The 1,153,433-nt window shown below is 40.3% G+C and overlaps 6 protein-coding genes and 2 non-coding genes across 18 annotated transcripts; 4 read left to right on the forward strand and 4 right to left on the reverse strand.

The window, feature by feature from the left end:
- The first annotated feature begins 31,517 nt into the window (after positions 1-31,517).
- c18h11orf16 (chromosome 18 C11orf16 homolog) lies at positions 31,518-53,174 on the forward strand. Its single transcript, XM_060838640.1, has 6 exons — positions 31,518-31,632; positions 36,999-37,688; positions 41,820-42,013; positions 43,582-43,754; positions 45,556-45,805; positions 53,043-53,174. The coding sequence occupies exons 1-6, from the start codon at positions 31,518-31,520 to the stop codon at positions 53,172-53,174; spliced, it is 1,554 nt and encodes a 517-aa protein (XP_060694623.1).
- Positions 53,175-57,603: 4,429 nt separating this feature from the next.
- Positions 57,604-66,011, reverse strand: akip1 (A kinase (PRKA) interacting protein 1). Its single transcript, XM_060838924.1, has 5 exons — positions 65,947-66,011; positions 63,884-64,060; positions 61,270-61,350; positions 58,578-58,673; positions 57,604-57,959 (listed from the first exon to the last, which is right to left on the reverse strand). Exons 2-5 carry the CDS (start codon positions 64,046-64,048, stop codon positions 57,816-57,818), a joined length of 486 nt encoding a protein of 161 aa, XP_060694907.1. The 5' UTR covers positions 64,049-64,060; positions 65,947-66,011; the 3' UTR covers positions 57,604-57,815.
- Positions 66,012-75,529: 9,518 nt separating this feature from the next.
- Positions 75,530-532,998, forward strand: dennd2b (DENN domain containing 2B). 6 transcript variants are annotated; one of them, XM_060838921.1, is made up of 20 exons: positions 75,530-75,582; positions 303,889-303,993; positions 357,443-358,681; positions 380,956-381,110; positions 415,421-415,566; positions 426,562-426,777; positions 431,891-431,987; positions 436,150-436,194; positions 436,431-436,615; positions 442,181-442,290; positions 443,161-443,230; positions 461,945-462,022; positions 479,311-479,451; positions 481,091-481,239; positions 505,538-505,715; positions 510,652-510,693; positions 517,525-517,636; positions 520,454-520,693; positions 523,973-524,059; positions 532,123-532,998. In XM_060838921.1, exons 2-20 carry the CDS (start codon positions 303,920-303,922, stop codon positions 532,155-532,157), a joined length of 3,399 nt encoding a protein of 1,132 aa, XP_060694904.1. In that variant the 5' UTR covers positions 75,530-75,582; positions 303,889-303,919; the 3' UTR covers positions 532,158-532,998. The 6 variants fall into 6 exon arrangements, with proteins under 6 accessions (XP_060694904.1, XP_060694901.1, XP_060694905.1 ...); XM_060838918.1 differs by lacking the exon at positions 75,530-75,582 and adding an exon at positions 75,765-76,024; XM_060838922.1 differs by lacking the exon at positions 75,530-75,582 and adding an exon at positions 137,404-137,466.
- A 5,190-nt stretch (positions 532,999-538,188) lies between these two features.
- On the reverse strand, positions 538,189-907,335 carry rpl27a (ribosomal protein L27a). Of its 3 annotated transcripts, none has more exons than XM_060838931.1 (5): positions 907,328-907,335; positions 543,891-543,954; positions 543,732-543,807; positions 539,669-539,843; positions 538,189-538,355 (listed from the first exon to the last, which is right to left on the reverse strand). In XM_060838931.1, exons 1-5 carry the CDS (start codon positions 907,328-907,330, stop codon positions 538,227-538,229), a joined length of 447 nt encoding a protein of 148 aa, XP_060694914.1. In that variant the 5' UTR covers positions 907,331-907,335; the 3' UTR covers positions 538,189-538,226. The 3 variants fall into 3 exon arrangements, with proteins under 3 accessions (XP_060694914.1, XP_060694913.1, XP_060694912.1); XM_060838930.1 differs by lacking the exon at positions 907,328-907,335 and adding an exon at positions 758,867-758,871 and having other exon boundaries at positions 543,891-543,955; XM_060838929.1 differs by lacking the exon at positions 907,328-907,335 and adding an exon at positions 545,327-545,357.
- On the reverse strand, positions 538,866-538,991 carry LOC132824559 (small nucleolar RNA SNORA3/SNORA45 family). Its single transcript, XR_009645680.1, has one exon. It is a non-coding gene; the product is annotated as a small nucleolar RNA SNORA3/SNORA45 family (small nucleolar RNA).
- On the reverse strand, positions 542,545-542,675 carry LOC132824560 (small nucleolar RNA SNORA3/SNORA45 family). Its single transcript, XR_009645681.1, has one exon. It is a non-coding gene; the product is annotated as a small nucleolar RNA SNORA3/SNORA45 family (small nucleolar RNA).
- On the forward strand, positions 597,980-825,678 carry trim66 (tripartite motif containing 66). 3 transcript variants are annotated; one of them, XM_060838925.1, is made up of 19 exons: positions 597,980-598,408; positions 745,115-745,218; positions 756,057-756,201; positions 769,142-769,274; positions 774,270-774,386; positions 784,395-784,509; positions 787,119-787,265; positions 788,486-788,600; positions 792,982-793,913; positions 799,490-799,660; positions 804,179-804,358; positions 805,211-805,319; positions 808,524-808,599; positions 812,657-812,822; positions 814,020-814,339; positions 818,718-818,850; positions 819,338-819,412; positions 822,049-822,201; positions 823,871-825,678. In XM_060838925.1, exons 1-19 carry the CDS (start codon positions 598,165-598,167, stop codon positions 824,120-824,122), a joined length of 3,687 nt encoding a protein of 1,228 aa, XP_060694908.1. In that variant the 5' UTR covers positions 597,980-598,164; the 3' UTR covers positions 824,123-825,678. The 3 variants fall into 3 exon arrangements, with proteins under 3 accessions (XP_060694908.1, XP_060694911.1, XP_060694910.1); XM_060838928.1 differs by having other exon boundaries at positions 823,875-824,004; XM_060838927.1 differs by lacking the exon at positions 745,115-745,218.
- A 13,441-nt stretch (positions 907,336-920,776) lies between the features above and the next one.
- stk33 (serine/threonine kinase 33) lies at positions 920,777-1,120,644 on the forward strand. Of its 2 annotated transcripts, none has more exons than XM_060838506.1 (13): positions 920,777-920,859; positions 984,106-984,201; positions 1,033,378-1,033,491; positions 1,043,600-1,043,713; positions 1,044,043-1,044,147; positions 1,046,072-1,046,210; positions 1,050,120-1,050,208; positions 1,054,157-1,054,244; positions 1,067,793-1,067,868; positions 1,077,599-1,077,711; positions 1,078,698-1,078,783; positions 1,088,659-1,088,895; positions 1,120,300-1,120,644. In XM_060838506.1, exons 3-13 carry the CDS (start codon positions 1,033,408-1,033,410, stop codon positions 1,120,510-1,120,512), a joined length of 1,344 nt encoding a protein of 447 aa, XP_060694489.1. In that variant the 5' UTR covers positions 920,777-920,859; positions 984,106-984,201; positions 1,033,378-1,033,407; the 3' UTR covers positions 1,120,513-1,120,644. The 2 variants fall into 2 exon arrangements, with proteins under 2 accessions (XP_060694489.1, XP_060694488.1); XM_060838505.1 differs by lacking the exon at positions 920,777-920,859 and adding an exon at positions 920,908-920,957.
- Positions 1,120,645-1,153,433: the final 32,789 nt, after the last annotated feature.

Here is a 1,153,433-nt window from a genome sequence, read left to right on the forward strand (position 1 = left end):
ACAATCACTCATTCAACTACAGGGACAGGTCCAGTAGAGTTGCTTATGTGGAGAAGACTACACCAGGTTAAATCTGATCTTCCCAGACCTTGGGAGAGAGGGTGAAATGGCATCAGAAACATGAATACTGGACATAATATGTCTCTTTGCAAGAGAGTCAGTTTACTTCAGGCAACGATGTTTGGTGTCAAAACCAAACAAATGGCCCTGCTTGTATAAGAGGCATGGTTGACACAAGGTCATGTCCCATGACATACAAAGTTTGGGTCAGAAAGATGGTCCTAAAAAAGTACGTGGACCACATGAAATCTGCCGACTTGAATTGGGGCAGAAGCCAAACTTACCTGGCCCCTCAGAATATCCAGCAAAGCTGTCAGAACACTTGGAATCTCCCTCTCGAAGAAACCTCTGACGACAAGATGGACAAGGCAGATGGAGTCATAGAGTCATAGAGATGTACAGCACAGAAACAGACCCTTTGGTCCAGCTCGTCCATGCTTACCGGATATCCTAACCTGATCTAGTCCCATTTGCCAGCACTTGACCCATTTCGCACATCCCTCTGAACCCTTCCTATTCATATACCCATCTAGATGCCTTTTAAATGCTTTAATTGTATCAGCCTCCACCACTTCCTCTGGCAGCTCATTCCATACATGCACCACCCTCTGCTTGAAAAAGTTGCTCCTTAGCTCTCTTTTATATCTTCCCCTCTCATCCTAAACCTACGCCCTCTAGTTCTGGACTCCCGCACACCAGGGAAAAGACTTTGTCTAAATATCCTATCCATGTCTCTCAGGATGTTATAAATCTCAATAAAGACACCCCTTAGCCTCCAACGCTCCCGGGAAAACTGCCCCATCATATTCAGTCTCTCCCTTTCGTTCAAATCCTCCAACCATGACAATATTCTTGTAGATCTTTTCTGAACCCTTTCAAGTTTCACAACATCCTTCCGATAGGAAAGAAACCAGAATTGCAGGCAATATTCCAAATGTGGCCTAACCCAATGTCCTGTACAGCTGCAACATGACCTCCCAACTCCTATACTCTGACCAATAAAGGAAAGCATATCAAAATGCCTTCTTCACTATCCTATCGACCTGCAACTCTACTTTCGAGGAACTATAGACTCCAAGGTCTCTTTGTTCAGCAACACTTCCCATGACCTTACCATTAAGCACGTAAGTCTTGCTCTGATTTGCTTTTCCAAAATGCAGCACCTCGCATTTATCTTAATTAAACTCAGATGTTGAAACTCAATGTCATTATCATCCAGCAAAGAAGATGAATTTCTGCTAAGACACTCTAGATGCAAGAGGCAGGCTATAGTCCAGCACACGCTGTCATTATCTGAGGCAAAGTCAGAGAACCCGGTCCTGGAACACCTCAGGAGAAGCTACAGAGAAAAAAACAGGTTGACATCCCAGGACATGAAGAGGGAGGGATGCAGTGATTTGAGGTCAGCTGGGTGGACCTCACAGAATACGAGTTCCCTGATTGGGACTGTTAATCTGGTCCAATCAGGGACTCTTGGCTGACAGCTAAGAACAGGAGTGTCTCCCTACCCTCCCCTTCACTGTTTTGATCACACAGCATTGCCCTTTGATGTGAAGGGCACTGATTGTCACAGGCCACTCTGGTGTTTTCCTACTTTTCCTGGTGGTGGAAATTGAATAAAGATTTGTGCACTTTGCGTCTCTCACTGTGTCTCACAACTACACACACACACCATGGGTGCTGGGGATAAAAAGAAAAGATAAAAAAAAAAGAAACAGGGGTATCATTGCCCTTTAAAAAAAAGAACAGGAGTGTCAGGAGTTCTGCTCACTTGAGGAGCTGGCTCTGAGCTAGCTGGATCAATGTCAAGGACTCCCCCATATGTAAATAAAGAGTGATTTGGTGACTGGATACTGGCCTCTATGGAATTATTCCAATTATACTTCTGGAAAAAAAAGAATAAAAAAGAATAGGAGTGTCATGAGTTCTGCTCACTCGAGGAGCTGGCTCTGAGCTAGCTGCGTCAGTGTCATGTACCATGGACGTGTAAATAAAGGGTAACTTGATGACAGAATACTGGCCTTTGTCGAGTTATTTCAGATGTAAACATTGACAATAATGTAGATTTTCTGTTCCTGAAAATGTCACCTTTTGAGCTATTTAGAAAACATTTTGAAGTTTGTAGAACAAATCAAGCAATGTCATGTGTGCCAAGTGCAGTTTGCTTGTCCTCTTTTTCTTGAAGACTTCAAAACAGAAAGTGTAGCAGTGTCATATTAGAAACCAAACATTCACTCTGTTTCTCTCTCCACACAGACTGCTGACTTTCTTTAGCACCTATTGATTTTATTTCAAATTTCCTGCATTTGTAGCATTTAGCTTTTATTCAAATTTTCTAAGAGCCATTTTAATGTCATAAAACTATGATGTGTCAAACACTTAACTCTCAACAGCTGAGCAAAAGCAACTTATATTTATCATAGTTCATGTGGGTAATGAAATGTCCAGAGGTGCTATGCAGAATATCACCCTGAGCCATATGTGGAAAAATTAACTCTCTTGACTAAAAGCTTTATCAACTAAATAGATTCTAAAGTGTGACTTAAGGAGAAATATAAGATAGAGAGACACAGAAATGTAGGAAGGATATTCCACAGTTTGGTGTCCAGGAAGCTGAGGGCACAGGAAAGTATGGTGAAGTAATTATAACTGGGAATTGTCAAAAGACCAGAAGGAGTGGAGCACAGATATCTCAGAGGGATGTGATGCTGCAGGAGAAGAATTTTAATATAAAGTCATGAAACCTTGGGCTATTTAACATTTATTTCTGATGAAGAATACTGGTTTTCTAATTTTAGAACACTTAAAAAAATTAGAATGACAGAGGCAGAATTAGAGGATCCAAAATTATATAGTATGTGGCACCATAACAATTTAGCCAGTGTCATTCTAGGTCAGAAGCACCAAACTGACTTAAAGTGGGATAAGATCACAATTAGATAAAATAAATCATGCAAACTCTTCATGGGATGGTAGTGGACATTTCCCTTTTCCGATGTCATTTACCAAAAGTGTTGGATAATTAACTCAAGAACAATAGAAAGTCAAAATACTTCCATTAACAGCAATGGACTTGTTGGGTCTGATTAACATCCACAGCAGCTCTTTACTTTAATAAATACAGTCCTGAATTCTTTTGGAAAAGTTATCAAGGCCATTCTGAAGAAAATCTTTATTAATGATGTCAGTAATAATGATTGAGAGGGTGATTTGTATGTGGAATAAATTGCCTGAGGAAGTGATAGATGCAGTTATGGTTACAAAATTTAAAAGACACTTGGATAGGTACACGAACAGGAAAGGTTGAGACAGACAAGAGTCAAACACAGGTAAATGATTTGGGAATCCCTTAATCAGTATGGATGAGTTTGATTGAAGGGCCTGTTTTTGTGCTGCATGACTCTATGACTCTATAAACTTTGAAATAGAAAAGCTTTAGAGAAGTGACACAAGCTTTGATCAGGGGACGTATTTCCATGGTCATGAAACTAAAGAGGATAGTTCAATGTAAGATTATCCCCAAAGGATTAAGAGAAAGGTTTGCATTTTCTTTCAGCGTAGAATATTGTCAGGGTATGGTATACCATAGCATAAACAATGGCCAAAAAAAGTTTTTAGCATTTTTAAGAGGGATGTGGATGAATAATTGAATTGTTTAAAAAATGATTTGTATGGGAATAGGGCAGGGGAATATACAAAGTTATAAAAAAACTCAATGACATCCTTTTAGATATTTTTAAATCAACCTGTTCGGAGATATTATGACAAACTTTTGGAGTAGATGGAATTTGAACAGGCCTGCTGACTCAGAGGTAGGGACACTATCACTGTACCACAAGAGTCCTTAACATGCCATCCTTTTATGCTGTAGAACTCTACTATTCTATCAAACTGTCACTGCGATGCTGATCACTCTGAGCATATTCAGTTGAAGAAATGATCAGTTGGTTTAAAGTGAGAAACCTCAGAATGTTATTATTTAGGCTAAGATTGTACTGGTGACTACTGCATTGATTCAAAATTGGCGACATCCAGTTTGTACCTGCTGGCTGGAGCTTAACACCATAGAAAATAGGAGTAGGAGTAGGCTATCCAATTCATACCCTCTTTCTCAATCCGTTCCTGACATATTCTTAACTTTAACATTACATTCCCATCAACTTCTATATTCTTTGATTCCCCGAGAATCCGAAAATCAATTGATCTTTGCCTTTAAGGTATCTGCACTCGAGAGACTTAGAATGAATCTCATGCTCTAAACAGCTGAATCCTTATCCTTAGACCATATTCCTTATTTCTGGAGTCTCCAATTCGAGGAAATAGTCTCTGAGAATCTCTGTCAAACCTCCTCAGAATCTTATTTGCTTCAATCAAAACATAGAGTCATAGAGATGTACAGCATGGAAACAGACCCTTCGGCCCAAACCATCCATTCCGACCAGATATTCTAACCCAATCTAGTCCCACCTGCTAGCACCCAGCCCATATCCCTCCAAACCCTTCCTATTCGTATACCAATCCAAATGCATCTTAAATGATGCAATTGTACCAGCCTCCACCACTTCCTCTAGCAGCTCATTCCACACCCGTACTACCCTCTGGGTGAAAAGGTTGCCCCTTAGGTCTCTTTTATACCTTTCCCCTCTCACTCTAAACCTATGCCCTCGAGTTCTGGACTCCCTGACCCCAGGAAAAAGACTTTGTCTATTTATCCTATCCATGCCCCTCATAATTTTGTAAACCTCTATAAGGTCACCCCTCAGCCTCTGATGCTCCAGGAAAATAGCCCCAGCCTGTTCAGCCTCTCCCTATAGCTCAAATCCTCCAACCCTGGCAACATCCTTGTAAATCTTTTCTGAACCCTTTCAAGTTTCACAACATCTTTCCGATAAGAAGGAGACCAGAATTGCATGCAATATTCCAACAGTGGCTGAATCAATGTCCTGTACAGCTGCAACATGACCTCCCAACTCCTGTACTCAATACTCTGACCAATAAAAGAAAGCATACCAAATGCCTCTTCACTATCCTATCTAGGTGCAATTCCACTTTCAAGGAGCTATGAACCTGCACTCCAAGTTCTTTTTGTTCAGCAACACTCCCTAGGACCTTACCATTAAGTGTATAAGTCCTGCTAAGATTTGCTTTTCCAAAATGCAGCACCTCGCATTTAGCTGAATTAAACTCCATCTGCCACTTCTCAGCCCATTGGCCCATCTGATCAAGATTCTGTTGTAATCTGAGGTAATCATCTTCACTGTTTACTACACCTCCAATTTTGGTATCATCTGCAAACTTACTAACTGTACCTCTTATGCTGACTTCCAAATCATTTATGTAAATGACAAAAAGTAGAGGACCCAGCACTGATCCTTGTGGCACTCCACTGGTCACAGGCCTCCAGTCTGAAAAAAAACCCTCCACCACAACTCTCTGTCTTCTACCTTTGAGCCAGTTCTGTATCCAAATGGCTAGTTTTCCCTGTATTCCATGAGATCTAACTTTGCTTGTTGAACGCCTTACTGAAATCCATATAGACTCTGCCCTCATCAATCCTCTTTGTAACTTCTTCAAAAAACTCAATCAAGTTTGTGAGAAATGATTTCCCATGTACAAAGCCATGTTGACTATCCCTAATCAGTCCTTGCCTTTCCAAATACATGTACATCCAGTCCCTCAGGATTCCCTCCAACAACAATGGGTGGCACGGTGGCACAGTGGTTAGCACTGCTGCCTCGCAAGCGCCAGAGACCCGGGTTCAATTCCCTACTCAGGCGACTGACTCTGTGGAGTTTGCACATTCTCCCCATGTCTGTGGGTTTCCTCTGGGTGCTCCTGTTTCTTCCCACACTCCAAAGATGTGTGGGTCAGGTGAATTGACCATGCTAAATTGCCCGTAGTGTTAAGTAAAGGGGTAAATGTATGGGTGGGTTGCACTTCGGTGGGTCTGTGTGGACTTGTTGGGCCAAAGGGCCTGTTTCCACACTGTAAGTAATCTAATTGAACTTGCCAACCACCGAGGTCAGGTCATGGGTCTATAGTCCCTGGCTTGTCCTTACTACCCTTCTTAAACAGTGGCACCACGTTCGCCAACTTCCAGACTTCCGGTACCTCACCTGTGATTATCGATGATACAAATATCTCAGCAAGAGGCCCGTGCACCCTTCCTTTGAAGAAAAAACAATTCCAGATGTCACTGTAAAATTTTAAGTGTTTTTCAAGTTTTGTGGTTGCTTTGTCAAATGGTTTTTGGGAGCTTTCTCTGGGTTGTGAAGTATGCTACAAATCCAGCGCCACCACGAACATTTTTTAAAATCTAAAGCTATGCTGAATGCAATGGCAAACCATTGATTTGAGACATCTCCCAAAAATGACTAAATTTCATTGACATTTAAGAATACGATTCCAGTTAAATTATCCACAGAAACTTAGAATGCAATTGAGCTGAGCACTTTATCATTTCAAATAATAATATTTTAGAAGTAAAATATTCATTTTAAATCAGCTCAACTTTATTCAGCAGTTCATAATGTGACTGAAAAGAGCTCTCATTGGTCTAAAAGTTAAAATTCTGGTTTCCTATACATTGCAGAGTTACGTGATCAGGAACTCAGATTAATAGAGAAAGCAAAAAAGTGGGCATCTGGAACTGAAGAGATTTCTCAATGATTGACATTATCTAATCAAGATCTCTACCTACCCACTATCTCATGATAAATTGAAACTGTGCCAAAGATTTGAATTGGAAGTGACTTCTTTCAGAAATGTTTGAGACCTGGGTAATAAAAAGTCTAGGAGAAAGTGAGGACTGCAGATGCTGGCTTGAAAAATGTGTTGCTGGAAAAGTGCAGCAGGTCAGGCAGCATCCAAGGAGCAGGAGAATCAATGTTTCGGGCATAAGCCCTTCTTCAGGAATGAGGAGGGTGTGCCAAGCAGGCTAAGATTAAAGGTAGCGAGGAGGGACTTGGGGGAGGGGTGTTGGGAATGCGATAGGTGGAAGGAGGTTAAGGTGAGGGTGATAAGCCGGAGAGGAGGTGAAGGCGGAAAGGTTGGGAAGAAGATTGCAGGTCAAGAAGGCGGTGCTGAGTCCGAAGGTTGGGACTGATGTAAGGTGGGGGGAGGGGAAATGAGGAAGCTGGAGAAATCTGCATTCATCCCTTGTGGTTAGAGGGTTCCTAGGTGGAAGATGAGGCGCTCTTCCTCCAGGCATTGTGTTGCCATGGTCTGGTGATGGAGGAGGCCAAGGACCTTCATGTCCTTGGCGTAGTGGGAGGGGGAGTTAAAGTGTTCAGCCACGGGGCGGTTGGGTTGGTTGGTGAGGGTGTCCCAGAGGTGTTCCCTGAAACGTTCCGCAAGTAGGCAGCCTGTCCCCCCAATATAGAGGAGGCCATATCGAGTGCAGCGGATACAGTAAATGATGTGTGTGGAGGTGCAGGTGAATTTGTGATGGATATGGAAGGATCCCTTGGATCCTTGGAGGGAGGTGAGGTGGGGGGGGGTGGTGTGGGCACAAGTTTTGCACTTCTTGTGGTTGCAGGGGAAGGTGCCAGGAGTGGAGGTTGGCTTGGTGGTTTGTGTGGACCTGACGAGGGAGTCGCGGAGGGAGTGGTCTTTCCGGAACGCTGATAGGGGAGGGAAGGGAAATATATTCTTGGTGGTAGGGTCTGTTTGGAGGTGGCGGAAATGACGAAGGATGATACGATGTATCCGGAGGTTGGTTAGATGGTTGGTGAGGACCAGTGGGGTTCTGTCCTGGTGGTGATTGGAGGGTTGGGGTTCAAGGGTGGTGGAGCGGGAGGTGGAGGAGATGCTGTGGAGAGAATCGTCAACCACGTCAACCAAGTGGAGGAGGTGCAGCGGAGGCAAAGGAATTGGGAATATGGAATGGTGTTTTTACAGGGGGCAGGGTGGGAGGAGGTGTAATCTAGGTAGCTGTGGGAGTCGTTCGGTTTATAATAAATGTCTGTGTTGAGTCGGTCTCCCGAGATAGAACTGGAGAGGTCTAGGAAGGGGAGGGAGGAGTCTGAGATGGTCCAGGTAAATTTGAGGTCGGGGTGGAAGGTGTTAGTAAAGTGGATGAACTGTTCAGCCTCCTCGTGGGAGCACGAGGTAGCGCTGATACAGTCATCGATGTAGCGGAGGAAAAGGTGGGGTTGGTGCCAGTGTAGCTGCGGAAGATGGACTGTTCCACATATCCTACGAAGAGGCAGGCATAGCTGGGGCCCATGTCAGTGCCCATGGCTACTCCTTTGGTTTGGAGGAAGTGGGAGGATTGGAAAGAGAAATTGTTCAGAGTGAGGACCAGTTCAGTCAGTCGAAGAAGGGTGTCAGTGGAAGGGTACTGGTTGGTTCAGCGGGAAAGGAAGAAGCAGAGGGCTTTGAGTCCTTCATGAAAGGGGATGGAGATGTATAGGGACTGGATGTTCATGGTAAAGACAAGGTGTTGGGGGCCGGGGAAGCGAAAATCATGGAGGAGCTGGAGGACGTGGGTGGTGTCCTGAACATAGGTGGGGAGTTCTTGGACTAAGGGGGACAGGACCGTGTCGAGGTATGCAGAGATGAGTTCGGTGGGGCAGGAGCAGGCTGAGACAATGAGTCAGCCGGGGCAGTCAGGTTTGTGGATTTTGGGCAGGAGGTAGAAACGGGCAGTGCAGGGCTGTGGGACTCTGAGGTTGGAGGCGGTGGATGGGAGATCGCCCTGAGGTGATGAGGTTATGGAATGTCTGGGAGATGATGGTTTGGTGGTGGGAGGTGGGGTCATGGTCACGGGGGCAGTAGGAGGAGGTGTCCACGCGCTGGCGTTTAGCATCAGCAATGTAAAGATTGGTGTGCCAAACTACCACCGCGCCTCCCTTGTCTGCCGGTTTGATAGTGAGGTTGGGGTTGGAGCGGAGGGAGTGGAGGGCTGCACGTTGCAAGAGTGAGAGGTTGGAGTGGGTGAGAGGGGTGGACAGGTTGAGGCGGTCAATGTCACGGCGGCAGTTGTCTATCAAATATTTCACTGATGCTGTTGGATGTAAGAGCTTGATGAAACAGAAACTTTTGTTAGTTGCCAAAATAGCTAACAAATGGTGTGCTGAAACCAAGATGAATTCATGCATTCTGACTAATATTTCTCAAATCTGTTGTTCTGTGTTATGTGAGAATGCATCCAAAGCAGTGGCTCCTTAACAGTGTGTCAATCAGCAACAACAAATAGGGTTGCAACTTCCTCTCCTCTAATATTGTCCTGTAGCAACAATGAGACCTTAGTGACATATGGCCCTGCCCTTGCTCTACATCTCTGTTTCTATTTCTAGGACATGGATTTCTACCCACTGCTGCTTCATTGCTCCTCAAAGACTGGCTCTGACCAGGAACCTGTCAGCAATGTTCCCCTGTCCAACTGTAATGTATCTGACACTAACCCTGTCACCTTGGCATTGTGAAATGGTCTGGGCTCCATTGTTAACCGCCTCAAGACCTTCAACCTGCTCTTCACTGTTCCCTCACTGAGTAAGTAATTTATCAAGCACTGTGTGGAATAGGTTGATTTTTTTCTTGTATGTACATGTATAGTACTTTGGTGCCCTCTACTGACCATGTTTTATGAGTTCTGCGTTTTAAAGTCTTCGAGTTCAGAGGCTTTATTAAAGGCTGACATGGCCAACATAATTATTTTAAATTCATTCATGGGATGTGGGCATTGCTGTTATGGCCAGAGTTTATTAGGAGAAAGTGAGGACTACAGATACTGGAGATCAGAGGTGAAAAATGTGTTGCTGGAAAAGCGCAGCAGGTCAGGCAACATCAAAGGAGCAGGAGAATCAACGTTTCGGACATAAGCCCTTCTTCAGGAATGAGAAAGGTGTGCCCAGCAGGCTAAGATAAAAGGCAGGGAGGAGGGACTTGGGGGAGGGGTTTTGGGAATGCGATAGGTGGAAGGAGGTTAAGGTGAGGGTGATAGGCCGGAGACGGAGTGAGGGCGGGGAGGTCAGAAGAAGATTGCAGGTCAAGAAGCCGGTGCTGAGTCCGAGGGTTGGGACTCACCACCAGGACAGAACCCCACTGGTCCTCACCTACCATCACACCAACCTCCAGACCCTGCCCCTCCAATTGCCACCAGGACAGAACCCCACTGGTCCTCACTACCACCCCACCAACCTCCGGATACATCATATCATCCTTTGTCATTTCTGCCACCTCAAACAGACCCCACCACCAAGGATATTTTTCCCTCCCCTCCCCTGTCAGTGTTCTGGAAAGACCACTCCCTCCGCGACTCCCTCGTCAGGTCCACACCCCCCACCAACCCAACCTCCACTCCCGGCACCTTCCCCTGCAACCGCAAGAACTGCAAAACTTGCGCCCACACCTCCCCCTTCACTTCCCTCCAAGGCCCCAAGGAATCCTTCCATATCCATCACAAATCTACCTGCACCTCCACACACATTATTTACTGCATCCGCTGCACCCAATGTGGCCTCCTCTACATTGGGGAGACAGGCCGCCTACTTGCGGAATGTTTCAGAGAACACCTCTGGGACACCTGCACCAACCAACCCAACCGCCCCATGGCTGAACACTTTAACTCTCCCTCCCACTCCACCAAGGACATGCAGGTCCTTGGCCTCCTCCATCGCCAGACCATGGCAACACGATGCCTGGAGGAAGAGCGCCTCATCTTCCGCCTAGGAACCCTCCAACCACAAGGGCTGAGTGCAGATTTCTCCAGCTTCCTCATTTCCCCTCCCCCACCTTATCTCAGTCCCAACCCTCGAACTCAGCACTGCCTTCTTGACCCTGCAATCTTCTTCCAGACCTCTCCGTTCCTACCCCTCTCCGGCCTATCACCCTCACCTTAACCTCCTTCCATCTATCGCATTCCCAACGCCCCTCCCCCACGTCCCTCCTCGCTACCTTTAATCTTAGCCTGCTTGGCACACCCTCCTCATTCCTGAAGAAGGGCTTATGCCTGAAACATTGATTCTCCAGCTCCTTGGATGCTGCCTGACCTGCTGCGCTTTTCCAGCAACACATTTTTCAGGCCAGAGTTTATTGCCCATCCTAATTGCCCAGAGGACAGTTCCAAATCAATCACATTGCTGTGGATCAAGAGTCACATGTTGGCCAGACCAGGTAAGGATAGCAGATTTCCTTCCTGAAAGGGCACGAATGAATCAGACAACGTCTTATGACATTTGACAGTGGATAGTGTTCACCATTAGGCTAGCTCCTTTTCATTGCAGATTTTTGTTTGAATTCAAATTTGACCATCTTCCATGGTGTGATTTGAATCCACTCCCCTGAAAATATCAGCCTGGGGTTGTAGAATACTGGTCTTATAATATTATCACTTCACCACCACTTTCATGTATTCATGAAACCAACAAGTTATATCCCACGATAGTAAATGTTTTTAAAATTGTTTGACAGGTTTTCTCTGTTGTCATACCCTGGAAACAACTAAAAATAAGAACTTTTAAAAAAACCCTGATGTTGCAATCTCACCTGGCAGTTGCAGAGCCAGGATAGTCCAGGAAAGGCTTGTCAAATTAAGTGTCTCCAGTCATTAAATAGCCACAGCTATGCTTTCTCCAGGATTAAGAACCCTGGAGGCATAACTTCACCAATCAGAGGTCAGCAGTTCTTCATTGTTCATCACTGCTGACAATGTTGGCCATTTCCAGCAATGCACCATCAGAAGTCAAAGGAGCCTTTGCCAAACCAGGTGGGTGAAGGAGGGAGAGAGTTGCAGGCTGGGAATTGTTGGAGAGAGAGTGCAGGTCTGAGTCAGAAGCAAGAACCAAGACTGGCTTCCAGTGACAACACCCTAATTTCTATATAACAAGGTCCCTCAATCAGACATTGATGCCATTGAATGAGGTATACCTCACGGGAGCCGAATCACTGCCCAGCCTCCAATGGTTGAATACCAGGGCTGGCATGATAAGGTCCTCAAGTGAATATTAACTGTTGACCTCAATCAGTGTCCAATGAGGCAGAGAGACAGAGAGAAAGAGACCAGCAATCTTACACCAGATCTAGTTAAACGGATGTGAAAAGTTTGTGGGATCCTTAGTGCACACCTTCAAATGGCCCCACCTTCAATGTCACCTCTGAAAGCATTAAATTGTATCCAGGGAGTCAAGAACCAGTATTCATGTGTACAAGGTATAAGTACATTGCAGCAATTGGGAAAGGTGAGAAGAGTGGGTGAGGGTTAAGCAAAATTGGAAGTGATATAGAAGTGGAAAAGAAAGAGGGAGGAGGAGAGATAGAAAGGAGCAACATGGGAATGAGGATCAGAGAAAATGGAACAAGATGGGGAGGAGGAGCTCATGAGAGGAGGAAGAAAAGTATTGATTAATGGATTGCCTCTCTGTCTGGGATCTCACTTAATGTGTGTGCTGAGGCAGGGGATGGGAGCACAATTCAGCGGGGGTTAGCTGGGGTTGGAAGAATTCAGCTAAAGGTTGGGTTATGGGTTAAGACCTGGACACCAAGAAGTTGTGGATCATTGTTGAGAGAAAAAGGGTCTTGGCAATCAAGATGGGAAGACGTGGGAAATCCAGTCAACAGAGATGAGGTAATTTAGACAAGCATGGGGAGAGGGGTCACAACAAATTTGCCCAAAGATCAAATGTGCCAAGGAAAGGAAAATTTAAATATTAGTGGAAGAAAAATAGCCAAATTAGGAAGAAGAAATGCGTCATGTAGGTTCCTGCATAATTTACCTTCACCTGTAAATTGCTCAGCCAGACATCTATTGAGTTTCTCTAGCAGTTTCACATTTTTATTTAAGATTTCCAGTATCCACAGTATCTTGCTTTTAATGAATACATAGATGGGCTTTTGAGGTAAGTAATGGCACATGAGAATGTTATTTGAAAAAGTGAAAATGCACTCTGCAGTCTTCCTGATGTTTACTTATTGCTTCATCCTGGTCTTGAAAATAGGGCTCGCAGGTCTCATCCTGTTTTGGTCTGCTATTACAATCAAATGGTGATACTCCCCAGCTCCTCTTCAAGAGTATATATTTGCCATTCAGTTGTCTTTCATTATCAGATTTCTTTAATAGAAGGTATCTTGACTGTTCACAACAAGAGGGAAAGGTGGATTGAATGGTATTATTTTTCTCTTATTCCGTGATTAAGCAGAGGTGATAACAATCATTCTTGCGTATTTTCCCTTTTGAAATAGTCTGTGATGTGTTTGATTCCTGATGAATGGCTCCTGCCCGAAATGTCCAATTTTCCTGCTCCTCAGATGCTGCCTGACCTGCCGTGCTTTTCCAGCACCACCCTAATCTTGACTGTGACATGATCCCCCCAAGAGTCCAATGTTTAAATGTCTCAGAGATATCTTTAGGTTTTAAAATAGAAGTATGTTTTCTTCATGCTTTAAACCTAGGTGATTATTATCACAATACACACCCACACACACACATACACACCACAAGTCCAGAAAGTCAGTGTCCAACGAAGGTCCTTTGCTGAACTTGAAAAATACTTTTTAACTTGTGATGAAGGTGTAACAATATGAAGTTGGTTTATTTTTCAGGAGAACATAGAATTTCCTCAAGAAGCAATTGTTTTGAAGAGACTGAGGCTTGAGGCAGGCTTAGTTCAGACTGTGGTCTGGCTGTTGTGTTAGCAGGATATAGGTTCTTTGCAGATTAATATTAACAGAAATTTGTTGTGGTGGTAGTCTGGGGGAGTTGTTCCCGGATGTGACTGACCCTGACTGAGTCATATTTTGCCTCAAGGAAGAGTTTCTACATCTGATTGTTCATTTGTATGAAATCAAAGTTGAGCTGTATTGCTTCAGCCATAAGGAGTTTCAGAATTAGCTGGGAGGAAGCAACTCATCTGCTGGTGTTTTGGTGTTTGTTGACTGCAACGTGCATGCAATGAGGGTATATCATTTCCTGATGCTGATGTAAGCTCCAAATTACTTATTACTGATACGAACTTTCCAGTAGTGTCGTCCAATTGTAACACGTGGTCTGTGGATGTCACATTTTAGTCCACCATGTTCATTGCAAAACTTGAACGCAAAGTATAGTTTTTTTTAAAAAAAAGGATTTTTTTTATGTCTTCTGACCGCTACATAAGCACCTGCCTATCTTCATTCTGGTGCCGCGGTCCTCTAACCGCATGTCATTTCAGTGCTATGAGCTTTGGTATAATATTATACCAAACTCGTGTTCTTTAGCACTAGCTGCTGAAAGCGTCAGGTCAGGCTTCATCTCTTTCTGATTCTATACCATATTTCGTGACCAGTTCATGGACAATTGTGAAACAGCCACGACATTTGAATGTGTGTGTGTGTGGGGGGACTTTTGGGCAAAATGACAGTGTTGACAATGTTTTTGTTTTAATGCAAAGCCTTTAAAATGTCTCAGCCAATAATATAAGCAAAGTGTTTTTAGTTAGAGTAGGTAGATGTTGTGATAAGAGATTAATGACTATGTAGATAGGTGTCTGAGGTAGGCAGTGATATCACCGTGAATCCAGTGGTCATGTGCTAGTGTTGCAGTGAGAAGGTGGACCCTGTACAGCTCCCCCGTGTTACTGTCGTGAGCACACATCAATAAACATAAATTAAACATTACAGAAGCCTGGCCAGAGCTTGTATAAAGACCTGAAGAACCCAGACGAGAACACAGAGTCTTTGCTTTATACCTGGTAACTGTGTCCATGGCGCACATACACAGTATATACCATATCACAAATAAAGATAGCAGTTGTGAATCCTTGGTCAGAACTGGAAATTTAATTACAACTGAAGACAGAAACAAGTTGCCAATTCGTCCTCTATGTTGATGCAGCTACGACCAATTCTGCACAAACTATACAGGGGGCAGTGTGTGCTTGTCAATATATAAAAATACATATAAGAAACTTCTTGGGCAGTCCAACTGAATGATGGTGACTTGTTTCCAAGCTGCTATCATGGTAAATCCAACGATAAACACTAAATCCTATGTTTTTGTTTTACTGTTGGTCTGCTGAGCAGCGAGTTCTGGAAGCTCTTAGTGTGTCACTACGACAGAACAACTTCCATATGGGAAAAAAAAAGCTGGAGTGTGGACGCGTCATAACAACAGTGTTCGGAAACCTAGCAACCCCGTTTGGAATCGAGCAACCCAGTCTGTCAGGGAACCTAGCAACTGGCAAGAGAATACAAACAGTCCGGTTTGGAAACCGGGGGACGTGCGGGAGTGGTAGCAGCGAGCCAGCAGATCCCGGTGAGTACTGATCTGTGGATACAGACCCGGCCACTTCCAGTGGGGACAACACAATCCCGTGCATGTTTTGATTTCTAAATTAAAAAGAACGTTTAATGGAACACAGCTTTCAATCAATAAGTTAGCAGTTGTGTTTCACGCTGCTCCAATGATCTAACCTTGGTAAAGTTTGTCTGACAAATACATGGCAACCTCACGAGCCCTGGTCTATTGAGGCGAACATGAAGTGAGGCAAAAGCAGCCTCTTTGAACCTTTGGATGTCTCCCGGCCGGACACGTTCCAAGCGCCGGAAAGTTAACGCAGCCTTCTGCGGAAACCACCTGTTGTTCGTGCTGATCCGAGTTTGTTTGTGTTTCTGGGGAAGGTACACCGATCTCTGGCAACCGCGACCATGCCTGTGGTTTACCCCTTCCTGCAGTACCGGGGATTTCCCACGTTGTTCGGCGATATACGGGATACGAATGTCACCTTCATTATTGACACTTCGGAAAGTATGCAAGCCCACCTCAGTGCAGTCAAATATCACCTTGTGGAAACGCTTCTGGCTTTGGCTTACAGCTCAAGCTACAGGCGCTTTAACATCGTGGAATTTTCAAATAAGGTATAATCTGCTAGTACAGTTAAGAACAATATATAACTTTAAAATATATTTTGTATTCTGTGTGCGAAGAAAGGGAAAACATGAGAATTTCATTTAGGGAACTAAAGGTTGCTTGGAGGCGTTTAATTCACATGTACTTTGATGAGATTTAAGACTGAGGTGAACAGTTCACTGGATTGAAGAGGCTAAGAAACCTATGCTGTTCCTTAGTAGCAGGGGTGCAATGATACATAGAGAAAGGTGGAACATTCTAGGAAGACAGTCAGTCAGTCAGTATTTTGTATCCCAGAGAGTAAAGGACTGTTGGACACTGGATTTTTGGGAACCCATGTAATTGTTCTGACAATAATATAAAAATGAGTTTAGTTTGCAGTTGCTCTAAGTGTCTCAGGGAGATACACCAGATCAAGGGTAAAAAAAGCATCATTACACAGAAATTTGCTAATGGAAATCAGCTGCAGCTATACCAACCTGAATCTCTGTACAGTTTTAACGTTGAGATAGTAGGAACCATTCACTGAGGTTAGGATGACTAAATATGTTAGATGGACAAAAAGGGTAGTGCAACTTTGAATCCTTTTCTGAAGTGGGTAATTCAATTTTTCAAACCGCATGTTTTGACTTGTACAACATTGTTCATTTTTAACTTATTTAATAAACATTTTATCCTTTGTATTTAACTGACCTCTACAGTTTAAAAAAAAGGACGTACAGATTCAATTTCTCGGTGATATCTGACTTGCTCAGTATTAACATCAGCTGGAAATAGAACAATACTAAGAAGAATTGACGCTAGCAAAAAGAAATTTAGCTTAAAAGTACCAAAGGTACTTAGACATGTAATTGTCACCGGGTGGAGCATTAAAGAGGGAATTATTGGAGCCTGTAACAAAGGCTATGTGATTATTATGGGCGACTTTAATCTTCATCAAGATTGGGGAAATCTCATTGATGAGGATAGTCTAAAAGTTGAGTTTATAGGATTTTTGATAAACATTTCTTTTAGTGGTAATTCGTGTAAATGACTAGGGATAAAACTATCTTAGATCTAGTACTGTGTAAGGAGGCAGGATTAATTGGGAATGAAAGATCCACTGCAAAATGGTGATCACAAAACCATTGAGTTTCATATTAAGATCTTCAATGACATATTCCAATCAGAAACAAGATCTCAAACTTAAACAATTGTATAAAAGGAGAACAGGCTAAGGTTGATTGAATAACCTTTAGGAGAGTGATATGCACTTCTTGTCAGATGTGGGAGTTTAAGGAGAGTTTACGGGTTACTGTGGATTATATCTGCAATAAATGCTGTTAATTGCGAGTCCTATCAGATCGAATGGATTGATTGGAGATACAGTTAGAAGTAATGAGGAATTTATAATAGCAACAGTATGTGATGAATGACAGTTAAAGGAAGGGGGGAAAATCTCAGATACAGTCACATAGATGGGTTAACTCCAGAAAAGGTAAGAGAGGTAGGCAGTTAGTCTTCTGTGGCTATTCCCATTTCAAACAAGTATGCTGTTTTGGAAAATGTAGGAGGTGATCGATTCACAGGGGAACATAGCACGAACAGCCAAGTTTCGGGTATTGAGACTGGCTCTACTGCAACGAGGGGTATGTCAGGTTCCAAGACATTGATTGTGTTAGGGGACTCTCTAGTCTGAGGTACAGACAGATGTTTCTGTGGCCAGCAGCGAAAAATCAGAATGGTGTATTACTTCCCTGGTGCCAGGATCAAGGGTGTTTTAGAAAGGGTGCAAAATGTTCTCAGGGGAGAGAGGGGCCAGAAAGAGATCACTGTCCACATTGGAACCAATGACATAGGAAGGGAAAAGGTTGAGATTCTGAAGGGAGTTTACAGAGAGTTAGGCAGGAATTTAAAAAGGAGGCCCTTGAGAGTAGTAATATCTGGATTACTCCCAATGCTACGAGCTAGTGAGGGCAGGAATAGGAGGATAGAGCAGATGAATGCCTGGCTGAGGAGCTGGTGTGTGGGAGAAGAATTCACATTTTTGGATCACTGGAATCTCTTTTGGGGTAGAAGTGACCTGTACAAGAAGGATGGATTGCATCCAAATTGGAAACAGACTAATTTACTGGCAGGGAAATTTGCTAGAACTGCTCGGGAGGATTTAAGCTAGTAAGGTTTGGGGGGGGGGGGGGGCGGAGGTGGTATCTAGGGAGATAGTGAGGAAAGAGATCAATCTGAGACTGTTACAGATGAGAAAAGAAGTGAGTCAAACAGTCAGGGCAGGCAGGGATAAGGTTGGACTAATAAATTAAACGGTGTTTATTTGAATGCAAGGGGCCAAACAGGGAAGGCAGATGAACTCAGGGCTTGGTTAGGAACATGGGAGTGGGATATCATAGTAATTACAGAAACATGGCTCAGGGATGGACAGGACAGGCAGCTTAATGTTCCAGGATACTAATGCTACAACAAGGATAGAAAGGGAGGCAAGAGAGGACGGGGAGTGGAGTTTTTAATAAGGGATAGCATTACAGCTGTGCTGAGGGAGGATATTCCCGGAAATACATCCAAGGAAGTTATTTGGGTGGAACTGAAAAATGAGAAAGTGATGATCCTCTGATTGGGATTGTATTATAGACCCCCTAATAATCAGCAGGAAATCGAGAAACAAATTTATAATGAGATCTCAGCTATCTGTAAGAATAATAGGGTGGTTATGGTAGGGGATTTTAACTTTCCAAAGTATATTTTTGATAGGGTGAAAGGAAAGGCTGGTAGGTATAGGGAATGCTGGATGACTAAAGAAATTGAGGGTTTTGTTGAGAAAAAGAAGGAAGCATATATCAGGTATAGACAGGATAGATCGAATAACTCCTTGGAAGAGTATAAAGGCAGTAGGAGTATACTTAAGAGGGAAATCAGGAGGGCAAAAAAAGGATATGAGATAGCTTTGGCAAATAGAATTAAGGAGAAGTCGAGGAATTTTTACAAATACATTAAGGGCAAAACGGTAACTAGGGAGAGAATAGGGCTCCTCAAAGATCAGCAAGGCGGTCTTTGTGTGGAGCTACAGAAAATGGGGGAGATACTAAACAAGTATTTTGCCTCAGTATTTACTGAGGAATAAGATATGGAAGATATAGACTGTAGGGAAATAGATGGTAACATCTTGAAAAACGTCCATATTGCAGAGGAGGAAATGCTGGATGTCTTGAAATGCATAAAGGTGGATAAATCCCAGGACCTGATCAGATGTACCATAGAACTCTGTGGGAAGCCAGGGATGTGATTGCTGGGCCTTTTGATGATATATTTGTATCATTGATAGTCACAGGTGAGGTGCCAGAAGTCTGGAGATTGGCTAACGTGGTGCCACTGTTTAAGAGGGGTGGTAAGGTAGTAAGGACAAGCCAGGGAACTATAGACCCATGAGCCTGACGTCGGTGGTGGGCAAGTTGTTGGAGGGAATCCTGAGGGACAGGATGTACACGTATTTGGAACAGCAAGGACTGATTAGGGATAGTCAACATGGCTTTGTGCATGGGAAATCATGTCTCATAAACTTGATTGAGTTTTTTTTGAAGAAGTTACAAAGAGGATTGATGAGGGCAGAGAGGTAGATGTGATGTATATGGACTTCAGTAAGGCGATCGACAAGTTCCCCAGGGGAGACTGGTTAGCAAGATTAGATCTCACGGAATACAGGGAGAACTGGCCATTTGGATACAGAACTGGCGCAAAGGCAGAAGACAGAAGGTGGTGGTGGAAGATTGTTTTTCAGACTGGAGACCTGTGACCAATGGAGTGCCACAAGGATTGGTGTTGGGTCCATTATGTTTCATCAATTATATAAATTATTTGGATGTGAACATAAGAGGTATAGTTAGTAAGATTAGATTAGATTACTTACAGTGTGGAAACACGCCCTTCGGCCCAACAAGTCCACACCGACCCGCCGAAGCGCAACCCACCCATACTCCTATATTTACCCCTTACCTAACACTACGGACAATTTTGCATGGCCAATTCACCTGACCCGCACATCTTTGGACTGTGGGAGGAAACCGGAGAACCCGGAGGAAACCCACGCAGACACGGGGAGAACGTGCAAACTCCACACAGTCAGTCGCCTGAGTCGGGAATTGAACCCGGGTCTCAGGCGCTGTGAGGCAGCAGTGCTAACCACTGTACCACCATGCCGCCCATGTAAGTTTGCAGATGACACCAAAATTGGAGGTGTAGTGGACAGTGAAGAAGGTTACCTCAGATTACAACAGGATCTTGATCAGATGGGCCAGTGGGCCGAGAAGTGGCAGATGGAGTTTAATTCAGATAAATGTGAGGTGCTGCATTTTGGGAAAGCAAGTCTTAGCAGGACTTATATACTTAATGGTAAGGTCCTAGGGAGTGTTGCTGAACAAAGAGACCTTGGAGTGCAGGTTCATAGCTCCTTGAAAGTGGAGTGGCAGGTACATAAGATAGTGAAGAAGGCGTTTGGTATGCTTTCCTTTATTGGTCAGAGTATTGAGTACAGGAGTTGGGAGGTCATGTTGCAGCTGTACAGGACATCGGTTAGGCCACTGTTGGAATATTGCGTGCAATTCTGGTCTCCTTCTTATCGGAAAGATGTTGTGAAAGTTGAAAGAGTCCAGAAGAGATTTACAAGGATGTTGCCAGGGTTGGAGTATTTCATAGAGTCATAGAGATGTACAGTATGGAAACAGACCCTTTGGTTCAACTTGTCCATGCTGACCAGATATCCCAACCCAATCTAGTCCCACCTGCCAGCATCCAGCCCATATCCCTCCAAACCCTTCCTATTCATATGCCTTTTAAATATCAAACAGCAAAGGCAGTAACTGTGCATGTTCTCTGTCTCTCTCTTCTGCAATGACCTCACCATGTACTTCCTTTGTCTGTTCTTCTCCCTTTTAAAACTGCTGTTGTTTTGACTTTTTTTTCGCAAAGTTCCAAACAATGCAACAGCATATGAAACAATAATTGCTGCTCCTGGAATTCGAGAAAATCACCTCCAGCACCTAAAATACCTCAAAAGGAGCAGCTGTTACAGCCAGAAATTTTTCCCGTCCTCCATCTTGGATTACCCAGAATTCTCAGCTATAGGGAGAGGCTGAACAGGCTGGGGCTGTTTTCCCTGTAGCATCGGAGGCTGAGGGGTGACCTTATAGAGGTTTACAAAATGACGAGGGGCATGGATATGATAAATAGAAAAAGTCTTTTCTCTGTGGTGGGTGTTTCCAGAACTAGAGAGCATAGGTTTAGGGTGAGAGGGGAAAGATATAAAAGAGACCTAAGGGGCAACCCTTTCACATAGAGGATGGTAGTAGTGGAGAGACAGTGTATGGAATGAACTGCCAGAGGAAGTGGTGGGGGCTAGTACAATTGCAACATTTAAAAGGCATTTGGATGGGTATATGAATAGGAAGGGTGTGGAGGAATATGGGTTGGGTGCTGGCAGGTGGGTCTAGATTGGGTTGGGATATCTGGTTGGACCAAAGGGTCTGTTTCCGTGCTGTACATCTCTCTGACTCTAAGTACACTTAAAGTTATGGCAGTAAATAAGCAATGGCAAACGTTTAAAGAAACACTTTAAAATGTTCAACAAAATACATTCCACTGTAAAACAAAACAACTCATCCATTATGCAGGAAGTTAAGATTGTGATTAGAATAAAAGAAAAAGTTTATATTCTAAAGAAAAATGGAGGATTGTATATATTTTAGTAACCAGAAAGTGGCCACCAAAAGTAGATAAAAAAAACAAGAAAAAAGAAAAATGTAGATGAATAGTCAGAAATTTAAAAGCTGGTTTTAAGAGCTTTTCTGAGTATATAAAAGGGAAAAGTGTGGATAAAATAAACAAGGGGAGAACACAGTGAGTCTTCAGAAAGGAACTGACAGTTTAAATGAATGAGTAACAGTATGGCAGAAGTTATTTACTTCACTTGTAGGAATAAAAAAACACATTTTTAAAAGGTGTTAAACTTGTAAACCTGAGGTTCAGAGAGAGATGGATGTGCTCGTACAAAGAACATGTAGAGTTAGCATGTAGGAAGCCAATTAACATTTGTTGTAAGTTGATTGGAACACCAGAATAAAAAAAACTTGCTGTCGTTTATGTAGGATTTTGGTATGACCTCAACTGGTATTCTTTATGCAGCTTCAATCTTTATTTTTAAGAAAAGATATGCTTACATTGGGGATGGTACCACGAAGGTTCACTAAATTTCCTGAGATGAAAGGGTTATCCTATGATGACACATGCATAATTAGAACTTTTTCTGTGCTATTTAGAAGAATGCGAGGGAATCTTACTGAGTCATATAGAATGCTGAAGGGGCTTGACAGGGTAGGTGCCATGATATGGTTTTGGTTTGTTAGTGAATATAAAACTTGGCAGCAGAATCTCACGATAAGGTGACAATCATTTAAGATCAAGATGAGGAGAAAATATTTCACTCAAAATGTTGTGAATCTTTGGAATTCCCTACCCTAGAGGGTTGTTCATGCTTCATTTTTGAATGCACTTAAGATTTGTAAAGACAGGTTTTTGGTCTCTTAGGAAAGCACAAGGTATGGGGGTAGTTGGGAAAGTGGAGCAAAAGTCCAAGATCAACTGCAATCATATTGAATGGGGGGCTCATTGAGGCATCTGGTCTTCTCCTCCTCATACTTTCTGCCTTTTTGTACATCGTGTAGCCTTACCTCAATGTGTGGTTAATGCAGCCTTATTACTATCAATGGTTACAGCAGTGGTATTACTACATATGGTATAAATGGCTTGAGCCCACCCTAAAAATTAATTATACATTATTTTTGCATAATTAGCATAATAATTGCAGTTTGGATAAAATGCCAATCATTCATTTACTAATTGTTGTTCTGAAATACATTGTCACTGATAAACATTTCCTGTTTTCACACAGGTAACCAAATGGTGTGACCGTCTCGTAACATGCTCTTCTCAGACGGTCTACAATGCAATACAGTGGGTTCAATCCCTCCACTGTACACAGGGCAGGAATCTCCTTGGTGCGTTAGCTGCTGCATTTCATGATCCAATTTGTAATGCCATTTACCTCGTGACAAATGGCTTACCTGACAATCCATTAAAGGATGTTTTTCATGTGATACCTTATATATCACATGGGCGTCCAGTGCACATTTCCTATTTATCAGATAAATGGATCGACAGTGAATGTCGAGAGGTTCTGCAGAGAATTGGTGGACTTACCCAAGGCAGTGCTCATCTCATTAGACTCAACACCTCTGGAGATATCAAACAGGTAACGTATGGAGAGCAAATGTGCAACACTGAAAGAAAATGATGCATGAGCACTATAAATCATTTGTCTTCAGAAAGGCAAAAACTCATCACAGAAACATCATGACACAATAGTTAATCTATTCTTTCTTGTGGATGTTTTAATGAAAAGTAGATATTAGAAGCAAAATGAATAGGTTAAATGATTACCAAAACAAAACACAGTGAAAGGGCTTGAAATAGCCAAAAACAGGACAGCACTGTAGAAACTCAGCAGGTCTGGCAGCATCTGTGGAAAGAAAGTAGAGTTAATGTTTCAAGACCAATGACCCTTCGTAAAAGGGTACTAATGAGTATTCAACTTTGGCACTTTGAGTCTATGATTACTCTCTTTCACCAGGAGCATAAATATCAGCATGAAAACGCTTTGTACTTTTGAAGAATCTAATTATTTGTTTATTGTTACCTAGGTGATTCCTATTTATCCAGCAGACCTCACAACCTCTGGGCCCTTGTATTCTGACATAAAGTATTGCACTGTGAAAAGAACACTGGATAACAACCCTCACCCTGGCTCATGGGTAACAGGTTCTGATTTAAAAGCCTTTCAAACACATTCAGTCTGTGCGTGCAACCCTCAGGTGACCACTTGGTTAGTCTTGCTGTTTTTTCTTCAACAATTATGAATGCCTCTAGTTTTTTTTTAGAACTGACTAAAGTATTAATTTCTTTCATTCAATTTTGCACATATCTTGCAATGCTGCATATCAAATTCAATACATAAACATGTTTGTTTTAAATCAGTTAACAATTTCTGGCACATACTATTAAAATGTACTCCAAACTGAATAAGTTATGTAATCAAATAATTGGATGTTTTCTAAAAATAATAGTATGAATTTGTGTCTATAATGTTATATTTATCTACATCTTTATAGATACCAATCTATAATCTGTTTTGTGAACTGTCTTACAGGTAAAGCAATTAGTTGGAGAGTTCAATCTAATATTGATATTGAAATAGTTCATTTACAAGACAGGAAAGCCTCAAGGGAAAACATTTTGAGCTAAAATATAACTTTCAAGTGTGAGTTTTAATATTAAGACTCAGCTGTTAAGCATGCTTTGTTAGCTAGAGACATTGTTTGGGGAAATTGTTTGCAGGTTGAATAGACTTAGCTAAATAAACCAAATTATTGTGGATGCTGGAGATCTGAAACAACAAATGCTGGAGAAGCTCATCAGTACTGGCAACATCTATGGGAAGAGGAAAATTTTGAGTCCAATATGGTCTCTCCTGAATTCAGACTTGTATAGTTAATTCTTTTATTCATCATAAGTTGAACTTATTTAACCTTTAGAAGCACAATTGTTTTCTGCTTCACTGAAATTCTAAATAAGCCTGCAATTATAAAGTGTTTGATGATGTTACATGATTCTGTGATAAATCCTATTATTAAATAATTAGAAGGTTTATTGAGAGTATTGACTTTCAAATTGGAACTAATGAATCTCAACACATTCTCCCATTGGTTCCCCATTTTGTTATTATAGATTATAATTCCTTCCCTCATTCTAAATTGCACCAGATGTCCTCCTCATTGTGCTCATGTTCTTATTTGTATTGGGCCTTGGGCAACTATCTGTGTGGAGTTTCCTATGTCAGCGTGGGTTTCTTCCTGGTTTCCTCCCACAGTCCAAAGATGTGCAGGTTAGGTCAATTGGCCATGCTAAATTGTCTCATAGTGTGCAGGTGAGGTGGGTAACTAAAGTAAATATGGGATAACATTGATAGGGTGGGATGCTGTTCAGACAGTTTGCATGGACCCAAAATGGGCCAAATGGCCTCTATCTGCACTGTAGGGATTCTATGATTCTATGTATTATTACCTTAAAAAAGCTGTTTACATAATGTAATTAATTAATGCTTCCTGCTTTGCACAAAGCAAAATTTAAACACTGTTTACATTTATCAAAATTAATATAGGATAGTACACTAACAATTTTCTCAACAGTATCTGCAAATATATTGATCCATGGGCCAGACCTCTTGCATCAAGTCAATTAATCCTTGGAGCCTCTGTTCTTGCAAGGCGAGAATCTGATGGATTCTATTACCGTGGCACAATCAAACAAGAAGTGGAGGTAAATTGCATTATTTATTGCCATGGGAGTAAGGTTTATTTTAGTTTGTCACATTTTGTGTAAAGATATTTGTTCAACTATATATTTTAAATTGTACCAATTTAATAATAACCACCCAAACCATCCCAGTGTGTTTGGTATCAGCTTTTACTTGTTCATGGGCATTGTTGACTAAGCCAGCATTTATTGCCCATGCCTATTTGTCGAGAGGGCAGTTAAGAGTCAACCACATTGTTGTGGGTTTGGAGTCACACGTAGGCCAGACCAGGTAAGGACAGCAGATTACCTCCTCTAAAGGGCATTAGTGAACCAAATGGGTTTTTCTTTTTACAACAATCTACATGGTTGTCATTAGGTCAGTTCTTTATTCCAGATTTTATTGAATTCAAATTTCACCATCTGTTATGGTGGGATTCATGGGATTGCTAGTCCTATGATATTACCACTATTGTACCACTTCCAAACTGATACTGATTTCAACATTTGAGTGTGATCTCTGGAAAATCTGGCACTGTTTTTGGTGAAGCACATGGCAGTAATTAGTTGTGCTCTTTAGTGAAAATGATTGAGCTATACAAAGCTGTGTGCATGTTTAGGAAGGATGTTTATTCTGTGGAGGAGAGTGAAAAGTGAATCAATGGCTGTCCTTTTTACTTTCATGTACTATTCTGACTCAGGCAGGGACAGTATTAAACCCAGCATCACTACCTGTATATCATGATTAGGTAAGACCAATTTTGTAAATGAACATTTTTCAATAAAATGTAATTATGAAATGAAAGTAACTGCATCAATATTGATGCAAGTATAATAAATAAGAGTTCTCTTATGGGAAATGTATACAGTATGTGCAGCAGGAAGCATTGCTTATTTATTGGTTATATCTATCAAAAATGTTTCAGCATTCAAATAAATTGCTGAGGTGGCTTTTCTTAGCTAGTGAATTCTGCACAGTGAGGCCATGATGCATCAGTCTGCACTATGATATACAATGAGGCCATGAGGTATTGGTCCATACTGTTATTAAAGTTGAAAAATGTGGTGCTGGAAAAACACAGCAGGTCAGGCAGCATCCAAGGAGCAGGAGAATTGATGTTTTGGGCATAAGCCCTTCTTCAGGAATGAGGCTGGTGTGCCAAGCAGGCTGAGATAAAAGGTAAGGGGGAGGGAATTTGGGGGAGGGGCGCTGGGAATATGATAGGTGGATGGAAGTGAGGGTGAGGGTGATAGGCCGGAGAGGGGGTGGGGATGGAGAGGTCAGGAAGAAGATTGTAGGTCAAGAGGGCAGAGCTGAATCCGAGGATTGGGACTGAGATAAGGTGGGGGGAGGGGAAATGAGGAAGGTGGAGAAATCTACATTAATCCTGTGTGGTTGGAGGGTTCCTAGGCAGAAGATGAGGCACTCCTCCTCCAGGCGTCGTGTGGCCAAGGTCTGGTGATGGAGGAGGCCAAGGACCTGCATGTCATTGGCGGAGTGGGAGGGGGAGTTAGTGTTCAGCCACGGGGCGGTTGGGTTGGTTGGTGGGAATGTCCCAGAGGTGTTCCCTAAAACGTTCCGCAAGTAGGCGGCCTGTCTCCCCAATGTAGAGGAGACCACATCGGGTGCAGCAGATACAGTAAATGATGTGTGTGGAAGTGCAGGTGAATTTGTGACGGATATAGAAGGATCCATTGGGGCCTTGGAGGGAAGTGAGGGGGGAGGTGTGGGCGCAATTTTGCACTTCTTGTGGTTGCAGGGGATGCCGGGAGTGGAGGTTGGGTTGGTGGGAGGTGTGGTCCTGACGAGGGATTTGCGGAGGGGGTGGTTTCTCGTGAATGCTGATAGGGGAGGGGAGAGAAATATATCCATGGTGGTGGGGTCTGTCTGGAGGTGGCATAAATGACGGAGGATGGTACAATGTAACCGGAGGTTGGTGGGATGGAAGGTGAGGACCAGTGGGGTTCTGTCCTGGTGTCGACTGGAAGGCGGGGTTCAAGGGCGGAGGAACGGGAAGTGGTGGAGAGGCAGTGGAGAACATCGTCAACCATGTTGGAGGGGAAATTGCAGTCTTTGAAGAAGGAGGCCATTTGAGTTGTTTGGTAGCGGAATTGGTCCTCCTGGGAGCAGATGTGGCGGAAGCGGAGGAATTGGGAATATGGGATGGCGTTTTTACAGGAGGCAGGGTGGGAGGAGGTGTAATCTAGGTAGCTGTGGGAGTCTACCGAACAACTCAAATGGCCTCCTTCTTCAAAGACCGCAATTTCCCCTCCGACATGGTCGACGACGCTCTCCACTGCATCTCCTCCACTTCCCGCACCTCCGCCCTTGAGCCCCGCCCCTCCAATTGCCACCAGGACAGAACCCCACTGGTCCTCACCTTCCACCCCATCAACCTCCGGATACATCATATCATCCTCTGTCATTCCCGCCACCTCCAGACAGACCCCACCACCAGGGATATATTTCCCTCTCCACCCCTATCAGCATTCAGGAGAGACCACTCCCTCTGCGACTCCCTCGTCAGGTCCACACCCCCCACCAACCCAACCTCCACTCCCGGCACCTTCCCCTGCAACCTCAAGAAGTGCAAAACTTGCGCCCAAACCCCCCCTCCTGACTTCCCTCCAAGGCCCCAATGGATCCTTCCATATCCGTCGCAAATTCACCTGCACCTCCACACACATCATTTACTGTATCCGCTGCACCCGATGTGGTCTCCTCTACATTGGGGAGACAGGCCGCCTACTTGCAGAACATTTCAGGGAACACCTCTGGGACACTCACACCAACCAACCCAAAAGCCCCGTGGCTGAACACTTTAACTCCCCCTCCCACTCCGCCAATGACATGCAGGTCCTTGGCCTCCTCCATCACCAGACCCTGGCCACATGACACCTGGAGGAGGAGTGCCTCATCCCGACTCAGGCGACTGACTGTGTGGAGTTTGCACGTTCTCCCCGTGTCTGCGTGGGTTTCCTCCGGGTGCTCTGGTTTCCTCCCACAGTCCAAAGATGTGTGGGTCAGGTGAATTGGCCATGCTAAATTGCCCGTAGTGTTAGGTAAGGGGTAAATGTAGGGGTAGGGGTATGGGTGGGTTGCGCTTCAGCGGGTCGGTGTGGACTTGTTGGGCCGAAGGGCCTGTTTCCACACTGTAAGTAATCTAATCTAATCTAATCTTCTGCCTAGGAACCCTCCAACCACACAGGATGAATGTAGATTTCTCCAGCTTCCTCACTTCCCCTCCCCCACTTTATCTCAGTCCCAACCCTTGGATTCAGCTCTGCGCTCTTGACCTGCAATCTTCTTCCTGACCTCTCCGCCCCTACCCCCTCTCCGGCCTATCCCCCTCACCCTCACCTCCTTCCACCTATCGTATTCCCAGCGCCCCTCCCCCAAATTCCCTCCTCCCTACCTTTTATCTCAGCCCGCTTGGCACACCAGCCTCATTCCTGAAAAAGGGCTTATGCCCAAAACGTCGATTCTCCTGCTCCTCGGATGCCACCTCGCCTGCTGTGATTTTTCCAGCACCACATTTTTCAACTCTGGTACTCCAGCATCTGCAGTCTTCACTTTCTCCTATACTGTTATTACTCTAGCAGCCCTGAATAAAGAGGATCAGAAAGCAAATGATCCTGACTGTCATTCAATGACTCTTGAACAAAAACATTTGTGTGAATGTTGACTGAGAAAAGGAATGGGTTGAAGTGTAACTTCCTTTATGTCAGAATTCCCTGTTCAGGTGATACTACAAGAGCATGGCCTCAGTAAAGCTGTTGGCACTGATAGTCTCAAGTGAATAGTATAATAACTGAGGGAAGGATGTTTTTTTCTGGGGAGGAGGGTTTGGGTATGTTTTACATGTTTATTGGTTGAAGTAGCTATCATTGTCACTTGTATCTTTCTGACCCAAGTTACCATAGCACTTGAGTGGCTTTGTGAGAGAAGGAGACAACATTTGTAGAACAAAGGAAGTTGTGTAGAAATCTTGGACTTATCTAAATTACTTCATGGTGGAGTATATTAATGTACTCATCTGCAGTAAACCAGTTTATCTATTATTCCTCAATTTCTAACCTGTATTAATTTATGATTAAGCAATGCCTTAAATTTAGAGGTGTCATCTTTGTTTTCAAATTCCCCCAGGACTTAACTCCTCCTTACCTCTATAATCTTCTCTAGTTCTACGTCTACTGATGTATTTGCAGTTCCCCAACACTGACCTCTTGTTTATCTCCAGTTTTAGCTGCTCTAACATTGGTGGCTATGCCTTCAGTTGTCAAATTCCTAAGCTCTGCAATACCTGGTCTACATCTCTTCACCTCTTTGCCTCTCTCCTCTTTTAAGGCACTGCTTAAATCCTAACTCTATGAACAAGCTTTTGAGCATCTACCTCAATACCTCCTTATGTCAACAGGAATAGTGCCAGAAGACTGGAGGATAGCAAATATTGCCCCCTTCTTCAAGAAGGGGAGGATAGGACCACACTGGTAATTATAGACCAGTGAGCCTTACTTTGGTTGTGGGTAAAATTTTGGAAACGATTATAAGAGATAGGATTTATAATCATCTAGAAAGGAATAATTTGATTAAGGATAGTCAACATGGTTTTGTGAAGGGTAGGTTGTGCATCACAAACCTTATGGAGTTCTTTGAGAAGGTGACCAAACAGGTGGATAAGGGTTGATGTAGTGTATATAGATTTCAGTAAAGCGTTTGATAAGGTTCCCCACAGTAGGCTATTGCAGAAAATACGGAGGCATGAGATTGAGGGTGATTTAGTGGTTTCGATCAGAAATTGGCTAGCTGTAAGAAGGCAGAGGGTGGTGATTGATGGGAAATGTTCATCCTGGAGTTCAGTTACTAATGGTGTACCACAAGGATCTTTTTTGAGGCCACTACAGTTTGTCATTTTTATAAATGACCTGGATGAGGACATAGAAGGTTGGGCTAGTAAATTTGCGGATGACTTTGAGGTTGGCAGAGTTGTGGATAGTGCGGAAGGATTTTGTAGGTTACAAAGGGAAATAGATAAGCTGCAGAGCTGAGCTGAGAGGTGGAAAATGGAGGTTAATATGGAAAAGTGAGGTAATTCACTTTGGAAGGAGTAACAGGGACACAGAGTACTGGGCTAATGGTAAGATTCTTGATAGTGTGGATGAGCAGAGAGATCTTACTGTCCATGTGCATAGATCCCTGAAAGTTGCCACCCAGGTTGATAGGGTTGTTAAGAAGGCATACAGTATGTTAGCTTTTATTGGTAAAGGGATTGAGTCTTGGAGCCACGAGGTCATATTGCAGCTGTACAAAACTCTGGGTGCGGTCACATTTGGAGTATTGCATATAGTTCTGGTTAGCGCATTATAAGAAGGATGTGGAAGCATTGGAAAGGGTGTAGAGGAGATTTACAAGGATGTTGCCTGGTATGGAGGGAAGGTCTTATGAGGAAAGGCTGAGTGACTTGAGGCTGTTTTCATTAGAGAGAAGAAGATTAAGAGGTGACTTAATAGAGGCATACAAAATGATCACAGGATTAGATAGGGTAAAACAATGAGAGCGTTTTTCCTCAGATGGTGATGGCTAGCACGAGGGACATAGCTTTAAATTGAGGGGTAACAGATGTCAGAGGTAAGTTCTTTACTCAGAGAGTAGTAAGGGCATGGAATGCCTTGCCTGCAATGGTAGTGACTCGCAATCATTAAGGGCATTTAAATGATCATTGAATAAACATATGGATGATTTTGGAATAGTCTAGGTTAGATGGACTTTAGATTGGTTTCATAACATCGAAGACCAAAGGGCCTGTACTGCGCTATAATGTTTTATGTTCTGTTTTCTATGTTATGTGGTTCAAGGTCAAATTTTGTTTGATAAATGCCTGAGATATTTTCCAAGATAAATATATGTATGTATATACACACACTAAATATACATACACAGTACTGTTGTAGTTACAGTCTATTTGCATAGGTATACTTTACAGTACATACACTGCAGGCTTGCTACAACAAAGGACAAGGTATTTGCCTGTTCAAGACCATCCACTTACACAGAGTAAAAATCAGATCCAAAGAGGAAATGAAAAAGAAGTACTGCAAAATATATTCCTCCTTTTGTTGCCAGGTAGGGAAAGGATTGTTCCTGGTTGAGTTTGACAAACCTACGAAAGATCCAACTGAAAAGTGCCAAATCTCTGTGCAGAAGACTGCATTGCATGATATAATTCTGTACAATGAGGCCATGAGGCATTCTGTGGTCTCAGGTGATAAAGTATTAGCACCTTGGGAATCAGATGGAAGCAGATATGGTCCTGGAACAGTGGCGTTTGGCATTGAGACTAGAGACCCACTACAAGGTATGAACTTCAAATTAAATATATATTTGTATATTTATGTAGTTTCTTTTTGATTAGATGTCATTGGATTTTTTTTCATTTGAATTCAAAAGTTGCAAACTAGAAGCCCATTAGATGGCTAATGGGCTAATAGCAGATTGACAACCTGTCTTACGTAACATTCTCAGAGCCATTGTGATCAAAAGATCTGGAGGAGTATTGCTTAAGCTACTGCTGACTAAATCAGTTGTTAAATAAATATATAATACTTGATAAGAAAAACATAAGTTTATTTGTACAAGGAATTCATTCATTCCTTTCCTATGTCAAAAATCACACAACATCAGGTTATAGTCCAACAGGTGTATTTGAAAGCACTAGCTTTCAAAGTGCTACTTCTTGTGGAGAATAACTTCTCCACAAACACTCGAGGAAGAAGCAGCACTTTGAAAGCTAGTGCTTTCAAATTAACCTGTTGGACTATAACCTGGTGTTGTGTGATTTTTAACTTTGTCCAACACTGGCACCTCCAAGTCTTTCCTATGTTAAAATAACATATGTAGCTGTCTGGCAGTGTATTTGCTAATACAAAATAACCACTCCAAGCTGGAATGCTTCGAAACAAGCATTCTTGTGGATTTTGAAATTTTCTGGATTATAAAATGATGTTAGAAAGTCTGACAACAAGCATACAAATTGGAAAACACTGTGGATATTAATGCTTTTTTGAAACATATAACAGTGATGAAACATCAGAAAGCAGTAATAAATTTTATTTGTTCAACTAAAAACCATCTCCCAAGTGTTCATGCCATTTCTTGATTTCATAGAGGTGTAGGGATAGACACACAATAGGGCTCACAAAGATTTTTTGAGCAAAGTATTCTTATCTAGTTTCTTTATGATTTCCAACTTATCAAAAATTGTAAGTGTAACATGTTACATTTTGCTGCACATTTCTCAGATTCTAAGATAAAGATTTTAAAATGCAAACTCTACCTTGCAAATACTTGAGCCTGATAAGAAACCTACTGCAAAAGAAGAGGTGGGCATGTTTGTAGAGATTTTGAGAGAGAGAGAGAGAGAGAGAGAAAAGAAGAGAGGCACAGAAAGAGAGAGTCAGAGAGAGAGAGAGAGAGAGAGAGAGAGAGAGAGAAAGATAATGAGAGAGAAACCCAGATAGGAAGAGAAATTGTGAAATAAACTTATAGAAAGGAAAGACATAGGGAGAATGAGCCAACTGACAGAGAGACAAAGAAGAAATCATGAGGGAAACTGAAAAAATTGGGCAGAACAAGATAAAGAAGTAGGCAGCAAGAGAAAGGGAAAATTTAGAGAGGGAAATTGAGTGGCATTGTAACCTTGCGATATGTTTCCCTCACTACACAGTAACCATGTCCCCTCATCAGCCACCATTTTCTAACTTCAGTCCAAAGATCAGGTGAACCCATGCTTTGTAGATTTGTTGCAGTACCCGAACAGTTAGGTGACTGGATCTGCCTAAACTAATTCTGGACAAATGGTGTTTTCAGATTTTGGACTTCTGGACTGGGTAACCCCTTGAAAGACTGACTTCAAAAAGAATTTGGCACTGACAGTTGGTATGAGCAGAAGAGGTTGTTTCCAACCTTCAGATAGCTTCATTGTTTTCCAGTGTGCTTTAAAAAATATCAGATTTTGTTTAAAAAGAATGTTAACTGTCAGTGAAATTGACAGTTGTTGGGAGTGGGAACTGACTGGAGAACAGTGACTGGAATATCAACATGAAAGACAGAGCTGCTCCTCCAATCACAGATTCTGTCTCTACAATACTGACTGTTCCAACTCATCCAATCACAGGTTTCTTCTCTAACCATCTATCTGCTCTTGCATTTCTTATATTTATTAAGGAATGTATTAACATTGGGCCCAGTTCAAAAGAGATTCACTAGGCTGATGAAAAGATTGAGAGTGTGTGTTGCTGGAAAAGCACAGCAGGTTATGCAGCATCCGAGGAGCAAGAGAATCGATGTTTCGGGCAAAAGCCCTTCATCAAGATTCCTGCCCGAAACGTCGATTCTCCTCCTCAGATGCTGCCTGACCTGCTGTGCTTTTCCACTACCACACACCAGCATCTGCAGTCCTCACTTTCTCCCTGATGAGAGGGTTGCCTTATCAAGAGTGGTTAAACAGGCTAAGCTTTAATTCATTAGAATTTAGAAGAATGAGGAAATATCTTATTGAATCATGCAAGATTTGACAGGATAGATGGTGAGATGTTTCCACGTGTGGGAGAATCACAAACTAGGGGAAGTAGTTACAGAATAAGGAAACACTGGTTTTAAAGCTGAAAGGCAAAGGAATTTCTTCCCTTAGAGGGGAGTGAATGTCTAGAATTCTCTATCCCAGAGACTTGTGGAAGTTAGATCGCAGCAAGTATCTAAAGAGGAAGTAGATAGCGCTCAATTCCTTGATATTTCAAAAATCTATGAGTGGTGGCATGAAGGAGGAGTTGAAACCTGGGGAGATCAGCCATGACCTTATATAATGGCAGGGCAAGTTTTAAAGACTGAATGGCCTACTCTTGCTACTATTTCTTAGATTTTAATGATCCTTCAAAGTCTAAATCTATGGTTGGGGAAACAACTTGGGTGAAGGGAGGGAACCTGTGATTGGAAGTTGATGAACAGTCATTCTGGCTGTTCCGAGTGTTAACATGCAGCAGATTTTTGACTCCGCTGTCACCCAATGTGTTGACTAGTTGGACCCATTCAACATTATCCGAAAAAGCCAAAGTCGAGAGGTCAGTTAAGAAAAAAGAGGAGACAAGAGTCAGGGCAAAATCCAGAGCAGGGTGAAGAGAGGGTTTGGAGTGTATTTGCAGCTCTGGATGTGCAGGGGTCTCTGTTTTAATAATGGAAATCTGGCCAGAATCATCATTGTAACACCCTGGGACCTTCACTCGGTGTATGAGGATCCCATGCATCCCAAGACATTGAGGGTTTCGTTAAGAGTTAGAAGGAAGCATATGTCAGGTATGGACAGGATAGATTGAATGAATCCTTAGAAGAATATAAAGGCAGTAGGAGTATACTTAAGGGGGAAATCAGAAGGGCAAAAAGGGGTCATGAAATAGCTTTGGCAATTAGAATTAAGGAGAATCCAAAGGGTTTTTACAAATACATTAAGGACAGAAGGATAACTAGAGAGAGAATATTGCCCCTCAAAGAACAGCATGGCAGCTTTTGTGTGGAGCTGCAAGAGATGGGGGGGGATACTAAATGAGTATTTTGCATCAGTGTTTACTGTGGAAAAGCACACGGAAGATATAAAATGTAGGGAAATAGACAGCTTGAAAAATGGCATTTTACAGAGGAGCAAGTGCTGGACATCGTGAAACACATAAAAGTGGATAAATTTCCAGGACCTGATCAGGTGTACCCTAGAACTCTGTGGGAAGTGAGGGAAGTGATTGCTGGGCATCTTACTGAGATATTTGTATAATCAATAGTCACAGGTGAGATGCAGGAAGACTGGAGGTTGGCTAATGTGGTGCTACTGTTTAAGTAAGGTGGTAAGGACAAGCCAGCGAACTATAGACCAGTGAGCCTGACATCATTGGTGGGCAAATTGGTGGAGGGAATCCTGAGGAACAGGATTTACATGTATTTGGAAAGGCAAGGACTGATTAGGGATAATCAGCATGTCTTTGTGCATGGGAAAACATGTCTCACAAACTTGCTTGAGTTTTTTGAAGAAGTAACAAAGAGGATTGATGAGGGCAGAGTAGTGGACGTGATCTATATGGACTTCAGTAAGTTGTTCCACAAAGTTCCCCACAGGAGACTGGGTTAGCAAGATTACATCTCATGGAATACAGGGATAACTAGCCATTTGGATACAGAACTGGCTTAAAGGTTGAAGATAGGGGGCAGTGGTGGAGAGTTGTTTTTCAGACTGGAGGCCTATGACCAATGGAGTGCCACAAGGATCAGTGCTGGGTCCACTATGTTTTGTTATTTATATAAATGATTTGGATGTGAGCATAGGAGGTATATTTAGTAAGTTTGCAGATGACACTAAAATTGGAGGTGTAGTGGCCAGTGAAGACAGTTACCTCAGAGTACAACGGGATCTTGACCAGATGGGCCAATGGGCTGAGAATTGGCAGATGGAGTTTTATTTGGATATATGCGAAGTGCTGCATTTTGGGAAAGTAAATCTTAGCAGGACTTCTATACACTTAATAGTCAGGTCCTAGGGAACAAACAGACCTTGAATGCAGGTTCATATATCCTCAAAAGTGGAGTCGCAGGTAGATAGGATAGTGAAGAAGATGTTTGGTATACTTTCCTTTAATGGTCAGAGCATTGAGTATAGGAGTTGGGAAGTCATGTTGCAGCTGTACAGGACATTGGTTAGGCCACTTTTGGAATATTGCATGCAATTCTGGTCCCCTTCCTATCAGAAGGATGTTATGAAACTTGAAAGGGTTCAGAAAAGATTTACAAGGATGTTGCCAGGGTTGGAGGATTTGAGTTATAGGGAGAGGTTGAATAGGCTGGGGCTGTTTTCTCCCTGGACTGTCAGAGGTTGAGGGGTGACCTTTATAGAGGTTTATAAAATTATGAGGGTCATGGATAGGTTAAATTGACAAAGTTGTTTCTGTGTGGTGGGGGAGTCCAGAAACTAGAGGGCATAGGTTTAGGGTGACAGGGGAAAGATGTAAAGGAGACAATAGGGGTAACTTTTTCCAACAGAGGGTGGTATGTGCATGGAATGAGCTGCGAGAGGAAGTGGTGGAGGCTTGTACAGGTGCAACATTTAAAAGGCATCTGGATGGGTAAATGAATAGGAAGGGTTTGGAGGGATGTGGACGGCTGCTGGCAGGTGGGACTAGATTGGGTTGGGATATCTGGTCAGCATGGACAAGTTGGACCGAAGGGTCTGTTTCCGTGCTGTACATCACAATGACTCTGTGATCTTACAATTATGAACACCTCTGTGAATTCCATTTTAAGAAAATATTGTTCCACTTCCCATAGATCTCTGTAGTGATACTTTAATCTGGTGCTTGCTATTCCGTACTGTATCGTTTTCTTTAATATATTTACTTAATATGATACTTACTTTATCCAACTTTTCAGTTACGTTACCACGCAAGTTTTGGATTTTTGGGCTATTTCAGAGTTATTGAAAATCTTTACTTTCAATGTAACCACAACACCAAAGCTGTTCTGTATATTTGAAGTTTTGGAACATGATTAAATTAACTAACTATTGATAACCAGACTGAATGATAAAACTTGATGAGGTAGATTATCCTTTTGGTAGTACAATAAATGAAATATTTTAATGTTAAAAGTATACTTCCAGAATTAAACTTTTTGCCCTTTTTAATTACACAGTAATGGAAGATGATGATCTCTCCATTAAATTCTGGAATGGAAAAACAGTCAAAGTTTCCAAAAATGTGGCAATGTGGATTCCATCTGCTTTGTATGAAAGAGTGCAGCAAGAACTATTTACTCCTCTATCAGCCAGAGAGCTTCATTGTGAAAAATTGAGTTCCTGCAATGACGTTTGTTCACTTCAGCCTCAGACTGTGCTAGTTCACCCAAGTCACTTTGATCCAACATACGCCAAGTCTTGGTATTCAGTTCTCCCTGACCTCGACCCATATAGTAATTTCTGCCGTGGGTTTTATTGTGGCTTCCATGGTTTGCCATCTCATCCCATCTGTTGCTGTTTTCCACAAATGATTTCTCCCATAGGATGGTGGCCTGTGAGTCCAAGATCTACCAACCCGACAGCAATTGACATGGAGGAGTTGGACAAGAAAGTTACTTCACAGCTTCAGGAATTAGACACTTACAAAGCTAAATATCCTGATGAAAACCTACTTTCTTCGTCTTCTTCATCATCATCTGAAAGTTATGATGACAGCCCAGAGTCAATTGTCAGCAAGCCTACTTTGGAAGATAGGGCAGTGAATACAGATATTAAACTGTTCGAGAAGCCAAGGGCCCAAGCAGAAGGCAAGCCAGAATGGAAATATTGGAGTCAGACCCACCAAGAGCCACATCGAAAGAAACCAGGTAAAGTGCTTCTATTATAAATGGATATTCTGCCAATTGTCCACTGAAAATACAACAATGAAATATAAAAAGTCCAATTATTATGAATCCAGCTAAACGTGCTCCTGAACAAAACAGATCACAAAGTCATAGGCTTGACAAATTAGAAGTTTTATATTGGTTACCATGATGAATAATTAAACAAAGCCACATGAAGCTGCAAAAATATTTTTAACAAAAGAATACAGATTTATTGCACAAAGTAAACACATGCTGTATGGTGTCAGCAAATGTAGCCTTTCTTTAACAAGTTTGTCAAGGGGACCAATACAGTGCTGAAACTCACAATGAACTTACAATAAAATCTACTCATGCCAATATAGTACAGAATTTAACATTTAGCTTTGTGTATAAGAAAATTGAGGATCACCTTTATCTGTACTGCTCTTGGTACAATAGAGACTTGGCCGTGTAGCCTAAGTAAGTTACTCTATCTTTGGCAATTTCACAAGTAAGCCAAACTTATGACCAAATTGGCTTTCTTTAACTGATCAAAAAGTTTGTTATAGTGATGTAAATGTTCTACCCAGTTTGGCTGATCACAACCAAATGTGAATCTAAGCAACACGATTCTTAGAATTCCTTTGGTCACGCTACTGGTTAATCATTGAAAAAATGCAGGTGCACTTTTTATTAGAATTGGCATAATTCAACATTGATAAAATTCATCTAATGTTACAAAAGTTTATATTTATTTGGCTGTATCAGTCACTGAAACTTCATAATTACCATTTTAGAAGTTTTTTTTGTATCGAATCGCAATTGTCTAATTCCCTCAATACAATCTTGCAATCATGGAATCAGATATCAATCCACCTTTGTTCCCATGTTGACTTTGTGATAATTGATACACAATCTTTGTGATCCATCTGGTTTCAGCACCTTATAAAAGGTGTGTTCCAGCTACTGTGACTCATATCAATAATGTCATTTTCCATCATAAACTTAATTCCTCCCCTCATTTGAGATACATTCAGAGCTGAGTTGAAGGATGTCATTTTATGTGGGTAATCAATGCCCTTAATGTATTTCCAGTTATTTTTCTTGGGCTGTTGACACAAATCAATTTATCAGTCCATAATAGCTTTCGTAAGTTACTTCAATGTTACTAGGAGACAACATAATATTCCATCCAACTTTTATGCATCTCTGCATTATCCAATTTAATTACTGGAAGGTCTACATTTGACTTTTCAATTTCTGGTTTATTCTTGATTTATTCTGCTGCTTTTATTTCACTTCCTATTTCTTTCACTATTGTTATCACACCTCTAATCTGACTGTCCTTCCTGTAACAGTGTTGGTTTAACGTATTAACATGAAACACTCACTGATTTCCTCTCTTGCCCAGATTGCTCATTACATTATTCATTAAGTTCCTTTTTAATTTCAAAAGTATCAGTGAACCTTGCTTTAAATGATTCGCAGAAACAATGAACTGTACTAACAACTTGTCTCCTACAACATAATTTGAAGCTTTGGCCTTTTTAATTGCTCTAGTTTTCACAGTTTGTTCAGCATACTCAGATGGGACTAGCACATGATGAACTACTGCCCGTTCCCCATTAGCTGGTATTTGGGGTAGTCTCACTTCTTTACTAACACTTCATCTTTTAATTAATAACATCCAGCTATTGGTTCTGATTCAGTTTCTGAATTGGTTGCTTGGTACAATTCTCTCAATTCAGGATACGTCTGTTACTTTTATTTTGAAAGGATAAGCTAAAGATATCAGCCTCAAGTTCTCTACTTTCATCCATTACTTTTAGGTTTAAAAGGTCACATCTTTTGGACACTTCATCTTCCCAGCTATCAAACTCAAATGAAATGAAATATCTTTCCATTCTATCCTTTGTAAATTTAGCCACTAAACACAGATTTCTAGTAAAATTAAATCCTTCATTGGAACCTGAATCACCCTCTGAGCTATTTAGTTCTCATTTCTTCCTTTATTCTAAGATTTTCTCTCTTCAACCCATGTTGTTCTTCACTTTCAAATCCCAGTTCCCAAGTGATAACAGTATGTTATGAACTTCCATCACACAAGAAAGAACAAAGGTTTTGATTGATGCACAGATCAGTTAGCTGCTGAGAATATGTATGTTCTGAAATTCGCGCAGTCATGTTCACTGTGATTCAGCTTGTGATTTTATTTCTGAAAGCATTGGACTGAACAGAAAAATGTTATCTAGTAGGTAATATTTTAAATACACTTGTTGCCCACAAATAAAATTATTAGTTCATTGAAGGATTAGACTAGCAGACTAAATTAGCACAAAGAGGTATCAGAATTTTAAAGCATACAGAGGCTGTTCCTTTATATTTTGTACTGTTACAGGATCATTCTTCATTCACACTAAGACAGTTAAATAACTGTTTAAAATAGCAAAGAAATTATATGAAATATGGCCTGGTCCAAATGAATTGAAATAAAACTCCAGTGTATCAACCTAATATTCAGCCATGATTTAAAACACATTGCATTACTCAAATGACACCCCTTGGGTCTCTAAAATACTACAATTATCATATTCTCTGTGGTAATTATTAGCAGGTGGGACTAGATTGGTTTGGGATATCTGGTAGGCATGGACAGGTTGGACCGAAGGGTCTGTTTCCATGCTGTACATCTCTATAACTCTATGACTCTGTTTTTGTACTTACTATCAACATCTTTGATATCTTCTTCAGTTAATACCAAGCTACCTCTGTGTGTCCACTGTTTTCCAAAAGAGTTCATCTGTTTTTCATGGAGCTTTATATATTATGATTTTGTGTGAAGCATTTGTTCTAATCTCAACCCTCAAACTGTGTCAAACATTGCTTTGTGTATGTGTTGATAGGAGCTCACAAAGTACAAGAGACAGAGTGAGTAACAATAATATTGACATAGAACCTGATCTGAAAATAAATAATATGTGCCTGGTACTGTAATAGTGCCAGCATTTGTCACTACAAAAAGGCACAGAACATACTGTAAAAACAGTCCACACTATGTAATGTATGTTTATGCATAAACAGCAATAATGATACATTACCAAACGAATGTATTGTATGTTCTGATATTTGATTTGTTATGTGAAACCTGTTGCTTTTTTTAAAAAAGACCTGAAACATTTGAGCTCATAGCTAACCACTCCAATGGAATATTGGGGACAGTAATAAAAATTTTGGTTCTGAATGATACCTTGAACCTAGTGACCAGCCCTTGTATGGGTGAATATAAATAGTAGCATTGTACTACTTGAAGAGCAGGGGATTCCACAGTTATGACTAATGTTTTACCTTGCAACAAATAGCATCAAATAGCAAAATGTGCAGGTTATGTATTTGCTAGTTTATAATGTAATGAGGGGCATGGATAGGGTAAATAGACAAAATCTTTTCCCTGGGTTGGAGGAGTCCAGAACCAGAGGGCATAGGTTTAGGGTGAGAGGGGAAAAACTTAAAAGAGATCCACGGGGCAACTTTTTCATGCAGAGGGTGGTACGTGTATGGAATGAGCTGCCAGAGGAAATGTGGAGGCTGGTACAATTCCAACATTTAAAAGGTATCTGGATGGTTATATGAATAGGAAGGGGTTAGACGGATAATGGCCAAGTGCTGGTAGGCGGGACTAAATTGGGTTGGGATACCTGGTCAGCATGGACGAGTTGAACGAAAGGGTCTATTTCCATGCTGTACATCTCTATGGTTCTATGACTCTATTTGTTGGAAGAGTTGGTTTGGAATCACTGTTGTTTGGAATCACTTATAACAATTATTAATTACTGTACACTAAAATTTAAACAGTGCATTGATATATAATATAAATGCAAGCACTGTATAAAAATATTTTAATTCTGGATTGTATACATTTTGAATTTTATCATTCATCTTGAAATTTTAATATATCTCTGCAAATACCGCTTAGTGCACAGAATGTGCTTGCAATCTCAGCTGAAACATTAGGGATGCCCAAGTGAAGTAGTTGTTGACAATTGGTAGTGCCAGGGAAGGGAAATGGCATTTTTTCATAATGCCAACTAACAGTGACATTTGCCTCCCTTGGAACCTTTACCACTGTACGGAATAAACCATTTCCTCTTGCAGGAACATCTCCTTCAAGCCCATTAAAGAATGTATCTAACTCCAGTCAGCTGAATCCTACCACAGAGCTGCAGAACGTTGGACCGACAAATTGCGGAGCCATGTTTGAAAATATTGATCATACACATTCTCAGAATAGAATCACAATGAAACAGGTTCTATCACATCAAGGTCATGAAATCACATCATCTTCTACGGTAAACCTCAAATGATTGATCTCCAAAATTGTGAGCAATTTCACCCCACCATTGTGTTTTATGTTATAAATACTTCATGAATTCCCTTAAAAATTTAGAGCTTTGAACTGAAGCATGATTTGTATTTTGCTTAAATGTTGCTGCATAATTGAGGAATGTCTTCCATTTATATTGCCTTTGTTTGCAGCTGTTCCATCCCACAAACCTCCCTCACTTCCTATCTTTGTCTGCTAAAAGGATGGAAAGCCATCTCCTGACTGAGAACATGATATTGCCTTGCACTTTTCTCCAACTGTGAGATAATCCAGACAAAAAAAGAGAGAGAATTACAGATGCTGGAAATCTTAAATTAAATCACAAATTGCTGGAAAATCTAAGCAGATCTGGCAGCATCTATGTGGAAAGAAATCAGAGTTAACATCTTGAGTCCAGTGATCCTTCTTCAAAACTGATGGTAGCTAGGAAATGGATAGTTTTTATACAGAAAATGAGGAGGGGGGACCAAGTATACAATAGTTGGGGACAGAGCCCGAAGAGAGAGAAAAACAAGTGGACAGACAAAGGATGAATACTTGCTAATGGGGACTAACAATCGGTGGTGTGTGGTAGCATGTGATGCCAAGGCCTTGATTAGATTAGATTACTTACAATGTAGAAACAGGCCCTTCGGCCCAACAAGTCCACACCGACCCGCCAAAGCGCAACCCACCCATACCCCTACATTTACCCTTTATCTAACACTACAGGCAATTTAGCATGGCCAATTCACCTGACCTGCACATCTTTGGACTGTGGGAGGACACGGGGAGAATGTGCAAACTCCACGCAGTCTGTCGCCTGAGTCGGGAATTGAACCCGGGTCTCTGGCGCTGTGAGGCAGCAGTGCTTGCCACTGTGCCGCCTGGTGTGTGGGGGTGGGGAAAAGCATGGGTAAACGTGCCCTAGACCTAAAATTGTCAAATTTGAAGTTAATTCCAGAAGGCTGCAGGTTACCAAGCAGAAAATGAGCTGCTGATTTTCCAGCTTGCACTGATCTTTGTAGTAGCAAGCCTGAAAAAGAGGTGTTGGCCACAGAACACAGTGGTGTGTTGAAGTGGCAGAGAACTGGAGGCTTAGTCTTTTTTGCAGAAAGAACATGTTCTGTGAAGCAGTCACCCGGTCTGTGCTTTGTTTCTCCAGTTGGGGTAAACCAATTTCAGGAAAGAACATCCTAAGGAGCAACTTCAATATTTTCATCTACCATGTCATTTCCTTTGGTTGTCACTTACTTGTAATGTTATGATATACATTGGTTTCCATTGAGCACTAGATTAAATATGCAAACATAATTCTTAGAACCAGTCAGCTTTAATAATCCATAAATCTCCAGCAATCTAACCATAAGACTAGAAGTGAAGAACAACAAGCCATTTGCATCTGGTTTTAATTTCTTGGCAAATACATTGAAGTCACTGGATAGAAAGATGTGTACTAACTATATAACCACGTACCAGCAATTTCCGATGAATAATTTGACTGGCGAAAATATTAATGTTGATGAAAGTGTCATTTTTAATATCAATGACCAGGCCCAACCTCCACCAGTTCAGGAGCGTCTAGGAGAGAATCAGTTATCACGTGACTGCCAACATCGGGAAGCTGTTCAAAGATCAAGAAAGAAAAAACTACAAATGCGTCAGTGGGAGAAAGAAAGGGAAATGCAAAATCAAGACAAGTATCAATGTGTCCAAGAACAACGCAGGTAAGCTGTGAATAATTGGCCACTTAAGGGCCTCAATTCACTACCACTTGATTATTTGCCTTGTCAGCATGTAAGAAAAATGGCTACTGTCCTCATCGGCAATCCATTGCAACACGCCTGCTGTGTCGAGGGTGCTTCAATTATCCCAATCTGGGGTCAATCTGAGGCAATTGAGCTGCCTCTGTAAATCACCCCATCTCCTTCTTTATCTAATTGGCCCATTACAGGCCATTTAATGGTCTAATTATATAACTATAATTGTTGACAGGTCATAACAGTCCCCAATTGATCTTCTCACCCAGAATGTAATGGTGAGGTGGTGACAAGAGTAAATAATTGGTTGAGCTTCCTCTGCCTTTTGCTCATTTGTTGCCACCTCCAGGGAACAGGAAAGTTCACGTGTTAGTTCCAAGTCAAGATTGTGTGTCACTAGAAGAAGAGCTTGTAAATGGTGGTGTTGCCATCCTTCTTCTGCTCTTACCTTTCTAGACAGTTTGGTAATCTGCTCAGTTTATCTTGTAAATCAAATATACTGCTGCTCTTGGGTGATGTTTAATGTAGTGGATGGGGTGCTGAATCAGGTAACTCAAACCCTCTAGTCTCAGCAATACCCAGATAAATCTTTTCTGAGCCTTCCCCAATTTTATAATATCTTCATGTCAAAGGTAGTCACTGTCAATCTTGGTGATTGGGATTCAACAGTTTTATCCATGTTTGGGCCACGTCTATAATGAGGCTCAGATGTAGATCATTCTTATTTCCTACTGATTTCAATCTGGGCCTGCCTCAGCAGCTATTGAGAAGATTAGAGTCACTGACAACAACTTCTAGATTTCCATGTTTAACTCTAGAATGGTTGATTTTAGAAGAGGGCTGAAGCTGCACAGTGGCAGTTTCAACATCATTGCAATTGCCAAATCTGAGCCAATAATGAGTGTTTCTAATAGGCCTAGATGGGCATTAAGTGTCAATATTGAAAGGACTGGGCAAAACCGTCAGAATCGCACCCACCAGCCTCTTAAAGCACCACCCAAGACAGGGTTTTTGGATTCAGTATTGAACTATTTAGTAACATCAGGATCCACAATTTTGCGGAGAAAGAAAGTCATCTTGAGAGATGGTCCCGAGGGACAGCTTAAGAAGAAGAAAATTCTAATAGTGTCCCAGTTTCAGAATGAAGTGAATCAGTGTGAATATTTATACTTTCCAAACCAGATGGTTTGGCCTTTCTCAGTATAGTTATGACATATTGTCTAATATGAATTTGTACCTACTAGAGTTTCATTTACGTATTGTATCTGGAGTCCTAACAGTAAGATTTTCATCTCATTAGTCTGGATTGAATTGAAATCCAACTCTCTGAAGCTGTGGCCCAATACCTAACATACTATACATTTGATTATTTCATCAATAGGAAAGGACCCACATTGCAAATTTCTAACTCACACTATGGTGCCTATATTGAGAGTAGGAGAAAGTGAGGACTGCAGATGATGGAGATCAGAGTCCAGAGTGTAGTGCTGGAAAAGCGCAGCAGGTCAAGCAGCATTTGAGGAGCAGGAGAATCGATGTTTCGGGCATAAGCCCTTCATCAGGAATGAAGGGCTTCTGCCCAAAACATCGATTCTGCTGCTTCAGATGCTGTCTGATCAACTATATTGAGAGTAGCAAACTTTTGTCACAAGTCTACACAATGCAGACAATTCAATAGTAAAATGTGACTACCTTTTCTTTTCAGCTGTTACACTTATTTTCACAATCTTTCAGCATGATACTGACCTGCTTCAGAATTCTCTTTTAGGAAGAACGTGATTCAACGTCTGGAGAATAATTTCAAACAGGTCGCAGAATATGAGCACAAGCTGGAAGAAACAAATAGAGCAAAACAGCATTTGCAGCAGACGATTCAAACCAGGATTCAGTCAATAGCCTCAGAGGACCAGGAGAAAGAAGCTCGCAGATTGGCATATCACCAGCAAGTCACAGCAAGTAGGAATATGGCAGAGGCAGAAAAAGTGAAAGCAGAAGAGATGAAAGAAACCCAACAGCAGGTAAATTACTAAGGAAACTATTTCTTTGGAAAGTGAACCCCTTAGAAAGAATGAACATATTTCTATAGCTTCATAGCAGACCATGTACTTACTGAAATATGGTCACTGGTAAGGGTTACAACAGACAATATGTGCTTCCACAAACAGTAATGAGATACGCTCAGCAATCTATTAAACTATTTTACTGGTGATGTTAATTGATAGATAAATGTTCACCAAATCACCAAGCCCGTCTTGCTTTTTTTCAATAAGTACATTGGGTCATTAATATATACCCAACTAAGAGATCAAACATGACCTCAGTTTTATATCCTCACAAAGAGCAGCACAACCAATAGTATAACACTCTTCAACATTTCACAATCAGCAAAGATTTTGAGCTCAAGTGGTAGTGCGATCCAAATTCATGATATTCAGACCCAGAGGGGGTCCAACACTGAGAACTACCATAGAACCACACTTCAGCCATGTTTGATTACATTTTCTACACTAAGAGTCATAATTTTCCAGACAATCAACGGTACCGTGACTTTGTAGGAATCATAGAAATTTACAGTTTAGAAGGAGATCGTTTAGCCCATCATAACTGTCCTAGCTCTTAAAGAGAACAGCTATGTTTAGTTCTACATTTTGATTGTAATTCTATAAATTCCTTAATCTCGAGTACCTGTCCAGTGCTTTTTTCAAATTATTTATGGGATCAGCTACCGCTACCTTTGCAGAGTGTTCTATATTCCAAGGCCTGTCTGAATGAAAATATCAATTCTATTTCCCTCTAACAATTTTTTTCCAATGAATTTGAATCATGATTCTTGGTTATTGAATCATGCACCTCCCTTATACCTCTATCAAAATCTCTCTTCATTATAAAAATCGTCCTTAGATCTTCTATTAATCTCTTCCTGACATTTCTGATCTCTCCTCATTACTTAGAGCTTTTCATTAGTTTGGGGAGGAGGGATATAATGATATAGATTGTGGTTGCAATGTACCATGTTGAGGACTGTGTAATATGGATTTTTTTCTTTTGGTTTTCTACATTGGAAATTCCAAACATTTGTCATTGATTTTAGCTCATAAACTAGGTAGATACTTAGATATAGAGTTGAAGTGCTGCATTGTTGAAGATACTGTCTGTAGTTGAGACTTTAAAACAGTTGAATGCACTGGCAAGTATAAAGTGTATGGCCTCCAACAATATTTAGACTATTGTACTATAGACCTGTACTTTATATCAAACTGTGCTTCTAGCTAAGTTCCTTCATCATAAGGACAGCATTAGTATCAACCCAACAGTGTGGAAGACTGTGCAATTTTGGTCTCATTCCTATCAGAAGGATGTTGTGAAACTTGAAAGGGTTCAGAAAAGATTTACAAGGATGTTGTCAGGGTTGGAGGATTTGAGCTACAGGGAGAGGCTGAGCAGGCTGTTTTTCCTGGAGCGTCGGAGGCTGAGGGGTGACCTTGTAGAGGTTTGCAAAATCATGAGGGGCATGGATAGGATAAATAGACAAAGTCTTTTCCCTGGGGTGGGGGAGTCCAGAATTAGAGGGTATAGGTTTAAGATGAGAGGGGAAAGATATAAAAGGATCTAAGGGGCAACGTTTTCATGCAGAGAGTGGTGCATGTATGGAATGAGTTGCCAGAGGAAGTGGTGGAGGCTGGTACAATTGCAACATTTTAAAAGGCATTTGAATGGGTATATGAATAGGAAGAGTTTGGGAGGTGGGACTAGATTAGTTTAGGATATCTGGTTGGCATGGACTAGTTGGACCGAACGGTCTGTTTCCGTGCTGTACATCTCTATGACTCTATGACTGCATGTTGTTCACAAAATATCAAGTCAAATTCAATCTGTCTAAGCAGTCTTTTCTCAATCATCAGTGAAATAATGGAAAAAGATCATTGACGATGCAGTCAAGTAGTACTTTCTCACCAGTAACCTGTTATTGATGCTCAGTTTGAACTCTACCAAGGCTACTCTGCCCAACTTCATTCCAACTGTGGTCAAAATCTGGACAAAGGAACTGAATTCCCTGAGGCAAAACCTGAGTAACCACAGGAAAGCCTGGCCCCATTTGATTTGTGTAAGTCTAAGGAGTAAGTAAAATTGAAATCCATTGAATCAGATGGGAAACTCCATAGGAAGATGGTTGTGGTTGTTGGTGATGGCCAACCGTTGCAACCCCATGTCACTGCTGCAAGAGGTTTTTATGGCAGTATCCTAAGCCTAACCATTTTCCTTTGCTTCATTGATGACCTTCCCTCATCAAGAGCTCAGAAGTCAGAAATTTTCATCAGTTTTATTTGAGTTGCAACTGTTTTGCTATTATTCATTCATGTAATATGAGCTTCACTGGCAAACCTAGAATTTGTTTTCTATTCCTGATAAGGAAACTCCTGCTAAGGTGGTGGTGAGCTGTCTCATACAACATAGATTTGTACAGAACAGGAACAGGTTCTTCAGCCCACAATGTTGTGCTGAACATGCTACCAAATTAAACCAATCCCTTCTGCCTGCCCTTGATCCATACCCCTCCATTCCTTGCATATTCGTGCGCTCATGCGTTTAAGTCCCTTAAATGTCCCTATTGTATCTGCCTCCACGACCACTCCTGGCAGCATGTTCCAGACACCTACCACTGTCAGTGTAAAAACCTGCCTCTCACATCTCCTTTGAACTTTCCCCCTCTGATCTTAAATGTAAGCCCTGCCCCCCCGTCCAGAAAAAGATTCTGATCGTCAACTCAATTATGCATCTCATAATTTTATAAACCTATATCAAATCTCTCCTCAGCCTCTGCTGCTCCAGAGAAAACAACCCAAGTTTTTCCAGCCTCTCCTTATAGCTCATACCCTCTAGTCCAGGCAGCATCCTAGTAGGCTTTTCTGCCCCCTCTTCAAAGCCTCCACATCCTTCCTATAATGTGGCAACCAGAATTGAATGCAATACTCTTTAAGTGTGGCCTAACCAACGTCTTATATAGTTGCAACATGGCATCCTGACTCTTGTACTCAATTCCCTGACCAATAAAGGTAAGCCTGCTATATGCCTTTTTTGTTAACCTACCTACTTGTGTGGCTACTTTCATGGAGGTATGGACTTGAACTCCAAGAACCCTCTGTACATCAATGCTGTTCAGAGTCCTGCCATTAACTGTATACTTTTCCTTAACATTTGATCTCCCAAAGTGCAGCATCTCACACTTACCCAATTAAATTCCATCTGCTATTTTTCTGCCCATATCTGCAACTGATCTATATCGCGCTGTATCATTTGACAACCTTCTACACTGCCTAGAACTCCACCAATCTTTGTGTCATTTGCAAACTCACTAACCTACCCATCTACATTTTCATTATTTATATGTATATAACAAATAGCAGAGGTCCTAGTACAGATCCCAGCAGAATGCCACATGTCATGGACCTCCAGCCAGAAAATACACCCTTCCTTCACTATCCTGTGCTTTCTATGGCGAAGCCAATTCTGAATCTATGCGGCCAAGTCACCGTTGATCCCCTTCATCTTAATCTTCTGGATTAAGTGTTCTTAAATTGTTCCAGTCTACGTGATGTAGGTACATGCACAGTGCTGTTTGAAAGGCTTTTCCAGAGTTTTGACACAGCAACAGTGAAGAACTGGTGTTATAGCTCCAGGTCACATGGTATGTGAATTAGAAGGGGACATAAAAGTATTTGTTTCATCCGTAAACTGCCCTGTCCATTAACATGGTAATGGTTATAGGTTTGTCAGGTGCTGTAGAAGAAACCTTGGCGATTTGCTGAACTGCATCTTGTAGATGGTACACACGTTGGTGGAGGGAGCAAATGTGGGTGGGGTGGTGACTGAATGAGTTCCATTGTTCTATATGATGTTAGGTTGCATAAGCATTGTTGGTGCTGCAATGATGGTTGACTGATTTACATCTGTTTATGGTGAACTAGCTTTGGGAATCCGGGAGCTGGATTACTGAATTCAGAATTCCTAGTTTCTGACCACTTCTTGTGTTTATGCGGTTGGTCTGTTTAAGTTTCTGGCTAATAGGAACCACCAGGAATGTGATGGTTGGAGATTCAACGGCATTAAAGTTTTGAGAGTCAGGGAGCATGGAGACTGATAAGTGAATGGGCTTCGTTGTGAGTTAGGATAGTGAACACAAAGTTTTGGATGAGCTTAGGTTTATCCATAAATAGCAAGGACTTTAGTTCTATAAATATTGGTTTTATTTTAAACTATTGCTGGTCTGCCAAGTAGGAGAATTTCCTAAGGTCAGCTCCCCACATTAGTAGCCGCAGTCCAGCTCTTAGTATCTCCATCCGTACAAGATAATACATGGCTTGGAAAGGGTGGACGCTAGGAAATTGTTTTGGAGTTGAGTTGACCAGAGTTGAGAAGTTAGGATCTGATTTTTCTGGAGTTTGGCCAGTTCTGGAGACCTGTCAAAATGAAGGGTGGGACCCAGGTTCAGAAATCCCACCCCATTTCTAAATAATCCTACTATTGCTTTGGGTGGAACAAGAAACCCAAACTCAGCAGCATCATTTAAAATAGTACTGTATTCCAATGTTCTTATTCTGCAGTGTGGCAGTGACAAATTTATGCAGCAGATGCAGAAGTTCTGGTAGGATAAACTCTATTTAAGTGTCATGATCAGAGGTATTTTTTAAATACACAACCGTTTAAAAACATGAGAAAAAGGCTGAATTTGTCATTTAGAGTTAAATGAAACCCTTAACTGGACTGTTTTTATTTGCAGACCTTAAAGTGTCAGTTAGGAAAAGTTGTAAGAATCTGATATTACAATGCTTTTTCTACATTTCCCCAAGGTGTACTATTACAACTGAGGTCATTATGCATGTTAGGCTGAGAATTGCAAAAGCAATTATTTCAGCAAAGGGAGCAGAGTTCACAATTTTATTGATAGTTTGTTAAAGGTATTAAAGAAGTAACAGATTGAACACTTGAAGGAATCATTATCTTTCAATGGGTTTAATGAATAGGAGTTTCTTCAGCATCAGGTATTTGGAAGTGAAAGTTGTATTAGATTGTTAGAATCTCCACATGACCTATGACATCTGCACATGATGATTACTGGTGAGTTCCTACGGAAGTAACATTGGTAATATGGAGTAAGCATAGATGGAGCATGTATTGGCAGGGAGGGGGATTAAGGATGCAAGAGGTGAGGGCTGGAGGACCTAACAGTTTCGAAAGCAACTGAGACAAACTCCCAAGGTGGGTATTCTAACCAGCAACCTTGGCACTCACCTATCCCTTTGGCCATCTATGACCTGCTACAGGGTTGGTGTGCCTGACTTCCATGCCTTGACTTATCTGGAGCAAAGCATGGGTGCCCTTTAAACTATTGCTGGTCTGCCAAGTAGGAGAATTTCCTAAGGTCAGCTACCCACATTAGTAGCTGCAGTCCAGCTCTTAGTATCTCCATCCGTACAAGATAATACATGGCTTGGAAAGGGTGGACGCTAGGAAATTGTTTCCATTAGGCGAGGAGACTAGGACCCGTGGACACAGCCTTAGAATTAGAGGGGGTCAATTCAGAACAGAAATGCGGAGACATTTCTTCAGCCAGAGAGTGGTGGGCCTGTGGAATTCATTGCCACAGGGTGCAGTGGAGGCCGGGATGCTAAATGTCTTCAAGGCAGAGATTGATAGATTTTTGTTGTCTCGAGGAATTAAAGGCTACGGGGAGAATGCGGGTAAGTGGAGTTGAAATGTCCGTCAGCCATGATTGAATGGCGGAGTGGACTCGATGGGCCGAATGGCCTTACTTCCACTCCTATGTCTTATGGTCTTATCCCTGAACAAACCAGTTCCTATTGTGAGTAACTAATAAGACAGAGAAAATATTCAGAAAGAACAATCAGGCTTTAAAATATTCATATGTATTGAAAATCGTTGATGTAATTCTTTTGCATGTAAACATTCTTTCTTTATTCATTCTCTCTCCTTGCTAACAAATGTCATTTATTGCTCTGTGTCCTGGTGTATATGAACCATTCAATAAAGCAAAATACTGGATGTAGGTTTGCTTGCTGGGCTGGAAGGTTCAATTTCAGACATTTCATCACCATACTAAGTAACATCTTCTGTGATCCTCCAGACAAAGCACTGCTGATGTTTCCTGCTTTCTATTTATATGTTTGGGGTTCCTTGCGTTGGCGATGTCATTTCCTGTTCTTTTTCTCAGGGAGTGGTAAATGGGGTACAAATCAATGTGTTTGTTGATAGAGTTCTGGTTGGAATGCTATGCTTCTAGGAATTTTCATGCATGTCTCCAAGATGTTACCTAGTATGGTGACGAAACATCTGAAAATGAACCTTCCAGCTCAGCCTACATCCAGAATCTCAAACTGAGCTACAAATCTTCTCAAAACTCACTCAAGCAAAACACTGTATGCTGAAAATCTGAAATAAAAACAGAAAATTCTAGCAAAACTCAGCATGTCAGACAGCAACCTTTGAGAGAAACAGTTAGTATTTCAGGTCAATGACTTTTTATCACTTACATATTTTCATCAAGGGAAAGGTTGGAGAATGGGAAAAAGAATAAAAGGAAAAGTCTGTTAAAGTGGAAGATAAATTAATTAACAAAAGGGTTGGTGGTGCAAGGCTAAAGAGATTGTTTCTTCCCTTCTTTCATCACAGTATGTATCGTAAGGAGATGGGAATGACAAGTTGATGAATAGTTGTTAGTGAAATGCAGAAAAAAAAAGAGAAGAGTATAAAAATCTACGTCTGAAATGAAAAATTAAAACAATTGAAACAGAAATCATGGTTTGATTTTGTTGGACTCAGTTCAGAAGACTACAGCATGACCAACTGAGAGATGAGATGCTGTCCCTCAAGCTCACATTGACCTTCATTTAAATATAGTCAGAAGGCATGCGACACCAGGTTATAGTCTAACAGGTTTATTTCAAATCACAAGCTTTCAGGGTGCTGGTCCTTTGGTCAGGTGAAGTCATTGACCTTCATCTGAACATAAACAGGAGGCCAAGAGGAGAAAGGTCAGCAATTACAGTAAGGTGGAAAATCAAAATATTATGCAGTGTTGATGCTGATTGCCCTGAGTATTGAGCATTTCAATTTTATTACACATAACCAACCTCTTTATTGGATCATCCAACTACCTTCTCCTGCATCATGGATCACCTTTTCCAAAAGAAGTAAAATTAAAGATCACATCATATATATATTCTTCATATTTTGTAGGAGGTTAGAAGGAAACGAGTGGAAGAACGCAACAGAATTGCAGCAGAAAGATTCCATGAAGCAGAGAAATTGGCTGAAGAACAAGAGACAGGAAGAAGAAAGAATCAAATAAAGCACGTTTCAACATTTTAGACATATTTAACCAGGTTCAGTCTTTGTTATTACCACAGTAACTCAGATACTATTGTTCATTCCAGATCCTAAATTAATCACAATTCTAAGAACTAATATGTAACTGGGAACTAGCATAATACATTCACTTTTTTTCATTTGTTTTTAGTTCAATCCTTTCTTATTTCTCTAATCTTTACTCCTGACTTTTTAAAATTTCATTCCCAAGTTAACCTTACTATTGCTACTATACTGGTCAGTCCAAACTGCAGAGAGCTAGCAGGGTATTGTCATTCTGATTTGGATTACATAACTGATAGCACACTGGGATCAGAACATGAAGCAACATGCTGTTAATTTTAACTGCCCTTCCACACGACTCCACTATTCAATCCTGAAACATAAAATTCAGCAAGGATAATAGTCACGAGTTTTGTTTTCCCCCTTTGATTCATGGCATGTGGGCTGGCCAGCATTTATGGCCTATCCCTAGTTTGGCAGGGTTGTTGGAAGAGGAGGGAGTTGGAGGAATTGAATACTTATGGATGTGATGCCAATCAAGTTGCTTTGTGCTGGATGGGGACACTTTTTTCTTTTATCTACTCTATTCACACACTGATCATAAATGGCACTAAAACTCTCCTCTCAACCTTCCCTTCCATCAGTTAAGTAACTCAGCTTTGCCTGTTTATCCATATAGTCAAAGTCTCTCATCTGGGATCCATTCTCATAAATTTCTTCTGAAACCTCCGTAAAATCTGATTATCTTTCCGAGAGCACAGTTTGCAGAATTAGACACATTAGGCCAGGTGAAACTGAGCCAGTGTTTTATAAAGATTCACCATAACATCCTTGCTTTATAAATAGAGGCACGTGGTACGAAAGCTCAGAAACCTATACATCTTTTTGAACCAACTTCACCATTTGCCCTTTAACCTTCAGCAATTTGTACACATATATTTAAGATCGTTACTCCTTCCCCTTTAGAATGGTATTGTACCAAAGTGCATAACTTCATATTTGTGTACATTAATTTCATCTGCCTTCTGTTCACCATGCCGCCAATCTGTACATGTTCTCCTGAAATCAGTCAGTATTCTCATCAATCTGTTCGTCATCTCCAAACTCAGTGCTCTCCTGGTCAACCTTTATCTGCCCAACTAAGTATCTGCTCTTGGCACTCAATCACACATCAAGTTCCGCTCATTCATGATCTATCCCTGCTGACCTACACCAGTCCCAATGCCTCAAATCTAAACTATTCATCCTCATGTTTAAATCCTTCCATGGGCCTGATCCTGCAGAACCACAGCCGCCTCCTACCCTATAAACAGTCTTGACCTCACCCTTCATCTATTATCCCCTCTCCAAAGTTCCATCATTGATAACCTTTAAGTACTTGGGTATGCCTCTCTGCATTACTTCTCTGTCCACCTCCAAATCCCGCATGTTCTATAAAAAGACTTTAAAATACATAGTATTAACAAAGCTTTGGTCGTAAGTCCTAATTTGTGTCTTTGATTCATTTTTAATCCTTACCTTTTGTGAAGCACCATGGGACATTTTATTTTGCATTAAACACAATGTATAAATACAATTTGATCTTGCAAAATAGAGGTAAAAGATGCAACATGGCATTAAGCAAATGAGACATAAATCAAACTTTTTCAACAAAAAATTGCTTTTGTCTATTAACAGAACTTTGATTTTGAAAATTTCTAAACCAGAATGCTTTAAATTGTTGTTTATGACAACATGCAATACTACTGGCATGCCCCAGTTCAAGTCAATCATATTCCAAACTTTGTGAATAGTAAATTGGACACAGGCTATTATGATGGCTGTCACAGATCAAGGGCATTCAGCACTTAGAAAACAATTAGTATCAAGTTTCTGGCAAATATGTGGTTAAAATATGGGACAAAGATACCTCACTGCCATCGCTGAAATTCATAGAAAGGCAGTGCAATTCGTACACTGTGTTAGGATTCCAGATGGTAATACTGGACAAGTCCTTTTCTAGAATAAAATATTGCTTGATGCACAACAAAGAGATTTAAACTTTGCAATTTGGTTGCCAGTGATCAGGCTGTGGTCATTTTTACAAGAGGCTGCTAATGTACTTTTGACAAAAGAGCATACATTTATACAGAAATAAAAACTCTTTATATATAAAGGGTTGAACAGACGAAATGCAAGGAGGATGTGGAGTCTACAACCAAGGGACAGTGTCTCAGGCTAAGACAGACTTTTAGGAAAATAAATTCTTAATTTAAAGAATAGTGAACCTGTAGAATTCTCCACCCCAGAAGGCTATAGAAGCAAAATCACTGAATATATTTTAAGAAAGAGGAAGTGTTTAGATTTTAAAAGCATCAAGGGTATGGGGAAGAAAGCACAAATATAGTATTGAGATTCATTCTCTGTCATGACCTTACTGAATGTCAGAGCAGGCCAAATTGTCCATTCCTGCTCCTACCTCCCATGTTTCTATGAAAGAATTTGGAAAGGACTCATCATAAAAAAAAATACCTGCAATATCTGTTACAGACACAATCCCAATGAAGCATCGTTCCTAACTTCCTTTGAAAGTTGTTTATTCAAATGACGAGGTCACAAGCACTTCCTTTTTGCCATTCACCAGCTATGATTTGCTATGGCTAACTCACTAAATCCTGAGAAAAGTCAAGGACAATTTCCACCCTTTTCCACTTTATCTGCACAAACAGATCAACACTTCTTCCCAGTTGTAATGGTCTGAAAATAACCAAAACTAAACTGCCTTCTGCTGGGTTGTCACTGCTCTTCTGAACTCAGCCTGTTTGTGGCTTGCCTTTTCTGGTCATAAAGACCTCAACTATCTCACTAGGTAGCTTGTTGCATCATTTTGCTTAAGTAACATGATTTCAAGGAAAAATGGTCTTTTGTTCAATCTTCCAAATGACCTTCTAACCCCTTTTCAAAAAAGAGGGCAGATTAAAATCTCATTTAGAACCAACTTTGGAGGCATAGAGTCACACACGGAATCTGACACATCCATGCTGACCAAGTTTCCCAAAGTAAATTAGCTCCATTTACCACATTTGGCTCTTTCCCCCTCTAAACGTTTCCTATTTAAATGTCCATTAACTGTTCTAACTGTACCTTCATTGACCACATTTTCTGGCAGTTCATTCCATATACAAAACCCCATGTGAAAAAAATTGCTCCTCAGAACCCTTTTAAATGTTTCTCCTCTTACCTTAAAATTATGCTCTCTAGTTCTGAACTCCCCAACCCTAGGTAAAAGACTTTCACTAAGCAGTTTATCTAGGCTCCTCATGATTTTATAAATTGAAGTCCAATGTTCCAAACTTGGATCACAACTCCCTGTAGGAGAAAGTGAGGACTGCAGATGCTGGAGATCAGAGCTGAAAATGTGTTGCTGGAAAAGCGCAGGTCAGGCAGCATCCAAGGAGCAGGAGAGTTGACGTTTCAGGCATGAGCCTGAAGAAGGGCTCATGCCCGAAACGTTGACTCTCCTGCTCCTTGGAGGCTGCCTGACCTGCTGCGCTTTTCCAGCAACGCATTTTCAGCTCACAACTACCTGCCTCCATATTTCACACTGGATAAAACGGAATATCAAAATTCAGTGGCCACTATCTCTATTCTATTGTATCATAATAGCCCCTCTTATCCTAAATAAAGGGGGTAGGCCTCAGACATGTTAACCTACAATACAAGATATGGAATCAAGATGAACACCACCTTATTTTGGAAAATACCTTGAACTTGTAAAAAGCACAAGGTGAATCAGCAAAGATTTCTTGGTTTACAAGATCAACTAGCAGCTGTTAACAAGCCCATCAACCAGTCTGAGAACTGTATTCAAACTAGCTGCAAGTCATCAAGCAGCCAAAGCACGTAACCTGTGCATGTTTCAAAATTCACATGAGAACCAACTTCCTGGATACGTGACCAAAAGGAACTTCATAACCTGCTGTGAATTGTTCATTTACTTAAAATTATTGATTCCCTCCAAGATACCTCAAGCTACTTCATAAGAAAATGGTCATCATAAATCAGAGACTAAATTATCTACAGTACAAAACATCTTTATTTGCATCCAATGTGTGTTTCTGTGACTGAGTGGGTGGGGCTCACTCAATTCTAGGTAACTGAGGATTTAAAATAATAATTTAAAATTCACAAAAGCAGGCTGATATTTAATTGGAATACACACACACACAGAGCAGGAAAATAAACATTTTACCATATAAAACACTGATTGTGGCAGTAAGAAAACACATTCAATCCGTTTGTCACATTATGAAAGTGGTTATTAAAACAAATATTGGTCAAGTCTATTGAAAATTAAATCACTTTTATAAGTGTGCAAGAGCTATATTAAAACTAAAAGTTGTCACAAAGCCATAATAAAATACATTATATGATTCAATTATGTTCCATTTTAAAACTGTATTACATTCAAATGAACTAAGCAACATTACACTTCAAAAAATGGTTGCTTCACTCAGTCCTCAAATGCTCAGAGAAAAAGTATTTTAATTGTAAAAGATGACCATTGTGCAGATAATCAAAGTTCCAAATGTCCCTAAATGAAAATAAATGTAGGGCCACTGGTTATGGTCATAAGTTGTCCAAATCTTTCTTGCCCATACTTCAGACATGAAAGGCAAGATTGATTGTCTGATCTGGACCCAAATGTATCACACGCGTCTGTTGTCTCTCTGAAATTTTGGATTTTGCTGTCACTGCATAAGAACCTGGTGCCACTTGAATGTGAACCTTATCAGTGTATCTAACCTAGTTGTTTAAAAAAAAGAGAAACTGTTAGGTCACAGCAAATCCTATTCCCAGATTATTCTGTAATTTAAAAAAAACTATTCAAGCATTTACTGGCCTTATTGTACATGTAATTCACTTTTAACAAATCAACTACTGTGTCAGGACCACCTGCAGCCATCATTTTCCTGAATGCAGTCGGCACAGGTGGTCTCAGGGCAAAACCAACATGCAGCGAGAATCTCAAAAAAGGTGTCGGTCATTTTGTGCAGACTCCAGAACTCTAATCAAAAGCAATGTTCCTTCTGCTCAAAAGGGCCGTGCATATGCTGCAAAGACTTTTTTAGCTCAAATTCTCCAACCCTGGCAACATCCTTGAACTCTTTTCTGAACCCTTCCAAGTTTTATAAAGTACAAACTACCAGGCAATCACTGGTAGCAAAGTCACAAAGGGACAGATGGACTTTGGACCTGAGCACTTTTTAAAATATTAATTTTGTTTTTCCCCACACCTGCCAATCAGCATTACACCTTTTTACCAAAGATTGCAAAATGATTAACTATGGATTTCCTTACACTCCTCCCATCTTAAGTACATCAGAATTTCTTGCCCATTCTACATCTAGATCTCTTACTCACAGGAACTTTGGTTATTGATGGCCCCTTGTGGTATCGACGAATATGGTTTTCTTCCAATTCATCTGTTTCATTTAGCGGTACATCTTTATAATAGTGCTACAAGATAAAAGCCACAGCACAATTATTACAATAAGTTAATTGTACTCAGACTTCACTAATACCCTTATCAATTGAAATGGGCTGTCATTACAATTTGGGTGATACATTAAGTTGCAAAACATTAGCTATTGGGATTGTACACCATGTATTTTCTACCAGTAGTTCAGTGTTATTTTATGCTGTTATACGCAAGACACCAGTTTCGGGTTACATAACTATTAAAGTTAGCACAGCTGTGCTTAACTAATGGTCATCACTGAGCAGTCAAAGCTATACAACTTTTTAAATCAATTCATCTCACATCTAGCAAAATGCTGGTTAAATGCCACCATTACTGAAGAACAGCTACATAGCAGCAAATCCTTTGTTCATAATCAAAGTGCTAGGCAATCATTTCAAAAGGGGATTTTACATCAGACATTGATATATCATAAAACTGGCTGAGTTGGGCTTGTGCTACCTGTTAATATCAGACCTGACCAACTTGGCTAATATGAAATCAATTAGTTTTGTGCAAAATACATTGTATAACTGATCTACAAATTACAAGACACTTTCTCATCAGTAAGGAAGAAAGGAATAAAGTAAAATTAATCATCAGATTTTAGCATTAGCTTTTTAAAAAATATTCTCTCATATCGGATTGGTACCCAACTGATCTGGAAATGCTGATGAGCCACCTTCTTGAAGTGCTATAATCGATGTGGGTTAGGTACAACCACAACAATATTAGGGATACTGTGACATTTACATAACATAATATAGCTAGGCCTATGACTTGGCCCTGGAAAATTTCTGCAGTCATACCCTGGTATGAGTTGACTGGCTTCAAAACAATCTTCTTTCTGTGTGTTCTATAGCAATGGCAGGAAGGTTAACCCAGCATCAGCTACATTAGTGACCCAAACAGTAAAGCCCAAAAGGAATATCAGTATTTGTTTGACGCATCAAAAAAATCCAGCTGAATATCATTTAAATAATAGTGTGAAAAAGAAATTTTTTGACTTTCGATTATCTGAACGGTTAAGGACACAAGAGTTGGCTGAGTAAGTCATGATGCACAGGATCTTTCAATAGTAATTATTAATTTTAAATTTACATCAGGCCCAAATCAACACTTTACTTAAAGCACCTACCCAAAAGGCATACTTCAGGACTATTCTTACAGAAACAGTGCAGGTCAACATTTAAATCAGTGCTCAGGCCCAGACTATGACCATCACTAGCAATGAAAACATTTAAAATAAAAGTGGGACTGAGTAAATTAGGAGATTTAAAAGATTGGAAGGAGGATTCTGAGGCCACAGTAAGAGCTTAAAACAAGGATTATTAACTTAAAATCAAGGTATTATGCTACAGGGAGCCAACGTAGGTCACAAAATACAGAGGTGATAGGGAAAGAACGTTTTGCAAGACATGGACAGTATAAGTTTAGATTACCTCAGGTTTAAGGAGGGGAGAATGTGGGAGGCTAGTCAGAAGTGTGTTAGAATTAGCAGTAACAAAGACAAGAGTGATGGTTTGATCAGATGAGTCTAGGCAGGGTGAAATTGAGCAACGTTCATGATGTGGAAACAGTGCTTTTTATTATGGCATGTGAATGTTTGGAAGCTCACCACAGGATCAAATCTGATAAAAAGCTTGTGAAGGGACCAGCTTAAACTCAGAATGGTGTCAGAAAAGGGTTTAAAAAGGATGGACAAGTCACTCTTGACATAATTTGTCCAGTAATTCCCGATTCTTCCTCAGTCTCTTGTTCCATATCCCACAGTTTCCAGCGTTATACATGAAACACACCCAAAGTATTGCACTGATTTTTCTTGGATCTCTGTGTAAACAATAATCTAGACCATGTTGTACTATATAAAAATTCTCAATATTTTGTATCCTGGATATATTCCTAATATTAATTTCAATTAACTTAACTGTGCTTTATTCCATAAATGTTTCTTATTTTCCATAACTTGTCCCCAATAAAAACATGGGATAGCCATTACTTCAAACTAGAACTTTTATTTTTACTTTTAGCCTTCCATAATAAGCAGGTACAAGTCCTTTTTTTGTTTATTCTTTACAACTCCTGCCTTTGACACTAATTGTTAGTCGACCAAGAGAAACAAATTTTGCCAACTGTTTAACTATATTTCTTGCCATTATAATCTTGTAACTTGATATTTCAGAAAAATGTGAGAGTTAGTGTTAATTGTACAATAACTGACTATTCAATTGCATTCAGATGGTAGGCAGTATCTAGGGATTCACTCAAAAAGCATATTAAAATTGTGATGGTTGGGTTTGAGGTGCATGTTTGTAAAGTGTGGTAGTAAATAAATCTTACAAAAAAAAATTTGTAAAAGATTAGGCACCAATACTCTATCACCACCTACCTTTCTGAAATAAAACATTTGCAACTACAACTTGTAGTGACATAATTAAACAGATACAAGTTGATGAATAATAGTAACCCTCTCATTTGGAGATTATGCTCAGTTGGTCTCATCTGTAATCGTGAATCTATTTTGCTAATGTCCTAAGAAATGTTTGATAATTTGTGGAAAAGAATTGTACAGACTTGAAAAGCGAGATTTCTCACCTTACACTGTCTGGTAGCATGAGCCAAACATTGTAGAACTGAAGCAAAAGCCTCATCAATGTCACTCCATTCTTGTTTAGCCTGAAAGAATACAATCATAATCACAAACGAGTAAAATATGTAGAAGCTGAAAAGCTGACAAAAATAGAATGAGAGCGCGAGAGAGAGCGCGAGAGATATTTCAATGACTCAAACACTTCTGAAGTGTCAAAGTGAATTTGAAACATTAACTGTTTCTCTCTCCACAGATGTTGCTAGCCCTGCTCAGTTTCTCCTGTACTGTGTTTCTATAAACAGAATAATATTGGGCTTTTAAAGGTGCCATAAGTTGGTCTACTAAGATGCTGACACCATAGGTGGGATCCTGTCAGGGCTACTGAGCAAAGCGACGGTCAATGTTTTTAAGGATGGCATGATAGCACTGTTAATAAAAGATGAAATGAGAACAATTGTGAGATGATCTCAGCTCAGATGATGCAGAGTCCATTTGGGTGGAGGTAAACAACAGCAAGGGAAAGGCAACATTCCTAAGCATAGTAAGTAGACCCCCTCCCCACCGCAAACAATAGCCAAACTGTAGGAAAGGATATAAGACAACAAATTATAGGAGCATGACAAAATAATAGGGCAATAATCATGGGCGACTTTAATCTTCATGTTGATTAATCATGTCGGAAAAGCTTTTCCATGACAACAAATTCATCAAGTGCATTAGGAATAGGTTTCCTACAGCAATATATCATGGAGTCAACCAGGGAGCAGGCTAACCTGGATCTGGTAATGGTTAATGAAATAAGTTAATAAATGACTTTCAACTGAAAGATGTCCTAGGAAGAAAGATCATAAAAACCACAAGAACTAGGAACAGGAGCAGGCTGTTCAGCCCCTCAAGCCTGCCTTGCCATTCAGCAGGATCATGGTTGATCAATAAAACTCATTCATTTTTCTGTCCTTTCCTCGTAACCCTTGATTGTCCTATTGATCAAGAATTTATCTATCCCAACCTTAAATATACACAAGGACTCTGCTATCACAGCTCTGTGACAAGTTCTAAAGACTCTCAAACCTCAAGAAATTCCTCATGATCCTATTGAATAGTGGAACAGATGAGGGGCCAAATGACCTACTCCTTATAGTCTTATTAAATGGCAGAACAGGCTTAAAGGGCTGAATAGCATTCTTCTGCTCCTTGTTTGTATGAACAGTTTTCCCAAATGTTCTAGAATCTATTTCCCATTTTTTGCCAGTCTCAACAATTGACTTTAACCTAACTCCTTATTTTAAGGTCAGCTCACAGCCCATTGTGGATGTGACAAAATACAGAGACCAACCATTTGTCTCCAATGGTTGAGCTATTGCGAGGAAGCAGAAATGTCCAAGTTTAAATGGGAGGTATTTAGAACAGAAGAAAGCAGGTAACTTGCATACTCAAGAGGGCTGAGAAGTTGTGAAATTCACAAAAGGAATTAGGAATTGAAGAGAAGAACATACCAACTTTTAATCGATAGATGATTGAAAGACAATAATGGATATGGAAGTTTTGCAAGGGGCATATTTTTAACAGGAGAGCAGAGAGATTTAAAAAAGACAGCAACATTTTACACAAAGGGAGGTTCGTGTGTTGAATGAACTTTCGGGGGAAGTGGTGGATACAGGCACAGTTACAACATTTAAAAGACATTTGGAAGAGTATGTAAACAGGAAAGAATTTGAGGGATATGGGCTAGCAGCAGACAGGTGGAACTAGTTTAGTTTGGGATTACGTTCAGCGAGGACTGGTTGGATCGAAGAGTCTATTCCTGTGCTCTATAACTCTGACTACGACAAGGAATTGAGACATGTTTGCCTGAAATATCATCATTAACCATTTTGGACCAATCGACTCATTCCATGCTGTCATTTTACTGCTAACTTTTTAAAATGCTATTTTTGATCATTTTATTGTTCTTCAGTCCCAGTGCTTCTCTATATACTGCTTTCTTGAAATGCAGCAATACGATGGAATCATAAAGGGCATTATTTAATTAAGTGATCTGTGGGATTCCTGGAGTTTTCTATTATGTTAATCTAAATGTATACCAATTTCTACTAATACACTAGGTCTTTTGTGAACACAAATCATTAGTACTTTCAACTGTCTCTCGGAAACAAAACAAATAAAATTATCCACAACCTTAGTTCTCACTGAATGTGCTGTGGATCCACATATTCCAGTCCATGTTATCACTTCATTCTTTGCTGTTGAAGGTTCTGTTATTCTACACACATTATCTCGTCCTTTCACCTTACTGTGCACTACTGAAGGACCTATATAAGGTGCTCTATTTTGTGCCTTGTGATCTCTTGAAGTTGAAGATGCTGAAGTCCTGCAAACTATATTTTGTTTTAACTTTTCACCTCCTGCTGTTGAACAGAATGCTTCTGCAACTATTTTATTTTGGACTCTCATCTCATCTCTCGCTGTTGAAGATGGTACTTCACATGTTTTCTCCTGTGTTATGACTTCAGCTTTCCCTATTGGAAACGATGCTTCATGTACTTCTTCATGTGTTAATATTTCACCACTTGGTACTGAAGACTTTGTTACGTGGCATGCTTCAGCTTGCACTTTTACCTCATCTTTCTGAACTGAAGATTCTACTGATTCACTTTTTCCACTGCAAGCCAGATCATCTGGCGACCAATGTACTCTCCTATTCCGAGCACGCTTCAGGACTGCACGCCCAAGCTCTGATGAGCGCCTCAAAGCACTGTGAAGTTGGCAGCTGCTAGGTTCCATGATAACACAATCCTGGTGAAAGATGAAATTACCAGTCAACATTTTTTTACCCAAAGTGCATTAAGTGTTACTTGTACAAAGTCTACTTTTGCAAGTCATTCTGCACATCGTTTATAACATGCTAATCTTGTGCATTTCATTATCATACTGTCTTGCATCAAGACTACCTGGATGTGATACCAAAACTGTATCAGTCTTCATTGTAACATTAGCTTCATGTATAGTCCCAAGTTTTATTCTACCTGGATTACAGTATACATAAAAACTAAATGGCATAAACTAAAAGTATAAAAGGTACCCTTTATAGCTCCAGCTGCCAGATCACCCAGTGAGAGGCTTGGAGTTATTTCCCAAAGTTTGAATTTATGCAATGTCAGCTGATTTAATACATGCAAACTATTTGCTATCGGTATGGTCTAGAAAGTGATTATTTGCCCAAGGTTTATGCTACTTAACAGATTTTTAATCAGTATGGAAATCAAAAGTTTTGGGGGAAAAGACATGAAGGAGGAATTGAGGATTATCAGATCAGCCATGATCTCACTGAACAGTGGAGCAAACGTGATGAGCTGAATGGCCTACATGTACTACTTGTGATCTTATCCAAAAACCCCTGCTAGAAATGAGAGAGAGAGAGCATATGCACCTTGTGTGAAGACAAGACCCAATGCTGTTATATTAACGATTGTAAGTTTCAGGATTAAATTACTTGATGTTCATTCTTGTAGCTTATTAGCTGATTCTTTAAACGTGTTAGTGTTGAAATCCCTGTTACGTTTTCCATCTGTTCACACTTCAAGATAGGGCACTTGCTCACTATTAGCCTGTTTTTCTGAATGCACAGTGACATAAAACAGCCCAATTTCTTCTATCTTCCAGAAATAAGTTTTTTTTAAAAGAAAAGTTCACAACTCAATTTGCTTTTCTGTTTGAATTTCTTTCACACTTTTGCCATTTTATTTCCTAAGTCAACAACACTATATGCCCCATGCTAGCATAGTAGTGTTTACCTCCGTTTGCAAGCTTGGTTTTGAAACTTTTCCATTTATTCAACAAGGAGTTTTCTATATCCATCTTATTTAGTTGCTAAAGTGGTTACAATAATGTCCTCCCTGTTTGGTTAACGAGAGTCAATTAAACGGTTAAGTTTTACTTGAGAAACAGCTGTGTCTGAATTAGTTCCCAATCATTTGCATAATCCGTCATGATGTTTTTTGGGCAGCGACTACATTTTTTTTTAGCCTTGTTGCAAAACGGTAGAGTTAAGTCTAGATGCACAGACAGCAGTGCTGGGATCTCCGGGTAAAGGCGGGGTGAAGTCTGCTTTCAAAATTGCGCGGTCTAGAGCAGGCCTTTCACAACAGGTTTCAGTTTGGGTGCTCGCCTTAAACATTAAACACAATTTAAATCCAACTTCAGGAACCGGGACTTTCTCCACCGGGACCCAACCTGAAAACGGTTGGCGCCAGCGGCAGCGCAGCTATTATTAGAGCACAGTATAACTCCGGTCTGAACTACAACCTGTCCTCTCAGCAACTGCACCATCTAACGCCAGATTTCAGCTCGAACGAAACCAAAATCCATACGTGTTTCATAAAATAAGCTTCACTATTAAAGCCCACCCTCTGGGACTGTATTAATACCACATTAAACAGCTGAGTAACACTCCTACATTGTCACTCTCTTACCCGACGTGGTTTTTAATAACATGATAGGGACTCTGTACCACAAGCTCTTCCTTTGGAATCAGCCATGGTATGGTTCCTCCCCCCCAGGAAATACTCGAAAACACACGCAGACTTGGGGCAGGTCTAAGCGGCTTCTCCAATAGGAGCCTTTCAAAATAACAATTCCCTCTTGCTCGCCAGCCCTTGGTTCCATTCACAAATGACTGATACCTGAGACAGATACAGACTCAGGGGTCTGAACTGCACCGATGTTCCGCGACAAGAAGACCCTCCTCTTCCTCCTCACGTCAATCAAAAGGACTTGTCCGAAACAGCAGCAGAAATCAGCCAGTCAGCGAGCTGCTGAAATATCTGGTCGCAGCTGTCAGGGGACATGCCTTATCACCATTTTCCAAGAAAAGTACTTAGGACTACCAACTCTCTAGGATTATCCTAGACTCACTAATGTCTCACATATGTTGCTGCAAACGAAATCATAGTTATTTTAAAAAAAACGCCTTTGTTTTTATTTTCGTTGGACACTTGTTTATTATAAATATTGTAATTAGATTTGAGAAAAACGTTTTCACTTGACAGTTAAGATTCGTCTCATCGGGTAAGGTAGGGCCTGTGGGTTGAGCGTGTCCAATGGCCAATGTTGGGTAAACGTCAGGGCAATAGGATGCAACAGGTCCTGAGATGGAATCCTCAAGAGTGTGTCCAACCGCACCGGGAAGAAAACTATGTGAAACAATCAGTTTGTACAAGTCCAGTGAAGGGTTAAACCTGGAATGTTAACCTCTTTAAGATGTAGATTATCTACTGAGGAGAGGACCTGATCAGGTGTACCCTAGAACTCTGTGGGAAGCTAGGGAAGTGATTGCTGGGCATCTTGCTGAGATATTTGTATCATCGATAGTCACAGGTGAGGTGCCAGAAGACTGGAAGTTGGCTAACATGGGGTCACTATTTAAGATAGGTGGTAAGGAAAAGCCAGGAACTATAGAACAGTGAGCCTGACGTTGGTGGTGGGCAAGTTGTTGGAGGGAATGCTGAGGGACAGGATTTACATGCATTTGGAAAGGCAAGGACTGATTAGGGATAGTCAACATGGCTTCGTGTATGGGAACTCATGTCTCACAAACTTGACTGAGTTTCTTGAAGAAGTAACAAAGAGGATTGATGAGGGCAGAGCAATAGATGTGATCTATATGGATTCAGTAAGGCGTTCAACAAGGTTTCCCATGGGAGACTGATAAGCAAGGTTAAATCTCACAAAATACAGGGAGAACTAACCATTTGGATACAGAATTGGCTCAAAGGTAGAAGAGAGAGGATGGTGGTGGAGGGTTGTTTTTCAGACTGGAGGCCTGTGACCAGTGGAGTGCCACAAGAATCGGTGCTGGGTCCTCTACTTTTTGTCATTTATATAACTGATTTGGATGTGAGCATAAGAGGTGTAGTACAGGAGTTGGGAGGTCATGTTGCAGCTGTACAAGACATTGGTTAGGCCACTGTTGGAATATTGCGTGCAATTCTGGTCTCCTTTCTATCAGAAAGATGTTGTGAAACTTGAAAGGGTTCAGAAAAGATTTACAAGGATGTTGCCAGGGTTGGAGGATTTGAGCTAAAGGGAGAGGCTGAACAGGCTGGGACGGTTTTCCCTGGAGTGTCGAAAGCTGAGGGATGACCTTATAGAGGATAACAAAATTATGAAGGGCATGGATAGGGTAAATAGGCAAATTCTTTTCCCTGGTGTGGGGGAATCTATAACTAAAGGGCATAGGTTTAGGGTGAGAGGGGAAAGATATAAAAGAGACCTAAGGGGCAACTTTTTCACGCAGAGGGTGGTAACTGTGTGGAATGAGCTGCCAGAGGAAGAGGTGGAGGCTGGTACGAACTGCAACATTGAAGAGGCATTTGGATTAGTATATGAATAGGAAGGGTTTGGAGGGATATGGGCTAGGTACTGGCAGGTGGGACTAGATTGGGTTGGGATATCTGGTCGGCATGGACGGGTTGGACCAAAGGGTCTGTTTCCATGCTGTACATCTCTATGACTCTATAAGTAACAAAGAGGATTGGTGAAGGCAGAGCAGTAGATGTGATCTAGATGGACATCAGTAAGATGTTCGACAAGGGTCCTCATGGGAGACTGGGTATCAAGGTAAGATTTCATGGAATACAAGGAGAACTAGCCATTTGGTACAAAACTGGTTCAAAGGTAGAAGACACAGGGTGGTGGTGGAGGGTTGTTTTTCAGATTGGAGGCTTGTGACCAATGGAATGCCACAAGGATTAGTGCTAGGTCCACTGCTTTTCGTCATTTATATAAATGATTTGGATGTGAACATAGGAGCTATAGTTAGTAAGTTTGCAGATAACACCAAAATTGGAGTTGTAGTGGACAGTAAAGAAGGTTACCTCGGATTACAACGGGATCTTGATCAGATGGGCCAATGGGCTGAGGAGTGGCAGATGGAGTTTAATTTAGATAAGTGTGAGGTGCTGCATTTTTAGAAAGCTCATCTTACCAGGATTTATACACTGAATAATCAAGTCATGGGGAGTGTTGCTGAACAAAGAGACCTTGGAGTGCAAGGTCATAGTTCCTTGGAAGATAAGATAGTGAAGAAGGCATTTGGTATGCTTTCCTTTATTGGTTAGTTCTTGAGTACAGGAGTTGGGAAGTTATGTTACGGCTATACAGGACATTGGTTGGGCTACTTTTGGAATATTGCATGCGGTTCTGGTCTCCTTCCTATCGGAAAGATGTTGTGAAACTTGAAAGGGTTCTTAAAAGATTTACAAGGATGTTGCTCAGGTTGGAGATTTTGAGGTACAGGGAGAGGCTGAATAGGCTGGGGATGTTTTTTCCTGGAGCATCAGAGGCTGAAGGGTGACCTCATAGAGGTTTATAAAATCACGAGGGGCATGATTGAAAAATAGACAAAGTCTTCCCTGGGGTAGGGGAGTCCAGAAATAGAGGGCATAGGTTTAGAGTGAGAGGGGAAAATGGACCTAAAGCGCAACATTTTGTTGCAGAGGGTGATGCCTTTATGGAATGAGCTGCCAGAGGAAGTGGTGGAGGCTGGTACAATTACAGCATTTCAAAGGCATCTGGATGGGTATATGAATAGGAAGGTTTTAGAGAGATATGGGCCAAGTGTTGGCAAATGGGACTAGATTAGGTTAGGATATCTGGTCAGCATGGAAGAGTTGGACCGAAGGGTTTGTTTCTGTGCTGTACATTTCTGTGACTCTATGACTCTTGTTACAGATGTTTCAAAATAATTTTAATTTTATGGATCAAGAAACAAGCAACCTTAAAAGAAAACATCTTCAAAATTTAATTTGAATTCACTATCTGAAACATAATGACTGCAATTACTTAAATGTCAAGAATAATTAAACTTAGGACTGTAACTATAATTGAATTTCAATAACATTTTAAAGCCATTCAAAGCTTTGATCAAAACTCCATACAATTCCAAAGAAGAGTCACATTAGATTTAAAATATTATATCTTTAGTAGGCTTAGGATAGACAGTATTAGAGAACCCCTGGCATATTTCTAAAATTTTTCTCTATTTGTTTTAATGAACTCCATCCTGTGTGCAAACATGTACCCCTACATATAGGATGTGCTCTTCAAAAATGGGCATTGGGGAGGGGATCCGCAATTAAATTCAACTATTCTACACCAACATCATTAATACAGTCTCAAATGAATGGGTGGGAATCAAAAAACTTCCCAATCAGATCTGGAGTCAGGCAGGGCTGCCCTCTCTTGTGGCCATGTTTGTGTGTTGTGTAGAGCCTTTTGTTGAGTCCATCAGGAAGGATGTGAGCCTGCGAGAGGTTACTATTCCAGCCAGCGGAGACCTGCAGGTCAAAGCCTCTGTGTACACAGATGACTTTGCCGTTTTCTGCTCTGATCTGCTGACAATGTACAATCTCGTGAACATCCATGATCAGTTCAAAATGGCCTGGTGAGCCAAGGTAAATCGAGGCAAGAGCAAAGCCGTGTTCTTTGGGAACTGGGCTGACTGATCCTTTATCCCCTTCACCATCAGGACAGATTACTTGAAGGTGCTGGAAATATGGATCAGAGGACCCGGGGCATGCGTCAAAACTTGGGAGGAGTGAATCTCCAAGGTGGGACAAAAACTTGGCTTTTGGGAGCACTGATCCCTTTCCAAAACTAATATTCAAATGAGACGTACTCCTCCTGTTATTGTACGTGGCCCAGGTCTGGTCCATTCCCAGAACTTGCGTCATTGCAGTCACTTGAGCCATCTTTCACTTCATCTGGGGTCTAAAATGGATCGTGTCCACACGGACATCACATACAAGGCTCTGGATAAGAGGAGGAAGAACATACCCAATGTCACCCTCATTCTGATGGCCACTTTTGTATGTAGCCATATCAAGCAAACACTAAAGTGTCACTACACACTGAGGTTCTACCTGTCCCTTGTGTTACAAAGGATGGGACTGGCCTTAGCGCTCCCGAACACTCCAAGTGGTTGGAGAAGTTTGCAAAGAAAAACACCTTTGACCACAAGTAGCATCCTCGTGTGCCAGTGGGAAAAGGAGACAGTAAATCCTGTTGGGTTGTGCCCTGAGTGAACTGTCGAAGTCATTTGGCAGAATGCTTCATCACTAGAACTTTCCAACAAGCAACAAGGCATCACTTGACTGGTGGTGAGAAGGGCTGTACAGAACCAACTGCTTTAGCAACTATGTATGTATATAAAGTTTTGTTTGCAAATTAAGTATATTTTTGAAATAAAAAAACAATAATTGGCCAGTTTTGACCTGCTTTTTGTGGATGGCACAGAGCTGCAATTTTTCATTTCTCTGGAAAGATATTATGACAATACTATGGGCTTTAAGAGATGTATTTTGCTCTGGATGTTTTGAAGAGGGTTTGACCATTGGTGACGATTTGTCTCCTCCAAGCTAATAAAGTAATCAGCTTTGAACTGCAAATGTGTTGCTGGTCAAAGCACAGCAGGCCAGGCAGCATCTCAGGAATAGAGAATTCGACGTTTCGAGCATAAGCCCTTCATCAGGAATAAGAGAGAGAGAGCCAAGCAGGCTAAGATAAAAGGTAGGGAGGAGGGACTAGGGGGAGGGGCGATGGAGGTGGGATAGGTGGAAGGAGGTCAAGGTGAGGGTGATAGGCCGGAGTGGGGTGGGGGCGGAGAGGTCAGGAAGAGGATTGCAGGTTAGGAGGGCGGTGCTGAGTTGAGGGAACCGACTGAGACAAGGTGGGGGGAGGGGAAATGAGGAAGCTGGAGAAATCTGAATTCATACCTTGTGGTTGGAGGGTTCCCAGGCGGAAGATGAGGCGCTCCTCCTCCAGCCGTCGTGTAGTTGTGTTCTGCCAGTGGAGGAGTCCAAGGACTGTCTTTAATCTCTGATAGGGCTAGGAAGAACTGTTTGTTGAGTTTGTGGATTCTTCTGTAGATGAAGAACAGCAGGGGTCCTTTGCAGGTCTGTGAGAGTGTTGTCCTGAGCTGGGGTAGGGCTAATTGCAGGGAGTGTAGGTAGCGACGCATGGCTGCAAGGGTGGAGCGGAGGATCCGGAGGGAGGTCTGTTGCTGGAGGCTTCGGATTTGTTGTAGGTACAGGTTGTCCTGGTTGGGTCCAAATTTTGTTGGTTGGAATGTAGTTCGGAGTCCGTGTGGGATCAGTCGGTTCCTTAGGCAGGTGCTGAGGAAGGAGATGTGGCTGTGGTAACGAGTCTGTTTGAGAACGTGGCTGAAGAGCTTCTGTGCAGAGGAGATGACCTGGGGTGTGCAGTGAGAGAGGGACTCACTGAAATCCTTGTAGAGGGAGGAAGAGAGCTTCTTCAAGGAAGGCATCCTTGTAAGAGGATTTGCAGTAGGTTAAAATCTTCGAGTGAAAAATGAGGTCTGCAGATGCTGGAGATCACAGCTGCAAATGTGTTGCTGGTCAAAGCACAGCAGGCCAGGCAGCATCTCAGGAATAGAGAATTCGACGTTTCGAGCATAAGCCCTTCATCAGGAATAAGAGAGAGAGAGCCAAGCAGGCTAAGATAAAAGGTAGGGAGGAGGGACTGGGGGAGGGGCAATGGAGGTGGGATAGGTGGAAGGAGATCAAGGTGAGGGTGATAGGCCGGTGAAGCCTTGATTTGTTTTTGAAATAGGAAAAATAGAATCAGCATGAATGGGTGGAGTCAGGCGCCCACCCACCCAGAGTTTTAGTTTAGTTTTCAGTAGTTGCTGAGTTTTGAACCTGGTTGTCAAAACTGTTACATCCTTTTCTTTGTTACAGCTAAAAGCTTGGATTCTCTTCCTGCTGCCAGAAGCACATGTGAGACAGTCTGTTTTACTGAATTTGCCTTTGCCAAGGTTGTTTTTATGGGAAATTACTATATTAGAACTGTTATTGTTTAGCAGTTAAATAATCTATTATTCTGTTAAGTTTTCCAAAAATAGTTAAGTTATTCCAATTCTTTATTTTAACTATGCTTTAACTGTAAGGTAAGAATAAAGTGTATTTTGCTTAAAGCCAATTACATCTAAAACACAGCACTTTACACTTACATTTAAATAATAAAAAGTCAGGGTCTTGGCTATCTCCTTGATATATTTGAAGGGAGTTTGGTCTGGTCCATGAAAACATCAGTGTCCCAGATACCCGGAAGCAGCTTGGCTGGGGGGTGAGGGGTGTGTGACTTGTTCTGAAACATAAATCTTCAGTAGTATTGCTTGGATATTGTCAGGACCCACAGCTTTTGCAGTTAATGTTTCCCATAAACTTGTAATCAAGAAGCTGCTCAGAGGGTCCAGACACTGATCAGCTCACAGACACATTGATTTTCGATTCTGAAAGCTGCTATCACACGGCAGTGTGCATAATGGCAGGAAAAAAAAATAGTGAGGACATAGTTGAAGTGTTCAATGCCTTTAGCTGTTTTTTGGTATCACGTGAAGTGAAAGAAACAAAAGTATCCATTGTCCCAGAGGTCCATAGGCTGCTGTTTCACCAGAGAGAGAGATGACTGCTGGTAGGTTTAACCTAGGGTCACTATGCCTAAATCAAATGTGATGTTGGCAACCTTAGGAGGCGGCTGAAATTGATCATCCACTTGGTATTTATTGCTGAAGATGGATGTAAATCTTTAAGCTTTTGCATTAACATCTTGGCTCCCCCATCATTGAGGATGGTATTTTTGTGGATTCTTTTCCTCGTGTTAGTTGTTTAATTGTGCACTACTATTCGCAGTTGGATATGGCAGGACCATAGAGTTAAGCCTGGTCTGTTAGTTGTGTGATTGCTTAGCACTGTGCAGCTCATGCTGTATCTGCTGTTTCTCATATAATTATTCCTGTATTGTAGCCTCACCTTTTGACACTAGATTAGAGTGGTGCTGGAAAAGCACAGCCGGTCAGGCTGGATCCAAGGAGCAGGAAAATCAACGTTTTGGGCAAAAGCCCTTCATCACCACTCTAATCTAGACTCTGATTTCCAGCATCTGCAGTCCTCGCTTTCACCACTTGACACCCCATTTTTGGGCATGCTTAGGGCTACACCTAGAATGCTGTCCTGCATTCTTCATTGAACCAGGGTTTACCACTTGGTTTGATCATAATGGTAGAATGAGGGTTAGGTTACGATTGAGGGTCGAATACACTTCTACTGCTGCTGATGGCCCATAGCACTCATAGATAATGGAAATATATTACTGTGTGTGTAAAACTGTCCCTTTTTTCCCTTAGCTCAATGCACATGACCTTACTTAATAATCTTCTTGAATATCATCCTTCCTCACAGCTGGCATTGTTTCTTTGAACAAAATTGCCACACATGTTTTGTTTATTTCTAACCAATGTCTCCTTTACTTAAAGCATCTATTCATCTTTAACCTATTTGCTAATATACAGATCAGATTTAGCCAGAATTACAGATGTCATTACAGGGTGCATGAACTTAATACTGGAGAAAAGAACAAGAGATGTCTTTGACATTAATTTGTCTGCAAGGGACACCAGCCTGAGTGAGTTGAAGATCAATAGAGGTCAACTAAATAACCATTGGTGGCTGAAGTTCTATCTCTTATAGATGATGAAGAATGTCATGTTGATGGGAGGCAATGATCATAGTTCCAGATTATAACCACGGGAGTTCTTTAAGGAAGTAATTCAGCCTAAGCATCTTTACTTGTTTTATCAATGACCTTTCTGCTGTCAGAAGGTCAGGAATGTGGCTGTTCATTGATGATTTCATGTTAGCCCCAATCACAAATCCACTGGTACTGGAGCAGCCTTTGTCAGCCCATGGAAGGACTTTGACTTTTTCATCCTCGGGCTGGTAGATGCCAGGTAATATATCTGGTAAGTGTCAAGTAACGATGATCTTCAAAAAACAAATAGGCCACGTGTACACTTTTACACTTAAGTCACAGTCCAACAGCCACAATCCACTCTATTCTGAGGACTGCATTAATTAGAACTTCAGTAGGATCAGCTCTCTGTATAAAATAAAGAACTGTGGATGCTGGAAGTCTGAAGACCCAAAATGATAACTCTACTTTCTCTGCACAGATGCTGCCAGAACTGCTGAGTTTCTCCAGCAATGTCTGTTTTGGTTTCTGCCATATCAATGTTACCGCTACAACACCAGGACAGGTTACTTACTATTCTGTCTAACATCCACAAGGTTTAAGACAGGAGTGGAATGGAATACTCAGTACTTACCTGGACTTGGCATTACAGCACTCAAGAAGCCAGGCACGATTCAGGGCAAATCATTTTTCTTTATATGATCTCCAGCCACGAGACCCATTATGCACCTCCTCAGTCACCAGGGTTTACTTAAAAAATTTGACAATTTTATGTGATGCGACTTTCTCCCAGTGCAACTACTTCAATCAAAAGGGTACCATCAATAATATAATGTTTATGTTCCCCTGCCGGCTACACATAAGGTGCAGATTCTTCATTGTACCTGGGAGGAGAGTTTAGAATTCCCCACCTCACACTCTTCCCCTAACACTACACTACAGAACGTGGCTCCTAAAACACATTGTTACATTAAATACACGAATATGAGCAACTCAATGATAAATTCAATAAATGAAAATAGCACTGATCTGTATTCAAATATTCCAAGTTATAATTACAATTGAACAAAATATCAAACAATTGGACATTGCTACACGGGATGCAGAGAAGATTTTCCATTACCTGCTCCACAGAAAACGAAGATAATCAGCAACTTGCGCGCCGTTATGTTCGCATCGAAACCAAAGTTAGATTTGGACACCTCACAGTGGTACAGTGAAAATGAAGCCACATACAAACGGAGAAGCATTCGATTGAGAAAATGACGGGGACGATTTGAAGGATTATGAGAAAATCTGAAGATAGCAGATGATTCTATGGCAATGCTGTTTCTGTGGGACTCGAGGTTTAGGTTCTGAGTTAATGGGGTGAACTGTTTTGAGTCAGTTTTGTGGCATATGTGGATTTATAGCAGAGTCCAGGTTCTTCAACTGTCTAGTCTGACCACGGTGTGGCGCCCTCACCACATCTCCAGGAGGGACTATGTCTGGGGATTGTACCTGAGAGTCCTAGGAAGCCACGGGACATGGCATTCCTGCAGTTTCTGGATAATGCAGGAACGCAACGAATAACGATTGCGAGTCTCAGCATGACAATGCTTACAATAAAGATATGGCTGGAATCATGCAACAAACCCGCGCCATATGTCTTTTCCAGCAAAAGAGTATTTTTTTGTTTTTAAACAGAATTCGTTGATAATTGATACTTAAAACACAATTTAAACTTTTTTTGTACTTGCACGGAGAGTTGGACAGACATCAACAATCAGGTCAGTTTCTGTAACCATTCATCGGAATGGCTACTTTTTTGATGTTTGTCGGATTTTTAACATCCTATTGTCAACATGGGCCGCTGGAAAGTTTTTTTTGAGCTCAAATCATTCAATCAGCACTGTAACCTCCCCTTCCCCCGTCAAAAGTTATGGAAATTATTAAAGACTCTGTGATTTCCGAGTGAGCTGCAGCAATCGCTGTTCCCGGTTAGTTGGCTGTTCTTCACACTGAGATGAGAGGTCAGCCCTCCCGGTCAATGCGCTCAAGCTTTATCCCGTTTGAAATGTAACAGGAGCTCCGTCACTGTTTCCGGATTCATACTCTCCCCAAAAATCCCCCCTCACTGCCAGAATTGGAACGGAGGGGCTCTACCGCAACGACCTTTAAAAAGCACTTCCTTCTCTATGTAAGAATTTCAGACTTTGGTTACGATGCACGGTAAGGAGCTAACTGCGCTTATCTCTGAGAATTCAACACGTGCTGTAACTGCTGCTTTGTTAAAATAGGACACTTTGGTGGAAGATTTTTGTGTGTGTGTTTCATGGGACGTGTCGTGTCAGTGAGGTTAGCAATCTCCCAGCCTCTCTATATACACATCCACAGAATGCTTTTGCATCTGCTTTTTTTTTCTGGAAACCATGTTGTTTTCTTCTGAAGTATGAGATTGTGACATGTTTCATTAACCAGATTCAACTGGGGTCGGTTTTACTAGCAGAAACAAAACTCACTTGAATGATGCAGTCGTCAAATTTGAAGGGAATGATCGGGACCAGGAGGCACCTTTGGGTTCTGAGTTGATGGGGTGAACAGTTTTGAGTCATTTCTGTGATGTGTGTGAGTCCAGTATATTATTTCTTAGCCATGTGTGAGAGCGCATCTGTGTGTGGTTCTCTGCAATAGTGTCCGGGCAATCTACATTTTTCTATAATGTGGAGGGGCCGGTGTTGGATTGGGGTGGACAAAGTTAAAAATCACCAGGTTATAGGTCTACATTTGTTCTAGATTTTTGTAACGGGCTATGTCTAATTTCTGCATTATAATTCGAAGCTTGGGTGTAAGGAGTATGAACGCCAAGTTCATCTTTCGGAAGCTGCCGTGATAGCTGGGTGGAATTGCAAATGCCTCCTATATATCGTTCATTAAAAGGCAGGACACTCTGTGCTTCTGTGGTTAAACGTTTAAGAGGTTTGTTTTTGCAGAGATTGGGATTTGATGGGGAACCCCACCCCCCGAGGAAAGAGCAAGTGATGACATTGCAGCGGTATTTTCGTGCCTGGAGAGTTCTGCCTTGGTATTATCAGGAGGGAGTCAATGTTGTGGTGTCGTAGTGAAAGAAGGGGCAACATTACAGGTAGAAGAAGGGAAACATGGCACTCTTCTTGTGGAGGAATAGTAACGTGATATTTTCAGAGGGATATTATGATATTGCCATGTGGCCTCTCATTTCAAAATATTATAAGAAGAACAGATGGCGCAGCATCTGATAATGGAGCATAGTTGCTGACATTTTTGAGTAGTTAGAGGGGAAAAATCAATTTATATAGCACGTCCATAGCTTCAAGCCATTCTAAACTACTTTACAGTGCTCTCAGTGATCCTTCTGATGCTGTGATGTTAAGATATATAGTAGAAAAATATTCCCATTAAAATTATTTACCAGTGCAAATTGAACATTAATTACCTGATATACTAGGGTTGCAGACAAAACCTCAAACATAGTGCAGGGTTTCACAAAACGTAACCCAATATACTAATTGTGTTTTACGGTAATTAGCTGTAGATTATAAGTCATTGAACTAATTTTATCATAAATATTAATAATCATTAGCATCAATGGTTGGCCATTCAACCTTGGCTTTAGTATCCAACAGCCACTAACTGAAAAATAAAGTGAAAATAGATAACTTTAATCTATTTTGTAGTACCTATAATTTTAAAACGGGATGAATTTGTGGGAAAGAATGCAAAATATACTCTGGGGAAAGTATTCCCATAGAATTTAGTTAACAGTGCTGATTGAAGAACAAATATCTGATCTAATTTGGTTTTACAAAACTGAACTCGTTAGTTGAACAGTGGGATGAAATTACTCACTGGATAGAGAGTGAAGGTGTTTTCAGAATCATTCACAACTGAGAAGCAGACCATCACATAATAGTTACTCATGGAATTGCTATACAATAATGATGTCAATGTGCTTTTATTTCATCTAGCTAAAATTTGATTATAACTTTATGTTCACAGCGATTATATTACATATTTTAATCTGAATGTGAATGTTGTTAGAGTGAGATTTAAGTGTGGTCTAGCTGTCAATGTCCACAGCAGCAAATCTCCGCTGATGTAAAAGAAACCGAGATCTACATTTTCCATCATGCTTATGGGGTGTCATATAAAGATTAATTAACACTACGCATTTATCGGAATTAAACTCCACCTGACATTCCTTGGCTCAGTTGATCAAGATCCCATCGTACTTTTAGATAACCACCTTCACTATCCAAGAAACTGTCAATTTTGGTGTCATCTGTAAAATTACTAACCATTCCTCCTATATTTGCTCCTTAATTGTTTATATAGGTGATGAGCATATAAATGAAAGTGGAATCATTTCAAGACAATGATTTATCTTTGATTCAAATCCAAGATGCAAAGTGCTCTTCCATAAACAACCATGTGACCTTAATTATTCAACTAGTTTTCCGCTTTATAATTATTCAATTTTCTCTTATTTTCGCTAAAAGCCACGCCAACCCTTGGTTTACATTACATTTTGTCACTCCATTTCAAATCTCCAAATCCCTTATCCTCAAAACAAAGATGCGAACCCTTTAATTAGATTGCCACTTTATAAATGCAGAGTTCACATTTGCAATACAAACCAAACAAACTCCTCAATTAGATGACGATCTTATTATTACTTTTTAAGGTCCATTATTCTCCATATAAACCATTGAACTACTCAGTTCGATTACTGATTTATAAATGTTCTCACATATCCCTTAGTCACAGTACAGACCATCTAAACTCTTCAATTAAGCCACTATCTTATAATCATTCTCTAAGATCCTTGACTTCAACAGTTCATTTATAAATATTATGAACTCTTTAAATTATAGATGCAGACTGGATGACCAGGGATACAGTTTGGTTTGGGTGCAAAATTACTTTCCCACAGATGGAATAGAAAGTTACAAGAAGGCATAAAACATGTATTAATTGTAGGAGATTATTTCCTCCATGTTCTTGTGACAATGGAAGATAAATGGAGCTTTGAATTTTCCATCTGCCATCTATTTCCTTATGAATAGCTGACTTAGCCAAAGATAACATATCCCCTACCTTGTCCCACCGTCATAGACAGGTATAAATCTTTACCTGTAAATATTTATATTGCATGCCTAATATATCATATCATCCGCAATTAATTTAAGTGTTTTATGACATCATGTGTGGTGGTGTAAGCACATAGCTGGGATGAACCATGTGATATGAAAATGATCTTCTCATAGTTAGATTGATTAAATAAAACACAAATGAAGACATTACTTGTTATAACATGGTTGATTGTAGTAAATGGAGGCACTTATCCTAGAATGAATAATTGTGATGCATTCTATCCATAATATGAATTAAAAGATGGATTAGTTCAATTGAATATTTCTGCAGTTTTAAAGCTCAAAGAATTGCATATAGTTTGTAATTTAGTCACCATGACAACATAAGCTACGTAAGCAATCTTTTGGCAAGTCATAGACTGAGGATCACATTGTTATTTTGCATTTTTATCTTCCTGTATCAGTCTCAGTAACACAAATATCTACATTAAGACTAAGAATATTGTGCTATCATCACTGGGAAATAGCATAGTAACCCAATATGCAGAGTGCATTATATAGAAGAAAATACAGATCCTGGAATCTGTTATATTCAGGAAAAGCACATATTAGTGTACGGGACTATGAAAACATGTAGATTAATATATGTTTAGGAGGTAACAGGTCAAAATATGTTGCATACAGTACTGCACAAGCTGAAACCTTCAGAAAAACAGGATAGCAGGAAGCTGGAGCATGTTAGAGATATGATAAAAACAGCCAAGCATATAATGGAAAGACTATCAGGCAGATGCTGCAGTGAGTGAAATGGGGATGGAATGTATTATTGATAGGCTACCATACAATGAAGTGCGTCACATAGACAGAAGAACATGTAGACTTGGTGCATTATGTCTTGGTGATGATGAAGGTTTCTAACTTTTTTTTAATCATTTGGAAATTTGCATTCGAAAATACAGTTAAATAGGCTTTTGGTTTCATTTGGTGAAGGGATCAGAAGGTTATTTGGAACAATGAGCTAAATGTTTTGAAGTAATCATTTGAGTCAATCAGACTGAGTCAAGCTACCTGTTGAGATAATTGACCTAAGCTTTTATGATCTAAAGAAGAGGAGGCTAAGTACCAGATGCAGGTTATGGTTCAGAAGAAAAGTGCCATATCAGCAATTGCACTCCTTAGCGGCTTGAAGCAAGTCAATGTCTGATTCTTTTTCTTAGACTTCAGTGAGAAAAGTCAGTGGGTTAGCCTGTGTGGTTGTGTGTCTTGGGGAGACACAGTAATGAAGAGAATCACATCAAATTGCAACACTTGTGACCTTATCAATTCAGTAAGAAATTGTAAAGTGAAGCTAATAGTGACACCTCACCAGGATTCAGTATCTGTAAGGAATATTGCTAGGAAATGCAAGTTGAATATTTCTTTTTGCTGTTTATGATGACGTCTTTTTAAAAATAAACATAACTTTGTTTTCATGCTCTTTTTCTTTTGCGTTATAAACTTATGTCCTTTTGTTAAAAGTACATTGATAGTCTCCTGTAAAAATTTGAGTAATTGACCACCACAGTAATCAAATTGCAATGATAAAACCTTTATTCTATCAAGCTAGGTTTCACTCTGGAATTTGACTTGTTCAATATTACCCTCAGCTGGAATCACAATATGTAGAAACGTTAATACCCAGGCTGCACTATGTTACAGACACAGGATAAGTCACTCGTTAACTTTACTTTTAGAACAGAATAACACAGATGAGAGACAGGATAAAACATAAATTAGTATGATATACCAATAGTCTTGAGATGCAATACATGAAGAATAATGCATAGTGGCAAAGTGTTACAAGATGTCATGAGCCATGAGGTTGCCTTCATAACATTTTTGGCAGATATATCCTGACATATTTCATGTAGCAAATATTTTTATTTTTGATTAAAAATCCTTTTATAAATCAGTCCCTATGTCCAGATTTAGTATGCAAACAGCCTTTATAAACTTGTTGGATTAGAAGTGCACTTGCATGCCAAAGTGATGTGATATATTGCCATATTTATTTTTACTATTTACCAGTGTATGTAAATATTAAAAAAAACTGTCCAAAAATTCGCTCTTGTTGGGAATTAATCAGTGAGACAGAAAAGCTGTCAAGCTGAAGAAAGTTCCTTTTTAATTATATATTTATCTCTGAGTATGCTAGTTGAAGATGAGGAGCTTTAAATGGTTTAATTGTAAAATGCACGTGCTGAGTGACAAAGGGCTGAATCTTACATTTTTTTATTGGCTAAGTGCAAATTGCATCAAAGTTTTGGAGGATTTGTCACTGTGATGCCTACCAAGATTCCTCACTGTATCTTGCCAAATACATCTTATTGACTATCTACCCTGCTCCTCTGTTCTGATTCTATCCCCATCTTATCTCACACCATTCCTAAAAAGAATTGGCTTCTGACTGGATATCCACCAAAAATTGGCACGGTTGATCCTACACCATCTTTATAAAAGTCCATTGTGCACCCTGACAAGCACCACCAGTCCAGAGCTGCCCTGCTCAATTCCTGACATTTGTCCTGGACATGGTGGACAAGGGGAAATTGATGTGTTGCTCTGTGGGCAGGATCTTATAGGCTTTGCGTACACATGAATCCTTCGGACCAGGACCATAGAGGAGTTCATGACACCAGACCACATCAGTTTGGCCTGAAGTTATTAGCCAGCTCAGTGTGATCTTGGTTGTCTGTCAACAATGTTAAGGTCAATGTCCTTCTCTGCTCTGCAGGGTGAAATGTGAGGAGGATGTTAGGATATTACAGGGTGACCTGGACAGGTTGGGAGAGTGGTCAGATGCATGGTAGATGCAGTTTAATGTGAATAAATGTATGGATATCCACTTTGGTGGCAAGAACAGGAAGGCAGATTACTACCTAAATGGAATCAATTTAGGTAAAGGGGCAGTACAAAAAGATCTGGGTGTTCTTGTACACCAGTCAATGAAAATAAGCATGCAGGTACAGCAGGTAGTGAAGACGGCTAATAGCATGCTGGCCTTCATAACAAGAGGGATTGAGTATAGAAGCAAAGAGGTTCTTCTGCAGCTGTACAGGGCCCTGGTGAGACCACACCTGGACTATTGTGTACAGTTCTGGTCTCCAAATTTGAGGAAAGACATTCTGGCTATTGAGGGAGTGCAGCGTAGGTTCACGAGGTCAATTCCTGGAATGGTGAGACTACCTTACACTGAAAGACTGGAGCGACTGGGCTTGTATACCCTTGAGTTTAGAAGACTGAGAGGGGATCTGATTGAGACATTTAAGATTATTAAAGGATTGGACACTCTGGAGGCAGGAAACATGTTTCCGCTGATGGGTGAGTACCAGAGGACACAGCTTAAAAATACAGGGTAGACCATTTAGGACAGAGATGAGGAGAAACTTCTTCACCCAGAGAGTGGTGGCTGTGTGGAATGCTCTGCCCCAGAGGGCAGTGGAGGGCCCAGTCTTTGGATTCATTTAAGAAAGAGTTGGATAGAGCTCTCAAGGATAGTGGAATCAAGGGTTATGGAGATAAGGCAGGAACAGGATACTGATTAAGGATGATCAGCCATGATCATATTGAATGGTGATGCAGGCCCAAAGGGCAGAGTGGCCTACTCCTGCACCTATTGTCTATTGCCTGCAAATACCATCATCTTCTCTCCAGTACTTGACACTCACACTATTTCTGTTACTGTAGTAACATCATACTAAAGGCTCAAGTTCTATCACACTCACTGTTGCCTGTGACATCTTTCCTCACATGCTTTTATCTTATTCCAAACCTTGCTAACTTTGAATGCCCTCCTCACCTGACCCAAGAGGAACAGTTGTGCCAAATTTTTATCTCTGTTAAAACAAGCCTCTCTCTTCCAGAAAGAAAGCAGACCTCAATGGGGCAGAAAGAGTCAAGACAGTTGGTGAGCTACCTATCTTTTAGCTCCTTATCCCTTATGCAGACAACTTCCTGTCTCTGACCATCCTAAGCCCCTGACTGATGTTGGAGGGATCCCTTGATATATGTGTCTGGTCCCTTGACTGATATTTATCTCTTTTGACATACCTGAGGATTATTAACAACCACATCACACATTCTGGCTTTATATCTCTGTGAGACAGCAAGGTAGAAGTAAGATGAGTCTGATATGTCTGGTGGAGGAGATAGAGTGCAAAAAAGCAAATCAATACCAAGTGGAGTTGCTGTGAGAAGCTAGGTAGGGTCAGAGAGCATGAGCGTTAATACAGTAAGTGAACAGCCCAGAGATGCAGTCTAGTCCTGTCTGTGAACTGGGTGCATGTCCCTGAGCACGGAGTCCTTGCAGCAGCATTACAATGAGAGTTGCCAGTGTAGTCTGAGGTGCAGGATTGAAGTGCAGATGCACCCTGTTAGGATCAGAGATTATCATGAGGATTCTTGGAAGCTGACATGTTGGAAGTCAATGCCTGTGAAATGCATGTGGGTGGGCAAATGACCAGTGAGCTGAAGTCACCAGGTAAATAAGGGGCCCATTATGTTTATGGACAAGGTATTGACAACGGATAAAGGATTGACTGATTTGGCAGAAGGTAGAGTGTGGATAAAGTGGTCCTTTTATGATGGCAGCCAGTGACAAGTGGAACTTTGCAGGAGTCAGTGTTCAGACCACAACTATTCACATTCTACATTTAATGAGGGAACTGAGGGCAACTATTGCGAAGCTTCCAGATAACACAAAGGTAGGTAGTGTTGAGAAAATGCACAGGACTTAGACAGACAAGGACAGTGATCAAAGAAGTGGCGGATGGAATAAAATCTGGGAAAGTGTGATGTTGTGCACTTTGGTGGGAAGAATAGAGGTGGAGACTATAATTCTGAAACACAAAAGGATTTGAGAATCCTAGTTCAGGATTCTCTAAAGGTTGACATGTAGGTTCAACTGGCAATTAGCAATGTCATTTCAAGATGGTTAGCATACAAGAGCAGGGATGTACTACTGAGGAGTTTAGGGCCTATATCGAGGAAGGATTAGATTACTACAGTGTGGAAACAGGCCCTTCGGCCCAACAAGTCCACACCGACCCGCCGAAGCGCAACCCACCCATACCCTACATTTTACCCCTTACCTAACACTATGGGCAATTTAGCATGGCCAATTCACCTGACCCGCACATCTTTGGACAGTGGGAGGAAACCGGAGCACCCGGAGGAAACCCACGCAGACACGGGGAGAACGTGCAAACTCCACACAGTCAGTCGCCTGAGTCGGGAACTGAACCCGGGTCTCAGGCGCTGTGAGGCAGCAGTGCTAACCACTGTGCCACCGTGCCGCCCACCACGCTGTGCTGGCCTTGAAAGGGATTCAGAGGAAGTTTACAAGAATGATCCCAGGACTTGTCATATGAGGACTCTGGGTCTGTACTGAATAAAGTTTAGAAGGATGAAGGGGGATCTCATTGAAACATACTGAATACTGATAGGCCTGGATAGAGTTGTTTGGAGAAGACATTTCCACCAGTAGGAGAGACTAGGACCCAAGGGCACAGCCTTCGAATGAAGGGATGACCTGGTAGAACTGAGATGAGGAATTTGCTCAGCCTGACTGTGGTGAATCCATGGATCTTGAAACTACATAAGGCCGCAGAGGCCAAGTCGTCAAGTGTATTTAATGCAGAGATTTTTGATTAGTAAGGACATTAAAAAAAGGTTATGGAGAGAAGACAGGAGAATGGGGTTGAGAAATGTATTAGCCATGATTGACTGGTGGAGCAGACTCAGTGGGCTGGATGACCTAATTCTGCTCCTATAGCTTGTGGTCTTATGGCACCCACTCTGACTTTCATATCAAGAATTCTTGATTCTGACTTTCATATCAAGAATTTGTTGAAAGCATTTGTCAAGCTAGAAAGCTGAATATTAATGAGTTGTTATGTTGACGAGCGTTTAACAAACAAGAATCTCCCTTAATTGGCAAATCACACCTGTCCAGTGAGAAACTTGCCTGGACACTCTACAGATGTATAAAAGATGCATTCACACACACCCAACATTGAGATAGGCCTTCTGAGTTTTGCCATACTTTTCACATTAGCCCACTTGGTTCATGCCCGAATAAAATTCCACTCAGGGTCTATGAAAGTCCTAGGTTCAGTTATAGGTTGGATCCCACATTCATGGCCCTGAATTAACCGGTGTCCATGGGATGTGGGGAGAGGGGTGGGCAGGGGATTGCTGACATTGGGAGTGGGTAGGACAATTAATGATTGGAGGGAGCCATTTTATCAGCAGCAAGGAAAGTGTTGGATGACCCCTAACTTTAGTCCAACTAAGGGTCACTTAAGCAGCTCATCTCAAGGAGGCTGTTTTGTTATGACCAGACTGTGGGTGCTGTCACCAACACAACCAAATATTCTCCAGGCTTGGAACTGGCTATCCTGATCTTAAGGATAGTGGAATCAAGGGTTATGGGGATAAGGCAGGAACAGGATGCTGATTGAGGATGATCAGCCATGATCATAATGAATGGTGGTGCTGGCTCGAAGGGCAGAATGGCCTACTCCTGCACCTATTGTCTATTGTGCAAACTATTGCCCGACCCTATAGAGGAAGCAAAGCCACAAAGGTTGTCGCTCCCCCTCCATGACGCCCATGCTTATGAATGACATCTAAATGCCATATAAATACAATGACTACAAGAGCACATCAGAGGCTAGGAATCGTGCAGTGAGTAACTCACCACCTGACTCCCCAAGGCCTGTCCACCATCTGCAAGGCACAAGTCAGGTGTGTTGTGGAATATTTGCCTGGATGAGTGGAGCTCCAACAAAACTCAATAAGCTTGACACCATCCCAAGACAAAGCAGTCAATTGATTACCATCACTTCCACAAACATCCACTCCTTCCACCACCAATGCTCAATGGCAGCAGTGTGTATTATCTACAAGGTGCACTGCAAAAGTTTCCCAAACATCCTTAGACAGCACTTTGCAAACCCACAACCACTTCCACCTAGAAGGACAAGAACAGTCAATGTTTGGGAAACCACCATCTGCATCCAGTCACCATCCTGACTTGGAAATATCTCACTGTTCTTTCACTGACACTGGGTCAAATTCCTGCAATGCACTCTCTAAGGGCATTGTGGGTCAATCTGCAGCGCATGGACTGCAGTGGTTCAAGAAGGCAGCTCACTGTCACCTTTTCAAGGGCTTCTAGAGGTAGTCAATAAATGTTGGCAATGAGTCAACTGGAAACAAGTCCTCGAGCCTCTCCAGGGCTCATCTGAATGGCACTGGCAAGACCCATTTAGCTGGGTTTCAGGGCCTCCTCCAGTTGTGCTGCTAGTACCCGGATGCAGTCACAGTGCTAATTTCTTCTCCCAGTGACGCACTGAGACTGAAGAGCAGTGGCCCTCTGATTACCCAGCAGTCCTTGTGGGCATGTGGTCAACTCTGAGAGAGATGGAAGAACTGACTACAGGTAGTTATCAGCTTCATGAATGTAAAATCCTGTGGGAATCTGAGTTATCGCCAACTCATCAGTGGACAGATGCTGCTGCTTCTGCCCTGTAAAATGGTATTCTATCTGGCATCATCGAAAGTTAGTTTGGACGATGTCAATAAATTATGTCTTTCTTTAATTAGGGTTGCCTTAAAATCAAGTAATTCCTGGTGGAAATGTGGTGTTGTAGCAATTGGGAACAAACCTGGTAACGATGCTGTTGAAGGGGTTGAGTAGATCAGCAATGCCCATTCACACTCGTTTATGAAGAATGATGCTGAAAGATACTTTGCACATATGGCAAAGGTAGTGCCCTCAACAGAGCAGGAGAGCAAATTGAAAGAAAAATATAGTATATTTAAGAATGTTTGTATAACCGAAGGAAAACAATCCATCATTATAAATGTGGAGGAAGTTCTCTGGGAATCGGGACTTGCTTTTGATTGGCTCAGAGCCATTATTCGTGATTCAATGTATTATTTCTGTATATCTGCCAATATAAATCAATTCCTTAACATATTCCTGCCCATGGACATCCTGATTTCCAAAGTGTAGCATGTGACTGCATTGGACCATTATCACGAGTGGGGCAATTGAAAAAGAATGCAAAAGAGATACACTCTGATTCAAATTTTATTTCAAAACATGCAACAATCGCACAAATATATCTCATTATAATTTCTGCCAATGCTACTGAAAATCTACGCCAGAGCAAGCAGACCTGAAATTATTGTTATGCCACTCCGTTGCTCAATTGTTCTCAGATGGTAAAGGTGCCATAATTGGCCACAGCACCTTTTTAAAATTAGTGAAGAGAAACTTAGCTACACATGCCAATCCTGACTTGCCTTTCCAGTGGGAAGAGGTACCTGTTGCAAATCTCAGGAGAGAACTCATTATTCTGACTTGGAAATACATTGTTTCGTCAGCGTCACTGCACTGGGTCATAATCCTGAAACTTCATGTTTAATGGCATTATAGGTCTCCCTACAGCAAATGGACTGCAACGGCTCAAGAAAGCAGCTCACCATCTTCTCAAGGGCACCCAAGGATGAACCATAAATACTGGCCTAGCCAACGATATCAACCCATCAGTAACTTTTGTAAAAATTGGTCTTTGTTGTGGTTTCACCCACAGCTGGATCTGCTGACATTCATCATTGAACCAGAAATAAGGGTCGCAAGCCATAAGGTGCCAGAGTTCAACAGTTGCCAATGGATTTGTACTTGAGGCCAACACAAGAAGAAAGCAAATTAGTGGAGAGAATTCCATTGAGATAGTGAAGAAAGAAACGTGTTGCTAATACAGAACTGATGATCAGATGGAAAAGTGAACCAAATGTGCTTTTGAATTTCATTATTTCATTTTAAAAAATAGCAATAGCTTTGTGTGTGATAAAAACAGCTTGCATAAGGTAGTGCAGTATATTCCTGAGGAATGGAGAGCAGGGTGATTAATGCAGCATGTTTGGGCTCTAATGTGGTGTGTCAAGTAGTAGGGGTGTGTGCACCACACCAGTGTCTCAGCCCTACATGAGTTTTACACTGAAATCCAGATAAATGTTTCCATTTTCAATTACTTCCTTTTTCTTTAAATTCATTCATGGGATGTGGGTTTGTTGGTTCACCCAGCATTTATTGTCCATTCTTGACTATCCTTGAGAAGGCAGTGCCTAAAATGAGTGGAAGTCCAAGAGATGAATATGAAGGTGTATCCTTATCCAGAGGTTGTGTTATAACCTTGAAGAGTCAAATGCAAATGTTTGCAAGATTTTATTTCTAAAACGAGAGAACAAATTAAAACTGTTTTGGATGAAAGTTTGCAATTGCCACTCTTCTAATTGACCTGTGGGACATGGGTGTCACTTGCTGGCCAGCATTTAATGGCTGTCCCTGGTTGCTATTGAGAAAGTAGTAGTGAGCTGCCTTCTTAAATCGCTGCAGTCCATGTGCTATAGGTTGACCAAAATACCTTAAGGAGGAAATTCCAGGATTTTGACACTGGGACAGTGAAGGAATGGCGATATATATCCAAGTCAGGGTGGTGAATGGATTGGGGGAAAACATGCAGGTGCTGGTGGTGTTCCCATATATCTGTTGCCTGACCTTCTAGTTGGAAGTAATTGTGGATTTGGAAGGTTCTGTCTGAGGATATTTGGTTTTTTTTTGCAGTGCATCTTGTAGATAGCAGCCGTATGTACTGTTGAGTATTGGTGATGGAGGGAGTGGATATTTGTGGATGGGATGCCAATAAAGTTAACTGCTTTGTCCTAGATGGTGTCAAGCATATTGTGTGTTGTTGGAACTGCACCCATCCAGGCAAATGGGGAGTATTCGATTGCACTCTTGACTTGTGCCTTGTCGATGGCAGTCAGGCTTTAGGGAGTAAGGAGATAAATTACTCGCTGAGTTTCTAGACTGGCTCTTGCCTTGTAGTCACTGTGTTTATGTGGTGAGTCCCCTTGAGTTTCTGGTCAATGCTCACCCCAAGGATGTTGATAGTGGGGAATTCACTGATAGTAACTCCATTGAATGTCAAGAGGCAGTGGTTAGGTTGTCTATTCGTCATTACCTGGCATTTGCGGCACTAATGTTACTTGCCAATAGTTAGCCCAAGCCTGCATATTCTCCAGATCTTGTTGCATTTAATCATGGTCTGCTTCAGTGATGGAGGAATTGCAAATAGTATTGAACATTGTGTAATTATCAGCAAATATCCTACGTTCTGAACTTATGATTGAGGGAAGGTCATTGATGAAGCAGCTGAAGATAGTTGAACTGAGAAGACATTCCTAACTGATGGGATCCTGCAGGGATGCCCTGGAGCTGAGATGATGGCCTTCAACAAACACAGACATGTTCCTATGTGCCTGGTATGAATCCAACCAGCAGAGTGTTTGCCCTATGATACACACTGATTCCAGTTTTGCTAAGGTACTTTGATACTACGCTTGGTCAAATGTAGCCTTCTGTCAAGAGCTGTTACTCTCTCGCCTCACTCCTGGAATTCAGCGCTTTTGTCTATGTCTGAATCAAGGTTGTCGTGAAGTCAGGAGCTGAGTGGTCCCAGTGGAACCCAAACTGGGCATCATTGAGCAATTTATTGCTGAGCAGGTGCTGTTTGATAGCACTGTTGTTGATATCTTCCATCACTTTTTACTAATGATTTGAGAGTAGATTGATAGGGCTATAGTTGGCTGGGTAGGATTTGTCCTGCTGTGTAGTTCATATGAAAACAAATTATCTCTGTCCTAATGAGCACAACCTAAACCTATTCCTTGCCCAGAATTCTTCACAAAAACACCATTACATTCAGCAGCTACACTATATTTCTTCTTAAAACGAGGCAGTTTATGTTTGTTTCTCATCCATTTTACCGGGCTAACATCACTACTACCATTGGAAAATTTATACTGCTATGCCTATGTCATAATTTCTAAAGGATACAGATGCTGACTTGAATAATTTGTTAAATTATCTCAAAAGCTCATTCAACATGAAATTCTGCTGATGAATATAGCTAAACCAATCCTTTCTGAAAAACCTAACTTAATAGCACTATATTTATAAATAATAGTAAGATTTCTTTACAAAGCGCTGCTAGCATCCTAGGAGGAGGCATGGGTGGCCGTGGCTGACGAGGGAAGTTAAGAAACATATAAAGTTAAAAGAGAAAAAGTATAACATAGCAAAGATAAGTGGGAAAACGGAGGATTAGGAAGCTTTAAAGGGCAACAGAGGATTACTAAGAAGGAAATACGCAGAGAAAAAATGAGTTAAGAAGGTAAACTGGCCAATAATATAAAGGAGGATAGTAGAAGTGTTTTTAGATATGTGAAAGACTAAAATTGGGCACTTGAAGACAGAAACAGGGGAATGTATTACAGGGAACAAAGAAATGGCAGAAGAATTGAATTGGTACTTCAGATCTATGTTCACTGGGGAAGACATAAGCAATCTCCCTGAGGTAACAGTGGCTGAAGGACCTCAACTTAAGGGAATTTATATTTGCCAAGAATTGGTGTTGGAGAGACTGTTAGGTTTGAAGGTTGATAAGTCCCCAGGGCCTGATGGTCTACATGCCAGGGTACTGAAGGAGGTGGCTCGAGAAATCGTGGATGCGTTGGTGATTATTTTCCAGAGTTCGATAGATTAGATTAGATTACTTACAGTGTAGAAACAGGCCTTCGGCCCAACAAGTCCACACCGACCCGCCGAAGCGCAATCCACCCATACCCCTACCCCTACATTTACCCCTGCACCTAACACTACGGGCAATTTAGCATGGCCAATTCACCTAACCTGCACATTTTTGGATTGTGGGAGGAAACCGGAGCACCCGGAGGAAACCCACGCAGACACGGGGAGAACGTGCAAACTCCACACAGACAGTTACCTGAGTCGGGAATTGAACCCGGGTCTCTGGTGCTGTGAGGCAGCAGTGCTAACCACTGTGCCACTGTGCCGCCCCTAATTGCCACTGTGCCGCCCCTAATTGCCACTGTGCCGCCCCTAATTGCCACTGTGCCGCCCATAATAATAGATTCAGGATGAGTTCCTGCGGATTGGAGGGTGGCTAATATTGTACCACTTTTTAAGAAAGGTGGGAGAGAGAAAGCAGGAAATTATAGACCAGTTAGTCTGACCTCAGTGGTGGGAAAGATGCTGGAGTCTATTATAAAGGATGAAATTACAACACATCTGGATAGTAGTGACAGGATAGGTCAGAGTCAGCATGGATTTATGAAAGGGAAATTATGCTTGACTAACCTTCTTGAATTTTTTGAGGATGTAACTCTGAAGATGGACGAGGGAGATCCATTAGATGTAGTGTACCTGGACTTTCAGAAAGCTTTTGATAAAGTCCCACATAGGAGGTTAGTGAGCAAAATTAGGGCGCATGGTATTGGGGGCAAAGTACTGACTTGGATTGAAAGTTGGTTGGCTGACAGGAAACAAAGTAGCGATAAACAACTACATTTCGGAATGGCAGACAGTGACCAGTGGGGTACCGCAGGGATCAGTACTGAGACCGCAGTTTTTTTACAATATATGTTAATATTATTACTAATAACATCTTCTATATCATTAGCAAATTTGCTGATGATACTAAGCTGGGTGGCAGGGTGAAATGTGATGAGGATGTTAGGAGATTACAGGGTGACCTGGACAAGTTAGGTGAGTGGTCAGATGCATGGCAGATGCAGGTTAATGTGAATAAATGTATGGTTATCTACTTTGGTGGCAAGAACAGGAAGACAGATTACTACCTAAATGGAATCAATTTAGGTAAAGGGGCAGTACAGAGAGATCTGGGTGTTCTTGTACACTAGTCAATGAAGGTAAGCATGCAGGTACAGCAGGTAGTGATGAAGACTAATAGCATGCTGGCCTTCATAACAAGAGGGATTGTGTATAGAAGCAAAGAGGTTCTTCTGCAGCTGTACAGGGCCCTGGTGAGACCACACCTGGAGTACTGTGTGCCGTTCTGGTCTCCAAATTTGAGGAAAGACATTCTGGCTATTGAGGGAGTGCAGCGTAGGTTCACAAGGTCAATTCCTGGAATGGTGGGATTACCTTACACTGAAAGACTGGAGTGACTGGGCTTGAGTTTAGAATACTGAGAGGGGATCTGATTGAGACATATAAGATTATTAAAGATTGGACACTCTGGCAGCGGGAAACATATTTCCGCTGATGGGTGATTGCCGAACCAGAGGACCCAGCTTAAAAATAAGGGGTAGACCATTTAGGACAGAGATGAGGAGAAACTTCTTCACCCAGAGAGTGGTGGCTGTGTGGAATGCTCTGCCCCAGAGGGCAGTGGAGGCCCAGTCTCTGGATTCATTTAAGAAAGAGTTGGATAGAGCTCTCAAGGATAGTGGAATCAAGGGTTATGGAGATAAGGCAGGAACAGGATACTGATTAAGGATGATCAGCCATGATCATATTGAATGGCAGTGCAGGCTCGAAGGGCAGAGTGGCCTACTCCTGCTCCTATTGTCTATTGTCTAAAGCATGTCTGTATACTATTGTCAATCACACTTAGCATGACCTGATCATATGTCCTCCAATTCACTGATGACTAAAGAGTCCAATGTTGAAACTGGAGGTCTTTTTGAGTTAACTGCAATGTAGGTGGTCTGTTTGGAGTTAGTCAGAATCTGTAGCCACTTTGATTTGCTTTAAGGCAGGCGAGATGCTCTAACCTTTACTAGTATTGTAGACCACCTGGATGTAGAGTGTGGTTTGAGGTTGAAGATGGCTAATATTCTTGTTGTAAATTCAGACACTAGAGGTAGCTCAAAGTGTGTGTGTGTATATGTAATTCTTAGCTGGAGGGAATAGGAGATCTTTGTTTCTGAACTGCATTGAGCAGGAGTATAAGGCTCCCCAGGATCAGGATGGTGGGTGGGGGGGCCATAAAATTTGGCACCAAGCTGTTCCTTGCATTTATCCACCTGCCCCACTGCAATTTTACCAGTGGCACAGGAAGCAACATGTGGCCTGTCTGCATTTGGGCCAATTGAGGCCCTCAAGTGGTCAACTAATGGCCAGCCATGGGCTTTCTCCTACTGCTGCTGGGATTTAAACTGCAGTAGGAGAGGCCAAGTGTGCAGCTTGCGCTGTTTGCACTGCTGGCTGCTCAGATTGTGGGGCACAACTTCTAAAGAACCTATTTCCCCATGAAAAGCTTTCCAAAAGGTCTTTCCTCATTCCTTGCACCTGAGCCTCCCCAGTGTTTCTCAATCCCTTCTGCTGGGGCCTGCCAGCCAAGCCCTGGAAGTACCTTCCCTTATACTTCCTTTGCATCTGGCATCATTGGCAATCAGTATGAGAGAGGTTTGCAATCCCAGGAAGTCACTGCTCCTTGTGGCACAACTAGGAGCAGAGACCTGACCAATGGTCTGTGGCTGCTGAAAGATTTCAAGATAAGTCAGCAAAGCAGGACAGAGCTGATCCCTTAGGCAGAAACCCTCCTAAACACACCATGCAGCCCTCAGGACTGGGGCATCATACTACTTGTCTGTCTAAAATTGCTCTTTTAGATTTCAGATTCCCTTTGTGGAAACCCTTCTAACAAAAACTCTCTCTAGCCCACCAAAGAAGGACACACTGATGTTGAGAGGAAAGGTGCAAGTAAACTATAGTTCTTCTTATCCTCCTATTCCTTGATTCTCTATGTCCACCCCCAAATAAACATGTTACTTACTGTGAAGGGGTTGGTTAGCTCAGTTGGCTGGACAACTGGTTTATACCATAGGGTGACACCACTCTGTGGGTTCAGATCCTGTGCTGGCTGAGGTTACCATGAATCTCCTGCCTTTTCAACCTCAGGTCAAAATCACCACCAGTTGTCTCTTTTTCTAATGAGAGAGGAGCCTATTGCCTTGGGACTATGGCAACTTGCTTTAGTTTTTATTCTGTTAGTATGTAGTGAATAATTTGGTAATCTTATTGCATCATTGTACATTTGTAAACTTATGAAAGTAATATGTAAAATTGGTTAAAATTTTTAAAAATTGTTTATTGTTATGCTATTGTCCTTTCAAACCATTTCCTATTTAATTTATGGCTATTGAATTAAGGCCAAAATAAACAATGGAGTGTTTCTGTGGTGGAGAATTGGCTTTAGATTGAAAGGAAATCTTTAAATTAATACTGCTGGAAAACACAAGATCAGTCAGTATCTGGAAGAGGAAGGTAAATCAATATTTCAACTGAGAGTCTTTATTCAATTTTCAATAGATTCAAACTATGGATATTAATTAAGATTATGGACTGGAAAGGGTGCAGGTTTGAGTTCAATTTAAGTGATTTGGAATTCAGAACAGGAACTTTAGTTTATGAGCTTGGCGAACATTATATCAAAACTCCCAGAGGTGTTCAGATCGAAGCTATGTCATTTATATATTATGTTTAATTAAATTTGATGTTTTAACAGGTCTGTTTAAACAAACTTCAATAACTATATTTATAGAAAACCTGAACATCATATATGTGAGCAGATTGGCACAAACACAAGAGAGCAGATGTTAGCAGTCACAAATTAAATTTAACACAAACTCTGCTGTGATAGACAACAGACGCCATCAAAGTGTCATAAATCAACTTCAGGTAAACCCCAGTAAAATTAAATCCAAGCAACATGAAGCTAACTGTATTGAGACTTGTTTAATATATGGTGGGGTGTATTAAAAGACCTGGAGTGTAATATGTCGAATTATTCCTTTGAGAACTGCAACATCATATATGTCACAAAATACCAATTCAGTTCCCTTGGGATCTGATTATTAAAAGAAGAAATGAGCAGCTTATTTTGTACTTTAACTGACTTGAATTATTAAATTAACTTTTCTTGTCACATGCTCACATGAGTAGTGAAAAGTTTACAAGTTACCACTTACTGTGCCATCTTGGGTACAAGGTACCTAGATATAGATTCTTCAGTTCAAGTTCTTACGAAAAAACACATGGGAACATTAAAAGAAATAAAAAAAGTCCAGCATTGTGGATCATAGGAATACATTAGAAGTTACAAGTTCTGAGGAAGGGTCTCCAGACCTGAGTTGTTAACTCTGATTTCTCTTCACAGATGCTGGAAAAGCTCAGCAAGTCTGGCAGCAATTTCTGCTTTTTGTTTCTGATTTACAGCATCAGCAATTCTTTTGATTTTTATTCACTATCCCTGCATTTGGTCTATTAAAATCTTTCTTCATACTTGTGTTAGTTCACGGTTCATACTTAAGCTTTCATGAAAAAGTGGTCCAAATTGTTGTTCTTTTCATGAAACCTACAAGACTACAATTCCAATATCACCATTTTAAACTTCTTTGCATTCTGTTCTGTGTTTTAATATCCTTTTTACAATGTGGCAAAACGAACTGTTGGCCATATTGTGATTGCAGTCTAATCAGGGTTGTACATTAGTTTGGCATACCTTCTTTGTTTTTCAATTCTATCCTTTGAGGAAAAACCCAGTGATTAGTTTGTTTGTTTTAATATTGCTGTGATAGTGCTGCACTGGCTTCGACAGTCATTGGTGGGGATGAGTTACAGCCTCTGCAGCGGCTGGTAGCTACTGTTGCTTGTGGCAATGCCAGGACCAGAGAACTGATGGATATTTAATTGATTGGCTGCTCCTCGGAGGTAGACATTCTCCTCAAATGGGGGCAGACATCTTGTTCAAGCCGATTAGGAACTGTTCTTTGTATACATTTTACCCAAGGCCCCATTTCCTTCTGAGAAAACCTAAAAATATCTATAACTCTACAAACAGTCATAGAGTCTTAGAGCTGTACAGCACGGGAACAGACCCTTCGATCCAACTCGTCCATGCCGACTAGTCATCCCAACCCAATCTAGTTCCACGTGACAGCACCTGGGCCATATTCCTCCAAACCCTTCCTATTCGTATACCCATCCAAATGCCTTTTAAATGTTGCAATTGTGCACTAGTCTTCACCACTTCCTCTGGCAGCTCATTCCATTCACATATACCCGCTGTGTGAAAAAGTTGTCCCTTAGGTGTCTTTTATATCTTCCCCCTTTCACCCTCACCCTGAACCTATGCCTTCTAGTTCTGGGCTCCCCCACCCCAGGGAAAAGATTTGATCTATTTTTCCTACCCATGCCCCTCATAATTTTGTAAACCTCTATAAGGCCATCCTTCAGCCTCTGACGCTCCAGGGAAAACAGCTCCAGCCTGTTTAGCCTCTCCCTAAAGTTCAAATCCTCCAACCCTGGCAACATCCTTGTAAATCTTTTCTGAATCCTTTCAAGTTTCACAACATCTTTCCGAAAGGAAGGAGACCAGAATTGCATGCAATATTCCAAAAGTGGCCTAACCAATGTCCTGTACAGCCGCAACATGACCTCCCAACTCCTGTACTCAATACTCTGATCAATAAAGGAAAGTGTATCAAAAGCTGCCTTCACTATCCTATCTACCTACGACTCCACTTTCAAGGAGCTATGAACCTGCACTCCAAGGTGTTTTCAATCAGCAACACTCCCTAGGACCTTACCATTAAGTGTATAACTTCTGCCAAGATTTGCTTTCCCAAAATGCAGCACCTTACATTTAGCTAAATTAAGCTTCATCTGCCACTTCTCAGCCCATTGGCCCATCTGATCCAGACCCTGCTGTAATCTGAGGTAACCCTCTTAGCTGACCACTACACCTCCAATTTTGGTGTCATCTGTAAACTTACTAACTGTACCTCTTTTGGTCATATCCAAATCATATACTTAGCAAGAAGATTCTTCATAGTGTCCTGATCAATATTTATTTTTAAATAACATCACTAAAATAAATAAACACATTATTTGATAATTATGAGATTGCTGTGTGCAAATTATCCTGGGTGGTTACCTAATTACAGCAGCAACTATACTTAAATTACATACTGGACTTTATAAAAGTTTTGAGTTCTTGAGGTTATGAAGCATGTCATTTTAAACCATATGGAATAAAAGCAGATGCTTTTTGCTGAAAGGAATGGAATTTTTGTATTTGTCATGTATTATCATAATTATGTTGCTCTCACCTTTTTTTACATCTGCAGTTTCAGGGCTCCATCTGTGGTATTCTTAACCTAAACGCCAGTGAAAGCTGGTAAGTAGACTTTTGGAATTGGCCAGGTCTGTGCAGGACACTCCATTCAGAATATAGAACTATGTTTCAGGAAAGTTGTGGGTAGCTTAGTTAAGCAATTCCTATTTCAATGGGTTAAAATAATGTAGCAAAAAAAGTCTGAAATGAGATGCCAACAGAAGAAACTAAATGCTCTGACTTGGTAAAGCTGGCTGTCCGTTTGCCACCAGAGGGCGTTTTGAGCAGAAACCAGAGGCCATAGATTACTGGTCGTTTTTTTTTAAAAAAACCACCAGCAAGATATCAAGTCTAATTCTACCGTTAGCAATGCCTGATTTGCACTGAAGTGGACTTCAGTCAAATCATGTAGAGGCCTGAAGGAAGTAAGTGATCATAGTGACCACATGTAAGAACATGAAATGCTGTGAATATCTCAACTTCTCCAAGTTGACTATTAAGTTTCATACACCACAGAAACCTACATTCCTCAGGTGACCATTTCATGGCTGTGTTAAGGAATATTGTATTACTTATGCTCACCTGTCAATCAACCGTTCAAACTACTACTACTTCACTTGGAATATACAGCACAGATACAGCCTATTCAATTCAACTTGGTATTTAGTCTTTTCCCTATTCCATCTGCCTTGACTTAGTCTTTCAGCAGATTGCATGATTCCCTTCTCCTGTAATCATCTTTGTAATCATTGTTTTCTCAGGGAGTAATATTAGGAGGTTTTCTTTTGAAAACCTCCTAATATTACTCCCTGAGAAAACAAACTTTATTTCCCACTGGATTTATTAGTAATCTTGTATTTGTGATTCCCCAATTCTTGATTTCTCCCAAAGGTGAAACAGTCTCATCACAACAACCATAAGGTCACCTGTAAGGTGGCTTTTTGCTTTAGCTTCACTGTATCCTTACGTTACACGCTGATCCATTTACAATGTAGTTCTGCACATTGGGGTGCATTGGTTGTTTCATTGCAATGTTATTAAAAGGACATGTGTGCACAGGGAAAGGCACCCAGTTCATAGATTCAACCAGGGTGCAGCTTGCTTGCTGTCTGAGCACTCGCTCACTTTGCCCCTGCTTGAATGCCTACAGCTTTCTGCTCTTCCTTTTAAGCACTTTGCCCCTTCAGTTACAACTTAAAGGCTTTCAGTATTTCTATCTTGTCATGCAAGGGGTCACTTTCAGCACAGCCCCCATTATCACCTCTCCAGCCTTTCTTTCCTGGTTTACAATCAATAATCCCTTTGTCTGCCGACCTCGTCTTCTGTTTCTCTCTGGGCTCCATCTCTCCATTTTAAAAAAAATTATTTATTCATAAGCTGTGGATATTGCTGGCTGGATCAGCATTATTGCTCATCCCTAATTACTTAGCTGTTATCAATTCTGAAGAAGGGTCACTGGACTCAATGTTAATTCTGTTTTCTCTCCACAGATGCTATCAGATCTGCTTAACGTCTCTTGCAATTTCAGTTTTTCTTTTGTTTCTGTTCTGTCTTGCCTTTTTAGTTCAGGACAGAGCAGTTTGTCATGGCTGTCATCAGCAATCAGTCAAGGGGCAGGATATGTTGCTGTATGCTACTGTGCTATGTCAATCTCATTCCTGCCAGCAGTATACACAGCAAACACACTGCATGTGCATCAACTAAATGGCCATCTCTCAATTCTAAGGAGATTAGTCCTCAGACAATTTAAGGGAGACATCCTTTAGTCAGGAGGCCTCAGTATAGTAAGTCACAGGAAGCCTCCAGTATCAGTGCAAGGGGCTTTTGGGGCATGATCCATTGGCTGCCTGGGGCAGTTAGGGTCTGGGAGTGGGTTCACAGCAACCAGTCAAGGGAGGTCAATTGAGGAGCTGCGCAGAGATCAGTCAGATATCTATGTGGTACAAACAATGACTGCAGATACTGGAAACCAGATTCTGGATCAGTGGTGCCAGAAGAGCACAGCAGTTCAGGTAGCATGCAAAGTGCAGCGAAATCGACTTTTCGGGCAAAAGCCCTTCATCAGGAATAAAAGCTTTCATTCCTGATGAAGGGCTTTTGCCCGAAATGTCGATTTCACTGCACTTTGGATGCTGCCTGAACTGCTGTGCTCTTCCAGCACCACTGATCCAGAATCAGTCAGATATCTGGTCAGTGATCAATTGATGATGTCTGTCTAACTTGGACAAAGTGGTTGGCCACCATCAGTTCCAGGGGTCCATACACTAAAGGTCAGAGAGGGTTATTAGGGGTCTCTCCTACAGGAGGAATACTGGAGAACTCAAACTTAAGGATTGGAGGCTGCATGCTGGGATACCAAGAGGATAACCAACTCAAGAAGGGGAGATGATAGAAAATGGAAGGAAGGGAAAGTGGTAATGTGGGATATGGGTGGTTGTTGACCGTCAGCAACATACTGGCTTGGACAACAGCACCATAGTAAATCTGGTATGCTTGGGTTGGGGTAAAGGGGCTGATGAAGAGTTAGGTAGATAGATGTGTGGAATTTCAATGCACATTAAGTTAATAGGGAGTGCAGTGATGAAGAGAACTTGCATATTTGGGGGTTCACTGAGGGGAAGAGGCTGATCCGAAAAGGCATGTAATGGTCAAATACAAATAGTAACGACACAATGAAGCAGAAATTGGCTGCCTCATACCCGAGTGGGCAGTGTTTCTCTCTATGGGAGAGGGGTTTCACTTTTGAATTGGCTTTTCAAAGATTATGCATTGCACAGGTAGCCATATAGTGAAGTTAAAAGACACCTGCAAGCACTACTTGTATGTGAACCTTGTGCATTAACCTATTGTATGCAGTCCAAATCCTGATCCCAAGCACTCTTGACCAATTCATGCAGGATCAGGAATTATTGTCAAATGGCACTGAGCACAAATAATGTATTGCTGCCTGGAAAGATTCACTCTTGTTGCCAAAGTTGAAAACATCTTCCAATTTCCCATAGCCTATTCTTGGACCATAAAACCCCATGTAATGCTCAGGATGGCTAGGCTCTTAATGTTCAATGCTTTCATTCCAACTATGCAGATATTTGAGGAAAAGGGAACATATACTTACAAATGCTATACATATTTATAGTGATGTCTCACCCATGTCACCAGTGTATCCTCTGAAGGTGGTGTTCTTTCTCTCTATCCCCTTAGGTCTCAGTGCAATTCTGGGTTCTGCAATGGTGCAAGAGGGTTCCCATTTGAGACACATTTGCGTCTGGAAGGCCCAGACATGCAGATGCACCCTCTGTGGTATGAGCCCAACAGGACAGAGGCTGGCAGGCAGGCATGTTAGAGATGAAAGGCCTGGTGACCTCCTGAGAGTACTGTGGGGTCTGTCTATGGTTTCTCCCATGGCTATGTGCTCACTGGCTCTACCTGGTTTCCTTGTGAGCAAAGGGTACCTGGAGTGAGGTGAAGGTCTCTCATTCTCCTGTTGCCATGAAGTTCGTGCTGCTGGCTGGAGCGATTTAAGCCAGGCCCTTGCATTGAGCAGCAGAAACTGAGTGTGTTGGATGGCAGCCTCCAGCCTATTCATCGGGGTCGCCAGATGAATACATGCCAAATACAAAATGGTGTGAATGGTTTTGCTGCAGTTTTGCAAACTCCAGATCACTTTTTCCAGGGCCTCTGACAATCTTGCCTCCTCCTGCTGTGTCTGTTTTACTTGTGCATTAGTATAAAATGGTTAATTGCCCACACAATGCTGTCCCCTCCTGTCTAGAGCTGAACAACTGCTTGGTCTTTGGCAGTCCGAGCAGCTGGTGCAGTTCTTCCTCACCCGCTATGGAGCTGAGGCAGTGATATGTTCACCAGTAGGTTCTCCCTTGACGCTAACCTGGGTGGAGTACCGACCGAGGTATCAGTATCTGAGCTGATGGAGGCAGGAGGAGACAGCTTGGCTGGTGTGTCCTCTGAGAGATCTCTGGGCTCTTCCTCATGTGAGGGAGGAGATGTGTCTGCACCAGCCTCCTGGCTGCTGATGTCCCTGGTGCCTGCAGGAGACAGAAGAAAGAATGTGACAATGATGAGGAGTAGAGAATCAACTAATTTAGCGGTACATGCACATTGGTGGTAATACTGCTGTAGCACAGCAATATGCAACACCTTTTACTTCATTGCTGGGATGTGGATATTTTGGCTACACCACAGAAGCAATCTCCGTCCTCACTGGCCCAGGTCAAGGACCCTCTCTTTGTAGGGGCTGAGAGATCAAATACAGAACATAAGAACTAGGAGCAGGTCCCTGAGCCTGCTCTGCCATTCAATAAGATCATGGGTAATCTTCATGTGGACTAAGCTGCACTTACCCACATTTTCACCAAATTCCTTAATACCTTTATATTTCAAAAAAGTATTGACCTTAGCTTTAAAAGCAATTATTGAAGTAGCGTCAATTACTTCCCTGAGCAATGACCTCCAGAGATTAACAACCCTCTGAGTGAAGAAGTTCCTTCTCAGTTTAGTTCTAAACCTGCTTCCTCTAATCTTGAGGCTGTGCCCTCTTGTTCTTACTTCACCTACCAGTAGAAACATCCTCTCTATTTCTATTTTATCCAATCACTTCATTATTTTATGTTTCCATAAGATCCTCTTCATTCTTCTGAATTCCAGTGAATATAATCCCAGTCTACTCCACCTCTCCTCATAAGCCAACCCCCTCAACTCTGGCATCAACCTAGTGAACCTCCTCTGCACCCCCTCTAGTGCCAGTACATCCTTTCTCAAGTAAGGAGACCAAAGCTGCATGGAGTACTCCAGGGGTGGCCTCACCAGCACCCTACACAGCTGTAACATTACCTCCCTGCTTTTAAATGCAACCACTTTAGCAATGAAGGACAAAATTCCATCTGTCTTCCTAATTACCTGTTGTACCTGCAGACCAGCCTTCTGTGATTTATGCACAAGGACACCCAGGTCCCTCTGCAAATCAGCATGCTGCAACTTCTTACCATTCAAGTAATAATCTATTTTGCTGTTACTCCTACCAAAATTTATAACTTCACATTTATTTACATAGTATTCCATTGGCCAGACCTTTGTCCACTCAACGCATCTGTGTTCCTCTGCAAAGTTTCACAGTCCCCTGCACACTTTGCTCTGCCACTCATCTTAGTATCATCGGCATATTTTGTCACCATACAGTGGTCCACAATTGCAAATCATCTTCATATATTGTGAATAATTGTGTCCCAACACCCATCCTTGAGGCACAGTATGAGTCACTGATTGCCAGCCAGAGTAGCACTCATTTATCCCCAATCTCTGCATCCTGTTAGTCAACCAATTCTCAATCCATGCCAATACTCTACCCATAACACATGCATCCTTATCTTATGGAACAGCCTCATGTGCGGCACTTTGTCAGAGGCCTTTTGGAAACCCAGGTACACCCCATCCACTGGGTCCCCGTTGTCCACCTTGCTAATCAATGAAAGCAAGCATGCAGGTATACAGTCAATGAAAGCAAGCATGCAGGTACAGCAGGCAGTGAAGGAAGCTAATGGCATGCTGGCCTTCATAACAAGAGGAATTGAGTACAGGAGCAAAGAGGTCCTTCTGCAGCTGTACAGGGCCCTAGTGAGACTGCACCTGGAGTATTGTGTGCAGTTTTGGTCTCCAGATTTGAGGAAGGACAATCTGGCTATTGAGGGAGTGCAGCCTAGATTCACGAGGTCAATTCCCAGAATGGCGGGACTATCATATGTTGAAAGATTGGAGTGACTGGGTTTGTATACACTTCAGTTTAGAAGGATGAGAGGGGATCTGATTGAGACATATAAGATTATTAAAGGATTGGACACTCTGGAAGTAGGAAGCATGTTTCTGCTGATGGTGAGTCCAGGACCAGAGGACACAGTTTAAAAATAAGGGGTAGGCCATTTAGAACAGAGTTGAGGAGAAACTTCTTCACCCAGAGAGTGGTGGATATATGGAATGCTCTACCCCAGAATCGAGGATAATGGGAATAAAGCAGGAACAGAATACTGATTGTGGGTGATCAGCCATGATCATAATGAATGGTGGTGCTGGCTCGAAGGGCCGAATGGCTTACTCCTGCACCTATTGTCTATTGTCTTCATAGAATTCCAAAAGATTTGTGAAGCATGACCTGCTCTTCATGAACCAATACTGTGCCTGTGCAATGAGATGGTTTGTTTTGAGATGCCCTGCTATTTCTTCCTTGATAAGACTTCCCCTTTACAGAGATTAAGCTCACTGGTCTATAATTTCCCATCTTTTGTCTACTTCCCTTTTTAAACAATGACGTCACATTTTTTATTTTCCAATCTGCTGGAACTGCCCCAGAGTCCAGCGAATTTTGGAAAATTACTGCCAGTTCACCTGCTATTTCTCTCGCCATCTCTTTTAGTACCCTGGGATGCATTCCATTAGGGCCAGGAGAGTTAACTATCCTTAGCTCCATTAGCCTTCACACCTTGCCTATCCCACTTAACACTTGGAAAGTTGGAATTCCATAATATATTTACACTATATAGCTTTTACAGCTGAGATTAGCCTACATATCCTCTTTATCTCTCTCTGACTTTGGGGGTCTATACATCTCTACAGTCCCAGCAATGTGATTGCCCATTTTTGCTTTTATGATCTGTTCTTTTGGCCTTGAATATATTTCATCCCTCCTTCTATTGCAGTAATTGATTGCTTGATCAGTATTGCAATAGCATTTTCTCTTTACACCCCACCCATCCCCCATGTAAAAAATCCTATGGCTCATAATAATGACCCTGGCTCCTACAAAGCAATACACCATTCTGGAGTCATATCTTTAGCTTTAAAAATGCCTATCTGTACACCCCAGTATTGAGTCCCCTACCACTATCTCTATTTCTTGTTCTCCTCTTCCCCTGCCACCCTTTTGTGGCTGGGCTCTGGCTGCCCTCCTGAGAGGAAAATGCCCACCATTTTCTAGCATAGAATAACTAGTTGAGCAGGATGCACTCCGGGACTTTACTGCTTACCTCCTTTCTTTTGACTGGTAGTCACCTATTCCCTCCCTGAATGCACTGCCGTAAACTGTCTAATAAAAGGTGCTATCCAAGCAACTCTGAGTTACTGCATTGTCTCTTTATCTTTCATAATTTAAGAAATGTCCTGCCTTGTGAGCCTTGGCTTTATGAAAAATGTAAGGGAGAAAGGAACAAAATCCATGCAACACTAAAATAATCTAAAGATAGTACATCTGCAGTTCATCTGCTGATAACAGCAACAGTAATTGTTAGCTTTGCTTTTGAAGTCTATCGGATTTCTTGGAAAAAATATCAAGATCATATTGAGAAAAGGATAATGCTGATAAATTCAATGTTCTTCATCTGCTAGTAATCTTTGCATTAATTATTCAGGGAAATGCATTAGAAGCAACTGTGTAATAATGTGCCAACCAGATCAATTCCCTTTTTCACTTGACATAGTTTACGGGAAGTTATGTTTCCTGTTGGAATTACGAGGTGAAATAGGAATGAAGGCACCATATGATATGAGTAGACTAAGCAGCTTTTGTGTCTATCATTCTAGTGATTACTTGATTAGTTAACTTCTGTTCATAGTTTCTATTTTTTTTTGGTTTTGCAGATCTTTACAGATGATACATTCTTTCCTCTTTAGGGAATAGTGGGGAAGTGGCAAAAAGATTCATTGGTTGATTGTCAGGCTGTTGAACTGTGTGAATATTCCTCCCATGGCCAACAAGTCTGAGCTGAACTTTGAAACCCAGAATGAGCTTTTAGTCAGAGGCAGGCACGCTATCACTGTACTGCAAGATTTCCACATGATTTCTCATAAAACCTACCAACTCTCAAAAACTGAGAGACTGTGGTCAGTAAGTGGAAACTTTCAGGATTCCATTCAGATTGTTAAAATTTTGACTTTCTGATCCATTTCCATGTTTTTGTCTCATGATATAACTGTTGACATATCGTACAGATATCATTACACAATAGATACTTCAGTTGAGTGACTAGCCACTATTTCTACAGCTCAATAGGTAGCAAATACTCAATTTAGACAAATGTCTTTTGTATTTAGTGAAACATGTTATATAAACATTTAGCCTACTGAATGAAGGCAATCATTTTAAAAAGCATTTTTTTCCTGCATTTTCCATTTTAAAGTCGCGTCTATAAGATGGTGCATAAAACATAGAGAAAAGTATGTGTAAAGACCATATTTTTCTATATTTTTGATTGTGGATTGAAATGGAAAATGGATTTTTTAAAAACACAAATTGTGGAAGGAATTGCTGCACTTTTTTTAAAAGACGTGTTACTAAAATCCATTACAAATCAGGTTTATGCTCTGGTTTTGTTCGAGCAGTGGGTAAGCTGTTTGTATACAGGCTGACTCCAAGTGATGCATATAAAACAATTTTTTTCAGGTAACGTGACACAATATCAGGTTACTGATTTGGTTTATGGAGTTGAGTGGTTGGGATCATTAAGGCCTTCTGCGTGCCAATAATTGTTTAATTCCTGAGCAGTGAACAAGTTACGTGTGCGTGATAAACTTGATAAGTATATATCCAGTGGACATAGGTTTGTTCATGAGCTGGAAGGTTTGTTTTCAGATGTTTCGTCACCCTACTAGGTAATATCTTTAGTGGGTCTCCGGGCGAAGCACTGCTGATAATTTCTGCTTTCTATTTATATCTTTGGGTTGGTGATGTCATTTCCTGTTCTTTTTTTAGTTTTTGGGGTCTAACTCAATGTGTTTCTTGTTAGAGTTCTGGTTGGAATGCCATGCTTCTCGGAATTCTCATGTGTCTCTCTGTTTGGCTTGTCCTAGGATGGATGTTTTGTCCCAGTTGAAGTGGCCAACAGAGAGACACATGAGAATTCCTAGAAGCATGGAATTCTAACTGGAACTCTATGAACAAACACATCAAGTTAGACCCCCATCTACCATCCCCGATAAAAAAACTAGGAAATTACATCACCAACCCAAACATAGAAAGCAGGAATTATCAGCAGTGCTTCGCCCGGAGGCCCACTGAAGATGTTTCCTAGTATGGTGACGAAACGTCTAGAAAAGAACCTTCCAGCTCATGAGCAAACCTACATCCACTGGCTATATTCTTACCACGTTTATCACTATCTTCCTCACAGTTTTAATACTTCCAAATGTTGGATTATCCTCAAATTTCGAAATTATGTCTTTTACAAATCAGAGTCATAACTACTTATCAGACCACATAGGAGTTCTAACACCAACCCCTGTGGAACACCAACATCTATTTCCCTCCAATCCACAATGAAACTGCTTGTTTACCATTACTGTTGTTTCCAAACATGTCTATGCTGCTGCTATCCCTACATTTTGAGAATGATTATGAACGGCCTTTCATGTGGCACTTGATGAAATCCCTTTTGGAAGTCCATACGTACTCATCAACTGCATCATCCTCATCAGTCCTGTTACTACCTCATAAGACTCAACAAATTAGTTATATACGTTAGGCCTTAGAAACTCAATTGACTTTCCTTAATTAATTCACATTTGTTCAAGTGACTCTTAATTTTGACCCAAAATTATTTTTTCTAAAAGATTGCCCACAATAGGTTCATCATCACACCCGATTGGACAACGGTGTAACATTTGCAATTTTCAAGTCCTCTAACTCAATCTCTATCTGAAGAGGACTATGGCATATGCAACTTTCACTCATATATCCTCCCCTAGTGTCCTTTGATGTACCTTATCCAGTCCCACCGCTTAACAACATTTAAATACACAAAACTTAATGCCTCTTCTTTATCATATTTTAAACTACCCAGTGTCTTGAGTATCTCCTGTTTCACTATTGTCTAGGCGGCATTTCCTTCCTTGTTAGACAGATGCAAAATTCTCATTTTGTACTTCAGTTATGTCCCTGCCTCATACAGGGCACATAACATTGTAATTTTCAAGCATGCTCCATCCCTCTTGTAATTTTAGACAATTCCTTAGAGTGAAGGAAGTTTCCATTAAATTTGAAAATAGTGAGTGAAACTCCTTTTATGAAAGGAGGGAGACAGGAAGCATGACATTACAGGCCAGTTAGCTTAACAACATCCCTATCCCAGGGAAGGTGTTGGGAGCTATAGTTAAGGCATTATAGTGGGGCACTTTAAAACATATGAGGCAATCAGGCAGAGTAAAAAGGGTTTTATGAAAGGGAAATCTTGTTTCACCAATTTGTTGGAGCTCTGAGGCGGTAAGCTATTGATGATAAAGGGGAATCATTGGATGTGCTGTACTTAAATTTTCAAAAAATAGACTTCTAGGTACTTCAAATGTTATTGTAGAAAACATTTAGGGTTGTAGCACATTGGTATTGATGGATTTGGTTATCCACCAGGAAACGGACACTAGACTTAAATGAATCATTTTCTGGTTGGCAAGTTGTAATCAGTGGTATACTGCAGGGATATGTACTGCTGTCTCTCCTTTTTAAATGTTGTAACAGTGACTTAGAGGAATGTACCAAGGTATATTTGCTAAATTTGATGCTACAAATACATGTAGGAAAGTAAGTTGTGAAAACATCAGGCTGTTGTAAAGGGATACAAGTAGGTTAAGTGAATGGTCAAAGGTAAGGCAAGTGGAATATAATATGTGAAGTTATCTATGTTGGTAGGAACAATAAGAAAGAATCATTTTAAATAATGGTGAGAGATTGCAGAGGTGAAAGTGAGGTCTGCAGATGCTGGAGATCAGAGCTGAAAATGTGTTGCTGGAAAAGCGCAGCAGGTCAGGCAGCATCCAAGGAACAGGAGATTCGACGTTTTGGGCATAAGCCCTTCTTCAGGAATGAGGAAAGTGTGTCCAGCAGGCTAAGATAAATGGTAGGGAGGAGGGACTTGGGGGAGGGGTGTTGGAGATGCGATAGGTGGAAGGAGGTCAAGGTGAGGGTGATAGGCCGGAGTGGGGGAGGGGGCGGAGAGGTCAGGAAGAAGATTGCAGGTTAGGAAAGCGGTGCTGAGTTTGAGGGATTTGACTGAGACAAGGTGAGGGGAGGGGAAATGAGGAAACTGGAGAAAACTGAGTTCATCCCTTGCGGTTGGAAGGATACTAGGCAAAAGATGAGGCGCTCTTCCTCCAACCGTCGTGTTGTTATGGTCTGGCGATGGAGGAGTCCAAGGACCTGTAGAGCCTTGGTGGAGTGGGAGGGGGAGTTGAAGTGTTGAGCCATGGGTTGGGTTGGTTGGTCTGGGTGTCCCAGAGGTTTTCTCTGAAACGTTCCGCAAGTAGGTGGCCTGTCTCCCCAATATAGAGGAGGCCACATCGGGTGCAGCGGATGCAATAGATGGTGTGTGTGGAGGTGCAGGTGAATTTGTGGCGGATATGGAAGGATCCTTTGGGACCTTGGAGAGAAGTAAGGGAGGAGGTGTGGGCGCAAGTTTTGCATTTCTTGCGGTTGCAGGGGAAGGTGCCAGGAGTAGAGGCTGGGTTGGTGGGGGGTGTGGACCTGATGAGGGAGCCACGGTGGCCCACCAACCTCCATATACAGCGTATCATCCGCCGTCATTTCCGCCACCTCCAAATGGATCCCACCACCAGGGATATATTTCCCTCCCCTCCCCTATCAGCGTTCCACTCCCTCTGTGACTCCCTCGTCAGGTCCACACCCCCCACCAACCCAACCTCCACTCCCAGCACCTTCCCCTGCAACCGCAAGAAATGCAAAACTTGCGCCCACACCTCCTCCCTTACTTCTCTCCAAGGCCCCAAAGGATCCTTCCATATCCGCCACAAATTCACCTGCACCTCCACACACATCATCTATTGCATCCGCTGCACCCGATGTGGCCTCCTCTATATTGAGGAGACAGGCCGCCTACTTGTGGAACGTTTCAGAGAACACCTCTGGGACACCCGGACCAACCAACCCAACCACCCCATGGCTCAACACTTTAACTCCCCCTCCCACTCCACCAAGGACATGCAGGTACTTGGACTCCTCCATCGCCAGACCATAACAACACGACAGTTGGAGGAAGAGCGCCTCATCTTCCGCCTGGGAACCCTCCAACCACAAGGGATGAACTCAGATTTCTCCAGTTTCCTCATTTCCCCTCCCCCCACCTTGTCTCAGTCAAATCCCTCGAACTCAGCACCGCCTTCCTAACCTGCAATCTTCTTCCTGACCTCTCCGCCCCCACCCCACTCCGGCCTATCACCCTCACCTTGACCTCCTTCCACCTACTGCATCTCCAACACCCCTCCCCCAAGTTCCTCCTCCCTACCTTTTATCTTAGCCTGCTGGACACACTTTCCTCATTCCTGAAGAAGGGCTTATGCCCGAAACGTCGAATCTCCTGTTCCTTGGATGCTGCCTAACCTGCTGCGCTTTTCCAGCAACACATTTTCAGCGAGAGATTGCAGAGGCCTAAAATGCAGTGTGGTATTGAACATTAAATCACAACACGTGACTATGTAGGTGCAGCAATTGTTTCAAATTGAACTGTTACGCCACGGTGATGAACCCTCTGTTAATTAAATCAAACACTCAAAAGAGCTCACCTCTTTTCATAATCTGTTAAAATGAGTGACAGAGCTACCAAACTCCATTATTTAATGAAAATAATATCAATTTATCTTTAACTCTAAAAGTGAACATTGAACAACTATTCACAACTCTAAGCCCCCTTTCTCTTAACTGCTTATTATCTGCCTCTAACTCTATAACAATATGCTGTTCCAATAAGACACTTGTTAAAATTACATCAACTTAATTTCAAAACCACACAGCGACCGTCATCATTGATATCTTTCTTCTAGCTGAAGATCTCCCTGGGTTGTCATCTTTCTTTTTACTGCTGTTCATGTTTCCTATGAAAGGATACCTTTGATAGAGAAGGTTTCCTAATTTCTTGGGTGTCTCTCGGTGGCAGTTGCTCTCTCTCCAATTTTCAAAATGTCTACATTTTCATATCCCCAACATTGGATCATTTCATTGGTTCGATATTGGCAAAACAATAAATTCAAATTTGATTGTGTTTTAGTATCCTGGGGCATAATTTAAACTGGTTAAATATGAATTGTTGGCAAAACAGCAACCAAACCTCAGGTATCCATTTCATAGCCAAATGTTATATATTTTAATTTTCCAGTACACTCTGAGATTGCCATCTAATCCTATATGCAGCTGCTTTTAATCTCTCAGTTCAGAACAGCATTCACAGGTATAGTTCATGCCTTCAACTTCATAACAAAACAGCCTATTCTTTAAGACAGTGATGAAGAGAATTTCTTTCTCACAGATGGCTGGGAGTCTTTGGAACTGTGTGAAAGCAATATCCTTGTGTCTTTTTAAGACAGAGGTAGGTATATTCTTGATAAGCAAGAGGATGAGAGACTATGCATATATCATGATAATGGTATTTTCTGATATACTAGAGGTTTTGACAAAAGGATCACTGAAATATCTTCATAATTGATGCTGCCTCTTCTACTTGAAAAGAAGTGTTGATTCATGGTATTTGAAAACAATTAGATTTATTAGTTTTATAATTGCATATATTTATGTTTGTCTTATTGAATCCAAACACTTCCATGCACCTCTAATGCTGCCTCTATACAGAAACTATTACACTCAAACCACAAGCTCTCATGTTGGTTACAACTAAGCAGGATCCTACCTTGTTTCTCCACAAACTTGCCAAATGCCCAAGTGGGAATTTGCTCCAGATGCCATTCATGCACATTCTCTTCACCCAGCCATGAACATTTTAAATATTTAGAGTGCAGGCTGTACTGCCCACATTGCTTGAACATTTACATTAATTGTAGGGAGGTTTATTAAAGTGACCAAAAGGTCCACATGGACATTTACTCACTCAGATTGGACCCAAGACTCGCCTTGTATTCCAAGTGGTGTCAAGTTCCTGAGACTGTCATGATTTCAGGTACAATGTCATCATCCTTTATGGACACTATTCGTATTTGCTGTCATGAGATCAAACTTTGTGCAAGGGTATAATTCTTATAGAACAGATGCTTGGCTAGCATTGCTGTTTACAGTGACTAAGTGGCCACTAAACTATTTCAGATGTGCTAACATGGGATTATGGTAGGTGTGTTGGGATTGGTTGAAATTTTGACGTTAATAATAGTGAGTTATTTTCCCAAGAGCTCAACCAGTGGAAACTGAGAGAAGCTATGTCAGGACATTATTTTGGGACATACATGTGTTGCCATTCCCACAAAAAAAATCAAAACAAAATGGGGAAGTCATCCCTCTTTTTCTGAAGGCAAAAAATACAATAAATGTTGATACCATAAATGTGTAGATGAATATTCTGGCAGAACATAACTAAACTATTAAAAAGAGGAATATTTCATCTTGAATGTATTAGGGTTGATGCAGCCATTGCTCTCATATATCTAATTTCTTCAAAAGTTTACAAAATGTAACTGGCTTGGCAGTAAGGACACAAATAACATGTCTACTTACACTATTCCATACCTTCAATTTGGGTTTCAAATCTGTGATTCTGAACACTTGTCATCCAAACACCCCAAACTCTTGAGCTATACCAGTTATTTTATTTGTGAAATACAGAATTTGATGGTGAATGCTATCTGTGTGGATAGAGACAAGGAAGTGAATTTGTGGGGCAGCCATAAATAAAAAGTTAATTACAGTTGAGTTTTCAAGAATTGGGACTGAATGCAATACCAACATGAAAGTGAGGAATAAATCTGAAAAAATTAAACAGAAAATACTGCAAGTATTCCAAATGTCAAGGAGAACCTATCTAGCAGTAGGTTTATTGGAAATCAATTCAAAAGAAGACCTTGCTTAACCAACATAAGAAATAGGAGCAGAAGGAGGCCATTCAGACCCTCAAGCCTGCTGCAACAATCTATAAGGTCATGGTTGATATCTCCAGGCCTCAACTCTTCCTTCATGCCAACTTGTCATAGCCCACACTCCCTGCTATTTGAAAACTCTATCTACCCCCTCTTTAGATACTTTCAGTGGTCTAGCTGCCATTCCTCTCTGGGGTACAGAATTCCAGATATCCACTACCCTCTAAGAAGAAATTTCTTTGCATCTCAGTTTTAATTGAGTTACATCTTATTCTGTTTCTAAATCCAATGGTTCAAGATTTTCCACTATTGGAAACATCTTCTCAACATCTGCCCTGCAAAGCTCCCTCCAAATGTTTTAATAGGATCACCCCTCAATCTTCTGGATCGTTTCCTACCCATTTGCTCAGAGATGTAATTACACAATGCTGGGGTAGGTTGAACTAGAACCTAGCCTTCATGGCTCTGAGGTAGAGATGCTACTATTGTGCCATAAAAGCCCTATTCTCCCTAACTCTAGAATAATAGGTCTAACCTGTTTAACCATTCTTGATGAGTCAACCTCTTAATCCCAGAAATCAGCTTAGTGAACCTCTTTTAAATTGCTTCCAATATAAATATATCTTTTCTTAAATATGGGCACCAAAAGCATACTCAGTACTCCAGATGTGACAAGATACTCCTATTGTAATAAGACATCCTTATTTTCAAACTGTAATCACTTTAGCAATAAAATCTATTTTAAACAAATACAGAAATTCTGGAGAAACTCATTTGATATGACAGCATCTGTGGAGAGGAAGAAGAGTCAACATTTAAGGTTTGGTGTCACTTCTTCAGAACAGGGTTTTTATATTTTTATAACCCCTTATTTTATATCATCAGCAAATTGGGATACATTACACTCCGGAGAAAGTGAGGACTGCTGGAGATCAGCGTTGAGAGTGTGGTGCTGGAAAAGCACAGCAGGTCAGGCAACATCCAAGGAGCAGGAGAATCCTGATGAAGGACTCTTGCCTGAAATGTCGATTTTCTCCTGCCCCTCGGATGCTGCCTGACCTGTTGTGCTTTTCCAGCACCACACTACATTACACTCTGCCTTTCCTCCCAATTCACTTCGTATTGGTAGTAAATAATTAAGACTCTTGGACTGCTCTTTGTGGCACTCCAATAGTTATGTCTTTCCGACCAGAAAAATACTTTTTAATCCTGACTCTGTCTAATGTGTGTTAACCAATCCTGAAGCTGGACTAATATATTTATCCTCGATACTGTGAGCTTCTATCTTGTAGAACCACCCTTATGTGGCACCTTATTGACTGCTTTCTGGAAATCCAAACAAAATACCTCTTTAATTATTCTTTCATGGGATGAGGGTGTCAATGGCTAGGCTGACATTTAATACTTATCCCTAGTTGCCCAGAGGGCAGTTAAGAGTTAACCACATTGCTGTGGACCTGGAGTCTCATGTAGGCCAGATCAGGTAAGGATGGCAGTTTCTTTCCCTAAACATTATTAGTGAACCAGATTGGTCTTTTTGACAATTGGCAATGGATTCGTGGTCATCATTATACACTGAATTCCACATTTTTGTGGAATTCAAATTCCACTATCTGCCACGGCAGGATTCAAACACATGTCCCCAGAATATTACCCTTGTTTCTGGATGAAACATCCAGTGATAATACCACTAGACCATTATTTTCCCTTCAACTGGGTCCCCTTATCAACTGTGCTTGTTACATTCGAAAACTCTTCAAAAATGTAATGAATAACATTGATCCTGAAACACTGCACAAAAGTAAGCTTAGAAAAAGCTCTACATGACTAACTTTATACAAAGCAATAATAGTTTATGATTTTATTCAACACTATCTCCAATAGCAGATGTATTTCATAATACAAAGACACTGAGCATGCTAATGAGCATATATACTTCAGTTACACAGATTGCAGGAATGTACAGCTTATTTCGATTTATGTTCTTATCAGTGGTATGAATAAAAAGATTTGTCACAAAATCCTCCTTTGATTAGAACCAATGAAGAAGATTGCTGACGATGTCCATTCAAATATACTATTGTGAGTGCAAAGAACCAGGTTTTCTCTTGAAATTTGAGAAAAAATTACATTTTTTGTCTTCATTTTGGTAGGTTTTTTTTCGTAAACTTTGTACCAAGATACAAACAAGTATGTTCCATTTGAAATTACTGGACCTGTCTATACTTATGGGTTCCTGTCATATTTGCTTATCCCCAAGTCAGCAAGGCTGGGAGTGTATAACTGGGGAAGGAAAGTCATTTGTGCTAAAAGCCTGACAAGTGTCCAGCAGTGGTAATGGCTGCTGCTGGCTGTGAAGTATCAAACTTATTTCTTCATTTGGCAAAATAGGTACTCATGTTCTGCATGGCTCCAATAAGATCTTTTTCAGACCATCTGATCCAAGTGGGGCTGGGTGATATTTTGGGGTCATCTCAGCAGGACACCTGGCTGCTATTCTGAGAGAGAAATGAGACATGCGTGAGTGTGTGTGTGTGTGTGTGTGTGTTCGTTCTACCTGCCTGTCTCGAGGAATCCCTGGGAAGTTTCTGCATTGCACTAAAGTAACTGGTGAACATATGTCCGCCCCATTTTCTTTTCCCTTCCATTTGGGAACTAAACTTTCCCAGCAATACATCAGAAAAACAATTAGTCCCATGGAGTTTAACACCATGTTAGATTCCATGTTGAGAGGTTGTTAGTGAGCTATCTTCTTGAACCATTGCAGTCCCTTTTAGAGAGCAGATGGTATGTTCCAATGCATCTGATGCCCTTGTCCTTCTAAATGATAAAAGTAGTGAGTTTGAGCCATAGTGAATTGCTGCTGTGTATCTTGTGGATGCTGCAGATTACTGACACACATTAGCAGCAGTAGAGGAATGAATGTTAAAAGTGATGGATATGGTGCCAATCAAAGTGGGCTACTTTGTCCTGGATGGCACTGATGAGACATAACTTGCTTGCCACAGAACTGAGCCTCTAATCTGTTTATGTATCTACAGTACATATGTCACCAACTGAACTAGTTGAGTTTTTGGTCAATGATAACCTCTAGGATGTGAGTGAGATTATTAGTTTCCAGCAACCACGACTGCCCTCCTTTGTACTAGGTTTGATTCCAATGAGAGGAGAGTTTTCCCCTGATTCCCAACGACTTGAGGTTTACTAGGACTCCTTGATACCACACTTGGTTACCATTGAACTAGTTTTTAATTCAAGATTAGTTGAATTCAAATTTCACTGTCTGCTGTTGTGGGATTCAAAGCCATATGGCACAACCATTCACCTGGGATTCTGGATTACCAGTCCAGTGACAATCAAACTGTCTTTGCCTCCGCATGTGCAGAAAGACAGAATAATCTCCACTTCTAGCAAATTCCAATTACATCCAAGTTTAGGAAACTCGTGAATTCATAGAGAATATAGCACAAGAAGCTATTTGGCGATTTTTATACCCGTGTTGTTTCAGAGCTCCAGGACAGCATGCAGGTGACATAGAGTACAGCATGGTAACAGACCCTTATCGGTCCAACCAGATATCCCAACCCAATCTAGTCCCACCTGCCAGCGTCTGGCCCATATCCTTCCAAACCCTTCCTATTCATATACCCATCCAAATGCCTCTTAAATGTTGCAATTGTACCAGCCTCCACCACATCCTCTGGTGGCTCATTCCATACACGAACCACGCTCTGCTTGAAAACATTGCCCCTTAGGTCTCTTTTATATCTTTCCCCTCTCATTGAAAACAATGCCCTCTAGTTCTGGACTGGTCCAACCCCAGGGTAAAAAACATGGTCTATTTATTCTATCCATGCCCCTCATAATTTTGTAAACCTCTATAAGGTCACGTCTCAGCCTCTGACGCTCCAAGGAAAACAGCCCCAGCCTGTTCAGCCTCTCCCTATAGCTCAAATCCTCCAACCCTGGCAACATCCTTGTAAATCTTTTCTGAACCCTTTCAAGTTTCACAACATCTTCCTAATAGGAAGGAGATCAGAATTGCACGCAATATTCCAACAGTGGTCTAACCAATGTCCTGTACAGCCACAACATGACCTCCCAACTACTGTACTCAATACTCTGACCAATAAAGGAAAGCATACCAAACGCCTTCTTCACTATCCTATCTAGGTGCAACTCCACTTTCAAGGTGCTATGAACCTGCACTCCAAGGTCTCTTTGTTCAACAATACTCCCGAGGACCTTGCCATTAAGTGTATAAGTAATGCTAGAGTTTGCTTTCCCAAAATGCAGCACCTCGCATTTATCTGAATTAAACTCCATCTGCCACTTCTCAGCCTATTGGCCCATCTGATCAAGATCCTGTTGTAATCTGAGATAACTTTCTTCACTGTCCACTGTACCTCCAATTTTGGTGTCATCTGCAAACTTACTAACTATGCCTCTTACGCTCACATCCAAATCATTTATATAAATGACGAAACGTAGTGGACCCAGCACCGATCCTTGTGGCACTATAGTGTTCACAGGCCTCCAGTCATAAAAAAAACAACCCTCCACCATCACCCTCTGTCTTCTACGTTTTGAGCCAGTTCTGTATCCACATGGCTAGTTCTCCCTGTATTCCGTGAGATCTAACCTTGCTAACCAGTCTCCAATGGGGAACCTTGTCGAACGCCTTACTGAAGTCCATATAGATCATATCTACTGCTCTGCCCTCATCAATCCTCTTTGTTACTTCCTCAAAAAATTCAATCAAGTTTGTGAGACATGATTTCCCACTCACAAAGCCATGTTGACTATCCCTAATCAGCTGCAAATGTGTTGCTGGTCAAAGCACAGCAGGTTAGGCAGCATCTCAGGAATAGAGAATTCGACGTTTCGAGCATAAGCCCTTCTGGGCTTATGCTCGAAACGTCGAATTCTCTATTCCTGAGATGCTGCCTAACCTGCTGTGCTTTGACCAGCAACACATTTGCAGCTGTGATCTCCAGCATCTGCAGACCTCATTTTTTATCCCTAATCAGTCCTTGCCTTTCCAAATACATGTACATCCTGTCCCTCAGGATTCCCTCCAACAACTTGCCCACCACTGACACCAGGCTTGTGGGTCTATAGTTCCCTGGCTTGTCCTTACCACCTTTCTTAAACAGTGGCACTACATTAGCCAACATCCAGTCTTCTGGCACCTCACCTGTGACTATCGATGATACAAATATCTCAGCAAGAGGCCCAGCAATTACTTCCCTAGCTTCCCACAGAGTTCTAGGATACACCTGATCAGATCCTGGGGATTTATCCACAGTTTTGCGTTTCAAGACATCCAGCACTTTCTCCTCGTGATATGAACATTTTACAAGATGTCACCATCAATTTCCCTATAGTCTATATCTTCCATATCCTTTTTCCCAGTAAATACTGATGCAAAATACTCATACCCATTTAGTATCTCCCCCATCCCCTGCGGCTCCACACAAAGGCGGCCTTGATGATCTTTGAGGGGCCCTATTCTCTCCCTAGTTACCCTTTTGTACTTAATATATTTGTAAAAACTCTTTAAGGAGAATCCAATGTTTCCTGATGAAGGGATTTTGCCCAGAATGTCGATTTTCCTGCTCCTCGCTTGCTACCTGACCTGCTGTGCTTTTCCAGCACAATTGTAATTTAGACTCTGATCTCCCACATCTGCAGTCCTCACTTTTGCCTAGAAAATTTTCTTGTACACACTTAACGAATTCCTCTCCATCTAAACTCTTAATACTATGGCAGTCCCAGTCTATATTTGGAAAGTTAAAATCTCCTACCATAACTACCATATTATTCTTACAGATAGCTGAGATCTCCTTCCAAATGTGTTTCTCAATTTCCCTCTGACTATTAGGCGGTTGATATTACAATCCCAATAAGGTGACCATCCCTTTCTTATTTCTCAGTTCCACCCAAATAACTTCCCCGGATGTATTTCCGGGAATATCCTCCCTCAGTACAGCTATAATGCTATTCCTTATCAAAAATGCCACTGCCCCTCCTCTCTTGCCTTCCTTTATGTCCTTCCTGTAGCATCAATATCCCGGAACACCAAGCTGCCAGTCTCATCCATCTCTGAGCCACACTTCTGCAACCGCCAAGATATCCCCGTCCCACATTCCCAACCATGCCCTGAGTTCATCGCATCCCACCCGCCCCCCCAAGTTAGGCCCCTTACTTTGAAATAAATGCAGTCAAATTTATTAGTCCTACCTTGTCCCTGCCTGCCCTGACTGTTTGACTTGGTTCTGTTCTCAACTGTACTAGTCTCAGATTTATCTTTTTCCTCACTCTCTCCCTGGGTCTCCCCCCAACCTTACTAGCATAAATCCTCCTGAGCAGCTCTAGCAAATTTCCCTGCAGTATGTTAGTCCCCTTCCAATTTCGGTGCAATCAGTCCTCCTTGTACTTCTACCCCAAAAGGGATTCCAATGATCCAAAAATGTGAATCCTTCTCCCTTACACCAGCTCCTCAGCCATGCATTCATCTGCTCTATTTTCCTATTCCTGCCCTCACTAGCTCGTAGCATCAGGATTAATACAGATATTACTACTCATGAGGACCTCCTTTTTAAATTCCTGCCTAACTCTCTGTAGTCTCCGTTCAGAATCTCAACCTTTTCCCTTCCTATATCATTGATTCCAATGTGGACAATGACCTCTTGCTGGCCCTGCTCCTCCTTGAGAACATTCTACACCCTCTCTGAGACATCCTTGATCCTGGCACAAGGGAAGCAACACACCATTTTGATTTTTCACTGTTGGCCACAGAAACGTCTGTCTGTACCTCAGATTAGAGAGTCCCCTGACACAATCAATGTCTTGGAACCTGACGTACCCCTCATTGCATTAGAGCCAGTCTCAATACCAGAAACTTGGCTGTTCGTGCTACGTTCACCTGTGAATTGATCACCCCCTACGTTTTCCAAAACAGCAGACTTGGAGAGCAAGTCAAGCACTTAAGCAGACAGCACCTGGCTTTACCCAGAAGCAAAGCACCCTAGGGTAGAAATCCCAACTGCCAAGTGTTATCAACTAAAAGGAGGCCAGCAGCCCTCTCTTGGAAAGCACTACTCCCTGTAGCCAAGGATCACAGCAGGATCCAGGACACGAGTGAGTGATGGTGTTAAGGGATGTACAAGGTAGATGTTGCAGGCAGGAGTTCAGGAAGGGCTGGGGGTGGTGTGCTCTGAGCGCTTTGATCTCCTCTATGCCTGGTCTTTTGATAAGGCGTTGAGTGTCTTTGAATGACAGGACTCCCCTCTCTGGAATCCCACAAGTAACGCTGAAACAGTTTGACTTTCAGGCTTTCCACAGGGCAAGTCCCCTGTCAGCTACTAGGTGAATGCCAGCAGTGGGATGAAACCCTTGCATGGGCATCAATGATCCATTTAAAAGTGTAAATTGGCATCAGAACAAGAAGGTGAACAATGATGTAAAATGATTCCCAGGATGTAGTTAATCAGGGCAGAGGTGTGAGGGAGGCAGGAGGATGGCAGGTGAGGACCCTGCCTGATAAAATGACCGTCACCAAACTCACTACAGTGGGAGGGCCTTACGTTTCATTCCAATTTCTCTCTATTGTCCTGCCAGTTCTCACTCTCAATTTCTAATTCTCCTTTTTAAAACCTGTTTATAAGAATATAATTTATATAATAATAATTTCCCTTACTTTTCCATAATGAGTCTGCAATTTTATTTTGTTCCCACAGATGATTCCACTTTGATCCTAAAGCAAGTAGTTACAGAAAATTGCCTAAACTTCCCAAGTTGAATTTTATGGTCAAAGGCTTCATTCACATCTTCCTAAATTTGACAACTTAAAGACAAACATGAAACCAGCAACTCCCAGTTTGGATGATTTCCCAGATAAATAGTCACTAAAAGCTTTTTGTACCATAGCGATGCAATGAAAGTGATGGGTGATGAGAAAAAAGTAAAATGATCTCAGAGCATATAGCTGATTCAAACTGCTTTCTGGATATCACCCAGCATCATAAGTGTCTTACTGTTTATTGAGGCATGAATTCCATACCACCTGTAGGCTAGTTTAAACCACTTGCTTCTACACACTTCATCCCCAGTGTAAAATTATCAACTAAAATAAACAATACTACCTGTTTGATGCAGAACCAATGCTGAGCTTCAGTTACATGGCTAAAGTGATTTGTGTTCAGGCCATCCTCCAGGTGATCATTCCAGTGGTGACATATGCTAGTCATTAACCACCAGCTATTAAGCACTAACTAAATAACCCATATGCATTGTATATAATAGATGACTGCACTACGTGATGACTTGGGAATGAAAACAGAATGTGACCTTTAGACTAAATTCAGCTTTATTTAAACTCCCCAAAATTTGTATAGTGCAATAGTATTACTGTTTTTTTGCCGTGTTCTATTTTGAGTTGAAATCTTGTTGTGAAATATGGAAAATTAATAGATTTATTTTAAATTGATTAACTTCCTTTGTTTAAACAGCGAAAAAGACTCCTACAAATGAATTGGGTCATTTTCACATATACTCACATGAGTACAGTAAAAGGTTTACAGCACCACCTTAGGGTCAAAGGTGCCTAGTTACTGAATCTTAGTACAAAACAGAAAAATAAAGAAAACCAAGTTTTAAAAAGTTAAAACATTCATACTAATAAGTAGAAAAACAAAGGAACACAGTTCACAGTACAACACCACAGTCCATAAGTGCCTGGCTATGCTGGGCCCTCACACCTCACAAGGGCTTGACCTCTAGGCTAGACCCCATACATGCCACTGGCCTGGAATGAGCCATACTTTTGTTCTTAACATTACATGGCACACTTTGGGGTTTTAAAATGAAATGCAACATTTTCTTTGTATGTTTTCGGACTTTGTGCAAAAACATTTTTTTCCCTCTTGAGTCAAATGACTTTGGAGGGTATCCACATCACAGTTTCCTCTCACTGTTGAAAGTAGTGAGAATATGAATAAACTTCCAAGACTAATTGAAGGTAATTTTAACCTAACGCGGAGGTTGGGAAATCTGCGGGATATGGATGAATGCTGATTTTACACTCCATACATTGTTATTTGTTGAATTCAGTGAAAGGAAAATTAGACAAAGTGTAAAGCAAACATTGAACACAGCCCTATCAGTTTCCCAGCTGGCAGAATTTATTAAAACTGCTCCCATTGGACAAGATGAGAACAGTATTCATTTTCATCTCCTGGGTTTACCAGCCAACAATTTAGATTGAAATTGCTTGCATTAAAATTGCTCGCAGAAGTAAGTGTGATTTGCCACAGTGAGTCATGATCAGCAGGTACAAGGGATTGCATGACTTTCATCTGTTCCTGTGCTATAATTGGTGTAGCTTTTACCATGAGTTACGTATCATTTATTGTATAGTCCTAGGTGCAATCTTACTGTCCTAGATTAAGGTGTATCATGGGCCCTCTTGTGGCACAGTGGTAGTGTCCCTACCCCAAGGCTAAGGGGCAGTTCAAGTCCCACCTGCTCTGGAGGTATGTTGTAGTATTATCTCTGAACAGATTGATTCAGAAAATAGGTTAAATATTTTTAAAAATTATACTTTTTTTGGCTATTGTCAGGTATTTGTTTTTTAATCTATTGTGGGTTTTGTTTGGGGCAATGTGGCTTTTCCATGAAGGCTATGTCAACGTTTGACTCCAGCAGTGAACATAGTTTTCCTGTTCAGAGTTAAATTTGTGGGCAGCATGGTGGCACAGTGGTTAGCACTGCTGCCTCACAGCGCCAGAGACCTGGGTTCAATTCCTGCCTCAGGCGACTCTCTGTGTGGAGTTTGCGCATTCTCCCCATGACTGCGTGGGTTTCCTCTGGGTGCTCCGGGTTCCTCCTCACAAATTGCCCGTAGTGTTAGGTGAAGGGTAAATGTAGGGGAATGTGTCTGGGTGGGTTGTGCCTTGGCGGGTCGGTGTGGACTTGTTGGGCCGAAGGGCCTTTTTCCACACTGTAAGTAATCTAATCTATTAAAAAAATGTTGTCTCCTGTTTGGTATTAGTCATTGTTCCTATGAATGCAAGTTGAAGTTAGATGCTGTAGTCCTTTCTGCAGTTAGATGCAACTTTCCTATGTTGCAGTTCAAAGTTAGGTGCAATTTTCCAGTGAAGGATAGAAGCCATTTTGCTTTCTGGAATTTAATGCTATCTTGCTATTGGGATGGATAAGCAACATTCTTTGTATGGAATTTGGTGAAGCTTTTCTCTTGGATTTGGATGCAGATTTTTATGGAAGCTATATACTATTTATGTCTCCAGGTGTGAGTGCTGTTTTCCTTTTTTCAGGAGAAATGTATGTTATAATCCAGCATCTTGTACAAATGTCCTGTCTAGAGTCTAATTCAGAACTTGAATGCAGTCTTCCCTTATGGAGCTAGATGTGGTTTTCCTGCCTGAAGTTCTGGGCAGTTTGCTGCCATCATCATTTAGTTTTGTAATTCAGGCAGGGCTGCCCATGGATTATCAAGGGGCCAAGATATTCCTTGCTTTAACAGCTGTGACACTATTCTGAACAATGTCAGACCTTTTTAAGTTCACAATATGCTGAGGTGAAAATTTGTCAGGTAATACGACAGTATGATGGTTTATTTTCAATACAGAATAGTGTCACAGACCATAAACTTTTCCTATACTTGAACTTGCTGCAGTGCAGTGGATATTACATGCTGAAGCAGATAACAACTTATAAATGAAGGAAGGACCCATCTGACTTGTATCAAGCTTTTGACTTTTTATTACATTGTCTTTGATCTAAAAATGTAGACATAAATTTGGTTTGCTTGTAGGTCACACAAGCAGTAAAATGCTGCCAATAAATTCCATTGTACAAACTTGTAAATTCTTCAAGTGCTGCCAATGAGTCCAGTTTGCAGGTTCTCAGGGAAAATATTAACATTTTAGTAAGTGCAATCTCTTTGATCCAGCTATCAACAAACCAATCTCTTTAACTCCAAACATCCTCTCTGCTTCTAATGATGCGCTCATCCTCCAAAAATGTGGGGGTGGGAAAGGAGTTAAAAATTACAGTTATAAAAGCTGTAATAAATAATTTTCTTTAAGATGGCCTTCAGAATTATTGTGGTCTTCTTTTAAATGTGAAAGAAGAATTATGTCTATCAGATCAGGGTCAAAGGCTTGTAAATTTCAACAGTCATCTAGTGTTGAAGTCCCTAAACTGCTTGACACTTGAACATAACTCGACGTGGCTCATTTATGCCTGCTAGAAATTCATGCCTGCTGGACCATTCATGGTCGGGGACTAGTTCTCTGAAAAGAAAAGGAACGTGTTCACACTGAGTGTCTTTCATGAATTGCCTGGGAGTATGGAGAACATTAGAGGTGCACTTAGTTCTCTGTCACTTTTTTTATGTCAGTGAATAAGAAATGAAATTAGGACTATCCTTCAAAATGTGACTGATATATATATATATATATATATTAAAAAGACCATAAGAAAGGAGTACAAGTAGGCCATTTGGCTGCATCATTCTGAGATTACGCCTGATCTGATAATCATCAATTGCACTTTCCTGCCTTTTAACCCGTAGCCCTTGATTCCCTTATTGGTTAAAATTCTGTCTATCTCAGCCTTTAATATGCTTAACCGAGCCTCAACAGTCGTCTGTGGCAAATAACTCCACAAATTCACTACCTTCTGAGGGAAGAAATTCCTTCTCCTTCCTGTCGTAAATAGGTGATACCTTATTGAGATTATGCTCCCTAGTCCTAGACTATCCCACCAGGGGAAACAACCTCTCAGCATCTGTCCTGTCAAGTCCTCTAAGAATCTAATATGCTTCAATAAGATCACCTCTCTTTCTTCTAAATTCCAATGAGTACAGGCCCAACCTAAGCAACTGCTCCTCATTAGACAATCTCTCCATCCCTGATATCAGCCTAATGAACCTTCTCCAAACTGCTTCTAATGCTAATAAATCTTTCCTTAGTTAAGGGGTCCAAATCTGTTCACAGTATTCCAGCTATGGTCTGACTAGTGCCTTGCATAGATTTTGCAAAATCTCCCTACTTTTGTACTCCATTTCCTTTGAAATAAAAGCCAGCATTTCCTGTTACCTGCTGAACTTGGCTGCTAGCTTTTTGTGATTCATGGATGAGGACTGCTAATCCCCCAGTTCAGTAGTTTTCCACAGTCTTTCTCCATTTTAATAATATTCAGCTTCTCTATTCTTCCTGCCAAAGTGCATATCCTCAGATTTTCCCACATTATATTTCTGGGAATGCAGGTTCATGATTCTTTGGAAAGTGGAGTTGCAGGTAGATAGGATAGTGAAGAAGGCATTTGGTTTGCTTTCCTTTATTGGTCAGAGCATTGAGTACAGGAGTTGGGAGGTCATGTTGCAACCATACAGGACATTATGTTAGGCCACTGTTGGAAGACTGTGTACAATTCTGGTCTCCCTCCTATAGGAAGGATGTTGTGAAAAAAAATTTACAAGGATGTTGCCAGGATTAGAAGATTTGAGCTATAGGGAGAGGCTGAATATGCTAGGGCTGTTTTCCCTGGAGTGTTGGAGACTGAGGGGTGACCTTATTGAGGTGTTTAAAATCATGAGGGGCATGGGTAGGAATAAATAGACAAGGTCTTTTCCCTGGGGTGGGGAAATCCAGAACTAGAGGTCATAGGTTTAGAGTGAGAGGGGAATGATATAAAAGCGACCATAGGGGCAACTTTTTCACACAGAGATTGGTGTGTGTATGGAATGAGATGTCAGAGGAAGTGGTGGAGATTGGCACAATTTCAACATTTAAAAGGCATCTGGATGAATATATGAATAGGAATGGTTTAGAAGGATATGGGCTAAGTGCTGGTAAATATGATGAGATTAGTTCCGGTTATCTGGTTGGCATGGATGAGTTGGATTGTGCTGTATATCTCTATGACTGTATCTGCCATGTTTTTTTGCCCACTTGCTAACCTGCCTATGTCCCTGTGCAGACTGTTTGTGTCATCCTTACCACTTGACTTTCCACCTATTTCTGTGCCATCAGCAAACTTGGATATTGTACATTTGCTCTCTTCATTCAAGTTATTGATATCTTATACGTAATTGTGATTCCAGCACTGATCTCTGACACACTGCGGTTGAAGATTTACACCCTGAAAAATATCCCCCTTACCCCAACTCTGTCTTCCATTGGTTAACTAACTCTCTATTCATGCTAATATACTAATTCCAACACCATAGTTTTTATCATATTAAGAAGCCTCATGTGTCACACCTTATCAAGTGTCATCTGAAAATCCAAATTTGTTACATCCAAAGCTTCCCCTTTATCTATTCTGCTTGTTGCCACCTCACAGAATTCTAGTAATTTTTCAGGCACAAATTCCCATCCAGGAAGCCATGCTGACACTATTCGATTAGATTATGTATTTCTAAATGGTCTACAATGACATCCTTTTCTGCAGACCCTAAGGTTTTCCCAAATACAGATGTTAAGCTGACTGGCAGGCATGTTACATTGGCAGTTTTTTCATCATCTGGAAGATTACTGTCAGTGCATCCACTATCTCTATAGAAACTTGCATTTTATATCCTAGGATGCATCCAATCAGCTCTCAGCCTCATTCCTGATGAAGGGCTTTTGCCTGAAATGTTGACTCTCTTCTCAGATGCTGCCTGACCTGCTGTGCTTTTACAGCACCATGCTCTCAATTCTGCATCCAATCATGTCATACCCATCTTCGGCCTCTTTAGTTTCCAATGCACCTTTTTTCCAGTGATAGATACTGTATTTATTTCTTCTCTCCCACTTGGTCCTTCATTATTTAGTAATTCTGGAATGCTATTTATGTCTTCTACCATGAATACTGATGCAAAGTATTTGATCCCCAGCCTCTTTTCTCTCTCTCTCTCTCTCTCTCTCTCTCTAAAGGCCTGTCTTTATTTTGGCTTCTCCCTTTGTATATTAAAAATGTACTTGCTCTTCATCTTTATTTTACCCTTGAATGTTTATTTTCTCCTTTTTTAAAAAAAAATTGTTTTTGGTCATTTCTTGGTTTTTAACATGTTCCTAATCCTCTGTCTTGCCTCTAATTTTTTGCCACATTGTATTTGCTTCCAATTTCATGTAATCCTTAACTTCCCTAGTTACCCATTGTTATGTTCTCCTCTTCCTCACTGGAATATATATCTTTGTTGTGAGCCATGAACTATTTTCTTAAATGTCTGTCATTGTTCCTCATTCCTGATGAAGGGCTTTTGCCCAAAACATCGATTTTCCTGCTCCTCAGATGCTGCCTGACTTGCTGTGCTTTTCTGGCACCACTCTAATCTTGACTCTAATCTCCAGCATCTGCAGTACTCACTTTTGCCATTGTTCCTCAATTTCCTTTACTACTAAACTTATTTTTTCCCCAGCCCACACTCGGCCAGTTCTGCCTTCGTTCCTTTGTAATTACTCTTAGTTTGAGCGAGAGGAACTTGAATCAGAAACTAGTGTGCTCAGCTGAAATGAGTGCGATGTTCTACCAGACCTTTGCACTGTTTCCTCAGGGATCGTTCAGTCTGACATCATTTATTAAACCTGCCTCATTATACATTACCAAATCCAAAATCGCCCGATTCCTGATTTGGATCCACAACATATTCTGAATATATTCTATTAACTGTTACTCATGGCTTCATCTTCCAGTCTGACTTTCCTAATCTACATGAAGATTAAAATCACCAATGAATAATATGCTGCCTTTGTTAATACCCTCATTATCTCCCAATACATTCTCTATCCCAATTTATGGCTGCTGTTAGGAGGCCTATAGACTAGTCCTATCAGTATCTTCTTCCCATTTTATTATTTACCTTCAGCCACATGGATTCTGTCTTGCAATCCAAGAATATTTCTTGCAGTTATACATATTGCATCCTGTTCCATTCAATAAGATCATGGCTGATCTGATTGTTGCCCTAATTCCACTTTCTTAGTTTGGGTCCCATCAGTCTCCACTTTCTTGTAGATAAAACTCAGCAGTGACTATGTTCCAGGACCCAGCATCCATCACCATCCTGAGGCAGAGAATTCCTCTTTCTTTTTGTCAACAACCCTCTTTTTCAAGTTGTAAGTTTGCTCACTGAGCTGAAAGGTTTGTTCTCAGATGTTTCATCACCATGCTAGGTAACATCATCAGTAAGTCCATACTAACCCTCCAAAGTGTAACCCACCCAGTCTCATTCCCCTCTGACTAATGCATCTAACATTACGGGCAATTTAGCATGGCCAATTCACCTGACCTGCACATCTTTGGACTGTGGGAGGAAACCGGAGCACCCAGAGGAAACCCACACAGACACTGGGAGCATATGCAAACTCCAGTTGCCTGAGGCTGGAATCAAACCTGGGACATTAGTGCTGTGAGGTAGCAGTGCTAACTACTGAGCCACCCTGCCGCCCTATTCCGATTCTTTTCCACAGAGGTTGATGAACTGGATCCAGATCGATGTGTTTATTGATGGAGTTCCTGTTTGAATGCCAGTCCTCTAGGAACTCCCATGCGTGTCTCTGTTTAGCCTGTCCTAGCATGGATGTGTTGTCCAAGTCAAAGTGGTGTCCTTCTTTGTCTGTATGTAAAGATACTAGTGATAGTGGGTCCATGTCTTTTGGTGGCCAGTTGGTGTTTGTGTATCCTGGTGACTAGTTTCCTGCCTATCTATCCGATGTTGTGTTTGTTACGGTCCTTGCAAGATATTTTGTAAATGACATTCATTTTGTTGGTTGTTGTTATACGGTCCTTTAGGTTCACAGAACATACAGCACAGAACAGGCCCTTTGGCCCACGATGTGGTGCTGAGGATCAATCCTAATAAAATAACCCAACCTACGCACCCCTCAATTCACCGCTGTCCATGTTCATGTCCAGCAGTCGTTTAAATGTCCATAATGACTCTGCTTCCACCACCACTGCTGGCAACACCTTCCATGATTCACAACTCTCTGTGTAAAGAATCTATCTCTGACGTCTTCTCTATACCTTCCTCGAAATATCTTAAAATTGTGACCCCTTGTGCCAGTCAGTCCTGCCCTTGGGAAAAGTCTCTGGCTATTGACTCTATCCATGCCTCTCATTACCTTCTATACTTCGATCAGGTGACCTCTCTTCCTTCGTCTCTCCAGAGAGAAAAGTCCGAGCTTAGTCAATCTCTCTTCATAAGACAAGTCCTCTAGTCCAGGTAGCATCCTGGTAAACCTTCTTTGCACCCTCTCCAAAGCCTTTGTACCTTTCCTATAGTAGGACAATCAGGACTGGACACAATATTCCAAGTGTGGTCTCACCAGGGACTTGTAGTAGAGCTGTAGCTAAACCTCATAGCTCTTAAACTCGATCCTCCTGTTAATGAAAGCCAAAACACTATATGCTTTCTTAACAACCCTGTCCACTTGGGTGGCAACTTTGAGGGGTCTCTGTACTTGCACACAAGATCCCTCTATTCCTCCACACTGTCAAGAATCCTGTCTGTAATCCTATATTCAGCATTCAAGTTTGACCTTCCAAAATGCATCACTTCGCATTTATCCAGGTTGAACTCCAACTGCCATTTCTCAACCCAGCTCTGCATCCTGTCTATGTCGCGTTGCAGCCTGCAATAGCGCTCAATACTATCGATGGCACCTCCAACCTTCATCAGTCGCTGTTTCAGTGTGTTGGTAGATTTGTGGGCTACCAAGATGCCAAGAGGTCGGAGTAGTCTGGTAGTCATCGCTGAGATGTCTTTGATGTATGGTGGTGTGGCACAGTCTCTGGGCATGTTGTCTTCTTGTTTGGGTTCGTTGTTTAAGAATTGGCAAACTGTGTTTATTAAGTCTACTAGCTTGAGGATGCAGTCCTTACTGATGGAGCTGGTGCTGTCTGGTGTTTGTGTCCTTGGTTCACCTAGTAGTGAGGTCAATGTTTCTTTGGCATGTTGATGTTAATTGATGTGAATAGGGCAGTTACATCAAAGGAGATCATGACTTAGTCCTCTTCTATCTTGGTATCTTGAATGTTCAAGAATTCTAGGGTGGAGGGGCTTGAGTCTTCTAGGTATTTCAGTTTACAGTGAAGTTCCTTTGCTAGTCTGTATGTTGATGTGCAGCAGGAAATAAACCTATAGAGTGTATTCAAGAACAATGGGTACCCAATTAAACACAGTCTGCTGATTTGGACCCTGTTTACCATCTTCTGAGAAAAACAACCGGAAATGATATCACCCAACTTAACAGACTAAGAGACACAAATAGAAAGTGGGACAGAACACCAGTTCTTCAATGGAGGCTCACTGGTGATGTTACCTAGCATGGTGACAAAACGTTGGAAACAAACCTTCCAGCTCAGCGAGCAAACTTACAACCCAAACCTCAACTACAAAATTTCTCAAAAATCGCAAACCCTCTATTTATTTCTGCCTTAACTGGTAAACTCCTCACTGTGACCCTATTTCTAGATTTTTCCTATGAGGGCACACATCCTCCCAACATCATCTCTGTCAATCCCCCTCAGCTCTTCCAAAAGCTGTGGTTGTTATGTAGTGACCTTACTGATGTTTGTGATTAAGATTGAATTAGGCTTGGCTGAAATTCTGTCGATCTCCAAGATAGTCAGTAAGGAAGATATTGAAAAGATACCAGTCAATGCCTGTGAAGTCACACATAACAAAGGTCATTGCTTGTGCTAACTGTATTCATAAGATATCTGATTTTCAATGAGGAAGGATAAAGATCTGTAGTATTTGAATTAATTCAGCATCATAACATACCTATTAACCAGACCAATATAGAGGCATGTACAGGATCTTAAAGATTACATCCATGTTCAAACATTGTATGATGCTAGCAAAATTTGTAGCACTGATGCTTTTTTTGAAATAACCATCTCAAAGGTATTTTGACAGATGTTGAAAATTATTCAGTTAATTCAACCCCATTTGCTTTACATTTCCTGGCATAAAGTTTGGCCAGAGTATACTTTCATGTGCATCATCAATACTGCAACATATACTTCAACAGGGAACCATTATCTAAATAACCCAAAGGATTTGACTCTAGGCTTCTGACAGTGATATCTACTTCAGTGTTTCTAGCCCAGAGCTACATATTGTAGAGTACTTTGTAATCGTTGGCTCTAGACTTAAAGGCAGAGTGAAGCTCAAAATGAGTTGGCTGAAATAACCTTTGGAATTTTTAATATATCATTAACAGACGCCTGTGGATAGAAGAGTGAGAGTAACAGACTGCAATATGCAAAGGAGACAATGTCTGCATCACATCAGAACAACAGTAGATGTTTCTGTTTAAAGATTTCTGTGTGGAAATTACTATCAAGCAGCTGCCTGTGGGCAGCTCTTCACTGGCACATGACTGTTTAAAGTAGACATCAATCCACACAGTGCTTGTTGCTTAGAAGCACATATAATTTAAGAACATCCCTCTTGATAAATGGCTAACTAGATTTGCCAAGAAATTCTATTACTGGAGAAGGAATGCACAGTGATCAAAATATCTAAAAACTGAAAGGTTTATAAAATTTAACTGTTTATTCTACTGCTTATTTATTGCCATTTACACAATTCCTATTCATTAAATATGGTCAACCAACTGTAAGGCTTCAATCCGAGACATATTTTCAAAATCTGCACAACGGGTTCCACTGCGCTGGCTGAACTGGTGCCTCTGTGGATATTAGGATGCTCAGTGAGCTGAGGAAAACTAGCCTTCAATGGGACAAAAATAGGTCTCACTGGGCTTCAAGTCAGAATTTGCCTGGACCCACAAAATGTCTACGTTAAAAAAAAAGTGTGTAGCTTATGATCCCTGGAGAAACTGACACCTTTTCAAAAGGACACACTTGTTCTAGTGACCAAGGGAGGACTGCACAAAACTTCATGTCTTAAGCTTTTACTTGAACAAACATTCTGAACTTAACATAGAATAAATGTTGCTTTGTAGATGACAGAAGATGTACTTACCCAACACCTAATTAATACAGTGAAAACCCCATACCACATGTTTAAGCAATATTATTTAGTCAGCAGATATGTAGCCCTGGGGATTAAATTTAAGCTTCTCTTGTAGTAGGCTGTCTTCTCCAAGTTACATTGGAAGAATTTCCCAGTGGCCTTCTGAAAGTCCCACCACTCCATCTCTTCAGTTTCGCACACTATCTGTGGTCTTGGTGACCTTTTATCTCAACAAAAATCCCATTTCTTCAACCCATTTAATCTGTTCTCACAAACATTTTGCTCAGAGATTAACATTAGAAAAAAAGATAGTCTTTCCCCCAGCTTGGCACAGCAGTAACCGTTTCTGGTCTCTTCTCCAGGTCTCTCTCTCTGCTTGGCTGAGTCTGAGAATATAAATGCATGCAAACATGAGCAGGAATGGGCTGAATGGCTCCCCAAATCTGTTCTGCCATTCAATAGGGCAATGGCTGATCTGCTTCTGGTCTCAACTCCAGCTGTATCCAACAAGACCAGCTGTCAGTCTTCTGTGTTAAGGAGTGAAACCTGGCACTTAGGTTTCTATGGGTTTTGTCCCGGTCCTCCACCCTCCTGACAATGATATCACCTGGATCTGTCAAAGGGCAGAGTTAATGCTTCTTACATCCTCCTTTTTTAGGACTGTCTGTTTTAATATGAAATTATAGTATATATTTTAAAGCATAGCTGTCTATTATAACATCTGCAGAAAAGATGTACAACGCTGTTGCCGGGATTGGAGGGTTTGAGCTATAGGGAGAGATTGAATAGGCTGGGGCTGTTTTCCCTTGTGCACAAGAAGCTGAAAGGTGACTTTGTAGAGGTTTATGAAATCATGAGGAGCATGGAGCAGGTAAATAGACGAGATTTTTTTTGCCAGGGTAGGGGTATCCTAAACTAGAGGGCATACTTTTGAGGTAAGAGGGAAAGATGTAAAGAGACCTAAGGGGCAACTTTTTCAAGCAAGGATGGTGTGTGTATGGAATGAGCTGTCAGAGGAAGTGGTGGAGGTTGGTCCAATTACAACATTTAAAAGGCATCTGGATGGGTTTATGAATAGGAAAGTTTAGAGAGATATGGGCCAAGTGCTGCAAATGGGACTTGCTTAATTTTAGGATATCTGGTCGGCGTGGATGAGTTGGACTGAAGGGTCTGTTTCTGGGCTACATGACTCGATGACTCAATCTCACATTTACATCACCCCCTTCAAAAATGACCATATCAGTGATTTTTTTTTCATTCTACCACCAAAGCAAAATACAGCAAACATTCTGGCAGCTACATTATCCCTTAAGGTACAAATAGCATTCTTTTCCTTTAAGGCACATATTGTAATAAATAATTTTGTCTTGGCTGCACTATAACAGTTAACCAGTGACAACCAATTGCACATGACAGCTAAGATTTAAAGTATAGTTTGTGTCAGTTCTTGGAGTTCTCGCTGACTTGTATACAAGAATTTATTTTATTACTGGTCATTTCAATTCCTTTCAATTTACACAGAGTCTCTCTTTCTTAATATTTGCATGAGCTGCTGTATAGTGTTTCCATGCATCAGTTAAAAGATTTCATCATGATTTTGCATCCTTCATGTTCTTTTTTTTAAAAATCTGAATGACTTTGAGCTGGATGCTGAGATAGTATTTGCAAAGGGCATAAAGATTTCACAAATTGTTTGATCAATTTACTTTATGAAGAACAACATTGCTAATTTCTGGCAAACCTTTTGGGTACTGGCTGCTGTGAACCGAAATCCCTGAGAAGTCCCCTGTTCTTTTTACTGGATTCAGCAACTTATTAAAGTCAGACATTTACGTTTTACCAAGGTTACCTTTTTTCTGAAACAGAATCTGAATCACACTGTTCAGTCTTGATGTCCTTCAGTCCATGTCTATTATTTTAAAATGTCCTAAGTTTAAACAGCCAGTAAAGACTATCTTAAACCGCCAAACGTCCAAATCACCCTGTTTAAAATCCAAGGTGACTTTTATTCTGGAGCTGGTTATCATGGTTTATCCTTTGACAGGAGACCCTGTTTCAAGATTACTTTCTTTTAAATATGCAGTTCATTTTGCTGTGAGGTAAAAACCTTTTTAGCACCTTTTAAGAACACGTGTTGAAAATGCTTTTTTCTTTTTTCAGTTTGCAGCTTATTTTAATTACTTCTTGGTTTTCATCTTAATCCTTGATTCAAGTTTTGTCAAGATATTTTCAAGCAAGGATGATCAATTGTTTCTTTGTTACCTTCAAGATCATGTATCCTTCCTGAACTCTATAGCGTTATTATTGGGCTGAACCACTATGTTACAAAGCAATTCTTTGCTTTGTTTCATCATTAGCTTTCGAGTAATGTTGTGATCTGCTTTGTCACACCTTGTTCAGTTTTTGCCTGCATTTTATATTCTGACAACTGTGAGCCACCCCAGACTGCTGTTCAGTGTCTGATGCTCCCAAGTCCTTTTAGCAAGCAATTTGATTTTCTGACTCTTCACAGTTGAAAGAATAATTTTCACAACAGCGTCATGAAGTCTTGTATATCACTCAACTTTTGTTTTGGTACAATTTCAGTTTTCACAGTCTCAATGTGTTTTGCTGGAACCACTGGAGACTGGAATATTTTATCTCCAGCAAAATATTTTCTTAATAAAAAGATTTACATCTTTAGTGGCAAATTAGATACAAGCTCCACAAATACAGGGCCAGAAATTAAACCATGTTTTACTTAAATGTACACAAAGGAACCGGTAAATAATTCCCATTAATATTCCACATCGAAACATTTTCTGGAGGGAAATTCCCATAATCTGGCAACATCAGCGACTGCATAGAAGAGTATCTCCAAGAATAATAATTTGCTCTAAAAACAACACAATGCTGGAAAACCCAGCAGGTCTGACATATTTCTGGAGAGAAACAAACATTTTAGGTCAAAGACCTTTTTATTCAACTTGAAATGTTAACTCAGTTTTCCTTCAATGGATGCTGTCTGACCTGCTTAATTTTTAACAGCATGTCTTTGCTTTTATTACAGGCTTCTGGCATCTGCAGTATTTTGCTTTTCTAACGATTTGCTTGCCTGCCTCATTAAACTCAAATGAGGAAACTGTTTTTAAACAGAAATCTTCCATAGCTTCCTACATTCCATTCCACTGTCACAGTGAATACCAGAAAATCAATAGGTTTGTCAATCTCACATTAGACAACAGTGCAATTTTGGTTTTTAATTCCAGCATTCCACCATTTACATGCTCTTTTTTTAAAAATGAAAATAATCAACATTTTGGTACCCTTGAAAGAATCGTCTGCCTGCTTGCTTGTGTGAAAACACATAATCATTGGCCATTATACAGCTTCTTTTAGAAATATTATGGCCTTCCAGATAGGATCTTATTCCCAAAGCGGTATACTATATTTAAGTTCTTCCATTAGCATCGCACCTCCAAGGTTCTCTGAACCTTTTTGAACTGGCACAGACATATACTATCTCTCAAATATCATTTTATTTTCATAAATTCCATAAAAGTCCAACTCTGATCCTGCCTTAAATTTCAACCTGTAAGCCTTCAGCACTAACTTTATAGGCAATGAGAACAGCAAATTTCATTGTACTGTAATCATAACACTGTATATGTGAAAGACATGAGAGTACTTCCAAAGGTTTACCCCAGAGCACACCCTGCAATAAAATGATCCAACTTTTCTCTATGCCATTGTTGTTTTGTAAAAATGTTCTCAAATGACAAACTTAATTTAAACTTCTTCTGTTTTGAATTTTGACACCAAGTAAATATTCCTCAATAAGTTAATACCAGGAACTAATTCATTGTCAAAATCTGATTCATTGTCAAATTTTCCTTTTATCCTGTGTTCACATCATCCAAACCTTCCTCTGACAAAGAAATTTCCTCACCACCTTAATTTCTTAAAATTTGAGATTTTTCTTTTTTAAATCTTTCTAACCTTTCTCTTTCTCTCTCCCTTTTGGAATTCAAGAATTTTTCCTTGATTTTTAAAACTCTATTTCATGTTTTCACATTCTTTTTCTTTCTTGAACTTCTTGAATTGTATTTCTATATGATTTCCCTTTAACCCCTGTTTTCATGCCTATCCAATTCCTTTGCCCTTCCACCAATAAAATAGCCCTTGCTAAATGTTATAATTACAAGATGTGACCTCCCGCTCCAGGAATGCCTGAGCAATAGAACTCACCTTACTGAATTTTCAATTAATACAATAAAATTAACTATATTTGTTTAAATGGTCTCATGGTTTAATATGTAATGTTTATGTCCAGCCTAGCTGTTGTATCAAGGTGTGAAACCTGGCACTTAAGTTTCTCTGGGGTTTGGCCTGGCTTCTGTCTCCATGGCACAATATCATCTGGGCCTCTCCTTGGACACAGTTTAGGATGATCAGCATCGCCATTATTTTTTAGCTTAATTCAGGGGAACCTTTTCAAATTTCAATTTTTCCAAGTCTCAAATTTGTAACGAAAATTTAAAATAAATATGGATAAATCATCAATATTAAGAGACTGTACTTTGTCAACCTCTTTCAGTTGTAGATGAAAGCTTGATTTTCTTTTCCGCCAAGGCCCTTAGGTCAATTTGTAATTCCCCTTGAATGTGCTTTCTTGATTCAAATCATGTGCCTGCCTAATAACCCATAAACTCAAATGATGGTGGACATGGCCTGACTGCCAGTGTAAGTATTGAGGTTACATCTTAAGAAATGTAATTCTTTTAATGTTTTGTTACCATGTCCGTAAGATTTGATTTCTGATATTTAATTACTGTATATCTGAATTAAACCCTACTTTTGCAAAGGCCAATTGCTGATACTCTGACTTGGAAGCACTAATATTTGAACACGGCTTACACTTAATGAAATAACAGGAGCAATTAGACCAATTTGGAGTTTATCTGATACAGCATGCAAAGATTCTGAATATACGATTGAAACTTTGACCGTGACTAATTACTCTTTTTTTATCCATAGCTGAGAATTTTAAAAAAGTTGACAAAGTAATCATCATAGGGATAGATTTTAAGAACACCTTTTAAAAATAACTAAAAATCCTAACACATAAGTGACAACAGTAGGACTGGGGACGTAAAAGAATCTGCTGTTGGTAGGAAAATGTATTTTGAATGGGGATCCAATAAAAATCTGAGCAATATAATGGAATGTGAGTATTGACAAGCTAGTGGAAGGTATGGAATGGTCTGTAGATGGTAAGAGATGATCTTAGTGATGGAATGGATATGAGGATTTAACGCTTCAGAGAACACCTCAGGGACGCCTGGACCAACCAACCCAACCACCCCGTGGCTCAACACTTTAACTCTCCCTCCCACTCCACTAAGGACATGCAGGTCCTTGGACTCCTCCACCGGCAGAACATAACAACACGACGGCTGGAGGTGGAGCGCCTCATCTTCCGCCTGGGAACCCTCCAACCACAAGGAATGAACTCAGATTTCTCCAGTTTCCTCATTTCCCCTCCCCCCACCTTGTCTCAGTCGGTTCCCTCAACTCAGCACCGCCTTCCTAACCTGCAATCTTCTTCCTGACCTCTCCGCCCCCAACCCCACTCCGGCCTATCACCCTCACCTTGACCTCCTTCCACCTATCACATCTCCATTGCCCCTCCCCCAAGTCCCTCCTCCCTACCTTTTATCTTAGCCTGCTTGGCACACTCTCCTCATTCCTGATGAAGGGCTTATGCCCGAAACGTCGAATTTCCTATTCCTTGGATGCTGCCTAACCTGCTGTGCTTTAACCAGCAACACATTTTCAGCTGTGATCTCCAGCATCTGCAGACCTCATTTTTTACATGAGGATTTACTCTCAATTTGGTGTCAAACAAAAAATTGGTATGTTGCAACTAAAGTGTTAAAACTATCTGAGGAACAGGAAATGAACTGAAATTAGTAACTGAAATGTTGACGGGAACCAAATGATTTCCCTTGATTAGCCTGTTATTTCAGCATAATATCTGAGGGAGTCTATCATTGCTTTACTCATTGCGACATCAGAGTGATTCTTTTCAATGATTCATGTATTATATTCTAATAGTTCTCATGCATATTTGTCAATGATTAATTAAATTATCTCCACAACAGTAGATCAACTGATTGGCAAGATTTAAATTAATCACCAGAACGAGAATGTTTCATTAATCATTGTTAAATGCATTGGTAACATATTTGTAGAGTTGAATGGACCACTTGTCCTAGTCCTTTTCGACAGTGCCCTACTTCCTGACTAATGATGACTGAACTTTTTTTTAAATGTTGAAGCTTTTGAACTCTTTAGTTTTATGTCCTGAACTGAATGCTGTTAGACCAATGCTGCCTCATTAGCAATTCCAAAGAGTTTAATTTGGATTCACTTCATAGACTTTAAGTTAAGTACTTCCTTCATAAAAGGTTCTGTCAAGTTTATTTATATGGGTGTTTCAATCTTCTGATTCCCACACAATAGGAAACTTGTTGTGGAGGTGATTGGGGTCTCTGAAATTGGTTGGAGAGCCAATAAGACAGCCTGTCAACTCTTTCCAAGAAGGTCTGCCTCATCTTGTTCCACTCAGGCACTTTGCAGGTCAGTGATGTGCATCCCTCCAGGATTAAGAATCCTGGCCACAGAAGGATTCCCTGCCTGTGCTACTAGTCAGTCAGAGGGTCATAGTGCTCCTGTTTTCAGCACTGCCACCAAGGAGGTAGTGGCTTCTGCCAGTACTACATTCTCCTGAGGTCTTGAATTGAGGAGGGAACCATGCACAAATGGGTTCTTAGGGGAGGGGAAGAGTTGTTGGTAGAAAGGGCAACGTGGTAACTGTCAGAAGTCTCTCTCACCTTTCTCATGCTGAGCCCCTTGATCAGATAGTGAGTGTTTTTGGATGAGGGAGCTCCTCTGTTGCCTCTAAACAATGGCCTTGTTGCCCACATTTGAACTACCCCCTTCCTATACTCACCCACTGTTGTGTGAATAACAATGGGCAGAGGATATGGCTCTTAACTGAGCATTAATTGTCCACTTAAAGAGTTCAAATTCACAACAGGGTAGGAAGGGTCTCTTTCCTATGGAAAGATGTTGTGAAATTTGAAAGGGTGCAGAAAAGATTTACAAGGATGTTGCCAGGGTTGGAGGATTTGAGCTATAGGAAGAGGTTGAATAGGCTGGAACTGTTTCCTTTGGAGGCTGAGGGGTGACCTTTATACAGGCTTATAAAATCATGAGGGGTATGGATAGGATAAATAGACAAGATCCTTTCCCTGGGATGGGGGAGTCCAGAACTAGAGGGCATAGGTTTAGGGTGAGAGGGGAAAGATATAAAAGAGACCTAAGGTACAACATTTTCATTCAGAGGGTGGTACATGTATGGAATTAGCTGCCAGAGGAAATGGCGGAGGCTAGTACAATTGCAACATTTAAAAGGCATCTGCATGGGTATATGAATACAAAGATTTGGAGGGATATAGGCTAGGTGCTGGCAGATGGGACTAGATTGGGTTGGGATATCTGGTCACCATGGACAAATTGGACCGAAAGGTCTGTTTCCGTGCTGTACTTCTCTATGACCACAGGGCATTTGGCTAAACTCACTATGGCAGAGAGGACAAGATTCTATCCATTTGAGGTCACCATTTCAGCCAGTGTTTCTGGGTCAAGTATTGATTAGAAATTGAAATCTCTTTCTTCCTGTGCCTTCATGGAGTATAGGCATTGTTGGCAAGTCCAGCATTTGTTGCTCATCCATAATTACTCAAACTGAGTGACTTCCTCGGACATATCTGAGGGCAGGTAAGAGTAAACCACATTACTGTGCCACTCCAGTCAGCCCAAATCAGGTGGGAATGGCTGGTTTTTCTATCCCTAAACAATGTTAGTGGACCGGTTTTATGATAATGTGTGATAATTCTGTTGTCAACATTACAGAGACTAGCTTTTTCATTTTCCAGAATTATTAATTAAACTTAACTACCAGATGCCATGATGGAATTTAAATTCCTGTCCCCAGAGCATTAGGCTGGGCCTCTGCATTCCTAATTCAGTGTCATTACCAGTGTGCCACCATCTCCTCATGTTATAAAGCAAAATATCAATTTTGCTAAACACTGTTTTCAAGATCTAGGTTAAATTGATTTGTTTTGTGCATTAAATAGCACAAACCTTGGTTTTGTATTCTAAAAACATCTCCCCACTTTTCCATTCCTCTCTATCATGTGCCATTTCCTGGTTTGGTGTCATCTCTCACGCTGTGCTGCGTAATTTGGTATCTGCATAAGAATGCATGCAGTGCAAATTACTGAGAATTTTGGCTCCCTCTATCTGAACAATCATGTCTAATAATGGGCACAGCATCATAAATTCATGACATGAGGAAACATGAGCATTACTCAAATCCTACACATTGTGTTGTAGTGATAGAGCACTGGTACTGTCAGATGCACTCCAGTGTCTCTACCTCTGAACTTGTGTTCAGGTGCCACCGCTATGTAATAACATCTATGAATAGGTGATTTAGAAAACATCATAACACAGTGGTTATTCTTATGATATAGTAGTAATGTCCTTACCTTTGGCCTAGATGGACAGGGTTTCAGATGTACCTGCTCCGAAGGCATGGACAATGATAAACTGAAACTGAAAAAAACTTAGTTTCTTTTTAAAACAAAAGAACCTCAGTGCTGGAAAACAAGCCAAAAGTTACAAATAACAATTAAAGTAACTTAACTGTGAACTGAGTTCTAAATCCTTAAGGATAAGAGAAAGAAGATACTGTATGAACAAATGAATATGGTTAAGGATTATAGATGTTGTATTTGTGTATACGTAAGTGCTAACCCAGAAAATGAGCATAAATTGAACAACAGCTTTTCAAAAAAATCAATATGGCATCCCAAAAGCTGTCAATTCAAGAATGATCTGAATTATTAACTAATGATCCATGAAAATATAGTTGCACGAGGTTTGTATTGTAAATTGTATACACATCTTTCACTTGCATTTGGTAAAGAAAACTATAAATGGACTAAAGTCTGGAAATACAAACATTGAAAACAACAAGGGATTTGGACATGTTTCCTGAGAATTTTGAATAGTTACTTCAAAAATCATATATGCTGATTATTTTTAAGGAGTTTTATATTTCAAAATTGATTATTTTCAACCAAATCTGAGGTATTTGGATCGTCAACAGACATACCAAATCACTGCCTTCCTAAAAGTCACCTGAACATTGAGTTTTCCATGTATACCCTCCCAGTTCAATTTACCAATAAAATGTCCTCTATTTATCTCTTCATATTTTCAGTTATCCCTTTCAATCCTTGCAGTTCACATGAGCATGTCCTCTTTGTTCCCATTCAACATTTGACCTTGATATTCTTTGCCCCTTGTAATCTAGTTCAAGCTGATCATTTTCTTTGTCTCTCCTATGGTACACTTATTTCAAATGCCCTCAAATTGGTATTCCTTTGCCTTCAGTCAATCTGACACTGTTTTTACATCTATTCTCAGTGTCAGCTGACCTTACCCATAATGCTCCAAACAACCCTCCAACTGCCTCATAGTGGGGCGCTTCTACTTCAATTCAAGTTCCTTCCCTACACCGAGATGCCTTCTCCCCCTCCCAACCTGAAAACATTTTGTCCAGCCCTCTTCTCTCTCACTCATTGCTGTCACCTTATGTTATTTTTTGAACACTTCATTCTCCATTCCATGTATTCTTTTAACGCTCGCTTTCATTGCTTTGCATTTTACCTAGCCCACCCCACCTCACCTCATTCCATCCAATTTGGACATTGCTGCTAATAGAAGGAATTCCAGCTGCTGTAAGAAAAATCCAAATGATGACACGAAGCAGCAGGCATCACTTTCATTTGTATTTGGACTTGGAGGAGTGGGACTGAGGATGAAGGATTGGTTCAATCTGACTTTTCTCACAAAAAAGCTGACGTATGGACCAATGCATATGCAAAGTGCTGGAGTGAAATTCTGATAGTTGAGCTGACTATAGAGGATGTTGGACAGTATACAATTCATTAGTATTCTTTTATGCAGGTTAGGATGTGAATAAAATGGATGGGAAAATAGAAGAAGACTAACTCTCAATTTTTTTTAAGAAAAGGCTGTCATGCAGTCACAGAATGTAAGCATCCTAAAAAGAAGTCACATTTTGACAAATTTCGTCTGAACCATCAACTTAAAAAACAGCTTTCTTGGACAGTGTCTTCATCCCGGTCATCTTTGGTTGCTTCAATAGTGTCCTTCCCTCTATCATAAATCAGATATGAAAATGTTTGCTGATGGTTGCACAATGTTCAGTACCGTTTGTGTTATAAAGCGGAGGTTGATTCCCCCCCCGAGAACTAAAATTGAAATGCCCAAAGAGGAGAACCTCACCCTATAATCTGTAAGAAAGAGTGTGAAAAGTGGTATAACCTGCTTTTCAGAAACTTTTAGTGGTTAAATAAAAATAAATCCCTGACACACTCTTTAAAAGCAACAAGTAACAATTTATTTACCTAATTCTAGCAGTGAACAAATTAACTAATCTATTAACAAACTGAATATAACCCTTCTAACTATTAACTATTCCCAAATAAAACAAGATTTTAATAGTATGCTATTCCAATAAAGACAAGTCCCACTCATATAACATAAAAATAGAATTTAGTCTCTTGAAATTACAGCCAGGTTATGCCTTCCAGAATGTTCCGTGCCTTCTCCTCTTGATCCTCCTGTGAGGAATACCTCCTCCAATTTTCTGTCAGGAATGCCTTGGTTATCGAGATGGCGCTTTCTCTGATACATAGATGACAGTGAGATACAATTTCGCTCTCGAGAGCTGAGGGTTATTAGCTTTGGTGGATGACACTTAGCTCTGGGGTCTTTATCCAACTACTTCCTTTTATACCCTTCATGACATATCAATATTTCTTATAATAGGTTGGTCCTATGTTGTCAAAACCATCAGGTTTAAATTTAATAGGTTTTTGGTATCTAAGTGCCTGGTTCAAATTGATTGGCTCAATTAAAAAACCTGTTGTTTTGGTAAAAACTGCTGCTAGATCTTCAACTGTGCGGCCTTTTGATACAAATATTTCAAATCAGTCTCTATGTCCTTGCAAACTTAAGTTGCTGTTCATAGGCATCCATTTTAATCTCTAAGTACAGAAAAAAGCATCATCTTTTTAAAGGGACCACACAATGCTTTCCCCCATTTTACAATTTTGCAGACACCAAATTCTAATTTCTTGGCTCCAAATCTACAATTGCTCTTATACAGCAAGACATGGACAACATCTAGATTTGGGCTGATAAGTGGAACGTAAATTAGGTACCACAGAAATTCAAGGTCATGATAGTTTCTAACAAGAGAGAATCTAACCATTGTTCCTTGAGGTTTAATGGTGTTACTGTTACTAAATCTCGCACTATCAACATTCTAGGGGTTACCATTGGTCCCATTTAGTTTCTGTTAGATCTTTATAAATACAAACAAGTGGTTTATATTGTGCAATACTAGTGTCCTTACCTCTGGAAACCTGAGTTTAAGTATCAGCTGTGTAATAACATTTCTGCACATATAGATATTTTCTAATTAATAAATACAAACAAATTTTGGCTACATGAGTAGGCCAGAGGCTTAGTCTTCTCCAACAAGTCTGGAGTATGATGAAATACTCTTCACTTGTTGCCTTGGGTGTAGCTGCAACAACATAAGCAGCTTGACACCATCTAGGACAAAGCAGCCCACTTGATTGGCAATCCCAACACCACCTTCAGCATTTAGTCTCTTCATTACTGATGTACTGTGACAGCAAGATGTAATGAATCAACTTATCAAGGCTTCTTTGACAGAATCCTCCAATCTATTACTTTTACCTTCTAAAAGGACAAGGGAAACAGATGTAGGGAAACCTGACCACCTGCAAGTTACCATCCAAGCCAGACCTGAAACTACATTGTCTTTTCTTCACTGTCCCTGAGTCAAAATTCTGAAACTCTCTTCCTAAGAGCTTTTATGGGTGTCCTTACATCCCAAGTACCACAGCAGTTCAAGAAAGTAGCTCATAACCACCTTCTTTAGGGTAATTAGGGTTGTGCAATAAATGCTGGCCAAACTATTAACACCGCCATCCCATTAACAGATATTTAAAATTACTATTCATTACTTTTTGTGGCATATGTTTTTGATCTGAAAAGATAAATTTAATGCATCTACATCAAAGTGTGGTGAATATTGTTCATAAATCATCCATGTGGGTTTGTAATCATCAAAACATTGGAAGAGCATTTGAGAACATCAGGAGAGAGATATAGGTAATGAATGGTATATTGTATTTTTTTGAACTCTGGGATTGATCACATTGACAAATTGGCCTTTTTTAGAATTATAAATGACTGTACGCCTGTGCATAGACAAACATTAGTGTTAATTATACCCAGAAGCAGTGCAGAAGTTATATTGATTGTAGACCAAGCAAGTTGTGACTCTAAGCTAGAAGACACTACTCATTTTGGATGTAGAATAGTAAGATTATTAATGACATTCTGATGGTTTACTTCTAATGGCAATAATGAAGCAATGTGAAGAACGCACAACATTTGAGGGACATTTTGATGTCTGCCTGAAACCTCAATGGAGTCATGATGCTTAGCTGAGAGTTTCATTGGTTTCCTAATCACAGTTCTGTACTTTTAACTATGTCTGGCCCATTTTATTTTACTGTCCAGATGTTGATTAAAGGGACTATCCCAATAATTCCTTTCTAATCTATTGACCGTAAAAGCAGTATCAGAAGCCAATCTGTCTCTCAACAAACCTAATTCGTACCTCAGAAAATGAAGTAAATTCAAGATAAATATATGATTGAAAGAAAGTCAACAAGTGAAGGATCTCTTTTTTTCACCTTGAGGACTGAGGTATTTGTTGAAGTGTGTTACATTACTGGGCAACGATGTTTGTGTGTGTGTGTGCTACTGCCAGGTTGGCCTTACTTTTCTAAAGAGCACACTGGAAATTCCGACATATGTTGCACATCATTTTCCAATCATTATTTAAATTTCTAGTGTGTGCTGTCAGTGTGCAAGACTCTGTATTAGTAACAGAAAGCTGGAAAATTACTTAGTTTGTATTCACCAGCTGAAAATGAACCTTTTTTGTTAGAATACTATTTATAGATTGACGACATGTTTGAATGTAAAAATACTGTCGTATACAGACTGTTGCAATTATGGTAGGTATCAATTGAATTACAGACAGCTGCTGAGTTTAACATTTTCATGGCTCCTTTAACTTTCTCAGTATATGTATACATACATAAAATTTATGGCTTTGGATCTTAGTCAATGATCATTATGATTCATAAGGAAATGCATTTATTTGTTGATTCAACCATTGAGACTTAGGGCATAGTCCTTGCCAGTTTGGCAACAACAGCAAAACCATTAAAAATTGATTGTCCTAACTAATTTTAAAAGCAGTCACAGGCTTATGAAATCCATGGACACATCTGCTATGATGCCGATTTTCTGTATCAATTCAACAATGTGGTCTTTGTTATAAAGCTGCACAACATTTCTCTTGATGAAATTGCCTTTGTAAGGAAGGTTTCATATTCTCAAAAACCATATCAGGCTCAATTTTATATTTCCTATTGGTGACAGTACCACTGTATAATGCTCAAAATCAGCTGTTGCATTTGGGCAAGAATTTGTTTTATTGTTTGTCATAATGACATACCAATTAATTGCAACATTTTAATAACAATTTGACCTGGCAGAAAAGATGAGTAACGTTTTTGAGGCTTCATGCTTTGCGAGCCCTGTATCTTAGCAAATAGAACTTGCATTGCTATAGCCCCCTCCATGTTTCAAATGCTGTTCGTTTAGAGAAATAAACATCGAACAGAAGTGGAGAAAGGAAATATGGCAAGTTTAAGAGGGGAGTCAGGTATGACTGAAAGGAAGGATTCTTGGGAGTCTTTGGAAGGATGGAAATAGGAACATAATCAAATTGTCATAGTTCAAGTGGAGCAGCTGAGTGAGTAACCAGTGATGATGGAGAAGAGACAGCGGGGGACAGGAAAAAAATCAGCATTAGAAAAGTGAAGGCTGCACATGAAAAGGAATTAAAAAATAAAACTGCACCTTGGTAAGTGCAGGGAGCTACTGGAACTTGGAGAAGATGAGAAGGCAGTTCTCAGGGTAGAGGGCACAGTCAGCAATGACATGAATGAAGCTGATTAGGAGAGCATTTAAGAGTTCATGGGTCAGGACGATGACCGCATAGTCTAGGTTTGTAGTAGTAGGCACACTGAATTAGAGAGATTGTGTTAGGGCATGGAGCAAAACCATTTTTCCATGGGCATGAAATACTTGTTGGGGCTTGAAGGAGGAGATTATGTAAGAGATGTGTGGAAGAGAGAAATACTGGTGTGGGCTCAGTCATGGAGTGGGTCTGGGAGGGGTATGAAGGTTCTGACAGGGCCATTGTGGAGGTACAGTCCTGACATGGACCCCTTTTGAATCTTGTGCTTTAAACTAAGTAATTGGCCTTTCTAATTCCCTCTTAAACATTTTGAATTCTTCAGCTTTGTTCACCCCTTGTGCTAACCTGTTTCACTCTCATAACAACACTCATAGCTGTATGTAATTTATATGGTGCTTTTAACAGGGATGGTATAAACAAATGAGGGACTTGAGGCAATTTTCATTAAAGAGAAGAAAGTTGAGAGGTGACTTAATCAAGATATGTAAGATAATCAGAGGGTTAGATAGGTTGGACAGTGAGAGCCTTTTTTCCTCATATGGTGATGGCTAGCACAAGGGGGCATAGTTTTAAATTGAGGGTGATATAGGACAGATGTCAGAGGTCGTTTCTTTACTCAGAGTAGTACGGGCGTGGAACGCACTGCCTGCAACAGTAGTAGACTCGCCAATTTTAAGGGCATTTAAATAGTCATTGGATAAACATATGGACGATAATGGAATAATAGGTTGGTTCCACAAGTCAGCGCAACATCAAGGGCTGAAGGACCTGTACTGCGCTGAAATGTTCGATGTTCTAAATTGACAGGAGATGGCACAGAACATTCTAGAAGGCATAACCTGGTTGTAATTTCGAGAGACTAATTTTTTTTTGTTAAGAGTGGGACTTGTATTCATTGGAACAACATACCAGTAGAATTTTGTTTTAAAAGTGAGGTCAGAAGCAAAAAGAGGGCATATGTGGAAAATGAAAGAAAGGTGTGATGTGAGATCTGTAATTGACATGCTGGGACAAGTGAGGTCAGGAGAGATTGCAAAGTGAAAGTAGAGGCTGTGAATATGGAGAGGGGAGTTTAAATGAAAGAAAGTATTTGGGGGAAAATAGGTGGGCGATAACATCAGTACATTCAGGATGGTGGAGGATGTATTCACCATTGCTGAGAACTTGCCTGGTGTAGAAGCTAAGGTAGCAAAGCCAAGAAAGTAAGCTTACTAAGAAAATTGCCATTGTACTTGACAGCAGTTGAGAATGACCATGTTAAATTAGAGGCCGGATGAGTGGAATAAGTGAGATTCTCAAAGGATGAGAAGGTGCCAGAGGAATAGGGAGGTTGATCAGTCTTTGATTTGGTCATAAGAGCGTCATTGTTCTGATAGATTGGGTGAGGTGAGTAGTGAAAGGTATAGCCTGGCAGTGAGGCTTTCATTTAAAGGGTAGATATCATCACCCTTCAGCTCAATTATCATCAAGACTGTGATGTCAGTGCATTGATACAAAATAAGCTCACGGAGAGCTAGGACCCTGTCATAAATATTTCCACAAAGTTTCCAATAATCTTTGCCATTTTGTTTCTATTATTTATCGTACATTTGTGCCCACTTGTTACCAATTCACTGAACTTTGTAAATGATCCTTAAAATTAAATCATTCAATATTGTAAGCAACCTTATTGGATCACTTCCTTTCTTTATCTCCAGTCAATACTACCATTGTTTCCAGGTTTCTTATAATTATATATTTGCGTCTCTTGAAATATGTTAATTAATCTAATAGGTACTTTACTTATGGGCTGTGGTGTACCTTTTATAATGACACATGCACAGTACACTCCCTGTGGTCTCTCTCATCATCACCTCCTTTGTTTTCCTTTCAATGTCCCAATACGTAAATTGATAGTTCCAACAATCCTCTGTGGGACAAACAATCCCTGAAAATCAATGTTGCCATTATTTGATAAAGCACCTGATGAAGAAACTGTTCATTTGCACTTTTGTTATTTTTTTACCTTCTCCCATCCGATATATATACAAAAGGTGAGAGTAATGATTACTTTAATTCATTTATGGATGCTACTATAAACTGGCAAATTTAAGTAAATCAAACAATTATCTGATAAATACAAGGATGAAATGTTTGTGTTTTTATTTAATATTCTATGGTATGAGATGCAGAGTGTCCCAATCATCATGGCTTGCAACTACCTTTCTGGATCTACTCGGGATCTGGTGGTGATGATGGATGGGGTTGCGAAGACTAGCACAGGCCTTTATCAAACTGACTTCCGTAGGAGACCGTGCCACCAGTCACAGCCAGCCTGAGTACAAATAGCAGCCTTTGACCATACCATTCTGTACATAAGAGATACCAGAAGTGCAGAAGAAACCCAATGTTTTCTGCACTCTGCCAGGGTAAATGCCACCAATTTCTTTCTGCAAACTCGTAATCGAAGGGCCACTACTCACTTTAACCCTGTCATTGCACATATATCAGACCAAAGCGTGTGGTTTACAATTCATTATTACACACAGCGTATCCGCTCAACTGTATTCACCTCCCTCATCCTCCCTCCCAAGCTAATCTTTACTGCCCTCTGTCCTTCTCAATCACTCACTACAGACACTTCAGTATTTCTCCTGTTCCTGAATCACCACTAATTGATTTTACATCTCATTTCCATCATACTAAACCCTCCTTCATCTCTTTGCTAGAAGGTTTGTCCCATACTTAGAATGATGTCTCTGTGACCTGTGGTCCAATGCAATGACACACATCCCCAGACTCGGGTCCCTGACTGACCATAGCCAGACACGGATTGGAATTGAAACATCCTTGATTTATTTTAGCAGGACCACTAAACTGACTGTGGTCATCATTAGCCCCGTGAAGACTGTTTCCTCTGACTTTGAGACATGGCCATTTGCTCAAAGCACATGTAGTGTGAATGTTGCATAATTTTCTAATGGATGTAATGTTCATGTAGCATGGTATTGTCCAGAGACACATCTATCCCTTGGCAGCCGATGTCTCCCCATAGCAACAAGCTGCTTGCTACTTCCTCTTTACTGAAAGCAATGTGAAGTATACAGAGGCCGGGATTCTCTTAGTAAGCACAAAGTTAGTTAATGCTATTCAGTAAGCTAAGAACTATAAAATGCATGAAATACATATACACATCTGTACACTAAATGACCTAACAGAAATATGTAAGTCAATGCATGCAGGTTCATAGTCAAGTGCTGAAGGGCTGCAGTGTTGTGTAAGATGGTCTGAGAGCAGACATGATGCGTGGTGAGGCTGGTGACATGCCAATGCTCACTTTTCTGGACAAAGGGTCAAGGAGGATAATGTTCAGGACAAGCAAAATGGTGAGCTGCATCTGCAGTACCTGCTCTAGCTTTGTATGTCAGGAACATGTGCTGTCCAATTTCTGAGGGGAGAGGAGAATTGAAAGTGGCATTTAAAAAAGATGAGTTTAGCTGTTAATCATGCATAGATTCATCAAAATAAGATGGCCACTGCTTAATAACAGATTCCACTCGAGGTGAAAATAGCTGTTTCTCAGTGTGAGATTCTAACATTTTTTCCCATACTTGCGTTTTCTCAACTTCCTTGCCGAGCTACTCCAAGAAGAGGAAAATTTCTGCTCTTCCTGTTTACATTGCTAAGTACTTTCCTCTTTCTTATTTGGGTCACCATTCCTTAACTACTGTTAGAGTCACTCTTTAAATGACAACAAGGAGACATCAGACAGTAGAAATTTGGTTGAAATGGCTCATTTCCATACAGCACCATTCCACAGACAACCTCATTGGGCTTTCATTCTATGCATGGAATCTACTGTCCAATATAACCAATGTTGTCAGCGTTCTGTTATGGGCTCATCTGAATGTTGTTGTTCTGTGCATTTGACCATTCTTGTTACTCTTAAATGCCAATAGGAGTACCTTTAATTGTTTCCCACTTTCGGGGTATGAATCAGGGTGTATGTTTCCTCCTCAAACAGGAAGTGCCTCATTGTATTTCAATGAGCTTTCACTGTGACAAAGCTGAGATTAAACATTCAACAATGTTCATGTTTAGACACTTTGATTAATTATTTCTGATCACCATTAAAATACAGTTTTGATAAAGGTTAGAATTTTAAAAAAACACTATCATGTTGAGACCACCCCATCACAATTATTCCAAGTTGAACATTGAGGCTTTACAAATATTTCTAAAGTTAAAATAATAAGAATGTTTTTCCAGCTGTATACTAGCAACTGAACATATTTCTGACTGAGCAAGATAACTGCTGTTATGATTTGCAGGCAAAATAATCCACAGAAACAAAGTCCTTTGACTAACCACAAGTGATGGAAAATACATTGGAACAATCATGGACATCACTGGCAGCTTGTGAAGAATAGAAAGTGATGTCAAAGGTTAGAAATCAGAGATTAGAATTTAGGATCATAGAATTTTGCTGTACAGAAGGAGCCGTTCGTCCCATCATCCTGGATCATTGTCCAAAATATTCCACAACCAAAATCCAACCCAGACTTCTCCAGATCAGTTCTCTTCATATACATTCACAACTCCTCATTAAAAACTGCTTTGTGTTCTGATTCCACCACTCTCTTTCAGGTGTGTATTCCAGATTGTAATTTGCTGTGATTAAAGTTTCTCCTCCTTTCCCTTTTATAATTCTTTTGTCAGTTATTTTAAACTTATGGTCAGAGGAAGTAATTTCTCTCTCTACCTGCTCCATTGAAGCCTCTCAATTTTGAATACTCTATTGATCTCCTTCTCTCTATATAACTCGACCAACACCAGCTTCTCCAATCTCTCCTCCTATCTGAAGTCCTTCATCCCTGGTATCATTTACAGTAAATCTCCCCTTTTGCTCTCTTCGAGGCCTTGACATCCATCCTAAAATGTGGTACCAAAAATCAAACTTAGCACTCTAGCTGACATCTCATGCAGTTACTTTATAATAATGTTGTATGACTTCCTTATTTGTTGCCACTATTTACACATCCAAGTATCTCATTGGTTTCCTTAACCACCTTTCTCAACTTGCTTTGCAGCTTAAAGGATTTGTGATTAGTCACTGAAATGATGCAATTTAGGTTAAATTGCCACTTGTTAGGGTGCAACAACCTGTATTTAGCTGGATTAAATTGCATCTACCATGTCACTGCTCATTTCAGTCATCAGCTCATCCTCTCCGAAAGTCTGCTACATCCTCCCTGTTCAAGTATGGATCAGTTATAAATGCATTTTGGATCTGATTTTCCTTTTAGATCATTGCCATTTTGCCATAGAACAATCACAGAATTACAACACAACCCTCAGCCTGAATGTAAAAGTGCAGAGAAATCTCCTTCTGAAGTGGTTTACCACCTTTCCTGTAGTTAACAATTGATTTCAACACTTTTTTCTACCATTTCATCCATCATTTGTAATGCTCGAGTACAACACGTGAATTGAAAGATGATTAAATGAGACATTAGGGGCAGTTTTTGAGAGTATTATTTAGTGATGAAGTCTCCTAACTACAATTCTTTGTCACTTTAACAACAGCTCTGATACATATAAAAACATTTTTCCAGAACAAGGTCACAGCTGAAAACAAATACTGTTAACAGCTGGATCAAGTAATCTCAATGAAAAAGTGATTATGAATGCTTTTCAAAATTTAGCCCTGATCTTGGACCAAAAAATGAGTTTTGGAGTTCACATGCATTTTAAGTATTTATTCTGAGTTTGGTATGCTGCAGTACCCTGTGGGCACTTCCTAAACTATCCAGCACTTTCCAAAGTATTTTCTTTCATGGATCCTTAAATAAACCTTGATTTACACAGTGTTGCTGCTCACTTAAATCAGATATTGTGTTCACACACACATATACACACACTCTTACACCTGATCACATTCCCACAGACCCTCTCTTTTACAAACGCTGTCTCAGACAAAAACTTGCATACACTGTTTTGCATATACCGCGTCACATTCATACGCAAACACTATCAAGCATGCACACATGCGTGTGCGCACACTCTCACACTCTCTTCCACACATACACACACACAACTTGCAAGCACACACGTATAAAGTCTATTTTGTGAATTTGCATTTCCCGTACACTCTATTTTATTCAAAAAACGCACAATCTGTAGGCAGTCAGTCCATGTGACATTTTATACACTCATACTTTGGAAATAGAATCAGTCTGACTCAAGGTCAGAATACAGACAGTTTCTAACCTTACACCTTTAATGTATTGACTGAACTGAGATGTCACTTTTTTTTTTATAAACCTTAAATTATCTTAGGACTTTAGCTTGAAAGAAGTTCTGGGATTTGTATATTTATTAATCAATCAAACCTGCATTCCCATTCTAAGTGATTAAAGACTTAACAGCAATCTAGGTTTGTTCAATACATTATGTCAATTGTATGACACTATGATGTTTTACTATAAATTCTGTGTCCTATGATTCTGCTCCACTAGCTACCTGAAGGAGCAGCACTCCAAAACCTTTTACTTCCAAATAAATCTTTGGACTATAACCTGGTGTTGTGTGATTTTTAACTTTGTTCATCCCTGTTCAACACCATACCTCCATATCGTAGAACAGACTGTGTACCAATTTTTCACAAATAGTCATGGAGCTGTGGAATAAGTTACTAGTAATGGCTTTGAGGGTACAGCATGAGTGAATTTGATAGAAAGTTAAATATCTAAATATATAAAAATTCATAGTGCTAAATAGATCAAAGAGTACTGAGAGAAAGTTGGAAAAGGTTACAGAGTTGAATGATCAGCCATGATCATATTGAATGGCAGAACAGGCTTGAAGGGCTGAATGGCCTACTTTTCCCTGTTTTTCTGTGTTTCTATCCTTTTTGCACATTGAGGCATATTGGGGAATGACATTGCTGTAAGCCATTGTTAGTCTATCACCTTGTTTGTTCCTGAAGGCCTTTATTTGTTTTGCTATTCCAATTGGCTGCAGTTGGAACATAAATGGGATGTAAAATAGAATATGAAGGCGTGGTCATTTTCATACGTATTGGAATACCGAGATAAACCTTCACTGCTGCCACCTCACTTACCAGTGACAGTTCTGATTACGTTTTTGACATAAAGTTGTGCATTTTTGTAACTGCCTTATTAGTTTTAAATCTTTTAGGGAAAAAATGAGCATTTTATGAGACACTTTTGTACATGAGAAAATAACATCTGCTACTTCTTTAAATTTCATTGAAAGGATTTGGGCATCATTGGCCAGGTCAGTTTAATTATCAGTCCCTATCTGCCCAGAGCAAGTTTAAGAATCAACCACATGGTTGTGAGTCTAGAGTCATATGTAGGCCAGACCAAGTAAGGACAGTAGTCTCCCTTTCTAAAGGGAACCAGATGGGTTTTTCTGACAATCAACAATGATTCCATGGCTATTAGTGATTCCTGGTTTTTGTTTTGGAAAATGAATTCAAATTCCACTATCTGCCATTCTGGGATTCATACTCTGGTCCCGAACTTTATTACTCTGGATCTCTGGATAAATAGTCTGCACGATTTACAACACTAGGCCATCACCTCCCAGCTACTGAACAAAGGATAATTTTCAATTTTTTTTAATGAGACAATAAGACAATATCAGCTCATTATAATGTTTAACAATCATGTGACAATCAAGTTTTTAACCACGGCACATGATGGTTGAAGTTCTTTATTCTCAATTCACCCTGGTTGAATTAATTTGGATTAGTGGTGCTGGAAGAGCACAGCAGTTCAGGCAGCGTCTGAGGAACAGTAAAATCGACATTTCGGGCAAAAGCCCTTCATCAGGAATAAAGGCAGAGTGCCTGAAATGTGGAGAGATAAGCTAGAGGAGGGTGGGGGTGGGGAGGAAGTAGCAAAGAGTGAGTGGGGGAGGGGATGAAGGTGATAGTTCGGGGGTGGGCGGGTGGAGTGGATAGGTGGAAAAGAAGATAGGCAGAAAAGAAGATAGGCAGGTAGGACAAGTCATGGGGACAGTGCTGAGCTGGAAGATTGGAACTAGGGTGAGGTGGGGGAAAAGGAAATGAGGAAACTGTTGAAGTTCACATTGATGCCCTGGGGTTGAAGTGTTCCGAGGCAGAAGATGAGCCGTTCTTCGTAGAACAGTCGATCTTCCGTAATTACACCGGCACCACTCCCCACCTCTTCCTCCGCTACATTGTTGACTGCATTGGCGTCACCTCGTGCTCCCGCGAGGAGGTTGAGCAATTCATCAACTTTACCAACACATTCCACCCTGACCTTAAATTTACCTGGACCATCTCTGACGCCTCCCTCCCCTTCCTGGACCTCTTCATCTCCATTAATGACGACCGACTTGACACTGACATTTTTTACAAACCCACTGACTCCCACAGCAACCTGGATTACACCTCTTCCCACCCTACCTCTTGCAAAAATGCCATCCCATATTCCCAATTCCTCCGCCTCCGCCGTATCTGCTCCCAGGAGGACCAGTTCCACCACAGAACACACCAGATGGCCTCCTTCTTTAGAGACTGCAATTTCCCTTCCCACATGGTTAAAGTTGCCCTCCAATGCATCTCGTCCGCATCCCGCACCTCCGCCCTCAGACCCCACTCCTCCAACCGTAACAAGGACAGAACCCCCTTGGTGCTCACCTTCCACCCTACAAACCTTTGCATAAACCAAATCATCCGTCGAAATTTCCCCACCTCCAAAAAGGCCCCACCAACAAGGATATATTTCCCTCCCCACCCCTTTCCGCCTTCCGCAAAGACTGTTCCCTCCATGACTACCTGGTCAGGTCCACGCGCCTCTACAACCCACCCTCCCATCCTGGCACCATCCCCTGCCACTGCAGGAACTGCAAAACCTGCACCCGCACCTCCTCCCTCACCTCTATCCAAGGCCCTAAAGGAGCCTTCCACATCCATCAAAGTTTTACCTGCACATCCACTAATATCATTTATTGTATCCGTTGCTCCTGATGAGATCTCCTCTACACTGGGGAGACTGGACGCCTCCCAGCAGAGCGTAGGGAACATCTCTGGGACACCCACACCAATCAACCACACCGCCTTGTGGCCCAACATTTCAACTCCCCTCCCGCTCTGCCGAGGACATGGAGGTCTTGGGCCTCCTTCACCACCGCTCCTTCACCACCAGACGCCTGGAGGAAGAACGCCTTATCTTCTGCCTCGGAGCACTTCAACCCAGGGCATCAATGTGGACTTCAACAGTTTCCTCATTTTCCCTTCCCCCACCTCACCCTAGTTCCAAACGTCCAGCTCAGCACTGTCCCCATGACTTGTCCTACCTGCCTATCTTCTATTCCACCTATCCACTCCACCCTCACCCCGCCCCGACCTATCACCTTTATCCCCTCCCCCACTCACCTATTGTACTCTATGCTACTTTCTCCCCATCCCCACCCTCCTCTAGGTTATCTATCCACGCTTCAGGCACTCTGCCTGTATTCCTGATGAAGGACTTTTGCCCGAAACGTCGATTTTACTGCTCCTCGGATGCTGCCTGAACTGCTGTGCTCTTCCAGCACCACTAATCCAGAACCTGGTTTCCAGCATCTGCAGTCATTGTTTTTACCTGAATTAATTTGGACTCTACCTTGGGCTATTTTAAGGTCAGTACAAAGATGAGTATTTGCATTAAGTAACACTTCACATTGCATCAGGAATATTAACTGGACCAATAAATAATGTATAAAAAATGTGTGGATCTGGAATCCCTTGAGTTTTGTTTGTACATGTTTCTCTGATATTCCAATGGAAAAATGATTATGGATGTTTTTCAGAATTTAGCCCTAACCTTGGACCAAGAAATGTGTTCTTTATTGATTGAGCAAATTATTAGTGCTCATGATTACCACCTCAGTTTGAGGGTAAGATTGTATATAGAACCAATGCCTAGTTGTACTTAAAGTTGAATTGTATGGATCAACACAAAGGGGATACAAATGAGAATTGTCAAGTATGCTAAAGAATAATTAATTTCTCTTGGACTATTTGAGCAGTATTTCAATGTGATCAAAGTCCGTCCAATACTTCAATGTGTTTTATCATATGCCAAAACATTTATGTGGTTTGCTTAATCACAGTTCAAAAGCAACAACAGTTTGAATGTACCTCCTAATGTTAGAGCTGTTGGGCAATTGTTCAATAAATTGCTGTCATTTCAAATTATTTTAGTTTTAAGTTACTTTTACCAAGGAGGGCACATTGTATCAATTAGATTCTGAGATAGAGTGGACTTTTTAAAGCTGAAAAACATTCCGTTATCTAATAGTGATAAATTAATTAGTCTCTGTTGAGGGGTATTAAGCACTGACTAGGAAAAGAACAATCAGCAAAGCTCCCTTTCCAAAATCACAGAACAATATACCATTGAAATGGTTACTCAGCCCATTCTTTGCAAGAGACTTCCATTTAGCCACACTGTCTTGCCCTTTCCCTATTTATCCAATTCTCTTTTAAAAGTTATCATTAAATCTGCTTACAGCATCCTTTTCTGACAGAGGCCCATAGATCATAGGAATTTGCTACGTGAAAGATTGTTTTCGCTCATATTATCTCTGTTACCTTAAATTTGTATCCTCTGGCTACTGATACTCCTATCATTACATTACGAACAATTTATCAGACTTATTCTATCAAAACCTTGCAATACTTTGGAAATCTCTTTCAAATCTCTCTTTCATCTTTTTGCACCAAAAATAATAACAACAAATTCTCCAGTCTTTTTATGTACCATTATTCTGACATCAATCTATCAATCTCCTCTATGCCCTCTCTGAGGACTTGATGTGTCTTCAAGTGTTGTGGTCAGAATTCACTACAATTAGTTCAGCAGGGGCCTTAACTAGTGTATTATAAAAGTTTAGCATAATTTTCTTGACTGTGCATTTCTTATTTCTAAAAGTTAAGAATTATTTATGCTTTTTAACAACCTTCTGGATGTAGGTTTGGTTGCTGAGCTGGAGGGTTCATTTCCAGACATTTCATCACCCTACTAGATAACATCTTCAATGAACCTCCAGGTGAAGCACTGTTGATAATTCCTACTTTCCAGTTATATGTTTGGAGTTCTTTGGGTTGGTGATGTAATTTCCTGTGGTGATTTCATTTCCAGTTCTTTTTCGATGGGGTTGGTAGATGGGGTCTAACTCGATTTGTTTGTTGATAGAGTTCCGTTTGGAATGCCATGCTTCTAGGAATTTTCGTGCATGTCTCTGTTTGACTTGTCTTAGGACACTGAAGATGTTACCTAGTAAGGTGAGGAAACTTCTGGAAATGAACCTTCCAGCTCAGTGAGCAAACCTACATTCAGAACCTCAACCTGAACTACAAATCTTCTCAAATCTCATTTTAACAATCTTCTCAGTGTGTCCTGCTGCCTACAAAGACTTGTGTACATAAGCACTGAGTTCTTGCAATCATTAAAATGATAGTGTTGAGTTGAAATGTTTTTCTTCAGTTTTTCTAACAAGTTAATCACCTGACATTTTCTGAATTATCATTTGCACAGTTAAAAATTTCTTTCTCAAGTCTATTATCAACTTCATCACAGTTTACTACATTTCTGCAGTCTTGTCATCGGTAAACTTTTAATTTATACCCTGTATAAGCAAGTGCAGATTAATAATATATTTCAAAAAGAGCAGTGATTTCCACTCACATTTTGTAATTGCACAGTCAATGCACTTTTAACCACTTAGACTTCTATTTTGCCAATATGTCCTTTCCAAAATTAATTCGTGATAAATGGACATTGCCTAACCCCATTTGGCCTTGAGAAGATGATGGTGAACTGCCTTCTTGAACAGCTGCAGCTCATTTGATCGAGGATAACTCTCAAAGCTGTTAGGGAAAGAGTTCCAGGATTTTCATCCAGTGATGCTGAAGGAACAGCATCCATTTCCAAGACAGGGTGGCGGGTAGCTTGGAGGGGAACATGTATGTTGTGGTGTTCCTGTGTATCTGCTGCCCTGTCCTCCTAGATGGTATTGATTTAATCCTTAGAAAGTGTTGTCTAAGGAACTTTTGTGAATTTCTGCAGTGCACATCTTGTTGGTGGTACACACTGCTACTGAGCTTGGATGATGGAGGCAATAATTGTTTGTGGATGTTATGTCAAACAAGCAGGCTGCTTTGTCTTAGATGGTGTCCAGCTTCTTGAGTGTTGTTGGAGCTGAGCTCATCCAACTAAGTCTTCTATCATACTCCTGATTTGTGCCTTGTGGATGATGGGCAGACTTTGGAGAGTCGGGAGGTGAGTTTTTGCTCCAGGTTTCTGAGCCTCTGATCTGTTCTTGTCATCTCTACATTTGTATGACTAGTGCAGTTCAGTTTCAGGTCAGTGGTAATCCCCAGGATGTTGGTCTATTATATGATACATTATCAAACTTCTTTTTGAAAGTGCATGTATACAATATCAAACCCACAATTCTTATCACCCTCTCTAGTCCTAATCAAAGAACACAATCAAGTTTGTCAAACACAATTTGTCTTTAACAAATCTAGGCATGCTTATTTAACTGGTGGCCCCTTTAAAAATAGTATAAATACTACTTTTAATGGTATTTTTATGAATAGTATGAATTGATATAATGCCTGAGACACTTGAGTTTGACAGTGGTGACGTTGAAGGCAGACTGGTATTTATGAAGCAGAAATAGAAAATTGTGGTAACATATATTAATTAGATCAACTAGCAAATGTAAAGTGAAAAAGGCAAATCCTGAAGAAACATTTGAATTTTTATGCTGCCATCTTTGCTTCACATTTCCTGCTTGCTTGTAGCATTTTCCATTCTGATTCAAATTTCAAGGATTTCATAGTTCTTTTACTTTCATGGCTACTGACAGCCATGGAGCCACATCCAATAAAAGCACGTATTATCAAAGGTAGGGAGAAGATTTGGGAATGGACAAAAATCAAACCATGTTAGAACATTGACTGGAAGCTGCTTTCCTTTTGTAACACCATTTACATGAAAATTAATCATTTCAGAAAATATTGTCATCTACATAGATCCATTAAATTGATGTGAATAAATGTTACTTTCTGTGACTTTTGTTCAAATTTTGAATTACCCGTTTGCTAATTCTGATTTATGAATGTGATTTAACACATAGCACTGCATAAATAGCAAAGGAATTTTCTTACCTAATTTAGTTGAAAAGAATTCAACAGAGAGGATAAAAGACGACACGAGTTCTTAATCTTTTAAAGTTAGCAACAGACCAAGTCAATTATAGTTGAAGGTTCAGGCATCTGTTTAGGTGTACTATGGTAAAACGTGATTTTTGGCATGGTGTTGAGTCATGGCATCTAATGATCTACTTTAGCACATAGTCTGTGAGTGATTCAGGCCCTCCATCCACATCCATCAGCACCTGAAAATTAAACCAGTTACTCATATTGATAAGAAAAATAATTTTCATTTCTTTTGCATCTTTAGTAACATTAACATTCTCCAGGTGATGGTGATGGCCTTCTGCACCACGGCACCATGGTGCAGAAGACTATTCAAGAGGGGGGAGCAAAAAGACAAGTAGTTGTTGTAGGGGATTCTATAATTAGAGGGACAGATAGTATCCGATGCAAGCCGGATCAGGAGTCTCACATGGTGTGTTGCCTGCCCGGTACCAGGATGCGGGACATCTCCGACCGGCTTGAAAGGATATTGGAGCGGAAGGGGGAGGATCCAGTTGTTGTAGTCCACGTTGATACTAACAACATTGGCAAAGCTAGGGTGGAGGACCTGTTTGGGGATTATCAGGCACAAGGAAGGAAATTGAAGTACAGGTCCTCAAGGGTAATAATCTCCAGATTACTGCCCGAGCCACGTGCCAATTGGCATAAGGATAAGAAAATTAGGGAAGTAAACATGTGGCTAAGGGATTGGTGTGGGAAAGAGGGAATCGACTTCATGGGGCATTGGCATCAATTTTGGAACCGGGGGGGATCTGTACCGTTGGGACGGTCTCCACTTGAACCAATCAGGTACCAATGTTCTAGCAAAGAGGGTAAATAGGATGGTCAGTAGGACTTTAAACTTCTGAGTTGGGGGGAAGGGAAAGTGAAAGTGACAGGGAGTATGGAGTTAAATGGAAAGATAAGCAACAGGATAGCATATGTGCAGGCAGATTTAAACTCGAGGCAGACTGGGAATGCATCAAAAAGGAAGGATAACTTAGGACATCTTATGACGTCCAGTATCTCTAATGATAAGAAAGTTAGCCTTAAGGCACTTTACCTGAAAGCTCGTAGCATTCGTAACAAAGCAGATGAACTAATGGCACAGAATGATTATGATGTGCTGGCATCACAGAGACGTGGTTACAGGGGGTCAGGACTGGCAGTTAAACATCCAAGGATTTTCAACTTATCGAAAAGACAGGGAGGTGGGCAGAGGGGGTGGGGTTGCCTTGTTAGTTAAGAACAAAATTAAATCTATGGCACTGAATGGCATAGCATCGGATGATGTGGAGTCTGTGTGGGTGGAATTGAGGAATCACAAAGGCAAATAAACCATAATGGGAGTTATGTACACACCTCCTAACAGTGGTCAGGACCGGGAGTGCAACATGTACCGGGAAATAGAGAAGGAATGTCAGAAAGGCAAGGTCACGGTGATCATGGGAGACTTCAATATGCAGGTGGACTGAGTAAATAATGTTGCCAGTGGATCCAAAGAAAGGGAATTCTTCGAATGCTTACTGGATGGCCTTATGGAACAGCTTGTCATGGAGCCCACAAGGAAGCAGGCTATTCTGGACTTAGTGCTATGTAATGAACCAGACTTTATAAAAGATCTTAAAGTAAGGGAACACTTAGGAAGCAGTGATCATAATATGGTAGAGTTCAGTCTGCAGTTTGAAAGAGAGAAGGCAAAATCGGATGTAATTGTGTTACAGTTAAATAAAGGTAATTCTGAGGGCATGAGAGAGGAACTGACGAAAATAGACTGGAAGCAGAGCCTAGCGGGGAAGACAGTAGAGCAAAAATGGCAGGAGTTTGTGGGTATAATTGAGGACACTGTACAGAGGTTCATCCCCAAGAAAAGAAAGATTATCCGGGGAGGGATTAGACAGCCATGGCTGACAAAGGAAGCCAGGAAATATATTAAAGAAAAAGAGAGATCCTATGAAGTGGACAAGAGCAGGGGGAAATCAGAAGATTGGGAAGGTTACAAAAACAAACAGAGGATAACGAAGAGAGAAATAAGGAAGGAGAGGATCAAATATGAAGATGGGCTAGCCAGTAATATTAGAAGTGATAGTAAAAGTTTCTTTCAATACATAAGAAACAAACGACAGGCAAAAGTAGACATTGGACCACTTCAAACTGATGATGGAAGCCGAGTGATGGGAGATAAGGAAATAGCAGGAGAACTTAACAAGTACTTTGCGTCAGTCTTCACAGTGGAAGACATGAGTAATATCCCAAAAATTAAAGGGAGCCAGGAGGCTGAGTTGAGTATGGTTGCCATTACAAAAGAGAATATGCTAGAAAAGCTAAAAGGTCTTAAAATTGATAAATCTCCTTGCCCCGATGGGATACATTCTAGAGTTCTGAGGGAGGTGGCTGGGGTAATAGCGGAGACGTTGGTTGAGATCTTTCAAAAGTCACTGGAGTCAGGGAAAGTCCCGGATGATTGGAAGATCGCTGTTGTAACCCCCTTGTTCAAGAAAGGATCAAGACAAAAGATGGAAAATTATAGGCCAATTAGTCTAACCTCGGTTGTTGGTAAAATTCTAGAATCCATCATTAAGGATGAGGTTTCTAAATTCTTGGAAGAGCAGAGTCAGATTAGAACAAGACAACATGGATTTGGTAAGGGGAGGTCATGTCTGACAAACCTGTTGGAATTCTTTGAAGGGGTGACAAGTAGGTTAGACCAAGGAAACCCAGCGGATGTGGTCTATCTAGACTTCCAAAAGGCCTTTGATAAGGTGCCACACGGGAGGCTGCTGAGCAAGGTGAGGGCCCATGGTGTTCGAAGTGAGCTATTGGTATAGATTGAGGATTGGCTGTCTGACAGAAGGCAGAGAGTTGGGATAATAGGTTCTTTTTTGGAATGGCGGCCGGTGACAAGTGGTGTCCTGCAGGGTTCAGTGTTGGGGCTGCAGCTGTTCGCATTATATATTAATGATCTGGATGAAGGGACTGGGGGCATTCTAGTGAAGTTTGCCGATGATACAAAGTTAGGTGGACAGGCAGGTAGTACTGAGGAAGGGGGGAGGCTGCAGAAGGATCTAGACAGTTTGGGAGAGTGGTCCAGCAAATGACTGGAATTCAATGTGATCAAATGCGAGGTCTTGCACTTTGGAAAAAAAGAATAAAAGCATAGACTACTTTCTAAACGGTAAGAAAATTCATAAAGCCAAAGTACAAAGGGATCTGGGAGTGCTAGTCGAGGATTCTCTAAAGGTAAACATGCAGGTTGAGTCCGTGATTAATAAAACGAACGCAATATTGTCATTTATCTCAAGAGGGTTGGAATATAAAAGCACTGTTTTGCTACTGAGACTTTATAAAGCACTGGTTAGGCCCCATTTGGAGTACTGTGTCCAGTTTTGGTCCCCACACCTCAGGAAGGACATACTGGCACTAGAGCATGTCCAGCGGAGATTCACATGGATGATCCTTGGAATGGTAGGTCTAACATACGAGGAACGGCTGAGGATCCTGGGATTGTATTCATTGGAATTTAGAAGATTAAGGGGAGATCTAATAGAAACTTACAAGATGGCTTGGAAAGGGTGGATGCTAGGAAATTGTTTCCGTTAGTCAAGGAGACTAGGACCCGTGGACACAGCCTTAGAATTAGAGGGGGTAAATTCAGAACAGAAATGCGGAGACATTTCTTCAGCCAGAGAGTGGTGGGCCTGCGGAATTCATTGCAGCAGAGTGCAGAAGAGGCCGGGACGCTAAATGTCTTCAAGGCAGAGATTGATAAATTCTTGATGTCACAAGGAATTAAAAGCTACGGGGAGAATGCGGGTAAGTGGAGTTGAAATGGCCATCAGCCATGATTGAATGGCGGAGTGGACTCGATGGGCCGAATGGCCTTACTTCCACTCCTATGTCTTATGGTCTTATATAGTCAAGAAAGTACTTTTGATTTAGGTCCATTAAATAAAGTGTCTGGCTCCAGTTTTCTTGTTCCATTTAACTTGCAATGAGTTATTTAAAAGAGGCACAGGTAAATATCTGGTTGCAAACAGTGAATAAAGCCATTGGTAACAGTCCATCTAATGAGACAAGGCTTATATTTAAAATTTTTTTAAAAATGAAAGGTGTAAAAAAAAATTGTCAAGGAACATGCCATGTGAATCAATGTGGTTCTGCCACAGTGCAGTTTTTTATAATAGTAATCTGCCCATGGCTGCACTCAATAAGGTGCCACTTAAAAGACTAATATACAAAGTAAGAGCTCGTGGTGTTGGGACTAATATATTAGCATGTATAGAGAATTGGCTAACTAGCAGGAAACAGTGGGTCAGGACAAATGATTCCTTTTTCAGACTGGCAAACTGGAACTAGTGGATTATCACAGGGTTGCAAATGTTTACAATTTATGTTAATGTATTGAATGAAAGGGATGAGAGTACTATAGTCAGTCATATTTGCTGATGATACATAGTTGGGTAGGAAAGCAATTCTGAGGAGGATTGAAAGAGCCGACAAAGGAATAGAGCTAGGGCAAAAAACTGACAGATGGAGTAAAATGTGGCAAAGTGTGAGGCTGTCAATTTTGCTGACAAAAGTAAGGAAGCAAAACACTTTAAATGATGAGTGTTAGTAGAATGCTGTGGTACAATGGGATATGGGTGTGTTTGTACCTGTATCACAAAAGGTTAGTATGCAGGTACAACAAGTAATTAAGAAGGTATTATTCATGGCAGGTGGGGAGAATGAAAAATTGTAAAAACCTTTTGTGAGCATATAGGCTGGGTGGTTAACGCCTCATTGGAAATCCAAGTTCAAATTTATAAATCTATATTGTCACCAGTTTGATAAACCATCACTGTATTGCAGCTACAAGAATTAAGCCACATAATCTCTGTCCTAAGCATCGTATCATCAACGTAGAGTAACCACTTGTCATTATTCAATGTGGGAACCTTACATACTTGAAAGCTGTCAACAGGTGAACAGCAGCAAAAGCAAAGAAAAACAAAGCCAAAAGCTACATTTGCTTCTGTGAGCAGAGAGGGACTACTTACTTTTCGAACAACAAGAAATTTACAGCCAAAGAATGATCATGGGACCCAACTCACATCTTTTGGAACTGGAGCTCAATTAATTCTTTTCTGGCTAAAACTTTATACCAAGGTAACTGTGCTTTCCCTGATCTGTCCCATACTCCTTTCTAGGAGAGATAATAAATTTACTTCTCACCCCAGTCAGATCTCCTCCAAAACTTCCTTTAAAGGTTTCAAGATGAAATCACAGAATACCTATCGTGTGCAAGCAGGTCATTTGGCCCATCGAGTCCAAAAGCAAGTTAATGTCTTTCAATGTTGACTTCTGAACATAAATCCCACAATATAAACAATCTGTCATTAGTTTGTAGCCACCTGCTCATTGATGCAAATTGGATAGGGTCACAGTTCTGGAAGGACTCTCTGACCTTGTGTTTTTCTCCCAATTTTCAAATTTAACCAACCCTAATATACCACTAATTTGAAATCCAGACTCTTAAAAATAATATATAGGTGTCACAAGCATTTCATCATAATGGCAAATGGAATGTCGGTCCCTATTGCAAGGTGGACAGAGTATAAGTTCTTACGCATTCCCTTATTTTATGGAGTGGATATCCAAGTTTACTAGAAAATCATGTGGTGCTGTATATGTCAGTAACATATGAAATGTTCACTTTGATTTCACTTGTGATGCTGGCTGTTTTTGACCTTCTCATCAAATTAATGACTGAAAGTTAAAATGTTTTTGGTTTGGGTTATTAAAAGATACCAGTCATAGGCCTTTCAAAGGGATTTTTCTCAGTATCTTTCTGACAGGATCTTTTGATATTGTATCCAGATTTTGGAAAAGCCACCACCGCCCTCAATCCATATAATTTCCAATGAGCACCATGCAATACATCTTCTATCTGCAACATGGTATTTGTTTTATCAGCTTGGCATTTCCTCTGTTATTATCAGAAGATCAGTGTCCTAGGAATTTAAACAAATAAATAAAGCATTGAGTGCTGCAGGTCACTGTGGGACTGGGAAGGGCTGCACACTACAGTAAACTGGAGGTTGTCTATAGTTTGACTTTTTCCACAGGACTGACTGTTATACTCTATCTTCTCCTTGGGGCATAAACTATGTTGCACATGTACAGGAAATTCATGCAGATTTGTAATGCTTTTTCTTGAAAATAAATTTCTTTTTTTAAACTAACCTTTGGCCTTTTTATTTGCAGTTAAATTTTATGGGGAGTGAAAATAATTAATCAAATGAATTTACTTAGGTTTAAACTTTTGTTCATTCAATGTAAATTTGTCCACCATAGGAGTATGGGTTTTTAACTTGCTGGCACTGTGATGCTGCTTAAGCTCAGTTAGACTTCATTAGTTTTTAATTGAGGTAGTACCTTTCTGCAAAGATTAAACATTTCTGGTTTGTATTGCTTTCAAGTAATATGTGACTGCTTTAAAAATAACTTTCCTACAAATTGAAAAAAATAATTATATGAATATGGCTGAGACCCATAGAAAGGAACTCCAAGCACATAAAGTAAATGAAATAAATATGTGAATGCCACCTTGAAATTATATTACTGCCAATTTTACGGCTCTCTAGCCAAATAAATATAAGTCTAAACTAAACCATTTGTTTAGATTGAATGCACAACTGGATATGGAGAACATGAAACTCCATTTCATTTTTATGGCTTTGCAAGTGACCCACCATGAATATTTCACACCTTTTTATGCTTGTACATTGGATTCTGTTCTTTGTCCTACGGTTGATGAAGAAGGAAGCTATAGAGTACATGAAGATATCAATGGATGAGTCAGGTGTGCAAATGACATTCAATTCAGAGTAGTGTGAGGTGATGCATTTGAGGAAGGCTAACATTGATAGGGAATAAAAAATAAATGGTTGGAAATCTGACACCTGTCATAAACAAAATGTTTCTTTGAGATGTTAATTTCTATCTCCAATTCCATCTATTAAACTCTAGGTTTGTTTGTCTCCATTTCCAATTACACCTTGAATATAACTGAATCTTTTCCTCTTCAAAGGAATTGCATTCTTCAGCTACAGATTTTCCCACCGACCCTTTGTTCCTGCCTATCTAGTCCAGCTCCATTCTTGGCCATTGGACTCTTGTATTTCCCCCATTTAATTATTCTCACTCTGGATTGCCTTTTATCTTTTTCCCATGATCATGTTCCCAATGACATTTGATCTACTTGGCCCATCGCACTTTCAAAATTCCATTACAACTGTGCATTCTTTCTGTTCGAACTGGATGTCTACTGCTGTAGAGAAGTTTCTTGAACTCAATCTAAGATGTTTGCCTTGATCTGCCATTAATACTTCCACTGTCCCAGTCTATATTTCTACAGTTAAAGTCCCGAATCAGAGCAGATTTCTCTGCAGACTTTTTTCTCCTACATCTTTCCCACCTAGTTGGTGGTCTACAGACTATACTCAACATTGTAATTGATCCTTATCTCCAACCATGTTGATTCTGTCCTTGAACCTTCTGAGATGTCATCTGTAATTCACCAATACTGGTACTCCTCCTTTCCTTTATTTTCTGAACACCTTGTGCCTAGAAATATTTAGCATCCAGTTTTCCAATTCCTTTGGCCAGGTCCCTTTTTAATCACCACAACATCATATTTTCAATGGTAATCTATGCCTATAACTCCCTAATCTTATTTACTATACTCTGTACATGCATAGTAAACTTGAATTTAGAATTTTTTTTCTTTCTCCCTTATTTTGATTTCACTTATTGACTTTCTATTTTCTATATTTGTGTGAGCTGTCTCATCAAGTGTTCTGTGCATCCTGGTTTTTCCTCTCTAGTATTCTGTTTTGTTTTGCACACCATTAATGAGTTAAAAGTCCTTGCAACAGCACTAGCAAAATGCTTCACATGAAACTCCATTCCAGATCTGTTCGGGTGCAACATGACTAGTTTGTACGGGTGCCAGAGCCTCCTGTGGCATATTTCCAGCCATGCACTCATCTGCTTTTTATCTCTATTTTTGTATTTACTTGCATAATGCACTGGGAGTTATCCAGAGACAATTACATCCCTAAAATCCAACTACAGGACCACTCCTTGTCCAAGTCCTTGGTACCAATGTGGACCGCAATTCCTGCTATTCATCCTCACTGGAGAATGTTCTATTCAAACTCTAACCAGAAAAAATCTCTTCAGTAGTCATAAAAATAAGCAGACTTCATAGTCTTTCAACAATTCCTGCTACATGTCATTTGGCGCTCAGCCAAACATAATGAGATTTCATTGCATAACTATGTCAGCAAAGCCTCTAGAGCTGAATATATTAAAAGTCCTCAAAGTACTTGAACTAATATACATTTGTTTCATTGTATTAAATGCTGAACAGATGCTCAGTTTGTGTTCTGTGAGGATGAGTCAGCTCCTGATCTCAATGCAGCCTTGTTTTAATCATTGTCAAAATATATGAACATAAGAACTAGGAGCAGTGTTTGGCAACTCAATCCCTCAAGCCTGCTCCACCACTTGATATGATCATGGTTGATCTCAGTTAGCCTCAACTCCATTTTCCCTCCCACTCTCTGTCACCCTTTAATCCATTACTAATTAAAAATCTGACTGTCTTCTCTCTAAATTTACTCACTGTCCCAGCATCCATAGCACTCTGGGGTAGTGAATGCCAATGATTCATGACTCTTTGAAAGAAGTAATTTCTCTTAATCTGTTTTTAAAACTGCTCCACATTATCTGAAATAGCTATGACCTCTCATTCGAGACATTTACTTTGTCAATCCCTTTTATATACCTCAATCTTTAATTTACTTCAATTAGATCTCCTCTCATTCTTCTAAACTCAATAAAGGTCCAAACTGCCCAACCTCTCTCTCTTTTATAAGACAAACCACCCTCCTCTCTAGAATAAATCTAGTGAACCTCCAAAATATGCTCGACTTCAGCAGCTGAGTGAGATGAGTGACTGTCCTGGACATCAGCATTTGACCAAGTATAGAATCAAGGTGCTCTACTAAAACTGGACTTGACGAAAATCAGAGGGAAATCTCTCCACTGTTTAAAGTCAAACCTAGCAAAAAGGATGAAGATTCTGGTAGTTACAGATAGATCATTTCCTTCTAGGAAGGACACTGCAGGTTTGTGCCTATGGCCTAATCCTCTTCAGCCACTCCACTGTTAGGTTAGAAATGGGGGTGTTCAGTGATTGCACACTTAACAACACCATTTGTGTCTCGTAAGATACTAAAGTATTTGTATGTATCCAGATATCGCAAGACCTGCTCAAATATCCAAATTTGGGTTGGTAAGGGACATGTAACTATCATATTACTGAAGTGCAAGGCAATGGCCATATCCAGCAAGAGAGAATCTAGCCATCTCAGTTTGTCAGTCAATGGCATTAGTCAGGAAAGGAATTACTTGCTGCATAATTCCTAACCTATGACCTGCACTTGTAGACATCATATTTATATATTTGGTTCTATTCCATTCCTATTAATGGTAACTCACCAGAATCTTGGTAGTGTGAGAGTTGATGGTACCGTCAGGACAGTATCAATGATTTGAAGGAAAGTGCAGCAGTGGTCCATGAATGTGAATTACCTGCTGTGCTTTGTCAGGGTAAGTGCACCATTTGTCTGCCACCTTCACTCTCACTCTAACTCTGCCTTTGCACACCTCTCACCAAGGCTCATGATCTATCACAGTCTCTACTGAATACAGCACCATGCCCTTCCTGTCCTCTGTGCCTTATACTCACTCATTTGGGACACCTCAGCACCCTTCCTGACTGAAGACAGACAAACTGCTTGACTGCCCACAGTTTCCTTTGATGGGACCAAGGTCTAATGTCCTCAGGCATTTAGTCATTATATGTGCCTCAACCAACTGGTAATGGGTTTGCTACCTAAGCTGCTGCTGCCACATGCTTTAGCTGTGAAATGGAAGTAGCACTGCACTGGGCACCAATATGCCCACCCACTTGATGGTTCTTTTCTAGTAAATGGGACAAGCTGTCTGGCTTTCTGTCTGCACTAAATGACAGGGAAGAGATACTATTAGCATCCATGTAAGTGCAGAGTGAGTGAGTGCTGGCAAAGCAAGTAGGAGACCTATTGCATACTGTTCCAATGAATGAGATGACTGCCAGTCCCTTGACACAAAGCAACTAGCAGTTTCATTGCAATGTAAAGTGGGACTTGACTTGACTTGTCCAATACTACCATGAACTGAAATGATAACAATACAGTTGAATTTAAAATATAGCTGGGTAGTGTGAAGATAAAATCCAGTACCAGGAATCTGTGCTTGAATAAGGGGAATTATGATAGAATCAGGGAGGACCTGGCTAAAGTAGACTGGAAACCAACATTTTGTGGTGCAACAGTTGACAAGCAAATTTTTCAAAGTGCTCAGCAAAGTATACTTCAATGAGAAGGAAGGACTGTAAGAGGAGAGGTAATCTGCCATGGGTGTCTAAAGAAATAAGGCAGGCTATCAAAGTGAAAGAGAAAGCATACAAAGTAGCCAAAAACAGTAGGAATTGAGAAGATTGGGAAAGCTTTAAAAGTCAATAGCTCTTTTTGTGGTTTTCTATTAAGAAAAGTTAGATAAAGTATGAGGGAAAAAAACTAACACAGAATATGAAGACAGAAAATGTTTCTATAAAATGAAGAGTAAAGTAAATGTTGGTCATTTAGAAGATGAGAAGGTGCATTTAGTAATGGAATAAAATTAAATGACTGAGGCATTGAACAGGTACTTAGCATCAGTCTTCACATTGGAGGATACTAATAACATGCCATTAAGTGATGAAGAGACGAAGTTAGGTGAGGACCTAGAAACAATTATTATTACAGAAGAGCTAGTGTTGGGTAAGCTAAGGGTAAATAAGTCTCCTGGCCCTGATGGAATGCATCCCAGAGTACTAAAAGAGATGGTGGGAGAAGTAGCAGGTGGACTGGCGGAAATTTTCCAAAATTTGCTGGACTCTGAGGCAGTCCCATTGGAAAATAGCACATGTGACGCCACCGTTTAAAAAAAGTAGATGAAAGATGAGGAACTATGTACCAGTTAGCTTAACCTCTGTAGTGGGGTAAATGCTTGAGTCTATTATCAAGGAAGAAATAGCAGGACATCTCGAAACAAATTGTCCCATTGTAGAGATGCAGCATGGGTTCATGAAGGGCGGGTCATGCTTCATAAATCTTTTGGAATTCTGTGAAGACATTTAAAGCAAGATGGACAATGGGGACCTAGTGAATGTGGTGTACCTAGATTTCCAAAAGCTTTTGACAGTGTGCTGCACATGAGATTGCTACAGATAAGGATGTATGATTTTAGGGGTAGAGTATTAGTGTGGATAGAGAATTGATTGACTGACAGGAAGCAAAGAGTAGGGATAAACGCATACTATTCTGACTGGAAATTAGTGAATCGTGGTATGCCTCATGGATTGGTGTTGGGACCACAATTATTTACAATTTGTATAGATGATTTGGAACTGGAGACCATGTGTACGGTGTCAAAATTTGCTGATGACACTAAGATGAATGGCAGAGCAAAGTGTGCAGAGGACTGTGAAACTTTGCAGAGGAACATACATGCATTGAGTGAGTGGGCAAAGGTATGGCAGATGGAATACTATGTAAATAAATGTGAAGTCATCCATTTTGGTAGGAGTAACAGCAAAATAGGTTATTTCTTGAATGGTAAGCTGTTGCAGCATGCTGATTTGCAGAGGGACCTGGGTGTCCTTGTGCGTGAATCACAGAAAGCTGGTCTGCAGGTACAAAAGGTAATTAGGAAGGCAAGTGGAATTTTGTCCTTCATTGCTAAAGGGATTGCATTTAAAAGAAGGGAGGTTATGTTACAAGGTGCTGGTGAGGCCACACCTGGAGTACTGTGTGCAGATTTGGTCTCCTTACTTGAGAAAGGACATACTGGCACTAGAGGGGGTGCAGAGGAGGTTCACTAGGTTGATTCCAGAGTTGAGGGGGTTGGCTCATGAGACGCTGAGTAGATTGGGATTACATTCATTGGAATTCAGAAGAATGAAGGGGGATATTATGGAAACATATAAAATTAAGAAGGGAATCGATAAAATAGAAATAGCTAGGATGTTTCCACTGATGGGTGAAGATAGGACAAGAGGGTATGGCCTCAACATTAGAGGAAGCAGATTTAGAACTAAACTGAGAAGGAACTTCTTCACCCAGAGGGTTGTTAATCTCTGGAATTCCTTGCCCAGAGAAGTCATTGACGTTACTTCAGTAATCACTTTTAAAGCTAAAGCCGATACTTTTTTGAAAAAGAAAGGAATTAAGGGATATGGTGAAAACGCGGTGAGTGGAGCTGAGTCCACATGAAGATTGGCCATGATCTTACTGAATGGCGGAGCAGGCTCAAAGGGCCAGATGGCCTACTCCTGGTCCTAGTTCTAATATCAACGAATAGTGTTAAAATCCATTAGTCATAACCATATGTCATTCTCCTTTTTATTGAAAATATACTGATGAACCAAGCATACTACTTCCCATTCTGGAACATGCACTTTCATTCCTCAGGTAAAAACAATGACTGCAGATTCTGGATTAGTGGTGCTGGAAGAGCACAGCAGTTCAGGCAGCATCCTCTGTTTGATTGAAAGCATGATTTCTAGGATGACTATTAGCGAAGAACTCTGCTTCTGAAATCTGTTTTGACGTCTGCAGGCAAATTTAATTGAGACAGATCCAATCCATTTCTGGCAGGATTTTACTCTGCTTTAAATCGGAGGCTTCACTACCTTTCCAGCTTCAAATATTGGAGTTTTTGACTCTTTAGACAATCATTTGACCATTGTGTTTTTGATCCAATTCAGAGGCCTGTATATATATTTTTCAAAATTCACTAATCTAACTGTTGCTTCCTTATCTTTACCCACTTCAGATGTCTTCACAAAATCCATTAGAGAAAGGTCACAGATTCCAAATAAATTGGTTCCCAACATAAAATCAATATTATTAATAAGCAACTTGGACTGTCATAATAACAGAGCCACTGACTAAAGCACAATTTAATTTCACTGCATAATGGAACAGGTAAACAAATTTCATCAATACCCTCGAGCATGCAATTTTATTTAATAAACTCACTGGGGATAAATAATAGAATCCCTAGACTGTGGAAGTGGTCATTCAGCCCATTGAGTGCACACCGACCCTCCAAAGAGCATCCTATCCACACCCACTCCCCTACACTATCCATGTAACCCTGCATTTCCCATAGCTCATCCACTGAGCCTGCACAACCTTGGATGCGATAGACAATTAAGATGGCCAGTCCACTTAACCTGCACACCTCTTGGGCTGTGGGAGGAATCCCACAGAGACAAGGGAGACTGTGTGCAAACACCAAACAGACAATTGCCCGAGGCTGGAATTGAACCCAAGTCCATGGTACTGTGAGGCAGCGGTGCTAACCACTGAACCACCTACTAATTTTGTGTTATTTGCTAACGGAATGTTTTGTGTAAGCCTTGTAACCATAAAAGTAATCATCTTTTTATCAGACAAAACTGGAGTTACTTCACTCTTAAATGAAGAACTCCTGTACTGGTTAATGTTCCAATTTACACCCACTGTGAACACATTAGATTCGATTGGATTGTCACTAGTTTCACTCACTGGGTGTGGTATTTTCTGGTGCAGGTATGTTCACAAAAGAAACCAATTTTGCTTTCAATTTCAAATTGTCAGCTTTCAACTTTCACCTGCCTCCTTGAATAATAATTATGTCCCACTCTGTTACTTTCCCTACTCTGAGAAACATTCATCTTTTCATTTTTTGCCATTCTGTCATAGCAATTATTGTTCTGTTCATTCTCAAGTTGTTTTCTCTCTAGCTTCAAAATGGATGTGCAAACAAAGGTTTACTGTCATCCACGTGTTTGTGAGATAATTAACTTTCAGCTAAAACTGCAGTTTCCCTTTATATTTGAAAATTTATGGCTTCCCAAGTGGAACCTGATTCCTAAAGTCATTCTTTTCATAAACTGCCTGAAAACTTGTTTGAAAATTTTAACAACATTTCTCTCAGGTTTTCAGAATCTTGAACAAATTTCATCACCCTATACCGTTGATTGACCACTACTTTTTATTCAATATATATGCTTAGTGGTTAGCACTGCTGCCTCACAGCACCAGGGACCTGGGCTCAATTCCCACCTCGGGCAGCTGTCTGTGTAGAGTTTGCCCATTCTCCCCGTGTCTGCGTGGGTTTCCTCCGGGTGCTCCGGTTTCTTCCCATAGTCCAAAGATGTGTAGGTTTGGTGAATTGGCCATGCTAAATTGCCCAAAGTGTTAGGTGCATTAGTCAAGGGTAAATGTAGGAGAATTGATCTGGGTGGGTTAATCTTTGGAGAGTCCGTGTGGACTTGTTGGGCCAAGGGGCCTGTTTCCACACTGTAGGTAATATAATCTAATATACTGATTCTATTGCTTCCTTAATTTAAAAAAAATCCTGATAAAGTTTTAATTGTCACATAACCTTCTAATGCTTTCTCTACCAAAATGCTCTGTAATAAAATCATCCAAATTTCTCCAATCTATAATCTTGTAGTAATTTTGTTAAATTATACAAAATCCATTTTGGCTCCTACCTTTAGGCAAATATTCCTGCCAAATCTGAACTAGGAGTGAATTTTGACCCATTGTCAAGTCTGCCTGCTAATCCCCTGTTAACAGAATTAAAGCCTTACTCAACTCTATTTTTTTTGGGTTCCCTCTCTCATTGCATTTCAAGGCTTCCCTTTTTGTTAAACTGACATTCTTTTTTTGATCTTACAAATTGATTGCAAGGGTGCAATAGATATGAGAGAAATTATTAGTGAAGCAAAATGTAGGTCCCTTATTGTGACAAACACGGAAAGTTATAGTGGGGGAAACGAAGAAAAGGCAGATCAATTAAATACACGTTTTGGTTCTGTTTTCACAAAGAAGGACATGAGTAACACCACTAAAACTGTTGGACTTATGTGGTTTAATGAGAGGGAGGAATTAAAGGAAATCAGTATTTGTAGGGAAATGAAGTTGGGGAAATTGATGGGATTAAAGGCCAATAAATCCTCAGGGCCCAAAAATCTACATCCCAGAATACTTAAGGAAGTGCACTAGAAATAGTGGATGCGTTGTTGCCCATCTTTCAATTTTGCATAAACGTGTAACGGTCCCTATCAATTTGGACTGTTAACCCCAGTATTTAACAAAGAAGATCGAGAGAAAATGGATAATTATAGACTGGCTATTCTGACATCGGTAATGGGAAAATACTAGAGTTTATTATAAAAGATTTAATAGCAGGGCACTTGGAAATCGGTGACAAGATTGGATGGAGTCTGCATGTAAAAATGTAAGAGAAATCCTTTTTAAAAATCCACTGGAGTTTTGTGATGTAACTAGCAGAGTTGGTAAGGGGGTAACAATGGATGCAATTTATTTGAACTGTCAGAAAGCTGTTGATAAAGTCTAGCATGTAAAATTCAAGGAGATCAGATTGGGGGCTAATGTTTTGACATGGATAGAGAATTCGCTGGCAGACAGGAAACAAAGTAGGAACGAACGGGACTTTTTTCAAAGGGGCAATGATTAGTGGACTATTGCAGGGATCAGTGCTATTCACAATATATAGTAATGATTTAGATGAGGGAATTAAATGTAACATCTCCAGATTTGTAGATGACACAAGCCAGGAGTCCCCCTCAGACCCATAATCTCACAACCTGGAACACCAACTTACAGACTGGCCAAGGAACTACACCAAAGACTAAAACACTTAGTAGAAGACTCACGTCACTCCATCCACTCCACCCAAAAATTCATGAAGACACCGAGATAGAAGAGGAACAAATGGTCTCCTTTGATGTAACAGCTCTGTTCACATCTATCAATATCAATTTGACCGAGGAAACACTGACTACATTATTAGAAGACCCAAAGACACATACACCAAACACCACCAACTTCATCAGTAAGGACAGTATCGTCAAGCTAGTGGACCTACTCCTTACCACCCACTTTACTTTCAACAACGCAACCTATGGACAAACCATAGGATCTCCAATATCAGGGTTCTTAGCAGAAGGAGTAATGCAGAGACTCGAACAAACAGCTCTGCCAACCATCCAACCCAAACTTTGGATCTGCTACGTGGATGACACCTTTTGTTATCACTAAATGAAACAAATTAGAGGAATCCTTCAAGACCATCAATAATACACTTACTGGCATAAAAATTCACTAAAGAGGAGGAAAACAAGAACAACTGCCATTTCTAGATGTCACACTAGAGTTAACAGCCAATGGAGAATTTCAAACCAGCATCTACAGGAAAACAACACCTACGGACCAAATATTGAACTACAGAAGCAATCACCCCAACAAACAAAGCTGCATTAGAACATTATTTAAAGAGCCACCACATACTGCAGCACAGAGGAACTACGCAGAGCAGAGGAAAATCACTCATACAGTGTATTCAAAAAGAACAGGTAGCCATTGAACACAGTCCGCCGATTTCTGAGCAACAAACCCAAACAAGCAAACAAAACATGTCCAGAAACCCTAGTCACGTTCCCCTACATCAAAGACATCTCAGAAATGACTGCCAGACTACTCAGACACTTTGTCATTATGGTAGCCCACAAACCCACCAACACACTAATTCAGCAGCTAATGAACTTGAAAGACCCTATACAGACAACAATCAAACTACAGCTAATGAACTTGAAAGACCCTATACAGACAACAATCAAAACTAATGTCATTTACAAATTACCTTGCAAGAATTATAACAAACACTACATTGGACAAACAGGCAGAAAACTAGCCACCATGATACATGAATATCAACTAGCCACAAAACGATATAACCCACTCTCACTAGTATTCTTACATACAGATGAGGAAGGACACCACTTCGACTGGGACAACACATCCATCCTCTGACAAGCCAAACAGAGACCTGCATGAAAATTCCTAGAAGCATAGAATTCTAACCGGAACTCTATTGACAAACACATTGTCATGGATCCCATTTACCACCCCCGAGAATACAAACAGGAAATGATGTCACCATGGGAAATGACATTAACACAAGGAAACTCAAACATATAAATAGAAAGGGGGCTACACCACTGGTGGTTCATTCAGAGGCTCACTAAAGATGTTACATTGTATGGTGATGAAACATCTGAAAACAAACCTTCCAGCTCAGTGAGCAAACCTACATGAACAAAGTTGAGTGGGAGGGTAAGCTGTGGGGATGATGCAGAAATGTTTCAATGTGTGATTTCTGTCAAGTTGAATGAGTGAGCAAAAGAAATATAACGTGGATAGATGAGGTTATCCACTTCAGTAGCAAAAAACAGGAAGGTAGGATATTATCTGAATGGGAAAGAGGAGATGCAACAAAGACCTGGGTTTCTTTGTAGTTGCTAAAAGTAAGCATGTAGGTGGTGAAGAGAGCAAGTAGTATGTTGGCCTTCATGATGAGAGGTTTAAGTACAGAAGGAGGGATATTTGTTGCAATTCTACAGGACCTTGGTAAGACCACACCTGGAATATTGTATACAATTTTGGTCTCCTTACCTAAGGAAGGATATTCTAGCTATTGAGGTAGTGCAGCAAAGATTTGTCAGATTGATTCCTGGGATGGCAGGACTGACATATAAAGAGAGGCTGGATCAGTTAGGACTATATTCACTAGAATTTAGAGAAATGGGGCAAGGGAGAATCTTATAGAATACCATAAAATTCCAAAGGACTAGACAGGTTAAGTGCAGGAAGGATGTTCTCAATGACCAGGAGTGCAGAACTGGGGGTCACAGTCTAAGGATATGGGATAGACCATTTAGGACTGATGAGGAGATTTTTTTTCAAACCAGAGAATGGTAAGCCTGTGGAATTCTCTGCCACAGAAAGTGATTGAGGGTAAAACACTGAATGTTTTCAAGAGAGAGTGATATACAGTACTCGGGTTAAGGGGTTATGGATTATGGGGAGAAAGCAGGAACAGGGTACTGAGTTGAATAACCTGCTATGATCACACTGAATGGTGGAGCAAAGTGGACCGAATGGTCTACGTTTGGTTCTATATTCTATGTTTCCATGTTTTTTCTTGTTTGCTTTGTTAGAACTCTAGTTCAAGTTAGCTCAGTTGGTTGGATGGCTGGTTCGTGATATGGATTGATGCCAACTGTGCATGTTCAATCCCCACAATGGCTTACGTTGCCACGAAGGATTTACTTTCCAAATCACTTCTCTCTCTTGCTGTCATACCAGAGCAACCTATGGGACAATGGTGACTTTATCTTTAATTTCTCCCACACATTTTGTTCATCATTCTTTGATGGCTTTATATTCTGTCCAATCTGCTAACCTGCAAAATATCTTTGTGGAATTGTATGCTTTTTCTTTCAATTTGAAACTATCTTTTAACTTCCTTTCTTGGCCACTAATGGTGCATCACTCTCCTGAATCTTTCTTTCTCATGGAAATATTTGAATGTTACAATTTGGGTGTTAAATGTCTGACACTGCCTTTCTACTGATTAACCTAACTTCCAAATTCACTTTTGACAATTGTCTTTATACTAATTTATGTGTGAAACACTAGTTTTACATTCACTCTTCTCTCCATCAAACTGAATGTGAAAATCAGTCATGCAATCACTGCTGCTGTTAGGAACTCATCTACTATGAGATTGTTAGTTAATGCTGTCCCATTACACATTACCACATCTAGAATCATCTGTTCTCTGTTGACTCTGGAACATGCTGGTATATGAAACTGTTCCCAGAACAGTCTCCAAACTCACCTTCCACACTTTACCAATTTGATTTCTCCATTCTATAGGTAGATCAGCCACGTAGATTAAAATTACCCATGATTACTATCTCAGACACTTTTATTGTGTTATTGCTTCATTGTTTTACACATTCTCCAAATAGAATGTCTTCTCTTCAAAGGCTCCAAAGCCAAAGATTTGAAAATAAACAACCTGATTACAGAGAAACCACAGGTAGGTTTCATTCAAAAAGCTGCTAATCAGATACATGTCTCTCAAAATCACATAACGTGTACATACTTGAATTGAATGACTTGGCTCCTCTCTCTACCCAACTACTTGGCAACCATCCCAAAAAATGAAGCAACAATGTTTCAATTTACCTGTAACATGGACTGTGTTTTAACATTGAGGTGAGCTCTGTGCAGTTCGGTAGGGATTGTTACTGGGTTGGAAGGAAAGTTGGAAAAAGGAATTAACTGGGCTTTTGGTTTTAATTGCTTCCTATGGGTTTCCCAATTTGACTAGGTTGGCTGGAGGGCTACCATTTGGGAATCTGCATTTAGTTGAAGATAAGAGATGGTTATTTTATTGAGAGCAAAAGAAATGGTGAGTTAGGATTGTGGACCATGTGGAAAATCCAGATTGAATGCATGTCAGATGGTGTTCTGGCTTCTTTCTAATTACATGCAGATGGACTTGGATGGCCAGGGGAGGGAGGTGAAGTGGTGTAAACATGGTGACAGTGAGGCATGGGGTGCTCCATGGTGGTTGGAAGGAGGGAGCACTGTATGATCATGGATTGAGTCCATAATGCTGGCCTACTGGATCCTGATCATGTGGTAATAAGTCTAATAGTCCTGCAAGGGAGCAGATGGTAATGGGGTGTAGGGAGCAGATGGGCCACTGAAGGGAAGGGAAAAGTGGTGGTTACCAGGTGGCACATTGAACCCAGAGGCAGCACTCTTGCTCTTCCTGACTCAAAGTAACAGTGTAGTAACAGCACTTACCTCGTGGAATCAACCTTTCTGCTCTCCTTTTAAACTGCCATCCATCCACCCATGGATAAAAATAGAATGGCTGTAGGTGTGAAGTCACACTGTGTCATTATGATATTTAAATAACCCCCAATCAAACATTCCGGAGAAAAGAGTGGTACTCCCAACTAACATTCCTGCCTTTATCCCATTATGGCTTTAGTTAGCCTATTGCTTTTCATTTCAACCCTTGATACAAAGCTAGCCCATCCCTTTTTTGGGGGGTTAAGGTTCAACTCATGAATTCTGAGTGAATTTGGCTTTCAAATTATTGTGTGCTGTTACTGAAAGATTCAGCACCAACGAGACCGAAGTGTTTTGCTTCTATCACACCATATTTGGTAAGATTTTGTGCTCCTCAGCCATTTGGAATGAAATACAACATTTACTTTCAATTTGATTCACCCAATACTGCTTTTAAATCAGATCTAGTGTGACACAGAGCAAGGCTCCTTTGGCCTACACTTCGAATGTCTGGATTATTTGGGAAGTCTCAGAGGCTATTTCCATGGATTAAAGTGAATGATGTTGCTCAGATTTGTGCCTTGTCCTTACTCATAATCAGATGATGAAAGTTTAATCCCAAAATGGCACGTGCAATTCATGGGGAAAATTTGACTTTTTTGGAAAAAAAAGTTAGACTATTTCATTAATAAAATGGTTCCGAACAATAAGCTAAGTCCCTTAACGTTTTTCTGATTTGGCCTAATAGTGACTAAATAGATTGTAAATCATAACCTGCAGGTTTACTTAGTGTCAGCTGTAGCTCAGTTGGCAGCATTCTTACCCAGAATCAAAAGGTCCAAGTGCTCAACCAAGTCTTGTGGTTGAGCACAAGAATCAGTGATGCCGCAGCACTGTTGGAGGTGTTACCTTTTGGATATAACCTTAAATCAAGGCCCCAGCTACAACTCTGATAGATGCAAAAAATCCCATGGTATATGTTAAAGAAAATTGGAGGAGTTACTCCAGCATCCTGGACAATATTTATTTTACAATTAACATCATTGAAAAATCATTATCACATTGCTGTTTGTGGATGGTTGCTAAGCATAAATTAGCTTCTCTGTTTCATACACTACAAAAATAATTACATTTTGAAATTACATGATTGACTGTAAAGTGCTTTGAGATGTTCAATGGTCATAAGACTGAATAAATGCAGATCCTTCTTTCTAAAGTTAAAAACAGAAAACAACTATCATTAAAAAGTGAGAACATTTAATTCAGCTTTCAAAGATAAGCAGCAAGATAGATAATATAACATGTTGACCTTGACTAAACAGTGGCAGTATCATTTCTCTGTCAGTAGGTCGTAGATTCAAACTTCATTTCATTCCAGGACTCAAAGTACTGCAAGTACTGCATCATTGGAGGTGCTGTTTTCTAGATTAGACTTTAGACCAGACTTTGTTGGCTATTTTGAGTATTGTGTAGAAAAGATCCAATGATACACGTTATTAGAGCCATGAGAGATCTCCTCATGGTTGGCCTTCCATCTTCCACTCTCCCTGAACTTTTGAGTTTGTCATTGAGTTGCCCATATCTTAACATGTATCAAATTCCATTCTGTCAGGATCCCTATGCTTACTGACCTACAATGACCTTCAGTTGAGTAATGCCTTTATTTTAATATTTTCATCTTTGTTTTCAAAGCTCTGTACGGTCTTGCCTCTCCCTGTCTCTGTAAACCCCTCCCTTTGCAACTTTTTGAACTATCTGGACTTTTTCAAGTCTGGCATCTACACATTCTTGATTTTAATTGTTCCTCCAGTGCTGATTCTGCCTAGGCCCTGAGATCTGGGATTCCATCTCTAAACCTCCCCACCATCCTAACATTTAGAGCCTAGGTTTTCAAACAGTCTTTTGATTACTGGCTAGATTATTAATGTATTAACATTAAACAAAAATGCTCCCTAAAAATCCCAACCCTTCAATGATGAACCAGAGCAGTACTGTTTAACAATAATTTCAGCCTGAAGATTTTGTGATTTCTTGTCAAGTGGTCTTACAATGGTGGGGTTTTAAAGGTGGAGGTACTCTTTTCGTTTATTTGTGTGATACTGAGTGTAATGTGAACATGCAACATCAGACAATCCTTTAGTTGACTGTCACCCTCCCTGTTAAACAATCACTGCAGAAAAGGCCTTTGTCTCAGAGAAATTAAGTATTCTTCTGCACTATTAAACCTTTACTGTCAGATGTTAAACTCGCTGTGAATGATTTTTGCATCTGCAATTCTCACAGGAATTTACTTGCCTCAAACAGAAATGACACAGTACAGTACATAAAACAACAGAAGGGAACCAGGTGTGGTCACAGCTTTCTCCTGTTCAATCAAACTCTGTTTTTTAACTTTGAATAGCAAATTGAATGCTAAACAGGACACATTCTCTGCTGGACAGGATGGCTATCCAGAAACAGAAATGTCTGTGCTTTTCAAAATTTGATAATGCATTTGGCATAAAATCGAGCTGATTTGCTTTATTTTTGCTGGATACTTAAGTGCGTCAGAAGCCATAACATTTTGTCTTCAATCAAATAGTTTTGACTAAAACTTCATTGAGCTTGATAGTAATATCAGCTTGACCAAAGTTTTTCTTTTGCATCAAACAATAATGAAACATTAGTGAGTTATGTTAAATAGTGGCATATACCCTTTGTTCCCACTCTATATCAGACATTTTATATGCCACCATTTATAGGACATGCATCACTAATACAAGATAAGGGAAAAATACAAATTTGGTAAACAGATAATGGATATTTTTCATATTGTATTCCAGTTCCTGGGAGAATAATGCAAAATGATGTCCCTGTATTGTTCAACTGACTCTGCATTTGAAATCTGCTGACAATCCTTTGGTGGTCTAATCCAGGGAAGAGCTATGTCACAGAACTAAAGTTCTGTGAATGTTGGAAATCTGAAATAAAAATAGAAACTGATGGAACTATTCAGGTCTTCCAGCATCTTTAGTAAGGGAAACAACATTCATATTTCTTGTCAATTATCCTTGTTCTGTACTTACGAATACCTGACTGCTGAAGTATGTAGGTATAAAAATTTACATTGGGCAGTGCTGCTAGCCATATGAGACCCGCAGAAATTGGGTCAGTCACACCATTGTAATAAAACGGACCTTGTAATTTTCCTACTACTGTTTTGCCATCTTTCCTTTTCCATATTTCTTTTCAGCCAGATTAACATTTCTGCTATTATCATAACTTAATATCATTGCTGTCTTCAGCACTTTTAAGTATTCTGATGCAAAGTATTTCTAATTTGGTGAGAAGTATTCAACTTTTGAAGTGATTAAATGATCAGAGCTGAATGCTTTGGAGGTATCTTCTGTTTCAGAGCATGTATGCCGCAGTCATTACCGTGGAGGAGAAAGTGAGGTCTGCAGATGCTGGAGATCAGAGCTGAAAATGTGTTGCTGGAAAAGCGCAGCAGGTCAGGCAGCATCCAAGGAACAGGAAATTCGACGTTTCGGGCATAAGCCCTTCATCAGGAAGGGCTAATGAAGGGCATATGCCCGAAACGTCGAATTTCCTGTTCCTTGGATGCTGCCTGACCTGCTGCGCTTTTCCAGCAACACATTTTCAGCAGTCATTACTGTGCATTGGAAAAACCAGTAAAGGGCACAGGTGGAAGAGGAGGCAAATGGCTGCAGCTAGTTCAATCCTAGATAGTGAGTGAAGCCAATTAAATCAGATAACTGGTTATGACAGAGAAATAGTGCAGGCCCAAACTCAGCCATCTGCTATGATTGAACTGAGCCATTTCATCCAAGAGGATGGAGTCTCAGGTAAGTAGGATAGTGAAGAAGGTGTTTGGTATGCTTTCTTTTATTGGTCAGAGCATTGAGTATAGGAGTTGTGAGGTCATGCTGTGGCTGTACAGGACATTAATTAGGTCACTTTTGGAAGATTGTGTGCAGTAAGGGAAACAACATTCTGGTCTCCCTCCTATTGGAAGGATATTGCGAAACTTGAAAGAGTTCAAAAAAGATTTACAAGGATGTTGCCAGGGCTGGAGGGTTTGAGCTAGAGGAAGAAGCTGGGGCCGTTTTCCCTCGGCTGTGGAGTCTGAGGGGTGACCTTTTATACAATCATGACTGGCATGGATAAGGTAAATAAACAAGGTCTTTTCCCGGGGGGGGGGGGTGGAGTCCAGAACTCAGAGGGCATAGTTTTAGGATGAGAGGAGAAAGATTTAAAAGGAACTTAAGGGGCAACTTTTTCACGGAAAGGATGGCGCATGTCAGAGAAAGTGGTGAAGGCTGGTACAATTACAACATTTGAAAGGCATCTGGATGAGTATATGAATAGGAAGGGTTTAGAATGATATTGGCCAAGTGCTGGTAAATTGGACTAGATTAAATTAGAGTATCAGGACTGAAGGATCCGTTGCACGCTGTACATTTCTATGACCCTCTTTGCAGAATCAAACTAGCAACACAACCAGTGCATATACTGATCATTTTTGGTTCATAATATAGTTATGGCAGAGGTAGGCCATTCAACCCATCTCCGGAAGATTGTAAATGTGTTTCCACTCCAATATTTAATTGCATCTTTAAAAATTCCTTGCTTTTATAAAGAAAATGATCGACTGGAAAAGATCTACTGGCTCAAGGAGCCTTTCCCATTTAGCTAATAAATCACAATGCAGAGCTCTACACTCACCTGGTACAAAGTAATCTCTGGGGAAAGCTGAAATACCAGCTCTAAAAAATTCATTACCTTTCCCCACCATTCATTAAAAATGTTATTATGTTTCCTCATTACACTGTGGGCCCTGGTTGTTAAATTAAAATTTCCTCTCTGGTGAGTTAAATTTTCTACACCTGCAAGATTTATGTTTATATTTGTTGTATGGTTAAGAAGCCACATTAATTACTTGAGAAATCTTAACGCATAATTGCAAGTAATCATGTATGGTTGCCTGTTAGTTTATTCAAAATAGTATAAATGAATGTGGGCCCTATAAAGGGCTTTGCTTGTAAACATTTAATTGGTTACATGGGTGATTTGTTAGTGGTGGTTAGTAATGTAAAAGAAAAGACAAAAGTCATGATTTTAATGAGGGGAAAGTCTCTCCAGTATTGTGATAACACTTCTGGGTATAGAAAAAAAATGGATATGCGCAATTTGCTGTATTTTGACTTCATGCCACTGAGGACCGATTTGAGCCTGTTAATGGTCACATAAGGCCAATTGCTTTAGGAGAACTGACAATCTTCCAGTTGGTCTTCTGGCCTTCAGGCAATAGCGGTCAGTGCAGCTGTCTAAAAATGAGGATGGGACAATTTTAGAAGTTCCCTAGACTACATTTCAGCAGCAATTGCTGGGTACCTGCCTGCTTCCTCACTTCTCTCTCCTCTCACTACGCCCGCCCACCCACCACCACCACCTAAATACAGTGGTGAACCAGTTCCTTTTTTATTTTAGATTTGAAAATGTTTGAAAGAGGTGGCTCCATTTTGGGATGTTTTCTCTCTCACTTACCCACAAGGGCAACCTGCTATCATATTTGAAGTGGTGGGTCTCCCATTGGTCTTTCATCTTCAAAAACCAGGCTGCAGTATATTTTTTAATCTGTTATGTTATTGCATATATTTACATGTTATTATGTACCACTGGAGTCAGTAGGACTTGAACCCAGACCATCTGGCTCAGACACAACCAGTGCACCACAACAGCCCTCAGGAGCCAGACTGATATTTTCAATCTGCATAGAATGCCTGTTTAATTCAGGAACAAAAAGACAATGGCAATTGACTATTTACCCAAAGTGAAAACCTTCACTTGAGCCTAACAGTGGGATCCTGAATCCCAATAGATAATCTTACATTACTACCATTTTCTTAGTTAAACTTGTGGATGAGGACAGATTTGGGCATGTATAATGCCATTTATGGTTAACTAATTAAGTGACAGTCATTGCATAAATGAGAAGTACGTCAAACATGGATGAGTAATGGGAGAGTTGCTCTCATTCTCACTATACCAGTACTAATCAATTCCTTCAGTGGTGGGAAGGTACAATGGAAAACAAACTGTAAAAAAGCTATGATAGTTGGAGAGTTAGAAGAGACATAAGATCATGAGAACTAGAAATGGGTGGATTGTAGGCTGGATTTATTGGTCACTACTGTTGTTTGATAGAGAGGAAGGGTGTCATAAAGCAGGTGGCTCTCCCAATCTCATCTGACCCAGTTCCAACTTGTCTCCCATGTCATGGTGGGCAGGGGAGGGAGAAGGTGGCCTACTTACCTTTACATCTGTTGAGACCTGCCATGGTTAACTTAAGGGTCTCCATCTGCCTCCACTGCTATTTTACTTGCAATGATGAAAGACGTAGCAAAGAAGGTCCACTGATGCCATTCATTGCATGGACTGCTGTCAGGCCGAAATAGGTTATCTCCTTTGTGGGGTCTGCTATGCCCATCAGATACCCTCTCCCCCTCATCCCCTTGCTAACATTGTACTCTACCTTTAATGCTGTCCTATAGTTTCTCAATCCCAGGCCTCTAACCCTCCCCAGACTCCTAGCTGGAGTTAGCTGCCAGGACTGTCCCAAATCCCAGAGAGAGTGCTCCAAGTCTGGGCTTGAACTGTCCTTTCTGACAGGCTGCCTGCATTCCAGCAGTGATTACCACTCTAACCTGTCACTGCTGGGGACACCAAGCCATGAAACAGATTGGGCAGATTGGGCTTGCTCGGACAGAACTTTCTCCCAGGTGGAGGTGGAAGTATTACGATAAAAGACATTAATTGTTCCCAGATCTGTTTCATGTAAGCAAGCTAATGACTGAAGATGGGGTGGTGGCATGGGCAGCAGGGAAGGTGGTGCCTTGTGAAATCCCACCTCATGTGGTCCCTTGAACCATTGCTGCTATTCTATAATATTGTACTGAATCTTTTACCTCAATTCCGCTCTCCGATCTTTGTCCCATTTTGAGTTGATCTCCTTTATTATGACATGGAAGCTGACAACCAAATGAAATCAGCCTCCCTATCTCTACATTCACATCAGAGTAAAATTAAAATACTCAATGACCCTCAGAATTGATGCCCAATGGCTCTTAATCAGACTTCTTGCATTACTAATACCAGTATTATAACTTAAAAGAATTAACCATTTATTAACATAATGACTTTGCTATGTTAAAGTTTAACAACAAGTAATCTAACTCATGCATACGATTTAAACCAATCTTTTTTGACTCTTGCCTCCACTCACACAAAGCCAGGCAGACAAATGGACACAATTAAGGGATAAATCAGAAGGAAAATAAAGAAATGTAACGGGCCAGTCCACTCAAGCAGTCTCCACGATGTGCAATATCACAGTCAAATGGGGTTGTACCTTGCTTGATTTTCAAAGACACCATTCAGTGCAAATAGTTTCTAGTGTTTTAATTTGGACTGATGTCAGATTAACTGGCCTTTAATTCCAAGTTTCCTCTCGTTCTTTCCATGGAGAGTGCTGCTACATTTTGCTTACTTCCAATCCACTATGATGTTTCTAGAATGTAGGCAATTTTGGATAATCATATCCAGTGCATCTAGTATTTCTATAACATGTTTTTTTCTAAGAACACTGGTGTAGACCATCAGATCTGTTGGATTTGTTCACTTCTAATTTTAAGTTTGCATTTTCTCTGCTGATGTTAACTACATTAATAAACAGTCCTTAATATTAAGATCAACTAGTATCTTAATTGCCTCGTGTCTTGCTGCATAGAACAAGTAATACATTGTTAATACACAAGTGAATGGAATTAGAGGATAGTGAAATTGTTTAGTTGGCCAATGTAGTCTTGCAGCATAATTTGGGGCCAGGAATCAGATTGGCCAGTTGTGCTATGTGTTGTGTTCAGCCTCAAAAAATATTTATTCTCAGGCTTTCATGAGATGTTGGGATATTCCTCTGGGATGGGTGATCAAATGTAGCATCAGGGTAATGCCGAGTGTTGTTTCAACAGAAAGGAATGAAAATGAATATGGCCAAAGTAATCTGGTACTCTTGGGAGTTGGGAAGTTTAGAAACAAGGGGCGGAACCTTTTACTCCTTGCGTTGATGAGCTTGGACATAAGAAGAAGTCTAATTATATGAGCTGGCAATGTTAACCAACACTGCCACTTCCTTGATTCCTCAAAGTTCTGTGCAGGAAGATCCATGGCCAACCTTTCTGACCCACCACTGATAGCCGCCCTTAAGTAGCCAATGAAAGATAAGTTTAACTTTGTGCTTGATTCTCATATATCTCTGGGGGGGATGGGGGTGTTCAAGAACTGCTGACCTCTGATTGAATCTCAGCTGTCACCGGGTGGGATTTTCACGACTGGGATCTGAATTGCAGGCCAAAGTGAGAATAACTAACTGGGGAAGTGCAAAAATTCATGGTAGCTCAAATAGTTAGCACTGTTGCCTCACAGATCCAGGGACCCAGGTTTATTCCTGATGAAGGGCTTATGCTCGAAACGTTGAATTCTCTATTCCTGAGATGCTGCCTAACCTGCTGTGCTTTGACCAGCAACACATTTGCAGCTAGATTCTAGCCTCAGGCAACTGTGCAAACACCACACAGACTTTCTCCTCTGGCTGCGTGGGTTTCCTCCGAGTGCTCCAGTTTTCTCCCATAGATCAAAAATGTGCGAGGTGGAATGACAATCTAAATTGCCCATAGTGTCCAGGCTAAGTGGATTAGCCATGGGAAGTGCAGGGTTGTAGGGTAGGAGGAGTCAGTCTGGATAAAATGCTCTTCAGAGGGTTGATGTGGACTTGATGGGTCAAATGACCTGATTGTACATTGTAAGGATTCTATGATTGAACTTAAGATGATCTTTACTCAATTCAAACAGTTTTAACATGCTAGAGGTAAATGCTGAAGTCAGTGGATTGAAACCAGCTTCCCGATATACTCACATTTTTAAAAATAGATTTGAGTCTTAACCACCCATAGACAAACACTTTTGCTTCAGATAAAAATACTTCCCATAGTCTTCCCAAATAGGACATCAGTGATTGTCTGAACAGAGAATTTGAGTCTCAAACCAGAGTTGACTTTTAAATAAAATCACAGTTGGTAATGCAGAGAAAGAAGACACATTTCTTTTTGTAATTTTGCAGTCATCAGGACAACTGCAATAAAGAGAAAACCCAAATTTCTACTGTGAGAAGAGAGTGCTGCTTGTTTGGTAAGTTACTCTCTGGTAGAAAATGAAGCAGTTGTTGATGATTGAAAGTTAACTACCAATTATGTTTAGATTTTAAACCAGGAATGTTGATTCTGTTTGGTTCACCATTGAGGGTATTACCCTGCGTCATAGAACATAGAAATGTACAGCACAGAACAGGCCCTTTGGCCCATAATGTTGTGCTGAGATTTAATCCTAATGTAAAATATAGTAACTTAACCTATGCACCCCTCAACTCACTGCTATCCATGTGGATGTCCAGCAGTCACTTAAATGTCCCCAGTTAATGACTGTTAACTGCCAATCATTAACTGCTGTATTTTTCTTGGCAAGCCTTTACTAATCAGATTCCACTTCCCACAATCCAGCATTCTCCTCTCATACAATATAAATATTGCCTTTCCCCTTTGTTATACTTGCAAACTGTCCTACTGAATTCAAGATGTAAAGCTTCAACGAAATGAGTCTTTAGTCAGAAAAAAAACCCATTAAATTAAATCCATTTAGCTTGCCTCAATCCAAATAATCTTTAGTGTAAATTAGAACATAAAACCTTCAGTAATTGAATGATATGCAGGCAATCTGTAAACTTTCCAGTCAGACCAATGACCCTGATTCACTGAACAATGCATACTAGGAGCAAAACCAGTCATATCTGAAAATGAATGACCAACGAGTGTAGCTACAACGCAGCACCACATGCATGCTAAAACAGCAGAAACACTATAAAATAGAGAGAGCTAAATGATTCCCTAACTAAAGGATCTGATTGAAGTTCTTTGGTCTTGCCATTTCCAGTCAGAAATAATGGTGCGCAATTAAATAACTAACTCCTCATCTATCTCTTCAGTCTGTCAGTCTGACATCAGTCCTGATTAAAATGTTAGAAGCTATTTGCATCGAATGGTGTCTTCAGAAATCATGCAAGATACAATCCCATGTGCCTGTGATGTTACAGATTGTGGACACCACACAATCCACCTTGGCCTCCTCCTGCGCATCCCCTATTACAGATGCCAGTCTTCAGCCAATTCAAATCATCCCATTGATAGCAAATAAATGGCTGAAGGTACTCGATAAACAAAGACTATGGGTCCTGCCAACTTCCAGCTGTGGTATTGAACCCTTGTGCTCTGGAACTGCACTCCTAGCCGAGCTGTTCCAATACAGCTACAACACTCATTTACCTGATAATTGCGCATGTATATTCTGTCCACACAAGGTATGGATTGGACCTGTTATCTCTTACAATCAGATTACTCTCAATTACCAGCAAAAGGATTGATGGTGCCGTCAATGATGTATTGAGTGGTGTTTACTCAAACATAACCTCCTTTTCCATTATTCAGAGTAGGTTTTACCAAAGCCACTCAGCTCCAGACCTTGTAACAATCTTTGTTTAAAATGAATAAAAGAATTAAACTCTACATGGGAGTCAGAGTGACTAACCTTGATATTAAGGTAGTATTTGACTGAGTGTTGCATCAAGGAGCCATGGTAAAATCGAAATCAATAGGGATTTGGGGTCAACTCCTCCAGGTGGAGTTATACCCATCACAAAGGAAGACCATTTTAGTGAAAACTGAAAGAACTGCAGATGCTGGAAATCAGAAACAAAAACAGAAATTGCTGGAAAAGCTTATCAAATTGGGTAGCAGCGTGGAGAGAAATCAGTTAACATTTTGGGTTCAATGACCCTTACTCAGAACAAGGAAGACGATTTTAGTCGTTGAGTTCCTCTTTGTAGTGCCAATCATCCTAATCAATGACTTCCCCTCCATCCTAAGGTCAAAAATAGGGATGTTCATTGAGCAATCATCATCGTTCAGCATTTATTCATGATTTCTCAAATACTGAAATAGTCCCTGCCCACATGCAACAAGTCCTGCACAACATTCACGCTTGGGCTGATATGGAGCAAGTAACATTTATCTCTCACACATGCCAGTTAATAGTCATCTCCAATGAGAGAATTTCACCATTTTACTAATCTCCCATTATTAACATCCTGGGGGTTGCTGTTTACCAGAAATTCAACAGGAAATTCTGTGTAAATAAGGTCATTGTCTGACTGTCCATCATTTCTAACACAGTGTGTTGGAATACTCCCTAGTTGCTTGGATGAGTCCAGCTTAAACAATGCAATGACTTTGAAATTTTACATTTTTAGAAAAAAGTGGTTTAATTCATGCTTTGAGGCTTCACTCCATTTTTTACAACTAACTTTTGAGCTTTGCTCTCTTCTTTCATCTGGGAAGATTTTAGTTTCCTTTTATCAAGGATAATAAAATTTAGAAATTGGACGAATGTGTCCACGACTAGCTGAACCTCTGAGGTAGACACAGCTGATAGTAGAACTTACTGATCAATAAACCTTCAATTTTACTATACTGTAGTGTACCTATCCTTAAAATCACCTCATAGTGTCAGACAATCAGGCGTGAATGAGAAATCCAGATTGAGGTGAAACAGCCAATTAAAGCAAGCCTGATGCAAACAACAAACTTTACAGATTCATTTAAAATTATTTAGAAGCATATGGTATCCAGACACTTATAGATTTCATAGAGATAAACAGGTGAGGTCAGGTAATCTCTCCGGGTTTGTATTAGGCGTAGAAAGAAATACTACACCTGAATGTTACCCTCCTTCACCCCAATTACATCTTGAAACAAAACGCAAATAAAACATATGATATAAGTACATTATCAGATAAATGGTATCAAAGAGATGCAAATTGCCTGAAGCCAAACTCACAAACATTTTTACGAAAGCAAAGAAAGGAACGCATTAAACATGCTTCTGGTGGGTAGCAGGGCATGTCTGTGAATACTTGTAACACAATAGCATTATTCATTTAATCTTAATGCATTTAGGGAAAGCCTGCATGTTAATATTTTTAAAAACAGAGATTTGAAGCGTGGCAATATTTTGAGAATCGTAATGCGTTATTGCTTCCTTTTTCACATGAAAACAAGTTAATGCGGTATCTTCAGATGAGCCACTTCCATACTTGGAGGGGAGAACGGTGTATAAGCTCCTTCGGAGAGGGAGGAGGAGCAGAGCTCTTGCAAAAGTTTTTAATCAAGAGGCATATGCTGTTTCATGGAACCCTCCCAGAACTGCAAGCAGGGACAACAGTTGCCATGGTGACTAGCCCAGCCTGTCAGCATTCTGCAATCAGTGGAAGTGTGCTGAGAAGGTCATGTGAGGGAGTTGTGGGAAACCCAGTAGGTATCTGAATCCAAACTACTGTTAGTAGCAGTTCAGCTAATAGGAAGGTTTGTCTGGGAAATATAAACCGGAATGGAGGGCAGAGGAAGGCACTGCGTGTTGCAGGTAATAAAAAGGAGATCGCTGCTTACTTTAAGGTTTATGGTACGGTTGTTAACGCTGGTTTTCGGCTTTCTGGAACCCCGCCTCCTTGTTTTCACCAGTAAAATAGCACATTCAACTTTGGAAAGTGATGTCATGTTGAAATGAGCAGTTGGATACTATTAGACAAATGGATAAAAATTAAATATTAACTAAATGTACATGTAACAATGTTTATCTATTTGCTGTAGGACTAGCTTTACAGTTTTTTTTAAAAACTTACTTTTCTAATAAACGTGATTATTTGGTTGCTGTTTCTAAACAAAAAGCTTTGAAATATGCTGGACTTGCATTTTTTCAGATATTCTAATATTGTTTGTTGTAATTTTTATTTAATCTTGTCAAACCCCATTCCCAGCCTGGACTGAGTCTTTTCCTTTTAAAATGTTGAAGAAGACAGTCCTTGTTTCACTATTTGATTTAGCTTTCCCATTAGCATGTGGAATACTGTTCAGTTCATTGGTATTCTTGGCCATTTTCCGTCTCTTATGTCCCTGGGTTTGGGCAAGTAGGGCACTGTGTCACTTTCTTGCATTTTCTATACAGTGTGCCTTTTGTCTACTGCCAAACAATGAAGTGTGGCTGTGATTGGTTCAGTTTTGTTTTGTGCTGAGTGGGAGATGTTGCTGTGGCCTTTGCTGTTCCTTGTACCCAGTGGAACACCTGGAACTAATTGAAAGTAAAAGCAGCCAAGGCTGTGGAGGCATTTCTACCTCAGCTGTAGACTCACTCCCACGTTAGGAGAATGGAGATGGAAGAGGTCCTTTTTGTCAGGATATATCAATCTCCTCATTCTTTACTTTGTATTAAAATACAGAAAAGAACCAGTTCTTGCCTACTTCTTGTGACCGCATAGAGAGTGTTCTGGATTTCAGGTTAAGTGTGCTATTATAAGGTGCATTTACTACATTTCCTTTTTTGTTTTTGCTGACTTAAGAAATTTCCACTCCTTTTTTTGAAACAGGAAATGTCTGCCTTGCATCAAGTTTTCCATCTCTGTCTAGCTTTTTGGACTTATCACTGTAAATTTAATCAAAACTTTGAGAGAGAAAGGGCACCTGCTTGACAGGTGTGTTATGAACTATGTGTAAATGATTTATTCCAGATTTCAAAATGATGGAATCTGTGTTCAATTAATTGGTTATATTAATTATTTGTCTGTTTATAATGTTGCAAAAGTTGATTAACGTGCTAAGCAGCCTTTGAGTTTTAAGGTTTTTTTGCGCCCTTCAATGACAAGAAAAGCATTTGACACCCTAGTGATACAATAATGACCTTGAAAACATACTCATGGAGCTATCCCAACCCTTGCATCCTAATATTTGTGCTCTGGAAAAAAGACTTTTTTTCCCTCAGAATGTAGATGTATCTTTGCATCTGACTTCTATTTAAATGATGAATTTAATAGCTAAGTAAAAATGAGTTATGACAACTTTAGGCATTGCTGGTTAGGCCAGCATTTATTGCCCATTCCTAATTGCTTTTGAAGGAGGAGCTGAAGTTTTGAATCATTACCCTCCATTTGGTCTGGGTTGACCCACAATGCCATTAGGGAAGGCATTCCAGGATTTTGATCCATTGACATGAAGGTATGAAGAAATTCCAACTCAGGATGGTGAGTGACTTGAAGGGAACTTTGCAGGTGTTGGTATTTCTTATCCTACAACATTTCAACATAAAATATCAGCTTGTCTGGGTAATTCTTTCAGCCTTTCTAAATTCATAATTGTAACATCTTTTGCTCCAGGGCAGTAGATGACGTCAAACCGATGTGTGACCACACTGTGCTTAATGTATCATTATAGGATAGTTGTTACCAGGTGTAGCACAATTACTGAAAAGGTGTTTATGAATTTGGGCTCATCTCCAGGTAAACACATTACTCAAGTACTGAAGGTGTGATGCTTGGTTGCAAGTGCCAACTTTCAGGTCAGTTATAAGCTCAGATTCTGTCATCTGTTTTGGTGTGTTTTTTTTAAAAGAATCCATGCCATAATTGGGAGAAGAGCAAAAAGTTCTCCCAATCTTCTGGCCAACATTTCAATAAATAACATCAACAAAATTATCGGTCTTGTTTGCTGTCCTTATTGTGTAAATATTTGCTGCAATTTTATTTCCAAGCTGGTATCGTGTATGGCTTTGAAGAGGGCTGGAAGGTGGTGGCATTCCCTTTTACATTTTGCTGTCCTTATCCTTATAGCTGGCAGAGGGTCTGAGTTTGGAAAGTGCAGTTGAAGGAGCCTTGGTGTATTGCTGCGATGCATCTTGTAAGTGGTGAGCATCATAGTAGTGGTGGAGAGGACCTGTTAAGCATGCTGCTTTGTCCTGCAGTGCGTCCAGCTTTGAGTGTTTTTGGAACTGCACTCACCCAACAAGTAGAGAATATTGCATCAAACTCCTGACTTGTGTTTTGTGAATGGTGAACAGACTTTGGGAGTTACTTGCTGAATTCGCAGTCTTTGACATGCTGTACATTATTTAAATCACTAGTTCACTTCAGTTTCTGGTCAATTGTAATTTCCAAGGTTTTGGTGGTGGGGAATTCAATAATAGTAGTATTGTTGAATGCCAAAGGGAGATGGGTAGATTCCCTCTAGTTGGATATGAACTATTCCTGACATGTATGTTGTGAATATACTCTCCTAAATGTGACTGCTGACCAGGTCTTGCTGCATGCAGACAGTAACTGCTTCAGTACTTGAGCAGTTATGAATGATGCTGAATATTATGCAGTAATCAGAGAACATCAATGATTGTGATTTGATGTTGGAAGAAAGTTAATTGAAGCAGCTGAAGATGGTTGGGTTTGGGACACTACCTTGAGGAACTTTTGCCATGTTTTCCCAAGAATGAATCGGATGGCATCCAGAAACCACAATTATCTTGCTTTGTGCTAGATATGATCCAAACAAGTAGACAATATTCCCACTGACTTTTATGTGAAGGTTTTTTGATGTTTACATTCAACCACATGTTGTCAAGGGCAGCTGCTTCTTGCCTCAGGAACTTCATTCTTATAGTTCTCTCCCTGGGAATGATTTGTGGCATTAAGCCTCTTTATAACCTTGAGATAGGATTTAATGGAGGCACCATGTCATCTGTTTTTTGGGTAGGTCAGCAAAATGAACTTGCCTGGAAAGAGCTGTCATTATTCAATTTCGAGGGCCTGAAAGCTGAAGTCCAGCCTGTGACACAATCGGGCTGGGCAGACAGTGGCTGTGGTCCCGAAAGACAACAAGCAATCTGCACAGGCTTGCTTCTTACAGTCCCCGCAAGATGAGCCCCCACCCTCTCATCTGCAGGGTTAGTCCATTAGGTGGGCCTTTCTACCAATGGTTTATTTGGGGTCATAGTTGGAAAGTGACAGATTCCTCATCCACCATTACCCACCTGTCACCAATTCATCATCAGCTTGATGTTAGCTTTGACCCTGAGATGAGCTTCTGAACTAATAGTCAACTTATTACTAAGAATGTGTACTTATTTCCACTTAAGTAACTTTTTACTCCTCTGTTTATTTGATATTGAAACTCTCATTCATGCATATGCTTTCTCCTTGGTTTGACGACACTAATGGTTTCTGAGCTGCTCTTAGGATCCAAAATTCTGCTATCCTTGCATTAATTTTGCAGCAAGTCCTATTCACTCCTTAACTTGCTGGCATAAATTCACTACTGGTCAAGCAAAGTCTTGATGTTAAAATTCACATCTTTATTTCCCAATCCTTACATGGTCTGTCTCTGTCTTGCCTCTAGGATATCTGAATTCCTTGAATTCAGGCTCTTGATCATCCCTGTCTTTTAATTGCTGCACTGTGGTGGCCATGCCTTCATCTATCTCAGTCCCAAGCTCTAGAATACTCCCCCGAACACACTCTTTCTTTTCTGCCTGTCTGTCTCATTTTCCTTCTTTAAAACACACGTTAAAATCTCTTCCTTGACCAAGGTTTCATCATCAGATCTACTATGTCTCTCTTATAGCCTGGTGTCATATTTTACTTGATGGTCCTGTGACTCACCTGAGACTTTTATGTTAATGATGCTATTTGTCATTGTTTGCACTTGGATTGTGATAAGGTCTGAAAGTAAATGGAATCTAAACTAAACATCAATGAGTCAATGCCACTTTTCACCAGTTTCTTGATTGTGGATTGGATTTGTTTAGTTTTTGGTTTATGGACAGGAAATATGTTCATCTGCATGAAGACATTGGTCAAAATCTTGTTCCTTCCATTCTAATGAGATGACCCCAGCAGCTAATTTACTAGGTGGATGGATGGTGAATGGGGATCTCACCGTTTTCCCAACTATTTCTTTCATGCAAACATGAGCATATGAATTAGGAACAAAAGTAGGCCATTCAGCCCCTCAAGCCTCCCCCATTATTCAAAACAAGTAATTGCTGATGTTTGTCTGTAATCAGTATAATCATTGCTTGGCTGTCATTTTCAAGAGTCGTTTTTACAAAAGAAGTTGGAAAAAAAATTGAAGAATGGAAACTGCTGACAAACAAAATGAGCATCTCCGTAAGCCAGTGGAAGTGTGCTATTGAACAAAGGTTTTATGGGAGGAGGTTAAAAAGGTTAACTAATGTTTATGTCTATATGAGGGGTGTTTAGAGAGGAGTTAGTTTTAACCCGTAGTAAACCTGGTCTGTGTTTCTTATTGACCTGGATCTATCCAACAAGTAAATTGGAACCTTTTTTTTTGTGCACTTTTGATAACGTTTTAACTTTTGGCAACTCCTCCAGGACCACTAGCACTAGATTTCTATGTACCAGCCTAGTGCGGTTTTAAAAAAATGTCAAAGTAGCTTAATGAGATCAAAGAATCTTTTTGGGATGGTTTCTGAGAACAGCACTTATTGAAGCTGGCTTCCCCCTCCCCCCAACACAATGAAACAATTAAACATTAATAACATGAAGATACTCGGGTAGCAATGCTAATGTAGTGATATTTTAAGTTTCGTTTGAGGAAGAGAGGAGTGGCCAAAATTGGCATTTAGAACATAACATAGAAAAATACAGCGCAATACGGGCCCTTCGGCCCTCGATGTTGCGCCGACCGAAGCCTACCTAACCTATACTAGCCCAATGACCTCCATATGCTTATCCAATGCCCGCTTGAATGACCATAAAGGGGGAGAGTCCACCACTGATACTGGCAGGGCATTCCATGAACTCACCTACAGAGCATAGAACAGTACAGGCCCTTCAGCCCTCTATGATATGCCAATTTTTTTTATCCTAAGGTCAGACTAACCTATATACCCTACATTTTACTACCATCTACGTGCATGTCCCTAATGCATCTGACTCTACCACTGCTGGCAGTGCATTCCATCCACCCACCACTCTGTAAAAAAAACCTCTCTCTGACACCTCCCCTAAACCTTCCTCCAATCACCTTAAAATTCTGCCCCCTTCTGATTGCCATTTCTGCCCTGGTGGTGGGGGGGGAAGAGGGGAGAGAGTGAGTCTCTGGCTATCCACTCTATCTATGCCTGTCATCATCTTGTACACCTCTGTTAAGTTACTTTTCATCCTTCTTCGCTCCAGTGAGAAAAGCCCTAGGTCTCTTGACCTTTCTTCATGAGACATGCCCTCTAGTAAAGGCAGCATCCTGGTAAATCTCCAAAACTCTCTAAAGCTTCCACATGCTTCCTATAATGAGGTGACCAGAACTGGACACAATATTCCAAGTGTGGTCTAGCCAGGGTTATATAGAGTTGCCAGCATAACCCCGCATTTCTTAAACACAATCCTCCTGTTAATGAAAGCCAACACACCATACTGATGACATGAAAGAAGAGCCAGCTGAAGTGAACTGGCAAATGAGATTGAGCAGAATATAGTCAATAAAATTGCAATTCCAGACAATTTTTTTTTGGATCTTTCAAAACATACAGGATAGATGCTTTCATCAAGAGAGGAAAGAAATTCAAAGAGAGCACCCCCCAACCTGTGCTTCACTAAAGGGGTTAGTATCAAAATTTTAAAGGACAAGCATATAATTGTGCCAAATGAGTGGTGGATGAGCAGATTGGACAGAATGTAAGGAATAACGAAGAGTCACTAAACGCGTAAGGAGAAATCTGTATGAGAAAGCTAGCTTGAAATATAAAAACAGTAAGTTTTCAGTAAACAGTTTTTAAAAAAAAAACTGATCCTGTAGAAAGTGTGTTTTCAGAATTCATAATGAAAAACAAGAAGATGGCACTTGAATATATATTGTATCAGTCTTCCCAATAGGAGTTAGAAGTAACATACTGGAATTGTTAGTAATTCAAAGGGAGGGACAAACTCAAAAATTACATTTACCCATGAAGTGCATGAGATACAATCCAAATTGTTGGAGCTGTTGGCCTGGGTCTTGATGGATTTCATCCAAAGATCTTTAAAGAAGTTGCTAGTGAGACAATTAATACATTAGTTTTAATTTTCCAAATCCCCTATATCTCAGGGAGGTTCCATTAGATTGGCATTAGTAGGGATGGCAGTGGGGGGAACTTCAAGAAGCAAGGGAGACAGAAAGCAGGAAACTACATGCCAATTAGCTTGACATGTTGTGTGGAAGATATTAGGTATTGTTGAAGACATCATGGCAGTGTACTTAAACATGGTTTCACTTTAACAAATATTTTGTAACTGTGGATTTCACTGGAGAAGTAACATGTTAGATAACAAACTTCGCTTTCCACAAAGCGCTTAGTGAGGTACCACATCAGTGGTTATTGTGTAAAATCAAAGCTCATAGTATAGGGGATAATGTCTTGGCATGGATAGAGTGGTTAGCTAGCAGGCAGCAGTTTAAAAATTGATTATTTTCTGGTTGGTAAGATGTAATGAATGGTGTGCAATAGGGATTGATGCTGGACCTTAACTTCTGACAATTTGTATAATTAACTTGGAAGAAAGGACTGAATATATGATTGCTAAACTTCCTGATATTATAAAAATAGGCCGGAAAGTAAGTTGTAAGAAAACATGAGACTACAAATAGACAGGTTGTGAGTTGACAGTGATATGACAAATTGAATAAATGTGGGAGAATGTAAAACTGTCCATTTTGGCAGCAAGAATAAAAAACAACTGTTATCTAAATAGAGTTTGTAGAGCTCTGAGATAAAGAAAGATTTCGTGCATTAATACTGAAGGTTAGTATACAGGAGCAGTAAGTAAGTGGGTAAGGAAATAGTGCACCTCGCAATAGAATTCTGAATCTAAAAGTAAGGAGATTTTGCTTCAAGTATAGAAAGCACTGATGAGACCAAATCTGGTGTCTTTTGTGCAGTATTTGTCTCATTTATTGAGGGATGTAAATTTAATTATGAGCAGTTCAGAGGATAACTAGACTAAGGTTTGCCAGGCCATGCTTGAAACTGTTGGCGTTCACAAGAGTAAGAGAGAACTTGAATGAAAGTCTTGAGGGATCCTGGCAGTGGATTGTTAATGTAACACCTCCCTTTTTAAAAAGAGGAGCAGACGTATATTATTGTACAAGATATGAGTAGGCCATTTGACCCTGCTCCACAATTCATTAGACTAGATTCCCCTAAGTGTGGAAATAGGCCCTTCAGCCCAAGAAGTCCACACCGACCCTCTGAAGATTAAACTACCCAGACCCATTTCCCTCTGACTAATGTACCTAACACTACGGGCAATTTAACATGGCCAATTCACCTGACCTGCACATCTTTGGACTGTGGGAGGGAAACCCACACAGACACTGAGAGGATGTGCAAACTCCACACAGTTGCGCGAGGCTGGTATTGAACCTGGGTCACTGGTGTTGAGGCAGCAGTGCTAACCACTGAGCCACTGTGTTGCCATTATGGTGATGGCTGATTCTTGGCTTAGAACCCTAAATCCACGCACCATTCCTTGATCCCTTTAGCCACAGGAGTGATATGACCACCTCCCTTGAAAACAATGTTTTGGCCTCAACCACTTCCTGTGGTAGTGAATTCCACAGAATGACCACTTCCTGGGTGCAGGAATTTCAGTCAACTCAGTCCTAAAAGGTTTACATTTTTTTTCCACAATCTTTGACACCTATTTCTGGATGTCCCCAGCATTGGGAACATCCTTCCTCCATCAAACCTGTTAGAATTTTATAGACTTCTGTGAGATGTACTCCCCACTCCCAGCACCTCCCATTTATTTAAACTCCAGTGCATGTAATCCTAATGAATCTAATCTTTCTTTGTGCATCAGTCATGCCATCCCAGGAATCAATAAGGTAAACCTTCACTGTACTTTCTCTATAGCAACAGCATCCTTTGTTAGATAAATAGGCCAAACGTGTGCGTGGTATTCTAGGTATGGCCTCACTAATAATAAATGCAGCAAGACCTTCATGGTCCTGTCCTCAAATCCTGAATGCCAACATACAGTTTGCACCTCTTACTGCCTGCTGCACCTGCATCCTTACTTTCAACAACTGGGGCATGAGAACACTCCGATCTTGTTGAACATACCATGTTCTCAATTTACAGCCAGGAGAAAGTGAGAACTGCAGATGTTGGAGATCAGAGCTTAAAAATGTGTTGCTGGAAAAGCGCAGCAGGTCAGGCAGCATCAAAGGAGCAGGAGAATCGATGTTTCGGGTGGCTTATGCCCGAAACGTAGATTCTCCTGCTCCTTTGATGCTGCCTGACCTGCGCTTTTCCAGCAACACATTTCTAAGCTCTCCATTTACAGCCAGTCAAGTAATAATCTGCCTTTCTGTTTTTGCTACCAAAGTGGATAACCTCACATTTATCTACATTTATACTCCATCTGCCATGCATTTGTCCAAATTACATCTCTGCTGCATCTGCCCATTTCACTCTTCTACCCAGCTTTCTGTCATCTGCAGATTTTAAGATATTATATTTAGATGTCTAATCAAAATGATTAACATAATATGTTGTGAATAATGGAGGCCTGGTGCTGATGACTGCATTACCCCATTAGTCACTGCCTGCTGTTCAGAAAAGGATGAAGGTAGCTGTATTCTTCGTATTTGTTATTGGGAAAATGTGAGCGACGATAAATTATGTAATAGATAATTTAGGAATACACATTTGAGCAGAATCAGCATGGTCTTTTATAAAGAGGGAATCATGGATCAGTACTGAAACCATAATTAATAATGTCTTGGGTGAAGACATTGAATGTACAATAGCCAAGTTTTCAGGTGACACAAAAATAGGTGGAAAGGCAAGTGGTGAGGATGGCACACAGTCCGCAGAGGGACATAGACAGGTTAACTGAGAGGATACAGATATGATGATGCAATGAGAATGTGAGGTTATGCCCATTTTGGCCAAAAGAATCGAGGAGCTGAGTATTATTTAAATGGAGAAAGATTGCATAAAGCTACAGTCAAGGGATTTGGGTGATGCCCTGCAAATACAACAAAAGTTAGTATGTAAGATAATTGGGAAGGCAAATAGAATATTGGCATTTATATCCAAGGGAATGGAGTATAAAAGTGTGGGGGGGGGGGGGGGGGTGGAAGCCTTTATTAAAACTGTACAAGGCAGACTATAGCTAGAATACTCAGCAGTTTTGGGTTACTTTTTAATCTAAGAAAAGTTTATACTGGCATTGGAGACAATCTGGAGAAGTTCATGAGGCTGATCCCAGATAGGGAGGGATGAATGAGAGGCAGCCTCATTGAAACATACAAGATTTTATGGGGGATTTGACAGGTTAGATGCAGAAGGCTTGTCTCCTTCTGTGGGAGAGTCTAAGATATAATCTCAGAATAAAGCTATCCATTTTGGATAGGGATGAGGAATTTCTGAGAGTAGCAAATCTGGCAAATTCTTTATGCAGATGAGTGTGAAATCTGCTTTAAGCATGCTTGAGGCTAAGAGACTGATTTTTAAAAATCAATTTTTCAAGGGTTATGGGGGAAGAGACAGGAAAGTGGAGTTGAGGATTATCAGATCAGCTATGATCTCACCAAATGGGCTGAATGGCCAACTTTGGCTCTCATGTCTTGGGATCATGGAAAAAAATGCTTCTGTTGTGGCAGAACAGAACTAGGGGTCACTATTTAATTAAAAATTAAGGGATCATTATTTTAAGACAAATTTAAAATGTTTCCTCACGCAGGGTCTTGAGCCTTTTGAACTCTTCCCTAAAAGCAGTAGGAGCAAAGTCTTTGAATCTTTTTGAAAGCAGAGGTAGATTCTTGAGTGTGGGGTGGGAATGCAGAGTTATCAAATCAGCCCTGATTTTACCACAAACCATACTCGATTAAACGTCTTCAGCAGAAGAATGAGGGGGATCTTTCTAGAAGCATATAAAATTATGAAGGGAATAGATAAGATAAAAGTAGAGAGAATGTTTCCACTGGCAGGTGAAACTAGGACAAGAAGGCATAGCCTCAAAATTAGAGGGAGCAGATTAATGACTGATTTGGGAAGGAACTTCTTTACCCAGAGGGTTGTTAATCTCTAGAATTCCTTGCCCAGTGAAGTAGCTGATGCTACTTCGGTAAAAGTTTTTAAAGCTAAGATTTTTTTTAACAATAAATGAATTAAGGGATATGATGAGAGTGGGTAAGTGGAGCTAAGTCCATGAAATGATCAGCCTTATCTTATTGAATGGTGCAGCAGGCTTGAAGGGCCAAATGGCCCACTCCTGCTCCAGTTCTTATGTTTTCTGTTCTAACAATTCAATCTTGATTTTTTTTTTCCTCACCTAGAGCATTTCTATGTGTAGCTAGACCTCAGTGGGCCTGTTGCACTGGGCTTTCACTTGAGATGAATGTAGCAAACCTGAGATAAGCCAAATCTTGCTTTTTTCAATTAAACTAAAATGACAAAACTAAGCAATCTAGATGAATCCTTTTGAAATTTTGTTCAACTTCTAAATATAGGGAAATGCACTGCGGGAAATGGCTCATTTGAAATGTTAAGAACAGAGGCAGAAGCAACTTTGTCACAAAAGGAGACAGTACAGCTTTCAATCTATGCTGGACAGTCTTTTTTTCCTCCTCAAAAATAATGACTATTTTGGAAAGTTTTAAAAACAAACTTTGTTTTCACCATTTTCTTTTGGTTTGATGTAATATCTTTAAAATACTACCAAATTTTCTTTAGATCTAGCGTACAAAGTTTAAAAAATCGCATAACCCCAGGTTATAGTCCAACAGGTTTATTTGGAAGCACCAAATAAACCTGTTGGACTATAACCTGGTGTTGTGCGATTTTTAAAAAAAATCATTCATGTTCTCATTTCCAATTTTATAAATTTAATGTCATAGTCCATGATGGAGAATGGCTGCTAGTTCTAATCCAGATTGAAGTCTTGGCTGCTGTCAGTTAGAAAATACTACCAGTGGAAAAGTGGAATGAAGCTTTTGAGGTTGTCAGAGATTAAAATATTTAACTGCTAAAGTAAAGAACCCAGTTTTTCAGAAATTGGTGTCAGGATTAAATGCAGAAAGCATTTAAAATAAAGGCTCGAATTTAATAGCTACAGAAGGTACAATGTAGTTGTTACAGTGAAGGTTAATTTTGATCAGGACTGGGAATATAATATTCTTTTGTAATATTTTCAGGATAGACACAGATGAGGGAATGTCACTTAATTTTGTAAAAGTTGCAGTGGGTTGTGTTAAGAAACTCCATTCTTGCAGATAAGTGGAAAGAACAGTACGAAGTTTGTTCTTTTACAGGCTCATAGATATTGAGGAATGAGATAGAGGAGGGTCTGCAAACAGTTCAGATGGTTATAACTAAGAACATGGTATTCTTATTAATTATCCTGGATATGTTGGTGGGAGAAAAGTAGCAAAGTTTGGTGTCAGCAAATGTAATTTAGACTGAGTACAAAGCTACTTCCTTGATCAATATGATTTGCATCCACCAAAGGAAGAAGTGTTAACGCATTTAGGACTGGGAAGTTCAAAACTCAGTGTGATGAGAAGTGATCTGATTCGAATTACTGGTAGAAAAGTTTGCAATTAGTTCAACTGATGATGAGAAATCTTCTAATATGAAATGAGTAGAGTGCAAATTAATGCATATGTCTATGGAGATCAGGGGCGTATTTAAAAAAAAAACAGAAAAGTAAACAGATGAAGACTGGTCTGTGATAAAATTGCAGTGAAATGTATCCTCCTCAATATAACAACAAGTAAATTCACATTCCCAGCAATGTGCTTGACTCAAACTGTTCTCTAAAATGGTCCACCAAATCCTGGTTATTCTAAAAGGCCTCAGAATATTGGAATAAAAATAAACCCAAAAGAACCACCCATCATTGATCTCGGGACCAAAAGAAAGAAGAATAACTAACTCTCGACAAAGTCCTCACCACAAAATGGCAAATAGTTTGTTTTTATTGGAAGAGTTGTCTAGGACTCAAATTGTCATTCTAGCATATGTTCCACCAGTAGTGCAAGACCACCAGAGATAGCATCTCTGTGGTATTATAGTCAGGATGGAGAGATACTGGCAGTCTTCAACGTTGTCTCTAACACACTGCACAAAGTCTGGCATCAGGTCAAACTTGGATATATCAATGCAGCCTCTCTGTCTAATGACTATCTCCCACCATGTTGCATATAACTTTTTGAATAAGCAGTGAGGGTGGTACGGGTAATGTCCATAGCCAGTACCTATCGAGTCACCTTAGTAAACCCTTCAGGCCTCAACTGCCAGGTTTGACCTGCAGCAGGTAGTCCAGAAGTGGGTATAAGCACCTATTTAATGTTGTCTTGACCTATATAACTGCTGCAGATCCAAATAACCAGGAATCCAGGAATCGTTCCTTGTTCAACAAAGAATGCAGGAGTACACCAGGCAATGTGTTAAAATAGTGAAGGTGCAACTCAGGAATACCAGCATGCTAAACAGCAGCAAGTCATGCAGTGACCTCATCCCACGAACAATCGATCAGGCCAAAATTGAAAACTGGTAGACAGTTAGACCTCCAAAACTGAAAAGGGAAAGCTTTGCAAATATCCCCATTCATTGATAGGAGAGCTCAGCATTGCAGTGCAAAAGGCAAAGCTGAAGCCTTGCACCAGTCTTAAATAGATTGCCTATAATAGATGCCAGTCTTTGGCTAATTCCATTCAATCATTCTGATATCAAGATATGGGCGGTGTGTACACAAAAGGCCATGAGCACTGATCATAATCTGACTATAGAAATGAAATCTTATGCTCCAGAAATGGTTAGAACAATAATCTCTACTTGAATCATACGATCTCCACAGCGTGGAAACAGGCCCTTCGGTCCAACAAGTCCACACCGACCCTCCGAAGAGCATCCCACCCGTGCCTATTCTCCTACCCTATTACTCTACCTTTATCCCTGATGAATGCCCCAAACCCACACATCCCTGAACTATAGGCAGTTTAGCACAGCCAGTTCACCTAACCTGCATAACCTTGGATTGTGTGAGGAAACCAGAGCGCGCAGAGGAAACCCATGCAGACACGGGGAAAATGTGCAAACTCCACACAGACAGTCACCTGAGGCTGGAATTGAACCTAGGTCCCTGGTGCTGTGAGGCATCGTGCCACCTGATGGTGTGGAAAACTATCCAACCTTCCTGTTGTGTTTAAAAGTATGACTGATCCCACTCAGCCACTTAAAACCAGGTATCATTGACAGCTGTGTAAATGCCACTTAACAGCTTGGTGACCTACTCACCGATGTTCAATATGGGCTCAAACCAAGGCCACTTGGCTTCAGAACTCATTGGACAAAAGAATTTCCAAACGTGAGCAGCTGCGCTTGACATCCAAAATCATTAATAATCAGGCAGAAAACTTTTGTTTTCTCCTGGGTGAAGTCATACCTATCACAAAGGAAGGTGGATGTAGTTGTTGGAGGCCAGTCATCACAGCCTAAGGTACATTTCTGAAGGAATTCCTCAGTGTCATGTCCTAGGCTCAATCACCTTTAGCTTCATTTCAACATTTCCCCCTCTATCTAAATCAGAATGTGGATGTGCAATCATCATTGAACAATAATGAACCATTTCATGCCAAGGTGCTGTGCTGGAAAATATTCCAGCTCAGGCTGACAGATGGCAAGGAACATTCACTTTACACAAATATCAGGTAATGACTATCATCAGAGAGAGAGAGAATCTCACCATCTCTCCTTTACAGTCAACAGCCTCATCATACCCCACAAAGATTGTTCCACCAATTAATGTCTTTAAGGTAAAAGAAAGGGTTTCAAAGGACTTATTTTGAAGCATGCCTGATAGCAAGAAAAATAATGGTATAATTGGGGATTAAAGGAGCCCAGATTGTTTGTTGGGATTGAGATGAAGGTGCATAGCATTTGGAGACAACAGCTGTCGCCTGTTTGCTAACAGGTTTCTAAAGTAACAAAAATGTTGAGAATGTGTCTGATTTTAGGCATTTGTAACTTTTAGCGTCCATTTATTTCAAAGATAAAGAGCTGAAATCTCAAGAGTAGTTAATCAGCATTTCTGTTTGAATTCAAATTGTGTGATTCATAGGTCATTTCCATGGCGATATGAGAAGGTAAGAGTTTCTGAGATATACCTGAAAACTACCAGAGAATTTTCGTCTGCCAGGTTTTGGCAGAAGGACAACAGCTAGAGACACCGACAGTTAATTACCAAACATTGTTTAAATTTAAAACGACTGTGGACTCCAGTCAAGTTGCTATCCTGAGAAATGTATCTTTAAGAATGGATGTTGCTTAGTTTGTTCAGTTAAAACAGGTGTAGTGTGTGGACATATTCTTTCTCTCTCTAATCTGAGGTAGACTGGTACTGAAAAGTTCTCAAAATTGGCGGCCTTTGATTTATTTAATTTGTGAAATATGCATCAAGAATATGGACGTATCAAAGCTATCATAATCATAGATATACAGCACAGAAACAGACCTTTCTGCCCAACTTGTCCATGCCAACCAGATATCCTAAATAAATCTCGTCCCATTTGTCCCATATCCCACTAAATCCTTCCTATTCAGGCACCCATCCAGATACTTTTTAAACGTTGTAATTGTACCAGCCTCCATCACTTCCTCTGCAGCTCGTTGCACACATGCACCACCCTTTACATGAAAAAGGGTTACCTCTTAGGTCCCTTTTAAATCTTTTCCCCTCTACCCTAAATTTATGCCCTCTAATTCTGGACTACCCCACCTCAGGGGAAAGATCTTGTCTGTTTACTTTATCCATGCCCCTCATGATTTTATAAACCTCTAGAAGGTCACCCCTCCGCCTCCAACGATCCAAGGAAAATAGCCCCAGCCTATTCAGCCTCTCTATAGCTCACAAGCTCCAATTCTAGCAACATCCTTGTAAATCTTTTCTGAACACCTTCAAGTTGCATAACATCCATCCTATAGCAGAGAGACCAGAATTGCACACAATATTCCAAAAGTGGCTTAACCAATGTCCTGTACAGTCACAACATGACCTCCCAACTCCTATACTGAAAAAAGGCAAGCATACTAAACGCTGCCTTCACTATCCTATCTACCTGCAACTCCACTCTCAAATAACTATGGCTCTGCATTCCAAGGTCTCTTTGTTCAGCAATGCTCCCAGGACCTTACCATCAAGTGTACATGTCCTACTCTATTTGCCTTTCCAAAATGCAGCACCTTTACATTTATTTAAATTAAATTCCATCTGCCATTCCTCAGCCCCTTGGCCGACCTGATCAGATTTCTCATTGTACATTGTACGAACACTCAAATGAGCCCAAGGTTCCCACTTTTGGTCTTAAAAACTGCCCAGTTTGTCGTCTTTTTTTTTACTCCAGAAGGGCAAGATATCACAAATTTGAGAAATAGGTAAAACTACCAGTTTCAAGTTGCTTCTATGCAGTTACAATATGTAGTGTTCACCACTAATAGGATTCTACATATGAAAGAAAGGTCTGCTTATGATACAAATGAATAATATGGTTTATGAATTTCCGAGCCAATATGGTGCCAGATTCATAGGAAATAAGTCTCAACGACTGGCAGATGATTTCAAATAACATGTCCCTTCAACCATGCACAACAGGCAAGATACTGTTCATACCCAACCAGTCATGCTTGCACATCTCTGTCCAATAATTGTTATTTTCAGCGTTTACTAAGTAACCCTGCTAACCAATTTAACATTCAGGAACAGAGTTATGCATGTGTACTAGAAGCTCCATCTTTTAATAGACAGGGTGGCAAGAACATATACACACGCTGTCTGTTTCAGTTGAACAAAATAAGTGACAACTACTGTCTGGTTTCATACCTTATGCCAATACCTGAATCAATTGCAGTCAACCTGCCTGGTTTACTTTTAAGCACAGATGATGACTGAACTTATCAAACTGGTGCATTCTCCTGGATAATGCCTTTACCATTCAAAACATGCTGTGATCATACAATATAAAAATGTTAGTTTACTTTACATATTCGTTCTTGTGAATTGTCCCAGTTTTAGTACAAGGTGAAAAGCTTTGCCAAAATATCTTCAGCAGTGCTAAAATTTCGGTTATACCTGATGGATGCAATGCTGTCAGCTAAAGTCTCTGGGTCCATGTGAATTTACTGTCAATTAAAAGAACAATGTCATGTATATCTGTGAAGTATGTTTTCTTGGTTATGCTAAGGTTGAAAGTTCTGCTTGCTGGTTTGAGATGTCATTGGCCTACAAATTTGGAGTTGGTGGTTTAATGTTTTGTCACAACTAAAATCTTTGAACCATGAATCTTGCATTCTTGCTGGAAGTTTGGAGTTCTTTTGAAAAAAATAACTGATTCCTGTAAGGATTGTGACATGAAGCTTGAGATTTATCAATATTAATGTGTGACTTTGAACTTGCATTTGCTTCTTGTGGTTTTCTGACTCATGAAAGGTCTGTGGGAATCGGTCAGTTTCTGTTTGTGAAGCAAAGTGGCTTAAATTGAGTACAAAAAACTTTTCAATATTCCCCAGCCTGGAACCCAAAGAGGAATTAGATCTATCCTTTCCAGAACTGAAAGTACATCACATTCCGCGTCTGCGGATTAAATGCAAAATTACATGCTGTGTAGACCTTGATAATGCTCCCATATTTCCCTGGAATAAGGGGGAGATAATTTACAAGAGTAAAAATAAGCTGACTTCTCTGAAGGTCAGGGCTGATTTGAAAGGCTCAGTGGCGACAGTGCCAGTAAATAGAACTGTTGTGTTCAACAGGGAAGGGGGTGGGGGGTGTTTGGTCTCAGCGTATGCAGAAGGGAGGGTCGTTTCAGAGTCATTTCTGCCCTGACTGTCTCAATCTGCCTAAGCTTCTGCCTTTTGAAAGCAGCAAATGTTTCATTTTATGTTTTTCAAAAAATGTGAACAGTTTGAGAGTTGGGCCTAAGGAAAAGAAAATGAATTATTTCCATCTGGTTCACATTGTGCGATGAAGAGACTTTCTGTCTGAGAGGACAATGTGCTCAGAATGTGAGCAGCTGGGAGGGTGACATTACTGGCGACAGGGGACCGCCTTGCGAGGCTCCATACTCTGAAACACTGCAGGAATGTCTTAGGAATGTGATCACGACTAAACATTCAACAACATGGTGAGTGGACAATCAGTTGATTCCTTGCAAGTATCTTCTGACATAACATTGCCTTTTTTTTTAAAAGAATCAAAACTGTCTAATTTACTTCAAACTTTGCAGCTTAATTTCCCCTGATACTGTCCTTGATTTATTTCACATGAATAAAGAACTCTGGAAAGAATTGTGTACAAATACAGTAGTCAGTCTGCTGAAAAGGAAATAGGACCTGTTGACTTTTTTCCAACTTTCTGACCTTTTGTTTTGTTCCCTTCATTTTGCTGGGGCACAGTGCTGTAGGCAACAGGAGTCCTTACAATATTTTTGATCTTTTCATTTCTTTGTTATTTTCTTTTAGGCAGGGAGCATTGGTGACTGTTTACTGTGAGGGAGCCAAGGTCTAGTTCTCACCTGCTGTCCATGTGCAATCACTTTTCAGCAGGAAGGTAGTTGGCTGTGGACCTGGAATGGGGACTAAAGCTTTGATGAGATATTGACGCACATAACCCTTCACAATTGTTTTTCTGGCTGAGGTCAGCTAACTTGACTCAGACTTGGGATGTTTTGGACTATGTAGTTAACTGCCACAGCAATTTGCATCTTTACCCTCAGTTAGTAGGCAGAAAGATTTTTTTTTCTTGAGTTGAACCAGAATCCCTTTAAGACCACAGGAATAATAACAGCTCATTTCCCACAAAGGGAGAGTGCTATATATTTTTCATCCTTCTGATAAGAGATCCGTTTCCAGCTGGGATGAATGAATAATCAGGAGGATTGGCGATTTGGAAGATTTTCAGTTAATAAACAGTTGTCTGTAATAGAGCAAACAAAGGAATCATTTGAGGTGGGCAGCATGAATGTCTTGGAATCATGTGCCTTCTATGAAGTTAATGTTGACTTGGTTTCCAAAAACAAAGGTCATTCAATGATGGGCCTAATAAGGTCAGTCAACCTATGTATCAGGGCTGGGGCGTCAGAGGGGTAAAGGGTCCAGACCATAATTTATTAATGTGAGATGAGAAGTGCAGTACAGAGCAGTACCAGAATTCTCCCAGAGCTCAAACAATCCCGCAGTCTGATTAGTATCAGCTGCTGTCTTTCATTCAGCTCAGTTTTGCCCAGAGGAAAATCCTTTTACTCCAAACAGGAATGTTTTTTCTGTGAGGGGGTTCGAATAGAATTAACCCCCATTGGGTTTTACTCAAGTAAATTTTAAGACTATTTCTGGCTTGTTGCTCTTCCTGAGATTTTTGCTGTAATTGTGTTGTTCAAGCTAATTGTGTCTTCATATGGTGGAAAGTGAGATAAGCTGCATTCAGACTACTGGTTGTCACTTATGGCTTGGGTCATGTAATACAAGTGATTTATTCAGGATGTAAATAAATTGCATTAAATCACTTTCACATTTTTGCAATATGTATTGTCATACTAAATTGGTAATGTACAGTTGAAAAATGTATACTTGACCTACTGCAAAGCTAACTAAAGTTGATCATTTTATATTGCTGTTAAAAGTTTAACATTAATATTATTATATACTGTGCCATCCAACAATTGTACATCTACTGGAAGTATTGCCAGGATAACTCCAAACTGAAACCAGACTTTTATTTTCACCAGTTAAAGCTGTACAGTGCAGTCTTGTATCCGAAGCCAACTATTCCTTTAGCTTTGAAGATTTTGACTTCATCTCTCCTTGGGAGGGTGAACAGACAGAAATCATTGCTACCAATGACTTCAGTAGAAAGGGAGATGTGGTCCTGCATTATATGGAGAACTAGATAGAAAATTAGCAAACAAATGTAGTAATCTCTGGATTGCTCCCAGTGCCACATGGAAGTGAGTACAGGGAGAGAAGGATAAGGTAGATGAAATTATGGAAGTATGGTGCAGGAGGGAGGATTGCAGATTCCTCGGAGACTGGAATTGGCACTGGGGAGGATGGCACTGATACAATCTGGATTGGTTGTACCTGATCAGAGCTGGGACTAAGTTCTTTTGAGACACCTTGCTAGTATTGTTGGGAGGGCTTTAAACTAACTTGGCAAGGCTGGTGCTAGGCAAACAAATAGCAAACAAACAGTGAAGTCCAAGGAAGGGAGAAAGTAACATTCTAAATCAGGGTTACTGTGTGTGGATATGAATGCATGGATTACAGTAAATAAGATTTGGAGTTAGAAGGCTAGATTATGATCTGGAAATATAATGCAACAATAAAAGAGACCTAGTTGAAGAAAGGGCAGGACTGGGTGTTGAATATTCCTGGTACAAAATGTTTGTAGAAAATAGGAAAGGAAGGAGGAGGATGGCAGAAATGGTTCAAGAAAGTGTTGTATTGTTAGGGAAAGAGGACATCCCATTGGGTTGAAGGATAGAATCAACCTGGCTAGAGCAAGGAACATGAAGGTACAATTACATCGCTCGGTGCAGTCTATGGACCACTACCTCATGGGAGGATGTAGAGGAACAAATTTGCAGAGAAATTTAGAGATGCAAAAATTATATTAGACTATAATGGGGGACTTTTATCCTAGGTCAACATTCAGGTAGTTATTGGTAGCATCGAGGACAAGGATAAGCAAACATTCCAAGACTATGGTCTGGATTAGAGTGGTGCTGGAAAAGCGCAGCAGGTCAGGGAGCATCCAAGGAGCAGGAAGATTGACGTTTTGGGCAAAAGCCCTTCATCAGGAATAGAGGCAGGGTGCCTGCAGGGTGGAGAGATAAATGAGAGGGGGGTGGGGGTGGGGAGAAAGTAGCTTAGAGTACAATAGGTGGATGGGGGTTGGGATGGAGGTGATAGATCAGAGAGGAGGGTGGAGTGGATAGGTGGGAAGGAAGATATTCTTGTAGAAAGAGGAGGAGAACTTTAAGGCAGGCATCCTTGCAAGAGGATTCGCAGTAGGGTTAAAATCAACTATGTAAAAATGAGGACTGCAGTTGCTGGAAACCAGAGTCTAGATTAAAGTGGTGCTGGAAAAGCACAGCAGGTCAGGCAACATCCAAAGAGCAGGAAAATCTATCTTTCCACCTATCCACTCCAACCTCCTCTCTGACCTGTCGCCTCCATCTCCACCCCCATTCACTTATTGTACTCTATGCTACTTTCTCCCCACCCTCCACCCCTTTCATTTATCTCTCTACTCTGCAGGCTCCCTGCCTCTATTCCTGATGAAGGGCTTTTGCCTGAAATGTCGATTTTTCCTGCTCCTTGGATGGTGCCTGACCGGCTGTGCTTTTCCAGCACCACTCTAATCCAAACTCTGGTTTCCAGTATCTGCAGTCCTCATTTTTACCTATTCCAAGACTATGATCAGCAGAAGTTCCTACAACAGTATACGTCTGGTTCAATGAAAGGATATGCTGTTGGACTTGGTTCTTGGAAGTGTGGTGGGTCAAGTAGATTGTCAAGAGTGTCAGTGGGCAATAATTTAGGAAGCAGTGATCCTTGTAACACAAGGCGTAGAATGATAGAAAAGAACAATTGATAATCCAGAGTAAGAATAATAAATTGGGAGAGAGCTAAGTTCAATGGGCAAGAATGAAGCTGGACCAGATAGGCTGGAACAATAGGTAGAGTGGGGAGAAACCTCTGAACAGTGCCATCCTTCAAAGAGGAGATGGTTCAGGATATTTCAAGTATGTATCCTCAAGGAAAGGGATGACAAACAAATCTAGAGCTTCTGGATGAATTGTGAGGTATAAATTTAAGATTAAGAAGAAAACATGTGCCAATGATAGGTAATGGGTAGGAAACACAATTGAAAACCGAAAGGAATATGGAAGGTTCAGCGAGGGAGATGAAAAAGTATGACAGAAGTGAAGCAGGATTATGAGAAAAAGACTGAGGAAAACCTAAAGGGCAATCTGTATGACTTCTGTAGGCACATCAATAGTAAAACAGTGATATAAGGAAGCTGATTACGCAGTTTACGCGGTTTACGCAGGGTGGTAAGAGGCATGGCTGTGCTGTTAAATGAAACCTTTGCATCTGCCTTTAATAAAGAGTTAGAAGCTACACAGGTGAATGAACCCTTCTGTCACCTAGAAGGAGATGGTGTTGGATAGGGTATCGATACTTAAAGCTGACAAGACACTGGGACCAGATGAGATCCACCAAGTACATTGAAGGATGTGAGAGTGGAATTTGCGGGGTTAGAATTGGGAATCACAGGGAAAAAGTGTGGTGTTTGGCAAGATTCAATATGGATTTAGAAAGTTAAAACACAAATTCTGCCTAACTTAGAGTTTTTTTTTGAAGAGATGGCAGTGTCAATGTAGGTAATACTCTACTCTATGTGGCATGTGGACTTTCAAAAGGCATTTGATGGAGTGCCATGCAACATATTTGTTTGAAATATTACGGATTATGGAATAAAAGGGACAGTAGCAACATGGATATAAAATTGGTTGAATGTTAAGAAATAGTCATCAAAAATGGATAATTTTCAGTCTGGAGGGGGGATTGTAGTGGAGCTCCCAAGGAATTGGCACTGGGATTGTTGCTTTTCCTGATAAATATTAATGACCTCCAGCCTTGGTGTGCAGAGGACAGTTTAAAGTTTAAAGTTTGCAGATGATATGAAGCTTGAAAATATTGTAAACTCTGAAGAGGACAATGGGAAACCACAAAAGGATATTGTCAAGTTGTGAAATGAGGCACGGCAGATATAGTTCAATGTGAAGAAGCACACGATGACGCATTTGTCAGCAAAACATGGACAGACCATATAAAATAATGGATACAAATCTTACAAGGGCGCAGGAGTGGAGGTACCCTAATGTAAAAATCACTCAAGGTGACAGGATAGGTGGAGAGAGTTGGAGAAAGTGAGGCCTGCAGATGCTGGAGATCAGAGTCAAAAAGTGTGATGCTGGAAAAGCACAGCTGGTCAGGCAGCATCCAAGGAGCAGGTGAGTTGATGTTTTTGGGCATAAGCTCTTCATTAGGAATGTCGGGGGAGAAAAGGCTGAGGGATAAATAGGAGGGCGGGTGAGGGCTGGGGAGAAGGTAGCTGGAAAGGCAATAGGTAGATGAAGGTAAGGGGTGATGGTGATAGATTGGAGTGGAGAATGGAGCGGATAGGTGGGAAGGAAGATGAACCGGTAGGACAGTGCCGAATTGGAGGGTTGGATGTGGGATGGGGTGGGAGGAAGGAAGAAGACAAAACTGGTGAAATCGACATTGATGCCAAGTGTTTGGAGGGTCCCAAGGCAGAAGATGAGGCGTTCTTCCTCCAGGCATTGGGTGGCTAGGATTTGGCGGTAGAGGTGGCCCAGGACTTGCGTGAACTTGTTAGACCAGGAGGGGGAGTTGAAGTGGTCAGCCACAGGGCGGTGGGTTGTTTGGTGCGTGTCCCCCAGAGATGTTCCCTGAAACGTTGTGCAAGTTGCCGTCCTGTCTCTCCAATTTAGAGGAGACCACATCAAGAGCAACGGACACAGTAGATGAGATGTTTGGATGTGCAGGAGAATCTCTGCCGGATGTGGAAGGATCCTTTGGGGCCTATGGAAGTGCGGGGGAAGGTGTGGGTCCAGGTATTACACCTCTTGCGGTGGCAAGGGAAGGTGGGGGAGTGGAGGTTGGGTTAGTGGGGGTTAGACCTCAAGGGAGTTGCAGAGGGAATTGTCTCTATGGAATGCTGATAGGGGTGGGGAAGGAAATATATCTGGTGGGGGTTTGACTGGAAGTGGCAGAAATAGCAGAGGATGATGCATTGCATCTGAAGATTGGTGGGGTGCAAGGTGAGGACCAGTAGGGCTCTATTTTTGTTGCAGTTGCAGGGGTTCAAGGGTAGTGTTGCAGGAAGTGGAGGAGATATGCTAGAGGCCATCTGGAATGTCCCAGAGTGGAATTGGTCCTCCTGGGAGCAGATGCAGTGGAGGCTGAGGAATTGGGAATAAGGGATAGGTTTTACAGGAAGTGTAGTCCAGATAGCTTTGGGTGTCGATGGATTTGAAATAGATGTCCGTATTGAGCCAGTCATTGGAAATGGAGACCGAGAGATCCAAGAAGGGGAAGGTGGTGTCCAAGATGGTCTAGGTGATCTTGAGGTCAGGATGGAAGATGTTCGTGAAGTTGATGAACTGTTCAACCTTCCTGTGGAGCACAGGGTGGCGCTGATACAGTCATCAGTGTAGTGTGGGGAATGGTGCCAGTGTAACTACTGAAGGTGGATGGTTCCATATATCCGATGAAGAGGCAGTCATAGCTAGGGCCCATGTGGGTGCCCATGGCTACCCCTTTGGTCTGAAGGAAGTGGAAGGATTCAAAGGGCGAAGGTAGTTGAGGTTGAGGACCAGTGCACCCAATGGAATGTGTGTTTCTGTGCAGGGGTACTGGTTGGATTGGCGGGAGAGGAGAATCCGAGGGCTTGGACGCCTTTGTCATGGTGGATGAACATGTACAGGGACTGGATGTCCGTGGTGAAGATGAGGCATTGGGGGCTGGGGAAATGAAGGTCATGGATGTGGAGGGTATGGGTGGTGTCCCGAATGTATGTGGGGTATTCCTGGACCAAGGGGGGGGTCAAGATACCTTTGGTGGTGCAGGAGCAGATGGAAATGATGGTCGACCGGGGCAGTCAGGTTGTGGATTTTGGGTAAGAGGTAGAACCAGGTGGTGCAGGGTTCCAGGACTTTGAGGTTGGAGGCTGTGCATAAGAGATCCCCTGAGGTGAAGAGATTGTAGATGGTTTGAAAGATGATGGTTTCGTGATGGGACGTAAGGTTGTGGTTGCAGAGCAGGAGAAGGAAGTGTCTGAGAGTTGGTGCCTGGCTTCAGCGGTGTAGAGGTTAATGTGTCAAGCTACCACTGCAACCTCCACCCTCCCCCACCCCAACATCCCACTTTTTTCACAGTTTTGATTGTGAGGTTAGGGTTGGAGCAGAGGGAGTGGAGGTTGTGTGGGTGAGCATTGACCGCCTCAACCTGTCCAATGTTACAGCAGTAGTTGGCGACTAACCGATTGAAGATGGGTAACAGCAGCATGGGGTGTCCAAGTGGATGGAGTATGTTGGAGGCTGGAGAAGAGGTCCTCCAGGTGGGTGGGAGTCCTGATGGAAAAGGTAATTGAGGAGGCGATGGAAGTAAAATTTGATGTTGCAACATGTGTGGAATTACTTGATTCTGGAATGTAATGGGATGAAGGTGAGACCTTTACTGAGGACTGATTGTTCATCCTCAGTAAGGGGGAGGTCTGGGGGATGATAAAAACTCAACAAGACTGACTTAGGCCTGGTATAGAGTAGGAGTTGAGTGGGGGTGGGGACTGTCTCTGGAGTGGATGTGATCATTGTGTCATTGGTGGAGAGAATTGTCAATAAAGCATACAGGATCCTGGGTTTTAAGAATAGGTGTACAAACTCCCAGAGCAGGGAGGTAATTCTGGATTTAAACATATGTAGGATCTCTGTGGGGTTATTGTGTATAATTCTGGGCACCATACTGTACAAAGGATGTGAGCACATTGGGGAAGGTGCATATGAGATTTACAAAAATTGTTCCAAGGGTAAGAAATATCATTTGAGGATAGATTAGAGAGGTTGGGGACTGTTCTCCTTGGAGACATGCAATCTAAGAGGAGGTCTGATGGAAGTTTTTGAATTCTTCGGTGGTTTTGATAGAATAGACAGTAAACCTGTTCGTGTTTGCAAAACGATAAAAGATGAGAGGGCACTGATTTAAATTGTATGCAAATGAGCAAATGTGATGCAAAAGTAAAATTAAGTGAGTTATAGCATCTATTTATCTAGCTAGTCCTGGTTCAGTTTCTGGTCAATGGTAATCCCCAGGTTGTTAGAGATTCAGTGTTAATGCCATTGAATATGAAGGAGTGATGGTTAGATGTTTGTGTTAGAGATGGGGTGGTATGGTGGTAGTGATTAGCACTGCTGCCTCACATGGCCAGGGACTCTGGGTTCGGATCCATCCTCAGGCAACTGTCTTTGTGGAGTTTGCATGTTCTCCCTGCGTGGGTTTCCTCCCATGGTCCAAAGATTGGCAGGTCAGGTGGATTGGCTATTCTAAATTACCCTACAGTGTCCAGGAATATGCAGGCCATGTGGATTAACCCTGGGAAATGCAGGGATAGGTTAGGTTGGATTCTTTTCGGAGGTCCGTGTGGATTAGTTTGCTACTGGGCTAAATGGGCTGCTTCCATATTGTAGGGATTCTGTGATTCTATTGGCATTGCCTGGTACTTGTGTGGCATTATTTGCTATTTGCAATCCCAAGCCTGGATATTGTCTGAGTTGCATTTATATATAAACTGTTTCTGTTCCTGAGAAGTTGCATAGTGGTACTGTACATTGTATAATTCTGACTTTATGCTTGAGGGAAAGCCATTTGAAGCAGCTGCAGATGTTTGGATCTAAGACACAATTCTGAGGAACTCCTGCAGAAATTTCCTGATGCTGAGATGACTGACCACCAACAATTGCAAACTTTTTTTTGTGCCAGGTATGATTCCAACCAACGGAGTGTTTGTTTTCTCTTCTGATCTTCATTGACTCTCATTTTGCTTTTGCTAAGAAAGTGTTGCTTGCGAGCACTGTTGATGACCCTTCCATACACAGGAGAGTTCAAAACTAAAGGGCATAAATTTAAGGTGAGAGGAGAAAGATTTTAAAAAGACCTAAGGAGCAACTTTTTCACAGATGGTTTGTATGTCTAATGAACTGCTAGAGGAAGTGAAAGATGCAGGTACAATTGCAACACTTAAGACATTTGAACACGTCCATGAATAGGAAAGGTTGGGGGATATGGGCTAACTACTGGCAAATGGGACAATTTAATTTAGAAAACTTGGGCACGGACAAGTTGGACTAAAGGCTCTGTTTCTGTGATCTGATTCTAAGATCAAGCGTAGATTCATGGAACATTTAATTGTCCAGATTGCATTTGTCTTGGTTTTATGTATGGTGCATACCTCGACAATTTTCCACATTTGCTGATTAGATGCCAGGGTTATAGCTATACTAGAAGAGCTTGTCGTGTAGAGGTGTATAGTATCTTTTGAGAGACTGGAAGCTTACATGGACTTAGAGAGGCACAGAGTGTGCTGAAAGAATTAAAATATAATATTTGATTGTGGAACCAATAGTGCAACTGCGTTGCCATGGTACGCAACAAATACGAATTTGGCCAATCAGCTTAAATTATGCCCCAGATACCAAGATCCAGTTGAATGTGAACTTTGGTTTACTGTAATCAAAACACTATGAAAGAATCTGATGTTTTGGGGTATAAAACCGAACATTTTGAATAGTTAGAGGGAGAATAGCAAGGACACCAATAAATATAGACTGCTGGACAGATAGCTCTGTGAAAGGTACCTGTTCACGTGAAGACCTGTGAAGCAGAATAATGAGAGGACAACCTAGAGAAATCTACAGAGAAAATTCGACACCTGAAGATTCCCTGGTGGTCTACCGGTCAGGATTCAGTGCTTACACTGGGGCCTGGGCTCAATTCCTGGCAAGAGTATGTGTGTTTTCTGGGCAGCGCGATGGCTCAGTGGTTAGCACGGCTGCCTCACAGCACCAGGGTCTTCAGTTTCGACTCTAACCTCGGGTGACTGTGCAAACTCCACACAGACATTCTCCCCGTGTCTGCGTGCATTTCCTTTGGGTGCTCCGGTTTCCTCCCACAATCCAAAGATGTGCAGGCCAGGTGAATTGGCCATGCTAAATTGCCCATAGTGTTAGATGCATTAGTCAGAGGGAAATAGGTCTGGGTGGCTTTATCTTCGGAGGGTCGTTGTGGACTTATTGGGCTGAAGGACCCGTTTCCACACTGTCGGGAATCTAACCTAATGTCAACTGGGTTTGAAACTGATTTCTTGTAAATTTAAGAGGGAATTTATTGAACCAGTATTGTTGAGTGAGAGGTAAAAGATGGGCTTAAGAGAAAAGAGTTGTAAATAGTTAAGGTTTCATGTTCTCTGTTGGACTTGGAGAATAAAATTGTTCATTTTTACTTTAAATCATAACCTCTGGGAACCCAGGGGAAACCCACAGTAGGAGAATGTGGAAACTCCATTCGGACAATCACCCAAGAGTGGAATCAAACCTGGGACCCTGGTGCTGTGAAGCAGCAGTGCTAGCCACTGTGCCACTCCTGTTCTAGATCTCTCAACTAAAAGAAACAATGTCCCTACGTCCACTCTATCCAGACATAACCTATTATGAAACCTCTATTGAACCTTGTCTTCGGGACTATTCTCCTTGGACACAAATAGTCGATCTATCCTCACAACAAGACTTGCTTACCCCAGTACTCAAACTCTCTTGCTGTTCTCTTTATTTTTCCTACCAGTATAACCAACTTCACACTTTATACATGTTACACTACACGTGGCATGCAATTCCCACCCATTCATTTTTGTCAAAATTGCCCTGAAGCTCCTTTTTATGTCGTCGTCCCACTCCCAATGCCACCTAGTTTTGTGTTACCTGCATACTTGAAATGTTACATTTGATTCCCTCATCCAAATTGTTGACTGACATATTTTGAATAGCTGGAGCCGAAGCGGCTCTACTTGTCACCACCTTCCACTCTAGAAATGGCCCATTTTATTCCTAACATTTCCTATCTGCTAACAGAGTCTCAATTAACATCAGTATATGATCATCAATCCCATGTGCTTTGATTTGGCACAATAACCTCTTCAATGGAAAGTTCTGAAAATTCACATTTGGAAATATCTGGCTTTCCTTCATTGATTATGAGTTACATCCTCAAAAATAAAATTCGGGTAGCTTTATCAAGCATGATTTCAAAGATCATGCTGATATTATTTTCTAAATGTACTGTTATCGCATTCTTTATAAAAGACATCATTTTCTCGTGTCTTGTTTGGCTAATTGGTCTGTAATTCCAGGTTTTCTATTCTCCTCACCCTCCCTTTTTTTGACTTTTAAATAGTGGGGTTATGTTTGCCACCCTCCAACCAAGTAGGACTGAGCCAGAATCTATAGAACTTTGCAAGATATCAACCAACACATTCACTATTAACATAGCCACCTCCTTTAATACTGGGATGCAGATTATCAGGACCTGGGGATTTATCAGTTTTTAATCTATTATTTTTCTTTAACATTTTCCTTTAGCTGATATTGTATGCAATCAATTCCTCTTCTGTGTAGGCCCTTACCTTCTGATCATTTTTGGGGCATTATTTGTATCGTCTTGTATGAAGACAGAATTAGCTGTTAAATTGCTCTGCAGTTTTTGGTTTTCCTTTTCAGTTTTATCTCCCATTGCAGATTATAAGGGACCTACATTTTACTTTGCCAATCTATTTCTTTTTTTATATTAGATTCCCTCCAGTGTGGAAACAGGCCCTTCAGCCCAACAAGTCCACACTGACCCTCCGAAGAGCAACCCATCCAGACCGATTCCCCTACATTTACCCCTGACTAATGCACCTAACACTCTGGTCCATTTAGCATAGCCAATTCACCTAACCTGCGCATCTTTGGACTGTGGGAGGAAACTGGTGCACTCGGAGGAAACCCACGCGGACACTGGGAGAATGTGCAAACTCCACACAGATAGTTGCCCGAAACGGGAATTGAACCTGGGTCTCAAGTGCTGTGCTAACCATTGAACCACAGTCGTCTTATATGCTTGACTGCAAGAGCTTCTATAAGCTCCTTACAAGTTTATTTGCATTGTCTATTTTGCCCCTGTTAATAAACCTTCTTGGTCTTCCTTTGAATTCTCAATTTTTTTACCACTTTTCCTAGGAACTTTATATGACCCCGCCCCAGTCCCCAATATTAGATTGAATGCAATCCTTAATTTCTTTCATTAGCCATGGTTATGCAACTCCTCATTTTGCAGACCAAATCAAGGATAAACTGTTCCAAAGTTGATTTCATTCTACATAAACTACTTGTGCACACTCCAGGAATTCATCTTTCACACTATTGCAGTTGTGATTTGTCCATTTCATGTGTAGATTATAATTGCCCACGATTAATATAACACTCTCGTCCTACTTGCACCTCACATTTCCTGTTTAACGTGTTCCCTATCTCTCCATTACATTCAGAAGGCCTATAGATAACTCCTGTTCATGTTTTTGGACCTTATTGCTTCTCTAGTTCCACCAAACTGATTCCACACTTAAATTTCTTGCACCAATATCCTTTCTTACTATTCAACTCATTTTACCTGATATGGCAGTGCTAATGTTATGTCCTGTAACATAAAGAGCTGGGTGCAGCAATCATAGTATTGAAGAATTCAACATCTATGGCAACTAGCTATTACATACAAACATTATATTCCTCAGGCACTTAAACGTCTAAGCTGACATTATGTTCTTAGTTACACGAGAGAAGTGTGCTTTAAGGAGAACATCATGCTTCAAGTCACCTGGGATAAAATGGAATATGAAAAGAGATTAAACCCAGAGGTCTCTACTGTGAAGCAACGATGGTATCATGGACTTTTTGATTAAAGTTATACTGATAACAAAGCACCTTCCTCTTGCTTCTCTTACTATGGGCAATATCTGTTAATAACATTTGAGTCGAGAGTGTGGTGCTGACAAAGCACAGCAGGTCAGGGAGCAGGAGAATCAACATTTCAGGCACAAGCATGTCATCATTTTGAAGGGCTTTTGCCCAAAATGTTGATTCTTCTGCTTCTTGGATACTGCCTGACCTGCTGTGCTTTTCCAGCACCACACTCTCAACTCTGATCTCTAACATCTGCAGTCCTCACTTTCTCCCAGCATCTGGATGTCATATGGCATTCCTGATGAAGGGCTTTGGCCCGAAACGTCGAATTTCCTGTTCCTTGGATGCCGCCTAACCTGCTGTGCTTTAACCAGCAACACATTTTCAGCTCTGATCTCCAGCATCTGCAGACCTCACTTTTTACCCTACATAATGGGTAGTGTCCCTTTGGATTTGGACCAGAAACTCCAGGCTCAAGTCCCACTTTTAGGACTTGCTGGCCATTGTTCATAAACCAAGAAAACAGATTGTTTATCAGCCTGGAAGTCCTTCCAATTACCCTGTTGACAAGGGCCAAGCGCAGAAGTGTTTCTGGAGCAGTTATACTGCAAAAGCAATGGCACACACAACAACACTACTTTACCAAGCAGAATCATAGGTCAAGCCAGTGGAAGCCCTTGGTTCCAAACACCATCTTAGGGCATACTTGAAGCATAAGAGAAAAATTGCAATTGTCCTGATGTTACCTGGCTGTTCTAGAGTAAGTGGAAAGGCTTGAAGTTGTTAGATTTGTGAACTACTTTTTCTTCTTGCTGGATATCCACAAAGAGCACTCCCGGTAGGATGTGCTTTAATTTATTATCTCTCTCTCAGAAAATTCATTTTGGGTATATTGCAGTCTCATTACAATGTTGCACGTAGTTAAATAATTTAAAAATGACAACAAATCAAACTAAAAGTATGTATTAATATTACTGGGACATAGATTTAAGGTGAAAGGGGGACTCTTAAAGGGGATGTGAGAGGCAGGTTTTTTTAAATAGTTGGTAAGTGCCAGGAATGCACTGCCAGAGGAGATGGCAGAAGCAGGAACAATAGCATGTTTAAAAGGCTTCTTGACAGATATGTGAATAGGCAGGGAATAGAGGCAAAAGGTTTTTAGTTTAGAAAGATGTCAAATGTCAGTGCAGGCTTAGGCTGAAGGGCCTGTTCCTGTACTGTACTGCTTTGTTCTTTGTTCAATACTATTCTAACATAGGTAGAATAATCAGTCTGCGTTCTTCCTAAGTACATAGCCTTGGCCATATATCGGCTTCTGTTAAATATTCTTTTGGAGAAGTGCATTACATTTAGTGATTCTTTGAAAGCAGATTTTGTCAAGATGTCAGCTCACCTGACAGATTTAGTAATCTCTATATCTTGTCAGATTGTCTGCTTTCCTAAAACAGCAGAATCAGGCAAGACTTCCAAAACCATAGCATATTCATCTGTAGCTGTGTTAAAGCATTTTCAGGTTTGCAGTGTAATTTTAATATCTTAATGTTGAGACAGTATAATCGTGTATGAGTCTTGACCACCATATCAGTGAGTTATTTCTTCCATTTCAATTTATCGTCCACTTCGACACTTTAAATTAGTGAATAACTAAGTATTATGTTCACATCCTGGCTGTTCACAGAAGCAATATCATTGACTTTATTTTTTCTTGCTTTCTTTCAATTTAACAAAATCTGTTATACCACTATTTTACAAATTTCTGTGTCTGGTCACTATAGTTTAAAGTTTTGATATTCCTAATGAGACCTGCCTGTATGCTGCAAAAGCAATGGCACAGCAGTACTTTGCCAAGCATAATCATAGGCCAGTCCAATGATATTAAGTGTTGTCTTAGCCCCCTTAGCTTTGCTGAGAAATTATTTCGAGTAAAAAATGAGGTCTGCAGATGCTGGAGATCACAGCTGCAAATGTGTTGCTGGTCAAAGCACAGCAGGTTAGGCAGCATCTCAGGAATAGAGAAATTATTTATCTTTATATCTTTCCCATGTCTGGTGATGTATGATGTCGACAAAATGTGGGTTTATTCTGTTTTTCCATGTCTGGCTTTTCTTGAAACATGTTGCTAGCCTGTCCAAATGTCTATAGCTTCAGCAGCATTACTCCACATCAAATTTGACTGATGAGACTCTCCTGGCATAGGCATATTTGGAAAGAATAGTCACCTGCTAATCAATCTTCTTGGCTTTGTTATGAAAGCCCCTTCAGTGGCTATCAGGTTCTGAAGTAGAATTTGAGTCCAGACCTTCTGCCTAAGGATGCGTTCACTGTGCCACGTGAAAATGTTTTGTTGATTTTATGTTAGCTTTTTTACTGGAATTTTATATTTTTGGTGAGCATCATGTTTTGTCAAATCTCTGCAAAAATATATTCAGTTTTGGGTTGAAATTGCATGATGCAATGTTAATTTGTTTCATAGAACATTACCGCGCAGTACAGACCCTTCGGCCCTCGATGTTGCGCCGACCTGTCATACCAATCTGAAGCCCATCTAACCTACACTATTCCATGTACGTCCATATGCTTGTCCAATGATGACTTAAATGTACTTAAAGTTGGCGAATCTACTACCGTTGCAGGCAAAGCATTCCATACCTTTAGTACTCTGAGTAAAGAAACTACCTCTGACATCTGTCCTATATCTATTACCTTTTTAATTTAAAGCTATGCCTCCTCATGCTCGCCATCACCATTCTTGGAAAAAGGCTCTCCCTATCCACCCTATCTAACCCTCTTGATTATCTTATGTCTCTATTAAGTCACCTCTCAACCTTCTTCTCTCCTCAGCCTTTCTTCGTAAGACTTTCCCTCCAACCAGGCAACATCCTAGTAAATCTCCTCTGCACCCTTTCCAAAGTTTCCACATCCCCCTTATAATGCGGTGACCAGAACCGTACACAATACTCCAAGTGCGGCCGCACTAGAGTTTTGTACAGCTGCAGCATAACCTCATGGTTCCAGAACTCGATCCCTCTGTTGATAAAAGCTAAAACACTGTATGCCGCCTTAACAACCCTGTCAACCTGGGTGGCAACTTTCAAGGATCTGTGTACCTGGACACCGAGATCTCTCTGCTCATTTACATTACCAAGAATCTTACCGTTAACCCAGTACTTTGCATTCCGGTTACTTCGACCAAAATGAATTACCTCACACTTGTCCGCATTAAACTCCATTTGCCACCTCTCAGCTCAGCTCTGCAGCTTATCTATGTCTCTCTGTAACTTACTACATCCTTTGTCACTATCCACAACTCCACCGACCTTTAGTGTCGTCTGCAAATTTACTAACCCACCCTTCTACGCCCTCATCCAGGTCGTTTATAAAAATGATGAACAGCATTGGACCCAACACCGACCCTTGGGGTAGACCACTGATAACTGGACTCCAGGATGAACATTTCCCAGCAACCACCACCCTCTGTGTTCTTTCAGCAAGCCAATTACTGATCCAAACTGCTATATCTCCTACAATCCCATTCCTCCGCATTTTGTACAATAGCCTACTGTGGGGAACCTTATCGAACGCCTTGCATATACACCACATTAACCGGCTTACTCTCATCTACCTCTTTGGTCACCTTCTCAAAGAACTCAATAAGGTTTGTGAGGCATGACCTATCCTTCACAAAACCGTGCTGACTATCCCTAATCAAATTATTCTTTTCTAGATGATTATAAATCCTATCTCTCATAACCTTTTTCAACACTTTACCAACAACAGAGGTAAGGCTCACTGGTCTTTAATTACCTGGGTTGTTCTACTCCCCTCCTTGAACAGGGGAACCACATTTTGCTATCCTCCAGTTTTCTGCCACTATTCCCGTAGACAATGATGGTTTAAAGATCAATGCCAAAGGTTCCGCAATCTCCTCCCTGGCTTCCCAGAGGATCCTCGGATAAATCCCATCCGGCCCAGGGGGCTTATCTATTTTCACACTCTGCAGGATTTCTAATACCTCCTCCTTGTGAACCTTAATCACACCTAGTCTAGTAGCCTGTATCTCAGTAATCTCCTCGACAACACTGTCGTTTTCTAGAGTGAATACTGTTGAAAAGTATTCATTTAGTGTTTCCCCTATCTCCTCTGACTCCACACACAACTTCCCACTACTATACTTGGTTGGTCCTAATCTTACTCTCGTCATTCTTTTATTCCTTAAATACCGATAGAAAGCCTTAGGGTTTACCCTGATCCTATCCGCCAACAACTTCTCATGCCTCCTCCTGGCTCTTCTGAGCTCTCTCTTTAGGTCTTTTCTGGCTACCTTGTAACCCTCAAGTGCCCTAACTGAGCCTTCACATCTCCTCCTAACATAAGCCGCCTTCTTCCACTTGACCAGAGATTCCACTTCCTTCGTAACCCACGGCTCCCACACTCTACAGCTTCCTGCCTGCCTGACAGGTGCATACTAATCTAGGACACTCAGCAGCGTTTCCTTGAATAAGTGTTTCCCCTGCAGTTTCCTTCTCCATCCTATGCTTCCTAAATCTTGCCTAATTACATCATCATTGCCTTTCCCCCAGCTGTAACTCTTGCCCAGTGGTATGTACCTATCCCTTTCTATCACTAAAGTAAACATAACAGAATTGTGATCGCTAACATCAAAGTGCTTACCTACTTTCAAGTCTAACACCTGGCCGGGCTCATTACCCAGTACCAAATCTAATGTGGCCTCGCCTCTTGTCGGCCTGTTTACATACTGTGTCAAGAAGCCCTCCTGCACACACTGGACAAAAACTGACCCATCTATAGTATCCGTACTATAGTGTTCCCAGTCATTATTTGGAAAGTTGAAGTCCCCCATGACAACTACCCTGTCTCTCTCACTACTATCGAGAATCATCTTTGCTTTGCTATCCTTTCCTGTACATCTCTGGAACTATTCGGAGGCATGTAGAAAAATCCCAACAGGGTGACCTCTCCTGTTTCTAACTTCAGCCCACACTACCTCAGTTGATGAGTCCCCAAACATCCTTTTCTGCAACTGTAATACTGTCCTTGACAAACAATGTCACACCTCCCCCTCTTTTACCATCTTACTGAAACATCTAAATCCTGGAACCTGCAACAACCATTCCTGTCCCTGCTCTAACCATGTCTCCGAAATGGCCACATCGAAGTCACAGATACCAACCCATGCTGCAGGTTCACCCACCTTATTCCGGATGCTCCTGGCGTTGAAGTAGACACACTTCAAACCAACTTCTTGCTTGCTGGTGTCATCTTGTGTCCATGAAACATGATTTTGGACCTCCCTACTCCCTGCCTTTTCTATACTCAAACTACAATTTTGGTTCCCATCCCCCTGCTGGATTAGTTTAAACCCACCCCAGGATATTGGTACCCCTCTGGTTCAGATGAAGACCATCCTGTTTGTAGAGGTCTCCCCTACCGCAGAAAGAGCCCCAATTATCCAAGAATCCAAAACCCTCCCTCCTGCACCATCCCTGTAGCCATGTGTTCAACTCCTATCTCTCCCTATTCCTTGCCTCACCAGCACGTGTCTTGGGCAACAAACCAGAGACAACCACTCTGTTCGTCCTAGCTCTAAGCTTTCATCCTAGCTCCCTGAATTTCTGCCTTAAATTCCCATCTCTCTTCCTACCTATGTCATTGGTGCCTATGTGGATCATGACTTGGGGCTGCTCCCCCTCCCCTTTTTAAGGATCCCAAAAACACGATCAGAGACATCACGAACCTGGGAGGCAACACACCAACCGCGAGTCTCTCTCGTCCCCACAGAACCTCCTATCTACCCCCCCTAACTATGGAGTCCCCAGTGACTACTGCCCTGCTCCTCCTTCCCCTTTCCCTTCTGAGCAGCAGGGACAGAATCTGTGCCAGAGCCCTGTACTACACTGCTTTCCCCTAGTAAGTCATTTCCCCCCCCCCCCCCCCCAACCCCAACAGTATCCAAAATGGTATACTTATTGTTGAGGGGAATGGCCACAGGGGTCCCTGCACTGCCAGCCGGTTCCCTTTCCGTCCCCTGACTGTAACTCATTTGCCTTTTTCTTGTACCTGAGGAGTGACTACCTCCCTGTAACTCCTCTCAATAACCCCCTCTGCCTCCTGAATGATCCGAAGTTCATACAGCTCCAGTTCCAGTTCCCTAACGTGGTTTTCGAGGAGCTGGATTTGGGTGCACTTCCTGCAGATGAAGCCAGCAGGGACACTAGTGGTGACCCTTACCTCCCAACATTCAACTGCCCTAACCTCTATTCCCACTATACTAAATTCCCAAAGAGACTGATGAAAAAATAAGGAATAAAAAAAAACTCGTTACCTTACTAAGCTGGTGCCCAGGTTTTTTTGGCAGGAGGAGGAGGATGGATGGGAGACAGTACCCGAGTAGTGTTTCAGGTAACTCAACCACATAAATATGTCTTCCCAGAAGTCCTTCATTCCTCCCTTGCCACTCTGGCAAAATGGAGGTCCGACTCCTGAGGTAAGTCCCTTTTAATGCAGGAAAACTCGCCCTTCCCGGAAACCCTCGCTTCACCTCTCCTTCTCTCCTTGCCGCTCTGGTTTCTTTAGTTTACTAGTTCAATACATGTTGAAACTCAATTTTCTAGTTTTATAAAAGAAGTCTTGATGTTTGTTATTTTTAATTGTTTCATTTGAAAGGCATTTGCTATAATTTTATGCAGGAAGTTCTAAATGGATGTCTTCAATAGCTTTACGTTGGGTTGAATAAGTGTGTCAAATTGCCTGGACACAGTTCAGAGTAGGTTGCAGCTGAAACTAGGGGTGATGGAAAGATAGAGATGCCTAGGAGACACTACTGGGGGTATTAGGACTTTAGTCTAAGGTCCAGGGAAGCTAATGACTCTCTGTCAGTCTATTTGACTTGCCTTCAATTGTGTGCTAATAAGGAAATGCACTTGAAGTGCCAGACCAAATGACGAGAATCATCTGGGTTGACAAGTTTTGTTGTTTTGTTTCTCAGGAGAAAGTCCGTGGAAATAATTTGGAAACAAATTGAAAATTCTGTAACTTGTCATGACCGAGCGGGGGAAAATACAAAGAAGGATCCTTCTAACCAAGCTTAGATTATGTCTCCTCCTCAAACAGGAGAGTTATTGGAAAGCCAAGTGATGCAGTCGAGTTTTGATCTACTGTGTGTTGCAAAGTGCGTTACTTTTACACTTTGTTACCAGCAGACAGTTGTAATAGATGAGGTGACAGTTAAATAAATAAGCCATAGCTGATTAGGAGCAGAATTGTACCAACACCTATTTGCTTTTGACCCTCCTAATTGTTAATTGCTGTGTAGCATTCTGATTGTTCATCTGGTTGCTTGTAAATTTCACTTCTTCGAACCTTTCAGGATATTACTTGCAAGAAAGCTGACTATTTGCAAGGTTACTCCACCAATCAAAGTCCAGACTTGAAGTATTTCTGGTATCTCTACAGTCTAGGTATACAATCAGTGCCAATTACATTTGGCTTAGCCTTTCATCAGTTAGAAAAAGAAATAACTTCAAGTAACCTGATCCTTCCTGAAGGGGCCAATCTGGAGTATTCAGCTTTTTGATTTACTTGAGGCTATTTAACTAGTCTGAAACATGGCATTGTGAAACTAAATGTATGGCAGGCTCCAATAAGGAACATGTTGTCGATTTTCATGATTATCGCAGGGTGTTGGTGGACATGTAAACTTCTTTTTAATTCAACATTGAAAGGTCATGCATATTCTGTGCCAATTTGGCTCCAAGTCTTTTGCAGAAAACTAATTTGCTTCAGTTCATTTTTGTCAGGAATTTAGTGACAATAGTTAAGAGTGCTTAAATTAATTGTATTATATGCATTTGTGCTAAGACTTGTCTAAAAATGCATTGCTTTTTCCAAAAGATGAATTTTCTAAATGTTTCACATTTGTCTTTGGTTACTGTTAAGATTGCCTTTTGTCTTTTCTCTTTTTGTATTATTAATGAAGTACAACACCATATAAGAAAATAATATTGTCCCTTATCTGTGGATTTAAGTCAGTGAGTGCTCTACAATTATTGTGGTTTTTGCCTTCAATTTTCTTTATGTTCTGAAGGCACAAACCTGTACTGCAATAAATAGATTAATGAAGCCTCCAATTACTCATCTAGTAGTCAAGCATAGGTTGCAACCTGGGAGAAAGTGAGGGCTGTAGTTGCTGAAGAATCAGAGTTGAAAAGGATAGCACCGAAAAAGCACAGCAGATCAGGCAGCGTTCGAGGAGCAGGAGAGTTGACATTTCATGCATAAACCCTTCGTTAGGGATAAACCTCAACAGGATAGCAGCAAGCAATTCATTTGATGGTATCACAGTTGGGTCTCCTTATTTCTTCTCTGATCCATTCCTAGCAAACATAGAAATAAGCTTCCCAGTTAATATTGAACAACAGATTATCTTGTCGTCATGGGTTTGTACTATTCCAACAAAATGGAGAGGAATGTAACAGTAGGAGCAGGATTATAGGATATGGCTCTCCTACCATTCAATATGACTGTGGCCAATCTTCTTTCCCATCCCATATACCATTGTGTTCAAAAATGTATCAATCTCCATCTTGAACATATGCGCCAATTTTCACCATCTATTTTTCAGGTGATTGTTTGATTTTAAAACAAAAAAAACCTTCTTCTGAATTTGTGCAGAATTCTATAAAATGTTCACTATTAGATTAAGAGATTCATATGTGCAATGACTATAGAGTTCTTTCTGTATCTTCCTTTTTGTTACGAAAAGCAATGGAGGCTGTGGCATTTTTTTTTCAAGTTAAATCTCAAACCTACTTTACGAATTGCAGTGAGAATTATTTGTTATATTGCACCAATTGTACTCTGATTCTTAGTCTGGTGTGGAGCAAGGACTGCAAACTGCAGACATTTAGCACACTGGTTTCTTTTCGAGGGTGATTATGAATTCTATGAAAGTGATGTCTGTAAATCCTGTACACTGGAGGCTGTTCACAGACCCTTGAGATTTATTTTATAAAGTCTGTTTGGTGACGTTCAAAATGAAAATATATTGTCACTGTTTTTGTTCCATTTTTTGGAACTTGGCAACTCGGTGGTTAGCATTGCTGCCTCACAGCACCAGGGTCCCAAGTTCGATTCCAACCTTGGGTGACTCTGTGGAGTTTGCAAGTTCTCCCCGTGTCTGTGTGGGTTCCTCCGGGTGCTCCGGTTTCCTCCCGCAGTCCAAAGATGCGCAGGTCAGGTGAATTGGCCATGCTAAATTGCCCATAGTGTTAAGTGCATTCGTCAGAGGGAAATGGGTTTGGGTGGGTTACTCTTCTGAGGATCGGTGTGGACTGGTTGGGCCAAAGGGCCTGTTTCCACACTGTAGGGAATCTAATCTAAACCAAACTTTTTTTTGTAACTGTCAATAAAACTGACCTTTTGATCGTTTAAAAGTTGACGATATGTGCAATCCAGCTCAATTTTTGGTTTGTGCTAATTTTTGCTCTCCGATAGTAAATCAATGGAGAAGTGAAACCATATAATTGGAACAATATCCTTTTTTTTATGCAAAGTGAGAAAATGGAAGTGGTTTAAGTCATTTTTCATCACGTTAGAAGATTGTAATGTTTAAAATAAAATGAAGGGTGCAAAGTCTGGGAAGTATCATTTGGGGTGGGAATGGAAGAGATGATGTCAAGGCATAGAATAGTTTTTGTTTCCTATCAGAAAGTTTCACGCTTCAGCCTATATGAAACCTGTGCTTTCAAATGGGGGTTTCAATCAAAGACTTTCAATCAGTTTGAGGTTCCAGTTTAAAACAACTGCTTGAACGATCTTGAGTAATTTTAGTTTCCATTTCAAATGCTGATTTTTATACAAAAATCTGCTTTTATTCAAGACAAAATCAGTGGTTAATCTGGAAGAATGCAAAAGCATTCATCATTATAAATCATGACATTTTATTTAATCAGTAACATTCAGTGTACTGGAAAATGCTGTGGGTAATCTGTGCCTTTCATTTCTGATGCTAAGGTTTGAAGCCTGCTCATTCTGCTGAATGAAAGCTGCATCTTCAGCTGGCTTTAGAGACATCCATGAAAAGGGGATTAGAATTCTTGCAAAAGTGAAAGATAGGTACAGATACGAGAAGGTTATTCTGTCCATCTTAGCTTATCCAGTCAGAGAGCGCGCATTATGTACAAGATCCACTCACCCTGTTTAATAGACTCTTGATCCTGGTCGACTTTTAAAAATTTGTTGCCAACATTGGTCTTCCTGGATGTTTACTTCAACATCATTCTTTTGTGTACGGAATGCCCTTCACCAACTTGGCTCTATGCTCCTTTTTGCTGAAAATGTGTTGCTGGAAAAGCGCAGCAGGTCAGGCAGCTTCCAAGGAACAGGAAATTTGACATTTTGGGCATACGCCCTTCATCAGGAATGAGGAAAGTGTGTCCAGCAGGCTAAGATAAAAGGTAGGGAGGAGGGACTTGGGGGAGGGGCGATGGAGATGTGATAGGTGGAAGGAGGTCAAGGTGAGGGTGATCGGCAGGAGTGGAGTGGGGTGGAGAGGTCAGGAAGAAGATTGCAGGTTAGGAAGGCTGAGTTCGAGGGATTCAACTGAGACAAGGTGGGGGGAGGGGAAATGAGGAAACTGGAGAAATCGGAGTTCATCCCTTGTGGTTAGAGGGTTCCCAGGCGGAAGATGAGGCGCTCTTCCTTCAACCGTCGTGTTGTTATGGTCTGGCGATGGAGGAGTCCAAGGACCTGCATGTCCTTGGTGGAGTGGGAGGGGGAGTTGAACTGTTGAGCCACGGGATGGTTGGGTTGGTCGGTCCAGGTGTCCCAGAGGTGTTCTCGGAAACGTTCCGCAAGTAGGCGGCCTGTCTCCCCAATATAGAGGAGGCCACATCGGGTGCAGCAGATGCAGTAGATGGTGTGTGTGGAGATGCAGGTGAATTTGTGGCGGATATGGAAGGATCCCTTGGGGCCTTGGAGGGAAGTAAGGCAGGAGGTGTGGCCGCAAGTTTTGCATTTCACCTCCTCCCTTACTTCTCTCCAAGGCAACCGCAAGAAATGCAAAACTTGCGCCCACACCTCCTCCCTTACTTCTCTCCAAGGTCCCAAGGGATCCTTCCATATCCGCCACAAATTCACCTGCACCTCCACACACACCATCTATTGCATCCGCTGCACCCGATGTGGCCTCCTCTATATTGGTGAGACAGGCCGCCTACTTGCGGAACGTTTCAGAGAACACCTCTGGGACACCCGGACCAACAACCCAACCACCCCGTGGCTCAACACTTTAACTCCCCCTCCCACTCCACCAAGGACATACAGGTCCTTGGACGACTCCATCGCCAGAACATAACAACACGACGGTTGGAGGAAGAGCGCCTCATCTTCCGCCTGGGAACCCTCCAACCACAAGGGATGAACTCCGATTTCTCCAGTTTCCTCAATTCCCCTCCCCCCACCTTGTCTCAGTCGAGTCCCTCGAACTCAGCACCGCCTTCCTAACCTGCAATCTTTTTTCCTGACCTCTCTGCCCCCACCCCACTCTGGCCTATCACCCTTACCTTGATATCCTTCCACCTATCACATCTCCATCGCCCCTCCCCCAAGTCCCTCCTCCCTACCTTTTATCTTAGCCTGCTGGACACACTTTTCTCATTCTTGATGAAGGGCTTATGCCCGAAATGTTGAATTTCCTGCTCCTTGGATGCTGCCTGACCTGCTGCGCTTATCCAGCAACACATTTTCAGCTCTGACACTTGAGCATCTGCAGACCTCACTTTCTCCTCTATGAAGATTTTAATTCATATAGAGAATAAAGTAATACTATCTTAGTTTAAGAAGAACTTTCAGCTACCTTTTTATTTCAAGGCTAAAGATCTCTAGTTGTTCTTTCTTATTCTAATGGATATGGGTAAACAGGCCAAGTTGACCAGTAATTCAGTACTAAATTTGTTTTCATGTCTCGAGGATCAAGGCTGAGAAATAGACTGTGTTTTTATGTTAGTGTATTATTTGGTCGTGTTCCAAAATTTGGATTGAGATGCACCTTGGAACCAGGCATTGTAACTGAGTCACATTTACCATCACTCACGTAGGTCGACTTGCTCCAAACGTCGCTGGCTAGCAGTCAGGAATAAGATTTTATCCATTCCATCCAGAGTTCTGATGAACTTGAAATGTTACCTCTGTTTCTGTCTCCAATTTCCTTTAGATACTGTCTGACCTCCTGAGTATTTCCAGTACATTTTGATTTTTACTATGGAATTTGTTGCCTGTGGCTTGTGTCCATTATTGCTTGGACCTTGTGTTAATAGTGTTTTGCTGCACAGTAGCATTGTGAGGAGGTCATGTGCCTGTCTGCATAGTCAAGAGTCTGTGGCACGTGTGTCTGCAATTATAGCTCAACAAGAAGAGGCAATTTACAGATGACAGGCTGGCCATGCATGTCCGACTTGCTGCCACTTTTTGTGGCTTTTAATTTTGACTGTTCTTTTCAAGTATTCATGCACACTGTCTTGCTATGTTCTTTTCTCGTACACTTTTATTATCAGCTGGGACCCATTTTATCATTTTTCCATGATGCCAGAATTTAGTCATACACTGCAACACACAGCTACAGGTTATCCTCACTTAGCTGTCTTTTTTAGTTAATACTCTTTCCTTCTTTATATGCATTTGTTTGTTTCTTGAACCTATTCCGTTTTTAAAATCCCATTAATTAGTGATGAGAACAACTGAATGGGAAAAGGAAATGAAGAAATACAAATTCTCCTGTTGACTAAGCAGTTGATCTCTGAAGGTTTTGTAAGATTTGTCAAACTGTACTGACTTGTTGAGTGCAGCTGGAGTGTTTTGTAGTATGCTACAATTGACTGTGTTTCCCCAGAATATGGAGGGACAAAACAAGAGATGATTTGATAATGATCTTGCTGGGAGTGTATATTTGTGGGCACTGATTGAACATAGGAGCAGATTTGGCTGTATGATGTCCTGTGACTTAAAGAATTGCACTTCATTTAGATGCATACAAATAAAAAAATCTACTTAGCTAAATGATCAAAGACCCTATGTTTTAGGACTTGTATCCCAGGAAGGAGAGAGATTCACCAAGAACGGAGGGACTAGGCAAGAATTTAGATGAGGACAAAAATTGAATGCAAATACAATACCATTTATTATAAAGGGAACAGAAATGTTTTGGACTGACTTTTTTCAAAGGGAAGCTGCTCTGTCCCACTTTTATAATTTTAATCATTTGAGTTATTTAAGGTCAAATACTAAATGTTTGAAACACATTTTGCTTTTTAAGAAGTTTGTATGTTTTTGTGTGTGGTTTTAATACAGGAACCTTAATCATCAATGCCAAATTCCTGTCTGTCTTAATTAACGTCAAAGTCAGGAAAGGTTTTTTCTTTTCCACATTTCAGTGATTTATAAAACAAGCACGTGTTAGAAATGCTGGACTTTAATTAAGAAATGATGTTCGAGTTAAAGAAGGAACAGTTAGCCAATATCACCTCCCATGCTGATTTTCGTTTGCAAATATTGGCTGAATATTGAATACAGTTTGGCAACTAGGTATGGAAAAAGTGTCACTTGAATGAGGTACTTCAGTGTGTCTAGTGCCTGTACAATGTGCAATTAACACTTTTTTTGAGCAGCGGGGAGAAAGGTAAATATTGAAACTTCTCTTTCAAACACTGAACAAATTAAAATGCATTGTTTATACGTTTTAAATAGAGTTATGAAAAGTGTTTAGTTTAATAATTTTAAGGGTAAGGCTGCCTTTACATTTAATTCCATCAATTTTTGTAAAATCCCATTTGTTTCACATGTCATTTTGGGGAGAGCGTTGATCACCATTACGTGGTCTCTGACTCTGACTCCAGACTCTCAGCAATGTGGTTGACTCTTAAGCATGCCACTTAGAGGACAGTTTTAAGGGCAATTAGGGGTAGCAACAATGCTTGCCTTGCCTATAATACCCATTTCTCATGAAAGGTTCTATAAACATGATCAATGCCCATGATTAAATACCTTCCAGAAAATATTGCCGGGTGTAATAGAAATTATGATCAGGACTAACTGTCCCCCTCTTGGGGGAGTGAGATGGTGATAGTGGTGGATGTGGAGGAAGAAAGATTTATCTGTAAATCTCCTTAGAGTCAATATCGTTATTTGACCAGGCCCTTTGAAGAAATTAGGGGAAAGCATTTTCACCTTGAGCAGTGAGGTGTAACGGGTCTTAGTAATACCTGAATACATGACACAGACCAGCAAAAACAGTGACTTTTAGCCAGCACAAGACTTCAGTCTTCCCAATGGATGCAGATGGACCTCAAATTAGACTATTGAAAGAATTACAAATATCGTGGTATTTTGAAAAGTCAGCAAAGATGCCCAACTCATTTTTAAATGCTGACAAGTGGTGACCATTATCTAATTTCATGAACTATGAACTGACTTAAACTGAGTTTTGAGAAGATATGTAGCTCAGGATGAGATTCTGGATGTAAGTTTGCTCACTGAGCTAGAAGGTTCAGTTTCAGACATTCCATCACCATACTAGGTAACATCAGTGAGCCTCTGGACAAGGCCAGGCCTGAAACTGAACCTTCCAGCTCAGTGAGCAAACCTACATCCTTAAACTGAGGAATAGGAAGTACTTGTTTCTAAGTAAATGTGTAAATAAGTGTGGAAAGATTGGCTCCAGTTATATCCATCGCCAATTAACTTTCTGAACTGGAATACACCAGACTTACCTTATCCCCCTTGTTTCCTCAACTTGATACTTGACCTGTCTTTTTGGGACTCCCAATGAGTCTTGTTTAATTGTTAAACGTTTCAAGATGTGGCCTAATTTAATGCAGCGCTATTTTCTGTCACCATCAAACAATCTCCTACATTTAAACAGATTTTCCTTGTGTCATGTCAAGCCCAGCTGAAATGTAACTACAACAAAGTCATTTCAAAACCATTTTGGCCAAAAATGTTAGTTGATTTGGTTTATGCCTGAAAAGCTGACCGCAAAATGCAAAAACGATTGGACGTTTTGCCAAACAACTACATTCTGGCATTCAAGTAGGCCCTTGTGACACATAATACAACTGCACACATAGCGTCTGCCGCTACATGCAGTGTATTCAGGAACAATTTTATTGTCGTGTTTAATTTTATTTTAGTGCAGACAGACCAAATAAAGTAACTTGAAAACCTGAGACAGAGTTGAACTTCAGGAAATGTATACACAAATTAACACTGGTTATTTCTACGACTTAATGTCTCCTGTGGAGAAAGAGGAAACATGGATCAGAGATGGAGAATTCGATGTAGTGTCATAGTAATATGTCCCTTTTTAAAACTGAGAGCAGGATCATTGAATTAATTTATAGCATAACAGTCCATATTGCTCAGATCTGTTTTTAATAATGAGTGTCTCATACCATCAGCCCACAGTTGGTTGTTTTTTTTTCTACACTTCATTATCTGGCAGAGTTCAGACTAAGCACATTGGATGGAAAATAGTCTAATTGTTTTCAGAGTTGAGAACATTATAGTCATGAGATATTCTGTAGGGGGAAGACTATATGACTGTGTTATGTGCAATAATCCAGATTAACCCTTCAGAGCCATAAGAGATTGTTGCATTGTCGGTGGTTCTACCTTTTTTTCTGGAGAGCTATTAATCCAAAGCATTTAACCTGTTCAAGTGAATGCAAAAGCTAATGAAACACCAAATGATGTGTAGGAGAATTGTCCCAGTATTCTGGTCCATATTTAACGTTTATCCAATGTCTTGACAAATAGTTTAATTGGTCACTTAAAGTTTGAAGGATCTTGTGTGCAAATTGGCAGTTGTACGTTCTGACAATTCAATAGTGAATTCATTTCAAATGTAATACATTTGATATGAAATGTTTAGTGGTATTCTACAGGTGTCATCAGCATTATATAAATGCAAGTCTTTTCTTCCAGTTGGAAGTAACTTGCTGCATTTTCTTTGAAACTGCCATGTTGATGTCAGAAAAGAGAATATATAATTTTGAGATTTTGTTTTTGAATCAAAAAGAAAACACAAACTTGAGGCCTATGTCAATCCATGGCACAACAGTGAAATGTCACTGCATCACCCTATTTACTGTTGCATTTTCCCTTTCTCCTCCTTGGTTACTCCCAGTTTACTTGGATTGCAACAGTGAAGGCTGATCACCCGGTTCCATCTCCTCCTGTCATTTACCCATTCCTCCTCCTCTTCAAATCTGCTGCATTTCATTTAGTCACCTCTACAACTTGTATCTTATGTCTTCCTCTTCCAGCAATTGCATCACAGCATGCTTTAGCTCTCATGCTCTTCTCCGTCCAGACAGGCGCCCATCAACTGGCCATACTATTCTGGTCTCTCTGTGGCTAATTTCCTCACTGTTCCTATTGATGCCAATGAGCTGATTTCTCATTTTGTTCCAAATGCTCCACACACTTACCTCCATATCCACATCTCTTTTAATATCTAGTCATTGTTCTTGATGTTGCCCAGATTTCTGCAATATAATAACAAGGTCAATTTCACAACTGTCTTGTGGAGATTTCCTTTAAGTTTCAGTGGTACTTCTTGATCACTCAACACTCCACTACACCTCTTTCAATTACTTCAAATAGAGCCAATCCATGAGATGATTTCCATTCCTATACTTTCATCTTCAGCCATTGCTGACGCAATTGCTCACTTTCTCTGACTCCATAACCTCATATCATCACTTTGACCCTCTAACCTAGGCTCCATGTATTGGGCCACTGCTTTGCTGGTCTTCATGTCCTTGTATTCCAATGTGACTTTTGTTTTTAAAAAAAATCAATTTCTCCAAATACTAGATCATATTCTCATCAGATCTATCGCATTTCCAATGCCCCTCCCCCAAGTCCCTCTTCCCTACCTTTTATCTTAGCCTGCTTGGCACACTTTCCTCATTCCTGAAGAAGGGCTCATGCCCGAAACGTCGATTCTCCTGCTCCTTGGATGCTGCCTGACCTGCTGCGCTTTTCCAGCAACACATTTTCAGCCCATCCCTATCATATGCTTAGTGTCATCTGCAAACATAATTTACCATGGCACTTCCCACCTTTCTTGCTATTCAGGGTATAGTGGCTCAGTGGTTAGCACTGCTGCCTCAGCACCAGGGACCCGGGTTCGATTCCAGCCTTCGGTGATTCTTTCTGGGTCTGTGTGGGTTTCCTCCAGGTGCCCAGGTTCGGTGAAGTGGCCACGCTAAATTGCCCATAGTGTTCAGGGTTGTGTAGGCTAGGTGCATTAGACAGGGGTAAATATTAGGACAAATAGGATAGGGGAATCGATCTGGGTGGGATACACTACACTTTGGAGGGTTGATGTGGATTTGTTGGGCCGAAAGGCCTGTTTCACACTGTAGGGATTCTGATTTCTAATAGCAAACTGAGTTTTTGTGTTGTAAGTTATTATATTAGAAGTCATGAAGTTAATTGTTGTCCTATTCTTGACTAAATCAGCCCCCCTACCCCCCACCCCGGCTAGATATCAGCCCTGCATTTATAGAACAATATTGTATCTCGCTTCAGTTCCCCAAAGTCTTGCGATTTGAAATGTTCATCCACAAGTTTCAATCTCCTTTCCTTGTATCTGTAACCTCCTAAAGCTCTGTCACCTCTCCCCTCATGAGTTTTCTGTTCCTTTTGATGGTGATCTGTTGTTATTCTGCTCTTTTATACTGCCACATCTTCAGCTGCCTTGGTTCCCACACTCTCTAGAATTTCCTCCATTTCTCCATCTTCTCCCATTTTAGATTCTCCTTAAAACCCAAGTGATGAACAAGCTTTAGGTCATACTGCTAAATATCTTTAGATTCAACATCCCGCCATTTTTAAAGTTAAACTGTTTGAAGCATCGTGGATTTTTTTCCACGTTAAATGATTCTATATAAATAATTTGTAACAGAATGTTTAAAGCCACATTTGTTTTGTATCTAACAACAAATATTTTGCATCTCTTGAACAAGTTACATACAGCTATTATTATGGTGCATATGTGTGCTTCTGTGCTGTAATTAAGTTAAATGCTTATGCCTAGATTATGTATATGATACTCCTATTGGTACAGCTATTATGTGGTGTGCACTGTACATCTGCAAAAGGTTTAAAACTATATTTAAAACTGATTTGAGGCATGGAATACTTCAAAGCTCCCACATCATCAGGAGGCACTGGCATGAAGACTGAAGGATGAAATTTATTTCAAAGTTGAGGAAAAATTGGCTAAACTGTAGTGTTTCATGTAGACATGACATGAACTTGGATGTCAGTTTCAGTGAATGGTGTTTTAAAATTTAAAATGCTGTTTTATGCTGTTTATCCCTGATTTCTACACCCCAAACCCAATTTCTCCGCCTGGCTTGAAAATAGCAGCTGAAACTGAAGCGCAGCAGTCACCTTCTGTCCAGTCCAGTGTCCCTCTTCATTTTGAATACCAGACCATGGGTGTTGGTCAGCTTCCCAGTTATGAGGAACTTGATTTACTTGAACCCCAAAACAGATGCACAGTTTTCAATCATTGATCTGAAATAGAAACCCTGACTTACAAGTTCTCTTTTCTCTCACAGTAGCTCACAGCTATTCCAGCTGACTCATTAGAACTCTTTTTTTTCCTTGCTCCTAACTACACAATGGCTTGCTGTGTTCTTCCAGCATCCTGCTTGTCTACCTTGGATTCCAGCACCTGCAGTTTTTTTTTTGTCCCTAACTATCCAAAACAACGTGGAACTTGCTAGTCTTTTGCCACTGTGCCACCCCAAAGCACATCATTACCTGTGAAATAGGAAACTGAAGCAGTCTTTTTGTAATGGTTTTCAGAATTCCCTTCTCTCAAATTTCAGCCGGCTAATTGAAGTCAGAAAAGCCTTTTCGTCTTTGAGTCTGAAGGGTTGAGGATATTTTAATTAAAACCAAGTTCTATATGGAATCTCTCTAACCTTCTGTCAGAAAAAAAGTGAGAGATATTGGTAATGAATGAGTTAATATAGTCCTATGAAATTTCTTTTGAGTTAAGGTATTAACAGATTGATTTGTATCTTTTTATCAAATGCAGACAGATAAATTACAATTGATCTTTCTTCCAGAATCTATCTTTGTATTAATGTGGCCAAATTCATACTGAATGGTATTTTAATTATTATGGATCTAGAAGAAAGATCAAAGTTCATTGTAGGAACTTGAGGTTAAAATGAGGAGAGATGAGATTCGTCAGAAGGTAGTGGTTGGGTAATCTGATATTTGGGGTTTTAAAACCTGTAGATGGTAGACAAAGTCCAAATTATATCCAAATGTAAAAAAAAAAGCCAACTAAGTTTTGAGAAGTTTGCACCTTCCTGCAGTCAGACATTTCTAGTGCCTCACGTTTCCCAGAATTCTGCTGCAGAAGAGGCTCAGCATGAATCCTGTTCAGTAGCAGGGCCCAGTGAAGAGGTGCTTCATTCCCAGTGGTAGTCATATATGCATATGGAGTTGGTGTGCAAGTCCTCTCCATTATGTGCTTTTGTCTCTTGTAGGTGAAGTGAGTAGCGTTAACTGGTTGTGCACTCTCCCGTTTATAATCAGTCATATTGTATAGAATGAATAGTACTGTAATAATGTAGTAGAGAATGAAATCTTACATTGTAAATTCTATGTAGTTAGTGTGCATTACAAAATGTGTGACATTTAACAAGAATTTTAGAGAATTCCTGTGCTTCTAGGCAAGAATGTGGAACCAAATGATACTCTTAAAAAGTTACTGCTTGACTATTTAGGTACACAGTATCTTCTGTTTTCTCTGATTTGGTTATGTTGCCATGTTATTTGTCATAAGCACCCTTGTCATGTCCAGATGATCCTGTAAACCTTCTATTTCACAAGAGAAATTTGTGGTTATGCAGGTCTCACTTACAGTCGCAGCCATTTCCATCTACATGGCCCATGCTGCAACATGTGATATCTACTTTTTCAATACATCACACTGCTAAATTGGAGCCACAGCACTTCCACATCAGCCTGAGAAATTAGGAGCTCAACATTACTATTTTCCATTTCAATTGCAATTCCTCCTTTAAGGAGCTTGTTCAGCCATTTAAATGCATGCAGCCCATTTAATATGAAAAATGTAATTTAGCTTCACACGTGTTCTCTGAATTTTCCGTGGCTCAGTGGCTAGCGCTGCTGCCTCACAGCACCAGGGACCTGGGTTCGATTCCAGCCTCGGGCATCTGTGCAAGCTCCAGACAGATGTTCTCCGTGTCTGCATGGGATTCCTCTAGGTGTTCCAGTTTCTTTCCCCAGCCCACAGATGTGCAGATTAGGTGGATTGGCCATGCTTAACTGCCAATAGTGTCCAGGGATGTGTGGGTTAAGTGGGTTAGCCATGTGACATACAAAGTTATAGGGATAGGATAAGGGGTTGGGTCTGGGTGGGATGCTGTTCAGAGGATCGATCAGACTCGATGGGCCAAATGGCCTGTTTCCACACTGTAGGGATTCCAGGAATCCATGATTCCAGCCGCCTCCTTTCTGCCCTCTGCTAGTGGCATAATTTAACTCCAAAAAATAAATTGCTAGAATGTGGGCCTTGTTGGCAAGAGTAATATTTCTTGCGCATTCCTAATTACTTTTGAGAAGATGGTGATGAGCTGCCTTCTAAAATGCAAGTGGATTGCTAGACTGTTTCAAACGGTGAATAAATAAACCATGTTGTGTTGGGGGTCTCGAGTCACTTGGAAACCAGACCAGGCAAGGGTAGCAGGTTTACTTACCTATGGGAATCCGATTTGTTGGATTAGATTCCCTACAGTGTGGAAAGAGACCCTTCAGCCCCACAAGTCCACATCGACCCTCTGAAGAGTAACCCACCCAGATCCATTTCCCTCTGACTAATGCACCTAACACTATGGGCAATTTGGCATGGACAATTTACTTGACCTGCACATCTTTGGACTGTGGGAGGAAACCAGAGCACCCAGAGGAAACCCATGCAGACACGAGAATGTGCAAACTCCACACAGACATCTGCTTTAACAATAATCTGTTGTTCTATGGTCACTATTATTAATGCTAGCTTTTCCTCAAATTTCAGATTCATTTATTTAAATGATTGAAATACAAATTTCCCAGTGTCAATTTTGATCTTCCAGATCATGGAGACTGTTTACGGTAATAATGCATTTAGTATACCAGTTTTCTTTTTATCATCCATGGGGTATGGGCATAGCTGGCTGGGCCAATATTTATTGCTCATTGCTAGTTTACCATAAGAAGATGGTAATACTACTTTAACAGCTATGACTGCAGTCCATCTGATGTTGAGATACCCACAATTCTGTTAGGCTGCAACTTCCAGGATTTTGACCCAGAGACACCGAAGGAACAGTGATATATTTCCAAGTCAGGGTGGTGAATGGCACAAAGAAGAATTTTGCAGGATGTAATGTTCCCATGAATTTGTTGCCCTGGTTGACCTTGTTTTTGAATCCCAAGATGACAGTTAACAGATATGGCAAGTAATCAGGAAAGATAACAATAATTAGGGGCGGCACGGTGGCACAGTGGTTAGCACTGCTGCCTCACAGCACCAGGGACCTGAGTTCAATTCCCGCCTCAGGCGACTGTCTGTGTGGAGTTTGCACGTTCTCCCCGTGTCTGCGTGGGTTTCCTCCGGGTGCTCCGGTTTCCTCCCACAATCCAAAGATGTGCAGGTCAGGTGAATTGGCCATGCTAAATTGCCCGTAGTGTTAGGTAAGGGGTATGGGTGGGTTGCGCTTCGGCGGGTCGGTGTGGACTTGTTGGGCCGAAGGGCCTGTTTCCACATTGTAAGTAATCTAATAACAATATTCTCTGCAGTATCGGTTTCTTACTAAAGTTTGGAGGCAGTTCAGAGAAACTTTTGAGCCTAATATCTGGGTTGAGGGAAAAAAAGTCAGTGATGCCAAAGTCCCAAGAGACAATTTTGTTTAAACAAACGTTGGATAGGCTAGGCTTATTTCCTGGAATTTAGTAGCGTAAGAGACAAATTGATTGAGGCGTTATAGCTTGTCAAGACTCTTCAGTATCCTGGATGTGGAAATCACAATCTTGCTTGCGGAAGCACTTAAAACTGTTTAAAAATAATGGGTATCCACCTAAGACTGAGATGAACAGAATTTTTTTCTCAGCGTTGAGTCTGTGGAGATCTCCTCAAAAGATGGTGGAAATTGAGTTCTTGAATCTTTTTAAGGCTGAGGGAGATAGAAGCAGAAATCAAGAATCTAATTTGTACATTTGGGTCTAGAAACAGCTGGCTGCTCTGGAGTTAGAGTGTAGCATCAGCTGGTATTATGTGATGAACTGCAAAGGCCTCAAAGTCTCGCAGTGGGATGGGCAAATGTGATAACTGGCCAGAGCACCTTTCTTCAGTTTTTCAAAAAGTTTATGGAATTAGGTCTTTTAAAAGGAGTATGATTGGCAACATGGTGAATTTAATCAAGGAAATGAAAATTAATGCAGAAAACCTTTTATTGTGGGGGGCAAACTTTAATCCAGGTGAGCAGGCTACAAACTTAAAGGAAACTTGCCCTAAAAGAATTGGATTACCAATTGATGACATTGCACCACTAGCCAACATACTGGATAAGCCCTCTGCATATGATTCAACCCTGAGCAAACAATCTGTCAAACACTTTTAAAATCGCTTTCGAGGCAAACCATCACTCCAGGTAACCTATTATCAACTCCAGCTTGTTGACTATTGAAAATAGACATCCCAAAATCATCAGTCGAGAATGTGGTGCTGGGAAAGCACAGTGGGTCAGGCAGCATCCGAGGAACAGGAGAATTGACGTTTGGGGCGTAAGTCCTTCATCAGGGAAAAAAAAATGAAGGGCTTATGCCCAAAACGTCGATTCTCCTACTCCTCGGGTGCTGCCTGACCTGCTGTGCTTTCCCAGCAACACACTCTCAACTCTGATCTCCAGCATCTGCAGTCCTCACTTTATTCATCCCAAAATTATCATCATTTTTGACCTGGGTTTATCTGACCTGGAGTAACTCTTGATGAAAGTTTGGCTTGCAGCATAATAATGGAAATTTGAAATGTCCCGTAGCCCCTGAGAGCTGCGCTGCTTCAAATAGAGCAAGTCTTCCTCGTTTAAAATACATTGGTTAGAAAATTAAACTTTTTTTAAAAACAAAAAGTTTCATGAAGGGATTAAATGGACTTCTCACTTTTTTCCCCCTCATATCTCACTCCCTTCATAGTTCTTGAAGGTGACAGCTGTACGTACACGTTCTTATTGCCTTAAGTTGAAATCAATAGTGCAGTTGTTCAATTGTTTGCTAACAATGACGTTATATGTATTGGGGATGATATACAACGTCTGTGATGTGAAAAAGCAAAAGTATATTTATTTTCAGCTTGCAATGATCACAACCCCTCTTTTACTTTCCACAGTTAATGGTTATTGAATTTCATTAACTGCAGCTCCAGCCCAAATGGCCAAAGCTTATTTAACTTGCTTCCACACTCCTGTCATGAATCTTATAACTGTGTCGCTTTGCACATCAGTTAGATTTCTCTCTAATTCCCCTCCCCCCACCAATGCTTGTGTTTAAGTTTGGTTTCTGACCTCAAAATCTTGCTACATCTCTGAACATAGGCAGCACTTGTGAGCAATAACGAGGGAATATGGTGGAAGTCTAACAAACTGAGAACTGCCTACCTGCTTACAGTTTAATGTCTGACTCGATACAGAACACCTCTGGTGCAGCGCTCCCATAATTGACTATCATTATCCTGGACCCATGGAAAATTAAACATTCTCTAGTAACACTGTCCCATTCTAAGTTCTGGCCAAAATTGTGATTAAATATAAAGTTTTGAGAAACACAGTTTTAGACCCTACAGGCCTTTCAAAACTCTGCCTTATTTCAGAACTTACATTGTGAAACAGCTAAATTTGACTTTATTAACAGCGCAGACCACATGGTAAGCTCATCAAGGCTAAACTACAATGGGAGTGCTTAGAACTAGATGAAATAGAAGATTGTTAACATTCTAAATGCTTTCTGCAGAAAACAAACTTTTATGCTGACCAGTAAATTAGTGTATACGCAATTCCTTTCTAATTGTTAAATAGCATGACCTTGAGCATATTTACTAACCAAGAAAGTTTTTGAGTTCAATATATTAACCTTCGTCAGATCGCTTGAGTGAATCCACAATTGTTTTAATACATACTGTAGGGCTACTTTCTGCGACATGATAAAAGTAATGGCCCAGATGTTCCCATTAAAGTGAGATTGGTGATGTGCATCAGTCTTCACGGTGGAAGGTTCTAGTAAAAAATAAGGTCTGCAGATGCTGGAGATCACAGCTGAAAATGTGTTGCTGGTCAAAGCACAGCAGGCCAGGCAGCATCTCAGGAATAGAGAATTCGACGTTTCGAGCATAAGCCCTTCATCAGGAATGAGAGAGAGTAGCCAAGCAGGCTAAGATAAAAGGTAGGGAGGTTCTAGTAGCATACCAGAACATCAAGAGAGTCGGGGCAGAGGTGAGTGGAGTGCCATTGCTAAGGTGGAAGTGCTGAGGATGCTGAAAGGACTGAAACTCACCCCAGTGTTTTGAAGGAGCTAGCTGAGGACATTTGTGGAGGCATTGATGGTGGTGCTCCAGGAATCACTGGAGTCGGGAGGGTACCAGAGGACTGAAAAATGGCTGATGTCATACCCCCTGTTTAAGAAGGGAGGGAGTCAGGAGAAGGAAATTACAGACCACTTGGCTTGACCTCAGTCATTGATAAGATTTTGAGAGTCCATTATTAAGGATCAGATTGTGGCATACTTGGAAGCATATGGTAAAATAAGGCTGAGTCAGCATGGCTTTGTCAAGGAGACGTTATGCCTGACAAATCTGTTAGAATTCTTCTAGGTGGTAATGAGCAACTTAGACAAGGGGGAGTCAGCGGACATGATCTATTTGGAATTGCAGAAGGCCTTTGAGAAGATGCTACATAGGAGGCAGCTAAATAAAATAAGAACCCATCTTGTTAGGAATAAGGTACTCACATGGATAAGATTGACTGACTGACTGGCAGAACCCAGACAGTGGGGATAAAGGAGTTTTTTTCAGGATGGCAACCGATGACTATTGGAGTTGTTCAGGGGTCAGTGTTGGGACCACAACTATTCATGTTGTACGTTAACAATCTGGATGAAGGAACTGAGGGCATTATTGCTAAGTTTACTGATGAGACAAAGATAGGTGAAGGGGCAGGTGGTGTTGAGGAGGCGGGGAGACTGCAGAAGGACTTGGACAGGTTAGGAGAGTGGCCAAAAAATTGGCAGTTGGAGTACAATGAGGGAAAGTGTTAGTTTATGTACTTTGGTAAGAAGAATAGAGTCTTAGAACATTTTCTAAATGGGGAAAAGCTTTGGTAATCTGAAGCACAAAGAAACTTAGGAGTTCAGGATTCATGTTTCCCTTCATAGGAGAGACTAAGACCTGAGGGCACACCCTCCGCAAAGGGATGACTCTTTAGAATTGAGAAGATGAAGAATTTCTTCACCAGAAGGTAATGAATCTGTGGAATCCATTGTTTCAGAGACCAAGTTATTGTACTTAAGACCAAGATAGATAGGCTCATGATTAGTATGAGGATCAAGGATTATGGAAGAAGGCAGGAGAATGGCATTGGGTCTGCTCTGCCATTCAATGAGTCGAATGGCCTAAATCTGCCCCTATATCTTATGGTCTTATGTACTCCATAAATTGTGCCCACTACAATGAACTAATTTATCCTAGAGGTGTGAGAGTTTCTTTGAATGGAAGTACAACTGCTTAAATAAATATAAGATTACTGTTGTAGATTTTTATGATGGAAAGAAATATTGGAAGTGATTGGTAGGCAGGTATTTTATCTCCTGTTTTCAATATATTCATAAACTAGTCAAATTTTGGACCATTTATAATATCTGAACCTTCTAGTACAATATATTCATTTTACAAATTCTCTGGATGTGCTTCCATTCTCCCTTCTAATTTTAAGGCTTCTGCTGAAGTGTCAGCCACATGCACTCAGTTATTTTCCTAAAAGCAATTTAGAAAATATGCCCATATCAACACCAATCTGTCTGCCAGGATTATATGCTGATGAGGATCTGCATCCAGAAAAATGATGTATTCCCCATGAGGGTGCTTGTGTCAGCAGGACTTTTAAAAAATGACTTCACTTAATTAGTGTGAGTATGTTGCAATATTTCTAAATGTAATTTTTAATAAAAGCATTGCTTCAATTGTTTAAATTCTTGCCTCATCCTTCCTGCAGGTATTAACAATTTATAAGGATGGCTTCCCAAGCTGCCAGTCTTTTCATAAAAACGTAGAACGTTAGCATCCGACTTAATTTTTTTTTGAAGGGCATCAGAGCCAAGACTGGTCTTGGCCCCAATCAAGAATATTCACAAACTACACCTTGCAATGAATGACTCTGTTCCATCTAAAAAGTATATCTACTATTATTCACAGCTAAATTAATAAATAAAACTGTTGTTCGACCTTTGAATGGAATTTTCTCAACTGCACTTGGCAACAGAGATTGGTAGAGCTGAGGGTTACCACATTCTTGTTTCTGTTGGCTACAAAGGCCTAACTCTCGCCTTGTGCATACTGTCACTGTATTATACACTGAAACAAAGGAATTTTATGACTAAGGATTGTTTTAGTGACTAAAAGCAACTGCTGAATTTTGGAAATCCTATTTTAAGATGTAAAAGGGTTTTTTAAATTAATGGATGTGATTGGAATATATAGGAAACAGGCTGGGTTTCTTTGCAGGCTGGGGAATTTTAACTCTGCAGAGCCAAGTCAGTCTCCTCCATGATCCTGGGGTGAAGGTGGTTGGAGTATGTAGGGTTTGATCGCTAGGGCTTTGGCCTGGGTTAAGTGTGAGATCTAATCCCCAACTTCAAGTTTGGTTGTTGGGAGGGGGTGGGGGGAGAGAGTGAGGGAAGGCTTGCTGCAGCAAAGAACCCCTGTCCTTCCCCTTTCCCTTCCCCTTTTTCCCCCCCCCCCACTTCCCTCCTTCACCTTTCCCTTCTCTCCTCCCCTCTTCACCGCGCCCCCCCCCCTCCACCTTGAATCTTCTCACTCAGGAAAATCTGCACTGCATGAGCCCTCCTAACCTGTTGGTGTGTACAGATGTATTGTGACATGCCTTTCGAGCTGGTGAGACTTGAACGTAGGTCTTCTTGCCTAAAAGTAGTGATTCTACCACTACACCATGAGAGACGCCCTAACTAGCTAATGTAGATATGTTCAATCAACCTGTTCAGAAAAACTATGACACCCCTTTGAGGTAGATAAGATGGGTAACCAGGCCTCTGTGCTGCAAGAACCCAGTTAGCTCTTGCAATTGAGTACAAGTTACAACAAACCACTACTTGTCGAGATAAGAGCCTCTTAATAAAACGAGGTAATAGTTGTTTATTTACCACGCTAAACCAAATAGGCACTTAGAGCTCTTAGGAAAACAGGAGTATCCTTCTATCTAGTGACAGGCTGTTATGGCTCAATGGTGGTCTCCCTATCTTTAGGTCAGAAGGCTTGGGTTCAAGTTCCACTTGCTCTCAAGTTGTAATACCATGGCCCTGAACACCATCCCCTGATGAAGGAGCATCGCTCCGAAAGCTAGTGTGCTTCCAATTAAACCTGTTGGACTATAACTCAGTGCTGTGATTTTTAACTTTGTACACTCCAGTCCAACACCAGCATCTCCAAATCATGACTCTGAACAGGTTGCTTTAAATTATCTATCCATTAATGTCTTATGGTGGCAGTGGTGGGAATGTTGCTTAATACTGTAAGGCAAAGTACAATGTTGAAAAAAAATCCACTGAACTCAGGAGAAGCTATTTCACGTGAGTTTAAAGCTTAGGAGGCTTCAGGCGAACTCCCCACACAGAGTCAACATCTGTAAGTACTTGAACAAATAAGCAGTCAGCAGGAACATGTGGAAAGACCAATAAGGAAGAAGCAGTATTTTGTGCTAAAGTCTTTGTTCTTCCTACCAGGTCCAAAACAGAAGTCGTGTGGACTTTCAAGAACTCTCAGACTAGTCACACCTGGCATTTACAGATTTTTTTTTTGGAAACTATGGATACGCAGGGGCATTCCCAGTTAGAATTTTGACTCGGAGGCAAATTTATCGGAGCTCTGTATTTGTAAAGTTTTTTAAAAAAATTCCTACTGGGGCAAGGACTTGCCTTTAAATTAATGATGCAAAGCACAACCTGAGAAGGGTAGAAGTACAATGATATGAAGATATGTAGCTCTTGGGTGATCATTGCTGCCATGAGTGTGCACTGTGAAGCATGGCAACAATAGGGAAATCAAAAGCCATCAAGTTACTTTATCTGGAATTTGCATCACTGGGAGGCAGGATTAAGGTGGCAAAAGGAATGATTTAAAAGCCAAAACAGACTGATCCTAACATTAAAAAAAGTTAAACTATTCTTAAATATGAGACTTGTATAATTTTAAACTGTGGTTCAAGTGGAGTGAATCTTTTTAAAAAAAATAGTAAAATATAGGCACCAAGTCCCATTTGCAAAGTTCTGAAAAGAATATTTTTTGGAAACTTGTAGGAGTCTCAAATATTGGCTGCTGTGAGATTCAGGCAGAATCGTACAAGATGTCTATTGAAGCTGATCCTGACCATCAGGAGCATATTGCTGCTTCCTTTGTGTATATGCTGAGTGTTGAGGAGAGATTTTCACCAAGCAGTGGTCGATCGCCTGTTAAGGTCATTACGATGCAATCCCTGTTATCAAGGCATCATACCTTATTTATTTGCAGCTTTCTATCTTGCCATCAGCCCTGAACATTGAAATTAGAGCAAGTACCTGCTTGGTACAAAGAACCTTCATGTTGGACAATGTGCACCAACATCTCAGGGCACTTTCCATGGACGTTGACATTCAATATATACCACTCTATAAGAATCCGCACGGTGTATCTCCGATCCAATTAGTATTTTTCTGCACTTCAGTGTGCATCAGGGCACAACAGCAACTCTCATTTTTAATGCTGCCACAGCTATGAAACTGCAGGTCACTATACCAGGAGGGTATAGTGACTGACTAACAGAAAAATCATGGAGGGCGAAAGATGATGTCCAAGCTAATAAGCCTGTTGAAATCGAGCATTTATGTACTTAAACACAGATTGATCTGATTGTGAGAAAAATATTTTGGTTGCACACAATAAAGTTGAGTTGCACACAACTGTGTGGAAACCGGACCATGGTCCACATAATTTCTGTTTGACCAGATCACGTATGTCATTTGTTTCAGAAATCCAGCACACTGCAATTAATAAAATACTTGTTTCTATTGAGCAGCCATCTTCCCTGATGAAAATTCCTGAGTTTAAAGGTCCCCATGCGTTGATGTGGGTTAGCAGGAGCAAAATCTTTCTTGAAGGTCATCTAAGAGTGAACTGACTATCCACCAGAAGACCTTTTTTTTAAACAGTTCATTGATTTTGCAATGTCAGAGCCAAGATCGACTGTACTCGTGCAAAGAAACCTCCAGATAGGGTAGTGGCAAATATAATTATATTCATAAATGTGCAAATGTTAACTGTCAGGGAAACCAGTTGATGGGGAGAGAGGTGGTGAAGAGAGATTGCGTAAGATAATAATTCTGAAAGTGTTAATGTTGGCAATTACATTAAGCTCTATTCAATAGCACTGGAACTTGGAAAGGGACAGATGGGCCATCTTTAGATTTTTAATCTCTTGAGAAACCTAGATAAAGGGCCAAATCTAGAATGCAAGGTAGATTTAAGATTATAATTTACCATTGGTTGTTGCAAAGACTTGTAGCTTGGGTTGTGGATGCAGTTGTTGGTTAGCTTGCAGAGCTGGCGGGTTGGCATGCAAGTGTTTTGTCACCATGCTAGGTAACTTCATCAGTGCAACTTTTGTGAAGCGTCGTTGTTCTACTCCATATTTACATGATCCAAAACCGGAAATGACATAATCCATCTTAACAGACCGGATCATATAAATATCAAGCAGAGTAGAACAACAATACTTAATAGAACTCGCACTGATGATATTACCTAGGATGGTGATGAAATGTTTTCATGGCAACCCATCAGCTCGGTGAGCAAACTAACAACCGCAATTTACCATTGATTTATGAATTTACGGATGATTCAATTGTATTAAATTTATTTTCCACTGCATTTAAATTCTAAATGCGTTTAAAATAAATTGATTAATTGAAGCCTCTGTTAAAATTGTGAGGACAAGGTTGATTTTGTTTCGTGTGATAGCACAAACAATAAAGACAACCATCTTTTAAAAAAGAAGACAAATCAATACGACTTGCATTGGTAAAGCAAAGCTTCTGTTGAACTCCAGTTGAATATTGAGAGGAAATGGAGGAACATAACTGAGGATTTAATTTTGTCCGCCTGAGGCAAAGAGGCGGTAGCAAAGCTAAAATTAAAATGTTCCTTTGTTCCCATCTTTTCTGCCCTGTAAACATACTAAGACTGAAGGAATCACACACACCGAATCCAAAAATGAGCTTTAAGCATTTCTGCTGACTGTGTCTCGATTTCATAGAGAGTAACCCATAGCTATTTTCTTGGCTTTTGGGTGGAACAGCTGCCTGTTGAAGCTGTTTGGCCAGAGTGGAGGATTTTTTTAAGGCAAATTTTAAAAACAATTTGGATCTCCCCACCTTCCCAATCTATTCTGCCCAATGGACGTACCTTCTGACTCAAACCCTGGAAGCTACATCTGGATGCCTGTTTGATCTGGGTAAATTTTAAGTTGACGTTGATTTTCCTGCTCCTTTGATGCTGCCTGACCTGCTGTGCTTTTCCAGCACAACTCTAATCTTAACTTTTAAGTCTGCTTATTAAGCTGAGCCACGTCCCTGTCCCTACCTTCTGTTACTTCTTCATTTATTCCTTGGGTCAATCTACTGGGAGTTAAAAATTGATCCTAAACTAGTTTTGAGGTTCTGTAAAAGCTTTGGTAGGAGATGATGGGATGTAATTTTATTCAATGAGGATCCAAGATACGAAAGCATGTATGCACAAGATTTCTCATTTGTATTAATCTTTTAAGATTTAGAGCACCAATTTATCTTCATTTAATTTCTGTCTGTCCCAGCAATAATGGGCAGTATCTCAGGGTATAAATATGTGAGAACTGAAGAAAAAGTATTGATTTTGTTAAATTCATAAAGTGCAATAGCAATCAGGGAGAGAAAAATTCTTTTCCTGAATGACTTGGAGCAGAGAGAATTGAGAGGGGATATGATTAACATGTATAAAATTTTGAGGGGCATAGATCGGGTCGATAGGTAAACATCTCTACCTAAAGGTTTTTGGAAATTTGGAACTTAGTGCCTGTCAGGGTGACAGAGGCAGAAACCCTCAATGCATTTAAGAAATATTTAACTGTGTATTTGTGAGTCCAAGGGATACAAAGCTATGGGCCAAATACTGGAAAATGGTATTAGAATAATGAGGTTGACCAGCATGGATGCGATGGGCTGACAGGCCTTTTTCTATGCTGTAGATCTCCAATTCTATGATACGTTAGACTTTACAACTGGTCAACACCTGTGGTTTATCCTGAGGTCCATCATGTAAAAAATATTTCGGGTTTCACTTTGCTTTAGCATTTAAATGTATAGAAACCCCTCCTCAAACTTGAGTCATGATTTGAGGTTGAAGCTGCAACATAGCATAAAATAGCGAGCCCCAATATGCTTTCTTTAATTTTGCACAGTGTGATGGTAATCAGTGTTGGAGGCACTCTTATTAGTTCCAGTGTTGATTTAATTGTGTGATATGTATAATGTGGAGAGGAGGAAATGAAAAAGATCATTCAAAACAGGACGAGGAGTGAGTCATTTGATTCAGCTCTAGACATTGTTCATGCTCATTTATAACCGTGCCTCCTTAAAGTAGTTTTGGAAAATCCTTTCTTGCTGAATTGAGCTTATGCAAATTTCAGTGTGTCATAATCAATTGAGCAACAATTACTATGATTAAGAGTAGGCATTTGCACCATGTGTTTATAAATCTGTCAAAAAAAAACTGGAAGTATTGGATAAAAATTGAGTTTTTGACAGGAAAATTCTGGAGACCTGTGGGAAAGATGAGATATAAAGTTTCCAATAAATGTGCTAAGCTTATACAAAATCTGTTGTTTGCCTCGAGCTGTTCTGCTGCGGAATACTCCATAAGTTTCCATTTCTACCAAAATGTACATATTATAAAATTGGCAAACTTTATTTGTGCTACAACATGCAGTATTAAGAATTCTTGCAGGAAAGACATTTTGGCCAAATGGTACTTAAGCACAACATGAACTCTATCTTGCTTTGTTGAAGCTTATTGCTACGTTCTGAGGAAGGGTCACCGAACTCAACATAAACGTGTGAAAGAAAGCTGAGTTAATCTCTCCTGTGTCTTTGGATGCATATTATCCAGTCCCACAACTTTACAACATTAAGTATGAACAACTTAATACCTCTTCGTTTTCAATATTTACACCAGCTAGTGTCTTAAGAACCTCCACTTTCACCATTGTCTAGAAGGCATCTTCTTCCTTGTTAGACAGATGCAAAATTCTCACTTTGTACTTCAGCTATGTCCCTGCCTCATACAGGGCACATAACATTGTACGTTTTGTACATGGGAATGGCACAATAGTTCACTGGTTAGCACTGCTGCCTCACAGTGCCAGGGGCCCAGCTTCAAATGTACCCTGTGGTGATTGTGCAAACACCACACAGACATTCTCTCCACGTCTGCGTGGGTTTCTTTCGGGCACTCCAGTTTCTTCCTACAGTCCAAAGTGGTGTGGGTTAGGTGGATTGGCCGTGTTGAATTGCCCATGGTGTCCAGGGTTGTGCAGGTGATGTGGGTTGGCTATGGGGAATGCAGTATTGCAGGGATAGGGTTGGTGTGGACTCAATGGCTACAGTGATTTTATGATTCTTTGTACAGAAGTGCTGAATTTCTCCAATCTGCAGTTCTTTTTCTTTTATTGATTGTTTTCTCCCTTATGTTTGTGTAGTTTCTCATTAAATATCTTTAGCTAGTCACTTCAAGTAGCCCTTGTAGAATATTCTCAGCACATTTAACCCATGTGTTAAAGATGTTGCTTCTGAATTTTCTATTGGATTTATTAGTGACTATATTTATGGCCCTGGGTTTTGGTCTCCTTTACAAGTGGGAACAATTTTCCGACCTGATCATGTGGGGCTGAGGTCCTCCATTTACAGCCACCCTGACTGTTACAGAGAATGACATGGGCAGTAATTAGAGATGCAGAATATATGGCCATTGGAGATGGAAGGAGTGGGAATCTCCTGACATCTGATGCCAGAATATATGGGCTTTTTTGATGAATAAACTGAAATAAACTTCACCTGTACCAGAAGGACCATCAACTTGGTGATAGATGCTGTTTGGTCTGCCTGAAACTTGCTGGTCTTCTAGTGTAAAGAGTAACCTTTGACCAAATGATTGCAGACTGGCACATTTTAAGATCTAGGACTAGATGTTGAGGGATGCAGTACAGCTTGGGATGGCCTTTGCAATGGCATAATGGGGAAGGGGTCACTGTCTAAGATCTTTTAGCCATAGTTCATTGAGAGGCTGGGAACTATGGTACCCCTTGGGTTGAGCACCTCAAAGAATGTATATTGTAAATCATGTGTGTTGAAAATGTATTGATACTTCAGGGTGCATAATGTGGTTGAGAGAACTTTGTCCATTGCACTCTCTGTAGCTTTCACCTTGCCCTTAGGTTCTGTACTTGATATGGAATGTATTTTGTAAATACTATGACTCTGTTGTTATCGATTGGAATGTGCTGTCTTTGGACATATTGAATTATCTTGCAACTATAGATGTCAAAGTGTTTTTGTAATGTTTTGTGAATAAAGTACATTTCATGAGAGAAAAACGTGACAATTAGGAGCTACACAGCCACATGGTAAACAACAATTATGCATATTGCCTTAACATTAGAATCCACTGAATATGAACATCTGCATCGCGTAGAATTTGAATCTTTCCCCTCAACCACATCTTTCATGACTGTCTTGGTTATTTGAAGTGTTATGAAGGAACTGTTGCAAGAGTAGAAGGAGAAATATTCATCAGGTGTTTGTATATCCATTATCATGTGACTCATGAGCACCCTCCACCAGCATAGAGAGACCTTGTAGTGTAGCATCCAGGGCAGGCAGTAATATTGTTGCACTGTGAACCACTTTATTGCTAGTGAGGGGGTACAGATGCTGGAGACCGGGTTAATAGTAGATAATCCCCATTGATGGGTGGAAAACCCATCGGGCTCTTGGCTGGTTGCAGATACTGAGCCATCACTGAAGAGGCCATTTCTGGAGCATCGGGAACGTTTCTACAGATACTGCACAGGTTTGGAAGAGTCCGTTTCTAGCGTGTCTGAGATATTTGTACTGATTTCCACCTTCACTGAAAGGTTAGCCGCCTGCTTGAAAGATTTGATGTGGTAGGCAACTCTGACTCCCCACTCCCTCATTCCTCTGATAACCTGCATACTCATTTGACCCTTTTAAAATAAGATAAACCTTGTAGGCTTTTCAATGTTGCATTGAAGTTCAGTGAAGTGCTGTCCGGCTGTTGACAATCGAGTAGCATGGGTCAGCACTGGGAAGGAGGATGGAAAAAAGGCAATATAGAAATGCAGGTTTTGCTCAAAGTGCTTCCAGTCATCTTCCTCCCCACCCATGCACATATCTGTAGGTTGCGTACTCAAGTAGTACACCAGATGGCTGCACTGTTTAATTCAGCTTAAGGGTTCTTGGATGAGTCCACCCTGGGCACCCGAGCAGTTATGTTTTCAGTTGCAGGAAGCTTGTCCGTTTCCAGATTACCCCTCCACCTCCTGAGTTTCAGTCTTCCCTTCTGAACTACATTGCAAGGCACAGTACCCCTCTATCATTTTAGACACCTTTGCTGGTGCATGCTTTAAAAAGTCCAAACACCTGAATATATCTTCAGTATTTTAGCAGTTTGTTCAATGACCACACTTTGTTCATACAGATTTGGTATACCTTTCCTGACTCATTATGTCAATGTTAAATATGCAGTTAGTTGCTGATTTGCTAGATTAATCTACTAATGTGACCAGTTCAATGTGAATATGGTCAGTTCCTAACATGCTGACATTCTTCTGTCTAATTTTACACATGACTTTACACATGAGCTTTCTGCTCCACCAAGTTGGAACTCGCTGACTACCCATTTGCACACCAGGACATGTTGGATGGGGTTTGTGATCACAGCTGCGATGAACACTACTCTTGCTGTGACTTGGAGGTGCCAGTGTTGGACTGGGATGTACAAAGTTACTCCTTCATCAGCCACTTGATGAAGGAGTAGCGCTCTGAAAGCTAGTGCTTCCAAGTAAACTTGTTGGTCGATAACCTGGTGTTGTGTGATTTTCAACTTTGTACTATCCTTGCCTGGTGTCTGCACACTAGCATTCTCCAGGAGGACTTTTCAGTTAGTGATCATGAAATGGAAATACTGTCCAATTTCTTTTTTTTTGTAGCCTAGAGATATTGTCCCTCTCAGGTTTCCTGCTAGCATGTAGATTATTTAGCTTTCAACTTGCCCTCAATTTCTCCAGATTTTGTTTTAAGTTGAAGAATTTTAAAGAGTAAAAATTACTCTTGAAGCAGTGGGCCAGTGAATGTTTTGTGATGCTCAGTATTCTCTCCATCTTTTTAAACTAATGGACATCTGACAAACTTATTAAGTGATTGTGTTTACTGATATCATCAACAATGACTTCCAGAATATAGTAACAAAAATTTCATTTCTGGTGAGGAAACGTCCGTGTAAGCCTCAAAAAAAGGGTTAATAGTTTTGGGACGTCTATACATATGCTGCGTTGACATTCTTTGATATTTGCTACTTAAGGACCGACCTTTTATATCTGTGCCATTCCTGCAATATGCCAGAGTGGTGCTTTTGTGCTACTCTCATCTCACCTTTGCCAAACCGTTCCCATATGAGGAAAACTTGCTCACAGCACACATTTTACCCCAGTGCCTGTGGAATGCTTCATTTTTGGCAACAAGCCATCCTTTCCTTATAAGGGAAAGTGTGCTGAAATTCCAGCTGATTTTCAAACTAATCTGAGGTCTCTGGGGACTGGCTTGTGGCTATCTCTCCCAAGTGCATATAATGCTGCTCTTGCCTTTTCACTCCAGATACTCTTGTATTGAAGCAATTCTTGGATAATCTTAAATTAAAATAACTTGAATAAAAGACTTAAAACAATTGAGAGAATTTCGCAGCATAGCAAATATATTTTTTTTTTGCTTATGGGAAAGCAATACCAAAATATTTATGGCTAATAATGAGGACAAAAAGAAAAGCCACAATACACACGACCTTCTGAGCAAAAGTATCATCACAGAAACAAAGGGCTGCTGAATATCAGAAACCAAGGGTACTTCGCTCTCCTGATTAACTCTGTGAGCCTGGCGTGACGTCTTTATAATCGTGTGCAGCTGTCTGACATTATTTTCCATCAGTTGAAAAATGACACACAGTCACAATTTTCAGAATTCAATGAAATGCAACATTTCTGAGTAAACTGCCTCCTGGGTTAACTTTTAGTTTTAAACAATTTCTTCCATGCCTAATCAACAAAACATTAACTCTTAAGTTTGTTCTATGTTATACTGGCCATATTTTGGAAGAACAGAGACAATGAAAATGCCTTTTATATTTACTTCACAGATAAATTATACAAATATCAACTTAAGAACGGTCTTGTATTTTAACTTGCAGATTTGCTTACTACTTTTGCCTGTGTCCTTTGCTCTTGTAATCAATGTTTTTTTTAAAAAAAAATTCATAGCATTGTCATTTCCCAGCAGCTTCACTCAGTTCCTTGAGCCTCTGCCATGGTACCCTTACATCTCACCGTCATGTTTTAGGTGGTCATGTCAATAACTTAGAGGCAGACGGTCTTACCTAGCAGGAGATGTGCCTTAGAAATTACAAAAGTAACTATATGAAATGAAATGAATGGCCTCCTTCAGTCCTGTACTATTTTCTAATCTTGGTATGAGGGAACTTACAATGTAAATCAGGGAATATACCCATATTCACACACACGGATTCATTACAAACACCACGATTACTTTAGCATATGCGGGTTTGTTAACAGCAGCACTATAAATTAGTGGTATTATCTAGGATTAACTTCCACTACATGATTTCATAAAGGGCGCCCAAATCTTCTGTTGAAAGCATTCCATAAATTCATCCATGAGCTTTTTTTCTTAAAACAAAATATTAATTTTATTAGTAAAATACTAATACTACTTGGCGAGATGATGACGTGCTGGTATTATCATTAGACTATTATTCCAGAAATTCAGCTAATGTTCTAAGGACCTACTCAATAATAGAAAAAGCTCTGGAATTATGAATCTACCGCTGACCATGACACCCTTGTCCAGTGTCAGGAAAACTGGTTCACTAATGTCCTTCAGGGAAGGAAATTTGCCATTCTTTTTTGGTCTACCTGCATGTGACTCCAGACCACCATAATGTGGTTGACTCTCCAGTGCCCGCTAAAATGGGCTGCAAGCCATTTAGTACTAATGGCTATAAGGTCTCAAGAAATGAAACCAGACTGATCACCTGGTATCAACCTTGGCACTGGAAAAGTCAACAGCTGAACTAGCTTAATCGATCCTGCAAAGTCCTCCTCACTAACATCTGGGGCTAGTGCCAAAATTGGGAGAGCTGTCTTGGACTAATCGAGCAACAGCTTGACATTGCCTGTAAGGTATGATCCTGTGAGTATACAATGTTCCATCACCATCCCTGGATATGTCCTGTCTCACTGCAGGACAGATCCAGCAGAGGTGGCAGCATGGTGGTATACAGTCGGGAGGGAGTTGCCCTGGGAGTCCTCAACATTGACTCTGACTCCCATGAAGTCTCATGGCTTCAGGTTAAACATGGTCAAGGAAAACCTCCTGCTGGGTATTGTGTGCCATCCTCCCTCAGCTGATGAATCCGTTCTCCTCAGTGTTGAGCAACACTTGGAGGAAGCTCTGAGGATCGCAATGGAACAAAATTTCAATATTCACCACGGCTCAGCAGCTGGTTGGATTATAAAGGATGTAGCTGCTACATTGTATATATAGCAGGTGGTGAAGGAACCATCCAGTAGTAAAACATATTTGACCTCCTCCTTACCAATCTTCCAGCTGCAAATACATCTGTCCATGACAGAATTGGTAAGAGTGAATATTTCACGATCCTTGTGGAGATGAAATCTTGCCTTCATGTTGGGAATAAACTCCATCGTGTTGTATGGCACTATCACTGTGCTAAATGGATCAGACTTCAAACAGATCTAGCAACTTAAAACTGGGCATCAATGAGGCTCTATGGGCCATTAACAACAGCAAAATTGTGCTCCAGCACAATCTGTAACCTCATGGCCCAGCATATCACCCACTCAACCATGACCATCAAGCCAATGGATCAAGCTTGCTTTACTGGAGAGTGCAGGTGGGCATGCCAAGAGCAGCACTAGGCATCCTTTAAAAATGAGGTGTCAACCTGCAGAAACTACCAAACAGGACTACTTATGTGCCATACAGCTTAAGCAGCAAGTGGTAGACCAGAGCTAAACAATCCCATAACGAGTGGATCAGACCTAAGCTCTGCAGTCCTGCCATGTCCAGTCATGAACAGTGGTGGATGATGAAGCAACTCATTGGAAGAGGAGGCTCCACAAATATCCCCATCTTCAATGATGGAGGAGCTGAGCACATCAGTGCAGTGCATAGATGACTTTAAAAATGAAAGAACCATGCAAATGATGGAAATACTCTGTCAGCATCCATGTAGTAGAACTGATGTCTGAAGTCAGAGCATGGAAACAGATCCTTTGGTTCAACTTGTCCATGCTGATCAGACATCCCAATCTGACCTAGTCCTATTTGCCAGCATTTTGGCCCGTATGGCTCAAAACCTTTCCTGTTCATTTACCCATCCAGATGCCTTTTAAATGTTGTAATTGTATCCAGCTCTGCCACTTACTTTGGCAGCTCATTCCATATATGTACCACCTTCTGCATGAAAAAGTCAGCCCTTATGTCCTTTTTAAATCTTTCTCCTCTAATCTTAAATCTATCCCTTGTGTTTTGGACTCTCCTTCCCTAAGAAAAAGATCCTGGAATATCACCCTGTTCATGGCTTATAGAGGTTTTATAAATCACTCTGGATGTAGGTTTGCTCGCTGAGCTGGAAGGTTCATTTTCAGAAGTTTCATCACCATACTAGGTAACATATTCAGTGAGCTTCCAGACGTAGCACTGCTGGTGTTTCCTGCTTTCTATTTATATGTTTGGGTTTCCCTGGGTTCATGATGTCATTTCCTGTTGTTTTTCTCAGGTGGTGGTAAGTGGGATCCAAGACAATGTGTTTGTTGATAGAGTTCCGGAATACTTCTAGGAATTCTTGTGCGTGTCTCTGTTTGGCTTGTCCTAGGATGGGTGTGTTGTCCCAGTCGAAATGGTGTCCTTCCTTATCTAATATGTAAGGAACTAGTGAGAGAGGGTCATGTCGTTTTGTGGCTAGTTGATGTTCATGTATCCTGGTGGCTAGTTTTCTGCCTGTTTGTCCAATATAGTATTTGTTACAGTTCTTGCATGGTATTTTGTACATGTCATTAGTTTTGCTTGTTGTCTATATAGGCTCTTTCAAATTCATTAGCTGCTGTTTTAGTGTGTTAATGGGTTTGTGGGCTGTCATGATGCCAAAGGGTCTGAGTAGTCTGGCAGTCATCTCCGAGATGTCTTTGATGTAGGGGAGAGTGGCTGGGTTTCTGGATGCATTTTGTCTGCTTGTTTGAGTTTGTTGCCGAGAAATTGGCAGACTGTGTTCATTGGGTACCCATTCTTTTTGAATACACTATATAGGTAATTTTCCTCTGCTTGCATAGTTCCTCTGTACTGCAGTGTGTGTTGGCTCATTGAAATAATGTTCTGATGTAGCTTCATTTGTGGATGTTGGGGTGATTGCTTCTGTAGTTCAATATTTGGTCCGTATGTGTTAGTTTCTTCTATATGCTGGTTTAAAGTTCCCCGTTGGCTGTTCACTCTACTGTGACATCTAGGGATGGCAGTTTGTTGTTGTTTTCCTCCTCCTTTTAGTGAATTTTATGCCAGTAAGGGTATTATTGATGGTCTTGAAGGTTTCCTCAAGTTGTTTCATTTTAGTGATGACAAAGGTGTCATCCACTTCACGGATCCAAAGTTTGGGTTGAATGGTTGGCAGAACTATTTGTTCGAGTCTCTGCATTATTCCCTCTGCTAAGAACCCATATATCGGAGATCCCATGGGTGTTCCGTTGGTTTGTCTGTAGGTTTTGTTGTTGAAGGTGAAGTGGGTGGTAAGGCATAGGTCCACTAGAATGACGATCTTGTCCTTGCTGATGAAGTTAGTGGGTGTTTGATATATGTGTCTTTGGGTCTTCTAATAGTGTAGTCACTATACTGCCAACAAGCAAAACTAATGTCATTTACAAAATACCATGCAAGAACTGTAACAAACACTACATTGGACAAACAGGCAGAAAACTAGCCACCAGGATACACGAACATCAACTAGCCACAAAACTACACTACCCTCTCACTAATATCCTTACATACAGATGAGGAAGGACACCACTTTGGGACAACACATCCGAGCCAAACAAAGCCATGCACGAGCGTTTCTAGAAGAATGGCATTCCAACTGGAACTCTATCAATAAACACACTGACTTGGATCCCATTTACCACCCCCTGAGAAAAACAACAGGAAATGGCATCACCATAAGAAATGACGTCACCGCAAGAAATGACATCACCAACCCAAGGAAACCCAAACATAGAAAGCAAGAAACGCCGGCAGTGCTTTGTCTGTACACTCGCTGAAGATGTTACTTAGTCTGGTGACAAAATGTCTGAAGATGAACCTTCCAGCTCGGCGAGCAAACCTACATTCAGAACCTCAACCTGAGCTACAAATTTTCTCAAAACTCATTTATAAACCTCTATAAGGTCACCCCTCAGCCTTCAATGCTCCAGGGAAAAAAGCCCCTCAGTTTTTTCAGCTTCTCCGAGTAAGTCAAATACTCCAACCCTCCTTGTAAATCTTTTCTGAACCTTCTCAAGTTTAACATGTTTATTGGAGAAAAGTGACCAGAATTGGATAGAATATTCAAAAAGTGGCCTCACCAATGTCCTGTACAGCTGCAACGTGACATCCTAACTTCTATACTCAAATACACTGGCGAATGAAGACAAGCATACTAAATGCCGCCTTCACTGTCCTGTCTACCTGTGCCTCCACTTTCAAGGAACTATGTGCCTGTACCTTTAGGTCTTTGTTTTGACAATAAGCCTCAGCACCCTACCATTTAAGTGTAAAAGTCCTGCCTTGATTTACTTTTCTGAAATGCAGCACTTCACATTTATCTAAATTAAACTCCATCTGCCACTCCTCGATCTGTGGGCCCATCTGATCAAGGTCCCCGTTTATTCTGAGGAAACTTTCTTCACTGTGAAATGCACCACAATTTTAAGTCAGGTTTCAGCAGAATTGTTTCACTATTTCCATCACATGCAGTACTTTGTCATAGTATTAGTATTAAAAAGTGCTTCCCTGAACACCATTTTGATTTTCCCAATGCCGGGGCCAGACTGCAGTCAACATTCGACCACTTTTATCAGCAGTCAGCCAATCTGAATACAATTCACCAGCAGTCATCTCTCAGCCAGCCATGAGCTGCCATTTCACAACCAGTAGCATATGAGCAGCCACTGATCCCAGCAACCATCTGCAATTACTGCTAGTTAGTTTGGCTATTAATTGTCTTGGAATCCAAGAATAATGAGGGCTATGAATTGGAATAGATTAAGACTTGCCAGAATCAAAACTAAGAGAGGCATTTTTCTTTTGCTGTTTCATTTGCCTTTAACCATGCCTTCCTGCGTTACTGCAAAGGAGCAGAAGAAATGGTAATTTATGTGAGCTCAAAGTCATTGCAACATCCTACTGTATAACAGTTGTTGGCACTTGCACTTCTGATTTTAATAACTGATGTTGGTCTTGACTTTCCAACCATTTCTTCCAACTGGAACATTCTGCTTTAGAAGTGGTCACTGGTCGCTTGTGGTATTCAGAAAATTAATAGAAAATTTGTATTTTTTAAATCTTTTCTTGCAAAAAGAATGAATGTATGCATGCATGATATGGACTGATTTCACCAGTAAGCTCGGGTCTAATTGTGCAAATACGTTTGTTTAAAGGCCTCTCTTTGTTTAGGAAGTGGGCAAAGTGCGCTCACTTAAGTTTTGAAGTCACTGTAACTATCAATGACACCTGGCGAAGACCAGCTAACAAGAAGAAGCTGTGCTTTCCCTTAAACTGCTAGGGCACCCCAATATGGTTCCTGAACCTTGTCTACATATCATTTCCACTCCTCTGAACTGGACCACAATAGATTTTTAAATCCTGTCTTGAGGATGGAACACTTTGCTCCCATGGAATCTCCTCAAGATCTCTCCTTTTGAGAATTCACAAAGGACCACCAGTTAAGGCATGTTAGTAATAGGAAACACTGCAACTTGAACTGTTTTTTTTTGCTGAGGAATGCTTAATAAATGTGTAACGTGCTCAATAGCTTCTGCCTCTGGATCAGTTCTTTCTTGAGGTTTGTAGAATTATTGAACCATGCAGTACAGGAGGTGGACATTCACCCTTTGAAGTCAGCACCATCTTTTGTGAACAATCCAGTTGGTCCCTTGCTGTTTCCCCACATCTCCTTTTCCTACTTCATATAGTTGCCCAAATCTCTTGTTTTCAAAGCCACTATTAATCTGTCTCTCCCACCCTATGAGAGAATGTATTCCAATTCCTGACTCTCATTAATCTGCTACCTTGGGATGCTTCTGGCTCTTTTGTCAGCTATAAATCTCTGAAATCTGTACCATCTGTTTATTAACTGCTCAGCCAATGAAAGTGTTGTTTCTCTTTTATTCACTTTTATTTGAATTGTTCATGATTTTGAACACCTCAAATAAATCTCTTCTTAGCAGCCTGAGCTCTAAGGGGAGAAGCCACATTTTTTCTAGTCTATTCGCTTAATCATACAGTAACCTGCACCCAGACACAATTTTAGGGAAACCAGTCCAGATTCTCTACAGTTAATATTAATTAACTTTTTCAAAAAAGGAATGCTTGATCATTTCACCAATAGTTGTGCATTAGCCAAGTTAGAAACATAGCTGACGTGAAGACGTTAAGCAGATAGCAGTGTTCTTTGCAAAGAAATTCAGGACTAAATTTATATTTTGTGATTATAAAAATGATTGCTTTAGTGTTTCTGGGTTAAACACTGGAAAAATTGGCAGAAAATGAATACAAATTCCCTTCTTCGTACTTGTGTCGATGGATGTACTGGCGGTACTTTTTTCAGGAAATAGCTGAGAGAAAGAATGCAGTCTCCCCTGTCTTGGTGTCCTTTAGATTCACAAACAGCCGACATATTATTGCACTAAATTTAGACAAAACATTCTGTTAAAATATTACACAATTTCATTATTACTGAGCAGTAGATTCTTTGTTAGATAAACATTGTAGTAACTTCAACGTGAGAGCACGAATGTTACTGAACTGTTTGCTAAAATCCAGGTGGACTGTATCAAATGCATTCCCCTTGCCAACCTTCCTTGTTACCATCTCAAAAGGTGCAATTTTATTAGTCTGGCATTCTTTTTTTTCCCCCAATAGTTTGCTTATTATAAAAATTTCCATATTGATCAGTAATTGCGTGTCTTTCTTCTTGTCCTTTTGATACAACATTGGACTTCAACGTGAAAGAAAAATATAAACAAAAAATGTAATGGCTTGAAACATTTAGCAGGTCTGGCAGCATCTGTAGAGAGAAAGCGAAGTCAATGTTTCAAGTCCAGTGAGCCGCCTTCACAGATGCTGCCAGACTTGCTGAGTTTCTCCAGCTGTTTATGTTTTTGTTTCTGATTTCCAGCATCCACAGTTATTTGTTTCATGTGAGAGAAATAAGCTGTGTCTTTTATCTGTTTCTCTGGACCTTCTTTGGTAACCGATCCCAAACCCTGTGTGTTTTTTCTGATTTTTGTTTTATTCCTTGGTAAATATTAAGAAATAAAGGACATAGCGAGTTTTGAGAAGATTTGAGAAGTTGAGCTGGAAGGTTCATTTTCAAACGTTTCGTCACCGTACTAAGTAACATCAGTGACTCTCCAGAAGGAGTACTGGTGGTGTCACCCGCTTTCTGTTTATATATCCTTGGGTTGGTGACGTCATTTCCAGTGGTGATGTCATTTCCGGTTCTTGTTCTCAGGGGTTGATAAATGATATCCAAGTCAAATGTGTTTGTTGATAGCATTCTGGTTGGTATGCCATGCTTCTAGGAATTCTCATGTGTCTCTCTGTTTGGCTCGTCCTAGGATGGGTGTGTTGTCCCAGTCAAAGTGGTGTCTTTCCTCCATCCATATGTAAGGATACTAATAAGAGTAGGTCATGTTGTGTTGTGGCTAGTTTTCTGTCTGTTTGTCCAATGTAGTATTTGTTACAGTTCTTGCAAGATATGTTTGTAGATCAAAGACATCTCGGAAATGATTGCCAGACTACTCAGACCCCTTGGCATCATCACAAACCTACCAACACACTAAAACAGTAGTTAATGAATTTTAAAAGAGCCTATACAGACAACAAGCAAAACTAATGACGTGTACAAAATACCTTGTAAGAACTTTAACAAACCCTATATTGGACAAACAGGCAGAAAACTAGCTACCAAGATACGTGAACATCAGCTAACCACAAAAAGACGTGACCCACTCTCACTTGTATCCTTACATATGGATAAGAAAGAATACCACTTCGACTGGGACAACACATTCACCCTCTGACAAGCCAAACCGAGTCATGCACTAGAATTCCTAGTAGCATGGCATTCCAACTGGAACTCTATCAACAAACACATGGACTTGGATCCCATTTACCACCCCTGAGAAAAAGAACAGGAAATGACATCACCACAGAAAATGATGCCACCACAGGAAATGATATCAACTCAAGGAAACCCAAACATGTAAATAGAAAGTGGGCTACACCATCAGTGTTTCATCTTGAGGCTCACTGAAGATATTACTGCGTATGGTGATGAAACATCAGAAAATGAACCTTCCTGCTCAGCGAGAAACGAATCCATTAAAAGACATATCAAAGGGATATGGGGCATTTGATGCAGTGACCAAAGAAATTAAATAATTCAACATCAGTAGATGTGAGATGGCAAATTTTTAGTTCTCTCTCAGAAAAGTAATAATTACACTTTGGAATGGAGATGTTTTGAGTGCTTAGAGGAATTTAGGTTCACTAGTGAATACAAGTAAACTTTAAATGTCATTGACTTAGGGAGCCTCTGTCTTTTGAAATTATTATTTTGGACCTTGGTCAACTCTATGTTAACAGAGTTGGTTTTACTCACACTTGGAAAATAATGAATTTATAAGGATAGTCAGCATGGCTTTCTGTGGGGAAGGACTTGTCTCACAAATTTGATTGTTTTTTTGGAGTGACACAGATGTTAACGGTGGATGTAGTCTGCGTGGTGTTTTCTAAAGCATTTGACAAATTCGTCATGGTAGGGTAGGCTGGTCCAGAAGATTAAATCGCACGTTGATGAGTTGAATATAAAATTGGCTTGGTCATAGAAGACAGAAAATAGTTGTGGAGGGGTGTTATTCTCACTGGAGATCTCTGACAAGTGGACAGGGATCAGTGCTGGGACCTCTTGCTTGTAATAGTTGGACAGAGAAGTGGCAGATGAAATTTAATCAGGACAAGTGTGAGGTGATGCATTTTGAAAGTTCTATGCAGCAGGATCTTTTGGGAGCAGTACTATACAGTGGGATCTTGGGGTGCATTCCATTGCTTCGTGAATGTGGTCATATAAGTGGATAAAGTGGTAAAGAAGGCTTACGGCATGCTTGCCTTCATTGGTTGTGGTAGTTTGTATAAAAGTTAGCAAGTCATGTTGCAGCTGGATAAAAGGTCCAATTAGGCCCCAAGTGGAATATTGTGTGCAGTCCTGGTCAGCACTCTATAAGAAGGATGTGGAGACTTTGGAGAGGGTGCAAAAGAGGTTTAGTGTAGTGTGATTGAAGTGTATTAGCTATAAGAGAGGTCAGACAAACTTGGATTGTTTTCAGTACAGCATCAGAGGCTGATGGATGACTTGCTAGAAATATATAAAAATCGGAGACTTGGATACTTGGAATCATTTTTTCCCCAGAGTGTAAATGTAGTAGGGGGCATAGGTTTGGTGGGGGGTTTCTGAAGTTTCATGGTGACGTGCGAGGTAAATATGCCACTGGGTTCCAGGCACAGGAGTTTGTAGAAGTGAATGCAATAGCAAAGTTCGAGGTGTTTAGTCAGAGACATGAGCGGAGGGACACAGACCATTTGTAGACAGATGGGGTTAGTTTAGAATGGCAGCTTGTACTGTTTTATACTTAACCATTGCCAAGTATTCTCTGGAGCCCCGTTCTGGCAAGTTGGCCTCTTCTGTGTTTACTGTATGGAAAGACAGTGGCTGATAATGAGCAAGAATCAGTGGCCTTTGTTTTCTCTGGGCCATATTCTCAGCCAGCTAAAATATCAGCTTCTGCTCTTCCACAATATTAAAGTGTGGCGCTGGAAAGCACAGGAGGTTGAGCAGCATCTGAGAAGCAGGAGGGTTGACATTTCGGGCATAAGCCCTTCAAGAAGGTGGGAGAAGGGTCTGAGAAATAAATATAGGGGTGGAGAGTGGGGAAGGTGGCTGGGAAAATGATAGATGCAGTTGTAGGGTGATGGTGATAAGTCAGAGGGAAGAGTGGAGCAGATAGGTGGGATAGGGCAGTGAGTTGTTTGTTTGGTGTGTGTCCTCCAGAGATGTTCTTTGAAATTCTCCAGGAGTTGGCATTCCTGCCCCCTAATGTAGAGGAGACCACATTGAGAGCAATGGACATTGTAGATAAGGTATTTGAATGTGCAGGAAATCTCTGCCAGATGTGGAAAGATCCTTTGGGGCCTTGAACAGAGGTGAGGGGGGAGGTGTGGGCACAGGTTTTACACCACTTGCGGCAGCAAGGAAAGGTGCCAGTAGTGGAGGGTGGGTTGGTAGAGGGCGTGGACCTAACGAGGGAGTCTCTGAGGGAACGGTCTCTGCGGAATGCAGATAGGGTTGGGGAGGGAAATGTATCTCTGGCGTCTGATTGTAGGTGGCAGAAGTGGCAGAGGATAGTGCACTGTTTCCAGAGATTAGTGGCTTCCATGTTTAACATTCTCCCAAGTTCATAACTTCTTGCATGACCATATCTGCACTACAAGGACACCTTCAAGTCAGTTATGACTTGATGGCCAGCAAGCTGTACAGAAGATCTTTAGGTTATATCGCAATGAATGTGGCCAATCCAGTGCATACAACCATTGTTAAGCCAATGATGTATGCTGATGGAATTGGCATTTTCTAGTACCTTTAAGTTGGTGACCATATTATATTGAGATGCTAAGAGTATGTCTGCGACGGCGAAGGTGAAATTGCTCAATCTTTACTCATACAGAGAACGTGTTCTCTGGGCCTTGCTACTAATGATGCAGCCATGGTAAGCTCAAAGATTATTTTCAGTCAGATTGTTGTTTCCCACACCCTTACTCATCTCTGATGTAACAGTTGTAACTTTTTTGCAATGTGTCAGTTGATATCAGCATCAAGTAACAGAATACTGGTTATTGTAGAGCCCCAGATATGAAATTACTAACAATCTCCACTGTCACATTATCAGTACTGATAGGTGGAAGTATGGCAACATCTTGTCCCTGACTTTTGTCTTTTTGATGTTGATGGCCAAAACAATCCTTTCACAGGCATGAGAGTCATTGACTGTTGGCACTGCCTTGGTATGAAATCATAGTGTGGCCTAATTAGCATGGAGCAAAGCTGACGAGGACTTGGTACACCTTTTTGTTTTGAAGACGAGACTGAGCAACTTTCTTTTTGGGATGTAAATAGATACCATCTGTGGATGACTGGAAGGTATATGTCACCTGCAAAATGAAGAATATGCCAGTGTCAATGTGAGAACACAACTCTGTTTGACCCCACTGCAGACCTGAAAGGATTCCAGTGTTGCTCCACTATAGTTAAACTCATAGAAACATAGAATACAGCCTTTTGAGCCAGTTGAACTATTCAATATGATCACGGCTGATCATCCAACTTGGGAATCTGTTCCAATTTTCTCTTCCATATTCTTTGATTCCTTTAGTGTTAAGAACTACATCGATATCTTTCTCAAATCTTTGGTGTTTTAGTGTCATCAGTTTCCTGTGAATTCTGGACACCCTGGTCATTAATAAAGCAGAATGTAGAAGGAGAGGCCATGGTTTTAGGATACAGGATAGAGGTTTAAAGCAGAGTTGAGGAGAAATTATCTCTTTCAAAGATCAGAAAACTGTGGACTTCACTATTTCAGAGTGTGGTGGATGCTGCGTAGTTAAATTTTACTGAATGAGGAAATAGGCAGGTTTTCAATTAGTAATGGCTTGAAGCGTGAAGGAAAATAGACAGAAAAGAGGAGATGAGGCCAAGATGAGATCAGCCATGATTGTACCAAATGGCGGAGAAGGCTTGAGGGCTGAATTGCCAACTCCTGCTCTTCGTCTTTAATATACAAAATTCCTTTCTGCATCTATCCTGTGAGATTCCACCTCATTCTTCTAGACTGTAGTGAAGACAAACCACCTGATCTAGTTTCTCTTCCTATATCAGTCCCGCCATCCCAGTAATCAAGCTGGTTAACCTTCTTTGCATACTTTCAATATCCAGAACATTCCTCCTTCAGACAAGGGAAACAAAACTGCACATAATGCTGTGGTCTTAGCACATAGTTGCAGCAAGACTTGTGCTGTTCTTGAATCCTCTTGCTAGGGAGGCTCACATGTCACCTTCACCACCTGCTGCATCTATGCGCTTACTTCGAGATTGCTGGATGAGGACACTAAGGTCTTGTTACATCACCCTCTTTCTCCAGTCTATTGCCATTCAGAGGATGATAATCTGTCTGCCTGTTTTTTGCTATCAAAGTCAAATACCTCATTTATCTATTACTGCATCTGCCATATATTTGAGCATTTAATTTGTCCAACTCTCACTGAAGCTTCTCTGCCTCCTCCTCAAATCATGCTCTCCTACCCAGCTTTGTGTTATCTGCAAACCTGGAGATATGACACTGTTTCCTCAGCTAAATCATTAACGTATATTTTGAAAAGCTGGTATCTAAGCACTGATCTCTGTGGTATTCCACTAGTAGGAATAACACCCGTTTATTTGGGACCTTATTGAAATCCTTCTGAAAATCCAAGTACACCACATCCACTGGTTCTTTGTTAACCACTCAGCGGGTTACATCCTCAAAACATTCCTGCAGATTTGTCAAGCATGACTTCTCCTTTGGGTACAAGCTGACACTGCCTGAACCTGTCACTCTTTCAAGTGCTAGACTCTTGCATCTTTTTCCCGAGCATTTTTTCCACGACCTGATGTCAAGCTAACAGGTCTACAATTTGTTTCTCTCGGCCTCCCTTCTTAAACAATGGGGTAATGTTAGCTAGCCTCCTATCCATAGGAGCTGTTTGAGTCACTAGAATTTTGGAAGATGGTCGCTAGCGCATCTGCTAATTGGAGGACCACTTAGTTAAGTATTCTGGAATGAAGGTTATTGGGCTCTTGATTTTTAGCTGCTTGTAATCCCATTTATTGTCCCTAGTGATTTCTTTCAATTCCTCCTTCCCATTAGAAACAGTATTTCCCCCCATATTTTTGGAATGGGATTTGCGTCTTCCTTAATGAAGATACAACAAAATTATGTATTTACTTAGCCTGTCATCTCTTTGTCTCCCATTATAAGTTCCCTTGTTTCTGACTTTAGGTGACCTATGATCATTTTTGCTGATCTTTTTCTCATGACGTACCTTTTGAGGCTTTTGCTCTTGGTTTGTATGTTCTCTGCAAGCTTAATCTCATCTATTTCCCCTTCTTAATCGGTCTTTGTCTCCCTTTTGCTGGAATCTAAGTTCTCAATCCTCAGGCCTGTTGCTTTTCTTTTGCCAATTTATGTACATTTTCCAAGTTCATGCTCTCCCTGATCTCTCTTGTTAGCCATGGTGTTGTCATGTTGCCATTTTTATTTTTATGCCAGACTTGAATGAATAACATTGTTTTGCATTTGGTCCATGTACTTTTTAAGTGTTTGCTATTACCTATTTGCTGTCATTCCTTTGAAGTAATAGAACATAGAAAAGTACAGCACAGAATAGGCTCTTCAGCCAAGATGATGTGCTGAGGATTATTCCTAAGCTAAAATAAAATAACTAAACTTACGCAGCCCTCCATTCACTGCTGTCCATGTGCATGTCCAACAACCGCTTAAATGTCCCTAATGACTCTGCTTCCACTACCACCGTTGGTAACGCATTCCATGCATTCACAACTCTGTGTAAAGAGCCTACCTCTGACGTCTCCTCTATACCTTCCTCCTAATATCTTTAAAACTATGACTCCTCATACCAGTCAGTCCTGCCCTGGGAAAAAGTCTCTGGCTATTGACTCTATCCATGTGTCTCATTACCTTGTATACCTCGATCAGGTCACCTCTCTTCCTCCTTTCCAGGGAGAAAAGTCTGAGCTTAGTCAACCTCTCTTCATAAGACAAGTTCTCCAGTCTAGGCAGCATCTTGGTAAACCTTCTTGATCACAAATTTACCATAGCCAGTTCTCTCCTTATATTGTCATAGTTTCCTTTTAACTAAACCAGGACCATCATCTCCGAAACAATGGCATCACTCTCCACCTTAGAACAAAGTTTTGTCTTACTGTGCTCACTCTTCTCTAGGGGCTCATGTACAATAGGTTGTCAATTATTCCTTTCTCGTTACACAATACCCAGACAAGGAGGCCTTTTCCGTAATTGGTTCATCACCGTAAATAATCCATAAAAATATCCAGAATGCTCTCCAAGAATTCCTCCTTTAGGATATTGCGACTGATTTTATTTGCCTTATCTAAATGCAGATTTAAGTCACCATAATTTACAGCTGTGCTTTTATTTTTTTCTCTCCTCCTTTCTTTTCCTCTTTTTTCTTTTTCTTTTCTGCTTATTTTTCCCCAGCACCCATGTTATCACAGCTGTACTTTTATTACTTACTTCTCTAATTTCCTTTTTAATGCCTGCCTTAGTATTGTCCATTTTATTGTCATCGATAGAGGAGGTCACACTGAACAGTTTTGACAGGTAGCCAACTTTCTCCTGTTTTTTTTTAAGGAGATTAACACAGCCTACCCAGTCCAATGCCTTGGTGCAGTTGATGAAAGCAAGTTAAGTGGCCTTCTTTCTTCATGGCATTTCTCTTGCAACTGCTGAGCTGAGAAGATCAAATTAATTGTGAGTCTTCCATTTCCAAAATATTTGGGTGAGATGCATTTGGCCAGGATCTGCAATCTGACCAGGGAAACATAAGCAAAGATAATCTCTGCATCACTGATACCCTGGGGCATTGACCACTCTCTCCAGCAGACAACTCTGCCTAGAAGCTGCAGATGAGTTGGTTTTCCATTTGAAATTATTTCAAGTAACCCTGAAGTGCATAAGACCATGAAGATGCAACACCTTGTCCCATTTGTCATCTCCCTGCTCACTATCCAAGGCTCCATACACACCTTCCAATGATTTACCTGCACTTCATTCAATCAAGTCTACTGTATTCATTGTTCATAATGTGGCCTCCTTTACATTTGAGAGATGAAACAAAGACTGGGCGACTGCTTTGCAGAATGCTTGCACACTGTCTGTATAAATGACTCAAGCTTCCAGTTGTTTTCCATCAGTACATCAGCATATTCCCATGCCTACATTTCCGTCTCTGACCTTTGTAGTGTTCCAACAAAGCTAAACACAAGCTAGAGGAGCAACATTTCATCTTCTGTTTGGGCACCTCACAACCTTCAGAACTCAACATTTGAGTTTACCAATTTTAGAGCATGCGTACCTTCTTGATCGATTCCAAATCCCCACTTCTAATCATTTTGTCTGCCTACTTTCTTTCCCTCTGTCTATTTGGGTGTTTTCTGCAACCCACTGCCCCCTTCCTCAGTCACCCAGTCATCAGTTTAAATACCTCCTTTCCCTGAAGAAGGGTCAAATGAATCGGAATGCTAGCTCTGTTTTCTCTGCTCAAATGTTGGCCGACTTGTTGAATTTCTAACAATTTCAGATTTTTATTTGTTTTTAATATAGTGTTGGCTTTACAGAGAAAAAATATGGATCGGAATGTTAGTAAATAACTCTAAACTTACTGTTTGGGATACTGTGTCCAGATTTGATGCCATTCTGTTGTAAGAACATTGAGGCAATGGGGAGGGTATAGGTATGGTACAGATTTATGAACACATGAATTAGGGTAGGCCATGTGAATCCTTGAGACGTTTCTGCCTTTCGATAATAGTCAATGACTGCTCCAGTTACTCCTCATTTTTTGCCTGCCCATGGTAACCTCTCTCGCTCTAAATACACACACGCATGAACGCACACAAGAAAAAGACTCTCTCTTGGCTTCTGTCTTGAATAGGTAAACCCTTATTTTTAAACATTAACTCCTAGATTACTTTCTCCCACATGAGAAAACATTATTTCAGCATGCACCCTGTCGAGATCCCTCAGGATCTTCAGTTTCAATCAAGCTACCTCTTAAAGTCCTAGAGATGTACAGCATGGAAACAGGCCCTTCAGCCCAACTCATCGATGCTGGCCAGATATCCTAACCTAATCTAATCCCATTTGCCAGCAATTGGCCCATATCCCTCTAAACCCTTCCTATTCATATACCCATTCAGGTGTCTTTTAAATGCTGTAATTGAACCAGTGGCCACTACTTCCTCTGGCAGGTTATTCCATACATGCATCATCCTCTGTGTGAAAATGTTGTGCTTTAGGTCCCTTTTTATATCTTTCCCCTCACTGTAAACCTATGCCCTCTAATTCTGGACCTCCCACCCCAGGGCAGAAACCTTGTCTATTTATCCTATCCATACCACTCATGATTTTATAAACCTCTATAAGGTCACCCTTCAGCCTCCAACGCTCCAGGGAAAACCACCAGCCTCTCCCTATAGCTCAGCTCCTCCAATCTTGGCAACATCCTTGTAAATCTTTTCTGGACCCTTTCAAGTTTCACAACTTCCTTCTGATAGGAAGGGGACCAGAATTACAACCGCACCGTGACCTCCCAACTCCTGTACTCAATACTCTGACCAATAAAGGAAAGCATACCAAACACAGTCTTCACTATTCTATCTACCTGCAACTCTACTTTCAACGAACTATGAACCTGCGCTCCAAAGTCTCTTTGTTCAGCAACACTCCCCAGGACTTTGTCAGTAAGTGTATCATTCCTGCTCTGATTTGCTTTTCCAAAATGTAGCACCTCACATTTATCTAAATTAAACTCCATCTGCCACTTCCCAGCCCATTTGGCCCATCTGATCAAGTTCCCGCTGTCATCTGAGGTAACCTTTTTCGCTATCCACTACACCTCCAATTTTAGTGTCTTTTGCAAACTTACTAACCATTCCTGTCATTGATCACATCCAAATCATTTATATAAATGAAGAAAAGCAGTGGACCCAGCACCGATCCTTGTGGCACACCACTGGTCACAGGTCTCCATTCTGAAAAACAACCCTCCACAACCACCCTCTGTCTTCTACCTATGAGCCAGTTCTGTTCCAAATGGCTAGTTCTCCCTGTATTTCAGGAGATCTAACCTTGTTAACCAGTCTCCCATGGGGAATCTTGTCGAACGACTTTCTGAAGCCCATATAGATCACATCTATCACTCTGCCCTCATCAATCCTCTTTGTTACGACTTCAGAAAACTCAATCAAGTTCATGAGACATGGTTTCCCATGCACAAAGCCATACTGACCATCCCTAACCAGTCCTTGCCTTTCCAAATACATGCATATCCTAACTCTCAGGCTTTCCTGCAACAACTTGCCCACCACTGATGTCAGGCTCATCGATCGATAGCTCCCCTGGCTTGTCCTTACCACCTTACTTAAATAGCCTTCCGCCACCTCACCTGTGACTGTTGATGATACAAATATCTTACCAAGGGGTTCAGCAATCACTTCTCTAGCTTTCCAAGAGTTTGACAGTACACCTGATCAGTTCCTGGCGACCAATCAACTTTTATGTGTTTCAAGACATCCAGCACTTCCTCCTCTGTAATATGGACATATTCTTTTTAAGATGTCACCATCTATTTCCCTATATTCTCTATCTTCCATGTCCTTTTCCACAGTAAACAATGTGGAGAAATACGTGTTTAGTATCTCCCCCAATCTCCTGCAGCTCCACACACAGGCTGCCTTTCTGATCTTTGAGGGGATGTATTCTGTCCCTAGTTACCCTTCTCTTTAATGTATTCATAAAATCACTTTGGATTCTCCTTAACCTTATTTACCAAAGTTATCTTGTGTCTCCTTTATGCCCTCCTAATTTCCCTCTTAAGTACACTCCTACTGCCTTTATACTCTTCTCAGGATTCTACCCTGTCGATACCTGACATATGCTTCCTTTTTCTGAACCAAAGCCTCCATTTCTTTAGTCATCCAGCATTCCCTATACCTATCATCCTTTCCTTTCAGCCTAACAGGAATGCACTTTCTTTTGACTCTCATTATCTCATTTTTTTTAAGGCGTCCCATTCTCCAGCCATCCCTTTACCTGTGAACATCTGCCCCAATCGGCTTTTGAAAGTTCTTGCGTAATACTGTCAAAATTGGCCTTTCTCCAATTTAGAACTTCAAATTTTAGATCTGGTCTATCCTTTTTCATCATTATTTTAAATCTAATTGAATTATGGTCGCTGGCCCTAAAGTGCACCCCACTGACACCTCAGTCACCTGCCCTGCCTTATTTCCGATGAGTAGGTCAATTATTGCACCTTCTCTAGTCGTTACATCCATATACTGAATCAGAAAATGTTCTTGTACACACTTAAATTCCTCTCCATCTAAACCCTTAGCACTATGGCAATTCCAGTCTATGTTTGGAAAGTTAAAATCTCCTACCATAACCACCCTATTATTCTTACACATAACTGAAATCTCCTTACAGATTTGTTTCTCAATTTCCTGCTGATTATTAGGGGGTCTATAATACAATCTCAATAAGGTGATCATCCCTTTCTTATTTCTCTGTTCCACCCAAATAACTTCCCTGGATGTATTCCCAGGAATATTCTCCCCAAGTACAGTTGTAATGCTATCCGTTATCAAAAACTCCACTCTCCCTCCTCTCTTGACCCCCCACCTCCTCTCTATCCTTCCTGTAGCATTTGTATCCTGGAACATTAAGCTGCTAGTCTTGTCCTTTCCTGAGCCATTTTTCTATAATTGTTATGATATCCCAGTCCCATGTTCCTAACTATGCCCTGAGTTCATCTACCTTCCTGTTAGGGCTCTTGCATTGAAGTAAATGTAGTTTCGTTTATCAGTCCTACCTTGTTCTCTGCTTTATTCCTGCCTTCCCTGACTGTTTGACTCCATCCTTTTCCTAACTGTACAAGCCTCAGATTGATCGCTTCTCACTATTTTCCTGGGTCCCACCACCCCCTTCCCCATCTTACTAGCTTAAATCCTCCTAAGCAGCTCTAGCAAATCTCCCTGCCAATATATTAGTCCCCTTCCAATTCAGGTGCAATCTGTCGTTCTTGTACAAGTCACTTCCCAGAAACCATTCCAAGGATCCAAAATGTGAATCCTTCTCCCCTGCACCAGCTCCTCAGCCACGCATTCACCTGCTCTATCCTCCTACTCCTATCCTCACTAGCTTGTAGCACCGGGAGTAACCCAGATATTACTACTCTCGAGGACCTCCTTTTTAAATTCCTGTCTAACTTTCTATATTCTCCCTTCAGAATCTTATCCTTTTCCTTCCTATGTTGTTAGTTCCAATGTGTACAATGACCTATTGCTGGTCCCCCTTCTCTTTGAGAATATTCTGCACCCTCTCTGAGATATCCTTGATCCTGGCACCAGGGAGACAACACAACATTCTGGATTTTTGCTGCTGGTTGCAGAAACGTCCGTCTGTGCCTCGGACTAGAGAGTCCCTTATTCCAATCAGTTGGCTCTAATGTTCCAAGCATTCTCGGAACCAGAAACTGGGCAGTTTGTGCTAAGTTCCCCTGAGATTATTGTTCTAAACTCCAGTAGATAGAGCACTAGCACATCCAACCTTTCCTGCAGGCATTATTTTGGGATGCTTTCGATGTATTTGCATTTCCTTTAAATAAGGTACACTGTACACTCTGCTCTACGTGTAGTCTCACCAGTGCAGTTTGTTTGGCAGGTGCTTCACATGGAGGGGCTTACAAATATAGAACTAAAGAAAACTTTGAAAACTTTCTTCAGTTTCTGAAGTTTATCAGAGTGGGGGAGAATCTGAGTTGATTTGATAAACATGTTCAAAAGTATGAAGGTTGAACTGAATAGAATGAGGCTTCACACAAGTGTTTGAAATGGAGACAAGGTAGATTAGCAAGCATCCCTGTTGCAAATGGTAATTATCTCAAATGAGGAGATGTAAATGCAAAATTTAAAGAAATTTGGTTCAGAGAATTTATTTTTACACAACTAATGCTGGTTGAGCATTATTTATTAAAGTTTACAACATGTTGAGATACAAGACGATAAATAGGTGGTTGAAGGAAAAAGAAGAAAAGGTTAAGGGAGAAGGTTGGACTCTGATGCTGGATGAAAGCCATCATGATTAATTTGAGATCTTTACAGCCTGTTCGCATGTTGTGCTTTTGATTATAATGAGAATAACCTGACCCTCTTAATTTCCTGCTTCCTGTAGCCTCCATGTCAAAGTCCAGATCATTGTACTGTCTCCTACTTATCACATTCCTTATTAGGACCTAAAAACTGGAGATCCTTCCTCCTCAGTTTCCTATCTTTTTGTAATCTGTAGCCTTTGAAAACTTGAGCATGTTGTCAGATAGTCTTCACTCCATTTATCTGATCTATTTGCTTCAGCCTGCAATAGTTCTCTGTACCTTTGGTCCTGTCTTTTTAAGTTACCATTCTCAATTAATTGAAGATTCTCAACTACTCTTTTGTTTTTGTGAAATTTTATTTCACCTAATTATTTGCTATTGTGCCACTAATAGCCCAAGTACATCGAGATCTTTGGTGGGCTTACTTTTCAAAATTGGCAAGGTGATTATTGAAAAAGGCCATTTCAGTTTAAAGCCTTGTCTATCATGTGCAGTCTTGGAGACATTGAGTGGAACTGTTTTTTTAAAAAAAAGTCATGCTGAATCCACATAAAACATTATTGCTCCACACAGTGCCAAACTATCACTATTACATAGAAGTTAAAGAATGTGCTACAGATAATTGCTACAGGCGCTCTGGGGCCTGACAGAAACTTTCTTGGCATTCTCCTTTCACTGCCTGATTAAAAATGACAGTAATTCAGTTTCCATTAATGACTGGTTTTTTTTTAATGGCATCTTTAATATTGTGTGAATTGGAATGAAAGTAGACATCACTCCCTAAATGCACAAATGCACTGTGGTTTTACATACACAACCCGCCCCCCAAACCCTGGACTGCAGCAGTTCAGGAGGTCAGCTCACCCCCATCTTCTCAAGTAAAAAGTGAGGTCTGCAGATGCTGGAGATCAGAGCTGAAAATGTGTTGCTGGTTAAAGCACAGCAGGTCAGGCAGCATCCAAGGAACAGGAAATTCGACGTTTCGGGCCAGATGAAGGGCTCTGGCCCGAAACGTCGAATTTCCTGTTCCTTGGATGCTGCCCGACCCATCTTCTCAAGGACAATTTGAGCCAACAACTACTTTCCATCCCTGAGATGCTCATATCATGAGCTCTTTATGAGGTGAAATATTTTTCTAATTAATTATTGCAACTGATGCACTCTTACCCACAAATGGCAACTGATACCAAACTACTTCATTTTAAATCTGAAATTGATTGGTTTTATTGATCAAGTGTAAAAAATGAGGTCTGCAGATGCTGGAGATCACAGCTGCAAATGTGTTGCTGGTCAAAGCACAGCAGGTTAGGCAGCATCTCAGGAATAGAGAATTCGACGTTTCGAGCATAAGCCCTTCATCAGGAATAAGAGAGAGAGAGCCAAGCAGGCTGAGATAAAAGGTAGGGAGGAGGGACTAGGGGGAGGGGCGATGGAGGTGGGATAGGTGGAAGGAGGTCAAGGTGAGGGTGATAGGCCGGAGTGGGGTGGGGGCGGAGAGGTCAGGAAGAGGATTGCAGGTTAGGAGGGCGGTGCTGAGTTGAGGGAACCGACTGAGACAAGGTGGGGGGAGGGGAAATGAGGAAGCTGGAGAAATCTGAATTCATACCTTGTGGTTGGAGGGTTCCCAGGCGGAAGATGAGGCGCTCCTCCTCCAGCCGTCGTGTAGTTGTGTTCTGCCGGTGGAGGAGTCCAAGGACCTGCATGTCCTCGGTGGAGTGGGAGGGGGAGTTAAAGTGTTGAGCCACGGGGTGATTGGGTTGGTTGGTTCGGGCGGCCCAGAGGTGTTCTCTGAAGCGTTCCGCAAGTAAGCGGCCTGTCTCACCAATATAGAGGAGGCCACATCGGGTGCAGCGGATGCAATAGATGATATGTGTGGAGGTACAGGTGAACTTGTGGCGGATATGGAAGGATCCCTTGGGGCCTTGGAGGGAAGTGAGTGTGGAGGTGTGGGCGCAAGTTTTACATTTCCTGCGGTTGCAGGGGAAGGTGCCGGGGGTGGAGGTTGGGTTGGTGGGGGGTGTGGATCTGACAAGGGAGTCACGAAGGGAGTGGTCCTTGCGGAACGCTGATAGGGGAGGGGAGGGAAATATATCCTTGGTGGTGGGATCAAGTGTATCAAGGAGGATGGAATTAATGGAATATGGAGTTTAATTCCAGACTAGCCATGATTTCATTGGATGGTAAAACAGACATGAGCTAAATACTCAATTTCTCTCAGAATCAAATAATCAACTCTTGTTCAATTGTGTATCGACTCTTAATCCTATGCTCAAACAATCACATTTTGAACAAAGGTCTTTCAAACATTCAGTCTGCTGTTTTTTGTTTTCCAATCAACACATACTCCAGTAACCATTGAGATCTGGTAGACTACAGCTAAATAGTACTTAAAAGATATTAAAAGGTAGGAATGTTATGGTACATACACTATTACTCACCTGGAGCAAAAATTAGAATATAAACCTATCAGTGAAAACCGATATCTAACATATTGGAAACACAAAACATGGCACAGATCAAGAACTATAATTTCACCTCTGCAACATGAATTTGAATCCATCCCAGTTGGATGATTGAATGTTGTCTCAAGCCAACTCTTGGTCCACAGTGCAAAACCATCTATAATGAGAGATTAATCTGGCACTCCCACCCAGACTTCAAGCTTGGCCAGCGCCAGGAGTGAAAACTGCACAGCGGTACACTAAGCACTAGCATATTGTTGGGCATAGATGGAACTTTATTCTGTGTGTGCTTGTATTAGCTGCCCAGTCTTCCTAAACAAACTTCACATAAAAGCCATATAGCGCACAGGTGAAAGAATATTTAACTTCATCAGACTAATTTAAAATTAAACCAAAGTCTAGAACGCTGTCTCTTCACATTGCTGTGTCCCCTTTTATAGGCCTCTGACTTACTATGAGCCACTAATTTGATGACTACTCAGGAGGTATGTTCTTCTAATCCTTCAAATGACTACCAGAAAAATAAAGACAGATTTAATAACCACTGGAAAAAGACTAAGCAAATGTAAACTCAATTTTATGCCTCTTTTGCTGCAGTAGGTTGCTCTTTTCTGCCTTTCTCCTGAAGTTGTCTCCACTTTCCTCTCAAATTCACCTGTGCTTTGCTTATGTAAGTTACCATTAATTGTTCATACCTTTTCCAAGCTCAAATGAGGACATACTTTTTCCACTTAGTCCATCAAGGAATGTAAAAGGTATAATTACTGGGAATGGGAGAAAGTGAAGACTGCAAATGCTGGAGATTAGAGTCAAGAGTGTGGTGCTGGAAAAGCACAGCAGGTCGGGCAGCTTCCAAGGAGCAGGGAAATTGACGTTTCAGGCATAAGCCTTTCAGGAATGACATTCCTGATGATACATTCTGCTGAAGGGCTTATGCCCGAAACGTCGATTCTCCTACTCCTCGGATGCTGCCTGACCTGTGCTTTTCCAGCACCACACTTATTGCTGGAAATACGTTGGGTTAGGATATTGGTGTTTCAACCTTGGGAACTGTGTATTTAATCTAACCCGGATAGTTGAAACAAAAGTCTCCACCGTTCGTTGATATCAAAGCAGCTGAAATGATCTTGTCCCCACTGCAGCAAGCAGATGAAAAAGCTATCTCATTCAGAGAGGGCGCAGGTGCCTACTTGGGGATCTGCACGTTGAGGTGAGATTACAGTAGATAGTGCTGTTCTTAAATTAAATTACCATATATTGGGGTAGAGTATGTGTAAGTATGCTTGAGTACAAGCACAGACGTTCTACAGTAAACTAGACCAATAGAATTGTAATATGTGGAAGCACATGGATTGCTGCCAAATTATTGAAAATTCTAGGTGATGAAAGAGTTTGAGGGTGCTTAATTATTATTGATGCAATTTTAATTCCAAAAGTGATGAGATGGAACAGGATGTATTATCAATTAGTACACTATTAATATGCTAAGCTGTTCCTGGTTACTCCAGTTGGTTAAGATAAGAGTTTAATCCAGTTTTTAAATGTAAGAAAGCAGCTTAATTCATCTATCAGCTGCTAGGACTTTAATTCATCAGCAGCTAACCCAGACACAATACACAAATATAATTTAACATGTTCAGACGACATCAAGCACAATTACTTATGAATAGCTGATATTCATTTTAAGAATCAGGTGAACTGAGATTTTAATCCTTAATTATAATCTGTAATCCTATATATTTAGGCTTTTTAGTTAATAAATCCCTGTCATTACATTAGCCTTTGGTCTTTCACAGAATCATTTTAATCCTTTATTTCCTTTATGAAATTTAAATCCACAGTTCCAAAATTCTGACCATCTTGCTTCTGACCCTCTAATGACCTCAACATTGCTGCAGTTACTGATTTATTCAACCTCTGTCTCACCTCCATTTTTGGATATCCTACTCCCTAACAACACCAATATCTTTCTCCTGTTGGCCCTCATGTCTGTTCCCTTAAACACGAGGATGCAGACTTTACAGGATATGGTTAAGCCATCCACTGTCATTCACTGGATAACTTTAAAATAATGAAGGTTCAGGTTCACCTGGAATGCAGAGGTAACTATCAACTTTCATTTCTAAACTGTATTCTAAAACCCTGTTCTTGTCTTTTCCTTCAGGTTTAGAACAATAACTGTAAGGAGCTCATGGACCCCTTTTTTTTTGTTATTAAGATTAGTGTAATCTTTTGGCCTAAATCACGTCCCTGTCCTCCACAAGTTGACCTGGTTAAACTTCCGTTCATGCTTGTTGCTGTCCTAATTATTATTGATGCAATTTTAATTCCAAAAGTGATGGGATGGGAGAGGATGCATTATCAATTAGTACACTATTAACATGCTAAGCTCTTCTTGATTACTCCAGTTGGTCAAGAAAAGAATTTAATCCAGTTTTTAAATGTAAGAATGCCTTTTTAAAAAAATCACTCCCATCTATCCTTGTTCTCTTAAATTTATTTCAATTAAACTGCTGATTGCTCACCGTCCTGTACTGGCCTTTGTGATAGAGAATATTGTAAATGGTTCTCTATCATCAAGTGCTGTTGGCCCCTCTCCCTTTTTAAGTCTGCAGCCATTAACCTTCACTTCAATATAACCAAGATTTGGCCTCACTGTCCTTTACAAATTATCATCCGATTTCCTTTTATTCTCCAAAATTCTTGAATGTTTTATTTCTTCTCAAACTGATTTCAGTTTTCTCTGGGACTTCATGCTTAAATCTTTCCCGTTGGATTTCTGCTTCAGCAGAAGACTGAAACAGCTCAACGAGATCCTTTGTAACTCTGTCAAAGGTAAACTTTCTCTCCTTATCCTTCTCAACCTGCCTGTAGTCTTTGTCACAGTCTTGACCACATCTGCCTCCTCCAGTGCTGAGCCACTATCCAGGCAGATGGGACTATTCTCCCAGCTCCCCAGAAGCAGTATCACAGGACTGATAGAATAGGTGTAGAATTATACCAAATTCATACATTCATCTGGTTCCTTTTTTTTATGTCTGTAACTGTAGCCAAAGGATTATTTGCCACTTCTTCTCTTCCAATTCCTGCACTGTAACACACATCTCAATAACTATCTTTCACACAGTTAATTCTCATGTGCATGCTGTCCCTGGAGATGTCATCTGAAGGTAGCACATTAAATTTTTCATGCACTCTGTCGAATCCTGGTTTTACTTCCCCATCATCTCTCTTGACTCCACTGTTACTGAATTATCAGATTGTTTATCTGATATCCAGTACTGGAGGGCAGAAATTTACTCCAAATAAATGTGGGAATGCTAAAGATTTTTAAAAGTCCCTGCTCCAAACTTCATTCCATTGATACAAGTAGACGATCACTTATCCGAAATGTTCAGGACCAGCTGTTCTTCAGAATTTGATAAATTCTTATTTACCCTGCCTTAAAAACACTCGTTGACCCTGCCCTATTGCCTACTGAGGCACGGAGTTCCAAAATTGCATAACCTGCTCAAACAAAACATTTGCAGTACATCTGTGTCCTAAAATGTTGACTGCTAATTTTAAAGAGTGTTTTGGACTCCCCCAGAAAAGGAAACATTTGCTCATCCACCTTGTAAGAACCATTCAGGATGTTAAACGCTTAGTTTAGTCACTCCTCACTTTTGGAAACTCCAGTGAAAACAAATTCAATTTATCAAACCCTTCCTCATAAGACAATGTGCAAACTTCTGTTATCAAGCTAATAAATTTTCTTTGAACCACCTGTGTTTACATCCTTTCTGAAATGAGGAGACCAAAACTGCATACAGACTAAGTGTATGATAGGCACAGCAGCTTGGAAATAGATGGGCTGTGGATATTGAGGGTATACTTTAATATTCCTTCATTAATTTTTGATCATAATTGGTAATAGTATCTGGTGTTTCCTTACAGGGGAGAATGGAAGTTTAGAAGAAAACTCTCCGGAGTCATTCTTTATAATCACCCTGCTGAATGCACAGAATGGGGCCAGTTTGCATGTGTTGTCTCTCTACCAGCAAATAATATAGTGGCCAATTGTGGATATAGGTTTGAGAAGAAATAGTAAAACTACTTCTTTATAGAAAGAAAATCCAGAGTTCAAAATGTTCTGACTACAAGTGAAGTGTCCCATTTCTGCAGTATAAATGAGAACCATGTGTGCTGACTAGTGGGCTAAGTTTGATAGAAGTGAGTAAAAGAAGCTAATGTCCTTCTGACCATCAGATTGCTCGTCCCTCTAGATAGAACCCTATTATTGATCCTGCTGCGATATTATGAAAGCTAGGAACAAACCAGTCTGCAAGCTTTTGGCATGATTGTAGCAAAGACTGTATGTGAAAAGAGACTGGCAGCTAACATAAGAGAAAACCTAAAGGTCTTCTACAAAAAGCATTTGAAGAATTGGGACTGATGAAAGATCTTGCATCAAATTATGCATGAAGACATGGGACATTAATGAGAGAAATCGTCTTTTTCAGCTGCCTTTACCAAGAAGAATAAATGCTGCTAAAGTCAGTGTGAAAGTGGAAGTAGTAGAGTATTGGATGGGCTAAAAATTGGTAACAAGGATGGTATTAGAAAAATTGGTCCTGGTGACATAGCCTTTAAGCATAGCCTAACAATGAAAATTACAGGGATACTAGCTTACAGTCTCCCAATGCTACTAAAATCCAGGTTTGGTGTCAAAGGAATCGACAAAAGATGCAATTTCATTGGTTGTTGGCTTATCGATTACATTGAACAATGAGAAAAATGTAGAGGAATAAGTAAATTACAGACAGGTGCAAGAATTGTGAATAGTTTTAGTAGGAGACTTCAGCTATCCAAATTTAAACAAGGTTGGTACTAGTGAGAGGAAGAGGGCTGGGGCAAGAGTTTTTCAGGAAAGTTTTTGACAGCAATATGGAAGTGAAGGGACAAAGAAGAGCAGCAAAAGGAGACTATGAACAGTGACTGTTAATAATATCGAGATGAATCCAGATATTTCCTATCAGCTTATAAAAAGCTAAAAGGTGGTTAGAGGAGGAATGGGCGAATTACAGATCAAAAAGAAAGTCATGGGACATTGCTGAGGTGTTAAATTAATACTTTGCATCTGCCTTTATCAATGTATATAAATTACTGAAGGTGGCAAGACAGTTTGCAAAGGTTGATGGTAAATTGTAGAGCTTCCTAGGCTTTATTAATGGGTCCATAAAGTATCAAATTGAGGAAGTTATGTTCAATTCCTATAAAATACTGGTTTGACCTCAATGGCACGAATGTGCACAATTCTTGGTGCCACAATTTAACAAAGATGTGAAGACGTTGGAAAGAATGCAGAAAAGTCTAATGAGAATTGGACCAGGGATGAGGAACTTTGGTTATGGGGTGATATTTAAGAAGTTGAGTCTAGTTTTTTACACAAGAGAAAATTGAGAAGATATTTGGAAGAGATATTCAAAATCATGACCAAGTTAGAGAACAAAACCACTTCTGTTGGTGAAAGGATCAACAACCATAGGGCACGTGTTTAAGGTAATTTCCAAAAGAAGCAGGTGATTTGTAGAAAAACATTCACACAGTGAGTAGTTCAAGTCAGGAACTATTACTGGAGAATGAAACTGAGGCAGATTCAGTTTTGGCTTTTGGAAGGATTTTGAATAATTATTTGAATATAATTTTTTTTGCAGACTATGTAGAAAGAGAAAGGAAATTAACATGCTAAGTTGCCCTTTTGGGGACTGGGCATAGACATGACTGACCCAATGGCTGGTACTTTAACTATTCTATGATTTTATATGCCCTAAGTTCTCTAATTACTAAACTACTTGCATGATGCACATTTTCTGAAGAAGCCAGTTCATTGGTAAGCCTGAGTGATGCATACAATCATGAATGATCAACAATGTGGTGAACCTAAAATAAAACCAACAACTGCAGATGCTGTGTTTTTGAAGAAGTAACAAAGATTTGATGAAGGCAGAGTATTGGATGTGATTGATATGGACTTTGACAAGGTTCCGCATGGTAACCTGGTTAGTAAAGTGGAATACAGTGAGAACTAACATTTGGATTTAGAACTGGCTTGAAGGTAGGAGACTGAAGGTGATGGTGGAAGGTTGCGTTTCAGACTGGAGGCCTGTGACTAGCAGTGTCTCGCAAGGATAGTTGCTGGGTCCACTGCTTTTTGTCACTTATATAAATTATTTGGATGTGAATATTGGAGGTATGTTTAGTAAGTTTGTATATGACACCAAAATTGGTGTTGTAGTGGACAGCCAAGAAGATTACCTCAGAGTACATAGGGATTTTGATCAGATGGGCCAGTGGGCTGAGGAGTTGTGGATGGATTTTAATTTAGATAAATGTGAGGTGCTGCATTTTGGAAAAGTAAATCTTAGCAGGACTTATGCACTTAATGGTAAGGTCCTGGGAGTTTTGCTGAACAAAGAGGCCTTGGAATACAGGTTCACAGTTCCTTGAAAGTAGGGTCCTAGGTGGACAGAATAGCACAGAAGATGTTTGGTGTACTTGCCTTTATTGGTCAGTGCATTGAGTACAGGAGTTAGGATGTCATATTGCGGAATTGATTAGGCCACTTTTGGAATACTGAATGCAATTCTGGTTTCTCTGCTTTAGGAAGGCTGTTGTGAAACTTGAAAGAGTTCAGAAAATATTTACAACGATGTTGCCGGGGTAGAGGGTTTGAGCTACAGGGAGAGGCTGAATAGCATGTGGCTAGAATGTCGGAGGCTGAGTGGTGACCTTGAAGAAGTTTATAAAATCAGAAGGGTCAGGGATAGGGTGAATAGTAAAAGTCTTTTTCCCAGGGTTTGGGACTCCAAAACTAGAGGGCATTGGTTAAGGTGAAAAGGAAAAGGTTTAAAAGGAACCACAGGAGCTACATTTTCACACAGAGGGTGGTACATGTATGGAATGCGCTGCCAGAGGAAGTGGTGGAGGTGGGTACAATTTCAGCATTTAAAAGGCACCTAGATGGGTAAATGAACAGGAAGGGTTTAGTGTGATCTGGGTCAAATATTGACAAATGGGACCAGATTAATTTTAGGATATCTGGTTGGCATGGACAAATTGGACCAAAGGATCTGTTTCAAAGCTGTACAGCTCAGACTCTGTGGAGATCTAAAACAAAATCAAAAATTCCTGGTGAAACTCAGCAGTTTTGATGAAGAGTTACTGGACTCAAAATGTTACTCTTTCTTCCCACAGATGCTGCTGCACCTGATGAATTTTGCCAACAGTTTTTGCTTTTATTCCTATTTGTGAGTAATCTTTGTGTCAGGTTGCAAGGAAAGTCTTTTTTTGTTAGAACAGGCAATCTACCATTAAGCCAGCTCAAATTTGATACTGTTTTCCTCATAAACTATCTCTCTGTTGCTTTGGATTTGTCTCTTTTTTTTTTCCAATTGCTGATTTCCTGGTCTCTATTCTTGGCAACACCTCCAAGTAAGTTCATGTGATACGATTTCATAATTTGCTCTTATTAATGTAATACCTCACATGATTCTAAAATATTTGAAAATAAAACATGTTAAGATGAAAGTTCAAATGTACCAAAATCTGACTGAATCACAACAGTCCTGATACTTGCCCTTCTAAAATTTTACAGACATTGCATGTATCATTGAAATGCAATTAAAATTAATGACTAATCCACCAAATTCATGGATATTTGCAAACCTGATTAATTTTGTTACCAAAATCTCTATTGCACAAGATTTGATTAAAAAGTTATTAAAGATATCACAGTGAAAACCTTGCCTTTCTTTCTAATTGGACCGAGGTTTTGACTATGCTCTGCAGTGATAGCCTTGTCGCTAAATAGTTAATACTCTCAGAACCCACTGAACGTATCTTGATGAATTGGCTCGAACTTAAATGACTGAATTAAAAAAAAATTTAAGGATTTGTTTGCACCATCTAATCAGAAAGAGTTCCCCGTGCTCTGCCTGACAATTGTTTCTGTCACAGCTGTTTAATATTCAGAGTCCATGATAGGAAGAGAGGGGATTAGAGTAAGGGCAAAGGAAGCAGGATATGGGGAAAAGAAACAGAAACTATATATAATTTTATTTAAAATAGGGAAAAGAAGGAAAAAGGGAAGGATGTAATAAAATAATGAAAACATTTCTGGTTGTTAAGCAAGCAAATGTGACAGTTATAGTGTCATAGAATCATAGAGATGTACAGCATGGAAACAGACCCTTTGGTCAAAACCGTTCATGCCGACCAGATATCCCAACTCCATCTAGTCCCACCTGCCAGCATCCAGCCCATATCCCTACAAACCCTTCCTATTCATATACCCATCCAAATTCCTTTTAAATGTTGCAGTTGTACTAGCCTCCACCACATCCTCTGAAAGCTCATTCTATACATGTACCACCCTTACGTGAAAAAGTTGCCCCTTAGGTCTCTTTTATATCTTTTCCCCCCTCACCCTAAACCTATGCCCTCTAGTTCTGGATTCCCTAACCCCAGGGACAAGACTTTGTCTATTTATCCTATCCATGCCCCTCATAACTTTGTAAACCTCTATAAGGTCACCCCTCAGCCTCCACTCCAGGGAAAACAGCCCCAGCCTCTTCAGCCTCTCCCTGTAGCTCAGATCCTCCAATCCTGGCAACATCCTTGTAAATCCTTTCTGAACCCTTTCAAGTTTCACAACATCTTCCCAATAGGAAGGGGACCAGAATTGCACGCAATATTCCAACAGTGGCCTAACCAATGTCCTGTCCAGCCGCAACATGACCTCCCAACCCCTGTACTCGATACTCAGACCAATAAAGGAAAGCATACCAAACGCCTTCTTCACTATCCTATCTACCTGCGACTCCACTTTCAAGGAGCTATGAACCTGCACTCCAAGGTCTCTTTGTTCAGCAACACTCCCTAGGACCTTACCATTAAGTGTATAAGTCCTGCTAAGATTTGCTTTCCCAAAATGCAGCACCTCGCATTTATCTGAATTAAACTCCATCTGCCACTTCTCAGCCCACTGGCCCATCTGATCAAGATCCTGTTGTAATCTGAGGTAACCCTCTTCGCTGTCCACTATACCTCCAATTTGGGTGTCATCTACAAACTTACTAACTGTACCTCTTATGCTCGCATCCAAATCATTTATGTAATTGACAAAAAGTAGAGGGCCCAGCACCGATCCTTGTGGCACTCCGCTGGTCACAGGCCTCCAGTCTGAAAAACAACCATCCACCACCACCCTCCATCTTCTACCTTTGAGCCAGTTCTGTATCAACTTCATGCCGACACAGTTTTGACTCTGATGCAAATTGACTCATAATGTAAGGTGGTTTCACCTGAATACAATTGGTTTGTGGATTAAAGCAAGCCATTGAAGGGCATTTTATACTGGGAGTACATTTTTTACAATTGTATATGATGGTTTCAAATAAAATGTCAATTTTTCATCCCAATTAAACTTGGAAGGATGTAAATTGCCTGGTGATTTGTAACTACTTATCACAATCATACACGGTCAAATGGATTACTGCAACAACCGCTGAATATTTAATGAATGGCCCAAGATATTCTACTCAAAGGTTTAGTTTTTTTTAGTTTTCCAGTTCACATTGAAATTTCAGATAAGTGAAAAAAACGAATAAATGAAGCAAAGAGAGACCGTGAAAAGAGATGGCAAACGTCATAAACAAGAATCCTAACGTCTTTCAAAGGTATATGAATTGTAAAAGGCTGGTAACAGGAGGGTTGGCACATTAATGATGATAAAAGTGATTTATGATAGAGACAAGGGCCATAGCTGAGGAAGAAGGTGCTATGCAGGTCATGGACAAAGGGATCATTTAGACACATTAGGAATTTAAATTTGATAAGGAGAGGGACAGTTTAAAGTTGACAAGGCACCAGGGTCAGGTGAGATGATGTCTCCAAGAACATCCAGGGAGTTTAAAGTGGAAATTGGAAAGCAGAGACACTGATCTTAATTTTTCAATCATCTTCAGATTATGCCAAATGATGCAAACACCACATCCTTAATCAAACCTGGAATGTACTGTCTGTGGAGCAGTAAAATTGACATTTCGGGCAAAAGGAATACACGCAGAGACCCTGAAGGGTGGAGGGATAAATGAAAGGAGGGTGGGGGTGAGGAGAAAGTAGCATGGAGTACAATAGGTGAGTTGGGGAGAGGATGAAGGTGATAGGTCAGGGTGGAGTGGATAGGGGGAAAAGAAGATAGGCAGGTAGGACAGGTCATGGGGACAATGTTGAGCTGAAAATCTGGAACTAGGGTGAGGTGGGGGAAAGGGAAATGAGGAAACTGTTGAAGTCCACATTGATGCCCTGGGGTTGTAGTGTTCCGAGGCAGAAGATGAGGCGTTCTTCCTCCAGGCGTCGGGTGATGAGGGAGCGGCGGCGAAGGAGGCCCAGGACCTCTCTGTCCTCGGCAGAGTGGGAGGAGGAGTTGAAATGTTGGGCCACAGGGTGGTGTGGTTGATTGGTGCGGGTGTCCCAGAGATGTTCCCTAAAGCGCTCTGCTAGGAGGTGTCCAGTCTCCCCAATGTAGAGGAGACTGCATCGGGAGCAACAGATACAATACATGATATTGGTGGATGTGCAAGTAAAACTTTGATGGATTTGGAAGACTCCTTTAGGGCCTTGGATGCAGGTGAGGGAGGAGGTGTGGGCGCAGGTTTTGCAATTCCTGCAGTGGCAGGGGAGGGTGCCACAATGGGAGGGTGGGTTGGAGGGGGGCATGGACCTGACCAGATAGTCACGGAGGGAACAGTCTTTGCGGAAGGTGGAAAGGGGTGGGGAGGGAAATATATTCCCGGTGGTGGGGTCCGTTTGGAGGTGGCGGAAATGTCGGTGGATGATTTGGTTTATGCGAAGGTTGGGAGGGTGGAAGGACAAGGGCGTTCTGTCCTTGTTACGGTTGGAAGGATGGGGTCTGAGGGTGGAGGTATGGAATGTGGACGAGATGCGTTGGAGGGCACCTTTAATCACGTGGGATGAACTGCTGTGTTTTTCCAGCACCACTAATCCAGAATCTGGTTTCCAGCATCTGCAGTCATTGTTTTTACCGATGCACTGTCTGTGTCTCGTGGAAATGGATTCAATTGAAGCATTAAAGAGGGAATTGAATTATAATCTGGAAAGTAAGAATATGCAGTGCTATGAGGAGAGGTTATGGAAATACCACCACATGATTGCAAAATACTCGAGCAGCATTTGTTTGATGTATTTATTGTTAATGTTAATAACAAAGATATTTTGCATTGAAATTATACTGAGATGTTAGTTATAACATTTTTTTAAATTCAATGCAATTCTTTTGTGCCCTGTTTTAAACAAAAGCCTTAAATGGATCAACACCAATTAAAATAATGAAACTTCACCTGAGTGTGAATTATTAATGACAGCAATCTGAATAGTTCGTATAGATTATGACAGATATGCATTCTCCAAAAATACACTGCAAATTTATTGTCTGTCAGGGAACAGCAAAAGAAAAAGGACAATGCTATTGTCTTGAGCTTTCTGCTTGAAATCATTGCCAAATGATTAGCTGTATTAAAATTTACAGTCTTGATCACACTGGCACCAACTCTTACACATTCTGGAAAAAGAGGAAGATATAGTATTCAGTTGACTGGCAAATGAGATAAACTGAAATAGAAGAGTAAGATCTGCTTTGAAAATTTGGAAAACATATAAACAGTCTCTGTAATTTGTGTTTTGATTGCAATCAGTCCAAGTTACCAAAAGAATTTGTTTGTGTTATGATTCTCATGACCTAATTATACAGTGGGAAGGGTTTTCATAATATTTACTCAGCATTCTGAACATGAAACTGTACATTTATAATGAAGACTGCAAATGGAATTTATTTAATGACAACATATTCAACTGCTTTTGGGGTTTGGTCATTTCATATCCATGGGAAAAAGTAATCATTCTTTTATCACTGAAGAGACTGCTATTTACAAGATTCTGAGGCACAGATGTTCAAAGGTGGCTATTCCAGCAAGCTTGTCTGGTAGATCAAAGTTTCACTTACCAGGCAAATGACTAACTTTATACTATAGTTTCATGGTTTATTCCAAGTACTGTGCTGAGTGTACATTTTCCAATCCCCATTGTTTTACCTAATGAGGTGAGAATTTGATAATACTGCTTCCTGCATTGGAACAGTGACTAAACTTCTGAAGTACTTTTAATTGGTGATTAAAATATATTGGGACATCCTGAAGCTGTGAAATATAAATGCACACTTCTTTCTTTCTCTGAGACCAAAAAAAATTTCTTCAGAAACTTACGCAATACAACTTTGACTCTGTAGCGGTCCATGGATGAAGCCATTAAAAGCTTAAATTCCCTGACCAATCATCATGACTGTGAATGCATCTCATTAAATCATAGTTAGTCACAGAATGCAGTGTTACAGATTAGATTAGATTACTTGCAGCGAAGAAACAAGCCCTTCGGCCCAACAAGTCCACACTAACCCTCCGAAGAGCAACCCACCCAGACCCATTCCCCTACATTTACCCCTTCACCTAACACTACAGACAATTTAGCATGGCCAATTCACCTAACCTGCACATTTTTTGGACTGTGGGAGGAAACTGGTGCACCTGGAGGAAACCCATGCAGACACGGGGAGGGTGTGCAAACTCCACACAGACAGTTGCCTGAGGCGGAAACTGAACCCGGGTCTCTGGTGCTGTGAGGCAGCAGTGCTAACCCCTGTGCCACCATGCTGCCAAAACATGGTGGAATTTATCCAAACTGATAAATTGATGCCATCTAATTCACTTTCTCCCTTTGTCCAGTCACGGCATTGCATAGAGCTGACTCGGTGATTTTTTTTGTTTCGATTAGCTCACCAAACTGAGATCATTTTGTAACTTTCATCTCCATCAGTGTTGATGATTCTCGATGGTTAATATTCCTTCAATCTTACCACTCTGAATATTGGTGATGTGAGATTTGTTTGGATTAGAAACAGCTAATGTACTAAATATAGCTGAGAAATATTCAAAACAGCCGTGAATCTACCTTTGCATTTTGTAAAGCACCTGCCCAATTAAAATTATATATAATTGGTCATTTTTCACAGGATCACTTGGGTATTGAATACAATTGGCTTGAAAGCTGCTACTGATTTAAAAACAAAGTGTTGGAGAAACTCTGCAAATCTGACAGCATCTACGGTTGAAAACAAAAGAGTTACAGTTTCCATTCCAAAATGGTAACTTCAGAACCATTGGGATTGTGGGGTCTGAAGTTTGAGGGGCCTGGCTTCCTGTGTACGGTGTCGGTGTGTGTATTTTGGATGGGTGGAAGAGCAGGGGTATTAGGAGCAGTCATTCGAGGTAAGACTATGAGGTGCTTGTACTGTCCACATGTCCATCAAAGTGTTGACTGGCAGAGTTCTTACTGGGTTTGATGTAAGTTACAACATTTTGATTGTCTAAGATCATTTGAGATGTAATGTTCTTTACAATTTATAAAAGGAAGATCCAGCTGGACGTGCAAATTCAACAACAATGTTTCAAACAAGAGGGATGGATGTATATCTATGGTTTATAAAAATATACATTTTACATCATGGAATTGTGCAGTGCGCTGCATGAACCTAGTATGGAGATGGAGTTTAAATGGTTATTATAGTCTCCTTCTGACGGCTATTAAAATCCAAAATAAAGATGTCTGGGTGATTTTCACAGTAGACATGAGCCTGTAGTATTAAATAAAGGGTTTGCACAGTAAATGTTGGCCTGCAATGTGGGGGAGAGAACCAAATGAATGTTTGTTATGGCAGTGTAGAGGAGAAAATATATTTGCATTCTGTGACAAATCGAAGGTTAGAAGAATTCTGACCATACTTGTCTGAGGATTGGTCTTGCATTACAATTTTTCTTCACCTTGTGTGCAAATGACTTGAAGTCCAAGGCCTCAGTCATCTTCAAGATCCACTCTGATGATGTAAATACAACAGAGCAAGACTCTGATCATCTCTGACCCAAGGCTGGAGACACCAATTCAAATTCTGGGGCCAGAATTACGAATATGACGATGGTGTTTCATTAACCTTTGCAATGATCACTAGCTCTCTATCCCTGATCTGGCCTTGCAAAGGAAATCTCCCATGCAAATGCTTTCTCCTAGGATAATAGGTCTGTTCCCTTTGAGACTCAATAATATTCTGCCTTTCCACAAAGTCCTTATGACCTCACCGTATTGGTTTAATGCAGTGCTCAGCATTAACCTTTTCAGAACCATCACCTTGCACACCAGCCACATTTCAGGAGCACAGGTAGAAATTAGGTTTTTCACTCTTTACAGCCATTGGAGTTCTGGAGCCCAAAGACCCTTTTGAGCTGCTTCAATCAGTTAAGTAGCAAACTCCCCCCAGACCTCAAGACTTATTTTCTTCTAAGCTTGTAACTACCTGAGGGCTTTAAAAGATAAATTGTTCCAGTTGCCAAAATTGTCTATCTCTCCCCAACTTTAACATTTTAGATATACTTAAAAAGAAATGCATGCATAGATCACGAAGTCACACCACTTTTTAAATCATTTGTGATGATGATTAGGATTAGATTCCCTCCAGCGTGGAAACAGGCCCTTTGGCCCAACCAGTCCACACTGACCCTTCGAAGAGTAATCCACCCATTTCCCTCTGACTAATGCAGCCTGCACATCTTTGGACTGTGGGAGGAAACTGGAGCACCAAGAGGTAACACTGGGAGAATGTGCAAACTCCACACAGACACTTGCTGGAGGCTGGAATTGAACCGGAGACCCTGGTGCTGTGAGGCAGCAGTGCTCACTACTGAACCACCTTGCCACCTTAAATGATGTATGAAGCATATCTCTTAAACTGTACTATAAAAATATTTAGAACATGCTGTTGTGTTCGCTTGACCTTTTTAACTCCAAGAACAGTGTAGCATCACAGGGGAGTTTCCAGACATACTGTGTCCCTGGAATAAGCTACAACAGGACTTCTGAAATATTGACACAATGATTGCAATGTTTTTTGAAACTTGAATTTTTCATTTTTTGGTTTATTGAAAAATAAGTTGAACTGCAGGTTTTTCTGTTCCAGCTTTTGCTTATATTTGATTGCAAATTTTGCTTCACAATTTTCTAATTTCCCTAAACTAGTGTACAGTGTCGTTCCTTTTCTGGAAAGTAAAAAGTTTTAAGATACTAGACATTTTCATTCACAGATGTGTGGTACTGGAAGATCATCCTTGCAACAGTGAGGGAATTGGTGTTATAGCTCAAGTTATTCATTTGGACATGTTCAATGACAACTGTCATAACTTGTAGACCATTGTACTAAATTTTCAACTGTGTCATTTGTGGGCAATTGTTGTGTACAAATGGCTTGGTTAATGATATTTAATGTTGTATGAATCTAAATATCAACGATTTTCAACTGGCCATACATTTACTGCTGAAAACCTTATTAGTTTCAAAGTCCAGACAACCAAATGTTGAAAAATATAACACACGAGTTTATTCTTATTAACTTGCAAACTTTTCTTAGAGGTATTCATTGCATACCATATACCTCCAATAAAAACCTGTGAGCTTGATCCTATATAATACGAAAGTATAGGTGAGCCCCCAATTTCTATTCAAGTAACATGCAATTGTACAATTAACAACCAAACATACAACTTGTCGTTATTACTGTTTATAAGCAGTTGAATATCTATAAATTATAACAATGAAAGAAAACTGTCAAACTAATTTTTTTGTAAGCCGACAATTAAATCTTTACCTGCTTTTTGAACATAGTTCAACCTTTGTAAAGTATATAGATTAGTGACACCGCTAACAAAGCACGCAAAGTTATTTTTATACAGACTTGATCGTGTGCTTCTAGAGAACATTGAAGTCTGTGCGTATAATTTCAGGAGAGCGTACAGTTGGACTATTTGAGCACTTTTTTTATGTAGCCTCCAAGCTCTTTCAGTGCATTTACTAAACTATAACCTAAGCATGTAAAAAGACAATTAACATTTCATCACAGTAGTATCACAACAGAAACATATTTTCTCTGTGAAACTCAATATACCCAAGGAATAATTGCTGCACTGATGGGTACTGAAAGGGTTTGGGGAGACTTTCAGATTTGGAGATCCCGGAAATGTTATACTGGTGTAATCTTGTGTGCTTAAGGATGTAAGAACATTCCTCTTCAGCTAAGGGAAATTAGAATAGTTTCACTTACTGATGAAAGGAAAATTGAGCTGAAACAGAACAGTACTAACCCCAAAACTGATATCCAGTTCTGCCAAGAGTGGGTCATGGGCTATGATATACACATTTTATAAAACCAGGAATTGATATGTCTTTATAAAACACTTTAAAGTATCATTATCAAACACTATGCCTCTTAATGTAAGTCACAAGCCCAGTAAATATGCTGTTTCCCACCTTTGACTGCATGTCCTAGGAAAGGTAATGAGCATGTTGCTTACTGGGCTTAGTGCCTGTCACTTGGGTCAGTCTGAAATGCATACCTTTATCAAAATTGCACCTGTACCAACTGGAACCCACCAAGTATTGTCTATCTTCATTACTTTTCCTTGTATCATTTAAATGCCAGCAGTAAGAATACTGAAAGAAAATGCCGTTAGGAAAAATAAATATAAGAATGAAATAAAAAGTGCAGCAATAGCAAGGCAACTGGCAATATTATCCAATTGTTCCGCACTGAATTGTTGTGATGATGGTGAATGCACTGCCTAGAGATGAAGCAGATTCAATAACATCTTTGAAAAAGGAATTGAACAAAGATATGGAGACAAGAAATTGCAGAGCTGTAGGGACAGAGCAGAGGGTGGGGATTACTGAGTGGGCTTCAAAAGCGACCAGCACAGGCTTGTTCTGTGTGGTTCTACGATAAGTGAAAAACTAAGTTCCCATGTTGCAAAGACATTCACGTATCTCTGTTTGCAAAATGTACAGAATAAACATCGCAGTTCCTGCACTTGGCATTCATGATGCCAGATAGCATGAAGACACACTCGTGTGCAATGAACCATGTTCAATATTCACTTTTCAGCAAGAAGAGATACGTTCTTACATTGTTTAAGTCCTTATTGATTTAAGTTTATGTTTTACTATTCTATTAGTCTGAGTTTGCAAGCTCATATCTATCATAGAATTGTTGTGCTGGTGATGGGTGCAATGACCATATCCAGGATTTCTTTCAGATGTTCTATCATTTAAATTGATCCATTTTTCCATTTTTTAAAAAAAGAAATATCTCAAATTTATTCAAGGCGTAAAATGATTTTAAAACTAAGCCTTATAAATAATTTACAGCCCGATTTGATCTAGTGTCCACACTCCAAACTCTGTTTGCAACATTCATGTCATATTTGATCCAAATAACTTTGCAACCACACATTCATGCCATTGCCAAAACTGCCTATTTTCATCTCTTTAACATTACTTGACTTTACCCTTGTCTCAGCTCATGTACTACTGTAACTCTCATTCATACTTACACCATCTCTCAACTCAACAATTCCAACACACTCCCATCTGGTCTCCCACACACTACCTCTGGAAACCTGAGGTCACCCAAGACACTGCTATTCATGCCTTAAATGTCAGCCAGTCCTGTTCCCTGGCAATCCTGCACACTATCACTTGCATTGGCTCCTGGTCAAGCATCATATTAATTTAAAAATTCTCTTCCTTGTTTACAAATGACCTTGCTGTCTCTGTAATCTTCTCACAGCTTACAGCCTTTTGATATGATTACATTCCTTTAGTTTTGACCTGTTGTGCATTCCTGATTATAATTACTTAGGTGAAAGTAATCAGTGATGGTTCCCATGCCTCCAGTTGCCTAGACGTGAAGTTTTAGAATTCTGATCTTACACCCCTCTGCCGCCTTAGCTCATTTTTCTTAAGTCACTCCATATAACCTTTCACGTTTTGGTCATCTGATTCAACATCTTGGTTCTGGATTAGTGGTGTTGGAAGAGCACAGCAGTTCAGGCAGCATCCGAGGAGCAGTAAAATCGACGTTTCGGGCAAAAGCCCTTCATCAGGAATAAAGACAGAGAGCCTGAAGGGCCACCCTATCTCTTGCAACTGCATTGGCGCCACCTCGTGCTCCCACGAGGAGGTTGAGCAATTCATCAACTTCACCAACACATTCCATCCTGACCTTAAATTTACTTGGACCATCTCTGACACCTCTCTCCACTTCCTGGACCTCTCCATCTCCATTAATGGCGACCGACTTGACACTGACATTTTTTACAAACCCACTGACTCCCACAGCTACCTGGATTACACCTCTTCCCACCCTACCTCTTGCATGCCCTCCAATGCATCTCATCCACATCCCGCACCTTCGCCCTCAGACCCCACCCCTCCAACCGTAACAAGGACAGAACACCCCTGGTGCTCACCTTCCACCCTACCAACCTTCACATAAACCAAATCATCCGCCGACATTTCTGCCACCTCCAAAAAGACCCCACCACCAGGGATATATTTCCCTCCCCACCCCTTTCCACCTTCCGTAAAGACTGTTCCCTCCGTGACTACCTGGTCAGGTCCATGCCTCCCCCCCCCTTACAACCCACCCTCCCTTCCTGGCACCTTCCCCTGCCACCGCAGGAATTGCAAAACCTGCACCCACACCACCTCCCTCACCTCCATCCAAGACCCTAAAGGAGCTTTCCACATCCATCAAAGCTTTACTTGCACATCTGCCAATATCATTTATTGTATCGATTGCTCCCGATGCAGTCTCCTCTACATTGGGGAGACTGTACGCCTCCTAGCAGAGCACTTTAGGGAACATCTCTGGGCACACCAATCAACCACACTGCCCTGTGGCTCAACATTTCAACTCTCCCTCCCATTCTGCCGAGGACATGGAGGCCTGGGCCTCCTTCGCCGCCGCTCCCTCACCACCCGATGCCTGGAGGAAGAACGCCTCATCTTCCACCTTGAAACACTTCAACCCCAGGACATCAATGTGGACTTCAACAGTTTCCTCATTTCCCCTTACCCTACCACACCTCACCCTAGTTCCAAACTTCCAGCTCAGCACTGTGTCCCCATGGCTTGTCCTACCTGCCTATCTTCTTTTCTACCTATCCACTCCTCCCTCCTCCCTGACCTATCACCTTCATCCCCTCCCCCACTCATCTGTTGTACTCTATGCTACTTTCTCTCCACCCCCACCCTCCTCTAGCTTATCTCTCCACCCTTCAGGCTCTCTGCCTTTATTCCTGATGAAGGGCTTTTGCCCGAAACGTCGATTTTACTGCTCCTTGAATGCTGCCTGAACTGCTGTGCTCTTTCAGCGCCACTAATCCAGAATCTGTTTTTCAGCAGCTGCAGTCATTGTTTTTACCTACCTGATTCAGCATCTTGTCATATGGCTTGATGTCAAACTTGGTGTTAGAATATTCCTATAAAAATCCTTGGGAAGTTTCAGTACATTTATAGGCACTATGAATATAAGTGGGTGTTTGAAACTAATATTTTGTCGGATAGATTTTCAGTTGACCTTCCTCTTTTCCCCAGTTTCTCACTGCTTTGGTTGACGTGACCAAATAAGGAAGTGAAATAAATCTGGATAAAATATTACTTCAAGTGAAATAGGATTGAGGAGCCAAATGGCCTATTCCTGATCTTAAATATTTAAGATCAGGAGTTAAATATTTAACTTTCCGCTGAATGTTGCACATCGGTGCAAAAGACAAGGCTGAAACACATTCAATCATCTACAGCCAAAAGTGACAATGTGAACATTTGACTCAGCCTTCTCCTGTGATCCCCAATATCACTGATGCTGGTCTTCAGCCAATTTGATTGATTCGAAATGATTTAAAGGAACTGTTGAAGACACCGGATGCTGTAAAGGCTAACAGCCCTGACAACATCTCTGCAATAATACTAAAGACAAGTGCTCCAAAACTACCTGAACCTGTTTCCAAGCTGTTCCAGTACAGTTACAGCATAGACATTATCCAGAAATATGAGATTTGAAATCCAGCCCACAAACAGGACAAACCTAACTCAGCCAGTAACAGCCCCATTAGCCTCCTCACAATCATTAAAGTGGTGAAAGTGTCATTGACAATGTTTAAAAAAGAACACTGTCGTAACAGTGACCTGCTTACGAGGTGCCATCTGTGTTTTGCCAACGCCAGACTAGCTCCAAGGTTTATTGTAGCCTTGCTGTAGATGTGGATGGAAGAGAGGACATGAAAGTGACTGCCCTTGAAGTTAGGCAGCATTCAGTGGACAGAAGGCTAAATCTGACATCAAAGGTCTGAGCAGAATTGAAGCCAATGAGAATTGGGGAAAGTCTCTCTCTCTGGTGGTCAGATTCATATCTAGCATAAAGAAAAATGCTTGTGGTAATTGGAATTTGATAATCTCAGTTCCTGGACATGGCTGCAGCAGTTCCTGAAGGTAATGTTATTGGCCAAAACATCCTCTGCTTTTACCATCTTCATGATAAGATCAGAAGTGGATATATTCATGGATGATTGCGCAATGTTCAGCGCAAGTTGTGACTCTTCGGAAACGGAAACAGTCCATGTCAATATGCAGTAGGACCCAGACAATATTCAGGCTTTGCTTGATAGAAGGAACATTGACATCACACAAGTGCCATCTCCAATAAAAGACAATCTAACCATCTCCCCTCCTTTGTATAAAACGACATCATCAACATCCTGGGAGTTACCATCGAGCTGAAGAGGTCAGACATTGGGAATTCTGAGATGAATAATTCACCTTGTGACTCCCCCAAACCTGTTCTTCATCTCATCATTGTCGATGTGGTGCGTCAACACTTCTTGCAATGCCTGAGGCGGAAGAGACACAGCTACCAGATGTATGAGTCACCGAGTATACTCGTTTCTAGCTGAGAAGGGTCCAATCGAGGATGGCACCTACTCAAGTTTGTAATTTTCTGCTTCAATCTTCAATTGACTGAACAGGTTGATTCTTGACCGATCTGTCTTTATGCCCACGAGGCAGGATGTCCCACAAGGCAATAGATCTAGACAACAAGATTTGCTTGCTTTCCTTTCTTTCTGCACCAGCATGCCTCCTCATTTAAGATGTATAGACTCCAAGCATGGTGCAGTTTGATGGATGAGATATTGCCCTTCTAAATGATTGGTAACAAGTTCTACTCAGTTATTAAAGTCAATGCTTCTGTGCATCAAGAAGAGCTGCAGAATGTCTTTATAGTGTTTGTGTTGTCCTTTCCTGAAATGTTGACCATTTGAGAATTGAGCAAGTAGGAGTTGGTCAAAGAGATGCTTCAGCCATCTGTGTGCAGTTTGTGGTAGCTGGTTTTGAAGGATTTTTCCATGAATATTTGTCAGGCTGGCTTTAAGTAGGACACTAACATTTGGTTGCAATCCTCCCATCAAATCCAGTGAATGCATCCGAGGCATTGCCGGTGGAATCTCTCTAACACTTCTCTGTGCCGTTGATGCACAGTTCCAACTGCATCATAGGAGTGTGGTAACAACATCTGTTCTGTACACGAGCTTTCGTTGGCTTGTAGAGGTCATTATTGTCAAAAATTGGCTGTTGTAGTTTGTACAATATGCAGCTGGTACAACTGATCTGGAATTGGATCTCCTTGTTGTTCGAGATTGTTTGGTACATAAGAATTGCTATTAACTGTGCTAGTGTTTCAAACAGATAACCAGTATTATACAACACAGTTAATATAATAAAACGTCCCAATTCACTTCACAGGAGTATAGTCTCTCTTTTTGAGAGCAGTGGCTGTCAAATGATCTCCTACAGCATATATGGGAGGTACAATCTTTGACTAAATAGTTCTGGGTTGGTCTGAATTTTATCTAGCTCCAACAAGGCTCAAGTCGCGAGTATGATGGAATAACCTCTATCATCCCATATGAATGTGATTGCAGTAACATTAAAAATGTTAGCAATACCCAGTTCAAAGCTGTGCACTTTATTTGCTTTCCATCCTTCACCATTATTCACTTCCTCTATCACTGACAGCAGTGTGCACCATATACAAGATGCACTGCAGCACTTTGTAAAGGCTGTTTTGACCAATACCTTTCAAATGCCTTTCATTGCCAACTTCTATCACTGTGAAGGACAAAGGCAGTAGAAGCTGCTGCATTCCAGGGAAGAAAAAATGTCTTCAACTGATAAACCGTCAGAAAGATCCTGTGACTTGTATGCATTTGTAATCCATATAAAGGTTTCAAATAGTTTGGAATGCAAATCCATTGCTGTGCTTCTATTTTCTCCAGGCGATTGGCTGAAAAATCACTGAAACTTAACTGAGTAGTGATCTTTGGATGTGAAAGAAGTATAATCTCAGAAATTGAATCCACTGTTTAACAACTTGGTCACAGATTTCCACCAGCTGTTGATTCAAACGGGGAGCTTTAATTTTGGCTTAATTCAAGAAAAAAGCAGGAGAGCTGTTTAACAAAATGCAACCCGTATTGTAGAATGCACCCTTTAGATTATGCTGGTAACTTGATGAATGATTCAAGGGAGTTGCTGTGTACTAATGCTATAGTGTAAGCCCACTGTTTATAAATGTGAGTGTGTGTCTGAGGCAGTGTATTTATGTTTCAAGAACATGTGACCTGTGGGTTGATTATGATTTCAGACTTGCAACCTCCACAATGAGAAATTTGCATTTTATTGATGCCTATGAATTGAGTCAAAGAAACCACCATGGGGAAAGAAAGGACAACTGTTGAGGAAGCCATTCTAAAGCATTCAATTCACTTTTTTCATGCCTCTAAATCGTACAATTTACAAAATGTTTCTTAGCAAGAAATGGCACAAGAGTATGTCAGTGGTAAATGTTTAAAAAAATGAGACATTTTTAAAAAAAACTGCGTTTTATGTTGCCTCTGGGCATTTGATACAATTGACTCAATATTGCATTGAACTTGTGGATTGCATATGCTTCGTGATGCAGTTACAGCATTCTGTCTGTGTAAGCTTAAAGCAGAGTTCACCAAATGTCACTAAATAATGCCAGGGCCATTGGATAGAGAAAATAATGGGTCAGAATGGGAAACCTTTTCAAAACGAACTAATTCGTTTATAAATAAATCCATCGCGGTTTGGTACTAATTTTTGTCTGACTATGCTCCTGTGAAGTGAATTGGGATGTTTTATTATACGAAGTGTGTTGTATAATACTTGTTTTTGTTTGAAACACTAGCACAGTGAACAACAAATCTTACGTACCAAGCAATTCTATGTATTGAAATCCAAATTCACAATTAGTACCTGATGAAAGGTGAATTGCTACACGATACAGTTTTATCTCCATCACAATGAAGGGGTTTTAACTTGGTGACCCATGTTAATGATGATCCATTATTGTCTACCGAGTTTAGATTGAAAGGTTGATGCAAGTTAATGAGACGTCATCTTTCCTCTGCAGGTGACCAGGGATACTGAGGGGATTGGTAAGGATGACTGCCAACAAAAATGCCAGCGCTAATCACACAGCTGGAGCAACCAAAGCAGCTTGTGACACGAGCACCAGGTGAGAGATGTGTCCCAGACTGTCATCTCTTTTTTTAAAAAAAAACTACATTAAATAAGGAGTTTGCAATCTCCAAAGGAAATATCGCACAAATTTTCTCATTGCTTCGGCATAGTTTTCACTGCCTATCTACGCTGTTATCCAGGGAAATGCCAGAATATCTGTATCACTTTATTGCTCAATATTCTTTGTTCTAGCATAGTTGCTTTCCAGAGCTATCAAGTTTGAATGGCCCTAATAGGGCCTTCTATGCAAAATGTAATTGAATGATTCACCAGTTAAAAGTTATCTTGGACCATGCAAGATTTTCTGAAACTAGTCTCATAATGTAGGAAAATGTGAAGTTATGCACTCTGGCATGAATAATAGAGGAGCTGAAAATTATTTAAGTGGAGAAAGACTGCAGAAAGCTGGAACACAGAGGGATTTATGGATATTTGTGCATAAATCACAGAAGCTTACAAGACCAGTAGAAAATACGGAAAGAAAACTGAATCTTGGTTGTTATTTCAAAGGGAATAGAGTGTAAAAGTAGGTATGTCTTTCAAAAACAATACAATGGTAGACTTCAAGTGGAATGCTGTGAATGATTTTGATCCCCTTATCTAAGAAAAGAGACACTGACATTGGAGGCAAAGCAGGTTAATTAGGTTAGTCCTGGCTATGAAGGGATTTTCTTTTGCAGAGACGTTGGACTTGAACGGATTGAGGTTTAGAAGAATGAGAAATGACCTAATTGAAACATACAAGATTAGGGGTTTGACAAGCTAGATGCAGAAAGGTGGTTTCCATTTTGTGGGAGGGTCCAGGACCAGAGGGCATAACCTCAAAGTAAGAGGTTGCCCAGTTGGGACAGAAAAGTGGAGGAATTTCTTCCATCAGAGGGAAATCTGTGATATTTTTTAACATAGAGAGCTGTGGAGACTGTATTGTTAAGTCTATTTGAGGCTGAGATAGAACAGATGTTTAATCAGTAAGGGAATGCAGACTTCTGGGGGAAAGATAAGAAAGTGGAATTGAGGATTATCATCTCTACCATGACCTCATTGAAAGGTAGAGCAGATCAATAGGCTGACTTGCCTACTTCTGCTCCCAAATCTTATAGTCTTATGATTTCTAACATTAGAAATTCCTCCTCATTTCTGTCCCAACTGGAAGTCTTATGATTTCTACCATAAGACTATACGATTTGGGAACAGACGTAGGCAGTTAAGCCTACTTTCAGGAGATGACACGGTGGCTCAGTGGTTAGCACTGCTGCCTCACAGCACCAGGGACCCAGTGGAATTTGCATATTTTCCCTCTTTCTGCATGGATTTCTTCCGGGTGCTCCAGTTTCCTCCCACAGTCTAAAGATGTGCAGGTTAGATGAATTGACCATGCTAGATTGCCCGTGGTGTTCAGGGATGTGTCGGTTAGGTGCATTAATCAGGGGTAAATATAGAGGGGTAAAAAATGTGGAAACAGGTCCTTTGGCCCAACCAGTCCACACCGACCATCCAAAGAGTAACCCACCCAGACCCATTTCCCTCTGACTAATGTACCTAACACTGTGGGCAATTTAGCATGGCCAATTCACCCGATCTGCACATCTTTGGACTGTGGGAGGAAACTGGAGCACCCAGAGGAAACCCACGCAGACACTATGAGACTGTGCAAACTCCACACAGGCAGTCACCCGAGGCTGGAATTGAACCTAGGATGCACCCAGTGGGGACTGAGTTTGAGTGGGATACTCTTTGGAGGGTCCGTGTGGACTTGTTGGGCTGTAGGGCCTGTTTCCACGCTGTAGGGATTCTATGAAATACTCTGTGATCACCATCTGAGTAAATACAGACACAAAATACAAACATAAGCAGACAAAGTCCAAAACTTCAAGAACAACCAGTACTGTGAAAATAGAAAATTCCAGAGTAGCCACAACAAAACTAAACACAAAGAGACAAAGCAATAATTAAACAAAATTATCAGAATGCTCCTCAACATAAAAAGAAAACAACGTTAGTATGCAGCAGCGGTGACCTCCGTGTAGAAATCAGTTAGGCAAACCTGGATGTATAACCATATGTGTTTTGAGTATAAATCCGAAAAATCAGCTTTTGACACTTACTTCTCTGTTTCAGATGTCACAAACTTTCACAAGCAGTGAAGTAAAGCCTACATCCATAACCTACTAACCTACTCTTATCCTGCCCATTAGTGGGCGGCACGGTGGCACAGTGGTTAGCACTGCTGCCTCACAGCGCCTGTAGACCCGGGTTCAATTCCCGACTCAGGTGACTGACAGTGTGGAGTTTGCACGTTCTCCCCGTGTCTGCGTGGGTTTCCTCCGGGTGCTCCGGTTTCCTCCCACAGTCACAAAGATGTGCGGGTCAGGTGAATTGGCCAAGCTAAATTGCCCGTAGTGTTAGGTAAGGGGTAAATGTAGGGGTATGGGTGGGTTGCGCTTCGGCGGGTCGGTGTGGACTTGTTGGGCCAAAGGGCCTGTTTCCACACTGTAAGTGTAATCTAATCTAATCTAATCTACTGTTTACCCGATAAACTTCGCATTATAGAAGTTACTTTGGTTATTGCTCAAACCACTGAAGTTTTAAGTAAAAAAAAACTGCTGGTGAACTGGAGTTTACAAAATGGAGCTCGTGATATAGGTATTTAGAATACTCAGCACAAAAGATACAACTGTAGAACGTAGCTATCGAGTATGGTCAGAGCAATGCAATATTTAATTTCTAAAAAAAAATCAGTGATTAGAAGAGAAAGGACATGGAGTAATCAAATAATGTCAGAAGACCTATCAAAGAATGTGAATAATACTTCACAGTTTAACTGTAAATCTCAAACAGTGAATAATTAGTTCTTTGGTGGTACAGAACAAGAGTATAGTGGACAAAAGACAATTTGTTGAGTTTTTTGGCTCACAGTCATCAGGATAATTTGCAAAAGAATTACCAAGGCAAAGGGAAAACAGCATTTATATTGCATAAGAAGAGAATACCAAAATCTCTGGGCCCCTATCTGTTGATTCACTCTGCAAACTTGATGTTGATGTCAAAGCCATTCGGTGGGCTTATGACGATATTAATCACATTATTTCTCTCTAAATATTTTGCAAACTTATAAACAGATCTAAGACCATCATTATTTGGTCCTGAAGAGTGACCAGGCAGTTAAGGCATGTCAAAGCTTTGAGCAACAGGGTCACCTCTTCCACGCTGCTACTATATTTGGCAATAACAGGATGCTGCTGTTAAGCAAAAAGGATCATTGACCTGTTGCAGTAAATGAGTGTACAAATTTCATTGCCTGTGTGATGTCTGCTATGCAGGCAGTATGTCCAAAAGACTTTCCTGTTGTATCCCAGCATGTCCCTTTGAAAGTTCATAATAAGCAAGGTACTGAACATACTTAATCAGCACCTTCTTGCAAAACTCTAAACAAGTGTCCAACATTAGATATGTTGTCCAACTGTGAAATTGCATTTTAAATTATTGTGAACGTGCAAAGAATTAGGCTGACATGCAACTTAGGCTTGTCAGCTGGCTTGAAGTGTGCTGCATGTGAATGCAGTGGGCCCAGTACTTTGTAGACTGACTGATGAATGCAAACTAAAAGACTTTGACAAAATGTCTTTTTTTAAGCATTATTCAGTGCATAGTTGTTATGTAAACCTTGAGATGCAGGAATGGTTGAGAACAATTCACTTGTATCTTCTTAGAGTACATACGGTGAGTAAAGGGATTGGTCTCCCTCTATTTGAACAGTCTTTTCTAAACAGCTGCGGTCATGGTAATTGTTGAGAATGCTTGTACTTAATGTGTAGTTGACACGTGATGATTACGGGAATGGAATTATTGCTCCAAGGGATTTGTTAATGGACATCTGCTCAAACTGGCATTTTCACTGTGTCAGGGACAACTTGTGCAAAATTCCAATATTCAGGCAGAAAACTGAGTTACATACAGAAGTGTAGAGAAATGCAGGTCTTGTCGTGTTACACCAAATTATTCTCCAGTCATAATTTCCACATAGGATTATTAATCTTGCAGTAACGGTGTTGCATTGTATGTGAGTAGTATTAACTAATGTTTACTGGAATAGATGCAATCAGGTTCAATAGTGTGGTGGTAAGTTGAATGAGAAATGAGCATGGATGATGTCTTTTTCAAAAAAAGTCTCAAAATAGAAATGTAAGTCTATGGAAACTAGCAAACATTTTAGTAATGAATTTTGCATCATTTAACCAAATGATACTGAACAAACCTCAACTTCGCCAAGTATTTTCTCACAAAGAAATGTACTTTGCAGAAGATATGATGATGGGTTTTTACTCAAAAAGAAAGATTTTGTTTATTTAAGAGATCTTTATATCATCTGATATAGCTAAGTATTCATGGGAAATTAATTACTTTTGGACTGTAGTCACAGTTGATAGTAGTCAAAAACAGCCAATTTCCACTTAGCAAGTTTCCATAACCACCAAAAGAGATAAAGTATTTGTTTTAGTTGATCATGGAGGAAAAAAACTAATTGTGAAAAGAGTTCGAAAATACTAAAATTGATAGCCATCTAATGTTTCTTCTTAGGAAGCATACTGTAAGTTCAGGGGACTTGTTTTATTCTATTTGAAGTCATACAATCTAAAATATTTTCATGAAAGCATAAGAAGTAGATATTTAAAAATAAGTCGACCATATCTTAATTATTGTTTTAAAAATCTTGAGCATTTTAAAGGGAATTTGGACATAAACTAGTATGTGTTTGGTACCTGATGGTTTAGTCTTATTCCCAGTGATTTGTTGGCTGAATGTTAATTTAATATTACAACACTATCAATTAGAGATTAGGTGGTACAGTCGTTAGTGCCGCCTTTATTTAAATTTTATGTTTCAAGTTTAAACTCCAGGCAGGTTAATAGGGCAACCATCTCTGGTTTCTCATTTTTCCTGGCTATAAGAATCTGAAGTGATATTGCTAAATGAGCCATTACAGTTAGAAGCTCAGAGGAGTAGCTGGTGTGTGGAATTATGGTAAGTGCTGTGGATTAATGCTGTTGCAGAATAAAGATGATTTTTTTCTTTTTCCTCCACTTTCCTAGTCTGGGTAAGATTTTAAAAACAATCAATTTTATTGTTTTGTAGAATTAGCAGCTCAAATTTTAAAGAACACAAAACATAACAAAAAGCCTCTGGCGTTTCAATAGTTGACTGAATACTTAGCTTTGCAACTCGAGTTCGGAAAGGCATGTGTAGGTTTGTGTCCTCTAATTGATGATCACTACAGTGCCAGAAATTCTATATTAACAGGCTTAAATAAATACTGTTCACGTTACATATTTGACACCCATACATCCTAAAGTCATCCAACAATATATTGCATGTTTTTTAGAAACAGTGTATATGCCAAATGGATATTCCATTCGTTGCGAAAAGATTAATTAGCTTTAAAGATCTATGTCATGAGGAATGCCTTAATTGTCAGAAAAAAATGAACCTTGACAAATGATCCTTGGTTATATCTACCTATTGAAAAACCCTATGAAGTTCCAAATATAAGGATAAATTCTTACCATATTCTTATTTTAAATTTGTTTTGGTTTGTTTCAGTAATGTGAATTTATTTCAAATCCTTTTTAAAAGGAATTTGTGCAGTTATGCTTAACATTATTTTTGTTGTAGAATGGAGACGAACTTGTTGTCTGGGCACATAGTTTGAATATGGCAAACAGCCGAAAACTTAGATTCTGAATGTTTTTTGTGGCCTTCAGAATCCATGTGAATTTCTCATTGTCTGACCATTATTGGCTAACTAGATCCTTGTCTTGAGTTTCCTCACAACTTCTTATATTGCCAAAACTCGAGACTCAACTGTTTGGTTCCTTTTTTTTATCAGTTTTTAGTGCACGTGACCAATATAGATATTTATCTAAAGATTCAGCTGTTACAGCTGCAAATAAAGACGCTGCTTCCAGAGTCAAACAGGTTTCACTGATTTAAGGAATTTCTGCACCATTCCATGGCATGACTTAAGTAATCTCTCAGATACAAAAATAAAATAAAACAAGACCAATAGCAGATACTGGAAGTCTTGAATACTGAAATGATAATTAAGAATGTGTGGTGAGAGGCAATTTAAGGAAATTGTCACAGTTCAAACATTGATTATTGGATCTGTGTTGTAGAAATTACACGTCAAACCAGATAATCTTTGGATGGACTAAACATTGCTTTTGCAATATTTGGTATATTCCCTCAAAAGCTGAAAGCAAGCATTATGAGCTTTTGAAGATATGGAGTTGGCATGGTGAATATTCTTTCACATAGGTAAACATATATATATATATATATATATATATATAGTTTAAATAAATATATATAGTTAAAATAAATATATGTAGTTGGACCCCAGTCCAACACCGGCTCTCCAAATCATAAATATATATAGTCTTGAGAAAACTTCACATGGGGAAGACACAAGATTACAGTTTATTTTTAGGGAGCTATTATGAATGACGATAACTACTTTTTGTACACTCAATCTTTTAATGACTAAAATGAAAAATCAAAATTTGATCAGTTCAAAATCTATCATTACTCACTCAGTGGTGACCTGCAACCATTGGGCTTTGCCGTTGAAATGTATACCCCTTTTCAGAGAGACACTACTCCTTTGTGACCCTGTTTGGAGTCATTGACCTGGGTATTACCAAGATGGTTGATGAATCTCTGAAATGGGACTTGACGTCCTGGAGTTTTAAATCCACACTGGGTACTGCTTGGTCCTGATGGACTGGCTTCTAAGTCGGGAACCTGATTAACAGGCTAGGTTTCGATTTGGGTGGCGAATGCTGAGGAGCAGCCAGCAGGACCAGATAAGTCCCTACACAACTCTGACCTGAGTGAGAGGAATCTATGATCTTAAAGTTGGGGTGGGGATCTGATTTCTGACCCACTGTGGTTTCTTCCGGGATGGTTCAATCCCTGGTGATGGGGTGTTTCGTTCTGGGGAGTTCAGATTGCCAAACCTGATGTCTAATTGATACTCAACTCCAGGATCTGCAATGATACCCACGCCTGAACATTTTGAAAGACCATGTGGATTTTGGGTTCACGAATGGTCAGAGTCAAATTTAATGTAACCTAGGAAATATTAACTGCTGTTTGACGAGGCTCAAGTCCAGACAAGAAGATTTGACCATTAGCATTTCATTAACTTGCCCCATTTCCCTAATATTGTTCATTGAGTAGGAGATTGTAATGAAAGTAAAATAAATCAAAATGCTTCCTATAAGGGTGGTGTGTTTGCCTCCTGCCTCTGTAAAGGCTTGTACATTGCATACTTTTAAGGCCAGTAGCATACCAGAAAAGAACACAAACAAAATTTCATTTTAATTACAAGGAGGTATTCAGCTCCCCTATAGTTTCAGTCAGGGCCAAATTCATTTTTAAAATTCCATGGAAGTAGGAAGCTAGTAGATATGTCTTTATAAAAAACAAAGCTATTCAAGACATCCTTAATGCCTCTTAATAAGAAACCAATCCCTGCTGTTTGCAGCTCAGCACAATTTTAAGTCAGTTTAATGTTACTTTAATCACTGCTTGTGTATCATTTTTCTACACTGGGGGAAATGCATTTTAATGTATTAAAAATTAGTTCAATATTTTAAAAGTTTTAACTGATCCAGCATGTTTTCCACATTTTGACCTGTAACTGGGTGCTTAGCAAAGGAAGTCAGAAAGTGTGGTGCTGGAAAAGCACAGCTGGTCAAGCAGCATTCAAGGAGCACGAGACCTGTCGTTTCGAGCATAAAACTCTTCATCAGGCATGTGTGGTGGGTGGGGGGAGCGCCCAAGGGGGCTGAGAGATAAATGAGAAGGGGTGGGTTGGAGGGAAGGTAGCTGGGACTGCGATAGGTCGATGAAGATAGGGAGGTGATGATGACAGGTCGGAGAGGAATGTGGAGCGGATAGGTGGGAAGGAAGATGGACAGTTCAAGAGGGTGGTGCCGAATTGGAGACCCCACCTCAATCTGCATTCCGTAGAGACCGTTTTCTTTGCCACTCCCTTGTTAGGTCCACGCACTCCACCAACCACTGTCTACTCCTGGCACCATCCCTTTCCAGCGCAAGTGGTGTAAAACCTGTACCCACACCTCTCCCTCACCTCCATCCAAGGTCCCAAAGGATCCTTCCACACCTGACAGAAATTTTCCTGCACCTCCGAACACCTCAACTTCTGTGCCCATTCTTCTTGATTTTATCTTCTCTACATTGGGGAGCCAACGTGCAGAACACTTCAGAGACCTTGCCAGGACACATCCTCTGGGCAACCACTTGAACTCCCCCTCCCACTCCATCAAGGACGTGCAAGTCCTGGGCTGCCTCCATTGCCAAATTCTAGCTACCTGATGCCTGGAGGAAGAACAGCTGATCTTCCGCCTTGGGACCCTCCAACCACATGGGATCAATGTCAATTTCACCAGTTTTCTGATCTCCCCTCCTCTCGCCTTATCCCAAATTCAATCCTCCAACTCAGCACCTCCCCCTTGAACTGTCCTACCTGTCCATCTTTCTTCCCTTCTATCTGCTCCACACTCCTCTCCAACCTATCTCTGTCACCTTCATCTACCTATTGCATTCCCAGCTACCTACCCACCCCCCCCACCCCCCCAGCCTCACCCCTCCCTCCCATTTCTCAGCTCCCTTGGAACCCCCCGACATTCCTGATGAAGAACGTATGGTCGAAACGTCGACTCTCCTGCTCCTCGGATGCTGCATGACTGGCTGTGCTTTTCCAGCACCACAATTTCCAATTCTCATCCCCAGCATCTGCAGTCCTCACTTTTTTCCCTTTGCTTAGTGAAGGAAACTTGACTTGCAAGAACTGTTCACTGCACAGCTAGGACTCAGACAAATTATTGAAGCTGGAGTATTGGGAACTGTACTCTGTATCTATGATATGCTAAATTTTAGATCTGATACTAAGACCTGGGTTCAATTCCTGACTCAGGCGACTGACTGTGTGGAGTTTTCAAGTTCTCCCCGTGTCTGCGTGGGTTTCCTCTGGGTGCTCCGGTTTCCTCCCACAGTCCAAAGATGTGCGGGTCAGGTGAATTGGCCATGCTAAATTGCCCATAGCGTTAGGTAAGGGGTAAATGTAGGGGTATGGGTGGGTTGCGCTTCGGCGGGTTGGTGTGGACTTGTTGGGCCGAAGGGCCTGCTTCCACACTGGAAGTAATCTAATCTAATACTAAGACTTGTTTTCTCTGCATTGGTGAGCTGCTGAACTTTAGAAGGTTACCTTAAAAGTGGTAAAGGCATAGGTAACTGTTTAATTAAGTTCGTGTTTGCTATTTTCTATACTTTCAGTATTTTTCATCGGTGCTGAAACATAACTGAACTCTTCTTCCCAAATATGTTGTTACATAGTAAATCTCTTTTTCTCATACTAACAATAGCAAACAATTTAATCGTCAGTGCAACACTCTTTATGAAACTAAGGCATTTCCAGTGACGGTCCCTATTCTGGATGGACTGAGATAAGTCCTTGTAGCTAGTGAGATGAAAAGACATACCAAATTGATTAAGGTCTCTGTTCCTGATGATTTAACATTGACATTTCCTGTGATCTGTGTTTGTGGACATTGCTTGAGGTTAGAATGGGATGCTCTTCACTTTAACGGTCTGGTGACAATGAACTTCAAGAGGTTCACTCACTATTGAGCCTTTTCTGAGGTGGTACATCACTAATCTTTTGGTGCATATAGATTGCTGGACCATTGTGACACCCTGTATCTTCCTTTAGGCACTTATCTGCACCCATGATAGCAGGATGGGAGTCTGCATACTAGCAAGATGACGTCAAATTGAGGTTGCATGACTTTGACTTTGATTTGAGCTTCCACTGTAGGCCAGACATTGAAAGCTGCAACATTGGCCATCCGACATTGCATTATAGTTGTTTGAGTCTACAAATATGCGACTGGAATTGCTGGCTACGTCCATGCTGAGTAGACTGGGCTCCACGTTTTGTACAAAGCTTTATTCCGTATTAGTGTCAAACTCCTGTGTGCTTCTTGTTGGTGACAGCAGGCCTTTAGGTAGACCAGCCTATTCACCAAGGACATCAGCGTGTATACCCAACAGCTTTTCAATATACGCCACCCTTTTTTAAAATCTCAGTCGCCTGCAGCAGACTCAGTGTGTACCCTCACACTTTGGGGAGAGTTTCTGCACAACCTGTTCCCTCTACCACCAGCTGGAGGCCACTTCTGTCTACCAGTTCATGACGTGTAGACTCTACGCTGTGAAGTATCTACAATGTGAATGGCTTAGTGATCTGTTTGAAAGTTTCTGTATAGACAGAGGATGCCCCTCCTCCTGTCTGTTGTGTCAGAAAACAAGAGAGCGCACTGTTGCAGATAAAACAATCTTCTCGAACCATTTCCAGTACCTAGTGCAGCCAGAATACACCTTTGTTTGAAGAGGTACAGGCTGGTTTTAAGAGGTGCAGCCTAGCTTTAAGTGGTGCTAGTCTCACAGAAACCCGAGGCATCTGTGGAACAGTGCAACCACACAGCCGTCTGATTAGGTCAGGTTTGCACACAGCTGTAATTTAAACAAACTGCATGACATTTTCATGTAGTCTGCAATGCAGCGATCAGGCATCCATTATTCAGAATTCCCCATACCTGTTTCTGAGCCTTATCTAATTTCTGTCAGAGAGTTGTGGTGAGTAGCTTTTTTTGTGAATTAGCCTGATGGTAATATTCTATAAGGTAAGACTCTGTGAGTAAGTGTGCTGCTTTTGCTTTTCTAGTCTGTGTTCTCTCAGTTTTGAGCTAGTGCTGAGTTGCTAGTAAGGAGAACTTTGCAGGGTTCATGGGGCTTAGTTTTTGTTAATTTTGGTGTGTAGGAGATGCCGGTAGTCCGTCTGATATTGTTCCTTTTTTGAAAGTTGTTAGCAGTTTGATATAACTGAGTGATTTTCTCATATCCAAGGTAATTTAAGAGTCGTCCACATTACAGTAGGTCTAGAGTCTCATGGAGGCCAGACCAAGTAAGAACGGTAGATTTCCTGCTAGGGAGGTCTTTTATAATAATCAACATGGGTATCATGGTCTTCATTAGACTTTTAATTCCAGTTTTATTTTAAAGTGAAATTCCATCTGCCTTAGTGGAATTTTATCCTGGGTCTCTGGATTGGTCAGTTTCTACATCTTTTAGATGTCACACAGTGCTGCACAGGAAATGGAAGAAGAGAATGTTTATGGTGATAAACGGGCTGCTTTGTCCCGGATGGTATTGAGCTGTTTTAGCGATAATTAATGAAGCAGCTGAGTATGATCGGGCCTAGGACACTATCCTGAGGAACTGTGGACACTTGTGCAATGTTAGTGTCCCTACCTCTAGGCACGAAGACCTGGATGCAAGTCCCACCTGTTTCAGACATGTGTAATACCATCTCTGAACAAGTTGATTCAAAATGTGTATACTGAGGAACTCCTAAAGTGATAATGAACTTCAAGAGGTTCACTCCCATTGAGCTGAGATGATTTACTTGCAACAGCCACAATCATCTTCCTTTATGTTGGCTCTGACATCTACAGGAGATAGTTTTCCCCAGTTTATGTTGACTTTGCTTTGGGCTCTTTTAATGTTAAAGATCTTATATTCCCTTGATCACAAGGGTAGTTGCTCTTGCCTCACCTCTTCAGTTTAGCTCTTTTGTTTGTTTGGACCAAGTTTATAAGAATTCTGGGATTGAGAACCAATCAAATTCAAACTGACCATCAGTGAGAAGCTAATTAATGATACGTTGAAGAATGGATGAAATTATTTGCATCCTAGATTCTAGTGATGCTAGTGACCTCAAGAAGATGCTGCAATAGATTATCTTCTGGCTGAAGATGGTTGCAAATGCTTCATCATTTTTTTTTGCACTGAAATGCCAAGGCTCCATTGTTATTGTCTGTTATAATGTCAGAGCCAACATAAAGTAAGGTGGTTGTGGCTGTTGCAAGTCAATCATCTCAGCCCAGGACATCACTTTAGAAATTCCTCAGTTTACACATTTTGAATCAACTTGTTCAGAGATGGCATTGTTAATGAAAATGGAGATGTTTGTGGTGTATGCTCTTTTTGTTAGCTCAGCACTAGTGTATTGTGTCCAATTTTGAATACCAGAATGGCAGCAGTAATAAGAGCTTGCAGTTGTATGCAAGAACTAGAAAAGCTGGAGTTGTTCTTCTGATTGCAAAGAAGAGCAAGAGTAGATTTGATCATCACCAATATAGAAGATGGACAATTGCTAATGGATAAAGGGTTGGTCACCAGAAGACTCACTTTAAAGGAATTGATGAAGGATCCAGAACCAATATGAGGAAAAACTTATTGGTAGTGGTTAGGATTTGAACATACTGTCAGAAGCAGTGGTGGAAGCAGATTCATAACCTTCAAAAATAGATCAGATAAATGCAGAAGGGAGAAAATAATTATCGGTATACTATGAACAATCATGCAAAGGAGACTGGTTTGCCTTTTGAAGAAACCAGATGGTAGGACAGAATTTGTGACTCTCATCCCCTGGAGTAATCAGTTGTCTTTACCAGCCAGTGAAACATTCTTAACCGCCTTGGAACATGTGGTTGACGTGAAAGGTTTCCTGGGTCCATTGTAATGTTGGGTAATATGGCAGCCAAATGATAAGCTGCAAAATCTCACTCAAAGGGAAACTTCTATGTGTAAAAATGAAGGGAGAAAAATAACTCGCTTTTCACTGTTGCAACTACAAGCAACACCAGCTGTGGCATAGTGTGTGATCCTGCTTCTCAGTCAGCAAATTTATGACTTCCAATGAAGAGAGAAATTGTTTTAGTGCTGTTGCGAGTAGGAGAAAGATGGGCTTACAATGCTGGGAACTCCCATTGTTCTTCTAGTAGTCCCATGGAATCTTGTGCATTTTCCCAAGTGGCAGACAGGAGCTCTGTTTAACATTTCGTTGAAACTGTGAAATCTCTGTCAGGATAGCAACCCATCAGAATCACACTGAAGTGACAGCTCAGAGTATGTGGTCAAATATTTGGAATGGAACTTGAAGCCACATATCTGCTGACTCAGAATTAAAATCAAACACTATGCCGCAGCTGGCATTGCTCATAGTTGCTACAGGCCATAGGGACTTTGCTTTATTTTTACAATGTAGAAGTTTCAATTTGGGTGTGATTTTGCATGTAGCCCAACATGCTACCCCTAAACAATATAAACTTTTCAATTTCAGACCTGGGACCCAAACCTAGGAATTGGGGATAGTCCTGACAACTGGCCACCCCCATGCAGAATTAGACATCCCATGCCAAGATATCCAACTTCCATAGTTACTTGGTGACATGGGCTAATTTAAGCACAGTTACTTATCCTTTACACAAACCTTGAGGTCAGCCTATGTCTTGTGATGCAGTGGTACTATCCTTACCTCTAGGCCAGAAGGTTTAGCTTCATGTCCCACCTGTATGTGTATCGCATATCTGAACAGGTTGATTGGAAAGTACCTTAAAAATGCACATTCCCTATTTTGCCTTGCTTGGTTTTCAATAATATTTTAACAGAGTAGCAGAAAGAAAAGAACAGTACATTTTCAAATGACACATACTTGTCTAACTTGTTTTGTGTATCTTAAAACAGTGTGCCAGTATGACAATTTACTCAACACATTACTGTCTTTTTACTGATTTTTTTTTTATTTGACCTGAAGAAGTCTATTTGTGGTGAATTAGGAGGCAGCTTTCTGTCTTGGACCCAAGCTCATTAGAAAATTGTTTGAGACTTCCCAAATACATTTAGCAGGGCTTCTTTATAACCTGTAAAAATGTTGCTTTCTTAAGATCCAGTTAGCTTCTTTTTGGAGTGGGAGGGTGAGGGTAAATGTACTGAACAATGTGTCAACATCTCACTGTTTTGTTTTAGAACTGACAGTTCCAATCATTGTTGAGAAGTGATCTATCGATCTGTTTTTATCTTGCTGTAAGAGTCTTAGATTCTTAACACTGTTTCCAGAATCTTCCAACATGATAACTTAATCCTGAAACAATCTCAAATCATGCAACATAGCATAATATATGATCCACTTCCTGTTAGTGGAAAAAGAATTCGAAATATCTTTCATGCAGTTGATAATCAGCCAAGATAGTTCTTTTCGTGTACAGTTCCCACTCTGTTATCCCCCATGAGACCTCAAGTATTTATTAACCCCTGCAATTGGTGCCAAAGTTCAGTTTTCTAGGTCAAATTTCCAGAAACCAGTTTTAATAGTGTTCTTTATTATTTAAGTTCATCAATCACATGCTCCTGGAGGCAGGGAAGCAGCATTTATGCTCAAAGTGAGGTGGGTCAGAGACAGCATTGCAATATTTGAATGTTGATTTCCCTGTCTGCATTTCATTCCTATGTTGCTACTTGCGTTGTCGTCATCAGCTGTGCCATGATTCGTTTCAATTATTTTTCCAGAGGGACGAAACAATAATAAGTGGAAATGAGCATACTGATCATAATAGAGTTTTATTTAGAGGTACACGAGACAATTTGGGCTTGTATGCATCATTTGCAAATTTTACTATTTTTCCTTCTGTGGTTGAGCTTCATCGACCTGAACAGATCAGTGTTTGACCTGCAGGTCTTTGGAAATATAAAGTTGGGTGGCCCATGCCGTGGTGGAATTCAGAAGGTACAACTCGCATCCTTTTCTTTCCATCTGTTCTGCCACATCATATGGTGGCTCAGGTGGTTAGCACTGCTGCCTAACAGCGCCAGGGACCCGGGTTTGATTCCAGCCTGTGGTGACTGTCTGTGTGGAGTTTGCACATTCTCCCCGTGTCTGCATGGGCTTCCTCCAAGGGCTCCGGTTTCCTCCCACAATCCAAAGATGTTCAGTTAGGTGAATTGGCCATGCTAAATTGCCCATAGGTGCATTAGTTGGCGTAAATATAGGATAGTAGGGGAATAGGTCTGGGTAAGGTATTCTTCAGAGGGTCATTGGAGACTTGCTGGGCTGAAGGGCCTGTTGCTCACTGTAGGGATTCTATGATTCTGTGACTCAAAAGGTGATGTAGCTTAAAGGTCAAGTTGTTATCATTTTGAATGATTGATCGTAAGTTCTTTCCAGTCATTAGTATCAAAATTGTGCACTTCAGGAAATAAGGGAATTGATTTTTAATTGTTAAACAGCAAATTACCTTTATATCAGACAAAAGATGATTTTTCTTCCCTCTTTTAAAATCTAGCTTCTGCTTAAAGTTTGAATGAAGTATCTAGTTGAAGTTGTCTTAAATACGCAAGTCCATGATTCATATATTTTGGCAGGACATTTCCAAAAAATGACTGGATAGCAAACAACTGAACAACTGTAATTGGGCATTTCATTGTCATTTGATGTTTGTTTTCCATGTCATACCTGACTAAGGAAGCATTTAGGTGATAAACTCCAAGACCCGTGGCCAAGGCTACCTTGTAATTGACCTGCTCGGTGAGTAAGAATGGTTTTGGATGACCTTTGTGGAATTTTCCTTCCTTCCCAAGAGAAGCCAACTACTATTTACTGCCATTCACTCCTGTCTCAGGTGAAACCAGACACTAAACATGTGGTAACATGTGCAATCCCAATTCAAATGTCCCAATTGTGGGACAACAAGTTATTACTTCTCAGTGCCTTGGTTGAATAATCTTTAGGAATGTCAAGGTATTTAGCAAATTAAATCAAATTTAATGGTGGCAAAATGTAATCTGAAAATGTTACTTTCATTTTAGTTCTGTAACAAAAAAAGATGCATTTAGAAAAGTGCAAGAATTCCTACTCACAACATAGATGGCTAAAGAATTACTCAAAACATTGTTCAGTCATTTGCCAATTCAGAAAGATTGTTAATTCTTGTGCTGCAGTAGCTGTGCAGCATAGCAAATGATCCACTAATCACAGTCTCATGGGACACTATAGGTACCCCTCATATAGGTGAGCAGAGAAAGCTATCCAGATGGAAAAGGTATGCCTCACGGGGCAGATCTGTTTAAAAGTTTATTGAATGAAACTTCCTTAAAAGTATGTTGACAGCTGACGTCAAATCCATTTCAGTAGAAATTAATACTACATTGAATAAAGTCATTTCAAGATTCTTGTTATAGACTAGGCCAGACCACTCAAAACATTCTTAAGCAGGCAGTCCAGACGATAACTTGGCAATATGTTTCGGTAAGCATACAGTGAGAATTACCCAGAGTAAGTTAGCTAGGTTGCCTACCAGGTTTTAAACCAGACAAAATTTTATTTGTAAAATTACGCAATGAAAAACAGAACAGAATCAAGAACCCCAATAGAACTCAGTCTATCCAACTAGACTTAATTATGTTGTTCCTAATAAACACAACAATCCCAATAAGCAACCCCCTTTAAAAAACAGTAAAAATGCAACAAGTGCTTACACGTCAGAGTTAGAAGAGAGAGTTTAGCAACCTGTTTCAACACAGCTGAACTCCTAACTGGTTCTTGTCTGAACTGCTCAGCTAGAAAGCTGACCATTCCCCTTTCTTTTACAGGTCACCTCTGAAACATGATCACGTTGGCCTGAAGTCTCATCTGTTTACATGTAAACAAAAGGCTTCTCAAAGCCCTTTTTCATCTCTCTACCAAACTAGTCACCTCAAAGGTTTTATGACCCCCCCTGAAAAATATCAAGGACAAAGTCTCCTTGAGAAAAGGAACAGCTTTTAGAAAAAATGGACCAGCTTTGTCACCCCCTTAAAAGACATGAACCATCAATATCAAAAGATGGCTTCATTTTTAAAGCCCTTCAAAACCAAACTGGTTAGTAGTCTAAAACATACACATGCAAACATGCACAACCAGATGCAAATTCAGGCTGTAGCACACCCAATACCGAATACCTCCATATCTCGTACAACTCTTGATAGCACGTCAGCAATCATATTTTCGCGACCTGCCACATGCACAATTGTCAAATGGATTGGCTGCTACAACAAGGTCTTTCGAAACGGTCTGGCATTTTTATCCTTAAATTTTTCCACAAATTTCCATGGGTTATGATCAGTGTACTCAATTGGCTCAGATTCATTGCTGGTTATATAAACATTGAAATGTTGTAATGCCAACACCAGGCTTAAAGTCTCTTTCTCCACCGTTGAATATTTTTGTTGGTGAACGTTCAATTCCTAGAAAAATACCCGAAATGTCTTTTTATTCCCTCATCATCCTCCAACAGGAGTACCGCACCGACACCCACTTCACTGGCATTGATAGCTATCTTGAAAGGCTTTGTATCATCCGATGTGGCTAATACTGGGGCAGTGGTTAACACAGCTTTCAGGTTGATAAATGCTTTTTGACCGTCTGCTGGCCACTGAAACTTCTTGCTCTTTTTTTTAACAATTTGATGAGTGCAGCAGCCACACATCAAAAGTTCGGCGCATACTTTCGGTAAAATCCATTCAATGCCAGGAAGTGTGGTACTGCTTCTCTCGTCGACCCGTGTGGAAAATTCCCCAGTTACGTTCATTTTTACATCCCGTGGGGCCATTTGTCCATGTCCAATAACATGGCCCAGGAAGGTGACTTGGGCTTTGGCAAATTCACTTTTAGCTAGGCTTACCACCAAGCCTGCCCGCCGAAGTCAATCGAATAAGTCGAATAAATGCTGTAAATGGTCCTTCCATGAGCAACTAAACATCAATGTAAACATCACAATTGGGTAACCTGGCAATGACCATAATAGTCAGTCTCTGAAATGTGGCTGGAGGTTTTTTCATACCAAATGGCATGACTTTGAACTGATATAATCCATTTGGTGTCACAAAAGCCGAAATTGCCTTTGCTCTCTCTGACAGAAGTACCTGCCAGTAGCTCCTGAGCAAGTCCAACTTAGAAATGCAAGTTGCTTGTCCCACATTTTCGACACAGTCCTCCATCTGTGGAATTGGATCTGCATCAGTCTTTGCAATGGTGTTGACTTTGCAATAGTCCACACATAACCGTTGGGAACCGTCTGGCTTTAGCACCATGTATATGGGTGAGCTGCAGTCACTGTAACTCACTTTGATTATGCCATCTTAAAGCATGCGCTCTATCTCCTTCTGAACCTGTGCCAACTTTATAGGGTCAGGCCTATAAGGATGTTGCTTAATCGGAACAGCATCTCCTATATCTACACCATGCACAATTAGGTTAGTACTTCTCAATTTACTTCCGCATATCACCCCATGTGATAGTAATAAATTTCAGGTCACTTCGACTTTCTTGTGGAAGATAACTCAATAATTTATCCCAATTTTTGACAACTTCCTCATTGTCCAATTTGATTTGAGGAATGTCCAATTCAGAATCCTCTCGACTTGGTTCTTCTTTCTGTGCTGTGATCATTAAAACCTTCTCCTTTTGCTTTCCTTCCTTATCAAAATACCTTTTGAGCATATTCACATGACAAACTCTTGAGATTTCTTCCTGTCTGGAGTCCTTATCAAGTAATTCTCCTCACTCAATTTCCTCTTGATTTGAAAAGGTCCTTGCTTTTAACTGCTCACCTGTCCTTACCCCCAATTGCAAAATTGCGACTTTGAAACAGGAAGCAAAGAAGAAATCACATTGTATGCTATGATACTTTTAAATGCTGTCCATCCAACTCCCCAGCACTATTTAATCGTTCTGTAAAATTTGACATAGTCCAAATGGGTGGTCTGAATTCTGACTTAATAATTTGTCCTTAATCAATTTTAATATTCCTCTTACTTCGTGCCCAAAAATTAATTCAAATGGACTGAATTTGGTTGACTCATTTGGTGCATCTCTGATCGCAAAAAGTACAAATGGAACTCCCTTATCCCAATCATCTGGATAATCCTGACCATAAACCCTCAACATTGTCTTTAATGTTTGCTGCCAACTCTCTAGCGCTCCATGCAATTCTAGATGGTACACAGTCGATTTGAATTGCTTTATTCATAAGTTATCCATAACCTCCTTGAATAGTTTGAATGTGAATTTTGATTGTTGATCTGACTGGATCTCTATTGATAGTCCGTGTCATGCAAAAAAATGTAAGTAATTCCTTCTACAACCCTTTTAGTTATGATGTTGCATAATGGAATTACCTCTGGAAATTTAGTCGACACACCCATTATTGTTAATAAATTCTTATTCCTACTTTGTATTTGAAGTAGGGAGCCTATACAATTAATCAGGACTCTTGTGAAAGGTTCCTTAAATGCTAGAATAGATATTAAAAGTGCAGATTCTATTACCGCCTGTGGTTTTCTGATTAGCTGGCATATATGACATGTCTGGCAAAATCCAACTACATCCTTGTGTAGTCCAGGCCAGTAAAAATGTTTTTGCTTTTAGGCTGTGTTTTCCTCACCACTAAATGACCTCCAAGTGGTAGCTCGTGTGCCACTCGCAGCACCTCCTTTCTATACCCTACTGGCAAAACAATTTGATGCATCTCTGTCCACTTCTCATCTGCTTGAATGTATGATGGTCTCCATTTCCTCATTAAGACCTCATTTGTTAAGTAATAACACGTAGGGATGTGTTCACTCTCCTCTGTATATGCTTTTTGATATAACTGTTTTAACTTCTCATCTTTCTGCTGTAACTCAGTAAGCGTAATACAGCTAAAGATACTTGCATGTTTACCTAGTTGTTCCTGCTATGTCCCACTTATCTAATAAAAAAAAAGTCCCGAATAAAGCTATGTCAGGTTCCTTAATTGTACCTTTTGATTCCTCCTGCTTCAACTTCTGACTCTGTGATCTTGTGGTCACACAATCTGGGAAAATTCCAGGATAAACATCTTTCATTTATTCAGTTGTCTCCACTGACTTTTCAACTAGAGTAGGCAGCATGCCTACCGGTGGATCAGTAATACCATTTGCAAGAACAAATTGTATTCCTGGAGCTGGAATTTTGTCCAGTACTCCTAGTACAAATTCTCCACTCTTCTCTGGACTCTCTAGCCTCACTTTACATAATTGGGCACTTTTTGTCTCACCATGAAGTCTTGTTACTCGTTCCTTTTCTGGCAATAGTCCCTCAGGAATACACATCTCCTCATCTTTCAGCATGACAGCCTAAGAGTATCCTGTGTCCCTTAATATTGTAACCTCTTTATCTGCTACTCCTGGCCTATGTGAATAAACTTTACCCATGCATGTACATTTTTGAAGCAGATCTGGCACTTCCTCCTTAATCAATCCCTGATCATTGTTGTGGTTCTGTTCGCCGAGCTGGAAGTTCTTTTTGCAAACGTTTCGTCCCCTGGCTAGGCGACATCATCAGTGCTCTAGAGCCTCCTGCGAAGCGCTTCTTTAATGTTTCTTCCGGTATTTATAGTGGTCTGTCCTTGCCGCTTCTGGGTGTCAGTTTCAGCTGTCCGCTGTAGTGTTTGGTATATTGGGTCCAGGTCGATGTGTGTGTTGATGGAGTTTGTGGATAAATGCCATGCCTCTAGGAATTCCCTGGCTGTTCTCTGTCTGGCTTGCCCTATGATAGTAGTGTTTTCCCAGTCGAATTCATGTTGCTTGTTGTCTGCGTGTGTGGCTACTAGGGATAGCTGGTCGTGTCGTTTCGTGGCTGGTTGATGTTCATGTATGCGGATTGTTAGCTGTCTTCCTGTTTGTCCTATATAGTGTTTTGTGCAGTCCTTGCATGGTATTTTGTAAACTACATTAGTTTTGCTCATGTTGGGTATCGGCTCCTTTGTTCTAGTGAGTTGTTGTCTGAGCGTGGCTGTTGGTTTGTGTGCTGTTATGAGTCCTAAGGGTCGCAATAGTCTGGCTGTCAGTTCTGAAACGCTGCTGATGTATGGTAGTGTGGCTAGTCCTTTTGGTTGTGGCATGTCCTCGTTCCGTGGTCTGTCTCTTAGGCATCTGTTGATAAAGTTGCGCGGGTATCCGTTTTTGGCGAATACCTTGTATAGGTGTTCCTCTTCTTCTTTTCGCAGTTCTGGTGTACTGCAGTGTGTTGTGGCTCTTTTGAATAGTGTCCTGATGCAGCTTCGTTTGTGTGTGTTGGGGTGGTTACTTTCATAGTTTAGGACTTGGTCTATGTGTGTTGTTTTCCTGTGTACCCTTGTGGTGAATTCTCCGTTCGGTGTTCTCTGTACTATCACGTCTAGGAATGGGAGTTGGCTATCCTTTTCTACTTCTCTCGTGAATCGGATTCCTGTGAGTGTGGCGTTGATGATGCGGTGTGTTTTTTCTATTTCCGTGTTTTTGATGATAACGAACGTGTCATCGACATATCTGATCCAGAGTTTGGGTTGAATTTGTGGTAGGTCTGTTTGTTCTAACCTTTGCATAACTGCCTCTGCTATGAGTCCCGAGATTGGTGATCCCATGGGTGTTCCGTTGATTTGTTCGTATATCTGATTGTTGAATGTAAAGTGTGTAGTGAGGCCCAAGTCCAGTAGTTTAAGTATGCCGTCTTTGTTGATAGGTTCCGCCTCCTGTTTTCTGTTCTGTATGTCCAGTAGGTTGGCTATTGTTTCTCTGGCTAGGGTTTTGTCAATCGAAGTGAACAGTGCCGTCACGTCGAATGAGATCATGGTTTCTTCTTTGTCTATGTGTGTATTCCTGATGATGTCCAAGAATTCCTGTGTTGGTTGTATGGAGTGTTTGGATCCGCTGACCAGGTGTTTCAGTTTCTGTTGTAGTTCTTTGGCCAGTTTGTATGCTGGTGTCCCTGGTAGTGATACTATGGGTCTGAGTGGGATGTCTGGTTTGTGTACTTTGGGTAGTCCATAGAATCTGGGGGTGTTGTTGCTTTCCAGTTTCATTCTTTGTAGGTCAGCTTTGGTTATCTGTCTTTTTTTTGTGGATTCCTTAGTGTGTTATTTATTCTATTGGTGAGTTGTGGTGTGGGGTCAGAATCCTTCATTTGGTAGGTGTTGGTATCCGCGAGTAGTTGTTGTGCTTTTTTGATGTAATCTGATTTATCTAGGATGACCGTCATTCTGCCTTTATCTGCTGGTAGTATGATTATGTTCTTATCGTTTCTTAGTGCTTTCAGTGCTTACCTCTCCTTGGTGTTGAGGTTATGTGTTTGTCTTTTTCTTATCATCATAGGTACGACCATTTGTCTCACTGTTTGTTGTGTCTCCTCTGTCAGTCCATTGTTCCTGAGTGTGCATTCTAGTGCTGCTAGGAAGTCTGCTGTCTTGGCATCCCTGTGGTTGCAGTTGAGTCCCTTGGCCAGTATAGTTCTTTCCATGTCTGTGAGCTGTCTGTGGGAGAGGTTTTTAACCCAGGTGTGTGTTGTAGTGTCCTTTTTTTTTGTGTGTTAGTTTGGCCATTTTTTCTTTAAGTGCTTTTTTTTGCGGTGTGTTGTCCTGTTCTGTCCTATAGTGACAGCCTGTTCTATTGTCCGGGTCCATTCATGATTAGTGGTTTTTGAAATTAATGACTTTTGGCGCGCAATTTCTTGTGATCACAGACGCTCACAACCGACTGCACAAATACAAACAAGAAATTGCGCGCCAAAAATCGTTAATTTCAAAAAACCACTAATCATGAATGGACCCGGACCATAGAACAGGCTGTCACTATAGGACAGAACAGGACAACACACCGCAAAAAAATGACACTAAAAGAAAAAATGGCCAAACTAACACACAAAAAAGAGGACACTACAACACACACCTGGGTTAAAAACCTCTCCCACAGTCAGCTCACAGACATGGAAAGAACTATACTGGCCAAGGGACTCAACTGCAACCACAGGGATGCCAAGACAGCAGACTTCCTAGCAGCACTAGAATGCACACTCAGGAACAATGGACTGACAGAGGAGACACAACAAACAGTGAGACAAATGGTCGTACCTATGACAACAACTCACTAGAACAAAGGAGCCGATACCCAACATGAGCAAAACTAATGTAGTTTACAAAATACCATGCAAGGACTGCACAAAACACTATATAGGACAAACAGGAAGACAGCTAACAATCCGCATACATGAACATCAACCAGCCACGAAACGACACGACCAGCTATCCCTAGTAGCCACACACGCAGACAACAATCAACATGAATTCGACTGGGAAAACACTACTATCATAGGGCAAGCCAGACAGAGAACAGCCAGGGAATTCCTAGAGGCATGGCATTTATCCACAAACTCCATCAACAAACACATCGACCTGGACCCAATATACCAACCACTACAGCGGACAGCTGAAACTGACACCCAGAAGCGGCAAGGACAGACCACTATAAATACCGGAAGAAACATCAAAGAAGCACTTCGCAGGAGGCTCCAGAGCACTGATGATGTCGCCTAGCCAGGGGACGAAACGTTTGCAACAAGAACTTCCAGCTCGGTGAACAGAACCACAACAACGAACACCCGAGCTACAAATCTTCGCACAAACCTTGAATCCCTGATCATCTTGTACACCCTGAGACAGTTGTCTAACTTTCCTTGTGCTTTTTGTTACTAGTCCAACAAAATTCCTGGGTTTGTCTGGTTTTCCTACATCTGGCTTTCTCCTAGTCCACTGATTTCAGGTGGTCCACTTTATTACAATGAAAACACTGGAGCTTTTTAACTTCTTTGTCCCTCTCAAAGGTTTCTATTTTACCCTGTGGTAAGTTATCCTTATGATCTTAACTGAGATCTACCTTTCCCTTTCCACATGAGGATTTTTCTTTGGAGGATTGCCCTCATGGACTGAAACTGATTCTGGAAGCCAAACCACATTTTATGGACCTGCTCATAAAAATCAATCACTTTAGCTACTAACCTTGCTGTTTTAACTCTCTGCTCTTCTGGACTTATACACTTAATGGTAAGGTCCTAGGCAGTGTTGTTGAACAAAGAGACCTTGGAGTGCAGGTTCATAGCTCCTTGAAAGTGGAGTCGCAGGTAGATAGGATAGTGAAGGCGGTGGTTGGTATTGGTCCTTTATTGGTCAGACTATTGAGTACAGGAGTTGGGAGGTCATGTTGTGGCCTTACAGGACATTGGTTAGGCCACTGCTGGAATATTGTGTGCAATTCTGGTCTCCTTCCTCTCTGAAAGATGTTGTGAAACTTGAAAGGGTTCAGAAAAGATTTACAAGGATGCTGCCAGGGTTGGAGGATCTGAGCTACAAGGAGAGGCTGAACGGGCTGGGGCTGTTTTCCCTGGAGCGTCGGAGGCTGAGGGGTGACCTTACAGAGGTTTACAAAGTTGAGGAGCGTGGATAGGATAAATAGACAAAGTCTTTTCCCAGGGTCGACGAGTCCAGAACTAGAGGGCATAGGTTTGGGGTGAGAGGGGAAAGATATAAAAGAGACATAAGAGGCAACTTTGTCACGCAGAGGGTAGTACGTGTATGGAATGAGCTGCCAGAGGAAGTGGCGGAGGCTGGTACAATTGCAACATTTAAGAGGCATTTGGATGGTTATATGAATAGGAAGGGTTTGGAGAGATATGGGCTGGGTGCTAGCAGGTGGGACTAGATTGGGTTGGGATATCTGGTTGGCATGGACGGGTTGGACCGAAGGGTCTGTTTCCATGCTGTACATCTCTATGACTCTATGTGTTTACACTATTTCCTCACTAAGGTTACCTTGAGCCTTTATCTCCAGCCTTTTAAGTTGACTTTCCTTTTTAAGTGTCAGTTTCTGAAGTTCAAACACTCTTTTTCTCTCTTGTCTGCTGCTGTCTCCTCTTTCCTCTTTTCTGCTGCTTTCTTTTTCCCTCACTTCTGCTTTTAATCGTATCACAGACTGTTTCTTTCTCAGCCCTTTCCTTATGTCTCATCTCGAACTCAAGCTGCCTCATTTGCAATTAAATTCTTGCCATTTCCATTGATGCTGATGATTTCCCCGCAAGTTTAAATGCTGAGCTACTGCTGTAATTATCTCTCCTTTCCTCACCTTTTACAAAACTTCCAAAGTCACCGCATCAACTTCCAGAAAACCTTTGGTGATTGAAAAAGCCCAAGCTTTGTCTACCCAACCAAGCCAACACCCGAAATAGAGACACTAGCACCTAGAGTAGCTGCTGTTTAAAATCCTGCAAAGAGCCCCCAGTCTGTTATGGACTTAAGCAGGCAGTCCAGATCATAACCTTGCAATTTGGTTTGGTAAGTATACAGTGGAAATTACCCAGAATAAGTTAGCTAGGTTGACTACCAGGTTTTAAAATAGACAAAAATGTATTCACAAAATTACACAATGAAACACAAAGAACAGAATAAAGACCCCCTACAGAACTCTGTCTATCCAAACTAGACTTAATTATGCAGTTCCAAATATACACAACAATCCCAATAAGCAAACCCATAAAAAAACACAGTAAAAATGGAACAAATACTTACAGGTTGAAGTTAGAAGGGCAGAAGGAGAGAGAGTTTAGCAACCTGTTTCTACACAGCTGGAACACTAAACTAGTTCTGGACTGAACTGCTCAGCTAGAGAACTGACCACTCCCCTTTCATTATACAGGTCACTTCTGAAACATGTCCACTTTGGCCTGAAGTCTTATCTGTTTACATATGAACAAGACCTCTCAAAATTCTTTTTCATCTCTGTACCAAAGTAGTCACCTTGGAGCTAGGAGGGTTTTATGACCCCTCTTAAAAAATCAAGGGCACAGTATCCTTGAGAAAAGGAACAGCTTTTAGAAAAAAAAGAGATCAGCCTTATGATACTCAAATGAAAGGAAATGTTGATAAAATGTCTGTACTTCATGGAAAAGGCCTTATGAAAAAACATAACTGACTACTTTCAGAAATTATGATGATTAAAAAGCCAAAATCAAGGCTGTGTTGGTATCTTGCCCCTTCTCCTTCAGGTTTGGCAGTAATCCCTTGAAACAGGAAATAACAAATGCTCAAACAAAAAATAATCAGACAACTTCAATATGCTGACTCATGTTTCCTGTGAGGAACTGTACTAATTCATTACTTATACTTACATGAAGATAATTAAGAAAGTTTTGCTCTATTGCTTAACTGTGCTTAAAGTACATTTCCTGCTGTTATAATCATTTCAAAATTCAAGATCCCACGAAAGTGTTTGGGTACCTTTTAAATTAGCTTAATCTATTGAGTTTCAGTTTGACCCCAGTTTTAACTGTTGTCCAGTTTTGGGCAACATTGTTGATCAGAGGTGAACCTGGGCAGAAGAACAAGGACAGGCAAAATGAATAATGCTGTTGAGGAGAGTGTAGGAGTAGAGGGGTCTGGGGATATGTGTATATATCATTGAAAGTGGCAGAGTGGATTGGGAAAGCTTATGCAATTCTGGGTTGGTGAGCAGGCATTAGTCGCCATCTGTTCATTTGTGGACCACTCCTTGTTTCTGCAAACTTCGGTAATGTTTGCAAATCCTTTCCAGAGCATATGTACTGCAGTGTTCCATTGTTGTCTCACCTATGACAACTGGACTCCATAGCCTAGACCAATGGGATGAAAGTCAGCTTTCTCTCTGTCAGATGAAAATGAATCAATTTGGTTAAATTTATTTATTACCTAATGGGCATAAGGTTGCAGCATAGGCTTCCATACAGCTCAGCACTAAGGTGGGAATTTAGTCAACTTAGTGGCTGTGACTAGGACGTCATCCTATTGAGAACAGCTGTTGTCCCAAAATCTGCTAAACAAATTGGAGACAAGCAACTCAGCAATGCTGCTGTTGTTGGTGGTGCTGGGGCAACACCTGAAGGTTAAAGACACGTGGATGGTCTTGCACCCTTGCACACAGATAGGTGGAGTCTTAGGGTCATTCAGGCAGACCTAAGTCAGCATGATGAGAGAGGGTGGTATCATTCAAGACAGGTGGTACTGTTGCTGCCGGGGGCCATTCCATGAACTAAAACATGCCAAAAAAGGGAGGAGCTCTCCCCTACTTTGCCCCACAGCCCACTGAGAGGTTACAGAGTTTACCTGGCATCTTCCTCCACAAAGTGGCAGGTTCTGTCCTCCTGAGGCAGAAACAATGTCTGCAAAAGGAGGTAACCCTGAATTGAAAGTTTAAATGGCTCAAGTAAGCTCTGGGCCTGCATTGACTGAAGTGGGATATGTGAAAACCCATGAGATCAGAAGAGTTAGGATCGTTGGGGCAGTGTATTTGGAAATGATATTTGATTTAAATGCCAGCCACAGCTTAGTTGGCACAGTGTTGCCTTGGAGTAAAAAGGTTGTAAGTTCATAGTTCCTTTCCTTGGCGTGAGTGCTGAGGTTTTGCTGTATTGTTTAGAAGCAAGACCTCATATGGATGTAAAAGATTCAATGACATTATTTGAAAAAGAGCAAGGAAGTTCTCTCTGGTGTTCTTGCCAATAATTAACAGTAAGTTAAAAACAGATTATCCCCGTCATTACCAGATTGCTGTATGTGGGAGATTGCTTTAAACAAAATCAACATCCTGGTGTTACTATTGACCAGAAAATGACTTGGACCACCTTGTAAACACTCTGGCTATAAGAACAGATCAGACATTGAGATTTATGAGGTGAATTACTCACCTGCTGTGTCCTCAAAGCCTGTTCACTACCTACAAGACACAACTAGGAATGTAATGGAATACTTCCCACTTCCCTAAGTGTAACTCCAACAACACTGAAGAAGCTTGACATTATCCTGAACAAAGTTGCCAAAATTGGAGCCTGTGTTGAACGTATAATAACCATTACAAAGATGTGGTTTAGGTTAGTCAAGACTGGAATCTTAGTATTCCTTCTGAAGAAAAAATATATGAAGAGCTAGGAATGAATTAAAAATGAAATTCATTAAACTTAGTGGAGAATTCCATTACAGTGCTAGAATGCAGCAAGTCTCAGGGATAGCCAATGTGAGTAGAATTGAGGAAGAGGAAGGGAAATAGTAAAATTTGTGCATGTGTGAAAGATGAATTACTTGATGCAGTCCTAGAAAGTAGGGTAGACAACAAATTAAAAGGAGGAGAATAATTGGTAAAACACAATTCCAGTAAGTTCAATGAGTGAATGGAAAGAATGGTGCAGAGTTAAAGCTAAAAGTTTTTTATTTAAAAGGTAAGCGTTGACTGGCAAAAGAAAAACACGTGAAAATACAATGACACCCAGTCAAAGTGACAAAAAATGTTCGCAAATAAGTGAATTTTGCTTAAAAAAAGAGAAGTTTTCAAATGTAAGGTGGAAAAAGGAACTTTTTCTGCAGAACAAGAAAAATATGTGTCAAAGAAAAGATATAAAGTTTACTGAAATTTAAAAGGTTGGGGGGTGGGCAGCATATGGTAAAATTAAGGCTAATGACACTAGAAAGAGTTATTTAGGAATAAATGATACCATAGTGTGGTACTAAAATGGAAGATTAGAATGGCCAAATGAGAGTATGTATACAGGCTAAAATAACGGCAAAATATGTTTTAATACATATTAATAACATGCATTTTCTAAACAAGAATAGTTAAAGAGAAAATAGAACATTTCAGCTGAGAAGAATTTTGATAGCTTATTTCCTTTGGTTGATTGTCAGTGTAAAGGGATAACCAATTTAAAACCACTTCTAAGAGAATATGTTGAGAGATATACATTCATACAAGTGTAAAGGAATACAGAAATCTGTCCCACGGGGAATGGTTAAGCCAGAGAGCATTAATAATTCAAGATATAAATTGGCTAAGTATCTGAAACTTTAGAAAATTCAGGTGTATGGCTAGAGAGCAGGATTAGTTTAGGTTTTTGAAGTTTAAACCAATGCAGAAGCAAAGAAATGAGCAGTCGTCTTCTATATTGTAAACTGATTTCCTGTTCTGGTTATTGCTGGAATGAGAATCTTTGAGACTATAAAGAAAGAATGCAGAGAATTTTGTCAACATGACTTTACAATGTGTCTCACATGCTTGAATTGTTCTTGGAATGGGGGAATGGTCTGACAGTTTATGTAGTGGGACATTCAATTCCCAACGAGAGTGCTACAATTCAAATCACTTCAGCTTAACTGACATTTAAATTAGTCACTGAGGAGCACTGCTGGATGGAACATTCCATCCAATGGAGAGAGAATGAGAGATAAGTCAAAGAAAAATTGAGTAACAATTATTTGAATTATTCATCATCTCTGGCTTAACCATTCCCCATGGGAAAGAGTTCTGTATTCCATTACACTTTTATGAATGTATTTCTCTCAATATATTCTCTTAGACGTGGTTTTAAATTATCAAGAGAAGTGCCATTTGCTGAGGATGGACACAACTGTATGATCAATGTGGTTGATCCTGAATAGATTCACACTTAGATCACCCGTCACACTTTCAGCTCAAAGGGCAGAATCTGAATAAACACATTACTTCCACAGATATAATGCTCAATCAGTGTACATGGTATTAGATTACTTCCTCACCAATAGTGATAACCGTCTCTAAGAATTTCTGCCTCTTTTCCTTTAAATGACCTCTTTGATTTAAATTTTTAATAATTTGTCTGAATATCTTTCTATATGGTTGGTAATGACAATTCTGTAACCCACCTAGGAATGTTTTTCTGTTTAAAGGTTGTATTGCAAATTGTTACAAATGTAAAACATTGATTCAAATTCAGACTACCATACTCCTGCTGATAGTAATGCAAGTTTCCTTATTCAAATTATTATGCCTAATACGGTAGGTTGAACCACTACTACAATGGATAATGAGTTAGACCTACTAATGACCTGGAGAAAATATTTAACAGACTTTCCTAAGGGAGCTCATTTGCAGCCAATTGGTTCTTCACGGGCAATACTGTGAGCTGCTCCTGAGAAGCTCTCATTGTGGGTGCTCATTGGGGATAGACTCAGTGAGAAGCAAGTTTGGCTCAGGAGGCAAAAATGCTTAAAACAAAGAGTGCTGGAATGTTGCTAGCTTTTATTATATGTAAATGATCTTGTGTGGGACTTGGTGGGAAGATTGTAAGAAAGGTCAAACTTGTGGGAATTTAGGCAAATAGTTTTGGGTGGAAAACCACTTCTACCCAAATACAAGCTGTAATTTTACTGAAAATAGCATGAAAATTCTAGGCCTTGTTGCCAAATAGAGGCCGAGCCTTAGAAAATAGCGTTTAAAAAATGGAGTGACTCTCAAAAACTGACACATGCCTGAGCAATAAGTCTTCCTGATGACTGTAATAACTGAAAATACTGGGTATTCTTTTATTCTGTTCCCACACTCTATCTTTCTCTTCCTTCAAATGTATTGAATTTCCACCTGCAAAAAAGCAGGAAATGCTAGAAGTACATCAGGCACTATATGTGAAGAGAAAGATGTAAATATTTAAGTTGATGACTCTTCAACACAATCTCAGAAAGATGGGCATGTCATGGATTTTGGACAAGTGAAAGAGGGAGGAGGGAGCAAAAGGAAAGCTGTTGTGATGCGGTGGTGGGCAGGAAAACTTTTAATCAAACATTTCATGATGCTAAAACCGGTAATAATGGTAGTATGAAAGAAACTAAAAACTATTTAAGAAAGGTGGTAAGGACGATCCAGGGAACTATAAACCAGTGAGCCTGACATTGGTGGTGGGCAAGTTGTTGGATGGAATCCTGAGGGACCAAATGTACATCTATTCGGAAAGGCAAGGACTGATTAGGGATAGTCAACATGGCTTTGTATGTGGAAAATCACGGATCATGAACTTGATTGAGTTTTTTGAAAAAGTAACAAAGAGGATTGATGAGGGTAGAGGGGTAAATGTGATCCATATGGACTTCTTCCCCATGGGAGACTGGTTAGCAAGGTCAGATCTCATGGAATAAAGGGAGAACTAGCCATTTCAATACAGACTGGCTCAAAAGTAGAAGACAGGGTGGTGGTGGAGGGTTGTTTTTGTGAATGGAAGCCTGTGACTAATGGAGTGCCACAAGGATGGGTGCTGGGTCCACTACTTTTCTTCATTTCTATAAATGATTTGGATGTTAGCACAAGAGGCATGGTTGGTAAGTTTGCAGATGACACCAAAATTGGAGGTGTAGCGGACAGCGAAGAAAGTTATCTCCAGTTATAATGGGATCCTGGTAAGGTCATAGGGTGACCTTTATAGAGGTTTACAAAATCGTGAGGGGCATGGATAGGATAAATGGACAAAGTCTTTTCCCTGGTGTAGGGGAGTCCAGAACTAGAGGGCAGAGGTTTAGGGTGAGAGGGGAAAGATATAAGATCGAAGGGGCAACTTTTGCATGCAGAGGATGGTACGTGAATGGAATGAGCTGCCAGAGGAAGTGATAGAGGCTAGTACAATTGCAACATTTCAAAGGCACTTGGATGGGTATATGAATAGGAAGGTTTGGAGGGATATGGTCCGGGTGCTGGCAAGTGGGGCTGGATTAGGTTGGGATACTTGGTCAGTATGGATGAGTTGATCCAAAGGGTCTGTTTCCATGCTGTACATCTCTATGCTCCTATGACTCTGTCTAGATGAGATGTGAATGGCTAATTATCAGTTATCCAAATGTATAATAAAGAAGGAAGCAAGAAAGACCTGAACCAGCAAAATAAGAAACCGGATGGAGGCAGAGTGCCAAGTCAAAAGATGAAGTGCTGTGTGGAGTTTCATTGGAGCACTGCAGCAGGCCAAATCAGGACAGAAAGCTCAGAGTGGAAGCAACATGGAGAATTAAAATGCCAAGTCAGTGGAAATTCAGGGCTATCTTGCAAACTTATCAGAGTTGTTCTGGAAAGTAGCATCCCAATCTAAGTTTTCCTATTGAACTTTTTCCAGTTCTGACAAACTGTCATTGACCTGAATCATTTACAGAGGAACAGAGATTATCCGAAGGCCACAGTCGGGCAGTATTTCATTCGGTTAATCGAATGCTGGATAACATAGTTTAGCCGAGCATTGGGACCTTGTGATCTTGCCGGATAATCGTGGTTCCTCTGTACTCTGTTTTTTTTCTCTCTATGGGTGCTGCCAGACTTACTGAGTATTCCCAGAACTTTGCAAATGCTGAAAGTCTGAAATTAAAAAAAAGTTTTACTGATGAGAGTTTGCGTAGATTATTCTATCTCTGTCTTCTAGTTTTAATTCCAGTTCTACAGGGTCTACATGGTTTGTGAAATGGAAATTATATTTAATAAATTTATTCGATTTCATTAGAACATTGGAGCTGGAGGAGGAGGCCTCTCAGTCACTTGAGCCTACTGCTCCATTCTAGATCATGACACTTTCTCACACTATACCAATATTCATTAAAGTCATTCGTTTCTACACATCTATCCCTCTCTCCTTTAACATACTCAATGACTGAGCTTCCTTTGCCCTCTGGGGTAGAAAATTCCAAAGATTTACGACCCTTTTGATTGAACAAATGCATTCTAATGTTAGTCCTGAATAGATTGTTCCTTACGCTATGACTCTGAGTCCTGGTTCTACATTGTTGTCCCCCACACCCTGCTCAATCTCCTCAATTTCTGCTCCTAGCACAGCCCTCTATCCCAGGAATTCGTAAACCTTTGCTGCACTGCTGGATGGAATACATATTCTTCCCAATCTCTCTCCATTTAAGAAGCCCTCTGAACCTCCATTCCTCCTACCAAAGTGAGTAAGCTCATGCTTATCCTCATTGCATTGTGTTATTGCTCAGTCACTGAATCTGAATAAATCCCTGTGACGACTCTGCACTACCAGCTCAATTCACGTTCCCACCTAGATTTGTGTCATCTGCAGACATACAAATGTCACAGTTGGGCCCCATGTCCAAATTGCTGATGTAGATTATAAACCGCTGAAACTCAAGCACTGACCCCTACACTGGTCACAGCCTGCCATCTTGAGAATGAGCCATTCACACCTACTCTGTAATTTCTTTCCATGAATTATTCCTCAATCTACCTCAGTATATTACCCCTTTACCGTTTTTTGTAATTTTGTAATCTTTTACATGAGGTGAAAACCAGGCTTTTCATCAACTTGCTTCGGGGAATGAACTGTTTCTTTGGCTGTTCCCAGGTTGTCTGGCCTAACACCTAATCCAGTCTGCCCTGGACAGAAATCTGAATTGCAGGTGGCCAATTTTAACTGTTGTGTTTGTGGAGTCAGAGTCTCTCCTTATGCTGTGCACCAGATCCAGGAATGAAAATCCGGGTCAAAGGTATGCAAAGGGGGGGAGAGAGAGAGAGAGGTTAAGCGAGCAACAATAATATGGCAGATGGAATGCAATGGGGTAAAAGGTAAATTGATCAGATAGTAACGAAGCTGAATTTTTTTTTCAATGTGACTGGAGCCCAAAGTGAAGTGGCATACCAAAGACACCAGTGTTGGTCTAATTGCAGATGATAATCTGGGCAGGATGAGTAAATTTGTGGTTGACACAAGATTGGCTGAGTGGCTATTAGTGAGGAGTGAGGGTGTTAGGTTACAGGGGAGTATAAACAAATTGGTCAGATGGACAGATCAGTGGCAGATGGAATTTAACCCTGATATGTGAGGTAATGAACTTTGGAAAAAGGATCAAGACAAGTGAGTGCTCAATGAATGGCAACACATTGGAAGGCTCGGGAACACAGGAATTTGGGTTGCTTGTTCACAGATCACTGTAGGTGGCAGGATAGGTAAATACGGTAGAAGACACTCCTTAATCGGTTGTGGCAGAGATTATAAGAGCGGCAGGTCACATTGGTGCTATACAGAACTTTATTTTCAGGTCACAGCTGTAATTCTGTGCAGTTCTGGTCACCACACTGTGGGAAGGATGCGATTGCACTGGAGGTGCTGCTGAGGAGATTCACCCAGCATGTTGCCTGGGTGGAAACTTTTAGCTATGAAGAGAGGCTGGATAAGCTCAGGTTGTTTGCTTTGGAGCAGGGAAATTTGAGGTATTTTAGGAAAAACGTTTTCACCCAGCGTGTGGTGATCATCTGTTATGCACTGCCTGGGAGGGTGGTTGAGACAGGAAACCTCATAGCCTTTATACAGTACTTGGATGAGTACTTGACGTGTTGTAATATTCAAGGCTATGGACCTAGCATGGGAAAGTGGGATTAGTGTGGATTGTCATGTATTTCTGATGATACAGACTTGATGGCTGAAGGGCCTCTCTTATACTGTATGATTCTAAGACATTGTGGTACAGAAGAATCTATGCAAATCTCAGAACATTTACATGCATGTATTATAAGTAATTCGGAAGTCAAGTGGAATCTAAGCGCCTATTGCGAGGGGAGTGGAGTATAAAAGTCAGAAAGTCACCTGTATATAGTACATTGCTGAGGCTATGCCTTGATTTTGCCATACAGTTTTAGAATAAAGAACTAGGACAGGAATAGGCAATTTAGCTCCTTGAGCCTGCTCTGCCATTATAATAAGCCCTGGCTGATCTCTCAGCTTCAGCCCCACTTTTCTGCCTGCTCTCTATAACCTTTCAATCCATTACTAATTAAAAATCTGTCTGTATCCTCCTTAAATTTACTCAATGTCCCAGCATCCACCATATCTGGGATAGTGAATTCCACAAATTCACAACCCTTTGAGAGAAGTATTTACTTCTCATCTCATCTCATCTGCTCTCTTCACTTAAGGAATTAATATGCTTTTACTAGAGACATTTCAAAGAAGATTCTTTAGGCCAGTTCATGGAATACAGGAGTCACCTTATAAGGAAATATTTAGCAGTTTGGACCTGTATTTATTGGAGTTTACAACAATGAGATGTTATCTCACTGAAACATCTAAGATTCTGAGGAAGATTGGGAAACATTGCCTCAGCATTTACCTTATCAATGTGAGTGAATATAGAACTAAAAAAACACCCTGTAGTGACAGTCAATGTCTCAATATAGTACATTAAAAACATCTCTTATCATACCAATTACCATTCAGACAGTGCACTTTCAGAATAGAGGGCATGGGATGGGTAAAAGGTTTTGAAGCTTTTGGTTAGCCATGATCATATTGATTGGTGAGGCAGGCTCGATGGACTGAATAGCCTCCTTGTGATCCTATGTCCTATGGGTCTGGAGACGCATCTGGAGATTCAGTAAGGATGACTAATTTCCTTCCGTCAAGGATAATCATTCATCAGGGGGTTGATTGACAGATTTTTTTGAGCAACTAAGAAGCCGAGGATAATGCCAGACATGGATGTGGAATTGAGGCTGCACTCATTTCAGCCACAATCTTATTGATTGACAGTAGGCGTCAGGAGACCCATGGCTTACCCCTGATTCTTAAATCCATTTGTTCTGAGATCTAACCATCTGGAGAACTTGCTATCTGGAGAACTGAATAGACTTCCTTAACCAGAAAGATCTCCTTTGTTAGGTCAGAATGATCTAAACTGAATGCAGTTCCATCTGGATTTTGCAACAACCTGTCTTCAGGTTCATTCTTGTGTGAACAGGTAGTAAATGACTTGCTCAATGTGTTCTGTATTATAGCTGAAATTACCTGGAGATTGATACCGAGTAGTTATGTCAATGTGATGCAACAGTAGGTAATTCCAAGGTTGAGTGGTGAGAATTTTTATTTTGGCAACTGAACAAAGCAATGCAATCAACTTCCAATCACTTACATTTAACTAGTTATACCATTTCTGAGGAATGAACATTAGCAACACAAGCATTGCCATTCATATAGTGCAGTTTCAGGAGAGGGCATGGTGGGTAAAACAAATAGAAAGGGCATTGAGCTACTTAGGTGATTAATTTTAATTTCTAATGCAATTTTTAAAGATAATTTATCTGTGACACATTTTTGGGATAACGAATTAAAAATTTAAAGATCAAGGAACACTGAAGTCTTCTGGATAGTCCTGGATTAAATCAGACCTGTTTAGCTATTTGACTTAGAACTTAGTGATGACCACATTCTGTTCTTTGACCTAATGGTACTGAATTTGTGAGAAAATGAAACTCATACCCCTCTGGTGTATCAAATGTTTGAATGGTGATTGGTACGCACTATGTCATATGAGGTCCTTTCATGTAATTATTGAGTTCTCTATCAGATTGACTGTCACGGAAGTAATGTTCACTGCTGTTGAAATGTTCTCTGCCACACTCCTTGAAGACTGGCAAATTTTGCATTCTATGCATTTGGGAGGTTTTTTTGTTTAGTCTGTTATAAATCAAACTCAGTCATTGAAGACCTATGCATTATTTGTCCAATTACTTGATTTCAATTTGCAATAATGATGATACATGGAAGAAGTTACACTCCATAAAAACTATTGCACTGTTGAAGGAGGGGCGTGTCTGCGAAATTTTTCTGTGTAAATTACTGATACCATAAACTGATCGGTATCTTGGCTCATGTATCAACTTGCCAATGTTGCACAAGACAAACAACTTATTCCCTAGGAGGACTGAAGTTTGTTATTATAAACCAATGAGGTAATTTGAAAGGTGGGAGAAGAGGCTCTAAGAACCAACCAGACCTCAGTTTCCTCAATGGGTCAGAGCACCGCCAAAGTCCAACCGTAATGATTTCAACTCTGCAGATAGATGAGCAATTATAAGGATACAGTTTAACTATTGGGGGATCAGTTTATCTGGGGCTGACTGGCCCTCCCAGTCACTGCCCATTTTAATTCCCCTTCTCAGTCCCTTTCTGACATGACTGTGCTTGGCCTCCTCCATTGCCACAATGAACGACACCGCAAATTGGAGGGACAATATCTCTAGCCCAGATTACTCAACATTGAGTACTCCAATTTCAAATGACCTCCCTTCCCAGCCCCTCCCTTTCTCTTCCACTGTTTTCTGCCACCAACCGAATTCATTCTTCCCGTTGACCAACCAGGTCGCACCCTCTACCTGTCTTCACCTATCCCCCTTCACCATCTGCTTAATCTGCAGTGCCCCCTACACCCAGCCCCAGTCCTGAAGAAGGGTTACACCTGAAACAGTGACTTCTCCACCTCCTGGCTTGCTGTGTTCTTCTGTCTATTTTGGAAACCTGTTGCAGCAGCAGCAGCATGCAGTATTTTTTTAATCAAGCCTCAATGAATGCAACCAGGCAAAGATAATTTCAGACTTATTTCTCCATGTCCAGCGGGTTTAATTGGTGGACCATCCCTCTGTTCTGTGGACTGATGCTTGGATTGTGAAGCCCAAGTCCCCAGGAATCCCTTGCAGTGCAACAATGAGACTGAGAGTAGGTTATCCTGATATCAGCACTGTTTATGCTTTGTTTTCTCTGGGTGGGAGGATTTAAAATCAACTTAGGTTTTTGAACAGTAGAGGAATTTACATTTATGATGAATGAGGGACCATGTTGAGCTAAGCCTTTGAATAGATCAGCCATGATGATAATGACTGGCAGAGCAGGCTTGAACAGCCAGCTGGCCCACTCCTGGTCCTATTTCTTACGTTCTCGCATTAGTCTCTGTAATATCAAACAAGAAATTAGTGCTTGATGCAATTGTACCCCCATTGTTCATTTCCAAAAGCAGAGATTTTTTTTAATTTTGCTTCTACTGTTGAGCTTGTTCTTTCATTTCTTTCAAAAATTTCCTTAAAAGCTTTCTGTGCAACCAGGTTTTCAGCAACCCCCTCTTGCCTCCCTTCCCCCTCCTAACACCCTAACCCATTCCAAAGCAAAGTACTTGGAGATTTTTTTTGCGGGACACATTGCAAACATTTTGTTGCAAGTCTGCAAATTGCTGAAGTAGGTCACGTATTGCTCCGAGCTATTAATTTTGCATGATCTATTATGTAATTACCAGATACATAATTTTGCTTTTATGCAATACCAGTTTGAAGATAAATAGCGTTTTGAAAGCTTTAATTTATGAACCAAAATAACATAAGAAAAATAAGAACATAAGGCCATACAGCCCTTAAGCCTGCTCCACCATTCAAAAAGTACATGTAATCATAATGGAAATTGTAAGTGCATGTGGTGAGTATGTGACCCATGGGTAATCATTTGGTGAGGGAACAATTTTCAGCAAGATGCCTCCTCAGTTGCTGATGTGAGAGTTATACCATTGCATTGTGATGGTAAAAGAAACATTAAAAAGTAACAAGGGCATAATGGGCACAAAGGGCTGCAGGGTGGCTCAGTGGTTAGCACTGTTGCCTCTCAGCTCCAGGAACCCAGGTTCAATTCCATCCTTGGGTGACTGGAGTTTGCATGTTCTCCATATGTCTGTGTGGGTTATCACCAGGTGCTCTGGTTTCCTCCCACTGTCCAAAGATGTGCAAGTTAGTTGGATTGGCCATGATAGATACAGGGTTACAGGGATAGAGTGGGATACTCTGAAGAGGGTCACTGTAGAGTTGATGGGCTGATTGGCGTTTATTCACACTATAGAGATTCTGTGATTCACTGGTGGCTCAAGTCCTAAGACACTACTATACCTGTGGGGGATACATTCCAAGACCTACCGCAGAAGCCTGAAACCACGGATGGGAAATTTACCTTCCTCGCAGCCTCCTGTCCCTGGTTCTGGAATGTTCCCTGTAATATGTCCGGGCCTCAGTAATCAGGTAACTGAAATCGCAGAAACCAAACCCGCAGATATGGAGGTCGCCCTGAGTATTTTGTTCATTTGTGCACATTATATGTATTTGTAGGACTGTCCTCCACTGGCATACTTTTGACACTTGTTGCTGAAGGAAGGAGGCTGAGGGAATTTTTATTTGCGTAGGCAACAATATGCAGTGTATTAGAGGTCAGTCTTCACTGGATAGTAATGTGTGTGTGTGTGTGTGGTGTGATTTGTATTCTCAACTAAGTGACTATTGTGTAGCATCTGTAGCTCCCTCACAAATGACTTGCCAAGGAAATTGCTGGAGGTTACTGACAGGTGTGGAAGTGATATGCTGCTTGTGCCGTATTGGTTTTGACAGTTTTGTTCAGGAGGAGACAGTTAGCTCGTGGGTGGAGAGAGACTGTCTGCTCCCTTGATGTTCTACTGGGTGGAGGATGTGTACTGAGGTAACTCTGGATGGATGTTTGTAGAAGTGAAAGCACAATCAAGAGCAAGAAAAAATTTGCAGGCTAGGGAGTGACAGTCAGGTATGTGCATCCTCGTTGATTAAAATGATTGAAGGTGAAATTATCCCTGACAGAGAGGACCTGTTTTCCCATGGCCCTGGCATCTGAGATCCAACATGAGACCGCTACATCCTCCTCACTTTTCTCCCCATTAATCTCCTTTAAGATGGTTGTAACTGCTCCAAGACCTGGATCGGTAATTCTTCTCATCTTTGTAACGTCACATTGTGTAAGATGCAGCAAATGATGATAATCCTGGATTTTTTTGTGGTGTACATTATAAAAGGGCCAGTGAAGACATCAGCAGCACATTGTGAGCATGCTATGGTCTGCTTTATGATTTCCCATGTTAAGCTATCTGCAGCATTGTAATGCTTGTCCCCAGTGCATTGGAGATGATGCACTGGTGTCATGAGCCACGTCTTGAGGAGATAGCACTTGTCACTCAGAATCCAAAACTGCACTTGAGCACTGAGGAAGTTGGGGAGGAGGTTTATTAAGCAGTATGCATCATGAGGGCTCCATGGGAAATGTCACACATGCACATTTCTGGTGTTCATAGACAACCTGAACATTCAGAGACTGAAACCCTTTCTGATGTACTAAAGCAGCTAGCTGTTCTTCAAGAGCCCTTGTAGTGGGTGTAAGCATCCTTGAAATGAGCTATTAGTGTAGAAGTTTAGGGCTGCATTTTACCTTGAGGGCAATTGGCCATGGGGTGTATGTCTTGTAAGAATGTGTGCAGAATTGCCTTCCGACAAAGTTCTATTGCCATTCAGATATCTAAAGTAGTTGGTGAACCCACATTGAGTTCTTCAGTGCTCTTCAATAGTGAAGACAGCCCTGGTTCAGTTCTTCCTGGACTTCACTTGCCCCTTGGCTAGTGCCAGCTGGTAGCCTTGTTGCTTATGTTGTTGTGTGACAAGGCCCTCCTCTACTGAATCCATTCCTGTGAGACCGATTGTAAATCCACAAAGTGAACTGTATGAAGCAGGCAGTATTGTGAGGACTTCTGTAGACATGGTTTTCATTCCTGCAGTAGCTGCAGTTTGTCAGTAGCAATATATGACCGTCTCATGGGACACGTCCTGAACTCCTCCCATCCTAGAGCGGCCTCCTCCCAGAAAAACCTGACCTATGAGTTAGAGGTTTCCTAGCAACATCTGATCTCAAGCAAAGTAGCAGTGATGTTGATGGACACTAACTGTGACTCTACAGTTGAAACAGCTGCTTCAACTCTAGGTCATTTCTCTTGCAACTGTTGAGCTGCAGTGTGTCATGCAACAGCTTCCCTTACAGACACAGATCGAGATCACTGTAATGATAGGCTGGAGCCTGACTCCTTTCAGACACCAATGAACTGCTCTGCTGCCACTTGAAAAAACAAGCACCAGCCACATCCTCTTACTAGGCCTACTACTGTACTGTTGAAGTTCCAAGCATCATACTCCCTACAGCCCTACTCATCCTTTGATGTTCTTAGAGCTTCCATTTCCCCCTTGACCTGTCTCTGCCATTGAGTAAGATAAAGAAAGAACCACCGATTGAGCCAAAGAATCCAAAACTGGAACAACTTCACCCACTGCATGCTATCTTTAAACTGTGGGAAAACATGAGACCTGAGTTCTTGTGCACCATTGATTATCTCTTGAAACTAGGATTTCAATTGGTGTTCTTCCCAATTTAATGAGTCTTCATGGTTTAAAATGATTGGAAAATAGGTTCCCACCACTGGGAGTGCGTTGGGTGCTCCATTGCTGATATTTCTTCCACTTTATTTCAAAAGCTCAACGTAATATCAGGAAACAAGGATTTCACTTCCAGCTTAATTAATTCTCTGCTGACCATATTTCCCACTCTCGAATAGGGGGTGGGGACATTAAATATTGCCCATTATCTCCCTTTTACAGCTGTACTGTGTTCTGAAGATATGAGTTGCTTGTCCGATACCCAACAAGTCATATTGTTGCCTTTGAGAATGGTCATATAAGTTAATAGTTCTGTAAAGTTTAATGCTGAAGACTTGATCTCATGTGGATATGGATGAGAAAAGGCAGAACATCTTTAGATCTTAAAGTGGACAGGCCTGTTAGCTTGCCCAGAAATCCTAGTAAGTTAGGCATTGCTACAAATGTAGATTGATTTAAATCAATCACTGTTCAAAGAATTTATGACACCCCTCTGGATCATGTGGGACTTGAACCTGGGCTTCTGGCCCAGAGATAGGGACATTACCACTGTGTCACAGGAGCCCCTTGCTTACTAATCCAACTTGCACCAGATTGCAATCATGGTATAAACAACAGCCTCTTCTCGTTAGACTGCTCATGATTTTTATCAACCATTTTAGACCAAGTAGGCCCTGTAGACCGAATCAGAAAAGGATGGATGCATGATAGCATTGGTTGGCATTGCATGCTCATAGGACATAAACCTAATTCACTGATTAAGTCTTTCACTAAAATGTTTTTCATATTTGTTAACTTAAATTAGTTAATTCTGCTGGTTTTCATTTACAGTAAATGGGGAAAAGTGTAAAAAGAGTTTTAACTGGGAGCTCTTTTTTTTTGTTGCGTCTTGTATGTGGGCTAGTTGCTATCAAATAACTTTATGATGTTTACATTACAAATGAAAATGTTGTTTAAGCTTATGGATCAAATTACAAGCCTATAATAAAAGAAACTTAAAATGAGTCCTTGAGTTTTATAGTTTTGTGACACAAAACTTTGCAAGACGAGAAGAGACATCAAAAGGACAAAGAATGACTGGTGAATGTATGGACGTGAAACAGATAAAATTTAATACAGATAAGTGTGAAGTGATACTTCTTGGTCAGGTGAGGCAATCCAATGAAAGTCCATTATAACCCAAAATCCAAAAAACAAAACTATATTGTATGTGGCTCAGAATAAGAGAAATCCTATTTTTCTCCTGTTTTTGCAAAATGAAGATTCAAATAAAGATTTTTCTTTTTAAAAGCCTTGAGACCTCACCATAAGCAAATTTGTACTATATTGTCCCACGTTACTATGAGCTTCCACTGTATAAGAGAAAAGCTACAATTCCAAAGGTGTTGTAGAAGGAGAGAAATCTGGAAATATTTGTCATAAGTCATTGAATGTAACAGGGCAGACTGGAAAGCAATTATAAACCATACAGACTCCTATATTTTATAAATAGATACATGGAATATAAGGAAAGGTTTAGAAGAGATCTACAACAATAGTCTAACAATGCAGAAGAGGAGAGATTTGACAAAGGTACTCCAGTCATGAAGGGTCTGGACAAAGAAGATAACTGGCACTTCCTGGTTTAGCTGTGTTTTCAATTAACAATTTTTCAATTGTATTGCATAAGGAATTGCACAATTGTTTGTCATGCTATAGGTTCCAGATCCTCAGAAAAATGTTATTCTGAAAATTGGCTTTTTAAATGAGTAAATTCTAGTGCAGAATCTCATAGAAAGTCTGTGGGCAAATACAAATATAATAAATGCCTGGTACAGTTCACCTCTCACTGAGAGTGAAGTATAGCACTGATTTATTTCTTAGGTTACAAGGAATTAACACAAAAGACAAACATAGCTGAACTGACCCATATCAGAACAATGCTCATTAGCAATATTTTGAAAAAACAATAGCCTTCAAGGTTGCAAAGCATTAGAATTTGCCAGCAAATACTGTTTTGTTTTATTTAATTGGAGGAGTGCGTCTTAAATTATTTTAATTTACCAGCAGTGTGTTCAAGCATCTTAGGCAAATCAGAAATTGTTCTTTTAATGTAGAAATATCTTGACCCAGGTATTGTTGAGGAATAGGATTAATTGGATACTTGTTTCAAGTCTGGGCTAAATGACCAATTTATGCATTAAAATTTAATGATTCCAGAATCAAGTTCTGACTAATTGAAAATTAGACTTTGACTATGATGCTTAACAAAGAGATTAAACAGAAGAAATATATCTTTAAAACTTTATGTACTGGAACGTAATTAATTAGTTGTTAATGTTAGAAATAAGGCTTATAGGACATTTAGAATTACTTAACATTAGCTGTTTCATAAAGTTTAGATTTACAGGACTTGCAATGTTTAGAGGCACATTAGGCAGACAAAGCACCTACTTATGTCTGTTTTTTCCACAGCTCGTTTTCCTGGAATAAGTGCTTAGCCTGTAGCTAGAAGCCACAGTTTGAGGGGCACCACTCTGCATCAGACATATATGACTAGGAGATTCTCCTATTCTTAACAGTTGCTATAGGCATGTTGGAAGTGTTTACAGGTTGACAGTTCACCTGTTGGCTATGTTGTGAGTGCATCTTCTGTGGATATCATTTCATGAAATAGGACTTGAGTTTTCTGGCTCAGAGACAGGATGTTACCCACTGTGCTGCAAGAACTCCCCTCATCAAGGTTAAGATGTGATATGTTTTCAAGTGTTGATAACCACCCTTTGTTGTCATCATGCTTTCCATTGTGTTCTACTTGAAGAAAAACTCAAGTTTTCAATGGGTTACACACAAACAGAAACCCCTGCGGAGACCTTCCCAATAGCAGAGCGTGAAGATGTGGAGAAATCTCAAGTCAGAAATCAGCATGCATGTCTGGGTGGTCATTCACATTTTTTGCTACCATCTATTAACTTTATTGTGAGGGGTTTGCCAATAAAATGTGGCCCCAGGTGGGAGGCTTTTTTTGAAGTGTTCAAAGTACTTAGCTACAGGAAGGACTGCAGCTTCAGTGCCAGCTGAATGTGAACTGAATAGGAGAACAAGTGCCAAATGGAATACATTACTTCACAATACAGTATTCCAAATGTGGCCTGCAGATGACTTCAAAAGCATGAAATTACAGAGCTCAAGTGAGTCGTTTGATATCTTTGCACAATTCACTTCTATTGTTTAAATATTGAAAGCATTTTTGCATCTTTAACCTAATGTTAAAAGAATATATAGTGATACGATTCTCTTCTCTCTGTATTTTTTCCTGTATTGTTCACTCAGCTACTCTGGTGCTTTTAGTCAACAAAGCAATGCACAATTATTTTGTTTTTTCACTCCAATTGTACCACTAATGGAGCCAACAAACAAGATTGCTGGGTGATATGAATTTCTGCATTTCCTTGCCTCCATGCTCACCTTTATTAGGGAGTAAAATTCCAACTCCATGTTGTGACCATGTACAGGGGCAACTGTAAAGGGTACTGAGGCAGTGGCTCACTATTGTGAAAGTGAATAACTTTCTAGAAAATTCAAAAGTAGATAGCTGAAGCGACCTCAAATACCCTAAAAACTGCAAATTTTTACATTAGTCATAAAATCACATTCTAAACATCAATGCTTATAATAACACCTTTGTCTGCTAGTGGATTCCCAACCAGCAGCATTATCCAATAAACACAAACTGTGCTTAACCTACAGTAATCATTATTCAACCTGATTCTTCCAGGCTGCAACCCTGGAAGAAGGAAATAATAATAACCACATTTGCACTAGCACATTCTGACTTTCTTCGTATTTGAAGATAGAAAAAAGTCATTAGAGTTGTTTTTGTATTTTTTAATTGTTGAAGCAATTCAGTTTAATGAATAAACAAGTGCTCAGGAGCCAAAGTTTGTGAAAGGAGTAAATAACATTGAACAAATAAATTAACAGAGAACACATCTAAAGGACTCATTAAAAACTTGAATAATCATAAGTGGAGTTAATGAGTGAAGAATAGATTTCCCATGTCCTGAGTGTGTTCTGATCCTGATCGGACTTTTAAAAAACTCACTTTTGATCAGTTCTGTATTGGAAATTCCTGGACAGGGACTTCCTCTTGCAAACCTGTTGGTATTCCTCGTATGCAGCAGAAGAGAATAGCCAGGGAAGCAGTCAGTCTGCAATATTCTGATGTTTAAGTGCCCAGTGAACACAGTCAGCACTTTGACAGGTGCTGTGAAAGGGTAAGTGTGTATGCTAAGTCTCAGCGTAGGGTTGGTGGGAGAGTGGCATTTGTGTGAGATGAATAGGGTGCCAGCTTGGTGAGGGGTTCGCGTGGAAGTGGATGAAGAGAGTAGCAGGTGTTTTGGGAGGAATCAATGCAGGTGGGTTTTGGGCTAGGGTGGCAGGAGGGCAAAGGGGTAGACTTCAGGGAGGTGAGGATGCCACGTAAACAGATACAGAAACAGATCTGATCCTACTGCTCTCCAAAGGGTGGACCAAACCATAGCTCTATATCTTTCTGTGCTTCAAATGTTTATCTGGTTTTCCTTCATGATGTGTATAAGGTCAATGTTAGCATTAGAGTGAACACGGCTCTGTGAGTGTGCTGTTAGAACATTGTAAGGTTTCACTGCTACAAAGTGACAGTGTAACAGCTGACTGTAATAAAGGTGTTGCATTTATAGTCACAGGGCAGAAACTCCAGAACATCCTTGGCAATGTTAACTATTCTGATCATCAAGGTTTTAATCCACTGGAATATGAGATTAGAACGTGCTAGCCATCAATAACAATTACTTCATTCAAGTGCAATGGTTTCAGAAAGCTACATTTTTGAATTTGTTTGCTACATTAGTTAATAGCTTCACTTCTGCATCTTGCCGCCATCAGGGTGGTAAAAGTATAACAAAATAAAACTTGGCTGCTTCTCCACCAGTGATGTTACTGTGCATATGCAGTTTTAATTTAACTGGATTTTAGCCAGAAATTGAAAGACTTTCCCATGAAATACATATTGGGGTTGGGGTGGAGTGGGCATTTGGAGTGGTGCCAGGGCTGCAGGCAGGTTAGTTGTTTTGTGACACTTACAGTAAGGGCCCAGTTTTAATGTTTGAAAATGAGCATTAACTTATGATCAAGAATGAGACAAGATTCAATGTGTTGTCACCCATGCGTTCAGAGCACTGTCAACTGATCCTCCTGATTTAGGAGACTGATATCATCTTGACCCCTTTATTCATGTCCAAGTGCCTCCTGATTGCAATGTTCAAGGGTACTGTACATTGGGAGCAAACATGCCGTTTTCTTCAAAGATGGCAATGCTCTTTGCCATTCTGTCCCCAATGCATTCTAAAAAACTGTAAATTTCTTCGGCCTTTTTGTTTCAGATGGAATTGACTTGCAATTCACTCATGGTTCAATTAAAAGCTTTAAAAAGATTTGGATAGATATTTATTGAGGTTTGCAACAACAAAAATGTTCATTTGTATTCTGCTTCACAGGAGCATCGTTCAGCAAATTTTAATACTTAAGTATTTAAGACCGACCCAAATGTTTTCAGGTCTTAAAGGAGGCAAATGAGGTGAAGTTTAGGAGAGAATTCCAAAGTTTAGGAATTAGGCAGCTAAAACTACAGTTTTCAGTTGGAGTGATTTATATTAGATATGCACAGAAGATCAGAATTTAAAAAGTGTAAATGTGAGTGTGGAGGGAATTGTAAACAAAAAACTTGGGTGTTCTTGACTACAAATCATTGTACAGGTCATTCTGCTATAATGCGTGTTTCGTCAAGGCAAATTTGCTGTAACACGATTGACGAATTGGGGACATTACTTTTAAAGTGTGAACTTCTAAAACGTGTGTTGATTGTGACGCGATTACAACACCAAGACTTTAAGCACTGTCTCTAAAATGTGATTTTTCTATAACAGAGGGTTGCACATGAATGCAACCGTAGCATTATAGACAGTCGGTCAATCAGCACCAGGTGTGAGATGATCATGACTTGATGCAAGTAAGGAGCAGGGGATGTCAGCAGAGTCTAGATGTCCTTGGTATTTTGTAATGGAAGATGTGAGTTCAGCCAAAGGAGGATTGGAATAGTCAAGTCTGGACTTAATAAAGGCATTGATGAGAATTTCAGCAGCAGCTGAGCTGAAGCAAAGGCAGTGGTTATGCAAACATCAGATACACTTATTTGATTTTCTGAGGAGAAATTGGTGAAAAGAATTAGTGTTACTTTAAAGTTAATGACCAACAGTTGAAGACAGAGGTTGATTCCACAATTAAATAAAATCTGTGCGGAAATATCTAGTTGGATTATGTGGGGAAATATTTAACAAATAAAAGCAGAAAAAAGCCCAATGATGAGGCATAAAAATGTGCCTTCAGGCAAGTGACACAATGGTCAGCACCTAACATTCTTTGTGTGGCTGGTGAAGTGGGAAGAGTCCCTTATGAGGCCATAGTGAGAATGGGAGGTTGGGTTGTCACACTGAAACATCTTTCTCATTGTTGGTATTGCAAATTTGGAGAGGTTGGAGACTTATTTAGGAATATACTTGATCATTTCTGGTTTTGCCTGATCAGTAGTGAAATTGCAAATAATCTTGCAATAGTTGGCACAGCCCTGCCTTTGGTTCTCTCCTGACCGGTAGCTTAAACTCACCTGTCACAGTTATGTATGCATGCCAAGTTCTACAGATAAAGTTGATGGAATCTTAGTAGATGCAATAAATCTTGGTTTCCTGGCATTTGTGCTTTCATTTAGTTCTACCTCAAATATGAAGCACTGTATTTTTGATAGTTCTGAAAAGAGTCTCCAACATCAAGGTTAACCAAGGCTTCACCTAAAACATTGATCTCATCAAAATAAAGCGAAGTATGTGTACATCCAGCTGTAGGTGCAGCTATATGATATTGACAGGTTTAGATCCCTGTTGGTGTAGCTTGGTGTTACTTTACTAACCTTTAGTTTTAGTAAAAAGGAAATATCACTAGAGGAGAATGCCTACAGGAAAGTTCAGTGCCCTGAAATTACAGACAAAATGTGGCATCATTTCTGCTCCTTGGTTCATTAGCATGTGCAGTTCTTAAGACAGCAGCTCCTATCTTAAAACTGCTTTACATTAAAAGTGAAAATACAATTACACTAGCTAGTTGCAAAGCTATTTGCATAGAAACTAGAATTGAAAAAAATGAAATGTTTAAGAGTTTGTACAATGTGCAGGTGGTTTAGTAATCATTCTATTTGTTTCTTGCAGAAATCTGGACTTTATTATTGGCAGTTCTGAACATGTATGTGCATTGCATTGGTTTTTTGTGTGTTTTTTGAGTGTTGCCTGTTGTTGTGATGGCCTTTCACACCTTCATAATCTGAATATCTCTTTGTGCATGGTTGGCATACTCTACCATTCCTGGAATTGGGAATCTTTTTCACCCTCAGTGTTGCCAAAACTTGCACTCATTGTGTTTGCCATGGATCAGCTCGTGTTTCCTTTAATTTTCTATCAGTTGGGAATTTGGATAAGTGGTTGGTCACCAGGAGAAAGTTGTACTTTGTCTGAGGAATAAAACTATTTTGGACCAAGGGTCTGAAGAAACCTCATGAGGATGTAGAAGATTTTTGTGTTGCTTTGATTGATGTCTCTCATATGTCTCGCATATCCTAACTGTCTTTTTGATTTCTCTGCAATCCCATGACCACATCCAGAACAATAAAAGTCTCCCACTTTGTTCTGAAAACTAATAGTTTTCTGTTAACTGTTCCTGCTGCATCTCCATGCCCGTGATGGCACAACCTATCAGCATCTTTCTCTGATGCTATGTAATCAATGTTTCTTCTTCTCAAAGTTTCAACATCTTGTCTCCTTTTAGCAATGTTTAAATACAGTATTACTACCAAGCTGTACCTTCCAAATGGTGCTCTGAAATTTGAGATTACTTGAGAATCCAGTGCCATGTGAACTGAATAGTAGGCGTGGTGGACAAACAAAAACAAAGTACTGTAGATGCTGCAAATCTGAAACAAAAGTAGATTGTATTGATGAAATTCAGCAGATCTGGCAGCATCTATAGAGACAGAAAACAAATTAATGTTTCGAGTCCAATATGTATCTCTTCATTGCATCAATCATTCTTCTCCTGTCCTGCTTAATACCTCCTTGAGAATCCTAGTAAATTTTTCAGGCACTATTTCCTTTTCAGGAAGCCATGCTGACTCTGCTTGATTATATTACATATTTCTAAACCCTTTATAATAGGTTCTAATATTTTCCCAATAGCACATGTTAAGTTAACTCATCGACAGTTGCCTTCTTTTTGTCTCTTCCCTTTCTGAATAAGAGTGCTACATTGACAATTTTCTAATCATCTAAGATTTTTTCAAGATCTAGGGATTCTTGAAAGATTACTACCAATATCTCTGTAACTACTTCCTTTAATATCTAAGGATGCATTCTATCAGGTTGTAGGGGACTTACCAGCTTTTCACCCTGTTAGTATCCCTCGTACATTTTTTTTCAAGTGACATTTTTGTATTTAATTCCTCTTCCCCCATTTGCCCCATTATTTAATATTGTTGGAATGCTATTAGTCATCTATGGTGAAGATTGATGGAAAGTATTTATTCAATTCCTGTGCCATTTCCTGTTTCCCTGTTATTATATCCCCGGCTTCGAAGCTGTTTGTGTTCACTTTGGCTTCTCTCTTTGTTTTATATATTTACAGATGCTTCTTTCCCTCTTAATATTGAATGCAAGTCTACTCTCATAGTTTATTTTCTCTCTCAATCTATTTTGACCATCTTTTATTGGTTTTTAAAACTTTCACAATATTTTGACTTACCTATAATCTTTACCATCTCTGAAGAGTCCTTCTTTCTCAATAATCACAGCAATCTACCAGTTACAATTTGCCATCCAGAAAATCATTTGTTGTGATTTTCTTCTGTTTGTTAACCAGTCCGAAACCCGTTCTTAAATATTATCCATTATTTTGTATGGCACCTCACTTAATGCCTTTGGATTTCTAAGTACACTACCTCTGCTGGTTGTCCTTAATCCATCCTGTAAGAATTTTGAATTCACTTTCATTTTAATTCTGACACTTAAGTCAATTACTATTGGAGACTGAGTTGAGAGAGCTAATTTAAAAACTTACAAGTCCTGATTGGCTAGAATATCTATTTCGGGTTCAAATATATTTTCACTGGTTTCATATAACGTAAGTTTATCAAAACAAGTACAAAGGAAATGATACTTAACAAAAGCAGTAATTTCTCAGTTGATCCACATTAGTAGATGAATAGGTGTACCTATTCCTGGCACTAGTTGACTGGGCAAGTGTCACTTGTTCTTTTCTGCAGCCTGAAATGCTCCTTCTGCATCCCTTCCTCATCCACTGAATCACTAAGAATGACCACTTATTAACCGTTGGTAGTCACTACCACCTCTGCATGATCAGAGACATCCTGAACCCTAATTGTTTTGCCAATGTGTGAACAACACATGATCAATCCTAGATTGATCAAATAGTGTCTCCCCACTTCTTCCTAATTGGTTTCTTTAGAAGTAATGGTTATCTTAGTGACCTCGCTTCCTGTCTCCTGATTCATTCATTGACATGCCAATCATGTTAAAAGATTACTGTTTTTGTGACAGCTTGAATCTATCAATCTGCTAACTTCCTAAGTTTTTACTGATAAGGTATGGCACCAATGATGTCAATTTTGTGCCTTTGTAGGAGCATGTAATCTCAATCCTTAGTGATTAACTATTATTCCAAACGTCCCAACGAACACATCCAAGTATTCTTCATTCCAAGCCTATTGATGCACTTCAACTAAAAGAACCATTTTATGTCTCCAATATAACTGTTGATGTTTAAAACAAATTAACTAAAATTACTTTCAAAAGACTATACTGGCTTCATTTGTTCTCCAAGACACCTGATACATACTTTAAATGACAGTAGATGTGATCTAAATGGACTTCAGTAAGGCGTTCGACAAGGTTCCCCATGGGAGACTGACTAGCAAGGTTCGATCTCATGGAATACAGGGAGAACTAGCCATTTGGATACAGAACTGGCTCAAAGGTAGAAGACAGGGTGATGGTGGAGGATTGTTTTTCGGACTGGAGGCCTGTGACCAGTGGAGTGTCACAAGGATCGGTGCTGGGCCCTCTGTTTTGTCACTTACATAAATGATTTGGATGCGAGCATAAGAGGTACAGTTAGTAAGTTTTCAGATGACACCAAAATTGGAGGTGTAGTGGACAGCAAAGAGGGTTACCTCAGATTACAATAGGATCTTGACCAGATGGGCCAATGGACTGAGAAGTGGCAGATGGAATTTAATTCAGATAAATGTGAGGTGCTGCATTTTGGGAAAGCAAATCTTAGCAGGACTTGTACACTTAATGGTATGGTCCTAGGGAGTGTTGCTGAACAAAGAGACCTTACAGTGCAGGTTCATAGCTCCTTGAAAGTGGAGTCGCAGATAGTGAAGGCGGCGTTTGGTATGCTTTCCTTTATTGGTCAGAGTATTGAGTACAGGAATTGGGAGGTCATGTTGCGGCTGTACAGGACATTGGTTAGGCCACTGTTGGAATATTGCGTTCAATTCTGGTCTCCTTCCTATTGGAAAGATTTTGTGAAGTTTGAAAGGGTTCAGAAAAGATTTACAAGGATGTTGCTAGGGTTGGAGGCTCTGAGCTACAAGGAGAGGCTGATCAGGCTGGGGCTGTTTTCCCTGGAGCGTCTGAGGCTGAGGGGTGACCTTTATAGAGGTTTACGAAATTGTGAGGGGCATGGATAGAATAAATAGACAGAGTCTTTTCCCTGATGTTGGGAGTCCAGAACTAGAGGGCATACCTTTAGGGTGAGAGGGGAAAGATACAAAAGAGACCTAAGGGACAACTTTTTCACAGTACATGTGTGGAATGAGCTGCAGAGGAAGTGATGGAGGCTGGTACAATTGCATCATTTAAGAGGCATTTGGATGGGTATATGAATAAGAAGGATTTGGAGGGATACGGGCCGGGTGCTGGCAGGTGGGACTAGATTGGGTTGGGATATCTGGTCGGCATGGACAGGTTGGACCGAACAGATATCCTTACACTGTCTTTGCTCAAAACATTTAATCTCTTAAAAAAAACTCTCACATTTGTTAGCCGAAGTTTACATGAGCTTAAATAATAAAAAAGCAAATCAGAAAATTCTAAACCCGTGCCCTAATTTTGGAGCCAAAGAGGTATTCTTACCCATAGAATATGATCAATTCCAATAATTTAATCAAACACAACATTGCTTTCACAGAACAATATTGACACTGCCTGATACTATCAGTACATTTAGAAAATCAGAACAATCATTTTTATTAATAGATTCTAGTATCTCCCCAATGACCAAAGTTATGCTAACTGACCCATACTTTCCTGCTGCCTAACTTTCTTGAACAAGGATGTTATACCTCTGTTTTACCAATCTGCTAGAATCTTAGGAATTTGTACAATTACAGCCAATGCATTTGCTATTTTTTTCAGCAGCTCTATTTAAGATTCTGAGATGTATCCTGTAAATTGTCATCTGCACTTGTTAAGCCTCATAAGTTTATCTGGAGTATTTTTCCAAGTGAGGCTGGTTATTTTAAGTTTCCCTCTCCTTTTTTGTTCTCTTGATTTTTGACGATACTTGGGATGTTTTTGGTGTCTTCTCCTGTGAAGGCAGCTATAAAGTACTTGTTCAAAGCCTCTGCCATTTCCTCACTTAGCATTAATAATTCTCCAATCTCACAATCCTATAATGTTTTTCAGCTCTAAGTTCCATCTGTGGTAGCAGCTTCAGGAACCAGATGTTAATGCACCAGCACATCAACCATGTGCAGAAACTGAGAGTGGCTGCACAGCTGTGTCCAATCTCGCACTGTAAAGGGTGAATGCTTACTTTAGCTTTTCTTTTCCTTTTTAGATTTGACTTTATTATCTGTTTTTATACTTCTTGTTAGTTTCCTATTATACATGAAATTCTATTTTTTTTATAGTCATTGTTTGCTGCTTTCCTAAACTTTCCTAATCTTTTCTGGCCTTTCACCAACCTTTAAAGCATTTAATGTGTTCTCCTTAAATTTGATAGCAAGCTTAACTTCCTTAGTCAAATTGAAATCCCTCTCCACAAGCAGAGTTCTATGACTTGCCAGGATACTCATCTCAGTGGGAATCAGGTGATTGCCATCCCAAAAGTGCAGGTCTCTGTTTCCACCATTCTGGCACCTCTGCCCAAGATCTGAAACACTCTCATGCCAGACTTTGAGTCAAGCATTCAACTCTCCTGTCTTATTTTCTTGATGTCAGTTTGTTCATGGGTTCAAATAGTAATGCAGAGATTATTATCTTCATGATTTCATGTTTTCAGTTTAGTTCCTAACTGCTCATGGTCTCTCAGCAGAACATCTTTCTTAGTTTTATCAGTGTCATTGGTACTGAAGAGGACTGTGCAGCTTGTTGAATTCTTGCTCTATTTGCTAACACTCTCCATAATCTCAAAAATCTTCCCAATATCCCTCCATGGTCTTTTGGTGCCCTAGACTAGCTTCTCTATTATTTCCCATTTAGCTATTATCGCTGCCTAGTAGATTGATTTCTTCTTTATTGATGAGATGGTATCCTGTAAGTGAGGGGTGTTATTTCAGTTATTAACAGAAGTCGAAAACTGAACAAATATAATAAAGCTGATGTACAATTTGAATATGATGTCTGACTTTTCTGTCTTTTTCATTGTTTTAATGGAATTTCTTTTTTTTACAGACGTCATTCAGTGTGCCCAACCACACTTTCATTGCCGGTAAGAAGCTCAGCATACCCATTAAGTGACAGTGAAGACTCCTATAGGTCTACTAGATGTGCTCATATTTCAGCTCCACGACTGAGTCTGAGGGATTGTGGATCAGGAGGAGCAACGCCAAGAAGCAGTTTTCTTCATTCATGTAGTATTGATGCCAAAAGTCCTTTACTGAAAGCTGTGAGTATTGGATGTTTAGATAGACACCTGCCAGGCACCACAGTTGAAGGAGTCCAAGACCAGAAGCAATCACAGGAAGCGTGCCAAGAGGGGCCAGGTGATGGGATAGGCACCAACCAACTTAACCGGAGCACCCTGTCTTTGGCACCTGCTTCTACCTTCCGGAACCTATCCTTCAGTCGGGCCGGCATTCGCTCTCAGACTGTTGACATTAGGCAGAAGATTTCGGAATGGGAATGCAGAAAGGAAATGTCACCCAGGCGGAATCTGATGTTGGAGAAGAGGAAAGTAGGAGACAGAGCTAGTAGTGAGGGCTGCCCTAGCATGCTGCCCTCACCGTGCAGTGAGAAGACCTTTGATCTGACAGGATTCAAGAGAATGAGTAGGTCATTCTCCGAGTGCTCGTACCCCGAGACTGAAGATGATGCATCTGATAAAGAGTCGTTTGCCAGACATGAGAGGTTGTTTGGTAAGAACCAGCCTTCTAGTTTCTGTAGTAAAGAACATGCCAAAAAACAGACATCGGCTGTATTGAGCAGGATTCAGAAAATTGAGCAAGCTCTCAAGGAGAGCCCCAATAAGGACCTTCCTCAGTTGCCCAGCAGCTGCTATGGGAGGGAAAGACTGAGGAAAAAGTCTTTCATTCCAAGTGTGTCAGAGGATATTAAGGAGCCTGGGAGTACAACGCAGAGAGCGAGTGTTAGCTCTGTGCTAACAGAGCCAGAGCCTGACCCTGTGATTGAGAAAACTATGTCAAAGCAGCAGCTTAGTCATAATTCTGAAAGCTCCTACCACAAACCTGAACCACCGGCTGAAAGTCTGCCCAGCATTGTGGTGAATCCTGTGCCAAAGCCAAAACGCACCTTTGAGTATGAAGCAGATAAAAACCATAGGAGCTCTCCTAGCAACAGTCTACCTCCATCCTCAACTCCCACTTCTCCTCCACCTCTCCCATCAACTCCTGCTCCACCTGTCACCCGGAGGCAGAAGAAAGATTCAAACCTCCACAGGAAAATCCATAACAGGTAAACTTGCATCTTTACTATAACATTTCCAGTGCAAAAGCATTATAACCTCTTGTCAGTAATATTTATTAAAAGTAGAATTGGTCATAATGAATGACACCAGGACCTATCATGTATAATACAGCTATAAAATAATAGTCATTTGGTACCACAGAATGTGAGTATTGCTGAAAAAGACAAACTTTGTCAAAATTTTTCATCTTGCATTCAACAGGATAATTTTCAAGCAATACTGAAACAAAGGGAAAACAACATTTATACTGTATTACATGAGGGCTGATTGGCTGTCAAGTGGACTCCTCTTATTGGTAAAGGCATTGCCGTGGCAACCTTTCTTCTACAGCAGAAATTGAAATCCTTTGAAATTTAATCCTATCCATTAATCACTGAAGTCTGAACATTGCACGGTTTAGGAATCAATGTCTCCCATAGGTTAGTTGAGCAGCATACCATACCTCTTTGAGAATTACTGAATACCATCAATATTACTGGTACTGAAATATGATTATGGGGTACTCACCTTGATCCATACAGACATATGTACTGCAGTCTCACACTGTGAGAGATTGTAATTCTCACTACAATCAGTTCTGATATAACACGATAGCTCTGTTGTGTGATCTTGTGTTAAAGAAAATTGTGCAATAGCCACACCATTTAAACTAATGGAGCCAAAATCGCATTATAGCCAATGCAGGTAAGGAAAGTTCGCATTCTCCAATCATCGGTCTTAATCCTTCAATCGCGTTAAAGCAATTTGCATTGAAGAAACGTGTGTTACAGCAGAATCGACTGTATTTAGTAAAATTCATGATGTGCCTATATGTGCCAGTTATTATACTTTTGGTCCTTGATTTAAAATCCATTGAGATTTCTTAAGGTTTGGAAACTACTTCAGTTCCACCCTCACAACCCTGTAAGATGGCAGTTGGCTGGTGCCAATTAAGAAACGTGTTGAGTAATATTTGTTTTATATTGACACTTCCTCTTCCATGACGTTCATAATACAGTTCTCAATGCCTATTTTGGATACCTTTCAGCCCAATGCAATGAAAGAGTTATTGCATTTATTCCCACAGTCTTCAGAGAATGACTCAAGTAGTTTTAAAACAAAACTGCTCAGTTATTCAAGAGAATCTGTGTGTTGGGCTTGGTTCAGTTGCATTTGCTGTTAAAGCAAATTTGCTATTTGCCTGCAGTGACTTCAAGCAACAGGTATACCTTTTTCATTTTATTGGTGTTGTTTTGGCTGATTTATCCTAAAATTTTTCTGATTTGCGTTTTTACATTTGATATTAATCTGCAAGATGTGCAAGCCTTAACTTGCTATTGATTTTGTTTGGATTTGCATAATTTCTCTCTCCCTGACAAACTGTACTTTGAGCTTCTTTTGTATAACTATATTTCCAGGAAGCACTTATGATATGCAGTTTGGATGCAGTTAAGATGTCTTAAAAGTAACGATAAGCACTTTATGTACTTTTCATTTTTTTGAAGAAAATGTTTATGTCACTTTAAAATTCTTTATGCGTTTTTAGAAAGAGGTTCAGCTTTATCATGGCTTTGCAACCCTTTTGAAAGGAATCTCTCTCATTCACTGCAAGGCTATGTAAGTGAAATTAGTCACAAAGTTGCACGAGAGTTGTCTAATGCAAGTCTCTTGTTGTAGACCAGTTCTTGCATGGGTCATTGTGTGTTATTATTTTGTTGGCCATGTCATTTTTATAAACAAACCTGAGCCAATTATTTGAGTTTGTATTGCCAGCAGGGAGCTTCATTGAGTAGCAGCATGTATCAGGAAATAACTGGCACTCAGCCTAGGATTTTCCCATCCATTCGCTGGCATATGCTGCTGGCAGATAAAACACTCAGCTGACTACACAAACTCAAAAAATTTAACCTTTGGCTTTTTTCAAAGTTAATAATATTCCTACTCACCCACCTTTCTTCCTTTTAATACCTTCTTTACAACCCACCACTTTTACCAAACCATGAGTGACCCCAGATATCTGCTTTGACTTGGCCTCCATTTTTGACTGATTGCTATTCCCAGAACAACCTGAATTTTTTTTTACATCAGTTACACTATTTAATTGTACGTTGTTATTTCTCAATTTTTGTTTCACTTCCCAGTAATCCAAGATGGAGGATGGGAAAAATTTCTGGCAGTAACAGCTGCTCCTTTTGTTTTTGAGGTATTTTAGGTGTTGGAGGTGATTTCCTCGAATTCCAGGAGCAGCAATTATTGTTTCATATGCTGTTGCATTGTTTTGGAACTTTGGAAAAAAAAAGTCAAAACAACAGCAGTTTTAAAAGGGGGAAGAACAGACAAAGGAAGCACATGGTCTGGTCAGTACAGGAGAGAGAGAGAGAGAGCATGAGAAAGAAACTGACACTGCCTTTGCTGTTTGAATTCATATATCGCTGGACATTGGAGTGCATCTGGGAAAATTAAGCAATATTGAAATTCACAACTGATCTTGGAGGAACTGTTGGGCGAAGTTCACAGCACAGAATCAGATAAGTTATTTGTTTTAAGTGTGGCCTAAGAAAGTCTGCAGCAATGAGTAGAGTGGGTTCTTTCTTGATTATATGTTTTTGGAGATATGTCTCTTGATTAAACTTAAAATAAATGCCATAACTATTAATTTAACCTGGGGCAGCGTTTGTAGAGGAATAAGATGGGTTTTATTTTTCTGGATCTGTAGATTGTGAAGGAGCAAAAATGACCTTAGTAGAGTGATATGTACTACTTGTCAGATGTGGGAGTTTAAATAGAGTTTAAGGGTTACTGCCAATTATAAATGCCAAAACTACTGTTTGTTGTGAATCTTATCAGATTGGTTGGAGAGACAGTTAGAAGCAATGTGGAATTTGCAACAGTATGTGATGGATGGCAGTTATAGGAAGGGGGGAAAGTCTCAGATACAGTCACATAGATGGGTTAACTCCAGGAAAGGTAAGCGAGGTAGGCAGCTAGTGCGGGAGTCTTTTATGGCTATACCCATTTTAAACAGGTATGCTGTTTTAGAAAATGTAGGGGTGATGGATTCTCAGGGGACCGGAGCACGAAGAGCCACATTTCTGGTATTGAGACTGGCTCTAATGCAACGAGGGGTACATCGGGTTCCAAGAGATCAATTGTGTTAGGGGATTCTCTAGTTCAAGGTACAGACAGACATTTCTGTGTCCAGCAACGAAATAGCAGAATGGTGTGTTGCTTCCCTGGTGATAGGATCAAGGATGCCTCGGAGAGGGTGCTGAATGTTCTCAAGGGAGAGAGGGGCCAGCAAGAGGTCATTGGCCAGATTGGAACCAATGACATAGGAAGGGAAAAGGTTGAGATTCTGAAGGGAGATTACAGAGAGTTAGGCATGAATTTAAAAAGGACGTCCTCGAGAGTAGTAATTTCTGGCATACTCCCAGTGCTATGAGCTAGTGCGGGCAGGAATAGGAGGATAGAGCAGATGAATGGTGTCTGGGCGAAGGATTCACATTTTTGGATCATTGGAATCTCTTTTGGGGTAGAAGTGACCTGCACAAGAAGGATGGATTGCACCTAAATTGGAAGGGGACTAATATACTGGCAGGGAAATTTGCTAGAACTGTTCAGGAGAATTTAATCTAGTAAGGGAGGGTGGGGGGGTGGAGGGTGGGTGGGGTTGGTGGTGGTGGTGGTGGTGGTACCCAGGGAGATAGTGAGGAAAGACATCAATCTGAGACTGGTACAGTTGAGAACAGAAGTGAGTCAAACAGTCAGGGCAGGCAGGGACAAGGTAGGACTAATAAATTAAACTGCATTTATTTTCAATGAATGGGGCCTAACCGGGAAGGCAGATGAACTCAGGGCATGGTTAGGAACATGGAACTGGGATATTATAACAGTTACAGAGACATAGCTCAAGGATGGACAGGACTGGCAGCTTAATGTTCCAGGATACAAATGCTACAGGAAGGATAGAAAGGGAGGTGAGAGAGGAATGAGAGTGGTGTGTTTGATGAGGGATAACATTAAAGCTGTGCTGAGGGAGGATATTCCTGGAAATATATTCAGGGAAGTTATTTGGGTGGAACTGAGAAATAAGAAAAGGATGATAACCTTATTGGGATTTTATTATAGACCCCCTAATAGTCAGAGGGAAATTGAGAAACAAACTTGTAAGGAGTTCTCAGCTATCTGTAAGAATAATAGGGTGGTTATGGTAGAGGATTTTAACTTTCCAAACATAGACTGGGACTGCCATAGTGTTCAAGGCTTAACTGGAGACGAATTTGTTAAGTGTGTGTAAGAAAATTTTCTGATTCAGAATGTGGATGTACCTACGAGAGAATGTTCAAAATTTGACCTCCTCTTAAGAAATAAGGCAAGGCAGGTGACTGAGGTGTTGGTGGGGGAGCACTTTGGGCCCAGCGACCATATATCTATTAGATTTAAAATAGTGATGGAAAAGGATAAACCAGATCTAAAAGTTGAGGTTCTAAATTGGAGAAAGGCCAATATTGATGATATTAGGCAAAAACTTTCGAAAGTTGATTGGGGGCAGATGTTCGCAGGGACGGCTGGAAAATGGCAAGCCTTCAGAAATGAGATAACAAGAATCCAGAAAAAGTATATTCCTGTCAGGGTGAAAGGAAAGGCTGGTAGGTATAGGGAATGCTGGATGACTAAAGAAATTGAAGGTTTGGTTCAGAAAAAGAAGGAAGCATATTTCAGGTATAGACAGGGTAGATCGAGTCATCCTTCGTGTATAAAGGCAATAGGACTTTACTTAAGAGGGAAATCAGGAGGGCAAAAAGGAGATATGAGGTAGGTTTGGCAAATAGAATTAAGGAGAATCCGGAAAGATTTCACAAATACATTAAGGACAAAAGGGTAACTAGGGAGAGAATAGGGCCCCTCAAAGATCAGCAAGACGGACTTTGTGCGGAGCCGCAGAAAGTGGGGGAGATACTAAATGAGTATTTTGCATCAGTATTTACTGTGGAAAAGGATATGGAAGATGTAGACTGTAGGGAAATAGATGGTGACACCTTGCAAAATGTGCATATTACAGAGGAAGTGCTGGATGTCTTGAAACGGGTAAAGGTGGATTAATCCCCAGGACCTGATCAAGTGTACCCTAGAACTCTGTGGGAAGCTAGGGAAGTGATTGTTGGGCCTCTTGCTGAGATATTTATATCATCAATAGTCGCAGGTGAAGTGCCAGAAGACTGGAGGTTGGCTAATGTGGTGCCACTGTTTAAGAAGAGTATAAAGGCAGTAGGAGTTGAGAGAAATCAGGAGGGCAAAAAGGGTACATGAGATAGCTTAGGCAAATAGACTTGAGGAGAATCCAAAGGTTTTTACAAATACATTAAGGACAAAGGGGTAACTAGGGAGAGATTACGGCCCCTCAAAGATCAGCAAGGCGGCTTTTGTGTGAACCGCAGGAGATGGGGGAGATACTAAATAAGTATTTTGCCTCAGTGTTTACTGTGGAAAAGGATATGGGAGATATAGATAGGGAAATAGATTGTGGCATCTTGAAAAATATCTATATTAAAGAGAAGAAAATGCTGGATGGCGTGAAACACATAGAAGTGCATGAATCTCCAGAACCTGATCAGGTGTACTCTAGAACTCTGGGGAAGCTAGGGAAGTGATTGCTGGGTCCCTTGCTGAGATATTTATATCATCGATAGTCGCAGGTGAAGTGCCAGAAGACTGGAGGTTGGCTAATGTGGTGCCACTGTTTAAGAAGGGTGGTAAGGACAAGCCAGGGAACTATAGACCAGTGAGCCTGATGTTGGTGGTGGGCAAGTTGTTGGAGGGAAACCTGAGGGAGAGGATGTACATGTATTTGGAAAGGCAAGGACTGATTAGGGATAGTCAATATGGCTTTGTGTGTGGGAAATCAGGTCTCACAAACTTGATTGAGTTTTTCGAAGAAGTAACAAAGAGGATTGTTGAGGGCGGAGTGGTAGATGTGATATCTGGAGTTCAGTAAGGCATTCGACAAGGTTTCCCATGGGAGACTGGTTAGCAAGGTTAGATCTGTTGTAATACGGGTAGTACTAGCCATTTGGATACTGGCTCAAAGGTAGAAGACAAAGGGTGGTGGTGGAGGGTTGTTTTTCAGACGGGAGGCCTGTGACCAGTGGAGTGCCACAAGGATCGATGCTGGGCCCTCTACTTTTTGTCATTTACATAAATGATTTGGATGCGAGCATAAGAGGTACAGTTGGTAAGTTTGCAGATGACACTAAAATTGGAGGTGTAGTGGACAGCGAAGAAGATTACTTCAGATTACAACAGGATCTTGACTAGATGGGCTCATGGGCTGAGGAGTGGCAGATGGAGTTTAATTCTGATAAATGTGAGGTGCTGCATTTTGGGAAAGCAAATGGTAAGGTCCTAGGGAATGTTGCTGAACAAAGAGACCTTGAAGTGCAGGTTCATAGCTCCTTGAAAGTGGAGTCGCAGGTAGATAGGACAGTGAAGGCGGCGTTTGGTATGCTTTCCTTTATTGGTCAGAGTATTGAGTACAGGAGTTGGGAGGTCATGTTGTGGCTGTACAGGACATTGGTTAGGCCACTGTTGTAATATTGCATGCAATTTTGGTCTCCTTCCTATCGGAAGGATGTTGTGAAACTTGAAAGGGTTCAGAAAAGATTTACAAGGATGTTGCCAAGGTTGGAGGATTTTAGCTATAGGGAGAGGCTGATCAGGTTGGGGCTGTTTTCCCTGGAGCATCAGAGGCTGAGGAGTGACCTTTTGGAGGTTAACAAACTTATGAGGGGCATGGAGGGGGCAAATAGGCAAAATCTTTTCCCTGGGGTGGGGGAGTCCAGAACTCAAGGACATAGATTTAGGGTGAGGGGAAAGATATAAAAGAGACCTAAGGGGCAGTGTTTTCAAGCAGAGGGTGGTATGTGTATAGAATGAGCTGGCAGAGGAAGTGGTGGAGGCTGCAACATTTAAGAGGCATTTGGATGGGTATACGAATAGGAAGGGTTTGGAGGGATATGGGACTAGATTGCATTGGGATATCTGGTCGGCATGGACGGGTTCGACTGAAGGGTCTGTTTCCATGCTGTATATGACTCTTCTGGACCCTGAAGGAATTCTTTAGAAAAATATGGATCCCGAACAGATTGGTGGTCTGCCTTATCGCAGCAGTAATTCTTCTTTGGAATTCTGTCGCACCTTGTACTTCTTTAGCCCACTAATTTATTTTAAAAGTTATCTTATAAGAACTCACCTCTTTCCTGATTGCATGTCTAAAATCAATGGCCACACCCATTTTACAGGCCTGACTCGACAAGAGTAATTGGAAGGTAAATTGGTTTTCCTGGGGCTTTGTGCTCCCATATTCTTACAGGGGGTCGAATGGTGACTCAATGGTTTGCACTGCAGCCTCACAGCGCTAGGGACCCTAAGTCAGTTCCAGCCTCTGCTAACTATCTGTGGAGTTTGTTCGTTCACCCCCTTTGTGCATGGGTTTCCTCAGGTACTGCAGTTTCCTCCCCCAGTCCAAAAGATATGGAGGTTAGGTGCCTAAGCCATGGGAAATGTCTGGTTATGAGGATAGGGTGGGGAGGGTGTTGTGGTCTGCATGGGATGCTCTTTACCATTGGGATTCTATGATATCCCTGCATTTCTATGATCTGTGGTCAATGTTGGAAGCATACTTATTCGATGCTACCAGAAAATATAACATCTGCTATCCATCGGGGACCTTTAGAGTCTTCAGGTTCAATCCTCAATCCAACTCCCCATGAAACCCTGTGCCTCTGTCTTGGCTCAGACAAAATGAAAGGCGTATGTTTACGTATTGCTTTTCATAACAACTGGGTGCCTCAAAGTGCTCTACAGCCATTGAAGTACTTCTAAAGTATATTGTTGTAATACATGCACAGCAAATTTCCACAGACAGTAATTTAGAAATTATTAAATCATTTGCTTTTCCAATGTTGATTTATGGATAAATATTGGTCTGTACACTAGGGATAAGTCACCTGGTTTTCTTCAGTATTGTATCATGGCATCTTTTCGATCCATCCATGTCACCCACCATTACCTTCTCATCCAAAAGATGTGACTTCCAATAGTGCAGCACTCCATCTGTACTGCACAGGAGTCAGGGGGGGCCTTTCTCCAGGAACACCCATTGAGTTCTCTTTTTGGTCTCTGTGAAAGTTGATTCAGAATGTATTTTTAACAAGAAACATTCATTTCCTTATCTTTGGATGCACCTTACTGTGGCTAATTGTGTTCCTCTGAAAGTTGCAATATCTCAAAGTATGCAGACTTCCATTTTTGTGTTGTTTCTCGTGAAGTTAGAGAACAACAATTTTTGAGCACAGGACACCACTCTTGTTAGCCACAACCATTTGGCAAAGGTGGCCATAAAAGCTCAGATTTGGAGGTGTGGCAAGAACCTAGAGAAACCTCTCAAGGAAGTTGAGGACCAACCTAATTTTGTACAGTTACTTTTCATTGCAATCACAGAAGTGCTTTCACTAAATGTATTGTTTCTTTGAATAAATTCTTAACTCCTGTCAAAAGTATTTGAAGAAATTATTTCTGCCGTTTATAATACATAAATAAATTCTAAACATGGATCTCAAAACTTTGGAATAGTTGCCAATGGCTACTCACCGGAATTTACCAGTCTTTCCATGGAATATAATCCTAACAGAACTGACACGCACCCCATTTCTCAGCACTCCCACAAACCGTCATACCAGAGGTTATTTTCAGATTCTGACTGCCTAATAGAAAGGCAGGTAGTGAATACTGATAGATATGTAAATGTTTATATTAATCTGTTTTGTTTCAGATCGCATTTAAAATTGCATTTAATTTCATCCTTCCACCCATCTAAATAACTACTACCTCAAAAAGGAGGAATTTGGTTCAAAGCAAAACCATTTTAACTTATTAATCAGATATACTTCTCAATATCTTCCAAACAGTCATAAAACTATGAGTCAGAGGATTGAAATAAGAAAGAACAGCCAGTCCATCTAGTTGGCTCCATTATGAACCTGGTGCTAAAATGTACACTGCAACACTTTTTGTTTCTGTCTCATTTCTTTATGGTTGTACCTCAGAGGAGGTCATTTGACCCATTCTGTGTATGCTTGTTCTCTGCAAGAGCCACCCAGCTGGACATACTTCTCTGTCTTCTCCCTGCAGCCTAGCAATTGTTTTCTCTTCAGATAATTTTTAAATTCCCTTTTGAAAGCTACAACTAAATCTGCCTTCACTGCACTTTCAGATAGTGCATTGCAGATGCTAACCACTCAGTATATGTAAGAGCTTTCCCTCACGCTCACTTAATGATGAACTAATTCAGTGTTCCCTGCGATAGTCCATGTAAAAATTAAAATGTATCCATTCAGAATTTTATTTTCTTATGAAGTCATATTCAACTTGAAATATTCACTTGGTTTCCCTTCACAGATGTTTCCAGACCTGATTACCTCCAGAAATTCCTGTTTTACTTTCTTTGTTGAATTCTTAATAATCTTTGACAATCCTGAAACATCTGGGGCATTGCTGATCTCAGCCAGTGATCTTTATTGTTTTCACTTCATGAAAAAGATATATAGTTTCACAATAACTGGCTTTTTTTTTAATTAAATAAAGTTTGCCAAATGTATATTTGGGAATCGAAGGAGAAATTCTGCTGCCTTGTCTACAAAAAAACTAGCATACAGTTCCTGAATTGCTCCAGTCAATTCAATCCTTTTGATTTAAATGTTTTTTGATGGCAATTATTGGTTCGTAGTTAACGTATATTTCGATGGTCTTAGGACTGCATGTTGAATCTCTAAAAGGCAAGATCATACATAGATCATTTAAAGAGCAAGTTTTCACTTACAAAAAAAAAAGTACCAAAGTTTGACTTGATACAATTGTTACTAAATTAGTTTGTTTAAGACTGGAATCCAAGAAAAGGAATAAAGAGTCCAATTCAGATACTAACATTGCTTGGAAAGTATAAAGGATACAATGCTGCAAACGTTGGTGGTCAGCCGTAAAACAGAAAAAAGATTAGAAACCAGCAAAAGATAACCAAGAAAAAAAAGAGAAAAGATGGATTGTAAGAGAAAGCTAGCAAGAAATAAGACAATAAAAAAACTCCCTGTCTCTGCTTGCAGCCACTCTTACCAGGAATTCAGTTGTCAGGTATGTTATGTTTTCTACCTTGTGCTGTCCTCGCATGTCCCAGCAGCTCATCTTCATCGTTTTTAATGTCATTCAACTACACTTCGATCACCCCCTCTTTCTGTTCTCTGCTTTGCCCCCTAGCAGTGCACTATGTCACTATTTAGAACTCAACTAATGGTCAAAACACTGCCATTTTATTTGTTGGATGTCACTTTTTTAAATTAGTTCTTTTTGCTTTTGCAATTTCATGTGTTACAGACTGGACCAAACCCCCTCAAAACATGCTAAGGACATGGCCTTGATGCTAATGGTTTCTTATTTTAAAGGCAGGTGCCAGGCATTGTGTTCCAGATGCAATTTGAAGCAACACATACTTTGTTCATAGGCTGTAGTTAAAATACAGACAAAATACAAATCAAACAAAAGAATCAGTTTAATTGTAACTCCATCAAAATACTTAACAAAATAATAACCCATTCAGTAACCGTGCCAATATAGTAACATCTCATAAGCACATCCTTGGCAGAGGCAAAGTCAGTACAATAGATTGTCTCACATATAATTTTAGCAGCGGGCAGAAACCCTCAGCTTTTGGCTGTAACAGAAAGGGGGAAAAAGCTTCAACAAACAACTTCAACACCCCAGCAACTGCTGAAAGCTAAACTAAAAATCCTGGTTCTGTGGTGCTTGTCCCCACCCGTTCAGACTGCTTCTGTTGTTCTAACTTGTTTTAAAAAAAGCCCAAGGCCTCACAAGCAATTACTTTATTGGCTTGAAGCAATTTGCTCAGCACCTCTGTCTCAACCTCTCTTCATTTTAAAAAAAGGACAAAATACACCTCTTAAAGTCATAGTATTGTCATGCAAATGCCTTTCTTTCTATTTGTCCTTTGGTCTATGTTTGGAATTTTGCACATATTTCGCATTCATATTTCAAAGGCCTCTATTTTCTTCCAAAAGTCTTGAATTTTTTTGTCTAGGGTTCTGAGGCAAACAGGCAAATAGAGTATAGCATTCTTTGTTACAAACTTGAGTTCCCTTGTTAATACATCCTTCATCTTTACTAAATTGTTGTCTGCCATCTCAATCCTTGTGATGTGTGTGATGCTGAAAGCAAGACATGAAACATAGAAAATGGGAGCAGCAGTCAGCCATTTGGCCTGTCAAGCCCACTCTGCCATTCAATATGATCATGGCTGATCTCCCATCTCAAAGCTTTGCTCCCTCCTAGCCTGTGCCCCTTGACAGTTTTGGTATCTAGAAACCTGTGCATTTCTTTCTTCATGATATTAAGTGCTAGCCTCCACATGTTTTCATGATTTGGAAATTGAACGATTTGAATACCACAGGTTCAAAATCTTCTGCATGAACAGATGTTTCCTTATTTCAGTCTGAAATGGCTGATCATGAGATTGTAACCCCTTGTTGTGGATGTCCCCATTCTGGCCAGAAAAAACACAGTCCCTACTTCTGGTCTATCCAGCCCATCATGAATTGATGCATTTCAATGAAATCCTTTAATTCTTCTAAACACTAGTGAATACAGATCTAGTTGACCAAATCTCTCCCTATGTTGCAAACCTGCCATCCCAGCTATCAATCTGGTGAACTTCCATTGCACTTCCTGTATGGAAACTATATCTTTTCTGAGATAAAAGATCAAAACTGCAAAAACATTACTCCATGTGGTCTCACCAAAGCTTTGTATAACTGCAGTAAGATGTTCTTCCTGTACTCAAACCTTCTTGAATGAAGGCCAACATAACATTCGTCTTCCTAGCTGTTTTATTGTATCTTCATCCTTTCTTTCAGTGACTGCTGTACAAGGACACGCAGGTCCCTTTTTTTAATATCAATAATTCCAAATCTATCCCCATTGAAATAATAATCGCCATTGTGTTTTTCCTACTGAAATGAATAACCACACTAATCCACTTAGGCTGCCTCTGCCATGCATTTGTCCACTCATTCAACTTGTCCAAATCCTCTTGAAGGCTCTTTACCTTCTTATCATGCTCAATGTCAGCTAGTTTTGTGTAATTTGTAAGCTTGAAAATATTATCGTTGAAGCCCTCATCCAAATAGTTGATGAATACCTTTTCTGAGATAAAAGATCAAAACAGCAAAAAAGTACTCCATGTGGTCTTCACAAAGCCCTGTATAACTGCAGTAAGATGTTTTTGTTCCTGTACTCAAACCTTCTTGAAATGAAGACCAACATAACATTTGCCAGGCTCTGATACTTGCAGAACCCCACTTTTTTCAAAGCATTTCATTCTATAAAGGCACATTTATTCCTACCCTTTGATTCCTTTCAGCTAAACAATTCTTAATCCATGCCAGCATATTAGCCAATCCCATATGCTTGGACTTTGCACAAATCTTCTTGTCACTTGTCTTAAATAGCCAAATATATGTCCAATGTGACACAGCTTCGGGATTCTCACTTGTTCCATCTATTGCTTTCATGCTATTGTTGTTGTCTTTTTCATCTTCATGCTTTATCTATATTCTAAACGTTTAGATTTTTCTTGATCTTTGATATTTTGTATGGTTTCTTCTAATTCAACATGTTTGAGTTTGTTATATTCTTGCCACTAACTTTTACACTGGAGGTACATCTGACTTTGATTAGAAACTGAATTAAATTGAATTAATAATTTTGATGACTGTGTACCCCATCTTCGTTTGAAACCTGTTTGATTGTCCTGTCACTGTCTGATGCTTGCTATTTGGTCTCAATATAGGTACTAGATAGATCTTGCATCATTACGATCAATGTTACAGCACGTCAATTGGCTTTTAATGATAAACATACTAGATACTTTTCCATTTTCTGTGAAGCATTGATTTATATTCTGCTTACTTCTAGATTTTTGAAAATTATTCTTGTTTTAAATATTCCTTTTTTTTGTTCCTACTTCAGGTTTGAATCCAGACAATGTTTCAACAATTCCTGCTTCAAGCATATTATTTCTTCTTTGATTTTCAAGGTCACTTTAATGAGATGATTCACTAAGTTTATAGTTTCCAATCAGATATACTCTATTACTATTGATGCCTTAGTTCTCATACCAAATAATGAAAGATAAAGCTTTAACATGTATATCAAAAGAAAAAGAGTAGCAATGGTGAGCATTGATCCATTTGGGTGAAAATGAAGAATTGGTGGATCACCCAGGAAATGGCAGAGGCTTTGAAAAGGAACTTTGTTTCTATTTTCACATAAAAAGCACAAAAGAAAGCCATTAATAGAAACCCAAGAGGCAAAAGTGAGAGAGGAGCTCAAAACAATCACAATCACTTGAAACTAATGGGGTAAAAGATGAAAAATATCCTGGAGTTGATGGTACACATCTTAAAATCTCAAAGGAAGTGGCTGCCAAAGATAATTGTTGTACATTTGAACATTTAAAACCAATACTAGATTCTGGAAAGGTCTGAGCAGATTGGAAAGTTGCAAATGTAAGCTCACTGTAAAAGGAATGGAAGGGGACAGAAAACAGGAAGCTATGTGGATCAGGTAATTTAAAGTTATTGTCATTGGTCAAATGCTAGAATCCACTATAAAAGAGACATTAGCATGATCTTTAGGAAATTATAATACAGTCATAATTGGTGGTTCTGTGAAAGGAAAAGTGCTCAACAAATTTATTAGAGTTTTTTGATGTAACAAGCAGGATGAATGAAGAAGAACCAGTAGTTTAGGGCATTTGGATTTCCAAAAGGCATTTGTTACGGTGTCACATAAAAGATTACTGCAGAAGATTGGAACTTGTATTATTGATGGCATGGATAGAAGATTGGCTAACTTACAGCAACCTGTAACTAGTAGGTCATCCAGTGATCAGAGCTGAGACCCCAATAACTTGTAATTTATATATGAATGATTTGAGAAAGAAAGGGACTGACTGTATTGTCACCAAATTTGCTAGCAGTGCAGCAAAAGATAGGAAAATAAGCTGTGAGAAGGGTACCACATGTCTGCAAAGGGACATATATATAGTTATATATACTAAGTGGGAAAAAGTGCTCAGTGCCTGATTGAGGGATCTTGCATTGGGAAGGGAAAGCCTGGTGTGAGCTGAATCCTTGAGTAGGTGCTTAACCCAACAGCACAAAACCTCTCCCACCCTCACTTATCTCTGGCCGATGTTGCTCTCTGATCTGCCTCCTCCAGTTGGTGCACTTTTTCTCAGCAGCCACCCCTTCCCTCTTGACAATGCCAGTCCTTTATGGTTTGCCAGCTCTCAGTAGGTGGGACTTGTCACATCTGGGTTGATTCTGCGGAAGGCCTGCTGAAGATGTATCAATTATCCTGATTTATTTATAATTCAGCAAACCTTCCCCAAAGAAGGCAGTGCGGCTCTCTTCACAATCTCTTCAACCAATGGCCAAAACCCTTGCTATCGCTATCAAACTTATCCCAAATGTTTTAAATTTGAGATGGAGATGAGATTTATGAGTTTGCACATTCTCCTCGTGTCTGCGTGCATTTCCTCCCATGATCCAAAGATGTGCAGGTTAGGTGAATTGGCCATGCTAAACTTGCCCATAGTGTTTAGGGATGTGTAGGTTAGGTGCATCAGTTAAGGGAAATGTAGAGTAATAAGGTAGGGGAATGGGTCTCGCTGGAATATTCTTCAGAGAGTCGGTGTGGACTTGTTAGGCCAAATGACCTGTTTCCACACTGTAAAGATTCTTTGATTCTATGAAAGTTGAGAAAGTACCGACGATGAACAAGTTAAACTTCCACATTAAAAAAATGTTTGCGACCTTTCCCCTTAAACTTTGAATTGTGACTTCAGATTCTAATTATGGAGTGACAGCTACCTTATTTCCATGTTATCAATGTTCCAACCCACCTTATTTATTTGCCATTTCCAATTCTGCTTTCCATCCCCAAGAAACTAGACAAAATTCCCTAAAAGTAAGTTAGGGTGGGTACCAGTTCATCAACTTCCTGTCCTAACCATTGTCCAGCTGTCTTCAACACAATATATTTGCATGCTCCAAAAACACCACCCTCTTCCATTCTTCATCCATGTAAGCTATATTCAGCAAACCATCAGCTTCAGCTCAACATGCTTGCTGTTGGGCCAATTCTCACACTTCAAGTATGTGCTTCAGGATTGAACAATCTACTTTGGAACTCAGGAACACTTTGGACTTGCATGTTGGGTTGTTTTGCATGTAGTGACACATGAACCTGCATGGATTCATCATGTGGTTGTAAGCTTGTTTTCTTAACACACTCACTTGGCGCTTCAACAATGACTTCCAGGCTGCCAGCCTTTGTAACTTGCATTACATTTTAATGCAGAGGGAGTGGCAAGCAGTTTGTCACAGTGGAAAGAACTGAAGAGTCAGTTACTGTACAGCACCATGTTACAAATTCAATCTTTTGGATTTTGTCAATGGCTTGTGGCAAATACAGTAAATAGACTTCAAACAAATGGCCACATGTGAAAGATAAGGGGGAGTAGTTCTTGGTAGGGGAAAGGAGGACTGTGATCCATTGGGGTAATGCCACAGCCATTCAAGTAGCTCATCTGATTTCAGTCCAGAGGACTGGGCCATCGTGGAAGCCAAATCCAACCAGTCTGGTAATTTCGTGGGGGCCTGTTGATTGCTATGAGGCATCACTCCTTTGGCTGAGCTTTGCTCAGCTGGGTCAGTCCTGTTTGCCGTGAGTTTGAATCACCCATTGAAACAGCGAACCTTTAATTCCTACATGTTTTTTTTAATAGGAGGAGTTACAGCTGAAAGATGACTACAGATTAAATTCAGTGGATGTCCATAGGGGAGCCTTGAAATGTCACATCTAAAAGTGTTAAGGATGCTTCAAAGGGGGAAATGCGTTACAAACTAAACTGTAATGGCTTGGGAATATTGGTGGTGGAAAAGGCAGCAGTCTGGTTGAGAGACATACTTGTGTTTTGCCTTTGCAAGGTTTAAAAACACGTTCAGCCCTACTTTGTGTGTACAAGTGAGCTGAGGTGTTAATGTGAACTTGTAACCTAAGGTACTCGTGTATGAGCTTTTGTTCAAGCACTAGAGTGCTGTGAATGTCACAATTGAAGAACCACCAATTATGTAAAGGTTTTATTGCTGTGAGTACTGGAATCCAATCAACACACCAATCAGAATGAACTGGGTAAAACTATTTCAACTAACCTGCAAAGCTAAGAATGTCAAAAATTAACTGCTCAACTATTAACCGTTCACTCTTTACTCTTAACGAGTGACGCAGAGATGGATCCGTGTATCCCTTAACTTTTATCTTTCCTTGGGTTCACTTTTCATTTCCTGTCACTGTTTGTGTGTATTGTGTTATTATTTCTTTTCCTGTTTAGAAACTTGCAACTTTTATATGCTCAAGATTATGTTGGCTGATTTTAAAACATTTGAACTAGGAAAAATGATGTCCACAATGGATCCATTCATTCAAGGCTGTGGGTATTTCTGCCTAGCTTATATTTAGTGCCCATCCCTAATTGTCCTTTAGAAGATGATTTTGAGCTCCCTTCTTGAACTGCTGCTGTCTGTGTGCTGTAGGCAGAACCACAATGCTGTTAGAGATGGAGCTGCAGGAACAGCATCCAAGTCAGGATGTTGAGTAGTTTGGATGGGCATGGCAAGTGGTCATATTCCTATAATTTGCTGTCTTTGTCCTTCGAGAAGGTAGTAGCCATGGGTTTTATAGGCTAAGGAGCTTTGGTGAATTTCTATAGTGCATCTTTGTAAATGATACACACTGCTGTATTGAACATCGGTGATGGAGAGACTGATTGGCATCACAATCACAAACAGTCAACCAACCTGCTTTATCCTGAATGGTGGTGTTATTTATTCTTGGAGGTAGGGAGTATTCTGGCAATCACAACACATTTTCGTTTATGCTAACTATGACTCTGTCCAGCAGAGATGTTTTTCCCTAATTCTGTTTGCTCAAGTTTTACTTGGGTTGCTTGATGCCACACTTGGTCAAATGTAGCCTTGATTGACTCATCATGTCACAACTGGAATTAATGCATCAACCAAGGCTGTAGTGAGGTTAGGGGCAGGGTAGCCCTGGCAGAGAATCCAACTGAGCCTTCGTGAACAGGTCCATACAATTTTATTCCTTTGAGACATTTTAGTACCACGACATAAGATAATTTAAGAGGTCAGTTCATCACAGGATTCAGCTGAGTGAATCTCTCCTGAACTGCCTCCAATGTTGGTGGATCCTTCCTTGAAAACAGTGACGAAAGCTGTACACAGCTTACCAGCATCCTGTTAGCAAGAGTTGTAACAAGACTTTCCCATTATTGAACTCCGAGCAATAAAGTCCAGTATTCCATTCGCCTTCTGAATTATTTATTGTACCTGTATGCGAACAGGACAATCGGTTGCCCTCCTGAAAGGAAAGGTCTGTCAGCGTATCCAGTAGACATTGCAGGACCTCTATCTCCATGGTCACTACCGACCTATCCATGGGGACAGCCAGACGCAAGAATGCCAGAGCCAGTGTTGGCGGACACCTCTATTCTTTAATCCAGTTTATCGACTGCCTCTGACAAATCTGCCTGCAGTTGCTGAGCCTCTCTGCTTCCATTTTGACCAAGTTATTACCATGGAATCATCTTCTGCCAAGTAAGTTATGAAAAGAGCATGCAGCTACAAAAAATAAGAGGTTAAATGAGTGGACAAAATGTGGGAAATGTGAATTATCTACTTTGGCAGGAAGAATAACAAATAAATACAATTGGTGAGAGATTACAAAGCTTTGATAATCAGAGAGATTTTTGTGTTCTGTATATGAATTGCAAGAGATTGATATACAATTACAGCAAATGTTCAGGAAAAGTAATAGAAGGCAGTCATTTATTGGAAGGGGAATTAAATACAAAAATAGAGAGGTCATGCTGCAGTTATACAGGACACTGGTGAGATCGTATCTGAAGTGATGGAAACAGTATTGACCACCTTTATTTAAGTAAGGATGCAAATAGAAGCAGTTTAGAAATGATTCCCTTGGATATTGTCTTATATTTTGTCTTTCAGGAAAGTTGAGACAGACTAGCCTTGTATCTCTGGAGTTTAGAAAAGTAATAGGCAAATTAATTGAAGCAAACAAGATCCTGAGGGAGTCTAGATAGGGTAGATGTGGAGAGGAAGCTTCCTGCTATGGAAGAATAGAACTGGGTTGTTCAAAAATCAGAATCATCCATTTAAAGCAGAGATAAAATGATTTTCCTCTGAGGGTCATGAGTCTTTGGAACCCTTCCTAAAAACGTAGTGGAAGCAGAATCTGAATATTTTTAAGGCAAAAGGTAGATTCTTATTAAGCAAGGGGTGAAAGGTTATCCAGAATAGTCAACAATACAAAATTGAGGTTGCAATGAGATCAGCCATCCCCTTGTTGAAAGACAGAGTGGTGGCAAGGGTTGAATGGCAGCCTCCTGCTCTAAAATCGTATGTTTGTATGGAGCAGTGGCTTTGAACCTTATTTTTTTATTAATCAACAACTAACATTTTATAATATTATATAATATGTTTCTTAACTAAGATATTAAATTTTAATCTGTTCCTTTTCCAAAGCTGAAGATGTATAGCAAGATGACTTGAAAAATGTATTAAACGTAGATACTGGATAAGCTGGATTTGGAAATAATCAAATATGGGTGTAGGGTTTATGATGTGTGATTGCCCCATACTCATTCAATATAATACAGACAACATGTAACCCTTTGCTGTGTGCAATAACACTAACCATTCTGTTTATTGGCTGCACCTATTGCAAAGGGCCTAATGTTATTTATTACTTAATAGTACCACTTCAAGCTACCCTATATCTCTGCATCGCAAGGTATTGAAAGGTGCATTGTGGCTGCTGGAGTTGCTGAAGTTGTTTTGAATAATGCTGGGTAATAAAGAACAATGGCTGACCAATGTACCAAGGTTTTCCAATGCTGCACAGCTGGGAGAGATGTCATAACTCTCAGGCACATGATGAGAAGGCAACGGATACATGAAGGTTATGCCAGGAATACTGTCCCAGGGATCTGGACACAGCATCACAAGCATTTTAATAACCTGACAGGTGTTCTCAAGGTCAATGAGTGCTATATCCTACCCAGGTACCACCAGCCTCAGCCATTGATTAATTCACACTCCCAACACTCACCAATAACCTTTATCAATCACAAGTCCTATTTAACATCGTATGCGACACCTTAACCTCATCTACTTGGTGCAGTTGCAAGAACAGTTCACTGCAATAATTCAATCTATGTCTCGCATCTTGCACATAATGCCATCCTTATGACACCCACTGATACATTTCCCCCTTCTTTGTGGGAGGAGGTGCACTACCATGAGATGGCATGACATAACTGGAGGGCAAGATTGTTCTATTCTACATAGAGGAAATAGTGCCACCTTTATTGGAAACACTTGGCTGAGACTGGTCAGCAAAATAGTTGTGCCCATTGAAGATGGCAGCCTTCATACCTAATTCTTTCACATTTCACTTCTTCTTAATCCCAAAATGTCTCCTGATTTAAAAGCTGTCTTAATTTTCCTCTCCCCCTCACCGTAGCCTTAGTTTTCCTTTCTTACCCAAAGAGTGGAGCCAGGCCAGGTAAGGAGGAAAGTCAAGAAGCTGATGATGACCAATGCAATCAGGGCGGCACTGCGGCACAGTGGTTAGCACTGCTGCCTCACAGCGCCAGAGACCCGGGTTCAGTTCCCGACTCAGGCGACTGACTGTGTGGAGTTTGCACATTCTCCCTGTGTCTGCGTGGGTTTCCTCCGGGTGCTCCGGTTTCCTCCCACAGTCCAAAGATGTGCAGGTCAGGTGAATTGGCTACGCTAAATTGCCCGTAGTGTTAGGTAAAAGGGGTAAATGTAGGGGAATGGGTGGGTTTCGCTTCGGCGGGGCGGTGTGGACTTGTTGGGCCAAAGGGCCTGTTTCCACACTGTAACTAATCTAATCTAATCTGTCACCCACACCACCAGCCCAGATACTGACACATCTTGGATGATAGGATTGAGCTGGGATCTACATGTCATGAAACACAGGGTATGGATATGCAGCAGGCAGGGAAAAAGGCAAGGGCAACACAGTTCCTGGATAGATGATTCCTGAGGTCTGCTTCGGATGAACATTTCTGTAAATTAGGCTGTAGAAATAGGCTGATGGGTGTACATAGCAAAATGTTTGATTTGTTGTGAAGCTTGTCAAAAACCTTGCATGTATAGTCAAGAGGCATGGAGGATTCCAGTATCAACTTAGCACCAAGTCTTATGTAGAGTCTAGAGCCCATTCTCTTCCAAGGTGGAAATGATAACCATCTCCATCAGTATATATGTGGACTCACCCATGATGCAGAGTCCAATATTTGCTATCTTAGTGACTATCACGGTACAATCAGATTCTACCAAATGTACAAGTGCTGCCAGAGAATTGACCCTCCCAATGAAATGAGGTTAGCCTCCTTTAAATAGAGAGTTGCAGTAACTTCCTCCGTGCAATAGGAGAAACTGTTAATTGTTGCGAATATCTCCAGGACAATCCTAGTAGGAGCCAAATGCATAAACAACCATCGCTACTCTTGCCTTCAAAGCCACTGGCAATGTGGCTCAGTTGTTGTCAGTTTTCATTAAATACCTCCTTAATGATGTGCAGACATTTCAAACCAATCATGCTTTTTCCTTTCCCTTCTCCTCTACCCTCTAGCAGCTTGTCCTGCTCTGTGTAAGCTCTGGTTATTCTCCTAGTTATGCTTAATTCCTAAACTGCAGCTATGACTGGGAGCAACTGGCTTGTGCAGAACTTTGCAGTCAGTAAAAAGTACTTTTCACAGCAACTTCAGGTTTTTACAGTTTGAAACCGTTATGGAAAACACCAAAATTGTGTAGAAATGTAGCAATTACTTTTAAATAGTTGGTTATCTTTTTACAATCTTAAGATGTAGGAGCAAAATCAGCCCATTCAGTTGATCAAGTCTGCATTCAATCATGGCTGATATGTTTCTCAACCCTATTCTTCTGCCTTCTCACTCCTGAGCCTCATACTTAAGTAGTGCTAGTGATAGGATGTGGGTCCACAAACTGACATGAGTTTAGCTATGCAAGTTGAGAGAACATTGGCTGCAGTGGAGAACATCAAAATGGCAACATATTGTCGATGAACACAAATATATTGTTGATGAACACAAATGCATGTCTGCAACGGTTTACCAAGATGATGTCATGCACACTAAATGCATATTTTGTGTCAGAAGTGTGTATGAAATGTGGATATCATTCTGGAACATTAGGGGAACTGTTAGCATCCAGGAAGCTGATACTTCAGAGCTTCATTTCTCTTTTCTGATATTTACTAGTACTAGAGAAATGGCCTGAAGTTAGCATTATTGGAGAAGGCCTGTGACAACTTCCTCCCTCTGTCTATATGTCCATCCCTCCCTCCCTCCCTCATTCACTTACTCACTCCACTCACTCGCGATCTCTCTCTCTAAATTACTCTGTCTAAATCACTCACTTGTTCGTTCTATCGAACTCTCGAACACACAAATGCACTTTTACACTGGAAGTAATGGATGTTGGGCACAACTGTAATATAAATGCTGAGAAATCCTGTTCCACTGATGTTTCACTATAATTCGAGTTGATACTGTGATCTCATATCCTCAGGAGGCAACGAGCCATTTTCACAATGGTGCAGATGAAAATTTATCTTGATTTTCTAATCAATATTTCTCATGAATGCAGACCTTACTCTGGTTGTATTATAGAACCTCATCTTTTTATATCCCAGATCTTTCTCTCTGAGACCAATTTTATGTTTTCAATTTTTTTTTAAACAGTCATTCAGCTTTTGGCAGTCTTTTGTATTGATGTTTGCAGAATAAATGATTGGTGGAGAGAAATGGTTAAACTATAATAACCTAACAGGTATTCAATTAGAAAGTAAATGATGGAAGAGATCTGTTTGTTTGACATGAAGATTCACATTTTAGTTTGAATAAATTAATCTTAAGAGCTGCACATTTTCAAAAGATATCTAATTACAAATCTGTTAGCTTGATTGAAAAAAAATGACTTTTTTCTGTTTTGATTTTCAGAAAATCCTTTGAATTTGAAGATGCTGTAAGTCTTCAGTCATCCCACTCTCCCTCTCCTACTGAAAATGGTACATCCACCTCTCCTCTGGAGGCTCACAGCAGATTCAGTTCAAAAAGCACTTTAGCAGAAGAGAACGCCTATGAAGATATCATAGGTAAGAGTTTGCAAAACTATATAGTGAGGAGCATATTCATATTTATACCTCAAAAAGTAATCATGTTTGTCATTCTCAATTTTTTTTTAAAATCAGCTGCAGTTTATTGTGCATTTTCTTTGATCCTTTAGTTAGTGACAGAAGCTTGGAATTTGCAACAGGCTGCTAACTTCATTGGTCCTACTCTGTAGACCGTAAGATGTAGGAGCAGAATTAGGACATCCAGCCCCCGAGTGTGTTTCACCATTTGATCTTGGCTGATACGTTTCTCAATCCCAATCTCCTGCCCTTCACCCTTTTACTATTGATTCCCTTATTAACCAAGAACTTATCCATCTGTCTTAAATAGACTCAATGACTTGGCCTCCACAACTTTCTGCAGGAATGAGATCTCCACATTCACCACCATCTGGCTAAAGAAATTCTTCCTCATCTCAGTTCTAAAGGGCCATCCCTTCACTCTGACGCTGTGCCCTCAGCTCCTACTCTCTTCTACTAGCGGAAACATTATCTCTATGTCCACTCTATCCAGATCTTTCAGTAGTCTGAGGTTTTGATCAGATTCCCCTGCATTCTTCTGGACTCCATCGAGTACAGTTCCAGAGTCCATAATCACTCCTCATATGACTGGCCCTTTATTCCCAGGGTCATTCTTGTAAAGCTCCTGTGGATCCCCTCCAATACCTGCACATCCTTCTTGAGAAATTGGGGCCAGTACTCAAAGCGACAATTATATCCTGCCATGCACAGTCAAACCAAGAAGTTCTGAGGTTGGTGTCAGTTATAATGTGTTTCTCCTCAGGCTGCGCTATTGTAGTCTACTCAGATGTAAACAGCACAATGTATGAACCAATGAAAAAAAGAGGTTTTGTTTATTTGGGAAAAAAGCATGATTTTATTGTTGTTCTAAGTCATAATTACTGCTGATCAACTATTCTGGCTCTGCAAGTCTAATCTTTAAATTATGGAGTCACATTATCTTGGAAGAACGCATTAAAACTCGCAGCTTTTCTTGATATATATGACAAATGATATTCCCTTGTTCAGGAAAGGGAAGAGGAATCATCCTGGGAATTACAGACCTGTCAGTCTTACGTCTGTGGTGGATAAATTATTGGAGAGGATTCTGAGAGAAAGGATTTATGAAAACAGAAAAACCATAATTTGATTAAAGATAATCAGCATGGCTTTGTGAGGGGCAGGTCATGGTTCACAAGCCTTATTAAATTCTTTGAGGATGTGACAAAACACACTGAAGGTCGAATAGTGGATGGTGATGTACATGGATTTTAACAAGGTGTTTTGTGAGGTTCCCCATGGTAGGAGCTTAGAAAGTAAGGAGGCATGGGATACAGGGGAATTTGGCTGTCTGGATACAGAGCTGGCTGGCCCATGAGAGACAGGGGGTGATAGTCGAACTTAGAAAATATTCACCCTGGCGCTCGGTGATTAGTGATGTTCTGCAGAGATCTGTTCTGGGACTTTTGGTCTTTGTGATTTTCAGAAATAACTTGGATGAGGAAATGGGAGAATGAGTTAGTAAGTTTGTCAATGACATGAAGGTTGGTGGAGTTGTGGAAATTGTGGAGGGTTGTTGTAGGTTGCAATGGAACATTGACAGGATGCAGAGCTAGGCTGAGAAGTGCGGATGAAGTTCAACCTAGAAAAATATCAAGTGATTCACTTTGGAAGGTTGAATTGAATGCAGAAGACAGGGCTAAAAGCAGAATTCTTAGCATTGTGGAGGTACAGAGGGATCTTAAGGTCCATATCCATAGATCCCGAAACGTTGCCACCCAAGTTGGATAGGGTTGTTAAGAAGCTGTATGGTGTGTTGGCTTTCATTAGCAGGGGGATTGAGTTTAAGAGCTGCAAGGTTATGCTGCAGCTCTATAGAGCCCTGGTTAGACAACACTCTTAATATTGTGCTCAGTTCTGGTTGCTTCATTTGCAAGAAGGATATCGCTTTAGAGAGGATGCAGAGGAGATTTACCAGGATGCTGTCTGGACTGGAGGGTGTGTCTTATGAAGAGAGATTGCGAGAGCGAGGGCATTTCTCATTGAAGCGAAGAAGGGTGAGAGGTGCCTTGTTAGGGGTGTACAAGATAATGAGAGGATGGATAGGGTGAATAGTCAGAGACTTTCTCCCAGGAGGAAATGGCTATCACGAGGGGGCATAATTTTAAAGTGATTGGAGGAAGGTTAGGGGAAATGTCAGAGGTCAGTTCTTTACACAGTTTAGTGGGTCCATGGAATGCACTGCCAGCAGTGATGGTAGGGTCAGGTGTATTAGGGACATTTAAGCAGCTCTTGGATGGGCACGTGGAAGATAGTAAAATGAAGAATATGGAGGATAGTCTGATTTTAGAGTAGGATAAAAGGTTTGGCACTACCTCGAGGGCCAAAAGGCCTGTACTGTTCAATAGTCCAGAGTTGTGTTCTCATATTCACATTTTTCTTCTTATCCCATGTGTATGTCCCAACATCTATTTTGTTTTCTGTATGATGATCTATATGAGATATAAGTTAGACCATAAGACATAGGAGTGGATGTAAGGCCATTCGGCCCATCGAGTCTACTCCGCCATTTAATCATGGCTGATGGGCATTTCAACTCCACTTGCCCGCATTCTCCCCGTAGCCCTTAATTCCTTGTGACATCAAGAATTTATCAATCTCTGCCTTGAAGACATTTAGCGTCCTGGCCTCCGCGGCAATGAATTCCACAGGCCCAACACTCTCTGGTTGAAGAAATGTCTCCGCGTTTCTGTTCTGAATTGACCCCCTCTAATTTTAAGGCTATGCCCACGGTCCTACTTTCCCCGCCTAACGGAAACAATTTCTTAGTGCCCACCCTTTCCAAGCCATGTATTATCTTGTAAGTTTCTATTAGATCTCCCCTTAACCTTCTAAACTCCAGTGAGTACAATCCCAGGATCCTCAGCCGTTCCTCATATGTTAGACCTACCATTCCAGGGATCATCCTTGTCAATCCCCGCTGGACATGCTCCAGTGCCAGTATGTCCCTCCTGAGGTGTGGGGCCCAAAACTGGACACAGTACTCCAAATGGGGCCTAATCAGAGCTTTATCAAGTCTCAGTAGCACATCGCTGCTTTTATATTCCAACCCTCTTGAGCTAAATGACAACATTGCATTCGCTTTCTTAATCATGGAATCAATCTGCATGTTTACCTTTAGAAAATCCTCGACTAGCACTCCCAGATCCCTTTGTACTTTGGATTTATGAATTTTCCCACCATTTAGAAAGTAGTCCATGCTTGTATTCTTTTTTCCAAAGTGCAAGACCTCCCATTTGCTCACATTGAATTTCATCAGCCATTTCCTGGACCACTCTCCCAAACTGTCTAGATCCTTCTGCAGCCTCCCCACTTCCTCAGTACTACCTGCCTGTCCACCTATCTTCGAATCATTGGCAAAATTCGTTAGAGTGCCCCCAGTCCCTTCATCCAGATCATTGATATATAGCGTGAACAGCTACGGCCCCAACACTGAACCCTGTGGGAAACTGCTTGTCACCGGCTGCCATTCCGAAAAAGAATCTCTTATCCCAACTCTCTGCCTTCTGTCACACAGCCAATCCTCAATCCATGCCAGTAGCTTACCTCGAACACCATGGGCCCTCACCTTACTCAGCAGCCTCCCGTGTGGCACCTTATCAAAGGTCCTTTGGAGGTCTAGATAGACCACATCTACTGGGTTTCCCTCGTCTAACCTACTTGTCACCTCTTCAAAGAATACTAACAGGTTTGTCATACTAAATCCATGTTGACTTGTTCTAATCCGACCCTGCTCTTCCAAGAATTTAGAAACCTCATCCTTAATGATGGATTCCAGAATTTTACCAACAACCGAGGTTAGACTAATTGGCCTATAATTTTCCATCTTTTGTCTTGATCCTTTCTTGAACAATGGGGTTACAACAGCGGTCTCCCAATTATCTGGGACTTTCACTGACTCCAGTGACTTTTGAAAGATCTCAACCAATGCCTCCGCTATTTCCTCAGCCACCTCCCTCAAAACGCTAGGATGTAGCCTAGCGGGGCCAGGAGATTTGTCAATTTTAAGACCTTTTAGCTTTTCTAGCACTATCTCTTTTGTAATGGCAACCATACTCAACTCAGCCTCCTGGCTCCCTTTAATTTTTGGGACATTACTCATGTCTTCCACTGTGAAGACTGACGCAAAGTACTTAAGTTCTCCTGCTATTTTCTTATCTCCCATCACTAGGCTTCCAGCATCAGTTTGAAGTGGCCCAATGTCTACTTTTGCCTGTCGTTTGTTTCTTATGTATTGAAAGAAACTTTTACTATCATTTCTAATATTACTGGCTAGCCCATCTTCATATTTGATCCTCTCCTTTCTTATTTCTCTCTTTGTTATCCTCTGTTTGTTTTTGTAGCCTTCCCAATCTTCTGATTTCCCACTGCTCTTGACCACTTTATAGGATCTCTCTTTTTCTTTGATACATTTCCTGACTTCCTTTGTCAGCCATGGCTGTCTAATCCCTCCCTGGATAATCTTTCTTTTCTTGGGGATGAACCTCTGTACAGTGTCCTCAATTATACTCACAAACACCTGCCATTTTTGCTCTACTGTCTTCCCCGCTAGGCTCTGCTTCCAGGCAATTTTCATCAGTTCCTCTCTCATGCCCTCATAATTACCTTTATTTAACTGTAACACAATTACATCCGATTTTGCCTTCTCTCTTTCAAACTGCAGACTGAACTCTACCATATTATGATCGCTGCTTCCTAAGTGTTCCCTTACTTTAAGATCTTTTATAATGTCTGGTTCATTACATAGCACTAGGTCCAGAATAGCCTGCTCCCTTGTGGGCTCCATGACAAGCTGTTCCAAAAAGCCATCCTGTAAGCATTCCATGAATCCCCTTTCTTTGGATCCACTGGCAACATTATTTACCCAGTCCACCTGCATATTGAAGTCCCCCATGATCACCGTGACCTTGCCTTTCTGACATGCCTTCTCTATTTCCCGGTACATGTTGCACCCCTGGTCCTGACCACTGTTAGGAGGTCTGTACATAACCCCCATTATAGTTTATTTGTCTTTGTGGTTCCTCAATTCCACCCACACAGACTCCACATCATCCGATGCTATGTCATTCAGTGCCATAGATTTAATTTTGTTCTTAACTAACAAGGCCACCCGACCCCCTCTGCCCACCTCCCTGTCTTTTCGATAAGTTGAAAATCCTTGGAGGTTTAACTGCCAGTCCTGAACCCCTGCAACCATGTCTCTGTGATACCTACCACATCATAATCATTCACTATGATCTGTGCCATTAGTTCATCTGCTTTGTTACGAATGCTACGAGCATTCAGGTAAAGTGCCTTAATGCTAAAATTCTTATCATTAGAGATATTGGAGGTCGTAAGATGTCCTAAGTTATCCTTCGTTTTTATTGCATTCCTAATCTGCCTCAAGGTTAAATCCACCTGCATACATGCTATCTTCCTGCTTATCTTTGCATTTAACTCCATACTCCCTGTCGCTTTCACTTTTCCTTCCCCCCCCCCCCCCCCAACTCAGAAGTTTAAAGTCCTACTGACCACCGTATTTATCCTCTTCGCTAGAACATTGGTACCTGATTGGTTCAGGTGGAGACCGTCCCAACAGTACAGATTCCCCCGTTCCAAAACTGATGCCAATGCTCCATGAAATGGAATCCCTCTTTCCCACACCAATCCCTTCACCATGTATTTATTTCCCTAATTTTCTTATCCCTATGCCAATTAGCACGTGGCTCGGGCAGTAATCCGGAGATTATGACCCTTGAGGACCTGTACTTCAATTTCCTTCCTAGTGCCTGATAACCCCCAAACAGATCCTCCACCCTAGCTTTGCCTATGTTGTTAGTCCTAACGTGGACCACAACAACTGGATCCTCCCCCTCCTGCTCCAATATCCTTTCAAGCTGGTCGGAGATGTCCCGCACCCTGGCACTGGGCAGGCAACACACCATGTGAGACACCCGATCCGGCTTGCATAGGATACTATCTGTACCCCTAATTATAGAATCCCCTATAATAACCACTTGTCTTTTTGCTCCCCCCTCTTGAATGGCCTTCTGCACCATGGTGCCGTGGTCAGCTGGCTCATCCTGTCCAGAGCCCTTTTCCTCATCCAAATAGGGAGCAAGAATCTCATACCTGTTGGACAAGGTCAAGGGCTGAGGCTCCTGCACTCCTGAACTCAGGTTCCCCCTACCTGCCTCACTTACAGTCACACTCTGATGTCCCTGATCACTAGCTGAATGTGAATTACTTAATCTCCCAGGTGTGACTGCCTCCTGAAACAAAGCATCCAGGTAACTCTCCCCCTCCCAGATGTGCCGCAGTGTTTGAAGCTCAGATTCCAGATCATCAACTCTGATCCGGAGTTCTTCCAGCAACCAACACTTGCTGCAGATGTGGTCACTGCCATTCACAATGGGATCAGCCAGCTCCCACATCATACGGCTACAGCACATCACCTGCCCAGCCATCTCTGCTTAGTTAATTACTTTGTTACTTTGTATAGGTTTGAGTTAAAATACTTTCTGATACCTCTCTGCTATAGTCTTTTTTCTAAAAACCAATTAATAGATAAACCATAAAAAGTAATTTTTAACCATTCACCGATAAAGAAATAAAAAATCCTTACCTTAATAAACCAGAGTCCTATTTTTGGATGGGGGGGGGGGGGGGAAGGTGGAGGTGGGAGACACAACATGTGTAGTGTCTCGGGTTCAGCCACTGCCCAGATATATTACCAGCAGTCCCCTGGACATCACTCCGGCTCTTCCTACTTATTAACTAGGTTAGAGGAGGAAGGCAGGTGGGAGACACTACAGTAGTAGAGTCTCAGGTTTAGCTGCCTTGCTGATCTATATGGTCACTGCTTTTCTTCCCGGTTGCCCCTGTGGTCCACGTCACTTCCTCCGCTGCTCCCGTTCCTTCTGTGAAAGAGAAAAACACTGCTGCCTGCTACCGGTAAGTAATTTTAATAAGAACTGCCTTACCTTATCTGCAGTGTTTCAAGTTCGTCCTACCTCTGCTGCTGCTCGCACTTAAAAAGTTCTCTCCGTTTTGCTGTTGGCTTTCCTCCCTTTTGAGGATTCTTTAATCTGATTTGCCGATCAGTCTGCCAGCAATTTCCCCTGCTCCTGGATGCCTCAAATCCAGAGCGGGGAACGGTAAGTTCAAAGTGCTGTTGGGTATAGGAGGTCTGTACTCTGTAGCTGATTCGAACTCAGCCTTCTCTGAAATCAGCGACAGGCACTGGGTCAACAATAATGAATACATTTACACAGAGACTTGTTTTGTTGCAAGAATTACACTTGGGACATCAGAATCAATGTTAAACTCGGCTGACAGTAACCCGGTAAGTGATTTGGAGGGTAACCTGGAATTTTACAGGCACCCAGGAAATAGAGGGGAGGAGGTTGACAGCAAGTAAAATCATAGAGCTCTGTCGGTTCGGGTCCCTGTTGCCCACTGTCAGGGCATTTTGCCAACAATATAATGTGAAGTGAGTAAATTGCCTGCCCCAAAGTGATGTGCAGGCTGTTTAATTAATTAAAGGACCATTTAAACAATATCATCAGCATTTTGATTACAGTGAATCCGGCCCCAACCTCTCCCACCAGCCAGGAGAGAAGACTGCCCCCTAAATGGAAGGGACAGTCCAGGAGAGAGAGTTTCATGAAACAAAGAGGGTGCTGCACTCATGGAAGGTAACTTCTGAGGTTCCAACAATTTCCAGCAAAGGGCCTCCCTGCCAGCACCCAGGCCTGTATTTTTGGAGATTTTTTTCTCTTTTACCCACAGTACACTGGCAGAATTATAGTCACTGTTCTAGATGGCACTGATGTTCTGATAGCTATCAGACTGGGCTGGCAGCTCTTGGGACCTTCCATTGTCTTTAATAGGTGGGTATGCCCGGTTGTAGTCACTTAACTGGCAGCCCACCCCTTTAAAGGGATCATGGATATGCTGCTGTCTGTAACAGGGCTGTCTCTCTTGTCACCCAGAAAATCCTGCATGTTGACTTTCGACAAAATAAATCTAATCATTAATATTGATAGGAGGCCAAGTTTCTAACAGTACAGTGCAAAAAATATATCTACAATGATGACTTTTCAGAACACTTTTTTTTAATATTCACATAGAAATGGTTATCATCATTATTCAACTATTTTTATGTTTTCCAAATTGATGAAGTTATCTTTGCATTATTTTAAAATTCTCATACCCATTATTACTGTGGTTTGAAAAGTACTTCCTGAATGATATCCTGCATTTGGCAAGGATCTTATTTGCAAAGCCTCAATTACTCATCTCATCCTTAAAGACTGTAATTGCATGCTATTACAGTGTTGCTAATTCCACGGAGCTTTTATATTTTCTATCGCAGCAATAGTTTGAACATAGGTTTTCACTTGTCACTGGAGTGAAAGCCCAATCTCTACAGCACTCATTTCTTTCCCATTTATATTTGCAATTAGGCATTTTAGGCAGTAAAGGGCTTTATAAAAAAGAGATGAAAAGAAATGGAAATCCTTTGCCTACTTAGAGATGTGTAGAACAGAAACAGACACTTCGGTCCAACTCATCCATGACGACCAGATATCCCAATCCAATATAGTCCCACCTGCCAACACCCGGCCTATATCCCCCCAAACCCTTCCTATTCATAGACCCATCCAGATGCCTTTTTAAATGTTGCATTGTACCAGCCTCCACCACTTCTTCTGGCAGCTCATTCCATACACGTACCACCCTCTGTGTGAAAAAGTTGCCTCTTAGATCTCTTTTATATTTTTCCCCTCTTAACCTAAACCTATGCCCTCTAGTTCTGGACTTGCCAGGAAAAGGCTTTGTTTATTTATCCTATCCTATCCATGACCCTCATGATTTTATAAACCTCTATAAGGTCACCCCTCAGCCTCTGATGCTCCAGGGAAAACAGCCCCAGACTGTTCAGCCTCTCCCTGTAGCTCAAATCCACCAACCCTAGCAACATCCTTTTAAATCTTTTCTGAACCCTTTCAAGTTTCACAACATCTTTCCGATATGAGGGAGACCCAGAATTGCACACAATATTCCAAAAGTGGTCTAACCAATGTCCTGTACAGCTGCAACATGACCTCCCAACTCCTGTACTCAATGCTCTGACCAATAAAGGAAAGCATACTAAATGCCTTCTTCACTGTCCTATCTACCTGCGACTCCACTTTCAAGGAACTATGAACCTGCACTCCAAGGTCTCTTTGTTCAGCAACACTCCCCACGACCTTTCCATTAAGTATGTAAGTCCTGCTAAGATTTGCTTTCCCAAAATGCAGCACTTCGCATTTATCTAAATTAAACTCCATCTGCCAATCCTCAGCCCATTGGCCTATCTCATCATTGTACTCCAAGGTAGCCTTCTTTGCTGTCCACTACACTTCCAATTTTGATCTCATCTGCAAACTTACTAACCGTACCTCTCATGCTCACATCCAAATCATTTATGTAAATAACAAAAAAGGAGACGACCTAGCACCGATCCTTGTGGCACTTCACTGGTCACAGGCCTCCAGTCTGAAAAACAACCCTCCACCACCATCCTCTGTCTTCTACCTTTGCGCCAGTTTTATATCCAAATGACTAGTTCTCCCAGTATTACATCAGATCTAGGTTAGAGTGGTGTTGGAAAAGCACAACAGTTCAGGTAGCATCTGAGGAGCAGGAAAAGCGACATTTCGGGCAAAAGCCCTACATCAGGAACGAAATGTCGATTTTCCTGCTCCTCGGATGCTGCCTGAACTACTGTGCTTTTCTAGCACCACTCTAATCTAGACTCTGGTTTCCAGCATCTGCAACCCTTGTTTTTACCTTGCATCAGATCTAACCTTGCTTACCAGTCTCCCATGGGGAACCTTGTCCAACGTCTTGCTGAAGTCCATATAGATTACGTCTACCTCTTTGCCCTCATCAATCCTCTTTGTTACTTCTTCAAAAAAACTCAATCAAGTTTGTGAGACATGATTTCCATTCACAAAGCCATGTTGACTATCCCTAATCAGTCCTTGCCTTTCCAAATACATGTACATTCTGTCCCTCAGGATTCCCTCCAACAACTTGCCCAAAACAGATGTCAGGCTCATCGGTCTATAGTTCCCCAGCTTGTCCTTACCACCTTTCTTAAATAGTGACACCACGTTAGCCAACCTCCAGTCTTCTGGCACCTCATCTGTGACTATCGCTGATACAAATATCGCAGCAAGGGACCCAGCAATCACTTCCCTAGCTTCCCACAGAGTTCTAGGGTACACCTGATCAGGTCCTGGGGATTTATCCACTTCTGTGTGTTTCATGCCATCCAGCATTTCCTCCTCTGTAATATAGAGAATTTTTCAAGATGTCACTATCTATTTCCCTATCTATATCTTCCATTTCCTTTTCCACAGTAAACACTGAGGCCAAATACTTATTTAGTATCTCCCCCATCTCCTGCAGTCCACACAAAAGCCGCCTTGTTGATCTTTGAGGGGCCATAATCTCTCCCTAGTTACCCCTTTGTCCTTAATGTATTTGTAAAAACCCTTTGGATTCTTCTTAAGTCTATTTGCCTAAGCTATCTCACGTCCCCTTTTTGCCCTCCTGATTTCTCTCAAGTATACTCCTACTGCCTTTATACTCTTCTAAGGATTCACTCAATCTATCCTGTCCATATTTTACATATGCTTCCTTCTTTTTCTTAACCAAACCCTCAATTTCTTTAGTCATCCAGCATTCCCTATATCTACCAGCCATTCCTTTCACCCTGACAGGAATATACTTTCTCTGGACTCTCATTACCTCATTTCTGAAGGCTTCCCATTTTCCAGCCGTCCCTTTACCTGTGAACATCTGTCCCTGGTCAACTGTTGAAAGTTTTTGCCTGATGCTGTCAAAATTAGCCTTCCTCTAATTTAGAGATTCACCTTTTAGATCTGGTCTATCCTTTTCCATCACTATTTTGAAACTAGTAGAATTATGGTTGCTGGCCCCAAAGTGACACCTCAGTCACCTGCTCTGCCTTATTTCCCAAGAGTACCTTCTCTAGTAGGTACATCCACATACTGAATCAGAAAATTGTCTTAACAAATTCCTCTCCATCTAAACCCTTAATATTATGGCAGTCCCAGTCTACGTTTGAAAAGTTATAATCCCCTACCATGACCACCCTATTATTCTTCCAGATAACTCAGATCTCCTTACAAATTTGTTTCTCCATTTCCCACTGAGTATTAAGGGGTTTATAATTCTTGGTGAATCATTTTAGAAGGCAGAGACCTCAGAAGCAAGTTACCCCCCTTGCAGCGAACCTAATGAGCGCAGTAAAATATCCATAAAGCAAATGTAATCAATGTCGTTCATAGAAGACATTTTTATAAATTAGGAGGAAGTTTTTATTTGGATCTCTTAAGTGCCATTCAGAGCAGGCTGATTTTTCCAGTTCAAGACCTTTATTTGTGAATATGGATGATGTTCAACCGCCGCCAACCTCAGTCTTTCTAAACCAAGTTTCTAACCCAGAGTTTCTAAACCAATACTACGTACCCTCCCCCTGCAGTTTTAGGAATGCACCTGGATTAACCACAGGCTTAAATGCAACTCCTTCAATTAACAAAACACTTGCACTAGTGTGATCACTTCGTTCGTACATTACGCAAAAATAGATTAAACAAATTATCCTACTTTCTTTTTTAAATTCACAACAATGTACTTTCCTACATGTCATAGCTGAGCAGAATTCAAATATGTTTGCAGAAAATGATAGATGAAGGGAATGAGGAAGAAAATAAAGCAGGGATTCTCTTTCTCTAACCAAAGTAAGAAATATTTGGGTCAGCTGGAAAGAGGTCAAGAAACATGGCAAAGCTGTGATATAAATTTGAACCAGGACTGTAACATTTCTCAGATATCCAAGTAAGTTTGAATAAAACCAAATGTGGTTTCTGGCACCACAGAACTTTCACTGCATGAAATTGGCTTTGCAGTAAAATTCAAAAAAAGGAATTCACTCCTCGGTTTACTGCTGGCCTTCCAACCACCTTCGGTTTCCACCCCAAAAGTATATTAAACCCTTCGAATACTGATGCAAAACAAATAGCAAAAACAGTACCAAATATATAACATGATTTTCTAATTGATATATGAACATGCAGTTCAAATCCAATAGATTCAGGCTACTTCCAATCTGTCAAAGTAGTGCATTAATTCTCCAAGATTCAATTATACTGAGTTGTCTTCAGAATCCTGACAATGAAATATGTCATTTTCTGGTGGTTAAATGCTGCATGATGCCACTAAAATCACTAAACATGCCACAGTGCACTATTTTGTTTTGGTGGGTATTATCCTGCTGCACTGTGGAATGTAATTGAGACCAAGCGCCTTATGAAGTGGTGTTTCTCAGCTTACAGAAACCCTTTGACAGAACTCCTCATATAATGCATTATAAGGAGCCTTAGTTCACAAAAAGACCATAGACATCTGTCACCATGAGGGAGATATATAATTGCTTGTGTATAGGTGGAGGATTAGCACTCTGCAGGTGTGGGATAAGGTTTGGTAGAAGACCTCCTGTGAACTACAGGAGTACTATCATGAACAATGGTACAGGGATTGAACCTATACTATTGACTTTATTTTGCACTGAACTCTAGTTATTTAGCCAACTGACCTAATGATCTCCTGAGAATTCATCAGAGAAGTTTGCTGAAAGCAATAATAAAATCCAACAGAAAACCTGAAGATGATTAAGAAGCTGTCTGAAAGTAAAGAAGCAATGTCTATTTGTTAAGGAGGAAAGTGACAGTGATCACATGGTGGGGGGGCGGGGGGAGCCCTACGTATTCCTCAGGAGTTGGTGCTGAAAGATTACTGTGTCTAACTTACACTTACACCTTACAAATTAAGGGAATGGTTGGCAGGGAGAAGGACTTAAATATTTCTGTGAATAGGTAGAGGAGTGACTGACGGAAATTAATATAGATGATTGCTCTGTGGATGGTGCAGAAATAAGTGAAGGTGAGTACAAATGGAAAATTTATAGTTATGAGTAAGCTCACATTGCTGTTAAGATAGTTGGTTGTAACTAAAGCAAATAAAATGAAATGAATTAGATGAGAAATATAAATCAGAGGACGGTATCCCAAAGTTGTATAGTGCTGTAATCGGACAACTTTTGAGATCTCTGCAAGCCCTGGTCGCAGTTCAGATAAGTGCTCCAAAGTTTAGCTTCAGCGTTAAAGGACTTACTTCTGAAAGTGCATCAAGAAATGTGGTCTCAATAACATGGAAGAAAATGACACGAAGAAAAAGAATTCTGCTGGGTAAGGCCTCTATTAGTCATCATCCATTTGTTTGCATCTGAAGGATTTTCTACTGACTTTGAATTGCACCGAGTTGCTATTTGCCTGAAAATCTCAAATAAGCTGGTATGACTAATTGAAGAACTGAGAGCAACTTGGAGTTCAATTTTTACTAGTAAAATGGACCCAGCATCTGACTTTTAATTGCTTATTTCTGTGATGGCATTGTGAATGCAAGGACCATGTTCAGTCTGTGCACATAGTGACAAAGCGACATTTGAATCAGATCCGTTGTCATAAGTTGGAATCCTCAGTGTCTGAGCACTGGGGCTATGGTGAGATATGCGGTAGAATCAGACAAGGAATCGGTCAATGTGGAGAACAACTCACTCCATCTATACCGCTTTTTAACCAGTGGTGAGTTGAGAATCTCACAAGGCAGTGGTGAGTTGCCATTTGCTGGGAGTTGATGCTTGCTTAGCTCCTTGTTGTCTGCCCTCATTAATATTCTGCTTTCCATCTTACTAAACACACCCAAGAAACTAACTGCCAAGAAAACGTGACATGGAAACCAGAGCAAGTGTTGAGTGCCACATTCAGCTCACCGCTTCCTCCAAATGCTGTCCATCTTTGCCATTACCAACAGCATCCCAGGTACTAGCTGCACATCCCTTTCCTCAACAGACATGACAGCCAAAGTTCAGAGAGCCATCACCACCATCCTGGTGTCTGTCTGACTCAATGGCAGTGTGACCTGAAAGCCGACTCCTGCCTAATAGGGCCTCCATTGAATACAGTTGCTCCCCAGGGGCATGTGTCCAATCCATGGTGGGGTGCCTACCAAGGCAGCTGGTTTGCTGTCTGTGTGTTGCCCACCGACATCATGATTGCCATTGTCTTGACATTTAATGTAGTAGCACAACCAGACAGCTGGTCGTGTTGTCGAGCAGTGCTCAGTCAAGGTTTTATAGAGCAGTGTGTCACATCAGTGTTCCACCTGTACCTGTATGGATGTGTTAGCAGCATCCATACCAAACATTGTGAATTTCAAGGTACAGATATGGCTTTTAGAAGAGCCATGTGCTCTTCCTATCAGATGTGGAAGATTAGAAAGAATTTCAATGTTCCTGGAGATTATGTCTGCAGGAAGTGTGTTTGGATGCGATTCCTATAAAATTGCATGGATTAATTGGAGCAACAGTTGGAGACTAAGGAGTTTACATGAGCCAGGGAGTCTGATGGTTGGCGGGCATTCAGGAAGGTAGAAAAACCGAAGATAGTGTCAGGTAGATGGGTTACTGCTCGGAAACTGAGGAGAGATAGGCAGGTAGTGCATGAATCTCTTGTGGATATCCCCATCTCCAACAAATATGCTGTTTTGGATATTGTCAGGAGTGATGGTCTATCAGGTGAATATAGTACTGATAGCCAGATTTCTGGTACTGAATCTGGCTCTACGATAATGAGTGGTATATCAGGTTTCAAGTGATCAATTGTGATAGGGAAATCTCTCATCGGGTACAGACGGACATTTCTGCAGCTGACAACAAGACATTAGAATAGTGTGTTGCCTCTCTGGTACCAGGGTCAAGGAGGTCTCTGAGAAGGTGCAGAATATTCTCAAAGGGGAAAGTGACCAGCAGGAGGTCGTTGTGCATCATTGGTACCAACAACATAGGAAGAGAAAGGGATGAGCTCATGGATGGGCAGGAGTAGCAGCTTAAAGATGCTATAGGAAGGATAGAAAGGTGGCAAGAGAGGAGGGGAAGTTGCGCTCTCAGTTAAGGATAACATTACGGCTGTACTTAGGGAGGATATTCCTGGGAGAATGTCTAGTGAAGTTATATGGGCGGAACTGAGAAATAGGAAAGGGATGATTGAACTATACCCCCCCCCACCCCCATGTGCACGCACGCAAGTGCACACACACATACACACAGTGGTCAGTGGGAAATTGAGAATTAAATATCTGACAAGATCACAGATATCTATAAGAATAATAGGGTTGCAATGGTAGGTGGTTTTAACTTTACAAACATAGATTGGGACTGCCATAATGTTAACGACTTGGATGGAGAATAATTTGATAACTGTATACAGGAAAATATTCTGATTTTAGTGTGTGGATGTACCTAATGGAGAAGGAGCAAGACTTGACTTTCTCTTGGCAAAATAAGGCAGGGCAGGTGACTGAGGTGTCAGTGGGGGAGCAGTTTGGGGCCAGTGATCATAACTATTAGTTTTAAAATAGTTATGGAAAAGTGCAAACCCAGTCAAAAAGTTAAATTTCTAAATTGGAAGAAGGCCAATTTTGATGGTTTTAGGCGAGAGCTTTCAGAAGTTGATTGAGAGAAGCAAATTGCCAATAAAGGGGTGGCTAGAAAGTGGGAGGACTTCAAAAATGAGATAACAAGAGTTCAGAGACAGTATGTTCCTATTACTATGAACAGCAAGGCTGGTAGGTAAAAGGAATGCTGGATGACTTGAGAAATTAAGGCTATGGTCAAGAAAAAGAAGGATGTATGTGTCAGGTATAGAGGCCTGGGATTGAGTGAATCCTCAGAGGAGTATAGGGGCAGTAGTAGGAGTAGACTTAAGAGGGAAATCAGGATGGGAAAATGGGGACATGAGATAGCTTTGGCAAATAGGGTTAAAAAGAATCCAAAGGTATTCTACAAGTACATTAAGGAGCAGCACGGTGGCTCAAGGGGACGGTATGGTGGCTCAGTGGTTAGCACTGCTGCCTCTCAGCGCCAGGGACACGGGTACAGTTCTTGCCTCAGGCAACCGTCTATGTGGAGTTTGCACTTTCTCTCGTGTCTGTGTTGGTTTCCTTCGGTGCTCCGGTTTCCTCCCACAGTTCAAAGATGTGCAGGTCAGGTGAATTGGTCATGCTAGATCGCCCATAGTGTTAGGTGCATTAGTCAGGGGTGAATGTAAGGGAATCGATCTGGGTGGGTTGCTCTCCGGAGGGTTGGTGTGGACTTGTTGGGCCAAAGGGCCTGTTTCTACACTGTAGGTAATCTAATCTAATCAAAGGAGTAACTACGGAGAGAATAGGCCCCCTTAAAGATCAATAAGGCTGTTTATCTGTGGAATCACGAGATGAGTGAGATCCTAAACGTGTATTTTGCTGCAGTGTTTATTGTGGAAAATGTTATGGAAGCTAGAGAGCTTGGAGAAATAAATAATTATATCTTGAAAAACCTCCATATCACAGAGGAGGTGGTGCTGGACACCTTAAATTTAAGGTGAATAAATCCCTGGCACCTGATCAAGTGTATTCTAGAATTTTGTGAAAAGTTAGGAAGGAGATTGCTAGGTGCATTGTTCAGATGTTTGTATCATTGATAGCTACAGGTGAGGTGCCAGAAGACTGGAATTTGGCTAATGTGATGCCATTACTTAAGAAAGGTGCTAAGGGAAAGCCAAGAAACTATAAACCAGTGAGTCTTAGGTCAGTGGTGGGTACGTTGTTGAGATTCTGAGGGACTGAACTTACATGCATTTTACATGAAAGGCAAGGACTAATAAGGGATGTCAGAATGGCTTTATGCCTGGGAAATTGTGACTCACTAACTTTATTGAGCTTTTTGAAGAACTGACTAAGAAGGTCGATGAAGGTGGAGCAGTGGATGCTGTCTAGATGGACTTCAGCAAGGTGTTCGACAAGTTGCCTCATTGTATGCTTGTTAGCAAGTTAGATCCCATGGATCTGGGGTACTCTAGCCAAGTGGATACAAATTTGGTTGAAGGTAGTAGACAGAGGGTGCTTGTGGAGGGTTGTTTTTTGGACTGGAGGCCTATGACCAGCAGTATGCAGCAAGGATTATAACTGGGTCCATTGCTTTTGTAATTTATATGAATGCTTGGGATATGAATAGAGGAGGTATGGTTAATAAGTTTGCAGATGACACCAGCATTGGCAGTGTAGTGCATAGTGTGAAGGCTACCTCAGAGTACAATGGGACCTTGGACAGATGGGCCAATGGGCTGAGGAGAGGCAGATGGAGTTTAATTTAGATAAATGTGAGCTAATGCATTTTGGCAAGGCAAACCAGGGCAGGATTTTAGGCCATAAGACATAGGAGTGGAAGTAAGGCCATTCGGCCCATCAATTCCACTCTGCCATTCAATTATGGCTGATGGGCATTTCAATGTCACTTACCTGCACTTTCCCTGGATCCCTTAATTCCTTGTGAGATTAAGAATTTATCAATCTCTGCCCTGAATCCGTTTCACGTCCAGTCCTCCACTGCGCTCCATGGCACTGAATTGCACAAGCCCACCACTCTCTGGCTGAAGAAATGTCTCCTCATTTCTGTTCTAAATTGACCCCCTCTAATTCTAAGGCTATGCCCATGGGTCCTAGTCTCCCCATCTGATGGAAACAACTTCTCAGCATCCACTATCTTATAAGTTTCTGTTAGATCTCCCCTCAACCTTCTAAACTCTAATGAATACAATCCCAGGATCTTCAGTCATTCATCGTATGTTGGGCCTACCATTCCAGCGATCATCTGTGTGAACCTCTGCTGGACATGCTCGAGTTCCAGTATGTCCTTCCTGAGGTGTGGGACCCAAAACTGGACACGGTATTCAAAATGGAGCCTAACCAGAGTTTTATAAAGTTTCAGTAGCACATCGCTGCTTTTATGTTCCAACCCTCATGAGATAAATGACAACATTACATTTGCTTTCTTAACTACAGACTCAACCTGCAAGTCAACCTTTAGGGAATCCTGGACGAGCACTCCCAGATCCCTTTGTACTTTGGCTTTATGAATTTTCTCACCGTTTAGAAAATAGTCCGTCCCTGTATTCTTTTTTCCGAAGTGCAAGACCTCACATTTGCTCGCATTGAATTTCATCAACCATTTCTTGGACCATTTTCCTAAACTGTCTAAATCTTTCTGCAGCCTCCCCACACCCTCAGAACTATCTGCCTGTCCATCTAACTTTAGAGAGGGCGGTGAAGAAGGCATTTGACATGCTGTCCTTTATTGGTCAATACATTGGGTAGAGGAGTTGGGAGGTCATTTTGCAGCTGTACAGAACATTGGTGAGGCCACTTTTAGAATACCACATTCAATTCTGGTCTCCCTGCTAGAGGAAAGATTTTGTTAAATATGAAAGGGTTGCTGAGATTGGAGGGTTTGGGCTGTTGGGAGAGGCTGGGGTCTTACCCTTGGAATGTCAGTGGCTGAAGGGTGACCTTATGGAGGATGCATGAGGAGCATGGATAGGGTGAATAGCCAAGTTCTTTTTCCCAAGATAGGGGACTCCAAAACCAAGAGCATTGGTATAAGGTGAGAGGAGAAAGATTTAAAAGGGGCAACTTTTTCACACAGAGAGTGGTGCACGTGTGGGATGAGCTGCCAGAGGAAATGGCGGAGGCTGGTAGAATTACAACATTTAAAAGGCGTTTGGATGGGTATATGAATAAGAAAGGTTAAGAGGGATACGGTCCAAATGCTGTCAAATGGGACTAGATTTATTCAGGATATCTGATCACAGAAGATATGATTTTGTGCTGTATAAGTCTATGACTGTGTATCAGCACCAACCAGATGGACATGTCTTAAAGTCTTAGGGGAATTGTCCACATTGAGGTCTATGGGGCACTATCAGTCATGGTGACCCAGCATTGCTTATCAAAAGCAGCCGCCCATACCAGGCTAGGAGTTCAAAAGGTCAGGTGGGGTGACATAGAACTTGAGGACCTGTGTCTCTACAGTCCAGGGAGTGGATCACAGTCAGTCCTTTTCTGCCGCAATCTCTGTAAGTGCCTGGTTCTGGGGGGAGGATTGTCACAGTTGTGTGGAGCAAGGGGAGGTGTGTAGTCACCAGCGAGGGGTCTGGTCAGTGCTGGTTGGTCAGGTCACTCGAGAGGGTGGGCCACTGTCATTTGGTTGGTTCCGTTCACAAAAAAAGGGGGAAAATGTGGTGTGTGTTGGTCTTGGAGTGGGGGTAGTATTGGGGGAGAGGTAGGCAGGTGTATGTAGATACATGTGGCTTGGGAGCTGACCCAGGGAAGTGGGAAGCCTGTGGAGATTATGGAATGATACCTAGGAAGGAGATGATGTTGTTTGGGGTCTCAGCGACATGTCCACCTGACACTGGAAGCCGCTGACAGAGGAATGATCTCTATCACTTCTGTTGAGCAACATTTGGAAAGTGCACTGTTGGGAAGAAAACAGCTGCAAATGTATTTGAAATGGAAGGGGTCTGCATCTACAACTGGTCACTGGACATTCAAAGTGAACAACCCTGGCTGGGAACACACAAGCTGTTTGGTGACACAGGTATATAGAATGCATAAACTCTGGTCACCCTATATTTGACCACTGTGCGCGTTACACATCCCTGGCACTGTCACTGCTGGGGAACTCCTGAGATCTGTGCTCCTGTGCACATAGCAAGTCAAAAATTGTTGATGGTGGGGTGGAGCCTAGGGTGTCAGAATGACCTGATATAGCACTGCTACCTCTGCTCCCACTTCATGCTTTGGCATCCAGCATAGACCCTCAACTTCTGTGCCTAACTGGTTTCCAAAGCGTATTGCCAGAGGGTGCAACAAAGTGCCGGGGTCCTAAACAGGAACAAAATTGATCACATGAATAATGAAAGACAAGTTGTGCAGTTCTGAACTATGTATCTAATGTTGTTTCCTATGTCCTGAGACCTCCTCCTGGAAGTCTCAGCACCCCTACATCCATGATTCCACTCATCTCCTGTGGGGGCAAGGATTCTCTCCTTTATAGGAGGTGAGCACATCGTTGCCTGGCACCTGTCAGCCTGTCCGTGGTCGCTATGCCAAGATGGGATCCCTTCTCCTGCAATGACATAAAAGAGGCGTATGGCCAAGATGCAGGTGGATGGAATTGCTACTAATGCACATGGAGGAAGGTATTGAGGTGTTCCAAGGGATTATGGAGGAGGCAGCACACAGAACATTTAAGGTTGTGGTGTGGGAAGTTGGAGACCGTCTGTAAGGTGGGGCAGCGAGGAAAAGTATTGCATTTAACCGAGGGGATGTCAGAGTGTGAACCTTGATGGGAGATAGATGCAGTAACAGGATACAGTGAGTGTAAGGTAATACAGAGTACAGTGTGGTGTACTGGTCTAGTGGAGAAAGTTATTGACCATTTTTTCGCACTGCGTCCTGCTCCTCTCCACCCTGGAGATTGCATTGGCTGGTGACCACCAACCAGGTTGGCATCATCTGGTGGTAGAGCCTCCTCTGACAGATGTGAAGATGACACCTCTCTGTTACACCCCACTGTTGATCAGGATCTCCATGTACCTCTTGGAAGAATATGTTACCAGATTTCCTCCTCTTAGTGGTCTTTCATCATTGCCTGTGAAACTGAACAAAGCAGTTGTCTGATACCAGCGCTCCTCCAAGTGAGCGGAGATGCAAGAGATTTTGATCTTATAGTGAATATCCACTGAGAAGTGAATATTTTTGGGAATGGTGCACAGTGAGATGGGGTGCAAATTAGACATGAGACATGCCAGAGGAGTGGGATCAGCAATTGATGTAAATTTGGTGAGATATAGCAAGTAAATGCACTGAGCCTTCTGGTGAGAATCCCTCCCAAAACACGCCACAACTTGCACTCTGAGAGAGAAAAAAACAAGATTCAACCCGCAGAGTCTGCTGAAATAAAATGTTGGCCTTGAATGTATTCCATCATCAGACATTCCCCTAACAGTGATATTTTAATTGCTTTGACTGAAAAAAAAACTTGATCTATTGAATGAACATTTGTGTTTGAAAGGTATTTGAAATCAAGCAAAAAAAATGTGAAGTATCACAAGGATATAAGAAAGAGTAGCAGGAACAGACCATGCAGTCTCTCATGTTTGTTCTGCCTTTTAGTAAGACAATTGCTTATTTTCTACCTTGGCTACACTTTTCCTGTATTCCTTAATTCCTATTGTAACCGAAAATCTATCTATCTTTGTCTTAAATATGCTCAATGACTGAGCTCCCACAGCTATCTGGGATGGAATCAGTACTTTGAATGAAGGAAAATCTCTGCATCATCGTGCTAAATGTCTGAGCCCTTATTCTGAAACTTGTGGTCACTGACTTTTTTCCTAAACAGCTGAAAGATCCTACCATCCTATTAAGTCCCTTAAAAATTTCATACGTTTCAATGAGACCAACTTTAGTTCCTCTAAATTCTTGGGAATATAGGTCTAGTTTAGTCAATTTCTCCTGTTAGGGCAAGCACTTCATTCCAGGAATAAGTCCAGTGACCTTTCATTGCATTTTGCCTAACTTATTCCTCTTAGGAGAAACAGAAAAGGCTTGCTTTCACTACTAGGTTTTTGGTTGCTGTCTCTCTTGGGCAGAAGTACAACATGGACATGAGACGCAGGTAGCAGAGAGGTGTGCACAGAGAGAGGAGGTGGAAGGCTGCCAATAGAAGGCCATAGGCACTTAGGTTATTTAGTGAGCTCTTCTCCTACCTCCATCTCAGCCAGAGGCAGTGTCTGCCTCACCTGCATTACACCAGAGGTGGTCCTGAACTTTACTGTCTCCTTCAACCCGACCTACAGTTGCACACGTTAGTGAAGATCACTTTGAATGCTACATTTTTGCCAACAGATCATTCTAGGTGAGATCATGTGACATTGCTAACATGACACAGTTTGCACTTGGGAGATGACTGAGGCATTGTATGCCAGGAAAGAGGGCTTCATTCTTTTCTTCTGATATTAGAAATAAGCAGGAGGAACAAGTCTGGATTTTACCAGGGTTCTGAAGTTCCTAATGATGCAGAGAGCCATCAGCTACATGTATGTGGCACTATACATGCCACTTATTGAATGGGGAAATATATTAGAAATGTACTCTTAAGAGTGTGAGAGTGAGGAAGAAAATATGTATGTTATGCACGAATTCTAATTGCTGATGATTAAAGATAGGGTGTGGTGCATTGAAAAGCATGAAAGTTTAATGATGCCATGCTAGAAGGTGTCATTTGAAGATTCATTCAGTGATATAGATTAACTCTTTTGTGTAGGGTTATTGAAATTTCTCCTTCACCGCAGTCAAGTCTTGGTCCAGACTTCACCTTCGTTGTCATCTTTACCCTTTCCCTTCATATAACTTTATGATACCCTATGAACATATGACCTCTTGCTCTCAACCTCCTGGACTAATGTTTCCCGCGATAGTAGCTACATCAAAGAATCTTGGCTCCCTCTCTCTGGACTGTAGCTCTTCCACCAGTCTTTCTTCTTTGAACAAAGACTGTACCACCAACTTCTGCATGGCATTGGTGCAACTCTCCTTGTAGAGGGGAAAGGCTGCCGTTAAAAAGTGAAGTCAAGTTGTACGCCATATTAACCAAGTATGCACTGCTGGCTGAATGTCAAGCAGCCAGAAACATGTTTGCACTGGGCTGCATGCTCTGGTCATGTTGACAAGCAAGCAGCGTAAAGTTCACTTGCTTCCTGCCCGTCTTGACTGGTTGAGAAGTAGTCATGCATCATGATCCTGTGCTGCTAAAGGGGCACGTTGACTATCTCACCCTGTAATATTTTGAGTGTGCTAATTAAAGTACTTATTGAACAGTTTTGTCTTTGGCTAATATCATAACTTCTTTAACTGCCAATTAATGGGTTCAGCCTCAGCCACGAAGTACAAATCCACATGTAACAAAGTGAGTGTGAAGTAGTCAACACCTTTTGAACCCTACATGTCATAAAATGTGACCACCTTGAGATTTAAATTTTAAAAGAAGGGAGGAAGCAAATTTCAAGTGAATATAATCTCACTTCTAGAAACATTATCTGCCTGGAAACAACACTAATTACTTTCTGAGAAGTAAGCTCCCTGTAAATATAGCATGAAATATGAACCAGTTTAATTTGCTAGATGATGTTTAAGGAAATTAGTTCTGACAATGGATTATATTTTTTTTCTCCTTTGAAATAAATATAACATTGGAAAATCAAATGGGTGTCTCCTAGAGTTTAATGGTTGAATAATTATTTTGTTTTATATAGAATATAAAAGCAGGGAGGTTTCTGCTGGAAGTACATCAAACATTAGTTAGACTGAACTGTATATAGTTATGTCATTGTGGCACAGCTAGAATGTGCTCACTGTCAGACAGTTTACTAAAGAGATTTACCAGTATGTTGCCAGAGCTGGAGGATCTGATCCAGGAGAAAGTATTGGATAGGCTGAAGGAGGATATTTTCTATGAAATGGAAGAGGCTGAGAGGAGACTAAATTTGAGGTGTGCAAAACTGTGAAAGGCTTAAAAATAGTTTAAAAATCTCACAATACCAGGTTATAGTCCAACAGGTTTATTTAGAAGCACTAGCTTTTGAAGCGCTGCTCCTTCATTAAATGATTGTGGATCAGGACCATAAGACACAGAATTTATAGCAAAAGGTTACAGTGTAATGCAGCTGAAATATATTAAACAAACTTAAATTAAGTCATTTCGAGTTTTGGGATTTACAGCTGAACAAACCAAATTAATATATTTCAGCCACATGACACTATAACTTTTAGCTATAAATTCTGTGTCTTATGGTCCTGCTCCATAACCACCTGATGAAGAAGCAACTCTTTGAAAGCTAGTGCTTCCAAATAAACCTGGTGTTGAGAGTTTTAGCTTTGTCCACCCCAGTCCAGCACTGGCTTCTCTAACTTAGAAATAGGTTGGTGGGAGGAAAGAGGGGCAATAATCAGAGGGTGTAGATTGAAAGTAATTGGAATTAGAAAGATTAGAGGAAGATTGAAAATGTCTTTCACTTAGAGCTGTGCAGTTTTAACTAGTATGGATAGGGAATGGAAATCAAAGTGTAGGCTTCGGGAGGTCATATTCCAATTAGGAAACAGGAGGTGGAATATTAGTTAATGACATACTCAGCAACTTGTAAAGACAGAAGAAGTGAGGATTAAAAAAGCATCCAGCAAAGGAAATCAATGGGATTGATCTGTTTACACGTAAATGTCTGAGAAGTATTATTAACAAGGCAGATGAAGTAAGGGCACAGATGGACAATTGCCATTATGATGTCATTGCTATGACAGTAACCAGGCTAAAGGAAAGGCAGAATTGACAGCTCAATATCCCTGAATGTTGAGTTTTCAGACCGGATAGAGTGGGTGACAAAAATACAGAGGGGTGGGTAGCAATATTGGTTAAAGTGTAAGAAGGGATTAAAATATTAAACGGTTAGCAAATGAGCATTTATGGGTTGAGCTTAGGTATACAATGTGGCAGTCACACTACTTGAAGTATATCACAGATCCCCAAATAGTGAGAGGGAGGTATCAGAACATATACGTGAACAAATTTCTGCCTATAGGAATAAGAGTAGGAGACTTTAACTATTCCAATATCAACTGGGTTTCAAACAATATACAGGATATTGTGCATGAAAATTTCATGTACTGTCTTCAGAAAAAAATATTTTTAAACAATACATGACGTGAAAAAAGGGGAGACAATTCTGGATTTAGTTTGGAAAATGAAGAAGATCAAGTGGATGAAGTGACAGTGAGTGACTATAGTGGAGATGGTGACTACAATTAAGTAAGAATTAGTATTATTATGGAAAAGGATAGAGATGAATCAGGAATAAAAATTTTAAATTGGGGGAAGGTAAATTTTACAAAACTGAAGTTATTTTTGATGGATTTGGACTGGACAAGACCTCTAAAGGATAAATAAAGCAAGAAACCAGTGGGAGACACTAAAAAGTGAGATATTTAGGCAGACATGTCCCTTCCAAAATGAAGAATGGTACTGCCAAAGCTAGATTCCCTGGGTTGTCCAGAAAATTACAGGGGAAGGTGAAACAGAAATAGAAAGCTTGTGATAGTCACAAAGAATTTGACACTGCGGATAGCCTCGAAGAGTATAGAAAGTACTGGGATCAAGAGAAAAAGGAGGTAAGGAAATCAAAGAGGGGAAATGAAAAAAAAATGAGCAAGCAAGATAAAGGAAAACTCAAAAATGGTTTACCAATATACAGAGCAAAGGGATAGTTAAAGAAAAAGTGTGAACTATGAGAGATAAAGAAGGAAACTTGTGTGAAGATGCAGAGGCTATGAGAAGAACTTTAAGTTAATTTTTCATTCCTTTTTTATATACAAAGGAAAGGGATGACATGGATATAGCAGTCCAAAAGGAGCAGTGTGAAATATTGGGCAAATTAATCGTAACAAGAGAGGAAATATTAGGGGAGTTGGCATCCTTGAAGGCAGAACTGAATGGATTGTTCTCTTAGATGTTGAAGAAGGTCAGGGAGGAAATAGCAGATGCTCTGAAGATTACTTTTCAATCTTCACTAGAAATTGGTGAGGTGCTAGAGAAATACAAATGTAGTTCTATTGTTTTAAAAGAGTACAAAGGAAATGCCAAACATTTATCGGCGAGTTAGCTTTAATTCGGTGATGAACAAATCGTTGGAATCAATCCTGAGAAGTTGGATAAACTTAGAAAGACATGGACTGGACAGAGATAGTCAGCTTGACTTTAAGGGAAGGCAATGATGGAGGGTTGATGAGGGTAGTGCAGTGGATATTGTATTGTCTACATTGATTTTAGTGAGGCATTTGACAAGGCCATACAAGGCAGACTGGTCAAAAAGTAAAAACCCCTGGGTTACTGGGTAATGTGTTGAATTGGATCCAAAGTTGGTTGAGTAACAGGAAACAAAGGGTAATAGTCAATGGCTGCCATTTGCGAGTGGGAAAACTGTTTCAAATGATGTCCTGTAGAGCTTGATGTGGGACGCCTGTTGTTTCTTTTCTCCATTAATGATTTGGACTTGAATGTAAGGGGCGCAGTTGGGAAATTTACTGACAGTACAAAAATTGGCTGTGTTATAAATTCAAGTGAAGTGGCAGAAATATTAGAGGGATGTGAGGAAAGTCATTTTTTTTAAACAGAGGATGATACGTGTCTGGATGCCATTGCCTGAGTTGGAGACAGGCACCTTAAACTCTTTTTAAAAAGTACCTCAATCTGCACCTTAAATGTGGTATAGGCTATAGGGTTTTGGGCCATGTGCAGAAAGATAGGATTGTAAAGGGCATGTGGGTGTCTTTGGATTGGCATGGACAAGATAGATTGAATGATCCCTTCTATGCTGTATCATTTCTATGGTTTCTGTAGTAAACTACAGGGCAACGATCAAAATGACTGGAAATCAGGTTGAGACTAGAAAGTGCTTATTTGGCTCTCACCGACGTAACAGTCTGAATGGCAGCTTTCTGTGTTGTAAAGCTCTTGATTCTATAACGATTGAAAACAATTGATTGTATGAAGAGCCAATTTATCTGGATGTGGAGATACTAAATTTATATTTTATATTTCAATTGATGTTGTTGTGTATTTTCTAATTGATCTGTTTTACTTCATCAATAAGAGGGCAATATTTGGTCCACAATTGTGATGCTTTTAGCAGAGACGTCCTGTGGTCCAATCATATTGAGAATGGTTTAATCCTAATGATGTGGTGGAAACAGCAGTCATAGTCCAGATCCCACGAAGAGAAATCTTGACACTGGTTTCTGAATGTGTAATGACTCAAAGGCTAGTGAGATTCATCTTTATTTAAATGTTGGGATTAAAGGGCATCATCAAGATCTGAATGTAATTTCAATTGTAATCTTGTGAATTTTCTGAAGAGAATTGAATGGAACCAAAGTTTAAGGCTGTCTGCAATCCCCATTCCCCCATTTCTCCCTACTTAAAACTAGCTTTAGTACTCATTCTAAAATGCCGACACTTTGTGTCTTTAATCTCCTCTAACCTCATTTTATTTTGAAGTACAGGCCTTAAATCTACCTCATTCACCAAAGTCATTCTGTGAAGAAAAAAGAAATTTTAAAAAAACCTAAAATTGACTTCCCCAAAAATTGGCAACCACTAATAATTAGTGGTAGACTGTGCAATGGACAGAAAAGGTTTTGAGTGCCTAGTTAATATTTGAAGATATCTCTGCCCTGAATGCTGTGTAATATTTATTGTGTTCACTGAGCTGATTAGATTGGTTCAGTTTCCAGTTTGATGCTTCAATGAACTTTTTATTATAACATGCCTGGAATGTCTATTCCAGTGATTAAACCAACACTGGGACTTTGTTTGCAAATATTTATTAAAAGTTCCCTTGAATTTCCCACGTCCTAATAAAAAGATTGTTACATTATTGTTGTGTATCTCTCATAAACCAGTCATTACCTAGCTAGGCTTTGACATTTCCACATCAAGAGCCATTTCCATTGTTTTTCAATATTCCCTGTTACTAAAGCATTAACTGCTGGGTGAAAGCTATATTTATACCATAATGGTAGTGAGAGTGCAAATTCTAAGACATTGATGTACAGCCTGAGGACTAGGCCAGGATTTTCATGGAGTTGGAATGATCTTGGTGTCATTTTAAAATGGCAGTTAAGACTTGCAGTTTGAACTCCTGACCTGGCCAGCTCCATTGCATGAAGCCCATTGTGAGGTCCTAGTATCTTCCTCACCATCCCCTACCCCCTTGCATCTTGATGGAGTTGGAGTAGCTTCTCCATGACCTGTGGTTCATGAATCCTCAGAGGTATAGTAAAACAAACCCAGCATTTGGGAACTTTTAAATATGAGTTCAATTAGTCTTCTTCATGTCCCTTCCCCATCCCCACTCATTGGCTCCTCCATGCTAATTCAGTGCCAACTAATTCCCTGCAATCCATGCCAAACATTTCCCTTCTATGCCATTTAATCGAGTATATACTTTGCTCATTAGCAGCGAGTCATAAAATAAGAATGGCAAATGCTGATCTCCAGCAGAGAATAAGAGTACATCCACTCTCAAGTACATTTTTAGAGGGGAAAAGCTAGCTTACTTATAGGAGTAGAAACATATCAGTCAGCTCGTCCGTGAAACTATCAGGTTACAGAGGCTTCAAGCACTATCTTATTTGGGTACAATTTTGATTTGTGAAGATATTGATAAAACGTTTTACATAAATAGCAACTCATGGCTTCAAATTTTTAAACAGTCAGTAGTTTATTCGTTTGCCAAAGGAGAATCCATTAGTTTTATTGTGCTTATAGTCAATGTGGACTGCCTTAATAGTTTCCTAAACACATCTCCTTGACTAAGCTTTTGGTAAGGCCTCCTCATCATAGAATTTTTACAGCGCAGAAAGAGGCCATTCGCCCTTCAAGTCCTACACCAACCTGTCAAAGAGAATCACACCCAGAACTAGTCCCCACCCTATCCTTGTAATCTCACATTTACCATGACTAATCCACCTAGCCTGCATTTCCCTAGGAACTATGGGATAATTTAGCATAGCCAATCCACTGAATCTGCACATCTTTGGACTGAGCACCTGGCAGGAACCCACACAGATAGTCACCTGAGCCTGGGATTGAACTCAAGTCCCTGGTGCTGCAATGCAGCCGTGCTATCCACTGAGCCACCATGCTGTATATCATCTTCCTAACTGAAACACAAATATTCCTCCTGCTTAGAAACACCCTCCTCTGTTGTGCTGTGACCCTGTCTAAAATCCATATCTAACCAATGCCCCCTTCCATTGACTGAACAGCTACTGATCAACACAATGGGATTGTAGAAATGAAATCCATCTGTCAAGGTATTTCAGGCTTGCCTGCAGGCCATTTACCCCATTGGAGTCGACCTGCAGTTAACATTTACCCACCAGATATTGTAATAGAAAGAAGTCTGTCCTGTGCTGTGTCAGGCATAAAGGCGACAATGATGAGCAATTTTTCCTTCTCCCTCAAACAGAGCAAAGGACTGTTCTAGACTGCTGAGGAGAAGTGTTGGCGACCAATTGTCAGGAAAAACACATCTGGTTGACCGATGTCCCTTGGGGAATGAAACTGTTATCCCTACCTGGTTGGGCTCCATGTGACTCCAGACCCAGAGCAATGTAGTTGGCTCTTAACTGCCCTCCGGGCAATTAGGGTTGAGCAATGAATATTGGTCTGGCCAATGATATGCACATTCCATAAATGTATAAAGGTTTATCACTTTCATCATTCACTGAATCCTTTATTTTGATGTACCATTTACTGTATTATGATTTCTTTGTTTTCTGTATTTCATTTGATCATATTTTGCTCTTGCCTTCACTGTTACCCTCAACTTCAGGTTTTCATCAAAACAGCCACCTGAGCCATTTAATTATACCTTGTAATATATTTCCCTAGGTACTATGCTGCTCTTACCTGACATTGTAATTCTTCAGTGATTCCTAGAAAGCTCCTATAAGTTGATACTTGATGGACTTAAGGATTCTGTAAAATAAAATACAAAACTTTTCTTTTGATTATTTTGCGTGGAGGTCTGCAAATGCTCATTTCTAACCAAGCCATTGTGAAAAGAAGTGCAGTAATTCAAAACTGTTCTTTAAAATACGATTATCTCTTATTATCTTAACGCCTGTTCTTGCTGAACAACATGAGTTCCAGGTCAGCAGCACATTGATTTTTAAGTTCTCATCCTTGTTTCAAATTCCTCCATGTCCCTGCATACCTCTCGAATATCCTCCAGTCATTAATCCCTCTGTGATATTTGTGCTGCTCAAGTTCTGGTCTCTTATGCCTACTCCGGTATGGCTGCTCCATTGTTGATGATCATATCATCTTGTGTCAAAGCCCCATGCTCTGAAATGCACTCCCTACACCTCTCTGTCTCTCAATATCATAATGTTCCATGAAGATCCTTTTTGTCTAAGCTTTGAGCTAATATCGCCTCAGGTGGTCAGTGTCGTCCTGGTTTTATCATGCTTTTCTGAACCACCTTTGGACATTTTATTGTATCGATGCTAAGTGACATAAGTTGTTGTTTCCTGCTGTGAAGCACCTGAACTCATTGCATGGTCCCCGAATTTGAAGGTATTTGACACCAGGATCAATATATAATGCTGCTCTGACACCGTTGATGCCATCGATGAAACTCAGTGCACCATTTGATGTCCCCACTTTAGCTTGCAAGGTAGAACATTCAGGAGCAGGAAGCAGCACTAACTGGCAGAATAATAGCAGTGAGAGCATGAATACTGTTATCCTGACATGGAACAACAGATTTGTGCTCCTAATAATGACCTGGAGGGAAGAGGGTGACTCACAGCAAGCCTGTTTCAGCACTGCAATTCTAAGCAATGATGATAGCAATCTGAGCTTGAGTAAACTTCCACTGCAGTGCCTAGACTGAGCTGCATCTGCTTATGCTACAATGGAGACTGAGTCATTGACTATCAAATGATACATTGTGGTTCGGCCGGCAAAGGTAATATTAGATTAGATTACTGACAGTGTTGAAACAGGTCCTTCGGCCCAACAAGTCCACACCGACCCCCCGAAGCGCAACCCACCCAGATCCATTCCCTTACGTTTACCCCTTCACCTAACAATACGGGCAATTTAACATGACCAGTTCACCTAACCTGCACATTTTTGGACTGTGGGAGGAAACCGAAGCACTTGGAGGAAATCCATGCAGACACGGGGAGAATGTGCAAACTCCACACAGACAATTGACTGAGGCGGGAATTGAACCCTGGTCTCTGGCGCTGTGAGGCAGCAGTGCTAACCACTGTGCCGCCTAAAATAATATGGCTTTGCTCATTCCTTGCAAGCTGAGAAAAGTTGGCTAAAACCTTGTGCTGGTGGTTGATGCTGGTCTTCTCCATGCCTCTCTTAATATTGATTTCAGTCTTTCTAGCAGACTTACCAATACACCAAGCATTTGTTATCTATACCAGCCTTCTTCTGAAGGGCAGCCCTGCAAAGCCTTCATCACACATCTTTGCAGCAGATCCTGTATGTGACCTTGCCCTCCAGTGGACTTCCATCTCCGACTCATTCCCTGTGTCCCTCCATCTGAAGATCCTCTAACGTTTCCTATAAAGTATGCATTCATTGTCTTGACATCAGGGCTGAATTTGACTGAGTGTGGTATCACGGAGCTCTCGCAAAATGAGAGTCAGTAGGAATCAGGGAGAAAACTCTTGCTGATTGGACTCATATTTAGCACGAAGATTGCTATGGTTGTTGGAGGTCAGTCACCTCAGCTCCAGCACATCTCTGCAAGAGTTCCTCAGAGTAGTGTCCTAGGACCAACCATCTTTAGATTCTTCATCAATGACCTTCCTTCCATTACAAGGTCTGAAGTGAGGATATTTGCTAATGATTGCGCTATTTGTAACTCCTTAGATACTGAAGCAGTCCATGTCCAAATGCAACAAAACCTGGACAATATCCAGGATTGGAATGGCAAGTGGTAGTTAACATCCAGACAACGAGAGAGAATTTAACGATTGTTCCTAAGCAATCAATGACATTGTGTAGCGAAATTGTCCACTGACTGCATCCTAGGGGTTACTTTTCACCAGAAACTAAACTGTACAAGTTATATAAAAACTGGTGATAATAGCAGGTCAGAGATTAAGAATCCTGCAGTGAGTAACTCATCTTCTGACTCTCAAAAGTTTGTCCATCATCTACAAGTCAGGAATGTGATGGAATACTTCCCTATTACCTGAATGAGTGCAGCTTCAACAGAATGAGGGGGGATCTTATAAAACATATAAAATTATGAAAGGGATAGATAAGATAGAGGCAGGCAAGTTGTTTCTGTCGGTGGGTCAGACTAGGACTAGGGGGCACCGTGTCAAGATTAGGGGGTGTAGATTCAGGACAGAGATGAGGAGGCACTACTTTTCCCAGAAAGCAGTGAATCTATGGAATTCTCTGCTCAAGGAAGCGGTAGAGACAGCTTCATTAAATGTGTTCAAGACGCAGGTGGGTGGGTTTTTGCATGGTAGGGGAATTAAGGGTTATGGGGATGATGCAGGCAAGAGGAGCTGAGATGATGGATAGATCAGCCATGATCTTAATGAATGGCAGAGCAAGCTCGATGGGCCAAATGGCCTATTCCTGCTTCTCTTACAATAAAACTATGAAATTCTCATGAAGCTTGACCAAATTCAAGACAAAGTGGAACAGCTCACCAGCATCTTCTCAAGGGCAACTAGGTTTGGATGATAAATACTGGACCAGCCAGTAACACTTTCATTCCTGTGAATGAATTTTAAAAAAGTCTTAAACAGTCATTTTGAAAGTAATTGACAGTGGTGGTTCTTCAGTGTGTTTCTTTCATCTCTTGGTCTTTCACCACCATTTGGCCATTTTGCAGTTCTTGGGTATCTGCAAAGAGATAGATACAAGGCTAAGGTTGTGATGAGATGGAGAAACGGGTAAACAAGAGGTGTTTGATTATATCATCTCTATGATTGTGAAAGGGGATGTGAAGAAGAGGATTAGGTATCAGGTCTAAATGGTTTCGGTTCTCTCTAGTCACAACCTCAGTAATGAAGTTTCTAATGATGACGACTGTCTACTCCAAGTAAGGATATGCAGCTACACCTGTCTCCCCCGGTTATGTGCTGGTGCCTCTTGTCCTACTAGAAAGAATGCGTCAGTAAGTGTAATGCAAAGATTTTATACATTGCCATAATTAAATAGCTGGCGTTATTTTCAAAGATCAAAATGAGATATCAGGCTTGTAATAGTACCAAGTGTATGAGAATAAGGTGAAGTTATGCATGTTACTTATGTGTTGAGACACATGGAGATTATTGGTAATTGAGTGAGGATGTGGTTCATTGATTAGTGTGAGAGATTAATGGTCTGATGGATCATTTTATACATTCCTTGACATGCAATTGAACATTTTGCAAGTTGTATCAGATCCTCAAGGCTGTGACTACTACAGCTGTCTGGTCTTAAGTCTTAGCAAAGTTTGTTGGAGGATCTCCTGGCCCTCTATAGCGTCTCTCATACTCTCTACCCCCTAAACTAAGGCCTCCAGTAGAGCATCAGAACAGCTTAACACCCACTGCTACATTGTTCCCAATATTGTATCATTTCCATAGCAAAATTACTTTCATCATCTAGTCTTTTCAAACTTAAAGACACTGAAGTATGTGTTAACTTTAACTTGTGACCCCTCCTTACAATTTTCCAACCCTTGCTCAGGTGTGCAGCACAATTAATATTGACCCTGCACTATAATTAGTTAACTGAGCAAGCACCATCAGATGTGTGGGCTTCCTGTATTGGAATCAACAGATGCAGGTTAATAGTTCATCATGATTGTGATGTATGTTTCAGAAGTCAACAAATTTTGAGATGTGACCAACAAGGTTTATACGTAGAGAATACCTTTGGCAGGTACTGGCTTGAGTAAAGTCTGAGAGAGCCAGGGAGTATCTTTCTGCTGACAATATAGACAGCACTAAGTTTTCCAAGTCTTCGTAAGTTCAAGTGGAGATAGCAAATTAACACAAATGCATTTGCTGTTTCGTAGTAAAATCTTAATAGGCAAACTTTTATTGTAAAGAAACTGTATCTTTGAGAGGCCTTGGGTTTGAATGAGGACTTTTCTATTGCTAGTTGAAACATTCCAAAACTAATGTGACGCTATTTAATTGAAACAATATTAAATAACACTGCATTTGATGTTTTGTAAAATACTGTATTCTGCTTTAAAAAAAAGTAGTGACACTGTTGATGAACTGAATAGAACCGTTCTTGAATTTAGGGTCAGAAAATGAGTCACCAAATGTTTTTAAAAATTCTTAAACTGAATCTTAAGCAATACTCCAAGTGACATCACATCCTGTTCTCTCTCACTAGAGCTGCACAATTATGTTAAGCATTGTACGGGAGTTATGAAGGCTTTCTTCTGTCGTTTACTTTCTAAAAAGGACTTTGTGCTTTAACAAAATTCTGGTTAAAACACCAAAACAAAAGAAGGAAAATAACTGCAAACAGCAGTTTGTCTCGATCAGTCTGCCAGCTGAGGAAATATTTTTAGATTCATATGACTCTGGTGAATCAGTCTGTGTTTTTCCCCTGCACTGCTTCACAGATACACCTAAAGAAAATCCTTATGAAGATGTGGAACTGAAAGGCCGCTACCCTGGCAGAAAACTGCAGCTGTCATCTGAGAATTCCCTAGACTCTTTGCACAGGATGTGGTCCCCTCAGGACAGGAAGTACACTACACCTCCCCAGGTAATTCTCTTGCTTTAAGTCAGTAGAAGTTCTCATCTAGTTCAAACAGGAATACTTTTGGGTCTGTTTGTTTTCACAAGGCTAGAGGAGTAGAGGACGGAACTGGGAAAGTAGTGATCATTTACTGTCTATCTAAGTAAGCTGATTTGGAAATGTAAGCTGTTTCATAACTTGACAAAATCGAAAAATTAGTTTAAAAAATTGAAAATGAAATAAACATGTTAAGCATTAAAGAAACAATGGCTCTGGGTTAAGTGATGTTTTATGATTTTGATTACTTTTTGACTTTAAGCCAAAAAGCACTAGTTACAGGTTATGAAAGAAAGCTTAAAACTCGCCTGTCAAAAGATATCTGGCAAAACAGAGCCTGCTATTTTCTAAAATTAATTCCGTTTTAAGCTGGATGAACCATGGAAAATCAAAAATATGGAAAAGTGTCTGTTAAAAAGTGCCAATTCATCATGAAGCAGACCAATCACTCTCTAGCATTCTAATTATTTTATAAATGATTTTTCCACAAAAATTTATTCTAGGGGTCAAGTCTCACTCCAAAATTTCAGTACGTGAAGTACTGAGTATTATCTGCAGTGTTATCATTCGGATGTGATGTAGGAAAAATGTTTTAGTAAGTTTTAATCTAATTTAAGTGCAAATGTATGTGAAATTTTGTCATATACCACTCTGGGAACGTGTTCATTCTGTTAAAATCACAATTTTATTCACGTTGTTGTTGTTGTTATTATTATGATTTTAGTTGTGTTTTGAATAGTATTATGCTTTTATAATAGTAGCGATATCATTATTCTGCTTGAATTGATATCATAAAATCTTTAGCTTGAGGATATCAGTAACTGATTTCATAACTTTCCTGAGATTCATCCACAAATATACAATAATTCAAATTAATCATTTGAGTATTAAAAGCTTTCATATTATAGGCTTGTCTGTACCAATGCCAAAAAAAATCTCTAAATTTGTGGCAGTACAGAGCACAGTGCATGTATAAACTGCACTATGGTTTCAGCGTGAAATTGGTTCCACCTGTGTTAAGGTCAAACTTGTATGTTTTCTCTGGTGAAAAAAGTAAATCAGTTGCACCACCAGGAAGGTATGACTTAGCACCACATTCTACACATAATTCTTGGAATGTGTAAAATAAAAAGTTTCAAACATTGTATTTTTCTTGCCATCAATTCAGAAATGGCATTGCAATCCTCTGAGAGGTTTCTTCATGTGGATAATAACAGGGGTACACATACTAGGTAGTGTATGGTCTCCATACCCTTGCAGAGATGGTGGACCTGTGAATACTGATATGTGTGTAATATATCAAGATTGGTCTTTTAGAGGAACTCTCGCAGCTAGACTCACCGAGTCAACCTGGATCGAATCAAGTAGAAATGTGCCAGAGATTTTTTTTAGCAATTTCAATGGTTTCACTAGGAATAGTTGTTTGCTAGTACAGAGTGTGAGTATTGCTGAAACAAAGACATTTTATTGATACGGTTCATCTTATACCAATCAGGAAAATTTGTAAAAAATACCAATAAATGGGGGAAACAATATTTATGCCAAATGGCTAGAGAGGGCTGAGTGGTTGACAAATGGACTTTTATTGGTAAAGGCATTGCCGTGGTGAATTCACTCACTAGCTGAAGACTGATAGTTAATTGCCAAGCTTTATTTAAACTGTAAACAAGGTAGGTGAATTTTGATCATTCACTGCATTGCATGAGAAACGACATGTCACCAATTTTATTGCGTTGAAACAGCCATGCTTTTTCTGTCTTCAAAGGACAGGGAGTCCATAATATGCATAGCTTCTCCTATGCACAAGTGCACCACCACACCGTGAAGCTGACTACAATCCTAAATTAGTTGTCAGTATGACTCTTCACACACATTTAACTCATGGCCAATTGTGGAATCACGTTTAATGTTAGCACTATGATTTGAATTTTGCAGACATTGACTGGTTAAGCACAGTCAGTAACAAACAAGAACTCATTCAGTGTGTTTAGTTTTAATACCATACCCAAATAGATGGTGTTGCCATGAGTTCTCTACTAGGCCAAGCTTTTGAAAATGTCGTCTTTAGGTCCAATGACAAACTTGCTTTCGATGGAATGACCCTTTATTCCTATCCCTCACATATTTCTGATATGTAGATAATATATTTGCTACCTTTGAAGCGACTACTGCAAGCAAGAATTTCCTTTATGTCTTAATGGCCTACATGGTGAGAGAGTCACAGAGTTGAACAGCATGGGAACAGACCCTTCAATCCAAGTCATCTATGCTGACCAGATATCCTAAATTAATCTAGTCCCATTAGCCAGCATTTATAAGACCATAAGACATAGGAGTGGAAGTAAGGCCATTCGGCCCATCGAGTCCACTCCACCATTCAATCATGGCTGATGGGCATTTCAACTCCACTTACCCGCATTCTCCCCGTAGCCCTTAATTCCTTGCGACATCAAGAATCTATCAATCTCTGCCTTGAAGACTTTTAGAGTCCTGGCCTCCACTGCACTCTGCGGCAATGAATTCCACAGGCCCACCACTCTCTGGCTGAAGAAATGCCTCTGCATTTCTGTTCTGAATTGACCCCCTCTAATTTTAAGGCTGTGTCCACGGGTCCTAGTCTCCCCGCCTAGCGGAAAAAATTTCCTAGTGTCCACCCTTTCCAAGCCATGTATTATCTTGTAAGTTTCTATTAAGTCTCCCCTTAATCTTCTAAACTCCAATGAATACAATCCCAGGATCCTCAGCAGTTCTTCGTATGTTAGACCAACCATTCCAGGGATCATCCGTGTGAATCTCCGCTGGACACGTTCCAGTGCCAGTATGTCCTTCCTGAGGTGTGGGGACCAAAACTGGACACAGTACTCCAAATGGGGCCTAACCAGAGCTTTATCAAGTCTCAGTAGCACAGCGGTGCTTTTATATTCCAACCCTCTTGAGATAAATGACAACATTGCATTTGCTTTCTTAATCATGGACTCAAGCTGCATGTTTACCTTTAGAGAATCCTCGACTAGTACTCCCAGATCCCTTTGTACTTTGGCTTTATGAATTTTCTCGCCATTTAGAAAGTAGTCTATGTTTTTATTCTTTTTGCCAAAGTAAGACCTCACATTTGCTCACATTGAATTCCATCAGCCATTTGCCGGACAACTCTCCCAAACTGTCTAGATCCTTCTGTAGCCTCCCCACTTCCTCAGTACTACCTGCCTGTCCAGTTAACTTCGCATCATCTGCAAATTTCGCTAGAATGCCCCCAGTCCGTTCATCCAGATCATTAATATATAATGCGAACAGCTGTGGCCCCCACACTGAACCCTGCGGGACACCGCTCGTCACCGGCTGCCATTCCGAAAAAGAACCTTTTATCCCAACTCTCTGCCTTCTGTCAGACAGCCAATTCTCAATCCATCCCAGTAGCTCACTTTGAACACCATGGGCCCTCACCTTGCTCAGCAGCATCCCGTGTGGCACCTTATCAAAGGCCATTTGGAAGTCCAGATAGACCACATCCATTGGGTTTCCCTGGTCTAACCTACTTGTCACCTCTTCAAAGAATTCCAACAGGTTTGTCAGGCATGACCCCCCCCTTACTAAATCCATGTTGATGTTCTAATCAGACTCTGCTCTTCCAAGAATTTAGAAACCTCATCCTTAATGATTGATTCTAGAATTTTACCAACAACCGAGGATAGGCTAATTGGCCTATAATTTTCCATCTTTTGTCTTGATCCTTTCTTGAACAAGGGGATTACAACAGCGATCTTCCAATCATCCGGGACTTTCCCTGACTCCAGTGACTCTTGAAAGATCTCAACCAATGCCTCCTCTATTTCCTCAGCCACCTCTCTCAGAACTCTATGATGTATCCCATCTGGGCCAGGAGATTTATCAATTTTAAGACCTTTTAGCTTTTCGAGCACTTTCTGTTTTGTAACGGCAACCATACTCAACTCAGCCCCCGACTCCCTTTAATCGTTGGGATATTACTCGTGTCTTCCACTGTGAAAACTGACGCAAAGTACTTGTTAAGTTCTCCAGCTATTTCCTTATCTCCCATCACTAGACTTCCAGCATCAGTTTGAAGTGGCCCAATGTCTACGTTTGCCTGTCGTTTGTTTCTTATGTATTGAAAGAAACTTTTACTATTATTTCTAATACTACCGGCTAGCCTACCTTCATATTTGATCCTCTCCTTTCTTACTACTATCTTTGTTATCCTCTGTTTTTGTAGCCTTCCCAATCTTCTGATTTCCCACTGCTCTTGGCCACTTTATAGGATCTCTCTTTTTCTTTAATACATTTCCTGACTTCCTTTGTCAGCCACGGCTGTCTAATCCCTCCCCGGATAATCTTTCTTTTCTTGGGGATGAACCTCTGTGCAGTGTCCTCAATTGTACCCACAAACTCCTGCCATTTTTGCTCTACTGTCTTCCCCGCTAGGCTCTGCTTCCAGTCTATTTTTGTCAGTTCCTCTCTCATGCCTTCATAATTACCTTTGTTTAACTGTAACACAATTACATCCGATTTTGCCTTCTCTCTTTCAAACTGCAGACTGAACTTTACCATATTATGATCGCTGCTTCCTAAGGGTTCCCTTACTTTAAGATCTTTTATAAAGTCTGGTTCATTACATAGCACTAAGTCCAGAATAGCCTGCTTCCTTGTGGGCTCCATGACAAGCTGTTCCAAAAAGCCATCCTGTAAGCATTCCATGAATCCCCTTTCTTTGGATCCACTGGCAACATTATTTACCCAGTCCACCTGCATATTGAAGTCTCCCATGATCACTGCGATCAGGCCTTTCTGACATGCCTTCTCTATTTCCCGGTACATTTTTTTTAGATTAGATTACTTACAGTGTGGAAACAGGCCCTTCGGCCCAACAAGTCCACACCGACCTGCCGAAGCGCAACCCACCCATACCCCTACATTTACCCCTTTACCTAACACTACGGGCAATTTATCCTGGCCAATTCACCTAACCTGCACATCTTTGTGACTGTGGGAGGAAACCCATGCAGACACGGGGAGAGCGTGCAAACTCCACACAGTCAGTTGCCTGAGTTGGGAATTGAACCCGGGTCTCCAGCGCTGTGAGGCAGCAGTGCTAACCACTGTGCCACCATGCCGCTCTCAGGGACATGTTGTGTCCCTGGTCCTGACCACTGTTAGGAGGTCTGTACACAACTCCAATTATGGTTTTTTTGCTTTTGTGTTCCTCAATTCCACCCACACAGACTCTGCAACATCTGACGCAAAGTCATTCAGTGCCATAGATTTAATTTTGTTCTTAACTAACAAGGCAACCCCACCCCCTCTGCCGACCTCCCTGTCTTTCGAGAAGTTGAAAATCCTTGGAGGTTTAACTGCCTGTCCTGACCCCCCCTATAACCACGTCTCTGTGATGCCTATCACATCATAATCATTCACGATGATCTGTGCCATTAGTTCATCTGCTTTGTTATGAATGCTATGAGCATTCAGGTAAAGTGCCTTAATGCTAACTTTATCATTAGAGATATTGGAAGTCATAAGATGTCCTAAGTTATCCTTCCTTTTTGCTGCATTCCCAGTCTGCCTCGAGTTTAAGTCCGCCTGTACATATGCTATCCTGTTGCTTATCTTTCCATTTAACTCCATACTCCCTGCCGCTTTCACTTTCCCTCCCCCCCCCCCCCCCCCCCCCCCCAACTCAGAAGTTTAAAGTCCTACTGACCATCCTATTTATCCTCTTCGCTAGAACATTGGTACCTGATCGGTTCAGTGGAGACCGTCCCAACGGTACAGATCCCCCTGTTCCAAAACTGATGCCAATGCCCCATGCCATTTGGCCCATATCCCTCTAAACTCTTCCTATTCATATATCCATTCAGATGCGGATGTCGCAATAGTACCAGCCTCCACCACTTCCTGTGGCAGCTCGTTTCACACAAGGACCAGTCTTTGTGTGAATAAGTTGCCCCTTCGGTCATTCTTAAATCTTTCCCCTCTCACCTAAAACGTATGCCATCTCGTCTCCCATCCCAGGGAAAAGACCTTGTCTATTCACCTTATCCACATCCATCACGATTTTATAAAAACCTCTATCATGTCACCTCTCGGTCTCCAACGCTCCAGGGAAAATAGCCCCAGCCTATTCACCGCCTGATTCTCAAGCCCTCCAACTCTGGTAACATCCATGTAAATCTTTTCTGAACCCTTTCAAGTTTCACAACATTCTTCCTATTTACCTAGCATGGTGATAAAACATCTGAGAACAAATCTTCCAGCTTAGCGAGCAAACTTCCAACCTGAATCACAACCTGAGCTACAAATCTTCTCAAAAATTGCAATCCTTCCTATAGCAGGAGACCAAAGTTGCCTGCAGTATTCCAAAAGTGGCCTAACCAATGTCCTGTATAGCTGCAATATGAGTCCCAAGTTCTATACTTGATGCAGTGACCAATAAAGGCAAGCATACCAAATACCGCCTTCACTATCCTGTCTACCTGGTACTCTCCTTCCAAGGAACTATGAACCTGCATCTCAAGGTCTCTTCGTCCAGCAGCACTCCCCAGGACTTGCACTCAAATTTACCTTTGAATTATAGTTGTCAACAATGCTCCCTATCATTAATCATTATGTTGAGAAATTAGCTAGTGAGTTCTCTACTACTCCTACCAGCTTCACTGATCACTATCCATATTGGGATTTCTACCCTGATCAGATCACTTCTTGGGATATTGTGCAAAGTCATGAAAAAGCTTAAGGCAGTCAGTTTTGGTCCAGAAAAGGGCCTGAATTACCTCCAAGTATCTCGATGGTTTTCAACAACAGGCAGTTAATTGTTTGATGCTAATTGCTACTATGCAGGTGCTACATGAATTGTGTTCATTAATAAAAGGTGTTGCTTTTGAGTCAAAAGATCGTTCTGCCTATTGTTCAAATGAGTAATGTAAGAAGTGAGTTTTGATGATAGTGCTAGATTTGTAGACATTTCCAAAAAAAACTAATGGATCACATTAAACAGCATGTCCCTTTGGCTGTTTGTGGCAGGCAAGGAAGGTAATAACCATGCCCAAACAGCTCATGTTTGCAATAATCAAATTGCATTGTACAACATTAGAGTGACTCTGCTATTTGACAGCATTTACGAAATAATTCTGAGTGTGCAAAAGATGATGCTGGAAACCAATTTAAAATTGTCAATTGGACTCTGTGTGGTGCACTTGCAGTTTCTGGAAATAGCGCCCTGTTCTTTGAAGACAGAAAGAACATGAAAATATGCCTGTTCCAGTTCAACAAAAAAGGGGACATCAATTTTCTGGCTCATTTCTCAGGGCCTTGACCAATGGCCTGCCTGGTTTAAAATTTAAATCGAGCTTGGCAGTTAATTGTCAGAGATCATCAAACTGCTGCATTCTCCTTGACAATGTCTCAACCAAACAGAATTCTCCTTTTAGTCATTATAAATATTGTTTTCGCTTAACATTGATGTTACTTATGAATTGCCCTGATGACTGCAAAATGAAAAGGTTCAACAAAATGTCTTTTTAACAATTTTTAATTTCATCATACTTTAAACTTAGAAAATTGGTATGTAGCCATGCAACATGTTTTATATAGAAAAAAAATGCACTTCTCTTCTACATGACTTAGAGAGCACATTTGAATGTTTTTTTTAAGAATCATTATGGCACAAGAAGCTGTCATTGAAAATGCCCCCCCCCCCCAACTCGTTCTTTCCTGGTTTTACAATAAAAACCTGCTTTTGTAGATCTGTGGCCAAATACTTAGTTTTTGATGCACCCTGAGAGCTGCATTCTGCAGAACCAAATAGTTGTCAGTTTCAGTGAACCTGAAATATTTCAGACCTCAGCTGGAGCAATACATCTACCCGGTGGATGTAATACTGTTCTGCAAAGTAATGAGGGAGAAACATCAGAGGCTTAAAACAATAACATTAAGGTATCATTTACAGGAGACAACAGTTTGATATAGTTAGTGCACTGGAACATTCTGGGAATTGAGGAATTTTGGACATTTATCTTTTGATTCAGATGTGATTGTCATTATGTGTGATATGATACTTCTGGAAATTGTGTGCATAAAAGATAGGTTTATTCCCAAAAAGCCACAAATGCGGTACCACCCTGTGGTGATTGTGTGGAGTAACACACAAAATTTGTGAAATTTTTTGTTTATCAAAATTCCCTCTAGTTTGTTTTCCAGTGAAATCACACAATGTTTATTAAATCTCTGTGTAAACTCAGGTTATGCTAACAAACATAACAAACATACAATCATACCAACTAGCTACAAAAGTTCAGTGCTGCATCAATCCTGTCTAAGATGTAAAGACGTGGACTGTACAAGGCCCAACTCAATTTTTAAGTGCATCTCATAATCGGTGTTGATGTAGTCCTGCATGAAACAAGAAGACCTTATCAAAATATTAAATGTGGATCCTATACAAGTGGTAGGAATAATCACTAATTTGCAGATTCAATGATAAAACAGTGTTTGCCCTTTGATACCAAGTTTAGAATGACCCACCCTTAAAATGAATGTCAGATGTAATCAGAAAAGGGCACACTAGCTTTTGCTGATTCTTTTTTGAGATCAAAAAAGGCATGAGTGGAAAAAAAATTGATGGGTTCTAGAACATGTGGGTGATCCAATTGCCTGTTTATAAGCACATGTTGAAAATTACCCTGGTGAATATATTGATGTTGAGTTTTTATGTGGGATGCAATTGGTGATCCATGCACAATTTGCGCATGATATTGTGCTAGTTGCCCAAACTTGTTTCAAATCAAACTTCCACTCAAATGCACTCCTATATTGCAAAACACAAAACCTGCCATGACCTCTCACATTTGCCCACCTTTTTAGAATATTTTTAAAAGACAATTTTTGATATACTTAAAACTGATGGTGCCATAAATTATTAGAGTTGAAAATGTGCTTAGAATAAAAAAAACTTTTATAGAAGTAGTTAGTCTTTGTCATAAGACCAAAATCATATGAGCTGCACAGCTCGTAAATAGATATTTATTGCAATTACACTTTATAAGTTTATCTAATTTAAAACTATTATGGTAGTTTGTAAAATTGCTGCTATTGTAGTGTGTTTGTTTCATTATTAGCCAACACACAGAGTTTAAGAGCAGGGAGATGATGCTGGAACAGTATAAAATGTTAGTTAGGCTACAGCCACAATATTATGTCCACTTCTGGAATCCACATTATAGGAAGGATGTGACTGTATTAGAGAGTGTGTAGAGGAAACTTATCAAGATGTTGCCTCTACTGGAGAGTTTTAGTTATGAAGTAATTTTGGATAGACTTGGATTGTTTTCTTTGGAGCAGAAGAGACTGAGGGGGACATAGTTGAGATGTATAAAATTATAAGGGGCGTAGACAGGATAGCCAGGAAGAAACCTTTCCCCTTGGTGGAAGGATCAATAACATAAATTTAAAGTAATGGGCAGGAGGTTTAGAGGTGGCCAAAGAGTGGTGGGAATTTGGCACTCACTGCCTGTAAGTGTGGTAGCAACAGAAACTCTCAACATTTAAGAAGCACTTAGATGAGCACTTGCAATGCCAAGGCAGACATGGCCATGGGCTAATTGTTGGGAAATGGGATTAGAATAGTTAACTGCTTGTTTTAAACTAGTGTAGACTTGGTAGTTCAAAGGGCCTTTTTCTGAGCTGTAAATCTATATGGGTCTATAATTATAATACTTATTGTCCTTTGTAAAAGGTCAGTTTGCTCTATTTTGCTCGCAGAATTAATGTCCTACCCAGTAAATAAATTTATTTTCTGTATTAACATTTTACATAGTAAGCTTGGGAGAAACACTGTCTCTTTTTATAAATGGGGCAGTTTTCCCATTACTGAGGGAGACAATGTCAAATAAAGAATCTTGTGAGCCACTGCTTTTGACAGAGGCTGATAGTGAAGTGTGGACTTAATCCGTGAGGAGTTATTTCTTAACCTTGCTTGTGGACAATCTATTTCCTTTTTCAATCAATGCTGGATGGAAAATGAAAAAAAAGGAGTACTACAAAAGGCAAAAAAGAAAAACAGAACTATAAATCATTGCAAGAAATTTTATAGTAGACCAACATTACATTCACTGCTGCCGGAACTCAATTCTCAGAGCACACATTCCTAAGCAAAGCCCTGTGCATGCTTCCCATTTGCCAAGTAAATTGGATACACATCAAATGGACGCAGTATTATAACTAAGAATGTGGATAATGATCGGTGAGATATGGGACCCACCAGTAGATTTCTGGAACTGGCATGCACATCTGGAACCCCATGTTGCAATGACATATGGGCAATAAGTTGATGAACATTTCCTATTGATAAAGATGAGAGGTCAGTGATAAAATTTGTTTTGGCAGACTCTGTATTTATTTTATACAGCAACTAAATAAGCTGAAGGCAAACAGATGCCAGGGAGGTCACAAAATCTTATTCTACTCCGTGTAGGCACTGACACTATTCTTACTAGTTTTTTTTTAAAAATGAGCTAATGATCAAAATAACTCAAAACAGATCAAGCAGAAAGAAATCATCTGCAGATTTACACTAATGAGAGCAGATGTCAAGTGCTTTATTTATAACTCAAGATTCTAAATGGTATGCTCAGACTCATTTTTCACTACTTTCATTTCTTTTCTCCACTACTTCACTATGGCTATTTAGTGTTTATATTCAAACCAATTCGAATGTTCTTAGATTAGTTTGGAACAAACACTCACTCTCAAGTCTGGAATTAATTAGCCTAGAGCATACACAATTGCACTGGTATTGTCCATGCAAACTTTGGTTAGATGATTGAAGCAGAAAGTTATGTTTCAATGTCATCTGTTTCAAAAACGAAAGATAATGAAAAAATATGCTGATGTTATTCAGCATATACTGAATACTCTTATTCTTTCTTAATCTGGTCAATTTATTGTCTTCCAAAGTTGCCTCCAAAACCCAGCAGTCTGTCATTGCGTCTGAGTGGTACCATAGACAGGAAGACCCTTAGACTACCACGTCTATCCAAAAGGCACAGCCATGATGATGTACTGCTTCTGTCCCACCTCAGCATGTCCTCGCCCCCCACCAGCCTCAATGATGACAGCATGAGCACAACCAGTGAGCTGTTGTCTACCCGTCGTTCCAGGAGGATCCCTAAGGTAAGGAATATTCGAAATGAATTGTCTTTTAAATTATGAAATTAGAAAAAGGTTATGTTATTAGAAGATGTACATGAATGTCAAAAAATGTAATCTCAACAATGACATCTGACTGCCACCAGATACGTCTGGGCAATTATCATTTTCCAGAAAGGAACTTTGTTTTAAAAGATGTTATTGAGAATCTGTGATTCACTAGATAGTCACTAGGAATTAAATATGAAGTATTTTTCATTGTTGAAATTATGAATAGGCATATTCCAAAGATTTTTGGCAACTTTGTGGATTGTTAAAGTGAGTATTAATGCGTTATTTTGGTTGTTGAACTAATGGAAGGATCATTGTGGTCAGTGCTTTCACTCAATAATGCATTTGAGCTAGTTGTCTCTGCTGCAGGAATTGGCGTATTGGAAATTGAAGGAGAGCAACTATGACCTCCATCTGAACTCCTAGTTTCTCAAGGATAAGTGACAGAATAGTATTGCAAGTGTTCATCAGAGTTAGCAATATATCAGTGTTATGCTTTGAGTATTTTGATTACTGTTTTTTTGGAGAATGATTTAGGAATATGTTTTGTGTAAGGGCAGTGTTTGAAATCAAAAACTAATTTGTATAGGTTCAGGATTTAATAATTTATATTGCTGAATCAGCACCAACTAGCGACATTACAACAATAGGTGATGTGAAGATATGATGTGAATGCCCCGATCTGGTAGAATTATGCTGTAATTTGCTGGTGTGGGCCGATGTGCTGAATTTCAGTCATCTTCTGTATCCAAGGTGTTTTTAAGGAAGCAGGAGGGTGGGATGATGACAGCTAGCTGCCCGTTATTAGCATGTAGCATATTCACATAATTAAAAGACCTGTTATGATCAGGCCAATGATCAGAAGCTGCAGGGAAGATTCCCATTGGCCAGTGAGCCCCTGCGAAAACTAGAGCTTGGCAGATGCCTAGAGGTGGCAGACAGGCGAGCAGCATCAATTTGATGCTCCCGCCCCCTGCAGCCTTCAAACCTAAATGGCAGGATTTCTTGCTGCATTATTTTCCCTCTAAAGTGGTGTCCATTCTAAATCGCCTTATCTTTCTTCAGCTTGTAATAAAGATGTTAAGAGATGGCCACCAGAACAGGGGTTGCCTTTATCTTGAGTTGCTTTCACTCTTTGCCTGCAAAAGACTATGAGACATTGAAACTGTAGGGTGTTCAGTCCCTTGAGCTTGCCTTACCATTCAGTAGGATCATGGCTGATCTAATGTTCATCATGCCCCTTTCCTGCTCTTTCCCCATGATCAAGAATCTATCACCTCAGCCTTACATGCACAGGACTCTGACCCCAGGTCCCCACTGCATGGAGTTGCAAAGACTACTAATACTCAAGAGAAGAAATTCCTCCTCAACCTTAAATTGGCACCACTTTATCCTGAGACTTGGATCCTGTTGCCCTAGAATCCTACATGTTTTGTTGAGATCACCTCTCATTCATCTAAATTCCATTGAGTAGAGACCCAATCTGTTTAACCTATGCTCATAAGACAATCTCTTTACTGGGATCATCCTAGTGAACCTTATCTGAACTGCCTCCAATGAAATAATGTCTTTTTGTAAATAAGGTGATCAAAATTGCTCACAGTACTCCAAATGTCATCTCACCAGTACCTTTGTACAGCTTCAGTAAGACTTCCCTACTCTATATTCCAATCCCTGGAAATAAGAGCTAACATTCCATTAGTCTTCCTGATTATTGGTGTGTTAGTTTTCTGTGTTTAATGCAAAGAATCCCCAAACACCTTTTTGTGTTGCAGCTTTCTGTAATTTTTCCCCATTTATATATGTGTTTTTCTTCTCCCTTCCAAAATGAATCACTTCACATTTTTCCACACTTCCTCTATTTGCCAATTTTTTTTTTGCACACCTACTTAACCTCTCAGTATCACTTTGTAAATTGTGTTTCTCTTGCAACCTGCTTTTCCAACTATTTTTGTGTCAGCTGCAAATTTGACTGCAGTACGTTCATTTCCTTGCTGTAAGGTGTTTATATATATATATATTGTAAAAGGTTGTGGCCCCAGAGCTGATCCCTGTGGAACCTTATTAGTCACAGGTCACCAACCTGAAAAAAGAATCCTTTATCCTAATTTACTGTTTCTGCCCAATAGCCAAAGCTGTCCATGTATTGAAGCCTGTCACTGTCCTTAATTAGATGATGAGCAGAGTAACAGCTCTGCAATGTGGGCAGTGGTTGGGATATTACTTGTTTGCGTCACGAAATGCATTGGAAAGGCATATCGATTAACTGAAGAGCAGAGTGCAAGAGCAATATTTGAATGGAACGCAACATAACCTGGAGGAACAACACCTTGTCCTTCAATTAAGCACTCTATAGCCTTCCAAGATCCACCAATTTCAGACTCGACTCATTGTGATTCCTTTCTCATTGTAGATTTCAATTTCACTCTTTGTTGCTTTCAGATGGCAGTGGTTCATCCTTCTGCAACTCTCACCTCCTCTGGACATGTATTTCTTTTATAGAGTTAATTGGTCATACAGCATGGAAACAGGCCATTTGGCCCAACTGGTCCATGTCAACCAGATGTATGTCTCTTCTTACCATTCTCTTTGACTCTGCACAACCAACTCTTGTATAATTTAATTAATCACTTGTCTTTCATCCTTTCAGAGATTTCATTCTTCTTTTGCTACCTTTCTCTACACTTCTATCCCACCCCACCTCTTGCTCCCTGCTCCCAGCTTCACTGCATAAAGCTTTTCCCAATTCTGCTGATAGGTAATCAGCCGGAAGTGTTAACTTTCTTTTCCCTCCAAAGATGCTGCTTGCTGTGCTGAATATTTGCAGTGTTTGGCATTTAGTTCCAGTTTCCAGCAGCCTCAGTATTTTGATGTTGCAGTTGGCTGATGTTTGAAAAGAAAGATAATCAATTACATAGCTTGGAGCTACTGGGTGGAAAGAATTTTTAAGTCTCAAAGAGGAATGCACTCTTCCACCTCCTTTACACGCATTGTCTGGATGCTGTACTTTCCCAGTAGCTGTTCCAAAAGCTTGAAAAGCACAGTGTAAGATTCCTTTGTGAATCAAGAAAACCAAGTATATACACGAGACTGGTCCAATTCACCAGGAAAGGAGGTCGTCTGACTCTTATCAAAGTTACCGAGCAACTAAATTCCAGAGAATCATTGCCTAGAGTAAGTTTGCAAAACACAGTTAAGTGTTCTCCTTTCAACTCCATGACAAAGTACCTGAAAGTATCTGATCATTCTGGTAATCAAGAGTGAGATCAGTGCATTGTTGAAGGTGCTTGAGAGCTTGCCACACATCAATGGCTGCCCAGAACATCTCCATTGCATTGATTTCAAAGCAATACATGATTAGCTTTGGTATGAAACCATGTCAACTTTTCCATGAACAAATCTATATCCTTTTGCTTCTCTAATAAAAATAAAATGCTATGTTAATCAGTTTGCTAAACCAAAGCTTTTTACTGTTGAGGCAATGATTGTTTAATATATGGACCTATGTGCCTTGCCCTATATTTCTGAAACTGATCGGAAATGGGGCTGAAAGGTGCAAACATCTTCTGTATTCAAGCCCCTACAGAGATGTCTCAAGCTACAAGAATTTCTGAACCCTTAATGTTACACTTCAAATATTAGCCAAAAATTCTTACTAAATCAAAGGATGGTCAATGCACAGATTTGGGGTGACCTTCTAATTGGCCCAACATGGGCATGATATTAATGATTCATCTATGAGATATGCTGAAGGACTGAACCAGTTGCCCATGAGCCATGCGTGAATTCAACAGATCCAGTATGCTGGCTCACTAGTGCAGTGCAGTGGAGAGTGGAGCTGCATCTGGATAGTTCGGCCTGCAGAACCTGTTGGGAGAGGAGTGGTTAGGTGGCTTTCGGAGGAGGTATGGGAATGCAGTGGCAGATTGAACTGAAATCTCCTGTTGGCCTGACAAAGTATTTTCTGAAGAAGCCAAACAGGGAGACTGGATGCTTTAGGGAACATCTCTGGGACACCCGCACCACTCAACCACACCGCCCTGTGACCCAACATTTCAACTCCCTCTCCCACTCTGCTGAGGACATAGAGGTCCTGGGCCTCCTCCACTGCCGTTCCTCCACCACCCGATGCCTGGAGGAAGAACACCTCATCTTCTGCCTCAGAACACTCCAACTCCATGGCATCAATGTGGATTTCACCAGTTTCCTCATTTCTCTTTCCCCTACCTCACCCCAGCTCCACCCTTCCAGCTCAGCATTGCCCTCATGACCTGTCCTACCTGCCTATCTTCCTTTCCACCTGACCACTCCACCCTCCTCTCTGATCTGTCACCTTCATCCCCACCCCCATTCTCCCATTGTACTCTTTGCTACTTGCCTCCACCCTCCTCCCTGACCTATCACCTCCATCCCCACCCCCAGTCACCTATTGTATTCTATGCTACTTTCTCCCCACCCCCGCGCCCCTCTCATTTATCTCTCCACTCTGCAGGCACCCTGCCTCTCTTCCTGATGAAGGGCTTTTGCCTGAAACGTCGATTTTTCTGCTCCTCGGATGCTGCTTTTCCAGCACCACTCTAATCTACTGATCTGAATCTATCCCATTTAGTATAGCAGTAATGCCACACAACAGAATGGCAGCTCTCTTAGCTTTGCCACAAGTCTCCAGGTTGGGGAGGGCTTTTGCTTAGTTGACATGACAATGTTTGGCTTTGTCATTCTCAGTAGCTACATTGAAGGCAGGTCGTTTTCTGACTAGAAATTTCTATAGAAGCTTGGTGTGACTGAGTGGCTTGCATGACCACTTCAAAGGGCAGTTGAGAGTGACCTATATAGTGGACCTGGAGTGACATGTAGGACAGACCAGGTAATGACAGCAGACTTCTTTGCTTGAAGAATGCTGATTGACCAGACGGGTATTTATGACAATCAAATAAATTCTTGCCCTCCGTACTGAGACTAGTCCTTTATTTAACAAATCGAATTAGTTCCACTAATTAGCAAATATGAATAATATACTGACACTTCACAGAAACTAACTTGAATGAACTACTTAAAATTTTTCAACGTGTTCTTTAACTTGTAGCTTGTCCGGAAAATTAATGGCATCTATAGCGCAAAAAGAGGGAAGAAAAGGCTGAAGAAATTATCGCTATCAAATTTTGAAAATGCATCCCTGCGAGGTAAGGAAATATGCAGTTGCCAGCATGGTTTGGGTAATTTATCCAAATCACCTTCCTTTTACTCCTCCAATAAAAATAAGAGGACATGAATGCCAAACAATTAAAACAGTTAAATCATCCACTACTTGGCACAGGACGATGCGCAGCCCTCTCAGTTAAGAAATCCTCAAGGGTTTTTCTGTAAGAGAACAACTTTCCCCATTCTCTCTCAGGCCATTATTTTGAGACGTGATTGTGGTCTACTTTGCAAATACCAGTCATGAATTATTGGAAAGCTTAAATTCTCAGTTAATTGTCCCACATTTCTCTTTTCATCCTTCTGTATTTTAGGCTGCCATTCTGTATTTCTGTATTTTCAAACCCAAATACAAATGGCAGCCCATTTGTAATGATCTCTCAACCATATAAGTAGGTATTCACCTTGGTCCAACAGAACCCATGACAGGAAAGCATTTTGAGATTGATTTTCATCTACAGTTCTAATCCCATTCGAAATTTAAAATAATTAGTAAAACGCTTCTTAAAAATCACTGTAATTACCATTTATATACTTAAATATTTACAATGCAAAACTGGACAGGCCACAAGGAAAAACATTAGTGGATTAGCAAAAGAATATTGGCCTAGGGAACACATTACAGCTTAGCAGGGAAAAAATGAATAAAAATGAAAATTAAAAGATGAGCATTTCTAATTTATTCTTCAACCAGGTGCCAATTACTCAGCAATCCAAACTATAAACATTGTTAAACGATGTTTTTATTTACAAATACTGTTTGAAGAACCAAAATCATATTTTTGCTATTCTGTGTGTTGAGAGCTGTTTAAAAAATTAAGTGTTCTTGCTTTGTTCCCAGGGTGGGAATTGTGTTGATTTTCCTGAGACTGCAGAGATACCAGCTGACTTATGTTATATGTTTGAGGCCTTCTGTAACTAAGTGTACGTAACATGCCATAAAGATGATAGAGCTGTCTGAGGCAAAGAATTGTTTAGTGAATGAGTGTAAACAAACAAAATAGTTGCTGGGGTCTTTAACCTTGTCCATATTGACCCAGTTAAAAGTAACAAATACCAGAGTTAAGTTAATTTTCCTCTATTATTTCATTGATTTACTTTAGAATTGCAATGCTTAAAGAAGAAATGTAGGTTTCCAATTACAATCTGACAAGCTTTATTTAAGTTAAATTTTCCTTATATTGGAAGCTTTTTGAACAAATAATGAGGAAGCTCAAAGAACTGCTATGCTTCAGACCTAATTCAGTGCCAACACTGTTACGTCGATGGCTGTCAGGCAGTTGTAAGCAAGAATTGCCTAAATCTTGATTTTCAAGTGTTATTCCTCACTTGATATGTCCCACATCTCCTTTTGGACTGTTGCCCTCTATGGATGAGATGAACAGGAATGCCAATGTCACCCTGTCACCAATCATAAAGCAAACTCTTCGAAATCAAAGGATTGGTCTGAAAATCATAAATAGTATTTTTGAAATATGGTGATGATACTATAGCTTTAAAAGGTGTATTTGTTGTGTTTTTTTTTCTGAAGAACAGTTGAGTCAAGTGGAGAGCAACTGTTCAAAGCTAATAGAGTAAACAGCCTGTGAGGCCTTAGGTTTTTTTTAAAAGGTTGGAACATTAGAAGCCGTTTGAATGGGTATGGTCAAACTCTCACAGAACTAGGATTTTTAGTTTTAGTTTTCTGCAAGTGCTGGGATCTTGAAGCTGGATGTGGAAGCTCTTCTTCCTCTCTCTGCTACAGCTAAAAGCTGGGGTTCTTTTCCTGCTGCTGGAATTGCATGTGAGACAATCTATTTTACTGAATTTGCTCTAGCCATTGGTGTGTTTGAAATGTTACTCTCTTGGAACAGTTAATTTACTAGTGTTTATAGTACGTACTCAAGTAATAGTCGATCTCATGTAAAAGTTGACACCCTACGTTTGGCCAAATAATCCGGAATTTTCCAAATATCTTGTGTAAAAGTCGACCCTAGTTCTTCACAGAACAGATCAATGTTTATGAGTCAGTGTGCTGCTCATGTACCGCTCCAGCTTTCCAGTCTGCTGGCTGTTCCGCTCTGTTCCTGGTCTTCCAGTCCCCTGCCTGTTGTGTTCTGCTCCAGGTTTTCAGAATTACTATATTTCATTGGTTTCTTTTCTTTATTTGTTTATAGATCATTTGGACTTCTGCTTAAATCATACAGTATAAATTTTCACAGGCATTAATTTCAGCCCCTCAATAATAGCATGTAATAGTCAACCCCATAAATTTAAGCTTAGAAAAAGTAAAAAAAATTCGACTATTACTGGAGTATATACAGTATATATCCCAAGTATAAATGTTAAGAATTTTGATAGAGTTACGGTGAACTCAATTCTTTATTATGTTGTCTGAATTTTAAGTTTAGTGTAAAAACGGTGGGTTTTGCTTAAAGTCAAATAGTTTGACCAACCAAATTGCATTTGGAATGCAACGCCTTACACTTACCTTTAAAATAACAAAACGTTAGGGGCTAGGCTATCATCTTATCTTTTGAGAGGGTTTAGTCTGGTTATTAACGATGTAACCAGTACAAATTAATAAATGATCATGCAGGGTATGTAAGATCTGTAGAAATATCAGGCTGTGAAGTTATTTAATTCCCTAGACCTCTTAGTTCTTTTGTTTTAATTAAAAATAGGCTACTTGAGTCAGTGAGACTTGAAAAATTCTGTTCAAGCACATACAGTTGCTGTATATTAACATTTCCCAAGAGTTGTTATTATGATGTCATTAATAATGCTGTTTGCTGATCCATGTCCAGAGTCAGTGGACATTGCTTCACCCATTCCTCACTCTGACATCCCATAACTTCATGACTTGCATACCCAACCTTGGAGCAAACATTAGGGCCCTTGTATTTATGCGATTCCCATCCATTAATTATAAACATTTCAATGATCAACTTCAATGATTGTTTACCATTATTTTAATTTGCAATAGTCTGGAATAATTTAACAAAACAAGTGGACTCTGTCACACAGAGTTATAATGAACAGTACAGTTGTGTGGTACACTCGGCGTACAATCGGCAATAATTCTCAACCTTACAATGCTCTATGTAGGGATATATCTCAAAGTGTGTTACATTAAAGACTGCATAGTAGTGGTGGGTGAATCAGAGGGGAATGCATCAATATAGAAGGAGGTTGGAAAATGCAATGCAGAGTGGAAGAAAAGTGTTTCAGAGTGCTTTTAAAGTCACGAGGGTGGAGAGATCTGATTGGGAGGGCAGGACTGCCGTGCTAAATGAGGGACTGTAAATAATGAAATTTCTAGAGTGAGAAGCTTATTGTTAGAGTGGACAAGGAATGCAAAGACTTGAAAATTAGACGAAAAATATAAATCCAGGATTTTCCATCGTGCCCATTTGAATGAGAATATGAGAGAGTGAATGAAAAGTGACCCTCTTGTCTGATATTGTCCTCTCCAGCTTTTCTCCTGCAGAATATATAGGTCTATATTTACTACTTTGAGAGCTTGAGGAGCTGCTGTATGTAGCATGTTATCAATCAGCAAAAGGGCCACTGGCCAACTTATTCTGACCTGGTTTCTGTGGTCAAGTCAGCAGCAGAAAAATTGTAAAATTCACAGCCTTCTTGTGAGATGACAACTGAGGTTGGAATTGACCAAGAAATTGCATCTCACTTGATCAATTCAAATTGTATGTCCAGAATTAAGAATTTGCCATGCAGCAATTAGGAGGCACAATCATGGCGGTCTGTCAGATTGTAAGTAATCATTGAGCCTGACAGCATGAAGGCAGCCATCACCCTCTCATGGCATTGGTATTTGTGTCACTTCTGTGATGTTTCCCTGCTGACATCAACTATCTTTATTTTGACAAAGAATATTTTGAAACACAGAAGCTAAAATTCTTTAAAACTCTTTGGATTGTTAATCATGAGGCTGAGTAAGAGGTAAACTAACCTATTGCCTTACACACTACTGAATTAACAAAATTCTACTGTGAAATTTCTTTTTTTTTCAAAGAAGCTAAACTTCCAACAGCTATTGCAGGAGCAAAGACTGTTTAGTCTATATTTTCTCAACTTTCCTGAACTAAGTTTTGTTTTGCTTTGCTTTGCTGGAATCTTTACTCAGCTTCTTCATCTCTTCCACAGATGAGAACAGTGAGAGTGAGAGCGACTCGGATGACAGGTTTAAAGGTGAGAGGCCAGGCTGTCTTGAATGAAAGTGCATGCTGCTACCTTTATACCTGTGTAAACCAGAACTTTGTGTGATCTGGTGCTGCATGCAATAGTTGATAGACCTTGGAGCAAAGAACAAAATCTATAAACTGCAGGTTAATGCCTAAGATAACTAATATTGTTTCATTCCAAGACTTTCTTTGTTGACTGTGAAAACACCTTGAACTGTATTGGTATTTTCTTTTGTTTTCCAGCTCATACCCAACGTTTGGTCCATATTCAGTCAGTCCTAAAGAAAGCTCCCAGTTACCGCACATTAGAACGAGAACTCATCGAGTGGCAAGAGCGGGAACTCTTTGAATATTTTGTGGTGATATCGCTGAAGAAAAAACCTTCAAAGAACACATACATCCCTGAAGTATCCTATCAGTTTCCAAAGGTGAATGCTTTAATTTAGAAAAGACAGTCCAGTGTTCAAGATAAATGTTAGTCTTGTGTCAATTAATGTGGAAATGTCAGTCTTTAAAATCACAGAGAAAGGTAAACCAAACAAAATGGTAAACCAAACAAATTATTTTGCAAGTATGCTTTTAATATTTAATTTCCTAATGCTTTCCCCATGGTAGGCTAATGCTAAAACTTCGGAGGTATGGCATTGAGGATACATTAGAGGTTTGGATTAGGAATTGGCTGGCTGGAAGGAGACAGAGGGTAGTAGTTGATGGATTATGTTCATCTTGGAGCGCAGTTACTAGCGGTGTACCACAAGGATCTGTTTTGGGACCATTGCTTTTTGTTATCTTTATAAATGATCTAGAGGAAGGACTTGAAAGCTGGGTAAGCAAGTTTGCGGATGACACAAAAGTCGGTGGAGTTGTGGATAGTGAGGAAGGAAGTGGTAGGTTACAGCGGGATATAGATAAGTTGCAGAGCTGGGCGGAAATGTGGCAAATGGAATTCAATGTAGCTAAGTGCGAAGTCGTTCACTTTGGTAGGAATAACAAGATGATGGATTACTGGGCTAATGGTAGGCTACTTGGTAGTGTGGATGAGCAGAGGGATCTTGGTGTCTATGTACACAGATCTCTGAAAGTTGCCACCCAGGTAAATAGTGCTGTGAGGAAGGCATATGGTGTTCTGGGCTTTATTGGCAGAGGAATTGAGTTCCGGAGTCCTGAGGTCATGTTGCAGTTGTATAAGACTCTGGTGAGGCCTCATCTGGAGTATTGTGCGCAGTTTTGGTCGCCATACTATAGGAAGGATGTGGAAGCTTTAGAACGAGTGCAGAGGAGGTTTACCAGGATGTTGCCTGGAATGGTAGGAAAATCTTATGAGGAAAGGCTGAGGCACTTGGGGCTGTTCTCATTGGAGAAGAGAAGGTTTAGGGGAGATCTGATAGAAGTGTATAAGATGATTAGGGGTTTAGATAGGGTAGATACTAAGAACCTTTTACCGCTAATGGAGTCAGGTGTTACTAGGGGACATAGCTTTAAATTAAGGGGTGGTAGGTATAGGACAGATGTTAGGGGTAGATTCTTCACACAGCGGGTTGTGAGTTCATGGAATGCCCTGCCCGTATCAGTGGTGAACTCTCCTTCTTTATGGTCATTTAAGCGGGCATTGGATAGGCATTTGGAAGTTATTGGGCTAGTATAGGTTAGGTAGGATTCGGTCGGCGCAACATCGAGGGCCGAAGGGCCTGTACTGCGCTGTATCCTTCTATGTTCTATGTTCCTATGTGAAATTAATCTGCCTTCAGATCATTAGTTTTGTTTCACCCACGTGAACTTTTGTATTTAATAGGAACCCTGATTGTGAAATTATGAAACCAGTAATCTTTCCCCACATTGCTGATCTTGCTGCTGCTTGTCTCTGTCAAGTGTGAACCACAATTTCAGTTTGGCTCAGTGAGTGTGGCAATAAAATAGAGTGAAAAAGGAAAATAAGAAACAAATAATAATGAGAACAAAGTCAGCCTGTTAATACAGACAATAAGTCAAAAATCAAGAAAGGACAGTGGGAAAATAACTGGTATAAGTTAAAGCTGTAAATAGCAACAAGAAAAACTGCCCATTTTCATTAATTGTGTGTATGTAGTGGTCCAATACTGTGCATTTGGCTCTGATTCTTTAGAAGGTCTGTTTCTGAGCTTGAAATTTGCACAAATATATAATGCTTCTTACATTGTGATTGAAAATGTATTTGAGTGTGTAAAGAATATGACTGGGTTACTTGAAACATAAATATCTGGATTCACTGTAACAAAAGACTTAATAGTATTTTGTTTTAAAAAGTGTATGCATTGACAAATGTGCAATCTGTTTTTGCTAGATTGGAGCCTTATCGAGAAAGAGAAAGAATTGTCCATCGGTGTTAGGTTGAATAAGCAGATGTTTGGCCAAAGATAACAATGAATTGATTCCCCACAAAAATGCACAGCCATGACGTTTTCAGTAGCAGATGTAGAATGGGAAAGGTCGCAGTGTACACAGTAGGCAAATTGAGCTGAATCCCAATGCTACTACTATACTCATTCCTCTGCTATTTCCAATCAAAACCTTTAAGAACCTTAAAATCACTCTTCCTTTAGATAATTTGAATTCATGTTGGAATATGACATCCAATTTTGAGAATAATCGAACTCAAGTAGTATCCAACATAACTCATCACAATATGCCAGAAATATCCAAAGTAGTTCATCCTATAGCAAAATACCAGCCAAAAGTAGCATATTGTAACAAATAAGACCATAAAAAGTTGGAGAAGGCACATGGTATATGGCCCCTCAAACCTGCTCCACCCTTTACTAGAAACCTGTTTGATCTGATTGTGGCCTTAAGTCTACTACACTGATATACTGTAACCCTTGATTTCGCTGTAGATCAAGTGTAATTTAGCCTTGTATATATTCATTGATGCAGCCTTCATCTGGGAAGACAACACAAAGGATTAGTGGCCGACTGAGCAAAGAAATTCTCAGTGTTTCCGTTGTAAATATGAGATCCTTTATTTTGAGACTGTGCCCTCTAATTCTAGTTTCACCACAAGAGAAAACTGCTTCGTAGCATCCACCCTGTCAAGCACCCTCAGAATCTCCTATTTCAATAAAATTACCTCTCGTGCTCCTAAACTTTCTTCAGTTCAACCAATTTTGTTTAATGTATCCATAGAAGAAACTCCCTTCAATCCACCCCAATGAAGCTTCTCTGAAGTTCTTTCCAATGCAAATATATCCCTCTTTAAATAAGCTATCCAAAACTGTAAACTGTATTCTTTAATCGAGTTCTTGCCAAATGCACTGTACAGTAAAATGTTTTGACTTGTGTACTCCATCACCCATGCAATAAAGGCCAATATCGTTGCAAACCCAAAATATCTGCACCCAAACCCTTATCAGCAAAAAAAACCTAAACATTGGCAACCAGGGACAAGTGATGTCCCACAGGGTTCACTGTTGGGGCCGTAGCTGTTCACTTGTATATTAATGATCTGGATGAAGGGACTGGGGGCATTCTGGGGAAGTTTGCTGATGATACAAAGTTAGTTGGACAGGTAGGTAGTATTGAGGATGTGGGGAGGCTGCAGAAAGATTTAGGAGAAAGTGAGGACTGCAGATGCTGGAGATCAGAGCTGAAAATATATTGCTGGAAAAGCACAGGAGGTCAGGCAGCATCCAAAGAGCAGGAGAATCGACGTTTCGGGCATAAGCCCTTCTTCAGGAACCATTCCTGAAGAAGGGCTCATGCCCGAAACGTCGATTCTCCTGCTCCTTGGATGCTGCCTGACCTGTGCTTTTCCAGCAACACATTTTCAGTGCAGAAAGATTTAGACAGTTTAGGAGAGTGGTCCAGGAAATGGCTGATAAAATTCAACGTGAACAAATGTAAGGTTTTGCACTTCGGAAAAAAGAATACAGGCATGGACTATTTTCTAAACAGTGAGAAAAAATTAATAAAACTGGAGTAATAGTCCAGGATTCTCTAAAGGTTAACTTGCAAGTTGAATCGTGATTAAGAAAGCGAATATAATGTTCTAATTTATCTTGAGGATTGGAATATAAAAGCAGCGATGTGCTTCTGAGACTTTATAACACTCTAGTTAAGCTCCATTTAGAATACTGTGTCCAATTTTGGGCCCCATACCTCAGGAAGGACATACTGGCACTGGAGCAGTGGAGATTCACACGGATGATCCCTGGAATGGTAGGCCTAACATATGATGAATGGTTGAGGATCCTGAGATTGTATTCATTAGAGTTTAGAAGGTTGAGGGAAGATCTAATAGAAACTTATAAGATATTTCATGACTTAGAAAGGGTGGACGCTGGAAAGTTGTTTCTGTTAGACGGGGAGACTAGGACCCATGGGCACAACCTTAAAATTAGAGGGGGTCAATTTTAGAATGGAAATGAGGAGACATTTCTTCTGCTAGAGAGTGGTGGGCTTGGGGAATTCATTGTCTTGGAGTGCAGTGGAGGCCGGGATGTTAAATGTCTTCAAGGCAGAGATTGATAAATTCTTGTTCTTGCAAGGAATTAAGGAATACAGGGAGCAAAGTAGAGTTGAAATGCCCATCAGCTATGATCAAATGGTGGAGTGGACTCGATGGGCCAAATGGCCTTACTTCCACTTCTATGTCTTATGGTCTTATTTCAGCAAATTCATCATGATAGCAAATCAACAATAATAATACAAAAGAAACCAGCTAACTTGCCAGTGGTTGCAATTGCATTTTATCCATGCAATGTGCCTGCAAAACACAGTCCATCTACTTTAACCAATCTTCTCAGCTAAGGTGCTTTAACCAGGGCAGGAATCAAATGTACATTCTCTGTGTGCCAAATGCTTATTTCAGGTGTGTACCCTAGAACAGGCAAAAACATGAATAATATGATGTCTGGCACATTTCAAGCACTGTTCAAACATGAAAGCTCACGGCATGTACTTGGGATGTTTAAGAGTAGTTCGCTACCAGCAAAATGGGCAGCCGCAATGTTCTGCATAAAGAATTAGGATTGTCTAACCATAATGATCGCATGGTTTATCTATACTTTGATATCTAATATGTATCATTCTTTAGTAGTTCTTTCAAAGAGTTATTCAATTTGTTAAATGTCCCTGCCCTTTCTCATTGCTCTGCATTTATTTGCTTTTGGACATTACTTCTCCCATTCTTTCAGCCAATATATTCCAGGTATTCATAATTCAGTGCCTAAAAAATAGACATTCCTTGGCTCCTTTCTGGTTTTTGATAGCTCTCTTAAAAATGTGTCTTCCAATAATTACCCCTCCTATCAGTGGGGGAAAGGTTTATCCTTATTTACTTTCTGTGACCCCTTCATGAATTTCTGTATTATGTAGTTGGGGTTATGAGGATTGGTGAAATGTTTAGAATAAATAATATCGATTCGTGTCAATTTATGACAAAAAACACAAAACACTGGATACTATAGAAGCTTAAGTGGCCAAGTACTTTCCAATATATTATTACAAATTAAAAATTAAATGATTGCTCTGCAATTTAAATATTTAATTTTTAAACTCATTTTTGAAACAGATTTGAAAGTAATTGTTATAATTAAAACATAACAGAGATTGTTGTTATGCATACTAATTGTCAAAGTTTGTAAGAAATGATCATGGCCTCAGTACTGGATATAACTAAAGAAACAAAGAACAAGTCTTTCTGAAATTATTCAGCCTGGATTGTTTTGCACCATGCTGTTGCATTGAAATTGTTGAAATCTGACCATGTTACAGTACATACTATTGCATTTTTATGGATTAAAATTGTAGATACTGACACAGTCTAACAATGATATCTTGAGCATTTTAATATCCTGTGTTGTTCCATTGAACAATAGGCTAAGTTCTGATATGGTAAGATTTGGCGTTGTTACATTATGTGCTGTTACATAATTTAATATTAAAGGTTTGACAATGTTATTATGAAAAATGTTCACAATATCAAAATTATGTAACTTGGTTTTGCTTTTCCTCCACAGCTAGAAAGGCCGACAAAGCAAGTTCGTGAAGCAGAAGAACGATTGAAAGCAATCCCACAATTCTGCTTTCCAGATGCCAAGGACTGGAGCCCAGTATCGGATTTTACCAGGTAAAGAAGAAGATGGTTGTCTTTAATCAATTCAGGACACATGGTATTTTGTTGTGCAGTTATAAATGTTTATGAAAGATGCAACAGTGTTTTATTGACAGTTTATGTTGAATTTGAATGAAGTAAAAATGAGGAACAAAACATGTATTGCTAGTGAAATTCAGCAGGTCTGTTAGCATCTGTGAGAAGAAAGCAGAGTTAACTCTTCACTGGAACGAACTGCTGAGTTTTGCCAATAATTTCTGTTTTTGTTTCACATCTCCAGCATCTGTAGTTATTTGTTTTATTAAAAAATGAGGAACATTGTTAACCCCTTCCACCAAAAACTGTAGCCAGAATCTTCTGCACTTGGAGGATTGTGCATTGAAAAGCAGTAGGACCACTTAATTAGAAGGGAGGTGGCATGCTCAAATCCTGCCATCTTCCCACTTTCACTGGAATTAAATTCATGATGGGAAGCTCCATGGTCACCAGTAGAGGCCTAGCAGGTGTTGTTGTGTGGAATGTTTATAGCTGCCAATGCCTGGTTATAAAAGCAGCATAACCTGGTGAAACGCTTTTCATGTACAGCAGTCCTTAATAAAAGTTAAAGTCACCTTCACCAAAACAAAACCAGAGCAGTTCAAGTGAACATACCTTCAAGTGATAATTTAATTGATTTATTGATTCAGTCCATTATTACAGAATGTCAATTTGGATGGTTCAGTGTGAAATCTTGTTGCTTAAAGGATTAGTAGAAATTGACTGCAGTGGATGTCTTGGTGAAAATGAAAAGCATTTCATCTGTCAACATTTTATTTAAGGAGAACTCTCTCTGTTAGTTTTTATTGGTCTTGCTTTTGAGTAACTTACAACAATCATCTGTTACAGTGAAACCTTCTCATTCATGCTTACTGGGGAAGATGGTAGTCGGCGGTTTGGTTATTGCAGGCGATTATTAGTGAGTATGCATCTCCTAATGAGGCTTTCTTTCCCACGTACAAGCTAAACTGCCCCCTCAATCAAAGTGTAAAATGTAACACTAACTATTTTAATTATATTCCTTTCTTTCCCTGATCCTCTCAGATATCATATGGAGGAATGTTTTTTTTTCTGACCTACCCAGTAGCAGCTTATTTTAAGCTGCTGCCTCATTATAATAAGAAGCGCTTTATTCCTGACCCAGAGTGATCAGCCCATGAATGGGAAGTGGCTTTTGGCCAGTGTGCAGTTGTGTAGACAATGACTACAAATGGCTGTTGAGACAAGTGTGGGAAAGGAAAGGTTCGGGGGGGATCATGTAAGAAGGAAGTGGGGATCCATGAAAAAAAAACACGAGATTTCATTGTGGAGTTTGGGTGAGACGCATTAAAATCCAGCCCAAGTGCTTTGTTAATCCCCCAAATTCCATTTTCAAATTTGTTTGGGTTGGAAATGATGAACTGGATCTACTTATGTCAAAAACTGTTGTGCGCCAGGATCCTTTGGAATTTCTGGCCAGCATATGTGGACAGTGATTATCTGAGAAAATACAAGTTTTTGATGGGCAGCTTTACAGTCCCTGAGCCTGTCTGAAAATGTCTTCAGACTGACTTCAGAAATTACCAAATAATTTCCCTCGAACTCTGCTACTACCAATTTCTGGTTCAGTGGACAGTGCTGTTGACATCTTGACATAGGAGAATTGCTCCCATCACTTATCTATCCCTCCCCTGTCCAAGTTAGACCCCACTTCCCCGCCCCTACCTTAAGGGAAGCAGCCTCCCAGCAGGAAGGGGTTTTGTGAATAAAATGAGGGCTGCTGGGAGTGAAGACAGCTCCTGCAACCCTAGCAGTTTCCGTGGAGGGATTTCCTTCCTTCACAGTCTTGCTGTTAACTCTCTTCAGAGGGTTTTCCACCTGGTGTTGGCCCAGTCACCTATCTGTAATATGGCTATTGCTGCTTGTGGTGCTCCTGAGGCTGCTGAGCTTCTGGTCTCTGAATAGGGCAGTTGCTGTTGGATGTGTGTCCAATTCTTACCTGGCTGCTGCCTGTAAAATTCAGTCTTGGTTCCTGCTGCTGGCCATGGCAAGGGTATTCTCCTACTTGTGGTTCCTTCTACTCCTGGAAATTTCTGCTCTTGTCTTCGAAGTCTCCTGCAAGTGCAGTCAAAAATTGACATCTAGTACTAATATTCTGAATGAAGGAGCTTGCACAATCTTACACTTAATGAAAGTGGCCCAACCCAAGCATTTTGCATCTATCTTCTCTTTGAGGTCCAGACAGTCCTCCTTCATCTTTGCAAGTCTGAAACTAAGAGTTGTTGCAATAGCATTGAAAAGTCATATTTTGGATATTTGTGTCTTTAAACCAAAAACTCATTGTGAATAAGTGTAATCTTCAACTGACAATACTGGTGAAGCAAGCAATATGTCCACTGTTTTAATGAATCCCAATAAGTGGACACCTTATAGACGACATGGCAAATAGCACTGATCAAATCTGTGTGTTTTAAAAAGTGGAAGGCATCGCATTATATTTTACATTTATCTAATTAGCATATTGTTCAGTAATTTCACAGAAGCTGTGCCTTGAGAAAACATTGCTAGGTGGGTAAGATTGCACGTGGTTCCATTTGGTGTTATGCTTGACTGCTGAGTGACTGGCCCTGTATTAAACTTACAGCTTAGGTGGTCAGCAAACAAGACACTACTCACGCAATTTCATAACTGATTGATTTTGGTTTGCAGTCACATTAGCATCATCTGTTAGTTTTGCTCAGGAATATAGGATTTTCTTCAAGCTTAAAGTTTAGAATTCATAAGGCCAGTTGGATGATGAAAATATTGATGTGACAGTCAGTGACAATATATGGAATCTGTAGAACAGGAGCAAATACATCTGGAAACCTGTGTTTTTTGTAAACCTTGCTCTCACAGTACTGATCTTAATAATATTAAAATAAAATAGATATGTATATCTGTCTCAATTAAATGATCATCCATATAGGCTAGCAATCAAACAATTTGCCAATAGGCATGCAATCATAATAGTTAGTTATTGTATCAGCATTTCCAGAAACCTGGAATAAACTGAGACATAAGTTCAAATCCTACAATGGCATCTGGGAAGTTTAAATTCAGCTGATTAAGTAAATATAAATAGAAAACAAATATTGGCAATCACCACCACAAATCTATTGTAATATTGGGGGGAAAAAAACAACTGGTTTACTAACTTCCTTTTAAGAAGGAAAGCCGCTGTCCTTAGCTAATCTGGTTTGTGTGTAACTCCATCATGTGGCTGACTCTTACCAATCCTTGGCATAGTCATTCAGTAGCAACAACACTATAAGAAAACACAAAAATCCATGTGGACTGAGGAAGGTGATTGAAGAAAGTGGTTTACTGCCATCATCTCAGGATAATTAGGAATGGGCAATAAAAGCTGCCTTACTATCCAGTGCCCACATTCTGTGAACTAATTTAATAAAGTGGAAGTTAAGATTAGTAGTCACCCACAAAAACCATTATGGAAATTTAAAGAGATACAAAATGAATTAATGAAGTAGTAGATTGTTTAGTTTTTATCTGATTCTCTTTGGAAAGTATCAAATAGCATCCCCACTATGCATTGATATCTGCGACAACATTTACCTGGCACCATTTATTGAGAGGATATTCGTATCAGCATTAGGAGCATGCCCCATTGCATGCAGTTTGTAATATAATGCTGCCATTTTCAAACATGTTGCTCCATGTAATACCGTCTCTTAAAGTTGGAGACCCAAGCATTTGTTCAGCAGTTGGAAGGACACCACTATTCAAAGGGATTATCCACTATTTATAGGCTAGTTATTCCTGTAGGATTTGTCTGGGATTTATCGAAATACTGCGAGTTTGCTAGTGTTGTTTAACATTGTTGAATTTGATAGCTCATTTCCATAAACAGCAATGTGATAATGACCAGACAATTTTTTTTTATGGTGCTGTTTGAGGGTAAAGTATTGGCTCAGACACCAGGATTAATTTTGTTAGTCGTCTTTGGAAAAAAGACCATGGCCTCTTACATCCACCCGAGCAAGCAAATGAGGCTTGTGTGTAATTTCTCATCTGAAAGACAGCGCCTCTGACAGTGCAGCATTCCCTCAGTATGGCACTGGAATGTCAGCCTTTCTCTTTGTGCTCAAACCCTGGAGGGTGACTTGAATTCAGAACATTATCATTGAAAGGTGATTGTGATTAGAACTAAGTATTATCTAGCTGAGAAAGTGAATGCTTCCAAAACACTGAGCGAATGCATAAGGTTCCTGTATATCTCTCAGAATAATTGCTGCTTAGATGTGCCATTGTAATGCTCATATTCAAATCTGTCCAATAATTTGCTCAAATGGAATGTAAATGTCCAGGGAAGAGAGAGACTGTCCACTTGTCCAAAAGTGAGATTAAGTGAAGGATAGGCAGGCAAAAAATGTACTCCATTGACTGATAGATGGCTGTGGTGTTTAAGAGATTATAACAATCCAGATGATCTGAATAGCTGGACTAGGAAGTGAAAGATTCTACTGTCTAGGATACCGTTTTGTGTGACTAATGGAGATATGGGCGGCACGGTGGCACAGTGGTTAGCACTGCTGCCTCACAGCGCCAGGGACCTGGGTTCAATTCCCACCTCAGGCGACTGACTGTGTGGAGTTTGCACGTTCTCCCCGTGTCTGCGTGGGTTTCCTCCGGGTGCTCCGGTTTCCTCCCACAGTCCAAAGATGTGCGGGCCAGGTGAATTGGCCATGCTAAATTGCCCGTAGTGTTAGGTAAGGGGTATGTGTAGGGGTATGGGTGGGTTGCGCTTCGGCGGGTCGGAGTGGACTTGTTGGGCCGAAGGGCCTGTTTCCACACTGTAAGTAATCTAATCTAATCTAATCTAATGTAATCTAATCTAATCTAATGTAATCTAATCTAATGTTATGCAGCAATTGAAGCAATGCAGGAAATTTGAATCCCTTCTGATTCATAAATGTATGAGCACTTTGTCCGAATACCCCCGTCTGCTTAAAATGCAGATAGTTGGCATTTTTGTGTTGTTGATTTTGAGCAAAAATTAATAAATTAATTTTTTTTCACTTCAGACACAGAAAATATAACCCAGTGTATGGCTGTGCATCCTTTCCAAGGTTTGCTCCTACATTTTTGGTAGCACACAACTACAAACATAATATTTCGACTTTGTGGTCAGTGGTCTTCCACAATTTCCTTTCTCTCCACTGCCACAATACCCGAATTTCCATCCATAAAATGTGAAAAGTTTGGCTTTGTTATTAACTCTGCTCCAAGATCTCAGTCTGGACTTGAGGTGCAATAGCAATATCAAGATTAAGCCAATTATTTTCTGACTGACAAACATTCTGTTTGAAGTCCACTTTAATTTATCATGATATCAACTGTGTGTCTGGCCCCATTTGGAACCAGTTTTAAATATTAACTTTTGAGCATGTCACTTAGCAACATAGCTATTGATTCAGAGACTGTGATTTGACTGTGATTAAAACATACCTCAAGTGTCATATCTTGAGTTTGTGATTTCACAGGGGATATGGCTTCACAGGATGTGCACCCTTTGTTACGAGGCCTTTCCACTCACCTCTTTAAAGGATTCATGTAGCAAGCGGGAGAGCAAGTTCTCTCTGCAGCCCAAGCTGTCACGTGGGCAGCTGTCTTACATTTAAAACTATCACTATGCTTCACCACTGACCACAAAATCCTAGCTATTATGTTTGTAATTATGTGCTACCAAAAATGTAGCAGCAAACTTTGGAGAAGGCTGCACAACAATATACCGGGGTGTATTTTCTGTATCTGAAGCAAAAGAAAAATTATTTAACTGATGTTTCGTTCTAAATCAATGACATAGAAATGCCAACCATCTGCATTTTAAGTAGACAGGGGTATTTCAGACAGTGTGTTCATATATTTATGGATAAGAAGGGATTAAAATTTCTTGTGTTGCTTTGATTGTTCCATAATGTATCTCCATTGGTCATGCAGGACTCTATCCTACACGATAGAATCTTTCACTTCGTAGTCCAGGCATTTAATCAGTAAGCAGTATACTTTGGCATTAATCCAGCAATAGTCTGTCAAACTATATGGATCCTTCCTTGGATTGATTGCAGCAATTTCCAGATAATTGATATAAATCCTTGCCTGAGCTATTAACTGCACTAATCTGTTTTTCCAATTAGAGCCATCCTCAGATGTAAAACTTGTTCTTTTACCTCCTCCCTCCTCATTGCCCAATGCCCCAAATATATCTGCAGATGAATCAGGAATTTATTTGTTCTTCTCTTAATCTAATTCAGTTTATTTGCTGCTTACAATATGGTCATCCCTACACTAGGGAGACCTTGGGGCAGACTGGATGATTGCTTTGCAAAATGCCTGCATGTAGTCTGCAAACTTGACCCCAACCTTCTCATTGCTTCATATTACAGAGTCAGAGGTCCGCAGCACAGTAAAAGGCCCTTCAGCCCACCAGGTCTGTGCCTGTCAAAAACGGCCGCCAAACTATTCTAATCCTATTTTCCAGCACTTGACCCATTGCCTTGGCATTTGCAAGTGTACACCTAAATATTTCTTGAATGCTATAAGGGTTTCTGCCTCTACTATGCTCATGAGATGAGCTCATGATTTCCATCACCCTCTAGACGAAAAAAAAGTCCTCACATCCTCTCTAATCCTCCTGCCTCTTACCTTAAATCTATGCCTCTGGTCGCTAATCCCTCCATCAAGTAGAAAAACTTCTTACTATCTACACCCGTCGTAAGTTTGTGCATCTCAAACCTGTTCCCGCCTCACAAGTCTATCCAATCTCACTTCGTAACAAAATCTCTCCAACCCAGGTATCATTCTGGTAAATCTCCTCTGCATCATTTCCAGTGCAGTCACACCTTTCCTTATTGTCGATTCCAGAACTGCAGATAAGGCTCACACTCGGCCTATTCTGGATCTAGTTTACTTAGAATTGGAAACCATGGGTTTATATGTGGGACCTTATCAGAAGCCTTGCTGAAGTCCAAATAGATGACGTCAAATGCATTGCCTTCATCTACACACCTGGTTACCTCTTTGGTCAGTTGTGATCTCCTCTTAACAAAACCATGCTGACTGTTCTGCATTAATCCCTGCCTCTCACAATGTTAATTACTTCTGTCCTACAAAATTGTTTCCAATATTTTTCCCACCACTGAATATAGGCCAACTGGCCTGTAAGTTTCCGGGTTTATCTCTTGCCAATGTAGTACCACATTGGCTGTCCTACAGTCCTTGTCTCCTCTCCTGTGGTCAGAGAGATATTAAAAATTATTGCCAGCTTACTTGTTATTTCCTCCCTTCGCTCACTCAACAGCCTGAGATGGATTTCATCCAGCCCCTAGATATATAGCTACTGTTTAACCAGCCAGACCATTCAGAATCCCCCTCTCTATGTTAATCTTTTTAAGCATAATCCAGTCCATCTCCCTGATGTCAATCTTCACATCATCCCTCTCAATAGTGAACACCAGTACAACAATTCACTTAGAACCCGACCTACATCAGCCAGCTCCACACACAAGGTACTACTGTGGTCCTTGGTGGGCCCTACTTTTTCCTTGGTAATCCCCATTTCGAGTCACAGATGTACAGCATGGAAACGAACCTTTTGGTCCAACCCGTCCATGCCGAACAGATATCCCAACCTAATCAAGTCCCACTGCCAGCACCTGATGCTATGCTATAAAAGCTATCACTTTTCTGCTAATCTCTTCAGTTTTGGCAATTTTCTAGAAATAAGGTAGCTTTTTTTCAGACTCCCATGGTAATACGCCAGTCGTGCTAGAGCTGAGGCTGGTTAGAATGCCTGCTGCAGTTCACTGGGACATCAGCCCAGCTCTCCATGTTGTTCTTGTCTCCCCTAACTTTTCCTCTGAACGCTCTGCATGTTCACTCTATGCCCATTCCATGTTCATTTCAAAGCAATGAGCACCTTGAAATTGACTTAAAAATTGCAAACTTCTAACATTCATACTGAATGGCAGTGTGTTTGATTGATGTTCAAACCAATTTAATTCTCATTGAACATCATTTAATCCCCTTAAATGATTGTACTGTCGCAAAACCAACAACCATCTGTCCAGAAACCATATCAAAGGCAGATAATCCTTTAATTACCTCTAAAAACTGGCAAACTGTTGACCAAAACTCAGGCTGAATTAAGTTGGCTTTAGCTTTTGAAACCCAGTCAAGCATTTATCATGGTTTGAGCTGTCAAAACAAACTCTTGCCATTCCAGACAATGAAGACTATTGAAACAGAAATAATAGATTTTATTTTCTTCAATCATACGGCCTGCAATTCAACAAAATGGAACAAGTGACTGGATTTTTTTTCTCTTAAGTTTTAGCAGCAGGGACTTTAAGCTAAAAAATCTGAACACAAATCTCAGTCTTAATGAAAATAGGAGGCCTTCCAATCACTTTTATAATATAATTTTGAATGTGTTTTGACATGTTTTACAAGGGGTAAGTGCTCCATTGGACTCAAAATATTAACTCTGTTCCTCACCATATCTTATTGCCAGACATGCTAAATTTCTCCAGCACTTTCTCCTTCTATTTTGGATTTCCAGCATCTACAGTATTTTGGTTTTAATTTTCATTATATTCTCTGTGTACCTGCTTGTTCTTGTGTCATAACTAAGGTCATTGGTGTTCAGTTTCCACAGAATAAAACAAATTATAGGATATGAGTATCTCCAATGTACTGATTAAAAATTCTTAAATCCCATGCAAGTAAAAAGGAATTTAACCTATTTAACAACTTGAAACCGGACAACTTGGTTATGGGCTTACATTCAAAGTTGACAGTTTTTTATGGAGCTATTTGACAGTTTTCGTGACTTTTCTATGGTTTGGCACATATGATGATCATGTACCAAAATTTATCTTGGAGCTTTAAATACAAGGGGGAAAAAAAAATCTCCATTTACGCAAAGAAGTAATATTTCTGGATGCTCATAATGGCAGCAGAAAATCAGAACATTCTGTAGCCCAGCTGTTACCTATGAGCAGTGACAATTCTCAGCATCGCACGTGTAACTTTAACAAGTTGTTTGGCTCACTGTCTGAACAAATGTAGTGAAGACGTTTCTTTGAAATTAGCGTGGTCATGGCTTCTTAATTCTGGTTTCAAGCAATTCTGCAGCAGGTGCAAATATATTCAGTTGTCTGGATGGTGCCTTCACATCCATTACCCCATGGAGTCAGATTGTCATTAAGGAGTTGTTACAATTCAACATAACCTCACCAGCATCAATCTCAAGCATTGCTGAATGAGGGGGAGGTGATATCTTATTGGTGAATTGGTAATCCAGGGACCTAGGATATGCTTGGGTCATCTTGGTTTGAATCCAACCAAACCAGCTGATGGAATTTGAGTTCAGTTTTAAAAATCTGGAATTAAAAATCTAATGTTGATCATAAATCATTGCCAATTGCCATATGAACCCTTCTGGTTCAATGATGTCCTTTAAGAAAAGAAAACTGATTTCCTTACCAGGTTTAGCTTACATGAGCAATGTGGAAGACTCTCAGTTGCCTTCTGAAATGGTCTAGCAAGCCTCTCTGTTGTATCAACCACTCCAGAAAATGATGAAGCCAGGTGGACGACCTGATACTAACCTAGGAACTGGAAGCAGTTTCCACTTCAGCTGTGATTATTCTGCAATGTCCTCCTTGCCAACATCTGGGGGCTAGTGCCAGAATTGGGATAGTTATCTCACAGACTAGCCATGCCACAGCTTAACATAATCATTCTCAGAATGTTACCATTACTATACAGACCAAGTCACCATGTTTGAGAATGTCACATCCTTCTGCGAGCAAAGGTCCAGCAGAAGTGACAGTGGTATATGGTTGGAATTGCCATATTGCCTGGGAGTCCTCAGCATTGGCTCCCGACGCCATGAGATCTGATGTAGACAAGGAAACCTCCCGCTACTTACTATGTTACACCTAATGAAGCTGACTAACTGAGTTGGTCAAGTCCTAAAGAACATAGCTGCTAGATTGGGTCTGTGGCAGATGGTGAGGGAACCAACAAAAAGGAAGAAGCTACTTAACCCATTGTTGCCCATCTGCCTGCTGCACTGTATCCTTGAGGCACCATGGGCTATCAGCAGCAGCAGAATCCGACTCCAGAACAATCAGAAAACTCATGACTCAGCACATTTCCTCTCTATCATTGCCATCCAGTTAGGGGTCAACACTGGTTCTGTGAAAAGTGCAGGTCGTCAATCTGAAAAAAGCTACAAAAAAGGCTACTTGCATTCCAGCCAGTGTAGGCAGCAAGTGATAGACAGGGCTAACTGATTCCACAAACAACAGATCCGATTTAAGCCGATCTAGACCTGCCACATCCAGTCTTGAGTGGTGGTGGACAATGAAATAACTTGAGGATGAGACTTCATAAATATCCCCATCCTCAATGATAGTGTAGCCCAGCACATCAGTGCAAAAGAGAAAGCTGAAGCACTCATAACAGTCCTCGGACAGAAGTGCTGAGTGCATGATCCACTTTGGTCTCCTCCAAATATCAGCTTTCAGCCAATTGAAATCACTCCATTTGATATCAAGAAACCGCTGAAGATACTTCATACTCTAAAAGCAATGAGCCTTGACAACTAATACTGGCACTTGTATTGAAGACTTATGCTCCAGAAATTGCAATGCCCCTTTACAAGGTATAATGTTGGCGTCTACCTGACAAAGTAAAGAATTACCAAAATGTCCTGTACACAAAAAGCAGGACATAGCTAACCCAACCAATTATCACCCCATTAGTCTACTCTTCATCATCTGTAAAACAATGGAAGGTGTCATCAACAGTTTGATCAAGCAGCACTTGTTTATCAATAAACTTGCTCATTGGTGCTGAGTTTGGGTTCTGGCAGGGCCTGACCTCATTACAACCTCCATTCAAATATGGACAAGGGAGGTGAATTGAGAGTGACTTCTCTTGACATCAAGGCTGTATTTGACAGAGTGGCATTTAGGAGCCCTACAAAACTCAAATTAATGGGAATTGGAGAGAAAAACACTTTTTCTGGTTGAATGTATACCTGGCACAATGGAAGATGGCTGTGGTTGTTGGACAATAGCCACCTCAGATCCAGGACATCTCAACAGAAGTTCCTCAGGATAGTGTTTGAGCACCAAACATCTTCAGTTGCTTCACCAATGATCATCTGTCCATCATAATGTCAGAAGTGGGGTTGTTCACTGATGATTGCGCAATGTTCAACACCATTCAAGACTCAGAAGTTGAAGCAGCCCACATGCAAGTGTGGCACAATGTGAACAATATCTAGCTTTGCCTGGTGAAATGTTACTTGCCACTTGTCAGTACAATGACCATCTCCAACAAGAAAGTATCTAAACATCACCCCTTGACATTCAATGTCATTGTCATCACTGAATCGTCCACTATCAAAGTCCTGTGGATTACCAGAGACCAGAAACAGATCTGGCCTAGCTATACTCTAGCTACAAGTGCAGCTCAGAAGCTGTGAATTCTGTAGTGAGTAAATAACCTCCTGTCCATCATTTCCAAGACACAGCATTGTGAGTCGGGCGGAGGGACTTGGGGGAGGGGCGATGGAGGTGGGATAGGTGGAAGGAAGTCAAGGTGAGGGTGATAGGCCGGAGTGGGGTGGGGGCGGAGAGGTCAGTAAGGAGATTGCAGGTTAGGAGGGCGGTGCTGAGTTGAGGGAACCGACTGAGACAAGGTGGGGGGAGGGGAAATGAGGAAACTGGAGAAATCTGAATTCATACCTTGTGGTTGGAGGGTTCCCAGGCGGAAGATGAGGCGCTCCTCCTCCAGCCGTCGTGAGAACACCTCTGGGCCGCCCGGACCAACCAACCCAACCACCCCGTGGCTCAACACTTTAACTCTCCCTCCCACTCCACCGAGGACATGCAGGTCCTTGGACTCCTCCACCGGCAGAACATAACAACACGACGGCTGGAGGAGGAGCGCCTCATCTTCCGCCTGGGAACCCTCCAACCACAAGGTATGAATTCAGATTTCTCCAGTTTCCTCATTTCCCCTCCCCCCACCTTGTCTCTGTCGGTTCCCTCAACTCAGCACCGCCCTCCTAACCTGCAATCTCCTTACTGACCTCTCCGCCCCCACCCCACTCCGGCCTATCACCCTCACCTTGACCTCCTTCCACCTATCCCACCTCCATCGCCCCTCCCCCTAGTCCCTCCTCCCTACCTTTTATCATAGCCTGCTTGGCTCTCTCTCTCATTCCTGATGAAGGGCTTATGCTCGAAACGTCGAATTCTCTATTCCTGAGATGCTGCCTGGCCTGCTGTGCTTTGACCAGCAACACATTTGCAGCTGTGATCTCTAGCATCTGCAGACCTCATTTTTTTACTCTACAGCATTGTGAGTCTACTGGCACCAAATACACTGCTATTGACTCCAGGCAGCTTGTGATGAGCAATAAAATTTGTCCAATAAATTTTGGTCCAGTGAAGCTAACATGCCATGAGTTAATTTTTAAAATACATGACTGGCCCTTGGTGTGATTAGATGGCATTGACTGCTTCCTCTAGTGTGTTGGGAGAGGTTATTTAAAACAAAGGAAAGCGGGATGTTGAAAGCTAAACTAAATATCAGTATATGTAATTGGACTGCTCTACAATTACTCGATGGGGAAATTTGCCTGTCACAGTAATTTCACAGGAAGTGTTGAAGAAACCCAGGTTATCAGCATGAACAAGGTTCCCACTGTATTTCTGGTGTCAGTATAGTGGCAAACCAGAAAGTGGCTCTGAGGGAATTCCAGACCTTAAGTTTCATTTTACCCAAGATCCATTATAGTTAGAAAAATGAATTTCACTTTTTATTTGGCTTGCTGCATTGGTCCACAAACATCTAGATACAATGTGTTTTTATTGGCAATTACCAAAGATAGCTATGGGCTGGTGGATATCCAAAGCTTCTGGCAAGGTGTCGACATTCCAATGAATTTTACAGTGTAGATTTGAAGCAAAAATTTTACATAGTTGATTTAATCAGTCAGTGGTTTCAGGAGCAATTCAATGCCTAATAAGGGGAAGCCATTCAACTCTTCAGTCAGATGTGAACTTCATGAACTTCATTGATTAACATATTTGTGAACATTTAGTGGCAGCCACATAAAATATTTGGTTATAACTCTAGTTGCAAAACCGAGTGAATAAAATCACTTCACCTTTGACCTCTTACTCTTGTTGTTCTTAAAATTCAGGTATCCTCCTCCTTGCAATTTTGAAATGAAATCCTTCTCATCTTCACTTACTCAAATTTTTTTTTTGCCAAAACCTCAAAACTTTGAAATTTCTTAATTTTCAAAATAGTTTCTACACCCACAACTTTCCCCTTCAACTTTGCCCTACTTCCTTTCTTATATCAGTTTTTTTCTTAATAATAAGAAAGGCATACCCTAAAAACAAATGGATATTATAAAGCAATTGTCTCAGCACTTGTTTAAATTGAAACATAGGAAAAAAGGAGCTGGAGTTAGCCATTTCTCATTATCTGAAAAGTATGAAAGTAGATAGGTCCCCTGGGCTGGATAGGATTTATCCTAAGATTCTCTGGGAAGCTAGGGAGGAGATTGCAGATCCTTTGGCTTTGACCATTATGTCGTCATTGTCTACAGAAATAGTGCCAGAAGACTGGAAGATAGCAAATGTTGTCCCCTTGTTCAAGAAGGGGAGTAGAGACAACCCTGTTAATTATAGATTAGTGCGCCTTACTTCGGTTGTGGATAAAGTATTGGAAAAGTTTGTAAGAGATACGATTAAAATCATCTAAGGAATAAGTTGATTAGGGATAGTCAACACGCCTTTGTGAAGGGTAGGTCATGCTTCACAAACCTTATTGAATTCTTTGAGGTGGTGACCAAACAGATGGATGAGGGTAAAGCGGTTGGTGTGGTGTATGTGGTTTTCAGTAAGGTGATTGATAAGGTTCACAGTAGGCTATTGCACAAAATACGGAGGGATTGAGGGTGATTTCGCGGTTTGGATCAGAAATTGGCTAGCTGAAAGAAGACAGAGGGTGATGGTTGATGGGAAGGGTTCATCCTGGAGTTCAGTCACTAGTGGTGTACCTCAAGGATATTTTTTGAGGCGGCTGCTGTTTGTAATGTTTATAAATGACCTAGAAGAGGACACAGGAGGATGGGTTAGTAAATTTGCAGGTGATACTAAGGTCGGTGGAGTTGTGGATAGTGCTGAAGAATGTTGCAGGTTACAGAGAGACATAAGCTGCAGAGCTGGGTTGAGAGGTGGCAAATGGAGTTTATTGAGGAAAAGTGTGAGGTGATTCACTTTGGAAGGAGCAACAGGAATGCAGAGTACTGGGCTAATGGTAACATTTTGTTAGTGAAGATGAGCAGAGAGATTTTGGTGTCCATATGTCATAGATTCCTAAAAGTTGCCACCCATGTTGATAGGGCTATTAAGAAGGCATACGGTGTGTTAGCTTTTATTGGTGAAGGGATCGAGTTTCGGAACCATGAGGTCATGCTGCAGCTGTACAAAACTCTGTTGCGACTGCACTTGGAGTCTTGCGTACAGTTCTGGTCAGCGCCTTATAGGAAGGATGTGGAAGCTTTGGAAAAGGTGCGGAGGAGATTTACAATGATGTTGCCTGGTGTAGAGGGAAGGACTGATGAAGAAAGGCTGACGGACCAGGCTGTTTTCATTAGAGAGAAGAAGGTTGAGAGGTGACTTAATTGAGACATATAAGATAATCAGGGGGTTAGATAGGGTGGACAGTGAGAGCCTTTTTCCTCAGATGGTGATGGCTAGTATGAGGGGACAAAGCTTTAAATTGAGGGGTGATAGATATAGGACAGATGTCAGAGGTGGTTTCTTTACTCAGAGAGTAGTAAGGGCATGGAACGCACTGCCTGCAATAGTAGTAGACTTGCCAACTTTAAGGGCATTTAAATGGTCATTGGATAAATATATGGATGAAAATGGAACAGTGTAGGATAGGTAGGCTTCAGATTGGTTCCACAGATTGGCACATCACGAGTGCTGAAGGGCCTGTACTACGCTATAATGTTCTATGTTCTTTGGCTAATAATACAATTTAATAGCTTTCTCCTGCTTTTCCCCCATGGCACTGATTCCTTTGGCCCCAAGTGCTACATCCAATTCCTAATTGAACTCATGCAATTTCTCTGGTCTTGACTACTTCCTGTGGTAGCAACTTCCAAAGGCTCACCACCCTCTGGGTGAAGAAATCTCTCCTCATCACAGTCCTAAATGGTTTGCCCTTCTTTTTAGACTGTGACCCTTGGTTCTGGACTCCCCTGCTATCAGGAACATTCTTCCTGCAGATAACCTGTCTAGTCCTGTAGAATTCTTTACGATTTTATGAGAGAACCCTCATTCTTCTGAACTCCAGCGGATATAATCCTAACCAATTCAACCTTTCCTCTTAGTGTCAGTCCTGTCAGACTAGCAATGACTGTGGTAAACTTTCACTGCACTCCCTCCTTAGCCAGAATACCTTCCTCCAGTAAGGAAACCGAAACTGTACACAATGTTCCAGGTGTAGTCTCACCGAGGCCCTGTAACACTCTCTGGCAAGACATCCTTACTCCTGTGCTCAAAAGCTCTCACTACAAAGGCTAACTTACACTTGCCTTTTGTACTGCCTGCTGGATTACGGATTAAAAATACGTTTTTGTAGGTTTTGTAAGTGTATCTTTCCTGAAAGCATTTTCATTGAAGTGTCTTTATCTATATTATATACAATAATATTAAACGAGTGATATCTTATGGAAAATATCTTTAGTGGATTTGCAGGCTGGGACCTTTTTCTTGAAAAAGGAATGAGAGATGATCTGAAGTTCCTTAAGTTTATTTGAAGATGATGTCCCTAGGGTCTTGGGTTTCTGTCATAGATCTGCATCCGCTTGAGCAGGTCCATTATCAAACTGCAAACCTTTAGACACGTGGACCAGGCTGTCTCATGAGGAAGTATGATCTGGAGTGCAGGATTCTCCGTTGCTACTCTTCCTCATTATTAAGATGCGGTGAGTCAAAGCTTGATGTAGATTAATGGATGAGTTGTCCACCTTCAACATGATTGGAAGTAAGTTCCTCCCAATCATTATTGTCAATGCTCTGTCCTTCGTGGAAAGTGTCAGTATTTTTGAATTGTGTTCTTTGTCCTCTTCCAGAACATTGGCAATTTGAGAGTTGGGAAGATGGTTTTTGTCTATCTGGACACGATGCCCAGACAATAAAAGTTGATTTTCCAGGAGTTTTGCCTGAATACTGGCAGGTTTCAAGAACGACTGTAGATTTTGTCAGTGGTCATCCCATTGGAGTCTGGAACATTTTGTGAGGCACTGCTGATGAGATTCCTCTCACGGTCTGATTTGATATACATCCCAGACCTCATTGCAGTACAAGAGCGTGGTAATATCAGTTGCTGTGGACACTAGAATTTTTGTTGAATTAAAGGTCTGGACTTAGAGGTTGTTGTTAAGCATTCCCCGCCATCAGTGATGGTCTTTTGAGAGATATGGCTGCCAAGGTATGGAAAACGTTGAACATATTTCAGTGCCTCCCCTTTCACACTAATGCGAGGTGGAATATTTGGCGGACCAGATATAGGTTGATATGAGTTTTGTTTTGGCAACATTGAAAAACTGGCTTAGCTTCTCGTATTTAGAATTGGAGACATTGAAAGTGACTTACAAATCTAGTACAGCGTGCCATCAACACTGCAGTCACCTATAAACTATAGACCATTCACATCTAGGGTGGTTGGTTAAGTATTAACCTCTATTTAACACTGCGAGCGAAAGATAGTTGATATTTGGAGACGTGAAAAGACACTGTTTGTTTGTATTCCCCTGTCTAATTTAAAAGCTATCGTGCAAGTTTGGATTTGGAAGGCATCAGTTTCAGATCCTCTCACTCAAACAGTTGTAACTACATAATCATGAAGCAATCGCAAGAGGTTTCTTGGACATCCAGATCTTTGGAATACAATTCATTGAGTCTTATGATTTACTGAATCAGATGCTTTGGTCAATTCAATGAATACAATGATGAATTCCTGATGCTATTCTCAGACATATTTCTTAGCTTTATCTTGCAATACAGATCATGTTGAAGGTTCCTCCGAAAGATCTAAAGGCACATTTCTCTGGGAAGATTATCTCAGCCACAGAAATAAGAAATTCATGAATTTGTGTGTCAGGAATTTCCCTGCTGTGGACAAGAGGGAAGTACCCTAATAGTTCTCCATGAGTCAGTGCCCTTCATAAAGGTAGCTATAATTGCTTCATTCATGAAGTAGAGAGAGCAGGGGAATTTATTTTCCCCCACAAATCTGTCAGATAATTACATGGGATCTTTATGCTAGCAAAAGCCCATCAGCGTTGAAGACCATAGCCAAGATACCATTGGAGCTGCAGGTTTTGTTTTTCATTTGTTTGTTAGTTTGTTACAGTTTTCCTGCTGATGGTGGCTCAACCATGGATTTTACCTTGGGGCACTGAGGGACATCTGAACTGAAGTTGTTTGGAATATTCTTTCCAGCATTGACATGGCATTATCATCATTAGAAGAGGAATGCATCTGAGACGCTGTGCAAAGGAGATTATTGTCTGTTTGATCTTTGTAGATGAGCCTGGTGACCTCAAAATTCTTCATGTCTTGATGGTCAGCATATTGTTGGATCTTCTGGGCTTTCTGTTCTCACCATGTTTTCTTTGTCTTCCAGATTTGTCATTGGCATGAGTCTTGAAATGACATTGCATTGCTTTGCAGCCAATTAAGGTTACTGATTTTACTTTAGGAAGTCTCCTATTTCAGCATTGCTTGCATCGAATTGGTACAGGTGATGTAATTGTCTGAATCCTAAGATCTGGGCATTGACTTCTTGTTCACTGACTTTATTTGATCCTACTGTGCTGGAATTGATTTGTGATGTCAGAAGATTTTGCAGACCAGTTGTGAGTCCCACTTGGAATTCTTCTCTTCAATTATTTTTGAACTGAGACACTGATTTACTTTCTGTTGGACTTTTGAACTATATAATGTCTTGGTGATGAATGGTGTTCATCACTGGTTCAGTGATCTATTGGACAGGTATCAGTTCCCCACATGGTTCAAGTGATACAGACATTGTTTAGCTCAGTGATCCAAATGTGATGCAATCCATATTGCGCCAAATCTAGCATACCTAAAAATGTTATTTTTAGTTTACCCTTCCTACAGAAGAGGGTGTCTGTTATAATGAGGCCGTACTGAGCACAGTTTGTCAGCAGGAGAATGGACGTGATTTACATTGGCTTTTTCAACCTCCCCTTTTTCCATGGTTCTGCTCCAGACATTGGAGTCACGGTAAACCTTGGCATTAAAATCCAGGGAGTGGTTGAAACAAATAGTCTAGTTGTATTTAACAATACTTAGTTAAGCATTTGAGGGGAAAAGGAGAATGTTACAATGATGATAGCTATATTTAAATGAAAAAAATAGTGGAGGCTTCAATGGGGCACAAGTTCCAGCGTCGAGTAGTTGGACCTATCCTGTGCTGTATATCCTATACAATGCTGTAGAGAGAAACCTTTACTACTGGATGGTGAGCAAAATTGAATATTAAGTATCTTTAATCCTTTAGGAAGAACAATATGTTAAGGCAAATGTATTTAACTTAACAGACTAAGTATGTTTAATATTGAAGGGTGAGTTATAGTGAAGGAAACATCCGAGGAGCAGTAAAATCGACGTTTCAGGCAAAAGCCCTTCATCAGGAATTGGATTTTTACCTGAAATGTCGATTTTACTGCTCCTCAGATGCTGCCTGAACTGCTGTGCTTTTCCAGAACCACTAATCCAGAATCTGGTTTCCAGCATCTGCAGTCATTGTTTTTACCGAGTCATAGTGAAGGGCAAGCGTTGTTATAGAGATGTACAGCATGGGAAACAGATACTTCGGCCTAACATGTTCATGCGACTAGGTATTTTAACCTAATCTAGTCCCGTTTGCCAGCACTTGGCCCCTATCCCTCCAAACCCTTCCTATTCATATACCCATCCAGATACAATTACAGCATTGAAAAGGCATCAGCCTCCCCCATTTTCTCTGGCAGCTCATTCCATACATGCACCATCCTTTGTATGAAAAGTGTTGCCCCTTAAGTCCCTTTTCTATCTTTCCCCTCTCACCCGAAACCTATGCCCTCTAGTTCTGGCCTCTCCCACCCCAGGGAAAAGACTTTGTCTATTGACCCTATCCGTGCCCCTCATGATTTTATAAACCTCTATAAGGTCACCCCTCAGCCTCCGATGCTCCAGGGAAAACAGCCCCAGCCTGTTCAGCATCTCCCTATAGCTCAAATCCTCCAACCCTAGCAACATCCTTGTAAATCTTTTCTGAACCCTTTCAAGTTTCACAACATCCTTCTGATAGGAAGGAGACCAGAATTGCACGCAATATTCCAACAGTGGCCTAACCAATGTCCTGTACAGCTGTAAGATGACCTCACAACTACTTATTAATAAACAAAAGAAGAATTTTTGTTACTATTGAAGGACTATCTTTAATTTTTATTATTTTTTACTTTTAATTTCAGCCAAGTGGTAAAGGCCCACGCTTGCCAGAGGTTTATTGTGTCATCAGTCGTCTGGGCTGCTTCACCCTCTTTTCAAAGGTATGGTGTTATACCTTGAATTACAAACTTTTGTTCACTTGTAACAAACTTGTTCAAAGACCATCATTGAGAGTTGAGTTTCTGCTAACTGAGAATTAGGTAGTTTCCATTCAGAGATTTATGAAAAGTCTCATACAAGATTTAATCTGAAACAGTTAGTCAATGTGCATTAATATTTCCAATAATTAGACTTGATTGAGATCAACGCTTTCAACATTAACACAATGTACAAGGTCAAGAATGAGTTTTCCTGAAAATAATAATACCTTTTTGTTCAAAATGAAATTGATAGCTTGAATGCAAGTTATGACAGAGAAGTACTATATCACAATGTTAACTCTCTCTTTAAGTCATAGTTAGAGGTGAACAACAAATGCTAGCCTTATCAGTGATGCCCACATCCCGTGACAGAAAACAAAAATTAAAAAGAAAACTCTCAGAAACCAACACCAGTGAAAAAGGCAACTTGGTAAAATCACTGTTCACTGAGAACTCAAGATCAAACTCCAACTTCATCACTGCTAATGAGACAGGACAAGTGCTAAACAATTGGACCAAGTGCTAATCAGTACTTTCATGTGCTTACATCCCAAGGGCTCTTAAGATATTTAATTGGATTTGCCTTTATCCCCCATCTGTAGTCAAAACCCCTCTCAATCTGTTTGGCAGTTACTTGTATTTGTGATTGGTGTTTCACTTTATTTTGGGGCTGTTGTCATAGCTTATACAACTCCACTGTCTTTCACTCAAGAAAACCTTGGAACTGGTTCTTCTTCACTTTTGATCTTGTTAACTAATTTTAATTAAGGTGTGATGTCTGTATGCTAAAAATGTAAAAATATATTGGAAAAAAAGTGTTATAACTGACTAAGAATGGGGATCAAAAAGGAGGAGTCATGACCCCTCCTCACCTGATTATAACAGTCTCCAAACACAAGAATGAATATTGAACACGATGGTGTGCCAGTGGACTAGTGGAAAGCTACTGTGATTCTTATATTCAAGAAAAACAGGTCGTTGTTCAAGGGTATGAGTGGGTTGCTGGCCATTTCAGAGAGCAGTTCAGGGTCAACCATGTTGTTGGGTCTGCAGTCACATGGAGGCCTGACCATGTATGAATGGCAAGTTTCCTTCCCTAAAGGGCATTCGTGAAACTTTGTTTGAAAACATAATCATAATGATTTGATGGTCATCATTACTGAGACTAATTCCAGATATTATTCGAATTTAAATACCTGGAGCTTCTTATGGACTAGGCCAAACCACTCAGCATGTTTTTAAGCAGGCAGCTCCAAACTATAACTTTGCAATTTGTTTTGGTAAGTGTACAGTGAAAATTACCCGGAGTAAGATAGCTAGGTTGACTACTAGATCTTAAAATAGACAAAAAGATTATTCACAAAATTACACAATGAAACATAAATAACAAAATAAAGAACCCCTATAGAACTCAACCTATCCAACTAAACTTAATTAAGAGAGAGAATTTCCATACAGCTCCCCGTTGAGCTTCCCAGTTCAAGACTGAATTAAAACTGCTCAGCTAGCTAAAGAGCTGACCACTTCCCTTTCTTTATACAGGTCACTTCTAAAGCATGACCAGTTTGGAATGAAGTCTCATCTGTTCACATATAAACAAAATGCCTCTCAAAATCCTTTTCATCTCTGTCCCAAACCAGACTGTTCGGAGTCTGGCCTGGTTTAATATCCCCCTGAAAAAAATCAAGGACAGAGTCTCCTTGAGCAAAGGAACATCTTTTAGAAAAAAAGGGACTACCTTTGTGACAAGCTGGTGTGATCGGATTTGAGCTCATCCTTAGAACATTAGTCTGGATTACTAGTCAGTACAATTATTACTAGGCCACCACCACCCCAGATTGAGTGAGAGAGAGAGAGTTGCTTCCAATATCTTTTCCACTGTCGGTCCATGTTGCTTTCTCTCCTTTTTGGTTAAAAATGCCATTCCTTTAGAGATACAAATTTCAGTGCCTCATTCACTTTCAGTGGTTTTTGATTGAAATCGTAATTCTGAGACAGCTGGTTTGTGTATTTCCTGTGGGTTGCTTGAGCTTGTCAGGTGATCACAGCAGCCATTTTAGTTCATCATTGTGCCTTTTCAGACTATTTTTAATTAATCCAAGTCTTATGTATTCAAGTCAAATGATGAAAGTTGACTATACATAGCCCATTTTAACTGTGATCATTAAGAAGATGTACATGGGCTCCTGTTCAAGCCACACCTTAATTTTAAAATTTTTATCCTTATCTTCAAATCTATTTATGGGGTTGCCTATCCTTCTGTCTACAATAGTCTCCTCCAGCTGCACAATCCTTTGATATATATTCTATCCTCTCTGATCCAAATTTATTCACTTTGCTATTGATGACTTGGCTTTTGCTGCCCAGACCCTAAGCTCTGGAATATCCTCTGTAAACTTTTCCACATCTCTTGCCTGCTTTAAGACATTCCTTAAAAACTATCTCATTAGCGCTCTTGTATCATCTGTTCTAATATTTCTTTGTGGTTAGGTGTCAAATTATGTTTTATAACACTGTAGAGAAGTCCCTTGAGACATTTTATTTTGTCAATCCATTATGAAATTATGATTTGATGTTGTATTTCAGTTTTGATAATGTCTAGCTATTCCATTGAGTTTTACGACCAGTGATGCATTTCTGAAATACAGAGCAGAATTTTAACCTGTACAGAGGTTTCAAAAGCTAGTTAGAAACCCAATGTAACTGACCTCTCTTTAAGTGCTACAGGTTGCATGGTTTATAAGAATGCTCCTTCAGACAGGCGGGTGGATGAGTATTGTGAACAAACATGAAAATTGATTGAAGGTTTAATTCTGAACACTAGCTTTAAACTCCGGTATATAGATTTCAAGGGATGTTTGAAGTTTCTCCATGTAGGTGAGAACAAAATGGAGAGAAGCAAGTCTGCAAGGCTTTAATTGTTACCAATGAAAGCTGCTTCTGTGCCTAAATCTGTCTGAGCGTGTACTTTCATTGTTTTGGAGGTGATTTCCAACTCTTTGGAAGTCATTTCTGCTACAATGGATGTTTTCCAAACTTTGGTTTGCGTTTCCCAGTTGTCAACTTTCAAAGCAGCATGGGAACAGGTTGTCCAGCTCAATCTTGTACATCTGATGAGGAATAGGAGCAGCAGGCAGCAATATTATGGGGAACACCATCAGGACAGCAGCCTTCTCATCCACTTGTTGCTCCACTGGACAGACAGGATGAACCTAAAGATCAAGAGATCGAAAACCCTGGTACAGGTTTTGTAGTCAGAGGATCAGCTTTGTGGATATAATTGCATAATGGTAGCCCAGGAGGCCCATATTTTGAGGCCAGGTTATTTCTGATATTTTCAACTTCCTGGACCAAGATCTGGTTTCAGCTGGGCTAGGAGGGCACACTTTGGCAATGACTGCACTTATGAATTTATTCAGCTTTATCTCCTTTCAGACAACTACTGGTGCCATCTGCAGGATTTCTTAATTTGTTGCACAGAAGTGCCCCCCAGTTCACTGGCACCATGTTTGCCACTATCACCGCTTGTGTCCACTTTGTGACTAATGAGACCAGTCAGAATGAGAGAGCCCTCGGATGCTTTTGCAATGGGTGCATTCAAACTGGTGCATTGATTCGCCTGTGGCAATGAAGGCACCTCAGATCATTGCAGTATTTGTCAAAAGTGATTTCACTCCATCATTGTTCAGCTGGTAAGTGACCACCTAAAGATTTTCATTTGTGTTTGCAAGATAAACAGGAAGCTGCTGTGATGTCATCATTCTGCCTTCCATTAGATTTTCATTCTTCCAAACAGAAGCAGTTGATATCTCCAAGGATCCAAAGAGTATTCCCTAAAGATGTGGTTGATGACGTGTAAAAAATCTTATGACTGCTGAGTAAGAAAGCTATGACCAGAGCCAATCTCCCCCAGTTTCACAACAGTTGTGGTAATTAACATGATTTCTGATTCTGATCCAGGATAGTTGTCTTCATTGATGCCCCTGAGGTTCTACTTGCACCTGAAAAGATCTTACTTGTCTGCAGCTGTAAGGTTGTTCCTGTCTCCAAACCCTACTCCTGCTGTTTAAGATATGTAGCACATTATGTGACAATTAGCTACTTGTTTTGGTGATCCCAGTGATCTGTTCATCTGAGCTGATGGAAAGTACATGAGAGCTGTACAATTCCACAGCTTCTTTCCATACACCTCTTAGTTATTCATTCATGGAATATGGGTGTCATTGGTTTGGCCAATATTAAAAATGTTAATGCAGAGGCAGAAGCTTATGGAAAAGATTTGTCAGCAACATTATGCTCAGTTAGAAAATAGTTTCCATCCATGTAGAGTGTGAATATTTAGCTGGGAAAATTTTGCCTGATTCTTCATGTAGAGTCAGAGGACAAGACTAATGTATTAGATAAATGCTTTGCATCTGTCTTTCCAAAGAAAGCAGATACTGCTTTAGTTGCACTGAACAGAGAAGTAAGTAACAGACAGGATTATAATAGATGGAGAGTGATGAAAGACGAGCATTATCTGAAGTCGGTAAATAACTTGGTCCAGATTGAATGCACCCTAGGTTGTTGAAAGGTAGAAATATTAGAGAGATTGGTCACAATCCTTCAGTGTTCATTGCTACAGTTGTGCCAGTGGACAGGAGAAAAATGACTGTTGTACCACTATTCTGGAAGGGAGAGGGTTAAACCAGGAATTTAGACTAACCATTATTAAGGACAAAATCAACTTTTCACTTGAAAGGGTGTAGGCTAATGAAGGGTAGATTGCATTAACTTGTTAAAGGCAAGTCACATCTGATTAATTCAATTGAATTATTTGTTATGATAGCAAAGAAGGTTGCATTGTGCTGTAGAAGTTGTGTAGACTTAGATGGCATTCAACATGTGCTGAACAGAGGCTTGTAGAGGAGTTGGTAGGCCATGGGAATAGTTGGTGGTATGAATGCAGAATTAGTTCATTCATAGGAAATGATGGTGGTTCAAAGTTTTAGATTTGGAGGTAGTTTGCTTGGAGTGCTATTCCCCAAGCATTGGTTTTGTAAACAATCTAGTACGGGCTGTCTAGAATAATAGTGAAAAAACAAATTTGCAGATGATACAAAACTCAGTAGATATTGATGAAAATTGTTACAGACTTAAAGAAGAAGAAATAGACGGAAAAATGGCATTGTGGTTTCATGTGGAGGAATGTTAAATTATGCATTTTGGGATGGCTAATATGAAAAGACAAATTGTAAATGACACAATTTTTACCAAGTGTAGATGAGTAGTGATTGTGCCAATAAATCTTTAAATCAAGAAAGCATATGGGTTACCTGGGCTTTTAAATTTAATAAAAAGATAAAAGATCACGTGAATTATAAAATTTTGCCAGTTGGACCTCAACTGAAATAATTCTGGATATGCATCAGAAAAAATGTCAAACTCTTAGTAATAGTATAGAAAAGGTCCATAAGGGTATTACAAGTAATGAGGAACTTTAGTTATGAGACTGAAAAATTTAGGAATATTCCTCTTGAAACAGAGAAGCTTGAGAGAGGACCCAACAGCAAGTTTCAAGATAATGAGAGATGTTGGTAAATGTAGCTAAGGCAAAACTTTTCACTCGTGGGTCAATAAATAGAACACATTTGTTCAAAATCATTGATAAAAGATCTGGAGGAGAATTTCTTTTTTATTCCAGTCCACCTGTACCACCGTCCTCTCATTAGGCTTCTTTCAGATAATTGTTGACACTTATTCCAGGTAGATATTTATCCAACACTCTCCTTCCACTATAAAATCATTCTACATTGAAGCTTTTCCCTAATATTTGAAGCAATCATTCAGTTTGATTTGCTGGAACAATTTTCCCAAACACAGAATGGCCTCATTTCAGAATGTCAGTATTCTTCTAGCTAAAGTTTTTTTTTAAGGACAGAGCCAACAAAACATTCCATTTACAGAATTGGCACATCTTCAAGATTTCCATTTGAAGTGTAGTTGCAGCTAGGAGGGAAAGCCATCTTTGCTGGAAAGGATGCAAAGTGTGCAATGGCTGAACCTTTTATCTCAACAAAATATCCGATGTTGCATTCGGTCAAGAACTTTCAATGCAGTGTCCCTGTGAGTGATGATGGAAAGAGGCTTTAATTATACTAGACTAAACACCAATATTATCATATTCATAGAAATAGGTGTGAAAAGTAATTGAAAACATGATTTTAAAAAATCTTGTCTTGATTTGAAATAGGCACTGTAATTAGGCAGATGCAACTGGATTTTACACTTGCAATGGTAGACTGAGAAATTTCTTCACATGATGAAAGTATAGATTGTGGATAGTATGGCATGTGAACTGTTATGTTCAATAGCATAGCTTTTCATAATCAAACCAGAAATTGCTGGAAAAGCTCAGCAGTCTGGCAACATCTGTGGAAAGAAAGCAGAGTTAATGTTTCGCGTTTAGCGACCCTTCCTCAGACCACTTGTCTCCCTGTAGCCAGTCCATTACTTGATAGCCTGGTTGTAATGAAGGCAGTGTGTGTAATTTTCCAGTATAAAGATCACATTCAGAAAGTGAGGAGGCATGGGATACAGGGAAATCTGGCTGTCTGGTTACAGAATTGACTGGACCATAAAAGACAGAGGTCATAAATAGAACGTATTCAACCTGGGGCTCGGTGGCCAATGGTGTTCCACAGGAATCTCTGGGACTTCGCTCTTTGTGATTTTTATAAGTGACTTGGATGAAGAAGTGAAAGGGTGAGTTAGTAAGTTTGCTGATGACACAAATGATGTTGGAGTTGTGGATAGTGTGGAGGACTGGTGTTGGTTGCAATGGGACATTGACATGGTGCAGACCTGGGCTGAGCAATGGCAGATGAAATTCAACATGGAAGAGTGTGAAGTGATTCATTTTTGAAGTTTGAATTTTAATGCAGATTACAGCATTAAAGGCAGGATTCTTGGCAGTGTGGAGGAACAGAGGGATCTTGGGGTCCATGTCCAAAGATCCCTCGAAGTTGTCACCCAAATTGATAGAGTTGTTAAGAAGGCACATGGTCTGAAGGCTTTCATTATTGGGAGATTGAGTTTAAGAGTCACAAAGTTATGCTGCAGCTCTATAAGCTCTGGTTAGACCAAACTTGGAGCATTGTGTTCAGTTGTGGCCACCTCATTATAAGAAGGATGTGGAAGCTTTAGTGAGGGTGCAGAGGAGACTTACCTGGCATGTCTTATGAAGAAAGATTGAGGGAGCTAGGGCTTTTCTCATTGGAGCAAAGAAGGATGAGAGGAGACTTGATAGAAGCATAGATAGAGTGGATAGCCAGGAACTTTTTCCCAGAGCGGAAATGGCTATCACAAGGAGGCATAATATTAAGGTGATTAGAGGAAGGTTTAGGGGAGATGCCAGAGTTAGGTTCTTTACACAGAGAGTAGTGGGTGTGTGTAATGCACTGCCAACAGTGATAGTAGATTCAGATATATTAGGGATGCTTAAGCAACTCTTGGATAGGCACACAGATGATAGTAAAATGCAAGATATGTGGGTTAGTTTGATCTTAGAGTAGGGTAAAAGGTCAGCACAACATCAAGGGCCAAAGGGCCTGTACTGCGCTATATTTTCCTATGTTCTATGTTCCATTGTCTGTTTAAAATCGTTGGTATGTTCACACCTGAAAATCACTTTGGTTCACATTTTTATTTTGGTTGGACACATAACTGAATGTCAGTAATGTCAAAAGTGGTGTTATGTGTCATTACCCATCTATGTTGATAAATGTTAGTCAAAGATTGTGACTGGAACTAAAGGAAAAAGCTAATATGCACACCTTGGAAAGGCCACTGTATCTGGTGATTTTATAAACAGTTTTGTGCCTTCTTTTCATACCCCACGATGAAGATCCTGAAGTGTCATTGTCTTCATATTGTGGCTCAGGATTAGCATCTTGAGCCAGAAGCTTTGGTTCAAGTCCTAATGGTGATGGAAGTTATATTTATAATGTAGCCAAACAGCCTGACTGGTTGATTGTTGTCCTGTAATTTTTTGGCTATGGCTATGACAGATGGTAAAAATAGAGACGTCTGGTCAGCTGGACTAGAGGTGGAGCAGCACCCCTCATAAGACCATAAGACATAGGAGTGGAAGTTAGGCCATTTGGCCCATTGAGTCCACTCCACCATTCAATCATGGCTGGGCATTTCAACTCTATTTACCAGTATTCTCCCCGTAGCCCTTAATTCCTTGTGACATCAAGAATTTATCAATCTCTGCCTTGAAAACATTTAGCGTCCCGGCCTCCACTGTACTCTGCGGCAATGAATTCCACAGGCCCACCACTCTCTGGCTGAAGAAATGTCTCTGCATTTCTGTTCTGAATTGACCCCCTCTAATTCTAAAGCTGTGTTCACGGGTCCTAGTCTCCTCGCCTAATGGAAACAATTTCCTAGCGTCCACCCTTTCCAAGCCATGTATTATCTTGTAAGTTTTATTAAGTCTCCCCTTAATCTTCTAAACGCCAATGAATACAATCCCAGGATCCTCAGCTGTTCCTCGTATGTTAGACCAATCATTCTGGATCATCTGTGTGAATCTCCGCTGGACACGTTCCAGTGCCAGTATGTCCTTCCTGAGGTGTGGGAACTGAAACTGGACTCAGTACTCCAAATGGGGCCTAACCAGAGCTTTATAAAGTCTCAATAGCACAACGGTGCTTTTATATTCCAACCCTCATGCTACAGCTTCTGGTGACCTGATTTGAATTATTCAGTTGCCATAGTTATTGTGATGAGAATTGAGTGGTTACGACTGGAATCCTAATTTATAAGGACAGAAATTCAAATCTTCACAACAATCAAAGATATGAATTCAGGTTTGATTATGTTGTGCCTAGCAAGGTTCCAATTATGGCCACTGAACCTTATAATTTCTGTCTACTAGTTAGCATAGAGGGAGAATTGGAATGTGCTTTATGGATTGTCATAAGTCTGATTGATCTGTGCAGTATATTTCATCGGTCCTCAGAGACAACAATTTTTTGCCATAACCTCAGCCACTAATTTCACTGTAACGTACCTATGATTCCACTCAACTATTGATTAACAGGATCATTGGTTTATGGAATAAGTCAAATATGTTTTCGTTACATTGGATTCTGGCATTTTTTTGAACCAGAATTTTGCAGATCAAATTCCCCAGTTCCATCTGTTTATAATCAGGGCTTCTGGTTTATGATGCCTGAACAAGTCAAATTCCATTTTTATTACAGGATTCCTTTTTGCCAGAGCTTTGAGGTTGCGTTTCATGACTCTGTCTATGTTTCTGAGAAGGGAGAAAATCAGTAGCATTGTTGATAAGTGATTTATCAATAGAATATTTTAGTTGGAAGCTCTAGCAGCTTCTGTCATGTGTGAACAGGGATAGCAAAGGATTATGCCCTGCTTGACACCCCCCACTTGGGTTTGCTGACTGTTAGGATTTCATGACCAGCTGTTATTTTAGAAGCACTGTAGGCATTAACAGGAACTTTAATCATTCATGAGGGTGTGGGCATCAGTGGCTAGGAACCAGCATTTATTGTCCATCCCTAATTGCCTGGAGAAAGTGGTGGCGAACTACCTTCTTAAACTTGGTAGTCCTTGTGCTGTTTGGAAAGGAGTAGCAAGATTTTTGACAGTATGACAATGAATGATGAAATAGTTGCTCCTCAGGATCGTGCGTTGCATGGGGGTGAAAGTATAGGTAGTGATTTCTGTGTATCTGGTTCCCTTGTCTGTCTAGCTGGTATAAATTGTGGGTTTTGAATGTGCTGCTGAAGGAGTCTGAGTGAGTTACTGCAATGTGTCTTGTAGATGGTACACTTTTGCACTCTGCTTTCATACTCGCCTCTCACTTAATCTTCTCTCTCACTACTTAGCAGCATCAGGTCTGCATCAGGTTGCCATAGCAATGTCAGAGGAGTGTGAGAAAAAGAGGGAGAGACCATTGGCAATAAAGGAAGGCGGTAGTGATTTGTTAACATAATTCATTTCAATTCAATAGGAATGGATATTGTTTCTGCATGGGGATAAGGAGTGGAGCTGGAAAAAACACAGCAGGTCAAGCAGCATCAGAGGAAGAGGGGAATTGATGTTTTAGGTTGGAACCTTTCATCAGAACTGGGCAATGAGAAGGGGGCTGTGAAATGAATTGGGGGTGAGGTGGTGATGGGGGAAAGGTTAATGGGATGGCAGTATGTGGATGCAAGTAGGAGGTGGCTGTGATTAGTCAGTGGGAAGGGTAAATCAGATAGGTGGGAAGGAAGATGAACAGGTAGGGTCAGGTTAAGGGGGTGGGGTGGAGAGGGAGGGCTGGGCCTGGGATGAGATGGGTGAGGTAGAGGGGAGATTTGAAAGCTGGTGAGTTCTATATTAAGGCAATTTTTTTCTGTATCACTCAACTGAGAAGCTGTCTGTAGTACCTTGTACACTTTGGTAACATGATAGAAAAGAAAGTTATGTCGATGTGTATTTCTGAAGGTTAATGTGAGTACAAAGTGAGATCTGGCAAAGGGTTCAGAATACTAGGCGAATGCAAAGGCACGATGAAATGTGCAATTGGATTAATTGATAGCAAAGTAAATTCTGAGGTAATAAAGGAAAATTACATGATCTAGAGATCTGGCCAATGCTTGCATCAGTGACATTGTCATGCCTTAGTTAATTTGTCTCATCTATTTACAGCACACATGCTGCTGTACAGTCACTTAAAAAGCATAGGAACAAAGCACTGAAATTCAGACAAAGTCCCTTGTATTCAAAGAGTTAACTGGATTCAATCGATATTTAATAAGTTTACATATTTGATGTTATTCCACAAAGTTCTTCTATATGATCATCTTTGCTGAAAACTGTTAACTTAAACACAGTGGGCTGGATTTAATGAGAGAATGAACTACATGCACTGCCCCCTAAAGGAAAATCGACTAAGAGCTGACACAACACTAAGAAGCTGAAAATGTGTTGCTGGAAAAGCGCAACAGGTCAGGCAGCATCCAAGGAGCAGGAGAATCGACATTTCGGGCATGAGCCCTTCTTCAGGGATAAGTAGCTTATGTCCATAGTCAGAACATGCTGCCGGGGTACTGATCCAAAAGAGAAACTACTCCCACTCACCTGCCTATACTAATATATGTGGGCAGAGTAATATTCTGGTCAGTTGGCTTGGAGACCGGTTAATTGACGGTATTATTCATTTACAAATGTTGAGCAGGCTGTCAATGCTTATCCACTATCCACATAATGAGGCAGTTTGTTCCACGTATTGTATTATTTGCAAACTTTGAAATTTTCCTGTACAAAATAATTTAAATCAAAAAGAGCACTTATCTGAACAATGACACCTGTGGAATGCCACTCTATTTCACTCCAATCTTATAAACCTCTATTTTCTATCCGTAACTTAATTTTCCTTTTATGTTGCCTGTTGTCACTGTATACTCAAGGGTTTCAACTTTACTAACAAGCATGCAAAGTAGAATTTTATCTGATGCCTCGGTTATGTGGGATTCACCCCCTCTGGTGAGTTTTTACTTTGAGAATGGGGATCTTTTTAAGAAGCACCCCTCTGTCTATTTTGTTCCTGCCTTCATACATCACTGCCACATTAGCAGCATCACCTTCTCTGGTGAAGACAGATGTAAAGTGCTCATTTAGAACTTTAGCTGATGTCCCCTGTCTCCACTGAAAGTTCTCTGTTTGGTCCCTAATAAGCCCCACGTTTTCTTGGATATGTTTTGCACTTGTCTGTGCTTTGTCTATTTCCAAAACTATTTCACACTTGATAGCATTCTGGAACTTTCTCAAACGTGCTCCTGTTGAACCAAGCTCCACTTGCCCCATTTTTTCCCAAGAATTAAATCAAACTTAACTCATTGGGCAAGAAATACACTGATCAAGAAAGTTCTTTATTTCACACATTTCTGGAATTCTTCAAATAAATATATACAAGTGCTGGAGAAGTTCAGTGGGTCTGGCAGCATCTCTATGGAGTTAATTCAAATTCCGTGTGACTACTTCAGATCTCATGTGGACTTTAACATTAGCTCAGTTTCTATGTCCACAGAGCTGCTGAGTTTCTCCATCACTTTTTGTTTTTATTTCAGATCGCTGTCTGCAGTACCTTGATTTTATTTAAAGTTTTCACTCATTTCTCTTTGCACTCTGTTGTACCCTGTTAACCGCTCATTTAATTGTAATTGATGTTCCTTATTACGACTATTGTGTAGTTCTTACATTCTTATCTTTTTCTTCCTGCAGTTAGCCAGCAAATCTACTCCTGTTTCCTTACCGTTATGCTGGTGTAGAGTGTTAGTCTAATTTTGGTTTTGTATCTTTGCAGTAGCTTCTTATCATGTGTGTACCTGGATATCCAAATCCCATTGCTGTTGGTAATTCTTAATCTGTCACCATTAAGAAAATATTCTGATTTATCTCTTAGATCCAAGATCTTGATCTCAAATTTCTTCATGTTGAACTTCATTTGCCCCAGTTTTATGCATTACTTGATATGATAAGACAATGTCCTATCTCCCTCCCAATTGGCTTGTGTCATCTCCTCTGAAGGAGAAATGTGAAATGACTTCATTTTTAAAAAGCTGATGAACTTTTTTTGAAGAATTTGACACAATATGATCTAAGTTTTAATAATATTCAGAAACCAAGATATGAAGTATGGCTTAGATACCAGAGAAATATTCAGGAATTGGGAGCAGTAGGGAGAGGAGCTACAGGGATTCTGTAGTTTTAGGGGTCTGAGTAAAGAGCCAAAACTGGAAAAATGGAAGGTTTGTTTTGGATGGTAAGGAGAGGCCTGGCAGTACTATTATGGTAATAAATCTTTTATTTTTTAAAAATCTTACATCCAGATAATTACTTGAAACTAAGCTTTAAGAATAGCACATGGCAATACAAGTTCAAACTAGTAAAATGCAAATTTGAACTGATATCACTAAAGTTCTTCAAATAAAGAGTGAAAAGTGGAAAGGAATTCTTGATAGCAGTCCAGGTAGTAATGATGAAACTTGCAACTGTTTAAAAGATGATCGGAGAGTGTAATGGGCCGGGATTTCAATTCTTAGGTCCTTTCTTCGACTAAGATGGACCAAGTGAACCTTCCTCATTATGTGTGCCAAGTGACATTAAGACCTGAATTTTTGTTTCAGGCTGGGTGTGCAAAATTCCCACTCCTCAAACCTGACTCAGGAGAAAAATGGTCGGATTTTAATTCCGGGATAGGGTGTGGGTCAGGCCTGCACTGGAAGTAGGCGGTTTAAAAGGCACACCTCCATGCTGTGAAATTTCATCCCAGTTACGATAATTACTTTCCAGATCATATTCTTTACAAACTTTTCAGGTCCTATCCATGCCACCTCGTACCACTCATGGCCCCTTATACCCCTCAGTGCCAACCTTTACCCATCTACCCATACTCCATTATCTTTTGTTCTCTATATCAATCTATGTTCCTCCTCCCAGTCTCCATGGCTATTCATTCACTCCATGCCACCCTATGCACCTCCATGCCAACTCATTCCCTGATTCACTGCCATGTGTTCCCAACCCCTTCTTGCCAACCTACACCCTTCTACCCAATCCTTTGGCCCTTTTTCCTCATGCCAACTCATGATCTCCCCACCCTTACACTGTCCATGCCAATCTCGGAAGTCATGAAACAAAATAAGATTCTCAGTCTGTATTGCAGACTTGACTATGTTTTTAAAAAAATGATAAAATCCCATTCAACATATTTAAATTCCTTAAAGTAGTTAATTCCTTATTAATAAATATTTGTAGCCATTGCCCATGTCAAAAACAGTTAATTGCAGTATAATCATTTGGAGTTGTTAATGAAACTATCAACTTGCCAGCTCCTGACTCCGATAATGATACTCTTGGGAAGCAACCAAGCAACATTAATTGTATAATGATTGACCTTAGGCTTATATCAACAAACATCTGTTGCAAATGCAAGTGCTGTTTTATTTTTCAATTGCAGTGTGTGTTTTTCTTTTTGAAATTTAAAGAACAGGGAATTCAAATAGCCTGACAGTTCCATCGATGTCCACTTATCCATATACTACTACAACAATTCTAAAGGTGGATGAAATAGGTTTCCAAAATGAAACATGACTTTGTCAAAGACCTTTTCTTCATTTATAAACCCCGTGAGTCATGTTTCAGTAGCCTTAAAGGTGAAAGTAGCTTGGCTATTAAATATGCTGCTCCTTCCGTGAACCATGGATGTGTGAAATATATATCTCTTTCCCCCAATCCCTGTGATGAAAATTATGGAATTTGGGAACCTCTGAATTCGGGGCACTTGTTCCATTTTGGTACGAAGGACTTTTGTTTTGCGTAAGTCTGGACTAAAGTCATTAAAATCACTAAAGTTTCTCTTTACTGATTCATGGGATGAACTGAATATGGAAAAAATCTAAAGATCCCTTGTGTAACCTGGTGAAGGTTTCATGAGAGGGAATGTCGAATAATCCATCCCTTTTTCAGGAGCAGGTGTACCCCTAATGACACCAAAAAGAATTGCAGGTGGAATGTGTACAAGTGAAATACCTTGTTATTTCGGGCAATTGTACAGAGAAGAAAGCAATCCACAGAGAATACTTTCTCATTTTACTAACATTTATACTTGCATTATTTAATATGCAAAATGATTTTGATTCCTGATGACTTGCTTCATATAGTCAATTGAGTAAAATATTTCCATTTTGTAAGTGGGACACTATTGAATTACTTTACTTTGAACAGTTTCTAGGTTTTATTTGCCCTCCATGCTGCGCTGGGAAAATATAAATCAGTAACTGTGGCCTGCCTTGTATTAAAGCCTGTAGTCAGCCAGTTCCTCAGGGTCATAGAGTTATCAAGCATGGAAGCAGACCCTTTGGTATGACTGGTCCTTACCGACTAGATATCTGAAACTGATCTAGGTCCATTTGCCAGCGTTTAGCCCATGCCCTTCTAAACACTTCATATTCATGCACCCATCCAGAAGCCTTTTAAATGTCATAATTGTACCAGCCTCCATCACCTCCTTTTGGCAGCTCATTCCACACATGCACCATGAAAAAGTTGCCTCTCAGGTCCAATTTAAATCTTTTCCTCCCTCACCTTGAACCTATGCCTTCAAGTTTTGGACTTCACTACCCTGAGAAAAAGACTTGTCTATTTACCTTATCCATGCCTCTCATGATTTTATAAACCACTATAACGTCACTCCTCAGACTCCAGGGAAAACAGCCCCAGCTTAATCAACCTCTCCCTACAGCTCAAACCCTCCGACCCTGGCAACATTCTTGTTAATCTTTTCTGAATCCTTTCAAGTTTCACAACATCTTTACGATAGCAGGGAGAGTACAATTGCATTCAATATTCTAAAAGTGGCCTCACTAATGTCCTGTATAACCACAACATGCGTACCAACTTTTATACTAAATGCACTGACCAATGAAGGCAAGCATGACAATTGCTTTCTTAAACACCCTGTCTACGTGCACCTTCACTTTCAAAGAGCTACGCACCTATACCCCTAAGTCTCTTGGTTTGACAACACTCCCCAGAGCCCTACCATTAATTGCATAAATCCTGCCCCTGATTCACCTTTCCAAAATGCAGCACCTCACACTTATCTAAATTAAACTCCATCTGCTACTTCTCTGCCCATTGACCCATCTGACCAAGATCTCGTACTCTGAGATAAGCTTTTTCACTGTTCACTACACCATCAATTTTGCATCTGCAAATTTACTTACCATAACTCTATATTCACATCCAAATCATTTATTAAAAATGTCAAAAGCAGTGGACTAGCACTGATCCTTGTGGCATACCAAGGTCACAGGCAACCAATCTGAAAAACAACCCTGCTTAACTACCCTCTGTCTCCTCCTCCCTTCAAGCCAATTTTATATCCATTTAGCTAGCTCCCCTCAATTCCATGTGGTCTAACCTTACTAAACAGTCTACCATACGGAACCTTGTTGGATGCTTGCTGAAGTCCATATAGACAATGTCTACTGCTTTGCCATCATTAATCTTCTTTGTCATTTCTTCAAAAGAACTCAAGTTAGTGGGACACAATTTATCATGCACAAAGTCATGTTGACTATATTCAATTAGTCCTTGCCTTTCCAAATGTATGTAAATCCTGTCCCTCAGAATCCCCTCCAACAACTTACCTACCACTGATGTCAGGCTCACTGGTCTATAGTTCCTTGGCTTTTCCTGAACACCTTTCTTAAATAATGACACCACATTAGCCAACCTTTAGTCTTCCGGCACCTCATCCTTGGCTATCGATAATACGGATCCCTCAGTAAGGGATAAAGTAATCACTTCCCTAGCTTTCCTATAAGTTCTGGGATACACCTGATAAGGTCCCGGGGATTTAACTACCTTTATGCATTTTAGGATGTCTAGCACCTCCTCTTCTGCATTATGGACACTTTTCTAGATATCATTATTTATTTCCCCACGTTCTCGCTTCCATATCCTTCTCTATAGTAAATACTGACACAAAGTACTCTTTTAATATCACCTCTATCTCCTTGATTCAACACATAAATGGCCTTGATCTTTAAGGGGCTCTGTTCTCTCTAGTTACTTTTTTTGCCCTTGATATCTCTGGATTCTCCTTAACCTTATTTGCCAAAGATATCTCCTGTCCCCTTTTTGCCCTTCTGATTTCCCTTTTGACTGTAATCCTACTGTCCTTGTAGTCCCCAGGGATTCACTCAATTCTAGCTGTCTAGTCCTGACATATGCCGCCTCCTCTTTCTTGATCAGAGCCTCAAATTCTTTGATCATCCAGCATTCGCTGCACCTTCCAGCCTTTCCCTTAACACTAACAGGACCATATTGTTTCTGAACTCTCGTTACCTCATCTTTGAAGGCCTCACACTTCCCAGCCATGATCAAAATTATATGCCATATTCTTTTCATCTGTCATTTAATTAATTCCTACAAATACATCTGGGTGCATATACCAGTAAAGTTCACATTTATGTTTTCTAATATATGCACTGTACACTTACCCTTCCCATAGTGTTTGCATTTAGAATGCTAACAATTGGTGGCTTCAGCAATTCAACAGCACAGTATACTTTCTCAAAATATTTCTTGAACGCTTGCTACTTTAATTCAGTCTGTTTGGTAATTCCTAAAGCAAGATTTTGAAAACAGTTGTTTTATTTACGTTTGATATTGTACTTGAGCAGATTCTGGATGAAGTGGAGAGAAGACGCGGAATTTCGGCTGCCCTGGTCTATCCATTCATGAGAAGTCTGATGGAGTCACCCTTCCCTGCACCAGGAAGGACCATACGAGTCAAGACCTTTCTACCAGGGGCTGGAAATGAGGTGCATGACTCTCTTGTTAAAAAGGCCATTGATAAATAATGTAATAAAAATGATTAGGAATTAACTTTAAAATTTGAGCAAGAACCTGTATGTGAGAGCAAGTTTATTGAAAGTATGTATTGAGCTGTAACCATAAGATCCTTTCAGAGCTATATAAAAAATTAAATTACTACTTTAAATGCAAGGTGTTCAGTGAAGAAAAAGAAGACCCCTAATTCCTGTGTTGACTAAAGGGCTTACAAGTAATGGATATCATATTGAAGTTAAGTAGGAAAATATTGCCCAGGAAGTGGTTCAGAGGATAGTAATTCATTCAAGTTGTGTACTAGTCATAAATTATTTAAGCAAAGCTGAAACAGTTTAATGGCAATAAGTCTGTCCATCTGCCTTAAACCCATTACAATTCTTGATCTTTTAGTCATTGTGTTTAATGTACGAAATAAATAATGCATTATGTATGCTGTGTTGATGTGAATTTAGAAGCTGAAAATATACAGTGTCACATTGTATACCTTCAGTTCTACCATGACAACACAGTATTAGTAAATGTTTCTGCTGTGGGTTACCAGCAAACATACAATACAATTCTAGTAGTTGAATTTCAAATAAGATGACAAGCAAAAATCAAAATTATTCATGTTGGGCAGCCAACATAAATGTATTTATAATTGTACTGGATTTGGGTTCAGCTACCAGTTTTGATGGTACTTTTGTAATTTTGACATGAAGCAGTATGTTCTAAAGAAACAAAATGTTAGAATATCATTGTACAGTTGCTACTGTTAGAGCATAGTGCTAAAGTCTTGGAAATTTCCTTTTGGTCTCTAAATATAATCAAGCTAATCTTAAACATTCAGGAGATTATGATCAGCAAAATTAGTGTGCAAATATTTGAATATTCTTTCTTTATGATATTAATGCCTGTGTTAAAGTCATTGAGTCATAGGGATGTACAGCACGGAAACAGACCCTTCGGTCCAACTCATCCATGCCGACCAGATATCCCAACCCAATCTAGTCCCAGCTGCCAGCACCCCGGCCCACATCCCTCCAAACCCTTCTTATTCATATACCCATCCAGATGCCTTTTCAATGCTGCAATTGTACCAGCCTCCACCACTTCCTCTGGTGGTTCATTCCATACATGTACCACCCTCTGAGTGAAAAGGTTGCCTCTTAGGTATCTTTTATATCTTTCCCCTCTCACCCTAAACCTATGCCCTCTAGCTCTGGACTCTTCCACCCCAGGAAAAAGACTTTGACTATTTATCCTATCCATGCCCCTCATGATTTTATAAACCTCTATAAGGTCACCCCTCAGCTTCTGATGCTCCAGGGAAAATGGCCCTAGCCTACTCAATCTCTCCTTATAGCTCAAATCCTCCAACCCTGGCAAATGTTTTCTGAACCCTTTCAAGTTTCTCAACATCTGGTGAATGGAGAAATGTTACACAATCTTATTAGGCGTATATCCACTAATATTAACACCAGTTGTTTCTTAGAAAATATTCCAGAAAACCGATTTGTTGACTCTTAATGTTTTCCCACCTCAAAGGCATGACAAATAGTCTTACCTTTGTACCTCTCCTGCATCTTCAGTGGCTGAATGAGCAGTCTGACACTGAACTTGTTATTTCAGGTTATTGAACTTCGACGACCCATGGACTCACGATTGGAGCACGTAGATTTTGACTGTCTCTTTCGTTGTCTCAGCATACGGCAAATTATCAGGATCTTTGCATCTCTCCTGCTTGAGCGGAGGGTGATATTTATTGCAGATAAGCTGAGGTAATGGGCGTATCCTACAGGTTTGGAATGATCTTTTAATTTCATCAAATACATGACAATGGGTTACTAGGAGTCATCACAGAAATGTGTTCTAAAAATTTTTTCTTAAAATCATACAAGCTGCCAGTTATTTTTGGGATATTAGTGGTCAGAAAAAATTGAGATTGTTCGTATCTTATTTTAATGGATGCACTAAGAAAGGATGCACTAGAGTGAATAGTTTGTATGCATTATGGTAAGATTTAGTTGATAAATTTGGTTTTGAATGTTTAGTTTGTGGTGATGTATTTTCCTGCACTCTGGCCAAACTTACAGCTGGTCATGCCAGAGAAAAGATAAAGCATACAAAACTATTAGTGAATGAGGTTTTGGGGTTATGTTATAAAGATTGCATTCAAATGGGTCCTTTACAGACAGTCCCACAGAAAGAGGCTTTCTTGCTACCACCTCTTTCCTTTCACCTCTTCATCTTCTCTTACTCTTCCAACTTATGCTCCTCAGTTGCTTACTGTACAGTTAGTGGTAAAGCTGTATCTTTATGATGGCAAAGTTGCGCTCTGAGCAGCAGATCACTACAAACCTTGACGCATATTTTGATAAGTACCACAATGCTCCTCTGGAGCTGTGCAAGCGTTGCAACCATTGTTTCAGTACACTGATGGCCTGCTCTGTCACGTTGCGTATAGTACCATAATTTACATCATATGCAGGATTGGGTACATGTGCATATCACTGGCATATTGCAGTTATGTGCCATGTTGTCAGTCCATTTTTTTCACCAGTTGCCCTTTGGTTTGCTGTGGTTGCTGAAATGCAGCTGGCTAATGGCCAGCTTCAGACTGAAGGCATTGTGATTGCTGTAGTATGTTGAACATTGACGTATGTGATTTACTGTCTGTGATCACACTCCATTGGATGTTGAGTGCATGAATTTTATTTTACTTCTGGTATAGGACAGAGTTGGTTGGTATCTACTCTTCCCGCCCCCCCCCCCCCCCCCCCCCCCCCACACACACACACAAAATGCAATTTACAAACATTGAATGACATTGTGCATCATGGGGGAGATGCGGCTGCTAACCAATGAAACGGGAACAGATTATCTCAGGTTTAAGATGCATGGATAGGAGTTTTAATGTGTATTTAGTGAGCTCTTACATTTTTATGATGTTGTCCGCTGCACACACTTGAGTTGTGCTAAACACCATATTGAAGTAGTAGTTTTAGAGTCATAGATATTCAGAACAGAAGCAGACCCTTTGGTCTGTGCCGACTAGATATCCCAACCCAGTCTAGTCCCACCTGCCAGCACCCGGCCTAAATCCCTCCTATTCATATACCCTTCTTATTCATATACCCATCCAAATGCCTTTCAAATGTTGTAATTGTACCAGCCTCCACCACTTCCTCTGGTAGCTCATTCTATACACGTACTACCCTCTGTGTGAAAACCTTGCCCCTTAGGTGTCTTTTATATCTTTCCCCTCTCACCCTAAACCTATGGCCTCTAGTTCTGGACTCCCCGACCCCAGGGAAAAGTCTTGGTCTGTATACTCTATCCATGCCCTTCATAATTTTGTAAACCTCCATAAGGTCACCCCTCAGCCTCCGACGCTCCAGGGAAAACAGCCCAGACTGTTCAGCCTCTCCCCATAGCTCAAATCCTCCAATCCTGGCAACATCCTTGTAAATGTTTTCAGAATCCTTCCTTGAATACTTGAAAGTATGTAAAACAGACCAGTCTTGGCTTCAATCTGCATGTGACACTGATTTGATTTCAGCAGCAGCTAATGACTGTTGTTAAGCTCACAGAGTTGGACATGCATACATACAGCAGCTGGAAGGATCCTACCGTCACTACTTAAAAGGATCATTCTAGTGGTGAATTGCTTCTTTTACTGTTGCTGTGATTCTACCCGTGTCATGTGCTCAGTGTCATTGTTTCGTGTTGTGAAAAGCTACTCAGTGGGATTTGGCAGGTAGTGACAGAGCTTTTGCTGTCCTCAAGGCTACTTCACAAACCGGCTGTTACATGTGTGCTGGGGTTATCGTTGGAGAAGGATTAAAGGCTACTGGAAAAAAGTTGGATGAGATGGTAAAGGTTTTTAACTAGGAGGTCCTGTAGGAAGTTGTTCTCCTACATGTTTCTCCCTAATAAGAATGAATGAAATGTATTTTCCTCTAATGGACAGAAAGGTTCAGTATTCTTCTGTACATAACAATTCATGACAACTTGCAAGATGTTGCAGATATCTCCATTTTAGTCTGGAAGGAGCCAGAGACGTAAAGGTCCTGTAGTCCCTATGTCAACCATTGGTAAAGTTGTAATTGTCCTGCTTTGAAGTTGCAGCTAATGACTGACACCACTGAGGACATTCTTACTGAGGGACCGAGATAACATTATTGTTCATTGATGTTTAAGTACTGGTCGTTCTGCTATAATGCGACAGTTGTGTCCATCAGCAACCTCATGCTTTAGAAAATAGTGCTATAGAAAATCATGATAGAAAGTCACGCTGCAGAAGATCGCCAATTGAAAATTGCAATACCTGTTCAATAGCAAGTTGATATTATCCATACAGCACCCACAATTTGTCAATCGCATTATCATCAATTCACGCTGGCGAAACATGTGTTATAGCAGAATGACCTGTAGGAGAATTGCATCTTGTATGAGTTCCTCTTGAGGGCTCTCTTCCCATTCCTCTTTTTCTCATCCATGTGTCTTAGACTAAGATACTCCATTCCTCTTTCAGTGATAAAGTATTCATTGGTAGATTGAGCAAAGAATCTGCTCTCATTTACCAAAGCCAATCAATGCTAATTCATAGGCAAAGGGCCAAGAGCAACACCACCTGAACTAGCTGTCAAGTTTTGTATCTCTGTTGTGGTAGAGCCTATTGCAATTTACTGAGGGGCTCTCTTATCACTGCAGTTACAAAATTGCTTCAGTGGCTCATGGCCTTACTGTACAAGCTATGCACCCTGTATTTAGAACTAACTTCCTTCCTTGTTTTTGACATACATAAAAATAAAATGATTTGTCCAGCAATGTTTTCTCTGCAATACCTTCATCTAATCAAAGTCTGTTCATCATCAAATTATTTTTCAAAAGACTGTAAAGTTTTAACAACTGAAAGTACGTGTTATGAACTTGAAGCCTTGTGATTGGCAGGTTTTTATGCCTGTGGAATGTTGGGACTATGTTCACAGGAGTTGCAAAGAATGAGGAGTGATCTCTTGGGAGCCTGTAAAATTCTAACAGGACTACACAAAGTAAACGTAGGAAGGCTTTTCCTATTGATTGGGTAGTCCTGAATCAGGGGACAATAGCTTAAGTATACTCAATAGGCCATTTAGGACTGAGATGAGGAGAAATTTCTTCTCCCAGAGTATGGTGAGCCTGTAGAATTCTTTGACACAGAAAGTGGTTGAAGGCAAAACATTGAATGTTTCCAAGAATGAGTTAAATATTGTTCTTAGGGGCAAAGGGATCAAAGGGTATGTGGTGAAAGCCGGAACAGGGTACTGAGTTGAATGGGTAACTGTGATTATATTGAATTGCACAGCAGACTTGAAGAGCTGAAGGCCACTCCTGTTCACATTTTCTATGTTGGCAAACCCAGCATTGTGTTTTGTACTTTTACTTATTCCACATAGAAAGAGAAAGGCAGTTTAAAAGTGGTAGGAAAGAAATGTGAGTCATTTTGCAAGACACTACAAATACTGTTAATGTCCCAAACAGGAAATTAAAATTCTTTTGAGGGTGGCGGTAATGCACAGAGATAATGAGAGATTGTCAACATATGTATTCCTGACCTTACTGAAGTCTCCTGGCAACATTGAATTATGTGTGTTTCACTGGAATCTGCTGATGACACCTGAGATTTGGTTACATCCTAGAGACAGGCAGAAATTACTACTTGTTTCCTTGCCATAATATTTAATGATTTGGTTTGTGAAATGAAAATTACTCAGACATGGACACTAATCAGCAGTGCAAAGGGTTAATTCTGAAAATATTTCCAGAAGTACTAACAGTCTTTAATTCCAAAACTGAAGAAAAACTTTCCTTCTCCCTAACGCTGCCAGAGATTTACAAAAGATCAAGATGTATTGAAGTTAGGTATACATCCGTTTTCCTGCAAGTGTGAAGGGCAAGTTGCTTTGATGGGTTTGAGTCATCAAATCCGTACAGCCATTTGCCATGAGTCCACGCCAAAGAGCTTCCCAGTGAGACCCACCCCAACCCTGTTACCCTACATTTCCTATGGCTAATCCACCTAACCTCCACACCATTCATCCTGTGGGAGGAAACCAGAACACCTGGAGGAAATCCATGCAGACATGGGGAAAATGTGAAAATTCCACATAGACAGTCACCTGAGGCTGGAATCGAACCTGGGTCCCTGGCACTGTGAGGAAACAGTGCCCAATGTGCCACCACGCTGTCCCACTGTGTTTGGAAAAATACTTTAAAAGGTGGTATGGTAGACAAGCAATGGCTGGTATTTTACAAATTGTTACATGATTTGCCATAAACATACATTCCTTTTAAGGTTCAAAGAAGACCTGACAGGATAACTGAGTCAACCCTGGCTAACAAAGGAAGTTAAAGATTGTACTAAATTAAAGGGGAAGCTTATAAGTTTGCCAATAAGGTAATGTACCTCAGGATTTGGAGCATTTTACATTTCAGTAAAATGGTACCAGGAAACTTTTTTTAAAAAAAACAAATAGCATATGAGTGTAAACTAGCAAGGTATATAAAAACAGAATGTAAAAGCTACTGTAAGTTTGCTATGCTGGCTCTGTTGGGAGACGTATGTAAAGTTAGTTGAATAGTGATTGTCTATAGTCGAACCTGTGCCAGTTTTACACTGAAATACACAACTAAAATTAGGCTGAAACAAACAGGATGCTAGAGAAACAGTTCTGAAAAAAAGTTTATACAGGTCTATAAACATAACTGTTTCTCTTTCTGGAGATGATCTGTCTCAGCAGATGTGCCAGACCTCCTGCTGCTCAGATGCTGGCTGACCTGCTGTGCTTTTCCAGTGCCACCTTTTTTTGAAGGGCTTATGCTCGAAATGTTGATTCTCCTCCTCAGATGCTGCCTGACCTGCTGTGCTTTTCCAGTGACAAACGTTTTGACACTTGTCAACCCAAGCCTGGATATTGTCCAGAACTTATACGCTTGAACATGGACTGCGACAGCATCTGAGGAATTGTGAATGCTTGAAAGATGACCTGCTTGCCCTCTGATTTGATGAGTCTTAAATGGGTAAAGTGCACAATCTATGGACTCTGCCTCATGGGGGCATGTTGTGCTCAAGGAATTATGTAGATGTGCTGTTTGGACATTGCTTGATCCCTCTAATAACTCAACTCCTCTGTACATTCCCAAGGAAATCTGTCCATATTGTTGTTGCTTTGGGGTCACATTTAGGCCAGACTGAGTAAGGATAGCAGACTTCCTTTCTTGAAAGGACAGTAGTCCACCATTTGGGATTTTGCAACAATCTGAAAGCTTCTTGGTCATTTTTATTCTAGATCTAATCAAAAACTGAATTCAAATTTTCAAATTATCATGGTATGATTTGAATTCAAATTCCCTGGATTATTAGTCCAGATGTCTGGATTATTAGTTCACTGATATAACCACTGCTTTACAGTATTCCCCACTCATGTATACATGTAACTTAAAACATTTTTAAAACATGTAAATTGAACAGGAAAAGTGGAAATAGTGCAACAGTAAAAGTTGTCCTCAGCCATTAGAAACCTCACAGATGTTCTCTCGGTGGTATTGCTGGGCTAAAACTGAGATTTGGATTGGTTGGTGGAAAATTTTTTTTAAAGTAGATATCATCTCTATACTGTTTGGAACACAGACTAAACAAACACGGGCACAAGGTCCTTTTGACAGCCAATGACGACATTTGGAAGGAATGAACTTCCCCTTAAAATTTTCTTTGCTCCCCATTTTTGTAGAGGCCTCGTTTGTTCTGTCAAACATTTAGAATATGTCCTTATTGTTAATTTATCCATAAGTTTTTATATTAATAGCAACATCTGGAACTCCTCAGAAATATTTCACGTTAGAACTGAAATGTAACAGTTTGTTTAACAATGATTGACTACTCCAGTCTCTTTCCCAACCTGCACCTTACTATAATTAACTAATGGGGTTACGAAGGTTAATTAATGTGGTTTCTGATTGATTACAAATTCTCTCTAAAAGTTTTTCACTAACATGTCAAAAATGATTGTAACAGTTCAGTCTCTAAGTCAAAAGTGTTTTAGTTCTTTGCAAATGTATTCAAATTAGAAATGCTTTGTAACTGGAAACAGAGTATCTGTGGTTACTTGATTGATTTTAATGACATGAGAGCTCTGATTTGGTTTGCTCTAGTAAAGTACAACTGGAAGGCTGCTTTTTGAGAGTTCAGATTTGCAGCTCAAAAACGGTCTCACTGTTGCTCCAGAGACTAAAGTGGCAAAAAGTCTGTCAATCCAGTTCCACAGAAATTCAATTTTACAGAGAAGATCTGCCTTTAAAGATAAGATGGAGACATCAACAGTCAGGAGTAGTTCTATAGGATTTGCTCTGGCAGTTACTAGATGTTTCCAAATGATAGTCTCCATTTTAAAGATCATCATTTTCTATTAAAATAAATAACCAGTGAATTCAGAGAATATTTTATTTTCAGTGGTTGAGTTATCTAAGGCATTCAATGATATTCCTGAATGCTATTTTACTGCTGAAATTATCACCTTTTGACCAGTCAATTATATAACCAGTGACTTCTTCAAACGGCAGAGCTGTAAATATATTACATCACCAAAGCAAAGAGTTAATGAGAGAACAATGCAAATGTTCATCGAAGGACAAGAAACCACCATCTAGTTAGCAGTGAATATAGAAAATGTATTTGCATGATGACAAAGAAATCTATTAGTTAAATAGGCCCAATTGAATTATTCATCCTTACACTTTCTCTGCAGCATGCAAATATTCTGTCTTCACATACTTGATTAGATTAGATTACTTACAGTGTGGAAACAGGCCCTTCGGCCCAACAACTCCACACCGACCCGTCGAAGCGCACCCACCCAGATCCATTCCTGTACATTTACCCCTGCATCTAACACTACGGGCAATTTAGCATAGCCAATTCACCTAAGCTGCACATTTTTGGACTGTGGGAGGAAACCGGATGAAACCCACACAGACACGGGGAGAATGTGCAAACTCCACACATTCAGTTGCCTGAGGCGGGAACTGAACCTGGGTCTCTGGCGCAGTGAGGCAGCAGTGCTAACCACTGTGCCACCGTGCCGCCCATAATTACTTAGTGTGGAAATAGGCCCTTCGGCTCAACAATCCCACACCGACCCGCCGAAGTACAAACTACCCATACCCCTACATTTACCCCTTACCTAACACTACGGGCAATTTAGCATGGCCAATTCACCTGACCCACACATCTTTGGATTGTGCAATTTTTCTTAGAAACTCCAAAATAATCCAAGTGTCAGGTAGTACAGTCAAGTTCCAAATCACTCACTGCATCAATTTTTCTTCCCATCATTGGTTTTTCTTCCTCTATTGGTTTTTCGACATAGTTTCATATAATTAATATGAAATCAAATTTTATTCATGACAACTAGACAAGGAAATCTACTTGATTTTGTATTTCTTCTTGCTGTTACATATGGAGGAAAAAGAAAAATCTCTGAATATCCTAAAGCACTTTGCAACCAACATGCAATTGCTGTTGTAATAAAGGTGTTATAGCAGCTAGTTTGCATACAGCAATCTCCTACTAACATCAGTGTGATTATAGTCAAATAATTTATTTTTTGTAATATTAACTGAAGGATAAGTATTGACTATCACTTACAACTCCCCAACATTTCTTATATAGTGGTGTTGGATTTTCTTTGCATCTGTGTGAGGGGTCAGATTGACTCTCTGTTTAACTTCTCATCTGAAAGATTGCAATTCTGACAGTGCAACACTCCCTCAGTGTTGCACATGAATGTCAGCCTTTTGTGCTCTAGTCCTTACTTGAAACTATATCCTTCTAACTTGAAAATTATAAATATAAATGGGAATGTTTCTTCTGGTCAATATTTGTAATATTTATGACCACATTTACTACCTTTAGCATTTGACTTTATTAAAAGAATAAAAGGCTCTTTCTAAATATTAAAAAAGTTTAAGTAATTTTAAATGTGTTGTGTGTGTGTGTGTAAGTAACTCTGGCTTCTAAACATTTGCCCTGCGGATGTGCAGCTGTATTGTGTCATCAGTGAGAAGTAAACTTTATTGCTATAAAATACTGCTGCTATCTAGTTGCAAGTCAGAGCACATATGTATCAGAGCATTATGGAATTGTCAGCTTGGTCTGAACTCATCCAGCCAGAAGGTTCTTGGAACAAAATTGCTGAACCAAGGCCAGTTCCTTGTCTAAAACCATGAAGCACAAAAAGGAACAAATAATCTACACAAAAAGTTACCAGTATGAAAACAGAAGGAGAGGTGTCAGAGACAGGACTGTGCAGGAACTTTGGAAGCATTTATGGTTTGAAATCCAATTGCACTTTCTCAGGGCAATGATGCATACTACAGTCATGGTGCTGTGCTGTTTGTACATTCGTAATATTATATGTGCTTTTGAAAGGAAAAACATTTTTCTCTGCAATCCGCTGCTGTTACAGGAGGAACTTTAAAAAAAAATGCAAGAAGCAAAAACGGTGGAAACCTAATCAAACCATTGCAGTGGATTAGCTGGTTTTGAAAATAAATGCCACAAAATTGAGTCAAATCCAAAAATAAATGCACGGCTCATGCTGTGCAGTAGCATATGCTTGTTAATGCAGACAGTCTGCTAACTTCATATGATCTACTAATTTAAATCATTGTAATGTGCAGCCAGCTTCAAGTGAACTGATAAGGAGTTGTACTTGAGGAGGGGTTGCCAAATTGTGAGAGTCTATATAGGTTCAAAATTCCATGACCTTGGTCTTGACTCTGCAACTGGATGCTCGGCTTTTTGACCCACAGACCGCTATCAGTGAAAATAGGCAACTCCACAATAACTCACAACACTGGAGTCCCCCAAGGATGCGTTCTCAGCCCCCCCACCCCACTGTATTCCCTGTACACGCACGACTGTGTTTCCAAATTCCAAACAAACATCATCTACAAGTTCGCTGATGACACCACTGTAGTAGGATAGATATCTAACAATGGCGAGTCAAAATACAGAAGGGAGATAGAGAGCTTGGTGACGTTGTGCAATGAGAACAACCTCTCAATGTCAGCAAAACTAAAGAACTAATCATTGACTTCAGAAAGAAAGGAAGAGAACAAACTAGCTACAGCAATGAAACTGAGGTTGAGAGGGTGGAGAGCATCAAGTTCCTCGGAGTGATGATAACAGACAACCTGTCCTGGACATCCCACATAGATGCAATGATCAAGCAGTACAACAACACTTCTGCTTCCTCAGGCAGCTCAGGAAATTTGGCATGTCCCTGAGGACCCTCACCAACTTCTACAGGTGCACCATTGAAAACATACTGTCCGGCTGCATACCGCCCTGGTTTGGCAATTGTTCTACCCAGGACCATAAGAAACTACAGAAGGTGGTGTGCACAGCCCAGACATGGAAGCCAACCGTGGACTTCATTTACACAGCTCACTGCTGTGCAAGGGCTGGCAATGTCATCAATGACCCATCGCATCCCAGTAATGATCTCCTCCAACCTCTTCCTCAGACAGAAAATACAGAAGCCTGAACACATGCATCAGCAAGTTGAGGAACATCTTTTTCCTGGCTGTTATTAGACTGACTGTCTAGCCTCAAATAATGCTGACTTTGCTAACGTTGATCTTGTATAGTACACGCTCTGTGCAATGTAACCTGTATGCCTCTGTCTCCAACTTTTTGATCTGTGTGTCCTTGCTTACTCTGACCTGCCTGTACTGTTTTCACTACAATTCGGTACATGTGCCATCAATCAATCAAGATTCTGGTTAGCCTGCACTTCTGCCTGCACCTCTTAATGTGAGATGCATTTTAATTAAAAATGGTACTGGAATACATTGTAAAGGAGAATTTCATACAGGAATGGAATGGCAAAGTAGACAGTGAGTCCAAGATTTTCTGATGTGGACGTGCCAGTGTTGTACTGGGGGGTACAAAGTTAAAATTCACACAACACCAGGTTGATTTGGAAGCACAAGCTTTCAGAGCACTGCTCCTTTGTCAGGTAGCTAGTGGGGTAGTATCATAGGACACAGGATTTATAGTAAAAGATCGAAGTGTCATACAACTTATGCAAGGTATTGAACAAACCTACTGCTGTTATGTCTTTAATCACGTAGACTGAGGATGCAGGTTTCAATTGATTATGTAAATCCCAGATCATCTTGCAAGTCACCAACCTGAGATAAAATATTAAGCAATCAGTATAAAAAAAAGTGACATCTCAGCTCAGACAATGCATTAAAGATGTGAGTTTAGAGTCTGTCTGTATCCCAACCTTGAGTCAGACTGGTTCTATTTCCAAAGTAGGAATTTATAAGATGTCACATTGACTGACTGCCCACAGACTGTGTGCTTTTTGAACAAAATAGAATGGATCTGCAAATGCAAATTAATCTCATAGACGTGTGTGTGTGTGTGCGTGCGCGCGCGCATGCATGTGGGAAAGAGTGTGAGAGTCTGTTTGTGCACGTGTGAGATTGTGTGTGGTTAATAGAGTGTGATGGAGTATATGTCTGTGAGAGGGTGTATGAGAAAACATGTGTATGAGAGAGGATCTGTTTGAGAGTGTGATTGTGTGATTGTGTGAGAGTGTGAGCATGTATAGTGTTTTGGCAGTGTTCGAGAGGTCTTGGTCAGGGAGAAATGGTGTGAGTATAAAATATGTTATCTATTTGCAGGATGCTACAAGGCCCTCCAGATAAACACTCAAAAGACAAGGATCTTGATAATTGTGGTGATTCATGCAAGAATTCTAGCCTTAGGACTTGGCATTAATATCCCAAAGGATTCAGTGACTATAACAATGGTCAAGGGCAGTTAATGCATCTTCAAATGACACACCCTGGAAACTGCATGTAGCCTTTCATGTTGTTTAAAGGGGTGCACTCAGCTACAAAAAAATCTCTATTAATTACATCTCCTACCTAACATTCACATGGTTAATCTCAGCCTCTCACACTTTACCACTTCTGTAAATCACCTCACATAACTTGCAAGCGGGGGCTACTTTTCAACAATAACAATCACTTCACTTAGCATTTTGTACCACACCCACTTTAATACTTGCCTTTCTCTTTCAAGACTATGCAATGCATTACCAGAAGATGTATCACCTAATGGGTGCATGTCATTCCCCCTCAACTCTGCATGAAGACATGGTGACTGCTGTATTGGATTGGCCATAACTAGGCCTGTAGCCAAAAACAAGGCTGAAGCCGCCAAAAATGTGAAGCTTATATCCAACCCCTACTGTCACGTTCAACATTCGACTCATCCCTAAACCTTTTCTCATTTGCAAGCTGTAAGTGGTGTAAACATGCATCTCTTGCTTCACCCTCTGCAACACAAACAGAAGCCACTTAGACTTGGGTACAGCTTAGTACAGCAGGGAAAATCACAAAGAAAGAAGCAGTAAAGTATAGAGGTAATTAATTGACTCTTGTATGTAAAATATCTGTTTGCTTTATAAGTTTACTTGGAAAATTTATTTTGTGTTGGTTTTTAGTTTAGAAGTATCGAGAGGATTCAGAACAACAGCAAGAGAGGGAGGGACAAGAGTTATTGTTGAATGGGATTGAAATGTGACTGCCTTCAGCAGTATCCCAGTTGGTTGAGCCAATCACAGCCTGACCAGAAAGGGAATGGATTGGTTGTCTCCATCCTTCCTGTCCTCGAATGGTGACAAGGTCTGTATCTTCGTGTTGGTGAGTTTGTGTAGGATACACAACAGGCCATGAAGAATTTGGGCATGTACTGTAGTGATCTGGCTGAGTGGTGTGGGCAACAGAAGCATTATTTAAACAACAAAGTGGTGAGTTCAATTTCATTTCCTGTGACAGTATTATTTCTGTTATGCGCATATGGTACTCACATATATATGCAGAGGTCCACTAACTTCCTTATACAACAGTGTGACAGCAATCTCAGATACCTTGCAAATATTATCTGTTCCACACTGAGGGCAGTCAGTGATGCTTACTGGTACAGCCTCTCAGCCTGCCCTGAGACTACACTCGTGACCGCAGTAGGTGGCAGATTTACATACACATCTGCTCAGGGAAATAGAAAAATCCATATGAGAAATGCTGCTTAAACAATTTTTTAACAAATCTCCAGCTCATCAGTCAGCCTAAAAGCACGTCCCCATATTTAGTCCTCTTCTTACCAATTGGGAGATACTGTACACCATCCAAACGCTGGATTTTTGTCTGTACTTTGGCGTAGAATTTCCAGTCAATTTTCACCAGAAATGGCACAATTTGGATGTATTAGGATTGCAATCATGTTTTTCCACCTTGATTTCTGAGATATTTTGAATTGGTCTCAGAAGCTTTTGCTGTAATCCTCCACTACTGATTAATATTGTTCTGCTCACCATTCAGAATAATATAAATTCAAATTTCCTTCATTTACATAAATTCAGAACTGTAGTAATTTTGACCTCAGTACTTTCAGTGCATTGGATTCCTTTAGATTGATACTACCTCCAAATAGATTGGCAGTTGTACTGGAATTCAGGGGTGAGGCAATGTCGGAGTGGTATTATCACTGGACTATTAATCCAGAGAGCTGGGCAATGGCCTGGAGACATGGGTTTGCATCCTGCTGCCACAGCGGTAGAACTTGAATTCAATAAACTTCTGGGATTAAGAATAGAATGACGACCATGAATGTATTATCGATTGATGAAAAAAACCCATCTGATTCATTAATGCCTTTTAGGAAAGGAAATTGCCAGCCTTACCTGGTCTGGCGTACTCCAGACCTGTAGCAAGGTGGTTGACTCTTGACTGCCCAATGGGCATTAAATGCTGGCCTAACCAGCACCACCCTTAAACCATGAATGAAAACATTCACAGAGGGGGTCCAGATTCCTGAAAGTTACGTGAAGCATATTTATGGAAGGATTCTTAGATGTAAGTTAATGGGAGTAGGATATATATTTTAAAAATTCTAGTAAGTGCATGTCTTCACATCTAAGACACCAGTATATTTCAGTGCATTCGTTTGAAACTGATACGTCACAAGAGAAGCTAAATATCTGCTATCAATAGTCAATTATCATATTGATGTCGAGTAAAACAACTACAGAGAAAGGTGCAAACTAAGTAGAGACAATTAGAACTCTTAAGATCACAGCTTATCTTGAATCTTAGAACAAACTTTGCACACTTCATGTAAGGCATTTTGTTTTAATGAATACGTGAAAGATTATGAAGTTGAATTTGTGAGCTTTGTAAAGTATGGAGCAAATACTGTACATGTTTTTTTCAAACAATTAATAATATAGCATTATAAAATTACTGATGTGCAGATATATGTTGTAAACGATTATAGTTAGGAAAATAGCAAGCAGAGATATTATTCTTTTATGGTTAACAAATTTGTCCCCCTCTACTCCTAAATATTTGGTTCACAATTAAAGTTAAGTATCTCTTGGATTGCAAAGCAGAGACCAAAGCATCTCTTTGCGGATTTTGGGCTTCTGTGACAAAGAGAGCTCGCCTGATTTTCAAATTGACCCAAAGGTCTGCTTGAAATAGTTGGCCTCTAGCCCATTCTGGGACCTACACCAATTATTGTCATTGGGCTTAAAGCATCACAATAGACTAGAGAATAAATTAACAGCATCCATTTCTGGAATGTGAAATCTGTGCTGAAGAGTCCAATAGGCTCATATTCTGCGATAAGTATTTGCCAAAATACTATATTATTTAGAATGTCCAATGCTAAAACTGGCATTTAACATGCTGTGTTATAGTATGCTGAGCATGCTAGAGTTAGTTTTTGCAGATAGAAAGCAGCTGAGAAAGTGGCCTTTTAAAGACCTTCTGAAGGTTGTCCAATAAAGCACTAGGTAAAAGTACATTCCCCTAAATGCAGGGCTAGGAAAGGGCATTCTTGCTCTTTCAAATTCAACATTAAAGATGTAAGTTTATCAACCACCTTCTCGTACCCCAGCTCCTCCAAACCTACTCCTGGTATTTTTCTTTCTGGTCTCATTTATCTCCCACTTGTTCTAGAAAGGAAACTGGGGGAAATAGAGGAAGATCAAATGACCCAAAATAATCAATGCCTGAGTGTTGGGGCATCCTGCAGGTCGGCAGCTACACATGTGAAGGTCTCCTATCTTGTCTGGGTCCTAATGATCCCTCTGTGTATCTCCTTTTGGCTTGTCCAACCTCAACTAGGAAGATTATGTTTGAATTCCTTAACATATTCATGGTAGAGTAATGGCATCCTAACCTACCCAAAATATTTCTGAAATATAGAAAAACAATTGTCTGACAAAAAATGTCATACCGTAACAATTGTACAAAACAGGAAACTCTTGTAAAAAATGTAAAGAGAGTTTCAGTATCTGAAGCTTTGTTTGCTCCCATTCTAAGTCAACACACAAAAGAAAAAAAAAATGAAATAAAAGCAAAATTGTGCAGATACTGTGACAGGCCCTGCAGCTCAGTGGTTAGCACTGCTGCCTCACAGCACCAGGACCCAAATTTGATTCCAGTCTTGGGTGACTGTGTAGAGTTTGCACTTTCTCCTGTGTCTGCATGGGTCTCCTCCCACAATCTAAAGATGTGCAGGTCAGATGGATTGACCTTGCTAAATCATCTATGGTGTTCAAAGCTGTGCAGGTTTAGTTGCATAGCCATGGTAAATGCAGGGTTCTGGGTGGTCTGGGTATGGTTGAATGCCCTTCAGAGAGTGAGTGAGACTTAATAGGCTGATTGGCCTTTCTCTGCACTGTAGGGATCTTATGATTGTATCCTGGAGAAACTCCAGCAGTCTAGCAGCATCTGTGGAAACGATGTTAAAATTTATAATCTAATAAATCTTCAGAAGGATCATTGGACTCAAAACAATATTCTCTGTCAAAAGCCTTCAGCTTTTAAATTCTACAAAGCTGTGGATTTCTAAAATTCATAGGCAATAAGCTAGCCGTGTCATGCTTCCCCTTGCTAAATGTGAGAGTCAATAACAATAGTGAATGGTAGAGAAGAAATACAGTTCATCAAGGAGAGTGTAAAATCCCAATCCTTCCACTGCATCTGTATGCCTATAGCCTTTTTACTGCACTTTGGCTACACAGCATCCTCAGTGATGAGCACATTAATCCCAATTCTAAAATTCTATTGACGGTTATTTATCATGTGCTCAGTAGGAATGGCTTGAAATATATTTTATTAACATTTGAAAAGTAAACAGAATTGCCCACAGTAATTTGTTAATCCTACTCAGAAAGCCAATGGTTGTATTTGCCTGAGTGTGGCATCAAGGAACACTACCAAAACTGGAATCAATGGGAATTGGGGCAAACTGTCTACTGGTTAGTGATGTTTGGCATGTAGGAAGATGGTTGTTTTGTTGTAGGTTGGTCATCTCAACTCCAGGGCATCTCTTCAGGAGATCCTCCGTATAGTGTCCCAGGCACAACCATCTTCAGCTACTTCACCAATGGTTTTCCTTCCATCAAAAAGTTAGAATTGGGGATGTTTGCCAAAGATTGCACAATGTTCAGCAACATTCACAGCTCCTTATGTACTGATGCAATCCATGTTCAAACGCAACAGAATTATAAGACCATAAGACATAGAAGTGGAAGTAAGGCCATTCAGCCCATCGAGTCCACTCCGCCATTCATGGCTGATAGGCATTTCAACTCCACTTACCAGCACTCTCCCCGTAGCCCATTATCTAGATGACAAGTAACATTCACTTCACACACATGTCAAGCAATGACAGTCTCCCGTCAGAGACAATCTAATCGCCATTCCTTGACATTCACTGGTGTTTCTATAACTGAATTCCCCCAATATCAACATCTTGGGGACCAGAAACTCAACTGAACTTGCCACATAAGCCCTGTCGCTACAGGATCAGGTCAGAGGCTAGGAGTACTGTGGCAAGTGACTGCCACCTGACTCCCAATGTCTGTCCTCCATCTACAAAGCACAAGTCAGGAGTATGATGGAATACTCCCCACTTGTTCGAATGATTGCAGCTTCAACGGCACTCAAGTAGCTTGACACCACCTAGGACAAAGCAGTCCACTTGATTGGCACCATATCCATAAGCATCAACTCCCTTTACAACCAGCAGTTGTACTGTCCACAAGGTGCATTGCAAAAATTCACCAAAGATCCTTAGAGAGCACCTCCTAAACCCATGACCACTTCCATCTACAAGGTTAAGAGCACTAGATGCGTGGGAACACTACCTGAAAGTTCCCTTCCAAGCTCCATTTACTATTCTGACTTGAAAATATATTGCTTCACTGTTGCTGGGTTAAGTTCCTGGAATTTGCTCTTAAAGGCATTGTGTGTTTGTAGTTCAAGAAAGCAGTTCACCACCACCTTCTCAAAAGCATCTAGGGATAGGAAATAAACACTGTTCAGCCATTGTCCCATAAGTAAATAAAGAAAAATATATGAAGTAGCAGATCCCTCTGACTATGAGGTAAATTTGTACACAACAGCAATCTTTTTTTGAGCTGAATGACACATACTCTGTGCATCTTTTCTATATTGCAGTTCAGATAACCTTTCCTGTACTGAATTACGGTTTGTTAATGTCAACCCCTCAGCTCTTACTATGTTAATGTGCAAAACTGATTTGTAAACTTTAGGGAATTTATAACCAAGATAAATGTATAATTTCCAGAATTTACAACAAATTAGTTAATCCTGGTGGAATGAACATGATTTTTTATTGAAGGTATTTATTTAATATGAAATAAAAATTCAGAATTGCATAATGCATTGCACTTGATGCATGATGCAACATTGTCAGAACCCCGGATATTTCCATGGAGCAGGCCTTACAGAACCAAGTGCCCTTCAGTGATCACTGATGGGCGATTCCACACAATTGACATTCCCTGTGGAGAAAGTCCCATCCCCAGAGAGCTGTCCATCATCCAAATTCAGCAACTAGCCATTGCCACCTCTGCCAGTGGGAGCAGCAGCAAAGGCCCGACATCTTTGTGGTCCCTCAGGCCAAATGTGGGTGAGGGTAGGATCATTTGTTGGTGGTTTGGGGTCTCTGACACAAGGCCAGGACCTGGCTGCCATGTTTCCCACCATGACAGGGTGTACATTAAATCCATTAAGAACTGTCGCAGGTTTATGAGTTTTGTCATTTCCAATGGCAAAACTCTTAACCTGTGTCAGTTCTTCCCGAATCCATTTAGTAGTGTTGACTACTAACACTGAATGTAAATGATTAAATAACATGTGGTGAACACAAAACATTGAAGATTAATTAAATGTTTGATTCAAAAAATGACCTTGACTGAATGAATGCCTTTTCGTTCCATCTTGCAGTAAAGATGATGCATGTTATCAAAGGATGGGAGGAGAGTTATAATCTGTGGATTGTAATAAAACTGCCCATAAGAAAGATTTGAGTTTTATAAGAAATTGCTGAAATCTACTTTGAATTGTACAATACAGTACAAAACAGCACAAGAACAGGCCCTTCGGCCCACCAAGCCTGTGCTGATTCCTTATGCTTATTTATACTCACTTCCAGGGATCTGTGGACCTGTACACCCAGATCCCTCTATACATCAATACTCCGTAAGTGTTCTTCCAATTATTGTATAATTTGCACCTGAATTTGATCTTCCAAAATGCATCACCTCACATTTGTCCATATTAAATGCATCATGCCATTTCTCTGTCCAAATGCACAATCTATCTATATCCTTTCTATATTTTGACAATCCTCTTCACTATCTGCAACTCTGCCAATTTTGTTGTCCTTGAATGCATTTTTTCTAAGACTGCAGTTGGCAGGCCTAAAGTCTTAATGTTTCTGCCCCACGTTTTTCCTTTGGCATTGTGCTATGTTCAGGAATAGTTATAGAGAGTACAGTGATCTGTCAATGTTGCACCCACGGGACCATTTTTATTCACATGTAAGTAATAAGTGGTGTTAACCTAGTCAACAATAGAGACATCATAGCAGAGCCAAGACTTGCCCTATTTCAATGCCTTTTGAGAATCAGTTTTGAACCTGGTGCACAGAACAGTCCTCGGACACAGAAAACCCTTGACTGATTTATTTTCCCCACATTCCTTCATAACTGCTTATTGTGACGGCCATGTCTTTTTATTTTACTGCATTTTAATTGTAGACTGAAACTAGAAAGTTGTTGTCTGAAAAATGAAAAATTGTTAAAGGATTGCTGCACTTTTTTTAAACAAGTAATCTGTCACTTATATTAAGTGTTGTTTCTACTACTGTGTGTTCAAGCAGTGGAGGGAAGGTATACAGATGAATTAGAGCCAAGGGGTGTGTATGAATGGAGTTTTGTCTGGCAGCAAATAACTCATTGGTCATCGAGTCATAGTGATGTACAGCATGGAAACAGACCCTTCAGTCCAACCCGTCCACGCTGACCAGATATCCCAACCCAATCTAGTCCCACCTGCCAGCACCCGGTCTGTACGTACTGGATCAGTTATCAATAACAAAGGCCTCCTGTCTGCCAATATAAGTATGTGACTGGCTCCTAGGTTGCTGAACAGCTTGGGGATGTGGGAATATTTGGAAAGAAGCCACCAGATCTCTGTAAGTGCAGGACCTATATCTTTTGTCTTCTGTAAAATAAAACCTTAAACCTAAAGAAAGTCAGTTTACTTTTTTCCCCACAGTAGTTGCTGTAAGCCTTGCTCTTAAACCAGAGAGTTTGCGTGAACCCACCATCTTGTGTGTCTGCAGGCAAATAAAAATATCTGCAAAAGGAGGATCAAGGTGCAGCATATCCTGACAAACCAAAAGAATCATCTCATCAAACCCTGTGAACAGGGACAATTGAACTGCTTTCCAAGTACTTCTCTCTGTCCATCTAACCATTTTTGTGTGTCTGTGTGTGTTTATGTGCGTAGGGAGTTTATAAGAGGGTAAGAGTTTTAACTAGGAAAGTTATATGTCGATGGTTCATAAGTTTTTTTTTGTGTGTGATGCTGTATAATAAAAAATGAATCTTGTTAAGTACAGAAACCTGCTCCATGCTTCCTGTGATTCTGGGTCTGAAAGATGGGTAAATTGGAGAAGTTTGCATACTCATATAAGTCTTTAAATTTGAGAGGAGTCTGGGATTAGAGGGGCCTGATTTCTAGCAGTTTGCCATAACAAGATATCCCGATGTACTTTGTAAGGCCTCTAATACCACTGTAGCTATAGAATCTACAATATGAGTATGCAAATTACTTCAGAAGATAGCTGAAAATGTGTTGCTGGTCAAAGCACAGCAGGCCAGGCAGCATCTCCCTATTCCTGAGATGCTGCCTGGCCTGCTGTGCTTTGACCAGCAACACATTTTCAGCTGTGATCTCCAGCATCTGCAGACCTCATTTTTTACTTCAGAAGATAACTGATCATAAAGCATAAACTAGAGCATTGTGCAATAACACATCACAGATGCAACAAATCACATTATATGTCACAACATTTGTATTGCAACTTTTGTATTGCATCACTCAATCTTTTTGGAAATGCTACATAAATGCAAGTTGTTGGCATTGTGACAGAGTATCACATGCTGGAGTTTTGTTTCAAGAAAGAGATTATCATAAAATTATTAACTCTGCTTTATAGATGTAATGAAAAGTTTTATGTAAGTATACCTTTGGGAAAAAAACATTTTATTGAAGCTTTTCATCTTGTATTCATCAGGGCAATTCACAAGAATGCCAAAATAAGGGGAAAACAATATTAGGGGCAATGCCTGTATCAACCAGTGAATTTGCTAACCAATCAGTAGTCTCCTGACATATAAAGTTTTACTTTTACATTTGTATTCTTGTGAATTGTCCTGATGAGTACAAAGTGAAAAAACCTCAAAAAAGTTACTTTTTTGGCAATATTCAACAACTTCAATACCAAATGACTGTCCACTATGTGTGGTTAACCAAGCTTTGGTTAAAGAGTGTCAGTCAATGGTATTACATTAATTGCATTGAATCACCACCAGAATTTCAAATCTGACTACATTGTACTAACTTTACAAATGAAACTCTGAAGGCCAGTAGTTACTAAGAATGAGCAGATTTCTGATTGAAAAGTGGAGAAAAAAAAGCAAATGAGTTTGGGCAGGTAGTTTGAGTTGATTGAAGATTTTGCCACCAGTCTTCAGGAGAAGAGAAACCAAGAAAACAGAATTAAGAGGACTGGAGAATAGCAGAGGTGGGTTGAGTGCAGTGTACTCACAAAGATATTAGGATACCGGCATGAACATTTTAAATTCAATTGCCATGGAATAAATGAGCCAATAAATGTCACTGTGGAGAAGATGATTGGCAAATAGAACTTTCTGCATAACAGAATGCAGAAGACTAAATTATGAAGAAATTTGTAACTCTCGCAAGAAGAACACATACAAAATAGCCTCAAAAAGAAAGAACCTGCATTTATATAGCTCTTTATGACATCAACTAGACATCACAACAGTTTTTCTAATTTATAATAATTATTGTTTTTTCCCCAGGCAAACGCAAAACAGTGGTGGGGTAAAGCGAAGGGTTATTTCAGAGTTGGAAATAGTTTTGGTGATAGGATCCTGGATGGGAAGCTTGTTCAGAGACAAGGAAAAATCTGGCATTGTCTCACTCATAGTCTGGGGAGATGAATGGACTCAATAGCCACTACTTAGCCCTTCACAATGATTGGTTGAATGAAATTTTAACTTATTCTTAGCTTGACTTGAGCTGTATAACAAAACAGCACTGAGGTGATTGAGTTCAATATAATGGGTTCAAACTGTGTGTCATCAACATTTACATATTTCACCCCTTAAGACCCTAAATTAGTTATTTCTATACTAGGTGCTCTGACATCAGTTGCGTAGGATTCTGTTACTTGCAGATAACCTACAGAAAGCAATTCCTTACCAAATAATTAAAACAGTTTTGTTTGATTCCTAAAGTTAATACAACAGGAATGTGTGTTTTTCCAAATCATTTATTATGTGATTTGAATATTTAATTTTTTAAAATTTCATCAAGATCCATAGGTATATGCTAATTAGAAATTTATACATTACCACAAGACGATCAACTATAATGCCACTAAAGGAAATTATTATATGTTGCCACCTAGTGGCTTAGCAGAGCACTGAAGGTGCAGTCAACTTTCAAGACCACATGAGAATACCGAAAGTGATTATGCATAATGCCACAATGGTCAGCGTGCAATTGCATGACGACATGACATAAAATGGTCACAACAGGACAGGCTGTAGGAAGCATCTACATGTGCCAATCACATTAGCATGTTCCACGTTTAGTGACATAATTATCAATCTGTGTGCCACTGTTGAGGGAACTGTGGAGCCAAAGTGGAGGCTGGGGCTCTGGCTGGAGCAGGGACAAAAACCTGCGCCGTGAGTGAAGAGAGGCCTACATCAGGAGTGGGGAAACCAGTCTCTTGTTTGTCCATTTTATGCATTGGTTTTTATTTTAAAAATTGTGAAAAAACTTGAAGACTTAACACACACTTCCTGCAGTGTCGTTTTTGCAGGACCTGCTGCTCCTTTTCATCCCTATGCAATGACATTGGCGTTTTCTCTGGGCGCACACACTCTATGTCATTTACAGGTGATGGTTGTATAAATCACAGCTGGGACGTCTAGGTGGGGGAGGCAGTGTGGCCCATCAAATTTTACAAATCATGTCGGAGATTACTGTAGATGCTGAGCAAATCACGTCCATAATCTGAGATTGAGTCAATGAGTTTGCACTCAGCATCCTATCCAGTTGTTTGCATGAAAATGTTCTTCCCAAATTCCATCCTAACTTTTCCTTTCACCAGTTTTAAACTAAGCCCTTGAATAGAAACAAGCTACTGCAAATGCTGGATATCTGAAATAACACCCAGAGAATGCTGCAGAATCTCAACAGGTCTGGCAGTATCTGTCGAGGGAGAAATCAAATTAATGTTTCAAATCAGGTATAACTTGTCTGAAGAACTGGAATTCTTCATGAACTGAATAAAACAAGGCTGTCAAAATGTCTTCATTAATTGAAGTAAAGTGCTTTCAGATTCCTAGAATTTTAAACATCTGGACCACCCGAATAGTTTTTGTTATTCCAGGAGTGCTCGTTAAGTCAGTTAGAACGTAGTTATTTTCCTTGATTTTATTTTAATTAAGTATACTGAAAAAAATACTATTCTTTTAAATGTTTCTGTTTGCTCCAGTATATTTTTCTTCACTCATTCTCGAGCAGTATTCAGCTTACAAACTTTGATACTAATTTTATAACATTCATTGGCAATGAGGCTAACAATTTCCAACTTGTGGCATTTAGCAGATTGTATCATTACCATCCCTTGTTTATCCAAGCTTCAAATTGCTCAACCGACGTGTGTTTTGAAGAGAATCCTTGTGGCTAACTTTACTGATTTCATTGCTACATAATAAGGCATTTGTGAAGCTGAGCCATTGAAGAATCCTTACTGATCAAATCTGGGTATTTAACGTTCAGCTCAAATATCAGGCTCTTGTATAACTGCCTAGCTGCTGAGTCATTCTTTTGGTAATGAAAATGGTTTACTGTTCAATGTGTTGGATATGATTGAGTCTATTTATAATTTTATTTGCTTAAAATGCCAACTGGCGGCATCAGTGGCAATATCTGATTAGGCAAAAACAATAGGCAGCATTGTGCAAATCCGTGCCAATTATGATGGGAATTTAAATCCAGATTCAAATTATAAGAAAGAAGTTCATTTTTGTAAAGTCAGAAAAAGAATCAAATATTGTGTGTTTCTATTGCTGCAATCTGACAATTGGTTCATGGCTTATTAGAATGTGGTCAGTCCTGGTCCTACAAGAAGACATCTCTACGTGGTTGCAAATTAAATTTACCAATTTTCTGCAGCGAGAAAGCAATCAGCCAAGTAAAGCTAATCTTACTTCAGTTCCAACCTCCCGATACAACAATCGAATTTAGTTAAGATTACATGATTTTATTTTGGATGCTCATTTTATTATACTCATTATGTTTGCTACCAGAAAAAAATGTATCCATGAACCAGCCAAAAAGAAAACATAAGCCTTACATGACCACCAGACTTCACCCATGTATACAACTTAAAGACAAAGCATGGTGTTTGACTGTGTGGACTGTAAGAGCTTCTAACTGTATAAAAAAAGATAAGACAAATATAGGTCCTTTGCAGTCAGAAATGGGAGATTTGACAGTGAAGAACAAGGAAATAGCAGAGGAATTAAACAAGTTCTTTATTTCTTTCCTTACACAAGAACACACAAATAACTTCTCAAAAGTGTTAGAGAAGCAAGGATCTGTTGGGAAAGAGGAACTGAAGGAAATTAGTATCAGTTTAAAAAGCATTGGGGAAATTAATAGGATTGAAAGCTGATAACAACACTCTAGGCTCTGATAATCGATATCCTAGGAGGTGTCATGGAAATAGTGGATGCATTGGTTGTCATCTGTCAAATTTCTGTAGATTTTGGAACAGTCAGTAGATTGAAGTCTGGAAAATGTGACCCCACCATTAAAGGAAGAAACAGAATTACAGACTGGCTAGCCGAACATCAGTAGTCGGGCAAATGGCTGGAGTCTGTTATAAAGGATATGAATGCAGGATACACAGAAATCACCAACAGAATTATGCAAAATCAACATGGATTTTTGAAAGGGACATCATGTTTGATGCACCCAGTAGAACCCCATGAAGATACGAGGACTCCATACCTCCCATTTGACTCCTGCTCGTATTTTCTGTGTTTCACTATGCAATACGTCTTAAGGTTGAAATGGCTAATGAGAAGCATATGGTGTACTCTTTTATCTGACACATCACGTAAACCCCTGGATGTTTTGGTATTTTTAACTCCTCAAATACTTTTCTCCAAAATGTAAAATAGAGCTAGCTCAAGATTAACTAAATTTTGTGAGTAACTCAGACAATATTTTAGGAGCACAATTAACAACATTGAACAGTGGAATTAATTATTGGTTGGTTGTGTTATGTTTACACAGCACTTTGTCCAGCTGTGCCCATGCTGTGGTGGCTCTGCTCTACCCATTCTCCTGGCAGCACACCTTCATACCAGTACTTCCATCCTCCATGATCGACATTGTCTGTTGTCCAACGCCCTTCCTGGTGGGACTGCTGTCCAGTTCACTCTCCAAGCTAAAGGAACTCCCAGTAGAAGAGGTAGGTGCACAAAGAGGTTTCCCCGTTTAAGGAAATAAATTTCCTCTGTAAGTTCTGTCGAACAGAACTTTTATTTGAAAGACATAAAACATTCATCCAAATGTCTTACTGTATTTCTCTATGTTAAAGCAGTGGCAGAATCTTATTTTTGTTTTTGGAAACTAAAAGTGGGAAGGATTTCTGCTTGGGGGTAGGTTGGTCTTCTCATATGATTACTTTCTCAGGTCATTATGTACATGTGGATGTGTGAAATTCCAAATTTTATGGTCACTTGGGCAAGAGATTCTGTTCCCTGCTAGGATCTTCGATGCTCTAACATCTAGGTGCCATATGCAAAATGTACCCAGATAGCAAGTTCACCCAGGAGCACCAGTTCATCTCTGCTCAGCATCTCCACCCACTCTTGAAAATGACAGAGACCAGGCACAAAACAATGGCACACTTTAGCACCAGCTTCCTAGAAGTTCTCTGAAGGCTGTCTAGGAGAGAAGAAAAGATTGTTTCCCTGTGGATGATGACAGGAGATTGTCCTGACTGATGAAGGTCATTGGACAGAAGTGGCTACAGCGTTCATCATAGTGTGTAACTCAAAAGAACCTGGCCCCCGTGTCACGACAGATTGAATGATCTGTTGCAGGGTATGCACTGCCCTTTCTCCTCAATGCTTTGTGCCCTTATGAGGGTTAGTTAGCATTGTGAAGTTCTCCAGCTCAGGACTGTCATATACAAGGTTGGATGCTAAGCATCACTGTCAGATGTCTTATTGTAGCCTCCTGTGTAGTACTTCTGGCACCATGGTGCCACTGTCCCACTCACCTGCAAGGATTCACATTTAAAACATAGAAAGAATTATAACACTCAGCAGCTCACAAACTATCAACTCATTGACCTTCCTTCACATCTAGGAGAATGTACACATATAACTTGTCACCAAAGACTTGAAATGATGAGGTCACAACCACAAAAGATGGCTTTAGGATGAACATATCAACTACCTCAAATATACTGATTTATTGGTCTCCATTAGCAGTAATTTATTTGGGGGGAATCATTTAGCTCAGTTGGCAGGATAGCTGGTTTGTGACGCAGAAACACCAACAAGATAGGTTCAATTCCTGTGTTGCCTGAGGTTGCCATGAACATCACACCTACTCCACCTTGCTTCTCGCCTGAGGCATGGTGATCCTCAGGTTAACACCATCAGTCATATATCTCTCTCCACCTCTCCCTCTCTCTCTCTCTCTCTCTTTCTCTCTCTCTTGCCCACCTCTCCCTCTCTCTCTCTCTTGCCCACCTCTCCCTCCCTCTCTCACTTGCCCACCTCTCCCTCTCTCTCTCCCTCTCTCTCCCTCTCGAGTTTTGCAAGGACTATGATGACATTACCTAATTCTTTTATGACACTGCACCATACATCATTCAGATCCCTTTAACAATCAACTTTCTACCTGTCACATTCTCCTTAGTAATGAATCACAGGCAAAGTACAGGTGCTAATGTGTGTTAGTGCTTTCCTCCTCCTGGAGGAGATAAACGTGCACAAGTGTGAGAATTTCCTTAACATATGGCTCCTGCCCCACTTTAAGGAGCAGGCTACTGAGCTCTTACAAGGCTAAGGAGAATGTGTCTGTGTTGAAGGAGGCATTGGGTAACTATAGCCATCTGGTGAGGAGGTCTCCAAACTGCAACTGCCAGCTCCCCACCCAGTACCAACATTAAAGTGAAACCTTGGTTAAAGGTGGTGGCTCACAACACAGACATTTGCTTTTCTATGCAGTCTCCAGATCCTTGCCCCAAGACAGGCTAAAAAAAAAACTTCAGCCCCCAGGCCTATCACCAACAAATTCTCCTGAACACCTATGAAGATAAATAGTCATGAGTCTCAAAGGGTGCATCCTTAAAGCCTTCCTCCACCACCACAGAGACATTCGCCTCAGTGGGTAATCAATCTGGAGTAGGCCTAGGCTCACGTTGTGGTGAGCACAGCACTGATATGGCTCTAAACCTACAGGAAAAAGAAAAGGCTGAGGCCTCTGAAGTTTAGAGGTCTGCTGGAGAAGAGGCCATTGCTGATCCCATTACACATGACTAAACTCTGACCTTGGTCATTAGTGAGTTAACAGATGCCAAGACTGGTGGATGAACGTCTGACGGAGATCATACTCAGACTGGAGCAAAGGAGAGGACAGTTTGGCCAGGTTCTGTTTGATATCCTGGCTTTGGTGTGCAAGTAATTGGCTCCCTAGATTGTGTGGCAGCAAGGAATGTACGGGGGTTTTCAATTTATCACTTAAACAGTGAATGCTTCTATTCACTGCATACATGAAAGGGAGCTTAACTATCGAGGTGCCTCAAACCCTTGAGGGAAAGAGAAGCAACAAAGAGACACTCGGAGACTATTATCTCAAGCCACTTCACAAGTGTCGTGCAGGATCACCACCTGTCTGCCAGAGGGTTGGACACCCCCAGCTGGTCAGGTCAAGGAGATGCCCCACAGCTCTGAGCCTTTTAAGTCCCAGCCTATACCCACAAAGTCCCTTTGGGTGCATGGGTACCAGCCTCTGTACAACCTGACCCTAATACAGATATCACTTTGAAATACATCACAGGACATTAGTACCATCTGTTCAGGCTTCTGACTATGTATGATTTCCTCCTCAACTACCTTGAGGGATGCTGAACACAGTGCACACTTACATGGTCTTCAGGTGGAGCAGCGTAAAAAGCGACAAAGCTGATATTTCCTGCTACTTTCTGGGAGGAACATAAAATTTGGAAAAGCAGGAACATAAGCTGGATATTTGTGTCTTAGGGGTCCATCAGCATAGTTAAATACTCGACATCTCTATTATATATGGCTGCTCCTTCCAAATTGAAGTTTTGATTATGTAAGTGGAGTGCCATGCAATCCTGCATAGCTCCATACTGGTGCTTTGGTCAGGAAACTGGAATGTTATTGGTACCAAGGGAACAATCTAACTTATAATTAAAACAAACAAAGTATCCCAACATTTTAGAAGTGTAAAACAAGCATTCCCTTTAAGGAAGGACTTTAATCTATAATCGGCTCACTGTCTATGTTAATGCAAAATCATTTGTCTCCCAAATATGGCCACGACCAGATTTTCTCTGGCCCGTGTGTGTTACCTCAGCACTGCTCTGGCGGCTTCAGCATCCTCCTCAACTCTGTCCGATTTCCCTTGCTCCTCGGCTGTGAATGCAGGTAGCTGCTCCATCTCCCCCTCCTTTAAATCCTCACTTTTCACTGTGCAGGGCACAGAAAGCAATCACTATTTTGGAGATAATGTCATAGAGAGAACTATAAAGCTGCCCTTGAATGGTCCATGCAGTGGAATAGTTTCAGAAGACCAATTGCCTGTAGCATGAGGACAGTACAACACTGCTTGCTATCAGTATGAAGACTGTGCACTGAAGTTATTAGCCAGGCCTTCTGGAGGCCCCCTTATCACTTATGATCCAGCCCTGGAGATGATACAGATAAGTGAACATTCAAGAAACTTAAGAGTTGTGCGGAATGTATGAGTTATGGCAGCTGCCTGGATATGGAGGACATGGAGGAATTGTTACCTGTGGTCACAACTGAGCTGTTTTAAATTTAAAAAATATGAACCTGCTGGATGATGCCTGGGAGCTCTGAATGTCACAGGCATGCTACTGATGACCCTTTGGAACTGAAGATCCAAGAAATGGTTGCAAATCAGGTGTCTTCAGTCTGTAGTCTGTGGTGAATTAAACTGAAGTTGTATGATTTTCAGAAAGGGCGCATTCGATGAGCTCACAAATGCACTGTGAGCTGCCAGTGGGACATGCACACTCATTCCCTACTCAGGTTTGGAAGAAGTCAGTGGCTAGGAAGTTCAATGTTACTGTTATCTCAATGCCACAGGCTTGCAGCTGCCTGCCAAGCTGTGTCAGCATCTTCTTGTACCACATGAAGACACGTTCTGCACTTTCACTCGTTTGCAAATAGCTGCAAAGCCTTCGGTACACCATCTGTCAGTACACAGTTTGACAGTCCCCTCACCCCCTTCAGGCACTGCTTGTTCATCCACAGCTGCAGTCCCAGGAGCCTTATTTCTGCAGTTCTGTTGCCTCTTCTCTTCCTTTGTAACCTCAGCTATGCTAGTACAGCTGCTGGGTTAAAATGGGCAAACATCTGGCAGGGATGTACTGGTCTGTGAAAATACAGTCAAGAAAATGATGCATACTTTCATTTGCGATCTTGACATTGTCAAGTTTTCCTTTGGGCCTTTATCAGACAGCATGTGTTTAGGATAGTTATGCTGTCCCATTTGCCATTGTCAGGGAGTCTTCCCAACTGACCAAGCATCAGGAAATAATGGGCACATCACCCACATGTTTCTGTCCACTTTAATAGCTAACTACTTTTAATTTCATGAGAAATGTATACACAGGAAACATAAGCAGGATTTGTGGTACAACTCTGACTTGTAAATTCTCCTGTATGTGACAAGACTAAGCGTAGACCTGGCATTTTACAAACAGGTTAAGTTACATGGTCAATCAGAATTTAGAATGTTGCTATGCTGCTGCTACAGTTTGAAATAACTAATCCATCAGAGGTTGAGACTTAAAAATATAAAAGATTCAATGCCCTTGTCTTAACATCACTTCTGTTGGAGGTCCTGAGGGATTATTGTAATTATTTTTGCACTGATGATTGTGACACCCATTTATAGTATGGTCCTTGAACAAAATGCTTATCTGTTTTGAATTCCAAAGCTTGGAGTAATACCTAAATTAGCTTTTCTTGAGGAGCTGGGCTGGCAGGCTTTGTATTTGCAGAAAGTCAAGGCCAAATATTTAATCTTGCGTGGGGTTTAGGCAAAAACAATTTTAGTTAAAGAGTCTACTGATTTTGAAGTGATAATGAAGTCTGCAAAATTCTTTTAATCAGGCACTAATGGTCGATCTAGGGACCGATCGCTTCCTCCGACAGGTAAGACTCATAGCAGAAATATTTCTGCGTACACACCAAACAGTTAAGTACTTGTGCATTAATAACTAGGATTGTAACATTACCAGCTATGGTCTGTAGTTTTGCTAGTTATCTTTTCAGATTATATATTTTTGAGGGAGTGTTACAGGCCGACATGCTGGGGTAGTGGTCGATAATGGCAGTGAGCAGTGCGATGCTGGTACATTCCCACATCATCTTTGATTTCAATTTCATTTTGGAAAGGAACCAAGTGGGGAAATGGTTTAAAAAAAAAGCAGGGACCATTGCCATTCAATGTAGACCTAAGGGTGGGCAAGGACACAAGCTGCAGCATTCTTGCTGCTGCAGCTTACAGATGAAGGAAGAACATAAGAAATAAAAGTGAGAGTAAACTGGTTATCCCATTAAATCTGATCCCACAATCAGACTGGTTCATGGAAGTGAAAGCCCCGCATTCAGTTAGTTTTGATCTTCTACTTCAACAATGTTTTCCTGTGCGTCTCCATATCTCTTCCTGGTTTTGCTATCTAGAAATCTATCAATTTCTGACATCAACGTGTTCAGTGACTATGCACCCATAGTTCACTGGGACAGTATTAAAAGGTTAGCTATTCCCGACTCAGGCGACTGACTGTGTGGAGTTTGCACGTTCTCCCCGTGTCTGCGTGGGATTCCTCCGGGTGCTCCGGTTTCCTCCCACAGTCCAAAGATGTGCGGGTCAGGTGAATTGGCCATGCTAAATTGCCCGTAGTGTTAGGTAAGGGGTAATGTAGGGGTATGGGTGGGTTTCGCTTCGGCGGGTCGGTGTGGACTTGTTGGGCTGAAGGGCCTGTTTCCACACTGTAAGTCTAATCTATCATCCCAAAGACTAAGCTGTCAGGTAAGTGCTTTTAGTTGGGGCATGGATTTCCGGGGTTGGCAGAGAGGAGTGTGAAGGTACAAAAGCAAGAGCAAGTGGGTTCTTTTACTTGCCCTATGTCCAGCTCCTCCGGCCTATGCACAAAATAATGTAGATCGAGGAATCCCATCACCCTTTGCACCAAACTGACAGCATACCTGCACTGCACACCAGGTAAGGTGGCTGACATGTTTGTGTCCCTGAGTCGAGATAATGGTAACCCGAGTGGGAAAAGGCCTTTAGTAGATCCTTACATTGCCAATAATTGAATATGTCATGGCTTGAATCAATAGGTGAGTGGAAAGTTCGAGCTGGACCTTCCGAGTCAGAACAAATCTGGTGGCGGCAGGAAAGTAGCCAGTACTGGGACACCACTATGAGGTCTAATTAGATTGCCTTCCTGCTGCCTTTGAGACTCAAAGATACCACCATTCCACATGATCACCAGTACATCCACTAGCTCTATAACCATCACTTTCAACTGTCATTTTGATCATCAGGAGCAAGACATTTGTTAAATTTCAGTCCCATTCATTAGAGTCATAGAGATGTGCAGCATGGAACCAGACCCTTCAGTCCAACCCGTCCATGCTGACCAGATATCCCAACACAATCTAGTCTCACCTGCCAGCACCCAACCCATATCCCTCCAAACTCTTCCTATTCATATGCCCATCCAGATGCCTTTTAAATGTTGCAATTGTACCAGCCTCCTTCACTTCCTCTGGCGGCTCATTCCATACACATACGACCCTCTGTGTGAAAATGTTGCCCCTTAGGTCTCTTTTATAAAATCTTTCTCCTCTCACCCTAAACCTAGTTCTGGACTCCCCCACCCGAGGGAAAAGACTTTGTCTATTTATCCTATCCATGCCCCTCATAATTTTGTAAACCTCTATAAGGTCACCCCTCAGCCTCTGATGCTCCAGGGAAAACAGCCCCAGTCTGTTCAGCCTCTCCCTATAGCTCAAATCCTCCAACCCTGGCAACATCCTTGTAAATCTTTTCTGAACCCTTTCAGGTTTCACAACATCTTTCCAATAAGGAGGAGACCAGAATTGCACGCAGTATTCCAACAGTGTCCTAACCAATGTCCTGTACAGCCACAACATGACCTCCCAACTCTTGTACTTAATACTCTGACCAATAAAGGAAAGCATACCAAACGCCTTCTTCACTATCCTATCTACCTGCGACTCCACTTTCAAGGAGATATGAACCTGCACTCCAAGGTCTCTTTGTTCAGTAACACTCCCTAAGACCTTACCATTAAGTGTATAAGTCCTGTTAAAATTTGCTTTCCCAAACTGCAGCAACTTGCATTTATCTGAATTAAACTCCATCTGCCACTTCTCAGCCCATTGGCCCATCTGATCAAGATCCTGATGTAATCTGAGGTAACCTTCTTTGCTGTCCACTGCATCTCTAATTTTGGTGTCATCTGCAAACTTACTAACTATACCTCTTATGCTCGCATCCAAATCATTTATGTAAATGACAAAAAGTAGAGGATCCAGCACTGATCCTTGAGGCACTCCACTGGTCAGAGGCCTCCAGTCTGAAAAACAACCCTCCACCACCACCTTCTATCTTCTACCTCACTTCCCCTCACTGTGCTCAGGGACTAACTTCCCCTCACTGTGCTCAGGGACTCACTTTCCCTCGTGCTGCTCCAGGCCTCACTTGCTCTTGCGCTGCTCAGAGTCTCACTTTCCCTCTCACTGCTCAGGGACTTGCTTTCCCTCGCGTTGCTCAGGAATTCACGTTCCTCCCCCATACAGTTCTGGGACTCACCTTGCCTCACTCTGCTCAGGGACTCACTTCTCATCGCTTTGCTCCAGGACACACTTTCCCTCAATTTGCTTAGGAACTTGATTCCCCTGATGTTGCTTAGGGACTCACTTCTCATCACATTGATCAGGGACTCACTTCCCCTCACTCTGCTCTGGGTCTCGCTTCCCCTCACCCTACTCGGGAACCCGCTTCCCCTCGTGCTGCTCCAGGACTACTGAAAAGAGAAAAGAAAAAGAACAGGTGAAGCAGGGGAGCTGAAGGTGAAGCCTCCTACTCTGCCTGCCATCTTGCAAGGATCCTCCATTTATTTTATCAGTATTAATTTCTGTCAGTTCCTAATTCCCACTAATTCCTTTGCTGCTTATTATTTTTGGGAGATTCCTTGTAACTTCCTCCCTGAAGTTAGACACAAAGCATTTGTTTGGTTTACCTAACATCTTAGCATTCCCTGTAATTAATTGAAGAAGGCAGTAGTTGAGGAAGTTGAGCTGTAAGGTGACAAATATAGATTTGGATTTGAAAGGGAGAAGATGGGGTGAATGGAGATTGGTAAGGTGGCAGCAGGAAGAAGGATGATGTCCAGGCCTGAGATATGCAGCTTTTTGTGGGAGTCTAAGGGAATGCCTATAAAATTTACCCATACCAAGGTGAAGAAGCTTTTAGCTTATCGAGACCATAAAGATATAGGCACCTGGTAGTGAAATCAGCTGAGATTTATAGACTAAGTGATGATATACAATAGACTGTCAACAACCCACATTTCAAAGCTTACCCCATTCTTCTGGTTAGATTTGTCAAGAGTGCCATCTAACATTGAAGGTGAATTTCACAGACAGAAACCTCGAGTACACTCAGGTAACTGTGTGGACATGGCAGAAGATACCATTGAAGTATTTCAAGGCCAAGTGATAGATTTGAATAAAAACAGTGGATGTCTTGGGATAGGATATAGGAAAATGTTTTTGAGGAAAATGCTGTACTTAGTAACAAGGAATGGGGACAATCAGTGACTTGGTTGTGGTCACTTGTTGATTTTGATTACAGGCACCTTATATTCTCATCCAGCACTCATAATGACCCTTAATCTATTGCCCTCTTGCACCCATGCCTTGCCTTTATATGCAAATGGTATCCTTAATTATTCTGAAAATTAGTAATTCTAATAGTCCCACCTCCCTGCTTTCTCTCCTTGCAAAAAACACCATGCAACTCTGCAAGGGCCAGAGGTAGAGTATTATGAGAGGATTGTGGCATTTCATGTCTGTACAAGTGAGAGTCAGTACAGTCTCCTAGAGTGTTTGAATTACCTAGGAGCAATTAGAGGACTTTACCAAATCTTTTGTATTTATTTTGGGGTTTTAATCTGATTTTTCACCACTTCATGTGTTCTATGGTCTGTTTCCTGAAACGCACATGAAGACAAACATAACTACATCTGGAGGACCATCAACTTGATGAAAGATGCGCTTTGGTCTGCTCGAAACTTGCTGGTCTTCCAGAACAAGAAGACCAAGTGTTGCAGGCTGGCACACTCCAAGGACCAGGGCTATGTGCTCAGGGATGTACTAAAGCTTGGGGCAGCTGCCGCCTCACTGCAGTGGAGCAAGACCACCATCTTTCTGTCAAAGTTAAATGGGTGTCTATTCAGTTATTAGACCTTCCTGATGCCTCAAATGTATATAAACATAGTCTTGTAAAGTAACAAATGCCTTGGGTTTGTTTGCTGGATAGAGTCCGACTCCAGTGTTTGTTTCTTTTTTCTATGGTACTGTGCAGAACAGAATTGCATTAGTGACTGCGTATGTATATAAAGTTTTTTTTAAGTAAATAGTTTTGAAATGAAAAAAGCTTCTCTGAGGATGGTATATTGCTACTGGAGGTTGAGTGTCAGATTCATAATGCATAAAATAATACATTTGTATGGAAAAGATAGATGGAACGGCTGAAATAAATGCAATTCATTGTGGATGCTGGATAGCTGAAGTGAAAAAGTGCTGGAGGAACTCAGCAAGTCTGGCAGGATCTATGGGGAGAAAAACAGAATTAACGTTGTAAGTCCAATGTGACTCCTTTTTTTCAGAACAATTGGACTCAAATATGAACTCTGTTTCCTTTTCTACAGATGTTGCCAGGCCTGCTGAGGTACTCCACTTTCTGTTTTTATTTTAGATGGAACTATTGATCTTTTCCATGCAGACATTTTTTTAATGCTCCTTTCCTGGTAGAATTCAAGAAGTATTGTTTAAAAATAAATAAAATTCAGTTTTTTAAATGGCAAACAACAACATTTTGCCCTCTTCTGTTAAAAGTTTAATTTATTAATTAGAATCATGGGGTCATATAGCATAGAAACAGGCCCTTCAATTTCACCCACTGAAACTTCAACCACTTCACCAGCTTAATTCCTTAGGATTAGATCTAGCACTGGCTTATCTCTAGAAGGACTATCTACGTACTGACATAAAAGCCTCTCCTGGATGCAATTTAAAAATTCCACCCTGTCCAATCCTTCGCACTAAGGTGATCCCAGTGGATGTTAGCAAAGTTGAAGACCCCACAAGCGTGAACAACCGTTTCAGCAAGGATGGTGGACTTATTCTGGTTTAGGTGCAAACCATCAAACTTGTACAGATCCCAACTAACCCAGAAGCTCTCCCAATGAGCCAGAATCTAAAGCCTTCCATCCTACACCATTCTTTCAGCCTTGCATTCATCTGACTTTACCTTCCTATTACGGCGCTCAACAGCGTGTGACACTGGAGGTAATCCTGAGATTGTAAACTTCCACAGTCTTCCTCTTTAATCTACTGCCTAACTCTCTCAATTCTTGTTACAGGACAGCAATTTGTTTTTTAACCCATGCCTTTGGTACAGATGTGTTCACTCTCCCCCTTCAGAATGCTCCGCAGTGTCTCTCAGCCATCCCCAACCTTGCCAGCAGGGAAGTAACATAGCATTCAAGAGTCTCATTTGCTGCCACAGAAGTGCTTGGCAGTTTCCCTTACAGTAGAGTCTCCTGTCATTAAAGCTGTTCCAGCCTTTTTCCGCCCCTGCTGTGCAGCAGAGTTAACCATGGTGCCACAAACTTGGCTGTTGCTGTTTTTTGCTGAGAGGCCACCCTCCAACGATACCCCCCCCCCTTCCCAAAACAGTATGCAAATGGTATTTCTGTGTGACAGGGGAATGGCCACAAGGTCTCCTGCACTTCCCATCCAATTTGTAGCTGTTCATATTATGACCTTCCAAAGCACCCATTTTTTAAAAGGTTCATCTGTAATTCCCTGCTGCTGCCTATTAGCTGTCTAAATAAACATCTGCTCAATCTTTCATGCAGATGCTTCCTCCAGAATGCTCAATAATGCTGCATATAAGTTAGAGACCAGATGTTAGAAATCTAGTGTTAGTTCTTTGAGTTGTCTTGTGAGAGATGGAAAATACTTTACAGACGTGCACCAAACTTACAACTGTTCATAATGAAACAATCCAGTTCTTTCAAATCAAAAGGAATAGTATAGAAATCACACTAAATATATAACTCATTAAGGTCTTCTAATTAAAAAGCTAAATTAAACTCTGAAGTAAAATTAATTAACAATCAAAATTGTGACATAATTTCCTTCTCAGGTACTGGTTGCTTGGCACCCATGTCATGGATGTAGTGGATGGGTAGGGGCATGCATTGGGGGAGGAGCAATTGTTCTCCAAGCAATTTTTAAAAATTTAATATACTGATGTTTAAGGTCAAATTTAACTGTAGAAGTTGAGGACATTAATGTCAGAGAATCATATCTGTCATGATAACAAAGAGCATTTTTAGTAGCAAAATACTTTATTAATTTCAACAAACACAAGCTTTAAAAGGTGTCTGTTATCTCCTACTGAAGGAATCGACTTCTAGACAAGTGTTTAATAAGCCTTTTGTACTTGAAGAATGGTGCTACTTATTTTTTTGCCATAACCTACCATTGAATTGTATTAGTACAGTATCTGCAAAAGAAACAAATAGTTTTTGGGATACATTACATGAAGAAACCCCAAAATTCAAAACAGAATTTAAAAGACAAGTTTTATTTTGTATTCAGGAAGGAAACAATAGAATGGACAAAATATGTTTTCTTTTAATTTTGTAATTTACGTAGATGGATGATGAGGACTCGCTGATACCACGGAAACTACAGGCTGCGCTAGAGCAGGCTCTAGAGCAAAAGAATGAACTAGTTACTCCAGATTCCGACAGCGAATCAGACGATGGTGAGGAATTTGTCATTGTTTTTTTCGAGTAATTCATTAAAAATTAATTCTCTTCCATGCTTATTTAATTTTGGAAGTTTTTTTGATTAAATATGGGTAATTTTCTGGGTAAAATCGCATTCAAGTAAAATTCAAATGTCCAGAAAGGGGCAAGCAAAACACTGGCCTAAAGTGTATATTACTGAAGGTTTAGTATAGTTAATGTTTTTTCTGATATCAGCAATGAGGCTAATTTATTTCTATATTCTGACAGCATTTACAACACAGTAGTGCTATTGCTGATGCCCCTGACTTTGTGACAGTACAATGGCATAAACAACATAACACTCAGTCTGGCCCTCATAACCAACGACTGAAATTGCTAGAAATGCTCAGCAGATCTAGCAGCATAAGTAGAGAACTGCTTTTCCATGAAGCAGTGTCTGAGTTATCATGCCAGCAGTTGTCTCCTGTACAACTGGCTGTAGTTGGCCACCAATGTGCTGGTATAGTTTCATAAAAATCTGGCAGATTATATAAGGTTACAGACCTAATAGCAGCATTTAGACATGAAGACATTTTTTAAAGATATTAGTTAATTAAAGCAGTATGTTCACACAATGGATATTCAACTAGAATTCCACTGAAAGAATTCTCCCCATAAAGTACCCTTCCAAACATTAGCCAGGAAATTGAGTCTCCATGTAATTTAAGACCACCAGTTGTACTGGAAGACAGGTGACATGATGTGGGAAAAACAATTGTGGAAGTACAATATTGATTATATGTTCTGACTTAACACTAATGTATTGATTGAGTATGAATTGTTGTTTAATCTATAAAATATCAGAATAGGTTTTTTCAGCATACCAACCAGACCATCATTTACTGAAAAGCTACTCTGACACATCAGATCGTCTCTCCCCCCCCCCCCCCCCGCCCCCCCCCTTGACATCAGTTAATGGAGGCACTGTACTCAGTCAACTCTCTACCCTATCATACACACAAATCTCTCTCTTCCAATAGCTGCAGTTCATTCTGACTCTCTCATAATTCCCATCATATTCACTTCGTCACACTTGTAACCCTACTTGTCACCCTAGTTAAGTTGGTACATTCTCTTTCATTTCCCTTGTTCAATTTTGGATTGTTTCCTACACATGGAGAGGTACACATGGTGGAGAGGTGCTTGATACTTTTCTGCATCCCTCTTTAGGAATGTATTCTCCCTCTATTCCTTCTTTGCAAAAACTACACAATCCAAAGTAAGACTTAAAACTTCTCCTCTTCTATCTCAAAAGCATTGGTCTGAAGTGGAGATACTTGCCACTGACCACATGAAGTATTATGACCTATCTTGATCATAAGCTGCAGCATGGATCCAAAAGCAAAGATGTCAGAGAATCATATATCGGTGTGGCACATTGTTAGCTCAGCATTGTTCAGTTTTAAATTATCAGCTTTGCATACACTCTTTGAGGTCTCTGTACAGTTCACTGACATGCAAGTATTCATTGAATCTTTGAAATTTCCTATTTGATGGTGGCAAATTAGCTATAGCTAAGTATTGATTACAGCTTCCTGGTTTTTCTCCTCTACTGCACTAATTCCAAAATAACCAGAAGTGAGGAGCCTGGTAGAGAAGTGCTGGCGGTGCAGGGAGGTTGGAAAACATGGAGCCAGAGGTTCAAGGAGTGGAAGAGAACTGTGGTTGATGGAGTGGTACAGACATCGGAGTAAAAATGTGGAGAAGAGCCAGGGTGGGGAAGTGTTGGAGTGCAGGGCTGCTGAAGTTGCAGGGGTGGAGAGGTGCAGCAGATGTGGGTAAGGGGCCAGTGGGATGCTGAAGGGTATGGGAGTGGGGAGAGGAGCCAGGGAGTTGGAACATTGGTGGGGAATGCAGAGGTGCCAGTGGTTGTGAAGAGAGGAGCTAGGGGAACAGGATTGGCTGGAATACTCTTGTTGGTTTAAAGGCAAGAGGGCAGGAGTGATGGTGGTTTAGTGGGAATGTCACTGGGCTAGTAATGCAGAGACTCGGCAAATACTCTCTGGGCATTGTTTCAAATCCTTTCATAGCATCTGGTTGAACTTAAATTCAATGGATAAAATCTGGAATTGAGCACTAATTTCAGCATGGCAGTGAAAGCTATTATTGATTGTTCATTTTTTAAAAATCTAGTACAATAAGATACTTTAGCAAATGAAATCTGCCATCCTTATCCAGGTTGGCCTATTGAGACTCCTGATCCAGAGTGATTGAGTGTAAACTGCCCTCTGAAATGGCTTTGTTTAGTTTGAGGTACTCAAAAATTGACAAAAAATATTGGCTTTGCCAGTTATTTCCATATCCCATCAAAGAACATTAAAAAAATTGCTTCTGAGCCGACTTTGCACTTGCTAGGGGCAGCCCTAAAAAAAACCCACAAAGCATATGAATTAAGAGCAGGAGTATGCTACTGATCACCTTGAGCCTGTTCCACCATTCAATAAGGTATGGTTACTCCACATTTCTGCTTACTTCTACCAACCCTCAGCCCTTGCTTATCATGAATCTATCTACCTCTGCCCTAAACATGTTCAAAGACACTGAAAAGGCATTTCAAAGACTCAGGGCCCTCTGTGAGAAAACATTTCTCCTTACCTCTGTGCTAATGGACAACACATTAATCTTTAAAAGTGACCTCTCGTTCTTGATTCTACCACAAGAGTGAATGCCCTTTCCATGTTCACCCTGTCAAGAATAGAATTACTGAAAAAGGCTGAGCTAAGTTGAAAAGATACCTTGATGTCAAAGTCTACAAGTTTTTTAAAATTTTTTTTATCTCTTCTCTCACACAGAGTGTAACACACTGAACAACCTGGTCTCAGAAGCCTTCATTCGCTTCTTTGTGGAAACTGTTGGCCATTATTCTTTATTTCTGACCCAAAATGAGAGGAATGAACGAATATTCCAAAGAGAAGCTTTTCGCAAGTCAGTGGCTTCCAAGAGTATCCGAAGGTTTCTGGAAGTCTTCATGGAGTCGCAGATGTTTGCTGGATTCATACAGGACAGGGAACTGCGAAAGTGCAGGGCAAAGGGTAAAGTTGAAGTTTCTAAGGCCCTCCACCATTACCATCACAGTGCATTTCATAATGTAACATTTCATACTTGCCTCCTTACTTTAACTTAGCCTTGCCGAGACGTTAAGTACTGAATATGGCCGTATTTTTGAAACATCAGTCAAATTTCTCTAACCGTTCATGACAGATGCATAGCCACTAGTACTTCATTCCATCATTTAGAGTTCAAAATACTTTTATTGGACCAAACCCAAGTTAGAAAGCTAAAATCTATCACATTGACAGCCGATTTTCACAGTTAAAATATTGCAACTTTTCTACCATTTATTGTTACAGATTATTGCATTGTTGCACTATCACTGGGGAGATGGTAGTTTAGTAACGTCACTGGACTAGTAATGTAGAGGCCTAGGCTAACACACTGGATACAAAGGTTCATATTCCACCACAGCAGCTGGTGAGGTTTAAATTCACTTAGGAACTGAAAGCTATCTCAGACACAGTGACCATGCCAACTATCATCAACTGAATCATTAATGTACTTTAGGGAAAGAAATATGCCATCCTTACGCAAGCATGATCTACATGTGATTCCAGATTCACAGCAACGTGTTGACTCTGAAGTTATGAATGGGCAACAAAATGGTCACATTCCAAGAAAGAATATTCAAATACACAAAAAAAGTAACTTATACTGATTGTGCTTTCAAAGAATGATTTTCTGAGAATGGTTCAAAGAATGACAAAGAATGGTCTTGTCATTCCAAACACAGTAAAATTTGCATTATTTTACAAAGAACATAGACAATATAATGAAGCCCGTATCCTATTCTTATGTGGGTGTCCTTCAGCACCTTCAGATGTCTGTCACATTCTTCCTCATCTGAACAGATATAAATTCTGTGTCCTATGATCCTGCTCCACTAGCACCTGACAAAGGAGTAGCGTTCTGAAAGATTGTACGTCAGTTGGATGCACTACAGAATAATATGATGTTGTGATTTTTAACTGAATATAATGAACAACACAGTAATATAAACCTGATAATAGACCCAATAAATAATGCTGAATTCACCCAGGTCAGTTAAAAGCACAATTCAGTAACATATTATTCTGTAGTGCATCCAACTGATGTTAACTGTTGGCACAAAAAAATCGTTAGAATGGATAAATCCTCTGTTAAGAGAAGCAAATAACTTCAGTGCCATAGTGATACTTTAAAGGTATTACATGGATAGGTCATTCATCATTCATGTTGTGGAAGATTGGACAATACTGAAACTGTTCAAAATGAAACTAGCAGGACATTGGCCTCACCTTGTTTTTGGCAGTAATTTCAAGTCTATAGTGTTGGGGAATGTTACAGTTTGTTGTGCCAGCTCATTTACAGATCTGATTTCTCTCCACAGATGTTGCCAGACCTGCTGAACTTTTCCAGCAATTTCTGTTTTTGTTTCTGATTTCCAGCATCTTCAGTGTTTTAATCCAGAAATATTGGCTTTGGTTCAGGTCCTAGTTTTCACTTGTGCCAATAAATTCACATTGGAATGGCTATGGACTTCAAGTAGTTCAGGAATTGGGTTCTGAGGAAGGGTCATTGAACCGAAAATGTTTTCTGTCCACATGCTGTCAAACCTGCTGAGTTTTTCCAGCAATTTCTGTTTTTATTGCCAATATTTCTGGGTTGGCAGTTATTGGCTTGTTGGAATGGTGGGAGGAAAGAGGCTGGTATTGGGGGCAGTTGGATGCCTTTGGCTGTAAGGGAAATTGTCAATTTAGTGACAGCTGATGTGGTCAGTTAAACGCTGTGAACTGGGTTAAGATTGCAAAGTCACTACAGACAGACAGACAAAACCAAAATGCTCACACCACATCAGAGACTAGAACAACTGTAGCAAAGGAAGTTGTTAATAATTCCAATATGTTACAACTCAGCCGAGTGTGCAGCAATTTCAAGTCATCATGCAGTTACGTTGAAACATAATTCATAATCAAGTATTAAGTAAATCAGAATATGCAATGACTGTATAAAATTATACTCCTTTCTATGTTTAGCCTTGAACATTTATTAAATTGAGTTTCAAATTAATATGTTAATTAGTAAGGAAAAGATAGGATTTTTGAAATGATAATTTTCCTTCTGATTGACTTGAACACTGATTTAATGATTTTGTAAAGGGTGATTTGATTGGACTTGATGCATTGTAAGCACCAATTGGATCTCAGACATCTGACTTTTAAACATCTCAGCCATGTAGGCAATAAGTTACTGGGGGACTGAATCTTACATTTTGTTGGAGATAGAGCCGTTCTTTGTTCCCTGAATACAGAAAACTCCCCAGTTTTATGGAAGTGCCAGTCTTTAATGTATCTAAATTTGCCCTAGCCAGGTTTCAGTATTCTGACCAAGTAACAACCTGGCTATGGCATACATAGGCTTGGCTTCACTGTTGGTAATGGTGAGCAGAACTCACCCTCGGGCATATCTTGTTTGGCTGGAAATATTTAAAATCTGGTTACTGCATTTTCTGTTGAAATGCTTGTAAAACAAAACCTTGTCATTTGCAGCTGTTGGCGGCTCAGTTTGCATCAACCACATTAGGATGGACATTGTCTGCAACTAAAAACTCATAATTATTGCAACCTCTGCCATTTCAGTTCTTAGGCATCTCCAATATTTCCTCCAGCAAACAAAAAGCAAATACAAGGAGAAGTACTCTGCATAATTTGTAACACAATCTTAAATGTCTTTTTAAAAGGTTTACAGAGGAAATCTGGGCCAATTAATTAGTGACAGGAATACACCCAAAAGAAGTGGTTAAAGCAGCTTTTGGCAATGTGCAATTATTCAGTCAGACTTCTGGCACAGGGTTTTTTTCTGCAGTTCTCAGGCAATAAGCCACAGGTTTTTGCTGTCAGTGAATTTAATATCACTAGAAGAGCTTGTAACAGTTCACCACTTGATCTACACAATTCTTCTGACTTGAAAACATGAGGAACATATAGATCTGTAACATTAAATGTTGATTTTGAAGATCATCAGTTCTCCAAATATCGTGAGAATAACTGCATCTTTCAGTAAATATAGTTACTCGGGTCGCAGATTATGATACAGCAAACGTCATGCCACATGTAGGTAATTTACTTCAATGAATTTCAGTGTAAACCATGTTAAATGTTACCTCTAACTCCTTTTCCAATTACTGCACTCTATTTTAGCTTTGAATAGAAAACATGCATTTGAATTGAAGTTGCTATTGAGGCCTCATTTACTGGATCTTATTTTATCCCCCTTAGGTTTGTTTGAACAGAGAGTTGAACAATATTTGGAGGAGTTGCCTGATACAGAACAGAGTGGAGTGAACAAATTTCTAAAAGGTCTTGGTAAGTGTACTTTTAAAAAGATTATAGAATGTTGAGAGAATAAGTTAAATTGGAGAAGGGTATCACAAGTATTATTCTGGTATAAAATTCGTGTTAAATCTCCTTATTTTGAACTGCTGTGCACAAGTTGTGTTTGCAACTGAACTGGACGCTCTATTGCCTTAGATGACTTTTAGTTATCTGAAGTAGCCATAGGAAGGATAGAAAGGGGGGAGGGATGGGCAAGAGAGGAAGGGGACTGGGGTTTCTGGTTAGGATTAATATTACCATGGTATTAAGGGAGGATATTCCAGGGATTATGTCCAGTGAAGTTATTTGGGTGGAATTGAGAAATAAGAAAGGCATTATCACCTTACTGGGATTGTGCTAATTAGCCCCTAATAATCAGCAGGAAATTGAGAAGCAAACCTTTAAGGAGACCTCTTATCTGCAAGACTAAGAGGATGGTTATGGTAGGGTATTTTAATTTTCCAAACATAGACTGGGACAGCCATAGTTTAAGGGCTTGGACAGAGTGGAATTTAAGTGCGTACAAGAAAACGTTCTTACTTAATATTTTTTTAGATTACTTTAGATTACTTTACAGTGTGGAAACAGGCCCTTCGGCCCAACAAGTCCACACCGACCTGCCGAAGCGCAACCCACCCATACCCCTTACCTAACACTATGGGCAATTTAGCATGGCCAATTCACCTGACCTGCACATCTTTGTGACTGTGGGAGGAAACCGGAGCACCCGGAGGAAACCCACGCAGACACGGGGAGAACGTGCAAACTCCACACAGTCAGTCGCCTGAGGCGGGAATTGAACCCAGGTCCCTGGCGCTGTGAGGCAGCAGTGCTAACCACTGTGCCATCGTGCCGCCCCATATGTGGATGTACCTACTAAAGAAGGAGCAAAACCTGAACTGGCTTGGGAAATAAGGCAGAGGAAGTGACTGAGGTGTCAATGGGGGAGCACTTTGGGGGTAGTGATCATGATTCTATTAGTTTTTAAATAAGGAAGTATCAGGTATAGACAGCAAGGATCAAGTGAATCCCTAGAAGAGTGTAAGGGCAGTAGGAGTATACACCAGAGGGAAATCAGGAGGGCAAATAGGGAACATGAAATAGTTTTGGCAGATAGGGTTAACGAGAATCCAAATGGATTCTACAAATACATGAGGGGCAAAGAGTAGGGAGAAAATAGGCACCTTAAAGATTAGCAAAGTCACCTTTGTGTGGAACTGCAGGAGATGGGTGAGGTACTAAACAAGTGTTTTGCATCAATGTTTACTGGAGAGAAGGATATGGAAGCTAGAGAACTTGGAGAAATCATTGGCGATATCTTGAAATGTGTCCAATTTACAGAAGATGCTGACTGTCTTAAAACACATAACAGTGGATACATCCCTGAGATCTGATCAGGTGTACCATAGAACTTTGTGGTAAGCTAGGACATGATTGCTGGGCCCCTTGCTGAGATATTTGTATCATTGAGAGTCACAGGTGAGGAGCGGAAGACTTAGAGGAGCAGAAGGTTGGTTAATGTGGTGCCATTATTTATGTAAGGTGACAAGGAAAAGCAAGGGAACTATACACCGGTGAGCCTGACCCCAGTGGTGGGCAAGCTGTTGGAAGGAATCCTGCGGAACAGGATTTACATGTATTTGGAAAGGGAAGGACTGATTAGGGTTAGTCAACATGGCTTTGTGTGTGGGAAATAATATCTCACCAACTTGATTGAATTTTTTGAGGAAGTGACAAAGAAGATTGATGAAGGCAGAGCGCTGGACGTTGTCAAATATCGCACTTTAGTCCATATAGACAAAGTTCCGCATGGTAGCAAGGTTAGATCACATGGAATACAGGGAGAACTAGCCATTTGGATACAGAACTGACTCTAAGATAGGAGAGAGGATGGTGGTGAAGGGTTTCTTTTTGGACTGGAGGGCTGTGACCAGCAGTGTACCACAGGAATCGGTGCTGGATCTACTGCTTTTTGTCATTTATATAAACGATTTGGATTTGAATATAGGAGGTATAGTTAGTAAGTTTGCGGATGACATCAAAATTGGTGTTATTGTGAACAGTGAGGAGGCTTATCTCAGAGTACAATGGGATCTTGATCAGATGGGCAAATGGACCAAGGAGTGGCAGATAGTGTTTGATTTAGATAAATGTGTAGAGCTGTATTTTGGTAAGGCAAATCAGGGTAGATCTTATGCACTTCAAGGTAGAGCCCTGGAGCATGTTGCCAAACGAAAAGACGTTGGGTGCAGGTTCATAGTTCCTTGAAAGTGAGTCGAGGTAGACAGGCAGTGTAGAAGGCATTTGGTACGCTTGTATTTATTGGTCAATGTATTGACTGTAGATGTAGGAGAGGTCATGTTGTGGCTGTACGGGATATTGGTTTGGCCACTTTGGAATACTGCATTCAATTCTGGTCTCCCTGCCAGAAAGATGTGGTGAAATTTTTAATGGGTTCAGAAAAGATTTACAAGGAAGTTTCCAGGATTGGAGGGTTTGAGCTGTAGAATGAGGCTGAAAAAGCTGAGGCTATGGGAGTATTGGAGCTGAGGGGTGACATTATAGAGACTCATAAAATCATGAGGGGCATGGGTGAATAGTCAAGATCTTTTCCCCGGGTAGGGAAGTCCAAAACAAGAGGTTTAAGGTGAGAGGGGTAAGATTTAAAAGCGACCGAAGGAAAACTCTTTCTTGCAGAGGATGGTGCATGTGTGGAATGAGCTGCCAGATGGAGGCTGGTACAACAATAGCATTTAGAAGCATCTGGGTGGTCTATGAACAGGAAGCATTTAGAGGGATGTGAGCCAAATGCTGGCAGTTGGGACTAGATTGAACTTGAATATCTGGTTGGCATGGACAAGGTGGACCGAAGAGTCTGTTTCTGTGTTGTACATCTCTTTGGCTCTGAATTCTTACCTTAAATATATCTGTTTATTGTATTTTCAAATCAAGATTGAATGCCAATAGTAGAGCCAAACATGTGATGTTTTAAGTAATGGTTAGGTAGACATTCAATTCATTTCTTATTTTATTCCATGACTTAAAGCTTATCATACAAGAAGTTAGCATAAACATCAAATTATCACTTGGAAAAATATAGGTTAAAAGTCTTACTGGAGGTTTGTTAAAGGTAGATTTTGTTGACTAATTTGATTGTTCTTTGAAAGCGCACAACCTAAGAAATAGGAGCAGGAGAAAGCTATTTGACCCTTTGAACCTTCTCCACCATCAAAAGGTCACGGTTTATCTGATCATGGCCTTAACTCCACTCTTCTGTTTCCATTAGCCTTAACTTCTTTACAGGTTGAAAATATGTCTCACTCAGCCTTCACTGTATTCAATAATACAGTCTGAATGCTTGCTGGGGTAGGAATTTTCAAAGTTTAATGACCCTCTGAGAAAATAAACCCCTCCTCATCACTGTTCTAAATCAGAGACTTCTTATTCTGAAACTGTGACCCCTTTGTTCCAGATCTATCGATAAGTGGTAACAACCTTTCAGCACCTGCCCTGTCAGGCACCCACAGAATCTTTTAAGTTTCTCTAAGATCACCTCTCATTTTTAAAAACACCAATGAGTGAAGGCCCAACATAGTTCAGCCTTCATCTGAATACATCCTACATCTTTAGAATCAACTTAGTGAAACCACTCTGAATTGCCTCTGATGCAGTATTTTTGCAACTCACTCATGAAGTAACCGATGAAGTGGATGGGCATAGAGCATATGTATTGTGTATATGTATTTTCAAAAGACACTTATAAAGTACTACATAATAGACTTGTCAGCAAAAATAAAGCCAAATTGCTGCATGGATGTAAACTTAGTATGAAAGAAATTAGAGTAATTGTGAACAGTTGATCTTTTTCAGACTGAAGCGATGTATAAAAGGTTACATTTTATTTCCATTTGTATCTTGTGTCTTCCACAATAACGTATCTTGTTTATCTATCCTATTGCAAATGCTCCCCATATTCAGGTAAAGTGACTTCAAGTTTACATTTTACTTGTGACGGCACGGTGGCACTGCAGGTAGCACTGCTGCCTCACAGCGCCAGAGACCTGGGTTCAATTCCCACCTCAGGCAACTGTGTGGAGTTTGCACATTCTCCCCGTGTCTGCGTAGGTTTCCTCCGGGTGCTCCGGTTTCCTCCTATGGTCCAAAAAATGTGCAGGTTAGGTGAATTGGCCATGCTACATTGCCCGTGGTGTTAGGTGCAAGGGTAAATGTTGGGGAATGGGTCTGGGTGGGTGCGCTTCGGCAGAACGGTGTGGACTTGTTGGTCCAAAGGGCCTGTTTCCACACTAATCTAATCCTATTCTGAACATAGTCAGAGATCTGCAGCACAGAGAAAGGCCCATCAGTCCATCAAATCTGCATCAATCAAAAAATAAGCACCTAACTATTCTAAGGCCATTTTCCAGCACTTGGGCCATAGCCTTGTATTCTTGGCAGCACAAGTGTGTGTGTGTGTGTGTGTGTATATGTATATATGCCATATATATATATATATATATATATGTGTATAAAAATAAAAAAAATACTAAATGTTATGAGAGTTTCTGGGTGAAGACCCAACATAGCTCATTCCTTCATCTTTGCCTAGAAGCATGGGAGAATTGATTCCAGTGAGTTTCAGATTCCCACTATCCTTAATAAATTTTAAACATTTCCTCACATCCCCTCAAAACCTCCTGCCCCTTAACTTGAATCTATGCCTCCAGTCATTGATCCCTCCATCAAAGGGAAAAGTCTCTTCCTATATAGCCTGCCCCCCCCTGTAATTTTATATGCCTTGAGTATTGATCTTACTCTTTATGCCATATAACTTTAATCTCTCTATCCCCTTCAGCTTCTCAATGTCCACATTGTTAAACTTACCTATTGCTTTAATTTTTATCTTTAGATTTCTAAATCTCCATTTGGTACAACCCTCCTTCTGAAAGTTACTTTGAAGTCATTTTCTTTACTCTGACTTTTTTGCTGTTGCAATTCTTATGCTTGGAATGCTGTCCTTTCCTGGCACTCTGTGGTTTCCATTACATGTGTCCTTATTTTGCACTATTACACTATCCTTTCTAGAATATATGGAGCATAATTTTTCAGTATGTTGATGACACCAGGGTCAGAAATGTAATGAACTGTAAGGAGAGCACTTCAGAAATGGGCAGATACATGGCAGATGCAATTTATTACAGAAAAGTAAGTGTGAAATGATACATTCTGATCTGAACACTGAGGAAGTATAAACCAAATGGCAAACCTTAGAGGGGTGTACAAGAACAGAGCAACCTGAAACACAGGAACACTGTTTAGAAATGATGTCAAAAAAGCATGTAGTTATTTTGGACAACTTTCCTAAAGCTTGGTGCAAAGGCTGTGTATAGAACATATGGGAATTTCACAAGAATGGCACCAGGGATGAGGGTCTTTTGTTACATGGAGAAACTGGGATTGTTCTCCCTGGAACAGAGACAGTTAAGTGAGGATTTGATATTGTTCAAAATCCTAAATTTGATCATGAAATTGAGGAAAAACAGTGTCAAAAGAGTTGATAATGAGAGGACACAGATATAAGTAAATGGCAAAATGGTTCAAGTCAAGATGAGGATTTTAAAAATAAGTTTAGTGAGTTGTTATGGTCTAATAATAACTTTTAAAAACGGTTTGAGTAAATATTTATATTTTCAGAATGTTTAGGGCAATGGAGGATTAGAAACAATCCGTGCCTTTGAGAGATCCAGCAGTCACAAAATAGGACAAATATCACCATTCTGTGCTGTGCAGGTATCTAGAAATAGGTGGCAGATGGGCACCAGTTTGAAATTAATAATAAGATATATCAGAAAATAATGGGAATTACAATTGCAACGACTGGATTTAAAGAGGATTATAGATGAGGGTTTGGTTAAGAAAAAGAATGAAGCATATGTCAGGTATAGACAGGATAGATCGAGTGAATCCTTAGAAGAGTATAAAGAAAGTAGGAGTATGCTTAAGAGGGAAATCAGGAGGGCATAACAGGGACATGAGATAACTTTGGCAAATAGAATTAAAGAGAATCCAAAGGGTTTTTACAAATATATTAAGGACAAAAGGGTAACTAGGGAGAGAATAGGGCCCCTCAAAGATCAGCAAGGCGACCTTTGTGTGGAGCCACAGAAAATGGGCGAGATACAAAATGAATATTTTGCATCCGTATTTACTGTGGAAAAGGATGTGGAAGATATAGACTGTAGGGAAATAGATGGTGACATCTTGGAAAATGTCCAGATTACAGAGGAGCAAGTGCTGGATGTCTTGAAACGGTTAAAAGTGGACAAATCCCCAGGACCTGATCAGGTGTACTCTGTGGGAAGCTAGAGAAGTGATTGCTGGGCCTCTTGCTGAGATATTTGTGTCATCAATAGTCACAGGTGAGATGCCGGAAGACTGGAGATTGGCAAACATGGTGCCACTGTTTAAGAAGGGCGGTAAAGACAAGCCAGGGAACTATAGACCGGTGAGCCTGATCTCGGTGGTGGGCAAATTGTTGGAGGGAATCCTGAGGGACTGGATGTACATGTATTTGGAAAGGCAAGGACTGATTTGGGATAGTCCACATGGCTTTGTGCATGGGAAATCATGTCTCACAAACTTGATTGAGTTTTTTGAAGAAGTAACAAAGAAGATTGATGAGGGCAGAGCAGTAGATGTGACTTCAGTAAGGCGTTTGACGAGGTTCCCCATGGGAGACTGATTAGCAAGGTTAGATCTCATGGAATACAGGAAGAACTAGCCATTTGGATACAGAACTGGCTCAAAGGTAGAAAACAGTAGGGTGGTGGTGGAGGGTTGTTTTTCAGACGGGAGGCCTGTGACCAGTGGAGTGCCACAAGGATCAGTACTGGCCCCTCTACATTTTGTCATTTACATAAATGATTTGGATGTGAGTATAAGAGGTACAGTTGTAAGTTTGTAGATGACACCAAAATAGGAGGTGTAGTGGACAGCGAAGAGGGTTGCCTCGGATTACAACAGGATCTTGACCAGATGGGCCAATGGGCTGAGAAGTGGCAGATGGAGTTTAATTCAGATAAATGTGAGGTGCTGCATTTTGGGAAAGCAAATCTTAGCAGGGCTTACCATTACGTGTATAAGGTCCTAGGGAGTGTTGCTGAACAAAGATACCTTAGAGTGCAGGTTCATAGCTCCTTGAAAGTGGAGTCGCAGGTGGATAGGATAGTTAAGAAGGTGTTTGGTATGCTTTCCTTTATTGGTCAGTATTGAGTACAGGAGTTGGGAGGTCATGTTGTGGCTGTACAGGGTGTTCGTTAGGTCACTGTTGGAATATTGCATGCAATTCTGGTCTCCTTCCTATCAGAAAGATGTTGTGAAACTTGAAAGGGTTCAGAAAAGATTTACAAGGATGTTGCCACGGTTGGAGGATCTGAGCTACAAGGAGAGGCTGAACAGGCTGGGGCTGTTTTCCCTGGAGCGTCGGAGGCACTTATAGAGGTTTACAAAATTTTGAGGGACATGGATAAGATAATAGACAATCTTTTCCCTGGGGTCAGGGAACTAGAGGGCAAAAGTTTAGGGTGAGACGGGAAAGATAAAAAGAGACCTAAGGGGCAACGTTTTCACGCAGAGGGTGGTACGTGTATGGAATGAGCTGCCAGAGGCTGTGGTGGAGGCTGGTACAATTGCAGCATTTAAGAGGCATTTAGATGGGTATATGAAAGGAAGGGTTTGGACAGATATGGGCAGAGTGCTGGCAGGTGGGACTAGATTGGCTTGGGATATCTGGTGGACATGCACGGGTTGGACCGAAGGGTCTGTTTCCATGCTGTACATCTCTATGACTCTATAAGCCACCTGTTTACCTTTATGGGTCACCTTACTTCATTTCAAAGACTTTGGAAATTAAATACATTAATCTGAATAAGTTTTCTGAATAAAATCTGAATCTGAATAAAATGCCAACATGGTCCCATATATGAAAACTTTGTTTCAGGAATTTCTGAACTTACTTTTTCTTCCGCGTAACTTATAAAATTGAATATCTCTTTCAGGAAATAAAATGAAATTCCTCCACAAGAAGAGTTAGTTGGATTGTACTGTATCTGTTCTCACAAGGACCACTGGACCTTGCACAAGTACCTTCTCAAACATATTTTGAAAAAAATGGATTATTCATTTTTCATGTTCACAAATCCTTCATCTTTATTCAAAGACTGAATTATAATAGTATTGGAGAGGAATCTGAAGCTGCAATAAGTACACTTAACTATATTCATCTTTGCAGATTGGATTGTATATTGTAAATATATTACTGTTTTTATTGGTATTTTATTGTCTGGATTTAGCAGTCATTGTACTGAATATCTGTAAAGAGTTGACTTTTTAACAAGTTTTTGTGATGCCAGCGTGACTTATGACTTGGAGCATGAATGGTCCAACTGAGCATATGCAGAAGATTATTGTTTGTTATGAGGCTTGAGGGAAGCACAGATTTTCTCATTTATTAACAATTTCATTACTTTGCTGGTATGATTATGGAGAATGTGTGTGATCCTATCAACTGGGAAATACCTGAACTATATGAAAAAAAAATGAAGTTCCAATTTTTCTTGTGCTATAGCTGTAGAATTCTGATTGTATCTTTTCTGTTTTTTCTGCATTTTGCCAACAAAATGTGATCGATCAAGTTACACTGAAAATATTTGGTACTTCTTTTGATGTTGCTTGAAAATGCATAAGCTGCCATAGAAAAGGGTGATGAATGACTCACTGAAACCTTTCTGTATGTAATGCACTGCTGTAGCTGAGTGTAATGGGAATTGAGCAGAAGCCTTTACGACTCTGCCATTCTCAAACAGCATGACTGGGTAAGCCTTGCCACGTTTCTATGTACTGCTTTTTTAAAAAAATAAACACATTTGGCAGAGGTTTTTAATCTGGTGGGATTCTGTTTGGAAAATAGAGTAAATGTTATGTTAAATTCAAGATTAACCTAGCACCTTATCTCACCCATCACTTCAAACGTGTGAAACTCCTATTGTTTCATAATTTCGAGGTTTTCACCAACCTATACAAAGGGCAAAATCATAATTTCTTAAGTTATCTTTTCTCTACTACCCTTTATTCATGCTTGGTGAAGTTTATGATGAGGTTGGTGCATAACAGATGCATAAAAACATATTTTTTAAAAATTTCCATAAGATAAACTAAAATCACACAAGAATTAGTTATTCGAGTATATTGCGAGGCATGTTAAAAGTGATGCCGGTAATCTCTGCATTTTCAATATTTCCAGACTTCATTTCAGATTTCTAACCTTATATAAAAGGAGCTTCTCTGTGGTGGATTGCCCCATCTCGAAGCTAGGAGGAGACATGATCGTTATTCATTGAGGATAGCAAATTTTACACTGTGGAAACATCCTTTGGTTAAACTAGTCCATGCCAACCATATTCCCACATAAACCAGTCCCAGTTGTCTGTGTTTGGCCAATATCCCTCCAAATGTTTTCTATTCATGTGCTTAAATGTTGTAACTGTACCTGCATCCACCACCTCTTCTGGTAGTTCATTCCACATACAAACCACTGTGTTTTAAAAAAAAAGTTGCCCCTCATGTCCTTTTTAAAATTCCTCTCACCTTAAAAATATACCTTGCTAATTTTGAACTCCCTCACCTGAGGGAAGATTTGCTAGTTACCTTATCTTTCAGGTCACCTCTCAACCTCCTACTCTCCAGTGAAAAATGTCCCAGCCTATTTTTATGACTAAAACCATCTATTCCAGAAAAATCCTAGTAAATATTTTCTGAACCCTCTCCAATTTACTAATATTCTTGCATTACACATCTCAGATCTCTTTGGAAAGGGTAAGCTTGACTCTGTGGAGAACATGAAGGAATGTTACAGAGAATACCAAAAGTTCAGATTTTACAAGACAATTGGAGAGAGAGAGAGCTAGAAAGTTTACATTTCTTTGGAATGCAGTTCCAGAGGAATGGCCATTGTCACAGTTTTATTGCTGGTAGTCACTTGAGGTGAATGTCACTGGCCATTTCCTTAAACAGAGGCTATATGCCTGTGTTGTGGTTCTATTTGCCGACCTGGGAATTTGTGTTGCAGATGTTTCGTCCCGTCTAGGTGACATCCTTAGTGCTTGGGAGCCTCCTGTGAAGCGCTTCTGTGATGTTTCCTCCGGCATTTATAGTGATTTGTATCTGCTGCTTCCAGTTGTCAGCTGCAGTGGTGGTATATTGGGTCCAGGTCGATGTGCTTATTGATTGAATCTGTGGATGAGTGCCATGCCTCTAGGAATTCTTTGGCTGTTCTCTGTTTGGCTTGTCCAGGACAAGCTGTCCTTCTAGTAAATTATCAAATTAGTGCATCTCTTCTGCTCTTTCCTAATAATCTTTTTAATGTTATTTATCTTTCAAATTCCATTTTGCAAATGGTTGTTGAAACTCTTTCCACTCCTTTTACAGAACCGTAGAAACTCATGACCTCTACTACCTAAATTCTGTAGGTGGATGGGATCACTATCATTTGCACATCCCCCTCCAAGACACACAACATCCTGACTTGCAACAATACCATCATTCTTTTACTCTTGGTTCAAAAATCTGAAACCTTTTAACAGCACTGTGGGTGCACCTGCACCATAAGGATTGAGCCAGTTCAAGAAGGCAGCCCACCAACACCTATTCCAGGGATGGATAAATAAATGCTTGACTAGGCAGCAATACTCATTTACATTAATCTAAGAACTGAAACCCATTTCAAACTGTGAATTCTAGGTCATTAAAACTCAATGTGCAAATGTTTTCTCATGGTATCTCTTGCTCTTTCACCAGTCAACCTAATTGTGGTTATTGCTCCTTCTGCTGCCTGTAAATTTTTCCCTTTTCACTTATTCAGGGACATGATATACCGCTGGAGCAGGTGGAACTTGAATCTGGGCTCCTGGTCCAGAGTTAGACAGTACAACTTCGCTTGTATGATCCAAGTGAAAATGGATAGGTACTTAAAAAAACTTTATTTAAACTCGTTAAACATTAGTCCCAAAAGTTAATGTGTGGAACACTTTTAGGTCTCATTGCTTGACATCCTTCTTGCTGCAATGAAGGTTAACCTTTTGAAGTCTGATCCAGCAGTTGCAAAGTTGTGACTTGTTGGTTCTACTTGTACAGTGTGGAAAGCTAAACCAAACCAGCCTCATTATCTCCGGATTCCCAACAAGAGTGAAATTAAATCATTTAGTGACCACAAAATCAAGCTTTACAAATAATAATCTTAGATATCAAGTTTATAACAAACAAATTAACAATTTGTTTTTAATAATGTAAATTTATCAGAATGCAGAAACAAGGTAATGCAATTAATATCAAAGATCAAAAGCCAAATCTTCTTTGGTCATAACCCTCATTCTCTCAGTTAAGAGTTTGATACCAGGTCTTCATGAAATCCTTGGACAATGGGTTTTTCACAGGCAAGTAGAACTATATAAAGCTTGAATTTCAAAGTCACTGGTTAATGCAGTTTTAGCAGACTTCCATAAATGTTTACTTATTTCTCAGTCTAGGATTCTTTTTCTCAGACCATTCAATAATTTAATAACTGGACTCAAACGTAGAAGAGACTATGAAAGCTTCCAGTCACACACTTTCAAACCATGTCAGAACTGGTCCTTTTGTATCATCATGGAAGTTGCCTGGTTAGTAACAGTCCTCCCTTGATTGACCAATTGAACATCTAACCAGCTACCAGTCCAAGCTGAGCATTCACTTAATGCTGGTTTATCTCCACCATCCTTACATTTGTAAATTGTGTTACCTTCCAGGTGAGATCCCAAAAGAAAACATAATTTTCTTTAAAAAATGCTGTTCAAACTTCAATTATCTTCCATTCCGAATCAAAAAATGAGAAAACTAAGTAATGATGGGCTCTACAGCAGGTTGATTCAATCAGGATGGGTTTTGAGAAAGGCTTCTCGTTCCTCACTGGTAATTGCTGGACCTTTTCTGCAGAAATTGTTTCTTCATGAAACAAACCTTTGCCTTGAGCTGAGAACTTCTTGCTTCAGAAAAATTTCATTTCAGAATGATTTATTAAAAGTTACTATAGCCATCTTGTTTTACATAATCACAGCTTTTGTGAGTAATTGTTTAAAACAATCATTAAAGCAGCAGTTCCCAGTGGGAGTACCTCAGTTGCTTGTCTGTCTGCCTGCCTTAGGTTTTGCCATTTTGCAGCTTCAAAAAAAACTTCTCCGAAGAATCAAATAACAAACCATGCCTTTTGTGGTCAGTGCCAAGTTAGCTTACCAGTATTTTAGCTGTCAGAAGTAAAACAACAAAATTCAGCTATGTAATTTCTGACATTTTCAATGTCATAGTATTTAAACCAGTCTTTAATTTTTCTTTTAGTCATGACACTTTTTATATCTGCAGTCTCACTGCTGGATTCTAATAAACCTGATCTATATCCTATCATAACATCTTGACAGCTTTGAAATTATGCTTATACTTGAAGCCAGCTGAGGAATAACCAGTGATGTATACATGTTGTTTATAACTTGCTTGCATTTGTATGCCTAATTCTTATCACAAGAATTTAAACTTTAATTTTCAAGTTTTTAAAAGTGGTGTTAACTTAGTCAGTCACTCAAAAAATATGCAATCCTTTATCCAAAATCCTCAGTTGGTTTTCAGCATTTCTTGGATTTTGGAGTGACTTAGTGTGGAAACAGGCCCTTCGGCCCAACAAGTCCACACCGACCCGCCGAAGCGCAACCCACCCATACCCCTACATTTACCCCCTACCTAACACTACAGGCAATTTAGCATAGCCAATTCACCTGACCCGCACATCTTTGGACTGTGGGAGGAAACCGGAGCACCCGGAGGAAACCCACGCAGACACGGGGAGAACGTGCAAACTCCACACAGTCAGCCGCCTGAGTCGGGAACTGAACCCGGGTCTCAGGCGCTGTGAGGCAGCAGTGCTAACCACTGTGCCACCGTGCTGCCCATTCTATGCCAAACACCATGATTAAAAAAAAACCTTTGGTTTTGGAAGCTGTTTGGATAATGTATCTCTACTAGACTTGTAGTCCAGAAACCTACAATGGAAAATGGATAGCACTCAATATTTAATAGCTTTGTTTTTCCTAGATATTTAAGTGAATATACTGGATCATTGCAAAAACCCATTTGGTTCACTAATGTCTTCACAAAGGACATGTACCACCTTTGCTTAATCTGACTAAAGTATAACTTCCAATCCACCATGTGATTAGATTCTGAATTACATGACACAAATGGGAAATTAATTTCATTAGAGAGCAACTTGTCTGTTGGCAGTCAGTGGTAACTGATATAGGCAATACTGACATTGCCATTGCCCAGATCCCAGGTGAACTTGTTGCAGTTTCATTTCCCTCGTTAAATTTACCTTGCAATTTCTACAAGTCAAATGAATTTATCTACCACTGTTGGTAGTTCTTCTACCAACATTACATTCTTGTGCAACCCCACATTATAGAAAAATGGTGCCTTAGGATCAGCACTTCATGTTCATGTAATTATAGCCAACATGAGTTTTAAAAGTTCACACTTGACAAATTGTTATAGCAGAACAATCTTAACTGACATCTTTCCAGTTCCCAACTTTGCCATTTTAATCCAAATGGTTTAGCAAGGTTAACATATCCACATCCAGTATACAGTATATAAAAATACAAATTAGAAGTAGCCTCTTTTGGCTCAATTCTGCTCTGCCATTCAGTCAGATCATAACTGATCTCTGGCCTCATTCCATAAACTTGTATTAGTACAAGTGGTACAGGTACATAATGAAGCTACATTTAATCTTATTACTATTTTTACACTTATCAAACTTGGTGATAATCAGGTCATTAATAACCAGGTTAGAGAATGAAAGTTTCACAACCAAAGTAGCTAAGCAAGTCAGTCAAAGTACCACCTGATTTAATCAGGTGGAAAAAGTGAAACAAAAAGCTGCAGAGGCAGGCAGCCATTCCCCTTGTGTCAGCCACAAGGGGATTCCATTTCATATGCTTTGAACATGCATTTTATTTTTTAAAAAAACAAACAGCACACAGTTAAAAAGTGACAGCATTTTATTAGTACATTAGAAAACTTATGCCATTAATACACAGGCGCCACCAACTTCTTTGATTTTCTCTTCAGCTTTCCTGCTGAAGAACTTTGCCTTGACAATAACTGGCTGTTTAGGGAGCCTGCCTTTACCCAGAACTTTATAGTAACCCTACAAAAAAAAAGAGAAAATGAAGCAATACATGGTCTTCCATGTATGAGATTTTATTCAGGAACCCAATGCAAATTCATCTTCCCAGACAAACTGAAAACAGCAGGCAACTCAGATTTACAGAAAACTAATGACCTTAATATGCCACTGCATGTCAAACCAACAGAACAGCAAACAATATACTGAAGAACAGCAAAATAAACCAAAGAAAGTGAAAAACTGCATTCCTCAGGTCAGATTTTGACATGAAAAACAAACTTAACAGTTGTGTTATGCTGAAAAACTTGGAAGTAAGGAAGCATTTGGAGGAATTATTCTTGAAGTTGAGATACAGAAGCTAAATCTGCAAAATCAACTAAATTGCAAATATAAAAAACAAAGCAACTTGAGCTCAGACGGAGATAAAAACTTTGTCCTAAATTTGCTAAGTTTGTCAACCCTCAAATGACATCCCAAAGGCTAATGGAGATAAAGCTCTAGTACCATTGATGCTCCTTGTGTAATCACCAGCAATGTTACTAATTGTGTGACTGACTGAACTATAAAGCTCAACCAGTGAATAAAATCAGTAATTGCTTTTCGAAAACTATAAGCACATCAAGACAATAAGTGTAAGGATGTGACTCTAGTCTCGATTCCCAAACTCAACAATAAACTATTTTGACACCTCCCACAGCCAACTGATACCCTTATTTAATAACCAAAAATTTCCTTTGAGTACTGCTCCCCCTCCGCCCGCCCAAGTGTGCTTCCATTCACATAGCTTCCTCCATCACTTCTGCCCTTGGCAGCTGTGTTTGATGGAACATTTAAAGAAAATAAGACTGTATTTCTCCCCCTCAGCTGATCAGACTATGTATGTGACAGGTATTAACATATATTATGAGCATTCTATTTCTGTACAGCATTTGATAGAGGTGATTACGAGTGAAATCAAACAGAATCTGAGCCAGCAAGCATATCAATAATGCATTAAAAGGAAGCGAATCTGTTGTATAGCCTCAGACAGATCCATCTCGAGTAACATGTTCAAAATCGTGCACTTAAAACTGAAACTTAATAACTTGGACTTATCTGCCTTAGGTATTGTTGGTTTTAATTGGACCTAAGGTGTTAAATTATATCTTTAGGTTAAATAACCTTAGCCTATATTACCTTCAGTGTCTAGATCAACTGTGGATGAGTAGATTGCTAAACAGTTTACCAACTCCTGTTTGGCTGCACACCACCTACTTCTTTGCTAAGATTTGTTGTTTCCCATATCAGTATATCCTACTTGCAGGCTGCTCAAAAAAACCTGTCATAATACTCACAGCATGTACAACATCAATGACAGGTGCTGGTCCTTCAGGTTTTTTGGCATAGTTTAATCGGGTCTGTTCACTGACCAGTGTCCACAGCTTATCCAGATTTATAGTCGGACAGAACAACCGATTCTTCTTGAGATGATATTGCCTCATGCCGACTTTTCCAAAGTAACCTGGATGACTGAAAAATTAGAAATCAAACTTCACTTATCCCGACTCAATGCAACATTTAGAAACACTAAGAACAGGTCCCTCATTGGAAAATTTAAATATTAAGCAAACATTTTTCTAGGTTTGTTGAATCCAGCAATACCACAGCAGTCATCTCAATGTGCAAGAAGAATTTACTCTTACTGCCATATCATTCAGGACAGCCTTTTACTTCACTTCCTCAGGTCTCCCTTAAATCAACAGGCTTTGCATGCTTTACTTGTAGAAATGGAGATATCAAATCTAGCAAAGTGCCTGTGCAACTTACAAAAGCCAGGCTCAACTCCAAGAAGCTGTTCCACCACTTGATTGATGTCACAGAATAAAGCCCCAAAAAGTATTCCGTCAGATTTATGACTTTTCAGACCATGTAAAACTATACACTCCAGGAACTTGCCAACATGAAATATTTATAATTCAAATTAAATTGAAGCAAACCTTGCACTACAGAAGATCTCACGTTATTACTACATACAGGTAATATTCTAAAAAAAAGGGAAAGATAAGAAAACCATAACTAACCAAGAAAATTAAGCAAGATACAAAGTTGAAAGAAAAAGCATGTGGAAAACTAAGCTAACATCAGTGATAGTCCTAGAGACAGGGACAAAATTTAGAATCCAAAAGGAGGACTAAAGATACGAGAAGAAAAGCTAGGAGGACAAACTACTGAGAATATAAAAACCGAAAAAAGTGTATTCAAAAAGAAGTGGGTTTGCAAAGAACAATCAGATTTCTCAGCAATAAACCCAAACAAGCAGCCAAAACACACCCAGAATCCCTCACCACTGTCCTCTACATCAAAGACATCTCTGAAATGACTGCCAGACTACTCAGACCTCTAGGCACCATGGTAGCTCACAAACACAAACAGCAGCTAACAAACTTAAAAAGACCCTATAAATAATAAGCAAAAATACCTTACAAAAATTGTAACAAACACTACATTGGACAAACAGGCAGAAAACTAACCACCAGGATACGTGAACAACCAGCCACAAAAAGATATGACCCACTGTCACTAGTATCCTTACAAACAGATGAGGAAAGATACCACTTTGACTGAGACAACACATCCATCAGAGGACAAGCCAAACAGAGACATGCGCAAGAATTCCGAGAAGCATGGCATTCCAATCAGAACTTTATGTACCATCAACCACTCTCAGAAAGAAAAGGAAATGACATCACCAACCCAAGGAAACCTAAACAGAGAAAGCTAGACATAACACCAGCACTTCATGGGAGGCTCACTGACGATGTTACCTAGTATGGTGATGAAACTTCTAAAAACAAACATTATATATCAAGAGAACACAATTTAAATAATCACAGGGTGGCACAGTGGTTAGCACTGTTGCATCACAGCACCAGGGTCCCAGGTTCAATTTTAGCTTTGGGCAACCGTGCAAACTCTAAACAGACGTTCTCCCAGTGTCTGCATGGGTTTCCTCCCACAATTTAAAGATGTGCAGGTCAGGTGAATTGGCCGTGCTAAATTGTCCATAGTGTTAGGTGCATTAGTTAAGAGTAAATATAGGATATGGGATTGGGTCTGGGTGGGCTATTCTTCAGAAGGAGAGTGTGGACTGGTTGGGCCAAAGGGCCTGTTTCCACACTGTAGGGAAATCTAATCTAATCAGGGGAGATGATTATGGGAAACAAAAGAAATGGCAGAGATTTTGCATCAGTCTATATGATGGAAGAGTTTTGAACATCCCATTAGTAAAGAATACAGGGCAGGAATTAAAGAACAATCATACAATTAGTAACAGTCAAACTAAAATGCTGTGGGAGCAGAATCCTTTTGTATATTTAGGCTGAGATAAAATAAAATCTATATTAGTGGAGACAGTTTACAGAAAATTCACTAGGATGATTGCTGGTGTAAAGAAGGATTGTATTATGAGCACAAGAGTGGAACTCCAATCACTGGAATTTTGAAGAATGAGAGGTGGTCTAATTGAGACATACTTGATTCTTAAAAGGGCAAATGCCAAAAGTGTGTTGCCTCACATGGAAGACAAGGTCCAGACAGCATAGTCTCAGACTAAACCACCAACTTAGGACTCTGAGACGAACTATAAAATACTGCGCAGTGCTTTCATGTTTAGCAAAAGGAGAACGAAAGCACTAAAGTCATCTCAGTAAAATCTCAGTGGACAAGTTAAAAAATAATTTAGATTTCAACTTAATTGTAGTTTGAATTCAGTGTAAAATGTCTCAGATAGTTAAGACACGTTGCAAAGTAGCAAGTCTACACCTTGTGTGTAGTTGCTAACAAAAAAACTTTACTTCCAAGCAGTGAATAACATCAAGCGGTTTTGAAGAGAACTTTGAAGAACTGGAGGAGAAAATTCAGACAAACGTGCACAAGATATTGGTTTCATTTCAGTTGACCAGAAATCTAAAGTTATTTTTTAAAACTTGTCCACTGAGATTTTCCCGAGATGACTTTAGTGCTTTCGTTCTCCTTTTGCTAAACATTAAAGCACTTTATAGTTAGTCTCTAACGATAGACCAGAATGATCAACTGAGATAAATTAAGTTGCTGTTGCACAACGCAACATATACTGTATATCAAAACTAAAAGGAAACAATTTAAAACATTTTACCTGTGCATTTAGACAGCACCTGAGGACTGTCAAGTTGCAACATTAGAACATTGCATACAGTGTCACTAACCTAGTGACTGACTGTGCTACCAAAAGCTACAGTCAGCGAATAAAAGTAGTATTCAATCTTCGAGAACAATAGCACACCAGGACCACAGGAAGTGTCAGGGTGTGACTCTAGTCTCGTTATTGTAACTTTTGACAAGGAAGAGTGAAGAGGATAGATGCTGTCAGAGTCAGATGTACAGCATGGAAACAGACCCTTTCGGTCCAACTCGTCCTTGCCAACCCAATCAGATATCCCAATCTGATCTAGTCTCACCTGCCAGAAACTGGCCATATCCCTCCAAACCCTTCCCATTTATATACCCATCAAGATGCCTCTTAAATGCTGAAATTGTACCAGCCTCCACCAGTTCCTCTGGCAGCTCATTCCATACATATACCACCCTCTGCATGAAAAAGTTGCCCCTTAGGTCTCCTTTATATCTTTCCCCTCTCACCCTAAACCTATGCCCTCTAGTTCAGGACTCCCTGACCCCAGGGAAAAGAGTTTGCCTATTTATCCTATCCATGCCCCTCAGTTTTATAAAACCTTAAAAGGTCACCCCTCAGCCTCCAATGCATATTGGACAGCAAAGAATATTACCTCAGATAACAACAGGATTTTGATCAGATGGGCCAATGGGCTAAAAATGGCAGACGGAATTGTAATTTAGATATAGGTGAGGAAAGCAAATCTTAGCAGGACTTACACATTAATGATAAGGTCCTAGGAAGTGTTGCCGAACAAAGTGGTCTTGGAGTGCAGGTTCATAGCTCCTTGAAAGTAGAGTCGCAGGTAGATAAGATTGTGAAGGCGGCGATTGGTATGCTTTCTTTTATTGGTCAGAGTATTGAGTACAGGAGTTGGGAGGTCGTGTTGCAGCTGTATGGACATTGCGTGCAATTCTGGTCTCCTTCCTATTGTAAAGATGTGAAACTTGAAAGGGTTCAGAAAGGATTTACAAGGATATTGCCAGGGTTGGAAGATCTGAGCTGTAGGTAAGATGTTGAGTATGCTGGGGCTGTTTTAACTTTAAAGCAAAATTTGAATTTCCTTAAATGAAGGAAGATGTTATAGTATTCCATTGTTTCAACAAAACAGTTGAATAGGTTGTTCAATTTAACTTCAAGTTATTTCCACCACAACCTTTCACACAAGATCACAAATCTATGGATCAAAATAATTTCAGACTACATACTATTTATCAAAGTTGATTCTGTGATGGTGCATGCCACCAGCATTGCCACGACCACCTGGATGCTTCCTATGTTTGCCTATAACAGAAACAAAAAATTATAACCAGGTATTTAAACTCCTTCACAAAAAAGGCAGACTTGGGCTTGTGTTTATTACTCACCAATTCGGCCATGACCGTGGCTAACATGTCCCCTCAGCTTCCTGGTCTTCCTCAATCTGGACGGCTAAAGATAAATATCACTGAGTTAGCTTTATCAGTCAATGATACTATAATGGAAAACTGGCCAGGTTTTTTCATGCATGTTTATAAGTAAAAACATGCATGAAAAATTACACTTCCAACTGATAACAGTCAATGCATTACACCAGTGTCTAATGTTTACAAAACCTATCTACACATTTATACAATGGGTTTTTACAGCTTCTTCTATAATCACTTAAAGATTTAGTTCTCTAGAACTACAACATATTAGTACAACTAACCAGTCATCCATGCACATTCATACGAAGTTTTTGATCAATTGGCTGCAGGACATTATAGAGTACCAAATCCAAGAACTAACTGTATCAGAACAAGACACCCATCAGCAACAATATTTGGTACATTACACCACTTTACATTAGTTTGTATAGACACTGCTTGACATTATGGTATCCAAACTTGTTCTTGCTACTTTTAGATATACATTATCATGAATAACCAGAAATTAGCATGCTTTCATTATACCACACAAGTTCATACCAATTCTTTAGAATCAAAAGGATCAGTCTGCTGACCAGATATGAATATCTACCAATCAAATGTATCCTCTACACCGTTCAAAAGAATGCAACCTAGGTCACCCCCTACGTTTGTGGCCCCAATTTTTCTGGAAAAGTAGCCCACTATAAGAACTCTACTCAAAATGGGAGCGTATCTCAGGATGCCTCTCAAACAGTGAAGCAGCTCCGCTAAAATTTCTGATGAATCCACAGATGACCCCATCAACCTCACCATATTATTGAAGTAGTTTTAGCCATCAACTAAAGAATTTTGGACGAAGAAATTGCATACAACATTTGTGTTGTCATCTGAAACAACGTGTACAATTTCTTACGGGCAACGACAATTAAATACAGCAGTCCGTATATTTGTAAAACAGTGACACGATTGAAAATGTCATGAACCCCAGAAGTAGCATCATCCATGAAAATTTCATCGGGTTATATAGCGCTGAGTTTTCACAAACATAAAGGAACTGTTTTCTGGCGATTCGCTGATCATAACAGGCAAATTGCAGGAAACTATTCGGCTCGGGCAGCGCCAAACTCAAACCAAAATGCACAACATCACGACTCAAGTCAATAATTCAGAGAAGGCCCATTAATTACAATGGAACAGCCGCCATCATCCTGCGTTCAGCCTTCACTAAATAGGCCGCAGAGCGTTCATCTAAATAAATACAACTTTCTTAGCGAAAGTGCTGTACATTTTGTTCACAAAAAGGACAACATTGATTACACAACTGACATCTGTTTTTAAGGTCACTTCTGATACCCGATTCCATCGGATTCTAATTGTATTAAAGTCAGACCGCCAGCTTCCACATTACCTACCATCTTAGCTGATGACGTAAAGAGGAAGGCTAACACACAATCTCGCGGTTTTATTTGGCATCCGGGTGTGAGCAGAAGTGCGCCTGCTCAGTAAGAGCTATCGTCCTCCTGAATACGCTTTCTTTTGTCCAGGCCAGAACGCCTGCGCAGTGACGATCGCTGGTGACGGACCCCGGTAAAATGCGCATGCGTAGCGGTTGCCCTTCTCCCCTATTCCTGCAACTGCGCCTGCGCCTGCGCAGACACGGTTTTCGTTTGTCAGACAACTACACTTGCGCAATAACGGTCTCCCTGCTTTATCCAGCCAAATGCGCCTGCGTAGTAACGGTTTTTAAAAGGCTTGTTTTCTATGGCCACGCCTCCAAGAAACATTGGAAAAGAATAAATTAAAAATGAGGTCAGTCAATCTCTGAAGGTAGTCATGATGTGGAGGTGCTGGTGTTTGTGTTGGACTGGGTGGACAAAGTTAGCAATCACATTAGGTTGTTACTCCAATAGGATTATTTGAAAGCTTTAGCTTTAGGATTGCTGCTCCTGCATTTGGAGTTGTGGAACAGGATCATAAGACACAGAATTTACAGCAAAAGATAACAGTGTCATGTAACTGAAACAAGATATTGAGCAAACCTAGATTGCAGTTAAAGTCTTTCATTTTTTTAGAATGGGTTGTAGGTTTTGGGTCCTTAATATGTAAATCCCAGGACTTCTTTTGTCACGTTCTTAAGATAACTTAAGGTTTTTTTTAAAAAGTGACATTTCAGCTCGGGCAGCATATTAAAGGTGTGTGATTACAATCTGGCTGTATCCCAATCTTCAGTCAGACTGTTTCTATATCCAAAGTAGAAATTTACAAAATGTTATAACCAGCCATAGCAATATCTAAGGTATTAGTTATATAAAAATATGATAAAGCTATAATACTTCCTGATGAAGGGCTTATGCCCGAAATGTCGAATTTCCTGTTCCTTGCATGCTGCCTGACCTGCTGCGCTTTAACCAGCAACACATTTTCAGCTATAATATATGATGGATTAGATTTTGCTGTAAAAAGAATAGTGAGATCAACAATGCTTGTCATTAATTATATGCTAATTAGACATTATTTGTAATATGGACTTGAAATTTTCACAGTTGTTAGTAATACCATTCTTAATTATTGCTTCAAAATCCTGGAGATTTCTGCAATCAACCACGAGTAAAATCACCATAATCTTGTCAGTGGCAATAAATTATTGCTTTGGCAGTTTTGGTTGCAGCACATCCTGTAGATGGCACAGGTGCTGCCATTAAAGGAGAGAATGTGAATGTTAAAAATATTACACTGTGTCAATCAGTGGGCTTCAATGTTTTGATTGAAACTGAGTTCCTTGAGTGTTATTGTAGCTGAACTCATTGAGGGAAATGGAGAGTATTCTAGCATGGCTAGTGTATATATATTACCAGACCTGGTAAGGAGAAAGATTTTTAAAAATCACTTCAAATAACATTGCACCACATTAAAATATAGCTTCTATAAGACTTGATGTAAATTTACACCACTTTCAGACTTTGCACACGCTTAAGAATTTGCAAGAGTTGCAGTTTTTCTGAACAGAGCTACGTTAATGAGCAGCAGAGGGTTTTGATTAAGATCTCAGTGAAATGCTACAAAGTATTGATTAGAAAATTGGGTTAAATGAAAAATTCTACGAACTATCGAGGGAATTTGAGAATGACTTCAGAAAGGCAATAGTAATCCCTGCACCCAAATTTCTTCAATTTTTTTTCACCAAAAATTGGCATTTCACTGCACTAATGCTGTTATTTTGAATTACGTTATCAGGAAATTCATCAGCCTAGTGACAATGGTGCAACTGGCAAATATTTGCCATAATCACTCTTCTGAACCTGATATTAACTTCTGAAGTCCATATGGACATGTTGATGCAGAAATCCAGAAGCTGCTAGCAGTAATTCTGCTGTTCTCTCTGGGGTGCATGTTGAAGTCACCGGACTGATATTACCTCGTCCTTTTCCACTATTTGTTTCATAGTTAAAAAAACCATGATAGAGTTAACTTTGCCAAAGAAAGGTGTAATTGCATTTTAATGTTACACTAACTTCATAATTGCTATTTGGAAATGGAATAATTCACATGAACATAAAGATGACTGCCACGCATGTGAAAATGGACCTGGTGATGATGCTTACTGCTGACAGTCATTCCTAAGCCTGAATTAATCTACATTATGTGATTCATTCTTCTGTTATAACACCACACCAGCTGAACATGTGCTGATGGCTCTTCTGAGGTCAAAGTTTTCGAAGGGACAAAGGCTGGGAGGGGAGGCAAACTAGTGCTGACAGCACTAAGTATTTTTATCCTGCTTCACTGAATGCGTATGGTCTGACTCAATTGACTATCCTTCTAGATGGAAGGCAGTTACGTTGCTTGCTTGGCAGCAATGTAATGTTGCGAGGTGGAGTTTCTGCCCTCGGTGGTCTTTACAGTATCTAGAGCCAGCTTTCCTAAGAAACCCAGCCAGTGAAAAACTGCTTTGGCCCTGAAAATCTGCTTCAATATTTTGGGATTCAAATTATATAAGAATAATACATTTTTTACTTAAAGCCTGCCAATGATTTGTCAACTTGTACCTTACTCCCATGTGAGTCTCCCAATCATTTATTTTGCCTGGAGAAAATGAAGAACGATCATGGCATTTTACTTCCTGAGTTCTGGCAGTGAGAATACTTCAATGTACTTAGCTTTATAAAAGCAAAATACTGTGGATAATAGAAATAAAGAGAGAAATGCAGCATTTGTGGAGGGAGAAACAGAGTTAATAGAGTCACAGAGCATGGAAACAGTCCCTTTGGCCCAATGAGTCTATGCCAACCATGTTCCCACATAAACAAGTCCCGTTTGCCTGCATTTGGCCCTTATCCCTTCAAACCTTTCCTATTCATGTACTTATTCAAATGTCTTTTAAATGTTGTAACTGTCGCTGCATCCACAATTTCCTCTGGCAGTTCATTCCACACACAAACTCCACTCTCTGTGTAAAAGAAGTTGCCCTCGTGTCCTTTTTAAAACTTTCTCCTCTCACCTTAACAATATGCCCTCTATTGTTGAACTTTCCCATCCGGGGGAAAAGACTCTTAATATTCACCTTATATATGATCCTCATGATTTTATAAACCTCTTTAAGGTCATCCTCAACCTCCTACATCCAGTGAAAAAAGTTCCAGCCTATTTTTATTATTCAAACCCTTCATTCCCAGCAACATTTTGGTAAATCTTTTCTGAACCCTCTCCAATTTAATAATATCCTTCCAGTGGCAGGATGACCAGAACTGCACACAGTTCTCCAGAAGAGACTTCATTAACACCCTGTACAACCTCAACATGACATCCCACCTCCTGTATTCAAAGATATGAGCAATAAAGGCTAAGCACCTTCTTAACCACCCTGTTTACTAGTGATGCAAATTTCAAAGAATTGTAACTTGAAGCCCAAGGTCTCTCTGTTTAACAATGCTCACCCAGGGTCCGACCTTTAATTTTACAAGTCAAAGTTTTGTTTATTTTACCAAAACGCAATATCTCTCTTTTCTCTAAATTAAACTCCATCTGCCAATCCTGAGCCCATTGACCCAATTGATCAAGATCTCTTTGTATTCTGAGACATCCTTCTCACTGCCCACTGTACCACCAAATTTGCTGTCATCCACAAACTTACTAACCATGCGTCCTATATTGTCATCCACATTTATAGCCCAGAATGATTGTTCCTCATTTTTTTAGATCAAGACTGAGAGCCCTGACAGCTGGAATGACACTTGACTGAAAAAAATCACCATCACATTGAACTCTCAAATTACTTGAAGATTGAAAGATAACCAGTTTCAGATGATGCTTTGCTTCTTAGTCATAGTTTGTAATATCATCTGAACTTCTCTATTTGAATGCTGCTTTATAATACTCTCTAAATTTACATTAAAAATTAAGCATTACTGTGCAACTTGGAGTATAACTGGGAAGGTTGGGTTGGGAGGGATGGACGGAAGAAGAGACAGTTGCACATAATTTGAAGAGAGATTGTAATTGTTTCAAAGAAGACAATCTGAATACCTTGGTTGGTAATGTCACTGTTGCTGAGTGCCCAACTTGATTCCAGAATCAAATTTACAATGGGAAGGACATTGTGGAGTGGGCAGACAAGTGGCAGATGATGTCCAATGCAGAGAAGTGAGAGGTGCTGCTCTTCGATTGGAAGAACATTGAAGGATGATATAAAAATACACCAAAATTCAAAAGGGGGTGCAGAAGTAGAGGAATCTTGGTATGTATGTGCATAGATCATTGAAGGTGGTGGGACAGGTGGAGAGAGCAGTTGATAAAGCATGTAGTGTCCTTAGCTTTACTAATTCCCTGACATTGACTAACAAGAGTTGTGGGCAACACTACTGAGGCCAGTATTTATTTCCTATAACCCAATTACCCTTGAATGGGTGATGTTGGATTGGTTTATTGAACTGTAAGTCAGTGTCATGTAGATACACTCACAGTCAATATTCCCTTTAATTTCTTTTCAGTGTGGGGACCTCCAATGGTCTTGCATCACAGTGGATGGCTCAGACAACTAGGAATAGGCAATAACTGCTAGCCCAGCCAGTGACACCTACATCCCATGAGTCACCACTGGCATAGAGTACAAGAACAAAGAGGTGACGATATACTTATAAAAGATGTTTGTTAGACCTAAGCTAGAGTTTGTGTACAGTTTTGTTTGCAACATTATAGGAAAGATATGAATGCATTGGCGAGAGTCTAGAGTTGGTTTCCAAAAATGATTCCAGAAATGAGAATCTTTACTGATGACAAAACATAGAAGACATTGGGACTGCTCTCAGAGATAAGACGGCTGAGACCATATTTGATGGAGATTTTCAAAATCCAGTTTTCAATATTGTTCCTGCAGATGGAGCTCTCATAAGCTTTGAAGCATGTCTGTTGTGTATATTATGAATTTAACATGGTGTTTGCATAAAGGGTCACAGCAGATACTATTCTTACTGCATCAGATTTCTCAATAACTGAATTTTTTTAATGTCCAAAATAAGGGCTGTAACTAAATAAAAGTTACATATTTTACTATAATAAATGTATTATGTAATTAATTTTTAGATGTTCATTATATTCATTTAAAGATTTTAATTAAAAACATCAATCTCTCATAAAAGCCTGGATTTAGTCTCAATATTTTTGCCTGGACTGTGTGCTTAATTTGGACTTTACAGTCTCAGCATCTGTAGCAAGCCTAATTTACCAGGGTGTGGTACTGTTAATTCCGATATACTGAACTCTTCTTCAGTTTGAAGTACTTTCTCACATTAATTTATTTTCTTAATTTTTAAAAAAAAAGTGGACAAATTTCAGAAGTTCTATTTGTTTAGGAATTGTATTAAAAGTCTTTTTTTAAATTATTAGGGAGCCTGTATCTATGTCAACCTGAATACAAATGTTTGGATGAAGCAGGAAAATCTGTTTTACTGATTGCATGGCTATTATAGCTTTCATTTGTGGTACATAAATTTTAGATGGTATTTTATTCTCAGAGATAATTGGTGAGTTTATAAGAAGTGGGAGAATTGAATGAAGGATAAGAATGATACAAAGGGAAATAGAAATTTCAATAAAGAATAATTAAAGTTTTCTAACAAACTTGAAATTTTGAAACCAAATAGTTATCTAATATTATGTAGACAGTAGAGGCATTTTTCAATTTCTTATATCAGTGACCCTATTGTGAGATTTGTGACACAGTTCCAGTCATTAACAAGTATGTAATAGTTTTGGAAGAACAAAGTAGAAAATGCTACTCTTTTAGGCATAGTTGTACCAGTGACAAAACCCAATCCACTTTATTTGATTATATTCCTTATGCGGGTGCTGTATGTTCCCAGTACCTTTTCCACTGTCAAGGGGGGCCTGTCCATACATACTTGCACATCTGATGATATTACAGGAGGAAGACTGAAGATGTAGGAAAATATCTTGAGGCAAAGGCACCTGAAAGGCTTTCAGTGAAGGGATCCATAGACAAATTCTGGACCAACCAAAGACCAAAACAAGGCTATCCAGGACGTTTGGACGTTCAAATGCCGTTGGAAAGGTGATAACGGTTTGGTATATTGTACTACTAGTCTGTGTCATGTAGATATACTTATAGTCAATACTCCGTCTGATATCCTTTTGGTGTGGGGACCTCCAATGTTTAGCGTTGCAGCAGATGGCTCAGGATGATCATGAAATTTTTAAAAAAATATTGGTAAGGAGAATCAAATCACTGGAGATTCTAAATATTTTATCTCAAACAGGGATGTAAAACCTTCTGCTTCAAATCAATGAGATAAACCAATAAAGATACATAGAAGCAATGGAAGAAGTCAGTTGGCTGATAGAATTTGTATTCAAAAGGAGTTAATGACAGAGAAAATATTAAATTGAGGTATATTGAAAGTCAGTTTCATGTCATAGAGTTGGATTAAAGAGTGATTTAGTAAATTGAGAAGTTGTAGTGGGAGTAATGAAACAGATTCCTATTAAAGGAATTTATTTATTTTGGTGAATGACCCACTAGCTCACGAATATTTGCTTCACCAAGGATGGTACGATAACCAGTGGTGATAAAAGGAACATAAATGTTACAACAGGAACACAATGGATTATTTAAACTAAACAAGTTAAACTAAAGTTCAGAGACAATACTTCCAATCTACATTAGAATTTCAGAGAAAAGATGACCAAATTATTTGTTAGCTCAAAGGCACTTGAAGCATGTTTAAAGACAATGAAAACTAGAACGGATAAAAAGTCCAAAGTTTAATGTTAAAGAAGACAAGGTATTAATGTTGTTACTTGTCTCTGGGGAACCATTAAAAGCAAGGTTTACTGGATCTTATCAAATCAATAAGAAATTCTATAAAGTGAGTATTCCAGACAGAAGAGTGGATCAGCAAGTGTGCCAAGTTAAAAATTTGAAAAGGTAATGAAAACAGGAAAGTGTACTTACGGCAGTGAAAGAAATAGTGAGTGAAAATGGAAGTTTCAACAGTTGGTGAATGAACCAGAGATTAAACATCAAGAGTTGGTCCTTCAACAATCAGATACATAAAATGTTAGATAACATCATGTTTTACCCTCCAGAAAACTACCAAATTGACTTATGACGTCTATTACTGAATTATAAATCAAGTTGTAGAAATCATGATGTTCGTGTTAGTGATGTATTATCTATAAAACACCATCATGCAACATCAATACAGAAAGATTAGCTCAAGTGAGGGAGCAGATTTAGTTCATGATGAACAATGACATTATCGCGGTAGTCATAGCAGCTGGAGATTACCTCTCATAATTGTGCCTCAATTGGATGGGTCACAAGCAATCTGTATAAGCACAACATCAACAAGCTAATGAAAGAGGACTCATATGCTTTTCTGAGACTGGATATTGAATGAATTGGACATATATGGCTTGTCACAATGTACAATTTGCTAGAAGGATAATGGCAAGTTCTGTTGACTGATAACAGCAAAAGAAATATGAGCTTTTGTAACACCAAATGGGCTTTATGAGTACACAGTCATGCTATTTGGAATGAAAAAGGCACTACCTCTGTTCCAACAATTTACCAAGAGTTTTGAAGAACTATGTAACTGTTGTTTACTTAGGAGATTTGGTTAATTGTTGCTAAACCTAGGAAGAACATTTGCACCACTTGATTGAACTGTTTGATCAACTACATAAGGGAAATTTGGTCATAAATCTGGCTAAGAATGAATTTGCCAAAGCAAAGGTAACTTATTTCAGCCAAATTGTGGGAAAAGGCCAAGTAACATGAAAAGAGTTGAGGTATGGATTATTTTGGATTTTTCTGTTTCTAAGAGGAAAGATGAAATTTTGTGCTATGATATCATAAGTAGATTTAATCACAACTTCATCACTGTCTTTGCACCTTTAACAAACTCTTTGATAAAAGCAGAAAATTTGAATGGATACAAGAGTGTCAAAGTGCCTTTGAAACCTTGAAAGCTGTGCTGACATCTGTCAACCCAATTAGGAAAATGCATACAAACTGGCAATTCATGCTAGCATCATTGGTGTGCGGGCTCTTTTACTGCAAGATAATAAGCTGGGAATTAAACGGTCTGTCAGTTACTTTTTAAAGCAACATGAACATAAAAATATGTTTCACTGAAAAAAAAGACAGTGAATTGTTTTCGCTCAGGATCATTCTAAGATTTACATCCGCGACAACATGGATGAAATTGTTGTTACTTATATAGATCAAAACTCTTTGATTTGGTTAGAGAAATTTCAAGAGAAAAACATATAAATATTTCACTGGAGTGAAGTTCTCCATCTGTAAAATTTGAAAATGGTTCATTTGTGTGGATGCTATGATGGAAGCTTTATTGAGAGCACATTTGATGGACATGTTGTGATATCATGCACATGGACTTTGGTAAAATATGGTTGCTGTGTAACTCATTGCATTTTTACTGTCAATGTGTTATGAGCTTGTACTGTGATGTAGAAGTAGTGTAAAGATAATTTTTGACGATTAATGAAAGTAAAGGAAGAGATTAACAACATCTCCATCCTAATATCTCTGTTTTCAGTAAATTTTGAAGACAAACAAAGCCTCATCATGGAAATGAGATAGGAAAATAATGTAGGAGGAAAACAAATTAAAAGTGAGAATCTCTAGATTTATTGCTTTCTTCCAATGCACAGTATTTATATGAAGTGATTGGCAACAGTGAATGGAGAATTAAGAATGAGGTGAGCGATTGCAGAACATGGTCACTCATACTTAGAAGACTTCCTATGTGTTTATGTGCATGAGGTGGATAAAGCATGTGTTTATGTCTGTTTTCTATACCTCCTGGAACAGATGCTAGCCTGAAGCCATCATCATAGTTTGGGTACTATTTTGTATTAAATATGGCTTACCAAGAGTGAGTCCTGCTTTTATTATTGTGGTGTATAAAAAGGATTTACAGGTTGCCAATTAACCTATTTCACTGTACTATGAGTTAACCTTCAGTGACTTTCGAATCCTGGAGTAAGACTCAGATGCAGAGCTTTTGGCTTTTTTGAGACTCTGTAACCCTTTTCTTTGCCAATGGATTCTGTGATACTGGCAAAATTTCAACTTACTATGTCACTTTCACTTAGATTGTCACTTCAAGTTATTAGAGCCTTCTTCTGCTCTCCTTTTGTCAGATTTCCTCTTTCAAGCAACTGATCTACAAGACACTGGTGGAGTCTTTCTTTCTCTCCATTCTTCACTGCATGCATATTTTCTCAGTACAACAAATCCAATTATTTACTTTTACTTATGGTTATATACCATAACTTCCTTACCAGCACTGACCTTTATAATTTTCATGCCTGGTGTATCTTGACACATTTTTACTTTGTCTTGCTTTTCATTTATATTGCTGTTGATGTCAGGCTTTAGGAACCTAAATCGTGTCTCAAGAGTCTGTTTAAACACCATGACTTATACAATGAACAACCTGTTTTTCAGTAAGAAAATTGGCTAACTTATGTCAAATGGAAATGTGGCAATTACTACCTAGTTTTTCACCTAGCAAATACTTCCACAAAGATCTCTTCACAATCTATACCACTGTTCAATGGTTGATGTAGTATTCTTGTGTGTTCAACTCCATTCATATTGTGAAATATTTCAAACTCTTTTGATGTTAGTGTGGACCACTTTTACACCAATACTTCCGACAATGCATAAATCACAAATTACTTCTCAAAACCTCAAAAGTTTTCGCTGTTGAGTATTGGGCATCACATGGCATTTATCCTCCAAGTTAATCTTCTTCCATTCAAAACAATTAACATGTACTTATTTTGATTATGCATCAAATGAATGGAATCTTTCTTGGATTTTTCCTCATCTGAGGCACACTTCACAATTTTTCAACAATGCTTCAATATCGCTATCTTGTTTAGATTCTAATTAGCTTCTTGCTACAGCTTTCTCATTATCCCTGTAACCTCACGACAAAATTTCTGAGTTAACAATGGAGCTTTATGACAACAACATTCCTGTTTCATTTACTCTTGTATGTCCGTTAGATATTTACACAGGTCTGAAAATGAGGGATTTTATTGGTTGGTAATTGCCGTGGTAATGTCAGCACCAAAATTTTGGTTATAAGATTGTTAGCTTGACTACCATGCCTGAATCCTGCTGAAATCCAGTGAAGTTTATTTATTGGTGATAAAATTAGGTCCCTTGCAATTTGCACCTGTCTCATTTCTATGTCTGTGACTTCATTGTACACATCCTTCCTCATCGGCTTATTACCCTTGCTCTAAAGCTCGGCCTGGATTTCAATGTCCTTAAACGGCACGGTGGCTCAGTGGTTAGCATTGCTGCCTCACAGCCCCAGGGACCCAGGTTCGATTCCAGCCTCAGGCGACTGTCTGTATGGAGTTTGTACATTCTCCCTGTGTCTGCGTGGGTTTCCTCCGGGTGCTCCGGTTTCCTCCCACACTCCAAAGATGTGCAGGTCAGCTGAACTGGCCATGCCAAATTACTCGTAGTCTTAGATGCATTAGTCAGAGGGCTGTCATTCTTATTTCACTTCTGGATTTCAGCTCTTCTTATTTGAACCAAGATTGTAATGTAGTCAGGAGTCTATTCCAGATCACCAGTTTCCTCATTTTCCCTCCCCTCACCCTTTCCCAGATCAGTGTGTGGAACTGGGTACCGCAGATGCTGGAGATTAGAGTCAAGATTAGCGTGGTGCTGAAAAAGCACAGCAGGTCAGGCAGGGCTTTTGCCCAAAACGTCAATTTTCCTGCTCCTCGGATGCTGCCTGACCTGCTGTAATCTTGACTCTATTCCCCAGCATCTGCAGTACCTACTCGTGCTCTGTCTCACAGGATAGTCAAGCAACAACCTGACATAGTCATACTCACAGAATTATACTTCAAAAGCAATGTCCCATTCACCACTATCACCACTTCTGAATGTGTCCTGTCTCACCAGCAGAGATGGCGATAAACAGTTGGGACGCAGTTGCCTGGAAGTCCTCAACACTGATTCTGTACCCTATGAATCAGGTTATATATGGGCATGAAGCCATCCTGCCTTTACCATGTACCATCCTCCCTTGGCTGCTGAATCGGTACTCCTCCATGTTGGAGGAAGCACTAAGGATGGCAAGGACACAAAATCTACTCTGGGTGGGAGATTTCAATGTCTACCACCAAGAGTGGCTGGACAGCAGTACTACTGATCAAGTTGGTTAGGTTCAAAAGAGTATAGCTGGTGGGCTGGGTATGCAGCATGTGATGAAGGAGCAAACAAGAAGGAAAAACATATATGACTCATTCTTACCAATCTGCCAGCTGCACATGCTTCTGTCCATGAGCGAATCAGTAAGAGTGACAATTGTATAGTCCTTGTGGAGATGAAATCCCGCCTTCACTTTGAGAATAACCTCCATCATGTTGTATGGCACTATTACCTAAATGGAACAGACTTCGAACAGATCTAGCAACTCGAGACTGGGCATCTATGAGATGCTGTGAGCCATCAAAAGCTGCAAAATTGTATTCCAACAGAATCTGTAAACTTGTATATCCCCCACTCAACCATTAGCATCAAGCCAGGGGATCAACCCTGGTTAAATGGAGAGTGCATGCCAGGAGCAGCACCAGACATATCTAAAAATGAGGTGTCAACCTGGTGAAGCTACCAAACAGGACTACTTGCATGCCAAACAGAATAAACTGCGAATGATAGTCAGAACTAAGCAACCTCACAATCAACCAGCTCTACAGGACTTCACATCCAATTATGAATGTTGTGGACAGTTAAACTACTCACTAGAGGATGAAACTCCACAAGTATCCTCAATGATGGAAGGGCCCAGCACATCAGTGCAAAAGATAAAGCTGAAGCATTTGCAGCAATATTCAGCTAGAAGTGCTGAGTGCATCTCAGCCTCCTCCCAGTGGTCCCCAGCATTTTAGACATCAGTCTTCAGCCAATTCAATTCACTCCATGTGATATCAAGAAACAGTTGGAGACAATGGATACTGGGCCCTGACAACATTCTGACAGTAGTACTAAAGACTTGTGCCCTAGAACTTGCCAATCCCTTAGCCAACCTATTCCAGTGCAACTACAACACTGGCAGCTATCCAACAATGTGGAAAATTGCCCAGGTATGTACTGTACATAAAAAGAAGGACAAATCCGACCCAGCCAATTATTGCCCCATCTGTCTATAGGTCTTTCTGCTATAATGCGTGTTTCGTCAGCGCGAATTGACTATAACGCGTCTGATGAATTGTTAACCTTGTTTGAATACTTTGCAACCTTTCTAATGGACGGGTAAAGAAATTTTCTATCGCGATCTTCAATAGTGCAATTTTTCATAGCGTGATTTTCTATAGTGCAAGGTTGCAGAGGATCACAACTGTTAGGTTCTAGCAGAACAACATGTACTCTCGATCATCAGTAAAGTGACAGACTTTAATTGCACCATGGAGATGCCTGGTACCCAATCTTATGTGTTACAGTTCTGTGCAGTAGAAGCTTTACAATACTAACAAACCTTTAGAGGGTCATGATATATTGAGTAGACGGCAGTACATATACCTTCCCATTGAGCAGCAGATCACACATAATCTTACAGCCTGGTCACTTTTGACCATCCTACAGGCAAAGATTTCTGAGGCTACCTTGGTTCAGGCTGCCTTGGTCACTCATGATATCATCTTGTTGTCATTACATGGAAATGGTACATTCCTTCTATACTAGGTGATCTGCATAAGAACATTTAGGAAGGTATCACTGATTTCTGACATCTCCAGTGCCGGGTGGGATTGATGAATGTTGCGTGACATAGAGCCAAAGTGCTGTCCAGGTGCCTTTTAAATGCATTTCCTGGAAATTGGAACCCAGAAGGTCAAGGTGGACTTCAGTTCTGAAGAAGGGTCATTGGACCCAACATATTAACATTGATGTCTCTCCACATGGGCTGTCCAACTGGCTGAACATCTCCAGCAAATTCTGTTTTTGTTTCAGATATTTCAGCATCTGCAATTGTTTTTGCTTTATTTCAGAACCTCTTGCCTGTCTGTGCATAACATTTAGCACTTTAACTACACACACACTATGCAACGAGCTCAGAAGAATGTAACCACACAGGAAAATCCAACTCACCCAGAGAAAGTACCTCCTGCTTTTATGACTGTATCCAGACTTGATCTCAAAAAAGAAAATGTTGCCCAGGGTGTTCACCATGAAATGGAGCACATTTCAGTGAAGATTTATTTGGGGGCATTGTATTCAGTCTGTGGTATATTTTGGATAATTATGGAAAAGTACAAGGAAAAATTAAGGGCATGACTCTGGAGCAATGCGTAAGATGTGGAGGGATGGGGGCAGCTACTGGATTGATGTATTGTGCGGAGTTCCCTGTAAAATCCCCTGCTCTGCTGTTTTATATACAGATATATCAGTGACTCAGTCATTTGGTGACCATAAGAGCATTGTCAATTTAGGCCATTAAATGTCTAATTAAGGACCAATTTGCTGGTGGGGGGGTGGGGTTCAGTGATCCCATCTGGCCATCACATCATGGATAGCCACTATCATGGAGGTGACTTCCAGATGGGACGTGTTTGTGGAGTAGGGGTAGAGTTGGGAGGAGAGGGGAAAGAGAGACAGGGAGAGAGAGAAAGAGAAATTGGAAGGTCCATGGCCCAAGAAGGTGGGGAGGGTCACCAGCAAAAAAAAATGCACTTTCAGCCCTGCTGCCTGGAGCTAGAAAGGCTTCCCTGCCTGGTTGAAGCAGAGAATACCCACTTCTAACTCAACTGAGTAGGTACCTCAAAATTATGATGTCTTCTTAATCTTCTTGTAGCCTCAGCAACAACCACCAGTTTGGTGAAGCTTTCTAGATGTTGGCCTTCCATTTGGGTCTGCCGCATTGTGAACCAATACAATACCCAATAAAGTCACTGCTCACTTGTACATATTTGGGATACACATTTGGTCCAGACTTAACTATAACCTAACCCATATTGGTAAAAGTTTAGCTATTGTAGTTTACCTTCTAGAAGCTATTGTAGTTTACCTTCCAAAATATAATAACTTCTTCATCTTCCATTCACTCTTCATTCACTATTTCACAGAAATTTCAGCATAGGAGGAAATTATTCAGCCCCATTTTGTTTCTTAAAGTTTAGCTCCTCCAGATCTTGCTGTTTGTACCCTTAATTACATCAAGTAATTTCTGAGCCAGACGGGATATACCCTAGGCTACTACAGGAAGCTAGAGAAGAGATTGTTGCGCATTTGGCAATGATCTTTGTGTCCTCATTGTCCACTAGAGTAGTGCCAGATGATTGGAGGGTGGCAAATGTTATCCCTTTGTTCAAGAAAGAGAATAGGGATAATCCTAGGAATTATAGACCAGTCAGTCTTACATCAGTGGTGGGCACAATATTGGAGAGGATTCTGCGAGACAGCTTTCATGATAAGCGAATTTTGAGAAGATTTGTAGCTCAGGTTGAGGTTTTGGATGTAGTTTGCTCACTGAGCTGCAAGGTTCATTTCCAGACGTTTCCTTACCCTACTAGTAACATCTTCAGTGGGCCTCAGGTGAAACAATGCTGAAAATGCATGCTATTTATATGTTTGGGTTTCTTTGGGTTGGTGATGTCATTTCCTGTGGTGATGTTATTTCCTGTGGTGAAGTCACTTCCTGTTCCTTTCCTCAGGGAGTGGTAGATGGGTTCTAACTCAATGTATTTGTTGATAGAGTTCCAGTTAGAATGCCATGCTTCTAGGAATTCTCATGCGTGTCTTTGTTTGGCTTGTCCTAGGATGGATGTGTTGTCCCAGTCGAATGGTGTCCTTCTTCATCCATATAAGAGGATATTCGTGAGGGTGGGTCTAGTGGAAGTCACTAGTGGAAGTAACTTCGCCACAGGAAATAACATCACCACAGGAAATGACATCACCAACCCAAAGAAACCCAAACATATAAATAGAAAGCAGAAATTTTCAGTATTGCCTCGCCTGAGGCCCACTGAAGATGTACCTAGTAGGGTAACGAAACATCTGGAAATGAACCTTGTAGCTCAGTGAGCAAACCTACATCCAGGGTTCATGACTACTTGGAAAACCATAGTTTGATTAGAGATAGTCAGCATGGCTTTGTGAGGGGCAGGTCATGCCTTATTGAATTCTTTAAGGATGTGACAAAACACATTGATGACAGTAGAGCAGTGAATGTGGTGTTCATGGATTTTAGCAAGGCGTTTGATAAGGTTCCTCGTGGTAGGCTCATTCAGAAAGTAAGGAGGCATGAGGTACAGGGAAATCTGGCTGTCTGAATCCAGAATTGCCTGGCCAATAGACAGAGGGTGGTAGTGGATGGAAAGTATTCATCCTGGAGTTTGGTGACCAGTGGTGTTTCACAGGGATCTATTCTGGGACCTCTGCTCTTTTTGATCTTTATATATGACTTGGATGAGGAAGTGAAAGGGTGGGTTTGTAAGTTTGCTGATGACACCAAGATTGGTGGAGTTGTGGATAGTGTGGAGGGCTGTTGTAGATTGCAATGGGACATTGACATGATGCAGAACTGGGTTGATAAGTGGCAGATGGAGTTCAACTTGGAAGGGTGTGAAGTGATTCATTTTGGAAGATCAAAAAGGCAGAATACAGGGTTAAAAGCAGGATAATTGGCATTGTGGAGGAACAGAGGGATCTTTGGGGCTATGTCCATAGATCCCTCAAAGTTGCCACATAAATTGATAGGTTTGTTAAGAAGGCATGTGGCATGTTGGCTTTTATTATCAGGGGGATTGAGTTTAAGAGCCACGAGTTTATGCTGCAGCTCGATAGAGGCCTGGTTAGACCACACTTGGAATATTTAGTTGATTCTGTTCGCCTCATTATAGGAAAGATGTGGAAGCTTTAAAGAGGGTGCGGAGGAGATTTACCAGGATGTTATCTGGACTGGAGGGCATGCCTTATGAAGAAAGGTTGAGAGAGAGCTAGGGCTTTTCTCATTGGATCGAAGAAGGGTGAGAAGCAACTTAATAGAGGTGTATAAGATGATGAGAGGCATAGACAGAGTGAATAATCAGAGACCTTTTTCCCAGAACAGAGGGCATATTTTAAGGTAACTGGAGGAAGTTTTAGGGGAGATGTCAGAGGTAGGTTTTTTATGCAGCGAGTGGTGGGTGCATGGAATGCACTGTTAGCAGTGATGATAGAGTCAGATACATTAGGGACATTTAAGCAACTCTTGGATAGTCTCAAGGAAGATAGTGCAATGAAAGTTATGTAGGATAGTCTGATCTTAGAGTAGAATAAAAGGTAGGCACAACATTGAGGGCCGAAGGGCCTGTACTGTGCTGTATTGCTCTATGTTCTATGTTCTCCAATATCCCTCTGCTTGCTGACCTACATCGGCTCCTGGTCTGCAAATGCCTCAGTTTTCATCCATGTTTTCAAATCATGGCATTTTCCCTCCGAATCTCCTCAGAATGTCAGTTTTCTTTCAATTCTGACTTTTTGCTTCATAAGTGGTGTCTATGTCTTCAATTATTTAGGCCCTAAGCTCTGGAACTCCCTCCCCAAACATTGTTGCTTCTTTACTTCTTTCTCTCCTTCTATAAATCACTCCTTATCCATCAGTCACAAGATGTCCTTATATGGTTTGATACCAACCCTGTGATTATACTCCTGTGTGCCCTGAAACTTTTTACTATTTTAGTGGAACTATATAAATACAAGTTGTTGCTATGCTGGTTGATAAATTTGAATTTGATTTTCAACCTGCAACCTGCTCCATGATCATCTCACTATTATCCTTTGAAATATAAAATATATCTATTTCATCCAAACACGATAGTCTCAGTGGACAGACGCACACAAATATGCCTTAAGTTTCAGTTATTTTTGTATATTCCAAATTGTATGCAGTGTTCAACCTGTTCATCAGAGATGATTCTGCAGAATTGTTTGCAACAGGCATACTTTTATTTTTAGATAGGATAATTTGTTGGTGCTCTTTGTCTTCAGTTAGTTTGAAGACATTCAATAAGTTTAACATCAGAATTATTTTGTATCATGGGACTACCAGGATAGTGAAAGTTGAACAAGATGGATTTTTCTTGTTTTATTTGTCTTAAGTTGCATTTATTTGCTACCATGTGGTGGGCCTTGTTAAACTGCAGCAGTTTTTATGATTATGTCAGGTAGGGCGTTAACCCAGCGATAATGAAAGAATAATTGTCCAAAGGAAAATATAAATCTCACTTACATCATCAAAAATAAGGAGCTGACCATGATCGAAAAACAGGGATCTAGGTAGAGGTGAATACGTGATTAAAATCAACAACTCAGCTAAGTAAAACAACCAGAAATACTAACAAAATGTTGATACATTTTCATGGGTTAATTTAAATTTGCTTAGGGCTGTGATCAAGCTGCTGTACCCAGTTCTGGTTTCATTCCTACACAAGGACATATAGTTAAAGATACTAAGTTTTGCAAGGATGGCACCAGAACAAAGTGGAAAAGAAAAGACTTGGAACAGATCAATGGATTTTTTAAAACATTATAAGTGCATAGGATAAAATAGAATTGCAGCCAATCCAAAACTAGAATTTGCAATAAAATATGATTACTAAATCCTTTAAGGAAACTAGCAGTCTTAACTTAACACAGATAGTGGTTAACCTATTGAACAAGAACTAGTTGAGTTAAATTTCTAGGATGCTTTCACAAGGAAACTAGGCAAGCATTTGAGACGAAAGTGAATACAAAGATATGTTGTAAGATTGAGATGAGGTAGAAGAAATAGGAAGAGACTTGTATGAAGTATAAACACCAGCATAGACTGGGTGGGTCAAATAGCCTGTTCCTTTGTTGTGTACTTTTTTTAGTTCTACGTAAATCATGGAAAGAAGAGTTACAATTATTATGCTTAATGTGAATAAGATTAAATTAAATATAAAATTATTTTTTTTTCTTTATTGACTCTATAGAGTCATGGAGTTCTACAGTCATCAGCCCAAAATGCCAATGCCGCCTAGTTTTCACAATTAAACTAGTCCCTTTTGCTTGTGTATGGTCCATGTCCCACCATACCTGTCCCAATCATGTACCTGTCTAAATGTTTATTAAATGACAAAATTTTACTCGCTTCCGCACTATCTGTTTCAGTCTGTTCCAGACACTCACCACCCTCTGTGTGAAAAGATTGTGCCTTAGGACCCTTTTGTATCTCTCCCCTCTCATCTTAAACCTATGCCCTCTAATTTTAGATTTCCTTACCGTGGGGCAAGGCTGTTGACTATCAACATTTTATAAATCTTTATAAGGCCACCCTACAGTCTCCTATGCACCAGGGTAAAAAACATACTACCTATCCAACCTTCCCTGATAACTCTATGATTTAACCTCAACCCAGAACATCCAGAGTCAACAGGAGAAGAGGCAGCAGAGGAACCATGCAAGTGCCAGGTAGGGTGGAGAAACGCAAAGGGAACCCCAGCAGGGCCCCCACTGGCCAACAACACAAAAGAGAGAAGCATGCTACATGAAGGATACACCAGCAACTACTCTGACCCCAAAGACAGGTGGAAGGATGGCAACAAAAGAGAAAAAGACCAAGGTGGGGGCAAGGGTTGGAGAACCTCTCCCAGCCTAGGAAGTCCTTCCAGCCTGGGAACGCCAATCAACACAAGGAACCCAGCAAAACCCCACCTCCTGTGAGCCAAACAGGTGGAGCAACACTGCGAACTACGATAGCATCTCTGTTCAGAGATGTTTGGAACCAGAGCTTCCTGGCTTTGTCTTTGCCCAATGAGACCGATTCAGGACAACACCCCTAAGAATGAACCCAACAGCTACCTCAGTTCTGTGAGGGTGCAACAGTTCATTCATACCACAGAAATGCAGGAGCTTGCCCAAAGGTCAAGACCATGCATGAATATTTATTGAACGGTATAGTGACCTAAAAAAATCTTCAAATGGCTTTAAAATAACCTACATTAACATGCTATATAAGGAATATAGATAATAGCTAGAACATGATCAGTTACAACTTAGATCATCTCAAAAAACAGAATTTCTTAGACCTTCTACTCAAAAGTTCATGATGGGGCAGCAAGTTTACATGACAAAATACCAGATTTTGTCAAAGTAAATATAGATTACACCCTTTTAATCACATTCAGCGTGTTCTGACAGATAGATTCACTTTTTTAACTGTGACCTAAAATTCTTGAAAATTTTTGGGTTGCACAATTTCTAACTGCTATGATCTGAGTGCACCACTTGAAACAAGTGTGAAAGAAATTGAAGTGGTGTTATAACCAATTAACAAGTGTGAAGTTCTAAGTAACTGAGCAAGAAAAGAAGTGATGTGGAGGTGCCAAGTATTGGACTGGGGTGGACAAAGTTAAAAATCATATAACATCAGGTTATAGTCCAACAGGTTTATTTGGAAGTACAAGCTTTTGGGACGCTGCTCCTTCATCATGTAGCTAGTAGAGTAGAATCATAGGACACAACCTATAGCACGGCTGTCCTTTCTTTGTTACTGCGTGTTACTGGAACCACAGGTGGCTGAAGAGGTTATGTCATGAAGTATATCCAAGGTTGAGATAGTTTTTTTTACCAGTAAGAGAATAAAAGATGATATGGTAAAGGCAGAAAAGTGGAGTTGAGTGTTATCAGATCAGCCATGATCTCATTGAATGGCAGAGTTGACTCAATGGGTCAGATCTTAAAAATGTGTTGCTGGAAAAACGCAGCAGGTCAAGCAGCATCAAAGGAACAGGAGAATCGACGTTTCAGGCATAAGCCCTTCTTCAGGCTTATGCCCGAAACGTCGATTCTCCTGTTCCTTTGATGCTGCCTGACCTGCTGCGCTTTTCCAGCAACACATTTTTAAGCTCTGATCTCCAGCATCTGCAGTCCTCACTTTCTCCTCCTCAATGGGTCAGATGACCTACTTTGGCTTCTATATCCTGATGAAGGGCTTTTGCCCAAAATGTCGATTTGCCTGCTCCTCGGATGCTGCTTGACCTGCTGTGCTTTTCCAGCACCACACTCTCTGCTTCTATCTCCTATGGTAATTGCTGGAGAACAATGCATCCACTTCATTTAGTTTCAGATTCTCTAGCCTGATACACATTAATCTATTTTCATGCAATGAATCAATCATTAAATCATGTGATTTTAGTGTTTGATTCCTGCTGCATGTTGCCATATACAAACGTGAGATTTAAAATCAATAAATAGTTCACTATAGTGTTGGAGACTAACCTCAAGAAATGTTCTGTTGGTCAGATTTTCATATCTGTTGGACTGCTGCTAAACCACCTTCCCAACATTATAATATACTTTTCACAATTAAGTAGATAGAAGAGGCAGCAAAACAATGTGCTCTAATTGTGATGAATGACTGGTGTGTTCTTGGCTTTTCTCTAAAATGATTTCAACACCAGGCACAGCTAAACAATGTCCATTTGAAAATTCACTTGTACAATAGTACTGTAAACAACCTGTTTTTTTAAGGAAACAGACTAAAGTAATTTTAGTGTGACTATTATGAACTAGTATGTAAAAAAAAACTTACTTTTCATTTGGAAAAGAAAAGTATGTTCATCCTCTCCCTCTACTACATAAGCCCTCTAGTGGCTTTATTTGCCACTTCTAATTTCCAGGCAAATGTGGTTTTGCAGTAAGAGTTATAAGTCATAGTGCAACACAACCTTTGGTTATCTTGCCAACCTTAAAACAGAGGTAAATTAAATGGTTTATTTCTCAGCTGTTTTATATAGCTCTTTGCTTATATATAGTTATGGATGAGAAGCCATCATATGCCAACCGTCTCCCTCATTTATGTTATGGTTCTACTTTCTGTCAGCTTTATTGGAGGTTTCTGTGAAAATTGAGTTTTGGAACCTATGCAGTTCATAAAATAAATATGTGTACAGAGTAAACAACTCTTTTGTCAGATTTCCAACCTCTCTAGAACATTTTGTCCTGTTCCTAACAATATGAAATAACTTCAAATATTTGCAAAAGCCAATTCCATGTCTCTAATAAGGTAGTGTCATGATTCTTGTAGAGTCAGAGAGCCATAGAGTCATAGAGATGTACAGCACAGAAACAGACCCTTCAGTCCAACCCGTCCATGCTGACCAGATATCCCAACCCAATCTAGTGCCACCTGCCAGCACCTGGCCCATATCCCTCCAAACCCTTCCTATTCATACACCCATCCAGATGCCATTTAAATGTTGCCCTATTCTATAAATAATGTCTATAAAGAGGAATTTAATGATTTATGACTTTCATTGTGACAAGCAAACTAACTTCAGCATAACCAGACATTCCTTACCAGGCAATGAATACACCAAACTAAAGAAAAGCTACTTCAGCATTAACTAACTTACGCAATAACGATACATTTTAGAATTCCTTTTGCTGTGGTCTAGAACCAGTCCAATAGGCCAACATAGAGCAGAACCACAATATATAAAGAGATACTGTTGGACGCATGGTGGCTTCTCAGCCAAAACAATATGCATATGCAGTTTTTTTTAACATGTCTCTGGAGCAGATGGGACTTGAACCCACATCTCCTGTGTGATGATGGTGCTCCTTTAATAAGGTTATGTTGTCCTTGGCTTTTTTCAAAATGGGTCGTAAAGTCAGGGATTCGATATGTCTGGAAATATCTACTTGGAAAGGTTTTTTTTAAAGTTTTTTTTAGAAACACTTCCACAATGCAAGGGTATGGCCAGTTCTCCCAGTTCAGGGTTTGGTTTGGTTTTAGCAAGCAGCCTGTTTGAAGCTGTTGGTCAAGATTTTAGCTGGCGACCTAAACAATCAGTCCCATACTGATCCTCTCTTTCTCTCTCTCTCTCTCTCTCTCTCTGACATTTCTCCTGTAAGAACTTGTGTTTGATTTTACCTTTTCTTTGCCAAGGAGGGGTAGGGTTTATGGGGGTGTTTGCAAGTATTGGGAACAGTGTCATTGCGATAGAGTCAATTGGGTTTTCAGATGGTTAAGTTATTCTTAATTTGGTTTTCTTTTGTTCATATTTCATTCAGTAGTCTGTAAATAAATTCTGTTTTATTTAAAACTGTGTGGTTAGGCCAGATGCATCACTCCTGGAATATCCACAATACACCAACTTAAAACAACGAGGATAGTTAGGGCCTCGGCTACCTTCTTGAAATGTCTTCAGGGGGTCTGGCCTGGTCCATAACAGAGTGGGGGCTCTTAGTGAGATTTGTTCTATAGTTCTGGTAATGGCTCTTTCAGTCAGAGTTTTCTGGGAGTGGAAGAAGTGACTTTGGGTGCTTTACAAAAGGTGAACAAGGAGGGAAAGCTACTCGAATTGGCAGTCAGGCTGGAGTTGGAGTTGCCTCCTTCCGTGAGGAAAGGAGGGACAATTAAAGCAAAAGCTCAGCATTTACATTTGCTGGAAATGCCATCAGAATCTTTAGAGATGGCTAAAATTCAATTGAAAATGAAGCACCTTGAGTTAGAGGCAAAAGAAAAAGGGAAAAAGAATTTACAATTAATTTACATTTAAAAGCAGAGAAACGAGAAAAAGAAACAAAAAGTCCTAGCAGAACAAAAATAAAAAGAGACTTCAAAACTTCAGAAATTGGCACTTAGACAGGAGAGTTGGTTTAAAAGGATGGAGGTGAAGGCAGAAGGTAAGGTTAGTGAGAATGAGCACATTTGTTGTAACCAAAGGCCTAGTGGGGATCTGTTAGCACTGCTGCCTCACAGCGCCTGTAGACCCGGGTTCAATTCCCGACTCAGGCGACTGACTGTGTGGAGTTTGCACATTCTCCCCGTGTCTGCGTGGGTTTCCTCCGGGTGCTCCGGTTTCCTCCCACAGTCACAAAGATGTGCAGGTCAGGTGAATTGGCCAAGCTAAATTGCCCGTAGTGTTAGGTAAGGGGTAAAATGTAGGGGTATGGGTGGGTTGCGCTTCGGCGGGTCGGTGTGGACTTGTTGGGCCGAAGGGCCTGTTTCCACACTGTAAGTCTAATCTAATCTAATCTATTGAAGCATTGCATAACTTTGAGGAGAAGGATGTGGAAGCCTTTTTCATATCATTTGAGAAGGTGGCTAAACAAATGAAATGGCCTGTGACCATATGGGTTTTGTTGATCCAAACAAAACTTGTAGGTAGAGCTAGTGAGGTATTGCATCACTACCTGGGGCATATGAGGAGGTGAAGAAAGCCATTTTAAGTGCATATGAGCTTGTGCCAGAAGCCTACAGACAGCATTTCAAGAATCTAAGGAGGGACCCTGGTCAAACCTACACTGAGTTTGAAAGGATCAAACAAAGTAATTTTAATAAGTGAATAAGGGCACTAAAAGTAGAGCAAATGTATGACCCTCTCTCAGAGATGGGTTTCCTGATGGGATTCCTGATGAAGGGCTTTTGCCCGCAACATCGATTTTCCTGCTCCTCGGATACTGCCTGACCTGCTGTGCTTTTCCAGCATCACTCTCATCTTGACTCTGGTTTCCAGCATCTGGAGTCGTTTTTACCTACTCTTACAGAGATAATTATTTTGGAGGAGTTCAAAAATTCACTTCCTGAAGGAGTGAGAACTTGTGTGGAAAGGCAGAGTGTTAAAATGGCAAGATTAGCAGCCAAAATGGCCGATGATTATGAGTTAGTTCATAAATTAAAGTTTGGCCTCCAACATCAATTTCAATCAATGAGGGATAAAAATTGGGGAAAAGAGAAATCCTCATGTGGAAAAGGAAAGGTAGATCTCGGTGCAGATCATAAGGATAACTTACCACAGGGTAAAAAGGAAACCCTTGACGGGGAAAGGGAAGTTAAAAAGCTCCGGTAGGCCATGTGCAATAAAATAGGCCACGTGAAATCACAATGTTGGTGAGTTAGGAAAAGCACTGGGAAGCTAGATGTAGAAAAACAGGATAAGCCAGTGAATTTTGTTGGAGTGGTAAAGAAAAGCACAGTGGATGCTACAAAGCTGCACCAGAATATGCAACCTGGTCAGAAGTTGGAAGTGCCAGATCTTCTTAAACCATATACTTGTGAAGGTAAAGTTTACACGCATAGGCCAGAGGCAGCAGATAAAGAGGTTCCAATATTAAGAGATTCAGGATCCTCTTAATTTTTAATGTTGAAAGATGAGGAGATATGTACCTCTGAAGGACTATTGCCAGAAAGAGTGCTAGTAATGGGAATTCACAGTGAGACAAGAAGTGCTCAATTATGCAGAGTGGCATTAGAGTATCCAGTGAAGTGTGAAGAAATTGTGGTAGGAGTACAAAGAACAAAGAAAATTTACAGCCCAGGAACAGGCCCTTCAGCCCTCCAAGTCTGAGCTGATCCAAATCCACTGTCTAAACCTGTGGTCCAATTCCTAAGCATCTGTATCCCTCTGCTCGTCCCTACTCATGCATCCATCCAGACACATTTTAACTGAATCTACTGTGCCTGCCTCTACTGGCAATGCATTCCAGGCACCTACCACCCTCTGTGTAAAGTACATGCTGCGTGTATCCCCTTAAACATTTCACCTCTCACCTTGAAATCGTGACCTCTCGTTACTTAATCCTTCACCCTGGGAAAAAGCTTATCTCTATCTACCCTGTCTGTACCCTTCGTGATTTTATACACCTCAGTCAGTTCTCCCCTCAATCTCCATTTTCTTAATGAAAACAATCCTAACCTAGTCAACTTCACAGCTAGCGCCTTCCATACCAGGCAACATCCTTGTAAACCTTCTCTGCACCCTCTCCAAAGCATCCACATCCTTTTGGTAATGTGGCGACCAGAACTGTACACAGTATTCTAAATGAACCAATGTCTTTTCCAATGTTAACATGACCTGCCAGCTCTAATACTCAATGCCCTGATCCATAAAGGCAAACATACCATATGCCTTCTTGACCACACTACCCACCTGTGCAGCAACCTTTAGAGTACAATGAAACTGAAATCCCAGATCTCTCTGCTCATGAAGTTTTCCCAAGGCTCTTCCGTTTACTGTATAATTCGCTCGAGAATTAGACTTCCCAAAACGCATGACCTCACATTTGCCTGGATTGAGCTCCATCTGACACTTCTCTGCCCAACTCTCCAGTCTATCCATATTCTCTTGTATTCTTTGACAGTGCCCTATGCTTTCTGCTACTCCACCAATCTTCATGTCATCTGCAAACTTGCTGATCTTACCAACAGTGCACTCTTCCAGATCATTTATGTATATCACAAACAACAGTGGCCCCTGCACTGATCCCTATGGAACACTGCTGGTCACCTTTCTCCATTTGGAGAAACTCCCTTCAACTACTACTCTCTGTCTCCTGTTGCTCAACCAGTTCTTTATCCACCGAGCTAGAACACACTGCACATGTGATTTCACTTTCTCCATTAATTTACCATGAGGAACCTTATCAAAAGCCTTACTGAAGTCCATGTATATGACATCTATAGCCCTTCCTTCATCTATCAACTTGGTCACTTCCTCAAAGAACATTATTAAGTTGGTAAGGCTCGATCTCTCCTGCACAAAACCACATTGCCTATCACTGGTAAGCCTATTCTTTTCCAAATGTAAATAGATTTTATCCCTCAGTACCATCCCCACCACTGACGTCAGGCTCACTGGTCTGTAGTTATCGGGAATATCCCTACTACTCTTCTTGTACAGGGGGGCAACATGAGCAATACTCCAGTCCTCCGGCACCTCACCTGTGTTTAAGGATACTGCAAAGATATCTTTCAGGGCCCTAGATATTTGTGGAGTAGTGGATAAACTCTCAGCTCCAGGAATATATTTTGTCCTTGCTAATGATATAGCCAGTTCACAGGTCAGAGTGGTTGAATTTTGCCAGACATGGTATAAATGTCTGGTAATTGGAAAACCACAGGCAGTATAAAACCCACACCTTTAATACCCATTCTTGCATTTGAGGAACCTTTTACAAGAGTTTTAATTGATTGCATAGGACCTTTACCTAAAACAAAAAGTGGGAATCAGTATTTGTTAACAATAATGAATGCATGTGTCCACTAGATTTCCAGAGGCCATTCCATTGAGCAATATCACAGCTAAAAAGACTGCGGAGGAGTAACTCAAATTTTTCACTGGATATGGACTACCCACAGAGATACAATCAGATCAAGGGTCAAAATTTACATCAAAATTATTCAAGGAAGTTATGGACAGCTGAGGAATAAAATTCAAATCTGCTACATACCATCCAGAATCACAGGGAGCACTAGAAAGGTGCCACCGAAAATTACAGACCATGTTGAGGGCTTATTGTCAAGACTATCCAGATGATTGGGATAAAGGAATTCTGTTTGTACTTTTTGCCATCAGGGATGCACCAAATGAGTCAGCTAAATTCAGTCCATTTGAATTAATTTTTGGGCATGAAGTGAGAGGATCGCTAAAATTGATTAAGGAGAAAGCAGGAAGTCATAATTCATAAGACCATAAGACATAGAAACAGAAATTAGGGCATTCAGCCCATCAAGTCTGCTCTACCTTTCAATTATGGCTGATAAGATTCTCAACCCCTTTCTTCTGCTTTCTCCCCATAATCCAGATCCCCTTTACAATCAAGAACCTATCTATCTCCATCTCAAAAATACTCAATTATCTGGCTTGTTACTTTCTCAAAGAATTCGAGCAGATTTATCAGGTATGACCTACCCTTGATTAAACTATGCTGACTTTGCCCTATTTTACCACATACTTCCAAATATTCAGAAATCTCATGCTTCATGATGGATTCCAAGATTTATGCAGGACTGTGATTAGGCAAATTGATCTGTAATTTTCCACCTTCTGCCTTACTCCCTTGTTAAACACGTGTGCCAAGTTAATGATTTTTCAGTCTCTGGGTCCCTCCCTGATTCTAGTGATTCCTGAAAGATTACCACTGACACCGTCACTATCTCTTCAGTTATCTCCCTTAGAACTCTGGGATGTAGTCCATCTGATTCAGGTTATTTATCTACCTTCAGGCCATTCAGTTTTTCTAGCACTTTTTCCTTGGTGATGGCCACCATACTCACCTACGTCCCCTCACTGTCTTGAAGTTTTGGGATATTACTCATGTCTTCCACAGTGAAGACTGATTTGAAGTAATTATTTAGTTCCTTAGCCATTTCTTTGGTCCCCACAACTATCCCTCCTGAATCATTGTCCAGTGGTCCAATGTCCACTTTTGCCTCTCTTTTGCCCTTAATGTATCTAAAGAAACTCTTATTGTCTTCCTTTATATTACTGGCTAGCTTACCCTCATATTTAATCTTCTCCCTCCTTTTTTTTGTTGATCTTAGTAAGCTTCCTAATCCTCTGGTTTCCCACTGTTCTTCGCTACTTCATACGCTTTCTCTTTACTTTTATGCTATCCCTGACTTCCCTAGTCAGCCATGGTTGCCTCATCCTTCCTGTACCATGCTTCTTTTTCCTTGGGGAATCTCTGCTGTGTCTCCTGAATTACTCCCAGAAACTCCTGCCATTGTTGTTACACTGTCTTTCCTGCTAAGCTCCTCTCCCAGTCAATTCAACCCAGCTCCTCCCTCATGCCTCTGTAATTGCCTTTATTCAGCTGCAACACTGTTACCTCTGATTCTATCTTCTCTCCCTCAAATTGCAGAGTAAATTCAATCATGTCATGATCATTGCTTCCTTCACCTTAAGCTCCCTTATCAAGGCTGCCTCATTGCACAACAATAAATCCAGTATTGCCTGTTCCCTAGTGGGCTCCATCACAAGCTGCTCCAAAAACCTGATTTTCCCAGTTCACCTGCAGATTGAAATCCCTCACGATCACTGTAACTTTGCCTTTCTTACCTTTTCTATCTCCTGGTATATCTTACACCCCAGCTTCTGACTACTGCTTGGAAGCCTGTACATGTTTTTCTTTCCTTTGCGGTTCATCAATTCTACCCACACAGATTCTACACTATCTGACCCTACTTTGTTTCCTACTATTGACTTTATTTCATTTTGGAGAAGACATATTTGGACTATGTGTCAAATTTTAGGGAATAACTAAATAGAGTGGGGAATTGGCTAGACAGCATTTAAAAGTGTCACAGCACACAATGGAATGGGAAGCAGAGAACAAAACTAAAACTCACCATTTTGTTATCAAAGATAAGGTGTTAGTGTTACTCCCAGTGATGGATGAACCTTTAAAAGCAAGGTTTAGTGGACTGTAACAAGTCAAAAGTGAGGTGAACTATTTGATAAGGACTCTAGACTGAAAGAAATCTCATAAATGTGTCATGTGAATATGCTCAAAAGATATTTTGATTGGGAAGGAAAGCAAGAGGAGAATGGGTTATTGGTTGCAACATAGAGTGAAGAATCAAGTTCAGAAGATTCTGAATTGGACATTCTTCAAATTCGATTGGACAATGAGGAAGTTGTCAAAAATTGAGATAAATTATAGGGTTTCCAACCAGAGGAAAATCGAAATGACCTGAAAGAATTATTGCCATTGCATGGGGAGATATGTGGAAGGACTAACCTAATTATGCATGGTGTAGATATAGGAAATGCTGTTCCGATTAAGCAACATCCTTCCCCTCTAAAGTTGGCACTTTAAGAGATTGAATGCATGCTCCAAGACGATGTAATCAAAGGGAGTTACAGTGACTGGAGCTCATCCATAGTAATGATGCCAAAACCAGATAGTACCCAACGGTTATGTGTGGACTATCGCAAAGTCAATGCAGTTTCAAAGACTGATGCGTATCCAATTCCGTTTGGAAGACTATGTTGAAAAGGTGGGACAAGCAACTTATATTTCTAAGTTGGACTTGCTCAGAGGATACTGGCAAGTACCTTTGTCTTAAAGAGCGAAGGCAATTTTGGCTTTCTTAATGCCAAATGGACTATATCAGTTTAAAGTCATGCCATTTGGTATGAAAAATGCACCAGCAACATTTCAGAGACTAACAATAAGGTCATTTCTGATGATGTATAGTCACACATGGAAGGGGGCAAGTGTGAAAATGCTGCACCTTTAACGAGGTTTTGTTGTCCTTGGTTTTTTGTTTAATGGGTTCGTAAAGACACAAGTTCCGAAATGTCTACTTGATGAAGCTTTTAAGTTTTAAAAAAAACACTTGTACATGGAAAGGTGAGTGACCAATTCTCCCGACTCAGCTTTTCTCTGGTTTGCTTTTAGCAAACAGTCAAGGAAACAGCTCCATGCTGATTTCCTATCTCTGACATCTCTCCTGTAAGAACCTGTGTTTTTTTTAACCTTTTTTTGCCAAGGGGTTATTTATGGGATGTTCCAAGTGTTTGGAATGGCATCATCAAGTTGCAATAGAGTCGATTGGGTTTTTAAATAATTGTTATTCTATATTCTGTTCTGTTTTGTTTGTGTTTCATTTGGTAATCTTGCAAATAAATTCTGTTTTGTTTAAAACTGAGTGGTTTGACCAGCTGCATCACTCCTGGAATATCCACTCTACACCTGCTTAAAACAACTAGAAAAGTTAGGGTCTGGGCTACCTTCTTGAAATGTTTTAAGAGGGTCTCGCCTGGTCCAGAGCTAGGGCTATTACTACTGCACCACAAGATTCTTTAGCAATAGCAATATTTAAACAAGGAACTGTAATTAAAACTCCTGAGACACAAAACATTTTATTTGCCTCTGATCTGAGGCAGACAAGATGACCAAAGGTTCACTTCTATCTGACTTGTCAGGTGAAATCTTCCACTGTCATTTAGAAATAGCTTCATTTGGCTTGAGTATCAACTATTGACTTCCTTCAGCTAGGCCCATCCTGATGGCTCTTTATTTCTGAAATCTCCAAGTCTGTTCTGATTTTTGAACAAAGAAGCAGTTCTCACCATCATCCTGCTTGTTAGGTTGCGTAAAATCAGTCTTTTCCTTCTTTCTCTCTGTGCCTCTCGATCTGTCTCTGTAACAAATAATTAAATGACTAACAGGAGGTGGAGCTTCATGCTGAAGTATCTTCAACTAAACGTGCTGAGTGGACGTTAAATATTGGTTTCCTCCTGAGGTCCTCAGTATGTAAGTGTTTAATCAATTCAGTTTGCTCCATAGGCTTGATGTTATAGGAGTCTGAGCAACATGGGCTATAGCGAGATGGGAGGCAGAATTGAGTAAGCAATCTGGTCAGATTAGATTAGATTAGATTACTTACAGTGTGGAAACAGGCCCTTCGGCCCAACAAGTCCACACCGACCCGCCGAAGCGCAACCCACCCATACCCCTACATTTACCCCTTGCCTAACACTATGGGCAATCTAGCATGGCTAATTCACCTGACGCACACATCTTTGGACTGTGGGAGGAAACCGGAGCACCCGGAGGAAACCCATGCTGACATGGGGAGAATGTTCAAACTCCACACAGTCAGTCGCCTGAGGTGGGAATTGAACCCGGGTGTCTGGCACTGTGAGGCAGCAGTGCTAACCACTGTGCCGCCCATTGATATATCTCAATGAATCAAACCTGGATGCCTGGCACTGTTAGGCAGCAGTGCTAACCACTGAACCACCATGTTGCCCTGTTATGACCTCCATGTTGGATACCAGGCACCAACATCTCAAGGCACACTCAATGGACATGGACCATGCACACCCTATTTCCACAGATATTGGTATTCGACATGTGCCAATCTCTAAGAACCTTCATGGTTGATTTCTGGTCCACTTATAGGACACTTCTGTACTTCAGTGCTGTACATCAAGCTTCACTGGCAGTGACAACTTTTATCTGCAGGAAAGACATTGTGTGTTCAGGGGCATTCACCCAGCTCATGTATTGAATCAGGTTGCATCCCTGAGCTCTTGGCTTGCTGACATATTCCTCACTCACTTTACATGGATGCTTACAGCATGCCTCACATTGCCTCTTCTTGCCTTTTTGCGCTTTGCCTACTCAGCCAGAGATACCTATATCCTATTACTATTGCCGTGCCAAGCAAACTAATACAGACACCAAGCCAGGAAGCTTGTCATTGTTGTCAGCCAGCTGCAGACAAGTCACATTGTGCCTTTGTTCAGGGAATTCCAGCACAGTAAGTTAGAGGTAGCCTCTGATACCAATCCAGGGCCATACCAGTCAGAGTCAAAATCCTCTCATTGTCATAGAGTCATAGAGTCATATACGACATGCAAAGGCAAATGACTGCCCAGCTTGACTCTTTTTGCCCTATTCTGGGCTGTTGTCCTCCTGGAATGAAAGAGGGACAGTATTATGGAAGATAAATCTGGGGTGGCACAGCTTTTACTATTAGTGCAGGTGAGGTGGTGTTCTGGCCAAGTGCATAGGCAGTGCAGAAAGAATGTCGAGTTAGTAGTGTCCTAGGTTTGTTGTGGATTGAGTCGGGAAGATTTTGCTGGATATAATGATAATGCTGGACCATGAACCTTGGTAGGAAGTGGGTCCAGTAGCAGAGGTAGAGAAAGTGTGAGATATGAGAGAATGGATGATAGCAGTTTCACTGATGGAGTGGAGAAGGTCATTGATCTTCTTCCTTCGGTGCTGGAAATTCTTCCAAATGGCTGAGACTGTTTTAAACTACGTGGCAACCTTGGGTGTTGCTTGCATGGTCTAGTGTCTTGGCTAGCACTGCTGGACTTGTGGGAACATGAAGTCTCACCTGTCCAGCAGGAGCTCCACGGTCCTGCCCACAATGTGGGTGCAGATTCTCCCCATGTCTGCCATGTCCAGAGCTAATGTCTAGATTAGAGTGGTGCTGAAAAAGCACAGCAAGTCAGGCAGCATCCGAGGAGCAGGAGAATCGACGTTTCAGGCAAAAGCCCTTCATCAGGAATAGCCTGGAGGGAACAGGAACGAGATTTTTGGGGGGGGGGGGGGGAGGCGGCAGTAAGTTGGCCCTGAAATTGGACATGATACACTTTAGAGGAGAAGGAAAGGCAATGCACATTGCACATTTGGTAAAGTTTGAGAAGAAAACTTGCTTAGTCTCACGCAGAGATTCTCTTCACCAAACTCAATGTGACTTACATTTAGTCAAAAAACCATAAGATTCAGTCCCATGTGATATCAACAAACAGCTGAAGATATTAGATGCTACAAAGGTTCTGGGTCCTTACATTAGTACTGAAGATTTGTGCTCTAGAAATACTGGCGTTGCCAGCCAGGCTGTTCCATTGGTGCTAAAACATTGCTATCCACCAAATGATGTAGTAAATTGCCCAGTCATGTCCTGTACATAAAAAGCAGGACAAAACCAAAGTTGCCTAATATCAATAATCAGGAAAGTGATGAAGGAGTCTTCAACAGCGCATCAAGTGGCTTTGGAACATAAGAACAGGAGCAGGCCATTCAGTCCACTCAAGCTTGTTTCACCATGCGGTCATGATTGATCTGTGGCCTAACTTCATATCTGCCTTTGGCCCATATCTCTTAATAGCTTTTCTTCACAAAAATAAACCTCTTCAGATTTAAAATTAACAACTAATCCAGCATGCACCAATGTGTTTGGAAGAGAATTTCAAACATTTACCATCCTTTGTGTGTAGAAGAACATCCTAACATCTCTCCTGAAAGGTCTTGCTCTAATTCTCAGACTATGCCTCCTTGTTCTAGAATCTCCAACTAGTGGAAATAGTTTATCTTTATCAACCCTGTCCTTACCTAATATCTTGAAGATTTTGATCAGATCACCCCTTAATCTTCTAAATTCTAAAGAAAACAGGTCTTATTTGTGTAATTACTCCTCATAACATAACCCCTGAAGTCCAGGTATAGTTTTTGTAAGCCTACATTGCATTCTTTCCAAGACCAATGTATCCTTTGTAAGGATCTGCTTATAGTACTCCAAGTCATGTATAATTATGGTTTTGCACAATTACAGCATAACTTTTGCATCCTTGTCCTCTCATTTCTTTTAGATGTAAAGACCAGCATTCCATTAACTTTCTTGATTATTTTTTACACCTGTTTCTGACATTTTAAAGATCTATGCACTGCAACCCCAAGTCTGTTTGGACATCCACTGTACTTAATTAATTTTGTACCATCTAGAAAGTACCCTGATCTATCCTTTATTTGTCCAAAATGAATAACCACACATTTGCTGACATTGAGCTCCATCTCACAGTGTTTTCCCCATTCAATTTTATGCTCGCATCCACAATGCAACCTAGCTTTGTGTCATCAGCAAATTGGAGATATAACTTTGTATATCATTATCTAAGTCATTAATAAATAGACTGGATAATTGAACCATAAACACATATCCTTGTGGTGCACCACTGATCACATCCTCACATCACCGGTCACATCCTGGCAATTGCAAAAGAACTAACTGTGTTCACTTTGAATTCTGCCAGGGCCATTAATATCCTCATCTTATTACAACCTTGGTCCAGAGGTGAGGTGAAAATGACTTCTTGACCTCAAGAGCACATTCGATTTAGTATATCGTCAAGGAGCTCTAGCAAGACTGAGGCATTAGGAAATAGGAAAACTTGCTGTTCGTCATACCCAGTACAAAGAAGATGAATGTGATTAGGTTAGATTACTTACAGTGTGGAAACAGGCCCTTCAGCCCAACAAGTCCACACCGACCCGCCGAAGCGCAACCCACCCATACCACATTTACCCCTTACCTAACACTACGGGCAATTTAGCATGGCCAATTCACCTGACCTGCACATCTTTGGACTGTGGGAGGAAACCGGAGCACCCGGAGGAAACCCAAGCAGACACGGGGAGAACGTGCAAACTCCACACAGACCGGTGCCTGGGGTGGGAATTGAACCCAGGTGTCTGGCGCTGTGAGGCAGCAGTGCTAAGCACTGTCCCACCATGCCACCGTGCCGTTGTTGGACGACGGCTGCAGGACATACTGTAAGATCCTCAAATATTTTCTGAGGCGCAATCATCTTCAGTCTCTTCATCAATGACCTTTCATCATCATATGGTCAGAAATGGGAAAATTGCCAAAGACTGCACAATGTTCAGCACCATTTGCGATTACTAAGCTACTGAAGCAGTCTGTGTTCATGTGCAGCATCATGAAGGCTCAGTGGTAAGCACGGTTGTCTCACAGCACCAGCGCCCGAGGTTTGATTCTACCCCTGGGTGACTGTCTGTGTGGAATTTGCACATTCTCCCCCTGCATGGGTTTCCTCCATGTGCTCCAGTTTCTCCCACAGTCCAAACATATGCAGGTTGGATGGATTGACCATGTTAACTTGCTCATGTGTCCAGGGTGTGCAGCCATGGGGAATGCATGGTTACAGGGATAAGGTGGTTCTGGGTGGGATGCTCTTCAGACGGTTGGTGTCGAGTTGATAGGCCAAATGGCTTGCCTCCACACTGTAGGGATTCAATGAAGATGTTAATAGCTCCCGGGCATGGAATGAAAAGTGGCAAATAACATTTGTGTCACCAATGTGCCAGGCAAGGAGCATCTCCAACAATAGAAAATCTGATAATTACCCCTTTTAATGGCAATACCGTTGCTGAATGAACATAGGAACAAGTGTAGCCCACCAAGCCTACCCCATCATTCTAGATTGTGACTGATCATATCCTCAATGCCACTTTCTGCCCTATCTTCTATCCTTTAATGTAATAATTCTTCAGAAATCTGTTGATATCCAACTTGTACTTGTTAAATGATTGAGATTCCATGACCGTGTGAAAATTTCAAAGATTCGCCACCCTCTGAGGGAAGAAATTCCTTCTCAGTCTTAACTGGTCTGGCCCCAGCATGAGTTTTCTTTTTCCATCTTGGTTCTAGAGTCACCAACCAGGAGAAGCATCCCACTTATATGCCCTGTCATACCTTGTATGAATACTGAAATATTCAATGGATCACCTCTCATTCTTGGAATTTGTAGAGGATTCTATTTTATTCAGTCACAGGATGGGGGCATCTCTGGCTGGGCCAGCATTTATTGCACATCTGTTATATCCAATGGGCAGGTAACAGTCAACTAATTGCTGTGGTTCTGGAGTCACATGTAGATCAGACCAGGTAAGGATGGCAGCTTCATTCTGTAAAGGACATTAGTGAACCAGATTTTTTTTTGATAATTAACAATGGATTCATAGTCATCATTAGGACTCTTACTTTCTTTTTTTATTGAATTCAAATTTCATCACCTGCTTTGGTGGGATTCAAACTCAGCTCCTAGAGCTAAAAGTCCAGTGATAATACCACGAGGCCATCATCTCTCCCTAAATACAGATCCAGTTTCCTCTATCTTTCCTGGTAAGACCATCCTGCTTTCCCAGGAGCTTAATCCGGTGAACTACCATTTTACCCCTTTTATGGCAAGTATATTCATCCTTCTGTAAAGAGACCAGAACTGTACACAATATTCAGTGTAAAGTCTCACCAAGGTTCTGTACAACTGCAGCAAGACATCTTTACTTCTGTAAACAAATTCCCTTGAAATGAATGCCAACATATAATTTCCCTTTTTAATTGCATCGTGCACCTGTATGCTTTTCTTTAGTGACTGACTGAAAAGGATACCCAGATCCCTCTGGATATCGACACTTATCGACTACTCACCATTTAAGAAATGTTCTGCCTTTCTTTTATTTTTCTACCAAAGTGACTAACTTCACACTTTGTTACATTATATTCCAGTGGCCATGTTTTCACCTATTCACTTAAATACTCTTAAAGCCTTAATAACCCTACTCACAGTTTGCATTATCATCAGTTTGGTGTCATTAGAAAATTTGAAAGTATGACAATTGACCTCAACACAAAAATCATTTATATAGTTTACAGTTATAGATGTAGCACTGAACCTTGTAGTACTCCAGTAGTAACAGCCTGATATCCACAGAGTGATCCATTTATTAATACTCTTTGCTTTCTGTCTGTTAAAAAATTCCCAATCCATATTAGTACATACTCTGCATCCCATGAACACTAATTTTATTTATTAGCTTTATCAAAAGCCTTCTGAAAATCCAAATCATATTCACTAGTTTTCCTTTGTCTATGCTACAAGTAACATCCTCAAAAACCTCCAATGCTTGTCAAACATGATTTCTGTTGAATAAATCAATTTTTACATTGCTCAATTTTTCCATTGCTTTCTAAATGGTCAGTTAGCATTTTCTTTATCATAAATTCTAACATTTTTCCTATTATCAACAGCAAGTTAATACATATATAGTTCTCCACTCTTCTTCCTCCCTCTTTAAATAATGGAGTTACATTTTCAACCTTCCCCGGAGCAGGAACTTTTGTTTAGAATCTATAGAGCTATGAATGTTGACCATTAGTGCATCATTATTACCTGCAATTTCCTTCAGCAGTCTAGGATAAAGACCAGCTTAATTGGTCCAGTATGTTTATAAAATCTTAACACAGCCCAATTTTTCAAGTACTGTGGCTTTACTCGTATGAATTTCTTTTCGCTCTTCAGTTCCCCAAATATTTCTGGGAGATATTCTGTGTTTTCTTTGGTGAAGACAGGTGCAAAGTAACTGCTTTATTTCTCCTCAATTTCCTTGCCTTCACGATAAATTCTTTTCCCCACCACAATGAGCTCACATTTATCCTTGCTGACCTTTTTCCTTTCACACAGAAACTTCTGCAGTCAGTTTTATATTCCCTGCTGCTTGTATTCTTCTTCTATTTTCCCCTTCCTTGTCTATTTCTCGACTGTTTTGCTAGATCCCCAGTTGCTCTTAATTCTGTCCCTAGCTGATGCACCTTTACCTTTGAATGTTTGTGCCTTAGGGAAATGTATAACTGGTGAGACTTTGCAATATTTTGTTAAATATGAGGCATTTTCTGTCTACCATTTCTTTTTTGTATTTTCCCAATCTGCTCTAGCCAACATGCACTTTATAGTTTTCTTTGCTCAGGTTTAAGGCCCTGATTTCAAAATGAACTATTGCATTCAAACTTCATGTAAACTTCAATCCTACCTTAGTTACTATTTCCCAAAGGTTCCTTTGTAGTTATTTTAATAAGTAGCCCTCTCTTGTTACAAGCACAAAATCCAGTGTTGGTCATCTAGTAACCATGTTCCTGTAATGGCAATTAAATCTTACCTATTTATCTACACTTACGTGTTCAAAATATGGAGATTGACATTAACTAGAAACTGAACTGGATCAGCTGCATAAATACAGTGGCTACAGGAGCATGTCAAAAGTTAGGGATTCTCTGGTGATTCTGCATTTCCTATCTCCCAGATGCATGTTCACCAACTACAGGACACAACTCAGGCATGTAATGAAATATTCTGTCTGTCTGCCTGGATGAGTACAGCTCTGACAGTAACACTCAAGGAAGTTGACACCATCCAAGATGAAGCAGCCCAACGGATTGATTGGTACCCCATCCATTGCCTTTAGTATTCACTACCTTTATAGTGGCAGCAGTGTATGCCATCTACAAGGTTACCTGGCTTCTGTTACAACACCTTCCAAATCCATGACCTCGACAGTCTAGAAGGCCAAGGGCAACAGATTCATGGAGCATCACCTGCAAGTTCCCCTTTGAGTCACACACCGTTCTGTTTTGGAATTATACAACTGTTCCTTCACTGACATTGGGTCCAAATGCTGGAAGTGTGATCCTAACAGCACTATGGTGTCTCTCATTGGAAGCAATTTACTAGAATAATTCCAGGGATGACAAACTTCAGCTATAAGGAAAGGTTGAAGAAGTAGTTTTTGTTAGAGAGAGGAAGACTGGGAGGACTTCTGAATGAGGTTTTCAAAAGCATGAGTGGGTTGAATAGAGTACATAGTATGAAGCTGCTTTTGCTTGTAGAAGAAATAAGAATAAGTGGGCGTAGATTTAAAGTGCAAATTAAAGGTGATGGAAAAATCTTTTTTCACCCAGGAAGTTGTTAGATTATAGAATGCACTGCCTGCAAATATACTTGCAGATTTAATTGAGGCATTTAAGAGGGTTTTCTTTGGGCAGTAATGGTGTACAGGGATATGGGGAAAAGCAGGAAATTGGCACTCATTATAGATCCAGACTAGTTAATAGGGCTAGTGGAGGCACATTTAGCTGAATAGCCTCCCACTGCACCATAATAATTTTTACATAACAAGAACTGTAGCAGTACAAGAAGGAAGCTGACCACCACCTTCTCCAGAGCAACTGGGAATCAGCAATAAATGTTGGTTTACACAATGATGCCCACATTCCATTAAGAATTTCAAAAAAAACAAGTTGCCTTAAATCTTTTTCAAATTGTGAATGTTGACACTTGATTTTTAATGTGTTTCAATTTGGATTTCTTTCCATAAACCAATTAAGTCACATGGGCTTGTTTCTGGACAGAGGTTAAGTATGATGACCATCTCCCCTTTTTAAAACATTGTGTTCCGCCTTAAGTTAAAAGGATTAGTTTTAAAATAGAATTGTCTTGAAAAGTGCAGCATTTGTAATAAAAGGGACAGCAGCATTACATTCCATGGTGGATCACACAATTCTTGAAAATCTGGGTCAGTGCTGCTACTGGGACTCAATGTAAGATCATTTATATTACGTTGCTGTCAAAATCAAGAGGGCCTACATTTATATTCAAATAATCTAGCACTACCTAGAGATAAACATCTACACATTTTTGTCTTCTAGACAAGTAAAATGCTTACTGTTGATTCCAGTTATGCCATTAATGGCAAACATTTACTGTAATTGCAGTATTAAATGCAAAGTTTATAACTATATACCACAAAACATAAAAGGTAACAAAAAAGAAAATAAACATAAATTTTAAGATAAACAACATCAAATTTGCAATGGCTATCTCGATCTAGTTAAAAATCACACAACACCAGGTTATAGTCCAACAGGTTTAATTGGAAGCACTAGCTTTCGGAGCGCAGCTCCTTCATCAGGTGGTTGTGGACACAATTGTAAGACACAGAATTTATAGCAAAAGTTTACAGTTGATGTAACTGAAATTATACATTTAGAAATACCTTGATTGTTTGTTGAGTCTTTCATCTGTTCAAATACTATTATAGTTTCACTTCTTTCATGTATAAATCACAAAACGTTTTTTTAAAAGTTACGTTCTCAGGTTAACTGTAACAATTGGTGTTAGCCAGACAATATGTTGAACTTAGTTCTGTACCCATAGGGAGGGCTTCAACCAGGACCTTGGGTTAATGTCACACTACAGGTGACCATCATTGCACTATACACACACACAGGCACTCCTATACACACACATACACACGGACACACATATACACACACAGACACTCACACACACCCTTAAGACACACACACTCCCATACTCACACATGCATCCTCTCGCAGACTTAGGCCACTCTACACTCACGCACACAGATATACACTCTCTCACAGACACTCTCAAACCGCCATCCCAGACACACACACACTCCCACACTTACACATGCACCCCCTCATAGACTTAGACACTCTACACTCACATATACACACATATATACTCTCTCTCACACTCACAACCCCCCACCCCAGACAGACAGACAGACAGACACACACACACACACACACACGTGGGATGAATTTGTACTTGCAGAGTTACATTGTACTTTCCTCAAAAACTGCTTGTAAAACTCTGTTATCTCACTTTTTAATTAGAATCAGAGTAAACATTATGGCACAGACAGAGAACACAGGGGATTAACACCTTCAACATATTGTCTGGCTAACACGAATTGTTACAATTAACCTGAGAATGTAACTTTTAAAAAAAGTTTCGTGATTTACACATGAAAGAAGTGAAACTATCATGGTATTCAAACAGATGGAAGACTCCACAAACAATCAAGGTATTTTTCAATGTATAATTTCAGTTACATCACACTGTAAACTTTTGCTATAAATTCTGTTTCTTACAATTGTGTCCTCCACAACTACCTGATGAAGGAGTGGTGCTCCGAAAGCTAGTGCTTCCAATTAAACCTGTTGGACTATAAACTGGTGTTGTGTGATTTTTAACTTTGAATACCCCAGTCCAACACCGGCATCTCCAAATCATATCTGAATCTATGTTTTTAAGGCCAGGACTTGTAATTTTCAGGACACACCAGTTTCAAATCAATGAATTATGATTGTTTTTCAAAACTTTCAGTGAACTTCTTTGATAACAAATGTTAGTTGCTTGTTCCAGTAATTGTATTTTCATCTTAGTTTTGGAGGCCAGCATCACCTCATTGCAACCTGCCCATTAGCTTTACCACATTTGTTTGATGCATAATAGCTACAATGAGAACAATTTTACAGTATTTCAGTAGTAAGACAGATAACTGCTTTTGATTGTCTGATATTACACAAAGCTATCATTGACAGAGGATTAGAAAGAACTTCTATAGTTGTCTGTTGCGTCCATTTTGTAAGATTGGTAATATTATAGTTTATTTCCATGTTTCCATTTATAATTGAAAAAAAAAACAAAGGGCTGATTTTTCCAATTTTTTGGTGTTTTCAGGGAGTCATGATGGGTGGTTCTTACACCAGAATCCACAAATAGGACTACCCTAGCAGATTCTGTTCGTGCCCCTCTGAAATTATTTCTTCCTATCTTGACTGTATTTTCTCCACTTTGTTCAGTCTCTTCCCACTTACATTTCTGATTCTTCATAACTGACGCTTTATGTCAGATCCATAATTTCCAGTTTTTAGACCCTAGCTGCCTCCTCTTCATCATGAATGTGCAATCCTTCTCCACATCCATTCCCCATCGGGATGATCTGTCTTTCCACTTCTTTCTTGAAAAGTAGCCTGCACAATTTCCATCCGCCACTATCCTTTTTCTCTTGGCTGATGTTGTTATCACTTTAAACAACTTCTCCTTTAATGAACCTCATTTTCTCCAAGTCAAAGGTGTGGCCATGGATACCTGCGTGGGTCCCAACATGTGGGGCATGTGAAACATTCCTTGTTCCAGTCCTATTTGGGACCCACGTACAATTCTTTCTCCGATGCTTTGTTAATGTCTTCAGTGCTACTCCATACTCTGATCTGCAATTGGAAATTTCATCAGTTTGCTTTCAACATTGGTCTTCTTTTAACTTTGCCTAGTTCAACTCTGACTCTTCGTTTTCCTTCATTGACTTCACTATTTCCATTTCTGAGGATGGGATATCCGCCATAAACCAATAAAAGCACACTGATTGCACAGATAAAAAAAAACAAAGAACTGCAGACAAAAGAGTGGGTAAACGTCAGCCTGGAAGAATCAATAGCTGCTAATGGAGACCATTAGTAACTGACAACTAGTTAATTGTGGTAACAGCCCATGTGATGACACAGCCTGGTGTGTGGGGAGATTGGGGAAGTACATGGAAAAATAGAATTTAGGCCCTCAAATGATTGAAGTTAATAATGAGTCCTGAAGGTTGCAGAGTCCTCAAGAAGAAAATAAGATGCTGTTCTTCCAGCTAGTGCTGCTGCAAGCCCAAGGTAGAGATGTTGGCCAGGGAACTGGTGTTGCGTTGAAGTGGCAGCAAACCAGAAGCTCATGGTCATTTTTTCAGATAGAAAGTAGGTGTTCTGCAAAGCGATTACCCAGTCTGCATCTCGTGTCCCCATTGTCGAGGAAGCTACTTATTACATTTTCCATTTGAGGTGAAGCAATATTTTACTTGTACCACTTTCAATTGAGTGTACAGCATTTGTTACTAACAATACATTCTCCTTTACATTAGCAAGACCAATTGCCGACTGGATGACCATTTTGCAGAACACCTCCACCTATCTGTAGGAATGATTGTCATTTCAATAACTCACCTCGCTGTCATGCGTGCATTTCTGTTCTGGGTCTGCTGTAATGTTCCAATGAATTACAATGCAAGCTCGAGGTACAACACCTCATTTTCAGCTTAGGCACTTTACAACCTTAAGGTCTCAGTATTGAATTCAATCAAAAACTGATTGCATTGTCTGCTTTTCTTTACAATATCGAGTCCCCTCCTCCTCCACAGTTATGTTGAGCTTGTGTCTTGTTCATTTTACACTTAGTAGATTAATTCTCTTCCTCTCATGCCCTATCTTATACCCTTTTTACGTTTTTATTCCTTTCTCCAGCATTAAGAACCCATTTGTATTTTGCACTGGGCCTCCTTACGAGTTGCCCTCTTGCTACTCCTTTGCTTCTGCCAAAAACATAAAAATACCTATTTTTCCAACACCTTTCAGTTCTGAAGAAAGATCATATCAAACTTAAAACATTTAACTCTGTCTCTCTCTCTCCACAAATGCTGCCAGACCTGTTAAGTTTCTCCAGCATTCTCCATGTTTATGTTTTACACAATCATCTGCTCTCCAGCTCCTGAATTATGCAGGCAGCCTCTTAGGCACCCAGCTCATGCAATCATATTTAAGAAGTGGCAGAACCGCTCACCACTGCTGAAACTTTGCAATGTTGCAGGGTTGGACAGAGTAAGCATTGATTTACAAAAGAGAAATCATACTTGAATTAAGCTACTGGAATTCTTCAATGATTTAACTAGTAGATTTGATAAGTTTTCTAAATTGGATGATCAGTGATGATCATAATGAACGCTCAAAGAGCTAAATGCTCAACTTCTGCATCCATTTCCTAAATTTCTATGTTCATACTATGACACCATATGTAAGTCCATATTAATACTGCTTCAGACATTACAAGACAGGAACTATTCATCACATCATAGTGCTTGACCATTGCCTTTGAATTTCGAGAAGACTTTTAGCTCAGGTTGAGGTTCTGGATGTAGGTTTGCTGGCTGAGCTGGAAGGTTCATTTTCAGACATTTTGTCACCATACTAAGTAACATCTTCAGTGAACCTCCAGACGAAGCTTTGTCTGGAGATGTTACCTAGTATGGTGACAAAACATCTAAAAATGAACCTTCCAGCTCAGCAAGCAAACCTACATCCATTACTTTTGAGGATGTGGGCCAGAAGGGAAAGCTTGTACATTGCTTTTCAGACAAAGGACCCGGAAGTGTCATTGGACAGGATGCAGGAGATGACTAGGTAAAAACAAGGACTGCAGTTGTTGGAAACCAGAGTCCAGATTAGAGTGGTGCTGGAAAAGCACGGCATCTGAGGAGCAGGAAAATCGATGTTTCGGGCAAAAGCTCTTCATCAGGAATACAGGCAGGGTGCCTGCAGAGTGGAGAGATAAATGAGAGGGGGGTGGGGGTGGGGAGAAAGTAGCATAGAGTACAATTGGTGAATGGGGGTGGGGATGGAGGTGATAGGTCAGAGAGGAGGGTGGAGTGGATAGGTAGAAAGGAAGATAGGCAGGTAGGACAGGTCATGGGGACGGTGCTGAGCTGGATGGTTGGAGTTGGGGTGAGGTGGGGGAAGGGGAAATGAGGAAACTGGTGAAATTCACATTGATGCCATGGGGTTGAAGTGTTCTGAGGCAGATGAGGTGTTCTTCCTCCAGGCATCGGATGGTGAGGGAGTGGCAGTGGAGGAGGCCCAGGACCTGCATGTCCTCGGCAGAGTGGGAGGGGGAGTTGAAATGTTGGGCCACAAGGTGGTGGGGTTGATTGGTGCGGGTGACCCAGAGATGTTCCCTAAAGCGCTCTGCTAGGAGGCATCCAGTCTCCCCAATGTAGAGGAGACCTCATCGGGAGCAACGGATACAATAAATGATATTGGTGGATGTGCAGGTAAAACTTTGATGGATGTGAGGCCCCTTTGGGGCCTTGGATAGAGGTAAGGGGGGTGGTGTGGGCGCAGGTTTTACAATTCCTGCGGTGGCAGGGGAAGGTGCCAGGATGGGAGGGTGGATTGTTGGGGGGGCATGGACCTGACCAGGTAGTCACGGAGGGAACGGTCTTTGCGGAAATGGGTGGGGAGGGAAATATATCCCTGGTGGGGGGGTCCATTTGGAGGTGCCGGAAATGTCGTCGGATGATGTGGTTTATGCGAAGGTCGGTAGGGTGGAAGGTGAGCACCGGTGGGGAGGGGGCGGGGGGAGGTTCTGTCCTTGCTACGGTTGGAGGGGTGGGGTTTGAGGGCAGAGGTGTGGGATGTGGACAAAGTGCGTTGGAGGCCATCTTTAACCAAGGGAAATTGCGGTCATTAAAGAAGGAGGCCATCTGGTGTGTTCTGTGATGGAACTGGTCCTCCTGGGAGCAGCTACGGCGAGGTGGAGGAATTAGGAATATGGGATGGCATTTTTGCAGGAGGTACAGGTGTAGCTATGGGAGTCGGTGGGTTTGTGAAAATTTCAGTGTCAAGTCGGTCTCATTAATGGAGATGGAGAGGTCCAGGAAGGGGAGGGAAGTGTCCGAGATGGTCCAGGTGAAGTTAAGGTCGGGTTGGGATGTGTTGGTGAAGTTGATAAATTGCTCAACCTCTTCGTGGGAGCACGAGGTGGCGCCAATGCAGTCATCAATGTAGCAAAGGAAGAGATGGGGAGTGTTGCCGGTGTAACTACGGAAGATGGACTGTTCTACGTAGCCGACAGAGAGACAGGCATAGCTAGGGCCCATATGGGTGCCCATGACTACCCCTTTGGTCTGGAGGAAGTGGAAGGATTCGAAGGCGAAATTATTAAGGCTGAGGACCAGTTCAGCCAAACGAATGAGAGTGTTGGTGGAATGGTACAGTTGGAGACATCGGGAGAGGAAGAAACGGAGGGCTTGGAGGTTCTGGTCATGGCGGATGGAGGTGTAAAGTGATTGGATATCCATGGTGAAGATGAGGTGTTGGGGGTCGGGGAAACAGAAGTCTTGGAGGAGGTGGAGGGCGTGGATGGTGTCTCGAACGTATGTGGGAGTTCCTGGACTAGGGGAGATAGGACAGTGTCTAGGTAGGTAGAGATAAGTTCGGTGGGGCAGGAACATGCTGAGACAATGTGTCGGCCAGGGTGGTCAGGCTGGTGGATCTTGGGAAGGAGGTAAAATCGGGTGGTGCGGTGTTCCCGGACTATGAGGTTGGAAGCTGTGGGTGGAAGATCTCCTGAGGTAATGAGATTCTGAATGGTCTGGGAGATGACAGTTGAGTGATGGGGGGTGTGGTCATGGTCGAGGGGGCGGTAGGAGGAGGTGTGTTCGAGTTGGCGGCTGGCTTCAGCAGTGTAGAGGTCAGTGTGCCAAACTACCACTGCACCCCCTTTATCTGTTGGTTTGATGTCGAGATTTGGATTGGGGCAGAGGGAGTGGAGGGCTGAACATTGTGAGGGTGAGTGGTTGGAGTGGGGGAGGGGGGTAGACAGGTTGAGGCGGTTAATGTCTCGGTGGCAGTTGGAAATGAAGAGATCGAGGGCAGGTAATAGGCTAGCACAGGGTGTCCAGGTGGATGGAGTATGTGGAGGTGGGCAAAGGGGTCCTCAGAAGGTGGGTGGGAGTCCTGATTGTAAAAGTAAGCACAGAGGCGGAGGCGGCGGAAGAAGTGTTCGACGCCACGGCGTGTATTAAATTCATTGATGCATGGACGGAGGGAGATAAAGGTGAGACCTTTGCTGAGGACTGATCGTTCATCCTCAGTGAGGGGGGAGGTCACTGGGAATGGTGAAAACTTGGCAGGGCTGGGAGCTAGGACCTGGTGTAGGTGTGGAGCTGGGAGTAGGGGGAGACCCTGTAACTGGAGTGGGCGTGTTGTTAGGGGGAATGGGGTGGAGTCATGAGCAGGGGTGGTGTTCCCCTTAGGGTTCTGGGGTGGGGATGGTGACAATGGGATCTGTGGGGGGCATGTCAGTAGAATGCAGGTGAGTGGCGTTGGTGGGAGCGGAAGTGGTGGCAAACACAGCAGTAAGGGGCGGAAGTCACTGAGTGTGTGACATCAGCAATGATGTGAGGGGCGGAATTGATGTCACGAGTGGTGCATGAGGAATTGTGTGGGGGTGAAATGGCTATGATGGGGGTGAAAGTTAAGTCATCCATCACCATGGCGATGGTGCAGTAGCAGCATGGCTAATGGTGCGGCTATCCTTTGCTGCAGACTGGCAAAGGAAACCACACCACCTGACCCAGGTAGCAGCCTGGTCAGTGATGTTTCTTGTTTAAAGTGAAATGCCAATCAGTGCAAAAAGGCCAATGATCTTCTAAAGTGCTGCAAGCTTAAGTACTGCCACTTTTTTTCTCTGTTACCTCATAAACACAGGAACTATACCACTGCACAGTAAGGTCATCAAAGCAAATAGCCTACAATTCTCATTAATACATGTAATACCTCCACTTAATGGCTCTCACCCACATCATCCTCCCAAAATATCTTATCTGTCTTTTAATCTTGCTCACTTACTGAGCACACTTCATCAACTCTCCTGTTCTTATATAGCTAGGAGAAAGTGAGGACTGCACACGCTGGAGATCAGAGATGAAAAATGTGTTGCTGGAAAAGCGCAGCAGGTCAGGCAGCATCCAAGGAGCAGGAGATTCGACGTTTTGGGCATAAGCCCTTCTTCAGGAATGAGGAGGGTGTGCCAAGCAGGCTAAGATAAAAGGTAGGGAGGAGGCACTTGGGGGGGGGGCAGCGTTGGGAATGCGATAGGTGGAAGGAGGTTAAGGTGAGGGTGATTGGCCAGAGAGGGGGTGGGCGCGGAGAGGTCGGGAAGAAGATTGCAGGTCAAGAAGGCGGTGCTGAGTCCGAGGGTTGGGACTGAGATAAGGTGGGGGGAGGGGAAATGAGAAAGCTGGAGAAATCTGCATTCATCCCTTGTGGTTGGAGGGTTCCTAGGCGGAAGATGAGGCGCTCTTCCTCCAGGCGTCGTGTTGCCATGGTCTGGCGATGGAGGAGGCCAAGGACCTGCATGTTCTTGGTGGAGTGGGAGGGGGAGTGAAAGTGTTCAGCCATGGGGTAGTTGGGTTGGTTTGTGCAGGTGTCCCAGAGATGTTCGCTGAAACGTTCCGCAAGTAGGCGGCTTGTCTCCCCAATGTATAGGAGGCCACATCGGGTGCAGCAGATGCAGGTGAATTTGTGATGGATATGGTAGGATCCCTTTGGGACTTGGAGGGAAGTGAGGGGGGAGGTGTGGGTGCAGGTTTTGCATTTCTTGCGGTTGCAGGGGAAGGTGCCGGGAGTGGAGGTTGGGTTGGTGGGGGGTGTGGACCTGATGTGGGAGTCGCGGAGGGAGTGGTCTTTCTGGAATGCTGATAGGGGAGGGGAAGGAAATATATCCTTGGTGGTGGGGTCTGTTTGGAGGTGGCGGAAATGACGAAGGATGATACGATGTATCTGGAGTTTGGTGGGGTGGTAGGTGAGGACCAGTGGGGTTCTATACTGGTGTCGATTGGAGGAGGAGATGCAGTGGAGAGCATCGTCAACCATGTCTGAGGAGAAATTGCGGTCTTTGAAGAAGGAGGCCATCTGGGCTGTTCGGTATTGGAATTGGCCCTCCTGGGAGCAGATGCAGCCGAGGCGAAGGAATTGGGAATATGGGATGGCGTTTTTACAGGGGGCAGGGTGGGAGGAGGTGTAATCTACGTAGCTGTGGGAGTCGGTCGGTTTATAGTAAATGTCCGTGTTGAGTCAGTCGCCCGAGAACTGGAGAGGTCTGGGAAAGGGAGGGAGGAGTCTGAGATGGTCCAGGTAAATTTGAGGTCAGGGTGGAAGGTGTTAGTAAAGTGGATGAACTGTTAAATCTCCTCGTGGGAGCACGAGGTAGCGCTGATACAGTCATCGATGTAGCGGAGGAAAAAGTGGGGGTGTGGTGCCAGTGTAGCTGTGGAAGATGGACTATTCCACATATCCGACGAAGAGGCAGGCATAGCTGGGGCCCATGCAGGTGCCCGTGGCTACTCCTTTGTTTTGGAGGAAGTGGGAGGATTGGAAAGAGAAGTTGTTAGAGTGAGGACCAGTTCAGTCAGTTGAAGGAGGGTGTCAGTGGAAGAGTACTGGTTGGTTCTGCTGGAAAAGAAGAAGCGGAGGGTTTTGAGGCCTTCATGATGGGGGCTGCAGGTGTCTAGGAACTGGATGTCCATGGTGAAGATAAGGCACTGGGGGCCGGGGAAGCGAAAATCTTCGAGGAGGTGGAGGGCGTGGGCGGTGTCCCGAACGTAGGTGGGGAGTTCTTGGAATAAGGGGGACAGGACCGTGTCGAGGTATGTAAAGATGAGTTCGGTAGGGCAGGAGCAGGCTGAGATGATGGGTTGGCCGGGGCAGTCAGGTTTGTGGATTTTGGGCAGGAGGTAGAGACGGGCGGTGCGGGGTTGTGGGACTATGAGGTTGGAGGCGGTGGATGGGAGATCCCCTGAGGTGATGAGGTTATGGATGGTCTGAGAGATGATGGTTTGGTGGTGGGAGGTGGGGTCATGGTCAAGGGGGCAGTAGGAGGAGGTGTCCGCGAGCTGGCGTTTAGCCTCAGCAGTGTAAAGATTGGTGTGCCAAACTACCACCGCGCCTCCCTTGTCTTCCGGTTTGATAGTGAGGTTGGGGTTGAAGCGGAGGGAGTGGAAGGCTGCACTTTGTGAGGGTGAGAGGTTGGAGTGGGTGAGAGGGGTGGACAGGTTGAGGCGGTCAATGTCGTGGCGGCAGTTGGCTATGAAGACATCGAGGGTGGGTAAGAGGCAGCACGGGGTGTCCAGGTGGATGGGGTGTGTTGGAGGCGGGAGAAGGGATCGTCAGAGGTGAGAATCCTGGTTGAAGAAGTAGGCGCGGAGGCAAAGGCGGCGGAAAAATTGTTTGATGTCTCGCCGCATGTTGGACTCGTTAATCCGGGAGTGTAGGGGGAATGAAGTTGAGGCCTCTATGAGGATTGATCTTTCATCCTCAGAGAGGGGGAGGTCTGGAGGGATGGTGAAAATACGGCAGGGGTAGGAGCTAGGACCTGGTGTGGGGTTGGAGCTTCGTGCTGGCCTCTTACCCGTCCTCGATCTCTTCATAACCAACTGCCGCCAATTGTGTTCAGGAATATTTCCTAAGCAATATGTGTCCTGCCCCTTAAAAAAGGGAGCTTTGCTGGCCTGCTGCTTGCAAATAAAGTGGGCCAAGGAGATCAAGTGACGATGGGGAAACATTAAGGGAACAGTGACCTTTGGATCATAATGTTTAAGATGATGGTGGAAAATTATATTAGTCAAGCCAGAGAAAGAAGAATCAGTTACGTATTTTAATCCTATTTTCTAGCACATGGCCTATTGTCTTAGCATTCCAAATAGTTCTAAAACATCTGAGGGTTCTTGCCTCTGTCACCCTTTAGGCAATGAATTCCAGATACCCACTACTACCCAGGGGAAAAAGAATTGCTGAAATCCACTTTAAACCTCCTGCTCCTTACCTTAAAACTGTGGTCTCTGTTTATTGACTCCTGTAATAAGGAGAAAGGTTTCTTCCTATCTACCTATAACTTTGTACACCTCCATCACGTCCAGTCTCAGCTTTATGGGCGGCACGGTGGCACAATGGGCGGCACGGTGGCACAGTGGTTAGCACTGCTGCCTCACAGCGCCTGAGACCCGGGTTCAATTCCCGACTCAGGCGACTGACTGTGTGGAGTTTGCACGTTCTACCGTGTCAGCGTGGGTTTCCTCCGGGTGCTCCGGTTTCCTCCCACAGTCCAAAAATGTGCAGGTCAGGTGAATTGGCCATGCTAAATTGCCCATAGTGTTAGGTAGGGGGTAAATGTAGGGGTATGGGTGGGTTGCGCTTTGGCGGGTCGGTGTGGACGTGTTGGGCCGAAGGGCCTGTTTCCACACTGTAAGTAATCTAATCTAATCTTTCTTTGCAATATCCTGGTGACTCTCCTCTGCACACTCTCTAGTATAATTACATCTTTTATAGAAAACAAACAGAAACAGAATTTCCTGGAGAAAATCAGTACTTCTGGTAGCATCTCTAAAGAGAAAACAGAGTTAATTTTTCAAGTCCAGTGACTCTTCTACAGAACTCAGAGTTCTTTCCTCAGATGCTGCCAGACCAGCTGATTTTCTCCAGAAATTTCTGTTTTGTTTGTTTCAGATCTCTGGCATCTGCAGTTCTTTGTTTTCCTGCCTTGGGACCCTCCAATCACATAAGATCAATGTGGATTTCACCAGTTTCCTCATTTCCCCTCCCCCCCCCCCCCCAGATCTAACCTTCCAACTCAACACCGCCCTCTTGACCTGTCCTGCCTGTCCATCTTCCTTCCCAACTATCTGTTCCACCTCCTCTCCGATCTGTCACCATTACCCCCAACTTCATTTACCTATTGCATTCTCAGCTATCTTCCCCCCAGCCCCACCCTCCCCCATTTACCTCTCAGTCCCCTGAGTCACCCCTTCATTCCTGATGAACAGCTTATACTCAAAACGTCGATTCTCCTGCTCCTCGGATGCTGCCTGACCAGCTGTGCTTTACCAGCACCACACTCTTCAATATTGGTGAACAGAACTGCACAGAATACTCTAGCTGTGGCCTAACTAATGTTATATACAGCTCCATCATAAACTCTTTGATCTTGTCTTCAATATCTTGACTAAAAATGGCAAGTATTCCATATGCCTTGGTAACCACCTTATTTACCTGTCCAGCTGCCATCAAAGATTGATGGAGATGCATACCAAGGTTCCTCTGATCTTCTGTACTTCCTGGTAAACTACCATTCAATGTGTAGAGAGGTATGATCCTTAGTATGGAGGGTTTCTCTTCTGAGTTGGAGAAATGTTCCTTATGGCTGAGGTAGTTAGATTCTTGATCAGAAGGGAAATCAAGGGTTATGGAGAAGGGGCAGAAAAGTTCATGTGAGGAGTGTATTGGATCATCCATTACCCCATTGAATGGTAAAGCAGGCTACTCCTGTTTCTATTTTTTATGGACTCAAAGGCTAAATGGGTTGCGACTCTGCTGACTGGATTTTAGAAGAATGTTAGGTAATCTCATGGCAACATGTTAGATTTTTAAATACCTTGACAGGGTAAATGCTGAGAGGATGGTTCTCCTCATGTGAGAATCTAGGACCAGAGGGCATAGTGTCAGAAAAAGGGTGCCAATTTAAGACTTAGATGAGGAAGAATTTATTCCCCCAGAGTGTCATGGGCTTTTGAACTCCATGCCACAGAGTCCTTGTGTATGTTTAAAGCTGAAATAGCTAGATTCTTGATCAGAAAGAGGATCAATGAGGATCAGCCATGATCCTGTTGAGTAGCAGAGCAGGCTCAAGGGGGTGAATGGCCTATTCTTGTTCTTATTTCTTATGGTCTATGGTCTCAATTGCATTACCCCCATCTACATATTTAGTCACCTCCTCAAAATAATCAAATTTGTTAGGCATGATCAATCTAAAGTTAGTATGATGGTAAAATCAAGAGGTATTCATGCAAACCTAAACCATAATCCTACTCATCTCAGGTGAAACATTTTCCAAGGTTTTTACAAGAAGACTTGTGATTTTAGAATGAAAGGTCTCATCAATTTATGATTGTATGAGAGATAGTAGTGTGTAGAACCATCACAACACACCATTGTGGATGAGCCTACACAAATTGATAATGATTTCTGGACTACTGCTTGATTTTATGTCCAAACTCCAAAAAATTGTTTTTTGTTTTCAGTGGAGTAATATCAGTGATTGCTGACAATTTTGCTGCCCTTGCCACAGCAAGATATGGGTCATTGACATTATTGTGACACCCATTGTAATCCATACTATAGGGATTCTATGATTCGACTGAAGGTCCAATGACATGTTTCCTTTCTGTAAGATAGAGAGGAATTAGAGGATATGAAATATCTAAAAGATCACACATCGAGCAATAAACTCTTGGTAACTAGAGCAGGGATGTTATCTCTGGAATCCTGTACAATGTTTCTCTCTTCATCTGTTTCATTTTTGGTAATTATCTGGTCATTATCACATAGTTGTTGAAGATTGTTGTGAACAAGTTGACAGCTGCAATTCCTTTATCTCAGAAGTACATCATCAAAATCCTGATGCTGTCAAGAAAATTCTCAACCAGCAAAAGCAGAAACTGTAGAAAGTAAATTATTCTATTTCCCAGTTAATAAACCAATATTTATTTAAATGAACATCCATTTACTGTTCTGTGATGAATTCTTACCACAGCTCATTGTGATGTAAAATCCATCAGGTAAATTTGCTGCCATCATCCTCCTTGCTGATAAGCATGTATAGGGCCTATTTATTCTGATATGGTAGAGGAAAACCTCTAGGAGTGCAACAATTATCTGAAACGCCACACTGCTTATTGCATAACAACAGCTAGGTACAATGTAACCAAGTTACATTGGAATAATAGGTATGGGAAATTATAATGTTAGATTTTATTTCTTCAAGATCCAAAGCTTGTTCCCTTATCCGAGGCAATGTCACATAATGGTATCTGGTGGTGTTTAATGCATCCCTCAGCATTAACCCTTACACACTGATGTAACATTAACAATAGTTCATGGGGCCAATATATAAAAAGGCAAAAAAAAGATTGTTTTTGTTTTTGGCAATGTTATTTATTGATCACGTCACATCAGACGTTACAGTTGGCACCCTAGACTTTACAAGTCTGAGTGTGCTTTAATTGTTATTTACTGAGCTGCAGTTCATTTGCCGATTACCAATCGAGTACGTCATTCACTTTCAACCAGTCCCAGTCGCTGACATGACGCTTACAAGGCGATTTTATTGAGACCTTGAATACGCAGTGACAGAATGAGCTTTACTGTACTGTGAAGCCTTTACCTTCGCGATTTTTTTTTAACAGTCTGGCTTGTTTTGCTTTTCTCTCGGGGAATGATGTCATTTAAAATAGCAGCCCTTCACATCACTGCCATCCAGGGATCCTGCAACTGCGCGTAGGGGGTGGTGAAAAAGGTCAAACGTTTGCTTTGAAAGCAGAGGAAATATGGACCGAGTTGCTGATTGCGTTATGAGCAATGAAGCAAGGAATGAATGGAAGAGTAACTCTACAGAAGACGAATGTAATCTGTTCAAGACCTGCTTGGTTTGCAAATTGGAGTTTACAAATCGTGAGCCCAGATTGCTGCCTTGTCTCCATTCGTTCTGTAGAGATTGTGTGCCGACTCGGAACCGCAGCTTCTGCCCCAGCCCTACCACCTCAGCCTACCAGGAGAGGAGCAGCGAAGAAGGTAACGAGTTAAAGACAACCGGTGTTAACTCTAGGGAGTCCTACGAGATATACCCACACCTGCCCGCCCATGTTCAGAGATGTGTAAATAAGCTTCAGTTTTACTTGATCATCTGTTTTCGATTTTTCACGGAAATGAGTAGGTTTATACCGAGACAAACTTACACTTCAAAACGTATTTGACTTTGCCCAGTAGCTTGTAATTTGAATAAACTAAAAACGTTGGTGTTAAACCGTTTGTGTTATCTATGTCTTATGCAATGATCCTTATTGCAGAAAGTGCTTTAATATAATTTATTATTCATATTGCAAACTTTTTCTGGCCTTGAATGAAATGGCAATGCCACTAGGGCTTCGCACCTGCTCAGCGAGATCTTCCTGATCAAAGATAAATTCAAGAATTTCGTTCATGCTTATCATATCATCTACATGGTTCAAGCCAGTTACATTTAAGAATACTTTTTGAGCAAGTGATTTGCATACACGAAAAACTAGAATAAACTGAACAGAATGTTATTACATGTCTCTGGGTGAATGTACACATTTGAAATGTTACACTAAAATTTGTCTCCCGTGGTAAAATTCGGTCAAAAATGCTTGAGCTCTAAGAAATCATATTATTATGAACATGGAAGAAAACTTATTGCTTGCAATCAGATTTGTTAAAGCTTCCAATTTTTTTAGATCTTGTTCCCTCTTACGTAATGAGGTCAGGGTGGATTCAGAATAAAACAGCCTTGACTATAGATTGTTGTATCCAAGTGTATATTCCAGTTCTAAATTAGAATGCCTGTAACAATAAAGGATGGCATAAAAGGTTACTGTGAATACATCATCTAGTAAAGTGACTCATGAGATTTAATATGTTCATCAACAGAATTGTGCAAGAGTATGATTACAGTGAATTTTTAAATATTGAATATAAATAACCTAAGGGGGAATTGAGGAAAAAAAATCCATTGCAGTGCATTATGTTTCCAAATGACCAACATGGCAGTGTGGAATTTTTAAAGTAAACTGTTTCAAGAACTGGTGCACTAGAACTCCCAAGTGAAAAGATAACGCCTCCCTGAAGCATGTAAAAATAGGTGTAATTTATTTATTAAAAGATATGTACTTGTTTGACTATGAAGTAATCAATAGGTACATAACTGACCTACTTATTTTGTAACATTAAACAAACTAATACAACTTTTGAGGGAGGAAAAGTCAGCTTAAATTATTATATGGGTATTTAATGCATCTTATGACACATTGTAAAACAAAACATTTAACTCTGTAACCATGCTCCTGCTTTCAATAAGATCATGGCCGATCTGACCGTTGTCTCCGTTTCACTTTCCTGAATGTCTCCCAAACTCTTGACTCCCTTATAAATCAAAGATTTGTCTAACTCAGCCTTGAACATAAACAATGATGCAGTCTCCATTGCTGTCTGTGAAAATTAGTTCCAACTATTTATGATTCTTTGAGAAAAGAAAGTCATCCTTATCTTGCTCTTGATTTTTATCATCATCATGATCATTGGTGGTCCATCACAAAGTTGACTCTCTTCCACTCTCAGGGTGAGTCCATAGGTGGCTGTACTGACTGATGTGGCTACTGCTGCCTCAGTTGGGGCAGAAGGCGATTGTGGGTGAGGTGTTTTGTGGCAGTGTGCTCCTTTTGTTGTTCTTGTCTCCAGGTACTCAATGCGTTCCTAGATGCCCCACCTCCACTTTGAACAGTCTTGGGTCAATGATTCCTAGGTGTTTGTGGGAATTCCGCGCTTAGTCAGTGAGGCCTTGAGAGTATCACTGAAGCGCTTCCTCTGTCCACCTGGGGTTTACATGCCATTTCAAAGCTGGGATTAGAGCACCTGCAGGGGACTCTTGTATTGGTCATGCAGGCGATGTGCCCAGGACATCAAAGTCAGTCAAGGGTGGGCAATGCCTGGATACTTGGGATGTTGGCCTGATTGATGACACTGCTGTGAATCCAGCGGATTCACAGAATCTTGTGCAGACAGTACTGGTGGTACTGTTGCAGTGCCTTGAGGTGTTTGCTGTAGACCATCCACATCTCATAGCCACATAGGAGGGTGCGAACCACCACAGCTCCGTAAACCAAGATCTTGATGTCAGGTCTGATGTTGTCCTCGAACACCCTTTTCCGCAGGCAGCCAAAGGCTGTGCTAGCACACTGGAAGCAGTGCTGGATCCCTTCACCGATGGTACACTCCCGAGGTATTGGAAGTGGTCAGTGTTCTCTAAGGCCTCCTTGTGGACCTGAATGATTGGTGGTTTACTCTGCAATGCCAGGCCAGGTTTGTGGAGGACTTTCATCTTGCAGATGTTCAGGGTGAGACCCATGCTCTCATATGCCTCTGTAAAGATGCGGATGATGGTCTGAAGTACATCCTCTGAGATTGCACATATGCAGGCATCCTCTTCTTAATGCAGCTCAGTGACACTGATTAGGGTGACTTTGGTTTTGGCTTAAAGGCAGCAGAGATTCAATAATTTCCAGCAGGTTGTGTAAGTTAACTGCAACAGGGAACTTGTCGATTGGTGAGGTGAAGCATTGCAGCGAGGTAGATCGTGTTAGGGCAATGACGCAGCCTGGCTTAACACCGGTTCAAATGGAGAATGTGTCAGAGTTAGTCATTTGTCATTTCCACAACTTCCGTATCATCATGGAACAGGCAAAGGATGGTGACAAACTTCATGGTGCATCCAAAATGGAGAATGATGCTCCCAAAGTGCTTCCCGACCAACAATGTCAAAGGCCTTTGTAAGGTTGAAGAAGGGCATGTACAAGGATAGATTCTTTTCTCTGCATTTCTGCTGCAGCTTTCATGCAGTAAAAATCATGTCCATTGTGCCCCTCCTTAGTTGAAAGCCGCACTACAATTCTGGGAGGAGACTGTTGAGGATGTCCTGGGCGATGACTTTTCCAATGGTTGACAACGGGGTGTGGCAGTTCCCCAATTGGAATTATTCCCTTTTTTTTGAAAATTCTTCTTTCAGATAAGGAAGTCAAGGGCATGTAGCTGCAGCAGGAGCTCTTTGTGTATATCATGGTTGTCAGCCATTCATTGGGCCTTCAGTGCTTTCTCCACTCACCACCTGTTCTTTAGTTATGGGTTTGTTGTTGGGCCTTTGCCTTCAGTCGCCTGACGGCCTGCTTTCTCTCTTCTGAGTGCAGTTGTTATTTTACACCATGAAATGCCACATGATTCCAGCTTAATCATTCTTGGACCTCCTGATCATTCTTATCAAGCCAGTCTTGGTGTTTCCTAGTTGAGTGGCTGACTGAGTCTTTGTAGGCATTGATGATGGTATTCAGAGGCTTGTGGGATCCTGTGACTTGGTGTCACCTGAGGGTCACTAGGTTTGTGGAGAGGAGTTCATTGTGTGAGGCTGTGTTTTCTGGATCTTTGAGCATGTCAATATTGAATTTTTGTAGCACTGCTTCTTTCTCTCCTGCAGTAGGGCTATATTTTGATTGTGGCTTGGATCAGGTATTGATCTGTCCAGCAGTCAGTGGCTCCTGTCATGGCCCAAGTGATTTTAACATCTTTCTGATCCCTCACTCTGACGGCATAGTCAAGGAAGTGCCAGTGTTTGGAGCACAAGTGTTGTCTTGTATTTGTCCCTTTGGCAGAACAGCATGTTGGTGATGAGGAGGTTTACAGCATTTGGTTTGGTGAAGGGCGCCATGAGAGTTTTGATTCCTTACCCCCTCTTTTCTGATTACATTGCCCGAAAGATTTACACTTCTGCTGCCTCTGGTATTGAAGTTGCTGAGGATGATTAGTTTGTAGGGACCCATGGTCGCTTATTGGTCGCCGCTGGAGTAGAATTGCTCTTTGTCCTCGGTTGCTGGATCAAGTGTTGGTGCGTATGCAATGAATACTGTGATATACTAGTTCCAAGCAAGGATGAATCGGAATGACATGAGGAGTTCCCTTATTTCACAGGTGGGGTCTTTGAGTTGGTCCACCAACCTTATTTTAATTTGCATCGTTCGCAAGAAAGTGTTTGTAGTTCAGAGTTAAGGATCAGCTTTTCATGCATTCAGGTTTTCTGAGCTGTCTGCTACAACTTTATTAATTTAACATATTTAACATAATAAAACCTTTCGAGGCTTTTTGAGCACTACAAAACAAAATATAACATCAAGCATATAAGGAGACATGTAGATGGATGACCTAAAGCTTGGTCAAAGATGTGTGTTTTTAATAAGTGTCTTAAAGAGCACTATTTCAAGGGACAGAGATATTCTACATCATGCATAACAGAATTGAATAGCAAAAGTACAAATCTGCTCATCAATCATTGGACCAACACAAACAGAACAACCCATTTTGATTTATTGGATTCTAACAGTGACATGAATTGTGCGCAATGAATCATACATTTTTTATTTTGAATGCTTATTGATTTTTATGAATAATTATTCAAATGGGACTTTGAAACCTCAAATGGCAGTCTAAAATGGATTTATTCACTGTGCAGATTGAAGATGTATAAAATACCTTCAATGATATAAAAATTAGTTGCTGGAAATTTACTGTCATCTGCACTTCTGCTGTGTCATTTGTGCCTTTTTAAATAGAGGCTGTTTAAGATTGTTTAAATGTCAATTCTTTTTATGGTTTCAGTCATCCTCAGAATGGCTGTCTCATTTAAATTTTGTAAACCTGGAGTGTTTCAGTCGTACTTGCACTGTAACCACTGTGGTGATTTGCTTGCTGGTTCATTGACAGCCTTCAGTCATTGACAGCTTTCAGTCATTTTGCACAAGTATGATGTCTGAGGATCTTTGGTGAATTTCTGCAGTGCATCGTTTGGTAATGCACACTGCTGCTACTGAGTGTCAGTGCTGGAGGGAGGGAATGCTTGTGGATATAGTGCCAATCAAGTGGGCTGCTTTATCCTGGATAATGTCAAGCTTCTTGAGTGTTATTGGGGCTGCACTCATCCAGGCAAGTAGGGAGTATTCCATCACACTCTTGACTTGTGCCTTGTAAATTGTGGACAGGCATTGAGAAATCAGGAGCTACTCGCTGCAGTATTCTGTCCTGGTCTTGTAGCAATCGTGTTTATGTGGTAAATCCAGTTGAGTTTCTGGTCAATGATAACCCCCAGGATGTTTGTTGATAGTGGGGGATTCAGTGATGTTAACACCATTGAAAGTCAAGGGGCATTGGTTAGATTGTTTGTTTGTTTGTTTGTTTGTTATTGGTGATAGTCATAGACTGGCATTTGTGTTTTGCAAATGTTACTTGCCACTTGTCAGTCCAAGCCTGGATATTATCCAGATCTTGCTGCATTTGAACATAGTTTGCTTCAATATCTGAGAAGTTGCAAATGGTGCTGAACATTGTGTGCAATCATTGGCGAACATCTCCACTTCTGACCTTATGATGGCGAGAAAGTCACTGAGTCACTGATGAAACAGCTGAAGATAGTTGGGCCTAGGACACTACTCCGAGGTACTCCATAAAGAGATGTCCTGGAGCTGAAATGACTGACCTACAACAACCACAACAATCTTCCTATGAGTCAGGTATGTCTCCAACCACCAGAAGGTTTGCCCCATAATAGCATTGATTCCAGTTTTGCTAGTGCTCCTTGATGTCACACCTAGTCAAATGCAGCCTTGAGATCAAAGGCTGTCACTCTCTCCTTCAATGTTTGCAAGTTTAATTTCATATTTATTAAAATATATTAGCTGTAAGTTACTGTCAAAATCATGAAGCTAGCAACATAGTTTGTATGCAGATGTCACAGCAACTTCAGATGAAGGAAGATGTAAGGTTAATGGCAGAAACTGAAAAGTTGTCGGATATATAGTGACAACTGCTTTTGCAAAAATGGCATTTTTTTTGTCTGTCTTAAAATTGATAGGCATTGGAAACAGGAAGTTGCTGTATTTGTATGGTTGTTACAAACTAGATAGTTGTCTTTTCCATTTCAATCTCTTTCAAAAAAGTGTTATTGTTATAAATGCACCACTTTTTTTTAATAATGTCAAGTACTAGGAGGGCATAGTTTTAAGGTGAGCAGGGAAAAGTTTAAAGGACATACATGAGGAAAAGTTTTTTACACAGGGTGGTAGGTGCCTGTCATGCACAGGAGATGATAGAAGCAGATAATCTACGTTTAAGAGACATTTAGACACCTGAACAGGTAGGGAGTAGAGGGATATTGAGCATGTACTGGCAGTTAGGATTAGTTTAGAATAGCATCATGGTTGGCACAGACATGGTGGGCCGAAAGGCTTGTTCCTGTGGTGTACTATTCTGTGACTATTCATGACTCCTAATTTTATATACTCCTATCAGGTCACCCTTCAGCCTCTGATTCTTTTGAACAATTCAAGTTTGTTCAAATTCTCTTATGGCTAACTCACTGTAATCCAGGCAACATCCTGATAAACCTTTTTTTGCACCCTCTTCAAAGCCTCCACATCCTTCCTGTAGGAGAAAGTGAGGACTGCAGATGCTGGAGATCAGAGCTGAAACATGTGTTGCTGGAAAAGCCTGAAGATGGGCTTATGCCCGAAACATCGATTTTCCTGCTCCTTGGATGCTGCCTGACCTGCGCTTTTCCAGCAACACATTTTTCACATCCTTCCTGTAGTGTGGCAAATAACACTGCATGTAACACTTCAAATATGGCCGAACTATACAGCTGCAACATGACTTGCCAACTTCTATACTCAATACTCTAATTTAAATTTAATATCACTTGGGGACTTAAGTTTTGAAGGATTGTAGAAAATGGATTTAATTCACATTTTGTGGAAATATCTGAAGTGGGTTCTTTAAGTCAATTGTTGAAAGTTCATTGTGGACATTGGAGATTTTGTATAATAAGACTTTCTAGAATTTACTGCCACTGGGTCAGAGTCCTAGAACTGTCTCCTTAATGGTAATCTAAGTCTACGTGTAGCACATGAACTGCAGCAGTTCAAGAAGGCAGCTCGCCACTACCTTGTCATTCATGGGCAATGAGAAGAAAGCGACAACAATAAATGCTGGCCCACATTCCACGCATTAATTTTTTAAAAATCTCATGGCTAGGGATAACTGCCTGCTGGGCAGTTATGAAATGACTGGCATGAGGAGGTTCTATTTGTATTTGATTCAGTTGAAGGGAAGTCTGCTTGGAAGTAACTGAGTTGCAGAGAAACATGCTAATAACAAGCTGCCCACCTGATGACTGTCATTTCTGCAATAAAAACTTCTGTTCTTCAACATGTCAAGGTTGCATTTCCTGAGCAACTGTCTGCAAGAGTTCACATGCAATTTGCATGATTAATGATGATCATACCCATCAGAACATTCCATGCTTTATTTATAAAATTTCTTTCTTGGACAATCAACAATTTATTTTCATGAACAAACCTGTTTCATAAATAATTGTTAAAAAAAAACTGACATGGATAAGGTATTTAATTGGTCTTCTTGGTATCTGCACCTTATGTTGTGACTCATGGAGTATTTGAACTAGAATAGTGTGGCACTCTTCTATCCTCTGTTCTAACGATCTTCCTGGAATGTTAAATTAACATGTATGAAGCCTCATCCCTTCAGGTTTTTATTCTTGCTTATTCCATAATAAAATTAAGTTTAAATCCTATGTTTAGTTTATATTTTTCATTTCTCTTTAGTCCTATTATCCTTTCCCTCTCTTTATTTCTCTTTTCTTGACCCTGATTTTAAATTCACCTACTTAACTACCTTTCTTTCCGTCAGTCCTTGAAATCATCAATCTGATTGGTTAAGAAGATACACAATTGCTTGAGAGGCCTCAGAGGCTCTGTTTCTACTGCTGTCCCATTATCAAAGTTTCTATTTAAAGTTGAAATTAGGAAGCACGTATTCTACACAAGAAGTCATGGAAATCTGGAAGCCTCTTCCTTTGTGGGCGGCACGGTGGCACAGTGGTTAGCACTGCTGCCTCACAGCGCCTGAAGACCCGGGTTCAATTCCCGACTCAGGCGACTGACTGTGTGGAGTTTGCACGTTCTCCCCGTGTCTGCGTGGGTTTCCTCCGGGTGCTCCGGTTTCCTCCCACAGTCCAAAGATGTGCGGGTCAGGTGAATTGGCCATGCTAAATTGCCCGTAGTGTTAGGTAAGGGGTAATGTAGGGGTATGGGTGGGTTTCGCTTCGGCGGGTCGGTGTGGACTTGTTGGGCCGAAGGGCCTGTTTCCACACTGTAAGTCTAATCTAATCTAAAAAAAAGGCTGAGAGCACTGGATCAATTGAAAATTTCAAAATTTAAAATCCACAGATTTGCTCAGTTCAATGTCAGCATTTTGTAGGGACCATTTCCCTCCTGTGTGTGTGTGTGTGTGTGTGTGTGTGTGTGTGTGTTTACACACACACACCACCTCCCCCCTCTTTCCCCCCACCAAATACCATGTTTTCCTAACTGCTACAGTGGATGCAAAATGCTGACTCTTCTTTCTGCTCACAGATGCTGCCAGACCTTCTGATTTTCTCCAGTACTTTTCTGTTTTTAATTCAGGCCTCCAGCATCCACAATTCTTTTATTTTGTTTTAACTTTGGGATTATTCCTTTTCTACTGGATTGTCATTTGCAGAAATCATTTTTTTTGTATCTACCCAATTAAATTCCTTTATCTTAGACTGCTCAAATAGATCACTCTTCAACTAACTAAACTCCAGAGAAAGAAAACAAAATGTATCCAACCTATCTTTATTATTTAACTCTAAGCTTTTGAATCATTCTGGTTTCTGTGCTGTACTTCGTACAAGGAAAAGATATATTTTTTTTTGGTAGAGATTTGAGACCCAAACCTTTGCAGATTTGCTTCTTCCTCACCTTTTCTATATTCCAACCCCCATGATATCAAGGCTAACATTTCATTAGCTATTATGATTGTCTGTTGTACTTCAAGGAAAGAAGAAAATACTGCAAAAAATTAAGTTGTCATCCTGATAAAACTTTTAAAAAATCAGGAACAGAAGATGCCTTTTACCCACACTAGAAAATAAGTGTGTAAAAGAAAGATCAAGGTTCTTTTGCTGAAAAATGATTCCGTGTAGTCAGCTGATGTTTGTACCTTTCCCTAATTCGGCGTACTGAAAGTGTAAGCAACTGTTTGTCTGTAAAGTGTTTCATAGCCAACTGAATCTTTGGATGAAAAACAAAGTTGACATCACCTGCATTTTCAAAGCTGATCATCCCATTTGCAGTTTAAGATCAGATTAACTCATTTAATACTGTATTGAAACTTGGTCCTTTCTGGTTCATATGTACCAAATGAATGTATTGATCTAAGTAGTCTTTCCCCAGACAGTGTTTAGATTATTTCAAAATAAATTGAGCGAAATGCCAGTTTGGTACATGGTTTGCTTAAAGATTTTTTTGTTGAAAGAATGATTGCATTTTTGGGATCCACATGTTGTATCCTCCTCAAACTTTTCCCACTCTCACCTATCATCTTTTCTGCCAATGGTATCCTTACACCATGTGACTCTACAGTAATTAACATGTTTGCAATTCTTTTAACATGTTGAGATGGAATGCAAATTAGACTAGTAATTATCTTTCCTCTAATTCTCTCTCATTCCTTTTGGACATGTGCCTGTTTAATACATGGAGTAGAAAATCACCTTTTACACTGCACCAATTTTTAGCTCTTTTACAGAGGGAATGCAAGTGTTTGGAGCTCAGTTTAACCTAGGTTGTAAGACCTAGCTCAATTACAATCTTAGACTGTTTGAGAGAATAATCTAAACATTTACCAGTCCTGAATAGTTACAAGACACATTTAAGGAACAAAGGTTTCTAGATTTTTTATTATCATAAGCACAGAATAAATACTTAATGAAAGCAATTTTTTTTGGTGGATCCCCTTCAGGATGCGAGTTTGTGACACTAGTTGATTGGGCACAGCTCTCCTGTTCTGTTGGCTGAAGTTCTTCTGTGTTTGGTCTTCCTTCTTGTGCAAGATTCTGAGAGGTCTTACTGGGGTGGATGTTCCCACTAGTAGGGGAATTTTCAAGACTAGGGGACAAGGTTTTAAATGAGTTTCTCCTTCTTTGCAATTCCTGTGCAAAGGAATTGTTTCTCTGAAATATGTGGAGTTCTCTACCCGAGACAACAGAGGAGGTTAGATCAGCAACAGTCACAAAATAGCAATAAAACCATAAACCAACTGCCTTACTTTTGTCCAAGGGCATATGATTTTCTTCCCGACAAAATATGTTCTACATCCAACCACACTCAATCAGAATATAATTTAATTCCTCACTTGGCTTAATCAAGTCAGAATTATTAACTATTGCAAAGTAATTCCATCCTGCAGGACATTGGTGGAGAACATTTGTCTTCAAAAATACTTTGTCAATATTTTTGGCTCTACTGTAATCAGATATTCCTATGTTATTTGGAATAATAAATTCATATTTAGAAAAAAACATTCCTGCATTTTGCAAACACTGCATTTAAAATAATCTTGCACTTTTTGTTAAGTAATTAAAAATATTGTGACATTTTGCTGTAAAGTGACTGTCCAGCATGAAGATTTTGCAAGGCAAAAAGTGACACCTGCCAATGTAGTGGACACGTGGGAGAAAGAAAGAGAGAGAGCAGTTCACAGCAACAAATGTTAACAAAGTGCTAAATGGGGAATCTTTCTAGTTTTTGTTTCTTTATTTAAAAATTATTCAAAGTGTGGTATTTTTAATAATATTGGTTAGGACTCTGCATTTTATTGAACACCTTTAGAGATACATTGAAAGTTTCTATACTTTAGTTTCTTCCATGGAAATGCATCCAGGTATATATTTCTTCACTGCTATAAGTGTTTTTAAAAATTGTACATAATCACATTTAAGAAAACATAGTTTACTTTTTGTTCCAATGCTTTGAAACCTTTCAAAGTGATATAAGGATGAGAGTGATTGATGACGAATGAACATATTAACAAAAAAAAACAATTTGGTCAACAGTAGATTTTTCTCTAAAACGGGTTGTAAAATTTATGCAAATTTGATTATATCTTCATGAATAAATCCAGTTTTAACAGAACGATCTTTAGTTTTGTAATTGATTCCTGAAGTTGAGACAGTCTTGGGCCGAAAGACACATATAACAATAAACATTATAAATTATCGACCTTTCTTGTATTTTTAAAGTGAATTATATCATTATTAGAATATTGAATTGTTTTGAATCATTAGTTTTCAGCACCTGAATGCTCTCAGCTCAAGAGTAGCACAGTATCCTTTTGCTGTGTGTCTGCAATGTATTTTAACGCAACTTTATATCCATACACTGCATTTTTCTGGATCTTTTTCCACATGGATTTTTTTTTCTTTAAATTGATTCTAATTAAGATTGCTAAGGTTGTGGTTGCGCATTTCTTTGCTATGTTCCTGCTCTCTTGTTGACAATCTCCTCTTCATTTGTCATATCATCAATTTTGAGCTCTTTTAGTTTATAGTTTCCCATGAGAATCATTAGAATTGGTGACTTTTGTTTTTAGTTGCCATTTTGTCCTCAAAATCTCCTCAAGGAAATAAAAGTGTTTCATTTTGCTGAAATTATTATCTGCATGAAATCTATGAAGACCAATTCGATCCAATTAAATTTTTTGCTTTGCTGTTCCTTAAATAAAAACCTTTCATTTTCCCTTGCATTACTAGGGGACTAATATATCAAGTGAGCACTTGAGATGCTGGAGATCAAAGTAAAGAGTGTAGTGCTGGAAAAGCACAGCAGATCAGACAGCATCCAAGAAGCAGGAGAATCGACGTTTCAGGCAAGAGCCCTTCATCAGGCTCTTGCCCGAAAGGTTGATTCGCCTGCTCCTCAGATGCTGCCTGACCTGCTGTGCTTTTCCAGCCCACACTCTCGACTAAAAAATCAAATTGAATCTGAGTTGAAAAGTGCCTCCTTGTATTGTAATGTGTCACCACAAATCAAATCAAAGCTCCTTCATTCATTGTCTTGTACCAGTGGAATTCGTATGCAATGTTAGAGATTTTGAGAACTATTGGATTGAAGTTAGTAATTGGTGAAAGGTAGTTTTGAAGAATCTGAAAATGAAAAGCTTATATAAGGCACTTGATTAGGAAATGAAGACACATGTCTCTGTTGGCCACATCTGCAGGAGGTGCACCTAACCTCAGCTCCTCAAAAACCAGGTTAGGGAACTGGAGCTGGAGCTGGATGAACTACAGATTATCTGGGAGGCTGAGGGGAAAATTGAGAGGATGTGCAGGGAGTTGGTTGTTCCTCAGGCACAGAATAAGGACAGCTGGGTTACATAAGGGAACTGACAATCGGAGCAGGGATCCTCTGTGGCTGTTCCCCTCAGCAATAAGTATACCATTTTGGATACTGCTGGTGGGGACCAAGCGAAAACCATGGTTGTCAGGTCTCTGGCAGTGAACCTGGCACTGTGGCTCAGAAGGGAAGGGGGAGGATAGAAAAGCGCTAGTAGTAGGGGACTCAATAGTTAGATGGATTGACAGGAGATTTTGTGGTCAGGAACAGGACTCCCAGAAGGTATGTTGTCTCCTTGGTAGCAGGATCCGGATGTCACTGATTGGGTTTACAAGATTCTGAAGGGGGAGGGTGAACAGCCAGAAATCGTGGTACATATTGACACCAATGATACAGATAGAAAAGGGATTGAGGATCTGAAAAGTGACTACAGAGTGCTAGGTTGAAAGCTGAAGAGCAGGATGAGTAGAGTAGTGTTATTAGGTTTGCTATTGCTGCCATGAGATAGTGAGGTGAGGAACAGGCAGCGAGTGTAGCTTAACATGTGGATGCGCAGCTGATGCAGGAGGGAGAGCTTCAGACCATCGACTGTTGGGATGCCTTCTGGAAAAGGTGAGAGCTGTACATGAAGAAGATTTGCTCGTGTGGTTCAGGAGGGTTTAAACTAGTTTGGCGGGGGAGGGAGTGTGTGGGGGTTGGGAACCAGAGCTATATATCTGAAGGGGGGGGGATAGCTGTAGATGGGGCAGTGACAGGGTGTAGTAAATCTATCAGGGAAGTTTTTCATGTGATAAAACAAAGGTATCGGTTAAAGTGTGTCTGCTTTAATGCAAAGAGTGTCAGAAATAAGAGGGATGAACTTAGAGCATGGATCAGTACTTGGGACTGTGATGTTGTGACCGTAACGGAGACGTGGGTTTTACAGGGGCAGGAATGGTTGCTAGATGTTCCAGGGTTTAGAACATCTAAAAAGAATGGGGGAGAAAGAGGAGTGGTTGTACCATTGCTAATCAGAGAGTACGTCACAGCTACAGAAACAAAGGTTGTCAAGAAAGGTTTGTCTACTGAGTCAGTATGAGTGGAAGCTAGAAACAGCAAGAGAACAGCCACCTCATTGGGGTTTTCTACAGATGCCCTAATCTCGTTAGGGAGATCGAAGAACTCGTAGACTAGCAGATTTTGGAAAAGTGCAGATGAAGCAGGATTGTTGTTATGGGTGACTTCAACTTTCCCAATATTGAATGGAACCTCCCTAGTGCAGATGGTTTGGATGAAGCCATTTTTATCAGGTGTGTTCAGGGGGGCTTCCTTACTCAGTATGTAGACAGGCCGACGAGTGGAGAGGCCATTTTGGATTTGGTGCTCGGCAATGAGCCAGGACAGGTGACAGATCTCGCAGTGGGAGAACACTTTGGTGACAGTGACCACAACTGCCTCACATTTACCATAGCCATGAGAGGGAAAGGAACAGTAACCATAGGAAGATATTTAATTAGAGAAAAGGAAATTATGACACTATCCAACAGGAATTGCGAAGTACAGATTGGGAGCAATTGTTCCACAGAGAGGCCACGACAGACGTGTGGAAACTGTTTAAGGAACAGTTGTTGCGAGTGATGCATAAATTTGTTCCTCTGAGACAGGCAAGAAGAGGTGAGATTAAGGAACCTTAATGTCAAAAGAAAGAAGGCAGCTTATGTAAGGTGGAGGAAGCAAGGATCTAGCACAGCTTTAGAGGATTGCAGGCTTACTAGAAGGAGCTCAAAAATGGACTGACGCGAGCCAGGAGGGGGAACTAAAAAGGCTTGGCAGGAAGGATTATGGAGAACCCAAAGGCATTTTATTCACACATGAGGAATAAGAGAATGATCAGGGAGAAGGTAGGGCTGGTCAGGGATGGTGTAGGGGAACTTGCGCATGGAGTCTGAGCAGATGGGGAGGCCCTAAATGAGTTTTTTGCTTCAGCTTTCACTAAGGAAAGAGGCCTTGTTGTGAATGAGCATTTTGAGGAGCCGGAAAACAGGCTTGAACAGATCGAAATTGAGGAAGTTGATGTGCTGGAAAGTTTGGCAGTCCCCAGGGCCAGATCAGATTTATCCTTGGTTGCTCCGGGAAGCAAGAAAGGAGGTTGCTAAGCCACTGGCAAAGATCTTTGCTTTCTCACTCTCCATGGGAATCATACCGGAGGATTTGAGGGAGGTGAATGTTGTTCCACTTTTCAAGAAGGGTAATGGGGAAATCCCTGGCAATTACAGACCAGTCAGTCTTATGTCTGAGGTCAGTAAGATTTTGGAAAGAATTCTGAGGGTTGGATTTATGACTATTTGGAAGAGCATAGCTTGGTTAAAAGCAGTCAGCCTGGCTTTGTGAGGGAAAGGTCATGCCTCACATCTTATTGAGTTCTTTGAGGAGGTGACGAGACCGGTTGAGCAGTGGATGCGGTTAATGTGGACTTCAGCAAGGAATTTGATAAGGTTCTGCATGGTAGGCTCATTCATAAAGTCAGAGGTAGGGGACATAGGGAGATTTGGATATCTGAATTCAGAATTGGTTGGCTGACAGAAGACAGAGAGTGGTTGTAGATAGAAGGTATTCTGCCTGGAGGCCAGTGGTGAATGGCGTCCTACAGGGCTCTGTTCTTGGTCCTCTACTCTTTTGTAGTTTTTATAAATGACTTGGATGAGGAGGTTGTGGGGTGGGTTAGTAAATTTGCCAATGACACAAAGATTGGAGGTGCCGTTGAGTGTATCGAGGGCCGTTGCAGGCTGCAGTATGACATTGTCAAGATGCAGAGCTGCGCTGAGAAATGGCAGATGGAGTTCAACCTGGATAAGTGTGAAGCGTATGCATTTTGGAAGGTCAAACTCGAATGCTAAATATAGGATTAAAGACAGGATTCTTGGCAGTGTGGAGGAATAGCAGAACCTTTGGTGTTCAAGTGCACAGATCTCACAAAGTTGCCACCAAAGTGAATAGGGTTGTTAAGAAAGCATATGGTGTTTTGGCTTAAATTAACAGGGGGATCCAGTTTAAGAGCCGTGAGGTTTTGCTGCAACTCTACAAAACCATGTGAGACCACACTTAGAATATTGTGTCCAGTTCTGGTCACCTTATTATCGGAAAGGTGCAGAGGCTTTGGAGAGGGTGCAAAGAAGGTTTACCAGGATGCTGCCTGGACTGGAGGGCTTGTCTTACAAAGAGAGCTTGGACTTTTCTCTCTGGAGAGAAGGAGGAAGAGAGGTGACCTGATTGAGGCGTACAAGGTAATGAGAGGCATGGATAAAGTCAATAGACAATAGGTGCAGGAGTAGGCCATTCTGCCATTCGAGCCTGCACCACCATTCAATATGATCATGGCTGATCATCCTTAATCTGTATCCTGTTCCTGCCTTATCTCCCTTGATTCCACTATCCTTGAGAGCTCTATCCACCTCTTTCTTAAATGAATCCAGAGACTGGGCCTCCATTGCCCTCTGGGGCAGAGCATTCCACACAGCCACCACTCTCTGGGTGAAGAAGTTTCTCCTCATCTCTGTCCTAAATGGTCTACCCCGTATTTTTAAGCTGTGTCCTCTGGTTCGGCACTCACCCATCAGCGGAAACATGTTTCCTGCCTCCAGAGTGTCCAATCCTTTAATAATCTTATGTCTCAATCAGATCCCCTCTCAGTCTTCTAAACTCAAGGGTATACAAGCCCAGTTGCTCCAGTGTTTCAGCGTAAGGTAGTCCCGCCATTCCAGGAATTGACCTTGTGAACCTATGCTGCACTCCCTCAATAGCCAGAATGTCTTTCCTCAAATTTGGAGACCAGAACTGCATACAGTACTCCAGGTGTGGTCTCACCAGGGCCCTGTACAGCTGTAGAAGAACCTCTTCGCTTTTATACTCAATCCCTCTTGTTATAAAGGCCAGCATGCTATTAGTCTTCTTCACTACCTGCTGTACCTGCATGCTTACCTTCATTGACTGGTGTACAAGAACAGCCAGATTTCTTTGTACTGCCCCTTTACCTAAATTGATTCCATTTAGGTAGTAATCTGCCTTCCTGTTCTTGCCACCAAAGTGGATAACCATACATTTATCCACATTAACCTGCATCTGCCATGCATTTGACCACTCACCTAACCTGTCCAGGTCACCCTGTAATCTCCTAACATTCTCCTCACATTTCACCCTGCCACCCAGCTTAGTATCATCGGCAAATTTGCTAATGTTATTACTAATACCATCTTCTATATCATTAACATATATCATTAAAAACCTGCGGTCCCAGCACTGATCCCTGCGGTACCCCACTGGTCACTGCCTGCCATTCCGAAATGGAGCCGTTTATCACTACTCTTTGTTTCCTATCAGCAACCAACTTTCAAGCCAAGTCAGTACTTTGCCCCCAATACCATGCGCCCTAATTTTGCTCACTAACCTCCTATTTGGGACTTTATCAAAAGCTTTCTGAAAGTCCAGGTACACTACATCTACTGGATCTCCCTTTTCCATCTTCAGAGTTACATCCTCAAAATATTCCAGAAGATTAGTCAAGCATGATTTTCCCTTCATAAATCCATGCTGACTCTAACCTATCCTGTTACTACTATCCAGATGTGTCATAATTTCATCCTTTATAATAGACTCCAGCATCTTTCCCACTACTGAGGTCAGACTAACTGGTCTTTAATTTTCTGCTTTCTCTCTCCCACCTTTCTTAAAAAGTGGTACAACGTTAGCCACCCTCCAATCCGCAGGAACTGAATCCAAATCTATCGAACACTGGAAAATAATCACCAACGCATCCACGATTTGTTGAGCCACCTCCTTCAGTACCCTGGGATGTAGACCATCAGGCCCCGGGGACTTAACAACCTTCAGACCTAACAGTCTCTCCAACACCAATTCCTGGCAAATATAAATTCGCTTAAGTTCAGGTCCTTCAGCCACTGTTACCTCAGGGAGTTTGCTTGTGTCTTCCCCAGTGAATACAGATCTGAAGTACCAATTCAATTCTTCTGCCACTTCTTTGTTCCCTGTAATATATTCCCCTGTTTCTGTCTTCAAGGGCCCAATTTTAGTCTTAACCATTTTTTTGCCTTTCACATACCTAAAAAAGCTTTTACTATCCTCCTTTATATTTCTGGCCAGTTTACCTTCGTATCTCATTTTTTCTCTGCATATTTCCTTCTTAGTAATCCTTTGTTTTTTAAAAGCTTCCCAGTCCTCCGTTTTCCCACTTATCTTTGCTATGTTATACTTTTTCTCTTTTAACTTTATATTTTTCTTAACTTCCCTGTCAGCCATGGCATCCCATGCTTCTTCTTAGGATCTTTCTTCCTTTTTGGAATGAACTGATCCTGCATCTTCTGCATTATACACAGAAATATCTGCCATTGTTCCTCCACTGTCATCCCTTCTAATGTATTGCACCATAGCCAGAGACTTTTCCCCAGGACAGGATTGACTGCCACAAGAGGTCATAGTTTTAAGTTGTTAGGAGGAAGGCATAGAGGAGATGTCAGAAGTAGAGAGTTGTGAATACATGGAATGTATTGCCAGTGGTGGAAGCAAAGTCATTAGGGACATTTAAGCGACTGCTGGACATGCACATGAGGTGTATTTTAGCCCAGCAACAGTGAAGAATTATGTCAAAGAGAGGATTTTGGTCAACTTGAGGGTGATGCATTTGGAAAATAGTGACCATGAAGTGATGACCAGTTTCTGCAATGCATTCTGTAGATAATGTGGATAATATGCTTTATATTGGCATTTTATGCTTGTGTGAAATGATGATGGCTGAGTGATATTATCGCTAGACTATTAATCCAGATCCCCAGGTATTTTGGGGACCTGAGTTCAAATTTTGCCATGGCAGATGGTGAAATTTGAATTTAATGAAAATCTGGAATTAGGTGTTTTATGATGACTGTCAATTGTCGAAAAAACCCATTTGGTTCAGGGAAAGAAACAGCAATCCTTGTCTGGTCAGGCCTACATGTGACTCCAGACCCATGGCAATGTGGGTGACTCTTAACTGCCTTCTAAGCAATTAGGGATGGTTAATAAATGTCCATCATCCAGTGAATGAATTTTTAAAAAATAGAATCTGTCTCTATCTCCTACAGTGGTCCCAGCATCATAGATGGCAGTCTTCAGCCAATTTGATTCACTCCACATGATATCAAGAACAGGTTGGAGGCTATGGGCCTTGACTTCATTTTGGCAATAATACTGAAAGCTTGTACTGCATCCCTAGCTAAACTGTTCCAGTACAGATGCAACACTGGCATCTACTGAACAATGTGGAAAATTATCCATCTCATAGACTACAGTGATTCAAGAAGCTAGCTTACCACAGTTTCTCCGAGACAACTGGAGATGTGCAAATAATGCTGACCCAGCCAGCAATGTCCCTGTCCTGCAAGTGAATTTAAATAAAAGAACGAAGTGCCAATTGAGCAGAATTTGTTTTTTGGTGTTGATCTTGAGTGTTACTGAAGGCCCATCCATCCAGACAACTGCATTTTGTTTCATTGCACTCCTGATGTGCCATGTAGCTATTTGAGACATTTTAGGTCCGGATGTGAGCCACCGAATGGATTGTCCAACTCAATCCTTGATCTGCATTAAGCAGGTCCTTTTTGTGACTGATTCACTTATGCTTCTTGTTACTGCTGACCCAAGAAATTGGTGGTGCAGGACATGTCAATGGCCAATGTCATTGACTGATGTCCTGGAGAAAGTTAAGCTCTGAGATTTTTGTTGCCAGAACCTTTTGTGATAGAAGATGCTTGTTGCTTTATAAGCCTTGGTCCTCTTGTATGCAAGAATGGATGACTGTTTTCTGAAGAATTGCAAATGTAGCAGGAATGATGCAATTGGCAGGAAAAAACCTCACTTCTGACCTTTTTAATAGAGGGGAAGCTCATTTAAAAGAGTGGAAATGGAACCAAGGATGGCAAGGAAGGAGCCGCTGCAGTGATGGCCTGATCTGAGATGATGCGTCACCGAGAACTGCATCATCATGCTAAATAATAGGCATGAATATCTGTGGAGTATTTTCACCCATTCTTCAATGACTTCACTTTTTTACTAGGACTCTTGCCATGTTTGATCAAGTGTTGACTTGTTGCCATTAACACCAAGACATGTTTGGAATTCATTACTATGTCCATGTTTTGAATTCTGGAGGAGCGCCTTCAACATTTTTGCTAATAACCACATCATGGTCCTATTTATGAAATCTTTCCAACACTTTAATTAAACACTAACTGATAGGGTAGATACAGTTTGGTTTGGCAATTGCCCTTCCCAAGACTAGAAGAAACTAGAGAGTTGTGAGCCCAATCCATGATGCAAACTAGCCTTCCAACCATTGACTCAATCTATACTTCCCACTGCCTCAGGAACCAACATAATCAAAGACTCTTCCCACCCCAGTTATACTCTCTTCCACTCTCTTCTGTTGCGCAGAAAATATAAAGGTTCATACACATGTATGAAGAGACTCAAGGGCAATTTCTTCCCGACTGTTATTAGACTTCTCGGTGGACTTCTCAAATTTTAAATTTAATGATAATCTTGCTCTCTGTGCACCTTCTCTGCACATTGTATTCCTCACTCTGTTCTATTACCCTTTTGCACTTTGTATGGTATGATCTGACTGTACTACATGCAAAACAAAACTTTTCACTGTACATAGGTACATGTGACAATAATAAATCAAATCCTTTACTAGCTTTCCTTTGTTTCAATAGCAAATTTAGTTGACATTTAAAAGTGGTTTGAGAAAATACAGCTTTCATGCTACTGCATTGTTGATTTTAACTGTTTTTGTCCTTTACATAGGATAAAATGCAAATATGCTTGTAGCTGGAAAACTGTTCATAGACAGAAAGAGCTTTATTGAAAAAATGTAAATATAAAATTAATCTGAATTAGAATTGGGTAAAAGAGAAATAATCTTTACTTTCTGAATGATGAATGTTCGTAATGAATCATTTTTGATCAAGAATTGTTTTTTGATACCAGGTGGTAAATGTTATATCTCCATTTAATTTCCACAGTTTGTACATAATTGTGTAATTATAAACCAGATTCAAAGTAAGAAGAATTAAGATCAGTAAATTTAAGCCCCTTTTTTTCAAGGCTTTGCAACATTTGTGAATTCCTACATGTTCTTTATTTGTACTGAATCAATTTCACTTAATGTACAGGTTTCCTAATATCAACAAACATTATTATAGGCCACTTGATTTTAGTGGCTGATGAGAATATAAGACAGCTTGTATAAATGAAAAGATGTTCAAAACCCATGTAAGAGAGTAGAGATTTAACCATTTTCTACATTCTATCCAATGTCATTTCATGTTCGTGCCTTGTGGACCATCTGGGTTGGTGTCTGGGTCCAAACTTCTTTTAAATAAACCTCCAGAATACATAGAAATACCTTAGCTGGGAGGTTTTCTTTTGCAGTATCAAGTGGCAGAAGCCTCCAATAGAGAGACTGTGTGTGATTTATAAGGTATATGATTTTGTTCTGGATTTTGTGATAGCAAAGTTAGTGCTGGACATGAGCAATATTCCCAGTAAGAAGGAAGTCACTGAAAGCTCTATGTTAGAAGGATAAATTCTTCCCATTCACCCCAACCCCCCACCTCACCATCCTGCTAATAGCCTGACAGCAGCCTACCCATAAAAGCTGCTGGAATTGCTCCTTATCGTGGGCCTCCCCACTGCTGCACTAAATAGTGGGAGCAGTTGGATGATGATTTAAATTGTCATTTAATGATGATGTTTTGTTGTGCATGTTAAATAGGAGGAAGGATGAAGGTAGTGGGATGGCTAAACACTGCATTTTATGAGCTTCTCTGCCTTCAAATATACCAACAAGGAAGCTATAAATCAAGCCCATATAGTATTCAAGGATATGGTTATGTCTGCCATTTAATGGCATGAGAAAAAATATTTTTTTTTTTAAGCAGGTTTTTTGGACCAGCAGTAGGAAAACAGTCACTGTACCACAGGAGCTCCAATAACTTGGATGGGAGACTGCTGGGAATGTCCAGTGCAGTAAGCTTGGTGCTCTTGTGGTGCACTGGTAATGTACCTAATACTCTGGCTAGAATGTTGGATTGAAGTATTACCTGCTCCAGAGGTGTGTCAGAATAAGATTGAACACAATGAGCAAATATCTATAATTAAGACATTAGAACTGTTTTCATCCACTTCCTTTTAAACCCCTTTTTGAAAATCAAAGGTTCTGGGAATTTGTTCCTCTTTAGTGCCATTCATGTTTTATCATTGCTATTATTTTGCTTTTGTTTAATTATAATGTGTTCTAGTTTATGATTCAGTACTAGTTTCCTTCAGATGTTTGGTTACTATAAATATTGATATAAAAAGTTACTCAGCATGTCATCCATTTCCTTATTTTCATTTACATTACCAGTGGTGTCAATTTTTCTCCTCCTTTTCTCTAAAAAAGACAATTGCAATATTTTTGGTAGATTCTGATGTCCTTGAAGTTTATTTTCATGCTTCTTTTTTTTCATAACTCTTGTTATTATTTATTCAACTTTTTCTTGTTTTATTGGATCTGTGCTATTTTTATTTTTACCATTTTATTTTATTTTGTTTTATTTTACCTTTTATCTCTTTAGTTTCTGGGAGTATAAAGTGGTTCTGCATCTCTTTTGTTTAACACTTCCCACCGATCTTCTGTCATTTTACGCATTAGCAGATTTGTTCAGTTCATAGATTTGTCCTGTGACCATTTTCTGTCTTATCACAGCGAAGATAACCTTATCAAAGGTCAGAATATTATTTGCTGTTCTGTTTCTTCCTTTCAAATACAACACATGTTAAACCTGATCATATGGTCACTCCGATAAATTTTCATGTACCGTTAGACTATTAATTAAGGTTGACTGATTTACTCATTTATTAAAAATAATATGAGTTGACCCTTCGTTCCAGGTCATAATTATGACAGAAAACTATTCTGAAGATGATATCCTGCCTCTGCCCGCCCCTCACAATAAAATCATTCTGCCTTTCTATATGCTTGTTAACCTCTGAATGTCTACATTCCATAACTTATTCATTGCTATCAAGGGGTTTATACCCAATTCCAATCAGACTTAAACATTTTTCACGTTTTTTAATTTCACGCAAAATTTCTCAATGTGTGCATGTTTTTTAATATTTGATCTCTCATAATTGAAGGTATTTAATCCTTGGGCTATTTCTCCTGTCAAAACAATGCCTGTCCTGTTCCTGTGGATCCTATAACCTGTGTACTAGTCTGTGGTAGCTGTTTCTAGTTGTGGCTATCATTTCACCCATCCAAATTGAATTTATCAGTTCATGCTGAACATAATCACAAACAAAACTAGCCCCACCTGCCTATTCCTGGCCCATATCCCTCCAAACCTTCCCTATTCATGTACTTCTCCAAATGTCTTTTAAATGTTGTAACTGTACCCACATCCACCATTTTCTCTGGAAGTTCATTCCACACACAAATCATTCTGTATAAAAAGAATAAAATGTCCCTTGTGTCTTCTTTAAATCTTTTTCATCTCACCTTAAAAAATGCCCCAGTCTTGATATCCCCCACCCTAGATTATGGTTAGCTTCCCTACAGTATGTAAACAGGCCCTTCAGCCCAACAAGTCCACACCGACCATCCAAAGAGTAACCCACCCAGACCCATTTCCCTCTGACTATGGGCAATTTAGCATGACCAATTCACCCGGCCTACACATCTTTGGACTGTGGGAGGAAACCGGAGCAGCCGGAGGAAACCCACACAGACATTGGGAGAATGTGCAAACTCCACACAGGCTGGAATCGAACCTGAGATTCTGGTGCTGTGAGGCAGCAGTGCTAACCACTGAGCCATCATGCGCCGTCTTCACCCTAGGGACAAGACACCTGCCATTCATCTTATCTATGCCACTCATGATTTTATAAACCCCAATAATTCAGAAATGTTTGTAATATTTAACCACTGTGTAGATATTCACTTGTGTTGCCAAAACCTCCAGGGCTATGGGCCATGAACTAGAAAATGTAATGTTGATTGGCATTGGCACACTGGGGCAAACAGCCTCCTTCTGTGCTGCAACTGTCCATTCAATGTCCCCTGAGATAAATTAAATCTGTTTTCATAGTCCTTATTTGGACCATTCATACTAATGTGCCCTGCTAATATTTAACACAAACAAACATTTTTTAAAAAATGTATTCTTCTGGTTTAATTGATTTTCATTTTTGGTTTACCTTTTGACCTGCAATATCTAAAGCACAATCTCTGACCATTCTTCCATTATATTGTAAAAGTAATGAAAGAGAACTGACGTATGCCACCTTCTTTCACCTGAATCCTTCATCAGTATATGAATTTGAGTTCTTATCAGTATAGTCAGTGATGTCTTTCTTTACAACAAAAATTGCTCCTATATTCTTTAGGCTTAGAATTATGTTTTTACATTTGAAAAGTCTTTTTTTTTCCCTCCCAACCCCTAACCCCTCCACAACGTTTCATGTTTCTCTAAGCTTATCAGTAGTGTATTTACTGTTATTTCTTCTGCTAATTTAATATATTGGGACTCTTTCTTGTAACCCTGTCTTTTTGTCTGAACACTAATTACATTTGAGAACATGGCTCTGTGAACTTGTTCAAGGCTTCCACTGAGCTCTCCACATATAACTTACATAAGTGGGGTCAGGATTTTCTTTTTCCTTTTCACTTTCAGGGATCACTAGGATTATAGCAGTACTAAGGTTGGGACATGTCTTGTGCTTTTGTATGTACATATTTCAGGTACAAACTTGCATCCTTTTCTTTTGTATATGGTATGACTTGCAAAATGCTTAACTCTTTTTTTTATGGTTGCATGTGCAATTACAGTATCTTCAATAGCTTGCTATTGAATACAGAACTAAATTTGTAATGAGAATGGCTGATATGAGTGAATTTTTTATGTACAGAATGCATTTCTGAATACTAATGAATTTACAGAAATATTACAGCCAGAAGGATGGCATTCAAACCATCTTACAACTTCTCCTTCAAATGACTGTTTAATTCTTCTTTGAATTGTTCAGTTCAACATCCTCCTATCATCTTCTCTCAGGCATTCCAGACCCTAACCATTCATGTGAATAGTTTTGCACAGAAAGCACTTGCTTTTTTTACTCATTGCTTTATTTTAAAACTGTCTCCTCTTGCTCTTGAACTTTTCACACAACTGGGTACATTTTCTCCCTATTCAATCTGTCCATACCTCCCATGATAAATATTTCAGTCAGATTTTCTCTTTGCCGTCTTTTCTCTAAGATGAACAGTTCCAACTTCTCCAAATGGAATCATTTTCATTAAGCCTGTTCTGCACTCTGTCAAAAGCCTTCACATCCTTCTTCAAGGACATGGCAAAATACTGTAACTGAGACTAAACTGGTATTTTGTATAAGTTCAGCATAATCTCTGTGCTGTTGTACTCTCTGTCCTATTTATAAAGCCTAGGGTACTATAAGCTTTGTTAATTGCTCACTCAAACTGTCCTACCACTTTTAATGAATTATGTACTTGTAGACCCAGATCCTTCTGCTCTTGCATCACCTTTCAAGTTGTACTTTTTATTTGAGATTGCCACTATTTGATATTCCTACCAAAATTATATATCTCCTCACATTTCTCCTCCATATTGAATTTCATCTGCCACATGCCTGCCCACTCCTCCAACTTCTCTTTGAATACTACCTTCCTCACAATTTAAAATATTTCCGAGTTTCACATTATCTGCAAATTTGAAATTATGTTCTGTACACTAGGGTCTGGATCATTAATATATATAGAAGCAAGAGCCCTTGCATTGACCTCTGGGGAATTCCATTACAAACTTTCTCTCAGCCTGAAACATCCTTTACTAATGCTGTCTGCTTCCTGATGTTCAACCAATTTTATTCCATGAGTTCTAACTTTGCTCACAAGGCTGTTGTGCAGTATTATATCAAATGCCTTCTGCAAATCCATGTAGATCACCTTTTCTTTTATCCCTTCACAAAATTACAGCAATTTAGGTAAACATGATTTTCTTTTTTGAGATGGTTTTCCTTTAGTAACCCTTATTAGTATATGTGACTATTCATTTTCCCTAAATGACTTTTGTTTCTAAAGGTTTCATGGTCAAAAATGGTTATTTATCATTTTAAAGATATTTTTATCAGCTTAATTTCTAAGCTAATCAATGGTACAAAAGAACTGCATAAGGACAATATTGAAGTTACAATATTCCTACCTAATCAATTTGCATTACTAATTATTCCCTGTTGCTGCTTTATCATTACTTAGAGCTCAAGCCAGTTACTTAGCTTTATTCACAAAAGTGCTAGTCAGATATATTATCATTTAAAACCAAACTTGTATGGAAGTAGTTTATACTGCTCTGTTGAAAACTATTGATACTCTGACCACTTGAATTACTGTTGAGTTGGTTATTCAAATCTAAGCTATTATGAGCATTACAGTTTTTTTGAAAGCATACATTTTAATACTATTTATAGATTCTTAGGCACTAAAATCTTTAAAAAATAAACTTCTGCTAGGAAGTCCTAACCCCAGCTATGTACAATGCTGAAAAGCTTCCTGAATGGATGATTTTAATTATGATATGATGAGCCATAATAGTTGAAATTTACACAACCTTTCAAATTAGAAATTCATATTTTAGAAATACAGCATAAATTGCTTAACTTGACACACCCAAATTCATGGTAAAATGAAGGGCATGCTATTTAGTAGAAGGAGTTGGTATTTCCATATTCTTTGGGGTTACTAATTAATTTTTTAAAAATGTATTCATGGTTTGTGAACATTGGGGTCTAGGCCAGCATTTGTTGCCCATCATTGATTTCCCTTGAGAAACTCGTGGTGAGCTACCTCCCTTACTACTGAAATCCACATCTAGTATGTACACCCACTATGTTGTTAGCAATGGAGTTTTAGGAATTAACCCAGTTATAGTGAAGAAATGTTGATGTGGTCTCAGTCAGGATGGTGTGTGAGTTGGAGGTGAACTTGAAATTCTGCTTTAGTTATGAGATTTTTAATAAGGCTTACATGTAAGAATTTAGTTGTAATTATTCAGTGAAAAATAAATGAGGTTATCTTGCAAAATATCTTGGTCAGAAGTCTAGATGAAACTAATGAAGTTACATGATAATACATGACAAAATTTGAAAAAAGCTCATCATACATGATGACTCGAGTGGCATTGATTAGATGATTCCAAGTTTTGTTTTAAAATCCTGTAGGTGATGAGGAGAAGAGATATGAAGAGACTAAATTAACTTGCATATAAGATGACTTGTAAAACATTACAAGAAAGATTCTAATTTCTCAGTGCTTTCAAAGGGAAAAAAACAAATTTTATATGATTTATTTTAGGAAACTACTGATGGTAAAATTTGCATGCGAAGAGGAAGTAAGATACCAGGTGCCTGTTTTCTGAAGGAATCTGCTCTTTTCTGTTAACAAGTGTATTACGTACTGAAGTCTAGATGTCAGTCATATAATTTTTACCATCTATATCAGGCAAAATGCAGGAGCACAAGTATTGCACCAAGCTTCAGAAGAAATGGGCTTTGTTTAGAGAAAGGATAGTCAGAAATGGGAACTTGGCTCAGCTAGAGAGAAAAAGAAACATACAAACAGACAATCATGGGTGTAGCATGCAAAGGAAATGGCAAAGTCAGGCTGCCAAAATTTAAATGTTATTTGTCTGCCAACAAGGGAAAAAAATAATTGAGGGACTCTGGCTGGTTGCAACAGAGAACCAGCCTTCAGCAAACATGCCACTGACTCACTTGCCAAATCCCTGCAACAGTTGTGCCAGTGGTAGGAGAGGCATTGTATATAGCTCAAATCAACCCCCCCCCCCCTGCCCTACTCCCCTAGCTCCAGTGTCAGAATTAGTGAAAGTGGTTTGTGCTCAATGTATGGTCTATTGGTGAGTGAATGGGATGATGTATCCTGCTGGGCTTCCTATGTCAATTGTCTTTCCATGTGAAAAAACCACTCCCTCAAGCCACCCATCCTTTTCCATCTGTAGCATGCCTCTCAATAACTTCACCATGAGCCTGGCTACAGCCTGTTGTCTAACCTACCACAATGCCAGTGCTCATTGTGGATTGCTGCTTCCTTGGCTGCCTCTAAGCACCAGCAAGGAAAACTGCTGCTTCTTGGTCATGCAACTCTCCAATTAGTCAATAGCTTTGAGATGGATTGACCTCTGGGAGATAGATCTTCGATCTATGCCCTTTATAGTTAAAAGTAGCATCCACTGAAAAGTTAAAGCAAACAAACTTGCTGAGCGGAAGTGGGCTTGCCCCTTGATTTATGCTACTTATGTTCATGGAACCCACACTCAGCATAAAATCCATCCCTGTTTGATATAACTGATCAATTAACAATGGTGACACAAAATGAAATTGAAATTATAAAATATTAGGTAATATTTTTGCAGTAGTCACTTTTGGGTTTGATAAATTGAGATATATTTGTACATATTTAAGTAGACTGCTGTATCCTGGTCCTACAATTGTGGAAAGGCCTAGTGTGGCATCAGATGTTTACCTTTCTGCTTTTGAAGAGTTTGTTGAATAAACATGCAGTTTGCTGCATCACTGCAACTACTTACCGTTTGCTTGATTTAACCTACTTTACTATAGAGACTGTCAGGAGCACATTAACATCATGGATTAGTGGTGCTGGAAGAGCACAGCAGTTCAGGCAGCATCCGTGGAGCAGTAAAATGTATTCCTGATGAAGGGCTTTTGCCCGAAACATCGATTTTCCTCGGATGCTGCCTGTACTGCTGTGCTCTTCCAGCACTACTAATCCAGATTCTGGTTTCCAGCATCTGCAGTCATTGTTTTTACCACATTAACACCATGTCTTTCTCCTATCTTATTACTTTGACCTGTGAAATCATTATGTTAGTGGTTATTTCACTGAGTCAAGGATTAATCTATTGATTACAATATTTTCATGTACAATATTTTCCCTTAAAGTCTATTTGTCTTTGTCATTGTTGGCCTGGATTTTCCAATGGCCTGGCAGTTATTGCTCTAGCATTGATGTAAATTATGCATGTGGACCCTGCAGAATCTTCAATGGAGTATACCTTGAAGGAATTGCTTGAAAAGTTGAAAATCCTGCTGGATAATTACTTTATACCCATTTAAACTGGAGAATTTGGAAAGTTCTGATGAAATTAAGTAAATAGTTACCCAGGAAAAGGGAGATTATTAAATATATAGCCAAGTTTATGACTAAGTATTCAACTAGCTCCATATTTGCCTTACAGACCCTAATTATATCTCCCCAAGACCACTTGCACTCTCTGGGAACCGATTTCCACCCCCACCCTGACCTTGCTCCATATTCAACCCCTTGTCATGGATATATCACCCCCTTCTCCTCAACTCTTGAGTTAGCACCCCATACCCATGAACACACAACCAAATCTGATTTCTTTCACCTACCCTTAATGCTGCATCACTTACCTGGTCCCCCTGCCACTTATACCCTGGTACCCTACCTACCTACTGGTAAGTACAGGTGTTGTTGTGGAGAATATACCATTTTGATGATGACTAACTCTGTCTCTGTTAATTGCTAAATTCCATTTACATTTGAAAAACTAAAACTCTGGTGAGTCAAGGCATTACCCTGAGAATGAATGACTTGTCTCATAGTTGAAATGGGTGTGGTGTGTATATGTATTCTTTCTGTCTGTAAAGAACAAAGTGTGTAGCTTCTGGTATGTATAAGTGCACTGCAAACCTGACTAGCAAACCTAAATTGGCTGTCTGTGCAATTCTTCCCAGATTCAGGATTATTTACCAAATGTTAGGAATTAACAGCCACCGGCCATGCCACTACAGTATTGTGGCAGCATTAAAAAAAATTATCTTCACCTGTTGGTCAACATTTGAGATTTTTTTGTCCACAAACTCATACATTCTCCATTGCAATGTCTCTACCATTTAGAGTCTACCTAGCAATCAATCAGCACTCTCCTGATTTACAGCAAAATTGTTTTCTCTTTTAAGTCAAAATTTCTTAAAAACATTTTGAGTGCAAGACAAAAAGCTTCAAAACCATTTTTTCCCTCTTATATTCCAAATATAATTGACTACTTGGATGGTTGATTGATTGTCAAGTATAAAGTAGTTGACCACACCTCTTCTTTTTCCTGAGGTCTATAGTTCTTTCTTGAACCGGGAGGAGAGTTCTTTAACCTCCTGGATTTCACTTGTATATTTGTGCTGAAGTAGGTTGATTTATTGTTTCAACTTGTTGAATATTTCGGAGTTTCTCCTTTTTCTTAGCAACTGAATTGTGAGTGTTATAGTAATTGAGTAGTTAGCACTACTGCCTCACACTGCCAGGACCTGAGTTTGATTCCACCTTTGGGTGACTATCTGTTTGCACAATCTTCCTGGGGTCTGCATGGGTTTCTTCGGGGCTCTCTGGTTTCCTCCCACAGTCCAAAGATGTGCAAATTAGATGGATTGGCCATACTAAATTGCCCGTAGCATCTAGGGAAGTACAGGCTAGGTGGATTAGCCTGTGAAATGCATGGTTACAGGGTTACAGTAGGAGGGTGGATCTGCGTGGGATTCTCTTTGAAGCCTCAGAATGGACCTGATGGGCTGAATGGCCTGTTTCCACATAAGGATTTTATGAATTATTGTGAAACTAGCTTGTTTGCTTTCTGGATCATGTTATGTGGAGGTTGCTTCTTACTTGTGGTGATATCTTATTGTTACTAGGAACTTTTTCCTCAAATACGCTTAGGAAAGATGAGAGTGCAGATGTTTTTGTCAAACTCGTCCTTTTTAAGTGTTTCAGTATTTAAAGACGGATTTACATTTGCCATAAATAGTTATTCACTGTGTTGTCATCTGATGTAATTTAGTTACAAAAGCTTTTATTGTGTGTCTGCACAATGCATAGACAAACCTAGTTGTTGCCTTTCTCCTTGAGTTTCAATTTGAGCTTTGTTGCAACTTGGAATCTGAACCTTTGTTTTGATAGCAGAGAAAAACATTTCAGCCAAACCATTATGTCAACTCTTTTCCATCGCTTTGATGATATGAAACAATTTTTTCATTCTAGCAATTTTTGTTTAGGTTCCGCCATGAGCTTATGGAACCCAGCAAAGTTTTCTATTATCTTTTTCTTGACCATTTTAATGTTTAATCTCTTGTCCCTTGTGAATAAGATTGCTTTCTCCTTGGGAAAGAGGAATCTTGGTTATAAAGTGCATAAAGGTTTTGGTGTCCCCACTGTTTGAGAGTTGCTTGTAGCTATACTTTCAAGTGTGATGCCCCCAGAAACATCTAACTGAATTTCTGTCAGTCATGTTAACCAAGGCTAGTACAGTGATAGTTGTTTCCATGCCGACTTTGAAATTTGTGAGATACCCGTTGATATAAATGTTGGTTTATTTTCTACTGGAGATGTTTCTACCTCATTTATCTCTCTTTTGAATGGGTAGTTTTCAGTCTTTTGTGTTTATGCACTAAAGACTTGCTTCGGCACATTTTCTGAAAGTGATCTCCTTTCTTACAATAAAAAAGATGGTTTTAAAAGCCAGGCACTACTCACACCATAAGATTTCCTTACTATAAAGAACTGCCAAGGATTTTGTGTCAGAAAAACCTGCTGTATTGGCTCATCTGTTATGTATTTTATGATTTTATGCCTTTTTAAGAAAGTGAATAGGTCCTAGAGTTCTCCTGTGCCAAGTTATATTTTCCTCTCTATGTTGCTTCTTGACCTCTGCTTCATTCACCATTTGAATGACTTCCTCTCGAATTATGTCTTCTTTGCATTAGAATACATCTATCAAAGTTTCATCAGTTATGCCTACACAATTTAATCTTTATGGTGTCTTAAAATCAGAATTCATAATCAAAATTCTCCTTTTAGTCTGTAGAAATTAATTACTTATCACCTTAACCAGTCCAATTTAAGAATTTAGTAAGAAGCACAGGAATGACTAAGAAGGAGGCGCAAAGAAAGAATTATAAAGCAAAGGTAGATTGGTTAAGAGATATAAAGCAAAAAGGTGAAAATAAAAATGAAATGGTTTTTTAAAAACTTATTACTCCCAGCCAGTGAAGTTCATTTGGCATTGTATTAACAAAAATACATCTGTTAACACTGTCTCTAACACTATGCAGCAAATTTATTAAACAATTAATCTGCAATTTCAGTAGCTTATTTTGTTGATATGCAGCTAACTGCTTATCTAAATTGCCAAACTTTCTTGTATGGCTTGCATATGAATACTGCAAGGGTTATGAACATATCATTATTTATCCCACAGCGTCTGGCTAACTAACTTGTCCGTTGTTTCCACAGATGTTACCTCACTTGCTGAATGTTCCATTTTCTTTCTGATGTTCAATATTTACAGCATTTGTAATGCTTTTGAGTTTTGTTCCAACTGTTAAATCTAACAGGCTGCCTAAAATTAAATTCACTCATTCAAGTTTACTTTTATTTACCTGTGGGCTGTGGGTGTTGTTGGCTGGGACAGCATTTATTGCCCAACCCTAGTTGCCCTTGTGAAGGAAGTTGTGAGATTCTTTCTTGAACTGCTGTAGTCACATGCTGTCGGTTGACCCATAATGTCCTTAGGGAGGGAATCCCAGGATTTTGATCCAGCGACAGTGAAGGAACAGCAATATATTTCCAAGTCTGGGTGATAAGTGGCTAGGAGGGGAACTTGCAGGTGATGCTGTTCCCATGTTGTCCTTGTCCTTCTAGATGGAAGTGGTTGTGATTTTGGAAAGGGCTGTCTAAAGATCTTGGGTGAAGTTCTATTATGTAACACTTTTCAGCAGTGCACTAGTAGCTGGAGTTGATAATTACTTTATCTTGGTATAAGGAAGATCTGCTGCAATAGACATAGGTTTTTACCAAGCTATATCTTCAGTTGAAGAAGATGTTGCACCCTTATTCTGCGTGTAGGTAAGTCCTTCCTGAGACCTGTTTGGAAGGCAGAAGGAGCTACATTATGTGTTGCCATTAAATTAGTACAGCAAAGTTCTGCCCAGTGAATCCTGTTTTAATGTTAATTGTGCTCAGTAAAGATTGGAAATGGTGGTACATTTGCATAAACTGTAGTATCACAGTTGAAGGTAAAGAGACTACAATACAAACTATTCAGACCTTACACGCATCAACCAGATTTTCGCGCCTTCTAAATTGGATACTGTTAGTTGTAAGGTGGTCATCTTAACTTGTGAAACTACTGTTGCACCATTGGGTTTGGGATGGGGAAAGTCTACTCTTGTAGCAACAGTTATGATCCAGTTGTTCCACCATTTTTATGGATGGTGCGAAATAGTTTACAAGGGAGGTGGGGTTTATGAGATGGATATACTAAAAATAGATCTCATGATGTTGGCAAAACTGTCACCTGTGCCTTTTGGTTATATCGCCAATTATTAAGATGATGATAAACCTTCTGCTTGTGTTATTGTAATCCTTGCAGCACACCTATAATGGTTTCAAGTGGAAAATTCAAGGATTTTGACTATAAGAGAGAGGAGCAAGAATGGTAATATGCCAAGGCTAGATTCCCTGTGTTTTGGACAGTTGATGTGTTAATGCTTTCATGACTTTGCTGCTCTTGCCTCTAGATTGTAGGGGTTGTGGGACTTCAGAAAGGGTTGGGATTTTTCTTTAATGACTCTGACTACAAAGAAAGCATTTTATAGAGAACAAGAGAATCTTACTTGACAAAAACACAAGGGAAACAAATCGATGAATGCAACATAAGAATTCTGAGGGGAATTTCAACATGGCTTAGATGTAATTAAGACTTAAATCCATAGTGCTCTCAAATCCAATTCAGTATACTCAAATGTCTGAATGTTTCGTGTTTTATTTATAGACCCATTAATAACAACCAAGATTCCAGTGAATAGAAAAAAAATCCACTTTGAAAGAAAAGCCCATGGTCCGTTTCCACAAGGCATTTTTAAATATGACCCTTCCTGTACATGAACCTTATTTTGAATCCTAGATTTTCTCACGTATTTTATTTTAAATGGCATGGACATTTTATCACGCACTTAACCATTCTGAAAAATATTTATCTTATCACTTATCTTTTGTTTTGATGTTTTGTAGTACCTTTGTGAAACTTTACTAAATGCAAATTAACAGCTGCATTTACTGACAAGCCCCCGTTCCAAAATCTCACCAGGTACCCCACCCTGATACCTTCATAACCCAACTAACAACTTTTAGCTCTCCACTGCATCTTACCTCACCTAATCTGAGCTGAGCTGACCTGACCAAACAGCTGGGATGTAACAATTGCTCCCACCCTGCCTCCTGAGCCCTACAGTTTAGACCTATTTAACAGCCATCCTGCTCACCTATCACATCCATCAAAGCTTTACCTGCACATCCACCAATATCATAATTTACTGTATCCATTGCTCCTGATGTGGTCTCCACTACATTGGTGAGACTGGACACCTCCTAGCAGAGCACTTTAGGGAACATCTCTGGGACACCCGCACCAATCAACCACACTGCCCTGTGGCCCAACATGTCAACTCATCCCCACCCCCCCACCCCAACACAAACTCTTCGCTACCTTCCTCCACACTCCTCCATGACCTATCACCTCCATCCCCACCTCCATTCACCTATTGTACTCCATGCTACTTTGTCCCCAACCCAACCCTCCTCTAATTTATCTCTCCGCTCTTCAGGCACTCTGCCTGTATTCCTGATGAAGGGCTTTTGCCTGAAACGTCGATTTTCCTGCTCCTCGGATGCTGCCTGAACTGCTGTGCTTTTCCAGCAACACTCTAATCCAGAATTTAATTGTTAATCTTGCTCTTGTGCAAGATTTTGTATTGTCTCAAATAGAATGGCATAGCCAGTCCTTTACAAGTTGACTGATATTGAAACTTACAATTTTGTTTATGGGAGAGCTTCATAATGTCTTTGGTTGAAGTTAGCTTAGCCATTGTACCCCATTTTGCATGGCAATCAGTCAATTCTGTAATTTTAAAGTCCGGCATCAGAGACAGTCACTCTGTCAGCTCATGTGAAAGGCTAGGTACATAGAGTAAGTAGAGTGGCCAGTGGTAATGTATCATAAGGATAGTGTGTGTGTTGGGGGTGCAAGTGGATCGGATGGTGGGGAGAGTGTGGAGCAGGGTAGGGAGGGGGCTGGAATGTTGGGTCTCTCTGGAGCAGCGAGTGTCATCCGATCTGGCCACGAGTGGGAGGTTTTCAGATTCTGGGGAGAGAAGGGTATGGTTGGTTTCGATGGTATGGGGAGCTTCAGGTCAGAGTCTGAGGAGTATAAGGGACCTGCATAACGTGAGTATGGGGTGAGGTCAGTTGATCAGTTCCTCCAAAGTTAAAGGAAAAACCAAACAACTGCAGATGTTGGAAATCTGAAACAAAAACTGAGTTACTGGAGGAACACAGATGGTTGGATCTGTGGAAAGAAAGCAGAGTTAACAATTCAGGTTCAGTTATCCTTCTTCAGAACCCTTTCGTTGAAGAGCTGAACTCAACATTAACTCTGTTTTCTCTCTACACATGCTACCAGACCTGCTGAATTTCTCTTTTGCTCAGAAATTGACTTAGTTTTTAATGAAGTAACTATTTATTTAACTGCAGTGAAACTATCTGAATTCTGTGATACAAATAGATATTTTAGAGGTTCTAGGGAATTGCCAGTGGAATCTTTAGGTTCCTGGGCAATTCCTTTGGAATCTGTTACATTGGGGCTTCCACGGAATCCCCCAAGCACAACTCTCATCCATACTGTAGCAATGACTCTAGTCATTGGAAAAATCAAAGCCAATGTGAATTGCAGGGCATTAATTGTTTACAATTTATTTCACTTTGCAGTCAAGTTCCTCCCAGACAATGCCTATTTGAGGGTTACTTCAATTCCTGCATGTGTATCACTCAGTTTGTGTATCGTTTAGAAGCATTAAGCTGGATGACTTGATTTCTTGCCAATAAAATGATAGGGACATAATTTGTTTTTATGATGGCAAATTATTTCAATTTAATAACTTGATGAGAATCATGCAAATACAGAAATAGGTGAGACACGAGACAATTCTTTTCTGTGAACCTGTGGAACAAGTTGCTGTTTAGAGAAATTGCAGGGTGGAGTTGTACTATACAAAAAAGATGCCAACCAATATAAATATTGATCATCATGCCTGGGCTGATGAAACCACTTGGTAATCTAGGTGGTCATCCACAGTGCCACATTTTGGGTGGAGGCAAAAAGCTGTGTGTACTATTCATAGAATTTCATTAATTAAAAAAAGTAGACTGACAACAGCAGCAGGAATGAAGCATCTGAATCGACAGATATACATATACATGCATTCAATTTCCATGTATTTATTTTGCAGTATTTCCCAACATTCCTATGACTCATTCTGTTTATGTAACATTTGTACAGCTACATGTCCATTCTAAAACTATAAACTAATAAATAATATGAAAGAACATAACTTGATCAAGCACCTTGTATAATTGGAGATTATTTGTATAAATTGCCTAAGTATTTTTCATTATTCTTGTAGGTACCCAGTATTACATTAAGATGTGTTATTCTTCTCAAACATACTATGAAAGGCATAGAACAGATGAGAATGTTCAATCAGTGTCGTAATATTATCCTTTTTTTTATTATGTAAAATCTGTAATTATAAATGCAGCATATGTTATTTGTACTAATGTACACTATTCATTTCCACCAACTTAATTGTGGGGCGAGGGACATCAAGGCTGAACGTTTGCTGACAATATTTAATACTCTTGCACTGATCCATGTCATCTCCTACACTCATTTTGATTGTCTATCTGTCTGTCTGAGATCAGAAAGAAATATTTCACACTTTTTTTTTTACACACTGCCTCCCAACCACAATACCTCCAAAGAAAAATCTGAGTGCTGATCATTCATTCCCAGGTGAGCTTGTGATACCTCGAAGGCAACAAATCTATTGGCCTAATTGAGAGAAAGGAACTTAGACTTAGGAACAGGAATGGGGCCCTGAAGTCTCCTCCACCATTCAATAAAATCGTGGCAGAGCTAGTTGTGGTCTCCAATCCAATTTACTGTCTGCACCCATAACGCTTGACTCCCTTGTCTCTCACTCTAGCTCAACCTTGAGTAAATTCAATGACTCAGCCTCCAGCACTTTATAGAGAATTCCACCTGAAAAGGCCTCTGAGAGAAAAAAACTTCTCTGTTCCAGATTTAAAATCTTGATCGCTTATTCTTAATTTTTAATTTTTAAAATTTTTTTCAAATTCTCAGATCAAGTGTCCTCAGGATCTTAAATATTTCATAGAAACATAGAACATAGGAGGAATAGGCCACTTGGCCCATCAAGCCTGAATCATCATTCAGTATGATCTTGGCTAATCATTCAATACAGTACTCTGTTCTTTCTTTCCCACATACCCTTTTATCCTTCCAGGCTTAAGAACTACATCCAATTTCTTGAAAACATTCAATGTTTTGATTTCAACTTGTTTCTATGACAAAGACTTCAACAGACTCCCTATTCTCTGGATGAAGAATTTTTTTCTCCTTATCTCAGTTCTGGATGACCCATCATAAAACCGTAAGGACAGAAATAGGCATTCATACCCTCAAGCCTCCTCTATCTTTCAATAGCATCATGGTGAATCTGACATTTCTCATGCACTTTTCTGTCCTTTCTCATAACCTTTGATTTCTCTACTGATTAAGAATCTATCTACCTCAGCTTTATAAATACACGAAAGAACTCTGCTCTCACTGCTCTCTGCGACAAGGAGTTTGAAAGACTCTCAACTGAGAGAAGAAATTCCTCCTCATCTCCAGTTTAAATTGGCATCCCTTTACTCTGAGATGATTCCCTCTGATCCTGGACTCTCCCATATCCTTAGACTTACGATCCTAGATCTGGACTCCCTGGTCATCAGCAACATCTTTCCCTATGTTTCCTGTCTAGTTTTCATTGAATTATATAGGGTTCTATGAGATCCCCTTCATTCGTCTAACCTCCATGAATATAGTCCTAACTGATCCAATCCCTTTTCATATGTCAGTCATGTCACTGCAGGAATCAGTCTGGTGAACCTTTGTGTTCCACACCCTTCATAGCTAGAATATCCTTCTTCGTGAGGAAAAGACAAAAACTGCACTCAAACTACAAGTGTGGTCTCACCACGGACCTGTATAGAAAGATATCCCTGCTCCTGTACTTGAATCATTTGCCACTGCCACGATCTGCATGCTTACTTTCAGCATCTAGTGTACAAGGATACCCAGGTCTTATTTCACCTCCCTTTTTCCCAATCTTGACATTCAGATAATAATCTGCCTTTCTGATTTTGTTACCTCACATTTATCTACATTTGTACTTCATCTGCTTCTTATACAATTATACTTTTTTTATGAAATAAGGAGACGAAAATCATACCCAGTATTCTGATATGGTCTCAACAAGGGCCAGTGCAGTTGCAGCAAAATATCCTTACTCTCCTATTTCCTTCCCCTTTTAATAAATGCCAACATTCTATTTGCTTTCCTAATCACTTGATATATCTACAAATAATCTACTTGTGATTCATGTACCAGAACACCCAGATCCAGTTCCACTTCCAAGGTCAGCAATTTATCTCTTTTTAAGTAGTATATTGCTTTCCAATTCTTCCTGCCAAAGTGCACAAGTTCACATTTTTTTCACATTATAGGTAGTTCTCCTATAATGCCATAGTTGTGTTCCAGTGAAACTTGCTTAATAAAAAATTGCTTAATAGAAATAATAGAGCCTATGGGAAAAGTGGGGTGAGGGGCAGCCCAGCAAAAACGTATCACTCATGATCGCTCAAAAATCACCCAGAAGTATAGTGCAAAGTATAGGACAGCATGAATGAAGGTTGAAACCATATTTATTAGTGAAACAAAAGTAAAGGTGTTCTCTGTACAATACCTCTCACAGAAAACTGCTCTATTGGCAGCTAATATTTGGTGCATGTGCAGAGCGGCAAGAACACTGGTACATGTACAAAACAGCATGGAAATTCTGGCATGCACATTGGTGCACGTGCTGAATGAAGCATGCGAATGGATCCCTGCTGGAATACCATGATTGCTAATGGAGGTAAGCATTCTCCAAAATACCGTTACCTAATTTTTCAGGGATGTCATAGCCAAGTTTTGGTGCCAAAATGCGCATTATATCAGAACTACCTGCATATTCAATCTGCCAAATATTTGCACATTCACTTAACTGTCCATCTTCTTGCAGACTCCTACCTCCTTTTGACAACTTACTTATCTAATTTGGTCAACTTTATCTATTTTTCATTCAGTCTCCATATTCAAGTGATTGATATAGATGGTCTGAACACTTATCCTTTTGGCATTTCACTCGTTACTGCTTCCCAACCCAATGCTTCCCATGTTGCACCATGAACATGGTTTGTGTATTAACTTTTGTAGCACCTTCATCAAAATCCATTCGGAAATGCAAGTCCACCACATCCACCAGTTCCCCTTTTGCTTGTTTCTTCCTCAAAAAAAAATTCCAGTAGGTTTGTCAAACTCTATTTCTCTTTTGTAAAACCTAGTTGACGCTATCTGATCACATTATAATTTAAAGAATACAAATAATTGCAAATGCTCGTAATCTGAAACATGGAAAAACAGAGATTGCTGGAGAAACTCCCCAGCTCTGGCAGCATCTGTAGAGAGACAACAGCATTAACATTTCGAGTCCAGTGACACTTCTTCAGAGGTGGATTCATCATTGGATTTGAACATCAATGCTGTTTTTTTTCTTTACAGATGCTGCCAGACCTGGTGAGTTTCTCCAGTAATTTCTGTTTTTGTGTGATATAATGTAAATATCCTATTGTATCCTCAATGAATCATCTGGTCGACTGTTCTCATATAGGATACTTCTGTGAGCATTTTTAAATTATTTTCAGTATCAGTTTATTGGCTTGTAAAAGGTGAAGCTCCTTTCAAATTTAAAAATTCGTTCTGGTACGGTTAGTATCTAGTAATTTCTTACTTTCTGAGCTGACCACTTCAGTTTCATTTTACTACAGTGGCATTAAGTTATGAATATTTTAAGGTTAGAACACACAGCTTGCATACATTTGAAACCAGTTGTTATGAAATTAACCTTCTGTCAGCACCTTAGGTGTAAACTTGGCAAACTTTCAGATAACTCATTTGTTGTATCTTTTAGCAGCTTGAGCATCTTTGTTTTACCAGAGTTACCTCACGTTGCATTTTGTAATTGAACAATGGTGTAAGCATGAGATGCAACTACAGCATCCTTGTGTAAATTGATCCATAAGACCATAAGACATAGGAGTGGAAGTGAGGCCATTCAGCTTCACTCCACCATTCGATCATGGCTGATGGGCATTTCAACGCCACTTATCCGCACTCTCCCCGTATCCCTTAGTTCCTTGTGAGATTAAGAATTTATAAATCTCTGCCTTGAAGACATTTAACGTCCCGGCCTCCACTGCGCTCTATGGCAATGCATTCCACAGGCCCACCACTCTGGCTGAAGAAATGTCTCCTCATTTCCGTTTTAAGTTGATCCCCTCTAATCCTAAGGCTGTGCCCACTGGTCCTAGTCTCCCTGCGTAACAGAAACAAAGTTCCAGCATCCACCCTTTCTAAGTCATGCATAATCTTGTAAGTTTCTATTAGGTCTCCCCTCAATCTTCTAAACTCTGATGAAGACAATCCCAGGATTCTCAGCTGTTCATCGTATGTTAAGCCTACCATTCCAGGCATCATATGTGAATCTCCGCTGGACACGCTCCAGTGCCAGTATGTCCTTCCTGAGGTGTGGGGCCCAAAACTGGACACCGTATTCTAAATGGGGCCTAAACAGAGCTTTATAAAGTCGCGGTAGCACATTGCTGCTTATGCATTCCAACCCTCTTAAGATAAATGACAACATTACGTTTGCTTTCTTAACTATGGACTCGATCTGCAAGTCAACCTTTAGGGCATCCTGGACTAGAGAATCCAGATCCTTTGTACTTTGACTTTATGAATTTTCTCACCGTTTAGAAAATAGTCCGTGCCTGTGTCCTTTTTTCCAAAGTGCAAGACCTCACATTTGCTCACATTGAATTTCATCAGTCATGTCTTGGACCATTCTCCAAAATTGTCTAAATCTTTCTGTAGCCTCCCCACCTCTGCAGAACTACCTGCCTGACCACCTAACTTTGCATCATCAGCGAACTTCGCCAGAATGCCCCCAGTACCTTCGTCCAGATCATTAATATATAAAGTGAACAGCTGTGGCCCCAACACTGAACCCTGTGGGACACCACTTCTCACTAGCTGCCATTCTTAAAATGAACCTTTTTTTTTTACAACTCTCTGCCTTCTGTCAGACAGCGAATCCTCAATCCATGCCAGTAGCTCACCTCGAACACCATAGGCCCTCACCTTACTCAGCAGCCTTCCATAAGGCACCTTATCAAAGGACTTTTGGAAGTCTAGGTAGATAGCATCCACTGGGTTTACCTGGTCTAACCTACTTGTTACCTCTTCAGAGAATTCTAACAGGTTTGTCAGGCAAGACCTCCCCTTACTAAATCCATGCTGACTTCTTCTAAGCCGACCCTGCAATTTTTTTCTCTTTCATCTTCTGAACCTAGACTAATTTGTTAATAGCAATCACAAATTTTCTTGTTGAACTGTTTTCTACTGTAAATCCATTCACCAATTTTCATGAATACTAGCTTTTGCATAACAACGGAAAGTAAGTTGTTTTCTCTATCTCATTTAAGTGGTTTATCTTGCTTGAACATTAGAACATAGAGGCAGGAGTAGGCCATTTTGCTCCGCAAGCTACTCTGCCGTTGACACAGATTATTGCTGATCTTCTACTTTAATGCCATTTTTCTATCCATCCCTGTTTTCCCTTGACGTAAGATGATAAGAAGCAGGAACAAAAGTAGGCCATTTGGCTCTTTTGAGCCTGCTGCACAATTAAATAAAATCATGGTTGAACTAAATTTCTGGTGTCCACTTTCCTGCCTTTTCCCTAAAGCCCTTAATTCCCATACTGATCAAGAATATATCTATCTCAGCCTTGAGTATGCACAAAGACTCTGCTCCCACAGCTCTTTGTGACAAGGAGTTCCAAAGGCTTTCCGTCCTATGAGAGAAGATATTCCTCCTCATCTCAGTCTTCAATTGGTACCGCATTTATTCTGAGACTGTGCTCTCTGATCCTCATGAGGGGATATGTGCTCTCAGCATTTATTCTGCTAAGATTAGAGTAGTGTTGGAAAAGCACAGCAGGTCAGGCAGCATCCGAGGAGTAGGAAAATTGAAGTTCACCCGAAACGTTGATTTTTCTGCTGCTCGGATGCTGCTTGACCTGCTGTGCTTTTCCAGCACCACTCTAATCTTGACTCTAATCTGCAGTAACCACTTCTGCCTATTTATCTTGTTAAGCCCCTTAAGAAGCCTAAATATTTCAATGAAATCACCTCTCTCAGTTCTTCTGTACTCCAGCCTGTTTTAGCCATTGTTCAAAGATAATCCTTTCATACTGAAGATTATCCTTGTCTGAACTGCCTCCGATGAAATTATATCTTTCCTATAATAAGTGTATCAAAACTTCTCACAGTACTCCAGATGTAGTCTCATTGATATCTTTAAGCAGTTGCAGTAAGACTTCCCTACTTTTATATTCCAATCTCCTTGAATTAAGGGCCAACATTCCATTAGTGTCCTGATTACCTGTTGTATTTGTATGCTAGCTTTCTGTGTTTTGTGCACAGGTATCCCCAAGCCCCTTTTTATGTTGCAGGTTTCTGCAGTTTTTCTCCATTTAAATAATGCTGTTTCTTTGTTCTCCCTTACAAAATGAACAACTTCACATTTTCTTATTTTAGACTTTATTTCCCAACTTTTTGCCCACTTACTTAACTTGTCAATACCTCTTGCTCTGTAAACTGTTTGTGTCCCTCTCACAACCAGCTTTTACTCCTGTTTTTTGAGTTGTCCATAAAGTTGACTACAATAACATGTGCTTCCTTCCTCCAAATCTGTCTATTGATTCTGTCTTGACTATATTTGAAAATAAAATTTCCAAACCCATTCTCTGCTTCATTTGTCTTTTTTTTAGCTCTTTGCTGCTTTAGTACCCCCAGCAATGATTGTTTACTTAAAGTCAATTGAATAGAGTTGTCACTGGAACAATGAGTGGAAAAGCATTGCGAATTAAACTACCTCCTGCTAGAATAGATACCTTGTCTGTCCCTGTCGATCTATGGGTTTGACTTCATCAAATCCAAATTTAGTTCAGCAGTAATATTTTGTAATATTTGTTATGTCACTGTAATTCTCATGTATGAAGTTGCAAAATGTGATTAGGACAAGCACCACTGTACTATCATCCTCATGAGCTCAGAAATGCAAATCTTTAAGTGTTACCAGAGTTGTGTAACTGGCACACAATATGTATTAAAATTCTGTATCAAATATAATTTATTGTTATAACCATTTCTTATCCTGCTATGGCTTCAGTGCTGCAAATTAAAATGACAAATACATTTGAATTTGCAAAGTCCCTGAACCAAACTACAAATTCTTAATGGCCAGGGCCTTTTGCCTTGAGCAACAGTTTTATGTGGTAGTAGAGCCATGGCTTCACCTAATCTGAACAATGTAACCTGTGCTTACATGATCTGACACTTGGGTCATTGTACATCCTACCTTGCTCTTTGCAATGACATGGAAGGTTTTTAGTTACATGTTCATCACAGGATTTGTATCAAATATATGAGGAAATTGGTCAGAATTTGGTCTGAAATGGAAGCTCAGGACAGAATTGGGCAGTTGTAGGGTTGTGGGAGATTAGAGAAGTAGGGAAGGGTGATTCTATGGAGGGATTTTAAACAAGAATGTTGAATTTAAGATCAAGCTGGTTGTTCAACCTGGAATTGTAGTATAAAGTGCAGGTCTGATGGAAAATGGGACAAACTGCAAGTTAAGATACAGACACAAAGCCTATGTTTATGTTCAAGTGCCATTGTATTGAACTCAATAAATCCAAGTTGTTAAAATTTTAGCACTTAAAACTTCTTCATTTTATTACCATAAATATTAGTTACATTAATTACTTGGAACCTTTGTTGTTTAACGGACCATTATTTAATAGAATAGCCCAGACTTTGCTGGAATAGGGCATCCTATGGATATGTACTGAATTGAGTAATTTCGTTTCACTCTTCAGCTCCAATTATTTTCGCACAGCAAACTGCTGGAAGTACATATTGATAATAGACCATTTGTCATCTGGAATTTTAATTCATTCACAGGGTGTGGGCATCGTTGGCTAGGCCAGCATTTCTGGCCCATCCCTAATTGCCCAGAGGGCAGTTGAGAGTCACCCACATTGCTGTGGATCTGGGGTTACATGTAGGCCAGACTAGGTAAGAAGGCAGTTTCCTTCCCTAAAGGACATTAGCAAACCAGATAGGGTTTTCCAATAATCAACAGTAGATTCATGGTCACCATTTAAAAGACATTTAGTTAGGCTGTACGGAATATTGGTTAGACCACTGTTGGAATATTGCATGCAATTCTAGTCTCCTTCTTATCGGAAAGATGTTGTCAAACATGAAAGGGTTCAGAAAAGATTTACAAGGATGTTGGAGGATTTGAGCTTTACAGAGAGGCTGAACAGGTTGGGGCTGTTTTTCCTGGAGTGTTGGAGGCTGAGGGGTGACTTTAAAGAGGTTTGCAAAATTGTGAGGGGCATGGATAGGATAAATACAAAGTCTTTTCCATGAGGGGGGAGTCCAGAACTAGAGGGCATAGGTTTAAGGTGAGAGGGGAAAGATACAAAAGAAACCTAATGGACAACATTTTCATGCAGCGGGTGGTGCATGTATGGAATTAGCTGCCTGAGGAAGTGGTGGAGGCTAGTACAATTGCAACATTTAAAAGGCATCTGGATGGGTATATGAATACAAAGGGTTTGGAGGGATATAGGCTAGGTACTGGCAGATGGGACTAGAAGGGGTTGGGATATCTGATCGACCTGGACAAGTTGAACTGAAGAGTCTGTACGTCTCTGTGACTCTCTTAAGTACATGAATAAGAAATGTTTGGATGGATACAGGACAAGCAGTGTCAAATGGATCTGGTTTAATTTGGGTTTATGGTCAGCCTGGATTGGCTGGACTGAAGAGGCTGTTTCCATGCTGACCCTATTAGACTCTTTCAGGCTTTTATTGAATTTACATTCTACCACCTGCCATGACAGGCAGTCGCCAGAACATGACTAGTCCAACAATAATACCACTAGGCCACTGCCTCCCTTCTTTAATATAATATAATTAATCTAATACCAATCGTGTGTTACTTTAACAAATTAAATTTCTAGATAAAGATTAAAATAGTATACGACTAAATAATAAATAAAATGAATTAAACAAATTAGAAAGAGATGGAAAGAAAGAAATGAGAAAACAGAAATATTGTATGAAATATATTAATATTTAAAACCGCTTTCTGAACAATTTTTCCAACTAAAGGAGTGTGGCTCTACAATTGTAGTCATTCTTCTTTGCGTCATTAAGTTTGAGAGCATAGCAGGACCATTAATCCTAACAGCAAATTTTTGGTCTGAAAATGCAATATTAACTTTCTATGTTGGATTCAATTCATATTAACGGTGCAAAGCAGCAATTTCTTGAAGCTGAGGATAACAGTGGATCAAGACTCATTGTCTAAAAATTTTGTGTTTTGCAATATTGTTTTGCTTTTGATACCAAGTACCCTGAATTTTTTTTCATTCTTCCCACAAGCACTGGCCCAGATGATCTGTTTGTAAATATAACCTTTGTATAAAAGTAAACTGTCACATTGTACAGGGAAATGTGTTGTTTTAGAGACTTTGATGTGCACATCAAACTACTTCCATTTGTAAAATTGTGTTTTGGGAAGGATTGCACTTCAGTTTTACAACTCTCTGGAGTCAGCATTGAATTCAACAACTTCAAACTCCTCCTTTTGAATTCTGATTTGGAGATGCCGGTGTTGGACTGGGGTGTACAAAGTTAAAAATCACACATCACCAGGATATAGATCAATAGGTTATTTGGAAGCACTAGCGTTTGGAGAGCTGCTCCTTCAAGAGGTGGTTGTGAAGTATAAGATTGTAAGACACAGAATTTATAGCAAACGTTTACAGTGTGATGTAACTGAAATTATGTGTTGAAATAGACCTGGATTGTTTGTTAAGTCTCTCATTTTTTAGAATGACCATGTTGGACTATAAACTGGTGCTGTGTGATTTTTAACTTTTGAATTGTTTTTCACATCAGGTGTTAGCTTCTATCTAGTTCCCATGTTCCAGGGAACAGCCCGTAGAGCACAAAGTCTGCATCACAGAGCTGCTCAGGATGAACCTTGACAAAACCTACTACACTTGTCTCTTTGCAAAGACACATTCCAGAAGGAGATGCATGACAGTCTCTTCTTCCTTGCAGTTGCTTTGAGGACAATGCAGTGGTGCAGAGACCTGGCATGCATGAAAGATGTGACTGGCAGTGCCCAACTCACCACCAGCCAAAACTATGTCTTGTGCTTTTAATATCCTACCAACATGCAGTATGTGCATTGAAAGCTTATAATTGAATGAATACTTTGGCTTCACTCTGTCACATTTTTCAGCTAGGGCTGCTGGTTATGAATATTTAACAACATAATATCCCCTTAACTACATAAATAGCTCACACATCTTGCTATTAAAATGGATCTAAAGGTGAAAGGTACAAGAAATAATTTCATATTTGACATTGCCATTTCACAATCCCTTATTCCGTTCTGTAATTTCCAGAGAGGCTAAGGGAGCTGTAAAACTGACTAGTACATTCCAGATATCACTGTTAGACCAAATAGACTGCCAGATTATTTGTTGGTGCTTTTATTTCCTCCACATTACTAATTAAAAGAGAAGACACTTCTAAAGCAGGTCAAATCAAGCTCCAGCTATTGTAATGCTGCTTAGTGCAATTATGAAATCTCCAAATCCCCATACTCCCTGGATAGATGAAAGTAAACCTCTCTGTTGATTAGATACAGTCTGCGCATACTCTAAAACTACTAACTTTTCATACCAAGCTTGAGTACTGGTCCTTCACTTATGACATATTTTTTAAAGTTTGGGTGATTGCTGGTATGATTTTCTTCTTTGGCCATCCCTCAAATCTGAAGATGGCTTTGTTCCATTTGAGTTTGGGGTCCTGAGGTGACTAAACAATCTATTGATAGATCTGCATACCTTGTTGCAGATGAGGCAGATGTGATTGAATAGGCAGGAAGGTGAGCTGCTTGGGTTTCTGCCCATTCTTGCTATTTACATTTGGCCTTCACCTGGGCCTGAGTTGGCTGGTATCTTCATGAGCTGAAAATGTGTTGCTGGTTAAAGTGCAGCAGGTCAGGCAGCATCCAAGGAACAGGAAATTTGACGTTTCGGGCACAAGCCCTTCATTTGGGCTTGTGCCCGAAACGTCGAATTTCCTGTTCCTTGGATGCTGCCTGACCTGCTGCGTTTTAACCAGCAACACATTTTCAGCTCTGATCTCCAGCATCTGCAGACCTCACTTTTTACTGGTATCTTCATGAATACTTTTTGCCCAGTTTTGGTCTCGAGTCATTCTTTCATGGAGAGTTTGGGAACATCCTTGAAGTGCTTTCTCTGGCTTCCTGGTAGCTTGCCATATGGATCTCATAATGGAGTAGAGAGCTTCTTTTGGAAATCTCGATAAGCATGCAGATGATGTGGCATACACACCTCAGCACATTAACAGTGATCATCGTCGTGGCTATCCCTCGAGGTCGAGAATGATGGTCTTCATTCCGTTCATCTATTTATGGGCTCTCGTGTAGCTTATGACTCAAATCTTGGCTTTGAAAATTCTTCCATATTCAGGACAAGTAGTTCCAGATAGGCTTTGGTTGTTGCTCCCTCTCTTTCCGTTTTTCTTCTCTTTTTCTTCTAGTTCTGCACATCTGTTGGCTTTGAAAGTTGCTGTTCTTTCTCAGATGATGGTTTGTCAGAGTTTCCTGTCTTTGGCATTGGTTTCCTAATTGTTGATGTTGACGTTACATTTCTTCATGCTGGCTTTTAAAATGTCTTTGAATCTCTTTTGTTGTCTGCCTCTTTTACATTTGCCTTCTTTAAGCTAGGAGTAGAAGCTTTGTTTTAGCAGACATTCACCTTTCATCCGAACAACATGACTACTCCATCTTAGTTGGTTCTTGATAACATGGGCTTCAGTGCTTGTTGTTGTTGACTTTGGTTCTTCAATCTTCCCAGCTGATAGTCAAGATGTTTTGAAGGCAGCATTGATGGAACTTTTCAAGTGCCTTCAGATGTCGTCGGTTTGTTGTCCAAATTTCTGATGCATACAGGAGCATTGGGATCACCACTGCTTTGTTCACAAATGTTTTGGTGTCTGTCCAGATGTCACGATTATGAAAGACTCTGTTTGGATACATCCAAAAGCTGTTCCAGTGCATTTAAGATGACGTTGGATCTTGTTATTAAGGTCGACATTGGAGGGGAGGTGACTTCCAAGTTACGGAAAGTGGTCTACATTTTCCAGGGTTGTTTCGCCAAGTCGAATCGATGGTTTTATCCAATTTGTCTCAGTTGGTGATGGTTGATAGATGATCTGAGTCTTAGTGAAATTGATGGTAAGTCCGGGTTTCGTGTATGCATGGTTGAAGGCAGTCAGAATCTGTTATAGGTGGTTTTATGAGAGCTACGACACTATTGTCATCTGTGTATTGGAACACTATGAGGGAACTCATAGATGTTTTGTTTTTGGACTTAAGATGGGCAAGATTGAAAAATCTGCCGTCTGTTCTGTAGACAACTTTGATTTCTGGAGATAGGTCTTCCTTGATGATGTAGATGAATATCGCAATAAATATAGTGAACTTAGTTGGGGCAATCATGCATCCCTGTTTTACTCCTGAATAACTGAGCATTTTCAAGTCATTGTTGCTAACCATGCCTGTGGCAAGCATGCCATCATGGAGGAGTCTCAGAATTCGAATGTACTTTTCAGGGCATCCATTGGCGGATAGGACATCCCTAAGGAGTTCCACTGAGTCAAAGGCTTTGATGAGGTCGATTTAATGCCATAAATGAGGATTGAAGTTGTTCATGACATTTTTCTTGTAGTTGTTGCAAAGTGAAGATCATGTTGATTATCCCACGTGATGATCTAAAACCGGTTTGTGTTGCCGGAAAGGTCTCTTCAGCTAAAGGCTTGAGCCGGTTGTTCATGACGCAGATGAGGATCTTTCCTGCTGTTGCTAACAGGGAAATTTTGAGAGAGTTTCAGCATTCAGATGCATCGCCTTTCTTTTTGTAGATGGTAACGATTGCTGAGTCTCTGAAGTCTGCTGGTATGTCTTCGTTTATCCAGATCTTGCTGGGAAGTTGATGCACTTGGTAAGGAAGCAATTTTGTGGACGTTGGCTGGTATTCCATTGAGTTCAGTGGCCTTGTTGATTTTCAAGATTTTAATGGCTTTCTTGACTTCTTCAAATGTTGGTATTTTGCTTAGGGAGCCATCAATGGGCTCTTTTGGAATGTTGTTGATCACATTCCTGTCAAAGATCTTTTGAAGTTCTCCCTCCATCTAGAATTGATGTCAGCGTTGCTCTTCAGGATAGTTGAACCCTCTTTGCTTGTGAGTGGATGGGCCAAAAATAGCTTTAGTTGCCTTCAAGAAGTCTCAGGTGTCATTGGTATCCACCAGTTGTTAGCTTTCCTGAACTTTCTTCCTCCACCATTTGGTTTTTCAGGTATTGGGTGCTCTTCTGGACTGCAACCTTGCATTCCTGATAGCATTTTCTTTTGGTAGCTGATTGTTGGTCATTTTGTAAGTTGATGAAAGCTTTTCTCTTTTCATCAATAAGTTGTTGGAATAGTTTGTCATTATCATCGAACCAATTCTGATATTGTTTGCGTTGAACCAATTGTATCTTTGTAGGAGGTGATGATAGCGTTCTTCAATTGATCCCAGTATTCTTCCATGGATGGTAGGATTTGTTGAGGCAGTTGTTCTTGAAGATTTTGTTGAAACTTCTGTACATGGTTGATATTCTTGAAGGATGTCAACATTGAATTTCTTGATAGTGTTCTGATTTTGATCATAGAGTCATAGAGATGTACAGCATGGAAACAGACTCTTCGGTCCAAACCGTCCATGTTGACCAGATATCCCAACCCAACCTAGTCCCACCTGCCAGCACCTGGCCTATATCCCCCCAAACCCTTTCTATTCGTATACCCATCCAAATGCCTTTTAAATGTTGCAATTGTACCAGCCTCCACCACTTCCTCTGGCAGCTCATTCCATACACAAACCAACCTCTGTGTGAAAATGTTGCCCCTTAGGTCCCTTTTATATCTTTCCCCTCTCATCCTAAACCTATGCCCTCTAGTTCGGGACTCCCCGACCCCAGGGAAAAGACTTTGTCTATATGTCCTATCCATGCCCCTCATAATTTTGTAAACCTCTATAAAGTCACTCCTCAGCCTCTGACGCTCCAGGAAAAACAGCCCCAGCCTGTTCAGCCTCTCCCTATAGCTCAAATTCTCCAACCCTGACAACATCCTTGTAAATCTTTTCTGAACCCTTTCATGTTTCACAACATCTTTCCGATAGGATCAAGGATTGATGTCACAAGGAATTAAGGGCTACGGGGAGAATGCGGGTAAGTGGAGTTTTAATGCCCATCAGCCATGATTGAATGGCGGAGTGGACTCCTATGTCTTATGGTCTTAAGCTTCACAACGTCTTTCTGATAGGAAGCAGACCAGAATTGCATGCAATATTCCAACTGTGGCCTAACCAATGTCCTGTACAGCCACAACATAACCTCCCAACTCCTGTACTCAATACTCTGTCCAGTAAAGAAAGCATACCAAATGCCTAGTGCTTCATTTTGGGCTGAATCTTCATTCTCATGGTGGATGAGATGAGTCAGTAGTCTGGCCAGCACTTGTTGGCACCAGCAACAGCTCTTGTTATCAGTACATCTTGTGGGTCTCAAGATCGTACAATGATGTTGCCTATGAGGTGCCAGTGTTTGGGGTGTGGATGCTGCCAGGAGACTATATGCCTGATTTTCTGGCAAAATAGTGTGTTTGTAATCATCGGATTGTGTTCACAATTGGTGGAGTGTTCCATTCACGTTGACCTTGCCAACTCTGCCAAGAGTGGCATGGTGGTTCAGTGGTTAGCACTGCTGCCTCACAGCGCCTGGGAGCTGGGTTAATTTCAGCCTTGGGTGACTGTCTATGTGGGAGTTTGCATATTCTCCCCATGTCTGCGTGGGTTTCCTCCGGGTGCTCCGGTTTCCTCCCACAATCCACAGGTGTGCCATTAGATGAATTGGCCATGCTAAATTGCCCATAGTGTTCAAGGATGTGTAGCTTAGGTGCATTAATCAGGGGTAAATGTATAGTAATGGGTTTGGATGGATTACTCTTTGGAGGGTTGGTGTGGACTTGTTGGGCTGAAGGGCTTGTTTCCAAACTCAGTGATTCTATGATTCCTTCCTTGCCTATTATTCCAGTCCAAAGCCTATGATCTTTCCTGACTCTGGCTTTGAAGTCACCAAAGAGAATGATCTTGTTTGTTGGGAACAGAGGAAAGGACATCATCAAATTGGGCATAGAAGTTCTCCTTTACTTCATCCTTAGCATCCTGAGTTGAAGTGTAGGTGCCGATGATAGTGGCATATTGATTCTTGACAAGCTGGAGTTGCAGAGTCATGAAACATTCATTGATTCCCAGTGGTTGCTCTGTCAGCTTTTGAAGTAGACTATTTCAGATGGCTAAACCTACTCCATGGATCCTCGGTTGTTCAGGATGAAGTCCTTCCTAGAAAAAGATGTGTTGACCTTGCTCTTCCTTTAGTTGACCTTCTCCAGCTCTGTGTGTCTCACTCAGAACAATGATGTCGAAGTTGAATTTTTGGAGTTCCTGGGCAACAAAGGCAGTTCTCCTCTCTGGCCAGTCTGAGTTTGGGTTATCCATCAGAGTTCATATATTCCAAATTTCATAGTTTCACTTCTCGATGTTTTTCGACCACATAATGGTGATCCCTCTGGATGCGGCTTTCTAGACAGGATGGGGTGAAGCAGAACATTTTTAGGACACCTTTTCTAGCCCCTTCACAGTTCAGGATGAGCAGAGTGAATCCTAAATAGGGTTGCTCAGGTGTGAATACTGCTGCCGAACAACTTTCCTGCATCTGTCCAAAATGAGCAACTGAATCAAGTATTCACTGCTTTCATGCTGGTTCTTAGTTAGGACCTTCCAGTCTGCTCCCGTCGCCCTTCCCTGTTTGCCGAAAGACTTAAATTGTAGTCCACAGAGTGAAGACGCCTGTGCATGTATTTGTTTAACATGTACTTGATGTCGCACTCCAAGAAGCACACCATACTTCACAAATCAACCAACGGATTCCAATGACATAAAAGTCATGACGATTGGAGCTGATGGATTTGTTGCAGCCTTCATCCACCTTCACAGCCATGGAGTTCAAAGTAACTTTGTCCACCTGTTCCACCATTAAGGTCTTGATTGGATTGTTCTTTGTCAGGGACTTCATCCTCGAACTTACTGCCATGGGTGACCCTACCAGGAGCATAGCTCCAGATGGCATCGCTCATCGGACCACAAGCTTCTCCACCACGACAAGGTGACAATCCACGGAGAGTAGATTAACAGTAACTAGTGCCTCAATGCTGGAGGTCTGAGATGACATTGACATTGGAGCTACCTATCCTACCATGGATTTGTAAGATTTTGCAAAGGAAACAGGTGTGATATTTCTCTAGAGATTTTAGATGTCTGCTGTCCATTGTCAATGACTCCACATAGAAGGATAGGTAATACTGGTGTGACAGTTTCAGATCTTTGTTATCAGACACTGTGTTCGTCAGCCTGATCTGGCACAATATTGAATTTTATTGCTTGTGTTTACTCTGGCTAAAAGGAGACTCCTTAGGTATGGGAAGTGATCTTCTTTGTCCAGCAGCTTGGCATGGATGTTGGTAGCTGAGGGGCATTACTGTATTGCAGAACCGGGCTGGTAGAGAATGGATACCTGAAGTCCAATATGTCACTTGGCTCTGAATGTGTTAATGTAGATTTGGAACCCAGCTTCTGAGTATGTGCATGCAAGAATCATCTGTATGCTGCAGCTTGATGACTGAGGTCGTAGACTGAAGATGACTTTTTGCTTGTGCTGTAGGTTAGTTTCACACCAGCATGATACTATGGAATAGAAAACTGGGTGAGAAAGATAGAGAAGAGCTTTGGTGAGATGCCATGACCTTGCTTTACTCCAGTTTGTGCATTTGGTTTGTGATGGATCTATTTTTGAGGATCTTGGCTTGCATGTTATCATGCAGCATGACAAATTTCTGGTAGCAGACAAGTTTGGAGAAGAGGTTCTATGATCCTTCCCGTTCGACAGCGTTTAAGGCCTTTGTGAGGTCAAAAAAGGTCATGTAAAAAGGATGCTGCTGTTCTCTCAACTTGTACTTGCTTTGCTATGGAGATCATGTCCACTGTGCCTCTCCACGAATGGAATCTATATTGTGATTCCATAGGAACTCTTCAGACAATGGGAAAAGGCAATTTCAGGAGAAACTTCGGAATAACCTGCCATGTGGCATGCATGAAGGAGACTTCCATATCCTGTCTGCTTTCTTAAAGATGGTTGCAATTATGATAACTCAGATCTGCAGATATGCTGTCCTTCCAGGGAGCTGATGTTTGTGCCAAGATCTTTAAAGTATTTCTTCCACCATTTCCTTCATGAGCCCCACTCTGTTTTTGGCTCTGAAGGTGTCTCCTTGGGTAATCGCTGATGATCTTGACTGCACTGAAGAATCATGCACATTATTGCTGTTGGCACGTTGCTGGATTTTCAGTTCTCTTTTCACTCACCGATACCAATGTTGGTATTGTGATTGTTGTGTTATCAGCTCTTTTGTCATAAAAGGAAACAGTTTTATGAACAGTTCCTGTTAGGGGAAGAAATTACTGGAAAACCTGAAGGTTCATCTCTGTTTTAGGAATAGACTTAATTTTTGGGCACTCTTTGGCACTTTGAGAGGTGCACTATTCAGTGACCTCCCCCAGCACCTTCCTGTAACCTACCTTCTTGGGCATGGTTTGTCCAGATCCTTTTTAATCTGCATTTGAGAACAAATGGTTATTGATGCAGCTTCATGCCTCAATACCAACTGATTGCTGAAGATAAAATGCTGCCCTTGGTCCTGTTGCAGGCTGAAGTAAAGGTAGGTACCTACCTTCATCTCAAATACATCGGACTTTCTGCCTCTGCAGAATTCAGGCCATTATTTCTCCAGGAAGAGCTTTGCTGTCCATTTGGCTTCTGTTTTTGTGACTCATTGGCTTCCCTTTCCAGTTTGCCACACTCAACCAAATTATTAGTGCTTTCGAGCAACTTTACCTTGTGTTGCTGGATGTCCTTCATACATCTCCATCACTTTACAACCATCCTTTTTAAGAATCTCCTTAAAATTCCCCACTTGACCAGTTTAATAGCTAACCTTTGGAATAGTATTAATTTGTTTTGCCTCAGTGATGCACCTAGGGATACTTTCCTGAAAGAAAGAAATAAGAAATGAAGTCAAATATGGCAATTTTTTTGGACATTTGAGAAAGACTTAATGACTTTTTCAGTTATGTATATATCCTACATTCCTATCAATAAAATCGAGCCTCAATTTTAACTAATCAAAGCTACAATATTAGTTTTCTTTAAATAAATGCTTCTTTTAGCTTTTAACTTAGATTTTCATGTTCTCATCTGTTGACAAAATTCTTTCTCTGACCTCAAATCCACCGATACCAGTTTCACTGGCATTGCTCAGTTTATGCTATCAAGCATAGTCATTTTCCCATCCCCAAACTCAGTTTTACATTCTGTCTATTTTGTATTCACCAGAATCAGCTCTCAGATGCATACAGCTGGTGTTTTTCTTGCCAACTTAAATCAGCACCTTGCACAATCAAGTAAATTAGCACATTTTGGAACATGACAAGTAAAACTATCAGTATTTGCAGAAACTGCAAGCAAGTTGATCCCCTGCACATACACCCAAACAGTTGGTTGATTAGTTTGTAGTATCACATTAATATGCTGCTGACCCTTCCTTTTTTGTTCTTTTGATGTTCTCCCTATGCTAATATATTGCTAATAGGCTTGTGTTTATGTTCATTTTTAGATGCCTCAGTGATTCCACAGAGCTAATTTAGACTTGTGCAGCTTACTTTATAACTGTATTGTGTACTTAACAGCCATTGATACAAATGCATTCGCTTAACAGAAACATCTCCAGGGTGTAGGTTTGCTCGCTGAACTGAAGGTTTGATATCCAGACTTTTCATTACCTGGCTAGGTAACATCATCAGTGGCGACCTCCAAGTGAAGCGAAGCTGTTGTCTCCTGCTTTCTATTTATATCTTTCTCCTGGATGGGGTTCCTGGGGTTTGTGGTGAAGTCATTTCCTGTTCGCTTTTTGAGGAGTTGATAGATGGCATCTAGATCTATGCATTTGTTTGTGGCGTTGTGGTTGGAGTGCTAGGCCTCTAGGAATTCTCTAGCATGTCTTTGCTTAGCCTGTCCCAGGGTAGATGTGTTGTCCCAATTGAAATGGTGTTTTATTTTTCATCTGTGTGTAGGGCTACGAGGGAGAGAGGGTCGTGTCTTTTTGTGGCTAGCTGGTGTTCGTGTATCCTGGTGGCTAACTTTCTTCCTGTTTGTCCTACGTAATGTTTGTGGCAGTCCTTGCATGGAATTTTGTAGATGACGTTGGTTTTGTCCATGGGTTATACTGGGTCTTTTAAGTTTGTTAGTTTTTGTTTGAGAGTGTTGGTGAGTTTGTGTGCTACTAGGATTACGAGGGGTCTTAGTAGTCTGGCTGTCATTTCTGAAACTTCTTTGTATGGTAAGGTGGTTAGGGTTTCTGGCTGTGTTTGGCTGTGATACATCTCCAATGTTGTGTGAAATCCTCTATCTCCGTCTTTTTTTTTCCCAAATGCATAATGTATGACTAGTAACATTTATGAAATGATGCAGTCTTCAGGAAATTCTGGTCGACCATATTCAATTCTGCCCGACAATAGAGGAGGGGCCAGTTATAAAGTTTCTGAGTCACTTGGGAGATCTTGCATAACGGTTTTAGGACTCTGGAGCAACATTGCAAATAGTATCATGCAGACAGAGTTGAATTAAAAAGAGAAACTTGTAATGAGGCATGTGGAGTAGACCAACTAGTGTTAGGCTATAGAGTTAATAGATTCATCCTTCTATAATGTAACAAAAATATTAGAACCTATTATATCTCTGAATACCATTAAATTTTAGCGTTTAGTTTCAATATGTAATAAACAGTGTTGTAAGGAAGCCAAAGCCTGAAGATGTTTGTTGACCTTGCCTTCACCTTTGCCAGTCTGTCTTTTCCATGTTCATGAGTCTGAGTTTATCAAACCGCAAAACAAAAAAGGATAACTGAAGAGCAGTTCAAAAGGGTCATGCATTGAGAATGTCACTTAATTGGAGAATAGCTCTGTTTAGTGAGGATTAAGGGATGTCCTGGCATCTAAGGAACTCAGGAGAAAATATGAACTAATAATAGTTCGGTTTAGCTGAAAGTATTGGTTAAAAAACCTCATACCAGTGTTTGTTGGATACAACTGAAAATTATAATTCAGAAAAATCCACTAGTAATATTTGCTGAAGGTTGCTATTTGTGAAAAGCTGGTGTTTGTGTCTGTGAGCGAGTATAGTTTCCAGAGTCTAGAGGAGCATAGGCTCAGGAAAGGAAAGTGGTGAACCAGCATGGAAGTAATGGTTATGCAGAATAGGATAAAATGGGAGTATCAAGGTCAGACCAATGGAAGTGAAGAATTGTAATTCCTTGTGAAGTCATACTGAGATTTAATTGTGATTTTCATGTCAGTTGTGAATTGCTGAAAAATGCATGGAATTGGTCTGTTCTCATTTGCTGTTTGGTGTGTGCTGTGGGCTATTGAATCACATTGTATTGTCATATGAACCTTGTGAATTCTGGGTGTTAGAAATGTTGTACATGTAGATTGTACATTATTATTGTTCTAACATTGCACAGTAAAGTTTATTGTTTGTTCAACATTGTGACGTCCTGTGGCTTAATTCTCTTACTAATCCCCTGGAACTCTCACCTTGCCTATTTGAAAAATAAAAGTTATTAGTCCCTGGCTGAATTGTCCATCGTTTCCAAGGGACTCTATCAAAGGAGATTCTTTGGCTTTCTGTCTATAGCAGAACTGCAGAGTACATTTGTCTGGAAATCTCTTGCTTCTGGTGATATTTGCCAAATTGGATCCCTCCACACCCCGGCTGCAATATTTTGCTTTAACTGGTTTGCAAAGACATGTTGGATATTGTCCCACAAAGAATTGCACTTATTATGAGTCTGACTTTTTCCATTTTATTCCGTTTTTATTGTTGTATAGTATTCATGTATGAATTACTGTGCCATTTACTGACATGACACCACAGTGCAGTAATTTTTAGCAGACAAATTTATTCCATTTTTAGATTTGAACCCAAAGGAGTTGTTTCCCATGATCCTCAAGTACAGGTGCAATAAACAGCTTTTTCCATCAATTATTTCCAGTTGAAAGGTAACCCGAAAATAGAACAAGCTGCAACTATAAGCAGTGATGATACACCAGTTCTTGATACAGAAGATTCGATTTCTCCATACCTATCAGCGGTTACATGAGAACGTGAGTGTCCAGTCAAATGGGGAAATGAGAAATCTGAAGTGGATTTTTTTTTCCAAATTTAGCAATCTGTTTTGTTTTTAATACATGACTAATAATATGCAGATATTGTTTTTTTTCAAAGAATTGTATAAATGCCAGGTTTGTATCTATGTAGTTTTAATTTGTGCCTTAATAGACATATTTGATGAATGTGGTGGGTCTCAATCTATGTTCATGCCAATTAGTTGTTAATAGGTATAATGTGAGACTTATAAATTTGATTTGGCAATCTTCAAGGGCATATTATTCATTCAACTTACCTCTGGGTATGTGCCTTAACTGGAAAATCTAGAATTGAAGTAGCATAATTAAACTGGGAGACACAGCAAGAGCATTGTTACTACTATTTATATCTCTTTAGATTCTGTAATTCTCTACTGCATATGTTTCCTATTTTCATTAACTATAAGCAAAATTTAGTTTTTTTTAAAAGCCCACTTTTGGTTAATCTCAAAAGTATGTATTAGTTTCAGTTGTACATGAAGGCGACAACAGATTAATCACACGAATTGAACTGCTGTCAAGGTTCCTGTGAGATTTAACCATTTGAGTCAGAGTTAGGCCTGTCTGGACAAGTAAGCCAACTTTTTTTTCATAACTGATCCAAGGTGACCAAAAGTGATTGTTTACCCTATCTCACTTTGCTCTCTCTCTCTCTCCTCTCCCAACTGACAAAACAACATGGCCTCTGGATTCACTGTGACAAAAAGCGTGAGGCAATGTTGCTTAGAGTCTTCGGCATTTGATTTGTTTATGTTTATTTTTATTTGTTTTATTAGTTTGTTCATGGGATGGCAGTGGCGCTTGTAAAGTTTCACTCCAATGAGTTTTCCCCCGATATCCATTGATTTCAGTTTTACAAGAGTTACTTTCACGTTGTAGTTGGATGATAACTGTAAAAAGGAGAAAGTGAGGACTGCAGATGCTGGAGATCAGAGATGAAAAATGTGTTGCTGGAAAAGCGCAGCAGGTCAGGCAGCATCCAAGAAAGGCTTATGCCCAAAACATCGATTCTCCTGCTCCTTGGATGCTGCCTGACCTGCTGCGCTTTTCCAGCAACACATTTTTCAGCTCTGATAACTGTAAAAGACAGGTTAAGACATCTTCAGATAGAACTGTTGAGCGGACATCCATTTTGGCCTTCTCTTGAGGTGTGAAAGCATACAAAACTGGGCATCAGCCAGTTCAATTCACTTTACATGATGTAAAGTGATGTCTGAGTTCATTGGAAAAAGCAAAGACTTATGGGACTGATAACATTTCAGCAGTAGCCCTGAAGCCTTGTGCTCCAGAAGTGGTCTTGAGGTCAAATCTAATGATTCTCACCCCACCTCAGGGATTCAGTTCTACCATTCCTGCATAGGTCAAGACTGGAATGAGGTCTGTATCTACATGGTCCAAATTGAAGCTAAACTGAGCATTGGTAAGCAGATTATTATTGAATATGTATCGCTTGATATCACTGTCGGTGGTACAGTATGTCCTTGCAGAACAAACCATCACTAACCAATGGTTAGAGTAGAGTACTGCACCAATCCCCCTTTACTCTTTTAAAACAAATTATTTTTGCAAACATGTTATGGCACATGAACCCATGCCCTTTGGCCCAGAGATAGGGCCACTATTAGTGCATTACCAGGCTTCTTTTGATAATCCTCTAATTCATATTTTGGAAGAATGGAGAAAGGCTTTACAGAGCTCTGAACTTGTGATGACTGTTTACGTTTAACTGACTCAGCCAAACGTATTATTTTTAACCACTTGTTCCAAGATATTGTGACACATCTCTGGGGCAGGTTAGGACTTGAAACCAGATCTTCTGGCCCAGAGGTAGGAATGCTACCACTGAATCACAAATTTCTAAAGTATTTTCAATCAACCTGTTCACTATATGTTATGACATATGTGAGGCAGATTGAACTCAAACCTGGACCATCTGGCCCAGTGACAGGACTGTACCACTATACAACAAGATTCCTTCATAATCATGAATAGGAAATGTTTATAGAGACATAGGCCAAATGCAGGCAAATGGGACTAGTTTAGTTTAGGAAATTTGGTCAGCAATAGTCTGTTTCCTTGCTGTATGACTTTATGACTCTATAATCCTCCTTTCTATACACTGTCTAAACACTTGTTGGGCTAAGCAGGATAGAGCATGAACCACTTATGAGTCTTGATACGCAGAGGCTCTTGGTTTAATCATAAGATAGAGTTTATTGCATAATCATAATAGCAATGGTTAGATAAAATGATATATTATTGAGCCAAAAATGACTCATCTGACCCCCCCCCCCCAACTTTACTGATTTAAGGCTATATGATGTTATCAGTTTGAGTGAAGCTTAATGCAGTCTCCAAAGTTAACCCTTTCCAAGCTAATTCAATAGATGACACCTCCCAACACATTACCATTGAGGCAGCAACTGACTAAATCAGATTTATTATGTTTTTGATAGATTGGGCATATTCTGGGTAGATGTTAATGTGTACCTACACTGGACTAGCTTGACTGGAGGCACGGCCAGTTTTGGAACTTAAGCTGAACTGTTGTTAGGCCTGTAGAGTTTGCTGTATCCAGTGCACACAGGCATCTGTTGATGCCAGGTGAAGTAGACTGAATTGGCCAAAACCAGTTTTTATGATATTTTGCATTCTTCAGGAGGAGGCCAAGATTGGTGATCCACTCAGCACTTCTAGCTGAAGATGGTGGTAAAATATTTCTGCTTGCCTTTTGCAATTTTATTCTGGGCTTCTTTGTTATTTTGAATGTAGAGATGCTTAAGGTACATCCACTTAATTTGCTTTTCCCATTAATTTAATTGCCCACCTTATATTTATTGCTCGTTGTGGCAGGGCTGCAGAGTTTTGATCTGATACGTCAACTTTATGGTTGCATCGGTATGTCGGTAGTGTGCTGTTTCCTCTCTAAGTAATCCTGTGTTATTAAGAAGCCTGATACTTCTGCTACTTATTTCTGCATTCCACATTGAACTAAGATTTGTTGTTGTTTTGATAAGGAGTAATTTGAGCAGCAGATATATTAGTCATTCTGATCATTGTTGCAGGAAAATGTAAATGAGTGTAATTTGCAATATTATGGATTCAAAAATGTTTGGATGGTGGATTAGGAGAAATTAAAGTGAGATTCACATCGAACATTTGTTTAACTTGACAGAGTGCATTTTATTGCATTTTGGATTTTGCTTTTGTTCTGAATTTGAAGCTAAAATATTTTTATCCTGGATGGCTTCACTTCCTTTCATTAACAGTTTGATCTAAAATTTTATTTGTGGATTGAAATCTTTTTATAGCATCTACTACTTAGAATAAACCTACTGGTTTATCATATCCAAGAGACCTGTAAGCTTATAGAATGTAGACAAGGTTATCCAAGATGCATTGTTACAAACACTTGCGTCTGCTGATCCAGTATAATTTTTTTATCCAGGGTGAGAGCCATACCCTGACTCCAGTCAGTCGTGAGATGATTCAGCAGTGTTGTAGAGGCATATTTGTAAAATAATATGTATGCTATTTTTGAGTACATCAAGTTACGGGCAAAAAAATACAACCTACAGCCTTACCATTTAGCATACAGGGCAGTCTCCCACTTGCCAAAAGACATGCTGTGGAAGTCTACAGGAGTGGAATTAAAAACAAGCTTTATCTTTTTGGACAAGTGTTTTCTCTTGCCCTGTGGAGTCATCGTTGAACATGTCCCACCTGTCCAAACTAAACTAGTCCCACCTGCCTGCCCCTGGCCCATCCCTCCAAATCTTTCTGATTCATGTACTTATCTAAATGTCTTTTAAACGTTGTAATTGCATATTTTAAGATACTTAACTCCATTTTAAGAAAATATAGAAATAGGATTCAGCCATTCAGTTCCTTGAGCCCACTTTATCATCCAGTGAGATCATGGCTGATCCTCTATTTGTACAAACATTTTCCTGCATGATCCCAATATTTTGATTGTTTATAAAATATAGAAATCTATCTAGGAGTGAATATATTTAGTGACTCAATCTCCACAGACCTCCAGGAACCATATTCCAAGATTCACTATCCTCTGAGTGAAGAAATCACTCCTCATTTTAGTCCTAAAGGCAATGGCCTGATGGTATTATGGCTAGAATATTAATGTAGAGCCCCAGATAATGTTCTGAGGATTTGTGCTCGAATTCGAAAAAATCTGGGAAGAAGAGCCTAACGATGAGTGTGAAGCTGTTTGCAATTGTTGAAAAAACCTATCTGGTTCACTAATATTCTTTAGGGAAGAAATCACCATCCTTATCTGGTCTGGACTATGTATGACTCTAGACCCACAGCAATGTGGTTGACCCTTAACTGTCCTCTGGATTGTCATGCTCAAAATCCCTACCTTTCTGCAAATATTTCTTAATCCTTTCTCTCAATATTGATTTTAGTAATTTGCCCATCACTGAGGTCAGATTAACTAGTCTATAATTATTTGGCTTATCCCTTGAACCCGTTTTGAATCGTGGTACTACATTTGCTGTTCTCTGGTACCTCACCAGTATCTAATAAGGACTGGGCAATTATCCTGAGGGCTGTTCCCTGGCTTTCTTTAATAACCTAGGTTGCAATTTATTTAACTTGATGATTTATGTATCTTCAAGAATGTTAATCCCTCAAGTATGGCTTCGTGCTTGGGAAATAATGTCTCACAAGTTTGATTGAGTTCTTTGGAGTGGTTACCAAGAAGACAAATGAATGCAGAGCAATAGACATTGTTAACATGGACTTTAACAAGGCCTTCAACAAGGTCCGACATGTAGACTTGTTAGGAAGGTTACAAACAACGGATTCAGGGAGAGAGAGCCAAATTGGATACAAAATTGGCTTGATGGTAGAAGACAGAGGGTGGTGGTTGAGGCTTGTTTTCAGACTGGAGGCCTGTGACCAGTGGTGTGCTGCAAGATTGGTTCTGGCTCCATTGTTGTTCGTCATTTATATCATTAGTTTGAATCAGGTATGGTGAGCTGCAGATGACACTACAATTGGTGGTATAGTGGACTGTGAAGCAGGTTATCTAAGAGATCTTGATCAGATGGGCCAATGGGCTGAGGAGTGGCAGATGGGGTTTAATTTAGATGAATGCAAGGTGTTGCATTTTGGTAAGGCAGGACTTACACTGTTAATGGTTGGGCCCTGGGGAGTGTTGTTGAACAGAGGGACCGAGATCTATGGATGCAGATTCATATTTCCTTGAAACTGGCATCACAGGTAGACTGAGTGTGAAGAAAGCATTTGACATGCTTGCCTTCATTGCTCACAGCACTAAGTATAGGAGTTTAGATGTCATGTTGTGGCTGTACAAGACATTGGTGAGGCAACTTTTAGAATAATGTGTACTCTTCTGGCTGCCCTGCTGTTGGAAAGATGTTCATAAAGTAGAAAGGGTAGAGAAAAAAATTACAAGGATGTTGCTAGGACTGAAGGTTTTGAGTTGTAATGTAAGGTAGAATAGGTTGGGACTTATTTCCCTGGCATATCGGAGGCTGAGGGATGACTTCACTGAAGTTTATAAAATCGTGATTTGGAGATGCCAGTATTGGACTGGGATGGGCAAAGTTAAAAATCCCACAACACCAGGTTATGGTCCAACAGGTTTATTTGGAAGCTCTAGCTCAACCACCTGATGAAGAAGCAGTGTTTTGAAAGCTAGTGCCACCAAATAAACTGGTTGGACTGTAACCTGGTGTTATGTGATTTTTAACTTTATAAAATCAGGAGGGGCATAGGTGAATAACCAAGGTGTTTTTTTTCCCCAAGGGTAGGGGAGTCGAAAACTAGAGGGCATAAGGTGAGGGGAGAAAGATTTAAAAGGGATCTGAGGGGCAATATTTTCATACAAAGGGTTGTGCTTATGGAATGAGCTGTCAGAGGAAGTGGTAGAGGCAGGTATAATTACAACATTTAAAAGACATTTGGACAGGTACATGAATAAGGAAAATTTTAAGAGATATGGGCCAAGTGTAGGCAAATGGGACTAGTTGAGTTTAGAATACCTGGTTGGCAATGACAAGTTGAACCAAAGGGTCTATTTCTGTGTTGTATGACTCTGTTTCCCCGTCCCCTGCCATTGTACTTTGTCTAATATTTCACACATCTTTTAACTAAAATATCTGCATAATCCTTTCTGAAGTCTGAGTCATTATCAACCATGCCTACATCTTGTGAATCCACATATAAGTTACCATGTACATGTCTAAAAAGCCCAACCTTTTTCTCTGACATCCTGTGCTTTTATTATCCTGATAAAATGTCTTCGATTTTTTTTTAAATTTTACTGGCTAATATCTGTTCTTAACTTTCCTTTCCTAATTTCCTTTTTGCATGCCATCCTGTACTTTTCCAATTCATCTAAGTGTCCTAAAATATTATTTTTATGAGACTTGTTATAAGTGCTGTTTGTCTGCTTTCCGCCTCGGACTGCCACTCCCTCACCACCAGATGCCTGGAGGAAGAACGCCTCATCTTCCGCCTCGGAACACTTCAACCCCAGGGCATCAATGTGGACTTCAACAGTTTCCTCATTTTCCTTTCCCCACCTCTCCCTAGTTCCAAACTTCCAGCTCAGCACTGTCCCCATGACTTGTCTGGACTTGTTCTACCTGCCTATCTCCTTTTCCACCTATCCACTCTACCCTCTCCTCCCTGACCTCTCACCTTCATCCCCTCCCCCACTCACCTATTGTACTGTATGCTACTTTCTCCCCACCCCCACCCTCCTCTAGCTTATCTCTCCACACTTCAGGCTCTCTGCCTTTATTCCTGATGAAGGGTTTTTGCCCAAAACATCGATTTCACTGCTCCTTGGATGCTGCCTGAACTGCTATGCTCTTCCAGCACCACTAATCCAGAATATGCTTTCTTATCCAGTATGCTTTTGGGTAATCAAGGTGTTCTATATTTGACAGTATCACCCTTTTGTCTTTGTGGGGTCATGCCTATAAAACACTTGTAAAATCTTTCTTTAAATACCTCCCACTGACTCCCATTGACTGCGTTTCAAGTAGCCATTTATAAATGAGTGTATCATCTGACTGTTTGTGAAGAGCCAAGCAGGTGGTAGTGGCAGTGAGAGAGGGTGTCAAGCAGATAATCTCAAGCAGCCATGCCAGGACCTCCATGGAGGTTAGGTAATAAAAGGTGAGAGAGAGAGAGAGAGTGCCAACTAAAACACTTGAACAGGCAGTCTCTGAAAAAGAAGAATGCCTTTGGTGGGAGTAGGCCTCATGGGAGGGAGAAGACAAAGGATTCATCTAACCAATGTAATTTTCATTCCATGTAAATAATGTCTTGTTGAGTTCCCCTTCATTTTTGTAGTGACCTGATGCCAGTAGAATAATGAATCCTTGCTTCACGGATCTTTGGGTCTTCCATGTGTTTAAATTTCATGTTACAGCCATTAAAAAAGATGAAATGTCAGCTCAAACAGAGTCCATATCTTTGACTTCATAGTCTTTATAGAGACGTGGTTATAAGGAAACCAAATTCGAATTTGAATATCCAAGGGTACATTAGAGTCAGAAAGGACTGGAAGGTGGGAAAATATGGTGGGGTAACCCCGGAATTAAAAGAGGGCATTAATACTGTCGTGAGAGATGTTCTTTGTTCTAAACTTCAAGATGTAGAATCAGTTTGAGTAGAACTAAGAAACCACAAAGGGCAAAAGAATTATGGCAGAATTTCGGTATCACTGCTGTTTTGGTAGCATATAAAATGTAAATCACAGCATAAAAACCAGGAAAATTGAGAAGTGTGCAACCTTAACACAGTAATATTGGGGGACTTCATCTACATATAGTCTAGGTAAACCCAATTAGTACTACCAGGCAACAGGCTATTTTAGATCTGGTGTTGTGTAATGGAAGAAGGGTCAATTCATAATGATGTTCTCAATGTAAGTTGAGTGACCATAATATGTTAGCATTTTAAGTTTAGTACTGATGTAGTTCAATCAGAATCTCAAGTTCTCAATCTAAACAAAGGGAACCATGAACTCTGAAAAGCAAATTGACTATGTGAATGGGAAGTCACATTAAAAGGTTCGATAGTAGATCAGCAATGGCTAACGTTTAGAATAACTAATATACAAGATACAGCAAAAAAAATTGTTTCTGCCTGCCACACTACCAGAAGAATGTGGCTGCTTTGGAGAGGGTTCAGAATAGGCTAATCAGAATGCAGCCTGATTTGAAGGCTATTAGCTACGAGGAGAGAATGGCCAAACTTGGTTTGTTTTCATTTGAACTCTGAAAATTGGGGGAAGCAATCTGATACAGATACAATATAATGAGAGGACAGAATGGATAAATGGAATATTTTTCTGGTAATGTGAATTACTAGGAGACCTAGGTAAAGGGACAAAGTTTAAAGGAGATGTGCGAAGCAAGTTTTTTTTACTGAGTATCTGGAATGTGCTGCCTGAAGTGGTAGATGTATAAGAGGCATCCTGACAAGATGCATGAATAGGCAAGGAATAGAGGGATAGAGACTGTAGAGACAGAAAGGGTTTTCGTTTAGAAAGGCGACATGTGTCAGAACAGGTTAGGTATGCCGGAGGGCCTGTTCCTTTGCTGTACTTGTTTTTGTTCTTTAATGCACTAAAACGAGCAAAGATATGTTCCAACTGTGGCTAATGCAAGAACTCAAGGATTGTATTGGGTCATAGTGGAACACACAAAAAAAATTGGTAATCCTAAGGATGGTGGGGAGAAGTGGATTTTTGAATTCTGCAAAGGAAAACCAAGGAAAAGATTATAAGGGGAAACTGAATAGGAGCAGTGAGAAACAAACAGAAACTAATAGGTTCTACAGCTATGTAAAAAGGAAAAGATTAGCAAAAACAAAAAAGATGAGTCTATTACAAGCAGAGTTAGATGAATTTAGACATGAAGTCTGTCATCACAGATGAAAATACTAAAATCTTCTGAGAAATAATATTCTTTTGACTAGTGTAAGCAAAGAATTGCAAGATATTAATGATTATTAAAAAAAAGTAATACCAAAAAAATTAATGGGACTGAAATTTGATAAACTCATTGGATTTGATGATCTACATTCCAGTGCGTTGAAAATAGGTGGTTGGAGAGACAATAGGTGCATTGGTCCTCACCTTTTGCAATTCTCCAGACTCTGCATTGGTATCAGCAGTTTTGAAGGTAGCAACTGTATCCCTATTCAGGGAAAATAGGGAAGAGAGGAAACAGGGAACTACAGAACCATTAGTCAAAAAGCAATTGTCAGGAAAATACTGGAAACAAAGAATGCAATAACAGCACACTTTAAAGTAATGGCAGAATTAAGCTCAGTCAACAAAGGTTTATGGACGGGAAATTATTTTGTTTGACAAACTTGTTGAGAGGTTTTCAGGCAAGGTAAATAGCAGAGTAGATGAGGAAACAGGTGGATGTGATATGTTTAGATTTTCAAAAGGCTTTCAAAAATATTCCACCCAACAAAATTAAATTATGAGAGGCATGGAATTAGGAGCAATATATTGGTATGAATTGAGAGCCGGTTAATGGGCAAACTAAATTATGAATAAATGGTCCGTTTCAGGTTGGCAGGCTGTAATTGTGGAGCACCACAAAGATCTATGCTTGGTTGCAGCTATTCACAATCTAGATTAATGACATGGACGTTTGGGTTAAACGTAATCTTTCCAAGATTGAAGATGACACAAAAATAGGTAGAGTGAAAATTGAGAAGAGGGTACAGATGTGCGCATGGCAGTATAAAGTAATTGCTATGTCAGAAACTTGCCTTAAAGAAGGGCAAAATGGCAATTAAAAATCTTCAGATATTGAGTTTGCAGAAATGGAGGTATAGCATTAGTGGTTAAAGAATCACCTGTGAGAAAGGTTGACATACAAAATGAAACAAAACATGAGATATTTTGGGTTGAGTTCTGAACAAAAAAAGGGGCTGCCACACAGTTAGGTGAGCAGTATGGTCTTTCAAACAGTGAGAAAGAATCTGAGAAGAAAAAATGTAGTCAAATGTCTAAGTACCAAAAAGGTAGAGCAATAATAATATATAAATATCAACTGAGATATGAAAGGCACAGAAGACACAAATTCTTGAATTGTATTTAAGAGAACTTTTGTAACCAGCACATGACAAACCAAGTGAGTGAGGATACAATTCTAGATTTAGACTTAGGAAATGAAGCAGCAATGGGGGACTATTTTGGAGCTGGTGACCATAGCACAGTTAATGTTAGCACAAATATGGAAATCGGCAAACATAGGCCATGAGTAAAAGTTATGAACTGGGGGAGAGGCAACCTTTACAAAGCTGAAATTGATCATTATTTTCATCATGAAGCACATAGACATGTGCAGTATGTCACGTAGGACAGCTGTGGAAGCAGTCATAATGGGAAGGGATAAGTGGGCAGAGGTGTGAAGAAGGGGGCTGTGTCTACAACTAGTCACTGAGTGTTCATAAGGGGAAGAATATCGGAGTCGCATACATAAAATTTTGATGACACAGCCATGCAGGCATGACACAGGCACTCATTGTACTGCATTGATCTCACTTGCACCTCCTGCCACCATCACTGATGGGAAGCTGCCTGATGTGTTGCTAACCGTGCTCTCAAGTAATTGTCATTGGTGTTCTTGTATACCCCTGACATAGTACATCCTTGGGTACTGAGCTGAGATGCCAAATGACACAATAAAGGATCTGGCTGTTCACTGGCATGGAAAACTGAGTTATGGGAAACAAACCTTTATCATAAATCCAAACTATGTACTTAGGTGTCAGGCATGGGACCTTGGTGCCTTCACAAAACTTTTCTTCTTCTCTCCCTCCAGCTCTGCCTCACTGAATTCCCTGTAATGCAGATTGATGGAAGGACCCTGCTCCATAGTGAAGCATGTTGGCCCTGATGATTTGGTGGTGTGACCCTTGGGCCATTGTTGTCTGGATGGGCCATAAATGCTGAGGGTCTTTGTGCCTGAGGCAAGGTGACCCTTTTTAGCCTGAATTTCCAAGGCTCGGGCATGGTGGAGATGGAAAGCCAGTTCACTTCTGCAGTCTGCTGAGTGTACATAGCTGAGGGAGTCATGTGTGTGGGTCCACCTTAGCTGGATTACATATAGCATGACCCTGTCGCCATAAAGGGACAGAGAACTTAGACTATGGCCAGAGTTTGACCAACTTTTGATCAATTTGGAACGTGTGTCCAATTCTAGACAGCATGTTTTAGAAAGATTTTAACCACCAGCACGATGGCTCAGTGGTTAGCACCGCTGCCTCACAGCACCAGGGTCCTAGGTTCAAGTCCAGTCTTGGTCTATATGGAGTTTGGATATTCTCCCTGTATCTGCGTGAATTTCTTCTGGGTCTCTGATTTCCTCCCACAGGTCAGGTGAATTGGCCATTCTATATTGCCCATAGTGTTAGGTGCATTAATCAGAGGGAAATGGATCTGGGTGGGTTACTCTTCAGAGGTTCAGTGTGGACTGGTTGGGCCAAAGGGCCTGTTTCCACACTGTAGGGAATCTAATCAAACACTATAAATGAAGAAAAGATTGGCATGAATAGATCCAGGTATGAGAGACTTTAGTTATATGGAGTCATAGAGTTATACAGTACAGAAACTGACGCTTTAGTCTAATTCGCCCATGTTGGCCATGTTTCCCAAAACAAACTAGTCCCATTTATCTATGATTGTCCCATATCACTCTAAACTTTTCCGATTCATGTACCTATCCAAATTTCTTTTAAATGTTGCAACTGTACTTACATCTAAAACTTCCTTTCTTAGTTCATTCCACATACAAATTACCGTATGTGTGAAAAAGTTGTCTGTCTAATCCCTTTTAAATCTTTCTCATCTCACCTTGAAAATATGCCCCCTTGTTTTGAACTCCCATACCCTCGGAAAAAGAACTTTACTATTCACCTTAACTATGCCCCTCATGATTTTATAAACCTCAAAAGGCCACCCCTCAACCTCCTGTGCACCAGTGAAAAACGTCCCAGTCTTATTCAGCCTCTCCTTATCAAACCCTCCAGTCCTAATACATCCTGGTAAATCTTTTCTGAGCTCTCTCCAATTTAATAATATCCTTCCTTTTGCTTTCATAATCACCTACTACATATACATCTTGTGGTTTTGTAAGCAGGTCAGAGGTGAGGAATACTGCAGTTAGTAACTGACCTCCTGATTCCTCAAAACCTGTTTACCATCTGCAAAGCACAAGTCAAGAATATGATTGAATACTACCCACATGTTTGGTTGAGTGCTGTTCCAACAACACTCAAGTGGCTCGACACCATCCAGGACAAAGCAGCCCGTTTTGATTGACACCATGTCCACAAGCATCCATTTCCTCTCCCACTGCCAAAAGCAGCAATGTGTACTATCTACAAGATGCACTGCAGAAATTCACCAAAGATCCTTAGACAGCACCTTTCAAACTCAGGACTACTTCCATCTAGAAGCACGCGGGCAAGAGAAACATGGGGACACCATAGCCTGCACGTTTCCTTCCAAGCCACTCACCATCCTGACTCCAGAACTATATCACTGTTTCTGGGTCAAACTCCTGGAAATCCCTCCCTGACTGCACTATGAGACTGCAGACACACAATAAATGTTGGCCAGCAAAGTTCACAGGTGAATAAAAAGAAGCCTTTTGTGATTCACATACCAGGACACCAGATCCCTCTACTATAGAGTTCTTGCCATTCAAATAGGTCTTAACCTCCAGGACCTGATCAATTGTATCTCAGGACATTGTGGTAAACTATGGAAGAAATTACAGGGGCCCTAACAGAGATATTTGTATAATCTACAGCTATGGGTTAAGGTGCCATAGGACTGGAGGGTTGCTAATGTTGTCCCTTTATCTAAGAAAGTCTGTCAGGAGAAGCCTGGGAACTATAGACCAGTGAGTCGGACATCAGTGGTAAGTTGTTGGAGGGGATTCTGAGAGATAGGAATTACACGCATTTGGAGAGGCAAGAACATTGTCTACGTGCCTTTGACCAAGGTTTTGCATGGTAGACTGATTAGCAAAATTAGATCACACAGGATTCAGGAAGAGAAATGTCAGAACAGAAATATCTTGCTACAACTGTGTACAGCTTTTGACGAGACCACATCTGCAGTAGTAACTCCTATTGGTCACCTTATTTAAAACATAATTGCATTCAAAACAGTTTAGAGATAGTTTACTCATCTAATTCCTGTGACATTGAAGTAATTTCATAAGGAAAGCTTCAGCTGAATCCAATTGGAATTTAGAAGAAAGAAAATTTTATTGGAAAATGGATTAGGATGCAATAATGCAAATACTGAGACCACTTCTCCTTATCAGAAAGTTTAGATCTAACAGACAGCATTTGAAAATCCAGGGTCTAGCATTTAAAACTGAGATGATGATTTTGTTTTTTTCTCTTACTGAATATATCCAAGAGAGTTATGGGGGATAAACAGTATTGTCAAGTTGAGGAGAAAATCAGATTAGTCGCAAATTACCTAATTGCAGAACAGGCTCGGGACCAAATGGTCGACTCCAGCTTATAATTCTTGTGATTTTGTGAGAAGTATGTATTGGAATGAAACCTCTAATTTAGATGGAATGAGCACAAATGCCATGTGTATATCCACACTTAAGTGGGCTTAACTAAACCTTGAACCCACTACAGATTTTAGATCAATAGTTTGTTTGTGTAGTTCCATTTTCACCACATTAATTTCATGAAATAGTTTTGTTCTACATTTCAAAATGCTGTCTGCCCAAACCAATATGTGTGGTTCACATTGTTCACTTGGCTTGATGCATATGCTGACTCCCAATTTTGGCAGGTGCTTTGGAAGCTTAAAGGTTAGCTTGTATGGCACAACCCAAAAAATATATTTTGTTCTGTTCACAAGCAGCAGCAAGTGTTTTAAAATTATAACTGCAAATAGTCAAATGATAATATTATCACAGGAATTGAGTGTCTTCTGTATATATGTTAACAAAGTTCTTTTAAAAAAAACATTAGTTAAGCTGCAACTTTGTATTGTATTATTGTACTAAAGTTACTATTCACTTTTAATCCAAATAGTGATCCTAATATAATGGAGAAAGTCTGTAACCGTGCATGTGCAGACTCCTATTGTCTGTTGCATGGTGACATTTTATTGACATATCATGGAATGATTCATAACTGAGATGCTATAATTTCAATACTTAATACTTTAAGCTCCAACCAAATTGCTGTGAGTAACCACAGAAAAATGTCATGTACTTGCCCAGATTTAGAAAGTAACCTACTAACTACATGATTTAAGCTTCCACTTTTGCCAAACAACGTTCCTGTGGCTTAATGTGTGATTGAGCTCAGTAACCTTCAGGCTTCATTGATACCAGCATCAGTATTTCCTGGTTTACCTTTGGTAGGGAACAGTCATTCTAGTGACAGGATGACATCCAGAGGAAGTATGGGAGTCTTGAATGGTGTGGAGCCTATTCAGTTGCAGAAGTTCCTGAAAGATTACTTGAGGGAAATACTAACTGCCTAGTGGGACTGCAGATTTTTTAGCAGGATTATTCCCTTAGCCATTAACTCATTATATTGCTTTGACAATCAAAGGGCAACTGCTCGAGTGCAGTATTGATAAGAGGCCCAAACTGCATGACAGGATCATGTAAAGTTACATTATTTCTGTCGAGCAATCATTTATCATTTGCTATTCTAGTTCAACATCCCTCATAATCACTAAAAGAGCTGAAAGGCCTGGAGATAGAGGATACAAAGTTGATCTAAACATTTACAAAGATTTGAAACATAACTTCTTTGAAGGAGTTCAAGGACGTATGTAAACAACTATACAGAAATCACTTATTTGGCAGATGAAGGTTCAGCTAGTCAGTGTAAACAGAGTACTGTTTAGCTGAAACACCAATAGTTGCGGTCTAACTGTAGCTTAAGGAAACATAATATTCTTTACAATTGTGTAATCTGCAACATCATGCTTTTTTTAATGTCTGGTTTATGCGTCTTAAACCTCCCGACAGGAAGCAAATCATGGTTAGATTGAAGAATGAAGAATATAGGATTGGCCATCTTAGAGAAGCGAAGGCTGTGAGAGGCCTTTTGATAGAGCTGCTCAAGATCAGGACAGAATAGATGGTGGAAACACTTCTCATTAGCAGAAGGGTCAAGAAGCAAAGGATACCACTTAAGGTGGTGGATGGAAGAACTAAAAGGTGACATGAGAAAAATAATTTTTTTGTGCAGTGAGTTGTTAGAGTTTGGAATTCACTTTCTATGTGAGAGGTGGATTGAACTATGACTTTCAAAGATAATTGTATGATTATCTGGAGAAAAATGGTTGGAAAGCTACAGGTAAAAGACAGGGAAATGTGATCTGTTCAGTTGCTCTTGCAGGGAATTAGCATGAGCACTTCTTTCAGTTCAACCTTTTACAGATGATTGGGTAAAAAAGCAGATGAAGAACACTTAAATCTTAAACCAGTCATCCAGGTGATTGAATATCTTTGTTCCTTATAATCCTGCCATAGATTTCCTCCCAGCTGACTAGGTCTGAAACTGGTCCTTGTTGTGGTTTCACTTTTGCCAAACAATGTTTCTGCTGTTTAATGTCTGATTGAGCTCAGTAACCTTCAGGCTTCATTGATACCAGCATCAGTACTTCTGGTTTACCTTTGGCAGGGAACAGTTATTCTAGTGACAGGATGTATCTGGATAAGTATGGAAATCTTGAATGTGTGTGGAGCCTATTCAGTTGCAGAAGTTCTTGTAAGATTACTTGAGGGAAATACTGACTGTCTAATGGAACTGTAAATGTTTTAGCAGGTTTATTCCCTTAGCGATTTAATTCGTCATATGGTTTAACTTTGAAAGGGACCAAATGAGAACGTCCAAATTGTCGTTGATATAGATCGGATTCTGATCTCCAGCTGTGTTCTTCCCTGGCTGCTTTCATGGCTGCCAGTCCGGCATCCCCAGTGTCTGACAGTAAAACCTGACTTAGACACTAATATGTTGAAAATGTGTTGCTGGAAAAGCGCAGCAGGTCAGGCAGCATCCAAGGAGCAGGAGAATCGACGTTTCGGGCATGAGCCCTTCATCACTAATATGTCTAGATAGAGCTCCAAATCTGGAAGGTAAGTTAAATGAAGATAAGTTAAACCTCCTCCGTAGACCACTATCTTAGACATAGACATAGAATTCCCTCTGTAAAACGCACAACTTGACACAAAAACCACTCATCTAAGTCCTCATTACAACATTAGACTGCTAACAACATTAACTCACTCGCACTCAGCATTCCGCCTCACTAAAATTCCTTCACCATAGTATTAAATCCCCCCCCCCCACACTGAAATTCTTTCACTAAAGTACTAAGCTGCACAATACTGGTCTTGACACATCTGGATACCTTGCAAAAAAGCTTTTCATCAAAGCCCCCTTTAAAAAGAAACTAGATCTCCTCACTTCTTGCTAAACACAAAGCCAGATATTTGTGGCCATGCTGAATCAACGAGGCCTTCCCTGGTCGTCATGAGGCCTCAGTTCTTCTAGGTGGACCCGCAGTACCAAAAGAATTGCTTCCTGCCATGTTAGAGGGAGGTACTTCCTTCACTTTTTGATTAAGTGATGAATTGCCCTGCTTGTTTTAATTTGGCATAGCTTCAAAGAAGCTGATCTGGTGTGCTGCTATTAGCCTATTATCAGTAATAGATTCTAACTATTTCCCTATTTTAAGGATGTTAAACTGGACTGTTAAAACATAGATTTGTTAAGCAGAGTCAATGTGGATGTTTGAAAGGGAAATTATGTTCAACAAACCTGTTGGAGGTTTTTTTGAGGATGTTATAGATTAGAAAAGGAAACATCAATGGATATGATTTAGCTGGATTTTCAGAAGGCTTTTGATTAGGTCCCAAACAGAAGAATAGTTCCCAAAATTAGAGTACCTGGAATGGAGGTAATGGATTGACATTTTGTTAATGAAAAGAAATTGAGATTAGGAATAAAGTGTTCATTCCCGCATTGACAGGATGTGATGTGTGGGATCTCACAAAGACTGGTGTTTGGATCCCAGCTGTTCACAATCTATATATCAGTGATAGAAACAGTGGGCCATTAAGTCTTCTCTGCCATTTTTATACGATCACGGTTAATTGAACACATCAGTGCCTTTTACCTCGCAGTTTACCTGTAACCCCTCATGCCATTAGTAATCAGACATCAATCAATGTCTCATTCAAACATACTTAATGAACTTTCACAGTCCTCTGGAATAGAAATTTCAAAGATATAATGTCTTCAAAATAAAAAGAAGTCCAAAATCTGGTCATAAATGGCATTCCTTTATTTTTAAACTGTACTCCCTGATTCTTTCTAGACACCCTAAGCAGGGGTAAAATCTTACCTGCATCTATTCTGTCTATCAATTTTTAATTATTTTGTGGCTTTCAATGATTTTATCTCATTTCTTGAAATTCTTGAGAATCTGTCTTCATTGGTCTGTCCCACCATTTCAGGAACAAGTCGGATGAGCATTCATTGCACTCCCTTTATGGCAGTAATATCCTTCTTGAGGTGAGGAGAGCAAAACTGCACACAGAACTCATGTGGTCTAGCCAGACTTGTACACAAGTGAAGCAAGTCTTCACTATTCTTATACTCAAGTCCTCTTAACCTTCCCAATACCTTGTTGCACTTGCAGTTTAGCCTTAAGTAACTTGAAAACAAGCATATCTAGGTTCCTTTGTATATATGTTTTCCAACTCTCACCATTTAAGAAATATTCTGCATGTCTGTTCCTCCTACCAAAGTGGATAATTTCCCATTTTTCCAATTATAGTCCATCTTCCATGTCATTGTCCACTCGCTAAGTCTGTCTAAATCAACCTGATGCTGCTTGAGAACTTCGTCGATGCACATTTCCACTTAGCTTTGTATCATCCGCAAATTTGGAAAAATTATATTTGGTTTCCATGTCTAAATTATTTGCTATATATTGTGAATAGCTGGGGCCCTGATTACTGAAACTTCAGTACCCCACTAATCTCAACCTGATAACTTGCGAACGGCACATTTATTTATACTGTTTGGAGTCATAGTCATAGAGATGTACAACATGGAAACAGACAGTCCAACTCATCCATGCCAACCAGATATCCTAACCTAATCTAGTCCCATTTGGCAGCATTGGCCTATATCCCTCTAAAACCTTCCTATTCATACACCCATCTAGATGCCTTTTGAATGTTGTAATTGTATCAGCCTCCACCAATTCGTCTGGCAGCTCATTCCATATATGCACCATTCTTTGTGTGAATAAGTTGCCCCTTAGGTCTCTTTTAAACTTATCCCCTCTCACTATAAACCTATGCCTTCTAGTGCTGGACTCCCCCACCCCAGGGAAAAGACCTAGTCTATATATCCTATCTGTGCCCCTCATGATTTTATAAACCTCTGTAAGGTCAGCCTCTGAAGCTCCAGGGAAAACAGCTCGACCCCATTCATCTTCTCCCTAGAGCTCAAATCCTCCAACTGTGGCAACATCCTTGTATATCTTTTCTGAACACTTTCAAGTTTAACAACATCCTTCCGATAGGAGGAAGACTAGAATTGCGCACAGTTTTCCAAAATGGCCGAACCAATGTCCTGTACAGCCACAACATGACCTCCCAACACCTATACTGTCTGTTAGCCAAATCTTTATTTATGCTTTTTTTTAAACAAATCTCTTGTGGGGAACCTTATCAAAAGCCTTTTGAAAATTATTTGAATATTACATACATTGACTCCCCATTTTTATCAGTTTTGTTTGTGACATCCTCAAAAAGCTCCAAGTTCATCAAACACTATTTCTTGTTTACAAATTCACGTCTGATTATGCTCAATCAGATCATTATTGTCCACTCTCCATTTATTCCATCCTATATAATAGATTCTTGTATTTTTCCTCACTACTGTTGCAAGGTTTGGGTGTGGGAACAAAATGTAATGTTTCCAACATTGTAAATGCCACAAAACTAAGTGGGAATATGAGTTGTGAAGATGATACAACAATCCTTCAAAAACGCCTGGAATGTACTGCCAGAGGAGATGGTAGAGGCAGATACAATTGCAATATATAAATATTCAGGGATGTATATTAATAACCACATAGAGGCAAAAAGCTTTAAGTTTAGAAAGGCATCCAGTCAGCACAGTCTTGGTGGGCTAAAGGGTTCCTGTGCTATTCTTTCTTATTTGATTTGGTCAAGTGGAGGTAGTGGATAATAATATGGCATGTGTGGATAAAGAACTTCTTTGTATGAAGAACTGAGATGCAGAGTATTTCTCAAGTTGTGAAAAATTGGGAAGTGTTCATTGGGCTCTGTGTGCTCTTGTTCATAAATCACTAAAAACTAACATGCAGGTATGGTACGCAGTTAGGAAGACAAACAGTGTATTGATCTTTTATCACAAAGATTTGTATACAAGAGTAAAGATATCTAGCTTCAATTGTATAGAACCTTCGAGAAATCACACCTGGTATACTGTATGCAGTACTTTTCCCCTTGCTTAGGGAACAGCATGCTCACCGTATAGGCAGAACAGCTGAGATTTGCCAGATAATTCCTGGAATTACAGGCCTGTCATATAAAAAGAGATTGAGGAGACTGATCCTCTTTTGTCTGTAATTTCAGAGAATGAGATGGGGTCTCAATTAAACTTACAAAATTTCTAAAGAGTTAGAGTTAGACAGGGTGAATGCAAAAAGAATATTTTTCTTGTGCGCATGAAGAGAGCGAGGAGTATGGTCTCAGAATAAGGAGCGCCTATTTCTGAATGCAGTGTTAGAACTTTCTTCACTCTGAGGGTAACCCATCTGTGGAATTTTCTATCTTTACAGTATGAAAGAAGTTCATTTATCATGTTCAAGGTAGTGATTAATAGATTGTTAGATAAACTTACATCAAGGAATATGGGTATGTGCAGGAAGGTGCTATTGAGAGAAGTGATCTTGAATGATGGAGCATGCTCAAGGAGCTGATGACATATTGTTGCTCTTTTGTTTATATATACTATGCTGCTACTGTTATGTGTGGGGATAAGCTTTTGGGAAGAATCTTTTGGTGAGGGAATTGAAATGAGTAGTTTGTGGTTGAGCCAAGGATTAGTAAAATGAATAACTTGGGTGAAAAGTAACAATTTATTTTGTTTTAATCATGCTTGGGAAGTGTGCAATGGTGACTGGCCAGCATTTGTTGCCTGCTCTTGAACTTAGTGGTTTGCTTGACCATTTTGAAGGGCAGTCAAGAGTCAACAACATTGCTGTGAGTGTGGAGTCACATGTAAGCCAGATCAGGTCCTTCCCTGAAGAACAGTAGTGAACCAAATGGGTTCTTCTGACAATACTCAGTGGTTTAATGGTCATCAGTAGATTCTGAATTCCAGATTTAAAAAAAATTCACTGTATGCCATGACAGGATTCAAACCTGGGTCCCCAGAACGTAAGTTAAGTTTCTGGATTAAGAGTTTAGTGACAACACCACTGGGTTATCATCCTCTTTTCCCCCCCCCCCATGTGTAATAAAGATTTGGGGAAGAATATTGTGTGGTGAAGGTAGGTATATGGAATAACTAGCTGAACAAGTAGGGATATATTTAAGACAATGAAAGAGAAATTGGAAATATTGTTTACTTGAATTTGTACAATGTCATATGAGCATATAGCTATTTAAAGCTATTTACAGACACATTGACCTGGACCCCACATACAAACTACTACAGCTGAAACTGACACCCGGAAGCGGCAAGAACAAACCACTATAAATACCGGAAGAAACATCAAAGCAGCGCTTCACAGGAGGCTCCAATAGCACTGATGATGTTCCCTAGCCAGGGAACGAAACGTTTGCAGCAAAAACTTCCAGCTCGGCGAACAGAACCACAACAGCATATAGCTATGTTGGAGGATGGGAATTGCAATCAATATGGAAAGATGGTGTTGTAATTTAATTTGGGATGCAGTTTGCTTGTTGTGTGAGTATATGTTCAGGGGTGTTAGTTTTGGCAGTGATGCATCTGGTATGATGTTTGTTGAGAGCAGTATTGGAAGCTTGGAGGGAATTCGAACATTTGTTCTTGATTTTGAGTGGATGAAGCCAGGTTTGCTATCTAGCAGAGATTTGAGGTTGTGTTTTTATCAATCATTTATTAGATGTTTTGCTGAAATATTGGTTTTCCCTGAGGATTTGGATGTTTTTCCCTGTGGTTTGTTTAATTTCATTGCTGCTTTTGCTGTGGGTGACAATGTGTGTATTTTGACTGGGGAATTGTACTGTGTTTCATTACAACTGAGTGAGGTTGAAATCTTGTGAGCAGCTGGATGTGTGTCTGAATATAATTTTTTATTTTAGAGATAATATGATTTCAATCTGGGCACTGCATTTACTGTTCAAAGCAGAATATCAACATTCATTTCTTGAAGGTGCTGTGGTTGGAGATGTACATTAAGTCTTGTGGTTGTTTTATGTACAGCTGCTGATTAGCTTGTAAGGAACTTTGGCGATGATGCTGCTTGGCAGGGCCAAGGCTAACTATTCATCAGATTATCTGCCCTGAATTCCTTCTCTGTCACTAAGTCAGAATGCCGGAACTTTCACCCATCTGCACTGTAGAATCATACTCACCACATGGACTGGTGTGTTCAAGGAAAAAAATACATTCCCTTATTTGCTTAAGGGAAAGGTCTTAAAACAGAAGCAGGGGCACAGGCATCCAGTGTGAATAGCTAGAAAGAGGTTCAGAGGTGGAATGCAATCTTGAGAGAGACAAGCATTTATTGCCCACCTCTAATTTCCCTGGTAAGTCACCCTCTTAAACAGCTGCAGTCCTTGGCACACAGCGATACCTCTAGTAATATTTGGAAAGAGAATTCCAAGATTTTGACTGGATGACAGGTCGAGATGGTGTGTGGCTTGGGATGGGTGGGTTGGCGGGGGGGGAGAGAGCGCTTACTAATAAGCTTTTAAATCCATGTCCATATCCATGTTCTCAGTCGTTTGACAAATGCTTTTGAACACTTATTCAAATCCTCTCTCAAACTCCTCTTTACTAAGTAGCACCGGATCACATTTGTCTGCTGTAGCCTCATAGTCTAATTCATTCCAGAAGCAATTTTCTTAAATTGTTTTCTCACTCTCACTTTTATGCTGTCTGTGAGAGGCAAACACGTGCGTGTGAGAGACCTAGATGGCCCAGTTTCATAATGTATGTAACCTTTTTTTAGGTTGACTGGCTGATGGGCTTCAGCAAGGGTACAGGCAAGGTAGCCAATGTGGACTTCTGAGAGAGGTTAGCTTGCTGATGTTACCCTAGAATCTTTTGAATTCTATTTTTAATTGAATGGGTGCATTGCAATTATTGTAGCATTCACACATTGATGTGCAGATTCTGGCATTTAGCTTGGATCAACATCATTGAGACTCTGTCGAAAATAACAGCTGTTATCAGCATAGCAACCATACTCAGGAATCCTAACTGGTGGGAGGGAGATCAAATCTCTCACAACTATTAATGTCTTGTGACATTTTCATCAGAAATGGGTGTTACAACATGGCAATGGAGGGAAGGAAGTGGTGAAATATGTAAGCACTTTTAGTTTGTGTGAGAACAAATTTGATAAATTCAGACTGACTGACAGATCTATCGGTTATGGCATCTCTGATGTTAGGCATGGATACAGAAAATAATTTGCAGACTTCTGATAGGAAATTTTGGTCAAAATTCCAGTTAAATTTTACTTTAATATGCCATAAATCACAAACTTGCAGTAAATACTGAAGCAGAAGAGCCAGCTATATTAAATACTGAAAGAACTGCGGAGGCTGTAAATCAGAAACAAAAACAGAAGTTGCTTAAAAAGCTCAGCAGTCTGGCAGCATCTGTGAAGAGAAATCAAACAGACATGAGTTCTGAGGAAGGGTCAGTGGACCCGAAATGTTTAACTCTGATTTCACTTCAGAGTCTACTATACCTGCTGACTTTTCCAGCAACTTCTGTTTTTGTTGTTGTGCACCAGCTGTATTAGTGTGAATAACGTTTTTAAGAGATCAGTTCGAGTCATAACATCAGGAATTACATGTCAGCAAGTACTTCTAGATTCCTCCTTCTGATATTTTTGCAGATCTGCTTGTTTCAAATGGAAACACTATATTGTTTTACAAATTATTCTATTCAATTTATTTAGAAAGTTTCAAAGAAATGCTCAGAACTTTAGGTGGGATTGAACACACAAGTTCGAAAAATTGTGTGGAAATGTTTTTAAGGATATATCATTGTTAAAGAACATCTAATTTTACTGAAGTCATGATTTTAATTTATTGACGATCGAATTACAAATTAATGAACCTTTTAGTTCTGTCTAACCATTCAGTTAGTAAAATCAACTTTTAGGATTATTTCTGGTGCATTTAATGATAAATGGAGCACTTGTGAAATCACAATTCAAAATTCGAGGTTTAAAAAAGTTTGATATCTGTTATTTAACTGTGATCTTTTCACTACATAGTATGTGACTGCTGATGGTGGCTTCGGAGTAGAGATTATTTCCTCAGGAAACAAGTATTAGTGCACTCCAATCACCGAATCCAGATGCTGTGGAGATTTGAGACCAATTCCAAATTGCATAGACCCATTTTAGGCTTAATGTGCTGTAGATTTTTGGGCGAGCTTGGTGTTATGTCAGTGATCCTGTGTTATATGGTACCAATTTGACCAGCTTCATTTTATAGATTCTTGCTTTACTATTTTGTCCTACATTTAGAGTGAGGGACAGAAATCATTGGTGCTGTCATGTTTCCAGGTCCTTTGTTCCATCTCTTACCACCACCCACCCATCCACTTTTAACCTCAACAGCTTATGTCGAAAGCAAAGCACCTTTGTGATTCACTTTGAGTTTTTTTATGGAATAGAATAGTGCTATATAAAAAGAACTATACAAATAGTTTCTTTTAACTATTTCAAAAACAAATCCAAACAGTCCTACCATTCTCCTGTACCTGTCCTTTCCCTATTTGTTTTTCTCCAAGTAATTATCCAATTTCCTCTTGAACACTAATTTGAAACTGTATCCACCGCAATATCAAGCTAGCATATTACAAATCCCAGCTACAGTTTCAGTAGAAATCTTACCTTTGACAAAAGAACCAAAGTTAACGCCAATCAGCCTAAATTAAGTTAAATCTTGGCATCTGATTATTGATCCTTCAGACATTGGAAGAACCTTTTTACTATTCTAACACATTTTATAATGTTATATACCTCCACAGATCCCTTTCGGCCTCTTGGCTTTAAGGACAACAACCTTTTCTGTAATCCCTCATCATGGTGCCATTCTAGTAAATCTCATCTGGACCCTCTACAAATCTGCAATACACTTCTGTTGCCCAGAACTGAAAACCATTGTCCCATTTAGGTGGAGCTGTTTTAAATAGTTTCAGCAAAGTATCTTGGCTTTGTTTCATGCTTGCTTTTATTCATAAAATCCATCAAAAGTGCAGGTTTCAATATGATGCACTTTATAAGCCATGGCTTTGTCAGACAACAACTTGGTCATTCAGATAACGACGGTCAAATCACTTGCAGTAGACTTGAACCTAACAAGCACTGCGAACAATAACAGCGTGTACAACCAAAAATATCCTGAACACTTAGTGACATATATTTGATTGGTGTATGAATCCTAGTTTCACTTCCTACTTCAAAAATAGCAAAACCTTCCAGTAAATCAGCATCAACCAATTCACCCGCAATAATCCACTAATTCTGACCCCACAAGTGGATTATAACAGAAAAATTACACTTTTGCTTTCAGTGCACGGCTAGCTGGCGGTCATCCATTTCCTCTCTGCCTGCACAATCTTGAGCTGTAGGGTGACTGCATCCAGGAGTGTGCTGTGCCCATTGTCTGCAGTGTCACTGCATGGATGCTCACACTGAGAGGATACACTGGGCTGCTGTCGTACTGGATGCACTGAGCTATAGGGAGAGGTTGACTAGGCTGGGGCTGTTTTCCCTGGAGCGTTGGAGGCTGAGGGGTGACCATATAGAGGTTTATACAATCGTGAGGGACATGGATAGGGTAACTAGACAAAGTCTCTTCCCTGGGGTGGGGGAGTCCAGAACTAGATGGCATAGATTTGGGGTGAGAGGGGAGAGACATAAAAGAGAACTAAGGGGCAACTTTTTCATGCAGAGAGGGGTAAGTGTATGGAATAGCTGCTAGAGGAAGTGGTGGAGGCTAGTACAATTACAGCATTTAAAAGGCTGGATGGGTATATGAATAGGAAGGGTTTGAGGGATATGGGCCAGATGTGGCAGGTGGGACTAGATTGGGTTGGGATATCTGGTCGGCATGGGTCTGTTTCCGTGCTGTACATCTCTATGACTATAAACAGATATTTCTATAATACTGTACAGTGGGCATTGATGAGTGGCTAAGTAGAAGAAGTAAAGCATAATTAGGCCTTCAGCAATAATTTGCATTTATTGGATCATTTAATTTAGAGAAATGTATTAAGGTGCCTGATTCAATAAAAATGAGCATTTAGACAATGAAAGGGTATTAGATCATCTCAAATTAATGGGACAATGAATGTGAACAGTGAGCACTTAAAACAGGAATTTGAAAAAGATGCACATTAAGATAAAGCTAAGGTGACGATAATTTCAGAGAACCATAGTGCTATATTATCATTAGAGAGAGAGAGAGGAAGAGCGATAACAGATGGTGACTGAACCTGAGTGTTGCCACACCTCAGGCAAAGGATGAGGTTGAGAAGTTAGGGCCTTCATGGTAATGTCAGCCAGTGCAGGAATTGAACCCTCACTGTTGGCATCACTCTGCATTCCAAGTCAGCCAACTGACTTTCTGCTTACATTACTGCAAATAAGATTGAGTTGGGATCAGGATGGATGGTGGCAGAGGAAATGTTAAGTTAGTTAACTAGGGGCAAAAGCCAAGAAAAAGTTGCAATGAGCTAAAATGAAAGAATTTATTGAAGGATTTTTTTTCAGTTTATAGCTTTAAACTTGTGTGGGAATAGAATACTTTTTTTTGGAAAGTATTTGTCTTTCAAATTCTGGATGATTCCATCCAAATAACTTCAAGCTAGTCAGAGCACCTAAGGCTAAAGTGGCAGACTTGGTAGTTAGCTGGCATGCATCAAACTTTTTTTAGACATTTTTACATGAAGTAATAAAGAAAACTTTGTCTATTTGACTCTTCTAACAATGTCAACCCTGCAACATTGAATACTGAAGGATTTTGTTTTGACAGACTAAAATAATGCCTTAATTTATACTGTCTCTGAAGTGCTTTGGGATTTCTCAAGAGAGAAGTTTTTGTCTAGATATTAGGAGAATTCCCCCAGCATTTCCTCATAATGTCATGTAATCTTCAGCAACAATCTGAAATGATATACCATTTTTAATATGTAACATCTTTGAGAATATGAGATACTGAAGGAATGGCACAAAGTGTCAGTCTAAATTGTTCAAATTTCTGGAACTGGGCTTGAGTGCATTCTGACTTGGAGACTCGAGTGCTACCAACTGAATCATGGTTGATATACTGTTTGCAGCAGTTAAAACAGGTGTGTGTGTGTGTGTACTGTAAAAATGTTTTTAACAATCTTGCAGAACTCACTGAAATTATAATTAGCACTTAATCAGCTGCAGTTGATTATAAACATTAGGAATCAGCTAAAACAACAAAACTGAAGTACATTACTTTTACAATGAAACTTGTTAGCAATGACATTCTGCAAAGACCCTGTTGTATGAGGAAGGTTGTGTCTGCATTATCTGAGTCTATATGGGTTTGAGAACATGTACACATTCAGAGTCATGATTTGGAGATGCCGGTGTTGGACTGGGGTGTACAAAGTTAAAAATCACCCAACACCAGATTATAGTCCAACAGGTTTAATTGGAAGCACACTAGCTTTCGGAGCGACGCTCCTTCATCAGGTGATAGTGGAGGGCTCGATTGTATAAATTCTGTGTTATGATCGAGCCCTCCAGTATCACCTGTTGAAGGAGCATTGTTCTGAAAGCTAGTGTGCTTCCAATTAAACTTGTTGGACTATAACCTGGTGTTGTGTGATTTTTAACATTTCAGGGTCATGTAAGGTTGAGGCATGTGCGTCCTTTGGCATGTACCTCTTGAAGCAAGGCAATTTATAGCCTGATGCAAAATTAACAAAAAACAACAATATTAAGCCAAGATTATCACCATGCATTGAAGGCTTTTTGTAGCGTGTACTCTGCCATGAAGGCTAAATTGTAAGGCTAATTACAATCTGCCAGTATTTACCATTTTGGTATGCTGGCTGTACATTTTACAATGTGCAAGCTATTTAAGTCTTAATTTATTCGGGAGTTCTTGTTTAGGAGCATCATTTGTTACATTTATTACTTTACAAAATTATTCTTTTGTGACTGTTTAATTTTAAGATAAAATAAAAGAGGTATGATATTTTCTGAAGTCAGCCTGGGAAAAATTGTAGATGATGTGCTTTGCAGACATTCAGTGAGTTCTGGATTGATTTTACTGAAAAGAAGTTGCATGTGGAGACAATGGCAACAGTCTTTTGCTTACAGTGCACACAGTAGTTAGTCACAGAAAAGTCTTGAGAATGTTGGGCTATACTCTAAACTCACCACTATTCCCAAAATAAAAGAGAGGTAGGATCTTGAGAACAACTAATCAGCATTTCTACCTGGATATAAGGCCCTGCGATTCATACAGTCATGAAGTTGGGCTTTGAGAGGGGAAGGATTTCAAAATCACCCCTGACAACCAATTGACAAGGTTTAGTCTGCTAGGATCTCGGAAAAGGATGGCGGTGAAAGGCATCAGTGGACTTTGTGCAGCATGGAGAAGACAGTAGACAGAGACACTAAAAAATCTCAGTGATTCACTGAGCGCTCTGTGCAACCTAATGACCTCCACACTTAGGTGCAACTACACAATACTCCCATTGTGGCATCTGAGGAGGCAGGGGCAACCTGTTCACTTGGCTCAGCTCGGAGCTGAGCCATGTGTTATTTTAATCATTGAGATGCCTGAGAAAGACTTCTGCACCTACATTATGACAGAGACAGCCTCCATCATTTGGACATGCTGTGCAATTATTCCCTGCATTAGAAGCAAACAAGAAGGTTGAATATATGATGATGTCCTGTGAAAGATGGTACTCTCATCCTTCTTTGTGACCTCAACTCCCTGAGCGCTCTAAATGCCTAGAGAGGGACATTAGCTGGGCCACAGCTGGCATCTGCTGTAAATGTCTCTGCGCCAGAGGCAACATTTCAATGTTTCAGGTATCCTGTGGGCATCAGTACACACTTACCCCAGGCTTTCTGTGTAATGCTCTGTGGTTCTCTGGGATTTACCTCACAAATTGAATTTAAAAGGAGTTATTTTATTAGCAACCATGTTCAATTACACAGGAGAATGCATGTACAAGGGTATGTACCCCTTGAATAGAATAAATATTTAGTGTCTTAACTAACTCATAGAAAAGACATGGGAATGTCCACAGAGGAGGCAGTGGCACAGTTGTAATGTCACTAGGAGGTATGGTTACTAAGTTTGCAGATGACACAAAATTGGAGGTGTAGTGGACAGCCAAGAAGCTTACCTTAAAGTACAATGGGATCTTGATCAGATGGGCCAATAGGTCGAGGTGTGGCAAATGGAGTTTAATTTAGATAAATGTGAGGTTCTGCAATTTGGTAAGATAAATTTAGGTACGACTTATACATTTAATGGTAAGGTACTGGGGAGTGTGGAAGAATAAAGAGACCTTGGAGTGCAGGTTCATAGTTCTTTGAAAGTGGAGTCACAGATAAATAGGTTAGTGAAGAAAGCATTTGGTATGCTTGCCTTTAATGGTCTTTGCATTGAGTATTGAAGTTGGGAGGTCATGTTGCGGCTGTACAGGGCAGTGGTTCGGTCGCTTTTGGAATATTGCGTGCAATTCTGGTCTCCTTACTATAGGAAGGATGTTGTGAAACTTGAAAGGGTTCAGAAAAGATTTATGAGGATGGGCTGCTGAGCTTGGAGGATTTGAGCTACAGAGAGAGGCTGAATGTATGAGGGCTATTTTCCCTGGAGTGTCGGAGGCTGAGGGGTAACCTGAAAGAGGTTTATAAAATCATAAGGGGCATGGATAGGATAAATAGACAAGGTCTTCTCCCTGGGGTTGGGGAGTCCAAAATTAGAGGGCATAGGTATAAGGTGAGAAGGGAAAGATTTGAAAGAGAGCTCGGGCAAATTTTTCACGCAGAAGGTGTTACGTGTATGGAATGATCTGCCAGAGGAAGTGGTACAATTACAACGTTTTAAAAGGCATCTGGATGGATACATGAATAAGAAAGGTTAAGAGGGATATAGGCCAAATGTTGGCCAGTGGGACTAGATTTATTTAGGATATCTGGTCAGTATGGACAAGTTGGATTGAATGGTCTGTTTCCATGTTGTATATCTCTATGACTCTATGACAAGGGCAGCAGATGCACTGGAGTACTGTCACTTGCAAGTAGACATTTTGGGCAAAAGCCCTTCATCAGGAATGAGGGGCTATCTCAATTAGCCATCACCTGGATAGGCAGACTTTCATGTTGAACCCAAAAGCAGGGTGCAGTTACTATACTCAGACAAGTTGTGAATAGTGCAGCTGCAGGCACCTCACAAATTATTCAAGGCCCACGAAGTAGACTGTGTGCCAGCTAATTAAGTAGCTTCATCTGCACTATAATGCTCTCTCAAAAATTTACAGTTGTCAGAATTATACTCTTTCTGATTTTGCCTCAAGTATGAGACAAAATATTTGAAAGTTGCTGCTGTTTCCTCAGTCAGAAGTGGAAATAGACTGTCTCTTGATTGATCTGATCTATTTGAATGTCCCTTTTTAATTCTTTCATGAGTTTTTTTCCTCGTTTTCATGTTCAAATGTTCCAACCTTTCACAATTAGACCTGTAGGTATTTGATTATTTTTTTCATACTTTTCATTGTGTCCCCATGTAATAATTTTATTCTTTGACTCTCGTTGAATTAACTTTCTTACTGTCGGGATTAATGCATTCTTGCAACAGAAATCTTAGGACCCAACAAAAGCCAACATATTCGAAATTGCTCCTTTAATTACACAGCATTATTCTGACAAGGATAAAATTGAAAATCATTTGCTTCAAAATGTTAGGGAATGCTTTTCCATTGAATAGAGATTTAAATTTAAAAAGTATTAAATTTCTGGTATTTTAAAACCTCATAATGAAAAAAAAAGAAAAATTGCACTTAGATCATTTAATTTTTCTATCATAAGCTTCCTGGTAACCTCTGTAACCAAATGCTGGTTCAGCTAATCTAGTCAACTCAATACAACAATTTTATTTACAGATGTCAAGAAGTGTATAAGTAGTGTTTGCTACAAGATTCTTAAAATCCCAATACCTTGCTCTTACTAAGCCATCACAATTGATCTAAAATACAGAACTCATGTTATATTGTCCAATATCTGTTCACTATTGACTGAGTTCTTCTCTGACTATGTGAACATATGAAAAGCAGAAAACAAGTAGAGGTAAACATACTAGCTCCAACAAATGGCATGCACTTCTAAGTAGATAATGGATTTACAATTGCAAAATATTGTACAAGAAAGAACTTCAGAGTCATAAGCAAGCAAATGAATCATGAGAGTGTTTTGCTTGGTTCACTGAAGTTCACCCTGTATTTGTCTACATGAATTGCAACCCGAGGCCTTAGCATGTGGGAATTTCTACTTACTGTGTCTAAGAGTGTTCACGTTGAAAAACTGTTGAATGAAATCAATGCAGATGTGTAACCATATCTAGGCTAGTTCTGGAAGTCCTTATACAGCATTAGTGCAAGCGACAATCAATATTGGGAACCAGATATGCATTAGTTTGTTCCACTTATATCTGTTCCTAAAATATAACCTACATTGCGTGCATCATTTACATCTACACCTGTGTGTGGGCTTTGGGTAAGGATTGTAAAAATGTAACACAGTATGTTTTGAATACAGAAATTGTGCATCAGCAAAGAAAATTTAGGAGTTTCTGACTTATAGAGCTCTACAACACAGAAACAGACACTTTGGTCCAACTCATCCATGCTGACCAGATATCCCAACCCAACCTAGACCCCCGTGCCAGCACCCGGCCCATACCCCGCCAAACCCTTCCTATTCATATACCCATCCAGATGCCTTTGAAATGTTGCAATCGTACTAGCCTCCACCACTTCCTCTAGCAGCTCATTCCATACACGTACCACCCTCTGTGTGAAAACGTTGCCCCTTAGGTCTCTTTTATATTTTTCCCCTCTCACCCCAAACCTATGCCCTCTAGTTCTGGACTCCCCCATCCCAGGGAAAAGACTTTGTCTATTTATCCTATCCATGCCCCTCAGGATTTTATAAACCTATATAAGGTCACCCCCCAGCTCTGATGCTTCAGGGAAAACAGCCCCAGCCTGTTCAGCCTCTCCCTATAGCTCAAATCCTCCAACCCTGGCAACATCCTTGTAAATCTTTTTCTGAACCCTTTCAAGTTTCACAATATCTTTCCAATAGAAAGGAGATCAGAATTGCATGCAACATTTCAACAGTGGCCTAATCAATGTCTTGTACAGCTGCAACATGACATCCCAACTCCTGTACTCAGTACTCTGACCAATAAAGGAAAGCATACCAAACACCTTCTTCACTATCCTATCTACCTGCGACTCCATTTTCAAGGAGCCATAAGCCTGCACTCCAAGGGTCTCTTTGCTCCGCAACACTCCCGAGGATCTTACCATTAAGAAGCCCTGTGAAGATTTGCTTTCCCAAAATGCAGCACCTTGCATTTATCTGAATTAAACTCCATTGTAAACCAATTTCTGTATTCAAAACATACTGTTACATTTTTACAATCCTTACCCAAAGCCACTCTCGCATGTCGAATGTAAATGATGCACACAATGCAAGTTATATTTTAGGAACATATATAAATGGAACAAACTAAACTAATTTAAACTTTCATTGTACACATTGGTTCCAATGACATAGGAAGGGAAATGGATGAGATTCTGAAAGGAGAATATAGAGAATTTGGCAGGAATTTAAAAAGGAGATCCTTGAGAGTAGTAATACCTGGATTACCCCCAGGTGTGAGCTAGTGAGGGTAAGAATAGGAGGATAGAGCAGATGAATGCATGGCTGAGGAGCTGGTGTATGGGAGAAGGATTCACATTTTTGGGTCATTGAAATCTCGTCTGGGGTAGAAGTAACCTGTACAAGAAGGATGGATTGCATCTGAATTGGAAGGGGACTAATATACTGGCAGGGACATTTGCACGAGCTGCTCAGGAGGATTTAAACTATAAAGGTGAGGGAGGGGTAGGGGGGTGGACCCAGGGAGATAGTGAGGAAAGAGATCAATCTGAGACTGGTGCAGTTGAGAACAGAAGCGAGTCAAACAGTCAGGGCAGGCAGGGACAAAGCAGAGAACAAGGTAGGACTGATAAATTAAATTGCATTTATTTCAATGCAAGGGGCCTAACAGGGAAGGCAGATGAACTCAGGGCATGATTAGGAACATAGAACTAGGATATCATAGCAATTATAGAAAGGTGGCTCAGGGATGGATAGGACTGGCAGCTTAATGTTCCAGGATACAAATACTACAGGAAGGACAGAAAGGGAGACCAGAGAGGAGGGGGAGAGGCATTTTTGATAAGGGATAGTGTTACAGCTGTACTGAGGGAGGATATTCCTGGAAATACATCCAGGGAAGTTATTTGGGTGGAACTGAAAAATAAGAAAGGAATGATCACCTTATTGGGATTGCATTATAGACTCCTTAATAATCAGAGGGAAATTGAGAAACAGAATTGTAAGGAGATCTCAGTTATCTGTAAGAATGATAGGGTGGTTATGGCACGGGATTTTAACTTTCCAAACAGTCTGGGACTGCCATAATGTTAAGGATTTAGATGGAGAGAATTTTGTTAAGTGTGTACAAGAACATTTTCTGATTCAATATGAGGATGTATCAACTAGAGAGAGTGCAAAACATGACCTATTCTTGGGAAATAAGGCAGGACAGGTGACTGAGGTATCAGTGGGGGAACACTTTGGGGGCCAGCAACTATAATTCTATTAGTTTTAAAAATAGTGATGGAAAAGGATAGACCAGATCTAAAAGTTGAAGTTCTAAATTGGAGGAAGGCTAATTTTGACGGTATTAGGCAAGAACGTCCAAAAGCTGATTGGGGGCAGATGGTTGCAGATAAAGGGACAGCTGGAAAATGGGAAGCCTTCAGAAATGAGATGACAAGAGTCCAGAGACAGTATATTCCTGTTAGGGTGAAAGGAAAGGCTGGTAGGTTTAGGGAATGCTGGATGACTAAAGAAATTGAGGGTTTGATTATGAAAAAGAAGGAAGCATATGTCAGGTATAGACAACATAGATTGAGTGAATCCTTAGAGTATAAAGGAAGTAGGAGTATACTTAAGAAAGAAATCAGGAGGGCAAAAACCAACAGTTGGGACACCAAGAATAGCTACATAAGAATCCTATTCATTGACTACAGTTGAGCCTTCAACCCTATTGTCCCCTCGAGACTGATTGATCACTAAACTTAGTGATCTCGCACTAAGCCCCACTCTCTGCAACTGGATCCTCCGTTTCCTGACCCACAGGCCACAATCAGTGAAGATTGGAGACAATATTTCATCGTCACTAACATGCAACACTGAAGGCCCCCAGGGGTGTGTACTCAGTCCCCTACTGTACTCCCTGCGCTGCCAAATACCAAACTAATGCCATTTACAAGTTCGCTGATGACACCACCATAGTCGGTCGAATCTCAGATGGCGACGAAACAGAGTACAGACCGGAGGTGGAAGACCTGGAAAAATGGTGCACTGAGAACAATCTAGCTCTCAATGCCGGCAAATCCAAGGAACTCGTTATTGACTTTTAGCAGCATGTTACTCGTGGCCCCCCCAACACGTTAACAGCACAGAGATGGAACAAGTGGAGAGTATCAAGGTCCTGGGAGTGGTCATCCTCAACAAGCTTTCTTGGACTCTTCATGTGGATGCACTGGTTACAAAGGCCCAACAATGTCTCTTCTTCTTCAGGCAGCTGAGGAAATTTGGCATGACGGTGAATACCCTTGCCAACTTTTATAGCTACACCATCGAGAGCATTCTGTCGGGTGTCTCACTTTCTGGTATGGCAACTGTACCATTCAAGATCGGAGACGGTTACAGAGAGTGGTGAACGCAGTTCGGACAATCACAAATGCCAACATCCCCCTTTTATAGAATCCACTTACCAGGCTTGCTGTCAAGAAAAGGCCACCAGCATTCTTAAAGATCCATCCCACCCTGGCAATGTTTTTCTACAACCCCTGCCATCGGGGAGAAGGTACAGAAGCCTGAACGTATATATGCACCAGCCAGTTTCGTAATAGTTTCTACCCTACTGTTGTTAGAATACTGAATGGACTCACAGACTCTTAGCATTTGCCTGTGCCTGTGTTTTTGGTTTTGCCGCTGTTTACCTATGATTTACTTAGCTATGCTACTTAACTGTGTGACCTGCTTGTATTGCTTGCAAGACACAGCTTTTCACTGTGCCGCGGTACACATGACAATAAATTCAATTTCAATTCGGTTAAAAAAGACGACATGAGATAGCTTTGGTAAATAGGGTTAAGGAGAATCCAAAGGATTTTTACAAATACATTAAGGGCAAAAGGGTAACTAGGGACAGAATAGGGCCGCTCAAAGATCAGCAAAGTGCCCTCTGTGTGGAGCTGCAGGAGACTGGGGAGATACTAAACGAGAATTTTGCATCGGTGTTTACTGTGGAAAAGGACATGGAAGATATAGAATGTCGGGAAATAGATGGAAATCTTGAAAAATGTCTATATTACAGAGGAGGAAATTCTGGATATCTTGAAACACAAAAAAAGTGGGTAAATCTGATCAGGTGTACCATAGAACTCTGTGGGAAGCTAGGGAAGTGATTGCTGGGTTATTATTTAAAAATTGTTACGCTTACATGTAATCCCATTAAGTTACCACAAAAATATGATATGACCCGAACATCTGTATTACCTAGTACAGTTTTGGCATGAGTTTATATCCAAATAGAAAACAACTTATTTGGATCACTGGTCAGTTACACCTTTTTAAAGTTTGATTTGTACTTTTAGTAGTTTTTAAAAATTCTGTCTGTTTCCTTATGCCTTTGGGATCTGGGAAAATTGAAATTCCTAAGTTCATTAATTTTGAGATATGTCATCATCAATGATATGTTTTGTAAATTATAAATTACCATTGTAACTGTTTTGCCATTGCGCTACTTTAAAAATAGTAGATGAGACTGCATGGCGTTTTTTAGTGATAGTAATTTGATCTGAGCTCCTGCTTATTGTCTTATTGTTGCAGCCATGTTAGTGATGTGGGAACTAAATTCACTATATAGCAATTTTGAAACTTGGAATACTGTTTCAGACATTAAAATAATATTGAATCTAATTCATTTCAACAGCTGTAAGTATAGTCATTAAGAATGTTGCATATCTGAACCTCAACAGCCAGATGACCAATGAAATATTTTTTACCTAGTCATAGTCCTAGATCTGTCATTATTTGCTATAAATTTACTCCCTTAATTAACAACTTTAATCACTAACATCGAATGTATTTCTATATTTTCAATTTTGTATTGTTGCAGGAGATGGGAACATTCTGATAATATTAATTTTAATAATAAGGATACGTGACGATGTTGAACTTTAAAATTTCTGCTTGAGCCAGCCCAACCAAGGGAAAATACATTCATTTTTCTCTTTGTGAGACCTGAAATATTCTTTACTGAAAACTAAACAATATAATTACTATTTATTTTATTGAGAAGATTACATTCCATATGTTGTGGTTCTCTCCACTGCAACTTCATTTGTTTTGGTCTTGTACAGAAAATTACATAATTTGGAAAATGACATATTAGCAGTCTCATCTAATATTAAATCATAGAGTCCTTACAGTATGGAAGCAGGTCATTTGGCCCATCAAGTCCATTCCAACCCTCCAAAAGGCATCCTACCCAGACCCACCCCATTACCCCATCCCTGTTACCCTGCATGGCTAATCCACCTAACCTGCACACCTTTTAACTGTGGGAGGAAACCCACACAGATACAGGCAGAATGTGCAAACCCCACACTACAGTCACCTGACTTGCACTGTATTGATGGTGGACAGGCTTTGGGAACCCGGAGCTGAGTTACTCACTGCAGGATTACACATTATGTAAATGGCTGGTCTATTTCATTTTCTAGATAGTTGTAACTTCAGGATTTTGATGGTGGATGACTCAATAATGTTAATTTCTTTGAATGTTAAGGGGCAATAGTTCGATTCTTTTTAGTTGTAGATGATCATTGCTTGGCAATAGGGTGACACAAATATTGTTTGTCACTTTTCAGCCCAACCCTGGATATTGTCCAAGTCTTGTTGCATTTGGCCATGGTTTTCATCAGTATCTGATGATTCCACTACTGGTACTGAACATTGTGCAATCATCAAAATTCGTCCTGATTTCTGACCTTTATGATGGAGAGAAGGTCATTGAAGTAGGTATAAAGAGGGGGGGGGGGTTCCAAGGACACTACCCTGAAGAACTCTTAATAGTAAGACCCTACAGACTGTTGTTGAACAAACAGACCTTGGAGAGCAGGTTCATAGTTCCTTGAAAGTAGAGTCGCAGGTAGATTGGATAGTGAAGGCAGCATTTGGTGTGCTTTCCTTTATTGGTCAGAGCATTGAGTATCCGAGTTGAGATGGCATGTTGCGGCTGTACAGGGCATGGGTTGGGCCACTCTTGGAAAATTGTGTGCAATTCTGGTCTCCTTCCTCTTGGAAGGATGTTGTGAAACATGACAGGGTTCAGAAATGACTTACAAGGATGTTGCCAGCTTGGAGGATTTGAGCTAATGGGAGAGGCTGATAGGCTGGAGCTGTTTTCCTCGACTGTTGGAGGCTGAGGGGTGACCTTATAGAAGTTTATAAAATCATGAGAGACAAAATCTTTTTCTTGGGGCTGGAAGTCGGTAACTAGAGGGCATAGATTCAGGGTGAGAAGGGAAAGATATAAAAGGATCCTAAGGGGCAACGTTTTCACACAGAGGATGGTGCATGTATGGAAAGAGCTGCCAGAGGAATTTGTGGAGACTGATACAATTACAGCAGTTAAAAGATGTCTGGATGAATATATGAATAGGAAGGATTGATATGAATAGGAAAGATATGCGCCAAGTGCTGGCAAATGGGACTGGGTTAGGTTAGAATACCTGTTCGGCATGGACGAGTTGGACCGAATGGTCTGTCTCCATTCTGTATATCTCTATGACTCTATGAACTCTCTGCAGTGATGTCCTGGAGATGAAATGGCTGCCCTCCAACAACCACAATTATTTGCCTTTGTGCTAGTTATGGTTCCAACCAATGGAGAGTTTTCCCCAATTCACATTGATTCAAGTTTTGCTAAGGCTCCTTGATGGCATGTTTGGTCAAATGCTGTCTTGAGGTCAAGGGCAGTCACTGTCACCTCAACTCTGGAGTTCAGCTCTTTTGTCTACTTAAATGCATGGTGAAACTATAGCTGTAAAGTAATTGGCACTGCCTGGATATCATAAGATATATTGGTGCCAGGGTCTTCTTTAAAAGGCTGTTATGCACCCAGTCAAGCACTGTCATTCTGGGGCTGCCTCTATATAGTTTATGACATTTCCCTTTGACATGTTAGATAATTTGCATAAATAATCAGCCTTGACGATTTAGTTAACGGAACCTAAGATTCATGCTCAACATCTAGACTGTTTCTTGATTGCAGTTTTCATCAACCATATCCTATCATTTCAGTGTTTGTTTTCCTTTACATGCCAAGTACCTTCATGACTTGACTGAGTCACTGATAGTGAATATTGTTAAATTCCGAAATGAGAAAATCATGAAATTCTGTGATTAATCTTTTGTGCTCTGGAACCTAGTCAAACTCACTTTATAAATGACTCCTGATGAAACTAAAGTTTTCTCTCTCATTCAGATTGAGATGCAAGAGGGCAAAGAATACTAAGCGAGGTTTATTGCACAATCCAGTTCCATCTGACAATTACATTTTAAAATTATAGTTGAGAGTGTGAATGGTTTGCAAGTAGGCTTAAATTCATCCATCTTTGCCATTGAACTGTGACATTAACCTTATGATGTATAAACATTCCCTAACTTGTATAAAATATTTTTCCTTCAATGCAGAAACACAGCTGTGCTATACTGAACAACGAATATTTAATGCTTCAGTGACCCAGTTTATGTTCAGGTCCAATGCTTTTTAAAAATGTTTTGAAATACCTAACTGCATGAAAGATTGTTAGAAATAGATCTGTCGTAAGATACCCACAGATTAACCCGTCTCTTTGAGGCAGTGTATGCATTCAAAACTTACTTATTTTTCTATGACTACATTTATGTTCTTTACATCATAAAGGGCATTTCAAATTAGGATTACAGGTTATTATCTTCGAGGAGAAAGTGAGGTCTGGAGATCAGAGCTGAAAATGTGTTGCTGGAAAAGCGCAGCAGGTCAGGTAGCATCCAAGGAACAGGAGATTCGACGTTTCGGGCATAAGCCCTTCTTCAGGAATTCTTTCAGGTTCCTGAAGAAGGGCTTATGCCCGAAAAGTCAAATCTCCTGTTCCTTGGATGCTGCCTGACCTGCTGCGCCATTACAGGTTATTAGTAAACTTTCATATGAAGTCTAGATATGAGATGGTTTTAAACTGTATATGGAATACTAATTTAGGATTACTTAGCATGTTGCCCAATGGTGCCAAGGAAAACAAATATATTAAATAAATAAGCAACAGAAAATGATGTTTGCATGATGCACAGAAGGTATTACAAAATTTGGTACATCAATTCTATAAAAGATCTTATAGTCTCTTGTTTGAAAAGCAACTTGTAGTGTGCCTGGGCAAAGCATTAAGCTTTGGATATTGCTAATACTTCAGGATTTCTTTTCATCATTCTTTTCATCTAGCTTGTGTTAGTTCTGAATGTTAAGTAACACTGGGGAGGACTTTATACTGGAAGGATCAGAAATGATAAGTCATAAAGTGGTCAGTAGATAACCAGGAACAATGTAAATGGAAATCAACTGTATGGGAGGATACAAGGAAGAAATGGACAATACTTTTCATCATGGGATATGAGAGGTGCTTGAGCATCAGTGTAGATAATTAGCATTCTATATTTTCATGTCCGGTCCTGCTTGACATTGCAGGAGTTTTTTGTTTTACTTTCAGGAAGGGAGAAAATGATTTCTTCCCAGAGGAAAATATTGTTAATGTTCAGGAATAGATCACCTTTTTTTCTATTTTTAGGATCTCTCAACCCTGACCTGGAATTGCATGATGATGAAAAAAGCTTTTTGTTCTGTTTTGACTCCGATTTACTGCCGACTTTCCAGTTTAAATGCACAGTGCAGATCTTTGACCTTTTCCTCTTTACTTGGCTCCTCCTCCTCCCATTCACCACAATCAACAACAGCAGCATTATGCCTCTGAATAATGTTGCTTTCAGTTCAGTACTAAGTGTTGCATTTTACTGTTGGTTCAGAGCACTGATTTAAAGCTGCCTAGAAGTTCTTTGGTTAAAGTAGTTCTGCAGTTAGCTGAAGTGAAGCATCCTACCAATCAGCATTAATTGTACCAAAGTTCTGTAGGTGAAGTAATGATCTACTTGAGGGGAAAGAACTGGTTTTTAAAAAACAGTAATTATTCAAAATAAGTATACTAGCAGTCATATTGGAGCATTGTTCTGAGGCATGCTATCCTTGCCTATAGTGTCCAGTGATGTATAGGTTAGGTGGATTAGCCATGGGAAATGCAGAGTTACAGGGACAGGTTGGAGGGGTGTCAGTCTGAGTGGGATGTTGTTCGGAGGGTTGGTATGGACTTGTTGGGCCAAATGATCTGTTTCCACACTGTAAGGATTCTGTGGATTCTATGGCATACAAGTCAGATCAGTAGGCATCGTTTGCAAGTACTATTGTTTACTTTTCTTTTGACATTCTCCTTCCTATCCAATATTCAGCAATAGCTGAAACTTAACAGCTACTATGGTATTCGAAAAGGTGCACGGATGCAGAAAACAAAACAAACATTTAAATTGCAAAATATGAAACATGATGGGGAGCAGATTATATAAGGCTTTAAGGAATGATGACATAAGGAGCCTGAAGTCCCTGTGTTTTGATTCACAATGGCAAAATCATGATTTTCACATAGTTACTAATTTGTCATTCACGTGGTAAATTTTAGTTCAGAAAAACAAGTTTTTTTTTGTTTGAAAACTGCTCAAAATAACCTAAATGTACAAGAGTTCTTTTTCCCTTGTACACACCCATCCAAAAAAACAAAATTGCAATGTCGAAACTGAGCAACTTATATATTTTAAAAGAGAAAGCAAATGTAAGTGATAGACTAGAATGATAGATCCTGATCCATTTATCTATTTGGATAATATTGAGTATTTAACTAACCCCATAGCATGGAATAACTCTTTCCTTACACTGTTAAGGAGAGATAGGGGGGTGTTGAGAAGGGCCGAAAAACAATCCAAGATGTTGCTTTTGGTAATGCAAATAAAACATATAGTGACACATAAGCATAAAGACACAAATTACATAACCGATGTAGGATAAAACAGAAATTATTGGTGACATTCAGCATGTGAGATAGCATCTGTGGGAAGAAAGCAGAGTGACTCTTCATCAGAACACAAATGTGGGAGGTGAGGTTCAAGGAACCATATTCTCCATGTTGCTCCTTCCTTCTCTACCTACCATTCTTGAATATGGAATGTGTAAAACAGACTCCCAGTTAAAGTAGTGAAATTGGTAAAACAGTGTCTGATGTCTATCTGAGTTTGATAATAGGTGGAGTTGTAGATGATGGTTACATGGGTTTTAGATTGAACTGAGGATATCAGAAAGCTCTATTTAGGAAATAGAAGAACCGATAAATATTGCCTCCACAACAGCACAATCTGAAGTATATATTTTGAATTTCCCTTTGACAGGTTCAATATTTGTAAAAACTTCAATAAAATAGTTCAAACATTTTTATGTCTCAGCCTAGCCTAATGCTTTTTTATGCTTTATAGTTCTCACAAGCAGATTAATGAGCCAAAACCTGCATCTTTCATCCCTGTATAGATTAGCATAACAGAATTTCCCCTTAACAGTAGTAAGATATTCAATGGAAGATCATGGAATATACTGTTTTCCCATCATCTCAGAAGGTATAAAAGTCCCTGGTTATTAAGTATGTTGCTTGGATTTATTTTTAGGGTAAAGTAATTCATTCAAACAGAGAGAAGAATCAAATAATATTCAGTGTAATACTTGAAAGAAATGGAACCACTCAAATGGTTAATATATTATCATTTAGAATGTTGTTGCTAATATCAAATAAATACTTTCATGTTCTCCATGACTGAAGTACTCAGTGAAGTACTTTTGAAGTGTAGTCACCGTTGTAATGGGAAACACATGCCAACTGTTTTAATGCATCAGTAGATGAGATGATAATAGCTTCAACTGCTGGTTTCCTGATCGTCTCTAGCTTCTTTGTTTCGATGTCTGATAATCATTGGAAGTTGAGTTTTTGCCCGTTTTACCACACAAGAGTGGAATGTAATTAACATGTAGGTAAGGATGCTAGAACTGCAAATATTGGAGACTTTGTATAGATACATATATAATATACAAATTGTATGTATAAATCAATGATAGATCCCAGTAATATTAGTAACATCTGTCTCAAGATCAGCAGTTAATTTATTTCCTCCAAGTTTGGTCATTTTTTTTGTTACCATTGATCCCTCTTGGCTAAATCTTCAAAATGGTTGGATGGATGACACTATTCACCACAATACCTTTCGAGCTACCAAAACTGAACGTATGGTTTGATGTTGTAAGACTGGAACATGAAAGCTACCTGATATAATTGTTCTGTTTTGAACAGTCACTAAATAGTTGGAATAAAAACAGCAAATGTTGAAAATTTCTTCTGAAGATGAGTCATACAGGACTCAAAATGTTAACGTTTTCTGTCCAAGATGCTGCAAGACTTGTTAAGTGATTGGATCTCTCTATTTAGAACACATAGCAGATTAAGAGCCCATGTCCAACCTTTCAAAGCACATACATTGTGAGAAAATGTGATGAGATTAACTCGGTGTTGCACAAATTGTAAAGGAACAGTTTTCTGCATTCCTTTTCATCTTGTGTTTCCCACCTCACCCTCTCTACTTCAAGTCTGTATTTTGTACACAATTCCTTGTTTCAGAATAGGTCTTGGCAAGCAAGTAAATTGATAAGACTGTTGTGACTTCAAGGTAACTGCTGAAACTGTGTATGATAGTGTTTTTTAAAAAAAAGACTCTCAATGTAAATTTTCTCCCCATTACCTTGCAACAAAAAAAAGCTTTGGGTCATTTGTTTGCCGAATATGTTTGCTGGATGTAGATTTTTTAAAAATGTTTTCTATATAAATTTGATGAAAATAATAATTCAATGGGCTTCAAATTTAAAGTAATTTCTTGAAAACAAATTTCAAAGTATTAGCAGTGAAAATGTTATTTTTTTTTCATGTTTTCTATAAATGTGCCTTTCATTTCTCAATGAAAACAAAGAACAATTGGTATGGAGGTAGAGGAGAGGTTGACATGCATTTTTATACCCTAATTATTATTATTAATAAAAGTAAAATATTTCTTATATATGCTTTAAACCTCTTTCTTTATTAGTAAAGCAATGACTTACTTTGATTGATTCCTGGAACGAAGGAATTACATTTGGCCTATATTCTCTAGAGTTTAGAAGAATGAGAGGTGATGTGATTGAAATGTGAAATTGAATGTGGTGGACAGGTTAGATAATGGGGAGCGTGTTTACTTTGGTAGGAGGGCGTGGAATTGATCACAGTTTTGGAATACTTTTTGGAAACTTATGTCAGAGACGTGGGAAATTCATTTACTTAAGCTTTATGAATTGGGAGCTCAGTCATAAGAAATTGATACATTTTTGAATGCCCAGGAAATCAAAGGATATGGTGAGTAGATTGTGCAGGAGGTCGGAATTGAGGGTTAAAGGTCAGCAGTGTAGATGGGTTGGTTAGTAAATTTGCAGACAATACAAAGTTCGGTGGAGTTGTGGATTGTGTGGAAGGTTGTCAGAGGATACAGCGGGATATAGGTCCGTTGCAGCTAAAGGCATGGAATTGGCAGAGGGAGTTTAATCTGTATAAGTGTGAGGTGCTGTACTTTGGGAGATTAAATATTAAGGAAAAGTATACAGATAACGGTAGGACTCTGAACAGCATTGATGTACAGAGGGATCTTTTGGTTCAAGTCCATAGCTCCCTGCAAGTGGATAGGGGGGTGAAGAGGGCATATGGCATGCTTGTCTTTATTGGTCGGGGAATTGAGTACAAGAATCAGGGTGTCATGAGGCAGCTTTATAAGACTGAGGTTAGGCCGCATTTAGAGTTCATTTCTGGTCACCACATTACAGGGAGGATGTGGAGGCTAGGGAGAGGATGCAGAAGAGATTTACCAGAATGCAAAGAACAAAGAAAATTACAGCACAGGAACAGGCCCTACAGCCCTCCAAGCCTGCGCCAAACCAGACCCTCTATCTAAACTTGCCACATATCCTCTAAGGATCTGTATCCCTTTGCTCCCTGCTCATGTACCTGTCGAGATACAATTTAAATGATGCTATCGTTCCCGTCCTTACCAGTTCCACTGGTAGCGCATTTAGGCGCCCACCACCCTCTACGTGAAGAACTTTTGCCACACATATATCCCCTAAACATTTTCCCTCTCACTTTGGACTCGTGACTCCTAGTAATTGAGTTCTCCACTCTGGGCACAAGTTTCTTGTTATCCACCCTGTTTCCATCTCTCATGATTTTGTAGGCCTCAATCAGGTCCCCCCCCCACCCACTCCTCAACCTTCTTTCCAATGAAAATAATTCTAATCTATTCAACCTGTCTTCATAGGTAGCATCCACCATACCAGGCAACATCCTGGTGAACCTCCTCTGCACCCTCTTCAAAGCATCCGCATCCTTTTGGTAATGTGGCGAGCAGAACTGTATGCAGTATTCCACATGTGGCTGAACCAAAGTCTTATGCAACTGTAACATGACCTCCCAACTCTTGTACTCAGTACCCCGTCCGATGAAGGAAAGCATGCCGTATGCCTCCTTGACTCTACTGACCAGCATTGCCACCTTCAGGGAACGTTAAACCTAAGCACCCAGATCACTCTGTACATCAATTTTCCCCAGGACTTCCCCATTTACTGTAAAATTCGCTCTTGAATTGAATCTTCCAAAATACATCACCTCACGTTTTTCTGGATTGAACTCCATCTGCCATTTCTCTGCCCAACTCTTCAATCTATCTATACTCTGCTGTATTCTCTGAAAGTCCCCTTCTCTATCTGCTACTCCACCAACTTAGTGTCATCTGTAAACTTGCTAATGACGCACCTTCCTCCAAATCATTTATGTATATCAAAACAACAGTGGTCCCAACATAGATCCCTGTGGGACACCACGGTCATGGGTCTCCATTTTGAGAAACTCCTTCCACTACTACTCTGTCTCCTGTTGCCCGGTCTGTTCTCTATCCCTCTAGCTAGAACACTCTGGTCCCCATGTGACCTCACCTTCTCCATCAGCCTATCATGGGGAACCTTATCAGCTTTAGTGAAGTCCATGTATATGATATCTAGATTCCTTCCCTCATCAAGCAACTTTGTCACCTCTTCAAAGAATTCTATTATTAGGTTTGTAGGACATGACCTTCCCTGCTCAAAACCATGCTGCCTATCACTGATAAACCCATTTTATTTCATATGGGTATCCTATCCCTCAGTATCTTTTGCAGTAGCTTCCCTACCACTGACGTCGGGCTGACAGGTCTGTAATTACCTGGATTATCCCTGCTACCCTCCTTAAATAAGGGGACAAAATTAGCAATTCTCCAGTCCCCTGGGACCTCCCCCATGTTCAAGGATGTTGCAAAGATATCTATTAAAGCCCCAGCTACTTCCTCTCTCACTTCCCTTTGTAACCTGGGATAGATCTCATCCGGCCTGGGGACGTGTCCACCTTAATGCCTTTTAGAACACCCAACACTTCCTCCCTCCTTATGCCAACTTGACTTAGAGTAATCAAACATCTATCCCTAACCACAAATCCACCATGTCCCCCTCATTGGTGAATACCGATACAAATTACTTATTAAGAATGTCACCCATTTTCTCTGACTCCACGCATATCTTTCCTCCTTTGTCCTTGACTGGGCCAACCTTTTCATTAGTTACCCTCTTGCTCCTGAAAAGGGAATAAAAGGCTCTGAGGTTTTCCTTAACCTTGCTCTCTAAGAATATCTCATGACCCCTTTTAGCCCTCTTAATTCCTCATTTCAGATTGGTCCTACATTGCCAATATTCTTCAAAAGCTTTGTCTGTCTTCAGTCACTTAGACCTTATGTAAGTATTCTTTTTCCTTTTCGCTCGTCTCACAATTTGATTTTTCAACCATGGTTCCCTAATCTTGCCATTTCTATCCCTCATTTTCACGGAACATATCTCTCCTAAGCTCTCATCAACCTGTGCTGTCATCCTATCCAGGATGTTGCCTGGATTAGAGGGTATAACCTACAAGGAGACACTAGAAAAATTCAGGTTGTTTTCTCTGGGGTGGCAGAGGCTGAAGGGAGACTTGTTAGAAGACTGTAAAATTATGAGATGAATAGACAGGGTTGAGGGTCAGAATCTTTTTCACAGAGTTGCAACAACTAAAACTAGGGTGCATGCATTTAAGGTGGGGTGGGAAGTTCAAAGGAGATGTGAGGGGCAAATGTTTTTACACCACAAATAATAGTAGTATGGAATGCACTGCCATGGGGAGTTGGTGGAGGCAGATATGATAGGGGTGTTTAAGAGACTTTTAGATAAGCACATGAATATGCAAGCAATGGTGGGATATGGACCAAGGGCATAGTGAAGGTATTAGTTTAATTTGGTATCATGTTTGGCACAACATCATGAGCTGAAAGACCCGTTCCTACATTGTACAGTTCTATGATCAATGTTTTATGATCTTATTGAAAGGTGTAAGTTGGCTTAAAGGGCTGAATGGCCCTGCTTGTATCTTTTTGTACATGAAATCCATGTAGTTTGTAAAATACATATATGCATTTTTGTCCTTCAGTGTAATATCTGCTGGTTTACTGTCATTCATCTGTGCCATTCTAATAATTCATATTTTACAAGATGACACCATGCAAATTCGATAACTTGCCAATCTAATGGTAAAATGACACTTGAAGCAGCATTCTTGTTCAGTGGACTGAGTCTTTCTAGCCCCTGAACAACATGGGTGATGGTGTGAAATTTGGGACAATTGGTAGGATGTCCAGCCAGGGCTTCCCTGACATTGCGAGCAAAATTCCATTTTTCAACAAAATTGTAAGTCAAGATAAGATACTCACTAATGAGCAGTAAAAGGCTTATTTGCTTGGGTTGTCACTCATTATTACCTTCATCACTACATATCTGGCTTCATTAATATGCAGTTTTCCATTCTGCCAACTACCTGATAGAAACTAGATGCTAAGAATCTCTGACATGACAGTCACAGCTGTTACTTGGTGATCTCAGATTGCCACTTGCTCCTCTAGATTACCATCTTGGATACCGACACTAAATGTACACTCCATGTGCAGAGCTGCATGCACTCTATTGTCATGGACATGGACATTCAGCAATTACCAGCCTCTTTGTATCATTGTAACATGTATCCAGTCCACTTACTGCACACTTCTTCACTTCAATGGACCTTGCAGGCAGTTTTCCTTAGAATGCTGCTGCAAGGATGTTTGCATGCTGGGACAAAAATGCAGCTCATAGTTTGGACTAGGATGCATTGCAGGCCTGCTGTCTCAATTTCTGCCTATTTTGATGCTCACAGCATTCCTCCCTTTTTGCGCCTTGTTCCTTCAGCCAGGGCTAACAGGCATGTAATATCTCTGTTTTGTGTTCGTTTTCAGTGCAGGCACAAAATACTTGTCATGCTTGGCAGCAGTCATCATTCAAGGGGCTGGATGTGTTACTGTACTACACAATGCTCTGTCAATCTCATACCTGTACTATGTAGTCATTATACTCATTATTATCTAATCTTGTCTTATTATTATGCAGGTTTCCATTCTACCACTCACCAGATAGAAAATAGATGCTGAGAAATCCTGACACGAAAGGTTATGTGACAAAGGCACTACATGTGCTTCAACCAAATGACCACATCTCAAAATATTTGGGAAGAAGACCTTCGTCAAGTCAAGGATGACACCCTTCAGTCAGGGGTTCATGGCAGAATAAGTCAAGAGTATCAGTCTTGGTATCAGTGCTGGGCTTGGTCTTGATTCATTAGCTACTGCTTAGGGTGATTATGATCTTTAGGAGCTAAGGAGTGCATTGTCAGTCAGTCCACCACCCATCTTGACTCTTTCAGTCCTGCTACAGCTGTTTCTTCCTGGAATGAGACAAAGGGACAGATTGAGTGAGAAAAAGTAACTAGCACATCCTACAGTGTTGGTGTAGATGGAAGAAAGGGGTGAGATGTCCTCATTGAGTGAGTAGAAGATGCAGAGGTCATGCAAGGTTAGTACTGTGAGTGGGAGGGAAGATGTTACCTGCAATAGTGAGACTGGTAGAGCATAGGACTTGGGAGGTGGGTGCTGTAATAGTGCAAAGAGTGTAAGTTAGCGGAGAGAACATTGTGGTGCATATCCTGGTGGAACAGAGAATGTCATTCTCGTACATCCTACATTGCTGAACATTCCTCTGGATGATTGAAACCACATTGACCCAATGGCTGCCAGGGTAGGGTATTGTGGTTTCCTCTGTCAGTCCTAGGGGAAGAGCACAGCCTTCCTTTACATCAATCCCTCTACCAGGATTCCAGGAATCTGTACACAGAGGAGAGGATCAGTTTCTCATTATGTGTCATGTCAGAGGGCAAATGTCTTGAACATGGCAACTCCAGAGTACCAACACTTGATTGGTGCATACCAACCTTTTTAAGTATGGCTCTGACACCAGGGATCCTGGGATATCCTGTCAATGTCATGTACTTCTGCCCACAGTAAATATAATAATCCAGCTCATGAGGTGGCATACAGACATGGTGCCAAGTCAATAAGAGGAGTGTTGAACGATAGTGAGTTTTCTTGCAGTATGCCTTAGATAATCCATTAAACTTGAAAATGGCATGTGATCCATTTCTGCTAAGGATTCTTGTGGTGCAGTGATAGTGCCCCTACATCTGAGCCAGGAGGCCTGGTTTCATCCCAACTGCTAAAGGAGTGTGTAATAACATCTTTGAACAGGTTGATTAGAAAATATCAGCCTGATGTCTGGATATTAATGATATTCTACACGGCATACTAAGAATGCATACTACACAAAAAGAGTCTGAGAAACCAAGATGCAGAATGAGAATCTGAATGGACAGCATGGCTTGTTTTAATGGCTAGTCAGTATACAAGTATACAAATCAACAGGAGAACAAGCTATCCGGCCCCTTGAACTTGCTTTGCCATTCAAACATATCAAGGCTGACTGGACTGATTGTAATCTCTGGTCCGCATTCCTGCCTATGCTGATACATTTCATCTTGTGTTTAGGTAGAATCTATTTAACTTTTTCTTTAAAATTATTCATGTATTCTGCTTGCACCACCTTTTTCTGGAAGAGTTCCAAAGACTTATGACTTTAAGAGAAAAAGAAGCCTGATCTCTGTTTTGATTGGCAACTTCTGATTTTTAAATGTTGACTCCTCTTTTCTAGCTTCTTCCATAACAGAAACTTATTAACATCTTCTCTAGGACCAATGTTATGCTAACTGGTCAGTAATTTCCTGCTTCCCGACTCTCATTCATTTTGCATAAAGAAGTTATTTTCACTAATTTTCAGTCTAACAGAACTTTCCCCAGATCTGGAGGAATTGGAAAATTTAAATCGATGCATTAACTACCTTGCTTACTTTAAGATGTTTGGATGAAATCCTTCAGGACCCAGGGATATGTCGACCTACAGATCTAATAATTTGCTCTATACTACTTCCCTGGTGATTTGATTTTCCAAGTTGCTCCCTCCATTCCATTTCCTGATTAACAGCTAGTTTGGAATGTAACTTGTATCTTCTATTGTGAAGATTGTTGCAAAGTATCTATTCCGTTCATTGGCCATCTCCTTTATTTTTTATTATTAATATCAAGTTAACTTTCGCAGCATCAACAGTCACATTATTTTTAAAATCTTTTTACTCACTTGTAGGCACTCTTACTTTAGTTTTTATGTGGTGATATTTGCTAACTCAACAAGTTTAACTTGGTTTAAAGAGTATGATTGGACCTGATTTTTTTTTTATCTCCAAGGAGGAAGCTGTTTTTGAAAAAACAGTAGGCTGCCATGGGTGGAGTATGCGTTAAATGCTGAGGTATTGCTGGTTAAAAGGCAAGCCTCAATGTTGTAGGATTTCACAACTTTGATTCAAAGATTGTTAGGTTGAAATGTTAACTGATGTTCTCTACAGATGCTGCCGAACCTGTTGGGTTTCTCCAGTACTTTGCTTTTTTTTAAACCGGGAGACTCTGATTTGGTTACATCAATTTGGTTGTTTTTAGCCAAACCTCAAGGTTATTTACACCTCTTGGCTGTACTATTTTAACAGCTACAAAAAGCCAACTTAGTTATAAACTTGGCTAACAGTGAATATTCCAAACCAAAGGTGACCTTTTTGGGTTGTCTCACAGTGGGACAAGGTGTCAAGTAAGGGTTATTTTCCATTTTCCTCTGACGAGGGCAAACATGAAATTTTATGTTATGTTGGCATAAGTAGATTTTAGGGCGTGTTTGTCCCAAACTTGCATCTTTAATAAGTTGGTTGAAGCAAGACAGAAACTTTGAATGGGTACAGGTGTGTCAGCATGTCTTGGGAAGCTTAAAATGTTTTGGTAACCACGCTAGATTTAGCTGCTTGCAATTATGAAACAACATTTAAACTGGCTGCTGATGCCAGCAACATCAGTATGGGAGTTGTTTTGCTGCAAGATGCCTCGATGTGGAACTAAGAACCTATCAGTTTTTCAAAGAAACTGAACACATGTCAGCAAAAGTACTCAACAGTCGAGAAAGAGATATTGACTTTGTGTTGGCTGAACATCAGTTTGAAATATGCATCACCAATAATTTGGAAAAAACTGTTATTTGTGTGGGCCTCAATCCTTTGATTTTCTTGGCTAAGTTTCATGATGTGAACATAACAAATCTTTTGGTGCAGCTTAACTATCCAACTCTATAATTTGAAAATCATTCATGTCCCTGAGAAAGAAAATGTTATTCTGCATACTTTATTGAGAACAAATATGAAAGACAGAGCGCTGTTGTGCCCATGGACTTCTAATGAGTTATACAGAAACACATTTTGCTTATGTTAAATGTCTGTATGTTGCCATTGTTTAATATGACATGGAAATAGTTTTGGATCACTTTTCCGTAATGAAAATATCTCTTAAATGTAGGTTTTCACTTTTCTTTTGGAGGATGCATGGTATAAGGTGTGTGATTTATTATATTTCAATTACCTTTAGAGTTTGGATTTCAAACTAGTGATATGCAGTTTTTAGTCTGTATATAAGAGGGTTTAATAATTGTCAGGATTTGTGGAACCAAAGATATTTGAAGTCTGAATGAGAATGTATTCCTTAAACTATAATGGGAATTTGTTTACATTGGGAGAATTATACATGAGGCCAAAATAATCACAGAGAAGCATTAGTCTGCTTTTAGGTCAAAGGATCAAAACTTGATGTTTCTTTTATTTTTGCTGAGGGGAAGCCCCCATACCTTGGAGAACATTTGGTTTTAGTTTGCAGGTGCCTAGTTGAAGTTATAAATATGGATCTGTTCTCCTAAAGTAATGTGTTAACTCAGAAATGTTATAAAGGTTTCAATTTGGACATTCCAGACCAGAAGTCTTTGGTTAGAATCGTGAAGGGGTTATGTGAAACTGAGAAAGTTTAAGTTCACTTGTATGAATACCTGAGGAAGAGGCTATTAGAGTCTTGACAGGGAACTGAAAACAATAGTTAAGTATAAAGATGATAGAATTAAATTCTGTCTGGTGTCTGAGTATTGTAAACATTTTCTGTTGGGATAGATGGAATATTCCATTTTATTGTGGTTTGTGGTTTTTCATATTGTAAGTAAATAATTTGGTTTATTCTATTTTGTCTTCCTTTTGTTACGTAATAAACTTCAGCTTCATTGTTAAAATCAAGCCTACAGCATTGCATACTTGTGTCTCAGTGAAAGACCACCCAGTTAATTTATTTTAGAAATGACCTGACCTGTCCAGTAGAATTAAAATTAGATTTTATTGTCACATGCACTCAAGTAAAGGAATTCATAAGCACAGTGAAAAGTTACAAGGTTGCCATTCTCTAGCACCAGTTACAAAACCAGAATCTCAAAAGAAAATGTGGCAAAAATAAAATAAATCCAAAATGTAAGAAAAATGTCCAGATCTCTTAATGAAATCTTATCTCCATAAAGATGTTTTGAGCCATGAATGCAGGCACCTGGGCCTAGTCATGGCCTGAAGTCTTGGTCACCTGCAAGGCTCACATCGATCAATGGACAGAGCTGTGTTCTTGCTGCCTCTGATCGCTGGAGGAGCTCTGCCACTGCTGCCACCACTACTAGCCCTCAATGCCAGGGAGACTTCCTTGCTGCTGCATCGTATCACCTGGAGGGGCCACATCGATGGCTGCCATTGCCTCAGACTAAGGGAGGCTCCACTGTTCCGCGCATGGCACGCTCTTGCTGCTATGCTAATGCTGCTGATTAACCTGTCTCAAAAGGCTTTAAAGAAAAGAGAAAAAAAAATCAAAAGAAAATAAAGAAGAAGAGCAGAAGTTAAAAGAAGAAAAAGAATGATAGCAGATGGGAGCAGACAGACCCCAGGCTCAGGAGCCTACATATAGCCGTGCTACTCTGCTGCCATCTTGTTCAAGACCTGTGATGATAACATTCTGGAAGGAGTTACAATCCTGAAAATGAGAGCAAAGGGGTGAAAACTAGCAACACACCTAACTGGCTAAGTTCTTTGAAGAAAATATTGATGAGGTGAGACCAGCAGTAAAGTTTTAAAGTGGTGAATGGGGGAGCAAACAGTCTGGGGCACATTTGTGCACATCTATTGAGAGTACTGAGGGGAGCCTCTAACCCACGTATCTATTGAGTTGTTTGCTGTCACTTGAGACCTCCAATCGAATAACTTTTTTTAATGATCAGCTCAATTCAGTTTATTCTAAAATAGAATGGTTTGATAAATATGTAAAGGGAAGAGAGTGAAAAGTTTTTTGACATATGCTCAGGAGAATTTTCTTGATGAGTATGTTTCCAGCCCTATGACAGAAATGGGCGTGGCTGGATCTTGATCTTGTTCTAGGGATTATGTGGAGCAAGTGCTGACAGGGGACATTTAAAGAGTCCATGTTAGTATCATGAGTTTTAGATAAGCTAAGGAAAAGGACAAGAATGATTTAGAGTAAAAACACTTTGTTGGAGGAGTATAGTTTCAACATACGGTCCATTTGTAAATTGGATCCAAAGATTAGCAGACAAAAAAGGATCTTGATGTGCAAAGGTAGTGTCCCCATGTCTGATCCAGAAAGTTTGGGTTTAATACTCTTCTCCAATTGTGATTGTAATGGGGGTATGTCATTACATTTCCAGCTGGTTTGGTTTAATTTAAAAAAAAGAACTGGAATTGAGCAAATGGCTTTTAAAATTGATTATCAGAGACTCAGTTGCCCAAGGCCAAGTGTGATGAATTACTTGTTTGAATTTTTTTGATGAAATAACAGAGGTTGATGAGGTTGTGTACATTGACCTCTAAGAGGTGTTTGATAAAATGCCACATAATAGGTTTGTCAGCAAAGTTGGAAAGGAAAAGTGGCCTCTTGGACATGAAGATATCTGATAGATTGGAAATGGAGAGTAGTGGTGAATGGTTATTTTTCAATGCAAAGGTAAGAATTCAGTGCAGATCGCCAGGCATTGAAACTCAATCACATTTTTTTGTTTCATGTGTTTGACTTAGATATGAATGTACGAGATACAATTTTAAAATTCAGATAGCAAAACTTGAAAGGAGTGTGAGCGTTTACGAGGAAAATGAATGAATAAGCAGGCTTCTGTAGACGTTTGGAATTCTTTTTATTTATTCATGGGATGTGGGTGTCATTGACTGGCTAGGCTAGCATTTATTACCCATCCCTAATTGCCCAGAGGGCAGTTGAGAGTCAACCACATTGCAGTGGGTCTGGAGTCACATTTGGGTCAGTTCCTTCCTTAAAAGACATTAGTGACCTGATGGGTTTTTAAATCAAATCTTCTCTTAGTGTTCTTTTCCCTGAACAATGTGAACCTTTCCAGTCAGTCATGTAACTGAAGTCCTTAACCCATGCTACTGTTTGCATAAATTCTTCTTGTATAATCCCCAAAGCCTTCACTTTCTTCCTTAAGTCCAGTGTTCGGAAATGGATACAGTACTCCAGTTGAGATCAAACTAGTTTATTATCGAAGATTTCTCTTACTTTCCTTGCTTTTATATATGGATGCATGGCCATCATTAGATTCTTAATTCCTGACTTCTTTTGATTAAAATTCCACTATTGGTCATGGTGGGATTTGAACCTGGGTCTCTGGATTAATAATCCAGCCATAATACCATGAGACCATCTGCAATTTAAGGTAGTGAAATGTGATGTGACACATTTGATAGAAAGATCAAGAAGACTCAATGTAAACAAAATGATACATTTGTGGCAGGAACAGACACTTGGAAGGATGTAATTTTACCACATGTACATTTTCAGTATGATCACACAGATTGATTGTGATTAGTTATAGACCATAGAAAATAGATAGATGGTTTTATGTAGCTTGCAGAGTGCCATTTGCAAGCCTAGAGTTGGGCAAGGAGGCCAACTTCTGTGTACTACCATGGCCTGTACAGGCATTGAACTTGCTTTATTGACACAGGACTCTTGCTATTCAGCAAACTGATCTAACCTGCCCTTAAAATGCAACTGCTTAGAAGGTACCTGTGCTACATAGTCAAATTGTTGAAGGTGGCAAGATGTCTTGTGACGCAGGGAAGGTATCTCTACTCCTGGACTGATAGACCCGGGTTAAAGTCCAACCTGCTCCCATCTGTGTAATAACATCAGTAACAGGTTGATTAGAAAAATAAGTTACTTTCTTTTAAAAAATGCATTCTTGAGTTTTGCAAGGTGAAACAAGAAATATAAAAGCAGGGAAAATAGGAGAATTTTTTTTTATAAATTGGTTTGATCTCAATTGGAGTATTGTATCCATTTCCGAACACTACTTAAGGAAGAGAGTGAAGGCTTTGGGGATGATTCAAGAAGGATTTACACAAATAGTACCATGTGTTAAAGACTTCAGTTACATGATTGACTGGAAAGGTTCACATTATTCTGGGAAAAGGACACGGAGAAGATTTGATATGAGATTTTCAAAATAATCAGTCTTACGCAGAGTGGTTGGTGACAAATTTCCTGTTGGCAAGTTTGAGAGCCAGAGGACACAGGTTTAAATTGATTAGCAAAAAATCTAAAGATGACATGAGAAGTTTTTTTTCAGAAGTATGTGGTTACAGTTTGGGATGCATTATCTGAAACATTCATCGAGATCGATTTCAGTCGTGGGTCCTTTCAAAGGGGAATTGGATAAGCCCCTGAAGGGGCAACATTTGCAGAGATGTAAAAAATCAAAAGAACTTTGGGTGCTGTAAATCAGAAACTAAATTTTTGGCCTGTTGTAATGCTGAATTAAAATTCAATTAGATAATTTGGGAAATGGTAAAGTATGGATTCTAAAGAATTGGGTTCCTTGTTATTTAAAAAAAAGCGAACAGATTTTATGTTGGAGTAATAAGTGAGATTTTTACACAGTATTCAATAATTACATTGCATTCTACATGAAGTTAGTGTGTATATCTGTGTACCACATTATTCAGTTATTTGCTGTTTATGAACAGTACTTTAAAATTATCATCAAATTATGAAAAATCACATCAAAAAAATTTGCATGCCAAATAGTCCAACTCGTATATGCATTTTTTTCTTACCAATTACTGTGATGTTAAAGTCAGAGTTTTGTTTCTTGAAGTTTATTGCCTTTTTTTCTAGCTGGCAATGTTTCAGTAAATGTAAGGATACAGTGTTGTATTCCACAGGGTACATTGAGTATTGGAGGGTTCACCTTGACCCAGGTGATTTATGAAGTATCAGGTAGAAAAGGATCAACTCCACCCTAATTTTGTTAGAATTTGGACCCAATTTGAGTAGAAGCACTCCTGCCAGAAACACAGCTAAACGTCCATACAATTCTGAAAGTATCTTTTTAATGTATCTTTAGACTATTTCTGCTTGCTTTACAGCATTTTCTTGTCCTAGCTGAAAAAGAAATTATTTTAATTGATATTAGACAACTGAGATTAAAATCAAGTGCATTGTTGCCATTTATTAACACTCATAAAGAAAAGGGTCTTAGCAAAATTCAGTAGTCTACTTTGAAAGAATGCTTTGAGGTTTTGCACTGAAGGGTTTGTGATGACTTACACCTAGACAAATGAGACAGCAAAAGGCCAAAGACGTGTGACAGAATAGCTTCAGTGTTGAATACAGTTCTGTTGTACAATTTAGAGGAGAGATATACCAGCTATGCTACTTTGAAGGAGGGATGATCTTTGGTGCTAGAGACAGAGGGAGGTACTGTAAAGCCTGTTGAAACCTTTTTCCTGCTATTGGAGAATCTATGTTTCTTTTTGATTTATAAATGAATTAATTAAAATACAGAGTTTTGAGATAAATGTACTTTGTTGAAGTCTACCCCAAGTCATATGCCAGATGCCAGTAGTTTATTTTATACCATTTAAAATGTGTCTGCACCTTTGCATAAAAACAAGTAAGAACCTACAAGTGAGCACAGGTCAAGGGCTTTGCTGACCCATTTAGCATCTCCAATGAAAAGTTGCAACAAGTAAAATAAACAAATTTTCTTTGTACACCAATGATCTGCTTGTGACATAACTGTAACACATTTAATGCATTTCACATCATTTCAGCAAACTACTACTTGAAAATAAGTACAATTTTTTAAAGCATGACTTTATGAACATGTTTGTAAAGTTTATGAAGGTAATTTTGAAAACAGTCGGAGTTAAATCTGTAGTTCTGTTGTATTTTTATTGTGAGATGTGTGTTGGGGTCAGCTCAGTTGTCTGGATGGCTGATTTGTGATGCAGAATGATGCCAAAAATATGGATTCAATTCTTGTATTGTCTGAAGTTACCATGAAAATCTCTACTTCTCAATTGGTCCCATTGCCTGAGATGTGGTGACTCTCCAATTAAACCAACACCAGTAAGTTAAGGATAGTATCAAAATGAAAAAAAAACCTTCGATGTGGCACAGACTAGTGATAAACCAGGTTGGCAAAGTTTTAAAAGCCAACAAAAGATTAAGAAAAAGGAGGGAGAAAATACACTGGGCGCAAACTCACAAGTAAATGAATGCTGACATTAAAAGCTTCTTTAAATATATCTAAAAAAAAGGATCTAACTGACCATAAAGCCATTACAAAATGAAGCTGGAGACTTAATAATAGGGAACCAGGAAATAGCAGGGGGTGACAGTGGCTCAGTTGTTAGCACACTCAGCGCCAGGGACCTGGGTTCAATTCCAGCCTTGGGCAACTGTCTGTGTGGAGTTCACACATTCTCCCCATGTCTGTATAGGTTTCTTCTGAGTGCTCTAGTTTCCTCCCACAATCCAAAGATATGCAGGTTAGGTGCATTGGCCATGCTAAATTGCCCAGGGTTATGCAGACTAGGTGGATTAGCCATGGGAAATGAAGGATTACAGGGATAGGGTAGGGTTCTATGTCTGTGTGGGATACAGACATAGAGGGTCAGTGTGGGCCCGATTGGCTGAATGGCCTGTTCTCACACTGTAGAGATTCTATGAGTTGAATAAAAACTTGCATTAGTCTTCATGCTTGAGGGCATTAGTAGCATTCCAAAAAAAAAGTCATATAATCAAGGGACCCAAGGGAGGCAAGGAATAAATGCAGTAACTATCACTGGAGAAAATATTAGGGAAACAAATGGGCTAAAGGTTGTTTAAATCCTCTTGGTCGGATGGGTTGCATCCTAGGGTTTTCAGGGAAGTAGCTACAGAAATAGTAGATATGTTGTAGTAAAATTGCAAGAATTCTTAGATTCTGGAAGAGTTTCTGAGACTTGGGGAAACTGCCAATGCAACACCCACACTCAAAAATGGGAGGAGACAAAATACAGTAATTATGAATGAATTATAATATGGAAAATATTAGAATCCATTATCAAGAATGTAATAGCAGAGCATTCAGACATGTATAATAAATCAACCACAGTCAGCATGACTTCATGAGGGGAAAATCATGCCTGACAAATGTATTACAGTTATTGAGGATGTAGCAAGCAGGATATTTAAAGGCAAACCAATGGATGTAGAATATCTGGATTTTTAAAAGGCTAATAAGTAGCCTTATATACAGTACCTTAAGGCAGAGAATTCAAGTAAAGGGCCATTACTGTAACCTGTAATTAGTAGAGTGCCATAGGAATCTGTGCTTGGGGTCATAGTTAAATATAATCTATATTATTGATTTAGTTAGCAGTGTTAAATGAAGTTTTGCCAAGTTTGAGGTTGACACAAATAGATGTGAAGGTAATTAGTGAGGTGACAGAGTCGGCAAGGGATGTAGACAGGTTAATTGATGAGGCAATATTTAGCAGATAGAATATAATGTGACATTATGCATTTTTCCATGAAAAATAGAAGAGATGCATATTATTCAAACAGAGAAAGACTGCAAAAAGCTACAACACAAAGGGACTGGAGGGTCCTTGTGGATGAAATCACATTAAGTTACTATCCAAGTTCAGCAGGCTTCAGGGAAGGCAAATAGACTGTTTGACTTTATTTCAAAGGGAATGGAATATAAAAATGGGGAGGGCTTACTAAAATTACACAACGACAAGTCAGACCACCCCTAAAATGCTGTAAACAGCTTTTGTCCCCTAATCTAACGATCGATGGCTACCCTTGTGAATAGAAAGTGATGTTCCATTGGGTTTGGTGGTGGGAGGAGAAAGTGAGGGCTGCAGATGCTGGAGATCAGAGCTGAAAATGTGTTGCTGGAAAAGCGCAGCAGGTCAGGCAGGAGAATCGATGTTTTGGGAATGATTCCTGAAGAAGGGCTCATGCCCGAAACGTCGATTCTCCAGCTCTTTGGTGATGGGACCCCTGCTGTTTGTTTTATACATTCAATTTTGGACTTGAACATGGGGATCAGAATTGGAAATTTGCAGATGACACAAAAATTGGCTGTGTAATGGATAATGTAGAGATAGTGTAAGCTCTGAAATGACATAGTTGGGTTGGTGGAGTAGGCAGGCAAGTAGTAGAGTTCATCTAAAATAAGTGTAAGATAATGCATTTAGGTAAATCAAACCTAAAAGGGAATGCACAATAAATGGGAATATACTGAGAGAGGTAGATGAAGTGAGAGATCTTGGTGTGTAAACGCACAGGCCCCTAAAGGTAGCAGTGCAAGTATATAAGGTTGTAAAGAAGGCATACAGAATGCTGTCCTTCATTGGCAGAGGTATGGGATACAAAAGTATCGATATAATGATGAAACTGTATGAGACAATGGTAAGCTACAATTGTGTGCATTTCTGGTCACCACATTACAAGAAGGATATAATTACTCTGGAGAGAGTGCAAAGAAGGTTTACTAGAATGTTGCCAGGGCTGGAGAATTGTAGCTACAAGGAGAGATTGGAGCGGTTGGAATTGGAGCAACCAAAACTCAGGCATCTAATTAACACCCATTTGCTACGCATATCTATTTTGGAACAGCTCGTCTCCTAGTCTATTCAGGCAGCTGAGCCTGAACTTCAAGTTTACTTTAATATTCAGAAGACACTTTCTATTTTGAAGTGAACATACATGCTTTTGACATGGTAACAATGGTCTAATTCTGCCCCTCTATTTGAGGGTCTTTATGATTTAGGATGTGATGGCATAACCTGAGTAATAAATGCCCCTTTATGACAGTGGGTGGCACGGTGGCACAGTGGTTAGCACTGCTGCTTCACAGCGCCAAAGACCCGGGTTCAATTTCCACCTCGAGCGACTGTCTGTGTGGAGTTTGCACATTCTCCCCGTGTCTATGTGGGTTTCCTCCGAGTGCTCCGGTTTCCTCCCACAGTCCAAAGATATGCAGGTTAGGTGAATTGGCCATGCTAAATTGCCCGAAGTGTTAGGTGAAAGGGTAAATGTAGAAGAATGGGTCTGGGTGGGTTGGTCTTCGGAGGGTTGGTGTGGACTTGTTGGGCCGAAGGGCCTGTTTCCACACTGTAAGTAATCTAATCTAATCTAAAAAAGACCAAGATGAGAAGGAATGTTTTCCTTCAGTGGGCAGTTTTCTGTGATTTTTTTTAACCACAGAGAGCTGTTGAGGCAGGGACATTTTCTGTTTAAGGCTGAGATGGACAGATTCTGAGGGAGCTTAACAGGATAGATGTTGAAAAGATGTTTCCACTAATGGGGTAGTCTCAAATGAGGAATAATAGTTGCTAAACAAGACGCAATTCTTTAGGAAGAGAAGTAGGCCATTCGGTCTAATGAGTCCGCTTCAATGTTAAATAAGATCATGGCTGATATGGTATTCCTCAGCAGCAGTTTCCTGCCTTACCCCTTAAGAAATTAGAAGACACTGTTTATCAAAGGTACGTTTTCATGTCAAACATACTTGCAGTAAAAAGAAAGATGACCTGGGGAGATCAGCAGCCGGAAGATTGAAGACAGCGGAGAGGACAGAGATTGTGTGGACTTAAGATTATGTTAATGTAATGATTAATAAGTGTGTTATTGGAACAGGATATCTTTATAGCTTTCACGTCAGATAGGAAGTAATTAAGAAAAGGGGGGCTTGTATTTGTGAATTTTTTTAATGTTGACTATTAGAATTAGGAAAATAAACTTTTATGTAAAGGAATTGAGGGTTATGGGATAAGGCAGGAAATTGGAGCTTATATTCCTAAAGGATCGTGTCTTTGAGACTCCCCCATTAGTTGAAACATCTTCTCAACATCTCAGCCCCCTCAGAATCTTGTACCTTTCAATAAAGTCAGGCCTCATTCTTCTGAATTCTAATAAATAAAGGTCTAGTGATTCTTGATAGGTCAATCCCTTCATCCCAAGAATCAGCCTAGTGTATCTATTTGAACCATCTCCAACACCAGTCTATCCTTTATTAAATACTAGTGTCAAAACAGTAGCAGTACCCTAGGTACAGCGTTCATTACTTTCAGCACTTGCATGCTAACTTTTTGTTGTATACTCCAAGACACCCATTCTGCTCTGGGTGCTTGTTTTGGACTCTCTCTCTCTCTCTCTCTCTCTCTCTTTCCTAGCAAAATGCATGACTTCATGCTTTTCTACACTAAGCACTATCTGTTAGATTTTTGCCAATCAACCTATCTATACCCCCTTGCAGATTCATCAGGTCCTTATCACAACATGGCCTGCCACTGATTTTTGTATCATGAGCAAATTTGTGTAAATTTCCATTTGTCCCCTCCTCCAAATCATTAATTATAGGTAGTAAATAACTGAGGTCTGTGGCACTGCAGTAATTAGGTATTTGCAATCTGAAAAATAACCCTTTAATTTGAACTCTGTCTTCTTTGCTGACCAATCCTCAATGTGTTATGATTCATGTGATTCATATGTTATAAATCAGCCTCACAATCACTGGATTTCCAACACAGTGAAATGGAAACATTCCATGACATTCAAAATTGCCTAATTATTCCTAAACAGAATAACAGATCTCTGACACCAAGTTTATAACTCAATGGTAGACTGCAAATGCAAAACAGTACCAATGGGACTAGGAGTATGCCAATTGATCAAATATTCCGGTCATTCAAGAGGTACACACACCAAGTAATAGAAGTGTAACGTGGACGTATACACATCACTATCATGCATTTATTTACAGTGTAAGTCACTTCAATAATAATGCAACTTTGTCTAAAACAAAGCTTCCTCACAGTTTGTTCACAGGGAAGTAGAACTGTATATCTTGCTTGAATACCAAAGTCACCAGTCAATACTTGTTTCTTAAAGACTGGGATTCTTTTCTTAGACCATTTGACAATTTGATAATTTGATAGAAAACTAGAGAAAGCAAAAACAGCAGCAGTTTCCACAGTGCCCAAAAATTAACTTTTACAGTGCATGGTAGCTCAGTGGTTAGCACTGCTGCCTCACAGCACCAGGGTCCCAGGTTCGATTCCAGCCTTGTGTGACCGTCTGTGTGGAGTTTGCACATTCTCCCCATGTCTGCGTGGGTTTCCTCTGGGTGCTCTGGTTTCCTCCCACAGTCCAAGATGTGCAAGTCAGGTGGATTAGCCATGCTAAATTGCCCATAATGTTAGGTGCATTAGTCAGAGGGAAATGGGTCTGGGTGGGTTACTCTTCGGAGGGTCGGTGTGGACTGGTTGGGCCAAAGGGCCTGTTTCCACACTGTAGGGAATCTAACCTAATCTAATTTAAATCTGAAAAAACCCAGTCAGAATTGCTTTTGTTCCTGTTTCCAATCAACATTCTCGACAATTGGTTGGTTAGCTAACCAACTTAACAACCAGCTAGCTGCTAACCAGAAGCATAACAACAGTTTGATGCTGATTTGTCTACAGTGTTCTTAAAATGATAACTAAGTCGCATTATCTTCAAAGCCAGTTCCCAGCAGCAATTACCTATCTTTGTTCACTTTTTTTTGTATCAATATTTTTGTAATTTTGTAAATTTTCAATAAAAAAAATACAAACTAGTGTATTCCACTTTACAATATAACAACAACACCAATATAAGGTTAAAAAAAAACTAACTACTAATCTATTCTATAAACAACCAAAACATAAAATAGGATATCGTACATTACTAACAATAAACAAAGGGAGAAAAGACAACAAATAAGTAAATAAATAACTAAATACATATTCAAAATAGATTTATATTAAGTCCTAACAAAACCGTATTTATACAAGACTCCTCCATCCGGGGACCTCCGAACCAGCCAGAACCATTACCATGGCTAAGCAAAAGCCTTGGACAATATGGCTGAAGTATCTGTGTTAGTATAGTTCAAAAAGGGCTGCCATGTTCTATAAAATAATTCCGTTTTTTGATGCACCATATTCATAAGGAGGTGACGGGGGATATATTCCAAGACTATCCTGTGCCAGTTTGAAAGTCCTGGGGGATCTTCAGATACCCAATTCACGAAAATATTTTTCCTCGCACAAAAGGAAAGAATAGTGAATAATTTCCTCCCGTATATACATCCAAAGAGGGGAAATTTGGGGAGCCCAAGAATAGAGACACTGGGTCCAATCTGATTTCCGTCCCCAAAATCTTTCTCAAGGCATTCACTACTCTGTCCCAGTACCTCTGGGTCTTATGGCATGTCCACAGACAATGCGTGAGAGTACCAACTTTGATTTTGCATTTAGGATACATTGGAGATGCTCCTGCCTTGAATTTTGCAAGTCGTTCAGGTGCTATATGAGCCCTGTGAAGTATCTTCAATTGAGTAGCCTGAGTTTTGTTACAGATAGAGATCTTCCTGGCATTTTCCCAGATGTCCTTCCACATTTCTAAGGAGATTTCCAACCCTAATTCTTGACTCCAGGTTTTATATAACCATTCTATGTCCTCTGATACCTTATTGCATAGTCAGCAGTAGAGAGTACTGATCAAAGGCCGAAGCACTCTTCTTTTCCTGTCCAATTTATAAGGATTGATTATCAGTGTGGTCTTCTTTTGTATAAAGTCTCCTTTGAAAATACCGAAAAAGGTCCTTGCTGGGCAGCCCAAACTTCTGGCGCAGTTGCTCAAACGACATCATGACCTCCCCATTGAACAGATATCCCAAACAGGAGAAACCCCTGGACTTCCAGATTTTGAATATAGCATCAGTCACCCCTGGCTGGAATCCCAATGTTCCCACTATAGGGGTATAAGGGGAGGCTTTTTTTCAGGTTACCCTCATCTTGTCACATTATCCTCCAGGCTTTGATTGTATTTAATACAATAGGGTTTTTACAATAATCCGTAATGACTCTCATTTTGTCCATAAATAGTAGATTGATAAGGGGACATGTTGTTTGGGAGGCCTCAATATCTAACCAGATTGATTGGGTCTCTTGTGACCCACAATCAACTACATAAAATAATAGGGAGCTCAATTGGTACCTCCTGAGATCCGGAAAGTCCAGCCCTCCCCTTATTTGTGGAAGCTGCAGCTTTTCTAATTTGATAACGGGCCGTCTATGACTCCAAATAAAGGAGCCAAGTCAACCATAAAGCTTACGCAGCACCTGTCTCGGCAGCATCAAGGGGAACATTCTCATAGGGTATAAAAGACGAGGTAGAATATTCATCTTAACTAAGGCTACTCTACCTAGCCAAGATAGTGGGAGATCTTCCCACCATTTATAACAAATGGTAAACCCTCTCCAGTCTTAATGCTAACATTTTTGAGAGAATGTTAAAATCCACATTTAACAAGGATGTGGGCCTGTATGAAGAGCAATCTTCTGGGACCTTTTCCTTCTTAAGATGAGAGAAATATTTGTTTCTCTCAACGAAGGTGGGAGGCAGCCCTGACTATGTGAATAATTATACATATTTATAAGTGGCCCGGCCAGTTCCCCTATAAATTCTTTATAGAACTTAGTCTGGAATCCATCTGGTCCAGGCATTTTGCCACTCTGAAGCTGCCTCATCATCTCCTGTACTTCCTGGGTTGTCAGGGGAGCATTCAAGAAGGACACCTGCTCCGAGGTTAGGCCCAGGAGGGCCAGATTTTTAAAGAAAGACTCCATCTTCCTCATTCTATCCTCAATCCTGCAACTTATACAATTCAAAATAGAACTTTCTAAAGGCTGCATTGCTCTTTTTACGATTACAAGTCAGGGTACCAGCGCTCTCTCTAATAGACGTAATGACTTGGGGAGCCTTTTTCTTTCTGGCAAGGTACGCTAGATACATGTCACGCTTGTCACCGTATTCAAATAGTCTCTGCTTCACAAATAATATCTCCCTCCTTGCTGTTTGTATAAGTGTGGTATTCAAGGTTGCACTAAAGACTGTGATCCATTGTAGTTTAGTAATGGAGGGGCTATCAACATACACTGTCTCAGCTGTCTGCAGGCAAGCCTTGAGAAGCGCTGTTGCTCTCCCTTTTGTCTTTTCCGGGTCGCAGAATATGAGATAACCAAGCCTCGCGCGTATGCCTTAGCAGTCTTCCACATTTTCGAAGGGCTACTGGCCATGCCTGAGTTGATATCCCAGGTTTTAAATTCCTGCAAAAAATATTTTATGAATTTGCTATCCTTCAATAAAAAAGGGTCCATGTGCCAATGTTGGGGACCTATCCTACCATCACTAGTTTTAACCTCCATATATATTGCGGCATGGCCAGAAATAGTTACATTACCTATTTTATAAGACAATATCGAGTTCAAAAGGGTCGAGGGGACAAAAACGAGAGGGGTCGATTCTGGTGTGGCACTTGTGTGGGTTAGAATAAAAACTAAAGTCTCTACCCTCAGGATGGAGACACCTCCACACATCTACCAGCTCCAACTCCCTATTCAGATCCGCCAGCCGCCTAGATCTCAAAGATATGCCTGCAGAGGTCCTAGGTATCCTGTCCACCTCTGGGTCAATGATGCAATTAAAATCTCCCCCTATAATTGTATGGCAGACCCCAAGAGCTATCACCTTAGAGAACACTTCCATTATAAATTTAAAAGGGTGTGCCGGGTGGCAGTAAAGACTCAAAATCCCGTATTCCTCTCCATATATTAGGGCTTTAATCAATATATACCATCCAGACTCATCTTTTATCTGGCTTAACATTTGGAACGGAAGATTCTTCCAACTAAGAATGACTACTCCCCTACTTTTTAAACTGAAAGATGAAAAGAACACCTAGCCAAATCCACCCTATTGCAGCTTTGAATGCTCCTTATCAAGTAGATGTGTCTCCCGTAAAAGAGCTATATCGATCCTTTCTTTTTTAAGACTTGATAATATCTTTTTCCTTTTGATTGGCGAGTGGCTTCCCTTGACACTCCAGGTGCACCACCTAAACGAATGGCTTGCCATGATCGTCTAAGCAAATCTGAGATCCCCAGGAGGAAAAACCCCACCCAAAAGACATGAATAAAGATCAAAAACAATTCACATATTAAAAAACTCTTTAAAACAGTTAAATCAAAACAACTGAGAGCTACTCCTAAATATAAATAACATGAAGCATATTTAAAAAGATGCTTTCCCTTTTGCTCACAGGGGACACTGCTACCTTCCTTTAACCCTACCATAACCTCTCCCAGCTCCAGCCCTGACCCCGGCCCAGGCATTACAAAATAGAGTAAATAAATTCCAGTACCTTATAAACAGGAGTTAAGAGTGGGCGACCCACCCATTCCCCCCACACTATCGCCTAGATACGCTTAACAAAGCAACACAAGATAAAAATATGTAAGATTACAAAATTACAAGCCCAGCAAGTATTAAGCAACTAAATAAGAAAAAAAACCACTCAGAGATATCCCCAATAATCGAATAAACCGCGCGAGCTATCGATAAGAGACCAAAGAAAGAATAAGGAGCGAACCCACCTCCCCCTCCCAAGGAAAGATGGAGAAAAGAAAAAGAGAGAAAGGAAGAAGGAAAGACAAAAGGGGGCAAAATAAAGTCATTATCTGTACTGTTCAAGTCCCACAGTCTATTTGAGAGCATCCAGGAATTCTTTTACTTTTTCTGGTGACCCAAAGTTATGTACAGATCCTCCATGACTGAAGCATAGTGTTGCTGGATGTCACATGGAATATTAAATATTTAAGTCCCTGAGACATTTCTTCGCCTGTTCAAATGCCCTCCGCTTGCGGACGAAACTGGAGAGAAGTCCTAACACAACATTATCTTGGAGCCCTTGTACATCATGGCATGGGAATCTCTCCCCAGGATTCTGGAGGCCTCCAGCAATATTTTGTTTTTCCCTGTAATGTTAAAGTTGAAGCAGGACCGGAGGGGAGGGGGTGTGGGGGGCGCTGTTCCGACCCGGGCCTGTGCACAGCAACCTGGTGGGCCCGCTCAACCCCCACCTGGCCCAGCTCCGACTCCAGTTTGAACAGCTGTGGGAGCCATTGCTCCAGGAAATCCACAAGCTGGCCGTCCTTTTCCTGTTCGGGAAGGCTCAGCAACCGAGTATTTTTTCGACGACTTCCATAGCCGGACCTGACCCATGGATTACAGAGCAGCAGTCTCTGAGGCCACGGTCCGTTGCTCTGCCCCTCCAATACGCTGCCTGAGTTTTTCATTCTCTCGGTCATGCTGCAGAAGCATGACCGAGAACTCACTCACCTGGACCGGATCTCCTCAATGGACACATCAATCTTCTCTCGGAGTTGAATGAACTTTGAGATCAGGCTCGCCTCTGCAAGTAAGTCCCCCGGGGTGGCTATGGACATCTCTGCTTTGGGGGCTCCCTGCCTGTTGTGAACTGTGAGAGCCTTTGCCATTTTAAAAAGGACTGTTAAAGTTTGATACACAATGGCGAAGGGGGCTGGGCAAATCTATCTTAAGTGATTTAGCAGGTGAGGTGAGGGTGGGCACCCCACTTTGCCTGAGTCTTGGGCAGAGCTCTGCTGACTCAGACCTACTGGGTCGCCACCGTCTTGGATCTCCCCTTTGTTCGCTTTTTTAAAACAAGCTGCTATTCAAACTTCAACTCTTAACCTCAACTCATAGTTACAAATAATAAAAAAGAAAACAATTGAGGGTCTCAATAATGCTGATACATCACCTTAAAATGTGGTATTTTATTGAATACTTCAGGAAGTCCACCTGCTTCCCTTTATTAACTGGGTAAAAAATGAGGTCTGCAGATGCTGGAGATCACAGCTGCAAATGTGTTGCTGGTCAAAGCACAGCAGGCCAGGCAGCATCTCAGGAATAGAGAATTCGACGTTTCGAGCATAAGCCCTTCATCAGGAATAAGAGAGAGAGAGCCAAGCAGGCTAAGATAAAAGGTAGGGAGGAGGGACTAGGGGGAGGGGCGATGGAGGTGGGATAGGTGGAAGGAGGTCAAGGTGAGGGTGATAGGCCGGAATGGGGTGGGGGCGGAGAGGTCAGGAAGAGGATTGCAGGTTAGGAGGGCGGTGCTGAGTTGAGGGAACCGACTGAGATAAGGTGGGGGGAGGGGAAATGAGGAAACTGGAGAAATCTGAATTCATACCTTGTGGTTGGAGGGTTCCCAGGCGGAAGATGAGGCGCTCCTCCTCCAGCCGTCGTGTAGTTGTGTTCTGCCGGTGGAGGAGTCCAAGGACCTGCATGTCCTCGGTGGAGTGGGAGGGGGAGTTAAAGTGTTGAGCCACGGGGTGATTGGGTTGGTTGGTTCGGGCGGCCTGGAGGTGTTCTCTGAAGCGTTCCGCAAGTAAGCGCCCTGTCTCACCAATATAGAGGAGGCCACATCGGGTGCAGCGGATGCAATAGATGATGTGTGTGGAGGTACAGGTGAACTTTTGGCGGATATGGAAGGATCCCTTGGGGCCTTGGAGGGAAGTGAGTGTGGAGGTGTGGGCGCAAGTTTTACATTTCCTGCGGTTGCAGGGGAAGGTGCCGGGGGTGGAGGTTGGGTTGGTGGGGGGTGTGGATCTGACAAGGGAGTCACGAAGGGAGTGGTCCTTGCGGAACGCTGATAGGGGAGGGGAGGGAAATATATCCTTGGTGGTGGGGTCCGTTTGGAGGTGGCGGAAATGGCGGCGGATGATACGTTGTATGCGCAGGTTGGTGGGGTGGTAGGTGAGAACCAGTGGGGTTCTGTCTTGGTGGCGGTTGGAGGAGCGGGGCTCAAGGGCGGAGGAGCGGGAAGTGGAGGAGATGCGGTGGAGGGCATCGTCGATCACGTCTGGGGGGAATCTGCGGTCCTTGAAGAAGGAGGCCATCTGGGCTGTGCGGTGTTGGAATTGGTCCTCCTGGGAGCAGATGCGGCGGAGACGAAGGAATTGGGAATATGGGATGGCGTTTTTACAGGGGGCAGGGTGGGAGGAGGTGTAGTCCAGGTAGCTGTGGGAGTCAGTCGGTTTATAATAGATGTCTGTGTTGAGTCGGTCGCCCGAGATAGAAATGGAAAGGTCTAGGAAGGGGAGGGAGGAGTCTGAGACAGTCCAGGTGAATTTCAGGTCGGGATGGAAGGTGTTAGTAAAGTTGATGAACTGTTCAACCTCCTCGTGGGAGCACGAGGCAGCGCCGATACAGTCATCGATGTAGCGGAGGAAAAGGTGGGGGGTGGTGCCAGTGTAGTTGCGGAAGATGGACTGTTCCACATATCCTACGAAGAGGCAGGCATAGCTGGGGCCCATGCGGGTGCCCATGGCAACTCCTTTAGTTTGGAGGAAGTGGGAGGATTGAAAAGAGAAGTTATTCAGGGTGAGGACCAGTTCAGTCAGTCGAAGGAGGGTGTCAGTGGAAGGGTACTGGTTGGTGCGGCGGGAAAGGAAGAAGCGGAGGGCTTTGAGTCCTTCGTGATGGGGGATGGAGGTGTACAGGGACTGGATGTCCATAGTGAAAATAAGGCGTTGGGGACCGGGGAAGCGAAAATCCTGGAGGAGGTGGAGGGCGTGGGTGGTGTCCCGAACGTAGGTGGGGAGTTCTTGGACTAAAGGGGACAGGACCGTGTCGAGGTATTGGGAGATGAGTTCGGTGGGGCAAGAGCAGGCTGAGACAATGGGTCGGCTGGGGCAGGCAGGTTTGTGGATTTTGGGCAGGAGGTAGAAACGGGCGGTGCGGGGTTGTGGGACTATGAAGTTGGAGGCGGTGGATGGGAGATCCCCTGAGGTGATGAGGTCCTAGATGGTCTAGGAGATGATGGTTTGGTGGTGGGAGGTGGGGTCATGGTCAAGGGGGCGATAAGAGGAGGCGTCCGCGAGCTGGCGTTTGGCTTCAGCGGTGTACAGGTCAGTGCGCCAAACTACCACCGCGCCTCCCTTGTCTGCGGGTTTGATGGTGAGGTTGGGATTGGAGCGGAGGGAGTGGAGGGCTGCACGTTCTGAGGGTGAGAGGTTGGAGTGGGTGAGAGGGGTGGACAGGTTGAGTCGGTTGATGTCATGGCGGCAGTTGGCTATAAAGAGGTCGAGGGCGGGTAGGAGGCCAGCACGGGGTGTCCAGGTGGATGGGGTGTGTTGGAGGCGGGAGAAGGGGTCTTCAGAGGGTGGGCGGGAGTCTTGGTTGTGAAAGTAGGCACGGAGGCGAAGGCGGCGGAAGAATTGTTCAATATCTCGCCGCGTGTTGAACTCATTAATCCGAGGGCGTAGGGGAATGAAGGTGAGGCCCCTGCTGAGGACTGATCTTTCATCCTCAGAGAGGGGGAGATCTGGAGGGATGGTGAAAATCCGGCAAGGCTGGGAGCTAGGACCTGGTGTGGGACTGGAGCTGGAGCTAGAGCTGGGGGCGGGGTTAGGGGTGGGGACAGAGATCGAAGTAGGGACGGAGTTAGACGTGGTGACGTTGCTCGATGTGGGGGCGGGGTCATGCGTCGTGACGGAAATAAGCGTGGGGGCGGGGTTACGTGAAGCGATGGAAGACGGCGTGGGGGCGGGGTTATGGGCGGGGTAACTGTTCATTATACAGAAACATAGAACCATAATAAGAAAAGAGCAGGAGTAGACCATTTAGCCCTTCAAATCTAGCCATTATGATCATGGTCAATCATCCAACTGAAAAGCGTGTTTTCCTCCTTTCCCATATATTTGTTGATCCATTTAGCCCCAAGTGCTATATCAACTCCTTCTTGAAATCAAATATTGTTTTGACTCAAACAAATAACAATGGAAATGGCTGGAGAAATTCATAAGCTCTGGCAACATTTGTGAAGAGAAAGAAGTATTAACATTTCAAGTCCAGTGACTCAACTCTTGGTTTCAACTACTTTCTGTGGTAACAAATTATACAGGCTCACTGTGCTCTAGGTGAAGAACTATCTTCTCATCCCAGTTCTATTCATAGCCTTACACTGTGACCCAGGGTTCAGGACTCCCCACCATTGGAAACATCCTTCTTGCACCTACCCTTTCTAATCCTGTTAGAATTTTATGGCTTTCTTTGAGGTTATCCTCTTTTTTTAAAATACTAGTGAATGTAATCTTAACCAATTCAATCTCTTCTCACAACAGTTTTGTCATCCTAGGAAGCAGTCGCAAAACTTTCACTGTACTTCCTCCATAGCAACAACATATACTTCCAGGTGTGATCTTACTAAGACCTTGTATAATTGCAGCATGGAAGACGGCAACTTCCTCAAAGAAGCCTTCCTCAGAATTCCCTCAAGGTGCAAGAGCTCTGAAAGAACTCTAGCAAATTTGTTGAACATAATTTCCCATTCACAAAGCTACATCATCTCTGATGGATTGTATTAAGCTTTCACAAATGAAATATCCTGCTATTTCTTCCTTAAATCTATTCTCCTTCCCATTTTTTTAATCTTCTTTGCTAATTAATTCCCACTCAACTCCACTTAGAGAACATAGAACATACGGCAGGGGATCTCATGGCACTGTTTCAGGTCTGGTGTTTCAGCTGTGTTTATGTAACAGTTCATTGGACTCCCATTCCTGTGAAAAAGGAAGCCACTTGGACCATGGAGTAGCATGCAAAGGGAACAATGATGTAATGTTTTCAGATGGTGAAAAAAATGTACATACCGTACTTGCCTGCCAGTCATTTGGTTTTGTTTTACCTTTCGGAGGGCATGGCCACCTGATGCCTTAGTATCCAGAAGTGAGGACAATGATATTGTTGACACAATAACAAATTTGTAATCTTAATTCTATATTGTTTGGCATTGCCATCATGCAAAATGAGTTAGATTTAAAACATATTTAATTGCATAAAACTGGGAATATATGAGAATGTGGCTCCTCAGAAGAGCAGCATTATTTTAATGTCAAACACAATCTGTGTTCTTACAACTCAGGTATTTTCCCTACTCAGCCACTACCCTCAAGCCAGGGAGTCTACCCTAGTTCAATGAGGAGTGCAGGATAGCATTCAGGAGCAGAATCCGATATATCTATCGTTCCAACCTGAAAATTACAGCATAGGGCTCGCATACGTGCTAAACAATGGAAGCAGCATGTAGTGAAGCAAAGTGATCGTGTAACCAACAGACCAGATCAATATACTTCAACCTTACCACCTTACAATCAGAAATGTATGTAGACAATTAAACAACTAGTTGGTGAAGCAAGTTCCATTGCATTGCTGTCCTTCATGGTGAGGGAGTCCATCAAAAGATGAGGCTGAAGCATATGTAACCATCAGGCTTAGGCTGATAGGTGGCAAGTTACAAGCACAATATCTGAGTGGTAGGCAGTGACCATTTGCCATGAAATCATCTATCTCCTTTGACATACCACAGCTTTACAATCACAAAGATCCCCATCGTCCTCAAACTTACTCTTGACTAGAAGCTTAACTGGATCAGCCATATAAATACTGTGGTGTAACAGCAAGTCAGAAGCTGTGAACTCTGCAGTGAGACTCCTGACTCCCCAAAGCCTGTCTACCATCTCCAAAACGCAGCTCAAGAGTGTGATGGAACGCTGTGCCCATCTGAATAATTGCTGCTCCAGCAGTACTCAAGCTTAACACTATCCAGGTTGCCCTCCGTTTGCCACCTTAAATGTTGATTCCCTCTGACATAATCGCACAGTCTGTAGCAACTGCAAAACAGCAGCAATAACAAATTTTGAGAGCACCATGCAAATCTGCGACCTTGACCATCTCTATCTTATGCAGCATCAGGGGTGGCTTGATGAAAATATGTGTCAGTGAAGAACTGGAGTCATACTCATGAGTGAGTGCTGGAGGGCAGTTTCTGTAGTCAAAGGGAATATAGACCTAAGAGAAGAGAGCTTTTGACTAGAAAAAAGCAGTAATGGAGGCAGTCAAAGAAAGCCTGCTTCTTGAGAGAGTTTCAAGACCATATTGGCAAATGTGAAGAATTTTGATCCCTTGTGAAGTTTGATGAACCACCATGCAATGTTCCCTCTCAGTTGCATGGTCCCATGGAGGTTCCTCCCATGCTGATTGATTTCTGTTTTCAGAAAGTGCACCTGCAAACAGACCTTGGAGGCCATGCAAAAGAAAAACATATTTAGAGGGAACATTGCCAGCCACTATGTCATTAACATACAGAGAATGGCTGAGAAATCTGTCTTGGGCAAGTTATTAAATATGTTTTGTGTGGGGATTTGGTCATAATACACAACCCATATTTGCCACAAGTTTATTGGTATTGTGACTTAAACATATATTGTGGATTTTATTATTGTTATAATATTATAAAGTAAATATTATTGTTGTTTGTTCAAAACTATGGAATAATCTGGCCTTATTCTCTTTCCAAGTCCCCTGGGTCTTGTACTCTGTTGACTTAAAAAAAAAGCACTGGTTTTTAAGCAGATCATATCATCAATTTGGCAGTCTGTTCTGGGATCATAACAATCCCAAAATAGTGTACAGTAAGATTTTGAAATGATGAATGCAAGACCAAGAAGTTGAATAAAGTAGTAGTAGTAGATAATGTTTATGAATTTTTGAGATGCTCTACATACTTGTTTTGGTTCAGTGACATCAGTTAAGCATAGTTTGAGAGATGAATCAGTAACCTGTATCTGCTTGTGCATTAAGGTGTAACAATAGCATCTCATTGTGATGCAGATTGGATTTCTGTGATGTTATATAATAACATGGTTTAAAAAAAAGTGAACTTGCCACTTTGCACTACTTCCTAGGTCAAAGGCTTTCCCCCACCTTTTTGAAACCATTTGCTGTCTTGTTGCCTCCAGTTTCACACCCCTATCTTTATAAAGCAGGGATGCCTGTTAAGCCCTGTTTAGTTCGTTCAATATCTGAGAGTTGAATATTACTCAATAATTTTAAAATATGTTCCATTCTAGTGGTATTTTTGTCAATAATTCAGATGTTTGGCAGTAAATTTGAAGCTGCATGTTATACGGAGAAGGGAGGTAAGGAGTCCAACATTTTCTTTCCTCTAGATAAAGAATGAATGAATGTCATGAGGATGATGGAATTAAATGTTGCAGTTGGGGAGAACTAAGATTATGTTCAAGAATAAAGAGAAGCTGAGGAACTACAGATCTGTGAATCTGACTTTGGGTCCATTGTTGGAGGTGATTCTGAAAGATAGAATTTATATGCACATGAAGAAGCAAGGAATGATAGTCAATATGGATTTGTGTGAGGGAAGTCATGTCTCACTAATTTGATCGAGTTTTTTGAGGAAGTAACCAAAACAGTTGATGAAGGTAGAAGAGTAGATGTTGTTTACTTGGGCTTCAGTAAAGTTCTTGATAAGGTTCTGCATGGTAGACTAATTAGTAAAGTCAGATCACATGGGATTCAGGATGAGCTTGCCAAATAGATACAAAATCAGCTGAATGGGTGGTGGTAAAGGGTTGTTTTTTGGCCTGGTGGTATTTTACCAGCAGTGTTCCACAGGAATCAGTGCTGGGTCCACTTTTGTATCTCATTTGTATAATTTAGATAAGAATATTAGAAGGCACGGTTAGTAAGATTGTGGATGACACCAAAATTGGTGCTGTAGTGAACAGTGAAGAAGGTTATCTAAGATGACAAAGAAATCTTGAACAATTGGACCAATGAGCTGAGGTGTGGCAGGTGGAGTTTAATTTGGAGAAATGCGAGGTATTGCATTTTGGTAAAATGAACAAAGGTAGAACTTATACAGTTGAAGTAGGGTTCTGGGTAATGTTTTAGAACAGAGGAACCTAGGCATTCAGGTCTGTAATTCTTTGAAGTTTGCGTCACATGCAGAGATGATAATTAAGAAGAAGTTTAGCACACTTGCCTTCATTGCTCAGACCTTTGAGTATAGGAGTTGGAATGTTATGTTGAGATTTTACAAGGCAGTGGTGAGACCTCTTCTGGAATACTGTAACCAATTCTGATTACCCTATTATAAGCAGGATATTATTAAGCTGGAGAGGGTTCAAAAAAGATTTACCAGGATGTTGCAGGGAATAGAGGGCTTGTGTTATAAAAATAGGTTGGATTGGCTGGAACTTTTTTCACTGGACAATAGGAAGTTGAGGGATGACCTTATCGAGATTTATAAAATAATGATGGGCATAAATAAGGTGAATGGCAGCTGGCTTTTCCCTAAGGAGGGGGATTTCAAGACTAGGGGGTATATTTTTAAGGTGAGAGGAGAAAGTTTTAATAAAGATATGAGGGGCAACTTTTTTTTTTACAGAGTGGTTCATGCATCTCCATAGGAAGTGGTAGATGTGGATACGTTTCCAAAGTTTAAAAGACATTTAGCTAAGTGCATGAATAAGAAATGTTTGGAAGGATATGTGGCAAGCGCAGACAGGTCGTTTAGGATTACAGTTGGCATGGACTAGTTGTACCATGACTCATTGACTGTATGACTCATTAATATGTCTGCTTCATTGTAAAAGAACAAAAGAACAGATGTTGTGAATTAGCACTCTACAATTTCTCTTGAAGGACCTTCTGTCTATTCTGAAATAGAGAAATTCCTGATGAACGGCTCTTGCCCGAAACGTCAATTCTCCTCCTTGGATGCTGCCTGACCTGCTGTGCTTTTGAAGCACCCCAATTTTGACTCTGATCTGCAGCATCTCCTGTTCTGAAATAGAATCTGTTCTCCTGCTCATCAAACTGCCACTGACCCTGCCCTCCTTCTTACCTGACTAGACCAAATAAGATGGCAGTTTCTATTGGTGAGCTAGATGGGCTTTTCTGACAATCAATCCATTGTCATCATTTGACTCTTTAATTCCAGGTTCTTACTGAATTCAAATTCCAACAACTTCTGTGGCAGGATTCAAACCTGGGTTCCCAGAACATTCCCTGGGTTTCTGAATTAGCAGTCTCATGATGATAATATCCATTTTCCAGGCACTTTCCGGTTGCAGATTGCTTTTAGTCATGGAACAGAATGAAGATCATGCTCGACACTGTCACTAATGGGTTCGGCCTGATCATCAAACACCCCTCCCCAAGAATGTCCATGTTTAAGACTACCTTACTTTTAGTGGACAGCCCATAACTCTAAACCCCTACTGCTAAGCTGAACTATGATTTGAGTATCCTCCCCTCTCCCCCTCAAATGCTGAGGTCCATTGCCACAAACTGATAACGCTCACCATTATGCTGCACAGTCTCCTATTGGTGCTACTGCCTATCATTCTGAGCTTCACCTGCAGCAGCAATACCCTCTCATTCATACTGCTCTCCCACATCCAGCTATGTTGGTAATGGACTATTTGCAATTCGCTAGAGGAGCAATTTTTATCCTCAATTATAGAAGAGTGCAACACATCAGTGCAAAAGATAAGACTAAAGTATTTACAACAATCTTTAGTCAGAAGTGCTGAGTGGACAATTCATTTATGCCTGCTCATCACAGCATTACAGAAGTAACCCTTCGTGAAAATTCAATTCACTCCATGTTATATCAAGAAATGGCTGAAGGCACTGGATGTTGCAAAAGCGATGGCCCTGACAATATTCTGGCAATAAGACTGAAGATTTGTGCTCCTGAACTAACACATCTCGAGCCAAGATATTCCAGTACAGCTAGAACACTAGCAGTATTCTTGCATTCTAGAAAATGGCACAAGTCCATCCTGTATATAAAATGCAGGACAAATCCAATCTGGTTAACTACTTGGAGAAAGTGAAGACAGCAGATGCTGGAGATCAGAGTTGAAAGTGTGGTGCCGGAAAAGCACAGCAGGTCAGGCAGCTTCCGAGGAGCAGTAGAATTGATGTTTCGGGCCTAAGCCCTTCGTCAGGAATGAGGCTTGTGGGCCAGGGGCTGAGAAATAAATGAGAGAGATGTGGGGCTGGGGACAAGATAGTTGGGAATGCAATAGGTTGACGAAAGTGGGGAAAAGGTGGTAGGTCAGAGAGGAGGGTGGAGCGGTAAATGGGAAAGACGATGGACAGGTCAAGAGGATGGTGCCGAGTTGGAAGCTAGTGATTAGGATAAAGTTGGGGGGGTGGGGGGGGGGAATGAGGAAACTGGTGAAATCCACGTTAATCCCATGTGATTGCAGGGTCCCAAGGTGGAAGATTAGGCTTTCTTCCTCTAGGTGTCAGGTAGGTAGGGTTTGATGGTGGAGGAGGCCCAGGACCTGCATGTCCCTGGTGGAGTGGGAGGGATATTGAAGTGTTCAGACATGGCGCGGTGGGGTTGGTCGGTGCAGGTGACCCAAAGATGTTCTCTGAAATGATCTGCAAGTTGGCATCCTATCTCCCAAATGTAGAGGAGATCACATCGGGTGGAACGGATGACATTTGTAGAGGTACAGGTAAATTTCTGTCTGTTGTGGAAGGATCCTTTGGGGCCTTGAACGGAGGTGAGGGGAGAGATGTGGGCGCAGGTTTTGCACTTCCTGCGGTGGCAGGGAAAGGTGCTGGGAGTGGGGTGAGGGCTGAAAGGGGGCGTGGATCTGACAAGGGAGTCATAGAGGAAATGGTCTCTCCGGAATACTGATAAGGGTGGGGAGGGAAACATAACCCTAGTGGTGAGGTCTGTTTGTATGTGGCAGAAGTGGCGCAGGATGATATAATGTGTACAGAAGTTGTTTGGATGGAAGGTGAGGACCAGGGTGTTCTGTCCTTGTTGCATTGGGAGGAGTGGAGTTCAAGGGCAGAGGTGCGGGAAGTGGAGGAGATGTGCTGAGGACATCGTTGACCATGTGGGTTGGGAAATTGTGGTCATCTGGGATTTTCTATTGTGGAATTGGTAGAAAACCTACTGCCCTACAATCTACTCACAAACATCAGCGAGTTGATAGAAGAGGCCATAATAATATGATCAAGTGGCATTTCTTCTGGAATAAGCAACTTCTGCCATATCCACTCTATGCCTGACCTTATTTCAGCCTTGCTTCAAACATGGACAAAAGACCTGAACTATAATTTCTTTATTTATCAATTCTGTTCCTCGAGAAGTAAATCCAATGATGTGCTTGCTTTTTCAATGTCTTTGTTAATTTTTGTCACATCTTTTTCCTACTTTGTGTATTTATACTCCCAAATTCCTCTTCTCTCTCCTCCACTTAAGTTCTTAACTTTCCAAGGAGTATTGATCCATTTCTTCTTCTTCCCACAGTGTACCACCTCACTTTTTCTATGTTGAATTTGATCAAGTAATTTTAGTTAATTTGTGTCCTAATTATAAAATATTATCCATTTCATATCAATGTCACAAGACCCCAAATTAGTTACTGGAATAGATTTTCTGCCAGTGTTAAAGATCAAGGAATTTCGAGGACAACTTGAGTTTCTGGGATCTTTTAAATTGTTTAATCTGTTTTATGAATTTATGAGCATAGAATGACTGATACTTTGAACCTATTTTGCCTTATTTTTCTGTCACCAAGTCTCCCTTTATTTACATGTGGAAAGTCCTTGACACTGTTCCAGCTCCCTTAGAAAGAGATGGCTTACAGTGTGTCAAAACTGAAGCACCTGTAGCTATTGAAATGTTAACAAGCAAAGCCTGATAAGGGCAATGCCTACATGAAAAATGTGAAGGGGGATTAGGAAGAGAAGGAGGGAGTTTATTCAAAATAGAGTTGGAATGGGAAATGAAGCACTCAATTCCCTGCAGTACCCACCTCTCCCAAAAGGCATCGAGACTATTGGTGAACGCTATGTGACACCAGTGACACCCGGGCTTGAACATAACCTTATTATACAAAATTCCAAATTCTAATAAAATTTAAATGATTCAAACTGTTTATGTGCAAATGTTGTGTGATAAATGTAGTTGGGCAGGCAAGAATGAAAATCATTGGCTGTGAACCAAACGTTTGTTAATTCCCTGTTCCTCATGTTACATTTGAAGAAGGGGAATGCAAAATTCCATTTATTTAAAGTTTATTTCCTGTCTCCTGAAAATGCATATGTGTTGATAAAGGATTAACAGAGGAAGGTGTGAAAATGAGAGTTATCTAAAGTAAGGCAAGATATAGTCAGGTATAGAAAAAAAGAATAAAGGGAAGGAAAGAGATTGAATTGAGAGGAAGAAAGGGATTTTTTTTAAGAATAGACAGTTTTAAAAATCTCCAACAATTGAAAACCATATTTCTAATTGTTTACTTTCTGGTTGAGAAAGATCATTAACTTTCTGTGGTGAGTTTAGTATGCCACATTGATGTGAAATTCACTAAGTAAACTCATGAAAGTCACTGGAGATTAAGGGAAAGATGCCATGTGAGTGGATCTAATGGGAAAGTGGTGCTAATTGAACTTCTGGCAAATCAGAATTCACCACATATTTGTGCCCAATTTTGCCATTTACAATAACACATCTTTTGCTAGGTTTTTTTCTAGCTAATTTTGGACTAACCTCTCCACAGAACGCTTTGCACCTTCTACTGTCCTAAACAATTCTTCCAGGTAAAACAGTGTGTTTCTTGTATTATTTTCAACTTGAACTGCACTAGATTTGGATTGTCTATCATTCCACTCCCACTCTAAACTTTCTATTCAAGTTTACTATGTTGTTACAATGAAGCTTCTCTTTCCATTGGGCACGTCATAGTGTGCACTCTTACCATTTTACACATCTTCTCGACCTATATTTTGTGATTTTACTTGCCCTGTCACCCATCCAGTTTTTTCCCTTGTAGCAGCAAGGGAAAGACCCCTTGAATCCTTCTTGGCTTCTACCCTATTGCAGACTTTCACCTTTGTTTATCCTCACTCTTGCTTTTCTATCTATTTGCTTTAAGCCTGTTACATTTTCCAGTTCTGAAGAAAGATCATTGGCTTGAAAAGTTTATTTTTCTCTCAATTCAAGGGTGGCACGGTGGCACAGTGGTTAGCACTGCTGCCTCACAGCGCCAGGGACCTGGGTTCAATTCCCGCCTCAGGCGACTGACTGTGTGGAGTTTGCACGTTCTCCCCGTGTCTGCGTGGGTTTCCTCCGGGTGCTCCGGTTTCCTCCCACAGTCCAAAGATGTGCGGGTCAGGTGAATTGGCCATGCTAAATTGCCCGTAGTGTTAGGTAAGGGGTATGTGTAGGGGTATGGGTGGGTTGCGCTTCGGCGGGTCGGTGTGGACTTGTTGGGCCGAAGGGCCTGTTTCCACACTAAGTAATCTAATCTAATCTAATCTGTCTGTTCTGCCATGTATTTCCATTCTTTATTGTTTTTATCTCGAATATGATTGATTTCAGGTATAGTTTATTCACTGTACATAGAACTGAGCAAATGAACACTTTATAATTTTGTTCTGTACAGAGGAAATATTTGTTCCATTACCCAGCTGTACCTTCCCCATTACTCAGAATTAAGTTAAATATATTTGGAAACTAATTACCTTTGAAATTGGATGGTCTGCCATGTCTATAATTTTGAATCTATTTCCAACCCAGACCAGACAAAGGGTCACAAAGTTATTTATCTGTGTTTATTGATGTTTTTGGAATATTGCATGCAATTCTGGTCTCCTTCCTATTGGAAAGATGTTGTGAAACTTGAAAGGGTTCATAAAAGATTTACGAGGATGTAGCCAGGGTTGGAGGATATAGGGAGAGGCTGAACAGACTGGGGTTGCTTTCCCTGGAGCGTCAGAGGTTGAGGGGTGACCTTATAGAGGTTTTCAAAATTATGAGGGGCATGGTTAGGATAAATAGACAAAGTCTTTTCTCTGGGGTCAGGGAGTGCAGAACTAGAGGTCATAGGTTTAGGGTGAGAGGGGAAAGATATAAAAGAGACCTAAGGGGCAATGTTTTCACACAAAGGGTGGTACGTGTATGGAATGAGCTGCCAGAGGAAGTGGTGGAGACTGGTACAATTGCAACTTTTAAGGGGCATTTGGATGGGTGTATTGAATAGGAAGGGTTTGGAGGGATATGGGCCAGGTGCTGGCAGATGGGACTAGATTGGGTTGGGATATCTAGTGGTCATGGACGGAGTTGGACCGAAGGTTCTGTTTCCATGCTGTACATCTCTATGACTCGATGCCTGTCTTTGGAGCTCATCAAATGCAGGAATCCTTGCAAACGATAGTGCGAAAGATCTTTGTAGAAGCCATCCTACCATGTGTAGCCCTACACACTGAGGAAAAAAAAACACCATTTCTCTGGGACAACACATCTATCCTGGGACAGGCTAAGCAAAGACATGCCAGAGAATTCCTAGAGCCCTGGCACTCCAACCACAACGCCATAAACAAACACATTGATCTAGATACCGTTTATCGAGCCCTCAGAAAACGAACAGGAAATGACATCACCACAAACCCCAGGAACCCCTTCCAGGACAAACATACAAATAGAAAGCAGGAGACAACAGCTTGCTTCACTTGGAGGTCACCTCTGATGATGTTACCTAGCCAGGTAATGAAACGTCTGGATATCAAACCTACAGCTTAGCGAGCAAACCTACACCCTAAACCTCAACCTGAGCTATAAACCTTCACACAACTTGCAAAAATTACTCTAGATGTCAGATGTAGAGTAAACATATTCATGGATCAATTTTGCCATGGTTACATATGAAGTATGATGTGGAGGAGCCGGTGTTGGATTGAGGTGGAGAAAGCTAAAAATCACACAATACCAGGTTATAGTCCAACAGGTTTATTTGTACGCACCAGCTTTCAGAGTGCTGCTCCTTCATCAGGTGGTTGTGGAGTATAAGATCATAAGACACAGAATTTATAGCAAAAGATTATAGTGTCATACAGTGATATATTGAACAAACATGGATTGCTAAGTCTTTCATCTTTTAGAATGCAGGTTTCGGTACATTAATATGTAAATCCCAGAACTTCTTTTAAGTCATAGTCGTAGAGATGTACAGCATGGAAGCAGATCCTTCGGTCCAATCCATCAATGCCAACCCAATCTAGTCTCCCCTCCCTGTACCCGGCCCATATCCCTCCAAACCCTTCCTATTCATATACCCATCCAAATGCCTTTTAAATGTTGCAATTGTCCCAGATGCACTCTGATGTCCAGCGATGCATGAATTCAAAACTCTCGAGATAACTTAAGGTTTTATAACAAAAAGCAACACTTCAGCTCAGACAATGCATTAAAGGTGTGAGGTCAGAGTCTGTCTGTATCCCAATCTTGAGTCAGACTGGTTCTTTTTCCACTCTCATACACATGGTCTCTGTTTTATATATATATACACACACACACAAACACACACACACACACACACACACACACACACCTCACACTCAAACTGTTGCACGCATTTTCTCACAGGCTTATACTCCATCACACTCGCACACACTTTACTAAGCTTTCACACGCAAAAACACTCTCAAGTGCATTTATGTGCACACACGCACATGCACACACACTCTCTCATGTACATACACATACATGCAAGTTTATTGGTGAATTCATAATTGCAGAATTATATTTGCAGGTACATTCTATTTTGCTCAAAAAATGCACAATCTGCAGGCAGTCAATACATGTAATATTTTGTAAGTTCCACTTTAAAAATAGAATCAGTCTGATTCAAGATTAGGACACAGATAGACTCTGACCTCACACCTTTAATGCATTGTCTGAGCTGAGATGTCACCATTTGTTATAAAACCTTAAGTTATCTCGAGAAGGTGACTTAAAAAAAGTTCTGGGATTTACATATTAATGAACTGAAATCTGCATTCTAAAAGATGGAAGACTTAACAATCCAGGTTTGTTCAATATATCACTGTATGACACTATAATCTTTTGCTATAAATTCTGTGTCTTATGATCTCATACTCCACAATCACCTGATGAAGGAGCAACGCCCCAAGGCTAGTGCTTCCAAATAAACCTGTTGGACTATAACCTGGCGTTTTGTGATTTTAAACAAATGAAGTAAATCTCCGTTTACCCTGGGCTGACCATTTGCCTTCAACATAATATTAGTAGGGCCCCTTGTGGCAACAAAACAAATTACACTTACTGTATTTCTGCACTATCTTAGATTAGTTTGAAGTGTCATTCATTAGTATTTGAACAGTGCAATAGCTATTAATGTCAAAGGCCTTCTGCTTGCCACAACTATATAATTAATCCTAGATAGCTGAACAGCTTGGTGGAATGTGAGTGAGATAGTCAGAAACCTTCAGATCTCCAGTCAGGAAAGTGCTGTCTTTGTCTCTGTGGTGAACTGATATACTTAAAGCCTGAAAAAAGCCAGTTTATATTTTCCTTCCTTGCTACAAGCTGTTGCTTTAAACGAAGAACTCAGAGACTTTGTAAGTTGTGAACCAGCCACTCTGTGTCTTCTGCAGGCAAGTGAAAATATCTGGAGAATAGAGAGATTGCCGAATGGTAAATTCTGATAAGCCAAAAGGGTCATCTCTGAGACCCCTGTGGAAATGAACCATTGAATGCCTTCCCAACTCCACCCATAGAACCCACGTTTTTGTGTCTGCATAAGATGAGTTTTATAAAGGGGTTGGAGTTTTTAACTAGTAGAGTTATTTATCAACAGTTCATAATTGATTACCTATTGCTAGAATCTATTTATTTGTAATAAATAGACATTTTTTTGATAAGTACAGAAACCTGATCCCTGCTTTCTGTCACCCTAGGTCTAGAAGTTCAATAAATTGGTGAATTCTGTGGACTTTTGTAAAATCTTTAACTTTTGTGATGACTCTGGGAATAGCAAAGCTTAATTTCCAGCATGCTTCCCCAGTGCGGTATGACAAAATACGTGGCAGTATTTTGTGTAGGAATGGAAAACATTTCTGGATTGTATGTTAGAAATGGTCTACAACTGAATTAGGGTGAGCTGACTTGGAATTATATTACTGTTCCTTCACTGCCACTAGTTCAAAATCCTGAAACTGCCTCCTTAACAGCTCTGTTGGTGTTACACTCCAGGGATTGCAGTTTATCACCATCTGTTCCTGGGTTATTAGAGATGCACAACTAATGATGTCTTAACTGATAATGCCCACATTTTGTGAATTATTTTTTAAAACATTCACAAACTCAGTAGATCAGGCTGGAGACAAAAATGTGAGTATTTCTGGTTGAAGACCTTTAATTATATTTGGAATTAAACTGGAGAGGTAAATGGTCAGATGGAGGGAAGTGGAGGCTGTGGGGGCTGAGGGTTTGGGTCATTAATGTGAATTCATTTTACCTATCAGACTGGGCTACTAGTTCACTGTTAGCTGTGTGAAAGGACACTGGAACATGCCTCCAGTCTAGAGTAACCTCTTCCTGCCATCGCTGCTAGCTTTATTGCAGTTTCAAGTGTAATGCTAGTAAGTTTTAAACAATAAAACTTTCTTTCCCTAAGAATCTGTTACTGAAGAAATCTACTTATCTTTGTAGAAAATCATGTTTAACAAGAGATTTCTTGTCCTTCTCTTATTGTTCTACTGTGTGTTCATGAGAAGCTGTCACAGAGCAAACACAACCATAAAATGCTGAATTTAGTACACTCCAAAAGTTTATGGCATGGTTCCACCTGGATTAAGGCACATTTTCTTCCTTTCAATCTCTTCAAATAAAACACTGCAATCAACAAATTGATAGAACAGATATTAATAATGGTCCTTAACAGTTCATTCTATTATTTTGACATCTCAACTTCATTTTGCACCAGCCTGGCAGCACCATATGCTTTGTTAACTTATTCAATTATCATTTTGTGGTTTTATATTACAGTTTAGTTGGGAACGTAGCCAGATACTGTGAGCACAAGTGATCATTTATAGCACCTGCACCTAGAAAAATACTTGGTCCATTTTTTTCTCTCACCTCCCACTTTGAGGACTGAAATCCCAATGCAGGGAGGTAAGCAACTGCTGGTGAACTTTTGCGACCCTGCTTGGTGGAGTCACTGTTATTTAGCTACCAGTGCGTTTTTCCTATGGACAGGAAAATTGTGGTAATGCACTCTGTTGCTTCCAAGTAAGTTTTTTGCTGCTGAGTGTGCTGTTTGCTTGGAAAAGACTTCAGCCTTTGGTTACTTGTCAGTTGTTTAGTTCATTCGAAACCCTCTCCATTGGGAAAGTGGGGTAAGAGAAGGAGGAAGCTTGTTGCCTTTTGTTGTTGAAGTGGTTTCAAGGTGACTTGCCTCATACTTTGAACCAAATCCATTCTCTATAGAACTAATAAGAAAACCTGCCAAAAAGTTTGTTGAGCATGCTTATTGAATAGGTTGGTGAAGTTGAACAAAACTGATCAAATTTGAAGGCTGATGATTATTTGGCACTTAATCTTTCAGACAGTTTTGAAAATTCATTTCAGTCACTCACATTGATTAGCTACATATGTTGATTACCTAGAAGAAATACCATCGTTGATGTCATTTTAAGCTGCATTGTATAATCTTCCTTGGTGGAGTGGGAGGGGGAGTTAAAGTGTTGAGCCACGGGTTGGTTGGTCCGGGCGTCCCAGAGGTGTTCCCTGAAGCGTTCCACAAGTAGGCGGCCTGTCTCCCCAATATAGAGGAGGCCACATTGGGTGCAGCGGATGCAATAGATGATGTGTGTGGAGGTGCAGGTGAATTTGTGGCGGATATGGAAGGATCCCTTGGGGCCTTGGGGAGAGGTAAGGGAGGAGGTGTGGGCGCAAGTTTTGTCCAGCAGGCCTCCCCTATCAGCGTTCCGCAAAGACCACTCCCTTCGTGACTCCCTCGTCAGGTCCACACCCCCCACCAACCCAACCTCCACTCCCGGCACCTTCCCCTGCAACCGCAAGAAATGCAAAACTTGCGCCCACACCTCCTCCCTTACCTCTCTCCAAGGCCCCAAGGGATCCTTCCATATCCGCCACAAATTCACCTGCACCTCCACACACATCATCTATTGCATCCGCTGCACCCGATGTGGCCTCCTCTATATTGGGGAGACGGGCCGCCTACATGCGGAACGCTTCAGGGAACACCTCTGGGACGCCCGGACCAACCAACCCGTGGCTCAACACTTTAACTCCCCCTCCCACTCCACCAAGGACATGCAGGTCCTTGGACTCCTCCATCGCCAGAACATAACAACACGACGGTTGGAGGAAGAGCGCCTCATCTTCCGCCTGGGAACCCTCCAACCACAAGGGATGAACTCAGATTTCTCCAGTTTCCTCATTTCCCCTCCCCCCACCTTGTCTCAGTCGAGTCCCTCGAACTCAGCACCGCCCTCCTAACCTGCAATTTTCTTCCTGACCTCTCCGCCACCACCCCACTCCAGCCTATCACCCTCACCTTGACCTCCTTCCACCTATCACATCTCCATCGCCCCTCCCCCAAGTTCCTCCTCCCTACCTTTTATCTTAGCCTGCTGGACACACTTTCCTCATTCCTGATGAAGGGCTTTTGCCCCAAACGTCGAATTTCCTGTTCCTTGGATGCTGCCTGACCTGCTGCGCTTTAACCAGCAACACATTTTCAGCTTAAATTGTCACAGGTCATGCTGAACACCTATGCAAATATAACCTATTAATTCAGTTTCACTAGGTACGATTTCATGGGCTTAGACAGGTCCTAAAGACTGAATCCTTTAGTGGACAGGTTTGGAGATTCCGAGTTGGGTTACTTGTTGCAGATATTCCTAGCCTCTGACCTGCTGTTCTAACCATTGCATTTGTGTGGCTTGTCCAGTTCAGTATCTGGCCAGAATACTGATAGTGGGGGATTGAATTATGGTGACACCATTGAATGTCAAAGGACAATGGATGGATTTTCTGTTATTGGGGATGGTCATTTGCCTGGTGTGAATGTTACTTGTATTTTTTCATCCCAATCCTGAACATTATTCAGATTTTCTGTCATTTGTACATGAACTGCTTCAATCAGTCTATCACTGAATAGTTGCTTCCACATGCCCATTGCTATAATGCTTTCCTGTAACTGTATTCATTTTTAAACTCCACCACCAATGTTTAGTGAGAAATTTTGCTGGTAGCCCATGTCAGACCCTGTCTACTGTTCCATTACCTTTCCTTACAAATATTTTCTTGTTCACAATGTATTAAATCTGATTGATTGCCAAACTTTAAAATGAAAATGCTTTTATATTTATCCCATGCCTTTAAATGCATTGTCACTGCCTCATTGAATTCACTTGCAAAGGGCAGATCTGCTATAAGCCATGACAGTGCACTTCAGTATTTCTTAGAAATCTCACATCTGTTTTTTTATTGCTGAGTTTGTTATACTTTTCATCTCTTATTTCTGCATTCTTTACAAAAGGTTATTTTTCTTTCAGAAGATGAATGAGCAAATTGTGTATATAACGTCAACAAAATTGACCTCTTTCTTCTAAAATATCTATCCCAATGTCAATAACACTAGTCGAAAGTTTATGTTCCATTAAAGAAATGCATTGGTGTCCCAACTGAGTAAATTACAAATTTACAGATTTTCCAAACATGAATCACTGTCATTTCCCATATTTAATTTCATGTGTACTTTCTTCATTGATGATCTACTCAGTAAGGAGGTTATTTCACTGGACAACACATCCGTGTTAATAAAATTAATGATTCTCGGTATTTTATCGGCCATGATTGAATGTTGAAGCAGACCTGATGGACTGAATGGCCGAATTTCTTGCTCCTATGTCTTATGGTCTTATGGTCTGTTTTACAAGGCACAACCATTCCATTCAAAGATCTTAGTGGGTTATCGTCTCCAAATTTGAAACTGGTAGAATGTTCAAATTCCTGATTTTTTTTCTACTCAGAATCTAGGTAGCCTTTTAGCCAGCCTATTCCACTCAGTAGACATGAATCCAGTGCCTAATACTATGGAATTGAAAGATTCTATCTCTAATACATTGATCACTGGGCTGAATTGTCTTGACCAATAAAATGATTACTATATGTCCTTCTTCTTCCACAGACCAATTAATTATATACCAGCCAAGTTGGAGAATTTCCAAATTAAATGACTGCAGCCTTGCATTAGTACTCCATATATTAGCCTCCATCTTTCTTAAGTTTATCAAAATCAGACTATGCCTCAAGATATCACTAAATAATTTCTTTGATTATAAGTTTATCCACGAAAGTTAATCTGTCAAAGTTTCATCCTTATTCTCCAACTATATTTAAACAGAATTTTCAAGTCTACATTTTTATGTGAGTCTTTTATTTCAGTTAACCATAAAACTTTCATCTCACTGATTATTAGCTTCCCATATTTATACAACGAATTCAAATCCAGTTAACTCATAATTAATTCATCACCTGTTCTATCATTCCATTAGGCTCGGGCTTTCTTTCAGATCATATTTGGTGATAACATGCTTCAGTATCTGAGGATTTGTGAATGATGCTAACTTTGTGCAATCATCAGCAAACATTCACACTTTTGACCTTATGGTGGAGGGAAGGTCGTTGATGAAGCAGCTGAAGATGATTGAGTCCAGGGCACTACCCTTCCTCAATGACCTTGTTTCCTTTTATAGGGATAAACTTTGAGCAAGTATCACCATAGACCCACTGACTCCCTCAGCTACGTCAACTACACTTTTTAACACCCTGGTTCTTGTAAGGATTTTCTCTTTATGCATCACATCAGTTCTAATCATGCAGCCTTTCATACCAGCACTTAAGATATATCATCCTTTTTCCTCAACTGAAAGTACCTGCTCACTCTGTCAGACCCCTCAAACATGATCCAGTTACACTTTCCATGCCTACTGTCACCCATTCTGTTGGTTCTAATTTTATTTAGGTTTTGGGCAGTAATTTATTCATGTTTATGCAATTCACACCTTTGATGGACATGCCTCATGTTTCTTTACTTCCCCGGTTACACTATCTTTAGCCTACACCACCAACTAATTTGTCTTTTAGGGAAATTGAATGGTTCCCCCCCTCCCCCCTTCTCAACTTGAATTGGGTTTGCAGGTGGCAGGTGGTAGTGGAGGTATCAATTAGATGGAATGGTACACATTGCTTACTGGCAAACACTTAGTTGCAACACCCACCCTGTCTACACACACGTCAATCTGAAGATCCATCTGTGATCTTCAAGGTAGGCCCAAGTGTTACAGCAGCAGTGGTCATTGCTCTGGTAGTGCTACACATTCTGATGAACTGTTGACAACTTTCAGGGAAGGATAACCATCCTACTGGGGCCTGATATGTAGGAGATGAACCTTTGCTGTCAGATAGGTGCTTTATTGTCTATCTGGCAATTGCATCTAGTCTTCTGGAGAGAAACTATGTGGAGCTGCCATAGTTTTGTAGTTATTGTGTATGGTCCCCCACTACTGACTCTAAATTCCAATCTTAGTCTTTTCTGCCTTCACCGCATCACAAGCCTTCTCTTTTTATTCTCTACCCAAGCCTTTTTACCTCCCAGACACCTCACCCTAGACCCCTCATTTCATTTGTTTAAAATCTATTGTAACTTTTGAGGTTCTGATTAATAATTAACTCTGTTTTACTCTATCCACCAATGTTGCGTAACCTTTGAATATTTCCAATATTGTCTGCTTTGATTTCAGCCTCAGTTTACTTCTATATCTCTTTATGCTCTTTCTCTTCGGAACTGTCAAGGTTGTTTGCCATTAGTAAATTTTGCTTTCAATTAATAGTCCTGTAGGAAGCTGCAGAGAAAGGTTAACATATTACTATGGTCATTACATGGACTTTGATAATTTTATGTGCATCCTCATGTAATATTCACTTTGATTGTATGTACTCGTATTATTTTCCTCGATATAAATTTATGACATTGCATTGAAAGCTAATTTCCTTTTGGAGGTTGTCTTACAAAAATCAAACTGCATTTGCTATTGCTGTATGTGTGTGGTTAATCTCATTTCCTGTTGTTGATTTCATGTCTTTGCTGCTCTGGCTACCTCAGGCATTATCTGTTGCCCTGCTTGCAGGCAAACGTGTTTCACAAGTGATGTAGTGGAGAATGTCTTCATCAGAGACTATCCCCAAGTAATACAAAAGATGGAAAAGGTAAGCACAATATGAATCTTGAGTAATCTGCATTTAAATTGTTGAGTGTGTTTTGAATAAAAATTGCATGATGTTGCTAAGATGTCACATATGATTATTCAGTTCACCAAAACAACAATTGAACTGCATTTACTTGCATCTATTTCTTGAATAAAAAGGATGCAATGATATTTCCAGTTCTTATACCTATTTCATAAAATATATTTCACATTTTCTTTGTAACTTCCAATGTGACAAAGTAACTGCTTTTTGAAAAATACTATTTGTCCTCCTATTTGAAATGGCCATTTATTTTATAAAAAAGATTATAAGGTAAAAATTCTTTGGGATTCTCATCCTTGCATTGTTAAGGCAGGATTGTTTTATTTGCCTTTTGAGACTCCATTAACACACTGAACTTGACACCATCCAGGACAGAGTAGCTTGCCTAATTGGCATCTCACCCACCACCAGAAATATGCATTTCTTCCATCACTGATGTCAGTATTGTGTACCATATAGAAGCTGCATTGCAGAAACTCACTAAGATTCCTTCTTTTCCCTTTCCAAACTCATAACCCCTCCCTCCTAGTGGAACAAGGGCAACAGGAACATAAGAACATCAATTTCAAGTTGTCCATTATCCTCATATTAAAAAAGTGCATTATTGTTCCTTCGCAGTTACTGTACCAAAGTTTGGGAACTCCCTAACTAACAGCACTGTGGATGCGCCTACACACCATGGACTATAGCAGTTCAAGAAGGCAGCTACCTGAACCGCATTTTGTCAAAGACAATTATAGATGCGCAATAAATACTGAATTTGCAAACAACAGACGTGTGCCATAAATAAATAATTTTATGAATTTCTAGGCTTAAGAATGTTCTGGTGTTTAAATGTCCATATATTTTTGAGTTCAAAATATGTGACATCGTAATTTAAATAGTGAGAAAGGTTGAAATTGAGATTATTCTAACTGCTGAATTCAGAGAAGTAATTTCTTTCCCTTCCATTAAGTTAAATTTATATTCTGACTGAAGTGGAAAGGAACAGCTGTTTATTGCAATGATAAGTGCCATCATAAAAATAATTGCAGAACTGCAGACCCTTTACCTCAACAAGTGAGTAAGAATCTGGTTTGGTAACATTGTTTTTCAGAACTGATAACATCATATTGGTTCGTGTGTATATTGGTTCGTGCATTATGGTTGTACTGGGAGTGTTGTCATAACTATACTAAGATTAAAAAATAATCCAGTAGTATTCTGCTCAATGCATGATGAACAGATACCCAGACTTTAACTTATTTAACTCTGTTTGTATTAATTGTGACCAAGAAAGTAGACTTCTGAAGAAGACGAATGTCTATGTTAGAAAAAATTGTTAATTGTATTTAGAATTCTCTATATTACAAATATGGGTTTCATTTCATTTATTTAGCTAGAATTCAGGCAACAGGTTTGAATTTCTGTGGAGTTTCTTTGTTAATGATAATGTCAATTTTTTATTTTGCTTATTTCACTGGGTGTCATTCCTGGATTCTGCATTTATGGATCACGTTGCACACATTGTGATGGTGATGGTTCAGGGTTGTGGCAACTATCAAAAATAGATTTCCAACATGAGAACCTAAGACATAAAAGTAATAAAGTTTGAACCCCCTTGCACCTGTTCCACCAGAGATCATTGATCTATCCCAATGTTCTGTGATGTCCCTAGTATCCAAAAATCCATAGATCTCAGTCTGAATATACATAACAACTGAGCATGCAGAGCTCTGTTAGGCAGACAATACTGAAGACTTGTCACCCTCAGAGTGAAGAAATTTCTCCTCGGCTCAGTCCTAACTGATCTACCACTTAGTTACGTTATCTCTATTCTTTCCAGCCAGGAAAATTATTCCCTCCGCAGTTACCCTGTGAAGGTCTAACAAATGTTTATGTTTCAATGAAATCTGCAATCTCTCATTCCCAGAAGTCAATCTTGTTAATTCTTCTTGGACCTTTTCCAAGGCATGTATTAAAATTACCATAGTCCCAGAGAATCATCAGAGAGAGATGGCTGATGGTGGTTTAACCTGAAGGTCACTGGTCCTCAGCTGAGGGGTGAGTTCGGGAAGGTCGAACTCTCATGGTGGCCTCAGCTGGAATGGGAGGTAAACCCACACTATTAGCATCACAAAGCAGACAGCCAGCTGACTGAACTAAGGCATGTATATCATGGTTAGTAAAAGATACTAAAAATTGTGGACAGTATTCCAGGTGAGGTCATTATATATGAGCCCACTATAATAGCTGCAAGAGCTCCTTGGTGTTACGTTCAACCATTATTCAATGAAGGCAAACATATAATTGTCTTCTGAATTGCTTCTTGAATTTATTATTACCTTTGTGTTACCTGTTAATTTCCCATACATATTCATATACAAAGACCCCAAGACTCTCTGCAGACTAATATCTGTTTGGTTTATCTTCTAAAATAGCAATTAGCTTTTCAATTTTCCTCAGAGAGTAGATGCTTTCAGTGTTCTCCCCATTATACTTCATCTGACACGTTCTTGACCATTTAACTGGTCTGATCATTTTAGCCTTTGGATGGTAGAATTATAGCCATTGAATGCTAGAATTTTTGGCAATTTGATGCAATGTAATTACACTGTAATCTGACTTCAAGGAAATGTTGTTCACCTTTGACTCCTATTCAGGTAACATCACAATAACTTTAATTTCTATACATAGTGACGGTCCTATCATCTTGAATTCCTTTATTGATAGTCTGCAGAAGTTTATCACCTACTTTCTAGTCAGACTGCATTACTATTCTGTAGCTACTACAATTTGTGATGTGCAATTAGTTCTATATATTAAATACAGTCAGCTATGATTTTCATACACTACACAGTCTTCACTACATTTCAGTGCTTTTCCTAGTAAAATGTCATTTGGAATTTAATTCGCAAAATGTTTCTTCTAATCTTATAGCTTCATCAGAAACCTTGCACCTAAGAGATTGCATCAAAGGATCATAGGTTGGTTTGGTGGTAAGAAGCCAAAGCAGCAACAAAGTCAGCAACTGTACTTGAGATAATGATATTTGATCCTAGCCTGAGGTTAAGACACTATATTTTCATTGTAAACCTGTTGGTGTGTGGTTCAGCTGGGACAGTTTTAAACAAAATTCAAATGTTTGCATGCAATAGAGTTAGCTAGTGTTGCAGTATGCAGGGGAAATGTGCAAAAAATAGTATTTCTTAAAGGGTGGTGAATTGTTTGGGTCATGGCATGGGTGCAAATTTTTACACAGAAGTTTTCCTTTTCTGAGTGTGGCTGTAGACAGAATGATAGATGTGAAAAGAAAAATTGATGATGTGAAGATTACGCTAAAAGAAGAGAGAGAAGTTATGTGCACAATAATTGTTGTATATCTGGACCTTGAGAAGGCATTTAACCAAGTGTCATATAAGATAGTTGTTAAAAATATGGAAGCCCACTGAATTAAGAGTGCGGCAGCTATATGAATACAGAGTTGGTTCAGTGACAAGAAATAGTCGTGATGGATGGATGTTATTCAGATTAAGAGATAGTTTGCAATGGTTTTCACTAAATGTCAGTTTTGGGTCCATTACCCTCCAATTTTTGTGAATTATCTACCACTTGTAGGGAGCAGCATCATGAATTTTGCAGATAATACAAATCATAATAATTTAGGGATTAGGACAGATATAGTCTTAAGGATGACACATAGCAGGCAAAGTTCAATACAGAGAAGTGTAAGTGATGTATTTTGATAGCACCATTTCTGCCAGAGAAATTGACTTTTGTAAGAGCAATCAGCAGGTTACCAGAGGTAATGTAATTGTTAGTTGATAGTTTGCAAGGGAATAATTTATTGAATAACAAGTGCAATGCTCATTTACAGAGAGAATTACGTAATGTAGATAAATAGTATTGGAGTGCTAGGTAGACTTATTATTTGGACTTCCTAAATGTTAGGTTAAAATGTTATTTCCACACCAGATAGAAAACAACAGTTGGGAGTGGGGCATAAGCATAAAAGTGGAAGCCATGGCAAACCTTTCCATTTCTGCCACTTTCTTTCCCTCTCATCTGCTTGCGGCAGGTTTCTCAATAGCTAGGGGCAAGTTAGTTGACCAGCTACTGCGCGGGGGGTGGAGGCACTTTATGGAAAGATGGAAAAGCTGCCTGCTGTTATTGTTTCATAGGCAGGACTTCCTCCTTGATGGGATTAAATGTTTTACCTCAAGTAGATTAACAATATGATAGTTATTAACAGACTGAGTCATAAGGTGGCCAAATTGGAATGGACTTGCCGAAGAGTTTTGCATGGAACGAGGAGGAAATGGGGGACTGTCCTTTTCAGTCAAAATTCTAGTGAAAGTAAGTAATATAAACATAAAGCTTTAAAGATGATTGATGAGGTCAGAGCAGTGGATGTTGCTTACAGGCACTAGAGCAAGGCTGTTGACAAGGTCCCTCATGGTAGGCTGATAAAGAAAGTGAAATCACATGGGATTAGTGATGAACTATTAAGATGAATGCAGAACTGGCTTAGTCATAGAAGACAGAGTTGAGGTGGAAGAGTGTGTTTCTGACTGGAGATATGTGACCAGTGATGTTCCACAGAGATCAGTGCTGGGACCCCTGTTGTTTGTAATGTGTATACATCATTTAGAGAAGAATGTAGGTGGTTTGATTAGTAAGTTTGCAGATGACACAAAGATTGAGGAAGCTCCATATAGTGAGGAGGGTTGCCAAAGGATACAACTAGATACTGATAGGCTGGACACTTGGGTAGAGAAATAGCAGATGGAGTTTAATCAGGACTAAGGTGAGGTGAGGAATTTTGGAAAGTCTAATACGGAGTGAAATATACAATAAATGGCAGAATCCTTAGTAGCATCAACATATAGAAGGATCTAGGTGTACAGGTCTACAATTCCCTGAAAGTGGCAACACAAGTGGATAAGGTGGTCAAGAAGGCAAATGGCATGCTTGCCTTCATTAGTCAAGGCATGGGGTATAAAAATTGACAAGTCACATTGCAACTTTATAGAACTTTTAATTAGGCCACATTTGGAATATTGTATACAGTCACCACACTACAAGAAGGATGTGGAAGCTTTAGAGAAGGTACAAAAACGGTTTGCCAGGATGTTGTCTGGTTTGGAGGGTATTATTTATGAGGAGACATTGGAGAAATTTTGTTTGTTTCTACTTGAATGCTAAAGGGTGAGGGACAACCTGATAGAAGTTTACAAAATTAGGAGAGGCAAGGCTAAAGTGGATAGTCGGAGTGTTTTCCCCAAGGTAGAAATGTCAATTACTAGGAGAGGTAGATTTAAGGTAAAAGAGGTTAAGTTTAAAGCAGATATGAGAGGCACATTTTTTACACACAAGTTGGTAGCTGCCAAGAATACACTGCCAGAGGTGGTAGATACAATGTTTAAGAGGAACCTTGAATGATATAACAATAGGCAGAGAATAGGGGCATATGGACCATGTCGAGGCAAAAAACTTTAATCTAGAGAGGCATCACGTTTAGCACAGTCTTGGTGGGCTGAAGGGTCTATTCCTGTGCTGTACTATTCTTTTGTTTCTTTTGTTCCTAAACAAGCTAGGCTCTTGGATGCTTGGATATATTGTATTAAATTAGAATGTGTAGATTTTCTTAGATAGCATATAGCTGCTGGGGAACAAGATAACCGAATGTAGACACTGTATATCCAGTAGGACAGCCTGATCTGCTATGCTTTTCCGGAACCACTCTAATCCAGACTCTGATCTCCAGCATCTGCAGTCCTCACTTTTGCCCAGATATAGATTGTGATAACCTATTGATTAGAAATATATTGGAGAATACTTGAGTAGACCTAGTCCTTGGACAAAGTGAGGACTGCAGATACTGTAGGTCAAAGTCGAAAAGTGTAGTGCTGGAAAAGTACAGCCGGTCAGGCAGCATCCGAGGAAGAGGAGTGTCGACGTTTCAAGCATAAGCTCCTCATCAGGAATGACGGGGCGTCCCAAGAGAACTGAGAAATAAATGAGAGGGGATGTTGATCTTTGTGGAAGGTAGCTGGGAATGCGATAGGTAGATGAAGGTGGGAGATGATGGTAATAGGTTGGGTGGAGCAGATATGTGGGAAAGAGGATGGACAAGTAGGACAGTTCAAGAGGATGATGTAGAGTTGGAGGGTTGGATCTGGGATTAGGTGGAGGGAGGGGAAATGAGGAAACTGGTGAAATCAACATTGATCCCGTGTGATTGGAGTGTACCAAGACAGAAGATGAGGTGTTCTTCCTCTAGGATTCATATGGCTAGAGTTTGGTGGTGGAGGAGGCTTGCATGTCCTTGGTGGATTAGGAGGGGGAGTTGAAGTGTTCAGCTACAGAGCAGTCTGGTTGATTAGTGCATGTGTCCCAGAGATATTCTCTGAAACATTCCACAAATTGGCCTCCTGTGTCCCCAGTGTAGAGGAGACCACATCGACAGCAACGGACACAGTAGATGATGTCTGTGGAAGTACAGGTAAATCTCTGTCGAATGTGGAAGGATCATGCGGTGAGGGGGGAGATGGGGTGCAAGTTTTGCATTTTTTGTGGAAAATGGACTGTTCCGCATACTCGACGAAGAGGCAAGCATTGCTGTGGCCCTTGCCGGTGCACAGGGCAACCCCTTTGGTCTGGAGAAAGTAGGAGGATTTGAAGGAGAAATTGTTGAGGGTGAGAACCAGTTCAGCCAATAAAACCATGCAGGTGCCCTTCCCTTGCCACCACAAGAAGTGCAAAACCTGCACCGAACATATCTCTGCATACCTTGACACTGTCCTGTCCCTCTTGGTCCAGGATCTCCTCACATACATTCGGGACACATTCCACTCCCTCCACCTCATCTGGAACTTTCGTTTCCCCGTCCCACAATGCCTCATCTTCACCATGGACACCCACTCCATGTACACATCCATCCGCCATGACTAAGGCCTCCAAGCCCTCCGTTTCTTCATCTACCATCAATCCAACCAGTACCCTTTCACTGACACACTCATTCGATTGGCTGGACTGGTTCTCACCCTCAACAATTTCTCCTTTGAATACTCCCACTTCCTCCAGATGAAATAGGTAGCCATGGGTACCAGCTATGCCTGCCTCTTTGTTGGGTACGTGGAAGAGTCCATGTTCTGCAGCTACACCGGCACCACTCCCCACCTTTTCCTCTGCTACATTGATGACTGTATCAGCACCATCTTGTGTTCCCACAAGGAGGTATAACTGCTCATCAACTTCATGACCACCTTCCACCCTGACCTCAAATTCACCTGGACCTCCACCATAGAACATCCTGGATGGCCTCCTTCTTCAAGGACCACAATTTCCCCTCCAACATGGTCAACAATTCCCTCCAGTGCATCTCCTCCACTTCTTGCACCTCTGCCCTTGAACCCCACCCCTCCAATCACAACAAGGCTACCCTCCCCACCGCAGGTCCTCACCTTCCACCTCACCAACCTCCGGATATAAAGCATCATCCTTGGCCATTTCTGCCACCTACAAACAGACCCCACTACTAGGGTTATATTTCTCTTCACACCCCTATCTGTGTTTCACAGAGACCATTCCCTTCACGACTCCCTTGTTACATCCACACCTCAGCACCTTCCCCTGCCACTGTAAATAGTGCAAAACCTGTGCCCACATGCCTCCCCACCCTCTCCTCATCACCTTCGTCCAAGGCCCCAAAGAATCCTTTCACATCCAACGGAAATATTCCCGCACTTCCACACACGTCTCAACGTGGTCTCCTCTATATTAGGGAGACAGGATGCCAATTTGCGGAATGTTTCAGAAAACCTCTCTGGGACACACACACCAATCAACTCCACTGCCCTGTGACCGATTGCCAAGTCCCCCTCCCAATCCGCCAAGGACATGCAAGTCCTTGGCCTCCTCCACTGCCAAATTCTAGTCACCTGACCCCTGAAGGAAGAACATCTTATCTTGTGCCTTGGGACCCTCCAACCACATGGGATCAGTGTTGATTTCACCAGTTTCGTCATTTCCCCTCACCCCACCTTCTTGCAGATCCAACCTTCCAACTTGGCACTGTCCTCTTGAACTGTCCTATCTATCCATCTCCCTTCCCACCCACCTGCTCCACCCTCCTTTCCAACCTATCACTATCACCCCCCCCATCTTCATTTACCTATCACATTCCCAGCTACCTTCCACCCAGACCTCCCCTGCCCCCTATTTAGCTCAAAGCCCAACTCTCCTGCTTCTCAGGTGCTGCTTAGGCCTTGTCCTTCTACAGTCAGTCTCTCTTGATTTCAAAAGAACTAGACCTTGTCGAAGAAGCCACCCAATAATACTATTATAAGTAATCAATTTGTGTTCCCTTTTCTTTCAATTTTCATTTTTTCCCCTTCTTGCGTCTTTGTAGATGGTGCTGAGTCCTGACGGTTTCATAAACAATAATTGCTTTCCAGTATAGTATCTGGGTTCCCATTCACGGGGTCAGCTTGAATGGAGTGCTGTGGTCATCAAACCAGAATCAGCATAGCCAAGCTTGAGTCTGCACTTATCTACTTGCATAAATGTTCACTTCCTTCTTGATGTTGGATTGCAGGAATTACTGTGATTTATTTTTTATCCTGTCTGACTTCGGATGTTTCACTGATTTGTGCTTTGCAAAGGACATTGTTTGAGGTCATTTAATACTAATTAGACAATAGATAGAAACTCCAACCTGCTAGCTTCCTGCAAGTTTCATAAGATTTATATCCAATCCAGGAATACTTTTTAACAAAAGAAATAAAATCATTTAAGGTTAGATTTCTAGAATATGGTTTCCCAGTACTGCCTAAGCACAGGACACTGCGTGTGTGTAGATACTGTAATACCAATGGTCTCTGCTTCAGTGCTGATCTTGAAATTTATACTGAACAATTTTTATCGATTCACATTGTTGTAGCAAATTTAAGTGTTCAAATGTAAATGTAGCAAATGTACATGTGGTACATTCGTGTTAGGATAATTCGCAACCTAATTTCCTGTTTTTGTGATGATTGGGGTTATCTGTAATCTGCCCACATAAAAAGGGACAATTTCAAATAGACTTTTGAGTTTTGAGGCCTGAATCAGCATGAATGTTGAAGTTGAGGTATACTTACAGTACTAAAGCCATCCAATAAATGACATTTGTTTTCTCTGCTCCAAGGGTATGGGTCCAGTATTCCAACCTTCGTTTTCCAATCTTTTCACCATCCCAGTGAATTAACACTATGGGTTTTGATTTGTGCCCCCCTCTCTTCCACCCCATGGAAGCACAAGAAGTGTAGCACCTCCTCTTTTATCTTTTCTCTTCCACTGTGCAGGACCCCAAATTCCTTCCAGTTAAATCACCAATTTATTTATAATTTTCATAATGTGAGCAGTAAATACAGTACATTAATGTGATGTCCTCTGCATAGGGGAGACTAAACGAAGATTGGATAATTATTTTGCTGAATGCTTAGGTTTGATCTGTGAGAGTAACCATGAGCTTCTGCTCTTTAGCCATTTTATTTCTCTACATCACCTGCCTTGTCCTGACCTTCTATACTGATCTACTGATATTCAGCCATGGCTCAAGGAACAGCAACTTACCTTTGATTATGCACTTCCCAACTTCCAGAGTCATTATCAACCTTAATGATATAAATTCAGAGCAATTGGTCTAATTCTTTCTTTTCAGATGGACATTCTGGTGATGCTTTTGCTGATCATCTGTTCATCCTGATTTCTACTATTTTGTTCATTCCTCTTTCCACTGTTGTTACATGATCTGCTGAACATTTCCAGCATATTCAGTTTAGATTATCTTTGTATCTTTGTTTATTTGCACCAAGGTGTCTGATCTTGCATCCAGTCTAATTAGGAAATTAAACTACATTGTCTTTCTCATCCAATGTTAAAGGAGATTTTCTCTATCTTGGTATCTTGGCCTCTGTTATCCCTGATTGAGAGTGCTTAATAAATACTCTGGGTTAGTGTTTATCACCCAGATAAATACTAGGTGCAGTGTTGGAACAAATGTGTTCTTCATCAGTATTGATCACTTTGTTCTTACCCATATGAGGAAGAGTTGCCAAAAACATATGAGAAATCTTTCGCATTAGAATGAATGTTTATGTTATGTAGACTATATTTTTTGGCATTTCTGTTTGGTTTCCAGTAATATGAACGATTACAGATTTTGCAAGAAAAAGCCACAGCACATTGCATGAATGCATATTCTGCTTGTAATGTTACATCTTGCAAGCTTGGCTATGTGACTATTAGCTTTCAGTCCTTGATCGCAAATGCAGAAGAATTTCAAGATAGACACATACTTGTATACACTACTATAAAACATAAGTATAGCTCTGCCTTTGTTCCTTTTGTGGTTTGAGATGTTTGTTCTTCTGAAAGTGCACAATTTCATGTTGGTCAGCTACACAGAGCACAGGAACTGTGTGCTATTATGCACTGTGTAAAAGTGTAAAATAACCTTTTGAAAAAGGGAGGTTGCAGTTTTATGTATGAAAGGACATTGATAACAAGTTCAGAAGTCAATTCTACACATGAGAACAAATATATTTTAAAAATATTTAAAGGGAAGCAATCTCAGTGTGCATGACTGTGACTATTCAATTATCTTGAATTGCTGAACCTTGATGATATTGCTTAAAATGCCAATGTCTGCAAGGTTTGATGCTACTGATAGATGTAAAGAATAATAAAGCAAAACTTAACCTAGTTGTAGAGTATTTATGCATGATTCTTGAAATGGTTACCTGAATTTAGTGTTTTTATTGTCTCACCAGCACTGCTCAGACTGCAAAGAAAAGAAACCAGCTCTCTATTCCTGTTCAGACTGCAATAAATGGCTTTGCAGTACATGTTCAGAAGAACATGTGCTTGGGAAGGAGACAAAACATCACAAATTGTCAATTCCTGAGCATACTGCAGGTAAGGTGTGCCTGATTAGATCAATATCTAATTGGCTGTTGAGAGTGATGGATATTGACTGATGTCTCTTCCTACTATATCTTGACTGTTTTTTTAAATTGTCAGTTATCCATGAGTAAACCTCTTTATTAAACCTCATTATATTGATTTTAGTAAAGTGAAAATACTTTGCCCCATTGTCAAAAAGAAAAGAGAGGCATACGCAATATGGACATAAAGATTGACATCTTGAGATCATGTCTTTGTTGGGGAGGGATGTCAAAGAGGAGTCTTGCAGCACAAGTCAATCTTTATTCAGAGCTCTTTACCCAACACAGCTTGGGAGAGGTCCTTGGAAATAATTTCCACCAGACACACTCTCTCTCTGAGCCAGGTATGGCGTTTGTATGCATTCTGTGTTACAATAATTACATACAGTTTTGGTGTTATTGTTAGCCACATGCCTCTAGTCTACACATCCAATCCTGTATCACCAATTTGAACAACTCTGTCTACAGCCCTAGGTCCTCCCATGATTTCATCATGTTTACCAGACACCTTTATCACCAGCCCTTGGGATCTTACAATACATTTTATTCAATCACATTCCACCACTGATAGTTATGCTCCTTCCCAGGTGCTTGCCATCTGTTTCATGTAATTGCCAATATCTTGGATATTTGCTTAACTGTAATGATTATTAAAAATTCTGTTAGGCAATTTATATTCCCTACTAATGTTATTAGAAGAGATACAAAAGAATACTCATTTCTACCAAATGTAATAAATTTTGTAATATCAGCCCAACATAAAGTTAGTTATATCATTAGTTATTTAGTTATACCTAAAGTTGTGAATTTTGCAGTTTAATCTAATATAATAATTCTTTGACAAAGTTGTCAAACTGGGGACTAACTTCTCTGTCTCATAGCCTCTCTATCTTGCAGCTGCAGTTATAGCTTCTGCAATTCACATACTGTCGCTTGTTTTAGATCAAAGTTTGATTCTTGGATGAACCTTACTGTCTCAATTCTAAATACTTTTCATTCTAATTCTCTTTACAAAATAAGACAGCACCCATTTGAATTCTATTGATGACAGTGAAATTCAATCTCCTTCACAGCCTTAGCAAGTCATTAAAGGAAACTTATTTGGATTCAACAGGACATGACCTCATCCTCACCCTTCCCTTATAATTTGTCTCTGTCATTGTCCCCATGATCTTTGGGTGTAAGGATCTGCTCAAATTGTCTCACCATTATCTTAGCATATTGCTAAGTGGTGAAGTTACAATTTATTTTTTGAAGTCACATTGACACACTGACCATATTTTACAACATCTTTATACCCCTGCCTCCCCCCACTATGCTATCTGTCTCTTTGTGTTCTCACTTCATCTTCCCTTCTAATGAAGTGGGCCGCTCTTCACTATCTAAGGTTGACTGCTCATTGGAATTCAGCTAAATCTTTTCATTTTGTTTGTACGTTGTATTTTTAATTACATGGTACTCTTATAGATATGGTTAATATGTAATAACAGTTAGCTAAAGAATTTTAATTATTGTGGGATTATATTTTGTATCACCTTCTGGCAGGGTCAGCCCCAACAAACCCTCCTCTTGGCCCTTGGCCTATGAGCATTGACTTTGGTAATAATACCCATTCTTTCAATCTTTGCTGTCTACTTTTTCACTTCTTGAACTGTCTTTTAGCAATGTACATTAGTAGGATCAATACAAGTCATACAACAAGTTGTACCACAATCACCATTTGAGATATAATCCAAATCCAGGGGTGAATTTGGGTATTCAGGACGCAGTTCCACAATTGGTCCCACCAACTGATCTCTCTCAGGCTCTCATTTACTTGATTCATATGAAGGTTGATTTCCTCGGTGTGTGTGTCTATTTGTGGATGATGTCTTTAGCCTCCTTGACGAAGTGAGCCCAATCTGCTGTCAGATGGGGAACAATGGCAGTTTAGTGGTGACGTACTGTAATATTTCTTAGTGTGTGTCTGTGCATTGGACCGTGAGATTTTCCTTAAGTAGTAAGTCTTTCTCTGGCATAGATAAGATTTGTTCATTAACAATAACGTGCCAAATTATATTGCCAATGATAATATTATGTCCCAACAGAGGACAGTTTTTGACCCTTTGTGATAATAACTAGCTACTATATCAAAGTAATAAGTTGGTCCAATTGGGGCACACTGCTGAAAAGACTGGGGGATTATTCACTGGTAAAATAGACTGTGTACAGTTCTCTTAAGAGTCAAAGCCACAATAGATACGCTTTTGCCCAGTCAGTTCCTCTAGGCATGCCTAGTGATCCTCTCCAAGGTACCACTGATAAGTCGATGTCCTTCTTGGTAATATTCGTAATGATCACATGGTTTGGGATCTTTTTAGCACTGTCTATGTCCCATCATATTATTTGCCAATATTGTTGACCTTCCTCAAGTGATAGGTATGAATGACCCCACAACTAGATATGTATAGCGCTGCTGCTAAGTATTGTCCCCCTTTACATAAGAACATAACTTAAGAACTAGGAGCAGGAATAGTCCATCCAGCCCTTCGAGCCTGCTCCACCACTCAATAAGGTCGTGGATAATCTTTTCGTGGACTCAGCACCTGCACTCTCTCCATATTCCTTAATTCCTTTTATTTTTCAGAAAAAAAGTTATCTTAGCTTTAAAAGTATTTAGTGAAATAGTGACAACTACTTTACTGGACAAGGAATTTCATAGATTAACAACCCTCGGGGTGAAGAAGTTCCTTCTCAATTCAGCCCTAAATCTGCTCGCTCTAATTTTGAGGCTGTGCCCTCTTGTCCTAGCTTCACCTACCAGTGGAAACATCCTCTCTACTTCTATCTTATCCATTCCCTTCATAATTTTGTATATTTCTACAAGATCCCCCCTCATTCTTCTGAATTCCAATGAATGTAATCCCAGTCTACTCAGCCTCTCCTCATAATCCAACCCTCTCAACTCTGGAATCAACCTAGTGAACCTCCTCGGCACCCCCTCCAATGCCAATACATTTTTTCTCAAGGACACCAAAACTCCAAGTGTGGCCTCACCAGTACCTTGTACATCTGCAACATTGCCTCGCTGCTTTTGAACTCAAACCTTTAGCAATGAAGGACAAAATTCTATTTGCCTTCCTAGTTACTTGTACCTACAGACCAACTTTCTGTGATTCATGCACAAGAACACCCAAATCAGCATGCTGCAACTGTTTACCATTCAAGTAATAATCTATTTTGCTGTTACTCCTACCAAATGTATGACTTCACATTTATTAATATTGTATTCCATCTGCCAGACCTTTGCCCACTCACTCAATACATCTGTGTTCCTCTGCAAAGTTTCATAGTCCTTTGCACACATTGCTCTGCCACTTATCTTAGTGTCATCTGCAAACTTTGACACCGTACACATGGTCCCCAACTCTAAATCATCTATATAAATTGTAAATAGTTGTGTTCCCTGAGTCAGACCACTAGTCACTGATTGATTGCCGGGTAAAAAATGAGGTCTGCAGATGCTGGAGATCACAGTTGAAAATGTGTTGCTGGTTAAAGCACAGCAGGTTAGGCAGCATCCAAGGAATAGGAAATTCGACGTTTCGGGCATAAGCCTTCATGCCCGAAACGTCGAATTTCCTATTCCTTGGATGCTGCCTAACCTGCTGTGCTTTAACCAGCAACACATTTTCAACTGATTGATTGCCAGCCAGAATAGCACTCATTTATCCTCGCTCGTTGCTTCCTGTTAGTCAACCAATCCTCTATTCGCATTCATACTCTATCCCAAATGCCATGTATCCTTATCTTATGAAGCAGCCTCATGTGCAGCATCTTGTCAAAGGCCTTTTGGAAATCTAGTTTCACCACACCCACTGGGTCCCTGTTGTCCACCTTGCTCGAAACGCTTTCATAGAATTCTAAAAGATTTGTCAAGCACGACCTGCCCTTCATTATCCCATGCTGTGACTGTCCAATGGGACAATTTCTTTCGAGACTTCTTCCCTGATAATAGACTCAAGCAACTTCCCTACTACAGAGGTTAAGATAACTGGTCTATAATCTTTTGTTTACCTCCCTTTTTAAACAGTGGCGTCACATTTGCTGTTTTCTAATCTGCTGGGATTGCCCCAAAGTCCTGCGAATTTTGGAAAATTACCGCCAGTGCGCTTACTATTTCTCCCGCCATCTCTTTTAGTACCCTGGGATGCATTCCATCAGGGCCAGGAAACTTATCTATTCTTAGCTCCATTAGCATGCCCAACACTGACTCTTCCGTAATAATGATCATTTTTATGTCCTCACCTACCTCCATCTCTTCGTCACTTACTGGCATGTTATTCGTGTCCTCCACTGTGAAGACCGATTCAAAGTACCTGTTCAATGCCACGATCATTTCATCACACCCCATAACTAAAGGACCAATGTTTACTTTAGCCGCGCTTTTTCATTTTATATATTTAGAAAATATTTTGCTAAATTTATTGCTTTAAATTCTTTGCTAGTTTTTTCTCACTCTATCTCACTTTCTTTATAGCTTATTTTGTGGCTTTCTGTTGACTTTTAAAGTATCCCTGGAATATACTTTTGCTGAACAATTTGAAAAATTTCTTTGAAAGTCTTCCACCGCTCATCAACTGTCCCTCAATAAGATCTTTGTTTCCAGTCTTTAGCCAGGTCCTCCCTAATTCTATTGTAGTCCCGCTTGTTCAAGCACAGGACCCTGGTATTGGATTTTATCTTCACTCTATCCAGCTGTATTCTAAACTCAGTCATACTGTGATCATTCCCTCCAAGACAAACCCTAACTATGAAGTCATTAATTATTCCAGTCTCATTACACAGGACCAGATCTAGGATAACTTGCTCCCTCGTTGGTTCCATTACAAACTGTTCAAGAAAACAGGGCGGCACGGTGGCACAGTGGTTAGCACTGCTGGCTCACAGCACCAGAGACCCGGGTTCAATTCCCGACTCAGGCGACTGACTGTGTGGAGTTTGCACGTTCTCCCCGTGTCTGCGTGGGTTTCCTCCGGGTGCTCCGGTTTCCTCCCACAGTCACAAAGATGTGCGGGTCAGGTGAATTGGCCATGCTAAATTGCCCGTAGTGTTAGGTAAGGGGTAAATGTAGGGGTATGGGTGGGTTGCGCTTCGGCGGGTCGGTGTGGACTTGTTGGGCCGAAGGGCCTGTTTCCACACTGTAAGTAATCTAATCTAAAAAACTTTCACTGATGTATTTAACAAACTCCTCCTCAAGGCTACCCTGACCGAGCTGTTCGACGAATCTACATGCAGATTAAAATCCCCCATGATAATTGCCGTACCATTTTTAGAGGCATGAGTTATTTCTTTGTTTATTGCCCACCCCCATGTGATGTTATTATTTGGTGGCCTATAGATTATGGGGAGAAAGTGAGGTCTGCAGATGCTGGAGATCAGAGCTGAAAATGTGTTGCTGGAAAAGCGCAGCAGGTCAGGCAGCATCCAAGGAACAGGAAATTCGATGTTTTGGGCACAAGCCCTTCTTCAGGTTAGGAAGGCGGTGCTGAGTTCGAGGGATTCGACTGAGACAAGGTGGGGGGAGGGGAAATGAGGAAACTGGAGAAATCTGAGTTTATCCCTTGTGGTTGGAGGGTTCCCAGGCGGAAGATAAGGCGCTCTTCCTCCAACCGTCATGTTGTTATGGTCTGGCGATGGAGGAGTCCAAGGATAGCAGGTTCCTCCTGGGAACCCTCCAACCACTAGGGATGAACTCAGATTTCTCCAGTTTCCTCATTTCCCCTCCCCCCACCTTGTCTCAGTCGAATCCCTTGAACTCAGCACCGCCTTCCTAACCTGCAATCTTCTTCCTGACTTCTCCGCCCCCACCCCACTCTGGCCTATCACCCTCACCTTGACCTCCTTCCACCTATCGCATCTCCATCGCCCCTCCCCCAAGTCCCTCCTCCCTACCTTTTATCTTAGCCTGCTGGACACATTTTCCTCATTCCTGAAGAAGGGCTTATGCCTGAAACGTCGAATTTCCCTATTCCTTGGATGCTGCCTGATCTGCTGCGCTTTTCCAGCAACACATTTTCAGGCCTATAGATTATGCCCATCGGTGACTTTTTCTTCTTAGAATTTCTAATTTCCACCCAAATGGATTCAATCTCATTCTCCATAGAACCTCTTAGCACCACTCTAATGTTGTCCTTGAATATCAGAGCTACACCACCTTCCTTACATTCCTGTCTGTCCTTCGAATAGTCTGGTAACCCTGGATATTTAACTCCCACTTATGACTATTCTGTAACCACGTCTCCATAATGGTTACCAAGTCATGTTCATTTGTGATGACTTATGCCATTAACTCATCAACCTTGTTACAAATGCCATGAGCATTCAGGTAAAGTGCCAGCTTTCATACCGTCCTGATTCATAACATCTCTAATATCTCCTGAGTTATCCTTCCTTTTTGCTTCTTTTGTAGCCTGCCTTGAACTTAAACCCTCCAACATACATGCTAATCTGTTGCTTACCTTTTTATTTATCATCATACTTCCTGCTGCTCTCCCTTTCCCTTTTCCAAGTTTAAACTCCTTTAAATCCTATTTATTCTTTTCGCTAGAATTGGTTCCTGATTGGTTTAGGTGGAGACTGTCCCATCAGATACCCCCGTTCCAAAACTGATGCCAATGCCCCATGAAATGGAACCCTTTTTCCTACACCATTCCCTTAGCCACATGTTTATTTCCTGAATTTTCTTATCCCTAAGCCAATTTGCACATGGCTCGAGCAGTAATCCGGAGATTATGACCCTCGAGGATCTGTTCCTTAATTTCATTCCTAGTGCTTGATAGTTCCCAAACAGGTCCTCCTTCCTAGCCTTGCCAATGTTCTTAGTCCCAACGTGGACCACAACAACTGGATCCTCCCCTCTCACTCCAGTATACTTTCAAGTTAGTCAGAGATGTTCTGCACGCTGGCACTGGGTAGGCAACACACCATGCGGGACTCTCGATTCGGCTTGCAAAAGATATCATCTGTCCCCTTAATTATAGAATCCCCTGTAACCACCAGTTGTCCTTCTGCTTTCCCCTCTTGAATAGCCCGCTGCACCATGGTGGTATGGTCAATTGGCACATCCTTCCTGCAGCCCCCTTCCTCATCCACAATGAGTGTCCAATACTCTACGAGCGAGGTGTCCTAGGTTAGTGTTCTCCCCAAATCATTTTCTGCATTGCTCATTCAATACCCGGTCTGGCAAATCTCATTGCAACATGTTAATATTGATCATTGTTAATAGACAGCTTGAATAAGTTGTACATAGCTCTGCCTTGTGCTCTTCTTGGGAAATGTTAGCTATGCAATCGATAATCAAGTTATTTGTATCCTGAACAGGTATCAGAAACTCAGTGGTGTCCAGAATAACTTGATAGGATTTTTGTCCTTACTGACTTGTTTTCTTTCAATTCTGATAAGTGCCACTTATGATTCTACAAATATTCTGTTGCAGATCCTGTATTTGTAAATCACTACTCCTGAGGCACAGTCTGTCCTTGCTAACTCCAAAAGACTTCTCTTCCTTCTACTTCCAGTTGGTCAGAATTCCTCCTTTATCAACTAGCTTCTGAGGAAGTGGGTAAACAGCTGTTTTGTGTAGGAGAGCCCCATTTTGGTACTTGTATCTCAGTCATGTCAAAGACTACTTGCACATGTCCACACCCTGGCACGAGAGCCATAGTTTCTCCTATATCCCCCGTTACCCTTTCTAACACTAATGCTAACACGTGGTTCCTATGCTGAGTCTCGTTGCATTGGGGAACTGGGGTTGTTCTCTTACTATGATCTGTTTATCTTTTCCTTTCCCACCAGACGTACAGGCCATTATTCCCTATTGTTACTTGTGGATTATCCTAATCCAGGGCTGCATTTGAACATTTAACCTTTTTTTGAAATTCCTGTTTTGTGTCTTCAAGAATGTGTAGTTTCTTCTGTACAGGTAGTAGAATTTGACAGCCTGAACAATTCTTGGTCTAATTTCCCCAGTTGCTCACTTAGGTGTGGAATGGGGGCTGTTCTACTTTCTCATAACCCATGAGATGGTTACAGAATGTATCGAATACCTTTTTGGTTGTCCAGTTTTTATTGTTAGATCTGCATCATTCATATCTGGACTCTAGTGACCAGCAAGCAGAATTTGAGGTACATGATGTTTTTATGATTGATACACAATACTGTTCTCCCATTGTCATTTATCCCTTTGGCTAATTTGTCAAGTATTCATTAGTGTGTCTTTATTTCCCCCTTTTGAACCATATCCACAATTTGACTTGCAGGAAGCCTTATGTCTCAGTCTTAATCTAATTGGTGAAGTTCCCATTAAATCAGATACTTGCTAGATTATATTTGACTTTACTCCTTTTAAAATTATTTCAAATCCAAAATTGACATGTAGACCCAAAGGTTTCCTTTGTATGCAGCTCCTATGGTATTATTGGGTTGGCAGGATTCATTAGTGGGAGAAAGTGAGGTCTGCAGATGCTGGAGATCAGAGCTTAAAAATGTGTTACTGGAAAAGCGCAGCAGGTCAGGCAGCATCAAAGGAGCAGGAGAATCGACATTTCAGGCATAAGCCTTTCCTGAAGAAGGGCTTATACCCGAAACGCCAATTCTCCTGCTCCTTTGATGCTGCCTGACCTGCTGCGCTTTTCCAGCAACACATTTTTAAGCTCAGGATTCATTAGTGGTCAATTAAATCCTTCCCAACAATTTATCCCATTTTTACTGATACGAGTTAGACCCACTTAGATTGTTTCCATTGGCTCTTGCTTTTAATTAAAATATTTAGATTTATTAGCCCCAGAATCTCATTGAATTTCCTATTGTATGTTCGAACTAGCAACTTGTGTGAAGTAATTTTATCAATCCCAATTTCAGAAAAAAATAAAACCAGACTTCAAGGTTTTAAAAATAATTGTAGTCACTTCATTGTTTTCTCTATGCTCTAAAATTCATATTTTGTAACCACTAAATGTTATAAATTCAGATTTATGCTCCTTAATTTGGTTTGTTATCCTGCAGTTAAAATCATAGCATCATACAACAGAGAAACAGACCCTTTGGTCCAACGAGTCCATGCTGACCATGTTCCCAACATGAACTTGTCCCACTTGCCTGCGCGTGGTCCATATCCCTCCAACTTTTTCTATTCATGAACATATCCAAATGTCCTTTAAACGAAACTGTACCTGCATCCACCACTTCCCCTGGCAGTTCATTCCACACATGAACCACTTCCTGTGTAAAACGTTTGCCCCTCATGTCCTTTTTAAATCTTTCTTATCTCACCTTAAACATATGCCTCCATCCTAGGAAAAAGACCCTATCAAGCCAATTTTGTATCCAACTGGCAAGCTCACCCATGTAATCTAACTTTTATAATGAGTCAATCATGTGGAACCTTGTCAAAGGCTTGACTAAAGTCCACTAAAGAATGTCCACCACTCTGCCCTCATCAATCTTTTTGGTTACTTCAGTAAAAAAATTCAACCAAGTTCTCCATCTGCAGATCACCTCACTCAATAATAGTAAAATAACATCAAACATGGACTTAAAATTTTCCAGCTGTTTTTCATCTCTATCCTGCTTGAGGATACTTCTGTTCCAATCCCAAAAACCTTTTGATTCTTTAAATCTAAATTCTCCTTGCTCCTTGCAATTTTAATCACTTTACTCTTTGATTGAAACCCATTCTTTAGTGCAATATTTCCCCTCCTTTGTACCAGCACATTTTGGGTTAGTCTCAGAATGTCCTTGCACACTTATGCAGTATACAAAAATTCAGACCTCTTAAAAGGAAAGGCAAGAACACAAACATTACTGTGGGCTAAGGAGTGGTAGATGGAGTTTAGTTTTAGATAAACGTGAGAAAATGCATTTTAGTAAGGCAAATCAGGGAAGGTCTTGATGGTAAGATCTAAAAAGTGTTGCTGAACAAAGAGGATGCACGTGCATAGTCCCTTGAGATTGGAGCCACAGGTAGACAGGGGGTGAAGAAGGCATTTGGCACACTTGCCTTCACTGGTCAGTGCATTGAGTATAGTGGTTGGGATATCATGGTGTGGCTGTACAGGATGTTGGTGGGGCCATTTCTGGAGTATTGTATGAATTTCTGGTCAACCTGTTATAGGAAGAATATTATTAGACCAGAGAGGGTTCAGAAAAGATTTACCAAAATGTTGTCAGGATTGGAGGGTTTGAGTTATAACAATTGGCTGGGACTTTTTTCACTGTAGCGTATGAGATTGAGAGGTGACCTTATAGAGGTTTATAAAATCATGAGGGATGTAGATAAGGTGAATGGCAGGTCTTTTCCCTAGAGTGGGGAATTTCAAGATTAGGGGGCATATTTGTGAGGTATTTTAAAATTGCAACTATACCTGCATCCACCACCTCCCCTGCAGTTCATTCCACAACGGACCATTTCCTTGTAAAAAGAAAAGGTTGTCCCTCCTGTCCTTTTTAAATCTTTTTCCTCACACCTTAGAAATATGCCTCCTAGTTTTGAACTCCCCTACCTTAGGGAAAAGACCTTTGCAATTCAATCTATGCCCCTCATGATTTTATAAACATCTATAAGGTTGCCCTCAACCTCCTATTCTCCAGTGAAAATGCCTGAGTCTATCCAGCCTATTTTTATAACTCAAACCCTCCATTCCTAGCAACATCCTGGTAAATCTGTTCTGATCCTTCTCCAATATGACAAAGCAACCAGAACTGCAGAGTAATCAAGAAGAAGGCTCACCAGTGTCCTGTACAGCCTCAACATGACCCAACTCCAATACTCAATGGTCTGAGTAATAAAGACAAACATGCTAAATGCTTTCTTAGCCACTCTGTCAACCTGTGATGCAAATTTCAAAGAATTATGTATTTGAACTCTCTTCTGCAGCACTACTCAGGGCCTTACCATTATTTGTATAAGTCTTGCCTTTGTTTTACCAAAATGCAAAACCTCACATTTATCAAAATTAAACTCCATCTGCCATTCCTCAATTAGCCATTAGCCCAATTGATTAAGGTCTCTTTTTAATCTTAGATAAGCTTCTTCATTGTCCACTATCCTACTAATTTTGGTGTTATCTGCAAGTGTTCTAACAATGCCTCCTATATTCTCATCCAAATGGTTTATATAAATGACAGGAAAATTACATCTAATATCAATGTCTGTGGATACTGCTGGTCATAGGTCTACAGTTCGAAAAACAACCCTCTACCACCAACTGGATGAACTTTTCATCAATATATTATCCATTTGTATGTAATTTAAATAATATGTTGAGTTTGTTTAACATTTAAGATCAACTAGGAGTAAGTGAGGACTATAGATGCTGGAGATTAGAGTCAAAGATTGTGGTGCTGGAAAAGTACAGCCAGAATGATTCCTGATGAAGGGCTTATGGCCGAATCGTCGATTCTCCTGCTCCTCGGATGTTGCCTGACTGGTTATGCTTTTCCAGCACCACACTCTTCGATTAAAAGTAAGATGAACTTGCATGTGTCTATTGTTACTTCCAAGCCCTTCAATTGTCTATGTATTCATTTTTTTCTATATGAAAATATAAAGTGTTGAGATTTCATTGCATCTCTCATGATTAGGTTGGCACGGTGACCTTGACAGACCTTAGAGGTCCACTATAGCCCACGTAACCTGAGGCAGGTGTTTTTCTGATAGGCCTACCAACTCCTCCGACTCCACTCCTTTGTAAATCCACTTGTTGTAAAACTCCAATGATACAGGCATAATATTACCACTAATTCTGTGCCAATGTCACATCAAAATCACGTGCGGAAACTGACATTAGATCCATCTATTCTATGCTTCCAGCGTATGCAGGATGTGCCCATGCTAGTCCCTAAACAGCTGCTATGTGTCTTGTGGGGAGCATCCTTGCTGCATTTTTGTAGTTTCCAATGTGTAGTGCTGGCACCATTGGTGCGGTATAGTCTTTTATAACCCTTTAAGGTTTCTTATGTGGCTTCGTGGCAGATCTTGCTTAATAATGCTCTGGCATTTTACTACATTAATATTAAACAAAAGTCATGAGAAATTTGAGGTGTCTCTATGTTTTAGAAATTTTTTTTAGAAGACTGATCTATTTCAGTTGGGTCATGCAGGAGTGCAGCTTTACTTCTTATGCATAACAATCGTCAATAATATAATAAATTTGCAAGTATTATTGATAAAAATTAATACTTTGTTATATCTGCTTGTCATTTTCTTGTTAGTTCTGTTGCCCAAGCAATTATATCTGTCACTCCAAAACATTAACCAAGCATATGTTCAACTTGTGAATAGCACTATTACACTAAACTGATATAGAAATGCTAAGTAAGATTCCCTCATATCTTAGTGCATAACTAATCTGGCTCAGGCCAGCAAATTTCACAAAGATATCTAGCAGACTGTGTTCAGTTGATTATCATAAGGGGAATCATTGGACTCTTAATCCTGGGTAAGGTCAAACATAATTGTGGGAGTTTATGTTGCTGGCCAGAAACTTTATTCCATTATTTGTGTGATGGATTTTAACTATCATTTGCCATTTGGCTGAACTGTATGCTGACACTTGTAGTTTGAGATTACAACTTGCTTCCTTCGGTGCAGTACAGTTTTGCAGCAATAGTGGTCTTTCTCATTCTTGCACCTTTGAAAAATTTGAATTGTTGATTTGAATGGTTGGTACATTTTGGATAGAAAGAGTATGTTGAAGCTAATGCATTTCCTGGTCTGGGTAATTTCTGCCTGTTGGATTCTAGTTTTGAGTGCTACTTTTTTAATAAAGTACATATCTTGCTGCTGTCAATTTCAGTTGATTAATTTTTAAAAATTGTTTGCATCCTGCATTGATTTAAAACATGAGATCTTTCATTTATCCTATCTACAGGTGACAGGAGTGAGGTTGATGAGTTTCCACTCTTTTGTCCGCTTCACACTAAAGAGCCAATGAAGCTGTTCTGTGAGACCTGCGATGTGCTGGCCTGCTGGAACTGCCAGCTAACACAACACAAAGGTCATAGGTAAGCTGGAGGGAGATTATCTAGGTGCATTGTAATTCAGCATTAATAGGAGAATTGCAAGATCCCTTCTCCCTGCAAGTTTAAAGCTGCATAATTTAGTTTTCAAAACCCAGTGTAGGATACTTTGCCCCAGAGTTGAGGAATTATTTAAGAAATTTTTGGGGATGATGCAATCAGTTTCTGTATGTGGGTAGAACAGAATGCTTTTTATTCAGATTGAGTAAGATTAGAAAGTAAGGAAATCATCGGACTAAGGTAATTAAAATTATATGCTTGAGGGTTGGAGCAAAGTGAAGAAGGATGAGAAAATGAGTTGCACAGTATGGCACTGCAGTGACTTTAAAAGGTGTGTCCTGTTCTTGTTTTTTTTAAGCAAGTGCTTTGAGACGGGGAAGTGGGCTGTCTGGTCCAAGCCAATAAAGTAAAAAGTTTGTAAGGTCCCTGGGTTTTATTTTAAAGTTAAACAATAGGAGCATGAATGGCTCCCACAGGTTTTAGTTAATCTTTCAGCACTTGTTGGGGTTTTGAAGCTGGTTGTGGAAGTTGCCATACATCTCTCCCTGCTGCAGCAAAACACTTCAGTTCTCTCTCTCTCTCTCTCTCTCTCTTTCTCTGCCAGAAGTTTCTTTTGATGTTTATTTCTCACGAACTGAAGAAACATTATATGTGAGACTGAATTTGACTTTTCTAAGGGCGTGTTTATGGAATGTTGTTATATTCAGACATTTGCTATTCAGTACTTAAATAATTTAGTATTCTGTTAAATTTTCCAACAGTTAAAGAACAAAGAAAATTTACAGCCCAGAAACAGGCCCTTCGGTCCTCCAAGTCTGAGCCGATCCAAATGTACTGTCTAAACCTGTCAGTCAATTCCTAAGCATCTGTATCCCTCTGCTCCCCACCTACTCATGCATTTGTCTAGACACATCTTAAATGAATTTACAGTGCCTGCCTCCACCACCTTTGCTGGCAACGCATTCCAAACGCCCACCACCCTCTGTGTGAAGTACTTATTGCGTGTATCCCCCTTAAACTTTCCACCTCTCACCTTGAAAGCGTGACCTCTTGTTATTGAATCCTTCACCCAGGGGAAAAAGCTTGTCTCTATCCATCCTGTCTATACCCTTCATGATTTTGTAAACCTCAATCAGATCCCCCCCTCAATCTCCTTTTTTTTAATGAAAATAAACCTAACCTACTCAACCTTTCTTCATAGCTTTCACCTTCCATACCAGGCAACATCCTTGTAAACCTTCTCTGCACCCTCTCCAAAGCGTCCACATCCTTTTGGTAATGTGGCAACCAGAACTGTACACAGTATTCTAAATGCAGCCGAACCAATGTCTTGTACAATTTTAACATCACTTGCCAGCTCTTATACTCAATACCCCGTCCAATGAAGGCAAGCATACTATATGCCTTCTTGACCACTCTATCCACCTGTGCAGCAAACTTCAGGGTACAATAGACCTGAAGCCCCAGATCTTTCTGCTCATCAACTTTTCCCAAGGCTCTTCCGTTCGTTGTATAATTCGCTCTAGAATTAGTCTTGCCTAAATGCATCACCTCACATTTTTCTAAATTGAAAACCATCTGCCACCTTTCCGCCATACTCTCCAGTCTATCTATACCCTACTGTATTCTCTGACAGTCCCTTATGCTTTCTGTTACGCCACCAATCTGCGTGTTATCTGTAAACTTACTGATCATACAAACAGTGCCTTCTTCCAGATCATTTATGTATATTACATACAACAGTGGCCCCAGCACTGATCCCTGTGGAACAGAACTGGTCACCTTTCTCCATTTCGAGAAACTCCCTTCAGCTACTATGCTCTGTCTCCTGTTGCTCAACCAGTGTTTTACCCACCTAGCTAGAACGCCCTGCACACCATGTGACTTCACTTTCTCCATTTGTCTACCATGGGGAATCTTATCAAATGCTTTACTAAAGTCCATGTATATGACATTAACAGCCCTTCCTTCAGCTATCAACTTGGTCACTTCCTCGAAGAACTCTATTAAGTTGGTAAGGCACGATCTCCCCCGCATAAAACAATGTTGCCTATCACTGATAAGCCCATTCTTTTCTAAATATAAATAGATCCTATCCCTCAGTACCTTCTCCAGCAACTTTCCCACCACTGACGTCAGGCTCACTGGTCTGTAGTTACCTGGAATATCCCTACTACCCTTCTTGTATGGGGGACAACATGAGCAACCTTCCAGTCCTCCAGCACCTCACCTGTGTTTAAGGATAGAGCATAGAACATAGAACAATACAGCACAGAACAGGCCCTTCGGCCCACAATGTTGTGCCGAACATTTGTCCTAGCTTAAGCACCTATCCATGTACCTATCCAATTGCCGCTTAAAGGTCTGCCACTCCAACAGGCAGCACATTCCATGCCCTCACTACTCTCTGGGTAAAGAACCTATCCCTGACATCCCCCCCATACCTTCCACCCTTCACCTTAAATTTATGTCCCCTTGTAACACTCTTGTACCCGGGGAAAAAGTCTCTGACTATCTATTCCCCAATCATCTTGTAAACCTCTATCAAGTCACCCCTCATCCTTCGCCGTCCCAATGAGAAAAGGCCTAGCACTCTCAACCTATCCTCGTACGACCTATTCTCCATTCCAGGCAACATCCTGGTAAATTTCCTCTGCACCCTCTCCAAAACTTCCACATCTTTCCTAAAATGAGGCGATGCCACAAAGATATCTGTCAGGGTCCTAGCTATTTCCTCTCTCGCCTCCTCAGCAACCTGGAATAGATCCCATCCGGTCCTGGGGATTTGTCCACCTTAATTACTCCTAGCCTACCCACCACATCTTCCCTACTTATGCCAACGTGATCCAGACTAATCAAACTTCTATCTCTAATCTCAATATTCATCATGTTCCTTTCCTCAGTGAACACTGATGCAATGTAATCATTCAGAATATCACCCATTCTCTCAGGTTCGACACCTATCGTTCTTTCTCTAGTTACCCGTTTGCTTCTTATATAAGAATAAAATGCTTTGGGATTCTCCTTAATTCTGCTCGCTAAAGCTATTTCATGACCCCTTTTAGCCCGCTTGATTCCTCATTTAAGACTTGTCCTACTCTTCCGATATTCTTCCAGAGCCTGTTCTGTTCTTAGCTGCCTAGACCTTATGTATGTTTCCCTTTTCCTCTTGGCTAGTCGTACTATTTCTCCTGTCATCCACGGTTCACGAATCTTGCCCTTCTTATCCTTTGTCTTCAACGGGACATGCCTATCCTGCACTATCTCTAACCTATCTTTGAAAGCCTCCCACATCTCAAATGTAGACTTCCCTTCAAATAGCTGTGTCCAATCCACATTTCTGAGCTTCTCCTGCCTAATTTTGATATAATTGGCCTTGGCCCAGTTTAGTACTCTTCCCTTAGGACCACTCTCTTTTTTTTAATCTATGAATATTCTAAAACTTACAGAATTGTGGTCCCTGTTCCCAAAGAAATCCCCTACTGCAACTTCTACCACGTTGTCTGGCTTGTTCCCCAGTATCAGGTCCAATATGGCCCCTTCCCTCTTCGGATTATTGACATCCTGCTCTCGAAGATTCTCCTGGACGCTTCTTACAAGTTCTACTCAATCCAGACCTCTGAGGTTAAGTCTATCCCAGTCAATGTTGGGAAAATTAAAATCTCCCATCACCACTATCCTATTGCTTCTACATCTTTCCATAATCTATTTACCTGTTTGTTCTTCTACCTCACGCTCGCTATTGGGAGCCCTGTAATACAGCCCCTACAGTGTAACTACACCCTTCTTATTTCTCAGCTCCACCCATAATGCCTCACTACTAAAGACCTCCATAGTGTGCCCTTTTAGCACAGCCATGATATTGCCCTTGACCGGCAGTGCAACTCCATCCCCCCCTTTCACTTCCCTCCCTGTCCTGTCTGAAGCGTCTATATCCGGAAACATTTAATTGCCAATCATCATGCCCTTCCTTCAACCAAGTCTCTGTAATTGCAGTAACGTTATACTCCCAGGCACCAATCCAAGCCCTAAGTTCGTCTACCTTACACACTACACTCCTTGCGTTAAAGGAGTGCATTTCAGGCCACCAGTTTTTTTTTGTGCTCACCTGCTCTCTGCCTACTCTTCCCTTTATTAATGCTACCTTCACGATTCTTACAGTCTCCAGTCTCCACATCGCTACCTACTTGTTTTCTCTTCTGGTTCCCAGCCCCCTGCCACATTAGTTTAACACCTCCCCAGCAGCAGTAGCAAAAACTCCCCTCAGGGCATTGGTTCTGGTCTGGTTCAGATGTAGACTGTCCATTTTGTAATAGTCCCATCTTCCCCAGAACCGGTCCCAATGTCCCTCCTGAACCCCTCCCTCCTACACCATCTCTAAAGCCACATGTTCATTCTGCCTATTTTTTTCATTTCTACGCTGGCTAGCACATGACACTGGTAGTAATCCTGAGATCATTACCTTTGAGTTCCTCTTTTTTAACTTCGCTCCTAGCTCCCTGAATTCTTGTTTCAGGACCTCCTCTCATTTTCTACTTATATCGTTGATGCCTATTTGCACCAAGATGACTGGCTGTTCACACTGCCTTCTTAGAAAGCTCTGCAGTCGATCTGTTGTTACCAATTCTTCTTTCTTTGTTTGTATTTTAACAAAGGATGAGAATAAAGTGTATTTTGCTTAAAGCCAAGTGGTGTAACCAATTGAATTACACTTGGAACACAGCACCTTAAAATTGCCTTTTAAATAAGATAAATATTAGAATGCAGACTATCTCCTTGATAGCTTTGAAGGGGGTTTGATCTGGTTCACAATAATAAGGATCAGGGATATTTAAAATATCCATCAGGTTGTAGGGAGAATCTACTTCTGTGGTGATGGGAGAGGCTTATTATAAAAGTTCATAAATTGGCCTGTTGGTTTCTCAGTGGCTGTTGAGGTGCTGATTCTATCAGTTTGCTTTTCCTATTTCTTGTTCACAGTTTCAAATATCTAGAAGATGCTTTGCAAAATCAGAAGATGGTTTTGGAGGAATTAACACTGAAAATGGAAGAGAAAAAAGTCAGCATCCAGAACACAGCAAAACAAGTGGAGGACAGGTAATATGATTCACTTTTACTCAAAAAAATCACTGATTTAAAATTAGTTCAGCCAGGCAGTTTACAAATTTGTCATTTATTCAATATGAAGCTACTCAAGCTGATCAAGACTGAAAAAGAATTGAAACTGAGATTAATAAAAAAATTAAATATTAAAAAATGTTTCTTCTGAATCTAATTGCCAAAATATAAGAAGGAATAGCTTCGCTAATTCAAGGACTCTGTATCCGGTCAGAAGTCACACCACACCAGGTTATGGTCCAACAGGTCTATTTGAAATCACACCAAGCTTTCGGAGTGCAGCCCCTTTGTCAGGTGCAGTGAGAGAGCTGGGCACACAGACTTGGAGTTGATAGGCAGATATAAACACTGTCTGTGTGCCCTGTTCTCTCACTGTAACCGATGAAGGGGCTGCACTCCGAAAGCTTGTGCCATCTCAAATACTTGTGGATAGTATAGACTGCAGATGCTGGAAGTCAATAAAAAGTGGAGCTGAAAAGGCACAGGCAGTCAAACAGCATTGGAGAAGCAGGAAAGTTAACTTTTTCGTCCCAACCCAAAACATCAATGCTCCTCCTCTTCCGATGCAGCCTGAACTGCTGTTGCTTTCCAGCTCCACTTTTTTATCGACAGTGATTTCAAATAAATCTGTTGGACTTTAAAGTGGTGTTGTGACCTTTGAGTTTGTCCACCCCAGTCAAACACCGGCCCCTCCCCATCATCTGTATTCAATCAATAATGACCTTTCTAAAGAGTCAGTTGAAATTAGTCAATTAAATTTCTAAAGTCAAATCTGTTAGTAATTAAAAACATATAATTTGACTTTGGTAAATGTAATTTTTTGACATTGGAGTTGGTAACAAAAACTATTGAAACAATTTGTTCTGAAATCTGCCAATATCCCCTTTAAAATCACCTGACGGATCAATGGGCATGGCACAGTCCTCCATTGTTGTTCAATGAAGAGCTGTCTCGGGATTCCTGTTATGTGTCTGCGGCTCACTAGTTTGTTGACTATGAAACCTGAGACCCAATATCTGGTGTACGTCTGGCACAGGAATTAGTTATTGAGCTAATCAGTAACCAAAACTAATTGCACTTAAATTTCTTAAGCTGCATGCCTTGCATCTTTGAGGAGATTTTCCATGTGTTGGGTTTTGGTTACTTATATAGTACATTTAATTTATTTTTGTACTGGATTAATTTGTTCGATTTCAACTTTTTTCCTTCACTCCTGCCAATCAAAACATTTCAACATATAAATTTAAAGGCCATTTTCCATCTCTAAACAATGCACTGTAGACAATATCCAAGTTTAAAGTTTGTCAAAAGTGAGTTCTAGTGCCATTTTAAAAAGCTGCAGCTGCACATTTCAGCCCTGTTCGAGAAATCTTATTTCTCCAGGTTTTAGCACTTGCAGTACAGAATTCATATTATTAGCGTTACGTTATTCAGGAAAAAGTAACTAACACAGGAGGTCCTCTCAGAGCAGCTCAGTCCTCTCAGAAATGTGAAATACATTTTGTCTATTAGATCAGAGCTGGCAAATCAAGGATTTGTTGCCCATCGCTAGTTGTCTCTGAGAAGGTGATCATGATCTTCCACTATAGTTGTAGCTACACCAATAGTGCTGTTAGGAATGGAGTTTTAGATGGCAATGAAGGAAAAGCCATACAGTTCAACCAGATTCTTCATGGCTTGGAGAGGAACTTGCTGTTCCCATGTATCCCATGCCCTTGTTGTTCAAGTTACTAGACATTACCAATTTGGTATGTGCTTTGCTAAGAACCCTTAATGAGTTACTGCAGTGCATCTTGTATGTGGCACACACAGCAACCACTGTGCACCAAAGGTGGGGAGTGTGCATGTTTAAGTCTATCTACTGAGCTGCTTTTCCTGGATGGTGTCAATTTTCTTGAGTGTTGACTGAGGGAAGCTGCATTTTCTAGATTTTTTGTGTGTGATTTGTTTTTTTGTGGAGCCAGGGCAATCGTAAGGAACGACAATGGGCTGACTCAAGGTGGTAAGGTACAGAAAATTGATGCATTAGGCACTGCTGAAGAATAGGGGCTGACCTACATAGGAGATTGAATGTCACAGATCAATTTGGAGGGTGCCGTGAAGAACAGCCTATGGGGAGCAGTATCAGCTCAGTGAAAGTGAAAGGTTGTTTACTCCATCACTTCAGAGCAGCAGAGGTTACTGCAGGTTGTCAATGCCATGCAGGTGAAGGGGTCTGTTCAGTTCCCTGAAATTGGAGGCCTATGGGCAGTAATTGCTCAGTGCAGTTAGTAGTCAGGGCAAGGGAAAACCTGTGACCAATAGAGTTCAGCTCTGTGACTAGAGTGCTGGAACTAGATGCTACGGTGCAATCTAATTAAACTAGTCGACATTGTCATTGGAGAACAGATTGAGGACTCCGGAGTGAACAATCATTGAGGCAGACTGAGTTGGAGTGGCTTTTGAGAGGAATCGGAGGTTATGTCTTTCAAAGAGAGTAGCTGAAGTCTCTCGAACAAAGACAGAATTTTAAGGAACTTTCAATTATTTGTCGACGTCTAGTTGATTGGCTGAGAAATTTGAGGAATCTGAATTTGTTGCATCTGCCATTTAGTGAGTGATTTGTTTGACCATAGTTTGCCTATTGGTTCATATTTATCGCCTGTTAATTCTGCATGTTAAGAGTATGAGAGAGTGTTGACTGCTTTGCTGACTATTATACAGTGAAATGTCTTCTGTTTGTTTAAACCAGTGGAATCTTATGGCTTTATTCTCTTAGTAAGCAAGTAGGTTTTAAAATTTTGACAATTCTACTGGTCCCTAACCGGGTTTTTAGGGGCCGGCATGGTGGCTCAGTGGTTAGCACTGCTGCCTCTCAGTGCCAGAGACCCTGGTTTGATTCCAGCCTTGGGCAACTATCTGTGTAGAGATTGCACATTCTCCCCGTGTTTGCATGAGTTTCCTCTTGGTGTTCCGGGTTCCTCCCACAATTCAAAGATGTGCAGGTTGGCCATGCTAAATTGCCCATTGTGTTCAAGGATATCTAGGTTAGGTGAATTAGTCAAGGGTAAATTTAGGGTTATAGGGTAGGGGGAATTACTAGATTACTTAGTGTGGAAACAGGCCAGATTGAGGACTCCGGAGTGAACAATCATTGAGGCAGACTGAGTTGGAGTGGCTTTTGAGAGGAATCGGAGGTTATGTCTTTCAAAGAGAGTAGCTGAAGTCTCTCGAACAAAGACAGAATTTTAAGGAACTTTCAATTATTTGTCGACGTCTAGTTGATTGGCTGAGAAATTTGAGGAATCTGAATTTGTTGCATCTGCCATTTAGTGAGTGATTTGTTTGACCATAGTTTGCCTATTGGTTCATATTTATCGCCTGTTAATTCTGCATGTTAAGAGTATGAGAGAGTGTTGACTGCTTTGCTGACTATTATACAGTGAAATGTCTTCTGTTTGTTTAAACCAGTGGAATCTTATGGCTTTATTCTCTTAGTAAGCAAGTAGGTTTTAAAATTTTGACAATTCTACTGGTCCCTAACCGGGTTTTTAGGGGCCGGCATGGTGGCTCAGTGGTTAGCACTGCTGCCTCTCAGTGCCAGAGACCCTGGTTTGATTCCAGCCTTGGGCAACTATCTGTGTAGAGATTGCACATTCTCCCCGTGTTTGCATGAGTTTCCTCTTGGTGTTCCGGGTTCCTCCCACAATTCAAAGATGTGCAGGTTGGCCATGCTAAATTGCCCATTGTGTTCAAGGATATCTAGGTTAGGTGAATTAGTCAAGGGTAAATTTAGGGTTATAGGGTAGGGGGAATTACTAGATTACTTAGTGTGGAAACAGGCCATTCGGCCCAAGTCCACACCAACCCGCCAAAGCGCAACCCACCCAGACCCATCACCCTACATTTACCCCTTCACCTAACACTACGGGCAATTTAGCATGGCCAATTCACCTAACCTGCACATTTTTGGATTGTGGGAGGAAACCGGAGCACCCGGAGGAAATCCACGCAGACATGGGGAGAATGTGCAAACTCCACACAGAGAGTCGCCTGAGGTAGGAATTGAACCCAGGTCTCTGGCGCTGTGAGGCAGCAGTGCTATCCACCATGCCGCCCACTAAAGAAACACGGGCTCATCCAGGATTTGAACCCGGGACCTCTCGGAGGTCTGCGAGAGGAACACCCAAAGCAAGAATCATACCCCTAGACCAATGAGCCTGTCTAGCTGGGTTACTCTTCGAGGGTCAGTGTGGACTTGTTGGGCCAAATGGCCTGTTTCCACACTGTAGGGATTCTATGATTCAACCAATATACAGATCTTGCCTGGGATCACAGAAGTGGGGAAAATTCCATTACATTCCTGCCATGTGATTGTGGATATGTTTTAGGGTGTCAGGAGACCTATACACTACAGAATTTCCAGTCTTTGATCTGCTCACAATACTTATTCACATTCCGTAGGCGATTGATCCATTTAAAATTGGTGGTGACCAACCATATGTTAATGTTGGGAGATTCAGTGATGGTAATAGCTATTGAAAATCAGCTGGAAATGGTTAAATTCTTTTTTGTTGGATATGGCCATTGTCTGACACTTGTGTATCACAAATGTTTGTGCTATTTATTAGCCCAAGCCTAAATATTCTTCAGGTTTTGCTGTATAATAGATATTTCCATAATTGCTAGTTTCACCGATGGTACCAACCACTATGCAGTTATAAACAACATCCTGACTTCTGATTTTATTGTGGAGGGAATATTGTTGATGAAGCAGTGAAGATGGTTGAGGCAAGGGCATTATCTTGACAAACTCCTGCAGCAATGTCTTGTGGCTCCTTTCTTTATGCTATGTATAACTCCAACTAATGGAGTTGTATGCTTCTGATTCTGCTTGACATCAATTTTGGTAGGGGCCCTTAATTCCACATTCGGTTAAATTATACCTTGTTGACAACACCTGTCATAGTTAAATTACTGTGAGCTTCAGCAGTTTTGTCCATGTTTAGTCATAAGCATTAATGTGATCTGGAACATAACGATAATGATAGAACTAAACATTAGGGAACTAACTAAGAGCTATGTAATGGCACTGTTACAATGACCCCTTCCATCATTTTGCTAAAGATTAAAAGTAGACCACTTTGGTAACAAGCTGTATTGGATTTATCTGGCTTTTTGTGTAAAGGTTAAGCCTGGGCAATTTTACACTTTTTGGGTAGCTTCCCTTGTTAGATCTGGTATTGTTTGTTACTTTGTTTAGAAATAATTTATCTCAAAAATTAAAGATTACATTTCAACAAAGCTTGGTGCACTGATGAAGAATTATTGAATTGGATTTAAATTAACAGGGATTTGTGAGAGCTAAATCAATAAACTTGAGGAAAACTTAAAACAGCTTTGAACTGAAAATACCTGGCTTTTTTCAAAATATTGAATGTAGCTTGGCTAAAAACTTGAGAGAGAGAGATACAAGTCGTTCTTTGTTGCTCTCTAAGTTTTTGAGCTTTTTATAGAGAAATGGATAGGACTTTTATATTTAAAAATATATTGACACTTGACAGAAATTATCGTTAGATGTTCATCATTCATTATGCTAGTAAACTTGAATTCTGTGTGTTGCCTTATTGAATTTCCAAAACATCGGGTTACGCACATCATTCCATAATCTTGTTTTTGCATATGACCATTTGTTTAGACTAAAATCTACATTTCAGAATATACAAGGATCTATTAGGGAAGGTTGGAGAAAGTTTGTTAAGGTTAAAGAATTGGTGTACATTCAACCTGTGTCATGTATACTGTTTCTGACCTTTTGCCACCATCCTTTTTAACTTATTGATTTATAAAGTTTGGGAGAAGATTTGTAGCTCTGGTGCTTGTTGTTGTGGTTCTGTTCGCCGAGCTGGGAGTTTTTGTTGCAAACGTTTCATCCCCTTTCCAGGTAACATCCTCAGTGCTTGGGAGCCTCCTGTGAAGCGCTTCTGTCATGTTTCCTTTGGCATTTATAGTGGCTTGTCTCTGCCGCTTCCGGTTGTCAGTTGCTGTCCACTGCAGTGGCCGGTATATTGGGTCCAGGTCGATATTTTTGTTGATAGAATCAGTGGATGAGTGCCATGCCTCTAGGAATTCCCTGGCTGTTCTCTGTTTGGCTTGAGCTATAATGGTGGTATTTATAGCCTGAGAGTTGGCCAATTTTCCCATCAGGTCAAAAGTGAGGACTGCAGATGCTGGAGATTAGAGTCAAGAGTGTAGTGCTGGAAAAGCACAGCAGGTCAGGCAGCATCCGAGGAGCAGGAGAGTTGACGTTTCGGGCAAAAGCCCTTCATCAAGAATTCCCAAAACGTCGACTCTCCTGCTGCTTGGATGCTGCCTGAACTGCTGTGCTTTTCCACACCACACTCTCAATTTTTCCATCAGGCAATCTTAACTGTTCCCCACAATTCCACAGAATGGCCTAATGCAGATTTGCTCACTTTTTGGCAAAGATGTGGATCATGATCCTAGAATTTTTTTACAAGATTCATTAGAATTAAGAGATTGAGTAAACTGCCTTTTAAAAAGAATGTTGTGTGTTGTTCATGCAGGATAGTTTTGATGATTTTAAACTGTTGATTGTTTCAGCTGCTGTAGTACAATCTGTCACATCTGTCGGAATTTGAGCACAGTTTTCAGAGTACATTGTTGAAATGGAATTGCCTCAAGCCTTCTCAGTGAGATGGAATCACTTGGTAAAGTTTTTTTTAGCTTTGTTGTTTCAGAACATCAGCCAAGCAGGAAAAGCCTCAAGTCTGTGTTACGTAATTCTGACAGAAGTCTGCACTCTACATAGAGCTAGTTCACTTGTTACAGCTGTACTGGAACCACTTGGCCAGGGGTTTTGGTTTTGGTTGGTTTTGGAATATATCTTTGGAATTACTACAAGAATGCTTTTGGGACCCATAGCATTTGCCATGCACAGTGCCTTCAGGCATTCTTAATGTCACATGGAGTGAATCAAAATATTGTCATTTATGATGGACAACTTGGCATTTCCAGCTGAAGGTAGTTGCACATGTTCAGCTTTTTTCTTTTGCAATCTGATCTCTGCTCTGCTATCTTTGTGGAATTGTTGACCCTTCTCCAGTTAGTTGTTGAATTGTCCACCTCCATTTATGTGTGGATTTGGAGGGCTGTAGTTTTTTGATAAAAGCCATTGGTAGTGCATCACAGTGTTTGCTGTGCTGTTAGTTATCCATTAGTAGCTGTGGACTAAATTTGAGCTGTTAGATCTGGCAACACTGTCATATACAAGGTGGAGGTTGTCCTTATTATGAAGATGGGATGTGATTTTTGCATGTAAATCTGCTGTTCAGTACTGTCATAGATTATGGAATAGAATCATAGAAACCCTACAGTGTGGAAATAGGCCATTTGGCATTCTATCCAGACTCCCCACCACCACCACCACCATCACCACTTCTATGTTAGCCAGTCATTAATTGGATCATAATTGTTCTGTAACGTTTGTCTTGGTTCTGTTTCCAAAACAGTATCAATGTCAGTTTCAAAATTTTAAATTGGCCTAGTTTCAATAGGTTTGGGAGAGAAGAGAGTTGTTTTTCCCAAATCCTTTTTGTGAAGTGCTCCTTGACATTGCCCTTAAACAATGAAGTTGTTCCCCTCCCAGTTCTGCAGTCTTTCTAGGAAAAGATTGTCTGCCCCTATTCTGTCAAATCCTTTGACCATCTATTGGATGAACATTGCCTGATGACTTGTTTATATTCATAATTAATAACTTTGATCACAGCTACGCTAGTGTTACTAAAATTGAAATAGTGCTTAAAAGATAAATGTAAGGTGATTACTACTGAGTTACCGCACAGACCTTACACTGTTTGAAAGAAAGTACTTTAATACTTTCATCATCTATAGCCCCAGAAATGTTTAATGGTCAATATGTTGAAGGGTAGTCTTTGTTGCAATGTATCCAAATGTTGATAAACATTCTAAAACAATAATTGAGGAATAAGTGATGGTCAAGAGACTAGGAAGAATCCGCTCCTTTTCTTCTTATAATTTTGTGTTCATTCCTGGATTGTGGGTTTTACTGATGTGTGCTACTATTGTCTATTTAGTATTACACTGAGAAAGTGATGGTGGTCTGCCTTCTCGAACTAGTGCAGTTTATTTTTGTCGAAAAATAAGTAGATTGCAGAATACTTGTAAATTTAGAAAGGTGTATAGCGAAAAGATCCAGGAGTACAAATACTAAGTACATAAAATACAAAGTTATAATGCAGGTCAATATGCCATAATAGGAACAAAACAAGGGCTCACATTCATTTATAGAAGGATAGAATTGCAAAGTAGAGACATTATGCTAAACTTATTTGAACCTTGGTTAGATGGCTCTGAACAATTCTGGTCACCACATTACAAAAAGGATATTGAAGCACTGAAGAGTGCACAAAACAACATTTAGAATAGAACCGGAACTGCAAGTTCTTACCTATCAGGAAATGAACAGACTTATATACTTACATAACTAATAGACTTATGAACGGACTTCTCATATATTAGAATTGATCTTTCTCTGCAGCTGTTCCACTATATTCTGCACTCTGTTCTGTTACCCTGATTTGTCTGGTTAGCATGCAATACAATACTTTTCAATGTATCCTGGTACATGTGACAATAATAAATCAAATCAAATTCTTGATGAACAGGCTGAGTTTAATTTTGCTTGAAAAGAGAAGACTGAAGATAATTTAATAGAATTCTTTTAAATGTTTACAGTTTGATGGAATAAACAGGAAGCATTTCTACATGGGAAATAGCAAAATCAATATAAGATGGTCCCTAAAAAAATCAAATATGAAATTCAAAACAAATTTCTTAATTGGAAGACTGTTGAGAAATTAGAACACGACCTCATGGAGTCTTTGTGACTAATAGTTCAGATGAATCTAGGGAGAGGGAACAGAGAATTATGCCAATAAAGTTGGGTGAGGAAGGATAGAGGGTGTTCAGCTGGAGTAGAGATACCCACATGGACTGGTTGGGATAAATGGCCTTTCTCTGTGCTACATATTCGCTCTACATCTGTATAGTTCATGTGCTGAAGGTGCTAAAAGGCTAAATTCATGTATCTCAAGAAAGAGAGGCATGACACTATTTGTTTTGATTTGTCATAATTCATTCTATTTAGTTACCTTCCCTCTGTTCGATCTTTCTCTTTTCTGTTCAGCGGATTCTAGATAGATGAAATAGCCACAGATTTGCTGCTTATCCTTAATAGGTTTTGAAGACTAGCAGGCAGAACACCTCCCATTATTTTCCCTGCATTCATGAAGGCCAGCTCTTGGCCTCTGCTTTGTTTTCACTTTCTGGTAGCAAAGAAGGAATTAAATATGTAGACACAATTATTGACCTTCCTCATTACCCTTTTTTAGGTTAATTTGAACATAGCCTGGAGTAATCCTTTTCTTTAAAGCAACAATGTTTCTATGTTCCTAGCCCACTCTCCATGCAGCCATGCCTCAGTGAGGGAATCAACACCTTCAGGTGGATGGGGAATGGAGAAAATTGGAGATTTTTTTTCATTCACAGGTAGTCTCACACTTGTGATTCCTCAGTTATTTAACTTTTGACTTTGATGTAGCATTTTACAGAGGCACAAAGTGAAAGTGAGACAGAAGTGTGTAAATTAGAAGGATAACTGAACCAAAATTTCAGCCTGTTGATGTGTGTAAGTTACCTATGGTGCAATAACATAGATGGTGGATTGGTCGCTGGTCTTCAGCTTGATCTTAGTTGGAGAGGCTGTGTGTGGAAAATTGATAGAAAAAAGAAGAATTCTCCCAGCACCACTCCCACAAATTCTAATTGTATGTTTATTAGAGTTATAATAGAATCATGGCCCCTGATGTAGTTGGACAGTTTTGTAATTGATTCACTTTAACCAAATAAATGCAAATATGTGTCTATTCAAAGTAACTTGTTACTGAACAGGAATTTATCTTGCAGGTTAAATGAAGTAAAGCAAATACGAATAAAGGTTGAAAATCAGATTAAGATGGCGAAGATGATCATGATGAATGAATTAAACAAACGAGTGAATGTTCTCATGGACCAGTTGGAGGTGAGGCTTTCTGATGCACTAAAACTACTTTAACTTTGCAACTATTTTGAAAAACCAAATTGCTGCTTAAGGCTGCGATAATTGATATTTGTTGGGTTTCAATATACTTTAAGGAATTTCAAGAGATACTCTGATGGTATTGTGTTTAAATGTCAGTTATTGGTCATCAGTAACCAGGTAATATAGTGGTACACCATGAATGTCATAAAATGTTTTTATTTCTTGTTACAGTTTCACTTATGGTTGCTTTCGTTAGAAGCAATTTTAAATATATATGTCATATTCATCATAGCTGAAATGGATCACCTGCTTTCAATATGACTTGCTATCGTACTTCAGAAATGAAGTATCAGCTAAGCAGTTCTATTACCTTAAAACCATTGACAAAATGATGACAATTATTTTCTTCATGAGTTTATAAAGTGTTTTTTGTGGTCATTTTGTATATTATATTTTAATTCTCACAGGACCTGACTATTCCTAAATCAGAAGGTAACTGGGTACGCAATCTGCTCCAATACATTTGGCAATATTTATTTTGGGCATGGTTGGGCATGGGCTAAATTTATAATTCTGAAATTTCATCTCTTGAAGAAACAGGATTTTGTTTTGCCTTCAATCCATGCTGATAGCACAACTTAGATTATATTATCGGCATTTTGAATATTGCAAGCTTGGAAATTTGTTGGTGCACTCAAATAGATGCAGCGCCTTTGCTGAAAATGTGTTGCTGGAAAAGCGCAGCAGGTCAGGCAGCATCCAAGGAACAGAAAATTCGACGTTTGGGGCATAAGCCCTTCATCAGGAATGAGGAAAGTGTGTCCAGCAGGCTAAGATAAAAGGTAGGGAGGAGGGACTTGGGGGAGGGGCGATGAAGATGTGATAGGTGGAAGGAGGTCAAGGTGAGGGTGATAGGCTGGAGTGGGGTGGGGGCGGAGAGGTCAGGAAGAAGATTGCAGGTTAGGAAGGCGGTGCTGAGTTCGAGGGATTCGACTGAGACAAGGTGGGGGGAGGGGAAATGAGGAAACCGGAGAAATCTGAGTTCATCCCTTGTGGTTGGAGGGTTCCCAGGCGGAAGATGAGGCACTCTTCCTCCAACCGTCGTGTTGTTATGGTCTGGCGACGGAGGAGTCCAAGGACCTGCATGTCCTTGGTGGAGTGGGAGGGGGAGTTAAAGTGTTGAGCCACGGGGTGGTTGGGTTGGTTGGTCCGGGTTTCAGAGAACACCTCTGGGACACACGGACCAACCAACCCAACCACCCCCTGGCTCAACACTTTAACTCCCCCTCCCACTCCACCAAGGACATGTAGGTCCTTGGACTCCTCCGTCGCCAGACCATAACAACACTACGGTTGGAGGAAGAGTGCCTCATCTTCCGCCTGGGAACCCTCCAACCACAAGGGATGAACTCCGATTTCTCCAGTGTCCTCATTTCCCCTCCCCCCCACCTTGTCTCAGTCGAATCCCTCGAACTCAGCACCGCCTTCCTAACCTGCAATCTTCTTCCTGACCTCTCCGCCCCCACCCCACTCCGGCCTATCACCCTCACCTTGACCTCCTTCCACCTATCACATCTCCATCGCCCCTCCCCCAAGTCCCTCCTCCCTACCTTTTATCTTAGCCTGCTGAACGCACTTTCCTCATTCCTGATGAAGGGCTTATGCCCGAAACGTTGAATTTCCTGTTCCTTGGATGCTGCCTGACCTGCTGCGCTTTTCCAGCAACACATTTTCAGCTCTGATCTCCAGCATCTGCAGATCTCACTTTCTCCTTGCAGTGCCTTTGCTGCAGTGTTTCATTGCCAGTCCCAATTCTAGTCTGAAGAAAAATATAATGATGTGGGAAGATTAATTTTACCATTAAAACTGGGGAAGAAATCATTCTTTCTCAATAAAAAATTCTTGAATGAGTTGTAGGTGATGTGGAAACAAAATGCATTGATGGGCTAAAATTTAACTAGAACTCACCTTCACCTTAAAATGTTTGCTGTGAAGAACAGAATGCAGTAATTTATCTAGAATGCTAAAACTACTTTTGGTGATAAATGAGTCCCTTTGCAATTATAGTTGGCCAAATAGCTATAATAGGGAAATAAGATTCAAAATCACAAATCTCTGAGTCCTTTCCAGCCTTTAATATTTTGTTCAAATGATCACCCCCTTTGGATTGCTACGTTTGTAATGGAACTTGAGATCACAGAATCTGTTGCAAATTCACCAACATCATTCTTCTTTGGTCATGGGGCTGTTCAGTAATATTCCATTCATTGGTTTGGGGGCAGGTGGGGTGGAGTGGCTGCACTTGGAAGAATATGTGTTTGCTATAGCGCTACTTTTCATCATCCCTGATTCTATGATTTGTTTCTCCCGAGTTTTCCATTGAAAATGTGGAATCAGAGAATGTCGTCTTCTGTATATGTTAGTAGCTATCTTTTGGCCGAGAATTTCAACAAAATGAGAAACCAAAGCAGCACGAACATACTAATAATTGCCCTTCTGCTTCAGTTTTAGTTCCATCTAATTTGGTAAATTAACAACTATAAACATTTTCTATGGTGTAATGGAAGCTCTTTTTGGTGATAATGATGCCAATGTTCTTTTAATCACAGAATATCACAAATGAACGAAAGCTCAAACTGGAGCACCAGCTTCAAGCAGTGATGGGTTTGTGCAAGCACTTAGAGCATGTATTGAACTTCATCAATTGGGCAGTCTCTAAGAAGAATGATATTCCATTCTTATTCAGCAAGGAACTGGTAAGTGTGTATGGTCAACTTGGGCAACATTGCTGGCAAAATCAATCAAAGAAAAGTGTGCATTAATTATACATAACTGGCTGAAAGGTAGAAGATGGAGGGTGGTGGTGGAGGGTTGTTTTTCAGACTGGAGGCCTGTAACCAGTGGAGTGCCACAAGGATCGGTGCTGGGCCCTCTACTTTTTGTAATTTACATAAATGATTTGGATATAAGCATAAGAGATACAGTTAGTAAGTTTGCAAATGACACCAAAATTGGAGGTGTAGTGGACAGCAAAGAGGGTTACCTCAGATTACAACACGATCTGGACCAGATGGGCCAATGGGCTGAGAAGTGGCAGATGGAGTTTAATTCAGATAAATGCGAGGTGCTGCATTTTGGGAAAGCAAATCTTAGCAGGACTTAATGGTAAGGTCCTAGGGAGTGTTGCTGAACAAAGAGACCTTGGAGTGCAGGTTCATAGCTCCTTGAAAGTGGAGTCGCAGGTAGATAGGATTGTGAAGAAGGCATTTGGTATGCTTTTCTTTATTGGTCAGAGTATTGAGTACAGGAGTTGGGAGGTCATGTTGCGGCTGTACAGGACATTGGTTAGGCCATTGTTGGAATATTGCATGTAATTCTGGTCTCCTTCCTATCGGAAACTTGAAAGGGTTCAGAAAAGATTTACAAGGATGTTGCCAGGTTTAGAGGATCTGAGCTACAGGGAGAAGCTGAACAGGCTGGGGCTGTTTTCCCTGGAGCGTCGGAGGCTGAGGGGTGACCTTATAGAGGTTTACAAAATTATGAGGGGCATAGATAGGATAAATAAACGAAGTCCTTTTCCTGGGGTCGGGGAGTCCAGAACTAGAGGGCCTGGGTTTGGGGAAAGATATAAAAGAGACCTAAGGGGCAACTTTTTCCACGCAGAGAGTGATACTTGTATGGAATGAGCTGCCATAGGATGTGGTGGAGGCTGGTATAATTGCAACATTTAAGAGGCATTTGGATGGGTATATAAATAGGAAGGGTTTGGAGGGATATGGGCTGGGTGCTGGCAGGTGAGACTAGATTGGGTTGAGATATCTGGTCGGCATGGACAGGTTGGACCAAAGGGTCTGCTTCCATGCTGTACATCTCTATGACTCTATTTTAAGCAAAATTGTAAATAGCTTATTTAGTATAACAGATTTAGAAAGAATGTTTGATATGTAACACCCAATATTAATATTTTATTATTTAGATCTTGTTTCAGATGCGTCGTTTGCTAGAAACACAGTGCAATGTAGATTTGGGTCCCTCCATGATTCAGTTTCGTTGGGACTCTACCATGTGGACTAAACAGCTCTCTACTTTAGGTAGGAAAGATCTTACTACAATACTAGTCAATGCCAGCTGAATACCTACCTTGGTTCATGATCTTACTGACCAATTTTCATGATGAATTGATGGTTGTCAAAGATCCGGGAACCGTTTACAACTTTCTCACATTCGCAATGTATAAGATACAGCAATAAAGGATCATCTTTATATTAAAATACATTTCTACACAAATGACTTATTTTGTTCATCTTCCAATAATTCATTTATTTATGAGATGATCTGTCATTACCAATTTGATGGTGCACTTACAGAAGGAAATCGCTAACTAGAAAATTGAAAATAAAATATATCTTAAATTAAAATATTAGGCAATGATTGCAGAAATGTTGGAAAAAGGAAATAGACTCAGACTCAGTAAAAGCCAGATAATTTTTCTTTCAGGGACAATGGAAAGCTGAAGTTGCACTGAATCACATTGTTAGCCTACTGATTTCTAAGCAGTATTAGTTGATAGTCTACAGTTTTCTTGTGAACCATTTGATTAGGTAATTAGAATGTGGAAAGCGTTTTGCTGTGGAAACAATAAGGTAAATAATGCTGTTTAGTTTGCACTAATGTCTAGAATGAAAATGTAACTGGTTATCCTTGCTGTATAAGGATTACTTTGAGTCCTGTCTCATTGGTGTCACACTGCATGATGGCTTCTTACTGGAGATCATAATCTCAGAAAAGGCATTGCCATCACTAGTTGTCTAATTCTAGTGAAATCTATTCCTTGTTACTGCAACCCTTTAGTAGTGACCTTGCATAGGGTTTCACACTCAAGTTACAAATTGGACACATTTTTAATTAAATAGTTCATGAATTTAACAAATCATTATGTCACTTTCACAATTGTTGGTTATTGCATCTCTACCCAAGCTCTTGCCATGTCAGAATCCAGGTGATGTCCTTTTACTGTCAGTGCAAGTTAATTGTGCTTTGTGTAACATCAGGATTTCTGTAGATCTGTGTGAATTCACTCAAATGTTGACCTCAAATGAAGTCTTTGAAGGTAAGATTAAGGCTTTATGATTTGTGCATTCCAAGAGATCAATTGCAGCTGAAAAGTCAATGAAATGTGAAGAATGAACAGCTGGAATTCCAGACAGTAGCATTAATGAAAATCTATTCATCTCAGCTACACTTGAAGCTCTCATTTTGCAATCATCACTTGAAACATATCAAGTTATTTATCAGCTTTTGACTTGTCAACTTGTATGGGTGTGAAGTAATTTGTCAGAATTATTGGCTGATGACCAGCATGTGCTCGTTATTTGATTTCAGGCAGCCTCAATTGCATCTTTGTCTTGTTCACCTTTAGGTTCATCTGGCAAACTCTCTCTAGCACTTGCAATGGATTCTGATCATGGTCAACAACAGCTTTTTCTGTTGTGTCTCACAGAGCATCTGCAATTCCTTTCACTTCGGGAAGATTACTGACTATTGCACGCTGGTCATATTGATTCTCCTCTGGAGTCATGGAAATAGCAAATGGCATATACAACTTCTGAATCCCCTGAATGGCATCCAGCATGTAGTTAGAAAACTGCTGCTTTTATCCAGTTTCACTAGACAGTTACCATCCTTTACATCAAGGGTAGTAAAGGTCTTTGCCGGCAGATTGTGACAAATTTTCGTCAATGGTTGGCACGGGGTAGTGAGATCTCTCAAAGTTTTATTGAGATCCTTTGGATCAATGCAAATTCCAGCACTTTTCCCTGCTATCATGCTGCTAGTTCAGTATTAGCAACATGTTAGTTTCTGGATTGCTCCTTTTTTTCATAGCTCTTCTATCATGTTATTTGGGTTGACTTGAAGACAGCTGGAGCTCTTCTCAACAGTTGCTGAGGTGGAGTCATGCACTTGTACACTTCGAGATAATATTCACTAGGAGCTCATCTATAATGCTTAAAAACAGCTTAGTAGTTTTCAAAGATTTGATTACCAGTCATTGGCTTAATACCATTAATAGAAACACTGCAAATCTCTTCTGAGCACATTTAAAGTTACTAGTTCAAGTTTTAGGCTTGCTTTAGCTGAGATGAATAGGTTTCATTAACATTACTATCTGGAATTCCAGTTGTTCGTTCTTCTCATTGCATTGATCTTTCAGCTGCATTTGACCTCTTAGGATGCGTATATAAAGCCTTAATCTTACCTTGAATGATTTCATTTTTGGGTCAACATCTTGGGCAATTTCACACAGATCTGCAGAAATTCTGATGTTCCACAAAGCACTGATGTCTTTCTAACATTTCACCTTCACTTGAAGCTCTCATTCTGCAATCAAATTATTTATCAGCTTTTGACTTGTCAATTCCAACTTGTTGTATGGTTGTGAAGTAATTTCTCAGAATTAATGGCTGACGTCTCACCAGCAGCCTCCTTAATAAGGCTACTTTGCTTTTTTCTTTCTAAACATTTGTGTGAAAAGTGATTCAGCTTCTGATCGCCAAAGCATTGCTTTCCCATGCTAGACATGCTTCTTATGTGATATCCTCCAAAATATTTATATGCCATCTTCAAGACCTTTCTGTTGATGCTTCTGCAAATATTTATTCCATTACCCAAAGGTTATTTTCATTCAGTCTAGAAGCTGTCTGAGTATAATGCAAGTCTGACCTGTTTTCCCATTAATATGCTCTAGCTGGTGATTGATTATTTCAGTACTACGACATGTTGATGTTTTAAGTTTCACCACTATCAGTAGATATGCTCTGGCAGCAGGATCCTTTATGCCTAAAACCTTCCTATCTGTTTTGAGATCATCTTTCAGTCATCCAAACTCTCAGGATTCGTTGAGATGTATAATTGCAGTTACATGCTTATCATTGTCTCATCTCCCCTTGAACTATGCTGTTTAACAAATTATGTTCATAATTGGCATTATTGTAGCTTTCAAAGTATGTCTTTAAACTCTCATAATTTATGCTGTCTGGCATTTCTGCTCCTCAGTGAGATCTAGTGTGCAATGCAGCTTATGGTTCTCTTGCCCAAGCACTGATAGTGGGGTTTTTGCTCAGTCTCTTTATTTGATTCTGTAGCTGTTTCATATTTCATATTCACTGAAAGTTGAAACATTCCAGTTCTGTCTTGTATCATCTTAAATTTCCACAGCAGCCTGGAAAGGAATGTTTATAGCTATTTTGACTTAGCCTACAATTGTGAATTAGTGGATAATTTTAAAAATGGATTTGGTAGTCCATTAACTCTAGAGCACATTGCCCTGCATTATGATTACACTCACCCCCATCTATACTTCCTGTTTGTGTCTTGTTGGCTTTGCTCTCAGCAGACCCAACCCATTTTCTCCTATTCAAACTTACCATTCACACCACTTTTTTTTCCCTCAATCTCTCCTCTATCCCCATTAGATGTTCTTTTGCTCTGAATATACTCACTGTCTGTTTAACTACCTCCTCCTCCCTCTTTGTGACCAACATATGAACAATTGACTTCTAGCCCTCTTCAGTTCTGAAGAAGCTTTTTGACTTGAAATGTCAACTATATCTTTTCTCTCTACAATGATACTGCCAGATCTGCTGAGTTTCTGCAGCACTCTCTGTTTTATGTGGAACTCTAAGAATCCATTTTGGACTTGTTTAACTTAAAAATGCATATTAATGAGCCCAAATTCAGTTGCTAGTTGCTTGTATATTTAAGTTGTCAAAGCTAAGGATGTCTCGTTTTTACATTTTGCACTTATCAGACCAATACCTGACATTAGTTAATTGTTTGAAAGCAGGTAGTTCTTAAGTAGAATGCTATAAGGTTGGAAGGTTTTCTTTCCCATCATTAATTTTGTGAATTTATTATCCACAGCCCAAAGACTCCATAATTTGTAAGCATGTTTAAAACAGAGGTTTTGTACTCCTTCAGTGATGCAAGTGGCCATAGTCCTTTAATTGGATTATACAAAGTTCAATAGTGTGGAAATTTTTTAGTTGTGATGCTTAAGATGGTAAAAATACTACTGATATTGAGTTAGATTACTCTTACTTCTAATTTCTTGCCTCTGCTGAGTGAATTGCTATCCTTCAGAGTAGTGGGATACTACAATTTGCCTCAATGCAATTGGCCTTTGCAAGTGCAAATAAATCATGGATGTCTGTCCTCAATATAATCCTTTGCTGGCAGCTATGCATCTGTATGAAAACCTAGAAAAATAGCTTGTTAGTATTTACTGTCTAAAATTGCATAGAGGCATTTCCATTTGGTTAAGATGCTGACAAATTGTTAGTGCCCATGACAATATACTCCAGCAAGAATTCATGGCTCTTTATCGACAGAAGAACGGTTTGAAAATTGAGAAATTTGTGTCCTAATTCGTTTTTGTAAATTTGTGTTGTAAGATTTGTTTCTTTTCCCCCTCAGGCCATTTGTCATTTGATTGTGAAAATACAACTCGCCAGGAATGCCAGGCCTCGTTCCGTCAAGGAACAGCACCATTACCTTGTGAAATTGCTAATCATGGACCAAGTTTACAGCCTTCCCTTCTGTGCCAGAAGGCTGGCCAGCAATATTCAGTTTGTAACAGTCATTGTCCAGACGTGCATCCACTTCACAAAGAGCACGAGACATTAAATTGTTTGCAGCATCATCAAAATTTGGGCCAAATTCCAGGACATTTGCAACATCAGCTCCCAATGCAGTATAGTAGCATACACCAGAGTCGATCTCAACAGAAATATTTTTCACGCCCATTGCCAGTACAGCCAATACCAACTTTGCAACAATGGCACGTATCTCAGACTGGAGTGGAGCACAGCCCAGTTTTACTAGGACATCTACAAGCATCACACCTACAGCAGAATTTGCATCCAGCATATGCCATGCAGCAACAAAGAAATATGAAACCGATGCATATGGTGGCTTTGCAACAACCAAAACAACTTGTGCACCAGCCACAACCACAGAAACAGCACTGCCAAATACAGTATTCGAAACAATCAGTGTTGCCACCCTATCCTGTGAAGCAACAACTACAGCTACAACTGCCTATGGGGGAAGCACAGGGCAAACATCATACAGAGGAAAGAAAGCAACAGAGCACAGCCTCAAAACAAACATGCCAACCAAATCAAATGCCAGTGGGCCTCAAGGATTTGTTGGAGCAGCCACAGCAACTTAACCAGAATGTACAGCATGCCCGGGATATCAATTTAGCACAAAATTCTATTATGAGGCAACCTCTTAGAAAGAAACAGGAAATGCCAGTGGAACTACAGCATGTTGATCTTCAAAAAGTAGCAGTAAATGATCAGGATCAGCAGACTGAACTGGGCAAGCAAAGTAACAATAACCAGGTAAAACATTAAACTACTATTGATTAAGTCAATTTAAGTGAGATGTATGTGATAACAGATCACAAGGATTATCTTAGATGTCATGTTGGAACTTAACCAGTTTTTCTTTAAAAATTCCCTAGAATTATGATCTAGCTCAGAGAAGAGTTTCAGTGAAGTGTTTCTGTAAATGTTAAGCATATACCCAAGGCTAGGCTAGGATGGAGACTCTGTTCTTAGCTTTTACTCTGTCCAGGTCAAGTTAGTTGGGATTATGCATACCGAGCTAAATATATAGGAGGTCATTTCACTCAGTTTAAGAAAGATTTTAAAAAGTGAAACATTAAATTCAGTTTTCACATCTTTTTCCTTAAAAGATGGATAAAATTGGAATAATCAAGAAAAAGACATTTGTCTCAAAATCATATTAATATGTTGTTGACTGACCAATTATAAGCAACAAACCATTTTTAATTCCATTTTGCAATTCTTTTTGATTGAAGTGAAGGAACTTTGAAAGTGAGATCAGCTCCTGCAGCGTATGATGTATGTTTTCATTCCCTTGTTTTTGAATATTTTGGTGCCATATAGTTTAAAATGCGGAAGGATGAGAAAACAGTTAGGGCTAGTCTACATGAGATAGTAAACAAAATATGAAGGTTGAATTGGAGAAAACAAACAAATTGGCAAGTAATAAATGTTAATTTGCACAGATGTAATACGAGAAGGAAGGACAATATGTGATCAATCTAATTGACAAAGAACAAACTAGCAACTTGAAGGGAGTAGGAGTTGATTAATTCATTTGTCTGGAAGGATGGTTTGCAATGCAGAGTGATGCTTAGGTTCAGTTCCTACATTGGTTGAGGTTACTATTAAAGACTGTCCTTCTCAATTTCTCCCCTGACATGAGACATGGTTAGAGCAGCCCTGTGGTTTGGTGGGAGTATGGTGACTTTACCTTTCATTCAAGAGCCTTTGTTTTTTCTCTCTCTGACTGTTAGTGTATATTTGTGTATGCTTCCTCCCCAAAGATTGTCTCTCTTTTGCGCATGCGCACACATATAAGGCAAGTTACCATAGTTTTACCAGATCATAGGATTGTTCTCTTGTGAGGGTGTGAGTGGTGACTTAACCCGAGGCCGCCACACCTCAGATGAGGAGAGAGGGATTAAGAAGGAGAATCCTTCATGGTAACCTCGGCCATTACGGGGATTGAACTCCACGTTGTGCTCACATGCACATGCATCCTTCCTCTTTGCGCAAAAATGTCTCTTCACGTGAATAATATTCTCCAATAGTATTTATCTGAACAGGTCCTCTTTTATCACTGTATTTTCCATCTCCTGTTGATCCCTCCATCTGCATCCATCCATTTTATATTTTTCTTGTCATTTTTAAATCAGAATTTCCTTATATAGAATCTAAGCTGTGCATCAAATTTACTGCTCAGGCACAGTGCCCAAGGGAAATGGAAAATTTTTGTGTATGAGAGAAAAAAAGTAAGACACATTAATACCAGTCCTTAGACTGATGTAATTTCGGTATACTAGTTTTATTTTTCTGTTTTAATTTCTAAAATATTGTTATTGTATGGGATGTAGGTGTCAATTGGCAAAGCCAGCATTTATTGCACTTGAACTGGGCAGCTCCATAGACTATTTTTGAGGGCAATTAAGAGTTAGCCAGATTGCTAACAGGAGTCATATAATGGCCAGACTAGGTAAGGGGACAGTAATTTTCATTTCCTGAAGAACATCAGGTGAACCAGACTTTTTTTTAAAGCAATAATGGCTTTGTGGTCACCATTAGGCTAACTTGAGCTTGTTAGGCTATCTAAATATTAGGTTGCCTGTGAGCCTCTATATTTCTGGTTCAGTGACATTACCACCAAGTCACCGCTTCTCCTGTTGGTATTTTGTCAATAAAACTTTGGCTTTAAGCAAAACTTAATTAACAGAATTTAACTTGTTATGTAGCTCTGATTGGGCTGAAAAAGATGTGGAAAGATGGCTTAAAAGTTGACAGAAGGTCACAATGAAGCTTCTAGAATATATGATTAAAGTATTCAGATTAACTGACTAAAGGAAATGATGACCCCTCAAAATTGCCAGTGATGTTGCAGGAAGGTGCTATCTATCCAGTAGCCAAGATCAGATGTTACATAAAAGTGTAAACTTGGCAAGCAAAAATAAACTCACCCTAAGTTTGTAATTACATAATTTGACTATTATTCTCCATTATAATTCACTGCCAACACAACATTTTTCTGATTTGTACATTTGTTTAAATACAACTCAGGTTACTGAGGAAACTATTTCTCTTTTGCTGGTGAAGTTCTTCATTGAGTTGGTCTACAGTATGAGACTAGCCAATTTTGCATTTACTTAGCAATCTTAATGGTCAGCACCACTAAATGGTACTCATCCGAAGTTGATGGTTAAAGCATAATGACTCAGGAAGACATTAATTTTAACTGATGTACCAGAAGGAAAGCAACGGCTAATGTATTCTCTGCCCATACTGACTCCTAACATTTAATTTCTGATCATTTATTTAGTGGGAGGATGACAAATCACAATCTCACAAACTTGGATCTTGCTGAATGTAGCAGTGTTAGTAGGTCTTAATTGGACTAGTTAGAATATTTATCATTTAAATCTTCATCTACTTTTAGTGTTATAAATTGAACTTTATATTTTATGTATTCCAAATGACAGCATTCATTTGAACCATTGAAGTGCATGGATATTTCAGAAATAATGTTTAAGTTTGTTGATGTATTTCTTTCATTCGTTATTCTGTTTGTTGCTTTGTCCATTTTTCTGAAATGCCGAAATGTGCAAGAGCATGAAATAGACTAGTCAAATGATCAAAAGAAGTTTGATGAGGAAAGAAGTACCACATTCAATTGCAGAGCCATTCTATACAGAATTTTCTTGAATCAGCATTTGTACATGCAGGTGTAAATACAAATGTTATCTCAGGCCTTATCCAAAAATCCAGTTACACTTGGATATTTATATTAGATTCCCTACATTCTGAAAACAGGCCCTTCAGCCCAACAAGTCCACATCGACCCTCCGAAGAGTAACACACCCAGACCCATTTCCCTTTGACTAATGCACCTAACATTATGGGCAATTTAGCATGGCCAATTCACCTGACTTGCACATCTTTCGACTGTGGGAGGAAGCCAGAGCACCCGGAGGAAACCCACACGGACATGGGGAGAATGTGCAAACTCCACACACCGTCACCTGGGACCCTGGTGCTGTGAGGCAGCAGTGCTAACCACTGAGCCATCATGCACCGTGATTTTGTGAATCATTTGGGAAATAGATGAATGTGAATCACCCAAGTTGGTTGTCTCTGGTGGCTTACTTCTAGATGGGCTGACTCCATTCTAATGGCTTTCAAATTCCAAGGGTGCAGCTACGCAATCACTTGACCATCTTAGAAGCTGCAATTTGAAGTCATTTAAAATGCTGCCAGTCTGTTTCCTTATTCGATGGTTGTTAGTTTCAATATAAAATGGAAATTTTTAGTACAATGTTTTAACACCATTTTGGTGTATGTCACCATGGTACTTTGGATTGGGGGATGGAATAGAACAATTGGTAAAGGTGCACATGTGAAAGCGGAGCCATTCTCAGCATTTAGACATGAGGTTTGAAGTAACAGCATTTTGCAGAAAGTACCATCAAACTTCTGGCTTTGTTGTGAGGTACAGGAATGAAAGTTGATTACCCCTTGCTCTTCACTATGACAAATTTGCCAGTAAAGAACAAAGACAGGAAATGCTTGGCTTGGAAGCACTTTGATAAACAAATATTTGGTGAATCAAGGATGTTTCCAGGATAAACCACACATAAATATATGTAGGACTGTGTACTGAAAAGCAATTTTAAAAATTTGTTTATGGAACAAGGACATAATTTATTGCCTGTCTGAATTACCCAAACAGCAGTTAAAAGTCAGCCATATTGTGGATCCAGAGTCCCATTTCAGCCTGACAACTTAAGGATGGCAGATTTCCCTCCCTAAAAAGACATTACTGAACATTTGGGTTTTTACAACATATGACAACGATAATGCAATCAATCTTAGGCCAGCTTCTTCCCAAATTCACATTTCACCACCTGCCATGGTGGAAATCAAACCCGTAACCCCAGAATATTAACCTAGAATTCTGGATTACTCGTCCATTAGCATAACACCATCAAATTCCTGTTAATGTTCATCTGCAGAAAAACAAAAAATTGTAGAATGCAGTGATAAAGCAGATTTATGGAATTGAACTTTTACAACAATGGCTTTGAGTATTTATGTTTACAATAAAGAAATTTCCTGTCTTCAGGTGACTAATGAACTTATAAATATTCTAAATCATGGTTCAAATCAGGTAAGGTATTTATTTCTCTGATTTATCGACGTTTTGAGCATAAGCCCTTCATCAGTAATGAGGCTTGTTGGCCAAGGGGGCTGAGTGATAAATGGGAGGGAGGGTGAGGCTGGGCAAGGTAGCTTAGAATGCAATAGGTAGATGGAGGTGGGGGTGAAGGTGATAGGTCGGAGAGGAGGGTGGAGCGGACAGGTGGGAAGGAAGCTGGACAGGTCACGAGGGTGGTGCCAAGTTGGAGGGTGGATATAGCATGAAATGGGGGGAGGGGAAATGTGGAAGCTGGTGAAATCCACATTGTGTTGTTGGAGGGTCCCAAGAAGGAAGATGAGGCATTTTTCCTCCAGACGTCAGGTGGTAAGGATTTGGCAACAGAGGAGGCCCAGGACCTGCATGTCTTTGGGGGTGTGGGAGGAGGAATTAAAGTATTCGGCCACGGGATGGAGGGGTTGTTTCATGCATGTGTCCCAGAGATGTTCTCTGAAGTGTTCCACAAGTAGGCAGCCTGTCTCTCCAAGGTAGATGTGGTCTCCTCTACACTGGGGAGACAGGACGCCTGTATGCAGAATGCTTCAGAGAACATCTCTGGAACACACGTACGAAACAACCCTACCACCCATGGCCGAACACTTTGACTCCCCCTTCCACTCCCCCAAGGACATATAGGGCCTCTTCTATTGCCAAACCCTTACCACCCAATGCCTGGAGGAAGAACGCCTCATCTTCCTTCTTGGGACCCTCCAACCACACAGGATCAATATGGATTTCACCAGCTTTCCCATTTCTGCTCTCCCAACCTTATCCCAGATCTACCCTTCCAACTCGGCACCGCTCTTTTGACCTGTCCTACCTGTCCATTTTCCTTCCCACCTATCTGCTCCAGCCTCCTCTCTAACCTATCACCTTCGCCATCACCTTCATCTACCTATTGCATTCTCAGCTACCTTGCCCCTGCCCCACGCCCTTTCCATTTACTACTCAGCCCCCTTGGCCCACAAGCCTCATTCCTGATGAAGAGGTTATGCTTGAAATGTTGACTCTCCTGCTCCTCGGATACTGCCTGACCAGCTGTGCTTTTCCAACACCAAACTGTCATTTTGATCTTCAGCATCTGCAGTCCTCACTTTCTCCTATTTATGTCCAGTCTTACAGCAGCAAATTGATATTAAATATTTTTTGCTATTTATTTCCTTAGTTGCACAATCACATTGGTGTTGAGGAACAGCAAAGTGTAAATTTTCATCGAACAAGCACCATTACTCTCCAACCAGTGGATTTAGTGGGAATAAGTAACACACTTGGGAAGCAACCAATTACTTCAAGGTCGACAAAGAAGCCTTCAACTACTATGAAAAAAAGGGGCAAGGTAGTATTACATATATAATTTGCTAATTTGTTTCTGTTCATGAATTGTCAAAACTATAGTGCTGACATTAACTGTGACTGTGCCTTTTAGAAGCCAAAATGTGGGTGGGTAATGACACTAGTACTGGTAATGGCACTGGCTTGTTACTCGAGCAACTTTAACTTCTGGATAATTGCCACAGTTTCAGGATGAATTTTGTTTGAACTTGATGGGAATATCAAGGAGCAGTGAGCATGACATGATCACATGGCTCACAGAACCAGATATTTAAGGCCAGTGGAAAAGGTTAAGGATTCTTTGCGGAGTCCCAAGCTACTCAACTTGTCCTTATCACAAAATAAAATGAAAAGTTACTTGTGTCTCATTAGGTCAGTGCTGCCCCTGACTAGTTTCCCTGCTCGAGCTAACACTGAAAGTCACAGTTATAATAAAAAAAATTGTCTTGGCCTCCAACGACCTGGCAATTAAATATGCTGAGACTGCAAATGCATTAGAAGACAGTAGAAAGTGTCTTAACCATAATTTTAATCTTCTTCACCATCACCCATCTATTCAACTTCTCTCTTTGGCCAGAAATGTTACCAGTAGGAGAAAATGTTTTGATTGTGGTGTAATTGTCATAGTTCTTTTTGCTGAGCAAGGATATTTACATGCGTGTGAGATAGACTTTACTTCTAAGATTTGCATCTTGTAGATATCATGAACAGGCAAGTAAATACGCCCATTGTTCAGTTGCTTTGCCTTCAGAACAGCAATTCAGTGTGACAGACAATAACATCTTATTCATGTAAAGGAGAACTAGAGCACCATGACAATTGCATAAACGTCTCTTTGTAACACAAAAAAAATTAATGCTTAAAAAGAATGATTCAGGTTATTCTAAGTACTATAGCTACCTATTTTCTTTGTCAAATTCAACCTTTTGCTTTCAGTTACATCTGCAGTTGTTTCCTCGTCATCAAAAACAGACAGCGTGCATTACAGAGTATATGCAATCTGTGTAGTAAGAACACCTAAAGCTGAACTGCACATTCTTTACTTGATCCAAAAATCTAAAACGAGAACTGAACGAATTTTTGAAAGCACACTTATTTCCTGAGAATTCTTTTTTAACCAAGGGACTATTAAATAAATTGTCAAACTGATACCTCAAAAATAACAACTTAATTGCTTATTGATACAAGCATCCATTGAGTTTGGATTTATGGAGGGTGTAAGATAGGTGTCCACTTTAGGAGTGCATTTAATTATTTGGTTCAGAAAGTAACAAAAATAAATTATTTCAACCAAAGATAGATTATTATACTGTGTCTTTCCTATACCAATTAAGGCATGTCATTTCATTGGATCAGACATCTGTTGTTTTCTAATTGCTGAGTATAAATGTACAATTCAGCATATTTTATCCCATTACATAATAAGAGTGCATTTTCCTTGTGTGACATTCAGTCTCAAGATTGGAGCAATTGCCATCAATACATCCTTCTGCAACAGCTGGTACATCTAGATATAATTAAAATTTATATTATTTATTATGGAGTGTAGAAGCACCAAAGGGAATGTTGACCTGTTTTATTTTGTTAGGGAAATCATCGAGCTTCTGTTAAGCATAATTTGACGAAAATCTAACCTCATTGTGAAGAGACAGCTGTTGCAACTTCCTTAATAAAAGAATGTAAAATTGTGAAATGTATAATAAGTCAGTCCGAATTTGGAAAAGAAAACTAAGTTAACAGAGTGCAGTTTTTCCTGTTCAGAGCCATCAAAAGTTATGTTTTACTTTCACCGACTTACTGATAGTTGCAAGTCAGTCATCTTTTTTTTGCTTTCTGATATCAGCTTTTCCTGAAAAAAATACTTAAATCAATTGATATTCTGTCATGGTCTGATATATTCTGTGGTAATGTTTGCCTTTATGTTTCAGTTTAATTAAATGAAGATGTTTACCTTGTTTACTGCTTCAGTGCCCAATCTTACTGAGTCACTGCTAATTAGGAACTTGGAGAAGGGGAGACTCTGCTAACATTTTCAGAAGGAGAGAGTGACATTTTGCCTAATTAACAAATATATGTTAAAATGTTATTTGTAGGGAGAGGCTGAGATTTTGTCTGACTAGACTGTGCTAGCAAATTATTTCTTAATGCTTTTCATGCTTGGTTTGAAAAGTCCTCAAGAAACCAGAGACAAACTGTTCTACTTTTTAATTTTAAAAAATAGTAAAAATTCTTTTAAGTCTTTTGGATAGCTATTTGAATATTAGTAATTCAGGGACAGTTATCTCCAAGCCGCTCACCATTCTGATTTGGAAATATACTACTGTTCCTTCAGCGCCAAATCCTGGAACTCTCTGTCTGATGGCATTGTGGGTCTTCCTACATCAAATAGACAGCAGTCATTCAAGTCAGCAGCTCACCCCCACTTACTACAGGGAAATTAGGAATGGGCAATAAATCCTAGTCCATCTTTCCTCAAATCCAATCTGAGTAGGGCTTCTCCTTCTGGAATAAATTAGTTTTTGGTGGCAGCTTTGTACACCATGATTCAGCTGTTAATTTGTGAAAGCTAGAGGACAAAGGTAGTGACTCACTCTCCTATTAGCTAAGATGGAGAATCGATATAATTTTAAAGTATTTCATTCATCTATTTCAAGAACAAGTCAATAGCTTTGTAAATTTTTCAATAATGAATTTATGTACCAGTGTGCTAACATCATAAACAAGTATTGGTGGACCCTTTCAGATTAAAAATAAATAACCTATAAAGTGATTGTGATCTATTCGTGTACTTTTCTATTAAATGCATTAAAATAGTGATGCTTTCCAAAAAAAACTCGATGTTTTGCATTTGGAGATTTGTTTTATTTTTCTCCTCATTGCAGGTGAATTGAGAACCAGTATTTCATTTCCCATAGGAAATGCATGTTTGGCATCTTTGAGTTTGTTCCTTTTGCCTCAAACTGAGGATGGGGGCCAACATACATACACGTATACTAGGAATTGAATAAAATCTGCCATGATGAATTTAACATTTGATCCAAAAGATATTTCTTTATTCAGGCCAGACTCAACCTTGCATCCATTTGACCATTGTTCAAATTACTGTACGATCATGTCACTCCTCTCAACTGAATCTTTAGGAGCTCTTTTCTGAATTCTGTAGAAGCTTCTTGCTCCTGAAAATGGTACAAAAGATTACAAAGCAAAATTCATTCAAAAGCTGAGACATGTCATAACCAGTAATCCCAGAAAGCAGCCTCCTCATTTTGGTAGTTTTATGGGTTTGATGCACAGCATTAACTGGTTCCATGATGGAAGGACAGCATTCAACACAGGAAATATTAGAATGTAAGTGATCTTTCAGATTGTTGCCAAACTCCATTTGAGCCACATTGGACAAATCAATAATTTTATTTTTCTGCCCTAAAATTGTCAGCCCATCATGATTCAGTTTTTGGGCCTGACTCCTTTGTTTGATTTCCCAAAATTCAAGATTACAGTCTTCAAAAACATAACATAAGGTTTAAAAGTAACAGGATGAGAGAATGATGACATTTTCCATTGGCACATACAGGGCACTATATAGATTATCTCCAGTTTAAACAATGCTTTGCATTGAAATTCAAAGCTCTGTGTGGTCTGAACCTTGTTGTGTGCAGCTTTTATTGGTTAGTGCCAACTGTTAACAATTATTGCCTGTGAATGATGTGTACACAAGCAAGGTGGGGGCAGGCTTTACTAATACCACCTTCTACTTGATCTCACTGCCATGTGACCTGACATCATGTAGCCTTATGTGCATGCTCATTATCTCTTATAAGAGTAATTGTATAGTTAGTAAAAAGTGAGGTCTGCAGATGCTGGAGATCAGAGCTGAAAATGTGTTGCTGGTTAAAGCGCAGCAAGTCAGGCAGCATCCAAGGAACAGGAAATTCGATGTTTTGGGCCAGAGCCTGATGAAGGGCTCTGGCCCGAAATGTTGAATTTCCTGTTCCTTGGATGCTGCCTGACCTGCTGCGCTTTAACCAGCAACACATTTTCAGCTAATTGTATAGTTAACCCATTATGCCATGGATCCTTACTAGCTCTGCAAGCTTCTAAGGTATTGCCTGTCTTCTAATTTCAACCTATTGAGCATCCCTGAATTTGATTTCTCCATTATTGATGGCCATGCCTGTGGCCTAAGCTCTCAAATTCTGCCTCTAAACCTGTTTGTTTCTCTATCTCTCCTTCCTCCATTCACAAATTCCTTTAAGCATCCCAGTCCTTGCTCTTTAACCAAGATTTTGATCATATGATTTAACAAGTTAAGTAGCTCACTCTTTGATGTACTGGAGCAGGTGGAACTTGAACCCAGGCTTCCTACATTAGAGGTAGAGAGGCTCCCACTGTGTTAAAGTACCCTCTAAATGTTGCATAAAGCCTCTGTAAAGTGCCTTGTTTTGTTATATGGAAGGTACCATATAAATAGGAGTAGTTGTTGTGGAAGTTAAATGTTTTTGTTGTGGTTTATCTGTTGCAGCGCTCTGCTTCAGGCCAAATGAAATGCAGGCTGCCATTGGATGAAGAGTCTTCACACATTGCACCTTCACTTATTGAACAGCAATCCCAGTTGACTGCGCAAAGATCTGATGACTGCAATCAGGATCTTTTGGCTGAGAATGTAGTAGTAAATGGGGAACCAAAGAGCACAGAGTATAAGGTTTGTTTTTTTTTAAATTAACTGAAGTGTGACAATTTGCTCTAAGTTTGCCTTGAGGAATTTTATGAATAACTGGAAATATTGGATTTGTTAGAAAAGAAAAACCAAGTTCAATCTGGTTCATACTCTATCATCTTGTTAGTCACTTAATGTAATAACCAAGGAAGATCCAGTGATGAAGAGTTTTGGGTGACCTGGTCCAACACTTTAGGTGCACCATTTTTAGCAGCTTGGTGCATGATGTATGTTCCTCATGCCTGACAATTGAGATCAGAGATACCCCAAATGGTTTGACAGGGGCTTCACTCCACAATGGAAGGCCAGCAGCTGTGGCTTTGCTCATTTTAAAGTTTAGAAGTCTTTATAGAGTTTTTTCATGGTTCTCCACATACATTGCCATCACCCACTTTTCCCAAAGGAGCTACCAACTCTCACATCCTTAGGTGTGAAATCGCCTTCCTGTCTGCATAGCCTGCCTGCTATTCTTTCATTTGTTAGGGCTTCTGGAGCTAACCTCTTAATTCAACCACCTCTGGAAAAATCATGGAAGTTGGCAGGATTGTGATACCGTTAGGGTTGGGACCCACATAAGGTTCACATCTGCTTAGAAATTCAGTCAACTGGTTGCATCACAGAAAAGTTTAACTCACATCCCATAGAGAATTAAAGAAAATAAATTAATGCAAATTATGGTTGTGCTTTTGTTTCAATTATATCACTAGAGCATTTCTAGATTTCCTGAAGTATTTCAGATAGTGAGAATTCAAACATGTAAGCTTGAGTGCTTTCAATACATTTATTATAATCGATGGCTGAAGAACTAACCTGTTTCCACTTTTGTCTCTTTTTTAGTCTGAAGAAAGTAATAGCAAATTACCCAAGGAACCTATGAAAGTTAAACCAGTCTCTCTAGAAGAGAATAGTTTCAAAGAACCGATTAACCTTTCTGTGAATGTTGGATGTAAGTTGTCTTCCCTATCTTTGCTATTAGCTCGCACTACTTTTCCACCATTGTTGAGAAATTATATACATTACAAAATTTACAGAGTACACAGTACCACAGAATATGATGTGAGACAATCAAATGAGATGCACAGTGTGTTTCCCACGCTTAAAAAAAGACACATAGATATCAAAGTTGCATAGTTTTTCAAATACAATATCATGTCTTCAGTTTCTTTTCTCCTTTCTTCTTAAAGGTAGTGCCTTGTTTTAGGGTGCAATCAAATGGATGCTACTAATGCTTTTACTTCGCCACTTTATTTATGCACATGGATAGTGTGTGTTGGCAAATCTTTCATTTAATAGGGCAATATGGCCAAGTTTGATTGTGTTATTATTTGGTGTTCACACTCATGGTTTTCCAATGGGAGAAAAAACATTGAATAGTGACCAGAATGGGATCTGTAGGTGGCATTGCTCTTCACACTCCTTCACTCCTCTCTAACTAGAACCAGAGTTAGTGACCTAACTAGGTTCTGGTAAACATAAATTTCAAGAATCTCTTGGTCTGTATGGCTTCCTGCCAGACTAGATGAAGCAACAATAACCTAATGCACTTGAAGAATCTCATTTACACCTCACAACATTACGAAAAAGACACCATAATTATCAAGAGAAGTGGAAACAGTTTTCCAGTATAGTTAAAATATAGCAAAACTAACCCTGCCAATTTCTAGTAGTTTTACTTGGGCTTATGGTTATGTAACAAGACAGAGTGCACTGACAATGTTCTGCATGGTAGACTGATTAGTAAAGTTAGATCACATCACGCACCTTATTGAGGTTTGTAAAATCATGAGGAGCATAGATAAGATGAATAGCAAAGGTGTTTTCTCGTGGATGGGGGAGTTCAAAATTAGGGGGCATGATTTTTAAAAGATTTAAAAAGGATGTGAGAGACAGCATTTTTACATTCAAAGTGATTCACATGTGGATTGAACTGCTAGAGGAAGTGGTGGATGCACATACAGTTACAACATTCAGAAGACATTTGGATAAGCACATGAATAGGAAAAGTTTGGAGGGATATGAGCCAAATGCAGGCAGGTGGGCTAGTTTGGTTTGGGAACATGGTCAGCATGAACCAGTTGGATTGAAGGGTCTATTTCTATGCTGTATGACTCCCTGGCCTCCTTCTTTAGAGACCGCAATTTCCCTTGCCACATGGTTAAAGATGCCCTCCAACGCAGCTTGTCCACATCCAGCACCTCCACCCTCAGACCCCACCCCTCCAACCGTAACAAGGACAGAACGCCCCTGGTGCTCACCTTCCACCCTACCAACCTTCGCATAAACCAAATTATCCGCCGACATTTCTGCCATTTCCAAACGGACCCCACCACCAGGGATATATTTCCCTCCCTACTCCTTTCCGCCTTCCGCAAAGACCATTCCCTCGGTGACTACCTGGTCAGGTCCATGCCCCCCTATAACCCACCCTCCCATTCTGGTACCATCCCCTGCCACTGCAGGAATTGCAAAACCTGTGCCCACACCTCTTTCCTCACCTCCATTCAAAGCCCTAAAGGAGCCTTTCACATCCATCGAAGTTTTATCTACACATCCATCAATATCATTTATTGTGTCCGTTGCTCCCGATGCAGTCTCCTCTACATTGGGGAGACTGGACGCCTCCGAGCAGAGCGCTTTAGGGAACATCTCTGGGACGCCCTGTGGCCCCACATTTCAACTCCTCCTCCCACTCTGCTGAGGACGTGGAGGTCCTGGGCCTCCTTCACCGCCGCTTCCTCACCACCCGACGCCTGGAGGAAGAACGCCTCATCTTCTGCCTTGGAACACTTCCACCCCAGGGCATCAATGTGGACTTCAACAGTTTCCTCATTTCCCCTTCCTCCACCTCACCCCAATTCCAAACTTCCAGCTCAGCACTGTCTCCATGACTTGTCCTACCTGCCTATCTTCTTTTCCACCTATCCACTCCACCCTCCTCCCTGACCTATCACCTTCATCCCACGCCCACTCACCTATTGTACTCTATGCTACTTTCTCCCCACCCTCTCCCTCTCATTTTTCTCTCCACCTTTCAGGCACTCTGCCTGTATTCCTGATGAAGGGCTTTTGCCCGAAACATCGATTTTACTGCTCCTCGGATGCTGCATGAACTGCTGTGCTTTTCCAGCTCCACTAATCCAGAATCTGGTTTCCAGCATCTGCAGTCATTGTTTTTACCTCTGACTCTATTACATGACCATCAAATGAATTGTTAGGCATAATTATCTCCTACCTGGAGGTGATGAGAAGGCAAATAATTGGGCAATTTTGTTCTTGGGAGGACACTTATATTCTTCTCATCACCTCAACAATTTGACAGGAAAGTCCACAAAGGATGCACGTATTGTCACGGTCGTTTATCTGAACCATCTGGGATGTCCTGGCCAGATTCACTACACCAAATGTTCTCGCTGGAATTAGTCTGAACTATAGATACCATGTATGGCTAGAGACCCACACAATATCCTAGGCAGAAGGTAGGCTGTGCCTGTCCACCTAAACTTATGACTTATATCCCCAAACAGAATGTGCTTATTGCATTGAAACAAATCTTACCAAAAATCAGTTAAATGTTAGATTTTGTTGAGTTTCAAGGAAGGTTTGTTTCTGTGAGGTCTAGTGGGCATTCTCATTATAATTCCAAGCACGTTAACTAGATACAACACTTTGGCACCCGTCTTGTCTGATATTAGCTGGATTCTCCCACTTGGTGTAGGCAGTTTTCATCATGACCAGGACACCCCAGGATCCCTAGTGCACCTCGCCCCAACCTCCCTGTCCCCATGGCATCTACTCTGAAAGATCCAGAAAGAAAATTACCTAAGTTCTCACAATGGATCCCCTGAATCCTGGGCTGCCTGCTGTGATTTCCATGATCCCAAGCTTCCAGTCTTCAATTAACTAGCAGCTTCAAGCAGTGCAAAGCTTTGCTAACAAGGCATGTGATTTATTAAGAAGCAGGCCAGTCAGCTTTCAAGTGGTTGGTTGGAGCTTGATCTGCTGAGCTTTCTGATAGCAGGGCTTGGGAATCATTGACCCCTTAAGATACCCATCCCCACACTTAATGCATAGAGCACTAAACCTTGGCAGACATTTTTTATAAGTAGCAATATGGTAGTAATTTAGTAATAATGCTCTTGCTGTTCACTAGGTCCTGCAACAAATGGACTTCATGATTCAAAGATGGATTCACTGGATGGAGCACCACATGACATGGGAAGCACCAGGTAAAAAATAATAGATGATAAGAAAGTAAACAAAGTGTAGTTAATGTACAAAACAGTTACATAGGGGCAAGTAAATTGAAGAGAAACTACAAGATAAAGCAAGAGGATAGAAAAAGATTAAAGACTGTCATCTCACTTCAGGATGACAATGATATAAATATAGGAAGAGTGAAAAGGAGAGACAGTTAAACAAGATTTAATGCAAAAATAACTCTGATTATTTGGAAAAGAAATGAGTAATTTGCACTCAATCAAGAGAAAGAAAGTGCATAAGAAATGGAAGGCGGGAGGCAGTAGAAGAGATGTGGTAATCTTCTGAGGGGGAGGAGACAAAAAAACATCTGGATAAGGAGAAAGTTTCTCATCTTCCCTCTTTCCTTTCTAATGTAGCATGTTTTCTTGACTTTTTTTTACTTTTTAACTCAGTGGGAAACAGAAGGCTAGAAGTGCGAGGGGTGACTTAACTGAAGTATATAAGATCCTGAATAGTCTTGGCAAAGTGGACACAGGAAGGATGTTTCGTCTTATGGGTCACTCCAGAACCAGTAGGAACTCTTTTAAAATTAGGGATCACTGTTTCAGGATAGAAATGAGAAGAATTTTATCCTGTTGGAAAGTTGAGACACTTTGGAACTCTGCCTCAGAAGGCAGTAGATTAGATTAGACTTACAGTGTGGAAACAGGCCCTTCGGCCCAACAAGTCCACACCGACTCGCCGAAGCGCAACCCACCCATACCCCTACATTTACCCCTTACCTAACACTACGGGCAATTTAGCATGGTCAATTCACCTAACCCGCACATCTTTGGACTGTGGGAGGAAACCGGAGCACCCGGAGGAAACCCACGCTGACACGGGGAGAACGTGCAAACTCCACACAGTCAGTCGCCTGAGTCGGGAATTGAACCCGGGTCTCCGGCGCTGTGAGGCAGCAGTGCTAACCACTGTGCCACCGTGCCACCCACAAATAAAAATTCTGAACCCAAGAGGACTGACTGTCCACCGGCCGACTGGCGCCCGTGCCTCCCCCCCCCCGGAGGTCAACCTGGCGCCGGGTTAATGAATGACTAGTTTTAAGACAGAGGTGGATAGATTCTGGTTAAGTAGGGAAATCAAGGGTTATTGAGGCTACATGAGATTGTGGTAATTGAAACACAAAGATCTGTGATGATCTTCTTGAATAGCAGACTGTGTTTGAGGGGCTGAATGGTCTACCGCTTTTTTTTATTTTGTATCTTGTTATGGGAAAGGTGATCATTTTATGAAGTGAATATTCAACTAAGTTTACACATTTGGGGTGTGTGTTGGAGTAGAAAAATAAGGTAATTGAATTATTAATAACCCAATTCTACCTCTGAAATCAAAAAAACTGAGATATCAGCCTCTATTAATTCCATTGCTTGATGAGTGTAAAAGAGTCAGAGGTCAAAGACTAAAACACACTGAATAGATTCTTGCTCCATATTATTAGTATTGAGTATCAGAGTATTTTAGTGTCCTGTCGTGGTGATGTGCAGTTTGGAGTTCAGTTTGGAATTTATTGCTATTGAATTACAAAGTGCCTCAAATTGCTGAAAATATGTGCCGCTCTAGTATTAACACCCCAAACCTACCCTCCCAAAGGTTCTCTTAAAGTTGTTGCACTTGCAAATTACTTGCACATCATGTGAACAACAGAAAGTTAAGCCTAATAATTAACAGTCCAAGTAGCCTTTTACAGACATGATAATTGTTAACGGCTACCAATTATTGGAGAAGAATGACAATTGTATGTGCAGAATTGCATATTTTAGTTTAAGGACTGTTTTAGTAGCTGAAAAATTATAAATATTAACTTTATTTTTCTTCTTTTTTGTTTTTGCTTTGTTATTTTTCTCTGTTCAAATTTTCCTTTCCGGCTCTTTATTTCTCTTTTACATGATTTAGTCCTTAATTTGCTTCCTCTTCAGTCCTTACTAGTTTATTATTTATTTGAATTGAATTGAATTTATTGTCACACGTACCGAGGCACAGTGAAAAGCTTTGTCTTATGAGCAATACAGGCAGATCACATAGTTAAGTAGTATAGATAAGTAAATAATAGGTAAACAGCAGCAAAAACAAAAACACAGGTACAGGTGAGTGTTAAGAGTTTGAGTCCATTCAGTATTCTAACAACAGTAGGGTAGAAACTATTTCGAAACTGGCTGGTGCGTGTGTTCAGGCTTCTATAACTTCTCCCCAGTTGTAGATGTTATAGAAAAAAATTGCCAGAGTGAAATGGATCTTTGAGAATGCTGGCGGCCTTTCCTTGACGGAGGGCCTGGTAGATGGTTTCTATAAATGGGAAGTTTGCCTTTGTGATTGTCTGTCTGGGCCAAGTTCACCACTCTCTGTAACCGTCTCCGATCTTGAATGGTACAGTTGCCATACCAGATACTGATACATCCAGACAGAATGTTCTCAATGGCACATCTATAAACATTGGCAAGGGTATTCGCCATCGTGCCAAATTTCCTCAGCTGCCTGATGAACAAGAGACGTTTTTGGGCCTTTGTAACCAGTATGTCCACACAGAGTCCAAGAAAGCTTGTTGTGGATGACCACTCCCAGGAGCTTGACACTCTCCACTCATTCTACCTCTGTGCTGTTAATGTGCTGGAGGGGAGCATGAGTAACATCCTGCCGAAAGTCAATAATGAGTTCCTTGGTTTTGCTGGCATTGAGAGCAAGGTTGTTCTGAGTTTTTCACCTCCCATCTGTAGTCTGTTTCATCGCCATCTGAGATTTGACTGACAATGGTGATGTCATCAGCCAACTTGTAAATGGTGTTAGTCTGGTACTTAGCGATGCAGTCATGGGTATACGGTGAATACAGTAGGGGACTGAGTATGCACCCCTGTGGGGGCTCCAGTGTTGAGTGTTAGTGAGGATGAAATATTGTCCCCAGTCTTCACTGATTGTGGCCTGTGGGTCAGGAAACTGAGGATCCAGTTGCAGAGAATGGGGCTTACTCCGAGATCACTAAGTTTCGTAATCAGTCTCGAGGGGGTAATAGGATTGAAGGCTGAACTGTAGTCAACGAGTGGAACTGTTCTTGGTGTCAAGATGTTCCAGGGAGGAGTGAAGGGTAAGTGATATGGCGTCTGACATGGATCTGTTGGTCCAGGCAAATTGAATTGGGTCAAGAGTCATGGGGAAGTTGGAGTTGATCAGTGCCATAACCAGCCTTTTAAAGCACTTCATGACCACTGAAATTAGGGCTACTGGGCGGTAGTTATTGAGACATGCTGCATGAGTCTTCGAAGGCACAAGGATGATGCTGGCCCTCTTGAAACAGGCAGGGACAGTTGCAGGGAGAGGTTGAAGATGTCAAAAAAGACCTCTGCCCATGCAGATCTGCACATGCTCTGAGTGCATGGCCTGGTACTCCATCTGGTCCTATTGCTTTACTTGGATTTACACGAAGGAAAACAGATCTGACCTCTGATGCAGTGACTGTTGGGATACGTTTGTCAGGACTAGGTGTTATCTCTCCACCAAAATTCTACACGTTGAAGATTTAGAAAATGTTGGTGAAGATACATAGCTGGTTTTGCAGTACGTGTCAGTCGTGGAGGAGAATGAATATTTAAGTTGGTGGATAGAGTGCTAGTAAAGCCACTTGCAATTTTTATCTTTTTGCCATTGAATGATCCAACAAATTGTTCCACAAATATATTTTTAACAATTATTTTCATGAAGCAAAACTAACTGCTGCTGACCCATATGTGTCCAATATAATGGACCGCACGACTTCTGCAGTTCATTTGTTAACCGCTGAGATCTGACTGTGACCTATCTTTTGATTGGATCAGTTTGATAACCTATCCTCTCCATATGACAACCTGCCTTAAAGTTCACTAACTACTTGCAACTGAGGCCAGGGCTATATAATTGGAGCCTCAAGAATGGTAGAAGCAGGTGATGTGAGGAAGCATGCTCTTGAACTGAAAATGAAGCCTTTGTGTTTTGGTAGCCCATAAAATTGTATTCCTAAACTGTGGCTATTTATCTGATTTACTTTGATGGGCACAGGACTCAGATTGATGGAGTGAAGGTCCCTTATGTGCGGTTAGAGCGATTACCAATCTGTGCACCATCTACTGGCCAACTCCCTGTCTTCAAACTGCAGCCGGATGTTGATGAAAGTGAAGGTAGCCTAATGTTTACGGGCACTGAAACCTCTCATACTACAACAAAGGTAAAGAAAAATGCCTTCTTTAAAAGGAATTGCGTTTATGTAGTACCTGTCATGATCAATCAAAGTGCTTTACAGCCAATAAAAACTACTTGAAATGTGTTCACTGTTCCAGTGTAAGAAATAGGACAGGCAATTTGTGAACAGCAAGGTCCTACATACAGTATTAAGATAATGACCAGATAAACTGTTTTTGACATTGATTGAAAGGTAAGTATTGGCTAGAAAACCGAATAGTTCCACTAACATATCATTAAATATTCGAGACACTGAACAGTTGGCAGCATCTGTGGTGAAAGAAGTAGAAGTAACGTCTAAATTCAGTATGACTCTTTTTCAGAACTGAATAATAACTCTGTTCTTCAATGTAATAAAATCCTTTGTTTGCACCTGAATGAGAGAATGAGGCTTTGATTTAATGTCGAACATAAAGGCTGCCAACTAGGACTATGTTCCTCAGCACTGCAATGGAGTTTCAATCCAGATATTTGCACTTAAGTCCTGAGTTGGGACTTGAACCTACAACTCAGAGTGTGAGGTGGATTAAGTGAGCCACAACTTGTGATGTAAAGGAAAATAAATGGACAAAACCTTGCAATATAATTTTTAAAATCAGTCTCAAAAGAATTGTGAGACATTAAAAGTGTTTCTAAACCTATTCTGCCCTCCAGTTGAAAGACGTAGGTTTCAAACCTGTTGTGAAAAAATAATTAAATCTCTACAGTGACCTTGTCATTGGAGTTTTATTATTTCCTTCCTTGACAGTTGAATTTTTAAAAATATTTCCAGTTATGTAATGATATGTAGTGATTAATGATTGAAACTTCTACTGATGCCACAGTTTTAGTTCCTCTTATATAAGGTCATATCATCTTTCTTTCATGACAGAGCTTAAGTTTTCTTATGTCTATCTGCTGACTAACATAACATAGGGTGTAATATTGGTATTTCGTAGGAGCTAATCCAGATGTTTTCAATGTCTCACATGCATTCCTTCAGTCCTTAGAAGGCAAACTGAGTTGATCTTCAATGAGATAATTGTTAGTGCTGGTCATGTTTACTACAAGAATAGTCTATCTGCAAAGTCTGTTTAATTTTATACTGCAACTGAAATGATCACATGTTACAGAGACTAACGTTTATTAATTCAAGACAAATATTGCTGCATGTTAATTTCATTACTTTGTCTTTTTTTAACAGAACATTACACTGGACAACACACTCACTCCTCCAAATTCAAACCCTCCACCCCCACAACAAAGTGAGCTCGATGACGCACAGATAACTCCTGACTTGTCTCCTGAAGTTGTTGCATCTCCCTCTCCTTTGGATGACAAACCTTCAGAAAAATCTGTTCAAGAATTGTCGCCTCAGACAACCTCAGTAGTAGCAGGTGCTACTGACAACAACGAAGATTATTGCGCAGTTTGTTTGAATGGTGGAGAGCTGTTGTGCTGTGATCGATGCCCGAAGGTTTTCCATCTTGCTTGCCATGTGCCTTCCCTGCTCAGCTTCCCAATGTAAATCTAGCTTTTAATTACTGCAATCTTTTTAGGCTGTAGTGGATGTCATATAGTATTGTGAGGCTGAGATGACAATTTTGAGTGTCAGAGTTGAAAGTTTACCTCTTAAGTTGGATCTGGTGATTTCTCTACTTTCAAAGATGCTGATCCTTTTTTCATGTCTCACTGTTTATCCAACTGAAAATTTCACACACTTCTCCTTAACTACAATGTCTGTATTATCCCCTCCTTTATGAAGCCAGGTGTAAATTATTCAATAAGTATCACTTCCACATCATCTAACTCCTCGAACAAGCTATTTTTTCATTTTTTCAAAGATCTTACCTACCCTTAGTTATTTTCTTGGTTTTAAATTAATCCACCCTTACAACTAAATCCAGATTTGCCCATTGTTTTGGATATGCAAGTACTAGCAAAACCGTTCTCTTGACCACATTTTCCTTTTACACTAATTTCATCCCAATTAATATGAGGTATTGGAAAGTCTTGAAACTGTTGTGTTGTTTCTAGAAATCTGAATTATTTGTCTACATGTTTTACCTTCTACATTTCTCTGATTATTTGGTAGTGAACTGACATACAAAATATGCTCCCGTCTCTGCTCAGGTCTGTGCTGACTCAGGTTAGGGATTTCCTCAAGTTGCTTACGTTTCTGTTTATCAGTGAGTTGGCACATAGGAGAATATTTTAATGCTAATACATTTTTAGACATGAAGTCAAAGATAATGGAGGAAGCAGAACTGATACGTTTATAAGAAAAATGGACTGACAAATGAGATTAGGTGTACAGCTCTTTCAATGACTTAGCACAGGTGCAATGAAACAAATAGCTACCTTTTATTCTGTAAAATTCTCTAATTCTAAGGTGTTTGTGCTGGAAAATATATACAATGATGAAGTTCAGAACAACTTTTGCAATATTTTCTGAATGAAATGAACCCAACAGTTATACAATATATCCTTCTGTGGTTTGCTAACACCAGCTCAAAAGAAATTCTGACTAATTATAAGTTCACATATTTTCAAATTTTGAGAGCAACATGACCAAGATGACATTAAAGTGTTGTGTACTTTATCTTCAGATCAGTGCAACCATATCTATCCTAACTATTCTAGCATTTTTCAGTTTACATGGAAGGTGTTATCAGCAATGCTATCCAGCACTACCTTCTCAGCAATAATCTGCACACTGATGCCTGGTTTAGGTTATGCCAGGGCCAATCAGCTCCCAATCTTATACTCTTGATTCACAGAAGAGCTGAATTACAGAGGTGAGGTGAGAATGACAGCCTCTGCATTCGGTTAAGTTTAGCATCAAAGAGTCCTAGCAAAACTGGAGTCAATGGGTATTGGGAGCAAACCGTCCATTGGTTGGAGTCATACCTAGTACGTAAAAAGATGGTTGTGTTTGTTGGTGGTCAGTCACCTCAGCTCCAGCTTATCCCTGCAGGAGTTTCTCAGGATAGTGACCTAGGCCCAACCTTACTGCCATCATAAGGTCAGAAGTGAGAATGTTCACCGGTGATTACACATTGCTCAGCAACATTCACAGTTCCTCAGATACTGTGTTCAAATACACGAAGACCTGGACAATTCTTAACCATTTTAATCTAAATTTCCTTGTGATATAACTGTGTGTTGCAATTTTACAAAGTAATGAACTTGCCCACCTCCTGTGATACACAACTCAGTGACACAAAAAGAAACAAATTGATTTGATTAAGTGTTGTGCAATTTAAATGGATTTCATTGAAATTAATCCTCTTTCTAAATGAGGTTGCACCAAAAGTCTAATCTGAGGATTTTAGCTGAGATTTCTTCTGATAGCTAGATTAATGTTACCATGACCATGGAGAGGCTAAGCTCTACCTTCACTATTCCATAGCATTTATAAAATGTTTTAAAGCAATGTATTTGTCATTTTACTGAATTACAGATCAGGAAATTGTCCCAATATTTTCATAAAGCTGTATTTACATAGGAACCAGCGAAATTATCTTTCCTCTTCTCCAGGTAAAACTGGGGAATCAACAGCTTTGACAAGATAGTTAGTGGTATACCTAAGAGTAGTTAATTGAATATAGGATTAGGTGTCTCTGTTCCAGCAGTTATTGCCCATCCCTAACTGATGTTGAACTGAGTGGCTTGTCATGCCATTTAGCAGGAATTCCGGAGTTGACCACATTCTTGAGTCTGGAGTCTTGGGCATATTGATGAAGGTCTTTAATGAACAAGATGGATTTTTACGACAATCAGAAATGATTGCTGGGGACATTAGCTTTTACTTTCAGAATTTTTAAAATTAATGTTAAATTTCATCATCTGCCATGGTTAGCTTTGAATGCATTGCTCTGGAATATTAATTTGAGACTATGGTTTACTTAACAACTGATATTGACACTATACCACCACCACCACCCCCCCCCCCACCCCCCCGCAACTACATGTGAATGAGATTTTATGCTGTTGCCTCGCTTAATTTAAAATAGTCCATGGCTATGTTAGTTTAAGAAAAGGGTTTTGCAAATGATTTCAGAGTTTTTTAAAACTCAAGCTCACTTAAGTTTAAGAAGTAACATCAGAACCTTTGAATAAGATTCAAGCTCAATCTTGCCCACCTTTCTGTCTCCTCTACACATACATGCCTTTGGGATAGCAAACTGGACTCAAAGACTTAGACATTTGCAACACAGAATGAGGCAATTTCACCCATTTTGTCCACATTGGCCAACAAAAGTTTGACTACACTGATCCCATTTGTCAGCCCTTGGCTCATATGGCAACACATGTGAATGTCTAACTATAGCTTAAATGTTATGAGAGGTTTTGACTCAACCATCTTTCAGGCATGAGTACAAGACTTCCATCATCCTCAGGGTGAAAAGATTTCTCCTCAACTCTCCTCTTAACCTTCCACCTTTTGCCTTTAATCTATACCCCCTGGTTATTGGCCCACCTACTAATGGAAAATTCCTATCCACCTTATTTGTGCCCCTCATAATTTTATACAACTCTCGGCTTTCCTCATAGCTTGGTAAATCTTTTCTGTACCATTCTGTAATGCAGAGACCAAAACTGCATACAGTACTCCAGTTGTGGCCAAAGCAACAGTTTATATAGTTTCAGCTTAACATCCCTGCTCTTGTATTTTTTGGTCTTGATGAGTTAAGTATCCCATATTGTGGTTAAGAAGATATAACTATCAGCCTTACTATCTTCAGGGATCTATGGATATGCATACCAAAATTCCCTCTGATCATCAGAATTTTCCAGGATCCTACCATTATACTGCATTCCCTCTTTGCCTTATTTGCCTGCCTAAAATATATTACACACACTTGTTGGGTTGAATTCTACTTGCCACTTCTCTGCCACTTAACCAATCTCTTGATATCCACCTGCAGTTTATGGCTGTACTCACTATTTGTCAGCTTACCGATTTTCATGTCATCCATGAACTTCTTGATCATATGGCCTACATTTAAGTTCAAGTAATGCATGCACAACACAAACAACAATGGCCCCAGCACCAAACTCCGTGAAATCACCCTCTGCTTCTGACCTCTTAGCAAATTTTGGATCCAAATGTACCGCAATACCTTGAATCCCATGAAGTCTTACTTTCTTGACCAATTGGCCGTATGATATTTTATACTTAAAAAAAACTTGCTAAAGTCTAAGTAGCCCACATTCAAATGCAGGCAAAAGTGAGGAGTGCAGATGCTTCAGATTAGAGTCAAGAGTGTGATGCTGGAAAAGCACAGCAGGTCACACAGCATCCGAGGAGAGGAGAATTGACGTTTCGGGCAAAGGCCCTTTCTGCTTTTCCAGCACCATACTCACATTCAAATGCTCATCATAACTCCTGGTTACCTTCTCTGAAAGTTTGATCAAATTTATAAAACACAACCTTCCCTTATTAAATTTTGTCTCTGTCCAAGTGCAGATATGTTCCATCCCTCGAAATTCATTCAAAAAACTTCCACACCACTAAGGTTAGGCTGAATGCCCTGTAATTTCCTGGTCTATCCCTTCCTTTTTAATTAACAGGAACATTTCAGCAGTTCTCTTGTCCTCTTACCCCTTACCTGTAGCCAGAGAGGATTTAAACTTGCTGCCATGCCTCCATTAACAGTCTGGAATATGTCTCATTCGAAACTGTGGATTTATTTTACTATTGTCACGATGTAACATGCCATAGGTTCAGAGAGGAACTTCAGACCATACAACTTGTACACTGGCAAGTCTCTTTAGCAAACAGGATATACCTAAAAGCCATTGTAACTGATATTTTTTAAAAATTACTAATGATGATATTTCTCTCTAACTTTTCAGCCCAGTTATTCATGCATATGTTCAAACTGTTGATTTACAGGGGTGAGTGGTTGTGTACAATGTGTCGGAATGTTGTGATGCCAGAAGTGGAATATGATTGTGAAAACGCACGACATATAAGTGAAAACAGGGGGATAAGAACATTACAAGGTCTTTCCATTGGTGATCAAAGGGTGAGCAGCAACACTTCATTTCAGTACATCTTTAATTAATTAGTTTTTGTACGTAAGGCTTTGAGGTGTCTTTTCATCTGCCTAAAAGAATGCTGCTAATTTGGTCCTCAGATTCTTAAAACACCAGGTTTTTAACGATGTAACTTTTGTTTGCTTTCTTTTGCACTAAGGTTTGGGAAGTTATTTGTAATATTTTCTTATTTACTGCATTTCTAATAGCTTTCCCTAAAGTACGCACAATTATTTAATATACCTCTTCAAGGTACTACATATTAAAGATAGAATATGTTGGTAAATAGGGTTGAATGTATGAACAGTGCTTCCATTATGAAACATATGAGCCTGATAACTGTTTTCCTTTTAATATTCAGTATATTTAATAACTTGCCTGAAGTTTCTAAGTCAAATAGTGATTAATAATGTGTAAATGCATGTGCCCATTAACTTACTGGCTTTTTTGATTAACTTCCAACTGTGTTGCTCGTAGAAATGTGAAAAGCTGGTACTACACCTTTACTGCCATCCGCTAAGCCTGCCATTCCATGAGCCTGTCAGCCCTTTGGTGAGCATAGCTTGATGTCAATTGCTGTTACATTTCGTGTAGAAGATTGTGTGCAATGTTGGCATCGGCATAGTGATATCGATCTACTTATTCATTTGGAACAACATGTAGGCAATGATCTGATGAAATATAAACAACTGACAGTCACTATTACATTTTGTGTAAAGGATTGTGTGCAATGTTGGCATGGGCATAGTGATATAGATCTGTTTATCTATCTGGAACAATGTGCAGGCAATGATCTGATGAAATATCAACAATTGACTTTCTGTATTGAAGAGGATCACTGATATGACTGCTGGTTATTGTCTGGATCAACCTGGTGATGCAGCAATTTGAATGAATGGCATTTGCTATTAATTGGATGCATTTTGCTCCCTGTAGTCTAAATATTAGGCCAGTTCCACAGTTGAGTGTATATTATTTAAGGTGTTAAGTGGTATATTATTTATTTATTATTGCACCTGAATCTAAGCTTACATTTTAACTTGTGTAACAGGTTACTGTAAAGAGTCACTGACCTGGAATCAATTAGATTTTGTGCAACTGTGAGTTCATTGATTTTACAAGCTGCTTTGTTTGTGAATAAAATATAAAGAGAGAGTTGACAGAGTTTCAAATTAAGCTATAACAATATCATACAGGGAGGTGGAATAAAGTGGATGGAACATAGGAAATGGGAGTAGGGCATAGGCCATTTAACTCCTTGACTCTGTGTGCTATTCAACTAAATCATGGCTGTTCACTACCTACCTCAAGAAAGCTGTTTTCTCAATTTCAGTACCTTTAATATGTAGAAATCTATTGATCTCTTATGTCTTGAATGTACTCCATTACTAAGCCTGGACAGCCCTCAAGGGCAGAGAATTCCTAAGATTCAGCCTCTCCATCTTGATCTCAATGACTTGCCTTTTACCTGAAAGAATGTTGCCGAGTCTGGGACTTGTTTCCCTGAAGCACTGGAGGTTAAACGGTGATTGTATAGAGGTTTATAAAATCATGAGGGGCAGAGATAAGATGATTGGCAAAGATCTTTTCCTAGGGTGTGGGAGTTGGAAACACAAGAACATATTTTTAATGTGAGAGGAGAAGGATTTAAAAGGGGCCACTTTTTCACACACTGGGTGGTTCATATCTGAAATGAACAGCCAGAGGAAGTGGTAGACAAAGGTACAGTTACAACATATAAAAGACATTTGGACAGGTACATGAAAGAAGAAGTATAGAGGGATATGGACCATATGCAGGCAAGTGGGACTAGTTTTGTTTTGGAACCTTGATTGACCTGGATGAGGTGGACTGAAGGATCTGTGCTGTGTGATTCTGTGACTCTATGATTATATCGCTGGTTCTAAACTTCTCAGCCAGGTGAAATCTCCTTCTCACACATAGCCTGTCAGGCATTGAAAGATCTTTTATGCTGCATTGAGATGATGTCTCATTCCTCTAAACTCTAGAGTATTAAGGTCCTGTTTCCTCAATTTCTCCTGTTGGATCCAGGGATCTGTCTGGTGAACTTGCTTTACTTTACGTCTATGGAAATTACGTACTTTCTTGAGCAAGGAATCCAGAACACACAGTTGTCCAGGTGTGGTCTCACCAAGACTTTATACATTTACACCAAGACTTCTTTACTCCTGTATTCAAACCCTTGCACAGTAAAGGCGAACATATCATTTGCCTTCCTAATTGCTTGTTAACTGCACATTAGCTTTCGATGAATGAACACACTCCAATCCCTTTGGACGCCAGGATTTCCCAATCTCTCATCATTTAAGAAATACTCTACATCACTCAACCAAAGTGTAAACTTGAACGTCCTAATTTTTTCAAATTATATTCCATTTGCCACAATCCTGTCCATTCACTTAACCTGTCTAAATTCTCATGAAGCCTTTTTGCATTCTGGCTACAACTCACAGATCCACATTCTTTTGTGGCATCAGAAAATTTGGAACTATTATAATTAATCCCCATAACTAATCATTGGATATAAATATTTAATGGCTGGGACCCAGGGTGGATTTCTAAAACCAGTACTTGGTAAGAGTCAAAAATAGGGCATAGATGGAGGAAGTGCTAAATTAACAATTTGATATTATATGTGAGAATCTTTGACCCAGAAGCAATAGGGTATGGCTCTACAGCTTTAAAATCTGTGTAATTTCCAGCAGTTTGTAACAATGGCTTGGTGTCTATTGTTTTCCCCTAACACAGAAATTAGAAATAAAAGACACGTGTGTCTTTCTTAATCTGTTTGAATTATGAGCCCTACAATGTAAGCATGGCATCCAAAGGCAGAGGTTCAGGAGAAATATAGAAGACCGGTAGATAGTGAGTAATAACTTTGGTTGTTCAAGTAATACAGATCAGGGAGCCTCTAAGTGTAATGATTCATGGTGTTCTTCTCATTATTCAGCATTTACTCTGTTAAATTATTCCTCGTGGACAAGGAAAGGGGAAAAAAGTCAAGTCATTATTCTGGCTTTTGATTACAATGAACTAACTGTCAATGACGAGCAAGGAATTGCTAATTGATAAAATGAAAACAAAATCTGCACATTTAGAATGTTTCTAGTAATATATTTCTTGTTTATAACTTTTGCCAATATTAATAAGCATTTTCTTTTATTTAGGCACGTCACTACTACCAGATTATCAAAAGGCCAATGGATCTTTCTACAATCAGGGCAAAACTTCAGAAAAAGAATCCCCTTCATTACTACACACCAGAAGAGTTTATTTCTGACGTTCACCTCATGCTTATGAATTGTGCAAAATTTAATTATGTGAGTGAAATTTACATGTCTCTATGCTCCTTCCTCCACTTCTCAATGTTTCCTTTACTCTATGATCTGTAGTATTTTACCAACCTGTCCCGATGTCACTTCACCATGTGCTTGATTTATCTGATTGTTTTGCCTGCTGTTTGTGAAGGCCCATCCTATCTTATAATGAGGTTTCTGAATTTTGATAACAGCTACTCCTTTATTGTGTGTATGCAGCTTATTGTAATATAACTTTTTCCTATTGTATCCATGTGCCAATTTAAAGGTATTCTTGTCACAAGGAATGTAGTTGCATCATTTCCTGTAAGCACTGAGTTTGAATAATTGATAGAAATAAGCCACCAACATATAAAATTCTGCATTCTGTTACACTAGATAGTCTTTACTTCATTTCGTAGCGAAAAGGATTTTTATAATGTATAAATTTTTAAGTTATCTTACCAATAAGATCCAGAGTCAAATATACTTTGGTGGTGAACTGGTTGGTGTTTGACTTAGCTAATTTTGGAAGATACTGTTGGCATCCATCAGAATGATTCTTTTAAGAACTGTCAAAATTTCAATTTGCAGCCAACTGAGGCCCCTTGGGCTTGGAGGAGCAAGGAATCAGTGTAGATCCCCAGGGCAGAAATGCACATCAAAAACAGAAAATGCTAGAGGAACTCAGTAGGCCTGGCAGCATCTATTGAGAGAAGACTGAGTTAACATTTTGAGTCCAGTGACCCTTCTTTAGAACTGGTAATAGCTTAGGAAAAGGTGGTATTTATGTTGATGACAGGAGGTGGCGGGGAGAGGAAGTGAGTAGATAGATGAAGGCAGAATCCAGAGAGAGAGAGAAAGGGATGGTAAGCCAGGGAAGGAGAAAAGCCAATAATAAGGACAATGATTAGGCGAAAATGGGTTGGATATGCTGAGAGTTACATATGTCATGATAGGGCCTGGGGTGTGAGGATGGGTAAAGGAATGTGGTGTTCAGATTCTAAAATTATTGGGCTCAATATTGAGTCCTGAAGGCTGCAGGGTCCCCAAGTAAAGGATGAGATGCTGTACTTCCAACTTGTGCTGATCCTCACAGGCGCATCGCAGCAGGCCCATGATGGAAATGTTGGCCAGGGAACACAGTGATGTTTTGAAGTGCAGGCAACCTGAAGCTCAGGGTCTCTTTTACGAACAGAACATGGATGTTCTGCAAAGCAGTCTTGTCTTCCCAAAATACAGGAAACTACATTTGTGAGCAGTGAACTTCACATCATTGATAATGTTACCTTCAATTACTTTAGTTGAAAAATACATTAGTTGGCTTATCCATCTGTTTTGTAGACTGAATTTGTATAGAAAGACTGTATTATTTAGATCTATTTAGTTGAAATTGATGGTGTAATACTGATGCCGAACATCTCAATTAATTCATTGTATGATTTGTTTTGTTGTCAACCTAATTTGACTCAGTTGATGGCCTAAAATATTATTTAAAATAGAGGAATTTGAAACTGATCTATTAATGTGTTCCTTCCTGATACTGCATTCTGAATTCCAAATATTAGATATAATAAATCCAAATTTGAATATATAGCAACATGTTATGGATAATGCCATGTTGAATTTTTTGTGTGCATGTTAAGTTTGGCATTTATTTATTTTAATGTGCAATGATTGTTTTAAAATTTAGCCAGATTCTGAGGTGGCCCAAGCTGGAAGAAGCTTAGAAGCATGTTTTGAAAAGAACTTAAAAGAAATATATCCAGACAAAAGCTTGGCAGGAACAATCCAAGATGATTCTGACTCTGAAGAAATTGATAATGAAAATGGAATGGTTACTATCAACGGATTTACTTGGCCAACAGAAGAAAAGGAGCATGTGAAGCCAAAGAGAAGACGCAGACATGGTGGAAGCCACAACCATAAGGACAATAGAATCTAAACGGCACTCCTGGCTGAAAGCATAGATATTGTAAAATGGTGATTAATCCTTTTTCTCTCTTTTTTTTCCACTTTCAATAAATCCATAGCTGTTTCTTTCATTTTTTTAATAACTTGTTTGTTTGCTGTAAAATCTTTGGACCTCTCAGGAATATGGATATCAACTTCCCTGAAGTAAAACTGTAAATGATTATACCAGTTCCTTTCATAGGTTATTGTACAGAGGTTACACTGGATGAGATTGGACACAATGAATTATTGACCCATCTTCTGTATGGTAGATTTGTGCAACTTGCCTAAATTTGCATTGCGCATGGTGAGGAAACAGCTTTATCGGTGATTGTCTCTGCAAGTTATGGGGAACTGCTGCTGTTGATTAACTAGTTAGCTTCCAATATATTTGTGAAATGAAAAGAGTGAAATTATGATTTACTCAAATTTCTTCTGTTTGGGGCTCTCCTGATTGTCCTCGTTAACTTTGGTGGACAATTTCAAGGGACTGTCTATGAAATAACACAAATATTGACCCTTGAAAAAATTTCACTCTCAGTAGAATGTAGACTCTATTTTTTTAAATCAAATGTTTAAGTTGTGATATTCCTGTCAGGATATATTTTGTGTTTTATGGTGGCCTGATGTGCGTTCCTTGAGGAATATAAACTTGTATTTATTTTTCCATATTGATTGTTGCAAGTTAGAACAAGCTACTTTCTCATTCTGAATGTCATGGTGATGGGAATCACTCTTGGTTTGTTTTGGGATGGAGTTTATTTTTCTGTTGACTGTTGAAGGGAAGTTTTGTCAACTGCACACTTTTTTTTGAAAAATTCAACTTGTTAATTTGCAGAGATTTTGATTGTAAAGCTTTTAGAAACTTTGTTGGTTTACAAATTCTCAATGTTCACAGAATTTCCAACAGCAGGATGCTGTCAATATTGTGTTGTATAACCCTGTTTTTCAACTTTTTATGTGTTGATTTGAAAACCAAAACAATGGCAAAGGCATGAGAAGACCTTTTGAGGAGGCACTATTTGTGCAGTTGGCTTGGCTATGGCCATGATTAATGATCTCTGGTCTAAATTTGTAGTGTGAGCTATTTTACTTTATAAGAAAAAGAACTGCAAATATGCTGACAGTCTATCATGAGTAACCTTCCAAAATAAGATGAAGAGTTCCAGCATAAAGGCCTGTGGCCAATTCTTCAAAATAGAGACTGCTCTGTAGTCTTAGATTGATGATTGGGAGAACAAAATAACCCTACAGGTCAATACAAAAGTACTGTTATCAAATGTGAGAATTTCTGTTAGAAAACTGGTAAAGTAATGGGATGAAAAATTATGTTGAAGTAAATGCAAGAGCAGTACTTTTTCTACAGATATAGTTGAGAAATGTCTTCCTCAGCATTGCTGTTCATGCTGATTGATGCTTATCTTTCAAAGAAAATGATACATTCAACCATTGTACATGACAGGAGATGCATAAGTTGTGAGCAGGTTATAATTAAACTGTAACAGTACTGTGTTCAATCCATTCTTGTTACTACTAATAAAGCTGGTTAACATAGCTAAATAAAAGTTTTTTAAAAAAACACCATTATTTACATTTTGTACATATCAAATGCTATTAAAAACACAAAGGCCTCGAATTTCAGGAGCATCTTATTTTTGAATACCTGCACCACATTGAGTAATTATGCTGTGATGGAATGATGAGTTTCAAGGCTACTGAAATAAAGGTAAATCCGTCATAGTCTTACTAGACAGTGTGTCTGCTCTTTCATTAGAGAGAGGTGACTGCGGGTAGTTTAACCTGAGGGTCACCATGCCTTAGGCGAAGGAAAGTTGTTAGTGGTAACCTCAGCCAGTGTGGAATTGAACTATTGCTGTCACTGTGCATCACAAGCCAGCTATCCAGCCAACTGAGCTAGCCAACCTCATATTCTTGAAATAGTGCAGCTCTTCCTTCATTCTATAGAATTAACATTGCACTGGTCAGCTAGTGAAAACTGGAGAAATGGTAAAAACAAACATCAATGGCACAGCATTAAGTAGATCAGGTCATGGGCCAAGGTAGAGAGATCATGGATTGGGACTGATGAAGTCAAGATTGGGAATAGACAGATGAAGACAGGATGGGGTATGTTTGGATTTTCTTCACAGTGAATTTCACTCATCTTACCCAAAGGTTCAGCCAGAGTGTTGCTATGGAGTTGAGATGTCACCCTTATTTCTAAGTGAGATGATTGCAGTCTAAATGAGAATGATGCTGTTAACTGTCTTAAAGGTGGAGAGTGTTAATCAGGGTTCCTGTTCCTTTTCAGTATTTAGTGTCATAGAGTCATACAGCATGGAAACACACTCTTCAGTCTAACCTGTCCATTTGAACATAATTCCAAACTAAACTAATCCTACCTGCCTGTTCCTGGTCCATATCCCTCCAAGCCTCTCCTGTTCATGTATCCATCCAAAAGTCTTTTAAATGTTTAAATATTTTAAATTTTAAAATGCATCCACCACTTCCTGAAGAAGTTCATCCCAGCATCACTGTAAATAATTTGCCTCTTTCTTTTTAAATCTCTCTCTCCTCACTTTAAAAATGTGCCCCATTGTTTTTAAATTCCTAGTGCTGGAATTGTACATAGGTGGAGTTGAGGTGAAGACAGGATTGGCTCAGCTGGGATACCTCATGATGAATAAGCTGCTTCACATTGTGGAGTTAAATTGAGCCACATATTACCAATTATTTAGAAAATGCACAGTCACAAAAGAATTCAAAACAGAGATGGAAATTCAGAGATGGAATTTCTGATTAGTTAACTGAGGACATCATCTTGGTAAAAGACAAACAAGAAATATCCTTTACCCACATCTGAAATAGGTATTAATCTACCTACAAATAAGGGCAATATACTTTTGGTTCCTTCAGTAGCTTTAGTTGCTTCTGTGGTAGTTGTCAGCATCAATATTAGATTGCTTCTGCCTGAGGGGGGAAAAGAAATTTCTCTAAACACCACTTAAGCAAAAAGTTGAAGGTAAACTCTTGCAATCCCCTCAATCCAACCACATCCCAGACCACCCCAAATTAACAGCTGATCTCACCAGCACTGCTCTGGAGGCATATGATGTTCCCACACAATCTCCAACCCCATTCTGTGCAATAGCATTCCCAAGCCAATGGCTGAAGACCTGTCTATACCTTCTCCAATCCCTGCATTTTAACCCAATCATTTTCCAGGAAATCGGCTGTAGTTGGATCATGAATGCTATCATCCTGAGTAGAAGCTCAACAGATATGTACTGGAAACAGTAGGTTTCATACCGTTTGCAAAGCTCAGTGTCATGTTGAGCCAGAATCATTTATGCTCCCTGGTGACAGCAGACACTTTGTCAGGCCGGCTAATTCATGAAGCATTCTGTGTCCATCCTTTCAGCCACCTTTAGCCATCAATGTCCTCATCTGAGTCATCCACAGCAGAACTCATGCTTGACCTTTGGAAGCTAATGCCTGTGTATTCCATCCAATCATGTGCAGATCCCAACTCTATTTTCACCTGTCTCAGGAATTCAGTCTAACCAGGATGTAATGGAAGTTGCGTGAACAAAGTTGAGTGTGTTTCATTATTCTCAGTATCCTTTGGACTTCAGGCTCCTCATCATTGCTTAACCAGGCAGCTAAATGTATGATGAAGCACATGGGATGAGTACAACTCTAACAGCAACCTAGAAGCTTGACACCGTTTGGGATGAAGCAACTCACATGATCGAAAACCCATCCACTCCTTTGAACATTTGCTTTCTCCATCACTGTCGTGCAGTGGAGCAGCCGAGGTATATCTAGGTGATGTATTGCAGCAAATGTTCAAGGCTCGCTCAACAGTTCATTGCAAAACGCAATGACAATAAGTGGTTTAGAGATGTGTCATGAAACTGCAATAGGTTTAGGAGAAAGTGAGGACTGCAGATGCTGGAGACCAAAGTTGAGAAGCGTGACACTGGAAAAACACAGCAGGTCAGACAGCATCTAAGGACCAAGAGAATCGATGTTTTGAGCATATGCTCTTCAGCAGGAATGTAGGGGGGTTGGGGGGGCGGGAGTCAATGGAAATAAATGGGAAGTGGGTGGGGCTGAGGGGGAAGGTAGCTAGGAGTGTGACAGGTAGATGAAGCTACTAGGTGATGGTGATAGGTAAGAGAAGAGGTTGGAGCGGATAGGTGGGAAGGAAGATGGACAGGTAGGACAGTTCAAGAGGGTGGTGCTGAGTTGGAGGGTTGGATCTGGGATAAAGTGGAGGAGGGGAGATGGGGAAACTAGTGAAATCAACATTGACCCGTGTGGTTGGAGGGTCCCAAGGCGGTGACTGTATTTTTTAATAGCATCCTATCCCATTTCTGCTACCTACAGTTAGACCCCACCACCAGAGATATATTTTCCTCCCCACACTCTTCAGCATTCCGCATAGACATTCCTTCTGCAATTCCCTCGTTAGGTCCATGTCCCCCATCAACCCACCCTCCACTCCCAGCACCTTCCTGTGCCACCACAAGAGGTGCACCCGCACCTCCCCACTCACCTCCATCCAAGGTTCCAAAGGATCCTTCCACATGCGACAGAGATTTTCCTGCACCTCCAAACACCTCAACTACTGTATCCATTGCTCTCGATGTGGTCTCCTCTACACCAGGGATTTAGGACGTCAACTTGCAGAACATTTCAGAGAATATCTCTGGGGGGCACACACCAATCAACTTCACTGCTCTGTGGCTGAACACTTCAACTCCTCTCCCACTCTCTGTCAAGGATGTGCAAGTCCTGGGCCTCCTCCACCACCAAATACTAGCCACCCAATGCCTAGAGGAAGAACACTTCATCTTCCACCTTGGAACCCTCCCACCACATGGAATCAATGTTGATTTCACCAGTTTCGTCATCCCTCCTCCTCCCCCCCCTTATCGTAGATCCATCCTATTGACCTGTCTTACGTGTCCATCTTCCTTCCCACCTATCCTCTCCATCCTCCACTCCAACCTATCACCATCATCCCCCACCTTCAACTACCTATTGTATCCCCAGCTACCTTCTGCCCAGTCCCACACCCCTCCCATTTATCTCTCAGCATCCTTGACCCCCCCCCCCCCCCCCATTTACCACCCACACCTTTTTGATGAAAGACTTCTGCTTGAATTGTCGACTCTCTTGCTCCTTGAATGCTGCTTGACCGGCTGTGCTTTCCACCGCCACACTTATTAACTGCATTAGGTTATGTATGTTGAAAGCTAACGTTCACTGACATGGGCTGTGTGTGGGTGGTGCCAGCAGACATTGGTGATGGGTGTCCAAGATGCAGGGACGGAGGAGAAAGAAATGTGTTGGAGTTGCCAGCTCAAACTTTCACATCCGGAATCTTCACCTTGATGGCTGGGACTTGGTAGAAAAATATAAGGTTTTGATTTCATGCCGAGGTCCCTTCACTCAACATTTCAAATAATTTTTGCAAATTATTCATCATAGACTATGAATTCTTCCTCATGAATTGTTCCAACTGGAATTGAATGAATAAGCTGATAATCAGGCTCCATTATGTCATAAGTTGCACTATTTCTACAACTGTCTTGATTCAATCACCAAAATGGCCAATTGTCTCCCTTTTGTTACTTGCGTAAAGATTCTCACCAAATTTTTTTAATGAGTCAAAATTTATCTGTTTGTTATAAAACAGAATATGTTTCTAAACACAAATGGCAAAACTAGTTAACATTTAAAATGTAATCAAGAACCTCTTAATCCCAATATAAAAATTTTAAGACAGCATTAAAGGCATTTTAGACTCTGCAGAAATGATATTTTGAATAGGGCACGAAAAGAAACACCTTTGCTGGCCATTGACTTGAAAAAAGAGAATTTAATGAACTCTCACTGTCCACTCAGTTTCTTATTAAATTATTAAATAGATCAATGGGAGATCTTATAATGAAATTTGAGCTTGGATTGAAATCAGGCTGGTTGCAAGACTTTGGCGATCATAGTTCAGCTTCTCTGAATTGACAAGGTAGACAAAATACAGAAATGTTGAATTATCAGGTTCCCCCAAAACACCAAACAATTCAGGGAGATTGTGACTTGCAATTTTCACAGCAAGCTTTGGAGGTTTTATTCCTTCTGACTCTTTGGGTTTTGGGAACCGAAATCAAGACCAGAAAAAGTTGTTAGGCAGCCACCTGCACAGGGGCCCTTTTCCAGTGCCAACCTTTCCAGCAATTAGGGGCAGTACACCCTTCCTCTCTTAGCTTTCTAATAGCTTTGCTTGCTTGCTTTCCTAAAGCCACCTAACTGTCTGTTTATTAGAGTCATAGAGATGTATAGCATGGAAACAGACCCTTCGGTCCATGCCGACCAGATATCCCAACCCAATCTAGTCCCACCTGCCAGCACCCGGCCCATATCCCTCCAATCCCTTCCTATTCATATACCCATCCAAATGCCTCTTAAATGTTGCAATTGTACCAGCCTCCACCACATCCTCTGCTGAAAATGTGTTGCTGGTTAAAGCACAGCAGGTTAGGCAGCATCCAAGGAACAGGAAATTCGACATTTCGGGCATAAGCCCTTCATTAGCCCTCAGCCTCAGCCTTTCCACCACATCCTCTGGCAGCTCATTCCACACACATATCACCCTCTGCATGAAAAAGTTGCCCCTTAGGTCTCTTTTATATCTTTCTCCTCTCACCCTAACCTATGCCCTCTAGTTCTGGACTCCCTGATCCCAGGGAAAATTCTTTTTCTATTTATCCTATCCATGCCCCTCATAATTTTGTAAACCTATATAAGGTCATCCCTCAGCCTCTGACACTCCAGGGAAAACAGCCCCAGCCTGTTCAGCCTCTCCCTATAGCTCAGATCCTCCAACCCTGGCAACATCCTTGTAAATATTTTCTGAACCCTTTCAAGTTTCACAACATCTTTCCGATAGGAAGGGGACCAGAATTGCACGCAAATATTCCAACAGTAGCCTAACCAATGTCCTATACTGCCGCAACCTGAGCTCCCAACTCCTGTACTCAGTACTCTGACCAATAAAGGAAAGCATACCACACGCCTTCTTCACTATCCTATCTACCTGCAACTCCACTTTCAAGCAGCCACGAACCTGCACTCCAAGGTCTCTTTGTTCAGCAACACTCCCTAGGACCTTACCATTAAGTGTATAAGTCCTGCTAAGATTTACTTTCCCAAATGCAGTACCTTGCATTTATCTGAACTAAACTCCATCTGCCACTTCTCAGCCCATTGGCCCATCTGGTCCAGATCCTGCTGTAATCTGAGGTAACCCTCTTCGCTGTCCACTACACCTCCAATTTTGGTGTCATCTGAAAACTTACTAACTGTACCTCTTATGTTCGCATCCAAATAATTTATGTAAATGACAAAAAGTAGAGGACCCAGCACCAATCCTTGTGGCACTCCACTGGTCACAGGCCTCCAGTCTGAAAAACAACCCTCCACCACCACCCTCTGTCTTCTACCTTTGAGGCAGTTCTGTATCCAAATGGCTAGTTCTCCCTGTATTCCATGAGATCTAACCTTGCTAATCAGTGTCCCATGGGGAACCTTGTCAAACGCCTTACTGAAGTCCATATAGATCACATCTACTGATAGCAGGTTGATCACAGCTCGCATTAAACTGTTGACCTCATTTCTAAGAAACCACATGGGTTCTCTTATCCCTTGGTAAATGTTCTCTAATCCAAAACATTTCCAGCAATTTAATGCCTTTAATACTTTCACATAGTCAAAAATAAACTTGTATAGTCCAAACAAAGAAAAATAACTTAAATTTAGAAGGTTCGGATCTAGTTAGATGTTACTTTCTGTGGCATGTGCCATCTAGTTCTGCATGAGTGAAGGAACTTTGTGAGGAAAATTTGTTTTGGTCATATTTAACCAGCTGCCAGTGTGTGCGAACTGACAAATGTCGGTGTGAGGCTTGCAGTTATTGAGGGTGAGACAGGACTATGAATGTGAAGTGAGACACCTTTAACATGTTAACCCATGTTGGTGGGTAAGTAAATAGAGAGATGTGAATGGAGCAGTGTGTGAGGCTAATGGTTTATTGGAAGGATATGGCATTTGAAGATGCATTCACTAATCTTAAAAATCTTTATGAGGTCATTATATTTCCTCTTGCACCACTTCCAAATTCTGAGATCTATACTGTTTTCATTATTTATTCCCTTTTCCTCCTGTAATTTCTTTTCACTAGAGATTTTTGCCAATATGAAAAATGATAATTGAAGTAGGTAAGGAGAAAAACATTTCTATAATAATGCAAGAAGATTTACAAATCAAAATAAGGAAATAGGCTTACATATTAAGTGATCACAGAATCCCAACAGTGTGGAGACAGGCCCTTCGGCCCAACAAGTCCGCACTGACCCATTCCACTACCCTATTATTGTATATTTACCCCTGACTAAGGCACCTAATCTACACATCCCTGAACACTGGGCAATTTAGCATGACCAATTCACCTAACCTGCATGGCCTTGGACTGTGGGAGAAAACCCATGTAGACACGGGGAGAATGTGCTAACCACTGAGCCACCGTGCCACATGAAAGGTCTTGGACAGTACTTGACACTGTGTGGTAGAAATCATAATATCATTTCTGAATACACCAGTTGCAGAAGACCACTGGTGTCATAGTTATAGAAATTTATGGTATTTAAAATGCTTAAGAAAGGACACAGTGGGAACATGAGTGCACAGGAGTAATTGTGTTCGTTCTAACAATGTTTTTGTGTTGGACTGTCATCCTGTGGAGTTGGGATGAATCACTTTACCTGTGCAGCTGTGGACTAAATGCAGCATATTCCCAATATCTGCAAGGAATCAACACATCCTTCCTTCTGTGGAGCTGTGTTGTGGGATAACATTGTCTGTTAGGTGCTGCTGAAACCCTTATCCATTGTTTTTGCTTGACTTGACAACTAATATCAAGAAACTGAAGGCACTGGATATGGTACCCTTAGCTAAGCTGTTCAAGTCCAACTTCAACACTGGCATCTATTTAATAATGTGAAAATTGCCCAGGTATAGCCTACCCACAAAACGCAGGATCAATCCAATCTGGCTAATTACTTTGCCAACATCCTACTCTTAAACAGCAGCAAAGTGTCATTGACGAAGCTGTCAAATGGTACCTGTCTGGTAATAATCTGTTCACTGATGCTGAATTGTGTTCTCTCAGGGCCACTCAGCTGTTTGAAAGCCCTTCAGTGACAGAATCACAGAAGAGGCCATTCTGCCAATCGTGTCTACACCACTTCTATTATCTAGTGCCATCTGCTGCCTTTTCCCCATGTCCTTACAAACCATTTCTCTCCAAATAATCATCCACATGAATGCATCAATTGAACCTGTCTCCACCACATTTCCAGGAAAAACAGTCCATTTCCTAACAATTTGTTGTGTGAAGAAGTTTTTTTTCTCAGATCACACTTGCTTCATTTGCACATCACTTTATCTCTTTGCCCTCTCATTCTTTTATCGTCTGACTGGGAGCAGCTTTTCCATATCTATTCTGTCCAGTCACTCATGTTTTGAAAACCTTTATCAAATTCCCTCTCAGACTTCCTCTAAGGAGAGGAGTCCCAACTTCTTCAATCCATCTTCATAATTGAAGTCTCACATTTATGGAACCATTCTTGTGAATCACATTTGCACTCTCTCCAATACATTCACATCTCTCCTGTAATGTGACACCCATAACTGTATACAATACTCCAGCTGAGGTCTAACAGCATCTTGTAGACATTCAAACTCAGTTCCAGATTCTTGTATTTTATGCTCCTATCATTAACGTTGAGGATCAATTAGGTCGATGGACTGAAAAATGGCAGACTGAGTTCAAATTGGATGAATGAGAGGTATTGCAGTTTGGTACAAGGGTGGGACTTATACATTTAATGGTAGGACCTTGGGTCATGTTATAGAATAGAGAGCCATGGGGTTTAGGTGCATAACTCTTTTAAGTTTGCGTCACTTATCGACAGGGTGGTTAAAAAGGCATTTAGCGAGCTCGCCTTCATTGCTCAGTGCTTTGAATATAGGAGATAGGAAGTTGTGTTCAGGTTGTACAGGACTTTGGTGAGGCCTCTCCTGTGTTCAGAACTGTGTCCAGTTCTGGTTGCCCAGTTATAGGAAAGATATTATGGAAAGAGTTCACAGGAGATTTACCAGGATATTGTTGAGTACGGAAGGTTTGAGCTGTAAAGAAAGGCTAGATAGTCTAGGACTTTTTCTTATTGGGGCATAGGAGGTTGAGGTTCATAGATGTTATAAAATCATGAGGGTTTAAATAGGGTCAATGGTAAGTGCCTTTTCCCTAGGATGGGGGAGTTTCAAGAGTCGGGGGCATATTTTTAAGGTGAGGAGAGAGACAGATTAAAAAAACATGAATGGCAAATATTTTAGAGAGAGGGTGGTTCGTATGTGGAATGAACTTCCTGAGGAAGTGGTGGATACAGGCACAATAACAACATTTAAAAGACATTTGTGTAAGTACATGAATAGGAAAGGTGTGGGGGGACATGGGCCAGGGGCAAGCAGGTGAGACCCGTTTATATTGGGATTATGTTTGGCGAGGACTGATTGGACCGAAGGGCCTGTTGCTGCACTGTGTGACTCAATGACACTGTCTACATTATTAACTGCTCTCTCTCCCAAGGTCCTACCCTCATTTACACATTTCTACAGCAATAGAGATTAGTTTAGATGTTTGATAGATTTGTTATTAATCCACTTTTAGCCTCAAAATGAAACCTTATAACTCTTGGATCCATCTAAATAGTGTGCATTTCTAAGAGGTCAGAGTAGTTCTTCTCAGACTTTTGTCTCCAGCCAGCTCTCCAGGTGAATGTAAGGCATTGGCTGTTTTTAATGGCTTTACTCCTCCTTCTGCTGACCAAACTGGATAAACATTCTGAACTGTTTACCAAGTTTTCATTTATCTCATATTTAACACTTTAATTCCCACCCTAAAAGATACATTCTAAACCATGTGACCAACATAATTATGGCAATTAGTATCTATCCCTTCAACTGCCCGGGTTCTGGAATTCTGTCCATAAACCTAACTGTTACTCTACTTCCATGTCCTCCTTTATGCTGCTCCTTTAACATCTTTGACCTATCGTTTGGTTGCCTGTCCTAATGTCTCTTTGAGGTCCCATGTCAATTTTGTTTGATAATTGCTCCTATGAAATCCTATGGGAAATTTTCCCACATTAAAGAGGCTGTACAGTTCTAAGATTTTGTTGTTGGGTCAGGACACATCTGGGGGAAGAAGAATCCAGACAGCTTTTAATGTTCTGAGTTTATGGCAAAAGTGCGAAAGTTGCTCACTGCATTCTTAGTGACAGGGCTAGGGTTCCTCAGTTACATGTGGATATATCCTGGTTTCATTTTATTCAGAAATTACAGCATGTTCTACATTATCTCTGCAAGATATTGTGAAACAAATATTAAGCTAAGTTAACCCATCAACAGTTAGGCATCGAGTAGATGTGTTTCTGAAGGTGCTAGTATTGAAGGATGTGGTGAGAAGGTGTGGGTAGAAGTGTATTGAAACATTTAGGTTTTTAACAAACTTGTTTAACTCACCTTGATGTATTCCTGAAATGTTTTGCAATATTTTTAAGTCTCCAATGGTCAGATAGAAAAATCTTTATTAAGATTACAATTTTTTTATTCATTAAAGGTATGTGAGTTTTGCTGGCTTGGCCAGCCTTTATCACCTGGCCTTAGTTACCTTTGGGAAGGTGATGTTGAGCTGCCTTCATGCAGCCCATGTGCTGGAGGTAGACCCACAATCCTGTTAGGGAGGAAGTTTCAGTATCACTGAAGGAACGGTGATATATTTTCAAGTCAGGATGGCGTGCAGCTTTCGAGGAGAACATGCAAGTGGAGTTCACATGCATCTGTTGCCCATGTTCTTCTGGGTGGAAGAGGAGATTGAAGATCCTTATTGCATTTGTGCAGTGCATCATGTAGGTGGGGTCCCCCATTCTGAAATGATTTGCAATATTCATTCCTTGTCATGCATATGGCCTGAGGTCAAACTATTTCAAATTAAAGTGACAGAAAATACAAAGAAATAAACTTTTCTCCACATGTGATGTTCTGCCATGAGGTGCCTCAATATAACTGCAGTACTCTGAATGATCACAATGCACATGCTGTGCCAGCATCGAACCTGACGCATTCTACAATTTCCATACCCTTTGCTCGCTATGGCTGAAAGGGGTTACACTGTAACCCTTCTGAGTTCTGTGGGAGAATAATTCTGGATTTGAAGTATTAACTCTGTTTCTCTCTCCACAGATGCTGCCAGACCTGCTGAGTTTCTCCAGCACTTCCTGTTTTTATTTCAGATTTCCAGTATTTGTAATACTTTGCTTTAATTTTAAGCTATGTATTAGCGCTTGTTTGGTTCTGGTGATGAGGCATTCTGCTAAATGACAGCCTGCTCAGTGAGTTAACTGGCTGGATCCACCTCATCCTTTTCCCCGCAGTGCCCAGTCTTAATGAATGCCTTAAACCTCTGAGTTTTAAAAAAGCATCAGACTGGACTCTTTCTGTACAGATGCTGTCAGCCTGCGTAATTTCTGCAGTACTTCCAGGGTTTATTTCTAAATCTCCAACAGTGATCATTTACTTTGATTTCCTCTAACCCTGTGCAGTATTGAACAGAATCCTGGACATCACACTCCTACTGCTCAAAGCCTCAACTCTCTGGTTGGTCTCTTCCTCTCATCTTCAGGGAAGAGGACCTATCTCCTAACCCTTTCAGAGACTGGGCCATGTCTTGCTTTCATCAACACTTATTTCTGAAGATCCCCCTAAATAAAGATTTTTCAATTAATAATGAAATTCCAAAATCCATCCACTCTCCCTGATTGATCAGGCAAACTGAAGCTGTTAAAGGGCCTTCAGGAGAAAAATACTTCACATGGCTGCAAATCAGAAATAAAACCTCAAAAAAAAAGAACGCTAATACTTACTGCCACTGTGGAGAGACAGAGAGTTAACAGTTTGGGTTAAACAGCCCACCTTTGATTCCAATGGTTTCCTCACCCACAATATTCCCACCGTTTCCGGGATTAAATCAAGAAAGTACCACTCTATGGAGAGCGATGCTGTGGAGCCCATATGGACAGGAAATGTGCCATCAAGGCTGAAGAAGATGGGAAATTTTGGTTTCCCAGTTTGGCTGAGAGGTAGAGGTAAGTCCACCATAGCATGTTCACAGAGCCTCATGTCCACCTGTGGCCAGTTCATATGGAATGCATTTTGCATTCTGTAAATATTCATTAATATGGAACAGCTTTTCATAAAGTTTTACCCCTGGAATGTGGTCAGAGATGATGGGTGTTGAAAGGCTGGTGTTCAGGTACAGAGAGCTGTTGGGAGAGAAGGGAGGGTGGATGTAGCAGGGGGAGGGAAAGCAGGGTGCACTGAGGGATGGTGCTCAGGGGTCGTACCTAGTGTTCTGAATATTGTAGGTATGGGTGGGTGGTTCAAGGCTGAATTAAAAGTAAGACAAAGGGCTCAAAGCACAAAATCATTGCTATAAATAATGGGGTCCTGAGGATCAAATTGATGTTGGCAGAGGGAACAGTCATAGTCAAAGGGGGAAGTTGTACTTGGTCAGGTTGAGTATTAGAAAGTCTCATGGGGTAAGTGATGGGGTCAGGTAAGCACAGTGAGGATGGTAGCAGAAGCTTCAGGGTCAGAGTGAGCATTGTGATGGTCATGGGTATGGGCAGGAGAGGGAAATGGTAATGAGATCAGAAACAGAGGGGAGATTCAAAAGTAACAAGGGAGTAGAAAGGTTATGTTGGCTGGGTCAGGAGTGATGGAGAGGTGACAGGAGGACGATAGAATGTACAGGAATGAGTTTGACATATAATTTGTGCCATGATTTTTCCACTTATTAGCCCAATTGAAGTTGTTAAAGGAGTTCGGGGTACACACAACTGACAATTTAAGAGACTGAAGAGACTTACAAATAATGAGGTAAATGTATAGGAACAAACCTATTCTAGCAGTCATGTCTGCCCTTTGCAGTACAATTACGGTCTCATTTATCTGATATTTTATCATTTCAGGAGTAGGGGGTGTGAACAAGGAGAGGTCTCCCTGTGTAGACACAGAAGTTTCAAGGCTAACCATTGGCAGTGCCAGAGTGGGAGGCTGGTCTGGATGTGAACATCCAAAGTAGGCACCAGTGAAATGGCGAAAGTGAGGCCTGCAAATGCAGGAGGTTAGAGTCGAGAGTGTGGTGCTGGAAAAGCACAGCAGGTCAGGCAGCATTCGAGGAGGAGGAAAACTAATGTTTCGGGCTAAAGCACTTCAGAGATGACTGATGCCTTATTCCTTTGTGCCAATGATTGTATTGACTTCACCATTGATGGAGACAGCCAGGTTACAAAGCCAGCTACATTTAATGTTACTACCAAGTTTCTAAGGTGTGATTGATTGCTTTTATGTGACTATAAAGCTCCCTGGCAACAACCAGCAACATGTATAAATCATAAAATGTTTCACTCCATGAACACACGTAACTAGTGTGTGGCATAGGCAGAAGATGGTAACGTTTTCTGCTTTACTCCTGGCTGGCCTAGCCCTGCTCTCTCTGTTGGATCAAGCTCCTGCCAATATTCTCCATCACCTTCGCCTCAGTAGCTGTACAGAGCCTCAAGTCTGGAACTTCCCCTGTGTGTCTATCTTCCCTGGTATAATGGGTCTGTTTGTCTGGAATGGCAAACAACAGCATAAATAATGTCTAACTCTTTTACTTACATACATCATACATACTGACCTCTCATTCACACATTACAGCTAAGTGTAAACAAAAGTCAATCTACCAAATGCTTTGACCTCAATTGTCACATGATCACACTTCTGGTGTAGCTATCAACTCACATCCATACATTATTGACAAGGCAAGAGACCCCTTCTGAAGATGCAACACTGGCACCTGCCCTTATATACTAGAGCAGGTTGTTGACCTGTTACCTGCATTGGAGTCACATTCACTGGTTACTCACATTCTCAGCCACTCTGTCCAGCCTGCTTTGGCTTGCTAGGCAAGCTGTCATTTGCAATGTTCAGGAAAGAGCATTGTGACAAAAAAGGACAGCTGTCAATATGATAACCAATAATGTCATCACCAGTGACATCAGGACAATGTAAGAAGGACCTCTCTTAAGAAGGTCATATAGAAGTCACTCTCTGTCCTGTATATAATGTATACAATTCCATAAACAATTCTGGCTGCTAAGACCTGTTCCATGTCCAATTCTGGGCATACCTGCAATAAACAGTTCCTGCCTTTCCTTGTCAATGTGTGGAGTATCATCACTGAACCCATTGGGTGGATTATTTCCTTGTCACTCATCTCTCTAGAGAAGAGGGCACTCTTAAGCAGTGGAGTGTCCTGGCAGTGATTACAGTGCTCCTGTTTGAACAGAATGCTCTGTAATAGATTGCCCATAGACACAGCATTACCAGGTGATCGAAAATGCTCACCAATGAAAAGCTTCTCTTGCTGTTCAATTGGTCGTTAGTATTTTAATTATGATTACATACAAAAGGGAAAAAGAAAGTGGAAGTGGTATATAGTTCCAAATCCAACATTGGGAAAGACTTGTTCTCAAAATCCCAACATTGGAAGTGAATTAAAGTTGTGAAATCTAGAGCAGTGACCAACTCCTGATGCAGAAACACTGCTACCTGTTGATTTGTTAAATTCTATTATTGTTTCTGGAGATTACATATATTTTCAATTAGATCGAAACTTCTTAACTAGTATTTAAGATAATCAATGGACAAAAAGGGGATAAAAGCATTTGTGGTTTGAACTTGGCATTGGTCATTGTTAACCAATACCCAAAGGCTTTAACACACGTGGAACAGTCATGCCTGTACGCAGGAGGTTCAACCATCTCCCTCTGGTGGTGACTTATCTCATTGCAGTATAATGCTGGTTTGCCAATATTCTTCTAAAAATATAATTTTCAATGCTTTGTCTTTCTGAGTTACATATTGATTTTCAAGATTTAAAGTTATATGTGTGTGATCAGTCATCAAAACTTGCCTCCTTTCTAAGGCCAATGGCTAGCTGACATAGAAGAGTCACCATACTCGAAACAATAACTCTGTTTTCTCTCTACAGATGCTGCCAGACCTGCTGAGTTTCTCCAGCAATTTTTGTGTTTGTTTCATATCTCCAGCATTCACAATTCTTTGTTTTATTGTAAAAGTCTGCGTATTCATTCAATCAATCAATTGGCCCGATACTTAATCAACTATATTCAACAAATAGATAGGCATTTGTCTTGAAAACATAAGAATTTTGCCTGACAATTCTCTATTAATTTAAACACATAAACAGCCTTATCCAGGGAAAATTCTCCTCTTAAAAATGAAATTCTAGAATGATGACTAGATACAAAAATGTCAGACCAAATAATGCGGCATACTTAGAACAGCTGAAAGTTTGTTCACTGCATTTTATTCATTAGAAATGTATTTCCTGCAATAGTGAAGTGTGCTACTTATTAACAATCAGACCTCCCATGGTGGGTGGTCTTAATAGTGCAATGCATTATTCTGTGACTGAAATATTCAACTCGGGCTATCCCTTTACTCCAATTGTAGTCAGTGGTGCAAAGTCAATGTGGATGAGTGGTTGTCTCGACTGAAGACTCAAAACTTTAAGGTTTTGTAGCTTTTCAGCTTTGGGTGAGAGAGAAAAAAACTTGTTAAGAACAATACTAGAAAAATGATTTTTTTTTATGACTTCAAACTTGCTTATTTGGATAGAATGAATATAGACATTGAGGTGTAAAAGGACTTGGTAATTTGCTTCTGGTCTTATGAGTTAAAACCAAGTGTTAATAATGTGAAAAAAAACATCTAGTGAAATTCAGTGGGAGATAAAGTTGCTTCTGAACAAATGTAGGCACTAGTTGATAGTGCTATAAATATAGTAGAGACACTGGAACTTGCATTATCTCAACATATTTCTAGAAAGTACTCTGAAAGATTGTTTCAGTATGGACTTGACTGTTCTGTGATTGAGGTCATTATTAAATACCTCATCTGATCCCGGCCCCCAACTCACCACCTGCTTTTCCCAGAAGAATTCACATCCGATCAGATATCCCAGAATTCATTGGCATCCATTGTACCCATGTGAGTTTTAAAGATGGTGCACAAGCTTGACTACTTCCTCCTGGACCAGCAGTGGAGTCACCACAACAGATTATGCCAGCCTGGTCTGAGGCTAGTCTGAGGTTGACACCTGGGTTAGTTCAGTCAGTGGGAAGAAGGTCAATGATTTTCCTCACTCCACCAGCATTAGTGCCACTACCTTCGTTCCAACAACTTGCCTACACTCTATCTCTGCAACTGCACTCACCTCCCACCAAGGCTCATGCTCTATCACTCTCTCACTAATGTCTGCAACATCTTCCTTCACTTGCTCTCACCCAGTCTAAACCTGACGCCACTAAGCCTGCATGTCCTCTGCTATCCAATCTTTCACTCTGGAAGCCTCCCCACTTGCACCAAAAGAAACATTTGTCCCACTCCCATTATATATAAAGACTGAAGATTGGTGGTAGGCTGCCCAATATTCAGCTCCTTATCTTTTGTACAGAGGGCATCTAGATTCTGACTGCCCCAAGTGGTTGACCGACCATTTCCAATTCCATGAACAGACATTGGAGGCTGTCCTTGCTGGGACCCTCTGCCTGAAAGCTGTCCCCCCTGGTTTGACTGAGGAACGCAGATTACCACGACAAAGTGGCAAGGCGAGACAAAAGTAATATAAGCCTGGTATCTCTGGCTAAGGAGCAAAGTGCAAAACTGCAAGACAACTGAATGCAAGACAGAGATGTGGTTAGCATCACTGTAAGATCAGAATGAATATGAGCTAGGACTGGAGATGCAGTCTGGTCCAGTCCATGAACTGGGGGTGTGTCCCAGAGTGCACAGTGTCTTTACTGCAGCATTACAATGATAACTCTTGTGTAACCCAAGTGCAGTGCTGAATTTCAGAAGCTCTTGCTTGTGAATCAGAGATATCTCATGGGGGTTGTTAGAAACTGGCATATATTGTATGTATAAATGCAATACGTGGGATATACATGATTGGTGCCATTGAGTGTGTGTTCTGAGATATTGGTATCCAATGTGGAAATCATTTGGAGCAAGAGGTGAGCTAAAGTCACCCGGTAGCTATTCTGGTTTCCAAGTTGAGATTTCTTGACATCTAGCTTGTTTAGGTTGTTTGATGAAATAGGAAGTTGAGACATGTTGAGCCATTAACCAAGACATTCAACAAACAATAACCTCCCTTAATTGATAACTCACTCAATGAGAGTGTTGACATTCTGGGTTGAAGACACAGTGAGGAAACACACTTTAACTGTTGGAGGGCAGGATAGTGAAAGGACCAAAGCTAACATAGTTAGGAGATGAATGTGTGGGGTCACAGTCAACAGATGGAAAATGAAATAAAATATTGGAGCCGAGCGAGATCCTAACCACAGATCTAGTGAGAAATATGAAAAATGGTGCTAGTTGCTCCAAAACCAAGACGGCTCTCCCTGGACCCCTCATCTGATTCTGCCACACACCTTACTGTAGCCCACAGCATTCAGACACCCATAAGATTCTCCCTGATCACAGCACAGTGTTGGTGATGATATCATAATTTTCATTATTCACATCCTCATGATGCTTCAGAAGTATGAAACTACAAGATATCATCAGCACAGCTTTCAGTACACACAGTCTTAAACAGGATGTCTAAATAGGTTACTTACTGCAATAGGCTATGTTCTGCGGTAAACAGTTTCCTGAAAGAACTTGGTTAAGATATTATTGGCTCCATATATTTAAAATGTTCAAGTTAGTCACAGCCCGAGGTCTGATAGTCCCAGGTGAGAACTCGAGGCTTGACTGCTACAACTGAGCTTAGCACCTCGGTTTGAACAAATGGGGCTTGTCAGAGTGGATGTGGTTAAATAAATTAGTTTCCCATGTCAGAAAGCCACTTTGTTGAAATCCAATGATAAATTGAGTTTTTCACCAATGGAAGTGTCCACTTTTTTATGCCTCTCTGTCCAATATTTTATTTCATTTTCCATCTGTTGACTGTGACCCCACACATTTCATCTCCTAATTATGTTAGCTTTGGTCCTTTCACTACCCTGCCCTCCAACAGTTAAAGTGTGTTTCCTCACTGTGGCTTCAACCCAGAATGTCAACACTCTCATTGCTCACCAGACACATATGTTCACTTCCGATCGAGGTGCCCCAATGTAATGTGGACCAGGAGCATTTTACTGTTTTCCATTTCTTTGTGAACATTAGTCCAATTGCAACACTGTGACCAAGACTGACAGACTTCAGCAATAACCAGAGATCAAATCTCACTCTGTTATGACACATGGACAGCAAGACACAGTGCTCCTAATGGGATTGTAGTTACATGATTCAGTTCTATCACCCTTAAAAATGTATGTCAAATTTGATTGTTCCTAACTTTTGTGGGATGGTCCATGTCCTCATTGATGTAATATTTTAAATAACTTATGTCAGTGCTTTACTCTTCATTGAACATTCAAATTCTTTTCAGCTTTTTCCAGTTCATTCTTCATTTTCTCATGTTTAATCTCAAATTGAATGGATAGATTGTTCTTAAAATACATTTGTCAGAATCATTTCATCTACCACTCTTCAGAGTTAATTTTGCACTGCTGCTTAGCAAATCTACTGCTCTCTTCTGACTATCTTTCAACTTTTGGATGACACATTGATATTACTGGCAGGACAAATCACCTTTAAAAGTATTACAAACTAAATTTAACAGTTCAGAACTTGAAGGAACATAGTTGAAGTTTGTTAATGGACGTGATTTATTTTCTGTTTCTAATGTCTAAATTTTATCCTTCCATTGAATGTGAGTGCCATAAGCAAAGTACAACATTTGTTGCTCATCCTTTTCTAAAAGCCACTACAATATACAAACTTTCTGAAACAATATATTCTTAAAAGGAAAGATGTCATTCCAGGTTAAAGTGACAATCAAAACATCAAATCAGAGGTCAACATGCTTACAATAAAATGTCCCATAAAAGCAAAAGATAGAAAAATCAACAGAAAGCAACATACTGAACTCAAGAGAGTGAAATTTTTGTTGACCTAATGAGGCAGGTAGGTAGCATGCCCAGTTGAAGTTCTGCTTAGCGTTATCAGCTTGTTCACTGATATGCCACATCTATGTTTGGAAACTGAATAAATTGTTGCAGAACTATACTCTTATCTGTGTTTTACAAATTCCAGTCCATATCCACTCTTCTGAAAACAGAGAATTGTTTTATGCTTGTGACAATTTTCTTGCCTCATCCTTGTCTGAAGCTTTTGGCTCCTGTTGGACAATGTTTCCATAAATAGCTGTCACGCACTGATGATTAAATAAAATGGCAATTTTCATGCATGATGTTTGAGTGACAGATTATTCTGCAATGAAACATGTCACAACAAAGTCTGAGTGTCTCCTCCTTCACCAGCATCTACGTTCTAAAAGAGTTCATATTTCTTAGCATTTCTCCGATCAGTATTATGAAACTTAATGCATTTTGCCCCTCCCTGGTTCAAGGATCTGAGATAATTTGTAGTTGTTTACTACCCAGAAATCCATTGATTTTCTAATCAGTATAATTCAGTTACATATATCCCCTTACCTAATGAAGCAATCTCATCTTTTGCCTAATGAAATTGCAGTGTGGGCTGACGTAGGATCTGCCTCAGACTAATCCAAACCCAAAAGACAGCCAAATGCTTTTGCTAATCCTACCTATTTAGCTTTGTAACTAATTATAATATGACAATTAACTGTCATTTCAGAATTATTTTTCTCTCTTCAGAGAAACCTTCCCCAACATCAAGAAGAGAGAGAACATTAGCCAGTAAAGTGAAATGCTTCATCTACCCCCAAGACATATGAGAACCTTGTGGCAGAATTGTCTAGGACTTGTCAATACAGACTTGACAAAAGGCAAAGTTATGTGATATCTATTACAGAATTTGAAAGTCTATTTAAAAATCTGAATAGCAGTCCTTGGGTTTTCAATTACTAACCTTGACAGCTTGTTTGCAAGTTGAAGTGATGAGGAAGGGATTTTGTAGAAAATCTTTGCTGTGTGATATTTAGTTGAGGAATTCTAAAATTAACTGCTAAACTTCTGGGCTCTAATTTTCTGAACAGTTTATGCAAGTCAAATATTATTGCATTTGTTACAGTCTCTCGTAATTTCCTTCTTTCTGACAATTTGTGTTCAAAATAAAAATATGTTTCAGCCTTAATTTAGATTAATCTTGCTAACAGGCATCTGAGGTGCTTTGTTACACTTTTAACACCAAAGCTCAATAACTTATTCATCTCTAAAGATTCTAACCTTTCAAACAAGTTACTGCCACATTTTCGTTTTCCAAACAAATACTGAATATACCTTTTCACTCTTTAGTTTCTCCATTTCTTCTCCTGCCCACTCCCATTCATTCAAGCCATACTAGATCCAACTTGAGTACCTGCATGGTCAATATATAACTATGAAAGATGTAGCAATGACAGTGCTTTGTGCTCCGAACCCAGGACAGGGGTAATTGCATCTGTTACACATTGCCCTTACATGTCATTTAAACTTCTTTGAAGGCAGGCTTCAGAAACACCTTGGAAAGTATGTTCAGATACCTTACGTTAACTTCTTGCCAAGTTGACATTATTGTTACATTTAAGATCAGCCTAATTTATTTTAATTAATATAACTTGACTTTGCATTAATATTGCAAAAACAACCACACAAGTCTGTCAAACATCAGTGTATCACCTTACTACAGACAGATAAGCTGCTCCTGCTGAAGGGTGTTTGCCCAAAACTTCAATTTTCCTGCTGCTCGGATGCTGCCTGACCCGCTGTGCTTTTCCAGCACCACTCTAATCTTGACTCTACAGACAGATAACTCCTGTCTACCTCCCTGTACTCATTCCTCTTGTGAGTCTGGCTAACACTTGTCCGCACAGCTTTCTGTCTCTGAAATGTTGAATAATTGTGTATCTCTCCTTGCTTTTTTAAAGTCAAGTAGTATTTGCAATCAAATGGAGAGGACTGCCAAACAGCAGAGATTTCACAACACAAAAAGGTGGAGGTGTTTGCTAACAGCTGGAATGTGTTGGCAGACTCTACATTGTTTCCAGTCTTTGAGGAACAATTTAAATGTCTAGTTCATTATTCTCAGTGTTTCAAACAAAAAAATCAATTAATGCTCTCTTTCTAAAGCTTATGCCCTAAATGTAACATTTTTCCTAAATTGTTTCAGCTTTGACTATCCAGCTTTTCAAATATTGTGAGGTAAAACAAAGAAACCAGCCTAACTTCCTTCCTCTGACTTTACTGTTCCTCCCTACTCCCCACATATTGTGGTAGCATGTCTGGAAAAGACAGCTTTACCTGCTGTTTGAAAACCTTTTAGACAACTCCATCTTTTCTCTTTGCTGGTCCTTGAAAAATATTTTCTACAAAACATTTGATTGCTCATTCAACTGTGGCTTGAGGCCCAGATGTTTTTTTTTATTTTTCTTTCTTTCCAGTTCAAAAGATTGGCTTCCTTCAATTGAAAATACTGGAGCAACAATTCCATCCCTGCCCCTACTCCCCTACCCATGCCCCTGCCCTGCTCCTCCCCTCCTGCACCAGACTGCTCCAAGCAGAGGAACTGTATCTTCAGCAGTCCAATTGTTAGCTCCATACTGCTCCTGGTTGCAGTGGCAGAACTATATCTGTGTTCTGCATCATGTCTGGGAGTTGTCCAATGGTATCATGAGCCATGGTCACAGTGGACAGTCCTTGTCTGCCTCTAACTAGCCTTATAAGAAGGTGCTTGGATCCTCAAAGGCACCAGGTTCATGACAGTACTCTGGAATGTAGGAGCCAGGGCAGTAGGCACACATCTCCAGGAGGTGTTAATGGAAATCACAGATCACCTATACAGGAATGGAGTGGAGCCCCTTGTTGGGGATACAGCCCTCTCAGTCAATGGCACCCTGTACATGGATGAGGTCAGCTATCTTACTAATTCCTACTGCCTGGGCTGCAGTACTGACCTCCTCATGGAGTAATCAAAATTTATAAACTCGGTGTTCTATGATCCTGCCCCACTGGATACCTGACAAAGGAATAGCACTCTGAAAGCTTGTTATTTGAAATAAACCTGTTGGACTATAACCTGGTGTTGTGTGATTTTTAACTTTGTTCAACCCAGTCCAAAGCCAGCACCTCCACACCATTGTACGGTGTCTGTTTTCCCGTTCTACAGTGTTATTTTATTTCTGTGTTACAAAATTGTTTTTTTTCTCTCTGTTACAGCCTTTGTTTTCTGTGTTGCAATGTGATTCTTTCCATGTTACAGCGTTTTACAGTGCTGCCTTTTCTGTACAGAGGGGCTATTCTGTGTTAAGGAGTTTTTTTTTCTGTGTTAGTATTTTTTTCCTGGTTTTCTATACTACAGTTTTGTTGATCGGTGTTACAGCATATTTTTTCTGCGTTACAGAGCTTAGTTTGCTTTTATACAGCATTTGTTTTTCGATGGTATAGTGGTATTTTCTGTGTTACTGTGTTGATTTTGTGCAATGTTAGTATACATGTTACAGTGTTGTTTTCCTGTGTTTTGTCGATGTTACAATGTTTGTTTTTTTTCCCTGCATAACATTGTTACTTTTTGGTGTTTTTTTTTGTTTTTCTATGTTATGGTATTGTCTGTTCTGTGTTACAGCTTTGTTTTTCAATGGTACCGTATAGTTTGTTTCTGTGGTACTGTGTCATTTTATACTGCAGTGTGTTTTGTCCAATGTTACAGTGTTGTGCATGTTAGCGTGTTGCTTTTTCTGGGTATAGTCTAGGTACACTGCTGTTTGTTGTGTTGCAGTTTCGTTTGTCTGTGTTGCTTTTCTCTGTTACAATTATTGTGTCTGTTACAGTATTGCATATGTTTCAGATTGGTTTTTTTCTATGTTGCAGTATTGTTTGTTAGTCGTAGTGTCATTCTTTCTATTCTATCGTCTTGCTTTTCAGTGACTCAATTTTGCTTTTTATTGTGGTACTGTTGTTGTTTTACTGTGTGACAGTGAGTTTGCTAATCTCAAGTATTTGGTTTTTCCATTACACAGTATTAGTTTCTTTTCTGTATGATTTGTTTCTTTGTTGCATGTTGCTTTTTTGTGGTACTGTATTGTCATTTTCGGTGCTCGTGTTGCGTTTGCATGTTACAATGCTGTTTTTTCTGTCTTAGAAACATTTTTTTTCAGTGGTGCAGAATTATTTCTTTCCGTTTTAAGGTGTTGCTTTTTTGTGTCACACTCTTGTTCTTTTGTTGTTCAGTGCTTTTTGTTTTACTATGTTGTTCTTTTTGTTTTACCGCAGTATATACCCGACAGTCGACATCTCGATCATCTTCCCCTCTCAGTCTCCTCTGCTCCAAGGAATACAACACCAATCTGTCCAATCTCTCTGTATAGTACAGCATGTATGTATTACAGTGCTGTTTTTCTGTGATACAGTGCTCTTTGCTGAGTTACAGTGTTGTTTTCATGTATTATAGTGTGTCTTGTCTATGTTACAGTATGCATTTTTCCATCACAATGTGTTTTTCTGTGCTACAGAATTTGCTCTTCTCTCATATAATGTTGATTTTTGTCAGTATAGTCTTATGTGGTACTGTGTTGTTTCTTCAGTGCTACAGAGTTAGTTTTCCATGGTATGGTGAATGGAATGTTAATTGAATACTGAACTAAATATTGAATATCCTTTATTGTCACAAGGTTTTTGAAGAGTTTTTCAGTTCTGAAGAAGAGGTATGTTGGATTCAAAATGTTAACTCTGTTTCTCTCCAAAGGATGCTCCCAAACCTGTTGTGTTTCTGCAGTACAGCTGTACAGGAGTATGGTGAAAAGTTTTAAATGGCTGCCTTTAATGGCACCATCTTAGATAGTACCTAGGTCCAAATCTTAGATACAAAGAGGATTAAAAGGAATACAATAGCATTACTTACGGTGTCTAAGAATACGTTAGAAATTATGTAGTTATAACATTGCGAGAAGGATTTACATTACAGTCCAATAAAGAATTCAAAGCAGCAGTAGCTCAGCACATGATACCAAGCCCAACTCCAGTAACTGTCCTGCATCATTCCATCCTCCAATCAGCTCCTCACTGGCCTCAAAGCAACAAGCTAACTCACACTGTACCAGGATATAGGGGTCTGAGTGCGCTATGGCAAGACTTACAGCAGAATTGGACAAGAAGTCTGGCAAGGCCAGTCTCAATGCCAGGAGCATCTTGCACCATACTTTGACAAGTAATGTGCTGAGTTTCTCACAAGGCAGTGGTGAGTTGCCAATGAAGGAGAATATTGTTTGTTAAATATTTTGTTGAAGGCCCAGCACGTCTCATTAATATAAAAGCGAATACTGAAATAAACATGAAAAATATTGGAGAAACACAACAGGTTTGGGAGCATCCTTTGGAGAGAGAAACAGAGTTAATGTTTGAATCCAATATACCTCTTCTTCAGAACTGAAAAACTCTTCAAAAACCTTGGCACAGCATGAACTTAGCCAGCAAACAATATTCATTCCACTGTAAACAACACTGTAGAAAAAATGTGGTGCAACGGAAAAAGACAAGACAGTAACACAGGAAAATTATACTATAGTGCACATAACAACCACAGAAAGAAATAATACTGTACCATAGAAAAACAAGACTGCAACATAGAATGAAACACAACCTGTAACACCTACTAACACTGTAACACTGAAACAAAACACTTATGATGGAAAAACAAGGCTGTAACATAAAAACAATAGCACTGTAACAATACTGATAGAAAATCAACAAGTACAACAGGATTGAAAAACAGCATTAAAAAGAAACACATAAAAGCAACTGTGTACCACCAAAAAAAAATAACTTCATCTTACATTATCCCTCACTCTCTCTCCCTCCCACACTACTCATCCTGCATGGCCTCTATGCTGTCTTTGACTACCTCAGAACACCTCACTACCATTTGCATTAGGACTAACAACTGTTTGCTACTTTCAACTTACATTATCCCTCCATTGCTTTCATTATCAGAGAAGACAGCCCATAACAGGGAAGAGAGAGCTGGATCTTTGGAGGTGTGCTGAGGCTCCTCACCTCTTAACAGGAGAGAATCCTGGAACTTGGTGGAGTGGACAGGGACTACTCTGGTGGGGATGCCAAGATACACGTGGTCCACCAACTGAGTAAATACCACTCTTCATTCACACAACTCTCACTGTAAACCTACTGTCAATGTCATTCATTACACACCACCTCCAAAACAAACATTTAATCATGATTAAATGTAATTCATTATTTATTCCTCAGATGTAATGTTGCTTTCATTATAATAACATGGAACAGTCATATTTTTGTGGTTTTTCTGGCAAATGCCTCTTGAGGCATCATTTACACATGCCTCGGATTTTAAGGAAAGGATTTTTGTTTTGAAATGACATAAATGGCGACATGGTGGCTCAGTGGAGGCACTGCAGCCTCACAGCATCAGGGTCCGAGGTTCGATCCCAGCCTTGGGTGACTGTCTGTGTGGAGCTTGCACATTCTCCCCGTGTCTGCGTGGGTTTCCTTCGGGTGCTCCGGTTTCCTCCCACAGTCCAAAGATGTGCGGGTCAGGTGAATTGGCCATGCTAAATTGCCCATAATATTAGGTGCATTAGTCAAAGGGAAATGTGTCTGGGTGGGTTACTCTTCGGAGGTTCGGTGTGGACTGGTTGTGCCGAAGGGCCTGTTTCCACACTGTTGGGAATCCAATCTAATCAAACCCTCATGAACAGTATAGCAGTGTATAAAAGGAGAATGACCCATGACTATGCTTTTCTGTTTGTCACATCTTACTGAGCATGTGTGGAATGATCAATGCTTCTGTCACCATTACAAAATTGTAGACAGCTCCAGGAACATAAAAGTATCAGATCCAAAGTGTCAACAAATGTATATTTGACTCATGTATGAGTTTACTTAATGTTTACTATAAAACACATTTTGTAATCTTAAAGCTTTGTTATCCAATAAGATTTTGAGATACTTGATAAATTTGTGAGAATCAAATCACCATGTTGCGGGAAGGCACCAATGTAGTAGTATTGTCACAGAACTAATAATCCAGAGACTCAGGTAATGCTCTGGGGACTGGGTTTGAATCCCAACACAGCAGATAGTGAAATTCAAATTGCTAAACATTGAAATTAAAAGTTGAATGATGACCACAAAATCATTCCACCCAGTGCTGGCCAAGGCATGGAAATGATGACAAACCCTACTGTATCTGCAAAATTATCCTTACATTCAGGGGCTAGTGCAAATTTGGAAGAACTGTCTCACAGACTAGTGAAGCAACATTCTAATCTACACAGCAATCCCTCGGCTGATGGATCAGTACTTTACCAAGTTGGAGGAAGCCCTGAGGGTGCCAAAAGTGCAGAATGTACTTTGGGTGGGTGTTTTTATGTCCCAGCACCAAAAGTGGCTCTTCAGCACCACAATGATCTGGTTGGCCAAGTCCAAAGGGCATTGCTATGAAACTACAAGGAATCAACAAGAGGAAAAATACTAGAGCTCATCCTCACCATGAGATGTGTCAGTCTATGACAGTATGAGCGACCATCGCATGGTTCTTCACTCTGTTTTATAGCACTACCACAATATTAAATGGAACAAATTTCAAACAGATCTAGTAAGTCAAGACCAGGAATCCCTGGGATACTGCATGCCATCAGAAGGAGAATTATACTCTAACACAATCCACAACTGATGAGCCAGCTCTACCATTATCTTCAAACCAAGAGATCAACCCTGATTCAATGAATTCAGCAAGGCATGATGGGAGCAGCACCAGGCAAACCTAAAGATGGGGTGTCAACCAGGTGAAACTACAATGCAGAACTACGTGCATTGGAAAAGGCATAAGCAATAGGTGATAGATCATGATAGACCACACACTTGACGTCACGGACAGTCTGTTGCAGATAGGATGTAATTGGGCAAATATCCACACTGCCTGGTAGATTCTAGTGTTAGAGCTGCAATGGAGCGACTTGGCAAGAGATTTGGTTAGTTGTGGAGTTTAAGTCTTAAGAATACCAAACCACAGCTTAGAGGTTGCCAGGACCCTCAGACTTTGTTACATCCAGTTTGATCTCTGTTCCTCTTTCAGATGTGGGTAATGCAAATTGAGGGAAAATTAGTTTTGAATGCAGGGATCTTAGGAGGAGGCAGATACTGATTATCCACTGGGCACTAATGGCTGAAGAAGGTTGCAAATAATTCAGCCTTGTACTTACTCCGGAATGCAACATCCTTAATCTTTTGCACTTTTAATGGATGACAAGGGGTACTACTGTATCCTTACACTTCAATTGTTTCAATGCTATGCCTATGGGAAGGTACCCTTATATAGGCTATCGAGAACATAGGAATGGAACTAGTCCATTTGGCCCATCAAGTCTACCTCACCGTTGAATATGCTGAAACACTTCAATGTCTTTCCCTCACCCCATCCTCATAACCCTTTACCCCACTGGTAGCATAATAGACTATAATTTCCAAATTTCCGTATCTAACTGTGCATGTAAGTACTCTGGAAATTGATATCTTATGTAATCCATTATAACATGGTGTAAGCATAAATTTTATGGTCTGATCTACTTACTTACTTGGTGGGACTCATTCTACACGAATAATGAAGCATGGTTTACCATGACTTATTATCATTGAAACATAAGATCGATACACAACTTTACAACACTAGTCTTTCCCTCTCAGCCTCATTTCTGATGAAGGGCTTTTGCCCGAAACATTGATTTTCCTGCTCCTCGGATGCTGCCTGACCTGCTGTGCTTTTCCAGCACCACACTCTCGACTCTGCAGCATCTGCAATCCTTACTTACACCTAGTTGATTTTTCCCTCGACTATCCTAACTAACCTTATATTTATTAAATGTCTATGCTCACACACTATTTTAAATCTGCTTTGGGAGTGCAGAATGTTAAAAAGTGTCTCCCACCCCATTTACAGCCAGTCGAACTGGAGTTGAGATTGTTCTTCCTCCTGCTTGGTCCTGATGTTCTTTGGAGTAGTGTGAGACCCCTGTGATTTGAGTGGCTTTTTAAAACTAAGTTAAACTAAATTAAAAATCACACAACACCAACAGGTTGTGTTGGTCCAACAGGTTTATTTGGAAGTACTAGCTTTCAGATTACTGCTCCTTCATCAGGTGGTTGTAGAGTAGGATCACAAAACACAGAATTTATAGCAAAAGATTACAGGGCCATAGAGCTGAAATGATATATTGAACAAACCTAGATTGCTGTTAAGTCTTTCATCTTTTAGAATGGGTTGCAAGTTTCAGTTCATTAATATGTAAATCCTAGAATGTCTTTTAAGTCAGATTCTCCAGATAACTTAAGGTTTCATAAAAAAGGTGACGTCTCAGCTCAGACAATGCATTAAAGGTGTGAATCATAGAATCCCTATAGTGTGGAAACAGACCCTTCGGCCCAACAAGTCCACACTGGCCTTCTGAAGAGTAACCCACCCAGTCCCATTTCCCCCTGCCCTATTATCCTATACTTACCCCTAACTAATGCACCTAACCTACACACCCCTGAACACTATGGGCAATTTAGCATGGCCAATTCACCTAACTGCATATCTTTAGTTTGTGGGAGGAAACTGGAGCATCCGGAGGCAACCCACGCAGACACACGGGAGAATGTGCAAACTCAACACAGACAGTTGCCCAAGGGTGGAATTAAACATGGGTCACTGGCGCTGTGAGGCAGCAATGCTAGCCATTGAGCCACCATGCTGCCCCATGGTGAGGTTAAAGTCTGTCAGTATCCCAATCCTGAGTCAGACTGGTTCTATTTCCAAAGTAAGAGTTATAAAATATTGTCTGCATTCACTGCCTGCAGATTTTTAAAAACTAGTTATCCAGGTCATTTCCAAGTACAGTGGCTCAGCAGTAGTTTTATGTAGCCATGTAATTGGCATACTTTAAATAGAATTTCTTTCTTAGGATGGGTGTTACAAAAGACAGCATTGGATATTATAGTTTCACCAGTTGGTTGAGCTGACCCTAAGAACCACGCTGTCTCAAAAACAGTTCTACTGAATTCCAATCTATAATTCCACCCAAAATCTTGCAGCATTGTCTCATCAACAACCCATTCAATAAGTGATCAAGGTGAATGGTTTGCATATCTGTCTGGTTTGATTCAATTTTAAAAATCACACAACACTAGGTTAGAGTTCAACAGGTCTATTTGGGAGCACTAGCTTTCAGAGTGCTGCTCCTTCATCAGGTAGCTGAGGGGCAGGATCATAAGACACAGAATTTATAGCAAAAGATTACAGGGCCATAGAGCTGAAATGATATATTGAACAAACCTAGATCGCTGTTAAGTCTTTCATCCTTTAGAATGGGCTGCAGGTTTTCATTCAATAATATGTAAATCCCAGATTTATTTTAAGTCACATTCTCAAGATAATTTAAGGTTAAAAAAGGGTGGCATCTCAGCTTAGACAGTGCATTAAAAGTATGAGGTTAAATTCTGTCTGTATCTCAATCTAGAGTCAGACTGGTTCTATTTAAAAAGTAAAAATTTATAAAATGTTACATAGATTGATTGCCTGTAGACTGTGTGCCTTTCAGCAAAATAAAATGTATCTTGATTAAATTTGACAGTGAATACTGCAAGCTTCCTGGCTTAATATCTCAGTTCCACTGTCTCATTAACACCTATTCAATATAATCAAAGTAATTAGTTTGCATATCTGTCTGTCTAGTCTGATCCAATTCCTAGCATACAGTTCAGTTGGCCAGTTTTTCCAGCAAGCCATTCAGTTGGCCAATGTTGCTTTCAGCATCCCGAACAGCTGTTATTTTATATGAAAGGGACATCCACTACGTACAGTAGTGAGCAATATTAGCCTCACTTGTATCACCACCTAATCTAAAATGTGATACTTTGCCCAATTTATATAGAAGATTAATGTGTGCCTGTTAGTTTATCTTCAAAAGCGTTCTTGTCCACTATACGTTCTTGTCCACAGTAATTTGAATGCCTGTTTTTGCATCATATTACATGTGTCTGTGCAGCTGAACGATTTCCTCATGGATGTGCATGTGTGCGTGCGTAGCTTTCTTGCAGTGTGTGCTATTTCACAGTTGACTCTAGGCTAATCCAGACTTCATCCTTTCTGTTCTTGTAATAATCAGAAAGGGTTGAAGTTGGGGTCACCACAATGACAACCAGCCCTCTCTGGATGCTGCAGGTTATCCCCTCCCAGCTAGTCTCAGATCCCCTCAGTGAGGTTTGGGAACTGGAGCCTGGGCTGGGAAACTGGGACATCGACAGGGGGTCGCTAAACAACACTAAAATCGCACTTGTAGGAAATCAGGAGTTGGCAAGCCATGTATTTCAAGTTTGGAATTACTGCGCTCTTACTTTCCTGGGAGCAGAGAGTTTGACCTCCTATCAATAATTGCTCTCTACTAAATATTAGGGAGATGTGAGAGGAGGTAGCAGCTTTGGGACGGGAATGTTTCTCTGCTGTTTTATAAAAATAATTTAAATATGTTTGGTCTGAATTCATTAGACTGTGAAACACCTTAACCTGATATCCTGTAGCATTCGGTCGATATTTTAAAAAGGGCTGAACTTTTTCTGTTGGAAAGGCGAACTAAAATAAGCAACCAAATGAGGATCCACTCTAAACTTTGAAGAAAAGCAGTTTGTACCGCAGAAAATGTGTTGCTATTTAGCAATATGCCTGAATCCGCAATGATTGTCACTCCTGCAAGCACCCCCCCTTCCCCACCAACTTTGAAGATTACCAGTTAGTGATCATCACTCCCTTCTGTTTACTTTCTGAGATCTTCTTGTGAGGCTTTTAACGAAGAGATTAATCGGAGAGTACGAATCAAACTCTAGTGAGTAAACGGTTCTTAACTATACCAGAGAAAAAAAGAAATCTGATTTTAAGAATTAACACTGATAATGTAAAATCTTAAAACATTGTGGTTGCACATCCAAACATGACCCTGTAATGAGACTAGATAAGGTAGTAATGATGTTTCTTACGGTTTACTTTTTGTCTAATGATCATTTCTTAATTTCACAATTTACTGTAAAGTATGATAATTGGGATTTATATTACTCTTTACCCTTCAGGAAGTTACAGTTTTAAAATTGCAATGATTGTCAAAAAATATTTGATTCTGTTGTTTGGCAGTTTGTGAGAAACAAGCACTGAATTATATGGTATATGGATGATGAAAATGAAATAAAGTGGTCTGGCCAAGTCCATAACATCCCTTTGTGGTTTTTCATTGCATTTTGAATCAGTTTATATTTTGCGTCAGTTTCTTAACTTGGTAGATAAGCTTTCGTTTATCTTCAAGCTCAGGAAATAAATCTGTTTTAAAAGTCCTCAGTTTCTGCAAAGTTGAGAAATACTGTCGTGACAAAGCAGATTTTCACAGGAAGTTTAATCCAATAGTTTTCTAGCAGGTGGTGAACGCTGTTCGCATTGCGGTGTTGCTGAGAAGCCTAGTCTTGATCTCAACAAAAATAATTTTGCAAATTTTCTTCATATTTTCTTGAACATACAAGATGCTCGATTTAAGAACACTGCTTAGATTTTTTAAACAAAAAATCTTTAGGAAGTAGTGTTACAGAACAAGATGATGTGATAACTAATTCACAACCAGGAATGAATGGCTGACTGCCTGGATATATCAGATTATGCCACTTGCTATAAGAGCAAAAACAATGCTTGCAATCAGACTTCTCTTCTTGGTTACATGAAAATAAGAAAATAACTGGAAAAGTATCATATGTCTCAGCAAAGGCATACCATTATTTCAACTATCCCTGTCACAAAGCTGATCCTTTTTTCTAAAAGCTGTTCCTTTTCTCAAGGATATTGTGTCTTTAGTTTTTTGCAGAGGGGTTGTAGAACAGACTGGGCTCCGAATTGGCTGGTTTGGCACAGAGATGAAAGGGTTTATCGAGAGGCGTTTTGTTTATGTGTGAGCAAATGAGACTTTAGGCCAAAGTTTTCATGTTTTAGAAGTAACCTGTATAATTGAAAGGGGAGTGGTCAGTCCTGGAAGCTGAATTCTTGATGTTAGTCAGTTCAGGTGAGCTGTGTGGAAACAGGCTGCTAGACCTTCTCTCCTTCTGCCCTTCTAACTTCAACCTGTAATCCTCTGTTTCATTTTTACTGTATTTTACTGTAATAAACCTGTGTTTATTGGGACTGTTGCATGTACTTTTTTGGAACAGCATAATTAAGTCCAGTTTGGATAGACTGGGTTCTGTGGGTATTTTACATTCTGTACATTGTGTTTCATTCTGTAATTTTGTGAATAAAATTTTGTCTGTTTTAAAATCTGGTAGTCAACCTAGTTAAATTACTCCAGGTAATTTTCACTGTACACTTACTGAAACAAATTACAAAGTTATGATCTGAGCTGCCAGCTTAAGAATGTATTGAGTGGTCCGGCCTAGTCCATAACATCCCTTTGTGGTTTTCCATTGCATTTTGCATCAGCTTATATTTGCCTCAGTTTCTTGACTTGGTAGATTACTCCAAACATTAAGCCAAATTAGACATATCTCTGCAACAGGGAATTCTCTGTTGCAGCAAGGGTCCTTTGATGAGAAGCTGGGTGAACTTTCATGATGAGAATTAAAGTTAGAGCTCATTGGAGAAAAGTAGCAATGGTGAAATGGATTCAAAATTGCCTGAATGCCACCAAAGTATTTCTCTCAAAGGGTCATGAATCAGTAGAACTCACTTGCCCAGAATGCAGTGAATGCTGGGATATTGGGTAAATTTAAGAAGGTAGATAGCTTTTTAATTAATAATAAGTTAAAGGCTATGGAAGTGAAATTGATGTAAAGATGAGATCATCCATGTTCAAATTAAAAGGCTCCAGATGTTAAATTGCCTACTCCTGCAAATAGTTCTGATGTATTTATTTTCTTAAACTAAATAAATAGTTGTTTTTCAGACTGGAATGGGAGTACAAGTTCCCCAGGGGTCAATGTAAAGATGCCTCCACTACTTGACGTACTAATGATCTAAACCTCAGTATATGAGGGAAAATTGTAAATTAACGATGATACAATATTTGCAAGTATCATGATTCACATTGAGGGTAGTGTAGAAGCTTAAAAGAACTTAAACAGGTTGGTGGAGTGTGGTCGATTGGCGGATTAAATTTAATCAAAGAAATGTAAAGTGATTCATTTAAATGGGAAGAGATAGTATAAAATAAAAGGTACAATTTGAAGGGGATGTAGGAACCAAGGTACCTGTTTGCATATGTTCATAAATCATTGAAGGTCGTACAAGGAAAGAGTAAGTAATAGAATGCACATCAGCCTGGGCTTTATTAGTGAGACCATACAGTACAAAAGCAGGAAAGTTGCATTTAAATTGTAAAGAGTACTAATTCAATATCAACTGAAGCATTGCATCTGGTAGGTGTCACACTTTAGGAATGATAGGGAGGCATAGAAGAGGTTCAGCAGAGATGCTCAAAAATTACTTCAGAGGTGTTAGAAAAATTGGGAAAGTTGGGAGTGCTGTCCTTGAAGAAGGGAACATTAAGGGAAACCTAATAGAGGTATTCATAAGAACAGATAAAATAAGAGCAGAAGCAGACCATTCAGCTCCTCTACCATTTAAAAAGATTATAGCTGATTTGCTCCAGCTGTCAAATTCTCATTCATGCCAGTTCCACATAATCTTCAACTTCCCGATATTTCATACATTGATTCACCTTATTTTTAAATACATTCAGTGATTGACATACCACAACTGTCTGGGGAGAAAATTCCAGACATTCACTGCCCTTTAGAAGACGAAATTCCTCCATATTTCAGTTTTAAATTAGTTTCTCCTTATTCTAGAAATATGTTCCCAAATTCAGGGTCACCCTATTAGTGAAAGCTTAACTTTAATGAATAAGGTGTGACTTGTTTAGCCGTTCTTGATAAGTCAACTCTTCATTCCAGGAATGATCTTAGCGAAATGCTTTTGAACTATCACCAACGCCGACATATCTTTTATTAAATAAGGGACAAAAACCATACACTGTACTCTAGGTGAGGCCAAACCAACATCCTTTTTCTTTGTAACAAGACATGCCTATTTTTGAACAACAACTCCTTAGAATTGAAGGCCAAAATTCCATTTGCCTTCTGCGTTACTTGCTGCACCTGCCTGATAACTTTGTGAGTTTTGTGCACAAGAGCACCCAGATCTGTCTGTGCTGCACTTGTTTGAAGTCTGCCTCTATTTAAGTAATAGTCTGCTTGTTGATTCATCCTACCAAAGTGTATGACCGCATACTATTCCTATAATAAACTCTCACATACTACGGCTGCAACATATCATCTGCCTGGCGATCTCTATTCTATTTAATTAATTTAGATGTTAAATATTTTAAAAGTGAATTTCTTAATGATGCTCTTCATTTCATGTTTTAAAACACTTGGCCAATCAAAAGAGACAATGAAGACGTATCCACCAATCACATTGTTGGACACCATGTTGCTGAATTTTATCTCTAACAACCATTTTTATTCCATATCTACTGTTCTCTTTTTGAAGCTGATGTTTCTGTGTTTTCTGAAACTGTTTGAAAAGTTGCTGATGTTCCTCTCTCTCTCTCTGCTGTTTGTGAAGGTCTTGTTTCCATTTTCTTTTGAGCTATTTCAGAAGCTTTTCAGGGATGCATCAACTCGTTTTCCTGTAGTAGTGCAAGAAATCACTCCAATCCATCTAGCAATGTATCTGAATGTCTGTACCAGAGTCTTTACCTTGGCACCCCACCCCCCAAAACACACACACACCTCCCATGGGCATGCTAGCTTCTCCCTATTTACTCTGTCCAGACCACTCATAATTTGAATGGTTGAAGCATATAAGATCCTGAAAGGCGATTGTAGAAAGGAGAGTGTTTTTTTTTTCTCTCTCTTTCTCTCTCAGAGGGTTGTGTGACTTTGGAACCCTTTATCTCAGATGGAGGTGGAGGTAGGATCTTTGATCACTTTTAAGGCAGAGGTATTAGGCAGGGATGTCAAGAGCTTTGGAGTGAGTGGGGGAAGCACAGATGGCAATATGGAAGTTGAAACACAGTGAGTGAACAAAGGACATGGTACCTCTACTGCCCAGATTGCACGCCAATCAGCATATAAAAGCTGGCAGACAAGGGAAGGTAGGCAAGTTTCTTGGCCTATTACAGGCTGCAACACTAATATCCCGGGCCACCAGAAGGGACATTAACTAATTGACTACTTAGAGAGCTTTAAGTTGTAATGAAGTTTGGTAAAGTGAAAGATATTTGCCTTCAGTTACCTAGAACAGAACATATTTGGAAATAGGAAATGTTTAAAGCTTACAAATCTATGTAAGCATATAAATAATATTCACTTTGATCATATTTTTATTTTAAATGTTTACAGCTTTCCTGTATAAAAAATACTTTTAATAGGTGGTCAACAGCTGAATTTAGAGATATTTGAACCATTTTCCTAGATGAGCCAATACATTTAAAAAATACATTTGTTAATCGTTAATATTTTATTGATTTAAGGAATTTTTACATTTACTTTTCTTGAGCTTATGACTATATACATTTGACAGTTGAAATATTTTATGTCCTTTCCGTCAATGATGGCTTTCATCTACTGGGAAAGACTCCAAATTACTTGCTGTTTGATATCTTGGCAACTTTAATTCATAATGTGTGTGTCTTGACCCTATTGGCAGGCTGAAGGCTTACTAGTGCAGAGAGACCATATCACAACTTATCCTTATCTTACCCAACTATTTTACTCATGGTTCATGCAGGAGTCAATGGGGAGAGATCAGAAATGGACATATTGCTTTCTCTTCAGAGGCTGTTGGGCCAATTGCTGACTGATTATGGTCACCCTAGTTGAAGTAGATTGGCATGGGCCAGAGACTGCATCACAACCTTCCTGTGTTTAACAGTTCGGCCACTGGTGAAAAAAAACTCACTTGTTTATTGGAAACCTCTACCAGTGCTTTAAGTGAACAACAGTTTGTCATGGTATGATCTTGATCAAAAGTACTGCTCACCTACATTGTCCCCTTTTCACGTTGCTTCTGTGTAAATTTTCCATCTTTTATGTCCCTTTTCCCATGTTTCCTACTTTTTGAAATTGTGAAAATAATATTCGAAATTGGTGCTGACTTCAGAGCTATACCTGATATGCCTTATTTTGGATTATATGCCTGATTTTATCTCTGTTAAAGTGGAAGAATCTTCTAAGGCAGATGTGTGGAGGAGACGGGGCTATTATCTACTGACTAAAAAGTCAGCAAGTGGTCTGTGCTCCCTCCTTTTCAGAAAGGGCTGCAACTTGTTCTACTCAGCTATTTGATAGACCAATGGTGAGTCTGCCCCTGGAATCAATGCTCCAAGGGGTAGAATTGATGCTTACTGAGGCAGCAGCTCTATTAGACAGCAGTGGCTGCAGTCAGAACAACATGCATACAATAGCTAGGATTAGGAATAGATCCCAGATCAAAGGTGAGTGGTAGCAAAATGGAATTTGCTGGGGCTGGGGGGAAAAGCAGGAGGCTGGGAGAGCACAGCAAGCCAGGCAACATCAGGAGGTGGAGAAGTCAATGTTTCAAGTGTAACCCTTCTTCAGGACATGGGGTGAGTGTAAGGGGAGCTGTTGATAGAGGGGCGTGTGGAGGAGGGTTTTGGGCAGGGAGAGGGACAGGGTGGTGAGGTAGGGATAGGTGAACACAGGTAGAGGTTGGTCAATGGGAGGAATGAATCCGGTTGGTGACTGGAAGGAAGGGTCGGTCAGAGGAATGGAAGGGAGGGGGAGGGGCTGGGAAGGGAGTCGGAGAAATGGGAAGGGAGGTTATTTGAAATCGGAGAACTCAATGTTGAGTCCTCTGGGCTGAAGGCTGCCAGAAGGGTGATGTGGTGTTGTTCTTCTAGTCTGTGATCTGATTTTGCTGTGGCAACTGAGGAGGCCGAGGATGGTCATGTTGGAAAGGGAGTGGGAAGGGAAATTAAAATGGGCAGTGGCTGGGAGATCCTGGCTGAGATGCTCGGCGAAATGTGTTCTGAGTTAATGTTTGGTCTCACTGATGGAGAGAAGACCACATCGGGAGCATTGGATATGGTAAACTAGGCTGGAGGAGAGGCAGGTGAACCTCTGTCTCACCTGGAAGGACTGTTTGGGGTCCAGGATGGAGGTGAGGGGGTGGTATGCCAGCAGGTTTTGCATCTTTTTGGTTGCAGGGGAAGATTCCTGGGGATTCCGGGGAGGGGGGGGGGGGGGGGGGTGGGGAAAGTGACGCAAACCAAAGATTGGTGAAGAGAATGGTCCTTGTGGAAGGTGGAGAGGGGTGGGGACGGGAAAATGTTCTTGGTGGTGGTGTCAAGTTGGAATTGGCAAACATGTTTAAGGATGATGTGTTGAATGTGGGACCGGTGGGGTGAGGGTAGGTTTTCTCCTTCCTGATGCCTGGTGTCTCATCTGTGCCTTTAAGCAAGGGACAGCCTCTCCCCACCCCCACCCCCCAATGCTTAACTCCCTTCAGGATCCACTAGCTACTCAACAGAGGTTCGCTTGTCATTTACTCCACACAGTAGAGTCAATGCCCACTGTTGGATTATTCCTGGTGGCATTGTGATGAAGTGGAATTAATTGCCCACTGCTGTTCAATTGATGGTAATTCATGGACTTAATTGGGATGGAGGTGGGAGTGTAATGGGGTCTCCATTTTCCACACTCCAACCTGATTAACTAGCACCCTATCACCAACCTCACCATGGGACAGGGCTCAAGATCCCTTGTTTCTGAGAATATAAATCTTTCTCTTTCAAATTATTAATGTGAAACTTTAGAGGTAAATGTAGAAAAATGCTTGATTGCACTATTCTGGTACTTGTGCTATTCAAATTTTGAAGTTGAATATTGAAGAATAAAATACCAGACTGAGTTTATTAAATATTGTACTTCTGTAGTTTCTCAGCTGACCTCAGTTAGGAGTTGCACTGCTACAATTGACTTTAGTATCCCCGAGACCGGGTGGAAGAATAAGGCCGGCTCCTACTCTTCATCTCTATCCAATGATATTCGGGAAGTGAATGTGTGGATACGAAGTGAGTACAGGATCTTTTTCAATGTTCCTGTGACATAAAGCTCATCTAAGTTTGACACTAATTAACAGTTCATTGGCAATGCCATATTTTGCAACACTGGGATATCTGCTGCTGAAAATAAGAATTAACAGAGTCATCATGGAGTGGTAGAGAGAGCTTTTTTCAACATTTAGCCCAGCAAAGCCAGATCTGTGAGGATTTGTTACCTGCAATGTGAAGCCTTCCATTGCCCAATATGGATATCCTTCACTTTAAACACTTTAAACTCATGCTATTTTTAATATCAGAAAGTTAAAGGTCTTACATGAGTTTTTTTTTCCATATTATTGGATCATCACTATTTTTATTGACAAGATGTTACTGTGTTTATGCGTAAGGTGTTGAAGCCACTGTGAGTGGTGTTCTTGTTGATAAAGACAATGTTTTAACATTAGTTTTTAATTTGTGATGTTTTGGGGCAGCATTATGGGGCACTAGCAATTTCAACAATGGATTCTAGCCCTGATGCCATCCTGATGGCAACAATGTACTGGTGAAAGTCCCAATAGTTGGCTGTTCTTTCATTAGAGAGAGAGAGAGACCCTGGTGATGGTTTAACCTGGGGATCACCGTTCCTTAGACAAGGGTGACGTTGAGAAGGCAAGATCCTCATGATGACCTCAACCTGTGCTGTTGGCATCATGTAGCATTACAAATCAGCTGCCCAGCCAACTGAGCAGTAATGTGGAAACAGGTCCAGAGCTCCCTGCAGACTGTCTGCTTATTTTCTAGGGAGTTTCTTTTTACAATGTGTGGGCTAGTGCTTCCAAATAAAACCTGATGTTGTGTGATTTTTATCTTTGTCCACCCCAGTCCAACTCCGGCTCGTCCAATTCATGCCTGCTGGTAATGGCTTACTTGAGAACTAAACAGAATTGTCAAGAGATTGCTGAAGTTACAGGAGTTCTTTTTGTGTTGCAACTGGATAGAATTGTACTTCCAAGTGCCAGTTTGAGATCACTGCCTCATCTGCAGTGAGTGATACTGAATATCATGTGTTGTACTCCAAATAGAATCCCTACATTGCAAAAAGAGGCTATAGAGTCTGCACTGACCCTCTGAAGAACATCCCACCCAGACTCATTCCCCTAGCCTAATCCCATATTTACCTTGGCGAATCCACTTAGCCTGTATGTCCTGAACATCATGGGCAATTTAGCATGGCCAGTCCACCTAACCTGTCTGTCTTTGGACTATGGGAGGAAACTGAAGCACCTGGAGGAAACCCACACAGACAAGGAAAACATCCAAACTCCACACAGTTACCCAAGGCTGGGATCAAACCTGGATCCTTGATGCTTTAAGGCAGCAGTGCTAACCACTGAGCCACTGTGCTATCCCCATTGTTTATAGTTTCATTTAATAGGTGGGAAAGAGAATGAGGTAGTATTTGAAACACTGCTGTTGTCTTGATAAACCAAGTAAATACAGAAATCAATGAGATAGTTGGAAAAGATTTCCTTGAACAAGAAGGATTTGCTGTAACTCGAGATTTCACTGGTGGCATCAGTTAACTGATATCACAGAATCTGTTGGTGGATGATTCTCTCTGTAACATGCACCCCTGTCTCTCTTCCCTTGTTTCTTTCTCTTCAACTACACCAGCCCACCTAACTCTCTCTACTGCTGTTCCTCACTTCTGAAAATTACATTAAACAGTCCTGAGTGGTAATGATACAGGAAATGGTACAGGAAACCACTAGTGTTCACTGGCTACTGGTAGCTCAAACTGTGACTTCTATCCTATGCTAAATGTTTTGACTTGTATGAGGGTAATGTGGGAATGCTAATACAATCCCGGCAGCACTATGTCAGGCCATTGCATCTCAGAGTCTCTCTCTTACCAAGTGATCATAACTTTGTCTTATAATATGGGATCAAGTCATTCAAAAAGGTTACTGCCACATGACACTTGACTACTGTGCTTTTGAGTCAAGATGTTTATTTTCTTAAATTTCTCAGCTGAGAATGCTTTTTTTTGTATGTTTTCATTTATTAGAATAATAACAAAATTTCCCAGTTGAATAGTTGCTGCATGTTTTTCATTTTAGCTTTGTTAATTTGAACTTATGCACCAGGAGTACATGTCACAGTGTAATATGGAAGTAGTCTTTCTCTTTTACCAGACAAATGGGAATCAGTCTCCCATGACTGAACCACTGGAGTGGGTCAACAGTTTCATTGTGGTTTATATTATCAGTGATCGAGCTTCTTTCCAGACTGCTGAAACTGTTGTTCATCAGATTAAAGAAGCATGAATGGAACAGTGCAAAAGGTAACACATGCCTTGTGGAAATTTTATAGCATTAGCTAATGCATCTTTCAATTATTTTGTAGAGTATATTGGAGATTTACTTAAAGCAGGATCCTTTAGTTGATTTTGCATGGCCCTGCATATGCAGTAGGTGTTGATATGTGTATGGTGCCTGTGTGGGTGGGAATTATTTGGATTAATCTAATTATAGGTGGTTGTGAGGATCATAGGAAGAGAATGGGAGCACATTGCAGCTAAGGAATGATGGGGATGTGGAGGTGTGGGACTAGGGTACGTCCAAGATTTGCTTGTTGGACCAGATGAGTCTGTGAAACATTCCTGGCTCGTCGGAACTAACAACAGTGCTTTAAAGGCAGTTACATCAATTAAAGCCCTTCTTAGCACCTTTTAAATGCATAGTTTGTAAATGTCTAAGAAATCCAAGGCAAGCAGCTGAAAATGGAAAACCTGTTAAAATGAAGCCCACAGCCATTTTAAAAGCTTTCAATAAGTGACCCATATCCTGAAAGTGAACATCCCACTCCTTATTCAACTTTGTTGAAATCAGAAAGGACTGATTTCAAGCAATCATGGTTGTGTTGAGGTGTAAGATATTTTAACTTTCCACTTAACTCAGAAGCTGTGTGCAGCTGAAAATAACACCATAGTACACTAAAGCAAGGATGTTATGCTAAACCTTCATAAAACACGACTTCGGTGTCAGCTAGAGTATTGTATTCAACTCTAGGTGGGCACCACTCTTTTGGGAGGATGCCAAAGCGTAACAGAGGGTGCAGAGGGGATTTACATATGGTACCTAGGAAGAAAGATCCAGTCAAATTATGAAATTATGGAAACTTAGTTGTTCTTCTTTGAGTCAAGAAGGTTAAGAGATTTTTTTTGAAATGTTCAAAATCTCACAGGATTTTAATAAAGTAAGCAAATAGTCACTGTTCTAGTGGTAGAAAAGCTGGTAACCAGAAGATGCTCATTTAAGATAACTGCCAAGAAAGCAAGAAGCGATGCAGGAGGGAAACAATTATACAGTGAATTGCTTTAATCTGAAAGACACCAGGTTATAATCCAACAAGTTTATTTGAAATCACAAGTTTTCAGAGAGTTGTTCCTTTGTCAGGTGAAATGACGAAGGGCCAGTGCTCTAAAGTTTGCGATTTCAAATAAACCTGTTGAACTATAACCTAGTGTCATGTGGCTTTTGACCTGATCCATCCCAGTCCAACACCAGCACCTTCACATCATGATCTGAAAGGAGGTTGCAAGTGGATGCTAAGTAACATTTAAAAGGGAAATGGATAATACTTAAATGGAAAAAAATCTTGGGAAGCTGTGAATAAAGAATAGAGGACTGGGATTAATTTGGCACCTGTTTCAAAGAGCTGATATAGGCATGATGAGCTGAATGGGCTCTTCCTGTGCTATATGATCCTATTGCTCTGTGATTTTAATTCTGCACTGATAAAGAATCAGCACTAGAATCACATCCCCTGCATTTTAAATTCTATTAAGGCTACTGCCAGTTTTCCTTCTCATTTGATGAACCACACAACGACCTGAAAATTCTCCTGTCCAACATTACTAAACCTACCAGCTGCTGCCTTCCCAAAGCTAGCAATTGCCTGGCTGCTGGCTGGAAAACCCAGTAAAGATAATTCAAGTGTAATTAATTCAAGATAGTTTTAACTGCAGGGCATTATTGAGCAAGAAAATCTCCAGCCTGCCCAGCCTTGATTTCTCATCAGCGCACCCAATTTTGGCTGGGACTATCCACTCAGTTATTACAGTGGAATTTTCTACTGCTCAACGCATTTGTAACAGTGTCACCACTTGCCCTGCCACATGTAAGACTTGTGTACATTCGTCTCTGGAATGTTCAGTTCTGGCACCCACTTTACAATTATACTATTTAGATTAAATTGCCTCTTCTGTGTGTTCTGATCAAAATATATGACTTCACAATAAGCGATGTTAAATTTTGCGCACCATATTTCTGCCCATTTTATCAGTTTACATTCTCCCAAAATCTGGTACTATCCATTTCATTGTTTACTACATTTCAGACTTTTGACTTTTATAAATATTGAAACGACGCTCTGTAAATTCTTATTCATATTAATAAGTGTGAAGTAGAGTTGTGTTCTTACCACTACCCCGGCACTATTGTTGGATCTTGTCTCCTGTCTGAAAGATGACTATTCACCATTTCTCTGTTTTATGTTCCTTAGCCAATTTTGTATCCCTGGGGCAAATGCAGGCAAGTGGGACTGCTTTAGTTTGGGAAACTTAGTCGGCATAGACGAGTTGAACTGAAGGGTCTGTTTCCATACTGTATGAGTCTATGACTCTATAACAATGTCTGCTCCATTAATCTCATGGCCTTTAATTTTAGTTACAAGGCTATCATATAGTAGTTTACCAAATGCCTTTCAAAAGCCTAAATTTGCAGCAGCGTAATGATGTATTGTCGTCACCCGCACTCCATGTTAGTTCATCAAAAATTTCAGCACATTTTTGAAACAGAATTTGCTTTCAATAAATCCATGATGATTTTGATGTTTTAACCCATGTTTTTTGCAAGTGCCAGTTAATTTTTTTTCTGGATTGCCATATCTAAAGGTTTCTTCATCTACAGCAGGCTAATAGACTTGTAATTGCTCAGTTTGCTTCTATCTTGTCTATATGGGTGGGGGGCAGTTTGGGGCTGGGGGCGGCGAGATTGGTGGGAGGGTGTAGCATTTGCAATCCTCAAGGCTTCTGGCACCATTCTTATATTGAAGGGAAATTAGTAAATTGTGGTCAGACCCATCACAGTTCCAGTCCTTACTTTTCTCTGTGGCCTGGGTACACATGTCAGATGACTTTTCTGAGTCCTGCTAGCCAATTGAATATCTGCTCTTTAACTCTTTGAATCCAATAACCTTTTCATTTATTGTAACATTGACAGTGCTCACTTTTCTAGTGAGGTGCAATTTAAAGTGCTGATTTGGTACCTCAAAATATCCTGCATCTCCTTAAAAATATCTTTTTGTATCCTTAGACTAACTTTTTTATTTTATGACTGTAAAATACTTTTGGATTTTCTTTTCTGTTACCCTGTAATCTTTTACTTATACTCTTCTAAAACTGTCTCATCTAAGGCTCAGTTGGTAGCAGTCTTGCCTCTAGGGCTTGGCACTCTAGTGCAGTAAAGAAGATGCATTGCACTGTCAGATGTTCCCTCACTCTGATACGATACTAAACCAAAGCCCCCATCTGCCTGACCTCCAATTCAGTATTTATCCCTCAACCAACACTACAAAAACAGATTATCTGGTCGTTATTATATTGATGTTTGTGTAACCTAGCTGCTGCATTTCCTGCTTTACAACAGTGACTACATTACATTTCAGAAAATATTCATCGGTTGTAAAGCACTTTGAGACATCTGGTAGTCATGAAAAGCATTATTTAAATACAAATCTTTCTTTCTTTGCCACTGTGAATTTTCTTTTTCAAGTCTCCTTTCTAGGTTCATATTCAGCTGCTTTTTAAATGCATGTTGCCTCCAACAGGGAATATTTACCTGATGTAGCAACTAGCATGTGGGTAACCTGGTATTGAAAGATTCAACAGATGTTTATTGCAGTTCAGTAATGCATACAAAGATTACATTCATATGGATGTCTAGGCTAATTTTTGTCTGTTCGGTAATAATGAGTAGCATGCTTCCACCAGTGTGCCATGTTTTAAGTGGACCCAGTTAAGATGGAGTCTGAGATCAGGCCACATGCCATGATACTGTGATGATATCATGAGCAGATCTCTTAAAGATGTACAAAAGGTACTGAATACCCAGTAGTTTTTTTTTAACTGAACTACATAACTAGAATTTATCATAAACTTCCTTTTTCTGTTGTTTTTAAAATTTCTATATCTTTAGTCACTCAAAGGTTTAGCTTTGGAAGCTTTTCCTTTCCTTCTTGTGGGAAAGTGTCCAGTCCATAACTGAATCTTCTCTATACTGAAATGCTTGAAGTTCCCGTTAACATTATTATCAGGTTCATGCATTTCTCTGCAATGTGTCTGTAAATTTGCTCCATCACCTCCTTCACACTATTTGTGAAGTGTAATATCTCCTCTATTGTTCCTTAATTTTAACAGAATAGACTCTTTTTGGACTTGAAAGTACATCCTTTTCTAATATGGCTATTCTTTTCTAATCTGATCAATACTGGCACCCTCACTTGCCCATTATTTTCTGTCTTTTCCTCAATATCTTCTATCTAGAAATGTGAAGTGTCCATTCATAGAGACATAGTCACACAACATGGAAACAGACCCTTTAGTCTAATTCGTCCATGTCAACCGGGTTTCAAACAATAAAGTCGTCCCGTTTCTTAGAGTCATAGAGATGTACCTCATGGAATCAGACCATTCAGTCCAACTCTTCCATGCCTAAATTAATCTAGCCCCATTTGCCAGCATTTTGCCCATGCCTCTCTAATCCCTTCCAATTCATGTGTCCATTCAGATGTCTTTTAAATGCTGTATTGTACCAGCCTCTACCATTTCCTCTGGCAACTTATTCCACACACGGACCACCCTCATTGTGAAAAAAGTGCCTCTTAGGTCCCTTTAAGGTGAGAGGGAAAAGATTTAAAACTGATGCCCTCTCTTCCTGGACTCCCTCACCCCAGGGGAAAAGACCAATTTATCCTGTCCATGCCCTCATGATTTTACAAACCTCAAAAAGGTCACCCTTCAGCCTCCAATGTCTGCATTTGGCCCATATCTCTCTAAATCTTTCCTCTCCGTGGAGCTGTCCAAATATCTTTTAAATGTTGTTGTTGGACCTGTGTCTACTATTTCCCCTGGCAGTTCATTCTACGTGTGAACCTCTCTCTGTCTGAAAAGGTTGCTCCTCAGATCCCTGTTAAATTTTTCTCCTCTCATCTTAATATTATGCTCTCCAGTTTTGAACTCCCCTTCCCGAGGGAGAAGACTTTTGCTATTCATCTTATCCATGACTTGTTATGATTTTGCAAATTTCTATAAGGTCACCCCTCAACCTCTGACACTCCAAGGAAAAACATTCCAGCCTATCCATTCTCTCCCTATAACTCAAGCCCTCCAGTCCCAGTAACATTCTGGTAAATATTTTCTGCACCCTCTCCACTTAAATAATATCTTTCCTGTAGCTGGGCGACTAGAACTGTACACAGTGCTTCAAAGGTGGCCTCGCCAACATCCTGTACAACCTTAACATGACGTCTCAACTCCTCTGCTCAGTGGTCTGAGCAAAGAATGCAAGCATGCTAAATACCTTCTCTACCACCCTGCCAACCTGTGTCGCAACCTTCAAGGAATTATGTAGCTGAACCCCTAGGTCTCTCTGTTCGACAACACTCTCAGGGCCCGACCATTAATTATGTCAGTCCTGCCCTAGTTTGTCTCCCCAAACTTGGGGCAGCACAGTGGCTCAGTGAGTAGCACTGCTGCCTCACAGCACCTGAGACACAGGTTTGATTCCAGCCTCAGGCAACTGTCTGCAAGGAGTTTGCACATTCTGTCCATGTTTGCCTGGGTTTTCTCCGAGTGCTTTGGTTTCCTCCCAAAATCCAAAGGTGTGCAAGTTAGGTGAGTTAGCCATGCTAAATAGCCCATAGTGTTCAGGAGTGTGTAGGTTAGGTCTGAAAATGTGTTGCTGGAAAAGCGCAGCAGGTCAGGCAGCATCCAAGGAGCAGGAGAATCGACGTTTCGGGCATGAGCCCTTCTTCAGGAATGAGCAAAGTGTGTCCAGCAGGCTGAGATAAAAGGTAGGGAGGAGGGACTTGGGGGAGGGGTGTTGGAAATGCGATAGGTGGAAGGAGGTCAAGGTGAGGGTGATAGGCCGGAGTGGGGGTGGGGGCGGAGAGGTCAGGAAGAAGATTGCAGGTTAGGAGGGCGGTGCTGAGTTCAAGGGATTTGACTGAGACAAGGTGGAGGGAGGGGAAATGAGGAAACTGGAGAAATCTGAGTTCATCCCTTGTGGTTGGAGGGTTCCTAGGCGGAAGATGAGGTGCTCTTCCTCCAGCCGTCGTGATGCTATGGTCTGGCAATGGAGGAGTCCAAGGACCTGCATGTCCTTGGTGGAGTGGGAGAGGGAGTTGAATTGTTGAGCCACGGGGTGGTTGGGTTGGTTGGTCCGGGTGTCGCAGAGGTGGCCTGTCTCCCCAATATAGAGGAGGCCACATCGGGTGCAGCGGATGCAGTAAATGATGTGTGTGGAGGTGCAGGTGAATTTGTGGCGGATATGGAAGGATCCCTTGGAGCCTTAGAGGGAAGTAAGGGGGGAGGTGTGGGTGCAGGATTTGCATTTCTTGCGGTTGCAGGGGAAGGTGCCAGAAGTGGAGTTTGGATTGGTGGGGGGTGTGGACCTGACAAGGGAGTCACGGAGGGAGTGGTCTTTTCGGAACACTGATAGGGGAGGGGAGGGAAATATATGTCTGATGGTGGGGTCCGTTTGGAGGTGGCGGAAATGACAACGGATGATATGATGTATGTGGAGGTTGGTGGGGTGGTAGGTGAGGATCAGTGGGGTTTTGTCCTGGTGGCGATTGGAGGGGCGGGGCTCAAGGGCAGAGGAGCGGTAAGTGGAGGATATGCGGTGGAGGGTATCATCGATCATGCCTGGGGGGATATTGCGGTCTTTGAAGAAGGAGGCCAACTGGGTTGTACGGTATTAGAACTGGTCCTCCTGGGAGCAGATGCGGCGGAGACGAAGTAATTGGGAATATGGGATGTGTTTTTACAAGTGGAAGGATGGGAGGAGGTGTAGTCTAGGTAGCTGTGGGAGTCGGTCGGTTTATAGTAAATGTCCATGTTGATTCGGTAGCCCGAGATAGAAATGGAAAGGTCTAGGAAGGGGAGGGAGGAGTCTGAGATGGTCCATGTAAATTTGAGGTCGGGGTGGAAGGTGTTGATGAAGTGGGAGCATGAAGCAGCGCCGATACAGTCATCGATGTAGCGGAGGAAAAGGTGGGGGGTGGTGCCAGTGTAGCTGCGGAAGATGGACTGTTCCACATATCCTACGAAGAGGCGGGCATAGCTGGGGCCCATGTGGGTGCCCATGGCTACTCCTTTGGTTTGGAGGAAGTGGGAGGATTGAAAAGAGAAGTTGTTCAGGGTGAGTACCAGTTCAGTCAGTTGAAGGAGGGTGTCAGTGGAAGGGTACTGGTTGGTACAGCGGGAAAGGAAGAAGCGGAGGGCTTTGAGTCCTTTGTGATGGGGGTTGGAGGTGTACAGGGACTGGATGTCCATGGTGAAGATAAGGCGTTGGGGACCGGGGAAGTGAAAATCATGGAGGAGGTGGAGGGCGTGGGTGGTGTCCCGAATGTCGGTGGGGAGTTCTTGGACTAAGGGGGAACAGGACTGTGTCAAGGTATGCAGAGATGATTTTGATGGGACAGGAGCAGGCTGAGACAATGGGTCGGCCTGGGCAGTCAGGTTTGTGGATTTTGGGCAGGAGGTAGAAACGTAGGTTAGGTGCATTGGTCAGCGGTAAATATAGGATAATAGGGTAGGGGAATGGGGTCTGAATGGGATACTCTTCAGAGGGTCAGTGTGGACTTGTTGGGCTGAAGAGCTTGTTTCCACACTGTAGGGATTCTATGATTCAAACTGCAACACCTTGCATTTATCTAAATTAAAGTCCATCTGCCATTCCTTGGTTCATTAGCCCAGTTGCTCACGATCCCTTTGTCAACTTAGATCACCTTCTTCACCATCTCCTATACCACCAATTTTGGTGTTATTTGCAAACTTATGAACCACGCTTCCAATATTCTCATCCAAATCATTTATATAAATCACAAATTACAGTGAACGCAGTATCAATACCTGCAGAACACTGTTGGTCATCGGCCTCCAGTCTGAAAAACAACCTTCTACCACCACCCTCTGTCTCCTACCATCAAGCCAAATTTGTATCCAGTTGGCAAGCTGTCCCTGAATCCCATGTGATCTAACTTTACTAACCAGTATACCATGCAGAACCTTGTCAAAGGTCTTGCTGAAATCCATGTAGACAATGTCTACCATTCTGCCCTCATCTATCTTCTTGGTCACATCCTCAGAAAACCCAATCAAGTTTGTGAGACACAATTTCCCATGCACAAAGCCGTGCTGGCTAATTTCTAATAAGTTCTTGCCTCTCCAATTGCATGTAAATCCTGTTTCTCAAAATCGCTTCCAATAACTTACCTACCACTGATGTCAGACTCATTGATCTATAGTTCCTTGGCTTTTCCTGCTACCTTTCTTAAATAAAGGCACATCCGTAGCCACACTCCAGTCTTCTGGCACCTCACCTGTGACTGTAGATGATACAAGTATCTCTGCTAGGGGCTCTGCAATTTTTTTCCTAGTTTCCCACAATGTCATGGGATGTACTTGATCGGGTTCGGGAGACTTATCTATAATTATCCTTTTTAAAATTTTCAGCACCTCCTCTCCTATAATGTGGACTATTCTCAAGACATCAATATTTATTTCCCCAAATTCCCTAGCTTCCATGGCTCTCTTCATAGTAAATACTGATGCAACATATTCATGTAGTATCTCTCTCACCTCTCCCACCTTTGTTGTAGCATTACATTGTGTGGCTCAGAAATCTTATTTACCACACTCCATGAATTTATTACCATGAAATATAAATCCACCTTAGTCTGTCTCATGTTCCCCTGTCTTTTTCCTATTTCTGAGTTACATTATTTTAATTCTGTTTCTGTCCCAGTCCTTTGTATATCTTATATCCCATCTTTAATACTTCATTGTCGTGCTTTTGCTCCAGTCATAGAACATAGAACATAGAAAAATACAGCGCAGTACAGGCCCTTTGGCCCTTGATGTTGTGCCAACCCAAGCCCACCTAATCTACACTAGCCCACTATCCTCCATATGCCTATCCAATGTCCGTTTAAATGCCCAGAAAGAGGGAGAGTCTGCCACTGCTATTGGCAGGGCATTCTATGAACTCACGACTTGCTGAGTAAAGAATCTACCCCTAACATCTGTCCTATACCTACCTCCCCTTAATTTAAAGCTATGCCCCCTCGTAATAGCTGACTCCATACGTGGAAAAAGGTTCTTATTGTCAACCCTATCTAAACCGCTAATCATCTTGTACACCTCTATCAAGTCACCCCTAAACCTTCTTTTCTCCAATTAAAACAGCTCCAAGTGCCTCAGCCTTTCCTCATACTATCTTCCTACCATACCAGGCAACATCCTGGTAAACCTCCTCTGCACCCATTCCAGTGCCTCCACATCCGAACTATAGCATGGCGACAAAAACTGCGCTCAATACTCCAAATGCGGCCGCACCAGAGTCTTATAAAACTGCAACATCACCTCAGGACTCCGGAACTCAATTCCTCTACCAATAAAAGCCAGTACGCCATATGCCTTCTTCACAGCACTATTTACCTGGTGGCAACTTTCAGAGATCTGTGTACATGGACACCAAGATCCCTCTGCTCATCCACACTACCAAGTGTCCGACCCCATCTTCTTGTTACTCTTACCAAAGTGAATCACTTCACACTTACCTATATTGAACTCCATTTGCCACATTTCTGCCCAGCTCTGCAGCTTATCTATATCCCGCTATAACCTGCCGCATCCTTCCTCACTGTCAACAACTCCACCGACTTTCATATCATCCGCAAACTTGCTCACCCAACCTTCTAGCCCCTCCTCCAGGTCATTTATAAAAATGACAAACAGCAATGGTCCCAAAACAGATATTTGCGGAACACCACTAGTAACTGCACTCCAAGATGAACCTTTACCATCAACTACTACCCTGCCCCCAGCTATAACTTTTGCCCTGCAGTGCACACTTATCCCTCTCCATCACTAGAGTAAAAGTCACCGAATTGTGGTCACTGTCCCCGAAGTGCTCACCTACCTCCAATTCTAACACCTGGCCTGGTTTGTTACCCAGAACCAAATCCAGTATGGCCTCACCTCTTGTTGACCTGTCTACATATTGTGTCAGGAAACCCTCCTGCACACATTGGACAAACACCGACCCATCTAACGTACTCAAGCTATAGCTTTCCCAGTCAATATCAGGAAAGTTAAAGACCCCATAACAACCACCCTATTACTTTCACTCTTCTCCTGAATCATCCTCGCAATCCTTTCTTCTATGTCTCTAGGACTGTTAGGAGGCCTGTAGAAAACTCCTAACAGGGTGACCTCACCTTTCCTATTTCTAACCTCAAACTGGGTTAAACACCAAACCCACTACTGTTTGTCTCCCTGTTTGAGCATTAGTCCCAGACCTCTTGAGATGAACCATCCCTTCTGATATAGGTCTATCCTGCCCCAGAAGTGGTGTCAATGCCCCTATGTAATCATACTTTAACCTGTCTTCTCTTGTTGCTCCTATGCTCACTCATGAATGGCGCTGGGATTAATCTGTACATTATTTACTTGAAGGCCCTGCTTTGTAACTTCTTCCCGGCTCCTGAAAAGACATGGGATGGGCATCGGTGGAACACAAGCACAGTCCTGCAGAGGTGAATTAAAGAGAAGTATGAAATGAATGCATCATTCATTTGCCTAAATTAGATGTGCATGTTCGAGGTAAATTACAGTGTTTTAATCAATCCTTCAGCTGTGAATATCACCTAGTGCTGGATTTTCTGATATCTATTATGTTGTAGCTGGAGAATTTACGTCTTTTTAATTTTCTGGCTTTCTTTCTTGACACCGAAGCATGCTGATGGGGAAATTAGTGCTACGAAGATCAACCAGTTCATTACCATGCTATATGTGTGAGATCATGGACAATGACTGTCAGTGGACTATGCGACTGAAGGGCATCAAAGCAAGACTAATTTGATCCTCTGGCTTTTGCACTCAGATGTTTTTCAAAAGGAGTTTCAGGATAGCAGTCAGCAATAGGAAAAGTAGCTAATTTATTTTCCTGCTTAATGTAATGGTCAAATTGGAGCACGCCATTGAGCAGACTAATCTGAAATTATTTCCCTGCTTATAGACTGGGGAGTAGCTAATTTTAGAACTTCATTCAATCATTATTCCTGAAATTTTTCTTTAGGGAAGCCTCAGTTCCCTGTTATGTGGACTTGAAGCTTAACCTCTAGAATTGCAGAACTGTAACTGAGATTAATCTTGCATAAAAAGCAATGCCAAAAACAAGATAAATATTTTTCCAATACTCTAGTGACATAGAGGTTGTGATTAGCCTCGTTGATAATAAACAGGGCCGGTGTCATAACAGGGAGGTCCATGAAGAAGACGGCCACCTGTTTACTATAAGTGGTAAAGTGCCAGTTCCATGAAATATCAGCAGCAGAACATTATCAGGGGATATACAGTCTGTTCCTGAAACTAATTCATACTGTTGGAGACAGCCTGAAGAACAAGACAGACAAGAGGAGATACAGTGGGACCAAGTCAATGGCCAAGTTTATTAAAATTTATTTGGAAAGAGAAGAAAATGTACTTGAATGAGCATATTATCTGTGGTCAGGGGTTATAATTATGGGATTAGTTCCTTTGGTTATTTGCTTCTGTCATTTTTACGCTTTTTAACAAGAGTTTCAATTAAATTTGTTGTATAAAGCACCTCTGCTGTATCAGTACACTAAGTTATTAATAGTGTCATGTGACAGGTTTTCAGCTTTGTTACATTGAATATTGATCTATATCAAAATGGCAGATATTAATGTGGAGCTGTTTAGAATTGAAGTTCTCACTACAAACAGAATGAATAATTTGCACCTGTAATTTAGAGTAAAATTGTACTATTTAGCTCCATGTTTATCTCAACTGGAATAGGATTCAAATCACATGCTGTTGGTATTATTGTGAACCTTACACAAGTTGAGCTAACTGGTCTTCTGCTGTGCATCAGAATAAACTAACTATTATAATATATAGCTTGGCTTGATTACATAATATTTGGATATCCATTTCTGTGCATCAAAAACTTAACTTGTAGCTAAAGAAAGTGAATAGTTGTAAACAGTTTAGAAATCAAAGTGCCTATCTAAAAATGAATAGATCCTTGAAGACATTTTGATAGTCCAATGATAAAATACGTGGATGAAATGATTACACTGAAACTTGTATGTTGTATTACACGTTGCAGAGCAATCATATTATTTCGTTGATTTTTCCCTTATAATGCCTGAGTATTTACACATGAACTAATATCATTGCTGTTGCTCTAAGGAAAACATTGAGCATTAACAGCCAAAAATCATATTTATGTCATTCTGAATGTGTAGAATTTAACTTTCTTGGATTAGTAGCAGAAACACTTTTTCTGATGTCTCATGTGATGTGAGCTGGTCACAATGACTGCTTTACTTTTCTTAAGTAGATCGAACCTTAAACAGGAAGAGTGGTGAGTCTTTAAAGTCATCAAAGATCTATTGATATTACAGTATCATGTTTTGAGTTGTACAGTGTAACTATTCATCGGGAAGTTGTCATATATTCCCATGTCATGCTGATCATTGTTTATCCACAAACATTGGAACTCTAAATAATTTACATGTCTCCTGCTGTGACATTGCTCAGATTTGACTGAGTTAATGCCAGTATTGTTTTACCCACTGCTACAGATAGACCACAGATATTTCGTGGCATTATACTTTTTAAGAATGTAAAAGACAGTTACTTTTATGTGAAGAGGATCAGCTACATTTATACAGTAAATAACCTCTTTGTATTGCTATCAGCATAATAACAAAAATACTACAAATCATCTATAATACAATGATTGTATTGGTCAAATATATTGTATCGGATAATAAATCTAGTTTCATTTTAAGGAAAATTGATTTATTCAATTCAATGAATGCAACAGAACCATTCATGAGGTGAAATGACAATGAGAAGATGTTGAGGCTATCAAGGTCAGAAGACTAGGAGATATGTGAGTCCAAGGGCTGCTGGAAAGCAGAAAACGACAGGTCATCATGGAATCCCTAAAGTGTGGAAACAGATCAACTGGCCCAACTAGTCCACACTGACCCTCCGAAGAGTAACTCACAGAGACCCATTTCCCTACCTTATTACATTACATTTACCCCTGACAAATGGACCTAAACTACACATCCCTGAACACTGAGTGAAATTTAGCATGGCCAGTTCACCTAACCTGCATATCTTTGGATTGTGGGAGGAAACCGGAGCACCCGGAGGAAACCCACGCAGACACGGTGAGAATGTACAAATTCCACAAAGACAGTCGCCTGAGGCTGGAATTGAATTTAGGTCCTGAGTCTGTGAGGTAGCATGCTAAGTATTGAGCTACCATGCCGCCCATCTGCAAGGATGGTTTTCATTTGAGAGATGATGATCCCACTGTTGCACATAATTATTCCGCTATAAATATCATAAAGTAACAGGCAAATCACAATTGATACAAACAATAAATCACATTTGGAATAGTACGTAGAATGAATAGTATTTCCAATGACAGTGTTCCCAAGCAATCCAACCACCTGCATGGCAAATATTTTCAGCTGTAAAGTTCTTCCTCTTTCTAACTCTTCCCATTCCTCTATTTGCATGTCTCCCACCCAGCCTCTGAATGTTACAAAAACAGAAATTGTTGGAGAAACTCAACAGGTGTGGCAGCATCTGTAGAGTGAAAACTTAGATAACATTTCGAAAAGTGACCAGACTCGAAACCTAAACTCTTTTCTCCCCTCAGATGCTGTCAGACCTGCTGGATTTCTTCATAAATTTCTGTTTTAGATTCAGACTGACAACATCTGCAGTTCTTTGGTTTATTTTAGCCAAATATATTTTTGCTATAAATTCTGTGTCTTTCAATCATATACTGTACAACCACCTGATGAAGGAGCAGCACTCTGAAAGCTAGTGCTACCAATTAAATCTGTTGGATTATAACCTGGTGTTAAATAATCCTATGAATAGTTTTACAATTTAACCATCACTTAACTGTTAGTTTAATTCTACATCTTGAAAGTCTTTCTAACCAAAGGAAAAAGACCAATAATTATGAGTAAAGAAATTAAAAAAGAATATTGCTTAGATATCCATATTATGACCAGCTTAAGTATGAAAGTCAAATTTAGGTTTCCTTACCTAGTAACTTCTGGTTTTAGATGGAAGAGTTTTGCATTGGTTTACAATTTTGATTACATGGTTTCAGCACAAATACAATGATACAAGTTTTGTGGTATATTTTGGTGATAAGGGGAGGTTTGCTGAAGAGGAAACTGAGCACAGTTTCACAAGGTTGCATCTAGCACTGTATTTGAATTCGCAGTAAATGGCTGGCATTTTATGACACTTATATTGTATCATTGCCATTCTTCTTGCATCTTTTCCTGGGTTGTGTGTGAAGTATACATGCCATGACTATAGCTTCTAATTGCTAGATATTTTAAACTGTTATTTTCCGCAGAGGGTGACCTTGCTGGCAAACAGGGCAATCCTTCTCACATACATCAACGATAGTGCTGCCTCCACTTTATCATTCATCAAGCAAAGAAAGAGGGATTTCAGAATCTACCCCTGTTCTATCACTTAACCAGAGGCCTTTTTTCCTTCCTTCATGAGGTTTGCAACTATAATTTTTATGCCCTTCATATTAATCACTTCAAATTACATGATGACATTTTCTTTAAACAATTGCTCTTGGCCTCGTCCGCATTTACAGCATTAAGAAGATCTTCCTTACTGGGCAGGCATCCTACAGCAGATTCTATACTGGAAGCTCATGCTGTGGTCAACTGTTTGTGAACAGATGGTTACAAAGGCAGAAATACCTTCAGCCTGAGAAGCATGTGTAGAAAACTTTTCTCACCAGTATCGATAACATAGTTTATATCTCAAACAAAACCTGGAAACCTTTATTGTTTACATATCAGGTGGTTATACAATTTCTCAAATTAAAAAAAAGTCTTTGCATTGCATATTCTATTCAAATCATAGCTGGGCTTTTTGAAGATTGTGCTGTGTGGGTTTTGGAGATTTGCAGATGTATGCTGCATAGCATAAGCTGTCTGTTTTGTACCTGCCTTGTCAAAAGACGGTGACTATTGTGGTACATTGCGGTACCAACCACTTCTTGTGCAAGAATCTAAAGATGTATCTAGTTAGCGTCATAGAGGATAAATTATTGAGTCTCAATGGGAAGAGGTACTGATCTAAACGACAAGGAAACATTTATTGCATGATAGCAATAAGTTCAAGTTATGCTGACTAAGTATAATTACAACTATTATCAATAACCAGAGATGACAAGTCTATTCTCATCAGACCTCATACTAAACTGACTTCCCCTTCTCCACCTGAAGTATGTGATACATCATCAGAACCATTACCTGACATAACATCTTCCCGCAAGCTTTTCCTCCTCATTAACATTGATACACTCAAGTATATAACTAACTTCACATTTACTATGACACCATTTTCTCAACTGTCTGACTTCCCAAATTTGGGCAATTTGGAGGTTTCCAAAATGTGGTTACTTTGGACGTAGACCACTGGTGGATATTTGATTTAAAGACTGTTGAGCTTGATTCTGATATTCTGTGAATTATTTCCCTCCTCAAGGATCTTTTAACCTCAGGAATGTCCTTTGCAGAGGATGCCATTCCTTCTAGATCTAGGATTTGATTCATTATATTATTTGGAAGATTCTTAATTTTCTGATTCCTTATTCTTCTCTGCTAACTGAGGTTATTCAAAGTTTGGGAGAAGATTTGTAGCTCGGGTGCTCGTTGTTGTGGTTCTGTTCGCCAAGCTGGAAATTTGTGTTGCAGACGTTTTGTCCCCTGTCTGAGGTTATTGTCTCATGTCATGTAGGGGATCTTTAATCTCACAAATTCTATTGGGAACTGGCCTCAAAGGATAATATGGGTAACTACTGCTCTAAAGACACTTCACATCATTTGGCGCTGAGCCATTGCTATGCTCAGGACTGACAGCTGGTTGGACATTGAATTGATCAACCAAAGGAGGACCAGCACTGACCAGCCAAACACAGAGATGTTGAAAAGAAAGAGAATACAAAGAGTGAGTTGGTCTTGACTGGGTTTTGAAGCAGCATGCAGTTTTCAGCTTTGAAAGCTTCTGGACAGTTGGTGCTTTTGTGTTTTGCTCTATCTGTCTCTGTCTCTGTCTCTCTCTCTGTTATTTCATTCCAGTTATTGATTTGTTGAATGTTTTGTAAAGAGAATCCCATTGTGTAAAAAGTTGGTGAATAATTCTGGAAGTCTTCTAAGGCTGTTTACATTAACCAGTGACTTTGGAATTCAAACAAGGTATAAAGTCCTTGTACCTAGAACACAACCCATTCTCCAAAGATTTCATAAAGACCTGGTATTTATCATTGAAGGAGTTTTTGAACTGAAAAATTACATTTCTTTATTTTAAAAGATACCCATTAACTAGATCTATCTGTCTTCGGTGTTTGAGTGGGGGTTTATGATCAATGAAGATTGGACTTAGATCATAGGTATTAATTAGATTTCCTTGTAGTTTATCTGCATTCTGCTGAAGTCACATTCTTAAAAATAAATTGTTAATATTTGTTTCAGTTTTAAACTTGGCATCTAAGGTCCATTATTTGTAAAGTCTGAAATAATTTCACTTTGCTGCAAATCCAGTGGTAATGAGGCTGATTTGATTTGGCTTGTTAATCACGGACCTTTTTTCTATTCATTCGTGGGACATGCATGTCACTGGTTGGCCACGTTTATTGCTCATCCCTGGCTGGCCTTGAGAAGGTGGTTCTGAGGTGCCTTCTTGAACTGCTGCAGTTCATGTGCTGAATATTGATAATAAGATGAAGGATTGAAATATTGCGCTGGAAATTGTGTTGCCTCATCATCCTGCAACAAAATCAATTAATTTAGCAGAATGCTTTATTAGGAATGGAAAACATTCCCACCAGTACTTTTATTTCTGTGACTTCCTTTGTGTTGACAGTATGATACAATCCTCTTACTGCCAACATATGTAATCTCAATAGAATCTTTCTTCTTTTTGCTCTCTGCTATGACAGTAGGTGACCCAATTAACCTTTTTATCAGTTTCTCCTTTACCAGTTGTTTGAGAACACTTTGTTTCTGAATCAATTATTCTCTTGGAACTAGTTGATCTCCTGCTACTGTAAAGATGTTAAGACATGAAGCAGGCTTAGAAGCGAGACGTTAGTTGTGAATCACATTCATATTTCCAACTCTCTTATTCTCTGTTGCAGTGTGACTTTCAGGCATATCTTTGCACTTGAGAGTTATTCCACTTATGCTGTGTCACTTAACTTCTATTGACTATAACCTCCATTTCTTCAGCAATGGTTTTTGATCTGATAGGGCAATGAAACTTGCAGCTGTACAAAGCATGAAATGAGTGGGATGTCCATCGACACAGACCAGTTCCACTGGGTTTGCCTCTAGTACATTTTTCAATGGTGATTACTCTAACATATTGAACTCCTTTTGTGTAACTCTCACCACTTTTGCTGCTACGAAACTGTGTCTTTTCCCTGCATGTCTTCTGGAAGTGACCAGAGTTTTACAGGTGTCGCATCCATTTGACATAGCTAGGCATTGCTTGCTAGCTTCTTAGTTCAACAGTGTTAACTCTAATTCTTGATATTTGCTGTTTAGCCAATTGTTTGTGTTACTGTGTCACACATGCCTTTAGAGTACTCATAACTTGTAAAGTGGATAGTTGCTGTCATGTAGTAAGGTCGACCATCTCCACTCAGATTTTTCTGTTTGTTTTCATGGTTTCTGCTTCCAGCACAATTGGAACAGCTTTCTAGACCTGACAAAGATTCATCAATAATTCCAACTGAATTTCGGTCTCTGATGGGTTTTGACTCAAAAATCTTTGTTGTCACAGTCTCAACTATTTTGTAGAAGTTATTAACAAAATTCTCCACGGATGCCCCAGATGCTGGATTCTTCTGTTATATTTTGCTTTTCAAGCATTTTATTTGTCCTCAGATTAAAGTAATTGTCAAATGCGATTAAAACATCTGAAAAGTATCAGTCTTCTTTTATCGTTTGGTGATTTATAACATCATTAGTTGTAGGAACAATTGAACACGATATGTATTTACTTGTTCAGCTTGAGATTTAGTGATTAATTTTGTAGAAATTTAAAATTTTTAAAATTTTTTATTCACTGTTCTGTTTGCTCATCTCTGATATTAAAATTTTGATGACAAGATTATTTTTCCTTTTTAATGTTCCATTATCCTCAAAGATTTAATGATTTTGTAATAGGTTGAAGTTTGTAATCTTACATAAATTAACTTTATTTTAAGTCTCCTGTCTTAAAATTTCTTCAAATTCAAACTGTTAACAAAGCATTATTGCAGTACTTTCTTCATAAACATTGAAATTCTGGTATGGTGAATTAGAAATTTCTTGTGCTAACTTTGGTATTATGGCAATTCTGTAGTGTTTTACTTCTTTTAAATTTTAAATTTAGTTAAATAGAATACTGTATTTTTGGACTGCTTACTAGGAATTTTGCACTTTTCTTCCAATCTAAGTAGTGGCTTTCTGCTTCTATATGGCTTCCATTTTAGCACAGGCAAAATTGTCTTTTTCCTAGCTTTCACAGTCAGAAACACAATACAGGTCCACTTGCATCATTTTTGAAAAAGGCTTCTGTGGCTGTGTTCATTCTGGACAGCTCTTGTCCTCCGAGACACAGTATGATATCATCAGATAGACTACAGTGTAACACAGGGAGGAAGTGGGTACAGCAGACGCTAGAGATTAGAGTCAAGATTAGAATGGTGCTGGAAAAGCACAGCAGATCAGACAGCATCTGAGGGAGCAGGAAAATCGACATTTCGGGATCTAAGGGTCTGTTTCCATGCTGTACATCTCTATGATTCTATAATTAATGCTTGGTAATTGCTTAAAAAGTATGACAAAACTACGATATTTTGGTGCAGCTAACAAAATCACATTTTCCAGAAAATCTCATGTTTCAAAATGTGCAATACAACAAACTTTGTTTTAATTGGCACTCACGATAAATCAGCCAAAATTATAAACTTCAAATACTGCTATATTATTGGTGTATTATTCTAATTATTAAAGCTCTCAATTTATATAGCTCAGTATAAATATACTTGTTGTTCAATCGAATGGCCACATGTAATATAATCAATTTCTCCTCAAATACTGTGATCTACCACAACGTCCATGTTGGTAATTGAGAGTACAAGTGAAAAGGCTCTCTGCCGGTAAGTTTTATTTAAGGAAAAATTGCGTTATTATTGAAATCACTTATATTGCAAGTAACGTATAACTGTGATGTGTCTACCCCAAATTGTGTTTCCATTAGTTGGTGTGTGTTTTTGCATTGATTATGTGGACCTTTGATTTTCTGGAATATTGGATCGACCAATACACGCCTAGTCCCATAGGTGCCAGTACATAAAAAATGTTGTATTACAACGAGATTCATGAGCATTGTCAGGTCTTGTTGAGCTCAGCATTCAAGTATTTTCAAATCCAGATTAAATTATTGTGGCTGAGATAATATAGTCTGTGCAGGGCAAATTTACACTCACACCTCTGCTCATAAGAATTTCAGCTGTATATTGTGTTGAAACTTCATACCGCAAAAGCTTAACTTAACCCTTCTTGTTAGAAATTAGATGTTCTCTGATGGCTTGAAGTAATGAAGCAATAATTGCCTTCTGTCGTTCCATAGTTTAAGCAGTTTAAATAAAGCATTAATCACTAATAACAGAACGGAATCATAATTTAGTTAATAGGGTGATTGAACTTTCAATTGGACTGTCAGCTTTATTTTGAAGTATCGAAGCAACACTAGCTGTAGAGAATCTCGTTTCAAGTTTCAAAATAACAGTCATGCACTCCATTGGCTCTTGTAGACTTTTGGATATTCAAATATCAGCACTAGAGATCCTATGGGATGATTTGAAGAAGAACAGGACAGTGCTCCTGGTACTCTGGTCAGCATTCATCCAACAACCAACGTGAATAACAGATGACCTGTTCATTGACCTCATTGCTATTTGTAAGATCTGGTTGTCCAGATTTGGCACTGTAGTTCCCCACATTGTGACAGGGGTCTGCATGTCAGAATTTCCAAACATCCTCATCACATTATTCTGACTTAATGTAGAGTTTGAACCAATGGAACCCCCAATGGACATGTAAAGAGGCTAACTCATGAAGTTCTGGCAGTTTCAGATGCAGCTTGTTGCTTTAGAGCAAATCCATTGTGGCTCTCAATGTAGAATTTTTGAGTCTTTACCTTTTACCTCTCCTTATTGTGACAGATTAAGGTTATGCAGCATTACCTCCAGCGAAAATCAGAATATAAAGAGTTCCATAAATAATAAGGTGGATTTTACGAATACTGTAACATTGTTCATGAGACTTACCCAGCAAGTTCCCATTCTCTCCCCAAAGATTTTAATCCCCGTCTTTGATCAAAGCAAGCAAGATCCTTCTTTGAATATGCAGATTCTGCTCTGGTGCTATTTTAACCAGAGGGTCTGCCTGACTAGACCACTATAGACTTCCAATCAGGCCAGGCTTGGAGAGGGCACTTCAATCCAGAAGAGATACAGAAAGTAATTTTGCTTTTTGCCTTTCCCTATGGGGCCTGGAAATTTTGTGTCAGTTTCAGTTGAGAGGTTCACTGGGCTTCTGCAAAGAAGATCTGGGAACTAAAACATCCTCAGCTTTTTGCTGTCAAGGTTGGATCCCTCAACTCCTTGTCATCAGTGAGTTTGCTTTCCTGGATTAAAATTGAGGCTGCTGTTTTGTAGTGGTCACAGCACCATCTCTTGGGGGAATTAAGAATGGCAAGCATTTCAAAACATAATTTCTTTATTTGTCCATTAACTTGTGTGGGCATTGTTTGCTAGGCTAATATTCATTTTCCCAAACTGCCTTTGGGAAGTAGATTAGATTCCCTACAGTGTAGAAACAGAGCCTTCGGCCCAACCAGTCCACACTGACCCTCCGAAGAATAACCCACCCAGATCAATTTCCCTCTGACTAATGAACCTAACACTGTGGACAATTTAGCATGGCCAATTCACATCTTTGGAATGTAGGAGGAAACCAGAGCATCCAGAGGAAACCCACACAGACATGGGGAGAACATGCAAACTCCACACAGTCAGTTGCCTGAGGCTGGAATCGAACCTGAGACCCTAGTGCTGTGAGGCAGCAATGCTAACCACTGAGCCACTGTGCCACCCTAGTGAGAGGCTGCCTTCTTTAAATGCTGCAGTCCATCTGATCCAGGTAAACCACAATCCTCCAGGATTGTAAACCCAGATTATTCATCCTCTCCCTGCCTGCCAAGATCCCACAAACCCATCCTCTTCATCCTTCCTTCCTGAACTAAATCCTGAATTACTTGTCTGACCACTACAGAGCTCCTCGCTGCTTAGACTGCTCACTACCTGGCCAATCAGGTTGACCCAAGGGGCAGAAGTCCCTCTCTCAGCTTATTAATGCCACCTCCAATACGGCAGTTTTTTTTTATATAGATGATTTGCCTATCACAGACAATTCTACTACAGGGAGGAAGAGTGAGCAATTCACTCACCATTCCCCTCATCCTGTAAAATTCATCCCATGCTGTTGTGATCCAAGTTCTGTTTTTACCAAGTCTTCTGAAGGCCGTTTAAACGACAAACACAATATTGGTGGTTTTTTGGCCATTTCTGAAATGCTACTGAGTCTCTGGCATCAGATACTGGTCATGACGTTCCAACACATGGGTCAGGTGAATACTGGCAACGATTTTCCTGGTGATGGGTAGGAGGGCAATTCCTCTGTCATTGTCACAAATTACTTTTAGGTTGTACTGGTGGACAATGGAGGCAGAAATTCTTCTATATTCTTGCAGGGTTGCTCCTTACTCCCACATACACTGAAAGAGAGTTTCTTAACCGAGCATTGCCCACCAATCTTGCAGACCTAAGGTTTGAAAGTATCCAAATTGAAAGAAAAAAACATGCAGTGTGGCAAAACTTGGTAGTAAAACAGACGGTTGGGCAAGTTTTCAAATCCAGCAAAAGGTAACCAAAAAAAAATCATAAAGAAGAAGAAATTAATTTTGAGGGTGAACTAAAAAGTAAGAGCTTCTTTAACTGTATAGAAAGGAACAGAGGGACCAAAATGAACATACACCTCTTTAAGTACAAGACAGGTAATTATAATGGGAAACAAGGAAATGACAGAGGAGTTGAAAAGAAATTTTTACATCTGTCTTCACATCAATAATATTCCAAAACTACTAAATAGTCAAGGGATAGAATGTGCAGAGGAAATAAATACCATAACTATCACTACAGAAACCATACTAGAGAAACTAAATAGTGTTAAAGACTGTTAAATCCCAAGGACCTGATTAGATGCATTGTAGGAACAAGCAGAGTCAGTATTGCTGCACAGACGGGAAATCATGCCTGACAAATTTGTTAGAATTCCTTGAGGAGGTAACAAGCAGGACATATAAAGGGGAAGCAATGGATGTAACCCATTTGACTTTCCAGAAGACATCTGATAAGGTACCACATATTAGGCAACTTAATACGGTAAGAGCCCATAATACTAGAGCTAGTATTTATATTTAGGTAGACAACTGGCTAAATAATAGAAGACATAGAAGTGCAGTAAGGGGGCATTTTCAGGATTGGAACATGTAAACTAGTGGAGCTCCACAAGGACCTGTGCTGGGACAAATAGTTACAATATATATATATCTCAATGACTTGGAAGGGATGACACAAAAATAGGTAGGAAGGCAAGTAATGCATTTTACACAAAGAGTCTGTGTCTGTAGAGAGTAAGCAAAAACTTGGCAGATGGAACATAATGTGGGTAAATGTGAGGTTATGTACATTAGAAGAATGAATAGAGGAACTGAATATTATTTAATGGTGAACAATGAAGGAAGTTACAATACAGAGGGACTTGGGAGTCCTCATGTATCAATTGTAAAAAAACTAGCATGCAATTTCAAGAGGTAATATGGAAGACAAATGGAATGCTGGCCTTTATTTCAAAGGGACTGGAGGATAAAAATAGAGAAGTCTTGCTAAAGCTGTACTTTAATAAGAACCAGTATGAAATACTCATTAACTATTTGGGTCATTTTTGATCACCTTTCTTCCTAAGTTCCATTTCACTTCCAATAAATCTCTTTTAACAGATTTACTCTGCTGTTGTCTTTAATGTTTTTGAAACAACCCCCTTGTCCTCATTCTAGTTATTGCAACCTGCACTCAATATCTTTTCTTCTCTTCAGATTTTTAAAAAGTTTTTTTTTCACTATTATTCTTATGGTCCTCATGGGTCCTTACTTTAAGCTTAATTGGTTTCTAACCCCTTAACAGAAAGTGAAGAAATAAAATTTATGGAAAGGGAAAAAAAACCTTCTATATTTAGAATACTTAAATTTGACTAATTGAAAAATAAATTATCATTGCTCCATTCTCAGCTAATTAAGATTTTTACATTAGTTAGCAAGGCTCATTATATTTCATATAGAATTTTTCTTCAGGTGTTAGATATTCGATCTGGAGCTGTGACAATGAATATAGCATATCATTTCTTGTGGAAATGTTGATTTGTTTTTCAAATACTGTGATTAAATCTACATTAAAGTAAAATTTAAACAAAAAGGATGATAATACTTGGGAGACATATTTATAAACTTAATCCTTATGAAGATAACTGCTTAGAGTTGGAATTGTTTGTTGCAAAGCCAGTGCTAATTTTGGAGACATTCAGGTTAATATTTTTGGACAGTGGTTGAATTATGTGATTATTGTTGGGTAATTATCAATAATAATAAGAATTGAATTCAAATATGAGAGGTTGAACCTTGTGTGGAATCCAGTTACCAATTATCTGAGCACTCATAAAATAAAAGTAATAAAAATGAAACTAAAATCAAAACATTATGAATATTGGTACAAATACAGATTTAAGGTAACACTTGCGATAACCTGTACAATTTCTAACATTGATTCCAAATTCAGAAGCAAGAGGGGAATCTTGTCAGGATCTTTTCTTTAAATCTAAGCAACTGAAAATAAGGTATTGTTATTATTTGGATACTTTAGTTCTTTCTTTGTTTTTAATTCTACTTAGGTGCAGCTCACATTGTCGAGCAATTTAAGATAATTTGCCATATTAAAAGTACAACGCAAATACAAATTTCTGTTTAGTTTTCAATATCTTTGCTTTAAATGGTAATTGTTAGTACCAATGGTTTGGAGTGGGTTCCTTTTGCTAACTTCATGGGGGTCTTAACATGTACAATTGAGCTAAAGCAATCTGAATTAAGGACTACATGACATTTGTTCAAATCTCGGTGATAGCTTCAGTAACTTCTCCAAACAACTTCCCCTTGGTGATGCAATTTGTACATGCTGTTTTAAAGTAAACAGAGGAATTATTGAACAAACTGTTATGTTTATTTGTTTCCCTAGAACTACTGAACACAAAGTGGAATGTTTTCTGTTGATTTGCAGACAGCCTGGCTAGTGATTTGCTTCTACAATTTGGCTATTTGCTAACAAATGAATAATGCTTGTGTCATCATTAATACATAAATATACATATAAAATATGAACTAAAAGTTTAGTTTTCTATTATTAGATAAAGCTGAGATAATGTTCTAAAATATTTTTATTTCAAAATGCCAAAGTATAATGCCAAAGCTATAATGTAATTTTGATAGATTTGTGTTATTTTCTTTTGACCGATTCTGCCAACACAAACAGAACCACTAACTCTTCTCAGGCAGCTCCCCGTTACTAGTAATCAGTTAAATCAAAAACATTAAATACAACGTATATTTATTTAACATTTTGTTTTCCCTTTATCGGTTGAAAGGTTCAGCCTCTAGCAATGAGGTAGTAGTCTCCATAGTTCAGGAACACAGTCTTTCTCAAGTAAATCAACAAGGGAGCTAATTGTCCAGCTGTTACTACACAAAACGTGATCATATCGCTACTCTTAAGTTGTGCTTTAAAACATTAAGCAGTATCATTTGAAAACTTTGTATTTGTGATAAGTAATTTTTCTTTGTTTCCATTGTTTGAAATTATCAAAGAAATTGTGTGAAACAGCCTGTGAAATGTACTTTCTAACACCACACAATGCTGGATAGAGAGAATGATTCAATGTGGAAGATAAAAGACAGAACACATCTTTTGCCCGAATTCCTGGCTATGAGGAAGGAAATTGCCCATTATCCAGCCCAGCTCATTACAATATCAGGCAATTAATGCACCCCCAAAACTATAGGCACCTCTAATAGGAAGTCGGAATAACAAGGAACAGACAAATTATTTCATTCAAGTTTATTCAATGCTGCTGAATCATTGGAACATTTATTATATTATAAATTGATTGTTTTGAAATTTCTATTTATAGTATTAGATATACAATGACTCATACATTCTTTTCATCAACTTGGAGCAGTTTTACTGAGAATATCAAATTCTAATGTGTCTTTCCTGCTGTGAATGAAGGCATTCTGAATCATCGACCTCTACACACAAATTGTATCCATGGCATTAAAACTGAGGAACTGTTGAGAAATATTAAGTTAAAGACATTTACAAACATTCTTCCAAACTAGTGTTGGATTCTATTTCAACTGGCAATGCCAAAAAGAGTACACTATTTTAATAAGGAATCCAGCTGCATCATTCCAAATAAAGTGAGACTTATGGGAGATTACATGGTTTATGCTACGTAATTATCTCTTTCTAAAATGTTATTATCGCACATATTTTACAGTGCAAAATACAACAAAATATAGTGAAAAGGTTGTATTTATCACCATGATATGGCACCATTTTGATAGTTTTAAGAATAAGAGGAAAATGAAAAGATATAGTTTAAGTTGGAATACCAATATTTATTTGATTGCCTCTGCTTTTTTAAAAATTCAAGGAATCTGCATCTCATGGCCCTGCTCACGTAAACATTTTGGTTTTCAGTGTGACAACTTTCCATTGAGCCACTGCATAACCTAGCTGCTCGATTCTTGGGTAAGTCATGGCTTTCTTCAGTATTTTGTATTTTGTCTGGCATTCGGTCTAATAAAAGACATTTATCCTTTCGTACAAGATCAAAACTGAAGCCTCAATATTAGATTTCAGCTCGGTGCTACTTCTGATAAGCAATTCAAAAGTAAGTCTGGAATGCTAAAAGAACAAAAAAATGCAGGCAAGGAATTTGTCTTGATTGGGGATGAACAATCCTTTAGAGGATCCCTCCTTGTCACAAATGAAAAAGGAATGTTCGTCTTTATTATAGTAACTCTCCAGGTACCATTACTCTAATTATGCATATTAAAACAGAAAAATCTTTGGTGCTAAGAGATGGTTCTTTGTAATCTGAATATTTTTTTCTCCTTTGTCTTAACTCCCCTTCTTCTACCAAATGCCTGTTGCGAATAGGTGGAGTGCATGATCTAGTGTAAATGCAATGTTTAGGAAACTGCTATCACACTTGCTCGTATTTTTGGGCTGTAAGACTTCTGTGTCTCATTGTATTGTATGAGTTTACCTTTGTTTTTCCCTTTCCTTCCGAGGTCTAGAGTATTCTTATTCTGTCAAAGTATTGTAGATTAATCTAATGTGCACTGATAAGAACAAAGTATATGCGCATACAGCATCTTTGATAAAGTGCTTTACAAAAGATAAAATGATGCTAATTTCTAATAGAGGAGTTGGATAGCTGAGTAAAAGCTTGGTTGAAAATCCAGCACAAAATGCATTTATAAGCAAAAAGGAGGCCAACCTTCTTAGCTGTTCAAAGCACCTTCAAAGCCTTGAGTTGATTAATATCTCAGAGTGTAACAGTGTAAGAATGTAGAACAAAAGCATTATCTAAGTCTTTGTGCCTTAGGTATTTATTGATTGATTGTTCTAATTTTGCAATTCCAACTTTCTTTATTAGGAATGATTTTCCAACATAGTTCAGTTGATAAAGCACTCATCTTGGGAATAGAGTCATAAAGTCATAGAGATGTACAGCATGGAAACAGACCCTTTGGTCCAACCCGTCCATGCCGACCAAATATTCCAACCCAATCTAGTTCCACCTGCCAGCATCCTGCCCATATCCCTCCAAATACTTCCTATTCATATACCCATCCAAATGCCTCTTAAATGTTGCAATTATACCAGCCTACACCACTTCCTCTGGTAGCTCATTCCACTGTTTTACTGCCAGCATTTTGCTGCCTCCCAAGCCTTTTCTTATGTATTTATTTCTTATATTTGACTGTGTTATTTACTTAGCCTTCACTGTTTTAGCTTTCCAATTCTTTGTTTAGAGTCATAGTCATAGAGTCATAGAAATGCACAGCATGGAAACAGACCCTTCGGTCCAACCTGTCCATGCCAACCAGATATCCAAATCTAGTCCCACCTGCCAGCACCTGGCCCATATCCCTCCAAACCATTCCTAAATGTTGCAGATCTTTAACTCTGTGTCAGTTTGAGTTCCTAGGCTGAAATTCCACTGCAGTTATTAGAGACCTCTGCAACGTTAGATGAATGTACAAAATTTCACAGCGCAAGGGAGCTCTCTTATTGCCCTGATGAAATTTTGCCCTTAAACAATTCATTTCATTGCTGTTGGTATGGCTTTACCTTGCAATAGCTGCTGGATTATAAAGATATTTAATTGCATAAAGCAAATCAAGGCCATATAATGATGATTGAACTTTATTGAACTTATTGATGTATTTCTGCAGAGTTTTTAGTTTAAAAAAGAAAGCCTTTAATGCTGCTTGGTGTTCAGCCTGCAGTAGTGAAAATAGGTAAGCTTTCTCCTTCCTCAGCCATTTTTGTTTTGCTTTGATCGTCTCCAAAAAATTTGAATTCCTTTGAATTATAAACCATTCCTCACATACAGACAGATGTCTCAAACCACTTCGTTATAAAGAAAGGAAAATATTTAAAGTGGGGAGTCATGAAATAAAGAGAATACAAGATGTGGAACTGAAGTAAAAAGAGCTTTGAGGAGATTTTGGACAATCTAGTAGGAGATGACGATGAAGACTTGATCTGAAATGAGTTGAATTGTACCTGGAGGCTTTGATACAGGAAGGAGTTGTTGAAGTAGAAGCCATATTGAATGGTGGAACAAGACTCTAGGACCAAATGGCCCAGTACAGCTTCTATTACTTAAGTACTTTTGTAGTAGAAAATTTAGGTGTGAGCATAGTTGTTATGGGAGAAACCTGAGTTCAGGCTTGATTTTATGCCAAGTTTTGAACTTCCTTACTCAGCTTGATGTTACACTCTGATACATTAATGCCAGGTCCTTGAAGGTGCTGACAGGTGTTGAAGAGATTGACTTCCATTTTGCTAACAAAGACATTTTGGCTTATGTACCCCCAGGAAAAAAACTCAATGAATTGTCAAGACAGAGGAGAAGAATAATGTTGGACTGCCACCAAATAAAGCAGAAACAGTTAGAAAAGACATTTTTTGTTCTGTCCTCCTTGTAGTGGAAATGCTTGATTTTGTAATGAACAGCAGCCCAAGTAGACATTATCTTTAAGGTATTTCCCCAAATTATTGTCATCATTTGCTGAATTGCAAATTCAGTATTAAGCTGTCAAGGAATAGTCCTCAGCCATAATTGTGTTTTTCAAAAAAAAAATCAATTATCTATTGCACTGACTTCACCCTTTTGGATTAAAATAATTGCAAACTAAATAACCTTTTAATAAATCTATAGCAAGGCTTATATTTTATCAATCTACCCTGCTTGAGCCTCAGGGCATATAAGATTCCCAAAGGAAGGAAGCTCATTATGTTGGCCTATTCTAAGTATTTTAGCTGTATTCATTTTCTTAGCAGATTCAAAGAACAAATCAATTAGCCTCTCTGTATTCAGGTAATCATAGATATCAATTGGAAAATATCCACAAAGGTACTGAAGCCACCTAGCCTGAGTTTTTATTCTTATAATTAACTAGAAAGTTTCATCTACATTGGAGTTGCCAGTAGATAGGATAGTGTAAAAGGCCTTTTTTATGCTTTCCTCTACTGGACAGAGCATTGAGTATAAGAATTGGGAGATCATGTTGCAGCTGTACAGGACATTGGTTAGGCCACCTTTGAACATTGTGTGCAATTCCGGCTCCCTCCTATCGGAAGGATGTTGTGAAACTTGAAAGGGTTCGGGAAAGATTTAAAAGGATGTTGCCAGGGTTGAATGATTTGAGCTATAGGGAAAGGCTGAATAGACTGGGGCTGTTTTCCCTTGAGCGTTGGAGGCTGAGCAGTGATCTTATAGAGGTTTATAAAATCATGAGCAGCATGGATAGGATAAATAGACAATGTCTTTTCCCTGTGGTGGGGTAGTCCAGAACTAGAGGGCATAGGTTTAGGGTGAGAGGGGAAACATTAAAAAGGGACCTAACAGGCAACTTTTCATGCAGAGGGTGGTGCGTGTATGGAATGAGTTTCCAGAGGAAGTGGTGGAGGCTGATACAATTACAACATTTAAAATGCACCTGGATGGATATATGAATAGGAAGGGTTTAGAGAGATATGGGCTAAGTGCTGGCAAATGCGACTAGATTATGTTAGGATAGCTGGTCAGCATGGACAACTTGGACAGAAGGGTCTGTTTCCATGCTGTACATCTCTATGACTCTATAGTAATATCAATGTCATAGGGAGAGAACCCTAGAGTACAAATATGCCACATCTTGGAAATGCATGATATACCCAGCAAGCCCAGCAACTGTAGGGTAGTCAGTTTAACCTGGATGGAGGTGATGCTTGTAGAAATGATAATTTGCGACAGAAGGAATAGTTTCCTGGGAAAGTGTAAGTTAAATAAGAGAAGCCAGCACAGGTTTATAAAGTCAATTCACATTTAACAAACTAAGTTTTTTGATGCATTCACAGAGTAGCTTGATGAGGGTAGTGGTGTTTATGTGATACACAAGGATGACCAAAGGCATTTGTTGGTAAACTTATAGCTCCTGGAATAAAATAACTTGGATAGAAAATTGACTGATGGATAAGAAACAAAGAGCAGCTATTAATGGACGAATGGACTAGAGGTGTTCCTCAGGGATTAATTCGCTGACCCTTGATTTTCCTGACTAATAATCTGGATCTTGGTGTGCAGAGCACAAATTGAAAACTTGTGATGTGTAACTTGAAAATATTGTAAACTCTAAGCACATTAATTTGGAACTTCAAAAGACGTGGACAAATTGGTGGAATTGGCAGAATATGCTGTATTATGACATAAATTCCTGACCAGACAGGCCTGTGCCTTTGAGGCAGTTACAAGACATCAGACATAATGTTCCGCAATGAAGATATCCATCTCATCTTCAATTGCTTCTTCTATGTAATGGGGTCAATGTAGTGAGTTAAGTATGTATAATGTACAGTAATATCAGTAAGCATAGCACCCAGAATGCGTGTGTAAGCCTGTAATATTGTAGCACCTCCCTCCAAAGTTCATATTTTACTAATATCATAACTGCATGCAGCAGCTTCCTCCATTGCTTTCACCTCCCCCCACTCCTGCCAAACTCCAGACTACCAACCGTGTCTGGCCTCTGTGCTGCCTGCTCATGTACTTGGGTCATCTCACCACCGTTACCCCACCTGAAGCAGCACTAAAAGCAGTGTCATCCACTTTCACCACATTCATCCCTCCCATTGTCTCATTCCAGGGGAAGACATCCCACAATAGGGCAGAGAGCCTGGATGGGTGGAGAGTGCCTAACATCATCTCCTCACTTCCACTACAAAGAGAAATTCTCAGTCTTAGTGGGAGAGGATTGTGAATGCTCATGTGGTGATGCAGAGACCTCCATGTCCTGACAATCAAATAAGATCTGTTGCCAAGTGTTGTGCTAATCCCCCTTGTACTGCTATTGTGGATGTCTGCTTAACATGCACAAACCACCACCACTGATTCACAACCTGTAAGCACCAGTGGAAGCTGCACAGACTCCGCCCTGAAGAAAGCAGCCTCTCTGGACATCATTTCATTCTCCACCTTCCTCTGCAAAACCAAAACTCCAAGACCAATGAGTTCCACTGTAGGACAGGATCCTGGAACTGCAACTCGATGTAATTGGAGGGAAAGGTGAAAAAAAGTACTTCTGGGGTATATAGGCAATACTTCCTTGTAAATATATTCTCACATTTGTAAATTTATGTTCACTCCTCATCTTCAACTCCATAAGCGAATGTCATTTTAGCTGCAACTACAATATTGAATGTAGAGAGGATAACCATCTGGAGTGTTCTAACTATGTCTGAGTGACAGCTATCCTTTCCTTAGCTAAAACCAGCAGTAAACTTTGTCAGACTTCCATTCGCTTGTAATGGTAACTTCTAATAAATAACCTGAATTTCATATAAAGATCAAACTGTGAAGCTGTGCTTTTGGTTGGGATTAAACAGGGAATGGTGGCCTTAGCAGCATGAAAACATTTACAATCAATGAAAGATTACTTCACTCAATTCAGTTCCATTGAACAAATAATCCTTCCTGCAGTGCATTGGTCAAAACTGCTCGGCTGTAGGAATGTTGAAGGTGATGTTCAGCCTAAAGAACATTCTTATGTTTTTATTCAGCACAATGCCATGGCTCTCACAGTCCACATGGTTAATCCCAAAGGTTTGGTGCATCCTGCAGTTGTTTGGAGCAAAGATTTTGGGGATCAAGCTGCACCCTCTCTCTGGACATAACAGTATGAAGCCTCAGGCAAGAGCTGTATGGAAACCTGATGTCAAAGGGCCATCCCATGCTGAAAGTAACATGACATCTTGACCTCCACCCTCTGGACTGAATATAGCATGGCTCCCCCTCCCTCATCTGCATGGCATTCTGTGGTGAGTGAGTGACTGTAGCTGTTTTCTATCTTTGTTATAGCATGAGGGTATCGATGGTGGTATGCCTCTCAGTCGGGGGCAGCCTCACAACCTTTGGAGATTGATACTCATCCTGAACTTCTAGTCACATGTGTTCCTTGTCCATTTGTATAACACCCATGAGGATATCACATCTTCTGGTCCTAGACCTACTGGGGACAGTTCTAACGTCCCTATATGGGCAATATAAAAAACAAAGCAGTTACTCAGTAATGGGATCATTCAGCAATACACACGTGTCATTTGGATAGTATCCTCAAAACACTGGAACATGGGGGTCCCTGACAGGTCAGTGGGATGCCACGATGTAAACATTGCACAATTGTGCAATGAGATGTGTGTTGCTCAAGACTTTTGTCACACATACTGTCGAGACAGTAAAGACCTATCTCCCCACCACCAACTCTCACAGTGCCAAAGAAAGGCAACATTGCAGATTGGATAATGGCATGAATATATTATGGTCCAAGCTGTGTAATGTAGTGAGAAGTTTCTGCACCTTATGTAGGCTTTAGAATGTTGGAAGGTGATTGCAACTTTGGCAATGAGAATGAATCTTCCAAGGCACCAAACCATTGCTTGTGCCTCACAGCCATTACTGGGAGTGACTTATAATATTGAACGTGAGGGACGAAGAGGGTGGCATTGGAAAAGCACAGCAGGTCAGGCAGCATCCGAGGAGCAGGAGAGTCGATGTTTCAGGCATAAGCCCATCATCGGGAATGTGGAGGGGGAAGAGGGCTGAGAGATAAATAGGGGATAGGGATGGTGGAAGGACAATAGGTTGATGTAGGTGGGGTGTAATGGTGATAGGTCAGTGGGGAGGGTGGAGTGGATAGGTGGGAGGGAAGATGGACTCACATTCCACTTTCACATTCCTGATGAAGGGCTTATGCCTGAAAGGTAGACTCCCTTGCTCCTCGGATGCTGCCTGACCTGCTGTGTTTTTCCAGCGCCACCCTTTTCGACTGACTTTCAAGCATCTGCAGTCCTCTCTTTCTCCTTGTAATATTGAATGGTGTGGTTAAGAGAGCTTGGAGCCAGGATTCTTAGTTGATATAATACGTCCACAGGTAATGTATAAGTGACTATTTAATGCTACCAGCCTTTGAAGGATTCACATAGCATAAAAATGGAGCTCCCTTTGTCAAAGTAAAAAAGCACTTACTACATTCACTACTTCAAATAATGGCAATGATTTTTATTTCCAATTGTGCATTTGTAATTTGAAACACAAAGTCATATTTCATGGAGTGAATCATAGGGCTCAGTCTAGATGAACTCTGAATCTTAAACCTTAATGTTCCTTTCTACTTGTCAACACCATTGGCTTTGATCTTCATGTTCCCACCTATTTATTTAACTGCTCATCACTCCACTTCAACTGGGCACACTATGTAGTCATGCCAAACATAGTCAGAACTGATTTCCATCAAAGCCAGAGTGGTGGTGGCTATCAATGTTTCTTACTCCCATGGGAAAATTGTGCAATTTTTGATTTTTTGGGGATGACCAATTTAATGCCTGATTCATAAGTGGAAAATCTATCCCTTTTGTGAGAACATTCACATATGACAATCAAACTACAGTCTAGAACTTATTTCTTTCTTTGATCAAGCTTTGACATATGTAATATTTTTACATGTTTTTAAAAAAAGGATAATATTTTTAAATAGGTAAAAACGTTAAATATTTCAATGCTAACTCTCTTTAGGAATTATTAAGGAAAGCTCAAGACCTTTAAAAGTCTCTAATAATCAGGCACTTGTTCTTACTGATTAATTATGGCATGAGAAGAATTGTTCTGAAGAATATCCTCAGAAATAAGAGAGCACCTTCAAACCTCCAGATGGCCAATTTAACATCTAAGTATGTAACTCATTATCCTCAGTTCATTGCAGTATTTTTTTTATATCTCAAGAGAGTCCTGTGTATCATGATACTCAAGAAAGTCTTATTATATCTTGAATAAACTGATATGAATTGCATATCTAGCATTGCACATCGTGTGCCTTAGCAAAAACTTAACACAGTTAAATAAATTGTACCCAAACACGGTAAAACCTGAAGTTCCTGGGATGAACAATTCCAACCATTTTATTACTTCTAGCTACAACACCTATCTGCAAGCCACCAATAATTAAAAGCTGAGCTGAAAAGTTCACCAGCTGAGATTGAAACAATTTATAATCCTATGGATATCTGTAGAAAGGCCTTTCTTTAGAACACCAGTATTCCACAATGTTCCTGTAGCAAGTTACTTACTTATATTCTTAAACTAAAGTTAAAAATCACACAACACCAGGTTATAGTCCAACAGGTTTAATTGGAAGCACACTAGCTTTCGGAGTGACGCTCCTTCTTCAGGTGATTGTGGAGGGCTCGATCGTAACACAGAATTTATAGCAAAAATTTGCAGTGTGATGTAACTGAAATTATACATTGAAAAATTGATTGTCTGTTAAGCCTTTCATCTGTTAGAATACAGTGATAGTTTCACTTCTTTCATGTGTAAATCACAAAACCCTTTTTTTTAAAAGTTGCATTCTCGGTTTAGCTGTTAACAATGGTGATAGCTAGACAATATGTTGAAGGTGTTAGCCCCCTGTGTTCTGTCTATGACCTGATGTTTAGATTGATTCTAATCTAAAAAGTGAGATAACAGAGTTTTACATAAATTCATGCAGTTTTTGAGCACAGAGTTCTACATGAATATATGCAGTTTTTGAGCAAAGTGCAATGTAACTCTGCAAGTACAAATGTGATTTACACATGAAAGAATACATCACTGTATTCTAACAGACAATCAATTTTTCAATGTATAATTTCAGTTACATCACACTGCAGATTTTTGCTATAAATTCTGTGTTACAATCGAGCCCTCCACAATCACCTGATGAAAGAGTGTCGCTCCGAAAGCCAGTGTGCTTCCAATTAAACCTGTTGGACTATAACCTGGTGTTGTGTGATTTTTAACTTTGTACACCCCAGTCCAACACCGGCATCTCCAAATCATTCTTAAAATATACTTCTAAGTAGAACAAGGGATACTCTTTATGGATTTTGAGACATGCTATCTCTGTTCTAACAAATTAGAATATGAAACATTGGTCAAAACGCATTTTAAAGAGGCCTTTGTGAGCCAAATTCAAAGGCTGTTCTATTAAATGATGCACTCACATTAACTACATCTTCATTATTCGTATTACATTTTTTCGGTTTTTGTTTTAGATATTACATGCAAATTATTAAATCATTTAACTTGGAATCTTTAAGTGTTTTTTTTCTTAATTTATGATAAATAAATCTCCCATACTCTGTTTCCAAAATGGGGACCGTGGAAGAATCTGAACTGGCACAATTGACACAGAGTGGTTCAAACTTAGCAGTTGGTGAACTAGGTCCAGAGTTTTCAATCGAAAATCTGACAGCTAATTATGAATTGAATGAGGTCCAAACGTTTCCTCAGGAAAAACATCAAGTAAACATTATTTGTTCAGCTTTACACAACCACACAGACACAAAGCAATCAACTGTTCTCAACTCACCCCATATGTAATCTCCATTTCTTCCTTGCGGACACCACCAATATTTTCAGAAATATTACCAGCAAGTAAAACCTCCATTCATTTGGGGTCAGTAATATTTTACTTAAACTGTCTCATATTATGGGGATTTGTTCATCCAATTCCCTTGATGATTTTATAAATGAATGCCTTCAGAGCATTTGGTATTTGTTTACTTTGAGTGTTCTGTGATGTGCTAGAATACTGCAACTTTACAACACTACCTTCAATGGCCTTGTACTGATTGGGACCAGATTGACCTTGTTAATTATAAGGATCTTGTTTGGGGTTGTTAAACTGGGCCACTCAGGAAAGCCTTGGTTGACCAGTATAACCAGGAAAGAGGACAGCACAGTGGCTTGATGGTTGGTACTGTTGCCTCAGTGTCAGGGACCCAGGTTTAATTCCACCCTTGGGTGGCTAACTGTGTGGCATTTGCACATTCTTCCTGTGTCTGTGTGGGTTTCCTCTGGATGTTCTGATTTCTGCCCACAATCTAAAGATGTGCTGGTCAGATGAATTGGCTATGCTAACTTGCCCATTGTGTTAGGTACATGAATCAGAAGTAAATATAGGATAGGGGAATGGAGCTGGGTGAGTTACACTACAGAGGGTTGTTAGGCCAAAGGGCCTGTTTCCATTCTGTAGGGAATCTAATCTAATCAAAAAAAAGTAGAGTGAGCTTGGGCTCCAGATTACTTATTTTAATAAAAAAGGAGAGGAAAAAACAATATAACCAGGAGAGGGGACGGCACAGTGGCTTGGTGGTTGGCACTGCTGCCTCAGTGTCAGTGACCTAGGTTTGATTCCACCCTTGGGACGCTCTCTGTGTGGACATGCTCCCCCCCCAAAAAAAATCAGGAGATTGGGGAAATAGAAAAAATATATAACCAGGAGATTAGCATCTCCTCAGTTGAAGATTGATTCTGAGCTGGCTGGTCATCACCAGTGCACTGTGCCCTAATAAATAAAGGGTGACTTGGTGGTGGTACTGGGCCTCTGTGCAGTTATTTCAGTGGTGACAGGAGAAAACAGGATGTGCTTGAGGAACATTTGCTTGCAACTGTCATCTTGGAGTTGGGGTAAGCATTCTGGCATTATGCTTCTGTTTGGGAAGCTTGACTCTTTGACTCTCAAATGAGGAATGCAGATCTTTAGGAATTGGGTGATAGGTTTAGTCAGTGGATTTGGATAATCTCAGGCTTGGAAGGTCAAAGGGCCTGTTCCTTGGCTGTAAATTTTCTTTTCTTTTGTTCTTTGACCCTGCTGTTGAAGATTGGGCCCAGAAGATGAAAAAGTGATTTTTTTTATCTGGGCAAATGACATTGTGTCAGATGAAAAGGATCAAGTAATCCTTCTGACTGTGTGGACCTGTAGCATTTTTGATGAAAAAAAGAAGTTAGCTTTCCCAAAGGCATTAGACAACCAAGACTTGATTGAGGAATATTATGACCCCAAACCACCTCTAATATTAGGTGCTATCAATTTTATTCAGGCCTAGAGGGAAGGTTGAAATGGCACCAGGAATGCCAATGCTGGTAAAATGCTTCCTCTAAGTGAGAAACTATTTAAATAAGGATATGAAGTTTGGTGTTGGAATCATGGAATTGGCCCTGTGTGGGTATGAGGTTAGGTTGGTGAGGTCAGGTCATGGGACTCAAAGTTCAGGTAAGTGATACAGTCCTGAACAAACATGTGGATCACCTGAAAGCTGTTACTTTGCAAACAGGGCAGAAGAAAAACATATCTGGTGCCTCAGAACAGCCACAAGTTTTGGCTGAAGCTGCAGATGCTCCCCTTCCATCTAGTGTAGAGGAAACATGAGTTTGAAATAAATACAGCCTTGATACCGTTGCTGCTGGAAGAATAGTAGACTCTTCTCAGACCTACAAAATGCAAGAGACTGGCTATTGTCAGGTACATGCTGCCGGTGTCTGAGTTGGAAGAAATGGACCTGGGCTGTAATGGTTGCAAAAGAAATTAAGGGAAAGACCAGGCCTATGTCCCTGGACTTGGGATCGGGAGTGGTGTAGTGATTTGGACCAGGTTGATCTCATTAACTGAGGTTCTTGATTTGGCCTAGGTTAACAGCCCCAATCAGGAAAGCCTTGGCTGACCAATATAACCAAGAGATTAGAATCTCCTTTTGAAGATTGACCCTGATCCTGACCTAACTACAGCCAGTGTATGGTGGCACTACTAAATAAAGGGGGACGGGACGTCGGTTGTAATTTCAAGGCTTGTCAAGCATTTTAAAGGTACCTTTGGAGGAAATTTCGAACTCTTCTACACCAGAGTTAAATTAAGCATTAGCATACTTGAAAACATCAGAGGTAAGAAAGGCTTGGTTTCTTTTGTATGTCAATTAATACAATATTAATAGGTTTTTCCTATTTTCAGGAAACTTTATCCATTCTTTAGCAAGAACATTTAAGCAGCTAATTGTGATCTCACTGCCCTGACCCCTTGTCTTTGTCACCCCTACACTAGGGCCCTGCTTCCCTTCCACAACTTGAGCCCTATTTTTCTTTCATCATTCAAACCTTGGTGCTAACTCCCCCACACACATCCACCCACTATGCCTGCCCAGCTAACTTGCTGTGTTCTTCCAGCCTCCTGCCAGCAAGCCAGGCAGCATCAGGAGGTGTAGACATTTTTGTTTCAGGTGTAACCCTTCAGGCCCTGAAATGTTGACTTCTCCACCTCCTGATGATGCCTGGCTTACTGTGTTCTTCTAGCATCTTACCTGTCTACTTTGGATTCGGGCATCTGTAGTTTTTTTTCTGGATTAGTGGTGCTGGAAGAGCACAGCAGTTCAGGCAGCATCCAAGGAGCAGCGAAATTGACGTTTCGGGCAAAAGCTCTTCATCAGGAATGAAGGGCTTTTGCCCGAAACGTCAATTTTGATGCTTCTTGGATGCTGCCTGAACTGCTGTGGTCTTCCAGCACCACTAATCCAGAATCTGGTTTCCAGCAATTGCAGTCATTGTTTTTACCTATCTGTAGTTTTTTGTCTGCTGCCACTTTCAGGAGCAGCCTCAATGCCACTCTGTATATCCCTCACTGAAAAGCCCAATACTCTAGCATCTGAATGCTGTTGCATGACAAACCTAGGACCTGCCAAAGTATAATCCCTCTAGCTCGTTCAATTGCAGATTCTCTCTTCCATCCTTGCTGCTTCTCAATCACAGAATCTAATTATTGAGATAAGGGCAGGTAAAGGAAAATTCTGATTGGAGGGACTGGAATAACTTTCATCAGTGAGAATTTGTGATTGGAAGAGCAGCTCCTCACAAAATGTTTACCCCATATACCTTACTGTTTGATCACTCCTGTAATTGATCTTTGAGGAGTGACTGGTGAGCTTTCCAGGATGAATTGGGTTTTTTGTAATTATCTCCTGTCTTAATTCATTGGATCATAGGTCATCCCTTCACTTGCTGTTGACACTTTACTCACAAAGTTTGATACTTTTGATCACCTGTGTGGACTTTTTCAGCCTGTCGACACTCCACTCACACTATTTGTACTTATCTTTTGACACTTTTAATTACCTGGAATTATCTTGCCATTATCTCTGCCTATAAATTATGTGCCTGTGTGGTTCCTTGCACTTCACCACCTGACAAAGAAGCAGCAGTCCAAGAGCTTGTCATTTCAAATAAACCATAACTTGGTGTCATATGACTTATGAGTTTTCATATATTTTGGGCAAAGATATACAATAGTAATTCAAATGTAATTATCGTCTTTGGCTGTGATCTCAAGTCACTTTTTTTAGTCTTTTTTTAAGTTTAGTTTTTATATAAATGGATTAAAAACCATTATTTGGCATGTTTTCTTGGAAATCGTAAAGACCAGTACCAGATCACCTGTCAGCTTTCTTTTCTCTAGCGAGACCCCAACTTGTTCGGCATATATTCTCTCATGTATGCTAACGTCCTTGAGAATTTTTTTTGCACTAACTCCAGCATTTCTGTATTCTTAGTATGGAGAACAGGAATATGAATTGAATTTGAATTGTTGTCTCATTACAGTTCCAGAAAAATTGAGCGACTCTATCTTTCCATGAAATCCAGTGCCTATTTTTAATGGTCTTAAACATCTGCATTATTTCTTTTCAGTGACATTTATATCTTTATACACTGATCTCTACTTCATTACACCATTTGGACATATCCAAGAAGTATGTGAATTCTTTATTCCTTCCTACCAAAATGTATTGCTTAACACATTTTACATATATTGAAACTAATTTACCAAATATAACCACTTCCACAAGTTTATTAATTTCCTCATGTATTTGTACGTGTGCTTCCAATTGCCAAATCCAAAGATTAATACAAATTGTGAATGACAATAGGAGCTAAATTACTGAGGTTATATGTGTTCTTACAGTGACATCCCAGATGGCCTCCTATTTGAAAGACTACAATTTCCCTCCCACATGATCATCAATGCCCTCTAGCACATCTCCTCCATTTCCCCCATGTTTGCCCTTGAACCCCACTCCTTCCACTCCACTAATCTCCAGATACAGTGCATTATCCATCACCACCTACAGTCAGACCTCACCACCAGGGATATATTTCCCTCCCCACCCCTATCTACATTCTGCAGAGACCATTCCCTTCATGATTCCCTCATTCGGTCTCTGCGCCCCACCAACCTACCCTCTACTCCCCTTACCCTCCCCTCCCCGCCTCCGCCTCTGTCCAAGGCCCCAAAGGATACTTTCACATCCAGCAGAGATTTTCCTGTACATCTGAACACCTCATTGCTGTGTCCATTGCTCTCGATGTGCTCTCCTCTACACTGGGGAGACAGCCCCCCCACCCCCCCACCCCCCCAGTCACAGAATATTTTAGGGAGCATCTCTGGGTGACATGCACCAGACAGCCCCACTGCCCTGTGGCCAACCACTTCAACTCCCCCTCCCAATCTGCTAAGAACATGCAAGTCCTGGGCCACCTCCACTGACAAATCCAAGCCACCCAATGACTAGAGGAAGAAAGCCAATTCTTCCGCCTTGATACCCTCCAACACACGGCATCAATGTCAACTTCATTAATTTCCTTCTCCCCCTCCACCTCTTCAATCCAAAGCCAGCCCTCCAACTCAGCAGCAACCTCTTGAACTGTCCTACCTCTCCATCTTCCTTCCCACCTATCCACTCCACTCTCCCCTCTGACCTATCATTATCATTCCCAACCAGCATTTATCAATCTGTCGGTCTCCTGTTCCTCGAATGCTTTCTGACCTGCTGTGCTTTTCCATACTTATTGACTGACTCTCTCCAGTATCTGCAGCCCCCTCGCCTTCCCTCTCATTATTTAAACTCTGCAGATTCAAACAAACACTGCAGTAAAGGACAGTGGCCATAACAATATCCTTTTAATGTTTGTTTTGTAATATATTGTCAATCAGCAAAGTAACTGTTTTTATATCAAATGTGCTCAACAGCAAAGAGTTTAATCCAAATGCAGGAAATTTTTAAAAGCGTTGTTTTATTATTCACGTTTGTGCTGAGGATCTGAAATGTGTGGATCCTTCAAGTTGTTTGTTTGTATGCATTGATGCATGCATAGTTTTCAAGTACTTGTGCATGTGTGAAAATCCAGCAACAGAAGGGTATGTTTGCTTCGCTTTTGAGCATTTGATACATTATCATTTATTTAAAATTGTTGCAGGAAGAAGAGTGTCTCAGTTACGAGGAAAGTTTGCTTGCTGAAATATTTCGACACTGGTGAAGGTGGTCATTGGTGATGCATGAAAGACATGGTACTCATCAATGGAGGGGCTGTGATTTATGCTTACTCTGGGCATGTATGTGTTTGTGTGAAGTGTGGGGAGGGAGCGTGTTAATGTGTAAATAATTCAATTGTTTTGAGTTTAATTATTGTGTGTGCTTTGCAAAACACAAATGTCATCACCTTGTAAGCAAGTTTTCTGGCTGCCATCTTAGCTGATAAATAATGCACTTTTGTCTGAATTGGAAGACAACATTTTCTCAACGCAATCATTTGTCTGCAGCCTGAAAATGGTGCTTTATTCTCTTGAGGCTCAATGACTTTGTTGGTGACGATGAATAACAACAAAGCTTTCAAGATACTCCACATTTAGAGTAAAATGATTTTTGATTCCGATACTTGTAACATAATGGAATCAATCGAACATAACTGCTAAACATCTTAACCATTATTTTGGACAGTCTTTCTTGCTATAACATTCCAGAACTTTGACTGGATAAAACTGGTTGAAAATTGGTCCTATCTTTACAGCTGCAATGAAAATGTATGGAACAGCAGGAACCACTTTAAATCTCAAATGAAATTTCACACAACCACATATCATCAAGATGATTTCATAAATCACAAGGCAGCTTGTAATAACTGTGAAGGCTTAGGATATATCTGAAATTAACAAGACATCATGACTGTTACAAACTAAAAAGAATAATCTATGATTACATCCTCTTTTGAATCACATCTTTCGGGTCACCAGGGAGCCTATCCAAAATTGTTAGCAAAATCTTGCTGCTCTTGGCTGACATCTTGCTTTTTAAAGAGACAGCCACCTACAATGAGGACTCCCCTCTATTTAAAACATACATGACACAAGGAACTAAAATCATATTTCCAATGGATACACTTTGTGCTGACATCCAGTCCATCAAATTTAAATGAGGCAGAACCTGAAAAGGATTTTCACCTTATTCCACATCAGGTGCAATAGTGTGATCCCTGTCTTTGTGCAGTTTTTCCCTCCCTCCACGTGATTTAGAAGGGTGAGTTGGCACTGAGAGATTTTCACCCTTTTCTGACCTCTCTGACAATCATCTGAACAAGAAGGTCCATGGACAACTTTCTCAACCCACTAACAATCAAGGTCCTTAAATCATCAATTAATGGAGATAGCAAACCTCCGCTCACTGTCTTTAATTACCTACTTCCCCAGTGGGTAAGAAACCATGGCAAAAGGTAGTCCTGACCAGCCCCGCCCCTACTTCCATGTCATGAGAAAAGTACAGTGCCTCAGTGGTTAGCACTGCTGCCTCGCATGCCAGGGATCTGGGTTTGATTTCACCCTCTGGTGACTGTCTGCGTGGAGTTTGCACATTCTCCCTGTGTCTGTGTGGGTTTCCTCTGGGTGCTTGGGATTCCTCCCACAGTCCAAAGATGTGCAGGTTAACTGAACTGGCCATGCTAAATTGTCCATAGTATTCAGGGATGTGTAGGTTAGGTACGTTAGTCAGGGATAAATGTAGAGTAATAGGGTAGGGGAATGAGTCTGGGTGGGTTACTTTTTGGAGGGTCATTATGGACTTGTTAGGCTGAAGGGCCTGTTTCCACACTGTAGCGATTTTATTCTATGAGATAGAGTACTTCACTTCCCATCAGTGTATTTTCTGAGGAACAGACCTGGTCCAGTGGACTTTAGGATCCAGAAGCTGCTAGCTTCAGATGGCAGGTTGCTCTGGTGACATGGATCACCAATGTTAAGGTCCACGGTTGACTGAGAAAATCACCCATGCTCCCCTGTAGACTTTTAGTAAGGTTATTCTCAGCCGTGGAGATGACACATTAGTTAACATGCTTGTCCCTATACTTTCCGAAAGGAAAATGGAAATCTGTTTTCTCTTTGCCATTGAAAATCTCCCTCATTATATTAAAGTAAACTATTCAGAGTCTTAACATGTAAATAATTTATGTTTAACTTGCTCATGGGTTCTAATCAGTGGGCTATTTTGCTTTGGATGGTGCTAAGTTTCAGTTGTGCTGTTGGAGCTGAACTCACTCAGTGAAGAATGGCCACACTCAACAATGCCTTGTGGACAGGCTTTGGAGAGAGTAGGTAAATTACTCATTGGACCTGTTCTTGTAGCCACAGTATTTCTGACTGGTGTAAGCTTCTAGTCAGTGGTGACCCAGAACACTATACAAGTATTGGGCCCTTATGATGCAGCGCTAGTGTTTCTACCTCTGTCAGGAGTACCTAGGCTCAAGTTCCACATGCTCCAGAGGATGTATAATAACACTTGAGTAGATTAATGTTTTAAAAAATCTACTCTGAAGTGCTCCTATAGTGATGCAGTGGGGTTTCCCTGTTTCCCAATGAGTTCAATTTTAACATAGGTGCAAGAGCTGACCATATGATCTTTTGAGCCTGTTCCACCATTCAGTATAATCATGGGTGATCATTGAATTTAACTCTACTTTCCCACCTTCTCCACATATGCATAGCTCCTTAATGCATGTTCAGACAAAAATATCTTCATGTCAACAACAGATACTGTCACCTTAACTCTGTAGTTCAGCTCTACTGTTCTTGTTTGGACAAGTCCACAATGAAGTCTGAAGTTGAAGTTCTGGTAGAATCCAAACTGAGGATTGGTGAGTAGACACGTTGATAGCACTGACCCCACTTTCCATGAATTTTCTGATCATTGACAATAAACTGAGGGATCAGTATTGGCCAGATTGGGTTTGTCCTGTTCAATGTGGACAGGAAATCCCTTTCCAATATTTCACCTGTTCAGTATATACCAGTGTTGCAGCTATACAAGAATGTCCTTGGGCAAGGAAGGGGCTTATAGGGCAAAGTTTTTCTCTCCGTTGCTATTAAAATAACTCTTGGAAGACAATTAGTGTGTGGTTATTGGAAAAGAATATAATTACACTTGTCAAAAAAAACTGCTGATGTTCAGTTTTCAGGCTGATAAATCCTGTAAATGAAAAATAAATCTTTGGAGAGGAGCATGTAAAATGTAAACTGGGACACATCCTTATATATTCAATCATTTTGGATAGTTAATGAAGAAAAAGTGAAAAATGTGGCCTGTAAGTACAAGCAAACAAGTATCACATGAATAACTTTAAAAGCTTTTAGCAATAAATCCATGCATGCTGTAAAGTTATTCATAACAGTCCATTGTTTTCAGTTAAATTCCTTTGTTCTCATTTTATTCTGGAAAAGGTATGAAGGTTGAAGTTAGAATAGCTTGAAGTACATTGGCAACAGGTTATCATGCTAATCATGAACAGTGACCATGAGATGTCAAAAGGGATTATGTCATAATACATGTCTGTGGGAGGTGAAAAATGAGAGAAATAATTTGAAATCTGCTATAGATGCTTGTGTTGCTCACCCAGATCCAATATAAATGGCCAATTGCTTTTCAACAGCCAAGCACACCACTTTAGTAACTGAAAATTAATCAAATAGGTGATTCTTGTTGAATGTAATTGAAGTATATTTGAAGGTCAAAGTAAGGTTGGTCAAGCAGGTAGGAAAAAGTCTAAGAAAACATTTAGTATTCAATGGGGATTCTTTATTTCGGAAAGTTTGCTCTGGTTCCTTTGGAATAATCTTCTGTACTCAGAAATGGGATAATTTTGAATATTAGTTATTTCAAATCACATTGGTGCCACACTTTGAGAAATTCCATTTGGATGAAAACCATAATTTCGCCACTTCAGTAATTTTCAGAGATTGGGTAGCTAGTTTTTGTGCCTTGCATAAAAGTGATTATAAACCCTACTTATCCTTTTCAGGATTGTCATGTAAAGCATTTAAGAAAGTGATGTCACCAACTTTCTGTGGAGTATTGTGAAAACCTGCCTGCCTGTAAATAAAAACCCAAAGAACTGTGGGTGCTGTTCTGTGGAAGGGTTACCAGACTCAAAACATTAACTTTGATTTCTCTTCACAGATGCTGCCAGACCTGCCAGCAACTTCTGTTTTTGTTTGTAAATAAAGCTAACCTATTTTCCTCATAATGGAGGAGAACTGCAGGAGTTTGAAACCATTCTGTATCCAAATCCAAAGTAATACTATTTGCTTTCAATCCAAGCCATGTGTTTTATAATTTCATTACAAAATGAATCAGCCAAGAGGTATTCATTTTGTTAGAATTTTATAACTTTTCTCACTGAAGTTGTTAAAACAGTTGAATGCATTGTTTCAATATTGCTGTTCTGTTTTTAAAACCTAGCTAATCTTTAGCTGCTTTTTAAAACATGCTTAATTTTGCTGACATCCCAAGACAGCGGCCTTCACTCTGGTTGCTCAGGAAAAAAAAGGTACAATTGCATTTATTTATTTTCCTTTTAAATGTGATGGTCCCCATGAATTCTTTACAAATTTGTTTAGGTTGTAAATAATGATGTAAAGATACAGCTTGAAGGACAGTAAAATTGGGATTATTAATGTAAATACAAGTTACAAGTTTGTCACAACCATTTCCCATCAGATTCCTCATGCCATTTCATGCTACCATGCATCTTCCAAAACTACTCTTCCTCCCAAACCACCTCCCCCCCCCCCCCACCACAGTATGCACAATATAGTATCCTTTGTCATGCATCAGCAATGGAGGTTATTACATTTATTGGGAAGAAATGATTCATAAAACTACAAGGAAACATAAAATCTACTTCAGTGCAAAAACAAGGTAATCGTTTCAGTGGTTATTACGTTTATAATGAAACGACATTCCATTATTAATGCGTCTTTAAAATTTTAATTTGCTTTTGGATCAATAAACCAAGATAAAGCCATTAATAGCTTTTAGATTCCAGCCAAGTATTCATAATGGCTACAGTTGCGACTTTTTTTAAAAAATCTAGCCGCATTACCTAAGACTGACAAAACAGAATGGTGCCTCATTTCTACAAGGTGATTGTTTGTCACGCTATTTAGAGCACCAGGTGCAGAGCTTTTTAAGTTTCAAAAGCAACATTGTTAACCAAAACCAGAACTATTATCTCAGCATAACCATGACAGGCTGACAGGATGTTTAATAAGTTTCTCTTAATGTGTAATAGTGTATGAGTCTGAAAGGGTTATATTTCAGAGTGCCAGAAGCACCACTGTCCAAAATTCTGTCATCTGGACTGGAGCTAAACAGCTTAGGATTTCGGAAGTGGATCTAACATTTGATACTCCTTAAGGACCCTGTAACAGTATCTGTTATATTAATATAAACTATAACCGGTTGGTAATATACAGTAAACAATACCTTGTTAATACATATTGCTGGCTTGACTATGATTTGTAAGTAATTTATAACTGAAACAATTTTTGTTAAGCAACCAATTATTAGAAATAATTTAGATTCAATAAACATTTAAGTTGCAATAAATGGCTTTATATTTCTCTTGTCCATGATAAGCACCAAATTCCTCCTCCTCCTCAACACTATATTTCAATGCTGAACAAAAAGCAAATGGTTGCTGCTGCTACAAATGGAAAATAAAAATGAAAGATGTTGGAAGCTAGAACAGTTTAAAAATTAACTATTTTATCAGCTCCATGTCTGAAATATTAACTCTGCAGTACTCTTCATAGATGCTGATTGACCTGTTGAATATTTCCTTCTGTTATTTTGGTGTCCGAGTAACAATATTTTTCATCCATCTGGTGGAGCTCTTGCCTTGCTCTCAGAACAAGCAAAGATAAAACTGCACAATTAATTTATATTTAACAAATACAATTTGTAGAAAAGTAACTGAAGTACTGCATCAAGAAGTGCTCAATTGCTAACAGGTCTAATCATTAAGACTTTCTAAGTCAATACCGTTAATGAAATCAATTAGTAGTTGGACTCTTTCATAAGTCTTTATGAACTGGCATTAGAACTGAAGACAAAGTTCATTAGTAAGGGAAGAGGTCTGGTATTGTTACAACTTTTGTTTGAGTGGAGGAAATAGGGGAGGGCAATGATTTATTATTTTGACGATGACGCTATTGAGCTCAATAGCCTGAAACTATTCAAAAAGTACAGCCAGTTGTTTACTGTTGACCGCACAGGAATTTGGTTACAGGTTACTTCACTCAAAAGCAATTTGTTGTAACACAACAATAGTTGGGTCAAATGTAGAGTATTGTCTGGGTTTAGGATATGTTACAAGGCAATAATATATCTGATGTGTTCATTCATTTACATGCTTCAATAATGTAACCTGAACTCAGTTTAATAATACTTGGCTTTTAAAAGGGATTTTCCATTAATTTCAGTTTCACCATTCAACACTACTTCTGTTGTTACGACTGTCATTACATTCAGAAATAATAGATTGTGACTACTTTTCTATTAGCTATAATAATGGCATTTTGTTTTAAATTACTACCCTTTTTTCTCAGTGACACTATACAGTGTGCCTCTCCTGTTGCAAAACTTGCAAATTTGCCTAAGTTACAGGACTTAATGGTAATATTCTGGAAAGTGTCGCTGAACAAAGACCTTGGAGCGCAGGTTCATAGTTCCTTGAAAGTGGAGTCGCAGGTAGATAGGATAGTGAAGAAGGCATTTGGTATGCTTTGCTTTATTGGTGAGAGCATTGAGTATGAGAATAGGGAGGTCATGTTACAGCTGTACAGGACATTGGTTAGGCCATTTTTGGAATATTACGTGCAATTCTAGTCTCCTTTCGATTGGAAGGATGTTGTGAAACTTGGAAGGGTTCAGAAAAGATTTACAAGGATGTTGCCAGGTTGGAGGATTGAGCTAGGGCGAGGCTGAATAGACTAGGGCTGTTTTCCTGGGAGTGTCAGAGGCTGATGGGTGGCCCTATAGAAGTTTAGAAAATCATGAGGGCCACGGAAGGATAAATAGACAAAGTCTTTTCCCTGGGGTGGCCAGTCCAGAACTAGAGGGCATAGGTTTAGGGTGAGAGGGGAAAGGTATAAAAGAGATCCAAGGGGTAACTTTTTTCTCCGAGGATGGTGCGTGTATGGAATGAGCTGCCAGAGGAAGTGGTAGCAGCTGGTACAATTACGACATTTAAAAGGCATCTGGATAGGTATATGAATAGGAAGGGTTTAGAGAGATATGGGCCAAGTGCTGGCAAATGGAACTAGATTGGGTTAGGATATTTGGTTGGCATAGATGAGTTGGGTCCGTTTCCATGCTGTATGTCTCTTACTGTCAAACATATAGTCCAGACTTAGCAACACAAACTCCATGCAAAGAAATGCCTTTTAATCTATTGCCACCCAACCCTTTAATACCCAAACAAAATAGAGACTTTTTTTTTGATGGGGAAAGATGTAGCCTGCAGATGGGAAGAAAAGTGGTGAGTGAAATGCAGTCTAGAGAAGTGCATTTCTGCATGGCAGATAAGGCAAAGAAATACACAATAAATGGAAGAAGGCATTTGATAAATGTTGAGGAATAGAAAGATCCCTGAAGGTCGTAGGATAAATAGTGATTAAGAAGGCAAACAGGATACTTCACCTTAATAGCTGAGACAGAATATAAGGGTGTGGAGGTTATACTAGAATTGTGAAGTCACTAGTCAGAACACAGATAGAGAATCGTTTATTGTTTGGTCACCACATTACAGAAATAATATGCTCTCAGTAGAGAAAACAGGAATTCATCGAAGGATTGGAAAATAATGATGTATGTAGTCGCATTTGGCTCATACCCCTCCTAAATCCTTCCTATTCATTCACTCATCCAGATGCCTTTTTAAATGTTGTAATTGTTCAGCCTCCACACCTTCCTCTGGCAGTTCATTCCATATGCTGCATGAAAACATTGCCCCTTAGGTTCTTTTTAAAAACATTTTCCCTTCTCACCCTAAACCTATGCCCTGTAGTTCTGGATTCTCCTACCTCAAGGAAAAGACCTTATCTATTTATCCTATCCATATCCCCTTTATTTATTTTCCCATTTAAGGAGAATGGAGATTGTTCACCCAGATGGTGACAGGTGTCTATATCACACCTGAAAGTATGGTGCTGAAGATCTCATATAAAAACTCTTGGATGTGCACTTGAATTCCATATTAAGACTCTGGACAAAGTACTGGAAAATGGGTTTGTGCTAGACAAGAGCTTCCAGAATGAGGGTTTTATGTTACAATTTGTTTTATAATTCCATGGTCATTCCATTATCAGAATTTTTGAAGAGCAGATAGGTGGAAACTATTCAGCTTTTTCTTCTAAGCATGCATTGTCCAAGTCTCTAGAAGAGTGTACTGAGAATACCAGCTTGATTAATTTTCACCAATTTAAAAACAGAAGTCACTGGAAAAGCTTAGCAGGTCTGGCAGCATCTGTGAGGGGAAATCAGTTAACGTTTTGGGTCGGGTGACCCTTCCTCAGAACTTCCTCAAAAACAAGTAGACGTGAGTTACTAAGATGTCCCTCAGTATGGAATACTAGTGCACTGTTATCAGTGTACAGCCACTCTCTGGTGAGGAGCTGGCGCATTGTCTTAATTTTTAGGTAAGTAAAGCTGAACAACTGTTGTGCTATGTAAATAGACACCCTTTGTAAATGACCTTGAAAGGGACATGACAGAAAAAAAAGTTTTCCAAGAGTGTTAGTGCCAGAACACATTTAGTCCACTTTTGTTTAAGAATGTGCATCTTCTAGACCGGAATCAACCAGTCCGAGGAGGCAGGGAGCAGCATTTACAATCTGAAGTCAGGAATTTGACACTTGGATCAGTTCTGTGTACTGACATCAGGTTCCAATAGCATCAGTGACATAGCATGATTTTGAAATATAAATGACTGGCTAGGGGTGGATTTAGCACCCAGTTATAGTAGTAACTGAAGGTGGGAGTCAGAAACACACAGCTCCTTGAAAAGGGTGATGGCAGTCAGGGTTACCATACACTGAAGCAAAATAGTAGCAAGGATTTCAAAGGTACTGACTTGGGAGGATCCCCTGTGTGCTGCCATGATATTTGAATGCCTACTCTGCTGCCAATTTACATCCACCCTCCTCAGTATCCAAGGGCCCAAACACACCTTCCAGGTGAAGCAGTAATTTACCTGCACTTCACTCAATCTATCATGTGGAAGTGTTGGTATTGGACTGATTTAGATAAGGTGAAAAATCTCAACACCAGGTTATAGTCCAATAGGTTTATTTGAAAATGCTAGCTTTTGGAGTGCTGCTCCTTCATCAAGTGTCATTGAGAGAATTGTGTCCAAGTCTTCCTCTCTCACTACTACTTGATGAACAAGCAGCACTCCAAAAGCTAGTGTTTTCAAATAAACTGATTGAACTATAACCTGGTGTCATGTGATTTTTTTGACCTCCCTGAATCATGATTATTGCATTCGCTGCTCACAATATGATTTCCTCTACATTGGGGGGAAATGAAGCATAGCCTGGGTGCTGCTTTGCAGAACATTTATGTTTTGTCCACAAAAAAGACCCTAATCTTCCACTTCAACACACCACCATGTTCCCTAGCTGACATCTCTGTCTCAGGCTTGCTGCAGTGCAGTTCAACACAAGCTGGAAGAACATGGTCTCATTTTCCACTTGGAAACTCTACAGCCTTCTGGACTCAATATCGAATTCAACAATTTTAGGGCTTGTCCTTACCCCCACCCCCACACACCAGACCTTGTTATCACATAGTCTGCTAATACACACCATTCATCGCTAGTCACGAATTGTCCACTAACAGCTATTCATTCTCACAGGCTGATCATTAACCATTCCTTTGTCAGTCCAACTGTTCTTCTCTCTCTTCGGGCTCTATCTCCACGTAGTGTTTATTACCTAGCATTTGTGCCCCTTCCCCCCCCCCCCCCCCCCCCCTCCCCAAACACTCTACATTCAGGATTAAAATCATTTTCCTAACTACCATCAGTTCTGAGGAAGGGTCACTGAACCTGAAACGTTATCTCTGATTTCTCTCCACAGATGGTGAGCCTTTCTAGCAAGTTTCTATTTTTGTTTCTGATTTCCAGCATCTTTCATTTTTTTTCTTTACTGAGAACCCTAGTATAGCAATTTTGCTCTCACACTGACTCTAAGTTACTTTGTTCTGAACTTGCTGCTCTCTGCATTCTCGGGACAACCTTGACATTAATATCATTAATTTGGATGACAAGGTGTCACTTGTTTGATGAACATCCTTGTACAGGATGAACAGCTAACTGTCAGTCTACACCTTCTCCTATCTTTCCCAGACCACAAACTGACTATGGAACATTAAGCCATTCTTTTCCAGTTTATCAGCTCTGGAAATCTTCTTTACCTCCAAAATTGGCTTCAGCCACTTAGTTAGTCACCCAACATTGCACAACCTGCTTCTACCTCTTTACCAAGATTAAAACAAGACTGATTTGCTTAAACCCATTATGTTAAGCCAGAATTTTTAAATGAGAAAAAGTGAAAGAGCAGTGGTGTAGTTTCAAATCAGGATGGTGTGAGACTTGAAAGGGTAACTAACTTCCCTATGCCTGCTGTCTTTCTCAATAGTAGAGGACATGAGTTTGGAAAATCTGTCAAAAGCAAGTTGCTGTAAGTCATTTTGGAGCTGCTACTGCTGTGCCTCAGGTGCGTGGGTGCCAAACAAGTGGGTGGCTTTGTCTTGGGTGATGTACTTCTCAAGTATTTCTGGACCTATAGTCATTCAGACAATTGGAAAATATTTCATCACACTACTGAATTGTGCCTTGTAGATGCTGACAGGAACTGCAGAACAGGAGTTGTGTTATTTACCAAAGTGTTCACAGTTCGGACCTGCTCTTGTAGCCACTTTACTTACTTAGCTGGGCTAGTTAACTTTCTGATAATGATGTCCTTGCAGGATGTTGATTGTGAACAGTTTAGTTATCTTACAACAAAAGATAATTTGATTCCATTTTGCTATAAAATGTAATCAACTGGCACTTGTGTGACATGAATTTTTCTTGTTACTTATCAGCATGAGTCTAAATCTTGTCTGAGTCTTGTTGTGTGTGGACACAAGTTGCTAATGGTATCTGAGGAGTTTACATGGATCAAACCATATTCAATTTTCTATGAATGTGTCCCTGCTGTTATGATGAATGATTGAAAGGTTGGGGCTGTTCAACTTAGATTTCGGGCTGTTCAACTTAGATTTCGCTGCTTGTTGGATGCTGCCTGAACTGCTGTGCTCTTCCAGCACCACTGATCCAGAATTAGAATAGACGTTGCTAAGGGAAGATTTGATTTGAAATATACACACATGTGGGGGACCTCAAAATGGATGGAGTGAACTTATTTACCTTAGCATTTGAATCAGTGAATGGGGACATAGATTTACAGTGATTGGTAGAAAGCTAATGGAGATGAAGAATTTCTTTTTCACCTAAGGTGTCACAGTTATGTTGAACTCACTACCTGGAAGGGTAACAAAGGCAATCCTCATTTGAAAGTTGTCTGTATATGTCTTATTTGATGTAACCTGAAGGGCTATGGAGCGAATGCAGAGAAATGAGATCAGGCTGGGTGGTTTGTTTTTCAACTGTTGCTGACTTGATGGGCCAAGTGGCCTTTTCTCTGCCATTGACATTTTAAGATTCTATGATTCTGACATAATGATAGGGGGAAGGTCATCAGTGAAACAGTTGAAGATGGTTGGGCTTAGTGTATTAACCCAAAGAACTAGAGTTCTTGGGGCACAATTGGTATTGTACCTACCCCAGAAGCAGGAAGGCTTCATTCAAGTCCCACCTGCTTAGGCAGTGTGTCATATCATTTCTGAACAGATTGATTAAAGGTATTTACACAGTATTTACACAAGAACTAGGGTTTTTGGCTTGCAGTGGTAGTGTTCTGGGAGGCTCAAATTTAAGTCTCACGTATTCTGGAACTTTGTAGTGATTATATCTGAACAAGTTGTCTAATGTCTAACCCAAAGAACTCCTGCAGCAGTGTCTTGGGCCAGAGATTATTGGCCTCAACAACCATAACCATCTTTCTTTGTGCTAGCTATGGTTCCAAGCAATGGAAGACTTCCCCCGATTGTAGTGCTTTTAATTTGACAAGACCTCTGATACTACAGTCAATCAAAGCTACTTCACACTAAGCATAGTCACTCTCACCAAAGTTTTGGCATTCAGATCTTTATTTCATCTCTGGACCAAGATTGTAACAAATTCTAGTGCCAAGTAGCCCTGGTAAAACTCAAACTGATCATTAGTGAGCTTTTCGCCATCAATCAGTACTTAGTCAATGTTAATGACACCTCTACAATACATGACATTTAAAAAGAAAAGTTACTGGGAGACCAGAGAAATCTCACTCTTGAGCTGACCATTTTCATTTTTTAAAAAGTAACTAAGTATAATTCTAAATATTTAAATAGTTTACTAATGCTTATACTGATGGGGTGGTAATTTACCAGCTTGGATTTCCTCGGTTTTTGTAATTCCTGTCCAATTTTCTGTTGGATTGATGCCAGCATTGTATTTGTGCTGGAATAGCTTTTCTCATTGTGGAGCAGTATAACAATGAGAAGCTGATTTTTTGCTGACTTTCTCATTTTTAAAATTCAACTGTAACGTTCCTATTGCTGTTGGAAGTCAACTGATGGCAAGGACAGATCTTGGGTCTCCTTGCTTGATTTCTTGCCATTACACCTGTGTGTCACTGTGTGTCATTGAGTTGAAGAAATATTACTAGGAACTTGTAAAAGCATTTAATAAAGTTAATAGGTGGGAGATGGTCATGTCACTGGACTCATATTCTAGAGGTTAATCCTCTGGGGACACAGGTTCCAATTCCAATTAGTTCTTAATAAATCTGGGAAAATGGTGGCCACGGAAGCTATCATTGATTATGTTTTTTAAAAATAATCTGTTTACTCATGCCCTCTAGGGAAGGAGATCTGCTGTTCTTGACTGGTCTATGTGTGACTTTTTGACTGTCCTCCGGACTAGCCAGCCACTCAGTCCAATGGCCTTGCCATTGACACCCACATCTCCTCCAGTGATGAGGAGAGGGGTGGTAGGGAAAACTATAGCTGAAAGTAAATGTGCACTTAAAGAGAAATCTTCCTAACCTAGCAGAAGCAAGCTGAAAATTTTCAGTTGGTGAACCGACACTAGCGTTACAATTCCTGCTTTGTCTTGCCCTTTAAGCGTCACTTTCTTGTGGGGAGGTAGTGGAGGGGTGAAATTACACCAGTGATTAATTATCCTAGCAACAATGAACCTACTTTCAATAAACCTATAACCAAACTTCGGCAAAAACAATTCTGATACAAAATAAAAACAGCTAGAAGTTATTCCCATTCTTTAAAACTTTATTCTAAAAAGAGGAGATCAATAAAATCGCACTGAAATTGACTGAAAAAACCCAAATAAAGATATTTTATTTGTTTCAATAATTTAGTAACGTGCCTCGTTCTTTTTGAGATCAGAGTGCATTTCACTCCTCAGTCCTTGGGGTATTGCTGGGAGTGAATAACAATGCGATGGAAGTTTTGTTCCTTTCAGTTGTGACAGGAGCTGTCCATCACAGTTGCCGCAGTGGTTTGGCAGCGCCTGGGCCACGTTACAATGACTGAGGGTTTCGAGTTGCGGACGGGGCTGCGTTCCCAGGCACGAGCTTTGCTGAACCTCGGCGCGCGCCGTCGCCTCGGCGGGATCCACGCTGAAAGTTTTCACAAAGTGTTCCGGAGGCAGCGGCGCTGGGAAGCGGCCTCCCTCCCCCCGCATCAGCGGCTCAGGCACGGCACAGCCCAACACACCCCACACACTCCGTGAGTAACCGCGACTGAGAGCCTCCTCTGCCCGATCGCCAGCCGCGTCCGGGATTGGGACCGGTGCTCTCCCACCTCCGACAAGAGCCGTTAAGATAGTGAGCATCGGTTACCATGGCAACGACACGTGGGCGGGATGGAGGGGAAGTACGGGGGATGGGGGGGGGAAAGAGTGATAGGGTAATGGGGGGGACGGTGATGGGGGTGGAAGGGGGGGGACGGTGATGGGGGTGGAAGGGGGGGACGGTGATGGGGGGAGGGGGGTGAGGGTGAATGGGGGGAGGGTGATGGGGAGGGGGGAGGGTGATGGGGGAGAGGGGGAGGGGGTGAGGGTGATGGGGGGAGGGGGGGGAGGGTGAATGGGGGGAGGGTGATGGGGAGGGGGGAGGGTGATGGGGGAGAGGGGGAGGGGGAGAGGGTGATGGGGGGAGGAGGGGATGATTGGGAGGGGGGAGAGGAGGGGATGATTGGGATGATTGGGAGGGGAGGGGGATGATTGGGAGGGGAGGGGAGGGAGATTGGGAGATGATTGGGAGGGGAGGGGAGGGAGATGATTGGGAGGGGAGGGGAGGGAGATTGGGAGATGATTGGGAGGGGAGGGGAGGGAGATGGGGGGAATGATTGGGAGGGGAGGGGAGGGAGATGGGGGGAATGATTGGGATGGGATGGGATGGGATGGGAGGGAAAACCCCTTGTAATCCTAGTAGCACACAAACCCACCATCACTCTCAAACAAAAATTAATAAACTTAAAAGACCCAGTATATCCCATGGACAAAATCAATGTAGTCTACAAAATTCCATGCAAGGACTGCCAGAAACACTATGTAGGACAAACAGAAGAAAGTTAGCCACCAGGATACATGAACACCAGCTAGCCACAAAAAGACATGACCCTCTCTCCCTTGTAGCCCTACACACGGAGGGAAAAAAAAAACACCATTTCGACTGGGACAACACATCTATCCTGGGACAAGCTAAGCAAAGCCATGCCAGAGAATTCCTAGAGGCCTGGCACTCCAACCACAACGCCATAAACAAATACATAGATCAAGATACTATCTATCAATCCCTCAGAAAACAAACAGAAAATGACATCACCTCAAACCCCTGGAACCCCATCCAGGATAAACATATAAATAGAAAGCAGGAGACAACAGCTTTGCTTCACTCGGAGGTCGCCACTGATGATGTTACCTAGCCAGGCAATGAAATGTTTGGATATCAAACCTACAGCTCAGCAAGCAAACCTACACCCGAAACCTCAACCTGAGCTACAAACCTTGCAAAAAAGTATAATTTAACCAAAGTTAATGTTCTGAGTTCTGTTTAAGTAAAAGTTAGAAAAAGTGAAATCTCATTTGTACGGTCTTTAGTTGAAGGTCTACGGATAAACGCTATTATTTTGATTTTCAGCCCCTCTCTGGGGTTTGTTTCCCTTTTATCAATTTCCAATTTCAGTTTGCATGGCTTGAAGCCACAGATTCCATCATATTCTATCTGCCTCAGTTTACCTTCTGCCAAACACCTCATCTGCACCTTTCTTTAACTTTTAGATGACTATACCAATACCCTTCTGGTTAGACTCCATGTTTTGTCATCTGTGATCCTGAGGTACTTAAGCCCTGGAGCCAGTGACCTTAATCCTAACCAAGTCCTATTCGTCTATCAGCCCCATGCATGCTGACCTATACTGGTTTCTGGTTAAGTAATACTTCAGCTTTAGAGTTCTCACCTTTGGTTTTTCATTCCCTCCATTGCCTCATTCCCTCAACATTTCTTCTATCTGTCCCAATCATAGACCCCCAAGATATCAGCGCTTATGTATTTTGATCATTTCTGACTTTAATTGCTCCCCAATTGGTGGTTGTGCTTTCAGCTGCATAATTGCTAAACTCTAGAAGTTGCTTCCTCAACCCAACCGTTTGCCAGCTTTTTTTCTTCTAAGACTATTATGACTTATTGAGGTAGTGCACTGTGAATTTGCCTTGCTGTTCCTAAAGCTGTACTAAATTTTCAAGTTATTTTTTAAAGTTTGCACAATATCCCAGTTACCTGACTTTCAGATCAAGATTGCTCGAAACCACAGACCAGGTTTCTGTACTAACTAAGGATTTGTATTTATTACAAGTAATTATACTACATTTAAAGATATAAGCCAATTGGCAAGTAATACTACTAACAAAAACACTAATCCCCTTTTACACTCACTCTCACACGCACACATGCTGGTGTTCAGTTGACATTTTCTTCCCGCTGGTTTTAAAGAGGCACGGAATAATTAACTCATTTGTAAAATATCTCTGATCAATCAATTCAATAGTAATACTCTATCCAGGAGAGATAGTTGGGTCATCTTTCAGAGTTGAACTGGGTTTTTGATTCCAGAGAACTGGCAGCTCCTGACAACTTCTCTGCCACCACACTTTCTCTCTTTGTCCCCCATCTCTGTCTTCTCTCTCTTTACCTCCTCTTCCCTCACTCTCTCTCTCATCCCCTCCTCTTCCCTCTCGCTCTCCTCCCCCTCCTGTATCCCCTCTCACTGTCCTCCCCCTCCTGTCTCCCCCTCGTTCTCCTCCTCCAACCCCCTCTCCCCCCTCCACCGCTCTGTCCCCATCTCCCCTTCCCCCTCCCCCCTTCCCCCCCTCTCAACTCCTCTCTCTCTGCCCCCCGACTGTCTCCCCTCGTCTGCCTCCCCCCAATCTGCCCCCCGTCTGTCTACCCCCCTGTCTGTCTCCCCCCGTCTGTCTCCCCCCCGTCTGTCTCCCCCCCCGTCTGTCTCCCCCCCCGTCTGTCTCCCTCCCGTCTGTCTCCCTCCCATCTGTCTCTCCCCCCGTCTGTCTCCCCCCGTCTGTCTCTCCCTCCCGTCTGTCTCTCCCTCCCGTCTGTCTCTCCCTCCCGTCTGTCTCTCCCCCCGTCTGTCTCTCCCCCCGTCTGTCTCCCCCACCGTCTGTCTCCCCCCTTGTCTGTCTCCCCCCTTGTCTGTCTCCCCCCTTGTCTGTCTCCCCCCTTGTCTGTCTCCCCCCTCGTCTGTCTCCCCCCTTGTCTGTCTCCCCCCTTGCCTGTCTTCTCCCCCCGGCTGTCTTCGCCCCCCGTCTGTCTCCCCCCCGTCTGTCCCCCCGTCTTTCTCCCCCCGTCTCTCCCCCACCATCTCTCGCCCCCCCGTCTCTCCCCCCCACGTCTCTCCCCCCCACGTCTCTCCCCCCCACGTCTCTCCCCCCCCCGTCTCTACCCCTCTATCCCCCTCCTATCTTTCTCCCCCTCCTATCTCTCTCCCCCTCCTATCTCTCTCCCCTTTTCCCCCCCCCTCCTCTGTCCTGTCCTGTCTCTACCCCTCCTCTCTCCCCTGTTCTCTCTACTCCCCACCCCCCAGTTCTCTTGTGGCTGAGTAGCTTTGAACTCAATTTGTTAGCAAGTGCAAGGTCTATCATTGGTTTTGGAGTAGTGACCGTTATCAATCAGCTTTTTGCTGTCACCAAGTGCTGCATCAGTGCACACCCTCCTATCCAGATCATCTGCAATCTGAACTTCAATTACTGCTCCTACGCCCAGTTGTTTACAATGCCTGCTATGTGCCAGGTTACTTGCTTTCAGAACTGCAGCCACCAAAAAAAGAACTGTTTGAAAACCCTGTGCTTGAAAGAGTGGTTGCAGTTCTGAAAGCAAGTAACCTGTCACCTGGTCTGAAATAAAAAAAACTTTTAAAACCATGTGCTTGAAAATTTCAGATCTCGGTTTTTAAAAACAGAAAAATAGAAAGATCCAATCCTGACCAGACACACTTTAAAATCTATCTCTTTTCGCCAAGCTCTTGACAATCTGCCATAATGTTGACATATGTGCCTTGATGTCAAATTTTGCTTCATAATACTTCTGTAGCAATTTATGGCATTAAAAACACTATATAAATACAAATTATATTGTAAGCGTAAGATCTCAGTGTGTCTCTATGGTTGAGTTTATTTTCCTGCTGTAGTGGTCAATGTCAGCTTGAAGTTAGTTCTCAAAACAACATGGAGGGTTCAGTTGTGTTCCTTTTTAGTGTAGCTGCAAAGATTAAAATAAAGAGTTTTGGTTGGTTGTGGTAAGGGATTTAATGTCTTTGAACAGAGAACTTTAGTAATCTATAAAAAACCTGTAAGGTATCATTCGGATAGGAAAAAAAGGCTTTTGATTGAAATTCTAGTATCTTATCTTGACATATAGATTCAGTTACTACCTCAACTGTTCTCAAGATTAAGCTGTCCTGAGCAGTTAATTACTTGATGATGATGGACCTTGCATTGGACAGATCACCAACCGAGATTCCTCAGTGTTGCTTGGTCTTTGTGTCACATGTTTCATCTCAATTATGAGGTTTATAAAATTATAAATGGAGCATAAATGAAAGTGTCCTCTAACTTGTTCTGCAGTTCTTGCATGTTTTTTTCACAGGTGAAAATAATTCGATTGTTTTACTGAGAAGATAGAATAACTTTTGTATTCATTCACAAGATATGGGTGTCAATGGCCACGCCAACATTTATTGCTCATCTCTAATTGTCTGTTGGGGGTTAAGAGTTTGTGAGAAGATTTGTAGCTCGGGTGCTCGTTGTTGTGGTTCTGTTCGCCAAGCTGGGAGTTTTTCTTGCAAAAGTTTTGTCCCCTTTCTAGGTGACATCTTCAGTGCTTGTGAGCCTCCTGTGAAGCGCTTCTGTGCTGATTCCTCCGGCATTTATACTGGTTTAAATCTGCCGCTTCCGGTTGTCAGTAGCTGTCCGCTGCAGTGGCCAGTATATAGGGTCTAGGTCGATGTGTCTGTTGATCAAATTCGTGGATGGGTGCCATGCTTCTAGGAATTCCCTGGCTGTTCTCTGTTTGGCCTGTCCTATAATAGTGGTGTTGTCCCAATCAAATTCATGTTGTTTGTCATCTGAGTGTATGGCTACTAGGGATAGCTGGTCGTGTCGTTTCATGGCCAGTTGGTGTTCATGGATGCGGGTTGTTAGCTGTCTTCCTGTTTGTCCTATGTAGTGTTTTGTGCAGTCCTTGCATGGGATTTTGTAAACTACGTTGGTTTTGCTCATGCTGGGGGTTAAGAGTCAACTAAATTGATGTGGGTCTAGAGTCACATATTGGCCAGATCAGCTAAGAACGTCAGTTTCCTTACCTAAGCGACATTAATGACCGGATGGATTTTACCCTGACAATTGACAATGATTTCATGGTCATCATTGGATTTTTAATTTCAGACTTTTTTAAAAATTGAATTACCTGGCACAGAATGGCTTGAACCCAGGTCTCCAGAATATATCCTCGTTTAATAGTCTTGCTGTAATACCACTAGCCATGGCGGTATGTACATTAGGATACAATGGCAACAGTCTTTGCTTTACCACGAGTAGACTTTGAGTTTCCTGAGATCACAACAAAGTTTTGTCGGATTGTAAGCAGTTCTGTAAATAGTTAGTTTACATGCAAGATGAAAGGCAGTTAGGATCAAAGATAGTTAATTAGCATTTTTACATGAACACAGGGCTAATATTTCAAGTTGCCATAGGGAAAAAGGTAAAGGCAGAAAACAGAGATTCTGTGTGTAGAACATGAGGAGGCACGGGAGGGGATGGTGAGTAGAGAGAGGTTTGAAGAATTCCTTCTTTACCTTGCAAGCTACCATAACCCACTGCAGGACATAAGGTGCTCTGACGTTCACTTTGGATATTTGGCTGGAAGACACAATCTTCAGAACAAGCTTTAATGCTGGTGGTGAATTTAAGAAACTCTAGAAACTGAGGAAAATGAATGGAGATATGGTGACTCAAAGTGTTTGTTGAAAGAAAAGTGTGTCTGGAAAATTATTGGAAACTGGGGGCAACTGTAATCTGCTTGCTAAATGGACCATAATTCTGTGGAGAGTAAAATGAGTTATAAGTATACATGTAGAATTTCATTTTCTACAGCTAAAAGTATAAGTTGCTGACACAAAAAAGTCTTTTTTTTAGTAGATTGTCACAGTGAAGGTTTTAAAATATGAAATCTTGTTGAAGCATTCTTCAGCTAATGATTATGTGTTTGAACTTTATGATTGGCCTCTAGAGGATTGTAACAAAATATATTATAGATGTCATGTTGCCTTTTATTGGTCAAGTTTAGCACATCAATCATGACGGTGATGGAGTTGTTCATTTTAATTAACTCAACTAAGAAATGATTTTGCCCAGATATGGTGGCTAGGATAGTGTACGTATCGTCAGCTTAGGAGAAGATTGTGTTGTAGTGGCAGTGTTACTGGACTAATAATTCAGAGGCCCAGGCTCACGTTCTGGGAACATGATTTCAAAGATAAAATTGAATTCAGTCAAAAGTTCTTTAATTAAAAGCACGTCTAATGGCAACTATGTAACCAGTGTGAATTGATGTAAATATCCATCTGGTTCACTAATGTTCTTGAGGAAAGGAAATCTGTTATCCTTCCGTGGCCTACCTGTGACTGCAGAGTCATAGCGCGGTGGATGACTGTTAACTGTCCCCTCTGAAATGGTCCTAGCAAGCCACTCTTTGGCAATTAGTGATAGGCAATTAGTGATAGGCAGTTGGCCCAGCCAGTGATGTATATATCTTATGAGTGAATATAAAATCCTCCTCAGGTCTTAGAGCTACTGACCTCTTCAAACATTTTGGATCAAAGCCATTGAAATCTAAAATGAACAATACTGATAGTAAAGTTATAACCCACTGTGCAATGAAAGATAACTGTTGCAGCTGTATTTTTATTATTGCTCTATTATGTCCATCACATTAAACAGTGTCGATTAAATCCCTCCAAGATTTCCCCAATTATGTTCCAATCTCTGTCTTTCCTGTATAGCATCAGATAAAACCTAATTACATATATGCACATTTTCATATTTGGAGACTTGATACTGGTCTCCATTAATATTAAGGCAGCCAGGAACAAAGTGTGTTGGTAGCAGGGATAACGTTTTCACCATTTTAACATTTTGCCTAATTCAGGATTGAACTGCAAAGTATGTTTATTGTGGTTGCAGCTTAGAGCTGTGAGTCATTTAATAATTAAAATTGACACCTGAACGATCCATTCCAAAAATCCAAAGTAAAATCAATGTGAGTACCATATCTTCAACCATAGCTCAATGTAGGAATTCTGAAGTGAATTTTTCAGCTTTTCTTTGCTTCACATGTTCTAGTATTTAAGATTGTATCACACGACTTAGCATCATTCCTGTTTAATTTGTTAATCAGCCTGGCAGACCAGACTTGAAGGGCTGAATGGAATACTCCTGTTCTTGTGTTTCTATGTTTTACTCCATATTTGCAGAAGTAAGCAGGAAAAAGTTTGACTTAATTGTAAAACTGTGTTGAGGTAACAGGTTGTCTTTTTGTGCAGGTTTGTGTACTTAGTTACTTTGTATACTTTTGTTAAACTTCATTATTGCGATTAAATTACTTTTCCTTAAAGCTGTGGTATGTTTTATACTATTATCATCTCTTCAAAATCCAGGTAATGTGTGAATAAAGCAAATTATCTAACTGAAGGAGAAGCTTGTTTACTATACCATTTATCATGTTACAGCATCCGAATATGATTTATGGTTAATTTATTTCAGTTTTTATTAGTAGAGATAATAATATAGACATTTGAAGGCATAGTTGCAGTTAATTAAACATTATGGTCAAAGCTACAGGAGAGTAATACTACCTGGAATAGGTGACTAGAAGTGAATTACTAAGCTGTAACTTAATCAAGCAATTCAATGACGTCCTTGAATAGTTAATAATTTGTTGCCCCCACGATGATAAAATTACTATCCTGAACAAGCAAGTAGATTATGCTCGTTTATGTACAAATGAATTCTGTTCCACTGTGATCCATATGCTTTAGAGAGTTGGGTTAAAAAAATAGGAGTAATTGATATGTGCTCAAATTACAAAATTCCACTTAGAAGTGCCTCTCAGGGATCTCTACTGGGACTAAAACTGAAGTGGCAAAACTATGGCAAATGACATTTGATATACAGGAATATGAGGTCATCCATTTGGGCTCAAGGTAGACCAGTGTATTTTCTTATGGGGAATCTGAAACTTGTGAAGAACAGGAATTTAGAGGCTATAGAACAGAAATTATCCAGAAGCCGCTGGATACAAAAATTAATTCTTCCTTCTGAGGTGGTTCCTTGGCATTAATAATAACTTGCTTGCATTCAACCTTGATGGATTCTGAAATGGTGAAGATGTGAATGTGCATTCTCCTTATTCGCATGATGGTAGGTGGTGTGTGGAAGGTTGGGTAAATGGTGTTTTTTTTCTGGAGGTTTTGTGCATTCTTAGAAGTTTCTCAATGTATTCAATTCCTTCCCAATGAATCTTCTCCATTTTGGTCAGGTCACAGACCAGGATTTCCCATTATATGTCAGTGGGGATATTTTATCCATGAGGGATTTTTTGAGGACATTTCTAAAGCATTTATGCTGTCATCTTGGGAGTGTCCTCCTGTGACCATTTTGAGCAAAGCAGTTGTTTGGGATTTCAGTGTCAGGCATTCGAACATATGTCGCAGCAGACCTGATTTTGAGTGATGAGTCCCTTGATGATGGGCAGTTTGGCTTGGGAGAGGGCAATGCTGTTGGGCTGCCTTCCTTGCCATTGGTTTTGGAAGATTTTGTGGAAAAACTACTTATGCTTCTTCCCTAGTAATTTGTAGAAATTACTGTAGGGCCATCCAAATTTCCAAAACATTTGAGTGCATGAGATTCATGGTAAAACATGATTTTAGTCTCTGCTCAGACCTTTATCCTCAAGTACTCATTCTCTTTGTCAGTCAGCTGAATGTTGAATTGGCACATTGGAAATGACGATCAATTTTGGTGTCTGTCTGCCTTCATGGAGAGGAGGCTTCTAAGATACGGTGTATGGTCCATATTTTAATCTCACTGTTAATCTTAATTGACAGGGATCAGTTGTTTTGCTGAAGAAGCTGGTTTGAAGAGAACCTTCGTTTTCTAGCAGGTTCATGAAAGGCACACTTTCTCATATACTTCAATAAAAATGTCAACAATGGCTTGGAGTTACATTTCTGAGGGAATGTGCACAATAATATTGTGCTCTGTCCTCTGTGGACTGGAGTGAAAAATGGCTCTGCTGCAACTCTGTTTAGAGCATTGTGTTCAGTTGTGGGCAGTGAATGTCAGGAAGATATGAGAGGAAGGCCATGGAAAGCTGATAGCATAAATTCCTTCCGAATGATATGATGATTTAAAGAGTTTAGTTGTGAGGACAGATTGGAAATATTAGACAGGTGTTCTCTTTCATTATAAAATACTAGGAGGGAGAGGTAGTACGGTTGTGTTAATGTTACTAGATCAGTAATCCAGAACCCTGTGTTTATGTTTAAAGGGGTTTGAGAACAGACAGATAGCAAAAGTTTCCATAAATACATAAGATGAAAAAGAGTGGGGAAAGTAAATGTTGGTCCTTTAGAGAATGAGAGGGGGCATTTAGTCATGGGATATGATGAAATGGTCGAGACATTGAACAGATATTTTGTGTCAGTCTTCACAGTGGAGGACACAAATAATATGCCAGTAGTTGACAGAGATGAAGGTAGGTGAGGACCTGCATAGTGGACTTGGTGGGCTGAATGGTCTTATTTCCACTTCTATGTCTTATGGTCTTATTGACCTGGAAACAATGAATATAATGGAAGAGGCTGTGTTGGGCAAGCTAATGGAGCTAAGGATAGACAAGACACCTGGCCCTGATGGAATGCATACCAGGGTACTAAAAGAGATGTCAGGAGAAATAGCACTTTAGATTAGATTAGATTAGTTACAGTGTGGAAACAGGCCCTTCGGCCCAACAAATCTACACCGACCTGCCAAAGCGCAACCCACCCAGACCTACGGGCAATTTAGCATGGCCAATTCACCTAACCTGCACATTTTTGGACTGTGGGAGGAAAGCAGAGCACCCAGAGGAAACTCACGCAGACACGGGGAGAATGTGCAAACTCCACACTCACAGTCACCTGAGGCAGGAATTGAACCTGAGTCTCTGGCACTGTGAGGCAGCAAGGCGAACCACCATGCCGCCCATAATTTTCCAATTGTGGTAATTCTCCAAAATTTGCTGAATTCTGGGGCTGTTCCAGCACATTGGAAAACTGCAAATGTGACTCTACTTTTAAAAAGGGCGGTAGACAAAGGTGGGGAATTATAGACTGGTTGGCTTAACTTCTGTAGTTGGGAAGATGCTTGGGTCATATTATCAAGGAAGTAAGGCATTTAGATAAAAATTGTCCCATTGAGCAAACACAGCATGGGTTCATGAAGGCTTAATTAATCTTTTGGAATTCTATGAAGATATTACGAGCACTGTGGACAACTGGTACCCAGTAGTTGTGGTGTATCTAGATTTCCAAAAGGCCTTCGACAAGGTGCCGCACGAGAGGCTGCTGCATAAGATAAAGATGCTTGGCGTTATGGGTAAAGTATTAGCATTGATAGATGGTTGCGTTTACTAACAGACAGCGTAAAGAGTGGGGATAAATTCTGGTTGGCAATCAGTGTGTAACTAGTGGTGTACCTTAGGGATCAGTGTTGGGACCACAATTATTCACAATTTACATAGATGATTTGGAGTTGGTGATCAGGTGTGTTGTGTCAAAATTTGCAGATGACACTAAGATAAGTGGCAGAACAAAGTGTGCAGAGGATCATAGATATTTTAAGTGAGTGGGCAAAGGTCTGGCAGACGGAATGCAATGTTAATAAATGTGAAATCATTCATTTTGGTAAGAGAAACAGTAAAAAGAACTATAACTTGAATGGTAAAAAATTGCAGCATGCTACTGTGCAGAGGGACCTGGGTGTCCTTGTGCATGAATCACAGAGTGTTGGTCGACAGGTACAACAGGTAATTAGGAAGGCAAATGGAACTTTGTCCTTCATTGCTAAAGGGATTGAGTTGAAAAGCAGGGAGGTTATGTTGCAGCTGTATATGGTGGTGGTAAGGCCACATCTGGAGTACTGTGTGCAGTTTTGGTCTCCTTACTTGAAAAAGGATGTATTGGCACTGGAGGGGGTGCAGAGGAGGTTCATTAGGTTGATTCTGAAGTTGAGGTGTTGGCTTATGAGGAGAGGCTGAGTAGACTGGGATTACATTCAGAAGAATGAGGGAGGCTCTCGTAGAAACATATAATTATGAAGGGAATAGATACGATAGACATAGAGAAGATGTTTCCATTGGTAGGTGAAACTAGGACGTAGCCTCAAAATTAGGGGGAGCAGACATATGACTGAACTGAGAAGGAGCTTCTTCACCCAGAGGGTTGAGAGTCTATGGAATTCCCTGCCCAGTGAAGTAGTTGACGTTACTTCAGTAAATGTTTTTAATGCTAAGATAGACTTTTTTTGAACACTGGAGGAATTAAGCGACATGGTGAGAAGGCGGGTAGGTGGAGCTGAGGCCATGAGAAGCTCTGCCATTCAGTAAGATCATGGCCTAAGAGGCTCGAAGGGCCAGTTTGCCTGCTCCTGCTCCTAGTTCTCATGTGTACTCTTATGTTCTTTTACTGCAGTGGTAGTGTCTCCAGTTTTGAGCTGGGAGCTGGGACGTATGCATTCAAGTCCCTCTTGCTCCAGAGATGTATGGTCACATCTCAACAGGGTGGTTAGAAAATATCCAGAAGATTACTGGCTGAAATAAATGAGGTGTTTAAGGCCATCAAAGATATTCACGGCAACAGATGTACCCTTTTCGTAGATAGTACCGAACAAGGAGCCGACCTGAAAAATTATAGTTAGGTTATTCAGGGGTGAATTTGGGAAGCATTTTTTTTCACAAGAGGAAGGAGAAATCTGGAACTCTACCAAAACAAATGAGGATTAACTAGTTTAAAAGAGAGGATTTCATTGAGAGATTTTAAAGGAGTATTTTACATTAGTGTTATTACTACAGGTGCAGTTTTAAATTTTCTTCTATTAGCTGATAAACTGCAGAGATATGCTATATAGGATCTAATTTCAAAATTTATATATTATTATTCACAATAAAGAACAAGCATTCTTGTTTTGCCTGTAAATATTCATTATGGTTTGTTCAAATAATTTGTCTTAACAGCCTCAGAATATGTTCCATCTCATTGCGGTCAGTGCAATATTTCCACACAAGGAATCCTTGCGACCTTTCTCAGCTGCATTTCATCTGCTTGGCCAAAAATCATTGACCTGAAACGTTAACTTGATTTCTCTCTGCACAGATACTGCCTGACCTGCAGAATGCATGCTGCACTTTGTTTTTATTTTGGTTTTCAGCATCAATAGTCTTTCGCTTTGCTATTAGTGCTTAGTTTTGTGCTGTTTACCTACTGCTTAATTTATTTCTGATGGAAATCTTTTCAGACTACATTGATGAATTTAATTCCACAACATGCCCACAAGTGATTCATTATGGATTGATTTTGATGTACTAGCTTTTTTATACTACAGCCTTTATCTGACTTTACCATTCTAAATTACTGTAGAAATAATAGGTTAGAGTTGTCTGAAATAAATCAAGGAAAAGCGATTAAGTAATGAATCCTACTTAATTTAACCATATGAGATGATTCAAAGCCATTTAGATTGTGCAACTTTCAAGCTTTTCATTTTATCCCACTTTCCATTTGTTTGAAAAAATGTGCATTGTCATTACATCATATGGGATACCCTATAGGAGCAGAATAGGAGAGATAGGCATGAAAGAACAACCGATTTAACAAGAAACATCACGTCAGAAGTATTTTGTGAGTTGGCTTGAGTTAACTTGAGCTTCATATCACTGTTTTAACCTTTTTTGGAATTAAAATTATGTGGAAGAAACATTGTCATAGTTATGATTTGAATTCACAAATTGTATAGACAACTATTGATTAAATGACTAATAAAATATTTTAAACACTTCAAAGTGTTGTAACATAGTAAAACTTGTTAAAGCTACAGTTCATTGTTTTGCTTTTCTGCTAATTAGTTATTGTCATTGAACTATAGAAATTTATATTTGAAGTGATAAGTAGAGTACAGTAATAGTACATTTTGTTTGAGAGTTCTGAACTGTCATTGAATTGACATATAGTTTTCTCTGAGACAGATAAAATGGGCAAAATGAGTATATTGTAAGTATATTAGAATAGTGCTCAGTATCTGTGGAAACTGAAGGGAAGAGAGCAGGTATATATAAATGAATATATAAATTAGACGCCATCTTAAGGAATCAGCTCCTTAAGTTTACCCCATCACTCAGCAGGTCATGGTTAATCTGGTTATTTCACATTCCGCAATAACTTCCATCACCCTCCTTATTAAAAATTTATACCTGTGCTTTAAAAAGGTCCATTGACTCTGCTTCCCTGCCTTTTGAGGAAGAACATGACCAAAGATTCATGACCTGTCTCACGTTTCTCAATTTCTTCTCATCACTACTCTGTCAGTTTGTAGGCTAACTTAGTGACACCTTCAGCAGTGGTTGAGATGAACCACCAAGACTCGCAGTTACTTTACAAATGAAAACCTTTTATTAAACCCACTTGCTGTATGTATTGTGCTAGTGATGGTGACCTCACATGACTAGAATGACAAAAACAGTCTTTATGATGCAAGCACTCACAGTGAGACTCCATCATTTGACAGGAAGAGAGGTGAGGCAAATGTTGTTTCTGTTTACAAAATAAAGAGGCAATCTGTTCAAATTCTGAATTGTGTGATTGAAGCTTTAGCACTGCATTTCTGCATTTGTTTTTATTTGAAGTGCACTTTTAAGCTCATGAGTGTTTTTTGTTTTTACTTCTATCTTCCTGTATTATTTATTATATTTTAAAAAATCAGACAGCTAGATGAACAATATTTGAACTATTGTGCCTCTGCAGGTGTTAGCTCTTCAAAAGGGCTAACCAAATAATGTCATTCCCCTGCACTTTCTGCATAGACCTGAATATAATTTTTCCTCATCCATAACCCATTCCTTTTGGAAAAAAATACATTTAAATCTACTTCTAAGACTCTTTCAGACAGTAAGTTTCAGGTCATAACAATAAAGTATTTTGGAAGTTTTAAAACATCTCCTAATCTCTATTGTTTTTTTTCTCAGTTATCTTAACTATGTCATCATTCTGGCAATGGAAAAATTTCTTGTCGTTTTCTTCGGCAAAACTCTTTTAAATGATCTTAAAAGTCTTCCCTTAACCTTCTGTGATCACGGGAGAGCTATCCCAGCTACTCTGCTCTCAACCTAACTGAAATTCTACATCTTTTGTAAATTTCAGTAATTCTACTCCGCTTCCTCTTCATGTCCTTGACATCTTCCTAAAGTTTGATCTTTAGATTTGGCCTTGATATTCCAGCTGAAATCTTTATAATGTATAACGTTTTCATCTTCATACACCATTTAGAAATCCCATTACTTTACATGCTTTTTACTCGCCTTATCAACTTATGCAGGATTTATTAATATTCAAAAGATTTGTACGTGTAAATTCTGAGTTTTCTCTGACCCTGTATGTTGTTTAAAATTGTGCCATTTGTTTTATACTGCACCTCTGCATCCTTGTCATTGCTAAATGGTTATCACTGGGAAGAAGTTGAGTGATGTAAACCATATATATTTTGTTATGCTAGATAACCTTAATCATGTAAAATGAAAGTTATGGTATTTTGCAAGCTTTGTCTCATTGTCTTATGTGTGATTGACTTCAGTCCATCTTTTAGAATTTACTGATTTAAAAATCAAATTTAAATAAAGTACGTATTTCCCATATCTTTTGAACCCAATATTTAGATATTGTTATCAAGATTATTCATTCTGTCCACTGTTGCATCACCAATTAGTCTTGTCATGCATTCTGTGAAGAACGTGTAGTTATGAAGAGGTTCCCAGACCCAATGCAATGTAACTAAACTTTTTATTTTCTTCTTAAAAAAAGAAGTCCTGGCAGGTATCTCATGTCAGCCAACATCTTCTAAATTGTCCCAGATGAGGTGCTGAACCACCTGAAAAACACACTTGCCTTAGTGGCAACTCTTTAATCTAAGGCACAGTCTTCATTGTCGGATTTGACACGCAGCCTAGACTGATAGTTCTGTTTACTACGAAGGACCTACTTCATTGTAAAAGGTACGGTCTTATTGATGAGATGTTAAACTGATGTTCTTTCAGCTTGTTCAGTTACATGTCAAAATCCTCCTCTACTACTTAAAAAAAGTTAAGCAACATTTATCATTTAACTACCACCATGGAAAATTAGACTTTCAGATTGTTGTTTCTTTCAAATCGAGCTCTTCAATGACTGCATAATGCATCAATTTGCTAACATTTATGCCATCTTGAGCATTGATTAAAGATGTGTACTTGATGTTCTCTACCTATTTGATGTAAATACATTGAATGAATTACTCTGTACTTTAACTGAATGTTTAATCAGATTTTCATCAAATAGATTTGAATAGCTTCTTAATTGTTATTGAGAATAAGCATGTATGTCAGTCCTACCACTAAATAGTTTTCTTGATTAGAGTATTGTGGACTCCATGGAATGTTGACATCACAGAATGCTTACTATGTTGAAGGAGGCCATTTGGCCCATCATACCTACACTGGTTCTATTATCAAGCACCAATCTGCTGTCTTTTCTGCATATCGTTTCTATCTGAGTAATCATCCAATGTCCTGTTGAAAGCCTCAGTTGAACTTGTCTCCATGACATTTCCAAGCAGTGCATTCCATTATCCTAACTACTTGCTGTGTGTAAAGGTTTTATTTCCCATCACCCTTGCTTTGTTTGCACATCATTTTAAATCTATGCCCTCCTATTCTTGTACCTTTTTTATTATCAGGAACACCATCTTCCTATCTACTCTGTTCATCCACACATGGTTTTGAAAACCTTTATCAAATCTCATGTCAGCCTTCTTTCCAAGATGAATATTCTCAACTTCATTAATCTGTCCTTGTAACTGAATATTCTCATCTCTTGAACCATTCTTGTAAGTCACACCTGGGCTTTCTCCAATGCTTTCTCATCTTTCCTGCAATCTTTCCACTATAGTACACAGTACTCTAGCTAGGGTCTAACAAGTGCCTTGTATCAGTTCAAGATTAACTCCTTGCTCTTGTATTCTGTATGCTTAATAGTAAAGCTGAGAATACTGCTTGTTTTATTAATTGCACTCTCCACCTGTCCTGCCACTTGCAATGATATGTGCACACATGTATCCATGTCTCTCTGCCCCTTCACACCTTTGAGTACCCCCTATTTTATATTGTCTTTCAATGTTCTTCTGACCAAAGCACATCACCTTACACTTCTTTACATTGAACCTCATCTGCCACCTATCCATCTACTCCAATTTGTCAAAGTCCTTTTGGAGTTCCACACAGCTCTCTTAACAGTTAGAATTCTTCCAAGTTTAGAGTCTTCTGCAGACTTTGAAATTATCTTCTGTAGGCTATTAATATATATTAGGAAAGCAAGGGTCCCAATATACCCTGGGTACTCCACTACAGATCTTCCCTCAGCCCGAAAAATATCCACTAATTATTATTCTTTGTTTCCTATTACTAAGGCAATTTTTTATTCACGTTGTTATTAAAAAGGAGTAATTATAACTTAAGGCATTTGGCTTCCTAATTGGTTTAGATTGTAGACTTGCCTGATGTATGAGTGCTAGAGTTTCCAGTATCGATGTGAATACAGTTGTAGATTAACTTGTAAATTCTTTTCCTTTTTTCATTTATGGAATGTTGGCAATGTTGTCAAGGGTAATGTTTGTTGCCCATTGTAAGGTGGTAGTCTGACACCTGGGCCTGTCTCAGTCTATCAGATAAGGAGTTGTAGAGGTGTGACTGACTGATGATGCAGGGATGGCAACATAGATCAAGTGAGGATGTTGTATGACTCAGAGAGTAAGTTGTAGATGATCGTGTTCCTATCTACCCAATGCCCTTGTCTTTCTATGTGGGCTTTGAATTTGCTTTTGAAGAAGTTTTGGTGAGTTAATTGATCATCATGCAGATGATATATGCTATAATCATGGTGCCTCGGTGGTAGAGAAAGTAAATGTTTAAGGTGGTAGATGGCTTGCTAATAAGTGAGATGAATTTTCTTCGGGTTAGACATGATTGAATGTTTTTAAAGCCGCACCTGTCCATGCTTTGAGCTTATGCTTTGTGAATAGTGTGTAGGCTTTGTGAGTGAGTTTCTTGCCCCAGGATTCCCAGCTCATGAATTGCTCTTGGAGTTGCAGTATTTTTGTAACTTGGTTAATTTTCTGTTAATGGGATTTATATTGACTCCCGAGGTATTGCTGATTGGAGATTCTGTGATGGTTATCCATTTGTATCAACAGAAGATGGTTAGTTTTGCTCTTGTTAGAGATGGTCATTATCTGACACTAGTGTAACCTGAATATTACTTGTAATTTATAAGCTTGTCACATAAATGAAAATAAACTTGAGTCTGGGTGGATTGATAAGGGATGGATCACTATATTGGTGAGAGAGGAGCTTAGATCAGAAAAAAAGTGTGGCATCTGTTTGAGTGGAAATAAAAAAACAGCAAGGGGTAGCAGACATTGGCTGGACTTATTTATAGGATATGAAATAATGGGAGAGCAGTGAGAAGGTATTAATCAAAAAGTGAGAGAAGCATAAAAACTGAAAGAACTGCGGAAGCTGTAAATCGTAAACAAAAACAGAAATTGCTGGAAAAGTTCAGGTCTGACAGCTTCTGTGAAGAGAAATCAGAATTAACATTTAGGGTCCACTGACCCTCAGAATTTGAGAGAAGCATGTTGTATGAATCACACGGTTATCAGAGGTGACTTCAATCTACATATTAACTGAATAAACCAATTCAGCACTAAATGGGCCGCAGGGTGGGTCATTGGTTAGCACTGCTGCCTCACAGCACCAATGACTTGGGTTCGATTCCCACCTTGGGTGACTGTCTGTGTGGAGTTTGCACGTTCTTCCCGTGTCTGTGTGGATTTTCTCCCACAATCTAAAGATGTGCAGGTCAGATGAATTGGCCATTCTAAATTGCCCATCGTGTTAGGTGCATTAGTCAGGGGTAAATATAGGGTATGGGGTTGGGTCTCGGCTACTGTTCAGAGGGTCATTGTGGACTTGTTGGGCCGAATGGGCCTGTTTTCACACCGTAGGGAATCTAATCTATCTAATCTAATCTAAATCTGTAGAGAATGAGTTTCTGAGTTGTGTAAGGGCTAGTTTTCTAGAGCATATGTTAAGAAATTATTGATCTTATAACAGAAATTTTAGGAATGAATGACCAAATATCATAGAATTTTATATTATGTTTGAAAGTGAAGTAGTTCTTTCTGAAGTAATACTTATAAAATGGATGGGAAAATATGAAGGCATGAGGCACAAATTGGTTGAGGTGAATTTGAAAAGTACATTAAAAGGGATATTGCACACAATCAGTTGATAGTTGTTACTACTGCAAATGTGTTGCTGGTCAAAGCACAGCAGGCCAGGCAGCATCTCAGGAATAGAGAATTCGACGTTTTGAGCATAAGCCCTTCATCAGGAATAAGAGAGAGAGCCAAGCAGGCTATGATAAAAGGTAGGGAGGAGGGACTAGGGGGAGGGGCGATGGAGGTGGGATAGGTGGAAGGAGGTCAAGGTGAGGGTGATAGGCCGGAGTGGGGTGGGGGCGGAGAGGTCAGGAAGAGGATTGCAGGTTAGGAGGGCGGTGCTGAGTTGAGGGAACCGACTGAGACAAGGTGGGGGGAGGGGAAATGAGGAAACTGGAGAAGTCTGAATTCATACCTTGTGGTTGGAGGGTTCCCAGGCGGAAGATGAGGCGCTCCTCCTCCAGCCGTCGTGTTGTTGTGTTCTGCCGGTGGAGGAGTCCAAGGACCTGCATGTCTTCGGTGGAGTGGGAGGGAGAGTTAAAGTGTTGAGCCATGGGGTGATTGGGTTGGTTGGTTCGGGCGGCCCGGAGGTGTTCTCTGAAGCGTTCCGCAAGTAAGCGGCCTGTCTCACCAATATAGAGGAGGCCACATCGGGTGCAGCGGATGCAATAGATGATGTGTGTGGAGGTACAGGTGAACTTGTGGCGGATATGGAAGGATCCCTTGGGGCCTTGGAGGGAAGTGAGTGTGGAGGTGTGGGCGCAAGTTTTACATTTCCTGCGGTTGCAGGGGAAGGTGCCGGGGGTGGAGGTTGGGTTGGTGGGGGGTGTGGATCTGACGAGGGAGTCACGAAGGGAGTGGTCCTTGCGGAACGCTGATAGGGGAGGGGAGGGAAATATATCCTTGGTGGTGGGGTCCGTTTGGAGGTGGCGGAAATGGCGGCGGATGATACGTTGTATGCGGAGGTTGGTGGGGTGGTAGGTGAGAACCAGTGGGGTTCTGTCTTGGTGGCGGTTGGAGGAGCGGGGCTCAAGGGCGGAGGAGCGGGAAGTGAAGGAGATGCGGTGGAGGGCATCGTCGATCACGTCTGGGGGGAATCTGCGGTCCTTGAAGAAGGAGGCCATCTGGGCTGTGCGGTGTTGGAATTGGTCCTCCTGGGAGCAGATGCGGCGGAGACGAAGGAATTGGGAATATGGGATGGCGTTTTTACAGGGGGCAGGGTGGGAGGAGGTGTAGTCCAGGTAGCTGTGGGAGTCAGTCAGTTTATAATAGATGTCTGTGTTGAGTCGGTCGCCCGAGATAGAAATGGAAAGGTCTAGGAAGGGGAGGGAGGAGTCTGAGACAGTCCAGGTGAATTTCAGGTCGGGATGGAAGGTGTTAGTAAAGTTGATGAACTGTTCAACCTCCTCGTGGGAGCACGAGGCAGCGCCGATACAGTCATCGATGTAGCGGAGGAAAAGGTGGGGGGTGGTGCCAGTGTAGTTGCGGAAGATAGACTGTTCCACATATCCTACGAAGAGGCAGGCATAGCTGGGGCCCATGCGGGTGCCCATGGCAACTCCTTTAGTTTGGAGGAAGTGGGAGGATTGAAAAGAGAAGTTATTCAGGGTGAGGACCAGTTCAGTCAGTCGAAGGAGGGTGTCAGTGGAAGGGTACTGGTTGGTGCGGCGGGAAAGGAAGAAGCGGAGGGCTTTGAGTCCTTCGTGATGGGGGATGGAGGTGTACAGGGACTGGATGTCCATAGTGAAAATAAGGCGTTGGGGACCGGGGAAGCGAAAATCCTGGAGGAGGTGGAGGGCGTGGGTGGTGTCCCGAACGTAGGTGGGGAGTTCTTGGACTAAAGGGGACAGGACCGTGTCGAGGTATTGGGAGATGAGTTCGGTGGGGCAGGAGCAGGCTGAGACAATGGCTGCAAATGTGTTGCTGGTCAAAGCACAGCAGGCCAGGCAGCATCTCAGGAATAGAGAATTCGACGTTTCGAGCATAAGCCCTTCATCAGGAATAAGAGAGAGAGCCAAGCAGGCTAAGATAAAAGGTAGGGAGGAGGGACTAGGGGGAGGGGCGATGGAGGTGGGATAGGTGGAAGGAGGTCAAGGTGAGGGTGATAGGCCGGAGTGGGGTGGGGGCGGAGAGGTCAGGAAGAGGATTGCAGGTTAGGAGGGCGGTGCTGAGTTGAGGGAACCGACTGAGACAAGGTGGGGGGAGGGGAAATGAGGAAACTGGAGAAATCTGAATTACTCCGGCCTATCACCCTCACCTTGACCTCCTTCCACCTATCCCACCTCCATCGCCCCTCCCCCTAGTCCCTCCTCCCTACCTTTTATCTTAGCCTGCTTGGCTCTCTCTCTTATTCCTGATGAAGGGCTTATGCTCGAAACGTTGAATTCTCTATTCCTGAGATGCTGCCTGGCCTGCTGTGCTTTGACCAGCAACACATTTGCAGCACTTGCGGAACGCTTCAGAGAACACCTCCGGGCCGCCCGAACCAACCAACCCAATCACCCCGTAGCTCAACACTTTAACTCTCCCTCCCACTCCACCGAGGACATGCAGGTCCTTGGACTCCTCCACCGGCAGAACACAACAACACGATGGCTGGAGGAGGAGCGCCTCATCTTCCGCCTGGGAACCCTCCAACCACAAGGTATGAATTCAGATTTCTCCAGTTTCCTCATTTCCCCTCCCCCCACCTTGTCTCAGTCGGTTCCCTCAACTCAGCACCGCCCTCCTAACCTGCAATCCTCTTCCTGACCTCTCCGCCCCCACCCCACTCCGGCCTATCACCCTCACCTTGACCTCCTTCCACCTATCCCACCTCCATCGCCCCTCACCCTAGTCCCTCCTCCCTACCTTTTATCTTAGCCTGCTTGGCTCTCTCTCTTATTCCTGATGAAGGGCTTATGCTCGAAACGTCGAATTCTCTATTCCTGAGATGCTGCCTGGCCTGCTGTACTTTGACCAGCAACACATTTGCAGCTGTGATCTCCAGCATCTGCAGACCTCATTTTTTACTTACTGATAGTTATTACTAGGCTATTACATAACTTACAGCACCCGTGCATTCCTCGTAAGGTGTAAGAATTTGAAAAGGGTCAGCCAAAGAAGGTTAACAAAGGAAGTTCAGTCTGTTAAGATAAAGGGTAAAGGTCCCAAGAGTTGCCAGAAATTGCAACAAATCTGAGGTTTGGGAGTATTTTAAAATGCAGCAAAGGAGGACCAAGCAACTGATGAGGAAAGGAAAAATAGAATATGAATGCAATCTAACAAAAAAACCTAAAAATGGCCTGTAAAAGCTTCAGTAGGTATCTAAGAAGGAAATGTTTGGCTAAAACAAATGTGGGTCCATTTCTAGCAGCGTCAGGAGAATTTATATTTGAGAGAAATGACATAGAACATAAATGATTAATTACTCTATCTGTTTTCACTGGGAAAAGTACAAGACATCTCACAGAACCATATAACTAAAGAGCATGAGGATTTGAAGAAATTTTAATATTAGCAAGAAGATTATACTGTAGAGATTACTGGGGGTGAAAGTAGATAAATCTCCAGAACCACTATTCCACAGCCTAGAGTGTTTAAGGACGGGACCAGAAATAATCAGTGCATTAGTGTTATTTTGTGGCAGGAATTAATTTATTGGCAAGGATTAATGATTGGCTAATAGATAAAAAGCAGAGAGTGGGAGTAAATGAAGTTACTTAAGCCTTGGCAGCCTGTGACTTATACAGCAAGCATCAGAGCTTGGGGCGCAAGTGTTCACAATATATATCAATGATTTGAATGTGGCAACTAAATGTAATATTTCCAACTTTGTGAATGATATAATCCAAGTAGGAATGTGTGTTGTGAGGAAACAGGAAGATTTAGACAGGCTTAACAAATGTGCAAGAACATGGCAGATGAAGTATAGTGTGGAACAATGAGAATTAATTCACTTTTTGGCAGGAGAAACAGTGTATTTAGAGTCTTAGATACATACAGCATGGAAGTATATTCTTTCGTTCAACTCATTGTTGCCGACTAGATATCCTAAATTAATCCAGTCCCATTTGCCAGTATTTTGCCCAGATCACTCTAAACCTGCCCTATTTGTATACTCATCCAGATGCCTTTTTAAATGTTGTATTTGTATCAGCCTCCACTACCATCTCTGGCAACACATTTCATACACACACCACCGTCTGTGTGAAAAGTTGCCTCTTGGAACCCTTTTACATTGTTCCCCTCTCACATTAAACCTATGCCGTCTAGTTTTGGACTCCTCCAAGCCAGTGAAAAGACTTTGACCCTATCCATGCCCCTCATGCCCTTATTAACTTCTAGAAGGTCATCCCTCATCCTTCAATGCTCCAGGGAAAACAGCCCCAGCCAATTCATCCTCTCCCTATAGCTCTAACCCTTTCACCCTGGCACCATCCTTGTAAATCTTTTCTGAACCTTTTTAAAGCTTCACAATATCTTTGCTTAAATAGTAAGTGATTGGAAAGTATAGGTGTATGAGACACCTTGTCAATAATTCACGGAATTATTCCAAACGTGGCCTAACCCATGTCCTGTACAGCTGAAACATGACCTCCCAACTCCTGTACTCAATACTCTGACCAATAAAGGAAAGCATACCAAACACCTTCTTCACTATCCTGTCTACCTGTGACTCCACTTTCAAGGAGCTATGAACTTGCACTCTAAGGTCTCTTTGTTCAGCAACACCTCCTAGGACCTTACCATTAAGTGTATAAGTCCAGCTAACGTTTGCTTTCCAAAAATGCAGCACCTCACATTTATCTCAATTAAACTCCATCTGCCACTCCTTAACTCATTGGCCCATCTGATCAAGATCCCACTGTAATCTGAGGTAACCTTCTTCGCTGTCACTGCACCTCCAATTTTGGACTCATCTGCAAACTTACTAACTATACTCACATCCAAGTCATTTATATAAATGATGAAAAATGGACTCAGCACCGATACTTCTGGCACTCTGCTGGTCACAGGCCTTCAATCTGAAAAACAACCCTCCCCCACCACCACCCTCTGCCTTCTACCTTTGAGCCAGTTCTGCAGCCAAATGGCTAGTTTCTCCTTGTGTTCCGTGAGATCTAACCTTGTTAACCAGTCTCCAATGGGGGACCTTGTTGAACGCCTTACTGAAGTCCATATAGATCACGTCTGTGGTTCTGCCCTCATCAATCCTCTTTGTTACTGCTTCAAAAAACTCAATCAAGTTTGTGAGACATGATTTCCCACGCACAAAGCCATGTTGACGATCCCTAATCAGTCCTTCCCTTTCCAAGTACATGCACGTCCTGTCCCTCAGGAATTCCTCCAACAACCTGCCCATCACTGACGTCCGGCTCACTGGTCTGTAGTTCCCTGGCTTGTCCTTAATCACCGTTCTTAAACAGTGGCACCAAGTTAGCCAACCTCCAGTCTTCCGACACCTCACCTGTGACTATCAATGATACAAATATCTTAGCAAGGTGCCCAGCAATCACTTCTCCAATTTTCCACAGATCTTTAGGGTACACCTGATCATATCCTAGGGATTTATCCACTTTTATGTGTTTCAAGACATCCAGCACTTCCCCCTCTGTAATATGGACATTTTTCAAGATGTCACTATCTATTTTACTACATTCTATATTTTCATGTCCTTTTGCACAGTAAACGCTGATGCAAAATACTCATTTAGTATCTTCCCCATTGCTTGCTGCTCCACACAAAGGCCATCATGCTGATCTTTGAGGGGTCCTATTCTCTCCCCAGTTACCCTTTTGAACTTGCTCAATCCTTTGGTTTTCCACTAATCTTTGCCACATTGTAAGTTTTTTTTTCTTTCAATTTAGTACAATACTTAATTTCTTGGTTAACCATGATTGGTTTATCCCCTTCCTAGAATCCTTCTTCCTCACTGGGACATATCTTTATTACAAGTTATGAGCGATTTTCTTAAACATCTGCCATTATTTACAAATGATCTTTTCTGCTTAATTTCTTTCCCAGTGTACTCCAGCCAAGTCTGCCTTCATTCCTTTTGTAATTGTCCTTACTTAGGTTTGGAACAGTTGTTTGTGACTCATACTTCTCACCCTCAATCTGAATGCTAAATTTTATCATGTTGTGGTCACTGTTTCTTAGGTGAGCTTTTTTTCTCACATAAATGATAAAACCTGCCTCAATAAATGTTACCAGATCCAAAATGGCCTGATTTCTGGTTGTATTCATAGTATATTTAATTTTATTATTGCGTGTACTTGAGTACAGGAATACAGGAGTACAATGAAAAGTGTACTGAGTCGTCAATTTCTGGCACCACCTTAGGTTACAAAAGACAGGATTAAAAACAGAAGCAGAAATAAAAGAAACAGCCAGAAGGAAGGGATGCATACAGATCTCTCCCTTGGCTCTGCCATCAGTCGTCGCTGCCAGAAAAACAAAGCTACAAACTCTATCCCTCAGTCTGCGAACACTCAGGTGCCCCGAGTCCCGCAGGTCATTGCTTCTACTGTTAGGTACCCAGTCCTGGCCATATCCTGGGGCTGTACCCCTGCTGCTAGAACCATGTTGCAATTTTTTCTTGCCTCCAGTGACATTGTCACTGCCATGAGTCCATGCTGGGACGATCTCGGCAGTGTAGCTACTGTTGAAGTTGCCAGGTCCTGAACTGAGTTGAAACTTGATGCTGGGCCCACCACGCTAAAGCAGCCAGTGATTTGTTATCGCTTACATTGCTGCTGCCTCCTGGGATTGCCATTTCAGCAAAGGAACCCACCACTGCCGACTTCCTGGGAAGGAACCACAACCGCTGCTGCTGATTTTCCAATAAGGGGACCAATGCTGCCAAAAAAGGAGTAAATATAACATGAGTGAAAGTAAAAGAAAGAGAGAAAGAAGAAAGGCGGTTGGAAGCGGATGAGTCTTGTGCTCAGGACCTGGGCATGAATGCTGCGACTCTGGTGCCACCATTTATTCTAGAAAACAATCCTGAATCAACTCTACCATGATTTAAGCTATTATCGCTGGATCATTAATCTAGTATCTGTCTTGCAAATCTAGAAATATAACGACTATGTTATAATATCCATAGGAAGTGTGGTTCAGACCCACAGCAGCCTGTACCATCCTGAATCCAGCTGTTCAACACAACTGATCCTATAGTCTTTAAGCTGTTATGAAGACAGCTTAACTAGAAGTGTCAATTCCTTTTCTCTCTTTACAGATGCTGTTGGACCTGCTGAGCATTTCCAACGCTGTTTTTATTCTACAGTCTGAAGCTTTGTTTTTTTTAAAAGAAAACCTTTCCATAGTTGTACTTCAGGTTACAATTTTTGAGTTGGAAATAACATTTGAACTTGTTGATCTCCGTTTGTTTAAAGATCATGTCCTGTTCAAAAAATTATCTATTTCGTTAGGGAAGTTACTAGAAATCACATAGAATTCCCAATATCAATCAAAACGATTAAAAAACTTACCATTAACTTAACTGAGTTTCCTTTTAATTTTAATTTTTGTTCAGGTCAATCTTTTATTGTTTTTCCTTGGCAAGGTGCAGCTGCTTTTTGCAAAGTAACTCGTTAAAATAATCAGATATATGTGATAAATGGGTTTTGAAAGAGTTAATACTTGATTAAATGTAATAATCATCACCTACTACAATGATGTCACAAAGACTTGGTCAGAGAAAAGGAGAAGCTTTTAGGAGATAGATTGAGACGAGCAATCTCTGGAGTAATATAGGTCATTTGGGCTGTTATGGTGGCTCAGTGGTTAGCACTTCTGCCACACAGTGCCAAAGAACCAGCCTCAGGTAACTGTCTGTGTGGAGTTTGCCCATTATCCCTACATCTGTACGGGTTTCCTCCCAGAGTCCAAAGATGTTATGTGGATTGGCCATAGGAAATGCAGGGTTACAGGGACAGGTAGGGGTGTGTCTGGGTGGGGTGCTCTTTAGAGGGTCAATATGGACTCAATAGGCCAAATGGTCTGCTTCCACATAGTAGGGATTCTATGTTTTATGCTATGTATAAATCTGTTGCAGTAGTGCAATAAATTTTATACTGTTTATTCAATAAAACTTGTAGTTAGATAACTGCATTGTATGCGAGATCACTTTGGACTTGAAAGAACCCATGCATAGCAGGATACAGGAGAAAGTAAGTACTAAAGTTTGGCAAGTCCTTCAACAAAAATAAAGTCACTGTCAGGATATTATAATTTTAGAGTGCTGCAATGTAATTTTCTGTTCTTTAGCATATCACGTATAACATATACATTAAAGGTAGACCAATCTTCTGTGAAAGTAAGGTGAAGAAATGAAATTCGGTATTAGTTCCAATTTGATATAAATTTTAATGGTTTAATGCAAGATTTGAAAGACCATTGCATTTTTAATTCTAGCTAATGATTATTGGTTTTTTTGGATTATGTTCCTTCAATACTTTGCTATTTCTGGTTCTTGAGTGAATCAGTTGGACAATGTGTCAAAATTGTTGACTGTAGTCTCTTAGTAACAGGATAGAACTTGCCAAAAATAATTATTAATAATTGCCATGTTCTGTGTAAATCCAAGCTTTATATGTCAAACACAGCACTATGTTGACAAGAGTGGAATAAGAAAATGATGTTACTGTAAGATGATTAACATTTGCTTATAAAGCATTGAATTAATGTTTACAATATGCCAAGAATTACTTAGTTCTTAAGTACTCTTTACATTTCAATTTCTTCTTGTTGTATACAGTGTACGTTATTAAATAGGGTCATAGAAATGTGCAGCACAGAAACAGACCCTTCAGTCCAACTCGTCCACGCTGACCAGGTGGCTCAGTGGTTAGCACTGCCTCATAGCACCAGGGACCTGGGTTCAATTCCAGCCTCGGGTGACTGTTTGCACATTCTCCCCGTGTCTGTTTGAGTTTCCTTCCACAGTCCAAAGATGTGCGGGTTAGGTGAATTGGTAGTGCTAAATTGCCCATAGTGTTCAGGGATGTGTAGGTTAGGTGCATTAGTCAGGAGTAAATATAGATAAGGGGGAATGGGACTGAGTGGGTTACTCTTTGAAGGGTCGTTGTGGACATGTTGGACCGAAGGGTCTGTCTCCACACTGTTGGGATTCTATGATATCCTAAATTAATCTGGTCCCAATTGCCAGCACTTGACCCATATCCCTCTAAACACTTCCTGTTCATTAACCTATCCAGATGCCTTTTCAATGTTGTAAATGTACCAGCCTCCACCACTTCCTCAGGCAGCTCATTCCGTACAAGCACCACCCTTTCTATGAAAAAGTTGCTCTTTGGTCCCTTTTAAATCTTTCCCTTCTCACCCTAAACCTATGCCCCCCTAGTTTGGGACTACCACACCCAAGGAGAAGACCTTGTCTATTAACCTTATTCATACCCCTCGTGATTTTATAAATCTCTGTAAGGTCACTTCTCAGCCTCTGACGTTCCAGAAAACAGCCCCAGCCTATTCGGCCTTTCCCTATCGCTCAAATTCTCCAACCCTGGCAACATCCTTTTAAATCTTTTCTGAACCCTTTCAAGTTTCAGAACATGGGCTATAAGGGTAGACAGCCTGAGCTGATTTCATTTCTTTCTGTTTGTTGCCAGGCTGTAATAAAGTCAGGAAGTAAAAACAATGACTGCAGATGCTGGAAACCAGATTCTGGATTAGAGTAGTGCTGGAAAAGCACAGCATTCGAGGAGCAGGAAAATCGACGTTTCGGGCAAAAGCCCTTCATTAGGAATAGAGGGAGAGTGCCTGCAGGGTGGAGAGATAAATGAGAGGAGGGTGGGAGTGGGGAGAAAGTAGCATAGAGTACAATAGGTGAATGGGGGTGGGGATGGAGGTGATAGGTCAGAGAGGAGGGTGGGAGAAGGTAGCAAAGAGTACAATGGGTGAATAGGGTGGGGATGAAGGTGATAGGTCAGAGAGGAGGGTGGAGTGGATAGGTAGAAAGGAAGATAGGCAAGTAGGACAGGTCATGGGGATGGTGCTGAGCTGGAAGGTTGGAACTGGGGTGAGGTGGGGAAGGGGAAATGAAGAAACTGGTGAAATCCACATTGATGCCATGGGGTTAAAGTGTTCTGAGGCAGAAGATGAGGCATTCTTCCTCCAGGTGTCAGGTGGTGAGGGAGCGGCGGTGGAGGAGGCCCAGGACCTGCATGTCCTTGGCAGAGTGGGAGGGGGAATTGAAATATTGGGCCACAGGGCGGAGTGGTTGATTGGTGCGGGTGTCCAGAGATGTTCACTAAAGCACTCTGCTGGGAGGCGTCCAGTCTCCCCGGTGTAGAGGAGACCGTATCGGGAGCAACGGATACAATAAATATATTGGTGGATATGCATATAAAACTTTGATGGATGTGGAAGGCTCCTTTGGGGCCTTGGATGGAGGTGAGGGAAAAGGTTTGGGCGCAGGTTTTGCAATTCCTGCGGTGGCAGGGGAAGGTGCCAGGACAGGAGGGTGGGCGTGGACCTGACCGGGTAGTCACGGAGGGAATGGTCTTTGTGGAAGGTGGAAATGGGTGGGGAGGGAAATATATCTCTGGTGGTGGGGTCCGTTTGGAGGTGGCGGAAATGTCGTCAGATGATTTGGTTTATGCGAAGGTTGGTATGGTGGATGGTGAGCACTGTAGTGGGGGGGGGTGGTTCTGTCCTTGTTACGGTTGGAGAGGTGGGGATCTGAGGGTGGAGGTGCGGGATGTGGACGAGATACATTAGAGGGCATCTTTAGCCACGTGGGAAGGGAAATTGCAGTCTCTAAAGAAGGAGGCCACTTGGTGTGTTCTGTGGTGGAACTGGTCCTCCTGGGATATGGTGGAAGGTGGAGAAATTGGGAATATGGGATGGCATTTTTGCAGGAGGTAGGATGGAAAGAGATGTAATCCAGGTAGCTGTGGGAGTCGGTGGGTTTGTAAAAAATGTCGGTGTCAAGTCAGTCGTCATTAATGGAGATGGAGAGGTCCAGGAAGGGGAGGGAGGTGTCATAGATGATCCAAGTAAATTTAAGGTCAGGGTGGAATATGTTGGAGAAGTTGCTGAATTGCTCAACCTCCTCTCGGGAGCATGAGGTGGCGCCAATACAGTCATCAGTGTAGCAGGGAGTGGTGCCAGTGTAACTACGGAATATGGGCTATTCTACGTAGCCAACAAAGAGACAGGCATAGCTGGAGCCCATTCGGGTGCCTACGGCTACCCCTTTGGTCTGGAGGAAGTGGGAGGATTCGAAGGAGAAATTGTTAAGGGTGAGGACCAGTTCAGCCAAATGAATGAGAGTGTCAGTTGGGTACAGTTGGGTATGTTGGGAGAGGAAGAAACAGAGGGCTTGGAGGCCCTGGACATGGTGGATGAAGGTGTAGAGGGATTGGATATCCATGGTGAAGATAAGGCGTTGGGGGCCGTGGAAACGAAAGTCTTGGAGGAGGTGGAGGGCATGGGTGGTGTCTCGAATGTATGTGGGGAGTTCTTGGACTGGGGGGATAGGACAGTGTTGAGGTAGGTAGAGATGAGTTCAGTGGGGCAGGAGCATGCTGAGACAATGGGTCGGCCAGGGTGGTCAGGCTTGTGGATCTTGGAAAGGAGGTAGAACCGGGCAGTGCGGGGTTCCCGGACTATGAGGTTGGAAGCTTTGGGTGGGAGATCTCCTGAGGTGATAAGGTTCTGTATGGTCTGGGAGATGATGGTTTGGTGATGGGGGGTGTGGGGTTATGGTCGAAGGGGCTGTAGGTGGAGGTATCTTCGAGTTGGCGTCTGTCTTCAGTAGTGTAGAGGTCAGTAATTAAGTTAGGAGCTGAGTGGCCCTAGCAGATCCCAAATTTACCAACAATAAACAATTTATTGCTTAGTTCCATTTGCTCACTAACAATTCAATGTTTTAGTGGTGGTAATGGAAGGTAAAGACCAATTTAACAGGTTCTGTCCTGCCATCAGGAGATTGGCAGCAGTTCAAGTGTAGCAGCATTCTACATGGTAAAAAATTCTATTTATTAAGAAGCCAAACAAGAAGTGAAAAATCACCTAACTTTGACTTTGTTTTGAAAAATATGTGAAAATAGACTTCAGATTGACAAAGCTAGAGTCACTGACCATTGACTACCTAATGCCAGAAATCCAGCCTTCCAAATGGAGATGGAGTCCAGTTCTCAGCACTATTTTTCGGCACCCCCAGGCATCAATCTTAAATTTGGTATAACTTGCTTTAAAAATAGGAACTCCAAAAAGAAATTGGTGAAGAGCTAAATACCATAGTGTAGTGCATCTAAAGATTGGCACTGATTTTTCTCCTCAAGGCAATGAGCAAACTTTGGATTTGATCTCCAACTCAGATTCCCATTAAATGAAAGGATAGTGCAACCAACGTATTCACCAGTGGCCAGTGTTCCTACTGATGTTTAATTCATCATGATATAATCTCATCATCTGAACACACATGGGAACTCAATATTTTATCATCTTGGTTGTTTACTGCACATCCAAGTTTGCAGGCATTCACAAATTTAGAAATTGTCCTGTTCTCCATCTCTATGTTTTAAATTCATTTCAAGACTTTAGTAATGAAGGATGGGGAGCTTCACTATGTATTTTCCTCCATTCCAGAAAAAGCAATTCTACATGAACATTGCATCCTTGTTCAACAAAAGGGTGAACCGTGACATTTGTGAGGCAACCTGTGTCATGTCAGTTGGTGCATTGAAACAATAACCTGGGACAAAGTCAACTACTTGAATAAGAATGAGTAAGAAAGAACCACAGCATTGATTTATTCAGCGCAAAATGTGTTTGACTAACTTGATTGTGTTAAGAGGATAGTTGAACACATTTGAATGTTATTGGGTATATGGATTCTTGAAAGAGATTTTATAAAATATCATTACAAAAGAGGTAGTAAAATTCAAGTCCATTGGATAAATAGACATTAACAGCAGTGAATGTAACAGAATTGAAGTTTTTTTTCAGACTGGAGGTGTGTGATGTACAGTAATGTTTCTAAGGTTCTGAATTACAGTTTGCTGTTTTTAATATACATTAGCATTGAGGTGGCAGAGTATAATTTGACTGCATTAAAAGGGCATCTGGATGGGTATATTCATAGAAAGGGTTTGGAGGGATATGGGCCAAGTGCTGGCAAATGGGACTAGATTAAGTTCGTCTATCTGGTTAGCATGGACAAGTTGGAATGAAGGTCTGTTTCCATGCTGTACATCTCTATGACTCTATGATCCTTCCTAAGGAGGGAAACCAGAATCGCACACTGTATTCCAGAAGTGGCCTAACCAGTGTTCTGTACAGCCACATGACCTCCCAATTCCTAAACTTAATGCTCTGACCAATAAAGGAAAGCCTTTTTCACTCTCCTATCTACTTTCGACTCTACTTTCAAGAAGCTATGAACCTGCATTCCAAGATCTCTTTGTTCAGCAACACTTGAAGATGTTGAAGAATCCAAGGTGTAACGTTTAATTCTGTTAGATAAGAACAACTAATGATTTCCTAATAAATTGTTGTCGAGATTTAGATTACAAACTTTTGGATTAGATCTTTTTAAAATAATAACTTAGTAGTGCCCTTTGAAAAGGCACAGGAAAAGGCCCAGGAAAAGCAGGAATTTAGTAGAAGAAGGATGCTTTATTTTAAAGACTGTATTTGACACCCAAGACATGCTTTTAAAAGAGCAATTAAAAAGCTGGTAAATACAACGAAGAAATTTGAGTGAAAGTATCTCTTGGTAAGTATAAAATGTGTCAAGCAAAGTGGAATTTCTTTTGTCAATTTATTTTAAAATTAGCTCTTTTTCATTGCATGTGAATAATGTAGAATTAGTGAGCTTACATAGTTGACAGATGGTGTTAGTAAACACTTTGTATTTTAAATTGTAGTATGGTATTCCCAGTTATATCATAGTCATTTGAGTTTTTGTTTGGGTAAACATAACTATTAATATTTAACATGCATCATTTGACTTTTTAATGCCCAAGATTTTAATGGGATAAAGTGAATTTTAAAATGAACAAATATATTGACTGAAAATGGTGTAATCACCTGACCAGCCTAGCTCAATAAGCCATCAGTAAACAAGAAACAAAAACAGAATTTGTAATAAAAGCTCCGCAGGTCTGGCAACATCTGTGGAGAGAAATCAAAGTTACATTTTAGGTTGAGTGACCCTTTCTCAGAACACCTCTGGGACATCTGCACCAACCAACCCAACTGCCCTGTGGCTGAACACTTTAACTCCCCCTACCACTCCGCCAAGGACATGCAGGTCCTTGGCCGCCTCCATTGCCAGACCATGGCAACACGACGCCTGGAAGAAGAGCGCCTCATCTCCCCCCGACCACAAGGGATGAATGCAGATTTCTCCAGCTTCCTCATTTCCCCTCCCCCCACCTTATCTCAGTCCCAACCCTCAGACTCAGCACCACCTTCTTGATCTTCAATCTTCTTCCTGACCTCTCTGTCCCCACCCCCTCTCTGGCCCATCACCCTCACCTTAACCTCCTTCCACCTATCGCATTCCCAATGCCCCTCCCCCAAGTCCCTCCTCCCTACCTTTTATCTTAGCCTGCTTGGCACACCCTCCTCATTCCTGAAGAAGGGCTTATGCCCGAAACATCGATTCTCCTGCTCCTTGGATGCTGCCTGACCCGCTGCGCTTTTCCAGCCACACACTTTTCAGCTCTGATCTCCAGCATCTACAGTCCTCACTTTCTCCAAGGCAATCATTCTGAACCTGAACAAGGGTTGTTATAAAAGGCACTACAATTCTAATCTGTTTTTATATACTTTTCCTAAGTTACACATTGTGATGAATGTTGCCTGAAGATTAAACTTGGAAAAGAAATTACGCCAGACACTGGAATGCATAAAGGAACTGTATTTCAGACACCAGCTTTTAAACAAAACTGAGAGTCAAAGAATTATACACTGATAATAGGAAGAAGCTAGAAACCTCTCTTTCTCTCCCCCCACCCCCCCCGCCTTTATCATCAGCATCAAAAACCAACAACTGTTAAGATAAATCATTTGCTCAGGATTCCATACCTTCAAACACTATTATTGCAGAATGAGGTAGCATTTTAAAAAAATCATTAACAGGATGTGGGCATTGCTGACGAAGCCAGCATTTTTTTATTCATCCTTCATTGCCCCAAGGTGTGATGTCTGGAATTGCATGTAGGCCAGACTAGGGAACACAACAGATTTCCTTTCCTAAAGGTTGTTAATGAACCAGGTGGGTTTGTTGAGCTTTTATTCTGGATTGGTTTTATTGAATGCAAATTTCATTCTCTGCTATGGTGATATTTAAACATTACCCTGACACCATTGCCTCCCCAGTTGAACACTTTAAAGTATATTTTATTCACAAAAAACTCTTAATATACATAGTCAGTTAAAGCAGTTCCATTTTGTACAGTCTGTACAGAACAAACAAACAAACATTGGAGTTTGATTTTCCCTACAGTTCCAACAAACAAGCCAGGGCATTTTTCACTTATGCAAGATAATATTTCCATGTATTTTAGACACTGGGAGGGTCTGAAAACTGAACGGACTCCCATTGTACTTTGGCTGGGAGATGTTAGATTGCAGTCTTTCCCCACTGTGTGTCGGCGGCAGCTGGCCCACGCTTTTACGTATCCCTCAGCAACTAGTCCTGGACTTTGGAATGTGTCAGTCTGCAACACTTGGACAAGGAAAAAGTGAGGACTGCAGATGCTGGAGAAGTCAAAGTCAAATGTGTGGCGGTGGAAAAGTACAGCAGGTCAGGCAGCATTTGAAGAACAGGAGAGTCCACATAGAACATAGAACATAGAAGGATACAGCGCAGTACAGGCCCTTCGGCCCTCGATGTTGCGCCGACCGAGTCCTACCTAACCTATACTAGCCCAATAACTTCCAAATGCCTATCCAATGCCTGCTTAAATGAACATAAAGAAGGAGAGTTCACCACAGATACGGGCAGGGCATTCCATGAACTCACAACCCGCTGTGTGAAGAATCTACCCCTAACATCTGTCCTATACCTACCACCCCTTAATTTAAAGCTATGTCCCCTAGTAACACCTGACTCCATTAGCGGTAAAAGGTTCTCAGTGTCGACCCTATCTAAACCCCTAATCATCTTATACACTTCTATCAGATCTCCCCTAAACCTTCTCTTCTCCAATGAGAACAGCCCCAAGTGCCTCAGCCTTTCCTCATACGATCTTCCTACCATTCCAGGCAACATCCTGGTAAACCTCCTCTGCACTCGTTCTAAAGCTTCCACATCCTTCCTATAGTATGGCGACCAAAACTGCACACAATACTCCAGATGAGGCCTCACCAGAGTCTTATACAACTGCAACATGACCTCAGGACTCCGGAACTCAATTCCTCTGCCAATAAAGCCCAGTACACCATATGCCTTCCTCACAGCACTATTTACCTGGGTGGCAACTTTCAGAGATCTGTGTACATAGACACCAAGATCCCTCTGCTCATCTACACTACCAAGTAGCCTACCATTAGCCCAGTAATCCATCATCTTGTTATTCCTACCAAAGTGAACGACTTCGCACTTAGCTACATTGAATTCCATTTGCCACATTTCCGCCCAGCTCTGCAACTTATCTATATCCCGCTGTAACCTACCACTTCCTTCCTCACTATCCACAACTCCACCGACTTTCGTGTCATCCGCAAACTTGCTTACCCAGCTTTCAAGTCCTTCCTCTAGATCATTTATAAAGATAACAAAAAGCAATGGTCCCAAAACAGATCCTTGTGGTACACCGCTAGTAACTGCGCTCCAAGATGAACATAATCCATCAACTACTACCCTCTGTCTCCTTCCAGCCAGCCAATTCCTAATCCAAACCTCTAATGTATCCTCAATGCCATACCTCCGAAGTTTTAGCATTAGCCTACCATGGGGAACCTTATCGAACGCCTTACTAAAATCCATATACACAACATCTGCTGCTTTACCCTCATCCACTTCCTTAGTCACCTTCTCAAAGAACTCAATAAGGTTTGTGAGGCACGACCTGCCCTTCACAAAACCATGCTGGCTATCCCTGATCACGTTATTCCTACCCAGATGTTCATAAATCTTATCCCTTACCATTCTCTCTAAGACTTTGCCCACCACTGAAGTCAGACTCACTGGCCTATAGTTACTAGGGCTATCCCTACTCCCTTTCTTGAACAATGGGACCACATTCGCTATCCTCCAGTCCTCTGGTACTATTCCCGTTGACAATGACGACATAAAAATCCAGGCCAATGGCTCTGCTATCTCCTCCCTAGCTTCCCATAGGATCCTGGGGTAAATGCCATCAGGCCCAGGAGACTTATCTATATTCATCCTTTCCAATATTCCCAAAACCTCTTCCCTGCATATTTCCAGGGCATCCATTCTAATTATTTGTGATTCCATATTCACATCAGCAACAGTGTCCTGTTCCTGAGTGAATACTGAGGAAAAGTACTGATTTAATGTCTCTCCAATCTCCTCCGCCTCCACACACAACTTCCCACTACTATCCTTGACTGGACCGATACCTACCCTAGTCATCCTTTTATTCTTGACATACCTATAGAAAGCCTTTGGGTTTTCCCTAATCCTACCAGCTAAAGACTTTTCATGTCCCCTTCTCGCTTTTCTTAGCTCCCTCTTTAGCTCCTTCCTGGCTACCTTATAACTCTCAATCGCCCCTACTGAACCTTCACGCCTCATCTTTACATATGCCGCCTTCTTCCCTTTCACAAGGGACTCCAATTCCTTACTAAACCACGGCTGCCTCACAAGGCCCTTTACACCATGCCTGACTGGTACATACCTATCGAGGACACGCAGTAGCTGCTCCTTGAACAATCCCCACATCTCATTAGTGTTCTTCTCTTGAAGCCTGTTTTTCCAATCCACACAACCTAAGTCATGCCTCACTGCATCATAATTTCCCTGCCCCCAGCTATAGCTCTTGCCCTGCGGCGCACGATTATCCCTCTCCATCACTAAAGTAAAAGTCACCGAGTTGTGGTCACTGTCCCCGAAGTGCTCACCTACCTCCAAGTCTAACACCTGGCCTGGTTCATTACCTAGAACCAAATCCAATATAGCCTCCCCTCTTGTTGGCCTGTCGACATATTGTGTCAGGAAACCCTCCTGCACACATTGTACAAACACCGACCCATCTAATGAACTCGAGCTATAGCTCTCCCAGTCAATATCTGGGAAGTTAAAGTCCCCCATAACAACCACCCTGCTACCTTCATTCTTTTCCTGAATCATCCTCGCAATATTATCCTCTACTTCTCTAGGACATTTCGGGCAGATGCCCTTCATCAGGAATGGATTAAGGTCAACTCCTTCTCTGGAAAACCCACAAGCTTGGGAGAGACCAAAGAGCATCTTTCATTGAGTTGATGCTCCTTCAGGTGCTGTCGATGTTTGTCTCAATGTGCATCTCAGACAGCACAGAGTCCTGTGTCAAGGTGCTGCTTGGGATGAACCTCAACAAAAACCACTGCATCTCTTGCAGAAGCACGTTCCAGAAGATTTAAAATTTTAATGCCTCAAGTGTTCTTAAAAACTTAAAACTTCAATTGCCTTTATCTTCCTGTATGTATTAGACACACTTGCCAACCCCTTTTGTTAGATGTCTGTATCTGATGTCATGATTTTATTTTCTCAGGGTTAGCAGACAATGAAATTCCTCCTTACACACTTAAACCTTATAATTTGGTTGCTTCTTCATTATGACCTAATTACTTACATTTAAGTGGAAGCGTCATAACTTTATCTTTAGAACACTAAGTAAGACTGAGCGAGAGGAGGTCAAAAAGAATGGCAACGATTATACCCATCCACCCTGGTCATCATACTTTTTATACTTCAAATTATCCTGTGTGGTCTTAAATCTGTACTGCAACAGGTAAACATAGTATGGGTAAAGGGGCTTTTTAAGAAGGTTTTTCATGATGGGGAACAGGGGTCACAAAGTTCTTTCGGGAATGATTGTCAGAGGAGAGAGTTTTGATTGAACACCTGACTTCCTCCTGGTGTAACAGTTCGGGAACATGCAGAAATCATGCAATGTACAGACAGGAAGTCACGGCTGGATGACATCATTAATAGAAAGAAGTGAAATCGTGGAAAAGGTTTGAAATGAGGATTTAAGCTGATTTGCAAAACTCCTCTTTTTGAATTTCTGCTTTAATAATTATGTTTGTATTATTGGGAGGATGTCACCAATGCAAAGAATTTTATGACAAAAAGGTTGCCATGTACTTGAGTGTTTTTATATATTCTTGATTATTAAACCAAAAGACATGGACTTCAATGCATCCTTGTTTCCAAACACCCTCCTTTTAGGAGATCAAACACAAATTCTACAAATTAGGCCAACCAAAAGCTGAACAAGCAATTTATCTTTTCTGTGACTTTGTTTATTCTGGCGATTAATAGAATTAACGAGTTAAATGCTAAATTGAGAGTTTATAAAGAGCTGTACTGTAATATGTCTTGAGTTTGTTAATCCTGATGTCTCTAGTCGAGCACATTGTTAATACTACATTCTCCAAGAGATTGCAATTAATTTGTGAAGAAAACTGAATAATACAAAACTCAATGTCCATAATACACATTTAAAATAAGGCATTCTTTTTACATAGAAAATGTGTAGCGTTGTTAAATAAACAGGTAATTTCAAAAAATGATGGAGAGATTATCAATTGTGAATTACTGATCATATTGCCAACTTCTGCTATATGTAATGGGCAATAGGGGTGCCCAATAGAAAGATCTACATATATAAAAGTAAATACAAAATTGTAGCAGGGAATATTCAAGCATGGCATATGTCAGATCAAAGTATCAAAACAATATGAAGCAGAATCTCAACCATAAAAGCAGCAAATGTTTTTGAATCATTTAAATGTTTACCTCTAAACACTAGATGTTGCTGGCCTGACTCTGACGGAAGCTTTTAGATTTTTCCTTTAGTTTCTTCTATTTTTTAAAAGAAAATATATTTTCCATAATTAACTTTGCCCCATCCATATTGCCAGAGTGACAAGTTGATAATTATTGTTGAATGATGATACAGTTAGATATTGTTCTAAGCTGCAAACTGTCTTGAGTATTGCTTTTCATTTTGAGGTCCAGCAGAAAGGAAAAAGATGAGAACCAGGGCAGGAAGGGGTGGTGTGTTGTGGGAAGAATGAGTAATGTTGCCAGAAGAACAATTAATCAAATTGTGTTTCAATAAATCATAAGCATAGAAACTATCCTTGAGCTTAAGGTGTAAAGACCTAGCCAGAGGTTGGAAACGGGAGACCAAGCAATTGATTTTCTTCCCTAACCCAAGACAGTTGAGGCTAATGATAGCATTGTACCTCTGGTGCAGCTGGCTGAACTAACTTAATCTGAGTAGAGGGAGTTACACATCAGATCTTCCTGATCTATCTGGCTTGGTTTGTTTTCAGATTTAAACAGTTTGCTTCCAGAGGAAGCCCTTGTTTTTAGTTGTGTGGTTCTGGATGTGGTCACATGGTGAAATGTGCAATCAAATATCTAGCAATCAAATCTCCAGGAATACGTCAAACTAGAATTGTAAGATTGTGTTCCTGTATGACCTGTGTATGTTGTCGTCTTACATTTTGGAATCTAAACTGAAAAGCCTTTTAATCATCTAAGCCAATATTTTACATGACAAACAGAAATTAATGTAATTCATTGCACAATTTGCTTAATTTCAAGTTATTCTAATTTAGAAAATGCAGCTTTGATTCATGTTGTGAGCTGGAGTTGCTTTATAAATCCTTAAAATGACTGAAAATAATCCTTCAGAATGGGATCTTGCTATCTTTCTTGTTTCAGTATCCATCTTACTTGTTGTTTCAGTTCAAATTGCCACAGACTGACCTGTTTAGGGAGCAATGGATATATGAAGCTGACCTCTCCCTCAGCTTCTTGTGTTGAAGATTTACCTCATTTAGCTGCCAATCAAAGCTTTGAACCTGTATGAGAAACATCCCTTTTTAGTGTGAAGCTATAGCAACTGCATTTTCTGTTTAGCTATGCAACCACCTCACAACCCCCATACTGGCTTTTATTAAATTAATGTATTTCTGACAATGAAAGTGGGAGTGTGTTCAATAGTATCATAATCTCCAAAATTAATGAAAGTACACATACCTAAGATGGTGCATTGGTCTGGTATTTCAACTTGTTAGTTTTAAACATTCCATAAAACTTGTATCTTTCGCCAGGAATTGCTGCCTTATGAGCCAATTCTAACTTCATAACAGCAACATTACATAAATTAAAATCTCTTACAAACCAAGTTGATAAATAGCTCAGTTAAACCAGGGTTCCAGTGGACTGATTACAGCCTTTAAGTATTAATGCTGACACAGTCTGTAATGTTTAGTTTCTCATGACCTCAACTCGTTAGGTAAATGTTACAGCTATGTGGTTTAAGTAGGCAATTTTGGGGTTTATCCATGAGTTAGGGTTTTTTGAAAAAAATCTAGCATGTGGACAGAGCTGTTTTTGGACTTGTCCATGATTTCTCCAGGTCACCTCTCAATGTACTTTGGTTTGTGTTAACTTTTTGTGAAACACTCTGAGTGGTATTAACAATCACACTATTGGAAGGATTTTGATAGGACACAACACTGACTAGGATGCTGCTTGATGTAAGGAAGTACAAATAAAAAGAGACTGAAAAATTGTGCATTTATTTGTTACTACAATGAGCCAATACAGCACTTTTTTTTAATTCTGAAAAGATTGATAGGGTAGCTGGCAGACTATCTCTCAGACCCAGGGCTAAAGGATTTAGTTTGATTTAGGATGCTTGTACACTCCTTTTTTTAATCAATCTTTCATTATTCTAAATCTCTTCATCAAAACAGAGATTGGGAACAGACCGAAAAAGCTTCTTTTGAGCTGTGAAGTTTTTTTTGTCTTTTTAGGCATTCATGGGATGGAGTATTTCTGTTGAGGCCAGCATCTATTGCCCATCCCTAATTAAGAATCAGCAACATTGCTGTGGATCTGGCATCAAATGTAGGCTAGACCATGTAAAAATGGTCAATCTCTTCACTAAAGTATAATAATGAACGAGATGGATTTTACAGCGACAGTTAGCATCACTATTATTGAACCTTTATATTCCACAAGTTGCCAGGTTACGAATCCAGCAGCAGTTGTATAATACCAATGTCTCTCTTAGTTTTCATTTAACAAAGTGAAATTTAAAATGAATTCAATAATGAAAGGTTAGAACCAGGAAATTAGAATCAGACGTAAAACATCAGAGAATAATAAAATGTACTTTGGGGCACTGGAGAAGGGAACAAAATCAAAAAGGAAAGAAATAGACCCATTGTTTCAGTCTGTCCAGAACCACCAAACCTATTTCTTTCCTTTTTGATTTCCCTGTTTCTCTTCCTTACCCACATTAACCTGTTGGTGATTGAACTTGCTGCATTCTGTTTACTTGTATCTAACTCTGACTTTGACGTTAAATCAACTGACAAGGATGGTGCTGTTGTTATCGGAAGTACTGATCTCTGTCTTTCAGAAGTTCAGTGTCCATTTTCAACACTTCTTTCTGTCTCTCTTCGACCATATCTCACCACTGATCATCAAGCTGTTACTTCCAGGACACAATACCTGAAGGTCATCCACCTGCAGCTTCCCACCTCATAAACCCCCAAATCCACACAACCTGCTTCTGTATTTTCCCCAAAATTAACAAACAGGCAGACCCATCATTTCATAGCAGCTCAGGCACCATCAACGGAACTGGAGAATCGCGTTTCGGGCATAAGCCCTTCAGGAAGGAATCAGGATTCCTTCCTGAAGAAGGGCTTATGCCTGAAATGTCGATTCCCCTGTTTCTTTGATGCTGCCTGACCTGCTGTGCTTTTCCAGCAACAGATGTTTAAGCTCTGATCTCCAGCATCTGCAGTCTTCACTTTCTTCTTGTTTCAGTCCGTCCTGAACCACCAAACCTATTTCCTTTTTGATTTTGTTCCCTTCTCCAGTGCCCCAAAGTACATTTTATGATTCTCCAATGTTTTACATCTGATTCTAATTTCCTGGTTCTAACCTCCACCTCTTCACTAATGGCTGTGCAATTGCTCCACATCTCCACTGCATTGGGCAGGTTGAGGGCTCTCCACTTCTTCCTTGAACAGAGGCCTGAGCAGTTCCTATCCAACACCACCTTTGTTTGCCTGGCTCAGCTTGTTCTCACTTTGAACAATTTCTCTTGTAACATCTCATTTTTTCCAAGTAAGAAGTGTCATCATGGGTTCTAATTAAGCCTTGTTGAGATATGAGGAACATTCCTTCTTCCAATCCAATCCAATTTGGGTTCCCTCCCACAATTTGTTCTCAACAAATTGATGGCTCCATTGATTCTAATTTCTATTCTCATCCAGAACTGGAAATTGCTTCCAATTTCAATTCTCCTCTCACCTGACTGTTCCCTTTCTTGACTTTATCTGTATCCATTCTGAGAATAGGCTGTCTACCACTATCCACTACAAACCTACCTATTCCCACATTAATGTCAACTATGCTTCACATTTTTCTTCCTTTAAGCTCTCCTTTCCATTCTAGTTTCCTATATCTGCCACATCTGGTCTAATGATGCTAACTTCTGCAAGGATGCTTCTGACATGTTTTCCTTTTTCCTCAACCAAAGATTTGCTCCCCATCATTGTTGACAGGGACCTCAGCTGTGTCTTATAGATTTCCAACACATCTGTTCCCCTCCTCCCCCACCCCCCACAAAAGGGGCTTCTGCTTGTCCTCCTTTCTCACACCACCAGCCTCCATGTTCAAAAAAACTTTCTCCACCACGTCCTGTGGAATGCCAACACCCATTTATCTTCCCCTCCCTGTTAGAATTTGGCAGGCACTGATTCCTTGCACAACTGCATCACTCCCAACACCAACTCTCAGTTGTGACAGCTTTCCAATCAAAGTTGTAGCACTTGTCCTATTGCCTCTTCCTTCTTCACTGGCCAAGACACTAAATACACTTTTCGGATTCAAAAAGTGTGGCAATGAAGCAACAATTTACATGCGTTTTTTTAAACATCTCGTGTGCTATGTTCATTGCTCATAGTGTGGTTTCCTCTACATTGGCAAGAGTGAATGAAAACTGGGTTACCACTTTGCTGAAAATCTATATTCAGTCTGCAAGCATGACCCTGCTCTTCTGGTTGATTGCCATTGCAATACACCATTTTGGTTTTGTGCCGTCGGCACTGTCCTGGGCTTGCTAGTTCTGGTGAAACCCAACACAAGATGGAGGAACAGCATTTTATTTTCAATTTAGCAATATGTAGCCTTCAGGGCTCAACCTTAAGTTCAACAACTTCATACAATGAACTTTTAGTTCCATTTTGATTACTTCCCACTCCCCCCACCTACCAACCACAATATCTTGCATCAACTTGCTGTCAGTATAGGTGACTTTTGTTTTTAATACTTGCTAAACACATTGGCTCTTAATGTTCATCTTTTCCCTACGACCATAAGCACTCCCTTGAATTTTTGTTCAAGGGGTAAGGACTGTGTCTTTTTAACTTCTTTTAAAATGTAGACTGAATTGTGAAAGTTGTTTTAAAACCAGGATTTGAAGGGTGTCAAATCTGTTTTGAAAATAAGTAACCTAACTTGCATTGTAGGCATTCTGTCGACCATATTTGAACAAGCAGCAATTGTGTTGCAGATGATTTGGAGCTGAGTGGGTGCTGGGAGCTAAAATGCAGCTTTTGCTGTCAACAAGAAGTTGATTGGTCTATGGAATAGTGACCCATACTTGATTACAGAGACCTTTTGCCTGCCAACAAATGTGTGATTGGTTCTCAGGTTAATGATCAGTGTGGAGCTGAGAACAATGTGTTAGAGAGAGAGAAATGTTCAGAACTTCCCCAGCTTATCAATGGTTTCCTTGTGTCTGCAGTCAAAGTTCACTGTAAACCTACTGAACACCAGGTAATCTTTCTTGCAACAATTATAAGCTGTGACTTCTAACTGATTAGTCAAAAACTTTTATAAGGGAATCCATCACCTCATTTCTCTTATCAACCAGTGGAAGAACCTGGAAAAAGCTAACTAAAGTAACATGCTGGCTAGCAAAAGGATTATAAATATGATCTCATCAACAGAACCTGGAAACAAAGACTGCTGAATTGTCTTTATAATTTTTTCTCCTCTGTCCAGTAGCCTATTTTCCCAGCCTGCTGATCAGTGTGTAAGGGAAGTTTCTAAGAGGATTCAAGGACACATTAGAAGTATTAAGTACAGATTGTTATAACTCTCTTACCTAAAGCTAAAGCATTACTTGTAATAAATAGTTATTCTTGTTCAGTGCAGAACCAGTGTTTGAAAATCAGATAAATTAGGACCTTTGAGTATTTTTTCTCTTCTTTGTTTCAAATTTCTACATTTGCAGTATTTTGCTTTTGCAATAACAGAAATTTTTTTATGTTTTAGAGATGAAGAAGGAATCTATTCAAAATTTTGCTTATTTTTGTTTGTTTTTAACCATGGAAGAATCAGGATAGTTGAGGGGAAATTCAGCTGCACCTCGTTTTGGTGTTCTTTATGAGCACTGATGAAATTGAACATGCTAATCCTTTTCTCAGTATTTGCTTTCAATGAATTATCAATGTAGTTCAATACATCAATTGTGACACACTTTCCTGATAATAGGAGATGGAGAAAAATGGATTTCTATTTTGACTGTTTAATTGGCTATTCTATAATTCACAGGTTTTTAGGGATTAAACTGTATCATTGTTTAAAAAGAGTGAGTGTTGATGTTGTGCATTTATCATGGAATTCGTCCTTTTATGACAGTTAATAGCTAGTGTATCATTTGCAACTTTGCCAAATGCTACTTGATTTAAGACATTTCAGACAGATTATGCCTGAATTCCAAGCAAGGTTTCTGAGTTCTCGGTATATCTTAGAGAGCTATTTAACGTAATGAATCATTGTGGCCCTTAAATGTATAATTTACGTTGCCAAAGCATTTTGTAGATACAGACTGTTTAGGGTGATAATGATTTACTTCAAATTCTTAATTTCTTGGTCAAAGTTATGTCTCTACTTGAAAGCAATGTGCAACGCAGATCTGAAGCTTCAAAGGAAAATCAGTACTAAACTATAATGTTCACCTGCTGTTTTTGTTACTTATTCCCTTTACTAGAAAAACAATCCAAAATCTGTGCTGAGCAAATTGCAAAAGGTGGCAGATGCTTTCGATTTTTGAATCAAAACCATCACGACATTCAGTTTAACATATAGTTGGTAAAGTTTGAGCAATTCGCCACAATATCATTGAAATTTCTTTAAATTAGAATAATATAAACACTGCAGTTTTTAGAAGAGGCATTTAAACGAGTAGCTGAATACATTGAATATGCAAAATGTCTTCGACTTTGAATTGTGATTCATAACACAGGAAACAGTTTTGCGAATTTCAGATGCACTTAGCTGAAGTGAATAATACAAATTAGTGTGATTGACAAGAAAGATCTGTCGAAAATAAATAAATTGAAGCAATTATTAGCAAGCTTTAGGACTCTCAGCATGCATGATCCAGTATTAAAACTAACATCATGGCGACAATTATCGATGTTGTGGTCTTTCTCGGCTTGATGTACTGTGATGGCTCTCGCCTGAGTGTAATTAGTTTGTTATCCTAATGGATTGAAATTAATGTTAATTATGATTGTGCTTGTTTGTGCAATCTAAATGAAGTATTTAGAATGAGTGTATTTATGGTCCAACTCACATTTTGAAATGAAATATGTATTTTTGAGTTAAAGAATAATTATTTAATGTGATGTCTATTTTCTGATCACTGTCAGTGCAGCTTTATAATTACCTGACAAATTATTTTATTTTCAGCTTTGAGTGCAGTTTCCATTTAATGCTTAGCTGTAATATACTCAATCTGGTTGAATCAAAGCAGTCTCATTTGTCAGTTAATACTGGGATTCAAGCTCATTACTATGTGTTTGGTAATTAGATTTTTACATGCTGAGTCAGTTGAACTAATGATAATTAATGAGAAACCCAATGTATGGACACATTTATCCATTTTCTTTGAATAGTTAATATTATGCACAAAGCAAAAGTACTATTCACCTAGGAATGCCTAAAGCTAGGCCATACGTTTTTACAAATATTACCATTAAGCTGTTGGATGTACAGCTTTTCACTCACGCTTTCAGCATCAGGTTATTCATTTGACAGTATCTGTGAAAAAACATCTGAAACTTGTGAATAAGACCGTTTTGTATGTACTTGTGCGTGTTTTTTAGACCAGGGAGGGAAGATTTTCTCTTTATCATGTTTTCAGTTACTCCTCTTCACTGATATCTTTCTAAATTACACACTACCTTTTTGAGCTAGAACTTCTTTGTAGTTGCCATCAATGCTGTGCTCTCTGTGGGGTAGAATCTTCAGCATTGAAAACTAGAATGAGTCAGATTTTTAAGTTCAGTGCACCAGTGAGATGTCCATGTTGTCATTTATCATTACATAGAACATTCGTAGTAGTTCTGGCTCGTAAACATAATTGTACTACATGTAAGTGGGTTTCTGTTTTGTTCAGCTCTTCATGACCAAATATTTATGTAAAAAAAACAATTGGCATCCATCCTTTAATTTACATTCTCAATTTGTTGTTATCATGTCAAGCTGAGTTACTATCTTCGAGGAGAAAGTGAGGACTGCAGATGCTGGAGATCAGAGCTGAAAATGTGTTGCTGGAAAAGCGCAGCAGGTCAGACAGCATCCAAGGAACAGGAGATTCGACGTTTCGGGCATAAGCCCTTCTTCAGGAAGGGCTTATGCCCGAAACCCTTCTCCTGACCTGCTGCGCTTTTCCAGCAACACATTTTCAGCTATTAAATGTATAAGACCTGCTAAGATTTGCTTTTCCAAAATGCAGCACCTCACATTTATCTAAATTAAACTTCATCTGCCACTTCTCAACCCATTGGCCCATCTGATCAAGATCCCATTGTAATCTGAGGTAACCTTTTTAGCTGTCCACAGGACCTCCAATTTTGGTATCATCTGCAAATTTATTAACTATACCTCTTCTCTCACAACCCCAAATCATTTATATAAATGATTAAAAGGAGTGGACTCAGCGCCAATCCTTCTGGCACTCCACCGGTCACAGGCCTGGTTAAAGTTAAAAATCACACAACACCAGGTTATAGCCCAACAGGTTTATTTGGAAGCACTAGCTTTCTGAGCGCTGCCCCCTCATCGGGTGGTTGTGTAAGTTAAGATCATGCTCACAAGATTAACAGCCAAAGGAGTCCAGTGTCATGGAGATGTGATATAATAAGCAATCTTAGATTAAAACTTTCACCTTTTATACTAGGATACGCTGGTTTCTGTTCGTTGATTTGTAAATCCCAGAGCTTCTTTCAAATTACATTCTCAAGGTAGCTCAGGTTTTTAAATAGGTGTGAAGTCTGTCTGTGTCCCAATGCTATGTTAGACTGACAAATCCTCTGTATAGTTTTAGAGAGTTTTACATGGACTTATGCAGCTTTTGAGCAAAATAAATGTTCTTCAAAAAAAAATTCACCTCATAAGCATTTGTGTACACGCATGTAGGAGCGACAGATTGAATGCGCATGTGAGTGTGCATGAGTAACTTGGTTAAGTGTGTGTGATGGGGTATAAGAGAGAAGGTGTGTGTGTTGGTCTGAGTGTTGGGGGTGCATGTGTGTGCATATGAGAGAAAGAGGGTCTGCATGGGTGTGAGAGTATGTCGGGATGCGTGTGTGTGTACTGCAGTGCAGTCACTTGTACTGTGACATGAACGCAAGGTCCCGGTTGAGGCCATTTCCCTGGGTACCGAACTTTGCTATCAGCTTCTACTCAGCCACTCTGCATTATTGCTTGATCCAAAGTCCGCCTTCTAGGATGGTCACCCGAAGGCCCAAGGCCGAATGTCCTGACTGGGAGGGAACACTCCTACCCAGTGATTGTTGTGCAGTGTCCATTCATCCGTTGTTGTAGCCTCTGCTGGATGAAAGCAAATTTGGTTGTCATAATACAACAAATTCAAGCTAAGAGGTGACAGTATATTTTATCATACACCACACGTTAAGCTAGCTGTGTTGAAGGGCTTAGTAGTTTCATGAAATTTTGTTAAAATGAAAATCCAGATGCTGGAAATATACAGCAAGTCTGTCAACACTGAAAAGAAAATAATAATAAACAAACATAGACACTGGAGTAGCCCATATTAATTGTTGAGCTTGCTCCTTTCCTGCCTAATCTCAATCCCAATATCTCTGAGAAGAGAAAACTTCACCTACCCTAGTCTTAAATATTTTCAATAGTAGAACATAGGAACAGGAGTAGGCAATTTAGCCCCTTGAGCCTGTTCCACCATTCAATGAGATTATGGCTGATCTGTGGCCTAACTCCATAAATCTGCCTTTGACCCATATTTCTTAATATCTTTGTTAAGCAAATATTTATTTATCTCGGGTTTAAAGTTAACGACTGATCCAACATCCACTGCTGTTGTGGAAGAAAATTTCAAACATCTGCTACCCTTTTTTTGTGTAGAAGTGCTTCCTACATCTCCTGAATGATCTAGTCCTAATTCTCAGACTATGCCCCTAGTTCTAGAATCCTAAACCAGTGGAAATAGTTTATTTTTATCTACACTATCTTTTCCTGTTAATGTTGAAAATTTTGATCAGATAATCCCTTAACCACCTTAATTCTGGTGAATATTGGCCTAATTATGTAATCTCTCCTCAAACTTAAACCCTGAAGTCCAAGTATCATTCTTGTAAACCTATGTTGTAGTCCCTTCAAGGCCAATATATCCTACCTAAGAAGCTTCCGCAAGTAAAGAGTGCCAAAGATTCAGAGCTAAAGATTTGAATGAAATAATTTCCCCTCATCTCAGTCTGAAATAACCAGCCCCTTGTTTGGATACACTGTCCTTGCATTTCGGATTTCCAGACCAGTGGAAATAGTCACTCGGCATATAACTATAAGCAGAATTGTACATGCTTCAGTAAGGTAAACTTCAGAGAAAATAGGTCTAATTTACTCACCTTCTCACCATGGGGACAACCCGTTTATCTTCAGGACAAATCTTTTTAAGTCTTTTTATGTGGCCAGTGGACATTGGTGACTGGCATTTGGTGCCGTCTCTGATTATCCTTTTGTGATTACTTTAGAGGGCAGTTAAGAGTCGATTATATTGCAGTGGATCTGGAATTACAAGTAAGGTAGCAAATTTTCTTCTAAAAGTTGTAGTAAACCAGATGGGTATTAAGCAACTTTTCCTCTGTGCTACTGTGCATGTGCCCCACCTGTTCTGATGTTCAGCATATGGCATTCCAGTTTCAGACATCCTTGCCATCCACAGTACTCAAAGCCATGTGCAGCTGGTGAGAAAATTAGATGGAATACTGGTAACATTTCATCTAAACCCTGTACAATTCTAGCAAGGCTTCCTTAATCTTGGATTCCAGTGTCCCTTCCCAAAGAGTTTAGGTGAAATCAAATCTGAACACTGTGCAATTTTTATCTCCATCTTTAAAGATAGATGTACTTTACTTGGATGTGGTGCAATGAAGGTTCACTAAATTCAGGGAGAAGATGCTGGTGCACTGATGATGTCACTGGACTAGTTATCTAGAGGTCCAGGCTAAAGCTCTGGGGACACGGGTTCAAGTCCTAACAAGACAGCTGGTGGAAGTTGAAATCAGTTAATAAATCTGGAATAAACTAGTGCCAGTACCAGTTTTCACTTTTACTTGACTTATTGTACCTGCCTCATAACATTGTATTCCTTTTCCAAGTCTCTCTGATAATTAAGAGTTACATGTTAGCGTGTTTTGAGAAGATTTGTAGCTCAGGCTGAAGTTCTGGATGTAGGTTTGCTCGCTGAGCTGGAAGGTTCGTTTTCAGATGTTTCATCACCATACTAGGTAACATCATCAGTAAACCTGTGGATGAAACACTGGTGGTCTGGCTCACTTTTTTATTTATGTGTTTAGGTTTCCTTGGGTTGGCGATGTCATTTCCTGTTCTTTTTCTTCAGGGGCATGACATTCCATCAACTCTATCAACAAACACATTCTCTTGAATCTCATTTACCACAGGAAATTACATCACCAACCCAAGGAAACCTAAACGCATAAATAAAAAGCGAGTCATATCACCAGTGTTTCATCCAGAGGCTCACTGATGATATTACCTAGTATGGTGATGAAATGTCTGACAATGAACTTTCCAGCTCAGCGAGCAAATCTACATCCAGAATAGTTACATGTTTCACACCTTTTCAAAAAAAAGTTCCAGTTTTTTTGTTCTCATAACCAAAGTGAATTAACTCATATTTCTGACATATTTCATCTACCATCTTGTTACTCACTATTTTACCTGTCTATGACTTGGAGGTGCATGTGTTGGACTGGGGTAGACAAAGTTTAAAAAAAAATCACAACTCCAGGTTATAGTCCAACAGGTTTATTTGGGAGCGCCACTCCTTCATTAGTTGGTTTTGGAGAATAGGATCATGCTCTCAGAATTTATAGCCAAAGAAGTCCAGTGTCATGGAGTTGTGATACATAAAACAAGCTTAGATTAAAACTTTCATTTTTTATACTGGGATATGCTGGTTTCTGTTCTTTTGATCTGTAAATCCCAGAGCTTCTTTTAAATTACATTTTCAAGATAGCTCAGGTTTTTAAACAATAAGTGTGAAGTCTGTCTGTGTCCCAATGCTATGTTAGACTGACAAATCTTCTCAACGTGGTCTATCTCATACACTGCAGGCAAGGATGCCCTGATGCAAGACCGAGCAGACGCTACAACAACGGATGAATGGACACTGCATAACAATCACCGGGTAGGAGTGTTCCCTCCCAGTCAGGACATTCGGCCTTGGGCCTTCGGGTGACCATCCTAGAAGGCGGACTTTGGATCAAGCAATAATGCAGAGTGGCTGAGTAGAAGCTGATAGCAAAGTTCGGTACCCAGGGAAATGGCCTCAACCGGGACCTTGCGTTCATGTCACAGTACAAGTGACTGCACTGCAGTACACACACACGCATCCCGACATACTCTCACACCCATGCAGACCCTCTTTCTCTCATATGCACACACATGCACCCCCAACACTCAGACCAACACACACACCTTCTCTCTTATACCCCATCACACACACTTAACCAAGTTACTCATGCACACTCACATGCGCATTCAATCTGTCGCTCCTACATGCGTGTACACAAATGCTTATGAGGTGAATTTTTTTTTGAAGAACATTTATTTTGCTCAAAAGCTGCATAAGTCCATGTAAAACTCTCTAAAACTATACAGAGGATTTGTCAGTCTAACATAGCATTGGGACACAGACAGACTTCACACCTATTTAAAAACCTGAGCTACCTTGAGAATGTAATTTGAAAGAAGCTCTGGGATTTACAAATCAAAGAACAGAAACCAGCGTATCCTAGTATAAAAGGTGAAAGTTTTAATCTAAGATTGCTTATTATATCACATCTCCATGACACTGGACTCCTTTGGCTGTTAATCTTGTGAGCATGATCTTAACTTACACAACCACCCGATGAGGGGGCAGCGCTCAGAAAGCTAGTGCTTCCAAATAAACCTGTTGGGCTATAACCTGGTGTTGTGTGATTTTTAACTTTAACCAGGCCTGTGACCGGTGGAGTGCCAGAAGGATTGGCGCTGAGTCCACTCCTTTTAATCATTTATATAAATGATTTGGGGTTGTGAGAGAAGAGATATAGTTAATAAATTTGCAGATGATACCAAAATTGGAGGTCCTGTGGACAGCTAAAAAGGTTACCTCAGATTACAATGGGATCTTGATCAGATGGGCCAATGGGTTGAGAAGTGGCAGATGAAGTTTAATTTAGATAAATGTGAGGTGCTGCATTTTGGAAAAGCAAATCTTAGCAGGTCTTATACATTTAATAGCTGAAAATGTGTTGCTGGAAAAGCGCAGCAGGTCAGGCAGCATCCAAGGAACAGGAGATTCGACGTTTCGGGCATAAGCCCTTCTTCAGGAAGGGCTTATGCCCGAAACCCTTCTCCTGTTCCTTGGATGCTGCCTGACCTGCTGCGCTTTTCCAGCAACACATTTTCAGCTCTGATCTCCAGCATCTGCAGACCTCACTTTCTCCTGATACATTTAATAGTAAGGTTCAAGGGAATGTTGCTGAATAAAGAGACTTTGGAGTGCGGGTTTATAGTCCTTGAAAGCAGAGTCGCAGGTAGATAGGATAGTGAAGGCAGCATTTGGTATGTTTTCTTTTATTGGTCAGAATATTGAGTACAGGTGTTGGGAAGTCATTTTGCGCTGTACAGGACATTGGTTAGGCAACTTTTGGACTATTGGATGCAGTTCTGGTTTTCTTCCTATAGGAGGGATGTTGTGAAATTTGAAAGGGTTCAGAAAAGATTTAAAAGGATATTGCCAGAGTTTGAGGATTTGAGCTATTAAGTGAGGTTGAATATGTTCAGGCTGTTTTCCCTGGAGCATTGGAGGCTGAGGGGTGACCTTATAGTGGTTTATAAAATCATAAGGGAAAAAGGTAGGGTAAATACACAAGGTCTTTTCCCCGGGGTGGGGGAGTCCAGAACTAGAGGGCATTGGTTTAGGGTGAGGGGGAGAGATATAAAAGAGACCTAAGGGGCAACTTTTTCATGCCGAGGATGGTATGTCTGTGGAATGAGCTGCCAGGGGAAGTGGTGGAGGTGGTACAATTGTAACATTTAAAAGGCATCTGGATGAATATATGAATAGGAAGGGTTTGGAGGGATATGGGATGAGTGCTGGCAGGTGGGATTAGATTTTGTTGGGATATCTGGTCAGCAAGGATGAGTTGGACTGGAGCGTCTGTTTCCGTACTGTACATTTGTATGACTCTATATATCTTTGCAGTATCTCTGGGACCTCATTATGTTCAGATGTTTGCATTATAGATTGAGGCTATTCAGACCATCATTTTCAAAATGGTCAATAAAGATTGTGACTACATTAGTTCAGTTTTCCAGCTTTTGGCTCATAGCGTGCAAGTGAATATCGAAATACTGCTTAAATGTTACGAGAGTTTCTGACACAACTACCATTTTAAACAGTGAGTTCCGAAGTCTCAATCCCTCCTTAGAGAACAAAATTTCTCCTCAAATCTTCTTTGAGTTACCTTAAATTATGCCCCTTGATTATCGACCTCTCTACTTATGGTGGGGGAAGAAAGTGCCTTTCTTGACACCTCATTTATCAAAATATCTTATATGCCTCTATCAAATCCCCTGTTAACCTTCAAAATGCCAAGGAAAAGCAAACCCAGTCTGTCTAATCTTTCTTCAAAGCTCTGACCCTTCAACCCAGACAGCATCCTGTAAATAAACCTGCATCCTGTCTCGTGCAATCACACCCTTCCTGTAATGTGAACAGAACTGCACGCAGTAATTCAATTATGGCCTAACCTGCATTTTATACAGTTTCTGCATAATGACACTGCTAATAAAGGCAGACATTCCAAATGCCGCTTTGATCACCTTTGTAGACCTGTGGCTATTCATACCAAGGTTTCTCTGATCATCATTACTTTCCAGGGTCTTACCATTCATTGTGGATTTCTTTGCTTTGTTAACCCTTCAAAAATGCATTTCCTCATATCCTCCTGTAGTTTATGGCTATCCTCCTTACTGGCCTACCAACCTTTTTATAGTTGAGTGCAAATCATTTGTGTATACTACAACTAGCAACAGCCTTTCAGTCACAGAAACTTCCCTCTATTTCCTGTCTCTTAACTAATTTTGGACCAACATTCTACATTTCCTTGGAGCAAATTCCTTACTAAAGTTTATGTAGACCCTATCAAATGTAGTGCTTCTGGTTACCTCCTCAAAACATTCTGTCAAATGCCACCTTACCTGACTAAATCTATGCTGAGTATCCCTGATTAATTTGTACCTCTGAATGCAAATATGTTCTTTCCGGCAGAATTCTTTCTAATAACTTGCTAGCCACCAGGTTGCACTGAGTTGTCTGTGATTTCCTTGTCTATCCCTTTGTCTCGTTATTTAAAAATGACAAATATTAGAACCTGAACACCTTTGACCTCTGATGCAGTCCTTTGATGCCTCACCAATGGCCAAAGAGGATTTTGAAAGTACATCTGGGACTCTTGATATTTATATAATCTTCTTCCCCAGTAGCCTGGGATATGTCACATTTGGGTCTACAGATTTATCCTCTCTAGGCTGCTAAACCCTCTGACACCTCTTCTCTCTAAAGTTATTCTAATATCTCATAGTCCTACATCCTGATTTCTATACTGTGTTGTCTTATCTGGCAATATTAATTGAAGACTGTGCCCATGTCTTCTGGGTTCACACACATTACCTTATGGTTCCGAATAACCCTGCTATATCTTTTTTCAACTAGCAAGGAGTAGCAAAGATAAGAACAGTCTTACCGCAAATTCAACCCAAACTCTGGGTCAGATATGTGGATGACACCTTTGTAATAATTAAAAACACAGAAATGGAAAACACACAATGGATCATCAACACCACACTCACAGGAATCAGATTCACTAGAGAGGAAGAAAAGACAACTAATTCCCATTCCTAGACTATTGATACAGAGAATACCGAATGGAGAGTTCACCACATAGGTATACAGGAAAGCCACACACACCAGACCAAGTCCTGAATTATGAAAGCAATCACCCAACACACACGCAAGAAGTTGCATCAAGACACTGTTCAAAAGGGCCAAAACACACTGCAGCACACCAGAACTGCAAAAAGAGGAAGAAGAACACCTGTATTCGCCAAAAATGGATACCCTTGCAATTCCATCAACAGATGCCTCAGGGAAAGACAACGGAATGAGGACATGCCACAACCCAAAGGACTAGCCACGCTACCATACATTAAGAACATTTCTGAACTGACAGCCAGACTACTACAACATCTAGAACTTAGCACACAAACCAACAGCCACTCTCAGACAACAAATCACCATGACAAAGGACCCGATACCCAGCATAAGCAAAACCAACGTAGTGTACAAAATTAGTGTACAAAAGTGTGCAAGGACTGCACAAAACACTACATAGGACAAACAGGAAGACAGCTAACAATCCGTATCCATGAACACCAACTTGCCACGAAATGACACGACCAGCTATCCTTAGTAGCCACACGCACAGATGGCAAGCAACATGAGTTCGACTGGGACAACATTACTATTATAGGACAAGCCAAACAGAGAACAGCCAGGGAATTCCTAGAGGCATGGCATTCATCCACAGATTCTATCAACAAACACATCAACCTGGACCCAATATACCGTCCACTGCAGCGGACAGCTGGAACTGACAACCGGAAGCAGCAGAGACAAACCACTACAAATGCTGGAGGAAACAACACAGAAGCGCTTCACGGAAGGCTCCCAAGCACTGAGGATGTCACCTAGACAGGGGACGAAATGTCTACAACACAAATTCCCAGCTCGGCGAACAGAACCACAACATGGAGTAGCAGGACAATGTGTGGGCTCCTCTGTCCAGGAGCCCGAAGATTATCTAGTCTGTCCAGTTTACTTTTTAAAAATGTTTCCATTGTTATGATAATGACCTTTTAATGACTTCAGCTCAAGACATCTCCCAAACCAGGCTCTGCAACAAGGTGGCTTTTAATGACTTGGAATGGCAGTATAGGCCTGACGTCTGGCAGGGCAGTCTCTCTGTGTGGCACTCTTGTCCAGGAGGGCTGATCTTGGCCCAGAGTGGTATCCTTGTCCTAGATTGGAGGTCTACCATCGTTGGAGGTGTTTTTCAGTGGCCTTCAGATACTCCAGTCCTGTGTGAAGGTCTAGTCCCGGCATGGAATTCTCAGCCTTGCTTTGGAGGTGGCTTCTGGGTCTTCCAATAGCCTAGCATGGAGGTCTCCTCTCAGCTTTGCGCTGTGTGCAGATTCAGCCTGGTTTCCTGTATACCCTGCACCCAGGATTTGTTAATCGAATTATGATGAACTTTTAAATTTTTTTCTCCTTATTTATGACTTCTTCCATCAATTTAGGTGCTGTGGTGCGACAACCAATAAAACTTTTCACTTATATTTAGTAAAAATACACATGACAATAAATTGCCTTGTATTCTATCTCCAGTTTCTCTCTCCATTCTATATTTTAAAGAAAACACTTTTTGGATTTTCCTTTATTCTACTTGCTAATACTTTCTCATGCATGTCTTTTGTTTTCTTACATTTCCACTGTGTCCCCTATCTCTTTCTCCACATCAGCAACAGAAGTTGTAAACACAGGAGGTCCCAGCTTTGCTCCTTCAGATGCTCCACTAGTCTCAGTAGACCAAATTAAAAATGGCTGTACTTTTTTGTGACTTCTATCCATACAAATGCGTTTCAACAAAATTCCATGAACAAATTAAAACATTCTGTGGTACACTATCAAGTGCTTTGTGGTAATCTAGATACATTACTCAACTTTTTTTCAGTTTCTACCCTTTGTCAAAACTGGATTCCAATTCTGGTTTAATTTTTGTCACTGCTGAGCTGAACAACAGGAGGTTACACGACAAAGTGATTGCATATGAACATTTCACAAAGTTAGCTGTCATTGAAGAGGCTGATAATTGATGCCTGAAAATTCTGCTCTGTTCTGGGTACTAAGAAACGATAGAGGAATTTGTTTTTTCACCACTTTCTAGGGTGACTGGAAAATGTGTGAATGCGACTTTTATGTTGGGGATGTTATGCATTATCAATATGAATATTTAGTTTAACACTATATCAGATCAGCAGATCTTTCATTGTAATCATTAGGATTTTGCATTATTGCCAGTCAACTAACAAGCTTGGGTAGATTTATAATAAATGTTATTTTCTAACTTCATCTGTCATCCCAAGCACCTAGAATCTCTAAAACTATCAAACATTGGAAGTAACAAATGGAAAAGGATTTACCAGCTGAACTTTTGCATGCTTTTATAATGGAAAACAGTATGTGACAATACAAACTTGCCTATCACACCCGAACAGATGCAGTCTGGGTTGTCTTTTTTTCTTGCTGCAACAAAATCGCAACTGGTTTGAACAAAATGTATTCCATAGCTTGCACTTATTATTTACAAAAAATGTATTTCCATCTGTTTAGTGATACAGATTAATGTTTCTTCCATCTCTTATTAATTTATAAGTACCTCTATATTAAATTCTGAGTTTATGGAATAACCATATTAATCATCTTGGGAATTGTAGCAAAATTTCTGTGAACAGTTGTTACTTTGGATATAGTAATTTCATTTTTGCCATGTAGGCAGCTGTATTTTTATATAAAATAAAACAAAGAACTGTGGATGCTGGAAATCTGAAACAACAATGGAAATTGCTGGTGAAACTCAGGTTTGGCAGCATCTTTGGGGAGAAAGCAGAGTTAATGTTTCAGGTGTAGTGACCCTTCAGAGCTATTAGTAGCAAAGAAAAGGGGGACAGAGGGTGGGACAGTGAGTTCAGGGGAGAAAGGAGTAAGTAACTAAGGTGGAGATGGAGTCCAGAGAGACAGAGCAAGGTAGACAAAGGGATAGGTAGTGGTAAGGCAGGGAGACAGAAAAGCTGATAATGGGGACCATTAGTAGGTGAAAATAACTTGGTTGTGCTGAAAGCAGCCCATGTCATGACAGGCCAGGGATACAAGGATGGGTAAAGGACATGGTGTAGGGTGTTCAGGTTCTAACATTATCAACATAATCTTGAGTTCTAAAGACTGCAAGGTTCCCAAGAGGAAATTGAGGTGCAGTTATTCCAGGTTTTGCTGAACCTTGCTGGAGCACTGCAGCTGTCCTGAAATAGAGATGTTGAGCAGGGAGCATGCTGGTGCAGTGAAGTTGCAGGCAATCAGAAGATCAGGTCATTTTCTGGACTGATAATAAGTGTTTTGCAAAGTGTTCACCCAGTCTGTGTTTTGTCTCCCTCATGTGGAGGAGACTACACTGAGCAGTGAATACAGTGGACTAGATTAAGTCATCTGATGAGAGATGGATGTGTAAAGGGATTGCCTATCCAAAGTGAAGAGAGACAGCTGATGTTAGCAAACTGGAAAAATCTGAAACTGTCATTAGAAACTCAGATATAAGTGGGAAGGGACTGGATAAAGGGGAGAAAAAGTCATGTCAAGGTATGAACAGTCCACCAGTCAGGACCAAGCAAAAACAGTGAATCTGCCTGAGCAGTCCTCTTTATAGACTTGGGAAGAAAGTTGAAGTGGGCTGTACAGGATTGCGGATTATGAACTTGGAGATGTGTTGTGGGAGATGCCCAGATAAAATTAGATTAGTGGCAGTCATGGACTAAATAGCCTGATATTTGATGGTGGGGTCATGGTCTGGGAGAAATAGGAGGAGGTGGTAGAGAGCTGGTGCTCAGACTACATAATGTCGAAGTCAGTATGCCACACAACAATAGTATCACCCTTGTTGGCAAGCTTGATTACAAAGTCAAGGTTGAATCCGAGATCATGGAGTGCAGCCAGTTCAGAGGGAGATAGATTTGAATGGGTGCAACGGCCAAAGAAATTAAAATGACCAGTGTCACATCAACTGTTCTCCTTGAACAGTTAAAGTGCAGGTAAAAGGCCAGTGGGAGGGGTCCAGGTGGAGGGAGGGTGTTGGAGGCAAGTAAAGGAGTCAGTTGGACAGGGAGAGGATTCTTGTCCAAAGAAATTGGCATGGAGCAAAGGCAACAGAAGAGGAATTCAATGTCTTGTCATGTCTGAAAATCATTGAAGTGGGGTGTGCAGAGGAATAAAACTTAAGACCTTTTGCTGAGTATGGAATGTTAAGCATCAGAAAATGAAAGATCCGAAGGGATAGGAAGTACTGACGAGGTGAGGTTAGGAGAAGGGAAGAAGATTGAGAGCAGAGGAGGGGTGAAATGATCCAGAGGGGCATGGTCACCTCTGAGTTGTTGAAGCTTGCTTTCCTTATTGCTTGAAAGGAAGAAAAAAATGTCTTGTTAGAAAGTCGAATGAATCAGAGAATGAAATTGAACTGAGGGGGCTGGCCAGATCTGAGATAGTGTGAGGTAGTGCTGATGTAGAGTGAGGTTGAGAATGTGCATATGGCGGTTCAAGGCAGAGTGTGGATCTTAGGATGCGGTGAGAACGACTATTGGAGGAGCATTGTACATCCCAGGAATACCTATGATCTCAGGTAGACTTTTATATATATGTTTTGTACCTTTACCGTGTTTTGTTCTATAAACTATGTAACAAAAACCAAACATTAATCAAAACTGGTATTTAGCTGAAATCTTGATCAGTTGGCTGTGAATGTGTGTAGTTGAGTGGATTTACTCAATTTTTATAACCCAGCAGCAAGTCCTTGAATATTTTAGAATTTAAATTTTTATGTTTCACAGTTTTGCTCCAGAGGTTAACAGAAACATGATGTCTACTGACTCAACTTAACCCACACTATTTCTCTCTGTCACAGACAAATTAGCTAAAATCTATTTCAGTGCAGGATTTATGTTTATTTATTGAATTAATGCTTTGGTTAAAATGAGGTCATGAAATGGCAGAGATTTCTCTAACTGCAATGGTGCTTGGAGTTGGTCTCCCTGAGGTGATTTTCTCTCATAAACATAAGATAGAACCAGTATAATTCTTTGGCTGACTAATGCATTGCAGTTTATTTCCAGCCAATGATTGAAGGTTATGATGGTTTATATGGCTTTTGATTTATAATGCTGTGCCTTATGATCCTGATCCACAGGATCCTGAAAATGAGCAGTGCTCCAAAAGCTAGTACTTCCAAATAAACCTGTTAAATTATAACCTGCTGTTGTGTGATTTTTAACTTTGTCCAACCCAGTCCAATCCCAACCCAGTCCAATATCAGCACTGCCACATCTTTGATTTTCCTGATTTGTTTTTGGGGTAAATAATCTGCAGTTCTTAAACCAGTTTTGGTCACATCACTACAGGGTAAGTGCTTTGGAGTTACATTTCCTACTATGTTTCCTGTGATACCTCAAAGGTCCACGTGCAGCATTCTCTTCCTAATTGAAAAGTCAATGCATGGCATCCTAATTGACATGAGCAGAGCCACTATGCAGCTTTTTTACTTAGAGAGAACATTGCTTCTGAGTCTCTCTCATTCTGCCTCAAAGGGAGGAACTGCTGTGATACAATAGCAAGTTAATGGTGCCTGTTCACTTTGACTTGCCATAAGTTCAGATCAACTTCTTGAATGAAACATAGAAGCAAGCTGTTTGCAAATCCCAACCCTAAATAATTAGACATATGAATTATCAATACATAACTATATAATTGTAATTATGAATACATAAATTAGGTTTCTTGAGTTTTGGATCTTATTTGAAGTTAATGTCACAACATTTACGTGATGTATTGTCAAATATCTTAAAATACACAACCACCTGATGAAGGAGCAGCACTCTGAAAGCAGGTGCTTCCAGTTAAACCTGTTGGACTATAACCTGGTGTTGTGTGATTTTTAACCTTAAAATACAGCTGTTTATTTTAAAAGCAAGCTTTGAAGTTTAACCCAAGCCTGTACTTTACATGGCAAAAAAAAGATGACTGTTATAACTACAGCTTGGCCTAGCTGTGATGTTCACATTGCTTTCATTTGATTGCCTGTGCCCATTTCCCCACTTAAAAAGTGCAGATTGTCTTTAAATTGCTTTATAGCCACACAATATTTGCACCTCTGATAAGATCAGCTGCTAGGCAACAAGCAACTAGTGTCTAGTGCTGGCCATTGATGTATTGTGATATTGATGACCTCTGAGCAATTTTACTTTTTATCTCAGCTTGTGATTAGGCTTAGAATGAGTACACAGTGTGAATCTGGGCTGAAAACCAAGTCTAAACAATGCTTTATCCTCCAATATCATCTTTGACTTGGTGTCCATTTTGTGCTTTCACTCCTGCAGTCATGAGACATTTTTTGCCATTAAAGGAGCTACATAAATGAAAGTTATCATTGTTTGAATCTGTCTTTGCCACATACAGTTTACTTAGGAACCAGACCTTTAGACAAAATTAACAATAGGGACAATTATGTGAGTACCGTTAAAATGACCTCAGCTTTGAACTGCATCATTATCAAGCCACCTCAGAAAATATATATGAAGTTACTCAATCCACAATTCACTGGAGCATGAAGAATGTGATAGATGCTTTGTTGGCCAGGGCCAACTCTTTCATCACTTTCCCCATGGAATATTGCCAGTAGCATGAAACAGCAATACAGTTTTGCTCCTTGTGGCAGTTTCCCCAAAGGGCTTATCATTATAATGGCAAACAAATGATTTTATTGATCTCTGTACCTAAAACTGTAAATGGTTTACCATATTGCCATTGTTTGCAAATAGCAGACTTAGTGAGAAAGCTATATTCCACGATTTATTTGGATGATTCTTATTGAGGAAATATTTGAAAGTAAAAGTTACATTTAATTTTGGCATTTTGTATAGAAAATTATATTTTCATAGAAGTTGATGTGTTCTATAGGTAATATTTTCCACATAGACTAAAGCTTGTGCTTTTTTAAATCTGTTGGAAATCAGACAAAACACTTGATCTTTATTATTTTTGGAGTGTTCTTTGAATTCTGTTATTGAGGAGAGATCGTGATTGTAAGAGACAGGATGAGATAAAGTTTGTCCAGGTTTTTGTTTGAAATAGGGAGTCTGCAAAGGCAATAAAATTAATGAAAAGGAACACCGGAAATGCTTTCACAGATGAAAACTGGTTAGAAATGCTGGAGAAAGACCAGAGTGAATATTTCAGTACAACAGTCCTTAAGTATCTTTGCTGAATATCTGTACGATTTTTTTGTTTTATTTTAGCTTTCCAGCATCCACAGTATTCTACTTTTAGAAATACTAGGAAGTTTACTTAGAAATCATTGTTTCCGTCAGGTACGTTTTTTGTTCTTTCCCTTTGTGCTTTCCTTTTGTGATGTGCATCTTCTGTAATGTTACAGTACATCTGTACTCCTTCTATGTATGTCTCTATTATGAGGAGAAAGTGATGTTTTTTAGGATACAATTGAATTTGGGTCAACCCATATTATTTTAGAAAAATTGTCAGTGGTATTAATATTTAATAGCAGAAAAATGCTCATGCATATACAAAAGGAGTTGAGTAGCTACTTGATTGCTTTGCATCCTGCATCAGAGTAGGTTTACCAGCTGAAAGTATCTTTGTGGACTGCGTTCTGCAGTCCTTTCTGGGTTTGACCATGATAATTTAACTGAGTCTTGAAAATCTCACTTTTGTTTTGCATAATCTATGGATTTTAGGAGAGTGTATTCAATTGAGTACAATTGATGCTACTGTGAGGAACTTTACCCTCTTCTAGGATGCAGATTTATTTTTGCATCTGCTGTAGCAGTACATCTCAAGGGCAGCTTTGACAAAGATTCTTTCTCTCTATTCCCTGTAATGTATTATCACTGTGACAGAACAACTAATACATTATTCAAAACAGTCACTGAAGGACACTGAAACTTCTTGTAGTTATTTTTTGAGACTAGCTCCTTCATAAATTTTGGAAACCAAAGGACTTCTGTTTAATGGTAGCCATAAAGTGGAGGTGCCATGTTGGACTGGACTGGACAAAGTTAAAATCTCACAACACCAGATTTATTTGGAAGCACTAGCTTTTGGCCCAATGAAGGAACAGCACTCTGAAAGCTTGTACTTCCAAATAAACCTGTTGGACTATAACCTGGTGCTGTGTGATTTTTAACTTCTGTTTATTTGTTGTTTTTAAAGAAATGGTGCTAAGAGTTGTGATTCATAATCAATTAGTTGTTGCTGTTGTAATAGGTTGTATTTGCTTTATGGAAACATTCTGCTGCTTCTAATTAAATGTAACTGTCCCTTCAACATATTGATTTCCTTATTCCCTGGAAGTTGAACAAGACATATTTATGCAAAGTCATGCCCTGCTAATTCTTTTTTATGTAGAAACATCATATAGACCATTTGAATTCCTGAATTACGCTTCAGCTAGCTGAACAAACCAGCAGCAATCATTCGATCTTGGTGAGGAAAAAAATGTTGTAGATAAACATCTGTATTTCCTGGAAAAACAATTATTGCTAAAATATGATATTGGTGCAATTATATTACAAACTTTGCAAATTCAGTTTGATTCTTAATAATCAGGATACAATAATAAAAAAAAAGTTGGTAGCAAAATGTTTTAGGTATCTTTGAGGACAAGAACTCCATGTAACATTGTTTGTTTAATCTTATTTGACATGGAATAGCTTCTGGGGGGTACTATAGTTGTATTGCTAAATATTGCTAAGTATATAATCCCAATAAATCAGTTGTGTTAAAAAAACTTATGTTTGTTAAATAATGACATGCATTTTTAAAATAAAGCTAGTTATAACACTATTTAAACATATTGCATCTTTAAATTAATCATTAGTGATTATATTTAATGAGACATGTACAGTAAGCTCAAACGATGATCAATGACTGAACTGACCCAATTTGTCTTGAGCAATGACAGTTTAATCAGGGAACATGTTGTACTTGCATTTGGATCTGGTATCCTATGTCCAGAATAAATGAAAAGTAGTTTAGTACATCAAATTCATATTGGAATTATACTCAAGAGTAAGTCTGTATTGCGCCTTTATTCAAAGTCATCAGTCATTATTGTTATTGCCTAATATTCATTGTTGCCCTTTTTCTGTATAGATCTGACATAATGACACAGAAGTTACAGTAGCATGGCTGTGAGTTTCATTGTTAGACATACCTCATATTAAATCAGCGTCAGAAGACTCCAGTTTGGTAAGATTCAACATTTTCTCAAATGTCCTTTAATTGCTGTAAATGTTTTGTTAGAAGCAAGTGATAAGTTATAGACTGCATTAATTTTTTATTTAATTGGATCTTGATGCTTTGTGTAATTGATATGAGGTCAATGCAAATTAGCACAGGTCTCCAAAGCATATGTATGATCACATTTTCTATGAGAATATAATATAGTTTAGATTTGTTGTATTATTGAATGGCTTGTATAATAATTCAAAAGCAAGAAATTATACTTTTTGGTTGTGTCATTATGTACTTTCTCCACTAAATATTTAGGTGTTGTCCTCTCTTTTACCTCTGTTGGTCAAACCAATTAAACTTATTGGAAGAATGAATTTGCAAATATATACTGTCAGTTCAGCTATAACGTGTGTTTCTTTGACGTGAATTGACTATAACGTGATTGAAGAATTTAGACCATTATTTGTAGAGTGCAAACTTTCCTTACCTGTAATGCTATACTGTGATTCTGGCCCCGTTAGATTAAATGGTGCTTCTATTATGCAATTTTCTTATACCGTGGGGATTGCACAGGGATGGAACTATCGTGTTGTATCAGAACCGACTGTAGTCCTTTCATGTCCTGATGACATGTAAGTAACTTCACAATGAGTGAACCGCGGAAAGAGTAACAAGACTGTGTTACGTGACCCTGATCTTGGCAACTATTATACCTTTTGTAGTGCATCCCTTCTCTTCCTGTGGTGTCTTGTCAAGATGAAGCAGCATTAACTGGTGGCATTCAGGAGCTGTGCACTTCGCCCTAATTTGTCACATGTCACTTTGGATCTGTGATGGTGCTGATGCATTGACCTTGGGTGAAAAGTGGACAATAAATGTGAAGATGATGCAACAGCTTAAAGTAACCATTACCTGTGAAGATAAACAAATTTATGTGGCAACCAATAAATAACAAGCAAATACCAAGCATCACAACCCAAAATACTCCTGTGTACTCCAACTTAAAAGCAGGAGGCTGTTAATACCAGATCAGTTTGAGACATCTTTGATGGTGTGACTTATGTGTCACTGAGATGTGCTACAATCTGGTTTTGTGTAGATTGCTAGTCATTTTGATGGGATGCATCCCAGTTGTATAGTGACTGATATGTCTTCAACATAGTCTACCCTGAACAATTTCTAGTTTAGGTGCTGGAAGATGCACTCCAAAGAACAATACCAATTCTATGCTATCACAACACTTTTTCTACTCACTCAGTGAACTCTTAAACGCTGCAGCTGGCTACACTTCTGTTACCACTAAAGAGATTTGTATGATGAGCAAGGAGCTTTGCCCTATCTAAATATTGCTATTTGTTCAGGTCAGATGACTTCAATGTTATGCTCATAATTCTGGTTGAGGAGGGCCATGCATAGTAGTGTAGTGCAAGAAGCCAGTTAAGGTAGTAAGAAAATATGTCTGCTGCATTAAATATGGCTGCAGTGCAATTATCCCCATTTCTTTTTGTCCTGTTCTAACACTACATACTCTCCTGCTGTTTCAGTATTGACTCTTTTCTTCAATTTGCTTTTGTTACCCTTTTGTGGAAAGAGTATGCTGATAAACGAGTCCCATTGTTCCACAAGCTGACATAAGTGTGTGAGTACCCAATTAAATGACCAAGATGATCAATTTGTTAAATGGATTGCTATTCAGGACAGAAGTAATTCACAGCAGGTTTGTCATTAACAGAAAATAACTCTATTAATTGTAACAAAGTTATTCTTTAAAAATGACGTAAAATGGACAATTAATTTACTACTGTGCAACTTAGATTTTACCCCTTTTAAAAACCCAAGTGCACTTTTAAAAAAAATATACTTTTATTGTAAAATAGATTTTTTAATATTACAACAAATACAAAACAACAATTCAAAACAATACAAAGAAAGAACACAAAGAGGTTTAAACCGAAACTGCCCTCATGTACAAATATATAAATATATTTTAAAAATTGTAAAAATCTCAACTAACTACTTAACTAAATAAATAATAACTAACAAACTAATAAATAATAATACAGCTCAGCAAAACAAAACACTACATCTCGAATATTGAGGGCATTAATTTTCACATATTCATACATTCGCAGCTCCCCCCCGCCCCCCTTTCTCGATATTGGACTCGTAAAGCACAATTGTTACGGTTATATAAAAGTCCTTATTAGTGTGGCAGACAAATCTGTGTCCAGGTATTCCAAAAAGGGCCGTCATGTCTTGTAGAAATTCTGTTTTGTGGTTTACCATATTTGTAAGAAAATCCAAGGGGATATACTCCATAACAATATTACTCCAACCTGACAGGTCCGGAGGCATTTCAGACACCCAAACTATCAAGATATTCTTTCTTGTGCAGAAAGTGAGGATGTTGAAAAGATTTTTCTATGCACATCTATAGGGAACACACTGGGCTAGGCAACAAGAAGAGAGATCGGATCCTTCTCCACCCTTAAACCCAAAATCCCCTCCATTGCACCTGCCACAGCACTCCAGTATGTTTGAAGCCTACCATAAGACCAGGGACAGTGGGTAAGAGTGCTCGTACTAACTTTACACTTGGGGCATGTTGAAGACACTCCTGGTTTAAATTTTGACAAATGATCTGGAGCCAAGTGGACCCTGTGGAGAATCTTCATCTGTAAAGCATGGGTCCTATTGCAAATTGATATCTTTCTTGCGTTTTCCTAAATATCTTCCATGCCTCTGAGGAGACTGCAGCGTCTCTCCCACACCCTGCAGAGTCGATCAAACTCATCTGAGGGGCTGCGCCTCAGTTGATAATGTAGGGTGCTGACAGAAAGTGTACTCTTAGTGCTGAGCATCATCTTCTTTTTGTCAAATTTGTAGGGATCAGTCAAAAAACAAAAGAGGTTCCTGCTAGATAGCTCGTATTTCCGCGCTAACTGACCAAAACACATCCTTGTGTCTCCCTCAAATTAATCACCCATGCGAGACACACCCCTAGATGCCCAATGTTTGAATCCTGAATCCACCATCCCCGGCTGAAAACTCGGCATACCCACTGTAGGTGCAAGAGAAGATGTTTTGACAATATTGCCTTCCGTCTGCTGAATTGCCCTCCCTGTTTTAACAATATTGATAACTATTTGGTTATGCAATATTCCCTAACTGTCCTCATTTTGTCTAAAAACAGCAAGGTAGTAAGGGGGCACCTTGCCTGAGAGGTTTCAATATCTAACCATATTGAAAGAGGATCCCCACAAGCCCAATTACTCACTTTAGATAAAAGCGAGCTCAGTTGATAGTTTTTAATGTTTAGGAGATCCACTTTAGCTAATTTGATAAAGGGCCGCTTACGATGCTGGATAAAAGAACTGAATGAGCCATTTAGTCTCCTGAGTGTTTGCTTATCGAAAATTAGGGGGAACGTTTGTATCGGGTATAACAAATGGGGTAGAATTTTCATCTTTAATAAGAGCTATCCGATGTAACATTGAGACGGGAAGCACCTCCCATCTTTGAAGGTATTGTTTGATTTTGTTGAATAATTGAACAAAATTAGCTTTAAACAATCGATCAAGAGCTGGAGTGATGAATATGCCCAAATACATAAAACTCTCCTGTGATTACTTAAATGGGAATTGGGATTCACCCTCAAGACCTAGCACCTTCGTAAGATCACCCATATGCATAGCCTCAGACTTTGCAAAATTAATTTTGTACCCCGAAAAGGTGCCAAAAGAGCTGATGCATTGTATTAGGCAAGACTCTGAAACTGCTGGTTTTGACAAAAAAGTGAGGACATCATCCATGTACAACGAAATCTCACATAATTTTGACCCCACTTCAATATATATTGGGAGCCGATGTACAGAGGTACCTCGATTATCTGAATGAGATGGACGGGTTGTATTTTGTTCAGAAAATTGATTATTCGGTTAATTGATTCATTGCCTCTCCTCTGGGGCTCAGAGTTTTCTGAAGTTTCCTTTTTCCTCGTTCAGCCTGCCTTGCACCCTCTCTCTCTGTCTCAGGGTTTGTTTCTGAGCAGTGACACGCTTGTGTGTAAGGGATCTGCAGCATTGCTGAAGCCTCTTGCACCCCGCCTCCCCCACCCCCTCAACATCAGTTCAATGGGATTGACACAGTGAGCACTTGATCAGTCTGCTCCCCATTCAGGAGATGAGGCAATAGCACACGTGAGCTGCTGTCCCCACCCTTGCTCCATGCCCCCATCTGCTCCCTGAACCCTGTCCAATCTTGCCCTCATCCACGCCCCCCACCCTCACTGCTATTTGCCTCCTGCCCACCCTCAACCCCCCAACTCCGCCCCCCACCCACTCCTGTACCTATCCAGCCCCGACCTTCATCCATCCCCCGCCTGCGTTCCCCCAACCCTCTCCAAATCCGCCCCGTGGGCACCCCTGCACCCATCCAACCTACCTGTCCCACTGCTTGTCCATGCCCCCCCCCCCCATTTGACCCAGCCACCCCGCCCATCTAGCAGCCCCCTGTCAGTTCCTCCGCCCCCCCACATTGGGGCAGTTGGACTGGACACCAACAACAAGACTGTGGCTGCCTTTGGAGGTGAGCCTCAAAAAAGCGTGTACGCGCACTCACACAACATTTTACTGCAACCTTTTGACAAACCTCAAGGCAATGTTGGACAAATTATCTGGGAAAGAGGATTTAGGGTACACCCCTGTGTAGAACTCCAGGTAAAGTGTGGGGAGAGAGGGAGGGAGGGCGGGTGGTCAGTCATTTGGAGATGGTGCCTGAGCTCCCATCGATGTCCAGGACTTCACAGTTTGTGAGAAAATTTGTAGCTCGGGTGCTCGTTGTTGTGGTTTTGTTCGCCGAGCTGGCAATTTGTGTTGCAGCCGTTTCGTCCCTTGTCTAGGTGACATCCTCAGTGCTTGGGAGCCTCCTGTGAAGCGCTTCTGCGATGTTTCCTCCGGCATTTATAGTGATTTCTATCTGCCGCTTCCGATTGTCAGTTCCAGATGTCCAGGACTGTTCTCGGCAGCATTTCAGTAAGTCGAGTTCACTTTTAATCTTTGTAAACAAAGGACGCCATCAGTGTTGGAAACACCTCTTTGGTGTAACGTTTCTATTGGGACCTTGAGATCTGCTTCAGATAACCCGAAATTCGGATAATTGATATTCGGATAATCGAGATTCTTCTGTATTGGGATACTACGAATGACCTCTGTCAATGGTTCAATCACCATTGTAAAAAGCAATGGTGAACAGGACAGCCCTGTTGGCTGCCCTTAAAAATACTAAAATTGCTTTATTGTACCCCATTGGTGATGACCGCAGTGAAAGGGTCACTCTAGAGAACCTTTACCCATCTTATGAAAACTTCGCCCAAGCCAAACTGCTGTAGAGTATAAAAAAGGCACAGCCACTCAACACAGTCAAATGCCTTCTCTGCATCTAGAGAAATCACCAATCCCTGTATTGACTGTTTTTGACACACATGAATTACATTAAGCAGCCTCCCTACATTATTGGAGGATTTGCTGCTCTTTATGAAACCAGTCTGGTCCTCTTGAACAATAAAAGGTAACACACTTTCCAGCCTCAACACAAGACTCTTATACGGATTTTAAAGTCAACATTTAACAATGAAATGGGCTTGCAAGAAGCACAGTCCTCTACGACCCTCCCTGTTTTAAGAATAAATGAAATATTGGTCTCTTTTAGAGATGGCGGGAGACGATCGTGAGTGTACGAGTCATTGAACATGTTGAGCATCAGGCCTGACAATATGCTTAAATTCCTTATAAAATTTGTTGGGATTTCTGTCAGGACTGGTCACCTTTCCACTCTGAAGCTGTTTCACAGCCCCCTGCACCTCTTGCTTTGATAAGGAGGGATTGTGAAAAGACTGTTGTTCGAGGGTCACACCTAGAAGGTCCAGATCCTTGAAAAAGGACTCTGTCTTGGCCTGCCCCTCCTCACAAACCTCAGTTTAGTATAATTTCAGAGTAAAATTTCTGAAATGCTGCAATAATTATTTTAGAATCACATAGTAGGTTCCCAGCACCTTCCCTAATCGACATAATGGCTTGAGGGACACTGCTTTTCCTGGCAAGATATGGTAGGTACTTCTCTGGTTTGTCACCATACTCATACAACCTTTGTTATGCGAAAGTAAGCTCCTTTTATGCTGTCAATATGAGCACGGAATTCAACGCAGGTCCAGCGTTGTAATCCTCTGTAGCTTGGCCAGTGAGGCCTGTCAAAGTAAACTTTCTTGGCTGCCTTCAACCGTGCTTGGAGGAGACATTGCTGCTCACCCTTCTGTTGCATCCTACTGACAGGGTAGGAGGTAACTAACTCCCTGGCATAGGCTTTGGCAGTTTACCAAAGGATGGACGGGATACGAATGAGCCTGAGTTAATATCTAAGAGTGCCCGAAATTCCTTAGAGAAGTACTCCACAAATTTATTATCTTCAAGGATAAAGGGATCCATTCGTCAGTGCCTCGGGCCCACTATAGAGTCCCTAATCTTAACCCACAGGTATACTGGAGTGTGGTCAGAGATGATAATATTATCAATCATACAAGATGCCACCAAGTCCAGGGTTGCTACGGGGATCAGAAAAAAATCAGTCCTGGTGTGACATCTGTGTGGATTGGGAAAAAACATAAAATCCCTTCCTGTTGGGTGGAGACGCCTTCAGACACTAAACAACCCTATCACACAGAAGCAATAATTGTTTAGTTTGTACAGAGGGTATCTGGGGGCTTTTGGGCAACTTGTCTACCGTGGGATCCATGAGACAATTAAAAGCTCCCACAATGATGAAATGCCGAGACTTATCAATTTAGAGAACGCATCTACCAGAAACTTGAGGGGAGGGCAATAAACATTTAAAACACCATAAAGCACATATTCTTCCCTATTTATCAGGGCTTCGAGGATACAAACCTCCCGTGTGTGCCTTTAACACACTCTCTTGTAACTTTAATGAGAGATTCCTCCTAACCAATATAGCCTACTTCTGGTATTAAAAGATGAAAAGTAAACTCGATCAAAGCCATCCTGCTGTAGTTTGAAATGCTCTCTATTATCTAAGTGTGTCTCCTGTAATAAAGCAATAGTCACGTTTTCCTTTCTAAGACTCAAAAGTACCTTTTTCCTTTTAATTAGTGAGTGACTAATGTTGACGTTCCAGGTACACCATTTAATCAAGTCATTAGCCATAATCTTCTGCAGTAACATTTAGATTCCAGGGAGGAGGAACTCCATTTACAAATTGCCGAGTCTTAGTGTCACAAGATCCATTGAACATAAAAACTACATAAACAAAAACCCCTACAGTTAACAAACCTACAAAGCTGTCAAAGACGATATACCACAAAAACCAAAAACAAACCAAGCACCAATCGCGCTGGATAGGGGAACTCACCCCCTGCCCAAAGGGGGCATCTACATATCCCAAAACCCAATTTCCCATCCTGCTGCCAAGACTGTAGCCTAGGCATATAAATATCTGAGCCAGGCATAAACTGCCCATAAATAGGCATCTCGCCATCCCAACCGTTTTCTCTCCTCCTGGCTAGAGCCACACCACAAACACAAGCAGCAAAGAAAGAAAATACACTATGAAATAGCAATGTGAATAAAGAAATTTTGGAAAAAAAATCCCACTCATGCTTTAGTATAACTTAGGAATTGAAAGCAAACATCCCTGCTGCCCCCAAGCATAGTTTTGACCAGATTTTTACCAATGAGAAAATAGGAAAAAGAAAGCACCAACTAGATTTCCTCTTTTATTTAAAATGTAGAGACATACCCAGACAACACTTTACATCTTTCTGCTGTAACTTAATTAATTTATCCGAGCTAAAGATGTCAGCACTGTCATCTATCTGTTCCTGGTTTGTGCCAAACATCCGATCAAACAGGGTCTCTGGGGGTGGCACGGTGGCTCAGTGGTTAGCACTGCTGCCTCACAGCACCAGGGTCCCAGGTTCAATTCCAGCCTTGGGTGACTGTCTGTGTGGAGTTTGCACTTTCTCCCTGTGTCTGCGTGGGTTTCTTCCAGGTGCTCCGGTTTCCTCCCACAATCCAAAGATGTGCAGGGTAGGTGAATTGGTCATACTAAGTTGCCCATAGTGTTAGGTGCATTAGTCAGAGGGGAAACTGTTCTGGGTGGGTTGCTCTTCGGAGGGTCGGTGTGGACTGATTGGGCCAAAGGGCCTGTTTCCACACTATAGGGAATCTAACCTAATCTACTAATTGTACAAACTAAATTGTTCAGATTAAGTTGATTTGTCCACAAAGTCTCTTGCCTTCTCTTGCCATATGTGTCAAAGAGACGTATGGATCCAGCTAAGGTTAAATGAAGTACCTGAGGGAGTACTTGGCCCCGAGCTCCTCAGTCTTTTCTTGATGCCAGCCTGGCATTTTCTTTTCTGGATCACTGCTGCTGAGAAGTCCTGGAAGAACATGATCTTAGAGCCCTCGTAAACTAGGGCCTTCAGATTCTTCCCCTGGATTTTGGAAGCTTCCACGATTCTCTCCTTATCTCTATAGTGATAAAACTGCATCAAGATAGGATGAGGACATTGGTCTAGACCTGACCTCTGCGCCATGATCCGGTGAGCCCTCAATATTCAAGCTTCCCATTCCAGCCTTCACGCTAAGGAATTTCTGCAACCAGTCCTCAATAAATTCGACTGGCCACTCACCTTCCTTACCCTCCGGCAGACTGACGATCCAAATATTTTTTCTACTGCCCTGTTCTCGAGGTCATCAACCTGGTCAAACAAATTACGGACCAGTGTCCCCAGGGCTTGGATCCTATCCTTGGAGGAATCTGTATCAGCTTCCACCACTGTCACTCTACGATCTACCACCTCCATCCTTTTTTCCAGGTCTCCCAGCTGCTGTTCAGGTTTCTGCAGCATGATAGAGATCAGGGCCAGCTTCTCCTCTATCTGCTTCCCCAACATATCACAGAATTTCGCAAGTCCTTTACTAGGAACTGGTAGGAAATAGAGTCTGTGCAGGCTGGGCCGTGGGTCCGGCCTCTGACCTATCTGCTCCCTTCTTCGGCATCTCTGGACAGCGAAAACAAAGGTAAGTTGTTCTGTAACGGTTTCTTGGGACTCCACAACCTTTCCAGAGTCCCAGGATATCGTGGTAGTGCGGGTAGAATGGGTTAGGACTTTGTCCCACTTGCAGTGTGGTGCAGAGCTCTTTCTAGGTTGCCACCATCTTGGATCCCCCAAATGTATATTTCAAACAGTATTTGTAAGAAGCATCAAGGATGGCAAGGATATAGAATGTGCTGTGAGTGGGAGACTTCAACATCTATCACCAAGAGTGGCTCGACAGCACCACTGCTGACTAGGTGGTTCACTCCTAAAAGTTAAAGCTGCCAGACCAGATCTGCAGGGGGTGTGAAGAAGTCAACTAGAAGAAAAAATATACTTGACCTTATCCTCACCAATCTGCTTGCTGGAATTGCATCTGTCCTTGACACTATTTGCAAGAGCAACCACCACACAGTTTTTTTAAAATACCAGTCCTTTACATTGAGAGATATCTTCTGTGGTGTTGCATGACACTATTGCTGTGCTAAATAGGTCAGACTTCAAACACATGTAGCAGCTCAAGACTGGACATCTATGAGCAACAGTAGAATTGTTCTTTAAAATAATCTTCAAACTTGTGACCCAACATATTCTTTCTTTAATGCTACTGTCAAGCCAGGGGATTGCCTTGGTTCACTGAAAGGTGCATGATGGCAAGCCAAGAGTAGCATCAGGCATACTTAAAATTAGGTGTCAATGTGGTGAAGCTATAATTCAAGACTACTTGAGTGCCAAGTGACAAGTGATTAGACAATCAAAACCAATGGATCAGATCTAAAATCTGCAGTTTCGCCATATCCAATGGTGATGGAGGATTAAACATCTCACTGGAGGTGTAGGCTCCACACATAGCTCCATTCTGCAAAGGGAGAGCACAGCGCATCAGTGTAACAGATTGTTACAACTATTGTTCAGCCCTATCATCTAGTTGGCTGATCCATTTTGATTCGTGCAAAGATCATTAGATCTTTCAACTGCTAGTCTTCAGCGAATTTGATTCACTTCAAATGATATTAAGCAATGTCTGGAGGCATTGGATATTGTACAGACCAGTCAGTCCATTCCCAAGCTGTTCCAGCACAGTTGGAATAACGGCATCCTCAAACAATGTGGAAAATTGAACAAGGATGTCTGTTTACAAAATGGAGGACAGATTCAATTCTACCAATTACCACCCCTTCAATTTCCTCTTAATTATCAATAAAGTGATGAAAGGTGTTGTCCTTATCAAGCTTCACCTGCTTACCAAACTCTGCTCACTGAAGTTGAGTTTGTTTCTCCAAGGCAACTCTGGTTCTGACCTCATTACAGCTTTGTTTCAAACATGGACAAAGAACTGAATTCCAGAAGTGAGATGAACAAGACTACCCTTGACATCATGACCACATTTGAGTGGGAGTAGAGTCAATGGAAATCAGGGAAAACTGTCCACTGGTTGGAGTCATACCTCCAAAGGTTGTTGGAGGTCAGTCATCTTAACTCCAGAGCATCTCTGTGTGAATTCCTCAGGGTAGTGTCCTAGGCCCCCTCATCCTGAGCTGCTTCATCAATGACTTTCATGGCATCATCAAGTTAGAAGTGGGAATGTTCACTGATGTTTGCACAATGTTCAGTGCAATTTGTGACTCCTGAAATAGTGAAGCAGCCCGTGTCCAAATGAAACAAGTGCTGGACACCATCCAAGCTTGGGCTGGTACGTTTCAAAGTACAGTTGCACACACATACCAAGCAATGGACATCTCCAGCAAGAGAGTCTAACCATTGTGCTTTGACATCTGGAAGCGTTACCATTCCTGAATCCACTGCAATAAATGTCCTGAGGTTACCATTGATCAGACACTGAACTGAACTGAACTAGCCATATTAATACTGTGGGCTACAAGAGCAGGTCAGAGACTAAGAGTCCTTTGGCAAGTAATTCACTGTCTAATACAGTAAAGAATATGAAGGAACACTTTCCATTAGTTTGGATATGTGCAACTCCAACAACACTCAAGAAACTTTACACCATCCAAGACAATGCAGCTGACTTGATTGACACATCGTGGAGCATTCACTCCCTCCACAACTGACAGAGTAGCAGCAGTATGTATCATCTGATTTCTATTTCTCTCCTTTTTTATATAAAGGTGTTATATTAGTTAGTTTCCAATCAAAGGAATCTCCCCAAATCGAATGAGATTTGGATAGATAAAACCAGTGCTTCAACTATCTCATCAGCTACTTCTTTTAAGATTGGATGATGCAATCCATCAGGACCCAGAGGTTTATTAACTTGTAGTTTCAGCAATTTACTTAGTATTATGTCCCTGACAATTATAATTTTTTAACTTGCTTTTTCCTTTCAATCCCTAATTTACAGTGATTCTCAGGATACTGTTTATTTCCTCTTCAGGAAAGACTGACGCAAAATTCTGCTCAATTTGTCTGCCATGTCTTTATCATCCATTACCAATTCCCCAGAATCCTTTTCTATAGGACCAACACTAATGTTGTTAACTCTTTCCTTTTTCTTCAAATATCTGAAGAAACATTTCTTATTTGTTCTTATACTTTTGGCTAACTTTCTCTTGTATTGTAACTCCTACCTCCTCATTAATCCTTTAGTCATTCTTTGCTTTTTAATATTATGTCCAATCTTCTGACCGGCAAGCTATCTTTGTACAATTATATGTCTTCTCTTTGAGTTTATTACCTTTTATCTTTTTAGTTAGCCACAAATAACAGGTCTGTTGCTAAGAATTTTTCTTAAGTGTTGGGATGTATCTATTTTGTGCTTTCTAGAATATCTGTTTAAACATTTGTTACTGCATCTCTTGACTTATTCCTTGATCTAAATTGCCAAATCTAATTTGTCTAATTTTGTGTCATTTGGTACCCATCTATGCTTTTGAGTGCCTTGCCTCAAAGCCACTGATTGCATGAACAGAAAAGCTTCAGGTTGTGTCTCACCAGAGAGTCTGCAAGGCTGTGTGTGATGTTGAGCTTGCCTAGACCTTGTGAGATGTAACCTATATGTCTTTGTCTCAGTTTTTATTTTACCCTATGATCTGTATATCTTTACTATGATCTGCTTGTACTGCTCATAAATGAAGCTTTTCACTGTGACAATAAATAAGTCAAATCAAATCAGACAGCATGTTAGGTCACAAAAAATTACACATTCCTACAAGATAACTTAGTTTCAATAAAGCTCACATATGTCTGCTCCATTTGAAAGTTCCAACTTCTTTGCAGTTGACTGAGGGATACACTTTGATCAGGCTGCTGGAGTAATGCAATGAGATATTTTACCAACTTCAAAAGAACTGATGAGTTCTCTGGAATTCATGCTTTCCTCTAGAAAAATTGAACATCATCAATGGAGTCTCTGATAATTGCTTGATATATCTTGTTCTGTGCTAGCACTTCTCTCTGTGTCTCCATAGGATCTTGTGAATTATTTGAAATATGTTTAAGTTCTGAATCCAATTAGTCTTTTACATTTTGAACTATTCCAGAATGGGTTTCTTTATAGAATTGTACCAGCCTCCATCACTTCCTCTGGCAGCTTATTCCATACATGTACCATCCTCTGTGTGAAAAAATTGCCCCTTAGATCTCTTTTATATCTTTCCCCTCTCACCTTAAACCTATGCCCTCTAACTCCCCAACCCCAGGGAAAAGACTTTGTCTATTTATCCTATCCATGCCACTCATAATTTTGTAAACCTCTATAAGGTCACCCCTCAGTCTCTGACGCTCCAGGGAAAACAGCCTCAGCTTGTTCAGCCTCTCCCTATAGCTCCAATCTTCAAACTCTGGCAACATCCTTGTAAATCTTTTCTGAACTGTTTCAAGTTTCACAACATCTTTCTGATTGGAAAGAGATCAGAATTGCATGCAATATTCCAACAGTGGCCTAACCAATATCCTGTACAGCCGCAACATGGCCTCCCAACTCTGTACTCAATACTCTGACCAATAAAGGAAAACATACTAAACACCTGAAACTCTACATTCAAGAAGCTATGAACCTGCACTTCAAGGTCTCTTTGTTCAGCAACACTCCCTAGAACCTTATCATTAAGTGTATAGGTCCTTGTATAAGTCCTGCTAAAATTTGCTTTCCCAAAATGCAGCACCTCGCATTTATCTGAATTAAACTCCATCTGCCACTTCTCAGCCCATTGGCCCATCTGATCAAGATCCTGTTGTAATCTGAGGTAACCTTCTTCGCTGTCAATTACACCTCCAATTTTGGTGTCATCTGCAAACTGACTAACCATATCTCTTATGTTCGCATTCAAATCATTTACATAAATGACAAAAAGTAGAGGACCCAGCATCGAACTTTGTGGCACTCCAGTCTGAGAAACAACCCTCCACCACCACCCTCTGTCTTTTACCTTTGAGCCAGTTCTGTATCCAAATGGCTAGTTCTCCCTGTATTCCATGAGATCTAACCTTGCTAGCCAGTCTCCCATGGGGAACCTTGTAGAACGCCTTACTGAAGTCCATATAAATCATGTCCATAGGTCTGCCCTCATCAATCCTCTTTATTACTTCTTCAAAAAACTCAAAGCAAGTTTGTGAGACATGGTTTCCCATGCACAAAACCATGTTAACTATCACTAATCAGTCCTTCCCTTTCCAAATACATGTGCATTCTGTCCCTCAGGATTCCCTCCAACAACTTGCCCACCATCGTCATTATCTTACCGGTCTGTAGTTCCCTGTCTTGTCCTTGTCACCCTTCTTAAACAGTGGCACCATGTTAGCTAACCTTCAGTTTTCCGGCACCTCACCTGTGACTATTAATGATACAAATATCTCAGCAAGAGGCCCAGCAATCACTTCCCTAGCTTCCCACAGAGTTCTAGTTGATCACCTGATCAGATCCTGCGGATTTATCCACCTTTATGCATTTCAAGACATCCAACACTTCCTCCTCTGTAATACGGACTTTTTCAAGGTGTCACCATCTATTTTCCTACATTCTATATCTTCTACATTCTTTTCCACAGTAAATACTGATGCAAAATACTCGTTTAGTATCTCCCCCATTTTCTGCAGCTCCACACAAAGACCGCCTTGCTAATCTTTGAGGAGCCCTATTCGCTCCCTAGTTACCCTTTTGTCCTTAATGCATTTATAAAAACCCTTTGGATTCTCCTTAATGCTATTTGCCAAAGTTATCTCGTCCCCTTTTTGCCCTCCTGATTTCCCTCTTAAGTATACTCCTACTTCCTTTATACTGTTCTAAAGATTTACTCGATCTATCCTGTCTATACCTGACATATGCTTCCTTCTTTTTCTTAACCAAACCCTCAATTTCTTTCATCACCCAACATTCCCTATACCTAGCAGCCTTTCCTTTCACCCTAACAGGAATATACTTTGTCTGGATGCTCGTTATCTCATTTCTGAAGGCTTCCCATTTTTCAGCTGTCTCTTTACCTGCGAACATCTGCCCCCAATCAGCTTTTGAAAGTTCTTGCCTACTACTGTCAACATTGGCCTTTCTCCAATTTAGAACTTCAACTTTTAGATCTGGTGTATCCTTTTCCATCACTATTTTAAATTTAATATAATTATGGTCGTTAGCCCCAAAGTGCTCCCCCACTGACACCTCAGTCACCTGCCCTGCCTTATTTCCCAAGAGTAGGTCAAGTTTTGCACCTTCTCTAGTAGCTATATCACATTCTGAATCAGAAAATGTTCTTGTACACATTAACAAATGCCTCTCCATCTAAACACTTAACACTATGGCAGTCCCAGTCTATGTTTTTGGAAAGTTAAAATCCCCTACCATAACCACCCTATTATTCTTACAGATAGTTGAGATCTCCTTACAAGTTTGTTTCTCAATTTCCCCCTGACTATTAGGAGGTCTATAATACAATCCCAAAAGGTGATCATCCCTTTCTTATTTCTCAGTTCCACCCAAGTAACTTCCCTGGATGTATTTCCAGGAATATCCTTCCTCAGTACAGCTGTAACGCTATCCGTTATCAAAAACGCCACTCCCCTCCTCTCTTGCCTCCCTTTCTATCCTTCCTGTAGCATTTGTATCCTGGAACATTAAGCTGCCAGACCTGCCCATCCCTGAACCATGTTTCTGTAATTGCTTTGATATCACAGTCCCATGTTCCTAACCATGCCCTGAGTTTATCTGCCTTCCCTGTTAGGCCCTTTGCATTGAAATAAATGCAGTTTAATTTATTAGTCCTACTTTTTCCCTGTCTGCCCTGACTGTTTGACTTGTTTCTGTTTTCAACTGTCCAGTCTCAGATTGATCTCTTTCCTCACTATCTCCCTGGGTCCACCCACACCCTTACTAGTTTAAATCCTCCTGAGCAGCTCTGGCAAATCTCCCAGCCAGTATATTAGTCCCCTTCCAATTTAGGTATAATCCGTCCTTCTTGTACAGGTCTTTATTATGAGAAATTTACTATTCTGAAGCATAAGTTTAGCTGCTTTTCATGAATTCAGAAAAGTATTTTCTGAATGACAACCAAAACGTTAAATGTTGAAAAGTTTTGAAATAAGCACCTCTAGTATTTGTTGTACTGCATGTTTCAATAAAATGTCCATGGTATGTGAAGCAGGAAGACTTTCCTCCTTCCTATGCACGAGTGAGCCAAGACTCCATTTGGTTTTTCCCTGTTTTATTTAGGGATATACAGTGGAGAAAATGTCTTAATGAAGCTGAAACATGATCTCTTTTGACTTAATTATAACCAAAAACATTATACTTCATTAACATCAATCTACTTTGACAGCTGTGCAATTGAGAGCCAGCACACACAATGCATGCACAAAACGCATGATCATGGCCAATGCCACGAGCTTCATCTAAATACACTATACTGACCAGTTGTAGCCATGCACCCTGTAAGTTTACTTCTTATTTCAGTGGAAGGTACAAACTAAAGATATTTCTTAAATCCCTTTTGTGCCAACAAGCCAGTGATAAGATACGAGTCTTAACCAGTTCTACTAGCTTTTCTGTATTTTCCCCTTTCAGTGTTAACCAGTTATGGTAATGCCATTTACTCCTGTCAGGTGATGTTAATATTTTCAACATTAACGGTATCACTGCTTGCCTGTCATATGCTCAACTATACTGTTTTTTTTGCATAAGGACTAATTGAGGCCATTAGCAGTCATAGAAATGGAAACATACCCTTTGCCCATGCTGATGAGGTATCCTAAATTAATCTAGTCCCATTTACCAGCACTTGGCCCATATCCCTCTCAATCCTTCACATTCATATACCTATCCAGATGCCTTTCAAATGTTGTAATTGTCACAGCCTCCACCACTTCCTCTGGCAGCCTTAGGTCCCATCTGGCCCGACATCATCTGTAAGACTAATGTAATTCTGTCTTTGTGGTATTCCTTCTTCTCCACCTGAAGTTATATGTTCTGAAACATGTCACCATCTAAAATCCTATCAACTCTATTTGCAGACATTCTGACATCAATTTCCTAACAAATGCCAACTGGTTTATTTTCTTAAGTCAGTATAGAGCCATAGAGTTGTACAGCATGGAATCAGACCTTTTGGTCCAACTTATCCACGCTGACCAGATATCTTAAACTGATCTAGTCCTATTTGTCAGCATTTGGCCCATCTCCCTTGAAACCCTTCATATTCGTATACCCATCCAGATGCTTTTTAAATTTTGTAATTGTACCATCCTCCTCCACTTCCTCTGGCGGCTCATTTCAAACACACTAGACCCTCTGCATGAAAAAATATATGATTTGTGTCAAAATCTTACATTACGTTTCCACACTAACTTTAGAATCATAGAATCCCTACAGTGCAGATGAGGCCACTCAGCCTGTCAAATCTGTACCAAGTCTCCGAAGGACATCCCACTAAGACCCAATCCCCCACCCTTTCCCTGTAATCCTGCATTTACTATGGCTAATCCATCAGAAAAGGCATTGAAGATTGCGGGGTGGGATTTACTATCTTTTGAAGTGATGTAGATCTTTATTGGATTATTGTCATATAGGCGGTATTCTAGTTTGCTTCTAATAATGGATATTTTGGGAGCAATAGCTGATAAGTTGTAATGATCTGAGTGGACTGTGTTCTCTTTTTGAAAATCGGTCTTTGTTAGCTTGTTTCCCATCTCATGGTATCATTTCAGCATTTAGTAACATTCCTGTGATTGTGCTGGCATTTCACATGTCTACTCTCTCTTATCTCTTTTAGCAGCTTACTGGTTTAAGCACTTCCAACTTGTTTTGAATATTGCAAGATCCAGTAAGCAAAGAAAATGTATTCTTATCTGTTTAGTACTTCAAAAAATAAATCTGTGAAGTTTTCTGCTTGTGCTCTGATACATTCTCCTTGACATTGCCATCTTTTAAGGTTCTACCTTGTTATTGATATACTGAAATTGTTCTATGTTGTGTTTGGCATCTGCACCAATGCTGATTCCCAGCTCTTCTTTCTTGTCATTTTGACAAGTATCTTCTAACACTTATTTCATAATGAATTATGTCTTATTAATCTAATTCTGTTTTATTTGCAGTCACGTTTCAGAGTCTACTCCAGTTAATCTTAGGTCTTACTGCATGATATTTTGAGGTCTGTAGGTATGAATACACAATTTCCTCTCAATTAGTGTTTTAGTGGCATTTTGAAATTCATTTATACTGCTTCTGGTTACATGCAGTGTTGCCACAAAAAATGAATTTCATTACCAATCATGTTTATATTCACCCATACTAGAAATACTTTAACTTTGATTTATATATGCCTTCAGATTATGACATAATTAAATTCAGTTGAAAACTATCACCATGGCTCCCCATCACAGTGGATAGTGGAGCAATTAAGCATTATATTTTCAAATCCTAGCTCTTAATGCTCCAATTAAGCTCTTCCTTTTATTCTGAGCTGGCAGTCAATTAGCAAGAGCAAGTACCTAGTGTTATATTAGGCTTCTTATATAAGAAGTATTTGGCATGAGTATGTTACTCAGTTGCTTTTCCCCTACTGTCTCTGTGGAATCTCCATTCTTTGGCTCTGTAAAGATGAGGCCATTATTTCACCAGTGCCGAGTGGGCGTTAGTCTTTGTATGGAGTAATTTAATGATTAACTTGTCAGTATTTCTGGAGCCTTTTTTTAAAATCAGTATGAGAGTGTGGAAATGGGAATTTATTTGCATTTCAAGCATTAGCTTCCTTTTGGTTTAGAACAAAGAAGAATTAATTTTTGATCTTGTGGAAAATTCTACAGTTTGGAGTGCTTTCGTTTCAATTTGCAGATATCTTGGTGGAAGTTAGATGTAAGTAACAGTTTCTCTTGATGAAAGGAGAGTTCAGAATAGTTATGAAATGGGTTACCTCAGTGTAAGGATTTTAGTTGGAAAGTTTTGGACCAGATGTGTTTGGTTAGAACACTGAAGGAATGTTTGAAACTGAGAAAAGTTTAAGCTCAATTGCGTGCTTAATGAAGAAAAAAACTATCAAACTCTTGAGACAAAGAATTGCAAGTGTCACTTGAGCTGATTAGTTGTGATGGAGAAGGGAACTTGTTCTGCTGTTTGAGTACTACAAAGTGATGATGATAGGATAGATGGGATTATATGTTATTGTGTGTTTTAAATCTTACAAATTGTGTTATAAGTAAATGGTTTGATTTATTTTAATCTCTTTTTTGTGTAATAAACTTTTTTCTGTAGTTAAATAAAAGCCTTGTTAAATAATTTAATAAATGACCTACCAAGCTAGATTTCATTCTGGGATCTGATTTGCCCAGTAATAACATCAACTGGGATCATAACAAGCTACGTACAAAGATACAAGCATACAAATTAGGAACAGTTGTAGGCCATTCAGGGCGTTGAGCCTACTCTGACATGCAATAAGGTTATGGTTGATTTTTGTAAACTCCAATTCACATTCCTGTCTACTCCTGATAATCTTTTAGCTCCTTGCTTAATGGGAATCATGCCTTAAAAATATTCAATGACTCAATCACTCCATTTTTCCTATTTCTAAGTTCATTTGTATGTGGAAGTGTGAGTAATCTTTATACAACTGCTTTAGAGGTCCTGCTTTTCAATCTCCTACCTAGCTCCCTGAAATCTTTTTTCAAGACTTATTCTCATTTCCATCCATATCATTAAACCATGGCCTCTAGCTGATCACCCATTCCAAAGGCATTCCTAAACATTCATCTCAGTGCCATCCTGGATTTACAACAATGGCTGCAGAAATGCCTGTCTGATTTCCTGACTTTGGAATCCCTTATCATAAATGCTGTTCTGTTTTCTTCTTCCCTCTCCTTTCCTCCCTTGGTTCAGCTTATTTATCTGCAGTGCCACCGACTTGGTCGCTAGCTGGATTCTCCTAAGGTGTCATTGCCTCTCACCCTCACAAGCAGCACATAGGAGTCGTGGTTGTTGGCGGTCAGACATCTCAGCTCCAGGATATCTCTTCAGGAGTTCCTCAGGGTAGTGTCTTTGGCCCAACCTTCTTCAGCTGCTTCATCAATGACCTTCCCTCAGTCGTAAGATCTGATGTGGGGTGTTTACAGATGTTTACTCAGTACCATTTGGAATTCCTTCAATACCGAAGCAGTCCATATCTGCATGCAGCAAAATCTGGGAAACATTCAGGTTAAAGCTGATAAGTAGCAAAAAACACTCGCATGCGTAAGACCATCTACACCAAATGAGCATCTAATCATCTCCCTTTGACATTCAACTGTATGTTGTTCTTTACTGTCCTCCAACAACATCCTAAGAGTTTACCACTAACCAGAAATTTAATTGAGCAAAAATACTACAGCTTCAAGTGTAAGTTGGAGACTGAATTCTGTGGTGAGTAGCTCATCTCGTCACTTTCCAAAGATTATCCAACATTTAGAATGTGATGAAATAGTTTCCACTTGCCTAATGAGTGCAGCTTTGAGAACTCAAGAAGCTTAGCACCATCCAGGGCAAGGTAGTGTGCTTGAAAAACACTCTTTCTACAAGCAGAGCACTGCTGGCTTTGAAGCTTGATGTCGATAATCAGTTCATATTACTAAATGGAACATTGGAATAATGCCTTCAGTGGGCCAAAAGATGCAGTAATATCAATGCCCAATCAATGTTTTCTTTTCAATTTCCTTTCTTTCCCTTCCTCAGAATGCAAACATGATATTACACTAAAATTTACTCTAACTGCAGGAGCAAAACAACAGTTGACAATCGTATTACGGTATTGTGGGGAAACACCAGGGGAATGTGACTAGTTGAGTAGCTATTTCAAGGATGGGCTGAATGGTCTGAGCTATGCTATAGGAGTCTGAACCATCTGTATTGCTAATTGGAATGGACTTTACAAAACTATTTTTCAACAAAGAAAATGTTTTAACATAAATAGACATCAGGCATTTTTGAACATGTATATAGTCAAAACTCGGAAATATGTTGTGAAACTTGAAAGGGTTTAGAAAATATTTAAAAGGATTGGGAACAGTTTAGATATTAGCAAAAGAGGACCAAAGGATTGATTAAGAAGGAAAAAAATATAGTATGAGAGTAAGATTGTAGAGAACGTAAGAACTGACTAAAGGTTTCTATAGGTATATATCGACAAAAAAAAACTAAAGTAGGTCCCTTCCATTCAGAAATGGAGTAATTTAGAATGAGGAACAATGAAGTAGCTGGTGGAGTAAGTTCATACTTTGCTTCAATCTGCACAAAGGAAGACATGTATACCATACCAGAAAAGATGGGGAACAGGTTTAGTGAAAGGGAGGAACTAAAATAAATCTCTTTTAGTAGAGAAATGGTGTTGCACAAATTAATGGGATTGAAGACAGATAAATCCCCAGGATCTGATAATCTACATCCCAGAATATTTAAGGAAGTGGTCTGAGAAATAATGGATGCATTGGTAGTTGTCTTCCAAGATTCTTTAGGCTCTGGAACATTTTGGAGGGTAGTTAATGTAACCCCACTATTTAAAAAGGAAGGTTGAGAAAAAAACAGAAATTAAAAATGAATGAGTCGGGTTGGTATTGGGAAAGATGTTCGAGTCCATTATCAAGGGTTTATTGCAGAGAGCTTAGAAAACAACGGTAGAATAAGAAACAGTCAGCATGGGTTTACAAAAAGGAAATCATGCTTGACAAATCTATTAGAATTCTTTGAGGATATAACTAGTGCAGTTAATTAGCGGGGGCCAGGTGATTGTGGTTTATGTGGATTTTTTGAAGGCTTTCAAAGATGTGCTGTATAAGAAATTAATATGTAAAATTAAAACACTTGGGATTGGAGTAATGTATTGAGATGAATAGGCGGTGACTAGTGGTGTACTACAGGGATTGGTACTAGGACTCCAGCTAGTCATAATATATGTTAATGATTTCGATGAGGGAACTAAATGTAATAGCTCAAAATTGGCAGATGACACAAAGCTGGTTGGAAGATTGAGCTGTAAGGCGGTTGCAGTGATGTCTTACTGCACTTATTGGTGAGGCCAAACCTGGAATATTGTATGCAGTTTTGGTCTCCTTAGCTAACAAAGGATGTTCTTGTTATGGAGGTTGTGAGAGATTGCAGAATTCTGCAATTTAGAGAGACCCGTGTTTCCTTGTGGGCATGAGTCACAAAAGACTAAAATGCTAGTACAGCAAGTAATTGGGAAAACTAATAGAACTGTGGCTTGTGAGGGAATTGAACACAAAAACATGGAGGTCATGCCTCCATTACAGGGGACTTTGGTGAGACCACATTTGGAATATTGTGTACAGTATTGGCCATCTTTTATAAGTTTTAAAATATATTGGAAATAGTTCAGAGTATGTTTACCATGTTGATACCAGGAATATTTCCAAGAATGGGCATCTTAGAGGGAAAATCTGGACAGGTTAGACTTGTACTTGCTGGAGTTTAAAAGAGTAAGGGGAGACTTGAGTGAATCATACATAAATCCTAAGAAATTCTGTTCCCCTCTCCATGGATGCTTTCAGGGTTGTTTCTCCAGCATTTCCTTTTTATTTAAGATCCTGACTGTTCTTGACAGATTGAATATGAGAGGATGTATCTCCTTATAGAAGAATCTCAAGCTATGGATCACTTTAAAATAAGGTGTAATCCATTTATAACATAAGGCAATTTTCTTTTCTCAGAGCCATGGGTCTTTGGAATACTCTTGTAAAAATGGCAAATGCAGAATCCTTGAATACTTTGAAGGCATTGATTCTTCATAAGCAAGTGGATGAAGGATTATCAGGGATAGATGGGAATATGGATTTAAGGTTTCAGCCAAGTCAACCACAATCTTATTAAAAGGCAGAGCAGACTTGAATGACTGAAGGGTCTACTTCTGTGCCATGTTACCCAGTTGTCAGATAGATGCCAACCCAGATGTCAGATGATTGAAACTGTACTGTAAAGTTTGAGTTGGACTGTGGCTAGTTCTGGAACACGAGACCTCATTACTACTATCTGAATGTTGTCAGGATCTACAGTCTATTCTATATCCCATGTCTCAGCTATTCTTTAAAATCATGTGGTGTGAACTGAATTGGCTGAAGACTGACATCTGTTACAGAACAACCTCAATTATCCCAACGAGATGGGCAAGGAGTATTTTGTTCAGATAACTGAGAGTTTGGATAACGGATAGCGTTTTTACAGGACTTTGAGATCTTGTTTGGATAATCTGAAATTTGAGTAATTGAGGTTGTTTTGTATATTGGTACCTCAGAAGTGGGTGGTGATGCATCATCTATTCGGCACCTTTGGCTGAGTTTCTCCACGTTGAGGAATAGGAATATTTATGGAGCTTCTTTGTCCTGTTATTTGTTTAATTGTCTACTACTATTCACAACTGTGGCATGATCACAGAGCTTTGATTTGATTTTTTTTGGTTTTGGGATTGCTTAATGCTACACATCATATGCTGCTTGTGTTACTTGATATGCAAGTAGTCTGTGTTTCATCTGCACCAGGTTGATACCTTGTTTCTCATTTTAAGGTATGTTTGATCCTGCTCCTGTCATACTCCCCTCTGCACTCTTCCTCAGTGAGGGTTTGTTGGTGATAGTAGGATGGCGAACACATTAGTCTCCGAGGTTACTTATTGAGATTGAATGCAATTCTGTTGCTGATAATGGCCTGTAGTAATTCATGAAAACACGATCTTGACTTGCTAGGTTTATTTAAAATCTATCTATCATATTTAGCACAATGGTAGTACCACACAACATGACAGAAGATGTCAAAGTAGTGGGCGGCACGGTGGCACAGTGGTTAGCACTGCTGCCTCACAGCGCCTGTAGACCCGGGTTCAATTCCCAACTCAGGCGACTGACTGTGTGGAGTTTGCACATTCTCCCCGTGTCTGCGTGGGTTTCCTCCGGGTGCTCCGGTTTCCTCCCACAGTCACAAAGATGTGCGGGTCAGGTGAATTGGCCAAGCTAAATTGCCCGTAGTGTTAGGTAAGGGGTAAATGTAGGGGTATGGGTGGGTTGTGCTTCGGTGGGTCGGTGTGGACTTGTTGGGCTGAAGGGCCTGTTTCCACACTGTAAGTCTAATCTAAAGATGGGACATCATCACTCCAAGGACTGTCTGTTGGTCACTCCTACCAGTATTGTTATAGACAGACACATTTGTGGCAGGTAGGTTAATGAAGATGAATAGTTTTTTGCTCACTACACATTGTAGATCCAGCTATGTCCTTCAGGACTTGACCACTGTTGTCTGTAGTGGTGTTACCGAGTTGCTCTTGTCGTGAACTTTGAAGTCCTCTACCACAGTACGTTCTGTGACCTTACCATCCTTAGCGCTTCTCTTAATTTGTGTTTAACATGGAGGAGAATTGCTTAACCAGCCAGTGATAGGTGCTAATTAAAGTGGTTTTCTTTCCAACGTTTAACCTGATGCTCTGATACTTCATAAGATTTGGAGTCAGTGGTGAGTATTCATGGTAAAGAGTTAAAAATCTCTTTCAGGAGATGGTTTGGCAATCAGATTTTTTTCCCTATATTTATTTGTCAATGAAGCAAACAACATGCTGATGGAGTCAAATGAGAAAAAGTGGGAAGAAGCTTATATCAAACACAAACATTGTATGGAGCTGCTGGGCTGAATGGTGTATTTCTGTGCTGCAAATAAATCATGTAATTTTGTGTAGTATAACTGAATATCCCACTATATTTGGTCACTAAAAGGCTGAAGTAAATACATTCATTGACTGTTTGAGGAACATTTTAAAATCTATTTTCCATATTCTTTTATTTCCCTCAGCAGTTTTGTTCTACTGAGCCTATGAACAGCTTGGTTTTTTTTTTGCAGTTTCATGTGAATCTTCTAAGAGCTTCTTGATGTAAGGTGCTGCAAAGATGAGAGAGTAATCCCTATAGAAATGTTGTGCAGGTTCCGATTAGAACAAGTGTTTTAAGCCCATACACTGGTTTCCACATTGACAGACATGGGTGATAAAATAATTAGCACATCCTGAATGGTTCTTTATTGGATTGTGATCATGGCATGTCACGTGTTATATGCTGCAACATTTAAAGTTTGTCAGCCAAAATAGTCTGATTCGTTGCACTTGCCAAGGAATTGCAAATCATATTATTATCAGGCTTTAACACTTGATCTGGCAATGATGCTGAGGGTATATCCTTCAAAGGTTGGGTTAGGATAGTAGATGCAGAGTTATGGCATCTTCTGGAAGATCACTTGACAAGAATATGTATTTTTGGGCTGGCTGAACCAGTGACAATCAGTCAACTAAAGTCAGCACATAGGACATTCTCTTTTTCTTTGTCAGTTGTTGAGACTTTGTCTGTTCATTCTTTGGATAGGTTGAGAATAGTTAGCGTGTCTTTTAAGCCAGTTTTAACCAACCATCCAGATATAAATGGCTGGTGGCCATGGAAATCAGAATGTGAATGATTGACCAACATATAAAGCCATCAGGGAACTTGAACCTGGAACCCTGAATTGCTCAGCTGGTGGCACTCATATCTCTAATCATTTAAGGAAGCTGTAACCAGTGCAGAGAGTGTGGTGCTGGAAAAGCACAGCAGGTCAGGCAGCATCCGAGAAGCAGGAGAATCAACATTTTGGGCATAAGCCTTTTCCAAGGATGTATACCTTGAACAAGTTCTCCTCCTCTCTCTGCAAGGATCTCAGGGAATCTCTCTCTCACTGCACTCCCCAGGTCATCTCCTCTGCCCTGAAGCTCTTCAGTCACAACTTGAAGCAGACTCGCTGCCACTGCCACATCTCCTTCCTCAGTGCCTGCCTATGGAACCGATTGATCACGCATGTACTCCAGACTAAATTCAGACCAAAACAATTTGGACCTGAACAGGGCAACCAGTACGTATTACAAATCTGAAACCTTCAGAAATGGTTCTCTTTCTGGATCCTCTGCTCCACACTCGTTGCCATGCACCTCCACCTAATCTCCCTGCAGTCAGCTCTGCCTCAGCTCAGGGCCACACACTCCTAGACCTGCAAAGGACTCTGCTTGTTTTACATCCTTAGTAGAATTCACACTCTTAACAAACGCTTTCTCTCCACCATATCAGACATAAAAGAATGTAAGTTAAACAAACTTTCATGTACCTATCTCAATACTCAGGCTTCCTTGACCATTCCAGAACCTTGTCTTGGCCTCTGGAACTGCCCAGATGCCAGTAGCTATGCAGCCACTGAAGCCATGACTGCCACGGTGAAATATGACATCATTTCTACTCCCGCCACCCCACAAACCACAGTTACTGCTGACCACGCCGCCTCTGCAATTGCCGGGAAGGCAACCGCCTCTGCAACTGCTGCTAGATCCATTGCCGCTGCCACAGCCACAATACCTACTCTGCACATCACTTTTGCCCCTGCAGTTGCCACTGCCACAGCCACTTCTGCCCCCAGAGACATCACTCGCTGGAACACTGATGATTACATCGCCGATGTCACTTCTGCCATTAGTGATTCACTCACTGAAACTCAGCTGACGATGTCGCTGAGGTCATGCGTTTCATCATTTCCGCCCCACAGGCACCGCCATAGGCCCCACTTCCAACTAGATGAGGAATGTCACTTCAAGTTGGTGATGTCACTCCCCACCCCATAACTGCACCCACTCAGGTAGCAATCCACGCCCCCACTCCCAGCTCCAACCCTACCCCAGGTCCTATCTCCCAGCCCTGCTGTGTTTTTACTATCCGCCTAGACCTCCCCCTCACTGTGGATGAACATTCAGTCCTCAGCAAAGGCCTCACCTTCATCCCTCTATGCTCCTGGATTAATGAGTTTGACTTCCTGATGAAGAGCTTATGCCTGAAATGCCGATTCTCCTGCTCCTTGGATGCTGCATGACCTGCTGTGCTTTTCCAGCACCACACACTCGACTCTGATCTCTAGCATCTGCAGTCCTCCTTTCTTCTCCCTGTAACCAGTGCACTTGATAATGAAGTTTTGCACAGTAATTGCAGACATTCATTTCTTCTTTCTTAAGGAGGATTGCTAAATCTATAACTGTTGCAAATTTAAAGAATTAAAGCATAATTATTGTTGTTTGCTTACTTTGTTGTTCCATGCATTTTGGTAGTTTATAGCTCTCATCTTTGCTAATGATATTTTGTGAAGAAGCTTGATCATGTTTTTAGAGCAGAACCACCCAAAGTGGGCTGTGATCCAGAGTGCAGTTGTGAGCTGAGATTTTGTTACAGTTCTGAGTTCTGAGACACCATTAGTGACCACAAAGCTTGGCTGTCATCTCCCAATTCCATCGGATCTTCTTACTCCCACCATCATCTGCTCTATCAGCTTTTCCCCTTAACATTCACATCCTCTGAGATTTCACCAAGGTGTTACAATTTTGCAGATTCACAATGGGGCTGCAGTGGGCAAAAAGCTTGGGAAGCATTGCTTTATTGACAACATCCACAAATCTTTCAGTGTGACAAATCTAAGAAAAGTGCAAGGAACAGCACCAATCTCTGTACATGACCTTCTTCAATCTCTCAACAGCCTTTGACTCTGTCAATTATGAGGAATTGTGGTATATCCTCAAATTGAGCTGCCTGCATAAATTTAATATCATCCCACTTGCTTCATGATGACATGCAAGCCATGATCCTCTCAAATGGATCCACTGCAGATTACATATGAGTGCAAACTGAGGTCAAGCAGGGCTGCGTCATTGTACCAACACTCTTCTCCATCTTCCTTGACACAACATTCCAACCCAACTCGAAGTTCTCCACCAGCATTAACTCCAGTGTGCCAGTGCAGCCTTTGGACACCTGTGAAACAGTGTTTGAAGTATGAGACCTCAAACCTAGCACCAAGCTCATGGTCTACAGAGCAGCTTGTCCTCCACATGCTTCTATGCACCAGAAACATGGACTTTGTACACTTCAAATCCCTGGAGAGTAATCACCAGCAATGCCTTCACTAAATTTTGCAAACCCACTGGCAAGATAGGCATGACAACATAATGAAGGGCTTATTCCCGAAGCATTGACTCAACTCTTTGGATGTTGTCCTTTCCAGCACCACATTTTTCGACAATGCAAACATAAGAACCTTCTTCCAAGCCACTATCCCCAGTATCGAGGCGCTGGTCATTCACAACCAGCAAAAATGGGTGGCCATACTGTCTACATGTCCGACACAAGATTCTCTGAACAAACGCTTTACTTGGGAGTTCCACAGTGGCAAGCTATCGCTAAGAGGGCACAGGGAGCGCTAGAAAGACTCCCTAAACATCTTCCTAAATAAATGCAACATCCCCACTGACACATGGGAATTGCTTGCCCTAGAATGCACATAATGGAGAAGAGTAGACAGGCAGGAGGCTGGAAGACCACAGCAAGTCAGGCAGCATCAGGAAGTGGAGAAGTCTGACATTTTGGGTATAACCCTTCTTCAGGAATGGAGAAGCATCCGCTAAGGTGCCAGTCACTTTGAGCATCACCAGGTGTGAACAACGTGCAGAATCCAGATCATCCCATCTACCCACCTTATCAAACACCAGCTTCCCCCTCCTTGTGGCAGTCTGCAGCTCCAGAATTAGACTATTCAGCCATTGTTCAGCCAGTTCTGGAGTGGAAGAAAGTCATCTTCAACCCTGATGATCTGCCAAAGGAAAAGAAGAAATAACCCCCTATTCAAATGCGAGCTGTCTCAAAATAATTTATTGGTCAGATTTGACTTATCCTGCTTGATTCCTTGCTGCCTGCCTTTGATAAAATGATACTTGTTCCAGAGCTTAAGCTCTGTCTTAATTGATGGGTTCTAGTAACTGTAGTTTGGTACTAATACTTTGAAGCCGCATGGTGAACAGGGAATGATCATCTCCAAGAGGGAACCTGACCATTGCCAGTTGATACTCAGTGGCAACTACATAATTGAATTGTCCACTACTAACATCCTGGAGTTATCATTGACCAGGAACTGCACTGGACTAGCCATATAAATACAGTGCCTGCAAGCGCAGATCAGAGGCTCAGAATCCTGCAAAATGTAGGAGTGACTCTCCAAAACCTATCAATTATCAACATGGCACAGGTCAGTTAGCCAAAATTCTAACTGTTTGGCTGGAGGAATATAGTTCCAACAATTTTCAAAAAGCTTGATGCAGTTCAGGAGAAAGCATCTTGTTTGACACCACAGCTACAACATTTGCTTCCTCCTCCACCAAAACACACAATAGCAACAGATGCACTACAGATATTCACAAAGGCTTAAGCAACACCTTCCAAACTTTCATCACTACCATTTCAAACAGCAAGGACAGCAGATATGTGAGCACAACACCACCTACAAGTTTCCCTCCCCCACCACATTGACTTGCAACTAACTTGCCATTCTTCATTTGTTTCTGGGTCAAAGTTTTGACATTTCTTCCCTAGCAGTACTGTGGGCGTACCTGCACTAAATGGACTACAAGGTTCAAGAAGGCAGTTCACCACCAGGACAGCTGGTGGATGGGTAATAAATGTTGGCCATGTCAGTGAAGACCAACACTGAAAAATTAATTAAATTTTTAAAAAAGATAGTGTTAAGTGATTCTCTGAAAGTGGAGTCACACGTAGACAGGGCAGTGAAGAAGGCTTTTGGCACACTGGCCTTCATCAGTCAGGGCACTGAGTATAGAAGTTGGGAAGTTTTGTTGTAGTTTTACAGGATGTTGGTGAGGTCGCACTTGGAATATTGTGTTTAGTTTTGGTCACTTTGCTGTAAGAAGGATGTTATTAAACTGGAAAGAATGCAGAAGAAATTTATAAGGATGTTGCCAGGACTCAAGGGCCCGAATTATAGGGAGAGGTTGGACAATCGAGGACATTTTTCTTTAGAGCGTACGAGACTGAGCGGGGAATATTATAGAAGTATATAAGATCATGAAAGACATGGATAGGGTGAATACTCTCAGGGTGGGGAATAAAGGACAAGAGGACCTCAGGTTAAGGTTAGAGGGGAAAGAATAAAATGGGATAAGAAAGGCTTAGAAGGAAATGGGCCACGTGCAGGGAAATAGAGTTAGCATAGATGGACATTTCTGTTCGTATGGGCCAGTTTGGGCTTGTCTCTGTAATGTAGGACTCTGACTCTGCATGAATCAAAACAGGTTTAAATTATTAATTAAGTGGTAGTATGAATTTTGTGTCCCAAGTTTGCATGTCGTATTTTTGCGAAAAATGTCAATGGGGAATGTATCAGAAATTGGCAATGGTGATGTCAGAGAGGAAAAGCTTTGGTTTTGTTGAAATTAGAGAAGTTGATGTTCCATTTGGAGACTATGACTGCAAGGAAATCTGATAGAGGTGCTAAAAGGTCTGAGGGACTTGAAGGGTCAGTTGCTTGCTTATTAAAAACATAAAGTTATCAGCATCAAATAAATGAGAGAAATTTATTTTACACTCTATATTTAGGGCAAGATTGTTCTTCTAGAAACAGTTGTGGAAGCAGAACTCATAATCAGCTTTCAAAACCATGGTGGCAAAATATTTTAAGTAAAAATTGACCATTATATCATGAGACAAATGGAGTCCAATAGATATTTAGTTCAAAGGTCTGGTGGATATAACTAGTTTAGTGATTTCCGTCTATGCTGCAGCACTTAATGATTCTGTGGAACAGTTTAAAGATCGGTATACTCTTTGATTTATAATTGCTGTTGTGTGATAGATAGTATTGCTATGTTAGTCAACAAGTATATCTAGAAATCTAGCTTTGTAGTCTGCGCTAGATAGTTGTGCAATCACCTTAACATTGTAATAGGCAATATCATAATGATATGGTTGCTGTGAGATCATTGCTAATTGCCAGTTGAAAGACTTAGGAGCAACTCATCTGTGGAATGTATCTTGGCATCTCCTTAATATAAACACTTGTTGCTATGTATCTTTTGATAACTTACTAATAAGTCTATTGAAATTAAATCTAGTTATAAAACATGATTTATTTCATCATAAACTAAAGGGCTACATAGCTATAGTTACAGGAGTATGACATGCTCTTGGATATTTGTTTTTCATAATTACTTTGTTAACCCTGTAGTATTATAATCTGAGTAGGGATTTAGCAATAAAGACTTTACTCTATATAAGCATTGATACAACTTTATAAAGAACTAAAAATAATATGGTGCTGAATGTTTGTTTTTATTTTGTACCATTTACCATCTTGAATTCATAAACGATAATACATTTTCAATTCTGGACTTTATTGGGTCACCTGTAAGTTTCTGTTTTTAGTAGAAAAGACCTCAGCCTATTCAGTTGGTTCTGATACTCTATTTTTTGGGCATTTGTGCAAGTATGGTGGACTGTCACTGTAAAAGTCTGATCACATGAAGTAATGATGACATCATCAGCCAATTTGGGTAGACAACAGATTAGCCTAACCTTGCTGCTGGTAAACACATCCAAAATAAAGCTCCTGCTGTTTTAACACTTTGTTCTCCTGGACCTTTTTGGAATGTAATACCTGTGTATTTGTTTTTGTCTTCTTTGCACTTCTCTATCCATTAAGTGGGGACCAGTGCTGTTCACAGTGCTCCATGTGTGTGGTCTAACCATGGTTTTATACTTATTCTACAAAACCTGCCTGCTTTTATATCTATCCATCCACAGATGAAATTCTATGCTTTGTTTCACTGTTGCTTTGTTTTGTCCCTAATAATCCTTTGTTCCAAATGTTAGGTTCTTGTATAGAATTTGTTGAATGCTTTTGGATGCCGAGGAGTACTGCATCATAGTTTCATGGTCCACTTGGAATTTCAAGAAAAAAACCAACCAATCAAGCAAGTTGATCAAGTCAACATTTTCTGTTTGAATTTTTGTGGGCTTAACTGCTTTTATTAGACAAATAACCTTTAAGTTTACTTCTGATACTTTTTCCATTATATTGCACACTATGGAGGTAAGCAAATATGTACTCATTACTATCAGCCCATTTACAATTTACTGGAATCTCCCCAGAGTTTGCTGTTGATAATTTCCTTTAGCATCTCTAACACTGCTACGTTAACTTCCACATAAATTTGTCAGAATTACTCTCTATATGTGTGAATAGGGTTTCCAATGGACTTCTGAAAAAGGTTCGGCAGCAGAGTAGGAGAAATTCTGAGAAAATTCCCAGGAGTTGATACCCTGTTGGTATGATTTTTATTTGCTAATTTCACTTCATTTACCATTCTAATAGTATTGTAAATATAGCTATATAGGTTGCAACTGTTGAAGAAGGCAGCACATCACCATCTTCTCAACGGCAATTGGACATACAATCACATTAATTAGAAGCATAAGTAGACCACTTATTTGTGTCATGGACTGGGCCAGACCACTCAAAACATTCTTAAGCAGGCAGCCCAGACCATAACATTGCAATTTGTTTCCGTAAGTGTACAGTGAAAATTATCCGGATTAAGTTAGTGAGGTTGATTACCAGGTTTAAAACAGTCAAAAATTTATTCACAAAATTGCACACGAAGAACAGAATAAAGGACCCTTACAGAACTCGGTCTATCCAAACTAGACTTAAGTATGCTTTCCGATTTTACACAACAGTCCCAATAAACAAACCCCCTTTAAAATACAGTGCAAAAAAGGATCAGATGTTTACAGGTTGAAGTTAGAAGAGAGAGAAGAGATAGTTTCTACACAGCTCACTGTTGATCTCCCAACCAGTTCTGGACTTAACTAAACTGCTTATCTCAGCTAGAGAGTTGACCATTCCCCTTTCTTTATATTTGTCATTTTTAAAACATGACTACTTTGGCCTGAAGTCTCATCTGTTTACATATAAACAAAAAGGCCTCTCAATGCCCTTTCATCTCTGTATCAAACCAGGCTGATTGGAGCCCGGCCTAGTTTATTACCCCTCTGAAAAGAAAATCAAGGACAGAGTATCCTTGAGCCAAGGAACAGCTTTTAGAAAAAAATGACTAGCTTTGTGACATTTGAATTCTCTATATCTATCGATAACTTCCTTTGTCCTCTTCAGAACATACTTTCTAACTATTTGTCAACTACGAAATTTAGCTACCATGCCTTTGCTCCATTATGTCATTAATGTAAATTGTTAAATACTGAGATTCCAGTGTGGGTCTCTTTAGATTTCCAATCATCATATCCTGGCAATCAAAAAAAAGACTCATAAGCATACACTGTTTTCTGCTAGTCAGACACTCTTTTATCCATGTTGATAGTTACCCCCTACAGCATGAGCCCTGACTTTGCACAATAGCCTTTGATGTGGTACTATATCGAATACTTCCTGGAAATTACAGTATAGCCTCCCCTTTATCCACCATGCAAGTCATTCCTTCAAATAATTCCAATAAATTGGTTAAACATGATTTCCCTTTCATAAAACCATGCTGACTTTTCCCAATTACTTTGAGTTTTTTTTTAAACAGTAACTTTAAAAAGAATTTAACCTATTCTTCAAATCAACCTGTTCATACATGTTATTACACACCTTTGGAGCAGGTCAGACTTGAATCCACGTCTTCCAGTTCAGGGATTTTCTCTTTCTCTTTCTCTTACTCTATACAACAAGAGGCCCACCTTAAGTTTTTCTTCCAGCTAAAGCTCCTTAATGATCACTCCTGACAGCTTCCCCAAGACAGACATCAAGCTATCTGGCATATAATTCCCTATTTTCAGCCTCCACAATACATTTTAGCAAAGCCAACAGCATGCACATCCATTGAAAGGCAAAAAAAAGGTCAAAGCATTGTCGGATTTGCTTTTCGAGATCATTATATATACTTTGTGTAACTACCGTTTAGTATACTAGTGCTGTGGCAGATTCCAAAGTATTGTCTTTGTTTAAAATTTAGTTTCAGAATCCGTTTTCTGCATTAATATGTTAATAATTATCTTTTGTTTAAAAATGAAATTAGAATTAGGATGGTCTGAGATGGTTACCTGGCTCCAGTGTATCTATTTTCCAGAAGGTGGCTTTCATTTTTGACTTGCAAATAGTTTGAGTAAATCACTTCTGTGAGGTTGACTCTGGAATTTGCGAACAACTCCCTCTTGTGGATTATTCAGCTTTGAAATAGCTGTGATTATTTTATGCATTATTTTATATCTGATTGGAATTGTTGTACAGTCCCAATATTTTAAGTTAGCTTTAGAATTGAGAGGCAGAAAAACTTCACCACAAAGATTAATGGAAACTGGTGAAGCAGAAATGAAAAGTGCAGATAAATGTCACTGGCCATTGATAAGAGACTGTTATTGAAATAATTTTATTAGGTATTTTCTTTCTGCAATATATTCTTCTATATATTTACAAGAAAACATTACATGGAAAAGTTCAATTTCAGTGAAAATTACTTCGTGCCTATGTTTTCTTTATCTAGTTAATAGTTGCTTAATACAACATTTTCAGCAGTTCTGAAAATCCAAGTCTTTTGAATTTCTCCATCAGTTTGCCCTGATTGTTCAATAGTCAGTTTCAAGAATTCAATATCTGTTGACAATTTCAATACAATTGTCAAACCATTAATTCTGTCAAGTTTATTTCAGACATCGCTTGTTTTAATTACTGTTAGGTATGTACTGTAAATATGAATGCATGTTTCCTTATTCTTGGATTCAGTAAATTCTAAAAATGAAGGGAAAAGGCACTATCATTGCTGATGAGGCAGATTTTCATTATACAGTTTACTCACCCTGCATGTCAGTAGGCAAGAACAGATATAATTGGTACTGAAAACTTAGAGAATTTACCTATGGCAATGAATATTTTTCATAGTTGTAATAAATGTTGTTGTTATGTATTATACTTCATATCAGTTTGACCACAGTTTTTTCGGATTTTTGTTTGCTCGTTTGAATATCGTTAGTTTCTATTTTCATTTGAATGTGCATTGAGCAGTCTTTTACAAATGAAGTTCTATGATCCAAAAGTTATTAATCAATCCATATTTAATTATTAGCACCATTCTTATGCATGAATCACCGAGTTTGACAATTAATGTTTAACTGCATAGCAACACTTACTTTTACTCTTGTTTTAAACTTAACTGGTTAATCTGTTTCTCATGGAATTTATTGTGTAACACATGTTGGGGAGCGAACAAAGTCTCTGGGCTTATTCAAAGTGAGATCTATTATTAATGAGGATAGAAACGCCAAGTAATTCCATCGTTCTTTGAAGTGACAGTGAGTTGCTTGGTGTGGTATGGTTGCATATGTAGATTGTCAAGGTACATTTGCTAAAGTATAAGTTAATAGAATTGTGAGCAAAAATGAAGCCCGTGTGTTTGAAGGGCAGTATGGATGTTAATCTAGCAATAGAACGAAGGCAGAGTATCGTGGTACTGTTTTCAAACCAAAAGAAAATTTAAAATGCTGTTCCCCAGGAGTCCATCTGGGAACTACTATATTTTTGGTATAAAGTCTGACTTGGATTAGAGTAAACAGGATATTGTTTTGAAATTTGTTGATATAAAACTAAGACACTCATATAATAGCTGTAAATCAGGAGGTGAAAGAGAGAGAGGAGCTGGCGAAATTGAAATTATGAAGGAAGTGATACGATGCAGACTGAGGGAGCTGTGGGCTGACAAGTCTCCAGGTTCAGATGAATTTCATCCTAGGGCTTTAAAAGAGCTAGCTAGTGAAGTGGTAGATTCAGGAAAGGTTCCATTCAACTGGAAAGTAGCAATATAACCACTCCATTTAACAGGGAGGCAGAAACCAAGGAATTGTAGACTACTTAGCTTGATGATAATCTTGGCGATGGTGTTAAAATTGATCATTAAAGAGATTGTGGCTGCACACTTAGAAAAACTCAAGGTAATCGGAAAGAGTTGACATCTTTTTGTGAAAGAGAAATCCTGTTTGACCAATTTATTGGAGTTCTTTGAAAGAGCAACATATGTTGTGGGTAAAGAGCTGCCTGTAGGTATATGACACTTGGATTTCCAAAAAGCATTTGATAAGTGCCAAATCAGAAGTTATTACAGAAATTAAAAGTTCATGGTCTAAGAGGTGACATTAGCATGGTTATAAGGTTGACTGGCTGGTAGGAAATTGAGAATACGTATAAGTGGGTCTTTGGCAGAATGTAATGAGTGAGGTTTGTGCTGTAGCGTCAACATTTTTCAGTTTCATCAATGATAAGGGAGCAACAGCATGGTAGTTAAATTGGCAGATGATACCTTGGTAGGGAGCAAAGTATCTTGTGAAGAAGACATAGGGAGGTTGCAGATCTATGTAGACAGGTTGAGTGCGCAAATATCTGACAGAGTATAATGTGGGAAAATGTGACGTTGTTCACCTTGGCAGGAAGAATGTAAAACCAGAATTACATAAACACAGAATGACTGCAGAATTGCAAGATGCAGAAGATTTTAGGAATTCTGATGCATGAGTCATACAATGTTAGTATGCAGGTTCAGTGTTTAATGAAGAAGGCTTTTGGGATGCTTTATTATGAGAGGAATTGAACACCAAAATAAGGGAGTTATGCTTCAGTTACACAGGGTATTGGCATCTTGAATACTGTGCAGTTTTGGTCATCTTATTTGTGGAAGTGTGTAAAAGGCCAATGGACTCAAAACATAAACTGCTTTTTTCTACAAAGATGCTGCCATATGAGCTGAGTTTCTCCAGCACTTTGTTATGATTTCAGATCTCCAGCATGCGTGGTTCTTCGTTTATTTTAATGTATTAGATAAGAGATAAGAATGGATAGATGCATGCTGTCTCATCCTGTTGGATGACAAGAGAGAGATATCGGAGCAGGATAGTTTTAAAATTGTTTCAAGTGCTTCAGATGGTTAGAGAATGATGATGAATAGTTGGTCTTTGTCACGAATGTCATTTGTGACTTCAAAGTATTTCAATATTATAGCAGGGATAGAAACCTGGTTAAAATTAAGAAACATGGGCATTTCATGAATGATGGATATGAGTTTGGGAGGTGATAGCATCTCCAAAGACTTTGGAAAGATTAGGGAGATTGGAAGTATGGCAATAGTTTACAAGGTGGGTCAAGGATTTTTTTATGCAGAGAGACTTGAGGGGGAGGTGTGGCATTGCTTGTCAAAGATAGTATTACAGCAGTGGAAAGGACGATGGATGAAGACTCGCCATCTGAGGTAGTTTGGGCTGAGCTTAGAAATAGGAAAGGTGAGGTCACCCTGTTAGGAGTTTTCTACAGGCCTCCTAATAGTCCTAGAGACATAGAAGAAAGGATTGCGAGGATGATTCGGGAGAAGCGTGAAAGTAATAGGGTGGTTGTTATGGAGGACTTTAACTTTCCAGATATTGACTGGGAAAGCTATAGCTCGAGTACGTTAGATGGGTTGGTGTTTGTCCAATGTGTGCAGGAGGGTTTCCTGACACAATATGTAGACAGGCCAACAAGAGGTGAGGCCACACTGGATTTGGTTCTGGGTAACGAACCAGGCCAGGTGTTAGAATTGGAGGTAGGTGAGCACTTCGGGGACAGTGACCACAATTCGGTGACTTTTATTCTAGTGATGGAAAGGGATAAGTGTGCACAACAGGGCAAGAGTTATAGCTGGGGGCAGGGAAATTATGATGCGTGAGGCATGACTTAGGATGCGTGGCTTGGAAAAGTCGGCTTCAAGGGAAGGGTGCAATCGATATGTGGAGCTTGTTCAAGGAGCAACTACTGAGCGTCCTTTATAAGTATGTACCTGTCAGGCAGGGAGGAAAGGGTCGTGTGAGGGAGCCGTGGTTTAATAAGGATTTGGAATCCCTTGTTAAAGGGAAGAGGGCGGCCTATATAAAGATGAGGCATGAAGATTCAATTGGGGCGATTGAGAGTTATAAGGTAGCCAGGAAGGATGTAAAGATAGAGCTAAGAGCAGCAAGGAGGGGGCATGAAAAGTTCTTGGTTGGTAGGATTAGGGAAAACCCTAATAGGTATGTCAGGAATAAAAGGATGACTAGGGTAGGAATAGGTGCAGTCAAGGATAGTAGTGGGAAGTTGCGTGTGGAGGCTGAAGAAATTGGGGAGACACTGAATGAATACTTTTCGTCAGTATTCACTCAGGAACAGGACATTGTTGCCGATGTGAATATTGAATCACAATTAATTAGATTGGATGGCTTTGAGATATGTAGGGAAGAGGTGTTGGAAATTCTGGAAAGGGTGAATATGGATAAGTCCCCTTGGCGTGATGGCATTTATCCTAGGATTCTCTGCGAAGCAAGGGAGGAGATTGCAGAGCCATTGGCCTTGACTTTTGTGTCCTCGTTGTCTACAGGAATAGTGCCAAAAGACTGGAGGATAGCAAATGTGGTTCCCTTGTTCAAGAAGGGGAGTAGGGATAACCCTAGTAACTATAGGCCGGTGAGTCTTACCTCTGTTGTGGGCAAAGTCTTAGAGAGAATTGTAAAGGATAAGATTTATGAACATCTGGATGTGAATAATGTGATCAAGGATAGTCAGCATGGTTTTGTGAAGGGCAGGTCGTGCCTCACAAACCTTATTGAATTCTTTGAGAAGGTGACTAAGGAGGTGGACGAGGGTAAAATGGTAGATGTGGTGTATATGGATTTTAGTAAGGCGTTTGATAAGGTTCCCCATGGTAGGCTACTTCAAAAAATACGGAGGTATGGCATTGAGGGTGAGTTGGAGGTTTGGATTAGGAATTGGCTGGCTGGAAGAAAACAGAGGGTAGTAGTTGATGGTAAAGGTTCATCTTGGAGTGCAGTTACTACCCGTGTTCCGCAAGGATCTGTTTTGGGACCGTTGCTGTTTGTCATTTTTATAAATGACATGGAGGAGAGGCTAGAAGGTTGGGTGAGCAAGTTTGCGGATGATACGAAAGTCGGTGGAGTTGTTGACAGTGAGGAAGAATGTGGCAGGTTACAGCGGGATATAGATAAGCTGCCAAGCTGGGCAGAAAGGTGGCAAATGGAGTTCAATGTAGCTAAGTGTGAAGTGATTCACTTTGGTAAGAGTAACAAGAAGATGGAGTACTGGGCTAATGGTCAGATACTTGGTAGTGTGGATGAGCAGAGGGATCTTGGTGTCCATGTACACAGATCTCTGAAAGTTGCCACCCAGGTAAATAGTGCTGTGAAGAAGGCATATGGTGTACTGGCTTTTATTGATAGAGAAATTGAGTTTCGGAGTCCTGAGGTCATGTTGCAGTTGTATAAGACTCTGGTGCAGCCGCATCTGGAGTATTGTGTGCAGTTTTGGTTGCCATAGTATAGGAAGGATGTGGAGGCACTGGAACGGCTGCAAAGGAGGTTTACTAGGATGTTGCCTGGTATGGTAAGAAGATAGTATGAGGAAAGGCTGAGGCAGTTGGGGCTGTTTTCATTGGAGAAAAGAAGGTTGAGGGGTGACTTGATAGAGGTGTACAAGATGATTAGGGGTTTAGATAGGGTTGACCATGAGAACCTTTTTCCAAGTATGGAGTCAGATATTACGAGGGGGGCATAGCTTTAAATTAAGGGGAGGTAGGTATAGGACTGATGTTAGGGGTAGATTCTTTATTCAGCGAGTCGTGAGTTCATGGAATGCCCTGCCAGTAACAGTGGTGTACTCTCCCTCTTTATGGGCATTTAAACAGGCATTGATAGGCATATGGAGGAAAGTGGGCTAGTGTAGGTTAGGTGGGCTTGGAAGGGCGCAACTTCGAGGGCCGAAGGGCCCGTACTGCGCTGTATTTTTCTATGTTCTATATTCTAGAACTGTCAACGACTAGGAACGCAATATGAGTGGTCAGTAGTTTAGTAGGAGTAGGTTCAAAGTAAGAGGAAATCAATTTAATGGACAAGAGGTCACGAGAGAAGATTGAAAAAGATGCTGGGCCAAGGAGGGCTTTAGAGGAAGTTTAACTAAGTGCTTAAGGACAGGGAGGGAAGCAGCAGATCAAATTAGTCTAATGTCTGTGACCTGACTACACTGGTTGGAGCTGAGGATGGAGGAGAGACTGAGTTTCTTATGGATGTTTGCAGGATCTCAGCCAATCAGTGAATCAGGAACTAAGATTGAGAGATTTTTCTTAATAGCAACTTCTTCCCACGCAGTCTCCTAGATTCATTGGCTCCGGTGACCCAGCTGTCCCGTTTTGTATTCGATTGCAAATCAACAGAAAAACAAATTAAAGAAAACTAACTAGTGGCAGTCTCTTAAAGTGGCAGTGTAACAAAAATTGCATTGTGAAAGGAAACTTATCAAATTTAAATTATGTCTCATTTTTATACTTATTTTAAGCAAATGGAATAAATTAAATGGTGACAGTCTCTCAAATTTTTAACATTTAAATTAATTTAGCTGTGGTTAGTCATGATGCTTTCAGTTTTTATGGGACCCACTTGTTACAGTAATCCTCAAGTGTACCAGCAGCTACCATGTGCTCCCTCTCCAGGGTCACCTTTTGTGTGGTAGTAAACATACAAAGGGCAGGCAGTTGGATCTAAGAAACCTGTTAATGGCCCTAGTAATCAGGCCCAGGAGCAGAACTACAAAGAACACCTACCTACCTGCATCCCTCAGTACAGGATGACCATTTTAATGCAAATCAAATATTCTAAGCAGAAATAAATTAGAATGAAGATGTTGTTTTGGTTAGAGATAATGCCTTCCAGCTCCAGCCCCACCCTCTGCGTCCACTGTTACAAGACACAAGCATGCTAGCTACCAGCACATGCTCCAAGGACAACCAGGCTCAGAAGTAACCTTAGAGGAGAGGCAGGCTGAGTTTAACCACTCCCACTAGTCTGCTGCTTAGACCTATTATTGACCATGCTGTCAGGCCTAGGGACAGACTCCTGAGGATATTCTCAAATCTTCCTGTCCCTCTACTACACACCAGATAGCCAAAAATCAGGAGCTTGCAAGCAAAACTTGAGGTGCAGCCCTCTCAAATAATGAAACAGGGGCTGCAGTCTAATGCACATAGTGAATACATGGAATATGAACACTTTAAGGCAACAAAGATTACAGGGGGCCTGGGAGTCAGTGGACCACCTTTAAGAGTTTGTTGCACGGGAACACTGAATACAATACACTCATGTCAAATGCCTGATGGAAAAAAGGAGAATTGCCATATAGAGACCCTCCCACCTTGGTCGTAGTTTTGGAATGTGGTCCTTTTTTATAACTATTTTTAATCAATCTGTTTGGACATTATATATTGTATCTCCCAGGGCAAGGACTTGGACCCAGACTGCTGGAGCCTTTCAATATTTCTGTTATGGTGTTTTTTTTTTACAGACCAGCTGCACACAACTTTAGTTGCTATCACTAAACACTGGTGATCAACCATCATTACTGAAGACCTGACCCAGAAAGCAAAACTCAGTGTCTACTTCTTGGAAAAGACACCAAGTGCTTGTGTCCAGGATAGTGGAGTGGACTGCAATGGTTTTCTTTTAATGCTGACTGCTCCAGTAGGTCACACCACCAGTCAGAGCCAGCTGGACGCAGATAGAAAGAATAGTGTAGAAGAGCCCTGTTGCATAATTAATGAGCCAAAGATCGGGTGAAAAGGTTGCTCTGAATCAACTGAGTGCTATGAATCAAAGACCCAACAAAACGCTTCAACTGAAAATAGGACAATTTCACTGTCCATTTCTAGCATACTGTCTGCATTTCTTGTGAAATTTTACTATTTCTGTCTCCATGTCTGACACTGACACACACACACACACACACAAATTCCTTCTGGATTTTTCAATACCTATGTCTCCCTGGGCTCCTACTGCTGGAGTTTTTTTAATGCTCTAAACTGCAAACTCCTAATTCTTCACTTAATGATTGTAAAACACAATATGAAATGAATTTATACAAACAGGCCTCCAGATCTCTCATAAGAACAACTCGAAAAATAAAACTCAAATCATGTTTCCTGATTCTTAGAATGTGAAGTACAAAGTATGAATTAAATTTCGCTATAGATGACACCAGTGAAGTTGAACATTAAAGAATAGTCTTATCTCTTTGGCAAGTAGCAGGCGTTGCATCCCTCACCAATCATCCTTACAGTTAGATGCAATTGTTGGTGTCAAACTCAACTTACCAATAGTCCAAGCCATTTTGCCACAGCAAAACGTTTGAAAACAATTTTCTGTGAGCCACACATTAATTTTGAATTTAATTCCTTCAGGGAAGATACGATCCAATTGTAGCAATGCTGCTAAAATTTGAGAAGGTGGCTATTTTTGTACTACACTATCAGGGTGTGCAGGAAGTCTCTGGTGGAAAATGTTCAGATTAAAACCAAGCAGATAGCAAGCTTACAAATACAGCTTTTAAAATTAACTTAATGAATTATATTTCAAATTTGGATTTTAGCGACCTAATAAACGCATTCTAAACCATATATGCTCAACTGTGTTGAGTAGATAAATGCAATAACCTTGCCAAATGAACAAAAAGCACTTGTTATTAATGTCAAGGACCGTGTTACTACTTTGTCATTTTACTTTGTATGTTTTCGTTTGCAATCCATATTAAAGAAGATTACCAAAGTTATTTTGTACAATGTAAATATTACAAATTCTGCAGTCAATTTAACATGGATATAGTAGCTTTGAGTTTTTGATCAGGAGCATCCTAAATTATCATTGATTAATTTAAAGTAATGGTGATTTTCATTAGTAAACATGCTGTGATATACAATTAGTGGCACACACCACAATAAATAGAGCCCTGTCTCAAAAAATATGTTCTAAATATGCTGCATTAAAATATTTATCATATCTATTAGTGGGCGGCACGGTGGCATAGTGGTTAGCACTGCTGCCTCACAGCGCCTGTAGACCCGGGTTCAATTCCCGACTCAGGCGACTGACTGTGTGGAGTTTGCACGTTCTCCCCGTGTCTGCGTGGGTTTCCTCCGGGTGCTCCGGTTTCCTCCCACAGTCACAAAGATGTGCGGGTCAGGTGAATTGGCCAAGCTAAATTGCCCGTAGTGTTAGGTAAGGGGTAAATGTAGGGGTATGGGTGGGTTGCGCTTCGGCGGGTCGGTGTGGACTTGTTGGGCCGAAGGGCCTGTTTCCACACTGTAAGTCTAATCTAATCTAATCTAATCTAAAAAAAAATTCCACAGCTTCTTTCTGTTGGCCTTTTGTTGTCAATGGATTTTATATTTGAATTGACAACTCTGAATAGATATAGGATTTTGTGCAAGCTAATCAGCACCTCAAATCTAATTCATGATTCAATCAAGTCACCGCTAATGTGTATTTCACTCCATCATGGATCTTGCCTGTCCTTGATCCATATCTCTTGATACCCTTACCTAACAAATATGTGATGTCTGATTAAAAGTTTCAATTGACCCTGCAACCACAGCTTTATGTGGAAGAGATGTTCCAGACTTTCATATCCTTCGGAATAAGTATTTCCTGCGTTCATCATAGTACTCAAAAAATCTATTGACTCAACTGAGTGTCCAACTGTCTGGGCTAGAGAGTTCCAACATTTGCAACACCGACTGAAGAGATTTCTCTTTCTCTCAGTACTAAAAGCCTGATTAACATTTTCTTAGTCAACTCTGCCAAGTCTATGGAATTTTGTTTCAATTTGATATCTTTTTTTCATCATTTATAGGGAATATGGGGTTGGCCTACTCAAATCTTAAATGACAATCCCCATTTCTTGGAACAAGTCAAGTGAATTCTTGGTGTGCTCCCTTTGGGACATGTTTGTCCTTCCTTAGGTAAAGAGATAAGCTCAGTATCAGTACTGTGCTCTGTATTCTAGGTAAGGCTTCATCGAAGCCCTGCATAGTTGTAATAAGTCTGGTTTAATTTTGTGTTTTGATCCCTCCATAATAAAATCAAAAATGCTGTTTGCCACCTTAAATTACTTGCTGCACCTCTTGTTAACATTCTGTGATTAACATGGGATTTGTACCATTGGGACCGTCTGCACCTGAACTGTGCTTGACTTCTGTTTTAGCAAGCTATGTAAAAGAAGGAGAGTATTTTAAACTGATTAGTGGGGCAGAGGATTGGGTTTCAGAAGATGTGGTAAAGAGGATAGACAAGGTGATAGAGAAAAGTATTAATATGGGAAATGATTCTGTCCAGAAGGATAGAGAGCACAAATCTAAGAATAAATTAACAGATAAAGCAAGAGGTTACAAATATATCAAAAGGACCTGAATGTTTTGAAAAAAGCAAGTGAACTAATAGCATAAATAGAAGTAGATAAGTATGATTTGATAGCCATTACTACATGGCTACAGGATAATATTGATCTTGGTAACATCACTCTTCAGTGGGAATACAATAATGTGATTGAGTTTTACATTCAGTTTGAGGGAGAGAGAATTGGGTCAAACACTAATATTTTAACAGAAATATGAGTTCGAAGTTGTTGTCCTAATGGCAAACCCACTATTTGTGGTTAACTAAAGAAGTTTAAGATAGTGTAAATTTAAAGGGAAAGCATACAATTGTGTATAGACATGTCAGATCAGAAGATTGAATAGAATATAAAAAAATCAAAAAAAGGACTCAAGCATTAAGGAAGAAAAAGTTAGAGTATGAAAGAAAGGTAACTTAATTATGTGACTGGATCTTACTTTTTTTGGCTAAGTACAAGTTGCATTATGTTTTGATTTTGGAAGGATTCTTGCTGTGAAACCCAGTGAGATTTTTCGCCATATCTTAGCAAATATACCTCATTAGCTACCCAGCCTGCACTATGAAATCCCCCATATTCAATTCTATCCCCACCTTATCATGTACCATTCCTGGACAACTTGCTATTCACTTGGTGTCTGTGTCAGTTCAAAGCTACCTAGCATGGTTCCTGACATTTGTCTTGCACATAGTAGGCAGGGATCTGGAGGGGTGGCACAGAAGCAGGATGACCTCTTCCTCAAGACATACAATGGAGGCCACCACTCTAAGACCATGCCAACCTGATCTGAGTTTGCCACCCTGATTAAAGCAGTCTCAACTTTCTAGAAACTTATAGAAACAGGGTCAATTACTTTATACACTCTGCTAACACATGTGCCATAATCTTCTCTGCTACGTAAAGCTCATTCTATCTCTGGAATTGCCCCTTCTACCAAGGCTCATGCTCTACCACTCTTTCTAATGCATGCACCATCTCCCTAATTTACTCTTGCTCGCGGTCTCATTAATTTGACATGTTTTATTTCTGAGACAGTTACAAGACCTTCCCTTCCATTACCACCTTTCCTATGTGATATCGTCATGATGTTTATTGTGTCTTCCACCATGAGGAAAGATGTAAAATATTGGTTTAAGTTATCTGCCATTTCTCTGTTCCCTGTTATCAATATCCCAGTTGCATCTACGAAGGGTTCTGCATTCTAGGTACTCTCTTATTATATGCCTATAGAAATTCTTATTGTTTTATGTTGGTTTAATTTCATAATAATTATTTTTCTTCTTTATTAGCTTTTTAGTTATCCATGTCTGGTTCCAAAAAAGAGGAAAGCTCAATCCTTTGACCAATTATAGTTTCTGCCATTTTGAATGCCTTTGCTTTTTATTGGATACTCTCTCTAACTGCTTTTGTTAACCATGGTGGTTCATCCATTTCATTGGGCCTTTTGAGTATCTCATTGAGAATAAATTTTTGTGGCGTGTTCTGAGATAAATACTTGAATGCCTGCTACTATTGACTTTCCCCTTGACTTATTTTCCTTGCCCTCTTCCAACAACTCTTTCTTCATTCCTCTGTAATTGCCCTTATTTAAGTTGTGGACGCTGGTTTCAGAAGATAAGAACAGGAGGAGGCAACTTAGCCCTTCAAGTCTGGCAAGCCATTCAACATTATCATGTCTAACCTAACATTTGAGTGCCTTTTAGGTATCCCATCCTATTCCATCCCCATGACCCAGTACACTAATGGTAATCAGAAATCTATCAATTTTCACCTTAAATATACTCAAAGACTGAGCTTCCACAAATGGAGGGGCTAAGGAGCTTCCTCCTCAAATTTGGTTATCCACAGAAATACACCAACATCTGCTTGCTGCACAATGGCATGGCTACTCCTTGTTGGGCCTGTGGTGGATCCATTCAGAAGTGTGAAAACTGGAATCAAGCGAGGCTGTATTAACACATCAATATGTTACTCCAGGTATGAAGGACTTTATGCACTATGTTCTTTGATCTCTGAGGTTGCTTCTGCTCGGTGCACTTGTCTTTAATGGACTTACTTTGCAGATCATTGTCACTTTACCCATACTGGACCAAATCTGTACTGTGACTTGAGAAGAACCTCTTCAGCCTTTGGGAGGAGGTGATTGAGGAAGACTTTTGCAATAACCTTTCCTGTGACAGATAACAGCAGTACCTCTGTAGTTACTGCAATCCGTCTTATATCTTTTCGGGAAGATGTTTGCATCTTAGTCATTAGTCATATGCTCCAGCCCTAGAAACCACAGCTGAACTTAATTCTAGCCTCAGCTAAGCTGATTCTCCTTATCGATTTCAATGTCACAGTTATGAGGATATGTGCAATTGGCAAATAAAGTGTAGGAAAGAAACACACTCACAGGTACTTCATTCTGAGGAACTGCCTACAACCTAGCCTGACCATAACTAACACCCTACTTCATCAGAAACCAGAAGGAGACTTAATGGCAACACCCTCAATTTGAATATTGTCACCTGCTTGACTACATATACATCATTATGGTATAAAGCGCATTTCTTCAAACCGAATTGACAATAACATGATCGACGAATTGTGGACGATGCTTGGATAATGCAGACTTTGTACTGAACGGATATATCGATTTTTCTCTTGTGGTTTTCCATAGCCCGAGGCTGCAGAAGAATGCAACTGTCATGTTATAGTAGAATGACCTATGTGAGTGAGGGACGGCAAAGATGTTTGCATTCCAGTTTACCTGATGATTATAATAAACAGAAGCCACAGAATGTCCACAGTTCCAGACATTCCTGAACATGAAACACCACCATTACTCAAGAGAAGAGAAGCAGTTCTACAGACAAAGGAAAGCTGATTTCCAATAACAAACTTGCGACTCGAATGCCAGATGGTGGATGGAAAGAGCACAGGAAATATAGCAACTCATCAACAAGCATAATGTGCACGGATTCTTTGGTGTAGTTAAGACCAACTATGGCCCAAGAACCTACTCCACTGAAAACTGACAGAGTGGTACTTAGCAAGAACCGAAACATAATGGACGCTTGTTTGAAGGAACAATTTGAGCGTCTCTTAATTGAGACTTGGACCTTGATGGGAGTGCCCTTGACTACCTCCCCCAGCTTCCTATCTGTCACGACCCCCACACAACCCCAACTTGATGTTAATAAGGCCAGCCAGCAGTGGCGAATCAATTTAGCTGCTGTTGAAAATGAAATCCTTGCTGAAATGCTATTGTACACAATTTTATCTCCCTAATCTGGAAGGCGAGCATGCCGGAGGGTCTTCGCGAGACTGTAATTGTGACTATCTTCAAGAAAGTTTGTTGACCGTGCTATCAAATGGCACTTGAGCAGCAATAATTTATTCAGTGATGCTCAGTTTGGATTTCACCAGAGCCACTCAGCCCTGAACTTTTACATCCTTGTGAAAACATGGAAAAAATTGCTGAATTCAAGAGATGAAGCAAGAGCGACTGTCTTTGATAGCAAGTGATAATGGCATGAATGAGCCCTAGCAGAGTTGAAGTTAATGAGCATGGGATAAAACTCTACACTGGAGGAGTGAATGTTCAGCTTGACATTTATTTGACAGAAATTACATTTGCTCTAGCAAGACTAGTTTCTAGATTTATGAATCAGGAGGTCACGGAGCTGTTAAGTTGTAAGCCCAATACATTCCTGAATATGAAACACCACTAATACCCAAGGAAAGGAAAGCAGGCCTACAAACAAATGAAGGCCAAATCTGTGAATCAACCATCTGTCAATGACATTCAACTATCTTGTCATTTTTGAATACCTCATTGTCAACGTTCTGCGAATTACTATTGACCAGGAACTTAACTGGATTAGCCCTATAAAAATTGCATTTGAGAGACTGGTAAGGGACCAGAAATTCTGTGGAAAGTAGCTTGCCTACTGTCTTACCATAACCTGCCCATGATCTCGAAGGCTTATGTTAGGAGCTTGTTGGAATATACTCCTCTTGCCTGTATGAGAGGCTTAACTAATCTGGGGCAAAACAGCCCACTTGATTATTATGCCATCCATTCAACATTCATTCTCTCTACCATCCAATACATTGTGGAAGCCTTCCTCATTTTTTTGTCATCCTGTGATATATTTATTGGAAAGATCCTTGCTGCTACGAAGCTTCTGATTTTATTTTCATTTTGTAATTAAATGTTAATAAATTATACTGTAAAATGCACAATTTCTTCAGGAGCTGAAGGAGAGAATTTTGCAATTTTGTTCCTTGAAAGTGTGTTAATCAACCATATATCACAATTGACATTGCCAGGTCTCCTAGATCCACACCCTATCTCCAATATTAATTATAATTAATCAATTCCTCCTCTGGTAATAAATGTTTGTTCTAATAAAATGACTACAGTATCCTAATTTCAGAATGAATGCTTTTCTTTGTATTTGACAATACCTATTTGTGTTGGTCCCATCCTTGACCATCATAAGATTTGCTGGTCAGCTGTGAGCAAACACTTCTAATTTCAATAACCTCTCATGAATGGAAAAGACTTCCCATCTAAAGAATTCTGCAAAGAATCATTCAGTGCAATAATCTCAATCATTGAATGTCTGTTCTGTCATGTAATTAGCTTTGTCAAAATATGTGGTATGTTTGTTTCTTTTTGTATCTTCTGCTAATTAAATTCTTGGATTATTATCCCATTATTTTCTCACTGTAAATTGTACATCACTAATATAAGACATTATGAAAGGTACTTGACCTGAAATGTTAACTGTGGTCTATCTCCACAGACAGCCTACAAGTCATGCTGAGTATTTTTGGCATTTTCTGTTTTTCAGATTTCCATTTTCCACAGTATTTTGCAGATGCCAGTAAAAGCCACAATTTGTTCAAGGCTCCTTTCTGATTGCACACATTATTTCTTGCAGCATGTTGCTGTTGCCTACCAGAAAGGGAATGTGATACAGGGAATGTGACATTATTTTATTGACATACATTAAACAGTAATCACAATCTTCATTAGTGTTTCTTATGTTGCTGTGATGTGTTTGACGAAAATTAGACTGACTGCTTTAACATGACATAACAGTTCTGTTCCTCCAGACAGCAAGTGCTGGTAATGGTTCTGTTCTTAGCATTCTTAGCTCCTCCAGACCACCTTTTGCTCCATTACTACCCTTGCACCATTATCTCATTTGTCATCCTGTCTTCCAAATATATTGCAGATGTTCCCCTTTGTTTATTCTTCCCTTTCTCCTCCCTGCCTCTGTACTTGAAATTTGTTGCATCAATAACCTTTGCTAGTTTTAATGAAAGGTATTTGACTTGGAATGTTAATTCTCTTTCTGTCTTTGTAGGTACTTCCTGATCTACTGGGTATTTCTAGTGTGTTGTATTTATTTCAGATTCTTACCATCAGAGTATTTTGTTTTTGTAATTATTGCAAAAACTACAATAATATTCAACTTAATGCATTCATTTCCATTTCCAGGAAAGTGAAATTGCTCAAGATTCCTGTAAAATGCCTTCACAGCGTGCCACTGTCAATAATGCTGAATACAAGGTGGTACCTCACACCAGGGTTGATGATGAATTTGCTATTCGGGTATGTGGGTAATTTTAAACTCTTAAACCTTTGCATTAATGTGAAAAGCTTTCTCCAGCTATTTTGATTTTTGTTGTATATTTTTCTCATTTGGAAAAGTAACTTTGAATGGATAAGATGTACACGATTGAGTTATACATAACGTGGTTTCAAATCCTTTTCAACCAAATGGATTATTATGAAATGGACTGAAATGTTAAAGTATTGCTAGTAATAAAAATTTTTTTGCAGACAAATTGGTGAGATAATGCAGTATAAAAGTTGCTTGATATTAATTACAAAATTGTATAGACCCCTCTGTACAGCAATAAGTGATCAGCTTGTTAGTGCTATGATTAAAATGAGCAAGCACCAATTTAAGATATTCAGTGCTTGTAACTTGCAGTACGCATGGAGCTTTTAATAGATATGACTAACATTAGTCTTAAAATCTGCAAAAGCTTTTAATGTTTTTTTGACTGGGATTACTTCCAAAGTCATTCTTTTTGTTTTCAAATTTTAAAAAATGACTTTCCCTAACACTTAGGTTATACTCCTGTGTATGGATGAATTTCTTTTCTCTTTGTTCAGAATATATTCAAGTGTTGGTTCATTCTCGTTTATTTTGACAAACTGTGTTGTATTACTAGAGTAGAAACTGTGTGTAAATTTAAGTAGAACAGTCATAAACTTGTGTAACTAGTTCGGAAGCAGCAGTTTTAATACTACAAATACTCAACTGATTTTACGAAATGGGCAGTTTTCTTGAAGTATTGAACTTTGAAAGGAGGATTATGATGAAAGATAGATATAAATTTCCTTTGAGTTTCGATTTTAACTAGTGGTATGTGAGTGTTTTTTTTGTGGAGGGGTTTAGTAATTAACTAGGTCAGTCATTTTAAAATGGTATGTGTCTGACAGCAGATAACTAAAGGCATTTTAGATGGTTAATCATAGTTTGTTTATATTATGAGTTTTATGACAGGAAAAGGAAAAATATGATGCCTTAATTTAGCTGTACCTGGATGAGCAAGTTAGTTTTCAATTTAGTTAAAAGCTTTGAGTTCAGTTCAAGGAAGATCCAACTGAGGTCAGATGTTAGAATAGCTTCTCCAAGAAAAAGGGATTTGTTCAGAACAATTAAGGGAATATTACTTCAGTATAAGGATTTTAGTTGTGGGAGCAAGGGTTTTGAAGCTCTCAGGACCAAACTGGAAAGAAGCAATTGAGTTACCTATTTTTGCTAGGAAAAAAAATCTTTTTTCTTCTAGATTTTGATTAGATGGAATATATAACAATAGATTATTCAAAATCTTCAAGGTTATATTGAGAGAGTTAGCAAATGGATTATAGGTTATGGAAAAAGGTTGAGGGAGCCAGGACTTTTCTCATTGGAGCGAAGAAGGATGAGAGGTGACTTGATGGAGATGTACAAGATGATGAGCGGCATAGAGTGGATAGCCAGAGACTTGTTTCCCATGGTGGAAATATCTATCATGAGGGGGCATAATTTTAAAGTGATTAGAAGAAGGTTTAGGGGAGACGTCAGAGGGAGGTTCTTTACACTGAGTGGTGTGCGCGTGGAATGCACTGCCAGCAATGGTCAGAGTCAGATACATTAGGCACATTTAAGCGACACTTGGATAGGCACATGGATGATAGTAAAATGAAGGGTATGTTTGTAGGTCTGAAGGTATGTATTTGACTGGGAAAACTATTGTTCAAGTACTTTAGATTTCAAGTACTTTGGCCAATGTGTGCAGGAGGGTTTCCTGACAGAGTATATAGACAGGCCAACAAGGGGCGAGGCCACATTGGATTTGATACTGGGTAATGAACCTGGCTAGGTGTTAGATTTGGAGGTAGGTGAGCACGTTGGTGATAGTGACCATAATTCGGTTATGTTTACTTTAGTGATGGAAAAGGATAGGTAAATAACGCAGGCTAGAGTTTTGGTTGGGGGACAGGCAATTACAATGCAATTAGGCAAGAATTAAGATTCATAGGATGGGGAAAGAAACTGCAGGGGATGGGCACAATTGAAATGTGAAGCTTATTCAAGGAACAGCTAATGCGGATCCTTGATAAGTATGTACCAGTCAGGCAGGGAGGAAGTTGCCGAGCACAGGAGCTGTGGTTTAGTAAAGGAGATGAATCTCTTGTCAACAGGAAGAAGGCGACTGATGTTAGGATGAGATGTGTGATGGCTCAGTTAGGGCACTTGAAAGTTATAAGTTAGCCAGGAAGGACCAAAATAGAGAGCTGAGAAGATCCAGGAGGGGACTTGATAGGATCAAGGAAAACCCTAAGGCTTTCTATAGGTATATCAGGAATAAAAGTACAGCTAGAATAAGATTAGGGCCAATCAAGGATAGCAGTGGGATGTTGTGTGTAGAGTCCGAGGGGCTAGGGGAAGCGCTAAATAAATGCTTTTCGTTAGCATTCACACAAGAAAAAGACAACGTTGTCGAGCAGAATATTGAGATACAGGCTACTAGACTAGATAGGAATGAGGTTCTCAAGAAGGAGATGTTAGCAATTCTGGAAAGTATAAAAATAGATAAGCCTCGTGGGCCAGATAGGATTTATCCTAGGATACTCTGGGAAGTTAGGGAGGAGATTGCCAAGCCTTGGGCTTTGATATTTCTGTTGTCATTGTCTACAGAAATAGTGCCAGAAGACTGGAGGATAGCAAATGTTGTTCTCTTGTTCAGGAAAGGAGTAGAGACAACCCTGGTAATTATAGACCAATGAGCCTTACTTCGGTTGTGGGTAAAGGTTAGAAATAGTTATAAGAGAAAGGATTTATAATCATCTAGAAAGGAATAAGTTGATTAGGGATAGTAAACACGTTTTTGTGAAGTGTAGATTGTGCCTCTCAAACCTTAATGAGTTCTTTGAGATGGTGACCAAATAGGTTAATGAGGGTAAAGCGGTTGATGTGTATATGGATATCAGTAAGGCATTTGATGTGGTTTCCCATGGTCGGCTATTGTGCAAAATACAAAGGCATAGGATTGAAGATGATTTAGTGGTTTGGATCAAAAATTGGCTAGCTGGAAGACGACAGATGGTGGTGGTTGATGGGAAATATTCATCCTGGAGTTCAGTTACTCATGGCATACTGCAAGGACCTGTTTTGGGGCTCTGCTGTTTGTCATTTATATAAATGACCTAGATGAGTGTATAGAAAGATGGGTTAGTAAATTAGCGGATGACGCTAAGGTTGCTAGAATTGTGGAAAGTGCCGAAGGATGTTTTAAGTTACAGGGGGATGTAGATAAGCTGCAGATCGGGGATGAGAGGTGGCAAATGGAGTTTAATGTGGAAAACTGTGAGGTGAATCACTTTAGAAGGAGTAACAGGAATGCGGAGTACTGGGCTAATGGTAAGATCCTTTGTATTGTAGACGAGCAGAGAGATCTTGGTGACCAGGTACGTAGATCCTTGAAAGTTGCTACCAAGGTTGATAGGGTTGTTAAGAATGTGTTAGCTTTCAATGTTAAAAATCACACAACACCAGGTTATAGTCCAAAGGTTTAATTGGAAGCACACTAGCTTTTGGAGCGACGCTCCTTCATCTGGTGATAGTGGAGGTCTCAATTCTACACACAGAATTTATAGCAAAAATTTACAGTGTGATGTAACTGAAATTATACATTGAAAAATTGATTGTGTGTTAAATCTTTCATCTGTTAGAATACAGTGATAGTTTCATTTCTTTCATGTGTAAATCACAAAACCTTTTTTTAAAAAAGTTGTATTCTCGGGTTAGCTGTTAACAATGGGTGATAGCTAGACAATATGTTGAAGGTGTTGGCCCCCTGTGTTCTCTGTCTATGCCATGATGTTTAGATTAATTCTAATCTAAAAAGTGAGGTAACGGAGTTTTACATAAATTCATGCAGTTTTTGAGCAAAGTACAATGTAACCCTGCAAGTACGAATTCACCCCACAAAATATGTGTGCATGTGGGTCTTTGTCTGTGTGTGTGTGTGTGTGTGTGTGTGTGTGTGTGTGTCTGTCTGTCTGTCTGGGTTGGGGGTTGTGAGTGTGAGAAAGTGTCTGTGTGTGTGCAGTGAGTGCAGAGTGTCTTAAGTCTATGGGGGGTGCATGTGAGAATGTGGGAGTGTGTGTGTCTGTAAGGGTGTGTGTGGGTGTCTGTGTATTCGTCTGTGTGTATGTGTGTCTATGTGTATGTGTGTGTAGGAGTATCTGTGTATGTATAGTGCAATGGTGGTCACCTGTAATGTGACATGAACCTAAAGTCCCGGTTGAGGCCCTTCCTACGGGTACTGAACTTAGCTATCAGCCTCTGCTCGGCCACTTTCCTCTGCTGCCTGTCCTGAAGTCCACCTTGGAGGATGGTCACCCGAAGGTCCGAGGCTGAATGTCCTGGATCGGTGAAGTGTTCCCCAACAGGGGGGGAGCCCTTCTGTCTGTTGATTGTTGTGCGGTGCCCATTCATCAGTTGTCGTAGCCTTTGCTCGGTTTCCCCAATGTACCATGCCTCCGGGCATCCTTGCCTGCAATGTTTAAGATAGACAATGTTGGCTGAGTCACATGAATACCTGCCATGTACAAGGTGGGAGGTGTCCCCACGCTTAATAGTTGTATCTATGTCCACACTCTGACACGTCTTGCAGCGCCTACCGTGACAGAGTTGTGTGGAGTTGTCCTGAGAGCCTTTGCAGCTTGCTACGAACAACGATCTGTTTGAGGTTTGGCATATGTTTAAAGGTAAGTAGTGGAGGTGTGGGGACCTTGCCAACTTTAAGAGCATTTAAATGGTCATTGGATAGGCATTTGGATGAGAATGAAATAGTTTAGGTTAGATGGGCTTCAGATTAGTTTCACAGGTTGGCACAGCATCGAGGGCCGAAGGACCTATACTGCACTATAATGTTCTATGTTCTAGGTTAGTTAGATTTTAGAATAGGATAAAAGGTCGGCACAACATCGAGGGTTAAAGGGGCCTGTACTATGTTGTACTGTTTTAAGTTTAGATGTAGAAGCAGGATCTTGTAAGAAGGCGATATTCAAAGTAATTATTCAACATTTAGAATTAGAAGCAAGGGCACCTGAAATTGCGATGTCACATAGAGAATTATTTAAGCTACAATTAGAAATGAAAAGATTAATGTTGGGGGGGAAAAGAAAGAGAGGAATTAAAGAAAAATGTGACTATGCAGGAGCTGAGAAGAAAAGAGCAATAGAAAGGGGTATAGTTAATGTCAGAACAATTGGAGCACGTATTGGGTATTCAAAAGTCACCAGATATTGGAGCTGTTTAAAAAAGATAGCATAATATTTTATCTTCCTGCAAAATACCCAAGTGACTTACAAATGACGTCATCAAACCGTAAATTGTTTTTTTTAACAGGTAAGGAGAAGAAATTCTTGGCTCTTCATGAAGTTAATGTAGGGAATGTGTTACCGATAAAACAATATTTACAGACTCAATCCAGAGTGATTAATTGATCAACATCATGATGGATAATTAAATTACTGAACCATGTCATATGGTTCAGTAGCTCCCCTATCATGGATCTCCCCTATCATGTTGGTGCAGAAACTGGATAGATTGCAAAAATTCTTTTTTATTACATTGAATTTGCAATAATTAATAAAAGTGAAGTTAAATCCTAATTCCCAGCTGGAGGGCTACATTGAAAGAAACAGACTTAGGCATTTTTTTAAACTAAACTGGACTTACTGAAGGGATATTGGCAGGTCCATTGACTGATAAGCTTTGATAACACTGGATGAACTTTATCAATGCAGAATCATGCGATTTGGAATGAAAGATTTACCAGGAACATTCCAATGATTATCTTTAAAAAAACAATCTTTTGAGGACCATGCAACGATATGATTTATATTTACAGTTTGGTTGTGTTAATCCAAACTTGGGAAGAACATTTGCACCCTTGGCAACTGTTCGGCTACAGAAAAAACAATTTGGCTATAAATCTGGCTAAGATTGAATTTGCCAGAGCAAACATGACTTATTTGGGCCAGACTGTGGGATATGGTGAAGCACCACCTGGAGAAGTGAAAAGAAGAGCTATTTTGGATTTTCCTGTGCCGAGGATGAAGCACAAAAGTTTGCAATATGTTATAACAGTGGTTTTTATGTAAAGTTTGGTCTGAACTTTAGTACTATTGTTGGTCCTTTGACAATTTTTTTTACTAAAAGCAGAAACCACAAATGAGCAAAGAATGTCAGAGTACCAACCGTGCCAGTTTTAGGAGTGCTGAATTAAGATAAGCCATTCAAATTAGCTGTTGATGCTAGCAGCATTGGTGAGAGTGCCACTTTAGTAGATGATAATAAGATGAATATTAAATGGCCTGTCAGCTATTTTATGGAAAAAAAAACGACCATATGCCAATAGAAGTATTGAATGATGAAGGCATGGTGGTTCAGTGGTTAGCATTGTTGCCTCACAGTGCCAGTGACCCGGGTTCGATTCCACCTTCAGGCAACTGTCTGTGCGGAGTTTATACATTCTCCTCTTATCTGCGTGGGTTTCTGTTGGGTCTCCAGTTTTCTCCCAAAGTCCAAAGATGTGCAGGTTAGGTGTGTTGCCACGCTAAATTACCCATAGTGTGCATGGGTGGATTAGCCATGGGAATTGCAGGGTTACAGGGATAAGGTGGATCTAGGTGGAATGCTGTTTGGAAGGTCAGTGTGGACTCAATGAGCTGAATGGCCTGCTTGTTGAGAGTCTAAGGAGATATTGAACCTAGTGTTGGCTCTGCAGCATTTTGAATTATACACCAGCAACACTGGAAGAATCTCTTCTTTTTATGGATCTCAATTTTTTGAGTTTGTTTTAATAAGAAATTTCAGGTCAAAAACTTGCATTTTTTACAATGGAATTTCATTCTCTAGTCATACAATTTTAAAATCATTTACATGCTGGAAAAGACAGTGCTGTGATGCAAGTGGTCTTATTGTATATTTAGTGTAAATATTGTATTACTGTTTGCGACATAGAAATCATGCCAAAACAATTTGTAATAAATAAGGTAAATATCTCTTTTCATTTTTCTTTGCTGGGACCCTATGATGTGATTTATATTGATATCTTTTATTTATTAATACCTTTATTTCAGTTTAGATTTCAAACCAGTGGTTTTGTTTTGGGAAGAGGATTAAATTTAAATTAAACTAGGTCAGTCTTTTTGGAACTATGATTTGAAATTTCTTTCAGAGAGCTGATTACTGAAGATGACCTGGAGAATTATTGGAAGTTAGTTTAAATTTTGTGGGCTTTCTAGCAGAAGGAAAGAACATTAAACCATGAGCTTAACAGAATCTAGGACGAGCAAGTTTTTGTTTTAATTTATTTTAGATTTTGAATTAAATTAAAAGGAAATCTGACTGAAATCAGATGCAATAATAATTTCCCCAACACAAATGAGTTGCTCAGAAAAAAATTGGGGAACATGTTATCTCAGTGCAAGGTTTTCAGTTGTACGAGTCAAAGAAAAAGACTTTGCAACTCACAGGACCAGAACTGGAATGAATCAGTTGAGTCTACTGTTTAGATAGGGAAGGAACATTTCTCTGGGTTTTGATTATCTGTAAAGTAATGGTGTGGTGAATAAATAGGATTTTGATTTACCAGGTGTTTGAAATATTCAACATTGTTATAAATGGAGATCCTGGTTTGTTTTATTTCATTTTTATTTCTTTTGCACAGTAAACTTTTGGTCTATTATTAAAACCAAACTTGCAGCTTTGTGCATGTATATTTTAGTGAAAGACTGCTATGTTAAAGTAAGTAAGGGAATTACGATCTACCAAACTAGATTTCATTTTCAACTTGTTCAGGTGTTACCCCGGATCAAACAAAAAAGCAAAATTGAGCATTTAACACATTATGTTATGGTGCAAGTATGATTGAAGTGTGAATACTATCCTCTTATTTTTCAAAATTTTGGTTGTGGACAGAAATGGGAAGAGTGCTGTTTAAAACATCACAATTGCAGAAGAGACTCAAGTACTTTTTAAAAGCAAGGTAGCAGCACTTACTTAACTCATAGGAGAAGGTTAATGGCAAATGAATTGGAGGCAGGGATTGTTACAAAGGGAGATTTGTCTGGCAACATGTAGCTGATAGAATAGTGATTATTTGTTGATCATGAGGCTCTGCCTGTCAACATCTGCATGTATAGCTGAACAGCTTGCGCGTGAACAAGAAATCCAAAAAACTGCAGACCTCTGGAAAGGGAGGTGATGTCTTTACTCTGCAATAAAAATAATCTATAGGCTGAAGAAAACCAGTTTATTTTCTGTCACCAGTTATTGTAAGCATTAAATCAAAACTTTTATAACTTGTGACCCTGTTGCTCTGTACGCTGCGAAGTCTACTATGTAGAAAAATCTTGTTGCTTTATGCATAAATTATAAATAAAACTGCCCTTGTGGAAGTTGATTAAACCTATTTATTGGTGCTATATCACTTATCTGACCCACCATTTAGCTGTTTCCTACTTTTGTCTATTCAACACGCTGCCAAAAAAGAAAAAAACGTAGTAGCAATTATGTTGATTAAGAAAATTTGTATAATAAGCAATGAAGTAATTTTAAAGTATAGTTACTGTTGTACTATTTAGTGTAAGTTGAATCTATAAGGTCCCAGTGCCAATAAGATAATGACTGGATAGATTGTTTATTGTTAATTGAAGATGAAATATTGTCCAAAACATCCTTGCACTTCAAATAGTGAGTTGGGGTTAATTTACTTACACCTGGAAGGGAAAGTGGAAGCTCAGTTTAAAATAAGATCTGAAATATGGCATCTCCCACAAACAGTACTTACTGTATATTGTACTGAAATCTCAATATATATTCTGTGCTCAAGTATTTGATTCCACAAAAATCTCTGTGACAAGCTATTTTGTCCAATTGTTGAAGAAAGCTATATGTAAAATTAAAGAGCCTCTAAAGTGAATAATTTTTAGTAAAATATTTCCATACTTTGACTCACACATGATGTTGAAACCTGCAGTGATAATAACACTTCTTGTAACTGGACAACAGCCAGTATCAAAATCTGGCCACTTTTCATATGTGGTGATGACTTTGGATAGCTGACCACTTGAGGAGGGTGATAAGGACCTTGGATTAAGAAAGTGCTATCAAATGAGTTAACACAACCTGTAAGCTGTGATATAACTCAAATGAAAGAATAATGATTGAGCAACTATGGGTGCCAATGTCCTGTTGTAAGCAGTTGCATGAGTGTTAATGATGATCTAACTATTAAGATGACTCCTCCATTTTACTGTATACTTAAATATATCTGTATACTTTTCATTGTACTTCTGTATTTCTGTGACAATAAAAGATATTTTGTATAAAAGTTAAAAGTGATATTTTCAGAAGTGTTAAAACTTTTTAAATGGAAACCTACCAGATTTCATCTTTATGTAAGACACCTCCATCAGTTCACTAATAAAAGGCATCCAGAATGCTCCACTGAATTCAATGCAATGGCTTAACAGTCAATCCATGTGCAGTAATTGTAACGGGGTCAACCAGGCTTACCTCATAGAGTATGAGTTCACTAATTGGACCAGATTATCAGCCCCAGTCAGGGAGCCCTGTGTGATAGATATAAACAGGAGCGTCAGAGGTTCTGCTCACTGAGAGCTTGCTCTAAAGCTGGAGCAGTGTCAAGGACTCTCCACGTGTAAAATAAAGGGTGACTTGGTGACAGGATTCCAGCCTCTATGAAGTTTTTTTTAAACCAGGTATACTCCTAATTCTCCCCCTATTTGACTATCTCCAGGAAAGCATAATTTTGGATATTATGCAATATATAATGGCTAGATGTGCAGAGCTCAAACTAAAACCTAAGAAGTAGCCAAAGATTGAGTAAAATCTTTCCAACAAGTTACTATTTATTAAATGTATCATGAGGAGCCTTAAGGTTAAAATGATCATTATGAGTTATACAAATTTCCTTTATGCTATTAATACAGTATAGTAATACGAGACGGAGTTTTCAATATACTATGTATTCTTGTATTTGAATTGAGTTAAATTTTTGTTCTGTCAGCAAGCAATAGCATATTGTATGAGTCTATTTACCTTTTGAAACTTTTTTTTCAGCAAATCTATAACTTTGGCCAAAGGCTGGGTCAAGGCAGCTATGGGGTAGTGATAGAGGCCACCCATAATGGCACCGGCAAGAAGTGGGCAATCAAAAAGGTCAATCGGGAAAAGGTAAATAATATTGATTATGATCTTTTAAGCGGAATTTAAGTTCAATTTTAATACAAAGCTGAATTAATTATAATCAGAATGGTAACTGGAGGGAATTTTCTTAAATTTGAAACAAATGGAAATTACTTAAATGACATTTTCTGAGAGTAAAACATTTTAAGATCGTACTATTAATTTTTACTTAAATTCGACCAAGTAACTTTGGCATGAAACCTGTGTGTTTCTATAAACCAAATTCAAGCTTTAAAATCTTATAGTTTGATTTGTTAATCTACAATTTTTTAATATATTTATATACTTTGACCGAATTAGTTCTTCTTTTTATACAGGCTGGGAGTTCAGGGGTGAAGCTGCTGGAACGAGAAGTCAGTATTTTAAAGCAAGTGGACCATGAACATATCATTCATCTGGAAGAGGTGTTTGAAACACCCAAAGTAAGATATATTTAGATTTGCTCAACATTCTTGAGACATTTTATTTTGCAAATGCTATATCGTATAACTTCCAAAATATGTAATAATTTGCATGACTTCCTCTTTGCTTGAGCAAGTAATAACCACTTAGATCTGTTTGACTTTTTTTAATTCATTCTTTCATTATTGTTAATCAATTGTATAAAAATGGCCTTGCAATATTTATGAATAAGAATGGATTAAATGTCAATATTTAAGTTGCTTTTTCAGTAATTTAAAAATAAATAGAAATATGGTGTTGTGCATTTAATGCTCATGTAGCTCAAAACAACTGTGACCAGCATGTAAATGTCACAAGTACTTTGGGGTCAGTTTTACAAGCATTAACCTGCTATGAATCTCTTTTAAGCTCCCAGTCTGTCACACTACACCCCCTTGAGCTGCTGCAAAGTCTCCCCCAAGTATCCCCAGCTGCAGAGTCTTTCTGTTTCTCTGGCTTCTATTCTACAGCATCTACTTTGCTGTCTCTCCCATATCTTCTAGCCTTTTGCCTTCCCTGATCAGGCTACATGTCTGTCATCATTATTTACTCCCTCTTTGCTGTGCGCTCATCCAAGAATTTTGTTCTTCATTGCTGTCCTTTTTCCCTCTTTCTACTTCCTTCCTGGTTGCGTTTCTCTGTGTCTCAATTAACTCCCTTTCAATTTATCTTTATGAAATGCTATATATAAAGATTTTTTCAAAATTGCAAATCAACCCAATTAAGTTATATTGAAAAAAAGAAGTTAGTTCATATGTTACTCATCTGATGATGCATTTTTCTCATTGTTCCAGTGGATTTAAATGAAATAATTAATAAAGGCACATCCAATTGCTGATTAAAATAATATAGTTACACCATCACATGCTTTGGGTAAATTTTTACCTTCACATGTTGAATGGTAACCTGACATATTGTTCTCACTTTGCTGATCCAACCACTTGGTTTTCACTTTGATTTCAGAGATTTTGCTACAATTGGGAATCCACTCTTCCACTTTTCTGTCCAAACACAATCTTGTCAATTTACTAAAGTAGATTGTCTTTTGAAACTTTTTTTTATTCATTCATGGAGAATAAGCATCATTGGCTGGGCCAGCATTTATTGCTCATCGCTAGTTGCTCTTGAGAAGGTGGTACTCAGCTGTCTCCTTGGAGCAAAAAAGTTGAACCCACATGGCACGAGGACTGGGAGTTCCAGGATTTATTAGATAATATAGTGGCTGTAACAAAATTGAAACTGATCTGGGCAAATGAGGTAACATTTGAAGCTTTTGCATCATTTTGCTCTCTTGAAATTTGTTTTGTCAACACATCTTAGACATAACTGTGATTTTGGCTTACTTTCGATTGCGGAATTGGCATGTATTTGTTTGAGAAGTGATTGTGATATTGACTTTGCTTTTGATCGTGGTTGAGTTTTTTGCCCTGGGTTTCATTAGATGACCAAAGAAACTGTTCTTGCTGAAAATTGCTAGTTAAATAGGGATCAATAGTGTGCCATTTTAGTTATAAATTTCAGAAAAAAAAACATTTTTGTATATGTCACTTCCTTGCATTTCCCATTTTATAATGAAACAACAGTTTTTGAACTATCAGTGGAAGTGATGAAATTGATTTAGTAATTGCTTACTTGTTTAATTAAGCAACTGTAAATTGTGACCTTTTATACTTTATTTATGACAAAGATAGACTGGAGCAATTCAGTCATTCCAACTAATATGGTTACATGCATTTTAAACTCTCTAAGAACAGCATTTATTATTAACAAGATGCCTGGGGTGGGGGAGGGGGGGTACAGTCGCCTTGAACAAAACATATCATCATTTAAAAAGAAACCAAATACTTTAATAATGCGGACGGTAAGAGCTCCATAATAGGTAACATAATTATTGGCTTCTTTCAGCGGGTATACTTGGTGACAGAGGTCTGTGAAGGCGGAGAACTAAGTACAGTCCTTCATAGAAAAAAACGCTTAAGTGAGAAAGAGACGAGACATGTGATTCGAAGCCTAGCAAGCGCAATTGCTTATCTACATAAAAATGGTAAGAATTCATTGCAGGAATTAAGAAATTACATGTACTTATGGTAAGTAAATTAGCAATTTTATAATTCTAAATTATAAAATGCATAATAGGTATTCATTTAGTGAACGCTTCCAGTTAAAAGAATTAAAAAAATTAATTTGCAATAACAAAATTATTGGATATGACTACTTAGGAAATGGGAGCAAGTATGGATCAATGACCCCTCCACCTTGCTCCTGGGGCTGATCTGCCTCAAAGCTAATTTTCTGCCTGTTTTCCATGTTTTTTGATTCCCTCACAGATTAGAAATCTATCTATTTCAGTCTTGAATATATTTCATATTCTAATGACATAGATATTTCCAAAGATTTAGAACCCTCTGACTCTGAACACATCTCTTCTAAATCTCTTTTGTTTCATAATAGCTCATCTTTCATCATTTCAAGCTACACATAACATGGGTCAAATAATCACTAGAGCCCTATGCACTTGTACAATTACAATTGTAGTAAGTCTTCCTGTTCTTCTATTCCATTCCCTGGCAATGAGACTACTATATAATTGAACTTCTTGCTATTTCCTTGGTAAAAACCCCATGTGGAGTTATGGCAATAGAGTGAGATACTTTACAGATGGTCAGTGCAGACTTGATGGGCTGAATGGCCTCTTTCTACATGTGTTGGGATTCTATGATTCTAACTTTGTCCCTTGTATGTCTCTACTATCTATTAGCATCAAGAGTTTCACACCTTTTTAAAAGAGATCTTAAAATTTTATTCACCTCATAAAATGTTAGTGGATCAGAAATGCAGAATTAATAAAATATACTTTATTCACTTGTTTATCAGTCTCAAATTTTGCTATATTTATGACTCATGTAATATGACTAAAAATAGAATATCAAGCTATTACTGCATTGCTGTTTGTGGTATCTTTCCTTATGTCTGTTGGCTGTTGCATTTCCTAAATTTTAAAATTTCATTATACTTTCAAAATATTTTTCTAGCTTTGAGAGGTCATGAAGGTAGTATAAGGAGTCTTTTAGTAAGTCACTGGTGACCAGGGAAATTTTACTAAAGATAATATATCGGACTATCATAACTTGGCTTGCAAAGTCTTGGTTGTTTTTGCACTTTCGAGTAGTTGAATCAATGGTGATAGCATGTTTTTTCACTGACTCTCTGAAAGATTTCTTTTTGCTGTGATATTTCTGTCTCACTTGTCCTGTGGTTTCTCGGTCAAATTTAAAATTAGTATCAAATGTAAAGAGTATGTCTGTTAGAACCCCAAGCCAGGCAAATAGCAATTTATTGCTATTAATACAAACAGTAAACAACATGAAAAAAAAACCCGTCATTTTATCTGTTGAGAAAAATTGCTGGAACATGTTGTTGGTTTTCCTCATTTTTCTAAGTTTGTTGCACTCATTCTATTATTTATTGGCAGATATCTGTCAAAGTGAATCCTGTTTTGTTATACTGCAGATTACTCTTTGTCTTCCCTAATGCGTTGAACAAAATTAACATTGTGTGAAAATTGGTTTGCTGAAGATGGGGCATTGTATTAGAAATTTCAGAATATTTTGTAACATAATTGCAACGTGATTTCAATTTTGATTGAATAACTAAAAGGTTGGATACTACCATTTTTACAAAATTTGAATTGCACCAAAATACACCTAATATGCCACATCATTGAAAACACCTCTACATTACAGTGGAAAGATGACACACCTGGTTTGTCATCTTAATAAGATTTCTTGCTGGGTTTACAGTTTTCAGAGAATATTAATTTTCTAATACCTAGCAAAGTTCATTATTTATGTGAGAGCCTTGAATGTGGAAATCAGAATGGCGGCACGGTGGCACAGTGGTTAGCACTGCTGCCTCACAGCACCAGAGACCCGGGTTCAATTCCTGCCTCAGGCGACTGACTGTGTGGAGTTTGCACATTCTCCCCGTGTCTGCGTGGGTTTCCTCTGGGTGCTCCGGTTTCCTCCCACAGTCCAAAAATGTGCAGGTCAGGTGAATTGGCCATGATAAATTGCCCGTAGTGTGAGGGGCAGGGGTAAATGTAGGGGAATAGGTCTGGGTGGGTTACGCTTCGGCAGGTCGGTGTGGACTTGTTGGGCCGAATGGCCTGTTTCCACACTGTAAGTAATCTAATCTAATCTAATCTAAAAAATGCTACTTGATAGCAGAGACCATCAGAGCAAAGTGTAGCATTAAAGGAGGTTCAAATGAGGCATTCAGGAGACGTTGTTTCTATTTAGGTAATCTTCCAATGTGCTGGATTTCGGAGGAAAGGCAAGACATTGGTACTAATTATAAATGCTCAGAGAACCAGTGCAGAGATGTTGGCCTGAACAGTCTCCTTGCATACCATTAAAGTTTTGAGATTCTGTAATCTAATCTCAATCTATAGTCACATATATGCCCCCCTTCAACAAAAGTCAACAACAATCAGGAGGAGGAATATTAGAAATATAACAGCCATTTGCAACTTAAAAGGGAACAAGTTTTAAAAGGTCTGGTCTATACTTAGGAAATAATAATTCTTTGATTTGATGTTATGGTGTTCAATATTTCAAAAGGTTGGAGAAACTTGTAAGTTTTAAAATTTTTGCAGTAGAGGCCCAATTAGAAATATCTTGGGTACAGTGAGCATAGGTATTTTTGAAATATTCCATTTCAAAATAGTAGTTGCAAAATACATTGACCCAGACATTCTGATTGCAATAGAAGCATTGGAGGTGGTAGACTGGAGTTGTGTGGTGATGCCTGCAGAATCCCCAACACAACATATTCCATGGAAATTCTTTCCCAATGTGTGCTCTTCTGCATTGGAATCTTCTGAAATAATTTATTAAAGTTGGATAATTTGAAGAGTTGAAATAAAATTAAGCTTGATGGTCACTCAGAAAAAGTGGAGATTTAAAAAGCTACTTTAGCTCCTTGATAACTGTTAAGCTGAACCTCTATTATTGGTGGAAATGATTCCACATCCACTCCCCAGCACCACCACCCCCACCCCCCCCCCCCCCCCCCAACCCCCCCACCAACCCCCCACCATCATAAACACCTGAACCTCTACCTTGCAGCTCGCAACAAGGTCCTGCCTTGGTCCTGCCTTCTAGTTCCTGTACTCTCTCCAGCCCAAACCAGCACCTGACCTACCCTAAGAATATCCGTTTACATGTCACTCTACTTCGCTCACCCACTTGGAACCCTCCACATTCTGTCACTGTCAAAGTGAGTTGATACTTTTAATGCCTGAAATTTGGCAACTAGTATCATAGAATAAGGGTGTGTTTTGAACTGCAAGGTCTTTCCCCATATCTCTGATGGGCTCAAATCTGTACCTGTGGACTTTAGCATTGATAAACTGGTCTTTTATTGTAGTGTAACTGTACCTCCTGTTTGAGTTAAAGGTTCAGATCTATTCTAGAATTTGGGTAGGTAATCTGGAATCTTCAATCCACTATGTTATTAAGTAGGTGTCGCATTGGATGTTGTGCTATTGTTTTGGTGAAACAGTAAACCCTGCGGTTAAGGCTAATGACAAAGATACCATAGAATATTCTAAGAGCAAAGAGTTACACCGTATGCTATTCAATATTGATCCCTCACCCACTATCACAAAAATAGATTAACTTTTTGTTCATCCAGTGGCTGTTTGTGAGATCTATCTGTGTTTGTTTACATAGTGACACTCTATTTGATGGCTAACCCATTTCTTGGGAAGTGCATTGGGATGTCTTCTAGGTGGAATAAGTTAAATTAGTTTTTTCTTACTTTGAGTCCAATTTAAAGTACTTATTAAGAGGCAGTGTCTGAGAGGAATTATCTATGTGCTTAAATATGTTAAATTCAGCAGTTTACTTGCATTGCATATGTACATTTTGAATATTATGTGGTCTTTCTACAGATATTGTCCATCGGGATTTAAAACTGGAAAACATCTTGGTTAAAAACAATGAAAGTGACAGTGAAATTGACATGAAATTGAACATCAAGGTAAATGGCATCAATTGTGGAATTAAATAGTTGTTAAAGGTCTGTTTCTGAGGTAAATAAAAACCAATAGAACTGTGGATGCTGTAAATCAGAAACAAAAACAGAAGTTGATGGTAAACCTCAGCAGGTCTGGCAGTATTTGTGAAGAGAAATCAGTTAACATTTTTGGTCTGGTGACCCAGAGTTCTGGGCTTTTCCAGCAACTTCTATTTTTGTTTCAGTTTCTGAGATCATTGGTTTGTTTCTTTCTGGTAACATGAGAAAAACTTTTCTGGAATGAGATAGGGCTTAAAGTCTGCACATGCAAGTAATAAAATTTCAACTGCCTCATGATTTTAGCAGAACTTGAGAAACTGGATAAAAATCATCCAGTTTGATTTCAACCATTTCAGAGCATGGATCGAGTAACCAATTTTTTAACATTAGCTAAAGTACCAGCAATTTCCATGCTGTGACATTAACTCTGTCATCTCTCAACTTGTGTTTCTGTGCTGTCAGGCAGTTTGTTAACAATCCTCAGAAACTGAATATTGAGAAGATTGAAGTTATTGTCTTTGTCTAAGACCACAAGCTCTCTATCTTTTCTGATGACCGCGTATTCCTTTTCAGCCACTTCAGTCTGAACCAGACTGTTTATAGCTGCGGATTTTTACTTAATCTCAGGATGAGCTTCTAATACCACAGCAGCTGTGCCACATAGAGTCCTGGTTTCTATTCATCTTCAATTCAAAATTCAATCCACTTCAATTCAAAATTCAATCCAACATATTTAAAATAGCTTCATTATTTTGCTGCATGTAACTTCTCCCTGCTCTTCAAAGTCCTTCCTCTATTCCTCAACTCTGGCCTTTTGTGCATTGCCCTTTAAAATCACTCCAAAGTTGAGAATTGCTTTTGGCCATTAAACTGACATTCTCTGCAATTTCTTCCTTACCTAAACATTTCATGCTTGCTGATTTGCATGAAGGAATAGAGAGTTGTATATCCAAATAAATTAGGAGGCACAGCTTGTGGAAATGGGCACAGATGTGAGAATATCTATGGCAAATTGAATTCAACATTGGGAAATATTAAGTTTAGGTGAGCTCAAGACAAGTCTGGAATATTTTCTTAAGATTAGATCTGCGCAGGTGCAAAACAATTGAAGTGCATTCATATACAAATCAACACAAGATAGTGCACAGGTGAATAAGAAATCAAAAAGGTTATTATAATGTTGCCTATCATCTGAAGGAGATTGAAATTCAGAAGTGAGGGAGCAATTCAAGAGTCTTTCTCAGATACCATTTGTGTATAGTTTTGGGAACTGTACCTGAGCAAAATTAAATTGGCCATGAAAAGGGGTGTGGCACTGATGGATTTGAATGCTAATAGGGCTAAAGGATTGGATTTATGAGAAGTCTGATATACTTTGTAGATCTTTGAGTTTAGAAGGCTGGGTGGATGAACTCATTGAGGCCAATAAAATAATAATAGGGTTTTCTAGAATAGATACAGAGAAACTATGTCCTTTACTAGAGGAAACCAGAACATGGGGGGCATAATTCTTCAAATGAGATCTACGGAAGTCAGAAGTGAAATCAAGAAGTTTTTATTTTACATATGCAGTAGTGGAAGCCTGGAATGCTTTATCTCAAAAGATTGGATGTTGATTCAGTTGACATTTTGTGACTAAACTTAATAAATGTTTCAAATAAAAGCAAAATACTGCGGATGTTGTAAATCTGAAATAAAAGTAAACAATGCTGGAGAAACTCAGCAAGTCAGACAGTGTCTATTTAGAAGGAAACAGTTAATGTTTTGAGTCTAGTATAGATGAGTCTCCTTCAGAACAGTTGGATGTTTGTTGGGTATGAGTAACAAGGACTACTGAGCAAAGAGGGATAAATGGACGAGGTACAGATCACCTCATTGTCTAATAGAATGGCACAATAGGTATGAGGGATAGAATGATCTTACCTTATTGATCACCCTTAGGGCAGCATGGTGGTTCAGTGATTCGCACTTGCTGCCTCTCAGAACCAGAGACCTGGATTCAGTTCCAGCCTTGGGTGACTGTCTGAATGGAGTTTGCATGTTCTCCTCATGTTGGCATGGGTTTCAGCCGAGTGCTCCAGTTTCTTCCCACAGTCCTAAGATGTGCAGGTTAGGTGGACTGGCCATGTTAAATTGACCCGTAATGTTTAGGGGTATGCAAGTTAGGTTAGTTGGCCATGGCAAATGTGGGATTATGGGGGCTGGATTCCAGTGGAATACTGTTTGGAGGGTTGGTGCAGACTCAATGGGTCGAATGGTTTCTTTCTGCTATTAGGGAGTCTATGATTCTGTAATTCTATGGTTATACCTGCTTGCATGAACTTGTTTGCTTTTATAGAATTTTCTCGAGCCAATATGGCACAGAATGAGGGAAATTAGTTCATTGTCTCCATGACTGGCTCTCTATAGAGCAATTCCATCAATCCCAATCTCCCCCTTCCCCCTCTAGTCTTGCAAATTTATTTCCCTCAAGTTTCCTTTCAAAATCATTTATCATTGCTTCCTCAATTATGTTATCATCTCTGCCTCATACGCAGCTAGTTCCAAGTCATTACCACTCAGTGTATATAAAAGTCTCCTCCTCATTGCTGCAAAATCTTAAATCTTAAAAATATGTCCCTTTGTCTTTTAAAGCATCAGCTAATGGGAAGTTTTTATGTCTACTTCATTTAAATCCATAATAATTTTGCATACCTCCATTAAACATCCCTTGTTCTAAGGAAAACAATATTAGATTTTCCAACGCAATCTTGTAGCTAGAATTCTTTATCTCTGGAACTATTCCATCAACTTATCTGTATACCTTTTCAAGGACCAACATCCTTTCTAAAGTGTGGGGTGACCAAAACTGGTTGTAGTTGTCTATTTTGACCTAATGGGAGCCTTGTAAATGTTCAACACAATATTTCTTCTTTTTTGCTTACTGTGACAGAAGTCTATGCTTTCTTTAAAACTATTTTAAATACTTATCTCTGCCTAAACCTCTGCCTAAAATCCTCTTTGCTTCACTCAATTCTTTGTCTGATTGCACCTTTTTCTGTACCAAAAATAAGTGCAGGCTAATATTTTCTTGTTTTGAATGACTTACATCTAGATTTAATTTATATACCTGTTGTGTTATGCACATCAATTCTTTTCATTGATATTTCTGATTGAGTATGCATTTTAGGAAAGGTTTTCCTGGGTTTGTGATCAGAAGCCCAGAATAATTGGGTGCAGCAAATCACAGAAAATTGACCATGTCATTATGCATATTCACATATATTGCATATTCACAAATACATTGTCTCATTTTTCTCCATCTAAAATTATGAAAGTAAATGAGACATATTTCTGAATAGATGTGTATTCTGACCCATGCAGTTTGCCATTTTGAGATTGTTCAGTATCCATTGGTATGAGACCTGAGGGAAAATCTGTTAAATCCGAAGTTATTCATTTGCAATGGTTTTAAATTCACAAATTAAGCTCCTCTTCTTGTCAGAACCAGTAATGTAGATGGAGTGTTATGTGTTCTATCTAGATTTCAATTACAAATTTATACAAATTTAAATAAATTAAAATTTCTCTGACTAGTCAGTTTTAAGCATGATCATACAGTAATGAAGAAATGAATTCTGCTTCATTGACAAATCATTTAAAAAAACCCAGGTCTCAAGACAAAGATTTTGTATTTGTACTTTAAACAGTTTCCATCATCAGAGGAGCAGTCTTTGACAGGTAAAAATACTTTGTAAAGATTAAGCTTGTTATCATCCATAATGGAAACTCTACAAAGATTTGTCAGTGAAACACCTTGCTGAAGAATTCACTTAATGGGAGGACTGTAGAAAGTTGATACTCATAGAAATGCATTGCAGTGTATTCCATGCTATGTTCTGCAATCCATTCTAAAATGTTTTCTTTACCCAGGTAACTGATTTTGGACTTTCTGTACAGAAAGGGGGTGTTGGTAGTGACAAAATGTTACAGGCAACCTGTGGAACTCCTTTGTATATGGGTAAGCAATCTGTTGATGTTTGCATGTGTTTCTCAGCAGAAGTTTCCAATTAATATTTCACTTATAACCAGTGCATTTACCACCTTGTACTATTTTGTATGAATAGAAAATAAAATACAAAAAACAATTGAGAGCTATAGTTGTCGTAAAATGTCACTTTTGGCAAATATATTCCATAATGTGTTATATTTATCACTATTATTTCCCAGATTGAAGTAACTGAGACAGAAATAAGTAAATATTAACACGAACATGCACTTTCCATCATAATTCTGTGTGGCATCATACCTTGTTGGAAAGATTCCTTTTGCACAACAAGGCTTTTAATGGCCTCAAACAATAAAATTTAATGCTGCAATCATTAATAGTTGACATTTTTCCATAGAAAGCTTGTTAGAACACAATAGATCAAAAATTTGCAAAAAGTTATGCTGAATGATAGCATGCTTTATCATAAGGAATAGAGACCATTCAGTATGTAAGAGGAAATTGGATAAATATTTATACTGGAGAAAAATGAGGACAGATCAGGACAGTGGAACTAGGTTAGACTTGCTCTAGCAAAAGCAGGAGCATTTATGTTGTGCACATTGGCCCCTTCTGTACTGTCAACATGTTTAGAAAATTTCATTCAGATGTTTGTGATATCGCAATCACAAAAATGTTATTTTTGATTTCAGACCCCAAAAGTGTTTTGCTACATAATCGTTCTCACATCACCAGTTGTTTATTTTTAATCTAATGCTGTTTAAAAAAAAACCTTTCTGATATCACCAAAATAAAGGAAGTGGAAATGGAAGGTTGAAAGTTTACTTTTGCAATACATTAGTGAGAAATTATACACTTTCAATCACATTTTTTATGATATATTCTACGTAATGAAGGATACGTACATGTTGCTTTTTAAACATATTCACTAACATAATGTCTTGAGGCATTAGCCTATTTCTAAATCCTCCCTCCTTGGTAGACCCTCAGGTTGAAGATGATTTGCTTCCACCTGAGTTGTGGGTTCTGCAGTGATTGAACAGTCCAGTTCTGGAACTGGAGGCTCTGCCATTAGGGCAGCAGGTGTTTGAAAAGGTGAGTGGGTGGGATGCTCTGGATTCTGCACACTGTTTCTGCTGCTAGTGTTTGGCCTCCATGTGCTCCATTCAGTGATTGTTTCCTTAGGGGATATGTCCACTCTAGTTTGTGCTCCAGTGCCTCAATACTGAGGATATTGGCCTGGAAGAGGACAGAGCTGAAAATGTGTTGCTGGAAAAGGCTGGAGTGGGGGTGGGGGCGGAGAGGTCAGGAAGAAGATTGCAGGTTAGGAAGGTGGTGCTGAGTTCGAGGTTTGGGACTGAGACAAGGGGGGAGGGGAAATGAGGAAACTGAAGAAATCTGAGTTCATCCCGTGTGGTTGGAGGGTTCCTAGGCGGAAGATGAGGCGCTTTTCCTCCAGCCGTCGTGTTGCTATGGTCTGGCGGTGGAGGAGTCCAAGGATCTGCATGTCCTTGGTGGAGTGGGAGGGGGAGTTGAAGTGTTGAGCCACGGGGTGGTTGGGTTGGTTGGTCCGGGTGTCCCAGAGGTGTTCTCTGAAACATTCCGCAAGTAGGCGGCCTGTCTCCCCAATATATAGAGGAGGCCACATCGGCCACACCTTTCTAATCTGCAATCTTCTTCCTGACCTCTCCGCCCCCATCCCCACTCCGGCCTATCATCCTCACCTTATCATCCTCACCTTAACCTCCTTCCACCTATCGCATTTCCAACGCCCCTCCCCCAAGTCCCTCCTCCCTACCTTTTGTCTTAGCCTGCTTGGCACATTTTCCTCATTCTTGAAGAAGGGCTCATGCCTAACGCGTCAACTCGCCTGCTCCTTGGATGCTCCCTGACCTGCTGCGCTTTTCCAGCAACACATTTTCAGCTCTGATCTCCAGCATCTGCAGTCCTCACTTTCTCCTGGAAGAGGACACTCATGTTGTAACACCTATCCTGTCAATGGATGTTCAGGATTTTGCAAAGCCAGCACTAGTGTTACCTCTACAGAGATTTGTGGTGTCGATATATATGGTCTGTGTTTCTGATGCGGACAGGAGGGTGAGAAGCACAGCTGTTCTGTAGATCGTGCGTTTGGTGCTGGGTTTGAGGTCTTGGATTCTGAAGACTTTGTTCCTCAGAGGTGGTACTGCCTGTACTGGTGCCCAGCTCTGCTGACAGCCGAAAGGAAAGCCACTTATCAAAGACCAAGAGGCAGTCAACATGTGCTGGAGAGAGCACTATGGGGACCTCCTCGACCAAGATGCAGTCTTCGAAGCAAGTGCTCTCGACATCATCCCATTACCATTGCAGCACACCTCCAATACAGTGCAAGATTGAAAAAAAACATTTCACAGCTGAAAAACAACAGGCCTCTGGCATAGATGGAATCCCCTATAACGTACTACAACATAGCAGAGAGGCACCGTTGACACAAATCCATGACTAATTTTGAAATATTATACAAACGTTTGACTGAGATGATATTCGCAAGCAGCAAGTGGCATGTTCTGATGACAAGTGGCTTAATTTTTGCCATGTGTGGAGGGTGAGGGGTGTGGTCTTGATTGGGAGGGGTGGGGTGGTGTGAGCTAGGAAATTTCCCAGTCCACTGCATCTAACTTTCTAGAACTCGCCATGCCCTTCCCCACCTTCCCCCAACCAAATGGCAGCATTTTCACACTGGAGAGGGGGAAGTGGGGTGCAGGATAGAATTAAGACTGGTATAAATTCCTGCGTTCTCTGGAATTTCATCCCTTTTCCTTACTTATGTTTTACTCCCTCTTGCTGTCAGACCTTAAATCCCACTCCCAACGCCTCCATGTTAAACCCACCCACTCATTTCCTTATTGTGCTGTGCCAACCCAATGTCAACACATACCCTTTCACCCCAATGGCCCCTCATGTCAACTCCTGGAATCTCTATGTATATTTAATGAGTATATGTTTTGTACAGAACTAATGGATTATGACAATGGAATGCATAGAACTTAGGAAAAAAAATCCATCCATAATTCTTTTCTACAAAAGCACACTAATGTTCCTCGATCTCTATGGAAATGTCAATGGAACAAATGATTTAATGGTTCGATGATAACATTGTAAGCACTTCACACCCTTAGTTTTCTGGAAATAAGCATTAAGACATTAACAGAAGTATTCATAGAGAAGAACTTATTATCACATGTGAATCAAACAAAATTAACATTTTTGTTCAGTTACATAAACAACTTCCCTGTCACATAATCCTTTTATGAATTTGACTTCTCAGCGTGTATAATGTACAATTATATAGATTGCTGGGTGCATGACAAGGAAGGCCCATTAGTTGACATTCTGGGGGTGGGGGGAGGTCGGGTGTGGGGCACAGCATGCAGTAGGAAGAGGTACACACCTGTGTGAAGCGTTTTGAATTTGACTTTCAAGAGATTCCTGAATCTAGACTGTGGATCACGAGTCATGCAGAAACTGGCTCGTCTGCACGAAAACTGCAGGGGCTTGGGAATACCTCCCCTGCAATGGGACCTATCAAGTCGGGGTGCAGTGTGTGATTTGTTATCTTCAGCTTTTATTTCATGCCTTTACTCATTCAGAGTGCTGGGAATGGGGCTGAGAATCCCAGAGTTTGGCTCTACCTGTCATCTTTAAATGGCTCTGGAGTCTATCTGACTCTATGACTATTGTACATCCTATAATATTTTAGCAAGTAAAGAATAAGACTAGATTTTTTTTTTCTATGCTTGAGACTTTAATAAAGTGAAGATTTGTAATTTGCAGGGAATGATTAATGTTGCTGACAGCAATCAGCTATGTACATAACAGTATAACAGTAACAATGCCAACCAGTGGTCAGCAATGGTGTACACTGAAATAAATCCAAATCCAGCAGGCATACAGGTTTTGTGGGTCAGTTCAGTTTGCTTACCTGTTCTTCTTTGAAGACATTTTTTATGTCCTCTCATTTTGGTTCTTAATTCTAGAAGAACACCAGATGGTGCTATTATTACTGCTATTCATTAGGCATTGGCTACTGACTTGCCTAATGAGAGAAAAAGTATGTTTTGAAAATAACAATGCTTTCATACTGGTTTGCAGTTAGTTCTATTAATCAATTTTCAGCTGCACAACAATAAAAGAACTAGTACTCTATGTAAGTCAGTAATTCAATTTTAGAGATGTATCTGTTTCTCTGTTACCTGTAATACCAGATTTTGGAACTTGGGCAATGTTTGCTTCATGTGTAGTCAGTAACATTTGGACATATGGTTAACATGGATTCTTTAAGCAGTTTAGCATTCATATCAAACAACCATGCAAAAGCTTCATTCAAATATGTTGATTGCTCATACATTAATGCATAGCAGGACTTCACTTCAGATAAGTTTAATTCACATTGCATTAACAATGGAGTTCTTAGTTTGCTGTATGATTAAGGGAAAATGCATAAGCATTGCAGATGAGACAATGGAATCAAGGTTTCTCCACTGAACTAGTCGCTAGTAACTGTCCTTACCATCGATGATTTCTGTTCATTTTTAGTAATAGTTTTAACTGTAGCAGAAGTGAGGAATGGGAGATTAACCACTTAAGCATTTGTATGGTTTTAAGATGTTAAATAAACTGTTCTTCATTAGCTTGCCAATACAAATACTTTGATTATAACTACATTTCCAATGATTTTAAGAAGATACAAAAGTTATTTTAGAATCATATTCTCCCTTCTTTACATGTATTTAGTCAGAATTTCAATCTGCACTTAATCCTCATTTGAACATAAGAAATAGGAGCAGGAATAGCCATCTGGCCCATCATGGCTGATCTTTTCATGGACTCAGCTCCACTTACCCTTCTGCTCACCATAACCCCTAATTCCATTACTGTTCACAAATCTGTCTATCTTTGCCTTAAAAACATTTAATGAGAGCCTCAACTGGGCAGGGAATTCCACAGATTCACAACCCTTTGGGCGAAGACGTTCCTTCTCAAATTAGTCATAAATCTGATTCTTCTTATTTTGAGGCTATACCCCCAGTTCTAGATTCATCTGCCAGTGCAAATGACCTCCCAGCTCCTATCCTATCTATTCCCCATATAATTTTATGCATTTCTATAAGACCCCCACCCCCCCCCACACCCTACCGTTCTTAATTCCAGTGAGTTCAGTCCCAGTCTACTCAATCTGTCCTAATAAGGCAACCTTCTCTGATGGAGGCAATATGTACTTGAGGTACCTTTTATATCATATAATATTACCTGTCCCTAGTTGCTCTTGAGAAGGTGGTAGTGAGCTGCCTGCTTAAATCACTCCAGTCTGTGTGTTATACGTAGGCCCACAATGCCATAAAGGGAAGGTGTTCCACCGACCATGAAGGAACAATGATGTATTTCCAAGTCAGGATGGTGAGTGGCTTGGAGGGAACTTGCAGATAGTGGTTTTCCTATCCATCTGCTCTCTTAATCTTTAAAGTTGAAAGTGATTATGAGTTTGTAAGGTATTGTCTAAGGGGTTTTGGTGAGTTTCTGCAATGCATCTTGCTACTCAGTTGGTGGTAGAGGGAATGGATGTTGTGCTGAAAATGTGTTGCTGGAAAAGCGCAGCAGGTCAGGCAGCATCCAAGGAGCAGGAGAATCAACGTTTTGGGCATGAGCCCTTCTATTGGATGTTGTGGCAATTTAGTGGGCTACCTTGTCCTGGATGGTGTCAATCTTCTTGAGGATATTGGTGCTGCTCCTGTCAAGGCAACTGGGGAGTATTGCAGCACACTCCTTACTTGTGCTTCCTGGATGATGGACTGGCTTTGGGGAGTCAATATTTGAATCCAGGCTGTAATGAAGTCAGGAGTTGAGTGGCCCTGGTGACACTGAAGCTGGGCATCGCTGAGCAAGTGCTGATGACACCTTCCATCACTTTACTGATGATTGAGAGTAAACTGTGCGGAAATTGACTGGGTTTGATTTGTCGTTTTTGTGTACAGGAAATAGCTGGACAGTTTTCCACATTGTTGGGTAGATGCCAGTGTTGTAACTACACTGGAAGAGCTTGGCTAGGGGAGCAGCCAGTTCTGAAGCACAAGTCTTCAGTACTGTTGCCTCCAACTATTTCTTGATATCACATGGAGTGAATCAAATGGGCTGAAGACTGGTGTTTGTGATGCTGGTGAGCATTGTGAATGCTTCAGCCTTATGTTTGCACTGATCATTGAGGATGGGGATATTTGTGGAGCCCCTTACTCCAATGAGTCGTTTAATTGTCCATCACCATTCATGACTGGATGTGGCAGGACTGCAGATCTTAGATCTGATCCACTGGTTTAGTTTCACTTAGCTCTGTCTATCAGTTGCTGTTTATGCTGTTTGGCATGCAGAAGATTCTGTTTGGTAGCTTCACAGGTTGACACCTCATTTTTAGGGTCAAGATTAGAGTGGTGCTGGAAAAGCACAGCAAGTCAAGCAGCATCTGAGGAACAGGAAAACTGACATTTCGGGCAAAAGCCCTTCATCAGGAATAAGGTGAATAAGGAATGCTGAATGACTGAGAAACTGAGGCTCTAATCAAGAAAAATATGTCTTGTATAAACAACTGCGATCAAGTAGTCTCTAGAGGAGTATAAGGGCACTAGGGGTACACTGGAGGGATCAGGAGGGTAGGTGGGGACGTGAATCAGAACATTGGCAAATAGGGTTAAGGAGAATGCAAAGAGATTCTGGAAGTACATTAAGGGCAAAGGAGTAACGAGGGTGAGAATAGAGCCCCTTGAAGATCATCGTGGCCTTCTATATGTGGAACTACAGGAGATCAGTGAGATACTAAACAAACATTTTGCATCAGAATTTACTGTGGAGAAGGACATGGAAGCTAGGGTCCCTGGGGAAATAAATAGTGATGTCTTGAAAAGTCTTATTATTACAGAAGAGGAGGTGCTGGAGGTCTTAAACATGTAAAGGTAGATAAATATCTAGATCTGATCAGGTGTTTCCCAGAACGTTGTGGGAAGCAATGAAAGAGACTGCTAGGCCCTTTGCAGAGACACTTGTATCATGGAGAGCCATGGGTGACGTGCCGGAGACTGGAGATTGACTAATGTGGTGCCATTATTTCAGAAAGGCTGTAAGGAAAAGCCAAGGAACTATAGACTGGTGAGTCTGACATTGGTAGTGGCTAAATTGTTGGAGGGGATTTAGTGGAGTCACAGGTAGATAGGATAGTGAAGAAGGCATTTTTAGATTAGATTCCCTACAGTATAGAAACAGGCCCTTTGGCCCAACAAGTCCATACTGACCCTCCGAAGAGTGAAGCATCCAGACCAATTCCCCATATTTGCCCCTGACTATGGGCAGTTTAGCATGACCAATTCACCTAATCTGCACAAATTTGGATTGTGCGAGAAAACCAGAGTACCCAGAGGAAACCCAAACAGACGCGGGGAGAATGTGCAAACTCCACGCAATCATTCACCCGAGGTTGAAATCGAGCCTGGGTCCCTGGCACTGTGAGGCAGCAGTGCTAACCACTGAGCAACCGTGACACCCAAGTCTTTCCTTTATTGGTATGCTTTCCTTTACTGGTCAGAGCATTGAGTATAGCAGTTGGGACATCATGTTGCAGTTGTACAGGATATTGGTTAGGCCACTTTTGGAATATACTGTACAGTTCTGTTCTTCTTCCATTGGAAAACTGTTGTGAAACTTGAAAGGGTCCAGACAAAATTTACAAGAATGTTTGTGTGGGTTGCAGGATTTGAGCTATGGGGAGAGGCTGAATAGGCTGGAGCTGTTTTTCCTGGACTGCCGGAGGCTGAGTGGTGACCTTACAGAGGTTTATAAAATCATGAGAGGTATGGATAGGGTAAATAGGTAAGGTCTTTTCTTTGATTTGGGAAGTCCAGAGCGAGAGGGCATAGGTTTAGGGTGAGAGGGGAAGATATAATAGGGACCAAAGGGGCAACATTTTCACACACAGGGCGGTGTGTGAATGAAATGAGCTGCTAGAGGAAGTGGTGGAAGCTGGTACATTTACAAAATTTAAAAGGCATCGAGATTGGTATGTGAATAGGAAGGGTTTAGAGGGCTATGGGTCAAGTACTGGCAAATGGGGCTAGATTAGGGTGGGATATCTCTTCGGCATGGATGAGTTGGATTGAAGGATCTGTTTCCGTGCTGTACATTTCAGATTCTATTTACATGCATTCGGAAAGGCATTGGCAAATTAGGAATAGTCAACATGGCTTTGTGTGGGAAAGTGTGTCTCACTAACTTGATTGAGCTTTTTGAAGAGGTGACAAAGAAGGCTGATGAAGGCAGAGCGGTAGATGTGGTCTATATGGACTTCAGCAAAGCATTTTACAAGGTTCTGTGCGGTAGACTGATTTTTAAAGTTAGATCACATGGGATCCAGTGGGAGCTAACCAATTTGATGCAAATTTGGCTTGAAGGTAGGAGACAGAGGGTGGTGGTGGAGGGTTGCTTTTCGGACTAGAGGCCTGAGACTAACGGTGTGCCACAAGAGTTGGTGCTGGGTCCACTGCTCTTCGTCATTTTTATGAATAATTTGGATGTGAACATAGGCGGTATGGTTAAAAAGTTTGCAGATGACACCAAAACAGGTGGTGTAGTGGTCAGTAAAGAAAATTACCAGAATCAATATTGAGAGATAAGATCAACTCTTACTTGGAGCATCCTGGATTAATCAGGGATAGTTAGCATGATTTTGTACAGGGAAGGTCATGTCTTACCAATGTAATTTGAATATTTTGAGGAAGTAGACATTTAGGAGGAGCATGTGAGACTGCTTAGATCAAAAGATAAAGGCAGTGAGTAATGGTGGTAAAAGAAAGGTATGTGAAATAGGTGTAAAAGTTGGCTATGAAAAGGAGTCGACAGCATAAAAACTCACTATTTCCAGCTCCTTTCAGTTCAGAAGAATTTGTGCTCATCTCAAAATTGTGATTCTGACTCTGTTTCTATCTACATAAATGTTGCCAGAACTACAGAGTTTCTTCCTGTTTTTATTTCAAGTTCCCAACATCTGCAATATTTTACTTTTATTTAATGCCCTGTTTGTTACTTTAGGCAGTTAGATTAGATTACTTACAGTGTGGAAACAGGCCCTTCAGCCCAACAAATCCACACCGCCGCTCCGAAGAGCAACCTACCCAGACCCATTAACCCCTTCACCTAACACTATGGGGAATTTCGTATGGCCAATTCACCTAATCTGTACATTTTTGGATTGGGGGAGGAAACTGGAACACCTGAAGGAAACCCACGCAGACACGGGGAGAATGTGCAAAGTCCACACAGATAGTTGCCTGAGGCGGGAATTGAACCTGAGTCTCTGGCGCTGTGAGGCAGCAGTGCTAACCACTGTGCCACCGTGCCACACACTAAGGTGAATTCGCATTCCACCATCTGCCATGGCAGGATTTGAACCCTGTCCCCAGAACAACCTCTCATTTGGAATTGAAAGATCCCATACCTTTATTCAAATATGAGAAGTGAGCTTTTTTGATGTTGATTCTCTCAACTAAAACTACCTAAAATAGATCACCATGTCATCACCTCATTGCTGTTTGGAGAATTATGGTGTCTGCAAAACAGCTGCAATGTTTACAGCAGTCCTAGCACTAGTTTGTATGTCACCCAGTCTCAAGCATTTTATACAGATGTACTAAGATTCTATAATCAATACAAAACGTTTTGTTTTTGAATTTTTTTATGGTTGAAGGTGAGTGGGGAAGTCTAAGAGGTGTTTCAAATTTCTCAATGGTATATGTATACATTTTCTTCAAATTATTGGTGTTGGGACAGTGTATTGTCTCGCTGGTGAGAAAAACATATAACTTACATATGTTATGCTTTGGGTATACAATTATTAGATCCTTTCATGAGATTTAGGATTTGTCGACAAGGGCAACATTTATTGCTAATTCACAGTTAGCCTTTGTGATACTGTTGCTGAGACTTCTTGATGGTTCAATGGCTTAGGCTGTTACCACGAACAATTATTATTAATGTCTGGATCTGGAGGCAAATATAGGACAAATCAGCTGAGGATGTCTAATTTCCTTTCATATAAGAACATTAATCAATCAAATAAGTGTTTGGTAACAAATGCATAGGCACATGATGAAACTACCAATGTTGGCTTTTTATTTTAGATTTTATTGTTTTGATGTCAACACAAATTGCATCCATATATAATCTGCATGTAACACTAAAATGCAAAAATGAGGTAAAATGATGATACAATTAATAGTTTGGAAAAATATTATGATGCAGTTGGTAAGACAAATATCATGACTCATAACACCATAAGACATAGGAGTGGAAGTAAGGCCATTCGGCCCATCGAGTCCACTCGCCATTCATTCATGGCTGATGGGCATTTCAACTCCACTTACCAGCATTCTCCCCGTAGCCCTTAATTCCTTGTGACATCAAGAATTTATCAATCTCTGCCTTTTAGCGTCATTTAGCGTCCCAGCCTCCACTGCACTCTGCGGCAATGAATTCCATAGGCCCACCACTCTCTGGCTGAAGAAATGTCTCCTCATTTCTGTTCTGAATTGACCCCCTCTAATTCTAAGGCTGTGTCCACGGATCCTAGTCTCCTCGCCTAACGGAAACAATTTCCAAGCGTCCACCCTTTCCAAGCCATGTATTATCTTGTAAGTTTCTATTAAATGAACCCTTAATCTTCTTAACTCCAATGAATACAATCCTAGGATCCTCAGCCGTTCCTCATATGTTAGACCTACCATTCCAGGGATCATCTGTGTGAATCTCTGCTTATCACGCTCCAGTGCCAGTATGTCCTTCCTGAGGTGTGGGGACCAAAACTGGACACAGTACTCTAAATGGGGCCTAACCAGAGCTTTATAAAGTCTCAGTAGCACAACGGTGCTTTTATATTCCAACCCTCCTGAGATAAATGACAACATTGCATTCGCTTTCTTAATCATGGATTCAACCTGCATGTTTACCTTTAGAGATTGCTTGACTAGCACTCCCAGATCCCTTTGTACTTTGACTTTACGAATTTTCTCACCGTTTAGAAAGTAGTCTACACTTTTGTTTTTTTTTTCCAAAGTGCAAGACCTCGCATTTGCTCACGTTGAATTCCATCAGCCATTTCCTGGACCACTCTCCCAAACTATCTAGATCCTTCTGCAGCCTCCCCACCTCCTCAGTACTACCTGCCTGTCCACCTAACTTCGTATCATCTGCAAACTTCGCTAGAATGCCCCCAGTCCCTTCATCCAGATCATTAATATATAATGTGAACAGCTGCAGCCCCAACACTGAACCCTGCGGGACACCGCTTGTCACCGGCTTCCATTCCGAAAAAGAACTTTTTATCCCAACTCTCTGCTTTCTGTCAGACAGCCAATCCTCAATTCATACCAGTAGCTCACCTCGAACACCATGGGCCCTCACCTTGCTCAGCAGCCTCCCGTGTGGCACCTTATCAAAGGCCTTTTGGAAGTCTAGATAGACCACATCCACTGGGTTTCCCTGGTCTAACCTACTTTTCACCTCTTCAAAGAAGGTAGTGGTATGCTCGAAGGTGGTGGTGGAGGTGGTATGCTCGAAATTAAATCCTATTATTCCCAGAATTGTATAAATGTGAAAGATTTATCTCTCCATAACTTAAACATTATGCTTTCTTAAATGTTCCCCTTTCACAAACAAGTTAACAAAGACAAACATGACATATATATTAAGGGTGGGAAAATGGAAACACAATTTGACAGCACCAATTTGGACCATGGGATTCAATGAGTTTTATTTTCTTTAAATTGTTTGTTTTTCTTGCTGGAGACACAATGTTGTCTACATACTGATGCTGTCCTACCTTGGTTGACTGAGAATTTGTCCTTTCAGTGTCTTTGAAGGTATTTTATTCTTCTCAACAAGGAATTTGCAGAGAAAATTGAGTGGAAAACAGCTAGCTGTCTGTTATTGGAAACTTTCCTAGATCTCTACACAGGGGAGAGAGAGAGAGAGAGAGAGGGAGAGAGAGAAAGAGAGAGACAGAAAGACAGACCACGGATTTTTAAAAATACTTTGTTTTGCAGGTTGGACAGTTCTCTGATGAACCTTTCAGAACATGGCGATGCTCACCTGATCAGGCGCCAATCATAATGTTGTTGTCAAGCAGCTTCATGATGTATGCTTTTGCTCTCACTGTTCCAGGGAAAATGCAAGATCGTATATAACTCGAGATGTGATCCCCAAACATGATTTTTCGAAACTACAACTATCCCTTTGCAAACTCTCCTGGATTTAAAACAATATCTTTTTTAGTCTGCTATCCAAAGAATAGGAAATTAAAAAATCTGATCTTTACATAAAAGACAAATGAAATTTAAAACTGAAATTGTGAATCATTACAAATTTGCATATTTATGTCACACCTTTATTGCACCAGGGATTTAAAGTTGCTGCATGATGCCTCGGATTAATAATGGACTAAAGTACACTTCTACTACCTAACATAGTCTCTGCTGCTTACTGTGATGGTTCAAGCTGCCAATAAAGCAAGGTTTGCAATCTGTCATGATAGTAGTAAGATATGAACTATCAACTTTTGGCCTCCATTGTCTGATTTTAATATTTAAGATCTTTGTGGACTAAAATCCTTTAAAAAAGATTTTAAAAAGTCTTAAAATGGCTTTAGTAATAAACTGACCAAAGTTCAAAAATTATTGGATGTTAGATCTGGATATTGAGTTTGAATTACACATTTGGATAAGCTTCACATGTTGGAGATGAAAGACTTAGTTGTAAATTATGCAGCTCAGAACACAATGAGGTACCTATATTTCAAGCTATGGTAGATCAGAGAGAAAGATGAACCAAGTCTGGAGAAGGCTTACGCTTTCTGTGTTTTCTCTCATTCTCCCTCAAAGGCCATTACCCAGAGGTAAAGCAAATTGGAGAAATATCCATGCACTAAGAACTAAAATATATCTACAGTTTTCACTGCTGTTGAAATTTGGTGGTGGTGGTGTCAGGTTTAATCTAATACCTCAAAGATACCCCAAAGTTTTAAAATTTCATATTCTTTTATCAATTTTTTTAACTGGACATGCTTCCCTTTTTGATCTTGATAACTGTAATTGTGTGTTTGATGCAGCCCCTTTATTTTACTTGGTGTTAGCAACTAATAAAATTGCTCCTTTTTTTTCTACTCAAGAAACTTTGTAATTTGATTCTGATGAACTGCATTTTTAGTTCAACAAGTTATAGCTGCATGTTCAAAATAATTCAAGTTTTGCTGTGGCTAACTGACAGGATTAAAAAGAGGTCGTTGGGGGGGGGGGAGCTATTCACTCTCTCCTAGTCATAGCATATAATTCTGTCTTATTCTCTCTTGGACAATTTTCACTTCGTCAAACTACTCATTTCAGTCCCTCTGTTATGAATGCCACCCAATTACTGAGCATGCTTCCTGTATATAACTTTCCAATGTAAATTCTGGATTATCAGCATAACTAATCGTCGTACTTTGTCTTTTTTCAGCTCCAGAAGTTCTCAGTGCACATCAGTATACCCAACAGTGTGACACATGGAGCATTGGAGTCATTATGTATACATTGTAAGCAACATTTTGAAGGGAATAAAGTGTAAATGCATCCCATAGTGTGCATAGATATGCATTTTTACATTTCCTGAGTTGCAAAGACTCATCAGTAATTAATAGGCTAACTGAAAGATGTTTCAGAAAAATTCTAAATCATTTCAAAATCTGTGTCTGTTCAGTGTATTTGAAACTTTTGAGTAAGTTACTGACATGACCTAAAACACCACAATTGGTAATAGCATCGCTCAAAGATATAAAAAAAGTTTATTTTAGAACTGCCATGATTTAGAGAGATGGCTAGAAGAAAAATTAATATTTCTTGTATTTCTATTCTATCTTTTGTCACAGTCAAATTCCACTTGTTTGTTTATCCCTTCTATTCCCTGACTTCCATTTCTTTTACAGTGCCCAGTTTTGACTCGCCTGAGTCTGCTATGTTGTTATAACAGGCATGGCTCTGCTGCTTTCTTTAATAGTAGACAGGCAGGAGGCTGGAAGAACACAGCAGGCCAGGCAGCATTTTTCAGGTGTAATATTGACTTCTGCACCTCCTGATGTTGCCTGGTTTGCTGTGTTCTTCCAGCCTCCTGCCTGTCTACTTTGGATTCCAGCAACTGCAGTTTTTTTGTTTCTAGTCTTTTTTAACAGTCCAGATGTGTTGCCTTATTTTCTTGCAGATTGATTGCCCTGTTCCTTTCTTTTCTTTGAACTGCTATTTGATTATCCAGCTGGCAGTGCACCTTGTTTTACAATGATTATTTTTGATTATCATTTGATTTTTTAAGCCACATTGTCCAATATGAATTCCTATTCTATGTGTTTACAGAATTTCTCTTCTTCCCTTTTTCTGAGCTCTCATTCCCCGCTGTGTTGCTCAATTTTTCAACTGTGTCCTTTTTAACCTTCAGACTCTCACCAGACCAAAAGCATTCCAATTTTTTTCTTGCTCCAATCCTATATTCTTTCAACCTCCTGAATACTTGGTACTCCCATTACCTCGAACATCCCCTAACTCATTTAGTGCTCATCCCTCTAACATTCAGTGCTTTGCCCATTGCTCACTGCGATCCCTCGGAGGAGCAACATAGTTGTGACAAAACTGTGGTTGTGAGGTGGTCCCAACATTTGGAAGGATTGAATTGTAATTTTCAGAGAGATTTTTGCTATAGTTGAATTATTTTTATTGTGATTAATTCCAGAGTATGTATGTAGGTTTTGCCAGTCTCCTTTAGTTTGACATACTTTGGTATTAATAAAAATGACTTTTTAATTAAAAATATTTTTTAATCCTACTGAAAATGTAACTAATTCTTTTCAAAACCTCAATTAAAATTATGATGGATTAATTTCAATTGAGAAAAATCTTTTATAGTTCAAACATAAAAGCTGCAGTATGTGTATAGTTAACACAAACTGTCATTTCTAGTTAAAAATCACACAACACCAGGTTATAGTCCAACGGATTTATAGTCCAACAGTATAAGCTCCACAATCACCTGATGAAGGAACAGCACTCCAAAAGCTAGTGCTTCCGAATAAACCTGTTGGACTATAAGCTGGCATTGTGTGATTTTTAATTTTGTACATCCCAGTCCAACACTGGAATCTCCAAATCATGTAATTTCTAGAGGTTTCTTTTCCTGTTCCAGTACTTTTTGAAGCACAGTCAAGCATCTGTGATCTCTGAATGCTTCTTATGGATATGATCAAAATATAGGATCTTGTAGCTCTGAGCAAAAAAAAATATTTTCAAGCCCTGGCTTTTGACAAAGGCTAGTGATTTGCGTTAAAAGCCATATATTCATTTCCATTGCTCTTTTTTGATCAAACATATTATTTTAAACGTCAGTTTTTTTTAATACTGGGCAGGGGGGTAAAGTGCTATGAAATTGTCTGAAAGAAAAATATTTTGTTTGAATCCATTGGTTTGCTTGTTTTCTTCGCAAATTAGTACATTTGCCTGACTGGTCATTCAGGCTTAGTTATTTTCATAATTTTCTTGTACTTCTCAATGTCATTTTCCAAGCTGTTTTCCTCATTTCTGTTTCCTTACTTACTACCTCTTCAATCCTAACATGCACCTATTTAATTTTGAGCCAGTCAATTATATACAGCACCAGAAGTGTGATGGCTAAGGTCCAGCTGTCAGAGAAAGTGATGTCAACAAGTGAAAGGACAAATAATTGAAATTGTTAATGAAATTATAGTGAAAGTTGATGAAGGGAATGTGTTGGATGTTCATGTGAAGTTTATAAAGTGTTTAACAACCTACCATATAAAAGGTAGCTAACAAATTTGGGAATCATGAATGAAAGGATCAACGTTGTGTTGGATTGAAAAACATCATTGACTTAAGGATCAAATAATCAAGGTGATAAATGGCTGGAAATGGTAGAACAGGTTATTCTCCCAACAGTTAGTTCTAGGATCTTTTTGTTTTTAAATACATAAGTGACTTTGATATTGGATTACAAAATGAAATAAATTTGCCAGTATATCAAACTGAATGCCAAACAGTGAGGATGAGACCTGAATGCCACAGACCAGTAGTATGGGTGAATAAATGGTGGATGGAATTTAATTCCGTCAGCTGTGTTGTGATACATAGAATATACAGTACAGATGATCCTTTTGGCTCATTGCTGTTTTGGTAGTACAAATTCATTAAATATACAATAATCCCCCTTCCCAGCATTTGATCCATTGCCTCGAATATCATGACATTTCAAGTTAGAGTCATAGAGTCTTAGAGATGGACAGCATGGAAACAGACCCTTCGGTCCAACCTGTCCATGCCGACCAGATATCCCAACCCAATCTAGTCCCATCTGCCAGCAACCGGCCCATACCCCTCCAAACCCTTCTTATTCATATACCCATCCAAATGCCTCTTAAATGTTGCAATTGTACCAGCCTCCACCACATCCTCTGGCAGCTCATTCCATACACGTACCACCCTCTGCGTGAAAAAGTTGCCCATCTGGTCCAGATCCTATTGTAATCTGAGGTAACCCTCTTCGCAGTCCACTACACCTCCAATTTTGGTGTCATCTGCAAACTTACTAACTGCACCTCTTATACTTGCATCCAAATCATTTATGTAAATGACAAAAAGTAGAGAGCCTAGCACCGATCCTTGTGGCACTCCACTGGTCACAGGCCTCCAGTCTGAAAAACAACCCTTCACCACCACCCTCTGTCTTCTACCTTTGAGTCAGTTCTCAATCCAAATGGCTAGGTCTCATTCAAGTATTGTTTTAAAGGTTGTGAGGTTACTAGCCTCAACTTGGCGATAGTGAGGACTGCAGATGCTGGAAAGTCAACTAGAAAATGCGGCAGTTCAAGCAGCATCTGAGGAACACTGGAGTCAGTTTCAGGTGAAACCTTTCATCAGGGAAGGGACTGAGAAATAAATAGGGAGGGATGGGTCTGCGGGAAAGGTAGGTGGGATGGTGAGAGCTAGATGCAGGTAGAAGGTTACAATGATTGGTCTATGGGAAGGGTAGAGTGGATAGATGGGAAGGAAGATGAACCAGTACAGTCGGGCTAAGGGGCGGGGTGGTGAGGGAGTGCTGGACCTGGGATGAGGTGGGGGGTGGGGAGTGAGGAGATTTGAAAGCTGGTGAATTCTGTGTTAAAGCTGTATGGTTGTAAGCTCGCAAGGTGGAAGATGAGGTATTGTTCCGCCAGTTTGTGTGCATTCCAGACCTCCACCACATTATAGGTGAAAGAAACTTGCCTCAACTCTCTTCTAAACCTCTGGTCTTTCACCTTAAAATTGTGCTGCATTGTTATTGATCCTTCAGATAAGGGGAGCAGCTGATTTCTAATTATACTGCCATGCCCCTCATAATCTGTATACCTCTTTCAGATGTTCTCCTGACCTCCCTAACTCCCAAACTTTCCCTGCTCCAAAGAAAACAACCTGAGCTGCAGCTCTCTTTGTTGCTAAATGCTCCATCCCAAGTAATATCCTGCTGAATTTCCTCTCCCCTCCCTCCAAATACATTCTTCATATAGTGCACTTACTAGAGGTGTACACAATATCCAGCTGTGGCCTACTGAAAGCCTATACAGCTCAACATAACCTTTCTGTTCTTATAATGTTGCTTCAACCGATAAAGGGATTTGTGGACAAGCATCCAAGATCTCTTTGTTCCTATTGTCCTACTGTTCATTGAGTATTTCCTTATCTTGTTACTTCTAAATAGCATCACCTTATATTGATTTGCTGGCATAGTTCTAAACAGTGTGCTGGGTCAGTGGAACCTGAGAAAATGCATGTATTTATCTTGAAGACGGCAGGACATATTTAAAGAGCATTTAGCAAAACAAATAGGAAAGTAAATAGTTTCATAAACAGAGGTGATAAATACAAAAGGAGCGAAGTTATCCGGAATCTCATAAGCTGTGCTTAGGCCACAACTGAAATATTGGAAAGTAAACATACAGGGCTGTGGGGATCACATTGGGAATTGCTTACAGAGAGCTAGCATAGACTTGATAGGTTGAATTGTGACTTTTTGTGTTCTAAAGGAGTGCATTTAACCAGAAGATTTACCAATCTACCACCTATGTGTAAACAAAATCAAATTGCTGGAGAAACTCAGCAGACCTGGCAGCATCTGTGGGAAGAAAGCAAAGCTAACATTTCGAGTCCAGTGAATCTGTCATCTGTTTCTTTTTAAAGTTTAGATTTCGTTCTCACTTCATAATTTGATTTTATAATTAGATAACTTGCTTTTACCAGTCTGCTTGCATCATCTTAATATGCAGATTATTTGTTTCTTGACCTGTGGCTGTTGAGGAGATGTTAGCCTTCTGTTTTCTTAGCGGACTGCTTTTATTCAGTTTGAACATCTCAGGGCCAGGGAGAGAAATCATAGGATCTGATGCTTCTTCAAAACTTATCACCCATACCACAGTTTCCCTCAATGCTTCTCCTACCCACAATTAACCCTGCCTTTCAGATTATTCTAGTACCCAAAATTGGGAACCCTTCCCACATTCAGTCCTCCCCCAACTGTTTCTTCCTCTACACACCTTTTCTTTCTTTCTAGTTCTGTGCGTGAAATATTAAATGAAAGGGGAAGTCATACAGTAGAGGATGATCATGTATTCATGGGATTTCCCAGCAGCTTAAAGGAAAAATGGGTCGGATTGTGGTTGAACTGTTTTATATAGGTTTATTTTTGGCTTTTGTATTTTGTGCCCCTGTTTATAAAACTCATTGGAAGCTCGGTTTGAGCATGATACATGTTACAACCTTGACTTTGTCAGACAATTGTGCACAACTTGGTCATTCATATTACGCAACCAGCTCTGCCCCTTTGAGTACTTCCTTATCTTGCGTGTGTACAAAATTGTAAAATTTTAACCAGGCAGTTCCTACTCTTCTTACTGTATCTCAGACTGCAATCTTAGATTTAAATCTAATAATTGTCAGTATTCACTACAATAATAGCCACTGCATTTCCTGCAGATAGGAGCTCACAACCCTAAATTAGAGATTCCATTTTCATCTGCAAGTAATTAATTATCGTAATGATTTTTGATTTTTTTTGCCCGTTAGCTGAATGTACCTTTTGTTGGCAAGTTTAAAACGCTTCTCTCTTTCTTTTCCCATTGCAGTTGGCCTCTCCCTCCCACTCTTTGCAGATTCTGTCTCCCCACTTTCCGTCCTTTTTTAGTTTGGCCCATTCCTCTTGCAGCCTCCTCTCCCTCTCATTTACATCTTCCCTCTCTCTTCCTGCACCCCTTTTGCATCCTCCCTCCCTTCCCCCATTTTTGAATCTTCTCCATCTTTGCCTGCTCCTTTGCATCCTCGCTCTCATTTCTTTCCTCTTCTTTGAATCCTCCTTGTTTCTTCTCCCTCCTGGTATTCTCCTCCTCCCTTTGCTAACCAGCTGAGAGTCTCCTTTCCTTTCTCCACTCCCTTACAGCCTTGCTCTCTCTCCAATTCTCTTAGTCTCCCACTCAACCCTCTAACCTTGCAGTAGCCCTGCCTTTCCTCCTTTACTCTTTTGCAGTCAGCACCCACAGCCCCCTTGCAATCTCCCTAGTCCTTCTTGCAACTTCAGAAACCCCAGAATCCTCTCTCTTTCTCTTCGTTGTAACACCATGGTTTAGCAGAAACACCCCTCCAGCACAGGAGATACACAGACTGCAACTGACGGAGCAGTTTCTCTCAAATTATACTTATAGGAGTAACTTTTCTCTGGCCACCCCATGCTTAAATTTTCCTGTGCCCTGACTTGGGGATCTTGTGGATATTCTTGAACATTGGTGACTTCTGTTGTTGTTTAATGCATGGGAAGAAACATGACTAAGGGTGGATTGCAACACCCAGAATGCATCCTGGCTGTTTATACCACTGGCCACAGAAACTCGGGCCATCGTTCCAGGATAATTGGATCTCAAGTACTGGAATTTTGTGCCATCTGCTGTGTGCTTGTTTGTGAGCATTCTATGACCATTGAGAGAAGATGGTGCTACTTATACCCTGATGACAGAAACCCTGATGATTATTGCCATATTCATACCTTTCTCCTAGGCAGTAGTGCTGAGAGACAGGTTAGGGAACTGGTGAGCACAATTTTATCAAATTCAGTTCATATTGGATGTTCACTGACATACTTCTAATATTAACTGTCATATAACAATCGGAGTGGATGAGAAAACCTTGACTTTTTTTCTCATACTCAACACTTTGGTACTTAAACCTAGTTGCTGTGGTTATAAGAAGTTAACAATCACAGCACCAGGCTATAGTCCAACAGGTTTATTTGGAAGCACTAGCTTTCGAAACACTGCTTCTTCATCAGGTGGTTGTGAAGCAGGATCATAAGACTCAGAATTTATAGCAAAAGATTACAATGATACAATGATACATTGAACAAACCTAGATTGTTAAGTCTTTCATCTTTTAGAATGGGTTTGCTGGTTTCAGTTCTTTAATATGTAAATCACAGAATTTCTTTGAAGTCACAAGCTCAAGATAAGTTTACAACAAAAGGTGACATCTCAGCTCAGACAGTGCCTTAAGGGTGTGAAGTGAGAATCTGTCTGTGTCCCAATCTTGAGTCAAACTGGTTCTATTCCCAAAGTGGAATTTATAAATATTATATGGATTGTCTGCCTGTTTGCAGGTTCTGCATTTTTTGAGCAAAATAGAAGGTTTAGATTACTTCCAGTGTGGAAACAGGCCCTTCGGCCCAACAAGTCCACACCGACCCGCCGAAGCGCAACCCACCCATACCCCTACATTTACCTCTTACCTAACACTACGGGCAATTTAGCATGTCCAATTCACCTGACCCGCACATCTTTGGACTGTGGGAGGAAACTGGAGGAAACCCACACAGAACACGGGGAGAACGTGCAAACTCCACGTGTCAGTCGCCTGAGTCGGGAATTGAACCCGGGTCTCAGGCGCTGTGAGACAGCAGTGCTAACCACTGTGCCACAGTGCCGCCCACAAGTGCCACCGTGCCGCCCGCAAAGGTATCTGAAATATAATTCTGCAAGTATAAATTCACCCCATAATCTTGTGTGTGCACGTACAACACGGAGAGACAGAGTGAGTGTGTGCATGTGAGTGTGTGAGTGCACATGAAAGAGTGTGTGTTTGCATGTGTGCAAGCTTAGTAAAGTGTGATGGGGCATAAGTCTGTGAGAGAGTGCGTGCGTGGGTTTGAGTGTGGTAGGGGAGTGTGTGTGCATATGAGAGAAAGTCTGCGTGAGTGTGTGAGTATGTAAGAGTGCGTGTGTGCGCTCGCTTGCAAGAGTATAGTGCAGTGGGGTCACCTGCAGTGTGACATGAAACCAAGGTCCCAGTTGAGGTCATCCTCACGGGAATCAAACTTGGTTATCAGCCTCTGCTAGGCCACTTTGCATTGTTGCTGGCCCGAAGTCTGCCTTGGAGGATGGTCACCCAAAAATCGAAGGCCAAATGTCCCAAACCGGTGAAGTGTTCCCGATTGGGAGGGAGCACCCCTGCCTGGGTGATTGTTTGGCAGTGTCCATTCATAGCGTCTGCTTCATCTCATCAATGTACCATGCCTCAGGGCATCCTTGCCTGTAGTGTGTTAGATAGACAACGTAGGCCGAGTCTCATGTACACGCTAGGTGGTGTTCCCAGGTGTAATGGTGGTATCCGTGTCGATATTCTGACACGTCTTACAGTGGTTGCCATGATAGAGTTGTCCGGTGTTGTGGTCGATGTTGTCCTCAAGGCTGCATAGTTTGCTGTGAGCAATGATCTGTTTAAGGTTTGGTGGTTGTTTAAAAGCGAGAAGATCTTGACCTTCCTTACACCTCCACTTCTTGCCTTGGTTTGTTCAATGTATCATTGTATCACTGTAATCTTTTGCAATAAATTCTGTGTTTTATGGTCCTGCTTCACAACCACCTGATGAAGAAGCAGCGCTCCAAAAGCTAGTGCTTCTAAATAAAAGTGGTGGACTGTGAGAAACGAAGCTCACTCACTTCAATAATTTCAGTCCGAGACAAGATCTGAATCAATAGTGTCATTTATTTCGCTCTTGCAAGAGTGGTGTGGTGTCCAATGTGTACAAAGGCAGTCACACACACACACACTGAATTCAACTGGTACACAAGTTATGTAATTTGTTTCCCTTCTCTCCTCCCATTGCTTCCCACCTGTTTACATCTCCCACTTCTCTAAGACCGATGCCCATTACTCTTGTTCATCTCTTGCCTTATCTGGCCCTGTCTGTGACAAAATGCTTATTTCTGGCCTCACAAGGCCATTTGACCACCTCCCTCTGTGGTCCATTGTTAGGTATATCCTCTTTCACTACCATCCATTTCCATTACTTATGACCTCATGACTTCTTGATTGTGGTTTGTTCCTGTTTTTGCAGAAGTGGGAAATAGATACTTATAACTACTGTTTGTACAGGTATATCTAGCTTAACCCCCCTCCCCTGACAGCACCTTATCTATTTGTCTGTAACATTTACCATTGTTTGCAGGCACATTTCATTCTTGCATGCACATTTTAGCTAATACAAAAACAATTATGTATTTCCTTCACATAGTTTTCATTCTTGTTGATTCAGCTCTTGGCTGAAACAATGATATACTGGTGTGAGTTCATTTACCCTGCATAAGTAATTATGATTGTAGAAGTAACACTACTTTACCTATATACCACATGGACTATCACCTGATGTTGTGATTTTTAACTTTGTCCACCTCAGTCCAACATCGGACCCTCCAAATCAGATGTAAGAAGTCATCTGATCAGAAAATATCAGAATAGACCTTAATATTTTACTCCATCCAAACTTATTGCTAGCCTAGTTAGTGCTATTACATTATATTTGTTAGCTTTATGGTTGGCTAGTAGTAGGAATTAATATTTTTGAAAGGCGAAATAGATATTGTAATTTTAGGTAATTCCATGTGTAACATCGTTATTCACTTGAGCTGAGGGAGTGCATTAAACTGTTTGTACGATAACTGTTCCACTTCATTTAAAAAAGGTTAGATAGCAAACTGAGGACAAAGGAATTGAAAAGGTTGTGACATTTCAGACAAAGATTCTTCATTTGCAATCTGTTGCCATCAGCAGCTTTGTTGCTTATCATTAAGTGTAACTGTTAGGCCCAAGAGCTAAATTTCTTAACGCTATAATTCTGAATGGCATACTATTGAGGGGGTTTAGAAGTACTGTTAATTACAAATAAAGTAAAAATATCACCCACCTATTTTCATACAGGCTTTCAGGAGATCCACCATTTGTGGCCAACTCAGAAGAGAAGCTTACTGAGTTGGTAAACAAAGGAGAACTACACTTTGATGATTCAATTTTACAGCAAATCAGTGATGGTGGTAAGTGGAAGATTATAATTTTTAATCATCCTGATTTTAGATTTGGATCAAAGTTTGCTGTTAAGTATAAATATGCCGCTGCAGGGGAGGTGATGGCCTAGTGTTATTATCACTAGACTATTAAGCCAGAGACTGAGGTCATGTTCTGGTGACCCAGGTTCAAATCCCACCATGGTAGATGGTGGCATTTGAAATCAGTTTTAAAATGTAGAATGAAGAGTCTACTGTGAGACCGTTGCTGGTTGTTTGAAAAGCCGACCTGGTTCAATAATGTCCTTTTAAGGAAACAAAATTTGACTTTCAATCTTACAGCAATGTGGCTGACTCTGGACAATTAGGGGTGGGCAATAAATACTGGCCTGGTCAGGGATGCCCACATCCTATGAATGAATTAAAAAAAAGGATTATGGACACTGGATACTATTATTTGGGAAGAAAAAGTTAAGGGATGAAATTTTCAGTTTGCCACCACTTAACCAAATCAAGGAAATGTGCAGTACTATATATTTTGAAATTTATAATAGAAACTGTAGTATTTTAAGGTTTTATCTTGGCTTTTAGAGACAGTTCAATTATTGTTTTATTATGCATTTTTGGTTTCATAAACTTACTAGATTTCAAAAAGCAGAGGTGGTTATACCTATGACTGAACTAGACTCGCAATTTGTTTAGAATTATGTGATTATGACTCCCTCAAAAGCAAGTAACTTTGGTGACATTACTACTATTGTTGTTACAAATTTGTAAAGATCAAAGGTGTGCAAGTATTCTTTTTTTTAAAGAAAAGTATTCTGATTAACACCCAATTTGAAAACCAACAGTTTTGTTCAGGTTAAAAAAAATGTGACATGTAATCTTGTTACTATTCTTAAGACTTTTGCTCCCCTACAATCCGCTGTTGTGTATGCTTTTTAAATAGCACTGCTATGCTCCAGGGTTAATAAAAGCATTATTTATTGAGTTTTTTTTCTCTCTGCTCTTTGCAGCAAAAGATGTGCTGTCTCGTCTTTTAAAAGTGGATCCTGCCCATAGAATCACAGCCAATGAGCTTCTTGACAACCCATGGGTCACGGTAAATCTGTAACTAATGTAGTTTGAGAAACTGTACATAATTAAATATGGACAGCAGACAAAAGGGCTACTCCTTCTAACTCTCAAATATTTTCTTCACAAGAGTATTCAAGTACTTGTGTATTCAATGTATTTAATTTTGCAGAATAAAACCAGAATACAGCTACCTTTTAGCAGGACATTCACTGCTGCAATTTTTTAGTCCCAGGAGAAAGAGCAGACCAAGAAGACTGGGATCATCTTGCTGTCCAGTGATGATCCTGTAAAGGTTACTAATGGGTGGTAGTAATATTCCAAAGACCTGTTTGTGAATACTCAGTTCAGTTTTGATCTTTACTTAAAGAAGGATGTCAGTGCATCTGATGAGGTTCAGAGAAGGTTTGCTAGATTGATACTTGGAATAAGTCGCTTGCCTTATGAAGTAGGTTGGATAGACTGGGCTTGATTCCACTGATGTTTAGAAGAGTGAGGGATTACTTCAGAAGTGTATAAGATCCTCATGCTCTTGAGGAGGTAGATGTGAAAATTATGTTTCCTTTTATGGATAAGTCTAGCACTGTTTTAAAATTATGGGTAACTCTTAAGATAGAGAGGGAGAAAAACAATTTCTATCAGAGGGCTATCTGACTTTAGAACTTTCCACTTCAGAAGGTCAAGGACATAGGCTCATTGAATATTTACAAGATAGATCTAGATAGATTCTTTTTAGGTAGAATATTTGGATAGATGGGATTGCTGAATTTGAATCACAAATCAGCCATGATTGTATCAAATGGTGGAGCAGGCTCAAGGGGCCGAATGGTCTACAGCTGCTCCTATTTGATACGTTTGTATCACAGTAAAGTTAGCTGATGGAAGAGACTCTGGAAAATAGGTTAGGTCCTCAAATTTTGACTCCTAAGATAAACATAGACCTGTGTGAGGACAAATTTGCAGACTTAAAATGTTTCTTAAACTTTGTTTCAGCAGTGAAAATGTTTGGAGATAAGACATCGTAGCAGAAATTGGACCATTCAGCCCATTGAGTCTGCTCTGCTATTCAGTCATGGCTGATGTTTCTCAACCCCATTCTCTCGCTTTCTTCCTGTAATCCTTGATTCCCTTGATACTCAAGAACCTATCTATCCCTGTCTTAAATATACTCAATGACCTGGCCTCCACAGCCTTCTGTGGCAATGAATTCCATAGATTCACCAGTCTGGCTGAAGGAATTTCTCCCTATCTCAGTTCTAAAAGGTCTTCCCTTTACTCTAAGGCTTTGCCCTTGGGTCCTAGTCTCTCATACCAATGAAACATCTTCCCAACATCCACTCTGTCCAGACCATTCGGTATTCTGAATGTTTCAAGTATAGTCAACCTCCCCTTTCTCAACTCCAAGGAGTATAGGTCGAGAGTTCTCAAATGTTCCTTATATGATAAGTTTTTCATTCCTAGGACTGTTCTCATAAACCTCCTCTGAAAACGCTCCAAGGCCAGTACATCCTCCCTGAGATATGGCTCCCAAAACTGCACACAATACTCCAAATGTGGTCTGATCAAAGCCTTACAGAGCCTCAAAAGCACATCCCTGCTTTTATATTCGAGTCCTCTCAAAATAAATGCCACCATTGCATTTGCCTTCCTAACTACTGACTCAACCTGCAAGTTTATCTTGAGACAATCCTGGACTAGAACTCCCAAGTCAGACTTCTGAATTTTCTCCCCATTTAGAAAATAGTCTATGCCTGGATCTCTCCATCTCCATTAACGACGACTGATTTGACACCAACATTTTTTACAAACCCACCAATTCCCTCAGCTGCCTGGATTACACCTCTTTCCACCCTACCTCCTGCAAAAATGCCATCCTGTATTCCCAATTCCTCTGCCTCCACTCTATCTGCTCCCAGGAGGACCAGTTCCACCACAGAACATATCAGATGGCCGCCTTCTTTAGAGACCACAATTTCCCTTCCCACGTGGTTAAAGATACCCTCCAATGCATCTCATCTGCATCCTGCACCTCCGCTCTCAGACCCCACCCCTCCAACTGTAACAAGGACCAAACACCCCAGGTGCTCACCTTCCACCCTACCAACCTTCGCATAAACCAAATCATCCACTGACATTTCCGCCATCTCTAAACGGACCCCACCACCAGGGATATATTTCCCTCCCCACCCCTCTTTGTCTTCCACAAAGACCGTTCCTCCGTGACTACCTGGCCAGGTCCACGGCCCCCTCAACAACCCACCCTCCCATCCTGGCACCTTCCCCTGCCCACACCTCCTCCCTCACCTCCATCCAAGGCCCGAAAGGAACCTTCCACATCCATCAAAGTTTTCCCTGCACATCCACCAATATCATTTATTGCATCCGTTGTTCCTGATGCGGTTTCCACTACATTGGGGAAACTGGACGCCTTCTAGCAGAGCATTTTAGGGAACATCTCTAGGACACCCACACCAATCAACCACACCGCCCTGGGGCCCAACATTTCAACTCCCCCTCCCACTCTGCCGAGGACATGGAGGTTCTGGGCCTCCTTCACTGCCGCTCCCTCACCACCCGACGCCTGGAGGAAGAACGCCTCATCTTCCACCTCGGAACACTTCAACCCCAGGGCATCAATGTGGACTTCAACAGTTTCCTCATTTCCCCATCTCCCACCTCACCCCAGTTCCAAACTTCCAGCTCAGCACTGTCCCCATGACTTGTCCTACCTGCCTATCTTCTTTTCCACCTATCCACTCCACTCTCCCCCTACCTATCACCTTCATCCCCTTCCCCACTCATCCATTGTACTCTATGTTACTTTCTCCCCACTCCCACCCTCCTCTCATTTATCTCTCCACCCTTCAGGTTCTCTGCCTGTATTCCTGATGAAGGGCTTTTGCCCGAAACTTCGATTTTCCTGCTCCTCGGATGCTGCCTGACCTGCTGTGCTTTTCCAGCACCACCCTAATCTAAACTCTGGTTTCCAGCATCTGCAGTCATTGCTTTTACCATGCCTCTATTCTTCAAACTAAAGTACATGGCCTCACACTTTGCCACATTGTACTCTATCTGCCACTTCTTTGCCCACTCTCCTAACCTGTCCAAATCCTTCTGCAAACTCCCAGCCTCCTAAATGCTATCTGCCCCTTTACCTATCTTTGTATCATCTGCAAACTTAGCCAGAATACTCTCAGTTCCTTCATCTAGATTGTTCATGTATAAAGTGAAAAGTTGTGGTCCCAACACTAAACCTTATGGAACACCACTTGTCACCAGTTGCCATCGTGAGAAGGATCCTTTTATCCCCACTCTCTGCTTTGTGCCAGACAGCCAATGCTTCTATCCATGCTCGCACTTTCTCTCAAGTACCATGGGCACTTATTTTACTCAGTGGTCTCCTGGACGCCATCTTGTCAAAGGCCTTCTTGAAGTCCATTGGCTCTCCTGGGTCTAAACTTCTTGTTACTTCCTCAAAGAATTCTAGCAGAATTCTAGACCTCCCCTTGTTGAAACCATGCTAACTTTGTTCTATTTTACCATACATTCCAAGTATTCAGAATCTCATCCTTCACAATGGATTCCAGGATCTCACCCATGACTGAGGTTAGGCTAATCGGTCTATAATTTTCCCTTTTTTGCCTTACTCCCTTTTTAAACAGGTGTGTCATGTTAGTAATTTTCCAGTCCTCTAGGATCCTTCCTGATTCTAGCGAGTCCTGAAAGATCACCACTAAGACCTTCACTATCTCTTCAGCTTTCTCCCTTAGAACTCTGGGTTGTAGTCCATCTGGTCCAGGTGATTTATCTACCATCAGGCCATTCAGCTTTTATAGCACCTGCTCCTTGGTGATGGCTACCATACTTGGCTCTGCCCCCTCACTCTCTTGATTTTTTGGGATATTACTTCCACTGTGAAAACTGATGCAAAGTGATTATTCAGTTTTAGCCATTTCCTTGTTCTCCACTGCTATACTTATAATGTCATTTTTCACTGGACCAATGTCCACTTTTGCCTCTCTTTTTCTCTTTAGATACCAAATAAACTCTTACAGTCTTCCTTTGTATTACTGGTTAGCTTACCCTCATATTTAATCTTGTCCCTCCTTTTTTTTGTTGCCCCCTATTGATCTTTGTAAGCTTGTAAATTCTCTGGTTTCTCATTGCCCTTCATCAAATTATATGCTTTCTCTTTTGCTTTTATACTATCCCTGACTTCCCTAGTCAGCCATGGTTATCTTATCCTCCCTGTACTGCGCGTATATTTCCTCGGGATGAATCTTGCAGTGTCTCCTGTATTACTCCCAGAAACTTTTGCCATTGCTGTTCCACTGTCTTTCCTGCTAGGCTGCTTTCCCAGTAAATTCTGCCCAGCTCCTCCCCCAAGCCTCTGTTGTCTTTGTTCAGCTACAATACCGTTACCTCTGATTTGATCTTCTCCTTCTCAAATCAATGAGTAAATTCAATTATATTACGCTCCCTTATCAAGTCTGCCTCATTGCAGAACACTAAATCCAGTATTGCCTGTTGCCTAGAGGGCCCCACCACAAAGTGCTCCAAAATGCCATCTTGTATGCATTCTACAAATTCCTTTCTTGCAATCCACTACCAACATAGAACATAGAACTTTACAGAGCAGTACAAGCCCTTTGGTCCTCGATGTTGCGCCGAACTGTGAAATTAATCTGATGCCCATCTGACCTACACAGTTCCATTGTCCATGTGTACATCCAATGCCCATTTTAAATGCCCTTAACGTCGGTGAGTCTGCTACTGTTGCAGGCACGCTTAACGCCCCTACTACTCTCTGAATAAAGATACTTACCCCTAATATCTGTCCTAAATCTATCACCCCTCAATTTAAAGCTATGTTTCCTTGTGTTAGCCTTCACAATCCAAGGAAAAGGACTCTCATTGTCCATCCTATCTAACCCTCTGATTAGCTTATACGTATCGATTAAGTCACCTCTCAACCTTTTGCTCTCCAACAAAAACAGCCTCAGTTCCCTTAGCCTTTCTTAGTAAGACCTTCCTTCCATAGCAGGCAACATCCTAGTGAATCTCCTCTGAACCCTTTCCAAACCTTCCACACCCCTCCTGTAATGCAGTGACTAGAACTGCATGCAGTACTCCAGGTGAGGCCTTACCAGTGTCTTGTACAGCTGAAGCATGACCTTGTGGCTCCGAAACGTAATCCCCCTACTAACGCCAACACACCATATGCCTTCTTAATAATCCTATTAACCTAGGAAGCAACTTTCAGGGATTTATTTCCCTGGACACCGAGATCGCTCTGTTCATCTACACTGCCAAGAATTTACCATTAGCCCAGTAGCTGGCATTCCTGTTGCTTCTTCTGAAGTGAATGACCTCATACTTTTCTGCATAAAACTCCATTTGCCACTTCTCAGCCCAGCTCTGCATCTTATCTATATCCCTCTGTAACCCACAACATCCCTCGACACTATCCACAACTCTGCCAACTCTTGGTGTGTATTGCAACTCTGCAAATTTACTAACCCATCCTTCTGCATCCACCTCTAGATCATTTATAAAAATGACAAACAGCAGTGGCCCCAAAACCGATCCATGCTGCACACCACTGGTAACTGACCTCCAGGATGAACATTCCCATCAACCACCATCCTCTGACTTCTTTCAGCCAATTTCTGATTCAAACTGCTAAATCACCTTCAATCCTGAAACTCCTTATTTTCTGCAATAGTCTACTGTGTGGAACCTTGTCAAACGCCTTACAGAAGTCTATATACAGCACATCAACCGCCTTACCTTCATCCACCTGCTTTGTCACCTTCTCGAAGAACTCAATAAGGTTAGTGAGGCATGACCCTCAAAACTGTGTTGACTATCCCTAATCAAATTATTCCTTTGCAGATGATTATAAATCCTATTTCTTATAACCTTTTCTAACACAATAGCTACAACTGAAGTAAGGCTTACTGGCCTATAGTTACCAGGGTTGACAAGACTCTCTTCTTAAACAAGGGAACAACATTTGCTATCCTGCAGTCTTTTGGCACTACTCCTGTTGACAATGATGACATAAAGATCAAAGCCAAAGGCTTTACAATCTCCTCCCTGGCTTTCCAGAGAATCAGAGGATAAATCCTATCCGGCCCTGAAAATTTTCAGATCTTCCAAAATTGCGGAAACCTCCTTTGTCGGTCTCAATCCCATCTAATCTTGTAGCCTGCATCTCTGTATTCTCGCTAACATTGCCCTTTTCCAGTGTGAATACTGACAAAAAGCATTCATTAAGCACTTACCCTATGTCCTCAGATTCCACACACAACATTCTACTATTATCTTTGATTGACTATAATCTTACTCTAGTCATTCTTTTATTCCTAATATACCTGTTAGGAGGCCTTAGGGTTTTCCTTGATCCTATCCGCCAACAACTTCTCATGTCCTCTCCTGACTCTTAGCCTTCTCTTTAGATCTTTTCTGGCTAACCTAACTCTCAAGCACCCTAACTGAGCCTTCACGCCTCATCCTCACAAGTCTTCCTCTTCCTCTTGACAAGAGCTTCAACTTCTTTAGTAAACCATGGCTCCCTCTTTTGACAACTACCACCCTGCCTGATAGGTATACACTTACCAAGGACTGGCAGTAGCTGTCCCTTGAATAGCTCCACATTTCAAGAGTGTCCATTCCTTGCAGTTTCCTTCCTGATCTTCCCAGTCCACCTGCATATTGAAATCCCCCGTGATCACTGTAACTTCGCCTTTTCTACAAATCTTTCCTATCTCTTGGTGTATCTTGCACCCCAGCTCCTGACTACTGTTTGGACCCGTTTTGTGGTTCCTCAATTCTACCCACACATATTCTACACCATCTGACCCTACTTTGAGATGGTGGAAGAACTCATCTGATTAAGAGCAAATTGTAGTCTATGTATTTATTGAAGTATATCTATTTAATATTAGCAGTTGTAGGTAATCTTCGCAATGCATTCACTATTTTAATACACATAATGGGTATTCAAGATATGCTTTGAATTTCCTCTTTCACAGTGAAGAAGGTTACCTCGGATTACAATGGAATCTTGACCAGATGGGCTAATGGGCTGAGAAGTGGCAGATGGAGTTTAATTTAGATAAATGCTAGGTGCTGCATTTTGGGAAAGCGAGTTTTTGCAGGACTTATGTACTTAATAGTAAGGTCCTAGGATGTGTGCTGAACAAAGAGACCTTGGAATGCAGGTTCATAGCTCCTTGAAAGTAGAGTTGCAGGTAGATAGGATAGTGAAAAAGGCGTTTCGTATGCTTTCCTTTATTGGTCAGAATATTGAGTACAGGAATTGGTAGGTCATATTGGGTCTATACAGGATGTTGGTTCAACCACCTTTGGAATATTGCAAGCATTTCTTGTCTCCTTCCTATCAGAAGGATACTGTGAAACTTGAAAGGATTCAGAAAAGATTTGCAAGGAATTTGCCATGGTTGGAGGATTTGAGCGATTGGGAGAGGCTGAATAAGCTGGGGCTTTTTTCCCTGGAGCATCAGAGGCTGAGGGGTGACCTCATAGAGTTTTATAAAATCATGAGGGGCATGGATAGGGTAAATAAGCGAAGTCTTTTCCCTGGGCTGGGGAGTCCAGAACTAGATGGCATAGGTTTAGGGTGAGAGGGGAAAGATATAAAAGAGACCTAAGGGGCAACTTGTTTGTGCAGAGGGTGGCGTGTGTATGGAATGATCTGCCAGAAGAAGTGGTGGAGGCTGGTACAATTGCAACATTTAAAAGGCATCCGGATGGGTATATGAATAGGAAAGGTTTAGAGGGATATGGGCCAAGTGCTGGCAAATGGGATCTGGTCGGCATGGACGAGTTGGACCGAAGAGTCTGTTTCTATGCTGTGTATCTCTATGACTCCAAGCACATACTAAAAAAAAATTCCACCTCATTAGGAACACAAGAACATGAATACGTCAGTTGGTTAGTCATATCTACATCACTCAAACTTTTAATGGTAGGAACTCTCCATTTCAATTTTTTGCCCTTTCTTTATATCCCAAAGCACACTAACTTCCTAAATAAGTATTTTTTGTGTTTTTAAACTTCTCAGTTGATTCTGCAGCTATGGCAATCTTAAAGTGATCTTTTTAAAACTTTTTTTTCCAATTTCTGTACTTTTAAAGTAGAAGTATCATAGAGTCATACAACTCAGAAGCAGACCCTTTGGTCCAACCATTCTATGCCAATCATAATCCCATACTAAACTTGTCCTACCCGTCTGCACCTGGAGCATATCTCTTCAAATCTTTCCTTTTTATGTATTCATTCAAATGTCTTTTAAACATTGGAATTATACCTGCATCCACCACTTCCTCTGGAAGTTCATTCCACACACAAACCACCCTCTATGTAAAACAATTTACCCCTGTTGTCTTTTTGAAATCTCTCCCCTCTCACTTTAAAAACGTGCCCCCTAGTCTTGAAATTCCCCCATCCTAGGGAAGAGACAACTACCATTAGTTCTATCTGTAATCCCCCATTATTTTATAAATTCCTATAAGGTTACTTGTTCTTAAAAACGTACAATGTCAAACTTCGCATTTCTAAGACTTCCATGAAACTGTACCTTTGACTATTCTACTACATACTTATTTTGTACACTTCTGTCTTCTTCTGGTTTCTCACTAATCACGGTAATTGTTACTGTTTACCATAACTAGGAACTCTTCCCTTTCTCCTCGTTGGGTGCTTCCAACTGTTACATATGCATTGGTTTTTTGGGCTCGATGAATATTGTTTAACTGCTTTATAAAATGAAAGTAACCGATTTTTAAATTGCTCAATGAGAAGATAGTTAATATCAGTTGTAGCAAGACAGTTTTGCATCCCATTGGTTAGTACTAATCGAAATTTTGAAGAAATATTTAGGGTCATAAGATCCCTTACTAGTTATAGTACTGGACGAGCAATGCAGTGGCTGACTGTCTAAAATTCAGTATGGCAAATTATAAAATTCAAATTAATATTTCTAAAATGTGGCCTCATACATAACAATTGTTTTAGCCCTCATGGCATTTGCGAATAAATTGGTAATAAATCCTGCCTTCCAAGTGTTGCTACAATCCCAAGAACAAATTTGTTTTTTTTAAAAAAAGATCATCTAATTCCAATGTTTGGACAGGTTTGCCATGTACACTAAGAATGTCTTTTCCTTGAAGGCTGGCCTCACCAGAAAAAAAAAATTGACTTCAAATACTCTTGGTACCAAACACCCCATGCACTTGGAAAATAGTTTGGCAATAGGCACACATTTAGGGCATACTGACTGTAGAAGGTGATGTAATGCATTGGTGTCTCCAAGTTTAATTTTTAAAAAAAAATAAATTACTTTTTCTCTGTCATCATGTATTAATTTCAAATTATTATAATTCAATGTTACAAATATCAGTGAGGCCTTTCCTAATTTGAGATAGCTATGTTCTGTCTCTGCTGATACAATTTTTTTTCAGTTTACCAGTGCAGGTACTTTTTTGGCACTGTCACTAAACATATTGTGAAATATCTAGAGCACAAATGTGTACCTGCAATAAAAACGCACACTTACATTGCACAATGCAATGAGGATATGGCCTTTTTATTGATGAAAGAGCTATTAAGAGCTATTCCAAGAAACTTTGTTATTCAACCTAAAAATGAAAAGAAAATGACAACTTGTCCACTGCATTCGTAGGCAACAAAAAAAGGAAAGGTGTTATGTGTTACATTTTACAGGTTTGCCATGTTATGTGTAGATCTCAAAACTTAACTAAGAATGCTGAATTTCCAAATCTATAAAGCCTATTCATACAGATCTTTAGCTATAAAGTATGTGTGTTTCAGTTTTCTATGTTGCTCAAATCTCTGAATATAATTCTTGAACTTTAGGGTGATACTACAGCTATACAAAGACCACCAAATGTACTTGAAATGATGAAACAGTGGAGAGAGGACCTGGATGGAGATGAAGAAGAGTCAAGTTCAAGTTCTGTACCGAGCAGTATTTTTCATGACATGGAAACTAGCCAGGATGGTGGGGAGAGTTCTACCAGCAGCAATGGTACATCAAATAGTTCCAGAGAAATTGATGTGGGTAGTAAGCAGCCCCGCTCTCCATCTACACAGGTAAATTGTCATTAAAAATAATACCAAAAATTGAATTTCTAGAGAAATGAAGTCACACATCCTCCTCCATGACAGAGGTAACTGAATAACTGTATAACTAAAGTGAAACTGAGCTGTATAAGTTTGAGCAGGTTTTTGAAGTCCTGATGAGGGCAAGAATATAAACTGGCAGGTGCTGAAAATAGCAGCTATTTGTATCGCACTTCCCAACACTGGCAATTTTCCTTGGGACAGTGGAAGGCATGTTACAGATATCTTTTGGAGGTAGGCCAATTAATGTTAATTAATTGGTTTCCTGATGAAGGGGTTTTGCCCGAAATGTCGATTTTGCTGCACTTTGGATGGTGCCTGAACTGCTGTGCTCTTCCAGCACCACTAATCCACAATTAATGTTAATGATTGCTTTGCTAGCTACAAGGAGGTGACAACAAAGTGGATGTGTAGTCATATCCACACCATGTTTTTATATGGCCCCATAAAAGAAAAAAACAACTGAGATGGACACACAGCCATTGAAACACTGCTATGGGATGTGTAAAATTTCAAGAGGAGTGCTTTATTAGTGGTCAGGCAGTAGAGGGGGTTGTTGTTCAACTTGTAGTGCAATGATTTAGGTGGGGTTAGGGTTCCAGAGGTTGAGCTGAGCTTAAGTAAGGCAATAGAGTTGTAGAGTCATAGAGATGTAGAGCACAGAAACAGACCCTTGGTCCAACTTGTCCATGCCCACCAAATAATCTAATCTCATCCCATTTTCCAGCATTTGGCCCATATCCCTCTAAACCATTCATATTCATACACCCGCAACTGCAAATGTGTTGCTGGTCAAAGCACAGCAGGCCAGGCAGCATCTCAAGAATAGAGAATTCGACGTTTCAAGCATAAGCCCTTCATCAGGAATAAGAGAGAGAGCCAAGCAGGCTAAGATAAAAGGTAGGGAGGAGGGACTGGGGGAGGGGCGATGGAGGTGGGATAGGTGGAAGGAGGTCAAGGTGAGGGTGATAGGCCGGAGTGGGGTGGGGGCGGAGAGGTCAGGAAGAGGATTGCAGGTTAGGAGGGCGGTGCTGAGTTGAGGGAACCGACTGAGACAAGGTGGGGGGAGGGGAAATGAGGAAACTGGAGAAATCTGAATTCATACCTTGTGGTTGGAGGGTTCCCAGGCGGAAGATGAGGCGCTCCTCCTCCAGCCGTCGTGTTGTTGTGTTCTGCCGGTGGAGGAGTCCAAGGACCTGCATGTCTTCGGTGGAGTGGGAGGGAGAGTTAAAGTGTTGAGCCATGGGGTGATTGGGTTGGTTGGTTCGGGCGGCCCGGAGGTGTTCTCTGAAGCGTTCCGCAAGTAAGCGGCCTGTCTCACCAATATAGAGGAGGCCACGTCGGGTGCAGCGGATGCAATAGATGATGTGTGTGGAGGTACAGGTGAACTTGTGGCGGATATGGAAGGATCCCTTGGGGCCTTGGAGGGAAGTGAGTGTGGAGGTGTGGGCGCAAGTTTTACATTTCCTGCGGTTGCAGGGGAAGGTGCCGGGGGTGGAGGTTGGGTTGGTGGGGGGTGTGGATCTGACGAGGGAGTCACGAAGGGAGTGGTCCTTGTGGAACGCTGATAGGGGAGGGGAGGGAAATATATCCTTGGTGGTGGGGTCCGTTTGGAGGTGGCGGAAATGGCGGCGGATGATACGTTGTATGCGGAGGTTGGTGGGGTGGTAGGTGAGAACCAGTGGGGTTCTGTCTTGGTGGCGGTTGGAGGAGCGGGGCTCAAGGGCGGAGGAGCGGGAAGTGAAGGAGATGCGGTGGAGGGCATCGTCGATCACGTCTGGGGGGAATCTGCGGTCCTTGAAGAAGGAGGCCATCTGGGCTGTGCGGTGTTGGAATTGGTCCTCCTGGGACCAGATGCGGCGGAGACGAAGGAATTGGGAATATGGGATGGCGTTTTTACAGGGGGCAGGGTGGGAGGAGGTGTAGTCCAGGTAGCTGTGGGAGTCAGTCAGTTTATAATAGATGTCTGTGTTGAGTCGGTCGCCCGAGATAGAAATGGAAAGGTCTAGGAAGGGGAGGGAGGAGTCTGAGACAGTCCAGGTGAATTTCAGGTCGGGATGGAAGGTGTTAGTAAAGTTGATGAACTGTTCAACCTCCTCGTGGGAGCACGAGGCAGCGCCGATACAGTCATCGATGTAGCGGAGGAAAAGGTGGGGGGTGGTGCCAGTGTAGTTGCGGAAGATGGACTGTTCTACATATCCTACGAAGAGGCAGGCATAGCTGGGGCCCATACGGGTGCCCGTGGCAACTCCTTTAGTTTGGAGGAAGTGGGAGGATTGAAAAGAGAAGTTATTCAGGGTGAGGACCAGTTCAGTCGAAGGAGGGTGTCAGTGGAAGGGTACTGGTTGGTGCGGCGGGAAAGGAAGAAGCGGAGGGCTTTGAGTCCTTCGTGATGGGGGATGGAGGTGTACAGGGACTGGATGTCCATAGTGAAAATAAGGCGTTGGGGACCGGGGAAGCGAAAATCATGGAGGAGGTGGAGGGCGTGGGTGGTGTCCCGAACGTAGGTGGGGAGTTCTTGGACTAAAGGGGACAGGACCGTGTCGAGGTATTGGGAGATGAGTTCGGTTGGGCAGGAGCAGGCTGAGACAATGGGTCGGCCGGGGCAGGCAGGTTTGTGGATTTTGGGCAGGAGGTAGAAACGGGCGGTGCGGGGTTGTGGGACTATGAGGTTGGAGGCGGTGGATGGGAGATCCCCTGAGGTGATGAGGTCCTGAATGGTCTGGGAGATGATGGTTTGGTGGTGGGAGGTGGGGTCGTGGTCAAGGGGGCGATAAGAGGAGGCGTCCGCGAGCTGGCGTTTGGCTTCAGCGGTATACAGGTCAGTGCGCCAAACTACCACCGCGCCTCCCTTGTCTGCGGGTTTGATGGTGAGGTTGGGATTGGAGTGGAGGGCTGCACGTTCTGAGGGTGAGAGGTTGGAGTGGGTGAGAGGGGTGGGAACCCTCCAACCACAAGGTATGAATTCAGATTTCTCCAGTTTCCTCATTTCCCCTCCCCCCACCTTGTCTCAGTCGGTTCCCTCAACTCAGCACCGCCCTCCTAACCTGCAATCCTCTTCCTGACCTCTCCGCCCCCACCCCACTCCGGCCTATCACCCTCACCTTGACCTCCTTCCACCTATCCCACCTCCATCTCCCCTCCCCCTAGTCCCTCCTCCCTACCTTTTATCTTAGCCTGCTTGGCTCTCTCTCTTATTCCTGATGAAGGGCTTATGCTCGAAACGTCGAATTCTCTATTCCTGAGATGCTGCCTGGCCTGCTGTGCTTTGACCAGCAACACATTTGCAGCTGTGATCTCCAGCATCTGCAGACCTCATTTTTTACTCGCATATTCATACACCCACCCAGATCTTTTTAAATGTTATAATATTACCAGGCTACCACTTCGTCAGGCAGCTCATTCCGTACACAAACCACCCTTTGTATGAAAAAGTTGCCCCTTAGGCCCCTTTTAAATCTTTCCCTTCTCACCTGAAACCCCCAGGGAAAATACTTTGTCTATTTATCCTATCCATGCCCATCATGATTTTACAAACCTATACAAGATCACCCCTCAGCCTCCAACACTCCAGGGAAAACAGCCCCAGCCTATTCAGGCTTTCCCTATATCTCAAACCTCCAAGCTGAAAATGTGTTGCTGGAAAAGCGCAGCACGCCAGGCAGCATCCACAGAGCAGGAGAATCGACGTTTCGGGCATGAGCCCTTCTTCAGGAAATTTCCTGAAGAAGGGCTCATGCCCGAAACGTCGATTCTCCTGCTCTTTGGATGCTGCCTGACCTGCTGTGCTTTTCCAGCAACACATTTTCAGCTCTGACCTCTAGCATCTGCAGTCCTCACTTTCTCCTCTCAAACCTCCGATCCTGGCAACATCCTTGTAAATGTTTTTTAAACCCTTTTATGTTTCAAAACATCCTGTGGGAAGGAGATCAGAATTATGCACAATATTTCAAAACAGACATTATTGCGAGCATGATTTTCGGATATTGGGTTCACTGGCAATGAGGGTCAATTTCATCAACACTAGAAACCATGTCCTGAGCATGAGAATGTCAGTAGATGGATGCGGGTAAGATAGCAGATAAGGTCAAATTGTCAGCAATGATTAAATAGTAATACGTCACTGCATGTGTCACTAATGGGGTCACTGATGCCTTATTTGCCAGAGTGTGCAGTATTTACAATCTCAAACAGATAAGCCCCCTTGGATACGAAGAACAGTGAAGTTCATTTTTGGATTCCTTTTGATGCAAGGTATCTTTGATTGCACCTGTGTTGCTAGCAAAGGACCAATTGATTGACCAGGGAGATTCGCCAACAGGAAGGGCTTCCATCCTTTGAATATACAACTGACCTGGAACCACACAAAAACTTCATGTACTATACTTTCTTGGATTCCCAGGGACAAAGGTTATCCTTCAAAGATTTGGCTCCTTCATCTTTAAGTAATTCCAAGCACTGCTACAACTGAAGCTTCAGTTCCCAAAGACCACCAGGCTATTCATTTTCCAAAGATGTGATTCTGGTGTCTTATCTGATTAGGTGGCACCTAGCATACATCCTTCCAAGGTCTCTGGTATTGGGTGGTTTGCTGTGCTCTCCATAGCATGGCCCTTTGATGATGAGATGAGAAGATGAGAACCTGAATTAACCAGATCACCAGAGGGAGAAGAGAAAAAAAACGTAGTTCCACTGTAGAGAGGTGCCCTGAGCGTCTTGCCTGTCCAGGAAGGAGGCTGGACCCAGCACAGGACTCTACAATCCTATCAAGTTCACATAACCTTCTCCAGGAACTTTTAAAGTTCACTTTCCGATCCAAGGAGGATGAAATGATCTGGAACTCATTTTGAGCTGTTTGTGAAAACCCATCCATTGAGGACAAAACCACTCTTACTGCAATGCATAATGCATATTTCATCAGAAGTTATACTATCCCTCTTCAATGACATTTGATTTCCTTCACCCCTCCTTTCTTCTTTTCATTATTCCCTTAAAACAAAAAAGGTGCAATTTCACACGCCTAACATGATGGTCTGAAGTTTTGTTGAGTCTGGAGGTATTTAAAATGGCTGTCAGGGCCCAATTCCAAGATTCCCATTTCCATTCCTGTTTCCAATAGTTGTGTGTTAAGGTCTGGGCAGCAAGCACACATGCATCACTGCCATACGTACTGGCTCCACTGAATGAGTAGACTGTTCAAGTTGCCCTAAATATTTGCGGCCAAACCATTTTGTCAGTAGAAGTAGTTCATGTCATTTCAGAAAAGTTGTGAACTAATAAGGTGGATCCTTAGTATTGAGTGGTGAACAAGAAAAACAGAATGTCAAAATTCCCATTGTAAAACATTGACAGCTTAATGATGAGTCAAAGAGGAACAATAAATCAAAGCTATTCATATTATCAAGCTTTTAACTACTTTGGATATCTTAATTTTGTGTCAATTAACACAAAAGCAGTAAAAGAAAATCTTCAAAGAAACACAGGTTATTACAAGTTAAGAGAAAAGTCAGTCAAGTAAAGCTTACCCACCCTACTACTACAGAAACATTTTGCTGAGGGCTAAGCGATTTATGGAATGCAGGCATACACACATTTGCAGCCTATTTTGGTTGGTACAGATGTAGTTTGGTGAGAGCTTGATGTCGCAAATTATGAATGGAACTGGGTTGATGCTCTAGTAATGAAGGCAGGTCTTCTTGCTCGCTGGCCTTGCCATCTGCTTGGCTCTATTGCTCCCTCTGATACATTGCACCTGACTCCACTCTACCCTGCCTCCCCAGAATTAAAATTTGGAAGACACGCATCTGCCTAACAATGTCTTAGGTTTCCTTCACAATAATCTAGTCCCAGGTATCAATATTTCCAATTCTTCTTGAAAGTTGTAGAACATTGCATGCACTCAGTGCTGCTATGTATGGTATTCTATAAGATTGTCTAGTTTCTATATAGAAGAGCTAAAAATCCTGAGCCATGATGGCGTTTATGAGCCTTTTGGAGGAGTCCTGTATTCTCAGGTAAGACCCTATATTGCCTCAGGGGAGTCTGGTATTTAGGTAGTATTGCTGCTGGTCAAATATAGCCTTTACCTTGGAATTTCTGAGGCTATGCATTTGTCCAGAGCTGAGAATGGCTGTGTCAGTCCCCTTATCCTCAGATGATTGCCCACAGCCTCGCCACCATTTTGAATTAAACCATATCTCGTTCAGTGCATCCTGACCTCATTCAGCACAATTAATGTTTATTGGCATGACGATATCCTCACTCATGCTCTATTAAGGAGTATTCTTGTAGACTAATTGCTAGTTTAGTACTTCTGTCTGCTCCATGAAATATAGCAATTTTTGCTGTGTTTTATCACCCATGAAATTTCACTTTGCACTGAGAGATTTTGTATTTTCTAGATTGTTTCTCTTTTTCACAAATAAAGTGGCTTTAATTATAGGTGATTTAGTGGAACTGCTATGGTACTACCCCAGCAACAATTAAAGCATCAAATCAGTACTGTTTTCAGGCTCCAGCAGGTGATACTAGCTACATATACACAGCATAGAGATTTATCATAGTGGTCTGCTACACACTCTATAAAGAAAGGTTGTTAAATGAAGTTCCATTGGATTATGCCTTGATTCAAGAATCCTAAACTTTTCAGGCTTCCCCATGGTGCAAGCACCAATGACTGGGCATATATCACTTTGAGAGCTCCCTATAACCAGCTTAGAAAAGGATTGTGCTGCCACTTACAACTGGTGCACAGCCATAGCTTGTACGTCATGGAGGTCTATGCCTTCTCTCCTAGTGGCAGTCATAACTTTTATCCTTTGCAAATTCTGTGCTATCCTTAATCCAATCAGGCTGCCAAGTTATTATCTGGCTATTGCCTTATGATACCTGAAAGCACAGTTAAAACAAGATCAGTGGCTTCTGTGAGGGCCATCACTAAAAGCACTCACTTAATGCATGGATTGTTCTAGAGGAGCTTTGCAGTACACTCCTTTCTACTAATTCCTATGCCGCATGCTCCTTAGCAATTACGTTGACCAGCTCTTACACCACCTAGCAACAAGAGCAACAGAAGGAGCATACAAGAGGACAACCTTCATCTATCTGTTGGAGCATTTCATTAAAGATTGCTTGGACTCTCATGTTTCCTCATATTTGTGTGAATTTACATAGGATTTGTTCACAATACTGAAGTGGATGTAGAATGTTATTCCTAATGTATGCCTGAGTGTCTTTGGTCGTATCAGAATCTTTATCTGAATTATTTGCAATGTAAATACAGTCCAACCTTGCTGTTTTGCACACTATCTCCTATGCTACCTATATTGCTGTGCCCAGTTTCTGTGCACTTGTGCCTGATGAGTCAACAGATCCAGAATCTTCCTCTAACATAGCCTCTAATTTAACCATTATCTTGTTACCTGAATTGAGGTTTTTTTAATTATCAGATCAAGTGATAGTGTATCTTCAAAATTACTGCACTGCTTAGCCCTAGATATTTTCTAATCAACTTGTTCAGAGATGTCATTTACACCTCTGTGGGTAGGGCTTGAACCTGAGACTTTGGCTCAGATGTAGGGACACTACCAGTGCACCACAAGAACCATTTCTTAACACTGTGGTGTGACCTAACATTGAAAGCATCCGCAGCTTGTCAAGCCCAGACAAAGCTTTGGTATAATGAATGTTTGTGTGGCTTCTCCTCTAATGTTGCCACTAGTCAGTATATTCACTGTACTCCCTCCCTTGAAAACCAGAATATCTGTTTAAAGGTGGAGTGGTGTGTGGGCAGGACATACAAACTCACTTCTTCCCTACTTATTGTGTTATGTTGTGTTGTGGCATGTTTGAAAAATGAAGCTGTAATGAGTGCTGCTGTGAGTAGAAAATATTTCTTCCTGTGACTACTCTAGTGAGATCATTTGTTTTATTTTCTGGCACTGTAGCTGTGTTCTTGTGGCAATGGTCATGGTATTGATGTAAAACTGTAAGAAATAAGAACATGAGTAGGCTGTTTGGCACCTTAAGCCTGCTGCACCAATCAATATGATCATGGCTGGTCTCCTGCATGTTGTCCTTTCCTTGTGTCTTCATCAGATCCCTGATCCTGGGGGGCAATAAAACAGGGTTCTCTAACCACTGCCATTGATATCAGTGCAGCATCAGAGATTACTCTCTTGCTCCTTCAGCCACTTGCTTCAGAATTGCATGCAGGTTTTGCAATCAGAATGAGTTTCAAAGAATGACAAAGAACAATAATGCACAGCTACAGGCCCTTTGGCCCTCCAAGCCTGTGCCACGAAATCTCCTCTTGAAGAGGTGCTGATTGCCATTAAATGACATCCTGGCCTCCTGGCATCAGTTGCTTCACTGAATAGCCAACAACACACACCAATATTTCCTTGCAGAAATTATTATTATCCATAGAAAGATTGATGTTGGCCAAAAAAGCTCTTCTTGCTTATATTACAACTTCTGAATTGCAAAATAATTGATTACATGTACTGCATATTGCAACATTCCTGAAAGATGTGATGAGGTGCAATATGAAACCAGAATTTGCTCTTGTCTTTACCACTTGGCCATTTTCCTTTTTTTGAAAGGAGTGACAGGATTCTTTTCTTCATGCCATTTTACTGTTGAACATCACCATAGTGGAGATTAGAAAAGAAAATGTGATGAGGAGGATAACCAGTCTGTGGTGGAACCTACCTGATTCCTGTCTAGTTAACGTTATTGGAACGAAATATAGGAGATTCTGTAATGGGCTGTTTTCTTTGTGCCGTGCCTAAGCGATGATTTTCTTTTTGTCTAGGTGGTGTTGCTTGAGAATCAGTGCTCAACTTTGATTCCAACAATCCACAGTAAAACTATCCCATAAGAAAATTGATTGAGCAGACAAATTATCTCAATAGTTTTTCTCTCTGTGTGGGGCTGGGATTGAATGCAATAAAATTAGTCAAATGAATTCTCTTACATGAATGAATTACACTGATATTCCACATAAGTACTTTGCAGCTTGTAACAGGTTCTAATTAAGTATGCTATTTGTTCATCCTATTAGGTACGGCACGGTGGCACAGTGGTTAGCACTGCTGCCTCACAGCGCCAGGGACCTGGGTTCAATTCCCGCCTCAGGCGACTGACTGTGTGGAGTTTGCACGTTCTCCCCGTGCCTGCGTGGGTTTCCTCCGGGTGCTCCGGTTTCCTCCCACAGTCCAAAGATGTGCGGGTCAGGTGAATTGGCCATGCTAAATTGCCCGTAGTGTTAGGTTAGGGGTATGGGTGGGTTGCGCTTCGGTGGGTCGGTGTGGACTTGTTGGGCCGAAGGGCCTGTTTCCACACTGTAATGTAATCTAATCTAATCTGTTTTTTTTCATGTACATCTCTATGACTCTATTTAGGAGTTATTTGTGGTACTGGAGCAGGAGCAGAATTTTACAATTAAAAGTTGTTTCCACAATGGGGAGATTGGTTTTGTTTCAGTGGAAAACATTTACAAATAGTTGTATGCAATTTTATCTTTTTGAAGATGGTTAACCTGTTCTAATTGTTAGCTTTGGCAATGTTTTAGCCATTGAATCGTCCTTCATGTTTCTTCTTAATTCAGTTTGACCTCATTCTGACATTCATATAGGGGACAAATCTTATTTCAATTACTTGCCTGAACCTAATTCTAAAACAGAAAACATTGGTATATGAATAACTCAAATTGCTAATGAGAGCTATATTTAAAATGTAATTTTCAGAGCACAAAGAAGAATACCATTGCAAGTTTTTCTGTTAATGGATCACTTCCTGTGAAGAAAACCAACAAATTCAGCAGCAATGTGAGTGCCAACAGAGATAATAAAAAAAAATCTCATTTGTAATGAAAGAGTTAATTGAAAATCAATTGGTAAATAATCAGAATCAAACTGTTTAGTCCAATGAAATTGGCATTTCATCACAATAAATATCTGTTTACCATCTAGGTTGTATATATATATATATTTATAGCAAAACAATGGGCCTTCTGTTACAAATTGATAATCTTGGTAACTTCAAGAATTTTAGACATAAACAAAACTACTACTTTAAGTGTTGTTGGATTTGTAAAATATTATTCCATTTTGTTTGGCTACTGGAACTAAAATTTTGACAGCAAAAGGTAATATTGATCTTAATTTGTTCAAAGAATAGTGAAGTTTAAGAGTAATGCTAATGTACCTTAACTTCATATTTGTAAATTATTGTTACATTTTACTAGTGGTGATTTCTAACTATTAAAGCAGTGCAGTTAAATACTTTTCTGCTGTGCCAGGCATGTTATACTGTCCTGGGATATGGAGTATTTTTGGCTATTTCCCAGATGCAGAATATCACCCTTGACAATAGCATTTTAACAATGTGCATTATGTTGCAATAAGGTTCAAAAGATAAAAGAACCAGTATAATCTGGGTGGCACATGTAATATTTGATTACTGGAAAACATCTGTTCACCTAATAAAACAGACTTGCACCAAACAGGTAAGTTAAATACCAACAATGCAAATCAACAGGATCTATATGAAAGGGGTTTACAAAAATCTGTCTTAGCTCACTTTTACTTTTGAATCAGAAGATTGTGGGTTCTAATTTAATTCCATAGTTTTGAGCACATGACTTAGACCAATACTTCAGTGTTATGCTAAGAGTACCTTTAGAATTGTACTTTTGAATAAGGCATTAAACTAAATGCTTGTTTTCTCCCCATTGCGAGTTAAGAAATATTGTGATATAATTCTACAAAGAGCTTTGGAATTCTTCTTCTACTGCAAAAAAGAATGGGAAAAGATTAGGTTGGGACATCTGGTCGGCATGGACGAGTTGGACCGAGGGGTCTGTTTCCGTGCTGTATATCTCTATGACTCTGACTATAACTGGATACAAAGGTGCTTGGAATATTCCTGGGTTGTAATATATGTTATGTGGTTGTAAATTATTTATGTTGTGAATTAAGCTCGCGAATAAATAAGGGCATGCTCTTGATTACTGATCAAATGCAACTTTGAAACTGGGAGTTAGAATGTGTTTTTGATGAACTAGAGTTGTCCTGCAGAAACGTTCTAGTCTCTAAATGTTTTCACACAACATCATAAGAACATATGAGCAGGAATTGGCATTTGGCCCCTCAAGTCTAATCTCTGATTCAATAAGATTCTGGCTGATCTGCCTCAGGTCTCAACTTCTTTATTTGCCATCAATTCCTATCAATAATCTATCTACCCGCTCCACAGCTCTCTGGGTTAGATAATTCCAGATATTCACTGCCGTCTAGGAAAAGAAATCTCTTAAAAATGTTCAGTTCTAAATGGGTGTCCTTTTATTTTGTAACTATGTCCCTTAGTTCAAGATTCCCCCAACTAGTAGAAACATCATCTCAACATTCAACCCTGTCAAGTCCAGTTGGAATCTTGTGAGTTCCAATAAGATCACCTCTAATTTCTCTTAATTCTAATGAATAAGCACATGATTTGTTTAGTCATCCTTGATAAGTCAACTCCATCCTAGGAATCAGCCCAGTGAATCTTTTCTGAACAGTCTCTTTTTTTAAACAAAGGGACCAAAATTATACTGAGCACTTCAGGTGCAGCCTCACTAACACCCCACTCAGTTGTAGCAAAACTCCCCCTACCACCTCCACCCCACCGTAACAATAAGCCAAAATTACTGCACCTGCATGGCATCTTGTTGTGTTTCATGCACAAGAACAGTCATGTCCCTCTATGTCTTTCCCATTTAAATAATAGTCTCCCTCTTGATTCTTTCTACCAAATTGCATGACAACACACCTTTTCGTACATTAAACTCCGTCTGCCATGTTTTACCCAATCATTCAACCAATCCATTTCCCCTGGCGTATTTCTGATGTCCTTTTCATAACATGACGTCCACTTTATTTTTGTATTTGTTTTGGATATAGTGCAATCTACCCCTCCTCCAAGTTACTAATATGGATAGTAATAACTGAAATCCTTGGACCGATTTTGTGACACTCTACTGATTACATCTTTCCAATCTGAAAAAGACCCTTTAGTCCTGACTCTGTCTTCTGTGTGTTAACACAGAACTCAGTGCCTGACACTCGAAAGCCTGTCTACCATCTACAAGGCACAAGTCATGAATGCAATGGAATACTCCCCACTTGCCTGAATGAGGTCAGCTCCAACAATACTCAAGAAGCTTGACACTGTCCAAGACAAAACAGCTACTTAATTCGCACCAAAATCACAGGCATCCACTCCCTCCACCACTGATGCTCAATAGGAGCACTGTGTCCTATCCAGAAGATGCAGAAATCACTATAGCTCCTTAGACAGAACCTTCCAAACCCATGACCACTTCAACTAAAAGGATGAGAGCAATAGGTACATGGGAACATGGTGGCTCAGTGGTTAGCACTGCTGTCTCAGTGCCAGAGACCCAGGTTCAATTCCCGCCTCGGGCAACTGTCTGTGTGGAGTTTACACATTCTCTCCGTGTCTGCGTGGGTTTCCCCCGGGTGCTCCGGTTTCCGCCCACAGCATACAAAGATGTGCAGGTTAGGTGAATTGGCCGTGCTAAATTGCCCGTAGTGTTAGGTGAAGGGGATAAATGTAGGGGAATGGGTCTGGGTTGCTCTTCGGAGGGTCGGTGTGGACTTGTTGGGTCAAAGGGCTTGTTTCCACACTGTAGGTAATCTAATCTAATCAAAAAAATCTCTACCTGCAATTTTCCCTTTAAATCACTCACCCTCATGAGTTAGAACTATATTGCTCCTCATTCACTGGTGCTGGGTCAAAATCCTGAAATTCCATCTCTGAGTGCATTGTGGGTCAATCTATAGCACAGGAACTGCAGTGGTTCAAGAAGGTAGCTCACCAATACCTTCTCAAGGGCAACATGGGATGAACAATAAATGCTGGCAGCAGTGACGCATATCCCATGAGTGAGTGACTAAATACATTTTAAAATGTTCAGCCCATGCTAATATCCAAACTCCGCACAGACAGTTGCCTGTGGTGGGATTTGAACCCAGGGCTCTGGTGCTGAGAGGCAGCAGTGCTAACCACTGTGCCACCATGCACCAACTTGGCAACACTGCAAGGAAAAGCCTTGATATCTGAGTCATCGGAGGATCGGATTATAAAATACAGTGGAAACTTGATTAACTGAACAAGATGGGCAGGCACTATTTCATTCAGATAACGATTATTCGGAAAATCAATTAAATGTCTTTCTTCTGGGGCTCGGAGTTTTAAAGTCTGCTCCCTGTTCAGGAGACTGCAGCAACACACATTGCATAACACCCTGTCCCCAACATCTTGCCCCACCCGTCCTCCCATCCAACACCACCTCCCCCATTGCCCCATCCAACACCGACCCCTCGGCCTCCCAAACACATCCAAACCACCCCCCCCAGCCTCCTCAACCTGGTCCAATACCGCCCCTGCCCCCCAGCACAAAGCACGCGAGCCCCCACCCACAAAACAGTCCCCTGGCCCCTCTCCTGGACTGCGTACCAACAATAAGACTGCTGCTGCAGCTGCCTTTCTGGGGTCAGTCTCCAAATAGCACACAGACACAGCCACAGCCACAACATTTTACTGCACATTTTTGACATGTTCCATGTTTGCCCTGCACAGGACAATGTTGGAGAGATTATTCCTGGGAAGAGGGGGTGGGGGTTAGGGTACACCCCTCTGTAGAACTCCAGGGAAAGTGTGGGGAGAGAGAGAGTGGGAGGACGGGAGGCCAGTCATTTGGAGAGGGTACCTGTTTAATCATTGTAAACAAAAGACGCGATTACTGTTGGAAACACGTCTTCGATGTAATGTTTCTATCGGTACCTCAAGATCTCCTTCGGATAACCTGATTTTCGGATAATTGATATTCGGATAATCGAGGTTCCCCTGTCTAGATAACATTTGCTACCAGAAGATAAAATCATGTGTTTACTCCCATGAAAGAAAGCATTTATGTGTATGATTACCTGCTGCTGGGTGAAAGTAATTTGCATAAATGTTCTAAAAATGGTCATGAATTATCCAAAATTGTGAAATTAAAACATGGTTTGACCTTAACAGTCACTTAAAGTACTTTTGAGTGAAATTTTGCTACAATCCTACGTAAGTGTCTTTTAAAAGTGAATCATATGCAAGCTCCCATTCTTGGTTAAGTACAGGTAAGAGGACCGTTGGGGGTTACCAGATTCTGATGAGCTGTAATACAACTGCTGTCATTGATATTCCTCCATTTCTCTTTTTTATTGTAGTCATTCATAGAATTTATGAAGTCTTCAATTATCAAATTATTAAATTTCCAAGTTGTTTGTTATCTGCAGATTTGAAATGATATCCCTACTGTATGTCCAAGTATTAAAGAAATTAAAAAGTGTAGTGTAGTGTAGTAACCATGGGGAATATCGTTGTGGACTTGTTGCCAGTTTGTAAAACAACTGTTTGCCTATGATGTCCACTTCCTAACACTTAGTCAGTTCTGCATCCATGCTGCCAGTGCACTTTTAATTCCCACAGATTTTTCACCTAAAAAGTGGCTGAGTCAGATGTTCTCAAACAGTATTTAACATCTTGTTGCACTATGATAGCCTCCACAGCTTTGGGCCAAGAGGTGGAAAATGCAATTAGCATTACCAGATTTTTGTTGACTGGCATATACACAATGGGCTAAATTGCCTTCTCCTTATACTGTAAACATCTGTGAACTCCCAAAACCTTACAATGGGAAATGGTTAACCATTCTCCATTTTAATATAATTCTGCTGCTTCTTGTAACTACTCCAGCTAGGAGATTTTCTGTCATGATATGCCACACTTGTCTGTCTTGTACCAACTTTATACATTCATCTTCACCTATTCTCTGACATCGAAAATCAACTACATCTAGGTTGACCCCTCTTTCTGCTGCCCTGCACTCTTTTATCCAGAAGAGATTTTCATAGTTCTTCTCCTGCAATCAAATGGTCAAAATGCGGTATTTTCTGTTCTGGGTGTCACGTCGAGTTTTTTTCTTGCAATTACAAATCCATGTTCATTTGTCTTATGGTCTATGTATGGAATCTTTTAGCCAACATCTTAGCATCCACATCTCAAAGGTCTCTGTTCTAATCCACAAATCTTTACTTATTGACCAAATTCCCGAGGCAAAGACAAACTAGGATAGTTTGTGGCATCTTATGATCATTTTCCTTGTGAGTTTGAGTTGTTTTGTTGTTGATATAAACTTAATTCTTTTCAAAATTACTTTTATCCATCACTGGCTTTTTTTAACTTCTATAAGGTGTACCATCTTCTGTTATTGTTTGTCCTAAATTGACCCAATATATCTAATTGTTCCAGTATGAAATCATCCGCTTTAGTCTTCAGTTTCTTCCAATGTACTTCTACAAGGCTGCATTGTTTTTTAAATATCATTTTCAATCTGTATTCTAAACCTATGAATATTACTTGATCTCAAGTATTTACCTCTTCTGATTCTGCAACCAGGGCTATGTGGTCACCTTTTACTCCTGGAATTATATCTAATTCACTGAATTATTGGTCCATGGACAAATTGAATAATCTTGGTGACACTACATATCCTTGTCTTCACTTGAAACATGCCTTTTTGTGCTTTTTTAAATTCAGATCTGAAATTAAAAAATAATTGTCTTTAAACCAAGCTTTGTAAGGAATGCTGCAATGCAGTCTCCTTTATACTGGGGAGACTGTACGCCTCCTTGCAGAGCGCTTTATGGTACATCTCCGAGACACCTGCACTAATCAACCCCAAAGCTCCGTAGCCCAACAATTCAACTCCCTCTCCCACTCTGCCGAGGGTATGTGGGTCCTGGGCCTCCTCCAACACCACCCGACCCCTGGAGGAAGTACGCCTCATCTTCCGCCTCGGAACACCCTTCAACCACAGTGCATCAATGTGGACTTCACCAGTTTCCTCATTTCCCCTCCCCCAAACTTACCCCAGCTCCATCCTGCCAGCTCAGCACCATTCTCATGACCTGTCCCACCTGCCAATCTTCCTACCCACCTATCCGCTCCACCCTCCTCTCCGACCTGTCACCTTCATCTCCATCTCCATCCTCTATTGTACTCTTAGCTACCTTCTCCCCAGCCCCACCCCCTCCCATTTATTTCTCCACTCCAGAGGCTCTCTGCATCATTCCTGACGAAGGGCTTTTGCCCGAAACATTGGTTTTCCTGCTCCTCGGATGCTGCCTGATCTGCTGTGCTTTTCCAGCATTACTCTAATTTGGACTTTGATCTCCAGCATCTGCTGTCCTCACTTTTGCTTACAATGCTCAGGACCTCTTGCAGAAATTTCCCGAGACTGAGATTATCATTTATATTGAAAGTTAAGTGGATTTTCACCAGCAGTTTTTTCATACATATATCGAAAGATTGTTCTCCTAGTTGCTAAATAGGTGATCTGTGGTGTCCAGACTTGGAAAAATGAAGGATGAAGATAGAATTTTCTTCCACCTCCCCACCACACACAAGGCTATAAGAATGCTTAAAGCCTCACCATTGTAAAGTATACAATGAGCAAAAAGACAGTAAGTATTTGGAAAGGAAGAATAATACAGAAATTGAGAGAGGTTAGGAATGCAGATTTGCATTAAATTTATTTGAGCGATAAGTCATGTGGTATAACCACTGCACAGCTGCAACTGATCTGATTGGATGATTTGCTGTAACTGAAAGTAGCTCAACCAGGTCAAGCTGAAGCTAATGCAGTGGGAGCTCTGAAATACTGTACATGAAAATTAGATTCTGTTGATGATAGAGATGTCCTCACAGACCTGCAGTCAAATAGTGTATAATGGTGCACCAGATACTGTTACATATGAAAAAATAATTTTTAAAGTTTTTATGAAGATTTGTAGCTTGGGTTGTGAATGCTTGGTGAGCAAACCAACAACGGCAAAAATAATGTTTTGTCATTTATATAAACAATTTGGTTGAGAATTTGGGAGATGTGGTTAGTAAGTTTGTGAGTGGCACTAAGATTGGTGGTATAGTTGACAGTGAAGATGGTATTGCTGAAAATGTGTTGCTGGTTAAAGCACAGCAGGTCAGGCAGCATCCAAGGAACAGGAAATTGGACGTTTCGGGCCAGAGCCCTTCATCAGGAATGAGGAGAGGGTGCCAGGCAGGCTAAGATAAAAGGTAGGGAGGAGGGACTTGGGGGAGGGGTGATGGAGATGTGATAGGTGGAAGGAGGTCAAGGTGAGGGTGATAGGCTGGAGTGGGGCAGGGGCGGAGAGGTCAGGAAGAGGATTGCAGGTTAGGAGGGCGGTGCTGAGTTCAAGGGAATCGACTGAGACAAGGTGGGGGGAGGGGAAACGAGGAAACTGGAGAAATCTGAGTTCATCCCTTGTGGTTGGAGGGTTCCCAGGTGGAAGATGAGGCGCTCTTCCTCCAACCGTCGTGTTGTTATGTTCTGGCGATGGAGGAGTCCAAGGACCTGCATGTCTTTGGTGGAGTGGGAGGGAGAGTTAAAGTGTTGAGCCACGGGGTGTTTGGGTTGGTTGGTCCGGGCATCCCAGAGGTGAAGATGGTATTCTAAGATTACAAAGAGAGCTTGATCAATTGGGTCAATGGGCAGTCGAGTGGCTAATGGAAATTAATTTGAATAAATGCAAGACATTAAATTTGGTAAAACAGGCAAGAACAGGACTTATACAATTAATGGCAGAGTTCTGAGTACTCTTGTGGAATAGAGAACCTGTAGGGTGCTTAAGAAGGCGTTTAGCATGGTTGTCTTCATTATTTGAGTAGGAATTCCGAAGCCATGTAGAGGACATTAGTGGAGTACCATATGCAGTTCTGGTTCCCTATTATAGGAAGGATATTATTAAATTGGAGAGGGTTCAGAAAAGATTTACCAGAAGGTTGCCGTGAATGGAAGATTTCAGTTATAAGGATAGGCAGGGACGTTTTTCATTAGAAATAGGATTTTGAGAGGTGACCTCATAAAGGTTTATAAAATCATGAGGGGCATAGATAAGGTGAATAACAAGGGTATTTTCCTATGGTGGGGATGTACAAATCTAGGCGACATACTTTTTAGTGAGAGACGAAAGATTTAAAAAGGACATGAGGTCAGTTTTCTGGAAAAGGAGTTGCTGGCTTCTCTATACCTGGCCAGTTGTCTGGTAACAGATCCGCACCAATTTCCAAATTATTAGCATGAGTTGCTATCTTGCAGATCTTCATGAATGTTGACACATCCAGCATTGGTTTAGTAACCAAACTGGTTTTCAATTTCTCAAAAGATTTCTGACACTCCCTTGACTATGTTACCTTGGTTTTTATTTGGAGCAAGTCTGACACATGAGCGCTAAAATTTGGCGAAAGCATGCAATAAAACCCATGCATCCTCAAAATACTCATTATTTTCCATTAGTTTTAAGAGTAGGAATTTCATTAATGATTGCATGTTTGCTGTTCTTCAGAACATTTATCCTTGACCTATCAATCTAATTAGGTACTCGTGCCTTTGCACGTTCACTTTTGCAATATTTAGCACCAAAGTAAATTACACAGATGGTAACATTGGCCATAACTTAGTTTATCAGTTGCTGAAATTTCCTGGAGCATGTTTTTAGCTGATTTGTATTAATCAGCATTAGAAAAGACAAATTCAAATATTTCTTCAGCTCTAGTTAAATTAAGTTGCCTGTGTTTCTTTAAGAAATCTATTTTACAATATCTGGCACCACCAATCCTATCAGTACAGTTTTCCAAGTGAAGAATTAGGTAGGGGTCTACCTTTGCTTACTACATTGATCTTTCCATAATCAATGCAGAACATGGTTGAACCATCAGGCTTAGATACTAACACTAATAGCAAACTAATTTTACTAGATTCAGTTAGCTGGTTTTCAACAAGTGGTAGAATTTTGATTTCATGTGAGTCTGTTTCTCTGTAACCAACTGACAAAGATACTGTTTGATAGAAGAGGATTCTCCTACTTCCACATCTTTATGACTAATGTTTACACCTTGGCTTATGCATGTAGATTTCTTCAAATTCAGTGAGTAACCTAGTTAACTATTTTTGTTTTTAATGCCTCTAAATAGGAAAGTATGGTGTCTTTCTTCGTTAACACTTCAGTGTTAACTTACAAGATAGGAGATGGTTCAATTTGGGAATTGTTCAGGCTTTCTCCTACCTCACCCTCATAATCCTTTTTATTCTCCATTTTCCTTAACGTATGAAAGACATGTACTTGCTTATTTATCTCCTAATAGTGATAATTCTTCAATATATTGATGTGACATAGCATTTTATAGTGATCTGGGATGTCAAATAGGTAACTTACATTGCCAATTCTTTTGACTGCCCTTTAGCGATTTATGTGCATTAATATCCATGTCTGTCTACTTCTGCATCTACTTTAGAATAATACCATTTATTTATATTGTTTCTCCATGTATGTTGTACCAAAGTTTTTCGCCTCACACTTCATCTGCTACTTATACACCCACTCATCAACTTGTCAATGTCCTTTTGATTTCCATATTGTCCTCTTCACAATTTACAATTTCCCAAGTTTTGTCATCTACGGAATTTGAACTTTTACCTATACGCCAGGTTTAATACTGTCTGCTGCACCTTCAATGTACGTAAGAAGATTGCATGCTGTACTTTTAAGAAATCTAGGAAAGTAATTCCATTCAAAAGTAACCTTTACCAACTGCTTAGTTGTGTAACTGTCTGTGACCAGAATGTCATCTGATATCATAGTGCTAACCAGCAATTAAGTATAGATATAACAGCTGAAGATGGTGGCGATCACTGACAATATTGCTCCTTAATGGCAAGTTGGTCATGGTGCCATTGATGTATTTTGCTGTTGTTCAATAGAAGTTACTGATTGGTCACAGATGTGGTTAAGGTGACATTATTTTAGTCAGATACAAAAATTTTGTAAGAAGACACTACATGCACAATGCAGTTATTCATCATTTATGTATTTACGCACCAGTTAAAATGAAAATATATATTCATACACCATACAGATGAGAGGATCAACATCACACATCTGACAGCAATGCCCAAACCTCTTTCTTTGTTGATCAAATATATATTTAGTTACATCTAAATTCCCAAATAACCATGTCCTAATAATGACTAATATTTTGGACAACACTGCCATAAGTGGCAAAGTTCTGACTTTGAAAAAGCTAAAGCAGTTGTATTCTTCCATTAAGTCTCCACAAGTTCCGCACATAGTCTAGAATCTGCTGACCCTCCATACATGGTTTTCACTATAATCATTAAATACTACGTTTGGAGGAGTTTATATGCCATCTTAATTTAAATCCCTTATTTAAAAACCCTAAATTTGTGGGAAAAGATTGAGAAAAGATAACTTTCATAAATATATAAGAAATGTTAAACTTAACACTGCCTTCAAAAGACACTGTCAGACTTCTGCAACGAAAGCATCGATTTCAAGAGCTCCTTCACTCTAGGCTTCCCTTTCTTTCATTTCAAAATGGAAACACATGAGAAAGAAAGAGAACCAACATTAATCTTGACAAAAGGTATTTTCTAAAATATTTTTAAATTTTATTAAGAGTTTTCTGAGACAAGAACACAATTTAAATATGGAAGAGTTCTAAACTGCATTCCAAAGAAAAAGCACTTAGTGTTTTTTCTTCCAATTCCATTTAATCTGTGAACTTGTTACACACCTGATCGCCATTATTTTTGGGAAAAGGAAATTTGCTGTAGTTTTTTTAAAAGTTTAACTTGTGATTAAAGCAAAGTATCTCAATTGTCCGCTTTAATGTTTTATGCTATATGTGTAATCATATAGCATTACACATGAAATGTCACAAATACGTTTTGTCTGTTAGCATACTTTTAATGTTTGCATTTAATGCAAATTATTAGGAGAGTGAAAGTTCTATCAGCTGGATAGTATAACTGTACAACATGCAGCACTATTTTATTCTATGTAATTTTGTGCTTATTTAATAAAGAAAGGTTTTGAATATATTTTAGGACCTCATTTTACTATCAAGCTGTTCTAAATTAGCTTTATGTCTTATAACTGCAGAAAGATTTCCTGTTATTCTGTGCAACAGTATGATGTGACCTCAACTACAGAAATCAATCCTTCTAAGGTATCAGAGCAATATTGCTCTCTGTCATCATTTATAAACACCCACTGTCCTTTAGGTCTCTTGAGTCGTATTCCTGATTAGTACCAATTATGCACAGTTTTGTGTTGAAGACTTATATCAACTGGGACTATTACTCAGCAGGAGCATACATTCTTCTTAACCATGAATGCTGTATGTGGTTATAAATAAAAATCTGTTATAGAAAAGAGAGACAATGCTACACTAAGAGACTTTGGGATGAATGCCCAGAAATGGGTTTATTCAGAAATAAGTTTAAAAGGAACACTGTTAAAGTGAATATCAGAACTTTGCAGATACATATAGTTATTATTTTGGAACAAATACTGAATTATAAATGTAAATGATTCTTTCATAGTGCAGTGCCGTACTTGAAACAGTTTGGACCCCAAACGTTTTGAAAAGCTGTAACATGACAAATGTAAACGATGTTTCTTTATTTGGTTTTGCACATTTAATATTACTGCAAAAAGGAAACTGAGGAAAGCACCAGTCACTATTGTATTAAAAATCAGGCTTCTTTAAAAAATGAATAAACATGTTTCATTTATAGTGAAAATATATTTCTTGTAGTGATGGATTTGCCAATCCAATCAGATTTTAAGGAAGTTAGGATAATGTCCTCAACATCAGGGAAGTAATTCATAGAGTGAAGATGAGCCAAACTGCAAGTTTTCCTTGATTACCTCTTGACTTGATCATTATGAACACTTGAAATTGAAGTAATAGTATTGTGATCATATTAAGATCTAACACTTGCTGTCCCACAATCCTTGTTAAGCAAATTATTTGAAAACAGGTTAAAAAAACTCCAGCTTGTTAAACAATCTACTTATAAAGACTTGATTGGATGTTGTGGATTTGCTCAGATTAATTTAGCAAATCAAAGTATAGAAAGTATAACTTCCCATTTTGAAAAAAAAACTGGAAATCCACTTAAAATTTAGGAACTGAAACTGTTACAACACAACGGTGAATCCCTCTATTAATTCAACTAAACATCCAGAAAAGCTGACATTGCCTCATAATCTGTTAAAATATGAGTGACAGAGAACTCCCAAATTTCACTCTTTAAAGAAAATATATCAGTTTATTCTTTAACTCTAAAAATGAACATTAAACAACAACTATTCACAACTCTAAGCCCCTCTTTCTCTTAACTGCTTATTACCTGCCTCCAACTCTATAACAGTATACTGATCCAATGAAACACTTTTAAAATTACTACAACTTAATTTCAAAACCATAAAGCGGCTGTCATCTTTGGTATCTTTCTTCTTCTGGCCGAGGATCTCTCTCAGTTGTCTTTCTTTTACTGTGAAGATGTTTTATATGAAAAAACAACCTTTGATAGGGAGAGTGTTTCAATGTCTTGGGTCTCTCTCGATGGCAATTACTTTGTCTGATTTATAAAATGCCTGCCTTTTTAAATCCCCAACTACGAATTGTCTCATTGGTTTGATATTGGCAAACCAATAATTCAAATTCAGTTGGATTTGAGTATCCTGGGACATAATTTAAGTTGGTTAAATTCACATTGTTGTCAAAACAGCAACCAACTCAGGTATCTATTTCACAGTCAAATGTTACATATTTTTAATTTTCCAGTATACTGAGACTGCTCTTATAGGCTGTCTGTGCAGAACAGCATTCACTCTAGCTTAAAGGTACAGTGCACGCCTTCAACCTCATAACAAGAGCATGCTGTAAATATTCAGGTTTGGTAGCATCTGTGAAGGGAGAACTAGAGGTAATGTTTCTCATCAATTACAGCTGTGCTTCAGAATTCTTCTGCGATTTAAGAACCTGTGGGCTGAGATTGTAGTGTGGAAGCTTTTAGCAGTCAACAAAGAGGGGACATTTGCATTATTACGTTTGTGCTGAGTCTTTGTTAAAATAAATACAGAATTAATTTCAATGTTGGATCTGTCTCCATATTCCTGTATTATCACCACACTCAAAAGTTTTAACCGATTCTTTTAAATATAATTATTTCTGCTTCAGCCACCTTTTGCAGCAAAGCAATCAATGTTTTGACAATCTTTGAAGTAAACAGTTTATTAACCTCCATTATGTCTCTCAGTAATTTCAAATTGATCATCTCTCATCATTACCTCTCCAACTAGAACTAATAGTATTTTTTTCTATAGGGGATCAAAATCATTAATAATTTTAAAGGTCTGTTAAATCAAGTGAGAATTATCCAAGTATGTCAAACTTTTTGTTTCTCATAGCTTGCTCCCAATCATGCCATCTTCCAAGTAAATCTAAATAGTGCACTCCCTTTGTCCCAAAATTCCAAAATACATTCTCCAAATTTGTGCACAACATTTTGAATATAATCTAACAAAGAGATTGTTTTAAGGGTTTTCTGCTGTTTAATTCCATGCTCTTCATGTTAAAAACTGACATGCTTTTAAATAGTTTATAAAAAAGTTTTTAAAAAACTTGTTCTGATCCCAGCTGATGGCAGTATTGAACGAATCACACTCTAGAGTGAAACCTGCTTTGAAATACCATAGTTCAACTTTTGCGATTTAATTACTATAGTGAGCATATTCACATGAAGCTGTCAATGTACTTTTAACATAAGTTTATTGCACAGAAGAAAAGAGGAAAATAAAAGTAATGCTACATAAGACAGTATGAAAACCCTATCAAAAATAGAAAAAGAGAAAGGTTCATCCTTTTTTCCCAGCAATATCCTTCACAGACACACAGCTCCAGTGAAGTATTGCTCATCTTCATTTTAAGATTTCTTCCTCAACAGACAAGGTCACAAGCATTTCCTTTGAATGCCTTTTTGCACATTTACCCGATGTGATTCTCTCAGTTAATATCTTTCCCAAGGCATATATGCTCACTCATTCTCTGACTTTGGCTACTGTAGAGTTCCTAAAAAGCTGAAGATTTCTTACCAGCTCTGATAGCCTGAAGATTTCCTGAAACTAAAAAATATCTTTATGCTGGAATAGATTTATCTTCTAAACTCAACCTGCTTGTGACTCCTGGCCATCTGTCTTTTCTTTAGGTTGGAAAAGTTTTGCTTCGTAAGCACCCAAGCAATTATCTCCCTGGGTACCATGCTATTCATTCAACTTTATTCACATGCTTCGTCAGAAAGGCTGCCTTTAGCTCACTGTTCCAAATGACATTCTCACCCTTTCTTAAACAGACGTCAGGAATTCAACATTTGTGAGAAGATTTGTAGCTCGGGTGCTCGTTGTTGTGGTTCTGTTTGCTGAGCTGGGAATTTGTGTTGCAGACGTTTCATCCCCTGTTTAGGTGACATCCTCAGTGCTTGGGAGCTTCCTGTGAAGCGCTTCTGTGATGTTTCCTCCGGCATTTGTAGTGGTTTGTCTCTGCTGCTTCCGGTTGTCACTTCTAGCTGTCCGCTGCAGTGGCCGGTATACTGGGTCCAGGTCGATGTGTTTGTTGATAGAATCTGTGGATGAGTGCCATGCCTCTAGGAATTCCCTGGCTGTTCTGTTTTGGCTTGTCCTATAATATTAGTGTTGTCCCAGTCGAACTCATGTTGCTTGTCATCCGCGTGTGTGGCTACTAAGGATAGGTGGTCATGTTGTTTCGTGGCTCGTTGGTTTTCATGGATACGGTTCATTAGCTGTCTTCCTGTTTGTCCTATGTAGTGTTTTGTGCAGTCCTTGTATGAGATTTTGTACACTACATTCGTTTTGCTCATGCTGGGTATCGGGTCCTTTGTCCTGGTGATTTGTTGTCTGAAAGTGGCTGTTGGTTTGTGTGCTGTTATGAGTCCTAGTGGTCGTGGTAGTCTGGCTGTCAATATACTGACCACTGCAGCGGACTGTTGGAACTGACAACCGGAAGCGGCAGAGACAAACTACTATAAATGCCGGAGGAAACATCACAGAAGCACTTCACAGGAGGTTCCCAAGCACCGAGGATGTCACCTAGACAGGGGACGAAATGTCTGCAACACAAATTCCCAGCTCGGCAAGTAGACGTCAGGAATTTACAACACTGTAAACCAAATCCCCATTCACCTCTACTTTAGAATTCAATGTATTATAAGTTTTCATCACAACCTGCACTTGGAACTTTCTAAGAATATGTTTGCATCATTAGAAGTGTGTATTGATCCACTGCAGCTTTTCATTGAATGTAAATTGTGCCTTATTTTTCCACCCAAAATGTATTGTCTTAATATTAAGTGAGCAATGCATAGCGAGTAATCTAAATTAATTAATTATTTCCAATGCTTATAGAATGGGTCAAAAGTAAGCTTCTCAAAATCAGAAGTTGAATTTTCGCAGGAGAAGGGATTTAGAAATTTCAGCTCTGATGATCAGCTGAGGAAGACGAGGAATTGGGTCCAAATCAATTTTGTACAAGAGTATTTAAAATTTCTAACAGAATTACTCACATCCTTGCTGTTTTTCTTCAAGAACTGCTTTAAGTAAGAGTATTTTTAAAAAGATTAAATGGAGCTAATAAAGCACGAATCTTTTAAGGAAAATATATGGTGATCACCAATGTGTCTATAGAGCAGTGCCATCTGTTATGCAAAAATATTAGAAGGCCTTAGTGAATGTTAGATAATGAAAGACCAAGATGACAACTGTTTTGCAAGAGAGTCCATGTGGATTTTGGTTTGCTATTCACTAAAGTTTGTGAATGAAATGATACCTATTGTTGACAAACTCTTGGTGCAATGTATTCAGTCAAGAATTTTGACATTCTAAAGTGCAAACAATGAAGTCCACCATGTAGCCAAGCATTAAATATCAGAAAGGTAAATAAAGCAAATATAGGCACTGCAAGGCCTCCCCAACAATGATTTGTACAGGATTTTGTTACTGTGCACAGTTTATTGTTTACTTCCATTGCCACTCCAAATATAAATGACTTGGAATCGACACAGAAATAAAACTTACTCAATTTTCAGATGAGGGCAAGTGCAAGGTTTTTAAATGGTAAGAAACAAGCAAACCAAGTGGTACTGTAACAATAATCCAGCAGCCCAGGGAGACATTTCTAAATTCCACTGTGGCACGTGGTGGGCTTTAAATTCAATGAATTAATCAAAGTCACAAAGTGCTGAAGACACTCAGCAGGTCACGCAGCATCTGTTAATTCTGTTTTTCTCGCTGCAGATGTTACCAGACATGCTGAGTTTCTCCAGCACTCTTCATTTTTGTTTTACATCACCAGCATTCACAGTTTATTTTACTTAATGAATTGAAGTATTTGTTTACACCAACAATCCACTGATAATTGGGCAAACTATGCATGCTCACCTCTGATGTTCTTCATGCTGCGTACGTGCATATATATGCTCAAAATAAAGGATTTTTTAAAAATGTTAAAGTCTCTTCTATCTGTCACTTTACTGATGTTCGAGAAATTGATACCATTAATTGAAGCTATTACTTGTGGCGTAAAAATGGAGGCAGGCAATATTAGAAATGAGACTTTTTAAAATTCATTCAAGGGATGTGCTAACTGCTAGCTAGGCCAAGATTTGTTGACCATTTTTAGTCAGCCTTGATGGTGGTGAGTTGCCACCTTGAACTACTACAGTCTGTTTGGTGTAGGTAGATCCATAGTGCCAGTGGAGAGGGAGTTCCAGGATTTTGTTGCCATGAAAGTGAAGGAACAGCAATATATTTCCAAATCAGGATAGAGATTGGCTAGGAGGGGAACTGTTAGGGTGGTGTTCAAATATATCTGTTGCCCTTCTCCTTCTAGATGGAAGTGCTTTTGAGTCTGGAAGATTCTATCTAAGGATCTTTGATGAATTTCTGCAGTGCATCTTGTGGATAGCTATACACTGCAGCTACTGAGCATCAGTTGTGGAGGGAGTGAAGGTTTGTGGATGTGGTGCCAATCAAGAGGGCAGCTTTATTCTGGATGATGTCAAGCTTCTTAAGTAATGCTGGAACTGCAGCCATTCAGGCAAGTCGGGAGTATTATGTCATACTCCTACTTGTGCCTTGTCGATGCTGGACAAGCTTTGGGGATTCAGGAGGTGAGTTGCCTGTCACGGTATTCCTAGCTTCTGACCTGCTTTTGTAGTCACTGATTATGTGGCAAATCTAGGTGAATTTCTCTTCAGTGGTAACCTCATGATCTTGATAGTGGGGGATTCAATAATGGTAACACTATTGACTGTCAAAGGATGGTGCTTACATTGTCTCTTATTGGAGGTGGCCATTGCTTGGCAATTGTGTGGCAGAAATGTTACTTGCTACTTGTCAGTCCAAGCTTGGATATTGTCCAGATCTTGTAGTATTTGAACATGGATTGGTTCAGTATCTTAGGAGTTGTGAATGGTGCTGAACATTGCGCAATCATTAGCGAACATCCCCACTTCTGACCTTTGACAGATGAAAGATCATACTGTTGAAACAGTTGAAGATGATTGGGCATAGGACACTACCTTAAAGAATTCCGACAGAGATGTCCTGGAGCTAAGATGACTGACCTCCAAACCACAGCCATCTTCCTATGTACCAGGTATGACGCCAACCAATGGAGGATTTGCCCCGATATCCAAAGATTCCAGTTTTGCTAGGCTTTCTAATTAATATCTAATCTTGCCTCATTTATATATAGGTTGCTATTTTCCCAGGCAGTGAACAGAAACTTGACAGCAGTAATTCCCAACATAAAAGCCAGAACTACAAGCTTAGTGCCAGAACAAACAGAGTTGTTATCTCTGGTTTGTTGCTCATGCCACATGCAAGCAAGGCGATGAATAGGGAGAGAGTGCAGTTGAACACGTGGCTACAAAGATGGTGCAGGACAGAGGATTTTGGATACCTGGATAATTGGGGCTTATTCTGGGGTAGGTGGGAACTCTACAAATGGATGGTCGACACCTGAGCCTGAGCGGTACCAATATCCTGGGGAGGGCGGGGCAGAATTTGCTAATGCTCTTTGGGAGAGTTTAAACAAATTCAGCAGGTGGATGGGAATCTAAATTGCAGTTAGTGTCCAGGAGGTTGAGAGCAGTGAGGTCAGAAATGAGGTTTCAAGGCCACAAGAGTTCACTGGCAAGCAGGAAGGTGGTTTGAAGTGTGTCTACTTCAACTCCAAGCACATCTGGAATAAGGTGGGTGAATTTGTAGCATGGGTTGATACCTGGGACGTCGATGTTGTGACAATGATAATGTTTATGCTCATATGAGTGCTACAGAAAAATAGCTGTTCTTCACAAGTTGTAACATTGTGTAATGCCAAGGTTGGCTAGCGCTTCTACATTTATTTTTGTATCTGCACTAAAATGACAGTGAATCATACGGATGACAATGTAAAGTGAACTTATATTTACATTTGATATTCTTTTTACAGTGTAATTTCACCCTTGGCACTTATGTACCCTCACATGATTTTCCTTTTCCTTTCCCTCCCACTATGTTTGGGTGCAGACTAAGGTTCGTAGTGGGGTTGGAAGGGAGCTTGACCTGCAGTTAGGGATCCTTCTGGCCTTAGAAGTTTGGTGGATGGTCATCAGGGCATTGGTAGTTTGATGATGCAGATGTGCTGAGAGTGTCCTGGCCAAATCCAAGCTCTCCACCTTGGCTTGAACTTCTGTGGGGAGTTTGGAGGGGCTGGGCACTGCTGGGGAGGCCTGTATTTGCCTGTGGCACTACCCTGTCACCTTGTGAGGAAAGGGCATCTGCACTGGGGTCAAAGTCCCTCATTCCCCTGCTGCCTTTCCATTAGTGTTGACCACCAATGGTTAAAGTTATGGAGTGCAGGCATTTGTGCGCCTGTGGCACCCAATGAATATTCCATTGGACTTGACTATCCATATCATCTACTAACCTGTCTGCAAACAGCCAGACACGTACAATCCAGAGATCATAGTATAGTTGGCATTGGTGGACACCTCTGACCTTCATCCATTGTTTGTGCACCAGTTGTGCATTTTGACAAAATTATTAATGGCCAAAGCCATGGCGTCCTGGTTTGCCTATGGCTGAGCAGTTGCCTGATCTCCAGCGCTTCTCCAACTAGTGACCTGGGCCATTTCTCCCATGGCAGGCTGTGAAGAGGTAGCTGGTAAGAATGTGCTCCTGAATCTACCCTAGCTAAAGTAACCACTAAGGTGTCAGTACCTGAGCTGGTACACAGTAAAGGAGACAACCTTGCCATTTCATCCTCTCAATGATCTGTGGCTTTTTCCACAGAGATGGAGGAGAACATAAAGTCTAATGATATAGTTGACTTTAGCGCTGAGACTGTAAAGATGCCACTCATGCCTGTAGAATACCAGAGAGAATGAATTTTGAGAAACGATTAGAAGATTGAGCATGTTAAGAGTATACTCAGAGTAATGATAATGGGAGAGCACCACTGAGACCTGCATCACGGTATGGGCTGTCACTGTCCTCTTCCACAAGCATGCTCTCCTCTTATGTGGTGAGTAGATGAACGCTGGGCACTCCATCACACTGCTTGGCACTCTGTGCAGTATTGTGGGCTGCTTTCCCTGCACATAGACAAAGGGACAGATTGACTGAAATGATTAGTACAGCTTTTGGTGTTGATGCAACAAGGGGAAAGATGGTGAGATGTTTTAAATGTTGTGAATAGGAAGCACATAGGACAGAAAGTGTTGACAAATTTTAGTGTTGAGCTAGGTGAGAGTGATTGAGAGAAAATTCTGCATACACCAGCAGAAGTGGTACACCATGACATTTGGTAGGGGGTGTTTGCAGTGGCAGAGTTAGAGTGAATGTGAGGTAACAAAGAGGACTGTGGCACTTTTTCTTGTGGAGCACAGAAGGTCATTAATTTCTTCCTCTATTGCTGGGCGCTCTTCCAGACCATGGACTTTGCATCAATTGAAGAGGCAACTTCAGACCAGGCTGGCAGTGGCTGATGGTCCTCAGGAAAGGGGATGACCCTCCTGTCTATTAGGAGTTCCAGCTCCCAGTCAGCAAAACAGGAGTCAAACATGCCTCTCTTGGGCAGTACATCACTCACTTTAATTGTGAATTCTTAATCTGGACTTGCAGCTTTGGAAATGGTGCATAGTTGGGCTTTTAATCTTGTAATGGCAGTGGGAAACCCAGAAGGTTCTGACAAATGAGCTGGTGAGTTCAAGTTATCATAAAAATGGTGTCGTGGAAGTGTGTTGCAAACTTAACTTAGGGCGTTCACCTTATTATGTGAGAAAACGTGCTAGAGCTCATGAAAAGAAAACATCCATGAAACATCCAGAACCTCAACCTGAGTTACAAATCTTCTCAAAACTTGCAAACTTCCCCAAATTAACAATTATTTTAGGAAAATTCATGCCTCTGACCAGGCAAAAATATCCGCCTACCTTGCTTTGATTTTTCTCAGAGACCTTCCAATGGAGAATCCTTCAAACACGATTGAGTGGAACAACCATCCGAGGGAGCAGCACAGAAATTCTGCACAGGAAACCTGGGGCAACTATTATTTCCTTAGTGCTTGTTGTAACTGCTTTCTTTGAGATTGTGAATGTTGTATGGTTTGAAATCATCAATTCCTATTTGGCAATTCTCACTATGTATAACTGCAAGAGCATGGAAACAAAATAGGTAACATGATTGAATAATGGTATGCTTTCTACTTTGAAAGTGTACTTATTTCAAATGTGTGTTGAAGTGCTAATTGTAACAATTATGAGTTAAAATTCAGTGTCATGGGGTGGAAATGTGCTTATATTTCTGTAGAACATCAATCTTATACCTTCAACAATTTTCTAAAGCACTACTACAGAAAAGTATATGTTTGTATATTGTAATAAAACTGATACAATATTGGGTAAACCTGCAGCTTAAGTTACAGGTAAATCTGTGTTCCACTTACATTCTGACTCCTTGCCTTCATGTGCTCAAGGCCTGTGCACAAAGCTGATGGCTTGTGCCAGCTTTAGTTTTGAAGCTGTTGGATGGTTTTTGCTTATTTTTTAGGTTGGCATGCACAATAAGTTCAGTTTCATAAAACCTGATTTAGAAAGAGCATTAGGCACTACTTTAAAGTGTCTGATCTTAAATTTAAGTGTTTAAAGAGTAGAGATTTCTTCCTTCCATTTTCTTCATATTGAAATTTCTAACTTGCAGCTTATAATTTACAAAATATTGCCATTAACCCCACGATAATTGTAGAACTTGAAACTTGTTTACTTTTTGAAATTATTTTATGGTCAACTTTCACTTGTATTTTGATTAATTTCAGCTTCCTGGGAGCAAGACTTCTCCAAAACTAAACATGACACGAACATCATTCCAAGATAAACGAACATGGTCACCCACACACTTGATCCCATCAATCAGATCAGGTTCTATCTCTGGTAAGCCAGAGGTACGTAGATCCATAACCCCAATTGGTGATGCCTCTGGATTTAAACACACAAATAAGTCTGCTCCCAAAACCAAGAAGAGCACATAGGATAAGGAACGTCGAAACCACTAAACTTCAAAATGATGCCAAATGCGAACACTTCAAAAAGCAACCATGAATTACAATGTTACAAGATGACTTTGGCTCTCCTGTCTTTGCTGCTGATCACTATGTGTGCATAAACGCTTTTTCTAAATCTTTGACTTATATATTTCACTTTGTAGTATATAAAATTTAAGAGGAATGAATGTAACAAGGAAACTGTGTTCACCAATTAGCTTTCTTAAAGTATTTATTAATACAGTGCAGATGGAAGATGTAATTTATCTTGCTTAGTTTTACCAGTACTGTTGAAAATCAGAAGTAGTACATTTAAGGTGTCTGAATTTGACATTGAATAATTTGCTGCATTTGCACATTAGATTCAATGTCATTGCTTATTTATATAGTTGCTACTTGAATGCTGCAGTAACCCTTAAAGAGCCAATCAATGAATAGTCTGCAATGAAAATTAGAACATCTCTATACAACTAGTTAACTAGGTATGAAGAAATTTATTCATTTTCAGCCTTAGACAGTTGCCCATACAGTTATGATAACATTGTCACTTTTAACATGCAAATTGAGTGATTGTAGTGTTATTTCCACAAATCGTAAATTTAGCAATTTAATATTGAGTTCTCAAAGGGAGGTTAGTACATGTAAAATACGTTAGATATATATTACCACTTATTTACACAAGAAGTATTACTGTAAAAATGTCCTTTACATGGCTAACTTCAGTGAACTTGAATCTGGTTATATTTGAAATATGCATAAACATTTTCTGTTGTTCTGTTAAAATATATTGAGTTGGCCTAAGCTGTACTGTAGCATGACATCATGTACTAGGAATTCAGATATTCCATCTCAGTAACTGTCAGAGGATAATAGTATCAGTTCTTGACTTAAGTTTTCTATAGCATATATGGGAATTTTAAAAGCAGATGTTTTCTTTTGAGTTGGAAAATAAATATTACCACCTTTGAATGAAAACGAGCAAGGATGTGATTTTTTTTTCATCTTTCAGTAATTTTACTTGAGCTGGTTTGACGTTTAAGCTTTCCTTTCTAAAGTATTCTTTTGAGAACCATTTTTTAAAGTAGTCCAAATGTTATAAATGGCGGACATATAAGTGTGTCCGTAGCACAATATTGACATCTTAATTAAAGTTTTGACACATCCGTGTCTTAAGGTTTCAGAAGCTCAGATGTGCCATAAAAATGTTAACTATAAAGTTAAATTGTCTTTACATAACCTACAAATACTAAGTGTTCATGTTACGGAGTCACTGTCGTCCATCTGGTTCCATTTCTGATCATGTTTCTGGTGTGATTTCATCATGCCATTACACTTATTCAGATCTTATTTGACTGAGTTGCCATTACAACATGGTTGAGCACAATTACCCAAATAAACATGTTGTAGAATATGTCAGTCATTCAAATTTAAGTGATGGATGACATTTGAAGTTGAGCATTTTGCCAAATGTAAGTAGGTAATTGAGTGAAATATGCTGATGCAAAACAATGTTACATAGAATTTGTGTGATTCAAGTGTGGTTTTGGGTATCCATCATCAAAATTGTCACGACTACATCAAATAGATTAGTAATTTACAGATTCCTGTAAAATAGACAAATGCATAGACATGTCGTCTTGAAAATAGTTATAGAATAATATATTATGAACTAAAAAGTTACATGTTGTGACTGTGATTTGAAACTTCTAGCTTTGTAAAACAATGTTCATTCTTAGTCGAGAGTGTGGTGCTGGAAAAGCACAGCAGGTAAGGTAGCATCCGAGGAGCAGGAGAATCAATATGCTGGGCATTAGTCCTTCACCAGGACTTGATGAAGAGCTTATGCCCAAAACGTTGACTCTTCTGCTCCTCGGATGCCGCCTGACCTGCTGTGCTTTTCCAGCTCCACACTCTCAACTCTGATCTCCCGCATCTGCAGACCTCACTTTCTCCCAATGTTCATTCTCGTTTAGAATAAGTTAACAATATGCAAAGTTTCAATTCCAAGTGTAGATATTCTGGTTTTTAATGACATTGCTATTATCTGATACTGTATTGCATCTTTTGTAAAGATTAGTTTACTAGTTTTCACTTACGGTTAACCTTTTTAAAAGCTAACATCCAGAATGAATTTGGTGAACATATTTGTATATTTTCTTTAAAACATGTAATTAATGCCGTGTATGGCATTGAATCTCATCTTGTTCTTAACAGTAACATTCGGACTTTTATTTTCTATTATAAGTTTCAATAATGTCTCATTCAGATTTTTCTTACTTTCCCTAGATACGTTAGATATTCAAATGCATCATGATCATGAAATGTGTGTTTTCTTTTGAAAGTGTGCAAATATTTAACATGGCAGCCAATGCAAATACAAATATTCAAATCTTGAGCATGACTATTTGCTAAATTTACATAGATTCATAGAGTCATAGAGATGTACAGCATGGAAACAGATCCTTCGGTCCAACCCGTCCATGCCGACCAGATATCCCAACCCAATCTAGTCCCATCTGTCAGCACTCGGCCCATATTCCTCCAAACCCTTCCTATTCATATCCCCATCCAAATGCCTTTTAAATGTTGCAATTGTACCAGCCTCCACTACTTCCTCTGGCAGCTCATTCCATACATGTACCACCCGCTGTGTGAAAAAGTTGCCCCTTTAGTCTCTTAGCTGGAAATTTTTAAAATCTTCATAAAGCTGTACTTGACTGTGAAGTAAAGCTTTAAAACAGTTCTGAAACACCGGGGTCCACCAGCTGTGGCTCAGTTAGTAGCATTCATGGCCCCTGCATCACAAGATTCTGGGTTCAGATCCTACCACAAGAAAAGAATGTATAAATCTAGCATGAAACTGCAGTGGAACACTAATGGAGTGCTACATGGTCAGAGGTGTGCTGTCTTTCAGATGAAACATTGAATTGAGACTGCATCCACTTGCTGAGGTGGCTGTAAAAGATCCTAAGGCACTATTTCAAAAGAAGGGCAGTGGAGTTATCCCTGGAGTTTCTCATTCAATGAACTCCTCAAAGTAGATTATCTCATCATTAGCACATCGCTATTTGTGATAGTTTCCTGTGTGTAAATTGACATTTCATTTCCTATATTACAATGTTGGCAACATTTCAAAGTGAACTCAATTGATTATTGAGTGTTTTGAGACTTCTGATGGTTGTAAAAAGTGTTTCATAAATATAAGTCTGTCTGTCTTCCTTTATTTGAATACGAAGCTTTTGGCTAAATTACCAAATCCTACCATTTTAACTGTAGTACAAAAATTGGCTGGATTTTGTTTATGATACATGTAGTTTGCAGAAATTAGCATTCGTCCATTCTTATCTTGAACTTTTCAGTTCTGTTGCGTGTTTGATGTATGGCAGAAATTACAAATCTGTGTTTCATTGCTAATGACCCATTGTCTTTGTAGTTTATTCATTCTGTCATTAGCAATGGTGGATAATAAAAATGGGCTTGAATGCACATTAGGGAACCTGAGAATTATTCCTAGGCCTAATTACATTGTATATTAGCTAGTGGATGAGTCTTTGCATTTTTTAAATTTTTGTCTTGTACATAATACTAAGTATATGATTACTGTTTTACTAACCTGCAATTCATGTCAGCCATGCTTTAATCCATATTGATAATCAATCCTATGTGAAACATATATTAATGAGTATAACTGTCTGCAGCAAGCTTCTGCCTATACTAATTACATTGGCTCACCTTTTAGACATTATTGCAAATAAATGTACCTTTGGTAGTTTCAATGTAATAACATTATACCAAATTATGCCACTCGTGTTCAAACCTATTCATTCATGAGAACTTTTAAAAAATTTGTTTAGCATTGTTTTTGTTTTGAAAAGGCATTTTAATTTTTTATCATACCTTGACTCTGATGGAATGTCCAATACATGAAAGGTCAGTTGATCTGAAAACTGCAGGAAAATGGGCCATGTTGGATTTTGTATTTTTTTTTGGTTCCTGAAGAAGAGGTTGGGATTAATTAAGTGGCTTTAAAATCCCTGTACGTCTTTCAATGTATGATTTGACTTATTACTAAACCAAGCTATCACGCTGCCGGCCAAGAGTACTTCTAAATATAAATTAAGCTATCTTAAGTGCAGGGAAGTAAAATGGCCATTAGATTTTAGGATAATATTTCTTTTCTGCCTCCCAACCTCCTAAGAAATTGCAACGCACAATTTTCATCTGTGCTTGGGACATTTTTTATTTAGAATCTTCTTTGTCCAAACTGCCCTCTCTGTGCATTGAGCACTAACCAGAATTGGTGATTTATTTAGTCTGCTCAGTGACACAGAAGGAAAGCTGTCATTATAGTCCACCAGATGCATTGGAGTCAGCACCAAAGGAAAACTCAACATCAAGCATAGATTCAAGTTAAATAGCAATACAAATAGCAAGCTGATGGTACACTGGGGTATTTTAAGCATTACTATTCAGGTAAGGTGAGCCTAATAAGCATAAGCATAAATAGGCATAGAGGAAAACATGATCCATTACTGAACAATAATACAGGGCCAATATTATTTCTTAGGAACCTGGAGAATGTCAGTTCCCAAGTGTAAGTAAGAGGCGATCAATGATGTCTTGAAACTCCTTTCTCCAAAGGGGAAGGGCAGAGTGTTTGCATCTGCAGCTTTGACATTTATATTATAAACAAGCTGGTTTGTTACTTCATTTAAGGAAATCACCTACCTCAAGGTCAGAAATCAGTGTTACTTGTGTTAGGCAATAAATACCAGCTCATCATGTGGAAGATTTCACATGCAAATGCATGTTATTCGCATAATAAAACTTTCAACTGTATGAAAACATCCAATGAGCTTTTAATGAAACCAGCATGGTTTTTATTAGTTTGACATAAGTGTGCTTTTTGAGATTTGGCGTAGTATTATTTATTTTTTGTGGTACTTGAGTTAATTTGATTTTGTTCACAAAAATTACGTTGTGGCTTAAGTGGTACTATAGCGTATCTGTGTATGATATGTCAATGAGAGTTGATTCGAATATAATTTCTGTGGGATTTGTTAAGTACATAATTTCTTTAAAAAAATTAGCAAACAGTTGCTTAAATCAGAGTGGTCATTAAGATTTTAGAAAGTATTTAACAATTTTTTTTGCACCTATCCCGATTTCTTCCCACCATTGCTCCCCCCTTTTAAAGGATTCTCTTTTAATTGGATAGCATTTTCCATTACCAAATAGTTTTTTTAGTTTATATCTTAACATCATTAACTTTGGCATTACACACTAAATTTATTCATATTTCATTTTGCCGTATATTCATCTCTGTGTTGCTTCTAGTGCTCCCCCTTAGTGATCTCCCCATTTGGATTTCCACATTCTTTCAATTGTCCCTTATTTCCAACATTGATCATGCTTTTTGAGATATGGACCTGTTTGATAGTTGCAACTTTGTACCTGTGGGTGTGCTGTCTGCTCTGTCCTGCTAACAGAAGGCCTGTCCAGTTGAAGTCTTTCAATTTAATAAGGTAACGGAGATGAATTTTCAGAAGAGCATGAAAGCAGATGGAACAGATAAAGCAAACAAAAACTGCAATAATGAGTTAGCAATGTGAAAGATGCAAGCATCTTTGTGACTTTGGGCAAGATAGAGCTGGATCACAGAGGAATTTGGCAATGAGGCACTTGTGGCAAATTATGGGCAGGAGAACTTTGTAAGGGCAGTTTATGTTGGCAAGTATAGTCAGCGGACTTGACTAGGTTTGTGAAGAGTTTAGGTACTTAGTTCCCTGAAATTTGCATCACAGGTAGACAAGGTGGTTAAAAAGGCATTTAGCCCGCTTGCCTTTGTTGCTCAGACCTTTGAGTTTAGGTGAGAGGAGAACATTTTAAAATGGACATGAGAGAAAATGTTTTTATACAGAGAGTGGTTTGTATGTGGAATGAACTGCCAGAGGAAGCAATCGATGCAGGTACAGTTACGTTTAAACACGTTTGGATAACTACATGAATTGGAAAGGTTTGGAAGGATATGGGCTAAATGTGGGGGAGTGGAAGTAGTTCAGTTTGGGAACATGGTTGGCATGGACTAGTTGGATCAAAGGGTCTATTTTCATACTGTGTGACTTTATGACTTTGACACAAAATGGTGAAGCCAATGAGCAGAGGTTTTCAAGGTTAACAAAAGCATGGATTGGTATGTTGCTGCAAGTTTAAAAGGATGATGTTACATTTATCAATCTTAAGTTGATGGAAATTTTATCTTGTCCAAGACATGCAGTTGATTTGGCATTATAGTTTAAATATTCCACTTCTGAAGTCATTGCTGCTCATTGCAGCTGGTGATCTGCTTAAGGACTACCTGCTTAAGATGGTTATACGTTTATAAAGACTGAAGCTTTCCCTCAGTTGACTGAACTAACCAGTCTTGATTATAAGGCTCCCGAGATATTTGACCTAATGTAAACAAGCACAACCTCATCATATTCTTCACTGAACTCCTGACTCTGTGGGAGCAGAAGAGTTTCATTTTGATGCTTCTTTAATGAGGCCGGCAGTTGTCACTTCACACACAGCCCAATTATTTAAACAAGTGTAAATTGGTCTCGCAACAAATTCCCTACACTATTCAGCAGTGCAGCTCCTCAATCACTGCGAGGCCTCCAAGCTGTTGCAATTAGAACTCCACATTGCCAAAGTTTGAGAGTTGCAATATTTTGTTTTAATTTGACAAACTGAACTTTGTGCATTAAAGCCAAGAAATACTTTTTCAAAATTTCATTTATTTATTACACAGATTAGCTAGCTCTATTCCTGCTGTGATAAGTTTCCACACACTGTTAGGCATACAGTGCTTAGCATGGGTATCTCATTGCCCTGCCAGTGGCTACTCTGCCTTTTTGAGAGAAAAAAATAACTTGGCACATTTCGGCCTCGGCTTTCAATTGACAGGTGATCTCAGGTTTGTATGACATTTGAGCATTTTGGAATGGATCATTTTTCATTATCTGCATTTCAGTTGTGGATAGTTATCAGGTTTGGTTCTTCAGTTAAGCTTAACTGCACCCAGCCCTGGACCAGGAAGATGCATTTCAACTCACCAACATGTACCTCATTTCAAGCTAAAGTTGGTGTGAGACCATTCACCCATCGAGTCTGCTCTGTCATTCAATGAGATTATCGCTGATATAATATTCCTCAACTCCATTTTCCTGCCTTTTCCTGATAAACCTTGACTCTCGTAATGATGAAAAATATCTCTCGCTCACTCTTGAATAGATTAAAATAAAACAATTCTTAATAGCATTCTGTTGTAAAGAATTCTACAGATTCACTACACTCCCAGAAAAGAAATTCCTCCTTATCTCTGTCTTAAATGTGTGGCCCTTATTTTGAGATTCTGCTTTCTGGTCCGTCACATGTTTCTGCATTTGTCAAGTGTGTTATTTGTTTCAATAAGATTGCCTGTCATTCTCCTGTGTTCCAATGAGTGCTTGCCCAATTTACTCACACCTCTCCTGATAAGATAGTCTTTCCAAATGTGATAGATAAAAGCTGAAAAAAACAAATCCTGTGAATATTGTAAATCTGAGATAAAAATAGAAGTTGTTGGAAAAACTAGTTCTGAAGAAGGGTCCCTTGACCTGATTTCTCTCCACAGATGCTGCCAGATCTGCTGTGCTTTTCCAGCACTTTTTATTTTTTTGTTTCCATTCGTGGTATCAGCCAAGTGAACTTGCTCTGGACTGTCTCCAAAAGCAATTTATCTTTCTTACAATAAGGCCCAAAAATGTTCACGGTTTTCCAGCTGTGCTCTGACTAGTGCCTTGTATAGTTTTAGCATTATCGCCCTACTTTCATACTCCATTCCCTTTGAAATAAAGGCCAACATTTCGCTTGTCTTCCCTATTACCTGCTGAATTTGGATGCTAATGTTTTTGTGATTAGTGGATGAGGACTCCCAAATCCCTTTGTGCAGCTTTCAGTCTGTCTTCATTTAAATAATGCACACAGTTCATTTTTTCTTCCTGCCAAAGTGCATAACTTCACATATCCCACATAATAGTCTCTTTGCCCACTCGCATAACCTATCTATATCCCTCTGCAGGCTATCATGTCATCCTCATCACTTGCCTTTCGAATTATTTTAGTGTTACCTGCATGCCTGGCTATAGTACAGTCACCTTCCTCATCCATGTCATTGACATTGATATGTCGATCACTGTGTGGTCCTACCACTAATCCTTGTAACTAGTGGAGTGGCACATGTTCCTACCCTGAAAATGCCATATCAGCTAGCCTGTTTACTATGTCTAAAAGATTAGTCTGTTCCCTATACTATACTATATCAAATAGAAGATTGAAGCCTTGCTTTTCCGGGGTAATGCATGTGCTACTTTCCAAACGGAAAGGAGGACATAAGTCAAAAGATTATGCAACGGGTCTGATTTTCATATGTAAAGAAGATGGCATCCATCTAACCATTAGAGCAATAAATCACAACTGTCTAAATTTCAAAGAGTTCCATTCCATGAATGGCAGGTATTCTTAAACTATTCCAACACACATGACTGCACGATAGCCTGCCCTAGCTATTAAAAGCAGTCAGGAACCTCCATACAATGTAGAAAATGCAATGAGGCTGATTTTTCCATTTAAATATTGGTGCAACACTCAGAATTAAATCTTCTAATACTGTCGTAAGAAAGGCTCAACCAATAATTTTCATGAATAGACTAAATCTAACATGGTACTTCTCAGGAACATTTCTTATTCATTCACTGGTGAGACATTATGAAACAAAATATGTTGCTGAACCAAATAAACAGCTAAGGTGACCAATATTTTGGTCAACAGGGTAGGCTTTTAACAATATCTTAAAGGACAGGAGAAATCTTGCGGGGCAGAGATGTTTTTCCAGGAAACTCAGAGGATAGTTGAGTAATTAAAATTGAGGATGCATAAAAGGCTAGAATTGTCGGAGTGCAGATTTCTCAGATTTGTAGGGCTGAAGGAGGTAATTGTGATGGTAAGGGGCAAAACTATTTGAAAGCAAAATTGGAAATTCTGTGTCAGAGATGTTTCAAGTGAGAAGTGAATGTAGGCCAGTGAGCACAGGGATAAAGAGTAAAAATGATTTGATGTGAGATAGCATTTGGAAAGCAGAGTTTTGGATGTTAGTGGGAAGATGGAATCCCAATTCGAAGAGAATTAGAATTGCTGAGTTTAAAAATAACAAAGGGATGCATGAGAGTTCAGCAACAGAAGGGCAAATAGTTGTTTCTGATGATGGACAACAGGAGTGAGTGGTTGGAAGTTCATCTCAGGATCAAATACAAGCCCAAGGTTGCATTCTGTACAACATGTAAACTCTTGTCAGCAGAAAATGTCTCCAGAATACTGGCTCCATAACAACATGATGCCTCAAATTCCTACCTTCACTACTATACCAATAGACCTATAGCAATATCTATGCTTTACACAAAAGAAAGTCCCTAATGAGTCTAACAAAGATGTTGCACAACTTATGTTTCTACTCATTGTAAAGACTGTTTTTTTGTCTATGTTTTTGTTTACAGACTAAAATGGATAAAGGCTGTTTTAAAAACCAAGGTTTGTTGAACGATTGCTACACATTTTAAAAGCAAGCATCCTGGCATTCATTCTAATGCCATTCACAAGACCATGTGTTCAAATAGTGGGGGAAGGATTTACAGATGATAATGCATCCCTCGCTTCATCCAAGTCATTAATATCTTGTAAAAGCTTGTGGCCTCGCACTGATACCTGTAGCATTCCACTGACTTTGTTGCCATCTGGAAATGCCCATTTATCCCGACTCTCCTATAATAGCTAACCAATATTCTATCTGGCTAATATACTACCCATAACACCATCGGCTCTTTTTGCCCAGAGACAGGGACACTACTTATGTACTGCAAGAGCACCCACTGCTGTAGCATGAAATAATCCTGCCTCTATTTCTACCAGCTGAGCATTTACTCATTGCTGCTCTTACTGCTGCCCTTTGAGTAGGCTGCCTTATCCAACAGAACTGACATGCTCATTTGTGTTTCTTGTGAAACCCTTTGGACTGAACAGGTTTGATATCAGCAATCTTTATGAGAATAACACTTGCATCCAAAAGTATGAACCTCTGTCATCAATGGTCTTCCAAAATGGGTTTCTTAGTGTCTATGGACTAGAGACCTTTGCTAATGTAGTACCCATGTCATGAATAGTGGCAATGTATTGGTCATAACCTTCCCATCCTTCTATAATAATGCTTGCTTAAACTGATCTGGTCTGCCCAAGAAACTTTCTTTAGCCCCATCTTTTCTTCCAGTCCCCTTGCTATTCATGCAGCATATTTCCTGTTATTCCATGTGCCACCTGTGACATGTGTTACCTTAGACAATTTTTTTTTTAAAGTTAGAATTACATTCAGTCCATTTCTTTTACTTAACATCATTGTTATTTCCATAAGGTTAGCCAACATGACTTGGCCTTTGGAGATGTGTATGTACCGACTATAATTAACTAACCCTGAACCCTAGTTCGTTCCATGTTAATAGACTTAGTAGTTCATCAACAGTTGAAGTAAACCTAACGAAGCTAGAATATCCTGACATATCCCAATTTGAGGAACAAAATTACATTTTCTGACTTCTATTTGCTGGAAACTTTTTTCTTTTCAAAGGTAATGGGAAAGAAAAATAAGAATTATTGTTTTTTTGGAATTTTGGAATGCAATTTGTTGGATCTCTAACTTGGTTAAATTTGCATAATTTACTTCACCATTTATTTTTCTCTGTAACTAAGTGCATTATTTCCATTTAAATAACTAGCCATTGAATGCCTCAGTTAAACAGTATCGACCACACTTTCAAAACTACATTTCATACTTGGACTACTTGCATGAAAAGTTTTTACACACCTTGAACTTTCTTGTTCATGATCCATTTACAAGCAAGAATACTTTCTACCTATCCATCCTGTTCAGCACCTTAATCATTTCAAAACTTCTATGAACTCTCCTCTTAATTTTCTGCTGTCCAAGAAAACTTTTCTAATCTTTCCTCTTAACAGTGTGTCTAAATCTCTCACAAATCCTCCTGCATTCTCTCCAATGTATTTGTGTTCTTCCTATAGTGTGGCATCCAGAACTGTAATGGTAACAATAAAAAATACACCAGCTGAAGTTCAATCAGTGTCTTATGTAATTTCATCATAGCCTTCTTGCTGTTGTGCTCTATGCTGGTTACCCTGCAAGCTAAAGAGAATCTGTGTCATTGTCTCCAATGTTTCACTTTCCCCTTGTCATATATTCTCCATTTTGTGGCCAGGGATCTCTGCTCAGGATTTCCTCAAGAAGAACTTGCCTTATGTGTGGCAAGACAAGCACCAATATATCTTTGATTCTCTCGAGCAGGTTGTGTCAGCAAAATCTTGCCTCCTGCAATACTGTGACCCCAGGAAAGTCATAATTCTTGAAGTTGATGTGATGACTCATCACAAGCCCTTTGCAAGATTAAAACACATGTTGCCTTTGGTTTGAAGACCAAGTCAACAGTGCAAGCCAATTATTCCAATATAGAGCAGAAAAGATTTTCCAATATTTGGATTCACATGCACATATTGTGAAATTCGCAGTTGAAACTGACCGTAAGCTATTATAAATAAACCATGCAAATTATTAGGCACAAACCATGAATGGGTATGCCATCATGTTTTCAGCATCTACTTTCAAGATGCAAGATACAACTTTGAATTGCAATGTAACCTGGGTACCAAGGTGATTATACCTTACAGACGGAGGAGATTACCGAACTCAAGGTGAAGATATTTCTTTTGATCCACACATTGATGTTCTAGAAAATGAAGTTGAAGATGTTCTTTGGATTAATTTCATACACTATGGCCAGAACCAAAATGAATAGCTGCAATTGACAACTGCTGAAGAATTGGGGCAGCAGGAGGCTCAGTAGTTAGCACTGCTGCCTCACAGTGCCAGGAATCTGTGTTCGATTCCAGCCTCGAGTGACTGTGTAGAGTTCGCACATTCTCCCTGTGTCTGCATGGATTTCCTCCAGGTGCTTCAGTTTCCTCCCACAGTCCAAAGATGTGCAAGTTAGGTGAATTGGCCATGTTAAATTGCCCATAGTATGTTCATGGATGTGTGGGTTATTTGCGTTAGTCAGGGGAAATGTAGAGTAATAGGTTAGAGAAATGGGTCTGGGAGAGTTACCTTTCAGAGGGTCAGTGTGGACTTGTTGGGCCAAAATGGCCTGTTTCCAAACTGTTGGGATTCTATCATAAATTATCATTACCCAGAGTTGGCCCAGCAGTATGAAAGAAGTGCTGAGAAGTTTGTTCATTTTGGATATACAGGGGTGAACTTGGTATGTCACAGAAAATCATTTACAAGTGAAAACAGGTGCTACAGGCTGTTCTGCTATAATACGTGTTTTGTTAACGCGAAATCACTATAACACTATTGGTGATTTGGGGCACTGTTTCTAAAGTGCAAATTTTCTGTAACATGGGGTTGCAGAAGATGCAACCATTGTGTTATAGAAGAACTACCTATAATACCAAAAGCATTACATCATTATCATTCCATATTATACGAGGACATATGGATATTGAGTATATATGGTGGCTAGCCCAAGAGTCTATGTACTGGTGAGAGGTGATTCAGGTGATTCAATTTATGATGCATGTGAGGTATGCCAAACTTTCCAACCCCAGCAGCACAGAGAATCTCTATACGCATGCAACTCCTTGAACAAAAGCAGCAGCTGATTTGTTCATAATGCACAGGGAAGATTGCATTCTTGTCACCTAATGCATCTTTCTGTATTTCCCACTGTTCCATAACAACGCAGCAAATGTAATTATTTCTGCTACAATAAGCATAATTTCCAGTTTATTTGGTGTCCTAGAAAATGGAGTACTCTGGCAAACTTTTAACAAGTATAATAATTGTGGTATGGTCCATTATTATATTGTCACAATTGAGCTAACATCAGTTAATATCAGTTTTTATCTCCCAGCACATGAATCTTTCTCACAGAAGTCTGCCCTTTATGAAACTGCTGTCCCACTCTTCTACATTGTTTGAGAAGCTACTGATGCTGCTCTCTCTCGCACTCCTTAGGAAGCTGCTGTCACTGCTTTCTTTCAGTCCTTGCTGTCTTGTGCATTCTCTATGACGTTGTTGACCCTGTGCTCTCTTGCACTATTACAAAGGCACAGTCTCCTTCTTCCTTGCTGTCTTTGGTGCTAGCGATTGACCATCAGCAGGAGACCATCTGCCAATACTTTTAAGAGACAAGCTCATGATGTGATCACTGTACCATAGTGTGTGACCTGAGGATATATTGTCTCATACTCTATCTTACCCCAGAAATGTTTGAAGTATGGCACTCCACTTGAAGCATGTTGCTTGACTACATTCTCATGTTAGCTATCAGAGACATCTGGGTTCTTCAATACCACAATCTCCATGTCCAGTTTCTTCTGATACAAAGGATAACATAAGCATTGTTGCAGCAGATTGAATTAGTCTAGATTTCCTACAGAATGGAAACAGGGACTTCAGCTCAACAAGTCTACACCAACCTTTTGAAGAGTAACCCACCCAGCTCCATTTCCTTTTGACTAATGTACCGAACACTATGGGCAATGGCCAATTCACCTGACCTGCACATCTTTGGACTGTGGGAGGAAACCAGAGCACCCAGAGAAAACCCACACAGACCTGAGCCACTGTGCCGCCCACTTAAAATACCACACTGAAGGCAAAATCACATCGAAATGTTACTTTGAAATTTGGGATCTATCAACACAAGAACAAGAGAAATGCAACTTTGAATTTGTTTAGTTGTTTTATCATGCCAGGAACAACTTCTTAGTGCTGGCCACAAAACATTTTGTCATTTTTCTGTCTCAATGGCATGCTTGTTTTAATGAGGAAGTACTGTGACAGGGTGGTAGTCACAAATGTACTGACTAATGGATGGGGTAAGCACTCATAAATATCTCAGAGTACAACGTGAGTATCACGTACTCACAGATATATAAAGCATAGAAATGGACCCTTTGATCCAACTCATCCATGCTGACCAGCTATCCTAAATAAATCTTGTCCAATTTGCCAGCACTTGGCTCATATCCCTCTAAACCTTTCCTATTCATATACCCGTTCAGATGTCTTTTAATTGTTGTAATTGTACCAGCCTCTGCCACTTCCTCTGGCAGCTCAATCCATACACATACCACTCACTGCATGAAAAAGTTGCCCTTTAGGTCCCTTTTAAATGTTTCCCGTTTCAACCTAAACTTACTCCCCTACCCCAGAGAAAAGATCTTGTCTATTTACCCTATACACACCCCTCATAATTTTACAAACCTCTATAAAGGTCACCCCTCAGTCTCTGATGCTTTAGGGAAAACAGCCCCAGCCTATTCAACCTCACTCTATAGCTCAAATTCTCCAAAACCTGGCAACATCCTTGTAAATCTTTTCTGAACCCTTTCAAGTTTCACAACATCTTTCCAATAGGAGGGAAACCAAAATTGCACACAATATTCCAAAAGTGGCCTAACCAATGTCCTGTATAGCTGCAAAATGAGCTCCCAACTCCTATACTCAATGCTCTGACCAACAAAGGAAAACATACTAAATGCCTCCCTCACTATCCTGTCTACCTGCGACTTCACTTTTAAGGAACTATGCACCTGCACTCCAAGCTCTCTTTGTTCAGCAACATTCCCCAGGACTTCCCATCAAGTGTATAAGTCCTGCCCTGATTTGCCTTTCCAAAATGCAGCACCTCGCATTTTTCTACATTAAATTCCATCTGCCACTCCTTGACCCATCTGATCAATCATAGTATCCCTACAATGTGGAAACAGGTCCTTCAGCCCAACAATCCACACTGACACTCCAGAGAGTAAGCCACCCATGCCCATTCCCTATTATCTGAAATTTACTCCCGAGTAATGCATCTAACCTACACATCCCTGAACGCGAGGGGCAATTTAGTATGGCCAATTCACCTGCACATCTTTGGACTGTGGGAGGAAACCCACACTTCGTGGGGAGAATGTGCAAACTCCACACATACTGTCGCCAGAGGCTGGAATCAAACCTGAGTCCCATGTGCTGTGAGGCAACAATGCTAACCACTGAGTCACAGTGCTACTCTCAATGATATCAAGATCACGTTGTACTCTGAAGTAACTTTCTTTGCTGTCCACTACACCTCCAATTTGGTGTCATCTGCAAGCTTACTAACTATATATCTTATGTTCACATCCAAATCGTTTATATAAATGCTTTATTTTCAATGAAGGAATCTAGAGCAGAAACTCAAGTTCTACATGAGCTTTGGGTATTTGTTCTTAGATTTTGATTTTGAAATAAATATTTCTGTGACAAAAATAGGCATGGAGGCAGAGAAACCTGTGCTTAAGACTCAACTTTGACATTTCTTCACAGGTCCACTGGAAAATGCTTATCTGCAAATAGATACAGAATTTGGTCAAAACCCTATCAAGTACAGAGAGCCAGACAAAACACTTTCGCAGATCCTTGAGTTCAAACTTAGATTGAGAAAACCAATACAGTTTCTGACATATCCAAGAATTAAAATTTTTAAATTATATTTGTTCTACTGACAAGAACTAGGTTAAAATATTGCATTTTTCTGGATATCGAGGGAAAAGGCTATTAACTCATTCAACTCTATTCTTTCCAAAGGACATATACAATTCCTACTGTTAGAGTTTCTCACTACTGTAATTCATTGCTTTAACCTTTAGGCATTAGATTGGTGGAAAGTAGCAAAGAAAACCATAAAGCTCCTCTGATTTGATGAGAAGCAAGAAGGGGAGAGTGGGTGGTAAAAAGAGTGCTATGATGTTAGTCCAAAATTCAGTTCACATTTTTGGATTCTACAGATGATCCATGGGTTAATATAAAGAACAGTAAACTATTCATGCATATGAATATGTTTGAATTAACCACCACTATTTGCCGTTTCAAATCATATTTTCTTTGAGACATTTAGGTTTCAAGTCTAATTCTCATGATTTTAGTTTAAATCATGTCATCTATACATTTTGGTTTTTAAAGATCTAAATGGTGTACAGTTTTTCTGTCCAATGAAGGTACAACTTCATAAACTTGATTTTCATCAGAGAACAAAATTTATAACCTAACTTGGTTATATTGTTTTGAGCAGCTTGGTTCAGTTTGAAACTATTGAATTAGAGCTTTGTTTTTAACCACACAGATAATGTATGCTGATACTCCAGTGGAGTATTGTCTCAGGAGGATATTGAAGGTCCCATGACACATTGAAATTTCTGAACAACATTCCCCCCCAATCAAAATCACTAAACAAATTAACTTGCCATTCATTTCTTGGCTGTTCCAGACTTGTACACAAAAATGCCTTCTATGTTTACATATACTGCACATATTGTCACCGCACTTCGGAATAATTGTATGTGAAATGTTTTGAGTGTGAGCAATATTAACATGAAGCATCTACCAACTTAAGTTCTTCAGTTCCTTTGAACTGCGTTGATCTTTACATTATTGATGATGTGAGCACATGGCTATTAGCAAATTGGCAAATTTCTGCCAATATTATGGAGTTATAGGGCTTGAAATTCTGAGTTTTAAAACTAATATCTAAAACTGTAAGAACAAATTGTGCTGCTGCTTTAATCTTTACTGAGTGTTGTAATCTATTTGATTGTCTTTTTATATTTTCTGAACATTAACCCAGTTAGTACAGTGAAATAATGTGAACTTCACGTCTATCAAAGCTCACCTGTGAAAGATTTAATGGAAGGTATTTGCCTGGTGCTGCATGAGGCAATTAGTGAAATCAATTCAAAACAAACTAGAGAAGAAGCAAAAGTGGTGGTAAAATAAATTAATCCACGCAAGAAAGACAAATAGTAGTGCAAATGTTATACCAAATAACAGATATCTTAGCTGAAGTATTCCAGAATTATAAATATCTGTAGGGTGCCATTTGCATTTAGCGCATGTGTAATAACACTTAATATATTTGTAATATAAATCATGCTCTGCAATGTCAGTTCAGTGTGATTTGCACGATAGAACTAATCATGCTTGTTAACTGGTTAAAGTAAATCTACTTTCTTTGTACTGAGCATTAATTTTCAAGTTCAGCTGACAGTAGCAAATACTTTAAACTTATTGTGTTATTATTGAAACACTGTGGTTTGCTCCTACCTGAAAATCTCTCACTACTATTTTGTCGTGTGTTTGGGGTATACCACTATTTACTCTCCTGAAGCATTGCTACTAGAGTCTACTTACTGCAAGAAGTTATTATTTACAATTTGATCTCTACACACATTCTCTTCTCTCTAAGTTACAGTTTCTCATCCCTTCCAGTTCTGTCTAGCTAATCATCTGACTCTGATTTTATTACTACGACATCGTCATTATTTATGAATTTATTTTAATCCCATTATTTTACATCTCGCCAAAGTCTTTATCCCCTTTGCATTTACATTCCAAATATCTCTTCTCCACCACCTCCTCCCACCCCAGCCATGGTTTCAGACTTCAAAGAGTGAGCCTCTGGTGCTTCACAAATCTCTTTGATCTGGTTCTAATCTGATTCAAAAGTTGAAGATGCTTTGTACTGTGTCTTCTGTCCCTATGAGTGTTGCTCTCTTGGGTAATCATACAACTTTCTTTCTCCTCTTCTTCCAAGTTCCAAGTTTCTGTTGGTATCGTCCTCAGTGGTATCATTGCATTTCAATTCCTCCTTATAATCCCATTATCTGTTCCAACTGTATACAATGCTGGAAAAGCGCAACAGGTCAGGCAGCATCCAAGGAGCAGGAGAATCAACGTTTTGGGCATAAGCCCTTCTTCAGGAAATGGAAGGGCTTATGCCTGTAACATCGATTCTCCTGCTTCTTGGATGCTGCCTGACCTGCTGCACTTTTCCAGCAACACATTTTTCAGCTCTGATCTCCAGCATCTGTAGTCCTCACTTTCTCCCAACTGTATGCAATCTCAGTTTTGGAGTTTTCGCTACGATCATTTCTTCTGTCAGTTCATCTCGGAGCTGCAGCTTTGGTAACTCTTGTGTTTCATTTGCCCCTTCGCTCCTCTTCATTGAGGTCATTCTTAGTTGTGTTTTGACACTTGAGGCAGTGATGAAAGTTGTGTTCTCAATCTCCTGCCCACCAGTAACATTGAAGGTAGTACCCCACTCTCTATTGATGAGATTGGACAATTTAATAAAGTGAGTTAAAGATTTATTCTTCTTCAGTAATGCTTCTATTGACTGCTGTTCTCATCCAGCTTCTTCATTTGCATGAGGATAGTAGGATGATGCAAATAAAATCATATCTACATATGAATTTGTTAAAGATGCTCATTTGCAAACTATGGACCATTATCTGAAAGCCACAACCTCTGGAATGCTCTTGAGTGATTTTATTACTGCTGGTGCTGTGACTTTGTGCAGATAGTTTACTTTAATCCACCCTGTATAATGATGGATGATAATGAAGACATTTCTTTTGAACTGGAATAAATACAGTCCCAGATGCACCCATGGTTTGGATAGTATAGATTAAAATAATAGAGTTTTCTTTTTTTTGTTTGGCTGTTTACAATGCACTGAATGGTAGTCAGCAATCATTTTCTATTTGAAGTGAATGATACCCGGCCACCAGACTGTATGTTGATCCCTTGCATGTAACAATTTTCTGGAGTTTTCATTGGGGTAATTGCCCTTATCCTTAAATTATAACCCCAGGTTCTGGACTCCCCTGGTTCTGGACTCCCCTACCAATGGGAACATCCTTCCTGCATCTAACATATCAACTCATGTTTGAATTTTATAGGTTTCCATGAAATCCTCCCTCACTTTTCTTGGGCATATGGTTTTGGTACCTGAACCATATTGAACACTAACTTGTTGACCTATTAACTGAAAAATCACTATTTGTCATAGCACATTCTGAATATCTTCTTTAAACTTAGCCAGGAGAAGATGAGGCACTTTCCTCTGTATGTTCAGCAGAATAGTTCAGCGTTATTCTGTAGGTAATGAGATACTCTGTCTTCAATTTCACCAAACCTAAAAACAATTTTGGAAATCACTTCAAAATTCATTCAATTGCTCTATATCTGTGTTTTCATAATCCTTACAGGTTAAACTTGCTTTTAAACATGGTTTTTCTTCTTAATGGAGAACATAACTGATTCTGAATGACATAGAGGGATTCCATGTATTTCTCTTATACCCGAGCTTTGCCTCACTTTTAATGACTTTTCTTCAGCATCATGCAATTTCATGGATACTGGTTGTAATTTAATTAAACCATTTAAGTTAGCATAGAAACTAACAGCAATAGACCATATAGCTCTTTAAGCCTGCTCCAACAATTAGTACGATCTTGGCAGATTCTCTATCACAATGCTATATTCTCACTTCCTTCCATACACCTTAATGCCTTTAAAATCTTTAAAAAAAACCACCTTGAATATATTCAGTGACTTGGCCTCCTCAGCTTTATGTGGTAGAAAATTCCACAGATTTCTATACTGTTTGAGTGAAGAAGTCTTTCCCCATATGAGGCATCAGTGAACCTAGAAACGGTGCATTTTGATCCCTTATCCCTTATCCAAGTCTGAATAGCTGGGGTCCAAGTACTGAACCATTCGAAAAAGACCTATTTATTCCCACTCTGTTTCCTGTCTGTCAGCAGTTCTTGATCCATGCCAATTGCCCCCATCCAATATGCTTTAACATTACCTGCTAACTGCTTAAGAGTTAGCAGGTAATTAATTCAAAATTTATTCAAAGCCTCCTAAAAGTGCAAATACACCACATCCATTGGCTTGCCCTTACCTATTCTACTCATTACATCCTTAAAAAACTCCAGTAATTTGTTAAGCATAATGTGCTTTTTAACAAACCTATGCTTACTTTGTTCAGTCCTGTCAGTGTTTTCCACATGTCTGTTATCACTTCTTTTATGATAGACTCTAGAATTTCACCATTATTGATGTTAGGCTAACTAACCTATTATTCTCTGACATTTTTCTTCCTCCCTTTTTAAATAGTAAGGTTACATTTGACACCCTCCAATTTTGAAAGGGTAAACCCCAATGTATCTGATGTTTCCAAGGTCACTCCTTGGATTTCAAGCCCTGGTGCTTTGTCAGTCTTTAACACCATTGATTTCCTAAGCACCATTTCCTTAGTAATACTGATTTCCTTCAACTTCACCCTCTCACTAGACCCTCGATTCTCTAACATTTCCAGGAGGCTGTTTGTGTCCTCTTTTGTTAAGACAGAACCAGTGTGTGTGTGTTCATCTCATCTGCCTCCTCTTTGTTCTCCACTGTAATTTCCTCAGCTTCTGACTGCAAGGGATTTATATTTGTTTTTACTAATCTTTTTCCTCTTCCTTTATTTATACAAGCTTTTATAATCAGTTCAATGTTCCCTGCAATTTTGTCTCTTAATCTATTTTCCTACTCCTGATCAAACATTTTGTCCTGTTTTGCTAAATTCTAAAATATTTCCAATTCTCAGACTTCTTGTTGCTTCTGCCAATTTTATAAGCATTCTCTTTGGATCGAATTTCTTTTGTGAGTCATGGTGGAGCTACTTTTCCTCTTTCATTCCTGCCTAATGCAGAAATAAAAGTTGTTGTAATTCATGCACATGTTTTTTTTTCAAATATGAATTATTGCCTTACCACTGTCAACTCCTTTAGGAAGGTGTCCCAATCCATCCTTGTCAATTCATGTCTCATGCCCTCCGAGTTCCCTTTTTTGAGATTCAGAACCCTATTTTCGGAATTAGCTGCTTCACTCTCCACCTTAATGAAGTTCTGTGGTTGCTCTTCCCTAAGGGATTGTGCACAACAAAGCTGTTAATTAATCCTTTCTCATTGCACAGTACCCAAGCTAGTATATCCGGTTCTCTGACTCGTTGCTCAAAGTATTGAGGGGATCCACCTGCACAATACCATTGTACACTTGGTGTGTCAAATCTTTATGTAAATGAAAGTTAACCATGATTATAGTTGTACCTTATTGTATGCAACTCTGTTTTCTTGATTAATGTCTTCCCTTATATCTCAACTATTGTTTGCAGACCTGACATTGTTTTCTGCCCATTTCTGTTTCTTATCTCCCCCCAAGCAGATGCCACATCATGATTTTCTGAGTCAATTTCCTTCCTCACTCCTGCAATAATTCACAACAATGCTACCCACTTTTTTTTTGTCTGCCCTTCTTTACCAATTAATACCCGTGGATGTTCACGGCTCAACTTGGTAGCCCTTCAGCCATCTCACTGTAATTGGAACTGTCATAGCCAATTATATTCATTTTCACCGTTAATTCACCTTATTTTAAATGTTCCCTCATATTACCAAAAAACCTGTTTCAACTCAATGGATTATCAATTGACCTCCAGTTTGACAGTAGTTATGACCAAGTGAGGAGGGATACATTAACTTTCCTTGCCAGGACATTGAATTCTGTTGGGCTGGAGCAGAGCCTGGGTATAGGGTAGGGCCTATATCCTGGGTTGTGGTGAGTCCTGCCAGCGGTCCAGGCTCTGATGAAGAGTCATCTAGCCTCAAAAGGTTAATTTGCTCTCTCTCCATGGATGCTGCTGACCTGTTGTAATTTCCAGCATTTTTTTGTTTTCAGCACACATTGGACAGTCAGGGAGACTCTTTCAGCTGGTGAGTCACAGACCAGATTGAACAGGATGGCAGGGTAGTGAAAGGCCATCTTGGAAGATGACTCATCAGAGGGAAATCTCAACTCTTACCTCAGGTGATGGGACAGAGATGCTGTTTTCTGGGGTTCAGTTTTCAATCTGTGCACAGAAAATCCTGATGCTAATCAGACAGAAAACAGCCCCAAAGATCCTGAATAAGTTCCCCAGCACAGGTACCCATGGGGAGAGCAGCAAAGCGAGTCACTACAAAAACATACTGCTTTTTGATGACACGAGCTGATAATTGTTTAAAAGCTCCAAAGCCTCTGTGTTAGTGAATATGCTGGTGTGTAAGTGGGTGAGGTAGGTATGACGATAAGGTGGAAAGGCAGGTAGACTAGGAGGTAATTTACCAATTATTAATAATTATTCATTGTTATATTGTAATTTGTCTACCACTGTGCCTATTGTCTTGTCTTATCAGGAACTACTGTACTGTCCTGCACTTTTGCACTTTTCTTTGTACTTTATGCTGCCCTGTGTATGACTGTACTCTGGTGTGGTCTGTGTGTTCATATAGCACCTTGATCCTGGAGGAATGCTGTCTCATTTTTATTATACCAGTTGTATATAGTAGAAATGACAAATAAAGTTACTCTGCTGTGCTCTGCTCTACTCAACTCTCCAGTACTCTCTACTGTACTCTAACATGGAATTGGAGACTTGTTTGGGGCGGCTGCGTGAGGATGTTGTATAGAAGTAAGGGAATTATCCATGGGTGATTCCTAGTAATTCCCACGGAATCGGTGCATCAAGACCCCTGTGGAGTCTGAATATGCATCCTGGGTTTAGTCACTCTTTCAACAATCTTGAAATTGGAAGATCTGGGCCCAAGCTTGGTAACATGTACCTCAACAGAAAAGGGGAGTTAATTAACTCTGAGCTGAGAGGTCCTTGTACAGATAAAGATGCCTGCATATAATGACCTTTGCTTCTGGTCTCCCCTTCCTTTGCTAAAATAAAGTCGCTTGGATGGATTCAACTTTGACAGATTTGATGTTAAGGGCAACCAAACTCTCCTCACCTCTGGATTTTTAGCTGTTTGTTCATGTTTGGAACAAGGCAGTAAAGAGGTAGCCCTCACACAACCCAAACTCTGAGCATCAGTGAATGGGATGGTAAGTATTGGTTTCTCAGCTGTAACCAACCCATTCCCATGGGTGGATTGAATTCAAACGAGTCCTGAAATGATAAAAAGAGAGTTCAGAAGAGCTAACATCTGGGAGGAGAGGATCTACTTATCAGAAGAAATTAAAGACTTTAATATAGGAACATCTGAGCGGCACAGTGGCTCAGTGATGAACACTGCTGCCTCACAGTGCCAGGGACCCACGTTCGATTCTAGCTTCGGGCACTGTCTGTATGGAGTTTTTACATTCTCCCCGTGTCTGCATGGGTTTCCTCTGGGTGCTCCGGTTTCCTCCCACAGTCCAAAGATGTGCAGGTCAGGTGAATTGACTATGCTAAGTTGCCCATTGTGTTAGGTACATTAGTTGGAGGGAAATGGGTCTGGGTGGGTTACTCTTCAGAGGGTCGGTGTGGACTTGTTGGGTTGAAGGGCCTGTTTCCACATTGTAGGGATTCTAATCTTCTTCTAATATGAAATAGACGCAGAAGTAGGTGTTTTGGCTTCTTGAGCTGGTTCCATCGTTCATTATGTTTGTGACTGATCTGTTTTTATTTTGAATTTAACATTCACATTTTCCCGGATTAGCCTTTGATTCTTTTGCCTAACAAGAATCTATCTACATTTGCCTTATTAAAGATTCAATAACACTGCTTCGACCACCTTTGTAGTCGTGAGTTTTAATGTCACTCACCCTTCTGAGAATGTGTTCCTCTTCATCAAAGTCTAAAAGGGTGACAGTCGAATTTCAAAATTACCCACAAGAGTGTAATGAGTGTACTGTACTTTTAAGTGAGTTAAAAGCAACAGAATTACCTGACAGAACCAAGTGTTCTGAAAAAAAAATGTATTATTTGGTGGAACAACTTGATTAGCTGGTTGCCTGGAAATGACAGAACAGATTAAAATTAGGCCAATCAGTTTAAGTTATACTCCAAAAAAATACCAAACTCCAATTCAGTTTGAATTGAGTATACTGGCAATCTTAAAAGCCAATGACACAATCTGATGCTTTGGGGATACCAGACCAGGGAAAATTGAACAGTTGAGAGGAGAACTGCTAAGCCAACGACATCTGCATACTGAAAATAGAAAATAGCTCTCTTCAAAGGTACCTTTATCGATCAGTGACCTGTGAAGCAGACTCCCCAAGAAGAAGAAAGGAAGACAAGAATACAAAAAAAACTGAAAGTTGCCTGGTTCTGAGATAAGAAGTGTTGTTTTGTCAATCTTAAGCGGGAGTTTTATTGGAGTAAAAAGTGAGGTCTGCAGATGCTGGAGATAGAGCTGAAAATGTGTTGCTGGTTAAAGCACAGCAGGTCAGGCAGCATCCAAGGAACAGGAAATTCAACGTTTCGGGCCTGATGAAGGGCTCTGGCCCGAAACGTCGAATTTCCTGTTCCTTGGATGCTGCCTGACCTGCTGTGCTTTAACCAGCAACACATTTTCAGTTTTATTCGAGTAGTATTATAGAAGAGAAGGTAAGATAAAAGTTAAAGGAAGGAATTGTAAGTAGTTGTTTGTTAATTAGTATCTGTTATACTTTAAGAAATAAAGTTGTTAATTTTTCATTAAGTAGTTCTTGGCCTCTCGAATTTTCATAGATTACGTGTTAAATATTTTCTGTGTTGCTGGTTTTATATTAAGCAGGATAATTTACCACGTGTTGTAACAAGAGAAAACATCCTTTTCACACCCACAATGGCCATTTAAGATCTTATTCCCTTCAGGATGTTACCTCTTACTCTTCGAACTTCTGTGGAACAAGCCCTGCTTTTCCAACCTCTGTCATAAGACAATTCACTAATTCCATGCTTCAATCTGGTAAACCTCCTCTGAACTGCCCTTGATGCAGATGGATCTTCCTTAAGTAAGGAGACAAAAACTACACAGTATTTAAAACATGATCTCACAAGTGCCCTGTGAAACAGAAGCATAATATTCTTACTTTTAGCTTCAATTCTTCCCCACATAAAGGATAGCATCCCATTAGCCTTGATTATGTGCTCTACATGCATCATGAGTTTTTGTAGTCTGGGGGCACTAGAATATTTAAATCCCTCGGTATCTCAGAATTCCACGGTTGTTATCTGTTTAATTGATACTGTGATTTTTCATTTTTTCTGCCGAAGTGAACAACTTCACTTTTGGCCACATTATACTCCACCTGCTAGATATATCTATATCTAACTGAAAGCTTTTTATTACTTCTGCATAACATACTTTCCTACATCCCCTGACGTTATCTGCAAATTTAGCTATCAGAGCTTCGCTTCCCAATTTAAGTTATTGATATAAATTGCAAGAAGTTGAGGCCCCAGCATTGACAGTGTGGTACTCCAGTCATCACATCCCACCAAATGGACAATGACCCATTTATCCATTTTCTCTATGCTGTAGCTGGAAGAGAATCTTCTATACATGCTGATATGATGTCACTTGCACCATTAAGCTTTTACTTTCCACAGTAACCTTTGATGTGGCACCTTATCAAATACCTTCTGGAAATTGAAACTCAATGCAACTGCAGGCTTTCATTTAACTACAATATTTGTCACTTAAATAGAACATTGAATATAAAACAATACAGTATAGGAACAGGCTCTTCACCATGTCTGCGCCAACCCTGATCCCATTCTAAACTAATCCTATGTGCCTGCACATGCTCAGTCTCCCTCTATTCCCTTCCTGTTCATGCATCTGTCTAAATGCATGTTCAATATAGCTATCAGATCTGCTTCTACCGCTTCCCCTGGCAGCATATTCCAGATATCTATTATTGTCTGTGGAAAAAACCTGCCTTTCCCTCTCCCAGTTTTAAATGTATGATATTTGACATTTCCACCTTGGGAAAAAAGACTCCAACTGAACACTCTATTTATGCCTCTCCTAATTTCATATAATTCTGTCAGTTTGTTCCTCAGCCTCCAACACTCTAGCAAAAACAATCCAAATTTGTCCAACCTCTCCTAATAGCTAATACACTCTGATTCAGGTTGTATCTTGGTTTGCAACCTCTCCACAGCCTCCATATCCTTCCTTTAATGTAGTGACTAGAACTGCTCACCATACTACAAATGTGTAAACAGTGAGGTCTGCAGATGCTGGAGATCAGAGCTGAAACTGTTGCTGGTCAAAGCACAGCAGGTCAGGCAGCATCCAAGGAACAGGAAATTCGACGTGGGCTCTGGCCCGAAACGTCGAATTTCCTGTTCCTTGGATGCTGCCTGACTTGCTGTGCTTGACCAGCAACACATTTTCATACTACAAATGTGGCCTAACTAGAGTTTATAAAGCTGCAGCATGACTTGCCAACTTTTATATTCAATACCCTGACCAATGAAGTGCCATCTGCCTTCTTTGCCACCTTATCTATTTGTGTTACCATTTTGAGGGAGCTATGCACTTGCATAGCAAGATCCCTCTGTATAGCAATGCTCCAAGTGTCCTGTCATTTACTGCAGACATTCCTCTTGCATTTGACCTCCCAACATGCATTATCTCACACTTCTGTGATTATTGTCTGATCATCTGCCATTTCTCCACCCAAATTTCCATATCCTGTACTCTGTACTCTTTGACAACTTTCTTCCTGATGAAAGGCTCTTGCCCGAAACGTTGATTCTCCTGCTCCTTGGAGGCTGCCTGACCTACTGTGTTATTTCCAGCACCACATTCTCAACAACTTTCTTCAATGCCCAATCCACCAATTTTCATGTCATCTGCAAACTTACTAACCAGACCTACATTTTCATTCAAATTATTTATATATACTAAAAATAACAGAGGTTCTAGCACTGATCCTTGTGGAGCATCACTGGTCACAGACCTCCAGTCAGAAAAATAAACATCCACAACTACCCTCTGCCTTCCATGACTAAGCCAATTTTGTATTCAACTTACCAACTCACTGTGGATCCAATGTGATTTAATCTTCTGGACCAGCCTACCATGAGAGACTTTGCCAATTGCTTTTGTAGACATCATCCACTGCTCTACTCACATCAGTCATCTTCATCACTTCCTCAAAAACCCAATCAAATTTGTTTGATGAGACCTCCCACACACAAAGCTGTGCTGATATCCCTAATAAGTCCATTCTTTTCATCTTAAAAGAATTCTAATAAATTGATTAAATATGATTTAATCCTTACTCTTCCTAGTTATGTTACGTTTTATTTAGTGTCCAGTTATAACCTCTTTAATGGTCCATCCTAATGCCTTCCTCATGGCAGACATCAAGTCAACTGGTCCATAAATTCCTGTTTTCTCCTTTCTTCCTTTCTTTAACAAATATCAAATATTAAGTAAATATTTGATATTTTCTAATCTGTTGGAATCTTTTCCTGAATCTAGAGAATTTATCAAATTAACTCCAATGTATCTATTATCTCTTTAGCCACTTCTTTTCAGACACTGTGATGAAATCCATCTGGTCCTGGAGACTTGTTGCTTGCCCAGTGCCAGGGTGCAGTGTATCTCCGACTGGCTTGAAAGGATATTGGAGCGGGGGGGGAGGGGGTTGGTCCATGTTGGGGCTAACAACATAAGCAAAGCTAGGATGGAGGGCCTGTTTAGGGATTATCAAGCACTAGTAAGGAAATTGAAGTATAGGTCCTCAAGGGTCATAATCTCTGGATTACTGCCCGAGGCACATGCCAATTGTCATAGGGATAAGAAAGTTAGGGAAGTAAACACATGACTAAGGGATTTGTGTGGGAAAGAGGTATTCCATTTCATGGGGCATTGGCGTCAGTTTTGGAACCGGGGGATCTGTACCGTTGGGATGGTGTCCACCTGAACAGATCTGGAATCAGTGTTCTAGCAAAAAGGATAAATAGGATGGTCAGTAGGACTTTAAACTTCTGAGTCGGGGGAAGGGAAAGGGAAAGCAATGGAGTATGGAGTTAAATGGAAAGATAATCAGTGGGATAGCACGTGTGCAGGTGAGTTTAAGCTCAAGGGAGACTAGGACTTCAGCAAACAGGAAGGATAACTTTCCAATGTCTCTAACAATCATAAGAAAGTTAACATTAAGGCACTTTACCTGAATGCTAGTAATATTCCTAAAAAAGTAGAAGTGTTAACGGCACAAATCATCATGAATGATTATGATGTGGCAGGCATCATAGAGACGTGATTGCGGGGGCTTCAGGACTGGCAGTTAAACATCCAAGGATTTACAATTTATTGAAAAGACAGGGGAGTCAGCAGAGTGGGCAGGGTTCCTTGTTAAGAATGAAATTAAATCTATGGCGCTGAATAACACAGGGTTAGATGATGTGGTGTCAGTGTGGGTGGAGTTGAGGAACCACAAAAGCAAAAAAAAAACTATAATGGAAGTTATGTACAGACCTCCTAACAGTGGTCAGAACGAGGGGTGCAAAATGTACTGGGAAATAGATAGGGCATGTCAGAAAGGCAAGGTCACGGTGATCATGTGGGACTTCAATATGCAGGTGGATTGGGTGTATAATGATCCGGTGGATCCAAAGAAAGGGAATTCATGGAATGCTTGCAGAATGGCTTTTTGGAACAAGGGAACAGGCTATTCTGGACTTAGTGCTATGTATTGAGCCAGACTTTATAAAAAAATCTTAAAGTAAGGGAACACTTAGAAGGCAGCGATCATAATATGATAGAGTTCAGTCTGCAATTTGAAAGAGAGAAGGCAAAATTGGATGTAATGGTGTAACCGTTAAATAAAGGTAATTACAGGGGCATGAGATAGAAACTGATGAAAATCGACCAGAAACAGAGCCTAGTGGGAAGACAGTGGAGCAACAATGGCAGGAGTTTCTGGGTGAAATTGAGGATACAATAAGAGGTTCATCCCAAAGAAAAGAAAGATTATCAGGGGTGGGGGTTGCGGGATTAGACAGCCATGGCTGACAAAGGAAATCAGGAAATGTATCAAAGAAAAAGAGAGAGCCTATAAAGTGACCAAGAGCACCGGGAAATCAGAAGATTGAACATCGAACATAGAAAAATACAGCGCAGTACAGGCCCTTTGGCCCTCGATGTTGCGCCGATCCAAGCCCACCTAACCTACACTAGCCCACTATCCTCCATATGCCTATCCAATGCCAGTTTAAATGCCCATAAAGAGAGAGAGTCCACCACTTCTACTGGCAGGGCATTCCATGAACTCACGACTCGCTGAGTAAAGAATCTACCCCTAACATCTGTCCTATACCTACCACCCCTTAATTTAAAGCTATGCACCCTCGTAATAGCTGACTCCATACGTGGAAAAAGGTTCTCATAGTCAACCCTATCTAAACCTCTAATCATCTTGTATACCTCTATCAAGGCAACCTTAAACCTTCTTTTCTCCAATGAAATCAGCCCCAAGTGCCTCAGTCTTTCCTCATACGATCTTCCTACCCTACCAGGCAACATCCTGGTAAACCTCCTTTGCAGCCGTTCCAGTGCCTCCACATCCTTCCTATAGTATGGCAACCAAAACTGCACACAATACTCCAGATGTGGCCGCACCAGAGTCTTATACAACTGCAACATTACCTCAGGACTCCGGAATTCAATTCCTCTACCAATAAAAGCCAGTACACCATATGCCTTCTTCACAGCACTATTTACCTGGGTGGCAATTTTCAGAGATCTGGACACCAAGATCCCTCTGCTCATCCACACTACCCAGGGAAGTCAGGCTACTCTGACCATTAGCCCAGTACCCCATCTTCTTGTTACTCTTACCAAAGTGAATCACTTCACACTTAGCTACATTGAACTCCATTTGCCACATTTCTGCCCAGCTCTGCAGCTTATCTATATCCCGCTGTAACCTGCCACATCCTTCCTCACTGTCATCAACTCCACCGACTTTCGTATCATCCGCAAACTTGCTCACCCAACCTTCTAGCCCCTCCTCCAGGTCATTTATAAAAATGACAAACAGCAATGGTCCCAAAACAGATCCTTGCGGAACACCGCTAGTAACTGCACTCCAAGATCAATCTTTATCATCAACTACTACCCTCTGTCTTCTTCCAGCCAGCCAATTCCTAATCCAAACCTCCAACTCACCCTCAATGCCATACCTCCGTATTTTTTTGCAGTAGCCTACCATGGGGACCCTTATCAAACGCCTTACTAAAATCCATATACACCACATCTACCGCTTTACCCTCATCCACCTCCTTAGTCACCTTCTCAAAGAATTCAAAAAGGTTTGTTAGGCATGACCTGCCCTTCACAAAACCATGCTGACTATCCTTGATCACATTATTCCTATCCAGATGTTCATAAATCCTATCCCTTACAATTCTCTCTAAGACTTTGCCCACAACAGTAGTGAGACTCACCAGCCTATAGTTACTCGGGTTATCCCTACTCCCCTTCTTGAACAAGGGAACCACATTTGCTATCCTCCAGTCTTCTGGCACTATTCCTGTAAACAACGAGGACATAACAATCAAGGCCAATGGCTCTGCAATCTCCTCCCTTGCTTCCCGGTGAATCCTAGGATAAATGCAATCAGGCCCAGGGGACTTATCTATTTTCACCCTTTCCAGAATTTCCAACACCTCTTCCCTACATACCTCAAAGCCATCCATTCTAATTAATTGCGACTCAATATTCACATCGGCAACAATGTCCTGTTCTTGAGTGAATACTGACGAAAAGTATTCATTCAGTGTCTCCCCAGTCTCTTCAGCCTCCACACATAACTTCCCGCTACTATCCTTGACTGCACCTATTCCTACCCTAGTCATCCTTTTATTCCTGACATACCTATAGAAAGCCTTTGGGTTTTCCCTAATCCTACCAACCAAGGACTTTTCATGTCCCCTTCTTGCTGCTCTTAGCTCTCTCTTTAGATCCTTCCTGGCTACCTTATAACTCTTAATCGCCCCAATTGAACCTTCACGCCTCATCTTTACATAGGCCGCCTTCTTCCCTTTCACAAGGGATTCCAATTCCTTATTAAACCACGGCTCCTTCACAAGACCCTTAACTCCATGCCTGACTGATACATACTTATCAAGGACACTCACTAGTTGCTCCTTGAACAAGCTCCACATATCGATTGCACCCTTCCCTTGAAGCCTACTTTTCCAAGCCACGCATCCTAAGTCATGCCTCACTGCATCATAATTTCCCTGCCCCCAGCTATAACTCTTGCCCTACAGTGCACACTTATCCCTCTCCATCACTAGAGTAAAAGTCACTGAATTGTGGTCACTGTCCCCAAAGTGCTCACCTACCTCCAATTCTAACACCTGACCCGGTTCATTACCCAGAACCAAATCCAGTATGGCCTCACCTCTTGTTGGCCTGTCTACATATTGTGTCAGGAAACCCTCCTGCACACATTGGACAAACACCGACCCATCTAACGTACTCAAGCTATAGCTTTCCCAGTCAACATCTGGAAAGTTAAAGTCCTCCATAACAACCACCCTATTACTTTCACTCTTCTCTCGAATCATCCCTCGCAATCCTTTCTTCTATGTCTCTAGAACTATTAGGAGGCCTGTAGAAAACTCCTAACAGGGTGACCTCACCTTTCCTATTTCTAACCTCAGCCCAAATTACCTCAGATGTCGAGTCTTCATCCATCGTCCTTTCCACCGCTGTAATACTATCCTTGATAAGCAATGCCACACCTCCCCCTCTTTTACCCCCACCTCTGACCCTACTAAAACATTTAAACCCTGGAACCTGCAACAGCCAATCCTGTCCCTGTTCTACCCATGTCTCCGTAATAGCCATAACATCGAAATCCCAGGTACCGACCCACGCTGCAAGTTCACCTACCTTATTTCGTCTACCTCTCGCATTGAAGTATACACACTTCAAGCCACCTTCCTGTTTACAGGCACCCTCCTTCGAGATTGATGCCATGTTCCTAACCTCCCTACACTCCAGGTCCTGCACCCTAAAGCTACAGTCTAGGTTCCCATGCCACTGCAGAGTTAGCTTAAACACCCCCGAAGAGCACTAGCAAACCTTCCCCCAAGGATACTGGTGCCCCTCAGGTTCAGGTGTAGACCATCCTGTTTATAGAGGTCCCACCTTCCCCAGAAAGAACCCCAGTTATCTAGATACCGGAATCCCTCCCTCCTGCACCATCCCTGTAGCCACGCATTTAACTGCTCTCTCTCCCTATTCCTCGACTCTCTATCACGTGGCACGGGTAACAAACCAGAGACAACAACTCTGTTTGTTCTAACTCTGAACTTCCAACCTAGCTCCCTGAAACCCCGCCTAACGTCCTCATCCCTCTTCCTACCTATGTCATTGGTGCCAATGTGGACCACGACTTTGGGCTGCTCCCCCTCCCCCTTAAGGACCCGGAAAACACGATCAGAGACATCACGTACCCTTGCACCTGGGAGACAACATACCAAACGTGAGTCTCTCTCGCCCCCACAAAACTGCCTATCTGTGCCCCGAACAATTGAGTTCCCAATAACTATTGCTCTGCTCTTCTCCACCCTTCCCTTCTGAGCAACGGGGACAGGCTCCGTGCCAGAGGCCTGAACCCCATTGCTTACCTCTGGTAAGTCGACCCCTCACAAGTATCCAAAATGGTATACTTGAGAAGGCTACAAAAACAAACAGAGGATAACAAAGAGAGAAATAAGGAAGGAGAGGGTCAATTATGAAGGTAGGCTAGCCGCTAATATTAGAAATGATAGCAAAAGTTTATTTCAATACATAAGAAACAAATGAGAGGCAAAAGTAGACATTGAGCCACTCCAAATTGATGCTGGAAGGCTAGTGATGGGAGATAAGGAAAGACCTGAAGAACTTTGCGTCAGTCTTCACAGTGGAAGACATAGTAATATCCCAACAATTAAGGAGAGTCAGGGGGCAGTGTTGAGTCTGAAAGCTGTTACAAAGAGAAAGTGCTAGAAAAGCTAAAAGGTCTAAAAATCGATAAATCTCCTGGCCCCAATGGGCTACATCCTAGAGTTCTGAGACAGGTGTTAAGGGAATAG

This window comes from Hemiscyllium ocellatum, chromosome 18 (genome assembly GCF_020745735.1).
Source record: "Hemiscyllium ocellatum isolate sHemOce1 chromosome 18, sHemOce1.pat.X.cur, whole genome shotgun sequence".
Lineage (NCBI taxonomy): Eukaryota > Metazoa > Chordata > Chondrichthyes > Orectolobiformes > Hemiscylliidae > Hemiscyllium > Hemiscyllium ocellatum.

What these genes read in the sequence shown, in the direction of transcription:
- dennd2b (XM_060838921.1), top strand. Translation starts at nt 303,920, where the DNA reads ATGACTGCCAACAAAAATGCCAGCGCTAATCACACAGCTGGAGCAACC. An exon ending in GTTCCAGGAGGATCCCTAAG is followed by an intron (nt 426,778 to 431,890) that starts GTAAGGAATATT and finishes TTTAACTTGTAG; the next exon opens with CTTGTCCGGAAAATTAATGG. An exon ending in CAAATTTCTAAAAGGTCTTG is followed by an intron (nt 524,060 to 532,122) that starts GTAAGTGTACTT and finishes TATCTCTTTCAG; the next exon opens with GAAATAAAATGAAATTCCTC.
- stk33 (XM_060838506.1), top strand. Translation starts at nt 1,033,408, where the DNA reads ATGCCTTCACAGCGTGCCACTGTCAATAATGCTGAATACAAGGTGGTA. An exon ending in AAAAGGTCAATCGGGAAAAG is followed by an intron (nt 1,043,714 to 1,044,042) that starts GTAAATAATATT and finishes CTTTTTATACAG; the next exon opens with GCTGGGAGTTCAGGGGTGAA. An exon ending in TTGACAACCCATGGGTCACG is followed by an intron (nt 1,078,784 to 1,088,658) that starts GTAAATCTGTAA and finishes CTTGAACTTTAG; the next exon opens with GGTGATACTACAGCTATACA.
- trim66 (XM_060838925.1), top strand. Translation starts at nt 598,165, where the DNA reads ATGGACCGAGTTGCTGATTGCGTTATGAGCAATGAAGCAAGGAATGAA. An exon ending in CATGACATGGGAAGCACCAG is followed by an intron (nt 808,600 to 812,656) that starts GTAAAAAATAAT and finishes TGATGGGCACAG; the next exon opens with GACTCAGATTGATGGAGTGA. An exon ending in TTTCCATTGGTGATCAAAGG is followed by an intron (nt 818,851 to 819,337) that starts GTGAGCAGCAAC and finishes TGTTGCTCGTAG; the next exon opens with AAATGTGAAAAGCTGGTACT.
- rpl27a (XM_060838931.1), bottom strand. An exon ending in CCACGGTCATGGCCGAATTG is followed by an intron (nt 543,808 to 543,890) that starts GTGAGTAATAAA and finishes TTTCTGTTATAG; the next exon opens with GCAAACATAGGAAGCATCCA. An exon ending in AGAATCAACTTTGATAAATA is followed by an intron (nt 539,844 to 543,731) that starts GTATGTAGTCTG and finishes CTAATTTTTCAG; the next exon opens with TCATCCAGGTTACTTTGGAA.
- akip1 (XM_060838924.1), bottom strand. Translation starts at nt 64,048, where the DNA reads ATGGAACCTAGCAGCTGCCAACTTCACAGTGCTTTGAGGCGCTCATCA. An exon ending in ATGCTACCAGACAGTGTAAG is followed by an intron (nt 58,674 to 61,269) that starts GTGAGAAATCTC and finishes TTTATCTTGTAG; the next exon opens with CACTATTATAAAGATGTACC. An exon ending in CATCAATAACCAAAGTTCCT is followed by an intron (nt 57,960 to 58,577) that starts GTGAGTAAGAGA and finishes TTAAACAACTAG; the next exon opens with GTTAGATACACTGATAAGGT.
- c18h11orf16 (XM_060838640.1), top strand. Translation starts at nt 31,518, where the DNA reads ATGAGGCATTCTGTGGTCTCAGGTGATAAAGTATTAGCACCTTGGGAA. An exon ending in AAATCACATCATCTTCTACG is followed by an intron (nt 42,014 to 43,581) that starts GTAAACCTCAAA and finishes ATCAATGACCAG; the next exon opens with GCCCAACCTCCACCAGTTCA. An exon ending in TGTGTCCAAGAACAACGCAG is followed by an intron (nt 43,755 to 45,555) that starts GTAAGCTGTGAA and finishes ATTCTCTTTTAG; the next exon opens with GAAGAACGTGATTCAACGTC.